The 1,153,433-nt window shown below is 43.6% G+C and overlaps 3 protein-coding genes and 1 long non-coding RNA gene across 6 annotated transcripts; 2 read left to right on the top strand and 2 right to left on the bottom strand.

Annotated features, from left to right (window-relative positions):
• Nucleotides 1-506,080: 506,080 nt before the first annotated feature.
• On the bottom strand, nucleotides 506,081-507,250 carry LOC129338054 (uncharacterized). The gene is made up of 3 exons (XR_008597873.1): nucleotides 506,990-507,250; nucleotides 506,618-506,669; nucleotides 506,081-506,258 (listed from the first exon to the last, which is right to left on the bottom strand). It is a non-coding gene; the product is annotated as an uncharacterized LOC129338054 (long non-coding RNA).
• A 38,012-nt stretch (nucleotides 507,251-545,262) lies between these two features.
• On the top strand, nucleotides 545,263-1,042,202 carry DPP6 (dipeptidyl peptidase like 6). Of its 2 annotated transcripts, XM_054991456.1 has the most exons (27): nucleotides 545,263-545,487; nucleotides 806,120-806,234; nucleotides 817,529-817,627; nucleotides 865,791-865,885; nucleotides 867,257-867,331; nucleotides 899,263-899,315; nucleotides 918,381-918,462; nucleotides 935,353-935,473; nucleotides 969,822-969,976; nucleotides 970,186-970,283; nucleotides 976,436-976,559; nucleotides 977,698-977,736; nucleotides 989,820-989,927; nucleotides 992,433-992,524; nucleotides 994,120-994,167; nucleotides 997,381-997,496; nucleotides 1,018,501-1,018,561; nucleotides 1,018,849-1,018,862; nucleotides 1,022,853-1,022,951; nucleotides 1,025,768-1,025,837; nucleotides 1,031,007-1,031,201; nucleotides 1,031,938-1,031,992; nucleotides 1,034,398-1,034,509; nucleotides 1,036,584-1,036,642; nucleotides 1,038,854-1,038,926; nucleotides 1,039,046-1,039,119; nucleotides 1,042,059-1,042,202. In XM_054991456.1, exons 1-27 carry the CDS (start codon nucleotides 545,263-545,265, stop codon nucleotides 1,042,200-1,042,202), a joined length of 2,601 nt encoding a protein of 866 aa, XP_054847431.1. The 2 variants fall into 2 exon arrangements, with proteins under 2 accessions (XP_054847431.1, XP_054847430.1); XM_054991455.1 differs by lacking the exon at nucleotides 1,018,849-1,018,862 and having other exon boundaries at nucleotides 1,018,501-1,018,557.
• Nucleotides 1,042,203-1,066,654: 24,452 nt separating this feature from the next.
• Nucleotides 1,066,655-1,098,210, bottom strand: PAXIP1 (PAX interacting protein 1). 2 transcript variants are annotated; one of them, XR_008597875.1, is made up of 22 exons: nucleotides 1,098,053-1,098,210; nucleotides 1,094,842-1,094,976; nucleotides 1,094,124-1,094,167; nucleotides 1,092,754-1,092,817; nucleotides 1,092,552-1,092,665; nucleotides 1,087,126-1,087,761; nucleotides 1,084,039-1,084,780; nucleotides 1,083,231-1,083,325; nucleotides 1,082,693-1,082,788; nucleotides 1,081,191-1,081,328; nucleotides 1,079,838-1,079,959; nucleotides 1,078,945-1,079,129; nucleotides 1,078,527-1,078,570; nucleotides 1,075,850-1,075,917; nucleotides 1,075,236-1,075,338; nucleotides 1,074,497-1,074,665; nucleotides 1,073,695-1,073,795; nucleotides 1,072,130-1,072,264; nucleotides 1,071,971-1,072,046; nucleotides 1,070,378-1,070,437; nucleotides 1,068,354-1,068,433; nucleotides 1,066,655-1,067,254 (listed from the first exon to the last, which is right to left on the bottom strand). XR_008597875.1 is itself a non-coding variant. In XM_054992157.1 (21 exons), the coding sequence occupies exons 1-21, from the start codon at nucleotides 1,098,140-1,098,142 to the stop codon at nucleotides 1,068,417-1,068,419; spliced, it is 3,234 nt and encodes a 1,077-aa protein (XP_054848132.1). In that variant the 5' UTR covers nucleotides 1,098,143-1,098,210; the 3' UTR covers nucleotides 1,067,268-1,068,416. The 2 variants fall into 2 exon arrangements, 1 of the variants encoding a protein (XP_054848132.1); XM_054992157.1 differs by lacking the exon at nucleotides 1,066,655-1,067,254 and having other exon boundaries at nucleotides 1,067,268-1,068,433.
• Nucleotides 1,098,211-1,130,258: 32,048 nt separating this feature from the next.
• On the top strand, nucleotides 1,130,259-1,139,812 carry HTR5A (5-hydroxytryptamine receptor 5A). Its single transcript, XM_054992084.1, has 2 exons — nucleotides 1,130,259-1,131,005; nucleotides 1,139,480-1,139,812. The coding sequence occupies exons 1-2, from the start codon at nucleotides 1,130,259-1,130,261 to the stop codon at nucleotides 1,139,810-1,139,812; spliced, it is 1,080 nt and encodes a 359-aa protein (XP_054848059.1).
• Nucleotides 1,139,813-1,153,433: the final 13,621 nt, after the last annotated feature.

The following is a 1,153,433-nucleotide window of genomic DNA, read 5'->3' as shown; positions in this document are numbered from 1 at the left end:
TGCTAGGTTGGTTGAGACTTGACAGCACATAAATATGTATCAGGCACATAAGTACATATCACAGATATCTGGATTTCAGCTACTGGAAATGGAAGATGCTGATATGATGCTTTTGTAGCCCAAAACCTTGGTCTTCTGGGCTCAATGCATCCGACAGGAGGGGAGCCACAGGACGGGCCCAGATGGGCTCCTTGCAAGAGGGCATGGTCTTCATTGTACTGATGGAGGTAGCTGCCAGGTGTCTCCCAATGAAGCCATCCTCGGACCCCAAGATTTGCCCAAATATTGACGCCTAGCAAATACCTCATTCTTAGACAAGATACTTGAGCTATCGGCGGCAGTACAGCTTCAGATTCTCCTGCATGATACTCATTACAGTCGATCATCAATATCTGAGGATTGCCACTTGTGATTTCACTGATTTGTGGTCCATGGCCCAACAGAGTGATGCAGCTAGTCCCAGAGCACATGACCCCTCCGTATGTTAGGAGAGTGGGAGCACGAATGAGCATACTGGCTGCACAACCTTCCTCTGCCAGCTTTTCAGAATTGTGCCTGTGTAGGGAGCAAGGGTGCCCACTGGGTGGGTTGCTCAGTGCCCAACTCACCTGCCCAGCCAAGAGACCCATTTGCAGCTTTGTGATGTGTCCAGGCCAAGCAGGTGAGGTAGCCAATGCTATGTCACTCAGAGCCAAGCTGTAAGTGATGCCTGACACAGGTTGGACACTTGTCAGCTTCCCTCAAGTTTTGATGGGAAATGTAGGCATCCTGGTCTCGCAGCTTCACTCTCTGACTGCTGTCCAATGGACTTTTCAACTGTCACTTGTCCAACATTCCGCCAAGCTGCCTACATTTCCCATCAAAACTTGAAGGAAGCTGACAAGTGTCCAACCTGTGTCAGGCGTCACTTGTAGCTTGGCTCTCACTCAGCAATGCTGGTTGCCGCGTGTGATTTGCGCTGGCCAAGCCTCCCTCCATGAGGGGCAGAGCCATTTTCAGGGCTGTTTTGGCCTCCCAGTCCACCCACAGAGGCAGCTGACCCTTGCTTCCACTATTAGCTGATCTTGCCCTAGGATCTACTGTAGACCCATTTCAGTCAAGTTTGTAACCTGGTTATGGGAATGAAAACCTTTCGGTTGTTCCCATGAACCAAAAAGCCAAGACCTTTTCAGGTCACAAAAATGGCACAGGGGACACCATGTACCTGATCCAAATTGGGCACTGCATGTGCAAAATTTAAGGGGAATCCGCAACTCATGGCTGGTTTTGTAGTTTGGGGACCCCAGACCCAGCTTGTGTAATTTGTAATGTGTGACTTGGAGGGGAGGATGGATTTGGATGGCTGACAGATGACTGCTCATTGCATAAAAAAGGACTGCCATCTACAGGACTGGACCCCTTAGCATGGATCTGCCTTCTTCCTCATTTGATGATTTTGCACCTGGAAACAGAATTCGGCAGGATTGGCTGCTGTTTGCATTTGAATGTCATGACTGCAACCACGATACCTTTCAAACCTTCGTTTTCATGGCCACCCCTGCAATATTGATTGACGCACTCCTTAGCAGCTGAACATGTTTCCCACGTGTGTGGTGCAGTGGCATTCTAGCCACTGCACCACACTGTCTCTCTTCACATTGCTGTAATTGCCTCTTGAAACCTCATTAACACATGTGATGTTCAGCATTCCCCATTGCCTGAAGCTTCCTGTGCTTTAGGTTGACCCCCCCCCCCCGCCCGCCCGCTCGTTCTTCGGCTCTTTTTAAAATACCAAAGTACTAAAAAGCCCCACACAGCTCTTTCCTTCATCCCTTATTCTTTACGTTCCCTGAGGTCACTTTATAATTCATGCATCCTATTAATTTTGTGTTGTATCATGCTTGGCTTATCTCCCTTCAAACAACTCATTTGCAGGAGCTGCAGTCAAAGCTCGCTGTTAAACTTTCCGGGCCCTGTCTCTAATTTAAAAAGGCTTAAAGCCAGAATCAGTGGAAAAAGAGCTCCGTAGCAAACAACCCCTGGGAATCCTGCCTGTTTCTCTGGTTCCATAGCTAAAGCTGTTTATGATTCCAAGGCTGTATGGCTTAGAAGGCTGCTCAAAAAATAACCTTTCACCGTTTCCACAAGAATATTGGCAAAAATATTCCATGCAAACACCCGCTTGGATCCAAAGAGGCATACAGACAGGTAGGGAAACACCTGGAGATTTAGGGATGGAGCCCATGGAGGGCAGGATTTGGGGATGGGAGGGACTTTAGAGGACCATTTTACTATATAATTGAGTAAGTGTATTTCAGACAACTCACTTTATACCCTGGTGCACCACCAAAGGGCGCTGTGGCACCATGTCCCTCCAGAAAACTTGCCATGGTGGGAAGCCCAGGCTGGGAGCAGGCTGGGAGCAGGTGACAAGGCCCACCACCCAACTTAACCTAGATGATATTAGGAGTGGAGCAGGTGGCAATGCCCACCCCTGCCTTCACCCAGCTGGTATTAGGAGCGGAGCAGGTGGCAATGCCTAACCCACCCGCTTTGAACCAGTTGGGATCAGGAAAAGAGTAGTTGGCAATGCCCGCCCCCCATCTTAACCCAGTTGGTATTAGGAGTGGAGCAGGTGGCAATGCCCACCCCCTGCCTTCACCCGGCTGGTATTAGGAGCAGAGCAGGTGGCAATGCCCACCCTCCTTCAGGGAGCTGGGATCAGAAGTGGAGCAGGTGGCAATGCCCGCCCCCCATCTTAACCCATTTGGTATTAGGAGCGAAGCAGATGGCAATTCCCATCCCCCACCTTAACCCAACTGGTATTAGGAGCGGAGCAGGTGGCAATGCCCTCTCCTGCCTTAACCTGGCTGGTATTAGTGATAGAGCAGGTGGCAATGTGCACCCCCCTGCCATCACCCATTTGGGATCAAGAGTGGAGCAAGTGGCAGTGCCCACCTCATGCCTTCACCTGGCTTGGATCAGATGCAGAGCAGGAGGCAATGCCCTTCTTCCCTTCACCCAGCCTGGATAAGGAGCAGAGAAGGTGGCAATGCCTACTCTTTTCAACCTACCAGAATAAGCCACTGAGCAGGAGGCAATCTGCACCCTGTCTTCACCCTGCCGGAGTCACGAGCCAAGCGTGCAGCAATGCCTGCCTCCCCTTCAACCTGCCGGAACCAGGAGCAGAGCAAGTGGCAATGCCCGCACCCCCTTCACCCAGTTGGGATTGGGAGCAGAGCAGGTAGTAAAACCCGCTGCCCACCTTCACTTGTCAGGATCAGGCACGGAGCAGGAGGCAATGCCTGTTCCTCTCTTCACCCAGCAGGTAGCAGGTGGCAATGCCCACCCCCCTTCACTCAGTTGGTATCAGTCTCGGAGCAGGTGGCAATACCTGCCCCCCTTCACCCAGCCGTGGTGAGGTGTAAAACAGGAGGCAATGCCCCCATTTACCCAGCATGTATCAGGCATGGAGCAGGTAGCAAAGTCCACCACCCCTTCCCATGGCTGAGATCAGGCAGATCAGGCATGAAGCAGATGACAATGCCCACCCACCCCTCCTTCACCGTCTGGAATCAGTGATGGAGGGGGAGTGAATGCCTGCCTGCCCGCCCTCCCCTTTCTAGAGCCCGTTGTATTTTTTCCTCACAGCGGACTTTGTTGCTAGTAAATATGTACATTAATACAAATCAGATCCATCTATAACCAATTGTCCATATGGCCGTGCCTTCAATTAAGCTGTCAACAAGTAAGTCTATTAATCATTTCCTTGCTGAATACTTTATAATGTTATAACTTGTATCATGTTTTTCTTTTTCCACAAGAGAGGATATGCCATCCCTGCAGTGCTGCTCAATGAGAAGCCTGGCTTGCTTCCTCCTTTCCAAGTCCCTTTTTCACGAGTGTGCTGCAAATTACTTCCAATCTCCTGAAGGTGTATGTATTCTTTGATTGCAATTCTTCCATACACAGATTTCTCATCAGAATGACAATAGACAAGAGAGATCACTGCCCCTGGAGAAAATGTTTGCTTTGGGGGTTGGGATTTATGGCATAACTAGCAACAAAGCCCGTTGTGGGGGACTTGGACAATTGGTTATAGATGGATCTCACTTGTATTAATTTATATATTTATTAATGTATTAACACTTTGCACTTTATATTGGACACTTTAAAGCATCTGTGGAAGTTTACAACCTTTAGCTGTGACTAAACTGTAACCTGTTTCAGGGTATGATTCTTGAGTGGTTCATTTATTCCATTTTGGATCTAACGTCCTATAGTTAGGTTGTCACGGTGGATTTTTGTTTGGTCTTCCATGATTCTCCTTTTTGTTGTGACGTCCACCTGAAGCTTGGCAAACAAGCATATAGTCACACCCAGGTTCCCCCACATACAATTGGTCACATCCCCCCCCCCCCATTCCTGGTTGAATGTGATTCTGTCCTAATCTGACACATTCTCCACTCATTCTATAGCACCACAATGCTCCCAATTCTCTATCCCATTTGACAACTTCAGGTTGGGAAATTACTGGAGATTTGGGGGTAGGGTGGAGCCTCTGGAGGGTGGAGTTTAGGAGAGGAGGGACCTTGGTGGGGTAGAATGCCCCTCCAAAGCAGCCATTTTCTCTACAAGAAAATCACAGTAATTCTGGGAGATCTCCAGGCCCGACCTGGAGGTGGCAACCTTTATAGCCTGCCCCAATTGCTCTTTAAACACCCATAAGTTCTAAAAAGAGTTTGGCAAGTTTTGTTTACTGGTAGCACTTTTTTTTAATGTGCTTTCTTTTACCTGTTCTTTCCCCACTCCTTCAATTGCTTTCTCAACTAATCCGAAAATTGTATTTTGCATTTTTCTGAAATGCAGAAATAATCCTACTTTTCTGTCCTACAGAGCAGCTGGCAGGATGACTGAAATAATGTATGTCAAACACATTGAGTATCCAGAAACAGAATCCATAAATAAATATAAGGAGCATTAACAACAACAGGACTGATTCCTGCGCTATATTTTTACATACACAGTTCCACAGTCAGGGATAAAAATGTGTGTATTTTACAAGGTAACAATGGCTGCACTGATATGTGTTTTTGTTCTGATGGGCATTTCCTGGGGTCTGAACTGGATTTAGGGTGGGGGGTGAGGAATTTTTGGGGCAGGGAGCGGGGGCAATGGCATTACATGATGTTCTTACCCTTTCTTTTGCTCCCTCCACTCCATTGAGTGAGGCAGTGGGAGAAGGTTTGTTATTAACTTCTACTGAAAATCCCTTTTATCAGCATTAAAACCAGAGGTACAATCCTAAAGCAGAGTTACACCTGTCTAAGTTCATTGCAGTTGATGGCCTTAGATGTCAACTTGCTTGAGAACAGGATCCCCAACCTTTTTGATTTTATGGGCACCACAGAAATTCTGAAACAAAGTGGTGGGAACAAATGCAAAATGGCTGCCACAATGGGTGGAGCCAAACACAAAATGGCTGCCACAAGAGGTGGAATCAACCACAAAATGTCAGGGAGTGATATCGTACATAACTCTTCATGCATAGAAACTCTTTAACATTTCAAACAGAAACTCTGTTTAGCAGGATACCTTATTAAGTGAACATGTTGTTATTTTCTTGCACACACACAGTTTACCTTTGGTCACACAGTGAAAAATCATTATTTTGTGGTGGCAGCTGCTGCCAAAGCAACTTTTCGAAAATCAGCAAAGCCAATCAGATCTCCAATGGCCAATCACAAGCCTTGCTGGGTAAAAGCCCCATCTACTTCCTAAAAACTCTTGGCGGGTACCAGGAAAGGTGTTGGTGGGTGCTATGTTACGGACCCCTGGTTCAGGATTACACTGTAAATTGTTTCATTTATGCTTAAGACATCTTTCAGAGAAGATTGGTGTTAGTATTCATGAAAGCCTCCAATGAGAAATACTCATGGCAACCTAGATTTGTTTGTTTGTTTATGCCATTTATAGGTACATTTCGCACTCGGTTTTTAGAGCGCGTTTGTACCTGTTCCACATCCCATGTTTGCAAGGTTTTCACACTTAAAAGCAGTCATGGGATGCAGTCCCGCTTTTTGTCCGCTGTATCCCCGATTTTTCCCCCTGCGGACATACCCCGATGTTTTTTTAAGTTCGCTGCCGACTGGCAGCTGGCCCGCATTTTGCTAATGTGAACACTTTTGCCTCCTTTTTGCTTCTCTCCCCCCCCCTCTCCTTTTCCCTGGGAGCTGATTGGTTTGTGCAGAATTAACCACTCCCACCCTCCTCAGCTCTCTGAACTCCTTGTCCACCATTTTTTTTAGTAAAGCGAGCTGAGGGTCATAAGGCTGCTTCTTCGTTGGTTTCCTTCCTCCCGGTATGCATGCTGTTTTATTTTTTTTCAAAAGCCAGGAATGATTCCTAAGCTTGCTGCTAATTCCCTGCTAGCTTTAAAATCAAGGAAAGTGTTAAATAGCTGCTTTCTCCTTCCTCCCTTAGGGTATGCACACACATTCTTTTTTTTTTTAAAGACAAGAATGGGTTGCAACGTTGTAATGTTCCTGCACTTTCTTCCTGGCTTTAAAAGCCAGGAAAGGATTAAATGGCTGCTTTTCCCTCCCTCCCAGGCATGTTTCAGACTTTGCCAAAGAGGGGGGAAAAAACCCAAGCATTTTGCACAGCCCTTTGGAAACAAGCCTCTGCTTCCTGGGAGGAGATTAATCGGCAGCATTTTAACCCTTTCCTGGCTTGATTTAAAAAAATGAGAGTGGTACATGTTTTCCCCCAGAACTCTGCCACCAATTGCCTCTCCGGTGGGCAGGAGACAGCCCAATCAGCAAAAAGGGGGGAAGGGTTCCAACATTGCAACGTTACTACACATGCTGAATTTTTTAAAAAAAAGTGTGACGTGAATTGCAAGGCCCCAAAAGCCCAAAATTGCACCGAGGTTTTGAAATGAAGCACAGACACCAAATCGAAATTGCAGTGGACAGTGTGAAATGAACAGGTGCAATGCCGAAGCCACTGCGATCGGGGCGGATGCTCATAAATGGCGGTTTAAACCGTAAGTGTGAAAAGGGTCATAGTCTGCTTTTCTCATTGAGACTCAAGGCGTATTACATAGAGTGAGATTAGCACAGTCAGTATCAAGGACATTTCAATAAACAATGCCATAGGGTAAATAAATGTAAGTTCACATAGACATAGCATTAGCAAGAATCCAATACAAAGTTGAAGAAATGCTGAAACAGAGCATAAGCAATTCTAGAACTGACATTAGATAACATGGAACTACTCAGTAGGGTCCTACTTAAAGCAACAGCTAGTACATAGGAGCACACCCTTAAAGCAATAGATAGTACATGCGGCAACATAGTGAAGACTATGGTCCCTAACTCATTAGTGAAGCATCTCTTCGAGATCATCTCTCTACATGTGGGTATGCATATACGTTTATAATGTAAGCACTCTGCCTTCTGCTTTAAAAATTAAATCTGTATCACAATATTTTTTAACTGTTTTATAGTTATTACTTTGAGCCCCACTGGGATTTCCACATAAAAAGTGCTCCATAAATTTTATCTAGTCTTGTATTGTATGGTGTTTTATTGCAATAATTCACTCTTTAAAAAAGAAAGAAAGCTCTAACGCAATTCCTCCCTTCCACAGATGGAAGCTGGATCAGAACGTGCATAGGCAGTTCTAGTTATATCATATATATGTTCCTGAGGATTAGCACATTGCTCTTAGTTACATGTATTCAATATCATTGATTTTTCTTTTCTTTCTTTTTTACTGTAAAACCTACAAAGGAAAGTCTTTTAAAAGGTTATATTATAGAAATACGGTGGGCCTACAGATGGTATTTCTCCCTAGATGTATTTTTCTTTAATAAGATAAAATTAACAGTGATTTAAAAATACTTGGCAAAATCCTTTGCCTCTCATACTGTACTGGCTTGTTGGCCTCCACCTCTTTCAGTTTCTCAAGGTAATGCCAAAGGGGATATCCAAAGTCCAGAGTCGTTCAGGTAGAGGTCAAGTTTTCCAGCAATCAATCAAAGCAGTGTTGGTTGTTGTAGATTTTCCAGGCTGTCTGGCCATGGTCTTGGCATTGTAGTTCCTGACGTTTCACCAGCAGCTGTGACTGGCATCTTCCGAGGTGTAGCACCAAAAGACAAGAGATCTTTCAGTGTCAATGTGTGGAGAATATGCTAACAGATCATTTATATCTACTCAGGAAGGTGGGTTTGGGCTGAGTCATCCTGTAAGAGTTTCCCAGGGTGTGGAATGCTAATGGGGGGAAGGTTCACTGTATCCTGAGGAGGTTCTTTTGCATATGGATTGGTGGTTGATATGCTAATCTTATCTGCAGGGCTATTGTAAGGTGAAGAGTATTTTGTTAGTCTGGTGTTTTTCAGGACTGGCACCATGCCCTATTCATTCTTAAATATGTTTAAGAATGGTGTTTTGCTATCTTCTGGGCATGGGCATTCTTGAGAATCTTAATCAAAGCAGTGTCTGCCGTTCATCTGTACACCTTGTGTCCACGCCCAGAAGCATTTCTCTGGAATCTTTATGGCCTGCATGCTCACACATCACACACCCAGCCAACTTCTCAGGAACAATCCTGTAAAGACTTATCTTCACTATCAACAGGCAGCTGGCATCGAGCCAAAAGATGTACGTTTTGCCTCCTCGCCTGTAACTCTGCTTTCAGCCACCTTCTGCAGCATTCCAAAGGTGCAGGTGATCCCGGAGGGCTCGGAGCGGCTAACTGGCCTTCACCTGCTGAATTAGAGCTGGAGAGTGGAGGTGATTTGGAGCCAGCTTTTGGCTGTAAGTCCTAGGCTAGCAGGCCTGCACCTCATTTTCCTGTCGACTCTGGGCTGGCTACTTAGTGACCCTCCTCCTCCTTTGAGAAGTCCTCACGGTCGCTGAACCCTGGCTATCCCAGAACGCATCTTCTTCATGCATGGACTGGATCCTTTTGAGGAGTCCTGTCTTCTCCCATGCTTCCTCCCTCCCCGTAACTATATTCAGTGTTCCTAGTTACTCAGCACTCTGTCATGTCTCACGCTGAGCTCTCCAGTAGCCCTGTTCTGTACAGACCTCAGGTGAACAGTGTATTCTGGGAGAAGCAATGCGAATTCTGTGAACCTCGGCAGCTCATGAGAGGGAAGGCAGGAAAGGTTCCAGCAGTGCTTAGTTCTCATGGCCCCTTCTTCCATGCCCAGGGTAATGCCACTTTGGGGTCAGGAAACAATATTCCCCAGGCCAGTTTGGCTAGAAATCCTCACGGTGTTTTGCCATCTTCTGGGCATGGAGCAGGACTCACTGGGTGTGTGTGGGGGACAGGTAGTTGTGAATTTCCTGCATTGTGCAGGGGGTTGGACTAGATGACCCTGAGGTCTTTACTAACCCTATGATCCTATGATTCTAAGTCCATGAATCATGCTGGAAAGTCACTTTCTCTCAGATTTCTCACTTTCCCCTTCTCATTGTGGTCTGCCGGAATCCCTGAAATCCTTTTCTTGTTGGTCAGTGAGGTCCTTGGAAATAGTGTGAGAAGTACAGGGTGTGTGTTTGGTGGGTGAGTGATAAATAAATCATTATGTAGGCCCCATAAACCTAATTAAAAGATTCCATGTTTGGGCCGTTAGCAGAGTCTATCGTTTGGCATAGGAAGCGTGAGTATAGGTGGTTGTGAGCTCGTTCTGCTGGCTGGTGTGTGTGCAGGAGAGAAAACAACAAAGCATACACTTGCTTTATATTTAGAAAAGAAATAAGAGTTCTCCATACTCTGATAGGAAAGGATGAGAGACAGATCTTAACCACCTATCTAGTCTAAGGACGGACATGGATAGCAGGACAAGGCCTGCATCCATGCTGCTAAGATGGAGGGAGAAGAAGAGAGATGTTGCCTGGAACAATGCCAGGAAGAGAAGTGAGAGGGAGGAAGTCAAGTGGAGGAAATCCTGAGAATAGCAATCTACATATCAAAGAACAGTCAGAGCAGTAAACAGTAAACAGAGTGCCCTGACCTCTCTATCTTTCTAATTCTTTGGTTTGTCCCCCTCTGAAACCCGAGGAAAGGGACAGCACTGAATCCTCCTCTTCCAACAGTGAGGATGGGCAGCAGATTCCCACAGGCAGAAGCTCCACATGTATCAACAGAAAGAGCCTTAGAACCCAGCTCTTTGTAAACAATTGGCCACTTCCTGTAGACAGCATCACAGAATTTCCATTCATGGGCTGTATTATTTGTTCCATTCTGTTTCAATCTTGTCATTGTGCCTAACTTAATTTGATACAGGTAAACTCCGTTTATTATTAGACTTATATCCCGCCCTCCCTGCACACAGGCTCAGGGTGGCTCACAACAAACAGTTAAATACAAACTTTAAATACACGTTAAAACAATTAAAACCAATTCATAATTACATAAATAAAGTGTCAATGATCATATCAGGGCTAGGCTAAAAATGTAAAGTGCAGGTAGTAGAAAGACAAAGACACTTTTTCTCAGGGTGGCACTGTGGGGGCACCGAGAGTTGGTCGGAGGGGGGGCATCATCAAGCTTCAGCTATAAGCTCCAACACAAAAGAGGCTATCCCCAGTAACAACAATGCAGAAACACAAAAATTACACGGGGAAAAGAAATCAATCCCCTTGAAAATATGTATGTACAAATACAAAAGTTTTATCAAATGCGTTCAAATGAGTATTGATAAACAAATACAAATGAACTTAGTGCTTAGCACACCACGTATGAAAAACGAACTGTTCGTTCTACAGCGTCCTCAAGAACACAGTCTCTAAGTTCCAAACAAACTTCACTGAGACGTATTTATTTATCTATACTCATTTGGACACATTTGATAAAACTTTTGTATTTGTACATACATATTTTCAAGGTGATTGATTCCCCCCCCCCCGTGTAATTTTTGTGTTTCGGCTATAAGCCCAGCAGAACATCTCCATCTTGCAGCCCCTGTGGAACTGTAATAAATCCTGCAGTGCTCGAATCTCCCTTGGGAGAGAGTTCCACCAGGCTCGGGCCAAGGTGTGTTTTGTGGGGAGGTGTAATGATTCCAAGTAAATGGGTGCATGTGTCTTTAAATGCTTGGTTTGAGCTAGGTGAAGAGTGGGGGTGAAAGAGAGGAATGAGTGAGCAATATGATTGGTTGACTGAGATTGTGGGCGGAGTGAATGCAGTTCAGACTGAGAGAGCAGAGAGAAAAGGTTTCAGTCAGAAAAAAGCAGGCTAGCTGTGTGCTGCCTGAGTATATTGGAGGATTTATGAGAGAAATATAACCTGTGTGGAACCTGAACTGAGCATGTTTGGACACTCAGTCAGGGAAAGAGAGGCCAGCTGTGTGCTGCCTGAGCAGGTTTCATATTTCTGTGAATGAGAGTCAGAGGGGCTGGCTGCGTGCTGCCTGAGGAGTTTAAGCATTTCCGTGAGAGAAATATTGAGTTAGAGAAAGAGGCTAACTGTGTGTGAAGCCTTAGAAGAGATCTGTGTGAATGAGAGTAAATGAAGTAACTTTAAGAACCGAGAACTACTTTTATGAAACCAATACGCTTGACTAAATAAAAATTTATTTTGTTTTGTTATATTCCAGTGTAGCTATCATTGCTATATCCCATTCCTATCCTCAGGGCCACATAGAACCACGAAGGAGCTTGATTCTTTGGAACGTTACCAAAGGGAAAACTTAAATAAAATATCTTGGAATAATATATTCCTGGTGGCAGCAAACTACCCAGAGGGTGTAAGGGAAAGATTAAAAGAAAAATCTAACCCCCCAAAAGTAAAGGTCATAACAGGAGGCTTTGTAAAAATTGTGATCATCTTGCCGTTCCACCCATACAGCATATTTTGAACCCTGCCCCCCCCCCATTTTCCTGAAACAAGACAGTTTTCAGTAGCATTTCTACTCTCGTGCTTTCTGACCTCCACACTGTTTATCGAGAGTTTCCATCCTTGTCAGCAGTTTTAATCAGAGTGATGAAACTCGATTAAATCTCTTTAAATATGCTAATATCCTGACAGGCCACTCAATGGCTTTGAATAAATGATTCAGAACCCAAATGCAGCCGGCTCAGCCACAAACAGCTGCACTGGATTACCTTTGATATTTCTGCTTGTCAAGCACATTAGAGTTCCACTTATTTTGCTTGCTAACCAACGTATCCTTTTGATTACTGCAGATTTATTTCATATTCTTTGCAAATTGCATCGCTGTCCTTCTGCCCTCTCAAAGGTGCCTTTTGAAATCCTGAATTGCAAACCAGACCTAATTGTATTTCACATGCATCGTGTGCTTTAGGTAGTTACCCATCAGAGAGCTGGGTGAAAGGCTGGGGAATATTATGCGCTACAGCACAAGGTATATAAAGGGGGAAATTAGCAATTTTATAATGCTGCTCAGTTGGATATATATGGAGGGGGCTGCTATGTTGAGTTATCAGAGAAAAGGGGGGGCACAGTTGAAGTGAATGCTCAATTGCCATTTCAATTTTGATGTGATTGTGCTTTTGTAATATCCATAGCAGGCTGCTTTAAAAATAAAAGAAGGACCAATATTACTTTCCCCTCCCACATGTCCTAATGCCATCAAAGCCTCTCCCCTCCTCTCTACACTTCTTTTTTCCAGCTAGATTTGCCAACGTGGTGGGACAGGTCAAGCAGTACCTCTTAAAAGATTGGGCTTGTCCCAGGACACTCCAGTTGCTGGTGCCACACTTACATTTTTTTTCAAGATGCGTAGCTGTGTTTGTCTGTAGCAGTAGAGAAGAACAAGAATCCAGCAGCCCCAATAAGATTAACAAAATTGGTGGTAAGGTTTGAGCTTTTGTGGGTATTGAAGTGAGCTCATACCCTGTCGCAATTTTTTTTTTCAAAACTTGCCTGGTGTTTTTTGCATTTGTGGGGATGGCATGGGATGTCATCGTGTGTGTTGCTAGAAGCTTCTTTTAGGAGTTGACCTTGCAGAAGCTGAGCTTGAGGGGCATAACCAGTTGTGGCTTGACTTTTTTTCTGCAAAAGAAGAGGTCCACATATTAGGAAGGGAGAGGAGTATTTAACTCAGGATAGGGAGAGCTTGCTTGCCTCCCACTCGTCACAACAGCAGGCACCTCTTTTAGCTGATGTATCCTTTGCGAAGTAGGGAGGGAACTAGAAGGGAAGGACTGGGTAGCAGGGCACCAAGTACCTTTGTCCTGGGACAAATAAGCCTGGTACAGATGACCCCCCCCACCCCTAGACTCACCACAAGGGGAGGAAGAGTGAGCTGGAATCACTCCAATTGCCTGGTCATCTGCAGAAAGCAGCCACATGGAGGAAGTGGCTGCATATACACTCCCACTGCCGATTATGGGAAGGGGGAGTGAGTATGGTCACTTCCTCCATGTGGCTGCTCTCTGCAGATGACCAGGCAATTGTGCATAGGAAGGGAGCAGTGCCAGCCTACTCATGCCCCCCTCTTTGTCCCCATGCAATGGGTCAACCCTATGCATAAGACGAGCACTGGGCTACAATTCCCTGGAGGTGTCCCTCCAGCTGGTTGGACTAGTATCTGGGAGACCCAGGTTCGAATCCAATCAAACCAGGTTCGAATCCAATCAAACCTTGGGCCCGTCACACTCTCAGCACAGCCTACCTCGCAGGGCTGTTGTGAGGATAAAATGGAGGAAAGGAGAATGGCGTGGGCCACTTTGCAAACAAAAAAACACCGTATTGCAGCATCCTGGACTTTAACTGTAACACAAATAATTCAGCCCCAAAGGGCAGCACGGAGTGCTATTGGGACAGTTTTTGAAACAAGGCACCAAGGACATTCGGCGTTATCCCACAACATTCCAAAGGCTAAAGGGCACTGATGTTTTCTTAAGAAGGGTTGCCCCTATTTCTACCAATTCTCTATCCTACAGCATACCCCAACATGCTGTTCTGAAGGGTCTTCTGACCCCAGGAACTAAATTTTGGGGTGCTCAGTGGGCGGAAGCAGGAAGTTGGGACAACTGATCAAAATCACAGGCCCTCTTAAACGGCCCTTTAGTTTTCAAATGCATGTGGGTGAATACAATTTTTAGAAATGATTAGTCTAAATGAGTTATAAGAAGGGCAGAAGTTGGTCTTAAGCTTTTGCCCTCCTTATGAGTTGTCATTCTAGCAGGATTTTATTTCATTATCTTCGCAATAGGAAGAGTAAATATTTCTTTTCATGCACAACTCAGCATATTTCCAATTTCTCTTTGAAAACACAAATAAGATTATACCTTCATCTCAAAATGCCAAAAACCTGACAAAGGAAGCTGTTGACTCCACACCATCTCTTTAACAAAGTTAAAAACATGCTGCAGATGAAGAGACCTATTATAAAAACACTCGTACGAAAAAGCAGCAAGGAAACAGAAAGAGAGAACATGGTATAATCAAGACCGTAGAATGACAAGCTAAGGAAAAAGAAAGAGAGAATACGGTATAATCAAGACCGTAGAATGACAAGCTAAGGAAACAGAAAGAGAGAATACGGTATAATCAAGACCGTAGAATGACATGCTAAGGAAGCAGAAAGAGAGAATACGGTATAATCAAGACCGTAGAATGACACGCTAAGGAAAAAGAAAGAAAGAATACGGTATAATCAAGACCATAGAATGACACACTAAGGAAACAGAAAGAGAGAATACGGTATAATCAAGACCATAGAATGACACGCAGAAAGAGAGAACACGGTATAATCAAGACTGTAGAATGACACGCTAAGGAAAAAGAAAGAGAGAATACGGTATAATCAAGACCATAGAATGACACGCTAAGGAAACAGAAAGAGAGAATATGGTGGACTTCCGGTTTGGGATTCATGGAGGTCTGAAGCAGCTCCATTTGCGGAGCTGACCGGACTGCCGTTTTAAGCGGCCGGCGGGGGAAATTTAGCCCGCGGCCGACTGCTCTCAGGCGGAGAGCAGGCAAAGAACGCTCAAGACCCTAGGGTGTGCTAGATCTCGGACGAGGGGGGGCTCTGCGCAAAGGGTCCCCTCCCGATCCTTGAGGTCCCACCCTGCGACAGGTCGGCTACGATCTCTGCGGCAGTTCTGGGGCCAATTCGGCTGGCATAAGACCTACATACCCAAGCTTCGATTGGGGAAAGAAGTGGAGAGGAGAAGTTATAATCGAAACAGCGATTACAGCCCGAGAAAAGTGAAAGAGAAGGTAAAGATCACTATCTTCTGATACGGGACAGATTGATAAAAACAGAGAGGAAGAAAAGTAGATTTTCAAACTGCAACAGGCTAATAATAAGGAGGGGAAGACTCGGCAAGAGTTGTATTTGAAAAGAGACTAAGTTTAAAGAAGTTATTAAAGAAATTGGACTATTGTTTTGAATACTTGCGGTTATGGAGCTGTGAGAAAAAGATACCATCGCGAGACCTACTGTGGGAAGTCGGGAGACAGGAAGTACGTAATAACAATAGAGTTGCTGGAGAGAAGCGGCCCTTGCCAGGGGGCAGGAAGAAGGGAATCGTCATCTTTGAAAGGGGAAGGGTTGCGGCTTCAGCGGAAAAGGAAGTAAGCCATTTTGGATTACAAAATCATAGAGGAACCATAGAGAAAAGATGCCCGACATTTTGGACTCTTTAAAAATTATTGGCAAGAAGACCGGGACATTTGAAATAAAAAGACATTTAAATTTTACGCCACGGAGTTAAGGAAGAGAGCGGACTCGTGGGAGCGAGCCAAAGCAAGCCCCACGATGTCAAAAAAAGAGTGGCAATCGGCAATAGAAAACCTGGACAAAAAACTTTTAGATGTGATTAAAGAACTGATTAAAGAGGTTAAAGAGGTCAAACAGACAGTAAAATCGGAGCTGTCAGAAGTGAAAAAAGGTATGGAAACAATACAAAGTGAACTACAAGGAACGCAGCAGAGAGTTAAAACAGTAGAAGACGCGATGGAGAATTTAGCAGACACGCAACAAACAGAGATGAGACTGATGAGGGGAAGGATGTCGGTTGCGGAAACTAAACACATGGAGAAGCAGCTACGGTTTCGTGGTTTGCCAGAAGTGGAAGGAAAGTCAGCGCAAGAACAGATGACTGAGGTGTTAGCTGAATACCTGGGGAAGGAGGAGGAGGAAGTTGTGGCTATCCTTGATGTGGCATACCGTGTAAATTCGAGAATTGCAACCCAGAGGAAATTACCAAGAGACGTGATTGTGCAGTTTACGACACGAAATATGAAAGAGAAGATTGTGACAAAAACAGTTTCAAGATCCATTGGAGATTGATGGCAAGACGATTATCATAATGAAGGAATTACCCAGGTCAGTGTTATTAGACCGGAAAAAATATAAAGTGCTAATTCAGATCTTGAAGGACATGAAAATCAGGTACAGATGGGAGTTGCCAGAAGGTGTGTCCTTTGAGTTTGGAGGGGCCAAAAAGCGTATCAGATCTGAGCGAGAGATGGAGCGATTTATAAGGGACAATGAAAAAGACTTACCAACAAGATTATGAGTATGGAGTGTAAAGTTTTATCTTGGAACGTAAATGGACTAAACTCAACAAACAAGAGAAAAAGTATTTTCCACAGGCTATTAAAACAAAAATTGATATTGTCTGCTTGCAAGAAACCCATATTCGAAAACCGGATGTAAAATTTTTAAAAATGGGGAAACTGGGCAATGAATTTGTAGCGGCCTCTAATAAGAAAAAAAGAGGAGTGGTGTTGTATATAAAAGAGGAGCTACAGCCAAAATTTGTAATGAAAGATGTGGAAGCCAGATTTATAGCAGTGGAATGTACATGGAACTTAAAAAAAGTATTGGTAGTCGGAATTTATGCACCTAACGGTGCAAAGGAGAGCTTCTTTGAGGATTTGAGGAAGCAATTAGATGAACTTTCATACGACCAGATAATTCTTGCTGGAGACTTCAATGGAGTGACGAACTTGGAACTAGATAAAAAGACATCAACTGTACAAAAGAAAAGAGGATTGTTACCAAAGCTTTTTTTCGAGCTGATACAACAGGAGACTTTAGAAGATGTATGGAGAAGAGAAAATCCTAAAAGTAGACAATTTACTTTTTACTCTTCAAGACACTGTACACTATCGAGAATTGATATGATCTGGGCCTCAAAAGACTTAGCGTTATGGACTAAGGAGGTAGAAATAATGCCGATGGTAGGCTCAGATCATAATCCAATCACGTGGAAATTAGGGAGGAGGAGAAAAAGGAAAGCATGGAGAATAAATGAGGACTTGTTACAGGAAGGAGAGAACGTGGAGATGTTGAGAAGAGAGACAAAGTTCTTCATACAATATAACGTGAATAAAGAAGTACCAACTGACAAAGTTTGGGATGCCTACAAGGTGGTAATAAGGGGCATACTAATGGACTTAAATGGCAGAGTGAGAAAAAAGAAAGAGGAGAAGAGACAAGAGATTGAGGAGAAAATAAAAGCCAAAGAAATACAGTTAAAAAAGAGACCAGGGAAAAAGAAATTATATCAGGAAATTAAAATACTTCAAGAACAGTTGGCAGCAATGAATAATAAAGAATTGGAGTGGAATCTTAAAAGACTGAATCAGAAAGTGTTTGAAGGAGCAAATAAACCTGGAAAGTATTTGGCATGGCAATTAAAAAAGAGAAGGGAAAAGAAAATAATAAACAAAATATGTGAGGACAATAAAACGTATTTGGAACAGACTACCATTAGTAGAGCCTTTTACAAATTCTACGCTAAGTTATACAATAAGAAAGAGGTGAATAAAGAATCAATAGCGACATATTTGGAGAAAATGAAACTCCCAGTAATTTCGGAAGCTTGGAGAAATAGACTGAATAATGAAGTAACGGATGAGGAAATAAGTAAGGCAATACAATCTGCAAATCTAGGAAAGGCGCCAGGGCCAGATGGACTTACGGCTAAATTTTACAAGACAATGGCCAATGAACTGGCACCATTCCTAAAAGAGGTGATCAATGGAGTTTTAAAGGATCAACGGATTCCAGGTACTTGGAATGAAGCGAATATATCACTGATCCCTAAAGAAGGCCAAGACTTGACAAACGTGAAAAATTATAGACCTATATCGTTACTTAATAATGACTATAAAATCTTTGCGAAGATACTGGCGGAGAGACTGAAGGGGTGGCTTTCGGAAGTTATTGAGGAGGAACAAGCAGGCTTTTTGCCAGACAGACAAATCAGAGACAGTTTGAGGACAGTGATAAATGCTATTGAATACTATGACAAGCGTTGTGACAAGGAGGTTGGTTTCTTCTTTGTTGATGCTGAAAAGGCGTTTGATAATTTAAACTGGGATTTTATGTTTGCCACTATGGAAAAGCTACAAATGGGAGAAAGATTCATTAGAGCAATTAAGGAAATTTACAGAGACCAAAATGCAGCAATTGTGGTGAATGATGAAGTGACTAAGAAATTAGTTATAAGTAAAGGAACAAGACAAGGTTGCCCGCTGTCTCCGCTGTTGTTCATTTTGGTATTGGAGATTCTGATGATACAAATACGACAAGATGAAGAAATCCGTGGAATAAAAATAAAGGACTATTCTTATAAGGTCAGAGCATTTGCGGATGACATAATGCTAATTGTGGAAGACCCAATGGAGAACATGCCAAAAGTGATAGATAAGATTAAGGAGTTTGGGGACTTGGCAGGTTTTTATATCAATAAAAAGAAATCAAAGGTATTATGCAAAAACATGACCAAGCAAAAACAACAATTGCTAATGGAAATAACGGAATGTGAAGTAACAAATAAGGTGAAATATTTGGGAATTGAACTGACTGCAAAGAACATAGACTTATTTAAAAACAACTATGAAAAACTATGGACTCAGATAGAGAGAGATCTGATCAAATGGAACAGATTGAATTTGTCATGGTTGGGAAGGATTGCAGCAGTGAAAATGAATGTGTTACCAAGAGTAATGTTTTTGCTACAGACAATACCAATCATCAGAGACTCTAAGCAATTTGAAAAATGGCAGAGGAAAATATCAGACTTTGTATGGGCAGGCAAGAAGCCTCGAGTGAAAATGAAAGTTTTACAAGATGCAAAAGAAAGAGGCGGAATGCAACTGCCCAATCTAAGACTTTACCATGACGCAATTTGTCTAGTGTGGTTGAAAGAGTGGATGACGTTAAAGAATAAGAAATTACTAGCTTTAGAGGGATATAAAAAAATATTTGGTTGGCATGCATACCTATGGCATGATAAAGTAAAGGCGAACTCGAGGTTCCTGCATCATTATATACGGAGAAGTTTATATATAATCTGGAAGAAGTACAGAATCTATTTACAAGAAGGAACCCCTTTGTGGGTAGTTCCATATGAGGTGATAGACCCGAGAGCTGTTGATAATGAGCAACAATGTTTAACTTACAAAGAAATAACTAGAACTGAAGCATCTAAACTCAGAATAAAGACTCAGGAGGAACTATCACCTTATTACGACTGGTTCCAGTACAGACAGATTAGAGATTTATATAACTCGGATTCTGTAAAGGGAGGTATACGAACAGAGAATTCGGAACTAGAGCAGACCCTTCTTAAAGAGGACAAGAAAAGAATATCCAAGGTATACCAAGTACTGTTGAAATGGTATACTGAGGATGAAATAGTTAAAGTACAAATGGTGAAATGGGCCATAAACTTCAACAAAGAAATAACAATGGAGACATGGGAATACTTGTGGAAGACTACAATGAAGATAACGACATGCACCAGCATTAAAGAGAACATTTACAAAATGATTTATCGTTGGTACATGACACCAAAGAAGATTGCGCTAGGGAATTTGAATACCTCTAATAAATGCTGGAAATGCAGGAAGCACGAGGGCTCCCTCTATCATATGTGGTGGACTTGTGAGGTAGCTAGGCAGTACTGGGGGGAAATAATAAGAGAAATGAGTGAGATTTTACAATTTCAAGTAAATAAGAACCCAGAACTCCTGCTACTAAACCTGGGAATGGAGGGAATTCCAGCCCACCATAGGACGTTGATATTTTACATGACAGCTGCAGCTAGACTTTTGTACGCGCAAAAATGGAAAGTACAAGAAGTGCCAACTATTGAAGATTGGATTTACAAATTGTTGCATATGGCAGAAATGGACAAAATGACAAGAAAACTGAGAAATCTGGACCCAGGACAGTTTAACACAGACTGGGAGAAGCTGAAACAATATTTGGAGAAGAAATGGGAGGTGGGAGGAGAACTGTGGCAGTTTGAGAACTATTGAAATATAATAAAATGCAGAGGGGGGTGACTTTACCGGGGGGGAGAAGAGGTAAAAATGAATCTCTAAGCAGTTATGTTATTAGATTGATATATATAGAATAATAAATAGAATATTGATAGAAAATAACTAACCACAAGGGTTAACTATAAGGATTGACTAACTAATAATATTTTCTTTTTGATTTTGTACAATGTACCAAACTGAATATGGTAATATGAAGGTATATATGAGTCAAATTGATTGATATCATATATAAAATATTAATGTAAACTAATATAACTAAAACAGAAAGAAGAAGATAGAATGAATAATATATAGAGTATAAGTTAAGCTGGTTGATATATATGATTGTATGGCTTATATAGTTTATATAGTTTATGTTATCCAGAAATATTTGAAAACGGAATAATGGGATAAATTGTTTATCTATTATGGGTACAGAGTATTAAAAATAGTCAAAGAAGTATTGCTTAGAATAAAAGGAGAATATATATTTGATTAGATAGAGGAATATATAAAGAGTAAGGGAAAAGGGAAAAAGGGTTGGAAAACTGTTGGAAGTCAATAAAAAGGGGGGGAAAGGGAGGGGGTTAGAAATTGGTAAATGGGAGAATTGATTGTAATGTGAAAATAATTGATACTAACCCAATAAAAATTTTTCAAAAAGAAAAGAAAAGAAAGAGAGAATATGGTATAATCAAGACCGTAGAATGACACGCTAAGGAAAAAGAAAGAGAGAATACGGTATAATCAAGACCATAGAATGACACGCTAAGGAAACAGAAAGAGAGAATATGGTATAATCAAGACCGTAGAATGACACGCTAAGGAAATAGAAAGAGAGAATATGGTATAATCAAGACTGTAGAATGACACGCTAAGGAAACAGAAAGAGAGAATATGGTATAATCAAGACCGTAGAATGACAAGCTAAGTGGAGAGCTACTGGCATTATATAACCACGATGCAACCAAGATGCTATTTGGATGATCTCTCCCACTTGCTTTAAATTGAAAGCGTGGAGGGTAGAATGGAGACTTGGGGCACCCCATGGGCCAAAGGACAGAGCAGTTATTTCCCGGCTCCATTTTATATATATATATATATATACAGAAGAAAGAAGGGAGGGGGATAACAGGGTCCAAGGAATGGTAAAATTTTGCACTACAAGGGTTGTTAAAACACAGCATACACACAACATACCTTCATCAGAGTTAATCAATGTTAAAATGAAGATTGCCTCTAATCCTGGTTTCACTTTTGATACCTATGATCTGGGTAGTATTAATGTACTGCAGAACAGCTCCCCTCCTGCTCACCATATCACAGTGCGATCCCAATCAGTGTTCCTCCAGTCTAAGCCCACTGAAATCATTGTCAGAGGTGTAGCAGGGTCCATAGTATTTACAGCTGCTGAGAGACACCAACAGAGAAGCACTCCCAATGCCAGCTGTCCAGCAAAGGCCAAGAGCAGACAAGGTAGTACCTGTCTATACGGACTGAAAAGGATTGAGATTGGGCAGGTTCCTTGGAGAATCTGCCCGATAGATATTTTCCAATTAATATTTTCCAAATAAATTTTTTAAAAATCCATTCCATTCAGAAAATTGTGAAGATGAACTGTTACTACTCCAGGAGATTTCATAGGCATGAGAGGCAAGGGTTTGAGGAGCCAAGAGGCATCATGTACCTCTCCGAGTACTCTGTCCACATCCTCAGGCAAAGAAGCTGAAAAGTATCCACGGAAACTAACTCAGCAGAAACCTAAAGAATATCGGCAGCAGACAACCAACTTAGTGGTTTCAAGACAAGTGTCACATATTCAAAGCTGTTTCCCCCTGTTAACAGACGGATTTACACATTAGACACTAATTGAAACTCCCAAGTTGCCTTTAAGGGCAGGCCTATAAACAGCAGGTTGCCGTAGTCTAATCTAACTGTTACCGTAGTAAAGAGCAGTGTGGCTAGGTTGGAAAGGTCCAGGAGGCAATTTTTCAGTGCTGCAGTTGAAATATCAACATTCCTTTTCGAACAGCAAGAGTAGGTCCCATAGTATCCCCAGGCTCTTTACCTGACCTGCTAGAAATATACTCACCCATCAATCCTTCCCAGGCCATCAGATTTCTCACCTGTCTCAGCTGAGGGAGACCAAGCTGGAACCGAATCCAGCCGTTTGACCACGGCTTTAAGATAGCAGCCGCAGGATCTGGGGACAGACAAAGAAGTATAGCTACTGATGACCACCAACTCCAGCGCTATGGACAATCACAACAGCCTGCAAAATATTGAAGATCATAGGTAACAGCAGGGCTTTTTTTCAGTGGGAATGCAGTGGAACGGAGTTCCGACACCTCTTGAAAATGGTCACATGGCTGGTAGCCCCACCCCCTGATCTCCAGACAGAGGGAAGTTTAGATTGCCCTCCGCGCCGCTCAGCGGCGCAGAGGGCAATCTAAACTCCCCTCTGTCTGGAGATCAGGGGGCGGGGCCACTGGCCATGTGACCATTTTCGCCGAGGGCAATTTAAACTTTAAAAAACTCCCCCCTTGTTCCAGCTGACCCAAAGTGACATCATTGTGCAGTCTTGAGTTCCACCACTGAGCTCCACCACCTCTTTTCCAAGAAAAAAAGCCCTGGGTAAGAGTGATGGACTCTAGTTTAAGCCCTGCTTCTCCAGCACAAACTCTCTGCCTCCTTTCAGACAAAAAAGATCCAGAGAGCCAGCCCCTAATCCTAATTGTCCTTTCCGTGCACTTCAACGATATATCATGACTGATGTCAAAGTCTACAGAAATATCTTAGAGTTGCAACTGGAAATCATTGTCTGTAAATGGAAATCATTCTCATGAGCTGCTAACAGCACATCCTATACACTATACTCCCATCCAAGCATGTTGAAATCAATGGATTTAAATGTGGAGGAGCTCTGCATAAGACCGCAATACAAAACTGTTTCAATCCTCTATCTAGTCTGAAGCCCAGCTGGAATGGGTCACGGGCAACGGTGTCATCCAGGTAGGCCTGAAGTTGCTCTGCCACAACCTGCTGCCTGAGGATGGCAGTATTTGGGGAGGGAGGAGGGCATAGCAGGGATGCAGTGTCGCTCTGGGACTTCCATTTTTTCTGGGCTCTATGGTATACCATAGAGCCTGTCCTCCAAAGCTGCTGTTGCCTCCAAGGGAATTGATCTCTGTAGTCTGAAGATCAGTTGTAATTCTGGGAGAACTCCAGGCCCCACTTGGAGGTTGGTAATCCTATTCACAACTGCATATGCCTAGTTAACACGAATCAGGAAGGTCAATCCAAATGTATCAAAATCTGACAAAGAGATGCTCTGTAAAGTATATGAGAATATCACGGAAACAGTATCCAAGCAGAGAAAAGCCGTGAAAACTAACTACGGCGAAAGCATCAAAAGATCGATCAAAGATTTCAGTTCTATCCTAAGTAAGCCTAGGAGCAAAACAAGACTTAACACTGGAATATCTTTATTAATTAACATCAGATATTACCAATATATCTGATATATAAGTTGCGTAAGGACAGGCTGGAACAAATCCAGATCAAATGAAACCAACCACTTATTTCAAATATTAATGTACCACCAAAGAATCTTCACTCAATAAAATGCAAATGCCTAGTAGTATTGCACAAATTATACAGTATATTGATAGTAACATTCATCCAAATGAGACAGTCAGTATTACACCAAAAAGGTGCTAGTGCCCAAAGATATACCAAAGTATGCAGTAATCCTCTGTGGCATGCTGTAGGCGATTTGGCGTAAGTCTTCCTCCAATGACATCCAGCCGTTTTCTCAACATTTTCAGATTCCCAGCTGCTCCTTGGCAACCACAGAGTTGAACATTTACAAGAAGGGTTAAAAGAACAATAGGGAGCAACCCTCTTTGTTAGAGATTATCAGGGTTTTAGCAGAGCTGCCATTAAGACTCTCAAAACTAACAGCAAAACTCCCTTCACTCCAGTTTGTTCCTTCTGCACACTTATATATGAAAATGTCAACAGACTGTTCTTAAAAGTGTTGTGTATCTTGCTGGAACAAAAGGAGTGCTGTGAAATAGCTACAGAGCTGCCATAAAGAACTCAATTAGCCAAGCTACTTGCTCGTCTTTGCTCTCGCTCACCTCACAATCTACAGTAGTGCTACATTATATGGAGAGCATTTTGAATACCTGAGAAAATCGCCGATTATATTAATGCACTTGAATGGAAAAGGTGACATTCTTTGTGCTGCAATGTTCATTATAACAGCGATTCAAGGTCTAGTGTTGACCTTTTAAGCCCTACATAGTCTGGGTACGAGTATGAAAGATCTTTGTGGGTGGATTGAAATGTTTTTTTTCTTATTTTGTAATCTGTCTTGCAACTCAGTGAGAAAAAAGGGCTATAAATGAAGAGAGAGGCAGAGGAGATGATAATAATGAAGACGATGCAGGTTGCATTTTCTCCCTTAGTCAGCCAGTTTGGTGTAGTGGTTAAGAGCATGGGACTCTAATCTGGAGAACCAGGTTTGATCCCCCACTCCTCCACTTGAAGCCAGCTGGGTGACCTTGAGTCAGTCACAGCTCTCTCAGAGCTCTCTCAGCCCCACTCACCCCACAGGGTCATTTGTTGTGGGGATAATAATAACATACTTTGTAAACTGCTCTGAGTGGGTGTTAAGTCATCCTGAAGGGTGGTATATAAATCAAATATTATTATTATTAAGAGTCCCTGGCAGGGCTTTTTTTCTGGGAAAAGAGGTGGTGGAACTCAGTGGGTTGCCCTCGGAGAAAATGGTCACATGGCTGGTGGCCCCGCCCCCTGATCTCCAGACAGACGGGAGTGTAGATTGCCCTCCATGCCGCTGAGCGGTGCGGAGGGCCATCTAAACTCCCCTCTGTCTGGAGATCAGGGGGCGGGGCCACCAGCCATGTGACCATTTTCAAGAGGTTCTGGAACTCTGTTCCACCATGTTCCTGCTGAAAAAAAGCCCTGGTCCCTGGTATGTATGAAATCTACCAATAGGGTTTCTATCTAAGTAGGTTGCCACCTATTAAAATCTGTAGTGGTTCCAGAATTATGAAATGTGCTTCTCTAGGGAGCCCATGCATGTTCTTTCCTGGTCTCAACAGTGGCAAGAGAAGACATTCTTATTCTGCAAACATTTGGAAATTAGCTGAAGATTTTATTTTTTTAATTCAAGATTTGATTACCAATTGAATCTTTCTTTCTTTCATTCTTTACCCATTATAAATTATATCTAAGCCATCGTTTGAACTTTTTTTTTTGGTTGAAAAGCAGCTTAGAAATGGCCCTGACCTGGATAGCCCAGGTGAGCCCGATCTCCTCAGATTTCAAAAGCTAAGCAGAGTTGGCCTTGGTTAGTAATTGACGGGAGACCTCTAACCAAGACCAGGGTTGCAGAGGCAGGCAATGGCAAACCACCTCTGTTAGTCTCTTGCCATGAACACCCTGCCGGGGTCGCCATAAGTCAGCTATGACTTGAGGGCACGCTCCACTACCACCAGCTTAGAAATGAAGAAACTAAATGCACGAAATGTGTGAGCCTCCTCTGGGTTTTCTTCATTGCATGTATGAAGGACCACAAGGCTCATGTCTTTGTAAGTGGGTCCTTGAAGACACTACTGTCTTTTCTCCCATAACTTGAACCTGGTAATGATTTCTTAGCTTGGTCATCCATGTCTTAGCACTACAGTTGGGCACGAACCAAAATACAAATCAAAGTTCATCACGAACCAGGCCTGTTCAGGGTTCGCAAACAGGTGGTTTGTCGGGGCGCATTTATGATGAACTGCGATGACTTTTAGGGCAGTTCGTTTGGTTTATTTTTCGGTTCCTCAGTGGGATTTGCCCCCTCGTCCACTAATCACTCAGCATGCACTCCCAAACAGCGAGGCGACGTCACTTCTGGCAGTGACGTCATCATGCCGGCTCGTGCACTGGCGCAGTGATGTCACTTCTGGAAATGACGCCATCATGCCAGCGCCGAGTTGTACGTGCGGGGCATTTTCTGCAGATCTTCTGCTGCCTCATAAGTGACGAACCATGAACCAAATGAAATAGTTTGTGAACTGGGCAATTCCATGCCAGTTCGTGATTCGTGAAATGCGACAAACCACGAACCACAACTAACTGCCATTTTCCTGGTTCATGCCCACCTCTACTTAGCACGTGCATGTACATTGCTAACTCTCTGGAAAGATGGAGGCTACAGACTTAATTATATACTGCGCTTCTCTCATCTTCCTGCCTACTACCAAATTAACTTATTAAAAATTAATTTTCCTTATTCCAGGAAGGACTGTGCTTCGGCATTATTCCCTACAGATACTTGGCCCCTCTTATATGGAAATGCTGAATATACTGAAGAGAGTTGCAGTAAAAACTTGGAGTCAATTAATTATCACCTTTTTGTGAAGTCAAGAGCTCCATGGATTAAAGGACAAATCATTCATCAGCTGGTCTTTCTTAACTTTGAGTGCACATGAGTGCCGCTAAGACTGGAAAATGAATATAATGCTGTCTGAAATCAGGGAAAGCCAACATAAAAAATGCTGCTTTAAGCCCAATTTATTCTGTCACGGGCTACTGAGCTTTCTGTAAAACACGACTGTGTAAAATATATAGCAGTATAAAATCTGAACCTAATTTCATTTTGGTTAAATCAAACCAGTGATCCAATTACACTGGTTAGCAACACGTGAGACAGTAGTGATGTATAGCGCATTACGCTATAGAAATGCAGCGGCAGTACATGTGTTTATCTGACTTCTGAAGCCAATACTTCACAGAGGTTGAGGGCGAGGGTTCCTTGTTTACAAAATGCTTCTTAAAAGATGGTGTGTCACAGTCTTGGGGCATCTGACGGTATATGGGAATTGTGGATATGGTCTCAGGTGCTTCCAAACACTAGAAGCTCCAGATGCAGAAGCAAATCTTCAACGTTATCTAATGACAGGCCTGACCTGGATAGCCCAGGAGAGCCTGATCTCGTTAGATCTCAGAAGCTAAGCAGGGTTGGCCTTGGTTAGTAATTGGAAGGGAAACCTCCATTGAAAACCAGGGTTGCAGAGGCAGGCAATGGCAAACCACCTCTGTTAGTCTCTTGCTGTGAAACCCCCACAAGAGGTTGCCATAAGTCAACTCCGACTTGAAGGTTCTCACCACATCTAAAGATGAATCCAGCCATTTCAGGGAGCATTGCAGTGTGGACTGGAACGGGCATGCAGATACAGCAGTGTATAATGCCACTGAGTCCTCCTTCCAAAGCAGCCATTTTCTCCAGGGGATCTTTGTAGCCTTGAGATCAGTTGCAATTCTGGGAGGTCTCCAGTTCCCACCCTAGGCTGTGCCTGGCAACCAATTTAAGGGCTGGGGGGAGGCAGCATGCCCGGAGAAAAATTTGAAAGTTCTTATTGTAGGGTTCTGGCAATTCCTAGAGCGACCAAAAGTATGGTAGGAACGTCTGGCTTTCCCATAGAGTGTTTCCTAGAGCTACATTTAGGTACTTCTGGGTAGCTCTAGGACTTGCCAGAAGGTAAGAGCCAGTTTGGAGGAGGGACTCTGATCTGGAGAACAGGGTTTGATTCCCCTCTTCTCCACTTGAAGCCAGCTGGGTGACCTTGGATCAGTCACAGCTCTTCCAGAGATCTCTCAGCCCCACCCACCTCACAGGGTGATTGTTGTGAGGATAATAATAACATACTTTGTAAACCGCTCTGAATGGTCATTAAGTTGTCCTGAAGGGTAGTATATAAATCAAATGTTGTTGTTGTTATTATAAATAGACAAGACCTTGTACTTGTTAATTTTTCTCCTGTCACCATTTCCAGCAATGGTGGTCAACTAGATTTGGGAGAAGGGGACCTCCACTGGGGGCTTGACAGCCTGGCGTTGGGTTGCCGGATGGTTTCAGCCAAGACAGAGTTGAGGGGGGCTTCCGGCCCTGGTGCAATGATGTTGCTTCCGGAAGTGATGTCATAGCACCCCGCTGGGAGCATGCTCATTGTGTTCTTACCTGGATTGCCTGCCTTGGCCTTGTTTGAGGATGAAGGTGGCATGATGACAACTGATGAGGTGGAGGCAGAGGCTGAGGGAAAAGGAAGGAGGGGGCCAAAGGTTTTCCCCTCAAGTAGGAAGGCAAATGCATGTGCGCAAGGTAATGATAAACTCATTTATATGTCTGATATTTTCTCAAATTTTTGCTTGAACAAAAAACACAAATACCAGACTGTTCTGTCCCAAACCGGATATCTGGCAACCCAGGCCGGGCATGACAGGCCTGATATCTTGCTGACAGCTTTGTGTAGTTGAGGATGGCTGTGGCTGGAAGTCCGCTAAAATTTCTGCTGAAGTTGCTGCTAAGGAGCTCCGCTAATGCCTCTGGATCTATGGGTCCACGTTCTAGTCAGTTTGCCTCTAGTAAGTGTGCATTCCTGCACCAAGAACAGTTGTTTTCCAGGGCTATCTCTGTCATGAACATCATGTTAGGTCAAACCCTGGGTTTTATTATGCCTAAAGATTGCACACACCTAAGAGCAATATACAAGCTCAGCAAACTGGACTTTTGTTCACTTGAGAGATTTCTTCCCCCAGTACTCTCGAGGACAAATAACTGATTTAGCACACATGGGTAGGCCAAGGTTCATGGGAGCATAGCATGTGCGTGAATTACAGTACAGCCAGGGTTGCTAAGTCTCCCCGGCAACTGGTGGGAGATTGGGAGGGCAAGGGGGTGCAATACGTATCCTTGTAATCTGTATGCCCTGCAGTCATGACAGAACTTCCAGAAATGAAATAATTGTGCGGGAGGCAGGAACGTGTGTGCACGTCATACCAGGACCAATTCCTTAACAGTCTGTTTACATGAGACTTCTGGCACATGTTCGTCATGTGCTGGGAGATGCAATGTTAGCCGGGCAGGGTAGTTTTAAAAGATAGAGCTGGCGGAGATCGCTCTGGAGGGGACAGATTCTCTCACAGCCCTCTGTTATCTCTGGCATGGTGGACTATCTCCCCTTCTGGAGTCTGTGCCCTGCTGTCCTCACTGCTTAAAACTTTGAATTAACTGAGTCTCGGCAGGGCAAAGACTCTGGAAGGGGAGACAGTCTAATATGCCAGAGGCAATGGAGGGCTGTAAGTGAATTTGTCCCCTCCAGAGCGATTGCCACTTGCTCTGTCTTTTACAACTACACTTCCTGGCTAACATTGCATGTCCCAACACATGAAGAACATGTGTCAGATACCTTGTGTAGAGAGACTCTAAGAATAAGCCCAAAATGCTATGTTTTGATTCCTTAAGAATGCTACATTCTTTAAGAATTGGCCCTGGTGTGAAGTACAAGCAGGCTCCCATCCCCCTCACAACAATGTCACTTCCAGAAGTGACATCATCACGGCAGGGTGTCATGTGCTCAGGATCATCTCTTATATTCAATACCCCCCTGCAGCTGAAGCTGATGCATCCACCACCCAGCACCAACATGGAAGGGATATGCAGACAGTGTGGGCAGCTGTGTCTGCAGGTGGTGGGAGAGCTTGCAGAGATGAGCACAAACCGAAATACAAACCAAAATTTAGCACGAACCAGGCCAGTTCGTGGTTCACGAACCACGGTTCGTCAGATCCCATTTCTGACGAACCGCCATGAACTTTAGGCTGGTTCGTTTGGTTCGTTTATTGGTTCGTGACTGCAGACAGCTTGGTGCCAATCAATCAGTTTCCTAGACAACAGGGGATGGACTTCTTGCAGACCTTCTGCTGATGCGGAAGTGACCTTCTGCTGGCCCGGAAGTGACCTTCTGCTGACCTGGAAATGATGATTTTCTGACCCAGATGTGACGTTTTCATGAACCAAATGAACCAGTTCACTAACCAGTGGCAGGTTTGTGAAAGTTTGTGGTTCATGAAATTTGACAAACCATGAACTTCACGGTTTGAGTTTTTTCCAGTTCGTGCCCATCTCTACTTGCAAGTAGCAAAGGAAGGACACACAGGCACATGGGGGCATGTGGGTGGGAAGGCAGGAAGAGGAGCCTCGTAGTGGTCGTGGCGGGGGCCCTGGAGCTGCCAGGGCCCGAATCTGGGACCTTCTACCCAATTCATTTAGTTGGTTAGTTGGTTAATCAACTAGTAGTTCTTTAGCTGGCTGCACGATCTGGTTTGAATGTTTCTCTCGAAATGCTCTTGGCAAGTCCACATGTCAGCTGCATTATCAAACAGGATATGTAGACTGCATGGCTGATTGAATACATTTTCACAGTCGGCTATGTTCTTATGGGTATCGAGCCCACAAGTCGACTGAAGCTGTAAAATGTTGCCAATGGCCGGCCGGCATGTGGAGCAGGACGGGATTCCCTTTTCCCTACGTACTCCGGAGACGCAAACACATACTTTGCTTTGTTGACGATGCTTTAATTGAAGTGCAGCCCAGGGCCCGAAAAGGAGCACAGCGAACAGGAGAGAAGCAGCCATTTCCAATGAAAGACAATTAGCCACAATCAGCAGCAGCTGCACCAGATCCATCCAACAGCCGGCCCCCCTTTGCCTTCACAATTAGAGCCAGCTGTAGAAAGATGCCATAACAGGGGGTAATAATAGTGGAGGAGGAAAACAAACAGGTTGAAATGGCCCACCTTCCTGATCTTCATTTTAAAAAAAGAAAGCTATTTGGATAGAAACCGCTACAGCTGCTTTTTTTGCTTGCTCCTTCCTAGGGTTGCTAACTCTGAACTGGGACATTCCTGGAGATTTGGGGGATGGAGCCAAGGCTGGGTGGGGTTTGGGGAAGGGAAGGAGCTCAACAGCGACATGAGACCACAGAGAGAGCGCACCATCCAAAGCAGCCATTTCTTGCAGGGAAACTGATGGCTGCTGTCTAGAGATCAGTTGTAATCCTGGGAGATCTCCAGGCCCCACTTGGGAATTGGCAACCATATTCCATGCCCATTACTTCCACACAATGACACAAAACCCCTCTGCTAACCATCCCCTTCCCCTCCTGAACCAGTGAACAACCAGCAATGATGGTGTCCAGGAGCAAGACAGGCAGAGGAAGTTACTGTTTCCCCTAGGTCCCATGGCCACCACTGCCTACCTACCTGATCATTCCTGAGCAAGGGGCATCGGGCAGTGGCAAAGGGTGGCAGCCAATGCCCACCCTCTCCCACTGGATACTGCTTCCATCTAGTACAGCAGGATTGCTAACTGAACAGGGAAAACATGTCCCATCCTTTTAATCCCACTAAGGCAGGAAGGCCAAGCAGCCTTACCCCAGTTTCATTTGTAAATCGAATACACAAACATTGGCTCTTTGAGCCAGTTTGGTGTAGTGGTTAAGAGCGGCAGGACTCTAATCCGGAGAACCGGGTTTGATTCCCCACTTCTCTGCTTGAAGCCAGCTGAGAGACCTTGGGCCAGTCACAGCTCTCTCAGAGCTCTTTCAGCTCAAACGACCTTACAGGGTATTTGTTGTGGGAAGAGGAAGGGAAGGTGATTGTAAGTAGAGATGGGCATGAACCACATTACGAACTTCAAAAACCCATGAAACTGGCGATCACGCGATCGCGACCCGGCAGTTCGTGATTGTCCACGGCCAACGAACCAGCATTCGGAAGAAGGCTGGTTCAGTGCATTTGGCCGCGGTTTGGGAAGCCAGACAGTCAGGCACCATCAATCAATTCCCCTGGCAACGGAGCCAGGGGAATGCCTGAACTCTGTCTGCGCTCCTTCTGTGGCCCTGGAAACCCAAATGGAAGCCCAGCTTACCTTGATCGGCAGGTCTTCCTTCCAACCACGGAGCTGCAAAGATGTTACAAGTTGGGAGACAACATCCGGGGGAGGGAGGGGAGAGGGGGTGTTCTGTAGCCATGGGCACTCCAATCTCATCCCTGCAAACCCTGATAGGCAGCTCTGACGACCAAACACAGACCTCCTGCGTTGCTCTATGGGACCTCATCTTATAAAAAGCACTGCGGTCCTAGGCTGGCTTTCATTTTCAGCGAGCAGTGGAGTGTGAGAGCTGTTGCTTGCTACTTGCTAGCCTTTGGAGAGAGACAGAGAGAGTATAATTGAGAGTATAATTTGTGGGAGTTTCCTGGGGGCCTCAGATTGGAGAGGGTATAACTCCAAGATCCCTATTGCAATCTTGACCAAACTTGGATGCTGGCAGGAAGAGAGCCTGCACTCCAATCTCATCCATGCAAACCCTGATAGGCAGCTCTGACGGCCAAACACAGACCTCCCTGTGAATATGGGCTCTCTAAGTGCAATGGGGGCCGTTCTGAGCACCATGAACCACGAACCGGTTCGGCAATGGGAAATGTCCATTGCAGTTCGCAACTTGGGGATTGTCATCAGAACCGAACCACGGATTCGTTAATTTTTTTTGGTTCATGCCCATGTCTACTTGTAAGCCACTGCAAGACTCCTTTGGGTAGTGGTGGTTCATAAAACCAACTCCTCCTCCTTCTCCTCCTCCAAACAGGTCTGTGCATGTACATGCAAGTCGTATTTGTGTTCATTGTAATATGTGAGCAGGGCTAGTATGAGGCAGCTTCATGTTTTCATTCGGCCTGCAATAAGAAACCTTTTCCAGTATTGTTCCAAGCCATTTTAATTGATACCCAAAGTAGCAGCAGCAATTCTACAGTGGGAAAAGTATATACTTCATTTTGGAGAATAATATAATAAGTGGATTAGAATTTATAGTGTGTGTGTATGTTTTAAAAAGATGCTCATGATCTGAAATGAGTTGAAAAGGGTCCAATTAAACCATTCCCCTGCTTGTACAGCTTCCAAAATCTTGTTAATGCCAAGCCCTGATCACTTGAGAATAAGGCTTTTATAGAAATAAGATCACTGGGAAATAATTATACATGTGTTGCTGATGTAGAAGAAATCCAGGAAGAGGTAATACATACAGTCGATGAGAGATTACTACTGGCTGAGTTCTTGGAAACTGAAGTCAGAACATGAAGAGTAATTCATTACTGGACGAACCTCCTTGTCATTAGCTGGTAGTTATATATAAAGCTGATCTTGTGTTTCAAGATGGGTTTGCTTCCTAATGAATAAATCTGAAGCAAATGTTTCCTTCTGGAATTGGAAAAAAACCCAGCTGTCAATAAACAGACCATTAATTATTAAGCTGAAGAAAATATGCCTTCCGCAAGGGAGGTGTCAGGCTATGGATGACAGGCTATGGCAGATAGATCCCTGTACCATTGCAACAAGAACTCCAGGCTCTTGGTTAAATGGCTTTATTCAGAAATCAGATCATTTCCACAGATATGTCCATAGGGTTACTCAGAAGCAAGGTAAGCATCTAAGTAGTAAGAACAGGTTGACAGGAATAGTGACCTGTGGGAAAATCCTTTCTCGTAACCCACACATTTGCTCCCTCCCCCTCCCAACAATAAAACAGGACTTTTGGCGTGAACTTGTCCTGAGAATGTCTCACATATTTGCAGGGCTTTTTTTCTGGAAAAAGAGGTGGTGGAACTCAAGACCACACAATGATGTCACTTTGGGTCAGCTGGAACAAGGGGGAAGTTTTTTAAAGTTTAAATTGCCCTCGGCAAAAAGGGTCACATGGCCGGTGGCCCTGCCCCCTGATCTCCAGACAGAGGGGAGTTTAGATTGCCCTCCATGCTGCTATCAAGTCGAGACACTTACAAAGCAAGAGATCAAAGTTAGACATAGCAGCGCATGGGAGTGAGCAGTACACAAGATCAGCAGCACTGAAAGTTTCTACAGTCCGTTAGATAAGACACCTGCAGCTTCCATAAGCCTGTGAATGGAAACAGTTATGGCATTGCCAATATGACATCAAGTTATAGCGTGAAACATTGGTTCGGCTCAACAGGTCTGCATTAAGTATGCCATGGATGAGGCACAGACATGACGGGAGGGAATATAGTTTTAGGCCATGCTTTGTGTGAACATGGTCCACCATTTAGTATCTAGCATCTCCCATCAGAAAGGATCTTAATTAGTAGGGCTGTGAAAGACTCAACCTGGAGAATCATTATCAGTTGGAGAAGACAGTCCAGCGGCCTGCCTTAGTAGAAGGCAGCTTTGCAAGTCCATAAAAAACTATAGAATAGAGACAGTATGGGGGGACTGGGAGTTCATACTTCAGTAAGTTTTTACTAAGAGTTGTGCTGGCTTGGCCACAGGGTAAATGAAGCACTGACTGGGGGAGCAGAAGCGGGCCTAGCAAATAGCAATAGGGTTGCCAGCTCCAGGTAGGGTAACTCCTGGAAAATCTGGAGCCTAGCAAGTGGGATTTGGGGGAAAGAGGAATCTCAGGAGTGTACAATGTCATAAAGTCCACCTTCCAAAGCAACTATTTTCTTAAGGGGAATGCATCTTTGTCACCTGGAGAAATTCTGGGAGATCTCCAGCTACAACCTGTAGGATGCAGGAAAACTAAAGGGCACAACAGAACTCAAGTAACGATGGAAGATCTCAGATCTTCTGCAGAAGATGTGAAACCACCTGAAGGATGGCAACCCCAAATAGCAGACAGAGCATGGTAAAGTGTGCAAAAGGGAAGAAGGGAAGGGACTGGCTTGGAGGAGATGTACTGCTCCTCGGGTAACCTAAGGCATTCTACTGCAAACTGAAAAAAATCCAGCCAATCTTTGTATATCTGTTTTTGGTTTTGCACACACCATGACACTGACCCATGGAGAGACTAGAGGAAAAAAAGGATGGAGCGAGTGTCAAGAAACTGGCCTTTGTTAGTCTGTTTCTTGGTTTTTTAAAACTTTGGTTCAGGCTTTTCGGACTAGTCAGGCCACAAAAGAGAAACTGATGTAAATTTAGTGAAGCTTAGAATTAGCAGTTTCTCGTAGATATAAGAAGATGGAACCAAGGCACCCAGGTGCAGATGAGATCATGAGATCGGTGGGCTTCAAGTCTCAGGACCAAGAGTGAGGCTCACCACTTCCGCTCCATCTCATTAGCGGAAGAAACCCTGGTAGGGGCAACTTTCAGGTGGGTAGCTGGGATGCACTAGAAGAGCAGGACTCAAGTCCAGTTGCACCTTAGAGACCAATTAGATTTCCAGGGTTTGAGCTTTCGAGAATCAAGCTCCCTACATCCCTTCATACCTAACTATTTATGACATGAAGCTATCTACCACCTGGTATATAGCATCCTATTAAGCCTGTATTAAAGGGACAGACATTTTCTCCAGACAGGGTGGCAACTAGACATGGGCACGAATGGAAAAAAAAACCCGAACATCCTGTTCGTCATTCGGTGCCATCCATGAACAACGAACAACGAACATGGACGAACATGGACTGTTCCTGGACATGTTCATTGTTCGTTGTTCATGGGGGCCAGAACCACCTCCACCCCCCAACCCCCCACTTAGACCCCTCCCCTCAAATCCACTTACCTGGCCCTTTAAAGATCCCTTTAAACTATCAGCTGGCAGGCAGCAGGGGGGATTCCCCCCGGCTGCCTGCCCGCTGATAGTTTAAAGGGCCCTTTCCTGCCACATGCAAGGAGCATGGCCCTTTAAACATCCCATAAACTGAGCTTCCCAATGTCCAATACCCAACAAATTTGCAGGGGACATAGTCCTCACTGTCCTCTGAAGACCCCTCAAGTTTCAGAGAGATTGCACCCCGGGAAAGGCATGATCCATGGGTCTCCCAGTTGGCTGTCATTTTCTCTGCACAGTGGCAAAAATGGGACTCTCTGCTGGAAGTACTTTGAAGGGTTAAAGCCAGAAGGAAAGCCAGAAGGAGTTCAGACAGAGTTCAGTCCCTCCCTCCGGTTGCCAAGAGGATTGGTTGCAGCAGGCACCGAACTGTCTTGCTTGCTGAACCACTGCCGAAGGCAACGAACAAGGCTTTTAACGACCACCTGTTCGTTTAGGATGGGGCCTCACGAACAGCTTGCTTGCGAACAGCAGATTGGGCTGTTCGTGGTTTTTTTCTGTTCATAATGCTGTTCATGCCCATGTCTAGTGGCAACCCTACTGAGTGAAGATTTGAACTCCAGTGTCCCCATTCCAACTTGCTAACCATTGCACAATACTGCATAGCCCACTGCATTCTGGGAGACTCTCCAAGACAGCCATGTGCATAGAGCAGTGCCCATGGTGACTTTAATCTACAGCCAGATTACCATAAAAATGGATGACAGGTGAGGGTATGTATTATCTCCATTCCAGGTTTCTCTGTGGATTGTGTTTCCTAAAATAGCCGTACCTTTTTAGAGAGAAGCATTCTGACAATTACGCTTGGCCACTGCAGAATCACAAACAATGCTACAAGGACACTTCATTCTCATAATGCTCAAGAGTCCTTCTGCTTGAGCTTTTGATAATGCCTTCTAAACACAATGGAGCTGGCCTGCTTTTTTGGCTGGGAACACATTAAAGGAAGATCATAGTTCTGTAGTCACATTCCGGCCCCCGCCCAGCTCTTTTGCCTGCTGTTCGCCTTTAGACATAAAAGGAGTTCTTGGTGAAAATATGTTGCTGAAAACAAAACTGAAACACATGGACAGACACTATCCTCCCTTTCTCAGCAACAAAGATATCGAGGTTTTTGCAGTCGTGTTATTTCAAAGCTTTCTAATGCTCTGTGTTCAAGTGGCTTCAGCTTTTTTTAAAGCTCTGAACAGTTCTGAAAAATAAGATTCACTAAGAAAGAAAAGCAAACATGAAATAGTCTCTGTGGCGAAAGATGCCTGTGCACTCGGTGTGCTTCCTGCCAGTAAGTGATGTTTTCTTCTCTTCTGCTAAAACTAGTCTTGCTGTGCTAAGAACTTCAGATGTACACACTGCACACCTGTGCATATGTGCATCGGGAAGACAATCCTAAGTCAAGTTAAAGCCTTCTAGCCCACTGACTTTGACGGAGTTAGAAGGGTGCGTAACTCTGCTTAAGGAGACTACCCAGCGAGTCAGATAGTAGGACAGAATTGTTTGTGATGACTTGTAGAGGTTCGCTGATAAAAAGCTTTGAACTACTAGCTTTTCCACTGGTAGAAGAGGGAGAAAGAGCCCCTTGTTGTGACACCAATAAGGCTATATCAGGAACCATGGAACTGCAGGGACCTGTGTAGGATAGGTTTTTTAGGGAGATGGGCAGAGACTGCCCAGGGGCTCCCTATACCCATTACCATCCCCCTTCCTTCCCCGAGAGCTGCATGCCCCCCAACTGCCCGTGCCTTGTTCCCCTGCCCTCTCACAAGCGGACCCACTCCTGCAGTTGCAGCTGCCCACACGCACCTGCATGCCTTTTCCCAGTGACGAAGGGCAGTGGGTACAGTTGGGATTGCCGCTGAAACAGCCAACAGGAGCGGCATGGATTTGTTTACCACCCACATGCCCTTTCCCAGGAGTGTTAGGCAGCATCTGCAGCCAGAAGCATGGGTGCAGGCAGGGGAAGGACATAAGTGCGGACATCAGAGGAGAGGCATGGGTGGGGAGTTAGCAGCTGTTAGCAGAAGCCCTGGGACCCAGCAGCTGCCCCACCTAAAGGTATGCTCACGCTGGCCCTGAATGTTAGCGATTCTGAGGTTGTCAGAAAAAATCCAGGATGTGCCACTGGAATCACTGCCAGCTCCCCCATTGGAGCCACTTGCTGCCAGGGCCAGGCAAGGGGCAGCCCTTCTCCATGTGAGGTGGGTGAGAGCCATGATACTAATGGAAGCTGTCTGCCTGAGCCCCAGATGAGGCAGATGGGTGAAGTGGCAGGAACCTGCTTCTTTCTCCCTCCCTCCATTAGGGATCCCAGGTGCCCGATGGTGGCAGAAAACCTCCTGTTTTCCCACCAATCGCTGGTGACTGGCAGGAGGTTTTGGGCTTCCTGGAGATCACCCACCACTGGCAGGCATTCCAGGAACACGTGCGGTGCCTGCTCCCCCAGCGGACACGATGATGCCATTTCTGAAAGTGACATCATTCATGGGAGTGCTCCCCTGCTTTATTTGGGGCCAATTCTCAAAGAATCAGCCCCGTGCAGAGTGTGGGAGCACCCTACCCTCCATTGGTGGCAGGGCTATGGGTAGTCCCCACCCAGAGCAGAACCCAAGGCAGCTGCCCCAAGTGCTTCTTGGCTATGGTCCAAAGTACACGTTGCAGCTGCCACGGGTCCAACCTCTGGCCACTGATGCCATTTTAGAGGAGAATTTAGCCAATTAAAAATTACTGTAAAGGCCTGATCCTGATTAAGGTTGCCAACCTACAGGTGGGGCCCGGCGATCTCCTGAAATTACAACTGATTTCCAGACGACAGAGAACAGTTTCCCTGGTGAAAATGGCTGCTTTGGAGGGCATTATACTCCACTGCAGTCCCTCCCTTTCCCAAACCCTGTTCTCCTCAGGATCTACCCACGTCTCCAGAATTTTTTCTCTCTCGTCCATAATAACAGAACATTGAGGCACTCAATCTCATTACTGCCAAGCTCAGCAAGTGGCCTTGGCTAAGCCACTCCTCTCAACCCTGTGGAGATATTAACACTGACTTTGTTCACTGTTCTGAGTGTAAAGGTAAAGGTAGTCCCCTGTGCAAGCACCAAGTCATTACTGACCCATGGGGGGACGTCGCATCATGATGTTTTCTTGGCAGACTTTTGTGATGAGGTGGTTTGCCATTGCCTTCCCCAGTCATCTACACTTTACCCCCAGGAAACTAGGTACTCGTTTTACTGACCTCGGAAGGATGGAAGGCTGAGTCAGCCTTGAGCCGGCTACCTGAACCCAGCTTCTGCCGGGATCGAACTCAGGTCATGAGCAGAGCTTGGGCTACAATACTGCCACTTACCACTCTGCACCACGGGGCTGTAGATTGGTATAAAAACGCAGTTCTTATTATTCCGGATGGACAAACGGAACAATTTCTTTACTCTGTAAGCAATTAACAGCGTAATCCTAAGAGCACATTCTTGGGACTCAGCCCCACTGAGCAGCCCTGAGCAGACTTGCTTAGAATTGCTCTCTAAAGAGTGGAATCATTGCCAGTGGAGGGTGTTATATCATGGCTAGTTGTGAATTTGGTGATGTTTCCTTACTGAACTGATTTCCCTTCCTGAATTGTTTAGTTATTTTCCTCTGATCCCTTAGGGCTGAAAAGCCTGTGCTGCAGTTTGGTTTAGCTTCTCCTTCTGGTTGTTGGCTGTTTGTTCTCTGCTAAAGCAGAGGCCAGGGGAGGCCCTGCTTCTGTTCAAGTAAAACTTCCAACTCTTCAGACATGGTGTGCTTATGGAATTATTGCAGAGGTCATGAGGGCTTTGAGCACAGATGACTTTAAAAAGGGATTAGAGAGATTTATGGAGGAGAAGTCCATCAACGGATACCAGCCATATTCCAAGGTAGTAAACCTCTGGATAGCAGTGCTAGGAAGGAACATTTGAACCTTAGCCTCTATGACCAGTTTGTTGGCTGACCGTTGTGTGAACAGGATGTAGGACTGAATGGGATGGAGTGCCGGTTTGATTCAGCAGGGCTCTTCATAAGTTTGTTGGTAGTGGAGAGTGCCTTCAAGTCATAGCTGACTTATGGCGACCCCTGGCAGGATTTTCAAGGCAAGAATCTAACAGAAGTGGTTTTTCATTACATGCCTCTGCACAGTAACCCTGGTTTTCTTTCGAGTCCTCCCATCCAATTACTAACCAACGTCGACCCTGCTTAGCTTCCAAGATCTGATGAGATCAGGCTTGCCTGGCCTATCCAGGTCAGGGCTTATACGTACCTTACAGGTGGCAAATTTAAAACCATAACAAGAGTCTTTTAAATGAATTATACAGAAGAATCAGTTAAACCTCCCATCCCGAATTGTGATCCCTTCAGTGTCTGCTGTCTGCCAGACTGAAACACACCCTCCCCAGCCACAGCCTTTTGGCCTGGGCTGTATATCTATGTCTGAAATGACATTATTTGTTGAGAGGCTTAGAGATGCTTATACTCCTAAAGAATGGTAGTGCAGACACCAGCCTGACTCTGACGCCAGACTTCAAAGCTCCATCACGCTCAGCCCTGACCCTAGGGCAATCTGCCCTTGTTTTTCTGCGCTCTCTGTCTCCAGTTCTTGTCCCATTCTTTGTTGTGTCTTTCCAACTCTTTCCCCTCTTGGATGCTGGGCAAAATTTTGTCCTGCGAGATGATAAGAGAAAAGGCCTCCTCCAGCCAGCAGGATCTATAGCATATCAGCTGACTGGCGTTGTACACACCATCACGGCTGGATCAGTCCTTATATGTTTTGCCAAGTCTTTGCCAAGTGGATACAGCTAGACTCTGCTGAACAGTGATCTACACTTTTATACAATGATGTGACAGATCTGTATATCTCATGGAAAAGCTGAGGAAAAAGTCAACTTGGAGGTCAGCTATAAAAAAGAATTTGATAAATGCATGGGAGTTTGGGTGTGTGTAAAGTCACAGCTGATTTATGGCGACCCAGAGGGATTTCAAGGCAAGAGACATTCAGAGGTGGTTTGCCATTACCCATCTCTGCATCTCCCACCCAAGCACTAACCAGGGCCAACTTTGCTTTGTGACCAAGATATGACAAGATCAGGGCCAACCAGGGCCATTTCCACACACGTTGAATAATGCGCTTTCAATGCACTTTCGTAATCCTTTAGAAGTGGATTTTTTGTTCCACACATGGAAAATCAGTTTCAAATGTTCACTAAAGAGTGTTGAATGTGGATTATCCAATGTGTGTGGAAGCAGCCCAGGTTTCCCAGTGCATAGAACACAGGTGTGACGGACTCAGCTTCAGATGCTGAGATTGCCAGACAGTAAAAGTATGATTGACATGTCCCCCCGCTATGTGGCTAACCTGAAATGGCAGTTGGGGATGGAATGTTGAGGGGGCTGACAGTTGGACAGTAAACTGCAGAGTAAAAGGGAGTTGGAGCCTGGCTTTTGGCCAGAGAGGGTCAGCCAGAGAATCCTCTGTGTGAGGAAGAAATGTTTGTGAAGCACTGTTAGTCCTTGGACTAAAGTGGGAAAAACCAGCATTCCTGCTTAGACTTGAGAGATCTGGGAATTATAGTGGGCCAAGGAAGTGGGTACAAAGGAGCCTCCCCTTCAGTGTCAGTGTCATATCTATAACACCTGCCCAGTATCTAGTAAGGGTTTGACCCAGTGGAGCACCCTTAAGTCCGGAGAGGAGGGAAAGTCCTGCTGTGTCTGTGCTTTAAAAGTACAGCATTTGTAAAGCAGCGTCAACCTCTGAAAGAAGCCAGCAACCTAGTGTTATTTCAAGTGTTTTGTGCCTCGCATGAAGTTTCTGTATAAAAACCTTTCTGTTACTTCAGTTCAAACATCTGCCTACCTGCCTTCTGACTTTACCTACTGTAAATAAACCTTCTGTTACCTTTTGAACCTCCCCAAGCCTTGTGGGCCAGTTTCTGCTAAAGGGAAACGCAAACCCCTGATCTGTCTTCTACTAAGACTTGGCTGGGGAACCATTTTTAATATTTCTTAAGGGTGGGACAAGAAGGAAAGTTGAAGCTTAACATCCACCACGCTACCAGAGGCTTCCCAGCCCAGTATACAGCTTCACAGGCTTAGAGAGGAGAAGTTTTACCTCAGGGTAGGGGAAGGTCAGCCTAAGCCTGAGTTGAACGTGGGTTTATGACAACAGGCTTATCAATATGAACTTTCAATGTGAAAACTGGAACTTCCATATTTAAAGACAGTGTAACTGTGATGCTCAGATGTTGGGAACAAACGACATCCCCAGTATGGATGCTTGCACTCACTGTGTCTTGTTCATGAGCATCTTAGAGGTATTGCCCTCATGCCCTGTCTATTTTTTGGGGTGACATAGATCTTAGAAGACCCAAAAGAACATTTCTTACATCCATAAAAGTGGCTATGTGTCTGTACAAAATGGGAAGGGTTTGTGTGTATGTTGCACATTTATATTTCCAAGTCCTCAGAACCTGTGGCAACCAAAAAGCTATTTAAGTACCACTACTGAAAAACAACCCTCTGCTTCATATGTAATTCTGAGATTCCAGCCTACAGTTATTCATATCATGCAGTTCGGGGCCCCCAATAAACTCTCCATTCAGCCTCTTTTATATTATTGAGTGAGGTAGCCCTATGATCTTCCAATATTAAACTATAGCAACCCGCGAATAAGGGACAACGGGCACATGAAAAATTAGCAGTCGAGTGGAGAAGTAATTAGATGTTGCGGATTGGGGTGATGAAAGTGTAACAGTCTGAGTGGGGGCACTAAGGGCAGGGAAATGTTTTTATGGAGCTACTCCTTAATCATTTAGGAGGTGATATACTGACAGGCAGGGGGTGGACAACCACTATGCAAGACTTTCAGTTGGATAGCCAAGACGGTGTAGGTCGGAGAAACAACACTTAAACTGCTGACACAACCAAGAAGGAATAAGTGCTTCTGCTCAAATCAATCATATTAATGCTTCTTAATTAGCTTGATATTGTGCTGTAATTCACTTTTATGGAGACTACACAGGAACTACAAGGAAATTTACACATCATTTTGCTAACAAGGATCAAGGGAAGGGTTTGGTCTGTAAGGTAAGACTCTTACGGGTTTTATTCGCACTTTTTTTTTTGACTTTTTGCCATGCAATTGTTCTAACAAGTCAAAAGAAAAAAGAGCACATTACAGTAGCTAGATCCCAACAAAATCACGATATAGTGATGACCGGCAGTGTAACCCCAATACACAAACAATTGTTATTCAAAACACTCTTGATTCAAATAGATAATTAAATCTCACCAACAGCTTCCAAAAGTGAAAGTATTTATATCACCATTCTCATAATATACTATAAAGTGACATGTGCAACAAAAAAGAATAATGATATACGCATAACCATAGTCATAAGCATTCAAAAGCTACAGTTAAAATTAATCCAAGTGATGTACACTCAGAGAATCAATCCTATACATGTAGGTCCTGTTGGAAATACAATGTCTTGTGTACAGGGAAGGCAGGAGACACAGAATACCTGCAAGGGACAGCAGGTCTGACAGTTAGATAGATGAGAGAATGGGATCCTTGCTTCCTCTCTTCTTGCATGTCTCCAGATTGGTATTCTTAGGCAGCTTCCTGCTTCTTCCCGGAAGTCTCTCCCTCTCTGTTTTCTGTTAGTATCTATTCTGTTTCAACTTTTTGTCAAAGTTGTACTTCCTGAATAAGCTCTCTACATTCATTCCTTAATCAGACGCAAGATCATTCCTAAGATATACCAGAGTCTACAAGTCCAAGGCCCGGAAGTCAAGGTAACCAACACTCAAAAGTCCATTATATGCAGATAAGCCATAGTCCATAAAGTGTACAAGAGCAGCACAAACTTTTTCTAATTTTTCTTTTTCAGAAAACCTTCCAGTACTCTTTCAATAGTCCACCAAGATGAGAGGCCAGCTTATCTGAAATCTCGTTTCAACTATCTTCCTCAGGAATGTCCCACATCAGTACCTCTTCAAAAGGTGCATAGCTTCATTCTAAAATGCAATCCTTCCTACAAAGTGCATATCTCAGTTGTTCTGGGTCGGTTGTTCTATGCAAGTGCAGAATCAGGAAGAGAAACTACATATGAACTGAAATGGCATGAGTAACTGTCCACCTGATATTGACTTCACGGTTGCAGAAATTATTGAAAACTGTATGCCTTGCTTGCTCACATAAGCCCTGTACTCATTGCAGTGAATGCAAATACATCCTGCAGGTACATGTATATATCTGTTTGCAAGAAAGAGCCAACACATGTTCATTTTGGAAAACAGGGATCAGTACCTGGATAAACATAGTGGTTTAATTCACTAGTGGAATGGCACATGCATTGAATCAACATGAGAATTATTCAATGTGTGAATAAAGAAAAATCAAATGCACACCGTACACAGATTTTACATGTTCACTGTAACTCGTGAGTTGTGAACAGGGGTATGGTTCTTTCTTCATCATTTCAGGGTATGGTTAGGAACTGAACTTTACTGGAAGATGGGGTGAATTCTTCCCATGGCATATGCAAAAGAACCTGATCATAGTTTGATAATCAGGTGCAATAACTAACCTCTCCAAAAGTTTTGGTTGTGAGAATGCAAACCCTGATCCAGGGAAAACTACTGAGCACTATATGACCATATGGCAGTCATTCAGTCCATAGCAACTTGTTTAAAAGTAAGAAGGGGCTGACTGAAGTGGGGATCTCTACTGATTGAAAGTGTCCTGCAAAGGATGTATGCAGTCATCACTGTAAACCTTTTAAAATCGAACCAAGGTTAGCTGTGATGTCTGAATGCAGGCATTCCAACATAAGCACCCAATCAGGATTTTAAATTATGATGAGTAGTTGGTTTATTAATTAGAATTTGTACTAACTGTGGGTTTGCTGTAATGTCTGAATTCAAGACCCAGAATTTGTTGGGTAGCACTGATCCTTCAAAAAGGCTTTTCACCCAGACGGGAGGGCTGTATTGTAGGGCGGAGGCCTCAGATGTTTTGCTAATGAGTTAGGGGCCATATACTTCACCACCATGTTGCCTTATATACAATCTGTTGCCTTAAGTATGTGCTCCTATGTGCTACCTCTGCTTCAAGTATGATTCTACTGGGTAGTTATATATTGTCTAATGTCAGTCCTAGAATTGCATATACTCTGTTTCAGCATTTCTTCAACTCTGTATTGGATTCTTGCTAATGCTAGAATCGAATTCTAGGACTGACATTAGACAATATAAAAACTTGTATTATTTACACTATGGAATTGGTAACGGAAATGTCCTTGATATTGACTGTACTAATCTCACACTATGTAATCTTCTTTGAGTCTCAGTGAGAAAGGCAGACTATAAATGACAAAAATAAATGAAATAAATAATAAGGATGGCAGTTTAGGATGGCTATCTTCCTTGCTGGGAGACAGAAAGGAGGCAAGAAGCAGATAAATTGGAATCTACTCACAAACCAGGATCTGATATTTATGTTGGATAGAATAATCAGAGTTTGTTGCAACCAAAATATCATTTAAAGGCGAAGATGTTTTTATGGACAGGGACATGGTGGGCAGAAAGTAGTGAAGGGTTTTATAATTTTAACCTGTCCTTATTCACAGCACTAATGCAATACATGGGTTAAAACAAACAAACAAACAAACAAACAAACAAACAAACAAACAAACAAACAAACAAACAAACAAACAAACAAACAAACAAACAAACAAACAAAAACAAAAACGGCCCTGGCTTGATATGAGAATCTTACAAATACATCAACTGAACTGGTTGGCAATTTTTGTGGACAGCTTCTGTGGTGCTAAATAGTTTATAATTCTTTGCAGGAGCTCTGAGTTAGTAAACGAAACTTTCTGCGTAATGATTGTTCGAGAATTCCCATTTCACTGCTAAAAAACAATGCTGTTAGCAGGTCCGATTGAAGGAAGAATTAAGAGTAAACAAAGGTTCTTCAAAGCATAAATATTCCGACAGTGGTTTGATTTTTTGTTTAAAACAAGAAATCATGCAGGCTGTTAAGACTCACGTTATGTATTATTTAACAGATAACTCGTGCCAGACAGATAATTTGGGGAACACTATAGCCCACAGCCAGTGATTGCTTATTTATTTAATTTCTCTTCTATCACATGCAAGTAAGAACATCACCTTTTTCAAATCCTAGGAGCATTCCCAAGTGCCAAAATAGCTTACCCAAACTGAAATGGAGAAGTAAATGGGAGACTACCGAGGAAGTCCAGGTTTGCTTGGCAGAGGCAGGTAATGGCAAACCACCTCCGAATGTCTCTTTCCTTGAAAACTCTATGGGTTGCCATAAGTCTGCTGAGACTTGATAGCACCCCGCCCCCCAAGCATGTTTTTAAAAGAGTTTCAAACAGTACCAAAAGCAACCACCAGCTAATGTGTGTGCTGCATTCTTACATTTTTGGGGTTCACATCATAATATCTGAAAGTACAACAGGCAAACTGTAGCCACATTGGAAAACTGTATAACGGTAGTCTGTGATAGTTCCTGTTTGGAAATGCGTGTCTTATGACATTCAAAACTGACCTCTGTAATTTCTGTTTTAACTTTTGACTCTCTACCTAGAGATCCAGCATTCTCTCAAGGCTATGTAAGGGCTGCTTCTCTACCTCTGTACAAGAAAAGGTTCATAGTGCATAATGCATGAAGTGTGAGACAAGGGTCTGCAAGTACAAATTGGGAAGCCAACACAGTGGATAGATTATTTCCAGTGTTAGAAATTCTATCATTCCCCATTTCCCCCAGTGATGAGGACTCCGGAGGCAGAGCTCTACGTTTCAGTTTCCTTTGCACGAGAAAGGCCACGGGAGACTTCTGGTATCTTTGTAATATTGTTTGTTTACACCTCTACTAGCAGAAACTTCCTAACGAAAAGAGTTCAATGGTTTTTTCTGAATCAGTTTCCTAAAGAGGCACCATGGTGCAATGGTACAGCACATGCTTTGGTTGTTGTGGATTTTCCGGGCTGTATAGCCGTGGTCGTGGCGTTGTAGTTCCTGACGTATTGCTAGCGGCTGCTGCTGGCGAAACGTCAGGAACTACAATGCCAAGACCACGGCTATACAGCCTGGAAAATCCACAACAACCACTGTTCTCCGGCCGTGAAAACCTTCAACAATACATCGAGCACATGCTTTGCTTGCGCAAGAACCAGGTTCAGTCCCTGGAATCCTCAGTTAAAGGAGTTCAGGTACTATATGTTGGGAAAGACCTTGGTCTGCCCAAGAATGGCTGCCAGTCAGGGTAGAAATTGCTTCTCTTGATGAATCGATAGCAGTTTCATATGTTCAAGAGCAAATGTTGCACCCCTAGTCCTGTAACCCAGTTTTTAGCTACCTCCAGACCAAGCTCTCACCTAATTATCTCTCTCTCTGCATTCAAAGCAAACAGACAGACATTTCTGGCCATTTAGCCTCTCTTCCAGATCCAGATGTGTGTCAGAATCTGAAAGTTAAGAGAGAGGACCACCCAGTACCTTCTGTTATACTGTTTACCACCCATCGGACTATCTAGAGAAGACCATTGTGTTAGGCTTATTCAAAATTAGGAAGGTTCAAAAAATGCACCCATCTTCTTTTTAATTTGTTTCCATATCTTGACACTGCAAGCCTTTTTCTTCTGCCAGTTTTGTTGTTGATGTTCCCATTTTATTTGTTTGTTTTCTAGCATTTTGTACCATTTTGTGCTATTTATATGTTAATGGCATGTACATGCTATTTGGAAAGGAGTAGTGGCAGATGACAGATGAAAGTTTTTATTCCCCTTGGCAGGGCTCCATTTTGTATGCCTTTAACAGCTGCACAACAGGCCCAGAAGCAAACTTTTCCCATCATACAATCTTCATGCAAGCATGACCTTTTATTTACAGCCCTTGATGGAGTTGTTGGAGTCAGAGGAGCTTCACTAGGAAAACAACTGGCAACTTTAACTTCAGGTAGGTAAAGGTAAAGGTGCAAGTACCGAATCATTACTGACCCATGGGGGGATGTCACATCATGATGTTTTTACGGGGCGTTTGTCATTGCCTTCCCCAGTCATCTACACTTTACCCCCAGGAAACTGGGTACTCATTTTTCCGACCTCGGAATGATGGAAGGCTGAGTCAACCTTGAGCTGGCTACTTGAACCCGGCTTCCGCCAGGATCGAACTCAGGTCGTGAGCAGAGCTTGGGCTGCAGTACTGTAGCTTATAGGGATGTGCGTTTCGGCATTCAGAATGCCGAAAGAATGCCGAAATAAAAGTGTTTCGGCTTCTTTCGGGGAATGCCGAAACGTTTCGGGGAATGCCGAAACGTTTCGGGTAGCCGAAAGAAAAAAGCCGAAACGTTTTGGCATTCTTTCGGCTTTCTTTCGGCTTTTCAATGGGAAAATGCCTCCGTCTTCCCGGACGTCTGGGGGAGGCATTTTCCCACCGAATAAGCCCAAAATTGGTGGGGACCTTCCTCTAACCCTTCTCTAACAACCACCCAAGTTTCAGACAGATTGGACTTTGGGGGGCCATGTTATGGCCCCCCAAAGCAGGTCCCCCCATCCTCCCATAAGAAAGCGAAGGAGCAGCATATTGTTAGCAAGCTGCTGCTAATCTTCTTCATTATTTCCTATGGGGAAAAAATGAAGAAGCAGGCTTCCTTTGCCAGGGGTGGCATTTTGCATGCAAAATGCCCCCTCACCCTCAGGGGCCCTTCTCCCACCCCTCCTCCCACCCCCCACCAAGGCTCAGCCTGCTCCCACTTGGGGGGGCCATTTCATGGCCTCCCCAAGTAGGTGCTCTAATCTCTACCACTGACAGCTGGGGGAGGCTTGTCTTGCCAGGGGTGGCATTTTGCATGCAAAATGCCCCCCAGCCCTCTGGGGCCCTTCTCTCACCCTTCCTCCCACCCCCCACCAAGGCTCAGACTGCTCCTACTTGGGGGGGGCATTTCATGGCCTCCCCAAGTAGGTCCTCTCAGCCCCTAAAGTCCACCCCTTACAGCCCCGCACAAACCCAATTCCCCCCCAGCTGCCACACACAGACCCAAATCCCCACATTAGCCCCTCACAGACCCAAATCCACCCCCACCTGCCCCACACCCATAACCCCAGGAACAGGCTGGCAAAGGCCAGCCCTCTCCCTTTGTTCCCTATGCTGGGAACTTCTAAACTCTCTTTCCCTGGGCAATTCTGCACAGCCCAGGGGTGCCACAATGGTGGGCACACTTCTGAGTGCCAGCTGGTCCCTGTGAAAGAGCACCTGAACCACAGACACCCTCCCTCAAATTCCCCCACCACCTACAGAGATGGCTGGCCAGCCAGCCCCATTGTTCCCTATGATGGGAACCAACTGCACAACAAAGAATAAAACAAGAACAACACAAAATAAAGTTTTAAATGTTTTTTTCTCCCTTCCAAAGTACAAGTAGGCAAAGCATTATGACACATTACACCAGCAGTCCCCCACACAGAAAAATAACACAACTCACTTAACATCAGAGAATCACAAAGCATGATTCCTGTCAAAAACACTTTATTTCTTGAACAGCTTTAGGTTACACAGCAGGGGGGAACACCAAAGGGCATGGCAGCACTATCTTACACAAAAATAACACAACTCACTTAACATCAGAGAATCACAAAAACACAATTCCTGGCAAAAACACTTTATTTCTTGAACAGCTTTAGGTTACACAGCAGGGGGGAACACCAAAGGGCATGGCAGCACTATCTTACACAAAAATAACACAACTCACTTAACATCAGAGAATCACAAAAACACAATTCCTGGCAAAAACACTTTATTTCTTGAACAGCTTTAGGTTACACAGTAGGAGGGCACAACAGGGCATGATAGCAATGTACTACAAAAAATGATACAACCCACTTCACCGTTTTTGACAGCAATTGTGTTTGTGTGATTCTCTGATGTGAAGTGAGTTGTGTTATTTTTGTGTAGTACACTGCTTTCCTGCTCTGTGGTGCCTTCCTACTGTGTAACCTAAAGCAGTTACAGAAATAAAGTGCTTTTGACAGCAATTTTTTGGGGTGATTCTTTAATGTGAAGTGAGTTGTGTTATTTTTGTGTAAGATACTGCTTCCATGCCCTTTGGTGTTCCCCCCTGCTGTGTAGCCTAAAGCTGTTCAAGAAATAAAGTGTTTTTGACAGGAATTGTGCTTTTGTGATTCTCTGATGTTAAGTGAGTTGTGTTATTTTTGTGTAAGATAGTGCTGCCATGCCCTTTGGTGTTCCCCCCTGCTGTGTAACCTAAAGCTGTTCAAGAAATAAAGTGTTTTTGACAGGAATCGTGTTTTGTGATTCTCTGATGTTAAGTGAGTTTTGTTTTAATTTTTCTGTGTGGGGGACTGCTGGTGTAATGTGTCATAATGCTTTGCCTACTTGTACTTTGGAAGGGAGAAAATAATTTTTTTAAAACTTTATTTTGTGTTGTTCTTGTTTTATTCTTTGTTGTGCAGTTGGTTCCCATCATAGGGAACAATGGGGCTGGCTGGCCAGCCATCTCTGTAGGTGGTGGGGGAATTTGAGGGAGGGTGTCTGTGGTTCAGGTGCTCTTTCACAGGGACCAGCTGGCACTCAGAAGTGTGTCCACCATTGTGGCACCCCTGGGCTGTGCAGAATTGCCCAGGGAAAGAGAGTTTAGAAGTTCCCAGCATAGGGAACAAAGGGAGAGGGCTGGCCTTTGCCAGCCTGTTCCTGGGGTTATGGGTGTGGGGCAGGTGGGGGTGGATTTGGGTCTGTGAGGGGCTAATGTGGGGATTTGGGTCTGTGTGTGGCAGCTGGGGGGGAATTGGGTTTGTGTGGGGCTGTAAGGGGTGGACTTTAGGGGCTGAGAGGACCTACTTGGGGAGGCCATGAAATGGCCCCCCCAAGTGGGAGCAGTCTGAGCCTTGGTGGGGGGTGGGAGGAAGGGTGGGAGAAGGGCCCCAGAGGGCTGGGGGGCATTTTGCATGCAAAATGCCACCCCTGGCAAGACAAGCCTCTCCCAGCTGTCAGTGGTAGAGATGAGAGCAGAGCACCTACTTGGGGAGGCCATGAAATGCCCCCCCCCAAGTGGGAGCAGGCTGAGCCTTGGTGGGGGGTGGGAGGAGGGGTGGGAGAAGGGCCCCAGAGGGTTGGGGGGCATTTTGCATGCAAAATGCCACCCCTGGCAACACAAGCCTCCCCCAGCTGTCAGTGGTAGAGATTAGAGCACCTACTTGGGGAGGCCATGAAATGGCCCCCCCAAGTGGGAGCAGGCTGAGCCTTGGTGGGGGGTGGGAGGAGGGGTGGGAGAAGGGCCCCTGAGGGTGAGGGGGCATTTTGCATGCAAAATGCCACCCCTGGCAAAGGAAGCCTGCCTCTTCATTTTTTCCCCATAGGAAATAATGAAGAAAGATTAGCAGCAGCATGCTAACAATATGCTGCTCCTTCGCTTTCTTATGGGAGGATGGGGGGACCTGCTTTGGGGGGCCATAACATGGCCCCCCAAAGTTCAATCTGTCTGAAACTTGGGTGGTTGTTAGAGAAGGGTTAGAGGAAGGTCCCCACCAATTTTGGGCTTATTCGGTGGGAAAATGCCTCCTCCAGGCGTCCTGGAAGACGGAGGCATTTTCCCTTAGAAAAAAGCCGAAAGAATGCCGAAATAATGCCGAAAGAATCCCGAAAGCCGAAAGCCGAAAGAGATTCTTGTTTCGGCTTTCGGCTTTAACGATAGAGAATCTTCTTTCGGCTTTCTACTTTCGGCTATAGCCGAAAATTTTTGGCTTGCACACCCCTAGTAGCTTACCACTCTGTACCACGGGGCTCTGTTAATTTCAGGTAACGCAGTTTTAATCAAGCATCCCGATTAGTGACACAATTGTTGTATTTTTGCCACACAAATTCCTTCATTATCTTAAAAAACTTACTTACTTTCTTATTTTTATTTTTGAATAATTATTTTGTTGTAATTTATATTTGAAACTGACATTATCACCCTGTTATTTAGATCACTGCCTAAATAAGATGAGCAAATCTGAAGAAATCGCAGAAGAGCTGTGCTATGCAATTAATGCATTCATTTATTGATTCAATAAATGTAGTAAGTTGTTTTTCTTTCTCATCTTCTATTGAGTGCATCAGAATTCCAGACATTCCACAAACATATTTTACGAAGACGTTCATGCATTTATTTATGCCAGTGCTTTTGTACAAGCTGCCTGTTAATCCCTCTCTGCTTTTTCTATAGCCAAGATTAAAGAACAGCAGAAACATGCAAAAGATTTCTTCTAAAAAGGCTTCATTCAAAGGAAATAACATTTTGTATGCCATTTTCAAGTCCTAAAACTCCATAGTGGCATTTTAACATCTGATAATGAATTATATGGAATGGATTCAATCATCTTGAAACTATGTGCTGAGAATAAGCTATTGGGGAAGACCTTTAACTTGCAGAACCTTTGAGTAATGGCATTCATTTTTGTTTTCATTTCAAAAGACTCGTAACATTTTTGTTATATTCGTTATTACACATATTCGTTTCAGTTAAAATGTTCATTTCTGACAGTAACTCATTTGCTTTTCCATTTAGTATGGATGAAATTTTCAGACTTTGTACCCCTCACTCAAAGGATCTTCTCTGCTAGATCTCAGTCTCAGTTTTACAGGAAATTAAAAACCTCCCATGGCATATGGGCAGAGGCAAACATTTTCACACCCAGAAGGCAGGGTACTAAGTCTCCGTAGAATTGGCGCTTCCTAGAAGATAGGAGCCCCAGGAAACAGGTGGCAAGGTTTCCTCCTCAAACCAGCAGTGAGACTTATCAGTACAATCATTTTTTATGCCAAATATGATTGACTTTAACAACAGGGAACCACCAATGCCAGTATCATATTTCCTGTTTCTCACTCTCATCACTTTCCTATGACCTCCTTTAATGTTCCGAGTTATCTAACCCAAAGTACTAGTCACCAAGGAAACACACCATTCTTTGGGCATTTCCATTTGGTTTTGTTACAAAGGGGACTTTTGGAGCTTGTTTAGAAACTGATGTAGGCCCCAAACTGTAAGCCGCATCATCGTTATCATCGTTGTCTTTGTCGTCATTGTCATCAATAATGATGCTGAAGTGAGTTCCTGAAAATATTATCAGACGCAACCAGTACAGGGCTTTTTTTCAGCTGGAACGCGGTGGAACAGAGTTCTGGAACCTCTTGAAAATGGTCACATGTCTGGTGGCCCCGCCCCCTGATCTCCAGACAGAGGGGAGTTTCGATTGCCCTCCGTGCCACTCCAGCAGCGCAGAAGGCAATCTAAACTCCCCTCTGTCTAGAGATCAGGGGCGGGGCCACCAGCCATGTGACCATTTTTGCCGAGGGTGATTTAAACTTTAAAAACTCCTCCCTTGTTCCAACTGACCCAAAGTGACCTCATTGTGTGGTCCTGGGAGCGTGTGCGCACTTTGCGCATGCGTATGTGGTTCCAGGGGCACAACCTCCCACCAAGAGTTGCCCCCTGTGCTGGCAATCCACTGAGTTCCACCACTTCTTTTCCCAGAAAAAAAGTCCTGAACCAGTATATTATCCTTGAAAAGCCTGTTCACACACACTATCAGCTAAGAATACTTATTCTTTGATACGGGCAGTTTGGGGTAGGAGGTTTAGTACATTTATTTATTTATCAAATTTATATTATGCTCTTCCTGCAAGCAGGCTCAGAGTGGATCACAATATATAAAATGTACAATAATAAAATTGGCAGCATAAAATATAAAATCAGCAGATAACAACACAATACTAAAAACAGCCGCACGTGTATTGCATCACCTGTTCAGACCAAAGAAGCTTGTGGGACAGGGTGGCTGGTCACAGATGGATACAGAGTCGAGGGAGGGACAGACGCCTGCCATGGTGGGAGGCTGGTTTAAACAGTTTGGACGGCTCACCATGCAAGACATTGTGTGACCCACTCTGTCCCCCCTGTACAAAACCCCCATCTGGGCTCCCCCATATGACCCGGATTCAAACCAAATCTAACGAAACAAATCACTTGGCTTCATGATACCATGAAATGAATAATAATTGTTCATTAGGTAAAGGAAAGGAGACAGGATTATTAAATACTTAACTTACAATTTATACTGTGCAGATTGCAATAGGATATGGAGCAGGGGAAAAACAAGCAAGCAGAATCAGAAAGACTCCCCAGCCAAGGACCTAGCCAGTGTGGAGTGGTAAGGATATACAAGCCGTTAGGATGTATATCTAAACAGCATTTACTTATGATAACAGAAAATTAATTGGCCTTTTCTTGACAGTTGAACAAAAGGGGAACATTCACCTTGATTTCCAAAGGTCTGATGTCCAATGTTAATAAATATTATCATGTGAAGCAAGGAAATAAAAGTAAGACAGACCTGAGAATATTTGAACTTTAAAAACACAGTTAACATAATCCTTCTGAGTGAATATTTGAGAAATAACCTGGTGTTTTTTGACCAAGATAAGTTCTCTTGGTGAGATCAGTTCGAGGCTAGGACCTGGCTCTTTGTCTAAGGAGGAGTGCCCTTAAGGGTGAGTGTATCATCCGTTCTTTCAATAAAAGGGAAAAAAAGATTATTCTAAAACTGCACCAGTTGTCTTAAAACTGATTTATGTAAGTAATGAAATATGAGAAATCTTGTCATAAAGTTGCATCACATCCCCTCTCTTGAGACAACAATAATTGTAAAGCTGAAAAGCTTCGGTATGTTTCTTTGTAATATGTATGAATCATTTTAAGCAGCAAATGGTAACTCATTTGTTTACGTGGATGTTTATTGTCCATAGTTTTTACTTGTGGGGCAATAATTCTATGTGTTTTTTTTTTAAAAAATTAAACCTGACACCTATTCGTCTTCTATTAAAATGTTTATGTGCCGTAATTTATGCAGTTGGCACCTCAGTATTTACATAATGAAAAAATATGGTGCATGATTAATCTTCCTATACTCTCTTGGAATAAATATGGGGGCAACCTTCATGCTGAGCAATAAAATGCAAATTAATCAAGGCTTTTAACAACAGTATTGTGAACTTGTGGGTCATAAATGTGGAGTCTGCAGTTTGCTTACAAGCAAATATGACTATTGGCACAACTTTTTTGACAATAAATTATACTCTGCAACTTGGGAGCAGCAGGGAATCAAATTATACATTACAAGTTAACATTTATTTTCATGCTGAAGTTTTTCTAGTCCACTTGGATATGTGATACACAGAGCAATCCTCTAATCAGAACCCTTCGCAGGTATTCACTGGAGCTTACTCCTAGGCAAGTGTTCTTAGGGTTGCAGTGATAGGTGCCTTTAAGATCTTCCAGATGAGGGTGGAAATACACATTTCTAAATACCTAGGGATGCTCAAGTGAATCTCATTTCATGTGTCCCCCCCCCTCCAACTTTCCATGCACTTGCTTGCACAGTCACACCTCAATCTGCTCCATGTGAATACATTCACGTGTTCAATATCAGTTCCTCCTCAACTGCTAAAAGTATCCCAGTTTCCCCCACCTCCCACATCCATTCATTGAAATGCAGATCTTGACACTTTCTCACATCTTAAAGAAATGCAAATTGGCAATTCAATGGAGCCTACAGTACTTGTTCTTGCAGCACAAACAGAGCTGTATTGGCACTTTGCCCTCCGGAATCACTTGAAGATGGAGTCACACAAAGGGAGCTCCCATGAAAGCAGCATTCACATGCACCAAGCAAGAACAGCCTGCATGTGATTTGAGGACTACATATACAATCCTGCACTTGACTGTCCCTAGATACTTAGTATTTCTGTCCTGAGTCAGCAACTCTTGACCATCCCAAAGATGGTTTAAATAAACCTGGGGGATAAGATATATTGTCGAAGGCTTTCACGGCCGGAGAATGATGCTTATTGCGGATTTTCTGGGCTATATAGCTGTGGTCTTGGCATTGTAGTTCCTGATGTTTCGCCAGCAGCTGGCATCTTCAGAAGTGTAGCACCAAAAGACAGAGATCTCTCAGTGTCACAGTGACACTGGTCACAGTGACACTGTGACACTGAGAGATCTCTGTCTTTTGGTGCTACACCTCTGAAGATGCCAGCCACAGCTGCTGACGAAACGTCAGGAACTACAATGCCAAGACCACGGCTATACAGCCCGGAAAATCCGCAACAACGTCTGGTGGATAAGAGTCCATTGTGTGGGTCTTTCACATGGAATCAGCAACCCTACCCAGTGTTGTTCTGGTTCCGTGCAAAAGACCCATGCAGTGCTTGCTGCAATTCAGGGGGCGGGGGAAGATTCCTGCAGAGGTCTCATCTCCCTTAGCAAGGCTAATCTGCTGACCACTGAGTGGTCCCAATCTCTGTTGCTGCCCATAAGGAGAGGGCAAGATGAATGGTGGTAGTTGCTCCTTTTCTTTGCTTCTATCACTGCTCATTTGAAGATGGCACATAAGCAGCCAGCAAATGCAGCCAGGAGGGCTCCAGGAGATGGCAGCTGCTGATACGGGATCTCTGTACAAGTTTTGAGGCTAGGTTCACAACAGAAGTGAAGATGCTTAGAATGTCTTCAGACTTAAAGCAAAAAATGGACCTCTTAACTGTATCTTGGAATGTTTGATCTAGGGATAGAATTCTGGTGAGCTTGTAGCATGTCACCTTTTTGGTATATGTGCAGAAATAATTAGTCATGCACACCATTTATTAGCAGTGATAGGACAAGTGGCCTTTCTAATCACCTTTCATTCCGCTATTAATTCTGCAAGAATCTCTGCATGAAATTATGTCCGCGTCTCCATAAATCACACCAGCAAGAAATCAATGACTACTAAGGCTAAAGGAAACTAGACTGGTGCAGCAGCAATTTAATTATGCCCAAGCACCTTGTTGAAAACGAGAACTTCAGAGATGTACAGAGTTCTTATCATAGGCATTATATATTCTTCCAACAATACAAAACAGTTCACATCTTTCATTATGCAAAATTTCAGATTATCCAAATTACATGTCAGTATGTTATGCAATCATGTTACCAGCCCCTCTTCCTAATAATTTTAATTTTTAACACACCCACCCACAGTTACAACATAAAGAAAACATTCTTTTGTTCTGAATTATTCCAAAATGTCTTCCTTCAAGAATAAGGCCTCTTCCCACCTCCACCCCCCAAACAGGCCCCTGTAAGGCCTGAAGGGTCATAACATATTTCCATGGTCTGCAGTAGAGAAGTCATAAATAAGAAGCATCTTTGTTGCTTGTAAAGTAGAAACAGACAGAGCACCTGCCACAATTTTCATCCTTAATCTGCTCAGGACAGAAACTTAAGTTTCGTTATCTATGGCTCCCTCATTTTAATGCATTTTTAATTGCCTCTTCAAACGCACCTATAGCAATTAAGGAGAAAATATCTTTCCTTTTGAAAATGTATGAGCTTCACAATTAGAAGTAATTGCCCTTGTTAATTAAAAAAAGCTCCTTTATTTTTTATTGATTGTATTTTTTTCTGTATCAAAGGAGTAGTTAATGGCTTTGGAAATTCCATTATATGGCAGGATTTGCCCTTCCATGCCTTTTATGGGTATAAAAGGAGAAATTCTTACCTTCAATCATGGCCCAAGTATGGTTGTGAGAGTCCAGACCCTCAACAAGGGGGGGGGCAGTAGCCAGGATGGCCCCATAAAAGCGGGCATGTCAGGAGGACCAGGGAGGAGTAGCTGAGAGACTCGGAGTGTGAAGGTACAGAGAGAAAGAGAGAGAGAGAGGTAGAGGAGGAAAAGGAGCAGAAGCCAAAGGGTCTACCCAGAGAGGAGAGAGAGGGAGTAGGGTGCTGTATACCCCCTCCTCTGCCCATTTTTTGAGGTCCTTCCTGTGCCAGCTGCAAGGAGGGGCCAACCTGGCGACAGCGCCCCCACTGGTTCCGACACCCGGGAAGGCGAAGCCCACATGTACTACATATCTACAATGTAGTTTTATATGGTGGCTTTAAAATCAGGGCTCTAGCAATTTCTTATGATTTAATTATATGTTTCCAGCTAGGAGGGCTGCCAATCAAATGGATGCTTAATTCTCCTGCTTGTTTTCCACAAGAGAAAATTGTGTGTTTTAAAGGCTGTCATTGGGATAGCAATATTTAAACGGATGGAGATCAATATTTGAGAACTGTAGGAATCCATGAGAGCTCATTAGAACTGAACTTGGTGTAACAAGATGATGTTTTAGCTAGCAGATTCTGGAAACTAAGCAGTGGGAGCTGAATAGATTATAATAGACTATTAATTTTCTAAATTAACCCTTATTTGCACTGTTATAAGAAACAGAAAAATGTCAATGTGGAGTAGTGTCGAGTCTAGGAGTAAGTGGACTTCAATTTAAATTCCCATTCAGCCATGATGTTCACTGGTGACACCTTTGAACAATCTCTCTCTCTTAGCCTAAGGGTCAAACCACACGAGACAAAATACACTTAAATTACACTTGAATTACACTCAAATACACTTGTATTATTCATGTAATTCAAGTGTATTTTGTCTCGTGTGGTAAGACCCTAAGCTACTTTACAGAAATGTTAAGAGTGATAAAATGGAGGAGAGGAGAAACATATGTATTCTGAGCCTGTTAGAGGAAGGACAAGATAATAATGAGGCCAATCAGTTGATAGTGGTGTGATTTAGGGAGCAATAATTAAATTAGGATAATTAGGTGCAAGCACCGAGTCATTACTGACCCATGGGGGATGTCGTATCACGACGTTTTCTTGGCAGACTTTTTACGGGGTGGTTTGCCATTGCCTTCCCCACTTTACCCTCAGGAAACTGGGTACTCATTTTACTGACCTTGGAAGGATGAAAGGCTGAGTCAACCTTGAGCCAGCTACATGAACCCGGCTTTCGCCAGGATCGAACTCAGGTTGTGAGCAGAGCGTGGGCTGCAGTACTGCAGCTTACCACTCTGCGCCACAGGGCTCACTTTAGGATAATATTAGGATAATATTATCAACTATGTTTTGCTTATGTAGAATATATGTTAGTATCTCTAGGCTCATGTCTTGTTCTTGGGTCAACAAGAATTGTATGCCATCATGCCACCTGGAAGAAAACTGTCTCAATTTTTCTGATTGGCTTCCATGAAGGCTGACACCATAGCTGTCAATGTGAGATGCAAACATTCCACGAACCCTTCAGAATGTGGATAGTAGGGTGTAATGTGAGTCTTACTTATTTTGAGCCTTCAGTAGTATGTTTGTGGCCGTAACTTTAAGTTTCTTTATTGTCCCAATGTTAAAGAATGTATAGATTGTGGTGTTACCCTGCCAAGGTTACGTAGATGAGAAAACAGGGGTTTACGTTTCTCTTAAAAATGAAACTGGCATACTAGGTTTATTGAAGTTTAAAAGATAATATAAGATTTATTTACAAGTAGGATGGATAGGCAGAAGTGTAGGCAGGCACTAAAAGCTTCAGTAAGTAGGTGGTTTTAACACAGATTACTTCGCTTGCATGAGGTACAAAAACACTTGGTCTGATTGAGTTTATTATGTTGGTCGACTTATGGGAGAGAGGTTGGTGTTATCAGACTTGATCTCTTTGAAGTACAGTTCCTCCTTTTTCACCCCTTCACAGATTAGGTGCTCCAATTTATGCACCCACAGCACTCCCTCCCTTTTACCACGAACCTCAGGGTACTCCACTGAGTTAAAACCCACTCCACATACTGGTCCGTAGTTATACTTATATCCAAGCTATAACCCAGTTCCTTTGGCCAAAGGGAAGACTCCTTTCTACCCACTTCCTGGGCCAACTACAAGTTCCCAGATCTCTTTTGTCTCAGTAAAAATTTATGGCTGGCTGGTCCACTTTAGTATTTGAACTAAAAGTGCTTCATAAACTCTGTATTTTCACACTGAGGATACACCCTTCTCCCCCCCCCCCTCAGACAGAGGACTTTGACCCTTTCTGGTCAGATACCAGGCTCCAACTCTCACTCTTCAATTTCTTCTGTCAACTCCTCCTTCTGTTAGCACCAACCATCAGCTCTTCATTCTATTTCCAACTGCTATTTCTTTCAGGCTAGACATAGAAGGGAGAAAGGACCTGTCAATCATCCTCCCTTCCTGCTGCTGTTTCAAGCATCTATCTGTCTCTTGCAGGATGCAGCATTTGGCAAGCCTGACATTTTCATGCTGATTCCATCACAGTTGTACTAGACAAGGTGTGCCCTGTAGATCTGCCAAGACAATATGCATCAGTCTTTGAAAAGTTGCAGAAGCATTACAGAGTCCAAAAGGCTATCTTGGTTTGGTCCTCAGGTTATACCTCACCTTGCCAGTAACCACTGGCCAAGCCAGGGCAGAGAACCCAGGGCTTTTTTTCAGCTGGAACGCGGTGGAACAGAGTTCCAGCACCTCTTGAAAATGGTCACATGGCCGGTGGCCCCACCCCCTGATCTCCAGACAGAGGGGAGTTTAGATCGTCCTTCGTGCTGTGGCACAGAGGGCGATCTAAACTCCCCTCTGTCTGGAGATCAGGGAGCGGGGCCACCGGCCATGTGACCATTTTCACTGAGGGTGATTTAACCTTTAAAAAACTCCCCCCTTGTTCCAGCTGATCCAAAGTGACGTCATTGCACGGTCCTGGAAGCATGTGTGCACTTTGCACATGCACATGTGGTACCGGGGCACCACCTCCCGCCAAGAGTTGCCCCCTGTGCTGGCAACCCACTGAGTTCTACCACCTCTTTTCCCAGAAAAAAAGCCCTGAGAGAACCAACAGGCATTTGCCAGTACATATGATGTATCATATCCTTGAGAGAGCATAGGCATCTTTCACAGTGGTATCAATGATTTGCTCTCTCTATCTCTTTTTCTCTGCCTTCTTCTTCCTCTCCTCAGGAAAAAGGCAATTGTTACTTAGGTCAGATTGAATGTCAGGGATGTTTGAGAATCTAGTCCCTCAGTAATTCCATTACAATACTCTACCTGCAAATAGAAAATTAGTGTGTGAGGAGTTAATTAAACTAGAACTTTCATCGTGATGGGCTAGGTTTAAAAAAAAACTTGCAAGTAACAGTCTACATTGGAAAATGGCATCACTCGCTTAGGTTCTGAAATGGTACAGCCCACTCATCTCTGTATCATCTCAGGCGACTACAACCAAATTCTTTAGCACGAATAATCTAGATCTGAACTTTCGCAGCATCTCAAATGCATTGCTCTTCAGTGGAGTCAGTTCACATATTCAGCTGAAGGCCAAACTATTTATGATGATATATGAATGCAGACAGGGGCTCTCAATCATGGGTTGGAATCATGTTGCTGGGGAAGGGTGAGGGGCGGGGGGAAGATAGTTACAGTCATACTTCCCCCCCTGGAGCCAGCTATAACCTGGAATATAGGCTGCATTTTAAAATAAAATTACCAATTATTTAAAGGAGATTAGCATAGAAAACAACATAACAGGAAGTTTTAATGTCCAACTTGATGCTAAGGGGGAGCGGGTTGTCCTGAGTTGTGATTGGAAATGACTGAATAGCCATGATTGTGTACTATCTCTACTTTTATAGGGTCAAAAGGTTATTTTTTAAAGTCTTTTACAATTTTGAATTGTTAAATTTTAAATTGTATACATAAATGTGATCTTTGTAATTTCTGGAGGCAGTTGACTTTGAGAGTTGTCAAGGATTCAGTAATCAAGTAGGTAAAAAATAAGTGACGTTCCTGCAACTGTGGATTAGCCCAAATCCATTGACAATTCTCTTTCACAAGGCCACAGAAGGACCCAGAATCTCACCTTGATTTCTCTTTCCATTACTGTGTTTTGCCTTTAATGAACAAAGAAAGTGCTTTGGATAAGTGGGAACAAAATACTTAAAGGCCAGCTTGGCTGTTGCATGGATTGCAGAAAGAATGCCCCCACGGCTCCAGTAATGGATTACAGTCCATTCTTGGGAGCCTAAAAATGTGTTTCAGCCTTGACAAATCATTACTACATTCACCGATGGCAAACTGGCACTTCTTCCATTAAAAGAGACACAAACAATATAAACAGTCCCACATTATCCTGTTCCATTTCCCCCACTTTCCACTCATGTTATAAAGTATAGCGTTAAGCTCCAGTCAGGCTCAATGAATTCTATGCTATCATTTACTTTGTCAGGATTCTTCTGTTGCAATTATAGTCAAGGACCTCTCAACAGACAAAATGGATTCTGCCTCCTACCGAAAGATGTGTAATGCAACGCGGTCTTATTGCGTTGTGACTGGTATTTGAATTTAGAACACAACAAGTACTTATAAGCCCAAGGTCAGCCTACCCACCTGTAGGAGAAATGGGGTCACTCTCAGAGCCCCTGAGGCATCTTTCTATCCCTTGTTTGAGTGTGCAGAAAGAAAAAAGGAGGGTGGGTGGAAAATTTCACTTGTTTCCATTCTGGTCACCTTCCTGATCAGCGTAGATACACGAAGCTGCTGTTTTGTCTGAATTAGTGAATTACTTAAAGCGTGCTGTCAGTTTATGTGGCACTTTATCTAGTTCTCTAAGGGGGAGGGGTTTCTCTCCCTAGGATGACTTCAGTGCAAACTTTGACAGAGGGGTAGACGACAGAGGAGGGGAGGGGGACAGGCAGGTATCATGGGATGAATCTAACCTCAAGGGAAGAGATTAAAGGGTTAAGACAAAGGTGTCATGGACAAAGGTAGTTTGAAGGAGGAATCTGAAAGAGGCAGGACTCTTGGTTCGCATGCAGGAGCTTTCCAGTTCAGCCTCTGGCATCTCCAGTTCAAAGGAACTCAAGCGGCAAGAAAGACTCTTTTAGATTCTCCCTCAATGAGGAGGACTTCACTCAGCTGGACAGCTCTCTGCTAGGGATGCTCTAGACTGAACAGACTGTGTTGAACTTGGTGCCGTCTATTTTTCATGTGGGTTACAGTCGGCAAGGGGCCGTGGCTCAGTGGCACAGCCCTTGCCTTGCATGCAGAAAGTCCCCATTCTAGTCTTCGGCATCTCCAGTGAAAGCATCTCCGATAGCAGATCCTAGGGAAGATCTCTCTCTGCTTGAGTCCTTGTTCCCTGCTGCTGCCATTCAAAGTAGATAGTGCTGAGCTGGACAAAGCCATGATTTGACTTGGGCAGCTTTTATACATGTTGGCTAATGCTCCGTCACTGCATTAGAGCAATCGTTTGCCACTTGGTTTCTCTCTTTCACACAGGAAAATCCAGTTGCAACTGCGAGTGATTGCTGTAGTATATTGAGAGTACATTTTCCACGATGTGTGAAAGCAGCCGTGTTCAGAGACTGCTTCATATCTTCATAAGTTTTAGTGCTCCTTCAGTATCTGCCCCTGCTTATGGATCATAGCAGAAGAGAGAGAAGGGGAATAAATTGGAAGGTCTGGTAACCTGTTGAAGGTCAAAGATTCTTCTCCACTCCTCCACTTGAAGCCAGCTGAGTGACCTTGGGTCAGTCACAGCTCTCTTGGAGCTCTCTCAGCTCCCCACCTCCCCGGTGACTATTGTGAGGATAATAACCCACTTTGTAAACCGCTCTGAGTGGGCATTAAATTGTCTTGATATAAATCGAACGTTATATTTATTATTATTATTATTATTATTATTATTATTATTATTATTATTATTATTATTATTAAAAGAGATATCGAACATTTAAGATTTCTTAGTTTAAGCTTTGTTTTTCATGTCCTTCCCAGCTAAATTATTTTTTAAAAAAACAGATGGGGGAGGGATCCTGTAGCAGCTAGTTTACACATTCAGAGAGGGCACGTGGTATCTAGAGTTGCCAACCTCCCAGAATTACAAATGATCTCCAGGCCACAGAGATCAGTTCCCCTGGAGAAAACGGGTGCTTTGGAAGGTGGAGTCTATGGAATTACTCTTCACTTATGTCTTTTCCTTTCTCAAACCCCACCCTCCTCAGGATCCACCCCCAAATCTCCAGGAATTCCCCAGCTTGGAGCTGGCAACACTAGTAGTATCATACCAGGAAGGTGGTTTCTGGGAGTCTCCAACATCAGGAACACCCCGTTGCTGAAAAGGAGTCATGTGCCAAAGCAAACTGCATCTCCTGGCAGGCAGCTAGGTACGTAAGCCTTATGGAAAACTTTGATGTGTAAATGAACTATTCTTAGTCTGAACTTCAAAGACACTTAGAATTGGGGAAATAGTAAAGATTTAACACAGGCTAAGGCCTAGTTCTCACTGAAGTTGTAAAATCATTCCTGTGATGTCCTGTTTCAGAATACAAGTGGGGCACCATGTAATTCAATGCTTCTCCCTACAGACTAAACTCCCTCATACAGAGTCTCCCTACACAAGTCATCTTACCTAGGGGACACTCAAGTTACCCTCATTTCACGTGTTTCCCCTCCAACTTTCCATGCTCTCATTCGCTCAGTCACACTTCAATTTGCTCCACATGAATACATTCACGCATTCAATATCAGTTCCTCCTCTACTGCTAAGAGTATCCCAGTTTCCCCCACATCCATTCTGAAACACAGATCTTGACACTTTCTCACACCTTAAAGCAATGCAAATTGGCAAGTTATAGTAGCCTATAGTACTTGTTCTCCTAACAAAAACAGAGTGGAATTGGCACTTTGCCCTCCAGAATCACTTGCAGATGTGATCACACCATCTCTAGTTTTTTTAAAAAAAACTAGGACCGGGCAATAGGTGATGTGAAAGACCTCTCCCTGACACCCTGGAGAGCCACTTCCAGTTTGAGTTGAAAATGCCCACCTTGATGGACCAAAGGTTTGAATCAGTAGAAGACAGCTTCATGTGGGTATGTTCATCAGCTAGTAAGAGCTCAGGATGGGATGTCCACTGAGCTAAAGAAATGCCTCACATCCTAGCATTCCACCACCATGGCAGATATGTTTGGACAGCATTAGCATCCAATACTCAAGCAGGTTAGAACTGGATTTGCAGGCACCATGTTTAATATGTGTTTATTGGTCTTGGGCCTACATGCCTTTGCAACCCATCAAAGCGTGGTAGCCCAATAATAATCCTGGCTGTGCTGATTGTCTGGGATTGAGGCTGCTACCCAATAAAGAAGCTTGTGGGCTGTGCTTGTGTTGACTGGAGACAAGTTGTGCAGGCCTGGTGTATATGGAGCATGACAGATCATCTATTGTGTGGTTGGATTTGTGGGAAGCTTCTAGTGTGAATAGTTTGGTTTTGTTTCAGAGGTCTGGATAAGAGGACCATGGGTGTCTTCCAAGTTTATGATGCTGTATTAACACAATTTTCCCATTCAGTGCTTTTATTTTGGGGTATGAAGCCTGGAATCGATCATTTGCTGTGCTTCACAACTTCATTGTTGGCAGGTTGAAACATGTTAATGTAAATCTAATTATAATTAGAATTGGGCTGTATGAAAGTTTGATTTTTCTCAGCATCTTTATATTGATCCAGAAAATCTTGGAAAGATCATTTTTCTAAATAACCATTGATTGTAATTTAGTTGATGACTGAATGTATCTCACAAGTAACCTCGACTTATTACCTGTACTGAAACACTGTAATATTGATTTTAATTGTAAATGCGAGAACTGAGAATTGCCCCAAAGTATTTTAGTTGTCCTGTTGAGGAAACTGTTAGAAGTCAGGCCACGTGTTATTTTGACTATTCTTGGCTGCTTTTCTCTATGGCAGAAAACAGGAATTTTATAGTACAGTTCTAAAGAGTTACACCCTTCTAAGCCCATTGACTTCAATGGACTTAGAACGCTATAACTCTGCTTAGGAATGCTTGGTTACTTGCTGATATTAATAGAGATGTAATGTTTAAATTGTAATGCTCAATTTGCTAAACTGCATCAGATATTATAATATAATAGTATTATTGCAGTCAGGATAGGACTCTTTATTTTATTAAACGTACTAATGAAGTTTTACTCATCTTTCTGGACTTTTCACTAATCTTTCTGAATTGATTATATTTGTTTTTTCCTTCTTCTGTTTTTTTTGTTATGTGCAAAGTATATAACAATAAAAGTTAATGGATTGATTTTCATTAATTAGTGGAATTCAGATACTTTCCAGTCTTTTGGGGCGGGGGGGGGGGAGTATCTAGGGGAGAGGTTGTATTTTGGAACAGATCCATTAATTGCAAGCTGGGTACTTGCATGTTTTGATTTTATGGTAAGCATAATGTTCTTTTTTGGAGAACTATAAATTGCTTTCTGAAAAAAAACCCACATTTGGCTTTTGCTCACAGATTTCATGCTCTTCTGACTGCAGTAAAATAGTTTGGAGAAACTGATTTTGTGAAAGTACATCTTTCTCATAAACATCTTTCTATATTTTTAGCTCTAGTGTACATTATGTGTGTGTTTCAGCTAAGAACAGAAAAAAATAGGAAAATGTTTATACCTTATTCTGAATTCATTTGCAAAACTGTTTGTATGACTGTTTCCAGCAATATACACCCACAATCTTAACAACTCTTACATAGCCTGTCACATCCCACAGTATTCTCAGTTGGGGTGTCAGGTGGGGGGACCTGGGAACAGTCCCAAGACAAGCTATGCTTTAGCAACCAGGAGGAAGGAAAGGCAGGATGTGGCCCAGAAGGCACCTAAAGTGCAGGCTGGGCCAAGGACTGCTGGCATGAGCCTCCTCAGGGGAGAAGAGACCTCACTGGGAGTAAGTGTAGTCAAGAAGAGAGCCAGGGAGTGGGTATGGCAGGAGGAAGGGCAATAAAAAGCTAGAGAGAGAGAGAGAGACGGTTGCCAACTCAAATTCCCGGAGATTTGGGGGGTAGATCTTGGGGAGGGTGGGATTTAGAGAGGGGAGAGACTTAGGCATATAATGCCATAGAGCCATCCTCCAAAGCAGCCATTTCCTGCATGGGAACTCTCAGATCAGTTGTAATTCTGGGAGATCTGCAGGCCCCATGTAGAGGGAGGAGAGGCAGCTGATTGAGAAGGGTAAAGAGCCAGACAGAGAGCAGCAGGTTTTCTTGAGGCCTAACTACCTCAAAGCCTAACTCTATGGTAAGGTATGGCATCTAGAGGCCGCAATTAAGGTACCTTGGGCAAGAAACTAAGCCTGGAAATAGGATCAGAGCCTTAACAGAGGCAAGGGATATTTAAAAATGTGTTTATTTAAAACATTTTTATGCCACCTTTCCACCCAACCCAGGGACCCCAACATGTAAACATTTCAAACATTAAAAAATTAATAATTTCTGACATTAAAACATTTTGAACATTAACCAGTGTTTAAAATACATACATACATACATACATGCATACATACATACATATTATATATATATATATATATATATAAACCAATTAAACATACAAACAACTAAATATGTATAACACACAAGCAGGGACAAGGACCAATAAGGATTAGTGAAGAAGTACCAAGCAAAAGTTATCATGTTATCGGAATGGGTCTCCATGAGAATTGGGGGAATTAGCAAACAAGGAGAAGGCTGTGAGAGGTGGCAACAAGTGAGATCCTCTACCAGTTTTTACCAGGTCCCCCCCTAAGGAAACTGAAGAGATGGGTGTTTTCCAAAGCAAAGAATATTTTTATTTAAAGGGGAAACTCAAACACACAGCAAGAGGCAAAACATAAAAATCACAGGCACACAAGAATCCTAGGAAAGGCAGTGAGAAAATGGGGAATAGTTGTAGGATTCGGGTAATAGTTATCTATCAGAGGAGTAGAGAGGTCCACGGAGGAAGAGAGGCTTGGACAATCAACGTGCCTTACTGGAGACTCAGAGGGGTTCTGTGGGCACAATGCTTGGATCCAGGTAGGCGTGCACAATTTGGCTGGGGTAAAGCCAGAGTAATTATAGGGCAAACTGGGCCCTGAGGCTGGAGAGTGACTTCAGCCTGCGAAACAAAGACCTAAGTGGTCATCTCCTGGGATGAACAAAAGATTTGAGTAATTTTGATTGGCCTGTTGGGGTGGGACAAAGGAGTTAGCTTGCCTGCTCCTGGTGCCTGACAAAGAAAACTGTACATTGAATTAGCCTCCGGAGCTGGCTGATGAATTTAGAGTTTTGATTAAATGTTCCCAGGAAGAACTTAAACTTATCAGAGCTGATTGATGGCCCTAGATCAAGGGATAGGGTTTTAGCCAGGGTCATCAATGGGAACAAAGGAGATTGAAATGTCCAAGTGGAGTTGTCTCAAGCGTCTTTCTTGTCAAGGAACTGCATATGCTGCGGCTTGGGCAAGTCAATAAAACCTAATCGCTTGACATTCCATTCACATGGCGTGCGCATTCCAGTCTCCCAATTGGAAGCTGGCAATGTTTTGCCCAGCTGGGCAGTTTGCTTACTGTGGCACGAAGCGCATTAATTAAAGCCTTTATGATTTTCCCCAATCATAAGCAAATATTAAAATGGTGGATTTCTAGGCAGACTGCTCACAGTCACTGGTGGAAAATAATAGTAGAGAGAGAAAAAATCTCCCTCGGAAGGGAGTTCTAAAGTTTTGGTGCCACGACAAACATATGCCTTTCTTGGGCTGCCTCAGGTGTTGGGGGCACCTAAAGTAGGGCCTCTGAAGATGACTGGAGTGAACAGGTAGCTTCTGTTGGACTTTACAGGACAGATAATAGAGAACTACTTTTTTTTAAAAAATAGCAATGTGGCTGAAATGCTTATTTTTTGAATGAAGAATTCAGCCATCCATATGACTGATGTGCTGCGGGCACCATGTCTGCACAGGAGAGAGAAAAGGTTGTCCATCACAGTTTGGATAATTCATCTGATTAAAAAAGATCTGCTTCCTTCGCCTGAGGCTTGACAACTCCTCACTTTTGCAATCTCTTGCTTGCACAAGAACAGGAGGAGTTTTATTGAGCCCTCCCATCATACATGGCTGTTGGGTTGTGTTTGGCTTGGAGAGAGCGGCAAGTTGTGTACAGGTGTTTGAAGAGCACTGCCTTGTTACATGATCATCACAGGCAGGTTTTTCCCATGCTTTGTCTATCCCTATTTGAATTATACATCTCCTGATTGGTTGTACTATTTGCTTAGGGCCGCAAAAACAGTGGGGATGAGGTTCCGAAGCCCGATGTGGGGCCACAATACATAGTTAGATGGCTGTGTTTAACTTCACGGGTCACAGGTTGTATGGGCTTGGTCTCTAGATATAATAATGGCATAATGGCATCTTTGAATAAACACAGTCCTCTTTTTCCTAGGTCTAAAGCTTATCTTTGTGATGTTGAAGAGATAGGAAGAAATCTCTTAAAGGTTCCAGGGTTGTCGTTCAGATGCCATTCATTCCGGCTTTAGCTTCATTTTCCATCTGGTTGGTCACTTCTCTTCTGACCATGTGCCTGTAGGTTTTTCCTTTGGAGTCCCCACAAAGTCTGTTCTTCATCTCTGTTTAAAGCATGTTGGTCTCAAAGAGTCTCTTCCCTTCTGCTTCAGGAGCTAACTTATTCTCAGAAGCCCCCTCCCCAGTCCCTCCAATAGGAAATTCACTAGGTAGAGAAGGGGAAAAGACTAGAATATTCTAGTAACTGTGAGGCTCAAAGGTTCCCCTCACCCACCTACTCTCAGCCCAATCTTGTCCTAGTTCTTTGTCCTCTTGGGATTTGTGCATTGTGCTACTCTGCCAACCTCTTCAGTTCAGAATTTAGAAGGAATTGAGAAAGCAGGGGACATGGAACTAGTTCTTTCTTTCGAATACACTGTCGGTAAGGGCCATTGGAGTTCAACCCCTGAGCAATCATAGAATATAAACTGAACACCCACATTGCACAGCAGAACTTTCTCCCCAAAATACATGGGATAACAATAACAACAACAACAACAACATTCGGTTTATATACTGCCCTTCAGGACAACTTAATGCCCACTCAGAGCGGTTTACAAAGTATGTCATTATTATCCCCACAACAAAACACCCTGTGAGGTGGGTGGGGCTGAGAGAGCTCCAGAGAGCCATGACTAGCCCAAAGTCACCCAGCTGGCTTCAAGTGGAGGAGTGGGGAATCAAACCCGGCTCTCCAGATTAGAGTTCCACGCTCTTAACTACTACACCAAACTGGCTACACCAAACCACTACACCAAATGTGGTATCATTCCACCCTACCCTGTCTCCCAGAAGCAGCACTTTGAGGAGATCAGTGTTCTGCAATGGGAAGAAGTAGGCAGGAAATTTCCATTCCACTGATGGCATGGAAGTGCCTTCCATTAATGGAAAACAGTCTTGATCTAACTCAGATTGCATTTCTGAGCAGAGCAATACTTCATGGCTGCCTTGCACATGAGGCAGAGGCAAACCCAAATTTGATACCAAACCTCCCAGAACCACCTGTCCAAGCTAAACCAGATCCTCCTCCTCCTCCTCCCTCTTCACTACACAATCTGTCCACAAGAGAGTTACACTCACAACTCAAACCTAGAGTTGCAGTGCAATCACACATGAACACAAGAAGCTGCCAGATGCCAGACTATCAGTCCCTCAAGATCAGTCTTATCTAGTCTGACTGGCAGATGCTCTCCAGTGTCTCAGGCAGAGGTCTTTCACATCACCTAATGTCTGGTCCTTTTTAACTGGAAAACTGCCGGGGATTGAACCTGGGGCCTTCTGCATGCCAAGCAAATGCTCTGACACTGAGCCTTCTGCATGTCTACACATAGGTAAGTCCCATCATCTTCAACAAGACATTTTTTACCATCTAAAGGTACATAGAATTGCACCTGCTGAGAGCCAGTCCTGTAAATGATTACTATTTTTTAAAAAGTATGCCAACCTTCTAAATACTATTGGAAGCTTTTAGGAAGTTCTCATATATTTTTAGATGAGATTGTTATTTTTTCCTTAATGTGCAAAACAATATGGTTCTGTACTTAAATCATGTACCCAGGAAAGAGTTACGAGCAGCAGACTTGTAGTAAATAAAAAAAAATCTAAACAGAAGTTTTAAAAGATTGTTAAAGTAGTTCAGTTATATGTTGTCTAAACCGAAGAGCTTTAAAGGAATGGATGGGCTGTGTTTTTGAAAGTAACAGTAATCGTGGAAAAATAAAGCCTGTTTTTTCTCTAATATTAAATGTCCTGACTATAGGACATAATCATTAAGTAAACAGATGGGGGTGGTTTTTCACATTAGCACGGTACTCAAAAAAGGAAAAATACAGGCCAGTTGATTAACATCTCTGCAGTGGGGGAAAGGGGATGTTGCAATTTCAGGCGTTCTCTTTGGCCCCCAAAATTTCCAGAGTAACCACAAGGTGGCAGATGAACAACAAAGATAGCAAGGGGTGGGGGAGGTTGTAAGATAGCAAATTACAGTGAATAAATATCACAAATAGGTTTTTCTGCTGCACTTTCTTTACTTTCCTAAGGGGGAAAAATACTCTCCTTCAAATCAAAACATGAAAAACTAGTTTATATTACAGCCAGCCAATTCCACTGAAATTGCTTGTGGAGAGAGTTTACTTGCATTGATGTTTCTAGAGCTATTGGTGGGAGAAGGAATAATTGTGAGCGATTTTTCTGCTTTTCAAAGGGGTGAGGGGAGATTGCACTAGCATGATGACGATTGTGATAGAAAAGAAAGAGTATTGCAATCGGATTGTACATAAGAAGCTCTCTTCTGAGATCATTCCAAGGCCTTCCTTTCCTTGACCCTGCCCGCTTGGAGATATGCTCTAGGGCATGGGGTGGGAAATACTGCCAAAGAAATGTGGGACATCTGGGGATCACTGCTGGTACCTTTGAAACTTATGCCATAATCCCTGTTTTAGCACCGGGGCAGGGAATTCAGGTATGGCTTCTGCTGGTTTAAGGCTTTGGCATTATATAAAGCTATAGGAACATCAGTAGAATGTGTTTAGAAGAGGCAGACTATTGATGCATTCACAGGACACAGATTTATATGGAAATTAAAACCATTCAAGGCTTCCTTTGTGGCAGTGTGCAAGTCAAACTGATCATGTGCGCATGGTAAAGAGTGCTATATTTGTAGATCAAGATGGGTAGCCGTGTTAGTCTGTCTGCAGCAGTGGAAAAGAGTAAGAGTCAAGTAGCACCTGTAAGACTAACAACATTAGTGGTAGGGTATGAGCTTTCGTAAGTCACAGCTCACTTCTTCAGATTCAGCTACAGTCTGAAGAAGTGAGCTGTGACTCATGAAAGCTCATACCCTACCACTAATTTTGTTAGTCTTATAGGTGCTACTGGACTCTTGCTCTTTTCCACTGCTCTGTTTGTATTTTCATGGGCTTTCATCATGTTTTTTTAAAAAACACATATTGCTACTTTATCCTAGAACACTTTGTGGTAGCACAAAGAAGCAGATATACCTGGAAATTTCAGTATTTGAGTGCATACTAATGCAATTAAACAACTGCTTGAACTCTATGGCTCAGTGGCAAAGCATCTGCTTCGCATGCACAAGGTCCCCAGTTCAATCACTGGCATCTCCATTTGGAAGGATCAGGTAGTTGATGATGGGAAAGACTTCTGCTTGAGACCGTGGAGAGCTGATGCTTAATAGGCCAAGGTCAGTTTCCTGTGTCCGGTGTTCCATTTCTGTATCTTGAAGGTGCCTGCCCAGAACTGGGTGAAAGGTGGACAAGGCAATAGATTCTTGTGGAGCTGTCTTCAGGTTTCAAGAAGATCTCGGTCAGACATTCTATCATGACAAGGACCCTTTATCACTGGATTCAGATTATTTATTTACAGTTGATAACCAGTACAGACTTATAAAAACATAAGTGAGTATCATACACAAAATACACCACTTTGTAAAAATAATTATATAAATATATAATTATATAAACACTTGGCAATATAAATACAAAAGTGTGGGCTTTCAGGGTTAGAAATAAAAGCAGATGTTACTGCTTTGCACATTCCTTGCGGATTCTACAAGCCGCGGCTAAAAATCTGGCAGTAGCCAACGTGATCTGGGGATCGGCACCTAACAGGAGCTTATTAGTTAGCTCTGTGTCAGGGAGGCTCAAAAGCTTCTTCAATACAGGTTGGATAAGTTTTATACGTATTTCATGGTAGAACTTACAGGCAAGCATGATGTGCTCAATTGTTTCTACTTTCCCTGCCTTGCATGGACAAACTCGCTCAGCCATTGGGACCTTCTTATAACGGCCTTCAAGTACTGCAGATGGAAATGTATTACATCGGGCCAATGAGAAAGCCCTAAGATGGGACGGGATCTCCAGGCTTGATAGATAGGAGGCTGGAGAAACCACATATCTTGTTTGTGTGGGGGGGGGGGCTAGGAAATTAGAGACCCTCGCAAGATCCCTCTGTCTTTCGACATCCAGTATACGCTGTTTGACCACGGCCCTTGCCTGGTCCAGGGCCATTATCTGTAGGGATTCAAATGAGAAGCCCAGCATTTTTAATTTCTGATGGGTGGTCCCGAGCCAGGCAGAACAGTACCTATCTTTAAGGATTAGGGAAGTAATATCCGATGGACAATGGCTGAGCTTAAGCCAAATATTGATTGAAGCCAGAGTTACCCTGGCCTCTATTCTCAGCAGTCCGGTTTCCAATCGTACAGTTGCATTTGGGACGCTACATGGAAATCCAAATATAGCTCTTAAGAACTTAGATTGAGTTTTCTCCAAAAGAGCTAGACTTGAGTATACCGGGCCTGTTTATCACTGGAATTTTAAATAACATAAATAGGTAAATCAGGTGAGGGGGGGGGGATGTCAAATGGTACAGTATAGCCCGATCTCATCAGATCTTGGAAGCTATGCTGAGTTGGGAGGGTCCATTGGCTCATCTGCTTGGCATGCAGAAGGGCCCTGACACCTCCAGTATGGATCAGGTAGGAGGTGAGATGAAAGACTTCAACCTGAAACCTTGGCGAGCAGCTGCCAGACTGAGTAGATGGATCAAAGGTCAGAGTTGGGATAAGGCAGCTTCATGTGTGTTCACGTGTGGGTCGGTACTTGGATGGAGGACCAACAAGGAAGGCAATGGCCAGCTTCCCCCTTGCCTTGAAAGCTCTTGCAGGGTTGGCGTAAGTTGGGTGTGACTTGACGGCACATGCACACCTGCTTCGATCAGATGAAATTGTCTTCTACTGAGACATGCAAATAATCTGCTGAGCTTAATCTAACTGGCAACGGTTCTCCACACTCTAACAAAGCATATTCCTTGTCCTGCTGCTGGTGAGCCTTTTCATTCGAAAGCCCAGCAGCTGAACTCAGGCTTTCCGCATGCTAAGCACGTGCTCTGAGTTTTGGCCCCTTCCTTAAGTACAGTAGCTGTGCATGCTAGCACAGAAATGTAACATTACCCTGTCCCTCAATTGTCCCTTAGATAGGCATTACCTTTGCTTGATTACCCTTCTGGCAAGATGTGGTTTTATACACTTCAAGGGAACAAAATTACCCAGAGAGCATGTTCTCCGGACAGCATTCCAAGCAATATATCTGGTGTTTCCTGCTTCCAGGGGCAAAAGGTGAAGCTTGGAAATGTTGTGTAGAAATGAAGAGATATTTCTATCAAATGCTGCTAAGCTTTACGGAATTTTTCTCCTCCTTTGGTCACGCATGACTGTGGAGAAAGGCAACATAATGAAGAGCCTTGCATCAAACGATTAGGTTCTGGCTCATGAAAGTTTCTGCAACAATGAATTAGTCTTCAAGGTGTCATAAAGCTCTGTTATTTTGATCGCAACAGATTACTGCAGCTACCCCTCTGAGATGTTCCATTCAGCTGGTCAACATTTTTTCCTGGTATCATTGACAGCTACCTACTTCATTGGCCATTCCAAGCACGACAAAGAGAGAATCCTAAGGTATTCACTCAGAAGTCCTATTGAGCTCAATAGAGTCTACACTCTAAAAAGAGTGCTCAGCCATGCCACCTTGGCTCTTCATCATTCTCCTTGTTCTCTTTGCCAACAAGTCTTGAATTATATTGAATCTAGTGTCAGTTGGCTAGCCATGTTGATCTGCAATAGAAGAGCAAGATTTGATTCCAGTAGCATCTTAAAGAAGATTTCCAGGGTATAAGCTTTCGAGAGTCAAAGCTCCCTTTGTCAGATATAGCAGACACCTGTCAAAGGGAGCTTGACCCTCGAAAGCTTATATCCTGGAATCTTCTTGGTCTTTAAGATGCTGCTGAAATCTTGCTCAAACAAGATCTGGAGTTTGGTGGGTTAATATATATACAGAACATTGGCAAACTACAGCTGGTCAAAAGGACAACAGATCTTCTGCCAAAGATCAACTCAGACCAGTGTGAGAGTGCCACTTTTGTGTAACGGCCAGAAAGTTGAATAATTATCTGGGAGACCCAAGTTTAAATCCACAGTGGAAGCTTGCTGGGTGGCCTTGGGCCAGTCACACACTCCCAGACTCACCTACCTTGCAGGGTTGTAAGGATAAACAGAAGTGAGGAGAACTATGTAATTTGCTGTGCATCTCCATTGGGGAGAAGGGCATGGCATAAATGAAGTAAATAAATGAAAGAAAGAACTGAACATTTTATGGTTTAGCCCTGACAAGGTGAAACTATCGACTGTGTCTTTTATGTGGCCCTCCAAAAGAAAATTTTGGATCTTGGGAAATGTTATTGGGTTGACTCAGAAAGTATTTCTCCAACTGATTCCTTTGAGGGGAATGAGTTGGGCTTCTTAATATAGATACTGTCTCATTAGAGGCCTGTAGAGTACCATTCAAGCAAAGAAACAATAATTAAGTAACACAAATTTAAAAAATGTTGGTTGCATTAATGTAAATGTTAATAACGGTGGCGTGGCTTGCCTTACTGTTAGCTAGCTAATTAAACAACAATTTATTTCCTTGTGTTTTGAAAGCCTGTATGCTCCTGTTCTGAGCTTTTCATAGCCCTGGCCTAATTATGGGACGTGCCTGTTTGATCTTTTTATTGGTGACAAGCAAGACACATTCTGGAGTTTTTTTAAAAAACAGCAAAATCTGCATGCCACCCTCTAGTCATAAAAAGAGGACAATGTTTTATGAACAGCCCTCTTGTTCATAAATAATTTAACCGGCACTAATTAAAAAATCCTTGCCAAACAGCAGGGAAGTGTTTGTTTATATTCCATATTAAGAAATGCAGGAACCACAATACAGACGTTTCTTGTGTGCGTCCAAGTAGGAATCCTTTAAATAAAATGAAGGTTAAGCTCATTCAGTGAAAGCAGAGCTTTGATCACCGCCTTCCATGGCAAAGATCAGCATTCCCGCTTGCCCTGTGCTGTCCGTGGTGCTAAAATTAGTTTGGTGGCCATACTGCAGAAAAACAGAATATGAAAAGAAGAAATTGTGTGCAAAGATTTAAATGCATTTTGGGTGTGTGTGTGCGCGCGCACAAAAATCAGCACTCTTGATCTCTCTGCATCCTAGCCCCTGCATGTTTTTCTTCATCCCATCTCCTCACCAAAATTAAAGCCAATTAGCTTCTTTGCCTCCAAAGACACTGGCTTCTCTCCTTCTAGAGAAATTTAGACTGCATTAAGATGTTCAGTTTAACCACGGGCGAATCAAACTGTGCACAAAATCCAAACTTGCACAAGATAGCTCCTTCCTTTCCTCCTCCTCTCTAGCATGAAGCATGATGAAGGAATAGGGGCTGAAGATTAACTTCGACTACTCCATGATGTCTGAAAGAAAGTGCACAGATCATCTAATTTCCTTCAACGGATGAAGCCAGAATTAAACCCTAGTTAAAAACCTCTGCTCCTATCCGTAATCAAAGATAACCAGAGTTATTTTTAAACCCCCATTCCTTCATTATACTCTGCACTGGGAAGTGGTGGTCGTGGGGAGAAGCTATACATATAAAGACGAGTGCCCTGGCCGACTCATTAATGCCCAGCCCAAAACCCTGGACCTAGAAACATGAAATTTGGGGAGAACATTCCTTTCATGATGTAAACACCCACTCAGAAGGGATTTTAAGAAATTCACCCCCTAAGAGGGTAAAAAGGAGTAAAATGTGTTTTCCCAAAGGGATACAGCTTCCCTGTGTGGCTGGCAGGCGGCTGCCTGCTTGCACTCCCACCCACTGCCAGCTTAGCCACTCTTCCCTGATACGGCGAGCCTTTCAAGATCATTTGCATATGTGGCCTGATTGGGGTGCACAACATTCCACACCTCATCCCCCCCGAGACAGTTGGAACACAGAGGTCATTTGCATATGCAACCTGATTGGTCCTCCTCACCCCCCACATTCAAAACTGTATGCAGTTGCTATTGGGAATCATTGAATGTGTTCTAAGGTAAAATGCACCTCCCAGCCTTCCCCTAAAAATTCACTAGGGTTGCCAACTAAAAAAAAAAATGTTACATACCCATAAGTATTATAACTGGATTTAAAGTAATAATAATAATACTAATATTCGATTCATATACCACCCTACAGGATAACTTAATGCCCACTCAAAGCGGTTTACAAAGTATGTCATTATTATCCCCACAACAAAACACCCTGTGAGGTGGGTGGGGCTGAGAGAGCTCCAGAGAACTGTGACTAGCTCAAGGTCACCCAGCTGGCTTCAAGTGGAGGAGTGGGGAATCAAACCCTGCTCTCCAGATTAGAGTCCCACACTCTTAACCACTACACCAAACCGGCTTAACTACTACACCAAACTGTTAAATAGTGTAGCAAATCATGGGTATCAAACTAGTAAAACTATATGTCTGAGCCCAGCACAAGCTGGATTAATGCACATTTGTATTTAATTAGTGTTAAATAGGATGTTTAAATATAGTCCTGGTAACCTTATCCTACAGTATTATATTGTCTAATGTTCTCAGGTCTTCTCTCATGCCAAACTAACCTGGCATGGTTAAGGTGTTGGACTAGGTCTTGGGATGACTGGGTTCGAATCTCTTACTCAACTGTGGAAACCCGCCTGATGACCTTGGTCCTGTCACAATCTCTTAGGCTAACCTAACTTCACAAGGTTGTTGTTGTGAGGATTGAGGAGAGGAGAGGGGACTGAAAAGCTGCTTTGAGTCCTTGGTCAAGCACTGTTCTCCCTCTCTAACTTTTCACTTCTTTTTTTACAGCTGTACAATGTCAAGAAAGCAGTGTTTATGAAAGGAGGACGGTGGCAATGATATGAGGCTATTGGCAAACGAAGAGGAAGCCATGGCAACACTTGTGAGTGTGTGGTGTGAGTGTGGTAAGGATGAGGAAGTGAGGGAAGGATGGAAGGTCCATCTGCCAAGGCCTTATGGAGAGTTAAATCAGGCCGGGCATGTCGGGCATCTCGGAACAAATGAGCACAATAAACCACAAAAGGGGCACATTGTTTACTGAATTTCCAGTTTTGAAGTGTATTTATTTTATTTAACAAAATGTATACCCTTCCTTTCTGCTCTCATAAGGGCCACCAAGGCAGCTAAATGAATTATATACTAAAATCACATTATGAAACCATTAAAGTTTATGAAGACACTTTAAAACAGTTAAAACATACAAAGACATAAAAACAACAATTAATGCATTCAAAACAAAACGTTGGACATGAAGGAGGGATCTTGGAGGATATGCCAAATGAAACAAAACGGCCTTCACCCAAAATGCTTATGCTTTTAACTGCCAGTGAGAGAAAACCATTGCTGTGTAGTAGGGTATCCTGCTGGGGTAATCTGTGTTTAAATCTTGACACAACTATGTCACGCAGTGGTAACTTTGGACTAGTCATTCTCTCTCAGTCTAACTTACTAGACAGGGTTGTTGTAAAGATAAAATGGAGGCAAGAAACCAGAGCTCCCTGGGGGAATAATGGAATAAAAAGTCATGAATAGATGATAGATATTTGACAATATATGGCAGAATAAACCATTCAAAATTAGGGCTTTATTTTTAAATAGCAGATACTAAATATGACCAGGAGTTACACAAAGTGAGAGTTGAGCTATATAAACCTGGATTATCCTTTAGGATCTGGAGACAGAGAACTAAGCTACAAGTGACGCCTGACACCGGTTGGACACTTGTCAGCTTCCCTCAAGTTTTGATGGGAAATGTAGGCATCCTGGTCTTGCAGCTGTAATGGAGAGCCAAGCTGTAAAACCAGGATGCCTACATTTCCCATCCAAACTTGAGGGAAGCTGACAAGTGTCCAACCTGTGTAAGGCGTCACTTGTAGCTTGGCTCAGAAAGGCAACCAAGAAAAACCCATAAACAGTAATGATTAAACTATTGCCTTCCAGCATTCAGTATAATTATTTAGGGAGCATATTCCTGCTGTGTAGCATAAATGACATTGCTTCTTATCCCAGTGCTTATGTACTTGGAACTTGGAAGTGCCTACATTGTCCCTAACAGCTGCAGAAGAACAGCTGACAAAGTGTCAGTTTGGAATGGGATTTCAAAACCTTACCAGGATGTGAAATTTCTAATCTGAAGTGTCAAATTCTGACATATGATTTTCACAGCAGAATAAGCAAAGGCATCTAGATCACTTGGTTGTCAAATTTCATCCCTTTCAACTACTGGTTTATAAAAATGCTTTCAGATTACCTGGGCCATTGGTCAAAATAGATAAGGTCTGTACCTCATTTCTAAATTAGGACTTGGGGCGGGGGGAGATTAGATTCTGAATATTCCATTTTAAATAGCCAGGTTCCGAATCCTCTGTCAAGGGTTTTGCAAACTGCAATTAATATTACCCTTACGTCTTTTAAAATAGTTTAACAGCATGTATCAGAATACTTTTAAAAAAAAAACTTTTGAGCATCCACTATCTGATTCTAATAAAGCAGATAGATGTACAATCACAGCCTAGCTCACCTCTGTTTGGAAGTAGCAGTTTTCTGACCTTCAAGTTAAAAAACAGCAGTAATAACATGTTCTCAAAACAGCTTCATGGTACACAACTGGGCTTAGCCTGCAACTGTTATTGACTGGGGATGCTGGGAGATAGATTAGAGCTTGTATAGCAAATCCAAGGTGCAAATAGTTACACACCCGAAATTTCAGCACAATCCATGAAACCTCTGCTGGGTAAACTAAATGAGCTGTTACATTGGTTATCAGCTGGAAAGAAACACAACTCTGGTCTCTGCGGTAGCCATTAGAGGACAGAATGAAATGAACTGTCACTATTATGTGCTTCCCTGGTTGACAATCTCATGACACTTGAGATCAAGACATAAGGATCTGAGACTTGGATGAATAATTTAAAAGGAAAGTAGAGTCGAACAATTCCATACCACGGCTTGCGGAAAGGCTAATAAGTGGAGAATACATTGGCCTAAATCTGTAAAGTAAGGCAGCTCACCTTGGGCATTCCACAGATGTGGAATGGGAATCAGGGGAAGAGGTAAGCGACATGCACTCATTTTTATGTCATACTGAGTTTGACCTTTGTACGGGGAAAGGTGTAATTTTCTGAAGGACCTTCCGTCAATGTATGACAGCCAAACCTTCTGAAATGGAATGCTCTTAAGAACATGAGTAGGAGCAGAAGGAAGGAAGGAAGGAAGGAAGGAAGGAAGGAAGGAAGGAAGGAAGGAAGGAAGGAAGGAAGGAAGGAAGGAAGGAAGGAAGGAAGGAAGCACAAGTTCAGATGGCAAACTGTGAGGACTCGCTTCGCTTTCTGTTTTTGAGGTACATCTGGGCCCACTGTAACTTCTTGCTGAGTGTTGGCCTTCCCCTTCTCATTGCAGGTATAAGACCTGTGTGTGAGCCCTTGAGCATAAGCTGAAGGGCAAGAGGCAAAGGACTCTTGGCCCTTTTCCCCTGAACCCGGGTCTTGTAGCTGGTTCTTTTAGTTGAGCACAATTGAATCCTGGATCAGCCCAAGTTAATGTTTTTTTCCTTCACAAGTTGGTAGTGCTGCAATCATCTTTGCTTCCCTTCAGAAAGCTCACATACAAATATTCAAATATATTTTAAAAATTGGCTGCAAAGGCCTCGTTGGCCTCTGTCTGCTAAAGGAACCAGGAACAGTCCGTGCCCCCCCCACCAATCTTTCGCTTTTCAGTTTTTTTACCTCTCATATTTTTTTAAAAAAACCCTTTCTGGCTCTTGAGCAACTTGGCCCATCCTGTACTCCTATCCAGGTCTTTTTTTCTGGGAAAAGAGCTGGTGGAACTCAGTGGGTTGCCCTCAGAGAAAATGGTCACATGGCTGGTGGCCCCGCCCCCTGATCTCCAGACAGAGGGGAGTTTAGATTGCCATCCATGCCGCAAGGCGCGGAGGGCAATCTCAACTCCCCTCTGTCTGGAGATCAGGGGGCGGGGCCACCAGCCATGTGACCATTTTCAAGAGGTTCCAGAACTCCATTCCACTGCATTCCTGCTGAAAAAAAGCCCTGCTCATATCTCTGACTTTGCTTGCATGTTACCTATCTGTGCTGGAGGGGGTGGGCAGAGGGTGCACTTTCTAACCTTGCGTTAAGGAGTCGACAATGCTGGCACCCCGGCTAACTGCTGCCCGCTAGAACTGCCCTGGCGGTGTGCACATTGGGAAGCTGATAACGAAGTGGCTTTTGCATGCGTGTGCCCAAGGTGAAAAAGGCACACTCGAAAAAGAAACATGTAAAGTGGCTTGAAGTGGTGCCAAGAAGATTGAGGGCTCACTTGAACTCCTGCTTTTCTCACCACTGCCGCTGACTGATTTCATTGCTTCTCTTTATGCCCTTCTGAAAAGCTTCTAATGAAATCACCGGCTGGCTTTGCCCTTGCCGCCTTCAAACTGTTTACATAATGTGCCCTTTAAAAAAGAGAGAGCGAAACCCTGCCACGGCCTGCTTCTATTGTTGGTGGCCGATTGGTATTCTCCTTGTCTTTCTCGGATGCCTCATTCTCAAGCAGGGGCTTAACGAGCTGCAAAGAAAACCCTTTGATTTTTGTGGGGCGAAGGCTCTGTTGCTCAGCAGGGAATTTAACAGAGTGTGAAATAATAATACCAGGCTACAGAAACAATATTAACAGTCGATGATGAGAGGCACCCCAGCCCTGGCTCTTAATTGGATCGTTACAAATGAAAATCACGGCCCATTAAAAGGGCATCAAACATGGTGGCTCTGGTTATTATGAGAACTGGTTTTGGCAAGGACAAATTGTTCATTAAGGCCATATGACGACTATAAGTAGTGGTCATTAAAACCAAATTTCACTCTAATGGGGGTGTTCTTTGGGGGCACAGTTAATTTGCCTCTTCGTTTTCCTGGGTGGTTTTTATGAGAATTGCCTTTCAATCCATCTATGTCAGAAATCTACCTTGTTGTTTGGACAGCTCTGTGATAACGAAGGGTGTTTATTCCCCTTTTATATTCCCACCTGAGATTTGTTTTAAAAAGAGAGATTGCTCCACAGGTGACTTATGCAATAAAACATACCCACCCAATTTAGTTTGGCGCGATCGCTCCTTTGCCCCTGTTGGCTCCTACAGGCCTGCCAGTACTGAGACCTTCAGAAGAGAGGTTTTTTTCTACAGAGCAGAACTTCCCATTTCCATCTGTGATGGATGGGCAAAGGTCCTGTCCCTTTCTGTGAGTCCCAAACAGGCGGGAAACCTCCTAAAGCAATCACAAAACCACCGGAATAACCCAGGGAGGTACAAGAATCAAAAATGAAACACCTTAATATCAATTTTCAAAGCTGTTTTTGCTCATTTATAACAAAAGTTTTAAGCTCATTTATAACACACAATCATTCAGCTAACTGTAATATCAAGTCCCATGCACAAAGTAAATGAATACAAAGTAAAGTCCAATCCTGCGAAGGCAATGTCCTTGTCTTGTATTCCAGGTGGCCCTTGTTAGCACACCAAAGACATTGGCACTCCAATGACGCAACGAGCTTCACCAGCCTCCTCTGCATTTTTGCTCGTTTCTGTGAGTCGCCAATCCTCTGTATTCTTTTTTGGAGTGTGTGCAGAGTTGAGTAACAGCCAATTAAGGCGTATAGATGGCTGAAGGAGCCAGACAGGAAAGGGGGAATGAGAGTGAGAAATCTGTTACGTTTTCAGCTCTGGCGAGATAGGGCCTGAGCTTTCAGCGTGTGACTGGAGGCATCCTGCCTCAGGGCCAAACTAGACTTTACTGAGGTCACAAGCTCTATCCAGGTGCTTTAGCACTTGGAAAGTAGAGGGCAAGCTCCCCTATTTCTGCTGTATTCAGGCCTGATCAGGATCAGGCCCTCGTGGCATTTTTTAATTGCTGGATTTGGGTGGCCCCAGGTAGTGGCTGCTTTAATGTCTAGTTTGGCCCTCAGAATCTGGTTTGAGAGTAATCAGGCTATGGTGAATGTTCTCTGACAGGGTCTGAGCCATCAGAGGATGAGGCAGGAAGGAATCCTTTCCCGGAAGTCTTGTATGTCTCAGAGCAGGCTAATTTCAGAGAACACTTAAAAGACGAGACCGTCTCGGGGTCTGGAATTGCCAGAAGGAGCTCACAAGAAGTGAGAGATTCCTAAAATTGAGGAAAAGGCCAAAGATTCACCTCAGGAATTCAAGCTTTTCTGATAGCTGCCCTCTGCATAACCACATTGTCAGCTGCAACATTATAAGTTTGTGAGCCCAACAAATGCTGTGTGCTTACTTGTATATAGTTTCAAGCCTCTTTACTGAAGAACCTTATTCCATCCAAGAAAGTTCATAACAGTTACTGTTTTTTTCCTGTGTTTACTCCAAGCCTCATCTGGGACTTACTGCTTTCAGAATCATAGGACTGGAAGGTACCTCCAGGGTCATCTAGTCCAACCCCCTGCACAATGCAGGAGATTCACAACTCCCCCCTCCCACACACACACACAGTGACCAGAAGATGGCAAAACACCTCCAGGATCCCTAGCCAAACTGGCCTGGGGAAAATTGCTACCTGACCCCAAGGTGGCGATCGGCATTACCACGAGAACTAAGCACCGATGTAACCATTTAGGGCCTGACAAGGTTCAAACTACATGTCATACTGCCTCAATTGTTAAAGACATTTAAAACTCCAACATTCATATCGTCCTTCCATCCATCACACCTAGCAACTCACTTAAGCAAAACTAAGAACAGATTCATAGCATGTATCTAGATTGCATTCTCCAGTTTAACTATATCACACAGTTTTAAAGCTGAAGTTATATCCGGGATGCACTCCATCAATCAATTTTCTTAGGAAAGCCCTGTTTATATGAAAGAACGCATAAGAGTTTAACAAAATTGGCTACAATGGTGATTGTTGCATCTACTCATTACGAAGTGGCACTTTGCTATAAAGGACGAAAAGGCAGAAGAGGCCAAGCTAAGAAATCTCTGCCGTTGCTCTTCACGCTGCAAAATGTGATTACTTTTCTGCTTATGAGCACAGACATCAGGGGAGGACGTTTTTTGACTTTCCTAAGCTGTATTGATATCTTCCAGTGCCATCCTAAGCCCTGTTTGTCTCTTGCCTTGAAAACCCTATGGGGTTGCCATAAGCTGGCTGTGACTTGTTGAAACTTTTCACACACAGATTTTCAAGGCAAGAGACAAACAGAGGTAGTATGCTGTTGTATGCCTCTGTGTAGTGACCTTGGATTTTCTTGGTGTCTGCCATCTAAATGCTAACTAAATGCTAACTAAGGTCGATCCTGCTTAGCTTCCAACAGCCAAACTGGACGTTACATCTTTTATGAGTTTCCCATGGAACCAACCCATGCTTTGTACAGTCACACGGCAGCTTTGAGGAGTGGCTTCTATATAAAAAGGGGAGCCCAAATGGGCTTGGAAAGTTGCTGGCGGGGGGGAGGGGGTGGGATCCAGCCTTTCCTCCATGCTTTTTCCCCTAGTGCAGAGGGGAGACATTTCCCCATTTCTGCTGCTCCATGTGGCAGTATCATGCGCACATGTGGCACCAGAAATGGGAAAACTCTCCCCCACACACTGTTTTTGCAGGGGAGAAAGGCATGAGCTTTCGCTCCCCCTGTGGCAGCTTTCCAAGCTCATTTGAGCTCTCCTTTTTTAAATAGAAGCCATTCCCTGGAGATGCTGTGTGACTGTGCAGAGCATGTTTTTTTTCTCCATGGCAAACTCGTAAAAGGGCTTTTTTTCTGGGAAAAGAGGTGGTGGAACTCTCTATTATCACATGTGCGCATGCAAAGTGCATGCACGCTCCCAGAAATGCATGATGACGTTACTTCCGGAAGTGACGCCGCTTCCCAGAACCCAGCGCAATGCATTACGACAAGATAAATGTTTGTAAGCCTGGAAAATTACACTATTATGGGAAAGGGTTTTTTTCCTTTCTGTATTCTCTACAAAAAGTGAAATCTTTCATTCCCTTTCCCAAACATTTCATTTCTTTGGAATCATATTTTAAAATATGCAAGTAGGAGGCAGCCTCTAAAAATCCAAAACCCATCTCACAAATCTAAATTCTAACAGATTCCCTCTGCCAGCGTAGAAGAAAAAATCTAAAACTTTCTCAAAATTCCACAGAGTCTGAAATTCCTAATCTAATGAATATTGAATTTTCAAATTTTCAGGGAGGGTTTTGCTTTACTGGAGCAATTCAAAATTAGATACTCAGCTTTAGCTGCATTAGAGTTATACTTAGTTTAAAATGGCTTTTTTTTTTGGGTTGCCTGCCAATCTACCTTACCAATGGCTAAGCTGTTGTGACATTGTGAAATGCTCATAAATATTCCAATGTCCCAGACAAACAATATTCATAAAAACTTCCTTAACACCCATATGTCCACTGCAATTTCAGTGATGTTAATCAGCTGAGGGTGGGGAGAACCATTTGAGTTACAGCTATTAAGACATAAGAACACCTATATGCTGATGAAGAAAGCCTTCTGTGTGACTTGGACACACCTATATGATGATGAAGAAAGCCTTCTGTGTGACTTGGACACAGCTATCCATTCCTAGCATAAAACTGGAATAACCATAACTGATATTTTAACTAATACAAATAACCATAACTGATATATTTAACTAACGCAGAACCTATCTGCATTCAAAAGCTGTGGGAACCATAACAATGTCAACTTCAGTCAACAAAAGAATGAAAGCAACACGCACATGCACAGCCCCGCCTACCCCCATGAAAAGAAAGCAGAATGAACTCAAAGCAGCACACGCACGCACACAGCCCCACCCACCCACCCCCAATGAAAATAAAACAGCATGAACTCAAAGCAGCACACACATACATAGAAACCCTGAATGAAATGAAAGCAGAATGAACTCAAAGCAGCTTAGCCCTCCTCTGCAGGACCCATGCCAGGCCCCAGCTTGCTCTCTCTCTCTCACTCACAGAGGAATGAAAAAAAAGCAGAATGAACTCAAAACAGCCAAGCCTCCTCTGCAGAGCCCGCAGGGCCGAAGGAGGAAAGAATCACATGGGCAGATTCTAGAGCTGCCGGAACCCCATTCCAGAGCATTCCCCCTTAAAAAAAAAGTCCTGGAAGTAATGTTTAGTTTAGCTTCAAGATGTGCCTACATCAGACTAGCCTGGGCTACCCAGGTTAGGGCTAATATTTATTAAGCCACCCAATTATCTCTCCTCAGCGGTTAGCCCTGAAGACTTATCACAGTGCTTGCAGGCTTTTTGTTAGGCAAGGGATAGCTAACAAAAGCCTTTGAAACACACACATTATTATTATTAATCATCTCTGGTTGTTATTGATGCCTACCATACATGTTGCTGTGTTTCTTTTACTGTTGATTAATGAATCGTATTTTTTTGGACAGCCAATTAAGGAGCACAAGGAGGAAAACAAAAGGAATTGCAGTTAAAATCGTTTAAATCCCAGTGTGGGATTTTTCTCATGTAGATAAGCAGTCTGTCTTGTCATAACTGGTGAAACCAGTTGTAACTTTAGCTTGCCAAAGTTTCAGTGTTTTTCAAACCTGAATCTGGATTGACTGTTCTCTCTTTTCTCATTTCCAAGAAAAGAAATTCTAGGAATCATTGAAGATAACAGTTCTATATTGAAAAAAGAATCCGCAAAGAATCGGCTTCGGGAACATTCTCTTTTGAGTTTCTGTCCTTTGAAGGCAGAGTTGTTATCTAATTGTCAACATGATATAGCTTCTGAACCTCTTCTTTTGCCGGTGAATTCCACTGGGTGACTCCCCAGATCCCAGTGTTGTGAGATTTATTTCTCCCTCTGACAAAACATTGTGACTCAAGGTTGTGGTGATCCGTCACTTTCTTTTACACCTGAATTCAGCTCCAGTTTGCAAACCATCATCCAGTCTCTTGCAGCACTCAGACATCAGTTCACGCACTGCACAGATGCCCCTGGATTAGCTGAAAACAAAAAGTAGAGCTGGGCATTGATGCCTGCACACCCTAAACAGCCAGTTGATTTCTCCAGCTCCTTCATGTGTGTGAATAAAATGCTGTCAAGTTGCAACTGACTTACAAAGACCCCAGCAAGGGGCTTTCAAGGCAAGTGAGAGGCAGAGGTGGTTTATCATTGCCTTCCTCTGTAAAGTCTTCCTTGGTGGTTTTCCATCCAGGTACTGACCCCACTTAGCTTCCAAGGTCTGATGTGATCAAGCTATACCATGCAGCCTTCCTTCCTCCAGCTCCTTCATATAGGATATTGAACAATATTGTGTAAGTATCGCACAGGTCAGTTCTCATAGGAGAACTGAGCAACATCTGAGGCCAGTAGAACCTCATAGGAGAACTGAGCAAGATCTGAGTCCAGTAGAACCTCATAGGAGAACTGAGCAAGATCTGAGTCCAGTAGAACCTCATAGGAGAACTGAACAAGATCTGAGGCCAGTAGAACCATAAAAACCAACAAGATTTCTAGGGTATACCCTTTCAAGAGTCAACACTCCCTTTGTCAGATGTAGAAGTCACTTGACATCAGCTTTAGAGACTCTCTGTTGGAAATGGGTAGACCACTGAAACAACATAATTCTCGGAGGAACCAGAGGAATTGTATTGTATCATTCGCCCTCTGCCCATTTCAAGATAACAGGTCCACTAAAACAGTTTATGTCCCCCAACTGGGCCTTGAAACAGCCTAAAACAGATCATAGAAATGCACTTCCTCCATGAGCGGAGCGGAGCCACACTGTCATTTTACCCAAGTGAGACAAGACAGAAATAGGTTCACCGTTTCCTATATATCAGGTGGACTGGCTATCTTTAACAGAGGACATGCAGCAGAGCACATTCCTTCATGGCTGCCAGCATTATTCCTTGGCCAAGGGATACTTAATAATCTCTCTCATCTCCAGGTTAGGTTTGCTCCCCTGGCGGGGGGATGGGGAGTTGGGAATATCTTTTTGTAAGTTTCAAAAAATATCGGCTGAGTTCCTTGTCTGTTATAGCTACTTAGCCTGAGCATGGCTACAGGCTTTTGTACCAGTACACCCAAATAAGACTGCCAGTATGCATCTTGTCTAGTTTATTAATGGGTGATCTACATCAATTAAGCGCTCCTTAATTCGTGAGAGCTGCTGCTAGAAAGCAGCCTACAGTGGCTACCAGCATTTTGGGCAAACCCACCCTGGCTCCAAACTTAGCCAATATTACACTGGCCTTTTCTGTCCTCACCAGCTCATAGATCAGTGTCGAGAGCAGGATTACCAGCCTCCAGGTGATGGCTGGAGATCTCCTGGAATTACAACCGATCTCCAGTCCATAGAGGTCCCCTGGAGAAAATGACTGTTTTGCAGGGTGGACTTTACGGCACTGTACCCTGCTGAGATACCTTCCCCAAACCCCACCCTCTCCAGGCTCTACCCCCCAAATCTCCAGGAATTTCCCATTCTGGAGCTGGCATCCCTAGAGAGGTGTTGAGCCTCATCTCCCTCACCCTACATGCTATTCTAGAAACTAAGAGCTCAGGGGATGCTGCTCAACCACCAGGGGCATTCCCTTCCCAGCCAACCCTGGGACTCAGCCAATGATGGGCTACCTTGGGGGAAAAAACCCTCCCCATCCTTAGATGGTTTAGGGTGCTCACCAGTTAAGCATAAGAACATAAGCAAAGCCATGTTGGATCAGGCCAGTGGCCCATCCAGTCCAACATTCTGTCACACACAGTGGCTAGAAATCCAGTGCCATCTAAAGGACTGTCAGTGAGGCCAGGACACCAGAAGCCCTCCCACTGCCTTCCTTCCAGCACCAAGACAGCAGAGCACCACCTCCCCACAAAGAGAATACCATCTATCTCCTGTGGCTAATAGCCACTGATGGACCTCTGCTCCATATATTTGTCCAGTCCCCTCTTGAAGCTGGCAATGCTTGTAGCTGCCACCACCTCCTGTAGCAACAAATTCCATGTGTTTATCACCCTTTGTGTAAAGTAGTATTTTCTTCTATCTCCTACCTTACTCCTACCTATACTGTAGCAACACCCTATTCCTTACAAAACTATTTGTGGCCTTACCAGTCAAAAGACCAGGCCTAGGCAGAGAGTTCTATCACACCCCTGGATGCTGTGAAACAGGCAGAAAAAGGCCAAATTGAAGGAAGCCCCCCCCCACAAATTCTTACTGGGACTCCTAAAGGTGACCAGCTAATCCTACATTATTCACTGGAGCAACTTAGAGCAGAACCCTGCTGCTAGGGACTCTCATGTCACCTCCTATCAATCCAGTTAATTGCCTGCTGGTAGACAGAAATGCAGAGGGAGGGGGAGAATGAGGGCATGTGACAGCATTACATCACCCCACTGACATCACTTCCACAGGAAACCAGAAGTGACATCATGGGGCACTCTAGATTTGCTAAAATCTTTAAGGCTTTACCATATTTTGCAAGTGCTAGAGCACCCCATGGTGTTACTTCCGGTTTTCACTTGAAGTGATGCCAGTTCATAAGTCCCCACCTCCTAAATGCTCCTGGTGTGGTCTGGCAACCCCGCTTGCTGAATTCAACTAGCCACGTAAGGCAGCTAATGCCTCGCTAAAAGCTGATGGTGCTCTTGTGCCAGGTTTAAAATTAGGCCTGGTACAAGCCACGTAGGCCAGGGACTAAATTCTGGCAGGAGAGGAATTTTCTGTAGCTGAAGAATATCTGGGGGTACGTTTCTCCTCTATTACAGGCACTTTAGCCGGGCCTCAACTTTAGTGTTCCAGTTGCTGACCTTGAATTTATTTATTTTGAAGTATGCATCTACAGTTTCCAACTGAGTTAAAGGAAGGAATAACTCAAATGCTGAACTTGGATGATAAAACCAAGCATGGAAGCTGCAGAAGGCACTCAGAGGGAAAGGAAAAGCTTCAAAATAACTGACAGAAACGTGTTGGTACCTTTAGTAACGCACGTCAGACACTAAATTGCCTCTCTATGCTGAATGACTGGCATCCATTCCAAATGATGTGGCAAAACAGAGACAACATATCTTTCTGAGTTTAAGTTGGGCTGTAGTTGATCCCAAGAGTAAAATGGAATTAATCTGTGAACAAAACACAATTATGGTTAAGTATTTTGGAAAACTTAAACAGTGTACCTTTGGGAATTTACTGCCTTTGGAAGCGATCAGATTCTTAATGGGCCTGTTAGTTCTAATTCAGAGAAAGAACATGACTGTTAAGGAGAAAAATAATATTTTAGGTTACATTCCGTTAAAATCAATTCAACAAAGGGATTTCCGGTTTGGGCTTCATGGAGGTCTGACGCAGCTCCATTTGCGGAGCTGACCGGACTGCCGTTTTAAGTGGCCGGCGGGGGAAAAATAGCCCGCGGCCGACTGCTCTCAGGCAGAGAGCAGGCAAAGAACGCTCAAGACCCTAGGGTGTGCTAGATCTCGGACGAGGGGGGGCTCTACACAACGGCTCCCCTCCCGATCCTTGAGGTCCCACCCTGCGACGGGTCGGCTACAATCTCTGCGGCAGTTCTGGGGCCAATTCGGCTGGCATAAGACCTACATACCCAAGCTTCGATTGAGGGAAGAAACGGAGAGGAGAAGTTAAAATCGAAACAGCGATTACAACCCGAGAAAAGTGAATGAGAAGGTAAAGATCACTATCTTCTGTTACGGGACAGATTGATTAAAGCAGAGAGGAATAAAAGTAGATTTTCAAACTGCAACAGGCTAACGATAAAGAGGGGAAGACTCGGCAAGAGTTGTATTTGAAAAGAGACTCAGTTTAAAGAAGTTATTAAAGGAATTGGACTATTGTTTTGAATACTTGCGGTTATGGAGCTGTGAGAAAAAGACACCATCGCGAGACCTACTGTGGGAAGTTGGGAGACAGGAAGTGCGTAACAACAATAGAGTTGCTGGAGAGAAGCGGCCCTTGCTGGAGGGCAGGAAGAAGGGAATCGCCATCTTTGAAAGGGGAAGGGTCGCGGCCTCAGCGGAAAAGGAAGTAGGCCATCTTGGATTGCAAAATCATAGAGAAACCATAGAGAAAAGACGCCCGACATTTTGGACTCTTTAAAATTTAATTTTTGTAAGAAGACCAGGACATTTGAAATAAAAGGACATTAAATTTTACGCCACGGAGTTAAGGAAAAGAGCGGATTCGTGGGAGCGAGCCAAAGCAAGCCCCACGATGTCAAAAAAAGAGTGGCAATCGGCAATAGAAAACCTGGATAAAAAACTTTTAGATGTGATTAAAGAACTTAAGGACACGAAATTGGAGTTGATTAAAGAGGTTAAAGAGGTTACACAGACAGTAAAATCGGAGCTGTCAGAAGTGAAAAAAGGTATGGAAACAATACAAAGTGAACTACAAGGAACGCAGCAGAGAGTTAAAACAGTAGAAGACGCGATGGAGAACTTAGCAGACACGCAACAAACAGAGATGAGACTGATGAGGGGGAGAATGTCAGTTGCAGAAACTAAACACATGGAGAAGCAGTTACATTTTCGTGGCTTGCCAGAAGTGGAAGGAAAATCAGCGCAAGAACAGATGACTGAGGTGTTAGCTGAATACCTGGGGAAGGAGGAGGAGGAAGTTGTGGCTATCCTAGATGTGGCATATCGTGTGAACTCGAGAATTGCAACCCAGAGGAAATTACCAAGAGACGTGATTGTGCAGTTTACGACACGAAATATGAAAGAGAAGATTGTGACAAAACAGTTTCAAGATCCATTGGAGATTGATGGCAAGACGATTATCATAATGAAGGAATTACCCAGGTCAGTGTTATCAGATCGGAAAAAATACAAAGTGCTAATTCAGATCTTGAAGGACATGAAAATCAGGTACAGATGGGAGTTACCAGAAGGTGTGTCCTTTGAGTTTGGAGGGGCCAAAAAGCGCATCAGATCTGAGCGAGAGATGGAGCGATTTATAAGGGATAATGAAAAAGACTTACCAACAAGACTATGAGTATGGAGTGTAAAGTTTTATCTTGGAATGTAAATGGACTAAACTCACCGAATAAGAGAAAAAATATTTTCCACTGGCTATTAAAACAAAAATGTGACATTGTTTGTTTGCAAGAGACCCATATCAGAAAGCAGGATGTAAAATATTTAAAATCAGGAAAATTGGGCAAAGAATTTGTAGCAGCCTCCAATAAAAAAAAAAGGGGAGTGGTGTTGTACATAAAAGAGGAGCTACAGCCAAAATTTGTAATGAAAGATGTGGAAGCCAGATTTATTGCAGTGGAATGTACTTGGGACTTAAAGAGAGTGTTGGTAGTCGGAGTTTATGCACCTAACGGTGCAAAGGAAAGCTTCTTTGAGGATTTGAGGAAGCAACTAGATGATCTTTCATACGACCAGATAATTCTTGCCGGAGACTTCAATGGAGTGACGAACTTGGAATTAGATAAAAAGACAACAACTGCACAAAAGAAAAGAGGACTATTACCAAAGCTTTTTTTTGACTTGATACAACAGGAGACTTTAGAAGATGTATGGAGAAGAGAATATCCTAAAAGTAGACAATTTACTTTTTATTCTGCAAGGCACTGTACACTATCAAGAATTGATATGATCTGGGCCTCAAAAGACTTAGCGTTATGGACTAAGGAGGTAGAAATAATGCCGATGGTAGGCTCAGATCATAATCCAATCATGTGGAAATTAGGGAAAAGGAGAAAAAGGAAAGCATGGAGAATAAATGAGGACTTGCTACAGGAAGGAGAGAGTATGGAGATGTTGAGAAGAGAGACAAAGTTCTTCATACAATACAACGTAAATAAAGAAGTACCAACTGACAAAGTTTGGGACGCTTATAAGGCGGTTATAAGGGGCATACTAATGGACTTAAATGGTAGAGCAAGAAAAAAGAAAGAGGAGAAAAGACAAGAGATTGAGGAGAAAATAAAAGCCAAAGAAATACAGTTAAAAAAGAGACCAGGGAAAAAGAAATTATATCAGGAAATTAAAATACTTCAAGAACAGTTAACAGCAATGAATAATAAGGAATTGGAGTGGAATCTTAAAAGATTGAATCAGAAAGCGTTTGAAGGTGCAAATAAACCTGGGAAGTATTTGGCATGGCAACTGAAGAAGAGAAGGGAAAAGAAAATAATAAATAGAATTTGCGAAGATAATAAAACGTATTTGGAACAGACTACCATTAGTAGAGCCTTTTACAAATTCTACGCTAAGTTGTATAATAAGAAAGAGGAAAATAAAGAGTCAATAGCGTTATATTTGGAGAAAATGAAACTTCCAGTAATTTCGGAAGCTTGGAGAAATAAACTGAACAGTGAAGTAACAGATGAGGAACTAAACAAGGCAATACAATCTGCAAATCTAGGAAAGGCGCCAGGGCCAGATGGACTTACAGCGAAATTTTATAAGGTAATGGCCAATGAACTGGCACCATTCCTAAAAGAGGTGATCAATGGAGTTTTAAAGGACCAGCGGATTCCAGATACCTGGAATGAAGCGAATATATCATTGATCCCCAAAGAAGGCCAAGACTTGACTAATGTGAAAAACTACAGACCTATATCGCTACTTAACAATGATTATAAAATCTTTGCGAAGATACTGGCGGAGAGACTGAAGGGGTGGCTTACGGAAGTCATTGAGGAGGAACAAGCAGGCTTTTTGCCAGACAGACAAATCAGAGACAATTTAAAGACAGTGATTAATGCTATTGAATATTATGACAAGCGTTGTGACAAAGAGGTTGGTTTCTTCTTTGTTGATGCTGAAAAGGCGTTTGATAATTTAAACTGGGACTTTATGTTTGCCACCATGGAAAAGCTACAATTGGGAGAAAGATTCATTAGAGCAATTAAGGAAATTTACAGAGACCAGACTGCAGCAATTGTGGTGAATGATGAAGCGACTAAGAAATTGATTATAAGTAAAGGAACAAGACAAGGTTGCCCGTTGTCTCCACTGCTGTTCATTTTGGTATTGGAGATCCTGATGACACAAATACGACAAGATGAAAAAATTCAAGGAATTAAAATAAAGGACTATTCATATAAGGTCAGAGCATTTGCGGATGACATAATGTTAATTGTAGAAGACCCATTGGAGAACATGCCAAAAGTGATAGATAAGATTAAGGAGTTCGGAGATTTGGCAGGTTTCTATATTAATAAAAAGAAGTCAAAGATACTATGCAAAAATATGACTAAGCAGAAACAACAATTGTTAACGGAAATAACGGATTGTGAAGTAACAAGTAAGGTGAAATATTTGGGAATCGAACTGACTGCTAAGAATATAGACTTATTTAAAAACAACTATGAAAAACTATGAACTCAGATAGAGAGAGATTTGATTAAATGGAACAGACTAAATTTGTCATGGTTGGGAAGGATTGCAGCAGTTAAGATGAATGTGCTACCAAGAGTAATGTTTTTGCTACAGACAATACCAATCATCAGTGACTCTAAGCAATTTGAGAAATGGCAGAGGAAAATATCAGACTTTGTATGGGCAGGCAAGAAGCCTCGAGTGAAAATGAAAGTTTTACAAGATGCAAAGGAAAGAGGCGGAATGCAACTGCCCAATCTAAGACTTTACCATGACGCAATTTGCTTGGTGTGGTTGAAGGAGTGGATGACGCTAAAGAATAAGAAATTACTAGCCCTAGAGGGATATAAAAAAATATTTGGATGGCACACATACTTATGGCATGATAAAGTAAAGGCGAACTCGATGTTCCTGCATCACTATATACGGAGAAGTTTATATATAATCTGGAAGAAGTATAGAATCTATCTGGAAGAAGGAACCCCTTTGTGGGTAGTTCCATATGAGGTGATAGATCCGAGAGCTGTTGATAATGAGCAACAATGTCTAACTTATAAAGAAATAACTAGAACTGAAGAATCTAAACTCAGAATAAAGACTCAGGAGGAACTATCACCTTATTATGATTGGTTCCAGTATAGACAGATTAGAGATTTATATAACTCGGACTCTGTAAAGGGAGGTATACGAACAGAAAACTCGGAACTAGAGCAGACCCTTCTTAAAGAGGACAAGAAAAGAATATCTAAGGTATACCAAGCACTGCTGAAATGGTATACTGAGGATGAAATAGTTAAAGGACAAATGGTGAAATGGGCCATACATTTCAACAAAGAAATAACAATGGAGGCATGGGAATACTTGTGGAAGACTACAATGAAGACAACGACATGCACTAGTATTAAAGAGAACATTTACAAAATGATTTACCGTTGGTACATGACACCAAAGAAGATTGCGCTAGGGAATTTGAACACTTCTAATAAATGCTGGAAATGCAGGAAGCATGAGGGCTCCCTCTACCACATGTGGTGGACGTGTGAGGTAGCTAAGCAGTACTGGGGGGAAATAATAAGAGAAATGAGTGAGATATTACAATTTCAAATTAATAAGAACCCAGAACTCCTGCTACTAAACTTGGGAATGGAGGGAATTCCAGCCCATCATAGGACGTTGATATTTTACATGACGGCAGCAGCTAGACTTTTGTATGCGCAAAAATGGAAAATACAAGAAGTGCCAACTATTGAAGATTGGATCCACAAATTGCTGTATATGGCAGAAATGGACAAAATGACAAGAAAATTGAGAAACCTGGACTCAGGACAGTTTAACACAGACTGGGAGAAGCTGAAACAATATTTGGAGAAGAAATGGGAGGTGGGAGGAGAACTGTGGCAGTTTGAGAACTACTGAAGTACAATAAAATGTAGAGGGGGGTGACTTTACCGGGGAGGAGAAGAGGTAAAAGAGAATTTCTAAGCAGTTATGATATTAGAGTAAACAAATATAACTAAAATAGAAAGAAGAAGATAGAATGAATAACATATAGAGTATAAGTTAAACTGGTTGATTTATATGAATGTATGGTTTACATAGTTTATGATATATAGAAATATTTGAAAGTGAAATAATGAAAAATGGGATAAATTGTTTATCCATTATGGAAAATGGGACTCATAGTCAGGGTACAGAGTATTAAAAATAGTTAAAGAAGTATTGCTTAGAATAAAGGGAGAATATATATTTGTTAGATAGAGGAGATTAAAAGGAGTAAGGGAAAAGGGACAAAGGGTTGGAAAACTGTTGGAAGTCAACAAAAAGGGGGAGGAAAGGGAGGGGGTTAGAAATTGGGAAATGGGAATATTGACTGTAATGTGTAAACATTTGATCCTAACCCAATAAAAAAATTTTCAAAAAAAAAAATCAATTCAACAAAGGGATATGTTTTTCCTGATATTAGTGATAGTGATACATCTTCCAAGGCTTTCCTCTGCCAGCATTGATACTTTTGACCGAGTTCATGTTTGATTCTTGAGTTCTGTAGAGGGTAATAAGCTATTGAGCATGGGGAGGAACCATCCAACCCCGATCCCAAAAATAATCGGAAGATCTATGTTTTCCATCCAGAAGTTGGCTGAAATTCTGCACTCCACCCAGGTCTGGAGCCCATTCTGGATGATCTGGGTTTCTAGGAGAATGTAATATAATATGTTGATTCCTGAGGCTTTCCCCATATTTTAGGACTGCTGGGATAGGCAAGAAATGGGGGTGGGGGGAAGAGAGATAAGTAACACAAAACCCTGATCCTACTGCAATGCCACCAACCGCGTGTGTATGATGTGTTTTCATGTCACAGCAGACTTACAGCGATCCTGAAGGGTTTTCAGAGGAAGACATGAACAGGGGTGGTTTGTCATTGCCTGCCTCTGTGTAGCATCCCTGGGCTTCCTTGGTGGTCTCCCATCCAAGTACTAACCAGGGCTGTCCCTGCTTAGCTTCTGAAATCTGATAAGATTGGGTGAGCCTGAGCCATCCAGCTCAGGGCACCTGGAACATAACTGGGTCATATTTATGGACAGATATGCAATGATAAAACTGCAAAAAGGCAGTCTTGATGTGATGGTACTATGAGTACAAACAAAGTTGTTTGTTGTTCTGAGTTTGAGGCTGATCTGGCCCTGCTGAGTCCCTCCCTGTCGCTTCCATTAGTAAAGGCCTCCAGAGCACATTTGTGCCATTTTTGGCATACCGCTAGGGCTCCAGCCAGCCTCTTGACACAATGTTACTTAAAGCTTTGGTTCTCTTGTTTTTCTCCAAGCACTTGAGTAGATTTTCTCCTTAGTATTTCATTACTCTTCTGGGGTTAGGAATGCTAGTGCCCACTTTCTAGCACCCTAATCCCCTTCTCTCCACACACTAATGCTTTCCTTCAGCCCTTCATTGAATCTGAAGGTCTCCACAGGCAGTTTCCAACCACACCCAACCAGGGGATCTCTTTACTCTCCAGAGCGACCTCCCTGTTCGCCTAGATAGGGAAAATCTTCTCTCCTTAGAAGATCTATCCCCTTTCTTTGGCCCAAATGGGAGTCTGCACCTACTTCCCAAACCTCCTTGCCAACTTTCTCCAGTTTTCTGCCAGTGTTGAAACTGCTCTCCATGAGGACTCTGTCGCTCAGCTCCTTCTCCCTGGATGTCTCTCTGCTAGGACTGAAATAAGACCCTCCCAGGCTATCCAATCGGATGCCTTGGAGTAGCCCGTTGCTCCAAGCTCTCTGATTCTGTGAGAGATTAACCTTTAATAGTCGTGCAGCTTTGTGTCGTGCACAGCACTTCCAGGATTTTTAACATGTGCAATCCACCACACACAAGCACATCCACTGGCCAAGTGAATGGGGTGGGGGATCCCCGACCTGAGGGGGGGGGCTAGCAATCCTATTTGGAACTCCAAAATATGAAAGAAGAAGAACCCCAATCTTATCAAAACCCGTTTATCCTTAATATTTTATTTTCATCCCTGCTTTGAAAAATAGTGTCAGAGAGCCTTTGTGTTTATACTTTTCAAAATGTTTTGTTAATGGAACTCTTTTATTCAGGATGTTGCTTCTATGTTGTCCTGTTGTCTTTCAACGACTTCTTAGTTTATCCTACATAGATTTTGTTTTCCTTCAAGGACATTTTCAGCAATAAATTATCTACCTTATGCATTGTGAAGTGTCTTAAAAAGCACTTCCTTCTGGCTACTAGGTTTGTGAAACCTGGCACTTTGTCTGTGTTCAGCAAAAGGACCGAATGGGAAAAGGACTTTTGTTGTTGTCCTCCTAGGTAAACTTGCATCAGAGGGGGACAGAAATATCTTTAATGCTCTTTGGGGAAAATTAACAATAAAGGTAACCAAACAAAAAGGAAATCAGTGCTGCCGTGACTGTGTAGAAGTGGGAATCTTGGCTGACTTGTCTAAAAGTGTTATCACCCTGGAACACGCCTAATCCTACTAATGGTATTAATAGGTATTAATTCTGGTAAACACTTGTCCCCAGTCCCAAGTTTACTCTGATACTGGTTAAGAGCAGCAGGACTCTAATCTGGAGAACTGGGTTTGATTCCCCACTCCTCCGCTTGAAGCCAGCTGGGTGACTTGAGGGTTGGAGTGGGGTTTGGGGAAGGGAGGGACCTCCATGGGTATATGAGCCCATCCTCCAAAGCAGCTATTTTCTCCCAGGGAACTGATCTATATGGCCTGGAGAATCAGTTGTAATTCTGGGAGATCTCCAATCACCTCCTATAACAACAACAACATTTGATTTATATACCACCCTTCAAGACAACTTAATGCCCACTCAGAGTGGTTTACAAAGCGTGTTATTAGTATCCTCACAACCATCACCCTGTGAGGTGGGTGGGGCTGAGAAAGCTCTGAGAGAGCTGTGACTGACCCAAGGTCACCCAGCTGGCTTCAAGCAGAGGAGTGGGGAATCAAACCCGGCTCTCCAGATTAGGACACCAGGAAGTTAGCGAGGGGATTGGAGAGGGTGCCTGATGTAAGTTTGGGAGGCAAATCAAGCATGATAATGGGAGATTTGTGATGGGATGTTGCCATGGAGGCCTCTGATTTGGATACGGGTGACAAAATAGAATGAGAAGGTTTTTAACATCGCTCCCCACACAAGAAACTGGAATATTGACTCCTTCTTCCTGTTATTAGGGGTGCAAAGGACCAGAGAGAGACAAAGAGGGGGTGCCATTTTTATTGCTTTCCATGCTGAGGAGAGGGAATCTTTTTCAACTGATAAAACTACACAGTCTTAAGCCCCTTCTCCCCACACATTGTAACACCAGTCTGATTTATTTATTTTATTTTATTTTATTTATTTATTTGATTTATACCCCGCCCTCCCCACAGATGGGCTCAGGGCGGCTAACAACATTCAAAAACTACATTAAAAGTAAAAAAACCATAAAATCATAATTTTTTAAAAGTCATTAAAATAGTCCAGGAGCAGGCTATTTAAACAAATATTGGGAGTCCGTATATGGGCATAGATGGCCGAGGGCAGCCCCAGAAAAAGTGGTGGTCTTAGATGGAAGAAGGGGGACACCCGCTGGCACTCAGCCAAAGGCCCGGTGGAACATCTCCGTTTTACAGGCCCTGTGGAACTGTAACAGGTCCCGCATGGCCCGGATCTCCAGCGGGGAGCGTTCCACCAGGCCGGGGCCAGGGCAGAAAAAGCCCTGGCCCTGGTTGAGGCCAGACAGATGTCCTTTGGGCCGGGGACCACCAGGAGTTGCTTATCTGCAGAGCGCAACACCCTGCAGGGGACGTAATGGCAGAGGCGGTCCCGCAGGTACAAGCCCCCCCCCCCCACTCCCAGCGGCAATTTAGTGTTTAAAAAATTCTGAACATTCCACCCTGGCTCTTCTGTCATCTCCTGAAGTTTGGCTGCGATGTCTGAATAGGGTTTTTCTAGTAGCATCTGATTGCAAGAAACTACGTGACCGGCAGCAAGGTGGCTCCAGCCTTTGATCCAAAGAAGAAGTTCAAATGCTATGCTAAATAAATAGGCTTTGCAAACTGCCCGAAGGGAAAAAATAACCTGTCCCTTTAAGAGAGGCTGAATGGAATGTTATTTACCTTGACAACATGAAGAATTTCATCTGCTCATCAAGCCTCTAGTAAACAGATAGGCCTTTTTTGTCCCTAGGCATGTCAGCAGCAGCCTATTGAACTAAAGTTCCCCCCACGATATTGTGTCTTTGTTTTTGCCCATGTGATCTTGAAGACTGCACTTCTTTTGCTGGTGTAACTGTCTGTGTAATTTGCAAGAAAAGGAGCTGCACAGGTGATTAACTACAGTCGTCTTACCTTCTCAACACAGAATTGCACCTCCACGTTCACGACCTTTCCTTTTACTGTATAAGATAACCTTTTCTTTATGGTTGGCTCACCTCTTTCCTTCCTACCATTTCTTTTCATTCGAAGGCAGAACTTTGAGCACCTGACTCGCCCCCCCTCCCCGCCTGCTGCTTCTTATTCTCACTGATGCTTAGAGTAATAACTGTGAGTTCAGGGTTAAGCAATGATTAATGGCTGCAAAAGCTCGATTCAATGGTAATAGCATGTTCAAAAAGGACATTGGTGGGTGAAAAAGCAAACTGGTAAGAGGGGTGGTGCTGGCTGAAGCTGGCAGGATATTTACTTGGAAGTAAGTCATGTTGAGTTTAATGGGGCTTACGCCCAAGCAGGGCTCATTTCGAGGGGGAATGCGCCAGAATGCAGTTCCGGCAGTTCCCCAAAGAGGTCATGTCAGGTGGCCCCACCCACCTGACTCTCAGCCATTTTGGGCCTGTTTCAGCTTGGATTGGGCCACTGACGGGTGGTGGATCACTCTCCCACTCAGCAGCAGCCCGATCCTGACCATTCTGGGCCCCTTTCCAGACATTTTCAGCCCCTTTCTGCCATTTTGGGCCCAATTTTGGCTCTGAATGGTCAGTATCGGGTCCAAAACAGCTAGGATAGGTGATGTCAGGGGGTGTGGCATATGCAAATCGGTTATGCTAATGACACACTTCCAGTGATGGTAAGGGGTGTGGCACATGCTAATGAGTTATGGTAATGAATTCCTCCAGCTCTTTTTCTACAAAATGACCCCTGCGCCCAAGTAATAGTGGACAAGACCGCAGCCTTAGTGCAGTTATTGGATGGGTAATACTCAGCACATCACATTTAGTACACAGAAAAATGCCCTCAGAAGTACTCTCATAGTTACTGCTGTCTCCTGCTATGGATAGTCCTATAGTATACCTCAACCAAAAGAACAATCACGTCCTGATTTTTTAAATGGAGGAAGACAGGCACAGAAATTAATGCTTCCTAAAGGAGATGGATGGCTGCATTCCATAGAGCTGCTGAAAGGATGATCCAGGCTTAATGTTTGGAAATAGACAGCTGAGGATTTTTTTTTGTAGCATGGAAATAAACAAGAGCACTTCTGTTACACTGACTTGGATAGCCCAGGTGAGCCTGATCTCATCACACCTTGGAAGTTAAGCAGGGTCGGCCTTGGTTAGTAATTGGATGGGAGGTCTCCAATGGAGACCAGGGTTGCATAGGCATGCAATGGCAAACTACCTCTGTTAGTCTCTTGCCATGAAAACCCTACCAGGGATTGCCATAGGTCAGTTATGACTTGAGGGCACTCTCTACCACCGGGCCTCTGTTAAAGGGGCAGGGTATTTTTCTCTAGGCATTTGGCAACTGTAGCATTCTGCAATGCATAATATTATTTATTTCAAGCGGGGGATATCTCATTTCCCCCATCCCCTGCTGTTTTCTCTTTCTGTCCCTGAAAGCCCCATAGCTTCTCCCTTTTTCCTGCTTCCTTCTGGCCACAGGGCCATCACAATATCACAATATCCTCTGGCAGGGAATTCCACATTTTAATCAAAAGTAAAAGTTTTCGAATTTTAATCAAAAGCCCCCCCAAAAGAACTATGTCCATCCTGAATCTGCTGCCCATCAGCTTCATTGGATGCCCTTGAGTTCTAGTGTCGGTGGGGGGTGGGGGGGAGAAAGTTCTCTCCAGGGCTTTTGTTTCTGGGAAAAGAGGTGGTGGAACTCAGTGGGTTGCTAGTACAGGGGGCAACTCTTGGCGGGAGGTGGTGCCCCTGGTACCACATGTGCGTGTGCAAAGTGCGCGGATGCTCCCAGGACCATTGGTGTCATTTTGGGTCAACTGGAACAATGGGGAGTTTTTAAATCGCCCTCGGCAAAAATGGTCACATGGCTGGTGGCCCCAACCCCGGATCTCCAGACAGAGGGGAGTTTAGATTGACCCCCGCACCGCTGGAGCGGTGCGGAGGGCAATCTAAACTCCCCTCTGTCTGGAGATCCGGGGGCGGGGCCACCAGCCATGTGTCCATTTTCAAGAGGTTCCGGAACTCCATCCCACCGCATTCCCGCTGAAAAAAAACCCCGGTTCTCTCTATCCACTCTCTCTATCATGTATCTAATTTTACAAACCTCTAATTCACCGCCCTCCCCTTAGTTGTCTCTTTTCCAAACTGAATAGTCGTCCCGCCCTCTCCTCATGGGAAAAGGTGCTCTAACTCCTTAATCACCTTCGTTGGTCTCTTCTGTACTTTTCCCAGCTTGTCCTTTTTGAGATATGGTGACAAAAGCTACACACACTATTGCAAACGAGACGGCACCATCGATCTATACAGAAGTGTAATAATACTGGCTGTTTTATTTTCAGTCCCTTTCCTAATAATCTCCACTGCACAGTTTTGTCTTTTTCACTGCCACTGTACACTTTGACCCCAAGGCCCCTTCTCAGTCTCTTTGCAAACATATATATATGAAATTGGGATTTGTTTTTGTTTCAGTGCTCATCACCTTACGTTTGCCTATATTAAACTTCATTTGTCCTATTGTTGCCCAACTCACCCTATTTGCAGAGATCCTCTTGGAATTCTTCATTGTCAGCCTTGGTTTTTATCCTCCAGCATAATTCTGTGTTATCTGCAAACATGGCTATGATATTGCTCACTCCCAGTTCCAGATAATTTATGAACAAATTAAATAGCACTGGCCTCAATACCTATGCTTGTGGGACCCCAATGCTTACTTCCTTCCATTGCGAGAACTGTCCATTTATTCTTAATCTTTGCCTACTTTTGTTTAACCAATTTTTAATCCATAAAAGGATTCATTCCTTTATCCCATGACTGCTAAGCTTACTTAGAAGTCTTTGGGGAGGTACCTTGTCAAAAGCCTTTTGAAAGTTCAAGTATATTATGTCTAACAGGTCACCATTATCTACATGCTTGTTCACTTTCAGAATTAAGCATTTCACTGGTGTCCCGTTGGAAACAGAAAAGATTTGCCCCAAAGATTTTTCTGAATGTCCTTGAATGGGTGATAAACCAGAACAAATGTATATGTGTGTGTAAGTGTCTGCACACTTGTTCAGTTGATTGTAGGGTCCTAACCATTTATCCAGTGAATTGAGTCCCAGGACTTTCAGTGACAAGTATGTGCTCCACTGGTCAATGGCGCATAATGGTGTTCTAGGATTTGTGAAATGTAAGTAAAGCGTACATTAGAATTCCCACTGCATTTTACGGAGCAGTTACATGATAAATATTTGATCAGCCTGAGATCAATAATGCTCATGTCCTACCTGCTGAACTTTATAAAAGAACATTGCCTAGGGAATAAAGTCCACCACAATATATATATCTATATCTGATAAGTTGTCTGCTTGCCTATATCTACATGGCTGCCTGGGCGATTATTTGTGATAGGATTGAAGCACCTGTCAGTATAAATTCAATATAAATCATGTAACGCTAAGCAAAATGTTGCTCATTAGAGATGGGCACAGAACGAAAAAACCCCGAACCACGTGATTTGTGGTTTGTAGCATTCCACAGAACATTGAACCACGAACTTCCAACCTTTTCCCAGTTCATGGTTCATTGTTCCATGGCATTTCAATCACCCTGCACTGGCTGTTTGAAACAGACAGCCCCTTTCTTCTGTTGCCTCGCAGCAGGAGAAAGAGGCTGTCAGTTTCACAGTCCCCATGCTGGAACCGGTGCGGGGTCTGTGAAATGACAGCTTCTTTCTTCTGCTGCCAGAGCAGCGGGAAAAAGAAGCTGTATTTCACAGACCCTGCGCTGGTTCCAGCGTGGGGTCTGTGAAACAGACGGCCCATTTCTCCTGCTGCCCGGGCTGTCCGTTTCACAGATCCCACGCTGCGGGTCTTTAAAACGGACAGCTCGGGAAGCAGGAGAAAGGGGCTGTCAGTTTCAGAGTCCCTGCACTGGTTTCAGCCCTTCAGTTGAACCCTGCGCAGGGTCTGTGAAACTGACAGCCCCTTTCTCCTGCACAGGGGCTGTCAATTTCACAGACCCCACGCTGGGTTCAGCCGATGAGCTGAAACCGGCGTGGGGGTCTGTGAAAATCCAAACCCAGCCACGGAATGGCTGAAAAAATTTGTTCGTTCCGTAAACACATCCCCACGAAACGCGTGTTTCGGTGCAAACGAACCAGCCATTCAGTATGGAATTTTGTTCCATGGTTTGTTTTGTGCCCATCTCTATTGCTCATGTAAACCCACTACTATGTAGTAAACATTAGGAAATATTCGTTCAGTAACAACTGAAACTCTTAATTGCTCCATTTGTTAAAGCAAATAAATGAAAATCATAAGACATGAATGACATTTGCTTCATTCATTTCTTTAGCACCTAGTAGAGAGTTAGTGGTCAGAAGCTGGGGAGAAAGCTAGCAGAGAAGAGAGACGAAAATTGCCTTTGGTGATTGGGAAGAGTCCTTGTCAAATAGATCTTGCTGCAGAAGAGAATTGTGCTCATAGTGTTTCCAACAAACATTATTTACTCATTGGCTGGTGGTGGTGGTGGTGTCTTGATTTTATAGTCATGGAACATGGTTAACCTTATATTTTCAGAAAGGAGTGGGGGTTCCCACTGAAATCCATAGAGATAAATATGAACGTAATAATGGAAACAAATTAAAGTAATAATGAATGACATGTAATGAACAGAAACAAAGCATTAATAAATTACTGTTTGAAAAAACATGACAAATGTTTTGAATATTCAACTTTTAATAAAGAAAATAAGGAAATGCTACCAGTATATAATATATTAACAGTATGTCATTAGATGGTCTTTGTATGCAACCTTGCAACTTAGTGACTGTATAGCAGATTATGAAAATATTTGCATGGAAATGGCTCTTTTTAAAATATACACCTATTTTGCCATTGCTTTGCAAAGCAATATTACATGTTAGAATGCTGCATGTGCAAAATTCAGGGACAGCCATTCATATTTTAACCATGCTAGATTATATATTTTACAGTTTTAAAAATATTTCTTTTGAAGAAGAGTTGTACTCAAATGCAGATTTATGTCTCAAAACTTCACTCTTATAGATGGAGAAGAAATCAAATTTCATAGAAATAAAAGAAAAATGCCCTCTGAACTCAGGTTGAAATACCAACAAGTCAACAGTGGCTTGAAACCAAAGATCTATATTTGCTTTCCCTCATTTCTGGAAAATTGCTGCTCTTCCAACTGTGAAGATCTGACAGACAAGCAGACACGCCGGAGAATGCCTCCGGAGCAACCAGTTTCAGTAGATACCGATATAACATCAGCACACATATGCCAGCCCACACCATCTCTGCCATCTGTGAAGAGGTTTGTTCCCAAATAGCAATTTGCAAATCAAAGACGATGGTATGACAACAACCCTAGAGAACCATAATAGTGGGCCTGATGGATTGTGGGAGAAAACATGAAATTCTTTTTTTAAGTAATAATATTTGATTTATATACTGCCCTTCAGGACAACTTAACGCCCACTCAGAGCAGTTTACAAAGTATGTTATTATTATCCACATGAAAATCACCCTGTGAGGTGGTTGGGGCTGAGAGAGCTCCGAGAAGCTGTGATTGACCCAAGGTGACCCAGCTGGCTTCAAGCAGAGGAGTGGGGAATCAAACCCGGTTCTCCAGATTAGAGTTCTACTGCTCTTAACCACTACACCAACTGCCCCCCCCCAAATGGAAGGCAACAGAATTCTGAAGGGGAGAACCAAGAGTTGTTGGTTTGGGGTTGGGGCTCAGTGGAGGAAGATCTGCTTTGTACACAGAAAATCGCAGATTGGAGTTTGCATCAATGGCAAAACTGATCAGAGAAAAGACATTATCTACATTTTTGGTTGAATGGAAACGGTTTATAGACTTTTTACATGAAATAGATAACAATGACTTGATGACATCTGGATTTAGGGATTAAGAATCATGAACAATAGAAAAAAGAAGGATCTTATGTTTAACATAGAATAAGTGAGACTTTGAAAACGATATATATTTGTGGTGGAGCAAATCGAAACTCAGTCTGTAGGTTAGTTTCAGTCTTTTTGTTATCCTTTTAAATTGTATTTCCCCCTTATTATTACTAGTTACTTGTCTTGTTATTCTATGTTTGTATATATTGTATTGTATGTTTATATATCTTGTTAGTGTGATTTTTTAGAATGTTGTGTTTCTTTATCTTCTGTGTTTACTGCTTTTATGTTTGCTGTTTATAGTTTAAATAAAGAAAAATTACGGAGTAAGAAAGTCGCAGGTTCAATCCTCAGCATCTCCAGATAAAAGGGTCAAGTGGAAAGTAATGTGAAGATCTCTATCTAAGACCCTTGAAATCCACTGCCAGTCAGAAGAGAAAAGACTGACCTTGACAGGCCAAACAATTGTAAGAGCAAACACAAATCTCTCCCTTCTAAGATGAAGCATTTTCATGTGAAATTAATACAATTTGTTTTTGCTGCAAGGCCGGGCTTTTTTTCAGCCGGAACGTGGTGGAACGGAGTTCCGGCACCGCTTGAAAATGGTCACGTGGCCGGTGGCCCCGCCCCCTGATCTCCAGACAGAGGGGAGTTGAGATGGTCCTCCGCACCGCCAAGAGGCGTGGAGGGCAATCTAAACTCCCTTCTGTCTGGAGATCTGGGGGCGGGGCCACCGGCCATGTGACCATTTTTGCCAAGGGCGATTTAAACTTTAAAAAACTCCCCCCCCTTGTTCCAGCTGACCCAAAGTGACATCATTGTGCAGTCCTGAGTTCCACCACCTCTTTTCCCAGAAAAAAGCCCTGCTGCAGGGCATGGTTAGGACTATTTGTTTTCACAAAGCTTTGTGGTTCTGGATTTTTAAGGGAACAACAGATGGCGTTGCTTTATAATGAACCAGAGTTTTGGCCTATCTAGTGCAGCATTGTCTACCCTGAGTGGCGGTGCCTCTCCTTTAACTGGACATGCCAGTGACCTTCCATATGGCCAAGCGTGTGCTGTGCCACTGAGCCAGAATGATAGAGATGATTCAGAAGAAAAGCTCCTTCAAGGCTCCAGGCAATAAGAGGGCAATGAAGCAACCACAGAGGGGTCATGATAGCAACCAATGGTTTTTATTTAGGAAGAGGCAGGAGATGAAAATGAGAGACCTTCTGACACAAAGTAGTGACCGTAGCTTGAGTCAGGCTTGTTTTTCAGACAGTGATAGATGTGTTAACAAGTGGCACATTGCAGGACTGGAGTCAAAAGTAACTGGATTTCCTCACCTAACAGAAAATCTAGGGGTCTAGTAATTGGATGGGAGACCTCCAGAGAAGACCAGGGTTGCAGAGGCAGGCAATGGCACACCACCTCTGATAGTCTCGTGTCGTGAAAACCCCATCTGGGGTTGCCATAAATCAGCTATGACTTGAGGGCACTCCCTACCACCCGCAGTCAAAAAATGTCAGGCGCTCAGGATCACCTGTCATATTCAATACCCTCGTGCAGCTGAAGCTGATGCTGTTGGGATGTTTCTGTTATTTGATCCTGGGGTGGGAAACTGGAAACGGAAAGGTGTTTGTTCCTGTTGTAATCTCTCCTGAGCCTGGGAGCCTGCACGACCTTGAGCAGTCCATGAATCACACAGCCTGTTTTCCTGAATGCAGAGTTAGAGAACTGTTAGGAGAAAGGGGGGGATTAGGAATAGCCTTGGGGAACCTGTCTGTAGTTGCCAGTCCTAGCAAGGATGGTGCAAGTGTATGATACAGGCATCAATAAAGAACTTTTACTCATAAACTGAAGTATTTTGAGAGTTGCCTGGTATTCTTACACAAATTTACAGAAGTTTGAGAGAGAGAAGCTGTGCATGCCTGTTTCACCCCCTTGCCTCCTGTTGGGCATTGGTCCCCAAGTGCAGAGGCCCAACTTTACATCAGTTGGGAGGATGGGCACTGGGACAGACAATTCAGAGGCACCACATTCAGACACCTGGAGTGGAAATCCATCAACCCGCCCCCCCTCTCTCTCACACACACACACAGGGGGCGGGGCCACCAGCCATGTGACTATTTTCGCCGAGGGCAATTTAAACTTTAATTTAAACTCTCCCCGCCCTCCGTTCCAGCTCCTACCTTTTCCCACTCTTTGTATCTGATGAAGGGAACTCAGCTCTAAGAAGCTTATATCCTGAAAAAAATCGACTTGGTCTTTAAGGTGCTATTGGACCTGGATCTTGCTGTTCTACTGCAGACCAACACGGCTACTTGCTTATTTACCTGAAACACACTTAGAGCAGTGTCAGCTGAAACCAGGCAGACAGCAGTTATTTCTACTGACCCAGGCAAACCTGGGGGGTGGGGGGGGTGGGAAGCCCAGCCTTGCTTACCTTCTGCTGGATTCTTGCTCGCCTGCAGCCAGTGTTTAGATCTGTAGGCACCCAAGTGGAAAAGCCGCACTAGATCCAGAATCTCCAAAGGAAACGGGTTTCTCTCCCTTTAAGAGCTCAGACGCAGGCCTGGCTCCCTTCTTCCCATCACTGCAGCTGCACTATAAGTAACACCAATCAATCTCCCTCTCTTGATGCAATGCTAATAGGAAAGACGGTGAAATTGCTAATATGATATGGAGCTGTTATTTTGATGTAATAGGCCATTTAGGAAAAAATTGCTATAGATTTTCTGTCTTTCACCTGATCCATTTCCCTTGCTTGCAAGAGGAAAGAGCTAGGAAGGGAAGCTGGCCTGGCATATCCTGGTTTTATGACTGCCATAGCACTTAGAAACTTCTGCTGCTGTAATGGAAGACACTTGGAATAATTCACTTTTAAATAGCTGTTACCTATTATTTTCACATTTGTTTCCTGTTACTGTTAGCAAAGCATCCATTTGGTAACCACGCTTTGAGTCTGCGTGTAAATAACAGCACGCTGCCTAGTATTAATGAAAGATCAATAGTACTTGTTCTGCCCCCGTCTTATCTGTGCAATGTTGTCTAAACAGCCGAATCATGGCATAATATCCTAGTATTCCAGGCTAGAGTCCTTCACGGACTGGGACCTACATACCTGCGGGACCGCCTCTTCCATTACGTCCCCTGCAGGGTGTTGCGCTCTGCAGACAAGCAACTCCTGGTGGTCCCCAGCCCGAAGGACATCCATCTGGTCTCGACCAGGGCCAGGGCTTTTTCTGCTCTAGCTCCGGCCTGGTAGAACACTCTCCCGCTGGAGATCCGGGCCCTGCGCGACCCGTTACAGTTTCTCAGGGCCTGTAAAACGGAGATGTTCCGCCGGGCCTTCGGCTGAGTGCCAGCGGGTGTCCTCCTTCTTCCACCTGAGACCACCACTTCTTCTGGGGCTGCCCTCGGCCATCTGCTATGCCCGTATACGGACTCCCAATATTTGTTTAAATAGCCTGCTCCTGGACTATTGTAATGATTTTTAAAAAAAATATTATTGATTTTAAGTTTTTGTGATTTTAATGTATTTTTTAATGTTGTTAGCCACCCTGAGCTCATCTGTGGGGAGGGCGGGGTATAAATCGAATAAAATAAATAGAGTGTCCCATACAGTTTGCTGCTAATAATTATGCAAGGATGTGCTTCAGTTTGCACTGTGACTTGGGGGTGACGACTCCCCTCCTCCTCTGTAGCAGTTTAATTCCAGGGGCTTCATTGTCATAGGAAAGTTTGTGCCACGTGTAAGACACTGAGTTGCTTTGGGCAGAATCTCATACTGTTCCATTTCTCAGCCACTGTTCCGCCATGGCTCCTTCCTTGTGGAGTCTCGCACCCATTCACCAATGACATCTCACTAACTTCTTCTGCTAATAACTTTGATCAGAAACTAAACTCAGATAGAGCAAGATCCGGGTCCAGCAGCACCTTAAAGACCAACTAGATTTCTAGGCATGAGCTTTCAAGAGTCAGATATTTTGCCTTCTAGAACCCAAGGACCTTAAATTCCCTTTTGCTTCTTGAGTAGTCTGCCTGTGCAGATCAGATAGGACAGATCAGTAAGGTCTGTTGAGACCTGTCTATAATTCTTATGTGCTACAGGAGGCCCACATTTACCTGTGTATGTCAGTCCTGCCACTAAACAAAATGAAGGTGAAGCCCTTGAGTGGAAATAGGGTTGCCAGCTCCAGGTTGGAAAATTCCTGGAGATTTGGGGGGTGGAGCCTGCAAAAGGTGCAGTTTGGAAAGAGAAGGGATCTTAGCAGGCTATAATGCCCTAGAGCCTCTCCTCCAAAGCAGCCATTTTCTCCAGGGGAATTAATCTCTTTGACCTGGAGACGAGTTGTAGAAAAGAGCAAGAGTCCAGTAGCACCTGTAGGATGAACAAAGTCTTCAAAGTGAGCTGTGAAAGCTCATACTCTACCACAAATTTTGTTAGTCTTATATGTGCTACTGGACTCTTGCTTTTTCTTTTCTTTTCTTTTTTGCTACAGACGAACACAGCTACCCATCGTGGAGATCAATCATAATTCTGGGAGATCTCCAGCCACCACTTGGAGGTTGGCAGCCCTAAGTGGAGATCAGTGCAGGGGAAATCCTTTGAGTCCATGTTGAGATCTCATAGTCGAAATTCTAGAGATCTTTGTTACCGCCTAGTCTGGCTCAGTGAAGAGCACCTGCTTTTGAATGCAAAAAGTTTTAATTACCCAGCATCTCCATTTGAAAGGCTCAGGCAGGAGCAGGGCTTTTTTTCAGGGGGAACGTGGGGGAACGGAGTTCTGGAACCTCTTGAAAATGGTCACATAGCCGGTGGCCCCGCCCCCTGATCACCAGACAGAGGGGAGTTGAGATTGCCCTCCGTGCTGCTGGAGCGGCACGGAGGGCAATCTCAACTCCCCTCTGTCTGGAGATCAGGGGGCGGGGCCACCGGCCATGTGACCATTTTCTCCGAGGGCAACCCACTGAGTTCCACCACCTCTTTCCCCAGAAAAAAAGCCCTGCTGGTAAACTGCTGCCTGTCTTAGAAGTTATCCTGATCTTGATTGACCAATGGCCTGACTTAATGAAGCAAATATGATTTTGTACTTGTTTTCTTCCCACACATGAGGGCATTTCTCTCTTCTTACAACAAACATGGCCTGCAAATCTGCTGTTTCTTCTCTCCCTGAGATATTCAGCAACTCAGATATTTGTTCTATGTTGGACCTGGTGGGTTTTGAAACTGGTTGCCGGCGTCATCCACGGAGAGCTTATTATATGCAGCTAGCAGATGTGAGCGTGTGCTTCTCCGCTGTTCTCGCCTGTTAAGATGTGTCCGATGGTAGGGAAAAAAACCCCTGAAGCAGATGGGGAGCTTATTTTTTTTCCAGCCATTGACTGCACAGTGCTTAGTTCAGATACAGCAGATTACTAAGTTAATGATAAGCGCCGTGAAGATTATAAGAGTCACCCAGAAGCAGGGTTTATATAGAAAGGGCAGTAAACTCTCCCTTGCCCTCCTCCCATACAACAGTATCTCAACTGGGTGAAGATTAAATTTAAATGAAAATTTCATAGTATAAAAGTGGCAATGGTGCATTGAATGAATTTGACAATGGATGTGTCTGTTTTACGGCGCAAGAAAATGTAAGCGGCAGTGAGTTCCTAATGCATGAATTGGTGGCAAAATAAATGTGAGGGGGCATCTCCTCCTATGATAGTGGACAGGAGCCTTTTCCATGATACATCTGCGTAGATGAAGGAGCATCTGTTGGAAGTGAAGAATTGTGCAACATCTCTTTGCACCAAGCACACGAGTACTCCACAATGGGCAGTAGTGCCAGTAAGGGGAACAGGTCGGATCCCTTTGTATCCATCCTCTTTGTCTGTTCTGCTCCTGTCTCTTTTTTAAACCCAGAATGCTAATCTTCAGAGAGTTCCAGCTTCTTCTCCTTCTTCTTGTCTTTTTTTTGCTCTCATTCTCGATCTTCCATGAAGGCAAGATGTGCTGTCAGAATCTTTCTCCCTCTTAGCTTAGATAGATACCTAGAATGCCTATAACTACCTTTACTATCTCAGTATGGATTTATTTAACAGTAAAGAGTATCTATGTCTTTTCTAAGTCAATAAGCCTTATGTGGACTTTATTTTAAAATTCCCCTCCGCCTTCTTCTCGATCACAGCCAGTTCCAACTAACAGCATTGAGAGAAGACAGCCACAGCCTATGCATTTCCTATATAGATAATGCTGAAAAGGCATGACATTAATGTATACATGTACAGTTTGCATGTGCTGCAGCCATTGACAGATTCAACAGTGCATGTCCACATGATGCACATGTGGAACTCATGTTTGCTTCTGTAGGGAAGTGCTGATAGAGTAAAGGAAGCTTTAACATGTGATGTGTAGCCAGGGCTTTTTTTCTGGGAAAAGAGGTGGAGGAACGCAGTGGTGGAACTCAGGACCGCACAATGACATCACTTTGGGTCAGCTGGAACAAGGAGGGGGGAGTTTTTAAAAGTTTAAATTGCCCTTGGTGAAAATAGTCACATGGCCGGTGGCCCCGCCCCCTGATCTCCAGACAGAGGGGAGTTTAGATTGCCCTTTGTGGGAGGGCACTCTAAACGCCCCTCTGTCTGGAGATCAGGGGGCGGGGCCACCGGCCATGTGACCATTTTCAAGAGGTGCCGGAACTCCGTTCCACTGCGTTCCTGCTGAAAAAAAGCCCTGCATGTAGCCCTAGGTAGAAAAGAGTCCAGTGGCGCCTTTAAGACTAACCAACTTTACTGTAGCATAAGCTTTCAAGAACCACAGCTCTCTTTGTCAGATGCATGTAGTTCTCAAAAGAACTGTGGTTCTCGAAAGCTTATGCTACAGTAACGTTGGTTAGTCTTACTACTGGACTCTTTTCTATTTTGCTACTGCAGACTAACACGACTAACTCCTCTGGATCTGTAGCCCTAGGTAGCACTCAAAGAGGTTCTATGTTATTTACAGGGAAATAAAACATTTGTATACTTTTGTACCTTTATGGTACTCTACGTATGGTGACAGCTAAGTTAAAAATGCATCAGAAGAGCTCTGCAGAATCAAACAAAGATGCTGAAGTTTAGCACCCTCTTTTCCTCAGTGAACAGCTGAGTGAAATGATAAGAGTTTGGGGCAAATGCTAGAACATCACCTGTATGCAATGACATCCCTTCCAGGTCATGCTGGAAGTGACATCACCATATTGCCAGCAATGTTGTGACATCACTGGCAAAAGTCCCCCCTTAGATTAGTCTCTCACCAGATGCCATAGTCTGCTAAGTCATATTTTTGTTCGAAACAATTTTTCTGGAATATGTTTTCCTGCTGAGCGAGTATAGACATCTATCATGAGATAGTTATTTTTTTTATTTTGCAGATTTGAAAGAGTAAAGTTATGGCAGACAGTTTCTAAGCTTTCATAGCATCCTGGCCTACAGTAGTAAACACAAACAAAAGAGAAGGAAACCTCCTAAAATCACCAGCAAGTAGAGAGCCCAAGCTCAAGGAGGTACAAAGAGGAGTAGAAATTACACACCTTCCGTCTACAAATAGTCAGTTAGTTTTATAAGTGAGGTACCCAACATATCAAGTCTACTATCAATAATATACAAAGTCCCAAGACTTGATATGTTCGGTACCTCCTTGAGTTTGGGCTCTCTACTTGCTGGCTACAGTAGTAAAGAACCTTGTACAACCACTGAGGTAAGCATGTAAGCTTTTTCTCATAAGCTCTAAACTATGACCTCCAAATAGTTAATGCAATTTAAATGTGCTTAGTGGGAAAAGGGAGAAAATGCTGAGTATTAATTGAAAGCTAAGCAGCGCTTTTATAAATAACATTCGTGTTGACATTTATCCTTAAATAATGCAGTATTATAACATCTGCTCACTTTATCCCAGGGAAATTTTAGTCTCTGTGGTGATTATATAAATAATCACTGCCTCGCCATGTGGCAGTTTTCTGTCAACATTTCCTGCTGCGTTTTGTCCCTGACCTGGCAGTGTTTGCAACTGATAACATTTCCGAGATCATGAATATGAAGCAAGCTGTTGATATGATCATTAGTTGGGATTCGTTCTGTTTTATTGATCCAGTATTGAAAAGCTGAAGCTGAAATTATAAACCACCTTTGGCTAAGACTGCTCGCAGACATGAGTACCTGTGAAGATTAAATTGTTTCCTGTGGTTCTTGGAATAGTCTCCATTTTCTATTAGTTCTCATCCCCATTAGATTCTGCTAAATGAAATCAAGTGAGAGTCTGGTTTTTTTTAGCATGGTACAAGGGTCCACTTCCTGGCTGAAGGCGGTGGGGACTGCTGAGAACTGCTTGTGTACCCTGAACTGGGAAAATGCCCAGTTCAGGTGTCAAACTGGGTTCTCCATCTCCACCAGTCCAATATATGAGTTAGAGAGCAGGTGTGCTGGAATGCGGGCGGGGAGTCCGACACAAGCCTCACTAAAGTCTGGAGTTTAACAAAGTCGACCAGGGAACAAAGCAGAGAGCGTAGTCCAGAGAGCCAAGTCCAAAAGGTCAGAGCCAAGAGAGCAGATAGAGCAGAGCTGGGTCGCAGTGGAGCTGGGCAGGTCTTTGCGCAGGTGCTTCTGCAATGAGAGAAAGGGCGTCCTGGCTTAAGAGCAATCACCTCCAAGGCAGTGCTGCATCCTGCTAGGACTCAAGGTCACTACGCCACTGTTTGAGTGCCTGAAGCCTTGCACTCCGTCTCCTTTCCTGTACAACAAGACGCTGCCGCACCCGACGCTGCCTCTCAGGTTCAGGGGCGCTGGGTGGGGATGTTGCCCGGGTCTCAGCTGCTGGCACAGGTAAGGGAACAGCCTCTGTCCCTGAGTCTGCCCTGGATTCCTCCGCCTGCTCTGGCGAGGGTTCCTGCTGTTCCACTCCCTGCTGGTCCTCCATGTGGCTGACTCCTGCGGAGCTTGGAATACACTCTCCCCTGTCATCCTCCACAAAGTCTTCATCCTCCGAGGAATCACAGCCCACAACAGCAGGAGGAGAGAAGGCAGGAAATACTGAAGCTTATTCCTACGTCTTTCTCATTCAGACCTTCATCAAACAGAGAAAATATGTGTTTGGGATGCACGTGTGGTGTTTCCATCTCAAGGCTTCAGGTATCCAAGTCTTGGGTGTTAAAAGAGACAGAAGGAACTGAAAGCACGGAGTGAGGCAGGGAGCCTTTAAAAAATTGAAAACAGAGTGATGAAATATTTTTTAAAAGATCATAATGAGTGGAGTATTTCTAATTTGGAAGCACATTTTTCAAATGTCATGAGCCCCTGCGGGTGACTTCAAGAGCTTGTTTTGTTCTTTGCCGAATGCCTTCGAGGCTGGCAGAGGCTCGGTCTGCATCTGGCTCTACCCAAAAAGAGGCTCCTTCTCCAGTTTAGGGTCCCCCACTTCAGTTGTTGGAGGAAGATGCTACAGAAGTATAAGCAAATAATAAATGGAACGATAATATAGAACGGAATTAAACAATCAACTTAGGATGCAAACATGAAACTTCCACACCTCCGTAACATATATTTGTGTGCAAAATTGTTTGTGGGTGGGTCCTGTGGCTCCCTTACATGGAGACATTCATCCAAACACCATCCTGTTGAAACTAATGTAAATGCAGAGGAATATTCATATTTGGACGCAGATCCCGAGATGAAGGAGCAGCAGCCAATTGGCCTCAGCAGTCGGGATAACACGCCCCCTCCATCGGGATAACATGCCCCCTCCATTCAGAACAAGGGCAACAGGAGGGTTTTGTTTGCTCTCAGTGACATCATCAAGTAGCCAAATGTCAGTCTATGGAAGACAGGATACATTGAGGCTGGCTCTAACCCCTTGCAGTGAGAAATCCAGGCTCTCGAGTAAATGGGTTTTATTTAAATAATCAAGCTTCGCCATACATATGTCCATAGGATACACAGAAGCAAAATAAAGGCGTCTGGCTGTACACAGGCTCCTTGTTAGGAATGACGCACTAAGTACATGATGCATTATAGCTATCCCTCTACATGTTTCCCCCACCCTCATAGTCCAGCAGAACCTAATCAGTAGTGGGACGGAAAGAGCTGTCCCAAGGCCACTGCAGCGAGCCATCCGAGATAAAGGCTCCACCGTACTGGAAAGCAACAAGGGAACAGGTGCACGAGGCTATTGCAACATATATCTAAGCCGGGTAACAATATGGAGGGACTGTGGGCAACAGACCTGACACCAAATTTGATTTGTGAAGTGGCCTGAAGACGTCATCATGTCCACTGTGGAATCCCTTTGGCTGTGATCACACAGGAAAGAACCTGCATGGAGGCACCAAGCAGCTGAAAGCTGGCACAGAGAACAGTCAAGAAAAAAAAATGTGGAAGCCCACTGAAATCTGGCTTTTTGCAACCCCTGCTTTTCACATAGAAATTCAAACATCAAAAACATTGCAAGAGAGGAAAAAGATTGTTAACAAATCAGTAATCATCAGGTTAGTAAAGTAGTACCATAATGTCTCTTAGTACCAAAGGCCATTTCCACACGTCCTTAAAGGGATGGCCCACTCACCGAACGCCGGTGGATTTTCCCCTTGACCCCAGACATCTCCATCCTGTGGTCCCAGGAAAGGCGGTGAAAAAACAGAAGCCAAACAGCCTGCAACTGTTTCGAAAATGGAGATGTCTAGAGTCAAGGGGGAAAGCCACCAGTGAGAAAGGCGGAATATAAATGACAGAACAAATGAATGAACAAGAAAGAAAGAAAGAAAGAAAGAAAGAAAGAAAGAAAGAAAGAAAGAAAGAAAGAAAGAAAGAAAGAAAGAAAGAAAGAAAGAACATGAGCAATGGCCATGAGATATGTGTTCAGCCATACTTGCCCTAGGTCTGTGCCCACATCAAATGAAGAATATATACTCTATTCATGTATTCAGGGCTTTCTTTTCAGCTGGAACGCAGTGGAACGGAGTTCCGGAACCTCTTGAAAATGGTCACATGGCCGGTGGCCCCGCCCCCTGATCTTCAGACAGAGGGGAGTTTAGATTGCCCTCTGTGCCGCTGGAGATCGGGGGGGGGGGCGCCCACCAGCCATGTGATCATTTTCGCCGAGAGTGATTTAAACTTTTAAAAACTCCCCCCCTTGTTCCAGCTGACCCAAAGTGTGGGCCTGAGTTCCACCACTGAGTTCCGACCACCTCTTTTCCCAGAAAAAAAGCCCTACATGTATTTATTAATGCACAATGTACACAGCCATGGCTCAAAATTGTTTTTTCTTCCATTATTTTAAACCTTAAAAGCTTTGGATCTTTTGTTTCTTTTTCTGCAGGCAGGCTTTTCCTGCACTGAAAAAAAAGATGCCTGCAATTTCTCTGGAATGGGATAGAGCTGTTTCTAATGATAGTTCGGCAAAAATAAAATGTAGGCTGCTGACTCCACTAGGTCATCATCAACTGAAAATCACCATCAGATCCCAGTAGGGCACGCGAAAGGAAGAAAGCAGCATGAAATATTGATCAGAGGGTTATTTGCTTCTTGTAGGGAACTTTATTTTCAAAGTAGAACACCTTCTTGCTTTCAAAGGGAGACATAACTCTTGAAAAGATGCTTAGTGGAATCAGTAGACTGTACTTGCTTGGAAATGGTTCCACTAGCAGATGGACCAAACCCAACTGGGACCAGTTTGGGCAAAGATCTGGAACGCAGCGCAAACACAGGGCAGATTTCTTTCAGTCAGTCTATTAAGCTGCTTCATGGGTTTGTGCAAGGAGCAAGAGTGGTTTTGTCTATTTCTTTCATTACGATAGGAGCCACAATAATGTGGCTGAAAGGTGAAGACCCTGATCCAGCTGGTGGAATTGCACATCACACAGAAAACACAGGATTTCAGACATGCTCTCCTGTTGTTAACGGGGAGTAAGAGGTGGGCAGAGAGTGGGCAGAGGGCCTTTGCAAGGGAGAATTGGTGGGTGGGTACTTAATTCCTCCCATCTGCTACTTGTTTTTCATTTTCCAATTCCCCCCCCCCGTCCCCCCTCTCCCCCCACCCACCCAGGTAGCGAGCCTGGTAGGGACAAAACGACTTTCGGAGGAGCATTTGCAAAAAGGAGCCAATCACTGTCCACAGCAGACATTAAGCTCACCTCTCTCCAACCAATGGTTCTCTTCTGTGAGCTCTCCGACACCCCAGGTTTGCATTTCCTTGGCAAACAAGGGTTGGGGATCATGCAGTTGCTAAGGTAATGTAGAGTTACATCACAGTCATAATGCAGAGTTACTCGTCTTTAACAGTGAAATCCTAAGCATATTTACTCCAGTCTAAGTGTCAGGTCTGTTGCCCACTGTCCCTCCATATTGTTGCCCAGAGTATGTTATGCTGCAATAGCCTCTTGCACCTGCTTCCCTTGTTGCCTTTCAGATTCCAGGACGGTCGAGCCCTTATCTCAGACGGCTCGCTGCAGCGGCCTTGGGACAGCTCCTTCCGTCCCGCTACTGATGGGATGCAGCCAGGGGAGCCGGAGGGAAGGGGGGAACATGCGAACAGGTTGATATAATGTATCCTGTACTCAAGGCGTCATTCTCAACAAGAGACCTGTGTACAGCCAGATGCCTTAATTGCTTCTGTGTAACCTATGGACATATGTATCGAGAAGCCTGTGACATCTCAATAAAGACCCATTTACTCAAGAGCTTGGATTTCTTGCTGCAAGGGTTGGGAGTCACCTTCAACGTATCCTGTCTTCCATAGACTGACACTAAGCCTGGTCTTCCTTGGTGGCCTCTCCTCCAAGTACTAACCAGTGCTGACCCTACTTAGCTTCCATGGTCTGAGAGACTGGGCCTGTGAGGAAAAAATGCTGTTTAAAAGTATATGGGAAGCCCGTTTGAGAGCTGGTTTGGAGGCTTCCTTGCCTAGAGAAATTCCTCCCCCCCCCTTGGAGAGGCTTTTTGCTTTTGCTAGCAATAAGTTACTTGTGCTTCTGTCCTTGAGTCGATAAGCTGTTCTCACTGGCTAATTGGTAATTAACTTTGCACCTGTAGATTTGGGGCGTGTCCCAAGAGCTGCAGACTTGTTGCCCCCCCCCCCCTTTTCGTGCTTGTCAGGTGATGTAGCCAAGCTGTGAACTGGCCTGCCCCATCCTGGTTCCAGCTTTGAACTAATATAAATTGGCTGTTAAACAACATGGAGAAAAGCTTGTAGTGAGCATCTACCTCAGACCTCTGCCCATGCTCTTTTGCTTCTGGCTTCATTTGATGAAAAGGACTGATGCTCCATCTTTGCGTTGCTGTTTTGTGCACCATGTGCCAGGGACTTTTGCTTACTACAATTGAGAAACCAACTTGCTTTGCCTCCTAAGAATTCAGTGTGGTATGTAGAGCTGACCGCTGTAGATTTCTTTTGTTTCTGCTCACCTTGTGTCTTGTGTGTGATAACTTTGCACTTTGAATTAATAAACCTTTATATCTTTACCTTGTGTGAGTTATTGAGACTCTGAAGCCTCACTACTATAAAACCCTTGTTGAACTCACCCTGTGTGTGCTTGAGATCCACCTACCAAACACGTATTCTTTTGCTGTGAACTCTGCCTGCAAGCTTACCCCTGTAAAGTAGACTTTGCTCTGGCTAATTCCCTAATAGGCTCTGGAGCTTTGCTCCCTGACTCCTTAGCCTAGGGATAGATAGGGGAGCTGGTGGCAGTTTATTTGGTGAGCTTTTTGCAAAAGGACCTTCCAGGCAGCCTGTGGCCCTTCCCCTCGGCTGGGCTGGGCCCCAGGGGTCTCTGGAACTCCTCGACAGGGCCATCGTATATACAATAAACAGTGGAATAGACTCCAGTGCTGTTCCCTTTATAAAAGCAGTATACTCTCCATTCCATTATAGGCCGTCTTGAACAATTCTGTTTTGCACAGTTTGCAGAATGATAGAATTGTGTGATGACTTCTTGACCTCCTCAGGCAAGCTGTTCCGTGACACGGGAGCCACAACAGACAAAGCATGAATACGGACAACCATTAATCTCTTGCCCATTTACAGGGTGGCACCTTCGGAAGACTCTTCATATTCAAGTGAATTAGAAGAGAGAGATTGTAGAGAACAACACCTGCAAATCAATTAGTCAAAAATATTTCTTGTTTAAAAAGAAGCCATCTTAAAAAGAACCAGCTGAACATCAGTTAATTTTGTTAATGAATTCCTGGAAATGCTGGCCATGTAGTACTTCCTTTTTTAACAAGTATCACCATTTGCTCAGAAGTAAACGCTAGTGAGTTAATTGGGTTGAATTGCCAGGCAAGACTGCTTTGTGTGCTCTTCTCTCTTAAGATGATTTATGATACAAAACAACACAGAAAATCTGATCAAACTAGTTTTAAAGAATTGCACTGCATGTTAGGTCTCAAATCCCAGGGGTCTAAAAGGCTGAAGTAACAACATTATTGAGAGCCAGTTTGGTGTAGCAGGAGCAGCAGGACTCTAATCTGGAGAAGCAGGTTTGATTCCCCACTTTTCCGCTTGAAGCCAGCTGGGTGACCTTGGGTCAGTCACAGCTCTCTCAAAGCTCTCTCAGGCCCACCCACCTCACAGGGTGTTTGTTGTCAGGATAATAACAACATACTTTGTAAACTGCTCTGAATTGGCGTTAAGTTGTCCTGAAGTGTTGTATGTAAATCAAATGTTGTTGTTATTGTTATATTGATTTGCATTTATAATATGGGCATCCCAGGCTTCAGAAAATATTATTCAATAAAAATAGCAAAAACTCCCTTAAAATACCAATTACATTGCATTACTACTACTACTACTACTACTACTACTACTACTACTACTACTACTACTACTACTATTACTGCTAACATTACACACACGCTCACTTCATTTCTACCCTGCCTTTCTCCCCAATGGGGATCCAAAGCACCTTACAAAGTTCTCCTCTCCTCCATTTTATCCTCACAACAACCCTGTGAGGTAGGTTAGGCTGAGTGTGTGCAAGTGGCCCAAGGTCACCCAGCAAGCTTCCATGGCAGAGCAGGGATTTCCCAAATCTTAGTCTGACCGTCTAACAGAGTGGTAGAACATTACTACAAAAATGGGGTAGAACATTTTTTTCACTCATAAATAAGTACCTGATGTTCTCACTTCTGTTAATTCCCCGCCCCCCCCCCCCCCGAGAATTCAGTTTTCATAAGCCCTATAGAATGGGCAACCCTGCCAGTTTCATTGTGCAGTCCACGTTCTCTTCCCCTGTGCCGTGGTCTGCGCCTAACCTCGGCTTGCTCTCAGACTGTGCCTCGCATAATTCCTGACCTGCAACCTCTCTCAACTGAGCGACCCCCCCCCCCTGACCTCCCATCTGCCTTGTCTGCTTGATGGGCTTCTTGCCTATCGCTTAGTGCTGATACATCTGCCTGGACTGGTCCTTGGGCTCGACTGAGGCTGCCCTCCCGTTGCCTTGCTATACATATTCATTGCATGCTGTATATACAAACTATGCTGATGGGTTCATTAAATTGCTGTCTAGTTTGCGGGTGAGAGACAGTGCGTGACCCCTGGATCACATTAGCAGAAGAGGGGAAACCCAAAGGGAATTTGCGTTCTGTATAAGTTTGTCCATCATATTGCACAAGACAGCTTCTTCTGCCTGGAAGCAGCAACTGAAAAGTTTGTTTTAAAAAAATACAGGCAGGATCTTGAACCTCCAAAAGCCAGTTTGGTGTAGTGGTTAAAGTGCTGGGACTTGAATCTGGAGAACCAGGTTAAGAATGGCAGGACTCTAATCTGGAGAGCCAGGTTTGTTTCCCCACTCCTCTGCTTGAAGCCAGCTGGGTGACCTTGGGTCAGTCACAGCTCTTCCAGAGCTCTCTCAACTCACAGGGTGATTGTCATGAGGATAATTAACACACTTCGGAAGTCACTCTGAGTAGGTGTTAAGTTGTCTTGAAGGTATATATATACCTTATATATATAAGTCGAATGCGTTGTTGTTGTTGTTGTTGTTGTTATTTGAATTACACGCAACACAATCAATAATAAATAAAGATCGCATTGATTGGCCTTGCTGAGCTGATACAAGTATCCACCGGAGACCTTAAGTATCAACCAGCTATCAGTGCAATATGTACGCTATTCCAAGTAACGCCGTCTTTTGCAATTCTGTAGGTGTTATGTCAGATAGCTGCAGTTTTTCCATATAAGTTGCAAAATTTTTCAAAATAGTTCCCAGTGCCTTGATGACAACGGGGACTACTGTTGTATTCTTCATCCATAGTCGGGTGGTTTCTATTGCCAGATCTCTATATTTAATCACTTTTTCTTGTTCTTTTTCTTTGATTCTGGTATCCCCCGGAATTGCAATATCTATTATCCAAACGTTTCGATTTTCCACAACTGTTATGTCTGGTGTATTGTATTCAAGGTGTCAATCAGTTTGTATTCTAAAATCCCACAAGATCTTGACTTGATCATTTTCTAGCACCTTTTCCACTTGATGTTCCCATGAATTCTTTAATACTTTCAGATTATACTTTTTACTGAATGACCAATGAATCAGCTTTGCGACCCTGTCATTCTAGCTTTGTAATCCATCTGTGCAGTTTTGCTGCATTCACAAATAAGATGGGACATAGTTTCCTCTTTTTCCTGCCAAAGTCGACATTTTGGATTTTCACTGATTTTGCTGAATTTTGGCTTTCATAACATTCGTTTGCAATCATCATCTTCATCTTCATCTATACTAGCCCAGGAAATGGGCCAAGAGTACCTGATGTTGTTAAACCTCAGCAGACCTCAGCCCCTGATGGAAATCTGTCTGGGAAAGCCTTTAAACCCGTTTCAGCTTTCTAAAGAAGGAGCAGTTATATAATTGCAACATGTCAAATAAATTCTCCTGAACTAGGTGGCCTAGGCTAGTCTGAATTCAGAAGCTCTGTCACGGAAACTCGTATGTGTGTGACTGACCTTGGGTCAGTCACACACATGCTCAGTCTAGCCTATGTCACAGAGGATAAAACAGAGGAGAGGAGAATGTTGTAAGCTACTTTGAGTCCCCACTGGAGAGAAAAGTGGAGTATAAATTAAATAAAAAGCTGCTGATGGAAAACGTCATTTTAGAAAAGGGCTAGAACACAGTGATAGAATCAAATTCAAGATGTCATGATAGCAGTTTTGCAGTACATTTAATGTGTTGTATGCAGGGCTTTTTTCTGGGAAAAGAGGTGGTGGAACTCAGTGGATTGCCCTTGGAGAAAATAGTCACATGGCTGATGGCCCCGCCCCCTGATCTCTAGACAGAGGGGAGTTGAGATTGCCCTCCGTGCCACGGCCGGGGAGGGCAATCTAAACTCCCCTCTGTCCAGAGATCAGGGGGCAGGGCCACCAGCCATGTGAGCATTTTCAAGAGGTTCTGGAACTCTGTTCCACTGCGTTCCAGCTGAAAAAAAAGCCCTGGTTGTATGAAATTCAGAGGATTTTAAAGACTAATATACAAAGGAAACTGGAGGCCTTTATGTTGGGATTAATGTATAAACCGCTAGAAGCTACTCATGGTACATTGTTTTTGCATATGACAACAGCAGCGAGACTGTTATATTCTCAAAAATGGAAAGCTACGACATTACCTACAATAGAGGAATGGCTGGTGAAGATGATGGAGTTTGCTGAGATGGCCAAATTTACATCTTTGATCAGGGAAAAGACATCAGATAAATAAATTGTTACCTGGAAACCCCTTATAGATTTTTTTCAGGAAACAAAAAGAAATGAACTGATGGCTTGTGCTTTTGAAGATTAGGAAGTACAAAAAAATGTTTAGAAGGAAAAGAGAAATATTTACTCATGGTAATTTTGGAGTTAGTGTATAATAATATGTAATACTTACATATCTTTCACAGAGAAAATTGGTGTTTATTCCAATTTTTCTGGTTTATTATATCTGTGTGCTTTTTTTTCTTTTCTTTTTGTTAATTTGTTTAAAATAATAAAGAATATTTAACGATAATATGTGGTATGAGAGTTCGATACCCAACCACATCCCATTCATTGGCCTCCACGGACAGGCGACTAGATGCTAGGGACCCTACCCCAGCCTTGGTTTGGGGCCGTTAAGTTCACAATCTGGAAGGATGACTCTGGTCACATGCAGCAACCTTGAGTAAGCACAACAATCAAAGGTGCGCACTTCCATGGGGGAGGAGGCCTCTCCTGAGATATGCAGGTGAAAAGCCAATAGAGTGCAGAAGAAAGGGAGAGCCAGCATGAATGGGTGTGGGAAGACTGGGTCAGGGCAAGAAATTGTTTCCTCGGATCTCAGTGAGTCAGGGGGGTGCAGTATCAGAGCTGGGGCATGGCGGATTCAGGGAGGGTGGAGAGGCCAAAGGAGAGAGAAGAAAGAGAAGGAGATAGACAGGGATGAATTGCACCATCCACCAGAGCAGTGCACGGTGTCGTGGCTGTAGAGCAGACAAGAAGAGAGGCAAACAAGCAATTGCACCACCATCCTCCCCGTGCCTCTCAGTCATGGAACTCAGTCGGTGTGGACTTCCCCTGCTCCAAAAGGGTTTATATTGTACAAGTAATATTCCCCTATCTCCTGTTTTGCACCCGTTGCCCCTTCCTGGAATTGCAAGCTCTGTATCTTACTGTTTCATGAACCGAAAAAGAATTTGTGCCGTTGCACCTGTGAACGTACAAGCCTAAACATGAGTTGGATTCCTACAGGTAGGGCTTTTTTTCATGCCGCTGTGTGGAGGGCAATCTCAACTCCCCTCTGTCTGGAGATCAGGGGGCGGGGCCACCAACCATGTGACCATTTTCAAGAGGTGCCGGAACTCCGTTCCACCGTGTTCCAGCTGAAAAAAAGCCCTGCCTACAGAGAGAGACACTGTTAAGAGTGTCAGACTAAGATCTAGGAGACCAATTTCAAATCCCCTGTCTGCCCTGGAACCTTGCTGAGTAACCTTGGGCTGCTCACATACACTCAGCCTGTACCTTCCTACAGAAAAGAATTCTGCATTGCAGCTGAAAGAACTGGAGGGCAGAATTGGAGGGCAAATCCCTTGTGGATGCTGTCTCTCATCTAAGACTAATACACCATCTGATATTACAAATGTCCAGCGAAAAAATCACTGATGCCACAAAAACAGCATTTTTCTATTGCATGGTTAACCAAAGAACATAAGAGGAACCTGGCTGGGTCAGCCCAGTGGTTCGTCTAGTCCACCATCCTGCATTGCACAGGAAGTGACAGCAAACGGGACATAGAGGTCATGGCCTTCCCCTAGGACTGATGTTCTGAGCCTCTAGACATAAAGCTGCCCTTCAGTCATCAGTAAATCACTGATGGAACTCTGCTCCGTGAATCTGTCGAATCCCTCTTTAAAGCTATCTGTGCTATTACTTATCATAGTAAAGGGTCCAGTAGCACCTTTAAGACTAACCAACTTATTTGTAGCATAAGGTTTCGAGAAACACAGCTCTCTTCCTCAGCTGATGAAGAGAGCTGTGATTCTTGAAAGCTTATGCTACAACTAGGTTAGTCTTAAAAGTGCTACTGGACTCTTTACGATTTTGCAACTACAGACTAACACGGCTAACTCCTCTGGATCTATTGCTTATCATGATCTCTACCAGCAGTGAATGCCACAATTTAATTACTCTTGAGCAAAGAAGTACTTCCTCCCCCCACCTGGATTATATAGCCCATTAGTAAGTTTTTCTCCAACTTCCATATATGTGACATCTCTCCATATTTGACAAATGCAAAATATATGAACTAGCCCTCTGCTTGGGACCAGGCCAAGTCTGTTGAAAGGTGTACTGGAATATGGACCCAGAGGAAAAGTTCTCTAGGTCCCAGGCCCTTTGGAACAAAGGCAGGGGCCACCTGAAGCCCTCCCGATGGCAGATTTTTCATTCAATCTCTGGATATATGTCTGAATTTCACTAGTTTCTCCTTTGATTTGAACATTTTTGCTTCTCACTTAAGAGAAATGAATCCATGAGTCCTTAATTTCACACCATTTCCTGTTTCCTAGAGCCAAAACTTTCCTGTTAAAAGGCATGCATTTTTCGATGTTACCTGGGCAACATTTGCATATAGATGATATAAAAACAACATTAAAATCTGCAAAGGAAGTAAAAGAATCAGCAACGATAGCAACAAAAATCGAATGGGCAGAAATGGATGACCATAACAAAGGTACAGAGTCAAAATAATGAAAACTGATTGGTATATTTTGAGATGCTCGATAAAACAGTATGATGGATTATCACAGCGATCTCTGTCAACTAACCACTCCAGCCAACTTCATCTTTAAAGGCAAATCTGTCTCTGATATCTACATAGGTGTACATAGCCTTGATGTGACTGCTGACTGAGCGCCATTTGCCTCTCTTACTGCACTCGAGTAATTCCATCTTCCATCAGCTAACAATATTTAGTAGATGAAACAGAGAGGTGCACTGGTTGCAGATCAGTGGCTTTAGGCTTTCCCCATAAATGAGAAAATAATTGCTTTGAGATTGCCACTGCATTTGGAGTTTTGCAGCTTTTACTCTAGAGAAGATGAACAGTTCAATAACATTTTGACTCCAGAGAAGAATGAAGAAGAATGTGGGGAGAACAGCGTAGGTCAGAAAGGAATGAAGAAAAGGGTAAGGAAAAAGAACAGAGACTGGAAGTATTACCACAGAATGGCCTTCTCGGTCACCCTCAGAAATTCACATCTTCTTTGAGGCAAGTGCTGTAATCCCAGTAATGGAACTGTGGTCTATACAATTTTCAAATCCTTCCTCAAGACCCATCATTTCCTTCAAGTATTTGGTTTAGCAGCTTATTTATTATCACACTTTTATACACTTTTCCTCCAAGAAGCTCAGAATGGTGTGAATGTTTCCCCCTCCTGCGTTTTGCTCTCACAACAACCCTGTGAGATAGGGCAGGCTGAGGGTATGTATTTGGCTCAATATGCCATAGCTGAGAGGGGATTCAAACCCAGGTTTCCTCAGTCCTAGCCCAGCATTCTAGCCACTACACCAGACTAGCTTAATCTTCATCCCCACATGAAAAACAAAGTCTAAGTGTATGTAATCATGCGTGCTCTTTCCTGCATTGTGCAGGGGGTTGGACTAGATGACCCTGGAGATCCCCTCCAACTCTATGATTCCATGATTCTACTCTCACCAGCTCTCTCCTTGCTTCTTACTTTCCTTCCTTTCTTTTTTAAAAATCACACACCATTCTGGCAGAATATGGATTGTAGCCTCCTTGGGACAGAGACCAGTATTATTCTTCTGTTTTTCTGTGCAACAGTGTTTACGTTAAGTCACAATGAACAAGTAAACAAATGAATGGTAAATTATTGCTGAGTATGCACTTATTGCTCCAAGCCCGTGCTTGGCATGCCCCCGCTGCTACTCAGTCTTGGCCAGGGGCATTTCAGTATACTCAGTGGCAAAGCATTTGCTAGTTTTGAATGTTGTTCAAATCCCAGGTTCAGTCCAGGAACAAGGTTCTCTCTAGACAATACGTTTCTTCTTGGGCATGCACTGGTTTTAACGTGTTCCCTGCAGTCACATGTCAGCTGAGAGGAACTGCTTCTTTTTTAAAAAGCACCACATGGGTTAGAAGGGCTTAGTCCCATTCTTATGAAATAAAGGTAGAAGGCACAGACAAAAGTAGGTTAAAACCAACAAAACATGGGTCTTCATAAGTGGACGGATGACTCTTTTCATTGCTTAGTAAAATGAAATTACCAAGTATGGACCCACAAAACCCACCAGAAAGAGATCTGGTAGTCCCACACCCTTTTAAACCTAAAATATTTGCAGTCATTAACTAGATCATAACCCGACATCCCCAGGACCGTGTGAAAGTTGCAGCTGGGCAGCTAATGCTTGTTGGTTCACACCTGTGCTAGAGGACAAACTTTTTAGCATTTGAATTGAGGACCCAAAGGAAGTGGGCAAACTGCAGACATTCCTGGAGGGTAAGGGTACCTCTCTACCTTTCCTGCTACGGAAAACTGCAGAGATTCAAGTAAGCAACTATCTCAACCCTAAAACACTTTTGAACAACCAAACTAGTTATGAAGGTAGAAAGCCAGCAGGGAAATGGAGGCTATCCAGCATTTTGCAGGGAGCGCCACCTGTATGATTACCTGTCTGTTGAGCAGAAATTGTGTGTTTGTGTGCTCTTGGCTCTCAGGGAACACGTTTGTTCCCTTGAGGCTAACAGCCAAGCTAGAAGTGACGAATTACACTTGAACGGCAAATGAACAGACTCGCATGTATTCCTCCCTGTTCACTTGTGCTCCACTTGATCACACAGAGATTGAAGGCCAAGCTACAAGTAACGAATGACACTTGAACGGCAAGTGGATTGAGTGGAGGGCAAGTGAACAGGGAGAAATACACTTGCTGTTCAAGTGCCATTTGTCACTTGTAGCTTGGCCCTTAGTGGAGTGCAAGTGAACAGGGAGGAATACATGATATGAGTCTGTTCACTAGCCATTCAAGTGTAATTCGTCACTTCTGGCTTGGCTCTGAATCAGCCAACACAAGGATGTTGAGGGAGAGAGAAGAGTTTGTGGACGAGACCTTCAGTTCCACTCTGGTGCTGACAGCTTTTCTGTTGTTGAGGAGGTCGAGAGGCTCAAGGTTGGAGGGTATCAGGCTGAGGAGGAGGGAAATGATCCCTTAGAAGGGGTTCCTCCCTTGAAGAGGAACCAATATCCTCTTGTACCAAGGATACCCCTCTGGGGTTGAGGGGAGGTGGGCTTTTGGTAGCAGGTGATTTGGACCAAAAGGGAACCACACTGCTGGCACTTAATATCAAAAATGTGGCAGAGTAGCTTTTAAACTAATTGCAGGGGGAAAGCTGACAGGAGCTGGGGAGCCTCCATTTTGGGACATGTCAGTCTGAAGGGATGATAGAAACAGTCAGGGCAATATCAGTAGGAGTATGATAGGACTTGGGAATGAGAGTAGGGGCCAAGCTACAAGTGACGAATGACACTTGAACAGCAAGTGTATTTCTCCCTGTTCACTTGCCCTCCACTCAATCCACTTGCTGTTCAAGTATCATTTGTCACTTGTAGCTTGGCCCTCAGATGGCAAAGGAGGGACATATGTGGAGTTAAAGGGGCCAAGAGATGCTGGAGGCAGAAACATGTTATAGGTGTTTATAGCCAGTTCTAGAAGCCTCCAAGCCCAAATGGGGGAGCTGGAGAGCTTGATGCTAAATGACAATTTAGATATAGAGGGTGTCACAGAAGCAGAGTGGAATGGGAAAATCCATGGGATACGGCCATCCATGGAGATCAGCTATTTAGGCAGAGCAGGGAGGGACATGTTGGGGGAAGCAGAGAGCAGAACCACAAGTGACAAAAGCCACAGATTGGACACTTGTCAGCTTCCCTCAAGTTTTGATGGGAAATGTCGGCGTCTTGGTCTCGCAGCTTGGCTCTCCGACTGCTGTCCAATGGACTTTTCAACTGTCACTTGTCCAACATTCCACCAAGCTGCCTACATTTCCCATCAAAACTTGAGGGAAGCTGACAAGTGTCCAATCTGTGCCTTTTGTCACTTGTGGTTCTGCTCATAGAATCAAATAAGTTAGAAAACATTAGCGGAATGAACTCCCCAACAGAAGCAATATGGGTGGAAATACTGGGCCGTAAAGGTTACTTAAATGTGGGGGTGTACTATCACCCACCTGATCGAACTCTTGAGGCTGATCTCAAGATGGAGAATGAAATAAGGGAGGGGACTAGCATTGCAATCCTAAACAGAGTTACTCCAGTCTAAGAATATTGACTTCAGTGCTCTTAGACTGGAGTAACTCTTCTTAGGATTGCACTGTAAAACAGATAATATTGTGATTCTGGATGACTCCACCTACCATCACTTTGACTGGGTAAATGTGCTTGAGTCATGCTGTAGAAATAAGATACCTAGATGTCATAAATAACTATGCACTGGATCAGCTGGTCACAGAGTCAACAAGAAGGATAGAGATCTTGGTTCTCTTTACTCAACGAGTGATTAAAAGGTGGGATTTGCTGCCAGAGGATGTATGCATAGACGCAGTCCCCAAGTGTAGATATCTTTAAAGGGGGATTGGACAGATTTATGGTAGATAGGTTTATCAGTGGCTACTAGCCATGGTGACTAAAGGGAGCCTCCACATTCAGAGGCAATATACCTCTGAATCCCAGTGCCAGGGGGCAGCATCAGGGAAAGGCTTCAGCCTCTATGCCCTATGGTTGTTCCTCTAGAGTAACTGGTTGGCCACTGTGTGAGACAGGGTGCTGGGCTAGATGGACCGCTGTGTCAGTTTATGGAATTCAAGTTACTCTGATTTCATCTCCCACCCCTTGCTGCAAGAAATTCAAGGTCTCTTGGTTCAAAGGTTCTTTATTGAAAGATTATATTCAAAGTACAGGTGTCCATAATTAATCCAAAGGCAAGAAGGCTTCTGGCTGAACACAAAGCTTTGTTGAGAATGACGTTAGTTACATGTTGCAATATATCAAAACCCTCCTTTCTATTACCCCCCCCCCCCATGTCTAGCTACAGCCAAGATCTGGGAATGCGAAAGTAACTTCTCCAAGGTCTGTGGCTAGCTGCATTAGATAAGGCCGTCCTGGGAACACAGCTGTTTCTGTAGCTCTCTGTGAACCTGCAGACAAACAACACTGGAGAATACAGCAGTTAAAGACACTCAGAAAACAAGATGGCAGTACTGTGGTTCGTAGGCCTGACACGCTGGACTGATCTGGCAGGGCTCTTCTTATGTGGGTCAGAGACTGCATTAAAGAAAGGAAATTTCACACACAGGGAAACTGAACCGTTTCTAAAGGTTGCTTCTTCTCAAAATGGAGGTTTTCCTTTTTTAAAATGTAAGCCAGTTATTTCAAGCTGGGGGGAATAATCTTAATAAGTGAAGTCAATGTTTCACTGGGCAAAACAAACCTCCTTGTAAATAGAGGTCTTGTTATTTTCCTTAAAATGTTGGCAACTACTACAGAGTTGATAAATATAAGCCAGTTTCCGACAATTTGTTAAACTTCCCTCCCCAAATAAAGCTTTCATTTGCTGACGTGTTTACAACCGTGCTGCCAATTTTCTAGGCTTTTGTTATGCCATATTTCTCTTCAGAGCCGAGGGACATTAAATTTTTAAATTCTGATCAATGAAATAACCTGCCTTGGAAGTGCTGAGCCAGCATCTGCTAGTTCTTCTATCTCCAAACTGTTCCAAGCCGTCAAAAAGCGTATCTGGTTGGATCCAAACTGAAAATAGGAATAAACGTTTACAGGTTTTCCAGGATGTGGTGCATCGTGACTATGAATTATGCACGAGAGAGTGTTCATATGCCTAGACCCAGTGGAGTTAGCCAGGCTAGTCTGAAGTAGCAATATAGTTAAGATTTCGGTAGCACCTTTAAGACTAATCATCTTTACTGTAGCATAAGCTTTTGAGAACCACAGCTCTCTTCGTCAGATGCATGGAGGGTATGGAGAAACTGGCCAGATATATATAGGTAGTGAGGGGAGGGGGGAGTAGATGCAATCAAGTCTGACTGAGTCAGATTTACATTTGAATTTACATATGAATTTCGATTCAGCAGCTTTCCATTGGATTTTGTTTTTGAAAGGTTTCTGTTGAACTATGGTGACCTTTAAGTCCTTGATGGAATGTCCTGGTAGATTGAAGTGTTCTCCCACTGGTTTCTGGATGTTGCCATTTTTAATGTCAGATTTGTGTCCATTTATTCTTTTGCGCAGAGGTTGGCTGGTTTGTCCCATGTACCGAGCAGACAGATATTGTTGGCACATGAGGGCATATATCAGATTGGAGGGTGAGCAGCTGTAAGAGCCAGAGACAGTGTAGTTGATGCCATTGGGTCCTGTAATTGTATTTCCTGGGTAGATATGAGGGCAGAACTGGCATCTGGGTCTGTTGTAGGGTTTGGTAACTGTGCTGGTGACTCTGCTAGCTGGTTCATGGTTGTAAGTGAGAAGTCATTTAAGGTTGGGGGGCTGTCTGTAGGCAAGGAGAGGTATTCCACCCAGGGCTTGTGAGAGAGAGGCATCATTTTCCAGGATGGGCTGTAGATCACTGATGATACGTTGGATGGGTTTGAGCTGGGAACTATAGGTGACAACCAGTGGTATTCTGTTGTTAATTCCTTTAGGTTTGTCCTGGAGCAGGCTGTTTCTGGGTAATAGTCTGGCCCTGTCAATTTGTTTCCTTACCTCACTGGGTGGGTACTGTAGTCCCAAAAATGCTTGTTGTAAATCTCTTAAGTGGGAGTCCTGATCAAAAGCATTGGAGCAGATACAATTGTAACATAAGGCTTGGCTGTAGACAATTGACTGAGTGGTATGTTTAGGGTGGCAGCTGGAGGCATGTAGATATGAGTATCGGTTGGTGGGTTTCCAGTATAAGGTGGTATTTATCTGTCCGTTATGTAGTTGTACAGTGGTGTCCAGGAAGTGTGCCTGCTGAATTGGAATTCATATGTAAATTTGACTCAGTCAGACTTGGATTGAATAGAGACTATGAATGGTTATCTCATTATCAGAAGTAACTGCCTTTCAGGCATTCTATTCAGATTCAGCTATGGAGGGGAGGGGTCACACCCAGCCTGGATTGTGCACTCCACCTCTTTCATAACTTTTGCAACTGTGGTTATCGAAAGCTTATGCTACAGTAAAGTTGGTTAGTCTTAAAGGTGCTACTGAACTCTTGTTCATATGCCAAATTTACTAAATGTTATGCTTCCAAGCATTGTGGTATCCTTTATGTACATGGAGTTGTCAGGTGTGAAGAAATGTCACAGGTCAGGCACAATAGAAGAACCCACAATCGACCCAAGGCCAGGGAGCCAGTGGGTCAGAGATTGACAACTGGCTAATAGCAGCTGCACTACGCCATTTTTGATAGGAAGAATGGTGTTCATCCTGACATGCTGACACCACTTCCCATGCACCTGGAAGTGACGTCAGCACTTTGCTGGGCATGCTCTAGCATTTGGGCAAAACACTATGGTTAAATTATAGGGGTTTGCCCAAATGCTACAGCATCCCCAGTGATGTACTGACATCACGTCCAGGTGCATGAGGAGCGATATCAGGGCATCGCTGTTGATGTCATTAAATCACCAGCAAGGCCCCTCCAGAGCCATTAAGTCTCCCGCTGATCACTGGAAACCTTAGTTTATGGGACCCCCAGCAACTTGCTGGGCTTGGTAACCAGAAGGTAGGATGCTTAGCTACCTGCACAGCGGCTACCTTTCTCAACCACTGCTCCTGAAGATGATATCCCGACTTCTCCTTCAGTGATCAGGGCTTCCATGGATGCACCAGGAAGGGTGGGGCTGCAGGACCTGCTATCACAACCTTCTGTTGCTGCCTGGAACCTGATGGCGGAACACCTATGCTCCCTGCTGTCTCTTGGAAAGCTCCCCTGCAGCTCCAGCAACTTAGAGCCAAGCTACAAGAGACAAATGACACAAGGAGGAGCACATGAAGGGAGTCGCAATGTTATCTGGGAAGCTGAGTTTAGTGACCGGAAGGCTTTGCCGATTTTCTCACTCTATAGAGCCAGGGTGATAGCTGCTCAGAGGGTTTGTTAATTTCCTCTTTGCCTCCCAAAGGCTCTGTCAGTTTCACCTCCCCTGAGAAAAGACCCACAAATGAGATAACCAGAAGACTTTGTATTTCAGCCAATTCAGCCTTTTGGTCTTTGCTGACTTTGGATGGGGGAAGGGATAGATAAGCCCGTGCTTGTCCTCCAAGCTCATATTACATAATTAGAGTTAGATTTTTTCCATGTAACATTGGCAATCACAAGGTTAATTCAGGAAATCTTCATATTGCAACTTATGTCCTTGTCCAAATTACTTTAAAAACTTTTTTTCCAGGTTTGGATATGTTGTGATCACAAACCACAGGAGCATCCACATGTCTTGTTTTATCATGCCAAAGCTGTACGGCAAGTCAGCTGACTACATAAAACGTAGCACACCTATTGCCCCCCTTTCCAGATCTTATTTGCATAGGGAGTTTTCACATTTCTTAGATAGGGAAAATGTGAAATTGGTTTTTCAACCACAATGGCCTTGCGCAAAAACACCCACACTTCCTATTCAGCCTGCCCCATTGGCATGTCTGCAGCAGGTCTTCGTGCCTGGGAAATTTAAATCTTCAAAAATGGCACACTCTTTTAAGTTGCAAATAAAACGAAGTGTAAAAGAAAAGCAAATTAATCCTGGAATTTAGTACATATTTTACATCAGAAGCCATCAGGAAGTTGTTAGGACCATTTTTTTCATTAAAAGGAAAATAAAGATGTCATTCAGCAAGCAACTCAAAATATTTCAGACAAATAAACGGCTGACATCCCTTAATTGATAAATACCACCTGGGCATGTTTGGAGAAGAGTAAATACATCTGGGGTTGTCAACCTTTCCAATCAAGGAACTTGTAAAGCTATTGCAGTAATGAGAAGATTTATGTCTTTCCGCGCCTCCCGTCTACCTAAAACAAATTAACTTCATGCTGCTGCTGTAATGATGGAAGTAATCAGGGAAATGTTAATCAAGGAGAATATAACACTCTGAAATGGTCTGAGAAATGAATTACCTTAAATGAATGTTTGAACTGGGTAATAATTTCATTGCGAGATCTGCAAATGAGGAACTTGACAGACTATTTATGTGTGTGCATGTGTGCGTGTGCATGCGCATATGTCTGTCTGTCTGTCTACAATCATTAATTAGTTCTATTCATGGTGGTCTGAATGGATCCGGCCACTTCCGAAAGATTACGAGATGTAAATATCATGTAGATCCCACCTCCGATATCTCTGCCTTTCTTTGTGCCACAAGGTGTATTTTCTTCAGGCTGGCTTATCTTCCTAACCATAAAGGTGCCCATATTCAAATACTTCATGCTGTATGCATCTGGCCGAGTCCATATTCTGAAGTTTATTTATTATAAGGTAATTGAACCCAAGAAGAAATAGGATGAAAAACCAGACATTCCACTAGCTAGTTGGTAACATCCCATTCATTGAAAGAATTGACCGTTTCGTCCTGAAAGCAGCATGAAGGAGGAAAGAGCGAGTCTATGGGGTGGCAAAGAGCAGCAAAAGTCCAGGGGACACATGATCACACGAGTCGGTCTGTTGGTCTAGCATGATCAGTATATTGGGAATGGAACTGAGACAATAGTTGAACTGAATTGTCAGGCCTGGCTATTCTAACTCTATTTTGGAGTGTACGTAAGGTTGGCCTCATAAGTCTACATTCCTAGTCAATCCAAGTCTTCCTTATATGGCCCTGTTTAGATTGTCCAACTGTTGTTAGATAAGGGTTCGACAAAGAAATAATATTTGCAAAGGTATGAAAAATATCTGGGTCAAATGAGTTCATATGACCTCTCAATTCCATTAATTTCTGAGATTTGAGAAGAGCTTTAATTTTATTGTCTAAACTAACACTCCGTTTAAGATGCCATTTGTCTAAATCAAGACCTGCATTGTTATAATGTAGCACGGGCGAGAGTTTAATAAGTGCAGGAAAAAGTATAAACTAGGGCTTATGATCACTCTCTGGTCTATTGTGAATGTCAAAATGCTGAATCCTAGGTAAAAAACAAAAACAAAAACGAGGAGATGAGGGTATAATAAACGGCGCTGGTGCCATTAGAGCTTAAAAAGGTACAAAACTTATTATCATATTCAGTGTCATGAAAGCTATACAAACCAAATCTAAAAGCCAGGTTCAAAAGATAAACACCACTCTTGTTCAAAACCCTCTCCATGGGAAATCAGTATTGTCTGCTGTTCAGGATCTCAGGTGGAGGTCTTTCTTATCACATACTTGTTAACTGGAGGCGCTGGGGATTGAACCTAGGATTTCTTGCATGTGAAACACTGAGCCATGTCCCCTCCCCAATAAAAAAGTGGCATTTGTGTGTAGGCATGTCCGTATTGTCTACTCTAACCGGCAGCAGCTCTCCAGGGTCTCAGACAGAGATCTTTCACATCACCTCCTTCCTAATCCTTGGCTGGAAATGCCTGGTATTGAACCTGGGGAATTATGTATACAAAGCAGAAGATCTACCAGTGAGTTATGACTTCTTCCCAGGGTTTTCTATCATGTGTTTGCTTGGTTGTCTGCATTACTATGTTTGCTTGCTCAGAAAAAAAAATTCTGTCATCTCTCCAGAAACGTGCTTGAGGCAGCTTACAGAATAAAAATAACGAAAGCAAAACATGAAAATATATTAATTAAAATCCGGAATTAAGAACCCAGCCCAGCACAAAAACACTGCCAGTTTAAAATAACAGTTTCCAGACTAAAATAGTGTTAAAAGGTCAACCCCTTAATTGATAATGATAATAGCATTCAATTTATATACCGCCCTTTAGGATGACTTAACACCCACTCAGGGCAGTTTACAAAGTATGTTATTATTATCCCCACAACAACAAATACCCTGTGAGGTGGGTGGGGCTGAGAAAGCTCCTAGGAGCTGTGTGACCCAGCTGGCTTCAAGTGGAGGAGTGGGGAATCAAACCCAGCTCTCCAGATTAGAGTCCTGCCACTCTCAACCACTACACCAGACTACACCAACAGAAACATTTTGGCCTGGCACCTAAAATAAAGCAACATAGGTGCCAAGCAACCCTCAAGAGAAGGGCATTCCATAAACAAGGTGCCACTACTGAAAAAGCTCCGTCTCTGATTGACACCCACTTCACCTCTGAAGATAGGGGCACAGAGAGCAGGGTTTCAGAGGAGGATCTGAATGGGTGGGCTGGACAATATGGAAGGTGGCCCTGTCCCCAAGCCATTTAGGACTTTAAAGGTGAATCAGCACTTTGAATTGTGCCAGGAAACAAAGGAGCAGCCATTTGCCATGTTATTATTATCCATGGGGGACAGGATTTTTTAAAAAAGGAAATGTTATGTTTTCCCTCGCTTGGTTGGTCATCCGCATTAGCAATCCATAGCCATTTTACCAAGATGAGGAATTGAGGGATTTGGGCTATGATTGCTAGCTGACACTGGTCCTAAACAGAGGTATACCCTTCTAAGCAGGGCTTTTTTTCTGGGAAAAGAGGGGGTGGAACTCAGTGGTGGAACTCAGGACCACACAATGACATCACTTTGGGTCAGCTAGAACAAGTTTAAATCACCCTAGGCGAAAATGGTCACATGGCCGGTGGCCCCGCCCCCTGATCTCCAGACAGAGGGGAGTTTAGATTGCCCTCCGTGCTGCTCTGCGGGCAATCTAAACTCCCCTCTGTCTGGAGATCATGGGGTGGGGCCATCAGCCATGTGACCATTTTTAAGAGGTGCCGGAACTCCGTTCCACCACATTCCCCCTGAAAAAAAGCCCTGCTTCTCAGCCTACTTTGCCTAGGAATGCTTTGTAACTGTGGGTTAAAAAATGTGGGTTAAAAAACGACAACAAATTGTTTGACATGGTTCTTTTGGAAAGAGGGTCTGTGGCAAAGATAACTACATGGCAGTGGCCAGCTGTGAACTTGGCAGAGGGAGGGGTTAACTCTGACCATTATATGATGGATGAAAAAAAGGCATTTCAAGGGGAAACATCAACAGGTTTTAGCAGAGACTGTGATAAAGTGTGCCTGTATCGCTTTGGCTCTTCCTCCTAATCTATTTTTGTCAAACGCTAAAGGATATGGAGACCTAGGCAGCCGTCCCTGTGATAGCTTTAGTGTTTCATTTTTGGAGCATTTGTTTAACTACAAAACTTAAGATGATTTGTGGGTGAAATATCTTATGAGAAATAATCATCTCTGCAGCGCAATCTCATTTTTTAATACCAGCCATTTCTCCCTCAAGGCACTTTCCCTCTCATCTAGAGTTTTAGCAAAAGCTATTAAAATTGGCATGAAGCTGTCTTGTAGTAAGTAATGGAGCTGTGTATAAAGACCCAGCAGAAATATATGAAATTTAATATGCTGCACTTTAAAAAACACTTTTAACACTTTGTTCTTTTTTTAATTAGGTGATCAGTAATTAATATTCATATAATCAGGCCTTTGTGCAAATTACTCTTTGCCTCTATTTCTTGTGGTGCATACATAAATCTCACAATTTCTCCAAGATAAAAACATTGAAGTTTATATCTTTTGGTGTTCCATGAATCAATATGGTTTTCATTCCGACTTCCATTTCTATGACTTATGGCTTGATCTTAAAATTTTCTGCAACAAAAAACGAATTCATTTGTTGGGGCTTTTTGACAGCTGTGTCAGAGCAATGTCAAAACCCCATGATGTTAAACTTCTGTTACAGGGGTGTTCAGTCAGGGATGCTGTGAATATTAAACCAAATGACTTGAACATCTTCAATCACCTGGTCTGATGGATTGGCAGCAAACAACTCAAAAGACAGTTGAACAGGTTTGCGCTGTTTTTTCCCCCTTCAAAACTGTGCATGGGAAAAGTGCTGCCAATACAAGCAGATAGGCAGCCAATAACTTACTTAGAATACTGACGGGTAGGTTATTTTTTTAAACACAGAATTTAATGATGATTGGTTTATATCATTTGGGAATTATTTGACTATCTAAGGCTGCATGCACACAGCAAGCCATCATTTTCCGTGCTTTTTTCCTTTTGCCTGGCGTTCCATTAGAAGGCTCTTGGAGATTTTTTTTTTAAAAGGTAGGGTTGCCAGGACTAGACCTGGAGATGGGTGTTAATACCTTTAATCAGGGTTTTTTTCTGGGAAAAGAGGTGGTGGAAATCAGTGGGTTGCCCTCGGAGAAAATGGTCACATGGCCAGTGGCCCCGCCCCCTGATCTCCAGACAGAGGGGAGTTTAGATTGCCCTCTGCGTCACTCATGCTGCTCGGTGGCATGGAGGGCAATCTAAACTCCCCTCTGTCTGGAGATCAGGGGACGGGGCCACCAGTCATGTGACTGTTTTCAAGAGGTTCCGGAACTCCGTTCCACCATGTTCCAGCTGAAAAAAAGCCCTGCCTTTAATGCTCAGAGACACTGGACAAAGCTACTGCTACAGCATTTCTGTTCTTCTACCCAGTCACCTTTATTGGATTGCTAACATTTTTTTACTGGCTACAGCTTTCTAACACAAATTGAACCCTACCTTTCCACTCACCTTTGAAGGTGAAAATCTTGCTCAGGGTACCTTCCATTCAGGAAGTCAAGTTGGCAAAAATATTAAATTGTATTGTCAAGTGGCTGCATTAGTCTGGTTATCAGACTATGCAAGACATGCATGTGGTGGGCATGCATGAAGGTGAGAAGATATTGGATAAAAATACACAAAGAGATGCAAAAGATATTAAAGCTGTGCTTTGTGCTGGACCCCAAAAGTATGTTATTAAATATTTTACCACATAATATTATAAAAGTACAAGGTGGTGAACTGTTTAAATATATGGTGACGGCGGTGAGAGTAGTATATGCAACAAACTGGAAGGCAAAAACTTGTCCAGATGTGACTGAACGGATGAACAAATTGTAAATTCATGCATCAAGGGCTAAACTAACCTCTTGTATACATAATAGACCAACTTTAGAATTCCAGGAAAAATGGAAAGGTTTTTTAAAAATTATGTAGCTGAAAATAAGAAAACTTTTTAAAAAAAGGGTATTAGCAAAATTTACCATCTGTTAAGTCAGTCGTCTAAAATGCAGAATTCAAAATGTTGAATATACTGTAAAATGTTGAATATAAAATGTTAAGATGGTTGTTGGGGGTTTTCGGGCTGTCTTGCCGTGGTCTTGGCATTGTAGTTCCTGACGTTTCGCCAGCAGCTGTGGCTGGCATCTTCAGAGGTGTAGCACCAAAAGACAGAGATCTCTGTCTTTTGGTGCTACACCTCTGAAGATGCCAGCCACAGCTGCTGGCGAAACGTCAGGAACTACAATGCCAAGACCACGGCAAGACAGCCCGGAAAACCCCCAACAACCATCGTTCTCCGGCCGTGAAAGCCTTCGACAATACATAAAATGTTAAGCTTTATTTTATTTATTTTAACATAAATAAGGATGGGGATGGAGAAGAAAAACACTTCGTAGCTTTAATATGTTGTCACATAGTCTGTTTTTGATATTATGGCCCTTTCTGCACGGTCATTTTGCAGCGGTTCAGTTTCCATTCTGCTTCCCATGATCTCCAGAGTTCCGCACATGCAAGGGAGCCATGGGACGCAGAATCAAATATTGTCCATCTTTCCCCTGAGTTCCCCTCCGCGGACATACCGCAACTTTTTCTTGAAGCCGCTTCTGAGTCACTGCTGATGCATTTGTGTGCGCGAAAGTCCTTAACTGCATCTCTCCTCCCACTTTCATTTTCCTGGGCGCTGATTGGATGGCTGCCTGCCGGTAACCACTCCCACCATTTTTATCATTAAACCGAGGTAAGATTCGTAATGCTGCTGCTTTGTTTGCTTCCTTTCTCCCAGCTTTAAAAGCAAGGGAAAGTTCGTAAGGCCAATGCTCTGTCTGCTTCCTCCCTCCCAGCTATGCACTCTCATTTTTTTTTAAAGCCTGCAAAGAGTCGTAACGTTGCTGCTTCATTCGCTGCCTCCCGCCTGGCTTTAAAAGCCAGGAAAGGGTTAAAGGCCAATGCTCCAGGCCTGTTGACAACCTTACCACTGATTTTTGTATGTGGAGGAATGGGACAGTAACATTGTAGTCCTAAGCATGTATAATCAAAAGTAAAACCTGTTGAGTTAATGGGCCTTATTCCTTAGTAAGCGTTCTTAGGGATGCAGTCACAGTGAAATAGAACCAATTCCAATAAGCTTTGTTAGGGTAGTGGAATTTCTTTTTCCAAAATTCACTGTTCCTACATATAGTCTCACTTCCTCTTATTATCTTTTCTTTTTCAGAAGAATTTCTCTTTAGTCACTCTTGTAGCTTTTTGTTACAGTACACAGTGGCTCTGTACATGCCCTTTTGTAAATTCTTGTTGCTTAATGTTACACACCAAAGGGCCAGAGGAGTTAGCTGTGTTAGTCTGTAGTAGCAAAATAGTAAAGAGTCCAGTAGCACCTTTAAGACTAACCATCTTTACTGTAGCATAAGCTTTCGAGAGCCACAGCTCTCTTTGTCAGATGCATGAAAGTTTAGAGCACCAAAGGGCGGTGCTCTAGCCAGAGGACAGGAAGGTTTGGGAAACATTGCCCGCCTCTCAGCACCTGCAGGATGAATTTCTGAAAATTTGTAGACCCCCTCTTCCTGCCTCTCCTCTCATTGTTTTTTTTTTCTTTTTGATAAAAATGGAATTGATTCAAAGCAGAATCTAAATTCCTAAAAACAAGGTTTCAGGATGAAATTGGGTAAAGAGGAACTGAGAGAGTTCTTAACAATGCTAATCCCAATATAGATTTCATGTGAAACTGGTGTGCTTACTGCTTTCTATTGGGAAAACTGTCCTGTGCTTCTTAATTCCTCATTCATAGGAGGAACAGTCTTCATAGCCCAAATTCACACAAGTGCCTTTGATGAGGGATTTTGTTAAAAACTTTTTTTTTTTTATTCCTAACTACATCCTTGCGGACTCTTTCAAAGAATTCGATCAAGGTTGGTCTGTTAGGGCTTCTCTTTGTGAAACCTTGTGAAACCTTCCTCAGCATGGCTTGTTGTTTGCTATATTTAATAATGCTTTACATTAATTTGTTGAGAACTGATACTAGGATAAAAAGCCTATACTGTCTTTGATGCTCCCTGGAACCCCCTTGAAAAAATACATTGGCTACCCTCCAATCTTCCAGCAAGTTCCTTTGACACATTGCACTATTATTGGTTAGAAGATCCACAATGGCCCACCTGAACACTGTAAGAGCTCTCCAGCAAGTCACAATTTCTTAGTTGTCCCTAAAACTTCATCTCTTGATACCTCTATTTTGATTCGATTTGTCAGATTCTCAAGAAAAAGGTTTCAGGTAGGAGTATCTGAATACCTTTGACAATGTCGACCTGAGCAAACAATTCCGATAACTTCTCTGCCATTTCCCTACCCTCTCAGTATTCCTTTCACATCATTGTGGTCTAATGACCCAGTGACTTCTTTGGCTGATTTCCTGCTTCTGATATGTAAGGACTGTTTATTGTTTGGTTTAATGTCTTAGCAACAAGCTCTTCGAATTCTTCTTTCTTTTTTTCACTCTCCTTATTGTCAGCTTACATTTGTAAGTTAATGGAACAAACCAGCCCGGAAACACTACACTCAACGAAGGCGTTTCACAGCCAGAGAAAGTTGCATTAGTCCTCTTGACAGGAGTGCAGTGGTCCAAATATCCAGTTTTCACCAGTGTCTACAATTGAATGGTGCCTGTTTCTGCAAAGGCTTGAAGCAGTTTTCCCCTCAGATAACTTAGGGGAGGGGTTGTAGCTCAGCAGTAGAGTATCTGCTTGGCATGCAGAAGGTCTCAAGTTCAATTCTTGGTATCTCCAGTTAGAAGGGCCAAGTAGCAGGTGATATGAAATACCTCTGCTTGAGACCCCGGAGAGCCACTGCCAGTCTGAGTAGACAAGACTGAGTAGAATGAGGGGCCAAGGTCTGATTCAGTAGAAGGCAGCTTCATGTATTCTTGTGTATTCCCTTGAATATCATGCAAGCTACCAAATTTTATGAATGTGTTTAAACCCTTGCCCAGGATTTCATTTGGTTATGACCTGTACAGTCCAGACAAGCCCAAACTCATCAGATCTTGGAAGCTAAGCAAGGTTGGCCTTGGTTAGTAATCAGATAGGAAACCCCAAAGGAGGACCAGGGTCACTGCACAGAGGCAGGCCAATGGAAAACCACCTTTTGCCTTAAAAACCCCAGCAGAAGTTTCTGCAAGTCAGCTACGACTTGATGGCACTTTTCAGCACCATGACTAACTTGTTCCGCTGTTTTCAATGGCACTTAAGCACTATCAGATCGCTCTGCTTTGCAGTCAAGAATCTTGCATTATGCAGAATGGGGAAAAATCTAAAATCCACAGAAAGAGTAAATGACAATAAACGTGCATATAATTGTTCTCCAGTTCCAACATCTCAATTTCTGAAGAATTTAGAGTCAGAACATGTATGTGGACTGTGGAAGCAGAGAGAAAAGAAGGGAAACAGAGAGTCCAACAGAGACATCCTAAGCCGGGTGGGTTAAGGGTGTAACTCTGCTTAGGAATGCCCTGTAAAAGATATGAATATTAACAGCACAAAACATTAACAGTACAAAATGTAGAGAAAGGTCAGATGTGATCTTTGGCCCCACTCAACTGACGGTTGTATATTTTCTGAGCTGGCTTTTATTTCTTCATTCATCATATTTCTGAATTGCTCTCAGTAATCTTGAGGAGTAACATATTGCCATTTTTTAAAAAAAATTAGTGCGCTGAAACCAATGCAAGATAATCCCTAGTTGCACGAAATGTATCCAGCTGTGAGTAGGCATGCAATGTACAGCGGGAAATAATATGGTATCGTGGTATCTGAAGGTGGGAATTTTGACTCTCACAAGCTGCTATCCTGGAGATCTTGTCGGTATTTAAGGTCTGATTGGACGTAAATCTGGTACAGTATATATTTTCTTTTCCAATGGATAGGCTCCTCTGAGAGTTAAATAATCATTTGAAATCAACCCACGAACTTATTTCCTTAGCATAGGTAAGGCTTGTGGCTTTATGAATACTTTGAAAAAAGTAAATGATTTAACACAACAATATGATTTTCTCTAATGGATTCGGACAGAAGAAAATAAATTAGGTGGATCCTCTAAGGGATAGTTGACCGTACAACTTCTGGGTACTACTATACTCCATTGCTGCAAGTGCAGAGACTGCCGTACTCTGGGAAAGAGAAACAGTAAGATTGAGTTGCGTAAGGGTAGCTCAGGAACCCTTTTTATGGTTGTGAAATTATCTCATTCTCCATCAGCCATAAATTTCACACGCTCAGTTCACTACAAAAATGCCTCAACTATTGACAAACATCATTATTAAAGTATCGCAGCTCTCAGTGTGGAGGAAAAGCATAGCATTGGCAGGAAGACGTTCCGCCCTTTCAAAATGAGCACGGTGAAGTCAACATAGCTCCCAGCTCTTTTTATCTTTCTGTTCCCATCATGTCAGATGCCCTCGTAACTGATAGCTCTGGACAACCTGTTTTCCTAAAGATATACACACTTGTCTTTGAAATAGCACTGCTCCAAAATAACTAGAAATGAAGTTTCTGTAGGCATATGGAAGGATAATGTGGAAAGGTAAAGCAGAGAGTTAGAGCGGTGTAGTAGTCAAGAGTGCCAGATTAGGATACAGAACTCCACAGCCCTGCAGCTCACTGGGTCTTCTTGAGCCACTCACTCTATAACCTACACCTCAGAACTGTCATGGAGACAAAATGAAGGAGGAGAAGTTCAGGTATCACGTCTTAAGCTCTTTGGAGAAGAATAAAAATTCAGTGTGTGTGTGGGGGGGGGGGTGTTTAGAGAGGAACATGGTAGGTGAATGATTTTAAAAGACCCTGAACCTTAAATGTCTGAAAAGTTGACAGCTACTACCGGCTACAGGAAGGACCGCACAGGAGTTTCTGCAGCAGACAGAACCCTAACCCACTGTTCCTTTGGCATTCCGCACAGCAAAAACAGTAGCATGTGTCTTTAAATTCCTGGGTGCATGCCTGTAGGAGTCCTTGGCCCATTCAGGCTGCTAGGTAGAGATGGGCACGAACCGGAAAAAAACCCAAACCATGTGGTTTGTGGTTCATCAAATTTCACGAAGCACGAACTTTCATGAATCTGCCCCCGGTTTGCAAACTGGTTCGTTTGGTTCATGAAAACGGCACATCCAGGTCAGCAAATCGTCACTTCTGGGCCAACAGAAAGTCATTTCTGGGTCAGCAGAAGGTCTGCAGGAAGTCCATCCCCTGGGATTGTAATACTGGCATGTGGGCAGCAATCTTGCTTGCCATGTCAAGTGTGTGGCATTACTAGGTCTCTGGCATTCCGTTCCACAGATCTCTGAACAACCCTTCACGCACAATGTTTCTCTGGAGATCACAACTCTGGTGCATGATCTCTCTGGGCCAAAGTACACATTACTTTTTCTTGATGAGTTGGGCTGGAGTTTCCCAGACTTGACTTACTTTCCCTGCAGTCATGCAGCAGCTGTGGGGAAAGGCATTTTAAAAGTCCCCAGGAGCCCAATGCTGTCCAGAACTGTGAGGGGAGGAGGGGCCCTGCTTTCCCTCCTCATATTTTCCAGAGCTGAAATAGCTCCTTTGGAGAGTTATTTGTGTAACTTTGGCGCTCTATACAGAGTATTCCCAGCATGTGCTGCATGTACAATTATGTCAATGACTTCCTTCTGAGGCCATTTTGGCTCTGGAAAACAGTGTGGAAGGGGAAGACAAGAGCCCTTTCTCCTCCCACACCAATTCTGAGCAGAATTGGACTCCTGCAACTTAAAAAATGCCTTTGCTCACAGCTGCTGCACAACTACAGGAAAAGTAAGTTAAGTCTGGGGAACCCTAACCCAACTCACCAAAACCCGTAAAGTTGGCCCTCTTTCTGGGCCAGGAAAAGTAGAGAATGGTGCTGCCCGTTTGTTACTCTCCTGGTGCGACTTGGGAAAGGTAATAAAATTCTGGTATAGAAGACTTTGCAAGCATAATTTAACAATCCTCATATAACTGTCTGGATAGATACGTGCAAATAAGGCAGCCTCCATCTCTCTCCATTTAATATCGCAGTGCTCCTGGAAGCATCCATCTCAGAGAAGGTTTTGAAAGATAATCTAGCAAGCCTGCCTTTACCACAGGGATATTTATAAGGAAGTAACACATAAATTAGTTCCACCTTTAGTAGGTCTATAAATATACTTCTAGGCATAGACACTGAGGCGCCTCCTCCTCCTCTAATCTGTAAGACGTGATCCGATGTCTGCAGTTATTTTGAAACATCCTTTAGCATTCAGCCTTCCTATTTCTGGTTTCTCAAAGGAACAAGAGGGCTTAAAAATGGTGACCACAACTGAAGCAAAGGTTGTCTTGTGAGTTAGATGTTAGCTTGACTTTGGGGAACAGCATTTGGGTTCCTGAACCCATCACAACCTTGCTTCATTGGTGATCTTGGGCCCAGTTTAATAAGACCTGATCCATCTTCTGCTTATTCCATATGCTGCGTTTATTTAATGAACCTCTATGTTACGCACCCAAGTGGCGCTGTGCCCCTAGGGCAAACATTGCAACATGGACTTAAACAGAAGCCAGGATGTGGATTGTTATCATTTTGGTGGGGAGGAAGCATATTGATAGCTAACATGTATAAGACAATGGTTGGCAGCTCAAGGCTTCAGCACTATAACAGAAGGCAAACCTGGAGAGCCAGTTTGGTGTAGTGGTTAAGAGCGTGGGACTCTAATCTGGAGTACCGGGTTTGATTCCCCACTCCTCCACTTGAAGCTAGCTGAGTGACCTTGGGTCAGTCACAGCTTCTAGGAGCTCTCTCAGCCCCACCCACCTTACAGTGTGTTTGTTGTAGGGATAATAATAACATACTTTGTAAACTGCTCTGAGTGGGCATTAAGTTGTCCTGAAGGGCGGTATATCAATCTAATGTTGTTGTTGTTATTATTTGAATGATCCGAAACACAATCAACAATAATCAGAGGTCACGTGTTATTATTGATTGGCCTTGCTAAGCTGATACAAGTTTCCACTGGAGACCTAAGTATCAACCAGATATCGGCGTAATACGTACGCTGTTCCAAGTAGCACTGTCTTTTGCAGTTCTGTAGGTGTTACGTCAGAAAGCTTCCGGTTTTCCATATGAATTGCAAAGTTTTTTGAGATGATTCCAAGTGCCCCGCTTATTATTATTATTGTTGTTGTTACTGTTGCTGCTGCTGTTGCTGCTGCTGCTGTTGTTAGCTGCCCAATGTCAAATCATCATCATCATCATCATAACCATAATACCACTTGATAACCATATAGCAGTGGTAATTGGGAAAGACAAGACTAATGAACCAGCACAAAATCCTTCATTTCAAGACAAATAAGGCCAGGATAAGGAAGGAACCTGTGGATGATTGGCAGGCAGGAATGAGTAGGATAGGCAGGACTTGGATTGTCAACAAGTCTCATCTAAAGAAAAGTTCTGTGGCCACTTTGGAGGTTCCTGCTTAAGAACAGAAGCCCAGGAATTTTGACAGAAGCAAATAGAATTCCATATGCAAACAATGCTGACTTACATTGAGTCAGACCATTGTTCAATCAAGGGCAGTATTGTCTAGTCATACGGGCAGCGGCTCTCCAGGGTCTCAACTAGAGAGGTCATTCGCATCACCTGCTGCTACCCATAGGTTTTAAACTGGCGATGCTGGGATTGAACATGGGGCCTTCTACATGCGATTGAGAAGCAGATGCTCTATCGTCTTCAGCAGGCCAGGCAGCTTGCTCCCTATCTTTCAAGCCGTGATCTAATAACAGTGATCCATGCAATGGTCATCTCCAGACTGGACTACTGTAACTTGCTTTATGCAGGGCTTCCCTGGGGTCTGACCCAGAAATTATAGTGGGTCCAGAATGCTGCTGCGCAGGCCCTGATGGGTATGCCATATAGGGCACATATCACTCCAATCTTGCAGCAGCTACACTGGCTTCATGTGGAGTTCCGGATCAGGTTCAAGGTTTTGGTTTTAATCTATAAAGCCCTAAATGGACTGGGACCAGCATACCTGAAGGACTGCCTCTCCTTATACCTGCTGGTGGTACCTGGACCCAGGGAGGCTCAGCTGGCCTCAACCTGGGCCAGGGCTTTCTTGGTCCTGGCCCCAACCTGGTGGAGCTCTCTGTTGGAGGATACTCAGGCCCGCCAAGATCTTGTATCTTTTTGGCAAGCCTGTAAGACAGAGATGTTCCGCCAGGCATATGGTTGAGGCCAGTCCTAGGTACATCAAACAAGCCTCTCCACTCGTCTCCCATCAGTGGGGTGGGGGCTATATAGCCCTCTGCCCCCCCACATGTAAAGCTATAGAAGGATTGTACCAACTCACACCTCCCTTCTCCCCTGTGTATGGTGGGTAGGGAAGAATGAAGGAGGCTCCATCCTGGGATCTGACATCTATGTTTATTGAGATTTCTGATTTTATTGCGTCAATGTTCTGTATCTTTATGTATCAATGTAACCTGCCCTGAACTTGCTCTGCAATCTTTCTCTTCATTGGAGGTCTCCCATCCAATTACTCACCAAGGCTAACTCTTCTAAGCTTCTGAGATCTGTTGAGATCAGGCTCAGCTGAGCTATCCAGGCCAGGGTAATGTCATGAATCTAGAGGAGTTTGCCGTGTTGGTCTGTAGTAGCAGACTTCTCTGATGAAGAGAGCTGTGGTTCTCGAAAGCTTATGCTACAATAAAGTTAGTTAGTCTTAAAGATGCTACTGGACTCTTTACTATTTTATGTCATGAATCTAAACCATGAAACGCCCAAGTCTAGCAAATGGTCCATAGTGAGAAATCTGCTTTCATCTCCCAGGCAGACTCCCATTATGTTCCAAGTGACTGGGAGCCAGCCAGCCCAAGGAACAAGAGATTTGAGACTTGTCAGGGAAGACTCGATCTGGGTCAGAAGGGCTAAAGAATCCCACAAACATAGGAAGCTGTCTTATACTTGGTCCATCTAAGTCAGTGTTGTCTACTCAGACAGGCAGCAGCTCTCCAAGGTCTCAAGCAGAGATCTTTCACACCACTTACCATCCGATGGAGATGCTGGGAATTGAACCTGGGACCTTCTGTATGCCAAGCAGATGTTTTACCACTGAGCCTAGGCTGGCACAGTGATAGGCGTAGAGGAGCACCATTTATAAATAATTGGATTCTAATTAGGGATGTGCGTTTCGGCATTCTGAATGCCGAAAGAATGCCGAAACAAAAGTGTTTCGGCATTCTTCAAGAATCCCGAAACGTTTCGGGGAATGCCGAAACGTTTCGGGATTGCCGAAAGAAAAACCCGAAACGTTTCGGGATTCTTTCGGCATTCTTTCGGCATTCGAGAATCGCCATTTTGATTTTGCTAGCCGTTTGCCTTAGCAAGCGGCTAGCAAAATCCTGCTGGAAGCAAAGGCTTCCTGCAGGCTCTTAGAAGAGGGGAGGGGGGGAGAAGGAGTGAATCACTCACTCCTTCTGTCACCCCCCACCCCTCTTGCAAAGGAGGATAGGGAATCCTGCTTTGCCTTGCAAATGCAAGGTGCAAGCATTGCATTGCACTTTGCATTTGCAAAGCAGCAGAGATTCCCGCCAAAACTAACAGGTAGGGGAGGGGGAGCAGGAGGAGGGTGGCTCTTGGAGTGTGGGTGGGGAAAGGCAGGGGACTGGGGACTTTAGGAGTCACCAATCCCACTGCTGCATTCTCATGCCAGCCAATAGATTTAAATCTTTGGCTGAGGCTGCAGCAGGGGATTTAAATTTGGAGCAAGACTGTCTGGAACACTTCTGTTGCTGCTGCTGCTGAGCTGTGACCGAGAGAGGAGAAGAAGAGAGACTGCACCTGGAGCCTGGAGGACATCTGCCTGGAGGATCAACTGTGCTGGACATCCTGAGAGGACACCTGGTAGGCCTTTTTAAAATTTTTGTAAATTTTTTTGATGCTGGGCAATGTGCTGCTGTGGCCTGCCTCTGCAAAAAGGTGTTGCAGTTTATTCTTGGCATGGCCTGGGGGACAGGTTGGGCAGACAATGTTTGATGGTGGGGTGGGGGTTTCAGCATTGGTTGTTGTGCTTGCCTTCTTTAAGCTTGATCCACTGTTTTAAGATTAAAACAAGAGTGTGCCAGCTTTGGGCCTACACAGGCCAGAAGCCTTTCTTCTGGCTGGCTCTCACAGTTGTGCTCCACAATCTGGAATGGTGTGGCTTGCTTTTCTGTGTCTGGTCCCCTGCTTGCAAGGATTCCCAACAGGCTCCGTCCTGATCAACTGTGCCAGCCTGTGGGCCACACACAGGTATGGCCTGGGGGACAGGTTGGGCAGACAATGTTTGATGGTGGGGGGGGGGGTTCAGCATTGGTTGTTGTGCTTGCCTTCTTTAAGCTTGATCCACTGTTTGAAGATTAAAACAAGAGTGTGCCAGCTTTGGGCCTACACAGGCCAGAAGCCTTTCTTCTGGCTGGCTCTCACAGTTGTGCTTCACAATCTGGAATGGTGTGGCTTGCCTTTCTGTGTCTGGTCCCCTGCTTGCAAGGATTCCCAACAGGCTCCGTCCTGATCAACTGTGCCAGCCTGTGGGCCACACACAGGTATGGCCTGGGGGACAGGTTGGGCAGACAATGTTTGATGGTGGGGGGGGGGGTTCAGCATTGGTTGTTGTGCTTGCCTTCTTTAAGCTTGATCCACTGTTTTAAGATTAAAACAAGAGTGTGCCAGCTTTGGGCCTACACAGGCCAGAAGCCTTTCTTCTGGCTGGCTCTCACAGTTGTGCTTCACAATCTGGAATGGTGTGGCTTGCCTTTCTGTGTCTGGTCCCCTGCTTGCAAGGATTCCCAACAGGCTCCGTCCTGATCAACTGTGCCAGCCTGTGGGCCACACACAGGTATGGCCTGGGGGACAGGTTGGGCAGACAATCTTTGATGGTGGGGGGGGGGGGGGTTTCAGCATTGGTTGCTGTGCTTGCCTTCTTTAAGCTTGATCCACTGTTTTAAGATTAAAACCAGAGCGTGCCAGCTTCGGGCCTACACAGGCCAGAAGCCTTTCTTCTGGCTGGCTCTCACAGTTGTGCTTCACAATCTGGAATGGTGTGGCTTGCTGTTCTGTGTCTGGTCCCCTGCTAGCAAGGATTCCCAACAGGCTCCGTCCTGATCAACTGTGCCAGCCTGTGGGCCACACACAGGTATGGCCTGGGGGACAGGTTGGGCAGACAATGTTTGATGGTGGGGGGGGGGGGTTTCAGCATTGGTTGTTGTGCTTGCCTTCTTTAAGCTTGATCCACTGTTTGAAGATTAAAACCAGAGTGTGCCAGCTTCGGGCCTACACAGGCCAGAAGCCTTTCTTCTGGCTGGCTCTCACAGTTGTGCTTCACAATCTGGAATGGTGTGGCTTGCCTTTCTGTGTCTGGTCCCCTGCTAGCAAGGATTCCCAACAGGCTCCGTCCTGATCAACTGTGCCAGCCTGTGGGCCACACACAGGTATGGCCTGGGGGACAGGTTGGGCAGACAATGTTTGATGGTGGGGGGGGGGGGGTTTCAGCATTGGTTGTTGTGCTTGCCTTCTTTAAGCTTGATCCACTGTTTTAAGATTAAAACCAGAGTGTGCCAGCTTCGGGCCTACACAGGCCAGAAGCCTTTCTTCTGGCTGGCTCTCACAGTTGTGCTTCACAATCTGGAATGGTGTGGCTTGCTGTTCTGTGTCTGGTCCCCTGCTAGCAAGGATTCCCAACAGGCTCCGTCCTGATCAACTGTGCCAGCCTGTGGGCCACACACAGGTATGCTGCTTTGGCCAAGGTAACCCTTTTTGGTTGCTGGCCTGGCACTCACAGTTGTGCTCCACAATCTGGAATGGTGTGGCTTGCGTTTCTGTGTCTGGTCCCCTGCTTGCAAGGATTCCCAACAGGCTCCGTCCTGATCAACTGTGCCAGCCTTCGGCCCACACACAGGCCTGCTGCTCCGGCTTTGGTAACCCTTCCCGTTTGCTGGCCTGGCACTCACTGTTTTGCTTCACATTCAGGTTGTTTATCGTTGGTGGACCTCTTCTGGACTGGACTGCACTTGGTGGACATCGGCCTGCAGATCTCTGCGTGGAGGATCAACATTGCTGGACATCTGCACTGGTGGACTGGTAGGGTTGTTGTTAAATTTGGTTTTTGAGCTTATGTCTGCTGCTGTGCCTACCTGCGAGCATATGCTTTGGCTCTGTCTTTATGGCTTGGGCCGGGGGGGGGGCATTTTCTGGTTGGGCAAGAGGATATTGTTTGGGGGTTAGGGGGGCCAGCATTGATCGCAGTGCCAGCTTTCTTTCATGTTTCATTTTTCAAGTTTGAGTGTGGGGTGGGCATGAACTGCTGTTTCACAGGACTAAAAAATGAGTGTGCCAGCTTCTGGCCTGCACAGGCCAGAAGCTCTGCTGGGTGGATGTGTTTTGTTTTGCTGCTGGTTGGCCCTAGCCTTTAAGGGGGGGGGGGGGCTGACTTGGCTTGTGCAACGGGGCCTTGAATTTTGGGGTTGCGTGTGCGGCGTGTGGTGTTGACTCTGCTAACATTTCCAATTTTCTTGACAGCATCGTGGAGGAGAGGAGGACCAGCTGCAAGACCGCCTGAACATCGCTGGACTGCAGGACTGGTGTTAGTGTGAGCGAGTCCGGGTTGACATTTGGGTGGCCTTGGGGGTGGGTTCTTGCTAGCTTGGGAGGGGGGAGGCTCATCTTCAAAACACCACATCCACACCCCACACCGACATACCACAGATACATCGGTCCCGCTAAATAGTGTCTCTTAGGTAGGTAGGCCAGTTGGTAGGTGATCAGTGGATAATTGCCCTCAACATAATTATTAGGGAAACCGAGCCTAGTTTTTTTTAAAAAACTAAATAGGGACTCAGCAGGGAAAGCATTAGTGAGTGAGTGTTAGGTTTGAATTCTATATATATATATATATATATAAAAATTTGTAATAGCTGTCAATAGGCTTCCCATTAGTGCCCCCATAACTAGGGTTCCACTGCCCATCTCTGGCACCCGTGGTGGTGCCAGGCCGGCCCGGGCATACTAGTGTGTGAGTGTTTAAGGCTTTGTCACCTGTTATTGGGGTTTAGGGCCAGCTCAATTCCAGAGGAATTCAGCTGATTGGCAGGCTCAGGTTCCCTGACATAAATAGGGTTGCTTAAAAAGGCACTTGATTGTTCATCTCCAAGTCACAGAGCCACTAGAAGCACAGATTTAGAGCAGGTTAGTTAGGTCTTGAAAACAAAGTTGACCTTTGTTTTCTAAATCTTTTCTGATTAGTTAGGGTTGAATTTGGGAGGGGAAAGTATGTCGGAGAGGAAAGCAGAGAGGGGCCCCGGGGGAAAGGCTAGGGAGAAATCTAGAGGGGAGGAGGGGAGGGGGAGGGGGACTGCTGCGGCAGCCCCTCCATCTGAGCGGAGGAGGCCCTCCCCTGCGCTGCTGCCGTTCACCAGCCTGGCTTCTGGTGACAGGAAGAGGGTTCGCAAGACTCTCTTTCCTGAGGCAGCTGCTGGAGGGCCACCCCCAACCCGGGTGCGTGAGGCAGGGGCTGGCACTGGGCAGGGGCCTGCTGCTGAGGCTCCTCCTCCTCCAGTGGTTGCGAGCCAGCTGCTGGAGGAGGGGCAGCATGTGGTGTCTCCTGGGATGGGCGCGGAGCACATGACTTTCCCTGCGCTCCCGCTCACCCCAGGAACCCGGAGGATGTTGGAGGAACTGCCCGTGAGACCCCCCCTGGGGCGGTCCACCCCAGTTTCCTCTGAGGCCAGCAGCAGGCCTCTCGCGGCTGTGCAGGAGGAGAGGACGCGGGAGGAAGAGGCAGAGACTGTGGTGGAAGAGCCCACATCTCTGCCCCTTCAGCCTCGTCCATCCCCACCTGCCCGGCCGAGAGTGGGACACGGTGTGTCCGGCCAGAGCACCTCACAGGAGGTGCCGCAGGGTGGTCCCGAACGCGCTTCTCCTGGGAAGCGTGGGATGCCCTTTTCCTCCGAAATCTGGAAGCACTTCCAGACAACGGAGGATCCCCGAGCAGCCCTGTGCCTGCATTGTAGGCAGCGCGTCAGCCGTGGCAAAGATGTGTGGCATCTCTCCACGTCTGGGATGAGGTACCATATGAAGAGGCACCACCAGGCGGTGCTTCTTCGGGAGGAGGGTTCGAGTGGCGCCGCACGGCCGCCAGCTAGCCAGAAGGAGGCAGGCTCCTCTGGTGCTCTCCCCCCAAGGGTACCTGCAGGAAAGGGACGCCAAGCCTCTCTCCCGGAGATGCTTGGTATGCAGGGCGCTAGTGTGCCCAGAGAGGGGATCCGGAGGGCGAGCAGGCGCATCACGCGCCACATCGTCAACATGATAGCAGTGGATGGGCAACCGTATTCCGTAGTTGAAGACTTCGGCTTCTCAGGGCTGCTCCAAGATTGCTTTCCCTGGTACGCCGTCCCTGCTCGCACGTCGTTGAGCAGATCGGTGGTGCCCTCGTTTTACAGGGCTGCCAGGGATCATGTGAAGGCACAGCTGTCCCGGGTTGCCGGGAGAACTGTGCACTTCACATCGGACATCTGGACCTGCCCAAGTGTGCAGCAAGCGTACCTCTCGCTTACTGCTCACTGGTGGGAACCCGAGTCGGTTCTGGGTGGGGGCCGGGGGGAGGTGCCTAGCACAGCTAGACAGGGAAGGATGCGAGACCGCCAGGCCGGCTACTGCAAGGCCTTGCTTCACGCCGAGGTGCTCGACGTGTCCCACACGGCGGAGAACATCGCTGCCACCTTAAGGAGACAGTTGGACGAGTGGATAGGCCAGGGACCCGCCACCGTGGGATGCATGGTGACGGACGGTGGCAAGAACATGAGGGCAGCGGCGCATCTAGTGAGCCGAGAGAGCGTCTACTGTGCCGCTCACAAGCTTCACCTAGTGGTGAGAGATGCGCTGGGGTTGGGCTCCTCGAAGGAACCCGTGGATACCCGGACCCGTGAACTCCAGTTACTTGTCCAGAAATGTCGGAGGCTCACGGGTCACTTCTCGCGCAGCGTGAAGGCCACGCACGAACTGCGCCAGACACAGGTCAGGACAGGTGTGCCAGAGCACGCTCTGATCACTGACGTCAGCACTCGCTGGAACTCCACCTGCGCCATGCTTGAGCGCTTGGTGGAGCAGCAGGCCGCACTCCACGCGTGGCTCTCCGAGCACCGCGGTGCGAGTCAGGTGGGTGAGTTCAACCGGGAGGATTGGCTCACCATCACCCAGACAGTGGAGGTCCTGAAGCCCTTCAAGGACTTCACTGTGGCGGTCTCGTCAGACACGGCGACCCTCGGTCTGGTCATTCCCCTGGTGCACACGCTCCAGAGGAATCTGGCCACCCTTGCAGACCGGGTCGCGCCCCGTGCTGACCTTGTTCCAGCGGTGCGCGCATTAGTGAGAAGGCTGCAGCAGGGCATAGCTGCCAGGCTAACTCCTCTCACTAAGGAAGAGTCATACATGTTGGCGACCATGTGTGACCCGCGCATAAAGGGCACTTTCGCCGAGCGGGACGGGAACCTCACCCAAGCCAGAGACGGGCTCTGCTCTTGGGTGAGGCGCAGGCAGGCCAAGAGGGGACGCCTGTCGACAGGGGGGACGCAAGAGGGGCCCTGCCGTGCGGGTCCCTCTGACGCCCCCTCTGCGCAGGCCCCCCCCGAGGCCACCACCGGAGTGCCGATGGAGATGGAGATGCTCCGGTGGGCCCTCGTCCCCTCTGGGGTCGTGAGGACCGTGAGAGAGGATCCGGCGGAGGCGATGGTCAGGGACTACCTCGCGGAGCCCTGCGAGTCGCTCTCCACCGATCCGCTCAGCTACTGGGCCAGGAAGGAGTCGGTCTGGCCGGACCTCTCCCTCGAGGCGCAGCGGCTGCTCTCATGCCCTCCGACGAGCGTGGAGAGCGAGCGCGTCTTTTCACATGCGGGCGACATTGTCGGCCCACATCGCACTCGCCTTCTCCCATGGAGAGTCGAGCAGTTGACCTTCCTGAAGGTCAACTCTCGCCTCTTCGATTTCTCAGGACTGGACTTCCAGAGTGACTGAGGTGAGCCCAACTTGTGGCCTGCATCCTCTATGAGTCCAATCCTTTGGAATCGCGCTCTCCCCTGTATAAAACCCTGTATATACAGTTAAAACCGGCCAGTAGAGGGAGGGTGGTTAGGAACCAGTGGCAAAGGGAAAACACCCAGCAATTTGAAAGCCCCCCCCCCAGGGTATTCAAAACATCTCCCATCACTGAGACATACCCTGTGGGACCAAATTTATTATGAAAAATAATGCCCCAGAAACATGGATTGCTACTGGAGGGAGAAACAGGTTAGATAGGGATTGCTTAGGTGTTTTTATCAGATGAAATCATTGTAAAAAAAATTGTAGAAGAATTGTTGTACTGTTTTTTGAAAGTTGATGTTCTGTTCATGTAAAAAAAAGGAAAAAAAACCAAAAAAAAATGTTGTGATTATGTTTTTTAAAAGTTGATGTTCTGTTCATGTAAAAAAAAGGAAAAAAAACCCAAAAAAATGTTGTGATTATGTTTTTTAAAAGTTGATGTTCTGTTCATGTAAAAAAAAGGAAAAAAACCCAAAAAAAAATGTTGTGCTTATGTTTTTTAAAAGTTGATGTTCTGTTCATGTAAAAAAAAGGAAAAAAAACCCAAAAAAATGTTGTGATTATGTTTTTTAAAAGTTGATGTTCTGTTCATGTAAAAAAAAGGAAAAAAACCCAAAAAAAAATGTTGTGCTTATGTTTTTTAAAAGTTGATGTTCAGTTCATGTTTAAAAAAAAAAATTTGATGTTAATGTTGGGTTTGCATGGTTGGGGGATGCGGGAAGAGTGGTGGATGGGCACCGGCCAATGATGATCTCTCACAGATGTTCCCAGGTAAATTCTGAGGCTGGTGTGGGGGTGGGGGGAGACCTCTGCAGAACTGCTCCAGAAATACCATTGTCCAGTGCCTTGGAAGTGCCCAGTTCAGCTTTGTGTGTCTGAACTGAAAGCACAGCCACAGGAAATGACATAGGTTCTGCTGGACCCTGTTGCAGTGGTTCCCCCCCATTAAGTCGTTTTATGGAGGGAGAGTTGTATTAGGCTGGTAGTTATTATGATCATCTTCTGTTTCCATGCCCTGTTGTGCCCGCTCACTATGTAACCTGTTGTAATGTTCAAAACTTTACTGTTTGTCCATTTCAAAAAAAAAATTGTGTTTAAGATTCTCTGATGTGTAGTTAATTGTGTTGTGTTGTGCTATGAGGGACAATAAGTGTAATATGTTGTGATTTGTTGACCACTTGTAATTTGAAAATGAGAAAATAAAGGTTTTTTAAACTTAATGATTTTGTGTCTGTGTTCCCTTCTTTGATGGGAGGTTGGTTCCCAGCATGGGGAACAATGGGGCAGGCTGGCCAGCCTGTTCCTGGGGTACTCGGTGTGGGGCAGCTGAGGGTGGTTTTGGTTCTGAGAGGGGCTGAGTGGAGGATTTGGGTCTGTGTGTGGCAGCTGGGGTGGGGGAACTGGGTTTGTGTGGGGCTGAAAGGAGTGGACTATGGGGGATGAGAGCACTGGTTGTCCCTTTTGCCCAAGTAGGCCCCTGCTACTGTCCTGGTGTGGGCTTCCATGCCTCTATCAGTTGCTGGCCCTCCTTTGCCATCTTTTTCAGAAATTTTCCTAGGGCTGCCAAACTCCTGGTTGGGCTTGAGTTCAGGTTAGAGAGAGTAGTTCCCTACAGATAAACTGGCTGCTTCCAAGGGCAATCTCTTTAGAGGGCAAATGCGGACCATGGATTCTGGGGGAGATCCCTACTCAGATTTTCCTTTGCACAAGTCCCACCCCCAAATTGCCAGTAACTTCCAAGGCCAGAGTTTGCCACCCCAGAGAGATCCCGTTCCCACCCTCTTAGCCTTGGCATGAAAGTTGTAGCCACCATGGAACGCTTCCAGGTTCCTGATTCCAAGCCCAATGACACCAATGTAAGACAATCCAGACCTCCATCAAAAATGGATTTTAAGTAGCAGTGGGATTGGGCTGCATTTCAGTCATTCACATATCTGGTTGTGTTCCCAAACATTTAGCTTATGGTTTTTTAAATCGGCGTATGGCACTTAAGGACACTTTTAAATGGTTCTAAAAACATATTTTTATTATGAAGTATTTAATGTGGCATTGATCAAGGGCAGGCCTTTTGGCCAAATGAGCAGTATCAGTACAGTAAAATTTAGACAAAGCTCATAGGAGGAAAAAACATTCACACTGTGAAGTGGGAAGAAAGTTTCAATTTACATGTACCATGGACTCCGAAAAAGACATGTCCAGACCAAATCAGGCCTGCTTTCTCCCTTGAAGATATCAATTGATGATAGTGCTTATGTCACATCATGAGAAGACAAGGTTCACTAGAAAAGACAATAATGCTAAGAAAAATTGAAGGCAGTAGGGAAAAGAAGAATACCCTAGATGTGGTAGATTGACTTCGGTTTGCAATACATGGACAAGGTTTTTGGGATACTGTGGAGCTCAATATAATTCTAAAGTACACCACAAGTGATTTGAATGCATAAAACATACAGACACATACACATAAAATGTATATACCCCCTCCCCACCAAATTAAAGGTTTATCTTATGCCCCGGTTTTCTCCCCCATGGGAACCTAGAGTGGTTTACACATTGCTGTTCTCCCTTGATTTGTTTCACCCTCATCACAACCAGGCTAACAATAGACAGCTGCTCCATGCCTCACATTGGAGTGACTCCACCGATGGCCTTCTTAGTTGTATGAGGGGGTGGAGGGGGGGGGAGGAAGGAAACAACGCACTCCTGCCCACTCTATCTGGGGCCTAGGTTGCCAAATTGCTTGGCCTTGGCAAGGAGCCAGTGGTGGGGCGGCACTGGTTCTGGGGCCCCGTCAAGAACATTTGTCCAGGGCCCCAAAATCACCTAGACTGCCTCTGGAAAACACAACACAATTGTTTACTTAGGCTGAGCCAAGAACATCCATCAAGCCTACAAGGCACAGAATCAGAGTCTGCCAGATTCTAGACCAACTCTCTAGCCATTGCACTACAGTGGATATCTAAAAATTGTTCATACCCCCACCAGCAACTTGAACATTTTTCTCCAAAAGGCACACAACTTGGCTGGGTCTCAAAAAGGACTATGATGCATGGGCCTGTCAATGCATACTGGTACTAAGGCTCTGGCCGGGGGGAGGGGGGCATTGTGCCAATGCCACCCTGGCTTTGGAAGGGGACAGTAAAATAGAAGAAATAATCTAGCTTCAGTGCCTCCCCCCCTTCTCTCTCTCTCTCTCTCTCTCTATAATGTGAGTGAAAACATTACTATACCATCACTGAAGCCTACAGGATACATAGGGTCTGTTCACACACGCATGATCATTTAATGGCAATGCTCTGGCATGATGATGTCTGTTCTAGGAAGTGATGTGATCATCACACAAGGCTGGGGAGCACGCACAATTCACAGCAGGCAGATTTGGGCCACAAGGGATCCTGCTTTGGCCTGCAGGGCCCAAATCAGCCCACTGCAAAGCACAGGCATACTCTCAGGGCAGCCAGATGACATCAGTGACATCACGGCAGCAGCCCCTGGAGCGTACCTTGAAGGCTCATTCACTGACTTTCCCCCTTCGGGGTGATAGGTGAGAGTGGGGGATCCCCCACCAAGGGGAAACGGATCACTAATTGTGTCTGAGGTTGTGGAAATCAAATGGGTCATATTGCTTCTGTCTTTGAGGGACTTACATGCACATTATATTTAACTCCAGATTTCTTGATTGTCAAGGAATGCATGTGGTGGGGGGTGGGGGGAAGGGTGGGAGAAGGGCCCCTGAGGGTGAGGGTGGCATTTGGCATGCAAAATGCCACCCCTGGCAAGACAAGCCTCTCCCAGCTGTCAGTGGTAGAGATGAGAGCAGAGCACCTACTTGGGGAGGCCATGAAATGGCCCCCCCAAGTGGGAGCAGGCTGAGCCTTGGTGGGGGGATGGGAGGAAGGGTGGGAGAAGGGCCCCAGAGGGTTGGGGGGGGGATTTTGTTGCAGTGGTTCCCCCCCATTAAGTCGTTTTATGGAGGGAGAGTTGTATTAGGCTGGTAGTTATTATGATCATCTTCTGTTTCCATGCCCTGTTGTGCCCGCTCACTATGTGACCTGTTGTAATGTTCAAAACTTTACTGTTTGTCCATTTCAAAAAAAAAAATGTGTTTAAGATTCTCTGATGTGTAGTTAATTGTGTTGTGTTGTGCTATGAGGGACAATAAGTGTAATATGTTGTGATTTGTTGACCACTTGTAATTTGAAAATGAGAAAATAAAGGTTTTTTAAACTTAATGATTGTGTGTCTGTGTTCCCTTCTTTGATGGGAGGTTGGTTCCCAGCATAGGGAACAATGGGGCAGGCTGGCCAGCCTTCTCTGCGGGTGGTGGGGGGGTCAGGGGGGTGGTTGTCTGTGTGCCAGGGCAGGTGCTCTTTCCCAGGGACGATTTGGCACTGCCACCATTGTGGCACCCCTTGTCTGTGCAGAACTGCCCTGGGAAAGAGAGTTTAGGGGTTCCCAAAAGGGGAGGGCAGGCCAGCCTGTTCCTGGGGTTATGGTGGGTGTGGGGCAGGTGGGGGTTGATTTGGGTCTGTGAGGGGCTACTGGGGGGATTTGGGTCTGTGTGTGGCAGCTGGGGGGGAATTGGGTTTGTGTGGGGCTGTGAAGGGTGGACTTTAGGGGCTGAGAGCACCTACTTGGGGAGGCCATGAAATGGCCCCCCCAAGTGGGAGCAGGCTGAGCCTTGGTGGGGGGTGGGAGGAGGGGTGGGAGAAGGGCCCCAGAGGGTTGGGGGGCATTTTGCATGCAAAATGCCACCCCTGGCAACACAAGCCTCCCCCAGCTGTCAGTGGTAGAGATTAGAGCACCTACTTGGGGAGGCCATGAAATGGCCCCCCCAAGTGGGAGCAGGCTGAGCCTCGGTGGGGGGTGGGAGGAGGGGTGGGAGAAGGGCCCCTGAGGGCTGGGGGGCATTTTGCATGCAAAATGCCACCCCTGGCAAAGGAAGCCTGCTTCTTCATTTTTTCCCCATAGGAAATAATGAAGAAGATGCTCCTTTATGGGAGGATGGGGGGACCTGCTTTGGGGGGCCATAACATGGCCCCCCAAAGTCCAATCTGTCTGAAACTTGGGTGGGTGTTAGAGAAGGGTTAGAGGAAGGTCCCCACCAATTTTGGGCTTATTTGGTGGGAAAATGCCTCCTCCAGGCGTCCTGAAAGACGGAGGCATTTTCCCAGCAAAATAACCCGAAAGAATCCCGAAAGAATGCCGAAATAATGCCGAATCCCGAATCCCGAAAGAGATTCTTGTTTCGGCATTCGGCTAATGCCGGTAGAGAATCTTGTTTCGGGTAATCCCGAAACAAGAAAGCCGAAAGTTTTTTCCTTGCACACCCCTAATTCTAATTCTTTCAGTAAAAGGCACGTTTGTGCTTGTGCAAAAATGAAGGCTGCACCAATAACCAGAAGAAGAAGAAAAAACCCAAAGTGACAATTGGTGCAGTGGGGAAAATAACTTATTCAACATGACAATCCTTATGTGTTTCCCCTGTGTTTGTTGGGGGGCGGTCTGTACATTATATAAATATAAACAAATCTGAAGAATGGCAGCTGTATCGTCTAAAACATACATATTTAAAAACAATTATGAAAAGACAGCAGCAGCTGTGCATTTAAGAAATATAGGTGATATCTTGACGTCCCATTAGTCAGAAGCTGGTGCATATTGTATAAATCATAGTCGGTTTCCTCACAGGTCCATTTTGAGAAAACAAATTATAAAAGGCATGTTATTAAAACCATAAATGTTCCTAAGTAGCCCTCCAGGGTAAATTTGACAGTGAAGCCATTTGCATTTTCTTCCAGACGAGTTTTAAACATAGCCCCACAGTCAAGAGGACTAGAAGCATGCTTTGGAACATAATAAGAACAATTCCTGAGAAATCCAGATTCCACAGGATTCATTGATAGGACCAGGGTTTTTTTTCTGGGAAAAGAGGTGGTGGAACTCAGTGGGTTGCCCTTGGAGAAAATGATCTCATGGCTGGTGCCCCCCCCCCCTGATCTCCAGACAGAGGGGAGTTTAAATTGCCCTCCATGCTGCTCCAGTGGCGCAGAGGGCAATCTCAACTCCCCTCTGTCTGGAGATCAGGGGGCGGGGCCACCAGCCATGTGACCATTTTCAAGAGGTTCCGGAACTCCGTTCCCCCGCGTTCCAGCTGAAAAAAAGCCCTGGATAGGACACAGGTGCTGAATCAGGTAAGACAGCAAAATATTGGCCAGAATGTTTCAATAATGCTTGACGACCTCTTCTTGTTGAAAATGCAACATGGGGACTTGTCTATATTTATCCCTGTCATTTCATTTGTCTCTAAGGCCTTCTGCTTTCAGAGTTTAATTATCAGTCTCCATAACCCCAAACAGAGAAGGTAACTGTAAATTTCATGCCAATGTAAATGCCGGATTCCCATTTCATGGTCCACGGAAGGTGAGAGAAGATTGTGAAACCAATGTAATTTTCAGCCCCTTCCTGAACTAATGGCTGTAACCCGATTTAGGTCTCATGGTGACAACATCTTCTCCTATGAAGTCATCACACATTTCTGTCCTGAAATCACTGGTTTCTACCCCTTTGAACACATTCAGTTTCTGACTCCTGTTGCTCCTTCTCAGGTTTACAACCGAATCCGTGTTGGGGCCTTCCCACCCAGTGGGGTGTCTGGATGTTCAAAGTGAGGCAGAGGAAATCTTTTCTCCGCCTGTTTCTACAAACAGCATCAATATGCCCTACTCATCCATCCATGTCAGCCGCACTAGCATCTGGTTGCACCACAGGAGCCCGGCTGGGAAGTGCTCCATTGCCCCGACTGCAGCTTATAAAGACCAGTTTTTAAAATGAATGAGTGTTATTCATTCTCCTTGCTGTCAGGGCAGCTCCCATGGCTTTTCAGTCTGGCTGCCAAAATTCTGGCATTGTGCTTAGCTGGCATCTTTGTGCATCTGCATTTGCTGCTGACTGGCGGGAAGTGCAAGGGAAACTAAGTAGGACTGGACTAAGCTTGATATAAAGCAGGCCTTAGCCTAAGACGACGGAGATGGCTATCGTGGCTCAGTACAAAGGGTGGACCGAAGAGAGTATGCTCCTTTTTTGTGTTGCCTTACTTTGCGTGCCTCTCAGGCAAAGCCAAGACTTAAAACTCTGTTCTAGATTAAACCGATACAATTGATTATCTTGAAGCACAGAAAGTGGTAAGTCATAACTGATAAGCCAGGTGGCACAATGGGCAGCATGGTCCATGTAGTCTAGCATCCTGTTTCACACACTGACCCACCAGTTGCTCTGGAGGACTGTCCGAGGGGCGGCGGCACCGCGCCCTCGGACTGGGCCACCCCCACCTCCGCCGGCGCCCTCGCCCCCGCCGACACCTTGGAGCCGGCTGGGAGTCTCGCTGGGAGGGACACCGGCAGCGCCACGGGCTCGCCATCCGGCCCGGAGGGGAGGCCCGCCATCCAGCCGGAGCTGACGGCCGCGGCCGCCAACCCGCCACAGCTGGGGACCCGGTGCCGGACAGCGGGCGGCCAAAGGAGGAGGAGGAGACCGTCGACAGGGGCGGGCCCTCAGCCCCGGCAGCCAGGGTGCCCGCAGGAAGAGCGCCAAAGCCGCGGGAGGGATGAGGAGCGGCCGCCCGGAAGGCCAAGCCGCGGCAGGACGCCCACGCCGGCGCAGAGGGTTAGCCAGGCCTACAACTCCCAGAAGGCCCAGGGAGGAGGCAGGCGCAGTGGGCAGAAGGACGACCCGCACGGCCACCTCCTGGGGCCAGCCATTGGAGGGAAGAGGGGCAAGGAGCGGGGCAAGGAGGAAGAGGGGCGGGAGCAAGGGCAAAACAGCCAATGGGGCCAGGGCAGGTGGGGCCAAAGGATGTGGCCGCGCCTAGCTCAGGTGGTGGGAATGACACTGGGTGCGGGCATGGGAAAGGAGGGGTGGGGGTGGCCATAACGAGGGAGGGTATTTAGGAACCCCGGGCCGAGGAGGAAGGGTCGTGAGAGACTGTGCCAGCCAACCCTGACGCTGAAGGGACGGCTGGCCGGGTGGAGCCAATTGCTGGCTGGCCTCGCCAGACCAGACGGTGGCCGCCTGTCTGAGGCCTCGAGGGGGACGCTCTCCGCTGGCCAGGCCAGCACCCGCCCACCAGACCACCCGTCTGACCACCGGGGGCCCAGCACGGACCCGTCTGGGGCGTCCCGTTCTGACCCGCTACTGCCGCCGTCGCCAGGGGGCGCCCTCCCGCCTGACAAGGACCAAACAGGGCACAGAGGCAGAGACCTTCTCTGGATACTGCCCCCTAGCACTGGTTTCCTGGTATCATTGTCTCCATGGTGTAGTGGTTTGGTGTAGTGGTTAAGAGCGGCAAGTTTGACTCCCTACTCCTCCACTTAAAGCCAGCTGGATGACCTTGGGTCAGTCACACCTCTTTCAGAACTCTCTCAGCCCCACCCACCTCACAAAGTGATTGTCATGAGGATAATAACAACACACTTTGTAAACTGCTTTGCGTGTGGCATTAACTTATCCTAAAGGGCAGTATATAAATTGAATGTTGTAGTTGTTATATTCAGAGGCAATACATTCTTCCCATTTTACCTAAAGCAGAGGTTCCCTTCTTTGGTCACTCCTTGGGTAATGATCCAATCACCTTTGGCTACTGTAGAGCATTCATGCTTGCATGCCTGAATGGTGCCCCCTCAGCAGTCCTACATGGGAGATGCTGTAATTTGCCTTATTCAGACAGACTCTGCCAATGTGATTTGAAAAAGGTTGACACACCCTGTCCCATATGATATTGGAATGTCCTTGTTGTAACTTTTATCATGGATTATGGACGGTCTCTATTTTAACTAAATTACCTCCTACTGTCTTAAAAGATATATAGTTCCCTATCTGCTGGTGGATAGAGGCCCAAGAACTATGCTACCCATGGCCAACTATCTCTCCATCATATTTTCCTTAAAGAAATAAAGACTCCCCATCCGCTGTTCAAGGTCATTGGATCAAAGGAACTTGAAAAGGAGAAAAAGGATCCAATCAGCTTTAGTAAAAAATGCGTGTATTTTCTGAGATCCAAAACTGAAGGAATAATGAGAGAAATTACCATTCTTGTTTCCCTGACTCCTCAGTGCTCGCTCGCTCTCTGTTAAGGAGCTTTGATTCTGCTTGTTACGTCCTGGTCACTAGGAAAGGGGATCCAGAAGAACCTCTAATCTCTGGCTGCCTTTGTTGCAACATGGAGACTCATATAATGCAAAATTAATGCAATATGGGCTATGTTTACTGAATTTTATATTTCCTTTTACTGGGATTTTATTGTGATCACCCAAGATATGATGTTATCCACTCTGAACACACTTGTAGGGAGAGCAGACCATAAATATAATAAGTAAATACATATAAACAAACAAAGAAACAAACAAGGATTCACAAGCTGCCTGTAGCAGTGTGGGATGGAAGGGAAATGGAAAATCAATGAATTTAAGCGGGCCATGCCTCTTCAGGTGCTGCATTCTGTCAGATGTGTGTCTGCATCGGGGTGCTTCTCTGGTGGGTGCCCACATACCAGCTTTGGTCCTTGGGTAGCAGGCATGGCCATTCTCTGCTGCTCTGAAGGACTAGGCTTTTTGTTGACCACACTACCCTGATGTATATGTTAGGTTGTATCGCCAGCGTCACTGGGAGATTCCAAATGCCCACTATGCCTCCTTCTTCTGTACGCTCCTGTGGCTGAATTGTTTTTGTATGTATTTATGCCTGCTCTCCAGTGATCTGCTCACAGCAGCTCACAAAATACGACATGACAAAATCATTAAAATATAAAATCATTAAAATCCACAACCATTAAAAACCCAGCCACTCAAAACACAAAAATTTAAAAGCACGTAAAAATCCAGAAACATAAAAACCCAGAACAATGGACTTTATGATATGTAGGTTCTGTCTTCTCCCTCTCTTTGACTGCTGGAAAAACTTGACACATACTTTCCAGTAGTGAAGTTTGACTCCCTTTCATTTCTTTTTTCCCAAATTGATACTTTCCTCAGTGAAAATGGGACTTCTAAGCAGATAAAAGTCTGAACAATTATATTCAATGGGTAATCTTCTGGTTGGAGAATGTCCCTGTCAGGCACAGATCTCTTGATATATAGTCACTCTCTCTCTTCATTGTAGCAGCTCACCCTGCCACCTAGGAACAGGAAATCAGTGAGATGCTAGAATAACTTCCAGATCAGAGGGATTCTGATTTTTCCTGAATGCGGAAAGGAGTTCTTTTTGGATATGGAGCATTTAAATTAGAACTCTTCTGAAGGGAGTGTTGTTCAGGTAAGATCACAATGAGTATATTTTTGACTGTGCTTCCATAATGTATTGTACTTAGGCTAATGCACATGCTATGGGTAGCAAAAGCCCGTCTAGGCAACAGAGCCAAGCAAGCCCTGCTGTAGTTCTTGTTATCACGCACTATTCAATGTTCAGCAGCTTCCCAAGAAGCCCAAACTTTGCTTGGTGATTGTTGGGGGTTTTCCGGGCTGTATTGCCGTGGTCTTGGCATTGTAGTTCCTGACGTTTCGCCAGCAGCTGTGGCTGGCATCTTCAGAGGTGTAGCACCAAAAGACAGAGATCTCTCAGTGTCACAGTGTGGAAAAGATGTAGGTCATTTGTATCTACTCAGGAGGGGTGGGGTTGAGCTGAGTCATTCTGTAAGAGTTTCCCAGGGTGTGGAATGCTAATGGCGGGAGGCTTCACTGTAACCTGAGGAGGTTCTTTTGCATATGGATTGGTGCTTGATGTGCTAATCTTCTCTGCAGGGCTATTGTCGGGTGTGGAGTGTTTTGTTGGCCTGGTGTTTTTCAGAACTGGAGCCCATGCTCTGTTCATTCTTAAGGTTTCTTCTTTCCTGTTGAAGTTTTGCTTCAACAGGAAAGAAGAAACCTTAAGAATGAACAGAGCATGGGCTCCAGTTCTGAAAAACACCAGGCCAACAAAACACTCCACACCCGACAATAGCCCTGCAGAGAAGATTAGCACATCAAGCACCAATCCATATGCAAAAGAACCTCCTCAGGTTACAGTGAAGCCTCCCGCCATTAGCATTCCACACCCTGGGAAACTCTTACAGAATGACTCAGCTCAACCCCACCCCTCCTGAGTAGATACAAATGACCTACATCTTTTCCACACTGTGACACTGAGAGATCTCTGTCTTTTGGTGCTACACCTCTGAAGATGCCAGCCACAGCTGCTGGCGAAACGTCAGGAACTACAATGCCAAGACCACGGCAATACAGCCCGGAAAACCCCCAACAACCATCGTTCTCCGGCCGTGAAAGCCTTCGACAATTTGCTTGGTGACTTTGCATCTTTTCAGAATTGCTGCCTCCTCCAACAGCTCGGATGGCTTAACCACTTAATGACAGGAAATCACTTTCATTTGCTTTTCCCTCCCTTGTTTTCCTTTGCAGTTTTCAATTATTTGCAATACTGCCACTTCCCTGGAGGAAACACCCTTGGAAAGAACAACTGAATAATGTTTACTGAGCCATTAATGTTTAACTGATGCCCAAAGATACCCTCGCTTGTTTCAATATCGTCATGGGATGGTGGGGTGGGGCTTCTGCTGCTGCACTTACCAAATCATTTCCTGAGTGAGATGATGTGCATCAGCCTGGCCATTGTACATGGCCTTTGGAGGTGTGCCGTTGTGCCTGATGCTTGCCCCGCGCCCTGCTGTCTTCCCTACAGTGCACCAGGTCTACATCCTCATCTAATCACGATTCCTTTCATAGCTCTGTTTCCGGAAAGCCAGAATGCATTTTTGAAAAGCAGCACTGACAGTTTAGATGACAAGAAGGAAAGTTGTGCTTAAAGCACAAATGCAAGGGGAAAGCCAAGGGTGGGCAACGGTCCCTTGCAGTTTCAACTGAGTCATTTGTACAGTTAGTAAAAAGGATATGGTTTGAGTTGCCAGAGTGTCTGGAAGTCTTATTGCATCACAAGGGAGACCAGAGGTGGAAACATGGGGTGTCCTGAGGCCCGTTGCCAGAACTTTGGCTATTGGGGTGGGCATCATAACGCAATGCAAGAGAGAGGGATCACCACCTGAGACACAGTGAAACAGCAAAAACCTAAGCAGAGCACATCTTATTAAATATTTAACTCGAACAGCATTTAACAAGAGGTCCTCAGTTGCCTAGTGTTGATTGGCAATGATTTAAGTGCCTGTCATTAAATTGACCAGGAACACTGGACAGCAGGAGCAGCATTGGGTAGAATGTGCCTGAAATAGTCTTCCTTTTTTCCCCCCACAAGCAAAGGCAAGATCTATCCTTTTCCTTGCACATAATTCTTTCCTCTTTGCAGCCCTCAACTAGTCAGACACTATGAGTCTCTCTACACAAGATGCCTTGGCCCATGTTCGTCAAGTGTAGGGAGATGCAATCTTCGCTGGGAAGCGTAGTGAGATCACTCCTCAAAGAGTTTGTTAATTTCATTTTTGCCTCCCAAAGGCTCTGTCAGTTTCACCTCTCCAGTCTAAAATTGGTGGGATCACAACCAGTGGGCAGTGAAGAATGGAAATGGGCTGGAGCTGCCTTCCACAGCTGGAGAAGTTATAATGGGATGAAGTTTCCCTTCTGGCCTTTCACAGCCCCTTCACACAGCTGCAGCCCTGCCGCTGGCTCTGTCTTTTAAAACTACCCTTCCCAGTTAACGTCACATCTCTCGACACATGTTCTTCATGTGTCAGATGTCTTGTATAGTGCCAGATGTTGCTTTCTTCGTACATGAACATGACCTTTAGTGGTAGGCTGGCCTTAGCACAAGTTTTTGCATGGCTTTTGTTTTGGGGTTTCACCTGAAAAGTAGAACAGCACGATTCAAGTCCAGTAGCACTTAATGACAGACAAGATTTCCAGGGGAGAAGCTTTTGAGAGTCAAAGTTTCCTTCTTCAGGTTGACTCTCCAAAGCTTATACCCTGGAAATCTCGTTGATCATTAAGGTGTCACTGGCCTTAAATCTTGCTGTTCTACGGCAGACCAACAAGGCTACCCAGCTGAAATCCCAAAAGCAGTGTCTTGTTATACAGAGCCGTGGAGAAAATTCTCAGTGTTGCCACTTACTTACCTTGCTGTGCTGAATTAGCACTGGGGGCACATTTAGCTTTGCAATCAGCACATTTCTGTGTGGCTGGTACAAAATGTGCATTTGAGACCTCACAAGAAATCCCACGAAGACACGCTCTGAGAACAGCACATAAAACCACAGACCAGGTAGCCCACAGTCGGGTGATGCTTCTAGTTGGTGAATATCCTTTACTTTTTCTGGGGGGAATTTCTGCTGTGATTCACACACACAGACAGGAGAGGAGCTGCAGTGCCCCCTGTGGGCAAGCTGCCACTATCTTTTTTGCTAATGTGATTCTTTATCTCTCTTCCCCTTGTTAATTGATGGAAGAGCCTGTAGAACGTACTTCAATTTGTGCAACTGTTTCTCTGCCTTTGTGTGTCTGTTTGCTAATGCCTCTCACAGGGCACCTCTCCAAAGCCATGGCTGAAAATTTCATCTTTCTACATTGCTCAAAAAATAGGGGGGGGGGGGAATCAATTTTAAGCAAGTACAGTGTGACTTTATTTCTTTCCTGAATTCTTTTTTTTTAAAGACTCTTATAGAGTTGGAAAGACTAAGGCTGTATTCAGAGCTTTTTTTCTGGGAAAAGAGGTGGTGGAACTCAGTGAGCTGCCCTCAGAGAAAATGGTCACATGGCTGGTGGCCCCGCCCCCTGATCTCCAGACAGAGGGGAGTTTAGATTACCCTCCACGTCGCTCGGTGGCGTAGAGGGCAATCTAAACTCCCCTCTGTCTGAAGATCAGGGGGCGGGGCCACCAGCCATGTGACCATTTTCAAGAGGTTCCGGAACTCCGTTCCACCGCATTCCCGCTGAAAAAAAGCCCTGGCTGTATTCTCCTTGAAACTGGTGCACCTCTATGACCGAAGACCAATCTTTGTATCGGCTACAAAAAATGTTCCCGCTGCTCTCCCTTAAAAATTACCCACCCTAAGATGACTTGGGGTTGAAGGGAGGCAGAATGAGGAGAAGTTGACTTATCCTTTTGTGTTCCATCGTTCCTCTTCCCAGATAATTGTGAGAGGACAATCTTCCATCCTGTCCTTTTGCCCCAAATACCCTCCTAGAACACCCACACCCACATTTATTTATTTCATTTTTTTATTCTACTTTCCCCTCAAGGAACTTGGTGGTATACATGGTTCTCCACTCCATGACGATTTTATCCTCACAACAGTTCTGTGGGGTTGGCCAGGCTAAGCCAAATGTCACCCAGTGGGTTTCATGGCGAGCCGGGATGGAAGCCAGGATTTCCCCAGTCCTGCTCTGATAATCTCACCACACCATACCACATTGTCTTTCCCACAGTGCCTCTGAGTCTAAAAATAGCATCATACCTTCAGACTGTATTAAAAATAGCAGTATAACTTTTTATAGTGTACGAATTTTATTTTAAAAGAAAAGATATAACCATAGAAAGTTCATAAAAAACTGTATACAAAAACTACATTTGAAATTAAATTGAGACTTATACAAGCACTGCATTTAAAATTAGAGTGGTCAGCTGCAGTACTGCAGTCCAAACGCTGCTCACGACCTGAGTTCAATCCTGGCGGAAGCTGGGTTCAGGTAGCCGGCTCAAGATTGACTCAGCCTTCCATCCTTCCGAGGTCGGTAAAATGAGTACCCAGTTTCCTGGGGGTAAAGTGTAGATGACTGGGGAAGGCAACGGCAAACCACCCCGTAAAAAGTCTGCCAAGAAAATGTCGTGATGCGACATCCCCCCCTGGGTCAGTAATGACTTGGTGCTTGCACAGGGGACTACCATTACCTTTACCTAAACTAACAGAAAAATACATTCAGAATTTGTCATAACTAAACTTAATTGTGTAATAGCTCTCCTTCCCTCTCATTGGTTACTTATACAAACTATAATATCAACATTTTGGTTATTCCTTTCCCTGTGTTTTATCTTCTTATCTTTATACTAAGTTACTTTAATTAATGTTAATTTTGCCTAAATAGTCAAAGAAACCCTTCAATTTCCCCTAAAATTCAGGTATTGGTCTATGATGTAAATTAGTTAATTTAGCCATTGATGTATATTCATAAATCTTACCTATCCGCTCTAACACATAAGGGCACATATCTGTTTTCCATTTTGCTGTGTATAGCACTCTTGCGGCTGTCACCATGTAATGGAAAAGGTCTCCCAGTTCTTTTCTAACATTAATGGGTAGGATGTTTAACAGCATGTTTTTTGGATTTAGCTCAAATCTATGTTTTAAAATCTTCTGCATCTCTTCATGTATCTTTATCCAGTATTTCCGCGCTTTCTTACAAGTCCACAACATATGGTAAAATGTTGCATCCATGCATTGTCATTTCCAACATTGTCCACTATAACCCTTACTGACTCTCGCCAGTGTCTTTGGGAGTAATGTACGACCTAAAAACATTTAGTACCAATTCTCTCTTAGTAACTGTCAGCCTGTAAATTTTATATCTTTAGTCCATAGATCTTCTCATAGGTTCATCGGAATAGTTTCTCCGAAATTTTCCATCCATTTTATCATACAGTTTTTAACTTGTTCCAAAACAGCAGTATAACTTGAAACATAGTGGTGCTTTCATTGGTATCATGAGATTGGATAGCTTCCTACCAGGGATCATTTTGAGGGGGAACGCGCTGGAACACAGTTCCAGCAGTTCCCCAAAGAGGTCACATGTCAGGTGCCCCCACCCACCTGACTCTCAGCCATTTTGGGTCTGTTTTGGCATGGATTGGGGCCAAAACAGCCCGGATCAAGCCTCTGACGGGTGGTGGATGACTCTCCTGCTCAGCAGCAGCCCAATCCTGACCATTTTGGGCCCCTTTCCAGCCATTTTCAGCCTCTTTTTGCCATTTTGGGCCCAATTTTGGCCCTGGATGGTCAGGATTGGGTCCAAAACAACCAGGATAGGTGATGTCAGGGGGAGTGGCATATGCAAATCAGTTAAGCTAATGACACATTTCTGGTGATGTCAAGGGGTGTGGCATACGCTAATGAGTTATGCTAATAAGTTATGCTAATGAGTTCCTCCAGCTCTTTTTCTACTAAATGACCCCTGCTTCTTACCACTCATCTCAGCGAGGCATGGAGCATCTCTCCACCAAAGGAATTTTTGTCTAGCAGAAGAGATTCTTCCTCCGGTGGAAGGATTCCAATGCTGGAGGAAGGATGAATTGGGTAATCTAAATTCTATATATCTCATGCCAATACAAAATTAAACGACAGGGCAAACCACTATTATATTATTGGCTACAACAGTTACACTGCAACATATACTAGTCATGCTAGCTAATTGGAACCTCCATGTCCAAAGGCAGTATACCTCTAATGCTAAGAACAAGCAACAGGTCAGCATGCCTTGTTTATGAGCACCCAAATTCTTTGGCCGGCTGCTGTTGAACACGATTGTGTTCGAATAAGCACATTTTCTTTCTGTTTTAATCTGTTCCTTTCAAAATGTTTATGATTATAAATATACAAGTGGGAGGGGCATCTCATTTACCACGCTCCCCTACTACTTTTCCTTCTCTGGCAGCCTCCACAGCCTCTTCCTTTTTCTTGCTTCCTTTTTCCCTTCCTGCCTATCAGCCAACCTACCTTTAACTGCCCCCCCCCGTCTACAGCTTTCCCTCCTTCCCTCCCCCTGGCAGCCTTTCCCCAGGAAAAGTCTGGCCAAATTGCAAAAGAAGTATGATGGCCATTGTGCCTGGGTTGCTTTCAGACCCAAGCAAGTTGTGTGGGTTGAGTCACCACTCTGGCCTCAGGGATTCCACCTCCATTCTGGGACATGACAGGAGATGGGAGTGGCAAGACCTTTTCCATGGCTGTTTTGGCCTCCCAATCCACCCCGGTTTCCCTCCCACACACCTTTGCTGCACAGAAACTAAGCTATAGAAAGATACAAGATCTTCCGCGGCCACAATTACCAGTAGAGATGGGCACAAACAGAAAAAAAACCAAACATGGTGTTCATTGTTCGTTGCCATCCACGAACAGGGACTCACGAACAACCACGAACTTGGCCCTGTTCATGAATATGTTCGTGGTTGGCTGTTCATGGGGGGGGGGCAGCAGGCTCTCCTCCAGCCATCATCCAAGTTTGGTCAAGATCCCTACTGCACCACTCGCAGAAACCTGACCTGAGCAGGCACCAGGAAAGGTACCAATAATAAATAATAGCTTGGCCCAGAGCCTGACAAGCAGCCCTGGAACTTGAAGGGGTAGATCCCTACCGCACAACTCCCAGAAACCTTACCTGAGCAGGCAGCAGGAAAGGCACCAATGATAAATAATAGCTTGGCCCAGAGCCTGACAACAGCCCTGGAACCTGAAGGGGTAGATCCCTATCCCACCACACACAAAGAAAATTCAAGCTCCAATGCACTCTCTCTATCAAAATGCCCAACAGCAGCTGTCTCTCTCCCTCTCCACTGTCTGCAAAGTCAGAGCTGGGAGCCCCCCTCCCCCTAGTCTTTGCTCCCTTGTAACAAATTTGGAGCACCACACTTGGAAGGAAGACCTGCCTATCAAGCTAAATTGGGCTTAGATTGGGGTTTCCAGGGCAACAGCAGGAGTTCAGACAGAGTTCAGACAATCCATGCCTAAGTTGCCAAGGGACTTGATTGCAGGTGCCAGACTGTCTGGCTTGACGAACAGCAAGACGAACTGCAACGAACGAGGCTTGCAACGACCACCTGTTCATTTAGAATGGGGCCTCATGAACAGCTTGTTCGGGAACAGCAGATTGGGCTGCTCATGGCTTTTTTTGGTTCATATTGCTGTTCGTGCCCATCTCTAATTACCAGACATTGTATATTTAAAGTGCGCAGTGCCAAATAATTATAAATATTGGTTGAATATATAACTTCGCCATTAACCACTAAAGTGCACTGTGCTATGAGGTCAATAAATACAGTAAATACAATAATAAATACTAGAATGTATCAAACTATAAGCCTTTATAATTTGCAGCAAGATAATACATAGTCCTCAAGGCTGTTACTCTTAGTAATCAACAGCCAGAGCAAACTGAGTAAAGAACTTTCATATCCAATTAATTTCTCACATACAATTATTTAACATACTCATGTAGACAAAAGATCATGTACTAATCAGAAGCTATTCAGCTTCCCACTTTCTCCAGGCTCATGAACATCTTGCTGGCAATGCATGATCCTATGATGGGTGGCCCTGGAAGATCTTGTATCTTTCCATAGCTTAGTCCAGTTCCATGGTGCCCTTTTTTTCTGTTTGCTTTTGTACAGAAACTAAGGCACGCAATATTAATAACAACAGCAGCATTTGATTTATATACTGCCCTTCAGTATATAACACCAACTCAGAGAGATTTACAAAGTATGTTATTATTATCCTCACAACAATCACCCTGTGAGGTGGGTGGGGCTGAGAGAGCTCTGAGAGAGCTGTGACTGATCCAAGGTCACCCAACTGGCTTCAAGCGGAGGAGTGGGGAATAAAACCCAGTTCTCCAGATTAGAGTCCTGCCACTCTTAACTACTACAGCAAACTGCTGAGGTTGCCTAATAACCACCCTTCCCCTCCATATGATCCCAGAGAGCTCCATCAGCATTCTTTTCTTAAAGCAATCAGTGATGGTTTTATTATTTTGGAGAGTTTTAATCCCCTGCTGTTGTTGTTTTTTAAGATTTCAGATTTATCTGCAAACCTGAGTCCAAGACAGAACCTTTATTGGCATAACCGTAACAGTGTCAGTGCAAACCTGAGTCTTCTTTCAGGTTTGTAGAGAAATCCCCCTGTCCATTCCTGGATCTATTCTTCAAGTTTTTGGATCCACTCTCTATGGACCAGTTTAATCGAATATAATAAGGCACTATTGTAAGCTGGTACTTCAGGAAAACAAAAAGTCAGTCCTCAGGCTCAGCAATCTCCAGTTCACAGCCTCAATTCATCTATACTTTTTTTCCTTGTTACCAAATCCTTCCAGAAGGATCTTAAATTGAATTTTACCTTGTGGTGTTGGGTCTGTAATTGAACTCTCTGGTTTAACTATAGAAGGCCATCACACATACCCCTCTACAAGCACTGGGATTTCAGCAAGCGGAGAGGCTGGAGCCATTCTTCTTGCATCTGAATGGGACACCATGTGCCTGGGAAGTGAGTTCCCAGTGGTGAACTCAAAAATGGATGTAAATTGTATAGAAAAAAATAATGTGCAGCTAGGCCCTCTCAAGTTATTTGGAAGAACAGCAGGCTAAAGGTTTGATCAAAATATAATAAAGAACATGTTATTTTGTAAGACTGTGATGTATTTTCAAAGGCATGCTTGGTAATGAAAGCTTGTTATATAAAACCGCAGAGAAAAATATCCTATTTTATGTAGTCTGAGCTTTCCACTGGCCCTCAACATGCCTTAGAAATTGGTTGCTCAGAGTCATCAAGTAGGTGAAACAGTTATGGCCAAATTCTTACAGTGCAATCCTAAGCAGAGTTACTCCAGTCTACGCCCATTAATTTCAATGGTCTTAGACTGGTGTAACTCTCCTTAGGATTGCACTGTTAGTGTGAGGAGCTTTAATCCACCTTTGCGAAGATGCCAGAGATTTTACGGACTTTTATCTTGCTGTGTTGGGGCTGGATTTTCTTCGGGGCTCAAGAGGAAGTTCACTCTCCCATTTGGAGCTTTTGAGAGAAGAAACAAGTTGGAATGACCCATCTCGAGTCACTGCTTGAGGGGATGCTTATTGGGAAAGGTTAATCCACTCGGCAGCATTTTCTACTCTCCCAAGGCCAGAATTGAAAGCTTCACATCTTTTTGAAGTCTTCCACAAGGATTATCAATTCCCAGTGGCTGGGTTTTCTCTGTGCGCCTGAACAGGTGATTTTATGTAACTGTCTAAATGAAGACTTTGAGAAATGCCAAACTTTCTTAGATAGCTGTTTTATAATTTGCTTTATTACTGAAGTATAAGAATTGCAATCTTAAATTAATCCGCACGCCTCTAAGTTCCTTGAAGTCAGTGGATTTAGAAAGGTATAACTCTGTTTAGGATTCCACTATTGGGGGTTATTTTACTTGTTACAGAAGGTTACTGAAAAGATCTAGGGATCTTGTCAACTGATTTTATTGCCAAGGGATCTAGAATCCTGCATGGCTGCTCTGTTCTTGCCGACTAGAGAAGAATGACTTGGATCTCAGCAAAAAGCTATGGAAAAATTCCATAATGTGACTTTTCGATCTTCCCCTTCTGCTGGATCCCAAAATGCTTCCCATATGCTGCTTCTAGGAGACAGACCCCTAGAAAGAAATGAGGGGAAACTGGAAGTACGTCAGGGCAGGAATCAGAGAAAATTGGTCAGCCTTCCATCGATGTTATGTAGTGATTAGTGAGATTCCACCCAAGGTTTATCATACTTAATCTGGCAGCTTCCACAAACTGTGGGGAATGACAGCTTTCATTTAAAAAAATTTAAAAGCTGACAATGCAATCCTAAGCAGAGTTACTCCAGTCTAAGCCCATTGAAACCAATGGGCTTAGACTGGAGTAACTCTGTTTAGGATTGTACTGTGAGTCTTTAGTTCTCATTGATTAAGAAAGGCCTGAAAATGAAAAGTGAGTTTCTGTTGGAGCTCTTAGGATCTAGAGAGATCCCTGTGAGCTTTGAGAAGATGAGGAATTAAATTATACCTCTTCCTTTTGTACCATCCCAGAGACCCTCTCTTTGGTCCTCTTTAGTCAATCTCTCTCTCTGTCTCAAAATCAAAAAGAGTCCAGTAGCACCTTTAAGACTAACCAATTTTATTGTAGCATAAGCTTTCGAGAATCAAGTTCTCTTCGTCAGATTCTCGAAAGCTTATGCTACAATAAAATTGGTTAGTCTTAAAGGTGTTACTGGACTCTTTTTGATTTTGCTACCACAGACTAACACGGCTAACTCCTCTGCATCTCTCTCTGTCTGTCTCTTATTTAGAAGAGTAATATTCAGCTTCTCATCCTAAGATGTTTCTCAGGTAGTTGAGCAGTAATAACTTGAGTTATTCCTTCCTCAAAGCATCTCTTCCCCTCAAAAAATAACTGATCCTGGATTACTTCCACCACACTGGAGCAAGAGGTGCATCAGGTGAACCCAGAACATCACCCTTGCATATGAAGGAAGCAGACATTCAGTCACAGTTGCCTCCACCATTGGAGGATGTTTGGCTTGCAACCTCCCAATATTCTGTTACTGGCCCCAGCTCTCAATGGTAGCCATTTTAAGATTGTCCCCATTTGGCAAAGCAGCCATTTTGAGATGGCAACAAGAGCCCACAGCCTGACAGCACTCTACTGGTTCGAATCCCACTACTGCCATGAATTCAGCTGGTGGCCTTGAGTCAGCCACTCTTCCCAGCCCAAGCTCCCCAGCTTTATTTTGGGGATAATAACTAGAGATGGGCATGAACAGAAAAAAAAAACCCCGAACATGATGTTCGTTGTTCATTGCCATCCACGAACAGGGACTCACGCACAACCACGAACATGGCACTGTTCACAAACTTTTCGTGGTTGGCTGTTCGTGGGGGCCAGCAGGCTCTCCTTCAGCCATCATCCAAGTCAAGATCCCTACTGCACAACTCCCAGAAACCTGATCTGAGCAGGCAGCAGGAAAGGTACCAATAATAAATAATAGCTTGGCCCAGAGCCTAGCAGCAGCCCTGGAACCTGAAGGGGTAGATCCCTATCCCACCACACACAAAGAAAATTCAGGCTCCAATGCACTCTATCAAAATGTCAACAGCAACTGTCTCTCCCTCTCCACTGTCTGCAAAGTCAGAGCTGGGAGCCCCCCTCCCCCCCTGTTCTTTGCTCCTTTGTTGTAACAAATTTGGAGCTCCACACTTGGAAGGAAGACCTGCCTATCAAGCTAAATTGGACTTAGATTGGGGTTTCCAGGGCAACAGCAGGAGCTCAGAGTTCAGACAATCCCTGCCTACATTGCCAAGGGAATTGATTGCAGGTGCCAGACTGTCTGGCTTGACGAACAGCAACGAACAGCAACGAATGAGGAAAATAGCTGACAGCTTGAAAGGATGTGTAAAAAACCCAAGCTTGGTGGTGAGTTTTTCCTCTACCTGAAGATTAGATTTTATGTTATTGCAGCAGTTTGATTCTGAAAAATTACTGTGCAGATATGATAGTTTTTCACTTAATGGATCTTCTTCCTACTTGTGTGTTCCATCTTAGATGTACCCCCCTCCCATACACACACACACACACTTGAAGCAGAACTGATGCATCTGAGATACAAAAGTTTTTTGATTCCTTTCCTAAATGTCATCAACAGAATGCAGGACTTAATTCACATCACCTGTAGGTGACCAGCAACAATTCTACATAACCAGCAACAATTCAACAACTCTCAAGCACCAGTCTTGCACCCACTATTACTGCAAAATCCTTTTGACTAGATATGCCAGGGATTGATCCTGGCTACAGCACTGAGCTATGGCCTCTCTTCAGGGCTATCCAGGCATTTGGCAAGGGTTGAAGGCTGTATGCAAAAGTTCCTGATCATGTTCCAGAAGATCTGAGAGCGGAGGTTGTTCAGGCGTGTTTAAAGCTATTCTTTGTCCCAGTGCAGAATGAAGTTTTTTAGAAGAGCCACACTTATTAAAGTCCTGTGGCCTCATTCAAAATACCAACCCTCGCGGTGAGCAGGCACTTAATCCGTAAACCACACACTTGCTGTAGGCTTTCATCGCTGCATTTCCTCCTCCACAGGCCATATGTAATGATCCTGAACTTTATAATGCCTTGATCTATTGCTAGTCCTTCTTTAGCATGCAAGAACAGCGGCTTTAAAAAAAAAGTGGAAGGTTTAAAACTTAGATTTTTAAGGCTTTTTCTGGGAAGAAGAGCGAAGGAGAATGCTTCTGCAATTGTTAGCAAAATGATGTACCAATGACAAAGATGTAAAGAATACCCATAGCCCACAAAGGCCTTTCATCAAACCCTTCCCAATCAATATAACACTAAATGAAATCCAGACCGCAAGGGTAAAAATAACACATTCAAGATCACTTAGGAAACTGGTCTAAAAATAAAGATTAGCTTTTAGTACTGCTTAGAGGACTTTGCATTTTTTTTTAAAAAAAAAGAAGAGAAGCTTTAGTGGCCCTGCAGCTAATATCCCTCAAGGGATCTATGTTTGTTAAACAAAACTTAATGGAAAAATAAGTGCGAGCCAAAACAAGAATTTCCATTTCCTGCTTTCCTATTCATGGGCATAGTTAATAACTGGTTGCTCATGTCTAATAATTGGGCATGTATATGCTTTTGTTAAATAGAACTATGGATCAATTTGAACGTTGGGTACACAGAGAAAATGCACCCACTTACGGGCTAATCCAAGCAAAAAAAAAATGCCTGAGACACCAAAGGGAGAGAGTTTCTGGTGGGAAGGGAAGGTGACAAGGGACAAATGTGAGCAATACACGTTAAAGTGTGCGTGTTATGTGCCGTCAAGTCACCTCTGACCTCTGGCGACCCTGTGAATGAAAGACCTCCAAAACGTCCTATCATTAACTGACTTGGCTCAGGTCCTGCAAACTGGAGGATGTGGCTTCCTTTATTGAGTCGAGCCATCTCTTTTTAGGTATTTAGGTCAGAGTGCTTTGCTCTGTGAATGTCCTAGCTATGGATTATATTCAGGGCTCATTTCGAGGGGGAAAGCACTGGAACACAGTTCCGGCAGTTCCCCAAAGAAGTCACATGTCAGGTGGCCCTGCCCACCTGACTCTTGGCCATTTGGGGCTCATTTCGTCCTGGATTGGGGTCGAAACGGCCTGGATCGGGCCTCTGACATGTGGTGGATCACTCTCCTGTTCAGCAGCAGCCTGATCCTGACCATTTTGGGCCCCTTTTTGGCCATTTTCAGCCCCTTTTTGCCATTTTGGGCCCAATTTCGGCCCTGAATGGCCAGGATTGGGTCCAAAACAGCCAGGATAGGTGATGTCAGGGGGTGCAGCATATGCAAATCAGTCATGCTAACGACACATTTCCGGTGATGGCAAGGGGTGTGGCATATGCTAATGAGTTGTGCTAATGAGTTATGCTAATGAGTTCCTCCAGCTCTTTTTCTACGGAATGACCTCTGATTATATTATATCCACTTGCAGTGTGTAATCCGCCTTGGATCTCAGTGAGAAAGGCAGACTATAAATAAACAGCGGCAGCCATAACAACAACAACAACAATACTACTTCTGTGAACTCTTCCCCTTGAAAACAGGTGTGCTTTTATTTTGTTCACCTGATTAATAATGCCCCCCCTGCCCCAGCTTGGTTGCAAATGTGATTGATTCCTTTCCAAATTACTGTATGATTATCAGTCTCATCTTCTCCCTTGTGCTGCTTTCTGACACGGATTCTAGCATTTCTTCCCATGTGGAAAATACTTCCAGCGCTTAGTGCATGAATACAATCATTTTCACACTCCTGTATTTCTACAGAAACTCCAGCTTTGGAAAGTATGCCACCTAAGTTAAACTTGTGTCATAGACCTAAATGCACTGTTTTATGCAAATATACTGCTGCCTGGCATTAAATAACTTGCCTAGATGACAGGGGCATTTCCACAGCACCAGAATCTCTGCATATAAACGCCTGCAGCACTTTAAAGATCACAAAACACACAGATAGGAAGCAGAAGGGTGCATTCCGTTGTTCTGCGCACATTGCCATTTGACTGCTCATTTCTGTTTTTCTTCTCCTGCTGTTTTAATTAGACATTGTGTTAAATGTTGCAGGATTATCTTTTTCTGTACTGTAGTAGCTGTTTCAGTAGGCATGCATTTTAAAAAGTGTCCGCAACATCTCAATGATGTGTTTTCTTTTTTAAAGTCTTCTGCTCAGTTGAGAAATTTTTTCATCATATTGCCAAGCAGACCAGATAATAGAGGGAAGACTGGATAGAGCAGATGTTATTAACTACAAACTTTGCTGTAAATTAATTGTATGGGTTTGACAAAGCAACTGCCTCTCAGCCTGCCAATTCTAGTGCTGGCCTAGAATTGGGAACTGTCCTCGAAAACCAAATCTCTGCCCAAAGTTCACTGGGTGACTTCAGAGCAGTCACGTACTTTCAGCCTAACCTCCCTGCCGGTGTTGTTTTGAGGGTAAAACTATAGGAGGAAACCCTCAAGCTTCTTGGAAGAACAGCATGTTTAAAACAAATTAGGTTTTATCGACTTATTAATTTATTCAGAAAATGTGTATGGTGTGTCTCTGCTCGGTAGATAAAAACTTTCAGTCTCCCTCTTAAAAAATGACAATAAGAATCTTGGAGGGTGGTTGCCTATAAAGCACTAAGCTCCACAGCTCTCTCCTTCTTAGGGGAAAGCCCACTGAACACTGTGGGACTTCTTGCTGAGTAAACCAACACAGGATCAGTTTGCATAGGCACCATTTAAATAATTACCATCACAATCCATTCCTAAGAGTATTCCTACTCTTATTGGCTGTCCCCTTTTTGATTGCATTTGTGCCTTAATAGAAAATTCTGTTTAATGTGAGGTCTTCCTGTTCTTCTCCTTCTTCTCCTTCTTCTTCTTTTTTTTGCTGAGCATAGGGGACATGTCACAGTAGAAAGTACCCATGGCCCAGTGGTAAAAAAGCATGTTTTGCATGCAAACGGTCCAAGCTCCAGTTCTACCACTTTCAGTTCAAAGTTTTCAGACAGCAGTGCTACAAAAGTCCTCATAGAGCTCCTTCCAATCAGGCAATCCTTGGCTAGATGAATGAATGGATTCTTTGTATGTAGCAACTGGGGTCCAAGTCTTTATCAGGGCCTGGAGGCCAGGGTAGATGCAGCCCAGGCTATAAGCCCGTTAATGTGATCTAGAGTTGCCAACCTTCAGATGGGGCCTAGAGTTCTTCTGGAATTACAACTGATCTTCAGATTACAGATATCAGCTCCCCTGGTGGAAATGGCAGCTTTGGCGGGTGGACTGTATGGCGTCACATCTCCACGGAGAATCTCCCCTCGCCAAACACCTCCCTCACCAGGCTACTTCCCCAAATCTCCAGGCATTACCCAAGACGGCATTGGCAGCCTTACTGTGATGTGATCCATCTATGTCATTTAAGAAATTAAATAGATTCCACCAGGGCTTTTTTTCTGGGAAAAGAGGTGGTGGAACTCAGTGGGTTGCCCTCGGCGAAAATGGTCACATGGCTGGTGGCTCCGCCCCCTGATCTCCAGACAGAAGGGAGTTTAGATTGCCCTCCACGCCGCTTGGCGGTGTGGAGGGCCATCTAAACTCCCCTCTGTCTGGAGATTAGGGGGCAGGGCCACCAGCCATGTGACCATTTTCAAGAGGTTCTGGAACTCCGTTCCACCACGTTCCTGCTGAAAAGAAGCCCTGGATTCCTCCCACTTTCAGCCTTCATGAGATCATCAGTATCAAATGGAATTGTGCTGGGATAGCCTGCATTGTAAAATATTCTGGTGCCAAATGCCAATTAAGTTATGAATTATTGTAATGTTTCATCTTACGATGTCTTCTGAATTCCCCTCTGTGATTTGGCTGTAACTCACCCAGGACCTTCAGCATAAGATAGGATTTTAAAAACCCTTAAAATCCTCATGCATATCTTCATAATATGACAACACATATCTTAATATGTGATGTAGAGTGCATATTTGTGACTTTGCATTGCATGGTGCAACACTAATTTTTGTCTACACACTATCCACACCAGGGCCGATTCCAGACGGCCCTCCCCACCCCGAAACATCGCGCGTCATCGCGCGTCGTCGAGCGGAAAATGCGAAATATCACGTTTTCTCACGTGAGTTTTGCGCGATGTCGCGCAAAACTTGTGCAAGAAAATGCGATATTTTGTGTTTTCAACACGACAATGCGCGACGACGCGCGACGTTTCGGGGTGGGGAGGGCCGTCTGGAATCGGCCCAGTTCACAGGTAATTGTTCATTAGGTTTCCTGAGCAGAAGACTCATATTCATTAGGGTTCTTTATTACCTCAGTGGGTTAGGGCTGTGGCCAGTTGGAAGATACAGACTCCAGAACTTAACTGATTTGAAGAAAATGGTTTGTTTGGGTTTTATTTAGTTTAATAGTATATTTGATTTGAGGTTTTTTTGTGCATTGCACAGTTATGTATTGTAAAGGTATTACCATGAACATTTTTGCTAAGCATATCGATTCATTGTTTAGCTCTTCACCACCCCCTCTACTGTCTATGGGCCAAGCTACAAGTGATGAATGACACTTGAACGGCAAGTGAACAGACTCATATGTATTCCTCCCTGTTCACTTGCGCTCCACATGTGCTCCACTCAATCACTCGTGAAGTGAACAGGGAGGAATACATGTGAGTCTGTTCACTTGCCGTTCAAGTGTCATTCGTCACTTGTAGCTTGGCCCTATGTCTGCTGAGGGCCAAACTAGATATGACACTGTCCACAGGACCAATCCATGGATTCCTCCATTTTAAAGTCATTTAAAAATCCTGCAAAGGGCCAATCCTGATCAGGCCCACAGCACAGTGGGATGAGGTTTTCCTGTCCCCTTCTCCCAAGCATTTCAAGAACCAAAACTGCTGTACCCCCATTGCTGTTTTGGCACTTGAAAAGACACAAGGGGGTGGGGGACAGGATCACCTCAGCCCACCACAGTGTTGCAAATCAGTTTAAAATGGGAGTGGCATCCTTGTAGTGGCCACAAAGACATGTTATGCCTAGCTCGGCCCTGAGGGCTAGCAATGAAACTTAGGTATAGGTCCATGTATTACTTGATAACCTCTTTTCTCTTCATGCATCCTCTACTGTTTTACCATAGCCACAAACCTATATTTTTGGTTTGCTTATATTGTTACCTTTTACCATTTATTCATTATGTTTTCACCGGCTACTTCCACACACGTTGGATAATCCACTTTCAATACTCTTTAGTGAAGATTTGAAACTGATTTTCCATGTGTGGAACAAAAAATCCACTTCTAAAGGATTATGAAAGTGCATTGAAAGTGCATTATTCAATGTGTGTGGAAATGGCCACCGTGTCTTGTGCATATTACTTCTAAAAACCATTTCAACTTGGGTGTCTGTCTCTTCTTAGCCCTTACGCATGGTGATGATAAAGACTAATGCACATGCATTGTTCTTTAATTCTGTAATCTTAATTCTGGAATCTTAACTCTATTGTATTGATCATTGGTTATTTTATGCTATTTAATCGTGCTGTTTTATATCCTGTAACCCACCCTGAGCTTCAATGAGAAAGGCGGAACATAAATACAATAAATAAAATAATGAAATATTTTTGTCTGACAGCAATTTTTCTGTCTCCTACACTCCATAATTAATACTTAATTTGGACATAATTGTTTATAAAAGTTCCACATTTCATTTAATTCAGCACCAATATGCTATGCAGGAGTCCCAAACCTTGCTGAACCTGTGGGCATTTTGGAAATTTTGATAACAGACAGTGGGTGCTGTTAATTTGGTCCCATTAAGTAGAAGGCCTACTACCACAAAATGGTTGCCAGAAGGATGCAGCCAACCACAAAATGGCTATCAGAGAGGCTAAGACCAATCACGAAATGTTGGAAGGTTCCAAGCCAAGTAGCATCCTAGGATGGAGGCAGCTGCTTCTGAATGAGTGCTCCTTGTGGACAAAAAGTAATGCCTCCATAGCCCTTCTGAAGTACCTACTAATCCAATGACATAGAGGAAGCCAGGACTGCCTTTTGCTTTGGGCGAGAACAAACTGGGCACCAATAACAACAACGACAAAAAGATCACTGGGCATGACATTGGGGGGTCACTGTGCTATTGGTGAAATGTAGGTGAAGACCACTTGACTGCCACAAATCACCCAGTACATAGGCAAATGCAATCTAAATACTGTCCATGTCATTCCCACTGTAATGATTTTAAATGTTTGTGTGTTTTTTAAAATGCTTGGTTTGATACAGATGAAGAGACAGGGTGAAAGAGAGGGGTGAGTGAGGGAGATGATTGGTTGATGACAGAGTGTGGGTGGAGCTGAGAAGTGTGACTGGAGTGAAATCTGATTGGACAGTAGCAGTGCTCAAGGGGTGGAGTGAACTGTCGTTTTTAGTTACCAAGTAGAGAGAATCGAGGCATTCTGGTTTACACAGGCAAGCTGTGTGCAGCCTGAGAGTGTCTATATATTTCTGAGAGAGAAATATTGAGTCTGGGCCAAGCAGGCCACCTGTGTGGAAGCCGAGGGGATTCTCGTTCTAGTTCAGTTAGGCAACCTGTGTGGAAGCCTGAACTGTGTGTCTGTGAGAAAACATTCATTTTGTCCAAAGCAGGCAAACTGTGTGTGCGCCTGAGAGAGAAAGTTTATTTATATCTGTGTGACTGAGCCTATGTAAAGAAACTTTAAGAACCAATAACCATCTTTGAAACCATCAAGCTTCAGTAATAGTATGAAACCGATATGCTTCTTGTAAGAATAAGTTTATTTTGTTTTTTCCCCCATCCCAGAGTATAGATTATTCCTATATATCCCATTCCTATCCTCAGGGCCACATAATCCCACGAAGGAACCTGATGCTTGGGCACGTTATTAAAGGGGAAATTTAAATTAACTATTTTAGAATATAATTCCTGGGCATAAGAAGAGGGTTAAAGGCAAAATCTAACTACATGATGGAAAGGCGGTCGGACTCACGAGTCGGACTCGTGACCCACCAACTCACTGATTTCTAAATCAAATGTGTATGGTAGGTCATCAGTAAATGCAGATGCCTTAGGCATACATAGGTGGTGCATAGCCTGGGCATACAGCAGCTGCCATAGACTCTGCATGCTGCACAAAAGCTGTGGCTCCAATTTAACATGCCTTTAAAAAAAAAAAAGCACCAAGTGGGGAAATTGCCATATATGAAGCAATCTTGCATGCTGATTTCTTTTGCTGACAATTTTAGAAATAAGCTTTCAAACACGGACCATTAAATAAGGGAGAGCACAGTGCCCTTGCTGATATAATTGTACATGATATATAATTGTTGGTTTCTCATAAAAACTCTGTTCAGTCATGCAGGAGGTAAAATTACACCTCGATATTTTTTGCATTACCTCCTGAATGAGCTTCAATTCAAATTTCACATTTTTTTAGTCCCGTCTTTGAAAGATCTATGTAAGAACAGCTTTACAAAATATAATTTACTGGCTCATGCACACAGGTTATAATTATCCCTGTCCTCTTCTATGATTATTGTAATAGAAAATGTTCTGCTTCTTCATTTGTCCAAGGAGCGAGAAATAAACATTCCCTAAGGATGGACAGTAATTTGCTGCAGGAGCCGAACAATTAAGTTGGATATAAACATAGCCAGCCATGCTAAAATGAACATTTATACCCCACCCTTCTTCCAATAAATCCAGGTTGATATATATCTGGGGTTAGCATCTTTCATGTTGCCTCCCAACAACACTTTGTAATATAAGAGGCAGCAAAATAGTTTTGGGGTCAAGGTGACCCAATGACCACCATGGCCGAGCAAGACTTTAAATCAATGTCTTCCCAGTCTGACATTCTAGTTCTGTTCAGAATGTCCATGAATGGGTGTATGGTGTGTGTGTGTGAAGATAACATATCCACACAGGGTTGTCAGCCTCCAGGTGGTAGCTGGAGATCTCCCAGATCCCAGCCATAGGGATCAGTTCCCCTGGAGAAAGTGGCTGCTTTGAAAGGTGGTCTCTCTGGTATTATACCCCACTGAAGTCTGTCCTCTCCTCCAATCCTACCCTCTCCAGGTTCCACCCCCCAAATCTCCAGGAATTTTCCAACCTGGAGCTGGTAACCCTCTAGTACTCTACCACAACCTCTATGCATTGACCCAAACATCAACAGACACACTTCAAAGAAGGAACAGATCCTATACCTTCCACACTCAGTATTTTTGGATACTGAAGGTCCGGATGGGACTTCTCTCTGCTACATAATAACATGAAAATGGGCTCAAGTGACTAGAGCAGTGCAAACTCAAAGGCTCACATTTTGATTTTTAAAAAACCTCCCACGGATCCTCCATGCAGACCTTTATTGTCCTCAGCTCAGTTCAGTGAGAACCACATCAGCTATACTTTGAAAGGGATTTTAAGTAAACTGTGTTCTTTACATGGTTACAAGGTCTGATGCCAGAGGGTACCTGATCCCATAGTGCCACAACTCAAATCAAAACCAATATCCCTTGATTTGAAGGGGCTTTACTCCAGAGCAAAGACATTTCCTTATTTATTAGTATCTTCTAGCTAGAGTCCACCTGAACAGGGTGGAAAGGGATCCAGAAAAAAACTTCAGAGCTGCCAATTGATGTAAGAGGAGACCAACATCACACAAAACCCGAACTTTCAGTATTTATTTGAAAAGTGCCATTGGCTGTTACAGTCTATAGATGTATAGTGGCATCTGTCTCTATGCTGAAGTCCTTGTCATTGGAGAGTGAAAGCCAGTTCACTTTAATACATGAAGTAATTATAATGTAGACTGTATTAGGAGACTAGAGATGGGCACGAACAGCAATACAAACTAAAAAAAGCCATGAACAGCCCAATCAGCTGTTCGCGAACAAGCTGTTCAGGAGGCCCATTCTAAATGAACTCTAAACGAACAGGTGTTTGTTACAAGCCTCATTCGTTGCTGTTCAGCAAGCCAGACAGTCTGGCACCTGCAATCAATTCCCTTGGCAACTTAAGTAGGGATTGTCTGAACTCTGTCTGAACTCCTGCTGTTGCAATTAAGCTTGATAGGCAGATCTTCCTTTCAAGTGTGGAGCTCCTAATTTGTTACAAGGAAGCAAAGAGCAGAGGGGAAGGGGGCTCCCAGCTCTGCTTTTGCAGACAGTGAGGGAGAGACTGTTGCTGTTGGCATTTTGAGAGAGAGACAGGAAGAGTGCATTGGAGCTTGAATTTTCTTTGTGTGTGGTGGGATAGGGATCTACCTCTTCAAGTTCCAGGGCTGCTGCCAGGCTCTGGGCCAAGCTATTATTTATTACTGGTACCTTTCCTGCTGCCTGCTCGGGTAAGGTTTCTGGGAGTGGTGCGGTAGGGATCTACCCTTCAGGTTCCAGGGCTGCTGCCAGGCTCTGGGGCCAAGCTATTATTTATTATTGGTACATTTCCTGCTTCCTGCTCAGGTAGGGTTTTTGGGAGTGGTGTGGTAGGGATCTTGATGGCTGGAGGAGAGCCTGCTGGCCCCCATGAACAACGAACAACGAACATGTTTGTGAACAGGTCATATTCGTCAATGTTTGTTGTTCATGGATGGCAACGAACAATGAACACCATTTTGGGTTTTTTTTTTCTGTTCATGCTCATGTCTAATTAGGACTGCTCCTCCTTGGTGTCACTCAGCCAATGAGAATTCCTAGGGCTGAGCCATTGGGCTCCAACAACCAATGAACATGTTTTATTTAACAAGCTTTTGAAAATGGTCTGCTTCTGCATGAGTGTGAGTGGAGTTCCTGGAATAAGTGAAGGTTTGAGCATTGTCAGGTTCTGCATATGCAAGGCAGGGGAATAGGTTCAAGGAGGCTTGCCTTGCTCATACTGCTGGTGAGGGATCCCTTGCTGCCAGCTTGCATTTATCACCACTGCTCAGGTGGGCATTGGGAGAGAAATAGTGGGACCTGGGGGAATGACAGACAGGTTTAACTATAGAGTTTTGCCCAAATGCTAGAGTGTCCCCTGCAATGCAGTGTTATTAATTCTGGGTCAGGGAGGTGATATCAGTACATTGCTCCGCCCACCTCCCCCCCACCAGGCAAGTCTCCCGCTGTTGGCAAGCCTTGGGCTAGCTACTCTAGGCACAAGACAATAATTGAAAACTCACCAGTGAGCATCGTTCAGAACTACAGAACTACCTAACTAGTTTGGGACCTTTTATAGAACACTCACCTATCCAGAGACTCAAAATGCAATGGACCACTGAATTTTATTTCAAATAACTAAACCATAACATTTAATATCTGCTGGATGTGAAACTTCATTCTTTTAAGCTGAAAAGCTAAAGAAGGCAAATCATTGAAATACAGACGTATTCTGGTCAAACTCAAACTGTTAATTACAAAACCAATGGACCACAATCTATTTTGATTGACAGAAGAAAATCAGTCATTAACAGCTGATAAATGACTATTGGTTTTTATATGGTGAATATTTTCCAAATAATGTGCAGCGCAGCTCTCTGCTAGTTTATTACAACAATAAACATTGAGAGCTATTATTTACAATGTGTAATAACCATCTTTCCCAGTCCAAACTTTGCTGTAAATAACAGAATTAATAAGAATTCAGTTAACTGCTGGATTTCATAGACAAGATAATGAGAAAATACCTGTGTTGGGGTAGATAACTCATGTTTATGCTCTCAATTATGGGTGGAAATCCAGGTTTTTATTCCCATGATCCAAAATGGATTATAATCTTAATTTTTAATTGCATTGATTTTAACTCCTCATCCTGTGAACCTCGGTACTGACAAATATTTAATATCTAGTGCAAATATTTAATATCTAGTACTAGCTGTATCCATCAGTCTGTGGCAAAATGTAAGAATTCCACATTGCCTGGTAGAATGATGCAAAGAGACTGGGAACAATTCACAGGCACGTCATCTTACATAATAATGTTATAGCTGTCTGAGAGTGTTTGTTTGTTTATGTATTTTATTCACTTTATAGTCTGCCTTTCTCACTGAGACTGAGATTATATGGAGTAAAACAATTCAGTCAAACAGCATGAGAAATCTAATCAGCAATGCAATAGCACTAGGATCACAAGGATTAGAAAAATCAAAAAGAGTCCAGTAGCACCTTTAAGACTAACCAATTTTATTGTAGCATAAGCTTTCGAGAACCACTGCTCTCTTCGTCAGATGCATGGAGGGCAGAAAGAAACTGGTCAAATATAGAGGAGGAGAGAGGAGGGGAGGAGGAGAGGAGGGATGTAAACAACTCCTTTGTAGCTTATGCTACAATAAAATTGGTTAGTCTTAAAGGTGCTACTAGACTCTTTTTGATTTTGCTACTACAGACTAACACGGCTAACTTCTCAAGGATTAGAAACAGTGCAAAAAGAATCAGACAAGAAACATCAAGCAATGCAGAAAGTGGAATTACAAAAGAAGAAAAATGCCGTAAGAGTGAAATAATACAACAAATAGATAATATATAGCATACTCAGCAGCAGATATACATATCTTTACAAAAGTGCCTTCCTTTGCGTCATTTCTCCACATGTAGCAGCAAAATAACTCCTCCTGTGGTTTTCGTGAGAGGAAACTGCATCTGGGGGGAGGAGCCTTTCCTCCAGTAGCACAGATCAACTTCTCAACCCATTTGGGTTATCCTTTTTTTATAAAACTTCACCATAGCCACCATGTGACTGCAGGGAGCATGTTAAAACAAACGCATGCCCATGCAGACATGCAGGGCTTTTTTTCAGCAGGGACGCGGTGGAACGGAGTTCCAGCACCTCTTGCAAATGGTCACATGGCCAGTGGCCCCGCCCCCTGATCTCCAGACAGAGGGGAGTTGAGATTGCCCTCTGCGCCACTCCAGCGGTGCAGAGGGCAATCTAAACTCCCCTCTGTCTGGAGATCAGGGGGTGGGGCCACCAGCCATGTGACCATTTTCGCCAAGGGCAATTTAAACTTTAAAAAACTCCCCTCCCCCTGTTCCAGCTGACCCAAAGTGACGTCATTGTGCGGTCCTGAGTTCCACCACTGAGTTCCACCACCTCTTTTCCCAGAAAAAAAGCCCTGCAGACCTGTATCATCCAGAAGTGACGTAAGACAGCCGTTGTGACAAATCCTCGTCTTTATTTACGTTTGAAAATTCCAGGTCTCAAAAAAAGCAATCTGAACTGCGAAGCTTATGTGGTAGGCCTCTTGGCGGTCATATTATAAGGGTTCTGTAGCCCAGATGGAGCCAGATAGATTGCTGCAATTCCACACAAGATAGGATAACGAGGCATTTAAATGAGACTTCAAACAGCACATCAAAGTAGGATATAAAGATTACTCGTAGAGGAATTCTTCAGCAGCTGTGTTGGTGTGAAATGGAATTCACATGAATTTTGGGAAATAAGAGTCTGTAGCAAACTCTTACCATTTAACATTCTTTGCAAATGTTTGAATTTGGATTTCCCTCCTTTAATTTCAGAAATACAGCATGTGAATTATTTAATTGGGCAGTTACTAATCAACATGATTGCCTTGATGTTTGTCAATCACATCTTCAGATTTCATCAGTTATGCTGGGTCAACACAAATTCAGATCTTAAACATTTTTACATTTTTGGTTAGATTTTTGAAACTGTAAGTATGTGTTGGCCCTGACCTGGATAGCCCAGGTGAGCCTGATCTTGTCAGATCTCAGAAGCTAAGCAGGATCAGCCTTGGTTAGTCATTGGATGGGAGATCTCCAAAGAAAACCAAGGTCGCTATGCAGAAGCAAGCAATGGCAAACCACCAGGATCTTCATGGTCTCTTGCCATGAAGACCCTGCTACGGTTTGTCATAAGTCAACTGTGACTTAATGGCACCCTCCCCCACCAAGTATATGTTGAGTACTTGTGAATTTTCTTTGCAGCTTCAGCACAAACTGTCCCGTGAGGTTGCTACTTCGTATGGTCCATGGTTCCTTTTATACCATATAAATTACACGCACACACAGAGCGAGAGAGCAAATTTTCAGCTATATGGCTGTGCCAAAGTAAGGGGCAATCTTCCAGGTTAGACTGAGTTTGTGGAAGGCATTTTTTGCTGCTGCATTAACTTGCTTCTATAGCAGCAATGGATCAATATAACCCCTAGGCTCTTAACTGAGTCTACAAGAGTCAGCTGAATCCCATCTTAAGCGGGGCCTGTAATATCCTTCAATATCTTTGCCTTCCCAACCAGCATCACTTTAATCTTGTCTGGGTTCAGTTTCAATTTGTTCGCTTTCAGCCACTTTGCTGCATTAAAAAGTGTATACACAGACACACAGACACACACACACACTATGCTTACCCCATCATGGCAATCCCTGTTAAAATAGCTTATACACAGCTTTCTTTCTGTGGTGGTACCACAGGGTCACCATATAAATCTTTCCCTATAGGGTTCCATAAGGGTCAGTTTTAGCTCCTGTGATGTTCTATGTACAGCCTTTGAGAAAGATCATTTGTGGTTTGGGAGCTGGGTACCATCAACATGCTGACCACACCCAGTGGACATTTCTTCATCCAGACCACCTGGTGCTTCTGTAGCAGTCCTCATCCAGCCTCCAGCTGCCTGGCTAAGACTGAACAAGCTGAACTTGTATCATGACAAGATGAAGGTAGTGCGGGTTGGGAAGGCTACAGTGAGGTCTTGGAGGGCTTGTGCTTCCCACCTTCGATGGGGTTCAGCTGACCCTCACTGACTCAGTTAAACATCTAGCAGTTGGACCCCACAGTGTTGCTGGGGAAGCAAGTTAATTGGGCTGTGAAAAAGCCTTTATTTGACCTGGAGGATGGCTTCCTACCTTGCAATAGTCAATCTGGCCACATGGATCCATACTAATAACTTTGAGGCTAGACTATTGTAACATATTCTACATGGGGCTGTCCTTGAAGACTGCTTGGGAACACCAGCTTGGTTCAGAATGTTGCAGCTCGTTTACCGTCAAGAGCTATAATAACATAATAATAACATTCTATTTATATACCGCGCTTCAGGATGACTTAACACCCACTCAGAGTGGTTTACAAAGTATGCCATTATTATCCCCACAACAAAACACCCTGTGAGGTGTGTGGGGCTGAGAGAGCTCTGAGAGAGCTGTGACTGACCCAAGGTCACCCAGCTGGCTTCAAGGGGAGGAGTGGGGAATCAAACCCGGTTCTCCAGATTAGAGTCCCGCACTCTTAACCACTACAGCAAACTGGCTTGGCAGAGTATGCATATTATATCTATTCTGCAGTTGCGCCATTAAATACCAATTAGTTTCCGTATTCAGTTCAAGGTAGTGGCTATCACTTGCCTAGTTCTTCATGGCCTTGGACCAACATATCTGCAGGACAGCTTTTCCCTCTCTACTCTGTTAAGACAGCTTCACTCATCTGAGCAAAACCCTTTGAAAGTGTCAACCTGAAAACAGGTAAGAATGACAGCAGCCTGTGCATTTTCTCTTGTGGCTCCCACTTGGTGGAACAGCCTGCCAGAGGAGGTCAGGGAAGCTCCCACGCTTCAATTGTTTTGCAGAATGTTCAGGGAGGCATTTTTATAAAGCGAATAGAGATATGGTAAAGCAGAGTCGTACAGAAGGGAATGTTTATTTTGGAAATGGGATTGTGGTTTAATTATCTGTGAAATGTTTAGATAGCTTTCCTTTTCCTCTCCTTTTCATACTGCGTTGCTTATTGAATGTTTGTCTGTTTACTTGAATTATTATACTGTTTTTAACTGCATTGTTCTCAAATGGCACAATCCAGTTTCTTGCATTTTTGTTGTTTGTATTTTATTGGTGTTTACTGTTTTTTTAATATAATTCTGTAACCCACCTTGACTCTCTAGGAGACAAGCAGATGATAAATGAAACAAATAAATAAACAATCTTGTCTTCTCTTCTGCCCTATCAGAGGGGTTTTTTTCTGGAAAAAGAGGTGTTGGAACTCATTGGGTTGCCAGCACAGGGGGCAACTCTTGGCAGGAAGTGGTGCCCCTGGTACCACATGTGCGTGCGTAAAGTGCATGCATGCTCCCAGGGCCAATAATGTCACTTTGGGTCAGCTGGAACAAGGGGGGAGTTTTTAAAAGTTTAAATCACCCTCAGCGAAAATGGTCACATGGCTGGTGGCCCCACCCCCTGATCTCCAGACAGAGGGGAGTTTAGATTGCCCATCGTGCCGCTCCAGCGGTGTGAAGGGCAATCTAAATTCCCCTGTCTGGAGATCAGGGGGCGGGGCCACCAGCCATGTGACCATTTTCAAGAGGTTCCAGAATTCCGTTCCACCGTGTTCCAACTGAAAAAAAGCCCTGCCCTATCTGAAATTCTGACTCTGGGGCCAGCTTGTATGCAAAGCTTGTTCTCTCCTACTGACCAATGGGACTCCCACCATGGCAAGGGAATCAGGGTGTGGCCATGAACAGGAGGAAGCCATGGGAGGTGGAATCTTACAGGTTGCACACTACTGAAGATTAGAAGGAATACTCAGATTCTAAAAAGTAGTTTATGATTATGTCATTCTTGGCTCAACAAAGTGAGACATCTCAAAGGTCATATTTTTGAGAAGACGGGGATATGCAGCAATTCTTCAAAGGAAGCCTCAAACTGCCTTATTGATGAACTGTGATGCTGAAGTGTTATCTTCCTTAGCCATTATCTTAAACTTTTGAACATTCAGTAATTAATATAGGCCACTGTTAATCCTTAGGCGTAAATTGTTTAAACTTGATTAATATTAATATTTTTTTCCTTATGAACATGGAAATTCTTTTTCCTACTAGTTTGCATCTAATTATAATCTTTACAGGATTATATTTTTTTTTGTTTCACTCGGAGTTTGGCAACCCCAGGCGCTCTGAGTTTATTGATCAACAGCTTGCAAAGAATTTTAATGTAACCACAAGGGCACTGTGAATATTAAGGCTCGGATCCTTCTTTGCATTTGCGATGGATGGACTGTGCAAGAGAATGAGGATAACCTTGAATTGGGTCTTCTCATCGTTGCTTAAGAAAATATATATAAAAAGTTGCTTTGTTCAGAGTCATTTCTTTAGCATCTCGCTAAGTTCATTGCACTCGTTCCCACAGGTGCCACACTCATTAAATTCCTAGGCTTTCAGATGGAGCATCATTCATATGAAAGCAAATGGAAGCTCAGTCACTGGTCTGTTGCATTTTTAAAATCATATCCTTCCCCTAGTGAGCTCCCTGAGGCATCCATGTTTCTCCCCTTCTTCCATCTGGTGAGCTTCATGGCTAAGCAGAGCTTTAAAGTTGGGTATCTCCAGTTCTAGCCAGCTACACCATACTGGTTATTGAAGTCATTTGAAGTTTTGGGGAAACTCTTGGAAATCCATGTGAATCTGTCTTACACCAATCCAAAACCATTGGTCCACCCGATATGGTGATGTCTGCATTGGCTGCTACTGTCTCTACAAGGACTCAGGCAGAGAAAAACCTTGACCTTTCTCTGATACCAAAATTCTTGTAACTAGGAAATGACAAGGGACTTTCTGCAGCTAGGCAAGGGATGTGATCTACCAATGAGCATGCCCTGCTCAGCTCTGTCTTTTCCATGTGGTTGAATATAAAGTTGTCATATTCACCATTCAAATATTTCTTACGTAGAGCAATATGACCCTGAAACGAAAGCAAAACAGCAAGATCATGTACATGTGTTACATTTCCTTTCCATTCCTTCTTCACCGATACCTTCCTCTGCCCTTAGATAAACGTTTCTATTCACTGGTGCAATTGCGTGCACTCGAATTTTTCTATCTGCTATTATCATCTTGACATTCTGATCTAGGAATGAATCTTTCCTGAGACTCTGGAATCTAAATATCCCCCTTTAATGCTGCCACATGGGCACCTTTATGCTGTGAGGGGAGACTAAAACAGTCTATTAAGTGTCAGTTCTTCAAAAGGAACTGTGACAGTATGTTATTTTAGTTTGCATTGAATCATTATTTCAATAGTGGCCACCTTTAGCACACCATTAACTGTCTCTGAACTACTGTTAGAAACAATTGATGATGAGGAAATATCAGCTCAGCCCATTTTTTAAGAATTGAAAAATAGTGTGGGACAAACAATCTAGCCAAACATCAGCACAATGCAGGTCAACTGATTTCTATGGCAGAGATTTAAGGGAGACATCAGTACTTAGTTCTCATGGACCCTTCTTACATGCCCAAGGTAAGGCTGATCTTGGAGGTCAGGTAGCAATTTTCCCTAGGCTTGGTTAGGGATCCTGATGGTGTTTTTCCATCTTCTGGGCATGGAACAGGGGTCACTGGGGAGGGGTGAGGGAGTTGTGAATTTCCTGCATTGTGCAGGGGGTTGGACTAGATGACCCTGGAGGTCCCTTCCAACCCTACGATTCTATGATTCACTTAAAGTACTCTCCCACTGCAATCAATGAAGCTTCAGACTGCTTGATCTGGGCTGTATTGCTGCCAGTGTGTCGACCACATTTTTATCCTTCTCTTCTTCCAAAGAGCTGTTTAATGCTCAAAATGACTATGAGGAAGGTTAGGAAGAGAGTGACCAGCCCAAGGTCACCCAGGGAGCTTCATGACAAATGGAGCTTTGGATCAAGAGCTCCCAAGCTCCAGTCCAGACTTCTAACCACTACACTACCCTGCTTCTCATGCAATACTGCAGGAATAGTTATACCTGGGTTCTCCACTGTTCCAGGAATAGCTAAAGTGTTTGTCGGTGTTTGAAAGAAATTACCATCTTACAGGGGTCATTTCGTGGAAAAAGAGCTGGAGGAACTCATTAGCATAACTCACTAGCATAACTCATTAGCATATGCCATGCCCTTGCCATCACCAGAAATATGTCATTAGCATGACTGATTTGCATATGCCACCCCCCCTGGCATCACCTATCCTGGCTGTTTTGGACCCAATCCTGGCCATTCAGGGCCGAAATTGGGCCCAAAATGGCAAAAAAGGGCTGAAAATGGCCGAAAAGGGGCCCAAAATAGTCAGGATCAGGCCGCTGCTGAACAGGAGAGTGATCCACCGCCCGTCAGAGCCCTGATGCGGGCCATTTTGACCCCAATCCAGGATAAAATGAGCCCAAGATGGCCAAGAGTCAGGTGGCTGGGGCCACCTGACATGTGACCTCTTTGGGGAACTGCTTGAACTGCGTTCCTGCACGTTCCCTCTTGAAATAAGTCCTGCCACCTTAGGCCCATCCGTTTTAACATGTCATAGGAAACATTTGTGCACACTTACACATTTGCTGGCAAGGTGTTAGATAACATACAAGTTCTTGTTAGTTCTATGAACTCTTCAAAACAGGCGTCAATATATATGCGAGACCATTTAATGTGCAACTAGAGAACCTTCTACCAAAATGAAAGGCAGACGGCTGTAAAACTTGCTCCCCAGCCCCCATCCCAGAAAAAGTGCTTCAGTTAAGCTTTAGATGCCAAAATGTTCATAACTTTCTAAAATCTTTGATGAGACAAGTGTACAAAGGAACCACTTTGGACCAGTGAGATCAGGTGGTCTATGACATCAGTTATCAATGGATGGTCCCTCTGTTGCTAGATGCATTTATGAAGAAGACTTTTCAGAGGGTGATCTCAGACAGAGAGGTTCCTGAGCTCTAGATGAGAAAAAAAGGTACGTGTCATGGTTGTCTGAGGGCCAAGCTACAAGTGATGAATGACACTTGAACGGCAAGTGGATTGAGTGGAGAGCAAGTGCAGGGCAAGTGAACAGGGAGGAATACACTTGCCGTTCAAGTGTCATTTGTCACTTGTAGTTTGGCCCTAAGAGCCAAAACAGACGAGATGCCTGATGTGTGGAGGACACGTGTCAGTTTCCAGAAAGGTTCCACGGGAGAAAGAATCCCTCTTCTCCCTGGCAGAGGTTCTTTCTCACTACACTTCCCATGGAACCTTGCGGGAAACTGTCACGTGTCCTCCATGTGTCAGGCGTCTCCTCTGTTTTGGTTCTCAGTCACAAATAGGAAACAATTAGAAAGAAGGGGAGGTATCTATATTACAGTCACAGAGCATCTGAATAGCCCTTCTTCCTCTGGTGTGTACCTCTTAAGCCTCCTCTTTTGTTCCAAAATATCAGGTTAAGACAAGTTCAACATAATTAACAGTTTAGTGATACATGGGGTGGCACTACTGGGTAGATTTTACATTTAAGAAACTATAAAATGGTCGGTAAGGGTTTTCTTGCTGGAAAGGGAGCTATTAAAATCGGTCTTGATCGGCAATGCTTCTGTAATAAAGTGCCAACTGAATTTAGAAAGTGTGACAGTCAGAATAAAGCTGAATTAAGCTGTTGTTAGTGGTCCAGGAAATAGAACTTAAACCAATAGGCATTTCCATCTTTTAGTTAGTAAGATTTCTAGTTTTCCTGATCTTTTAGGACAGAGAGCATTTTTTAAGGTCCATTCTGTGGCTAGAATGCTGACTGGCATGGGTTATAAGGAGCATATCACTCCAGTCTTCTTCCATTTGCCTCTGGGCCCAATTAAAGGTACTGGTATTGACCTTTAAAACCTATTTGGCTTGGGGTCAGCATACCTGAAGGACCACCAACTCCCACATGCGAACCAGTTTTGTGTAGTGGTTAAGAGCGGCAGGACTCTAATCCGGAGAACCAGGTTTGATTCCCCATTCCTTCACTTGTAGCCAGCTGGGTGAACTTGGGTCAGTCACAGCTTCTGGGAGCTCTCTCAGTCCCACCCACCTCACAGGGTGATTGTTGTGGGAATAATAACATACTTTGTAAACCAATCTGAGTGGGCATTAACTTGTCCTGAAAGGTGGTATATAAACTGAATGTTGTTGTTCTTGTTGTTGTTTTTTGTTGTTGTTTTTGTTAATGTACCCAAACACTCCAGGCATCTTGGCAGGTCCTACTTTGGGTGTCCCAGTCATTTAAAGCTAGATGGGTGGCAACCTAAAAAGGCATTCATGGCACGAAAACTGTGAATCTCCCTCCCCGTGGAGATCAGACTGTCTGCTTCTATTGTTGTCTTCCTCCAGCAGGTGAAGACTTTTTTTGTCATGTTTGGCATTTCTTCACTAATTTAGAATCACCTTCCTCCCTTTCTGTAGTTTTTGTGTGTGTTTACATTATGTTTTATTTAATTGCTTTAAATATTTTATATATATTTGTATTTAAAATTCTTTTTAATGTCTGAAATATTTTGTTTTAATATTCACTACCAAGGGACTCTGAATTGGGTGGAAAGGTGGCATAGAATTATTTTTTAATGTTCCATTTGCCATGTGCCTGATGCCAAAAATGACGTCCCCCTAGTGGGCAATCCATTTTCCAGCAAGCTTCCCAGCAGAGCGGGGATTCGAACTCAATTCACCCAGATCCTCATCTGACACTAACCCAAAGTGCTAGGGAGCTGTGGGGATTGTGGCTTACAATATAGACCATTGCATGGAGAGTCTCTGTGCTCCAAACCAGTGTGTATCAGGAATTTTTATTTCTTTGTTCGTTTATTGTTTTATTTATTTATTTGTGCAACTATGATGTGGAAACTAATAACATGATGGGAATGGCTAATTATATACTGAGTTTTTGTAAGCTCTGCCCTTAATCATGTATGTTTTTACATACCCATCTGAGGCAGGTCATCAAATTAAGCTCTTAAAAAGCAACCTAATCAGCAGCATTAAAAGCATTAAAAGGAGCACATTGCAGAACCAAAAGAGTACGGTCCACACTACCATCACATGCAGCTGGGGTTACTTGATGATCCCATTACAATGTGTGCTCCATCCCACATTCTTTGGAAAAGTCATTTTCCCTCATCGAGTTTATTATCGTTACATACAGATGGAGAACATAAACTTCTACACTCACCACTACTAGGCAGGGAAGAACTGGAGCAGCTGGCTTTGGAATGGCTCCAAGATGGCTTCATTATACGCCATCAAAGCGGCTGATGGAGCCCCCTCCTGCAAGTAAGTGGTTCCAGCGAATGCAGAAATCGGCTGGACCTGCCCTAGGCTAAACCCATGTGGTTCTTCAGCAACTCGCTGCTATATATGCCAGCCTCTTTTTGTCAAGAAATGATCCTTAGAGTTGGTTCATTCATGCACTTGAATTCTCTGCACTTGAGCATATGAATGTAAGAACGGGTGCAACGGAAGAATCATTGGCTTGGATCCAAAGATCCCCATATGCTTCATATCCCACATTTAGGCATATTATTTTGCAGCACAAAAGCCCCAACAATTATAGATAAACAGATCCGGGCTTTTTTTCAGAAGGAACGCAGTGGAACAGAGTTCCGGCACCTCTTGTGTCCAATGGCCCTGCTCCCCCCCCCCGATCCCCAGACAGAGATCAGTTCCCTTAGAGGAAACGGCCATTTTGTAAGGGGCCCATGTGCTTCGCCCTCATTTCCCTCTTGAGAGTTCCACCACCTCTTTTCCCAGAAAAAAGGCCCTGAAACAGACTATATTTATATATATGTGGGGTGGAAAAATTCTCACATAACTGGTGATGACACATTCATACATGCAAGTCACCCATTAAAGTCATCAATAGATAAACATGCATGTATGAACCGTGTCTGGGTTACCAGGGCTAGGATTAGAGAATGGTGCATCTGCTGCAATGTGTGTAAATGAGCTGAACCAAGGACATCTTTGTCAGGGATATACCACTATGCCTTTCCTGGGCCGCTTTTTATTTTTGTATGTTGCTGCTGTGAGACTTATTGCTTCACCCATTTTTGCTGCTTGTGTCCCCAACTTCCCACTTAAGTTTCTTTTATGACATTGTATGCCATTTTGTGCCATGTATGTATTACACACTTTATATTCAACAGATGTGTAAAACAAGCTGTGACGAACTCAGCTTTACATGCTGAGATTTCCAGTAGGAGGGTTATGATGAATTATGATTGACATGTTTCCTCCCCCCTTGTGGCTGGCCGAGAATGGCAGTTGGGGATGGAATGTTGGGGGAAGTTGTCAGTGGGGAGTTGGAGAGGGAAACTGCGGAGTGAGAAGGGGGTTGGAGCCTGGCTTTTGACCAGTGAGGGTCAGCCAGGAAGTCCTCTGTGTTTTGTGAAGCACCGTTAGTCCTAGGACTAAAGTGGGGGAAACCAGTACTAATCCCTACCGAGACTAAATAGATCTGGGAAGCATAAAGGGCCAAGGAAGGAGGTAGCAAGGAGTCTCCCCTTCAGTGCCAGGAACAGGATTATAGTTCACCGCTGTAACATCTGCCCAGGATCTGGGAAGGGTCTGTCTCTGTGGAGCGGCCCTAAGTCTGGAGAGGAGTGAAAAGCGTGCTGTGTTTGTGTTGAAGTATCTAAAGTGTAACATCTGTGAAGCAGTGTCAACCTCCAAAGCAGCCTGTAACCGAATGTTTTGTGCCTCACACCAGTGAAGTTGTTGTACATAAACCTTTCTGTCCTTACGCTGAAACCCCTGCCTACCTGCCTTTTAAGTTCAACTTCTGTTAATAAACCTTCAATTACATTTTTGAATCTCCCCAAGCCTCATGTGCCAGCTTCTGACAAAGGGGAGCGCAAACCCCTGATCTGTCCCCTATAAAGACTCGGCTGGGTAACCAATTGTAATATTCATAAAGGTGGGACAAAGAAGAACGTCTGAAGCTTAAAACCAAACACGCTACAAAAGGCTGCCCAGCCCAGTATACAGCTTCATAGGCTTACAGAGCAGAAGGTGTTACCTTGGGGTAGGGGGAAGCCAAGCCCAAGCCTGAGTTTGACGTGGGTTTGTGGCACAAGCAATAACTCTATTGCATTTCTTTAACATGATAAAGAAAAAGGATGACTGCAGTTTCACCCTGGGAGGGGGAAACCAACACCGGAAGCTGAGGTTTTTTAACTGAAACCAAGCATGTGCAAAATTCAGTAATGTCTCTAAGCATTATGTTCAACGCTATAAAACTTGGGTTACCGCCTCGCAACACTTTTCAACATTCTTGCATTTCCTTGGTAAGCCCTTCTGAAACCGGCAAGCATCTGTTTGTGAAAGGCATTTTCTGATCTTACAGTTCAGTCCTAAGCAGAGACATATTCTTCTGAGCCCGTTGACTTCAAGGGACTTAGAAAAGCAGAACCCTGTTCAGGATTGCAATGTTAATTTTTCATTTCTGAAAAAGTTTAATTTCAAAAAGTGTTTTCACACTATTCCCACCCATATTTAAAATAAATCTTCAGAGATGCTAAGAAGCATTAACCGTAAAATAAATAAAAGCAGTATGTTAAAAAATTATGGCTAAAGAAAGCTTAATGAAAAAGAATAACAAAGGACTGAAAAATGACCTGCCATTATTTAATGGGGACAGTAACTCATATGGCTGGATTGAATGCTCTTTTTTAATGTAAATCTATCATTTTTAATGAAAGCCATGCTGTCTGCACTCCAATCCAAGAGCTTAGAATGCTTCAGGGAGTTTTAAAGCTAATAAACAGCAACAATCATCATTATAATAAAATACTGCCAATTGTGCTAAGTAAAAAGTTTGGACCGAGTTAGGGCTGGGTGTTTTGGCACAATGTCAAATCATGTTTTCAGTTCAATGCCTTTTTAAAAAATGGATGTCATTACGGATTGGATAACTCAGGCATTTATGGTACGAGCCATGGCTTCATGTGCTGCTTGAGCAATGGGAAAAGCTCTCGGCGCTGTGGAAATAGGCCTCCCATTTACCTCCTCAGTGTAGAGACTTATCTACCCCAGACCCAATTACATACCCCTGAGGAACTGAGGAGTGAGAGGGGAAAAAACGGCCTCCACGTTGTGATGCTCTAGGAATTTCCCTAGTCTCTATGGTAAAGACCATAGATCATCACTCAGAAGTGATATCACATCCTTCCCAAACCACGCCCTCCCCAGGCGTTGCTTCTCAGGGCACCTGGTATTTGCTGAAGCATTGCTGGGAATCCTATGTGGGAAGCATCCATGCTGCAGCTCCTCCTCAGGACAGCATTGACTTTTCTGTAAACTGGGGTGACCCTATTGCACAGAGGATCTGCAGAGGGATCTCCTTCTTTAGGGAGACAGTCTTCTCATGTTACATTTATGGTCTGGAAAGAAGGCATAGAGAACAAGCAGGCCTATTCAGAATCCCACATCTACTCAATGGGTCCTACTTCCTAGAAAATGTTAGTAGGATTGCTCTGAGAGTGCAGTGGCTCTAATGATGTAAATGTCACATGATGAGAGACAGCCGCAGTATACCAGCTGGCATGTTCTATGTATGCAGGGCTTTTTTTCAGCTGGAACGTGGTGGAACGGAGTTCCAGAACCTCTTGAAAATGGTCATATGGCTGGTGGCCCCGCCCCCTGTTCTCCAGACAGAGGGGAGTTTAGATTGCCCTCTGCGCCGCCGAGCAACATGGAGGGCAATCTCAACTCCCCTCTGTCTGGAGATCAGGGGGCGGGGCCACCAGCCATGTGACCATTTTCTCCGAGGGAAACCTACTGAGTTCCACCACCTCTTTTTCCAGAAAAAAAGCCCTGTATGTATGTATGTATGTATGTATGTATGTATGTATGTATGTATGTATGTATGTATGTATGTATGTAGCTAGCTATCGTCTTAAGCAGAAACTAAAATGGGAAGAACCTCACTTAATATCATTTCTCTGATATGTAATTATTGTCTCTATATATTTTGCCACAGAAAGAGTAATTATATAGTTGACATGTTGGATATATATTGATGTGAGTATGCTAGGGTAGCTGGGTCCTTTACTCACCAGGTGGGAGAGCAGGGACCCAGTGCTTACCTTCCCAGCATTTGGGGACTCACCTCACACACATGTGGCTCCGCACTAGCGCAATGACATCACCTCTGGGAAGTGACATCATTGCACAAGGCTGGGGTGTGTGTGTGTGCTTCACCGTGGGCCAATTTGGGGTGTGTGTGCGCGCGCACACGCGCGCACGTGCTTCACCGTGGGCCAAATCGGCCCTGCTTAAAGCACAGGAGTGCTTTTGGGGCAGCACAATGACATCATTGATGTTGTTGTGCCTGTCTTGGGAGCGTGCCCAGGAGGTCCATTCTCCACCTTTCCCCCTGACGGCCAGGTAAGCAGTGGTAGGAGGCAAAAGGTGGGGGTAAGGGATCACTAGAGCATGCTCCCTCCTAGGGGGTGTATCCATGCACCCTTACTGTTTAATTTATATATAAATGATCTTAGAACCTCTCCTGAGGAATGCTTGCCACCTTCCTTATACAGCTAAGTGTGAAATGCCAGTCCTTTTATATGCTGATGATGCAATGATAATGTCCAAGTCAGTTGTGGAACTCTGCAAATTGATTAGAACTTTGAGTATTACTCTAATCACAAATATTTGTCTATTAATGTAGTGAAATCCAAGTTCATGATATTTATTTATTAGATTAGATTTTTTTAGTCCGCCCTCCCCGCCAGGCAGGCTCAGGGCGGAGTACAACATTTCAAATTATATAAATACAGTTAAAAACAGATAAAACAGTATACAAATAACATTAAAACAATTTTATACAATACAGCTTCTCTTCATATGGTGATGATAAAATACTGCTTTTCAAGCCCTGGCTCATATGTAGGGAAGGAAAAGGGGGAACTCTTCAGATGGTATATAGCAGGCCAAACAGGTAAACCAATTTAAATACCTGGGCATCTTTTATATGGAAAACACATTTGGATTGGGTGAGGAGTAGGGAGGACAATCGTAAGATAGTTTTATGCAGCGGGAGGTGAATTTGTCCCCCCAGTTTTAAAGATATATAACACCAAGTTTTTAAATCAGTTTTTGTATGATGCAAAAATCTGGATTCAGGCTGCTTCTGAGAGAGAAAATGAAATGCCTAGAAATAACAAACAATATGGTCAAGAAGACTATAGCTGGCATGTTGGATATATATTGATGTGAGCATGCTCTCTCCTAGACAAGTAGCTTGTACTAACGAAGCTTATATTTTATATAATGCTTTTTCTAAAAAATATGGAATAAAAGAAAATGGATGTATGTTAAAATTATTTTCTTAAGTGAAACAGAACTGCAGAAAGGATGAAATGACCCCCCAAAATTCCAAACAGTGCTATTTTAAAATAGTATTTCCAAGACATAATTCATGTTATACCTCTTACTGCAGAATTGGATGCAAGGTAACCAATTATCCGCTGAAACGATCTTATGCAAAATCCCTTAATGCAATTTAATATAGTGACTTAATTTTGCCATTACAGTTGTAATCCTGATTACTTCTTAACCATCCATCAGTGCAAAAATTTTCCGCACACTTCCATTCTTTAGCAATTAATAATTTAGCTGAGAAATCATGCACCGCATTCATTTTCTCTTCCTTTTTTTTGTCTTTAGTTCTCCCAAATTCTAATAGAGTAATTTCATGCCTTTTTAAGTAACTTTTTTTTTTTGCTTCAAGACTGCCGGGTTGAAAATGCAGCCCTAATATATTATGGAATTTTCAGCATCTTTTATTTTAAAAAGATAATAGCAAGTTGTATGTGTGTCCTAGAGTTTGTTGTTAAAGAGGTTTTATAACTTTTTAATGAAGAGCTGTAGGGTTCAAAATCAAAACTTTCCTAAAGCATCACAAGAACAAAAAGTGTTTTCAAAGACTTGACAATCATTGTGTACATTCCCTCTGGTCACTTTTCTTCAGCTGGATTCAGAATTTTTCCCTGCTCTTCCAAAGCATTGATTTAGGGCTTGGGTTGCCAGATGGCTCCCCCCACCCCCCACAACTGGACATACATACATACATACATGTATGCATACATGTTGCGCCTGCAATCCCAGCCACAGCTGATGATGTCACTTCTGTGACATCATCACTGGAGCGTACGCTAACAGTCCAAGCCAGTGGGCTGGCCAGTTGCTCCCTGGGCATGTGGCAGGTCAGGCATTTGGGCAAGTAGGATGAGAGCACACCGTGAAGCAGGCTAGGCACACAGCAGGCTGGGCAGGTGGGTAGGCAAGCATGCCAGTTGCTTCCTGGGCACACAACAGGCCAACCTGTTCCCTGGGCACACCCTGGGCACATATGCTCACCAGGTGTCCAGTTTTTTTACTTTGTTTCCCCAGGACAGTCTGGCAAAAAACAGACTGTCCTTGGGAAAACTGGACACCTGGCCACCCTATTTAGAGCTACTTCCTAATGTTACTGTTACTCAACCTTCTTCTACAGAGGGTAGAGAGTTCCATCTGTGGCCTCTTTACAATGTCAGTTTCCTTTTGAACAGCATGTGAGTACTGGAAACTGGCAGCACAAGCATAAAAATGCTTTCCTGGGAGTGAGCCCCACTGAATAGACGATAGACCTGATTGGAAGTGCTCTCCTGTGCCGCCTTTGTCATTTTTGTTTTACAAGCATGCAAGAAGAAAACTCTGGAAGCATGAAGTCTCCTAAAGCGGGCGGCACTGCTGCAATTCCTGCATGAGAATTCCAACACAGAATAGCACAGACACCTGTTTGCCCCCTCTGTCTTAGTTCAATCCCTGCTTTTTTGGTCTAACCCTTAATGAATTTAAAGTTCAACAACTTTGTTTCTGCCGCTCTTGCTAGACTGGAGAGGCATTTCCAGCCCTACAAGACTTAAGCCCCACTTGTCTATCACTGTCAATTTCTGTAATCTAGTTCTATTCAAAACCACCTAGCCAGCCTAACTTCTAATTTTATTTTGCAAGAGTAGCACAGAAACGGCTTCTCTTATGGCACTGTGTGATGCAGTTGTGCCATTACTCCACTTAAGGTTCAATGTGAAAGCTAACTGGCCTGTTCAGGCTAACAAGAGGCACCTGTCCTCCTGGCCTGAGAACCTTGTTAGCCTTATCTAGGGGTCATTTCGTAGAAAAAGAGCTGGAGGAACTTATTAGCACAACTCATTAGCATATGCCACACCCCCTGACATCACCAGAAGTGTGTCATTAGCATAACTGATTTGCATATGCCACACCCCCTGACATCACCTATCCTGGCTGTTTTGGACCCAGTCCTGGCCATCCAGGGCCGAAATTGGGCCCAAAATGGCAAAAAAGGGCTGAAAATGGCTGAAAAGGGGCCCCAAATGGTCAGGATCGGGTTGCTGCTGAGAGTGATCCACCACCTGTCAGAGGCCCGATCTGGACCATTTCAGCCCCAATCCAGGCTGAAATGGGCCCCAAATGGCCAAGAGTCAGGAACTGCATTCTCGCATGTTCCCCCTCAAAATGAGTCCTGGCTTTATCTCTCCCAACTTGGAGAACAGGGCCTGAGTGATTTGAGAGTTGGGAGCAGGAGAAAGAAGTAGCAATAACCAATATCTTCTGGAGGATTCCTAAAAGGAGAGAGTTTCGTTGGTTGGGGCTAGTCATCTGATTATGTAAGTCTAAATCTATAATTAAGCACTTGGGACATCCTGTAAGAGGCCATTGGTTTATTTCACGGTTTAGCTAGCCACCTATCTGTTTGGCTAGTTTTCCTCATGTTTGTCTTTTCCCCTGTTTGCTCATGCTAATAAGCTAAGTAATGATCAAACTTGTGCTACAACTTACATATTTGCTGTGTGCCTAGAAAAGAAATGCCATCTACACTACAGGCATTTAATGTGTTAGGTAGAAAGTTAGCTTTATTTGACTGGCAGGGGATGATACTCGAATTTTAACAGTTCCATTCTTTTTAGTTATTAAGTAAACACCATTATATTTTTAATCAGTGTGGATATTGACGGTCAAAACACACGAGACGGGGACTTCCGGTTTGGGATCCATGGAGGTCTAACGCAGCTCTAAGTGCAGAGCTGACCGGGCTGCCGTTTCAGCGGCCGGAGGGGCACAAATAGCCCCCGGCCACCTGCTCTCAGGCGGAGAACAGGCAAAGAACGCTCAAAGACCTCAGGGCGCGTTGATCTCGGGCGAGGGGGGGTTCTGCGCTAAGGATTCTCTCTCGACCCTTGAGGTCCCACCCTTTGACAGGTCGGCATAGATCTCTGCGACAGACCCGGGGCCAGTGCGGCTGGCATAAGACCTTCGTGCCCAAGCTTCAACAGGGGGAAAATAAACGGAAAGAGAACTTAAGATTGAAGCAGTGATTACAACCCAGAAAGACGTTTGAAAAGGTAAAGATCACTATCTCCTGAATTGGGATGGATTGTTAAAAGTAACGAAGTTTTAAAAGGACTTTTTAAACTGCAACAGACTTACTATAAGGAGGGGGAAACCCGGCAAGAAATAGATTCCAAAAAGGACTAAGTAAAAAGAAGTAATTTCAGAAAAGAGACATTTGTTTATCATACCTGTGGTTGAGAATCGATAGCAGGCTGTGGGAAAACTTTTACCATCGCGAGAGCTGCAGCGGAGAGTCGGGAAACAGGAAGTACGTAATAGTGATAGAGTCGCCAGAAGGAGACGGCCCCTACTGGAAGACAGGAAGAAGGGCATCGCCATTTTTGAACAGGGAAGGGCTTTGGCTTCAGCAAGGGCGGAAGTAGGACATCTTGGATTACAAAAGGGTACAGAGAAACCATAGAGAAAAGACGCCCGACATTTTGGATTTTTGAAGCGATTTTTGTTCATTTAAAGGACCGGGACTTTTAAATTAATTAAAAGGACTACCAATTTGGACGCCACGGAGCTAAGAAAACGTGCAGACTCGTGGGAGCGAGGTAAATCAAGCCCTACGATGTCGAAGAAAGAGTGGCAAGCAGCCATAGAGAACTTGGACAAAAAATTTTGTGAAATGCTAAAGGAGCTTAAAGAAACAAAATTGGAGTTGGTGAAAGAAGTCAAAGATGTCAAAGAGACAGTTAAAAATGAGCTGGCAGAAGTAAAAAAGGGAATGGAGACGATACAAACCGACCTGCAGGCAGCGCAGCAAAAAGTTAACGATGTGGAGAAGGCGATGGACAACCTTACAGAGACGCAGCGAACGGACATGAGAGTAATGAGGGGAAGAATGGCAGTTGCGGAGAGTAAATATATGGAAAAGCAGCTGAGGTTTCGAGGTTTGTTGGAAGTAGAAGGAAAGACAGCACAAGAACAGGTGACTGAAGTGTTAGCTGAATACCTGGAAAAGGAGGAGGAGGAGGTTGTGGCTTTCCTAGATGTGGTGTACCGAATAAATTCCAGATTTGCGACCCAGAGAAAGGTACCAAGGGATGTGATAGTGCAATTTACGACAAGGAATGTAAGGGAAATGATAGTGACTAAGCAATTTCAAGATCCATTGATAGTTGATGGCAAGACAATTATCATCATGAAGGAGTTACCCAGATCGGTGCTCTTGGACCGGAAAAAATACAAAGTGTTAGTCCAGACTTTGAAAGACATGAAAGTAAGATACAGATGGGAATTACCGGAAGGGATATCTTTTGAATTTGGAGGGGTAAGAAAGCGCATCAGATCTGAATTGGAAATGGAAAGGTTCATGATGGACAATGAAAAAGACTTACCAACAACAAGGCTTTGAATATGGAGTGCAAAGTTTTATCGTGGAATGTAAATGGACTTAACTCACCTAATAAGCGAAAAAGTATTTTCCACTGGCTATTAAAACAGAAATGTGATATAGTTTGCTTACAAGAGACTCATATTAGAAATCAGGATGTAAAATACCTTAAAGTAAGTAAATTGGGCATTGAATTTGTAGTGGCCTCAAAAAAGAAAAAAAGGGGAGTGGTACTATATATAAAAGAAGAGCTGCAACCAAAGGTGATAATTAGAGATGGGGAAGCCAGATTTATAGCAGTGGAATGCATTTGGAACTTAAAGAAAGTGTTGGTGATTGGAATATATGCGCCTAATGGAGCTAAAGAGTGCTTTTTTGAGGATTTAAAGAAGCAACTAGATGAACTTTCATATGATCAGATAATACTTGCAGGAGACTTCAATGGAGTTACGAATTTGGAACAAGACAAGAAATCAGCCACTACACAAAAGAAAAGAGGATTATTACCAAAGACTTTTTTTGGATTAATGCAACAGGAAGCGTTGGAAGATGTGTGGAGAACGCAGAATCCCACAATCAGACAATATACCTTTTTCTCTGCAAGACACTCTACCTTATCGCGTATTGATATGATCTGGGCCTCAAAGGACTTAGTACTTTGGACTAAGGAAGTAGAAATAATGCCTATGGTAGGCTCAGATCACAACCCAATTATGTGGAAATTTGGAAAAAGAACTAAGAGAAAAGGATGGAGAATAAATGAGGATTTGTTGCAAGAGGGAGAAAATATGGAAATGTTGAGAAGGGAGACTAAATTCTTCATACAGTACAACATGAATCAAGAAGTACCAACCAACAAGGTATGGGACACGTACAAGGCAGTAATCAGAGGTGTATTAATGGACTTAAATGGAAGACTCCGAAGGAAAAAAGAGGAGAAGAGACAGGAGATTATGGAAAAAATAAAAGCCAAAGAAATCCAGTTGAAGAAAAGACCAGGGAAAAAGAAAATATATCAGGACATTAAAATCCTTCAGGAGCAGTTGACGGCCATGAATAATAAAGAATTGGAATAGAATCTGAAAAGACTGAATCAAAAGTCGTTTGAAGGGGCGAACAAACCTGGGAAATTTTTGGCATGGCAATTGAAGAAAAGAAAGGAGAAAAAGATAATAAATAAAATATGTGATGACAATAAAGTACACCTGGAACAGGTCGCTATTAGCAGAGCCTTTTATAAATTTTACGCTAAATTGTATGATAAGAAAGAAGTGACTAAAGATGCGATAGCCGCATATCTGGAGAAAATGAAGCTGCCAGTAATGTCCGAGGAGTGGAGAGTTAAACTAAACAGTGAAGTAACAGAAGAAGAGATAAGGAAGGCAATACAGTCAACAAACTTGGGAAAAGCGCCAGGGCCTGATGGACTCACAGCTAAGTTTTACAAGGCAATGGCCAATGAACTGGTACCGTTTTTAAAAGAGGTGATCAATGGTGTTATGAGGGACCAAAGGATCCCAGATACCTGGAGTGAAGCAAATATATCATTGATCCCCAAAGAAGGACAGGACTTGACCAATGTTAAAAACTACAGACCTATCTCTTTACTTAATAATGACTACAAGATTTTCGCAAAGATCTTGGCGGAGAGAATAAAGGGGTGGCTAGCCGAAGTTATTGGAGAAGAACAAGCAGGCTTTTTACCAAATAGACAAATCAGAGACAACCTAAGGACAGTCATAAACGCTATAGAATACTATGACAGGCGATGTGATAAGGAGGTTGGTTTCTTTTTTGTAGACGCTGAAAAAGCATTTGACAATTTGAACTGGGACTTTATGTTTGCCACCATGGAACAGCTACAAATGGGGGAAAGGTTCATAAGAGCAGTGAGAGAAATTTATAGAGACCAGAGTGCAGCAATTGTGGTGAATGACGAGCTGACTAAAAAACTGATTATTGGAAAGGGTACAAGACAAGGTTGCCCGCTATCCCCATTGTTGTTTATTTTGGTTCTTGAAATTTTGATGATGCAGATTAGAGAAGATAATGCAATCCGTGGTATAAAGATAAAAGACTTTTCCTATAAGGTCAGAGCGTTTGCAGATGATATAATGTTAATTGTGGAAGATCCAATTGAAAACATGCCTAAGGTAATAGAAAAAATAAAAGAGTTTGGAGAGTTGGCAGGTTTCTATGTAAACAAAAAGAAATCAAAGATTTTATGTAAGAATATGATTAAACAAAAGCAACAGTTATTAACGGAAATAACAGACTGTGAGGTAACAAGTAAGGTGAAGTACTTGGGAATTGAATTGACTGCAAAAAATATAGATCTATTTAAGAATAACTATGAGAAATTATGGACTCAAATAGAGCATGATTTGATCAAATGGAATAGGCTGAACTTGTCATGGTTGGGAAGAATTGCAGTAATCAAGATGAACGTGTTACCAAGAGTTATGTTTCTGTTACAGACGATACCAATCATTAGGGACTCCAAGCAATTTGATAAATGGCAGAGGAAAATATCAGAGTTTGTGTGGGCAGGCAGGAAGCCTCGAGTGAAAATGAAAGTGTTACAGGATGCAAAAGAAAGAGGGGGAATGCAACTGCCCAACTTGAGACTTTATTATGATGCGATCTGTCTGGTATGGTTGAAGGATTGGATCACATTGAAAAATCGCAAACTGCTGGCCTTAGAGGGATACAAAAAATTATTTGGATGGCATGCATACCTATGGTATGATAAAGTAAAAGCAGATTCTATGTTCCTGCATCACTATATTCGGAGAAGCCTCTTCACAATTTGGAAGAAGTACAAAGAATACCTACAAGAAGGAATTCCCTCCTGGGTGGTTCCATATGAAGTAATAGATCCAAGAACGGTCGATAATGAACAACAGTGTTTAACGTATAAGGAGATAACTCAAATAGAATCCTTTAAAATAAGAATAAGAACGCAACAAGAGATGTCTCCAAACTACGACTGGTTTCAATATAGACAAGTTAGAGATCTTTATTACTCAGACTGTGCGAAGGGAGGGATAAGGATGGAAGACTCAGAATTAGAGAAAGTAATTTTACAAGAAGACCAAAAGGAAATTTCTAAGGTCTACAAAGTGTTGTTAAAATGGTATACTGAAGATGAGACAGTCAAAGTGCAAATGGTGAAGTGGGCTATAAACTTTAACAAAGAAATAACAATGGAGGCGTGGGAATACTTGTGGAAACATACATTGAAAATCACGACATGTACCAATATTAAAGAGAATATTTACAAAATGATTTACCGTTGGTATCTGACGCCAAAGAAGATTGCGCTAGGGAACTCGAATATGTCTAATAAATGCTGGAAATGTAAAAAACATGAGGGATCAATGTATCATATGTGGTGGACTTGCGAGGTAGCTAGGCAGTACTGGGGGGAAATAATAAGAGTAATGAGTGAGATTTTACAATTTCAAGTTAACAAGAACCCAGAACTCCTGCTACTGAACTTGGGAATGGAAGACATCCCAGCACAACATAGGACATTGATATTCTATATGACGGCAGCAGCCAGACTTTTGTATGCGCAGAAGTGGAAAGTACAAGAAGTGCCAACTACTGAGGACTGGATTTACAAATTGCTGTACATGGCGGAGATGGACAAAATGACAAGAAAACTGAGAGACCTTGATCCAGGGCAGTTTAACACGGACTGGGGAAAGCTGAAACAATATTTGGTGAAAAAATGGGAGGTGGGAGGAGAACTGTGGCAGTTTGAAAATTATTGAGGTACACAGGAGGAGAGAAGTGACTATACCGAGGGGGTGGAGAGTTAATGGAAAAATTCTAAGCAACTTTATATGATTTTTAAGTATTATATTAAGTAGCAATAGCGTTGATACTATGTGAATTAATGGGATAGAAATTAACTAATCTATATTTTTTGGAAAGATAACCGTATAACATAGAGTGAATATATACATACATACGTAAATTCAAAGATAGGTCTAATTGTTAGACTTATGGTATATGTATAGATAAAGAACAACATATAGAACAGAAGCCTAAGCAAATGACAATAAGTGTGTATAATAAGTATGTGTATAGAAGTATTGGAATTGATGTATAAAGGGGGGCAAATTGTTTGTCCCATATTGAAGAGAATAGAAGGAGTAAGATAAAACACAGGTTATCAAAATGAATATTATTAGTAGTTTTAATGAAGAAGATAGATTAAGAGGATTTTATTTATATGACAATTTATATGACAATTTATATGTGAAAGGAAGTGGAAATAGTGCTTAGAAGAATCTGAAAGTATATTATAATAAACAAATAAAATAAATATGAAGGAGTAGAGCGAAAGTGGATAGGGGGTTGGAAAACTGTTGGAAGTCAATAAAAAGGGGGGGAAAGGGAGGGGGTTAGAATTAGAAAAAATTAAAGAATGTGATTATAATTGTTATTATATGTTTCTAATCCAATAAAAATTCTTAAAAAAAAAAAACACACACGAGACGCACGGGCGAGTATCGGATCTTGCAAGGATCCCTGGGAATTGTAGTTTTAAAAAACCAGCTGCTCATGTGAATCTCAGCCAGGAAGAATCACAACTGGACGGACTTTCTGTCTCACACACACTCTCTCTTTCTCTCTTTCAAAAATCCTCCAGAGAGCTCAGGATGGGGGTGGGGGTGGGAAATGACGTAACAAGAGGCAGAAAAAAGCCGAGGTGTTTTGCGAGTGAGAGAGAAACCCAGTCCCTCCCATTCTTTTTCTCTCAGCAGGGTCCTGTTACATCCCCCCATCTCTGACTCCTGAAGGAAAACCAGCAGATTGGATTTTTGAAAGAGAGAATCTCTCTAGTTGGGCAGCTGTTCTTTGCAAGAAAATCCACTTTGCTCGGTTTCCCTCCAATTGCTTGGGGGCAGGAGTAAGACTACTATTCCCAGGAAAGCTTTCGGGACCAATCAAGTGCTCTTCGTGTGTAATTTGTCTTGTGTGTTTCCCCTCTGAGTGAGCAGGGTTACCTTGGAACCCAGGGGGAAGTGTTCTGGCAGAACAACTTCCCTGTAAGGTTGACACACTCCAATAATTCTTGGATTACTTTTATCTCGGATTCTCAATTTCCAGCTAAAGCTGGAAATCTGATATTACTAATCACACTTTGCAAATGGAATGCAGGGAGGGTAAAGGACAGGCACTTGCCCAAAACCATTCAGTTAGTTGATAACCAAGGGGGATTTATCTGATTCCTGGTGTCTTAAGCTCTGAGATCATCTCATAGTATGCCAATTATATACAGAGATTTACAAGCACGAAATGTTGTCTATTACATTAAAGTCCTTTAAGCTGCCAGCTGCTTTGATCATGCCAAATCTCTCACTGGTTCCCTCATTGACTTCCAGTCCTGCACACCAGTATCTTCTGTGAGATCACTTAGCAAGAAGCTGTAGATTTGTAGCTACTGAGATCTTTTTAATAATTCAATGGCCTTCAATCACCCCAAAGTTATAGGATCTCTCAAATGAAATTCCTCTTTCTCATATCTGGGATCTCACTACTCGACTGTAGTTCAGATGGAAAGATTTTTGTATGTATGTATTTATTGATTTGATTTCTACCCTGCCCTTCTATGGAGTACTCAGGTTGGCATGTCACCTTTAGTTAGTTATTTTACAAAATTTATACCCCACCTTTGTGGAGGAGGTGTGGCTCAGTGGTATAGTATGCTTTGTATGCAGAAGGCCTCAGGTTCAATTCCCAGCATCTCCTGTTTAATAATAATAATGATGATGATAATGATAATGATAAATAACATTTGATTTATATACCACCCTTCAGGACAACTTAATGCCCACTCAGAGCGGTTTACAAAGTATGCCATTATCCCCACAACAAAACACCCTGTGAGGTAGTTGGGGCTGAGAGAGCTCTGAAAAAGCTGTGACTAGCCCAAGTTCACCCAGCTGGCTTCAAGTGGAGGAGTGGGGAATCAAACCTGGCTCTCCAGATTAGAGTCCTGCTGCTCTTGACCACTACACCAAACTGGACCAAGTGATGTGAAAGACTTCCACCTGAGACGCTAGAAAGCCACTGTTAGTATGTGTAGATAATACTGACCTTGATGGGCCAATGGTCTGATTCATTATAAGGCAGATTCATCATGTGCTCAAAAAGTCACCAACTCTGGCATGTAAGTATTTAAACAAAGATCTCACCTTCACTTCACATAGGAGAATCACTGGATTCAGCCCCGTGTGTATGGTTTTTAACACTGTGGTCAGCCACCTTGGGCATTTTAACAGAAAGTGCAGGTTATATATGTTTAAATAAATAATGGGATGAATAATATCTATAGGGTACAATGCCTGGAAGTAAGTCAAGGATTTGGCCCGGAAGGTTCTGTTGAAATGTGCAAGTACCGGTGGGTGAAGAGTTGTATTAAAAATACAGCACAGTCAATAACATCATTTCAAGGCTCAGTAGCATCTTAACTCTCCTAGAAGGAATGTATGACATTTATTAATAGAGGCACTGAAGGACTGGCATAGTTTGAAATCCATCTGATTTCATAAGCCAAATTACTTCTCCTTTACCCATTGATTAAAGTTCTGCTTGACATGGAAGACATAAACTTTTTCCTCTATTGACAGCAAATGCAAAAAATGTGCTGACTGTTCTCTTTAAGAGATCCTCCTGTTCTCCAAATATCTTGTCCCAGGCCCAGTTCCCAAGCAAAGGAGGGGGAACAGGCCTTGCCCATCCTCTTCTTTCTCCCTCGTGAGTCCTCTGACACATCGGACATTCCCATTACTATTCTTAGTATATTTGATAGTCCGGGCACTGCTATGGTTGCTGTTCCCCTGATAGGGGCGGGGATCCCTTGCTCCCCCCTCTTTGTCCCCTGCCACCACTCACCTGGCTGGCGGTGGGGGGGAGGTGGGGAAAACAGGCCTCCCAGGTGCACTCCCACGGCAGCACAATGATGTCACTCCCAGGAATGATGTCATCATACAGCCCTGGAAATGTGCCTACACTTCACACTGGGCTGATTTGAGCACCAAACATGCTGGAATTTGAGACCCAAATTGGCCTGGTGTGAAGCGTGTATGTTCTCAGGCCTGTGTGATGTCATCATTTCCTGGAAGTGACATCATTGTGCATGGGACAGGAGTGCTCTTGCACTTTGCAGTGGGCTAATTTGGGCCCATGCACCCGGGAGGCCTATTCCCCGGCCTTTCCCCCCTGCTGGCCAGGTGAGTGGTGGGAAGGGTGAAGGGTGGGAGCAGGAGATCCCCTGCCTCCACCAGGGGACCTGGGATCCCTAACACACATATGCACACACAAAACTTGGGAGTCAGGACTCTGCAGAATAAGATTTCACTATAATCAGGGATCTGCCATCAGGAAGAAATATTATGCATCTCTCCCTGCTGGTTTGACTCCCTCTACTGCCATGAACTCTGCAGGCTGCCTTGGGCAAGCCACTTCTCTCAGCCCCAGTTGCCCAGCTGCATTGCAAGGATAATATAACACTGACTTTTCTCACCGCTCTGAGCGGGGCACTAATCCGTCCAGCGGGACAGTATATAATCACTCTGTTGTTATTATTATTGTTGGTGTTGTCTAGAAGCATGTTCTGTTCAACACATGATTTGGAAGAGGGATGGATTCTGGCTTATATTTTCTATTAAATATATTCATCATACTAGAACAAAGGATAGATAGATTCTCCCTGCCCTTCAAATAATATCACCCAGGGCTTTTTTTCAGTGGGAACACGGTGAAACGGAGTTCCAGAACCTCTTAAAAATGGTCACATGACTGGTGGCCCCACCCCCTGATCTCCAGACAGAGGGGAGTTTAGATTGCCCTCCGCGCCGCTGAGCAGCGCGGAGGTCAATCTAAACTCCCCTCTGTCTGGAGATCAGGGGGCGGGGCCACCAGCCATGTGACCATTTTCGCCAAGGGCAATTTAAACTGTATAAACCTCCCCCCTTGTTCCAGCTGACCCAAAGTGACATCATTGTGCGGTCTTGAGTTCCACCACCTCTTTTCCCAGAAAAAAAGCCCTGATATCACCCAATGAAAAGCAGGAGGCTTATGATGACCACCAAGGTAAACCTTCTTTGTACAATATGTACTTAAGTTACGGCAATCACTGAAGTGGTGAAGGCTTTTAAACAGGAGTATATAAATTCACGGAGCAGTATGGGCAAAGCAGTATTTTGGTCTGTGGTGAAGTGTTAGAGTACTGGGCAAGGATCTGGGACACTCAGGTTTGAATCCCCGTTCTGCCGTGGAAGCTCACCTAAGGCCAGTCACACTCTCTCCGCCTAACCTTCCTCACAAGGTTGTTGTGAGGATAAAATGGAGGAGAGGAGAATGGTGTCAGCCACTTGAGACCCCACTGGGGAGAAAAGCCAGAGTGTATGTGAAGTAAATAAGTAAATAAATTAGTGCTGCTGCTTTGAGAGGAGATCTGTACTAGTTTGGGAATTCCATGCATACCTGATATATTTATTTGATTTTTATATCATTTCTTTTCAATTAAGAGCTCGAAGCAGCTCACAGCAATTACCGCAGTGAAAACCCATACATAACACAATTTATTCAATAAAATCACAATAAAACAACAGCATAGTACAAATACTTAAAACTGCTCTTGTGTCCAGACTAGAAAACCCTACGGATATCATAAAATTGCAGTTAGATATATAGCAGAGGTACATAAGTATGCCCTGACCTGGGTAGCCCAGGTGAGCCCGATCTCATCAGATCTCAGAAGCTAAGCAAAGTCAGCCTTGGTTAGTAATTGGATGGGAGACCTCCAACGGAGACCAGGGTTGCAGAGGCAGGCAATGGCAAACCACCTCTGTTAGTCTTTTGCTATGAAAACCCCATCCGGGCTCGTCATAAGTTAGCTATGACTTGAGTATACATGCTCTCCAGCATTTCAGTGCTTAGCTGGGTCTCTTGAATTTTCTGGATGATCTAGGAGAGGAGATGCTCAGCCAGGACCATATAAAACTGACTTAGACTGAATCACACCGTTGGCCCAGCTAGGCCAGTATTGGCAGAGACTGTTTCCCAGTCCTGATTAACTGAGAACTTGATTAAAGATGCCAAGGGTTGAACCTGGACGATTATGCATGCAGGACACGTGCTCTGCTTCAGGCAACCTAGGAAGCAATTCTAAGCTGATCTACTTGGAAGAATAACCCATTTTATTCAATGGGGCTTATTCCCAGAAAAGTGCTCTATTTTAGGATTGCCAGTATATTGTAAATAGCGCTAGCAGGACTAGGATAATTTTGCTTAGAACATACAGATCGGAGCTCTCATAATTACAATGGTATAAAAGGCTACAGACAAGCATGGATATGAAGGTCATGAAGAATGGGGTTGCAGGTGCCATTTTCATTCTTGTTCTTGTGTGTGTGGTGGGTACTGTGACTTTTGCACAACCGTTGACAGATTATTTCACATGCTTTTTCTAAACAAGTTGAGCGCAATAATACCTGGTCCATGCAGCCCCCCAAGATTTACATGGGAAATAAACTTGAGATTAAAAGCATTTCCATTGCTTGGGTATAATATTTCCATGCAGACGTGGATTGTTTGACATGAGCATTTTGACATTTGTTAAAAGCGTAAATTTGCTATGGAATTGAAGCTGGGTGTTTCCCAAGCCAATGCCCTTGTGCCTCTGCTCCAAAAGAGAATACAGTGTTGGCAAAATGCAAAAAAAAAAAAATGTTTCAAACAACAACAAAAAATAGCTTCCATAAGGCAGATCTCCTTTATGTTTTCAAGGATGATATTCACAATATGCATCCTGCTGTCAAGCCAAGGTCTTCAGCAGGCTTTTAGCGACATCGTTTTTAAACCTACATTATTCAAGGTAAGCTTCAATGAGAATACTGCATCAGTATTGTGGCAGACATAGAACTGTGCGGTGCCAAATGAGAAGATAACCTTCTCTAAGCCTTTGCATAATTAAGAGCTAAAGATGTTTCTTTAATGGAGACTAATGCTTGAATTAGTATCGATGACTTCTGATGACTGGTGGCTACCAGCTTGAGATTGCACAAGCCCTGTGAAAAGCTGAGAGGAGTGTTCTGCCTTCATATACATATAGAGGGAATGAAAATGGAGTGGCGGTGCAGTAAAGTCCAAAGTCTGACTTTTGTGGCTGTGCACACGAAAACATATAGCCTCAAGGGCTATATGCTAAACCGTCTCTCAAACTGCTTGCCAGTTTTCCCCATACTCAAAGTTTATATTTACAAACGTTTTAATCTGGTTTTAAATTAACATGTTTATGTATTTTATATACATTGTTTTCTGCTCTGAGCCCATTTGCAGAGAGAACGTATTAGAAATATAAATATAAATATAAATATAAATATAAATATAAATATAAATATAAATATAAATATAAATATAATAATAATAATAATAATAATAATAATAATAATAATAATAAATACAGAGGTGTCACATAACTTGGTAACGAATCCACATATTTAGTTGAGATAGAATCTCGGAAACTGTACTGCTCACAAGGAATTTTTCCTCCCCAAATGCATGCAGATAGGAAAAAGCATTCTACAGACAAATGGGAATCATGCGCAAAAGGAGGTATGAATTGGCAGCCTGAGATTCTTTCCCAGAAACTTCAAGCAGAAGGTGGGGAGGCCAGAGGTTGTATTTGTCTTTTAGAAGGATTAACCCAAGTGTAGAGAGCCAAAGCTCGAGGAGGCACAGAAAGAGGTTACAATTGAAATTAAACACCTTCTGCCTGATAACAATAGACAATTTTATGTATCAGTGAAATAAACATAGAATAATCAAGTCCAATATCAAAGTCCCATTCGCAAAATTATCATGTATTTTCTTGTTTCCTTGATTTCCAAGGTTGCCTATAACGGAGCGCTCACAGTCTTTCAACCTGTAGTTAATGGAAGCCGCTTGTTAGTTACCCTGTGACGAGGGAAGAACAGAGGTGGTATTTCCACCCAGATGGCTACGAGCTTCGCCAGCCTCATCTCTTTCAGCTCGTTTTGAGAACAGTCTTCTTCCGGCCAATAATTAATTCTTCTCAATAAATACTATTCAGACTTCTGTCTCCAGTGTAGTCAATATCAGTGGGGTGGTGGTTTTCCACAGGCTGGTTTGGCTAGGGATCCTGGAGGTGTTTCACCATCTTCTGAGCATGGAGCAGGGGTCACTGGGGCAGTCAGAGGGGGTGGTATTTGTGAATTTCCTGCATTGTGCAGGGGTTGGACTAGATGACCCTAGAAGTTCCTTCCAACCCTATGATTCTATGATTCTAGGTGGGAAGGAAAACTAAATCCTGTGGCCTCCATGATCTTACAGCACTGTCAGTGAAATCCTAAACAGAGTTACCCCAGCCTAAGCCCGCTGATTCCAATGGTCTTAGACTGGGTAACTCTACTTAGGATTTCAGGGTGTTTGCATTTTCTTTCGGCATTTGTCTCTTAGCCTGGCTGCTTCAAACTGCAAGGTGCAGCAAGGCAAGACAGGATTGGGAGTAGCAGGACTAGTTTACCTTGCCTGTGCACACTCCTTTCCCCCAAAAAGCACAAAGGTAAAAAGACACAAACAAGCTTGTATAAATACAGTAGCAGGAAGTGCCTGCTCAGCAACTCCAGCCCCGGAAAGCAAACAGTTCACACAAACACTAGAACCCTGTTTATATATAATTTGAAAGTCCTTCCAAAGCCAGTGAGAGGGAGCCATGGTTGCTGGAAAGCATAATTGCTATACACAGAAATGCCAATTAGTATTCACCGATTTGGTGGGAATATTGGATACATTTTGCAGTTGGATTGTGTTCCTATCAAAAACACATGTGCTGTATCATTATCCTCATCACTGATCCTTCTACTGCCTGAGAAAATAAAACTTGATAGTAAGGCATCGCAATAACAATCAGATTGGAAGGTTTTGACTGTTCCTGTATGTCAAAAATAATTTTGCTCCAGTTTGGAGTATTTACAATGTTTGCAAATGGGTATGATTCAAGTTGAATCTTGATTCGTCAGTTTCTGACTGCACATCTTTTGATGATGGACAATATTATCCAGAGGGCCCATGAGCCCATCCATCATTCTTGGAAGCATTTTCTCTTGTGCCCATCAAACTTTCCAGTTTTATCTATTGCATCTGGCCAGTGTCTTTTTACTTCCGATTTCACCTTCTTTTTCACACTCAAAACCTGCCAGAGGATCATTGCTTCTTTACTGTTCAAACTCCTGTTTGGCCATCGAACCGGCAAGACGTATTAAGTTTGACTTTCTTCCATCGGTCTTTGCAAATTTGTGAATCACAAGTGTGTGTATCAGATTTGAAAATCCAGATTTTGTTTTCGGTTGTACTGCTCTTTTATGACTCAATACACTTGAAACGGGAAAATCTAGACATTTTTGAATGTTCAATATTCTGTTGAAACATCTGAAATCCCAGCTATTTTGAGTTCAACTTTGCCTAACTACAAAGGACTATATGCATGCAGAAAAGCTCTTCTGTGAATGCAGCCTTCATGAGATGAGGAACTGCATCTATATACTGGCATTGTGCGTATAATTCCCATGACCAAAGGTTATATATTCAGGACTGGGCATCTTCTCATCTTTCCCTACCAAGTGACTAATTGGTTGGATTTAAACTTTTAAAAAAGATTTTATTCATGAAAAGGCTTGTTTTTTTCTAAAATAAGGGACTAATAATGCCGCCCCAAGCTCAGTTACACCTTTCTAAATCTGTTGGTGTCAATGAGCTTGGAAGGGTGCAGGGCTCATTTTGAGGGGGAACATGCAGGAACGCAGTTTCAGCAGTTCCCCAAAGAGGTCACATGTCAGGTGGCCCCGTCCACCTGACTCTTGGTCATTTTGGGATCGTTTCAGCCTGGATTGGGGCCGAAACGGACCAGATCGGGCCTCTAACAGGTGGTGGATCACTCTCCCACTCAGCAGTGGCCCGATCCTGACCATTTTGGGCCCCTTTTTGGCCATTTCAGCCCCTTTTTGCATTTTGGGCCCAATTTTGGGCCTGAATGGCCAGGTTTGGGTCCAAAACAGCCAGGATAGGTGATGTCAGGGGTTGTGGCATATGCAAATCAGTTATGCCAATGACACACTTCTGGTGATGGCAAGGGGCATGGCATATGCTAATGGTTATGCTAATGAGTTATGCTAATGAGTTCCTCCAGCTCTTTTTCTACGAAATGACCCCTGGAAGGGTGTAACTCTGGCATTGCTCAGTGGCAATCTTAAGCAGGTCTGCTCAGTACGCTCCATTGAATAAAATGGGACTTACTTCTCAGTCCCATGTTACTCAATGGGACTTACTCTCAGGGAAGGGTTCTTCAGAATGCAGCTTCTCATTACCATCCTAAACAGCATTACACTCCTCTAAGCTCATTGACTTTGATAGACTATCAGTGCAATCCTAAGAAGAGTTACTCTGATGGGCTTAGACTAGAGTAACTCTGCTTAGGATAGATCAAGACGGGTAGCCGTGTTAGTCTGTCTGTAGCAGTAGAAAAGAGCAAGAGTCCTGTAACACATACAAGACTAGCAGCCCTAATGAGGGCAGAACTTGGCCTGCCTTCAGTTAGAGCTCGGGTTCATTTGGCCATAGTTAAATTCTGGAGCAAGGGCAATACTGTTATTACCAACACTTTCAGCAAGCAATGCTTTCAGCTGATGACACACAGTGACTCACCCTGGGCAACCTGTTACAATAACATTCTTGTTCATTATTCCATTCCAGATTATTTGTTGGGGGTTTTAAATAATGGCTCCAACTTACGAAATTGGGTCTACAGATGTGATGCTCTTTTGGACAGTCTTACAATTTCCCAGTCCAAATCTTCCCCCTGGTTTAAACTGATCAAAAGTGATCATGTTAGATCTCCTTACTTAGTGAATATCACATCCCAAAATCTCAGAAAATCATTTACCTCCCTGCGCTTTCAAACAATGCCAACAGCTTTACTTACAGGAAGATATCACCAAACCCCAATGGATCTCCGTCTCTGCATATGCGGTTCCTCGGTTCCTGAGGATCTTCTACATTACACCTTATTTTGTCCCATGTATGCCGAGGTTAGAGCTAAATTTCTTGCTAACTTGTTAGTGGGTTATAACTTTACCTCTGATATTGACAAATTAGTTTTTTTGTTATCTGATACTGATTCATTTGTCACTAGCAGAGTATCCCTGTTTGCCTTAGCTGCAAAAAAGATAAGGGCCAAGATTGTTTCCTCAGAATCCTAACTTTCCCCCCTAACTATCTGGTATGTAATTATATTTTATTTTTGTTATTTTAATAACTGTATTTTATGCTTGTATGATAAATTTCTATTTTTACTGTTCTTAACTCTGTATTGTGACGGCCTTTGGCCATATACAATTAAACCTACTACTACGTATAAGACTACCAAAATTTGTGGTAGGGTATGAGCTCTTGTGAGTCTCAGCTCAGATACACCTTTCTAAATCCATTGATATGAATGGTATCTGAAGAAGTGAACTGTGACTCATGAAAGCTCAAACTCTACCACAAATTTTGTCTGCTTAGGATTGCACTGTTAGATGGGTGCAACTCTGTTTAGGACTGCACTGTTAAAAATGCAGTGTCCTTCACCCATATTAAAAATTATGTGAATTTATCCTTCCATTTTCACATCTTCAGTGCCAGTTTTAGCAGTTTTAGCACCCCATGGGCTGCTGCAGAGAGCATGCACCAGGTCCCATGTTTAGCCCCCAGGTTAGTACACTTCCAGTAACCCAAAATCTCAGCTAGTATACATGAGAACAGGAACCTGTGAAGCTTCCGCAGACTGAGTTGGACCATTGACCTATCAAAGTCACTATAGTCTACTCTGACAGGTATCAGGAAGTGGGGCTTGGAGAGATTTCTGCCTTGAGAGGTTAGATAACTGCTGGTTGTCAGATTGCACAATGCTGTGTTAAATCTGACTCCATCTGTGGCAGCAGCATCACTTTGCTTTCCATGTTATGCACAAGTCCGGTGTCCTTTTCTCGAGCAGTATTCTATCAGCTTCCATCATGTGAAATAACTTGCCTGCCCCCCTGGACTGAAGATTTAACCACACATCCCATCCCCAGGCGAAAATCTATTGTGAGGAGCCATCGTTTATGCCCAGGAGCCGGATAAATGAAAGGAGCTGTGAGCTTTTTTATTACAACTGCAATGCCTGGAAGTACAGCCAGGAGACAACGGCCCAGAATGTTCACGATTGTCAGTTTAAGCAGCCTTGGAAGCGTAATACACTTTTATGCTCACCCAACCAAGAAAGGACGCATTTTCTGGCATGATGGAGAAGTTCCAGTGTTATTACAAGCCCCGTGAGCAAGAAAGTTTTAAGGTTATACCATTTTGGAATATGAACCAATCAAGTGATATTGCAGCGGCTCGGGGTTGAAATACAAGCCATACCCACCTGTGTCATCAACGATCAAGACACACAGAAGAAAGCACCTTAAAAATACCTTTCCGTCCCCTGAAAGAAATTGGCTGTAGCAAAAGAGTCATTGAATCAAATGGAGCTTTGAACAAAACAAAACACACAGCTTCCTTTCTACAAAATAACAGGCACCCGTTCTGCCCTGCATAAATATCTCCATGTAGCATGACATCTGTATGGGTTTTTTAAAAAATCCTTTCCACTTTCCAAGGAGCTATGGACAAAATACATAGTTCTCCCTCTCTTCTGTTTTATCCTCACCACAACCCTGTGAAGCTGAGAGAGGGAAAGTCACCAAATAAGCTTCATGACTGAACAGAGATTTGAACCTGGATCTCCCCAGTCCCAACACACCATGCTATCTCTGGGCATGTATCATACACATTTGCTTAGAAAAGTTCTATGGAACTTTCCTAGAGAACCTGCTCAAGATGGTTAATACAGCGAAATATAAAACAGCATAAAAATCATTAAAAGTCAGGAAAGCATATTAAAACCCCAACATTAAAAAATCCCAGCCGGAGCATAAACACAACATAAAATATTTAGCAGCTTAAAAACAAGTCTCATAAACAGTTCTCAAGCTACAAACAGACCCCAAAACAATTTGAAAAGACCAACCTACCTCTGCATGGAAAGCCTGAGTTCAAGGAAGTGTGTTGGCTTGGCAACTAAAAGAGAGGACGGTAAGCGCAAGTAGGCCTCAAGGGGGAAGGCCTGGAGTGGGGCCTGGAGATCTCCTGGGATTACAACTGATTTCCAAACAATGGCGACCAGCTCCTGTAGAGAAAACATCTGCTTTCAAGGGTGGACACTACGGCATTATACCACATGGAGCCCCCCCCTCCACAAACCCCTTCTTCTCCAGGCTCAATCCTCAAATCACCAGGATTTTCCCAATCCAGAGTTGGCAGCCCTAGGTGGGCTGTACAGTACACTGCAGGAGGAGGTGGTTCTTCAGTCATGAGGACTAGTATTTTTATTAAATTTATTATTCACTATATTTAAACATTTAATTTAATTTATTAAATTTCAAACCCTGGGCTCAGGGTGGGTAACAAAACAACATTATTAGACTACGATAAGAATAAATACAGTATAAAATTAATAATATAATACAAAGTACAAAACATAATTAAAATCATAAAACCATATCCAACAGCAGCAAAGATAGTAAAACTAAACACCTCTTCAGTCCACAGCCCGCACACATGCCCCCCCCCCCAAAACACACACACATGTTGCAGATTTTACATGACTTCTAATAAGCTGTGATGGTATAACATTTCAAGGCAGAGAGCTCTCTAGGAAATCTGTGTTTTAATGCTTGCCTGTGCTGTGGACTGAATGGATGGTCTTCACACACTGCCAGTCTCTGCCCTATCAACTACAATACAGGGATTGTATTGTAATGCAAGATTGCAGGACTCTTGTTGGTGTATCCTGAAGTGATATGTAATGACAATAACAACAACATTCAATTTATATACCACCCTTCAGGACAATTTAATGCCCACTCAGAGCTGTTTACAAAGTCTGTTATTATTATCCCCACAACAATCACTCAAGATCACCCAGCTGGCTTCAAGCGGAGGAGTGGGGAATCAAACCCAGTTCTCCAGATTAGAGTCCAGCCTCTCTTAACCACTACACCAAACTGTTGTATTTTATTATCGCGAATGCCTACGTATAAACACGCGCACACACACCAGACTCCCAATGAACCCTTTAAACCTAAAGGTGTCAGAGAACGCCGTTTGATGAATGAAGACCCGTGGGTAGGATCCAGTGACTGACTCCTGCTAATAGAAGAGTCCTAGAGTCCTTCTGTTTGGGGAAGGTTCCTCATTTGGCAGACAGGAGTCATTGGAGCCATCCCAATGCCACTGGTAACTTTTGCTCTAAATAATGGCACGATATTCCACTTTTTAAAAAATCGTTTCCACCGTGTGTGACTCCCTTTTATTGTTGAGAAAGTGACACAAGGAGGGCATAAAATAAATGTGTGCAAATCTGTTTAATATGTAGATAAAACAGGCCAATTATTAGCTCCCAGAGTGCTATTGGATGAATAGCTGTGATGCAGGCAGCTGCCTTTGATGTTTCTCTGGCTTGTTCCTTAATTGATAGGTTATAAGAAAAACCAATTTAGGTAGCTCCGCTCTTGTTTCATAATGACCTTTGCAGAGATCCTTTCCTCTGATTAAAGTTTGGCAGGGTGTTCGTCTTTCAAAAATTTGTCATGCAACTATAAAAAAAGAAAGAAAAGAGGACTGGTGAAGCTGCTACGGCTTGATAGCAGAAGCCCACCAGCAGCATTCTGTCATATGACATCAGATGAAGCCTTTCCAAGGCTTCAAACCAAAATGCAGATAAATGGCTGATTAAGAAGGCACAATGTATATAGTTAGGAGGACGGTTGTTGTTGACTTAGATTGCCACTTCCCAGCAGAATTGTATAAAAAAACACTGGAAAGTAAATCCAGAAAATAAAAAACAGATTATCTACATTTGTTAATAGTGTTCATGATAACTAGACTTGCCAAGCTGAAACTGACAACTGGAAGGAGAACTGGGCGGGGCAAAGGGGTGTGCAGTGACATCATTGATGTTGGCAACATCACATAATAGAGTTTGCAGTGATTCCTAGAGCTGCGCGTTGTCACTTCCTGGTTGTACTCAGAAGTGACATAGCAATGCCGTCAATGTCAAAGGGGGGTTATTTTTATTTTTCCCCTTCCACCGTTCTGAGGAGGAGGCCTGGGAAGTCTGATAACAATGACAAGAGGATTGGTTTACCCATCTAGCAGTGCAATCCTAAACAGAGCTACTACAACCCTTCTAAACCCATTAACTTTAGTAGATTAAAAAGGGTATACATCTGTTTAGGATTGAACTGCAATAGATGTTTATCCTGTCCTTCTTTCAAGGCCCTTGGAGCAGCATACACAAATCTCCCATACACCTTTTATCTTCACAGCAGCTCTGAGATGTAGGTTGGGGTGAAAGAGAGTAACTCACCCAAGGTTACCCGGTAAGCTACACCCAGTTTGGTGTAGTGGTTAAGAGCGCGGGACTCTAATCTGGAGAGCCGGGTTTGATTCCCCCACTCCTCCGCTTGAAGCCAGCTGGGTGACCTTGGGTCAGTCACAGCTCTCTCAGAGCTCTCTCAGCCCCACCCACCTCACAGGGTGTTTTGTTGTGGGGATCATAATGACATACTTTGTAAAACCGCTCTGAGTGGGCATTAAGTTGTCCTGTAGGGCGGTATATAAATCGAATGTTGTTGTTGTTATGGCAGAGTTCATGTTTGAGCCTGGGTGTCCCACATTCACTCCAATCACTACATCACACAGGCTTGAGCTTCTTGAAGATTTTCAATCTAAAATTTAAGGGAGGAGAGCACCTTTCTGACATTAATAGGCTAAAAACTTTAGGATTTATTTGTTTAGAGGGGAAAAGATGAACAGTTTGGGACATGTGGTTGGCCATTTTAGGAAATGGGATGTTGGAGTAGATGGAGCCAGTTTGGTGTAGTGGTTAAGAGCGTGGGACTATAATCTGGAGAGCCGGGTTTGATTCCCCACTCCTCCACTTGAAGCCAGCTGGGTGACCTTGGGTCAGTCACAGCTCTCTCAGAGCTCTCTCAGCCCCACCCACCTCACAGGGTGTTTTGTTGTGGGGATAATAATGGCATACTTTGTAAGCCACTCTGAGGGGGCATTAAGTTGTCCTGAACGGTGGTATATAAATCAAATATTATTATTATTGTTATTATTTATTTTGATTACACATACTTAGAAAGTGCCACTAGTTGTAATTCTGGGAGATCTCCAGGCCCGTCCTGGAGACGGGCAAACCGAGAACCATCCAACTGTGTCGGAGCACTCCTTGCAGCACCTTAAGAACTAGTAGTCTACCCCTGGGGAGGCAGGGCTTATTTCTCCACTTCCTTGCAGGATTATTAAAGACCTCATTACACCCTCATCCATTGCTGGAGCAACATCTAGCACATAGTACTGTGTAGTCCGGCCCCAGTATCTTCACTCCTGCTTTCTCAAAAGACAGGTGTGGACCCTGGATCAACTGCCAGGGCCGAAACAGGTTGAAATATCAGCTGATGTGAAATTTCAGATTCTAATATAACCTTAAGAATATCCTTAAGAATGAAGGATCTTGATTCTTTGGGCAGGGGGGGGGGTTTAAGGATGAGCTTGTGGGGGCCTCACCACTGAATCCAAGATCCCAGAGACAGGGAAAGGACAAGTTCTAATTTTAAGCTTCCCAACGGCATCTGTCCATTGGGAAAGGTGGTCTAATAAAGCGGGCCTGTTCTTGTCTTCTTCTTCCACTTCCTCAGCTCCAGCGGATAGAGAAGAACGGCCTGGAGAGGAAGCTCTTGGCTTGAGCAAGGTTTCCCTCTCCCCCTCTTCTGCAGCCAGGTGTCGTTGCTGACACGTTTCCTCTTCACAGACACAGGCTCCCAAATAGTAATAAGGCAAGGATGCGCACAAACCCTGAAGGAAACCAAGCGACTTCAGAGGGTGAAGAGGGGCAGGGAGACGTAACTCTGCCCCACCCTTCCCAAGCTCTTCTTCCATTAGGAGCACCAGACCTCCCAGAGTAAATCAAATGATGGAAGGAAAGGGCTGAGTGGGAGGGGAAAGTGTTGCCACCCAACCAATCTCCTTCCTCCCCCAGCCTCCTGGATCAAAAGCTACTCTGATTGCTTTGCAACTTTTCATAGAGCCAAGCTACAAGTAACGAATGACACTTGAACGGCAAGTGAACAGACTCACGTGCATTCCTCCCGTTCACTTGCTCTCCACTTGAGCTCCACTTGATCACGTAGTTCAAGTGTCATTCGTCACTTGTAGCTTGGCTCTTAGTTTATCCTTTAGTTTACATCATGCCAGGCTCCATTCAACTCCAGACTGGGTATGCAGTTAAGTACGGATTTAGTAAGAATTCAAATCACGCATTTGCAGGGAATGTACACCAAGGCTCGCAAGAGATGCAGACGGGGCCCGACGATGTACTTTGTCCCATTTACCCAAATCCTAGCTGCGTTCAGCATTGCTGGAAATAGGGGAGTGCTGATTCGGTTTCGTTTTCTCAGCCATGCCGGACGCTCCTCTCGGCTGGTCCGGGAGGAAACGACCGGGCACCCTGACCGGGCGGCTGATCCGCAAGGATTAGCCCCCAGGACTCCCAGGGAGGGAGCCAGGGTCCGGGACGCGGCGGGAAGAACTCCCCGAAATCAATGCGGGGGGGGGGGATTGCCCGTTTGTCCCTATGGAGGCCGGCAGACGTGCGCGGCGCCTCGAGTGCCGCCGGGCAACGAGAAACGGCAAATAAAAGAAACAGGCGGAAGCCCGTAAACAAGCGAATCCCTTCTGTTCTACAAGCGTTTGTGAAGGAGAGGTTGATCTGAAGAAGACTCGTTCTTCCCCTTCGTTGAGTTCCAGAATTTTGTTGGCGCCCCCCCCCCCAAAATGGCAGCAAAGAAGCAAAGTCCCGCTCTCGGTAAGTCAATCTCGGCTACTTTGAAGGGGGAGTCGCTCGAAGAGTTGGTGCGCAGGGCGGTGGTGGAAGCCATAAAACCCTTTGTTGACAAGCTGAACGAAACTGATCAAAGGGTGGGCTTAATTGAAAGCGAAGTGAAAACCATTAAGGCAGCAGCGGGGGGGGGGGCAGAAAAGTCTGCTCTGGAAAGTGCGTCACTTGTGAAGGCTACAAAAAAGGAGCTGAAGCTGGTTGAGAACCAGCTGATCGGGTTACAGATGGAACGAACGCAGACAATTTTGCGTCTCCAAAACGTGAAAGAGGAGGAAAAAGAGGATCTGTGGGAGGTGGTCTCGGAACTATTGGCGATACCCGCGAGGACGACTAAAGAAGAGGTTAAAAGCGCCATTTTGGAGGTCCGTCGGGCTTCTTCAAAATATGCAACAAAGCGACAGTTGCCTCGTGAGATCATTATTGACTTTTCATCTAAAAAGATTCGGGACACCATCCTATATAACTCATACAATGCGGATTTGGACTTTATGGGTTTGAAAGTCAAGATTTTGAAGGACGTTCCATTTCTAGTCCGGAAACGGCGTTTTAAATATAAAAAGTTTGCAGCTCTTCTGAGGGACCATGGAATAAAGTACAAATGGTTATTCCCGGAAGGAATATGGTTCAGATATAAAGATCAGGCCTATAAGATATTATCAGAAGATCAACTAAAGGATTTTGAGAATAAAAACCCAGAACTCTGCTGCACCGAGAACGAAGAAAAGGAGGAGCCAGAGGGGGGGGAGGAGGAGGAGAGCACCGCAACAGCGGTTGCACAGAGAGAACTCCGTCCGGGACCTAGAAGGGGGAGGAAAGTTTAATCAGAATTTGAAATGCCTATTCTCTGTATGATTAACCACTCCATCATTATCCTATGGAGCTATTTTTGTATTATGACAGTATGAAGGGAAACATTGAAGTGTAGTGTTTAGTGTTTGTAGTTCATTCCCCCCCCTTTTTCTTCTTTCTCTTCTTCCACCCCCCTTTGTCCCTTCCCTCTCCCCTTTCCTTGTGATAGTCTTGTGTAGTGCTGTGTAGTGTTTTGTAGTTATGAAAAATAAAAATTTATTAAAAAAAAAAAAAAAGGAAATAGGGGAGTGCTGTGTTACTTAGTATACAGATTTTTTTAATATTTATGATGTTTTTCCGAAGCCTTTGAGAAATGTGACACTAACTCTGCCAAGACAGACAGCTGCTTCACTATAGAAGGATCAGACAAATGTTCTCTTTTCAAATCAGAAATATTTACGTTCTCCCCAGATGTCAAGCAGAGAACATATATCTACTGTATCTTTTTTCCTATTGTACTGGACTTCAAGACTTTGGCAGTGATGCCTTTAAGCATGCCATGATATTGTTCTCAGTGACTAGTATTAACATTGTCACATTCGGCTGGTTGATGAAGAGCCTTCTCTATTTTCTCCTGTATTGGTTTTTTTTTTTTTCCTGTTTGACAAGCTTGCTTTTCGGAGCAGTGAAAGGGAAGAACAGACAGGGGGACATAATACGTGTCGAGAGGAAAAAGCTTGGGCTTCATTTGAAGCAGTTAGGAACCAAAATATAGTGCAGTGAATGTTACAGGAGAGAAAAGGATACTATAGGCAGAAGGTTAGTATGTCATACTCTGTTGTATTTTTTATTGTCTTGTGTTTTTGGTTCTTTTGAGAGCAAACTCTGTCATGCTCTGACTCAAGAAAGCTGATGTCACAACCAGGGCTTTTTCCCAGCTGGAACACGGTGGAACGGAGTTCTGGAACCTCGTAAAAATGGTCACATGGCTGGTGGCCCCGCCCCCTGATTTCCAGACTGTCAGACTATGCTACTCCAGAGCTGATAGTCTGGTTCACTCCCTTCAGCAAGAACTCCAAGTCTTTCTATTTCCAAAGGATTTATTGTGAAAGACAGCATTCATCTCTGAGCATACACATTCCAGGATAGAGATCCTGGCCGACCAAAGAATTGACAAGAATAACTCATGAAAAGAAAATGGTTACAGTTCACACTCCCTAACCCAGCCTCCCCCCCCCCCAAGTTCACATAGCAAAGCTTCACAGAGGCACGATGTGCTGGCCAAGGACGGGCAAACTGATAAGAGCTTCCTTTCCCATGGCAGCGGCTCCCAGCAGGTGTTGAAGCCTGGGGAAAAAAACAGACTAAATACTACACAGTTAAATATGGCTTCACTCAGGTTAAACAGGTTCTGACACAGACAGAGGGGAGTTTAGATTGCTCTCCGCGCCGCTCTATACAGCTCAGTTTCTCTGTAGAAAATGGCAGCTTTGGAGGATGGACTCTATCTAAGGCATCACATCTCTGCTGAGGCCCCTACCCTTCCTAAACTCCACCCTCTCCAGTTTCCGCCCCCAAATCTCTAGGCATTTCCCAACTCAGAATTGGCAACCCTGTCTGTGAGTGAAAGTTTGAGTGTCAACTCCTCTCCCCCCAGAGGACTCTGCTTGCCAACCATCTTTTAGAAGAAGACATTAAGGCTGTTTTCACGCGTCTTACTGGCTCCGGTATGTCACAGAAAGCTCCCGCAAGGACAGCGTCTTCCTGGCGGTTCTCGTGAGAAATCGCGCCAGGAAGATGCTGTCCTTGCGGGAACTTTGTGCGATGTACCGGAGCCGGTAAGACATGTGAAAATGGCCTAAATGTGTATGCTTTTCATCCCTTTGAAACACGTTCCTAAGCATGTGTATCGAAAGCAAAACCATTGATACTTCATACTGACGTTTCTAAAGTCGTCTTGTTTTAGTCCCTTGCTCCTGTGCCAAAAAAGAATTAAATCTGTATACAACATATGCAATTCGTTTAGCCAGGCAAAACTCCAGTCTCTCTCCTCACCCTTTTAATTTGCTGGGAGATTACCAACTTCACAGGTAGTTGTTGCTCTTGTTTTTTCTGCATTCAGGCCCAAAAGGCTGCCTTACCCATATACTGAATAGAAACACTTTCCCCTTGATAAGCACATGATTGGATATGGGTGACTGATCAAAAAGGGTAATTAAATACCCAGCTGTAGCTAGACAGAAGTAGGTGGTTGGGGATGAAAATCCAGTAGGGGGTCTCTGAAAATTTCTCCCTTTCAAGTTCTTCCCTCGTACGGCTGCTCCTCTGCCACCAGAGTTTTCAGAGCATGGCGACTTTTATTTGAATGCTATGATAAAGTGTCTCACAATACATGCTGAAATAATTATTGATGCTCCATTTCCCTTCGAAAATCCCATTACACCTGACTTCAAAAGACAAGGCTTCATCAGATATGCTGGGATGGTTATGTACTGCCAATAAATCCCCCTTCTAATAGCGCCTCTCTCTCTCTTTTTAAATTGAAGTCTAAATTATTATTTCAATTTGTATTGCAAAATGGCAGTTTTGCACCCGCACACCTCACATAAATACGGGCTGCTCAGGGGCCAAGTGAAGTCAAGGGATAAAAGTGAAGCTTTATATTGTCATTTACTAGAATTGGAACACACCATTGGTTTTCTGTCACAGAATTTAATGGCAAAGTTCCAAGCTCTTTTCTCAATTATTCCCGCGCAAAGGGAAACAAGTTCATTGCACATCATCGCTTGTGTTCTTGTGGCACCTAGATTACAGATGAAATGGTCTACCTAAATCTATCATGATGGATTCAGACATTGGATTGCATCGGACGTGCCCCTGTTCCGCCAAACCAAGACAGTTTAAAAAGAGTTCCCCAAAATTGGCTTCTGCCTCTCTAAAGTAGTTCTGCTTTACCTCTCAGACGCTTTACAACCCACTGTTTTGTGTAATACCAGTTAAATGTTAGGCCCAGTTTAACAGGTTGACTGCAATAAAGATGGAATGTTATTCTGTATATATGTGGCTTGCAAGAGCTTGCCGTGCAGAACCTCTTGTGGCCCCAGGGAGGCCAGGCTAGCCTCGACCAGGGCCAGGGCATTTTCAGTCCTCCTGGCCCCAACCTGGTGGAACTCTCTGTCAGAGGACACCCAGGCCCGCCAAGACCTCATATATTTTCGGCAGGCCTGTAAGACAGAGATGTTCCACCAGGCATATGGTTGAGGCCAGTCTTTTATTGTTTTAGGAGCCTCCCTACGGGTCTCCCACCGGGGGGGGGGGCACAAAATCATCTGCCCCTCCTGCAAGCACAGTCACTGGAATATTATTAACTGTGCCCCCCCAACCCCCTCTTTTTGTTTGCATTGGAAGTGGCCGCCATCTGAGATATTCCATATATATATTGTGGTTTTTGGATTTTTAAATGTATTTGTATGTGTACTGACTATTTTATTGTACCCCATCCTGAGCCTGTTCACAGGGAGGGAGAGCTAAAAATCAAATCAATCAATCAATCAATATAAACAAATGGCTACAAGGACTGGAGAGATAAAAATAAGTGTGGTAGAGAGTGGGAAAGGAAGGGAATATGAAAGCATCACACTTTTTCTGAGAAATCCTGTTAGAATTGCACAAACCAGGGGAGGAGGCTTTGAAGTCTGGCGAGCAGAGCCTGGAGTTAGAGCAGAAGGGGAGCTCTTCTTGGGGGGCCCATGCATCTTAGATAGGAGAAGGAATGGGCACGCTTTGTTATGGACTTAGAATGGCACTGTAAATGTCTGAATGACTATAATCCCAGGGCTGGGGCCAGGGCTGTAACTCAGAACCAGAAGTCTGCTGGTGTGCGCTACTCTGAGCATACCTGAAATAAAAAATAATTGCCTGTAGCTATTGTAAAATCTCCTGTGAAGGTATTCACGGATGGAAGCTGCAGTATGGGTAGATGTATGTATACGTCCTTCCTGCATTCAGTTTTATGCTCAAGAGTGCCGTAGGAGAAGGTCATAAGACGGGTGTTTTATCCACATGACTCTCTTTCTTTTGGCATAAAATAACAATGCACTTGAAGGCAGGCAACAGAAGGCAGAAGGGAGCAGCTTCTTCTTAATTCTGTGCATGGATAAGGCAGCACAAAAGAAAAGAAAAAAGAATTTCCTGACCTACGTGGCCATATTTTGCCGTTACTACATTGCCTGTTCCAAGCCTTCGATGTAATCATCACCGTGGATTCCTGGAGCTGAAACAGATTTTCACAAATCAAGTGGGGATTTCTGTGCCACAGCAGACCCGTTGATTTCATTGCAGATGTAGTTAGGAGGCTGCAGGCAGGTAGAAAACTGTGCAGAAGTTCAATAAAGTAACGCTGCTTCTTATAATGAAAGAAAAGCACATGGCATTTATTCCACTGGCATGTAACAGCAGAGAAATTTGATATTTGTGTTTAAATGTTCCTTTCTCTTTAGTTTATAGAACACACACAGAGACACACTTTATCCGCATCTCTGCTGAGGCTTCCTACTGCACCTTTTCTTATTTCAGCAGGGCCTTCTGAAGGGGCTACGCTGCCATGAGTGAGTGCAGCTAGTTCCCATACATTCAAAGAGATGTTTCACTAACAAGTTAGGAACCATAGATTTCACCAATATGCTGCCTTACGCACTATATGTTGCTTTAAGTATGTGCTCCTATGTACTACCTGTTACTTTAAGTATGGCCCTGCTGGGTAGTTCTATGATGTCTAATGTCAGTCCTGATGATGATGATGATGATGATGATGATGATGATGATGATGATGATGATGATGATGATGATGATAACATTCGATTTATTTACCACCCTTCAGGACAACTTAACGCCCACTCAGAGTGCTTTACAAAGTATGTTTTTATTATCCCCACAACGAACACCCTGTGAGGTAGGTGGGGCCAAGAGAGCTCTGAGAGAGCTGTGACTGACCCAAGGTTACCCAGCTGGCTTCAAGCAGTGGAGTGGGAAATCAAACCTGGCTCTCCAGATTAGAGTCCTGCCGCTCTTAACCACTATACCAAACTGGCACTCCTAGAATTGCTTATGCTCTGTTTCAGCATTTCTTCAACTCTGTATTGGATTTTTGCTATTGTTATGTCTTTGTAAACTTGTATTTATTTACCCTGTGGCATTGTTTATGGAAATATCCTTGAGATTGATTTTACTAATCCCACACTATGTAATCTGCCTTGTGTCTCAGTGAGAAAGGCGGACTATAAATGACATAAATAAATACATACATACATAAATACGTGTGCATTCCCTGTTGTGCCTCACCCTGTGGATTACATGCCTGAGAAGGTCACAGAGGCTCCTGTGCTTCTGGCCTTCCACAAACCTCGTAGAGCAGAATTGTTCATGATGACGTTTTTATACAGCAAATAAGGCTATTATAATGAAATGGTTCAGGAAGAACCTTTAATCAAGGGAATGGAGTGCAGGCTATACTACTGTGCATAGTTCATGTTAAGTGCTCCTGTATGTATTAACTTTCTCTCACCACATTGCATTTCTATTCATGTAATGCCATTTTTCTGCATTATTTAATATGCCATGTTTAATATTTGAGCTTGCAGTACAGGTTATGGAGTGTGTGCAAGTCGGTCCAGAAATGGCTCCAGAAAGCACTAATGATGAACAAAAAAAGACAGAACCGGCTAAACAACTCTCTGACTACATATGTCAGGGATAGATGGGCTGCTTCCACACATGTTGGATAATGCACTTTCAATGCTCTTTAGTGATCATTTGGAACTGGGTTTTCTTATGGGAAACAGGAAAATCCACTTCTAAAGGATTGCTAAAGTGCATCGAAAGTGCATTATCTAACATGTGTGGAAGCAGTCGTCGTCTCCAGCTAAGCATCTGATTCCCTTCGTAACAGCCATGTGGTTATGTCCCAAAGACCTATGAAATTCCAGACAGTTTGGGTTTCACGTGCTGTCCTCTCTGCTGTTCCCACTTCATTCCACTGCAACCGTACAAGCTACATGGCCACACAGACAGGTGCAGGTTACTTGAAGGAAGCATATTTAAACATTCTCTCCTCTAGTCTCCTGGGATTTGTTCTCTGTGATGTTGGACTTAATGCTAAGCCTTGGCCTCCCACAAATATTATTCTGACTTCCTCTGCTTCCAGAATATTGAAGAGAGGTAATCATTTCACACTCAGAACCATTGATGTAACTGAACTGGTGTGTCAGGATAGGAATTTCGGCTTCACTGGATCCTATGACAAAAGTTTCTTCCTTGAAATGCTGAGAAAGGGTTTCTGCATCTGAGTGCAGTGTAGGAATGTGATACAAGCTCCTGCAACAAAACATGGGAGGTGGTGGGAAGACCATAAATAATCTCCCTTGACTTCAAGGAAAGCATCAGCTTGGGAAATAGTACCTCTCAGGATCTCATACCATGGAATAATGTCTGGGACTCACTTCTCTTGGTCTCCTGCCTGTGCATAATCTCAGGTTTCAGAGTTTAGGGGGTAGCTGTGATGGTCTGCAGTAGAACAGCAAGATTTAAGTCCAGGGGCACCTTCGAGACTGACAATATTTTCGGGGTATAAGCTTTCGAGAGTCAGAGCTCCCTGAAGGTGCCTGAAGAACGGAGCTCTGACTCTCAAAAGCTTATACCCTGAAAATATTGTCGGTCGGAAAGGTGCCACTGGACTCAGATTCTGCAGCTCAGCCTTTCATTTCCAGGATAGCAAAACAGTTTTCAAAAGTGCACTTGCCTCATTCATTGATTCACAGAAATGGCTACATGTGAGAGCCCCACATGAGGAACATTGCCAGCAATTCAGATCCAGAGACAGCTCAGTTTGATTCTTTTTTTATCACAAAAGTTCCACTGCTCAGGAGGATCTCTGCCTGTACTCTGTACATCTCATTCTCCACTTCAGGAGTAGATCCAGAGGAGTTAGCCATGTTAGTCTGCAGTTGCAAAATAGAAAAGAGTCCAGTAGCACCTTTAAGACTAACCAACTTTACTGTAGCATACACTTTCGAGAATCACAGTTCTCTTCGTCAGATGTATCTGAAGAAGAGAACAGTGATTCTCGAAAGCTTATGCTACAGTAAAGTTGGTTAGTCTTAAAGGTGCTACTGGACTCTTTTTGAGAGAGCCAGCAGTTACTGCACTGTGAACATTAGATCTCTGTTATAATAATAATAATCACAACATTTGATTATGTGTACGTAGATCCAGAGGAGTTAGCTATGTTAGTCTGCAGTTGCAAAATAGAAAAGAGTCCAGTAGCACCTTTAAGACTAACCAACTTTACTGTAGCATAAGCTTTCGAGAACCACAGATCTGCATGGTAGTTCTTGAAAGCTTATGCTACAATAAAGTTGATTACTTAAAAGTGCTGTTGGACTCTTTACACATTTTTGAAAATAAGGGAAACGAGATGAGCGTTCTACTCATGAGCAACAGTCATCAAAATATTGATATGAAGTAATTGTGGGGAGTGTGACAATGTAGCTTTTTAATTTGCATTCCTCTTGTCCTTAAGATGTTTATTTTTGCCTGGGGCAGATTGAATTTTGAAGCTAAAAGCACTAACCAAAAAGTAATAAAAAATCAGAAGCCAGCACAGACATGAAATGCTGCATGTGATCATCTTTTCCTTCTTGGTGGAATGGGGGAAGAAAACTCCCCTGCCATCCACTTCCAAGGCTGTTTCTGTGACTTCTTAGATCTGATAATGGCCAATGTTATCGCCACTCCATGGAAATCTATCAGATAAACAGCATGACCCGGACAAACATCAGTGAAGGCACAATAAATAAATAACCGTTTGGAAAGCTACAGAGCTCAACCAGCGAGAGCTTTCAACAAAGAGCGGCTGAAAAAAGTGATTCTATTATTATGGCCAATCTATTATTCATATGGAAACATCAGTATATAAAGACATGGCCCTGCCCAAAGGAGATTGCATGAAAAGAACAAGAATCTCCCAGTTACTGAAGTGTGAGCTGTAACGACACAGCAAAACGATGATTCCATCACTGTCAATGAGGCCTGCTACCCCCTCCCAGAACACCCAAGAGGGGCTTGCTTTCTCTTTCTTGAAATGCCTCCTCGGAAACATCTTTTTTTCCCCTGAAGACTTTGATATCGATCCTCCCACTGCAGTGTGAAACGACACATGCCACGGTCAGATTCTTTGCCTCTGTAGAAGCCCATAAATGAAGTCTGGATGGATTTTATTTTTAACCACTGTGGTTTGGTAAGTGGCTACGCACTGTCCTGTTCAAGTGTTCAGATCCAAGACGCGGCATTTCTCGAAGCCTGATGTTGACCAATCAATGAATGCATCAAAACACAGGAGCCAGCAATGTGCGTGGTTTGGAGAAGAAACAAAAAAGGCCAACCTACTCTAAGAGCAGGGCTTTTTTTCAGGGGGAACGCGGGGGAACGGAGTTCTGGCACCTCTTGAAAATGGTCACATGGCTGGTGGCCCCACCTCCTGATCTCCAGACAGAGAGGAGTTCAGATTGCCCTCCGCACCACTGTCTGGAGATCAGGGGGCGGGGCCACCAGCCATGTGACCATTTTCTCCGAGGGCAACCCACTGAGTTCCACCACCTCTTTTCCCAGAAGAAAAGCCCTGTCTAAGAGCTATACAATTGACCTAAACAGAGAGAGGAACCCATGCAAAAAAGATCACGAGCGACAAGAGAGAGGCCCTTGGGGCTGGTTCTACCTCGAAGCAAATGTAGGTGGCTGTCTAGGATAGCTCATGACTTGGATCACGGCTTTCAATGATGAAATGTTAAGATCCAAGACAACATTTCTGGAAGCCTGATGTTGATTCTGGGAGATCACTAGCCACCACCTGGAGAGAGTGACGGTAAAGTGCAGCAGGCCACATTATTGCCCTGAACAAGCTGCAGATGTGCCCAGGTAAGTACCCCAGAGTTCTGGCCGAGAGGTTATCTGGCAGACCTGCCTGTACGGAATGCACCCTGAAAGCAGAAGCGTTAGAGTGCAGTCCTAGGCAGAGCAACTGCTCATTGGAAACGCTCTAGCTGTAATTTTCCATTTGTTTTACTTCTGCCCTCACCTCTGCCTCGTCAGGAATATTTTATCTTTGCTTATTACTGTATTTCCTCCCATCCTTTTGTGATCCAACTTCTTCGGCTTTGCTTCCCTACCCCACTGTCAGCAAATAAGGAGCTTTTGAAAAGTTTTTAAGCACGGCTTTGCAGCAAGCATTGTTTCATCTGTATTGTTTTCCACATCTGCCTCGCATTATCGCACTGTCTCCCTCCTGCCTCCATCCTCTTTAGCTTAGCGTTGCACTCATCGTTTTCCCCTTTGCCTTTTCACATGATTGCTCTTTATCTGTGCAATTTAGTTTTTCTCTGCGCATACTTCCTACCGCAGAATATCCCTCCTCTATCATTTGTATTGTTGCAGAGTACTTATTTTTGAGCAAAGTTTGCTTTGTGCTTGTCTGATATCTCTTCCTTCTTTCCCCCAATCGCCCTTTTTTATTATTCATCTGTTTCCCTCCTATTTTCAGTGTTTTCTTATCACTCGGGAGTAATTTCTGCTCTTATTATAGTGCATTTTCAATCCATGATTCTTCCTTTTCCAATTTGATATCATTTTTTTTGCAGCAGTTCTGTGAATTTTGGCATTCATCCCCTTTCTGCTGCAGAGTATTTTGTCTTCTTCAATGCGCTAACCTCAAAATTGGTCTCCGACTCCCCAGATTGCCCCAATGATTCAAGCCTTGTCAGGATTTCTGGGTCGATCTACCACATTTTATTGCCACTTGAATTTGTGTGCAGTGCTAGAATTTCCATCCAATTGTTTTGCATCGTTACTGCAAGAGATTTAGGAGTAGATCTCTGGGACGTCGTTGTCGTAGACATCCGGATGGAGGGGCTTTCAAGAGATACGCTGGTTTAGCACACTGAATAGTACAAGCTGTGTGGGGGCTGTGTTAAAATTTCAAGCCTTACCAATCCCACCTGAAATAGCAGGAGAAAATGGCTCCAGGAGAGGGACCAGTGGATGCTTGCCAGACTCCAGCCTTCGGAACCTCTAGCAAGGGGCTGCTCCAAAACCAGCTTTAGCTCTCGGTGTCCAAAACTCCACCCCAACCAGTGTTCCCTCTAAGCTTTGCAGTGTTGTGAGCTAAAAATCTACTTTGTGAGCCGAAACAACAACTTTTATTAAAGTTTTGAGTGCACCTCCTTTAAAAAAAAATTACAATCCAATTGTTTTGATTACAATCAAAACAATTTAACAATAAAAGCCATTAGGTGAAAGGGCCACAAAAATCAGAGTATGCTTCTGTATAAAAATGGGTATGTCCATGCAGATTACAAAGAGGTAGTTGTATTAGTCTGTTGCTACAAAATAAAGCAGACACGCAACGGCACCTTAAAGACTAGCACGTTTATTTCAAGATGAGCTTTTGTGAGTCAATGCTTACTTCTTCAGCCTCCTTCTGCACCAAGGCCAAGTTAAATGATGCCTTCACCATGGTGGCGGCTGAGGTGCTACCTCCTCTCCTCAGCTCTCTGGGGCTGAGGGGATCCTAGTGATTTCAGGCTGCACGGGTCACTCAGCTCTGCTCTGTTCCCCAGCTAGAGAGCCAGCAGTGGCTGGAGGCGCCCTCTGGCACCACCCTGGGGGCCAAACCAGCCACAGCCAGGAAGGGAGGAGAGAAGTGGGATGAGGCTCCATCCCTGCTCCATCCCTATAGGGCCCACCTGCAGATGCTGGCTGACTGGGAGGGTGGGGCTGCCTGAGGGTTAGTTTCTGTGAGCTACATCTGAGAAGCTGTGAGCGGAGGAGTCAGAATCTGTGAGCGATTGCTCACATGCTCACATTAGCGGGAACACTGACCCCAACCCCTTTGGGTCCTGGGTCCTTGCTTACTTCTCCCCTGGGTCTCCCCTGTGTCCTTGCTTACTTCAGCATAAACTCAGGTTCCCAGGGGATTGCCAACTCCAGGTTGAGAAATTCCTGGAGATTGGGGGCTTGATCCTGGAAGGACATCGTTTGGGGAAGGGAGGGAGTTCAGCAAAGACAGGGGGCCATAGAGCCATTTTCCCCCCAGGGGAACTGATCTCTGTAGTCTGGAGATCAGTTGTAAGTTTTGGAGAACTCCAGGCCACACCTGGAGGTTGGCAACCCTAATTCTCAGCTGCCTGATGCCCCACAGACTGTACCAGATTGCTGCTAGTCCAAGTGGCAGAGCACGGACTACACAAATCCACATGGGCGGCACAATTCAAAACAGCGACTGGATCACCCATGCTAGTTGTCGTTTCCTTGTAGCGTTTTGCCTGCTTTCTGTCAGACTGTGGCTAGATAATGTCCTTCCTACAGGTTCTCCTTTACAAGCAAACAAGAGTCCATTGTTTGAATAAGGAAACTTTACTGCAGAAATGGTTCATTATAGTCCACTGTCCTGAATAGGAGATTCAGGATGGTACAAGAGCATTGTTACCAATGAAGGGCAAAGCATGAGGTACAAAGTAACAGTTCCCAGCTGAACCAGCCTCCCCCCACAGTTCTCAAAACAACACCTTTCAGACTTGGGAAGCTGGACTCTCTCAAGGCCAATCTTGGGTGGAACGTTGTTAGACAAAACAATCTCTTTTGGTGAGAAGTCTGCTTGGGAACTTGTGCACCTGTGGAGAAAGCACTTAGACACTAGAAGCATTAGAAAATGGAGTCAGTACAGCTCATATACACACTGAACCTGACACTTTCCACTCCTGGTTTAGTGCTATGGGGAAAACTGCCAACTGGACACAGCTTTAGGTGGCACACTGAAGAACCGGTGCTGCTTTCATCTGCCTCCCTGGAGATTTCTTGCTGAACTTCATGAGAATGCAACAGGGCTATCACACTACTTGGGAAACCTAGGAAGCTGCTCTATAGAGGGCAGTGTTTGGTGCTGTTGTAGCAACAGATGACAGACATTTTCTTCCGGACACTGTGTGAGTGCACATACTTCTGTGGATCACAAACAGCAAAGGGTAAAGCCGAGAAGAACCGAGAGCCGGAAAGGGTGGGCAAACACTATTCCATTGGCAGAGTTCAATCTAGTGCAGGATATTCACTCTCCCATTGAAGTTTATCTTGTAAAAAGCAGGGGGGAAGCCGGTAGCTAGCTACATCAGCCCATAGCAATATCAAAACACAAAAGCCATCCAAATAGCCAAACCACTAACACCATTGAGACCATCCAAAATAACTCAAGACAGTGTGCAACCTTTTGAGATCATCAGAATCCTTCATCAGGCTAGAAATTAAAAAGAGGGAGAAAGAAAAAGATCTCTTTAAGGTTGCTTTGTCAGGTGATCTTTTAGTCAAGTAGCTCCAAAACTGCAGCATGAGTCAACTGTTTAGTATACCACAAGCAATTACATTAAATAATGAAATGTTCCTGTGAGCTCAAAGTATCCACCCACAGAAGACTCTTCCCACTGCATCTCTGAATGATTCACTGTTCTGCCCATGTTTGCTTCTCACGGGCGTCTACTGAGGGCACACAATTCTGCTGCGTCTCTGCATTAGATATGATGGAGTCATTCAATCATTCCAAATGCACAGACACAATAGAGTCATCCCCTCTTGGAGAAGGCAAGCCGAGAACAGTGACTCACGGAACAACACTGAGGGCGGCCTTCTCAGAAGGCAGGTGGTGGTTTCTTTTACACTCTCTAAAAGTAAACCTTTTCAGAGTACAACGGTGACATCTTTATGCACCTCCACGTTTTCGCTTGCTATGCTCGGGGAATGTGCTGCAGTTGCCGCATTAAATGATCCTGTGCCGGGGATGGAAATTGTTATTTTGCTGTCAGAAGGCTCCAGTTGTCTTTCCCTTTCCTACTCTGCGTAATTCCTTTGTGAGTGGTGACTGCATTGTTAATCAGCATTTCTTTACACAGCTGTCAAAAATCCAGGCTAGCGATCATCTTTAATCAGCACGCCAGGCCAGTGCTTGGTAACAGAGACACTTGTATTTGGATTCAACAAGTCCAACACAGTTGCTTTGCGTGCCTGGGAGATACTGTGTGATGAGGAAGGAGGGGAAGAGAAGAAAGCCCTGCTTAATGGGTCAAGTAGATTAACAATCCGATCCCATGCCCCTGTGTGAACTACGCCATGCAGCTCTCTCGGCTGACGGGCAGAAAGGGCTTGGAATTTCATTTCCGTTTGTTAGGGGAGAGCCCGCAGGTGAGTGGCTGCCAAGGCCCCATGTTCCAGTCTCTGATATCAGCAGTTCAAGGGCATCCGGTAAGGTAGGAATGGCCTCCTCTTGAAACCATAGGGAGCCGTATTGGATACCACCAGGGGTCATTTCGTAGAAAAAGAGCTGGAGGAACTCATTAGCATAACGCATTAGAATATGCCATGCCTCTTGCCATCACCGGAAGTGCGTCATTAGTATAACTGATTTGCATATGCCACACCCCCTGACATCACCTATTCTGGCTGTTTTGGACACAATCCTGGCCATTCAGGGCCGAAAGTGGGCCCAAAATGGCAAAAATGGCTGAAAAGGGGCCCAAAATGGTCAGGATCAGGCCACTGATGAGCGGGAGAGTGATCCACCACCTGTCAGAGGCCCAATCTGGGCCGTTTTGGCCCCAATCCAGGCCGAAACGGGCCCTAAATGGCCGAGAGTCAGATGAGCAGGGCCATCTGACATGTGACCTCTTTGGGGAATTGCCAGAACTGCATTCTTGTGCATTCCCCCTCGAAATGAGCCCTGGATACCACAAAGCTGGGTGCAGATGGTCCAACTCGTATTAAGGCTGTTTACTACATCTGTGCTTGGGCAAACAAACTACCAGACTAGTGTGTCATGTGCAATGTCTTTCCTCCAGAGGTTGCACTGCAGAGTCTAAAGCTGAAGATCCATTAAAGGAATGGTTTAAATACATTTCTCCCTGGTGCTTTTCCTGCAGGAAATTCAGTGGAGAAACCAGCAAAAGGGTTTAAAAGAGAAGGAGGCCTTCTGCTTCGGATTGCAGCCTCCTCAGCTGCAATTTCTTTTTATAAAAGCTTTCGGGGGGAAACAGCACACAGCTCAGAATTGTGTAACTTGGCCCTGCGGTAACAACGTTGAAGTGCAGGATCTGCGATGAAACCATTACAGAAGTCAAAGCAACGGTGCAATTTCTCCACCAATCACAATGTTGCTCCTAAACTGGAAAAGGCTCGGACAGGATGTCTCAATATTATCCCTGCATTGCTAGTAGTCCTTTACATGTTCAGACTGTCTGACTAGTATGAGCAGTAAGGATGAGAGAAAGCATTTATCCTTTCACTACTCCTGCCATGGTGCCATAGGACAATTATGAGGAGTTCTAGGATAAGTGGAAGATCTGAGTTTGAATTCTGTTCCTAAACCTAAATAAGAGTGGAGGTTTACAGTTCAGTGGACAGTAGAACTGGAAATCAGATCACTGGATCAATGATATTAAGCAGCAGTTTATGTAGGGTTGCCAGCCTCCAGGGGGTAGCTGGAAATCTCCTGGAATTACAACTAATCTCCAGGGAACAGAGACCAATTACCCTGGAGGAAATGGCTGCTCTGAAGGGTGAACTCTGTGGAATTATACCCCACTGAAGCCCCTCCCCTCCCCAAACCCCATCCTCTTCAGGCGTCACCCCCAAAACCTCCAGGAATTTTCCAACCTGGACCTGGTAACCCTAAGTTTATGACATAAAGCAACTGCCATCTCTTTCCGATCTGAGCCCAGATATTCCACCTTCTCCTTGGTACTTTTCAACCCCCAGGCTCTAGAGTCCCAAATACTACAGAAAGAAATGGTTGTATCTACTTTTTTTGTTTATTGAGCTGGTTGGGGCTTTTTTGTGGCAGTATTCACCAGTACAGAGTACCAGCACAAGGGGGGGGGGGTCCTCCGAAGTCCTGAGGGAGGAATTGGTGGAAATCAGTGCTACCTTATGTATGAGTTCCAGCCCCTGTTCTTTTTAGAAAATAAGCCCTGGTGTTGCTTACTGAATAGCTTATGCTTCATCATGAGCCCAACCTTGTGAGAGTCTCACTGGGTGAGTTATATGATTCATAGCAAGTATCTTACAGGCACACAGAGCCCCTATGGACCCACCGTATGCACCCTCTGAGGATTCTGCCCGCTGCACTTCTGAATGATTCTCTGCCCCATCCTTGTTCCCGTTTGGTTCCCATTTGGGCCATGCACGGCTATGCCTTGTTTTGCCTACATAGGTTGGCCCCTGGGGTCTGCTGGGCTACCACCCTTGCCTGGAACATGAGCACTGCTTTTTGTCAGAACTGCGCTAGATGCAAACATGGTCTGGCCATGCTCATGCCATTGCCTGCCTCCCTCTTTGTTAATGTCAGGAGAGAGAATCATGTCAACGCTGATGCCAGTTTTTCACCAGTTCTCTTCTTGTCTCAGAACCTGTGCATTTTATTGCACCTCCCATTGCTCTGTTCCTCCAGGGAAGACTAATGAAAACATTATTGTTCACCTGTATGAATAGAATTCCTGGTGAGTACCTCTGATCTCCATATCGTTCTCAGGCATCCTGTACTGCTCATGAAGAGCAGTTTCAGGTGGGTAGCCATGTTGGTGCCCTGACCTGGATAGCCCAGGTGAGCCTGATCTCATCTGATCTCCAGAAGCTAAACAGGGTTGGTCTTCATAGTAATTGGATGGGAGACCTCCAACGAAGACCAGAATTGCAGTGGCAGACAATGGCAAACCACCTCTGTTAGACTTTTGCCATGAAAACCCCACCAGGGGCTGCCATAAGTCAGTTGTGACTTGAGGACACTCTCAACCACTCGCCATGCTGGTCAGTAGCAGAGGAGCAAAATTCAGGTTCAGTAGCTATCTAGACCAACTAGATGTCCAGGGTATTTCAAGAAGGGAGCTTTGACTCTCAAAAGCTTATACCCTGGAAATCTAGTTGGCCTTTAAGGTGCTACTGGACCCAAATCTTGCTCTTGTAATGCACATGGAGGGTTTTCTCAGGGAATAGGATCTGACTCTGTTTGAAGGATACTTGAGTTTGGGCTTTGGTGTATCTTCATGCAGAGAAGTTCCACGGTTGAGGAGCAGTCATAAGGAGAGCTCCCCTACACACTCTAGTTGATCATATTTAGCACATTATTGGCAAAGCTGAGAGCCAGTGTGGCATAGTGGTTTATATGCATCTTCTTCATACAATATAAGTTATGCATCTTCAGTCTATACAATATAGATTATGCATCTTCAGTCTGGGTCCCCACACAATTTAGCCACAACACAATCACTGGGTTCCTCTCAGTTCTTGCTAATGTAATGCCCAGTTACGATTGGGACCATGGTGCATATATGGAGAGGAATCTTCAGTGTTCTTCTAATAATATAATAATAATAACAACATTCAATTTATATACTGCTCTTCAGGACAACTTAATGCCCACTCAGAGTGGTTTACAAAGTATGCCATTATTATCCCCACAACAAACACCCTATGGGGTAGGGGGGCTGAGAGAGCTAGAAGCTGTGACTGACCCAAGGTCACCCAGCTGGCTTCAAGTGGAGGAGTGGGGAATCAAACCCTGCTCTCCAGATTAGAATCCCTCACTCTTAACCACTACACCAAACTGGCATGTACAACATTTTTAGTCACAGGATGGAGACCCAGATCAAACCTGCGTAAATGGCAGGGCTTTTTTTCAGCAGGAACGCGGTGGAATGGAGTTCTGGAACCTCTTGAAAATAGTCACATGGCTGGTGGCCCCGCCCCCTGATCTCCAGACAGAGGGGAGTTCAGATTGCCCTCCGCGCCATGGCGCGGAGAGCAAACTGAACTCCCCTCTGTCTGGAGATCGGGGGCGGGGCCACCAGCCATGTGACCATTTTTGCCACGGGCAACCCACTGAGTTCCACCACCTCTTTTCCCAGAAAAAAAGCCCTGGTGAATGGCAATGTGTAAAGAGATGATCCCTAGTTGGCCAGAGAGCTTACCGGGTGACCTTGGTCCAGTCACTCACTCCAAGCCTAACATACCTCACAGTAGAGTTTTTGTGTGGGCAAAATGGAGGGCAAGACAATGTATGCTACCCTGAGCTCCTGAGAGGAGGACAGGGAAGCAGGAATAAATCTGTGAATTTATGTGATGAAGCCAGAAAATCCACACAAGGAAGTTTTTTTTAGGTGGCAAGGGCCTTGCTCTTTTTTATAATGTGATTTCTGCATGAGAGATGGCCCCGTGCTGCTATTAAGACAGGTTAAATGATTTGATAATAAAGCTGCTGATGGATGAGAACATTCAAATCCGGGAGGCTCGTTTTATGCTCCTACTAAAATCTGAAAATGACCCGGCTTCACTTTCTGATCCCCTGCAATATAATGCAGCGAAAGTTTATATTTTATCATTATGGGAAGATTTGTTTCCTCTCAGCCAGTAAAAGCTCATCATTGTCAAAAAATCATTTCCGTAGTTCCCATCTCCTTTAATAATGGTGCTATTATGTTTGCATCTGCCTATTCAGGAATCTATTTTTAGGGGATTGCTTAGTGATGCAATAGAAAAAGCAACCACGTCAAAGCAGAACTGCCCTTCGGGAGAGTGCAAGTGATGTACATTGACGGATGCCATCATATTCTTAGCTCTATTATCACAGGAGACAAGAGCGTCTCCCGTTTAGAAACGGCACCCATTATTGATGGCTACACTTCTCTTGCAAATTTACCCTGTAGGCGTCTTCTGGGGGTACATTGCAGAATCATAGATGCCTTGCATAAAGTTTACTCAACTCTTTCAGGAAAAGTTTCCTCCCAGAATGATAAAGGAAAAGATACTTCTAATTAGTCGTCTTTCTTCTCTAAAACAAGTTATCCTATACCAAAAACTTTCTTAGCAGGCACCTGTCCAGATTTAAAAACAAAACAAGAAAGGACATTCTGCAACAAATAACACTTATTGTTTGTGTTATAATTAGGAAAAGTTCCCCCCCACCCTTAATGGTTAATCTGTATTTGAGAGGGAAGGAGGTATGGTATAGGCCAATCTCTTCAGATCTCGGAAGCTAAGCATGGTGTGTACTTGGATGGGCACCCACCAAAGAAAACTCTGCAGAGGAAGGCAATGGCAAACCACCTCTTCTTCTCGCTTGCTTTGAGCCTGCCTGTGCAGGGAGAGCAGGATAAAAATCAAAAATAAATAAATAAAATAAATAAATCAAGCCCCTGCTGAGGTCATCATAAGTCCATTGCAACTTGATGGCACATGCCCACACGTGGAATCTCTAGTTGCCTCCATGGGGTTGGAAGCCATTTTTTCTGGGGCTATCCTCTGCAGGCAGAAGGAACAATTTTGTCCCCGTCACTTGGGGACAGAATCATAATAGGCTAACTTGGCAAGGCAGCAGCTACTCTATTGCTGTCTTCCTATGGCGTGATTATATTTGCATGCTGGTATGACTGTGAAGGCATCTCAAGTGGCTGGTTGAGAGGTTTCAGGATACTTAGGGGCACCAGAGAAGTAGGGTGTGATCCATGATGCATTCCCCAGGGGCCCTTGCAATTTATTCTTTATACTGATTTCCTGCTTTTCCTCTAAGGAGCATAGGGTGGAGTACATGGAGAGGTTGTCCCATTTTTTCCTTACCACAGTCCTGTGAGATAGTTTAGGCTTAGAGAGACTGACTAACCACAGGTCACCCAACACATTTCACAGCCCAAGAGGGGAGTTAAACCTTCCCAGTCCTATGCTTTAATCTCTGTTGCACCCTGGCTCTGCAACCACAGTCTCTCAAGTCACAATCATCTAGGAGAGAGAGTTTTACTCAGCCCCAGGGATGATGCAAACTCTACACCGCAGCATCCTCCATGGTATCGAAAGGCTTCCTGAGGGACTTCTTTTGGGTTCTGTATGGCAGCCATTTTGAATGATGGGGTATTTGAGGCCTGTCTTTCCTGTGCTTATTAGTAGGAGTGACCTTAGATATTTGTGCCCTGTAGAATGAAATAAGGGCTTCCCGAGTACTCATAGTTCATTCTCACAGCTGAATCGGGCCAGTGCTCTCAGTAGTACAGTCTCCTTTATGCTTTACAATGAACTCTAGGCCTCCCATATAGCTGCCCAGGGTGGGGAATTACCAGCCTCCAGACCCAATTTGTGGCCTCCGTGTGGTAACACTCTAGGAATTTTCACTAGTCTCTATGGTAAAGACCATAGAGGCTAGGGGAGGCAGTAGGGTTGCCTACTTCCAGGTGGTAGAACAGAATACAACTGGACCACGGTGTGAATGTTAGAAATAACAAATAACACCATGCTATGGACTAGTGATTCACAATACAAAGTTTATTTGTAAAAGTGTTTAAGTGTCTGATACAAAATATGCTGGCAGATATACAACCACAAACCAAAATCATTCACAATAAACAGAAAATATTCTCTCCATAATATCAGTCTTCAATCTTCAGTATGTAGGCCGTGTGTTCATCAACAGAATAACTGAAGATTGAAGACTGATATTGTGGAGAAAATATTTTCTGTACATTGTGAATGATTTTGGTTTGTGGTTGTACATCTGCCACCATAGTTTGTATCAGACAATTAAGCATTTTTACAAGCTTACTTCCAGGTGGTGGCTAGAGGAGATCTCCCAGAATTATAGCTCATCTCCAAACTACAGAGATCAATTCTCCTGGAGAAAATGGCTGCTTTGGAGCTTGGACTCCAAAGATGAGGCTCCCCCAGGTTCCACCCCCCCACACACACCAATCTTCAGGAATTTCCCAAACTGGAGTTGGCAAACCTAGGAGGCAGCCTAGAGCATCACCCAGAAGTGAAATAACATGCACTCAAAACTCAGACCTCCCTAGGTACTATTCTCCCAAATCTCCTGGCTGTCAAGGCAGTGTTGGAAACCCTGATGAGCTCTGAAAAGAGGGTGGGGGGAGGTGGTCCTCACATAATACACCAAGGACACACCAAGGACTGCTCTTCCCCTTGATTTCTTACTGGTGGGTTGGTAGGTAGTTGGCTGGTACGTACTGGTAGGTTGGTAGTTCCTAATTCACATAAGGAATTATGTGCAAGAATATTAGCAAGAATATATTGGCATGTCCAGATTGTGTAATACATACACAAGATTGTGCCTCTGTTCGTAAAAAATGTAAATGGATATCTTGTTCTGACCTTGCTCTGAAATCTTCTGCAATATTGTTTTATCAACTCAGATAAGTTACCTCTTCCATCTTGGGCAGCTCTCAGAGTCAATGATCAACGGAATCCCTCAATGACAAACCATTATTTGGGCTAAACAATATAACAACACTGAATGCTTGTTTAGCCCTTGGAAAGTGCTCTCTCTCTCTCTCTCTCTCTCTCTCTCTCTCTCTCTCTCTCTCTCTCTCTCTCTCTCTCTCTCTCTCTCTCTCTCACACACACACACACACACACACACACACACACACACATGAATGATAAAGTGATGTCCTTGAATCCTTTGTTCCCATCATTTAGATCTAATCTTTTTACAGGTTAGGTACCATTATACCACTGAAATCCAATTAAACTGCAACTCCAACACCAAGGCAGTATTTAGATAGTTCCTGCAAACACAAATCTCCATTTTCATAGGGCAATTAATTTCTCCACATTCCATTTTACTCCACCTGATTAAATGCTAAGAAAAGGTCAGATTATTAGCAGCATTCATTGGCCCCAGAGTGTGAGAAATTGACAGCAATGAAAAGATGCCTTTGGGTGCAAGTCCAACAGGTTCAACGAGGGTCAAGATGGTCCCGCTAGTCCACTGAACTAATTGCGTAGTTCTTTGCATCTTGGCCTCACTGAACTGTTCTTCGGTTTAACTCTAGCAGAACACCTGAAGTGTAACTCAGATCCAAAACCAAAAAGTGCTTACTCTCAGCCCCAGTGCAACAGCCTTGAAATATGGATACATATGAATGTATGTATTCTTTAAGGTTACTTGGGGTGGGACCCTAAAGAACATATAGAGGGTTGCTTCATTGACATATCCAATGAGATGTGGGGAGGAGAAAGCATTAATAAGTATTATGCAGATTACAAGATGGTAGGAAGGCAGCTCTCTATTTCATGGGAGATATAAGCTTTCTAGGTAAGACCTATGCAGTGAGACCAGCGTGTAATTTAAAGAGGTAGGGCATATATTTTAGAAGGAATGTAACCCAAATTGTGCAAATGTAGCACACTAAAGTTCTACAATCAAACCAAATTACACAAAATGGGATGTTCTTCGTGCTAATCTGTTCCCTATGCAATACCTAATATTTTGTGGAACAGGGCTTGGTTTTCTGTTTCTTTTGCCCCCGAAGTGCAGATGCAAGCATCTATAGTATTTAGCTGTAGGAGTGGGACTGCTATCTGATCCTCTCGGCCCAGGAGGCTGTACAGGCTATGATAAACAGGGCGGGCCGAAATCGCCAGCCAGGTTTGGAGCCAGGGTGGACGTGCCAGGTGGGCACCCAAGGAGGATGTGTAGTACAGCTCGCCCTCAAAATAGTCAGCTTATAGTATAAGTGATTGACTGAGATCAGCAGTTTAAAGGTTAATAAAGAAACTAGTCGAACCCACATAATTTGTAACTGTATTTATTGTCTTGTGTCATATTTGGGGCACTGGGGCAAATATCTCACCTGCTAAACGATAAAACGTCATGCGAGAGAGAGCAGAGGGAGAGCACCACATAATCTCGTTTCATCACAGGAGCAGAGCACAGTTGGCCTGGTAGATAATCCTTGGCAGGACCACGTCTAAGGTGGAATCTGGCCCCCCAGGCACGGTCAAAAATAGCACCGAGTAGGGTTCCCAATTTTGGGTTAGGAAATTCCTGGAGATTTTCGGGTGGGGTGTGGGAAGAGTGGATTTTGGGAAGGGGAAAAACCTCCGCATGGGTGTGATGCTATAGTCTTCCCTCCAGAGCTTCTTTTTCTCCAGGGAAACTGATCTCTGTAGGTCTGGTCGCTTGAAATTATGGGAGATCCAGTGTGGAGGTCAACTACCGAGTATGATGTGTGTGTGTGTGTGTGTGATGTGGCATCAAATCGTCTCCAACCTCTGGCAACCCTATGAATGAAAAACCTCCAGAACGTCCTATCATTAACAGACTTGCTCAGATCCTGCAAACTGGAGGACATGGCTTATTTTATTGAGTCAAGCCATCTCGTTTTAGGTCTTCCTCTTTTCCTACCGCGTTCTACTTTTCCTAGCATTTTTGACTTTTCCAGAAAATCTTGTCTTCTCGTGATGTGACCAAAGAACCATAGCCTCAATTTTGTCATTTTAGCTTCTAGGGAGAATTCAGGCTTGATTTGATCTAGTTCCCACTTATTTGTCTTTTTTTCCATCCATGGTATCCAAAAACTCTCCTCCAGCACCACATTTCAAATGAATCAAACTTCTTCCTGTCAGCTTTCTTCACTGACCAACTTTCACATCCATACATGGCAATGGGGAATACCATAGTTTGGATTATCTTGATCTTGGTTCCCAGAGGGACATCTTTATCTTTAAGGATCTTCTCTTGCTCCCTCACAGCTGCTCTTCCAAGTCTCAATCTTCTTCTGATTTATTCATTGCTAGCAAAAGGGAAAGATTTTGACCAGGGACCTGAATTACTCTGGCTAAGATCTTACATCTGTTTCCCAAAATTCCCCTTTATGCAATTTCACAGTTGATTAGCTGAAGAATGAGACAGAATCTAAAATGGGGTGGGGGGGTGAGTTTGCTAGGAGAAAAAAAAAAGAAACCAACAGAACTTGTTTTTTTCCAGATCTTCAAAGAATTAACTGCAAGTACAACAACAACATCAGCTAACATCAGGTTACAGATGTTCAAATCCTATTTTTTTAAAAAATCATAAAAGTATCTTAATAAAGGGCTTAGACTTCCACTAGTTGAGTGGCTGCCTGCAAGCATATCGTTTTAGAGTGACAGAGACCCAAGTAGAATCTTTCTCTCTCTGTCTCTCTGAGTGGGGTGTTTGTTTACTTATTTAAGTTATTTTTAATCCTACTTTCTCCACACGCAGACTCAAGGTAGCCTACACATCTATAATAAGATCTTAAAAAAAACATTTTGCGTTCGAAAGATCTTAAAAATCTCTCAGCCACCTCAATACAAGATTAACCTTCTTGATCAGGTGCTCCTGGACTCTTGCTCTTTTTCACTTCTTGATCAGGTCTACTATACATATAGTGCCACCCTAGGCATGCTTTCCTGGGAGTAAGTTTGACTGAGCAAATATCAGCAATGTTTTGAGTAGCCCCACTGGCACTGAAGATCCCCTGAACTGCAACAGAGTAGGAACCTTCCTGACGAAATTCGGGTCAGCTGCTCCTTAATATTTCCGCTGCCTCCAATCATGCCTTCGAGCGGGCAGATGTTTCCATCTGCCTAAACCAGGGCACAGGTAACAAAACATGGTCAGTGGGCTTGGTCAGTGAAATGCACAAGAAAGTACTAGAAAAGGAGATCAGTATTCAAGCTTTTTGTCCTGAAGACATCCATTGGCATAACTGCAGCACTGTGTTGGCAGTTTGCGTGTGATCGCAGCGTGAGGCAGCTTCCTGAACCGTCTATCCTATTTCTTGTGCACCCGCTTCAATTATTTACTCCAAGATTAGTCATAAATGGGGTTAAATAACCTTAGCACCTATGCTTAGCGATGGAAATTTCAAACTAATTTGACTGTTTAGAAATGACAACTTAAATGAATTACTGGTATGATTCCCTGGTGCTGGGATCAGGGTGTATGCTCCTTGATGGTTGCTTTTTTCCCGGTAACTAGATTACAGTTTTATAGCCGCGCATGGTTCTGATTGCTATTGAACAGGGATCCTTTTCAGTGGGACTTCTGCTGCTACCTAAAAGGACTGATGTGTCACTAAATCTGAAGTTTTTGACTACAAAATCTGTCTTACCGAGCCAGCTAGGCTTACTTAAAAATCGATGGATCAACAAGCTGCTGGCATATTAATTTACTTCAAGAAGTATTTAATCTTGTCGGCATAACATTGCCAATGCAGGAAAGAAAAATGAGCTGTGTATATTGGCTGCCCTTAATGAAAAATGAAAATTGAAAGGGAACAGCATTAGCCAGCACAGAAGACAAGCACAGAAGAGGAATCTGTCAGACCTTTTTGGGTAACCTTTTCTCTTCAGAAACTCTAGCTTAAAATGTGTGCGTAGTGAACAGTTGCTTTGAAACATTCTGATTACATTTTTAAATAAAGGAATATAATCTTTATCAATCCAAATGGCCAAGATCTCATACATAGTTGGATACAATCAAATCCCATTGATCTTTTGTGAAAGGAACAGAAATGCCTACCTGTCACCTTGTACCAAGTGACCATCGTCTTCACAACTAGTTCTAATACATCTGGTTGAGTGGACCTCTGAACAGAAATCATTTCACAAATTCTGCTTTGGGTTCTCCTGTGTGATTTTTATACTTACTAGATGGCCCCTACTGAATATTCACTGAACAGATCATATCCAATGAGATCTGATTTGAATGTGATATTTAATGTCAGGCATGCTAAACTGGGGCTATTGTACTTCAGTCACATCATGAGAAGATCCGATATATATCCAATAGGCACTAATTGTGTATTTGTAAATAAATATTACAAAGGCACCCTAAGTCTCCTGAGCTCTCTTATAAAGGAAACTTATTTATTCCTTATTTATTTTAAAGCAGTTTCATGCTGCCTTTCTTCCTCAATAGGGTCTTCCTCAATAGGGTCTCCGAAGTCTTAAATGAAGGCTGGTCAACCTTAGAACTCCCACCCTACCCTGCGGCAAAAGACTAGTTCGGTGCAGAAATATTCTGTGCGGTGGATTGTTTTTTAAGTATCAAAAAGAATGTGCCCCCAGCCCCAATTCAGGCAACATGTGCCTTTCCTCCTCTTCCTCTATATAGAAATTGCTTACTATAAAAGAATGGATTCTATCTCTGTAGTACAATTGCAGTCTCAATATATAATGTATGCAGGTTTTTTTAAAAATGGTCATCATGATAATAAATCTCAGAATGATAACGTCCTGGATAAATTTCAGTTCCTACAAGAAAGAGCAGAATACATAAAGTCACAAAGGAGGTAAACCCACATCAGTGGAATCAGTTTCTGAAATTATAACATAGAGAATCTGTCTTTGAACGAATGCACTCTTTTTATATATAAATTCAGTAACATCTCCATATTCTGCACAGCACAGTATCTTCCTGGAATGTCCCTCCTTTATTGCTTTCTAATAGAACAAATCTCCAACGTGAAATATTGTTAATGATTTGTGTAAAAGTTCAATAACTTTAGCACGGCAGTAAATCAAGTTTTATTTTGTTCTTGAGGTACATGGAAAGACAAGATCATCACCTATAAAACAGGGTGGATTAAAAGAGCCATTTCATTGGTCAATAAGGCTCTTTGAATAAATCTATATGATTACCCTGGTCGAAATTCATTAGCCAAAGTTGCCTCCCTTTTGTCAAGTTGCCTTGACAATTTACTAGTTTAAAAGTTTAACTTTGCTCTGTTTTGATTATTTAGCACAGTGTTAAATCCTGCCCAGTAGACATTGGAAGGTCTGTGTTGAATAATGCCTAGAAATACTGAATATTTTCAAGATCAGTTAGGTTAAGCTGATGGATTAGTTGAAACTAGAGGTGTGCATGGACCGGAAAACAGACCAAAATTTAACAAGGAGCAGGCTAGTTTGGCGTTCACGAACCAGAGGGTCATGGTATGCCCACTTTCCATAGACCCACAGACTTTTCAGCTGTCCATTGGTTCATGGTCCATTAAAGCCTCCCCTCCCTGCTGGCAAGCAGTGCCAGGTGCACTTTAACGTGTAAATCCCCCCTTGCTCCAGCTGACTGGCAGGCTGCCAATTAGCTGGAGCAAGATGAGGGGTCAGAGCACTCCTGGTGCCACTGACAAGCAGCACTGGGAGCACTTTAACATTTAAATCCCCCTTCATCCAGCTGACTGGCAGCCCACCAGTCAGTTAAAGCGCTCCTGGTGCTGGCCCAGCTTGACAAACTGGTTGGTTCGTGAACCAGCGCTGGACCATGAAAAGTTAGTGGTCTGTGTTCCATGAAACGCCATGGACCACGGACCCATGGCCCATGGGTTTTTTCCTAGTCCATGCCCACCTCTAGTTGAAACTGAAGCTCTCCTTTACAAGAAAATTCTTTAAAAATCTGGGAAATCAAAGCAAAGTAGATATAAAGAAACGCACTTTACCTGCAAAATTTATTTTGAGCTCCAGTGTTGGGATTTGATTAAAACTTCAGTTTGCCTTCTCAACACAAATGAACTTCAGCCCCTAACCGAAAGAACAAAGAGAACAAATACTGCTGTAAGCTTTAATAGTGCACCTTGGCTTTGATTTTGCACTGCATAAGGACTTTTGTAGTCTGATTCTTGTACATTGGTTCAGGCTGGATGTGAAACACGTAGATCAATTTCCCAACATTCAGCAATAGCAGTCTCAGAGCTTGTGCAATTTGTACTTTTCTCCCCTTCACTTGCAGAGAACTTGCAAGATGTTGGCTTTCATCCCTGTTGACTAGATTTCTAACATAGGTCCCTGTTGATTACCTGGGGCTTAGTTTTCTAGGAGCACAATAAATCTCTGATCAGATTCACCTCTTGGTGCCACTAGCATACTGCAACGACCATTGCTTGCTGTCTGGAAGAATGGAGAAAGCCACTTCTCTCTGGTACAACCTTGCAGATTGATAGAACCCATTGAGGTTAATCCATTAGGAAACAGAAAGAAGCAAGAAGTGGTTCTCTCCTGCATGAAAGTGCATAGAAATAGAATACATTCGGAGAGTCCAGATGGCTTTTGCTGTATGTGGGCATATATGCGGTTTTCTGTTGCCCCAGTCCCTATAGTCCACAAATGTAGTATGATTTAGCCTGCACCAGTTTTTATATCTCTGTCAAGGTCCACAGATGATGGGGACCAGAGTAAGATCAGCAGATGACTGTCTGAAAGGTTGGCTGAGTAAGTAATGGGGAGGAAATACTGATTTTCCTGGGTTACAGCCTCTGTTTCTGGCTGCACGATAGTGTCTGAATAGGATTCTAGATAGGAAACTGCATTCTAGATGATGCTGTAGAAGCTAAGAGGGAGATTTGTTTGCTCTTGGTTTGGTCTGGGATTATTAAAGTTGCACCCCTAGGCAACTTCCTTGAGACTATCTAACATGTATCTAGAGTGTCAGACCCAGGTTCCAATCTCTACTGTTGGGTGCCAGGCCAAGATGGCACAGGCTGCGTTCTCAGAGCGTGAAGGGCTCAGGCAAGGGGCTAGTTTGAGCAGCATAGCCCAGGTCCACTTCTAGGTCCAAAGCACAGATTCCAAAAGCTGGTAGTCGCCTGGTCCAAGGGGCAGTCCAAAATGTAGAGTCAGGAGGTCCAAAGGTCGGTTACTAGCAAGTTCAAGGGCTAGACGAAGGCAGAGCCAGGGCACGGTCTGAAGGTCACAGGAACAAGGCAGGAACAAGGCATGATCTAATGCAAGAGTCAGGGGGTGGTGACTTGTTTCTCTCGGCTAGGCTTTATATCCAGGCACCCGGGGTCTGGGCTTGCAGCCAGCTGCTTGAGAGTGATGCTGGGGCTACTCCTTGTTGCTATCAGCAAGCAGCTGGCGTTTGGCCAGGAGGCATCATTTTTCCATCTCTCCTGCAGGCTTACTCCTTGCCTTGTCTCTGGTGCTCCAAGGGTGTGGGCGATGCTGGAGGGCTAGAAATGACCAGCTGGGATTCTCCTGCTGCCTCAGGGCTGGAAGGTGTTGGGTGGCTCTGCCTCAGCTGCTGGTTGTTGATTAGAGATGGGCACGAACAGAAAAAAAATGAACATGATTTTCGTTGTTCGTTGTCATCCACGAACAGGGACTCACGAACAACCACAGACATGGCCTGTTCACGAACATGTTCGTAGTTGGCTGTTCGTGGGGGCCAGCAGGCTCTCCTCCAGCCATCATCCAAGTCAAGATCCCTACTGCACCACTCGCAGAAACCTTACCTGAGCAGGCAGCAGGAAAGGTACCAATAATAAATAATAGCTTGGCCAAGAGCCTGGCAGCAGCTCTGGAACTTGAAGAAGTAGATCCCTACTGCACCACTCCCAGAAACCTTACCTGAGCAGGCAGCAGGAAAAGTACCAATAATAAATAGTAGCTTGGCCCCAGAGCCTGGCAGCAGCCCTGGAACCTGAAGGGGTAGATCCCTATCTCACCACACACAAAGAAAATTCAAGCTCCAATGCACTCGCTCTATCAAAATGCCAACAGCAACACTCTCTGTCTCCAAAGCCAGAGCTGGGAGCCCCCCTCCCCCCTGGTCTTTGTTCCCTTGTTGTAACAAATTTGGAGCTCCATACTTGAAAGGAAGACCTGCCTATCAAGCTAAATTGGGCTTAGATTGGGGTTTCCAGGGCAACAGCAGGAGTTCAGGCAGAGTTCAGACAATCCCTGCTTAAGTTGCCAAGGGAATCGATTGCAGGTGCCAGACTGTCTGGCTTGACAAACAGCAACAAACAGCAACGAACGAGGCTTGCAACAACCACCTGTTCGTTTAGAATGGGGCCTCACAAACAGCTTGTTCGCGAACAGCAGCAGATTGGGCTGTTTGTAGCTTTTTTTTGTTCGTATTGCTGTTCGTGCCCATCTCTATTGTTGATCCTGATGAGGTTCTTCAGCTGGCTTGCTGGTGCCTGGTTCAGAGTGAGCCACCCAGGGCCCCTCTTCTTCTGAGGAGTCCTCTTCTCTCGAGGAATCCTCAGCCCTGCTGTGCCCTGACTGGCCCACGACATCCACTCTGCCATGAGCAAAGTTTGCTGGGTTGACTTTGGGCCAGTCAATTCACGGACTTTGAACTTAACCTACTTTGCAGGATTGATAAGAGGATAAAAAGGAGGAGAAGAGAACAATATAAGGAAAGAAGGGCAAGATATATATGAAGTAGGCAAGTAAATAAATAAACAAATTAACCCACAGGTTTAGTTACTTGGAGCTAAAATGTTGCTGTCATCTTTTGGGGGGTAAAGCATGGTCATAAATAAAATAAGCAAATTTTATTCTATGTTTCAAAGCTATTGCAAGTTCTCATCCTTAGGAAATCAATCCTTTGAAGGCTGTTCTGAAACTCCATGCCCAAGGAAGTGGGTAACAAATAATTTTATGCAGGGCTTTTTTTCAGCTGGAACATGGTGGAATGGAGTTCCGGAACCTCTTGAAAATGGTCACATGGCTGGTGGCTCCGCCCCCAGATCTCCAGACAGAGGGGAGTTTAGATTGCCCTCCATGCCGTGACCATGACCGTGACCATTTTCTCCGAGGGCAACCCACTGAGTTCCATCACCTCTTTTCCCAGAAAAAAGCCCTGATTTTATGTATTTATTTACTTCATTCCCTAGTCCACCTTTCTTGCAGACTCCATCTATCTGATGAAGGGAGCTTTGACTCTCGAAAGCTCATACCCTGGAAATCTAGTTGGTCTTTAAGGTGCAACTGGACTCAAATCTTGCCTTTCTTGCAGAGATTCAAGACAGATCAAACAATTAAAAAACATGGAAAACAGTGTAAAACATAACCAACAGTGAATAAAACAGTATAAAATAAATAACCAATAGTGAATAAAACTAGCTTATAAACTTTGAGAACAATGCACTAAAAAGCAGTAAAAACATACAATACTATTATAATGCTTACAAACAATACAACAAAGCTGAACTGCAAACTTGGAGAACAACACAATAAAAACCGTATAACCACCGACCTGAGCCGAAGCACAGCCTGTCTCACTCCCCAGAGGTGCGCCTCTGCTTTTAAAACACAGCTTCATCTAAATGTTCTTGTTTGTAATGCCTGCCCTTGGCAACTACAGTTTGATTTGTATACGAAGCCTCTTGAGTTTCTCTAACACCATATGCTTGCTTGGCATGTTGCCCTCTCTGAAGCTACCCATACTTTAGGTAAACAGCCTTTAGGTAAATTGCTTTATGTTATTATGAAGAACACCGTTTTGATACATAAATAGAGGATATTTCCCCCTCTGCCTTTGCTGTTGGGGAAATTTCTGTAGAAATTAAGGCTGATGCAGTGAAGGGTTTCCCAGCTCCCTTTCTGAAAGCATTGAGAGGTCTCGGGTCATTTTCAATTCAGGACTAAGTAATTCCATACTCTCAAATACAAATCAAATTATGTAGAAGGAGGAACAGAACTCCATGGGAATAAGCAAGATTGCATGCTGTGGAAGAGTTATATTAGGTCAACAGCAAGTCGAGTTCATTCCTGACTAGCATTTTTGGTTACTGTTAAAGCCAGGGTAGATGGTGAACCTGTTGTTTTTCATAAGGCTTGGATCCAGCCCTGAGTCCAGTACTGATTTCTGGCTCCCTATTGGTTAGAGTAGGAAACTGCAGGCCGTTTAAATGAAGGATTTATCTCCATAGCACAGTAGCACCTTTAAGACCAGCCAACTTTATTGTAGCATAAGCTTTCGAGAACCACAGCTCTCTCCGTCAGATGCATCTGATGAAGAGAGCTGTGGCTCTCGAAAGCTTATGCTAAATAAAGTTGGTTAGTCTTAAAGGTGCTACTGGACTCTTTACTATTTTGCAACTACAGACTAACACGGCTAACTCCTCTGTCTGGAGATCAGGGGGCGGGGCCACCAGCCATGTGACCATTTTCTCCGAGGGCAACCCACTGAGTTCCACCACCTCTTTTCCCAGAAAAAAAAGCCCTGATTAGCGGTCCTATGACCACATTCCAAAACCTGCCTGGCTGCCGTCATCTCAGATTGTTGTTGCATGAATGCAATTCTGCCCTCTAGAAACAAAAAATGCTGCACCCATCATCCTACTAGACAATTTCTGCATTGTTTAATGTGTCATGTTAATACTTTAAGCTTTGTTTCAGCTCCATTCCCCCCAACCCACTGTGCTGAACCCAGCAGGATCTTGCATCAGGGAGGGCATTCAACCAGCCCCTGCTTTTCCCACTACTAGCAGTAGAGAAATGACAGAGGTTGCCCATCCAAGTACTAACCAGCGCCAACCCTAGTTAGCCTGGGCTGAGGATACTTTTCAAAAATTGACCGCCTGAAGATTGGAAGATTGGCATAATTCTGCAATCATTCCCCAAAGTTAACAGTCCAGGTCCATATGTGTGTGTGGCTTTTTTCAAACTGTGAGCTTCTAATTCCCCTCCTATTCATCCCTAAAGATTATTCCCTCCTGATGAACAGACCGCACCGATGAATCAAACTGAAACTGGTGAGGAAACAAACAGACAAACAAAAGAGGCAGTGTCGCTGCTCTGCTAGTCAAGCCAGCTGTGCAAGAAAAGATGAACAGAATGAAATCATGTTTGTGTGCTTTGATACTGTAAATCCTGCTCGGTCTCTCTGAGGGAAACGGAAAGTCATCCTTTCCATCTGTTATGCTTTGTCACGTGATGACCTAGTCCTTAAGGGGACTGAGACTTCCAATCACGTGTGACAACTTGATGCGCCTCCTAAGAGAGCATCCATTATTTAGGGTAGCAGCTGAAAGCAACCTTTTAAGGTCAGAGTGTTTGCACTGACCTGGGTTATGTACAACAACAGACATAGAATTGTGGGGTGGGCTTTTTTGTTTACAGGCTCTGCTCTTGTGCTTTTGGCATGCCCAAGTGTAGCGCATAAAGCATTTCCTATCACTTTGTCTCCATGCCAGGAAAAAAACTTGTAAAATTTCTAGGCATCAGGCTGCTATTAAAGAGATAGGAGAGGCATGTTGAGCATGCCACCCGTCTGCAAAGTCTTTACAGTCAATGGGTGCAATCGCTAGTGTACTGAGACCATCTTTACATGGACATTCTTCCTGGTTCCATTTGGATACAATGATACTCTACCAGAAGCTCCGGAGAAGTAAGTATTCCACAACAACCTTGGATTCTATGAACAGCAGCCTCACTATGAGACTCATAGTGGCCCACGTGTTAGAACTTTAATTTGGATTTGAGTCCAAGGGCACCTTAGAGACCAGCAAGATTTCCAGAGTGCAAGTTACAGAGTGTAACTCTGATTTGGAATTTTATTTCGAGCCTTCAAGCGGGATAAATTCCCAGGAATCGTTGGAGCTTTGCAGTGAGAGAGTGAAAACTCGGAAAAGGAATCTGGCACAAACTTGACATTCTTAAACAAATGTTTCTTAGCGTTCAAATAAGTCTTTATGACATACAGTGAAATCCTAAATCAATGGGCTTAGACTGGAGTAACTCTGCTTAGGATTTCACTGTAAGTCTGTTAAGTAATTAGTTGTCTTGTACCTATGTTGCAACCTGGAAGCGAATGGAGTTAATGAAATCATTACGCTTTTGAACCATGCTGAAACCATCATGCATATGTACTTTTAAATAAAATTTATTTCTGTTTAAGCAATACATCTGTGCCCACCAGCACTCCAGGGACTGGTAGGGGAGTTTCCAGTGATTCCCAGAAAGGACTGGCATCATCTCCATGTTTGCCCAGAAGTGACATCATGCTGTCACCAACACTGATTTTTTTTTCTTTCACTGGCCACTGGAGTACTGGTGGGCAATGGCCATCGGAGGCAGGAGATCTCCTGCCCTCAGTGGGCACAGGGCAACCCTAGTGACAGAGTTCTCTCCAGATTTTTTCATTCTCCAGGGTTTTTTTCCTGCAAAAAAGATCTCAGGGAGAAGAGGTAATAGGCAATCTGTTTGAGGATTCTGCAGAGCTGTTGCTGCTTTGTGTAGACAGTTCACATTTAACTAAATACAATGCAACTACTGAAAACCATGGGGCTATCACCTCCCTGATTTATGTGTAGCAGGGACTCCCTTCCCCCTTTTCTCTATATTGCACTTCCAGGAATCATTAGGAAAGACAATTTTAGACATGATCTGCATGCATCCTCCATAGGGTGCAAATACTTTCATTCCTTGCACACAAAGCAAAAGCCAGAGAGCTTGCACTAAATGAATGGGCCAGGCAGACATGTAAGATTCAGCACCTGTTGCTTGCCTTGAGGATCAGAGTGTGCTTTGCTTATGATTCCACAAGCTCCTCTCCCATTTCTCTAATGCTGTTTTGAATCCTTCCAAGAATTAGCATTACGAACGAAAGCAGACAGGCATAAAAGGATGCAGATGATAAATTCGGGGCTTAGCTGGATTTCTTTTCATGCTGGCTTGAGCTCAGATCCATGTCACTCAAAAAACAACTTTAACCAGCCAAGGTACAGGAGGACTCGCTGGCCTTGGCAAGAGCAAGGTGGGATTTATTCCTTTCTGCAATAGCCTCACTTCTTCCTCTACGACTGGCAGTAAACAGAACTGTACATGTAGACTGACTGTGCACATTTGTGGTCAACAAATCTCAAAAAGGATATTATGGAGCTGGGGAAAGTGCAGAAGAGGGCAACCAAGCTGATTGGCTGGAGAGGCTAGGGACTTTTCGGTTTAGAAAAGAGATGACCGGGAGAGTGGGCATGATAGAGGTTTATAAAATTAAGCATGGGGTGGAGAAAGTGGATAGAGAGCTTTTTCCTGTCCCATAATATTAAAGCTCAGGAACACCCGATGAAGTTAATGGGCAATAAATTCAGGACAAACTAAAGGAAATGCTTTATTTTCTTATATTATTTCATTTATGGCCTGCCTCTCTCCCCAGTGGGACCTCAAAGTGACTTCCATTCTTCTCCTCACCTCCGTTTTATCCTCACAACAACTCTGCGATGTAGGTTAAGCTGTGGCTGGCCCTCGGTCACCCAGCAAGCTTCCATGGCAGAGTGGGGATTTGAACCTAGTAGCTCGACACTCTAACCACTGTACAACACTGCCCTTTTATTAAGTTGTGAAATTCGCTGCCCCTGGATATGACCACCGGCACAGATGGCTTTCACATAGGATTAGATAGATTAACGGGACCGATCCAAATGACTATTGGCCATGGCGAGTAAAGGGAACCTCCATATACAGAGGCAGCAAACCTTTAAATACCAGCACAGGAAGGTGGCATCAGAGGAGGGCCTCAGCCTCTTTGCTCTGTTTGTTTAGCCCTGCTGGGCAACTGGTTGGCTGCTGTCGAAACAGGATGCTGGACTGGGTGGATTGCTGGTCTGATCCAGTGGGGCTCAAATCCTGATTTGCGGAAACGGGACTTCACGGTCCAAGCCCATCTCTTGTTCATCCAGCATCCAGCTCTCCCCAGCCACCTCCGGCTGAGTGCTCTGCCGGTGAGATGGGATGCATCCCTTCCTGCAAAGTATACTTCTATCATCTGCCAGGTCTATTTCTACAACGCAATATAAATGGGTTGGCCAACAGCAGTGAAGCAGCTAGTCCTTTGGCTCTGCCTTAAACCTCACTTAGCCCAATGCAGACTTGCAGTATGCAATGTCAAATAAATGTTATGAAGCTCCAAAAACACAGCTGCCCCCTCTGCACTTGTCCAGAATCCACATCTGCGATTGCAAATGTTCTTGTGTGTATTGTTAGTTAAGTTTGCAGTTCATGAAAACAGCCTATAAAATTCTGGCTGCTTGGCATCTCTGCAATCAGCAAATATGTGATTAACCACAAGCTGAGAAGGTTTAGATTATTGCATCTTAGGCTATCCACCAGCTGTTAAAAGATCTCCTTGAGCCAAAAAGAGAGGAATCTCACTAAAATGTGTATTTTCTTCTTCAGGATTAGAATCGGAACAAATTTGCTCCCCTGCCTCCAGCCCCTTTCTCCCTGCACCCACTCCCTGTTTCCACTCACCTGCTGGCAGGGCGAGGGGAAGCACCTGGGCATGCGCAGAGCCATTGTGCCAGAAAATGACATCATTCTCCAGTGTGATGGGGAAGCTATGGGTCGCACTAGGGCTGATTCATTTAAAATTGCCCCCAAGCATAGTAAGAACCCCACTGCCCCCCACCTGGTCCATCACCCCCAGTCCCCCACCCAATTTGGCCCTGGGGAGCCTGACAACCATTCTGCAGAAAGATAGATCCATTTACATGGAAATACCTTTCCTTCTTGTTACTAAGCTCATCCCGAACCCCGTCTTATATCACAGTTGAAGCAAAGTTCGTAACTGATTCTCTGCTGATGACAAATTCATGATGATTTCTTTAGAACTGCCTGTTTATTTATGAGTTGGGTTATTCCAGTTTAAATAAGGTACTCAGCAGACCCTGTGGTTTGCTAGGATTATAAAAATCCATTTCTGTTGGAAGGGTTGGTTCTGAGTTAATCCTGAAAACCTTCAGAAGTTAATATTCTTCGTGTGTTCCTTTTCTTACCGGTCCCTCTCAGGATTTTCATACAAAGCTGCTTTGGATATTATAAGCAGGGCTGGGTGCACACTGAAGTTCTGCATTAGCACTGGGGGGTAGGGGGAAGTGGACATGGTGTGAAGTTAGGCTTGCCAGCTCCAAGTTGGGAAATTCCTGGGGATCTGGGGGTGAAAACTGGAGAAAGTGGGGTTTGGGAAGGAAAAGGACCTTGGCATGGCATAATTCCATAGAGTCCACCCCTCAAAGTAGCCATTTTCTCCAGGTGAACCGAACTCTGTGACATGGAGACCAGTTGTAATTCCAGGAGATCTCCAGCCACCTGGAGGCTGGCAACCCTATATGAAGTGCAGTGTTTGGTTTGCTGATTTTCTCCGTTATTTTAAAACAAACAAGTTTCTATCCCTTACAGTTGCCAAGTTAGGTTTGAAAGAATATAGGCAAAACCTAGTGAGATCTCAGACACCCGGGGGATTGGGGAATAAGATTTCCAATGAATGCCAGTTTCAGATTTTGTATCCCTTTATTTGCTTCTTCCATGGCCCCCAAACCAAGTGAGGGCAGCGGAGAGAGCAGTTGCCGGCTGCTGCTGCTCTTCAGGGTGGTGAATATTATTAGCCAGAAAGAAGGGGGTTCCCTTCTCATTGTCCCTGTTTTTTTTATTTGGCTTCCAGAAGCAATCTTCGTTTATTCATTTACAAAATTTGTATGCCACTTTTTATTGGGTTTTAGTTAAGGCACGTTAACTAAACAAACTGCACATTAACTAAACAAACTGCATGCAGAAAGCAGGAAGGAGACTGATAGCAGCCTATCAATCGGACTATGGTTGTTGCCTTCCTTCTTCCCTGTAGGCAGTCCTAAAGGCCTGAGCAAGAGACATTGCCAGTTCCTTCTTCTAACACTTTTGTGCCCCAAAACATTATAAAAACTTATACTAAAAACAATTCAAACCAAAACTAAAATACATATTGAAAGTAGACATGGGCACGAACCCAAAAAAATTAACAAACCTGTGGTTTGTGGTTTGGTGCCGCCAATGAACCTGAACAAATGAACTGTAATGAACATTTCCCATTACCGAACTGGTTTGCAGTTCGTGGTTCGTGGGCACTGGAACGGCCCCTGTTGCACTTAGAGAGCCCATATTCCCAGGGAGTGTTTAGCAGGCTCTCCTCCAGCCAGCAACCAAGTTTGGTCAAGATTGCAATAGGGATTTTGGAGTTATACCCTCTCCAATCCGAGGCCCCCAGGAAACTCCCACTCGATACAATTAGAGCAACCAGTTGACGTTGGCCCAGTGTACAAGGGGTTGGCCATCAGAACTGCCTATCAGGGTTTGCAGGGATGAGATTGGAGTGCCCATGGCTACAGAACACCCCCCCTTCCCCCTCCCTCCCCCTGGGTGTCTTCTCCCATGTAACCAATTCTAACCAATTTGCAGCTCCATGGTTGGAAGGAAGACCTGCCGATCAAGGTAAGCTGGGCTTCGATTCAGGTTTCCAGGGTGACAGAAGGAGTGCAGAGTTCAGGCATTCCTCCAGCTCCATTTCCAGGGGAATTGATTGATGGTGCCTGACTGTCTGGCTTCACAAACTGCGGGCGAACGCAATGAACTGGGCTTCCAACGAACGCTGGGTCATTGGCCATGGACCCTCACGAACCGCCAGATCGTGAACAGACAATCAGGCGGTTCATGGGTTTTTTGGGTTCGTAATGTGGTTCGTGCCTATGTCTAATTGAAAGTTTGTCCTTTAGGACAAACCTAAAGGAACTAACAACAGAACACCATTGGTTGTTACCTATAGTTCCCAGCTCAAACCCATCCAACGTATCATCAGTGATCTACAACCCATCCTGGAAAATGATGCCTCTCTCTCACAAGCCCTGGGTGGAAGACCTCTCCTTGCCTACAGACAGCCCCCCCCAACCTTAAACGTCTTCTCACTAACAACCATGAATTGGCTAGCAGAGTCACCAGCACAGGTACCAGACCCTGCAACAGACCCAGATGTCAGCTCTGCCCTCATATCTACCCAGGAAATACAATTACAGGAGCCAATGGTGTTAACTACACCATCTCTGGCTCTTACAGCTGCTCATCCTCTAATATGATATATGCCCTCATGTGCCAGCAATGTCCATCTGCTCTGTACGTGGGACAAACCAGCCAACCTCTGCGCAAAAGAATAAATGGACACAAATCTGACATTAAAAATGGCAACATCCAGAAACCAGTGGGAGAACACTTCAATCTACCAGGACATTTCATCAAGGACTTAAAGGTCACTGTAGTTCAACAGAAACCTTTCAAAAACAGAATCCAACAGGAAGCTGCTGAATTGGAATTCATATGTAAAGTCATATGTAAATTTGACTCAGCCATACTTGGATTGAATAGAGACCATGAATGGTTATCTCATTATCAGAAGTAACTGATTTTATTATCAGAAGCAAACTGATCCCATTATCAGAAGCTACTGATTGCATCTACTCCCCCCTCCCCTCACCACCTAAATATAGCTGACCAGTTTCTTCTTACCCTCCATGCATCTGATGAAGAGAGCTGTGATTCCTGAAAGCTTATGCTACAGTAAAGTTGGTTAGTCTTAAAGGTGCTACTGGACTCTTTTCTATTTTGCTTTCTGAGGAAAGAAAGCTTCCCCCCCCCCTTTAAAAATAAGCTGTGGTTGGCTGTTAAACACTTAGATTTGCATGGGTGCAAAATCACAAGGATTGGTTTGGAGTCCTGGAGGGGAGGGGAGACTTTTTGAATGGTTGCGACAATCCCACTGAATTCAGTGGGACATACTCCCTCATAAGCATATTTAGGATTTCAGCAATCCAGGAAGAAGGAAAAAATGGGATCCTCTTTTCACCCTTCCTACAATTTAAGCTTCTTTTCTAGCTAGAAAAGATCCTTAAAGATCCTAGAAAAGATCCTTAAAGATAAAGATGTCTGGGAACCAAGATGAAGATAATCCAAACTATGGTATTCCCCATTGCCATGTATGGATGTATGTGAAAGTTGGACGGTGAAGAAAGCTGACAGGAAGAAAATTGATTCATTTGAAATGTGGTGCTGGAGGAGAGTTTTGTGGATATCATGGGCAGCCAAAAAGACCAATAAGTGGGTTCTAAGTCAAATAAAGCCTGAATTCTCTCTAGAAGCTAAAATGACAAAACGGAGGCTATCGTACTTTGGTCACATCATGAGAAGACAAGATTCTCTGGAAAAGTCAATAATGCTAGGAAAAGTGGAAGGTAGCAGGAAAAGAGGAAGACCCAAAATGAGATGGCTTGACTCAATAAAAGAAGCCACGTCCTCCAGTTTGCAGGATCTGAGCAAGTCTGTTAATTATATGATGTTCTGGAGGTCTTTCATTCATAGGGTCACCATATGTCGGAAGCGACTTGACAGCACATAACACACAGCTTAAGCAGCTCTTCTTCCAACAGGAAAGCCATTTAAGTTGGAGGAAGACTCCTTAGACTGGAGGAAGACATCAGACTTGAGCCAAAATGAAAGGTGGGGTATAAATATTTGGATTAACGAATGGACGGACGGATAAATGAACGAACGAACCAATGTTGTTCAGTGGAGTGGTATAATGGCAGTAAATCCACCGCAGCAGCAACCGAAGGGAACAACAGCACTGGGCACGACTTTATCAGTGATTTCATGGGAAATCAACAGGTACCCATACACACACATTCTGGACCCCACCTTATTGGAATGGCCTCCCTGAAGAGGTCAGGAGAGATCTCACTCTCCTGGCTTTCAGCAAACTATGCAAAACTGAATTAATTAGGAGGGCTTTCTTACACTGGTAATAGGGCTGTCCTGTTAAGAAATGGTTCTGAGAGAAGCTTGGGTAAAGGGATAGGGGCTGCAGACTATACTACTGCATACCATCTGTTGCTGCAAGGATGCTCCTACTGGGTAGTTTTTGCATCATTAGTATGTCATATTAAATTGCTTGTGTTTTCTTTCAGCATAGTTTCTGTTCTGTATTGGATTTCTGCTTGTCTTCAAATCTCTGCACTCCATACCCTATTGTATCGTTCATCGAATGTCCCAGCCATTGATCATATTGGGTTACACTGTGTAATCTGCCATGAGTCTCTCGTAAATAAATAAAAATCAAATCTGATGTCTATCCAGTGCAGCTGTGCATCGAAGCATTACTGCCAAACAAATATGGCTAGGATCAAGTGAGAATCAGGCCCAGTGGGGAAAGTGCTGTTTCATATAGGCAGTTTTATACTCATTTACTCAGAATTGTCCTATTGATTTCAATGGAACTTATTTCTAATTAGGATTGCAATGCTGGGCTATGATCTCTGCTCAGAAATGAAACTCTGCAGGTGGTCTAAGGATTGTAATTCTCAGAGGTTTGTTATGACAATAGGGGAGAATGGCAAAACACTCTGCAGAATTGCTATAGAAATTATATATAATAGCAGCTTGAAATCCAAGTACAGTTTGGCTCCTTAAATTCCACTGATTTCAGTGGGATTTAGGAAGCTTTTCTTTGTGTGGGATAGCAGCCAGAAATATTAAAGCTATGATATGCAAACCATATTTGCATCTTAAACCTTGTTTAGTTCTTCGAAGAATCAGGTTAAGGTACTTAGTAAATTGTATTTTATCAGTAGTAGCAGAAATGTTTGAATTTGGATATGAAGACCATTAAAGTGAAAATTGTATTTTAGCAGAAGACTCACCTCAGAGATGCTCTTTAAAAAATTTATTTTAGCAACGAAGCAGAAAAAAGTCTCTTCCACTGTTCCACATCAATGAATAAATTCAAAATGGGTATATGCCAGTTTGATGTAGTGGTTAAGAGTGGCAGGACTCTAATCTGGAGAACCGGGTTTGAACCCCACTCCTCCGCTTGAAGACAGCTGGGTGACTTTGGGTCAGTCACAGCTCTCTCAGAGCCCTCTCAGCCCCACCCATCTCACAGGGTGATTATTGTTGTGGGGATAATAATAACATACTTTGTAAACCACTCTGAGTGGGCGTTAAGTTGTCCTGAAGGGCGGTATATAAATTGAATGTTGTTGTTATTGTTGTTGCTGCTGCTGTTACTGTTGTTGTTGCTGCTGCTGCTTGGCCATTTAAGAAATAACATGTCTCAAAATGGCTTTGAATGCCATGAATAGGTTTAAGGAAAACCATCAATGCTGTTAAAGGTCAAAGTATCCTATAGCATGTGATTGAGAAGTGTGTGCGGCGGAGATGAAACATGATGGCTGAACAAGGGACTGATAAGGGATTGGGGAAGAGATGGAAGCCTCTGGAGAAAATGGACCTCAACAAAACTACAGGGGTGTACCCAACACTTGTACAATCTTTATGGGAAAGTCAGAGGTATATTGGGTACTCTATACAGGTCTCCCCTCTAAGTCAACTCAGAGACTCCAGAAAGTGCAGAATGTTGTAGCTTGTTTACTCTCAGGAGCTAGATGGATTGTGCAGATCACCCCCATTCTGCAGTCACTCTATTGGCTACCCATCAGTTATTGGGTTAGGTTCATGGTTTTTTGACTATAGCATTCAAAACCCTTCATAGTCTTGGACGTTCATTTCTGTGCAACTGCCATTCTCCCTTTGCTAATTTGGACAGGGCCTTCTCCAGATACTACCTTGCAGTTGGGTAAAATCAACATCTGCACTCACACACACTTTCTCTGTGGTAGCCCCTAGAGGTAACCCTTAGGTGTGGGTATAACTGAAAATACACACAGAACTTGCTGGTTCAGTTCCAGAACGTAAACTAAATTGTCATGATTCCTTCCCACCAAAAAGTTTGTTTTGGCTCATACCTCGCAGGGCAGCAGCTTGTCTTCCTGAACAGTGACAATCAGATCCCAAGAGGAGAGAGAAATTACATTATGAATTACCTCTGTTGGAAGGAAGGAGATTTGAAACCAATGCGCATGAGTGCATCTCCTCACCTCCCCGCACTCCCAGCAAATGGAATTCTCTGCCTCCCTGCCAATCGAGTCCTCTTAATGGGAGACCCCTCCACTCCACTCTGCTCTGCTCCGCTCCACTCCTATTAGCTTTGGAAATGTGCAGAAGGGAAACTTAAATCTTAGGCAGCAATTCAAAAGACACGTCCCTGGAAGTAAGCACTATTGAATAACATGCGACTAACTTCAGAGTAGATCTGTTTAGGGTTGCTTCCATAGTCTTTCAGAGATCTCTCTTTTTGGGGGTAAAATAGCAAATGTATACCTGCACCCACCTTTTAAAAACAATCCTGCCCATCCCCACAGGAACGGGAAAACTTATGGGGAAAACATAGGTCTGTTTGGGCGGCAAAGGGGAGAGTGGGATTCAGCCAATAATTCTGCCCGTCCACCTGCAATTGGGCAATAGAGAAGATTGGCAGCAAGAATGCCCCATTTTGCATGGAATGCTGAGCATCAAAGGGGAGGATTTGGATTTGCCCCTCATTGTGGGAGTAAAACTACAAAGAGCAAGGAAACGTGAAACTAACAGGCAACAGCAGAATACAAAGGTAGTAAGTTATTGGCTCTATAGAAAAAGAAAAACAGGAACATGAAGCAGGATTGTTTTTAATGTTGCTGCACCACACTGTGGGGAGTGCTCTCCTACTTGGGAACAACCTGCTGCTGCTGCTCCACTCACTGACCCTTGCCTTCTACAGGTCCGTTGTTGTGTGTGTGTTATTGTGCTTGAGGAAAAACTCAGTGGATCAATGATTTAGACTAGGAGGGGGACTAATGGTTGATGCCGTTTTTGGTTAAGCGTGAAAACAGCTGCCCCAGAGTCTTGTTTCCCTACCACCCCTTAAAAAGAACAGGACCCATTTGCACATGTGTGGCCAACACGTGCGCAATGGACTGAAACTCATGAAAATGGAAAAAGCAAATGGATCAGTTCCGAGCTGCCACTAGCCGACCTGGAACAAAGTAGTAATAGAATGGAATTATTTCAGAATCCTTGGAACATCAAAACAAGGCACCAGATAAGGACTTGAGAGTCTTATCTTACAACTAGATTAGCATATAACTATGTGAATGAATTGCTAGCAAATGGCAAATATCATGACCCCCCCCTTCAACCATCTCAGGAACTCAGACTCAGAGTCCTCAAGAGAGGAGCCTGAAGAGCGCAGGTCGGTGGTTGAGGAGGACCAGAGGGACAAGAGAGGGCCCAGCATTGCAGAAGTGCCTGCTGAGGATGAACCAGCAACATCAGAGGCCACCCTGCCAGAGCCTGAGCCTGAGCCCATGAGAGTGCTCCAAGCAAGACTTGAACCCAGGTCTCTTTCACCTCGTGACTCAGCAAGTGCCACTGAGCCTGACCAATGCCCAGTCTATTTAGGCTGAAACTTGAGAAGGCTGCCTTGTTGTTGCAACCATTCCCCTACGTGCAAGCCCATTGCTCCAAGCTCCCTGCCTTCTTCTTCAAGCTTCAGTCTCTACTCCCAAGCCTATGCATTCCAGCCTGCAATGTAACTCCAGAGAACAGAGACCTGAGCCATTTTCACACTGCTTACCGGCCACGGAACATTACGCCAAGCTCCCAGAACGAAAGCATCTTCCTGGAACAATTTCGCGCAAGAACAGTTCTCACGCGAAATCGCGCCAGGAAGAAGCTGTCGTTCTGGGAGCTTGGCGTGATGTTCCGTGGCTGGTAAGCAGTGTGAAAACAGCCCTGGCCAGCCTGCAGAGCACAGGATAGCAAGCAAATGTAGTGAGGTCCTCAACTGCGATCAACAAACTGAGCTCCAGAGGGGCTGTATCTGTGGAGGTTTTAATAGCATTTGCATGACAGATTTGGATTACTAAAAGGGATAGTCGCCTCTTTTAATCTCTTGACCTTTTTGGAAGATAAGCACTGGGATCCATAACCTTGGCAGACTGTTTGACAAAATACAGCGTAACTCATTGAAAGTTCAAAGAGTCATTTCGTTATAATATTACACTGCACACAAGAACTAATTAATCCTTTAAAAGATGCTGTCGAGGTAAAAGGTTGCAACACTATAGCTGGCAAAACCTTCCCCTCCCTCATTCCAAACACTTTCCATTTTCATAACTAAGAGGGACAAAAAAAAATCAAATGCAAAGAAGTTAGAATGAATAATCATGTGAATAAGCTGGGAGCTGAACAATCTGGAAATGTCACCTCACCACCTCTAGGATTGTCTATGCTTTCAGGGGGTTGACCAGACAAATTCTATCTATCTATCTATCTATCTATCTATCTATCTATCTATCTATCTATCTATCTATCTATCTGTCTGTCTGTCTGTCTGTCTGTCTGTCTGTCTGTCCGTCCGTCCGTCCGTCCGTCCGTCCGTCCGTCCGTCCGTCCGTCCGTCCGTCCGTCCGTCCGTCCGTCCGTCCGTCCGTCCGTCCGTCCGCCCGCCCGCCCGCCCGCCCGCCCGCCCGCCCGCCCGCCCGCCCGCCCGCCCGCCCGTACCCGAGCTTTTCCCCCAATTGGGAGTGGGACCCCTCGTAGCTTACATAATTCTTCTTTCCTCCATTTTTGTTATTTATGTATGTCTTTTATAGTCCGCCTTTCTCCGTGAGACTCAAGGCAGATTACACCATGTGAGATGAGTACAGTTATCCTCATAACAACCCTGTGAGGTAGGTTAGGCTGCGAATGTGTGACTAGCCCAAAGACAACCAGAAAGTTTCCATGGCAGAGCAGGGATATGAACCTGAGTCTCTGAGATCCTGGTCCTACACTCTGACTGCAACACCTTTCAAGTTTTTCCTCTTTCTTCTAACTACCTCTCAACTGTTCTCAACAATCTGAGCCTCCTGGAACAAGTTCAGTCCTTTGGGGGTTTTTCTTTGTAATTTGGTTAATATACACAGCCATATTTTTCTGCATACTTGGGAATCCTCTTAGAGACCCCTATCCTATTTTTCTGCTTCTGTTGTCTGCATAGGGGCAGGGGGGGGGAAATATATAATAGTGAAAATTCCAGAGGACTCAGTCATACCTCCTTAGATAGTCCATGTACTGCATGGAAGCTTTGTTTCAAAGCACATGTTAGCAGGACAACCTGAGATTTACTGTTTTTAATCGCATACATTTTATGGATCCTGAATTCTGCAATAAAGCAAGGTTGCCCAGTAGAAACATTATTTTAAGCATCCTGCACCGGGTGAACATTTACACACTATAATCAAGCTTCACAACTTTTCTGCACAGGGGCCGCAATAAAGCAATTTTACATTTATCATCCCAGTTAATTGTAACGAGCCTGAAGCTAATGAGCCTTACCTCTAAACTCCATTTAAGACAATAGTTAATTGCTTCATTTTAATAAGTGTTGACAGAAAAGCGGGCAGAACAATGACTGAACGCTCAATTACTGCATGGGCTAGAAAATGAAGATATAGAGTATCCGTGATGTATACCCAATCTGAAATGCAATTAGCATCGAGAATCGGCAATGCTTTTGGAAAGTGCTCACAAAGGGACTTGTCTGGTTCCCTGAACATAAAGCAGGGTAAAAAATGGTTACAGTAACAAGAAAAAGTAAATCAAAAAGAGCCAGAATCCATGGCATGAATTCAAACCTGGTCTTATCTTATGGGACGCTTTCATGGCTCTACTCCACACTGTTCCAGCAATGTTAGGATTGGTTTACACAGCACAACAGCCATGTGGACGATGCTTCAGTGTGGCTTTTCTCCATGCCCTTCCCATAACATAAGGATAAAGGAGCTGCATGGGTAGTTTAAGTGACATAATATGAATGACAAAGGCTTCTGGGGGCAGGGAGGGGCATTGTTGCTGGGCAACACCTGGCCAAATGCATGCCATCTCAGCTGCGTTTTCTAATCTCCTTCCTGCCGGTAAGTTCTGTAACTATCTATAACTGGCCACTCTGCGCCATGGGTTATCGAGGCTGAGTCAGTGGAGCAGTATGTGCGTGGCTGTTTTTAGAAATTTATGTTGTTATCGTTTATATTGCTGCTAAATTTTATTCTATTTTATTGTACATTTTTAAATGCTGTGATCCACTCTGAGCCTGCTTGCGGGGAGAGCGGAATAGAAATTGAATTAGAATAGAAAGGACGAATGAACGAATGAACGAATGAACGAATGAACGAACGAACAAACGAACGGACGAACGAACGAACGAACGAACGAAAGAAAGAAAGAAAGAAAGAAAGAAAGAAAGAAAGAAAGAAAGAAAGAAAGAAAGAAAGAAAGAAAGAAAGAAAGAAAGAAAGAAAGAAAGAAAGAAAGACTGGGTGTGGCCAGAGACGTGCCAAATGGCAAAAGGGGCCTTGGCCCTTTGGTTCTTAGCCTGTGATTCTCTGTTTGTGCCTTTAAATACACCAGCCGCTGAATCCAGCAGCAGCCCAAGAATGGGATGTAGTTGTGTGTGTTTTTTAAAAAATTGCTTTTATTTGTTTTTCAGTTTGTTTATTGTATTCTGTTACAAGCTGCTCTAAGTTCCTTTGGGGAGAAAAGCAGGGTATAAATTTTTAAAGACTAGACTAGACTAGACTAGACTAGACTAGACTAGACTAGACTAGAATAGAATAGAATAGAATAGAATAGAATAGAATAGAATAGAATATTCAGTCTGGTGTTTTTGCTAAAGTGTCAGATTAGAACTGGGGAGGCTCAGGTTTATATCCCTGTCCGGCCATAGAGTGGACTGGATAGCCTTGGGATAGTCTCAGACTTTCAACATGACCCACCTTGCGGAGGTTTTTGAGGTTCAAATGGAGAATGGGAGAAAGATAAGAAGCTGACTTACACTGAATCAGTCCATCAGGGCCAGTATTGTCCACTCAAACCTGCAGCCGCTCTCCAGGGTCTCCAGCAGAGGTTTCTCACATCTCTGACGGTTGGATCCCTTTTATCTGGCGATGCCAAGGATTGAACCTGGAGCCTTCTGCATGCCAAGCAGAAGCTCTGCCATTGAGCCACAGCCCCCTCCCCAACGTGTATGCCATCTTCAGGTTTTGGGGAAAAGGAAAGGATAAAAATGCAATAGATTTCCATGTGAATGTTGCCCAGCAGGGGGAAAGCTGCACAGAGGTGGTTTCCATTCTGCTATGGTAATATCTGAACTGAGCCTGAGATGTGATCCCCCCCCCACCAATGCCTCTCCTGTTGTGACATTAATAAAGTTATGGGAATCATTATGCTCCTATCTTCACCCTGTGTCCCACCAGCTCTGGATCTCTCTGTTGATCTCACTGACCCAGTCTCATTGGTTCTCTGGACCACGGATCTCACTGGCTCACAGCACCCATTTGTTTTTACAATGGCAACAGCTACCAGCCTCCAGTAGGGAGTCGAACATCTGTTCTGCATTCCTCTCGGCAAGCTGATTCTCTCCATTTGCCCTCTCCCTCCCCTTCCCCTGCTACACAGAGTTCCATAGGGATTAGAGCTTTCTGAGCAGAATTCACTGCCCCCCTCCATTAGTGTGCCTGTGGGGACTGTTTAATTGGAACTGTTTTATCCCCACTGAGGTCTTCACGCAGTTAAATAAAACACATACACACACAACTCATTTTCAATTGCTTTGTCCATCACTTCAATTGCTTTGTCTCTGTCTTGTGTCTGGTTGTCCATCATTCACAAGCTTTACTTTCTGCCTTGGCCTTGCTGTGTTGCATTAAGGGGAACTATATTCTTTCCAAGCTTCATCAACAAGCTCTTCAAGTGATCAGAAACCATGGTCTTTATATAGCAATCCTGTATTTTCATCTCCTTTCCTTTAGTGCATATTTGGTGTGCTTTCTTTAATAAGCTCCAGAAACCTCTCTTTTGCATTAGGCAGGGTTCCATTTTACCGCTTCCTCTCAAGCACTCCTGAATCTCTTTTCTTGGCCGTTGGCGGCTGTGTATTCTTATTCTGCAATCCCTTTTTCTGATACTGGGTTCCAGGAGCAATGGTTCTGTGTTTAGACATCCTTAATCACCAGGGCTTTTTTTCTGGGAAAAGAGGTGGTGGAACTCAGTGGGTTGCCCTCGAAGAAAATGGTCACATGGCTGGTGGCCCCGCCCCCTGATCTCCAGATGGAGGGGAGTTTAGATTGCCCTCCGGGCCACCAGCCATGTGACCATTTTCAAGAGGTTCCGGAAATCTGTTCCACCGCATTCCAGCTGAAAAAAAGCCCTGTTAACCATGTTTGCTGTTTAAGGGATCACTTTCAAGCTCCTTTGTTGGTAATGCTTATGGACTGGTTACAGAGAAAGTGCAAATCCTCAGACCATCCATTACTCTTACTTGTGTAGGTAAACGCTTTCTCTCACTTCACTGTGATCTCCTGTAATGTTAAAATAAGGGACACTTTCCACAGTGATCTCAATGTTCTTGAATACAACCTTCCTCTCTCAGCCGAGCCTTATTTTCATGTTTTTCTCAAGATAAAGAATTTGTATAGATTTTGTTATTTATTTATGTTATTTATAGTCCACCTTTCTCACTGAGACTCAAGGTGGATTACATAGTGTGAGATTAGTACAGTCAGTATCAAGGATATTTTCATAAACAATGCCATAGGGCAAATAGGTACAAGTTTATAAAGATATCACATTAGCAAGAATCCAATACAGAGTTGAAGAAACGCTGAAACAGAACATAAGCGATTCCAGGACTGACATAAGACAGCATGAAGCACAGGTAGCAGATAAAAACACGTATTTAAAGCAAGTCATTTAAAAAATTTAAAATATTTGTTAAAACATTTGTATCCTGCATTTCTGCCCAATTTGGGGTCCTTACGGTGTCAAACAATTTCCAGTACCAATTTGTGGATTTTACTTCTGTGTATGGTATGTGTTATTTGTTGCTGTATGCATTATGTTGTTCTCGGTACATTGTATTTCTACTTATGTAATACGATTTACTGCTTGTTTAACATTGCTTATTTAATACTTACACTTTGTTTAGATTTATTTATTTGTAAATAAACAAGTAAGACTTCTGTTTCGTTTCAGATTTCTACAATCCTAGTTCTATTACATTGCTTATTGGATATCTCATCCCATTGATTGCATTGATTTACACTGTGTAAATAATAAAAAAATAATAATATTCAAACCAACCAGCAATTAAAAAGAAAAAGTAGAGTGAGTAAGGGAACACAAGATGAAACAGAAAAAGTCTGCACCCATTGGTGGAAGAAAAGAATCAAGTGGGATAGATGAATCATAAACATTACGGTCTTTTCTTGAGCCCAAACCCCCGCACGGCAGGGCAGCATTAGCATAGGTAGAGACCAGTCCAAAGGGTAGAGAAAAGTGCAAGGAAGTGAGCCAATGACCTGAGAATGCATATCAGGAGCAGGACCTCTCTGCATCAGCTCAAAGTGAAATTGCAGAAGTCTCCCTTCTTGAGAAGAAGGAGGTGCCACAGTGAAGGTTATCTAAAGTCCTACACCCATCGCTCATCATCAATCAGCAAACCACAGACTATATCAGGCCAACAAAGATGCAGTGGGAAATGTCATCAACTCTTTTTCTCCAATCTTAAAAGTGTGTGTCCAGTCACTGGCAGAGACGAGCAAGTTGATCCAGGATTCTGTCACATCCCACTGGTCTTTACATCAACGAAATACTGTTTTGCATGTTGGCTAAAACTGCAGATAAAATATAGAGAAATATTTATTTAGGGTTTGTCCAGAAATTTATGATCATTGTGGGAAAAAATCAACGTTAGCATCGTCGTTGTTTTTAAGCCCTTTCCCCCCATATATGACCAAATAGCCAAACATTACTCCATTTCATTTGCAGAGAGATAACCTTTAATAATCTTATTAGCTGTTTTGGTGTCCCAGAAAATTACAATTGATTCTTTACTCCCCAGGGGCTAACTCATGGCGGGGAATAAAACTGGAAGCAACAGAATGGAAACGGACAATACGGAGAACATCATTACAGTTTACAACTCTATAAGGTGGGAAACTGTTTTCTGAACCATTCATGCAGCAAAATGGCAAAATCTTAACCTGAAAAAGGGGGGGGGGGAAGCCTAGAAGCTATAAAGTCCGAAGTAGCACAGAGTCAACAGCCAAATTTGCCACCCTGTTAGCAAATGTGCTTAGGGTAAAACTTGTAACATTCTCTGCCGGTGTGAATTGGACTCAGAGCCAAGCTACAAGTGACGCCTGACACAGGTTGGACACTTGTCAGCTTCCCTCAAGTTTTGATGGGAAATGTAGGCGTTCTGGTTTTACAGCTTGGCTCTCCATTACAGCTGCAAGACCAGGACGCCTACATTTCCCATCAAAACTTGAGGGAAGCTGACAAGTGTCCAACCTGTGTCAGGCGTCACTTGTAGCTTGGCTCTAAGGCCCTGGCTCAATCAAATGGGAAGGCCACTGTCGGCTCATCTAGGAGTAGCTTCTGAAACACACACACACACACACACACACAATTGGTAGGACAAGACATAGGCCTTTTCTGCAAAGCCAGTCTTTCCCGCCCTTGTCCTGCTTATTATGTGTGTTTTGCTGAGTTGTTCTGAAAACTCAGCCTCCACACACACTTCCAAAAAGCGTTTACCTTGCGCTTTGTTGTTGCAGACATCCTCAGCAGCTCCTATAAAGAGTGGGTTTGAAGGGGAGGTCGGGCACTTTTGTCACCGTCGCCCACCTCCCTTTCAATTTTTTTTTTGCTCTGCACATGCACAATTGCATTCTGAGAGCTTGAGGGGAGGAGCTGGGTGGCGAACAAAGGATTCCTCGGAGCGCTTTTACCATCCACATGCCCAAGAATACTTGTCGGAGATGCTTTAGGCTGATCCTGCACTGGGCAGGGGGTTGGACTAGATGGTCTGTATGGCCCCTTCTGACTCTATGATTCTATGATTCTATGATAAGAATGAAGAAAAAGCACTCCATTAAGCCACAGCAAAAGAAAAGACCGGCAACGTGCGGTCACAGAAGAAACGCCTAAAAGGCAGAAGCCAAACAGCCTGCAACTGTTTTGAAAACAGAGACATCTGCAGTCAAGAGGGAAAGCTGCCTTTAAGGACGTGTGGAAATGGCCATAGCAAAGTTGGAGATCAAGGCTTCTGATCTGTACATTTGCAGCATCTCAATCTCACCCCCGCCCCCCGTCCAAACAATGATTTTTAGGGAGTGAAGATAGATGAGAAGCCCACTCCAACTCAATCGCTCAATCCACTGTCAGTGTTTTTAAAAGAGACAGTTAAATAAGTTGCGAATCAATCACTCATCAATAAACACTGTGAATAAAAAATGCCTGTTTGGCATTCCTCTAAGTGGCTTTAGTGACATTAATGGCTGTTTGGATAGACAGCATTTTTGAGCATGCACAGAGAGAGCATGCACAGAGAGCGGGGGGGGGGAATCTATTTTTGTACTCTAATGTAGGCAAGGAGACAACATGAGGCAGAATTCTTAACATCAGATTTTATTCTTCTGTCCCTCTACCGTATAGTCTTGCCAGCCTCCAGGTGAGGCCTGGAGATGTTCCAGTATTACAACTGATTGCCTGACTTCAGACATCACTTCCCCTGGAGAAAATGGCAGCTTTGGAGGATGAAGTCTATGATATTATACCCCACTGAGGTCCTTCCCCTCCCAAACCCCATCCTCACCAGGACCCAACCCCAAATATCCAGGAATTTCCCAAACTAAAGTTGGCAACCCTACTCTTACAGCCTCTCTCTCTCTTTATTTATCTATTTACTTATTTATAGCCTGCCCTCCCCGCAAACGGGCTCTTTACTCGGCCTTTCTGTTTCAGGGTAGAGTCTCTAGTCCGCCCAGCAACAGAATACAGACTCCCCAACGGGACACACTTCTAAGCATCAAAAATGAAATAATAGCAATTAAAGCATAACATCAGTGCAAGCCTGTTCAACAGGTATTCAGATTGCTCATTGTGAACCAAATAGACTCAATGATCAGCTCGTGTCTGATTGTCCCAGATGAACATAGCAAGTTCGACGGTTGGAAAGGTTTGTGGCAAAATTTGCAGCATTCCATTGCTGTGATGTGGCTCTCGTGACTCGTGACAGAAAGGCAGGGAGCAGCCGGCCAATAAAGGGCTGGCTACTCTCCTAAGAACCTGCCCAACCTCTAAGGTCGTTTTCTGAGGCCTGGCGTCAGATGCCCCTGCCTTCTGAGATTAGGCAGATGACCACCGAAGAGAGGGCCTTTGGGGACATGGCACCAAAAATACAGAATTCCCTCCCTATTCATTTGACTACTTTGGTCACCATCTTCCTCCAGTGGTTTTTTTTGTTTTGTTTCACTTGGTGTTCCCCCAGTGACCCCGTCTTCCTGCCATATGTTTTAATTACAGTTGTATATACTTTTAATAGGAGGTGAGGAGGCATGGTATAGCCCAATCTCAAAAACTAAGTAAGGTCAGTACTTGAATGGGAGACCACTAAGGAAGGTTCTGAAAAGGAAGGCACTGGCAAACCACCTCTGCTTCTCACCTGCCTTGAAAGCTCCTTGCTGGGGTCGCCATAAGTCAATTGTGACTTGACGACACTTTACACTCACATGCATGCTTAGTATTGCAATGTTAGCCTCATAGATGATCCTACACAAACAGGGATCACACAGCAAAATATGGAAGGAAGGAAGGAAGGAAGGAAGGAAGGAAGGAAGGAAGGAAGGAAGGAAGGAAGGAAGGAAGGAAGGAAGGAAGGAAGGAAGGAAGGAAGGAAGGAATGGTACATGAGATACTGGGGGTGGAAAGTGCTCTCAAGACATAGCCAACTTATGGTGAACCTTACTGGGGTTTTCAAGGCAAGAGACTAACAGGGGTGGTTTGCCCTTGCCTGTCTCTGCAACTCTGGTCTTTGTTGAAAGTCTCCCATCCAATTACTAGCCAAAGCCAACCCTGCTAAGCTTCCTAGAGCTGGTGAGGTCAAACTTGCGTGGTCTATCCCGGTCAGAGTGCATGAAATACTGTCCCAATGCTACATAGCAAGAGAAATTTGGCAATGCAGTGGGTCACTGAGGGAAACTGAGTGTGGATGCTGTTATTGTTTTCTGTAGTGATCTATATCTTTTTGTTTATCATATATCCTCGTTTTAATCATTGTGCTTTTGTAGTGTTATGCATCGAGCCTCAATAAAACATTTAATTTGTATCCGTTAAAATCTGGAGTCTGTGTCTTCCTATGGGCAGCAGCCCTTTCCCAATGCAGTGATAAAGAACCTAATGAGCATGGCTTCTGGGCTGGGGAACGCAATTAATAGACGCAAGCGAGGGTAATGTAAACAGCTAAATTAACATCTTAGCAAGAACTGTGGAAAACTCACCAACCAGCAAGTGAATACTTCTTCAAAATCCCTACTAATGCCACTGCCAGCATTTAATATTTAATCCCATTGTAAAGGAAGAACATCTTAGCTACTTTATGTGCATTTATAGCATGGCAACTGGACTCGAGCCTGGCTTATCCAAGTATATGTTCATCCCATCTTTCTACAGTTCCATGATATTGAATGCACAACAGCCTGAGTTACAAAGAGTTGTTGAAGCACAATAGTTCCGCTAAGAGTAAATCATGATGAAGAATGCCAAGGTTGTTGTGCTTGAAATAATGCAGTTGCACAGCCGTTGGGAACATCTTTAGTCTGGCTGGCATGTGTGATTGTTGTGGAATTTAATGTCAATCATGTTTGCTGTATAGAATGCTTTTCACAGGTTTGTTTTCATTAAGTCAGTATAAGTATGCTTCACATTACAAAGGCTCATAGATTCAACCGGTGATATTCCTTGAAAAAGTTCCAAGCACAGATTTTCTCACTGTCCTAGTGGACAGAAATAACATTCTTGAGAGAGAGAGAGAGAGAGAGAGAGAGAGAGAGAGAGAGAGAGAGAGAGAGAGAGAGAGAGAGAGAGAGAGACTCAGGGCCAAGCTACAAGTGACGCCTGACACAGGTTGGACACTTGTCAGCTTCCCTCAAGTTTTGATGGGAAATGTAGGCATCCTGGTCTTGCAGCATGGCTCTCCGACTGCTGTCCAATGGACTTTTCAGAAGACACAGAAAACTTGCTGGGTTATAAAAGGCCACAACTTTATTGGTTACAGCTTAGGAAGCCTTGGTGTGCATAGGGCATGGATCAAAGCATCTACTGACCCACCTGCTGGCCGATGACCACCCCCCTCAGGGCACCACCTGAAGGGGGACACGGTGGGCTGACAGGTTGTGGGATTCCACCTGGGCGCAAGCCTATGCATGGATCCCCTGCCACCTGGGAGTGAGAATGCCCCAACAGCCTCCACCTGGGCCTGTCACTGCAATGCCTCACCCTCAAGATCCTTTAAGAGGATCCCCAAGGATGGGGAAACTGAGATCGTGGTCCTGTTCCCCCCCTAAAAGGATCCATGCCCAGTGCCAAAAACCCCTTTCCCAATGTTGTGACAGAGGTAGAACAGCAAGAATAAAGTGGAGATTCACCAATCCAACGCCAATCAACCCAAACCGGTCCCTAGAATGAGAGTGGGGAGTCACTCAGCCTGCAAAAAACAAACAAAACAGTTTGTTGTTTCTTACGAGTGGTTGGTCTTCTGCCAAAATAAACCACAGAACGAAAAGCATTGTGAATGGTTACTTGTGTTTAACTTAGAGTATCATATGCGTGCTCAGAAAAATGTCATCATCTGGATGATGAAAAATTAGACGACTCAGTAGAGGTGTGAGCTTTCCCATGTAACCACACCCTATATAAGTTGTTAGAAAGCTATGATGTAGGAATGTCTTTGATCTGGAAGCTGCTTCCTCTCTTTTTTGTAAAGGCTCAGGGGTAAAAGGCTTAAAAATTCAAATTCATTCTGAAATCCAATTTAGGTAAAGTAGGAATGTCATGTATGCTCATATAATTTTAATTGCCTTTATCTATGCCAGTGCCTTCTATGTGCCACTAATAACCTTCTATCTAATTATATCTAGAGTTATTAGCTTATTTTTAAATAAAGCTTTTAACTAAAACACTGAGTGATTACTGGCTTGAGAATACAAGGTTTTCACACTGAACCAGGGAACAAAAAATGAACTTACAATTTCCCCCTAAATCAGAAGGCTGGGTCCTGTGAAAAGTGAATATTAGTGGGAAGATTCACTTAACTACAGTACTGCGATTTTAGATGTAAATGTGTTGTTTTAATTCAGCCCCAAAAATGATTTGTTTCCATGCAGCTGTTTTAAGGCAATGGACATGAACGGCAGGGAGATATCGACAGAGTTCCTCACTTTTTGGCCCCTATGAAAATGAGATATGTTGTAACCCCAGCAGCTTATTTGTCGCTATTAGAGATTCCGTCCCATCGCAGGGCTTTCTCCGTGGCCAGATGGAACATTTTCCCCTCTGCAGTTGTTGAGGGATGATATAAAAAGGTCCCAATGGCAGAAAGGGTCTGCCCTTGCGGCGTAGGCAAGGTCGAGACAATCGAGCACATCCTGCTTCATTGCTGTTTTTATCAGGACGCTCCTCTGAAGGTCCTACAACCCTTGCTTAGAAGATTGTCTAAATACCTTCCTTTGGATATCACTAAGAAGTTTTTATCTGACGGAATTCCTCAGCTTTCATTGGCTTGTACCAGATTTTTTGCTGTAGCTTATAGAATTCAAAAACAAACAGAGAGAATCATGGCAGAACAAGGCTCTATGAGCTTTTCTTGCCTTGTAGCTTATAGAATTCGCAAGGAACGATTACAGAAGCTATTAGATTCATGAAACGAGAGTTCCCCACGGCCTATGTTTTATTTCCTATTCTTGAGCCTTGTTTTTAAACTTATAATGTTTTCATACTCATGTCTTGAAATTTCACTATTGTTCTTCTCCAGTATAATTTTTTTAAATCGCTACGTGCTGGTTATGAACCGTAATAATAATAATAAATGAAAGGTAATGGACACATCACATGAGGGTCTGTTAGACTATCCCATGACTGTGTGACAGAAATCAGTGACCGGATTTTAAAACCTTTGGACATGACTCTTCTGAGCTTTATTCTTCCAAGTTTGTTTTTCTTTGCCATAAAATTGTTTTCTAAGATGTTGTTTACAGTCCTTTCTGTCCAAAAGCAAAATAAAAACAAACACAAGAAAAGAGTCAATGTAATTTATTAGGACCGATCCAATGACACATAGGCTGCAAAAAGAACACATGCATTTGGGGTGACATTTGGACTGCTCTGGACTCTGTTTTTCTCAAATGAGATGAACCTCCAGTATTCGATTCTTCTTCCTAGAACTTCAAAAAAGTTGAAGGAAGATTTTTCAGGTCACGTTCTTAAAACCTGGACATACCAGCATTTGCTGTAGATGCTTTGCTGACGTTGTTTTTGAATTGTTGCTGCTGTACAGCGTGATGCCTGCATTGTATGTTAGATGTAGAGCTGACTCAAATGGAGCTGGTTTGTTTGCTTGTTTATAGTCCACCTTTCTCACTGAGATCCAAGGTTTCAAGTAACTTGGCACAAAAGACAATCAACTAATTACTCTTCATAGCAAAAAACAAGTGTAACAAATGTTTCTTCTATATATATATTTATTCCCATTAAAAAGTACACAAATTATGAACATAAATACAAGGAATTTTTTGCTGTGAAGTGCAACAAATGTGTCTAATGTCTCCCCAAACCAGTAAAACTCAGAATCCCTTTTTGAGCGGTCAGCTTGGGTTGGTCCTAATAAAACGGGTGAAGCAGGTGATGAAAGGCAGCAGGGGATATGCAAACTTGACGACTTCATGTGGAACGAGAGACGCTGCTGAATTTTGCCAGAAGTAAATTTTGAAGGCAAATGTACAGTCTTCCACTTGAGAGAAACCCCCAAAGGAAGCAAAAACGATCACTTAGAGGGCATTCTTGGATGTTGTGTGTGTCTGCATATTCCTTTGATGATTTAGAAAAAGAACAAGAGTCAAATCTCTTTCCCTGCAGGCGCAGGAGGTGCGCACTGCTTCATTGCACACACATTGACATTTCAGTCACTCTGTGGCATGTTCTCTGCTCTATATCTGATCCAAGATTATCTGTTCCAATCTGTTATCTATCTATTCTGGCTACATGACCTGAGCATCACCCTGCCTTTCTTTTATTTTCTAGTTCAGCTTTCTTCCATTTATTGGCTGTATCTTAGAAGAGTATTAAATAATTTTATTGAAAGTAATGCTGTACTGAAAACTTTTAATTCACATATCCTTATATTATTTTACATGAATCCTTACCAGCAGGGCTTTTTTTCAGCGGGAACGCAGTGCAACGGAGTTCTGGAACCTCTTGAAAATGGTCACATGGCTGGTGGCCCCGCCTCCTGATCTCCAGACAGAGGGGAGTTAAGATTGCCCTCCGCGCCGCTGAGCAGCGTGGAGGGCAATCTCAACTCTCCTCTGTCTGGAGATCAGGGGGTGGGGCCACTAGCCATGTGACCATTTTCTCCGAGGGCAACCCACTGAGTTCCACCACCTCTTTTCCCAGAAAAAAAGCCCTGCTTACCAGAATGTCATACATAGCATTCTGCTGGGCCTGTAAGGCAGAGATGTTCTGCCAGGCTTTTGGTGGTTGATGCGGGTGGGCCTCCTCTTGGCTTTCTACCAAGGGGGGGGGGAAAGCCCCCTTCCTCATTTTTAGTTAATTGTGTGCACCAGCCTCCATAGACCCAATGATCATGCAGGACTGTGAAATCTGCTGTCTGTCTTAAATTTCGCTGCCAGTTTTAATTGTTTTAGCTGAATATTTATTGTATATTGTATTGTGTTTTAATCGGGATGTGATCCGCTCTAAGCCTGTATCGTGGGGAGAGCGGACCATAAGTCCAATAATAAATAAATAAATAAATAGCACTGTTTTTATTGTTAAATTTTTGTGTTTAGTTTGGAAACAAACATAAAAAATGTGATGCAATCTAATGGCAGAATTGTCATTTGCCATTTCTGCAATGAGAAGTAAATCTTGGAAGTGAGAAGATGGACAGCAATCCAGTTCTGGTACAAACCCAGAAATTTGAAAAACTGGATGGCAATCCTTCTGGGAAATGTTTATTTGTTACATTTCCTCTTTCTGTTTCCTTTACAGTAGTGTTTTTGGTGAGGCAGAACATGGAAAGGGGGGATTTAAGAAACATTACAGTGGTTCTGTATACCCAATGGGGATTTTGGTTTACGCATCTCAAAACAGCCCCTCCATAACAGTTGAAAACTTAAGGGGACTTTTGAAAGCAACTTCTGATATTGCTTGGAATGGTGATGTTCAATAGAGAGCACTGAAAATCCTACTGGGCACGTCCAGTCCTTTGGCTCACATAAAGTACCTTTGCGTGTTTATAGTTCAAGAAAATGAAATGGCTATCTTTGTCAAGGAAAGTAAAGTTATCCCTCAGCCTTAAATATGAAAGACAGTTTTGCTACCTGCTGGGAGTCTTAAGAGTCTCAGGAGAAATACAGAGATTTCCATAGCAATCTCCCCCCGCCCCCCCGTAAACATTGCTAAAGTAGAAAGATGTTTTGAGCTTATAGGGATCCTTAGGAATCTATTTCACTTTTTAAAGTAACCCTTCTTTATTCTTTTTTTCTCTGGGTCACAAATGCTACAGGCGATAAATTGTTGAAATTTCTACAGTGTGATATGTCCCAGAACAATGGCCTATTGAGGCTTCTAATAGACTGTCACATCTTGGAGATGTGTTCATACACACAGCATCAGCACATTGTTAAACATGTTTTTCCCCCCACAAAGCCTTTTCAAGCTCTAACTTCCATTATGTTCTCACTGAAAAAGAAGTAAAAATGAGGAGCCAGAGGAGGAAGGTAATATGGACTCCTTTGAAAGAAGAGCAAGATTTGGGTCCAGTAGCACCTTAGAGGCCAGCTAGATTTCCAGGGTGTAAGCATTAAAGTGTCAAAGCTCCCTTTGTCATACACATAGAATAGAAAAGGGTAGGACTCTTTAAAGTCCAAGCAGAGGGTTGGAGGGGAAATTAGATGTTCAGGAAGCTGGCTATAGTACATGTTGTAATTAGCTATAAGGTGTGTAAAATTAGCAGTTGTAATGTGAGAAAAATTCAGTGTCCTGATTTAGTCCCGGGGGATCCATTGTTTCAAATTTGCAAATAATCTCAATTTCAGCAATCTCACATTGTAATTTTCCTTTGAAGCTTTTCTGCTTGAGAAAAGCTACTCTTAGGTCAGCAAACGAGTGGCCTGGTAGATTGACGTGTTCTTCCACAGGGTCTTGAATGTTGTGAATTTTGATATCAGATATTTTGATATATTTTGAATGTTGTGAATTTTGATATCAAATATATGTTCATTTATTCCTCTACTACAGACCAAGAGGGCTACCCACCTGAAACTCTTTCTCCTCAAGAAATGCAAAATATCATCTCTGTTTTTAAATAGATGATTTATTTATTTACTTGTTTACTTAATTTATTATTTTCATTTATACATGGGTCTCACTGGGAACCAAGGTGGATTACATACGATTTTTTAAAGAAAAAACTTAAATTAATCAGGAAGCAGATTACAAGATATGATTGCCCCCACAGTCGGAATAAGAGGCAGACACAAGGCTTGGGTAATAAAGGGCCACTTTTATTTAGGCAACAACATGAACTGCAACAACTAAAAAACCCTGGCAAGGGCCTAACCAGTGGTACAGGTCAAGCCCTGGGGTCACTCCCCTGGACCCCACCTTGACCTGTCTGGGTGAGACCTGCTGCCCCGGATATGAGCCATTCACATGCATGGCTGGGATCTAGCCGGCCTGGCAAATGGTTTCCCCCTTAAAGCTCCAAGCACCTCCGCCACAGAGCATGAGGGAAGGACTTGTCCAGGAGATCCCACCAGGCAGCCTGCCCTCTCAACTGGCCACCGCACAGCATGCCAGCCATTCCTGACAGGCCCCTAATATCCCCACCAATGGGAATGTGCCAAGGGTACTCACCATCCCGCTAACATCCCCCCAACTAAATCCTGCCAACAAGTGCTGATGCAGAGGCAGGGCTGTCCTGTTAAGGCACTTAGCCCTGCCCCCTTCCCACGTGACCCTGAGAGGCTGGGGAAATGCTGCCGCTTATCCTCCGTGGTGGCAAATGCGGCCCCTGGCTTCAAGCCCTTGGCTGCCAGCCGGGTGGGGGCCGAATAACATTTGAATCTAACAGTGAAGATTCCTAGCAAGACAAAAAGTGCTGAGATTGTAGGAAACTCTAATATATTGTCCTGCATCACTGATCCTTAACGTGCATCTTAGTCTTTTTTATGGTCGAACTCCTAGGTCCCCATGATCGTGATGTAGCAATTAATATTGCCTTACTGCTAGTTATAAGTGTTCAGATGGATGCGTCATTGTTAAGTGCTCTGAGAATAGCTCCCCTATACAAGCAACTTACACTTCCTTCTTTGACTCTTCCATCTTATCTTACCAATCTATTTAATCCAGAGTATAGGAAAGCATTTACCAAAGCACGGTTGGATACCTTACAACTGGTGATGGTAGGAGGTTGTTATAACGTGTTCTCATATACAGATCATGTCTGTATTTGTGATCAGAATTCTATCGAAGACTTGAGCCATGGGGTTTTCTATCGCCCAAGATTTACATTGGTACATGAAAGATATCTTGGAAGTATTTTATTACAATATCCTGGGAGAATGGCTAATGATAGATTAACTATATTAATTGCCGACAAAAGCAAATGGATAACGATGCAAACGGCAAAGTTCGTTGCAAGGGTGATAAAGGCCCTATCAAAATCATCTACTGCTGGTGTGGCTGATGGATAAACTTAGGTATTTTGGTGACCCTCTGAAATGAATTGTTCAAATTGATGCTGGTTTTAGTTTTGATGCTGGTTTTACTTTAAACTTGTTGTGAATGTAATGATTGTTATAAAATGGTAAGGTATATTAGAGTTTTTACTGTTACTATGACTGTTGTAGATAGACCAATATGGGTAGCCATGTTAGTCTGTCTATAGTAGTAAAAAAGAGCAATAGTCCAGTAGCATCTATAAGACTAAAAAAAAAATGTGGTAGGGTATGAGCTTTCATGAGCCACAACTCACTTCTTCGGATACCAGCTTTCATGAGCTGTGACTCACAAAAGCTCATACCCTACCACAAATTTTGCTAGCCTTATAGGTGCTACTAGACTCTTGCTCTTTTCTATGTCATATTATAATCCTGATGATGCTGATGCCAACTGCTAAGGCTGTGAGCTATCATAATAAAGCTTATGTTGATGATTAATATTGCTTTAAAATGTTATGTATGTAAACTGAATCAAAATGCTGCATGAATTTGGCAAAACCGTTTAGCAGTGCTGGTATTCTGCCCTAAAGTACTGCTGCTGAAAAATGCAGGTGTAGTTGTGCTTGTGTGTGCTTTGCCATTGTTTTTTAAATTACATTTTTGTTTCTTTGTAAGTCACTTTAAGTCCTCAATCGAGAGGAATGCAGCATAGAAATATTTAAATAAATACAAAAATACTGTGCACTTTATTTTATGCATGTATACAAGTGAAATATTTTGAATGGGAGAGTGTGTACCCTGAGATGATCATTTTGCTCAGGGAAAATTTGCTTTCTCCATAAGGTCCCTGTGAGGAGTGATTTGGGCTGGCCGATATCAAGGATGGCGGGACATTATAATGCTGCATGCTGAAAGATAGTACTTTGCTTTCCAAAGAGGAGTGAATGGCAACTGTTCACTTACAGAGGGAAAAGCACGAAGATGTTCTCCGGAGCGCAAGCTAAATGTGCCCTCTATCCCTTGTGATTCACTGTCTGGAGAGACGGCAGCTTGTGCCTTCTTTCTCGAGTGTGTCCAAAATTACAGCTTCTTTACATTGCCCCATTAAACTCAGCGGGAGCCGCACTGGAGACTGAGCCAGCCCTTCTGCATAATCATGCGAATGGGCTCCCCATCCTGCTTTCTTGAATACTCAATGAGCTCTCTCTGATTGATTTTTTTCTCTCTTCTGCCTCTGTGTTCCTTTCCTTTCCATCTTCTCTTGAGACGGGAGCTGAATCTATGATCAGGCATCAACAGTAATCAGAAATAAATAGTCAAGTATGCTTGGGCATGTGTGTGCACGCACTGTTTTCTCACAATGCCCTTTCATCTCTGCCCATGCTCCACTTGGCTGAAGACCCTGTGCTCGTCTCTCCCTCGCTCCACTTGTGCTTCCCTCTCCCATCAGCAACAGCATTCTTTGAAAACTTTGAAAGCTGTTGTTAAATGTTCAGATAACACCCTGGCGACTGCCATGTCTGTCTGTCTCTCCCTCTGCAGATGAGTGAAGAAAATGGGCTCAGGGGCGAGAAGGAGAGAAAGTATAGCGCTGTCACTTGCTCAATCAAAAAGCTTTTTCTCTTTGCACAGTGAGGATAAGTAAGTTATTTATCATTGCTCTGGGAGAAATATGTCTTGCACAGTGCTTCCCTGCTATGGAATTTCTTCTGCAAGAATGTGGAATAGAAGCTGTAGCCATTTTCTTTCTTTTGTATCATGCAGGGCACATTAATAATGGCGCAATTCTCTGCACACTGTTTCTGCAGAAGTTGTGAGTTTGCCATCCAAGTATTGCCATCCAAGTTTATGATTAGACTCTGTGTCTACGGCAAAAGAATATTAATATTTCTTATCATCCGTAGTTGCTTCTTCAATGAGAGTTGATTGTTAATAGATGGTGCTCTGATGGCTTAGATTGAATAAGAGCTTGAGAGCCAGTTTGGTGTATTTATTTTTTATTTATTATTTCATATTTATATCCCGCCCTCCCTGCAAGTGGGCTCAGGGTGACTAACAACATTTTAAAACAATTTAAAACATTTTAAAACATCTTAAAACCTTTAGAACAATTTAAAGCATTTTTTATTGTGTTGCAGCAGCATCAGGTTTATATTTTGCATGTATACGGTGGTGGACGGTTTTTCACAGGGGGGTGTTTAAATTTCCTTCCCTGTAGTGGTTAAGAGTGGCAGGACTCTAATCTGGAGAACCGGGTTTGATTCCCCACTCTTCCACTTCTTGCCAGCTGGGTGACCTTGGGTCAGTCACAGTTCTCTCAGAGCTCTCTCAGCCCCACCCACTTCACAGGGTAATTGTCGTGAGGATAGTAATAACACACTTTGTAAACCGCTCTGGGTGGGTGTTAAATTGTCCTGAAGGGCGGTATATAAATTGAATGTTGTAGTTATAGTTGTTGTTGTTGTTGTTGTTGTTGTTGTTAGAAGAAGAAGAAGAAGAAGAAGAAGAAGAAGAAGAAGAAGAAGAAGAAGAAGAAGAAGTAGTAGAAGAAGAAGAAGGAGAAGAATAATAGCCTTCCCAGCTGGGAGCAAGTGTGTGTGAGCGTGGGGGGGGGATTTGCAAGAGAAAGAAGCAGAGGCACTTTGGATCACAGATTCTCTCTCTCTCTCTCTCTCTCTCTCTCTCTCTCTCTCTCTCTCTCTCTCTCTCTCTCTCTCTCTCTCTCTCTCTGGCGATCTGACATGTATGGCTGATCTGCTACCTTGTATGATAGTTTCATGTGAGTAACCATGTTGGTCTGTAGTAGAAGAGCAAGATTTGAGTCCAGTAGCACTTTAAGGACCCACTAGATTTCCAGGGTGTGAGCCTTCAAGAGAAGGGAGCTCTGACTCTTGAAAGTTCACACCCTGGAAATCCAGTTGGTCTTTGAGGTGCTACTGGACTCAAATCTTGCTCTTGTACCTTGTAGGAGTGTCTCTTTCCCTCTTATGCTCTGGTTTTCTTTTTGTATGGTTGGTTGGGTTCTTGCCTTGCCTTTCCTCTGAAAACTCCCTCAGGTCTCAGCCAAGGAAGGGAGGGGACTGCCTGTGAGTCCTCCTCTTCAGTCTTGCTTTCTCCTGTTCCTTTTCTCAGGGTGCTCAGGGAGCCAACCCAAGGAGCCCTCTTGGCCCTGGGCTGTGATGACTCCACCCCCCCCTCAAGGAACTCTTATGAGGCCATGTCATCTTGCTTCTGTCACCCTGGTGACTAGTTTCTCCAGGGTCGAGGCAGCATTCAGCGCTAGTGTTGCCGGTGTTGGCCATCAGTTGATTGGCACTGGTGCTTCCCCAACCCATGAGGCCAACCGCAACCTGCCTCGAAGAAGATGCCACCCCATCCGCCTGCTAATCAGCAGCCCAGCAAAGGGAAGCAAGCCTGGAGCTCTCTCCCAGCCCACCAAAGGTCCAGTCACATAGGACAGTGGCAAACTCTGAATGATTTGTGTAAGTAAAGTGTAGTACAGATATGGTGACAACCATGTCTGTGACGGGGCAAGTGACTGAGTGGTGGGACATAGTGAAGATCACCAGGCAGGGCCTGTAGAAAGATCTGCTCAGTAAAATGTGGGATAGATGGACCCAGGGGTCATTTCGTAGAAAAAGAGCTGCAGGAACTCATTAACCTAATTCATTATCATATCACATCATAGAATCATAGAGTTGGAAGGGGCCATACAGACCATCTAGTCCAACCCCCTGCCCAGTGCAGGATCAGCCTAAAGCATCTATGTTTGATGTTTGCCTGGCACAACTCATTTGCATATGCCACCCCCTTGACATCCCCGGAAGTGTGTCATTAGCATAACTGATTTGCATATGCCCCACCCCATGACATCACCTATCCTGGCTGTTTTGGACCCAATCCTGGCCATTCAGGGCCGAAATTGGGCCCAAAATGGCAAAAAGGGGCTGAAAATGTCCAAAAAGGGGCCCCAAATGGTCAGGATTGGGCCGCTGCTGAGCAGGAGAGTGATCCACCACCCATCAGAGGCCCAATCCTGGCCATTTCAGGACCAATCCTGGCTGTTTTGGGCCTGATCCTGGCCATTTTGGGCCCGAATTGGGCCATTTTGGCCCAGATCCAGGCAGAAACAGGCCCCAAATGGCCAAAACCAGGTGGGCAGGGCCACCTGACATGTGACCTTTTTGAAGAACTACCAGAACTGCATTCCTGTGCATTCCCCCTCAAAATGAGCCCTGGATGGAGCATGATGCACAGCAGAGAAGAACTGGATATCTTCTGGAAAATGCAAGGAAACAAATCCTGGGGGGCGTACGGAAGCAGAAGCAAATGCAAATAATTCCTGTGCTATTCATTTTGGCATGTCCTCTTTGTCATGTGGGTGTTAGAAAAGCTTGAACTCCTGAAATTTCCTCTTCTGCAAAACTATGAAACATTCAGAGGCATTCTTGGTCTCCTGGTTAGATTTGACATCTCTCACAGCAATGCTGAGAGAGTCATTCTAGCCGCTTGTCTGGGGTAAAGCAGTTCCTGGAATGTGCTGCTGTAGACAGCAGGAACCAGTCCAACCTGTATTGATCTCGCAGATGTTGCCAGGGGGCAGGAAATTAAACCGAAGCCAGGACAATCACTGCGTAGCATAAATAAACTCTGCTTGCACATTGTGCATGTCCTGGGGGAAACTGAAGCAACTGTTGATGGGGAATCAGTGAAACCACAACCTGGGGGGAAACAAGCGAGAAAGAGGTATGATTCTGAGGACAGCAAAGTGGGGCTCAGACCAGGAGAAACATGCCAAACCAGATCTAATGGAAACATAAGGCCAGGGCTTTTTTTCTGGGAAAAGAGGTGGTAGAACTCAGTGGGTTGCCCTCGGAGAAAATGGTCACATGGCTGGTGGCCCTGCCCCCAAACTCCAGACAGAGGGGAGTTTAGATTGCCCTCCGTGCCACCCGGCCGCACGGAAGGCAATCTCAACTCCCCTCTGCCTGGAGATCAGGGGGCGGGGCCACCAGCTATGTGACCATTTTCAAGAGGTTCCGGAACTCCGTTCCCCTGCATTCCAGCTGGAAAAAAAACCCTGCGTAAGGCTGACATTTAGGTCACAGGGTGAACAATGTTAATATCCTTGCTTCTTCGCTTGGAAGGTCTTCCTGCAAACAAAAGAGAACGTTCAGGGCAATGGAGTCAAGGTCCGGAGCTTTCCAAACTAGTCCTAAATTTCAGGTTTAGAAATGATGAAAGAGTTGTAGTTATCAAGGATAAAAATCTGAAAGCTCTTTATTACTGGTTGCCATGGCAATCTATCTCCACCATGAAAACAGTAACTATAGAGCATCTTGAACTGCTGGGAAAATCCCCTGCAGTTGGGAAATGGAAGGTCCAGCAGTGTCTTGAGGAAAAAACACCTCGCACTTCAGACTGGACTACCATGCAGTTCTCAGCCTGCACCTTATACCGTTGCTTGCAGCCGACCAGGACTTTTTAAAAAGGCATGGTAATTCCTTTGCAACAAAATATTTCTTAGATTCCCAAGACATGATGGGAACAGTGAAGAAGGAAGTATATAAAAATAGTGCAGGCTAAATTTTTTGAGCTGAGGTTTTCCAAGGACCAAAAGTTCTTTATTTTTCATAATTGTGTCCATAGCCTCCCCCCTCCTTCTCCACAATATAATAAACCACGGTCCTGTGTCATGCATTAGCATGCTGATTGTGAGTTAGATATGTTGAACAAATAACCAGAATAACTTTACGTGCACAACATGTTCTATTTGCACCATCTCTTCTATTTACTGCTCATTTGCAAAATGTACCTTTTTTACCTTTATGGTCTGAAGTAAAGCCATGTCCCTGATTATACCGGGTTTCTCAAATAGCTCATCAAAGCTCACTTATAAATTGCAGAATTCTTCTTTTTGTTGTCCAGTGAAGCCAGAAGCAATTATGCCTTTCAAGGGGCTGCAGAACTAAGTACATATTAAATTATTGTGAGAGCAATTCTAAACAGGGGCAGCTACAAGAAAGGGCCTCTTTCTAGTCTCTACCAGCCTAATCATTGGAGGCTACGGTTGCCAACCTATGGAGGGACCTGGAGATCTCCTGGAATTATAACTGATCTCCCAATTGCAGGGATCAGTTCCTCTGGAAATCATGGCTGCTGTGAAGTGTAATGGCTTGAATGTTTTAAAGAAAGCCAGGAAGGGCTGTACACACACATGTGCAGGACTGTTAAGAGGTAATCCTTCTTTGAGTGGCAAGTGACTCCAAGGAATCTGATTGGGTAGCCTAAGTTCAGAGAGGGGTTTTGGTTCAGTCCTAGCAGAGCAAGAGAGAAATCCGGTGTCAGGAGCTGAGGGACGGAGTCCTGAGGGAAAGCAGGTTACCAACAGGAGAAATGGAGACACTTGCCAAGGAGGTTTAGGAAGTAAATGCAGATTCCCATTTGGGCCAAGGAAAGGGGATGGATCTTCTAAGGAGAGGAGATTTCCCCCTGCCCAGTCAAACAGGGACGTAGCTCTGGAGAGTGGAGAGGTCCCTGGTCTGGTGTGGTTGGAAAGTTCCTGTGGAGACCTTCAGATTCAATTAAGGACTGAAGGAAAGCACTGGTGTGTGAAGAGAAGGGGATTGGGGTACTAGAAAGTGATACCAGCCTTCCTAACTCCAGAAGAGAAAGAGAATACTTAAAAGAAAGTATACTAGAGAGCTTGGGGAAAAACAAGGGAACCTGAGCCTAAAACATAAGCCTTAAGTAACACGGAAGAGCATAAGAACGGAAGTCTGTGCATGTTCTGAATTTCACCTCAGTAATAGTTATATATGTTGAATTTTACCTCAGAAATGTCCAACCCCTGACTTCACGTGTCTTTTCCCCTCTAATATCAATAAACCAATTAGTTATTTTTAAAAGAACTTTAAAAATGCCTCTGGTGTTATTTCTGTGGTTTAAGGACGAGGGATTGTCATATGGAGGGTGGAGCCTATGACGTTCTACCCCCCTGAGGTTCCTTCCCTCTGCAAACCCCATCTTCCTCAGGCTCTATCCCCGAAATCTCTGAGAATTCCCCAACCCAGAGTTAGCAACCCTATAAGGCATTCGGGCTTAGGCTAGAGTTCCCATTCCCCCACCTAGGGTGGGTATCCCCCGATCCCACCCTTCCCCCCGCACCTACTTACTTGGCAGGTGGGGGTCACGCTCCCTGGGGTGCCTCCTCCCCGGGCAGTGCAGCATGCCTCCAGGCAGGGATTGTGCTCCCGCACCGCAAGAGTGGGCAGATGGAGTGGTACTGGGAGCGAGAGTGGGCCCCTTTGCGCTAAACAAGAGCGGGCCATGGCAGTGGTGGCAAAAGCAGCCTGCGCTGGTGAGGACAAAAGCCCCCTTTGACCAGAAGTGATGTCATCACGCAAGCTGGGAGCACGTGCATGCATAGAAAAAGAAGCACAGGGTGAATGCCAGATCGTGATCCCCCACCAGGAGAGTCCAGGGACCTGGGCATTTTCCGTCGAGGGACTCCAGGTCCCTGGCAACCCTAGCTTGGGCCTTCCAAACAGATCTTAACACAGGTTCATATGGGAGAAGGCAGTCCTAGATACACTGTAAGACCAAGCCATTTAGGATTTTGCAGGCCACTGGGACTGGCATATCTATGGGACTGTCTCTCCCCGTATGAGCCCCGGAGGAGGCTTCGATCCAATGATAAACAGCTGCTACTGGTTCCTGGCCCCAGGGAGGCCCATTTATCGTTGACCAGAACCAGGGCCTTTTTGATCCTGGCTCCAACCTGGTGGATCGCTCTGTCTAAAGAGATCAGGGCCCGGCCGGATTTGCTATCCTTCCGCCAGGCCTGTAAGACAAAGCTGTTCCGCCAGGCATATGGTTGACACTCTGGGCCTCCCTGCCAGCCACCTAGAGAAATCTGTGCCCCTACAAAGGGTATCTACCACCTAGCCTTTGCCATATATTTCTGGAGGTGGTTGGGTGGTGGTTGCTGGTGAAATCCGCCGCCATATGTTTTTCGAATCCTGCTGCTGTATTGCTCGTTGTGTGTGTTCTTTTAAAAAATATTTAAGATGTTTTATTGGTTTTAAAGATACTGTATTTTATATTATTGTATTAATTGGAATCTGCCCTGAGCCTGCTGGTGCAGGGAGGGCAGAATACAAATGGAATAAAATAAATAAATAAATAAATTTATATAAAAGGGCTAGTTACAGACACACAAGGATTACAGTCCAGACTTTCTAACGATGATAAATTACAGAGCAGATGTACATATTGTGCAAAATGAGGTAGAAGAATTCTAAAATGTATCACTCCGGGGGGGGGGGGGGGGTCTAAGTGTGCACAATATCTGTAGCTTCAATTTTTTGTGATTGTGCAGGTGCTTCATTACCAAGTTACTTTATACTATAATTCTATGAGTGCTTTAATGGGAAAAAGCGGTCATTGCTTCAAAGTAAAAATGCATAAAATTAGGCTGCTAAATAACCCTTCAATAATCCTAGCAGATTATCTTCCTGTGTGTCTGGTATACTGGATTACTATAAAACTCTTGGGGAAACTCGTCTATTTAAGACAGAGTAAAATAGTAGTGGCTTTTTAAAGCATAATAACCAAAGAACTTTGTATCCAAACGGCTAAGAGACTGCGGCCGAATTCCCACATGCCAACGAAAGAGTTTTCCTGCTTTTCTTCTGCTCACGGTTTCTACATGTGTGAAAGAGAAATTCAGTTTTGAACGTGCTTATTCTGGGTTTCTGAATCCTTTCATGGCCACACAACAAGGATGATACCAGGGGTCATTTCGTAGAAAAAGAGCTGGAGGAACTCATTAGCATAACTCATTAGCATATGTCATGCCCCTTGACATCACTGGAAGTGTGTCATTGGTATAACTGATTTGCCTATGCCACACCCCCTGACATAACCTATCCTGACTGTTTTGGACCCAATCCTGGCCATTCAGGGCTGAAATTGGGCCCCAAATGGCAAAAAGGGGCAGAAAATGGCCAAAAAGGGGCCCAAAATGGTCAGGATTGGGCTGCTGCTGAGTGGGAGAGTGATCCCACCACCCATCAGAGGCCCGATCCGGGCCGTTTTGGCCCCAATCCAGGCTGAAATGGGCCCCAAATGGCTGGGTGGGGGCACCTGACATGTGACCTCTTTGGGGAACTGCCAGAACTGCCTTCCTGCGCATCCCCCCTCGAAATGAGCCCTGATGATTACAATTATATTTTTCAAGTCTTGTAAGCCACTTTTGGCCCCCAGCTTGGGAGAAAAGTAGACTATAGGTATCTAAATAAACAAATGCAATGCATGATTTCAGTATGAGCTAGGAACCAGGAGATTCCAGATTCAAAATGCTCCTCAGCTACAAATTTAGTAGGTGGCCTTGGTTGACTCCCTCCCCCTAAACTCATCTCCAGTCTATGCCCAGGACTGCCAAGCCTTGGTCAGGAAAGGGGAAAGGAAAAAAAAAACCCTCACCCCTATCATGTGCACAATGACATCAGTTCTGGGGAAAATCCTGAAGCAAGAGTGGTAGCTCTAGCAACTGCTAGAAACTCTATGGAAAAACTCTATTATTTTACCATAAATTTTTCAGTGATTCCTAGAGCTACTGCCATCACTTCTGTGTTTTCTTAGGAAGTGACATGCCCTCCCGAACCCCTCTGCCTGTTGCAACCCTAATTGTGCCCCTGCCTTCAGAAGTGAAGGCATTTTCGACAGTGGCACTTCACTTTTGGAAGTCCATCTCCCTTAAGGCTCACCTGGTACCTACTATACTGTCTTTTAGGTGCAAGGTCAAAACATACCCTTTACACAAGCTTTTAATTAGGATTTTTATCTTAATAGCTTTTTAAATTGTCTGCTTCAGGTCTGATGTCTGTTCAATAAATAGTCTTTATGCTGTTTGTATCCAATGGCTTGCTTTTAACGGCTTGTTGTTTTATACTATTATATTATTTTAATTTTATGCCAGCTCACACAGGACTCTGAAGAGGCAGCATAGAAATATCATAAACAAATAAAATAAATAATAAATAAACTGAAGCTGCAAATCAAAGACAGCGGTCCACTATATCACACAACTCCTAATGAAGATACACTTGAGTTTTTGCAAAATAGAACCAAATGTTCCATGACTAAGGATTTACCAAGGACACTGGTACACATAGACTTCCAGAAGTTATAAGCTTTCTAACAGTCTTCAGTAAAAAAAAAGTGCTATTAATTTGTTTAAACCCTCAAGGACTTTATGGAGGAGAGAATAAGTAGAACAGGAATAATTTAATTCATTAAGCAACAGGATTGAAGTAATCCAAGATATAAACATTTCAAAGCCATTATAGGCGGAAATTGTAACTGTGACGGAGGGCTCTAATTTTAAGATTATTTCACATATAATTTTAGTTACTGGATCAGCATCCTTTTCCTCTGTCAAGTGTACCACCACTTAAGACTTGAATAAAAAAGTCATCAGCCAAACAACTTCCACCCCCAGGCTCCAAACCAACACATACACTTACTTAGTCATAAACCCCAAACAAATCAATGTGTTTTACTTCCAAGTAAACTTGGACCCTCTCTCCCCTGAGCTCCCTAGTCTGTGTTCATCATTTAAGCTGGAAACGGAGGCCATATTATCAAGTTCAAAAGAACAGAACTGGCACTGCCAGTTACAAAATGGCCACAGGGAATGAAAACCACAGTGTTTTGATAAACTCAACGTGCTCTCTGACAAGTTAACACGACAACCTGATTATCAGATTCCCCAAAGAAATGTTCTAATGTGCAATACCTAAAAATACTGAAAAGCTGCTTCAAATGTTATTTTTTAAAATGCAAAGTGAGAAAATACTCGCAAGCAAGTGGGCAGAGGTACAAAAGCAGGTGACTATTTTTACTTAGGCTAGACAAACTTTTCTAGCTTAAGTACCAATATTCACTCACTTTTGGACTTTTGATCACTTGCTCACAAGTATGTTCATACAACATAAGGCTATTTTAAGGTTAATCTCCTCGCTAGTTTACAGTGCCATTCTAAGCAGAGCAGTATTCTTTTTAACCCATTGAAGTCAATGAACTTAGAAGGGTGTAACTCTCCTTACTACACTGCTAGTGTTGTCTACGCTGACTGGCAGAGGTGTGGGCAGAAGAAGATCTTTCAATGTCTGCTCCAGAGCGTCTTTAGCTGGAAATGCCAGAGATTAAACTTGGGATATCCTATACGCAAGGTGCTGACTTTCACTGTTTTCACTGACTTCTGGGTCAGGTAACATAACAAGCTAATTCTTTTTCTGTAATGATTTTTAAGATATCATTTACATTTGCCTAAAGCAAAATCTTGTGGAAGATCTGGACATTCTTCTTTTTATGAAACATTCAAGGAATTTGTGGTGAAGCAAAAAGAATCATGAGGAAAAATCAACAAAGCTGTTCGGGAGAAGTACACACAGGGCCAGTCGAAGGGTCTTTGGTATCCTAGACAAACCACGACTTTGGCAAAGAGGGAAAGAATCAGTCGCATAGAGAAAATGAATGAACTTTTTATCATTATTTACCTGGCATTTAAACTGAACACTGTAAAAATAAAACTATTAAATTATTTATTTACTTCACTTGTATTCCTCCTTTCTGCCCAGTCAAGGCCATTAAGACAGCTGTCAGTTAAAAGTAGAACATATAACAGCTAAAACATACACACATAACAAAAGCAGCAATTAAAACATTAGGCAGGAAGGAGGAGCTGTTGAGGGAACACCTGATGAAACAAAAAAGTCTTTACCTGCTGGCATAAGACAATGATGGAAGTGGACAGATTTATATCCCTGGGGAGGGGGTCCTGTAATTATGGCACCATTACGTTATTTATTTATTTATTATTATTTTTATTATTTTATTAATTCTGCAGTGTTTTACAACTACAAGATGTGATACTTTCATTTATAAAAGATGACATTAATTTTGTTTTTAAAAAATACAGAAAAAATTCACTTTCATATTTTCTGCCTCTTGAAATATGATGCTCAAAACAAACACCTAGTTCACGTATATGGTCAAGCCAGCCCTTGGTCCATACATAGAGATGGTTTCCACCCAAATTTCAGATGTTAGACGAGACTTAAGTAGAAACACCTGTGCAATTTCTAGAGAAGAAACAGGATTTTGGATCAGGCTAACAAAATTCCTCTTGGTTCTCTCTGCATATCATTAACTGTTTAAGTGTTATTCTCCCTGCACATCTTCTATATATATAAAGACAAATGTCCTGACTGACTCATCAATGCCCAGCCCAAACCCCTGGACCTAGAAACATGAAATTTGGGGGAAACATTCCTTTCATGACGTAAACACCCACTAAGAAGGGATTTTAAGAAATTCATCCCCTAAGGGGATAAAAAGGGGTAAAATGTGTTTTCCTCAAGGGATATAGCTTCCCTGTGTGGCTGGCAGGCTGTTCCCTCTTGCGCCCCCACCCACTGCCATCTCAGCCACTCTTCCCTGATTGGGCCAACCTTTCAAGGACATTTGCATATGCGGCCTGATTGGTCCTCACCCCCCACATTCTAAACAGTCTGCATTTGCTATTGGGAATCATTGAATGTGTCCTGAGGTAAAATGCACCTCCAAGTCTTCCCCTCAAGGTTCACTTGGGTTGCCAATCTCCCTGTGGGGCCTGGCTTTCCCGTGTGGCTGGCAGGTCAAGGAAACTGCAGGCACTTGAAGAAGGGCAGTAACTGGATTTGAAGTAGTTAAATACTGTAGCAAAGCACGGGTATCAAGCTAGTCATTCCATATAAAGCATATTGGGAACTGGAAGTAGAATGGTTTCAATAAATTCTTGAATAGCAATTGTATTTTACACTCACATATTTCCAGTATCTTCCAACAGGAAACACAGTAACATCCCCAAGAGTTACAAATATAAAAAAGCAGCCATAACTAACAAGAAATTAAAGAAAGGAGTAACAAACCCATAAAGGATCTTAGGCTTCATAGTATGCCCAAAGGTTTTGTTTTGTTTCATAAGCACTATTACCTTAACAACAAAACAGTATGGGGGACAATTTGTTCGGAGTGGCACTGTTTCCACCCAATCACCTTCCAACCTGTTGTTTTTCTTGAAGTTTGAACAAAATACATTAACCTATATGTACTGCTATATTAACAGTAGCCAGATATGACCTCCAAACAACTGCAGAGAAATCAACAAATTGTTAAAGAAAACCCAACTGTCTAGAGCATAAAAACAACATTTACAGTGCAATCCTAAGTGGAGTTACTCCAGTCTAAGCCCATTAAAATCAGAATGTCATAGAAATGGAAGTATTAGATGGGCTACAGAGGGTGGATGCTCTAGGACTTCCAGTTCTCTATAGTATACTATACAGACTAGGTGAAAATGACTGATACCTGTAAAGACACTAAATGCTAGAGGCTATTTGGGAATTCATAGAGGGATAGGACTGCTGTATGCTAGTGGCCTCCAATGAGTCTTCAGAGTGAATTTCTCTCCTAAAATCTGAAAAAAACCTGAAGAGGATTTTGAGAGGTTGAGCAGAACCTAAGTGAATGGCAGACAGTTATACCATCACAGATATTTAGGATCAATGGGTTAGTATGGCATACAGAAGCCTCCAAGTAACATAAGGTGAGAGAAAAGGGCAGAGAAAAATAATTATCTGGTAGGAAATTTCAATTTAAATGTTGATGGAAGGAAGTGGCCTCACAGGAAGGGGAGGAGTTGAAGGAACTGACTTTTGACCTGGATGTGATTTTGCTTTCCTGTTTAGCTATCTTCCCAGGCATTTCCCCAAATCTCCAGGAATCTCCAGAAACCTCTAAAATGGTTGTTATTCTGTTTTCCCCTCCCTCTGCCTATGCCCACCTTAACTGAAACAGCATCAGCAAGATATTTGTGAATATTGAGGAGAATATTGAGGATTAATGACCTTTCCATACGATTTCTCAAGGTCATGAATTCTTTTCTGTTTTGCCTTATAACTACTGATTGCTCCCACGAATCTATGCTTCCTTAGTTATTCAGATTCCTTTACACCCAGGAACTTGGGAGCATGGGTTACAAAAGAAGGCATTTTTCCACAGGCTGCTTTGCTTCCCTACTGATAGGGAATCAGTGCTGATGGACAGCTCAGTACGGAGAGAGGAGAAGGGAGAGCAGCCCACATGCTTCTCTTTCTCTCTCACAAAACATGTGCGTGCACAACGATTTCTGGCTTGCAAAGAAGACCAGGTTCAAAGGAATTGCTTTTGCTGGTGGCAGTTACTGCCAAGAAAGACTCCCAGACAAAATGAAACAGGTCAAAAAGTAAGTTTTTAATCATCAGCCCCCCTTGGTTCCTGGCCAACATGGAACATAAGGTTGAACTCAAGTGGCAGTACAGACTGGGGATGCTGAGGGCCAAGGAGGGCTTGTAACATGGTCATCACCACAGTGGTGTAGTGGTTAGGGGGCCAGACGAGTGCCTGGGAGATCCAGTGCCAAATTCCCGGTCTGCTGTGGAAACTTGCACGATGACTTCGGGCCATTCACATGATCTCAGCCAAACCTACTTCACGGGGTTGTTTCTAAAGAGGACAAAATGGAGGAGAACAATGTGAGCTGCTTTGGATCCACATTGGGGATAAAGGTGAAGGAAATAAATACATTATAAATAAATGAAGGAAATAAAAACATTATAAATTCTGTAAAGTAATTATGCCTTCACCTGGATAGCCCAGGCAGGCCTGATCTCATCAGATCTCACAAGCTAATCAGGGTCGGCCTTGGTGAGTAATTGGATGGGAGACCTCGAATGAAGACTAGGGTTGTAGACGCAGGCAGTGGTAAACCACCTCTGTTAGTCTCTTGTCTTGAAAACCCCACTGGCGGTGTCGCCATAAGTCAGCTGTGACTTGATGGCACTTTCTACTACCTTATAATGACTATAATATGGCACAACTATAAGAAAAAATGGACATTCACCCAAGAGTCAGGTGATCAATGTCAACTAGCCCCACAGGTGTCCTGTCATGTCTTCTACCATCTCTAGATGGGCTCTTCAGGGAGAAAACAGAGGCAAAAAAGTCATTAAGCCTGTCTGCTTTTTCTCTGTCCTCCATCAGAGTTTCTCCTTCTACTCCCAACAGCAGTCGAATTGCCTCTTTTATCTTGCATTTGCTTCTCACATATCTGTAGAAGATTTTCTTATTGTAGCAAGCCCCCCTGGCCAGACCCAGCTCATACTAAGCTTTGGCTTCTCTGATAGCTGATCTGCAGTACCTAGTAACCCTCATATACTCCTGTTTAGAGGTCTGCCCTTCTCTCCATTTCCTGATGACTCTCGAGGTCCCTTCCAACCCTGTGATTCTATTATTCTAATCCATTACACCCTGGAATAGAGCTGTAAATCAAGTGCCAGCGTCAAGGTTAGTATCTTCCAGGTGGTACCTAGCAAATGGCTCAGTTTTCTATAACACAACATTTGGGCTCACTGCCATGGGAAACCGGCTGTATGAATACAACGGAAACAGATGGGAACATCAATATGCTGGTGCTTATTGCTGAGCATCTCAAATCATGTAGAGCTACCACTCCGGAGTAATTGGGTGACATGGGAGGAAGTCATGCCGCAGGGACTCCAGAGAGAATAACAGACTCCAGAGAGAATAACAGTGGAAAGAGACTCTTTGTTGGCGCAAGGCTGGACTGCTCTGAGGAATCTGGATGTGGGTTGCCTCTGAGTGCTGTGAGAAATTGTCTCCTTGAATGTGAATGTTTTTAGGTGGGCCATCTGATTGCCCCTGAAGAAGTCACTCGATAAAACATTAGGTTTCAATAGCCGGCCCCGCGTTGGGCAGGAGGGCAGCATCGTTCCGGCACTCTGACATTGTCAGCTCCACCTATTAAAGGAAAGAAGAGAAAAGCATTATAAAGTGCATCCTTCTACAGCGGAAACTTACCTTTTAGATGCTTTTTCTAGCTCCTCTCTTTTCACCACGTCTACAAGAAAAAAAGAAAAAAAGACTGTGCATCGCCTTTAACTTGCAATTGTGCCAAATATTTGCTGGCGGCCATTATTAATTAATTGTTATACATGCACCTTTACATGTTTGTATTTTTGGTTGTATTATCTCGAGACTGCTTACTGGGATGTCCTATGTATTTTTGTAAGAGTTTTTGGAATATTTATGAATATTTATTATAGCACTAAGTGACTTCATATACCTGATTGTTGGCATGCATAAAATTCAGTTTTGAATTCTTACTGTTGGGTTTCCATCAACCCTTCTGTGCTTTCTAGCAACCCCAAGCAGTGACTTGATGGTACATTGGTGCAGGAAGGGGTTGGAGGCAAGACCCGGCACTACAAGCAAGGAACAAAGTAGATATGAACACACATGAAGCTACCTTATATCGAATCAGACAATTGGTCCAGTCCCTTAAGGTCAATACTGTGTCTACTCAGCCTGAGAGTGGCTCTCCAGGCTCTCGTGTGGGTCTTTCACATCACCTACTGCCTGATCTGTTTAAACCAAAGATGCTGGAGATTGAACCTGGGAACTTCTGCATGCCAAGCAAGTGCTCTTCCACTGAGTCATGGTCCCTCCCCTAAGTACCCCCCTCTGCTGCTGTTATGTGTGTTATGTGCCATCAAGTCGCCTCCAACCTATGGCAATTCTATGAAGGAAAGACCTCCAAAATGTCCTATCATTAACAGACTTGCTCAGATCCTGCAAACTGAAGGATGTGGCTTCTTTTATTGAGTCAAACTATCTCTTTTTAGGCCTTCCTCTTTTCCTACAGCCTTCCACTTTTCCTAGCATTATTGACTTTTCCAGAGAACCTTGTCTTCTCATGATGCGACCAAAGTACGATAGCCTCAGTCTCATCATTTTAGCTTCTAGGGAGAATTCAGGCTTGGTTTGATCTCGTACCCACTAATTTGTCTTTTTGACTGTCCAGGGTATCTGCAAAACTCTCCTCCAGCACCACGTTTCTCTGCTGCTGGAGCACATCAAAGCAAAGCATCCAGTGTTACCTAGGATCAAAATAATCTGTTTTCTGCCATTTGCTCTGCTTGCAAAAAATAACATGGCTTTATGCCGAAAAGATTAGTCTTGCATTTTAAATAACTCCGAAAAGCCATATCTGGTCCTGTACTCTTTCTCAGTCAAAATACTGCCTGACTGTACCCGTGACTGCTTCATGCATCTACCGTAGTAGGCTGTTTCTGGGTTATGGTAAGCCAGGCAATGTCTGATTTTACAAGCCCTCCTGCAGCTTTGTGGCCGTTAAACGGCTAAGGAAAATGAACAATTTCAACTATGAAAAAGATTCTATTAAAACTTTTAGGCTGGAAGGATCATTTCCTTTTAATATTAATTAGAATTAGATATTATCTCTCCCCCCCCCCACCTTCATTTGGATGGATTTCCCTGAATTATTTTATCACATCATAATGCAAACGAGTCTTTATTGATCTCTGGTGCCTGAGAATAAATCAAGATTGGATTTTGTGCAAAGAAGCTCGCTGTTCTGACAATGGCTTAGGGGTGGGGGCTGAGCTAGACACCCCTGAAATAATAAAAAGTTATGAATAAAGACACAGAGGTAGCACCACGGACATTCAACAAATTGCATTTGAATGTGTTACTTTCTTTTAATAAACACTGTTAGAAGACTGGAATGTGGGGAAGAGAGAAGAGATGTCTCGCTTCCACCAGCCCTTAAGTTGGAACAACTAACTCCTGCAATGCATCATTTTATTAATTCCACAGACTTGGTCTATTCCGAGACAGTCACTGCATTTAACTAACTGTAGGAGATACAGATTTAAGGACAACTACTATCAGCCGTTGTTCTCGCTCTACATGTTAATAGTGATGACCTCACAAAACGCCCTTGATCTTTCACCATGCATCACACCTAGAACCAATACAAAGGCTCCATCCTTCAAATGCAACTGAATTAGTCAAGTATCAACCCAAGCGCGTGCCTGCCTATTTTGCAAGCTTTGGATAAATGACTGGTCCAGGAATGCCGCCACTTTTGGACTCAGGAACAGAACTGCGTCGCTGCGACCCCAAGCCCGACTTATCTGCACCCCAGGCCATGACCAACCAGGAGGCTGCAACCAAGCCAGCACCACAGCAGCCAACAGGGCAGGTACAGGCAGCCTGCAGCTCTTACATTTACTGCTGAAGACTGTAGGCTCCAGCCAGGAAGCAGCAGCCAGGGTTACCAGCAGTGCCTTCCGGCATGAGGTCCCAGGAGCTGAGAGGGCAGGACTGGCTATGAGAGAAGCCAGGTGGCCGGGCCAAAGGTAGGTCCTGCGACAGACAGATGAAAGGGAATTTATTTTACAGTACTCTGCATTGTACTTTGATCTCCCCTTTCAGCCAGTGACTTTACACAGAATCAAGACACGAAAGCAGGGATCTTCAAAGAAATATGGGCTTATTATTTATTTAAATAAGTCCATGACACTTCCTCTATTTCAGGGAGAAATGTGTAAAGACCAATCAGATCAGAAAATCTTATATACTCTCGATAATGTTTGTTTACAGGATAATTGCTATTTGTTTACAGAATAAAAGATCAAAGGTTGGGATAAATTCCTGTCAAAATGATGCAGAATGATGCATTTTTTCAGAAATTTCTGAAGACTGCAATGAAGAAATCAGAAGAAGATTGAGACTTGGAAGAGCAGCTTTGAGGGAGCTAGATAAGATCCTTAAAGATAAAGATGTCTCTCTGGGAACCAAGATCAAGATAATCCAAACTATGGTATTCCCCATTGCCATGTATGGATGTGAAAGTTGGACAGTAAAGAAAGCCAACAGGAAAAAAATTGGTTCATTTGAAATGTGCTGCTGGAGGAGAGTTTTGCAGATACCATGGACAGCCAAAAAGACAAATAAGTGGGTACTAGATCAAATCAAGCCAGAATTCTCCTTAGAAGCTAAAATGACAAGACTAAAGCTATCATACTTTGGTCACAGCATGTGAAGACAAGATTCTCTGGAAAAGTCAATAATGCTAGGAAAAGTGGAAGGCAGCAGGAAAAGAGGAAGACCTAATTGACTCAATAAAAGAAGCCACATCCTACAGTTTGCAGTATCTGAGTAGGTCTGTTAGAGATAGGACGTTTTGGAGGTCTTTCATTCATAGGGTTGCCATAGGTCAGAAACGACTTGATGGCACATAACACACACAAGTGACAAATGAATTATATAAACATTTGAAAAGCTGGAGCCATATAGCTGATATTCTCTTGGGGAAAGAATGCAGTCAAGGTTGAAATTTTACTTACCTAATTAGAATAACCAAAACAAGAACAAATGTTTATACTTTGCTCAATGATCAGTCTTACCCACTGACAAATAGGATATCTCAGAGGCAGGATTTTGACACTGGAGCAAGGCCTACCTTACCTGTTTACATACTTTATACACTGGTAGCTTCGAATGTATGCTCAGAACAAGATTTTATGAAATGGAGCCTAAAAATCCTGTAACAACAGGCAGGAAAGCATTTGCCAGCCCAACAGGGCCATGAGGAAGAAGGCTGGCTCAGCAACTGCGTCAGGCAGGTGGGCAAGTCCAAGAGGGGCCTGAAGCCTGACACCTGGGAATGGCCACATCCTAGTAAGGGCCAATGGGCAGAAGGCCTCTGACAGGAGGAAGCAACTGGCAAACTAGGGAGTGGGACCTGGGAGAAAGACAACTACCTTCAAGCAGGGCCAGGTGTGCCTGAGAGGGCGGGCCTGGAAGGGTGCAGTTCAGGAGGGGAAATAAAAGAGGCTTCTGGGAATGGCTGAGGAGGAAAACAGGGCCCAGCTCAGAGGCAGAGAGTGCTAGCAAGTGAGCACTGATATCTTGGGAGTGGGGAAGGGCTAGGGTGACTCAACCCCTTTCCTGAGGCCAGAGAAGAGTGTGGCATCACACTCAGAGCCAAGCTACAAGTGATGCCTTCCACAGGTTGGACACTTGCCAGTTTTGATGGGGAATGTAGGCGTCCTGGTTTTACAGCTTGGCTCTCCATTACAGCTGCAAGACCAGGACGCCTACATGTCCCATCAAAACTTGAGGGAAGCTGACAAGTGTCCAACCTGTGTCAGGCGTCACTTGTAGCTTGGCTCTCAGTGGCAGAGGGCCACCCTATATAGCCTTCATATGATTGTGTTGAGGATTTAGTGAATCTGGGGAGAGTAGTGAAGCGTCTGATGTTACAGTGTACATATTAAATGTTTGGCTAGTATAGATTCCCATAAGAGCCCCTTGACATACATTCCTGACTAAATGTAGGTTAATTTGAGCAGCAGGAACAATTAAAAGACATTCCCTACAGGTCCCGTCATCACAGACACTTTAAGTTACAGTTTGGTTTTAAGGCAACAAGTATTAGTTTTTCTTTTAAGGCTAAATGGATTGTTTCAAGGTAATCTGGGTCCAGTTCAGATTGGGAACCATCTATATCAAATTCCTTTTTTCAGTTTTCTATGCGGGCTAAACTGAAGTGACAACACGATATAACTATTATATAAGTGGTCAGTTTGATTAATCCGAACACTCTCTCAGTCCAGTTTGTACACACATAAACCTAGATGGAATTCACCGTTAAGATCCAAGTGATGCTGTAGCGGGTGCTGAGTCTTGCTGCATTTTCAGTCGTTGCTTTATGTCAGCTTTGCAGCAATTTGCAGCACTGTGAGTCAGCAGAGAGAGCTGGCTGTTGGTTTCTGCCATAATCCTCCGCAGTGCTCAAGAGCGTACTAAATTCCCAGTCAAGCTGGATAGAGAGTGGGGGACGGGAAATCTCTTCTAAGTCTTGCTTGGATCTTGTAGATATTTTTGCCTATAAGTATCCATTGCTGTACCCTGCAGACAACACAACGTAATTATTCCATAATCTGGGCAATCTTTTACAAGCCAGAGTGTAACTGCCTTTGGGAGCCCCTCACATGTGCAATGCTACAACTTTTGACCTTGTACTTGGATCTGACACAAGCCCTTCATGAGACTGTCAGAGGTCTGTTTCACACATTCCATTTTTAGAGGTACGCATGAGTACTTTGTACTTACACCCAGGGCTTTTTTTCTGGGAAAAGAGGTGGTGGAACTCAGTGGGTTGCCCTCGGAGAAAATGGTCACATGGCTGGTGGCCACGCCCCCCAATCTCCAGACAGAGGGGAGATTAGATGGCCCTCCACGCCGCTCAGCGGCGTGGAGGGCCATCTAAACTCCCCTCTGTCTGGAGATTAGGGGGCGGGGCCACCAGCCATGTGACCATTTTCAAGAGGTTCCGGAACTCCATTCCACCGCATTCCAGCTGACAAAAAGCCCTGCTTACACCTAAAGTGCACAGCTGCAGAGCTGATTTTCTATTGTGTTTACTCACAATAGGGTTTCCTGATAATAACACTGACTCACAAATAAAAACAATGGCATTTGGGGCCCACTTTGGGGACTTGGTTTAGTCACCATTCTTAATGCCAAAATCTTGTCTTCTGTCATCTGTTAGAAAGCCTCAGTGGTGAACCACACTGCTTTGTAGCTTTCTGTGCTACAGGAAAGAAGTCAATAGCATCTCTTAGGATAATGATAAGATAAATTATGTACAAGCCAATGCAATTTGTACGAGGATGCACAAAGCAAAATACTTAAGATACAGAACACGGGAGGCAATGTATTTCTTTCTTTTTTTTTTTTTTTAATATTTTTTTTTTATTAAAGAAAAAAAATATTACAAATAAAGAAATGACCACTTTTCAGTACAATGTTATCATAACAAAGATTATATAACTAAACAATAGTGGTAGTGATAAAATTTCCAATACAACACTATAACTAGATTGATTCAATTACTACAGATATAGTGCTATGTTTCAATCACAAAATTAAATTTCCGGATTAACGATCTCATAATACGGTAGCCTTGTAACGAGTAGATTTTCCTTAGAGAGGAAATCTAGGAAAGGAAACCACTTCTCGTAAAAATCTGAAGATTTGGCTGGATTCATTCGTAACTGCATCCTGTCTGTTAACTTCTCCATGATCAAATGGTCCCATACCTTCATATACCACGTAGTAAGGTTTGGGGGAAAATGTATTTCTTAGCAATTGTTGCATGCATTGTGTGGTATGATAGATGGCATGACGTATGGAAGGGATCTTAAAGGCCAATGGTCATCTAGTCCCATCCAGTACATACAATTTTAAATTATTACTCAAAAGTTTTGTGTTTGGAATAGTATTAACAACAACATTTCTGCACTATTTCCCAATGCAGGGATATGCAATGTATGAAAAAGATATTTCAATGATCAAAATATTCCAACATTCATAAAATATAGAACTATCATTATATATTACAATTTCACAGAGTTTGCACACTCGTGTTTTTTATTTTGATCAATCATGACGACTGTCTTGCTACAGATTTTCATTTCCTATATGTATTTTGACCATGTGGCTGTCAGCTTACAGCCATCAATATAAAATGAAATGTATCCATGAAAACACACTTTTCATTCTTCCAGCCTCGTGACAGGCAGCTGGCTGCTGTTTGTTGATTTGAAAATGAATTTTCTTCCTATAATTCTTCCTATTGGTTACAAAAGATTCTTTAATCTTACATTGTACAGATAAAATTAAGTCAGATCCTATGTGAACTTACTACAAGTCAGAAATGAATCCCTAATGCAAGTGTACATAGGCTCATCATATTAAAACACACAAAAGCTGCCTTATATGGAGTCAAACCACTGCTCCATCTAGCTCGGTATTATGTATTCTGACTGGCAGCAGCTCTTAGAATCATCGGGTTGGAAGGGACCTCCAGGGTCATCTAGTCCAACCCCCTGCACAATGCAGGAAAGTCACAACTACCCCCCCCCCAGTGTCCCCTGCACCATACCCAAAAGATGACAAAATTCCGTCAGGATCCCTAGCCAAATTGGCTAGGGGGAAATTGCTTCCTGACCCCAAAGTGGCAGTTGGCATTACCCTAGGCATTTAAGAAGGGACCATGAGAACTAAACACTGATGTGACCCTTCCTGCCTTCCTCTCATGATCTGCCGAGGTTCACAGAATCAGCATTGCTGTCAGATGGCCATCTGGCCTCTGCTTAAAAATCTCCAAAGAAGGAGAGGCCACCACCTCCCGAGGAAACCTGTTCCACTAAGGCACCGCTCAGGGTTTCTAGGGAATAAAGACCTTTTCTACTCTCTGGCACCTGAGGTACTTTAGCTGGAGATACCAAAGACTGAACCTACTATCTTCTGCATGTGCTTTACCACACTGTTAATGCCCCTGCCTGTATCTAATAAGATTCAGGGGAGGCTTTTAAAATCAATAAACTGCTGGGATCTGAAGACAGCAAAAACCACCTCTGACGGTCTTGCGGTTTTTAATTATAACAACTTCCACAATCAGGTTTTTAAAATGCCACTGTATTATTGGGATATCGAAATGACATAGACGTTTGTTCTTAGTTATATCTCAACAGTTCTTGAAAAATAATCCCAGAAAATTCTGATTTTTCTCCTTTAAAACAAAATTGAGAGTATGGGTATAAAATAACAATGAATTTGTAGTCTACGAGGCTAACTAGGTAGTCTCAGATGAATCACAGTGTCTCAGGTTTTGTTCTTCACCTGTAAAATGAAGCCTAGTTAACATTGTGAATTTATTAAACTGTTCATGAACTCAGAATTTCCTCCTTAGACCTTATTAGTTGATAAAATTTGCCAGATCTGTATATGTCACACTTTGAAATATTTAAGAATATATGTGCAATGAGTAACAAGTATGGTTAAATATGTCATCCCTTTCAATACTGGAAAATTACAATATGTTTATTTGCATGTTAGGAACTTCACAGATGTATTTAATAAAAAGTTGTATGAGGCACTATGCAGACTTTAAGTAAAATTAATGGATGAGGGATTGATATTTTATTAAATTACTCAGCTGAACTCTTGGATAATCTAATTTGTCGTATAAATTCTGAATCATGTTGCATGTATACCAGAAGCATATCAGGATGTTGATTCAACATTCTGCCTGGGCTTGGATGCTATATTTTGGGGATACCACTTATATAATGAATAAAATCAAGAATGGAACATGATATCCAGTAGATGGCAGGATTATAACTATTGAGTTTGATAGGCACCCTTTTCCAGATCTTCCTCCTTTGTATTTATGACCTGGTCTTTTTTGCAGGGGGAACGCGGGGGAACGGAGTTCCGGAACCTCTTGACAAAGGTCACATGGCTGGTGGCCCCGCCCCCTGATCTCTAGACAGAGGGGAGTTTAGATTGCCCTCCGCACCGCTCCAGCGGCACAGAGGGCAATCTAAACTCCCCTCTGTCTGGAGATCAGGGGGCGGGGCCACCAGCCATGTGACCATTTTCTCTGAGGGCAACCCACTGAGTTCCACCACCTCTTTTCCCAGAAAAAAAGCCCTGGTTATGACACATATAGGATGATGAGTTCCTGATTAGAAATAATGCAGAAATGTTGCCTCTTCATTTCTAGGGCAGGTGAAGCTGATTTACTCCAGTACTGAAAGCTGAGAATCCCATTCATTAACTATGCACCAGTTTAGCCTGGGGAACCAAATGTATATTCTACACAGAATGTTCAGCTGCATGGGGAACTATGTGCACAAATCAGTTATATACATCTAATGTCTTTTTGACATTCGATATACTTGTTTCAAACATTAATATATTGCCTATCTCTTTAGAATCAACACAGATTCTCGGACTCAGCTGCTGGAGCTACATGCATTCAGCCCTTTCAAGTATGTTGAAAGGTCCATAGATCCGTGTTTAAGAGGGACAGCAATAAAAGGCCATCTCGGGTGCTCTGTCCACACCCTCTTCTCAGCCAAACAGCTGATCGTAGGAACTTTAACCTTTTTGAAAGGGCTCTGCATTCGCTCTTTTGCCTTGGGATGCTGGAGTTCCCCTAGTCAAATATTTCCTAGAAGCTGGTTAAGCTAAAAGTCGATTGGTGTATCCTTGAGGACCATATATCAATAAATTAAAGTGAGATGTGAAATTGAGCTGACTGAATAGCCCCGCTGAAGAAAGAATGTGTAGACATAAAGCAAAGAGCATGTCATTAGCTAAATGTATCCTTGCTATGAATGACAGCTATGTTTGGCACAAACCATTGGGAAGGTCTTGTGCATATGCTCTGTTGTGATGCATCAAAGCCACACTATAATACATGTGCTTAGCTCTTTTTCAGTTCACTGAAGGTCTGCTTATGACATATTCCAGTTAAAATAATCAGAGTTTATGCTTTATGCTAAATTAAGTCCAGCATCTATGTAGGCCAGCACTGTTGTTTTTGATGGGCAGCAGCTCTCCAAGGGTCTTATACCTGAGTTACCTGCCCTGAGTTCAATGCTCTGGGGTTTGGGCCCACCCACCCACCCACCCCCTTCTTCACAGCATCACGGTGTATGGCTTTTCTCCAATCTTTCTCAAACCTGTTTTTTTCCAGAGTTTTGGGAAAGATTGCGATAAGGCCTGAATGGTGCTGTGCGGGCTGGGTAAATTTGGATATTCTGGCTCACATTATCTGGCTCATCTGCAATCACTTGCCTTCTGGCACGCTGGTCTGCCCAGCATGTATGTGCCCCCCACCACTGCTGAGTGCTTGGTCTCTGGAATGCTCAGACGAATACAGCTATTGCCTCATGGCATCCATTTAGATCTTGGGTTCTACCCATAGAACTGACACAAATATCAATAAGAACGTCTGGGGCTAAGACAGGTTGGCAGCCAGGAAGAGGAAAAGAGGTGTACAGGATCATTTAACGTGCCAACTTCTCTGTCCGTTTTTAGCTTGAAGACAGCTGGAGCAAATAGCAGTGGGCTTTTAAGTAGGTCTGTGCTTTTGCCTCTCCAAATCCTAGCGATGCTTTTTGATGACTGGAAGGCAGGTTGGTAATGGTGTATTTCCCCACCAGATTTCTCTGATGGAACAGGGATAATGGAAGGAGCTCTGTGCCAGTGTCCCAGACGATCAGACTGTTGCTGTAACTAGAAAAAAAATCCTCTTGTACTGCACCATACTTATGTCAAAGGACTCCTGACATTCTACAGGATGAAATAATCCTTTGACACGGGTCTCCGTTTTTTAACTGTGTACAGCATTTTAGCACATTTTTTAAAAATCCCACCCAAGGAGGGCAGGATAGTGTACATAATTCTTCCCTTCTCCATTTTATCTTCACAACAACCCTGTGAAGTAGGTTAGACAAAGAAAGAGTGACTGGCCCAAAGCCATCCAACAAGATCCAGGGCAGAGTACGGGATCAGGGCAGAGTACTCAAGTCTCCCCAGTCCTAGTCCAACATGCTAACCAGTACTCCATACTGACTCATCTCTATCAAACTCCTCACTCTGGCACTAGAATGCAGAATAAATTTCTGCATTTAAAAACCACATGTTCAGAAGCAAAGTTGCATGCAATGAACTCTGTCAACTAAACAACAGATGGAAAAGCCTTGCCTAACATCTGGGAAGTGTTTAGGCTTAGCAAATCTTCAAGGGAAAGGGGAAATGGAAAGGGGGTTCCTAGCTGTGGATAAACTACATGGTGCACTACAGGGCATGCGTGTCTTCTTCATTCAATTTTTGATGGAGGGATAAGGAGGATATGAATTTTCTCAGCCAACCCAACGATTCCATCACAGGGCATAATGGAGGATGAAGTCTTAAAATGACTAGATATTATACAATAAATTTTTAAAAAGCTGGTTCCTTGCAGGTAGGTTCATAATCTGAAACCAATTTATACAATAGGAAGGGTATAGGAGAAGATATGGGGAAAGGAGGAGTGAAGCAAATGTACCATAATATAACGGATTCTGAACAAGGAACTAGAAAAGCTCCAGAATTTATAGATGCAAATGCAGCGCATCTCAGATGAGTTTATATAAGCTTTTTAAAAGAAGAAAAAGATGAGGAAAGAGCGATATTTGGAGTTTCAATCAGGGAGAGAAATCAGAGCAAAGATCCAAAAAAGGGCTTTCCCACATACTTGAGTTACTCCTGATTTTCATAGCAGTCAGTCCACAAGGGTTGGAATTGGTTTGGGGATGGCTTTTCTGCACATCTGCCCTCCTTTTGCATTTTTACAGTTGGGGAGCTGGTTTGTTTGGCACGTGCCTTAAATAATCAGGATTTCCAAGTATGGGTGCTGTCGGCATTGGTGGCATCACAGCACACATACACACCCTTTTATTCTTCTAATAGGAGGCAATGAGAAGAAGAAGTCCTCAAAGGCAGAACCATTTATATCATTGGCTGATTCCGCACACGTTGGATAATGCACTTCCAATCCTCTTTAGAGACCATTTGGAACTGAATTTTTTCATGTGTGAAACAAAAAATCCACTTCCAAACGATGGCTAAAGTGCATTGAAAGTGCATTATCCAACATGTGCGGAACCAGCCATTGGCTCCAGAGGAAGAACTGCCACCATCCTTTGATTCCAAGGAAGTCACCCAGAACCATCAGCAAGTTCTGCATCGAGTCCCGAGATAGCAGGAGCTGTTTCAGCACCATCGGAGCATGCATCTCCTCACTGGAACACTTGGGTGCGGCCCCTTTAAAATACCTGCCAGAGAGGGCAGGGCCCGAGACTCCCCCTGACATGCAGGATTCCTTAAAGTCTCATTTGGCTGCAACTGGAGTATGGTTTATGAGAGAGCTTTGTCTTGTAATTCTGCAATAATTTCAAGGGGAAATGAAAACCCTAATTATTTGCTGGTAGCCTTTATCAGCCGCACAATAAAATGTCAGAACAAAACTCCTTAAGGATTCTGTGCCCAAAATCGTATATTAACAGCTGATACACAGTTTTCTTAAAATAATGAAAGAATCAGGCTTTCCCCCATTCAGAAATCTCTCGTAATTTTGGAATATATGAAACTGGCTGTTCCGGCTTTGAATCAGTTTATCTTGTATTTTTGTTTTGTTACAATTCTAGCTGATCTTTGAACTCCTCTTTGAAGACTCAGAATCTTTCTATACAAGACAACTTACACGGGGACACTCAAGTGAAAGATCTTACACTTCTTCTCCCATTGTGGATACACATGCACTGCTAGGGAAACAGAGTACACTTGAATATAAGACCACACAGAAAGTGAGTCACTTGAGCATCCCTGTGTAAGATGTCTTGTGTAGAGAGACTCTCAGTACACAATACTATCCCAGTGCTTATTGGTATTTATGGTGCACTTCCCCTGCCTCCAAATCTTGAAGTACACTGTACCTTGAACCTTTTGAATGATCGATCTGGACAGATGTCACCATATTGTGCTGGTGCTAACACATCCCATGCTTTTAAGAGAGAGTTATAGCGTGTAGCATTTTTTACAGTCTTACATTTTTGAGTCACTGTTATTTGAAGCTGGCACAAGGTTGCCTCAGATTTCATGGGACTGCGGGTGCCAGAGGATAGGATTAACTCAGTGCCAACCCAAGAAGAGGTGCATTCATCTAAGTCTATTGATGCCAGTGGGATTAAAGAGGGTGCAACTCTGCTAAGAGTAGCACTGTGATGATGAAATATTGCTGTGATCACATTGGTTCCTTGGCCAGATCATTACTGGGATTTTGACTTGCGCCAATCACAATACAGCCTAAATCCTGTGGCACCATAAACTCCTGACCCTATTTATCTTTCTGCTGACTCCAACCCCATTCTCTCTCTCTCTCATCTCAAAGCCTAGGAACAGCCTAATTTTCTAAAGAAAACATCAATACTAAAGAGCCATGGAAAAGAATCAGAGTTAGATATGGAATTAGATCTGACTGATGATGGTGTTTCTATAAGCAAGGCCAGGTTAACACCATCGAGGCCGCAATTATTTTTAAAACCATTTTAAACTATTGATAAAGAAAGCGGGTGATGAAACAAAGCACATGCCTGTGATAAATCTGGGCTAGGAGACAACAGGGCGTCTCCCTCTCCCCTAATGTATGATATGCACAGTCATGAGGTGTGCTAAACAGACTTTGAAGATTTTTTAAAAAATCATTTCAACCTGCTTGATTTAAGTCAACAGTGAAACAAAATATGTGTGTATATCCCAAATGTTATGATACAGCAATCATCTAATTTTTACCTCTTTTAGAATGTACATCTCCAGCTAATGTGTGTTATGTATCATCAAGTCACCACTGACCTATGACAACTCTATGAATCAAAGACCTCCAAAATGTCCTATTGTTAGCAGACTTGCTCAGATCTTGCAAATTGGAGGATACGGCTTCCTTTATTGAGTCAAGCCATCTCGTTTTAGGTCTTCCTCTTTTCCTACTGCCTTCTGCTTTTCCTAGCATTATTGACTTTTCCAGAGAGTCTTATCTTCTCATGATGTGATGAAAGTACGATAGCCTGAGTTTTGTCATTTTAGCTTCTAGGGAGAATTCAGGCTTGATTTGATCTAGAACCCACTTGACATTTTGGCTATACACATCGTTTGGATTATCTTGATCTTGGTCCCCAGACAGACATCCTTATCTTTAAGGATCTTTTCTAGTTCCCTCATGGCTGCTCTTCCACGTCGCAATCTTCTGATTTCTTGGTTCCATCTCCCGTTTGGTTGATGATTGAGCCCAGGAATAGAAACTCTTGAACCATTTCAATTTCATCGTTGTCAATTTTAATATCGAGTTTAAGTTAAGACACTAGTATTTTGTGGGATATTGAGGGAACTGCATATTTTTAAAACCATCATTAAATATGGTATCCACTTATTTAACAGCTACAGAGACCGCTGTCCAAGGTTAAAGACGCTATTCTGACCATTAAGGACTGTGATTGGCTCAGCTTACCCTTTTCTTGATTTACGTTTTAAGTTGTTGTAACCTGGCCTGTTCAGACTGCATGCTCAAATAAACACTCAAATAAACACTCAAATAAACATGGGGGTAAGACTTTAACTTTAAAGGGTTTCTTTCCTCTGGAAAGTTGAAGACATTGGAAACATGATGCACTTTTGCTACTTCATGGCCAGCAATCTTAACCAAACAAATAATTTCCGAGACCTGCCGTTCTCAGGACTGCTCTGGAGTTTGATTTATTGGCAAGCAAGCATCTTGCTCAGTAAAGTATGAACACCAAATCAGTAAACGACGAGTTCAGAACAGTAGGCTTTAAATCTTAGTCGGCATCAGGTAACTAAGACCCAACAATACTCTGCACCAAGAACAGAAGAGCCACCAAATTTATGGCACAGCCAGTCTGTGTATCCCTTCAGTGAATTTATTGGTCACAATGCATACAGATTGCTCAGGTATTACTGAGTCAGACATTATTTCCCCAGAAGGACGTGAGAGTCAAGTCATATGATTCTCATCCTCTGTATGAGAATAATTCCCCCACCCATGCCTCTGGACATCCTCTTAGTTATAAGCTGTTCCTGAAAACTGCATTAACAGTGTCTTCTTAAGCAGTTACACCCTTCGAAGTCCATTGACTCTGCTTAGGTCAGCACTGCATGTGAGTGGAGTGGATAAATGGGAATATGTAGTCATCTATATGGTCCATAATGAGTTGTAGTTTTCCATAAAGAATAATCAGCTCTGCTTACAACAGCATTGTAGAGAATAGTTCAGGTAGGACAAATTCTGTTTGGATCAAGACTCAATGTTGTTATATGAACTGGCCAGCAGTCTTAAATGGAACCCATGTGTTTTCTTTCTGACAAATCTTAGTAAGTAATCTAAGCCCTTGTTCCATGTCCAATAAGTTAAAACTACAAACAGAAAAAAGAAAAGAAACAAAAAGAACAGGTTACAACAACAGCATCTAAATATGTTTACTCAGAAATCAACCCGATTGAGTAGGGCTTATTTCTTAACTAGCTTGACACCTGTGCTTCATTACGGTATTTAACTACATTAAATAGTAATTGTGTACTGTTTAGAATGTGGGGGGTGAGGACCAATCAGGCAGCATATGCAAATGACCTCTTGGTTCCACACTCCAGTGGCCTTCTGCTGGCCCGGAAGTGGTGATTTGCTGGCCCGGAAGTCACATTTTCATGAACCAAAGCAAACCAATTCGTGAACTGGGGCAGGTTCGTGAAAGTTTGTGGTTTGTGAAATGTGACGAACCACAAACTGCACAGTTCGTTTTTTTCCGGTTCGTGCCCATCTCTAGTGAGGACACTTGTATTTATAGATAGATAGATAGATAGATAGATAGATAGATAGATAGATAGATAGATAGATAGATAGATAGATAGATAGATAGATAGATAGATAGATAGATAGATAGATAGATAGATAGATGAGTTTATGGACTGTAAGGAAGAACTTTGAAGAGAGTAGGCAGGATCCAGTTCAAGGACCATAGTTTGTCCCCTTCCCCAGTAGTCCTTTCCACCCAGGGAAAGCCAATGCCTAGGGTTGTGGGGCCCACATGGACTAATAGTCACATGGATCAGAAGACTGTAGGAGGAAGGGGGCCATAGTTTGGAGAAAGTTTATTCCTGGGATCCCGGTTCGTACAAAGACTAACAGTCTTCTTCCCCACTGCAACCGCCTAATCCATAGGGATTAGGCTGTTATTGTATAATCTGCCTTGAATCCCAGTGTGAATGGCAGACTATAAATAACATAAATACATTTTTAAAACAGTTCAAGAACTCCACTGGTGCTAATCTGTGTTCAGCCACAATTCAAAGTGCAAGTTCTTATCTTTCAAGCCCTAAAAGGTCTGCGACCAAATTACCTGAAAAACCAGCTGCTCCCACATGTACCTTCCCAGCACTTATGATCTCCTGCAGAAGTTCAACTTTTTGTGTAATCAGCTTTCAGAAGCAGATGGCACCAGAGACAGGGCCTTTTCTGTTGGGGCTCCTTGATTTAAGACCCCCCCCCCACGGATTGTCAGCGGTAAAAATCTTGTTATTCTTATCAGGCATTAAAAAAAAATCTTCCCCCATCATTTCATTATCCTTGTATGTTGATTGCTAATTTTAGCCAAGTTCTGCATTTTGACCTGAGATACTGTTTTACTATTTTGCTTCCTTTTTTTGCAACAGGAAGTTGCTGTTTAATTATTTGTCTTTTGCATTGGCTTTTATCTTTAATCGGCTCATCTTTTAGTGAATGTTGGAGGCAACTAACGTTTTAACAGAAAACATGGCTGGTAAATAAATAAATGTGATTCCTGCACCCCCCCCCCCCACTCTTTTGGGAATTGAGCTAGGGATATACCATGTTTTAGTTATGGGCCAGAAAAAACCCTTGGGATTCCTTTCTTCCAGTGGTGCTTGTGTATCGGTCTACAAAAACAAACAAGCACTTCTCATGCATTAATTCACTTCTGATACTGATGCAGATATGGAGTCAAATCAAGTCAGTTTTCAGCTGCCAGAACTGAGAATGGGATGAGAGTTTTTTCTCTCCCTAGGATCACCAATGCCTAGCTTTAGACTAGCTCCAAGTCAGGACAAACCTATACCATTGGTAACTGTGTGCAACAGGGAATTTCAGTAAGTGCAGTTTGTCATGCAATTAGAAAATTCGCCCCATCATGCCAGATGCAAGCGCTTCCTGTGTCATGCTTGTGTCTTGCAACCCTAAAGATACTTTAGGTGGGTAGTTGTTGGCCTGCTGTAGAACAGCAGGATTTGACACCAGGGGCACCTTAGAGACCAACAAGTTTTTCAGTGTATAAGCTTTAGAGAGTCAAAGCACTCTAGAAGGGTTATCTTTGCTCTCTGAAAATCTTGTTTGTCTCTAAGATAGCCCTGGACTCAAATCCCATCCATAAAGCACATCATGTATCAAGGAGAAAGAAAAACTATGATAAAAGAGGGACTGGACACTGGATAAAACTGGGCAAAGTGCAACTGGGGGGGAGGGTTAAAAGGGCACGTGAAAAGTTGCTCCACTGGCTACCCATCATTTACTGTGCTCAGTTCAAGGTATTAGTTATTACATACAAAGTTCTTCGTGGCTTTGATCCGGCATACCTACGGGACCACCTCCCTCCCTGTGTTCCTCTATGGCAGCTTCGCTCATCTGAACAGCGTCTCCTGCAGGTGCCAGGCTGCACACAGGTGAAGTCAGCAGCAGCCTGTACATGGACTTTCTCTGTGGTGGACCCAATCCTGTGGAATGACCTGCCTGAGGAAGTCAGAAGAGCCCCCACTCTCCTGGTTTTTTGTAAACGATGCAAAATCAAACTATTCAAAAAGGCTTTTTACTCAAATGGGAGGGCTGTATTGTAGGGATGGGGCCTCAGATGCTTCGCTAATGAGTTAGACTTCATCACTATATTGCCTTACATATTATCTGCTGCTTTAAATATGTACTCCTATGTACAACCAGCGCTCCATGTTGTCTAATGTTAGTCCTAGAACTGATTATGTTTTGCTCCAGGATTTTCTCTACTCTGTCTTGGATCCTTGCTAATGCTATGCCTTTTAAACTTGTATCTGTTCACCTTGTGATATTGTATTGAAATGTACTTGATACTGATTGTATTAACCTCATACTGTGTAATCCTCCTTGAGTCTCAGTGAGAAAGGCGGACTATAGATGACGTAAATAAAAATACATAAATAAATAAAGTTAGGTCAGCCTCTTCACCCCTGCAGGTGCCAGGCTACAGTTCCATCTGCCGCGCAGGAAAAGTGCCCCCTCTCCTTCCGCGATGGCTCTATCTATCCCCCTGCCTCGCTGCTCCTTTAAATAGCTGCACGGGCATGGAAAGTCAGGCAGAAATTGCAAATCGCCGTCTCTGCAGTGGCGGCGGGGTGGGGGGAATTCCTGCCGCACAGCTGTTAAGGCCCCGGGGCTCCCACCGGTCATTCAGGAACCGAGACCTGCCAGGGATGCCCGACCCCCCCTCGCCCTAATTTTGACGCGCTTGCAAAAAACTATGAACAGCAGCTCCTGAACCAACACGGCGGAGCCCTTCGCTCCTGTCCAGGAAACGATTTAGCGGCGGGAGGCGACGGGGGAGCCCCAGAGAATCCCGGGGCTGGAGGAGGAACAGGCTCCGGGGCCGAGAAAGAGGGCTGAGAGCGCGCGCGCGGGACAGGCGGCAGGTCCGACCCGAGGAAACGGCCGAGTTTTCGAGCGCGGGGCTGCGTCGCTGCCTCTTCAGCGGCACCGCTTGTCCAGCGGGGAGCGCGTCTGTGAGGCGTCCCTGGAGTAGCCCCGGAACCCCGGCGAGAAGAGGGCGGGCGAGTCGGGGCGCGCGCGCGCGCAAACCCGGGCTGTGGGGCGCCGCTCCCTCCACGCGCCCTGGGCGGCGGGTCCCGCGGAGGCGAGCGAGGCGGAGAGCCACGCGTGCCACCTCCTGACCGTCCGGAGGAAGCTTCGGAGAGGGCCGCGAAAAAGAAAGGGAGAGCGCGGCGGGGCCTCAGCAGCAACCAGGCGCCGCCTGAGGGGCGGCCCCACACGTTAACCCCTCAGAGCCGCCGCCGCCGCCGCGACTCGAAGAGCCCCCCTCCCAAGGCGAGGCGGAGATGCCGCGCGTGACCGGGTGGGCAGCGAGCCCGTTGCCTTGAAGCGCGGCGGCCCTCAAGCCGGCGGTCCGGCTGGCCTCAGCTTCGCGCCTTTTCTGCCTCAGCCCTTGCCAAGCGCGCTGCCTCCGGCCCCTCAGCAGCAGCGAATTCCCCTCAAAGGGCAGGAAAGCAGGCGGGCAAGCTCGCCTTCCCGCGCCTCTCGGACCCTTCTCCTCGGGTTTCGAGGGCGGGCATCCCCGGGAAAGGAAGCGCGACTCTCCCTCAGAGCTCTCCCCGAGGCGGGGGCGCCGCCAAGACCGGCCGCGGGTGGGCTGCTGGCGGAGGAGGGACCGCCGGCCGGCGCCCCGCGTCTCCCGCTCGCCCGAGTGGCCTGGAAACTTTTTCGAAAGGAGACCCGCCCCCGCGTCGCCGCGCTGCCCAAGATGAACCAGACGGCCGGCGTCTCCAACAGCGTGCGCTGCCCCAGCGCCAAGGCGCCCAAAGTAAGTCTCCGGGTCGGCCGCTTCTGTCGCTCCGCCGGGGCGTTTGAAAAGTTCGGCGTCCCTGGGCGCAGCGCGGCGTTTCCTGGCGCGCCTGTTTGTTGTGTCTGGTCTGCCGCGACTGGGAGTTGGCTTCTCGGCGAAGGGGTTTGCAGCCAGAGGAGGGGAGCGGGGCGATCGCGGGCGGCTGCCTCCGCGGCGCGTCCAGCGGCAGTGCGGAGGCGCGTAAAAAGAGCGGCGATTCGGGGGCTTTGGAGGGAGTTGGCCCGGATGCCCAGGGCTGGAAGGGCCCCTGGCAGCGTTCGGGATTCCCCCCTCTTCCACCCACCCAGCCGCTCCATTTGTGTAAAGCGCCCTTCTCTGCCATCAATATTGTTTGCGTTCATTAACCAAACGAGTCGACGCGAAAGAGAGAACCGCGAATTAGCGTCATCTAGCCGAGGCAGTGCGAGGCCTCCCTAGCTCAGTCACTTCGGAGTTGGTCCAGCGTGTAGAAATGAAGCACAGATCGAAGACATAGGCAGAGGCTTTATTCTCTCTGCTTTCTGGCGCTCTGTACTAACCTTGTACTTTGCAACTGCCGGCGTAATTATTCGTTTGCTAGTCGACTCCTTGGGACGCACCCCTTTCTGGGTAGGCGTAAACTTCTGGCAGCGATCTGCCATCAAAGGAGATCTAAGCCGTTCCATTCAAGCTTTAATTCTGTGCTTTGAGTTGGTGGGAAACTACAATGGAGAGAACAGGAGCAATACACACACTTTTAAAATGCCAGCATCTCCTCTCTTGGATAGTGTCAGTTTAAATCCATAGCCCTCTCTGCTTAGTGCCGTGTGTATTCCGGGGTCTTACTCAGATAGTCAAGGAAGCCCCACCTGCAGTCTGGGTTTAATTTGTTCCAAGAGGGGGACCCCATCTTTGAACTTCAAAGTGATGCCTTGAACTCTAGGATGTGCAGTGTAGATTACCTTCAGGGGTAGTTTATTTTCCCTTACTAAATATAGAGTTTCCACTAACTAGGAAGTTGGGAAAGGGAACATCCAGAGCAGAATATGTAGTTTCTGGATACTCTTGCTTCCCAGGAACGCTTTTTCTTAAAGTTAAGGCCTCTGTTTTGCTTTTTGTGGAAGTCCACTATTTACTCCACAGATGTTGCCCCCTGTAAAATAACAGCAAAGTATTGTGCGTGTTCCTGTGCTGATAGAGTCAACCTTCAAATAACTACGGTTTTGAGAAAACTATGAAATGAGCTAGGATTTGTGTGGAGAAAGATATTGCTGGTGTTTAAAGGTTAGACCAGCTTCAGTGAAGTGGAAGCACTTAGCCTTTAACAATAAAACTAAAGCCAGCATAAAGTGGTGTCTTTAAGCCTTTCCTTGTGTCATAGTAGGAGCCCGTGCTACTCACACCTGTATGTTTTGAAGAAGTGCACGTGTTACGTTATCTGACAAAAGAAGTGCAGCAGTTTCAATTCAACTATTTTCCTTTTTTGAATTTTCAAAAAATGCAGCATCTCTTCAGTAGAAGCACAACTTAATAACAATTGGCACTGTGGGAATATGGGTACTAACAATTTTAATTTGGGGGGGGGGGTGCATGTGGTTGACCATATTCACTGTTCCCTGGAGTTATGTTTGCTTAATATCGTTGATATAAATGTGCAATATGTTATTTTCAAATATATGGTGTTGTGTTAACGATTGCAAATGTGAAAGCTGGAAACTGGGATAGATATAGCTATAGATAAGAATCTGTCCGCTGATATGGACTAGTATATTTTGGTGATAAAAAAGCTTACCCACCTGCCAAGTTGAAGTGCACAAAGGCCAAGCTCAGCTCTACTTGGAGAATTTTGTACAGTCCAATAACAGAATTTTGGCTAGCATGATGTCCCGAAACTCTTCCTTAAAAAAAAAAGCATTTTCCTCTCAGCTTGCTCTACTAATATCAGCTTTTCTGCTAGCACAAAAAAGAGGAGGGTATCCCAGGTCCCCTTTTGACCCTATGCCTGTTTGGCCAAAAAAATAATAATCATGGAACAGATTTGCAGAAGGGAGAAGAATTGGAGAGGATTATTTTTCTCTTGTGCCAGTAGAAAAGCTGTATGATACAATCCATTATCAGCTTTGTGGGGGTGGATAAGTTTTTGTCTCTATAGTGTAAAATGAATCAAAACCCTCCCATAGTAAAATAGAGCCAGGTGTTGGGAGAAGAGATGAGGTTTAGCCTTTTCTCTCATATATTAAGTTTCTGCACATTAGTATGTATGTGCCCCTGGGCATCCGATCATGGAACCCCGACCTGTAGTACAAAGTAGCACAGTCCAAGAAAATACTTACCTTGCTATTGTTTGCTTGTCTAACATCTTGGATACTTCTTGAAAATAATTGTATTAAAGTAGTAATTCTACATTAGTGGTACTTGCTCTGTGGCTCATGGAGAGCCCCATTCTGTTTCCATCAAACCAAAGAGCCTTCCAACTACACCCCCCATTGGACAAGGGCCTTGTCCACTTTCTTGAAACATGGAGGCATGTGCTACATTGGAGAGAAGAGTGCTGAGAAGAACCACTTTATGTTCCCATTTATTTATTTATTTATTGATAGTCGGTCTTTCTCACTGAGACTCAAGGTGGATTACACAGAGTGAGATTAGCACAGTCAATATCAAGGACATGTCAATAAACAATGCCTTAGGATAAATAAATGCAAGTTTACCAAAGATATAACATTAGCAAAAATCCAAAACAGAGTTGAAGAAATGCTGAAACAGAGCATCAGCAATTCTAGGACTGACATTAGACAACATAGAACTTCCCAGTAGGGTCATATTTAAAGCAACAGAGCATCAGCAATTCTAGGACTGACATTAGACAACATAGAACTTCCCAGTAGGGTCATATTTAAAGCAACAGGTAGTAGTACATAGGAGCACTTACTTGAAGCAACAGAGAGTGTGTATGGCAACATAGTGGTGAAGTCTATCTCTTTGAGATCATCCCTTTGAGGTCATCTCCCAAGATACAGCACTCCTGTCTGTGTAAAAAGCCCTTTTATCAGGTGATTCTGTGCACATTTTCCTAGGAATAAACCCAATTGGACTCAATTCTTACTATATATATCCTTGAATGCTCTTTCTCAGAATCTAAAAGCTCCATAGCTTCCAGTTCTGATTGCATGAATTGTAATGAGCTTCTCAACACTTTCATGTGTTTGAGTGTTGATAAAAATACACATTTTCACTGGTTTCTCTCTCAGTGCAAAAGGCAGAGGAATTTTGAAGTAAGAAATGTTAGAGGTTGTACAAAAAAATGCCATCTTGTTAGAGGAGCATGCTTGGCAGGCAACCAAATATTTGTAGACGTTCTATAATCAGAAATAATCGAAAGTATTTTTAGCAGTTTTTGACAGTGTTGCTTGCTTTATGATCCAGTAGAATCAAATACTGTTATTGCTAACATCACAACTTTTGAAATCTTGGAAATAAGATGCGCAGCACCTGAACTGTCTGTGTAGTAGTATTGTTCGGATGCTTGCTTTAAAAAGCATTTTGCTAATTCTGAATTTCATAAAAGATTTTCTTAGTTTCTCCCAGAATTTTATCCCCCTCCCCCATTTCAGGTTGAGACAGGGGGAGGAAAAAATAGGTTCCCCCCTCCCAGCTTTCACCAAAAAAATAGTGACCTAGAAGGAAAGTTCAGAGGACTTCAGCAGAACTTAACCAGGGCTTTTTTGCAGGGGGAACGCGGGGGAATGGAGTTCCGGAACCTCTTGAAAATGGTCACATGGCTGGTGGCCCCGCCCCCTGATCTCCAGACAGAGGGGAGTTTAGATTGCCCTCTGCGCCACTCGGCGGTGCGGAGGGCAATCTAAACTCCCCTCTGTCTGGAGATCAGGGGGCGGAGCCACCAGCCACGTGACCATTTTCTCCGAGGGCAACCCACTGAGTTCCACCGCTTCTTTTCCCAGAAAGAAAGCCCTGAACTTAACATATGGTAGAGTCATTGCATACACCTTGTTTGCTGCTTCATGAGTCACAAATCCTGTTGTTGTTCATATCTGTAGCATCCAAAAGCATGTGGGGGCTTTTGCATTTGTCTCACTGTATCAAAAAAATTTTGTGGTTTTGTAATAAATGTGGGTTGGATGCATTGTAAAGTAACCCCATGACTGAGGCAGTTGTGCCCAATTCTGCCTGGCTACACTGAGTCCACACTTTCAGTGTGCCAAATGCTTCATCTGAACTTGGCCTTAAATGAACTCAGCACTTTTTGGATGATAAAGAAATTTCTTTGCAGTTAGAGTGACAGATGGCTGTGAGCAGGACTTTTTTTCTGGGAAAAGAGGTGGTGGAACTCAAGACTGCACAATGATGTCACTTCGGGTCAACTGGGACATAGAGGGAGTTTTTAAAAGTTTAAATTGCCCTTGGTGAAAATGGTCACATGGCTGGTGGCCCCACCCCCTGATCTTCAGGCAGAGGGGAGTTTAGATTGCCCTCTGCCCATGTGACCATTTTCAAGAGGTGCCGGAACTCTGTTCCACCGTGTTCCTGCTGAAAAAAAGCCCTGGCTGTGAGGATTTTGCACTTTCTTGCACATCTGTCATAGGAGTAAAGGCGCTGTGGTTCAGCTTGGAAGTCCCTTCATTTGTGTACTGCATCCTCTAAATAGCCCTCTTGACACTAAAGTGAAGTGTGCCAAATCAGCCTCTTTGCCCGTGCCATAGTCTAATTCAGATTAATAACAAGAGGCTGGACCCAGAGTCACAGTGAAATCCTAAACACAGTTAATCTAGTCTAAGGCCATGGGTTTAGACTGTATTAACTCTGTTTAGGATTTCACCGTTAATGTTCTAATGGCAGAATGGAACTTTCCTGACTCTCAGTGAAATGATGCTCCTGGGGGATAGGGGATCCTGAATAATGATATGATGGAAGTACGTAGCAGGAAGGGAGAGATCAGCAGAAAATTGCTGGTTTAGTTTGGATCTAACCTTTCGTAAACTAAAAGGCAATCTCTGTAGGATACCTACATGCTGGGAACAGAAGACATCAGATCAATATTTTGCACGCATGAAAAAAGTCTGTAGATGCATTCATCAGACCTTGCTTGGATCTGGTTTACACATGCACATGGATTTGATGTTTTCATCACTTTGACCTGTGTCTGAATGTGTGAACTTGGTAAAAACACTGCAGTATTATTTTTGAAATCTGGGAAGTTCTGTCTGTGTTGCAGCCATCAGGTAGGTGTGTCAATTCTCTCTCCTGGAATAAATGATTTTATTTTATTTAAAGGCCTAACCTTCTACCTCTTAGATCTTCAAGGTGGCTAATTAATACGTTTGAAAGAGTGTCTTTCAGGTTGAAAATATACTTTACTTAAGTTAGCACCTAGGGACACTCAAGTGAACCTCATTTCATGTGCCCCCCTTCCAATTTTCCATGCACTCCCTGGAACAGTCACACTTCAGTTTTCTCTTCCTGAGTGCATTCATGCTTTGGATATCAGTTCCTCCTCAACTGCTACAGGTGTCCCAGTTTCCCCCAACTCCTACTTCCATTCCTTGAAATGCAGATCTTGACACTTTCTCACACTTTAGAGAAATGCAAATTGGCAAGTCAAAGGAGCCTGCAGTGCTTGTTCTCGCAGTGATCAGGTTAGCTCCATGAGCAAGAATAGCCTGCATGTGAATTGAGGACCACACATAAAATCCTGCACTTGAGCAGTCCCCCAGGAAATTTGCAATGTGTATTTCCACTCAGTCTAACGGTGCTGCCTTGGCTGTGGGGCAAAAAGCAAGCCCTCCTTGAATGCACCTGTTCCTTGGACCCATCTGGGTAGAGCAGATGACAGTATGCACATGGGGTGAATTAGCACTCCCCTGCCTCACTTTTTTCCACACAGATAGCTGTCTTGATGTCACTCAGTATCCCAACAAAACCAGGACAGCGGCTTGATGAAATGGCACTCCTTCCCCACTGATATCAGAGATGGCTCTGATCTCACATGCTGGCATGGCAGATGATACCATATTGGCTGGTGGATGCTATCAGGACATATATATATAGAGAGAGAGAGAGAGCTATTTAATGTATAACTCAAGGTATAAGTGTTTCTGTCCCTCTGCAGAAAATTTGGGATTGCTGTGCACAGAATGCTTGCATGACACAAAAAATAAGTGTAACATATGCATCTATATTCAGTGTTGAGATTGTGATTTTTGCATCCTGACAAACCTTGTTGTGTAAAATGTCTTGTCGAAGGCTTGTTGTGTAAAATTCGGGGATCGTTTCTCGAGGAAGGATTCAAAACTTCGAGTCACCGTTCTCCTCCTGCCCATTCTAGTCCAATCCACACTCCTTTGCCATTTCTTTTTTATGCTGATATCTGCCTTGTATAATATGACATTCGTTATGCTGCAGAATCAAGTAGGGAAGAATATAGTTTCCAGTCATGAAGAGGATGCTGCAATCTCCGTGCTACAGTGAGTGGTATTTAGTGAGAAGAGAAGCATTAGTTTTGGGTCAAATGCCAACATTGCTATTATATGCTGGTAGATTGTTAATGTGAGACCTACAACCTATTTTTTCCTAACTCTCTAATTAGTATATCTGTTGAAAAAGTGGCTTCTCCCACCTTTCATAGTATTTAATAAGAATGCCTTTATAATCAAAGATGTGTTAACTAACTACAAAAAGCTCTTTGCTTGATGGATAACATTGCATACAAGTCTTTCATTGCTCAAAAATAACACGACACAAGAGGAGACCAAAATGTGATTTTCATTTATTATTATTGCATTTTATAAATGAGACATTTCAGTATGATGTAAGCATATTTGGGGTGTTAAAAGTGTTGTTTAAATACACAATACTGATATTTTAAAAAATTTAATGCAACCTTTCTATTTTGAACTCTCAAGGTGGCAAATGGTTAAAGATTAAAAACCAACTTAAAAAATATACCAAGATGTATATAAAACAAAAAGGAAGGAGAATCAATAAGGGAACCAACACCAAATGAAACAGGAACCAACACCAAATGAAACAAAAAGTGTTATCTGCTGGTGGAAGATAACAATGGAGGGGGACAGACAAACCTTTATGGGGAGGGAATTCCCCAACTTAGGTGCCACAACTGAAAATGCCATTTCTTGCATTGCCACCTGTCTCACCCCAGATAATGGGCCCCTGAAGATGACTGTAATGGAGGGGCAGGTTATATAGGAGTCGGTGGTCCTTAAGGTATGCTAATCCCAAGCCATATTTGTTTTTAAAGATCAATTCCAGCACTTTTAGTTGCACCTGGAAGTAAATTGGAAGCCCTTCTTGGTGGGACAAGACTGGAGTGATATGGTCCTTACGACTCACTCCATTCAGCAGCACTCACGCTGCAGCATTTGGCACCCATTGTGGTTTCTGGATACTCTTCAAGGGCAGTCTGTGATGACTGCATTACAGTAATCTACTCTAGATGTTACTGGGGCAATATCTTTTTTTTTTCAGGAAAGGATGTAGCTAGCTCACCAGTTCAAGTTGGTGAGAGGTACTTCCGGCCACCTGCAGCCACCTGCTTATCCAACAGGAGACCCAGTGGTAGCAACACCCCCAAGCAGTGAACCTGCTCCTTTAGGAGGAGAGCAACACCATCAGAACAGGAGGGTGCCTCATTATCCAGTCCCTCCACCCACCAGTAGCACCCCCATTTTGTTAGCATTAAGCTTAATTTATTACCTTTCACCCATTCCAAAATGTCTCCCAGGCTCAGATTTAGGGTTTCCATGAAGATAATTTCATGTGAGCTATGTTGGTCGAAGAGCAACATTAGGGTCCAGGAGCACCTTAAAGGTCAATTAGATTTCCAGGGTATGAGCTTTCGAGAGTCTGAGCTCCCTTTGTCAGGTTTCCATGGCTTCCCTGTGATGGGCTGGAAGCACAACATTGGATGTCATCTGCATGTTGGTGACAACCCTGCCCTAATTTCTGAATGATTTCACCCAGCAGTTTCATGTAGACGTTAAAAAAGGAGGAGGAGGGAACTAGATGGAGCCTTGTCCTACTTCACAGGGCCTGAGTAGCAGCATCCCAGCACCCCCACCCGCAGTGGATCCAGCACAAAACAGTGCATCCACGTTCCCATCCCCTGTACTGCCTACATTGTGGTTAGAATCATAGAATCATAGAGTTGGAAGGGGCCATACAGACCTTCTAGTCCAACCCCCTGCCCAGTGCAGGATCAGCCTAAAGCATCCCTGACAAATATTCATCCAGCCTCTTCTTGAAAACTGCCAGTGAGGGGGAGCTCACCACCTCCCTAGGCAGCTGGTTCCACTTTTGAACTACTCTGACCGTGAAAAAGTTATTCCTAATATCCAGCCGGTACCTTTGTGCATGTTAGTAAGAAGCAAAATCAAAGGCAACTATAGTTTTAGTGGTTTGCGATAGAATTTCTGTATTTCTTCCTCCTCCTTGGATAAATCAGACAGATGCCCATGTAAACTCTGACATGCACACAATGCCATGGTTATGGACACTTTTTACTCAACACTGTAATCCTGGCCACTGTCACAGTGTTGCAATTGCCTTGTATCTCTCATGCATCTGACGAAGAGAGCTGTGCTTCTCGAATGCTTATGCTACAGTAAAGTTGGTTAGTCTTAAAGGCGCTACTGGACTCTTTTCTGTCTTGTATCTCTAGTTTCTTCAAGGGCGGGAAGGCAACTAGAATTTGTATTAGTGCATAATAAAGTAAAGGGAAGCATATCTTTTTTTCTTTGTCGTAATTATTGTCTTCCTGATTCGATATTCTCTTGCGGTATGTACAGACAAATTTGGTTAAGATGGGCAATGCAGTTAAGTACGTGTTTAAGCAGATTGGATAGAGGGAAAGCCGCAGGTATCCTGCATTGTATGAAATCCTTGTGGAGAAATGGATTTGAAGGCGCTGCATCAGTGTTGTAGAAAGGGAGGGAAAGCATTTCAAAATACTGGAGGGAGGAAGAGGTGCTTGAAGAAGAGAGGAAGCAACGAGTGGCATATGTGTGAGGCTGGTGAGATTAAGGTTTTGTGTTCCTATCTGGTCCTAGAGCACAAACTCCAGTGGAAATAGTGGCCTTGGACATACGGAAACCCAAATACAACTGTTTAGTCTACTATAAACTTGAGAAAGTGGCCTCGTTAAATAGCCAGATGCTAGCCTCACAGAGTTGTTCTGAGGCTACAACGGCTGCTGCTTATTTTATGGGAGGAAATGCGTTACATAAATCATTTTTAAAAGAAGCATGGCCGCAAAGATTGCCATACACGAAAAATCCTATCTGTGGAACACAGAAATGTTCCCCTTCCCCCTGTGAAGCCCATTGTTATGCATGAGGATGCAAAAAAGAGAAATGGGATCCTGCGACTTGCGCGGCTCGTTGCCCTGAACGTTTCATTGTCCTCGTTGGCATCTAAAATTACTATCTTCATTTGAAATCAATGTAACCCACTGTTAAAATTGAAATATTGGCTATCCCACTACAAATATTTATTTACTAGGCCTTGCTGCCTTTGGTCTTCCTCTTGTTATTATAACCTCTTTGTATAGTCTTTTAAAATATTCTGCCTTAACATGGGTACTTGTGTATAATGTCTATCTTTCATACTTCCGCATTGAAATCTTCTGGGGCCCCTTGAAAAAGTGGCCTTCGATATGATCTGAACCCAGAAGAAGTAAGGTGTACGAATTGGAACTTGTCTTTGATCTTAGACTGTCTGAGCAAGGTTTCTCAGTGACTGCTATCCATGATGGTGAAATGAAGCCCCTTATATTTGCATGTTATACATCTGGGTGTGAACGCTGAGGCCTAAGCGAGGTAGAAGGTTTCCTGGCGAACTTTGAAGTGGGGAGTCATGCAGGCGCGGAGCGTGCTGCCCCACAGTAATCTGGGTGCCCCAGCGCACCGCAGAGTTGGCGGAGGCAGCGCGGGGGCTGGGAAGCTGCCCGCGCCACTCGCCTTCCCCGCAGGACAGGTGAATGGTGCGGGTGGTCTCACAGCCCCCCGTGCTGCCTTTTGCCTGCCCCGCAGGACAGGGGGCACACGGCAAGCTGGCTGCCCCCTGTCCTGCGGGGCAGGCAAATGGTGTGGGCAGCCTCCCAGCCCCCCTGCGCTGCCTTTTGCCTGCCCCGCAGGACAGGGGGCGCACGGCAAGCCGGCCGCCCCCTGTCCTGTGGGGCAGGCGAAAGGCAGCATGGGGGCTGGGAGGCTGCCCGCGCTGCCGCCTGCACACTCCCAGTGGCTGGCAGCTGCGCTCGGTGCCCCCTCCTTGACAGTGCCAGGGGCACACTACCCCCTGCCCCCCCTCGATCCGGCCCTGGGCCCTTGACTCAGTTCTATACTAGTAGTTCTGCTTTCGGCTTCATGCACTTTGTAACAGGAAGTATAAGCATCAAGATCTTGCAAAAAGGGAATCCCCAGCTTGGGAGAATGCCAGAGTGGCTTGTGGAAAACAAAAACCCTGTCACTCTGGGCCTTGCTGCAGGGCTTGCTTTGCTGTGTCTGACAACTGTGACTTACAATAACAACTCTTGTGATAGGTGCTTGCTGTCTCCTTTTATTTTCCACTTTATGAATGTGCTCCAGCAGCTCCCTGTTATGCTTTCAGACTTCCCATTACCTTCTAGGGCAGCAATGCACAATTACCTCTTTAGAATTCTAGTCCATCCCATGTCAAAAGCTCAGGGGCAGGTAGCCACACATTAATTGGGCACTCCAGGTTATCTTTCAGGATAAAAAAGAAAAGCTGATCTGAGTTGCTTGACAGTTGCTCTTTTCAGAAAGTACACTAGATGCTTGGAGCTCCGTGTTTCTGTTTGATGGAAGCGTGCTTTGAAAGTCCAAAATATTCATAAACTTAAAAGGTCAGCCCCATCCTTCCTGAAAACTGAGTATTGACTCCTTCCTCTACAAATGGAAGTCTCTTGCCAAGTCTTGATAAATATCTTCTTATTCCTTGATAAGGAAGGCCTAAGGCATTCCTATTAAAATTTTTTCATTTTAAACTTCTCCTCCTAAGAATGGATTATTGATTAGCTGTTGCTTCTGAACCATGCCAATGACACAACAGACAAAAATGTTAAGAGCAGATGTCAAATCAGTATCTCAAGCCATAGTTTGAGGCTGGTTTGCTGGCCAAATAATTTCATACATTGCTGTACCCATGAAAACTACTTGACCACCGAAAAAGGAGCATATCATGAGCCAATATAGCACAGTGATTTTCTATTTCTTGGCTCAGTCATCAACGAAAAAGGAGACTGCGATGAAGAAATCAGAAGAAGATTGAGACTTGGAAGAGCAGCTGTGCAGGAGCTTGAAAAGATTCTTAAAGATAAAGATGTCTCTGGGGAACCAAGATCAAGATAATCCAAACAATGGTATTCCCCTTAAGATGTATGGATGTGAAAGTTGGACAGTGAAGAAAGCTGACAGGAAGAAAATTGAGTCATTTGATATGTGGTGCTGGAGGAGAGTTTTGTGGATACAATGGACAGCCCAAAAGACAAGTGGGTTCTAGATCAAATAAAGCCTGAATTCTCCCTAGAAGCTAAAATGACAAAACTGAGGCTATCGTACTTTTGTCACATCATGAGAAGATACTCTGGAAAAGTCAATAATGCTAGGAAAAGTGGAAGGCAGTAGGAAAAGAGGAAGGCCTAAAATGAGATGGCTTGACTCAATAAAAGAAGCCATGTCCTCCAGTTTGCAGGATCTGAGCAAGTCTGTTAATGATAGGATGTTTTGGAGGTCGCCATAGGTTGGAGATGACTTGATGGCACGTAACACACACATACACTGCCCTGAGTTTCTTTGTGCAAGGGAAAGATAAAACACCATCCATTTTTAGCCCAGCCAAAGCAATCTCTTTCTCCCATTACCGTTTTGGTTTAAACAAACAGGAGACACGTTGGGGAGTTGATTACCCACATTATCCTTTTTGGGGAGGGAGTAGGGTATATGCTGTGAACTCTGCTGGCCTGTTTTAGTCCCCAGATACTTAGCTGTCAAACACCCAAATGTCCTACCATAATGATATCCTACTTAAATAGTTCAAATGAAAGAAAACCTTTCATTCAAGATACGGAAATCTTGACTGGAGGAGTCTACTCCCCTTATTTTACATACCCCTATCATCTCTATTATATTAGAGAAATGGGTCACATACAACGCAGAGCAGAGATAGAAGAGACGTGAATAAATGGCATGAAAATTACTGCAGTGGTGGCCAGCTTGTGGTCTGACATTATTTTGTGTACTGATCCCTAATGCTGTTTTTCATTTTTAATGAGAGCTAAACACACAGTAAAATTTTATTGGGTGTTTCCACTTAGAAAATTAACTAACAGTGCTTTAAGCAACTCGTCCAAAAGAACTGAACGCCGTCTCTAAAACAGGCTTTGTGTGTGTTTTTTTAAAGGGAAGATATAATGTAGTTATACTTATGAATGATCTCAAAACAGCTGTTTCTTTCATTAGTACATTTTCAGCTGTTCTTCCTCCAAAGAACTTGGGGCAGGATTCATTGCTGTCCCCTTCTCCTCCATCTCAAAACTGCTACTCTAAGGAGCTGCTATATATGAAAATGTGGCTGTGCTCTGTGATGCACAACAGAAAATATATGAATTTTAATTTTCTCCATATAAAAGTACAGTGACTGTTGTCAAAAGGAGCAGTTAATTTGATTGCTTTATTTCTGGCCCTTTTTTGTTGCTCAGTAGAAAACATCTCTGAATGCAAAAGAGCTAAAAATCCACTCCACCGAAGTCAACCATGGCTGATTCCGCACACGTTGGATAATGCACTTTCAATGCACTTTATCAGTCGTTTGAGGTGGATTTTTTGTTCCACACATGAAAATATCTGTTCCAAATGATCTCTAAAGAGGATTGGAAGTGCATTATCCAACGTGTGCAGAATCACTCCATGTTAAGGCAGTGTAATAATCTTGAGCCTTAGATCTTTTGCTTGGGATTCACCATTCACCTGAGCAATCCGATTTTATATTAGTCTAAGTTCTTTGAGTAGGAACTGTAGTTAGATCTGAAAAAAATTTACTGCATAGCATCATTTTGCTTCGATTAGTTTCTGTAGTCAGCTGTTTTGAGTGATTCAAATCCAATGTGGCATTTGAGTTTCTCCCAGTCTCACACCTGCTTAAATGGCTTGAAAAAGCAAAGAGAAGTTCTGCTCTTGGAATATTTCACAACAAAATGAGGGCTCGTTGTTCAGTTAAGTTACTGTTTCTTTGGCAGTCAGCTCTTCCAGTGCAACTCTAATCACTGTGAGAAAAGCCACATAAAATAACATGAATTTTTCATTTATATGCATTGTAGAATGTAGTGTTGTTTTTTTTTTACAAAAGACAAGAGTGAGTTTTCAAAACGTCCGGTCTAAACTTTGCAGCAGTATACACAACTGCTTCAATATTATAGTTCTGTGGTGATAAAGAAGACTCATTCAGTCTTCTTTTTCTCAAGTTAGTACTGAGCTTTTCTAAAAGGGAGGGAATAACGATTGCCCCAATGCTGAAAGTGGACTACTTAGTTAATAGGGATCTAAACTTTCCACTACCTTTTCATAACAGTCTGTCCCACATGGTGCTTCAACATAACCGTCTCGTATCATCTCAGGATGAAAGTAGTAATTTGGACAAATTGAAATTCCATTTTTAGGTTCCATGCAGCCCATCATGAGGTGGAGACTGCCGTCAAGTCATAGCTGGCTTATCGTGATCCCTGGTAGGTTTTTCATGGCAAGAGACTAACAGAGGTGGTTTGCCATTGCCTGCCTCTGGTCTTTGTTGGCAGTCAGTCTCCCATCCAATGGCTAACCAAGGCTGACCCTGCTTCGCTTCCAAGATCTGACGAGATTGGGCTCACCTGGACTATCCAGGTCAGGGTGCAGGCCATCACATGGTATGAAAGCAAATCTGTTAATGATCAATAACACTGGTATACACTATGAGTTGGAACCATTTCCATTCCACTGACGTAAGGAACTCTGTGTCAGAGGGAAGCACCTTCATTAGGTTACCAAAGTTTAATTTTACAGCATTGTCACAGGGGGCTCATTTATCATGGGGCATCTCTGTTCAGCAGGCAAGGAAATAGAATGCATGCTGCAGCTGATTCAAACTAAAAAAAAATACATAACTGGGAAAAATATGAAATTGCCTTGCTAATACCGCAGGTCTCGATAGATTCTTATTAGCCTGTAATGCGTTGATTTATGTCTCCTTTATACATTGTCTTTGGGGGGGGGGCGGGAAAGACGCGGCACAGTTTGAGGAGAGGTTGTTGCTCAATGGTAGAGCATCTGTTTAGCATGCAGAAGGTCCCAGCATTTCCGGTGAAAAAGCATCAGGTAGCAGGTGATTTCTACCTGAGACCCTGGAAAGCCCATCTGAGTAGACAATACTGACCCTGTGTAAGACATCTTCATGTATCCAGCAATTCACTGGCCATCAACACTTTCAGCCGCACAGCAGTTGTCTCCCAAGGACACTCAGTAGTACGCTAGCTTTAAGATGGGTAAGGGGGTGGGAGTTCACTCTGCTCCTTGTTTTGGGGCCTGGGGAAGATTAGGGATGCTGTGAGTTTCACTGTGATCAGGTGTGAGCCTGTTTGGCTTGCGCCAAACAGCCATGAACACCTGCCAAACTGGTTTACATTGGGTTTCTGCAAAACTGCACACGTACTGGTCAGCAGCTATTTGTGTCACTAAAGGCTACTTAGATGGACCTGAAAGGGCAGGATTTTATTGAAACACAACAGTTATGAATAACTGATTTATATGATTTGTGATTGATTTAACTGCATTTACACAGTTGCCAGCTGAGCAGAGCAATTATGCAGCAAGGATGGGGTGGTGGTTGTAGAAGAATTCAGTTGGGTTGTGTGAGAACGCACATGCATGAAACTGTAGTTATGTTGTACTGCATGAGTAGGAAGGAATAGAGTGAAGCAACCTGTTGAACAGCCCCAAACGAGTTAATGGACAGGTGAACTGATCATCAAATAATAACCTCCCCATTTGTCACTGGAGAATGGCATGAACTCAACTAGTGGGTGTTTGACCATCCCTCGAGAAGGTGAGGGAATGCCTCACTTTCCTTCCAAGTTCCCTGTGGAGTGATGGAGACACCATGTAACAGCTGGGGAGGCATTGGGACTTCTTAAAATTTCCAAAGCATAGTTTGTGGAAATTTAGTAAGTGGTGTGACCTGAGTTCAGAAATAACTTAATAATTTAATAATAATTTAATAATAGCCTCCATATCTGCAACCAGCTACCCAACATCATGAGACTTAAATTTATTACGTAAATTGACAACTTCAGAAGTATATTTGTCTCAGGGAGGAGTAAAAAGCTAAAAGATACACAAATATAAGTAGCAATGTTTTCTGGTATGGAAAAGGATATAGACTGTAATGGAGAAAATGGAAGATGAAAATTGCCTAGAGGGGTGCAATAGGTGGATTGGATTGAAGCTGGAGAATTTATCAGTATTTGGGAATCGAAATTTATCTTCTAGTGAAGAAAGGTGGTGTAGTTTTTGATCTTTCCCTCCACATAGCACTATTGGTACAGAAAAAAAATACGTGTTTACGACAATCTTATAGCAGGCAACTAAATGAAACAATTTAATGGGAAACCATTCTGTTACCACCCTGGGGGGAAATTGGCTTTCAGAAGCTAATCTTTTTTAAACGTGAAGTTTGCTTTAAACTGGATGCATTGTGTTTAGGAATCATAGACATAATACTTTGTTCTAATAAGGATCAAAGGTGATATGAGGAATGTGAGTAAAAAGATTGACCAACTCTGTTAATCCTTTAGCAGTGGAAAATAAGCGTTGCAGTTATGTTCTTTTGAAGATTTGTGGATTTCTGTGTGTAATTGTAAGCTGGTTGAACAAACCTGGCTAGGTGAAACCACACATCATTTGTGAGTGTCAATATGACATCAGACTTACAGCCTGACTCTCAAAAGCATTTTACTGGTGTTCATGTCAGTGGAAACACTAACAGTCTCACACTGTGAGCTGGTGTATTTTTGGACTACAAGATTAGAGATGGGCATGAACTGGGGAAAAAACAAACTGTGCAGTTCGTGGTTCATCACGTTTCACAAACCACGAACTTTCATGAACTTGCCCTGGTTCGCAAACTGGTTAATTTGGTTCGTGAAAATGCCAATTCTGGGTCAGCAAATCGTCACTTCTGGGTCAGCAGAAGGTCACTTCCGGATCAGCAGGAGGTCCACAGAAAGCCCATTCCCCCATTGCCTAGGAAACTGATTGATCGGCGCCAGGCTGTCTGCAGTAATAAACCATGAAACAAACCAAACAAACCAGCCTAAAGTTCATGGCGGTTTGTCAGAAATGGGCTCTGATGAACCACCAGTTTGTGAACCACGAACTGGCCTGGTTTGTGCTGAACTTTGGTTCATATTTCTGTTCATGCTCATCTCTATACAAGATCCTTTGGGAAATGTTATAAATAAGGCATATTATGGCCTGGTGGCTAGTGGCTATGTTGTGTCATAACTCAGTTTATAGATATTCCATAAAAAATCTGATCAATAGATGGCATTTCTTACAGAAAAGAAAGTAATGTATTTAGTCACAAATTGGTTGTAGCTCCCCCCCCCCCATGGACCATGAGAGAGGAAGAGTATGTGAATAGATTATACTTGGAGCCAGCTTTAAGGCACATTGCTTACAATGGAATAGCTGGCACAGCTTCAGGGGTTTTACTGTAATCTTATTGTGAATGGAGAGTTCAACAACTGTTTGCAGACTATCATAGTTGTATATTGTTGGAAACCATTTCCAGTTCTGAAATATTTATATTTGAGAATATCCCATAGTATCCATTTCAGATCACTGGGTTGGATCCAACTAGTTTTTATGCTGGAGAACGAGGAAGTGTCTTCTTTGACCACCCCAGAAAGTTATGCTGAGGGTCATGATACCTTTGTGTACAGCAGTAATGTGGGACAGGAGCTATAATAGGGAGGGGAATTGGGTGAGACAGAGTGACAAAGTTGGCTGGATTCAACCAGCTAGTTTCTTTTTGCTTCTTTATCTATATCTCTCCATTTATTTTTCCTCTCACTTAAAAAAAAATCAGAAGATATTCACTGTGGCTGGCCATTGGTCTATAGTTTTATGAAATATAGGAGGAGGAGGAGAGTGCCCTCAAGTCACAGCTGACTTATGGTGACCCCTGGTGACATTTTTATGGCAAGAGACTAACAGAGGTGGTCTGCCTCTGCAACACTGGTCTTTGTTAGAGGTCTCTCATCCAATTACTAACCAAGGCACCCTGCTTAGCTTCTGAGATCTGATGAGATCACGCTCTCCTGGGCTATCTAGGTCAGGCTTCATGAAATATAATTTGACTTAAAAATTAAGTACCCTCTGGCTCTTAAGAATTACTATTTTTACATAACAATAGTTAATGTTAAATAATTTCTTCACTTTGAAGGAACTTGATTATATAGTTCATTAAATATCTGTTGATCTACTTGTGAAGTTCATTAAGATAGAGAGAGGAAATATTTCTGATTATGATTATGTGGCGTAAAATGAGATAAGGTACAAAATATGCGCAACATACCCTTTGCAGGAGAGGAGAAACTTTCACTGCTGCAGTTGCAACACAGCTAGGCTACCTTTGCAAATAAGCTTGCTTCTTGCTCCAGTAGCAGTGAGTGTTCTCAAAGTGGCAGCAATGGCTGCTGCTGGAAACATTTTGCAAAGGTGCAAATGATGAGGATGAGGCTGCCCCATGATTGCAGCTCATTTTTCTTTGCCTGGACAGAGCACAGGTGGGTGAAGGTCCTATGCCCTCATTACATGGTGGGGTGAGTACTATAGAATTCAGGGGGACTTAATTAAACTTGCATTTGTTTCATCCGTAACTCTTTTTTGCAGTGCATGCTGCAGGTAGGATCCATGGCAGAGAGGGTGGTAGAAGGACGTGACAAAGATATATAGGCAGCCAAGACACTGGCTGCAGGTCTCTAGTACTGCAGTTCAGTATGTCCAAAAGGCACCTATGCTCTGGTTTTAGTAATAGGGAGTTTAAATGAATCGTTCAGTTAAAAACAACAACTGCTCATCTCTTCGTTTGGCTGGTAGCCCTGCTTGTGATAGAGGTGTCCATGGTGCTGAAATCGTAGAATTGTTTTTTTACAGAACGTAAATTACACTGAACAGATGTAAAGCAATAGGACGGAGGCAGAGGAACTTCAGGTGTAGAAGCAGCACACAGCAGGAGGATACTGATTTCCACCCTCCACCCCCCCCCCCCCCGCAGACCACTGCAGTATGAGATTGAAAAAACTGAGAGTACAATGAAGAATCAAATGACACATTGATACAGAAGATCTCTGATGGAAATCTCTTGAAAGGAATTCATAGATGAAGGAGCTGAGAATTGGTTTGTTTTATCCTCACAACAGGGTGTGACTGGCTCAAGGTCACCCAAGGAGCTTCCATGGCAGAATGAGTGTTTGAACCTGGGTCTCCTAGCTGCTAGTCTGCCTCTCTAACCACTACACAACACTGCCTCTCCAGAAATACTGAAGGGGGAGATATTTAACACCCCAGGGACTTAGGATACCTGATTTGTACTGACTCCTGCTTCCTCTTCCTCTATAAAATCCTCTTCCTTGACATTCATTTGAAGACGGGTGTTGAAAGGACAATTTCAAGGATAGCAAGTTTATCTTGACTGTGGCTGTTCTAGGTATCTGCTACTTGGCACACAAAGCATGGCTAACCCATCATTGCTCTACTCCGAGTCATTGGCCTTTGGATTGTATGGTGTTTTTATTATCAGATGTTAAGAGTTTTTATTATTAGATATTTAAATGATGATTTTGTATCTTAATCTTATCTATGAAAATGTCCAGAAATTTTATTTTATTTTTAAATTTTATCTTGATGGACTCTTAAATTTTATCTCGTATTGTTGCTGGCTCCTGCCCCCAGAACTTACCTGGGACCGAGGCTTGTGGGCCATGTGGCGAGGGGGTGCACACATGGCCACCATCTGCTACTCCAGCTGACCCCCTTGGGTGGCTCCCACAGCTAGCGCAGCAAGACACAAATTCAAATTTGAGATAGCCTAAGAAAGCGCGAAAATACTGGATAAAGTTAGATGTAAAGATGCAGAAGATTTTGAAGCTCAAATTTGAGCTAAATCCAAAAAACAAGTTATTAAACATCCTACCAAATAATGATAGAAAAGAACGAGACGTTTTCTGTTACATGGTGACAACAGCAAGAGTGCTATATGCAGCAAAATGGAAAGCAGATGTGTGCCCTGATGTGTCAGAGTGGACAGATAAGATCTACAAATATGCATCAATGGCCAAATTAACTACTTATGTACATAATAGACCAAGGGCTGAATTTTGAGAAAAATTGAAGGATTTTTTTGACTATTTAGGCTAAAATTAAGATTAATTAAGGTAACTCGATAAGAAGATTAAAAACAGGGAAATGATTAACTAAAATAGTTAATATATATATAATGTATAATTCGAGATGGCCAGTCAGTACGGGGCTGGCTGGGGTTTAGGGGTAGGCTCTGGCTGTCGGATCTGGGAGATGTGGTCTCCAGTCATGTCCGCTGGCCAGTTACGTAAGCTGAGGCTGGCCAGGCCTGGGCAGCAATTGAGATCTTTTTGCTAACACAATAAAGGCTGACGATGAGAGAAGGTCAGTAAAATCCAGAGTCACTGGCTGATTCCGCACACGTTGGATAATGCACTTCCAATCCTCTTTATAGATCATTTGGAATGGATTTTTTTGTGTGTGGAACAAAAAATCCTCCTCAAACGATTGATAAAGTGCATTAAAAGTACATTATCCAACGTGTGTGGAATCAGCCTCTGTTTCCAAATTCCAGAGGGAAGAATGCCAAGGTATTTCTCTCCAGCAAAGTGGAAACTGTGTTTATTACCAATGGAAACAGGGCATGGTGGCAACGACAGTTTAAAGTTTGCTGGGATAGTCACTTCCCCAGTGCTGTATGCCACACTGTTGCCCTTGGAGTGGGTTGTTGCCTGTTCTCATGAAGTCCTGGACATGCAAAGGGCTACTGCTGATCTGTTTCTTGAGGATACTTCTCTGGAAGCATATTGAAGACACTATAGGCGAGAATCAGTGACTTTGTAGTTGAGCACTATGTATTCCGTACTTGTGAAACTCTTTACTGTTAGGCTATGCTATGTTTAATTACAGAGTGTAATAATCTGTGAAGAGGGATTTTTGCTCCCAGTCTTGTTGGGTGGGTACGTCGGTGGAAATAGTGTGATCCCTGAAGTTGCCTGTCTATGATATATCAACAACTTCCCAAATTGGCCAACCTGTTCATTCTTGGTATCTGGAAGTTATTCTAAAAGGCTGACTACTACAGCATTGCCCTTGTGATCTTAGAAGCTTCTTCCATAACATTTAAAGACCAGCTCATGCCCAGCAGTTTCTGTATAGACCTCTCTTAACTGACAAGAACAAATAGAAATGGAGGTTTCAGGGAACTCACCCATGGCATCTTCGGCTGTTGTTTAAGATCATAAACATCTGGCTTCAAAATAGGGCCCCATTATGAGTCATAGGGGGGAAATGACACAGTTGGCTCCCGTAAGAGATTTTAAATACAGCTGATCAGGGCTTTTTTTCAGCTGGAATGCAGTGGAACGGAGTTCTGGAACCTCTTGAAAATGGTCACATGGCTGGTGGCCCCGCCCCCTGATCTCCAGACAGAGGGGAGTTTAGATTGGCACGGAGGGCAATCTAAACTCCCCTCTGTCTGGAGATCAGGGGGCGGGGCCACCAGCCATGTGACCATTTTCTCCAAGGGCAACCCATTGTGTTCCACCACCTCTTTTCCCAGAAAAAAAGCCCTGCAGCTGATCAAGGCTTATTGAATCCCAATGGAAGTATTGTCAGGGATGCAACTTATTTTCACTCTGCTGAATCAGAGATGGCTGGCAGTTGCTGCTTGGTTGGGCATAAAATATACCATCATTAATTCTCATTAATTTGTTTGGAAGCGTGCAGGAAGGAGGGAGCAGGGCAAAAACAAAGATCAATCATACAGAATTTCTTGGTCAGTTCTAACTTTGTCCAAATAAGCTTGCCACCTTATGTGGAAGATGCCTCAAGAGGAAGCTGCAGATGCCTTATCTTAGGCTCAATAGTTTCCATGGCTTTGTCGGGGGCCAGCCAAACACAGCAGAGCAAAGAGATGCAGACAACTCTTCTGAAGAAGAGGCAACTAGTGAACCTGACCCAGATCCATGGCCAGTGACAGGGGCACTGCAGGAGGAGGCAGTCTTTGAAGGATCAGACATAGACCCACAGCCAGGTCCTAGCACATCAGCCCTGCAGCTTCCCAGCCTCAGGCCAGCAATAGAGAGCCAGGCAAGAATCAGCTCTCCCCCCTCGTCACCAGAGCTGCAGGAACACCGTCAGATGAGGGCAAGGAGAGACCTTCGAGCCAGAAAGCGCTGTGCCTGGCTAGCAGTGCAGCACTGGCCCAGCATCCGTAGTAATGATGAGTGCTTGCAGGAGCAGGACTGAGACAGCTGGCTGGTGCAGGATGCACTTGAAAATAGCAGAGAAGGGGATGGTGTCAGGGGAAGGAACCCCTTTGTTCTTAGATGTGAGTTCACCCAGTGTAACACAGTTTATGGTGCAGAGACAGTAAACCAAGGCACGCAGAAAGAAAAATATTTTTTATTCTAAGGAACTCACACTTTGCAAGCATCTATAAAATAACAAATCCTCACTAAAAGGCTAATTAGGTCTAACACAACTGAAACACTTAGATTAGCTGACTAATACTCCCACAGGTCAGCCTCACCAATGGACTCCACAGCATGATAACAGGTCTTGCGATGTTCGGATCAAGGCAGTAGTCCAGCAGCGTCCATAGCAGGGAAAGCCGCACTTCCTCCTCAAGGCTGAAAGCAGTCCCACCTTAAAGCGAATCCAGCCAGTCAGGGCAAACCCCCACTTAACAATTACTGCCCTGAGCAGCTTGTAAGAGGAGATAGGGCATGATGACACCCCAGTCGTGCCAAATTCACACAGGTGAAGGCAATTTGCTGCTAAACCCCTCTCAAGCCTGCAGCATAACTTTTAACAGCTCTTAAAGTCAACTCACACCAATATATTCTCTCAGGCTCAAGTTCCTTTCCTGACAGATGGCTGTGTGGAAGCTATACATCTGTTTACTACTGACCCTGCTGATTGTGTTTGGAACTGATTCCCTCATCTCTGACCTTGGCCTGTTATTGTGGACTTGATTTTGGAATACCCCCTTTGGACTCAAAGCTGTGAGTGTTGTGAAACCCGTGCCTGAACCTTGAAACCATGATTGGTCCTGCTCTGACAACTTGGGAACTTCCCCTGCCTGCTGTCTGTGTGAGTCAGTACCCAAGACAGGCTTCTGGTTTTGCCAAATTTTCCAATTTTTTTCTGAATGGGGGCTTCCGTGTTCCTAATTCATAAGAGAATGTTAGTGTATGAAACCTAAACTGGCTTCTTTGACAGGCAGGACCTACCTCTCCTTAAGCTTGTTACAAGATTATTAGGTTTTGATGTTTTGATCTTCTGCTTTCTGCATAAGTAGCACTTTAAAGTTGTTTTCATTGTAATCTTAATTTGCAAGAGTGCTTCTATTGCCCCTATTATAAAATGTAACAAGGGAAAGATTTATATCTATTGTGTTTGCTGAGCTAGCCTGTACATTCAGCACTTCCGTAGTTAACCTGCAAGCTGATGCTGGCTTCAGTTTCAGCCATTTCTGAGCGTGTCACTGGAGCAAAACTTTGACATGGAAAGAACAAGATTTGGGTCCATCAGCACCTTAAAGATCAACTAGATTTCCAGGGTATTAACTTTCAAGACTCAGAGCTCCTTTTGGAGATACCTGAGCAATTCAGGAACCATTTTGAAAATAAGCAAATAGCATTACTTTACACATTACGTGTCATGTGTGGATGGATTTTCAGAAGAGGGTAGAATGGGTGCTGGCAGCTGCTTCACTTTCAGTTCAGCTGCCGCCACTGGTGACAGGAAGTGATCTCAGCAGTGGCTGCTGTACTACTAAAAGCCAGTTTGGTGTAGTGATTAAGAGTGGCAGGACTCTAATATGGAGAACTGGGTTTGATTCCCCACTCCTCCACTTGAAGCCAGCTGGGTGACCTTGGGTCAGTCACAGCTCCCAGGAGCTCTCTCAGCCCCACCCACCTCACTGGGTGATTGTCATGAGGATAATAATAACATACTTTGTAAACCACTATGAGTGGGCATTAAGTTGTCCTGAAGGGCGGTATATAAATCTATAATAGTAGTAGTAGTAGTAGTAGTAGTAGTAGTAGTAGTAGTAATAAACTGCTATGATTGGGCATTATGTTGTCCTGAAGGGTGGTATATAAATTGAATGTTCTTGTTATCGTCGTCATCACAAAGTTAGCTCTGTGAGCCATTTGGCCAGTGCTCATCATTCAAAATGTGATATGTAATATTTGGAAGGAATCCCTGGATCAGATTGATTTGGTCCTAGAGGGATTTTTGCATTTTCTTTTTAGTATGAAATTTGAGTCATTTGTTTTGACTCTTCTGATATCTTCTGCTTAGCGGCGTACTGTGTTCCAGACTGCGTAGGCTAACATATTTGAGGGCTCATGGTCTGTAACTGGTTCAGGATATCAATTTATACATCTCACAATGCTTGGGTGCACACAGATAGTAATGGCAAACACCATCAGGCTTGGTTCACAAAGACCATGACAATTACTGTAACATTAGAGAATGCTTGGGGATTTTTTTTCCTTCTGTGAATTCTAAAAGAGCCTAGATTTGCTGGAGACTCCCGGCTCCCAGGGTAGCAAAAAAGGTCTCTGTTTCTGATCCTGCCAGTCCCTGCACCCCGACTTTCCCCCCCTTTCCTGTGGGGGCTCTGTGCTGGCTAACCTGAGAAATACAGGGTTTTCCCCTGCTAGGGAGCCTGATGTTGTACTTATTTATTTAGGAAGTTTATATGCTGCATTTCTAGGGACATGTTCTCATGGGGGAAAAGGTCATTATCTGGGGGAGGGGCGGTTCAGTAGCAGTAGCTGCCAGTAGGCATCACAATAAACCACGGTGCGTTCAAACCACAGTTCTGAACAATTTGGGATTTCCGTTTTGCTTGCCCCATTCTCTGCTGCCAAGCAGTGTTGAAATGTGAGGTCAGAAGGCATGCATAACTATAAATACGGACTGCTTTTCGGTTCGAGTCTAAATCCGTACTAAAACAGCCCAGTTGCAGCTGTTTAGCAGTTGTACCCCATTTTGATGCAGATTGGTTTCATAGGCTTTCTGGACCTCATTGTGGATCCAGGGAGAAGTAAAGTTGCCAGTCTCATAGTTGGTTCAAACCTGGACTCTCCTGGCCTTTGAGTTCTGTGTGGAGCTCTAAGGCTCTGGCTTAGATCTGGTGATGTGCAAGTGGAAGCATAAACAGCACAATGCCACTTGTGCAAGATCTTGAGCAACACTTAGTACTTTTCTCCCTGTATATTATAAAGTCCAGAAATGGATTACACAAGACCTTGTACAAGCGGAAATGCAATTGTGGATACAAAAACTTGTACTTAGTGCAAGTGGCTACCATAGTCTTTCTTACGTTTCCACTTTTGCAAGAGCTCTTGCACAAGTGGAAATTTTACACTAGAGCCAACCCTCTGAGTAGGAAGCCATCAAGGACACAAGAGGCTATCTTGTGCTTATAAGATAGAGCCAGTTTGGTGTAGTGGTTAAGAGCAGCAGGACTCTAATCTGGAGAGCCGGGTTTGATTCCTTACTCCTCCACTTGAAGCCAGCTGGGTGACCTTGGGCTAGTCACAGTTCTCTGGTGCTCTCTCAGCCCTACCCACCTCACAGGGTGTTTTGTTGTGGGGATAATAATGACATACTTTGTAAACCACTCTGAGTGGGCATTAAGTTGTCCTGAAGGGTGGTATATAAATCGAATGTTGTTGTTGTTGTTGTTGTTATTATTATTATTATTATTAATCCCAAAGCAATAGAAAAATGGCTATGGGTAGACCTTAAATATTTACTTGGCATGTGCTGGAGGGCATAACCTTCCCTCGAGTTCAGCTGCACTCTGGGAAATTAGAGTTGCTCAAACACCTGTCAGTTCAGCTCAGATTGTGATTGCCAGTCACTTTCAGGAAGCCAATTATTTGATGGGCTGTTTTGCTGTTCCTCACTTATGCACAGAGAACTTTTGCAGTGTCTCAAACTTGCAGGGACTTGGCAAGAAGTTTTTTGGGGGGATCATCTGAAAGCCAGCTTCTATTCTTCCCCTCCCTAAACTTCTTGCTGTATCTTGCTTGAGAAGCTAGGAGATCAGGAATCAAGAGTGGGTCCTCTCTTGGATAACAACAACAACAACAACAACAACAGTGTTTGATTTGTATATTGCCCTTCAGGACAACTTAATGCCCACTCAGAGTGGTTTACAAAGTAAGTTATTATTCCCGCAACAATCACCCTGTGAGGTGGGTGGGACTGAGAGAGCTCTGGAAGAGCTGTGACTGACCCAAGGTCACCCAGCTGGCATCAGGTGGAAGAGTGGATCTTCTTACCTCGTCCCTGCAAGGGTGTGGGGCAGCACGAAGTTCAGGGCAGGGTGATCAGAAGCTGCCATGGAAGAAATCTAGGAAGGTAGAGAACAGAAGGCTGCTCTGGATCCACTTCACCCCTGTGTGGTTCCCTGGAATGTGGCAAAGCAGAAGCCAGGCAACCCATGGCTTGGTGATTTTTCCAGGGAGAAGATTGGAAGTCCATTAACTCAGATTAACTGGGAATTGACTTCTGATTCCCCTTGCACTTTGCTGCCTTCCAGCAATTTTTGTTTGGAGGAGAGGATTCTTAACTGATTCCACCTGATCTTTGGATGAGCTGACGGTCAGCTTCTGAACGCATGTAGATGTGCTTTCTTGTTCCAAGGTAAGAAGATCCACCACGACTATATGGACTCCCTAAAATTCATAAGGATTTAATCCCACTCCGACCCATCATGAGTGCCATTGGTTCACCAACATATGAATTAGCTAAACATCTGACCAATCTTCTACAGGACCACATCAGAAAAACCACATCTTACATCAAAGTTTCATAACATTTCATCAAAAAAACCAGTTCTCTGAAACTCATTCCACAGGACATACTCGTCAGTTTTGATGTTGTGTCCCTATTTACCAAGGTTCTGGTAAAAGACACAATCACACTTATTAATCAGATTTTTCCAGAGGACGTAACAGCCTTATTCCACCATTGTCTGACAACCAGTTACTTCCAATGGGATAATGAATTCTATGAACAGATGGATGGGGTGGCCATGGGAAGCCCTCTCAGCCCAGTTATAGCAAACTTCTACATGGAACATTTTGAAAAAACAGCTCTAGAATCAGCACCCCACAAACCTACAGTCTGGTTCCAGTTCGTGGATGATACCTTTATCATTTGGAGCCATGGTGAGGAAGAATTGATGGAGTTTTTAAACCACCTCAACAATATCCACCCGAACATACAATTCACCATGGAGAAAGAAACCGAGGGTAAACTTCCATTTCTAGATACCTTGGTCATCCGCAAAGCAAACTTTCAGTTAGGTCACAAGGTCTACAGGAAACCAACTCACACAGATTGGTACTTACACAAAAACTCCAATCACCACCCTGAACAGAAAAGAGGCATAATAAAAACATTAGTAGACCGTGCAAGACGGATATGTGAACCGCACTTTCTCAAAGAGGAAATTAATCATCTAAACCACGCACTTCAAGCAAACGGCTACTCCAGAAATGAAATCAGAAGAGCGAGTAAACCAAGGATAAATCAAACAACTAAGGAAAAACAGTCTCCCACAGGAAAAGTGTTTTTGCCATATATCAAAGGAATCACTGATCAGATGCAAAAGCTTATGAAAAAGTACAGCTTACAAACAGTATTCAGACCCACCAGAAAAATACAACAGATGCTACGTTCAGCAAAAGACAGTAGAGACCCCCTCACCTCTGCAGTAGTATACCACATACCCTGCAGCTGTGGACAAGTTTACATCGGGACCACAAAGCGTAGCATCCAGACAAGAATAAAAGAACATGAAAGACACTGCAGACTTGGCCATCCTGAAAAATCAGCAGTGGCTGAACATAGCCTAACTCAAACAGGACACAGTATCCTATTCCAGGATACTAAAATACTTGACAACACTTCCAACTACTTTGTCAGACTGCACAGGGAAGCCATTGAAATTCACAAGCATAAGCAAAACTTCAACAGGAAAGAAGAAACCTTAAGAATGAACAGAGCATGGTTTCCAGTTCTGAAAAACACCAGGCTAACAAAACACTCTACACCCGACAATAGCCCTGTGGAGAAGATTAGCACATCAAGCACCAATCCATATGCAAAAGAACCTCCTCAGGATACAGTGAAGCCTCCCGCCATTAGTATTCCACACCCTGGGAAACTCTTACAGGATGACTCAGCTCAACCCCACCCCTCCTGAGTAGATATAAATGACCTGCCAACATCTTTTCCACACTGTGACACTGAGAGATCTCTGTCTTTTGGTGCTACACCTCTGAAGATGCCAGCCACAGCTGCTGGCAAAACGTCAGGAACTACAATGCCAAGACCACGGCTATACAGCCCGGAAAATCCACAACAACCATTATTCAAGTTTGGTTTATTATCTGATCATTAGTATTGAACATAGCATTTTGGCATCTTTGGTACAAAATTCATGGCATCTGTATGAGAAATTGATCTCGGCCCCTTAACCTGCATGACCATTTGACTCTTTAATGGTGACAATATGTTAGGCCAAGTTCTGAGCTGATTTCCAGGAGGAGCAGCAAAGTTTTTTGGTTTCTCTGTTGCTATGACTGTTTACCCAGGGATTCCTGCACATAAGCCCAATTTGTTTGAAGACATTGAATGCTGGGAGGCATGGTGAAAAAAGGCCCCCATCCTAGAACAGATACCACACACAGTCAGTTGTTTCAATAGAATTTTATCTTGGCATTGTGTAAAAGGAGAGTTAAGTGTGCTTTTTGCGCCCACATATATACACACACCAGCAAAACAACATAACCCTCCATGGATTGCTTGATTTATGGAAAGGGTAAGATGGTTCCAACCTTTTAAATGTGTTTATTTTGAATATGTTGGGTGGGAACATGTTCTGTTTTCATTCTGTAAAGATTCACCAGAGCATTTTCCAGTAAAAATGGAATATATATATATATTTTCCAGGATTCCTGCACTTGAACATTGAACAAATCACAGTCAGTACATAAGCTCTGAACAAATCTGGTTTAGAATCCTGCCTCAGACAAACCTGGAGCCATGCTTGTTTCATCATAGAGTTTTGTCTTGGAGTAACAGTATTAAAGAAAGCACCATCTGGTTCTTTTTGAGCTCTGTAATGACAGGGGGAAAGGAATACTTTAATTTCTTAAATGTGCAGATTAAGGACATCTGGTAATTGATAATACAAAAAAATGTCTCAATTTTTTTTTAATTAGTTGCCAGTGAGGAATGTTAAGAACCAGTTTGCCCGAGTGATTTTGCTAAGAGTGATATTAGTACTGTTTTTGTTTCTCCTGCAAATCTGCAATTGTTGTTCTTGTCCTTGGTGTAAAAATGCCTGAAGATAAAAGCCTAGCTAATATGTTGCTACTTTGTAGAAGGCATGCTTACTTCCTATGAGTGGCTTCTCAGCATTGTACTGATGTGAACGGAATTTTAAAATTGCCCTGAGACTTATTGCTTGATGTCAAATCAGCAGTAGTTTTTTGATGAATGGGAAAAATATCATCCTAATACATATCTCATGTGAAAGATCAGTGAAGGAAAAAGCATGCTTTGAGAGGTTCCATCCTGCTTGCATCGTATTGACCATGAGGTCACCTGTGCAGAGAACTGTAGTCTCATTCTCTCATGATGCTTTCCAGGTATCAAGCAGAGGAGCAATCAAAAGGCCAGTTTGAGTTTAGGGCTGGGGTATTTTTTTAAACGACACAGGCAACTCAAAAAGCCGCTGAGGAGTTGCTAATACACTGTTTTCCTGCCTCTGCATTCATACTAATTCAACCCTCCTCCAGAGTTTAAAGGTATCCACATTATTGCTGACACCCATCAACTCTCAAACCTTTAATGCAACAGTCATCCTGAGCTAGTAGAACCAGGATGGTGGTCTGTCTGTCTATGATTTAGGGTTCTGCCAACATACTGTCATCTAAAGCATAAGCAGGAATAGATAAACTGGGCAGCTCTTGCTGAGAAGAAGATGATTAGAGAGCTTTATTTTTGGCTTTGCAGTTGGCAGAATTAGGCTTTTTTATTAGTGTTAGTTTGAGAAAATTGAGACAAATGAGAGCAAGTGTTCCCGCTAGTAGTAGTAAATGCTCATGGATGGGGAAAAATAAGGAATTATGCATTAAAATATTTTAGCTTTCTTGATATCAAATGAATAATTTAAAAAGCTGTGGGGTATAGAACTAAGAATGTTTACTTGCCAGAATTTGATGTCATTATTGACAGTTCATGCTTCCGTGCTTCTAATAACCTCCTTTTTCACTGAAAATCATCTCCTAAATTCATATTAGTGAGTATGTGAATATCTTGTAGGGAAAGGAAAAAAATCCAAAAATCATGTAACCCGCCAAAAAAGTTTAATGTAGAACTTATTCACTTCATTTGGGTTGAGATGTCCTTCCCCATTATAAAATGAAATAAACTTAATACCTCTACCAGTTTTTTGAAAGGGTGGATGAGAAGAAAAACACTTGGGTCAAATTGCAAAGGCAATTGAAATACATATATTATGGCTAGAGTGTCAATCTCTTTGGGTCTCTTGTATAATGAGAATATAAGAGCAGAACCACAAGTGACAAAAGGCACAGATTGGACACTTGTCAGCTTCCCTCAAGTTTTGATGGGAAATGTAGGCAGCTTGGTGGAATGTTGGACAAGTGACAGTTGAAAAGTCCATTGGACAGCAGTCGGAGAGCCAAGCTGCAAGACCAGGACGCCTGCATTTCCCATCAAAACTTGAGGGAAGCTAACAAGTGTCCAATCTGTGCCTTTTGTCATTTGTGGTTCCACTCTCAGACTCTTAGGAAGCATTTGTTGCAACCATTCTAGATCTTGAAAAGGAGAAGTTTTTAGGATGTGACATGAAGGTACTTCTGTTCGCTTATATATCCAGCAATTGGAAGTCAGGGCTTTAAAAAATTTTATAGTAGGTGGGACTTCTTTTACTATTTCTGCAAATAATGGGTGCAAACTTGCCAAATGCAGAATATGTTGCCTTCTGTTGTTTATCCGTTTCAAGGAAGTGGAGTCTTCAGTCTGTCCGGTCCCCTAAGGTTGCATTCAGGTGACTGGAGAAACTGTTCAGTCTGAAAAGATATCTTAGAAATCCTCAGACTTCAGCGCTTCCTCTTCTCTGCATTGTACAGAGATTGAAGACTTCCTGGATCTCAAAGAACTGACTTCATGTCATGACTTCAATCAGGGAGAAATTTCCTCTGGGCATGGACGTGCCCACAAGGATTCATTCAGATCAAGGGTCTGATTTTGAGAGCTGCCTGCTGAAAGAAGTACCTGACTTTATCAGAGATAAGAAATCTGAAATCGCACCTTATTTCCCTCAACCAGAAACCAAGAAAGTAAATTTATCCCTAGGATTAAGGAGGGGATAAATGGTGGATCAAGAAATTATTCATTTAGCCTCCTCTAAGGGCAAACCTGACAAAATCTTGTTGGTCTTTAAGATGCCAGTGGACTTGTATCTTAATAATAACATACTTTGTAAACCACTCTGAGTGGGCATTAAGTTGTCCTGAAGGGCGGTATATAAATCAAATGTTATTATTATGTTATTATTATTAATAACAGAAAGTTCTCTGAAGGACCAGATAGGCCACAGTCATGAAATAAAAGATCCAACAAAATGTCTTAAGGAAATTTGATTCAATTGACCTCGGTGCATATCAATGTTAGGTGAAGACATGCATTATGTCTTCAACCAAACCTTACAGATGTATTGTCGAAGGCTTACAGACTTTTTGGGCGCTTGCTTGTGCTCTGAATATTCAGACTTCACCAGCACCTCATGATCAGATTTAAATTATTCAACATGCTGCATTCATATCTTCTTATGAACAATCGAGAATAGTCTCTTGTCTGGATCTCCTGTGGTAAATTTTGATTTGTTCAGTTAAATTTTGAACTGAGTGGAACAAAGAAATCAAGACGTTAGCTGTGCCTTCTAACTATGTTAATGTTTTCCTGTGTCAAGCTTTTTATGACTGCTATTGATCAATGAAAAATAATAACATTTGATTTATATACCATCCTTCAGGACAACTTAACACCCACTTAGAGTGGTTTACAAAGTGTGTTATTCTTGTCCTCACCACAATCACCCTGTGAGGTAGTTGGGGCTGAGAGAGCTCTGAGAGAGCTGTGCCTGACCCAAGGTCACCCAGCTGGCTTCAAGTGGAGGAATGGGGAATCAAACCCAGTTCTCCAGATTAGAGTCCTGCTGCTCTTAACCACCACACCGAATAAGTCTGTAATTTACTTTTCAGGAAAAAAAATGTTAAATTAAGATGTAATTCTTTTTACATGGGAAGGATCCATATGTGCATTTATCCTCTGATGCAAACTAGGAGGCTTGATTGTAGCTTTTTAGAAAACTTTTGATGAAGTGTTTGGTTTATAGGAAGGAAGGATTGATGTGACTTGAGCTGGATATATTTAGCAACTAGTCTTTTTTTAAAAAAAGATTCTACACCAGGGTTTTTTCCACTTTTAAAAAATTAAGGCTTTATAATTGGGGCTCTGTGAACCTAATAAATGAGATAAGTGTGTTATGGAGCAAAAAATCTGATAGTTTTAACACTACATTTTCATCAGTGTGCCCATTAACCTGTGTGATGAGAACAGGGTAGTGCAACAAGCACTCTGTAGGTTATAGCCGTTGTTCAGCTGTTGGCATGATAGGTGCCATGCCAGGGGGGAAATTGGCAATTCTAGTTTATTTTATGAGTACTGAGCTTTAGATTGTGCTTATTCCTTCAGTTTTCCTTTCAGGCTCCTTTAATGTTGCATGTAGCAAGACAGGAGCGGGAGATGGACAGGTAAGAGAAATATTCTCCCCCCCCCCCCGCCCCACACTAATGGTTTGCCATTTTAGGTTGAAACAGCTAATTGGCTGACATGCAGGAAGTTCTGCAGTGGGAAGAAGCACCAGTCAGCAGCTTCCCAGTTTGCACAAAGGTATGTTGCTGTGAGCTGCTTAGAATGATTCTGCTATGACTGTGTTTTTTATCTTGAGGGCCTACCTACACGAGATGTGTGATGCCAGTCTGTTCAGGGGTCTCCTATAGGGAAGACTCCCTGTTCTCTGTTGGCTCTCCCCACTGCTGTATAGCTGTGAAGAAGAGGAAAAAATTCTTGGAGACATTGGGGTGAGGTCATCAACATTACTGTTGAAGCCATGATGTTCCTTCGGGTGTGACTTGGAAGTGGCATCAATTAGGTCATGTGACACTCTAGCACTCACTCCAAACTCTGTGGCTAAACAATAAAGTGGGAGTGATGTCTTGATGTTGCTAGCAATGCTGAGCACCTCTCGTATTAATTTCTCCTGCCAATTGCAAGCCTTGGGCTGGCCTGCCTCGTCCGCCTCCTAACATGCAATCACATGTGTGATGGGGGCTTACTTTAAAAGTGGTGTAGAGTCTGATTCTGCTCTAGAGCATGGCACAGAGGGAATTGGGGCTTCAACCATCCCCCCCATTTTCATGAGTGCAAATGACCACAGAGAAATTCTGAGTCTCTCTACACAAGATGCCTCCGTGCATGTTTGTCAAGTGTAGGGAGACGCAATGTTCGCTGGGAAGCGTAGTTTAAAGACAGCAGATGGAGATCTCTCCTGAGAGGATTTGTTAATTTCGTCTTTGCCTCCCTGAAGCCTTTGTCAGTTTCACCTCTTCAGTCTAAAACTATGTGGGATCACAACCAGAGGGCAGCGAGGAATGGAAATGGGCTGGAGCTGCCATCCAGAGCTGGGCTTGGACCTTGAGAAGTTATAATGGGCTTTGCCCTTTGTAAAGAGACGCTCTGTTTGCCTTGCTATTGTGGTACGTATCTCCTCAGTCACGTGCTTCCAGGACATGCAGAACCAACAGGACTCCCTGCAGGGGTTTCTGCTTGTAAAAGTGACATGGGAGGGAAGGCTGAAATCCTCCTGCCCCCATACCATGCTCTGGAGCAGAACCCGGCCCCATAAAAACAACGAGATCTGATTCTGATACAGCAGAACGCAGACTAAAAAAAAAAATATATGAAAATCACACATGCAGACAATATCTATTATCTAAATCTAATTCAAATCTATCTAATGAACTTCATCCTGTTATACACCCAAAGGAGCCTAAACATAATAAAACTTCCCTATTAATCTACAGTCTAGTTAATCTTTTGTTAGAGCATGAAGAGCAGAGGGAACTGTAGGGGAGTTATATAAGCAGCTGTGCCCATCTCTCAGTAGGAAAGGACCAATATGAAAGGACCTTCTGGAGCCTGCTTCAGGATTTCCTAAGGGCAGACAGACGTCACTCACTGGGTTTGCTTTCACCCAGTTTCCCCTCTCCATTGACAAAAGCATGGCCAGGCAGTCTGGGGAATGTTTGTTTCCTTTCTCAAGAGGCCAGGCCAGGCTGTCTGAGGGAACAGGTTTCACTTTTCCACTCCTTGCAAGCAAACCAGTCTGCTTTCTTGGGACTCCAAATACTAGGAATTATTCTGAATATCTGGAACGATAACATTTGGATTCAGAATTATTTGTAACTTTTCTGAATAGAGCATTGTTCTGCGCTTCCAAATATTTTCGAATCCGAATTCCATATGGCTACCAATTTGCGTGTAGAGTAAATGTCTCTGCCTTATAAATGTTCATAAAAAGAGACAGTACATGACATTCCTGGAGGGTATGAAATGAGGGATCTTTTCGCTGTTTTGTCTGTGAGTACTCAACATGTCCAAATATACAGTATTTTAGTAAGAGCGGGATTGAAATTTGCTCTGTAAGTCATTTGTCATAGAACTACAGCTGCTATCTTCAAATCTTTAATACCTTGAATGAAACAGCTTATTACTACCTAAACTGTATTGTATAATGGAAGGTGGGGGGGATTCCAGGAATAGTTTCACTTCCACGCCACTATCAGCGTGAAAGGAATCCCTCAGTAAGTGTGCTGTGTTGCACTGTGCTTTGGGTTTCATAAGATGATAAGTTTACAGTTAGAAAAGGGAAGATTAGAAAATGAAATTATAGAAGCTAAAGGTTTAGAAAACTTGGATGGAGAGCTCCCCCCACCCCACCCCTTTCTGCCAACCTTTCACATGTTGTCTTCTGAGGCAGTTTGGCAGGGGATTTATCAGAGAAGTACCATAAAACCTGAACTACCTCTGAAGTGGATTGCAGCAGCATGGGTGGTGAGAGAGCTGAGGCAGTGACATGTACAGTCTGTGGCATGTTTCTATTCTTACCTGAGGGTAAGAGCAACTACACTTGCAGCAAGAGTAAGTTGGTAGCCCTACTAGAGGAGAAGATACAGGGACCTGAGTCATGCTTGTCCATGCTCGATTCAAAAAGGGAAGGCGAAGAGTACATGGATAGAACACACAAAGGTTTCAGAGGGTAACAGGAGGAGGAGGGAAAGGTATCTCAGGATTTGACAGAGCACCCAATGCAGGAGGCAGGCACATGGAAGAAAACAACCCACAGGGGCAGGATAATCAGGAGACATTCTGAGCCTCTGATGCTAAGCAATTAGTTCTAGGAACTCCCCGTAGATATTGATTCTGGACCACTGGACCAAGAGCTACTCCCTCAGACTCCTCGAACTTTGAAAGAAATTTCTCAGGCCCCTGCGGATGAGAGGACTCGAGCTTCCATTCATCAATATAGGAGAAGGTGTGTCCTGGTAATTGGAGACTCCCTACTGAGAGGGGTAGAGGGTAAAGTGTGCAGACCAGACTTTTCATCTCGAGAGGTATGCTGTCTACCAGGTATACACATCCAGGATGTGACAGAAAGGGTAGGAAGACTTATCAAACCCACAGATTATGATCCCTTCTTCCTGTTACATGTGGGAATAAATGATATTGCCCAGCACAGTCCAGAATGCATTAATGCACTATGTGGCTCTGGGTAAAAAAGTAAAGGACCTGGGAGCACAAGTGGCGTTCCTGTCATAGGCCGTGGTTTGGGGAGGGAAAGAAGAATGCTGTAAATAAATGACTGACTACGTAGATGGTGTCATCAGGAGCAGTTTGGTTTTTTGGACCATGGCTTGTGCTTTCGAGATGAAGCACTTCTATCAAGAGATAGTTTGCACCTCACAAGGGTGGGAAAAAATTTGTTTGGTAAGAGCCTCACAAACCTGATAAGGAGGGCTTTAAACTAAATCCTATGGAGGAGAGAGACAAAAATTCAAAGCCTATAACAGGAGAAGGGAACACTGAAGACCTGCAGGGAGTGGAACATATGCTAGGAAACATTAACTTGCAGGTAAGCACAGAAACAAAAACCTCAGGGCATATAACTCATGGCTTCCAATGTCTCAACACTAATGCACAGAGTATGGGAAACAAGCAGGAGGAACTTGAAGTCCTAATACAGGAAGGGGACTATGACATAATAGGCATTTCTGAAACTTGGTGGAATGACACGCACAATTGGAATACTAGGACTGAGGGACACAACTTGTTCAAAAGAGGTGCTAGTTAATGGTTCCTCATCCTCTTGGAGAAGAGTGACAAGTGGAGTTCCTCAGGGATCAGTCCTGGGATGTGTTCTGTTCAACATTTTTAAAAATGATTTGGATGAAGGAATAGAGAGACTGCTTATTACATTTGCAGATGATACTAAGTTGGGAGGGGTAGCAAATACAGCCATAGACAGAGTAAGGATACATGATGATCTTGAGAGGCTGGAAAACTGGGCTAAAACAAATAAAATGAATTTCAACAGAGATAAATGCAAAGTTCTGCATTTAGGAAGGGAAAATCATATGCATAACTATAGGATGGGGAGACTTGTCTTGGCAGTAGTATGTTTGAAAAGGATCTAGGGGGCCTAGTAGCCCATACACTGAACAGGAGTCGGCAGTGTGATGTTGTAGCTAAAAAGGCAAATGTGATTTGGGGCTGTATCAACAGAAGCACAGTGTCCAGGTCACAAGAAGTGATGGTATTACTCTACTCTGCTCTGGTTAGACCTCACCTAGAGTATTGTGTTCAGTTTTTGGCACCACAATTTCAGAAGGATATAGACAAGCTGGAATGTGTCCAGAGGAGGACAACAAAGATGGTGAGGGGTCTGGAGACCAAGTCCTATGAGGAAATGTTGAAAGAGCTCAGTATGTTTAGCCTGGAGAGGAGACGACTGAGAGGTGATATGATAACCATCTTCAAGTACTTTTAGGGTTGTCATATAGAGGATGGTGCAGGATTGTTTTCCACTGCCCCAGAAAGTCGGACCAGAGCCAATGGCTTGAAATTAAATCAAAAGAGTATTTAGCTAAACATTAAAAAGAACTTCCTGACAATTAGAGCAGTCCCTCAGTGAAACAGGCTTCCTTGGGAGGTGGTGGGCTTTCCTTTTTTGGAAGTTTCTAAGCAGAGGCTAGATGGCCATCTGACAGCAGTGCTGATTCTGTGAACCTGGGCAGACCAAGAGGGGCAGGGCAGAATGGGTTACATCAGTACTTGGTTCTTGTGGGCCTTTTCACTTGCTCAGGTAATGCTGATCAACTCCAGGTAGCAATTTTCCCCAGGCCAGTTTGGGTAGGGAATCCTGAAGGTGGTTTGCCACATTCTGGGCATGGAGCAGGGGTCACTGGGGGTATGGGGAGGGGATGCAGTTGTGAATTTCCTGCATTGTGCAGGGGGTTGAACTGGATGACCCTAGAGATCCCTTCTAACCCTATCATTCTATGACTCTCTGATTCTTTTTTATTATTGTTGATAACCGTTTGTAACGAGACAGTTCCCGTGTCTAAAACCAAGTTTCAACTTGCCAAGAGAAAGATGGATCTCTCTCCGGGGAAGCCGAAAGCAGTTAGTCTTTAGACCTGTCAAACAGATAAGTTCTTTGAACCAGCTGTTTATCAGTACATTTATTTATATAGGGTTCAATATTGCTTTGCAACTCCTTATCAAACACACAGACACCAATCTAGAGTTTATTTCACTTTATTGAAAATATACCCTAGTTTTTTAATGAAGCAAGCAATCAAAATATAAATGGCTATTAATATGAATCCTATAACAACAGAACATAGAAAGGCAATAAGAAATAAGTTCACTAACATTTCTCAATAAATCCTAAGTTTAACATTGCTCAAAGTTTCTATGAAATACATAGGTAGAAATAGTTTCTCACCTAGATTCTCCCAAGAGATCTCTTCCATCAGTACCCTGCTTATTTTTTCTGTGTTTGCAATTATATACCTAATCATATGTAAATATTTAGGGTCTATTCACATGATAGCACAAACAAATATTGATTGGTTTGACACTTCACTGAATATTCATAATTTCATAGTACAGCCTTCCAATTAGTTAAAAAATTATGTCATAATCTGTACTGTAGGAAAATACTATAAATCTCTGACAAGTGTCAAGAAAAGTTAAGTTGGACGATCACCATTGGTTGAATCTCTGATAGAGGAACATCAATCTCAGTAGAGTCGACTATTTTAATTAATTGTCAAAGGATGAAAGCACACCTGCTGAATTACCTTACACATAGAAAAAATACACTGAAAGTTCATGCAAAGTATAAAAGTTCATCTAGAGAGTATAGAAGCTAGGCCTAGTATTGTTCAGTATTGATTATTGGCATATGATCTTAATCTATATTGGCATAACACGTTTATTTACCTCTTTGTACCAAGGAAAGGAGAACTGTTAAGGAATTGGGATAAACTAGATGAACTCATCTCAGAAGCAAGAGAAGGATTACCAAATCACTAGGTAATAACAACTGGGGACTTAAATGCCCGTATTGGTGCAGATGAATCTAAAATACTTTCAGAGTGCTGTGATTTGGGTATGGAAGTTTTTCCACGTAATAATCTTTCCACATAAGCTAATAGGCTATGTTTTGCAACAGAGGTGACAGATGGATTTTCTTCCAGCTCTGGCTTTACAAATATAGGCAACTCAGCCAATTGACTAAGAGAGAGATTCCTTAAACCATTTAAGTAGGGCCACATTGTGAGAAGTAACAGGTATTCCTTCTTTATCCATTATGCCTATCCATATCTCACTAGCTGGTATTTATGTTCCTATAAACTGGAAACTGGCTACTTCTTAGGATGGGTTTATATTGACAAAGCTCTTATATGTTTTCTTCCCATGGGGATCCTGTGCTGGTGATTCTGTGGTTGACACTGTGTGTATATATTATAGCAGGTATTGCCCTAAAAGCACATTCATGGTCACTGAAACTCTAGTAGGATACCCCAGAATATTCCTTTGCTCTGCGTCATAGAAAGGAGTTATTCTCTTATGGGAACTCCTCCCCTCTGCTCATTTTTAAAGGAGTAAGTATATCTGTACGTGGTTCACTTTAGCTCTTGGAAAGAGCAGAACTGGGTTGTTTGTGCAACCCAATTGTGTAACCCAGTTCTAAAGAATACTATAAAATATTTTGGGGGTTGGACTAGATGACCCTAGAGGTACCTTCCAACCCTATGATTCTGTGAAAATGAACATAAGACGAAAGAGAACTCATTTGCCATAGTCAAGAATATCAGTTTTGACCCTAGTTGTTTGTGTTTGGTCGTATTCTATAACTCCCGCCCCCCCTTTTTTTTAAGAATTACTGTAGTTCTGGAGCATTATGTGCCTTAAACCCTCTTTTTAACTGCCGCAGTAAGGAAATTCACATGAGCTGCCTCAGGAGGGAGGGAGATCTCTGCTTACATTTCTCCCCTTAAATATACTTTTGCACTTGCTTTGAAATCAGGAGCATGCTGCGTTGGTTTTTTGACATGTCATCAGTGAGTCAGTCCATCTTAGAGCAATAAATGAATGAATTAGTTACCTCCGTGAATGTAGCTCTTCACTTTGACAGATAGAATGTGGCTTTGTTCAATAAATGATCTAAAGTTAATAATTCAGCATAATATCAATTGGAAATTAGAGATGGGACTCTGGGTTGGGGAGATTTTCAAGCTTGCAAGTTAGAAATAGGCTTTAAAAGATACTACTCTAGTACAAAGAACTTTAATCGAAAACCTGGAGGAATAGTTGGATTGAGGTAGTGCCTTTCTGCTTGGGCTAATGAGAAATACTGCTTCTTCCCAGTAGCCCAAAGATATACAGTCATAACAACAACAACAACAACATTCGATTTCTATACTGCCCTTCAGGACAACTTAACGGCCACTCAGAGTGGTTTACAAAGTATGTTATCATTATCCCCTAAACAAAACACCCTGTGAGGTGGATGGAGCTGAGAGAGCCCTGTGAGAGCTATGACTGACCCAGGGTCACCCAGCTGGCTTCAAGCGGAGGAGTGAGGAATCAAACCCGGCTCTCCAGATTAGAGTCCCACGCTCATAACCACTACACCAAACTGGCTGTCCAAATTCTGTCTGATAAAGTTGCTAAATCAATAGCATTTTGCATGAGAAAACATGCCTATGTGGCAGCTATTAGCAATCATTTTCATGAAGTATCCTATTAGTTTACTGAATATTACTACTACTACTACTACTACTAATAATAATAATCTCTACTTCTCCTGCCACAAAGTCCATTCAAAAACACTTTATTGTGATTTTTGTTTGAATGTAGGCATAGAAAATGGGGGAGATATATGCCTGCAGAGAGCCAGGAACTGTAGAAAACAGCTACACAGTTCTAAAAGCTGATTTGCCTATTATTGTTTTCAGAGTTGCTGTGTAAGGGCCCGTTGTCTATTAACAAGTATAGAGAAACCATGCTATCGAATCAGCCTGGTGTTGTTGGAAATGAGCCCCCTGCACGTTGTGTATGCAAGCTACTGGGTATTCATGGGTGCATGCATACAGTGAAAAAAGAAGAACCATTATGGAATGTATAAATTATTGGCATGGATGAATTCAACCTAATTTAGTAACTAGCGGTTGATCAAATGTCATCCTTTTTAAATGACTTGCTGTGAAATATAAAAATGCCTATGACAAACAATTAGTCTGTGTCAAGCTAAAACTTCAGTCTGATGACAAGGCTTGTAGCTTGCTAAGGTGCATAACGCTACCCTTAATGAAGTTAGTGGGTAGAATCCAGACATTGCATCCCACTGAAGTCATTAGGATTCGTGCCAACTCATAATAAGCTAAATATCCTTTACAGACTGCAAATTCAGCTCTGCTCAGAGTGCTCCCTGCTTCAACACCTGCACAGCTAGTTTCAATGGAAAGGTGGAAGAGGCTGATGCAGAGACATGGAATAAATGCCTTTGAGGAGATGACCCCTTTGTTCTGCTAAAGGCTTTAGCTTAGCCCTTATGATGGTTCAATAATTTGCGTGGCCAAAGACTGCCCTAGATACCTCCGAAGGGCCTAACAGGACCCTGTAGGCTTTATGTTGAAAGCCCTGCCTTAGATGCTAAGCCTCCAGAAATGTTATTTCATCTATCCAAATCCAGGGGAAGTGAACAGAGAGGGAGGAAACAGACTTTTAAAGATGCAAGCACACACACACACACCCCTGCCGATATAATACAGCTGTTACATTTATTATATCCAGAGCTTTGTGTGTGTGTGTGATGGTACTTATTGGTACTTAGTACCTGCACCTTTTTTCAGGGCTCACCAATTCTTAATCCTCCTGTACTGGCTCGCCCCACAAAGCCAGAGAATGAGAGAGTGGACCCATGGGTCAAATTGCATATATGCATATGGGTCAAATTGGATATATGCAATTTGAGAATATTCTCTCAAAAGGACAGCAAGAAACAAATATGCTTACTATGGAAATACATACGTACAGCCATTGGTGTGTGGAGTTCCACAAGGGGCAGTACTCTCCCCTTTGTTATTCAACCTATACATGTGCCCCCTTGCCCAGTTGGTGTGAAGTTTTGGGCTGTATCTGTTGTATCTGTTGATGGGTAGCTGGCCTGACTCTGCCCCTGAAGTCCTAGTGAGAGCTTTGGAGACCATAGCTGGATGGGAAAGTAGAGCTGGCTGAAGTTAAACCCAGTAAAGACGGAGGTCCTGTACTTGGGCTGGGGGTTGCCAGATTTGGGGATCCGGCTCCCGACCTTTGATGGGGCTCTGTTAGCCCGTCTCATCAGTCTGAAGTCTTGGAGTGATACTGGACTTCTTCTTATCGATGGAGGGCCAGGTCACAGGAGTTGCCCAGTCTGTGTTCTTCCATCTTCAACAGGCCAGGCAGCTTGCGCCCTATCTGTCGACCCACGACCTAACTACAGTGATCTATGCAACGGTCACCTCCAGAATAGACTACTGTAACTTGCTCTACACAGGGCTTCCCTTGGGCTTGACTGGAAATTACAGTGGGTCCAGAACGCTGCTCCATGTGTCCTGATGGGTACACCATATAGGACACATATTACTCCTATCCTGCAGCAGCACCACTAGCTCCCTGTGGAGTTCTGGATCAGGTTCAAGGTTTGGTCTTGACCTTTAAAGCCCTAAATGAACTGGGACCAGCATACCTGTGGGACAGTCTCTCCCCATATGAACCCCGGAGAGCATTAAGATCAGCAAATAAGAACTTACTGGTGGTCCCTGCCCCAGGGACGCCCGGCTGGCCTCTACCAGGGCCAGGGCCTTTTCGGTCCTGGCCCCAACCTGGTGGAGCTCTCTGTAGGAGGACACCCAGGCCCACCAAGACCTTATATTTTTTCGGCGGGCCTGTAAGATGGAGTTGTTCCACCAGGCATATGGTTGAGGCCAGCCTTTGATCGTTTTAGGAGCCTCCCTACTGGTCTCCTGCCAGGGGGCGATGAAATCATTGCCCCGCTATGAACGCAGTCACTAGAATATTATTGTGGCCCCACCCACCCCCTTGTGTTTACATTATTTGGGGAAATTGGAGGGGGCCGCCATTTTGAGATGCTGTTCTATGTATTCATGTTTTTGGATTTTTAAATGTATTTATATGTTATTAAATATTACTGGGCATTTTATTGTACCCTGCCCTGAGCCTGTCCACAGGGAGGGCAGGCTAAAAATCGAATAAATAAATAGATAAATTATGCAGGATAGCTCTGTAAATAGTCAATAATGAAGTGACAACAGATTGGCTTCTTTTATAACCAGTTTGGTGTAGTGGTTAGGAATGGCAGGACTCTAATCTAGAGAGCCAGGTTTGATTCCCCACTCCTCTGCTTGAAGCCAGATGGGGGTAACCTTAGGTCAGTCACTGCTCTCTCGGAGCTCTCTCAGCCCCACCCACTTCACAGGGTGATTGTTGTGGGGATAATAATAACACACTTTGTAAACTGCTTTGACTGGGCATTAAGTTGTCCTGAAGGGCAGTATATAAATCAGATTTTATTATTATTATGTGAGTAAAAGCTTCTTAAAAAAACCCATTCTCTCTTATTAATGAAAGTAACAAAACAGAATTGGCTGTGGTGGTTGTGGAGGAGGAATTGTTTATGGCAAGAGGTCTTTGAGACAGGGAAGGAGTCATTTTGGCATGTGAGTTGATTTTGGAGGCCAAGTAGCAGCATGTGGGGGAATAGCTGAAATGGTAAGGAGCTGCAAGGGGTATTTGCGTCCAGGGCCGTTTCCACACGGCTTACTTGCAGATGGGCCATTCTGCAACATCGCGGATCGTGCTGGGGAAAACGCGAAATATCGCATTTTCTCGTGCGAGTTTTGCGTGATGTTGTGCAAAACTCGCGTGAGAAAATGCGATATTTCGCGTTTTCCCCAGCACGATCCGCGATGATGCAGAATGGCCTGGCTGCAGATAAGCCGTGTGGAAATGGCCCAGGTGTGGTAAGATGTGCTGGTGAAAAACTGTTGTGTGGAAAGATGAGGCAGATGGTGCTTCACCTAGTTTAGCTCCCTGTAAAAACTGACAGATTTGGGGGAATGTCTTTGAGTGTGGTTCATACATGTCTGTGTGGAGAATTTGGCTCTCAGCTCATTTGAGTGGAGCTTTCAAGAAGGCAATATTCACAGCTTCTTTTATTACTAACGAACCTGGTCTTTGCACAGTATATGTTAATGCACAGTGTGAGCTGAATATAGAACATCCTGTTGTGATTCCAAGAGAGTTGTAATTCTGTTCCTTCTCTCTATGGTATCAATTTCTTTTTGGGCCATTTAAACTCTCTTCCGTCACCTTCATTTTATACAGTGTTAGCTGGCTCGAAGAATTATGTCTAACACGTTTGATATGCACTTCTTACAGTAGAAGAAACCTTGGCAATTTCTGCCTGTTAATTACAAGCAAATCACTCTGATAGCAGCAAAAAATAAATTCGCTGTCACTTTCCTTTTCAAGGCATGGCATTGAACTTGTCAGAGTATGAATATGCATCATCATGAATCCAGTTTGATCACAAGCTGAAATAAATAGGCTAACAATAGGCTGATATAAATACATACACAAAACTTTCAGCATATTTCCTTAAATATTGGTGGCTTGATATGCCATGCATATCTGTTTAATAAGCTTCAGATAATATGAGAAAGAGAATGCTATATTTTATTTATGTCATTTATAGTCCGCCTTTCTCACTGAGACTCAAGGTGGATTACATATATCTTCACTTTCCACCCCAGCCCTTTTAATATGTTGTACTACGTCAAATGGCTTCACTGTTCCAGCTGTGGCCACTGCAAAAGTTTCTCACAGATAAGGGCAGGTTAACACTTACTTATATATAGGTACTTATCTGACCATAAAAGTGAATTTTGTTTGTGTTACATATTACAGAGAAGATGCGCCCAATATTCCTTGCACAATTTTCCTAAAAGGTTTTTAAAAAATTTATTTATTTTATTTCATTCATATCTCGCCTTTCTCCCATTGGGAACCCAAAGCGGCTTACATCATTCTCCTTTCCTCCATTTTGTCTTCACAACAACCTTGTGAGGTGTATTAGGCTGATAGAATGTGATTGGTCCAAGCTCACCCAGCAAGCTTCCATGGCAGAACAGGGAGTTAAACCTGGATTGCCTACATCCTCGTCTGTCATTTTAGCCCCTACATCACACTGGCTCCGACAATCATGGAGTTTTCTTTTTGTGGTACGAAAATGCCATTGTACAGGTTACAAATAATTTTCTGCATTTTATATCTATTTTTTTTTGTTTAAAATTATAGCCACATCTTTCTTCTTTAGGTGGCCTGTATAAGGGACATACAAGCTTCAATTCATCCTTGGCATAGGTGTTCCATAGAGTTACTCTGCAAACATTTGGGCCAATTCCAATCTTAAACTTAAACCAAAGCATTTTCAGAGGGGTGTATAAGACTTGCAGAGGAAGGAAATTCTTTCCTTCTGTAGTGCTTATTTCCAACTCATGCATTCAGTTTTCCTTCTCTACTAGCTCTGCTAAATTCTTTGCCCTCTGTCTCCATGCTTGTCTTCTCTTCTCCCCCCACTGACTTTTATGTTTCAAATAGTATTCCCAGCTGCCCACCAGTGGCAGGCAAACTCCTAGGTGTTTACCCTCTTGCCCACCAATCTGCCAGTGATTGGTGAGAAGTGGCAAGCCGGAGATTGCTCACTGCTGGCAGGCACCCTGAGAACACACAAGGCATGCGTGCTCCTGTGGGTGAAAGATGTGACATCACTTCCAGAAGTGTATTGGCTGCAGGAGTGCTCCTGCACTTTGGCCCAAATGGGCCAAATCGGCCCTGCACAGAGTGCAGGAATGCTGTCATGGCTAGCGTGATAATGTCACTTCCGGAAGTGATGTCAACCCGCAGGCACTGGAGCGCGTATTAAGGAAGAGCACACAACCAGCACGAGGAAAGTGCCAGTTTCCCCTCCCACCAGAAGGGTATAGGGACCTGACGACTCTAGTTTCAGTGTACTGTATAGTAAATGGCCATTGAAATCTCATAAAACTAGTAATTGAGATCTTGGCAGCCATTTTGGATTCTGTAGGCAACCAATGTTGTCCAATTGCCTTAAGCATTCCAAAATGGCTGCAGAGAATTTTTTGGATGGTCCTGCAACAAACTAATATGTTTCTTTTCCACCACCCCTAATTTTGTTAAGATATTTCTGCAGAGCTGGGGGTTCTTCAGGTTTACAGAAACATCTCCTTAGTTTTCCTTGGCTTCACTGTGTGGATTTTTTTGATCTATATGCTGGGGGAGGAGGTAGGTTTGGCATTAAATATAAATGTTGTGATCTAACATAAAGAGTTTGTACAATAGTCTTTATGGCCCAGTCCCTAAACTGGAAGGGAGTCTCCATGAGTTTAATGGAACTTGTTTTTAGTAAATGTGGTTGGAATATCAGCCTTAGAGGAGCAGTAGTTACCTTCAGTGTTCGGTTAGCTCTCTGAAAAGCCTGTTGCTTCTTTTCAGATATTGGCTTCATGCTTCTGCTGGGATCAGATGTGCTTCATTTAGGATGAGAAATGTGATCAGGCATCTGTGTTAGTTTATAGCGTCCTTGGAATAAACCATGTCAGTTAACACATGTAACATTTTTAAAAACATCCCTAAGAAACATCATAGATGTAGTGTCGATACACATACGTCTGTAAGGAAAGTTTCATCCAAAGCTATTTCCTGGCTATAAGGCTTTTATGATATCTCTGAGCAACCTGTATTTGCACGGAAGTGTTTCATAACCATAACTGTAGCTAGCTGTCTTAGAACCATATCATGGATGCTTGACTCCCCTAGTAGAGAAACTTCTACAGGAAGACCACTTTGAGGAGAGTGAAGTACATGATGAGTCAATATTCCCTCCCCAGAAAGAGCCCCGTGGCACAGAGTGGTAAGCTGCAGTACTGCAGTCCAAGCTCTGCTCACAACCTGAGTTCGATGCTAGAGGAAGCCGGGTTCAGCTACACGGCTCAAGGTTGACTCAGCCTTCCATCCTTCCGAGGTCGGTAAAATGAGTCCCCAGTTTCCTGGGGGTAAAGTGTAGATGAGTGGGGAAGGCAATGGCAAACCACCCCGTAACAAAAAGTCTGCCAAGAAGATGTCATGATGCGACATCCCCCCCCATGGGTCAGTAATGACTTTACCTTATTCCCTCCCCACAATGAAATGCCAGCAGATCCCACTGTGAAAACAATTACCTCATTTACCTATTGGATCAACAATTGGAGGGCCACCTCATCTTCTGAAGGCACGGCCTCAGTATCTCCGATATACTGCCCCCCGCCCCCCCCCCCCGAGATGTCTTGTAGAAACTTCAGATCTGTTATGCCTCCAAACCAGGTTGCTTGGTGTTAATAGCTCCAAACATTTAGCTTTTTGTTTCATGGTTATTTGAATTCATGAAGTCATGGCCTTTCATGGGCCAGATGCTTGTAAAAATCTTGGCTTCGTGTCTTGGTACAGCTTTTTATTTCTGGGCCAAGATGTTCATTATGGGTGTGAATAACCAGTCATGCTGATAAAAGCCCTTCTTGTATAAGTGACTGCAAAACTGGAGCCAAGAGATTTTTCTGCAGGGCTGATCTTGGTGCACTATTAGGGTGGGGGTGAAGAGAGAGACACAACTAGTTTGAAGCAAATTAGCTACTCCATGTGGTATCCACGTAACCTCTGGATTATACTATTACATGCACAAGGATTTGAATCTATAAACTGCACTAGTAAAGACTGCTAATTAGGACGATCAGTAGCAGTCCTGCGTACCTTCTTGAACTGCTGTTCAGTTCGTGCAAGAAAATTACCCATCTGTAACGAGCTTATTAGAGTAAATCAGCACCTGGAGAGGTCAACTGCTTTGTATAGTGTTATATATTGGAGGGAGGGAGGAACCCCAAAATGAAGTCAAGTAGTACATGATGATGATTTCCTCTCTGTTAAGAGTGACACTGCACAAATCATAACTAACTTCTATGCACAAGTCAAGCCTTGGTATAAAGCAAAGTCTGTTGCCTATAGCAGGGCTTTTTTTCTGGGAAAAGAGGTGGTGGAACCCAGTGGTGGAACTCAGGACCTCACAATGACGTCACTTTGGGTCAGCTGGAACAAGGGGGGAGTTTTTTAAAGTTTAAATCACCCTTGGTGAAAATGGTCACATGGCTGGTGGCTCCGCCCCCTGATCTCCAGACAGAGGGGAGTTTAGATTGCCCTCCGCACTGCTGGAGCAACGCGGAGGGCAATCTAAATTCCCCTCTGTCTGGAGAGCAGGAGGCGGGGCCACCGGCCATGTGACCATTTTCAAGAGGTGCCAGAACTCCATTCCACCACACTCAGCTGAAAAAAAGCCCTGGCCTATAGTAAGGATAGCTTGTGTTCTAGTTTCTTTTAAAATCTGGGAAGTTATCTGCAGGGAATACATGAAATCATTCAAAAGATAGAAACTTAAAGTGGTTGTATTCTGTTTCTCCGCAGTATCTCAGCATGTGAAATGACATAAATAATTTCAAGTAGTTAGCCATGTTGGTCTACATTAGAACAACAGGATTTGAGTTCAATGGCACCCTAGAGAACAAAAAAGATCTCTAGTATATAAGCTTTCAGGAGTCAAAGCTCCTTTCTTCAGATACAGGAAGGGTTAGAGATCACTGAGCCTTTATATTCCAGTCAGGAGGTTGGAGGGGTGAAGCAAAGTAGGGAGTCAGGATATAAAGGTTTAATGCAGCTTGATTAGAGCAGGAATTAGCACCTGTAGTGAGCTAAGAATCCTCTGCCTCTGTTCAGCCCTTGTTCTGAACTTCTGAATAAACTCCAATTCAACAATCTCACGTTGCAATCTCTCCTTGAAGTTTCTCTGTTTGAGGACCACTGCTTTTAGATCAGCCATGGAATATGCTGGAAGATAGATATGTTCTTCCGTTGGTTTCTGAAGGTTGTGGCTTTTAATGTCAGATTTATGTCCATTCATTCTTTTGCACAGGGACTGGCCTGTTTGTTCAGTGTGGAGAGTAGAAGGGCATTGCTGACACTTGATAGCATATATAACATAGGACGCTGGACAAGTAAATGAACCTGAGATGGTAGAACTAGTATTAATAGGTCCAGGGCTTTTTTTCTGGGAAAAGAGGTGGTGGAACTCAGTGGGTTGCCCTGGGAGAAAATGGTCACATGGCTGGTGGCCCCGCCCCCTGATCTCCAGACAGGGGAGTTTAGATTGCCCTCTGCGCCGCTGGAGTGGCACGGAGGGCCATCTAAACTCCCCTCTGTCTGGAGATCAGGGGGCGGGGACACCAGCCATGTGACCATTTTCAAAGGTTCCGGAACGCCATTTCACTGCATTCCAGCTGAAAAAAAGCCCATTGATTATGTTGTTGGAATGAATATGGTGACATGATGGAGTGATTCCGCACACGTTGGATAATGCACCTCCCATCCTCTTTATAGATCATTTGGAACGGATTTTTTTGTGTGCGGAACAAAAAATCCACCTCAAATGATTGATAAAGTGCATTGAAAGTGCATTATCCAACGTGTGCGGAATCAGCCAGAGTCAATGTCATAGTTTATTGCAAGCCCTGGTTTCAGAGTCCTTGTCAGTGTTAAGAAGTACATTATTGTGAGTGGGAAGTTGTTTAAGGTTAGGGGGGCTGCCTGTAACACTTGTGGGCAAGAAGAGATTTGCCTCTCAATGCTTGTGAGAGAAAGTTATCATTGGCCAACACAGGTTGCTTGTCATTAATGTTGTGTTGAATTGGTGTGAGCTGAGAGCTGTGTGCAGTAACGAGTGGTGTTCTGTTGTTGTTTCATTTCACTGTATCTTGTAGCAGCTTATCCCTTGGTGGTGTTCAGGCTTTTTTGATCTGTTTCCTTACTACATCCGGTGGGTATTGTAATTCCAAAAATGTCTGTTGTAGAGCCTGCAAGTGAGAATGCGTGTCAGAGGGATTGGAATAGATGTGGGTGTAATATAGAGCTTGGCTGTAAACAATTGATTGTTTGGTGTGTTTAGAATGGTCACTGGAGACGTATGGATATGTTTGCCATTCAGCAGGTTTCTTGTATAAGGTGGTTCTTAAGTGTCTGTCATGTATTTGTACTGTGGTGTCTAGAAAATGTACTTCCTGTGTGGATTGATTCATGGCCAGGTTGATGGTGGGGTGGAAGTTGCTGAAGACCTGGTAAAATTCCTAAAGTGCTTCTTTCCTATGTGTCCAGATCAGGGTGGATTTGATTTAAATCAAACTGATTTAAATCACAATTTAAATCACGATTTAAATCACTAGTCAGTAAGGCTTGATTTAAATCATAGTTTTCTACATAAAGACTAATTCTTGCTGGTATAACTTTAATATGCAAGTAGATGAAGATTGTTCACAAACTGTCATCAGAATAGACCAGTTCTTGATATACTGCTCAAAACAGTCCACCACAGAGTTCCATCTAACATCTTGTGGGAGCGTTAGCTTGGTTCCACCCATCCTTTTCAGAGCTGCTGCAGCAAAATGATAGTTACGGAAGTATTTAGCAATTTCAACAACATTAGTCTTTATTTCTGGAACACTTAAGTCTTTGGCTAAGAGGTGCAGCAAATGAGCACTGCAACCATATGTTATTAGCTTTGTATTCCCTTCCTGCTCTTCTAAATTTCTTCTCATCTTGGATACATTTGCAGCATTGTCTTTAAGGTCTTTTTCTCAACTCTGTTCATGTTATAACATTTTTGCTGTAAAGAAGAGGCATGTGATCTCTGCTGAGCTGACACAAATTCAGTTTTGAGAACTGCAAAACCAAGCATCTGTGATAATATCTTGTAGGCAGAGAAACTGCCCAATAATCTTACAAAAACCTCTGGAAGAGCATGACATTGTGAATGGATTAATGGAACTTATTTACCAAAAAAATTAAACATATACAGCCTTATTCTACATAATTAAAAACTAATCTTTATTTCATGATGGAATAACCTTTGGATGGTAATATATTTTCCTCAAAAAGCATTTTATTTTAAAAAATCCGATTTAAATTAAAAAAATCCTATTTTTTTGATTTTTTTAAAAAAATCATTGATTTTTATCCACCCTGGTCCAGATGATAAAAAATGTTTTTATCCACCCTGGTCCAGATGATAAAAAATGATAAAAAAGGGTGTTAGCAGGTGGGAGATGAGAAAGTGTTCCATGTCAGCCATGAAAATGGCATATTGTGGTGCCGTGTGAGTGCCCGTGGCTTAATTAAATAAGCTGGCAAAACAATGTATGTTGCATTGGGGGGGGGGGGAATAAAGTGGCTCTCCAGGTAACAGTTAACAAATATGAGTATTGTTGCGGATTTTCCGGGCTGTATAGCCATGGTCTTGGCATTGTAGTTCCTGACGTTTCTCCAGCAGCTGTAGCTAGCATCTTCAGAGGTGTAGCACCAAAAGACAGAGATCTTTCAGTGTCACAGTGAAAGCCTTCGACAAAATATTAGTATTGTTTGTATTCTGCTCTGAGGAAACCCAAATGATTCAAAATACAATGACAAGCTGAAAGTTTGCAATATAGATCTTGCAAAGTCAGAATTGTTTCAAAAGCAACAAAATTACACCCAAAAAATCAGCATGGAAACCTGTGCATCCCATACATGTACTGCTGTGTATAAGTGGGATCAGTTTTGCTTTGGATTCCTAGCCTGTATATACAATATACAGGCAATGTAACAACCATGCACAGTTGTCTAATGTACTGCAGGCCAACATGGCTACCCACCGGACGTTATCAAACATAGTGAACTATGTGTGGTTTCCATACCAATTCAGCCTTGTGAAACTTTTCTCCTTAGGCTACAAAAAGAACCCGTTTTCCCTCATAGCACAGCTTTTACTTGCCTGTAATAGAGCACTGTCTTTCTGAAGTGCACCTGGGTGAAGAGTGTGGGATAGGTGCTAGCGGTGAGGGAGAGAGTTTGGTTTCAGGGTGGTTCTCGTATTGTGCGTGGGTTATAAAACAGCTTTTTGTTTGGTGTGTACAGATTGTTGGACCTGAAATGGTGCTTCTTCTCTAAGACAACCGAAGACTAGAGAAGATGCAGATCACATGTAGTATATTTGAATGCACCGGAGTTGTTATTAAATTATGGGATACTTCCAAAGTCTGCTACTTTCTTCTTTACAAGTCCCCCCCCAAGAAAACATCTAATTACAGTATAATTATCCACCGACTCTTCTATCCGCTTATGTCTCTCCCTCTCTTGATTTCATTGCAAGGTAGTAGTGGTTTTGCTAGGAATTATTCTACCCTGTCTGATAATCAGTGTATAGAAATGGTAGTTAAAATTATGCCCATTAGCTGCCAATCAAATGTTGCTGACTTAATACTCTAGCTTTAGGCTAATGGGTTTTTTTTCTTATGTGAGCTTAAAAGGTGGTTCACCATGAAGGTTTTTAATCTTCAAAGCTGTTTGAAAGTTTTTTTCTTACTCCAAATGCAGAAATCTTTTATTAAGATACTTTATTTTCCTTTACTAGATACATGCAATAATTAAGCTTTTGCTGATAGATAAGATTAAAGAATCGGTTACAGTTTCAGCCATCCTGCATATTGGAAACTCAGAAATAGTACAGATTACAGCAGACTGGATGCCCACCTGTCCCCCTGGTAAGAGTCCAATGGGCAGCAAAAGTGCTGCCCCCCCATAACCATCCCTGGACCAAGTCCTACAGACTCTTCCCCTGAAAAAGAAGTGGGGAGGGGGGAGACAACAGCTAGGATTGAACCCACAGCCCCCATACCCAAAGCCAGCAACCTCGTCCCTGGGCAAAGAAGGTAAATGTAAAGGAGGCACGCCATCAGGAATTAGGCTGTCATGTATGCCTGCCTGCATACCTGCCATTAATGTGTTTTGCATTTTGTGCTGATCATAACTGTTTGTTAAAGTTGTATTCTGTATTGATCATCTGAGAGTGTAAACAACCCCCCCCCCCCCCACTGGCAGAATACAGTTCATGTTAGCAGTTTACACTCTCAGATGAGCAATACAGAATATAACGGTGAAATAATTTTGGTGAAATCGCAGAAGGGGGCAGAGAGCGGTGTGGTGTGGGGGAGTGAGGGGGCAGGGAGCAAGTGTCATCTGCTCAACAAAAGCCAGCCAGGAACAGAGTTGTAGATCGCTCCAGACTTTATTGAACTGCAGAGAGATAGTAACGAGGTATCCACTGCAGCCCCTGTGCCTTTGCAACCTACTCCGGGAAGACATGGACAGATGGGGTGAGCATTTCCTATCGTGGCATGCCTGAGAGCAGGATGGGCTTGCTGGATGGGTGTCTGAGCTGGGATGCTGCAGGAATAGGGCTGAAACCCGAGAGATGGCAACCCCGTGGTAGAGTGGCAGGATCCACACGGGTCACTGCAGTCAGTTCATACTGCACCAGGAATGCCCTCTTCCGAGTCCTCCTGATGAATCGCTGCCTACACAGATATCGAACAGAGAGAAATGCAATGACGACAGGCAGCACGGAGGTTGTGACCACTGCAGCAGCCAGCCAATGCCATGGGGTCTGAGGTGCCCTCCATGGAGAGAGCTCTATTCTTCAGGAAACCCTGAGGTGCATGCCATGGGCATCCAAATGACATTTACGCGTCTGCTGTGTGGGTTGCCCTCTCAACTCTATCCATTCCATCTGCTTCTGCTGCTGTCTAGGGCTCCTATCCAGTAAAGGAATAGGTGCTATGGTTTCTTGGTTGGCGGTTCCACAGAGCACAGTGGGGCAGCTGCCAGTCTCCCCCCTCCCCCCCAAAACCCTCCAGTTTTGGCAAGAAACCATGCTAACCGCCTGATATGAGGCTGCCAGCATCCCTGCCACACACACATGCACACACAGACAGCATCATAGCCAACACTCCTAGGTGCACTTTCCTGGGACCATACCCTATTGCATGACACGGGGGAATGCAATCACATCCAGAATAGGAGACATCCCAGTTCCCTGGCCAACCCCCCCCCCCCGCCCGCCCGCTGTCCCTGCAGCAGTAGCACCAGTAGCATCCATCCCAAAACTGTCTCTAGGCACTTGTTTATGGTTTCACAGTCTCCCTGGGATCTACTGGAAGTATGAGATTGAGCTAAGTGTCATTTACATATTGTGTCACCAAATCTACAGATCCCGAGGAGTTAGCCATGTTAGTCTGTAGTAGCAAAATAGCAAATCTACAGAGGAGCACTCCCAGCAGCTTCATGCAAATGTTAAAAGGATGGGGGGTAAGATGGAACCTTGCAGGAACCCAGAGGCCAAGGTGCTGAGTGGTAGTCCCCTGGCACCATGCTCTGAAACTTATCTTTGAGGTAGGATCAAAACCACCACTAAATGGCGCCTCTTTCCCAACCTTGAAAGGCAGTCCAGAAGGTCACTGTGATTGGTAGTATCAAAAGTCCAGGACGATTAACAAAGAGCAGAACCACAAGTGACAAAAGGCACAGGTTGGACACTTGTCAGCTTCCCTCAAGTTTTGATGGGAAATGTAGGCAGCTTGGCGGAATGTTGGACAAGTGACAGTTGAAAAGTCCATTGGACAGCAGTCGGAGAGCCAAGCTGCAAGACTAGGATGCCTACATTTCCCATCAAAACTTGAGGGAAGCTGACAAGTGTCCAACCTGTGCCTTTGTAGTTCCGCTCAAAGTCACACTTCCGCTCTCCAACTCCTGGTGCAGATCCTTCACCAGGGTGACCAAGGCCATTTCAGTCCCATAACCAGGTATGTAACAAGATTGGAATGGATGCAAACAGTCTGCTTCATTCGGGAATCTCTGAAGTTGTCCATCCACCACTTGTTCAATCGCTTTGATCAAGAATGGTGCATTTGAAACTGGATGTTAGTTATTCAACTCTCTGAGGTCCAGGATGGGTTTCTTTAGGAGTGGGTGCACCACTGTGACCACTTCAAGGTAGGGGTGACTGCAGGACTTCTGGCTTGGGGATCATGGAGGTCTGAAGCAGCTCAGGGAGCTGGGCTGTGATGGAACATCTGCCATGTTCAGCGTTAACATTATAAAAAAGTGGTATCATTTTTTAAATAGAGTTGTTCTGTATTATAAGATGCCTTGTGTAATGGAGCAGAGAGTGTCTGATTGCAGATTTTTTAATGTTGCCATTGTTAAGCTCTTCCACCCATTTAGAAGAGATATAAGCTGCCCAAGCTCTCTCACATTTGCCTCTCCTGCTTAAAATATTCACTGAATAATATTAAATCAAGCATTAACCTGCCATGACTTTTTGTCTGAGCAAGTTGAAACTCTTTCATAGTTTTAAATAACTGCTAGATATGGGCACATGGGCTGTAGATTCATCCTGTAATTCATTATTGAGGCTTCTGCTTACTCTTCTCGTAATCAAATATCTCATTTCATGGTAATTCTGTTTAAATATCCCACATTAGCAAGTTATCTGCACAGATAGTAAAACAGGACAATTCAGTGCTTGCTGGCGTGGAGGTAGCCATCGTATTCCTCCCTGCCTACTCCCTCAGTCTTAAAACATATTTGCTGTTGCAAATGCTTTGAGAAATTGGTTGCTTCACTCCCCCAGTGTAAACAAATGGGGAAGCCACAGAGAAGATAAGTGCCTCTGCACAGTTAAAATCTTAATGCTTCCCATCCTAAATCCCTGTGATAATCTGAGAACAAATGCTCTTATGGTGGCAGAGCCATCTAGAGGTGGAAGAATTTTTAACTTGGTATCTTCACTTCACGTTGTATGCAACAGATTTGCTTTATAAACATTTATTGTCCATAATCTCTCTCTCTCTCTCTCTCTCTCTCTCTCTCTCTCTCTCTCTCTCTGACTCACACTGCATCCCCATATTGATCAGGACTCTTTCCCCTACCTCCTGGATATTCCCAAACTCGGTTCCAAAGAGCCACAGAAGGTTCCCAGGGAAGGAGGTCTTGTGCTAGCCAAGTGAAATTTCAGTTATAAATAGTTGACTCCATCCTATACCATATCAGCTTTTGAAGTTCTCACCCACTTCTGAAGAAGTTGGTGATGTATCATGACGTAGTCATGGAGCCTGTTTGAGACGGAGATTCTAAAGCTCCTTAAGCTTAGTTTGGTTCTCGAGTCCCTTGCCCAGTGCTGCCATACTTCGGCATCTTTCTATAGGCTAAAATGAACTGGTTGCCAGTGTAGTGTAAACAAAACAGAACTAAGCAGAGAAACTTGCACCCTGTATAGGGAAAAAATGGTATTGGCAATATTATGTTCAAGAATTGTTTACAAGAAGAAAATGACTGTATTACCTAAAATTAGTCTCCAGTTTTGCTAATATAGAAGGACTAGTGTGTCCTCTTGAAGACAGAGGATGTGCTGATTGATTGATAAGTGGTTTCTTCTGTTGAATTTGGAGGCAAGGCTAATCTCCAACTTCCTGTCTCCAATGTGGGGAGAAATGCACCTTTTTTGTGCCTCATTTAGGAGAGTAGGGTTTTGTATAGCTGGGGGCACCTGGTTGTGGGCTTGGGATGGGGAGGTAGAGGGTGAGTTTGGGAATATCCAGGAGGTAGGGGAAAGAGTCCTGATCAACATGGGGATGAAGTGTGAGTCAGACCCTGTCATCTCCTCCTTGGCCTTCAGTGAAATAATAGATAATTTGCACATTTAGATAGTTGAGCCTCACTGAGTCCCACCATTGAGAAGAGGGTTTAAGAGTTATTTACATGGATTTTCTTATGAAATATCTGTGTGACTCCTTCAAAATTAGAGAGATTTTTCTTGCTAATGCCTAAGGTAGGGCAGCATATCTTCCCCAAATGGTGCAAATCTCAAAGCTATTGCCAAGTTGATTTGCGGCAAAGAGTTCAGGTTCTCTCAGTATCAGTTGCCACTTGTCTCTCTTGCATATGCGCACACCACTGGTGTTCCAGCGCACGTCTTTTCGTTCAAAGTGGATGGTGCTCCTCATCGTGAGACCTTCACTCCAAGAAATTCTGGACTGGGGGTGTTTTCTGTTTGTTGGGGTTCTCTGCATATTCCACCAGAATAACATGGTCATCAGAACCTATCCATCCTTTATACTTCCAGTCACCACCATTCTTCATTGTTCTCAGCAGCTGTTTCTGCTATCCCTCAATCCCAAGCCAACTGGCATGCCGTGGATGTTCACTGAGTCCTCATCTGCAGTAAACCTGAGTCCTTATTTGTCACTTTTTCACCCATCAGTCCAAAGGAGGAGTATCTAAAACCATGGTAAGCAGCTGCAGGGTTTAAGGAAAACCCCTTCCAATGGGAATAACCAGGGCTGGCGCGCCCATAGAGGCCAGGTAGGTGGTGGCCTCAGGCGCGAGGGCACTGGAGAGGCACTGGAGGGGGTGTTGGGGGCGGAGGCACGTGCCGCGGAGCTGGCGTGGCCGCAGCCAGCCAACCCCGTGCCGCTGGCGCCACCGCCGCTGCCACACGACCCAGCCGGGTGCAGCAGCCACGAGCTGCTGCCGGGACGGAGCGCGGAGCAGCCTCTGCCCGCCACCCCAACCATCCACTGGCGAATGCCCCCGGCTTGTGCTGCGTGATGACATCATCGCACAATGACGTCATCACGCAGTCTGTGGTGCACGCGCGCTGCACGCAGACGCGCGGGGGGGGGGGCGGGGTTGCCGCAGGCACCAGAAACCCTGGCGCCAGCAGTGGGAATAACCATGCATTTTACCTGTGGAACATCAACTTCAACATTATTCAATGCAATTTCTTTTCTGGAGGACTTGTATTAAGTAGTTTCATGGGCTTCAGGTTCTACCTTTGTTTCCACTACAAAATCAGCTATGTTGCTTCATCTTGAATATTGGCCCTTGAATATTGCAACAAAGTTCTGAAATTCCATGGTCATTCCACCCTAGATGGGAAACTGCTTTTTAAAGACCCTGTCAATTAGGATAGCATCTACCTCTGAGAGCAAAAAGAACATTGAACCTGTTTTAAGTGTTCCTGGTTATTCCTCTCCTCAGAGTAAACTGTCTGATCCAATGAGAATTTGTTGGACTAATATTTGATTAGAAATAAAATTCTTCTCTCACACATTCTTTGCACGCTGCTCTTTGCAACCGTAATGTATCTGTTTTCCTATCCACTATTTCAGGTTTGTTTTGTTAACCCTGTTTTATTGCACAGTTGGGACTGTTTGTCTTTTAACTGGAATTCCAGCTTCAGAAATTTGGAACTGACTGAATTGGGATGCTCCCCACAACTGGAGACCATTGTGGAGGGGGGGCATCCCCATCCCAATCTTACCTTGCTTCCAAATCCCCTGGAAAAGAAATGGCCGTCAATCAAACAGGACGTCCTTCCAACTTCCAAGAACAACAACACTCACAATAAGTCTATTGCTCCATTTTTCTTTTGATGCCTGGTTTCTTGTCAACAGAGTAAGATATGAGACTAACTGCTGGATTTTGTATTAGGTACAACCTCCATAAACTTGATTTGGCTCTGACAGGGATGTCCCAGTCATGCACTCCTGGGCATAAATCTTGGGGCTTGTTTAATTCAGTATTGTTTGGGCTACCTGATGGAGGAAAGGGAGAAATGTGTTGAAAAACCAAGGTCCTGTGCAATGACTAGGTGAGCAGTAGATTAATGAGTAAACTGTTCAATCCTGTTGATTAGGGCTTGAGGGGTTCTGGCCAGTACCATACTTAGTTTTAAAGGATTTTTCTACAAGAGCAAGAATATATTTTTTTTAAGAATTGCAGCCATTCCTAAATCCTAAATTGTTAGAAATCTGTTTAAATTTAGATTCAAATCATGACTATAAATTTGGCCAAAGGAGTTTCTTTGCCCGAACGGAAAGTGAGAGGGCCAAATCCTTTATATCTGGCACATTTTTAAGGACTGATGTTTTAAATAGGTGTTTCTTGCATAGGCTTGCTGTTATCAGTGACTAGCTTGTCTATGTGAAACAGCTACTGTGGTTTAACCATCATGGTTAGAGGAGCATTCTTATCTCATGAATGCAGTAGTTGTCAGAGAAAGTTGTGCTGGGATGTGATAAGCTTAGTACTTGATAACTACATTTTTTTGCCTTGTTGTGAGATTCAGCCCCAAGGATGACTCATGATAGCAAACAATATGAGAGAATTATGTTCTGGTGTACTTTCTACAGTTAGGTAATTGGCTGATATGATGAATGATCGATGATACGACCTTATATATATCCCAGCAACCAAGCAAACACTTTTCTGTGGGATTATAGCTGTACCAGTGCACATTTCAGATGGGGTGGTCTTTATTATAGATCTGTATATTATAGTTCTCCAAGACATTGGCTGTGTCTGTAGTGCTTTCTCACCTTTGCAATTATGATTAGCTATAAAAGCTTAATACTAAATGCAGTTTGGCTATAACTCTGGGATATAATCCAACAAAACTTCTCACATGGTATACACACACTCCATATGTACGTGTAAAACCTTTCTTACTCAGATCCACCTCCACTTTTTCCACAACCAAACAACAAAGTTATGAGTCACCCCAGATTTCCACACATTTCTGTAGACAGCTTTGATTTTGGTTCAGAAAGATTAGAGGCCGTATCTTCAACTCCATTCAGCTCAAGCACAGAGCCTCCTGTCTATTCATGGCCATATCAAATGGTGTTTGCTAATGTTACTGTTAAATATGGGGTGGTACACATGTGTGTATCTTCACAAGTGTAGACCTAACCCAAGATCTTTAAGGCTGTGTATACACAAACATGTTCAGAGATGATCTCTTGGAAAGGATGAGTCAATAAATATAAATTCCAAGGATCCATTTTATTGACTACAGAGGGAATCCTTAAAGAGTGGAAAAGGAGGAATTTCAAATTGCAATACACACAAATACACTGTAAAAGTAGCAGAGCATTGGATTGGAAACCACCCAACAGACACTTCCTGTGCAAAGTAGAATGGAAGTTGCTGAAGTCAGCTAGCAGGCGGAAGAGAGAAGGTCAAGGAGGTGGAATAAAGCAGCAGCTTAGAATGAGAACCCTTCAGAAAAAGTGAGCTGTTGGGAAGAACTTAAGTGGGAGTTCTCAGGAGAGTTTTAGAAAGGAGGAGTGGAGCGAGTTGGAGGGTAAAATAGCAAGAGGGCCAATAATGTTACAGCTGCTTGTGGGGAGACTTTGAAAATTAGGAACCCGCCACAGTCCAAGTGGTAGTGAGAGATGTCTGGAGTAAAGGTTACCTTATCAATTACAAGTGCCCTACTTTTGTCATTCAGTGCAGGATTGCCCCATGTGATATCTCTGTAGTAGACATGGGCATGAACCGGAAAAAAACCAGACTGGGGGTTCGAGGTTCGTACAGTGTCATGAACCACAAACTTTCACAAACTTACCCCGGTTCCTGAACTGGTTCGTATGGTTCATGAAAACGTCACTTCTGGGACAGCAGAAGGTCTGCAAATTGGGGTGCGAGCTTCTGATTTCCCCCTTTTAAACGCCAGCCACTTTTCAGCTGATGGGAGGGGAATCCCCATCAGCTGAAAAAAGCTGCCCGCTGTTCTGCTTCCCATTTTACAGAAGTTTGCTTATTCCCTGCTGGCTTTAAAAGCCAGGAAAGGGTAAATGGCTGGTTTTCTCTTCCTCCTTTGGGGTATGCACACACTCTCTTCCCCCCCCCCCAAAGGCAAGAAAGTGTAGCAACATTGTAACATTGTAGCATTGCAACATTGTAACGTTACTGCACTTTCCTCCTGGCTTTAAAAGCCAGGAAAGGATTAAATAGCTGCTTTTCCCTCCCTCCAAGGCATGTTTCAGGCTTTGCAAAGAGAAAAAAAAAACAAGTGTTTTGCACATCCGTTTGGAAATAACCAGCCATTTAGCCCTTTCCTGGCTTTTAAAGCACGCAGGGAATAAGCAAACTTCTACAAACATGGGAAGCAGAACAGATACTGAAACACTTTAAAGTTCCAGCCAGCATTTAAAAACAGCAACACTTTTCTTGCACGCAAGAGAACTCTTGCTCCTTTCAAATGTAGGAGTTTTTTTTCGCTCATGAGGGATCCCCCTCCCATCAGCTGAAAAGTGGCTGGGTGCACACGTCTACTGCAGAAAGCTCATCTCCGGTTGCCTAGGAAACTGATTGATCGGCACCAGGCTGTCTGCAGTGATGAACCAAAAATGAACCAGATGTCCCAGTTTGTCAGAAATGGGCTCTGATGAACCGCTGGTTCGCGAACCATGAACAGTCCAGGTTCGTGACGAATTTTGGTTCACATTTCAGTTCATGCCCATTTCTACTCTGTAGTTTAAATTTGTAGGAATCCGTGTCAATACCTCACAGGTACCAGTCATCCTGAATCTTTTTTAGAGAGTGATCTCAGCAAGTCATAAGTCATGTATTCTGGCTGAAGGATTTCACATCTCCTTTTTCTGCATTCATTGAGCTCCTGTTGGATCAATTTGTTTACATATTCTTGGCCTTGCCAAGACAGAGCCTGGGTTATGCCTTTCTTGGCTATGCAACAGTATTTGTGATAACACCAATCATGTTTTGGTTTTTTTAATCAAGTTAAAATACTGATATTTCTGCCCTTGGCAAGTTTGGGAAGAAGAAGCAATCGGTTGCAACTTAATGCGGTAGTATCTATTTAAATGATACACAGCAGTAGATGACATATTTAGATTGAAATTAAATATTCAGATTGTGATTACTAAAGTCAACAGATTGATATTACTTTGTGCTTGTACAAATAAGGAATAGTAATGGATAACGCTAACATGTTGAATACAAGATTGGTCTAAAAGCAGTGGAGGCTAAGTAGATCCAGCCTTATAAGATGCCTGGGAGACTGCCTATAATCCATAAAAACAATGTGCCAGATGATTCAGGAAAGAATATATTTCTCTTTTGTCATGTCATCACATGGTATCTTGTGTAGATGTGTCTGTGCCTGTATTTAAATGAACCTTCATATGGGGTAACGTGTGAGCAGTCCACCTAGCTCTCCTCCATTTAATATGCACTTATGATTGGCAAAATCGTAAGGCCTCTAATTAATGCGCTGTAAGCCACAGTACCAAGCCTCCCCGAGCACTGGGCGAGACATTGCCAGCTCCTCCCTGTGAGACTGGAATGTGAACGAAATACTAATAGAATGCCAAGTGATTAGGTGTGATTGGTGCTTGCCATCCCTGCTGTGGATACGTGAGATTCCTGACAAGAAAGGCGCTTGAGGGACTTTCCTAAAAACAAATCCTCGGACATTCCACCCTTCTTTATCCCATTGATCAGAACTTCAAATGATCAAATCCTATCCAGCAATCAAGGGCCATCAATCATCTCTAATAAGTTTAAATTCTTCCTGGGAAAGCTTAATCTAAACTCTAAATTCTTTATCCAACCCCAGGGACACTTAATCAAAACTATAGTTTCATTGTCCAGTACTGGGAATGACTAATCACAACCTCCTCAGCTTCTATTGTCATGCCTCAGAATGCCAGTCAAGGCTTTGCAATCTCTTTGTCTATCCCAGGAGACAACCATTAAGGCCATTTTCTGTCGGGCTGAAGCCAGCTTCCAGCCCCAGGGCCCATTTTGTCCTATGATTGCTTGGGCTTTGCCTCAGCCAAAGTGTGTGTACTTACTTGGATCCAAGTGCTGTACCCTCAAAATCCTCTGAGCCTCCTTGTAAGGAATGCTGGTCGTTCCCGCCTTTTTCCTCTGCAGACCTCTCTACTCTTCAGATAGGAAACTATTACATGAATCCTACAGCTTCCTTACTGCTTTTCCTAGGACTCTTATATGCTTGTGTTTTACATTGCTTTCTGCTGTGTGTATGTGAATTTCCCTTTAAAGAAAGTATTCTTTGTTTTGGAAACACCGATCTAGTCAGTTTCCTCAAGGAAGGGACCTGTTATACATTGGTGGAGGATCTTCCTTGTTACTGCCTCTCACAGCCTTCTCCTTGTTTGCTAATTCCCCCTTCTCACAAGGAGACCCATCTAGGTAACAAACATTGTATATGCCTTCTCCAGAGAGAGATAACAACCCTGAGGTAGGATCATGCCATATATTTTTATCTGGAGAATCCTTTGAAACCATTCAGTTTTGGATAGGTGATGTGCACTTCTGTGCCTTTAGCTGTGTCTTCCCTAGTGATGTGTCTTCTCCCCACCAGATCTAGGCCTTGCCGAAAAACCTAACAGAGTTTCTATCATCCCTCTGTCAGTTTGATGAGTATCCTGATATGCCTTGTGAATGTGTGAGGGAGTAACTGACGAGTTGTCTAGCATAGTACAAGCCTGGGATACATGACTTCATTAAACATGAGTATTATCCTTTATATTTTGGTACAAGATAGTACTAATGGCAGAGGGAAAGCGCGTGATTTCCCCCATGCTTTTGTTGAAATGTGGATCTAAGCAGTTGCATGTTAAATCTTGGCAAGAACAGTTTATTCAAGGAGGTTTTTAGCGTTCTTTATCTTTCTAATGGTTATGCATCAAAGCATTGCAGATCTTTACTCCACATCTCTACTGACTGCTTTACAACATCATTTCCAAATATTAATTTTGTGCCTTAATTAAATGGAGTGGTCTCTAATGTCCAACAGGAGAATTTAAATGAACTAGATAAAGTTCAGTGTGATAATTGTCCTATCCTAGATATCTACTTTAGCAAAACCTATTCACTGTCACTAATGTATCTGCCATGCATAGTGTTTGTGAAGATTCTTTTTCACAGTTTAACCTCCTTTCTATATTATGTTAATGCTCTAAAGCAGGGATTTCCATCTGGTGATGTGGCTGCTAGGTGGCAGGGCTTCATGATGCTTCACAATGTAGATGCAAGAGAATTCCCCCCATGTGATTTATAGTGGATAAGGGTGGGGTTGAGAAAGAAGCACCTAGAGAGCCAGTTTGGTATAGTGGTTAAGAGTGGCGGGACTCTAATCTGGAGAACTGGGTTTGATTCCCCACTCCTCCACTTGAAGCCAGCTGGGTGACCTTGGGTCTGTCACAGCTTCTAGGAGCTCTCTCAGCCCCACCCACCTCACAGGTGATTGTCATGAGAATAATAATAATCAGGGATTTTTTTCTGGGAAAAGAGGTGGTGGAACTCAGTGGTGGAACTCAGGACCACACATTGCCGTCACTTTGGGTCAGCTGGAAGAAGGGGGGAGTTTTTAAAAGTTTAAATAGCCCTCAGTGAAACTAGTCACATGGCTGGTGGCCCTGCCCCCTGCTGTCCAGACAGAGGGGTTTAGATTGCCCTCTGCGCTAGAGTGGCGCAGAGGGCGATCTACACTCCCCTCTGTCTGGAGATCAGGGAGCGGGGTCACCGGCCATGTGACCATTTTCAAGAGGTGCTGGAACTCCATTCCGCCACGTTCCAGCTGAAAAAAAAGCCCTGATAATAACCGCTCTGAGTCAGTAATAAGTTATCCTGAAGGGTGGTATATAAATCAAATGTTGTTATTATTATTAGCCTTAAAACTCACCCATGTCATGGAAAATCTGCATTGTTTAGTGTATGGTTTCTTTTGTCTTATCTAGGCAAAGTCAAGTAAATGAAAGAAACATGAAAAAATTTACTGGAGCTTCATAAAGAACAAAGAGCTTAGATAGAATAGGGGAAAACAACCCTCTTTACTCCTAGTTGCTTCGGGTCTTGGGGGTCTTGGAACATTGCTTTTTTCTCAGTCAATTGGTTTATTCATGTTCAGTTTTGTTTTTTGAGTTGGAATATCTTTTGTTAGGAGAGGGGAAAGAGAGTATTTGAGATCCAGCTCTTGTGGTATATGTTTGGGTTGCAGCTGAGTTCCATCTGGGCAACATTTGCCTTTCTCTTCCCGCAGGTTCTATAAAATTTGGATAACAGCCAAAGGGCAATTTGCCCTTTCAGCTCTTAGATTGTGGCTTGCAGATTGTACCTGTGACTGAAGCAGCAATTGATTCCTGACCCACACAAGCCATATTTTTTAGGGGGTTTGCTGGGGTTAGTCTGGTTGGTTTATCTACACTATATTTAAAAGCTGCTGTATGTCCCCTTGGGGAGAAAAGTAGGATATAAATTCTTAAATAAATATGTAATTTAATCATATATATAATTTACTTCCAACTATCTGCTTGTGATGGAATGGAGTGGCATTTTTCCTCCATACACTTTCTCATGCATGTCTTAAAATGTAGCAAATAATCTCTTCTCCCTCTGAGGCGGGGGACATCTTGGGTGATTCCCACCATCCAATCAGGGAGGCAGGAACTAACTTTCTTCCTCTTCCTGTCTAGCCTGTGGGACCACCCTCTCTTCAGTTCTGTTCCTGCCTCCAGGGAGAGCAGTTCTGCAGCAGACGAGCTCTGCTGCCTTTTTTCTCTCTATCTCTTATTTATCTTTCTTCTTCCTCAAATCATTCTTTACCTTACTCCTTACTTACTTCATTACCTTACTCTCCTCCCATTTCCTCTTCTTTTACTCCTCTTGCCAAAGAAAGAAAAGAAGAGGACGAGATGGTCTCTAGAGAGTCATCGGACTCTGAGAAAAGCTTCATGGAGAAGAATTTGGGCTGTTCCCACGGAGAGCCATCCTACCGGTGGCGGGAACAGGCCCAGCCAGCACCAGCATGCCTCTGAGGCTGTATGGGTCCCCTGGCAAGGAGAATATGGGCTGTTCCCATGGAGTGCCGTCCTACCGATGGCGGGAACAGGCCCAGCCGGCACCAGCATGCCTCTGAGGCTGTATGGGTTCCCTGGCAAGGAGAATATGGGCTGTTCCCATGGAGTGCCGTCCTACCGATGGCGGGAACAGGCCCAGCCGGCACCAGCATGCCTCTGAGGCTGTATGGGTCCCCTGGCAAGGAGAATATGGGCTGTTCCCATGGAGTGCTGTCTTACCGATGGCGGGAACAGGCCCAGCCGGCACCAGCATGCCTCTGAGGCTGTATGGGTTCCCCGGCAAGGAAATGGCCTTGGAAGAGACGCAGGCCTCTCAACAGCTCCATCTTCCACAGAGGGAGCTTGTTAAAACAGCGTGCCTCAGCCAGCCAGCTGAGAACAGCGCCACCCGCTGGAGCTCAATTTTGGTGGGAAACAACGCAACGCACTTGCCAATCTCCTGGCAGGAGAAACATGGCTGAAACATGACGAGGATACCTCCAGAATTCCTGTCAGCAATTAGACTGGCTGTGAGGGAGGAAATCCTGTTACTTTACCAGTCAGAAGCACCTTGGCCCTATAAAGATTCCAGGAATCTCCTCAGCCCTGGCTCCATGTGAATGTGCCCATGCCAATCTCCTGGCTGGAGATTTTACAGCAGGCCTTTCCCCTTTGGATTTAGCCCTGCTTTTACAACAGGATCTAGCCCTGCCTTTCCCTGTCAGATTGGTAATGTATAAAGGGTACTTCCAACTACCTGCTGTGATGGAATGGAGTGGCATTTTTCCTCCATACACTTTCTCATGCATGTCTTAAAAAGTAGCAAATAATCTCTTCTTCCAACAAACAAATCAGAAGTGTAATGCAATTAATGAAACCAATGTTGTATGTTTAATCAGCCAATGATGGATCAGATATTAAACTTTGAGAGAAGGTAAGATCAGTGACATGAGAAGAGATGTCATCTGCATGAACTGCTAGATTAATAAATCAGCTACAATGCTCAGAACTTCATCTTGGTTGCTATGAAGAGACACTATTTCTTGTGACTGCAAACGTTAGTAGTCATTTGCATGTAGGAGAGCAGTGAACCTCTGCAGGCGCTTTAGGCCTGACCTGGAATATAATCCAGTTTCCCCCCAAAGAGGCACAGAGACCTTTGTGAAGTCTCTCCTTATTCTGCTAGGTAATTGGTTGGGTAGCTGATGCAATTTGGCCAGTATGGCTTTTTGCAATAGGCTAAGCTCTAGAATGACTCATGTACAAGAACTGGGGTAGGCTGACTGAGAGCTGCTGTAGCAATGTGAGTGCCACTAGATTTTATAAATTGAATCTGGTTTTTTATTATGCCACCTGTTTTTATATTGTGATGTAATCTGCTCTGAGCCTGTTCTTCAGGGAGAGCGGAATATAAATATAATAATAAATAAAATAAATAAAAATAGCAGTTAAGTGGCTGGGATGTGAATCAGCACTTTGTTAATTTGAATCCCACTACTGCCATGAGCTCTGCAGGGGGCCTTGGGTAAGCCACTCCACTCAGCCCCAGCTGTATCGTGGGATATTAATAACACTGACTTTGTTCACCGCTCTGAGTGTGGCACTAATCTGTCCAGAAGGATAGTGTCAGTCCTAGGGTGTCAATCCCTGGCAGTTAGCTCCCCAAGCCCCTCACAGCAAGCAGGCAGGTGCATTGGTTGAAGAAACTTTATTTAGAGATCCGTACAGTTCAGGTGTTCACTCAAAGGTAGAAGCTGACAGAAGTAATTAGTCAGACAATAGGACTAGTGATATAGAGGGACGTTCTCTCACCCCCTTTGCATTCAGGCGTGAAAACCTAAAAGTTACTTGGGAACAAGGCAGTTTAGTCTAGATAAAGTACACAGTGGAATTTTCTCTCCTGTGAAACAAATACAGTTCAGCTGCACCTTCAGCCCAAGGCCACTCAGAAGTAAAAGCGCATATTTCTTAGAGATAAGGAAGAACCTCTTTGGGAAATTAGTATTAGCAGTTTAGATACCCTCAGGAGGCTTATCTAAAACGCATAAGATACAGCATTTAACTTTGGCATTACAAGTATAAAAATGCAGTGTAAGATGCAGAATACAACAATGGTAGAAATGTCTACATCATTCTCAGTACAGAAGTCAGAACACAGTGATGGCATATAACACAACAATGGCATGGATGCTGGCATACATGACAGACAGTATATAAGCACACTGTTGTTGTTTTTGTTGTTATGAGTTCACAAGATGGGGCTCAAAATAGTTGCTGCTCTCAGATTAAAATGGGTCAAGATAATCTGTCTTTTCCATAGCCCCCAGATGTTGCATAGCTGCCACCTGCTTGACTGGCAAGAATGCCCAAGAATGCAGTACTGGCCACCAGACAGTAGTTATTTAGGCCATTCGGATTCCAAGATGCCTTTTTCAGGAGGGATCTCATTACCACCTTTTTCAAAGCTGTCAGAATTACGCATTCCCATAGCAAGGCTTTTTTAACTTCCCTTACCCACCCAGCCAACCTGGTTTAATGTTATCTGCCACAAAGGTCAAGGGTCAGGCTTAGATGTGGTGGGCCACACACTTCTAAGCTACTTGTCCATCCGACCTCGCCAATTGAAAGTCATCCATACCTTAGGACCCGTGTTCCAGTAGCATCCTGAGAATGAGCCAGACTAAGGCTGATTTCGCACACGTTGGATAATGCACTTTCAATGCACTTTATCAATCGTTTGAGGTGGATTTTTTGTTCCGCACACAAAAAAATCTGTTCCAAATGATCTATAAAGAGGACATCCAAATTGTGTCAAAAAACCCCAAAGTACACAGGACTAGCCAAGGAGAGCCCAGGCTTTTTTTGTTAAAAAAGAAATACTGGCAATAGTAAGCTGAACTGAAAACAAGAGTTATTTGATCTGTCATTTCATGTTCTGTTATCCTAACAGGGAAAGACTTGGGAATAAGTAAGCTTAATAGCAAAGATGAAGTCAAGCTGGCCAATGCAGAACAATTCAAGCCTATTTCTGTGTTGTCACCACAACTGAAAACCCAAAATGTGTATGGCAAGCTTTGTTCCATATTAACCAACTTCTATAAAAACAGAGTGATAGACATTTTCCTTTACTTCAGTGCTGATGTGAATAGTTCTCACAGGGCACCCTGCTTGAAGCAAGTAACTCTTGGCATATCTTTGAATTTTCAGTATGAAGAACATTTCTCAAGTCTCTTTTATAACAAAGATTTTAGGGCCGCTCATTCAGTTTTTCTCTGCTTTACAGATGCGGTCATTTTGGGATATGGAAATACTGTTGTGAGAACTAACAGAAGAGCAAAGCAGAAACAGATGAAGAATAATTTTGCACATATCTTTGGGGCCTGCTTTTCTCTTGTGTAATGCTCCACTCCATTCCTAGACAAGGGTATATGAAGGGGAAACCTCAGCTATTTTTAATGGAACACTTTTGCATAGCATGCCTGAATTTAGAAGAACTTTGGTTCTTAATCGCACTGGAGGGTATTATTAAGTGAATGGAGAGAGGAAGGGAGTATTGCAAACAGCTGTAAGTGAGTTTCTTGAGTGGCTGGTGGATGCTTGCATGGATCAGGCCAAAGGAAATGGAAGTGTTCCAAGAAAAGACTGAATTAGAAAGAGGCACGAAGGCTCTCTTGCAAATAGCTGAAGAAGCTTGAACAACTCTTCCCACTCTGAAGTAGCAGAAAAAGTAAAAGGCAATAGACTTAAGAGGCAGCAAAGTAGATGTGGATTGAAATTCTTAATTGTAAGAATGGCTTGGGAACAGCACAAGTTGCACAGGGAAATGGTGGATTCTTTTTCTCTAGAGGCTTTTACAGTGAGATTATCAGTCATTGACAGTGCAGGTGTTAGAATGACCTGGCAGGAGTTGTTCCAGGTTTCAGGGTCGCTTGGCAAGATAGTGTGGAGTGAGCCTCTCCAAGCTGTGGCTGTGAGAGAGTAGAAGCAACAAATGGTAGTTGTGGTTCTTCTTGGTCACCCCTGCTCGTTGCTTACCCATCAGGGCCAAAAAAGATTGTCAACATGCCCCCTCTATCTGGGTAGTTAGCTGCTCTTCCTAGCCGCTGTTGCTGTGAGTTCATGGAAGTGAACAGCCAGTGGACCTCTATCTAGTTCCACTGTCTATCAGTGCTTGCCCTAGAGCAGCCTGTATATGGAAAGGAAACTTCTCAAAAAAAGTTTTTATATTGTTCAGTCAGTAAAAGAAGTTTGATAGGAAAACAAGAACTGCACGAATTTCCATTTTCTCCAAAATTTCATTTCTCAGATTAAAAAGGGAAAAATATTTCCCCTGTGGCTAAAAAATTAATGGAAATTTGCATCTGTAGTTGTATTAAACAAAATTAACACAGGGGTAGAGTGTGTACATGCTGGGGAGGGCAATAATGTTTTTTGTTTGTGTGGCTGTCCTATTTTTCATAAACCAGACTGCATCTGGGGTTCTCCCCCCCCCCCCGCGCGCTTATTCTCTTTTGTCTCAAGTTCTTTTATCTCATTCTGGACTGTTTCTATTACCGAACCTGAGCTGGAAGAAGGATTGCCAGCTCTGGGATGGGAAATTCCTGAAGATTTGGAGGTGGAGCCTGGAGAGGGTGGGGTTTAGGGAGGGGCGGGACCTCAGAGGGGTATAATGCCATAGAGTCCAAAGTCCAGAGTCCTCTAGAGACATTTTTTCTAGAGGAAGTGAACTCTGTTGTTTGAAAATGACTTGTAATTCCAAGAGATTTACAGGCTCCACCTGTAGGTTGGAAACTCTTCTTTAAAGCGAAGCGCCTGAGGAGTCGGACCACGGAAAGGTAATGTACGATAGGGTAAAACTCTCCCCCACACTCCTGCTTTGTAAAAATCAGAGCTTCGCTTCACACATGTGTCTGGCACAAACGTGGCTGCCCTCATTGCATCTAATTAAAACAGCAGCTTTGCATACAGTTCATAACAAAAGTGAGGCCAGTTCTCAATGAGAGAACAGATAAGCTTTTTTTTTTTTTTGTAATCTGTGCCCTGGCAGCTTGTTGATCGGTGTAATAAATATTAACCGAGTTTCCTGAAAAGCCATTTAGTGTCAGATGTGATAATGCTGATACATCTTGTTGCAAGATAAGGTGTGCTATGTTGCCAGCTGTCTGTGTACTGGCTATTGGATAAAAGATAAATATGCAAAACGGGGACTTGGCCTGTCTTTGTGGAGGGGGAAATGCATAGAGAATATACAGACAGAGTTTGCCCTCTGCTGGTTTGCCAAGTTAAATCCTGCCATAACAACCAAGTTCTTAAACATCGGTATCGATATGCTGTGCAAAGAAGAACATAATGATTATGGATTGCTTTGCTTTGCTTTGCTTGCCTGTTAAAAGCACAGTCTGATAGGTGAAAATTCTTTGAGTTCCTTTAAAACGTCTGCTACTTTGACCAGTACCAATGAAGTGCTCTCTCGTGTGGATTAACAGTTTGATTGAATCGCACAATTATTTAGTTGCATAATATGCTACTTTACAGCACAACTTTTACAATTTTCCTGCATGCAACACAGAAATGCCAATTTTTATTTAATATTGCACCCTACATAAGATTTGTTCATATACAATACACTTCTAACATTTGATAGTTGCAAAACACATGAAAATAGGTCCTTTGATTTTTTTTTTTAAATCTCAGTAACAAATACTCAGGACTATGCAAATGGGAACCATGCAGTAAAATACATTTATACCATTGGATCACCATTGGAATTTGATCATTTGATTACCATTGGAATTTGGATTAGAATCACTTGTCTGAGATGTGCAGACAAATATCTCCATAGGACAAACATGAATTTCTCTTAATTAGGTGCCAGATTTCAACCCTGATTAACAACAGGTCTGCGCCTTCCTATTAGCCGTCATAAATACATTTTCCTCAGAAAATTACATAAATTATAGGCACCGTAGACATATGTTCTGCTGCTAATTTACTGAATGGGAATTGAAGTACAAGCTGACTTGTCCATGCCCAGAGGGTAGGTTGTGGATTTAAGTCTTGTTATCTCAGTCCAACATACTATCCACTGAACCACATAGAATCTTTCGTGTTTAATGTATCTTTTTATTCCTGTTAAGCAAGCACTGGGACTTAGAAAAGATTAGCATCCTTTCTTTTAGGGCAGTCCTGGAATGGGTGTACAGAATGTCCCCCATGCTGTTTTAACATCTACATCAAATCACTGGGAGAGATTGTAAGGGGATTTGGAGAAAGATGCCACCAATATGCAGATGACACCCAGCTCTGTTTCTCCTTAACAGCAGAGTAAGGTGGGTCTAAGGAAGTCCTTAGCAGGATCTTGGAGATGGTAGTGGGATGGGTGAGGGCCAATAAACTGACACTCAGTCTAGGCAAGACTGAGGTGCTGTTGGTCATTAACAAGGATGCTTGGGAACTGTGGAGTCAGCCTGTTCAGGAGGGAGTTGCAATCCTCCAGAAGGAGCAGATTTGTCACTTGGGGTGCTGCTGGATCCTGGCCTGTGTTTGGAATCTTACATCTCCTCTGTGGCACACAGAACATTTTATTAGCTTTTGGCAGATAGGACTGGTGTGGAGGTGGTGGAAGAGAGTGCCCTCAAGTTGTAGCCAATTAATAGTGACCCCTGGTTATATATACCATATAAACTCTCTCTCTCTCTCTCTCTCTCTCTCTCTCTCTCTCTCTCTCTCTCTCTCTCTCTCGTGACCCCTGGTGGGGTTTTCATGGCAAGGGACTAACAGAGATGATTTGCCTTTGCCTGCCTCTGCAACCCTGGTCTTTGTGAAGGTCTCCCATCCAATTACTAACCAAGGCCAACCCTGCTTAGCGTCTGAGATCTGATGAGATCAGACTCACCTGGGCTATCCAGGTCAGGGTAGGAGTGGTATAGCCATTCCTCAAAAAGCGTAATCTAGCCTTAGTGATTGGTGCTGTGATTAAATCTGGATGAGATTGTCATAATGCATTGTACGCAGGGCTCCTTTTGAAAATGGCCTGGAAACTTCAGCTGGCCCCAGATGTGTCAGCCAGGCTACTGTATGGGGTGAGATATGGGGATCATGTTACTTAAATCCTGAAAGGTCTGTAGTGGCAGCCAATCTGTTCCTGGGCACAATTCAGAGTGCTGGTTCTTAGCTGTAAATGATTGGGCACAATTCAGAGTGCTGGTTCTTAGCTGTAAATGATTTGAGCCCAAGTACTTGAGGGACCGCCTTCACTCATAGTTTTCAGCATGCCAGCTAAAACCTTCACAAACTCTGCTCTCTGTGCCCCACAGGTGACAACCAGAGGCAGGTGACAACCAGAGACGGCTTTTTCAGCAGTAGAACCTCACTTGCAGAATGCCTTTCTCCTTAAGGCTTATCTGGCACTTACACTGCTCTCTTTTAGGTATCGGACTTTTTATGTCATTATTAGAGTGGGATTTATAGCTGGGAAATGGTTACATTCATTTTAAGCTGCTGCGGGTTTTATGTTTTTTAAGTTATGTTCTGGCTGTTTTTTAATTTAATGCTGGGTTTTTACTAACTTTTAATATTTTGTAAGCCACCTCAGGCAGGCTCCCTGAAAGGTGGCATAGATATTTTCTAAATAAATAGATAAATCCTTTCAAAGTTGACTTCAAGACCCTAGCTGGCACAGAATTCTGCAGCACATTTACTCTCAGGAGATAAAGAGCTTATGCATATCACTCCTGTTCTGCCGTCACTCTGTAGCCTCCAGACCCTTCCTTAAGGAGGGGGCCATTTTTGGGTCACTACTTTGGTTCTAACATGGGCTTAGGGTTAGAAAATAGAGTCTGCGTTCTGCTGAAGTTAAACTTACAGCAGTGAGCCATGCCAAGGACAAGGTGGTGAGTTGTTAAGCAGCAATGGAATGCAGACCTGCTCCTCCCTAGAGCCCACCTTAGACTGATTAAATCAGAGTGATATAAACCTGAACAATATCCACCTGAACATAAAATTCACCATGGAGAAAGAAATCAGGGGGAAACTTCCATTTCTAGATACCTTGGTCATCCGCAAATCAAACTTTCAGTTAGGTCACAAGGTCTACAGGAAAGCAACTCACACAGATTGGTACTTACACAAACTCCAATCACCACCCTCGACAGAAAAGAGGCATAATAAAAACATTAGTAGACCGTGCAAGACGGATATGTGAACTGCACTTTCTCAACGAGGAAACTAATCATCTAAACCACACACGTCAAGCAAATGGCTACTCCAGAAATGAAATCAGAAGAGCAATTAAACCAAGGATAAATCAAACAACCAAGGAAAAACAGTCTCCCGCAGGAAAAGTGTTTTTGCCATATATCAAAGGAATCACTGATCAGATGGGAAAGCTTATGAAAAAGCAAACCTTCAAGCAGTATTCAGACCCACCAGAAAAATACAACAGATGCTACGATCAGCAAAAGACAGTAGAGACCCCCTCACCTCTGCAGGAGTATACCACATACCCTGCAGCTGTGGACAAGTTTACCTCGAGACCACACAGCGTAGCATCCAGACAAGAATAAAAGAACATGAAAGACACTGAAGACTTGGCCATCCGGAAAAATCAGCAGTGGCTGAACATAGCCTAACTCAAACAGGGCACAGTATCCTATTCCAGGACACTAAAATACTGGACAACACTTCCAACTACTTCGTCAGATTGCACAGGGAAGCCATTGAAATTCATAAGCATAAGCACAATTTCAACAGGAAAGAAGAGACTTTAAGAATGAATAAAGCATGGTTTCCAGCCCTGAAAAACACCAGGCTAACAAAACACTCTATACCCGACAATAGCCCTGCAGAGAAGATTAGCACATCAAGCACCAATCCATATGCAAAAGAACCTCCTCAGTATACAGTGAAGCCTCCCTCAATTAGCATTCCACACCCTGGGAAACTCTTACAGGATGACTCAGCCCATCCCTACCTTCCTGAGTAGATATAAATTACCTGCCAACTTCTTTTCCACACTGTGACACTGAGAGATCTCTGTCTTTTGGTGCTACACCTCTGAAGATGCCCGTCACAGCTGCTGGCGAAATGTCAGGAACTACAATGCCAAGACCGCGGCTGTACAGCCCGGAAAACCCCCAACAACCATCATTCTCCGGCCGTGAAAGCCTTCGACAATAGGAAAACTCTCCTTGTCGATATCAGCCTCCCTCCACTTTAAACTTGGGTGATTCTCCAAAATTAGGTTTTTTGATAGCCTTAATGCAGGACAGGATTGAGCAGGTAATCGGCCTTCTCATAGACCATCCCCTCCCAGAGACAGCCATCTGTTCAGTTATCATTGCTCCACCTTATGACCAGCACAGTCCAGATCATGAACATCTGGGCCATAAATATTGCTCATGAATCCCCAGTTCTTGGCAGCAGTTTTTTCAGCTACTGCCGCTGTGTGGCACAGGTTCCTTGGAGACGCAAGCTGGTCTCTGTCTCTACATTCCGCTCTTCTGCCCTTCACATCAAAACTATAGGATCTCCTCACTCTGCAGGACAGGTCATGTGGTTTCATCCCCCCCCCCCCGTGCCATCTTTTGTTTTCCCTTATAAACAGGGAGCTCTTAGGGAAAGGTGGCTGGCTTGCTGCTTTGCAACCTCTCTCTTTTCTTGTAACTGTTGTTTAATTCAGCTTATGTTATCTCTCAATAACCCCCCTTTTTCATTTTAAGAGTGCTTATTTTCCCTCGTTATTCTGAGTTCTGGGATGGATTTATACCTTGGTATACAGAGGTTAAAGATCCCTGCAATGCACATGTTTCTCCTGGGCCAGCAAGGGGACGCCTTTGCTGGGCCTCAACATGCATAGAAATTTGAGTAAGAACTCCATTGGCTTCCCATCAATTGCCGGGCTCAATTCATGGACATGACTATCACATTCAAAACCCTTCATATCCTTGACCCCTCATATCTTTGCTAGTACATGTGCTTTCTCTGAATTATCCAGAGGGCTTTCTACTCAGATTTTAGGGCTGTGTCATAAGAAGTTGCTCAGAGAGATGAGTTGGTAGGGACAGGGACTGTATGCTACTCTGTTGGGTACTGTCTGCTGATGTGGACATGTGCCTACTAGGAAGTTTCCACATTGCTAAACTTGCCATGTAAATTAGTTATGCTTTATTTCAGAAAGATTTCATCTCTGTGCTCGCCTTTATGCTGGCTTTTCAAATTTTCTGCTACCATACCCTATTGTATCTCTTCCATTGAATGTCCTAGCTGTTGATTATATTTTATTGTCACTTGCACTCTGTAATCAGCCTTGGATCACAGCGAGAAAGGTGGAAAATAAATAATAACAATAAATATCTCCCGCTTTTCTTATACACTTTGCTTATGTCTTTCTTCCCATCTCCATCATATCTGCAAAGAAACTAGGTTCAACTATGAAGTTTGGTAGCTGAAGAATTTGTTTTGGTATGTGGAACAGTTATCCCTACATGGGTAGCAGGACCTTCTGGGTTGGATCCGGAGTAGAGATGGGCACGAACCACAAAAAAACCGAACCATGAGGTTCGTGGATTTTCACGAACCACGAACTGGCACAAACTGGGGCCAGTTTACAAACCGGTTCGTGGGGTTTAAATGCCCAGCTGGGGCTGAGGCTGGGGTTTGGGCAGTTTAAAGGGACCTGTGGCTTGCAAGCGGTAGGCCCCTTTAAACTATCAGCTGGCACGCAGCAAGGGGGGATCCCCCCCTGCCGCCTGCCAGCTGATAGTTTAAAGGGACCTGCTGCTTGCAAGCCACAGGAAAAGTTTATATGGCCATTTCCCTAGGGAAATGGCCCTTTAAACTGCTCCTTTACGACCCAAATGAACCAGTAGACTAGTTCGTGGAAGTTCAGGGAAATGAGCTTCAACGAACCACTGGTTCGCGAACCACAAACCGGCCTGGTTCGTGCATTTTTGGGGGTCGTAATTCGATTCGTGCCCATTTCTAATCCGGAGTAAACTGGCAGTTTCCATAGATTCCTCCTGGCCTCTGCAGCTCCCCCCTCACATTTTTCCTTAAGGTCTTTTATCCCCCAGGAGTAGCATTTCAGGGAGATCAGTGAGCTGCAGTGGAAGAAGGGAGACAGGAAATTTCCATTCTGCTGATCCAACCCTCTGCTGTGTGTGTGGCTACTCTAAGCTAATGGTTTTTAAACTCTGTACCTGAAAAAAGCTTTTCCATTGTTCCCAAATGCTTTATAGCCAGACATATTTTAGTGCATATTTGGCCATTCTATTGCCTGACGTGTACAGAGTGTGTAGCCTTGAGGTGCTCTCTTGAAATGGCCCATTGCAAGGAAATTGGGTAATTATAAAAGGTGCACTTTGCATGAAGCTTTCTTGCCATTGTAAATTTTTAGTGAAGAACCTCTTAGAAGGGCTTTTGGGGAAACCCAAGGTTTTGAAAATTAGTGTACAGTGGCTTGCTCTGTGATTCTGATGTACAGGAAGGGGTGAGCTAATCAAGCAGAGTTAAGAAGCTGACTTCTACAATTATCATTTTCTCTTTAGAAATGCAACTTTGGACTGTGTGGCTAAAGGTTTCTTCTGAGATGTTGCCATATGGCTAAATCAACACTTTTAGAACAATGTTGCGTGTTCATCAAGTGTAGGGAGATGCAATGTAGAAGCATAGTTTAAAAAGACAGCACTGATGGAGATTGCTCCTTAGAGGGTTTGTTAATTTCATCTTTGCCTCCCAAAGGCTCTGTCACTTTCATCTCTCCAGTCTAAAACTTTGTGGAATCACAACCAGAGGGCAGTGAGGAATGGAAATGGGCTGGAGCTGCCTTCCAGAGCCGGGCTTGGACCTGAAGAGGTTACAGTGGGTTGAAGTTTCCCTTCTGGCATTTCACAGCCCTTTCACACAGCTCAGGTGTGTAGCAAAGCCTTTACCCTGCAAATGGGCTCAGAAAGCTGCAGCAGGGGATGGGAGAGCTCCTGCCTTTCCCTTAAGCTTTTTTCCCCATGCAAAAAGAGACTCTTAGTTTCCATGTTTTCCTGGCTCTGCATTTTTCCAAACCTGCCTCGGTTTAGTTGTGCATTTGGGGAGGGTATGGATGGGAAGGTACAGATTTCCATACCTTGTAGCCCACACCCGGCACCAAGCAGGGATAAGAGTGACAACAATAGGAGGGAGGCTTTGGACTCCATGACCCTGATAAACAAGTTTGCTGGTGTTCACAAAAGGAAGGCGGGAAATATTTGAAAGAACTAAGAGAAACAGAAATCGTTGTACTTGTATAAGCATCCTATTGGGCCTTGTTTTGGCAAGATGCACGTCTAGAATGTAGTATGATATTTATATCTAGCTGTTAAAATGTGACAAAGACCAAAAAAATATCATTTTTAATGGAAACTAAATGGAAACCTTCCTCTTTAAAATAACAACAAAAAGATCTAAACATAAGGCAGGCGCTATACCTTCTGGCCCCACAGTCTGGCTAAGAAAGGTTGGGAATTGGCAGTCATTAAATCATCTGCCTACAAGATTTGACATGACATCCACACAGAAATGGGAATGCTTGGTATTGTAAAACAAAACATCCCGATTTTTGGCTTCAGTTAGTGAAGCCACCTAAGAGCAAAGCCTACTTCTTGCACCCGTCCATGTAGGAAATGTTTCTTGGAATGGTTTTATTTAACTGTTGCAGGTTACTGTTGATAAAGAATATTAAGTGATACTGTACCATATTGTGCTAAGAAGAAATGCGTACCATGATGGTTTGAAGGCAATGGTCAGCCACTACCATGGTAATGCCAGCACGGCTATTCTGTAGGAGTGCACCCTGAATAAATTATGGTATCATAAACAATTAAAAGGATGCACCCATTGACTTTTGATAAAGCCTTCACTCAACATTCTTCTAACTATTTTAGCATTTTGCTGAAGGCTACAACCACCCCAAATCTCGGTTAGTGGTTGCATGCCATCATCAAACCATGACACTTGAGTATATACAACCAGTGGCTGGAACTCACTCCAGGTCAGAGGTCTTCAGCCCATAGTTTGGAACCAACATGTGCATTGTTGCGACCACAGTTTTCCTCCTCCTCCTCCTTCTTCAAAGTGACCTGCTTCTAGTGCATGTATGTAACAAGTAAGGGTACCATATCTCCTGCCTCCTTTTGCACGTATCAAGAGGATGAGCAATCCGGTGAGCAGTGACGAAGATTCTTCCAAGTCTCTGACCCTTGGTTTGTTCCTCACTATAATATAGTTTGCAGTTTATGTTGCCTGCAATCTGGACCTGCTATTTATAATTCTAACCTTCCTTGCTGAGATTATAATTCACTCCCCTTCTTGTCATTTGCTTGCAGCTCAGTGGGTCTCGTGCTGTTGTAGGGGGGTGGCTTCACGTAGGGTCCCGAGTTTGGAAGAGTTCACGAATATTGTTGCTGCAGACTTGCCTTTTCTCCTTATCCATCGTATGTTTCAGCTCAGAATTAATTAAATACAGTAAAATCAGCCCCAAATGTTTAGTCACTACTATAAAAACTAAAGATCCATAAATTAACTTAACCTTTAGCCTATCAAAATATCAGCACATACCCATGAAAATATATTTTTTTAAAAAAAAAGCTTCCTGAAATGAGGTTCTTCAATTGCCTGGCTACCTCTATCCTGATGTTTAGAACCCTTTCTCTAAGTGTCTCTCTACACAAGATGCTTTGATGCATGTTTGTCAAGGGTAGGGAGACACAATGTTAGCAGGGAGGCGTTTAAAAAGACAGATCTGGCAGAGATTGCTCCTCAGACAGTTTGTTAATTTCATCTCTGCCTCTCCAAGGCCCTGTCAATTTCCCCTTTCCAGTTTAAAACTGTGTGGGATGGCAACCTGAGGGCAGAGAGGAATGGAAATGGGCTGGAACTGCCTTCCAGAGCTGGGCTTGCACCTGGAAAGGTTATAATGGGCTGAAGTTTCCCTTCTGGCATTTCACAGCCCCTTCACACAGCGCCAGTGTATAGCAAAGCCTTTGCCCTGTTGCCGGCTCATTGCTTAAAACTTTGAATGAATCAAGCTTCGGCAGGGCAAAGGCTCCAGAAGGGGAGACAGTCAGGCATGCAAGAGGCGGTGTGAGAGAATCCATCCCCTCTGGAGCGATCTCTGCTGGCTCTAACTACCCTTCCCAGCTACACAGCATCTCCTGACACGTGTTCTTCACATGTCAAATGTCTCGTGTGGAGACGCTCTTAAATTTTGAAGTTGCAGTACAGAAGGTGATGCTACCAAGAAGCCCCTGCAGCTACCAAGCTTTAGGAATGGGCAGCTGAAGCAAAGCTTCTAATGAAGTTCTTAAAATGAAATTGGCAGCATACAGCAATAGAGAGACTCCTTTTGGTTAAAGTGGTTTAAATGTAAAAAGTACTACATATAGGCTTTTATATACTTAAAAGTAAATATCATGGCTAGTTGTCTCTTGTTTATCTTTTTCTACTGTTTAAATTCACTAAGTGACATTCTGGCTATACTGGAAATTTCTGAAGCCAATAAAAGTTGATTACTGAGGCACTTCCAAGGAAGAATTGGCCATTGTGTGTGACTCTTTTGGATACTAAATAGTCTGTGATGAGGTGTTGACTCATTTCTGGTGCATTCCAAGTTTTAAAAAAGCGAATAGAACATGGGAAAGGGGAGAACATAAAGTAGAATAAGTAAGGATCAGCAACGAGGTCTTCTTAGTAAGTCATTAGTATTTCATTTTTCATTAGTATTTCACCCCAATGCTTCCCCACTGGGTGTGTGCAAGAAGCTTGGAATGTGGTTTTGTTTTGGGCCCACAGACTGTGCCTGGGTGTGCTTGACCTCCAAGGCTGTGGTGGCGGAAGTATGGAATTTTGTTTTGGGCCCACAGACTGTGCCTGGGTGTGCTTGACCTCCAAGGCTATGGTGGCGAAAGTATGGAGTTTGGTTTTGGGCCCACAGACTGTGCCTGGGTGTGCTTGACCTCCAAAGCTTCTCTGCCTGTGGTGCTGGAAGTATGGAATTTTGATTCTGAGTCTCTCTCACCTCCCCTACTTAATGGTTTTGACATATCCTACAGCAGTGTTTGCTAAATCATTATTGGATATGGCTATATATATCATTGTGAGACAAAATAATATGGAGACTTATTGGTGCCTAAAAATTATTTCCCTTTCATCCGTTGTGAAAAGTGGGAAAGCAGTTTGTGAAAAGAATGCATTTGTCCAGATGAAGAGAAGAATCTTAATGCAACAACATAAAAAGGGGAAAGGTATTAGAAGTGATAGCAATGACTTGCCAACAGTCCAAGGATTAGAAGAAAATTCTTTTAATCATAGCAATTGCTACAACACTGCCAAAACCACATACATTAGATTAATAAAGCAAAACCAATAACTGCATTAGGAAAAATGGGCGGCGGCCGGAGGGGGGGAACGAGAATGGGATGAGAAGAAGGAGAAGAGAGTATTGCCAGATTTCAGTACACGGCAATGAAGATACAAAGACACTGAGGAAACCAGTTGCTGTTTTTTAAGATTTTTGTTATGTGCTCACTGCAAGTATACTCTTTTAGTGTAATTTTGCTTTGGGGACTATTCAGTTTTTTATTACTCCTGCTGCTGCTATTACTTTCCTTTATTCAGTGACACTTGCCTCCCCACCTATCTCTCTGTGTTTAGATTACAAGCTTGTCGGGACGAGAATTTTGTTTTTGTTTGTCTGTAAAAATGGCATGTACAATGACACTTTATTATGGGTCAAAAGATCATGATGTCACATTCATCCCTCTTCCAGAGCCAGTTTGGTGTAGTGGTTAAGAGTGTGGGACTCTAATCTGGAGAACCTGGTTTGATTCCTCACTCCTCCACTTGAAGCCAGCTGGGTGATCTTGGATCAGTCACAGCTCTCTCAGAGCTCTCTCAGCCCTGCCCACCTCACAGGGTGATTGTCATAAGGATAATAACAACATAACTTGTAAACCACTCTGAGGGGCTGTTAAGTTGTCCTGAAGGGTGGTATATAAATCGAATGTTGGTATTGTTGTTGTTATTATTCCCCTGCCCATACAAATTAGATAGGATAGTGAAGCTTTTGGATGGCTGCTCAACATATAAAAAAGAATTCTGAAAGTAAAGTTTACGTTGCTCATATGAATACGGGCTATCTTTGTGGTGGCCCCCACCTTGTGGAATGGCCTGCCTGAGGAGATCAGGAGAGCCCCCACTCTTCTGGCTTTCTGCAAACGATGCAAAACCAAATTATTCAAAAAGGCTTTTTACTCAGATAGGAGGGGTGTATGGTAGGGAGGGGATCTCAGATGATCTGCCAATGAGTTAGGAACCATAGATCTCTCCACTATGTTGAATTGGATGCCTACTAATGCTAGGTCTTTGTAAACTTGTATCTATTTACCCTATGGCATTGTTTATGGAAATGTTCCTGATATTGACTGTACTGATCTCACACTGTGTAATCCGCCTTGAGTCTCAGTGAGAAAGGTGGACTATAAATGACATAAATAAATAATAATATAACCATCTAATAAGAAGAGCAAGACTACTGGATCCAAATCTTGATCTTTTACTAGAGACCAACATGGCTGCCCACCTGAAATTATCTAATAAGGGCCGATTCCAGACGGCCCTCCCCATGCCGAAACGTCGCGTGTCGTCGCGCGGAAAACGCAAAATACCGCGTTTTCTTGCGCGAGTTTTGCGCGACGTCGCGCAAAACTCACGCAAGAAAATGCGGTATTTCGCGTTTTCCGCACGACGACGCGCGACGTTTCGGCACGGGGAGGGCCGTCTGGAATCGGCCCAGGATAGCCATTAAAGAGTTTTACCACGGGATATAGTGTGGGACTTGTTGCAGGACATTCCACGTCTTTAAAATTTGGAAACAGAAGTCCACTTAACTTATTGTGAGAGCATATATATATGGTGTGCATATATATGGGATGTGTGCATATATGGTATATATAAAAAATATAACACATTTTAGTCTAGATTCTGCATCACTGTTATAATGACTGGCTGATTTTCGCAAGAATAACAAAGTTATTATTATCTATCTGCAGATTCACTCTACAGTTCTTTTTAAGTTTGCAAAACAAAGTTTAGTTACAAAAGTTTCCCCTTCTGTAGAATTTTGCCAACAGCTTAAACTGTAGTTTTATTATAGTGGTCTTCTCTCTTGTACAGTTCAAATTTCAAAGGTCTCTGTGTGTTTATTATGTGTGTTTAATTGTGTGAACTGCCTTGGGGAACAGAGATGGTCAAACAGTGGACTAGAATTCCGTTAAAATAAAGATAGAAGGGTTTTTAAATAAGCAGCCAAAGCTGCTTAGTATCAGTGTTTTTCTAGATCCAGAGGAGTTAGCCTTGTTAGTCTGTAGTAGCAAAATAGTTTTTCTAGAGCTGTCCTTCCTCTTTAAATGAGCAGTACAAAAGACGAAGGTGACAGTTTCCAAAGGCTTGGGTACCTCCTGGTGGGGTACTCAGACAACTGGTTGTGTGTGTCCCCCCCCCCTTCTGTAGAGAACGTAGTTTGCAAAAATAAGTGGGGAAAAACCTCTTCCATCTCCTCAGCTGAGTGCGGATAACAATCCCACAATTACCTTCTCTTGCAAAATAAATCCCTCTTTTAGTCGTCTTCTTACCTACGTGATTGCATTTTTTTTTCTCCCTAAACCACCGAATAGCATAAGTCCCGCCAAATACCCTTTTGGGACACTCCGGATAATTGCGCAGGGAGTTGTGTACGCTCTCTCGGTCCTTCGATGGGCTTGAGGCAATTGAGAGAGAAAACTGCAGCAGAAATGCCTTCTCCTTGTAGCATTATTGAGCAATTGGCGTGACTAGATTATAAAACCAACGCCGCTTTGTCTTTAAGAAGACCGACGCGGGCTTCTGAATGGCCGCAGGCTCTGCCAGCGGGGCAGGCCTGGCGCGATGGGGCAGAGGTGGAGCGGTGGCCGCGTCCTTCCATACCAGCTGCTCCAGCCACCAGCGGATTCCTCTGACGGGGGTGGGGGCGAGGGAGCCAATAGAGCCGCCACAGACGCGCAGGGGACTGAATGGAGGCTGGCAGAAGCAGCGGGGCATCCTGGGAGGAGGGGCGCGAGCTGGGTTGCAAGCCTGCAAGGAGCGGAGCGCGCTCAAGAGGGCGTTGACTTGAGGCCGGGCTGTGGGTGTGCGTGGCAGGCTTGGGGAGGGTGTGGAGCGATGTGTGTGTCCCGGAAATGCAACAACAAAGAGGGGTGCTGGAAGTGGGCGTGGTCAGTGGTTGCAAGTGGGTTACTGCAGAAGAGGAAAAGGATATAGTCCTGGGTGCTACAGGAGGACTTGGGAAACGATGACGGGAGGGGGGAGATGCAGCGCACCAAGGGAGTTTCTAGGCAGGGCTGGCGGTGCAGCTGCGCCTCGGGAGGTTGTTGCAGGAAATCCTCCGCGTCTCCCTTCCCAGGGCGTTGGAAGCAGCAGCGGCAGCTGATTCAGATGCAGACCAAACGAGTGCAACCATGGAAACGTAACGGCTGTCCCATAGTAACCTGTAACAACGACGTTATTGATATCAGTTCCTTCCCTTTCCTCTCGTGATCTACAGCGGCTGTGGTTGTGCCGTTCTGTTCGACTCTGGTTTAACCTGCTTGGGGAGGGCAGCATAGAGGAGGCGGTAGAGAGAGGTTTGGTTCACCGATGTAAAGCGCACCAATATAAAACTATGGTTGGACAAGGGAGCCTGGCGAGCCCAGCCAGTGTATAGTGGTTCGGGCGTAGGGCTCGGTCAAGGGAGTTTGCTTTGGAATCTCTGTTTTGACACGAAGCCCGCTGGATGACCTTGGGGCCGGTCCTACAACACGGGGTTGTTGTGAGGACGGAATGGAGGCGAGCATGCCGCCCTGCGCTCCTTGGAGGAAGGGCGAAATAAAAATAGGAGAGAACAGAATGGAGTGCGTGATTCTCTCTCCACCCCATTTTTTAAAAAAACAACTTGCTTCACCTTAGGGAAACCGCCCTTTCTCTAGTTGCCAATATCTATACAAAGCCTAATAATAAAAATATATATATTTAGCGGTATGCTAACAAAGGCGAGTTGTCCGATGTTCTCACGACAGTAGCCTCTTGCGTGTGTGTGTGTGTTTTGGATGGAGTGACAGCGTGCGTGCGTGCGTCTGGGGTGGAAAGGCGCTCCCCCACCTCGTTTACCCAGAGAGTTCTAGCAGGGCATGATATAAATCTGGGCATGGACTGAGACCGTCTCCTTCGTTTGCTTAAATATTTTAAGTCCTTGTTGCAAGGAGGAAGGGGAAGCAGGAGAAGAATGACGACCATCCCCAAATCCTACGTTTTTGAAAGGTGGTGGGTTTAAAGGGGGGGCGTACACACCAGAACTCTCTCTCCACTCCTTCCGTCTCCTCCCGCCCCCCCCCCCCCCCGCCCCAGGAATAAACATCTCCTGGCAAGTGTTAAAGGCAGCTTCCCGGCTAAAATGACCAAGCCGATGGATTATTAAGTAGTAAGCCTGTATTGTAAGGACACCGGCAGACACGCGCTTTCCTTCCCCAGCCCGCCACCGCCACCACACAGCCAAAATGAAGGAAAAGGCAATGATTAAAACCGCTAAAATGCAAGGGAACGTCATGGTAAGTGGCTGTCGCCGCCTTAAGTAACTCCGGGGCTTCTTTTCTCGGCGTTTGTTTGATCCTAGGAATACCACAGGAAGCGTGATCGAGGCAGTCCATAGGATCGCTTTCTCTCTCCCCCCCCCCCCCCGCTTTTGGAGCACACATCTTTAAATCCTAGATCGTCTGACTAGAGAGGATTATTTACTCCCCCTTTCCCCAATCCAATGGCGAAAATACAGACTCTTTTGCGTTATGGCTTTGATGCTGGTGCAGTTTGTGTGGCTGAGGACGCCAGAGTGGAAAGGTGTATGTATGCATGTGTAGGGTTGTGCTGTGTGGGTCTAAAGGCTGTCTCTGCTCCCACCCTTCTTCTCCTCTTCCATTTTCTGCGCTTCGTGCTCACTGGCTGTGCTGCTGGTTCTGTTCGGACACTGTGGAAGGGACAAAGCAAGGTTTCACAGCCTGGTTCCAGGTGACTGTGCTGAACTCTACCCCAAGGACTACAAGATGTCTGGAGGTGGTGGTGAATTTGGGAGCGTGGAGAAGCCAGATCGGCACTTGCATAGAGACAACTTTGATAACTTGAGGACCGGAGTGTGTGAGGGGTAGCCCCCCTTTTTCTAGGCAACAATGATCACGTACCCCCTTCTATCCATCTATTCTTGGTTGGCATTTTTTTAAACAATAAAAAGATGATCAGCCCCAAGAAATACTGGATGCCATCTTGTACGGATGGAAATGTGCCTTTCTGATTTTAGTGGAGGGGGAGGTGTGTTTGTGTGGGGTATTTGTTTTTGTTTGCTTGGAGAGCTCTTTACTTCTGGACTTGTTTGTATGAGATGCTTGAGACACACTGTGGGAGGCTAAAAGTAAATTTCTGCCCAGGCTGCATACATTCTTGCTTGTATATGAATTGGCTGGGTAAGGAATAGCCCCCCCCATCTTAATAATATTATTAATAATAAAAAAGCCTTGTGTGTATTGATTAAAAGGCACACCTGTTGTTAGCTCTTTTCTTTCTTTGAGTGCATATTGTGAACTGTTTCTTGCATGTTGATACTTAGTGATATACCAGTGAAGGCAGTGAAAGCATGTTTTTTGGGCTCTTGCTCTCCTGAAAAGTGGCTCAAGTATTCTGCGTCCTTTTAGCTGAACTCTATGCTGGTGACTCACTATCTTCTTTTTTTTGGAAAGAACGTGCTTCTTCTAGCACAGTCTGGCCCCCTCCCAATAATATTTTCGACAGAAAGGTGCATTGCTGTGTGACTTGCAAATTCAATAAAGGGGACTCAACAGAAACTTGTGCAAACAGTTTGATAATGGGAGATTGCATTAAATGTGACGATGCCTTTTTTAAAAAAATTAATCCTTCGGATGAGAGCTGATACTTAAGTTCTGAAAAACTATTATTATTTTTCTCTCCCTAGACTGCAGTTCTAAAGGTCATTGAACCCCTTTTGACTTCATTGAGTCTAAAAGAATAATTAACCACCTGAGATGACTGATGCCTGATTATACTACAGAATAATCTAATTTGCATGTACAGTGTCACAGTACTAATAGAGAGAAACCTACAGCCCATTATCTTTTGATGATCTCTGCACTTAGAAGAAATGGGAAGGAAGGGATTTCATTATGACTGCTTAGTCAAACCGCTTCACGTTCTTTCTGGCTTGATTTTTAGTTGCTACTATAAGTTTTTGTAGAGCGGAATAGATCCACCAAGTTAATGCTGGGTCACATAGTGAATGAATTAAGAACAAGAAGGAAGCATCACTGGATTGATTTTTCCATTGAAATCAGTGTTGAAACTGGCTGCAGCCCGCTCTCTTGTTAATTCCACAGTTGTCTGGTTTGAAGTCTTGTGGGACTATTCCTTGAGTGTGTGGGTTATAGATTGTGTCTCCACTTCAATGGGAATATGTATTGAGCTGATATTGTTGAATTGCAAGCATTAGAATCACTGCTCAGCTTTAAAGATTATCCTTGATTTGCCTATTATGTTGATCTCATTTTTTTTTAAACCAACGTTTTCAGATTGAATTTTGACATACCTTACCAAGCAACAACATTGTAAACTAGGAAAAACTGCTCCAGGTCACAGTAGTAATGTAGCTATGTACTTGTCTTTGTTATTGGATGATGATGGTTGGTTGTTACAACCCATAATTCTCTATTTTGCATTCTCCCCCCCCCCCCCCCACTAAGTAGGCTCCTTTAATTGGCCACTGGGATACTTCATCCAGATATTTATGTACATCATTTTCTCCTTAATCAAGGTATCATGTACTAAATCAGATTGTTTTTCAGCTTTCAAAGAGGAAGAGGTTTCCATAGAATAAAAGAAGCACAATTTTAACATTTCCAAAATCTTAAGAACATTACCTTTTTGGCCTACTCTGTTATGAATTTGCAGCGTTCCTGTTACTCACAGAACTTTAGGTGGAAAAATACCAACAATCTTATACTTAAGATCTTGGCTAAAGATCTAGAGCCCTTGCGGGATTATGGTTGTTTTAAAATACATGAAATAGTTTTCCTGTACATGAAATGTTTTTTTTTTTTTTAGTAACACAAACTCCAACAATAGTCTATGTTTATATTGTAGCCTTAAAGAGTATTGCTGGAGTTGTGTTACCATGTCTGAAAATGATGTTCTACTTACAATAAGTACTGTTAGGTGGCAAGTCATGGGGAGGGAGGGTGGGGTCTTTCCAATATCTTACAGTGGAGTGTATCTTGACATTCAGTCACGAATGCATATTATCCACCACTGCCTCTGAAGTTTTAATTGATGATTATGGAAGGTCACCAATCAATCCAGCGTCTTATCTCTGAGATTTCTTTATACTTCTACAGTAGGTTAACATTCTGACAACTAGCTAAGTGTATATTGATCTTCTTTCATAAAAAAACCCTCCTTGTTAAATTGAGCAGTTTCTTTCTTATAGTGTGTGAGACAACCTGTGGAAAACGTTGTGCTACTTTGTAGTGTATGCATGACAGCGTTACATTCAAGCCCTACATGGTGATGTCTTGATTTCTTAATTAAAGCAGGTGGTAGAAAAAGTTACTTTGTTACGCATGGATTAAAATCTTGTATTTTTACGTTTAATGTGTGAAAGTGTCTATGCTATTGCATTCTGCCCATTTATCAAACTGATAGTTTGAGGGACTCTCAGACTGAGAGGGACTCTCATGAAGGTACCAAAGTTTATAACCACTCTTGAATTTTAGTCATAAGCATATTTTTTTGGAATTAAGTGCCATTGAATTCTGTGGGCATTGCAGCCTTAGAGTGCAATCCTAAGGACACTATCCTGGGAGTATGGCCCATTGACTAGACTTGAGTAGATTATTAGCAGACCTGCTTAGGATTGCTGGATTGCTGTCTTAGGGTCTGTCTACTTGAGATGTCTGGGCGCATGTTCATCAAGTGCCGGGAAATGCCAAGTTAGCCGGGAAGTGTAGTTTTAGAGGACAGAGTCAGCAGAGATCACTCCAGAGGGGATGGATTCTCTCACAGCCCTCCAGCACCTCTGGCATGCCAGATGGTCTCCCCTTCCAGAGCCTTTGCCCTGCCACCCTTGCCGCTTAAAACTTTGAATTAACTGAGCCTCAGCAGGGCAAAGGCTCCGGAAGGGGAGACAGTCCGGCATGCCAGAGGTGGCGGAGGGCTGTGAGAAAATTCATCCCCTCTGGAGCAATCTCCGCTGGCACTATCTTTTAAAACTGCGCTTCCCAGCTAACATTGCATCTCCCGACATGTGAAGAACATGTGTCAGAAGTCTTGTGTAGAGTGACTCTTGGCAATTTTTTTCAGTTGAATGTTCTAATGTGGCCAGAGGTTTGTCTCCATTTTACCTATTTTCCTTGCTACCCTAACAGAATTCTATCTTGACATGGAATACAAATAGTTGCTGAATTTCCGTGGGCTGATATAAGATCCTTCTGCTGTTTAGGTAGGTGGCATAACTTGGCCTAAGCATCAGGAGAGGGGAGGTCTTCGTCCTTGAAAGCTAAATTCTCTGGAATAAGTGTAGAAATTCCAAACTCCATCTGAAGACTACATCAGTGCTGAAGTTATTCCAGCAATCAAACACACAAACTCGTGGATCACTTTTCTGTTTTTTTGTAGAGTATTTGATCAGCAGTATCAGATACTAGTGACCTCATTCCCTAGCTCCATTTTTGCTTTTAATGAATTTGTGTTGACTGTGGGATTTCTAAAGGAGGGAGGGAGAGAGAGCTTAGACTGTTTGTATTATCCTGGTTTGAAAATTGGGGAGAATTTATTCCCTGCCCCTTTTTATTAATTATGCCGCATGATCCAGCCATGGGTTTGTTGTCCTAAATACTTGCAGAAAGAGTGAGCGAGGGGCAGATGCAGGATGTCATGAATCATGGCGATGCGCCTTTAAAATGTTCATGAAAAAGATAGCAGAGAGCTCTGATCTTTTCCCTTATGCAAGAGGATTGGGGTGTGTAGGATGTTTATAGTATGGGATTTCCCCCCCACTTCTTTCAAAAGAGGTGTGTGGGGAAGGAGCTTTATTATCTAGATGGGAAGAATCTTGTTTTCAGGTTTCCGCCATGAATCTTGGGAAGAAAGGCAAACTATAAACAATGTAAATAATAATTGGTTTTAAGTCTCCTGTGAGTATAAAATGCACTCAGATGAATAGGAGACTTATGTTGTATGTATCTCTGCATGATTTAGTGTTCTGGCCTTGGCTTTTTCCAGTCTTGGGGTGGTTAGTGCTGCTGTGCTTCTGTGTCAGATGTGATTGAATAATTGACTGGTAATTGATTCAGACATCTAGCACCACTCCCTGTCAAAGGATGTCATCTTCACTGTGTTTCTCCATGAGTCACTACTGATTAGAAAGAGGTGAGCCCAGAGACTTGACTTATGCTCAGGGAGTGAGGATCCTTTTGGGGTGTGAATCATTTTTACATACTATAATAATAATAATAACATTCGATTTATATACCGCCCTTCAGGACAACTTAATGCCCACTCAGAGCGGTTTACAAAGTGTTATTATTACCCCACAACAATCACCCTGTGAGGTGGGTGGGGCTAAGAGAGCTCAAGAGAACTGTGACTCGCCCAAGGTCACCCAGCTGGCTTTGTGGAGGAGTGGGGAATCAAACCCGGCTCTCCAGATTAGAGTCCCGTGCTCTTAACCACTACACCAAACTGTACACCAAACTGTACTATAAAAATATATGGGTTTAGGTGTAAGAGGAAGTGCTGTGCATCTAATTTGAATTCAGAAAAGAGTGTTCCTTCACTACCAGAAGACTGGAAAATGTTGGTTTGCATGTCCATAGCTGAAAGGAGCTAAAAGTCTGCACATGTCCATAGCTAAAAGTCAGGCAAGATCAGGAGTGTTGACTTCCCTTTCTTTGATAAATGACCAAGTAAGCAGTACCATGTTGTCTTTGGATAGATTTCAGTTCTGTAAATAACTATGGTGAACTGTGAATGAACTTGTCTCCCTATTGAAATATAGTAAATGGTGTTTGCCCTGTGACCTTTCCCAGCTGTGCATGGATTATGATATGTGTTTGACTCCCATAATCATATATCTAATTCTGAACCATGTCGTAGAAGATCAATAGATCCACTAAATGGAGATAGGAACAGAAAAGGAAGTTTATCTCCAAACCAGGTTTGCAGAATAACTGGAAATCTTTTTTTTAAAAAAGGTGAGTGGATGGGATTAAAACTGCTCAAAGTAATAGAAACACCTGTAGCTTTAATAAAAGAATGCCCGCTGAACTCTCAGTGGACCTTTTAGAGGTTGCTAAGCGACCACTACAGTGTTGCTGAGCCTTCCAAACCTTGGTTTTTGCAAAGCAATGGGGTGAGCAGTGGTGGAGGTCAAAATAATTCTAGAAAAGGTCCTCACCCCCCTGTAGTGTCCACTGATAGAAGAGGACTTGCCAGGAACAGGTACAACTTGCCCTGGCAGCAACTACCACACAACTCAGCTGAACTTTTCCCAGGGAGAGGCTGTCAGAGGGAGGGAAGGAAGAAAAGCTGAAAACACAGAGGAGAAGATTAAAGTAAGGGGGATGGTGGATGGGAAGAAGACAAGCAGGAAAAAGAGAGAGGCTATGGGATTGTCAATAAAAGGAAGGAGGAAATAGATGGGGGAGAAGGCTACAGCAGAAAATTAGATACTCCTCACAAGTTTGAGTGGCGTCCCTGCTTGTAGCCTCTAATTCTCTCCCTCTCAATTTTTTTGCAATTTTGTGTTGAGCCTAGGCTGCTCCAAGGAACAGACAGTCATGAGATGCTTCTGGTCAGCATAGTTTGCTTTGTTTCTTAAATTTCTCTTGAAATTTTTATTGCCCACTTGCATAAAACACTTCTTTGCAATCACTGATTAAAAAACATTATTATCCCACCTTATCTCCTCAGACTAAAGGCAGCTAACAATGCAACACTAGGTCACAAGGACAGTTAACAAGGGTTGTTTTTAATTCACACAATTAAAAAAACACACACACAGCCAAATCTGCTGAAACATGATGCTCTCTGGAAATAAACCTGTTTTACACAGCTTCCTAAATGTAGTGAGTAAAAGCCTCTTCCCTCCACACCGGTTCTGGTAGGCAATTCCAAAGGACTGGACCATCACAGAAGTGTAACTTGACTTTTGCTGCACCAAGAGTCCAAAGAGATAATACCATAAAGAGAAGGCTTTCTAAAGTATGAATGCAGAGTATCATTTCACTTACACAAAAGATTATCCTACTATATAAAAGACTAACTGTGTTCCAGACAACTCACCTCCTACCCTGGTGTACCTCCAGAGGGCGCTACCGTGGAGGGAAGCCCAGAAGAGGCAGCCAGATCTCCAGAGAGCATGCCATGGTGGGAAGCCCAGGCTGGGATCAGGCGTGGAGCAGGTGGCAATGCCTACCCGCCGCCTTCACCCAGCTGGGATGAGGAGCGGAGCAGGTGGCAATGCGTGTCCCCCAAGCGTGTCCCCCAATGCTTGTCCCCCAGTGCAAAGCAGGCAGCAATGCCCACCCCTTCACCCAGCCAGTATCAGACATGGAGCAGGCAGAAATGCCCACCCCCCCCCTTCATCCAGACGGAATGAGGTGCAGATCCGGAAGTAATGCCCGCCCCCCATTCATCTGGCTGGGATCAGGAGCGGAGTAGGTGGCAATGCCTGCCCCTCTTCACTCAGCTGGGATATGGGTCAGAAAAGGGGAAATGCCTGCCCCCACTTCACCCGGATGGGATCAGGAGTGGAGCAGGCAGCAATGCCCCCCCTTCACCCTGCTGGAATGAGATGTGGAGGAGGAGGCAATGCCTGACTGCCCGCACTCCCCTATCTAGAGCCCGTTGTATTTTTTCCCCACAAGAGGCTTTGTTACTAGTGATAGAATAAAAGATGCACAGTGCACTGTGCAAGAGGCAACAATCCAGTACTGTGGTTGTTGTGGATTTTCCGGGCTGTATAGCCATGGTCTTGGCAAGACCATGGCTATACAGCCTGGAAAATCCACAACAACCATTGTTCTTCAGCCATGAAAGCCTTCGACAATAAATCCAGTACTGTGTTTGTTGGGATTCTTTTCATGCATGTGTTTGCACAGAACATGGAAATAAAGCACCTTCCCTTCTTAAGTGGTACACTTTTAAATGCCGTAACATTCCATTAACACATGAAGACTAATGCATTTCAACTTCAAATTGGCGGAAGTATCAAGAGTAAACAATTGTCTGAGTACAAACCTGCACCCGGTTCTCTCAGTATGAGATTGTGGACTTTAATGAAACTAAGAGCTGTATCCAGTGATACGAGTTTTCGAGGAAATTTTGGATTGGAAAATTTTCCTATTCAGAGTTAAATAAACACTTAAATATTTAATGTTAGCAAACGAAGGCAAATAGACCCTGTACAAGCCTAGACCATGTACAAACGTCCATTCTTCATATCCCACATTTAGAACATCTCACATGATTGATTTGCGGTGCAACAGCCCTGAGAAGTGTAGAGAAACAGGCTATATTAACATATATGAGAATTTCAACAGCAAAATGTAGAACTAGAAAAAATTCTGGAAAATTTTTCAACCCTCATCGTTGACTATATCACACTTGAAAAACAACAACAAACCAGGTTTTGTCATAGTGTTCCAACCGTACCAAAGCTCTCTGGTAAAATGTACTTGTATGATATTTCAAACTCTAGATTGCTACCATCATATTTATATTTTGGGCCATACACTTATAGGTTTTTATGTATACTTCACGTGAAATGGCTTTCAGAGGTAATGTGGATCTTGAATGCAGTCTTAATTTTCTTAAGAAACTGGAAAGTTGTAGATACGTTCTGTCATTATTTCCTTGCTGTATGTCTTTCGAAAAGGTTTTCTGTAAGAGGATAAAACAACCACAATATCCCATGAGTGAGGTTTGTATTGCTTTTTTCTTCTCCTCCAGAAATGAAAACCTAATTATGTGAGCATGAAAAATGCTTTTGCTAATGCCATCTTCATATAATACGCTCTGGGGGCTGGAAATTATTTTTTGTGAGAACCTGGCTTGTAGAATAATCAGTTGTAAAACAGAAATGTTTCTCTCATGAACTATATATACTGAGTCTATTAAAGAATTTTGTATGAAGTTTGCTCAAAAGAGCTCTCTACAATTTGGAGATTTATTTTCAAAAATTGTTGCAAAGATGCAAATTTTGGAAGGGTTTTCCAGTACACTGAAAAAAACCCCTTTCATTGCTGGCTTATAAAGAGGGAACAAAATATCAAAAAAGTTATCTGTGAGCAAGTAAGCTAGTATTTTTGGAGGGTAATAGTTTTGTAGATATGATTGCATGGTTGCTTCCATGTTTGTATTAATATCAAACATGCTCCCTTTTGAAGTGAAGCATGTTTTTCTTCTGCGGCTGTTTCAAGGCAGCAATAATTATTTGCAGGATGGCACTTCCCTTATAATTAGGGATGGTGTGGTTAGACTACCAGTTTCCGATGCCTGACTGGTGACCATAAGGAATCCACAGCTTTATTGTATTAGAATTTCATAGAACTAACGTTGATATGAACGCCTACCTGGGCAAGTTGTACATTTTCAATGGTATGCAATGAGAAGATGGTGTGGTGTGGTGGTTAGTACTGGACTGGGGTCTGGAAGGCACAGGTATGAATCCCTGCTCGCCCATGGGAAGATCATTGGGTGATTTTGGGCCAATCGCTTTCTCTCAGTGTAATGTACCTCATTGTCGTGCGGATAAAACGGATGATGGAAACTGATATTGTAATCTGCTTTGGGTCTCCATTGAGGACAAAATCACAGTATAAATATCTGAATAAAATATTAGTGAGATATGGCTTATAATGGTTGAGGTGCTTCTGGCTTGTAGTTGCGGCAGGGAGATCCAACATACTTCTCTGCGTCATGGAGGATTGCAGATAGAATGGATCGCTATACGCCTTCTGGAACCTTGCTGCTGCCGTGTAATTGATCTTGCATAAGTGAGTTCTGTTGCAGGATGCGGCCACCAGTGGAGACTGCTGCACTGCTAGAGGAGCCGAAGTCACAGTACATCACTGCTGTAAGAATGAGCATCTCTGGGCAACTTTATCAGTGCCATGACTCAGGATCAGGAGGCAAGTATTAGCCGGAACTGAAATCTAGGAGAAAAATCTATTACAGACATAAGTCTGATGCTAATCTACCCATTTGTAGGAAAGTTTTGTAATAATTTCCACTACTAAGATTTGTGTTGACAAATGTTTTGATAGATTCTTCTTTAGGTTTCTTTTTATCCTATTGAAAACTTCATTTCCTTCATCCTGTTTGGTTAAATGCAGTGTTCCAAAGATCTATGTTTTCCCTCCAGAAATGTGAGAGCTGCACAAATCCATAGATAAAGCAAGAGGGGAAAATCTAGTTGTATAATATATATATATATATATTGTCAGGGATTTTTTTTCACCTCCTTTGTAAGACATATCTTTGTTTTCTGCACGACAGAAACAGCAAAAGATAAGATATCCCTTGAGTTATCTTGAGAGCTGGTGTGGCTTGATGGCTAAAGACTAAGCTACAAATCGGGAAATCCGTGATTCAAATGTTGGCTGTGCCAGGATTTCATTAAGTCTCCCTTTATAGGCTGTTGGCCCTAGAACCTGTGTAGGTAGGGAGGGCAATTCTGGAGCAGCTAACTTTAATCAGGACCATGGAGAGCTCAGTGTGAGAGCAAGTTAGGTTTAGATGGGTAGCCCTGTTGGTCTGCAGTAGAACAGCAAGATTGGAGTCCAGTTAGAGACCAACAAGATGCAGGGTATTAGCTTTTGAGAGGGAGAACTCCCTTCTTCAGAGAGCCAGGTAAGAGTACAGGCAAGTAGAAAGTTGTTCTGGAAATGGCCTGATGCTAAAGCCCTAAGTAATCCTGCAGGAAGATATGTCACTCAAGCCCTGTCCCTCTTAAGTCTTAAACGACAGAGCTGAGTGCTCCTATGAGGTTGGAATTCATTTATTTGATTCCTTTGTTTACTTTCCAAGGGGGGGGCAGTGCTACTTTATCCCTCTCCTCTCCTCCATTTTACCACCAGAACTACTGTATGAGATAAATTAGGCTGAAAGTCTATGTGGCTGACCCAAGTTCACCCAACCAGCTTCCATGGCAGAGTGGGGATTTGAACCTGAATCTCCCAGGTTCTAGTCCAGCACTCTGATCACTTCCCAGTGCTGGCTCTCTGCTGCTGACTTATAACAAGATGTGGCCAGCAGAGAGCTTTCTTGGATAACTGGTTCTGAGTTCTCAGGTGAGAGTGGGATCTTGGCCTTCTGGGGTATCATGTTTTGGGGGGCTTTTGGAGCTGCCATGGTGGGATGGTTCCCAAGTTGGTTCCTGGTCCCAGGCCACTACTTAGTTATTTGTGACTTCATCTCATTTCTCTCTCTCTCTCTCAGAGGCAGGGGGCAGAGCCTGGTCCGTGATAGTAGATGGTCTTAGGGAAGACTCACACAACCCTACATGCAGCATGAGGGTGATAAGGTTTGTTTGAAGGATTACAAGACAATGTGTGTGAAAAACTTTAAATGCATTGAAGTACTGTACTAATGCTAAGTACTGATGATGTTGAAAGGAGTGAAAGTTAAAGCGCAGTGGCCAGAAATATACTCTTTAAAAGTATCACGGAAAGCAGATTTTTTTTAAAAAAAATGTCCTTTGGCTTTCTCTACCTGTTTACTCTTCCAGTCTCCACTCTCAGTATTCTTTTGTTAAATCCAGATTAACTTCCTTTACTTTTGCCCTGTGCATGTTAATTAGATGGTAAATCCACTCAGCAAGGACCTTACCTTGCACAGTGCCAACACAATGTTGGTCTCTAAAAAAATAATTTATTAATAGTACTAGCATTAATGAGACAGTCTGGTTAAACACTTTACAGGGAGAGTAATTAGATTGAGCCTGCAAGTCTATGTAGGTGGGAAGCAGTGAGAGTATGCGGAGAGGATCAGATTAGTTTCAGTGGACATTATAAGGTGCTATTATCCAGAAGCAAAAGTGATTCATGCTGATGGAATGAAGCAAGGGAGAAATTCCATGCATGATACTCTATTGTAATATGACAAAGGCAATAATAATTTCTACTTATAATCAGGGAGTCAAACCAAACCGTATTTCCCCCTTGAACCTGAACCTGTATCACTATTTGACCACAAGAAAACTTTAAACCGAGACTCTTGATTCTGAATAAGGTTTTGGCTAGCATGGCACAGTGGCTAGAGTGTCAGAAAAAGACCTGAGTGTAGATCCATGCTCTGCTATAAAGCTCTTTGGGTGACCTTAGGCCAGTAATTCTCTCTCAGGCTAACCTTTTTTCACTCCTTGATTGGTAAGTCATTCCTTCTGTTGGGACAAGAGGCAAGGACTTCCTGTGACCGCTTTCCTTCTCCCTTGGCGATTCTTTTTCTGCCTGAACATGGTGCCATAGGGATAGCTGGCAAACTGTGCTTCACAACGCTGCTAAGCCAGTGTTTACCTTTGCCTTCTGCTTCATTCCAGTGGTCTTGTGTTGGGTGTTTTTCAATAAAAATAACCTTTTAATAAGCTGCAGCATGTATTTATTTTATTTAAAATATTTGTAAGCCGCCCCTTCGGAGACTTGTTCAAGGTGGATCACAACGTAAGAGATAAAAACCATTAAAATAAACAACCTATAAAAACCCTGAAGCATAAAAGCACATTTTTTTAAAAAAACAGAACATAAAATATTTGGCAGCCTAAACAATCCTCATAACAGTTTTCTGGCTAGAAGCAGATTGCACAAATAATTAAAGAAGATCGAATGACTGGGTGGGAAGAAATGCTTTGGCAAGGTGCCTAGAAGAAAGTAGGATAAGCCACTTAGCTGAGGGGATGGCTGTGAGGCTCTACTATTGAGAAACCTCCAAAGAAGCCTTTGTCTCCTTCCAGAAATGTGGCTGAGGCCCAGGCACTGGGGTGCCCTATGTGGCCCATGTGAATAGGGTCAGAGAAGTGGTCAAGTCGTAGGACGTAACCTTGACCAGCGCAGTGCTTTGCTGTTTTTGATAGACAGCAGTCTGTAAAAGTGAGCTTATGTGACATGAGCATGTAAGATGCTGCCAGTTGTGAGTTGAAAGCAAGGGGGAACGCTTTGTCAATTTGAGAGAGTCGTTACCTTTATGGCTGATGCCAGTCTGGGCTCTGTGAATGCCTAGAGCTTGCGGCTGCTGCAGTCAAGATATGCCCAAATCTATGACTAAAGATAAATAACCTTTTTTTTTTTTTGGTTTTATAATTTTTATTAAAGTCAAAACAACTAGTTACATAGAATACATAAGATATTCCACAAATATAGTCATGGCAATGATCCATATACGGGACCCTGAATACATATACATATAGTAATAAAAAAGAAGATGAGTCACTTGCTTACCATAAGGAATTCTCTAAAGATGATATATAAATGTAACATAACACTGTGCATTATATTCCATAAGTTTTTACAAGTTGGATATTTTGTATACAGAATTTTAGCTAAAATGTACTTGCAAGGCCATAGTCTAAATTAGTACATTTTCTGGCAACTGTAAAATGTTTTTAAGATATATATTGAAAGACAAATAACCTTAATCAAAAGCATTTTCTCCACATTCCCCTTTATGGACATCTGGAAGCTGTGCTGTGTCCATGACCCCTGCCTTGATGGAAGGAATCTCCCATCAATCAAAGACACCCTCCGAATAGAAGGAGCAGTCCAAAGACCAAAGTTCCAGTCTCACAGGTTGTAGTGAGGTGAGGTGAGGTGAGGAGAGCCATGTATGGCACACTGAACTCTTTGGAGGATTGGTAGGGTAAAAGTGTGAAAGAAAAACAAAAATGATTTTGCAACATACACGTTGACCCCAGCCAGAATTAATTGGCATATAAAACTAGAATCTAAGAGGACTTATGCGCATTTCATTTATATGCTCTGTCATTTTAAGAGGGCAGTGAGCAACTGGTGGGTAGGACAAAAGTTGTGTTAGTGGGAATCCACCATAACTACTCCAAATAAATGTATATATTTTTATTATTCCATGAATTTTTCAAAGTGTCAGCAGTAACTCAGAAGTACTTGTTTTACAGGTGAATGCAAATGAACACCATGATTTGAATCCCATTTAGTATTTCATTGTGTGCACTGGTATCGAATCATTTCTAGATCTTATATTTGTTAGCTTATAGTCCTGGGAACAACATATTTCCCCCAGTGTTTTCAAGGGCACCCCTTTTTCTCTGTAATCTTCCAAGTGAGTAAATGTAATTTAGCAAAATTAGAAACTTACAGAAGACAAGTTTATAATGGCAGTGGGCACCAAATGGTCCCTCAGAACATTGTGCTAAAAGTAGAAATGGGAGACTGCAAAATCCTTATTCAGATGTGTAAAAAATTATGAGAAAGGAGCTAATCACTTTGAAGTGAGGTAGCTTGCTTTTTAGGTTTTGAGTCTTCTCAGTTGTTGATGACTGAGACCATGAAATTGCTATTTGCACATAAAAAACAAAACAGAGCAGACCAAACAGCCGCAGTGTTGCCACACCAATACTTAAAATGAAGGCAATTTACACATACTGCTATGGATCAAGTGAGATAAATGCCTGCGAATGGCTTGAAGAGATTCTTGTTTGTGCAGGGGGGTGAGCCAACTGTTCTTATTGCTTTCCTCTCCACCTCGTCAACCACTACCACATAAAACATTAATATCTCACAGTTAGTGATTTACAGTTGTGAAGTGTCTCTCTCTGTCCCTTATAGCAGTCTGCTTCAGTTTTTTTAAATGAAAAAGGCAAGGAAATTGCCTGCAACTGGAGCAATTTGTGCATGGATGTTCTCTCACTGCCTCATGGGAATTGTAGTTATTTTTTCAAAAGACTTAGCATTCTGTAGTCGTCTGTATGGCACTCATCTTGTGCCCACATGTTACAAATGTAGTTCCTTTACCAAGGCACAATCTGCCCATGATTTTCTGCATATGAAACAACTTGTCCCGGAAAGTCTGTAGATGTGTATAGTGCAGATATCCACTGGGCTGATATCCACTGGGCTGAATGCTTTAAGTTGCCCAAGCGCAGCATCTAATCCATGCTTTGAATAAATGAGGGAGCTGATCAGATCAGGAATTTGACTTACGTGTAAATAAGCAGTTTTGTCAGGTGTGTGGGCGCCCCCTTGCGGCGGGGGTGGCGGCGGGTCGGCGCGGGACGCCCCCGGCGGGTCCGTGCTGGGTCCCTGTCAGTGGGTGGGGAGAAGTTTCCCCGGGTGAGGGCCGGCTTGGCCCCTGGGCGAGTCCCCCTCAAGGCCTCAGATGGGCGGCCACCGTCTGGTCTGGCGTTGCCAGCCAGCAATTAGCTCCACCCGACCAGTCAACCTTCCAACAGCAGGATGAACTGGCCCAGCCACATGCGACTCTCTCCTCCTCGGCCTCGGGGCTCACCTCCCTAAATACCTCTGCCCCTTATGGCCAACCCCACCCTTCCCTTCCAGTGCCCGCCCCCAGTGCCATTCCCACCACCTGGGCCAGGCGTGGCCACATCCTGCTGCCCCTTCCGCCCTGGCCCCATTGGTTGTCTTGTCCCTGCTCCCTCCCTTCCTTCCCTCTGTCCTGCCCCCTGTCTCCTCCTCCCCCTCTAGCTGGCCTTGCTGGATGGCTGCCCGGGCTGTCCCTCTGCTGGCTGCTCCCGCCCCCTCCCTTGGCCTGCTGGGGGTTGTGGTTCCCTTTCGGGCTTTGCGCCGGCGCGGGCGTCCCACCGCGGCCCGGCTTCCTGGGCGGCCGCTCTCTGCCTCGCCCCTGGCCGCGGCGTCCCGCCGGCGCGGGCCTTGGTTGCCGGGGTTGCGGCTGCGGCCGAGAGGACGGCCTTCCCCCTCCGCGGCCGCTTGCTGCTCGGCGCCGGGCTCCTGGCTTTGGCGGGTCGGCGGCCGCGGCCGTCATCTGCGCCGGGGGGTTGAAGGGGCCTCCTCGTCTGGGCGGCGCTCCCGTGGCCGCGCCGGTGTTCCTCCCGGCGCGTCTCCCGGCCGTCTCCAGGGGCCGCAGGTAGGTCTCGTTGCCGGCGGGGGCCAGGGAGGGGGTGGGGGTCGCGGAGTCCGAGGGCGTGGCCCCGCCGCCCCTCGGACACCCCCCCCCTGAGCGTCGTGCCGGGCCTTCCGTCTTCGGCGAACATCCGGGAGAGGAAGTCGGCGTTGGCGTGCAACTTCCCCGGGCGGTGGCGGATCGTAAAGCTGAAGGGAAGAAGGGATAGATACCACCGTAAGACTCTAGCATTATGGTCCTTTAGCCGGGACATCCAGAGAAGGGGGGCGTGGTCCGTCACGAGGGTGAAGGGGTTGTTGACAAGATAGTATTGGAGGGCCCCGACAGCCCATTTAACTGCCAGTGCCTCCTTCTCGACAACGGCGTATTTCTGCTCGGCGGGCTGCAACTTCCGGCTAATGAAGAGGACGGGGTATTCTTGACCTTCGTGCTCCTGCGACAGGACAGCCCCGAGTCCTGCATCCGATGCATCTGTTTGTAGTATGAAGGGCTTGTCGAAGTCGGGGTTGCGGAGCACGGGGCTCGCGGACAGGGCGGCCTTCAGGTCCTCGAAGGCATGTTGGCCCTGGGGTGTCCATCGGACCCGGTTCGGCTGGTCCTTCCTCAAGTAGTCGGTTAGGGGGCTGGCGCGGCTGGCGTACTGGGGAATGAACTTACTATAGTAGCCGACGAGCCCCAGGAACCCGCGTAGCTGCTTCTTTGTCCCCGGTCGGGGGCAAGCCTCGAGGGAGGCCACCTTGTCTGGTAGGGGACGCAACTGCCCGCGTCCTACCAGGAATCCCAGGTACTTGAGCTCCTGGAAGCCGAGACGACTTTTCGTGGGATTGGCTTTGAGGCCTGCGTCGCGGAGAGCCTGGAGCACGAGCCGGAGGTGGCGAAGGTGAGACGTCCAATCTGGGCTGTATATCAGGATGTCATCGATGTAAGCGGTGGCAAACCCTTGACGGTGGATTAGTGCCCGGTCCACCAAGCGCTGGAAGGTGGCCGCCGCCCCGTGCAGCCCGAAGGGCATCACCTGAAACTCGAAGAGGCCCTGGGGAGTGGCGAACGCGGTCTTTTCCTGGTCCCCTGGCGCCATGGGGACCTGCCAGTACCCCTTTGTCAGGTCCAGAGCCGAAAGGTAGTGGGCTGTGCCTAACTGGTCGATCAAGACGTCGGCCCGGGGCATCGGGTATGCGTCAAACTTCGCTACCTTGTTAACCTCCCGATAGTCGACGCAGAACCTCACTGACCCGTCCGGCTTTGGCACGAGGACGATGGGGCTCCTCCACTCACTGGTTGATGGACGGATCACCCCTAGGCGTAGCATCTCGTCTACCTCGCGGGCTACGGCGTCCCATTGTTTCCTGGGCAAGGGTCTCCACGTCGATCGAGCGACCTGCCCCGGGGCCGTGGGGATGGCGTGCTCTGCTAGATTGGTGCGTCCGGGCCGGGTCGAGAAGCAGCCTGGTACTTCGTCCAGGAGCGCTTGGAGTTGCTCTCGTTGCTGGGGGCTTAGGGCAGCGTCCATCCCTGGGGAAGTGGCTTCTGGCTGGCGCGTCGTCCAGGGGAGCTCCCCGTCTGTTGGTTCCAACGGGTCATCGGCCAGCTGGCATTCCCCCGCCGATCGTTCGCACCACTCTTTTAGATCATTGACGTGCAGGCGTTTGGCCTGCCGCGGGGATGGCCCACACTGTACTTCGTAGGAATGGGATCCTAACACTCGATTGATTCGGAAGGGGCCCTGCCAGGGGTCCCCTTGTTTGGACGGTCCAAAGACCCGGCGGCTTACTAGAACCCGGTCGCCCTCTAGGAAGGTCCTGGCCCGGGTTCCTCGATCATAGCGGGCCTTCTGCGTGGCCTGGGCTTTCTCCAGGTTCTGTCGAGCCAAGGAGCGAACGGTCTCCAGGCGCTCTCTGAGTCCCCGGACGTATTCGGGGGCCGGCTGGCCCGGTTGGGCCGGGGTCGTGGCCCACTGCCCCTCCATTACCTCCAGGATCCCGCGTGGGTTGCGTCCATACACTAGCTCAAACGGAGCGAACCCCGTCGATGCCTGGGGCGACTCTCGTACGGCAAAGAGGAGAGGATCGAGGAACAGGTCCCATTGTGCGGGTCGGTCGTGGGCGAGCCTCCGGAGCATCTGCTTCAGGGTCTGGTTAAACCGCTCCACTAAGCCGTCTGTCTGGGGATGGTAGATCGACGTGAAAATTTGGCGTATCCCCATGGTGCGGCATAGTTGACGGGTGATTGAGGCCGTGAAGGGTGTCCCACAATCCGTGACGATCTCACGGGGTAACCCCACTTGGACGAAAAACCGAATAAGGGCTCGGGTCACCCCCGGGGCCTGCATAGTTCGCATGGGTATAGCCTCAGGGTATCGGGTAGCGTAGTCCATGAGGACGAGGATGAAGCGGTGGCCCCGAGAGGTCCGGGGTAAGGGTCCCACAAAGTCCATAGCTACTCTCTCGAAGGGGTTGTGGATCACAGGCAATGGGGCCAGAGGGGCCCGCGGCGGGTGCCTCCCCGAAGTCCGCTGGCACGTCTCGCAGGTCCGGCAGTGGCTCTTGACAGCCTGGTCTACCCCCGGCCAGAAGAATCGTGTCAGCACCCGGGCCAGCGTGTTGTGAGGTCCTTGATGTCCGGCCCAGTTATGATCATGGGCGTGCCGCAGGACAATCTCGCGATACTCCCGGGGCACTAAGAGCTGGCGGACTTCCCTACCCCGCTCCGTCGTGAGTCGGTACCACACGCCCCCTTCTTGGACTATCCGCGGCAGTCTCCCCGCCCGCCGAGGGTCCCGTACGATCCCTTCACTCACCGCCACTGTGTCTCGAAGCTTCTCGAGAGTAGGGTCGGCGGTCTGGCTGGCGACGAACGTTGGGTCGGCAGGCCAGTCAGGGAAGTCGGCCCCTGGGTGCGGGGCGGGCCCCGGCTGGTTGTCCTGTCTCTCCACCGGGAGGGCCTCCTCGGGGCCCCGGGCGGCTTGTAGGTGTTGGTGGAATTCAGGAACGTCTCGGCCCAGAAGTACGGGGTAGGGGAGGTTGGTGACCCTGGCCAACTCTACCTCCCAGGTCCGTCCCTGGCATGATAAGGGGACGCGGACCACTGGGTATGTCTCGGAGTGGCCGTGGAAGCAGGCCACCGTGGCGGTCCGGACGACCGGTAGCCCGGCGGGGAGCAGCCGGGTGCGGATCATGGACACCGAGCTGCTGCTGTCCAGGAACGCTGACAGCCGCCGTCCCGACACCTCCACCAGAATCAGGAGCGGCGGGGGGCGGGGAGGCGGAGTTGTAGCCGGGAAGGCCTCTTCCCAGCCCGCGTCGCACTCCATCAGTGGGCAGTCACATATGTAGTGGCCGCGCTGGCCGCACCGGAAGCAGGGACCCCGGTCATCGTTTTCCCGGGCGGTCTTTGGCGCCCCGTCTCGGTTGGGGCCTGGTGGAGGGCGACCCCACAGGCCCTCGCGTGGTGGCGCCGACGGCGTTGGCCTGCTGGGACCGCTGGAGCCTTCTCGATTGCCCGGTTGGGCCCTTCCTGTACGGGGGGCTTCGGGGCCCCGAAAGCCCGGACCCTGGGGGCGACTTCCGCTGCCCCCTTCGCGGGGGGGTTCCCGGGGATCGGCTGCTGCCGTGAAGTTTTCGAGCAGCGCGGTGGCCTCCTTCAGGGTCGCTGGCCGGCTGCAGGCCACCCACTGTCGGGCCTTTGGCGGGAGGATGTTCAGTAGTTGCTCCAGAACTACCTGATCTACGATCCCCTTCTCCCCCTCCGTCGCGGGCCGCAGCCAGCGATGAGCCGCGTCGCGGAGGGCGTTGACCAGGGTCCGCGGTCGATCGACCTTCCGATAGGTGATAGCGCGGAACTTGAGGCGGTAAGAGTCTGGGGTCACTTCATAGCGGTCGAGGATGGCAGCCTTGAGTGCCCGGTAATCAGCGCCCTCTTCCTTGGGCAGAGCTCGCAGGGCCGCTTGAGCTTCTCCCGTCAAGTAGGGTCCGAGGATGAAGGCCCACTGGGCCTGGGGCCACTGGGCGGCCTCCGCGGTTCGTTCAAACGCCTCCAGATAGGCATCGATCTCGTCCGTCTCTCCCAGCTTCGTCAACTGGAAGGGGGTCCCTCGACTTGGGCCAAGCGGTGCGCCGGCCCCTCCTCCGCCCAGGGCTTGGGCCAACCCACGCAGGAGGGTGGCCTGGGACTCCTGCTGTTGAGCAGTCAGGTCTCGCAGGAGCCGCACCTGCTGTTCCGCCATCCACTGGCCCAGCTGGCCTAAGTCTGGGGCGGGCGGACCGGTGGGCCCCGGGGCCGCAGCAGCGCCGGCGACGGCCTGATCCATGGGCTCTGGAGGGTCGGTCCGGAGGGGAGTTCCTGGCGGGGATGGCCTGAAAGTCGACGGGCGCAGGTAGCTCCGGGCACGGGACCACCCTGGCGGGGCGGGTAGGCGTGGCACCGGCCGCTTCACAGCAGGATCAGTGCCCGCATTCTCCACCACTTTGTCAGGTGTGTGGGCGCCCCCTTGCGGCGGGGGTGGCGGCGGGTCGGCGCGGGACGCCCCCGGCGGGTCCGTGCTGGGTCCCTGTCAGTGGGTGGGGAGAAGTTTCCCCGGGTGAGGGCCGGCTTGGCCCCTGGGCGAGTCCCCCTCAAGGCCTCAGATGGGCGGCCACCGTCTGGTCTGGCGTTGCCAGCCAGCAATTAGCTCCACCCGACCAGTCAACCTTCCAACAGCAGGATGAACTGGCCCAGCCACATGCGACTCTCTCCTCCTCGGCCTCGGGGCTCACCTCCCTAAATACCTCTGCCCCTTATGGCCAACCCCACCCTTCCCTTCCAGTGCCCGCCCCCAGTGCCATTCCCACCACCTGGGCCAGGCGTGGCCACATCCTGCTGCCCCTTCCGCCCTGGCCCCATTGGTTGTCTTGTCCCTGCTCCCTCCCTTCCTTCCCTCTGTCCTGCCCCCTGTCTCCTCCTCCCCCTCTAGCTGGCCTTGCTGGATGGCTGCCCGGGCTGTCCCTCTGCTGGCTGCTCCCGCCCCCTCCCTTGGCCTGCTGGGGGTTGTGGTTCCCTTTCGGGCTTTGCGCCGGCGCGGGCGTCCCGCCGCGGCCCGGCTTCCTGGGCGGCCGCTCTCTGCCTCGCCCCTGGCCGCGGCGTCCCGCCGGCGCGGGCCTTGGTTGCCGGGGTTGCGGCTGCGGCCGAGAGGACGGCCTTCCCCCTCCGCGGCCGCTTGCTGCTCGGCGCCGGGCTCCTGGCTTCGGCGGGTCGGCGGCCGCGGCCGTCATCTGTGCCGGGGGGTTGAAGGGGCCTCCTCGTCTGGGCGGCGCTCCCGTGGCCGCGCCGGTGTTCCTCCCGGCGCGTCTCCCGGCCGTCTCCAGGGGCCGCAGGTAGGTCTCGTCGCCGGCGGGGGCCAGGGAGGGGGTGGGGGTCGCGGAGTCCGAGGGCGTGGCCCCGCCGCCCCTCGGACAAGTTTCATCTCAATAAACTGGAATACTGATCACATTTCATGTGTCATTTGTAGTATCCTGACACAGAATGCAAAAGCAACACAGTCCATGCCCTAATGTTTATATATAAAGTGGGTGGTATAGAAAAGAAGAACAGAGGTTCACGAACAGTAACAGTTTGGCAGCTGAGGAAGAAACAAAATATAACTGGACTGGAAAGACTGACGATTCCCCCCACCGCCATTAAGATACTTTGAATAGTTGGTCGTCATACTGGGGTATTTGGCTTAATAAGAATAATTTGATGTTATCACGTATGTGTTTAAAGCTGAGAGCAGTCTTTACTTTTAAGGCAGGGCATTATTTTATTTAAAGTATTAGTATCCTGCCTTTCCCCCTTATAAGAAGCTTGTGACATCTTGCATTAGCAAAAATCAAAAGAAATTAGTAATAAACCAAAAAAAAACAAACCCTGTACAATTCAAAAATCAGCCTTTTACCAAAGAACAAAACATTGATGACTCGCTTTTCCAGCAATGTTCAAGAAGTTCCTTAAACTCGTTACAGAATTTGTAAGGAAAAGCTGCACCCTATCTAATGTGGATTCTGCTGGCCCTTCCAGAACTTAGCTTCACCAACCAGCACCACCTCTGTCTTGTCTGCATAGCTTTAGCTTTCTCCCCCGCACCTTAGCTGTTTGACTGGGGCCTTCAGGCACTAGCCCAGAATGAAGACAATTTCTGGAGGGTTATTTTTAAGAAATGTAGAATTGAATGTTGTCATCATTTCGGCTATGCTGAACCTTAAAGCTACAGGTGATGACAGTTATTAAACATTTCTGAGGATAACACAAATTCTATTGGGCTCCTGTGGTCATTCCCCACACAGCAAATCCTGCATCAATAACAAATAATTTCACTTCAGGCAGACAGAGAAGACCAAACTATTTAAATTTCAATCCCTATTGGATTTTAATTGGAGAGCCAGTTTGGTGTAGTGGTTAAGAGTGGCAGGACTCTAATCTGGAGAGCCAGGTTTGATTCCCCGCTCTTCCGCTTGAAGCCAGCTGGGTGACCTAGGGTCAGTCACTTAAGAGCGGCAGGACTCTAATCTGGAGAGCCAGGTTTGATTCCCCGCTCTTCCGCTTGAAGCCAGATGGGTGACCTTGGGTCAGTGTCAGCTCTCTCAGAGCACTCTCAGCCCCACCTACCTCACAAGGTGATTGTCGTGAGGATAATGATAACATACTTTGTAAACCGATCTCAGGGGGTGTTAAGTTGTCCTGAAGGGCAGTATATAAATCGAATGTTGTTTTTGTTGTTATTCTACCCTAATTTCCAAATAATTTAATGGGATGGAGTGACCCACCATACAGAAATTATAGAAAGACTGAACAGGGCCTAAAAGGTATGCCTTTCCCCTTGTTCGTTTGTAGACAGAGATTATCCATGTAACTAAGTCTCAGTTCCACAATCAGGCCTATGACCTGATTTAAATTGATTGAGGGCAGATGTGTGATCCAGATGTGTGAAGTTGCTCTACTAGTGCTCCTTCAATCACCTTGCCTAGAAAAGGCTTATAATTAACCAACAGTTCTTTATCTGCAGAAGATTTCTGTATCAGAGGCCTACCACAGAGCAACAGCCGCTCTGCTAAGTGCCGGGAACTGAACTGAGTCGGAGTAAACAAGGCTCTTGTCCAAATATTTGTTCAAAATGTGCTTAGTTTGATTTTGTACCCACTAGATGCTCTTGTGTAGATCAGATGCGATTGCACTGAATTCTTCAAGTAGCTGAAGCTGTAGGTGGAGAAAGCATCGAGAGTCTGAAGTGGGAGTTGCTTTCGCCAGTTCTGGTAAGAGCTTGCTATTGATTTCAAATGCTTTCTGACCTCCTGACCTATGAACAGGCAGGTTCTGCTGAAGACCAGCTTGAATTAGTTTTGACATTTTGGGGACCACCTGGGAAATAGCCGTGCCACAAAGCATGCTTGCTATCTCATTAACTTTTTGTCTTTTGGGTTTGGAGTCTGCAAGTGTTCTTGCCTAGCCCTGAATACATTTTGCTGTGGATTTTGTTAAAAAAAAGCCCCCCCCCTTATTAAGTCTTGGGAAATACGGAACATCCTGCAGCACGCATTGATAAAAATGTAACTAGGTACGTACAAGTACAAATTTAAGACTGGTCTTTGTCATTCTAATGGTATAAATGCATATACTGAAATATCACCACCGTTTTCTCTTGTACTTTGCCATTTTTAAATAAAGTACCTGTCTGCAGCTGTGTCGGGCCTGATTTAAACAGTGCTGGTGGGCAAAGAGCTTACCAGTGTGGCTTGTTCCTGTGTGCCCAGTATCCCATTTTAAACTGGGTTTCAGATGCTTCAGCATGCAACTCACTTCCCGAGAGATCTGTGGACCATTGCACTGGTGTGATAATGTTGCCTGCATAGCACCATTGCAAACATAGCAAATATAGCAGTGCAGTTTAAATGAGACAAGGGGTGCACAGCAGATTACATGGGTAAATTCTTCATCCCTGCTTGCTTCATATTTAAACCAGGTCTCAGTGTTTTCTCATGAGCCTTGAAACCCACACCAAAATATTCCTATTCCCAATTAAGATAATGCACATAAGATCAAAGCAGTAAAAGTGATGAAGCTTGGTACGGTGATCAATGACATTCCCCCCCGCTTTATCTTATTCACTGCTCATTTGGTTTGTCCATGATGTCTGTGTCCACACATGCTCCTGTTTCCTAGCAGCATCCTTTGAAGGAAGCTTTTAAGACAGAGAACTTCTTCACGTTTTCAGCATAAGTTAACTGGTAGAAACCATTTTATGTTGGCTTCTGGTAGAAGACACACCAGTAGAGCACCTACAATTACAAAACCTCCCATTGTGGACTGAGTCTTAATTAACTTTCTTGCATGTTTCTTTGTTTATCCGTTTGTTAAATGGGAATGTGATCCCTATCTGGCTTGCAAGGATGTTGTGTGTGAAATTAATTGACGCTTAGGAGAATCTGTGAAGATTTTCTGGTGAAAGGATGCTATATAAATGCAAATGATTGCCTCTCAAAAATGGCTTTTTAAAAATCCAGCTACGTTTCCGCACAACCGAAAGAAAATGTATGTGCAGCGAACTTGTACATATACATACAACTGCAGCTGCCACCGTTTACTGTGGAGTGACAGTTTTACTAAGCTACTGTGAGCCCACTGGGATAATTTTTGGAATGGGATTATCTTTACAAAACTCCTTAGGAACACCCTCCTCCCACTTTGGAAACCCGGTATATTTCATACGGAAAATAATAACGGTTGCAGGGATAAGAACAGAAGTTTTGTGGTTTATATATTTATGTGGATGAAGGCCCGTTTTGCCAGATGCACAAAGTGTAACTTCATTTGGCAAGTATATGCTGTTACAAAATTTTTAAAAAATGGTTAAACCGCAGGGTCAAAAGTTATGAAATGTAAGAGATACCGGTCGTATGCTTAGTATAAACTTCTGCATTCGGTTCAGTGTGTCTAAGAAGGCATCTCTTTCTCTTTTTCCACATGGACATTCATTTAATGGCTACATGATGGTCAAACTGGGAGAAAGGCAGCGGGTGTTTTGCTTGCAGAGAAGAGGAACTGGCTGGATTTTTCCACTCCATCCTCTGGGGGTTGAGAGACCACTCATATAACTTGGTCACTGAATCAAGAGTCATTCCTACTTGTTCTGAAAATGGGAGCTCTGACTCTTGAAAGCTTACATTCTGGAAATCTTGTTGGTGTCTAAGATGCCACTAGACTCAAATCCTGTTGGCCTGGGCCGGTGAAGCCAGGGCCATACGAAGGGTGAATGTCTTTTGGTAGTTGTACGTTACGAGTTCCATAAATGAAAGTATGAATGACCTTCCAGTATGATAGTAACTGGTGGTAGCATACCGTTCAATTCTAAGCATGATTTCCTAGGAGTAAGCCCAATTGAATAGACCTGAGTAAGATTTCTGAGTAATCCTTGGGATTGTTTTCAAGCACAATTCAGTGTCACTTCTTACCTTTAAGGCTCTAATAAGTGGTTTAGGACCAGAGTGCCTGAAGGACCACCTCCTCCAATACTATCCAGCCCACCACTTAAGATATGCCCTTCAAGCTCCCTAAAATGTCTTCAGAGTTGAGGTAGGTGGTGACTGGAGACAAGGCATTTTCTGTGGTGGCACCTCACCTTTGGAATGCTCACCCCCTTTGAAGCTCACCTGGCACCTTTTTTCCTAGTTGACATGGCGATCTCTGGTAGGGTCTTCATAGCAAGAGACTAACAGATGTGGTTTGCCATTGCCTGCCTCTGCAACCCTGGTCTTCTTTAGAGGTCTCCCATCCAACTGCTAACCCTGCTAAGCTTCCGAGAGCAGATGAGATTGGGCTTGGCTGGGCTATCCAGGTCAGGGTCGGCACCATCTAAAACACATCTTCCTTAGCCCTGTCTTTTATTTAGGGATTTTATCTTATCAGCTTTTGAATCATCTATTTCTATGTTATGGGTAGTTTTTATGCTGCTTCCATCCAGTGGCTTTTGTTTTAATATTGTGGTTTTTGATTGTAAGCTGCCTTGAGCAGAATTCTGAGGAGGCAGCATAGAAATATTCTAAGTAAATAAACTCAATTCAAATCCTCACCCAGCCTGTAAGCTTATTTGGTGATTTACACTCTTGCCTACCTCATAAGAGGTTGTTATGAAGATGCAACATAGGAGAGGGCAGAAATGCATATATTGCTCTGCAATCCTGGGAGGAAAGCAGAATAAAAATGTGATCGGTTCCTCTGGGCAAGTCAGCGTTAATCTGCTTTGCAGGGTGGCTGTGCAGATGAAGCATGTTTTCTCTGGAGAAATTAATTCTGATAGAAACAGAGAAGGGGTATCAGTGTGACCTGAGTACGCAAGCTATGCTTGCTTTTTAAGTTACATTTTTTAAAAAATGTGGCTTGCAGCTATAGTCCCTTACCATTTTTAGCATGTTAGAAATGGAAAATGCATGCGGTGGAAATCCATGCAGTAGAAGATCTCTCTCAGCCCCATCCAACTCGCAGGGTGTTTGTTGTGGGGATAATAATAACATATTTTGTAAACCGCTCGGAGTGGATGTTAAGTTGTTTGGAAGGACAGTATATAGGGGTCATTTCGTAGAAAAATAGCTGCAGGAACTCATTAGCATAGCTCATTAGCACAACTCATTAGCATATATCACGTCCCTTGACATCACCGGAAGTGTGTTATTAGCATAACTGGTTTGCATATGCCACACACCCCTGACATCACCTATCCTAGCTGTTTTGGACCCAATCCTAGACATTGAGGGCCGAAATTGGGCCCAAAATGGCTGAAAGGGGCCCAAAATGGTCAGGATTGGGCCGCTGCTGAGTGAGAGAGTGCTCCACCACCCATCAGAGGCATGGTCCTGGCCATTTCAGGACCAATCCTGGCTGTTTTGGGCCCGATCCTTACCATTTTGGGCCTCAATTGAGTCATTTTGGCCCTGATCCAGGCCAAAATGGGCCCCAAATGGCCGAAAATCAGGTGGGCGGGACCACCTGACATGTGACTTCTTTGGAGAACAGCCAGAACTGTGTTCCTGTGCGTTCCCCCTCAAAATGAGCCCTGGCGGTATATAAATTGAATAGTATTATGTTATTATTTGCAATGGTTTTGTTTACTGTGTTCAGGGAACACTTGAGTTATCTGATGACTACTCTTGCTGTCATTGCTCATATTTTTGTGTGAAAAACATTCAAAGCTGACTTTCAAGTATTATGTGTGAGGTATGATGGCACTTGGTAGCTTCAACACAGCTAACTGTCCCTTTTAGTTGGATATAACCTGCTGCTGCTCAAGGAAACAGATGTAACAAAATAAAGTGATAATTTTTATTGTTTTCATAAAACGTATCCCAAAGCACACAGCAATGTGTGATGCAGAGTAAGACCACTCATCTATCAAGGTCACTCTTGCCTGTTCTGGCAGTGGCTCTCCAAAATCTGACATTGAGGTCTTTTCACATCACCTACCACCTAGTTCTGTTTTCAAAACCAGAGATGCTGGGGATTGAACCAGTGACCTTATGCATTTAAAGCCGATGCTCTGCAGTGAGTCCTAATCCCATCTCTAATTGTCAGTCCATTTTCTGGGGATATGATATTCTCAGTTTTACAGCACTGTTTATCTGCTGATATAAATGAATCCTAGAATGGTTTGGATGAGGAAAAAGCTTTACTGATATGCATCAAAAATATAGAGTAAAGCAAGTCATCTGAAGATAAGAAATGAAAGAGTGTATAAAGTAGTTATGAATGCTGGAGCCACAATCCCTTTGCTTTTAACAATACAAGAAAAACTAGAAGCGAAAGATTTAGTAGAATCAGAAAGCCCCTTTCAAGCCTGTGAGATGTGCAGTGATTGGTGGGAAGTGGAAAAGCTGAACCAAAAAAAAAAAGGCAATTGAGATTATTCTGATTGGTGTGAACTTCTTTTGGTCAAAAGGCATCCCTCTTAGACACGTCTCTGCTGATGTCACTTTCTCCCCTCTCTGCTTATGGCCCAGCACAAAAGTACTGAGGTGCCAGAATAACTGTCAGATTAAACACCTCCTTTCACATCCCAGAAACAATTTTCATAACTTGGAAATATTAGAAATGTTGCTAAACAGGCAGGAATCAGTCAGATCTTCTCTGTTATCAGACATCATATCCGTACATCCCTAATGGCCAGTTACAACAATCTCTTCTGAATCTGGTTTTAATGTAGACTCATAAAAATGCCTGAAAATCCCTCCCTGATTGCTCATCTCTGTCTTTCTTCAAATCCTACTGCCTCAGCGGTGGGGTTGTGAATCAGTACTCTGCTGGTTCCGTGAGTTCCTCACTGAAAAGAGCAAGCATGCGCAACAAACTTCCCTGAAAGATAGAAGCTCCTGCCTTTCTCAACTTTCCTCTGCGCTCCTCAATCACAGGACAGTGTTGGTTGCATCAGAGGGTGCCCACCCAGTCTGGTGTGGGTCAACAGTGAGCCTCAAAGATCCAGTCCTCCCTGGGAACACACTGTACACCCTAGAAAGTTCTCCAAAGTTCTCTGCCATCCGCAGGAGTTCTTTGGCAGATGTGGAAAGATGAGGGAAGGAGGTTTGAAATCAACTGGAGCATTATTCTGCCAAATGGGAAGGAATGATCTTTTAGCAAGTAGGATTCTCACCATCTCATCAACACAACAAGATCTCAAATTATGTAAAGAATAGAATAAAGCCCATGTGCAGAGCTGGCTGTTTGGGGCAAGGAAATGGGAGGAGCTGCTGTAGCAGAGTGGTTAAGTGGCTGGGTTGTGAATCAGCATGCTGCTGGTTCGACTTCCGCTACCACCATGAACTCTGCAGGTAGCCTTGGGTAAGCCAGTCCTCTTGGGTTCAGCTCCCCAGCTGTATCATAAGGATAATAATAACATTAACTTTATTCACCTCTCAGAGTGGGGCGTTAATCTGTCTAGAAGAGAGGAATATAAGAACAATATTCGTGTTGTTGATCCAAAGAAGTTAGTAGTGTTAGTCTGTAGTAGCAAAATAGTAAAGAGTCCAGTAGCACCTTTAAGACTAACCAACTTTTTTGTAGCATAAGCTTTCAAGAGCCACAGCTCTCTTTGTTAGATGTGTGTGCCCCTCCATGCATCTGACAAAGAGACTGTGGATCTCGAAAGCTTATGCTACAATAAAGTTGGTTAGTCTTAAAGGTGCTACTGGACTCTTTACTATCTTGTTATTAATTCGAGCACAAAGGATATCAGCTCCATTAAGCTTCTATCGTAACCCTTTGGTTCTCATTCCTATGATGTGACCTTATTACAGACCCCTAGTGTGGTGTAGTCGTTAGAATATTGAATTAGGATAGAGGGAAAACAAGTTCAAATCTCTGCTGGGACATACCACTCATAGGGTAAACTTGGGCTGCTTTCACACACATCGCATAATGCACTTTCAATGTTCTTTAGTGATCATTTGGAGCTGGGTTTTCATGTGTGAAACAAAAAAATCCACTTCGAAAGGATTGCTGAAATGCATTATCCAATGTGCGTGGAAACGGCCCTAGGTTAGTTACTCGTATCTCAGCTGCTTGAAAGGATATAACAGAGGGGAAGCCATGTAACTCATCCTTGGAGGAAGGATAAAAACATGATGGAAGAATAATGGCAGTTGTGTAGATTTGTCTATTATTCCTGTCTCTCTCCCTTTATTGTCCCGGGTCCTTTGTTCTCTGTCAAAATTTAGATTGTATCTTCCATGAGGCAGGGAATTCTGTGCACACACGACAGAACTTTTGGCTTATTTTGCTATTTTATTTTTTAGGCAATTTCTAAGCCATCTCTCTGTTTGAGGCCACTTACAAAGTAAAATACAATAAAACATATAATGCCTGATGTGTTTCTAAAAGTGGGAAAACCCCCACCCAGCATTAAACCCCACCTTTAAAAACCACGTCCTACACGTATTATTCTATAATGCCATTCCAGTCGTTGATGGTAGTATGTAAAAAATAGCTAGCTAGTAAAAGCACAGCGCATGAGAGGTCATGCTTCATGCTTTATGTTGCAATTTGTGTCCCTCCCTTCCTCTTTGAAAGGCTTTGTGTGTGGAGGGGTTTGCCCTTGAAACATGGAATGGTATTCTGTATATAACATTCGATTTATATATAGTGCTCCTCAGGACAACTTAATGCCCACTCAGAGCGGTTTACAAAGTGTGTTTTTATTATCCTCATAACAATCACCCTGTGACGTGGGTGGAGCTGAGAGAACTCTAAGAGAGCTGTGACTGACCAAAGGTCACCCAGCTGGCTTCAAGCGAAGGAATGGAGAATCAAACCTGGTTTTCCAGATTAGAGTCCTGCCACTCTTAACGACGACACCAAACTGTATACTGACCCTCTGTTGTGGTGTTTCTGTCTTCAGGGGGAAGATCGCATTGCCTTTTGCATTCCCTGCTTTGAAAATTAGGACAAAGGTGAAACGGGTACTGAGTTGTAGAATTGTATGTCACTCATGTATACCAAGTTTCATTTTGTCTATTTATTTTATTTTATTTATTATATTTTTAACCTGCCCTCCCTGCAAACAGGCTCAGGGCGAGGTACAACATTGATTAAAATACAACATAAAAACAATAATCACAACAAAAAAACAGCAATTAATAAAACCATTCCAAGACAGGGTAGTCCTGCACTCTTGCCCGTCAGCATACAAAGAGGGGAGTTAGTAGCGGACTGTACCCCTTTGGGGGGCATCCAGCAGTGGACTCTCCATAACCCCTCACAGAGGGAGACCAGTGGAAGGCTCGGCAATGATGGACTAAAATTAGCCTCCACCATATGCCTGGTGGAACATCTCTGTCTTACAGGCCCACCTAAATGATACAAGATCCTGGCGGGCCCGAGTGTCCTCAGTATCTTATTGTTCAAGAGAAGTTATGTTACAAATAAACGAACAGAATGCCAAGTATGTCGTTTTGTTAGGTCAATCACATTCTTAAAAATCTGTTTTACTTTTAAATGCATTGCAGATTGAGCACTTGACTTCCTAGCCTTTTGTTTTTTTTATAAAAAGACTTCTGTGTAGGTGTAGGAAATGTTATTTGAAGGGGAAAGGTCTCAGGCAGCCCCTTTCAATAGCTCCATTTCCCCTCACTTGAAGTTATACATCAAACTGGAGAGGACAGAGTATTTCTGCTGAGCCGTGTCCTGGGAATGTTAGAGCTGCTTTTGCCGAAAGCAGATTACTTACTGATCACTGCTTTATTACAGCCGTGGGGAGGATTTTGCAGTGACCCCCCATTTTTTTAATTAAAGTTGTTTATTACTTATTTATTAGGGTAATTTTTAATCTGGTCCTAGAATGCCACAGAGGAATAGCAGTGGCATTCTTTCCAGTAATATTTTTTTGAAAAATTGCTTACATAAGCATAGCTATCAATAAAGGAAGTCTTCATCATAGAGGGAAGAGGGCGGAGGGCTGACAAACATTAATAGTGCCATTATCCCCAGGAAGCAAAAGGCTATTAATGTATTTTACTGCAACCAGTAGCGCTTATTTTCAGTGGATGTGATGATTTGAAGGTATCCCAGGGTCATCCTAGGGGAAGTCATGAAGTTTCTTACATCCAATATAAAATTCAGTTGAAAAAAGCCTTTCTATCATCAATAGTAAATAGATATCTTTATTAAGCTTGCAACAGTGTAAGATGTAGGGAGGAAACATACCGAATGTATGTCACATGTACAAACTTTGGTATCAGTGTTGTTTTAGGCATTCCTCTCTTATGGTTCTATCCTAAACAGGTCTGCTCAGAAGTAAGTATCATGTTATTCATTGTGGTTTACTCCCAGGAAAGCATCCTAAAGATTGCAGCCCCCAGTGCCTGTGGTTATTCTGGGTAAGTTTTGTGTGGTGTCAGAAGTAGGAATACTTAGAAACACACAGCCTACTACAAGCACACCCTAAAAAAATGCAACCATAATGCTTACTGTTAAAGTTAAGTATTTATTTTAAAGCTAGCTAAAGGGCATTATAGATATAAAATCTTTAGTACAAGAGGGTAACCTTCAATAGAGGTTCATATGACCCAATGCCGTAAAAGATGACGGTGGGAAATTTTTGGCACTTGGCTATTCAAATGATTTGTATAAAGCTGTTCCTGCATGGTGCCATTTCAGGCGGCAGGCAGGATGATTCACGTTTTACTTCTCTCCCCACCCCCCAACATATAAATACTCTTTGAGCATGCAAAACTATTGTGTTGGAAAGAGAGAACCTTTTTCTTTAGTGCATCTTCCTGTGTGGGGAGATATTTTTTTTCTCCTTATGGCAAAGCATCTCAACATGCAACTACCTCTTCTACACATATAATGGTGCAGTCCAGCTACTTTGGTTTTTCATATTCTGTAAAGACCAGTCTTCAAGGCAAGAAATGGTACATTGGGAGGTGTGTATGGAGGGGGAGTTAGAGTTCCTACACCATCTTGGATGTCTGTCTGTTAAATTGCCCAGGCAACTAGGTGACTCCTTCTTCCCATCCGGTCTGCACTATATGGGACGATCATCAGTTACCCACTTGTGGAGAAAGTAGGACAACTTCTGTTTTCTGGGAGACCTTTTCTATTCCTGAGTAATACAGTTATACTTCCTCTCCAAAGCCAGATAATCTTTTATTGTTGTTCTTGATAAATACAAGTCTTCAACAGGGTCCCTCCCTCTTTATCTTTCCTTTTTTCCTTTATACCCTGAACTGAGGCAATTTCTGTTTGGCTTCCCAATCTGCATGTATTCACAGTAAAAAAAAAAAAGTACATGGTAAAATTCCCCCTGCTTGAAAAGATGCATAATACCTTTTAACTAGGATTAACCAGAATATCTCAAAATAATATGCAGGCTTTTCAGTTCTTCAGAAGGTCTTCATCAGGTGTGGTGCTTAAAAACAAAACAAAAAAGGGGGAGAGGAGATATTCCAGAACATGACGCTAAGGCCTGATGTCTACATCCTATGTAGGATGTGTTGCAGACTTCATGCTGAGTGGAGTTGGTTTCAGGTCATACCTTGATCTTCTGGGAAAAAGGAAAACAGCATTAAGAGTATATATAAATGCTAGCAGTTAATCAAATGTGTATTTGGTATATTCCTTTGAGATTTTCAGGGTAAGTGAAATGGTATATGTGAAACAGCCTTGATTAAAAGGTATAATTTGAAGCAGCATGTTTCCAATCGACTCTTCTTAGAATATCTACAGTTCCCATTAATATTGGTCTGCTGAAATGCCCAGAACATCTGTTGCTTCACTTTGTAACAAGGTCTTCTAACTCTAGTTTATAGTTACATTGTGTGTTACTGTGCCAGGAATTTTCTCTATACTACAGTTGCTGGTGCATGTCCTTGATTGATTAGAAAGTTTTCTTCCCTTCACAGTTTATAGTGTGCTCACTGAAAGCGTGCTTGCCACATAATGTATTAATCCTGGAAAATTCTGTAGATTTGTGTAGTGGTCTGACTGCTTCCGATTCTCACATCAGTAGTTCTTAGAAGAGATGGGATGGGGAAGAACCATCAGAACATTCCATTTAGGACAGTTTGGTGTAGTGGTTAAGAGCAGCAGGACTCTAATTTGGAGAGCCAGGTTTGATTCTCCACTCCTCCACTTGAAACCAACTGGGTGACCTTGACGCAAAGCTTTCTAGCAGCTTACTGGCTAGCAGGTTAGATGCAGCAGAGACCACACCAAGTAAGGTGAACTATATACAGATTTATTTACAGAGATATATATACACAGTCCAATAGCCTTCACAACTCAGAGCGGCAAAGTGCTTCGCCAGACTCTGATACCTATGCAGGCACACAATACACTGTACATAGAATACATTTATACAACTTACATCCAATCAGCATTTACCTTTGCACTCAGCACATCTGGATGATGCAACCTTGGACGATCACATGACTTAGCTGTCATTTAGATTAGAATGATCTGACAATGTATGAATCTTGCCAGAGTTATTTTCACACACTGACAGACCTTGGGTCAGTCACCGCTTCTAGAAGCTCTCTCAGCCCCACCCACCTCACAGGGTGATTGTTGTGGGGATAATAATAACATACTTTGTAAACCGCTCTGAGTGGGCAATAAGTTGTCCTGAAGGGCAGCATATAAATCGAATCTTGTTTTTGTTGTTGTGTATATTAGTATTTTTGTTCAAGCTCAGACACTAACTTTAAAACCAGTTCAAAGTAGCTTACCACGCACCAACCCACTTTTAAAAACCATTTCAGATACTTTTAATGCAGATTAATATAAAATAAACACAATGGTAAATATTTAGCTTTTTTTTTTTTCAAAACTGCTATCTGCGTGCAATAAGAACATCCCCCGGAGCTCTTATTGTATTTGACTACTTAAAAACTAGCAGAGTAGGAGGAGATATAAAACCTGCTATGAAGTTACTGCCAGTACTTACATCTCCACAGCAGGTTTTCCCATTATCTACTGTCATGTGTAGGCATGATTACACCATGCAACATGGTGTAATCACAGTGGGCTGGATCAGATGGAGCCGTCTGTTCATAGAAGTTCTTTATTCACAAAAAACACTGTTGGATCCACCCCACTGTGTCACCCTACTTTTTGTACTGCATTAAAGGTAAAGGTACTCCTCTGTACAAGCACTGAGTCATTACTGACCCATGGAGGGGGGGGGAACACATTACGACGTTTTCTTGGCAGACTTTTTGTTCCGGGGTGGTTTGCCATTGCCTTCCCCAGTCATCTACCCCAGTAAACGGGGTACTCATTTCATCAACCTCAGAAGGATGGATGGCTGAGTCAACCTTGAGCTGGCTACCTGAACTTCCACCGGGATCAAACTCAGGTTGTGAGCAGAGCTTGGGTCTCAGTACTGCAGCTTACCACTGTGTGCCACGGGGCTCTGTATTGCATTGTACTGCATTGATTACCACTAAATGGCAACCACGGGGCATGACTTTTGAACTGGATATTTGTCGTTTTCTTAACTGTCCTCTTCGGATTCTGATTAGTATGTTACCCAAATTGGTGGTCTGCTAATGAGGTAGGGGAATTAGCTTAAAGGAGACAAATGAGGGGGGAAGGGTAACTGAGATTCTTCACCAATGTTTATGGGGATTATACCCTCAGAGAACTCTCAAAATAAAGCCAACCAGATGTTCAACTGGAAATGTTTTCTTTTTTTATTAAAAGAGAAATAAAAGGGCAAACATACAAACACACACAGCACATGCACAAGAAACTAAAAAGGAAATCAGAGAGGAAAGGGAAGAAAGCAGTTTTGAGGAAGGCTATAATTATCAGTCTTGAAGACAGAGGTCCACAGAGGCAGCAGCAAAATAACCAGAGTTTCATGGTGAAGAAGAGGAGGCTCAAATGGATTTGGGGGCAGATATAAGGATCCAGGGACATACACATACTCACTGGAGGCTAGAGGAGCCAGTTATAGGGCAAAATGCTCCCTGGGGCAAGACTGTATCCCACAATGACTTCATGGATTTTCCGGAGGTAAATAATGAGTTGAGAGAGGCTTGTTGGGTCTACCTGAGGTGGACTATAGGTGTAAACAGTGCTTGAATGACCCTTTGAGTACCAGATGGGAAAAGATACAAAGTTTGGTGAATAGCTTTAAGTGATGTTTAACCAGGGGAAGTGAGTGAGGGGAAGTGAGGCGTGGATGAGATTAATTAGGAGTTTTTTGGAATACCTCATTGTCCTAAGTTATGCATCTCTAGGGGGCAAAGAAGGGGTCTTTAGTCAGTCAGCCCCTCTGATTCTCCTAAAATATTTTCCAGGCTCCTATCTGGCTGGCATCCATTTTGCTTTTGTTTCAGACCAAGCAGTGTCTTGCCCTTATGCTATATGAGGAAGAGTGTTTATGATTTCATATCTATAAACTTCCCCTTAAAGGGACAAGGGGTCTGACTCCTAACAATTGAACCAGTTATTCTAAAGGATTTTTTTTTTTTTTTAGTTTCAAGGCAAGAGGGATTTTTAGTTTTGTTTCAGTTTTGGTTCACTAATCTCCCTCCCAACCAATTCTGTCATCATGATTTATAGTTTCCTTTACAGACATGAGGAACAGATGCTTAAGGGGTTTCTACACAGGCATAGGCCTGTGTGCCTTTCCTCATTGCTGGTATAACTGCTAGTACAGAGCATCTGCAATGGGGCTACCACATGAAAAGTTTTCCCGCACTTTCACTTTCCAAGTCCCCTGGCAGCAGCTATTCCCACCCCCCTCCCAAGGCCCACCAGGGTTTTTTTTTAAATGGCATTTGAATGTTTTTATTTACTTCATTTCTGCACCACCAATGGGCCCCTAAAACTGCTTCTATCATTCTCTCATCCAATTTATCCTTACAACAACCCTGTGAGGTATGTTAGACTGAGAGTGTGAAGATGGCCCAACTTGTGTTGTTGTGGAGATATGCCTTTCCCTTTATGTCACTCCAGAGACTTAATTTTTAAAAAAAATTAAAGCTGTGAATTAAGAGAACCTGTTACATGTATTTTTGTGGTAGGGTATGAGCTTTCGTGAGTCACAGCTCACTTCTTTAGATATCTGAAGAGGAGAGCAGTGGCTCATGAAAGCTCATACCCTACCATAAATTGTGTTAGTCTTATTGGTGCTACTGGACTCTTGCTCTTTTCTGCTGCTACAGACAAACCAACACGTCTACCCATCTTGATCTGTAACATGTATTGTTATACCATTATATATTCCTGATTTTAAAAACAAAAAAACACCCCAATAGTGGGGGGAAGAAATGATCACTGCGGGGACAGTGACTGGGAAAATGGCTGCCATGTGGACATGGACCCCCCCCAAACCTCCCAGTCCACATGGCATCCCAGCTCTGCTGTGAACTTTCCCAAAACTTCTCAGCAAAGCAGGTTGGGGAAAGACTGGAGAAATGCAAGGGAAAGTCCAAGAATTGAACAAATGTACTATAAATGCTGTGGGGAAGGAGGAAAAAAACCCCACTTCCCTGTCATAGAAATATGGATTAGAGCCCATTATATCTTAGCAATACAAGTATATTCTGGTGAACTTTGTATGAACTTTAATATAATTTTTAACAGGTTGTATAACCACACAGATGTTCTTTTCATCTTTGACAGCCAATTAAAAATAGTAGACAGTAGCCGATAAATGGTTCTCTAGCCGTTAGAACGGAGCAGTGATGATCTGTTCACTTAACTTTTCCTGTCAACTTTAATGATTTGTATAGCTTATCTTGCATTTGGACATGGCATTGCTTTTTGATTGAAAATTCGAATCATTAACTAAATCTTAAACCAATCATAATTTTTATATTGTTGTCACGTGTGAAAGATCTTAGATGTCTCATCAGATATCAAAATTCAATTACTATAAAAGATGCTGCCGAGATAAGGAGTTAGGATCTTACTGCAAGAAATCTCATGAAGATCTAGGTGTTGATTGAAAATTCAATACATTTCATAGTAAACTTGATTTGGAATCAATCTTAGATTTAATTGAGAGATTAAATCTTAGAATTAAATCTTAGATTTAATTGAGAGATGTTAAGTGAATTAATCCTTGTAGCTTGTATCTGTTCCATTCTCATATAAAGTACTATCTTAATAGTACTATCTTAATAGTACTTTATAGTTTGTTGTATTGCTTAAAGATTAGTGTTTATTTCAATAAAGAATAAAACATTAAACTCTAATGAGAAGTTTGTGTCTTGATAGGGAGAGTACAAGCAAGAAGAACCCATATAAATCATTTGTACTAATTAACAGGCTGTCCAAAAGAGAAATGTCTGTTTTAGGTCTCAGTTCATAGGGCTGGGAAACAGCTCAGAGTTGAGATATGAATCTTGACACTGACGAGTTCGAAAGCCCTAATGAGATGCGGATGAGCATTCCGTTACATCCCAACAGCATTAAACCCAGGGTAGATAACACTTGTGGAGATGGCCATAGTTCTTCTGGAACAACAATGGTAAAAATGTTTCAAAGTCCATACTACTCCAGGATGGGATGGTGGCAACAAGGATCAGTTCATTTTATGTATTTACTTTCCAACTAGAGTTACCGATTACCAAGCACCCGACGTTATATAATTGATGGTTTAAGTGAAAGTCTAAATTGAATGGAGGGAATGTCGGAGTTTATATACCATCTTTGAAAAAGGGAATCCAGAAACGGGACCCCCAACCAGTCCTCCCGTCAGAAAGATATTTCTTTCTATGTGCCTCTTGACCTATAGTGCTTCTGTGGCCATTTATATTGACATATTGGACAGAATTATCCTGTTTACTGATTTATGACTGGCAGCTATATGGCTATGGACAAATAACATCCTTTTGCACTTAGCACTTTATAGGTCTTGCAACGAAGACTGTATAAATGTATTGAAACTGCATTCAGTAATGAATGAATAAGTACACTGTATGAATTGTACAAATACTGGCAACTGACTTATACTGTATTAATTATATGAATGTTTATATAAGATCGTGTTGAAGTGGCTTGTCGTTAAGTGGTCTTGATTTTTCTTGTTTGATTACCAAGTGGGGCCTGGAGATCTCCTGGAGTTATAACTGGTCTCCAGACTGCAGAGATCAGTTCTCTTGGAGTAAATTACAACCTTGGTGGGTGAACTCTTATGATGACATTATACATTGCTGAGATCCCTTCCCCTCTTCTCCCCAAACCCCTCCCTTCCAAGGCTCTACCCACCAAAATCTTCAGGAAAATCTTAACCAAGCATTGGCAACCCTACTTCCAACATCTAACCAATTCTGGTTTGGTGAAGGGAGACACAACCAAAGTGATGTCTAGAAAAAGGGGTGGCAATCACTTCAAACTCTAGGAAGAAACTGATTCCTGTGCAAAATGGTAAATCCGTCGAAGGAATTATATTTTAAAGGTACAGGCCTACTGAATGTACAAGTTCCCAAACCCACTCAGTTCTCTACGTATTTGTAATCCTAAGCATTCTACTATATTACTTGACTTCATGTAAGGAAAACGCCTACCTCAAAGAGTGAATAACTTTCCCCCCTTTCACGTCTCTATTCTAGAAGAGTACTATTTAAAATAATTATCCTGTCATTTGTAACTGAGACTCTCAGTGGCTATAAGTACAGTTTCACTCTGTGGTTTAATATTATAACTTGCACGCATAAATACTTCACAAACGCATTTTTCTCCCATATAAATTGGGACTTTCTAATATGTTTTCCCAGAACATTTATTATAGCTCTGAGCAATGCATTCCAATTGGTTTTACAAACATTTTTATGGAGATACCCTGAAGAGCAAAGTCTAAACAACTAGCTTGTAGGTTTTAGTATCTCAATTATTTTCTTCTGCAAAGCCCAAATATTCAGTAGAAAATGCATAAAATGCATTCGTGTTTCACGCTAGCTATTAAAGTTCAAAGAAATTTATGGGGAGGAGAGAGGAAAAAAAGCTGAATCAGTTCTCTCCCTAGAGCTGAAAGATTGTTGATTTGATTTGTATTTATCATAGTAGCACAAAAACTGCATGCATTATCCTTCATGTCTAGTTCTTAAAGTCCTGCGATACCCAGCATCAAGAAAAAATGCACAATATCAGACAATAGATCCGTATGCTCTACATCCAGATAGGACAGAGGTAATGCTGGTTGGGAATACTGATGCTTTGGAGGAACAGGATCAACTTTAGGATAAACAGGATAAAGTTGCCAACAGCCTAGAGAAAAAATATTCTGCATCTTTAAAAGAGGCTTAATGTATGGAAATGGGCAGGTGGCATGGAGGTAAATATTACCTGGTAAATAACATCTCATTAAATGCCTATTAAAAGGGCTGGACATTTTTTCCTTCAGGATGTTGGCACTTGCACTTGCAGAGCAGGTTAAGCTTGGGGGTGCTGATTAGAGATGGGCATGAACTGGGAAAATGGTGGTTTGTGGTGGTTCATGGTTCATCACGTTTCACAAACCACGAACTTTCATGAACTTGCCCCACTTCACGAATTGGTTGATTCAGTTCATGAAAACGTCACATCTGGGTCAGCAGAAGGTCTGCAGACAGCGCCCCCCACCGTTTCCTAGGAAACTGATCGGTGCCAGGCTGTCTGTAGAGGTGAACCAAAATACGAACCAAATGAACTGGGTTGAAATTCGTTGTGGTTCTTGAGAAATGAGCTCCCATGAACCACTGATTTGCAAACCACGAACCAGCCCGGTTTGTGACAGACTTTGGTTCGTAATTAGTTTTGTGCCCATCTCTAGTTCTGATGGATCCAGCCTTGCTTTTTGAAAAACAGGTTGGTGGGATGGCTGTCAGGAATGGCCAAGAGTACTTTCTATAAGCTAGTTTTGATTCATCAGCTCTGTCTTTTCTTAGCTGCAGTTGACCTGACCATGCTTTTCTAGCCTTATGGTTGGATTACTGTGATGTCCTGTATGTCAGGCTGCTCTTAAAGACGATTTTGAAGCTACAACCAGTTCAGAATGCAACAGCCCAAATATTGTCAGGGGCTAGCTGACAGGTATGCATCTCGCCTATTTTAAAACAGCTTCATTGGCTGCCAGTTTGTTTCCAAGTTCAATTCAAGGTGTCTGTTTTTGACCTTTAAAGCTCTTTATGGTGTAGAACCCACAAAATCTGAAGGAATGTCTCTCCCTGTACATTCCTGTGCACCAACTAGGGTCCTAAGGTTGCCATCTGCTGGCTGTTTCCTAGTTTATGGTAGCATACCTGTGCCCTTTCTATTATAGTTCCCACCTTATGGGAACTGAAGAAATGAGCAGAGTGTTGTCCTTAGACATTTTAAGGAGGTACTGTAAAGACCATTTATTCATTAGACCTTGTAATGGGGTGAAGGCTAGAAAGAGGGGGGATTACTTGGGGTTTTATTGTATTTTGTATGTTTTTAAATTTGGTATCTTTAAGTCCCCTCGACAGGGCCGGTGCGCCCATAGAGGCCAGGTAGGCAGTGGCCAGCCAGCCCCATGCCGCTGCTGCTGCCACATGCCCCCAGCCGGGCGCAGCAGCCACGAGCCGCTGCCGGGGCGGCGTGCTGAGCGCAGAGCAGCCTCCGCCCGCCACCCCAGCCATCCGCCGGCGAATGCTCCGGCTTGTGCTGCGTGATGATGTCATTGCACAATGACGTCATTGCACAGTCCGTGGTGCATGCACACAGGGGGGGGGGTTGCCGCAGGCGCCAGAGGTCCTGGCACCAGCAGTGCCCCTCGAACCTTGAATAAAAAGCTGGGGTATATGTATTTCAGTGAATAAATACATTCACCAACCTGATTATCTGGCTTGTTAGTGACTTGTCGCACAATGGCAGAGCAAAGAGATGCAAACTTTTACAGGATAGGGGAAGCCTTCCAGTTCTGTGTGTGGCCTGGAGGCTTCAACATTCCATCCCCTGATACAGAGAGTGATTTTGGCCATGATACATTATGAAACTGAACCAGAATTGATTGGAATGTAGCAGTGTTTAATATAAAAAGAAGCAGATTCTACAGGGGGGCAGACAGTCCTGTCTAGATAGACAGGACTGTAAGGAGAAAGAAGTACTTTCTTTCTTAGGGACCTTTTCACCCTTGTTTGTCTGCAGAGTGCTAATCTTAGGCTGTCCTAGAACTCTCTACACTCATACACACTCTACTAGCAAGGGAGCTAAATTTATCTCCTGTCTTTCCTTTTAGTTTGTTAGTTCTATAAATAAAACTTTTGTTAATCATTTCGGTGTCATGTCTGCTGCATAAGCACTCTGCCAACAGAATTAAACAACAGTTCCTGTGCATATTCAATGAGAGCCAGCGTTGCATAGTGGTTAAAGTATCGGACTAGAATTTGCGCAGCCCAGGTTCAAATCCCCACTCTGCCAAAGAAGCTCACTGGGTAGCCTTGGGTCAGTCTCAGCCCAGCCTACCTCACAGGGTTGTTGTGAGGATAAAATGAAGGAGAGGAGAACAACATGAGTAGGTTTGAGTCCTCATGGAAGAGAAAGGCAGTTATAAATAAATGATCATATTAGATATCTTTTGGCAACCAGTAGGAGTTTTAAAACAACCATTTCCAATTGGTAGCAGAAATGTGGTAAAAATTATGGTTGTTGTGGGTTTTCCGGGCTGTATTGCCGTGGTCTTGGCATTGTAGTTCCTGACGTTTCGCCAGCAGCTGTGGCTGGCATCTTCAGAGGTGTAGACTTTTGGTGCTACACCTCTGAAGATGCCAGCCACAGCTGCTGGCGAAACGTCAGGAACTACAATGCCAAGACCACGGCAATACAGCCCGGAAAACCCACAACAATCATCGTTCTCCAGCCATGAAAGCCTTCGACAATACATCGTGGTAAAAATTCTTCTCAACATATTGATGGACAGTACAGATCTCTCTGTAAGATTATGTGTGCACACTAGTAAAAATGCATTTGGTAAGCTGTCAGTTATATTTAATTAGTGGCTAGTTCATTTAAGGTGGACAGCTGGTTCATTTTGGGCTGCCCACTTATTATTGAACCCTGCATCTCCTTTCCTCTGATGCTCATTTTCCAACTGAGGAGGTATTCTGCTGTGGAGCATATTCTTCTTACAGTTAGTCCTTTCTAGCTCTTTGGAAGAAGCAGGTCCTGCATGAATGGAAGTGCTTCTTAGTGCTAGAGGAAACATGATGGAAGAGATACAATGAAGACTGAGGTACAGGATCCAAGCCTAAGTTGTTGCAATTCTGATGTTAGTTTTGCCCAAATAGGCAGTCTTCTCATTACTTGGGGGAATTAGCTTAAAGGAGACAAGCGAGAGGGGGTAACTAGGATTCTCTACCTATGTTTAGAAGGATTATTCCCTTTAGAGAACTCTCAAAATGAACCAGGCAGATGTTCAACCAGAAAGTTTTTTAATTAAAAGAGAAATAAAAGAGCAAATTTACAAAAATCACACACAGCATACATACAAGACTAACTAAGAGAAAATCAGGAAGGAAAAAGGGAGAAAGCAGTTTTGAGGAAGGTGATTGTTACCAGTCTGTAAGATAGAGGTCCACAGAGGCGGCAGTAAAACGACCAGCATTTCACGGAGAAGAAGAGGAGGCCAAACAGATTTGGGGGCATGTGTTTGGATCCTAAGACACACACATGATCACTGGTGGCTAGGGAGTCCAGTTATAAGGCAAAATGCTCCCTGGGGCAAGCTGTATTCCCCCCTCCCAAATAATATCATAATGGGTTGTCTGGAGTTAGGAGAGGTTTGATGGGTCCTATCTGAGGTGGACTATAGGTGAAAAAGTGCTTGATGGCCCTGTTAATACTGGATGGGAAAAACTACCAGGTTTGTTGAATAGCTTGATTAGGGTAAGTGGGTGCAGGGAAGTAAGATCGAGCATTGACAAGATAAGTCAAGTGTTTCTTGGGAGACCTCATTTTCCTGTTTTGCGACTCTCTGGGGCATGGAGATGCATCACTCAGTCAGCCACTCTGACTCATATGCTGATAATTTTCCAGGCTGTTAACCGCTTCAGGCCAGGCAGTACCTTGGGCTTATGATACATTTTGTAGAGGGTGGTGGAGCAGTAGTAGCATCCACTAAGGCCACCTTTGAGTTCTAAGTTAAGAATTTCCTGGCTCATATTTATAGCCACTAACTACACCAGCTCTTGCAGGGGAATATATGAGCTATAATGCTATTCCTTGTGTCCTGCTAGCTCATGTTACCCTATTGACCTAGCGGAACACCTTGTCAGGGCCATTCCATATATAAAGTGGGCAAGCCTGGGTCTGGCACCTGGCTAGCCGATGCTAGCACTTGAGTATAACTTGCATGATACATGTTACCTGTATGACACATGTATTTGCAAACATATGTTAGACACTTTGACACACAAAATGGTTAAGCGTAATGTGTGAAGAGGCCTTAGGCCGATTTATAGCATTGATATCTTTAGGAATGAAAATTAATTTTGAAAAATTTAATCCAATTGACAAATTTATCTGCTAGGGTTACAGTTCCTTTCATGATTGTTTGTTCCCGTTTTTTAAAAAATGAGGACAATAAAATATAACTATGGGATCATTATTTTCCATATGCTAGCACTATCCGTTGCAATAAAAGTAATTTTTTAAGGAAGAAAAATAGAAATATATTCAACAAAATGCCCTAAACTTCTGAAATCTCCTGCCAGGCCTACATTTCAAATGTGCCTTCTTTATTGTTATCCCTCCATCATTTGTGCTGTGTCTAATACATTATTGGAAGCTAGCAAGTAAATTTAATTTCCGTACCAGCTGTGGTCTCTTCCTTTTGGCACACTGTGATTATGTCTGCCTGTGTTTAGAATTAAAATAGAAACGGCTTTTCACAGTGCTTTTCTGATCTGAGGAAACGGAATGGCGAGGAGATGGTTGATCAGAAACACATGGCACCCCGGGGCTCAGCCAGCCAGCCAATAGTGTGAATTCTGGGCTGGTGGTAGGCAGCAGTCACTGGAGCAGAGGGTGTGCATACCACAGGTGGTAGGTGAATCCTGTTATTTTCATGCCTAAGTTTGCCTTTCTCTATTCACACAGGAGTCTTATTTCCTCATCTCTTTCGGAAAAAAAACCCACCAGAGCTCTGTAACAAAACATTTGTGCAAATTGTTTAATTATCTTGCAACAACTCTTGGCCTGGGGAAGGATTCTTTTATCTCGTATAAATTCATTTCTGCAAAATTCATAGGGGTTATTGAAAAAATGACATTTTTTCTTCCTCGGGAGGACCGTCCTTTGGGGGGCAGAACAGCACAGAAATTCTGAGTGATAGCAAGAGTAGGAAGAATAAAAAGAATGGTTCAGAAGGCAGGCACTGGGCCAAGCTTGTCCTTAGGGGTAAATTGAAGCAGATGTGGAAGTCTGGGATGGACAAGCAATAAGCTATGTGGACATGGGCTGTTAAAACAGTAGCTTAGTTCTCACAGGAAAGGCAGTTGGAGCTAACAAAGAGCACGTTGTGAATGAATTTGAAGTAGCAATGATGTATGCATACATGTAAATCCTTGGTTGGGTGGACTGAAAGGATTGCACCTAAACCTGTGCAGAATTTAGATTCTGTTGTGCAATAAGTGTATTATGTAACAGTGATGGTTTTGCATGAAAAACAAGCTACTCTGATTTAGGTAAAAAGGATAGCAGGAGAGGTAAAGTGTAATCAGTGTTAATTGTAATATATTACCTGACCAACAGTAAAGTTGATGGATCTGTACGGGAGAGCTTCTTGCATCTAGCATTTGCAAGTTTGTTCTAATTGAGCTAATAAATAACAGTGTAATCCTGAGCAGAGTTACACCTTTTTAAGTCCCCTGAAGTCATTGTGCTTAGAAATATTTAACACTGCTTAGGATTGTACGGTAGGAGACTATGCTATAATGTTGCCGTAATAATTTATGTTTAAAAATCTATTCATGAGTTAGGAGTAGCCCAAGGAAATCAGAGAATGTGACCTGGCAACAGAGGGAGGGGAAATAACAAATCAAGGCACCGAGAAGGAAACAAAATGAACTAAGCAATAAAAAAGATGAGCAAGAAGGAGGCCTGAAATAGTGTGTATCCATTCTGGGTATCTTTGCATATATTTTAGAGATACACATAAGATGCTCTAAGTGTGCATTTAAAGTTGTAATGCCCAAATGCAAAAAACCTGTGTATGCAGACACACCTATCATAGAAGAAGACTGGCCGGATAGTAATTTGACTGAAACTGCTTTTTGATTGTGTAGTTGCTAGCAACCCTTTAAGTTTGCCTCTAAATGTGTGAAAGGGTCCTAGGGTGACCGCTTGGTGAATGTCTTCTTTTCAATCCAAATTGTTGAAGGATAGCTGTTGAGCAACTCCCATTGACTGTCTCAACAGAGAAGAATTATGTATGTCACCCTGAGCTCCTGGGAGAAGCAATGGGACAAAAACAGTATCGAAAGACTGACTGATTCCTGGATGGAAGGGAGCAAACTTCTCCTTCCTCTGAAACATCCCTTTCAGTTACAAAGCTGGAGATAATCTCTAAAGATTGACTATTTCATAAAATGTTATCATGATGGGCTGGATGGGCAACAACCCAAAGGAGAAAGTGGGACACGGAGACAAACAAGCCAGATTATCTGACTTGCTGTAGATGTGTAGCCATAAACAGACGTAAAAGGATTATATTTCCAGTGATACATCAGTGAAGGTCGATTTTTACAAGATGCAAAATGCTTTTTTTAAAAAAGGGAAATGCCACTGATGAAACATGCAGATGGGCAAAAGTGAAAACATTGTGATTAAGCACCGTAGTTGTTATGTATTGCTAATAAACTCAAATACATAGATTTCCATATGCAAAATTAGGAACTGGAAAGAAGTAAACAGTTCTGAAGATTTTGGGGAAAGTTTGCAAGACCTCTGTTTGCCTGTTGCTTTTGGTTGTCGAAGCGATCTGGTGTGTGCAATAGCAATGGAGTCTGCTGTGCCTTGGACCCCTGCTGGCAAACTGCATCTCTTTTCTTTACTTGTATGCCCCACTCTTCCTTCGAAATGCCTGAAAGAGGCTCACCTGCAGTTCCCGCTGAGCTTCCGCAGTGGAACTCTTACCTGCTTTCAGACCGTTTTCAAGCTATTTACTTGAAGATTATGCAAAACTGAATCCAGAACTGAATTGAACAGGGAAGTGTGGGAGAGTAATAGAGATGTTATATAGCCAAGGGGGTGGGGGGGATGAATTTTTTTGCACAGAGGGTGCACTTTTTTCCTGAGAACTTCTAAAAAAAAATTTCTGATGGAAACCTTTGGAAAGTTTGGGGAACTCTGCAGAAACTCTTATGATTTTTTTTCTTTGAAGTGAATGAAATGCTTTTGAAGGGTTTTCCTCATTCAAACTATATACCATCCAGATTTTCCAAGGGAAGTCATATTGGTCAGCGCTGAGGAAAAGAAAGTAAAAGGGAAGTCGTAGAGCAAAGCAAATTGCACTGTGATTTCTTTGGGGGTGGGTTCTGAACATCTTAACCTTTCCACTTTGAAAAATTTCTGAATAAATCAAGTCACCGATGAGGCTATTTTCCATTTTGAGATTGGCATCAGAAATGTTATAAACCAACCATTACTCATGCTCTCAGAAGGGAAGAAAAAAAACAACAACATGCAAAAAACAGTGATTTAACAAAATTAATTCTTTCCCACACACAATCAAAACCCAGAGTAGTCTAATTAAATCCCACAATCAACGGAAGGATACAGATGCACAGGCTCAGTTCAGTTTTGCAAATCCTCTTAATTCAAAACTCTTCAGACTTTAAAACAAACTGCACTACTTCTAAAGGCTGTGTGTTAATCTCTCCATTGTGCATCATATAATTTAATTTTGTGAAAGGGAAACCTACTAAACGTCACCCAGTGTTCTTTCCTTACCTATGTAAGCCAGGGTTACCTTATATGAATTAATTGGAAAGGGTTGCCCCAAAGCTGTGGAAAATAGACAGATACAAGCAGGTGACCAGGAAGGGAAATCTTCAGCCTATTAAAGATACTGCCAGAGCTTTCCCCCCTGGTAATAGAGGTGGAGGAACTCAGTGGCATAGTGTGAGTTGCCACCTCCCAGGGCAGCTCCCGGCAGGAGGTGGCGCCCCTTGGCATCGGACGTGCACGCTCCCAAGACTAGGTGATGATGTCACTTCTGGGAATTGCATGCCACTGTCCCCAGGAGTGCTCCTGTGGTTCAGGCCCACTCGCAAAAGAGCTGGGTGCCTTGGGCTGGGCTCTACCGAGCAGGGTGGGGGACCCAATTACGCAGCCCAGCTGGGCCGTGGCCTGGTGCCTCAGGTGCTAGTCAAGCAAGTGAACCGCCCAGATAAGCCGTAGCCTGCTGCTTCACCCCAGGAGGGCGGTGGGGCGGGTGTGCACGCACTTCAGCTGAGCTGTGGCCTGGGTAGGCCGGGTGAGTGTGCGCACTGCACTGCAGCACTGTGGTCCACTCTGAAGCAGTGCACATGCCACTCAGCTGAACCACAGCCCGGCACCTCACCCTGCTCCCCTGGGGGAGGCCAGGTGAGTGGGTGCTTCACACTGTTGGCTGCGGCCTAGAGCTTCACCTGGTGGCAGCCCAGCTGACATAGCCCACCCACCCCGCTCTGCCTAGGAAGGCTGGACAAGCAGGCAAATTGCACTATTGGGCTGCTGCCCAGAGCTTCATCCAGCCGGGTGGCGGGGTGGGTGTATGCACCACTCAGCCGAGCCGCAGCCTGTTGCCTGATCCTGCCCTGCCCAAGAACTGTGGGCCATGCAGTCACTTGCTCTGTAGCCCTTCCGGGGGGGGGGTCAACTTAGGGGTGGATGAAGCCTTTGCTGGAGGCGGGCTTCCTAACCTGATTCCCTGACGGAGGGGGGGAGACTCCCAGCATGGGCCACCATGCCGTTTCCCCACCCTCCCGCCATGTGTGCTCCCCCCTTCACAGGAGCAGGCTTACCTCAAGGGGCAGGTTTACCTTCCAAAATGGCCATTTCGTCCAGGGGAACTGATCTCTGTCTGGAGATCGGGCGTGGGTGGGGCCACCACACATGTGATTTCTTTCAATGGGTCCTGGAACGTCATTCCACAGCGTTCCAGCAGAAAAAAAGCCCTGGGTACTACTATCATCGATAAGGTTGCATAGCAAATTCCCAAGCATTTGAGGCTGTGCATGAGGCAGGGGAAGTTCTGGGAGGGATTTCACTGTACTGGCTGCCAGTATCAAGTTACAGTGTTTCTTCCAGTTACTCAGAATAACAAGGCCAGGGGAAGTTCCAAAGTCAGGTCGTTCAGGCTATAGTTGGGTCTTACAGCAATCAGTCTCTTAAGATAACAAGCCAGCGAGGGAGTATTGGTTTGGACCCGGTACTTTTCAGTATTTTTATCAATGATCTGGATGAAGGGGTAAATGGGCTACTCATTAAATTTGCTGATGATACCATATTGGGAGGAGTGGCAAACACCCAAGAAGAAAGGTTTAATATTCAACAAGACCTGAATACTCTGGAGAAGTGGGCGGTTGTGAATAGGATGCAATTCAACAAAGACAAGTGCACAGTATTACATCTGGGCCAGAAAAATGTGAAGCACAAATACAGGTTGGGGGATATACTTCTGGGTAGTAGTGTATGCGAAAGAGATCTTGGGGTAAGAGTGGACTGTAAACTAAATATGAGCAGTCAGTGTGATGCGGTGGCAAAAAAAGGCAAACTAAGCCTTGGGTTGTATCAAAAGGACCATTGCATCGACATCACAGGAGGTCAAAGTCCATCTCTATACTGCCTTGGTCAGGCCACACCTGGAGTATTGTATGCAGTTCTGGAGGCCCCACTTCAAAAAGGCTGTGGACAAAATCGAGAGGGTGCAGAGGAGAGCGACAAGAATGATCGGGGTCTGAAGACTGAGCCCTACGAGGAAAGGCTGAGGGCCTTGGGAATGTTTAATTTGGAGAAGAGGAGATTGAGGCGGGACATGATTGCTCTCTTTAAATATTTGAAAGGCTGTCATTTGGAGGAGGGCAAGGAGCTGTTCCAGTTGGCAGCAGAGCATAGGACTCAAAGCAATGGGCTTAAATTACATGCAGAAAGGTACCGGCTGGATATTAGGAAAAACTTTTTCACAGTCAGAGTAGTTCAAAGGTGGAATCAGCTGCCTAGGGAGGTGGTGAGCTCCCCCTCACTGGCAGTTTTCAAGAAGTGGCTGGATGAATGTTTGTCAGAGATGCTTTAGGCTGATCCTGCACTGGGCAGGGGGTTGGACTAGAAGGTCTGGCCCCTTCCAACTCTGTGATTCTGTGATATCCAAAATTCAGAGTCATTCAGACTGAGGTCAGATTGTCCAGTTATCAATCAGGTAGTGTCAACGTCTCAATGTACATGTTGTGTCCATGCCCAGAAGCATCTCTTTGGAGACTTTCTAGTCTGCATGCCCATACGTCATGCACTCGGCCGGCTTCTCAGGCACAGTCCTGTAAAGACTCATCTTCACTCTCAGCAGGCAGCTGCCTTTGAGCCATCAAGCATGCCCTGCGCCTTTTGGCTTGTAATTCTGCCCTTACTCTGCGTCTATGGCATTCCAGAGGCGCTGGTGATCCTGGAGGGCTGGGAGCAGCTAGCTGGCCTTCACCCCCTGGGTCAGAGCTGGAGGATGGACTTGCTTCTGGCTGTAAGTCCTGGCATGCCCTGCATCTTATTCTCCTGTTAACCCTGGGCTGGTTAGGTAGGACCCCTCCTCCTCTGAGGAACCTTCACTATCAATGAGCCCTGGCTACACCATGACGTTCACCTAGAATATATGGTAAACAATAGAGTCTGCTTTCTGAAGCTGCCATTTCTTTGGAGAACTGATCTCTAGTCTGGAGATCCGTTGTAATTCTTGGAGAACTCCAGCCCCCTCCTGGATGTTGGCAACTCCAGTTGGCTGCCACAGAGAATGCATGTGAACGGGCCGTTGCCAATTTTTCCTCTTTTTGCAGGGTAGCGTCTTCAGCAGGCTTTGCTCTGAGGAGTGAAGCTATCACAGTGGAACAGAGCAGGAGAGGAGAGCCTGCAGGTAGGTGGGCCCAGTGCCTTTAAGAGCTTTGTAGGTGATAGAAATTTGAAGTGAGCCCAATTACTGAAGGAGCATTTGCCAGAATGGGAGTGACACGCAGATTCCAAATGAGGCTGCTCCATAGATCTATACAGGGATATTATAATATTGGCTCTTTTATTTTCCATCCTTTTCCTAATGATCTCCAGCATAGAGTTTGCCTTTTTCACTGCTGGGGCACATTGGATTGACATTTTCATTGAGCTGTCTGCTATGACCCCAAGGTCTCTTTCTCAGTCTTACCAAGGTCAGATCCCATTAGCGCATACTTGAAATTGACATTTATTTATTTTTTGCAATGTAGATCACCTTCCATTAAACTTCATTTGCCAGATTGCTGCCCACTCACCCTGTTGTTATTTCTGTACTGTTTTCCTGTCTCTTTCAGTGGTTCCCTGGTTGAATCCATGAAAGGACATTCTCTTTGGACTGTAGGTGTTTCACCAGTGCTTCCAAATTTGAACATGTGTCAAATGGGTAGCAACAGCAGCTGTTTTCAGAGTCTGTTTTGATCCTATTTGTGGATTGTATGCTGTTGATTGTATGTGTGTATGTGTGTGTTAACATTAATTTAACTAACTGGGAACCTTACTTTGCAACTTGAGTGAACCTGCAGTGTACCTTGTGCGTCTAACAGCAAAGAGGAATTAGTTACCAGCAAAACTTCCCAAATATGTTAAATAAAGGAACATCAAAGAAGCAAATAGGTCACATCTTCTTACTACATAATTGAGTAAGCGTATTTCAGACAACTCACTTTATACCCTGGTGCACCACCACAGGGCGCTGCCACGGAGGGAAGCCTAGGCAAGGCACCATGTCCCTCCAGAAAAATTACCATGGTGGGAAGTCCAGGCCGGGAGCAGGTGGCAATGCCCGCCTTCCGCCTTCACCCAGCTGGTATTAGGAGTGAGCAACCCAGAGGGCAATCACGGGTAAAGGATTGCTACCAAAAGATAAACCCCATAATAACGCTTCACTTATATTATATTAATCAATATTATACGAACTGCAAATGCAACCATCCAATCATATATGTAAATCAAAAAATGCCCCTAATGTCAGGTAGAAAACCTGAATACAATTTGTACAATGTTCATCGGAGCTACAAGATATAGAACAATTGGAGCTACAAGATATAGAACATAATGCAACATAGCATATAGGAGGTTATACTTAATCCACAATTTTCTTGTTACAATTCAATTTCTTTATAGTATACAGTTTCCTTCTTTGTGGTAAAAACACTGCAAAAAAGCCCAACTAAGGTTTATCTTCAGCCCAATGTAGGATTCCAAAGGAATAACTTGCAGCGTGGGGAACTCTGTAGGCACTAACTTGGGTTAACCCCCTTCCAAAACTTCCCAACAGGACTCCGGATGTTGTCCAGTTTTGGCACCTCTTTTTCATGGGAAAAATAATGTTCTTCTGTAAAGTAAACATGAACATATACAATACCACAAAAATCGTTCAAGTGCTAATAACAACCTCCCCAGAAATACATTTTTACTCACTGATACACAGCATGTTAATTTCACGACCGTGTCTTTTGCTTGGTCTTTGGCTGGTGTGGAACATCCCCAGGGGCGTGTATTTAAAGAAACAATCCTTTCTCTCCTTAGTCAACAACTCAATCAAATTAAAGGTACAGGCTCCCTTTTCGCCTCTCCAGTACTAATATCCTCATCATTCACATTCACAAAAAACATGAATAATCTATGGAAGTATTTAGCCCACAGTGACCAATGCTGTTTAGTTCAAAGATCCAGAATGCTTCCTTTCTGAGTAATTCTTTGTTAAAGTCTTTGGACTAGTCCACCTCAACAACTTGCAATACTGAAAATCTAAATTGCCTCTCATTGGTATGTTGATCCAAAAAATGCTGCGTGAGTGAGTGGGGCAGGTGACAATGCCCACCACCCAACTTAACCCAGCTGATATTAAGAGTGGAGCAGGTGCCAATGCCCACCCCTGCCTTAACCCAGCTGAGATCAGGAGCAGAGCAGGTGACAATACCCATCCCAGTGACAATACCCATCCCAATACTTCACCCAGCTGGGATCAGGAGCAAATCAGATGGCAATGGCCGCCCTCCTTCACCCAACTGGGATCAGGAGTGGAGCAGGTGACAATGCTCCCCGCTGCCTTAACCCAGCTGGTATTAGGAACGGAGCACGTGGCAATGCCCTCCTCGCCTTAACCTGGCTGGTATTAGTGGTGGAGCAGGTGGCAATGCCCACCCCCCGCCATCACTCATTTGGGATCAAGAGTGGAGCAGGTGGCAGTGCCCACCTTGCACCTTCACCTGGCTGGGATCAGACACAGAGCAGGAGGCAATGCCCTTCTTCCTGTCACCCAGCCTAGATAAGGAGCAAAGCAGGTGGCAATGCCCACCCTCTTCAACCTACCGGAATAAGCCACTGAGCAGGCAGCAATGCCCACCCTGTCTTCACCCTGTCGGAATCAGGAGCCAAGCGTGCCTGGATAAGGAGCAGAGCAGGTGACAATGCCCGCACCCCCTTTGCCCAGCTGGAATTGGGAGCAGAGCAGGTAGTAAAACCCGCTGCCCACCTTTCAGAATCAGGCGTGGAGCAGGAGGCAATGCCTGTTCCTCCCTTCACCCAGCGGGGAGCAGGTGACAATGCCCACACCCCTTCACTCAGTTGGGATCAGGCTTGGAGCAGGCGGCAATGTCTGCCCGCCTTCACCCAGTCGTGGTCAGGTGCAGAACAGGAGGCAATCCCCCCCCCTTTACCTGGCATGTATCAGACATGGAGCAGGTAGCAAAGCCCACCACCCCTTCATGTGACCCAGGTCAGGCGTGGAGCAGATGACAATGCCCACCCACCCCTTCACCATCTGGAATCAGTGATAGAGGAGGAGCTAATGCCTGCCTGCCCGCCCTCCCCTTTCTATTTCCCCCCCACAATGGGTTTTGTTGCTAATTAAAAGGTAATTTAGGTCTGAAAAAAAATCCCCACATCTTCTTTGAAAAAAAATCAGCCTTTTCAGTGACTCTTAAAAGGTAACTTGTCCTTTTTAAACTGATACAGGTGCAGATTCATTTATCACAATGCCCTGGGGAACATCTAACACATTTATATACAAAAAATTTACATATGATGACGTATGCCCTACTTGTTTAGCATTGTTGTTGGAAACCTTTCTCAGAAAGGAAGGCTGCAGAAGTTCAGCGGCTCTTCTGTACAATTCTATAACATAGGCAGAAATGCTTCTGATCAGGTTCTCTGTGCTGCAGTAGAAAAGGAGTGCAAAAGTGTTTCATTAGCACCAATGGGAATCATGCAAAGAAATTTTCCAGTAGATTGTAGAGTAAGAGGCCATAGTCCACTGGGAAATTTTTCTGCATAATCCCCATAGGTGCTGATGAGACCATTTTACACTCTTATCAACCTGTATCACAGAGACAGAGAATTTGATCAGAAACCTTATTTCAGATTGCCCCTCTGCCATAGAACATATACCTCATTCATTTCAGTGTAAGAGTAATGGAAGAGTATCCCTGGTGTATTGCACAAACCCATTCAAAACAGGGCAAATAAGCGTGCAGTAAGCGGTCTGTTTACCTTTTTCCTAAGTCTTCACTTTGAGAACATACAACAATATATGTGAGAAGGCAGGTATAAAGCTGCCTGACACTGAGTCAAACCACTGGTCCATCTGGCTTAGCCTTGTCTGCTAATAACCAGCAGCGGTTCTTGCAGGGTTTAACAAAAAAGTCTTTCCCAGTGCTTGTTACTGGAGAACCTGGGACTTTCTGCATGCAAAGCATGTCTGGTGCCATTGAATTACGGCCTCTGTCCAAGATAGACAGATATGAAGCTCAAATCTTGGCTACCTCCAGAGTGATATCTGAGAGTATCGAGAGATAAACATTTGAAATAAAACGTGAACTAAATGCCAGCCCAAACAAACATTTTATGTAATTCTGTAAGATGCTCATGCTTTGGCAAACCTCCAGGGAAATGCATTTTTATAGAAGAGAAAAGCTACTATAGTATGTATCTTTGCAGATTAAACTTGTTGCACTAATTTGGTGTCTGTTAGATGATGGTCGACGCAGCAAAGGGAAACTGAGGAAAGGTTTTATCGTATGTATGTTACCTCAGGACTAGCTTACACAAATGGCAAGTTTTAAAATGCATAAATCATGCATAAATGACTTCAGAATGTGTGTGGGGGGGGGGGGTCCACATGCTTCTCCCATGAAAAAATATCCTTGCACATAGAAAGCTAAAGGTTGATGAAATGGATCCTGAGTTGCACCTTAGTGATTTTCCAAGGAAGGAGGAAGGGCAGTCTTCCTCCTTCCTGCAGTGAGGAATGATTCCATTCCTCACTGCAGCCATATGTTTTTTGTCCCGCAAGTCTCCCAATCTCAGACAATCTTTTCATGGGTCAAAAGGAGCTTTATCATGGAAAGTGAAGACAAGACAGAATCTGCTTCCAGCAGCCAGAAGCTATACTTTCCTAGAGTTATATCCCAGAGGAATGTATCCGTTTTTCAGGATTTCTTTCTGTATGGGGGAATGTTTTCATGTGATTACAATCTAATGTTATGCAGTCCAATAACAGTTTATCAGGTAATCTTCTGTTTATATCAACTGGTCCTAAATGTCTCTTTGAAATTGCTGATTAAACTCTCCTCTTCCAATATTTTGCATAAATATCACAAACCTCTTGTTTGAGAACTCTACCATATTGATGAGATCTTTTGATCAGCCTCACCTGTTGGCCAAAGTTAACACCTTTGGGATTGGAGGGTTTATTCAGGTGGATATAACACTTTTTTTTGACAAGGGACAAGTTCAACCCGCTAAGAGGCACAGGCCTTGAATTCCCACATCCTTGGCCTGACAGCTCAACCAAGGTTTCCCTGGAAAGCAGTGAGCTGTCTGGCTACTTGTTAGCATTCCTCGCAATAGAATTCTGCATCCCCTACAGTTTTGCTTTACTCCATAAATGGAGTGAATACTCTGGAGTTTTGTTGGGAACAGCCACTGGCCTTCGCACCTTGACTGGATTCTGGTGTGGAAGAGGACTCCGGTTCTGCACTTCCCTCATGCTCCTTGCCATTGCAGGTCTAATTTTCCTCCCATTCCTGACGGACTTCAAAGCCCCTGCAAAAGAAAACCTCTGTACCTTTTCAGTGTCTGATTTTACCCACCAGAGTTGTATGGCAACTGTGCCAACTCCCCGACTGCACATGATTCTCTGCCCGTGTCACTGCTACCACCATGTCACATCCTTCTCTACCCCAGCCAACCAAGGAGGCTTTCTCCCTCTGGTATGGTGCCTCCACCTGGGAAGCTGAGGCTGGGAAGGTGTGTGCTCTAATATCTCCCCAGTGACCTTGTGAGGTAAGCACTGGAGCCTCTTTCTTTGTAACATGCCACACTCCCCCCCCCCCCCCGATTGTTGCCTTTGCTACCTTGGGGTCCCTACTTGTGCCAGGGGCACAATTGCCCCAAGGAGGATTGCAGTTGCACTGGTTTTGAGGTCAGGACATGCACTCCGAATCGTTGCAATGATCTCTACTAAATAACTATTTCTGTAGCCACGACTCTAAAGTAAATAAAGAGATTAAAGTTTACAGGCTAATAAAAATAAAGACAGAACAGAATACTAGCTAAAAGGAGCTTACAGTTTCTGGACACTCACCCCCACAAGAGTTGATGGGTGAGAGTGTGTGTGTGTACACACACAAACACAAATACATGCAGACAAAAGAACACCATCCTTTTCAGGTGCAACCCACATGGGCTGCCATGAATTGCCCAATGTGCTTCTAAGGATTTTAATCCTCAAAGTCTGGGGAATTCTTTTGCACAATAGCAACAGCAGCTCGTACATGGGCTTTCTCTGTGGTGGCCCCTACCCTGTGGAACAGCCTGCCTGAGGAGGTCAGCAGAGCTCCCATGCTCTTGGCTTTCTGCAGATGATGCAAAATGCAGATGATGCAAAACCGAATTATTAAAAATTATTCAAAAACTCAGATAGGAGGGTGGTATTGTAGGGAGGGGATCTCAGATGCTTTGCTAAAGAGTTAGGGACCATAGACTTCACCACAATGAGCCAGATTGGTGTAGTGGTTAAGAGCGCGGGACTGAAATCTGGAGAGCCGGGTTTGATTCCCCACTCCTCCACTTGAAGCCAGCTGGGTGACCTTGGGCTAGTCACAGTTCTCTGGAGCTCTCTCAGCCCCACCCACCTCACAGGGTGTTTTGTTGTGGGGATAATAATGACATACTTTGTAAACTGCTCTGAGCGGGCATTAAGTTGTCCTGAAGGGCAGTATATAAATCGAATGTTGTTGTTGTTGTTATTAATGTTTCCTTACATATTATCTGTTGCTTTAAATATGTACTTCTGTATACTACCTGTGCTTCATGTTGTCTAATGTCAGTCCTAGAATTAATTATGTTCTGTTTCAGCAATTCTTCAACCCCGTATTAGATCCTTGCTAATGCTATGTCTTTGTAAACTTGTATTTATTTACTCTATGCCATTGTTTATGAAAATGTCCTTGACACTGTATGGAAATGTCCTCGCTACTGATTATATTAATCTCAAACTATGTAATCTGCTTTGAGTCTCAGTGAGAAAGGCAGACTATAAATGACATAAATAAACAAACAAACCAACAAAAAAGATGAGTGTAGATCAAAGGGTGCCTCTGTTTTGACACAGGGATGTGGCAGAACTCCTCTCCTGAGACAGCAAGCTGGTTCCGAGGCTGCCCCCAGCCATCCAGGAACCAGAGAACCATAAAATGACAGCTGGCTCTCCACTCCATCACACCTTCTGTCTGATGCACCTGCAGCATTTCTCCTTCCTTGGTACATTGTTTGCAAGACAGGTAAAAACAGCCCTGCTGGATTAGACCACCTAGTCCAGTATCCTGTTTCACAGATAGACCAATCAGTTGACCTGGAGGGCCAATTAATGGGACATGAGGCCAAGGAGTTCCCATGATGTTGCCTCCCAGCTCTGGCATTCAAATGTTTGCGGCCTCTGAATATAAAGGTATGATGTATGCCCTACTCACTCCCTCACTGTGAGGTAGATGTTCCCTCCAAAACCAATGAAGCCTGTGGCTGGGAAGCCTCTGGTATCTGGTGTGTAACTTAGAATTCCTTTTGTTCCGCACTTAAATATATATATATGTCTGGTTTATATCCCAGCCCAAAATTAAGTAGGGGAAAAGCAGAACCTCACATCTTCTTTAAAATGAAAAGGTACTAGAGGCTAAGTAAAGTTCAAAAAGATAAGGTTTATTCAACAGGCAGGGCTGGTATGTGGATAGGTAGGGAAAAGAAAGCTGTGTCAGGGCTTGTCGCTGCCGGCCCTGACGTCAGAGGGGTGCCAGGGATACTGCAGGACCCTGCTCTGTGGAAGGAGGGGCGGTATACATCACCCAGACTCCCTCTCAGTCCACTCGCTGGCCTGCTCAACCTGGCCTGCTTACCCTCATCGTCCTCCATCATCTCCTTCTCCCAGAACTCCTCCAAGCCTCCACTCTCGCACTGCTCTGCTCTCACTCCACACCATCACTCCTTACTCACACCCACCACCTCAGAGCTCTTCCTAGCCACCTTATATAGGGCTTCCTTGCCCCGCCCCGCCCTCCTTCTAGGCTTGTTCCCTCTCCTGACTTGGCCCAGCTGTGCCTTCCCTCAGGTGTTTCCCTCCTACCACTAATCCCTTCTTGGCTTCCTTGCCTTGCTGGCAGGGTGGGGTTGAATGCGAGCCATCCCCAGCTGAGGGCTCCTTGGCCTTGCTCACGAGGAGCTGCCCCAGCCGGCTTCTGTGCTGCTGAGCATGCCTGGCCTTGCTTGCGAGGAGCTGCCCTGGCCAGCTTCTGGGCTGCCTGCTCTTTGATGCTGGGCGGGGCTACCCATCTCCTCCCCCAGAATGCCTGTGGCAGCTCCACCTGGAGGGGCTTGGCTCCTAGCACCTCCTGAGCCAGGCTGCTGTCCTCTAGCCAGGGTGTGGCTCTGGGCTGTAGTGGCTGCATCTCGTCCTTGGCAGGTAAGGGTTCTGTTTGAGCTGTTGCTGGGTCCCTGTTCCCCCTGGCTTGGCCCTTTGCCTCTGTCCTGCTTAGCCCCCTCTCTTCCCCCTGGAGGTTGGGACTGGATGGTCTCTCCCTGCTCCCCCCAGCCCTCTGAGGCTTGGGCCTTTCACCTCTTCCCCCTGGAGTGGGCAGGTTCTGGACCTGGTTGCTGGCTGGGGTGGTAGGGCCACTGCCTCCCGGTTGCCTCCCACTGCTCCCTCCTGGCAAGTCTGGGGGCTGGGACCCAGACCCCGGACAAGCTGAGGTAAATTTTGTTTGTTGAACAGGGTACTTCACAAGCATTAGGCACAATAGTCAAGCTCAGTATCAGTAGGTACAGATCTTAGAAGTGAGGGGCTGGTAATTTCAGACTTAAGTTGCTTAAACAAGGTTCCTTCATTGACTTAACGTCACAGCATAGGTGTGCAGACTTTTACACAGCACACTTTTCTTTTTACTCCAGACCCAGGGTACTTCATGGAGTTGAAACCCTCTTTCCAGACATTGGGCAGGAATTATTCTTCCACTAAAGACATAACCCTGTTCTTTTGGCTGAAGGGGAATCTCCTTTTACTACCCACTTCCTCTGCCAACCACACACTCCCAGTTCTGTCTTGTCTGAGTAAAATTAGTGCTGGCTTTCCCACTTTAGTTCTTCAACTAAAAGCTTTTTATCAACCATAAGCTGTCGCAGTAAGGGCCAAATTTTCTCTCCTTTTTGTCACACAGCGGAATCTCAGCCTGACCCTCCCTGGTCAGATTCCAAGCATCAGCTCCCTCCTGACACTCCTGTCAGCCCCGAATTTGTTACCTTCTTGCTGGCCAATCACAGAGAACAGCATGTCAATCATTCTCCCTTCAGGCAGTTGTTTTAACCCTTTACCTTCTGCTCTCTGGATGCAGCATTTGGTAATCCTTGCATTTAAAATGTCCATTTCATCATATAAGGTTTTCTTTAGTTACTCTGACTGACAGCCATGGACGGACCTCTCCTCCATGAATCTGTCTAACCTCCCTTTAAAGCGCTCTGTCCTTACGGCTGTCACTATGCCTACTGGTAGCTAATTCCATAACTTAATTGCTCATTTAGTAAAGAAGAAATTGCCCATCTTGAATCTATTGCCCATGAACTTCCTGGGGTGTTCCAAGGGGCCAAGATTATGGGAAAGGGAGGGTTAATTTTATTAAACTCTGTCATCAAATCTCAGAAGCCAAGCAGGGTCAGCCATGATCAGTAATTGGATGGGAGACCTCCAAAGAAGACCAGGGTTGCTAAGCCGAGGCAGGCAATGGCAAACCACCTCTGTTAGTCTCTTGCCTGGAAAACCCCAGCAGGGGTTGCCAATAGCCAGCTACCAGTGGATGACAAACTTCACTGCCACATCATGTCCCACTCTTTGCCATCTTTTTTTGTAAACTGAAAAGTCCCAGACTCTTCAGTCTTTCCACATAGCAACGGTATTCAAAATCCTTGATCATCTTGGTTGCTCTCTTCTGCATTTATTCAGGACCACTCTAGCCTCAGTGTAACCCTACCAGGGATCCGTATTTGCCTCTTAAATGTCTAAAGCAATGGTTAAAAGGACAGGGAACCGAATAAGGACAAAGATACATATTTCTTACACTTTTGGAACTGGGGAAAAGAATTTCAGATCAGTTTGAAATTTTGCAGATATATTGTCGAAGGCTTTCACGGCCGGAGAATGATGGTTGTTGTGGGTTTTCCGGGCTGTATTGCCGTGGTCTTGGCATTGTAGTTCCTGACGTTTCGCCAGCAGCTGTGGCTGGCATCTTCAGAGGTGTAGCACCAAAAGACAGAGATCTCTCAGTGTCACAGTGTGGAAAAGATGTTGGCAGGTCTACCAGGAAACCAAGGTCTACAGGAAACCAACTCACACTGATCGGTACTTACACAAAAACTCCAATCACCACCCCAACAGAAAAGAGGCATAATGAAAACATTAGTGGATCGTGCAAGACGGATATGTGAGCCGCACTTTCTCAATGAGGAAATTAATCATCTAAACCACGCACTTCAGGCAAATGGCTACTCCAGAAATGAAATCCGAAGAGCAATCAAACCCAGGATGAATCAAACAACCAAGGAAAAACAGTCTCCTACAGGAAAAGTGTTTTTGCCATATATCAAAGGAATTACTGATCAGATGGGAAAGCTTATGAAAAAGCATAACCTTCAAGCAGTATTCAGACCCACCCGAAAAATACAACAGATGCTACGATCAGCAAAAGACAGTAGAGACACCCTCACCTCTGCAGGAGTATACCGTACACCCTGCAGCTGTGGACAAGTTTACATCGGGACCACAAAGCGTAACATCCAGACAAGAATAAAAGAACATGAAAGACACTGCAGACTTGGACAACCTGAAAAATCAGCAGTGGCTGAACATAGCCTAACTCAAACAGGGCACAGTATCTTATTCCAGGACACCAAAATACTGGACAACACTTCCAACTACTTTGTCAGACTGCACAGGGAAGCCATTGAAATTCACAAGCATAAGCAAAACTTCAACAGGAAAGAAGAAACCTTAAGAATGAACAGAGCATGGTTTCCAGTTCTGAAAAACACCAGGCTAACAAAACACTCTACACCCGACAATAGCCCTGTGGAGAAGATTAGCACATCAAGCACCAATCCATATGCAAAAGAACCTCCTCAGGATACAGTGAAGCCTGCTGCCATTAGCATTCCACACCCTGGGAAACTCTTACAGGATGACTCAGCTCAACCCCACCCCTCCTGAGTAGATACAAATGACCTGCCAACATCTTTTCCACACTGTGACACTGAGAGATCTCTGTCTTTTGGTGCTACACCTCTGAAGATGCCAGCCACAGCTGCTGGCGAAACGTCAGAAACTACAATGCCAAGACCACGGCAATACAGCCCGGAAAACCCACAACAACCACCTTTGCATATATAGTTTGGCTTCCCATTTGTCTTTAGGGTGCATTCACACTGATGCTTTACCACTGGAACTTCTGCTGAATGTGCTCCTTCAACTCTTAGGGTTTGTTACTCTCCCCATGGGTGATCTGGTATTAGAACCTCCTGGAAGTTTTAGCAGTATTTTTATTGCTATGTCTCCCGGGCTGATTGAAAAGAACACTGCAAGCTGTTCAGGAGTGAAATGTAACTTCTGTACCCAACCGTTTCTGCCCAAGGCGAGCACCCTTGCCAAAAGCGCCTCCTGTAATAGCTTACCCCATGCAAAATAAGACAGGAGAGCCGTTTTTATTCTTAACCTGTGCATGAAACAGAGATGGAATGACATTTATGTGGCAAAACGATCAGTAAAATCATGAAGTATTTTTCTGCTGAAGTTAATGCAAAAGGTGTAGATAACTGCTGTTTTCAAAAAACGTCTTGTGAAAGCTTCCTTAGAAATGCAGTGCTGATCCCCTACCAACTGACCTGTCTCTGAAGATACCAAGCAGGGAGATCAAGAACTGGCTGCAGAGGGATGAGAAAGAAATCCTCTTCGTTTTGCCCTGTCTTGTCTATCAGGCTTTCTATTTCCACAGCACACCTTCTGCTTCTTCCTGCCCCTTGCATATGAGGAGCCAGGATAGGAAGAGCAGCTTTCAATCACATAGTCTACGACACTACAGCCGCGCAGTGAAACATAGTTGTATTGTCCGTGGGTCGTACGGCAAGGACCCATTCATTATGCATAAATTAAATTTCAATCAGAATATAAACCTGCTCCTTGCCTTCCTTCTTGAATTGTCTTGTTTAGCAGACTGAATTTTAAAGACAGCAGTCAACCCATAAAGCTACCTTAAGCTAAATCAGACTGTTGGTGCGCAAGTGTCAGTTTTGTCTACTCAGATTGCCAGTAACTCTCCAGGGGCTCAGGCAGAGGTCATTCCCCTCACCTACAACCTAATGGTTGCTGAGGATTCCACCTGGGACCTTCTGCATGCCCTCAGATGCTCCACCACTGAGCCACGGCCCCTCCCAGCTGGGTGTCTGAATTCATGTGCTTCAGGAAAGAAGAGGAGAGGGGAGGTGATGCAGCCCTTTTGAAAAAATCAGGCTGGTACTTCGAATGCCACATGCTATCCATTCTTCTGCTTGCATTTTTAAAGAGATGCTAGAAGGCATAACAGTAGACCAATAAAATACCAAGAGATGGATAATAGTTGAAATTGCAGCTCTGACAGTGAGTCCTTCAGTACTTCAGATAAAAATCTCTCAGGAACTCGAAAGGCTGCAAGATCAAGATGTTAAGGAGTGGTTACTGGCACTCACTGACAAGTGTAGCCTGAAAACATTTGTGCCAGTGTGACTCCTTTTACATTGGAAAGTGCCCGAAGCACTTTTAAGGCTGAAGGAGTTTGTGAACCTTAGAATTCAATGAATACAACTGTCTGAAATCTTTGTTTGCCATTCAGAAACCCAATAAGCCAAAGTGTTTCAAATTTAGGAATATTTACTTCGCAGTCTGCAACATCATTAGCTTGTAAGTAACCCTTGAAGAACGTTTTTGCATCCCCCCCAGTCCTAAAAGAAGGAAATCCTCCCAATTTTAATGGAATTTACTATTCATGTAAAGTTGCCTATGGCTTTCAGGGGCTGATTCTGCACATGTTGGATAATGCACTTTCAATGCACTTTATCAATCATTTGAGGTGGATTTTTTGTTCTGCACATGAAAAAATCCATTCCAAATGATCTATAAAGAGGATTGGAAGTGCATTTTCCAACGTGTGCGGAATCATTCGGCATGTATTTTTAATTCCACTCATTGCATTTCTTCAATGGAACTAAATAGTTTAAAATCTGCTTTGGCTCATCCGATTTGTTTTCATCATGGCTGAAACCTGTAAGCAGTGTAAGCCATCTATCATATTTATGCTTATGTCAGCCCAGCGTAGCAAGTTTTAGAATGATTATAGTAGTTTCACTGATGTTCTGCTTAAGTCTGTGATTGCAGTCAATAAACCAATTAAACAAGTCTACTGCAACATAGTCCATTTAGAGTCAATGAATATTGACACACATAGCTGTGTGCAGTCCAAACTGGGTAAGCCAGTGCAATTTCCTTTAAAGTCGCTAAAGGTCTCTGACTTCACCCAAAAAGTGGCTTCTCAGAAATGACTGGGCTGCAGTGCTTTGTCCTTGCTTTGTGCTCCGTAACAGCAAAGTTATAAGGGTGGAAAGGACTGGAGATGGTCTGTCAATTGGCTATACACCTATCTGGCAAGATGCGAACCTGTTCTGCAGAGTGGCCTTGGAAGGCGCTTGTGCCGTGTGAGATCAAGCAATCATAGCCGCTGGAGATATAAAGCAATCAGGTACTCTTAATGATTCAGCATGCTAGATAATGAATACAGAGTTGAAAAGGCAAGTGTGTGCTGCACAACTATTGTTCTTTTTTTCTACAAGATGTTTTGATTAAACAGGTAACTGTATGCATAGGGAAGACAGTATAACTTGGTATCAAAATGAATGTATTTCTCCTTGTGTAAATGGACTCCTCTGATGAGTTTTATTCTCTCATGCAAATTTTCCGTTTTGCATCTTCATCCAGTCTAAAATGTGTGTGTGTTTTTTTCCTGGTTTATCAAAAAAGTTTTTTTTTTTTTTGCAGAAGGGCCGTGCTTGAAGTTTTTGCCAAGCTTTGTTAAAGTGGTATGCGTGAGATCTGAAACAGCCCCAGTGCTGTACCTTGTGTATTCCTGAAATACTACTGTGAAATCAGCATGCATTCAATTGTAACAAACACAAGCCAGGATTTGAAGAGAGGGTGTGTCCCCCCTCCCCCCAATTCTTAAGTGTATTTCAGATTCAAATACAAGTAACATATAATGATGTACACAGTCTTTGGCATTGTGCTTTAAAAACACCTTGTGGGAACTGTTCTTACAATGAAAAAGTCAGCACTGAAGGAAATCCTACTACTGAGGTTTAGGCTGCATCTCAGTACAGAGTTTCTAGGTAACACTGATGATGGGATCTGTATGAGACCCTAAATGCCAAAACAGGTTTACTTGGGAGCAAGGGATGGGGATGAGAGAGAAATGTGTTATTACTGGCCCATGATGAGCAGCATAATTTCTGCATGTTTACTTGGAAATAATTCCCATGAAACTTAGAGCCAAGCTACGAGAGATGAATTACACGAGGACGTGCACGTGAAGGGAGTCGCAGTGTTAGCCCTGAAGCTGAGTTTTAAAAGAGATTGGAAGGCTTTGTCAATTTCCCTTCTCTACAGAGCCAGCAAAGATTGCTCCTCAGAGGGTTTGCTAATTTCCTCTTTGCCTCTGGAAGGCTCTGTCAGTTTCACCTCCCCTTCTAGGGGGTGAAGAAGAAATAAACAAACCCTCTGAGGAGTGATCTTTGTTGGTTCTGTAGAGAGGGGAAATTGAGAGAGCCTTCTGAACTCTTTCAAAATTCAGCTTCCTGGCTAACATTGGGACTCCCTTCAGGTGAGTGTCCTCGTGTAATTCATCTCTTGTAGTTTAGCTCTCAGTAGGGGCTGAATCTCAGGTAAAGGTTCATATGGGATTGCAGCCTTAGGACCGTCTCCTGTTCTTGTCAGGTTATTTGTGCGCCATGCAATCCTCCTTTTCCAGCGTATATCAGACCCACTCCCCCACATCAAGTCCCCAAAGAGAAAGAATGCATACCGCAAGGTGCTTCATTTTCCGTCTAACCCACAGCATGTCCTTTCATTTTCTATCTACCTTGCAGCTGCTTTCTCTTCCCCATACTCCCCAAATTGCTCCCCCCCCCCGGGGGATATTTGCTTGCACATCCATCTCCTTCCTTCATATGGATAGCAGGGGGTCACCCTCTGCAACTTCTCATTCCTAATAATTTCCTTCTGTTTGGCCCCCCTTGAGGAAACATCTACAGCAATCAAGTAACATTAATATTCCTTTTATGGTTCCTGACTCCCATCAAGTGCCACTTTAAGCAAGTCCACAGGGATAGACCCATTCACACAACAGTTCATTTCACAACAACTTGGCATAATGGCAGGAGGAGTGTGCCGCATGGCCCCTCCTCACACAAACTGCTTTTTTGATAGTTCACACAGTTTTATTTCTGTGTGATGAATTCATGACGTTCTTTGACAGCATTTCTCATTGACAAAGATAATTCAGGATCAATATGCCCATAATCTTCTACTGTTCTACTACTGGTTCCAGAATTATGTTTTCCTCACCTCTTATCGCTATCAAGTGAATAACTATGACTTTTCTTAACAGTAGAGGACAGTGCTAGGATATTTTACCAGTGGTTCAGTTGACAATTATAAACTGCATTCTTCCATTTCATGGGCTTACGTCTGCTACACATGAGTGTTGCTGCTATATAGGAAAATAGCCTGTGTATCATAAAATGGAGAAACACCTCTCTTAATTCATGTGTGTTTAGTGGCAATTCATTGCCAACTGTGATGTGTGTTGTATGTTTATGTTTTACATACATGTTTTCTCTGGACAGAAGTGATAGCTCATGCAGGAAATCGTAGGCATAAAGAAGGGCTTTTAGCATTGTCTGAAGGTAGGTTTTTTTCCAGGGGATACATAGGTAGTTGGTCTAAATAGCCTTTTGAGTTCTCTTTCAGTCCTATGTTGTGAAACGAGCTGCTTACCCCCAAATCCTCCTGAGAAATTCAAGCTCAAAAATATGTGTGCCATGTGTAGTAATTTCCTTTGTTTCTTTCCTTCTATAATGCACCATCTGTAAGAGCCACTTAATTGAAATTTTAATGGTGATTTCCCCCTTTCCCCCAGATAAGGGTCATACCTAGATTGCAAGAGGAGGCGGTTCCAACCTTCTCAGCAGTTTTCTTAAACATATTTGGCATTTCAGCACTTCGGTTTGAGCAGGGAAGGCTACACACTTTCTGGATTCTCCCCCTCCCTTCTCTCCCCCCTCCTTGTAGAATTGATTTGTTGTCTTATTTAAATACAGAGTTCAGTATTCAGGTATGTAAGTGCAACATAAATAAAATGGCATATCCAGCGGAGCCAGAGGGGCTATCTCTTCCTGGGAGCTGAAATAATTTACGACAGGCTAAAGCAACAGCATAAATATTGTTGGGGGTTTATCACAACCAAAGAGTGTAAGCTGCATTTGGAGCCGGTGGGCTTGGGGAAGAGGAGAAAGGAGAGGGGGAGAGATAAGGGGGGTTATGAAATATCTAGCTAGCCAGCCACCTCAGGAGAATTTGCAGAGCTAAGTTGAGAGGAAGAAGGCAGTTGTGCCTCAAAGTGGTTGAGGGGCATCCTCCTACAAACCATTCACAAAACAAAAAAATTCAGCGGACTGAAGGAGTGGCAGAGGGGGTGACTTTTTCTTGGTGATTCAAAATCCAGGAGGAGGAGGAGGAGAAGAAGAGAAATACATACATAAAAGATGCTGGATTCCTTGGGCATGATTTCCTGATGAAAGGAGCAGAAGATATCCTAAGTGGAAGAAGGGATTCCGAAGCTATTTCTGTGTTGCAAAGGCAGGACATGGCTTTGATCTGGTGAAAGAGAAGGGGTCTGTCTTACTTAGCCACAATGTCTATGATGATCTCAGCGCACCAGAAAGTGACCACCACAACCACCTTTTCATCAGCAGCTTCTGCCATCAGTAAACTGGTAGGTAATTGTTCTTCTGCAGGTGTGAAATTGGGGGGGGGGGGGTGACTATTACATTGCAACCAGAAACGTTCCTTAGTAGCTTGAGTGCATGGGTATTTTCTTTAGTCTGAAAGCATAAGTAGAGTCACATTGCATAGAGGCAAAAACTTTTTTTTTTTTTGAAAAACCCCCTGGTACTCTGTTGCTTTTCGGAGAGGGGAGCAGAAATGTTTTAAAAAGCCATTTGGGAGAGGTGTGTGTATAAGAATGGACGGGGGGTGGGGGGAGGAACTTTGCTAAAGACAGAGGGGATGTTGCTAAATTCATTATGCCTTTAAGCACATGCTAGGGATTGGGGGGCGGGCGGGTGAGAGTGACTGTAGGATTTCTGGGTGCATCATGAAATAGGAGAATAAATTAATTTCTAGGTTGCAGTTTCTCTGTTCCAGCTAAGCCACAAATTACTATGGAAATTCCACCCTCCCCTTTTCTCTGCTCTCAGGGCTTTAAAACGAAGAGTCAGCTGAAAGTTAGTACATGATGTATAGAGGTGTGCTGGGAAAATGGGTGGTGTTGGAGTTGAGTGGGGAGAGAAGAATTACTCAGTCCATTGAAACTAACAGCAGCAACAGCCTTCTTTTTGTTATAAACCTCTGGATCAGCATTTTACCATGGAGGCTCCGCCGGCTGGGGGTGAAGAATAGAAAAATCCTGCTTTTGATACAAACTCACATACACAGAGTAACTAAATCACAACAAAGGACCTTCCTGTCCTTGTAAATATTTCTATATTCATAGAAACATAAAAATAACATAGCGGTTTTTTGAGGGGGAAATCTCTCTTGTGCTGCAGATGGAAGGCAGGGGTGTGGATTGCTTTCCTTCAAATCTCCGCTGCCTTCCTACTCTTCATGAGCAATTCTAGCTCCTGGGGTTTTGAAGTCAATTGTCTCTTCCACCCGATAAATCATCAATCCAATCCTGTTTATACACAGCTCTGGTCCCAGCCTTCATGTCGTCGGCAGGAAGGCTGGGAGGAAAAGATCTTCTGAGATGCTCTGGGGAGAACTGAGAGCTGTGTAGTAAGAAAGCAGTATCCAAGGACTGGCCAATCCATCAACAGGCAGCACTGCGGAGTGCGGCCCCTCAGCCAAATCCTAAATCACTCCGCCAAACATCGCTCCCATAAACCTGAAACCCAGGCATCTTTATTGACTACACCGCCACTTAATTAATATTGATTGGGATCCTCGTGATCAGGCAAAGGGAGCTGCCTTTAAACTGAAAGGTCACTCCCCACCCCCTCCTTTTTCTTTCTCATTTGGGTACATAATTTCCAAACCCCTTCCACGCACAGCAAGCTAGAGACTGGTACAAAGGAACTCCAAGCGCAGCAATTGCTGCAGGGATATTTTAATCCATTTTCTACCTGCTGCTTCTGTCAGATGAACCTCCAGGGGCATTTTTGAGGGGCGGGGAGAGGCTTCCCCAAGCAAAGCAGTTCACAGCCAATAATTTGGAATTACGCTGAGGCGGGGAGATGGATGATTTAGAAAAAGAGTTGCCAGTATATTTCTTTTGCTGCAGTGCAGCTCAAAACTTGGTTATTTGCTCCCTTCATTCCAATATTCTTTAATATCAGCAAGTTTAGTTTATTACTCTTGCACCTAATAAAAATACTTTGGATGGGTTGAGGTGGAAGAGAACTGCTTTATTGTAACCTGTATTTCTTTTTCCAGAGTGCCTCTCCTGTTGATCCAAGTTCTTTAATCTCAGGTTGTGTTTGTTATTTGCCAGTCTAATTACTGGCAGAAGTGTTAAATTTAAAAAGAAGTTGAGGGTTAGAATTGGCTGGCAGAAGGCATGGCAGTCAAAGGAGAGAGGAGAGATGACTTTTAATGTTTTAGAATAGGAATAAAAAAATCAAGGTGGGCCACTGGGCATAGGGTATAGTTGTCTTTATATGATGGCAGAATGTACATGGGGAATTGCCTGTTTTAAATGCCCCCCCCCCCAGTAAACTCTCACACAAAGTTTACAAATTAGGCATGAAGTCTTGAAGCTTTCATCCCAATAATGAGGTTCTCTGCAAATATGAAACTGATTTTTTAAAAAGGGAGAGGGGTGTATTTTTTCATCCAGCTCCTGAAGTTCACATGCTTCCAGTCCACACATGATGGGTGTAAGCTGATCCTACTGAACTAAGCAACATTTGAGCAGACAGAATAGCCTAGAATTTTGGATATTTGAAAAGGACCTTTTGGAGTGACCAGCAGCATAACCTTGTTGCTGGAGAAATAAACTGAAGCCATCCATATACTTGGGAGAACGTAGAGTAGTCAAGAGGGCATGGTTATCTTGGGGCATATTGCGAGCCAATATGGCGTAGTGTAGTTAGAGTGTCAGACAAGGAGACCCAGAGCCAAGATACAAGTGATGAATTACACTTGCCTAGCAAGTGAACAGACTCACGTGTATTCCTCCCTGTTCATTTGCCATTCACTTGCACTCTACTTGATCAAGTGGTGCGCAAGTGAATGGCAAGTGAACAGGGAGGAATACACGTGAGTCTGTTCACTTGCCAGGCAAGTGTCATTCGTCATTTGTAGCTTGGCTCCCAGATGGCAATCCTCATTCTGCCATGGAAGATCACTGGATGTGAGCCAGTCACAAACTTCCAGCCTAACCTACCTCACAAGGTTGTTGTGAGAATGAAATGGAGGAGAACAATGTAAGCCACTTTGGGTCCCCACTGGGGAGGCAAAAATAAATGAAGTAAAACTAATAAGACTTTAATATAGATCAAGATGGGTAACCGTGTTAGTCTGCCGGCAGCAGCAGAAAAGAGCAAGAGTTCAGTAGCACTTATAAGACTAACAAAATTGTAGGATATGAGCTTTCATGAGATGCAGCTCACTTCTTCAGGTACAGCTAGAATGTGAGTCCATCTGTCCTTATATCTTAGAGAACAGAGTGATTTCAGATGCCTAATGACAATAGCAGGTAAATGACAATAGCCGATGAATGACAATAGCAGGTGTGATTGGATTAGGTGTGGAGAAATCAGCATTGATGATGAGACAAAAACCCAGGTCTTGATTCAATCCAGGTGGATGCATTGTCTTGAGCTTCATTATACATTGTTCATTATTCATTATACATTTATACAGATAAACTCACAATCTAGCAGTATATGAAGAAGTGAGCTGTGTTTCATGAAAATTCATACTACAATAAATTTTGTTAGTCTTATAGGTGCTACTGGCCTCTTGCTCTTTTCTATGATGTTAATATGCAAGAGTAGAATGAGTTCCACTTTCATTTTTTAAACGTGAATGGTTACCTTTTGTCTATCCCAGGGGTGCCACAGTAGGTCCTTTTGCAAGAGAAGGAACATTTCTGGCAGGGTGCCTGGTGGGTAATGGGTGGCCAGGAATGGAGCCCCCACTAGGGTGGTTTTGTCATTGAAGAAGGTTCTCTAGTAAGGTAGCTTACAGTGGAATCCTAACCAGAGTTACACCTTTCTAAGTTCACGTTGAAGTCAGTGGGTTTAGAAGGGTGTAACTCTGTTTAGGATTGCACTGCTAGCGTCTGGGCAAAACTCCTTGTGTGAGGTCTAACTTCTAAGTTAGATCAGTGGAACCCTGCCTATTACCATACAGATGGCACTCAGTCAATGTCAGCCAGCTGCCTTCCCGAGCTGGGGCAGCCGTTGCTGCACAAATCCCTATAGTTACGCTGTTCAACATGGTTGGAAACACCATGTACATTATCTCAATACTACACCCCTGTGAAATAGATTAGTACATCCGTATTTTAGAGGAGGTGACATTAAAGATTTTATTTTATTAGATTTTTATATTCTCCTTCCTCCAAGGAGCTCAGAGCAGTATAAATGTTCTTATTTTTATCTTCACAAACCCCCTGCAAGGTAGATTAGAGATCTACTGAGCAGCCCAAGGTCATCCTGGTGGCTTCATTGCAGGTTAGGGATTTGGTCCTAGTCCAAATTATTCTGCATACAACACCTCAGTGTATTGACGATGAATGGAGTCATCTAAGAACGCTTCGATGAAAATTCCATTGGTTGCAGACTGACTCTTGCTGCTTATTGTACTGAGATGTTTCCAAATCAGTCATATGCTTTCTGCATGAGGATGCAAAAGGGGCTGCATACATACATGAAGAGAAGACAAAATTAGTATCCAATGTCAGGGGCAAGGGGGAGGCTTTGCTTCCACCTCAGCAGTTCTGCCCAAGCGTAGGAGGTCTCAGGAAAAACAGTTCTCAGACGAGCAGTATATAAATGTTCTAAATAAACAATAAAGTGATACCATGGGGGAGGAAGGTTACTGATTTGTATGAGAAAAGGAAAGAACTGTAGGGAAAAGGCTAGCCACATGCTGCCTTCTGTCCTTTTATAGGTTACTTACCTGGTGTGTGTGTGCCCCGTAATAATAACATTAACAACAATTTGATTTATATACTGCCCTTCAGGACAACTTAATGTCCACTCAGAGCAGTTTACAAAATATGTTGTTATTATCCCCACAACAAAACACCCTGTGAGGTGGGTGGGGCTGAGAGAGCTCCTAGAAGCTGTGACTCACCCAAGGTGACCCAGCTGGCTTTCAGTGGAGGAGTGGGGAATCAAACCCAGTTCTCCAAATTAGAGTCCCATGCTCTTAACCACTACTTAACCATGCTCTTAACTACACCATTGCACCAGAAAACAGTTTGGCCCAAAGTTGCAAAGTGGTAAGTTTCTCATACTCTTTGCATGTTTTCGAGTTGTCAGTGCATGCATCAACACATTTCTGATTAATAAGAAGCCATGCAAGGAGTGAGGTATGTTTTAAAATAATTCTCTTCAGTAAGCTAATACCTGTCAAGCTGTTTGCTTATCCTTCTTGCTAGTAAGAGCAAGAAGGTTATGAGCAGCAGTTGGGAAGTCTTTTACCATATTGTCCTCTGAAAAAATGTGCAATGGAGAGCGGCAGCAGGGTAGCTTTTATTGGAGTGCCTTCTGTTGGGAATAGAGTTTACAGTAGCACAGAATTGTTCTTTAGGTTCTTGAATCATATTCACATAACCAGTTTTGCTGAAAAATCATCCTCTATTGAAGAGAAATGTTAGTGAACTCTCCCTCCCTGCTAGAGGATGAGAAAAATTCAATCTCTGCCGAGAGAGACCAGCAGCTCAGCCCTGGCCACTCCTGCCTCCAGAAGGCTGTGTTGCCAGAGGGTGAGAGAACCTCAGCAGTGTGGGGCGTGGCCAGAACCTTTTGGAGACTGTGGCCCTGAGTGGGCCAGCCCAGCCCCAGCCCAGATGGTCAGTAATAGACTTTTGCTGGTACTGTTGGGAGCTCTGACTCTTGAAAGTTCACACCCTGAAAATCCAGTTGCTCTTTAAGACCCTAATGGATCTGAAACTACCATGAACTATCTTGTTCATTTCAAAATAATAACTGTGCTTAATCTGGTAAAACAAAAGCCATGTTCCTAGGCTGAATGTGAGCTAAACATATAAACACCAAGGAAGGCGCTTTATAGTGGGCTTGGAGAGAGAGGGTTGCCATTTACCACAGAGATCAGGAAGATTCCTAGAGCATTCTGCAATGCGATGATATCACTTCTGGTTTTTCAGCTAGATGTGACATTGTGCGATGCTATTCCTGTGTTTTTCTGCCACACTACCCAGCCAAAACTTTGCGGGTTCTGTTAATTTAAATAGCATTTTTGTCTGTTTCAACTGTGAATTCATTTAAACTGTATTTTTTTAAAAGCTGCTTTGGGTCCCGTGGAGAGAACAGCAGGATAAATATGACAAAATAAGTAAATAATCTTCTGCTTATAAAGTCTTCCCAATGTGGTAGTCTTTAAATAGTGTTGCCTTTGCTAGGGTTTTTTTTACATTGGAAATCAGAAGTAAGCATATGCTAGTCACGGGGAGTGGCAAAGATGGATGCAGAGCTCTGATACCATTCCCATTGGTCATTAAAAATCTGAAATTCTAATAGCAGGGAAGCCCTTATCGGGATAGCCCAGACAAGCCCCATCTCATCAGATCTCAGAAGCTAAGAAGGGTCAGCCTTGGTTAGTAATTGGATGGGAGACTTCTAATGAAGACCAGGGTTGCAGAGGCAGGCAATGGCAAATCACCTCTGTTCGTCTCTTGAAGACCCCGGTAGGAGTCACCATAAGCCCGCTACAACATGATGGCACTTTCTACCAACAGTAATGGGAGAGAAGCCAGGGAAGATCCTGCTAATTAGCACTGAGTTTGTTCTCATCTCTGCATACAGGCCTGGGCATTCCCAGAGGTGTGAACCTGAAACTTTCTCCCTTCTGCTCTTGGCCTAGAGCTGGGCAGATCATCAGCCAAGTGAAAAAGGTGGCTTCCTTTGCAATCAGAACAGAAGCCTCTTCTCCCTTTAATAATAATAATAACAACAACATTTGATTTATATACTGCCCTTCAGGACAACTTAACGCCCACTCAGAGTGGTTTACAAAGTATGTCATCATTATCCCCACAACAAAACGCCCTGTGAGGGGGGGGGGGCTGAGAGCGCCAGAGAGCCCTGACTAGCCCAAGGTCACCCAGCTGGCTTTAAGTGGAGGAGAAGGGAATCAAACCTGGCTCTTCAGATTAGAGTCCCACGCTCTTAACCACTACACCAAACTGGCTCTCTTTCTTGTTTGTCCTGTTGCATTTTTTTCTCTGTGTATTGTTATTGAGTCCCTGTTGAGGAGAAAAGATAAAAATATACCAAATTAATAAATCCTGCATAATAGACTTGCGTTCCAGCCTGCTCTTATAGTTTTTTTTACATATCACTTGGCAATGATTCCACATTTTGAAGTTAGTTTCAGGTAGGTAGCCATGTTGGTTTGTAGTAGAAGTGCAAGATTCAGGTTCAGTAGACTTTAAAGACCAATTAGATTTCCAAGGTATGAGCTTTTGAGAGTCAGCTCTGACTCTCGAAATCTCATACTCTGGAAATCTAGTTGTCTTTAAGGTGCTACTGAATCCGAATCTTATACTTTGAAGTGTTTCTGTACCACCTTAAGGACTGGAAAGCTGATGCTCTTTCAAGTGAATGCTGAGGTTTTCAGGATCTTGCATGCTCTGTCCAATGCAATTTTTCCTACTGCACAGAACACATCACTGGGGAAATAAGTTTGATGCCGAGTGTAACTGCTCACATATGGGTGTATGACTGGAGAATTTCAGTTGCGAATGAGGTAAATACAGAATTCTGCAGTAAAGAGAAATGGAGGTTTCATGGAAAAATTGCAGCAGAGGAAAACTTCTTTCAACAGCAGAATGTGCCATTGGATAAAAAATAGCTCGATGGAGAGAGGGAAAAGACAGTGCTATTGATTAAGGAAGAAGATTTGTGTGTAGAGTGCAGGAGCCAGAGGAAGTCTTCTAGTGAAATGCATTTGTTTTGCTAGCTTCCTCTGAAGTCTTCTGCTAATAGATGGGAAGACAAGTCCAGTCTAGACCAATTTGAGTAGTTGTGATTATTAGGGGTTTAGGAATGCAAGAAGTGTTCTGCTAAATCAAAGCCTATATTCTAGCATCTAGTTTCTAACAGTAATCTGCCAAGTGCTTCCTATAAGTCGACAAGCCTCACAGAGTGAGATCCTCTTAGCTGGAGATGTTGAGGATTGTACGTGGGACCTTGCTGTATATAAAGCACAAGCTTCACCCTCTTAGTGAGACTTATTTCCAGGCCTAAATGTAGTATGGAAGCTGTGTACTGAGGCAAGAGAAACATTTGAGTCTGTGCAAACTAAGACCAGATTGATGGAACGGCCAGACTCTATAGGAAAGATGGAAATGTGGGTAATGGATAAAATTATATTTAAGAGCTTGGCAGGAAAACTCACACAGTTTTATGCAGGGCTTTTTTTTATGGGAAAAGAGGTGGTGGAACTCAGTGGGTTGCCCTCGGAGAAAAGGGTTACATGGCTGGTGGCCCCGCCCCTGATCTCCAGACAGAGGGGAGTTTAGATTGCCCCTTGCGCCATGGCATGGAGGGCAATCTAAACTTTCCGCTGTCTGGAGATCAGGAGGTGGGGCCACCAGCCATGTGATCATTTTCAAGAGGTTCTGGAACTCCATTCCACCGCATTCCAGCTGAAAAAAAACCCTGGTTTTATGTTAAGAAATGCCTTAAAAGCTATCTCAAATATACTCTGTCTTGGGGAACTGAACTCAAATATTTAAACCAAAAACTTGTCTGACCTGCTTTTATAGATCTCCAGTAACAATTACTTCATGGGTGAGCCCGAATGTTAGCATTGGGCTTCTTGATGGGTCAGTTACCTGTGGAAGATATTGTGCTGTTGGTACCTAAACAGGGCCGCCTGGGTCCAAATCCATGCAATATCAAGAAGCTCACCTGCAATGCATTTCTCAGAGTTATATACTTGAATGAAGTCAGTAGGGTGTAACTCTGCTTATGCTTATATTGCTCCAGTGATCTTGGGCAAATCATGCACACAAATGGGATAACTCACTGCCATAGACATTTTGGGGAAGAAACACCTTTTTTAAAAAAAGTTTGCTACCAATTTGGCCATAAGAGGAAAAGCAAGACAATTAGTCAGACCCCCTCCCCACACTGCAAAGACAGTTTATAGACTGTCATAAATCCCTTGCCATAACTCATAGGCACTGCCTGGTCCAGGTGGAATGGATGCCAGCTGGCCTGGAATCTGGAAAGTTACCAAGACGTGAGTCAGAGGAGGGATGTCTGACTGATGGCCCCCATGCCCTGGAGAGAAGTAGAGATAATGAGGCTTCCTGAGAAAACTCCCTACCTAATCTTATCAATACCTTCCTCTACCTCCCCTCTCCCACTTACCTAATCAAATCTATTCAGTACATCTGATAGGCTTCCCATCTGGTACTTATGAGGTTGTCAAGCAATATATACCTATAAACCATCCCAGATAGTCATATCAAACCCTTCCCAAGTTATTGTCCTACCTCTAGACAAGTCATTAAGTTATTATTTTGGAGAGCAAGACGTCAGCATTGCCCCAGGGAACGTTTTGCCCTATAACTGGGCTTCCCAGCCATGTGCTCAGTGTGTGCATGCCTTGATACCCATCCACACACTCCCGGTCCATTTAGGCCACTTTTCTATGTGAAATGCTGGTTGTTTTGCTCCTCCTTCATAGAACTCTTTTTCTTTTTGTCTGTCAAGTGTAGGGAGATGCAATGTTAGGCAAGAATCGTAGTTTAAAAAAACAGAGCTAGCAGAGATTGCTCCTCAGACGGTTAGTTAATTTCATCTTCACCTCCTGGAAGGCTCTTGTCAATTTCACCTCTTCAGAGAGGCAAGGATGGAATTAACAAACCCTTTGAGGAGCGATCTCTGCCTGCTCAGTCTTTTAAAACTATGCTTCCTGGCTAACATTGTGTCTCTCTTGTCTCCTTTAATGCTAATTCCCACAACCAATTAAGGACTCATCCTATTTGGGTAACAGTATAGCAGACCAGTTTTCTCACGATGACACAGGCACCAAGTTTTTCCACTAGCAGCGGCTGTGGCATCTCGCTTTCCCTGCTGCAATAACTTGTACGAGATGGGTTTGGTATCCATGGCTTTCAAGAAACCAAACCATTTGGTGGGAGGCCAGCAAAAGTTTAACTGAATACTTTGGAGTAAGTAGCTAGAGAGTTTCAGGGTTCCTGGAACCCCTTAACCCCTTAACCCAACCAATATGCTGTGGTGGTCAACATATAGGTCCAATAATGGGCCTATCTTTCATGAATCTTTCAAATCCCCTTCTAAGGCTATCCATTGCCACATCCTGTGCAGTGCAACCCACAAGTTAATTAGGCATTGTCTGAATTTTTTTGTTTGTTTGTCTGTCCTAAATCTACTGCCCATCAACTTGACTGCATGCCCCTGAATTCTATCATTATTTTAAAAACTTATTTATATCCTACCTTTCCAGAGATCTGCTCCACGTAAAAATACAATAAAATAATAAAAAACAAAAACCATAAAATTATCAATGATATTACTTTATCTGGAAAAATTAAATGCTGCCTCTCCAGAGACTGCCTTGAGGGGGCTTGCAATTGAAACAATAAAAGAAAACCATTAAACTATAGCCATTAAAAACAAGCCTAGCCGTTAAAACAGGCCATTAAAAACAAGTCAGGGCATAAAGATAGTAAAACACACACATTGAGCAGTCTAAAATGATGTCAGTAAAATAGTCCTCAGGTCAAAAGCAAATCATAAAATAGTGAGAAGATGTAAAACCTCTTAGTTAAACAGTTGGGTAAAAGGGAATGTTTTAGCCTGGCACCTAAAAGAAAGTCGGGTAGGTGCCAGATAAGCTTCATGGTGGAGGGTGTTTGATGGGCAAGGCACCTCCACTCAAAAATCCCAGTCTTTGGTCACTACCTGCCTCACTTTTGCAGGCAGGGGCACAGAAAGCAAGACTTCAGAATCGGATCTCAGCTAGCAGGCTGGACAATATGGGTAAAGGCATCTCAGCCCCAAGCCCGCTAGTTAACAACTAGTACTTTGAATTATACCTGGAAACAGCAGCCCAGGAATGATGTGATTCCTTGTATCACACTGTTATTATCCAGCCCTCAGCTACACATTTGATACTATGCTTGATCTTAGCCAGAAGGCTGAGAAGCAATAACCCGTCTGCTGCATTTTGGACAAATTGAAGTTTCCGAACAGTTTTCAAAAGTAGCTTCATGAGGAGCATATTACATTAATCTAACCTGGATGTGATCCAAACATGGATAAATATTATAAGAAGTCATAAACAAAATTAAGCTTCCTAAAACGATATCCGTAAAGCAGCCTTCGAGTTAGAAGCAGACATTAAAAACCTGGGTCAAGTGAAAGTTTTGGGTCTGACATCTAAAACAGTGAAGTGGGTGTTGGGCAAACTTCAAGGGGGGGCGTGTTCCAAAGATAAGGCACCACCGCTGAAAATGCCCTGTCTCTGGTTGCTGTCCAACTCTCCTCTGCAGACAAGGGCACACTGAAGCAAAAGAGAGGAGCCTTCAGCCACAACAGGTATACAAATGGGTAGAGTACTACACATGAAGGAAACAAATTAAATATAATACACAATGAAAAGATGGTTCAACTATTGTAATAAACTTGCTTAGGCGCAGTGAAAAAACATGAATGAATACAGAGTGTAAATAGGAATAAGCAATGAAGCAAACTTTGCAACAACTCAAGCTGCTGTTGTAAACCCACAAAGTATAAAGTCCTTATGGTCAAAATAATTCACAACAGTAAAATCCACATGAGGAGAACAGGTAAGTCTCCCAAGGTCAGTAACCATCAAATTCGTATGTTGATAGATAATTTCTTCCTTTTCTATTTATTCTTTTACAGGTGGTGTAGAAAAAGGCAGAATGTCCCTAAGGACGTTAACTCATCTGCCCGACAATCAGGGCTGGCAGAAGAACCTGTAGTTTCGTCCGAAGACCTCTTCTGGTCAGCTGCTGCATTTGACTTTTCGCTTGCTGACTGTGCACCTTGTGGGACATTAACAGAGAGTAGTGAGTTCACGGTTGTAATGTGGTGGATTTGTAACCGCCCCAGAAGAGGTCTTTGGACGAAACGACAGGTTCTTCTGCCGGCCCTGATGGTTGGATGGATGAGTTACGTCCTTAGGGGCGTCCTGCCTTTTTCTACACCACCTGTAAAAGAATAAATAGAAAAGGAAGAAATTATCTATCAACGTACAGATTTGAGGGTTACTTACCTTGGAGACTTACCTGTAGGACGTTCTCCTTGTGTGGACTTTACTGTTGTGAATTATTTTGACCATAAGGACTTTATACGTTGTGGGTTTACAACAGGGCTTTTTCTCAGCTGGAACGCGGTGGGATGGAGTTCCAGCACCTCTTGAAAATACTCTGCAATAGTGTGTGAAAATAATATTATTTCAAAGAATCCTGTGTGTTTCTTCCTCATTTCCCTCTTGAGAGTTCCACAACCTCTTTTCCCAGGAAAAAAAACAGCAGCTTGAGTTGTTGCAAAGTTTGCTTCATTGCTTATTCCTATTTACACTCTGTATTCATTCATGTTTTTTCACTGCGCCTAAGCAAGTTTATTACAATAGTTGAACCATCTTTTCATTGTGTATTATATTTAGTTTATTTGTTTCCTGACAGGGGTACAGTGAGCAGGTAAAGGTAAAGGTCTTTGGTACGGAGAGGGTAAAGTGTTAAGGGTCTTTGTGAGGGTGGGGAGTAATGGGTTAAAGGTTTTGGGGAGGTAACAAGAATAACAAGGGTGCCTTGGGATAATCAACAGGGAAGGGGGGACAGTAACAGAGAAGGGTGGCTGGGACAACTGTGGACACAGCTGTCTCCACAATCCACAACATTTTGTTGTGGGACTCCACTTGTACAACTCTACAAATATGATGCCGGTCCTGGGCATATTGGGGAAAAAGAATTGCTGGTCTGCCACATCAGATAATTTGAGAAGTACTGCTCTATAGTACGCACTGTATGATTCAGTTCAAGTTTTCTGCCAATATTGTTCTACACATCTCCCAGCTTTCTTCAGGACACCCAACTCCATAATAAACCAAGGCGTTGGATTCTGTCTTGAGCTCAGGAGAGGTTGGGCGGGGTAGCCATGTCGATCACTTCCAGGGGCTTCTCATTCCAGGCTCCAGTCACATCTTTAACAGAGCTGTCTGTTGAGGTTTGAAAACCTGCTTATAGAAACCAGCCCCTCCTTATAGAAAACCAGCCCCTCACCTCTGTAGAGCATTGGTGCAGCTTTCATCTGTGCCTTGAGGAGCTAGCGATTAGACTGCAACACAGGTTTAAATTCCAGTCTCCGAATCAGATCTTCAGGGATTCAGGGGAGAACATCAACAACCCCCTCCCAACACAGCCTTCTGGAACCAGATAGGCAGTAAGAGCAGAACCACTGAAAGGCCACCAACCTCCTCTCCCAATGCAGCCAGCCTCTGTAGAAGGATACCATGGTTGATGGTATTAAAAGTCACCAAGAACATGTTAACATCAATAGGGATGTACTCCCCCTGTTGCTTTTCCCACGAAAGTCATCAGTCAGGGTGTGTGTGTTGTGTTATGTGCTGTCAAGTTGTCTCTGACCTATGGAGACCCTATGAATGAAAGACCTCCAAAACTATCTTTGACAGACCTACTCAGACCCTGCAAACTGGAGGACGTGGCTTCTTTTATTGAGTCAAGCCATCTCGTTTTATGTCTTCCTCTTTTCCTGCTGCCTTCCACTTTTCCTAGCATTATTGACTTTTCCAGAGAATCTTGTCTTCTCATGATGTGACCAAAGTACGATAGCTTTAGTCTTATCATTTTAGCTTCTAAGGAGAATTCAGGCTTGATTTGATCTAGTACCCACTTATTTGTCTTTTCGGCTGTCCATGGTATCCGCAAAACTCCTCCAGCACCACATTTCAAATGAATCAATTTGGGTGACCAAGGCTTTTTCCATCCCAAAACCAGGCCTGAATCTGGATTAAGATGAGTCTTCATAAATGGTCTCTTCCAGGCCTGTCTGAAGCTGAGTAGCCACCACCTGCTCATGCATATTGCCCAAGAATGGCTACCTAGTTATTTAGGTTATTTGGATTTCCAGACACCTTCTTTTGGAAGGGGCTCACTGCCATTTTTTTCAAAGTGGTCTGAACTACACAGTCCCACAGGCAGGCATTTATTACCTCCTAGACTTAACTCTACCAGCCTGACTTGGCTAAATATTCCGAACCATAATGGGGAAGGTTATGTCTAGATGTAGTTGACTGCACACTTCTAAACAGTCTCACCAATTGACAGTTATCCATACTTTTAGGATCAAACTTCACTCCAGTAGCACCTTGAATTTGAACTGAACCAACCACAGCATCCAGGTTGTGGCAGATGTGAGTGATTTTATCCGTAAAATGTTTTATTGCAATGTCAAAGCAAGTCTGTAAGTTTTCAAGATCAACATCCTCTGAGGCTTGAGACTAAAGCCTCCTGATAACCTTGAAAAGCTTTGACAGATGGCTTTGTGGGGCTCCTAAAGTGGTGTTGCATTGTTTTAAGCGTGTTTGGGGAAAGGGAGGAAAAAAATCTCTTTCTCTGCACACCATGCATACTTTAAAAATCATAAAGATAGGGGGAATAAGAACTTGTTGTGCAGGGGAGGAAGTGGGGAAAGACCCAGCTAGATGGGTAACAGCAACTGAGCTTGTTTTTTTCCAGTTCTCACAGGTACTTGAAGTCTAGGTGTGCCCAGAGGTGTAAACCAAATGGTTCTTGGAATGAGTTGTAGTGTAGAACTTGGAGGAAGATATGGTAACAATGAGAGCAAGAGACCTGCTTTGCTTTCAAAACCTTTCCTTCCTCCTGTTTGTTTTTGTTGTATTGCACTGTAAGGCACTTTGGGCATTGGAAAGAAAGCTGGATGGATATAACATATGTCTAATTCCAAACCAATCCATAGATCATGGACAAACAGATCCACAAAATGAATCTTCAGAAGTGATGGAGAGAGGATTGTCACCAAACTTGAAAGAAGTCCCAGGTTTAATCTGAAATTTAAACACACACACACACACACTGGGGGGATTAAACTGCCTTAACTAATATAAAACCACATGCAGCTTTAAAAAAAAGAATGTCCACTGAGCTCTCAGTTGCCTTTTTGAAGATGGATAGGTAAACAAAACCATATTGCTGAACCTTCGAAGCCTTGGCTTGTGTAAAGCAAAGCTATGGGGGGAGCAGAAGTAGACTTGGAGGCCAAAACAGCCATGGAAAGGGCTCAGTTCTGCTCCCGTCATGTCCCCTGATGGAGGCAACACATACTCTGCAAATAGACCTGATCTGATAAGGAATTGGACCCAAGTTTTCCTTATCAGCTGATAAGGAATTGGACCCAAGTTTTCCTTGGGAAAGACTGCCAGGAGGAGGGAAAGAAGGAAAGCAGAAGACAGATGGGCAGAAAAAGGTATTTTGGCTGGTGGGTGACAAGGAGAAAAAGATATGGGTGGATGACAAGCGAGGTATGAGGAGTCAGTGTGATGCAGCAGCAAAAAAAGTGAACACAATCCTGGGGTGTATCAACAAAGGCATATCATCCAAATCACTGGATGTCATTGATCCCACTATATTCCGTGTTGGTCAGGCTCCACCTTGAGTATTGTGTTGCTTTGTTTTCACATAGGTAGAACAAATTACTTGCTCAGCTAAGTTCTCATGTATATCTTGAATAGAGATATGTTACAATAGTTGGATTGATGCCTAGAATAAAATCTTACAGTCTTACATCGATTTGCAATGTGTATTCAATGGGAGAATTCTAATGCTCAGAGAGGAACTCTTGTCATACTATATTTAATTCAATTCAATTTATATAAGGAAGTGACAAAGAGGATTTTGGTATGGTCATGTAGGTTTCACACCCAAAGACCCTGAATCTCTCAGAACTGGGTTACTCTTTCAAAAAGTTCTATGATGAGATTCTTAGAACTGTTTTTTATCTTTTAGATCTTAAGATATAAAGGATAAGGGATGATGACATATATGATCTGCTTCTGTTAAGTTTGACATATGTAACTTTTTTTGTATCTTTGTGATCTTTATATGCTTGATAATTTCAAGAATGGTTACATTGATTTTAAATAAACATCTTAAAAAGACAGCAGTGAGTGATTTTTGGCTGACATACATGGTTTTCACTCTATACCTGGAATAAATAAGCTTCTGATTTTTCTTCAATCAGCTTTTAGCCTGTAAGAAAAAAGCTGAAGAAGAGAATAGCCCTTTTCAGGGCTTTTTTTCAGCAGGAATGCGGTAGAACCGAGTTCCAGAACCTCTTGAAAATGGTCACATGGCTGGTGGCCCCGCCCCCTGATCTCCAAACAGAGGGGAGTTTAGATTGCCCTCCGCACTGCCGAGCGGCACGGAGGGCAATCTAAACTCCCCTTTGTCTGGAGATCAGGGGGCGGGGCCATCAGCCATGTGACCATTTTCTCCAAGGGCAACCCACTGAGTTCCACCACCTCTTTTCCCAGAAAAAAAGTCTTGGCCCTTTTAATATAATCTTGTGTCTTAGTGGTTAAAGCATTACTTTGAAATAGATAAGGAGACTCTTGTTTCAGTGTGTCTGTTTTAAAATGAATACTTTTTAAAGGGATATACCCATCCCCAACAGAAACTAAGGTTAATTACTTATACTCTGCATTTGTTAACTTTCAATATCCCCCTTTCTCATGCTTATTCCCTTTGTACAGCATGCTGTACATTTATTAAAATAGCGTATGAATTACCCTAACCGATAAAAAATTGACTTGATGCTGGTTGATCTGAAAGTCCTAGCTGTGGTGATTAATCAGTAAAGCCTCATCCAAACATGCAAGTTATCATCATTAGAGGTGACAATTAATCACTGATGAATGTACTTGTGTGAACTGGCCTGATGGTAGAAGCTTAATATTTTTGCTTCTTGTTTAACTGACGAACAGTTTTACCGATGAGAAAACGTTAACTTTTTTGTCCTGAATAAGCAGTTCCCCCATAGTAATCTTGTATTATATAATTTGAATGCAAAGCATCTTGTTCAGTTTCTCTAGATGTGCATGTTTTGGTAAAGATTTTTGGATGGGTTGTTAGCTTTATGGATACATTACTGTGTCATCCTTCATTTAGTTTTTCCATTTTCTGTCATGCAGCATACAAAGTATGTTCCTAAGTGTGTGTTCGTGCCCTTTTCTAGTACATCAATATTTTCTCTGAAAGTGTAGAACTGAAGAGATAACCATAGCTTGCATTTTCTCCTTTTGAGGGGAAAACCCCCCAGAGATCACACTTCTTAAGTGGCTGTTCATTGTTGTAAGCTTAATATTAGAATGCACTTGCCCCTGCTGTCGTCTTTTATTTTATTTATTTATTCAATTTTTATTGCTTCGCTTCAGTTAAGATCTCAAAGTGGTTCTTCCAGATGCATAGTCCAACTAGAAGAATAGCTGATTTTTATGATGAAAAGGATAATCCCATTTTAGTATGCTGTTTCCACTTTCTACCAGTTGTTGCATGGTTTGGTTTGGGAAGATATCGGTTACAAACAAAACAAAGCAAAACTTGAATAATCCACCTTTTCCCTTTGCACTTTGGCTTTGTAATAATGGTAATTTCTCTTGTCAAAGACTAAATTATATAAACGCCACTGAAGACTTACAATTTATTGGTGTTTGCATATGTATGTTTAAAGAACTTCATATCTCAATAATCTTGATATCTATAATATTGATAGAAAAGAGCAAGAATCCAGTAGCACCTATAAGACTAACAAAATTTGTGGGACGGTGTGACGAACTCAGCTTTACACGCTGAGATTTCCAGTAGGAGGGTCATGATTGACATGTTTCCTCCCGCCATGTGGCTAGCCTGAAATGGCAGTTGGGGATGGAATGTTGGGGGAAAGCTGTCAGTTGGAGTTGGAGGGTAAACAAAAGAGTGAAAGAGAGTTGGAGCCTGGCTTTTGACCAGTGAGGGTCAGCCAGAAAATCCTCTGTGATTTGTGAAGCACTTTTAGTCCTAGGACTAAAGTGGGGAAAACCAGCACAAACACCTACTTAGACTCAATAGATCTGGGAAGTATAGAGGGCCAAGGAAGGAGGAAGAAAGGTATCTCCCCTTCAGTGCCAGGAACCGGATTATAGTTCACCGCTATAACACCTGCCCAGGATCTGGGAAGGGTCTGTCTCTGTGGAGCGCCCTTAAATCTGGAGAGGAGGGAAAGTCGTGATGTGTTTGTGTTGAAGTATGTAAAGTGTAACATCTGTGAAGCAGTGTCAACCTCCAAAAGCAGCCTGTAACCGAATGTTTTGTGACTCACACCAGTGAAGTTGTTATACCAAAACCTTTCTGTCATTCCGTTCAAACACCTGCCTACCTGCCTTTTAAGTTCAACTTCTGTTAATAAACCTTCAATTACATTTTTTAACCTACCCAAGCCTCGTGTGCCAGTTTTTGATAAAGGGAAGCGCAAACCCCTGATCTGTCCCCTATTAAGACTTGGCTGGGTAACCAAATTGTAATATTCATAAAGTGGGACAAAAGAAGAACGTTGAAGCTCAATATCAACCACGTTACCAAAGGCTGCCCAGCCCAGTATACAGCTTCATAAGCTTACAGAGGAGGAAGTTTGACCTCAGGGTAGGGGAAGGTCTGTCCAAGCCTGAGTTTGACGTGGGTTTGTGGCAGACGGTATCTGCTTTCATGAGCCACAGCTGCTACTTCAGATGTTTGATCTTCAGACCTGAAGAAGTGAGCTGTAGCTCATGAAAGCTCATACCCTGCCACAAATTTTGTTAGTCTCACAGGTGCTACTGGACTCTTGCTCTTTTCTACTGCTACAGACAGACAAACACAGCTACCCATCTTGATCTATAATACTAATATTATATTGAATTACAGTAATCCTTATGCAGTCCTCTAAGGTCCATATTGTTATTGTTAAGGTCCATTGGGGTGGGATGAGGTTGGTTGATAGTTATTTAAGAGCCTCCTTCAGTGTATTCTTAAACAAGTTCACAACTTTTTAACTCCACTGAAATCTGTGTGCTTAGAAGCTGTAACTCTGTTTAGGATTAGATTGTTAGTAATGTCAAGGGCAAGATCTGGATCAAAACCTTCCTAATTTTTAGCACCGTATCTTAGTTGCTTTACTAATTCAAGATTATGCTATGCATTTTTAAATGCTTATTTATTTATTATTATTTAATATTTAATATTTGTATCTCACCCTCCCCGCAAGTGGGCTCGGGGCGGCTGACATTAAAAACAATTTAAAACATTACATCTGTATAAATATTAAAACACCATTTAAAACAGCGACATTTTGTATTGTGAGGTGGCAACATCAGGAAGACTTATAATATTTTGCATGCATACTGTGGTGGACAGTTTTTCACAGGGTTTTAAAAAAAATTTCCTCCCCCACACCAGCAGGCCAGCGGAGGCCCAACCTTAGCCATGAGACTGGTGGAACAACTCTGTCTTGCAGGCCCGGCGGAAAGACAATAAATCCCGCCAGGCCCTGGTCTCATTAGACAAAGCGTTCCACCAGGTAGGAGCCAGGACCGAGAAAGCCCTGGATCTCATCGTGGCCAGGCAGGCCTCCTTGGGACCAGGGACCACTAATAGCTGTTTTTCTCCCAATCGGAGAGTCCTCCGGAGAATATATGGAGAGAGACGGTCCCACTTTTCTCCTCATGGGGACCAAAAGTAGCTTACATCATTCTCCTCTCCTTTTTTCCACACAACAAACTACCTGTGAGATAGGTTAGGCTGAGAGGTGTGACTACCCCAAGGTCAGCCAGCAAGCTTCCATGGCAGAGCAGAGAACTGAACCTTATTTGCCCAGATTGTGGTTCCTTGCCCTAGGAACTCTACCACACTAGCCACACTTTTCCAGCTTCCCAGCACTGAAATGAAAGAAGCTGCTTTTCCCCACCGTATACTAGGTTTCCTATAGGAAGGAATTAATGTGATGTGGGGGAGGACTATAAAAACCTAATTCGATCTCCTCACCAAGTTCTATTTTTGTATGTCTCATTTTAAGAGGAGAAACTCTACACTCCTTTGCACTCTCATACTACACCTGATTTCCAGGGAATTCTTAATGTGGTGTTTGTGCAGAGCAAATTGGAGTGAAATCAGAGAAGTCAGCGTTTCTGAACTATATTAAGCCTTTTGATTAAGGTGCTTGAAATACATGGGTTTTCCTCCTTGTTTCTGCAGTGCTGTGCATAATGAGGCATAGATGTCTGTACTGCAGTGGCACAAACACTAAAAAGTATTTATTCTGCTGAAAGTGATATGAAAAAATGGGCAGGTGGGGTGATTTCAGTCAGCTGTGTAAAGTCAAAGTGGCTTATGGTGACCCAGGCAAGAAGCTTTTACGGCAAGTGAGAATCAGAGGTGGCTTGCCAGTGCCTTCCTCTGCAGAGTCTTCCTCGGTGGTCTCCCATCCAAGTACTGAACCTGCTTAGCTTCTGAGATCTGGATTGAGCTATACCATGCCGCCTTCCCTCCCTCAGTCTCAGAATTTGGGATGTTGAAGAAGCAGTACCAAGATACAGCCTGCAGTTGCACACATTTCTTTCTCTCTTCCTCTAGCTTTCCCATGCACTGAACATCTCCCACCTACTCTCCATCCTTTCCACCTACTATCATAAAGTTACTAGGTGCCAAGCAGCTCTCCCTCCCTCATTATTGTTGCAAACGTGGTGGTGGTGGTAGGGGAAGAATGTGAGAAGCTTAAGAGGAAGAGAAGAGAAGAGAAATAGAAGGGTGCAAAGGACAAGAGCTGCCATTTTGGATGGATGGCCTGCAACCCACTTTCACAGGCTTTGCAACCACTTTTGGGTCCTGACCCACAGGTTGGGCAACATTGACTTACAAAGCCTCATCTCTTACTGACACCCACTTAATTTCAGAAGCCTTTATGGACAAGTCAGTGGAGTGGCCAGCTGCCAATTGAAAAATGGAGAGAATCTCTTGAGAGGATGTGCTGGTTTGTGGTGAAGGCAGCCAGTCTCAGAGCACAGACTGGCCAAATTATCGATGCTGCAGTGGAGGATAGGAGAGTCCTTTATGGCAGAACATGAACAAGAGCAGCCAATGGAGGCCTTCAAGTGCCAGCTTCAAGCCTTCATGTATGAAGGATCAATGTGACTGATGAACAGAACAAGAGAAAAGGGCTACTCCAAATCCAGCAGCAAACCTTTATGGTGGCCACGCTTGCATGTGGTGAAGTCTAACAGTGTGTCGAAGGAGAAAATGGAAGCTTCATCATTTAGCCAATGCTGAAAATATTCCTCTATTTTTATTTTATTTATGTCCCTTTTATTTTATTTATATCCTAATTTTATTCTTGAGTCTGGGCATTCAGAGCGGCTTGGAACATTGTTCTCCTCTCTTCTATTTTACTACAACGACAATCCTGAGTGTTTGCGACAGGCCCAAGGCTGCCTGGTGAGCTTCCATGGCAGAAGTGGGGATTCGAACCCAGGTCTCCCCAGATCTTCATCTACTATTCTATCCACGCCGCTGCTGGCTCTAAAGTGCCAAATAACATAAAACTGATAATATCCTCCTTTGACTTATACTTTGCTGGGTGGGAGTTGTTCCCTCTTCTCCCCCCTGCAGGAGGTGGCTGGAATAGCGCAGCGCTTCTACTGCAACATGTGATTGTGTGTGGATATGTATGAATACAGGAATTTTAGCTGCGTCTGTCAACTTTCTTCTTGATGAGCTCCTGTGACGGCTGATATTGTTAATTGGGTGTGTGGGTGTGTTTTTGTTGGCATATGTGTCAGGTTTTAAGAGCATAACGTTTTTGATGTGCAGAAAGTTTGGTCATTGCAACATGGTTTGTCAGGGGTAGTTTGTTTAATGAACAGTAAAAAAAACATGCTCTCATTAATATGCAGTGAGAGGTTAGGGGCTTTTAAAACCATCTGAAATGTCCTTCACTCATGATATTTTCTAGTACTTAACTTCCTTTAAAAATATGCACAAAAAGAACAATTACAGCCATAAAACAGTTATTTGATATTTAGAAATGACGGTGCTGCAAAAAAGTCTTATTTTTGCAGTTATTTCAATTTGAAATGAAATGTTTGGTCAGGCAAAATGGATTTTAAGGTGCGTTAAGAAAAAATTACATCGATGCATCAGTTATCAGGCATTGCAGAAGGCCTTTGGGTTGACTTCAGAAATGTTTATATAAATACTTAGTCAGCAGTGATCTTATCAAAAAGAGACTAAGGCAGAATAAAAATACTAATATGAGAACTGAGCAATTGGTCATTTTGGAAAAAAGTATACCAAGTCTCACTGTGTTGGTGTGCACAACGTTTATAAAGAAAATGTTTGTGCAAAGTTTTGCACAAGTCACAATACTGTAAGGAAGATATACAGCGCAATCCTATGGCCGGCCCCAACGCCGACGCGGCTGCACTGGTGGTGTGGCGGCGCCGCCGGGCCGGATCCTGTGCCAGCAAAGTGTGGCCGCAGCGGCGCCTGCAGCGGCGCAGAGATGCAATTTTGGAGAACCAGAAAGTGTTGTGGGCGGGTCTGATCTACGGCCGCCGCCAGGCGCAGCCAAAGGGCGCTGTTCCTGACAAGCGTCAGGGGGAGGGGCCAGGAAAGGCGCAGCCTATGGGCAGCACGCGATCCCGGCCAGGCCCCAGAGCAGCAGGCAAACCGCGCCCATGCTGGCAGACTGCCTCGGCTCGTGTGTCGGGCGGGGCTCACAGTCGGGAAGGAGAGGGGTGGGCGTAGTCTGAGAAGCCTTTCCCCCGTTTGCCCAATGTAGCACCAAGTCCCTGGCGGCCGCGTCCAGAGAGGTTGGCATGGGACTGGCAGGCGCCCTGCCATGAGGAATCCAGGTCAGCAGCCAGTCTCTGGCAGCAGGGGACAGCCCCCCAGTGGCGCCGAAGGGGAGGGCTGGCCTGAGGCCGCCACCAAGAGGCAGACACAGCGGGCCTGCCCCCTCGTCCCCATCCCAAGGCAAAGAACACAGACACCCATTGCACAGAAATCAGCCTTTATTATTATATCATCCCACCTCCCCCAGCAGACGTGAGGAAGGGGAGGCGTGTAGGAGAGCCGTCTGTGCAGCAAAACACCCCACCCCACCCCCAAGGCGGCAGCGGCGGTCACCGGCGAGGCCGGCGGCCGGACCCCCTTGGCCGTCCACGGGCCCGGCCTCTCGCACGCAACTGGGCCCGAGGGAGGGGTGCCTCTGGGGCGGGTGGAGCTGCTGCAGCGGGTGGGGCCGGAGGATCAAGGATGGCGACGAGCCGCCCGAGCAGGGCTTCGGCACGGACTTGAGAGGCACGGACCCCTTCCCCCACTTCCAGTACCGCAGCCATGAACTCCCGGCCGCGGTTGTTCGCCTCCTCCCATGCAGCGTGCACCTCTAGCCGCTCCCTCTCGATCGCCGCCCACATTGCGGCTAGTGTCGGGGGAAGCCGCTGGGCAGGGCGGGGGCCGCGAGCCCGTGCGCCTGGAAGGATCCCCTCCATGGGCCCCTCCCCCTCAGAGGCGGAGCCAGGTCCTTCCCGCACACGGCCCATGGCACCCGGGGGCGGGGGGGCTGGAGGGGATGGTGCTGCAGGCTGGGACAGCTCCTCGAGCGGCTCTGTCGATGAGGTGTCCTGAACCGGCGGAGTCCCAGGGCCACCTTCACCCTCCACCGACACAGGGAAGCCGAGCGACTGCAGGAGAGCCGCTCCGGCAGCAGAGGTCCTCCGGGAGGGTGGCAGCTCACGCAGCTGGGCAATCACCTCCCCGCCTATCTCCAGGCGCATGGTCCCTGCTGGAGCGAGACATGGGTGGGAAGAGGCCCCAGGGAGGGAAGAGCAGCGGCCCAACATGGGCTGCCACAGGCCACCGAGCCGGGCCAAGCACACCCATTCCAACTGCGGCCGCAACCCCTCGTCTTGAGACCGGTCGGCGCCATGAGTGGCCTTGGATGTGTGGCCGAGGCCGGCGGCCGAGCCGGTCCCTGGCCCCACCAGCAGCAGGGCCACAGATACATACCGTGCTCCGGATCCATGCCCCCCGACGGGCCCGGTTGAGGCTCCTCGTCGCTGGCAGCAGGGGCTTGCTGTGGCGGTGGAAGGGCTGCCTGTTCCTGGGCCCCGCTCTCTGCCAGGGGGGGCACAGACTCCGCTGCCTCTGCCTCCGCCTGGCTTGGGTCTGGACCCTCAGGGGCCGTGCCTACTCACGGGAGAGGCCCCGTCACACATGTGCCACGATCCATACGTCCCCCCCCCCTCGCCTCCCTGAATCCACAAATACTAACCAGGCAGGACCTCAACGCCCAGGCCGCCCACCACCGCCTCCGGGATGACCGCTCGCATGACCGCCTCTGGGCCTGGGAGCCCCTCGTCAAAGGCCCGCTCATAAGGAACCCCCTGAGACATGAGGAGGCGCACTCGTTTGCGCGCGGGCCCGAAAGAATCATTCCAGCGCTTCATTGCCGAGTGAGCAGTGCGGGGCGCGTTGCCCACAGCCGAGACCCTGTCAGCTGCCATCTGCCAGAATGCCCGTCGTCGAGACCGGGACGAGGCGCCCCTGTGCGTGCTCAGGGCGACCTCCGCATTCTCCACCACGAGCCCAAAAAGCAGCACTCTCTCGGCCTCTGTCCAGTTTGCCTGGCGCTGGCTTCCGCCGCCACTAGTGCTCTCAGCAGACATGGGGGTAGTGCCCGCTGGAATGTCCGGTCCCCGAGATAAGTGGTGGGAACCAGCCACCTAGTCATGTGCTCACCCATCCCCTCGGCAAGATGGAGGAGGGCACAGGGGGTGCAGGACCGGGAAGGGTGGCTGGGACGGCCCATGCAGCGGACAGAGGACCTGCTCCTGAGCACCACTTGCAACGGGCCGCTGAGACCGGTAGGCCTGCTGCTGTGCGTGGGGGGGGGGTTCAGGGTGCTGAAACTCAACCTGCGTTCCTTCCAGGCAGGACCTTGATCATCCCCGCCTGGTGCCCGCCACTGCCGCCGCGGCTCCCAGCCATCCGGACCAGCCACCTCCTGCCAGCCGTGTTTGTCCGAGCGGCCCTCAGGCGGCGCCGCCTCAGACGCCGCCGCCGGTTCCAGGCCAGGGTGCCATCCCTGCTCCTGGGCGACATGACTTGCCTGGACCGCTTCCGCCTGGACAGGGCAGCCATACAGGCTCTGTGCGAGGAGCTCGCGCCCGCCCTTCAGGGGCAAGCTGCGGCTCCCCGGGGCATCCCCGTCCTCCAGAGGGTCCTGCTGTCCCTCCGCTACCTTGCGACCGGCTCCTTCCAGGGAGTCATGGCTGAGGCCTTGGAGGTCTCCCAGTCATCCGCCAGCCGCTGCCTGCATGCCTTCCTGGACGCCCTAGTTGGTCGGATCCGCGAGCACATCCACTTTCCCACCTCGGAGGCAGAGTTGGCACCCATCCGGGCTGGCTTCTCCTCCTTTGCAGGCTTCCCCAATGTGATTGGAGCAGTCGACTGCACGCATGTGGCCATATGCGCTCCCAGAGAGGAGCCGCAGGTCTACAGGAATCGGCACCGGTTCTACAGTATCAATGTCCAGGCAGCCTGTGACCACCAGGGGATCTTCACGGACCTCGTTGCCAAGTTCCCGGGAAGCGTCCACGACGCACAGATCTTCACCACCTCCGGCCTGAACAGGCTCCTGTCATCATGGCCTGAGGGGAGAGGCTGGCTCCTAGGTCAGGAGTTGGTGGGGGAGCTGTGAGGGGACGGGGATGGGAAGGGAGATCCTAACTCCGCCTCCCCTTGCAGGTGACCGTGGCTATCCATTGCTGCCTTACCTCCTGACGCCATACCCTGCGGATGAGCCCGCCGACAGAGCCAACTACAACCAGGCCCACCGGCGCACGAGGATGGTGATCGAACGTGCTTTCGGTCAGCTGAAAATGCGCTTCAGATGCCTCCATCACACGGGCGGCCGCCTGGCCATGCAGCCGTTCACCGTCGCCAAGCTCGTGGCTGCCTGTGTCATGCTGCACAATATTGCCGTGCGCCAGCAGCTCCCCTTGCCAGCCACAGAGGGCCCAGGCGAGGACCCCTGGCTGCCGCCCGCCGGTCGCCTTTCTCCTGACGCCCCGGCAGAGCCCCAGGAGCATGACCGAGCTGTGCGAGACAGGGTCGCGGAGCACCTGTGGCATGCTGCGCGCTGAGGGCCATGCCTGGCCATGGGGGGCTCGGCCGGCCAAACACTCGCCCTTTACGCCCCTATGGTGTCCCAGGCGGCCCCTCCGAGTCCCCGCTCCCTCAACCCCTGCATGTAGAGAGCATGGGAAAGCCGCCCCGGCCAGCAGCCACCGCCCCCCATGGACGGGCTGCACGGGAAAAGCGGTTAATGAACTTGGCTTTATTCCCAATCGATTCCAGGGCCGCATCAGGCGCCCAGAGAGCACCTTGCCAACCCAGAACCCCGGCCTCAGCAGCCAGGAGGGTGAGGGCTAGGTAGCGCGTCGGAGCAGGGGGAGGCCAGCGACCCCGCCACGGCATCCCCGTTACAGAGCAGGGGCCCGGCTGGGGTCCAAGATGCCTGTGCCTGGGATGGCATATCGGCAGCTGCCCGGCCGTCTGCGGGGACGGGCTCCAGCTTCGGCCGCTTCCTGCCAGGCCCCTCCACTGGGTCACCCTCTGGGTCTTCAGCGGGTGGCGGGTAGCGGGGTGGAGACCAGGCGGTGAAGCCCCTCCCAAGTTCCTCCTCATCTGGCGAGGGGCTCCGGGCGGGCGCCGCTGTGGGGGCAAGAGGTGGGGGATGGGAGCGTCAGGGCCCCTGTGGGCTCTGGGGTTGTTGTCGCGGCCGCAGGCCGCCCCACCCCACATGCCCGTGCCCCTCCTGTTGGCGAGACTCACATGGTGCCGCTGCCCGCGCCTGCTGGAATGCCCCGTGAACCCGGTCCATGGCAGCCATCCACCTGTCATTGATGGTCCCTGCAGAGGGGGGAGAGAGGGAGGGGGGGCACCCGTTGGTGGCAGCCCGGCATCTGCTGCAAGCACCTGCAACCTGCGCCTCGACGGAAGTGGCTGGGACGCCTCCGGGCCCTTATGGCCTGCCCTCTGTGGCAGCGGAGGAGGCTCCCTGGATGGCGCCGAGGACCCTGACTTACTGCGCGCGGGGCCCGCAGCCACCTCCTCTTCCAGGAGGTCATGCTCCACCTCGCACAGCGCCGTGTCTAGCCACGCTCGTATGAGGTGGGCCTCCTCCGCACGGCCAGGGAAGAGCTCCTCCAGGTAAACTGGCCGCGCAGTCATTGCACCCTCATCTGCCAGGAGGTCATTCCCGGCAGCCTTGGCAATGAGCTGGGCCCCGAGCCTGGCCGCCCACTGCTCCCGCCACCCGTCGCCCTCCATGCAGCCGGGACCGCTGTGGGTATAGTGTTTCTGTGCTGCCCACCGAACTACACCGCCCGCCGGCATGACCTTGGAGGGTCTGAGATGTAACAATTCCCTATCTTCTGTCTGGCAGCTGCATAGTTCATGGATAGGTTCAGCACAGGCCCCCCCCCCCGTCTCAGACCTGTGGGTTGGAGGGGAGGGGGCCGTGGTGGTTGGCTTCCTATGGCCCCAGGGCCCTCTTCCCTTGCGGGGATGCTGTGCTGCTCAAGTGCATCCTTGCGGGACGTGAACCCTTGGGCCTGGCTGTACGTTGCGCCGTGGGACTGGGAATAAAGCTCATCTACACATGGACCCGTGTCTGCCTGCGATGGTTTGGTGAACTGCCAGCCATATCCTGCCCTGGCACCATGAGTGCATGACCAGGCCCGCGGTGACAGCGCATCCCTTCCAAGGGGGGGGGGGCTTAGGATGCACAAGGACTGGCCAGGGGCCGCTCTGGCATGTCTTCCATATTGCCCTAACGCACCTGCCCTGCCTGGCATGCCGCCCTGAGCTGGGGCAGTCACGCAACCTGCCATCAGGGGGCCCTCCCGGGCCTGGGGTGGCCACCCAGCCTGCATGGCCCGGCCGGGGAAGGGGCACGCTGTGGCAGCCAGCCGGGAGGCCTCGGGCTCCCGCATTTTAGCCACTTTGCGCAGCTGATGCGCTCTTCCACTGCCCCTGTGGGCGGGGCCAGCGGCCTTCCCTGCAGGATTGGCGGGGCTGGCAGCCTCGGAGTGGTTCCCCCCCCCCGGCAGGGCAACGCGAGTGGCCACAATTGCTGAACGCAGGAGACGGCGCCGAGCCAGGGCGGAGCCACGCGCAGCCTCGGACACACCCCACCCCTCCCAACAACCATGGCCTGTTGGCGTGGGAGGCTGGCAACTGCTCCACGGGATTGGATGCGAGGCAGGACGCCCTGGGGTGGAATGACCAATGGGGCTGCTGCAGACGCCCGAGGGGCTGGACCCACTCTGGGAGGCGGCCGCTCATGGGACTGTGTTGCTGGGGCTGCGGCTGCGATGGGGGCGACCCTCCCCAGGCGCGCGAGACCTCCTGCCCGGGATATGGCATCCGCCTGCCACCACCCTGGATTCTCCATTGGTGGGGGCTAGGATTCCCGCGAGTGGACCGTTTCCCCTGCCATCTCCCGCTCCCTTGCAGCGGCAGCTCGCACCACCCTCTCCCTTGCTTATCGGGTGCCAGCTATTCTCCCCACCGGGGATTGATCCCCCTCCCCGCTCACATGCCCCGCCCCAACCCTCTACCTGGCCATAGATGCAGGGGAGTTAGCCGTGTTAGCCTGTGGTAGCGAATTCAAAAAGGGTCCCATAGCACCTTTAAAACTATCCAATTTTATTGTGGCATAGGCTTCTGAGAATCAAGTTCTCTTCAGCAGATGGGTGGTACAGACACTGGTCAAATACAGAGGAGGAGGGGGGGAGGAGGAGGGAGGGGGCGGGGAGGCAAGACGGGGTGTGTCGGATACATTTGTGGCAATGTGCAGGTGGGGAGATGTGACGGGAGTGTTGGGGGAGGGGCGGAGGACGAAGTCAGACTCGCAGACACAGAAAACAGTTGTTGTACATCTCGTTTTATTGCACTGGAAAGAGCGGGCTTGCGTTTAGGCTGGCGAGGGAGCCGGAGCATTCCACACAGCCCTCCTTCCCGCTCGGAGGGGCGGGGCTGGGATGCAGGCCGCGGCGCGACGGTGCTTCCTGGGCTGCAGCCAACCGTCCGTCAGAGATGTTTGGGGAGGGCGGGGCGCGGGGGAGCAGCCATGCCCTGGACGTGCCTGTGGGGGAAAAAGACACGTGTGGGCTTTGCCTCGTTCCACTGGCAAGGCAAGCCCCACACTCCGCCATCCGGGGGGGGGTTGCACATGGTCGAGGGCAGCAGCTGATGCATGACGGTCTGGTGAGGATGCACTCGGCCTTGGCAAGCCTTTACCTTTAAGGGAGAGAATGAGCTGGTCACAACAAACACCTGGCCACATGTGGTTTTCGAGGCGCCTGCCTCTGAGGCAGCCAGGGGCGGGCATGGTTGCCCCCCACCCCTGCTGGGCCTCACCCAAAGCGGCAAGTGAGCGGGTGGGTTCAGGTGAATGGGCGGTTTGCACTAATCTGCGGAATGCCCCCCCCACCTCCTCCTTACCTGTCAGCGCTCTGTCGGTCATCACCAGGTGGGAGCGCAAGAGTCAGGGCACCTGCAAGGAAACGGGAGAGCATGCGGTTAATTTGCAAAGTGTCATTCCCTTCTGCCACGGAAGGGTTAGTTTGTTTGTGCTTAGTTAGAAGCAACTAGCATGCATCAGTTAGCTGTGGAGTCATTCTTTCTATCACGGTAGAAAGAGAGTTAGGCAGTTAGGCACCTCTTCCCCTTTATGCGAAGTTCCCCCAGTTTTTCGCAAAGTCCCCTGAGTGCATTCTGCGCCTGCCAATGTGAATGCCCTCAGCCCGTTTCGGTTTTCAAAGGGGCAATGCCACTCAGCAGACGGGCAGAGCCTCCGGCCGAGTGCTCACTTACCTGGGGGTTTGGGCGGTGCTGGCCGGATGTTTTGTAGGACGCGGTCGCAGGTGATTGGGTGCAGAGAGGGGGGCTCGTCCATGCCGGGCGCGCACGCTGATTGGTCCCCGGGATAGTTCTCATCCTATGCTCCTTCGGGCCATAGGGGCGGGGCGAGGCGCTCAGAGAGGGGGCTGATTTTTCGCCGTTCCATGGACGCCTATGGGCTACGCCTTCTTTTTCCGTGGCGTAGCTTTTTTGCGCCGCTGTGGGCGTTCCCGCTTCTGGAGGAGCTTAGGGAGCGGACTAACTCCGACCCCGCCTTGCTCCCCGCCCCCCCCTGCGTCGGCGTAGGGCTCTACGCCACTTCTGCGCCGCCGCCCAGGCGCCTGTGGCTTGCACCGGTGCTGGCCCGCCGGCGGGCCAGCGCCGCGTCCCAGCGCGGGCGGAAGGCCACTTACGCGGGCGTACGGGCTAGATGCGCCCTCGCAAGCCTTAGTTCGGTTCCTGTTCACTTTCCGTGCCCTTCTTAGGATTGGGCTGATAGACATGTCGAGGGTCATATTGGGTACCATGCAGCACAGAAATCAGGTTTATAGGTTGAGGTTTTGTTCCCCATTCATCCTATACTTGTCTTTGATAGCTAATGTTGCCACCTAGGGAAAAGGCACAATTTCAATCTAGCATTTTTTTAAAAAAAAAAATATTGATTCAGTGGGAATACTAACATACATTTAGTATCCATACTGAATTCAAAGGAAACAGTTAATCTGTGCTGGTATTGTGCTACATATGTGTTGATGTCTGGCGCAGAAATGTTTTATAAATAAAATGGGTTATTATGATTTTCTGAATGAAAGAGCAATTTCAATATCGTGAACTGGTCCATTTTCCAGTTCATCAGACTCTTCCTCAGTCCTCAAGCCCCTGTGGTCTTCCAGTGCAAATGAGGTGGCTTGCCTTTCTCTACAGCTTTTGAAGCCTTTTTATGATGTGTTATAGATAAAGAGTGAAGAATACAAGGCAGCTTTTTCTCCACCATCAAGCAGAAATAACTCCAAACATGTGTAAGAAGGCACCTTCCTCGTAGCCATGAAAATGTCACTCGGAAAGTATTTTAGCAGAAGAGGCTGGTGAAGGAAAGCTTCCCATGCTCTGAGTCTCACCAGTAAAGGATGGGAGGAGGGCCCTGTCATGTCTGCATCCCCAGCCTAAAAGGGACTGTAATCTGGTGATAAAAGGATATAATGATTATGAAGAGCAGGTGGAGGTTTTAGAGACTTGGGTAGTTCTGAAAGATTGGGGGGAGAGTACTCTACAACTATGCAAATTTTCATCAAGTTGCCTTATGCGATGAACAGTTTTTTAAAAAAATGATTGCCTTGTTTTGTCCACTCTGTACCACTTTTCAGAGTTTCTGGGGATGTGAACTCGCTAGGGTAGTGAAAATAAATGAGCTCGTTTTATTCTTTCCTGACTAAAAAGAATGTAAAACTGAATTTGTGGTGGCTTGGCCTTAGACCATACTAGTCCTGTTCACTAGAAGGAACCTTCCATATTCGGAGGCAATATATGTTTGATTACCGGATACCACCTGCGGCCAAAGAATATGGTGTGTGCGCGCACACGTGCACACATGCACACACATCACATTCTGCTAAACAGGACCTTTGATTATCATGTCGTGCTAAACAGTTTACCCAAAGCTTCTTGGCAGTCAGTAAGACAGCAGAATACTGATCTAGATGTACTTTGTTGGATCTGGCAGGTTGATCCTTATGGTGAAAGTTAGCTTTATCTAGACTTTACACAGGTGCAGAGATGCTTATTTGCAGGTAATCTGTTCAGAAACATGTTCTTTAATTGTGAGCATTTATCTTCTTCTTGTCTATTTTCTCTCCAGTAGAAGGGGAAAATCTACACTCTTTTATCTTCTATACTCCATGACAAACAGTTCCTCTTTTTCCTTATGGATCAAGGCTTCAGAGATTTCTAAGGAATATAATATTCATAGTTGAACAAAAGAGAGCCTCCCTCCACCTTATTACATTTGTTCACGTCTGATAAGGAAACCCTCAATAAATGACACGGAAGCAAAAAAAAGGTATAATCTGTTGGTACTTTATCGTCTGTACATCCTCAAGATGCTTTGATGGCAGTTATCATAATTGGCTTTTTAAAAGGCTTAGACATCAGCTGTGGGGGGAGGGGAATATGTCTGAGAGTAGCTTTTACCTATAACTCAGAATGGATTCTTGTGTCTAGAAGTAGTTTCAAGAAATTTGGGTGTGCCTGTTTCCTCTTGGCCTGCTAGTAAATTCTTCTGTGATGCTGATGGCTGTTGGAGATAGGCTAGCTGGTCTTTTTGTCCGACGCCGGCATAAGAGTGTTTCCTTTTTTGATGCTTTGGTTGAAGTTCTGCTCCCAGTTATACAAGCCAACATCTGAAGAGTTTTATTTGTATTATTCTGAAACATTTATAGCCCAGTGTTCCTTAGCAGGGGCCAAGGTAGCTAACAGCGATTGAAATAAAAAAAAAAAATTCTCTATAAAATCAGCAGAATACCATACACGACAGCCCAGATACCAGTAATTCATAAAACCATCACGTAAACATTGTCTGGATTTTTTTTTTTAAAAAAAACTCTCTTTTACAACCTTCCTAAAAACGGAGAGTGAGGCAATCTTTCAAATCTCCAGGAGGAGTTCATTTCACTCCTGGAGCAGAAGGAGCAGCAAAAGAGAAATCATGGGATCAAGTTGTAGCCAACTGAGCAATCCAGTTGAGGGCAGACACTCAGCTGTCACTGTTCCCTAGAACATAACGAGAATGCTTGTTCTTATGGAGTGTTAGACTCCTGAAGTTTGGGTCCTAGCGATTGAAAGGACTTTGTTTATTTAGGGGTTTATTTAAAAAAGATATTTATTTACTTACAAGATAGAACCACCATCCAGGTGGTTGTATCTACGGCCTGTCCAGAGACCTGCTTTAAATGTAAGAACCAGTGCCTTGAAGTGAACAGAATATCTTTAGGGCTTATACGCATGTACATGTGTGCAGGACTGCTGTGTTGTTGCTGACTTTTTGTTCACGACTGTGGTTTTAATGGTGGTTCATAGGGCTCATTTTGAGGGGGAATGCGCAGGAACGCAGTTCCGGCAGGTCCCCAAAGAGGTCACGTGTCAGGTGGCCCCGCCCACCTGACTCAGCCATTTTGGGCCCGTTTCAGCCTGAATTGGGGCCGAAACGGCCAGCATTGGGCCTCTGATGGGTGGTGGATCACTCTCCCACTCAGCAGCGGCCTGATCCTGACCATTTTGGGCCCCTTTTTGGCCATTTTGGGCCCCTTTTTGCCATTTTGGACCCAAATTCGGGCCTGAATGGCCAGGATTGGGTCCAAAACAGCCAGGATAGGTGATGTAGGGGGTGTGGCATATGCAAATCAGTTATACCAATGACACACTTCCGGTGATGGCAAGGTGTGTGGCATATGCAAATGAGTTATGCTAATGAGCTATGCTAATGAGTTCGTCCAGCTCTTTTTCTACGAAATGACCCCTGGGGTTCAGATAGTTAGAGAGGAAGCTCACAACAACAAGGCATCTTAATCATACAGCATTCATGACACTAATGAGTAGTATGGGATTGGTTCCAATTTCTCAGTTAGTTAGGAAATATTTAATGCCAACCATCTGGGAAAAAATAGATGGGGAAATACGGTTAAATTGATTGTGGGATGTGAGGGGCGAAGAGAGAGAGCAGGTCACTCCAAATTGTTTTGGAAAAGGAGGGGCTGAAGAAAACTGTCACCCACCCTTAACTGAAAAGACAAAGCTTTGAAAACAGAAGAGCAAACAGGCAAGGCTTGCTGTTTCTGAAATAATTTTGCTTTTTCAGTTATGTATATATTTCACATATTTTATTTAATTCAGTTACATATATGCCAGTTTCTTGGATTCAGGCCTTTGAAGTCTTTTATCAGTAGGAAAACAAAACAAATTGTTTTAGCACCTTAAATATACTTGCATAATATGTTCTATATTCAATATAAAATAGACGCCTCCTTGAAAACTGAGGCTTAGAGCCAATGAGTTTGCTGTGCAAATGCACAAGTAACAGGAAGTGCAGGATGTGTGCTAAGTTACCTCCTCTGAGGCTGCAAACTGGCCATGTTGGGTCAGAGCAACCTGGGAGATTCAGGTTGGTGAAAAAGAATTCATAGCCTCATCTTTGCAAAGAGAATTCTTGGAACTGAAGACTGCATCTTTGCTAGGCATTTCCTTCTACTTACGGGATGCATGCCGTTGTTCTCCAGTTTAGGTATGGTGGAGAAGTAACACTGCTGATTACTTAGACATAGTAAAGCAATCCCAAAGTGGGCTGCAGAATTCTCTTCCCTAGCTCATCATTTTGGGAGCATTAACCCACAGGGTCTGCATCCACACACAATGTGTTCGATTGTACCGTATTTGCACTATAGCAACTGGATTTTCCTGTCTGGACAAGCCTCCAGTTGTGAATGATTGCTATAGAGCAGTATTAATGTTACACACAATGATGTGTAGGTGCAACCATAGTTTTAACCCCATTTAATTTGTTTAATGTTAATTTGTTTAATGTTGGCAGCAGCATTTAGGGTTAATCTAAATTCCCACATAAAGCACAGTTTTTTTTAAAAAAAAATCTCTGGCTGTGTTAATTGTAAAGCAGTTGCAATCTGTCCTAAGCCAGCAGGACAGAAAAAGATATTAATTTTTTAAAAAATCTGGATAGGCTGGGAAGCTCTTCAGTTGCATCACTAATCAATTCCCCTGTTCTGACAGCATAAGGAAACAACCTTCCAATGAATCATTAAAGTGAAGCTGATATAGTAATGGATAGTTATACACTGCAGGCAGATTTGATGTGCTTATGGGGTTTTTATTTTGATCACAGTGTTCTCCTTCAAGAGAAGGAACATGTGTTGTAAGTTCTCATTTGCAATACATATGCTATTACCTATGAGGTCATCTCTCCCTAGAAACCTTTGTATCTGTGTGAACCTCAAGATCCACTGGCTTTAAAACCTGGATAAAATATCCAGTTTGATATCAAAACAGGGCCCCTAAAATGACAGGAATCCCCTTGGATGTTCTCGGAAGAGCCCAACTGCCTGAACGCTCCAAGGAGCACGTTAATCAAAGGCCCTTTGTCTAAGCCTCCAGAGCTCCTCATACCCATGGTTGAAAAAAAATGGATCATGTTTTTTGGAGAAAACCTGAGACGCAGAGCCTTCTTCACAATACAACCGTCTCTAGTAATTCAATCACCAACCCAAGGAAGGCCATCAATCCACTGCTCAGCCTTTGTTGAACTGATCCTAGCTGCCCTGCCACTAAAGAAATCCATTAATCCCACCTAGGTGGTTCTGCTGCCCCCTCCCCCAGTCACCTCACATGGCATGCCCATACTTGGACTTCCACTTCTGCCAGGTACACATGTTCCTCCTCTCACCCAGAAATCCAAATCCTCCCATAGAAGCATAGACCCTGGACTCAGTCCCCATTGAAGATCCAAGCTCTTAAGCCCTCAGCTTTTGTAGCTGGTTTTGCTCCTGAACCTTTGCCGCTGCTGAAATCATGGTAATTGAATTGGTATCACCATTGTGTCATGTATGCCTGCCTGCATACCTGCCATTCATGTGTTTTGCATTGTGTGCTGATCATAAATGTTTGCTGAAGTTGTACACTGTATAAATCCTCTGAGAGTGTGTAAACTGCTAGTATGAAATGTACTGAGCCAGTGGAGGCTGGCTGTTATCTGTTGAAGTATTTACTTTCACTTCTCCAGCAAGTGTCCTTGGATATAAGCTGTGGGCAGCGAGCGATGTATCTTTTCTCAGAGACTGAGATGATTTCATTCTGTACTATGTCTAGCCTAAACTAATCAGTTCCCATGTAACTCTTTGGGGTTTTCACACCAGAATGTCAATGGACCCAAAGGGCGGGAAGTTTCCCTATAATTACCACTACCCCATTTTGAATAGTCACTTCTGCCGATTGCTACCTTTGTGTGAACACCTTGAACTGTATAGATCTCTAATAAAAGTTACTTGAACCAATGCACCTGAGTGACTTGGGGATCTAACTGCCAAGGACTGGCACATTGGACTTCTCACACTGCTGAGATCACAGGAACCACATCATGGTAGTTGTCTCTATTCCTGGACTAGTCTCTCTTGCACCTGGATCTAACTATGCCTGACTTCTCTTCAGCACAGACAATAAAACCCTCCCACCTCGCTTTTAGCTTCTTTGTAGGCATCCCCAATTTAGGCACCAGCTCTGAGCAATGCCATTAGGAACATTCAAATACACAAGGTTTGTTTGGCTAATGTTGTAACATTGCCTTGCCCTCTTGTATTTCAGTTCTGTACCTTGATAGTGGGCAATAAAGGCTGTTAACTGAGTGTCCCTTTCTCAGCCTCTTCTTACTAAGAGAGAACATTGGAATAGATTATGAAATCTATTCCAATGTGTATGAAATAGACTGCATGTTTTCCTGGAACATGTGTATAGTGCTACGTATGTATGTGGTAAAGAGTTACAAAGATGATACAGTTAAGGGATAATATTTGGAGGAGAGGCCATCTGCCTCCTGGTGGTGTGTGAGAAGAAGAAGGTGAGCTGTGGTAGGTAAGACAGCTGCTGTAGGTGTTGTTTTAGGGCCTCTAGCCCCAACTTGTATATTTAAAGCCTGTTTGGATTCTTGATAAGTGGCAGGGATCAGTTATCGGTGTAACCTGGAGGGATCTTCCTAAGTTCTCATCGTAATAATGCAGGGGTTACTCTCCTGGTGACCGGTCTGATACAGGGACTGATTTGGGTTGCAACATGGATAGAAATTCTCCTCTCCCCCAGCACTAGGAACTAGAAGCACATTGGTAACAATAGCATGCTAATGTACTATTCTTGAAATATATTCCTTCTTGCAAGCTTGAGACTGCCTTATTGTATTGTTTTCAGTGAACACTGATGAGTTTTTTGTACTCAAAACACAATAGTGAGAATCAAAAGTCTATCTTCTTCTGCAGTGTTTTATTTAGATTACTTTATAAATCAAGCTTGCCTCTACTATTCTAAGTGACCTAGCTTTTGGAAATAGTGCCACAAGAGCATCCATCACAGGTGAAATGGGTATTGTATTCATCAAACGGTTTGGGGAAAGCAGTTCATTAACACTCATGCTTTAAACCTGAGAGCACCAGGAGCTATGTATTCAATAAAAGTCTATATGAAAAAATGTGCTGTAGAGAACTTAAAACACACACAGACAAATGGGTCTGGGGTCACTTTCATCCACTTTGATCTTCTTAGATTGCATCTCAAGATTGGAAGAGGCTTCTCCTTGAAAGGGGTCTCTGCAGGTGGTGTGGAGACGGTTCAGTGGAAATGATCCTGCATGTAGAGAAGTTCTTTAATTTCTTCTAAACTGTATCTAGCTGCAAAGAAAGGAATTCTTTTTTCTTGTGTCGCCTGGTCATTCCATAACCTTCCAATTCATCTTTGACGAGGACAGAAAGGGACATTGGTATCATCTTGGGGAAATGAGAAGTATTCCATTCTGGAGAACATGATTTGGGTCTAGCAGCACCTTAAAGATTTCCAGGGTTTGAGCTTTTGAGAGTCAAAGCTCATACCCTGGAGATCTAGTAGGTCTTTAAGGTGCTACTGGATCTGAATCTTGCTCTTTTACTACAGACCGACATGGCTACCCATCTGAAATTATCTTCATTCTTAGTGAAATGAAAGTGCAGAACATTTCTCAGAATCCTGTAATACAAAGGATTTTGGAGTACAGACACAATCTGTTGCACTGAGTTAGTTCACAGAGTGAATTAAAGGTAGTTTCAGCAACTGGAGGAGTCTAGATGAGTTGTGTCATATATGCCTGTCTGCATATCTGCCGTGAATGTATTCTGTGTTGTGCACTGGTCCTCTGAGGGCATGAGGAGTTTCTTATTGATGTTAAAGCAGTAGATTATCTCTCAAGTGTTTACTTTCTCTTTCCCCGCTGTCTCCAGAAGCGTCCTTGAAGACTAGCTGCAGCCAGCTCAAAATGTATCCTTCTTTTGAACTGAGATGATTTCATTCTTTGTTCTGTCTAGCCTAAACCTAGCTTCTCTCTTTCACCCCTCCCCCCGGCTCTTTCGCGCCCAAAACTTTAACGGCCCCTTATCCTGATGGCAGGAATGTTCCCTATAACTAACATCACCAACCTCATTTATGTCACTTCTGCCAATTCACTTGTCTGAGCTTGTCTGAACTTGATGGATCTCTAATAAAGTTACTTCAACCAATACACCTGTTTGCTGTGGAGAACTTGGGGATTCTACCTGCCAAGGACTGACAAGTAGCCAGATCTCTGCTTCCCAGCCTGCTGGTTTCCCACAATTCTTGGGCTTTACTTTTTTCATTGTTCAGCAATTGCACACTGCAAAACACTTGGAGAAATTATTATAATTATCACTGCAGGTCAGAAACATGGCCTGAGTTCTTCTGGTACAGACCCTATTTCTGTACATGCCTGTACTGAACTCAGTTAAAATGTTGATGCAACAGGAGAACTGTGGTCTAGCCTTACGTTTCAATTACACCAAAGGCCATAACGAGGTAAAATGTCTTTAGGCAAGATCCGCAGAGGTATTCTATTTGCAGGACACTTCCTCCTCTCTGCAGCAACCTACTGAACTTTCCTGAGATTCAGGGAACCATTGGGAATGATGTGGAATGTGGCATGGCAGGTGAGAATTTGTGGAAATGTTTGAGCTCTTGGGTGGAATTCTTGTAAAACCCCCTATTCCTGTAAAAACCCCTATTTCATGTACTGGAGGGTTTTTTGTACTTCTCTTGAGTAGAAGGGTTTTCTGTTTGCATAAGTAGGTCTTTGGATCTGGCCCACTGACCTTAATGGGCAGGTACAAGAGTTAAGATCTGTTTCAAAAATTACTATTTTGTCACCCCTTCCCCCTTTTCAGAAGATTTGGCTCTGTATGAAAAGCTGTACTTTCCAGTGGGAGCGGATGTTGCGTGACACCTTGTAGGATTAGTTCTACTTGCTGTGCTTTGTAAATAATGAACCATTACATTTATTTCTTTCCAAAATGCCTTGTTACTATACAACATTGTATATCAATGATAAGAATCACTACGGTGTTACCAAACTCCCCGCAGCAAGGTTTTTTAGAAATTATTCTCAAGCTGTAGGCAAACTTGGTGGGGGGAACACAATACCTCCTGCTACACCTTCCATAATGTTATTATTTGCTGAAAAAAATCAAGGTGAACTCAAGACCATCAAATACAATGCTGCGAGGAAAATGCATGATGAGAATATGAATATAGACTGTGGGGAAACTTGTTCTGCATCTCTCTGAAAAAGAGGCAGAAAATACAATCAGGGAAATCCTGACTGCAAAGCAGTTCTTGTTTGAATACACAAAATGGAATTGTGTAACAAACCTCAGTATTTAATGGTACAGATCATAACTCTGAGTGTCTGGCCGTGTAGATTTGAAACAAATTCCACAACCTCATCAAGGGAATATTTTTAATTTTTTTTTTAGTTGGTGAGGTGGAGTTCAATATGCCACTTTTTAATGAGTTGATGTTCAGCACCAGTTGGGCTTCCAGTTATAGGACAAATTTCCCATGCATTCTTTTTCTTAAATACAATTATAATCTTAGCATGAAGTAAGAAAGTCATTTCCTCAGGTGGCAATCACTGCCTCCAAGTGGTCTGTTTGAGACCATATTTTGAATCTAAACCAAATGGAGATGGCCCTTGGAGTCACACATTTCTTTTTCATTAAAAAGATACATCTTGAGCTTCCCCAGATTGATTGACTGCTGGGGTTTATGGGAATTGTAGTTTCACACCCTACCAACTGAACCAGAAGGTTGCCAAAATTACCATTTTCCATCAGTGTTAGAGATTTACTGTGTTTCAAGTATGTTTAAATAGCTCCGGGGTGGCTGTCTATAGAATGATAAACGTTGACACCTACAAAGAAACAATGTTGTAAATTGGGAACATATCATTAATGTGAATGTATGTGATACTCTGAAGGGACAAGGATAGCAAGTAGGATAAGCTTTGATTTTTGAATGTGCCGTTTTCATGAGGAGTGAAAATCTTTAAGTTCAACGTAACATGAGCCTACAAGAAATTGCAGAATGTGTGTGGTACACTGACAAAGGTGTATTTCAATATTCAGCTCCCCACACAGATGTGAAGCTCACTGGCTGTCCCACAGTCTCTTAGCTTGATAGCCTGACTTCCTTGTAAGAGAAGAAAAACAGTATACAAATATGACAACGTAAGTGTCAGGTTTCCCTAATTCTCAGACAGGCTATTGAAATTGCTGGTATCATAGCCCATGTGGATAACTAATATCCTTGGGGATAGGTGTGAGTAGGGGTGCCATTCCACTGCCCGGGGCAGGGGATCCCCAGCTCTCCCCCTTCCCCCCTCCATGTCCACTTACTTGGCTGGTGAGGGGGCACCCTCCTTGGAGTGCCCCCTGGGCAGCACGGTGTGCCCCCAGGCAACATGGCACACTCCCGCACCCACAGTGTCCCAATTCTGGCCAAAACGCATCCTGCAGTGGGCCGATCCAGCCCGCAGGAGCGCTTCCAGCCACCCTTTCACCTCGCACAATGATGTCACTTCCTGGAAAGTAAGTGCCAGACTCCCAGTCTCCCGCTGGGGGAGTCAAGGGATCTGTCATCCCTAGGTGTGAGCCGTATGCCTGCATTGGGTGGATAACTGAAGGCCCCTGATCAGGCAAAGGCAAAGGCTTGCCCTGCTGTGGAATGCAATTGATACTGATCATATAGTTTGCACATGCCACCCCGTCAGAACACTTTGTCACTGAGCACATCAGGCAGGATATTCTGGTTTCCACTTATGTGTGCTCTTGTTTTCCCTTCTGCTTTGCCCCATGGGTTTGACCCTTTTGCTTGACTTGGTATTCTCTATGGCACAGAGTTGTTGTTTTTTTAAAAAAAAAATATTGCTCATCCAGTCACCTTGCTCTGATAGCGAGATTATGAACCTTCACTGTGATCCTGTCTCATCCCTTTTCTTTATTGTTGATCTGTTCTTGCTACAGGTCAACTCTCAAACCTTACAATAGGCCTGATATATAATACAAGATCTGTAGTTAAAGTTCCTGACAGCCTGCTTGTAGCCATTTTGCTTCTCCTTACCCTGTGTTCTCCCTTAAACCTGCAGCATGGCCTGAATTATTTCACATTCTTTTTGTTCATTGCTCTGTTGAATTGTTTGCATTGGAACCCTGGACATGATCCTTTCTCCTCTGTTGCCCTTGGGCTTAATCCGACTTGCTTCTTTTTGGGGAATGCCTTTATTGTGAAGGCTTGTGTGATGGAATGCACTTTAAAGGTGGTTTCCTAAGTGCAGCACTCAGAGAGATGAAAGGGAAGGAGTTAACAATTGCCTGGAACAGGACAATTGCCTGGATTGACATGTTGTTCCCTCCTTTCTGATTGATGAGCTAGAACTAGCCTTCAGGATAAGAGTAGGTTGCTGACAGAATTTTGAGGAGAGTGTATGTTGAGAGTCTGACAAAGAAAGTTGGACAGGCTCCCCTCTGCTGTGAAGGAAAAGAAATCTTTTGCCCTAACTGTAACATCATTGTTTTGAGGGAGAATTCTAGTTAAGAATTCTAAGTATAAAAGCCAGCACAAGCTGAAACCCATTTACACAGCCATAATAGAATTGGCGGTATGTTTTTTGGCAAATAGTGATTGGGTAGTAAGTGGAGACTCCCATTCAAGCCAAGTGGATGGTTATATAATTCCTGCCCAGTGTCTAAAGGGGATTTGGCTCTGAGGAACGTCTGTTGTAAAGGGAGAACAGTTTTGAACTAACATCAGGAAACCTGAGTTGTAAAAGGGAACTCTGTGAAGAAATATTGTTGCTGTAACTAAAATATTAAACAAAACACCTCTAACTGTTAAGGATTAAGAACATGGAAACTAAGCTTCAAGAAAACTATTTTGCCTCAGCTCTTTCATTCCCTGACTGCCCTTATTTCATCCCTGCCTGTTCAATAAAGTTGTTTTTTTTTTAAACGTTACACAGTTTCCAGTGCCATTTCTAACACAGAGGAAGAAGGCTCCTGCTTTTCCTCCATCGAAGTTCTGGGCTGGGCTAAAAAGCCAAAATTGTAACTGCTTATTAGGGTGGGACACAAACCACAAATAAAGACTTGGATTTTGGCGTGAAAACTTGGATTTTGGTGGGAAAATAAGACTTATAGTGGGGGAGTGAAGGGGGCGGTCCTTTGTAGCCTGCTTCTACAAACAGTGTTAATTCTTTTGCTGTCTCCATATATGCAATTGACTTAAAGGATAGATTGCATTGTGGGCAGGGCTGCCTTAAAGACTTCTCAGAAACATCAGCTGGTCCATAATGCTGCTAGTTGGGATGCTGACAGGTACATTTCAGGATGCTCATACTACCACCTTAAATTACCTACATTGGCTCCCAGCTTGTATCTGGATACAATTCAGTATGCTGGATTTAACCTTTAAAGCCCTAAAGGATTTGGGACTGGTGGTATTCGAAGGACCACCTGTTCCCATGCTTCGAGATCTTCACTTGCTTCATATGCCCCTGCTTAGAGAATGGAGGTGGGTGGTTACTTGGGTGGTTACTTTGAGAAGGGCCTTCTCAGTGTCAGCACCACGATTGTTGAATAGACTTCCTTAAGAGGTTCCCCTACCATAATGTTACTATATAGTGCCAGGTGTAGACATCTTTGTTTCATTTACCTTTTGGATGATGATGGATTCTTTGGTCATTAACAAAAACAAGATGCTGGGTTATTACATTTCTAACCATTATTGTCATTTCATTTCTTTTTACAATTTCTTTCAGTGTTATTGCTTCTGTTTTCATTATCCTTTACAATGGTTGCTTGTATGGTTGTTTAATATAAGCCCTATTGTTCTTAACACGGTTGCTAGTCTTTATGTTTTCTAGGAGGTGATCATGTGTCCTGTTCTATTCTATGATTGTTCACCATCTAACACATTTAATTGAGGGGTAGGGTACATTTGTCTTTTTAAAATAAGTAACCATATAAGATGGAATTGTTAACCTTGATTATTTATGTCATTTTTTAAAAATTATGTCATTTTTTAAAATTTATGTTATCTGTAGTCCACCTTTCTCATTGACACTCAAGGTGGATTACATCGGGTGAGATTAGCACAGTCAATATCAAGGACGTTTCAATAAACAATGCCATAGGGTAAATAATTGCAAGTTTACAAAGACATAGCATTAGCAAGAATCTAATACAGAGTTGAAGAAAAGCAATTTTAGGACTGACATTAGATAACATAGAACTACCCAGTAGGGTCGTGCTTTAAAAAACACGTAGTACATAGGAACACATAATTCTGACTTTTGTCATTGATTGTGCTAGTTTATCTCTTACTGTCTAGAGGAGGGAATCACCTGCACTGCAGTCTCAGTTTGTTGGATAAGTACAGTAGTTTGTTTGGGAGTTTTGTAGCTTTAGGGTTGAATGTTCAGATTTTCAAGGTGTTTGATAAAAGGAGAACTTATTGAGCTGTTCTCTAAAATTCTCTGCAGGCGGTATCTGCTATTGATTTAGTCATAGTCCAGAAAGAAATTAAGCCATCTCTGCTTATTATGTTTGTTTCCTTCATAAAACCATGCCTAGACACACAAAACCAATCAATAGAATTCTGTTAAACCCAATGTTCCTGAAGGTTAGCAACATCTTAGAATAGTCATGTGTTGTACAGCTTTGTGATAGAAAGGAACTCAACACGTTTAGTCTTCTTCCAATATAGGGAAAGTTCATAGAACCCTCTTGTGGCAAATTCACATTACAGTGGACTGTGTGGTGAATCGCTTACCTCAGTTCCTCCACCACAGCATGCTATAAAGGGAGTAAGGGTGTGGTGGTGGGGAATTGGAATGGCTGAAGAGCAGTTTTAAGAAAAGCCTGCTGGAGGGCTACAACAGGGTACAGAGGCTGAGGCCTTCCCCTGATGTTGCCTCCTGACACTGGTATTTAGAGGCTCACTGCCTCTGAAATTGAAGGTTCCCTCTAGTCACTTCAGCTATTAGCCAATGGTAGACTTATCCTCCATGAACTTGTCTAATGCCCTTTCAAAACCATTTATGCCTGTGGACATCACTATATTCTCTGGCAGAAGATTTCACATTTTAATCACTCATTGGGTAAAGAAGTATTTAATAACAACAACAGTAACATTTAATTTATATACCACCCTTCAGGACAACTTAACACCCACTCAGAGCGGTTTACAAAGTGTGTTATTATTATCACCACAACAATTACCCTATGAGGTGGGTGGGGCTGAGAGAGCTCTGAGAGAGCTGTGACTGACCCAAGGTCACCCAGCTGGCTTCGAGCAGAGGAGTGGGGGATCAAACCTGGTTCTCCAGATTAGAGTCCTGCTGCTCTTAAGCACTACATCAAACTGGCTTTTGTCTGTTCTGAATCTACTACCTATCAACTTCTTTGGGTACCCTCCAAGTTCTAATATTATGGGAGAGAGAAAATTCTTTCTGCCCATTCTCTCTACCCATGTATAATTGTATAAACTTCTATTACATTCCTTCCTCCCCTTGATTTTTTTGTTTTCTAAAAAGGTCCCATTCTTTTATTAATCTATATTTATGTGAACAGGCACCATCTCTTCAGGACTTAACAAAAGATTATTCTTGTGGCATCTTAGATTAACTATGGTATTGCAGCATAAACTTAAATATTGTATGCAAAACTCATTAGCATACAGATAAGGCAGAAGTAGTAACGGCAGTCATTGGAAATAATGGTGTAGTTATAGCAAAGATTTCTGTATACTTTTGAGTCTGACGTAAAAGTATAAAAATCTTGTTGAGAATGAATGAAATTGGTTGAAACTCACAAAAACCTTGTAATACAATAAATAATAAGGTGCCTCAAGACTGATACCCCCTTGGTGTGTAATATGCTATTATAGCTACCATTTGTTTCAGTATGAGCAACCATGAAATAGATGTAGATAGTCTTTAAGGGGTCACTGGACTTTTGCTTTATTTTGGTGCTCCGGACCAACAAAGCTACGCCTTCACCATAACGCAGCTACACCTTTAGAATTTTACTTCAGAACCTTGGACAGCACTTTGTGCATGGGGCGAAACACGCTCAAAGGTTTTGTTGTAGTAGGTTTAAGACACTGCCAGTACACTGTGCATGTTCCAGATCCCATATTTGTTTTGGCAAGTGGCAAGATTTGTATAGGTACGTACAAACAGCCACTTGAAATGAAATTAAAATAGTGTGTGTTATGTGCTGTCAAGTCCCTTCTGATTCATGACAAACCTGAGTTGGGGTTTTAAGGCAAGAGATGAACAGAGATGGTTTATCTTCCACTGTACAGCAACCCTGGTCTTCCATGGTGGTTTTCCATCAAAGTACTAGCCATGACTAACCTTGCTTAGATTCCAAGCTCTAACAAGCTCATGCTCGGGCTGCTGATTAAAATTAGTTAGTGCAAAAGCATCCGAAGACCTCTGCTTTTCTGTACTTAAATTACTGCAGTTCTAAAATATTCCCAGGCTTGGGCATTGAATTATTAAGGGGGAAAGAGTACTCTACACTGGAACACCTGTTGAGATTCTCCATATTCCTGCTCGACAACATATTTTGGCAAGTCAGCTTCACAGAAGACAGTAGCATTATAACATGCCCAACAATTCATATACACCTTCCTACGTTGAGAATTGGTTTTGTCTCTGGTGTCAAGTTGGCAGCTGCACAGTACAGGAGAGAGACAGTTATGCTGGCATTACATTATGTTTCATCCAGGCCTGAGGGCCCTTCTCCCTCTGTCCAGCTGTGCCAAAGCGTATGATGCTGTAATATTTCCCAATAACATGTTCAAAACTTGAACCAACCCTGCTCGCATTTTTCATTTTCTTTTGAGTCAAGCATCCTATAAAGTGATGACTTGTTCACGATTTAAAATGAGCAAAGTTTTGAGTGTATTTTCTTCTGCATTCATTGTTACATAAATGGCTGGACATGTAGCCAGCTCAGAACACATTGGAAATGATGTAGTTTTTCTGGTTTTATGATTCAGCTTGGCATAGATTCATGCTGGGTGGGAATGGGAACAGTAGTTTGTAGGAAAGATAGGACCTGATCATACCCAATCCTCTTTTTAAAGATATCCCCTGTGACCAATTATTGTTCCCTCCTTTGGAATGGTAAAGTTTATGGTATGGGGAGGGGATGTGTGTGTGGACATGTTCACACATATATATTTATTTTATGAGTATGCCATCGAAGGCTGGTAGGTGCCTGAACATATTTGAGTGTTCGACAGGGATACTCGCAAAAAAATAATAATCAAGTAGTATAGTCTGAGTATATGATTCCATCAAGTATATGAGTACTTCCACCATTATTAGCCACAACTACTCCACTCATTGTCTTTGCCATTTGTTCCACCGTTTAGCCATCCGTATTCTATATGGTGTCACCTATGGCATTTTTATTATTGTGATCTTAAAGATCTCAGTGGGGAAAAAACTTTAAGATAGTAGTGGGGAAAAAACACCATTTGGGTTTTTGCTGAAAAAATATTTCTGCATAGCATGCTGGATGCTGATGAATGCTTCAAAACAAAGGTTGCAAAGGTAAAATACAGAATTATTATAATTCTTTATTACCATTGTTTATATCCTAATAATTTAGCCCTATGTGGTAGGTTTGGTTTTTGTTGGCCATGCCTCTTCTCCTTTGAACGAGTTGTTAAAAACATAATTAAACTTCAGACCTAAACATTAATTATGGATAAGAGGAAGTTATGGGATTAGCAAAGAGCAGCCTATCATGTTTATGAATTATAAATGGATTATAAATTAGAGCCTACAAGCAGTGAAAACGCCGATGAGAAGTAAAAAAGGGAAAATGTTATTTACTTTCTTAGAAGAACCATGTGTTGATGTTCTCCCCTCCCCAAAACAAACTGTAGAGGGATAAAGTGGATAAACCCTTGGAGAAGGTGTTCAAAAACCAATTCAGCCATAGACTCGGCCAAAGCTCTTCGGCAAGCCAGCATCACTGAACTTTATTTACTAGCATAATGGAAAACATGATAAAGCATTTTCTTCTTTAACATGATCATGGATATGACTAACAGTTTCACCCCTCCCCCCCCCCCAAGATCTGGGATAAAGGAGTCCCACCCCATAGAACTGAGATGCGTAAAAGTAGAATGGCAGAGACCAATGGGCTGTGAAGAGATTTTGCAGCACTCCAGTGTTGTTTCTCTCCTGTTGCTCTCCTAAATTCATTAAATTTGTGCCATTTAATTCTCCAGGCTTTAGTCCAAGTTTCTAAAGTCCTTGAGGGTAGCCCCTCCTTTTCTTCCTTTATACTCCTGCTCTGTACAGATTCTGACCCTTGGAATCTCGTTTTCAGTGTTCACGTTTTTACACTCAAAACAACTCTGCCTTGTTTATCAAGGTCATAGATGCAGAGGAGTTAGCCGTGTTAGTCTGTAATAGCAAAATCAAAAAGAGTCGAGTAGCACCTTTAAGACTAAGCTTATGCTACAATCAGGGCTTTTTTTTCAGGGGGAACACGGGGGAACGGAGTTCCGGAACCTGTTGAAAATGGTCACATGGTTGCTGGCCCCGCCCCCTGATCTCCAGACAGAGGGGAGTTTAGATTGCCCTCCTCGCCGCTCAGGGCAATCTAAACTCCCCTCTGTCTGGAGATCAGGGGGCAGGGCCAGCAGCCATGTGACCATTTTCTCCGAGGGCAACCCACTGAGTTCCACCACCTCTTTTCCCAGAAAAAAAAGCCCTGGCTACAATAAAGTTGGATAGTTTTAAAGGTGCTACTGGACTCTTTTTGATTTTGTTTATCAAGCCAATTCTCCTTCAGATTTTGCTTCATGGCCCATTTCTTTTTTAATAAATAATGAACCTCTTTTCATAAAAGCCATTCCTGAATCAGCTTAGGCTCAGTCTTGCCCATCCTGCCACCACTGCCCTATTCTTCTCTCTGTATTCGGTTTCCAATCTTGCCTATATCATGTTGTTTATAGGCCTTCTCAGGGGTCATTTCGTAGAAAAAGAGCTGGAGGAACTCATTAGCATAACTTATTAGCATAACTCGCATATGCCACACCCCTTAACATCACCGGAAGTGGGGCAGTAGCATAACTTATTTGCATATGCCACACCCCCTGACATCACCTATCCTGGCTGTTTTGGACCAAATCCTGGCCATTCAGGGCTGAAATTGGGCCCAGAATGGCAAAAAGGGGCTGAAAATGGCTGAAAAGGGGCCCAGGATCGGGCCGCTGCTGAGTGGGAGAGTGATCCACCACCCGTCAGAGGCCTGATCTGGGCCATTTCGGCCCCAATTCAGGCTGAAACTGGCCCAAAATGGCCGAGGGCTAGGTGTGCAGGGCCACCTGACATGTGACCTCTGGGGAACTGCCAGAACTGCATTCCTGCGCATACCTCCTCGAAATGAGCCCTGGGCCTTCTGAACAGAGATGTGTTTTGCGTTGCTTAGCATCCTGGAAAAAAAACAATTAGATACTGAATAAATGAGATAAGTTTAAAGACTTTGGGTGAAGCACCCCATTTGGTTTTGTGAGGGTTAGAGAATTGCCGGTGCAGTAGGCAGGTGCAAGCACTCAGGAGCCTCCGTCAAATACAGAATTCTGCCTTAGAGGCCAGAATCCATCATCCATGGCGTGATAATGCCCACGAAGTTTTCCTGGAAATGGATCTTAGCATCCTGTGCTGAAGAACTCATTTTGAGATCAGTGGCACAGTGAAGACGGAGATGTTTTGTCTGATCATAGGTCTGTCTGAGTGTTCTTACTGGCAGTGGAGAGAGGGATCAGGCACTGAGAGGCAAATAAATCTGCTTTATGCTTTCGTAGTGTCTTCATAGCTTCATGCTCCAGGAGAGGTGGTGGCCTATCTTCTATAACAAATTTTTTAAAAAAACAGAACAATGAGCAGTAAAGCACTCTAGATTCATGGGTGTAGCTGGGCAGGTGGAATACTTTGGTAGCCTTGAACGTAATTCAGTTTTCTCCATTCTTGCAGTGGCTTCTGCAGAAGATGAAAATAAATATGCAGTATATTTTGTCCACCTGCTTCAGGAGTTCTTCATTTTGATTTTTAAAATAGCGTTTTGAGCCATGTGCTGTCCTGCTTAGTGTCTTGACTGGGCAATGAGTGGTGATTAATGGGGAAACAAGGCCACCCAGGAAGCCAAGTCTCACCTTAAGTGCCAGGAAAGCATCCTAGGGCAGCAAGCCCCTGGAAATGGTCAGAACGATATCTAATGCAGTCAGCCGACATGTGGCAGTTGTGCTGTGTCTGTGGAAAACTTGCCCTTTGATCTGTTCACCAAGCAACAAAGCAGGGTACAAAGCTGCCTAATTTGTTCATAGGAAAGAAATTTGTTTTGACTCATTTGCCATAAGGAAGGACAGCTACCATGTGTGTAAACAAAACACTAAACGAGAATAAGCATTTGCTTGGAGCATAGCAGTTATGCATACCACCTTACTGAAAACACATGGGGTTTCTGTCCCATCTGCTGACACCAGCAAATGACTCATACTGATTAAAGGAAATTACTGGAAGATAATTCAGCAGAGCAGTGCCTTTCCCCCCTTAATTGTTCTGTCTCAATTACATCTTATCTCTGTATTCTTTCTATTTTCCACGTGCACTTGATTTCTAAGCACAGTGCTTCCTTCTATGTACTCTTGTATTTTTGAATGATTCATAAAAAAAAGTTACAAAATTTTGCACTGAGTTTCTGTAATATAAAATTTGATTGCTCAGATTGTATAATGTAATATAATTTTGTTTATTTGTTTGTTTGCTTCCTTTCTTCATTTATTCTCCACCTTTCCCCCCGGCGGGAAGACCCAAGGGAACCCATCATTCACTACTCCCCAGTTTTATTCTCACAACAATCCTATGACAGGGTTGGACTGGATGACCATGGCGGTCCCTTCCAACTCTATGATTCTATGAGGTACGTTAGGCTGAGAGTGTGTGACTGGCCCAGATCGCTCAGCAAGCTTCTGTGGCAGAGTGGAAGATTTTAATCTTGATGAGCTAGTTAATAATAAGGGGAAAACCACTGGTCCCCAGGGGTATCACCGTTTTCCAGAGCCGTATCTAAGACCAATAGAAGGACACTCAGGATGGCTTTGACACTGTCCCAGTTGTAGTATGTGCAAATGTGTGTCTGAAATGGCATTCTGTGGAGGATTCAGGCAGTGGCATACTCCTCTGGTCAAAGTAGCCTATGTGTTACGGCAGATAATGGCACGGTTTATAAACCAGGAAATACCTGGGTTTAGATCTCAGTTCAGCTTTGAACCTACTGGTATCCCAAGGCAAACGACCATTTCTTGGCCTCAGTGCACCAATCCACCATGTATAATATGGACGTGATACTGATACATGAAAAGTGGTTGTATGGATTGCTCAGGTGGGAAGCAATTTGGACACTTAGGGGGGAAATGCTGTATGAATATGTTTATCATTCTTGTGTGTCAGTCATTGGTGCTGGAAACCTACAGGTGCTGCTGCTACTATTTGGGAAGTTTAAATGCCTCAACACATTTTTTCCTGATTTCAGATTTTTCTGCAATGCTGGGATGTATTTCAGGGTCAGTTTTATTCTCACAACAATCCTATGACAGGGTTGCACTAGATGACCCTGGAGATCCCTTCAGGGACCTCCAGTCCATGGCTCCAGGGTCTGGATTTAGGTAACCTTGGATTTGACCATGTTAAGAATTATATAGATTGATTTTTAATTCATTTTACAGTGCTTTTTTATTATGCTTGTTAATTGTTAGCCACCTGGGTGGCCTTGATTGGACAGAACAGTGGGACATAAATGTTGAAAATAAGTAGATACATTTCTACTGAATAATTAATCCTATGCTTAACGAGCATTGGGGTTCATCCTGTGTGGCTTGGGTTTCCATGTTGTCTTTGTAGGCAATTGTACTTGGATAGTTCATACTTGTTTAGTGCTTACAGGGACTGAGACACCAATATAAATGATATATATCACTTTCTGTTCTTATATAGGTATAGGGCTGCCAGGTCCCCCTCCTGGGGGGAGGGGGGTCCCCGCACTCGCCTTCTTCTTTGTCTTCATGCATGTGTGTTCCTGGGATGGTATAATGATGTCACTTCCTGGAAGTGATGCCATCATGCAGGGTCTGGGAGCACACCTGCGCTTCGCAAGAGACCAGGGCCCAAATCGGCCTGCTGCAAAGTGCAGGAGTGCTCCCGGGCCCTGCTTGATGACATCTCTTCCAGGAAGTGACATCATCACTCCAGGGAGTGATATCATCATGCTACCCTGGGAGTGTGCCTGGGAAGCCTGTTCCCCCACCTTCCCCCCCCCACTGGCCAGGTGCGTGGTAGTGGGATCCCCCACCCCCACTGGGGGACCTGGGATCACGATGTAGGTATAACAAAATGTCCAAATAAAATGAACATTGTTTGGGAAAAGGCTGACATTCTTTTACTTGCCAGTTTTCTCTGTTCTTGGAACAAAGGAGAACCATACCAGAAGAGATTTGCAAATTCTTAGGGGGGAAAAAGATTATTTGTTGCAAGTACCATTCATGCAGATTTCTATAATTTTCTTCTCAACCTATAATGTTTTCTAAGCTGAATGTAAGTGTATTATTTTGAAACACTGTAGATAGTTCAACAACTGTGGTATTGTGGAGCATATATTGTCCATGGGGGAAAATACTACTTTCTAGCAAAGCATTTAGTGATTAATATTATTATTAGCAAACTAATGGTTCTTTTTCTCAATTGACTCCTTATCAAGTAAAAATAAAATATTGAAGGCTTATGAATGGGCTATGATGAATGACTTTCTGTCTGCTATTGGGAAAAATCAACAAGTGTGAAGGAAATAAAATATTGATGAAGTATATTTAGAAGAAAAATCTTGCTGGAATATCAAACATTTCCCTTCTCATATAAGTATGAAACATGTGTACTAAAGCGAACATGTTTTAGGTTAAAACAAATTTAATACTTTTTAAAGTTCAAATGGAACAATTTAAATAATTCTTTAAAACTAGGCTACTAATAGTTATTCTGTACTCTTGAAATCCCTGGCTTTACTCCCAAGCAAAGGGTCAGACCTTACAATTCCCTTCCATTAAGTTGGTTCCTACAATCTCAGTGTCCATGACTTCCACTGGGGAAGAAAAACTTCATTTGTTGAAGGAAGCTTTTGTCCATTGGAGAAAGACTTGACTGAAAGGAGTTATAGGATGTGTTTAAAATCGGGATACCTTCCTACATGATTGAACTTCTGCTTTTAATTGCTTAGAAACTTTCAGTCACTTCGGAAAAAAACACTAAAACTCCCTTTTCTGAACAAACAGCAAAACTCATGACTTCCTTTTTCTTTCGTGCCTTACTTTCTGAAAGTTTCCTTCTCTTGAAGTGATGCACTCTTTGTAGACCTAACCTCTGCGTAGAACACCAGATTGGCTCTTGACACAGGAAAGATCCACTGATGATGTGTCTGTATTCCAGTCTATTGGTTGCATGTGCCAACCAGTCATGTTTATTTATTTTAAGAACATTTCTATACCTCTTCCTAACTGAGTTTCTCAAGGTAGTTTCACATAAATAGGCAAGAAATTAAAAATGTAATAAAATCCCTAAAATACTATAACTAGACATCAACTGCACTGGTAAGTGTTCAAATAACAGCAGAAGCTGATGAAACAACATACAAAGAGAGATGTGCTCTCTTATCATAGTCATAAAACAAATAATAAAAACCATCATTTATGAAATGAAGGGCAGACCACCCTTTCGTCCCTTTCAAGCTGCCCAGGTCCTAAGATCTTCATTAGAGGTCTTTCTCTGAATGCCACCTCATCAAGAATTAAGTTGGAAGCAACTAGAGGGAGAGCGTTTTCAATGGTGATACCCTGTTTTTGGAATACTCTGCCCAGACAGATTTATCAAGCACCAATACTACTATTATTTTGTTCCCCTGTGCCCTTGATGTATGCATTATATTGTTGTTTTTATTTTGTTCTCCTGTCTACTGTTTAATAGCATGCTTATAGGTTGGGGGTGGTGGTTTGTTTTTTTAATTATAATTTTATTGGTTACTGGTGGGGGGGAGTTATTTGTAATTCACATTTAATAGAAAAACTAGCATATAAGAAATACTTTCCACTAGTGGTGGTCATGCCCTTATAGAAACCATTATCTCTGAGGACACAAACTATGCATGCATATAAAATACTTGGAACCCTACCTTTTCTAGAAAAGGTATCAGATAACTAGCTTTAGAGAGAGAGGGAGCTGTCCGAGGTGCTGTAAGAACTGCTTATAGGAGGTACTGCAAGAGAGGACTAAATTATGGACCTAGTACACCACTGGTCTAGTTTCAGTGCTGCAGTTAATATTGTTTCCTTTAGTCCTTTGAGATGTTGACGACAGTTTAAACACACCCTAGAAGAATTAGCAAGATTAGAATAATCTCACTTTCATGTAGTAGCTTTGTGGGGTTTTTTACACAACCTAATTTATACATCTTCAAATTTCTACGCAAAGGCACTCACACAATAGATGCAACCAAGCTGACTGCAGTTGAGAAGCTATTGAGGAAATATAAATTGGTTTGATTTCCCTCCATATCAGTTAATGTACTTCTCTAAAATCATTACCTTGTCAGTTCCGTTTTGCTGTTTGGTACTTTTTTATTTCTTTATGTCCCTCCATAGGGACTCATCCTGTTTTTTTCCTCCTTGTGACAGATACAGTTCAAATGCCCTCATTATTGTAGACTAGCTTGTAGCAAAAGCAATGAAATAGGCAACTTGAAATGTTTTGCTTCACGGGATTTGAAGTTAATGTTTACACACAATCTGAATTGTCTGAATTTGTGACGATCTGCTGCAGAAAGAGAAACATGGCAGCAACGCTCCATTCTGGGGATGCTTTAAAATTTCTCTTTAGCCAAATGGTGACACCTGACAGCATAACTATCAAGAAATGCCTTTTAATGCAAATTCTCCTTACCCACAGCTCCAGGAATTCAGGGAAGGTTTAGCTGAAAGCGTTTCACATTCTAAAGGTTAGGGGCATAAATTGAATGACTTAAACGACTGCAGTGCAACTCAGTATTCATGGGAAAGGTGGAGAAAAGAACATTAGAGTTCATTTTTAGGAATCGCAGGAGCACCCTCCAGTGGTGATGCTGATCTGCACGTGCCAGTTTCAGTCGTAAATTCTGAAAGTATAAAATCATTCTTTTCATGCATACATAGTGACTGTAAATACTTGGAATTTTTTCCTTGAAAAAACCCTCTTATTCTTATTTATACCACCCGCTTCTATGAAGGTAGGAATGTTTTTCTTGACATTGTGTAAGTACAGCACGTAATATAAAAGCAATAATCAACTATTGTAACACAGCTGAATGTAGCACTGGGCTGTATCATGTTTGCTACTAATTTTTTATGCAGGTCTGGAATGTGATAATGGGCACACAGTTCAGTGCCCTGTGAAACACATTTTCAGTGTCTTTTAAACAAGTATCTACCCCTTATGGATGTGAAGAACATCTTGGCATTGACTCATGAGTCTCAGAAGCCAAGTAATTGGCTGAATGTAATTTCTATTGTCCTGTTGAATAGAGTATCCATGCCCTGCAGAACATTTTATCCTTTCTTTTGCCTGGTAGAAGTAGGATAATGATGCAAAACAAGCAAAAATATGCAAACTTGTTCATTGTCATAATGTATACAAATTTCAGCACCCAGCATTGTTCTTGGCACAGAATCTGGGTTGCTAAAGTTGAATGTTTTGGAAGTGGGCCACTGCTATAACTTCACAGTAGATGAAAACCAAGCAGAACCCTTCCATGCGGCAAACCCAGTCCACATATTATCCTATACTGCTATTTACCATTTTAAAAAATCCTCTTGGAGATTTGCTTATGAATGCCCCTACTTGTTAAGTCCTGAAAATGGTTTTTAAAAATTATTCTCTGGTGGAGTGCTCCGAAGGAAATCATCTTTTAATCTTGCTTCATTAGTCTACAATACATACTGCTGTCTGATTCTGTCCAATCAGTTGCTAAATTGGATTAAAAGTGTATATTTTCTACTTCAGCTGTGAATAATGGAGTTCTCAAAATATGCCAAAAAGTATTAAAAGTTAAGTCATGTTATGGACAAATACAGCGGGAAGATCTCAAGGTTTTCCATCCTTATGTTTCTGTAGATTGCTTCTGTTTCTGTAGATTGCTTCTGTAGAATGTTTCCTTATCACCCTTTCAAAGAAATGATGATTATATTTGTCAGTCCTTGGCAGGTAGAATCCTCAAGTTCTCCACAGCAAACACACAGGTGTATTGGTTGAAGTAACTTTATTAGAGATCCATCAAGTTCAAGGTGCTCAGACAAGTGCATTGGCAGAAGTGATGTAACGGGGCCTGGAGATGTTAGTCATAGGGAATGTTCCCACCATCAGGATAAGAGCAGTTAAAGTTTTGGGTGCAAAAGAGCCAGGCAGGTTGTCAGGGAGAAGCTTGGGTTAGTCTAGACCGAACAAGGAATGAAATCATCTCAGTTCCCAAGAAAGATGCATTTCGAGCTGGCCACAGCCAGCCTTCAAGGATACTTCTGGAGGCAGCGGGGAAAGAGAAAGTAAATACTTGTGAGATAACCTACTGCCTTAACATCAATAAGAAACTCCTCATGCCCTCAGAGGACCCATGCACAACACAGCTTACATTCATGGCAGATATGCAGACAGGCATATATGACAATATTTTCATAAAGGTATAGCGAGGCCTAAGTAATACATTAATGTTGGGAAGAACTAGTTGTTTTTTCTGAGCATACGCAGATATGAATGGCTCTGCCACTTACAAAACTTGGAGAAAGCATTCATTCCAACATCCTTGGATCATGTCACTCTTTCTTTGTAAATCACTGTTACGCTAGTGAGTGGTTCTTTGCACAGGAGCCAGAAGACTAAAGTCAAACCTTCACATTTGGCAAGTGTACCATTACAAGAGTCCTCTGTGGTTATTTCCATGGTGTGGAAAGTGATTTTGTGCAATTAAACATAAAAGTGTATTGAGACCAGTGTACATATTTAATTGCTTACTCTTAAGAAACTGTGATTAATTCTCTTCACTCCCCCGAAGTTATGTCATTGATCTTAGTTTCTGAGCCTTTCTAATGGGGCATGGACACTGTTCTAGCATCATTTGGAGAGCAGAAGCCTGCATTAGACTGGTGCAGTTCCCAGAAGAATTCCACAATAGATTTTGTTTTGTTCAAGAATTGTTTTTTCTCACCTGGAGTTATCAAGTACATCTTGTGATTTATTACAAGCACTGCAGGCTTTGCTGGCAGGCAAACTGAAATTAGAAAATATAGCTGTTCCATTAAGACAGTGCAAAAACATAGTCCTGAGGAACGTGTTTATTTAAACCCTCTTGGCCTAAACCTAATAGGAGGGAGGGAGGAAACAAAATATTGTTTTAGTTTGCTAAAGTCTGGCCTCCCAAAGATAGGACAAACTAGACAGCCTGTGTTTCTCAAAAGGCAAATTCAGGTTTACATTATCATGGTTTCCCGATAAGTATGCCTATTGATGCACGCTTTTTGTGTCCGTAATTTAAAAAATTTCTTGGGTACACATATAAACCAGTGCATTATGTTAAGTTGCTCATATAGATACCCTTGCTTGTGCGCTAGGACATGCTGCACTGTTGGTTATATTCAGTGTGGTCCAGTGGTTAGTTTATTGGACTTGGGGTGAAAAAACCCAAGTTATAGCTAAAGCAGATAACCTCGGCCAGTCGTGCATGCTCTGTCATCCTAATTTACCTCACAAGGTGGTTGTGTGAGGATAAAATAAAGGCAAACCTGCTGCCCTGAGCTCCTTTGGGGAAGCATGGGATAAAAAAAAAATGGGATAGAAAGGCCACAGATCCCAAACAAATGCACAGACTTAAGGACCATGCTACATGTGGTGTTTGGAGCTTCGTGAATGTACCTTGTAAGGGGAAACAACAATCTATGTGATACCACTTTAGATTTATGCCACAATGCAAGAAAGAGAGGCTGTATTTCTCTCCCCAGCAATCTGGTTTTTCCAGACAAGGTTTCCTTTTGTACTAGAATGGGGAAAAAAAATAAGAGAGTCACTTTCTCCATGCCTGTCTTTTTTTCACTTCTGGCTAATAACAGTGTGGGAGAGTTTGGCAAAAACACTCTGTGTGTGTGTCTCAGCTTGAGTCCAAACTGGAGCTAGCATGGCATTTTTGTTTTTTAAAAAATCTGTTCACAGATCTGCCAGCATTTCATCTGGTCTGGCAAACCTCGGTATGCTACTATGGAATGTGTATAGAATAGCCCTTGCAGCACTTCCAGAAAATGCTTGGACTTTAGTGAGCCTTCTGAGGGCGAGGGGTTTCACCTTTGCAAGGGTGGCCACTGAGAACATCTTTCTGTTACCTGTTGGATGCATGATCTTGACATAGCAGATGTTTTAGTTAAGAGAGTGCTCTTGACATGCCCGATAGTTTGTTGTGGAACACTGTGATTTTGGAAAGACAGTGATTTTGATCTTTGTAAAAGCTGAAGGAGGATGTACAGAATGGCAACTGGGAATACTTGGTGAGCCATCTCTGTCACCATGTATGAATGTGTGTTAAAGATCCCTCTATTGTTATACCATTTTGTTTGCTATTAACACATGGGTTTTTTTAATTGACTATCAGTTTGGTTGATGTTTGTTCCACTTAGGTAAATGCTTTTTTAAGTCACAACTATGAATAGGGGAAGTTCTGACCTGGATAGCTAAGGCAAGCTCAATCTTGTCAGATTTTGGGAAGCTAAGTAGGGTAGGCCTGGGTTAGTAATTGGATGGGAGACCTCCAGTGAAGACCAGGGTTACAGAAGCAGGCAGTAGCAAACCACCTCTGTTAGTCTCTTGCCTTGAAAACCGCACCAGGGGTCACCATACGTCAGTTATGACTTCAAGGCAATTTCTATCACATGAATATGGGAAGCATTTTTTTTAGATCCGCCCGGGTGCTAGCTAGAATAATCCAATCTGTTTTGTGATATTAATTGCAACAAACAAGTTTAAATCTCATTGCCAAGTGCAAGATTAAATAGAGGCATAAATTGTCCAGTAAAGGGGCAGGGAAGCTTTCTGCTCCATTTCCACTACTTGGCAGTTGGTCACTGTGTAAAATAATCATGAAAATTCAAGAAGGAACTCTGGCAGGTTTTTATTTTCCTTTATGCCATTCTGAGAAGCCTTGCACAAAAAGGTGATTTGCATTTAGCACTGCGCTCTGTTGATTTTAGATTTATCTTGATACTTTGATGTTGGATAGACTGTAACTCAGGCCTTAAATTATAAAACATACTTGAACATATGAGGCTGCCTTTATACCAAGTCAGATTACTGGTACATCAAGAATAATATATTCTGATACAAAATACCTTTCCAGGCATTATTCTTCAGATAGTTAAGATCTTACCAAACACCGTATACCCAAGTTTCTTTTATTTGGAGATGCCTGATGCTACTGAGCCATATTACCCTCCTTCCTTAAAGAAACAAGTCAGAGATGACTCTGCCATGAAATAGGGAAGCTTTCTCTGGTGAATTTTGGGTTCAAGGACTGTGGTGTGGGAGAGAGAGAGGTGTGACTTAATGGGGCCCAGTAGTGCACTGTGAAGTTCTCCATTCCAACCTTATTGAAAGAAATAAGTTAGAGTCGAAATTTGCTGTTGTGTAGCTCCTGTCCAATTTGATGGGAGGTCTTGGAGAAAAACATCCCAGTGGATCATTCCTCATTGTAATTAGCAGGAAGGGGAGTGCTATAAAGATATTCTACCTTGGGAACCAAAATGTCTTGGGTTAGCCCCGCCAGAAACACCCTAGCTTTTGTACAGCTACAAATGGAACACAATTATCTATGCATTCCCCCCTCACCCATGTAGGGACAAAATTCTGAATATAGGCTGCTATACAGAATCTTTGTGGAGCAGGGCTTGGATGTGGTTTTGGAACCTTTTAAATTCATTTTTTATTTTGGTTTCAGAAATGTTTGTTGAAAACAAAGGTTTTATTTATTAAATAAAATATGTATATCCTGTTTTACCTCTTGGTACAAGTTGGCTAATAACAGATGTCATTATTCAGGGACATTGACTCTCATTACTTGTATATTGGGATCCTGTACATTTTTATATCTAACTATAATTAATCAATAATGAATATCACTTCAGTCCTGGCCAGTCTACACTGGCTTCCAATCTGTTACCAGGGACAATTCCAGGTGTTGGTGTTGAACATTAAAGCCCTATATGGCTTGGTACCAGCACACTTGAAGGCCCACCTACGCAACACTATAGTCATTTTCTGAGGCCCTGCTTTGGGTGACCCCCATCTTCTGAGATTAGATGGGTGGCAACCCAGGAGAGGGCCTTCTCAGTAGTGGCAACAAAGCTCTGGAACTCTTCTTCCAAGGAGTCTTGTCTGTCCCCTTTTGTTGCCATCCTCAGCCAGCGGGTAGAAACATCTTTGTTTCCTTTGATGTTCTCTCAGTGTTCCCTCTTCCCTGCCTTATGTTTTAATTGTTGTTTTTATGTTTCTGTATGTGTATTTTATCTTTGTTTTTATTGTTTTAATGATATGTTTTTGTTTGTTTTTAATGGTTTTAAAGGGTTTTTTGTTATGTTATATATGTTTTTAATCTGTTAGTTGACTTGGTGGTCCTGATTAAGGGCATAAAGGTGGGGTATAAATTTTTTAAACAAATACATTAAAATTAGCACTACACTGCATACTTGTCTTATCACTAGCGTACCCAGAATCGCACTGCACAGGTCTTTATAGACTTTTATTATTTATTGCTGCTTTGACATTATATTTCAGAATTTTCTGGCTTTGGCATGGCTTTTGAAATGCTTTTTCTTTCTATAAAGGCTCTGACAAAGCTCCCATAAAACTTCACTAGAAAGCCATTTATGCCAGCAATTCATTCTTTCTTAGTCTTTGGCAGAGCTCATATTGATTCTTTGTCTTAAAGTAGACTAACATTTTTCATTATAAGACCTTGTTTTCACTGGTTTATAACTTTGCCAAAATTTTGGCTGAGATCCAAAGAACAGCACCACTGGTCCTGTCCAATCAGGATGGAATATTTCTCAAATGTGTATTAAACATCCAACCCCCTCAATGTGACATGACAAACCATTGCTGGAATTAAGAGTAACTTTAGAAGGAATTTGTGACAAGGCAGTTAAGTCTGCAAAGAAAAAGCACTGTAAATCCCATTGCAGAGTCCAGACCCCTGAGTGTGCCTAAATGAGGGCGTTACACTTTGTATTCTTTGAACTTAAAAAATGCACTTTTGAGAAATTAAGTGACAGCAGTTCAGACATTTCTGAAACCTTTATTAAGGAGGAAAGAAGTTTAGCACCTCCAAGCTCTGGAGTACAATGTAGAAGTTCGGTTCCAAAGTGGCTTTAGATGGGATCAATAAAAATATTTTTAAACTTTTTTTAAAAAACATTGCATTTCAGCAAAACAAATGGGCCTTTTAATATTTGGCTTAAAGCAGATAGTGGTAGAGATGGCCAACAGGAACATGCAAACTGGTGGAGGCCGCCATCTTACTAATTTTAAAATACACGCAAATGTTAATATCTTGGTAGAACAACATTTATCTATCAGCGATCCTGGAATATAATTCTCCTCAAAATATAGTTTAATGGGTTCAATTGAACATTTTGCCTAGAACCATGCAGAAATAAGAGTGTGCAAGTTATAAATCCTAAAAGTGCTTGTAATAATCTGTATTTAAAAATCTGCTACATTGCCCCTTAAAGGGCTAAGTACTTGCTGCATTGACTTGTTGGTATGTGTGTGTGGGTAAAAAATTAGCATGTCTTATTGCTGTCCTTGATCATGGCAGAGATGACAACTTCATTCAGATGCCACATCAGCAATCCTCCCTACTACGGTTTGGAAAACTAAGACTGTTCTTTAAGTCCATACACTCTGGCCTTCACTCTTTCTTCCCCCCTTTGTGTACTGACTCTTTCTTCTGCTTCCCGTTCAGCTCTGGGCGTACTTTGCCATAACATCCAAATGGTTCAAGCTGAGACTTTGGCCCACTTGTAATATCTCCAAATCAGAACTCATGGTTTGCAGGTGGTTTATACATCGTGGTTTGGTGGTCAGTTCTGATTTGTGCTAACTATACATTGCTCAGTTTGAATGTCACGAAAAAGCTATGGTTGAAATAAACAGGAAATACAGATAGGCTTTGGTAGGCTCATCTGGAATAGAGAGCAGGCTCTGGTGTATCTTAGGAATGATCTTGAGTCTGATTTGTAAACTGCTCTGAGTGGGCATTAAGTTGTCCTGAAGGGTAGTATATAAATTGAATGTTGTTGTTGTTGTTGTTGTTATTAATGAAGAGAGTTTATTCAGTCATTTATTCAATGAGTGAATGAAGAGAGTTTATTCAGGAACTACAACTTTGATAGAAAGCAGAAAAATAGAATAGATACTAACTACCTTACACTATTCTATTCCCTCAGGAATTAGAGTTCAGAGGGGGAATTCAAGCTCAAGCTATCTGGCAAAGCAGTGAACATGAAACAATGTGACATATAGACATATGTGTATATATATACAATACGTAAAACATTAAAACCTCATATGATGTATAAAGTAATTACAGCCTAGGATCACATTAATAAACTTTAACTTTGAACTGCCTTACTAAACAGGGAGGAGGGACTTCCGGGAAGAAGCAGGAAGTAGCCTAAAAGCACCAATCTGGAGACATGCAAGGAGGGAACTTAGGCAGAAAGAAGGATCTTATTTTGCTATCTGTCTAACTGTCAGATTTGCTGCCCCCTGCAGGTACTCTGCCTTCTCTGTACACAAGACATTTTATTTCCAACAGAATGAGTTTACAGCATGGTCCTGATCTTCCAGAACATGGTTTAAGGATCATCTAATGTGATGTTTTGAATTTGATCCTACTTGGTAAATGCATTGGTCATACTCTGGCTCCCAAGATAGCCTGTCAAATAGATCACACCAGCTTCTGGTAGCACCTTTAGTCTTCTGGTAAAGGGAAATTTACTGGCTTAGAAGGCCAGTGGTGGCCAAGCCCAACAACTCTGCTAGCGGCTCAGTCCACTTGGCTCAGACCTTTCACATGTAAATCCGTGTCTGATCACCATATGTCCCTTCCTGCAGTGCTGCCTGTTTGGGGGAACAGCCAAAGGGTGAGCCCCTGCCCATTGTTGGTGCCCCTGAGTTCAGTGGCTCCTGGTTTGTAGTGCCACAAAGGCTGCTTTGCTGGGCTTGCTCCAGAGCCTCCCCCCCCTTCCCAGTCCACTCATGTAGCCCCCACTTTCCGCTGTAGGGTCTCTTTAGAAAAGTATAATTGCTACTAATTCTAGAGGGATTGGAATTGTGTAACTGTAAAGATAAACATTTATTTTGTCACAAGCAATGAGGAACCAAAGCATATTTTGTAAGCTGCATGAAATGGTGACCAAAGCTAGCAGGTTTACACATCTGAGTATAGAAACAAAGAAGGGTCATTTTTTTTTTTACACAAAGTGACATCACAAGATAAAGCATTGCAAGTGATAGCAGAAGTTGTTTCTTAGTGCTACGCCAAGTACAAAGGGATACAATTTCAATCAGTGTGGGTGATAAAAGGCAGAACAAAACCAATAGGTTAATGGGTACTGGGTCACATGGGCATCAGAAGTTTTAGCTTTGATTTCCCCAAGTTTCTCAGTCATTCTAGTGAAGAAACAAGATTGCTAGCGTATGGATATTCAATGGAAGTGTCAGAGGAAAGGCACTCTGCCTCACATAATGTACTTCTGTAGGTGAAGGATGGGCTATGTGCCAGAATACAGTTTTGTCCCCTTGCATATTCCTTTCCCTTTCTCAGTCTTCAGTTAGCTAGGAGACAGGGCAGGACATATGAAGCTGCTTTATGCTAAATCAGATCGGTGCACCTAGCTCAGTATTGTCAACCTTTATTGGCAGCAGCTTACCCAGGGCCTTCGGCAGGGCTTTTTTTCTGGGAAAAGAGGTGGTGAAACTCAGTGGGTTGCCCTTGGAGGAAATGGTCACATGGCTGGTGGCCCCGCCCCCTGATCTCCAGACAGACGGGAGTTTAGATTGCCCTCTGCGCTGCTGGAGCGGCGCGGAGGGCAATCTTAACTCCCCTCTGTCTGGAGATCAGGGGACGGGGCCACCAGCCATGTGACCATTTTCAAGAGGTTCTGGAACTCCGTTCCGCCACGTTCCAGCTGGAAAAAAAGCCCTGGTCTTCGGCAAATCTCCTTTTAAGTGGAGATTTTATATATCCCACCTTTCTTCCTCCAGGTCAAGGCAACTAACAAGTAGTAGTAACTGCAAGGACACAAATACATGTGTTCATCATCGAGACCAAAAACCCCCCACTGCTTTATATGGATGGCAGCCCACTTCAAATGGGACACTTTGCGAGTGCAGAATTCCCTGGGATGAGTTCTTTTGCTGCATGTTTAAAACAGGCACAGACACTTGAGAAAAAGAAACTTCTAGAGTTTGTATGGAGATACGGGTTTTGGAAATCTGGCCTTTCTGAAGTGTTGCTGAAATATCTGGCTGTTGGAAGCTCAAAGTGAGTGACAGCCAAGGGTTATAATTCTGTAATTGCCGCTGGCTGCTTCTGCACTTCCTCTGAAACATTCAGTACTTGGCAGTGTCTCAGAAAGGAAATCTGAGGTAGATGGACCATTGGTCTGAATTACCATGGCAGGCCCCAATCTTTAATTAAATGATTAACATGCTTCCAGTTCCAGATGAGCCATCTAGTTTCAGTGCACTGTTGGACAGTGAATGAAGCATGGAATTGCAAAATAAGGAGGAGAAGATCTTAGGTTCAGGGAGAAATAAGAGCAACTGCAGCTGTGCCCTGTCTTCCCGTGGCTTTGCTTTACCAATAAAATGATTGCTATTTAAAAATGCATGCAGAGGCTAATTTGGGTTGTAGTTATAAAACCAAGGGTCGTTCTTCTATTCACAGATTGTCGTACATTTTCACTATGTCTTAAATCTGAGGTACTTTATGTAGGGCTGAAAAACATGCTTCCATGCAGGGGTGTACAGAAATAACATTTTATTTCTGATGCATACTATCACTGTGCAAATTGCTTTCCCATTCTTAGCTCTTCTGAAGGTTCGGCCACCCTTGTCAATGGAAAGTGCTATCAAGTTGCAGACAATTTATGGCGACCCTGTAGGGTTTTCTAGGCAAGAGACATTAGTCCCTATTTAAAACTATTTTGGAGAAGAGTGACCTGCACAAGTGAGTCCATGGTTGAAATGAAGTGTGAGTTTTCCACCTAAAAAGCCTCCTTACTATCTTGGAAACCTAAGCTTCACAAATCTATTTAGTTGTACTAATATAAATGCAGTTCACATCCACGGGGAATCCAACACGCATGCTGTGTAGCTGCAGTGCAGCACAATATCTCCAAGTCATTTTGTTCTCTGCAACCTTTGCTGGACTATCCCCTTGGTTGACATGCCCACTCCCTCTACAGCCTCCCCCTTCCTGTTATAGCCACAGATTTCCGCTACCTTTGCAAAATTTCCACCCTCTATCCTTGATTTGATCATCGAATGTAGATTACTTTATGTGTCTCTGACATTGCTGTGAGCCAGCAAGGTCTAGTGGTTAGAATGTCAGACGAGGATCTGGGAGAACCCTACTGTATCATGGAAGCTTGCTGAGTGACCTTGAACCAGTCATGCTATCTCAACCTAACCTACCTCACAGGGTTGTTGTGAGGATAAAATGGAGGAGGGGAGCTGCTTTGGGTCCCTATTTGGGAGAAAAGTGGGGCAAAAATACATTAAAAATTGTGGTTCCATAGTCTTGCTTGTGTGTTTGGTTTATTGTGGCCACCGTATACATTTTTGTAAATGATTGTTTTATTCTTCAAGCTGGTATTTTAAAAAAAAGACTGTAAGCCACTTCAAGAGCTAGAAATGCAGGATAGAAATAGGCTGTTTGGGTGGATACTGTTTTTTGTTTCTGTACAGCTGTTAGCGTAGCATAACTACGAGCTATGGCAGGTTTTTTTTTAAAAGTTTGTCTGTCTCCTATGAGCACATAAAGCCAACCTTCCACTCCTCCCAATTTGGTGCAGCACAAATCAGGATGAGGAGCTGTAGGATTAGGGTGGCTCATATTTTTGTAGAACAGGAAGGGAATCGCATAGGAAAGAGTCCACACATTATCCCATTCTGGCCGTATTTGTGCAGATATGATGTGAACTGGAATGTGGCAGGGGCAGTTTGAGCAGAAATCCTGGGTTTGATGTTTATACAATGTAAGTTACAAAGGCACTCTTCTGCAAGAATAGAATAGGCACATACCTTTTGGATAGATAGCCCCGCCTTTTCTGAAGCTGCATGATTGTTTTATAGTAAAAGCTTCAGCAGTATCCAACTAGCATGTGGACTATCTAATCATAAGAAAAATCACAAGAAGATATCTTTGCCTATGAATAATAATGCAGGGACAAAAACAAAACCCCTAAGCATTTCGTTTTATTGAAGTCCATCATTTCTAAACGTGTGAGTTTGGGTCCTCTAGTTGCTTGTGTGGATGTTGTATGGTCATATTTGATATTTCTTTTATGTTACGGATGTAAAGGATGCTCCCATTCCCCCCTCCTTTTATTTTCATTTTGCTCCTTGATTTTTCTGCTGATCTCGTGCCTTGCTTGTCGCCTGGGATTTAGCGAAAGATTTTCACATCTTGAGTTTTGTCTAAGGGACAGAATAGCAATAATTCTGCAACAATTTTCAGTCTGCTTGTGGCTCAGCCATGAATCAGTCTCTTGGACCACTACTCTATGGGAAAGCGTATTAGTTTACACTTAAGTAATATGAACCTTGTAATGGGGGGGGTGGGGGTGACTTAATGCAAAGACCTTCTAGTCCTGAGAAGGATGGGTTCGCTTTCTCACTTCCTTTTAATTAAATGTCAGGATCAGAGATGTAAAAGATCAAAACGATGGTTCTTTCCTTTCAACTTTAGCCAGGGAGGAAGCATGGCCTGCTGGGGCCCCCTTCCCCAGGAGTCCGGGCTCCCTGTTTCATCTAAAGGTTATTGCTTTCCAGCACTGACTTTGAAGACCTGAGCAAGGAGGACCGGCAGATGAAGTCTTTTGGGGTGCAGAGGAAAATGCTCTGCCATTAGGTAGCTCTTTATATTTTGCTCTTTTCTAAAAAAGAAAGGAAGGAAGAAGCCATTGGTAAATAGAGGACTTTGAGCAACTGTAAACATACTGACTTTTTAAAAAATGCACAGGAAGTTAAGAGAATTGTTTTCTTCAATCAGATCTTATCCCCTAGCGATAATGGACAGTTTTCTCAAGGGGGTAGTAAACTTGAACGCTCTGTTTTGTTTTTTGTTTAAGTAATCTTGTACAAGAAGCCAACTTGTTAATTCTCTTCCAGCCCCGAGGAGAAAATTGAAGGGTATTCGTATATGGCTTTGACATCTCTGGCTGCTTGTCTCCTCTCTTTGTGACTCCTGACTTGTTTTCATTTTATATTTTTTTTAAAAAAAAAACCCAAAGCATCTGTTGCTATGGCAACCAGCATCCTGCTACTCGGGGAAGGCTGGAAGTGCAGCCCCCTTGGCTCCAAGTAATCTCGTTGGCTACGCAGCAGAGGACCAGCCGGGCACCAAGCCTTCCTGCGCGGTCCCCCCCTCCATTACTCCGAAGGGAGCCTCAATTAGGCGCTCAAGTTAACAGCGCGAAAAAGCTGTGGAAAGTCCCGCGGGTGGTTTCGCCGCTGGCTGAGTTAGATCGGGGCAGGCGGCGAGGAGAAGACCCTTCAATCTTCCTGCCCTGCCAGCATTTCCCTGCGGGCTCCGGGCTGCCCCAGCCCCTGCCGAAGGTTTTGTTTATTCCGGGCTGGCTCTCGGAGAAACAGTTTGCGCGCGTTTCCACAAAGGGGCGCTGAAGCACGTTTTAATGCAGCAAAATGAATTAAGCTCGAAATATTACGAGACAATTTGGTTGATTAAACAAGCAAGAAAGAGGGGAGGAAAGAAGACGGGGAGAGGAAGACAGGAAAAGGGTGGTTTAGCTCCCCTGGAGCCGGTTCCATCCCTTTGTGCCCACCACTGAACTGCTTTGCAGCGCATACCCAGAGGGAAAGGAGCAAAGCGATTCAGGCTTGCTGGAGATCAAAGGAGGGAAATTGCACCCGAGGCAACCGCGGGCAGTTCTTGCGCGGGGCTGGGGCTCCGACTCTTTCTCCCCCCCCCGCCTCCACTGAGCCTGTGAAAGCCTGCTTTCTCCTCACCCCCCCAGTCCCTGCTGAGTGAACCCGAAATCCTTCCACCACCACCCCAAGAAAAAACAAAAAAGCAGCCCCTTCGCTGCTTCCCCCCCCGCCTTCTCTTCCTCCTCCTCCCTCCCTAGGATGAGCAACGTGCTTTGAATGAGGTTTCCCATCCCTGTATTTTTTCCTCTCCCCCCGCGATTTTCCCCTCGCAGCTTTATTGCACACACACCAGCTCGCCCTGCGCGCACACTAATCTCTCTCCCTCTCTGCCTGCCTCTTGCACACTGCTGGCATGCGACCTCGGAGGCGGCTGCTCTGCCGCCCGGGAAGGCATTGGGCGAAGGGCGAATGAGCCAAGCCCCCTTCCTCCACACCCCCACTTCGCACCGATCCCGCCAGGCACCGCCATCTGGGGAGAGTTTTTTGTCCGGGGGCCCGACGAGTCGACGCCGCGTCTCCTCTGGATCGTGCAACGCCGCCCGGCTCGTGTTTGGGTGATCCCATCCCCTCCGGTTTCCCCCTTCCTTGTGGTGTTGAAGAAAGAGCGAGCGCAAGGGCGCCTCTCCGCCGCCACGGAGATGCTCCCGAGGAGGGCTTGACTCGGAGTGGGCAGTCCAATTCGAGGGGGGGCCGAAGAGGCGGCGGCGTCCGAGGGGCCAGCCCCGCCAAGCGCCTGCCCGGGGCAGAAGAGCCGCGGCCCCTGCCGAAGCCCCCCGCCCGGGCCGGCCGCATGGCTTCCTTGTACCAGCGGTTCAGCGGCAAGATCAACACCTCCCGCTCCTTCCCCGCGGCCCCGGAGGCCAGCCACCTGCTGGGGCCCCAATGCGCCGAGGAGGACCCGGCGGCAGCGAGCGCGGCGGCCGGCGCCGGGAAGAGCTCGCGTCCATCGCAAGCCGACGGCTCCCGGCCCCGCTTCCAGTACCAGGCGCGGCGGAGCGACTGCGAGGAGGAGGATGTAAGCCGGCCGGCGCGGGTGCGGGTGCGGGAGCGGGGGGATTGCGCTGGGGGCGCGGGACTGCCTTCTCCGCCCGGCCGCCGGAGTCCGCTTTCTCTTCGTCGCGGGTGGCGGGCTGTGTGTGTGTGCGTGCGTGTGTCCTTACGCTTCGTCTCCCCCCTGCACAACTCTGAAATCCTAGCCGGGCGCGTTTGCGTCGCCTCTCCAGCCTGCCCAAGGGACCGCGTGCATGTCTGGGAGAGGCAGGTTCCAAGAGAGCCATCGCCTTGGCCTCCCCGGCCCCTCGGAGGCCAGTTCTCTTTCTCGCAGGAGCAAATGGGGTGTGTGCAAGGGGGTGGGGGGTTTGGGTTGAAGTCTTTCTCCCTCTGCGCTTACTCCTTATCACCCCACATGCGTGCCTGTTTTAGTATTTATCTTTTGGTCATGTCGGAGGAGCTCACAAGTCAATTCCACTTGGTAGTTTGGCCCCTACCCAGACTCAGTAGCAGGTAAGCAGTCGCAGGAATTGGGATGTCAGAAAGGATAGATCATTTGGAAAGGAACTTTTCCTTCGGAGAAGAACTTTTTCTTGCTCAAACCTTACCTGGATCCCTTACCTGTCATTCCTCCTCTTTCTATTAAAAAAAAAACCTGTCAAGAAATAAACATCAAAGAATCTGAACAGCTATATGAAGCTTTTAGAAGATGCTAAAGTGTAAACTTGAGCAAACACGTTTTAAGTTTCTCCCCCCCCACCCACCCCAATCCTTCCTTTCCACTGTTGGGAGTAGAGATTTCAAAGGGTTTGTATTTGCATATTGCCTTAGTAACCAGTGACTCATCCAGGGCACATTGCTGGCTGATGATCTCAAGAAAAAAGTTCCAGTCCCTTTAGACTAATGATTCCTTATAGTTTTAATGGGAAGTGGAGAGCTTGGGTGTGTATGTGTGTCTGGTTCATCATCACTGCTAGGCTTCGCTGGGGATAACAACATATTATTTGGGTTGTACTTCTTTAAAGCAGTCTCGTAGTATTTCTTTTGGTTGTTTGGGAAATACATATTTTAAGATATAGAAGCCAGGAACTTGGGAGAAAGGCATCAGGACTTTAACTGACTGAATCTGCTTCACTACATCACAAAGAATATATATTTCTCAGAATTGTTTTCTCTTCTGAAGTTCCCATCAGACCAACAGCTGTGTTCAGCCTTAATTATAGAAGTCACTAATAATAATCACAAACTGATGATTGCTTGGAACATAAGGAAGGGGGAGGGGAAGACAATTCCTTCCTGTTTCACTCACTTGACGCCCCTGTTGTCAAAGACTTTGCAAATAAGTTGTGGGGTTTTCTTTCCCCTTGCTTGTTTCTTGGTCGAAGGAGTATTTTTTGTGAGGCAGCTTAAGAGGGGGGGTGTCTAACAAGGAGAAAAGCATAAACATCCTTTAAAGGAGCCCCATGTTTTTTTTTTCTCTTGCTAAGAATGAACTGGAAGAAACAAGGAGGAAACACCCACTGTCTTCTAAAACAGGTAAAGCCTAGTTAAGGTTTCACAGGAAAAAAAGAATAGAAAGGAGGAAAATCTAAATTAAATTGATTCAGAATCGTTTACCATTCAAAATCTTGGGATACTTTCTTTGAAAAGTGAAAGTATTGGTTTTGATTATCTAGACTACTCCAGGCCTTGTCCACTAGATGGCAGTCTGAGAAAGCACATTTTTCAGTAAAAGCTTTCCCTTCCTATTGGATTTTGGATTTTTTTTTTTAAAAACCTATTAGCTTGGAACTGCTTCCCCCATTTTAGATGGTCAAAAGCATGGAATTGCAAAACAAACAGAATTTCACATGTGCAAGTGATTTTTGTTGGCACTTATTAAATACTATCCTTTTCCTAAGATATGTGAATTAAAAACATATAAGATAGAAAGAACAATTTGCCATGAAAGCTTTCTTACTCCTGCTCCACATACACATACCCCATGCCTTTGTCCTGTTCCCTCCTTCCTTGTGTTCTCTTGGACTGTAAACAGTACAGGGGTTTTTTTCTGATTTGAGTATGACTTTCCACAGGGTAGGAACGGACAAGAAGATAAGTGTAATTCCCTCTTTCCCATCCCATCCCTATAATTAACATCCTTTGTCTGATTTTACACTAATTCATGAATAAACAACTGCCTTGGAAAGTGTTAACACTCAGGAGCTGGGAGGCAAGCTATGGAAAGTGTATATAGATTACACTGTATTGACTACAACCTTTAGATAATCAGTTTAGATAAACAGAAGCTGTTTAGGTAGGATGACCGTGATTTGTAGCTGTGTGACAAGGATTAGGTTAATTCAATTTGTATGATGCTACAAAAATTCTGGGTGCGCCTGCATTTCCTTGCAGTGTCTATGGAGCTGTCTCTGGTGCTGAAGTATTTCCAGGTTAGCCAGTCAAGTGATCAAGTTTGCTGGCAGGCGTTGCGGAGCCATTTAAAGAGAACTGGCAGCTTTATTGGCCTTCTGTGGCTAGCTGTCAGCTAGTGAAGTGTGTTCAGCTATGTACGAAGACAGGATTTCTGACCTTGGTAACTGGTAAAAAAAAAAAAACCCACAAAGAACAAAAAGTTTCTCCTCTTTCATGCAAGTAGATTTACGAGTTAAGACCATGCTAATACAGTCTCTTTGCAATACTGAATAACATAGGTCCCATCACTATCGTACCTACCTTTGGTAGCAAGAAAAGGCTATGCAAGGACAAGGACAAAAAATGACTAAATGAAGTGCACGTATGTGATTTGGGGGGGGGGTAGATTTATGACAAATCCACTTTGCCACAGTAGCTAGAAATACTTCTAAATCCTGCTAATACTGTATGCGGTTAAGCTTGATAACTGCTGCTGTGCTGATGATTGCATTATAAACCCCTTTCTGGGAGGATTATTCTTCTAATATAAATTTCATATTAAAGGATAAACCTGAGCAAGGGAGCACTTGGCTTTAATGAGGGCATCCACATAAAGGTGGTTGAGCATATGGTTTGCGCATGCAGTTCTTGGAGTCTCAAGTTAAAAGATAACTCAGGATTGATACTCAAGATAGAACATATGGGGAGGTAGAAGAGCACTTTGATAGGAAGGAGTTTCTTAATATTATATTCTGTTTTAAATTAAAGGCATCAGATCAATGTTCAATAAATGGCTGAATGGTATGGCAAAGATTATCGTGTGGGGATTCTATCATGATTTGAGTATTTTAAAAAGTAAAAGTTCTGTAATCATTAGATGTGAATTTTTAGAGTCCAATCACTTTTATATTCTCTGGAGGTGTTAATCTCATATTCTTTAGCTGGAGAAGTTCTTTTTTCTTTTATTATATGTGAGTGCTGCAAGCCCCTCCCCCCCAAGGTGATGGTACAGAGCCACAGGAAATAATGTGAGGGTTACAATGCAATCCACTATTTCTGGTGTAGAGAGAAAGTGGTGGGGTGGCTCTGAACATAGAAGTTCCCAGTTCATATCATACCTTAACAATGAACTACTGTGATTTTAGAGAAATCACACTCTCCAGTTCTCTCTCTTCTCCATCTGCAGTATGGGAACAACACTGAGAATCTTAATAGGGCTGTTGTAAGGGTTACTGAAATGATATATCTGAAATACTTTGGTCTCTCCCAATGGCTATAGAAATTATACTTCTGTTTTTAGCAAGCTGTTCATGCCTAATTTAGTTTGTCTTGCATATTATGTTTATTTTACAATTTAAAGATTACAAAAGCATAATATATGTGCATAGGGTAGTTTCAGGCTTACTTGCTCAAAGTAATTGATAAGGATATGATACAGTATCCAGTGATGAAATGGAAGTAACTCCAGAACATTATAAGAGGAGAATATTAATTTATAATGTTGGCTTCACACTCATACTTTTCCTTTTTGAGATTAATGTTTTCCATATTGGAGTATAGATGGATGTTTTTTTGGATATTGGCACAGAACATTGCTCCCTCTATCCAACAGAGCTTTCTTTTCCCCCTCAACCTACCCCCCCCCTTACTTTTCTTTGTGGTTAAAATGATTAATGGGCTTAATTTCTTCAGGCAACTGCCAAAGGTGCTGAGTAAGACGTACATGCTGATTGTGTATAACCCTGTTCCTTTTAATTACTGAGATGATAATAATGCATTAATCAAGTGCATAAGAAATTCAGCAGTTCTCTCTAATGCAAAATATTGATTAATTTCATAAGGCTTTGAAAATAAAAGTGATAATCATGGTAATCCTTTTAAAATTAAATTCATGATGTTATTTCTGGTAGAGGGGATTGAATGTCAGAGAGCAGTCCATAAAGCTAGCCAATTCTTCCTTCTTTATCATTCAGAAGAATTCGCCTCTTTTATATACTGCAGTGGGATGTTTCCCTGAGTAAAAATCACAGAATTGGTTCCAAAAGCAGCAGGTTTGTGTCTCATTCTAAGACTGGCTGAAAAATGTCTTTGCAATTTGTAAGCTGGCACCAAGTCACCAAAGATGTGGGTGAGTTTGGCCCCCCATTCTGATCTGCTTCTGCCTCAATAGTTGGTAGGGTCTATTGTAAATAAAACGGCATTGTTATAGGAGGGGTCATTTCATAGAAAAGGAGCTGCAGGAACATTAGCATAACTCATTAGCATGACTCATTAGCATATGCCACACCCCTTGGCATCACCGGAAGTGTGTCATTGGCATAACTGATTTGCGTATGCCACACCACCTGACATCACCGGAAGTGTGTCAGAAGGCAACACCTCCCCCCTCAGGCTCCACCCCAAAAATCTCCAGGTATTTCTCAACTCAGAGCTGGCAAGCCTACCTGGAGAAAAATTGCTTCAAAAGCACAAAGAAAATAGTTAAGATGTTAAATGGTTTTATTATAAAATCAACAACTCTGCAATTAATGATTGACTAATACAAATAACCATAACTGATATATTTAACTAACACAGAACCAATCAGCTTTCAAAAGCTGTGGGAACCATAACAATGTCAACTTCAGTCAACAAAAGAATGAAAGCAACACACACACACAGCCTCACCCACCCCATGAAAAGAAAGCAGAATGAACTCAAAGCAGCACACATACACACACAGCCCCACCTACCCACTCCCCCAATGAAAATAAAACAGAATGAACTCAAAGCAGCACACACATACACAGAAACCCCTGAATGAAATGGAAAGCAGAATGAACTCAAGGCAGCTAAAACTTCCTCTGCAAAGGCAACCCCAGCAGCTCTGCTTACACTCACTCTCTCATGAATGAATGAATGAATGAATGAACTCAAAGCAGCTAAAGCCTCCTCTGCAAAGGCGACCCCAGCAGCTCTGCTTACACACTGTCTCACTAAAAAAGCAGAATGAACTCAAAGCGGCTTACCCTCCTCTGCAGAGTCCTGCTGGGCTGAAGGAGGAAGGAATCACGTGAGCAGATTCAAGAGCTTCCGGAACGGCATTCCGGCACGTTCCCCCTCAAAATGAGCTCTGGTTATAAGCAGCTTATCTGAGAGTACATCATAAGCTAATTAGCACAGCATAAGTACTTATAACGTCTTTGTGCTTCAGGAAATCAAGCCACATGGGCCAGTGCAAACAAAGAGACAACATGTGGCACATGGAAGATCTATCACATTTTTTTACCCTGGCCTTCCTATAGGGAGCTCAGGGTGGTTTACATAGTTCTTCTTTCCTCTTTTTATCTTCACAACAAAACTGTGAGGTAAGTTAGACTGAGTGTGAGTGATTAGTCCAAGATCACTCAGCAAGATTTGTGGCTGAGGGGGAATTGAACCTGTGCTCTGCAATGGTAGTCCAACATTCTAGCTACCTCATCATCCTGGTTTGATGATACAATATCATGATGAAGTACCTGTGCAAACTAAATACACCCCCCTAAAGTATTTACAGTTTTTGCAAAATGCAAGCATGGATGAAAAAAAATGTGAGGAGTAATGTGAAAAAATCACCTTTCATGTTGGTGTTTGCAATCTGTTTAGCTATCAGTTTGAATTCTAACATTAGTTGCAATTTTTAACAGAATTGTAACTAATCTTGCTTACTTTGTAGGGAAAGGAAGCCTCTGTGATTATTTGCTTGCTTCAAAACATTTCTGTTCTGCTTTCAGTCACAAAGCACCCGCAAAGTAGTTTAAACTTCGGTTATTGTAATTACTGTAAATATACGACACAATAAAGTCACTACAGTGCAGCATAACCATCAGACAGCTTCCCATACATTCAGCATTAATAATTCACACCATCAGTGAGTGTCTTAGTATAGGCTGGAAACTATCCTAAACATGCAGTATTTGATAAAACTCCTAATTAAATGGCTGGGTAAAAAGACGTGTTTTGACCTGGTTCCTAAAAGAAGCTAAAGTACGTGCCAGGCAAGCCTTAAGAGAGACAGCATTCCAGAGGCAAGGTGCCACCAGAATTCCCTGTCTCTACTCGCCACCTACCTTGCCTGTGAAGGCAGGAGCACAGAGAAAGGGCTTGAGAGGCATATCTTAACCAGCTGGTTTGTATAGATTACTGTTTGCCACTGGTTACTTGATTCCATAGAGCATTCTTGTCCTTTATAGCCACCTACCCATGCTACAGGTCCCTGGGCTCTGTGAGCAGGCCCAGCTGTGAATGATATTGCTCTCCTGTCACTGAAATGTTTGTTCATGTTCACTTAGTTTGTCATCTATTCAGATGTCTTTCGGCATTTATTTAGTCTTCGTTTAAAGTTCATGGAAGTGCAGGTTGGTGGTATGTTTGTGAAGGCTGATGCAGTTTTGAGTTTGTTTATACCTAAGTATACAAACTGTGTAACTTACATGAAGATTTGCTGAGCTGTCTGGTAATTGTACCAACCTTATGTCAAACCGTGGCTAATTAGTATGACATCTAGAATACTATTGGTATAATAAGTGGATCAAACCCATTAACAGTTTTTAACTATAGGCATTGTGCTTTTTCTTTGTTGGTTTAAAATCACTTCTCCTGTTAATGTTAAGTCTTGGGAAAATAATAATCAGAATTCGATGCTTCACGCACACGCACACTATTCTTAATGGAACTTAATTGCAAAAACACAGCTGAAAAGAAGTTGAGGTTTGTGTAGTAGCTGTATATTACATATTACTATCGAGTTCTTGAGTTTAAAATAATGCACTTTAGGCTGGCAGGTGAATGGAGGAAGGGAGAATGGCCCCCCCTCGAGGCAGAAGAAAATCCAAAGGTTCTCTAATATGTTTTTAACACACTTAAAGAATTGCTTTGATTGTGGGCCTAGTGAAATTGCTAGCAATCAGACATCTGAGGCTCTGAAGGTGATTGTGAAGAAAGTGCAGGTTTGGTGAGAAACAATCAAAACATGTCCTGAAGGGTAACAAACTGCTGCAGTAAGTGTTGATATTTGGGACAAGAGAAGAGAAGAATAACCAGGAATAACAAAAGCACAGATGTTCCTGAACGTTGGCACTGACAGACCTGCTTGCAGTACTTGTATAGCATCCTTGCAACCACATCATAATCTCAGGGCCTGTATACTTGCGCAGTGACCCAGCAAGTGTCAGTATCAGAGAAAACATCTATTGGTATTTGAAATGTGTCACAAAATGCTGCTGTCACCATAAATGTATGGGCCTTCTGCTTTGGTTAAGTGTACATGCAGGCCCATGTCATACAAGGGATTCATTTGCATGCCATTTCAATTACCACGTCCAAAATTTGGGGTGGGATGTCATGGTGAAAGTCGTATCTAATTGAACCGCCTTCTTTGAGAGCCCCACATCATGCTCTAGTACATTCTCATTCCCTGGGTAAGACATGCTATACTTCAGTCCTATACAGATGCTTGGATTATGAAAAGGAGCATAACTAGAAATAAGATACACATGTCCCTCTATTCAGAATACCATGCATTTCTTTCAGACAGCCATTCATGATAATTACCACCTTTCTTCCATTACATACATGTTCATGACTAATACATGGGATCTGGGAGACCAAATAACATACAATTTGCCTTTGTCTGTACGACCCAAGATGCATCTGCGTTTTCTATCTATTCTCCAAGATTCCATTTAGCTATCATGACTAATAATCTCTGATGGACATACCTTGATGAACTTGTCTGGCTCTGGTTGCAGGATATGTACACATGAACTTGCCTTATTCTGAGGCAGATCATTGGTCTATTAAAATCATGTGACTGGCAGAAGCTCTCTGAGGTCTCCAACAGAGTTCTTTCATGTCAACTGTTAATTGGAGATAAGAACATACGTATCCTCCCTTGGATAGCCCAGGCAAGCCCAATCTTGTGAGATCTTGGAAGCTAAGCAGGGTTGGCCTTGGTTGGTAATTGGATGGGAGGCCTCCAAAGAAGACCAGGGTTGCTGGGCAGAGGCAGGCAATGGCAAACCACCTCTGTTAATCTCTTGTCTTGAAAACCCCACTAGGTGTTGCCATAAGTCAGCTAAGACTTGAGGGCTTTCTCCACCGAGAACAGTAGAGCCCGCTGGATCCTGTAATCCAGTATGCTGTTTCACACAGTTGCCTTGGAGGGCCGCACAAACAGGGCCAAGAGGCTGAGGCCATCCTCTGATACCTCTTCCTATCACTGGTATTAAGAGGTTTGTTGCCTGTATAGATAGAGGCTCCCTCCAGTTACCATGTCAAGTAGAAATTGAGGGGCCTTTCCTCCATGAATGCCCTTTTAAAGCTATCTATGCTATCACGATCTTCACTGGCAGGGAGTTCCACAGTTCAGATATTTGCTGAGAAAAGAAGCACTTCCTTTTCTCTGTCCTGAACCTATTTTCCAACAATTTCATTGGCTACCCTCTTAAGTAGACATGGGCATGAATCAACATACGAATAAAATTTTGTGACAAATTGGGCCGATTCATGTTTTGCAAAATGCATTTCATGGGGCCATGGTTTTCACGAAATTCACGACTTTGGGGGCCAATTCGTTCAATTTGTGAATGATTCGTGAAGCCAGACAGGCTGGTGCCAATCCATTGATTCCCTAGGCAACATAGGCCAGGAATGTCTGCAGACCTTTTGTTGCCATTGGAAACCCCAATCTTAGCCCACATAACCTTGCTAGGCAGCTCTCTCTGCCAACTGGAGAGCTTCCATTCTGCCCTATACAGCAAGGAGCAGGGGGGTTAACCCCCTAGGCAACTGAGGAGATAGGCTTCTGTAGCCATTGGAACACCAATCTCATCCCTCCAAACCCTGTTAGGCAGGTCTGTCTGCCAACCAGAGACCTCCTGTTCTGCTCTATGTGAGCATTTCTTATATAAGGCAGAGCTCTCTGCCTCGTGCTTTTCAGTTCCAGTAGCCAGAAGGAGAGGGAGGACCTGTTTCTGGGATTTGGAGTGAGACAGAGGAATTGGGAGCTTTTGGCTGGATTTGCTGCTGTTTTAAGCTTCTTTCTTATGTTCAGCTCTTGGCCTTGCTGGGAAGGTCGTTGGGTGAGGGTGCCTTCTTTCCTCCACCCCACCCAAGGTATGAGCTTATGAGAGATGAGGGAGGCTCAGGCCAGGCAGCAGCCACTGGGAAACTTGATACTATTGCATGACTCACCCAAGATTGGCTGCTTGATACTGTTCAACAGCAGCCACTCCACGAAAGCCAGCGTGGGGTAGTGGTTAAAGTTTCAGACTAGGATCTGGGAGAATCAGATTTGAATCACCGCATTGCTGTGGAAGCTCACTGGCTGTCCTTAGGCCAGTTTCACATTCTCAGCCTAGTCTACCTCACAGGATTATTGTGTGGATAAAATAGAGGAGAGGAGAATGGTGAAAGCTGCTTTGAGTCCTCATTGTGGAGAAAGGCAGAGCATAAATGAAGTAAATAAATATAGCTGAAAATGAGGAGCAAATAAAAGGTAGTTTGGTGGGTGGAAAGGAGAGAAGGAAACGGGGAAGGGAGAGGATATAGTGATTTCCAGACATAGAGAAAGAGGAAATAGTGGGGGGCAGGGATACAGGGGAAAGTCCTTGTGTGTTCACCCCTGTGCAGCTGGGCCCAGCAGCTGGCACTACACAACTGGGCCTGGGCCTGGAGGACGGAAGGAGGGAACACTGAAGACGGGGCAGGCTAAGGTAGGTTGGCTAGTGGAGGAGGAGAGAAGGAGGCTTGATAGGGCAAGAGGTTATGGGGCCTTTCAGGGAAGGAAAAGAGGAAATTATGGAGGAGAAGAAAATCAGATGCCTCTGGCAAGTCCTTGCAGGTCCCCTGCTTAGAATAACATACAATCATTAAAAGTCATAAATTAAAACCCAGGATTTTAAAAAAACCCAGTTAGAGAATTTTTTAAAAATCCAAATCATTAAGAGCTTAAAATGAATCTAACAATTTCCAGACTAAAAACACTCTATGAATTATTTTAAAATATCGACGCTTCATTAAAATCCTGGGTAAACAAAAAAAAAATTGGCCTGGCGACCCTCAAGAGGGAAGAGCATTCCACGGATGAGGTGCCATCACTGAAAAAGCCCTGTCTCATGTTGCCACCTGCCTCACCTCTGAAGGTGGGGGCATGGTGAGCAGGGTTGATGAGGCACTCCTTAACTGGTAGGCTGAACAATATGGGAGGAGGCAGTCCTTCAAGTGAGAGCCAAGCTACAAGTGAGGAATGACACTTGAACAGCAAGTGAACAGACTCACGTGTATTCCTCCCTGTTCACTTGCCCTCCACTTGATCACTACGCAAGTGAAGGAATACACGTGAGTCTGTTCACTTGCCATTCAAGTGTCATTCCTCACTTGTAGCTTGTCCCCAAGTCTCATTGATCTGATTAGGGATGTGTCCTCATGCACAATTCACTTATTTAAGTCCTATTGAACGCAGTGGGGCTTGCTTCTAAGTGAGATTGAACTGCACCGAAGCTTGTTTAGGATTTTAGTTCAATTCATCTTTATTTGATGTTCCTATCACTTCCATTATATTCTAGGAAGGGGGGAGACTGAGTGAGGGAAAGATCGCTGACAAATCTCCTGTTGGCTTTCTATAAGAGCGTAAATAACTTACTGTGAATCAGCAGCCTCCAGTTATGCTCAATTTCTGAGTTACTGAGAATTCAAAAACACTTACTGGTGCAATCGCTTTTTGTCTCCCCCTAGCTTGTATAGCAGTTTATCATATTTATCATCTGAGGCATTTGCAAGCCCATCTGTTAGAGAGGATGCCAGGGACGAATACTAAAGGGGTTTATAACCCGTTACTGTGATGTTGTCAGAACTTGGTCTGCCCTGAAATCACTGTTTCGTTCAGCTGCGGCAGAGTTCGGCAATATGTGTGGTGATTTTTCAGAAAGCATTAAGAGCAACACAACCTTAATATCCATAACCAAGGAGGCATAGCCAATACGCCCTGATCCATTGCAGCTGCTTTGTGAGTAGCTGTGTTGACCTGAATACTGCATCATTCAATCACTCTTACTATTTGCAAGGCTATTCAGGTGCTTTCCTGAACTTCTGCCTTCTTAACTTCTGATTAAGGGACTGTAATTTTGTGCTTTGAACTATTCTAGCTCATTATGCACAATCCTTCATTTTTGCCCTTTGCTTTTCTTTTCTCCCATCCATCCCACCAATTGCAAAGTTGTCCATTGCAATAGCCCCCCCCTCTTTTGCAATCATAATAGTCAATGCAGATAAGTGTTGCTTTTTTCTTGTTTTTCTTGCTTTTCAGTGCAAAAAACCCCTGTCTACTTCATACGCAGGTAGAAGCTAGGTAGATTTGCCTGCATGGGAAGGGTGAAAGGTTTCCCCATTTGTTACAGTATGCCAGTAGAGCTAGGAGCTGGTAATCACCTAAATACATGCTTTCTTTTATCTAACAAGAGCTAATAAGCATCTGCTGCTTGGAAAAATGTCAGACAGAGCCAAAGTGCACTCAATTAGAGGAGCGTAAGGTAGCACACCAAAAGGAGAGAGGTGGTGCTGCTAGCTTCTTTTTGGCTGGAAAAGTGCTGTGTGGCATGAGCGAGTAGATTGTTGTCAGTGCAGCACAGGGCTGGAAGTTGTCAGGGATGGAAAGGAGAGCTAATGTGATCCAGTGACACGGTCAGACTAGGGGGACATGCAGACGTACTTTTCAGGCGCTTGATAGATGAAGTACAAGTCAGATACTTATGAGGTTAGAGAATGTCAAGGAGGAATTAAATGGTAGAAGATTCAGAAGATATACCTGGCAGTATAGATGTCCTCTCCTGATGATATAAATGAGAAATTTGGGATTGCTGCATGTCACTTCATTTTCAGAGCTTATTTTGGGTCATCTTGAAGCTGTACAGTACCTGTGAAAAGCGGCGATTTATTTTGCTGCCTGCCTCTCTGTTCCCACTTTTTGTATACTCCGTGGCACAAATCTTATCAAAGCATGTCCAAGCCAGGAACTGCACAGAGAGACTGCCAGAACACAGCACGGAAAGGCTTTTAATTCCAAGTTTTCTGTGACTGCCACTAACTGCAGGAAATGGACTTGGCACATGTTTATATCTACCATACAGTATGAAGTCCCCCCTCCAGCTGGTAGCAGTAAGCGTTATTTTTGCTTCCGTGGTATTAGGAATAAAAAAGAAAATCACAACCTGCAGTTTTAAGACATATTGATTTCTTGCAATTTAATGTATAATTAACTAAGATTGCCTGGTTCTTTTGATCGTGCCAAGTCTCTCTCCCCTCTCCCCCTCCCTAAGTCTGCTCCAACCTGGCTTGATCGTGGTTGCCTACCAGAGCCCCCGTGCCTTAATCCCTAGTTGTCCAGGTAGAGACTAAAAGAGGCAAAAATCCTTTAACTTCTCAAAGTGGGGGTGGTTGTTGTTTTTTGCAGTGCACTGATAGTTTTTTTTTAAAAAAAATTTAATTTAACCTGTAAAATACAGATATAATACATTTGGATAAACAAACATAACACAGTCATGAATCCATATGAATAATAAAGCTAAAAATTGCCTTATCAGATCATAGATATCTAAAACATCCATTCAACTATTATGAACTACCTACCATTGAAGATAACATATAAAACAATCATTTAACGCAAATATAAATCCATTAGCCAGATCAAAACAGTAACCATTTTTGGTAAAAGGGGATTGCTTGGCAAAACTTCATATTCCATCAAGTGGTCTGCATGTGTTATTTAAGAAGGTTTATGGAAAGCATAAAATTTTGAGTTATAAACTATGATGGTAATACTAAATTAAAGGTGAATTAGGACCCAGTTCCTTGAGGGATCCCTATAAATCTGACTGTTCAGTTCTGTCATTATCTGAGGACCTGCTCTGGGTTACCCCATCCTGTGGCAATTAGGAATGTGGTAACCAGAGATGGGACCTTTTCATCTGAGCATACAGAGACAATCATCTGCTTCCTCATTTCTGTTTGTTCAGCATCAGGCAAAAGCGGTTTTAATTCTCAAGCTGTTCCTTCAGTGTTGATATTTTCTTTTAGTTGTATTGCTGCTGATTTTATTATTGTTATGCTGTTTTTTTTGCTGAAAGTGGTAGTTGAAATTTTTAATAATAATTTGTAAGCTGCTTTGGACACTTGAGTGGAAAGGCAGGATAAGAATGCTTAATTTTATATAATTTTATGTGCATGGTACAGAGAGGGTTCTAAATTCTATTGAAATTGTGGCTATTTGTATGTAAATTTATACAGACTGCCCCTTTCCTTTATTTTTTGATGTTTAAGGCCATTTCATATGGTTTTGTTTGTAGAAACAGATAAAATACATTCCCCCCACACACCATAGGTAAGACAACATAACATTTACATAACGGATACATAATGTAAAAAGTTCTAAAACCAAAGAATTAAAATCATAAATAATAAAAAAAATATTGTAAATGTTAGACTTGATGTTGAGAAAAAGTTAGACCTCTTATATATTTGTTATATTTGCTGTTCAAAAATGAAAAATAAAGTTTTAAAAAAAGTTCCAAAAACAAACTTCAGATTTCCTGGGTCTGGGTCTGCTGGTGGGACAGATGCACATGTGATCAGTCCAGATAGTGCACATGAAAGATGAAATTTTGTGAAACTGATGCTTCACCAAGCAGTCTTATATTTTTGAAACTGTAGAATGCAAAAAACATGCAGTGGCATTCTGAGAAGAGAGTTCTACCTATCTAAGTTATTGGATTTAAAAAGGTATAACTATGTTATGATGGGACCCAGATCCCTTCTTTGTTGTCAAATTTGCTGTACTTATTTATGGCAAAACTCTCAGGAAGGGGTGTGCAATCCAGATCTGGGATTCGGTGGAAAGGGATGGATTTCTGCTGATCTGGCTAAATCTGGCTTTGTTGAATCAAATCAGAGAGTCCAGGAATCTGGGAGAGAGGCAGAGGCAGGAGGGAGGGGGAATGAGGCAGGGAGGGGGAAATAAGTGGTCAATCCATGCAAGAGCTCTCTTTGTCTGCCTGGCTTCAGTGAGTGACACTGGTTCAGTTGGGCTAAGTTACAACAGTGTTCCTTGCTTCAGTTTGGTTAGGGTGGACTTCGCTCTTTTGGTATGATTCTCTGGTTTGATGTTCGTCCCCTTGATTCACTTTGGCTCTGAGGGGAGTCCATCCATTCTCTTGCTTCAGTTTGGTTCTGCTGGGTGTTCTCTTGCACTTAGGAGTGTGCCTTTAGCTGGCAGTCTTTTCCCTGTGTGTTTCAGCCTGAGAGCCTACTGAGAAATGTTTCCTCCATAGGAAACCATGTAGAGTGGCTGGGGGCACCTTCTTCAAGGGCCCATAGAACTGGACCCTGGGGTCCAATCTTCCTGAAACTTGGGTGGTTCTTAGAGGACATTCAGGAGTAGGTTCTCTGAAAATTTGGAATTTTCTTGAAAAATGCCCCCCAGCCCCCCCCCCCAAACACACACAATAGCTCCCAGATAGCATTCGCCATAAGGAACAATGGAGAGTGGCTGGAGGCACTTTTTCCGGGGCCCACATAATTGGACCTTTGGATCCAATGTTCCTGAAATTTAGGTGGTAGGATTGCTGAAAATTTGGTGGAGTTTGCTTGAAAAATAACGCCCCCTCCCAGCCCGCAGATATAGTTTTCTCCATGGGGAATAATGGCTGAATAAACCCAGGATTCTCTGATCTGTCTGAAACAGATCAGAGAATCTTTTTTTTTTTTTAGATCCATGAAACCTGGATTCAGATTTCTCTCTCCGACTCCTCAGCCTTGGTTTCTTGGACTTTGCGGTGCCTCTAATGCAGTATTTTTCTTTCAAAATATCCTCTGATAGGCTATAGAATATTAAATGAGTTTTGTCAGATATACCAGCACGTTGACAATTATTCTCAGAAATTTCCCTGTGTTTCCTTTTGGTGACAAATGCGTCTACTCTTTGTTTTATTCTCCTATATTTGCCTATCATGTATTTCTCATTCTCACAACTAACTCACAAGAACTCACATCAGAAGAAGTGTATGTTATACTTCTCAATAATACTGCACAGTCTATTTGTGCATCTTTAGCTTACAGGTTACATCGCATGCAGTACTGTTACCTGTACTCTCTTTGTTATTCCTCTTTGTGTTAAGCAAAGTCCCTGTTTCTGCTTGGTCCACACTAAAATGTTAACATAGAGTATATTGGATCAAGTATTCTTTATTTTTAAGATGCTGGTGATGTGTAACAAGACTAGTTTTTATCTCTTAGAGCCAAACTACAAGTGACATCTTACACAGGTTGGACACTAGTCGGCTTCCCTCAAATTTTGATGGGAAATGTAGGCATCCTGGTCTTGCAGCTGTAATGGAGAGCCAAGCTGTAAAACCAGGGCGCCTACATTTCCCATCAAAACTTGAGGGAAGCCGACTAGTGTCCAACCTGTGTAAGACGTCACTTGTAGTTTGGCTCTCAGAAATAATTTCTTTTGAAAATTATAATAATGTTGACAAAACTGATTTTGAAGATTTTTAAAATTATTATTCATTGATTGCGTTGATGCTGTATTTTTAGGATAAAATGTTCTTCTTATTTCTTGTAATCTTAATTGGTTTTTATTTCCCTACAACATTTATTAATTCCTGGGCTAACAAATTGTGAATGTAGTAGCACAGAGGAGTTATCTAAACAAAAGATTGTTTTCCATTCTTAAGCACTAAAAATCCCAAGAGGTCTTCTTTGCTCCTGAAGACATATATAAACAAAATTTCATGCTGTCAGATCATTTTTAGGCCATTTTATGTAAAGTTCAGTAGCTTATTTCCATTAGAGGTTCCAGCTGTTTTTTTTTTGTTATATGAATATTTTTGATTTTCTTGATAAGTTTAAAAACCCAATAAAATTGAAAAGAAAAGACTAAGAAAAGAAAACGAAATAAAAAAGAAGTGAGAAAAAAAGAAAGGAACAAAAGTTAAAGAACAAAGAAAAATACATATTTCCATTTTTCTTACTTGTCATATCTTTACAAACATTATACTTGTAGTTTTGATACCTCCAGAATTTACCGTTTCAGTACTGCTCCCCTTCTATTTAGTTTCCCCAAACTTATCTTCTTAGAAATCAAATCCGCAAATCATCAGTTCATTTTTTCTCATCTCATGCAGAAAGTCAATAAGGGGTTTCCAATTTACTATATAAATAGACAATGTTTTTTTTAATCTCTGATCAGAGCTGTAAGTTTAGCTGTCTCCACTAACTCCATCATTTTCTGCAGCTTTACGTTTGTATACCTTAGCACATTGTTTATCGAATGCCCCAGCTGTTGATCATATTGACTTATACCTTGTAATCTGCCTTAAGCCCCAATGAGAAAGATGGACTATAAATAGATAAAGAAAAATAAAGAAGAAATAGTACCAGTTATATTGTAGGAAGGTAGTTCAGTCACTGAAAGATATGTGGGTGTGTCCTTTGTACAGCTGCTCAAAGTGTTTGCAAAAAAGCATTTTTCCATTTTGTTCCAGTACTATGAGTAGAACTGAACCAAAATGGTAGAGTTGGAGTCCGACAACTACAGCCTCAGTTGCAAAATTTTGTGCAACAGCCTATAAAATCTGTCAGATGCTGTCATTATCAGTGTTTATGTAGATACCATCCTTCTATATTACTGCTTTAATTAACTATTTTAATTTTGTGCTATTTTTACTAATAATTTTAACTTCGTAATTTTGTAGTATTCCCTCTATGCTGGTCTTTGACCATATAATAAATTTGATTTGATTTGGTGGAATTGGCCAATCTTCTTTCCATCTTTATTGATGAAGAAATTAGGCCTACTGGGTTGAATTTGATCTAAATTTACTCAGTGATTTTTCTGGCATCGTTTCAGCCCTTTGTTTCATTTTTACTACCTCCCTACACTATTTTCTTGATTTTTCTTTATTTAGAGTCCACTTTTCTCTCTGGGACTCAAGGCTTACACAACAATCAACAGTTGGGGCGCTCAGTAAACAATGTGCTGAGGTACACAAATGTAAAGTCGCAGAAATTGGAAAAAAGCAGAAATCCAATACAAAGCTGAAAACAATGCTGAAACAAGCATAAGTAATTAAACATGACATATTAAACAATGCAGAAACTACCTGGTAGGAACATTCTTACAACAACAAACAGTACGCAGTAGTATAGTCTACAGTCCCCGTCCCAGTGCATCTCTTTGAACCATTTCCTAACAGCAGAGCCTCCTTACCTGTGTAAAAAGAACTCCTGAATAATTCAGTTTTGCATAGTTTGTGGGAGGCCAGGAGAGCAGGACCCTTCCTAACCTCATCAGGCAGGCCATTCCATCAGGTAGGGGCCACCACAGAGAATGTACATGTATGGGCACCTGCAGAAGCCCCTGTTCAGGTGAGGGAAGCTGCCATGGTGGAACACAGGGAGAGAGACGGTCCTACAGATATGAGGGATCAAGGCTATGAAGGGCTTTGTACGTGATATCCAAAAACTTGAATTGAGCCTAGTAGCGGATGGGGAGCCAGTGGAGTGACTGCAGAACGGGGGTGATATATATATGCTTCACTTAGCTCCCAATAACAATCGGTCGGCAGCATTTTGCACTGTCTAGAGTCTCCAAGTTGACTTTGTGGAGAGAACAAAAGTAAAGGAAACAAGTACATGTAAACAACAAGCTCATGTAAATTGGTGCATATCTGTTACAGTTACTTAAGTGACATTGGTGGTCTTCCTGAAGAATCCAAGAGGTCCAACTCCTTTAAAATCTATCGCAAAGAAGAAACTAAGCTAGCAAAGAAGCTGAAGATTTTATCTTCTATAGCGTGTATCTTCTGTAGCATGTAAAAGTTGCCTTGTATGTTCCATGGCCAATAGGTATATTAACAAAGAAAAAAAATCTGGGTGGAGAGAGAGGAGGTGCTTGAGAAAAGCAGCAATGATAAAAAGTACTGAATATAGAGCGCACCAGGAGGAACTGAAAGACTCTGCGCAGCAGTCCACAGCAAATATACCATTCCAGCTCATTTACTCCAGAGCAGGCCCCAAAAGGCATAGTGCTAAAATTAAGGGAAGAAAATGCCTTCTTGATGAATAAAAATGCAGCTAATTTTCTCGAGTACTTTATTGCTAGTGCTTTTCTTTTAGCTTACAATCATCTGTCTGGTTTGTTCATAATGTCACAGAACACAGTAGGGGGTTTAAGTACATCTTACTAAGATTGCCAAGAAGCCTGAGATGAAGGAACTGAAAGGAACAAATTTGGCTTATGATGAATTTTTTTTTAAATGGTGCATGCAAGGTTCAAGAACTACATGTATCTGTCAGGCAGTTTGAGGAAGCAAAAATGTTAATAAATTGATCCCCCTTGTATTAGAGAGTAATATAATTCGCTATATACAATCTTTTAAAATTTCTCGCACCCATGCTAATAACAGGCCTTTCTTGGTTGCAGTTGCCGTCTGCACAGTGGTCATCAACGCATTGTGTTGTTCTCATTTCATTCCCTTTTGTGTACTATTTCAGGTTTTTAGTGTTTTTATTCTTATCCTGTATTTCTGTTATTTGTGCGTTTGAGTAGTAATGATGCAAAAAACTGTTCCTACAGGTTTTAGTATGTGAAGTGTGTTAGAAACCGTTCCATTCATTTCTTTTGAGGATTAAGTTGCAGCTGAAAGTAATCTGTTACTTTGTAACTTGATGAATGTTGTGAGTCTGCTTTGTTTTGTGTGTCACCTGTCCATCTAGTATATATTTATCCCACTCTTCCTCCAATGAGTCCAGTGTGTTATTAATGGTTCTCCGACCTCAATTGTATCCTCACACCCCTACAAGACAGGTTAGGCTGAGAATGGGGTTACCTACTGAGCTCCATGGCTAACTGGGATCTCTGAGATCCTAGGCTAATGCTGTAGCCACAATACCACACTGCCTCGTTTATGTCATTGTGGGCTCTGAGCACTCAGTTCTATCAATATCTATCTCTGTCCCCCAAAGACTGATCTGAACATATAATGTATTTCCCTGACTTGGAAGCCCAGGAGAGCCCGATCGCATCAGATCTCAGAAGCTAAGCAATTGGTAATTGGATGGGAGACCTCCAAGGAAGACTAGAGTTGCAGAGGGAGGCAATGGCAAACCACCTCTGTTAGGTTTCTTGCCATAAAAACCCCATCAGGGGTCGCCGTAAGTCAGCTATGATTTGAGGGCAGGTTATTATTATTATTCCTTTTGGGGGATTTGGTTATTTGGAGGTTCTGATATTATGAGATGTAGGTCATTCTTTGGACTATAGGATCTTCTGAAATACTGAAATGCTATTTTCACTGCAACTGACGATTCAAGTTCCAAAAAAAAAAAAAATTCCTCCTCCTTGGAAGGAAGCAGATGTTTGTTAGAAACTTTGACACTAACACCCTCCTTTATTTAACAACAACAACAAACATTGGATTTATATATCACTCCTCAGGACAACTTAACATCCTCTCAGAGCAGTTTACAAAGCATGTTATTATTATCCCCACAACAATCACCCTGTGAGGTGGGTGCAGCTGAGAGAGCTCGGGAGAGCTGTGCCTGACCCAAGGTCACCCAGCTGACTTCAAGTGGAGGAGCGGGGAAGCAAACCTGGATCTCCAGATTAGAGTCCTGCCGATCTTAACTACTACACCAAACTGGCTTATTTAATTCTTGTTTAAAAATCTAAATGCTCCCTTCACACAGTTCAAGATAGCTTACTATAATTGAAATTATTATAAAAAATTGAACCATTATATACAATAACGAACTATAAAATACACACTAAAACAATTTCAGGAGGGTAACCATGTTGGTCAGCTGTAGAAGAACAAGATTCTAGTCCAGTAGCATCTTATACCCTGGAAATCTTACAGGACTATTAGGTGCTACTGGACTAGAAACTTGGTCTTCTACTGAAACCCCTTTAATTTCAGTGGAGACATACACTCAATTACTGTTATACTATTTCAGATCAGAAGATGGCTCTGTTAACTGTCACCTGGGAGAAAAGAACAAGAAAGATGCCAGTTCCATTTATACACCATTAAGGATTTTTGGTGGGGAAAATGTGATACAATATTGCAAATCATTATTAAATATTATTTTTACAATATTTCTTACATAAAAGAGACCTTTTGAGAGGTCAATGTGATTGGGGGGGGGGGATTTGGTGAGAAATCCTGTAGTTCAAATCTGATCACAACAACTCTCACTAAAGCATAAAAACTATCCCAATAGCCTTTTGGGGAGTATTCTCCTTCCTCACCCTGATCAGAGAAACCAACGGGGCCAGTGAAAACAGTTGATTAGAACATAGTTTCTAAATACAGTCAAGAGGATGGGACAGCCAATAAACAGCACAATAGGTTTTGGACTGCAGAAATCTGAAACAGAGCTGAAACAAAGCTTAAGCATTTAAACATGACACATTAAATGATGTGGAAATTACATAGTAGGAACATACTTACAGCAACAGACAATACGCAGTAGTATAGTCAACAGTCCCTATCCATTTACGAAAGAATATTTCTGAACCATTTCATCATAGTACAGTCCTATTCCCTATGTTAAAATACTCTAAATAATTCTGTTATGCACAGTTTGTGGAAAGCCAGGAGAATGGGAACTTCCTGAACATCAGACAAGCCATTCCATAAGGTGGAGGCAACAACAGAGAAGGCACATATGCAGGTAGCTGTTGATTTTCCCCATTTGCAGTGTTGTACCTGCAGAAAGTCCTGTTTAGGTAAGTGAAGCTGCCATGGCAGAGCATACGGAGAGAGGCGGTCCTGCAGATATGATGGACCAAGGCTATAAAGGGCTTTGCATGAGATAGCCAGTTCCTTGAACTGAGCCTGGTTACTGATGGGGAGCCAGTGGAGTGACTGCAAGATGGGAATAATATTCATGCTCTGCCTAGTTTCTACTAATAACTGAGCTGCGGCATTCTGTACCAAGTAGAGCCTCTAGGGAGGTGTGGTCCAAGATGGCTTCCTGAACAGACACACCAGAGTGTTGCTTTTGCTTTTACCCGGCTTTAAGATAAGCGTCTGGGTTGAGCTTTGAATTTGGGTAAGTTACAGTTAGCTTGAATTTTGCACTTTTGAGTGGAGCTTCTGAACTGACTTCGAGGGGAGACATGGATCCAAGTGGCCAGAGTGGCTGTGTCAAGAGTCATTTTGTGGGCTAGACTCTATTGGGCGAAGGCTTTATTTGCAGTAGCTGCATTAACTGGCTTCTCCAGTAATAGTGGTGGATCAAGTATAACCCCCAGGCTCTTAACCAAGTCAGTAAGGGTCTACTGAACCCCACAGAGAGTGGGAAGCACAGCATTTTTCAAGATCTCTGCCTTGCCAACCAGCATCACTTCCGTCTGGGTTCAGTTTCAATTTCTGCAGTGCTTACTTTCTTATCAAACTGAAACTACTTTTACTGATTAAACAACTTAAAAGGCGATTGTAACTTAGTTCTGGGTCCTCACATCTCTGTAAGGGATCCAGTGATGCACACATGTATCCCAAGATAGGAATGCTCCCAAATGCTTCTATTTGGGTTTGACTCATTTTGGTGAAAACTGGTTGGATTCTTTACTAGCATTAATCTACTATGTGTTTGGGGTCCTTAATCTGACAGGCATTCTCTCTCCCTCTCTCCCTCTCTCCCTCTCTCTCTCTCTCTCTCTCTCTCTCACACACACACACACACACACACACACACACACACACACACACACACACACACCGAGGAAGATGCATGTTTGATACAGAAATGGTGAGAGATGGAAACTCTGCTTAACTTTCACCAGCCTTCTTGGTCCTATTGTTACACGACCCTTCCCTCTCAGGCTGCATGAATTCTGAAGGTGAGTTGAGAGAGAATGAGGCCCTTTCCATTGGCCTGTCAATTGGCCACCCCTAGGCAGATAGACACTCTAAACAGAAGAGGGAGTGAGATACCGTGAGCCCCTTCCACGCCACTGCTTTCACTCTTACATATTTCTTTGTTGGGTGTCCTGGTTTTCCTGTTGCTAAAGAACAAAGGGGGATATAAAAAGAAATACTAGACACAATTCATGCTGCCTCTTGAAGAAATGGCAGATTTACTTGGAGAGATTTAAATACTTTGCAAAACATTCAGGCTTTGATTAACATAACATTATTTTTGTATATTTGCCTTTAAAGGCTGTTTGGAAATTTCAGTTAATACAAAATGCTGTGGCCTGGCTGTTGTCAAGGATTGGAATAGGGAATATTGTATTCCTGTACTGAAAGTTCTGCACTGGCGGCACCAAAACTCTGGTGCTTACTTGTACCAGTTAGGATCTTCATTCCCAGCCCTCCTTTTTGGCCTAGTCAGCACAGGTCTGCAAGTCAGATTTGGGTTGGATTATAATTCCAGATGGGGTAATCAGTAGCATCAAAATAAAACAAGTGCAGTGACAAAGTGTATTCCTGCATAAGCTTTCGTGAGTCAGTGTTCACTTCATCACATACATTGGAGTGCACAGACACTAGGTCAATGCATTTATATTCACAACAGAAAGGCAAGGGATGTGTCACGAAGAAGGGGCCAGTTTAAAACAAGATCCAAGATGAACAGTAATCTGTTCAGTCAGAGTGGGTCTGAGAGCCAAACTACAAGAGACGAATTACATGAGGAGGAGCACATCGAGTTGCAATGTTAGCCAGGAAGCTGAGTTTTAAAAAGAGATCTGAAGGCTTTGTCAGTTTCCCCTCTCCACAGAGCCAGGGAGATCTATTCAGAGGGTTTGTTAATTTCCTCTTTGCCTCTGGAAGGCTCTGTCAGTTTCACCTCCCCTTCTAATGTAATTCGTTTCTTGTAGCTTAGCTCTGAGCCATTCCCAGGTAGGATAGGTAGGATAAACAAGGTAGAATTAACATAGAATCTAGTGCAGAATGAACAAGCTGAGCAAGTTATCAATGTATAGCTGAATTAATTAGCATCTGGGAATGTATGTACATGCATGCCATCAAACTGCAACCAACTCATGGTGACCTCAGCAAGGGGCTTTCGAGGCAAGTGAGAAGTAGAGGTGAGGAAACACAGGCAGAGGATTCAAAAAATGGGATGGGTGCCATATTTTGATACATAGCTATTTTGGCCCTCCTTGGTTATGAGTAAACGAATCCTTAGCCATATTAAGAACTTCGTTGGGTTAAGTGAGATCAGAAAGCTCCCATCTGAATACCCTAAAGGCAATTTTTGCACAGCAGTAAGAACTGGCCCTTCATCAGTCTGTATTTCAAGAAAGTATTCCTCAAACAGTGAGAAAGAGCCATCTTAGAAAGCACTTACTTGGATGGTTGTTCTTTAGGATGACTGCTCTAGTATCTGGTTGTTGACAATTCAGGCACTTGGGGGAAAATGGGAGCGCACTCATCCAAAGATGTGAATGGTTTGGGAAGAAAACTTTTTAAGGAGAATAGAAGCTTTCCCAAGCGCTGATGAAGCCTGAGGACAGTGGGGAATGGTAATTTGCAAATGAGGCGGCTGCCGCACAGCTTCCTGTGGCTTTTTTGCTGTTCTTATATACCCTATACCAGAAAAATCATATTTTCCTTAAAAGGCACAGGCGTGAAGATGGCCTATAACTCCCACAACCAGGAATGGCTGAGCCAGTCTGTTCAAAGCTCCCCCAAGAGAGAGAGGGAAAAAGAAGAGCTGAGAGGAAATACTGAACTGGGGTTGACTGCCCTCTTCATCAGTCAGCAGAAGTGTGTGTGGGGTGGGGTGGAGGGGCGAGCAGAGAATCACCACTTGCCTATTTCTCTGATTGTGGTTTCCGATGAGGGGGCAGGGCAACTATACAGTCTGCATTCTGGTCTTGTCAGAGGAGTAAGCCTATGCTTGTCCTTCCCAATCACTGGCACGCACGCAGACAGCTACACAGCATATTGTCTTTCTTATGTGCTGCGGAGAGTGCTGAGATCAGCCAACAAACATCTACTGGTGGTCCCAGGCCCCAGGGAGGCTAGACCGGCCTTCGGTCCTTGTTCCGGCCTGGTGGAACTCTCTATCAGAGGATACATGGGCCTGCCAGTATCTTTTAATTGTTCCAGCGGGCCTGCAAGACTGAGAGGTCTCCAGGCATATGGTTGAGGCCTGTCCAATAGTCATCCGGAAAGCCCCCCAACCAGCCTCCTGTCGGGGGGTGGGGCGTGTGATCATCTGCTCCCCCATATGAGTTGCAGCTTGACTGAAGGACTTGTTCCCCCTCCTTTTTGCCCAACCCTTTGTGTATTATTGGCAGGGATGGAGTGTAAGGTCGCTGTCTGGAGATGGCATTAAGGAGAATTCAGTGGTTTTATTGAAGTTTTAATGTAAATTATGTTTTACTGCTGTAACTCACCCTCAGCCCACTTGCAGGGAGTGCAAAATTAATAAATAAATAAATTCACAGCCACGGCCAGATCTCCACCCAAACAACCAAGGCACTAGTATTGCTGCCGAGGCAAGGAGGTGCAGGAGAAGGAAACTGGCCTGGGTTATTCCCCTCGTCATCTCCGAGACCTGCACAGCCACTGCCAGCTGAGTTCAAGGCAATCCCTTGAGATGCTGATGCTGCTGGGATATTGCTTGCCACAAGCATTTCTTGCCTGTGCACCAACTTCTTCACATATTGTATTTTTTCTCCCTGGCCCTTGGGCCCCAAAAAGTTGCCTGGTGTAGAAGCAGAACTACCTAAGACTACTGTGGACAACTTCTGAAGCTTCTCCAACCTTCCATGGAATCTCACAACTTGCTAGAATTCTGACCTCCTCCAACTTCACGCCTGACCGTATTTGTATTTCATGAGTCAAGAACTGAAAAAGGTGTAATGGGATTGTATTGAATATGCACCTATCAAGGTCCCAGATCACACTGCCCATCCTTTGTTTAGACAAAGGAATTGTGAATCAGATAACTGATGCTCCCATCATGGAGGTGCATGGGGAAAGTAAGGGCTGTTCTCCCCCCAACCTGCAAGCTTCTGTAGTTTAGTGCATGAAATGCAAGAACGTGCAAATCTAACGTGTCTGCAATATAAGTCACCCTATTCGTTTGGCCTGCATGCTGGATAGTCCCCCACCATACGTGCAAAAAATACTGTGTCCATTACTATAACTTTAATCATTTCTCTGTGATTGTAAATTAGGTGGCTGCTGCTGATTAAACATACTAATTATGCCCTCTTTCACATGAGTTGCATGCATAGTCACAGACATCAGTTTAGTCATCCGTGTTGCTCTTCTGCCTTGCTTGGTTTGTTACTAACTTTTTTTTTTGTCCTGCCAATAAAGTTAACTCACCTTCAAGTGCTTCCTCCTAACCCTTCAGGAAATCCATCTAACATTTTATTAATCCTCATACATTTGCAAGTCTTTTTTTTTTAATTTAGGGAGGCATAAAAGTCTGAAATAAATCTGCCTTACCTCTGCTTGTCTCTTTATATTTCCACTTTCAACATTATCATTGTTCACAAAGCAGCTTGTATCAAATACTGAGAAAATAATTTAACATTTACATGCAACAATATAAAATCAGGAGCAATAAACTATTTGGCTGATGCTGCACAAAAAAATTATCCAGTTGACCAAAGGCCCTTTGAAAAAGAAATGTCTTAAGCTTCCTTCATGTTACTAAAAGAGGATTATTCAGAGTTCTTGAAAGAGGACCATCCAAAGTTCTAGCCCTGTCATAGAGAAGGCCTTGCTTTCTTTGGAGAATAACCTACCCTCCAAATGACAGGAATCCCTCTACATGACCTTGGTGATGTATCTTAGTGGCCAGCAAGGGAAGGGGGTTATGTAGGGACATGTTACCTGAGGTAATTAGGATCCATTTTGCAAACTGTTGCATAAGAAAACTACATATGTTCAAGAATAGATAGTTTGCTTAACTATTTGGATGTGTCCTTTGCATGATTAGACTGCTTTTGTGCATGACTGGACTACTTTCTTATAGTTGCTGTCCCTTCCCTCCCATGCAGTTGTCCCCAGTTGTTAAATGGCACATAGCTAAAAGGAGGGTAGTTTGAGATTTTTAAGTTGCAACTTGCTACATAGATGTCTCTGTGTGCCTTTGATATTTACCCATGAACCTAGCTAATTTTGTGATAAATTCTTGTGATCACTTCACAATCAGAAGCTTTTGGCTGTGCCGGCAGGAAAAAACCCAAGCGGTACAGTTTTTTTCCAGTGTTGATCTTATAAAGGATGCATCTAACTGATCAGGTGCAAAGAGGGAATAAACTGCAACTGCAACCTAGTTTGGATTAAACTTCCTTCAAAGGATTGACTGTCTTTTGTTTAGTCCAAACTAGGAATTTCTCCAATCCAACTGGTCTACTGATGGTAAAATTCTGCATAGAGCTGCTCCAGTAGAAGCCAGTTGAAATCAACGCGCTTAGACTGGAGTAGCTCTGCCGAAGATTGAGCTGTGGATCTTCCACCATCATTGGCTCGGTGATTCACGTGCCTGTGTTAGTTGTCGTTTGGCCTTCAGTCTTGATTAATGTTCCCATTTCCACAGATAGTAGGTTGGATTCAGCAGGGGGTTTTTCTCTTTCCATTTTAGTCTCATCTGATTTTCCTTAATACAACCCCAGCCCACATTTTATTTCAGAGGCTTCGTCTCTGTGTGTGTGATTGGTCCAAGGTCACCCAATGAACTTCCTTGCTGTCTTGGTCCGAGTTTGATACTCTAGCCACTACACCATGCTGGCTCTCACGTGGCTTTTGTCCATTTAAGTCTCCTGGTTACTTCACGAAGTCTTTTTGGGTCATCAAAGGGGACTTCTCCTCCCCTTTTTTTACCCATAGGAAAGCTGGTTGGATCCAACTCATGTACATGTATTGGATTCAAACCATGTTGGATCCAACCCATGTATGTAATACATGTACATGTGTTATATTTATTTTGTAGTTTGTATTATATGGATTTTTTTTAATCTAATAGACTTGTGTTGTATACAATAAGCAAATCGAAAGAATAATTTTTGCAGCAATAAAGCCTAGATTTTTAATGATTTGAAAACACTGGGTTGGACTCGACCAATGTTTGCAGAGGAGAAAAGGCAGGAGAGGGTCTCTTTTAACAACCAAATAGACTTGGGACCTGTATGGATAAAAGACATGGGCAAGGACGGCTGTAGTAAGGATGGCAGATGAGATGAGATGGAGTGAATAAGCTGGCTAGATCTAACCCCACTCCCTTCACTTTTTCTCCAGAGGGAATGCCTTCTAGGCACTTACAAGATGTGATCAGAGCTTCAGTTTTTTTGCAAACTGCTTTGGGCATAGTTCCATGGAAAAGTGATGTAAAAGCTTTATAAATAGATGAAGTATTGTGTTTAAAAAAACCCAGAGGTGTCCTTCAGAGAGCTGGAAAACGTATTAGGAAACCATCATGCTTTTTGGTTTCCTTTCGTTAATATTCTCTACTTTCAGCAAGGGCAGGGTCTTGGAAAATGCTCTGTATTGTGCATGGCATTTTTTGAAAAACCAAGTAGGGGAGTATGAGGTCACTTTGTGAAAAATGAGATGGCTGAATTTGAAAAGTGTAATTTTATACATTCAAAAATTCAGTGCCGTAATCATCCGTTGGGTATAAGGAAACTGAAAATCTGGCTGGAACAGATTAATCTTATTTATGATGCCTGATTAAGACTGGAATATAAAAATACATTTTATATTCCGGGTCAGACTGGAATACAAAAATTAAAAAGTAAAAACAAAAATCTATAGCTGTTGTTTGCAAAGTTCTTGTTGCAATCTAAATGCAAATATATGGCACATTGCTGCAGAATTAAACAGATACGGCATTAATTGTTTTTAGACAGCAGAGGGCAGAGTTTCCTGTGTAGAAATCACCGTCAGTGTGAGAAACAAGTAATGACCACTATGTGAAGGAGAAATTACTGCCGGGGATCATAAAATTCTTTCTTTTCAAAAGAAACCCTGTGATGTTTCCTGCATGTTAGGTGAGTCGATACCTTAAGCTTTTGATCCTTTTAGGACATTGATATTGAAAATATGTTGATGTGAAATAAGTGGTAAATGAACCTTATAGTGAATGAACCTTATAGTAGGCAGGCAGTAACTTCTTCCATCGGAGAATTAAGTTACCTTTAAATGTGCGCAACCCCAAAACTGCAAGTATACCCCGGTAGGTAATTTAATTCTCCAATGGAAGAAATGGCTGTCTGCCTACTATAAAAAACATAGTTAAATAATTTGTCACATCAGACAATCAGTCGTCAGACTTCTTGTTCCTCTAGTTCAGTATTTATTTTATTGATTTACGTATTTATACCCTGATTTTCTTACCACTGGGGATGGCAAGTGACTTACAACTTTGTTCTCCCCACCTCCATTTTATTTTCATGACAACCTTGTGAGGTAACTTAGGCTGGTAGAAAATAACTGGCTCGGGGTCAGCCACCCTTAAACATACATGAAGATGCTTTATACAGAATCAGACCACCAGTCCATCAAGGTCAGTATTGTCTCTTCGGTCAGACAGCAGCTTTCAGCAGGTGTTTCACATCACCTCCTACCCAGCGCTTTTTTCCTGGGAAAAGAGGTGGTGGAACTCAGTGGGTTGCCCTCGGAGAGAATGGTCACATGGCTGGTGGCCCCGCCCCCTGATCTCCAGACAGGAGGGAGTTTAGATTGTCCTCTGCACACTGGGCATGGAGGGCAACCTAAACTCCCCTCTGTCTGGAGATCAGGGGGCGGGCCATCAGCCATGTGACCATTTTCAAGAGGTTCCGGAACCCCATTCCACCACGTTCCAGCTGAAAAAAAGCCCTGCTCCTACCTATTCCTTTTAATTGGAGGTGCTGGGAATTGAACCTGTCACTTTCTGCATGCAAAGCAGAGCCTCTTCTGTTGAGCCACGGCTCCATTCTACAGCCAGTGAACTTCCTGTGTTCTCTTCCCAGCAGCAGCTTTCCAAAAATCTTACTGCCACTGGGATTCCCGGGCTCCTCCTCTCAATGAGTCACTCCCATAATCCGTAGAAATCTTAAACTGTGTTTTGCCTGAACGGGGGAGTATTGCTGCCGTTACAAAGGCGGCCAAACTCCAGCCCCCAGGGTGGCAGAAGTGAACTTCACCTGACCGGGGATGGGTATCTGATTAAATTTCCCTAGCACAGCTGTAAACAGCAGAGATGGGTGAGAATGATGGATGTTGATCACTGAGTCGCTCCGTGTATGCCTGGCAAAACACATCTCCTAGTGTTTTTTTCCTCCCAGAATTATGGCAGACATTGACAATATTGATTGTTTTTAGCCATTCTCCAGGAAGTCTTCGATCATGCTCTGCCCACAAGGAAGGAAGGAGCGGGGAGGGAGGGGACGGCAAGAGCACGATCATAAGTGACATTCGTGCCAGTCAGTGACAGAGGTCTGTTGTGACGTCTAAAATGTTACGCTTTTGCCATTGCGTTCAGTAGGATCTACTGTGAATTCATCTCCATTCATTCTACAGGGTCATCTGTCAATACTGTGTCCAAAGCTGACATGTGGGTTCCAGGACAGTAGCAGTTAGCAATGTAATCTAATAGATGGACTTTATGGGCAGAGGACTGGCCAAGCGTATTTGGCTCCTGCAGATTTTAATAGATTGAAATCAATGGGTCTTAAATGCGCTTATAGTTGGCTGGATAGAGCATTTTGTTTATGTTTCCCTTCATGTTTTAAAAAGCGAATTGCTTGTACGGCGCATGCAGTAGTAATAAACATGGCACTGAGAAATAGCTGATAAAATACACTTGCTGAAAACTGGAAGGAGCTGTCCATGTTTTTGGCCAAAAAAGATTCTTCTAAGAAGCCTTGTCCTTTAAGAGAGTATGGTCCAGCAAAGACCTTACACTTGAACTAAATGTATTCATGAATAAGGCTGGAAGGAGTGAGATGTTATGGAAGATGCACAATTTCCACTGGAAATAGCAGAAATGGGTGTAATCTCCCTTAATTATGGGGTGTTGTCCGGGGTGTGATGTTGCTGTACTGTGGCTTTGGCTGCTCTTTTATGGATTAGGTGGCATTAGGGCAAGGAAACTGGTAGTATGTGGCATTGCATGTGTGATGCGGTGGCAAAAAAGGCTAATTCAATCTTGGGTTGTATCAAAGGGGCCATAGCATCGAAATCGCAGGAGGTCATAGCCCCTCTCTATACTGCCTTGGTCAGGCCACACCTGGAGTATTGTGTGCAGTTCTGGAGGCCTCACTTCAAAAAGGATGTGGCCAAAATCGAGAGGGTGCAGAGGAGAGCGACGAGGATGATCAAGGGTCTGGAGACTGAGCCCTACGATGAAAGGCTAAGGGCCTTGGGAATGTTTAGTTTGGAGAAGAGGAGGTTGAGGGGGGACATGATTGCTCTCTTTAAATATTTGAAAGGCTGTCATTTGGAGGAGGGCAAGAAGCTGTTCGAGTTGGCAGCAGTGGGTAGGACCCGAAGCAATGGGCTTAAATTACATGCACAAAGGTACCGGCTGGATATTAGGAAAAACTTTTTCACGGTCAGAGTAGTTCAAAAGTGGAATCAGCTGCCTAGGGAGGTAGTGGTGAGCTCCCCCTCACTGGCAGTTTTCAAGAAGTGGCTGGATGAATACTTGTCAGAGATGCTTTAGGCTGATCCTGCACTGGGCAGGGGGTTGGACTAGAAGGTCTGTATGGCCCCTTCCAACTCTATGATTCTATGATTCTATGCATCATGGGTTTTGTATTACTGTATGTTCCTAGTGGATCAGGGAGCTGGGAGAAGGACACTGGTGCGGTTGTGTTCAGTGGCAGCCATGTGTCTACAACCTAAAGATTGGGGCAAAGAGACAGGCATCCCATTGCGTCTGAATGCCAATGTTATGAATCAGACTTATGAAGTTTCCCATATTGCATTTATTCCCTTTTGTGAATGAACATAACAGTTCATACGTCTCTCTGCCATTAATTTGTTACTATTTACTTGCGCTTCTCTGTCTAGCTTTACATGTGTCATTTTGTAAAATGATACTGACTCTGATGTATTTTTCTATTTCTGTCTAGGCCTTAATCATTTTTAATTTAGTGATGGACATTTTCCTTCCCTTCCCCCTTCTCTTTGTGTCAGTAGTTTTTCTAGTATTGCTTGTGTCTGCAGATTGCTCCACCCAGGGCTTTTTTTTGGGAAAAGAGGTGGTGGAACTCAGTGGGTTGCCCTTGGAGAAAATGGTCACATGGCCGGTGGCCCCGCCCGCTGATCTCCAGACAGAGGGGACTTTAGATTGCCCTCCGTGCCGCCGAGCAGCAATACATCCAGGGGAGTTTAGATTGCCCTCCGTGCCGCCGAGCAGCAATACATCCAGCCATGTGACCATTTTCAAGAGGTGCCGGAACTCCGTTCCACCACGTTCCAGCTGAAAAAAAGCCCTGGCTCCACCACTTGACAACAATAATTCACTACCCCATTTTTATCCTGCCGTTCTTCCAAGGGCCTTAATGTGGTACACATAGTTCTTCATTCTCCACTTTGTGCTTACAATAGCCCCAAAGATAACCTAGGCTGAGAGAGGCTAAGACTGACTTAGGGCTACTGAGCAAGCTTCAGGACTGAGTGAATTTTGAACCTGGGTCTCCTGGTGCTAGTTAGATGCCCAATCCACTATACCACATGGACTGCACATCCTCCCCGCTGACATGAATTCCAGAAGCTGGAGAAGTGGAAGAAGCACACTTTGGAACTCCTCTTCAGTCAAATATCTGAAGTAGCCCTGAGTAAATGTCCTTACTCAAAACAGAATTGCATTTTTAACGTTTCTGGCCAGGTGCTGAGTATTTGGCTATGAATTCAGGATTTGTAGTGTGGTCAGAGAGACTCAGTGGCAAGAATGAGATTATAAACATCAGAGTGGAAAAGTTTAGGTTTTCATATTTATTACATCTATATATAACTTCAATTTTTGAGGTACTCACATGTCCATATCCTCCAGTTTGCAGGATCTGAGCAAGTCTGTTAATGATAGGGTGTTTGGGAAGTATTTCATTCATAAGGTTGCCCTAGGTTGGAGGTGACTTGATGGCACATAACACACACACACTTTAAGATTCAAATCTTAATACGGAGTTTGTTTTGCACTTTAGGCTTGAAGCACCATGGTGGTTAAAGCGTTCAGTAATTTTTGTAACCAAGCCTTTAACCAAAAAGAAGTCAGATGCATACTAGCTAGGGTATTTTTCAAATACTGTGCTGGAAACTGCATACCAAAATTAAGTTGGACATTTTGTTAGATGTGTTAGGATTATGGTGCTCTACAATTCACTGCATATTTAAACAAGTGTCAGGAAGGGAAGTCTGTGTATAGTATAAATTAGGTCTCCCTAGGGACTAAAAAGATATGTTGGACTCTAAAAAGGGGGGGGGACTAGCTAGTCTAGTACAGAAAAATAATGAGTAATTGCCATGGCAACCTCCCTTTCACATGGCGCTCACATACTGCACATACATAAAAAAGAGGATGATATCAAAGAAAGAATCAAACCTTAGCTTGTGATTTAGGGTTCTGTTTTTTTTTCCTTTAAGGGGATAACACATTCACCCACCAAAGGGTTTGGTCACACAAAGAAAGTAAATAATGTTTGTTATCATAAACAATTATTCTTGCTAGTTGCACATTTGCTTTTTTTAATGGGATCAATAAGAAGAGCAAAATGGCAGAGAGAAAGATTCTCCCTTCTTCCATAGCTTGTACACTGAGCAAAGCAGCAGCATTTCAACTGGTTGGCATTGCTACTCTTCTCACTAGCCCCAGGCATGCACACCACCTGTTCATATGTTGGCTGCTGATTGCTAATTTTCTTGATTATAGATGGATAGTACAGTATGCGCTAATATCCTTGCTGGAGTCTTTCAAAGTGAGGTCTGCATTTGTTGATAAGCTAACTGGTTTGTGGTGTCCTCCAAGAAACAACTCTCTCGCTCTTGTTCTCGTTCTCTCTCTCTCTCGCTCTCTCTCTCTCTCGCTCGCTCGCTCGCTCTCGCTCTGCCCATGTTGTTTCATCAGTCCCACATCTCAGATAAGGGTTTGTCCCAGAATCTCTCTACACAAGACATCTTACACAGGGACGCTCAAGTGAAAGATCTTATACCTGTTCTTTCATTGTGGATATACATGCACTGCTAGGGAGACAGAGTACACTTGAATATAAGACCACACAGAAAGTAAGTCACTTGAGCATCCCTGTGTAGAGAAAAATCAAAAAGAGTCCAGTAGCACCTTTAAGACTAACCAATTTTATTGTAGCATAAGCTTTCGAGAATCAAGTTCTCTTCGTCAGATGCATGATCCAAACTGGTCAAATACAGAAGAGGAGGGGAGAGAGGGGAGAGCACACCAAAAGGAGATGTTTACATTTACTAGCAAAGGAATGTTTTGACTGCCTCCACGCTAATTGCATTCTGTATCCTTGTGATATATGTCCCCTTCTTTCTCCCCTCTCTCCCCTCCTCTTCTGTATTTGACCAGTTTGGATCATGCATCTGACGAAGAGAACTTGATTCTCGAAAGCTTATGCTACAATAAAATTGGTTAGTCTTAAAGGTGCTACTGGACTCTTTTTGATTTTGCTACTACAGACTAACACGGCTAACTCCTCTGGACCTGTGTAGAGAGGCTCCCAGTCCAAGGTCATTTTAACTTGGAGATACTAGAGAGTGAATTCAGGGCCTCCTGCTTGTCAAATATGCACTCTATCATGGAGCAATAAGTCCTTCCATAGCCTCTCATCCTCACCCCTTGAGCAAAGTTTGTACCAGGATTCAAACTGGTTACCAGAGATTTAGACAGCAGGAAAGAACTGGCCGAACACCACCCAAATGGTGTACGGGGTCTGCCTTCCTGTCCTGTTCACACACGATATGGGACGAATGGGAGTAGGATCGCCTTCTTCTGTTTGTTCATTTGTTTTTAATTATAGCTTTAGAGGCAGCTGTGAAACTCATAGGCAGGTGGGACTTCACAGAGAGAGAGGTTGTTACAGCCTCAGTGAAAGCAATAGTGAAGACAAGCATGTGAGAGAAAGAGACAGCAAGCAACTTGTTAGATTAGCCAGAGGCTGTCATAGATACTCTGGTTCAACTCCTGGTTTGTGTGCGTGCGTGCGTGTGTCCGTGTGTGGTTTTAAAATTGGCTTTAAATACTTTATAATGTCTCCTGGGGAGAAAGAGTTCTCACTGGAATAATTCCAACAAATGGCCGTTACAGAATAAAGAGTGATGGAATGAACCAGAGAAGTGGGGTAGAAAATTTCCAGTGCTTTATTTTTCCATGGAACATTTTCCATTTCTAAACGTTCATTGTTTCATAAAATTAATAATGGTGAACGAATGCCATTGATAATACAATATAGGCAAGCCAGGCAATTTTAAAGTTGTAATTAATGTGTTTCAGCTGATTATACCTAGAAATTCCTGACCGGATGGTCCAAGCTAGCCTGATCCTGTGGTCCTAGTCAGTATGCAGAGACAGGGAATGACAAACCACCTCTGTTCATTTCTTGGGGCGGCCATAAATCAGCTGTGACTTCACAGCACTTTGCACACACATACCTAGGAATTGTGTGAGAGAGTACATTTGATTTATAAACAGCGGGAGGAGGACACAACCACAAATACATATAGTAACCCAAATTAAAAAATCAGGTTATAAATGCACTGAATTGCCTGTGCAGGTGAAATAAAAATAAAGATAAAATAAAAATGTAATGAATAAATACTAAAGTATCGGTCATAGTTGTGCAAAGCAGTGAATAACTGCAATTCATTGCTCATAAATCTGTCAGTGTGGAGAATATTTTAGGTAGGTAGGCATGTTGGTCAGGAGTAGAACAGCAGGATAGGTTCAGTGGCACGTCAGAGACCAACAAGAGTTTCTGGGTAGAAGCTTTTGAGAGTCAGAGCTCCCTTCTTCAAATACAGGCAAGAATGGAGATCCCTGAGCCTTTTATCCTTTAGATAGCATTGATATAGGGTGAAAATAGTAAAGAATCCAGTAGCACCTTTAAAACTAACCAACTTTATTGTAGCATAAGCTTTCAAGAGCCATAGTTCTCTTTGTCAGATGCAAGAGAGCTGTGGCTCTCAAAAGCTTGTGCTATAATAAAGTTGGTTAGTCTTAAAGGTGCTACTGGACTCTTTACTATTTTGCTACTACAGACTAACACGGCTAACTCCTCTGGATAGTGTGAAGAATATGACTTTCAGCCCAAGAACTGCAAGGGATAGAAGCAGGGCTTTTTTTCAGCTGGAATGTGGTAGAACGGAGTTCCGGAACCTCTTGAAAATGGTCACATGGTGGGTGGCCCCACCCCCTGATCTCCAGACAGAGGGGAGTTTAGATTGCCCTCCGTGCCGCAGCGCAGAGGGCAATCTAAACTCCGCTCTGTCTGGAGATCAGGGGGCGGGGCCACCAGCCATGTAACCATTTTCTCTGAGGGCAACCCACTGAGTTCCACCACCTCTTTTCCCAGAAAAAAAGCCCTGGATAGAAGAGTAATGGGCTGTGAATAGAAAATACGTGGATTCAAATCTGTACAAAGTTCTGAACAGCGTGATGGAACCCTTTTTTCACCTCTGGTGAACTTGTGACAAAGCCAAAAAAAAAACTGGATACAGATCCATATGATAATACACAAAATTTTGAAGATGAATATACAATTTAAACCAGAAGTCTTTTTCTAAAGATTAATGGATATACAGCTGGAAAATAGATACGGTACTCTATTTCTATATATAACAACGGCAGCAAGGCTGTTATATGCTCAAAAATGGAAGAGTCCAATATTGCCCACAATAGAGGAGTGAACTGTGAAGATAATGGAGTTAGCTGAGATGGCTAAACTATTGGCTTTGATTTAGAGAGACGACACTATCTACATTTACAACCAATTCGAAACCCCTTATTGATTTTATGTGTGAAACTGAAAAAAATGAACGGATGAATTGTGGTTTTGAAGCATAAGGGGGGAGGGATTATAAAAAATTTAGTTTTATTCTGATAACAAGCGTTAATTCTGTAATTATGCTGGTATCTATTGTAGAGAAAATTGAAAGTTTTTCCAATATGTCTTTTTGTTTCTTTTTTATTTGCTCTTTTTCTTGTCTTTTTATACTTATAAAAACTTGTATCTGCTTTTTAAACTTTTCGATAAAAAATTCAGCAAAAAAAAAAAACAACCCACACATAGTTATAAAGTCTACTGGGTAACCTTTGCCCAGCTATTCTTTCTCAACCAATTTATCTAACAGGTTTGCTACATTGCACAAACTCCTTAGAAGAAAGGTGGGATACAAGCATGAGAAGAGTAAACAGTAATTCTAGCGATGCTTGATCCCGCCACCTCCATTTTTAATATTATGCAGTGGAAACTTGCCAAGGGTGAAGTTTTCCATCTCCAGCCGAAGAAACCTCCCTAACATCTCTCTGGTTCAGCCTGCAGAGCTTGCCTTCTATTGTAGATGCTATTAAATATTTAAACCAAATACCCCAAGAGGGTCTGGCTTTAAAACTCACAAAAGCAAAATTAATAGGTGAGGCCAAGCCTTGCTCTAGCCTCTTATTAAAACTGTCCAAACCTTTTCAGTATGCTATTTAGGGGCTTGCCAGCATACTTGAGGAAATGGGGCTTAATGCCAAATGCTAATTATTAGCAGGAATGTGGTTTTCAGTAGCCCCAGGTTGTTGCACAGAATGACAGCTCTTGATGTTAACAAATAAAGTAACATGCGATTTTCCCTAGAGCAAGCTGCCGTGTACCACATATAATGGGGGGGAAAGTTTTTATTAAGATCATTTCCTTATAAATAACCTCATTTGATGTTTGGAGAGCAACAATATATTCATTTGCAAGAGGCAACGTTCTTTTTTGTGACAAGTGCAATGTAGTTACATGGACTTTACCATTTTTTTTTTCATATTTCCTTGTAAATAACTTACATTGGCATAAATGAACTTGCCATCTAATTGATGGCTGCAGCCTTTTCAGTAAAGTTTTTGTCGCATACATTATCTGATCATCTTAACTTTTTTTAGTATAACTCATATGCATCATCTTTATTTTTTCAGTCAATGACCATCCCCAGTAATTCCACTGTAATTTATACAGACTATATTTTACTTTGCAACAGTGATTATAGTGTCACCATGTTTTATTTTGTTTTTTAAAAGCGGGTATCTCTATCGGTCCATGGCAAAATCCAAAACCAAAATGCATGCAATACTTTTCACTAGGGCCAATCAAAACAACACAACAGTGAGTCTCTCTATATGAGATGACTCGGTGTGTGTTCGTCAAATTTCGGTAGATGCAATGTTAGCTGGGAAGAGTAGTTTTAAAAGCCAGAACTGGCAGAGATCACTCCTCAGAGAGTTTGTCAATTTCATCTTTGCTTCCCTGAAGATTCTGTCAGTTTCACCTCTCCAGTCTAAAACTGTATGGGATGGCAACCAGAGAGAAGCGAGGAATGGAAATGGGCTGGAGCTGCCTTCCAAAGCTGGACTTGGACCTGGAGAGGTTATAATGGACTGAAGTTTTCCTTCTGGCATTTCACAGCCCCTTCACGCAGCTCCAGTGTATAGCAAAGCCTTTGCCCTTCCACTGACTGTCTTTTTAAACTACCTTTCCTGGCTAATATTGCATCTCCTGACATGCGTTCTTCACATGTCAGATGTCTCTTGTCTGATTATCTTTCTTTATCAGCTACTGTTTTTCTCTAATAAAAGTCCAGATACTCCACCCCGCCCTCTTCATCTCTGGTCAGCTGAGATTTTTCATAGGAAACGTTAGTGGATCTATTGAGATCAATCTTGATTTAAGCAGTACTTTGGAGAAGGATGAAACCTAGTGGTAGAGCACTGCTTGTTTGTATAAAAGTTCACTTGTGCAAAATTCCATCTTAGAAATCTGCTACCAGTGGTAGCTGAACAAATGTCCCTGCTTCTTCTTTGGAATGCAACCACTTTATTGCCTCTTGCCTGGAGTAACTTAAAACCAGCTCCATTTGAATTTGCTGTGCAGGTTTTAACAGGACTTAACACCATGCCACAAGGCATTCTCCCTTTCCAAAGCTCATTTTTTTTGTAACGTTCAACCTGGTGAACTTAAAAGCCCTCATACTGCCATGTGTCCTTGGGTTGGTCCTAATAAAAGGTATTAGGTGGGTTGAATTCTTGGTTTTTGGATTTTACTTGGGGACCAATACAGTTGTTAACAACTTCTTTATGAACCTTGAGCCATAGTTTGTGTGTGTTTGTGGATGTGTGCGGGTGGGTGGGTGATTTCCAAAGGAGTCGCACCTGCAGAAGGAGCAACAAAACCTCTGAAAACACTTTCTCAGAGTTAAAATAATGAGCACTGTAAAGAAGCAGCTGCCTTGTTTGGAATCTTGCTGGGTCTCATGTATTTAATGAAAATAAATATTATGTAATTTCTACGTCTGTGCTATTAATTTGAAGATTCTGGCTGCCCTGCCGTTGCAATCCTTGCTGCAGAGTTGCAGCTGTGGCCATGGAGGATTTCTTTGCAGAGGAAACGGATCCAGACAAAGATCAGGTAAGCTGCGCAATCTGAGCTTTTAGGGAACTTAGAGCGAGCAAAGCCACGGTTAGAATGGGTAGAAAGGATTGCTGTTTGTCATTCATTCACAATATAGAAGGCAGCAGTGTTTTGAAGTGGGCTTTTTATTTCATTCAAGAAACATGTCTTTGATGTATAGCTTTGAGTATTACATCCATACACAGGGAAGAAGATAATTACCTGGTTGGGAGAGAGTCAGTAGGAACATACAATGAAATCTCTTCTATCAAGGTAGTGTGTCCTATTTATAAAGCAACTTTGACAGGAGCGTCTCTTGGCTTCTTTTGAAAAGCCCTAGAGGAGGAAGTCTCACAATCTGTCACATTTATCTATCACATTGTTATCCTGCTCTTCTTCCAAGTAGCTCAGGGCAGCATACTTGGTTCATGTTGTCCTCACAACAAGTCTATGAGGTAGCTTAGGGTGGGGGAGAGTAATTGGCCCACCCAATAAGTTTCACGGCAGGGTGAGGATTTGAAACTTGGTCTTACAGAGTCTAGTCAGACCACTGCACCATGCACAGTTTTATAGCATTGGTGAGATACTCATAGAGTTGTGGAACTAGCCAGGTATACTCCAGCTTCCCAAATGCCAGTGACCAGAGCTGAGAGCCCCCTCTCTTTACCTTTCGGCTGACATTGATAGGGATGTGAGGAGAGCAAAGACAACTTCCACAATGATTGGGATACAACTCAGCTGAGAATTTTCTCCCCAATGAAGTATTTTATATCAGACGTCAATTGCATTTGTATTCCTGCGAGAGAGTTTGCAAGGCAATTACGGCTGAAAAGGGGGATAAAAATCTAATAAATATTTTGAATTGAATTTCCTTGTCCATTTTTGCTGTAAGTTTGACACTCGGCACTAGAGAAATTGTGCTCTGACAGACTACTTAAAACAGTATTGATATTTCCAAGGAGTTTATTTGAAAAGTAATGGAGAAATATTAATAATTCATACTCTTTGTTTTAAATAATGGATGCATTAAAACACATTGGGGATTCCATTCTATTATATTGGTAAAATATGCAGAGTTTTGTTGGCGCAAAAAGATTGCCATTCACCTCCTTCTTTTAGTGATTCCCTATATAGTCAAGGTGACAATGGCATAAAGGAATCTAATATTGTGTAACTATATCCTACCATCTAAACTCAGGAGGTACATGGCTAGGCAGGTTTTTGAAGGGCTTTCTTTTGAGCCATATTTTTTTCATTCCTCTGGAAGTCCCCTAAGATGGTAGAGACCCTTAGAAAAAAACTAAAGAGTCTGAGAGTTTATTTTAATATTTCTGTCCTGCCTTTTCTCCTTTGACTCAAGAATGGCTCAGGAGGAATGATACATGCACCCAATCACCCAAGCCAAAAACATGGAGTGGAAAAAAAACCCAAAACACTTTTTCCCAGTGACATGGCAAACAAACAAACAAAACGCAGGGATTGTTATGTTGCTGATAGTTCATTTGAATTAGTTTGTCTACTGTCTCTGTTTTTTCACTGTGATATATTGTTTGCTGTCTATTTTCAACCATTTTAATAAACTCATATTACATTGGCCATTTCTGCACATCCTTAGAGCTGCAGTTCACCCTTGGAACTGTGGCAGCTTTCCCCCAACATGCACACATTATTGTTTGCCAACCGTGTGCATATTATTTTTTTTACCGGGATTTCTGTGTATTTACCAGGACTGCACTTGTTTTATTTTGTTACGGGTTTCCGGTATTGGGGTTTTTTGTGTGTGTGCATTTTCTGGCATATGCATTTGAAGCATTTCTGAAGAAACCTCCTACTCCTATCAGAGCCAAGCTACAAGTGACGCCTGACACAGGTTGGACACTTGTCAGCTTCCCTCAAGTTTTGATGGGAAATGTAGGCATCCTGGTCTTGCAGCTGTAATGGAGAGCCAAGCTGTAAAACCAGGACGCCTACATTTCCCATCAAAACTTGAGGTAAACTGACAAGTGTCCAACCTGTGTCAGGCATCACTTGTAGCTTGGCTCTGAGACATTAATAGTCTCTGCCCAGTTCTTCCCCTGAAGCTCTTGCCCTTCCTTCTTCACATTTTTGTTCAGCAGTAGAAGATAATGAAAGTGCCTGACCTCCCCTCCAAACCTGCTTTTTTTTTTGAACTGTTTGAAGGTTTTCCTGTGACTTCACAACCAAAAGTAAGCACTTGTGTGTACTGCATGTGGAGGAAGAGTTGCCAGGACAACTCAGCAAAACACAGACCTAAAACGGGGAAAAGGCGGGAACAACGGACTGTGTGGAAACGGCCATTGTATTATAATATTACATATTGTATTATATTTTGTTACATATTATCAGTGTACCCAGATCACAAATGTGTTCTTGGGCATGTTTTAATTTGGGATTAATCCTCATAGAGATCTGTCTATTTTGATAAGTTTTTAAAAACCTATGTCTGCTTACCCGATTAAGGATCTGAGGGCCAAGCTACAAGTGACGAATGACACAGGTTGGACATTTGTCAGCTTCTCTCAAGTTTTGATGGGAAATGCAGGCATCTTGGTCTTGCAGCTTGGCTCTCTGACTGCTGTCCAATGGACTTTTCAACTGTCACTTGTCATTCCGCCAAGCTGCCTACATTTCCCATCAAAACTTGAGGGAAGCTGACAGGTGTCCAACTAGTGTCATTCGTCACTTGTAGCTTGGCCCTGAGTGCAAGCCCAGAGACGTTTGTTCCCATAGGTTTCCAGAATACGACTGTAGGAGACTGTTTGTCCAAATAATACACTTCACCTAACTACAAAATGTGTGGTTATCATTTTGAAAGTATTTTTTCTTATTCTCATATGGAAATAATGTGTCAAGGTAGCGTAGGATGCAGCAGCTTCCAACTGTCTCTCCTGAACTGGCTACAGGAATAATTTTGCTTGTAGAAATCTAACAGTGTAATCCTACAAAGAGTTACACTCTTTTAAGCCCGTTTTTTACTTCGATTAATTTAGAATGGTGTAACTATGCTTAGGCCTACACCGTGAGGCATTTCTACTTTTAAATTTCAGACATATGTCATAAATACGTTAGCAAAATTGTAGATGTTTTTTATACTGTTAAAGCAATAAAATAGGTTTAGGTTCCATAAGAAAGTATTGTATATCTTTCCAATTTATTGATTTATTTAGTGCATTTCTCTTCAAAGGATCTGCTCAAGGCAGCTGACAAAATATATAACCAAATGAAAACATAACACAGCATAAAAATTATTAAATAAAAACGAAGCATTAAAAACCCAGCCACATCATCAAAACTGAAAACATTAAGCAGTTTAAAATGAATTTTACACTGCAATCCTAAGAAGGGCTACTCCAGTCTAAGCCTATTCCTACACTGGAATAACTCTGTTTAGGATTGCACTATTAAATAGTTTTCAGACTGGGAATATTTCTTTCAAAGATAAAATAATTTTTACTTTGCATGTTTACCTTGCTGGAGTCAAGAATATTCCTATTCTGAGACAGTAAACTGCTGGAACCCAGTGCTAGGAGATAGCATTGGGGAAATGCCTTGGCCTCTGACTCTGTTTGTTTGGCCCTCCAGGCCAGCTGGTTGGTCACTGTGAAACAGACTTAGATCTCATCAGTCTCACCCAGCAGGGCTCTTCTTATGGGAGGGCATTTCAAGTTACAGGGCCACCACTGAAAAAGCACCGTCTCCGGCAAACTTTAGTTGGCAGGTTTTCGTCACTGGATCCTGCTGGGCTGTCTCTAAATGAACAGGTATGATCATATGGTAACAAGAAATAAATACTGGTTCTGGTTGGATTTTGATGGTTCAACTATGTATTATGGTTGTGAAATTACTTTATATGAATGTTGAGTTACGTAATTTTAAGACAATGCTTTTTAATGTGCGAGTTCATGTTTTTCTATGTTGCTTCAAACTTCATGTAATTTCTGTTTTTTAAAAGTTTTTATTTTTCTGCTTTTTATGTTTTGGAAACAGTATATGTTACTAATAATGTAATTGTTTTAAATGATTTTTGTTATCTGCCTGGGGAACCATATAGTGGTTGAAGGGGGATATATAAATGTATAACATAAATACCATATTGCATGCTGACAAGAAATTTACAGTCTACCTCATATTGGACTAGTGTAACCTTTGGGGCAAATAGGAAACCTTGCTGCCTTTTATTTTGCCTGGAAGGCCTTCCGTGCTTGAAAAGACTGAGAGCTTTTTATGTGTGTTGGGTGGAGGAAACATGAGTTTAGATGGATTGGTAATGAACTACAATGTCTTTAAGCAGATTTATTTAAGTGATTTAGATAAGCTTGGTAATTCACACCACAAGGGCAAATCTGTTCTGCGGCTCATTTTAAGATGTGCTCATGTGTGTATTTATGGTAGCTACTGAACAGGACAAGACTTCACTTTGATGGAGGTATATATCAGAAGGATAGGATTTTTGAAATTGCAGAAGTATAACTGCTTTGAAGAATTGCATGCTTCTTATGTCAGGGCTCGGGATGCTATTGAAGAAAGAATTAACACTGGCTCTCCTTATCTCTTCCCTCCTGTGTCAGAGGCTGATATAGAATGTAATAAACTGGTTCCTTGAAAGGTGGAAGGGAGGGAGGAGAAGATTTTATAGGGCTTTCTTAGAAATACAGCCTGAGAATTCTCCTGTTTCTTCATAGAGTAAGACCTGATTCACACATCACAAAAGGGCCATGTGCCACACTGTGTGTCCCATGGACCAAGTTTGCATGGAGAACTGTTCTGTAAGCCCTTCATGGGTCCACCTACAGATACCTTGATGATGAGGAATATTTTCTCTCCATGGTCTTAATTCAGTGATCCACAGGTGGAAGGGCCCTGATGGATGCTGATCTTTGTTTCCCTTCTGCCTTGCAGTAAAGGTTTGTGGGTTGTGGGGCGAAATAGTTCCTCATCCTTCTTTGGTCAGCACAGCTTTTGATATGGGGTGAAATTTCGGGAGAAGGGGAATGTGGCAAAAATCTGTGCCAAATGTGCCAGTGGATCACAGGACCCAACACTGTATCTTTGATACGTGTAGTGCCAATCCACACAATAAAACCTCCTCATGATGACCACCATCAGGACTTTTTATCGTAAGTGTGATGGAAGTGGTATAGTTCCTAGGTGTGTGGCGACCTAATTCTGATTATGACTGTGGCCGTCGTCACACGGGCATCTGTTCCGTTAAATTTACAGCATATAGCGTCATACCTGATATCGGCACAGTAACGTTTCTTTGGGTCACCTCACGGCTCTTCACGCTCCAAGCTGTCCACACCAAAGCACTCTGTTCCATTCTCTCTAATGGCGCAGAAGCAGCTCCTCCCCCTTTTTTATTTTTTTGCTGTTTAATTCCGCTATAACGGAATAACATTATATAAACATTCCCGTAGACCAACCCAGAACGACGCTGACAGGTTGCTCTTTTTTCCCACCCATGGAGTGGTCAGAACATTGGTTGACCCTTTTGTTTTTCCAACTTTAGCGAGGTGTGGTTTTGGGTTAAAATATTTCTCCAATGGTGATTGAGTCATTTTTACTTCAGCAGAAAATTTGCATTGTGTTATGTCGTTATGGCGTTATAAGGACATAATTAAAAAAAAAAAAAAGGAGTCGTGGGGAGAAATGGATTCTGGGATTGAAGGGAGGGCATAGGGTGTTGCAAGGCGAAATACATCGATGTGAGGCATTCACACTGAGGCACAAAATATCGCGACTATCAAGCACAAAGCAGAAGAGAGAAAATCGCATCGGTGTTGGAATAAGGTGGGTGTTTGTTGGGAAATTTCGCCATTTTCGCGCTAAATAAAAGCCCGTGTGATGACGGCCTGTGACAAGAATGGGTGTTAACCTTCCCCCACCTGTGCTGTTTTTGTGTCCTGAAACAGCCACTCTGTGTTCCTTTTAGAAAACTCACACATTGCCATCATTACCCATAAGTTTCCCACTGGAGCAAAGATCAGCTCCCTGGGGCTGTTCCAGGACAAGAAAACACCTGAAGCCCATTGTCCCTGTGCACCATGATCAAAATTAAGTCCCTGCATCCCTGAGAGATGCCTCCTTAAATTTTCATCCTGCTTCAGATGCTGAGAAATCATACAAGGTTAAGGAAAGGAGGAACTCTTACGGTACAAAGAGGGGACTTGGTGGCTCAAATGGTAGCAGAATTCCCCCATCATTCAGGTCCCCATGCTCACTGAAGAGTGTGGTGAGCAGGCCTATAGTCCAAAAAGGGGAAGGGTTGCCAGCTCTCCATCATCTCATACCCCGTGACGAATTCTGCGTGGCCTGGTTATGTCATGGGTGGATGCAGTGATGTCATGGGATGGAACCTGGTGGTTCCACATTGAATAACACTAGCACTAGTAAATATTTTATTTGTTTGTTTTATTTATATTTTATTCAGAGGCTATCTTGCCCGTGTGAAAGGTGTCTTGACATTAATGATTGCAAAGAAGGAGGGGGTATTGCATATCTCTGAGGGGACACTGCCACCATATGTCCCCTGGAGTTATGGGTCAGGCAATGCGGTGTGAGCAAATTGACAATCTAGCATAAGGTGACTAGTTTCAATGACTGTTGGAAAGAAGGAGGTGTGAAAGAATCCATATTGGACTCCCTTACATGTTTTTAGAAACGGATGAATAAGGAGTGGCTGCCATCCTCAGGACTTTCTGGCACGGGGAGGTGATGTAGAAATGAGGGTTTTACTATTTTATCTACAATGCAAATGATCTTGGACTTTCCATGCCCCAAGTCCTTTTGAGTTGGGCAAATCGTAAACTAATTCCATTGCATGCGTAATAGTAACAGTCTACTACAAAAATCTGTAATTGCCAGTGAGACAAACTTTGTTCATTTAACAAAACATAGTGTTCGAAGATACTAACCGTGCAATCCTAAGCTGAGTTAAGCCCATTGACTTCAATGAAATTAGAATGTTATAACTCTTCTTAGGATGGCACCGTAAAACGCTTACTGATTTATGCATGAAAAATTTAGTTGACAGATACCATACTGTGCATAGAAAACAAAATGAAGATGTAGGATGTAATTTTCTTATGTTTGCTGTCATTTAGTTGAAAATGTGATTGAGTGCAAAGGCAAATTTATTCCGAAACATAACTCCATGTTTTTAGAATATTCTGATCTTTATCACAGGAAAAATCTACAAAGTAAACAATATCAGAATTTTTTTTTAAAAAAGGAACCATAGTCAGGCACGGTTAACAGAAATAATAATAAAAAACCTAAAAGCAAAACCCAAGCAGTATAACATTTCATGAGAGAAAATAATGGAATGTGCTCTTGAGCTTTGAACAGGAAGACTTGTAGATAGAAGAGTGCAACGGTTGCAAGGAGAGGTATTAAAAATTGACACTACTCTGAAGTTAATCCATAAAGCATTGAGTTGCATGTACCCGTCTTCTCTGAGTGGGGAAGAGTCAGGAAAAACACTCCAGGGTTTAGGTTTCTTTGGATGAGAAAGCATTGACTTTATAATATGTTCATTATTTACAAATGTAGAAACAGAAAAATAGCAGAAGAAAAAAATTCTCCTTGGTACAGGTACCAAAATGCTCCTTCGGAATCAGAGGCCGTTTCCACACGTTCTTAAAGGGATGGCCCACTCACCAAATGCTGGCAGCTTTTCTCCTTCACTCCATACGTCTCCTATTTCAAAGTGGTAGCAGGCTGTTTGGCTTTTGTTTTTTCGGCGCCTTTTATGAGAACGCAATTTCCCACACTTTTCTGCATTGTGAAAAGGCACTGAAAAAATAGAAGACAAACAGCCTGCTACCACTTTGAAATAGGAGATGTATGGAGTGAAGAAGAAAAGTCGCCAGCATTCAGTGAGTGAGCCATCCCTTTAAGGGCATGTAGAAATGGCCAGACTCCCACAGATCCGGTGTTGAAGCCCCCCTTCCCACAAGACTATACTCCTATTGAGTGTTCTTGTCTCCCTCTCTTAATTCAGAACCTTCAAACCTGCTTGAAACTGCTTATGCTGTCCCTATAGCTGGAGGTTGTCACATTGCAAACACTGGAGGGAGATTCCGAAATGGGGAATGTTTAAGATGATCTGCCCCAATAGCCTGATGGATACAGTTGCTTTTCAGAGGGGAAATGGGGATTTTCTGCTGATAAGGCCTGGTTGATTCCCTAGTTGACCTCCGGAATGAGGAAATAACCTGGGCAATTGACACAATCACTTCTAGCCACCTTTTCTCAGGTGTAAGATCCCAGGCAGCTGCTTGGTTTACTGATGGGCTATGCACGATGAAAGGACAAGAGAAATAGCTTGAGTGACAATGGAGGAAGACTTGGGATGAATCCTACAAGGCTCAGGCTAGAGCTCATTCCTTCTCTGTGGCGATGATAGCAGCAAAGAAACAATATTTCTTCGCCACCATTGCATCCACACAGTGTACTCCTGTGGCACTCTTCTCAGTGGTCAGGGTCCTATTGGTGTAGTGGTTAACAGTGGCAGGACTCTAATCTGGAGAGCCGGGTTTGATTCCCCACTCCTCTGCTCGAAGCCAGTTGGGTGACCTTGGGCCAGTCACAGCTCTCTCAGAGCTCTCTCAGCCCCACCCACCTCACAAGGTGATTATTATGAGGATAATAATAATACACTTTGTAAACCACTCTGAGTGTGGCATTAAGTTGTCCTTAAGGGCAGTGTCCAATGCTGCTGCTGTTGTTGTTGTTGGATTCTGCAGCCCACTGCAATCATTTTGCTGTTAAAATCTCTTGCATCCATTCCAACATGGTGGGCAGACTGCAAAGGAGGGCAGATTACTTCTTGCCCTGTAGAAGAAATTTCAGGAGCTGCAGCTTTTCTCTCAAATTTGTGCAGCTAGTCCCAGCTATCCAGCTATCTGTGCAAAAGGTACAGGAGCTCTATACTCCCTTACATAACAAGCAAAAGCAGAGTGATGAACGGGTTGCAGAATGAGTCTTGGCGTTTACATGGAAGACAACTATTGTAGTCTAACCCATAGCCCTATGACGGAATGGCTTTTACATTTTTGTTGATTCTACAGTCTGTAGCTAGATATCTTGTAGCCAGCTTGAATCTGGCATCTGGCTCTAGAATTTCTTCTTCCCTGGTGTTTGGCAAAAACTAAAACTGCATATCATCTGGAAGCTATACAAGACCTTTTTATTTTCAACAACCATTTAGAAGTTGTAAATGAGCAAGGGGTTCTTCTAATGGATTAATTTTTAATACATTGTACATTTAAGTGTGTTTTGTTCCATTTTTAATGTATCTAACATTATCCAGGCTAGGCTAGATAAAATATTTAATTAACAGTCTTCCAGGAACTTGGTTCTCCAATAGAACAAGAGCCGTCTTGGTTGTTTGCACCATAAGCCCTGCAGTCTGCTGAAGACTAGAGCAATCTCTTTACCTCAGGAGATAACAATTGCGCTTAAGATTTCATAGTAAATCATATGACAAGCTGATCTTTTCCGATGTAGGAGGGAGGGGGCTGTTTTGTTCTGAAGCTTGGCAGTTTTACCATTTGTGGACCTTCAGAGGATTTGCTGTTTGAGAAATTTAGTCATTTTTATGGAGATAGTTTGTCAGTGGTTTGAAAATTGGACATCCTAGATTTATAGCTCTGAGAGACTAATGATCTCTTTCTTTAGTGCTTTGTCAAAGTCTAGTACACTGCCCATAAGCCAGTCCGTGCATCAGTAACTTTTGTCGGATGTGCTCTGGTGATTAATAAGTGAAGGCTGATTTTAAAAAAAGATTATACTCTGTAAAAATATTGGGAAGGGACGGTGTTCATAAATATTCAACATGTTCCTTCATTGTATACAAGAGCACTGTGTATTTGCCTGTATGTTACATTCACTGGTAGAAAAATGAAATATTGTCTAGAAATGTTGGCGCGAGAACTCTATGAGGAAGCATGGAATTTTGTACAGATGAATGGTTTAAGATATTTGGTATGTGTTAGCCTAAAGGAAATATTTTATAAGCTCAAGTTTTTTAAAAAAAAAAAAACTTCAGTGGCATTTGTAGTATTTCTGGGAATATTGATAAGATGAAGCTGAATTCATCCACATTGGATAGAAATACAGAATGTTTGCAATCGACCGAGGTGTTAAAACTGATATAGACAGGACTTTTTTTCAGCTGGAACGCGGTGGAACGGAGTTCCGGAACCTCTTGAAAATGGTCACATGGCTGGTGGCCCCGCCCCCTGATCTCCAGACAGAAGGGAGTTTAGATTGCCCTTTCTATATCTAAACTCCCCTCTGTCTGGAGATCAGGGGGTGGGGCCACCAGCCATGTGACCATTTTCGTCGAGGGCAACCCACTGAGTTCTACCACCTCTTTTCCCAGAAAAAAAGCCCTGGATATAGATAATAAAGCATTCCTCACCCTAATCTGAGACTGGTTTAAATGTGTCAACAGGGCAACTTTCATATCTTGCTATACTCTTGTACACGAGTAGAAATGTAACATTTTCATAAATTTGAAATCATGGGAGGGGACAATCAGGGTGTGTGTGGAGGAAACACATTTTGGGAAAAACTGAAATATATACAATACTTCAAATCTAGACTTTAAATAAGATCATAAAATGCACCCTCCTTTTTAACTTCCTTAGCACATAGAATTGTGCTATATGCCGTCTTCATTAATTTTGAAAGTATGCCATAGCTTTGTTCAAACAAAATTGCAAATATACCTCAAAAGGGGGATTAAAGTTTTTGCAATATTTCCCACATAGGAGCATCTCTGATACCTGGCATGGTGGTGGCAGTACAACAGGGCTCCAAAATGAGCAACCTGATCATTGGTTGCATTGCGCCAATTTCTCTTTAAATAGGTATCTCCGCCAACCCCAACAAGTGAGCGGTCTCCGAAAGCTGGCTACGTGGTGACATCACTGAACACAAGTGAAGCTAATTCTGAGGGAAGATGCTCTCACTCTGAATTAGCTTCGATAGTGCACGGAGAAATTCGATCGGTTAGATGATGGCTTGCTTCCTTTGAAGGGGGCGAAAAAGGCGGTACAGCAACAGATAATCCATGTTGTGAAAATTCTTCAAACCTGTGCAACACCTGCCCCCACCAATGCATATGAAGGCGTTTTGGGAATGCTTCGATGACTGCCTTTTCATGCTGAAAATGTCGAGACTGAAATGTTCAATACAGTCATATTAACAAGTAATTTAGAGGTGTAAGTTTCTAAGCAAATGACTTGTGACCCTTCCCCACCATTTTCTGTTGTTTGAATTCCAACTATACATCTAGCTACTTTGGACATTCTGATAGAATGAGCTCTGACTCACAAAAGTTCATGCTGAAATTAATTTTGTCAGTCTTAAGGTATTCCAGAGCTCCTGTTCCATCTTTTATGCAGTATATTTGTGCATGCCTAGACAACTTGTGTGCTACTGTCCACGAAATCTAACGGCTGTCTATTGTGGCTGTTAGAGCTTAATTCTTGGCTGCTGTTGCAGTCCCAAGTAGTCAGGAAACCCTTGGTGGACCATCGATCACTGGTGGCCTATTGTTTAGTTTGATTATACTTTGTGCAGGACTGTTATGGAAACATTAGACATAATTGTGGACAGTGCTGGTAGGAACTATATCTGTGTCCCTGGTGTAGACCACGGATCAACAACAGAGACAAAAATGGAATCTTAGCGTTTTTTGTCTTTACTAGTAAAATCTATGCCATTATGCTAATCTAAGCCCATTGATTTCAATGAATTTAAGACCAAATGATGTGTTCCATTTAATATGTGGTCACCATGGGGATTTATTAGCAAAGAGATAGGGGCAACTCTTTTCTGGACCCAGGGAGCTTATGCAGTCTACAGTTCTAATTAACTAACAGAATTAAGGAGCAGGGACTCTACTCCTGAGACTAAACCAATGCATGAAAGTATCAGAGGGAGAAAACAGACTGTTCCATTATAATGCATGCAAAAATACACCTCAAGAGTGGCTCCAGCCCTGCTGCTGCACTATTTCCTGTCCCAATATGGACCCCCCCCCCGCAGTCTGGATCTGAATTGGATCCCTACAGCCCTTTAGAAAAGAGGTCCCAAGGGAATTTACAGCTGTCTAGGATTACCAACCTACAGGTGTGGCCTGGAGATCTCCCAAAATTATAATTGATCTCCAGACCACAGAGATCAATTCCCCCTGGAGAAAATGGCTGCATTGAAGGTTGGACTCTATGGCATCAAACCTCCCCTGAATTCCCTCTGTGTCCCAACTCCATTCTTCCCAGGTTCCAACCCTAAGTCTCCAGGAATTTCCCAGCTCAGAGTTGACAACCCTACAGCTGCCCTATAGCTGCATGTTCCCCTCGCAGTCACATGCTAAATGTAAAGTGCAGTTTGGGCCTTCAACTGGAGAAACTCAGACAGTGCAACGCTAAAGAGAGTTACTCCAGTCTAAGCCTACTGATTTCAATGGGCTTAGACTGGCGTAACTCTGCTTAAGATTTCACCGTAAGAACAGTATTGTTACTTTATTATAGGCTTTCAGTTGGTTTTCTTTTTCTGACTAAGTGGCTCTCTGTTTAAAGAAAGGAGATGAGTTTAAACATTGTGTCACACACTCTTCAGTTTTAAACTCTAATGAAGCTACCTGCTCTCTCTCTCTTTTTTTTAAAAAAAATGCCATTCAGCTTTGCAGTTGCGCCATGGCAATTTATGAGCCCAGTCACAGTCTAATGTCCCAGCTTTTAACTGTATGGAAGAAAATACCTAATGATGGTTTATTCATCCATCAAAATTAATTACTTGTCCCACTTGACTGAACTGAGTAGAATTAAGGGAGCTGTTAAATTCCTGCTTAGATGGTAGCAGGGTAGGGTGAGGATGTGGAATTACAGAATATTCTTGTTCAAAATTCTCAAGACTGTATTAATTCACTGCTACTGTTGCATTTCATCTTCGTTTTCATAGGGAAAGCCTAACTTTGCTGTTTATGTTTTTCTGCATCAACTTATCTGTATTCAGAAGTGCACCAAAGAAGCTACAACTGAAAATATTATGCTGTCATTAAAACAGTTCTGTCAAATAATTGTTACTTGCATCTGAACAAAATCCAGATTCTCTCCTGGATTCAATTAACCCTAACCCTAATCCTATGAGTCAGTTTGGTGTAATGGTTAACAATGACAGGACTCTAATCTAGAGAACAGGGTTTGATTCCCCACTCCTTCACTTGAAGCTAGCTGGGTGATCTTGGGTCAATCACAGCTCTTCCAGAGCTCTCTCAGCCCCACCTACCTCACAGGGTGATTGTCATGAGGATAATAATAACACACTTTGTAAACTGCTCTGAGTGGTCATTAAGTTGTCCTGAAGGGCAGTATATAAATAGAATGTTATTTTGTTATTGTTGTTGTTAGCTGCCAGAATCTGTTCTGGCATTTTTTTCCAACCAGAAAGCAAATCTAAGCATTTGTGATAATTAAGAAGTAATTAATTTGTTTATTTATTTAAAATATTTATATGCCCACCTTTCTCCAGAGCATCTCAAAATGCACAGTGGGAAACAATATAAAAACAATTAGATAAAACAATAGATGCAAAAAAGCAGACTAAAAACGCCCTGTGTTCTCACCAGCAGGGCATTTCTTCTTTTCCCAGGCTCAGGCTGCCTCCAAAGCTATCCAGTATCACATTGTTTTGCAACCTCACTGGGAAGCCAGGAGGGAAGAAGTCCTCCGGTCTCTTCCAGGAGACTGTTCCAGAGGCATAGAGCAACCACTGAAAAAGCTTGGGCCGTTGTTTTGCCTCTCTCATTGAAGGACCTGACAGATGCCATTGATAAGATTTAAAGTAAGTAGAAAATATAAACTTTGGTTTCAGAAGTGGCCACATAATTATGAGTGTGTTGTACCAAGCTGTTGGAGTGAAAGCAGAGAGCATCCAGATTCTTAAATATTTGATTGTTCCAACCACAATGAAATCAAAGTACATGTAACTGCATATTCTTGGTTTGACCTCTTTCTATTTCTCGTCCTTTCCATTCCTCCGTTATCTCTTCTCATTGACAAGTGTTAGGTTGCCAGATTCTGGGGCAACCAAACCCCTCAATGACCCTCTTTTGAATGAAGCTACTTTTATAGCACCCAGGAATGGAGTTGCCATTTAACTTACAGGGAAATTTCTTGGTGTGTCATTAGTGACCTGGAGCAAGCAGAGGCAAGCTCCAGAAACTGTGCCAATGTCTCAGGGACCCTTGATTCAGTTCCTTCATGGGCAATGTTCGTTGGTCACTAAATGTGTCCTCCCACACTGTTGCTCGTTTGCAAGAGAAAGACTTAAGGCCTGCAGTCAGTGCTGCTGACCTGACTGACCTCTGCAGGGCTGGTTTATAGCACCACAAATGCCTCTCCGCTTGGCTTGCTGCAGGGCCATTTTTAATCCTCAATCTGCTCCTGATAGCATCGACTCCAAAAGATACTACCGGGCAGGTGTGGAACAAACTCTCAAGTGACTTACATGGTGAAATACAATCGTGCCCTTGGTAACCTTTTCTTGGCTGAACAAAAGAATATTCGGGGTACTAGACCATCTCTCCTACAACATATATTCAAGAAAACTGCCTTATTTGATGTGAAACTGCAGTTGTACTGAAGTAGTGTAGCTCTTGAAAACAGCCAAATATGAGAGGTGTCATATAGCTTTCTTCCACTAAAACAATCAAATAGGTTGGAATCCCTTGAGTCATTCTTATTGAGTCTCAAGCTCTGGAGTTATGAATAACACAATTGAATGGAATCTCAGGGGAAATGGAGCATTATATGGGAACTGAACTCCTCTAGGTTGAATTGCCTTTAATAATTCTATTTAAAGTCTATTATACTGGTGCTATATCAAACAATTACATGGTTTAAATAATAATCTCTTCCTCCCTCTTTCTTTTAGCTACCCAAAGCTGTATTTCAGATGAAGCAGCTGAGGCTATCCTCTTGATATTCTCTAGGATGGAGTTGTTACCCTATGAGGTCTCCTTGAGAGTTGGGGGAATTAGTGTGCAAGGAGAGACTGCGAGAGGAGGGGTAACATAGGGATCTTTTATGCCTAGGTATATGTGGATCCCTTCCTCTAGAGAACTCTTTCAATAAACAGGCAGATGTTCAATCAAAAAGGAGTTTTTATTTAAAATACTAAAGATCAGGGCTTCTTTTCTGGGAAAAGAGGTAGTGGAACTCAGTGGGTTGCCCTCGGAGAAAATGTTCAGATGGCTGGTGGCCCCGCCCCCTGATCTCCAGACAGAGGGGAGTTTAGATTGCCCTCTGTGCCGCTCCAGCGGCATGTAGGACCATCTAAACTCCCCTCTGTCTGGAGATCAGGGGGTGGGGCCACCAGCCATGTGACCATTTTCAAGAGGTTCTGGAACTCCGTTCCACTGCATTCCAGCTGAAAAAAAGCCCTGCTAAAGATCAATCGCATACAAACACACAGGGCTAACCAGGAAAACAGGGAAGAAAGTTGTAGAGAGTTGCAGAGTTGGGTTATATTTACCAGTTCCAGAAGATGGAGGGAGTCCAAGGGAGAGCAGCTTCAGTGACCAGCACTTCATGGCAAGACAAGGGAGAGGGGCTCAGATGTGCAGTCCAATGGTGCATGAGTGGATTCAAAGCACATGCGCGGAATGAGGCAGCAGGCAGTCCGATTATGCTGTGGAACATACCCTGGGGCAGTACTGCACCTTCTGCCCAAAAACAATGACTTAATGGTTGTTCCTGGGGAAGGACAAAGGACTGGGAAGCTGTCTCTGATGTGAGACAATGAAACTGGGAAGGTTTGATTGTGCCTTCCTGAGAGGAACTACAGGTGTGAAAAGATGATTGACGACCCACGATGGCTAGATCTGTAAGGCTATATTAGGAGAGTGGATAAGGATAGAAGCAGGTGTGTGAATGGATTCAGTCAAGTACTTCTGGAGTCCTCCATTGTTCTACTGTTTTGCACATCTCTGGAGTGGGGCTGAAAGTTAGTCTCATCTCACTGCTCACATTCCAGAACTTTTCCATTTCCTGCCTAGCCAGGCAGCTTGTCTGTATTTTAACACGTAAGGAAAGGGGCTTATGATATTCCATAATCATAAGCCTTCTTAATATTGTGAGGGCAAGTCTGACCACTAACAGAAGTAACTTTGCCGAGTGTGGCTCTCTACATTTCAGTGCAGCACAATTTGAAAATACCTTGCATGGTGCAGAAGCTGTAAGGAAAGTATTTAGCTAATGCCCACTGCAGTTTTTAGCTTGATATTTGCAAGGGACACAGTAAAAATCAGAGCATCCTTGTGGGGTGGGGTGGGGGGGTGCTTTTTAATATTATTTGGCTTGACCCTTTTAGGATTAAGTTCCTTTAGGAGATGCAACAATACTTCATCTCTTTATGTTTTATCTGCACGATTTGAGTCCAGTGGCACTTTAGAGACCAACAAGATTTTCAGGGAATAAGCTTTTGAGAGTCAAAGCTCCCTTGGACTCTCAAATGCTTATAAACTGAACATCTTGTTGATCTCCAAGGTGCCACTGGACTCACACCCTGCTGTTGTACTGCAGACCAACATGGCTACCTATCTGAAATTATGTTTTATCTGTTTATGTACAGTCATTGAGAAGGACAGTCATCCATGGTTATATATACTCCATGGATGAATGAGCGCTGGCCTGAGATGGTAGCATCCATTCCTGCTACCTGCTTTCAGTACCCACAGGAGCCAGTTAGCTGCTGATATGATGTTGTTGGGTATAATTGCAGTTGAATTTAAAGAAAGAAAGCAAAAGTCTTCTGTGTCCCTAAGGGAACTGCTGACCTGAGTCCTGACCTTGTTAAGCTAGCTTTTGCATTTGGCAACAGTGGCTGGCAGAGTGTGAAAAGGGGGAAGAAAGTCCCAGGTTTGGGCAAGGGGCAACAGATTATCTGTTGCAGTTACTGTCACCAATGATTCTGCTGTTATTACATTTTTGTTTTTGCCCTGACCTAGATAGCCCAGGCTAGCCCAATCAAATCATAGCTTGGAAGCCAAGGCAGGCAACGTCAAACCACCTCTAAACATCTCGTGCCTTGAAAACCCTGTGAGGTTGCCATTCGTCTCTGGTGACCTGATGGCATTTTCCACCACCACATGCATGTTCTTAATGCCAAATGTGCACTGCACAAAACACAAGTGATTTGAAGGGGAGTTCTGAAAAACAGAGCTAGAGTTTTGTCCAAGGTAAAAGTTTTTTTTTAAAAAAAAACTGGTAAGACTTAGGTGCAAATTCCATAGGCTGCGTCGTCTCTCTGCCACCCTAGGAGCTGTACCTCTTAAGCTTCTCTATGTTATGTGGCTTGCAAAACACCACAGTAGCAACTTGATGCTATGTCCCCACTATATGGAGAGCCAGTGTGGTGCAGTGGTTGTAACGTGACACTAGGATCTCGGAGACCTGGGTCCCCATTCCTACTCTGCCGTGCAAGTTCACTGGGCGACCTTGGCTAGTCTCACACTCTCAGCCTAACCTCCCTCACAGAGTTGTGAAGATAAAATGGAGAAGAGCAGAATGATGTAAATCGATTTGGGTCCCCGTCGGGGAGAAAGGAGAAATGAAGGAAATAAACAAATACATAGGAGTGATGCCTCCCCACCCCATAGTCCAGATAGTATGGTAATTAAGGCATTGCCTTGCAATCTAAAGTGAGCAAACATCGTTTAAAAAGGGTGGGGGGGAACTCAGCTTCACAGGAGGTAAATATTTTGCAGTCCATGCCTACATTCTGACAACAAACTAGTGAGCAAAAAATGTTGTGGTTAGAAATAGTTTGTTGTCATAATTTGGGCTTGGACTGCAAAACGTTTACCTCCTGTGAAGTTTATGAAGTTGAGTTCCTTCTCGCCCTTTTTAAACAACTGCCCTTAATTTTCTTGTACCGTGGTGCCCAGAAGACTGCAGGAGAACGGAGCACATTAAAGATTCCCTGTGCATCATTTGTGGTGGAAGCCACCACTTTACCAGATTCATGCAAAGATACCCCTCAGATATCTGATATGCTAGTCCATGGCTGTTCTAACCATGGGGGGGAACTCTTTTCATCACTGTGGTTATTTTTTCAGCACTGCAGGTGTTCTGCAGTAAGCCATGAAGCACAGCTGGCATGACAGTCTCTTGTAGGCATGAGTAGCTTCTGCCTGTGTAGCAGGCAGTCTAAATTAACTCTGTGAGCAAAAGGATAAGTCTACTGGAAAACAGAAAAAAGTAGAGTATCGAAACACAGGGCTTGGCTGCTGGTGTATGAATTGTGGAGTGCATTGGGGGTAGCTCCAATGCAAATCTTTAACAATTAGGTTGCTCCTTTCTGTTTTATATCTCCATTAAATGCTATTATAGGTGACATTTATATGCAAATACATCACCAGTTGTATTACTGAAGTAAAAAAATGATAGGCAAACTTGCAAGTGATAATTCATTTATTGCTTTCTCTGTGGCTTTGGCTTACTGTTGCTCTGACTTACAACAAAGCTTGGCAACTGTGCAGGTGGGAGCAGTAGTGTGTTAAAATCAGGGCATGGATATATTGGATGTTCAGAGATAGAGACATGCACTCTGTTGGTTAAAGGTTAAAAACGGATATATTTAAAGTCAAGCTTTACATCTTATTATACTTAAGCATATACAGAGTAAAATCCTGTCAGGGTATGACCACCTTGTAAGCATGTATGATTATGTAGCACATAGTCAATACAATCAAAAGTGAAACAAATTTTACCTTTGTGCATCTTTTGCACAAGGGCTGATGAATATCCGAGGGGTATTTCCTCAGGACTAATTACAGGCATATTCCTGTCTTCTGGAGTCTCACACTCTTTTCCTTGGTGTGACCCCTTTCCTTTCACTTAAAGAGCATGTGGATGTTTTTATGCTATCAAGTCACAGCTGAATCATGGCAACCCTGTAGGGTTTTCTCATCAAGAGACTCTGAGGAGTACCTTGATGGTCTCCCATCCAAGTACTAACCTGGGCCAACCCTGCTTAGTTTCTGAGAGCTGATGAGATCAGGCAAGCTTGGGCTATTGGCTAGCTGCAGCTGTTTCCTGCAAGAAGAGACAAGCCACAGTGGCGGTAGAAAGTGCCACTAAGTCCTAGCTGACTTATGGTGACCTCTGCTGGGGCTTTGAAGGCACGAGACCAACAGAGGTGGTTTGTTATTGCCTACCTCCACAATCTTGGTCTCTTTTGGACATCTCCCATCCATTTAGTAATCAAGGCTGACCTTATTTAGCTTCCAAGATCTGACAAGATTGGGCTGGCCTGGGCTAACCAGGTCAGGGCCTCTAGTCTGTACTGTCATGAGCTGTAAAGGAAACTCCGTCTGTATATGTGATAATTTTCTGCATCTGCATATGTTTTTGGTTATTAGCGTATTGGCTATATTTTTATCTCAATCTTTTGAAGCCAAATTAATGAAGCATGATTGAAATGCTGGGGGTGGGGGGTTGCAAGTTGAAAACATCCTGTCAGTTTCTGATTTAGAATCACAAGTCTGTGAAAGACTTGAAGGGCATGCATTTCTCTTGCTTCTTTAAGGAGAGATCTTATTTATGAGGTGATGACAGCGATGCAGAAAAATAAGCAAATAAGTTTGCATGTCAGAATATGAGTTATCTGTGAGCCTCAACATTATGAATGGTCACTAAAATAGCAGGGGTCCCCAATGGGTGCCTGTGGGCACAATGACAACTTTCCTTGCGCCCGCCAAGTGTATATAGAAAGTGGGTGGGGCCAGAAGGGGCTTTTGCCCAGCAGGGCTTCTGATTGGCCATTGGGGATTTGATTGGCTGTACAGATTTTTTAAAAATATTGCTTTAGCAGAAGCTGCTTCCACAGCACAAGAATCTTCACTGCGAGACCCAAGGTAAACTGAAGTAGCCATTTTGTGGCTGGCTCCATCTATTGCAGCAGCCATTTTTGGCAGCCATTTTGTTGCTGCGACCACCACAGTGTAAGAGCTCCAAATGTGGCTGCAGGCTCAAAAATGTTGCTTCTCCTTTATTCATTAACCCCCAAATCTCAATTTCATACTACCATTTCAAATTATTGTTGAGAGATAAATAACAAACCAAAACAAACAAACAAATAGCGAAAAGCTTCATTTCAGAGTTTTCTGATGGTTCCCATTGACCAGTTTCTTGATTTACTATTCCCTTATTGATGCATCTTTTCAGTCTGATAAATGTGGTCAATAAAATAATGAATGTTTTCTGTAGCTTTTAATTTAAGTGCCTAACTGAAGAGTCAGACATGCGTATATTTTCTAATCTATACTGAGGGATCAGACACTTAACGGAATAGTAGAGCAAATTGAACCAAAGAAGAAATTGATAAAGCTTTTCATTCTTCTGGGATTCCAGACTCCACATATTTCTCTACTTTAATGAGATCAATTACCCAGTAATGCCCCCCCCAACCATCTTTTGTAATTTTTTGTAAATTGTGAGTATACGCTAATGGTGTTGGAATCATTTTTACTACTGTTGCAGTGATGAAATAATATGTTTTCTTAATTTCCTTATAATTTTTTCTCTGATGTCTTTATTGTGGTTATATCCCTGTGCTGCCAAAGGGAAATGCTTAAGGAAGTGTAGATTCCCCCCCCCCCTTTGTAACTGGTGTCATGTTCAGTTATCAGTAACTTTGGTGTCTGTTTAGTAATCTTCACACTGGATTACCAAAGCACGTTTTGGGGCATGGGCCACTTTTGTCCATAGTAACTTGAACGGAACAGAACAGTTGCATCTACATGTAGATAACACATATCTAACCATCCTCCATGGAGCCTTTCTTCAATTTAAGTGGCTCTTCTTCCAACAGAAGAAGCTGTTAAGTTGGAGGAAGACTCTTTAGGCTGGAGGAAGGCTTCAGGCTTTGCTCAGTGGAGTGGAAGGATGGAGGTTGGATTCACCCCCGCTGGCTGGTGGTAAGGAATGGCTGGTGTGTTGCAGAACTAAATGAGATTGCACATAACTTATGAGTATTGCTTCTCATGCGCATACATATGATGATGCATATACGTGTCGAGGTATGGAAGACTAGAAACCACCTTAGGTTCCAGCAACATGTTTTTAGATACCTGCAATTTTTTTCAACTCTGGATATGATAATAGAGTCACTGACTAGAAAAAAAATGTTAATGCCTGAATTGGTCAAATAAAAAGTCTTGTAGCGTTTAATGAGTTTGGTTTTAGAACCATTGTTTCTTGCTTGATTTAAGTTCTCCTCTCTGTGAGTTGCCTTAGTGTTTAGAGGGAATAAAGAATGTCTTGGCTTTACCAATATTTAACATCTTTGAGAAGAGTTCATGTGGATCAAGCATAACTCTTTATGAGATACAGCCCCCAAGTTGTCCATGCTGCTGGTAAATGTGTTCTTTCAGCAGGACCCATTCTCTTTAGTGCTAGGCAGGCATTTAATTAAACTGAATGGAAATAATGGATTTGTATTAATAAGCTGGCAGAACGTGTAATATTTCATTAAGTGTAAAAATAGTAGGAGAAGAGCAAAGAGATTCATCAAAGTAAATAAATAAAGTAATCCTAGACGCTTGGTGTTTCTCCTAATTCTGCATTCTCCCTGCCCCCCCCAGCCAGTTTTTGATGTGCTGTTTCCTGCCAACCCCTATCTGCCAGGGATTGTCGATTATGATTCTGCCTTTTTAAAAAAAATGTCCTTAACAATTATCATAAACAGAATGCCTGCAATCATCTAAATGTCCTTCTTAGGAAAAGATGGGTTTTTGTTTCTAGGAAAGCAGGACTCAAGTTCTTTGGTACAGTAACAGATAGGATGCAAGATATGAAAAGTATCTTACATTTAACCTGCTTCCTGAACGAGCCAATCCTCTTCTAGCTTACAAAAGCTTCCTGCCCGCCTCAGAATGTGCGAGTGGATACCACTTGCTTTTTCACACTGGTTCTGTAGTCTTTTATTTAAAAATCTGAACAAATGTGTTCGTGCCCAGACAAGTGGGCTACCCAAAAGCTGCCCCTTGCTGCTTTTAGAAATACCTAAGACGTGTAGAAGCACTCCACTAGAAAGTTTCAAGGTCAAGGCAGGGACAGCAAAGCCCTTCTGATTCCATATTTTCTGGAGACATTTTTTTCCTTCGACACGCTGACTCAAGTGAAAATAAAACTGCATGTCCTGAACTCAATTTAATTAAAGGGCAGTGGATTGTGGTGCGCTGCCTGAGGGCAGACATAGAATCTCCTCCTGTGATATCATTAGCACTGCCACTTCAATTCGCTCCCCTTTTTTTGGGGTTAAAGAAGAGCTACATTGTGCATCCTGTCACGTTGGGTACCTCTGAAAGCCAAAATTCAGGAAACCACACAAAACCCAGCAACACTTATTTATTCATTTATTTTTCAGCAATGCTGAGTAACATCTGGTTTTTATATTCACCTCACAATTACTGTATTCATCAGAGCTTAGATTCAGAAAACAAAAGGAAGTACTTCTTCATTCAGTAAGTAATTAATTCACATGTAGTGATGATTTCTAAATTATTTGGCTTTAGAAGATTAGATAAATTGTGGTAGAGAAATTAATCAGTGTTTATTAATGGAACCTCCATGTTCAGAGGAAGTAACCCTCTTAACACCAGTGCTGGGGGCGGGCAGTAGTGTGGGGAAGAGCATGTGGCCTGTAGGAATTCCAAAGCATCTGATTGGCCCCTGCGAAACAGTATGCTTGGCTAGATGGACCACTGGTCCAGTCCAGCATGTCTGCCCTCATGTCCTTGTCTAAAAAATTAGTTTAAAAAATGTACCTTGCTAAAAATTTTGCATAGTTTCAATATTTTATTTATTTCTTAGATTTTTATACTGCCTCTCCCTCGAATGAGGCTTGAAGAGGTTTACAACATTAAAAACAACAATAAATATACATTAAAACTAAAAATTAAGGGGTCCCACAAATACAACCAATAGAAAAAAACAACAACCAGGTGGCAGAGATTCCATGCTATATCATGGCTGGTTAAAAGCTTGTTGAAAAGGGCTTTTGAGGGTGCTCGCCTAGGGTCACTTAGGGAGTGTCATAGATGAGTGCAGTGCTACCCTTGCTCCTCTATGTTGATGATGCCATCCTTAAGAACATAAGAGAAGCCATGTTGGATCAGGCCAGTGGCCCATCCAGTCCAACACTCTGTGTCACACAGTGGTCAAAAACCAGGTGTCCTCAGGTTTGCCAGTGGGGGACACTAGAAATCCTCCCACTGATGCCCCCCCAAACACCAAGAATACGGGGCATCACTGCCCTAGACAGAGTTCCATCTATACCTTGTGGCTAATAGCCACTGATGGACCTCTGCTCCATATGTTTATCCAACCCCCTCTTGAAGCTGTCTGTGCTTGAAGCTGCCACCACCTCCTGTGGCAGTGAATTCCATGTGTTAATCACTCTTTGGGTGAAGAAGTACTTCCTTTTATCCTTTCTAACGCGACTGCTCAGGAATTTCATTGAGTGCCCACGAGTTCTTGTATTGTGAGAAAGGGAGAAAAATATTTCTTTCTCTACTTTCTCTGTCCCATGCACAATCTTGTAAACCTCTGTCATGTCACCCCTCAGTCGTTGTTTCTCCAAGCTAAAGAGCCCCAAGCACTTTAACCTTTCTTCATAGGGGAAGTGTTTCATCCCTTTAATCATTCTAGTTGCCCTTTTCTGCACTTTTTCCAGTGCCATAATATCTTTTTTGAGGTGTGGTGACCAGAATTGTACACAGTATTCCAAATGAGACTGTATCATTGATTTATACAGGGGTATTATGATATCCTTATGTCCTACACTCAGGCTGGATTGAGAAGACTTCTAAATTGATTCTCAAAATATTGTAAACATGAAGAACTCAAGATCAGCTATTCAAACCAAAGGTTATGGTCTTCTCTAAAGCCAAGAGAATTATTCCCTCAGTCCGGAGAATTGACTGTGTTCAATTAGAACAAGTTTCTAAATTTCTACACCTGGGTATGGTTTTTGATCCTCATTTCAATTGGCAATCCCACTTTAAATTTGCAATAAATAAAACCAAACCTCCTCTCTCAACATCTTCTTCTCTAAGGGAGGCAAATATATCCCAGCAGTTTTACATGTTTTCAACACAAGATTGTTGTGTTGATTGAAGCTGTCATGCCTCAGGTGGGGTGAGCCACCTCATGCTGCCACCACTCTGGGATTTAGGGTCCCTTGGGAAGGCCCAGAGTACCCTCCCAACCCTTCTGACCTCTGTAGCTTGGCCAATAAACAGGCGTGAGGACCCGGCAGAGTAACAACAAGCAAAAGTTTATTTACAAGGAGGTCAGTTAATCAAACAACAAACAAGCAAACAAGGTGCCTTAGCAACAATAGATGGAGGAAAGTAAAATAAACAAAAGGCCCTAGCATGACTGAACTCCCTGTCCCTCTGTCTGCCAGGCCTGTCTTCTCACTCTACCCAGATGAGGGCCTCTCCCCCTAGCAGAAACCTCCTCAGGCCTACTCCCTGGGGAAAAGAACAGAGGCTTTCCCCCTCCCAGGCTTATATAGCACTAGCTCCCTGTTCTGATTGGCCAAAAAGGTTGTCAACATGGCCCAGGGGCTCCTGGGAATTGCAGGTAGGCCTACTCCCACTGCTAACAGGCTTCTGAGGCCTTGCTAGGCCTTCCTGGCACAGCCAGATCATGACAGAAGCCTTCCAGGGCTTTTATCACGTTTGATTGATTGAACATAAACTCCCCCACCCACATGGCACTTTTCTTTAAAACAGTTCTAAGAGCCCTGATTGGGGGGAGGGGACAGATCAGAGCCTGGGTAGCGATGGTGTTCAACATGAAAATCATTCTGCAGCTCCTTTATGGGGCTCCAATATGGATTCTCCAAGGAAATGAGAACCTATATTACCTAATCTTCCATCTTCTACGACATATTACAGAAACCTCCAAATGTATAACTGGGATAGCTTTGAGATTAGAATTGGGCCAGAGCTGTATTGAAGCCAAAGCATGGTTGCATGCATTTAATCACAGGATAATGGTCCTTTTCTCCATTAAAAACAATGGTCTGCTCTATGAGCTAAATCAAGACCAATTCTATTCCCACTGGATGCAAGAAATAGACAAGAAGCTATCTAGTCTTGGCTAGCAAAGGATGATATACTGAGACTTGAAAAAAGCGATTTTTTTTACTAACTATCAAGAAATGCATGAAAGACCTAGATTACTCTAGCTCAATTATACAAGCTCCGAGAGTATGCAGCACCCAATTCTTTGGCATCCTTCCACCTCCAACCCTTCCTACCTACATTAAACACCTAACAGTTCCTCATTATTGTAGAGCATTTATGCTCACACATCTGAACACTGTCCCCTCAGCAGTCCTATATGGGGGACATTGCAATTTGTTGTACTCGGATAGACTCTGCCAATGTGTTTTGAAAAAAGTTGACTCCTTGTCCCATATGATACTGGAATGCCCTCATTATAACTCTTACCATGAATTACGGATTGCCCCTATCTTAACTAAGTTACCTTCCACTGTACTAAAAGATCATCTGTTGGTGGATAGAGACCCAAGGAATACGCCGGCTGTGGCCAAGTATCTCTGCACCATATTTTCCAGACTCCTTATGTGCTGCTCAAGATCATTGGATTGAAAGAGCTGGAAAGAAAGGAAAGACCCTTGGTCTCCAACAGTCGAAACACACGAAATGAAATACCTAGGTTCAACTCGTGTTCTCTTACCTAAAGGTTTGTCGGGAAGTGTAGGCGTCCTGGCAGCTTAAAGTTTAGCATTTACAGAGCAGCAGGGAGAAGTGCAGGTGTCCTTGCAGCTTAAAGTTTAACATTTACAGAGCAGCAGAGAGGGATGTGCGGGGGTCCTTGCAGCTTAAAGTCTCCCGGTGCAGCCAGGCGTGGCTCTGCAGGGCCAGGCCGGGTGAGGGGAAGGGAAAATGCCATGATGCACCTTGAGAGTGGGAGGAAAGGTTCCCCATGCCTGCACTTCCCTCCTCGCTGCTCTGTAAATGCTAAACTTTAAGCTGCAAGGACGCCTGCACTGTAAATGCTAAACTTTAAGCTGCAAGGACACCTGCACTATAAATGCTAAGCTGCAAGGACGCCTACACTTCCCGGCAAACCTTTAGGTAAGAGAACACGAGTAGAATCTAGGTATTTTGTCTCGTGTGTTTTGAGCCCAAGACCCTGTTCCAGCATTCTAATGACACTGTACTCTCTCTTCCCACACCAGTGTGTTCGCCGTGAGTATTGAAAATATCTCATGGAGATAAAACACAGCAAATAGGTTGGCTCTTCCCGAACTTGTAAACATTTTGTTTGTGTATATGTACTATAGATACCTCTAGCGGTTCCAACAGTACATTTGGTTCTTCTAGCCTCATCTGGCACTGTGCTTCATGGGCAATTGTGTGTGCAATGGAGTAATCATTCCCTGTGGGTTCCTGAGTGATGAGGCTGGCCTTAGGCCAGAATGTCCATAGGATATAAGAACCTCAGAAAAGTACTGCAGGATTACAGGGAAGTATCCATTTGCTTTAACGTTCTACTTCCCAAAGTGGCCAATTAGATGCCCCGAAGAAGGCCAGAAGGAGGACCTGATGGCCTCCCTCTGTTTCTGAGATAAAAGAGGTAGCATGACAATATAATTGTACCCGTCTACTTTCTACTTCTTGTAGTGGCATTGAAGTGATTTTCAAAGGAGAGTCTGGGAAAAGGGAGATGCTATCAAAGCATTTTGCTTGTTTATGTTTGAGTCAGGAAAATTTTCTCTGACCTTTCTAAGGGTATTTTTGAAGACAGCTATTGTAAACAGCTTTCTACACTATAATGTAGTGATGTAAGTAAAATATCCTTTTTAAATAGCTGAAGAGATTATGGTCACTAAGCACCAACAGCTGCAATGCACGGAAGCTATTTTCGAAGTAGTTAACAAGCTCATTCCTGAATCAACTCATTTGTCCAGCAAAATGCTGAAGCCAGGTGTAAGCGTTACAGGCTCAATACAGCGTTTTGTAACTGTCAAACACCTCAGATTGCCAGGAATCATTTCACTGGAGCCCAATGCAGCACTGAATTTCACTCAGTTTTGTTACCATGGTCCTGCTTTTCTTCCTGAAAACTGTGGTAAATGCTACTGGCAAAGTTAATCTCAAATTACCTTCAAACCTATCCTTTTTCAGAGTTCAGAATTGTTCTTTTGAAAATTACGGTTGGAGAAAATTATTTGATCTACATTTATACATGAGAAATGTTTGTTCTTTATTAATATTGAGAGCACTGCACTGTTAATATTGAGAGCACTGTGGTTGCTCATGTTCCAAAGTCCTGGTTCTTACCTTTCAGGTCCTTCATGGTCTGGGTCCTACAGGCTTAAACAGCTGTCTGGCTTTGTATTAATGCCCGCGACAACTTCATTTCTTGTACCAATTGTTCCGTGTGGTCCCTTGCAGACTGATTATACAATATCAGTGGGAGGGATTCGTGGTTGTTAATGGTTTACTGGTTTTATTCTATATATGGCTGTGGGCTGTAATAAAGATTGGTTTTTTGGTTGGCGAAGTTAGTTGCCACTTGCTTCCATGCGGCATCCCTCCGGCACATCCAATTGGAATAACTTCCTGGATTTAGCAGGAAGGCTCTCCGATTGCTGCATTTTAGGAAGATTTGCAAGGCTGAGCTTTTGAGAAAGGTGTTCGTCTAATATTTTTGATTCAGGTTTTAAATTGTGATTGGATTGATTTTAACATGATGTTGTTTGGAGTTCGAAATATTGGATGTCTTAAAGTTGATGCTGAGAGTCACCTTGAGTCCTATTTTAAGAGAAAGGTATCCTATAAATAAAGAAAAAATAAAGAGAGGCAGCAGCCAAAAATTATAGCTATACATTTGGACTGGTATCACCCAACAATTGCAGGCATATTCTGAATCAATTCTGATCAGGAGCTAGGCAGAGCATGCACTTAATTGTAAGGCTGCCTCCATTCACACATAACCTGTTCCCCAGCTGATTAATCCATCATATCCAATTCAGCCAAAAGATTTAATAGAATCAGTAAAGAAGAATTCTTCTCTTTTGGAAACCAAAGTGCACAGATATGGTTATTTCAATAGGAGCTGAAGAATTCTCTGTTTTCAGACAGGAAAGGATTGTGTTGTCACTCAAGGAGGCGTTAGCAACTTGTGTCATCAAAGTCTCTTCTAGCAAGCCTTCACTATCCAAGTATAGCAAGATTGGCTACTGCAAAACCAACAGTAGAAACTGAACATTAATCCTGACAAGACAGAAGTGATGCTGGTTGGGAAGGCGGAGATATTAAAGAACTTTTTGATGGGGTTCAGTTCACCCCCGCAGACTCAGTTAAGAGTTATTCTGAATCCAGCATTGCTGCAAGAGAAACAAGTTAATGCAGCTGCAAAAAATGGCTTCTTCAGAGTCAGTTTAGGCTGGAGGATGGGTCTCTACCTTGACACGGCTGATCTGGCCACCTGGATGTCAGCCACAGTAACATCAAGGCAAGATTATTTTAATGCACTCTGTATAGATCTTCCCTCGAGATCAACTTGATGACTCCAGTTGGTGCAGAATGCTGCAGCTTGATGATGATCAGGAGCTAGGCAGAGCATGCATTACTCCCATCCTGCAGCCAGTCCATTGGCTCTCACATACAAAGCCCTTCATGACTTTGGTCCCTCATACCTACAGGACTGCCTCTCCACTGTGTGCCACCACAACAGCTTCGCTGTTTGCAGCTGCCACCCTGCCTATGGGCAAAATCAACAGGTCACCACACTAAATGGTCCACATTTACCTCAATTGACTGGAAACAGAGCCAGAGTTCTATCCTCTTAAAGGAACCTCTGAACCCTATCTAACTCACATCTCCATTAGATGGATTCCCCCCCCCTGCTTCTCCCCCTCCCTCCAAATGTTCCGAGGGCCCTGCTTGGTCACTTCTGGCTTTCTCTCCAGAAAACCGGGGTAGAAGGAGGATTGGCATATACTGGACAAGGAGACAGACTGGTCTCTGTCCATCATGTGACCTAGATCATGAATATCTAAGAGCAATGTGTAGGCCTTGAGGCTTAAGGTGTCTCTTGTTCTGGAAGAGGTTCCAGTTTCCCTGAAGGAACAGCTGTGTACCTTGGGAGTTCCACTGGATCTGGGCCTACTGCTACATAAGCAGGAGGCAGGCATGGCCAGGAGTGCCTTTTGCCAGCTTTGATACATTAGCCAGCTGCAGAAAACATCCTGGGCAGAAAAGACCTGGTCAGTGTGGCGCATACCTTGGTGCTGTCTAGATTAGATTCCTGCAATGTACTTTTTGTGGGGCTGCCTTGGAAAAGTATTTGGAAACTTCTGGTGCAGAATGTTGCAGACTGGAGTGGGTTGTAGTGATATAATCCTTACAACCCACTCTGGTCTAGGTTCATCTATACTGATTCCCATTTTGTTTCTGGGTCCAATTTAAGGTGCTGCTGTTGACTTTTAAAACCTATACAGTTTGTACAAGCATACTTTAAAGAGCGCCTACTTCCATATCTATTTACTTCATTTGTACCCCACCATTCTCCCCAGTGTGGACACAAAGCAGCTTCCATCATTCTCCTCTCCTTCAATTTATCCTCACAACAACCCTTTTAGGTAGATTAGGATGATAGTATGGTCGCCCAGTGAGGTTCTGACAGGCCTGAGGGTGAAAACCACCCACCCCACTCAGGCATCCGTGCTTTCTGATAAGCTTGAGGGTCAGCACTTTGACTTCCCCATTTTGTCTGACCTTTGTTTGGAGTAACTTCCCCTTTAACTTGAGATTCCAAAAAACACAATCTTGATCTCAACTGCAGCGGAAGCTCACTGGTTAACTACAGATTTCCTGTATCCTAGTTGAAGTTGGGAATAACTTGTTTGCTGGGTGACTGGAATTAGACAAAGGGGAATAGCCTCTTTCTCTCATACATAGCCTCTAATTAATAAGCAATTGTATTCTAGAGGAAAGGGTTTGGAACTAAGCATAACCATGGTTATGGGAGTTAGCTGCCTTGGTTGCCCTGATTGGGCAGAAAAGTACATTATAAATTCTGTAGTATTAGTACTAGTAACTAACTACCCAAACTGTAGTACCAGTGTGAAAGCTGGATTTTCGTCCAGTGGCATCTTAGAGACCAACAAGATTTGCAGAGTGTAAGCTTTAGCAAGTCAGAGCTCCATTCTTCTGATAGTATGAGAGCTGGTTCCTTACTATCATTCTTACTATCCTATTACTATCATTCCTGAGTGTTAAAAGCTACCCCAAAGTAATTCTGTGACTGACAAGTTCACAGCTTACTCGGAGCAGTTGCCGGCTCCATGACAACATGTAAAGAGGAAAGAGAGGAGGAGGAAATTAATGCAAACTGCCTTCATTTTTCCATTATCCTTTTCTAGTTGAGTGAGAACATTAGTAGAAGTGATGAAGTAGGAGTGTGCAATTATAACTGCACAGTCTAATGTTTTCTCATTCATGTTAACCACAGAATAAAGAGCCCTGTAAACTGCCTCACCATGAGGAATTCTATTTGGAACTGAAACCTACCCATAAGCCCTAGCTCTGCTCTTCTTAAAATATGTGTTACTTTATTTCCCGAGTGTGTATTTGCTGCGAGCTCTGATAATGCAAGCAACAATTAATTCAGGACGTCAGGCTCACAGGAAGACTTTGTTTTGCTTGTTTTTAATCCCTTTTTGGCATAGTTTTCTTTATGGTGTGTTGTTTTAATAACTACATGGCTCTGATCAGTAGGTAGTGTGTTGCTTATCTAATGTCCTTCAGTTTTCTAGCTTTGTTTATTACATTTCTCAGGCATGGGCTGTTATGAATGTTAATAGGCTTCAAGCTGGGGCATTATTATTTCAGAGTTGTTTAAGCTTTGATCAAGTTTAAGAATCCTAGGAGTAAATTAGCCTCTGACTACAGGAAAGCAAAATGTATTAAATACCTATCAACAAGAGAGTGTGCAGCAAGTGGGACTAATTATTTCTCCAGGAAAATAGCACAGCTGTTTAGAAGCGTGGATGTTTTTAATTTGTACATAGAACATTTAGCACTTTCCAGTTCTCACAGAGTGCATCTTTAGGGCCAGTTCAGAAAATTGCAGCCCTGTGTGATGTCTGCCACAACTTGCTCTTCGCAGTTGAAGATCCGTTTCTGGGCTGTTGCAAATGGATCACCATATAAATTACACTGTCTCTGCGTTCATGCTTGTCTTGTTCCAACCAGACTGCCTACAAAGGGATGTTTGATGAGGATTGCAGAGAATGTATTCTTGCAAACAGTAGCAAACAGCATGACATAGTAGCAAAGAGTGTGGCTGGAAGAGGTCTCAAATAGCAGAGCTGGATACAGATAGCTGATCAGATGCAAGGAGAGTTCCTAGGAACAACCGTTCTGAAAGCTGTGCCCATCTATCTCCAGCCAGATCTTGCCCTTCAAGAATGTGCAAATAATTATAAAGGGGGGACCATATAGCATTGAATTCTATGCTACTGTTAAGTGGTTCCAGATTATGCCCTCTGACTGTCTCCTCTAATAGCAATACCTCGGGGAAGGAACAACCTTGGGGCAGTTGATTTAAACTATTCACACAAAAGGTTTGATTATTGAGCAGGGCTCTAGAAAGATTGCATGTATGTTTTCTAAATAAATGATATCCTGAGCTGGAATGATTTGCCTGGATTGAATAGGAGGACGCATCTGCAGTTGTCATCTTAACATTAATCATCTGATGTAAGCGCCATAGTGGCTCTAAAATGAAATAAAACAAAACAGGAAGATAGTTTGCTAGAGAGGTGGTGGGGTCCATATACCTGCTGGCTTCACTGCGATCAATGAGACAGCTCTGAGGCCTGCGACGAGGTCTGAATGCAGAGTGTGGGGATGGGCATAAAGATCGGAATGCTACCGTAGCGCATGCCCTCATTGCTTTCAAGACTGATTTGGAAAACTCAAGGCAATGCACCCCCCTGGATTGAATCGAGACCTAGGCTTCCTGACTCATTACCAGCGCTGATTTCTCCACACCCACTACCTCTCTACATACCCCCACCCTATCTAATCATGCCTGCTATTGTCTTTCACTGATGATTGTCATTAGGCATCTGTAATCACTCCATTCTCCAAGATATAAGGACAGATGGACTCACCTTCTAGCTGTATCTGAAGCTGTGACTCACGAAAGCTCACACCCTACCACAAATGTTGTTAGTCTTATAGGTGCTACTAGACTCTTGCTCTTTTCTACTGCTACAGACAGACTAACATGGCTACCCGTCTTGGAAAACTCTAGCAGCTAACACACAATACAGTGTGTAATACACAAAACTTTAGCACAATACAGTGGGTGGTGCATGCTGTAAACTTTGCGCTGCAAGCCACTGCAGTGCGCCATTGATGCCATGCCTATGTGACTTCAGTAGGTGGAACTACAGATGACATGCCTGGCTTTTTCTCATTTTCTCATAGGTGGCACATGCTGAGTAGGTCTATGTTAGCCTCCCAGGAGTAACATATATCCTTCCTGTAGTATCGTTTTAAAAATGGTAGGTGAAATAAAAAATGCAAAGTTGAAAGAAGCAGGAAAAGAGGAAGACCCAACACGAGGTGGCTCGACTTAATAAAAGAAGCCACAGCCTTCAGTTTGCAAGACCTGAGCAAGGCTATTAATGATAAGATGTTTTGGAAAGTCATTCATCCATAGGATCACCATAAGTCAGAAGGCACTCGTTGGCATATAACATACACACTCACACACACAACTTTGAAAAGCACAGAATTCATTCAAAGAGCCAAGGGATGGTATATTTATTTCCATCTCAGTAGCACAGCAACCAATTCAATTCTCAGCCATAAGTGAGATGAGAGAGTACGGAGCTTCAATTTTTTTTCCCAAGGAAAATTTATTTTTTGCTGACACCCACAACTTTTGCACTTAATTTTTAAAAATACGCACTAGCAAATGACATTAGCAAGACATGATAAAAAGATTACCGATCCGCTTAACAATGAGTGTGTTTATCTGAAATTCTGACTTAGTAATGAAATTTAAAACCAACTACTCAGGTTTTGTAACTCATTATGTTTCTGCGGAATTCTGAAGTTTGGTGAAAGCCTCAGTATCTGGATAGCAAAACCGCAGACTTTCTTCAGGGTATACATATGGCTTTTATTTCCAAAGAGGCTGCATTAAAATGTCTCTTCCACAAGGTCATCTGGGATAAGTGAGGGACATTTTCCCCCATGAGCAGAAAATGATCAACCCCCACCCCCCACCTTGGTTCATAATTGATACTCATGGCTCTGTGAGCTTATAGACACATCTGCAGAAGAAGGTAATTTTGTTCCTACTTTAAAAAAACAACTGGTCAGACATGATAGAGGATAATAAAATTATGAACATCATAGAATCAAAGTTATCTAATTAAGCTCATAAGCAGTAATAGGTTTGAGAGTGAGAAAGGGAGAGCACTTTTTCCTACAACATAGAGATAGAAGAGGTCCACTGAGGAGCAGAAAAACTACCTGCATTTCACATAGAGTAGAAGCCCAAATAGATTGGGGTGTGTATGGACAGGCACCAAGGCACACAGAAACAGAGGACACGGCTAGGGAGCTCAGTCATAGGGCAAAACATTCCCTGAGGCAATGCTGACACCTTGCTCCCAAAAACAATAGCTTAATGCTCATCCGGAGATAGGTCAATAACTTGGGAAGAGTTTGATATGACTATCTGGAATGGTCTATAGGTAAAAATATTACTAGATGACCTGGTAAGTACCAGATGGGAAGGCTATCAGGTTTGCTGAATAGCTTTGATTAGCTAAGTGGGAAAGGGGACATAGAGAAAGGCGTTGATTGGAATAGACAGGGATTTTCTCAGGAAGCCTCTGCTGCTCTTTGGGGTGTGGGGGCAGTCAGTCATCTCTCTATGACTCATAGCTTGGTAACTTTCCAGTCCCAAGCCAGCTAGCATCCATTCTGCCTGGGGGCAGACAGTGCCTAGAACTTATGGCAAGGGGTTTACGATATTCCATATCTATACATTGTCTTTGCAATGTGGGGAGGGGGTCAGACTGCTGACTGTAGGATCACAAAATTATAACACAATGCAACCCCTCTCCCAGCAAAACCATATTAACACATGATGTTCCATAAGCAAAGCAGTAAACAAACTGCATAAGCAGAAGACAGAACAATACAACAAACAATGCAATAGACTACAGTATACCCTCTTTATAAAAGCACCCTCTTGTATCATTCTATTATTTCACAGCCCTATTTGCTTCATAAAAATCCCCTCTTGAACAAACATGAGCAGCGCTTAGTATAGTTATAGCCCAAGCCTACATGTGCATCTTTTAATTGTGAAAAATGGTGGGCATATTTCCATGAAAGAGGGCAGAGATGTGTTAATATATCCAGTCGTGTTGGGAAAGTTAGTAAACATTTGCAATGTCATGAAAAGTCCTGAAAACTAAGCAATTAAACTAGTGATTACTTAACTAACCATAACCTTAAATGTCTTCTTCCTTAAAATAATTGGCACAAATAACTACTGAAATCCAAATTCTCAGCCAAGTTCATAGACTGTGGCAGGCATTCAATTCCTTGTCTCTGTGTTAATTTGTTTGAGACAACTGCAGGACTTACCTCCAAAAGAGGAAAGATTTATTCCTTGTTACCCAAAGAGGGGGAAAGGTGTTTCATAAAATATTGAATATACAGAAAGCAGGTCATGTGTAGAGGGACAAAATTCTGGGGACTCTAGTCTCCTTGGAAACCCACCTGTGTAGCCTTTCTACTAACTAGAGAACCTGTGTCTTGTCAGGATTAAGGTTCAGCTTGTTTACCCTCATACAGCCCATTATTGACTCCAAGTACCTGTTCAGAACATCGACAGCATCCTTGGATTTAGATGGAAAAGGAAGGTAGAGCTAAGTTTCTTCTGCATGTTGGTGACACCACAGACTTCCTGATGATCTCTGCCAGTAGCTTCATGTAAATATTAAATAACATGGGGCATAAGTTTGAGCCTTGGAGAACTCCATAAATCTATGGCCATGGGTAGAACAAAAGTCCCCCAGTACCACTTTCTGAGACCAATCACCCATATAGGACTCAAATCACTGTAACATGGTGCCTCGTAGTCTCAGGGTCAAGGATACCATGGTCAAATGGTATTGAAGGCTGCTGAGATTCAGGAGGGCTAGCAGGATCACATTCTCCATGTCTAGTTCTTGGTAGTGGTCATCAACCAAGGTGACCAATACAGTCTGTGTTCCAAATCCTGATTTGAAGCCAGATTGAAATGGAACCAGAAAATCAGTCTCTTCCAAGAACCCCTGGAGCAGAGAAGCAACCACTCGCTTTAACACTGTGCTCAAAAATGGTAGATTAGAGATTGGCCAGAAGTTGTCCAATATAGTAGGACTCAGAGAAGGTTTTATCAACACAGGTATATTATTGCCTCCTTGAGCATGGGTGGTACAATTCCTATCCTCGGTGAAGCATTAATCACTCTCCTTACCCAGTTGGCCAATATCTGGCAGCTTTTATCAGCCAGGAAGGGCAATTTGTCCACATCTTTGGGCTGTACAAGAGAGCAAGTTTGGTGTACTGGTTAAGAGCATGGGACTCTAATCTGGAGAACCGGGTTTGATTCCCTACTCCTCCACTTGAAGCCAGCTGGGTGACCTTGGGCTAGTCACTTAAGAGCGGCAGGACTCTAAACTGGAGAGCCAGGTTTGATTCCCCACTCCTCCGCTTGAAGCCAGGTGAGTGACCTTGGGTCAGACACTGCTCTCTGGAGCTCTCTCAGCCCCATCCACCTCACAGGGTGATTATTGTTGTGGGGATAATAATGGCATACCTTGTAAACCACTCTGAGTGGATGTTAAGTTCTGAAGGGCTGTATATAAATCAAATGTTGTTGTTCCACTCAGACACCCTGTTGTTGTTGTTTTGTTGCTTGTTTTCGACACTGTTACGGTTGTGGCAATAAAGGTTCTGTCTGTCTGTCAAATGTTGTTGTTGTTATTATAAGGTATCCATACAAATCGGACAAGCAGATGTCAGAGGTACATCATCTGACCATGGCAATCCACATTGCCATTTAACTTAGAGTGGTTCTTGGTGATTTTGTATGTGAAGCAAGTAGCAAATTGATCACAGGGAGCCGTCATGTAGACCAAGTTCAGTTCTGTGGGTCCATGATGTAGAAGCTGGCAAACCACATGAAACAATTCCGCTGGATGGTTGCATGCAAATACAATAGTGGTAGCTAAGTATTGTCTTTTCACCGGGATCACCACCACAGAACAAGCTCTAATATGGGCTCTGTGCTGTAGTTTCACTCTGAGTTTTCTGCCAGCAGCACCCTTGTCTTCATCCCTCCCATTTCATCACTATCCATGCCATTGTGAACCATGGAGATTGCTTGGTTCTGTCCAGGGGGAAAGGGCACTTAGGGGCAATTGTGTAAATAGCCAGGACCATTTCCCCATTCCAGAGAGTAGTCTGGATTAGAGATGGGCACGAACCAAAATACAAACCAAAATTTGTGACGAACCAGGCCAGTTTGTGGTTCGCAAATCAGAGGTTCATCAGATCCCATTTCTCACAAACCGCCACAAACTTTAGGCTGGTTTGTTTGGTTCTTTTTTTGGTTTGTCACTGCAGACAGCCTGGTGCTGATCAATCAGTTTCCTAGGCAACAGGGGATGGACTTCCTGCAGACCTTCTGCTGACCTGGAAGAGACCTTCTGCTGGCCTGGAAGTGATGGTTTTCTGACCTGGATGTGACGTTTTCACGAACCAAACAAACTGGCTCACGTACCAGGGGCAGGTTTGTGAAAGTTCATGGTTTGTGAAATTTGATGAACCACGAACCACATGTTTCGTTGTTTTTTTCCGGTTTGGGCCCATCTCTAGTCTGGACATTGCCAGAAATGACAGCAGCTGAGGAGGAGAAAACCCCAAACACAGGTAGGAAGTCATTGGGATCCATCAGATGGTTGAGACAATCTTCATGGGTCCACCACCCCTGCAGAAGGAAGAAGAAGCAGTGAATCTAAACGGAGACTATTGGCCCATCCACTTCACTTTTGTCTACGCTGATTGATAGCAGCTCTCCAGGAGCTTGGGTGGAAGTCTTTCACATCACTTACTATCTAACTCTTTTAAATGGAGATGCTGGAGATGGAATCTGGGACTCTTGCATGCCAAGCAGATGCTCTTCCACTGAGCCATGACTCTGCCTTTTGCCTTTTAGCATATTGCTAGCTGCCTTGAATCCTTGGAGAAAGAAGGGATATAAAATATTTGAACAAATAGGTAATTGCTGTAGCAGAAGAACCAGTTTCAGTCTTTTGTTTTTTGTACGGAGTCCTAAATTGGTTGTTTCAGGTGGGTAGCCATGTTGGTCTGTAGTAGAAGAGTAAGATTCGGGTCCAGTAGCACCTTAAAGACCAACTAGATTTCCAGGGTGTAAGCTTTTGAGAGTCAGAGCTCCCTTCGTCAGATACGAGGAGTGGAAAAACATAAACATAAGGGTCATAGTACCACCTGTTTTTTCTCACGTAATTCTAACCACCTACATGTCTTGTAATGGCTTAATTGTTGGCTGGTTCAACTTATTTGGTGGTTTCCCAGCATAGTCATGGAATCTTCTGAAACACTTAAAAGTGTGTTCTATGTAGCTGTGCTAACTGGAGTTTTATCACCACTATCTTTAGCAGCCTTTCAGTTTAGCAACAGCTGTTGCAGGAATAAAAGCAAATAATGCACACCTTCAAGAACCACTGCACCTTTTGCTTTGCCAGGATCAAAAATTCATGAAATAACTTCTCTCCCCCAACCCCCATATCATTACATTTTTAATGAGTGAACAGATTAATAACATTGCTGGCTTGAGTGATATTTTAAAATTTAGATCCCACCTTGAATGAACTGTGTGAAATATTTGGGAAGTGATTATTAATGTGAGACAAGGCATTTAATGAAACACAGTACTTTTTTCTCCCTGAGGTGCATGTATAGGGGAGTCCATCTTTATTAAACCAGGATCCCATTATAGCGAAACTTAATGAAATACTCCCACGTTCTTCAGGAATAACACAGAGAGAAACTTACCAACAAGTGAGTAACTTTATAAAACCAATCTGATTCTTCTTCCCTTCTGCTCTAATTCTGTTGTTGTATTTATAGAACTTCCTAAGTCGACTTTTGGCTTTGGGTAGCTCAAGGAGGAGAGGGGAGGGGAGTAGGGTAACCTTGTCTGTATCTCCCCAACGTATCTCCCCTCTCCCATGTCCCTTATGTTTATGAGATTGTTGGAGGAAGCCTTTCTGGTAGCCCTCCCTGTCACGGTTCAGGCAGTGAGGTCTTGGGCCTTCTCTGTGGTAGCAGCCTCATTGGCCTTCTAAGTTCTTTCATTTTCAAGAAAACTTTTGGATTATAATACTGTTGGTGGCAGGGCCAAAACGCTGACTCTGCTTCCTTAAAGCCTTTTAGTTGCTGTGTTTATCCAAAAGGAAGAAGACTCGTTTCCCCCTCCCCTCAGGTGTGTGATCAAGAAAAAAAAAAGGGGGTTGTCTTATATTTTTATATATAAGTTACAGGTATGTTCAACAACAAGTTTTTTTGTGTATAGCTTTTTTAGGGGTGTGACTTACATTCATGGTCATTGTCCTTTGGGGAAATATGGTATATCTCCTGCTTTTAAATGTTTTCGTTTATTTCTTTTGTATTAATTTTTTTAAAAAAAATTCAAAAGCTATAGTGGGAGTTGCTGTTGGCCTGAGTATTGCAGAGGAGAAAGGTAAAACCAAATGAATGTTTCTGTTTCATGACCACCTCTGTGCAACAGGCTCAGAGCAGATCACGAACAGGCTCAGAGCAGATCACATCAATAAACACAATATAAAAGGTAAAAACAGCATAACAATAAAACCTACAGCGCACATCAACATCAAAGATCCCATAGGCTGGGATGGCCAGCTGCCAGATACATCACAGACCTGGGGGCAGCGCGCTCCCATGGCAGGAGGCCAACTGGATGGTCTGCCCACCTCAACCACCATATGCCTGGTGGAACATCTCTGTCTTACATGCCTGGCAAAAAAATAATTCTTGCCGGGCCCAAGTTTCCACAGACAGAGAGTTCTACCAGGTTGGTGCCACTGTCGAAAAGGCCCTGGCCCTAGTGGAGGCAAGGCAAACCTCCTTGGGGCTGGGAACCACCAGTAGATGTTTTTCTGCCAAACGAAGTGCCCTCCGGGGAATGTATGGTGAGAGGCGTTCCTGCAGGTACGCTGGTCCCTGTCTGTTAAGGACTTTAAAAGGTTAAGACGAAAACTTTGAATCTGATCTGGAATTCCCCTGGGAGCCAGTGTAGCTGGAGCAAGACTGGTGTTATATGTGACCGGAATGGAGTCACATAAGGAACACATTCCACCAGAATTGCACAAGAGCTCCCATGTAACTCTTGAATCCCACAAAAGGTGTAGGGGATCATTATAAATGGCCTCTGCTTCACTGTTCATGACTTTAGTCGTGGAAACAGTAATTAAGAAGAATGGCTTCTACCTACCCAGAACATGAATGGTAAATAATCCCAACCTCAGTCCTTCTGTGTTTGCTGATGTGGCCAGTAATGCCGGCTCAGGTGTTTCGGGCAGGAAAAGGGGAGGAGCCTGGCATAGCAAGCGGGGAGGAGGAATTGATGCTTACTGACCTTTAAAAGTTTCATATTGTGGTGAAGGATAAAAGGTAAAGGGCAGTAGCAGACGCTCCAGTAAGTCCTGCACATCCCTACTACCCAGTTGGGTTGCCATCCTCAAGGAAGGGCCTGGAGTTCTCCTGAGATTACAGCTGATCTCTGGACTATAGAAGTCAGTTCCCCAGGAGAAAATGGCAGCTTCTACGGCATCACATCCCAGCTGAGCTCCTTTTCTTCTCCCTTCTCCAAATTCTGCCCTCCCCAGAGCACCCTCAAATCTCTAGGAATTTCCTAACCTGGAAGTGTAAACCCAGCATGCGCACATATGCAAAACCTCTTTTTGTAACTACAGGTCATGTGTTGGCTGTCCCTATTTGCTAAGTTTTTGCAGGCTATCCTTTAACCTGGAGGGTTGGGCTGGTAATTTCTCATATGGTACTGGAAATGGCTGGTAAAATTGAAAGAACAATGTTGTGCATGGGTTTTAAATCATTTTATAATGCTCTTAACCCTTCCATTTGCTGAATTTAGGGTAGCAGGCTGTAAAAACCTAAGAAGCTGGTGCAGGAGGAGCATTACCACTTTATTTCTTTGCAGATTATTTAAAACCCTTCATTAGTCCCCATTTCCATTTGACTTGAAGCAGATTTGCATGTTTTTTTTTAAAAAAAAAACCTACAGAAAGCCTGATTAAAACAGTCCCTAAGTAAGGTTAGAGCTGAGCTTGATTGTCCCTGAAAGCAGTATAATTTCAGTTCATGATGACTCTTAAGCCTGGACGTTTGGCATAAGGACAACTTAATTTTTCTCCTAACCTAAATCTCGTGTCAGCTGGATGCCTGCTCCCCCTATGCCTTTGGTGGAAGGTTTTTTTTCCACCCGAGTGCCTGGTTCAGTTATTGGCTATTTTATGCTGAGGTATGAACTGTGGAGCCATTGCAAGGAGCACTAAAAGCTAGGGAGTGCCTTTTTGATTTTCAAGAACATACTTAGCTCTCCACTGTTCGTTTTTTTCTCCAAGCACTCTTGACTTTAGAGTATACTTGCACTTATATGGGATATATGTATGTATACATATATTGGAATTGAAGATCTTTGGGATGAACAGAGCAAAATTATCCAGAGTTAGCAGAATTAAAAAAATTTGGAGGGTGAGTGAAATCATTTTTTTCCCTTTTAAAACAATTATAATGAAATAGAAGAAACTCTGGGAAGAGGGGAGATGGGATGCATTTACTAATAAAACTCAACTAATGTGGGCGTTATTTTATATAGATGCATACATACTGCTGTAAATTAATTTCATCTTAATGAATCTCCTAGTTGTCAACAATGATATATGGTATTGAGGATTTCATTTGTGCTTGACGTACCGCGGGAAAATCATTTCAGTGCATGAGACACTTTGAGAAACACCATTTTTTTTGGTCCTAAAAATACGGTATCATTTAGCAAAATACTGTACCGTTTAGCAAATGTTGTAATGCAAACTACAAAACAGTTCACAATTTAAAACTGCTCCAAACAACCTTTTCGTCACCAGGAGCAATATATGTTTGCTTGGGGAAGACAGCTTAGAGGGGGGAAAAACAGTAATTGCAATTATTTTCTGCTGTCACTGATTGAGGAGAAATATCAGATTGTAAAGATCCAGAATGTATTGTGCATGTAAGAGAATATCAAGTGCTTTCTTCATAAGGAAAATTTGTTCTCACTCACTGCAGTATCAAACAAAAATATGATAGCGTCCAGACGTTTTTTTGGCATGAATTCACTATTTAATGTGAGAAGTGAATGCAACAATTGGGCGATTTAATCTCATTGCTGTGATTTGCTTGTTTTTGTTTTGAACTTTTGAAATTAAGTGTTCACTGAGAGCCTATCAACTTCATCCCATTTTCTGGAGTTGATGTCATCACTTTATTCCAGGGAGGCAGCCCCAGGGTATACATGCAGATATGTATCACTGTATATGTTTTGTTACCACTTTGTCATTGAATCTAAAAGGTATGGAATAACCCAGTTACCTAACTCCAAAACCTTAGTTTGAGTCAATAAATTTAAACCGGAGCACTGTAAATATATGTCTCTCCAGTTCAGTACATTGTTAATAGGATTCAGTTCTTAAAATATGATGGGTGGTTGAAAAGACTTGGGGCTGTGATTTGACTGAGAACTTTTCAGCTACCTCTCCATAATTCAGCCAGCTGTTATTTAAAGTTTGGTTTTCGGTGTTGATGTGGTTGTTTTGAACCTTTGAGATCCCAGGATCCTGGGTAGCAAATCTGGAAACACTGAGAACTAAGCGGTGAGACCTATTGGCATTTGGAGTTTCCTTGGTGGGTAATTGATATATGCTACCAAAGTGGGGCATTGGCATACTATCCAATCCCTTTTCTCCCAACGTAAAATGAAGGTATTGACGACCTAACCATAGTATATAGTGGAATTACTGGCAGAAGTTCAGTTGTTTTATCTGATTCTATAGCTAATTGAAATTTTAAAATCTAGAAGCAAAAATATCCCCAGTCTCTGTCTTGAGCAAAGAGTACATTTTAACCAATGCGTCACCCCAACAGAAACAACCCAGTTTCCATAGGAACATCCATTTCCCCCTAGAAGAGACTATATCATGTTAAGTGACATAGAATAATTAAAGCTGCTAGAACTTTAAGGAACAGTTAAGTTTGGGGATTTTCTTCTTGCACGGAACAAAAAAGGTTTTATTTCCACTGAACTTTCTGTACAGCTTTGCAACTGAAAGCTTCACCTTTTCAACACCGAATGTCAAAATTCCTTTGTGAAAAGGAAATGCTGCACAGTTAAGACTGCTCTATTTAATGCTTTCCCCCATATGGTTTTCTAAAGATTTTTATCCCTTGTTCGTTGCCATTGTTATATGTCATATTAAAATTAAATAGGTTAGCTTCTGGAGGAGAAAAAAAAAAGTTTGATTTAATTTCACTTTTTCATACTTAAGGAGGAAGAAGCTCACCAGAAGATTAATCTTAATAGACTGCGCTGGAATAGAATACACATCTTTGAAAGATGTATAGCAGCAGTTTCCCATTGTCTGTTTATGTATCAGCTTAAATTCATATGTTATGTACAGCTTCTTCAGCCAGTTAATACTTGAGCATTAACATGCTTTGACATTATGGCTTTGAATCATAATATAATATATATTTTTAAGTTTAAGGAAGTTTTTAAACTTCCTAGTAACACTCTCAAAGTAGCTAAGGTCAAATCAGCCAAGCAAATCTATTGCTCCGTGATCTTTTTTCTCCAGACAGTGGTTAGTTCATTGCTGTCTTTTCAAGTAAGTTTAATTGGAGGGGAAAACATGAGAGTCTTACTATGTTTTTACAATATCTGTGTAACTGTATAGGTTGTCTGGGTAATGCAGGGATGCCAAAGCAAGGGGACAATGTCAATTCCAACTCAGCAGTCTTGTCCTTAAAATTCACATCATCTGTCTGATCACCAAATGCAATAAGTGTTGCTATTCAGTTCTCTGTGTACATATGCTGACTGGGTGGACTAGATTCGTCCTCGGCTCTGAGTGGACTAGATTTGTCCCCTACCAGTTAACAGTTCTCACATCAATCCCAAGTGAAAAAACAGTGTTGATGGACTAGGTTGACTTGCATTAGATATGTTTGACTGGCATAGTTCAACTTGCATCCTGGTGGGTACTCTCATTTAACGTTGCCATCTTTGGTTTGAGGCTTTCCCAGACATCTGCCTTGATCAAGATAAGGAGGTACATGATCAAAATGTCTATCTGAAAGTAGGGGCCATCTCTCGGTATTGTTTTGCTTTCAGCTCAGATGTGCACCCACACGTCTCGTTCATGTATATTTTTAAAGTTCAAGCTGGACTGGGCAAGCCAAGAAAAAATGGGCGTGATGAGGATTTTTATGCATCCCGTGAATAAAGAGAGAGGTTGAAATGGCGTGAAGAACAGGAAATCTTGGAGTCGTGGCTGAAGATGAAAAATGAAATTGGCCAACCGAGAAAATTTCTTCCTTTCTCGGAGAAGTCAGAGCCAACGGGATCTCCTGAGAATGCGGGCTCTGGAACGAGTGATAGTGGTGTGGAGTGAAGGGATGCACTGGAAATCTGTTTCTTTTCTAGTCTTCTCTCCCACCCAAAGCCATCCCCTTTCTCCTGGATTTTTAACTAGGGTTGCCAACAGGCCTGGAGAAAAATGAAATGTCCTTTAGCAAAGTTTTAGTGTGAGGAAATGGGGGAGCTGAAACCAGACATTTTTTTTCCCTCCTTGCAATTGGCCACTCAATTTCTGACCTCCAGATATTAAAAGGTTGGTTCCCACAGTCCATTCCACTAGCAAAGGTGGATGGAATTCTCCCTTGTTGCAAGATGCATTATGCAACAAGGGAAGCCTCCTTCTCAGGGCCGGCACCACCACTGAGGCAGTGAGGCGGGCGCCGCGGGCACTGAGGCACTGAAGGGAGTGCCAGGGGTAGAGGCGTGCGCCACAGAGCTGGTGTGCCTGGCCCGCAGCTGCTGCAGCCAGCCAGTCCCGCGCCACTGCCACCAACACTCGCCCCCAGCCGGGCGCAGCAGCCATGGGCCAGGTATGGCAGGCATCTAGGGTGGCATGCAGAACATCCCCAGCCACCCGCTGCACCCAACTGGGAGCGCAGGCAGCCTCTACGTGCCATCCCAGCCACTTGCCGGCCAATGGGGCCAGCTTGCTGCATGATGACATCATCACGCAGTGACATCATCATACAGTCCGGGGGCACATGCGCACATTATGTGCACGCTCACATAGGGGCAGCCACGGGTGCCAGAAACCCTGGCGCCGCCCCTGCTCCTTTTGGTGGAGGAAATTACTTTTGCTAGAAGAATGGATTTGTGGAATTCCACCCGTGGTTTCCATTTCCTCCCCTATGGGGGAAATGATCTGGATTATGTCTCCGTTTTTGAATGTCCACTGATTTTTAAAAATTAAACAGATGCCCAGTAACACAATTGTATCCATTTTGTTCCATTGATTGTTAACTGGAGTTCCAATAACATATTTGTTTGAAACTGACTTAAAGGATTCAGGTTTCTAGCTTCTGCAGTACTGGAAGCCACCAAGGACATGCCAAAATTTAATTTGTACTGATGTTCTGCCTTTACTACATCAACATGAAGAAAATTTCATTCATTTGTCCAAATATTTCTCCTCAGGGACAGCACACACATTTTGTGTAGTTATTGCCACTGGGCATTGACATTCCCTGCTGCATACAGGATCTCGAAAAGGTCTAAGACTGAGTCAGCTCCATGCTTTGCAAACAGTAGCATCCTTCATCGGTCTTTACATTTGGTTGTAACAATGATGAGTATCACTTCCCCCTTCTACAGAAGCAGGCTTTGAATGCATGAGCTCCTGCAGGATATTTGTTCGGCTGACTTTAGAGCTGAAATGGAGGAATTCGTATAGTGCAGATCAACTGTATGGAAGATCAGAGCTAAGACAATTTCTTTGGGGTGAAGATAGGTTTGGAGGGGGCAGATTACAGTTCTTATTTTGTGTGTCATAAAACCTAATTTAGGTTGCTTTTAAAAATGATTGAGACGTACAGGCTAGCTCCATTAATGGGGTAGCTGTGTGACATTTGAACTTAAAATTCCAGAAGCAGGAAAACTTTTGAATTCCGCATTCTGGAGAAAAAGCAGCAAGGAGATTTATTCATGCCCTCTTTCTAAGCTGTTCAGAGTCAGGCCACTGAATGCTAGTCTCTTATTAAATGCATCCATCCTGGAAAACAAGCATACAAGGTTAGGAAAAGAATATAGATCGGTTGGGGCTGCTCTTGCTCCTTTCTCTGTTCTCTGTAGTCCTTTAACTCATCTAGGACTCATTCTGCCTCTCAGACCACAAACGAGTCTTGCAAGTAGATAGCGTTAGATTTTTGTGTATGAAAATGGAAAGACAATGTCCTATGTGCTCTGCAACTTTGCAAAGCCATTCCAGGATTTTGAACATCCATGTTCCAACTCTGGATCATAGATCCAGAGGAGTTCGCCGTGTTAGTCTGTAGTCGCAAAATAGTAAAGAGTCCAGTAGCACCTTTAAGACTAACCAACTTTATTGTAGCATAAGCTTTTGAGAACCACAACACTCTTCGTCAGATGCAACTTTATTGTAGCATAAGCTTTTGAGAACCACAGCTCTCTTCATCAGATGCATCTGATGATGCATCTGATGAAGAGAGCTGTGGTTTTCAAAAGCTTATGCTACAATAAAGTTAGTTAGTCTTAAAGGTGCTACCAAACTCTAGATGTAGAGCTTTGATTCCCAGACATTCCAGGAGGGAAAAGACTTTGGTTTTTATCTGGGTCACTCATCATTAGGGGAAAAATTTTTCCCAACTTCTTTAATCTCTTGAGTTTGGCTCGATCCCATGACTGTAGGAACCAAAATGTAACAACAATAACAAAACATAACAACAGCTTGAGCCCTGGTTTCACCTTCCTTACAAGGCCTCTAAACCTGAATGTCTCTTCTCTCCCCCCCCCCCATTCACCTGTGCCAGACCAAATGCTAAGAATTGAGCCTCCCAGAACAGTGGGCAGAGGTCCAAACTATATGTGATGGTGGCAGTCGCATTCATTATCCCCATGTCTGTCCAGTCCATATGTTCAGTGATGGGGGACTGATCCTTTCTGTACCCTACCTTTTTATTGCCTACCACTTGAATGTTTTCTGCACCCTTTCCAGCTCACACCCAGAGCCCCACTTTTGATATAACAACAACAACAACAACATTCGATTTATATACCGCCCTTCGGGACAACTTAACACCCACTCAGAGCAGTTTACAAAGTGTGTTATTATCCTCACGACAATCACCTTGTGAGATGAGTAGGGCTGAGAGCTCTGAGAAGCAGTGACTGACCCAAGGTTACCTACCTGGCTTCAAGCAGAGGAGTGGGGAATCAAACCCGGCTCTCCAGTTTAGAGTCCTGCCACTCTTAACCACTACATCAAACTGCATGATACAGACATATGAGCAAAGAAACATGGCAGTTCTCATTATGTCTGCTTTCTCCCTGAGTGCCTGAGGTAGCTACTACTGAGAGCCGTTCTAGTCAACCAGTCCCATGGATAATGAACCCCCATGGGGGACGGGTTTGTTGTAGACCCTGAACAATAAGTCAGAGTGAACTCAAAGCCCTGAACTTCTGCCATTTTATATTAGCCTTGCCTATCCTATCCATATAGCTGCAGGAGAGTTATTTCCCCCAGCTCGCTGTAGTCATACATCCACCTCATGCAAATGCAGCAGGAAAGGAGTGTAGCCCCTTCTATTAAGATGCTGTTGAGAATTTATAATCATCCCAATTTAGAAAGGGGAGAAAGCTGTTCCGAACATCTTTCAATTCTGTTTGTTAGGCGTATGGGTCAGTTGGTCAATACACAGCCATGCTCTGAAGACAATGGAGTGCAGTCATTTTTGTTGTTAATAATAATAATGGGTTCTATTAGCTATTACTGGCAATGGAAAAGACCATGATGAAAGCACACAGCACTTTTTTCTGAGAGGGTATAATGACTGTTATGCACTTTGGTAGTCCTTCTGCATAAGCTTTTGTTTAGGAAATGTTTAATGTACACTTGCACATTATGCAGTCGAGTGCCTGTTGTGGTCAATCACAAAGAGAAGTATTTAAGCACTGTTTTTAATGGATTATTTTACTCAATAGACCATAATGACTTACGTACATATGTATATAATTGGCTGTTCTTGCTTGCGGTGACAGTTTTTCAAAAGGAATGCGTGCGCTATACAAGAAAAGCTCTTGCAATATACTCTGAAATGAAACAATGGTTCTGGATTTAGAAAAAAAAATCTGCTCTTCAGCATCTAACCAAAAGGAACTGACAAGTTGAACATCGTTGTTTTAGATTTATAATTTGCTCATTAGTGGACGTGTGAGATTGGCTTGTAAGAAAATAAGAAAGCATAAGCTCTAAATCAATTTCCCATTGTTACTTCCCCAAGCAAAAACCTTTAGAAAATATTGATTTAATTATTATAGCAGCGGCACATATCAGATTTGTTTATTGCTTTTCCTTTGGATATTCTTGTGTTTTAGTTTCTGTGAGAAAAATATTTGAATGTGACTTTTTTATAATGATTGTTCAGTTCCATTGGCACTGTTTAAACAGAGAATCATCAGGGCTCAGAGACTAAAAAGTCAGTAGGTAAAGGTGCAAGCGCCAAGTCATTACTAACCCATGGGAGGACGTCACATCACAACATTTTCTTGGCAGACTTTTTTACGGGGTGGTTTGCCATTGCCTTCCCCAGTCCTCTACACTTTACCCCCAGGAAACGGGGTACTCATTTTACCGACCTCGGAAGGATGGAAGGCTGAGTCAACCTTGAGCCGGTTACCTGAACCCGGCTTCCACCAGGATTGAACTCAGGTCATGAGCAGAGCTTGGATTGCAGTACTGCAGCTTACCACTCTGCACCACGGGGCTCTAACCCAATATTATTGGGGCAAACAGAGAATGACACATACTTTTCTTCTGTGCCTTTTTGAACTTTTCCGATAATTTTTCTATTGCTCTGCACATTGTAGTCCAGAACCTGTGGAAAAGATAGTGAATTTTGATTTCAAGCCACCATCAACATGCTTTTTTAATATAATGATCAGGTATATAATATTGCAGCTGTATAATCTCTTTTGTCTGAAATAGCTTTGAAAAATGCTAAATATTCAAACAATGTTATTGTATACAGGGCTTTTTTTCTCAGAAAAGTGGTGGTGGAACTCAGTGGGTTGCCCTTGGAGAAAATGGTCACATGGCTGGTGGCCCCGCCCCCTGATCTCCTGACAGAGGGGAGTTGAGAGTGCCCTCCGCGCCACTTGGCGGCACAGGCCACCAGCCATGTGACCATTTTCAAGAGGTTCCGGAACTCCGTTCCACTGCGTTCCTGCTGAAAAAAAGCCCTGGTTGTATAATTTTCAGTAGGTTGTGAGAACAGCACGAGTGGAATGAAATAGATCTGGGAACAGAGAAATTATATACCACAAATTTAAATCCTGCTAATTTAAAATTCTCTTATGTTAGGACTGCACGAAGGCAAATGTACTCATCAAAACTGTATTGCAGTCTGCTAAGATATATACAGCCCCTGGTTTCCATAGTCTCAGACAGGAAGTTTATCAAGTCCCTGGTAGATCACCACAAAGTGTGTGAGACTCTTTTATAAAATCCCAAATTCTATGACAGTCAGAGCAATCCTAAACAGAGTTACTCCAGTCTAAGCCCATAGATTTCAATAGGCTTAGACTGGAGTAACTCTGCTTAGGATTGCACTGTAAGCCTACTTTCTTGGGAGTAAGCCCCTAAATGGACTTGAGCAGGAGTCAGAGTAGACCTGCTTTCATAATCACCAAAGTCTAGTCAGAGTCCTTCTCAGGTCTGTTTGTTGGGGCCCTGACCTGGATGGCCCAGGCTAGCCTGATCTCCTTTCATCTCAGAAGCTAAGCAGGGCTGGTCCTGGTTAGGAATTTGATGGGAGTCTACCAAGGATTAGTCCGGGGATGCTATACGGAGGCAGTTAATGGCAAACCACCTCAGAACTCTCTTGCCTTAAAAACCCGATGGGGTTGGCAGAAGTGGGCTGCCACTTGATTGTACTTTACACACACAAATATTAAAAGTCCTGCAAGCCCACATTATGCTTCTTGAAGACAGAGATGCAAAGTGCATGCATTTTCATTTCTGCATACTTTTTACAGATTATGTTTACTTTGCAAGGATCTGAACTGAGTTTAGGGGGGGCATGGATTGAATGAGCTAGCATTTAAATGCCCAGTTCCATGTCTGTGATGCTTTCAAGCTAATCAGCTTCCTAGACACTTTGTTATATTTCAAAAGTTTTATGAACATAGTAAACCAGAATATATATTCCATTTCATATGCAGCCACAGGCTTTTTGCTTTATTTCTAACTTGCAGCTGCATAGCAACATTACCAGTGCATTTCATTTCATTGGTCATGCCTTCCAAGGCTTTTAGACCACATAAGTTAATGCTTTGTGAGGGAAGGCAGCATGGTATAGCCTCATCAGACCTTGGAAGCTAAGCAGGGCCAGTACTTGGATGGAAGACAATCAGGGAAGGCTCTGCTGAGGAAGGCAATGGCAAACCACCTCTGCTTCTCCCTTGTCTTGAAAGCCCCTTGCTAGGGTTGCCATAAGTCTGTTGCAACTTGATGGCACATATGCACACAATTAATGCTTCACCCAAATACTAACACACAGGAGAACTATTGCTCTCCATGAGATTTGCCATGTGCCCACCTGCACTTCAGCAGCTGGTCAAAGATTTTTTTTTTTTAAATCACCATTGGTGATGACATGACATCACTTCAGGGAAAACCTGGAGGTAACATTCGCTCGTTCGTTCATTCATTTATAGTCCACTTTTCTCACTGAGACTCAAGGTGATTACATAGTGTGAGATTAGTACAATCAGTATCAAGGACATTTCCATACAGTATCAAGGACATTTCCATAAACAATGCCATAGGATAAATAAATACAAGTTTACAAAAAAACAGCATTAGGAAGGATCCAATACAGAGTTGAAGAATTGCTGAAACAGAACGTAAGCAATTCTAAGACTGACATTAGACAACATGAAGCACAGGTGGTACATAGGAGTACATATTTAAAGCAACAGATAATAAGTAAGGCAACATAGTGGTGAAGTCTATGGTCCATAACTCATTAGCGAAGCATCTTAAACCCCCTTCCCTACAATACCACCCTCCTAGCTGAGTAAAAAGTCTTTTTGAATAATTCGGTTTTGCATCATTTACAGAAAGCCAGGAGAGTGGGGGCTCTCCTCACCTCCTCAGGCAGGCTGTTCCACAGGGTAGGGGCCACCACAGAGAAAGCCCGTGTATGGGCTGCTGTTGATTTCGCCCTTGTGCAAGCTGGCATCTGCAAGAGACCCTGTTCAGATGAGCGAAGCTGCCATGGAGGGACATAGGGAGGGAGGTGGTCCCATAGGTAGGCTGGGCCAAGGCTGTGAAGAGCTTTGTACATAATGACCAATACCTTGAATTGAGCACGATAACTGATGGGTAGCCAATGGAGTGACTGTAGGATGGGAGTGATGTTCATGCTCCTGCTCACTCCTGCTAACAGTCGAGCTGCAGCATTTTACACCAAATGGAGCCTCCTAGTTAACTTAGATGGGAGACCAATGTAATAGTGCTTTACAATAGTCCAGTTTTGATGTTACCATAGCATGGATCCAGGTGGCCGTGTCAGGGACGTCAAGGTAAGAAGCCATCTTCCAGGCTAGAGTGAGATGGTAGAAAGCATTCTTTGTGGCTGCCTTAACTTGTTTTTCTAGTAGTAGTGCTGGGTCTTGTATAACCCCTAGGCTCTTAACTGAGTCTGCAAGGGTCAGACAAACTGCATCAAAAGTGGGGAGTACAATGTCTTTCAAGATCTCTGACTTCCCAACAAGCATCACTTCAGTCTTGTCTAGGTTCAATTGCAATTTGTTATTTTTCAGCTGTTTTACCACGACTGTCAGGCAGTGATCTAAGATTTCTACTGCATCCTGTAGGGACCTGGATAGCGAGATATAGAGTTGGGTGTCATCTGCATATTGATGACATCCAACTCCACAGCTGCAAATGAGTTATCCTAAATGTGCTTCTCTAGAATCGTCCAGAGCTCTGTGGTAAAACCATAGAGTTCTTGGTGATTCCTTCCAGAGGAAACCATGGCTCCCCCCGCCCCCATGTCCCTATCTCACCTGGTCTTTCACTAGTTGCCAGGTTTGGCAACCCTGCTCACCGTTGTTACGGTAAGCAGAGTGCCCCACACAACAGCATGGTAGAAAATAAGTTTGGACGAAATCTATTCCAACATCAGTTATACTCTTCTAAGCCCACTGACTTCAGTAGACTTAGAAGGGTTTAACTTGACTTAGAGTAGCACTGTTGTATTTTATTTATTTATTTAAATTACGTATATCTCACCGTACCTGTTTAGTTCAAGGCAGCTTACAACTATCACTGTACGCTAAGTAATACAGATATTACTTTCCATCTGCGTTTGTGTCCTCTCTTGTTTAAATAGCAAATCACTTCGTCTGCAAATATTACTCTTGGGCATTTCTGTTTGACATCTTGATTAGGAATGAAGAGAGACAGTCTCAATTTGCAGGCTTCTCTGCACCCAGCATTTAAAAAAAACAAAGCAAGAAAGCATTCCACTCTAATTGGTGTACTGTTAAATAAACACGAGGGCTGAAAATTCTACAGTCTTTAGAAATCTCTGTTGCGCCACCGTGGATGAACCACTGGGTCTCAGCACTGCGTCTCCCGAGTTGAGTGGGCCACATGACTCGAATACGACTTTTATAGGTTTTCACAACTTTTTCTTCTCCTTTACAAACAGAAGGGTAACTTGCCGAGTATAACGGAAGCTCTTGGTGACGCTCATAAAACTGCGGTTCTGCCCTTTTGTCTTTAATCCTCATTGCTTAGGAAAGCTATTGTTTTCCGAACAAAATGAACCCCTCAAAATCAGAAGTTTCTCTCTTTTATTGAAAGTGTATAAAAGACTATGAATCACAAGTTGGAAATATTGCAAAGGCACAACATTTTAAAAAGTCCTTTTCACTCAATCATGTTTATCCACTAAATAATTGTGGAATAATGTGTTGCCAATTGTTAGTATCTTATTGCCAAAATTCATTCTTGAAGCTACTCCCCGCCCTGTTAAACATGGCAATCTTTTCCCCTTTCCTTAGCTAACGTGTCTAAGTTGCTGGATATGCAGATAGGTCTGAGACTTGAGATACCTGCTGTTGGCACAAAGGAACCAAAGGGTGTCTAAAGCAGGGGAAAGCTCAGTTATTCTTCTGTGGGTCCCAGGGAGTACTAAAGGGCATTTGGATAGCTCTCTGACAGTGGTAAACCTCAGCCCGGCTTTCTGCATTTATCTTCTTTATAGTATTCCGATGGGTTCCTTTGGTTGTCTCTGCCAGCATCGAAATTATGAATGGGGTTTTAATGTCCAGGATGATTGCCTTTGAACTAGTTCTTACGCTTTCCCTTGTTCAAGAAGAAGAAGAATGCATAGACAAATATTTGTGCTCCACATGAACTCATGAAGCTGCCTTATGCTGGTAGATCATAGTCTAGCAAGGTCGGTATTGTCTACTCTGAATGGCAACAGCATCTCTCCAGGTCCCAGGTAAAGATCTTTCACATTGCCTACTATCTGACCTTTTGAAAGGGGGGATTTCCAAGGACTGAAGCTGGGACTTTCTGCATGCAAAGCAGATGTTCAACCACTGAGTCATGTTCCCTTCCTAAATATATGCCCCTGGAAGCCAGTGCCTATAGCAGTATGTATCTACATCAAAATATACACAGTTGCCACCACCTGTATTGTCCAGCCAGTCTATTTTCTATTCTGAGACTCCTCTCTCTGTGCCTCCACATTCAGAGGTGAGGCAGGTGGTGTTCAGAGGCAAGGCTTTTTTCGTGGTGGTGCCTCTCCTTGAAATACCCTCCTCTGTGAAACCCACTGGGGTCTACCATTATTATTATTTATTTGATTTGATTTTGATACTTTTAGGCTCTTGGCTAAAGCATTCCTTTTTACACAGGCTTTTAACTAATGGAGTTTATCTTTTAAACATTTTATGGTCTGCTTCTAACCTAAATAATTGTTTTATCTATATATCACTGTATGCTGCTTGGAGCATATCTTGTTATACCCTGGCTGGTGTTAATGGCATTGGCCTGTTTTTTTATTGATTGCACGTTTATGGGATTGGCCTACTTTTTAAAAAAACTTGTGTTTTAATGGATAGGGTTTTTTAATTGCTTGTGTTTTGATGGTTTTGTTTTATTAGCTGTAAGTCATCAAGAACAGATCTCTGGACATGTGGCATGTAAAATGTTCTAAATAAATGATGGTGGAAAGTACTGTCAAGTCATAGCTGACTTATGGTGACCCCTGCTGGGGTTTTCAAGGGAAGATACTAAGAGAGGTGGCTTGCCATTGCCTGCCTCTGCAACCCTGGTCTTCTCTGGAGGTCTCCCATCCAATTACTAACCAAGGCCAACCTTGCTTAGCATCCAAGATCTGACAAGATCGGGCTTGCCTGGGCTATCCAGGTCATGGTCTCTAAATAAACAGATAAAATAAATAATTCCATTGCCACTGCAGATGTGTGCATTCTAGGGATGCTCAAATATCTGCCAGTTTCGTTTATATCCTGTTTGCCAGTAGGAATCGGGCAGCCAACGGGCCGTTTGTCAACTTGTTCGTGACTGTTTGGTGAGTTGCTTCAGTGTATTCCTTCCTAACAGTATAGTATAGTCAGATTTTCTTACACACAGGGCCGGCGTGCCCATTGAGACAGGTCCGGCCCCCGTCTCGAGTGCTGAGGCGCCGAAGGGGGCGCCGGGGGTGGGGGGGTGTGCCGCTGAGCTGACAGCGGCAGCGCTGGCGGCTGAGCAGGAGGGATGGGAAGCTGCTCATGCACCGCCCCGGCCACCTGCCGTGCCTGGCCTGCAGCTGCTGCGCTGCTGTCGCCACCAACACACACACACCCGGCCGGGTGCAGCAGCCACAGGCCAGGCACGGCAGGCGTCCAGGGCAGCATGCGGAACCTCCCCAGCCACCCGCCGCGCCTGACTGGGAGTGCGGGCAGCCTCCATGTGTCGTCCCAGCCACCCACTGGCCAATGGGGCCAGCTTGCTGTGTGATGACATCACACACAGTGATGTCATCACGCAGTCCGGGGTGTGCGCACATGCGTAGGGGCAGCCTCGGGCGCCAGAAACCCTGGCACCGCCCCTGCTTACACATGCATTCTTACATAACCCAATGGAGCTGTACTGGAGTTCCGCTTCCCCCTGTCTTTGGTGGTCTCTGCTCTGCAGGCAATTTTTAAAAATACACAGTTAAATCAGTCACAAATCATATAAATCAGTCATAAATAACTGCTATGCTTACAAAAACAATTCTGCCATTGATGACTGCTGTAATGTTTAAGTGTGTGCACACCTCCCCCCCCCCCAACAAGTGCCTCCCCCCAAAGCCAGGTGAGTGGAAGTGGGGGGATGGCGAACAAACTCATTGGTCAGTAGATTCCTGATCTTTATGGTAGAAAGTGGTAAGTTTAACTATAAAACATGCTTGCAGCAAAAGCTGTGCGTCCCTAATGTGTGCAAAAGTCATGTGAGAATCAGCTCTCAAATAATGGCATGTCTCATCTTGGCTTTGGAGACGTTGCAATGCTTTCCGCAGTCTGTGTATGGATTTTAGCTTTAGTTCTGCAAAATCTAGTAATTGAGTAAGACTTCAGAATCAAATTCCTTGAAAAGAAGATGCATGTGACAGTTTATACATTGTCCTGAGATTTTTCTCCTGCTGTACTACACAATTTCTGAATGATAAGAAAAAGTAGCGTGGCCACCTCTGGCCCCTCCAGTTGCACTCCTTGTTAGCTCAGTCACCATCTTGTTTTGCTTTTAAAGAGCTGAGGTCAATGCCATGCATTATTAAGAATAAATGTACTTATTATTTTACGACGTATTAAATTATGTTTTAAGGACTGAGGTTTGTTTCAAGTGCTTTCTACTGCTTCTTTCTCAGTCCAGCTTGCGGGTTGCTTATAAATTCTTTATTGTGTCAGGTTCTATTTCACTGGCAGCTTTTGCCCAAGAAAGAGGTTTGAGGTTTGGTTTCTAATTGTCCCAGCTTTTGTTGCTGTAGCTGCTTCGAGAGGTAGATGGAAGATTTGGTAGTGGAAAGGACCTTTTGTGGTGGTAATATGCATTTATTCCAGTATGGTATGTGCTGTGGCATTCTTCATCATTCTCTAAGGAGTGCTTCTAGGAATATGCTTGGCACTTAAAGCAAAGTGGGCTGGTGTAGAATAATAAAAGATTCTATCTATAGAATCCCAAGACTTGTATTCTTTTCTAAGAGGGATATCCTGGAATTAATTGGTGCAGTCAACTAAGAAGGAAGTAGTAGCAGAATTCCAATATAATGTCACATCCTTGGATGGGTCATGAGCTCACTTCCTTTCCTCCTATAGGGGTTTGGAGTTATTCAGCTTGGTTGAAACATCCTATGCAACATTAGTTTAATTGAACTAACTACAGTTAGAGTGATTGTCCAGATATCGACTGCTCCACTAACAGTGGATCTAAGACCTCTTGTTATGAACAAATATGAGCATCTTAACTTTAGTATTGGCTTGTTCCTTGATGCCATCCTTGTAACAAGGCAGTCTGGGATAACAACTGGATCTCTGTGGATGGAGGTGGAGAAAAGAGTGAAGACAACAAAGCCATCATGTGTTAAGGCACATCAGGACCTTATGGATCATCTGTGAGCTGAATCCTGGTTTTCAAAACAAAATATAGTTTCAGTTGTCTACAATTTGATGCTGTGTCTCAACCAAGCCAGTAAATTCTACTATAAACTGCCGAAACATGAAACTGTGATTTGTATTTCTTTTCCTATAATGCAAACTACAGTTTGATTGTGATTTGCAATCATTATGGAGGGGGGGAGTGCAAAAATTATATGCCACTTCAGGCAAACTATGATTGTGCTAAACTGGAAGTCATTAGCTCCAACTACACAAGAAGAAGGGAGGGCAAGGAGCAAGTGCTCGAGCACAGGCCAAATTTGTGGAGGACCAAGCCATGGTTGGAATCAAGTCTGAACAATGCCATGGGTGGAAATCTCCGCTTCAGTTTTACATCAGTTGTACCACCAGCGAATTCAGGTAAACTTAAAAGTATTTGTATGAATATATTTTTTTTAGAACTCATATACCTGAAATAAGATAGTAACAGGTATTATAAGTATTTTAAAAGGGTGGGTGTTCTTGGAGTATGAACTTGGAAGGAAGAACTCTTCTCAAGGGGCATGAGCTCCCTATAGGCTGCAAAACTTCTGTGAAGAGTGTGGAGTTGTTTGAAGTATCGCTTTCATAGTGAGAGGGCGTGTTTGATGTGTGAACTCCACTACACACATTGGATGACTAACAAAGAGGGTAACCTCTTAATGCTATGAAGAAATTGTGGATAATTTTATGCTTATTCTCGGTGCTGTGTGTTCTCCTTCTGGAAATGAGTGCACTCATAAGCTTTAGTTCCAATCTTGTTTTCTTGCTTCCCATAGAAAACATACTTTTTGATACAGATTACGTTCGGAAAAGCCACGTATATCTATGGCTAGGATATAGATAGCCATAGAGAAGGATAAGAAGACAGACTGCAGGCAGAATTAGGTTCAGAATAATACCATATAAGTCAGGAGTATTTCTGTGATTTTCTCTAAATCGCACAGCAATTGATCTTGGTTTCAGAAATACATATCAGTGTGTTAAAACACTGTCCAATTGTTATGCAATTAGTTGTTGTTGTTGGAGAGTGCCATCAATTCATAGCTGACTTATGGCGACCCCTGATGGGGTTTTCATGGCAAGAGACTAATGGAGGTGGTTTGCCATTACCTGCCTCTGCAACCTCTTCATTGGAGGTCTCCTGTCCAATGACTAACTAAGGCTGACCCTGCTTGTCTTCCAAGGTCTGATAAGATTGGGCTGACCTGGGCTATCCAGGTCAGGGCATGCAATTAGTTATGACTGTGGAAAAGGCACCCCCTGCATTCACTATGGAAAAGCATTCTAAATCATTCCACCACAAAGAAGCCTGTGACCTGACCCATGGCCAAACAGACCATCCTGAGAGACTGTCTGAAGAAGGCAGCTGCTGGATGGGTGAATATCAGGAGAGACAGTATGCCCGAGCCATAAAGGCCTTTAAAAGGCACTTCAGTCCTGATCCAGATTTCCAGGTTACCCATTCCCCCAGACACACACAAGGGGCTTTGCTGGGAGGGTCGGGGGAGAACTTATGAACTGTACCATATTCAGATTTTTTTAAAAATCGTCTTTTTTTGTTCTCTTGATCTCCAGGGACTGTCATGCTGAAGTGAGGCACATCATTATATGCATGGAAATGCAACCTACACCCTAATCTGTAGACAAGTGATGGTCAGTTTTTCTAGGCTGCCTTGTCACCGTGGCTGTTCTAACATTTATTTTTAATCACACACACACTTCTGAAGTCTTGGGGACTGTGGACATGAGTGCTGTCACTTGAAGCTAGGTTTTAGATATATGGGAAGGAAAAATGCCTCGAAGAGAGTCGGCAACATAAGGTACTGTATTGATCAGTCAGATGAAAATAACTGGGGAAGGGGGTGGGGAACAGAGGATGCAAAAGGGGATAATGTGGAAGAGATAGGACCGAATGAAAGAAAAGGAATATCTCAGTTATGAGTCTGTCCTGTGCAGGAGAGAATAATTCTTGGTGAGTAGCATGAAGCATTTGGAAGCTTTTGCTAAATATGTGTTGATGGTACTGGCCCGATACCCTTTAGCATGAGGCACTTCAAAATATGGCAAAAACTGCACCTGGGCAGGAACATACAGCCTCCCTTGAGCTTAAGGCTCGGACAGTAGAATTACTAAAATAGGTGGTGGGGAAGAAATTTAAAATTAAGGAATGTCCTCTGCTTGTTTACTTTACTTGCAGTGTCCCATCAGTTGAAAATTTAGAGAATAATGTTCTGACTTAGTATAGAAAAACACGGGCGGCTGCTGAGTACCTGTTGTGGAATCTGAGTTCCTCTGGAGTAGGAAGTGAGAGTTACCACATAAGTAGCCATTTTAGGAGCAGCTCGTGATGGATATGACGGAGGGACCCTAGAAAAGATAAATAAATAATGAGTGACTGAAGGTTATGGCTTGTAACAGAAAGCATCAATTTTGTTGAGGATTGTACAATGGAAATACTGCAGAAGTATTTTGTTTTTCTAACGTTATTGTCGGCGGGTTGTTTCTCCAAAAAACAAAACTACCCATTGGGCCTATTTAATCACAAGATTTATGGTAACTTGATAAACATCTGTCATCTCTTGATCTGGGTTGGTGCCTGCCTTGAAAGGCAAGATACAGTGAGAAGACTTTTAATTAGGATAAGAGAAATAAAATTAGACAGCGTATGTGTAAAATCATTCCATAGCATCAACAGCTGTTTTTTTTTATTATTCACACAGCCTCAAATCATCAGACACTGTTTCTTCATCAAAATACTCAAGGCTAGACCCTATACAGAAAATTACAACAGGCTATAGGTAGAGATTTGCTAGAAATTTCTTCAGGTATTATTGAAGTGAACACAAACCAACAATAGAACAGCTCTTTCAAACAAGGCTGCTGGATTGTAACCAGGGCTTTTTTTCTGGGAAAAGAGGTGGTGGAACTCAGTGGGTTGCCCTCAGAGAAAATGGTCACATGGCTGGTGGCCCCGCCCCCTGATCTCCAGACAGAGGGGAGTTTAGATTGCCCTCCGTGCCACCGAGCGGTGCAAAGGGCAATCTCAACTCCCCTCTGTCTGGAGATCAGGGGGCGGGGCCACCAGCCATGTGACCATTTTCAAGAGGTTCCGGAACTCCGTTCCACCGCATTCCAGCTGAAAAAAAGCCCTGATTGTATCTGTGAACTATCCTAAGGTTCTTTTCCAAGAAATGTAGGTGGGTAGCCATGTTGGTCTGCAGTAGAACAGCAGGATTTGAGTCCAGTGGCACCTTAGACACCAACAAGTTTTTCAAAGTGTAAGCTTTCGAGAGTCCGAGCTCCCTTCTTCTGAGGTGCCACTGAGGTGCTCCTTCCATTTATGGCATTCATGGAAGGAGTCCTTCCATCCATTGAAGGAACTCTTGTGAGAGGCAGCTTCCAGTTCTGTCCTCCAGGTGGAAACTCAGGGTGTGTAGGCCAATTCCTAATGACCCCAGCCAATGAGAAGCCATGGATCCTCTTGGGAGGGGGGAGGAGAGGACTGGGGGTGGGGGGAAAGGAGATCAACTCCTCAGATAGGGCTTGGCCAGGGATAAAAATAGGAATAGCAATAGGCATCCTGTGCAGGGGCAGTCTTAGTGATTTGGGGGCTCTGGGAAGAAGTCCGGGATGGCGCCCCAGAATCACTGCCATCCCACTTCTGCCCCCATGCTGGGGCCAAGCCAGACATGGTACTTGTCCCTTGTGAGGTGGGTGAGAATCACTGTTGCAAGCACAGGATGGGCACGAGTGGTAGCAGGGGCTCACTCTTCTTCTTTCCCCTCTCCTTCAGGGGGCAAGGCTGTGGGTGCTCAGGGCCCCTCCCAGCTCCAGGCTGCCCCTATTGCTCATTGGCTAAGGTTAGAGTATTTCAGGAAGATAGCAGGTTGGTAATTCATGAGAGGATCAAGGCAGGATCCTGGCGATCAGCTAACTGGGTCTCCAAGGGTGTCTGGACAGGGGAATTGTGGGGACTGAAGAGGTGACATCCACACTTCAAGTATTTCTTTTAGTGTGGGAAAGGCTATAGTGAAGGGGCCAGATATCCCTGGGTTTAGTGAGCCTTTCCCAGATAAAGTCAATCCGCCTCTCTCACAAGGAGAAACAGCCTGTCAGTTAGGTAACCCTGGATATTTGTGTGATGCTATAAAGATTCTTAAGGGAACTGTGACCCCACTCAGCTGTGAAAAGAGATAACGCTTTTACACCACCTTCCTTGCCAATCAAAATAAGCCCTTTTAACTCTTCTTTGGAAGAGACAATAAACTTATTGTTCTTTTGTTAAAAGAAGGTGTCTGTGAGAGTCCAAAGGGGGAAGGAGCAAGTACAAATCACCTCAGAAATGGGTGCCGCCTCCCCCCACATCCACTCAGTAACTTCAGTGAATTACCCAGCCATCTCAACAATTACATTTAGCCTTACTGACCACCCTCACCAAAACATTTATTAAATGCTAACCATACTTGTGAGTACTTGGAATTCTGTTGCTGGACTGAGAGGAATGTTTAGGAAGGGATGGGTGGGATATGATGTCAGATCAACTCCTTAATTTGTTCCGGCTTCAGATCTTGTAGTGTTTGAGCAGCCCCCACAACTCGGGAATAAAATCTGGACACAGCTCTTGAGAGTGGTGGCAGGAAAAGGGAGTTTAAAAGGAACCAGGCTGTCACAGCCCTCACTTCGCCAAGGGAAACCTTAGGATACAACTTATATTTTCTTATGCCTGTACTTAGAATATTTTTAGTATAAAACAGATTATTACATGGTTTATTGGACTTGGTAGCACAGCTGGGGACTCTTTTAGGTGCTTAGGTTAGAAATTGTTTGCTCAGATCTGCTATCTAGGATCTAAATTTGACATCAAATGCTTCTCTCATGGAGAAGAGTGAGTAGATTTAGTTCCCTTGTTGCACTTTTCTTAGTGACACGGTGCAAACAATTAATCAAAGGGAAAATGGAAATAACCCACAGACAAAGTTTGTACCAAATACAGCCCAACGATGTTGCATGAATGTAACCTTTTGAAGCTATTCCATTTATAGGCTACACTAATTGTTCCCGATGCTCTTTCTAGAATAGATTACTCTAAAAGCCTACAGCTTGATATTGGAAGCTTTTCTGGGGTATGTGTCAGAAGATTAGAGGAATATTTGGAGTGACTTTCCCACCATTTATAATCCTTTGGGATCCAGTGGCACCAAATTCACCTGGATATTGTTTTGTTTAAACATGATGGAATGATTGTTAAGTGCATTCTGCCAATTAATTTTGAGAGTGACCTCCACTCTTGCTCATTTATGTGTCAAGTCCTCTGCATTGCATTTGATTGAAAGCAGTCTGGGATGGTTTAATTGTAACTACCTTTTTTATTTTTGCAATAATTAGCAGGCTACATTTTGTTGAGCAAAGGATACAACTGAGATGAGGAAGTTACTGAAACCACATGGCAGGTACGTTTTGGAAAGTAGAGCAGAGCCAGATAATTTTAGCGTAAGATCTGTGAATCTGATTCTTTCACCTTGATGAAATGGCTGTGGAGACCTACCAGGTGTCCTGCCCTTGCTGATTAGTGCACCATGACAGAATGCTTGTAGTGCAGTCCTAAGCAGTTACACCCTTCTCAGCTCGTTGACTTTAGTGGACTTAGAAGTGTGTAACTTGGCTTGACAGTGTACTGCATGTGTGGCTTTGGGGCAGTATTACAGAGGTATCCTTGCATTGGAGTGCAATGTTTTTGTTCATAAGACTTCCCAAGTGGCTATGAATGGCGAGAAAACACAGACATGAGGGAAATGTTCTGGGTCCACTGGGCTGAACAGTCGCATCACATGGTGAGCCTCCAGCCATTTGACTTATCTTGCTAGGGCTAGGTGAGCAGGTACCCTGACCACAGCACAGCAGGTTCTCCTGGGCTGTTTTTTAAGAGAGAGGGGAGGTTTAGATGGGTTCCCAACCAGTCAGGAGGTCAGATCTGTAAATGCTGGGGCATTTCTGCTGGTAAACTGGTCTCCTAGGTGGGCAAGTCTTCCGCCCTTGGGATTCAAAGACCTAAGTTCTGGTCTCACAGGTACTAGCAGCTGAATTTAATTTTAATTCAGAGCCAGGCCAAAGTTTTTAACATGAAATGTCAAGGATTCAGAGGATTTTGAAGGCTCTATATATATGAAATCCAGTTCCTAGCTTTTACCACAGCATATCTCAGAAATGGAACTGAGAACAGAGTTGTGCAGATGAATGGGTGTGGCTATGCAGATATGGTAGAGAGTGTTATCAAGTCATAGTGACCCCTGGTGGAGCTTTCATGGCAAGAGACTAACAGAGGTGGTTGGCTGTTGCCTGCCTCTGCAAACCTGGTCTTTGTAGGAGGTCTCCCACCCAATGACTAACCAAGGCTGACCCTGCTTAGCTTCTGAGATCTGATGATCCAGGTCAGGGCAGCCATACAGGTAGGCGTGCTCATTTCTTAGTTAATTCCCATTGAGTTCTATGGAACAAAAGAATCCTTTCCCCCAAAATAAGACTGGTTACCATTAAGTGGAAAAAGTGAGATGTTGTGGAGCGCTTAACATTTGAAGAATAATTTACTTCTCATCCCTGCCACTGAATAACAGGGGGCTGGCAACCTTAGGCAGGGGGAGGGGGATAGAAATGCATTGCACCTTCAGAATTTCTAACACAATATAGCCTTTCTTTGCATTCCTATTCTTATCATGATGGTATTTCTTTCTGTGTCCAAGATGTTCTGGAATAGGGCATCGTCTGTTACAACAGGAGATCTCTCTCAAACAAGGAACTCCGTTATCCATTCTCATAATTTGCTTGTTTCCTGTGTTAATAATTGACATTTTGCTTGGGCCTTGACATTTTCTTGGCAGTAGTACAGAGCCTGCAAAATAAGTGCTTCAAGAATTTTGTCCTGTACCTACTGAACAGTGCTGTTTGTGGTGGGTTTGTAGCTAGCCACAATTAAAAACACCTAAAAAGCTGCTTTGACAATTAACTAAAATGGCATAGACCATGCTGATTTGCATAGGGCTGGCAACAGGAGGCATCACTAGTGTATCAAATCAGGGTGCAAAAGGCAAGTCACAAGGGAAGAGGCACTGTTCTCTTTCTTCATTCTGGCTTGGAACTGTGCATTCTACTTGACTTTTCCTTCCTCTATCTCCTTCTGCTGATCTGATTCAAACAGCTGTATACCAATTACTGTCAGCATAAATTGAGCAAGCTTGCAAATTGACTTCAAAGTCATCCAGGAAAAGCAACTTTTTATCCTTCTGAGTAACTGAAATGTTATGTTGATATTATATACAATTATTCTTGTAATTTATCAGTTTTTCTCTGGGGCAAGTTAAGTGCACTTTATGCGTTTTTAGTGAGACAGTTCTTAATGCATGGTATTCTGAATTATTCATAAGTAGCCTTTTGGTTTTTCAGAAGTTCTTTATATAGATTTGTTTGCTAATGCACTTGATAGCATGTTTTGTGCACTAAGGCATTATATAGGTGATGCCAACAGTAATATAAATGCTAAATTATACATTCTGGAGTTCTACATTCAAAGAGAGAATGATATTAATCTTTTCTCCCCCTTCTTGCAATCCTGTTTACAACTCCACACACACATTCATGCTGCAAAAGAATCTATCATCTCACACTAAGGTTTGGTGCAGTTCAGCTGGGTGTGACAGTGCAGGTTGGCCAATGCGGATCATTTCAGTGTTATGACAAAAAGCGACTCCGGTTATCAGATTGTGAAAATGGAATTCTCAATGGAGCATCTAGATTTTTATGAGCCAACACACATGGCTTTGTTGGCAGGCTGAGAAAACTGGTTGTGTGGGTACATTGCAACATTTAGCAAGAACAAAAGGGACTTTGGAATGTACTATTATCAAAATTCATTTGGAGTAAGAGAGTGTGTGATCTTGTGAAATTCTGGGGATCTGCAATGAGAGAGGATGGTATTTATTTTGCACCTTTACTGCCTATAACTGAAATACACACTCGTGCCGCAAACACCTTATCAGCTCAGCTCGCCTTTTGAAGATTTTTGAGGAAAAGCGACTCTGGCATAGGCCAGAAGATTTAAATCATGGAGATCCACTTGTAGGCCAGGAAGTTTTAACGTGCATTTAAATCATGGAGATCCAATTGTAGGCCAGGAGGTTTTAATGTGCGTTTAAATCATGGAGATCCAACCGTAGGTGGAGAAATTTTAATGTGCATTTCAACATCAATACAGAGAGGAAGAAAAGCCTGTCAGTCTGGTGGTTATATTTTCTCTGGGTGCCTTTGCCCCCCCCTCATGTTTTTGGTGAGTTTGTGGATGAACATTCTCCCAGGTATTCTGGTGACAGGCAGTGGTTTTGCATGTGTCTTCTCCTGCTCTTGAATGGTATGAGTTTTTAATACTGTTCTGACTTTGTTAGCATTTTTATGATACAAGTTTTTAAGAACACTTCTGTTACTATAACCACCTTTTGTTGTATTTTCCTTGCTTCTTTTAGGAATCTTAAAACATTATTTCTGCTAATGGTCTTACATCTAGGGATTAATTCATTTTGTTTCAATTTGATATGTTGGGATATTGCCATTTTTAATTTTATTGTATTCCTCCTCAATGGTTGAGAGCAGGAGATAGAAATATTTAAAATAAACTCAGCTGTCAAACTTAGTGGGTGACCTCTCTAAACCCAATCTACTTCATAGGGGGGTTGTGAGAATAAAATTCTAAGGGAGGAGCTACAGCACTACATACACCTTCCTGAGCTTATAAGAAGATGTTTAGAATAAAAATCAAATAATATTTTATGACCAAAACCTCAAGAAATAGTTTGAAACAGACATCACAGCCACCATTTTTTCCCAGCCAAGACAACCGTGTTTTTAAGAGCAACAGGGGAGACTGATGTTCAAGAGATGAGGCTTCTTTACAGAACTTCTCCTTTTGAATTTCTGCCTAGCACCCAGCAATTTATCAATGAACATAAACATTTCCAGCAAAAAAGGGCAGATTTAGCAGCCTGGATAGCCCAGATTTGTTTGTTTGTTTGTTTGTTTATATTCTGCCTTTCTCACCGAGACTCAAGGCAGATTACATAGTGTGAGATTAGTACAATCAGTGGCAAGGACAAGGGCAGGCATTTCCATACAGTGTCAAGAACATTTCCATAAACAATGTCACGGGGTAAAAGAATATAAGTTTGCAAAGATATAGTATTAGCAAGGATCCAGTATGGGGTTGAGGAATTGCTGTAACAGAACATAACCAGTTCTAGGACTGACATTAAACAACATGAAGCACAGGTAGTATATAGGAGTTCATATTTAAAGCAACAGATAATATGGAAGGCAACATAATGGTGAAATCTATGGTTTCTAACTCATTAGCGAATCATCTGGAAGCTAAGCAAACGTCAGGTCTCGTTAGTACATGAATGGGAGATCACCAAGGAAATCTGGGGTCACCACACAGAGGCAGCAACTGGCAAATCATCTCTTGCCATGAAAACCTTAGGGGTACACCATAAGTCTGTCGTGACTTGATGGCACTCAGTTATTGTAATTGTTAATTTATAGTAAACCTTTCTTGCTGAGTTTCCAGGTAGATTACATAATGATAAAACAATACAATAAAAGGAGGGAGGGGTTTGCCATCAAGTCACACCCAACTTATGGTGACACCATAGACTTCCTTGGTGGTCTGCCCTTCAAGTACTAAGTCTGATCCTGCTTAGTTTTTGAGATGGGATGAGATCAGGAAGGTCTGAGCTACCCAGCTTAGGGTAATATAATAACTACAATAAATAATGCAACAAAATAGATTACAAAGTTAGAAAACAAGATAATAAAAACAGTACAATGCATCCAATATCTTTAGGAAAATTGCCTAATTTTTTTTATAGTCTATCTAGTTTAAATATGATACAATTTCCATATCATGTTACTACAAATGACAGTTCTTAATAAAGAGGATTAATATATTAAGCAGTAAATCACTGAGCGATGTGCACACCTGTAAGAATTACTGTAGCTTTGCTCTCTCCTCACCAGAGGTGGCTTGAATAACCTGAGTTTTAAGCCTAATAATAGGCTAGGGATACATAGTGTGTTTACTTCAGGAAGCACATATTTTTTTTAACAGCAGATATATTGGATGGTCCTAGGGGTGTTCAGAGATGCAAGCATGCATGCATGATTTCTCCCCTTGCTATGTTTGCTGTGGAAACTCTGCTGTAACAGCCGTACAGCAGAAGTAACACGTTGCTGTCCATGGTTCTATTCCAACCCCGAGCCAAGTTTTTCTGCGTCAGCCCTTGTGATATTTTGGTTAAAGGGTCTTGGTTAGCAACTGAGCTGGGGAAAGACCTGTGCTTGACAGCTGCTGTTCAGAGCACTGGCTAAAATTTAATTTAATTTAATTTATTGGATTTATACTCCGCCCTCCCCACATCAGCGTGCTCAATGGTCTAGTGATGTGACTTAGTAATGACTCCGTACAAAACAGTTGATCCTTAATACAGCCTGGATAGCAAAGATTCTCCTTCCTTCCTTCCAAGACTGTAGTCAGAAGGCCAATAATTTAGAAATTATTTGCATGAATAAAAATATCTTCAGAAGTTGTATGTATGTCATTCAAGCTAGGAGGTGGCGGCTTTCTAACAGACAGAATGTTTTCATATCAGTTCAAGGGTTTGATAGTTTCCCCTGAAGAGAACAGTGAGTTGCAAAGTGTTGGGCATCAGATGGGCATTACATCATTTTTGTGCTCTGTGACCCTTGCTGACGGCATCTTTTTTGTTGCAGAGCACAGACCTCTTTTAGTTTGTGACCTCTTTCTGTTAGACCAACATCGTTCCCTTCTGAGATCACAGATCATGGTCTCTTTTGATGTAATAGTGACAATATAGGCTTTTGGATAAAACCCTCAAAATGCGCTTAACATGAATTCTACAAACCACTCTGGCTTCAAAGTCTCTGATTTTTAATACGCATAATGTAGCCTTTTGGATTGTGTATCAGCTATTTTCTAAATCCCCTTAATTTTATAAAATCTTGAGGTTTGATGTGTACATTCTTTGGCCAGCTGATATTCTCTTTTCTGTCATGAGAATCATCCTCCACTTAATATGAGATTTAGTTTCCCTATGGCTGCTTTTAAGGAATATTAAAGTCGGTGGTGGGGGTGGTGGAGAGTGCCCTCAAGTCATAGCTGACTTATGGAGACCCCTGGTGGCAAGAGACTAACAGAGGTAGTTTGCCATTGTCTGCCTCTGTTGAGAAATCTCAAATTTCTTGGATCTCATCTGATTTGATCTTAAGTCTTTCTCTCTCTACTGAAATATTTGTTGGAAGATACTAAGAAGACTGTATCCTCGACAGTAGCAAAATATTGTTTTTTGGTCATAAACAAGCAGAAGTTTGTAACAAAAGGAGAGACTGAAGATAGTTTTACTTTTTAGGATTTATTATCTGCTGAGTATGATAACGGTTTTAACTAAATCCTTTCTTTTTATGTAGACAGGAACTGTGGTTTGTATATGTGATCTTTTTCTTGCTGGTCATTTGACTGTAATAAATTTGAAATCTAAATCTCTCTGTGTCTTATGTTACGAGTACAGTCTACATGCATGGCAGATGCGATCTAGAATCTTGGGAGCGAAGGCAGCAGTTGCTATATTCCTTCAGCCTACATTGCTGCCGCCTTGTATACCAGGGTGTGCGTGCGAAACATTTGTCCCTGTGCTTAGCAGGTACAGCATCACAGAAAACAGAATAGGATCTTCCCCAGTGCTACCAGCCACTCTTAACCCTACCTTGTTAATATTTTATTCCCTGCTGTCCAGAGAATATGTTGTTCCCTCCATTGTTAGAGAGCTCTTATTGTTAAGTTTTCTCGAAGTTGGTAATACGGCCACAGGTTGAGTCTTTCTTTTTTTGTAGCACTGTGTACGGCTGCAGGGCATTTGAGTAAATCTCATACCGGGAGCAAGATGGGCATTTCCCACATGGGGTTAACTTCAGATAATTAAAGCACAGCAGAGCTTTCCAGTTGGGTTAAGCCCTGCTGTGCAGAACACTTAACATAATGGTGAGCCCAGCCTGGCTTTCCTCTCTCCCTGTCAGCCACTGGAAATTCCATGCCGTTTCTCAGTTTTGTTTGTAAGTCTTCAGCAGAAATTGCCCAGTCAGGTTTTCCTCAGCAATCAAGAGGGCTAGAAACCTGCTGTTTCTTTTAAATAGCAGTTTGGCTTTCCTTTTCTTTTTCTCTGCAATGCTCAGATTGCTATTATGCACTGTCACAAGCAATCTCACATTTCTGATACACATGGCAGAGAGTTATTACTGTTCTTCATGACAGGAGAACTACATAGTTTCATATTCGTTTTAAAATAAGGTTTATAAGTCTCTCGCGTGAACACACACACACACACACACACACACTGTCCAGTAACCTCTCTGAATTCCACAATGCCTCCCATTTGCAGCGGGCCAACTGTACATATTAAAAATATATAAAAATTAAAACATAATTCTGTAACTTTAGTGAAGTCCATATTTTTATTATTATTATTTTATTATTTTATCACAATAAGAAAGGATACAGAAAGAAAAAAGTAGAGGGGGGAAATAATAAGGTCAAGAAGATTTTATAACTGTTCGCTACAAGAATTGTTAGAATACTACAGAGTACACAAAAACTTAATCTTTTTCAATGTTTGTCAGTATAGCAATGGAGATTACTGGATTATTAAATCCAAACTCTATATATTGTCCCTCTATTTTAGTGAAATCCATTTTGAAGTATTGTTCAAATCTGTCAAAATACTAAGCACAAGAATGACTCAATATTGTTGTTGTTGTTTGTTTATAGTCCGCCTTTCTCACCGAGTTCCATGGTGGATTACATACTGCAAGTGAATACAATATAATCAATAGCTATGACATTCAATAAATAGGACATTCACAGCAAAAATACAATATGATCAGCCGTTGGGACATTCGATGAAAAACAGATAGGGTATGGTAGCATAATATGTAGCTTTAAGATTATATAACCAACAAGAATAGTTTTTATTTTATTAATAAGATTAAAAGCCTAATTAAAAAGTGCATAGAAAAGAGAAAGAAAAGAAAAAGGAATAAAAAGGAGAGATAAAAAGAGAAGAACAAAAATTAAAGAAAAACAAAGAAAAATAATACATATTTCATTTTCCATTTTTCTTGTTACAGACATTATACTTGTAGTTTTGATACCTCCAAAATTTACCTTTTCAATACTGCTCCCCTTCTATTTATTTTTCCCAAATTTATCTTCTTAGAAGTCCAATCCACAAATCATCAGTTTGTTTTTTCTCGTCTTACGCAGAAAGTCAATAAGGGGTGGGACTATGTTATTTCAAGCAAAGCAATAAGCTGTAGGACTGCCCATGAAACTGGCTGAATTTTGTCAACGGGAACAGGTTTCCTTCAGGATGCCATGTAATACAAAATTAAAGGCAAATAGTGTAATTCCTCCATGTGCTTCAAATAGCAAAAACAGAGAGAGAATGAAATAAAATGTTTTGTTTAAGCCTTCAGGCTAATTTGGCTGTAGGAACAGACCAGAGAACTTGAATGAGTTTTCTTGGAGTACCATCAGTCAGAGAGCCCATGGGGTAAAGATGAGTGACAGCACTGTCCTCCATTGACTCAAGATGAGCAATGAACCATCAGAATAAACTGCCATTGGCTTGATTCATGCTGCTACTCTTGGGACATCATTCCCTAGCAACTGTTGAACATTTCTTCCTTTTCAGTTAACCCTTTACTGTTATCCAAAACAGGGAAGTTAAACTGAAAGAGCTTTTATGCCCTGACGGCCCCTTTTAGTTGCCACTAGATAACCTCAGCCACACTTAACAAACTGGGATTCAGTCAGAAGAAGCAGATGCTAGGCATTTCTGTGCCTACATCAAAATGAAATCAATCAATCAAAATCCTATTATGTTAATAACAGTGCAGTCCTAATTATACCGTTCTAAGCCTATTCAGTTCAATAGATTTAGAATGGTGTAATGGCGCGGTCAAGATCTCAGAAGCTAAGCAGGAGACTGTTAAAGAAGACCAGGGTTGCAGAGGCAGGCAATGGCAAACTACATCTGTTAGTCTTTTGCCTTGGAAACCCCAGCAGGGGGCATCATAAGTCAGCTATGACTTGACAGAACTTTCCACCAACCACCAATTCTCTTTAAGATTACACTATAAGACACCTTTCATCTAAATAGGGTAGTTTACACTGCAATTCTAAACAATTATACCTGTCTAAGCCCATTGACTTCAATGGGTTTATAAGGAGGTAACCCTGCTTAGAATGGCAATCACAAGTAGGTCTGCCCATTTTATTCAATGGGGCTTACTCCCACGAATGTGTTCTTAGAATTGCAGCTTTTGACTAGCAGTATTTTCTTTCAAAGAGGAATAGACACTTTAAAAGAAGGAATGGCTGCTTGCGGCATTTATACTCCTCCCGTTCTTGCCTCTCTTTGTGTTGTTCCAAATCTTGGCAAACCTGAAAGTGCACAGTGAAGAAATGGGTGGGCTCACCATGGGAAGCGATGTGTTTCTCAAACCACTTAAGGAAAAATAGCTAGCGCTTGTTTCCAGTCTTCAATTTTCTGAGCTGGATGCGTCCTAAAGAAATCAAGGGCACATCTGCATCACCGGTTGGATGAATTTCTCTGGGCAGTGATGGTAGTTCATGTAACAGCACAGCATCCCAAACAATATGGATGAAGAAGTCATATAGAACCAGAGTTCCCAGGTGCCCGCCAATGTCGGGCAAACTCCCAAGAATTTGCCCCCCCACACACACCTGCTGATTTGTCAGTGATCAGCAGGAGGTGACAAGCCCTATGGAGGTTGCCCTCCATCGGCAGGCACCCTGGGAACATGCACAGTGTGTGTACTCCCAGAGGGCGCAGCACCATCACTTCTGGAAGGGATGTCATTGTGCTGGCCGCGGGAGAATTCCCATGCTTCATCTGGGGCTGATTTGGGCCCCAAATGGGCCGTATCGGCCCTGTCCAGAGTGCAGGAGTGCTCCCACAGCAAGTGAGATGATGTCACTTCCAGAAGTGACGTCATTGCACAAGTGCTGGGGCGTGCACACATTTTGTGCACGTGAAGAATGACCGTGCAAGCAACACAAGGTAAGTGCTAGGTCCCCCCTCCCACTGGGAGGGCATCGAGACTTGGCGACCCTATTAATGGAACTCAGGATTGCTACCTCACTGCGTCTATATTTGTTTGTTTAAATATTTATGCCCTGCATTTCATATTGTATATTGGCTACTGGCTGTTCCCCCACTTAAGGTGGCCGTCCTGGCTTCAACAGGATTCTGTTCCTTTTCCACTGTAGTTTAGGGTTCCCATCCTCCAGGTGGTGGCTGGAGATCTCCCAGAATTACAACTGATCTCCAGGTGACAGAGATCAGTTCCCCTGGAGAAAATGGCTGCCTGGGAAGGTGGACTGTATGGCATTAAACCCTGCTGAGGTCCCTCCCTTCCCCAAATCCCACCCTCCTCAGACTCCACCCTCCAAATCTCCAGGGATTTTCCAGCCTTGAGCTGGCAACCCTACTGTAGCTCTAACTCTGTGGAATGAACTTCCCGATGGGGTGAGAGGGAATGCCCTTGCACGAAATCTTCAGGAAGCCTTGCAAGGCCTCTTTATATGCCAGGGCTTTCGATGAAGTATGAACCGCAGCCATCTTTTGGGAGGAGGGCGGTATCTGGGGTTTTATTCTATTGGTCTTTAATTGTAATGTTTTAACTGTGGTGTATAAGGCCGCCTTGAGCCACAAAGAAAGGATATAAATATTTTTTATAAATAAATATGCATAAATAAATGGTCTAGTAGCAACAAACATGGCCTGCCTTAATCTGCATGTTTAATCTTCAATTAATTTACTCTTACCGTTGAGAGGGCGCCTGCTTGGGAAACAGTTTAATGTATCTCTTAATGTATCTCTTATGAGTATGTGAATGTTTCACGGTGTTGTTCATATTTATCTAGCTCAGAAAAGGGTCACCTGCCATTTTTACTAGTTATAATGATGAATGCATTACTTTTTAACCGCTGAAGGAAATTCTGGAGAAGTGAACAAAATCAGTTTTAAAAATAAATTGAGCAAACACAGCAGGGAAAAAGTAGGGGAAATGGCACATTTTGTAGCTTTCTTAGCTAGGGACACGAAGAGAAGTGATAAGCAACATACAGAATATATAATGATATATTTTAACAGATTGCAGTAGAAAAAAAAACCCCAGGAATATTAGACCCTGAGATGAGCTTTGGTACATACCAATCCACAAGAAGAGTTCGTCACTGGTAACTGAATTTGAATTATATTTTACTAGATTTCCTACATATGTCAAAAATAAGTAATTGCCAATTACCTTGCTCGGAAGAGCTGGTAGGATACAATCATTTCACTTAGAAAAAGCATAAAAGCTGCAGAGCCAGAAAAAGCCAAGGGAAGGTCTGTGTTGGGGAGAGATAGCGTGTCAAGGAACAGGTGCTGAGAAATTGAGAGAGGATGAACTGAAGCAAAAGCCAAAAATTGCATGAGCTTGGAATGGAGATGCCGGAATGGAGATGTATTGAGATGCCATGTAATACAGGAACTCCCCCCCCCCATATGTGACGTAACCAATGCGCAGGCTCAAAGAAAAAAGATAAGTAGGATGCTGTTTGGTTATATTGCTTTATGTATTTTCTCATATCCCTTGTGTCCACCCGTTCTCTTTATTTCTGCAGATATTTTACCTGCTTGCATGCTGCTTGGAAGACTTATCCACAGAAACAAATCTGAATTAATATTGCACATGGCGTGTGTTGTGTCATCTGTAGTTGCCTTTCATTTTTTCCTTATTCCTAGGCAGCAAAAGAGGTCTGGAAAAGCTGTGCTCTGAATGAACAATTAGCTTGATTTTGCATAATAACCCCCCATTCAAAACCACTAATAGCTGTACAAATTAATGCAGATGTAGTTCATTGTTGGGCATCCTATATGTGGCTTTGGAACTGCCACTTTTTGGCAGGTGTGCTGCTTTTTCTGGTTTGTTATCTGCAAAAGGAAAAACTGAGCTTTACACTTAAGGAGCAGTAAATTATAATATTTGCACTTTTTGGGTGGGGAAAGGTTTTTGTTAACCATATGCAATCGTTTCAAGGCTACTGAACACATCAAATTACAATATGGTTCTTTCCTAGTTAGGTGTCTTGTTAAAAATTTACATATTTCAGTGATTTGCCATGCTTCCAGGTGTGCATATACTCCTTATGAGATGCACAAGTTCTCTTTGTGGGTTTCAGAAAAGATGCAGTTGACGTTCAGTAGAAACGGCGGGACTGTTCATTTGTGTGAAACAGGTCTGGAAAATGGCCATCAAACGATCAGCTAGCTGAACAGGGGAAACTCAACCCCGTTCTTATTTCTTGAGATAAGAATGACAGTACCATCCTAAGATGCTGTAGCCTACTGGTTAAATGGTTGGACTGCTAGCCAGCACTCTGCTCATGATGAGCTTAGCAGGTGGCCTTGGGTAAGCCACTCCTCTCAGCCCCAGCTCCCCAGCTGCATTGTGGGGATAATAACAACACTGACTTTGTTCACGTCTCTGAGTGGGGCACTGATCTGCCTAGAAGAGCATTTTATTATTATTATTATTATTATTATTATTATTATTATTATTATTATTATTACTACATGCAACACAATCAATGATAAATAAAGATCGCATGTTATCATTGATTGGCCTTGCTGAGCTGATACAAGTTTCCACCAGAGACCTAAGTATCAGCCAGGTATGGGTGTACAATGTACGCTGTTCCAAGTAACGTCGTCTTTTGCAGTTCTGTAGGTGTTATGTCAGAAAGCTGCAATTTTTTCATATAAGTTATGAAGTTTTTCGAAATAGTTCCCAGTGCCCCAATGACAATGGGGACTACTGTTGCATTCTTCATCCATAGTCAGGTGGTTTATGTTGCCATATTTAATCATTTTTTCTTGTTCTTTTTCTTCGACTCTGGCATCCCCCAGAATTGCAGTCTATTATCCAAACTTTTAGATTTTCCACAACTGTTATGTCTGGTGTATTGTATTCAAGGTGTCAATCAGTTTGTATTCTAAAATCCCACAAGATCTTGACATGTTCATGTTCATTGTTGTTGTTGTTGTTGTTGTTGTTACTCCCTTCTAAGTCCACAGTTCTATCCTTTCTAAGTCCAACAGGTTTAGAAAGGTATAACTCTACTTAGGCTATCAGGATTTGAGTCCAGTGGAACCTTAGAGACCAAGAAGATTTTCAGAGTGTAAGCTTTCGAGAGTCATTGCTCCCTTCTTCAGACACAAGTAGGAATGGAGATCCCTGAGCCTTTATTTCTCAGCCAAAGGTGAGTGGGGTGTTCAAGATTTAAAGATACAATGCAGCTTAATGAAGTTGCATTGTACTTGTACATCCTGATGCCCTCCTGCTGTTCTGCTGCAGACCAACACAACTACCCACTTAAAACTATACTCTCAGGATGCACTGTTAGTATGGAATATCTCTGAACTCCACATGTTATGTTTTTAGCATATCTATGTGGTGGTGGAGGGTGCCATCAAGTCAAAGTTGATTTATGGCAACCCCTGGTGGGGTTTTCATGGCAAGAGACTAACAGAGGTGGTTTGGCCTCTGCAACCCTAGTCTTTGTAGGTCCAATTACTAACCCAAACCAACCCTGCTTAGCTTCTGAGATCTAACGAGAATGGGCTTTCCTGGGCTATCCAGGTCAGGGACAAGCATATATATGTGCTGCACACTTTAATAATATACCATCTCTCAATGTATTACATTTTTATGCTGCCATTTCTCGAAGGTGCTCCGTGTGGCATCGGTTCTCCCTTTCCCATTTAATCTTTACAACAAACCTGTAAAGACAGGTAGGCTGGGAGAGAGTGACTGGCCCAGGATCACTTAACAAGTCTAATGGCAAATGGGGGGTGTTTGAAAATGGGTCTCCGATCGTAGTCTAGCACTGTAACCTCTACACCACCCCCACCCCTGCATTTTAAAACCAGCGTTTGATGCTGGTACACCTTGAAAAGAGCTTCTGGTTGGCCACAGGCTATTATTCCCCATGAGCAGGGCTTTTTTTCAGCTGGAATGCGGTGGAATGGAGTTCCAGAACCTCTTGAAAATGGTCACATGGCTGGTGGCCCCGCCCCCTGATCTCCAGACAGAGGGGAGTTTAGATTGCCCTCCACGCTGCGGCGTGGAGGGCGATCTAAACTCCCCTCTGGAGATCAGGGGGTGGGGCCACCAGCCATGTGACCATTTTCTCCGAGGGCAACCCACTGAGTTCCACCACCTCTTTCGCCAGAAAAAAAGCCCTGCCTATGACGTGTACCCTGATCAGAAGGTTACGTCTTCTTGATGTATCATCATATGAAGTCATATTTTTAACTGAGACAGAAAAAAAATGTTATGTTTTGCTTTAAAAGTAATTATCTGTAATTAGATATTATAATTGTTTAAAGCATCAGTAAGGTAAAAGCAAAATATTTCATCAGTTAGCAGTGTTAAAAGCCTGATCTTAAGACTTGCTGCACAATCAATTAAGTACTTAAGAGAGAGTATTTTTAGGCCGATACAAAGTTATATGCTAATGGGAGAGAAAAACATAGTTGGTAAGTTTAACTTACCGATGTATGAAAAATATGCATGTTGATATAAATTGCTAGGTCAGAGATCAGAGTAGAATCACAGAATTGTGTTCTTGCCCGCTGACTCCTTTGCTGACAGTCACTTTAGTTTATTGACTGTATTGCATACGGTGTACACAAAGACCATGTATTCTATGAAACCTAGAGAGATGCTTCCACTTCAGGTGAAAGACAGGAAGGGGGGAAAACTATTTCATCCTTTGTGGTACACTGAAACAAGATACAAGATCAAGGACAGTAAGGTATAACTGCAGTTGGTGATTTGAAAGAGACTACATGAAAGCTGATCATTCTCATCGCTGTTTCCCCCAATTATTATCCAAAGGCATGTTACTTGCTTCAGTGGAATAAATAATTCCTAGCATCTGTATAGTGCTTAACTCAATGCATCTTGTAACCCTTACAAAAACCTTATGAAATAGGCCAATATTATTGTCCCCATGAGGGGAGTGTGTGCAAGACAGGACTGACTTGCCTTAATACGGCATGAGTTGGTGGCAGAAGCAAGACTTAAGCTAGGAACATCTTGGATCACAGTTTATTATCTTTGCCACTACATTACTCTAGTTCAAACCGATATTACCCTTTCCAAAGTCCTCAAGTTTTGATGGGAAATGTAGGCAGCTTGGCAGAATGTTGGACAAGTGACAGTTGAAAAGTCCATTGGACAGCAGTCGGAGAGCCAAGCTGCAAGACCAGGACGCCTACATTTCCCATCAAAACTTGAGGGAAGCTGACAAGTGTCCAACCTGTGTTATTCGTCACTTGTAGCTTGTCCCTGAGTCCTTTGAAATTTTGTTCTTGGGGATCAGTGGGCACCAGGAACATAGTTTGCCAAGAAAATCCAGATCCAGGTTTCAGGGATCTCAAAAAAATCCAGGATCCCTGAGATCCAGGAGCAATTCTCTGATCCAGTTCAGCAAGATTAGGGAATCCTGGATTTATCCGTCCGTTATTCCCTATGTTGCCAACCTACACTTGGGGCTTGGAGATCACCTTGGAATTTCAACTGATCTCCAGACTACAGAGATCAGTTCTCCTGGAAAAAATGGATGCTGTCTACACCACTGAGGTTCTTTCTCTCCCCAAACCTTTCCTTCCCAAGGATCCACCTCCAATCTACAGGAATTTCACAACGTGGAGTGCACAACCCCATAAGAAAAGCACAGTTGCCTTACATACTATCTGTTGCTTTGTGTAATCTGCCTTGAGCCTTAGTGAGAAAGGTGAACTATAAGTGACATAAGTAATAAATAAATAAATAGGGGGCCAAGCAGATGTCTGCGATTAGAGGGAGAAATCATCAGCAAAAAGCACCACTCCCTTTTTTAAAGATTTAAGAGCTCTAAAAAATTCAAGAACTGCCTGGTTGGGTTCATGCTGTGCCTTCCTTTCAATATTCTTCAAATACAGCAACGCTTGTTTTGTCCTGTATCTTAATTTGGCCTCCTAATGTCTGATGGATTCAAACGCAGCTTTGTGTCATCACAGGAGGGCTTACTCGTCTTAATAATTATGAGAGAGCCAGTGTGGTATAGTGGTTAGAGTATCTGACTAGGTCTGGGTTCGAATCCCCACTCTGCCATGGGCTATAGAAACTCTGACAAAGCCTTGTCTCATTGGCGAGGCAAACCTACTTGCATACATTTATGTTGGCCCTTGTAGGAACTTATATCATCGCTGGCCTAGTCTATGACATACAGGGATTGTTCGGCCTGATTCTTGTTGAACAGCTGCTGGCTTCTCTTAACTTGCACATAAAGTCAGGTCCCAAACATAACTAACTTTCATTGCCTGCAGTCTGCTTCTGTATTGCCTTAAGTAGAGACAATTCGTTCTTTATGGGCCCTTCTCTGAAAGGTTTCCCCAGTGCCTTTTAAAGATAATGTATCTGTCTATCTGCCCTTCTCATCTTAGTCTTTCTCTGAGACAATGCAATTAATACCAGCATACAGAGAGCTGCAAAGATTTAAAATGTTCTTAAAGGGTAAGAGTTTGGCAACTTTGCCTCTTCTTAGAATGCCCTGTTTTACAGTCTGCAGTGTACTAATCTGAAGGGTATGGCATCAGAAATCGTCCCAAATGCTACATGATGTTATTAGTTATTTCACTGAATGAGTGAGTGCAGCCACAAATATGTTGGAGTGCATCTTATCATTTCTGTACAGCATGGAGCATAACTTAACACCTGTCGCGGCCCGTGCATCTGACGAAGAGAGCTGTGGTTCTTGAAAGCTTATGCTACTGACTGTGTTCCGTACAAGTAACAAGGAAGGTAAAATTGGCTGGGCCAGACTGCGTGCAGCTGCAGATCCAGTCAGTTTCGCTCTGCAGGGAAGGGGAATGCTTTTGAATCCACTGGAGACAGATGTGGATTAATGGAGTTTTGAATTTCGTCCTTACACTTTGGGTGCATGGGTGAAGACAGAACAGCCTTGCCAAAGATCTCCATGAATGGAGATTATGTGAGTAGTACTTCTATCCTTCACCATAAAAGGCAACTCTGGGGCACCGGGACATGTGATCCACCACTGTTGATGCTGTGGGCACAATCCAGTAGGTGCCCATGGCACATCTGGTTAGATAGATAGGTTAAATAGTAGGTAAATTTGCCCCTTTCTTAGCACTGTTTGAAATTCTAAAGAAAATTATTTGGAAAGTCACTGCTGCTGTACTGCCCTGTACATTGATTAAAGACCATTAGTAGACTTTGTCCACATAATACAAAAACTATTTAGTAATGTTGAAGCCCTGAATTTAAAAAAAATCCCTCAAATAGGAAAAGATATTTGGACTAGATCTTGGGTTCAAATCCACTTTCTGATATGAAATTGACTGGGCGATTTCAGGATGGTCAATCTAGCTAACTCTCGGGATCACTGTGAAGATAAAAGTGGCGAGGGGAAGAGCATACCATCTCCAGAGGGAAGAGTGGTGGCTGTATGGAGAAAGGGTGAGATAAAAATGCAATGGTTGGTTAAGATGTTTGATTGTTTATGTTCAAGAACTTTTATGCTCATTAACATGGCACAGAATTGACTCAGGATAATGATCGTGTGATCTGATCAGTAAAGTTTTTTGGCTCAGGTCTGTGCCTGTTAACATAGAGTGGGACCTTATGACAGTCGCTTCAGGGTACATTAAAGATGTATGAACTTTCTCTGTCTTTGGCTGCAGCCCTGACTACACTGGTATAAAAGCAATTGGGAGAGTCTTTACCCTGAAGCTATGAGGAGCCACTTCCATAGCAGGACCAATTTTTGTAATCAATTTCATCGGGTTTTGGCCTTCTATAAAACAGAATTGGAAAGATCTCCGTAGATAACCTTGACAATAATGAATTTGAAATATTTTTTTCTCTTTAAGAAATCATAAAGCTGTTAATGTTTTTCAATAAAATTTTGCCCCAAGTTCCCAGTAAACCAGCTTGTAGGGTTTGTGTAAAGTATCAGCAACTGGAGGTCTCTTGGCCATATGTAGCCCCTTACACACGCACACACGCACACACTGACCATTTAAAAGAAGTAGCAGCTACAGCAGTCGACTTTCAGAAGGTGGGTGTAGGGTTTGCCTGACCCTTTCAGCGTAGTCCTCTATCAGTACTAGATGCTTACCAGACATGTAAGCGGTCAACTGAGCAAGCTGCATCAGACCAAATATTTTTATTTTATTTTTATTTTTAATGATGTTTTTAAATGTTTAATGGAAATGGAATTTTATTGTATTTTAATGGGTTGTGATCCGCCCTGAGCCCACTCGTGGGGAGGGCAGAATAGAAATATGAAAATAAATAAAAAATGAATAAAATACTTTTAGAAATGATAAGGAAGCAAATACATACAACATCTTAAAGGAAGATCCTGTTCAGAAGAGGTGGATATGGATATTGCTTTAGTTGGCTTTAAAAGAAGATTAGACAAGTTCAGGGCTTTTTTTCAGCTGGAACGCAGTGGAACGGAGTTCCAGAACCTCTTGAAAATGGTCACATGGCTGGTGGCCCCGCCCCCTGATCTCCAGATTGAGGGGAGCTTAGAATCCTGAGCGGTGCATAGGGCAATCTAAACTCCCCTCTGTCTGGAGATCAGGGGGCGGGGCCAGCAGCCATGTGACCATTTTCTTTGCGGGCAACCCACTGAGTTCCACCACCTCTTTTCCCAGAAAAAAAGCCCTGGTCAAGTTCATCTTCTGAATATCGGCACGGGGAGGCTTTGGCATCCATGCCCTGCCTGTAGCCTTTCCAGGAGCATCTGTTTGGCTACTGCATGAAGCAGGATGCTAGACTAGAAGGACCATTCGTCTGATCCACCATGGCTGCTCATGAGCTCTCTTGTGTTCTTAAGACACTGATCCTTTTAAATCTTAAAATTCCTCCAACTGTTGCAGGTAAGCAAAATTTACTACCTCCAAAAGCAATAAATGGTCACCCATGTCACTACTTCGTTATAGTTTTCCTGCATTCTCTCCATAACTTTTCTCTCATAGGAGTCTGAAATGCAAATTTGATGAGGCCAAGATGTAGCATTTTTTCCCCTTTCCAGAAAATATATGTTGCTTGGTATTTTTAATAACACCATCTGTCACCGCAGCAAGTGCCAAACTGCAATATTGATTGTGTCACTTTGGGGAACGGTAGGATATTTAGGATTATAAATAACATTTTTCTTAGCTATGTTCATGTGTTTATAACATGGATTTTGATCCCAAGAAACCACTACTCGGCTGCTGTCATTCAGTAACTCATGCTGCATTTCAGGATCCCGGGCAATTTCCTTTGTGCAATTAATAACAATAATGCTTTAGAAGTATTTAGATAATTAAGAACAACAGGTGAACATAAATTCCTATAAAAAAATTCCAAAGTGCGAGAAGTCCCTCTCCATTGGCTTGCTGCAGGCTAAACATGGAACTCCTGGAGGTCAAGTTTGCCCCAGATTTGCCTCCATGAGTGGTCACTCGGGCTACTATGCAGCTTTCCCCCAGCTTTCCTGAAAGCTCTTATACCACCCTTTTTAAAAAAAATAAATAAATCCACTTTGCGGTAGACTCTTTCCCTGTGCATACTCTTTATTCCATTTTTGGTGTTCCACCCTCTTCCCCCCTCTCCCGCCCCCTGCCAGTCCATTACACTGTGATTGGCTACTCTTGTCTAGCCAGCCATTCCCTCTCCCTTTCCATTCTTCCCCCCTCTCTTCTTTCTGCTTTAATTTTTTTTTAAAGTTCAGCGCAGGATTAATGAAGTGGAAGTTCACTTTTAAAATTTTTTGCTTTGGAACTGGTGGGAATACTGTATAGGGGGCTAAATATCTGGGTATCAAAAATAATAGAGTTTTAGATTTTCTTTTTATTCCATGATGGAGAAACTGATGCTTGGTGGCAATAGAGAAAGAATGGAGCTTTGCCAGTAATTCATCGCTGCTATGATGAGATTTACGAACAGCCACATACAAGGTGATTCCGTGCCTTTCGGTTTGACTTCAGGGAAAGTATTCAGTCCCCAGTGCAGAAGGGGCTACCATTCACCATTCCTTTGATTCCGGTTTTGGGTCTTTTAAAGTCTGTGTAAAAAGTCTGCCAAGAAAACGTTGTGATGCGACGTCCCCCATGGGTCAGTAATGACTCGGTGCTTGCACAGGGGGACTACCTTTACCTATATACAGGTACATCTTGGACTGACATTTGGGGGGGTGGGATAGATTTTTCCTTAAGTGATAAGGCTAATTTTATTGAGGGTAACAGGGATAGAAAAGGCATAAAAATAGGTGTTAAAGGGATGCACATTATCACAGTTGTTAAGTAGATTCTGGATCCATATGTGTTCCACCCACAGCTTCTTTGCTAGAACTGTGCATGTAGGCATAGTGTACCTGAGAGGAAAGAGGCAATGAGAGAGGAAGAAAACAAGGCAGGCAAGAGGGAGGAGTGTAGCAGGGCATGATGGAGGAGAGGGGATTAGGGTGTTTGAGATGGCTGAGGGATACTGGCAGATTCCAGAAAAGTGCAAGTTGAGCTTTGCATTTGGAACTGGACTGCCATGTTCATACAGTGGCATAGAGAATTGGGAAACACTCCATTTTTAGTGTTAATTCTGTGACTAAGTATCTTCCAGAAGCACTCCAAGACTTCTTATTTTCGTCACCTTTTAGCAGCAAGCATTCTGCTACATTATAGTAGGATTTATAGCTTAGGATGGCCGCTTCCTTAAAGTCCCATTGATCTCAACAGAGATTTCTTTGGAGCAAACGGGTGGAAGGTGGTGAGCTCACTTTTCAATTTGCAGAGCGCTTTTTTTTTTTAAAGATTTTAAATGTGTTATCACTTCTTCCAAGTCCTTGGTTTTGGTTTGGAGAGATACTAAGAACAAACAAATAAACATCCTGTGACATGTTGATAGAATGAATAAGCTATTTTAGTTTTGGTTGTTGTGGATTTTCCGGGCTGTATAGCCATAGTCTTGGCATTGTAGTTCCTGATGTTTCGCCAGCAGCTGTGACTGGCATCTTCAGAGGAGTAGCACCAAAAGACAGAGATCTCTGTGTCCACAACAACCATCGTTCTCTGGCCGTGAAAGCCTTTGACAATATATTTTAGTTTTGCTTTAGTTCTGTTTGTTTCAATCATAAACCATAACAATAAAAGTAGAATTACAAAGGAAAAGTCACAACCATATCCAAACCAATTTAAAACAGTTTAAAATAAAGCAAAACAGGAACTCGTCAGCAGAAGTTTAAAGGCAGCAACAAATTATGTCAAATAACCCAATTTACTATCAACTCTCCTATGTGTTGCAATGTTTTTGTTGGTATCTCACAGTAGCCAAAACAAATCAGATTAGTTTTTTGCTAATATGACTAAAGCTCATGGTCATTTAATAAAAGATGAAATAGCCTATGCTGCATATTTTCATAAATGCAACAACAGGACATATAGTATGGAATATCTTCTAGTATTTCTTCATCACCCCAAAAGGCACCATATGGATCCATCTAACACATATGCACCCTATGGCATGCACTTATCTAACAATACAAAAAACGTTTACTGAACTCAGAAGTATGAAAGATCTTCTCCAATTCATACCTGGATAAATCAGTTAAATAATGTTTCAGGCTAGGATGAAATTGTATTATTGAACCAATAGGCAAGGTGCGGTTTTAAGGGGTAAATCATTCCAAACAATGATACCTCTCAGCCTGGCTTTAAATTTCAATTTAGCAACTGATCTTCTGGATTCGAGAACCATATCCTTGGTTCAGTTGGGCTGTTTTCTGGGCCCAACTAAGTCAGTTGGGAAGGATTTAATTGTGCTTCCACCCTCCTGTTTTCTCTCTTTTGCTTGAGTAAAAACACATAAAAGTTGAGATGTATAAATTAAAATGGAATGACTGCTGGTTGTTTCTCTTTTTCTAACCTCACCAAAATATATTACTCTTCTGCTGTTCAATGTTGTGCACAAATTGAAGGTATTGTAGCTCATAAGTATTGTATTTTAATAGATTCTCAGTTGTTGTCATAAAACATCTTTTTTGAAAAGGCATTTATACAAAACAGCCGACGATGGTGATAAAAATAATCCTTTATGATTCCATTCCTCATCCCTGATGGGCTTTGAAAATTGATTTCATGAGAAAGTGGCAGACACCGTGAACACGATAGTAGCAGCTTTTTAAAAAAGATTCTGCCTCTGAAGAGATTTTTCTCTGTCATAATGTAGTTTTAGTAGAACTATGAAGCCTAGTAAATATATTACTATTTACTGTATATAGTTGGTAACAAAATAGAATCAACTTAAATCATATATATGACCAGGGCTTTTTTTCAGCCAGAACGCGGTAGAATGGCGTTCCGGCACCTTTCCAAAATGCTGACGTGTTTTTGGAAATCTGAAGCGGGAAAAAAGTCGTGGTTTAAATGCCCCTTTCCGTGCCACTTCAAAGCGGCACAGAAAGGGGCACTTAAACCCCGCCAGCTTGTCTGGCGGGGAAGTCCCCGCTAACAGCTGGAGCTGGGGCAGCAGCACGGAAAAGGGCATTTAAACCATGCAGGCTCACTTGGGTTGCCTGGCGGGGAAGTCCCCACTAAGCAGCTAAAACGCAGGCGTTTAAAATTTAAAGAGCCCCTTGCTGCAGAGCCCTGTGCAATGATGTCACTTCCTGGAAGTGACGTCATCACAGGGTCCCCGGAGAATGCGCACACTTTGCACGCGCGCATGTAGTGGCAGGGTAACTACCTCCTGCGGGGAGTTGCCCCAGGTGCTGGCATCCACTACCCTGAGTTACACTACCTGTCCCCCCCCCCCAAAAAAACCCTGATTATCACCTTCAAACCCTTTCCCAGGCTTCTTACTCTGCAGTCTATTTGGATTTTCATTGACCATCAGATTCCCTTGTTATGAAAGCTGTATCCCATGGTGAGTTCAGAGATCATTCCTAACTTATTTATTTATTTACTTAAAACATTTATATGTTGCCTTTCCACCCAAATATCGTCCCCAAGGCAATGTCAATGGATATTAAAATAACCTTTAAAATGTATATATAAATACAAAAAAATAGATGTGTAAACAAACACATACACAGCTGGGGTTAGCATTGAACACATGTTCAGATGAGTATTGATGAAAACATATCCCCCAAAAAATGTAATCCTGCTGTGATTGTATCAAGATTATTTTGGGTGCAATATTTTAATTAATGCACACATGAACTCAATGCATGTTAGTGACATGTAAGAAAGAAGAATGATATGAACTGAAAACTCTGCACATATAAATTCTGAAATTAATTTCAGAAATCCTTCAATCTAAACCAGAAGGTAGGCAGGGCAGAGCCAACCTACAGAATACTTAAAAAAACAACAAGGGACATCTGCTCATCCTTCGCACAGAAGAAATTTTGGAAACCTTCACTCCCATCCACTTTGAAAAATCTCCCTTTTAACATTTAAATATCACAACATTTTGCATTCTCCAATATGTTATACAAGCCAAATGTTATAATTTTAGATGGTATACATATATAAAACTTTTAAAGCTGGCATCAGAGCAAAAATAATTGGTGGTAATGTTGTGTGCTGCCAAATAGGTAGTGTTGATTGCATAGGTTCTGTAACAAATGGCACTAGACAACCCAGTTCTGCGTCTTCAAGAGTGTGAAGCTGTAGGGACAAGACATTTCATTCTGTCTGGTTCACCATTGTGCCTTACGAACTTACTCTAGCATTCATCTGGAGGAGAGAAAAAATGTTGGAGCCTCCATATTCAGAGACTGAGAAATGTGTTGGTGAAGGAAGAGCAGGAATCTAAGGGTGTAACTACACATTTTGCCCACTCAGATGTGTATCTCAAAAATACAGTGCCATGTTTAAGATTTGGAGAAGGAACAGGGCAGAGGGAGTATTACTTTCCCTGTCCACCTTTTCTCCACTCCACATTTCCCTGCCTTCAAAAAATATCCTTTTCCACATGCAGTTCCAAACACAAATTGCCGTCCCTGCCATGTCTGTGTTTGAAATTTGCTGTGTTTGAAAAGCTGCTTTTATGGGTTTTTGTTTTTTCTTTCATGCTTTGATGGGGAATGTGTAGTTTGAGGACAGACTTTCCAGTCCCTATGCCTTCTTTTGCATTAGCAGCAGCAGTAGTATTAACAACAACAACAACAACAACAACAATGTGCCTATATACCACCCTTCTGGACAGATTAGTGCCAGACTCAGAGTGGTGAACAAATTCAGTGTTACCAGGGCTTTTTTTTCAGCTGGAGCGCAGTGGAGTGGAGTTCCGGAACCTCCTAAAAATGGTCACATGGCTGGTGGCCCCGCCCCCTGATCTCCAGACAGAGGGAAGTTTAGTTTGCCCTCCATGCCACAGTGCGGAGGGCAGTCTAAACTCCCCTCTGTCTGGAGATCAGGGGGCGGGGCCACCAGCCATGTGACCATTTTCTCCGAGGGCAACCCACTGAGTTCCACCACCTCTTTCCCCAGAAAAAAAGCCCTGAGTGTTACTATCTCCACAACGCAGCTGGGGAGCTAGGGCTGAGAGGAGTGGCAACCCAGCCACTTAAACCACTGTGCTACCACAGCACCTCATTTTCATGTTTAACGTTTCAGAACCAGCTGAAATAGACTGAGGGAGGGTGATTTGTTGAAGGCTACCCAGTAAGCTTCATAACTGGCCAAGGATTTGGTTAGAGATAGCTGGGGTTACCCCAACTCTCTCAGCAGATGGGCAAGCTTTCATGTGTCTGAATCAGAAACGGCTTTTCTGACAAACTAGGCAAAAAGTGTTTTTGGACTGATGCAAAATCCCTAAACAAAGCACAGTCCATGTAAATACCTTTTATTGGGACCAACTAAAATGACCCCAAACGGTGCAAGTTTTCTAGTGCACCATGACTCTTCATTAAGTAGGATGTTACATATAAAAAAGACTTCTTTGGTGTCATGTTGCAACTTTTATCTTGAGAGCATGAAAAAACAAACGGTGTTTCTCCACTGGAATTTCAAACACCAGCAATTTTCTTTGTATCTCTCTGACATCAAGCAAGATTCTCAGATCAGATCCCTTGTAGGACAAGAACAACGCAATTACTTGGTAGTCATTGACTTAACAATTTTGGAGATAAATTTAAGGTGATGCATGAGGCATAAAGGCCAAATTAGGTAGTTTTATCTCACGCTGAGGGTGAATTCTCATATGCACAGTTCCCATTCTTGTTGCATTCTCTTCCATTTTACACATTCCTCTTGGCTGAATTTGGGAATTTCTGAAGTACTAGAGACAAGTTGCTTATGGCTGGGCTGGCTCAAAATATGGCATCAATGGCACCATTTCTGCTTGCCTTCCAGCACTAGGCAAAGGAATACTGGTGAGAAAAGGCCTTAACATCATGGCCTGAAACAATTTTTTTCTCTCCGCTCACCTCTTTTTTATTAGTAACTTCCAGTTTGATGAAGAGTTCTAGTGAACTCAAAAGCTTGCACGCAGTTTTGAGTCAATTCATTTGGTCCCAATAAAAGGTATTACAGTTGCTGATGAAAGAGAATTGCTGCTGATGAAAGAGAAAGATTTTGGGAGGCTCTTTGGATTCCCTTGCATTGCAGGAAGATATGACAAGCCACTGACGGTTGCTCTTCAAGCCCAAGAAGTATGAACCTTGGCATGGTATATGATCCTCCAAACCCAGCACAGTATTCTAGATCTTCATGAGAGGGTGCGCTTGATATTACATGGAAATATGTATAAGAAAGTTGGTGTTGTTTTCTTTTAATGAAAACCTGCTTCAGGAGGCTTCACTTTTGAGCAGAGGAATGGCAGATGAAGCAAATACTTAAACATTTCCGAGGTGCAGGGCTTTTTTTCAGCTGGAACGCGGTGGAACGGAGTTCCGGAACCTCTTGAAAATGGTCACATGGCTGGTGGCCCCGCCCCCTGATCTCCAGACAGAGGGGAGTTGAGATCGCCCTCTGCGCCGCCAAGCGGCACGAAGGGCAATCTCAACTCCCCTCTGTCTGGAGATCAGGGGGCGGGACCACCAGCCATGTGACCATTTTCTCCCAGGGCAACCCACTGAGTTCCACCACCACTTTTCCCAGAAAAAAAGCCCTGACCAGCGAAGTGGGGGGAACAATCTGCCCGTGCTAGTTTTTAAGGATCCTGTGGGGTACGGGTGCAGTGCGTGCGCACATCTTGTTATGTTGGGCATTTTTGCTAGTAATATCAAAGCTCTGCCACACATCCCCTGAATGAATGCACTCTTCAGCATTATTTTCAAGAGCAAGGGTCTAGAGCTGGCCAATATCGCCTTCTGCTTCCCTGTTGTTGTTTTTTAAGTGAACCTCAACTGCTCTTAACAATATGTCACTCCTGGAGGGAAATAATCATGCTCAGGGCTTTTTTTCAGGGGGAACGCAGGGGAGTGGAGTTCCGGAACCTCTTGAAAATGGTCTCATGGCTGGTGGCCCCGCCCCCTGATCTCCAGACAGAGGTGAGTTTCGATTGTCCTGCGAGGGCCATCTAAACTCCCCTCTGTCTGGAGATCAGGGGGCGGGGCCACCAGCCATGTGACCATTTTCTCCGAGGGCAACCCACTGAGTTCCACCACCTCTTTTCCCAGAAAAAAAGCCCTGCCGAGGTGTATGCTCTGTTCAGAACTGCCCCTAAACTACCCTTTTCTCTGCGGAGGCCCAGCTGCTTGCTTGGTCTTGTACGATCTGGAATCCCATGGAAGAAGAAAGTAGCTCGGAGGAATGGGTTTGATCAGAAGAATGGCAAGTTAGGATTGGGATGGCTGGCTAGCGGCTTGAAAGTGCTCCCTCTTGGGCTGTTTTGTAGTTGGAGATGTGATACGTGCATTTATGTGTAGCCTTTCAAGAGCAGTGGAAGGGCATGATGCATTTTCAAGGAACTCAAGTGCTCCCTGTTAGGGATAATCCTTACATTCTTATGGTAGAGTCATGTGTTGGGTTCCTTATTTTTGCCTATCAAACTGCTTTTCTAGCAGTAACCACATGACAGCTTCTGGAAGGATGCAAACAGTGGTAATCTGAGAGCAGCAGAGAGTGGCACGAAGTGAATCAACTAAGAAACTAAAAAAAACTGCAATAATATAAGTGGCTCCACTGATATGGGCCCCTTTAATAAAAGCATTATGGACAAGCGTGTATCCAGCAGCTTTTAGAAGAACCACATATTCTGAAATGCATGCGGTGCTTAAAGAACATTTCATTTCAATGAAGAGAAAACTGAACTACACAATGGAATGGGAGAGGGGAAGAACACCATTTCCTGGGGAAGCTGATGCCATATTTATTATTCTTTGGTATATCTAATTCTCAACTTATATCCAGAGATTGGGGTCATGGACAGACAAGATGTATCTATCTGAGCTGCTGTAGCACAGTAGTTAAGTGGTTTGGCTGTGAATCAGCACTCTGCTGGTTCGAATCCCACTACTGCCAAGAGCTCAGTAGGTGGCCTTGGTTAACCACTCCTCTCAGCCCCAGCTGTATTGTGGGGAGAAAAGCACCAGCTTTGCAGAAAAATCTGAAGAAAAACATTGGGGAGGGGGTTTAAACTCCCCAAATTGATAGAAGCAGCACTTGTAGTGTTAAGAAACAAATACAATAGCTATTGCCAGCAATCAGGTATTGTTTTCTGTCAGTAAAAAGCAGGGGGAGGGAGCATTTCCATGGCTGCTTTGGCCTTTGAGGGAAGATTCACCGTGGCCAGTCCCAAGAGGGGAAAAACAGCAGTGAGCAGCCAGGCCTAGGCGAGTCATACAAGTTGCATGGTAGCATGGCCAGTCCAAGAGGAGACAAACAGGAAATAGTGTGGAGGGGGGGACACAGGGAAAAGTGAGGTGCCCCCCTCATGTCCTTACAAGTTCCCTGCTGTGCACCTGGCTGGCATCGCACAACTCAGCCCAGCTCAGTGCACAACTGGGCCAGATTTTCCCCAGGATTAGTCTGCTGGGGGAGGGAAGAAGGAAAAGCTGAAGCGGGGGGGGGGGGTAGATAAAAGGTAGTTTGGCTGGTGGGTGGGAAGGAGAGAAGGAAGCATGAAAAGGGCAGAAGCTGTGGGCGCTTTCAGGGAAGGGAAAGAAGAAATAACGGGGGAGAGAAAATGAGGTGCCCCCTAAGTCCTTTCAGGTCCCTGCTTGTTATATCTAATAATAAAATAACTGGCTCCTCCCATACCAATCATGGCAGCAAATCACAGGCCAGCCAGTGCACTTTACAAACTTGGGATGCAGAAATGCAACTTTGTAAATTAACCAATGGGAGGAGGGCACAAGAAAAGCCTGATGTGGACTGAGCATGCTCCTGAGGAACAGACTATTAAGAATAGCTGGGAGGCAATTAAAGGGGGAAAGGGAGCAGGAAATCTGCAGGTTCAAGCCCTGTAAGCTTATAAAAGGCCTGGGCAGCGGGGAGAAGGTGGTGTCAGGCAGAATCACGCACGCGTACGTGTGCGTGGGGTTGATACGTGATTATAGAAGGTCCTTCCATAGTTGTTCTTTTTAGTCTCTAACCATGAGTCTGCACAAAAATAGCTTCTCCGTGGCTGGTTTAGTGATATATGTAATGCTAAACCAGAGGAAAAGGCCCATTAAGAAAAGGCTATCATCTAGGGTGAGGTTTTTGTGTTCGTCATTTTTCTTTATTGAGCCATTCACAACTGATGCTGCTTTGGATTAGCAGTGTTCGGCACAGTTCCCAGTTTGATTGGCAAGTGTCAGGCATGCTGATTCCCCATGCCTGACACTCAGAAAACTCTTGTCTGGAAGTGCTCTAGAGACATCCCGGCAACCTGTCAGTCACAAGGGCAGAGGGGCCAGGATAGCTGACGTAGCTGAAAGGTCTGGTGAATACGTTCCCTTAAGTGTTAGCAGAAAAAACAAAGGTTGTATCTGCAAGTCTAGTATACATTTTCCTCTGGGAACGGGAAATGTTAAATGGTTTTATGATTTCGCCATAGCAGATAGTTAAGCGATTAGGACTGTTCAAAGTTGACAAGGCACTAGGTCCAGATGAATTACGTCTTAGAAGGGACCGAGTCAAAAGCAGCAAGTGAAACTGAAATCTCTTGGCAGAGACTTCTGATCCTTCTGCAATAACCCGGTGGCTCAGAAGTGCTGGAGAGGGAAGGGCGGGGTTCGGGGAGGAAGAGAATTAAACGGAGTCTGTAAGTAACTATTGAGAAGAGATACAGGAAATTCTGGACCTCGAACGCCTGGCTAATCGACAGTAGGCTGGAGTCCAGAAATATTGATCATGATAAATGAAAGCTAAGTTCATCTGCTGGGAAGGATTATTTGGATAACAGCCTTTTTCATTCTCTTTTAATGGATTCCTGAAGAACACTCTGATGCTCGATGGATGTGCTTACCTTTCTCAAATGCAGTCCTGTCCAGCTCGGCCAACTCTACAGCTTTTCCTGAAGAGACCAGTCTTTTTCATGGTGTTCGTACCTTCCTCAAGCTTTGAGTTCGATCTATACTTTCTGGCTCCAGCCACTGTCACACCTTGAGCCTTTCCCATTCTTGTCTGTTCTGGTTCCCATCCCCGTCCCCCCCCCCCAAAATAGTGCCATGTACTCAGCCGAAAGTCAGATTGGCACAGGTTCTAAAGCTGGTCAAACTTATCAAAAGTCAATTGAGGAAAATCCTGCATCACTTATTTTGATTATTAGCGGCGCTCTCCATAAAAAATATAACCCTGGTGACTTGCAGCAAGGTTAGATGGGAGACCAATAGGAAGTCCAGGTTTGCTACGCAGAGGCAGGCAGTGGTGAACTACCTCTGATTATCTCTTGTCTTGAAAACCCTAGTGGGTGACCATAAGTTGGCTGCAACTTGACAGCACTTTACATTCACAAAAGATGGCAGAATAAGGTAGCGTTTTAAAAGCACAATGTACATCTTCAACATGGACCGTTCATAGGCAGACACTTTGGAGAGGGCCAGTATCGGCTTGATGATACTCAGCTCCATCTTTTATTACCTGAGTCATGTGGAGCCATGATTTGGTTGGGACTCAGTGTTGGAGACAGTGGATGAAGTACAACAATCTGAGGCAGAATCCAGACAAGACAGGAATGATGCCGGAAAGGAGGCAGAGATGGTGAGTCTACCTGGTTTTCATGGTGCAAATGTTTGTGCTTCTGGACAGAACTGTTGCCCTGCATACGGTTTATAATTTTATTGCTAGGTGTGTTGAAAGCGGAGAATGAGGGATTTAAAAATGGTAGCTTTAAAAATATTAGCACTAAATAGAATTGTTCTTGTACCTAAAATGTGCCTGTGTATGCTACGTACTTCCAAAGATGGATCCCATAAAACCATAATAAAATTTATGTTGATCATGGTGTGTGATAGGAACGTACTGGCATTACAGAAATCCCTCAAATGTCATTCTAAACAGTGAGGCCATATCCTTTTTGCAAGACATCCGGCAGGAATAAGACTTTCCTAGGTGTGCATTCCACAGACTTGGACCTAGGAAAACTCAACATATTTTGCTGCCCCCAAGCAAGCCCAGCAGCATAGAACTAGCCATGGGGGTGCCTGCTGACTCCAGCAGCTTCAAAGTCTGCAGTTCATTTTGGAAGTGGCAACACCTGCTGCATATGTGGGAGGGGCGTGCTTCATCTTTTGATTCCCCACCAGCTCCAAGAGGAACTATGCAAGTTGCCTTGACTTGGATGGCAAGAGCATGCGTGAGGGACATATGACTCTTCTGTTGTCATTTATTTATTTATTATATATGTATTATATTATATGCCCTGACCTGGATAGCCCAGGTGAGCCTGATCTCATCAGATCTAAGATGATAAGCAGGGTCAGCCTTGATTAGTAATTGGATGGGAGACCTCCAACAAAGACCAGGGTTGCAGAAGAAGGCAATGGCAAGCCACTTCTGTTAGTCTTTTGCCATGAAAGCCCCACCAGGGTTTGCCACACATCAACTATGACTTGAGGGCACTCTCTACCACCACCACATTATATTATATATGATAAATTATTTATTATATTCTCCCCAATGGGGTCCAAAGCAGCTTACATCATTCTCCTCTCTATTTTATCCTTATGAGGTAACAAACAATACAATTCTAAGAAGGTTTACTCCAGTCCAAACCCATTGAAATCAATGGGCTTACACTGGAGTAACTCTGTTTAGGATTGCAATTTTAAGCTGAGTGCGTCAGACTGCTCCAAGGTCACTGAGCAAACTTCCATGGTAGAGTGAGGATTCAACCCTGGACTTCACAGATGCTTGTCTGATGCTCTAACCACTACATATTACCATCTCCTTACTAGCTGCCGGCTTGAACCCAGTGCAAGTGGTACAGTCAGAAGGGTGTGTCTTCTTGTGTCACATTGTCTGGCTCCAACACAGGCTACAAAGGCAGTCTAGGCTCCCCAGCTCTAGGTTAAGAAATTCCTGGAGATCTGGGGGTAAAGCCAGGGAAGGGCAGTGTTTGGGAAGGGACCTCAGCAGGGTATAATGCCATAGATCCCATCCTTCAAAGCAGCCATTTTCTCCAAGGGACCTGATCTCTGTAGTCTGGAGATCAGTTTAAATTCCAGGAGGTCTCCAGGTACCAACCTGGAGGCTGGCACCCTTAATTTAGGCACAGGTAGTGGCAGCCCTCTACTCATACGGCACTCCAAGCAGTCACTTGTGTGGGGAACCAGGCCTGACCTGGGCCACTGTTGATAAAGCCCCGCTGCATGCATCCTCTTGACTCCTCAACAGCTGAAGTTGTCAATTGGCCTGCTGCTAACTTGTTTCATCTGAATAGTGTGTGTGCTCTTAAGGTGAGCAGAGCAGCATGCAGCAGGACTGGAAAAATTTGTTCCTTGTATAAAGGGATCACACACACCCCGTAGGAAAAGACGTCTTAAGAAATGCATCTCCCAAATAGCAAGGATGATAAATTATACTATTTGCCAAGGAAAATTTGCAAAGAATAGCTAAAAGTTGCCTGTGGCACATTTTCAACGGTTGTGCAGAAAAGGCTCACACGGTATCATTGAGCTCTCTTCTGTCTTCAAGACTTTTGTTCCTTCTGCCATAAAGACCCGGCACTGTGAAATTAGAACTGCAGTTCATAAATCTCTATCTTCCAAATACAACTGTGAGATTGTCCTTGGGATGCCCCCTAGTGACAGGAAGTTAGCTCATGATATAGAGATAGTATTTTACAGGCAACAAAGGCCTTTTGCTGGTTGGGAGGTTAAAGACCAAAGAGACCCCCAAATCCTAAATATTGTTCTGTTTGTTGGTGGTCAGTAATGTTACTACCTTGATAGCCCTCGTTGGGTGGAAAGGCAGGGTACAAATGTTTTAAATAGATAAAATAAATACTAACTCAGCCCATTGTTACCAAAATGGGGGTCTCCTTGCGAGTTGGGGGAATTCACATGCAAGAAAACAAGCTAGCAAGAGGAGCTAAGGGGGATCTCCACCAATTTATATCAGGTCCCATCCCTTAGTGGACTCTTGAAATGACCAAACAACATAACAAAAATGATTTTTATAAAAGGAGTATCAAAAGCAATCATACAAGAACGTACACCTTACATGTACAGAGTTGCCTAGGAAAAGCCGAGAGGAGGTAGGATAGAGTTTCAGGGGGTTGGGGTTATAGTTACCAGTCCAGTAGCTTGAGTGTCCAGTGCTTCGTGGAAAGAAGAGAGAGGGGGGCTCAGATGTGCAGTCCAAGGGTGCATGGTTAGGTCCAGAACACACACGACTATGGCAGGAGGGTAGTCCAATTATACTATGGAACATAATATCCACTCTCCCAGAATGGAAGAGCGGATAAGGAAACATCGATAGGATGTCCAGTTGATTAATTCAGGAACTCCTGGTAGACCCTACTGTCTTAGGATCTTTGCACATCTCCGGGGGTGTGGGGCTGAAAGCTAGTCTTGCCTAGTGACTCACACACCAGTAGTTTTCCAGCTCCCGTCTGGGAGTTGGTAGCCATTTCCTGTCTTGCCAGGCAGTGTTTCTGTGTTTGAAATGCATGAGGAGAGGATCTTATGATATTGCCATATTCATATGTTTCCTATTAACATGAGAGCAGGTTGGACTGCTAACATAATATTCAGTATGCAAAACAATGCACACTTTCTGATTCAGGAGCATCAACACTCCCAACTGGGAAAGGCTGGATATGTTATGTTTTTATGACAAATTGGTGGTAGGTGACCCATCAATGATATTTGAGAGCCAGTTTGGTGTAGTGGTTAAGAGCGCGGGACTCTATTCTGCAGAACCGGGTTTGAATCCCCACTCCTCCACTTGAAGCCAGCTGGGTGACCTTGGGTGAGTCACAGCTCTCTCAGAGCTCTCTCAGCCCCACCCACCTCACAGGGTGATTGTTGTTGTGGAGATAATAATAACATACTTTGTAAACCACTCTGAGTGAACATTAGGTTATCTTGAAGGGAAATATATAAATTGAATGCTGCTGCTGTTGTTGTTATATATTTTCTGACAAGGTCAAATGTCAAAGGAAAGGCCTCTGCAGCCCACATTAGAAACCAAGGGGCCCCAGAACAGAACATTACCTGTTGATTGATTCCTGGATACCGTATAGTGTAGATAAAATCAAAAGTGCAATGGAGGCTTGTCCATTAGGGCAAGTGGGGCAGAGCCCTACTGACCCAGGCTGTCCCCAGCTCCTCCCATCCTTACCTAATAATCCAAGGAGTGGCAGGCTGTAAGCTATATAGGTGCCCTGTCTCTGTCTTGTCTTAATGAAATTCAACACTGAACTGCAAAAAAGCAAGGCTGTTGATGCAGAGGGCTTTCTGTCTTCTTTAAACCAAGCCCCACTGCCCAGATGAGCAGAGAGACCTTCTTATGGTTCTCTCTCATGCAATAAGAATGCATTTACCAGGTGTGTCAATTTTGCCCAGGGAGGAAGGAGGGATGGTGGGGTGGAAGCTGACCAAATAGGGACACTTCAGGTGGAAGTATGTTATGGTTACCAAAGCCCCAATGAACTAGTGTAATGTCTCTTTAAAGCCTCAACACACACACACACGAATCATGCTTCTGTATAATACTAGTACTGTACAGTACTATGTAATGTTCCTAGGTGCCCACTGGTGGCAGATAATCTCCTGGGGACTCCTATCTCTGCCTTCTAATCTCTGACGATTGGCAGGCTTCCTGGAGATTGGCCACCATTGGCAGTCAGGACAAGGAAATGGGCACAAATGCGGCCACGTCCCTAGCTGTGACTTAACTACAGTAATCCAGGCAATGGTCATCTCTAGGTTAGCTTACTGTAACTCGCTCTACGCAGGCCTACCCTTGAGCCTGACCCGGAGATGGCAGCTGGTGCAAAATACAGCGACGCACGTCATTATGAAAGCACCAAATAGGGCTCATATTACACCAATACTGCGCGAGCTGCATTAGTTGCCAGTGGAGTACCGGATCAGGTTCAAGGTTCTGGTATTGACCTATAAGGCCTTGTGCGGACTGGGGCCAGCATACTTGAGGGACCATCTCTCCCCGTATATTCCCCAGAGGACCCTCCAATCAGGAGAAAAACAATTGTTATTGGTCCCTGGCCCCAAGGAGGCCCGCCTCACCTTGACTACAGCCAGGGCTTTCTCAGTCCTGGCTCCTACCTGGTGGAATGCTCTGTCTACTGAGATCAGGGCCCGGCAGGATTTACTATCTTTCCGCCGGGCCTGTAAGACAGAGTTGTTCCACCAAGCTCATGGCTGAGGTTGGACCTCTGCTGGCTGAAGGATGCCACATCTACCCCCCTCCCTGTGAAAGTTGCCCACCACTGTTTGTTTTTCAGCTGCTGTTACTGTGCTGCTATATCTAGTTGTACTGCTGTATTGCTCGCTAATAGTTGTATTGCTGCTGCCAGGCAAAGCATGCTGCTATTTTTATATAATGTTTTAATATGGAATGTTTTTAAATGATTTTAAGGTTGTTATTCTCCCTGAGCCCGCTTGCGGGGAGGGCGGAATACAAATATGAAATAAATAAATAAACAAACAAACAAATAAATAAATAGCTGATGACATCACTTCCAGCAGAACCCAGAAGTGATGGCATTGCACTGGAGCCAATTCTTTAGGAATCAGCCCCACACATAATGAAAATGCCATAGAGTTCACCCTGCAGAGCAGCCATTTTCTCCAGGAGAACTGGTTTCTGTAGTCGGGATCACTTGTAATTTCAGGAGATCTCCAAGCCATACCTGGAGGTTGGCAACCCTAGTTTGGCAGCTGCATAGTAAGCAGTTAATTGTTAAGTAGCTGTTCTGTTGTATTTTTGTTTTTGAGGAGGAGGATGGGGATAAAACCAGAATTAGTTGGCTCTGCCATCTTCCTCTCCGTCAGCTCCAGCTGGATCGAGTCCTCATTGCAGAATTGGTCGCATGTGTCAGCAGGTTGAAGGTCTCAAGGAATATTTGTTTCCTCCGTTTATTTACAGTCCGCTCATCTCAGTGAGACTCAAGGCAGAATTACAAAATATAAAAACAATGCAATAAAATAGTATAAGATACAATAAATGCCTTGAAAGCCGCAGCGGGGGTTGCCATAAGTCAGCTATGACTTGACAGTACTCTCCACCAACAACAACCAGTACCTTGAATTAAACCTAGAGACTAATTTGTAGGCAATGAGGTGACAGTAGTAGATATAATAGGCATATACCATCTAGCTCCTGAAAGTTATTTATTTATTTATTTATTTATTTAATTATAATCCGCCTTTCTCACCGAGACTCAAGGCGGATTACATAGTGTGAGATGAGTACAATCAGTGGCAAGGACAAAGGCAGGCATTTCCATACAGTTTCAAGAACATTTCCATAAACAGTGTCACAGGGTAAGTGAATATAAGTTTACAAAGATATAGTATTAGCAAGGATCCAATATGGGGATGAGGAATTGCTGAAACAGAACTTAATCAATTCTAGGACTTACACTGAACAACATGAAGCACATGAGTACATATTTAAAGCAACAGATAATATGTAAGTAAGTATAGTAAGTAAGTATATGGATTAGGTTGAAGAGAACTCCCTTTTTCACATCTGATACTGAATATAATTTTGGCTTCATAGTAAATTAAATTCCACGTGCTGTTAAGTGTGGTGGCATATAAAAAAAGAGCAGCCCAAAAGAAAAGAAGATGATCTCATTAATATCATGTGAATTTTAAAAAAAAATGTTTTGTCAGGTGAGGAAAGTAATTGCAGTGTCGAACTTAAAAAATGAAAAAATGTTTACATCTTGGAAGGTCTGTGCAGGTTCCTCATTGCAACTGATTTCATAAAGCTATAGCTAAAACCCCTTCCTCAGGATAACCCCCTCCCCTCTGAATAGCAGTTCATAAAGAAATGAGATCTAACTTTGCATATTATACATATTTTAAAAAGGAAAAGAATTATGACTGTTGTAGTAGATGCAGTGCCCAAGCCCAGATCCAACTATGAGTCTAGGATTGGAGATATTTATATAACCAATACAGTGCCATCTGTGTCCCATATTCCATAATCAGGTTGTACTAGTACAGAATACAATGCAGAATTCAGAATTATCCTGAGAATCTCAGCCTTTTCTAACCCTTAAGATTGCTTAGTTATGTAGCACTATCAAAGTACACAGGATGCACTTTGGAGACATCAGAGAGCCAGTGTTGCCTAGTGGCTAGAGCGTCAGACTAGGATGTGGGTGACCCAGGTTTGATTCCCTGCTCTGCCATGGAAGCTTCCTGGATGACCTTGTATTAAGATATATTCAGTTTGTAGCAAAGTAGCAGAATTGTGCATTGGACATAATGAGAACATGATCCCAGGGTTTAGCTCTATAAAAACATTTTACTGCATAAAAGGATAAAAGGTTACATTGGTAGAAAAACAAGAAATGGCTAACTGGGTACATTTTGCTAGCTTGTGAACCAAACAGACACTTAGAGGGAACTGAACAAAGAGCAATAAACTTCAGTATATCTTTCCATTTAATGCCCCCTCCAAATAAACTGCCCAATAGAGAATCCCAATCTTACTTCATTAAGTACAGAGACTCCCAGTCCTATGGCAGGAAACCTTACTAGACAACTAAGTGGTTACGTGCAAATAAACCTTCTACCTAAGTAACACAAACAACAGTTTAACTCTTTCATGACTGAACATAGATCCAGAGGAGTTAGCCGTGTTAGTCTGTAGTAGCAAAATCAAAAAGAGTCCAGTAGCACCTTTAAGACTAACCAATTTTATTATAGCATAAGCTTTCAAGAATCAAGTTCTCTTCATCAGATGCCTGATCAGGCATCTGATGACTGAACATAAACACTTGCTAATTCCCAACACCTTGGGCCAGTCACACATACTCAGCCTAGCCTACCTAACAGGGTTGTGTGAAGAAAAAATGGGGGAGAAGAGAATGATGCATGCTGCTTTGGGTTCCCAATGGGTAGAAGGGCAGGGTATAAATGAAGTAAAATAAATTTAAAACACTGGCTCAAAAATAGGTGTACCGCATCTTGTGAAATCTCAGAAATGAGGGGGATGAGCAGAATTTACAGTGATTTGATAGAATTTCAGTACTCTCTTTGCTCCTTTCCATCACTATCACAAACAGAACAAATTATGCTAATTGAGCTCTTACATGCTTAATTGCAAATCTGCTTAATGTGGAATTTTTTAGGGATCAAGCATTTTCAGAGCACAGTATCTGGACCTGGTGCAAAACTTTTTATGACCATATTCACGCCTGCTCATAAATGTTATATAAATGAACAGCTGCCATATTGACACTTAGTTGATACAGTACTTATAAAACAGCAGGCGGAAAGTTAGCTGGAATAATGGTGACTATAAGTTACCAACATAATGAACATAAAGCAATGAATGCCAGATTGATAAAGCTGAACGGGGGAGTTTCCATACCAGGTTTTGGTTGCAGCTCAGCTTCTTAACTGCATCGGTTCTTCCCCCCCCCCCACCCACCCACCCTTTACATTTGTCATTTGACAGTTACTGTTCTCCAGGTTTATCTTAGAGTTCTCCCCCTGTTTTATCAGTCAGAATAAACACACACATTTGGGAAAGGAAAACAAAAACAGGACAGCACTGAATGGCAAATGATAGCGTGTATGGGAGAAAATGGTGCAGTTAAGAATCTGAGCTGCAGAAGACACCCAGTGCAGAATAACAACAACAACAACAACAACATTCAATTTATATACTGCCCTTCAGCATGACTTAACACCCACTCAGAGCGGTTTACAAAGTATGTTGTTATTATTATTATTATGTTATTATTATCCCCACAACAAAACAGCCCTAGGTTTAAGAGTGCTTCTGTGCAGGAGAGTTTTTCATTTTGTTCCCATCTGTTTCCACATACCTAGTACTGATCACCAGTACTGGGAAGTGATGTCATCGTGCAAACCATGTTCCACCCCTAGGAGTGCTGCTGTACTCCACAGTGGGCTGAATCGGGCCCAAATTGGGCTGCTGTGGAGCACGGGAGTGCTGCCAGAGTGGTGCAATGGGCCTTGGAGTGCTCCTGTGCTTCACAGCGGCCTGATTGACTACAAGAGCATGGCACACCGCCTGGGAGCAGGCCTCAGGATGTGCATTCCCTCACCTTTTCCCCTCTGGCCAGGTAAGCAGGGGTGGAGGGTGGGAGCAGGGGATCCCCACCGTCAGCAGGGGACTGGCAATCCTAGGTAGCTGTGTTGATCTGTAGTAGAAGAGCAAGATTCAGATCCAATTGATCAATTGATTGTATCCAATCCAATCCAATTGATTGTATCCAATTCAGATACAATTGATCTATTTTTCATGCCTTTAGGGCTTTAATTAATCTTTATGTATCTGCCACAAAGTTAGCTATTATTTTGATCCATCCAAAACTGAGGACCATGTAGTCAAACTGGCTCACATCAGGTTCAGAATGAACCAAATGAGATAATACTTTGACTGATTCATTAAGCTACAGAATTCATTTCTAAAGGAAGTTGTATAACGGTTCATACCATAAGTGCCTTTACAAAAAAAAGGATACATTTCTTATGGAAGACTGTCCTGCAGAGAATCATAACAGCAGGGCTTTTTTTCAGTGGGATCTCCCAGGATCTGAGATCCGGCACCTCTGAAAAAAGATCACGTGACTGGTGGCCCCGCCCCCGGTGCCCAAAGACCCGTGGGCCATCTCCCTGCATGGAGCTTCTCCCGGGCTGCCTGCTTCCCTGGCCTTTCCCTTCCTCCCTCCCTCTTTCCTTGCTTCCTTCTTTCTTTCCCATGTTAGTCTGTGGTTTAGAAATGTAATTGATAACCAGCCACTACATTACAATTGTTAGAGTGCATTAAATGAGATACATCAGAAGAATAAGACATCAGAAGAATATCAGATTGACAACAAACCAATTTATATTGCCTAATGGATTTCTGCAATGTAAATGGACCATAGGTGTTCTTGTTCCTCATAAATGAAGCTTAAAACATTTCCCGGAAGTGACATCATCGTGTGTTTCCAGCGGCACACACACACTTTGCACATGCACATGTAATAATAGTGATATCCACCACCTTTTTTCCCAGAAAAAAAGCCCTGCATAACAGTGTGATCCTAAGCACACTTTCCTGGGAGTAAGCCCCATTAAGTAGAATTCAGTGGGGTCTTGAGTAAACCTGCTTAGGTTTGCACTGTAAAACCCACACCCAATGCAAGGCCAAGACTTCTTTGGGAGAGAAGAGGCATATTTGCGTCTCTTTAGGGACGGCCTTTGGCACGGGGGAGGAGGGAGCCTAGTTGTACTGACATGTCTGACTGTAAATCAGAAAGGCACGGAAGTCCACATATGCAAAGCAATGTAGAGAAATGAGCAGCTGGCAAGACACGATCAGCTCCCATCATCCCATTGCCCACAATGCCTTTCCTTCAGGTCTGTCTGTGGCCTGAAAGAGAATCAGGTTATCCATAGCTGTGAGCCCTGACAAAAGTCCAACCATCTCATTCCTAGGCATCATAGCAAAAAAAAATTAACTGTATAGGCTGACCTAGCATCAAACACAGAACCCATTCCTCCGCCCAGCCTTGATATAATTGTCATGGGCAAGTTGTGTTGCTTTTTTAAAAAAAAAAATAGTTTTATCTTGGGCCCAAAGTAATGATAAAAATTATTCTCATTTCTAAAGAAACAGTCCTTTCTGCAAATACGTGTTAACCCTAATTGGAGAGGGAGTGCTGAGTGGGACGAAAGTTTGGTCTGGTCAAGCAAAGCAATTCCCATATTCCTAACAACTTATTGTTTCACTAAAAGTGTATCTTTTATTTAAGATGTCGTTGTACCTTTTAATACATTAATTAGCATGGACTTACTTCAAGCAGTTCTATTGCTGCATCCTGCAGTTTTACTTGTCCACAGGATTTGGCTTTACTGCCTTTAGCTGAACCCAGTGTACATGGAGGGGGGGGGCTGTACTATTTACATCATAATGTATTTTGCTTAATATATTTTGCTCATTGGGAAGCTTAACATTGTTGTTTTGGCCAGAGGGCCTTCCCTGAACTACTGGGAAACATGTTTAATTCGATTAAACTACATCAAATCATGTTTCATGTTGTTCCTTCTCTGCCCGTCCCTAGCTAACAGGAAGAGCTGCGACTCAAATTGTTTTCTCTCCTGTACTTTTTAAATTGAAAAATGGATAAAAATATCCCACATGAAATATTATTTCTGTGCTATTCTGGTTGTGAAGCAACACTCCGCGTGCACAGACTACACATGTAGTCATTTTGCTCAGTTTCTAGTGAGTTCTTTATATTCTTCCTGTCATCAGCCTATGATTAAGGGAGATGCAAGATCTGTAGGAGGTGCAGTGTTCTTGAGAGTACCAGTTCAAAGTGTGTGTGTGTGTGAGAGAGAGAGGGGGGGGGAGATTACATAACAGTAGAGTATTCAGTGTCAAAAGCACCATGCTTGTCTGTTGAGGAGCTGAGTTCTAATCTTTCCTTTTCTCTAGTTTTCTATACACAGAATCCAGTAGCAACTTTAAGACTAACCAACTTTACTGTAGCATTAGCTTTCAAGAATCACAGTTCTCTTCTTCAGATGCATCTGAAGAAGAGAACTGTGATTCTCAAAAGCTTATGCTTATACACAGAGTGGCTTTTAAAAATGGAAGAGCATTCAAACACGCCACCCTCTTGAAATTATGAAATGCTGCAGTCCCAGAAGGCAATATTGGCCTATAAGGACTGGTGTGAGAAGGATCCTTAGCTGGCATTAGGATAACAATGACACGCACCTCTTTGAGGGAAGTGTTTTTAATGAAAATCTGACAAATTATTAATTGCATTCAGGAGAGGATTCCTTATCTTACCCGGGAAAATTTTATAAACTAGGGGGCGGGGGATCGTCAGGGTAACGAGCTTTATTCACTTTCCTACAAGTACTGATCCTACCAATGTAATTATAGCCTGTGAATCTTTCAAATGTTCAGGCTAGCTTAAAAATGTTCAATCCAATAGGTAGGTAAAGGTGCAAGTACCAAGTTATTGCTGATCCATGGGGGGACGTCGCATCACGACGTTTTCTTGGCAGACTTTTTACAGGGTGTTTTGCCATTGCCTTCCCCAGTCATCTACACTTAACCCCCAGGAAACTGGGTACTCATTTCACCGACCTCAGAAGGATGGAAGGCTGAGAGCGGGACCACAAGTGACGCCTGACACAGGTTGGACACTTGCCAGCTTCCCTCAAGTTTTGATGGGAAATGTAGGCGTCCTGGTCTTGCAGTTTGACTCTCTGACTGCTGTCCAATGGACTTTTCAACTGTCACTTGTCGAACATTCCGCCAAGCTGCCTACATTTCCCATCAAGACTTGAAGGAAGCTGGCAAGTGTCCAACCTGTGTCAGGCGTCACTTGTGGTCCCGCTCTGAGTCAACCTTGAGCCAGCTACTTGAACCCGGCTTCCACCAGGATTGAACTCTGGTCATGAGCAGAGCTTGGGATGCAGTACTGTAGCTTACCACTCTGCACCACGGGGCTCTAACCCAATATTATTTGATTTATAATCCTTGTAAGTGTCAACAGTTTCAATTGATCAATATAAATTCTTCCTCTTAACTGATAATAAAGAAACCATATTCTTTTTATATTGATGGTTCAGTAGTTTTGCCAATACTGTAGAAGGATTTATATTAAAAATATTTCTGATCTGACATCAACATCCCTTTTAATTTATGAGATGTATGTAATCTTAATTGGGCTTTTAAGATATCTATCTTTTCTGAGATCTGATAATCTAAAAGAAGTTTATATTCTTTTTCCAGATCCAAAATTTGATACAATAAATTTTTCTCATAAGTTTCCAATGTTTTTAATCTCTGCAATTTTTTAAAAGAAGAAAAGTGCTCCTAATTTGCAGCTTTTCAAATAAAAGTCTATGTAATACCTGGAGTACCATTCAATGAAAAAACTCATCCAAACCTGTGCTAATCCATTCATAAACCTCTGGCTTCCTTATAAACAATGTCTATAATCTCCAATGATGCCTAGATGACAGATGCTATACTTGCCATGAGATAATCACAGGGTGCCTTATACTCCAAAACTTACGTCAAAGTTATAATAATTGAGTCTACACTCTGCACAGACTCAGAGGCTGCACAGGCTAACAGATACACAATAATAATAATAACAACAACAACATTCGATTTATATACCGCCCTTCGGGACAACATAATGCCCACTCAGAGCGGTTTACAAAGTATGTCATTATCCCCACAACAAAACACCCTGTGAGGTGGGTGGGGCTGAGAGAGCTCTGAGAGAGCTGTGACTGACCCAAGGTCACCCAGCTGGCTTCAAGTGGAGGAGTGGGGAATCAAACCCAGCTCTCCAGATTAGAGTCCCACACTCTTAACCACGACACCAAACTGTCTCTCAAGTTTGGTGTAGTGAAAAGCTTAGGTGGATATGGCTCAGCTGCCAGCACCAGAGCCATCCAGCTTCATAGATATGCAGATGGCCCTAGCCCAGGGAAGAACAGCTGATAGAAAAGCCACACTTAAGACTCAGAGCTTGGGGGACAAAATGGTAATGAACAGATCTTCCTCTTGGGCAGGAAAGGAGAGATGACCTGCAAAGGGTGGGTCAGTAAAAAGATCATAAAACCTCTGGACACAAGGGAAAATCTCTCCTGCCATCTTGCCTTTTTATGGGGAGCTGTGTCACACCAGAGATCCATCTCAGTGGCAGCCATGATCACAGGTTGCTAAACAAAAGGGAGAAACCCCATACTATGAAACTTCTGAAACTTGCAACTTTAAGAATATATATAGCCTGTCCTTATTTGAACCATAGTTAGGAATAAGCCTAGAGTCTCTCTACATGAGACATCTGACATGTGAAGAACACATGTCGAGAGAGGCAATGTTAGCCTTCCTTTCCTTTCCTTTCCTTTCCTTTCCTTTCCTTTCCTTTCCTTTCCTTTCCTTTCCTTTCCTTTCCTTTCCTTTCCTTTCCACTAATTGTGGGTTTCCTAGAAAAACAATTTTAAAGAGACAAAGTGAGAGGAGGAGGAGGGAAAGGGAAACGGAAAGGTTGCCTTTTGAATTACTTCTTAAACCTCAAGGCTTAGGTTAGTAAATTCCACATTGACATTAGGGATTCTGCTGCATTAGGATGAGGAAGGCCAGTGCAAACAGCTGGCACAATTGCAAAGCACCTGATCTGTAGTGGGAAATATCAATCAAGTAGAAAAAAGAAAAATCGTTGCTGTAGCACTTGCAATATGAGCCCTCTTTGCTGTGAAGTGCCTTGCCACGCTGATCTGGTTTGTACAATTGCATATGTGCTCTCTCATATGTAATTTCCCTTGTTAATGCCTGCTTTCCTGTAGCTGGTATGTTGGCTGTGCTAAGCTGGGGTTAATAAGAAGCACGATCCTTTGCAAGCGGAGTAGTAGAGAAGATAATGTCACTTACCACCTCTTTCAAATGAGAGACAGCATTTTAGAGGATGTAAGCTAGTGTGGGGAGAAGAAACTTTTCATCATTGTGAAAATGAAATTAGAGAACTATTTTTGGGTTGTAATCCAGTCTCTGAGCTCCACTGCATGGAGGAGTATTAGGCACGGCATTACAAGAGTAATACTGTTGATAATAGAGCCAGGCTTATTCAGAGTAGTTACGTAAGGTCATTTTTACATTGATTTGAGGAATGCTGTCTTCAGTGAGTCTTAATTAACTGGAGCACAAGAAAATTCGGCTGCAATAAAAACATTTATAAAATACCAAATCCTACAAAGGATTTTTTAAAAACTTGTTTTGATTTTCATGTATACTAAACAGTATCAGTTATTGGGGGTATGCCAAACAACACAAAAAAATCTTCATCTGCTGGTGGAAGACAGCAATAGAGGGGGACAGTTGAATATCCTTGGGGATTTAATTTAGAAATGTGATTGATAACCAGCAGCTACATTACGATTGTTAGAGTGCATTCAGTGAGATAAGACATCAGAAGAATATCGGATTGACAACAACCAATTTATATTGCCTAATGGATTTCTGCAATGTAAATGGACCATAGGTGTTCTTGTTCCTCAAAAATGAAGCTCAAAACATTTTAATGTCCATCTTTTCACTGCCAGAAATAAGTCATCCAATCATGTCTTCAAAGGGCTGAAATGGTTCCAAATGTAATCAAAGCCAACTTTTCACATCCTTTACCCAATGGTCTTGGCAGAATCATTTACTGTTCACTCCTTTGCAGATTAACATGTATAATCCAGAGCAAACTGTGGCTGGATTTGAATCTGGAATTTTTTCTTCTTATGTACCTGTGGTCCCTTTGATCTGCCACCCACTGTGCAATAGGCTGTACATCATGCATCAGATTTTGCAAATGCCTGGGAAGTGAATCTCTGGATCTTGAGACTCTGAAAGGTGAGCAAATACATGGGAAAGTCAAAATCCAAAAACCTGTTTCTACTTTGCAAGAGCAAATACATAGGGGTTTTTTTGTTGTGGCAGGGAGCAGCTACTGACGAGTTGTTCCAGTGGATGCTTCTTTTTTTTTTCAGGGTTTTGGCTGAGGGTTACAACTAGACATGGGCACGATCCCAAAAAAAAATACCAATCAAGCTGTTCATGGATCTGCTCTGGTGACGACCCCAGATCACCGATTCACTCTGATCAAGTCCCGTTTCCGATCTGGGATCTGGGATTGGAGGGGCGCCCCCCCCCCCCACACACACTTAGAGCAGATGGGGGGAAAAGTTTTTAACTTGGCGATGAGCCGCCTCCCCTCAGGGAGGGGACGTTTTCTCTCTCTCTCTCTCTCTCTCTCTCTCACACACACACACACACACACACACACACACACACTTAGAGCGGGGGGGGGGAGTTTTTAACCCGGCGATGAGCTGCCTCCCCTCCGGGAGGGGACGTTTTCTCACACACACACGCACGCACTTAGAGCAGAGGGGGGGAAAGTTTTTAACCCGTCCCTGCCTCTCCAAATAGAGAGAGAGACACCCCGTCAACAAGTTTCAGCCAGCTTTTTTAAAAAAGCAGGGATAGAATCCTCCATCCCACCCGATTTTAAAAGCAAGCAGCCAATCTTCCAAAGAATATTTTAAACAGGAAGAAAGTAAAACCAGGATCCACACAGATCCTTGCAGATCCTATGGTTTTTTAAATAGGAAAAACACAAATGAAACATCAAATCACATACCAACTTCTTGCAAAATGCAGGCACTGGGCTGAGAAGCCAGGAGGAGAGAGAGATCTCTTTTCAGTTAACTCTTTCAATGCACTGAAAGTCAGGAGAGGAGCGCAAAACAGCTCGATAGCTGCTTTCAAAGCAAGGGTTTTTTGAAAGAGTTAACACTGAGAAGAGATCTCTTCTTAACTCTTTCAACACACTAAATGAAGTGCAAAACAGCTTCTGATAGCCGCACTCAAAGTTTTCTCTCTCTTAACCCATTCCTCTCCCAATCACTTTGCTTATATTTTTCTCAGGAAGCCACCTTTTCACTCACAACTGTTTGCCTTTCCTCGCTAGGGGAAATATTATCAAGTTTCAAACAGAGCTCAGGCATTCCCCTGCCTCCGTTGCCAGGGGAATAGATTGTTGGCAACTGAATGTCTAGCCTCCCGGTCCTATCACGATCGCCCCGGTCCAGCCCCCTCCCCCGACTGCTGGATCATTTGCCATGGAAGACAACGATCCATCAGGTCACGATTGGGAGATTGCCATTATCGTGGGTTTTTTTTTATCATAATGGAGATCGTGCCCATCTCTAGTTACAACATCAGTCCAAGGTTATCAGATATAACCTTGTAAGGGTTTGTGTTGAGGTCCAAGCATATGACTTTTTGAACTGCTGTGCTGTTGCAGTTGATTTTAAAACAGTCACCCACTGTGCTTTACAATTTTAGAAAGTGAAGTTAAAGTTGCACTCAAAGCAACTGGGAGAACCAAATCACCTGGAGCAGCTGAGATATCAATAGAGCTCTTTCAAGCTACAGAAACGGAGAATCTTAACAAGAATATGCCAACAAATATGGAAAACAAAACAATGGTCCACACTACATTCAAATTCCGAAAAAAAGAGATGCCAAAGATTGCAGCAACTATCAGACCATCACATTAATTTCCTACACAAGCAAAATAATGCTCAAGATTCTACAGCAAAGACTCTTACCATATTGGAACAAGAAATGTTCAAGCTGGATCCAGAAAAGGAAGAGGCACTAGAGATCACATTGAAAATATATGATGGCTAATGGAGCATACTAGGGAATTTCAGAAGAGAATCAGCCCATGTTGTATAGATTACAGCAAAGTTTTTGACCGTGTGGATCATGAAAAGCTATGGATAGTGTTAGAAGAAATGTGTGTGCCACAGTGTCTAAATGTGTTGATGCACTATCTGTATTCTGAACAAGAGGCTACTGTTAGGACATAATATGGGGAAACAGAATGCTTTCTAATTGGCAAAGGGGCCAGACAAAAATGTATGTTATCTCCCTTTCTATTCAGCCTGTATGCAGAACTTATCATAAGGAATGCTGGATTAGATTTAGATGAAGGTTGAGTGAAAATTGGAAAGACCGTTAACTGTTTGAGATATGCAGATGTTACCACATTACTGGTGGAAAATAGTGAAGACTTGAAATGACTACTAATGAAGGTTAAGGGAGAAAGTGCCAAAGCAGGATTACAGCTGAACATGAAAAAAACAAAATTAATGACTACTGAGGAATCATACAATTATAAAGTTAACAATTCAGAAATTGAAATGGTTAAAACTTTTCTATTCCTTAGCTCAAGCATCACGCAGAAGGTAGATTGCCACCAAGAAGTCAGAGAAGAAAATTGAAACTTGGAAGGTCTGCCATGAAGGAACTAGAAAAGAGCCTTAAAGATAAGTCTATGTTGCTGAGGACCAAAATCAAGATTATTAATACTAGGGTATTCCCCATTATGAGGTATGGGTGTGAAAGTTGGACAGTGAAGAAAGTGGTTAGGAAGATTTGAAAAGTGGTGCTAGAGGTAAGATTTATAGATACTATGAATAGCCAAAAAGACAAATGAGTGGGTTCTAGATCAAATCAAGCCTGAATTCTCCCTAGAATCTGAAATTATGAAAATGAGGCTATCGTACTTTGGTCACTTTGTGAGATGACGAGACTCACTGGAAAAGACAATAATGCTAAGAAAGGTGGACGGCAGTAGGAAAAGAGGAAGATCCAAAATGAGATGGCTTGGCTCAGTAACAGAAGCCGCATCCTCCAGTTGGCAAGATCTGAGCAAGGCTGTCAATGACAGAATGTTTTGGAGTTCTTTCATTCATAGGGTCACTGTAACTCAGAAATGACTTGATGGACACACACACACACACACACACACACACACTGTGCATTAGAGCATTTAAGTGAGGTATGATGAGAAGATTATTCAGGGGGAGAAAGCAATTTCAAGAAATGTCCCTTGGTTGACACACAAGAATATGCAAATATCACTTCCATATTATGCAAATGAAATATCCCCTATTTGGGGATTCTCACTCTGGCGGCCCCTGAAGCTGCATATTTACATGCACGTGGTGGAACACTGTGTAACCTTTCCATTCTCTACCTCCTCCCCTCTTCACTCAGATGTTATTTTATAAAATGGGAAGGAGGTGCAAAGGTCTAAAGTGATGTGCCATTTAGAGATGGGCTCATTAGTCTGCCCTGAAGTGTCTTGAAGGAAGGAGCGTACTCTAATTTCACCTTTGCTGTCCTCATTATACCACAGCTGAGAAAGAGTTCAGCTTTTGTCCAGCGGCTGAGAACACACACAATAAGACGGCCCTTTGCTGCATGTACCTTGCTGATAGTTTCACCGTAATTGCCCTCCCAAGATCACGCTGAGGTCGTATATTGCTACGCACATCATTGCAACAGCCATGTTATAAATGCCTTTCACTTATGTAATTGGGGGGGGGGAAAGTAGTTGCTTTACGCTGATGGCATAATTGGGCCAAACTCGGATACTCTTGGGACCTGCTCTGTTTTGAGTCCTCAGGCCCTGAAGTGGAATTGTCTTTGTGATGCGGCTGAAAGTGCTTGAATGATATACAGTGGATCCAGTCTAATCTAATCTTTACCTATTTATCTGCATTACAGTCAGTTCACATCTTCTGATTTAAACTCTTAGCTAATACTTCTGTTTTGTGGTTTTCGTACCACTTTCCTACACAAGTATTGCCTATGATCCAACGGACATCTTGTTTTCCTTTGTCCAAGTGGATATCAGTAGCAGGTGGATGTGTGTGTGTGTGGGGGGGCGCAGTTTGTTGTTGGGTGACAAATTCTACTGGGATTTGGAAGAACTCAGACCTCAAAATGTAAACTGCTGGGGACGTCTTGAACTCGCCTTCCTGCCCACAGCCATGCATCGTACAAGATCCTAGCTTGCTCACTTGGGTATTTAATTTTTTGACAGCTATACCTTTATGCTTCATTTGAATGTACAACTTGAATCAGTGGGAAGTGATGCGAAAGTGTCACCTCTGGTTTCAGGCATGAGGTGGTTAATTTGTTTGTTGTTAGTTTGAAATATTTACTTAAGACTTCCGCACCACAAGAGCCTGAGGCAGTTCACAATGATTAATTGAAAGCCAGCCCAAGCAACAATACAAGCTAAAAACCAGAATACCGAAACCAGTCAAACCCTTTTGATGAACTACTCCCAAGTGTGATATAAAGTATTTCTTCTCATGTGTATTTCCCTCTCACTGATCAAAAAGACATGTAGGATACGGATAAAGAAAAGAAACCTATTTTTTTCAATCTTTTTGTAATCTCATCCTTGTATCCTTATTCTTATTTCATTTTCATAAGGGAAAGATCCAATTCATGTTGTATGTGAGCTGCATGGTACTCACCCACCCAGCGCCCACCCGCCCCCAAAGAGGGGGGAAATCTAGTGCTTCTCTGGGTTTCATGATGTGTTGGTGGTACTGTTATGAGGCTTTGCTTGCCTGCAGTGGTTCATGAAGCTGTTTCTTCCACCGAAAATACACCCTTCTCCAGCCCGACTATTGCTGGCATGCAAATTAACCATCTGATCTGGAAAACACACAAGATGAGGATTTCCATTTTACACCAATACAGCATGGTCTTTTGGGTAGCTCTCATGCCAGGTTAGCAATCTAATTGAGCCTTTGTCCCTTTAAAGCAATGCCGTTGACTTCCAAATAGATGCATGTGGCACTTTTGTTCTTTTAATGAAGTACTGGGAGAGTAAATCAGATCATAAGAGGACTAAGTCCCGTGTATTCCTGCTTAACTGGCTGGTGAACTGGTGTTTGTATAAAAGGCACCATAAGTCTCCCTAGCGTAGACAAACAAGCCAAAACCAGGCATGTCTTGTGTTGCAGCTGTCAAGAGCATGTCAGCTAGAGTACAGGCAGGAAGCCTAGGGTAAGCTGTCGATGTGGTTTGAGCTACGGCACTGGAAGTGAATGTGGCAGATCTGATTATTTTATTTACTTCACTTATTTAATTCATTTCTCCTCAGTGTGACCTAAAGTGGCTTACATTATTCTGCTCTCCTCTACTTTATCCCCACAACAACCCTGTGAGGTAGGTTAGGCTACAAGAATGTGGCTGGCCCCAAATCACCCTGCGAGCTTCCATAACTGAGCAGAGATTTGAACCTCGGTCTCCCAGATCTTAGTCCAACGCTAACTCCTACACCACACTGGCTCTGTATGTATTTACTATGATCTATATACTTACTTGCCCTGACCTGGATAGCCCAGGCAAGCCTGATCTTGTCAGATCTTAGACATTAACAGGGTTAGCCTTGGTTGACTATTGGATGGGAGACTTCCAAAAAAGATCAGGGTTGCAGAGGCAGGCAATGGCAATCCACCTGTTTTAATCTCTTGCCTTAAAAAAGGCAGTAAGGGTTGCCATAAGTTGGTTATGACTTGACAGCATCTTCCACCACCATGTATTTCCTTGTGCAAGGCTGACAATGAAAGCTTTAACTATTTCTTAGAACTATGCAAACACCAGGAGCTTTTACATGAGTACCTCCCATTAATGTATCCTAAATGGGCTCTATTCGTTTATGGCTCACTTTGGGGGGACTCAAGGCAGATTGCCCTGGCAGAAGCATTCATCAGATGGATGGTAGGGCTGTGCAAGGGGGAAGAAGCAGGAAAGAACAGCATTCCTGTCTTTTTTGTTAAATGGTTGGAAAGGTTTCGTTAAAGGAGTAGAAGTAGTTTCACTCATTAAAATAGTTGCCCTTGACTGTGCTAGGAGCCTGGCTAATAAAAATGACTTAAGACCAATTTTATGCGAATGTTTATATTTGCTTAATGAATATAATTAAATGTTAATGATTTTGTTATTAATGCATCATTTGTTTATTGCCACCTTCTTGCCAAGGTGCTTTGCAAAATTTACTGAATTTGCATGGCCCATATTCTGTAGGGATGCAGATGTGGTCGCAAAGAACAAACAGACAGGACTGAATTTACAGAAAGAAATAACAAGAAATAGGTGAACAAACTGTGGGAGAGAGAACAGAATAGGTGAAATCAGTAGGGTTGCCAGCTCCAAGTTGGGAAATTCCTGGAGATCTGGGGGGGTTAAATCTGGAGAAAGTGGGGTTTGGGGAGGGAAAAGACCTTGGCATGGTATAAAGCCATAGAGTCCCCCACCCCCCAAGTAGCCATTTACTCCAGGTGAACTGATCTCTGTGGCCTGGAGGCCAGTTGTAATTCCAGGAGATCTCCAGCCACTACCTGGAGGCTGGCAACCCTAGAAATCAGTTATGGTCCAGGGAAGACTCTGCAAAAGAAGGGAATTCTGAAGGGGGGCTTAAAGGGATAGAGGTAGGAATGGTGTTCCAAGAACTGCGAAAAAAAGTGCTGAAGAAGACAGGAAATAAAGTCATTATCGGATTTAATCTGTGAGTTGGGCAGGTTTGGTTCCTTTCTGTTCTTCCTCATGCAGGATCAAGGCATTGCAAAAGCAGGCAGAATAATGAATGTATATGAAGGGCAAGGCTAATACAAGATAAACCTCATTAACACACTTCATTAAATTGTGCTGCTTCCCCCCACCCCCCACCCCACACACACACTTTGGAGCAAAAAATTTAATGGAAACAGAGGCCCTTAAAAATAACCATACGTGTGAAAGGAATGGGTATTACTTTGTGAGCCCGGATAAATGTTTATTAGATGTCTACTCCACCACTATGAGCAAGATTTATAGGCTAACAGGCTGAGTAGGAGGCAGTAGCTAGGTAATTGCTATAAATACTGACTGCCCTTCTCAGGCGTGAAGATGTGTGTCTGCTAAGCTTAATTCAAAGTGTCCTAAGCTTCCTGCCACCGCCACCGTTGCTACTGCTCAGTATGGTTGCTGTAACATTTTTTCTCAAAAAAGAAGTGGTTCTTAAAACTATGAGGCCATCCCTCTCCCCCAGGGAATGCAAAGTACCTGGAATAGTGGGAGGGAAGATCTAGCAAAAGACCCCATGAAAGCAGCCACACACACAAAAAGATAGGCCAAATTGTCTCCTCATATTAATTTGATCCTCACTGGACAAGTTGTTTGCCACCACCCCGCCCCTCCCACACACACAACAGGAGCTTTCCCGTTTTTTTTTTTAAAAAAGTAGCAACTGGATATCATTACCAGGGCTTTTTTTCTGGGAAAAGAGGTGGTGGAACTCAGTGGGTTGACCCTCGGAGAAAATGGTCACATGGCTGGTGGCCCCGCCCCCTGATCTCCAGACAGAGGGGAGTTGAGATTGCCCTCCGCACCGCTCAGCGGCGCAGAGAGCAATCTCAACTCCTCTCTGTCTGGAGATCAGGGGGCGGGGCCACCAGCCATGTGACCATTTTCGAGAGGTTCCGGAACTTCGTTCCACCGCCACATTCCAGCTGAAAAAAAGCCCTGATCATTACAGTGATATAACTTTGTAACAGTGTGTGTAACAGGTTCTCTGAATTCCAAGCTTTCATTTTTCAAAAAACTAAGTCCTACCCTTGCAGAGATAGGCATTCCCTTTTATAACTTTGCAACCAAAGGGCCTACAGACGTTGTTTTTTAAATGAAAGCAGGGAGTTCAGAAAATCTGACACACAGATTGTTATAATGCTATAGCAATATAATTATCTTCAGTTGCCATTTTTGTAAAGCCTCATAAAGGCAAGGAGAAGTAATGGCTGCTGTGGGGGCAGGGGCAGAAACCCCCCACTATTTCTCACCCACACAATAGCCACCCAGAATTGGCTGCAATCTCTCCCAGAACTTTGGAGCAAAGCAGGTATGGGAAGATCAGGGAAAGCCCAGAAGGTGCACAAATGCCCCTCAGTGATTGGGGAAGCAGGAAAAAACTTGCTTACCAACAGCACTGAACCCCGGGCAAATAACCTGTCTGTTTGTAGTTTAGGAAAAGTCAGCAGTATCTTATAAGCATGCCATTTCTAATGCCGGTGTTGGATTAGTGCTCCAGGGCCCAGATCCTTGCATACATCCTCAGGATGTGTGCTTACAAGAATAACCTTTACTTGTGTTGGCGATGGGCAGGATCGGTGGAAAGTAAAGTAAGTTTAGAAAGCACGAAGCTAGAAAAGACTCGGCAATAAGGTCATTCCAGTTCCAGAAATGTGCAGGGCTGTTATCAAATAGCAACTATTTTTGCTTCCTTCAGAGGAGAAGGAAAACAATTGGAAAGCTGAACGAAAACAATCATGGAATTGTTTGACTCTCCCCTTCTTCTGCCGTGACTCAGGGACCATTTTAAGCTCTGAATAGCAGTAGCTGTTGGACCCAGCCTACAAATAGCAGCCTTACTGTACACGACAATATACTTGATGGAGTTTGGAGACCCAAATCGTAATACTGGCTAGAGAGTGGAGCATTGTTTCAAAGGCTAGCTGTGACTTCATCCAGCTGCTCAAATAAGTTTGGAACCTTTAACTTGTCCACACACAAAAATGCTCCTAGCCTACCCACGCTTGTTTATGTTAGTCGTCAGTGGCATATTAATATCTAACAAAAACAGAAGTGCATCTCTTCCATTTGGCAAAGCCTCCTCTTCTTGGTTGCCCGGAAGCAATCCTTCCTTGCCATGACCTACCTGGCAAATGGCTACTTTCAAGTCTGGTTTCATTAATTTAATTTATGGGAAAACCAGGGAGGAACTTCCTCCATTCCCTCCCACATTTCATGGAGGAAAATAGGGGCCGTTTCCAGACGGCTGACCTGCACCTGGGACGTCACGCCACGTTTTGGATCGTTCCGGGGAAAACGCGAAATATCGCGACATCGCGCAAAACTTGCGCAAGAAAACGCGATATTTCGCGTTTCCCCGGCACGATCCGAAACATGGCACGACATCCCGGGTGCAGGTCAGCCGTCTGGAAACGGCCAGGGAATTGTTTAAACATGCCTACCCTTCTGTGCTCCTGCTCTCTGCTCAAGCTATGCCCTCCCCTTTAAACTCTTTTAAAAAATCGTTACATACTTCAGTATAGATTGACAAAAGTTAATTAGATCCCTACAGGATGTTACAGGATGACGTGAGGTAAAGAATTTCAGCAGATCAGTGAAATGTAGCAAGAACTATTGTAACACACAAGAACACACACACAAACACAACTGCAGTCTAAGCCCATTGGAATCAATGGGCTTAGATCTGAGTAACATTGCTTAGGATTGCACTGATAATGCGTATCATAGATTTAGTGTTTTACAATCATAACTGTTACGAAGTTATGCATAAAAGGCTGCTTTCTCTGTGAGTGGAGGGTGTGTGGGGGATCTCAGCCTTTCAGGACATAAACCAAATCTCCTATTTGAGTTCACAGCTGATAAAAAGTTAAATTCATTTTTCCATGTAGTGATGGTTGTTGTGGGTTTTCCGGACTGTATTGCCGTGGTCTTGGCATTGTAGTTCCTGACGTTTCGCCAGCAGCTGTGGCTGGCATCTTCAGAGGTGTAGCACCAAAAGACAGAGATCTCTCAGTGTCACAGTGTGGAAAAGATGTTGGCAGGTCATTTGTATCTACTCAGGAGGGGTGGGGTTGAGCTGAGTCATCCTGTAAGAGTTTCCCAGGGTGTGGAATGCTAATGGCGGGAGGCTTCACTGTATCCTGAGGAGGTTCTTTTGCATATGGATTGGTGCTTGATGTGCTAATCTTCTCTGCAGGGCTATTGTCAAGTATAGAGTGTTTTGTTAGCCTGGTGTTTTTCAGAACTGGAAACCATGCTCGGTTCATTCTTAAGGTTTCTTCTTTTCTGTTGAAGTTTTGCTTATGCTTGTGAATTTCAATGGCTTCCCTGTGCAGTCTGACAAAGTAGTTGGAAGTGTTGTCCAGTATTTTGGTGTCCTGGAATAAGATACTGTGCCCTGTTTGAGTTAGGCTATGTTCAGCCACTGCTGATTTTTCAGGTTGTCCAAGTCTGCAGTGTCTTTCATGTTCTTTTATTCTTGTCTGGATGCTACACTTTGTGGTCCCGATGTAAACTTGTCCACAGCTGCAGGGTATACAGTATACTCCTGCAGAGGTGAAGGGGTCTCTACTGTCTTTTGCTGATTGTAGCGTCTGTTGTATTTTTCGGGTGGGTCTGAATACTGCTTGAAGGTTATGCTTTTTCATAAGCTTTCCCATCTGATCAGTAATTCCTTTGATATATGGCAAAAACACTTTTCCTGTAGGAGACTGTTTTTCCTTGGTTGTTATTTATATTATTTCCATGTAGTTATTTATATTATTTCCATGTAGTTATTTCCATGTAGTTATTTATATAAGAGGAATTTTTGCAGATTTGCTTTGTGTGGCTATTTTGTCACCTATTAAATTTTTTCCATGTCATATCAAATATTTAGAACAGGCCTAAGCTTATATTGTTGAAGGCTTTCACAGCCCGAGAATGATGGTTGTTGTGGATTTTCCGGGCTGTATAGCCGTGGTCTTGGCATTGTGGTCTTGGAATCTTCTCAGGATACAGTGAAGCCTCCCTCCATTAGCATTCCGCACCCTGGGAAACTCTTACAGGATGACTCAGCCCAAACCCACCTTCCTGAGTAGATATAAATTACCTGCCAACATCAGCTCCACACTGTGACACTGAGAGATCTCTGTCTTTTGGTCCTGCATCTCTGAAGATGCCAGTCACAGCTGCTGGCGAAACGTCAGGAACTACAATGCCAAGATCACAGCTATACAGCCCAGAAAATCCACAACAACCAGGGGCAAATCCACATTAATAATTGTTATTTGCATCTGAACAAAATCCAGATTCTCTCTTGGATTCAATTAACCCTAATCCTATGAGTCAGTTTGGTGTAATGGTTAACAATGGGCAAATCCATATTACTCATTCTAAGTCGCATGTTCCCCGCATTCCCCATGCAATCCCGAGTGCCGGTCACATTACCTCATTAAACAGACGCATTTCATTCGCATTTCTCCCGAATATGTGGTCACAGGTTTTCAATGGGAGTTTCACGGTGGCCGTGAACGGGCCAATGCGCAATTTACACGTTTTTTTTAAAAACCACCCCCCTTCCTGTCTCTCCGGCCGTTCCGAGAGTTCCTATTGGCTGATTCAACTTGCAAGTGCTCCGTAGTCTGCAAAAGACTGTTTTTGACTTTATAGCATTGGATTTATTGATTATGCTGTTTCTGAATCAAATCTGGTAGTTTGAAAAATCATTTTGGGGTGAATCCATCCTCAGAACAGACTTGCGAAACTTCCTTTTTAACTGTTTTTTTATTTTTTTTTTATTTTATATTACTGTAATATCGAAATTACGAAATACCGAAATAATGACACTCCAAGGAAGTGAAACTTCAGTAAAATTCAGGCACTGAACTGTCCTGCATAGGAAATGCCCATGAAAGCTTCCCACATGCTTCCAAATTTCCAAAAAAGAAACGGGAGAGAGCCATCAGTGCTGTCAGTGGGGGAAAGAGAGGCATCATTATCTTCAATGATGTTTCTTTATAAGGCAAGATTGAAATAACAGAAAAGTGCGCTCAAAAAAATTTTAAAAAATGGGCGGGGAAAAAAAGGTCCCGCCCAAAAAAGTGATTTTCGAGCAGCCGTGTGACCGGAGGGACGCGCGAGAAAGACGGATTGGAAGCAGGAATGTGAACGAAGAGGAAAAAATCGCGGATTGGAGGCAAACGGAAGATATCCGATAAACATGCGAGTAATGGGTGAATGTGGATTTGACCCAGGCCTAAGCTTGCTCGTCCAAGATTTATCAGTTCTCATTGTTATAGGTAGAAGCAGGAAGGTTTTTAATCCCCTCTAAATCTCTGGAATATAGGGGTCTTCTTTATGCCCCAAGTTTTCAGCTAGAAATGCTGTATGCTGTTTCTCCGGGAACCGATTTGAGATAATGACACCTACAGTGCAATCCTAAGAAGATCTAGAGGAGTTAGCTGTGTTAGTCTGTAGCTGCAAAATAGTAAAGAGTCCAGTAGCACCTTTAAGACCAACCAACTTTATTGTAGCATAAGCTTTCGAGAACCACAGATCTCTTCATCAGATGCATCTGATGAAGAAAGCCGTGGTTCTCTAAGGCTTATGCTATAATAAAGTTGGTTGGTCTTAAAGGTGCTACTGGACTCTTTACTATCTAAGCGTAGTTGAAGTCAATAGTCTTAGACTGGAGTCACTCTGCTTAGGATTGCACTGTTAGTAAATGAGTTATTTTATAAGTCTCTTTTTTCAGTGTGTGGAGACCTCCAACTTGTAACTTCTGAAGAGGAGATGCTAGCTGCCAGCCAGCTTGCTGACCCTTTAAGCCTGCTCTGATTGATGCTTTGGGCACAGGGCATCTCGGGGCTACGTAACTGGTCAACGGCAAGGGGAAAGGCAGCCAGTGCCTAGCCTAGGCAAGGGCTGTTCTTGGCATCCTGCAGGGGTGGCTGTCCCCAGGGGTAGGGAGTGGACGGGAGAATGCGTGGCCTGCAAGCCTGCCTTCAGAAGCTGGGACAGTTCAGGATGAGGAAGAGGTTCAAAGGGTGCCTTCAACCCCCTTCCCTCTCATGCCGAATCCTTGGAGGGTAGCGTGAAGATAACCACTCTGAAAACTAACTAAACATCAAATGAAAATACACTTAAGACAATATAATTAAACTGATTGTTTAGTCTATATACCTTGTTACAGCAATAGTTTAGTCTGTATGCCTTATTTGAGCAACAAGGAATTATATTGCACAACCTGAGGCAAAACTGGCCACTTAAAATTACAAATAAATAAACAGTGTATCTGATGTACAATGAAAGAATTTCCAACCCTTATTCCTTAAAGTACCTAGAACATTTCCAGCTTTGGACTAGAGAGTGATGTAGATCAGTGTTTCTCAACCTGGGGGTTGGCACCCAAAAGTGGGTTGTGAAGCCTTTGAAAATAGATTTCAGGCCAGCCATCCCTATTGACAGCTCCTGCCTTTTGCACCTTTCACTTTCTCTCCTCTCATTTCTTTCCAGCTTCTCATGTTTTCTTCTTGTCAGAGAATCATAGAGTTGGAAGGGGCCATACAGACCGTCTAGTCCAACCCCCTGTCCTCCCCCTTTGCAACAATAATGATGGGGGAAAGGCCTTCTGTCCATTAGTAACCTTAGGATAGTAGGTGGAGGAAGGGGAGGAAAGGCTGGAAGAGTGGGTGGGAGCTGTTCAGCACATGGAAAAGCGAGAGGAGAGAGGTGTGTGTGAGCATAGGCTCTCTCTTGCCAGTGCGCCTTAGCAGCCCAACCTCTTGCCCACTCCCATGCGGTGCTTCATGCCCCTCTACCGGCTGCAGGTGTGCTGGGAGATGTGCTGCACTGAGGAGTGGCAGGAAGATGGCAAAGAAGTGGATGACAGCCACCTGTCACCCGCTTCTTTGCCATCTTCCGGCATCTCCTCAACTCAGTGCCCCCACCAGCGCCTTCTCAATCTCTTGGACCAGTCCCGGATGGGTCACCGTACAAAGTAAATTTGGACTTTTGGGTCAGCATACCAAAAACGTTTGGAAGCACTGATGTAGATTAGAGCCGTTTCTCATATATTTTCTCTATCGGGTTTTTGATGTCCACAAAGACTTCATCGCTCTTAGTTCTGAATTGCCCTGGAATATTCCAACACACATTTCCAGGAAATGCCTATTCTGAAGTGTAGTTTTCAGAAATCGTTCAGAGAATGCATGCAGGAAAAGACCTCATTGGAGATGGTTCTCTCACTTTGCTGTCTGCCTCCCTGTGATGAAATCCTCTTTCACGTAAGGCAAACTAAATTAGTGGACTTAATCTGTTTGAGGTATAGGGTCCCCTGTTTTTATGCTATAAACTGCAGTTGTCTCCCCTAAAGTGGTAGCAATGAACAACAGAGATTCTTTTAATCTTTCGTCTGTCTGTTCTGATTCCAGTATAATCATTCTCTCCCTGGGTATTCCTTACACTCACACCACAAAGGCTATTAGCACCACTTCACTGAGGCCTTGGGAACTCGTATCTGCTAATGCTGCTTAGATTTACAACGGTCCCATGTTTAGGGCTTTAGAGGATCTTCATAACTCACATTAGTAGCCTCCAGCCAAATAGCTGTATGGTTAGTTCAAATCAATATGCGATTTGCAAAGATATGTGAACCTCATATTTCTTAAAGCACGGATCGTCAAAAAGTAGTTCCATTACTGATTTTGGTGGTGTGTTCCTTTAAATGTGTTGGGGGCTTTCCATATAACGACAACATTCGATTTATATACCACCCGTCAGGACAACTTAACACCCACTCAGAGCGGTTTACAAAGTATGTCATTATTATCCTCACAACAACAAAACACTCTGTGAGGTGGGTGGGGCTGAGAGAGCTTTGAGAGAGCTTTGACTAGCCCAATGTCACCCAGATGGCTTCAAGCGGTTGAGTGGGGAATCAAACCCGGTTCTCCAGATTAGAGTCCCGCGCTCTTAACCACTACACCAAACTGGCTCTCAATATATCCCTGTCCACATGAGAGAGGGGACCAGACATGTGCAAACCCACAGACTGTGGTGTCATGAGCATTTGCATGAAGCTGCCACAAAGTTAACATGAAAAATCAGCCTGTGGCTCTCAGGGAGAAAGATGGCAGCAGCCTAATCGCCGTCCCTGGCATTGCAAAGAATTTGTTCATTTACTTTGGCATCTTATTTTCCCCACTGATGCCTGTTTCCCCATGTAGTAGTTCTTGCAGGTGTATCTATTGCAGGTGGAACTCTAGGTTGTGAAGTGGCAGCAAATGTTGCAATCACTGGAAACAGGCTGGAAGCCAAAATAACTCGACACCCCATGGAACTGACTTGAAATGACTTGTTCATCCCTCATCTTTCACATACATCACAATGCTGACCCTGGCCAGATGGCAGGCGTTGAGCATGCAGAGGGAAGGCTGTGGAAGTCTTAGCCCTCTGTTTCTTTATGAGACATTGCAAGCGACAGCCATCCTTTTCTTGTGAGCTACCCATCTCTTTCATCCATGTGTTTGGTTTATTTCACAGTGAACTCATGCCATAGATTTACGGAATACTGTGTAGAAGAAATGGTTGGTCTTTCCCTTTATGGTGACTAGATTAAAAGCAGCCTCATATTGTGAGGTTGATGCTCATGTCAGCCCTCTAGACATGATGACCCTTCCTCTGATGTCTGACTGTAGCCAGATTTGCAGGAACAAAACGCACCTGGGAAATGACCTACTTGGGGAAAACACCAGCTGCCTCTGTCAACTGGGCATCCAGGGTCAACGAGGAATCCAAGAGCAAACCCAAACTGTGAGCTTGCTCGATTAGGGTGATTGCAGCCCCATCTAGTACATGTTGAATGCCTATTCCCAAATTAACTTTACCTCTAGCATGCAGCATCTCCATTGTGTCTGGGCTTAATTTCAACCCGTTCACCCTCATCTGGTCCATTGCAGACTCCAAACACTAGTTAAGATCGTCGACAACTTGCATGAGTCATGATGGGAAGGAGAGGACTGTCATGGGCATCCTGGTGACTAATGATCCCAGATGCCTAGATGAGCTTTCCCAGCGGTTTCGTATTAGGCTTGCCAGCCTCCAGGTGGTGGCTGGAGATCTCCCGGAATTACGACTGATCTCCAGGCCACAGAGATCAGTTCACCTGGAGAAAATGGCTGCTTTGGAGGGTGGACTCTGTGCAATTATACACCATGCTGAGGTCCTTTCCCTCCCCAAACCCTGTCTTCTCCAGGCTTCACCCCCCAAATCTCCAAGAATTTCCCAACTTGGAGCTGACAACCCTATTTCATGTATATGATAAAGAGCATGGGAAATGAGGTAGAGTCCTACAGGACCCCATAGTCCAAGGATCCAAAGAGAAGAACTGATGCTTTTGTCAAGGATGACAAGATTCCAGTAAGCATGTGGAAGAGCTTCTTGCTCCAAGTACTCTGCCCATATTCTTCGGCTGTACCAGCTAAACAGAACCCATACATAGAATCATAGGGTTGGAAGGGACCTCCAGGGTCATCTAGTCCAACCCCCTCCACACGCACAGTGCAGGAAAGTCACAACTCCCTCCCCCCACATACACACCCAGTCACCACTGCTACAAAAAATCCAGGATCTCTGGCCATACTGGCCTGGAGAAATTGCTTCCTGCCCCCAAAGTGGCAATCAGCCTTACCCTGGGCATGTAAGAAGGCGCCATGGGAACTAAGCACTGATGTAAGCCTTCCTGCCCTCCCATGATCTGCCCAAGTTCACAGAATCAGCATTGTTGTCAGATGGCCATCTGGCCTCTGCTTAAAAACCTCCAAAGAAGGAGAGCCCACCACCTCCCGAGGAAGCCTGTTCCACCGAGGGACATACCTGGCTGGTGGAAGCTTCAAGAATACTCAGAAAGAATATCTACAAAGAACGTGATATTCAAGTAGAATCAGGTATGAACCAGAATGTCCTAGCTGTTGTTCATAGTGACTTGCACTGTGTAATCTGCCTTGAGTCTCAGTGAGAAAGGCGCCTATAATTAAATTAAATAAAAAATAAAACGTGTTTTGATTTATGGCAGTGATTGATGATAGTGAATTGATAGCAGTGAATTTCTGAAACCCCTGCGGTTTGCTCTTAGTGCAACAAGCCTCTTACAATTCAGAGTCGCACCACAAGTCAGTGCTGCATGGAGGAGAAAGCCATCACCACCATAGAAGAGGTTCTAAAACTGGCTTTTGCTTGTGTTCGGTCAGATTTGGCTCAAGTCTTCCTCCATTCTCTCTTTTGTTATTGTCCCAACAGCTTCTTAGCACCTAGTTCTGCAGTCAACCAGGACGCCTAATGGTCCTGAGCCCACGGGAGAGGGTGCTTAGGAGCAGTTCTGTCCACTGCTCTCCAGGCGTCCCAGTTCTAGAGAACTTCTACATCTGTGGCATGCTTGCCAATCATGCCAGGTGGAAAATCCCTCAGAGCTGCCAGGAAATCATCTGGATCTATTGTTCTCCATGGGTGGATCATGGAATCACAATGTTTTAAGCTTGAAACCAACCAGATAATCATCTGTCCACAGATGACAGTGGAGGTGCAGAGATCTAGGTGGGGACACCTGGATCATCATTATGGTGACTTGCATGGATCAACACATGCAGGTGTGACCGGGTATATGTGTCAATTGAGGCAGATCCGTGGCTATCATGGAGCTACTCCAGGCAGCAATGACTCTATAGCAGGGGTGGCCAAGCTGCGGCTCGGGAGCCACATGTGGCTCTTCTAGACATATTGTGCGGCTTTGAGTATCGCTGTGGCCATACATTTTATTTTAGTCTAGTTTATTTACCTCCCTCCCTTTCCTCCTTTTCCTCCTTTCTTTCAATGTGTTTCCCTTCCTTCCTTCTTCCTTTCCATGTCTTTCATATTTTCAATAAAAATGTTGGGGTTGCCAGGTCTGATTCAGAAAATATCACTTTTGTGATGTCACTTTCAAATCAAAAGTCAGGTGATGGCTCTTCCCAAGCCCCACGCCTTCTGATGATGTCACTTCCAGCATACTGCACCAAACCCCCACCCCTTTCTGTGATGTCACTTTCAGGACACTCCCCCAAACCCGCCTCTTCATCTGAAGTCACTTCAATGCATCATGTCTTGTGGCTCTCAAACATCTGATGTTTATTCTATGTGGCTCTTACATTAAGCGAGTTTGGCCACCCCTGCTCTATAGGGATGTTGAAATCTCCCAGTGCTTTGACCATCTGAGTATTTCCAGCATCAGTGCCAACCAGCTCAGTTCAGGCAGGAAGATTGCCAGGCAGTTTTCCTCTAGGCAGTGCACCTACAATCCCAGTTCTGACCTGTGAGCCGAATGCCAAGAAAAGCACTCAAAATTTAGTGAGCTTGGTACAGTCTATCTGGTCAAGTTGATAACATCCTGATAGACCAAGGCAACAACACCACCTCGAACTCCAGAGTGTACCAAGGACACTGGCGGGCACAGCTGAGATGAACCCATGTCCTCTTGCTCATCCAACCCAATCTCAATAATAGAGGCCAGGTGAACGTAATACATGCATGCTGGCCAGCAGTAGTTGTCATCAGGGTGCTGAAACAGAAGAGTGGGTATTATCCATACTTTCGATGCATTGCTTACACATTGTATAGACCTTCTTTGCATTTATGATTATGAGTACAGGGCCACTTCTGTATTTATTAATCTGGAATAAAAAAAGTATGACCAGAAACATTTCTGTTGCCATTGTTTAAATCTTTAAAAAGTAGACAGGAAACTTTATCTTCTTGCTGTTCTGCTCGGGGAAAAGTTGTATTCATTCTGTGCTTGGTAGCCAGTTCAGCAGTCTATAAAATAAAGGTTGCTGCAAGGAAGCCACTGCAAACGGCCTCCCCGTGGTGAACCCTTCTCAAATATAAAACGTACAAGTATTCACTGAATCACTTTGCCTCTGTCTGAGAGCTTCCACACTGCATTTTCCTCATGGCCAGTGGCTATTGGAGAAGGCACAGAGACTCCCAATAAAATGTGGGAATGCCACATCATTGCATGAAAAATGTTAAGCATATGACAGAGACGGAATGAAGACTGTAACATGTGCGCCAGTCGTCCGTTCGTACAAATCTGCTACTCTCGCCCTAAAACCGCCGGGAAGGAAAAAAAGTAAAAACCAGTGGGTGCACACCAGATGCCCACTCCTAAGACTCCTCCTCTGTGACATTCTTTTTAAAGAAACCACATCCACTTAAAGCATAAAAGAGGGACAGTTTGTATGAGGTGCCTGCTCAGCATTTGTCCCTATTGATTCCTTATTGTAAAAGCTGGGTGTTAAATTGGCTGCTGAGCTCTATTCTGCACATTCTGTTACAATGCTGCCTCGGAGCATGCGCAGCTGCCTCCCAGACTGGCTGTGGAGGCAGGAGGGGGAGTACCACATCGCGGTCTTCAAGCTCCGAGCTGCCAGTTCCTGGTTGCCAAGCAGTTATTGTTTCTGTGACGATTGCGGAGGCTGTTGCTAATTGAAGAAGCCCTCTCGGCATCCTGCTTTCTCCCTTTCATGTTCCTCATTTAAATTTTAGAGGCAGAAAGGGGGGAAAGAGCGAGCAAGAGAGAGAGAGACACTTAACATAGAGAGCAGATTCAGGGTGGTATATATTTTTGGTGGCTTTAAATTTTCATTGGGAAGGGGGAAGTGTGAGGAGAGCTCTCTCAGCTGGTGATTAAGTGATGGGCTAGTTATTCATTTATATTTTTTTAGCTTTTGTGTCTCTAAACACTTGCCCATTTGAATGCATGCTCTCTCTGTCTTTCTCTCTTGCACGCTCACACGCACACACTCTCTTGCAAAAACAGACACGCAGACCTGTGAGATCTGTTTGCCACTGCAGTGGATCCTAGTAGGTGAACATGACTACAGCTAAGGAGCAAAGTGCTTCAGGGAAACAAGCCCAACAACAGGAGCAGGTAATGCTGTCGGCTTTCTTTCGTGGAGAACAAATATAGATTTGTATGCCTTGAATTGCCTTGTCTGCTTGCTTGCTTCTGTGCTTTTTATTTCTGACAATGTGTGACTAACATTTCCAAACGAGTCACCAAACCGGCACAGTTGCCTTTGAGCTGTACTTCACTACGCTTACATCCGAATTTGCTATTTCGAATGGATTGCTGTGCCTTTTAGCCCATGTGTTATCCACACATATTAGGAGCATTTTGTTCTGGAGCTTGCTGGGTGTTTTGTGTGTGTGTGTGTGTTTTTTTAAAAACAGAGCCAGGTGGGACAGGGGGATCTCTTCCTGTTGGAACAAACCTTGTTTTGTACATTTGTAACTTTCCTTCAAGGTAGAGCAACCTTCCTAAACACCGCTGCCACCCCCAGTTGTGCTGAAGATGTCCAAAGAAGATTTGATCAGTTTGCCTTGTGTTTGTGAAATTGCAGCCTAGCATTATTGTCTTTACAGCTTTAGGGTAATCCAGCTGTATGCATAGGCCAAATTTACTGAAGGTGTTTATCAGAGACTGGAGGAAATCATTGCATGTTAAATTCATCCTAATCAATATTTATGATCTGTCTTCATTTTACTTCTCTCTCACACACACACAGTTAGCAGAGTTACCACTTTTTTTCTCACCCCGGCCCTACTCATGAAGAGATACAGCAACCCTGACACGCCACGGTTTTATAAGTGAAGCTTTTTCTAACCGTTCCGTCTCCATGATGGGAAAAGCTTAGTTTCTGGTGTGGCTGCTGGAGGTGTGGAAGTAAGGTCAGTAAAACTCTGTCAACCCTGACAGCCACCTCCCTTTGTTTGACCTACAGATGGACAGTTGCTTTTCTAGCCTGGTTCATAAAATGTGGATTTCTTAGCTAGTCTTGACCTTGTATTGTACAACTTTCCCTGCTGGCAAAGTACCAGCCACTTCATTGGATCGAAGTAGTAGTTTCAGATAAGAAGAGGTGACATGTAGAAAAGACACCTGAGATGGAGCTGGGAGGTTGAAAAAGATTTCAGAGATGCTCTTGTATTGTACAGCAGCAGAAGAGAACAGCTGCTCCCCCCTGCAATAAACCCCACTCTCCTTCCATGTGTTCACATTATCAGAGGCTCTGCTGGGAAATAAAAGATTAATCCATTTGCTCTAGATTTCAGATTCTTATATTTCTATTGTCACCTAAAGAGACTGTAACGGTGCTGCTCTAGTCCTTGGCTCTGATAAGTGTTTGGAGCTAATTAAAATAAATCTTCCACAGGTGCAAATAATTCTTAAAATAGTTTTCTTCTGGCTCGGTATGCTGAGAGTTGCAGTGTTTTATTCCTTCCCCCTTTCTGGCTCTGTAGCTATGTGAGTGTGTGTGTGTTTTAAAGGTTGATGAAGCAGATGGTCGAACCATCGTCGGGTGCTGTGCAAGACGAAAATACAAAAGGATCTTGATTTTCCAGGGTGACGTTTTATTAAAGATAAAAACTTTCAGGTTTCTGCTGAAAATATGAAGGGGGAACCCCCACTTTTGATACCCAGAACAGAAAGCTGTGCCTTCAATGGCGGGGGGGGGGACACTTCCGTCTAATTCTCTGCTCTTTTAAGAACAATTGTTTATTTATAGGAGAGGAATGATGTTTTTGGCAAATAAAGCAAGCCTGGGGGATGAATTAAAATGAATAATATGGGTTGAAATGCAGGCTGTGGGCCTTTGCAACTTTCCTGTAATCTCTTGGTGTCTAATGGGCCTGCTGTATCACTGCTAAAAGCTTTGTGAATAAACCACCACCAAAAGTAACTAAAAAAAACCCTTAGCATCATTAATCAACGTTGCTCATGTTCCTGAGCCTCACATATCTGCTCTGGTTGAAGAGTTCTGTGTCAACAGAAAGCTTCCATATGCTGCCAGCCAGCATTAGTTGATCCAATAAGGAGTGATCTATCACATGTCTGTATTTCTTAGGAATCAGAAGCTGTGTAGGCCTCACTCCCCAAATTTTTACACGTTTTTTGATATCACAAATAGCCAAAAAATAAAAGCCTACTGATACGTGTTGTTAGTCTCACATAAAGAAGTAATGGTACGGATGCATTAACCACAGTTTCAATGTGGAACAGAAATATGAAGCATCTACTAAATATAAAGCATTAACATTAGAAACTGGTTGAGATATCCCAAGGATTTTTTTTTTTGGTTATTCTTCAGATGGAGAATCATAGAATCATAGGGTTGGAAGGGAACTCTAGGGTCATCTAGCCCAACCCTCTGCACAATGCAGGAAATTCACAGTTACCTCTCCCCCCACCCCTCACCAACATACACCCAGGGACCTTTACTGCATGCCCAGAAGATGGCGAAACACCTCCAGGATCCCTAGCCAAACTAGCCTGGGGAAAATTACTTCCCAAAGTGGTGATCGGCGTTACCCTGGGCATGTAAGAAGGGGCCATGAGAACTAAGCACTAATGTAACCCTTCCTGCTGTCCCTCCCATGATCTGCCTGGGTTCACAGAATCAGCATTGCTGTCAGATGGCCATTTAGCCTCTGCTTAAAAAACCCCAAAGAAGGAGAGCCCACCACCTCCCGAGGAAGCCTGTTCCACTGAGGGATCGCCCTGTCAGGAAGTTCTTCCTAATGTTTAGCCTCTCTTGAATTAAACTCTTTTGATTTAATTCAAACCTGTTGGTTCTGGGCCGACCTTCTGGGGCAGCGGAAAACAATTCCATGTCATCCTCTATATGACAGCCCTTCGAAACTTTTTTTAATTTTTAAAAATTGTTTCAGCCGGTACTCAAAGAGAAAGATTGTTACTGGCATAGAATTGTATGAGTCTTTCCTTCTTTGCGTTTCTCATGATGAAACTGCCTTGCGTTTCTCATGATGAAACGTAGAACCGGGGTTTTCCAGAATACTAAAGTGAAACTAAAAATGGCCAGTAAGTGGCACCAAGAGGGTGGTATGTTTATGTGTCTTTCATTTTCCCAGTGCTTTTGTATAAGTTAAAATTAATTTACGGACTGAGATGCAAAGATTGTGAAGCTTTACATTCGGAGCAGAAGGATCTTCTATGTAGTTCAAGCTGACTTAGAGCAGTTATTAAACATGCTAGTCAGGCAGGGTTGCCAAATTTGTCTTAGGAAATTCCTGAGGATTTGGGGGGGGGAGCCTTGGGGAGGCGGGTTTTGGGGAAGAGTGAAAGCTCAGTGAGGTTTATTATAGAGTCCACCCTCCAAAGCAGCCATTTTCTCCAGGGGAACTGATCTCTATAGTCTGGAGATCAGACTGGAGAGCCAGTTTGGTGTAGTGGTTAAGAGCGTGGGACTCTAATCTGGAGAGCCGGGTTTGATTGCCCACTCCTCTGCTTGAAGCCAGCTGAGTGACCTTGGGCTAGTCACAGTTCTCTAGAGCTCTCTCAGCCCCACCCACCTCACAGGGTGTTTTGTTGTGGGGATAATAATGACATACTTTGTAAACTGCTCTGAGTGGGCATTAAGTTGTCCTGAAGGGCGGTATATAAATTGAATGTTATTACGTTATTATCAGTGGTAATTTCAGGAGATCTCCAGTTTCCACCTAGAGATTGGCATCCCAGTGGAACATTATCTCCAGTTCTGGAGGTCATACTTTAAGAAGAGCGTGGATGAATTGGAACAAGTTCCGAGAAGGGCAGTGAAGCCTAGTTTGGGTCTGGAAGGTTGTCCTATGGGGAAAAAAAGTTGAAGGAACTGGATATATAGCCTGGAGAAGAAAAACCTAAAAGGAGGTACATTATCTTGCTCTGCAGATACCTGAAGGGCTGTCCCATGGAAAACAACATAGACTTGTTCTCTGCTGCTCCTGTAGGCAAGATTAGACGTAACTGACTGAAGTTATAGGAGAATAGATTTCAGTTACACATTAGGAAAAACTTCCTAAGAATAGTTTTGGAATTAATTAAGTAGGTAATAGGTAAGCTCTCCCTGACTAGAATTCTTCACGCAGAGGAGGGACAGCTGCCTGTTGAGGATGCACTAGCTTTGAGTTTCCTGTATTGAGCAGAGCTTAGACTAGATGGCCTATAAAACCCAACTGTGATCGCTAAAACATCTGTAATGTCATGATACTCAACCTATCTAGAATTGTAATAACCTCTCAGATCCTTTGTTTTGATCACAACCTTCTCTTTGATAGAGCCAACCATGTGAAGTCAAAAGGGTTACAGCAGTGTAAGTGGGCTAGGAACCCACCAGATACTTATTAATTGTGCAGCACATACAGCAAATAACATGGTAGAGAGTTACCCAAGAATGGCTGGATAGAGGATTCTGTTTCAGGACTGGGTTTGGGGTGGATGGCCTTTCCACATTTCAAGGCTATATAGAAGTAATCCTGCTATATAAAAGGCAAGCCATATTGGCAACAACTTTCTTTTTATCCCTGTGCAGGTGCACTTGCAGGGCCCTCCACGGGGATAAAAAATTAGTTGTCACCGACACGGCTTGCATCGGAGGCCCCAAGGAGACCGCCACCATGGTGGGAAGGTCTGACACAGCAGCGCAGCCCTCCGGAGGCCGTTTTCTAGAGCCCGTTGTTTTTACAGTGGGCTTGGTTGCTACTTGCCAGTCATTTATCATGCACATGAACAGTGCAAAGGGTTTTCTTATACACCACATTTGTCCTCTCAACCCTTTTTTCATTCCCATTTTAGAAAAGAGAATTGAAATTGTAAGGTCAGATTTTTATACAAAAGATAGCCCTGCTTTAGCAAGTAAATCTACGCTGCAGCTATATGTTTAGGCGATATATTTTCTACATGCCCATATAATCCAAGACACAAAGAACTGTGCAACTAAGGGGATATGGGTTTCATTTCTCAAAGAGAAGGTCCCCCATCCCGTGCAATGTGACAAACTGTTTTTGAAACCAAGGGGCTTCAAAGTGAGCATATCCAATCCTTGCAAAACCTCCTGGCATGCCTTGCCTTCAAGCTCTAAACTATGCTGTACCAGAGGCATTACTTGCATTAGGTGGCACCCACCAAGGTGCGTGCATCTCTCTTGTGGCTGTGAAAGTAGATAGATGGGAGCTGTTAACTTTGTCTCCACATCGAGCATCAACACTACCCTTATTAGCACTACAAGGTCTTTGCCGTGATTTGCTCACAGCGAAACAGGAATGAATTGGTAGTTCCATCCCATGTGCTCTCCGCAGGGTCAGCACAGGGAGTTTTGCTGCCTGAGTGGCTGCACAAGGTTATACGAGAGATGTACACAGAGGGTTTTTGCAGTGCCATGAAGGATGTTGGGTTGCTGCTCTCTGATCACATGGCTCTTTCTTCCTTGGAGATAGATCAAGATGGCTAGCCGGGTTAGTCTGTGTGTAGCAGTAGAAAAGAGCAAGAGTCCAGTAGCACCTTTAAGACTAACAAAATTTGTGGTAGGGTATGAGCTTTTGTGAGTCACTCACCCTACCACAAATTTTGTTAGTCTTATAGGTGCTATTGGACTCTTGCTCTTTTCTAATGGTGCTTTATTGGCATTCATAAAAGTACTGATCCTTGAAGCAACGGTTTGTGCGTCTGAGGTGGGCCTGATTCTAAGGCAGTGCTATGGATGTCTAACTGAACTAACATCTTGGTAGATGCTTAGCTTTCTTGATCTCCTAAGTTATGATTTGGGTTATATGACTGGAGTGGTGGCAGGAAGCTCTTTCCCACTTTTCCCGTTTGGAACAGACCTCAATTGCTCTGTTTTTTTTAAAGAGAGGCAATTTCTTGCCCATGTGGTTACAGAAGAAAGCCAGATTCAAAAGACCAGATCCCACTGGTGATCAGGGCGTAACTTCGATGCAGTGTGTCATAACTAACTTTCGTAATCCTTGTCCTGAAAATCTACGGAAGCCATGTGACAGCATCCTTCCTGTATTCTGTTGTACCGGTTTACAATTAAAATAGGGACGCTTCAAATTTCACTACCAATGTGTTCGACAGCTGAATTTGCCACATTCAAAGGTGACAGTCAGATATGAGTGGATTGTCCAGCCTGTTTGGTTCACACTGAACAGCTATGATCACATGCTAAACAGATTTGCAGTGGGTTTTTGCCAAAGTGTGCCTGCGCAAAGATGCTGCTGATTCTAGTGGACTGAGATTCTTTAGTGTCACTAGGGGCTACTTCAATGAACAGGTAGTATTTTATTAAAACACAGCATGTATTTATGTATTTTTGATATATATACACATACACATGCCCATTCACATACTCATATATCTACATCTACATCTCTAGATATAGATAGATATAGATATAGATATAGATATAGATATAGATATAGATATAGATATAGATATAGATATAGATATAGATATAGACAGGGCTTTTTTTCAGCAGGAACTCGGGGGAACGGAGTTCCAAAACCTTTTGAAAATGGTCACGTGGCCGGTGGCCCCGCCCCCTGATCTCCAGACAGAGGGGAGTTTAGATTGCCCTCGGAGGGCAATCTAAACTCTCCTCATTCTGGAGATCTGGGGGCGGGGCCACCTGCCATGTGACTATTTTCTCTGAGGGCAACCCACTGAGTTCCACCACCTCTTTTCCCAGAAAAAAAGCCCTGGATATAGATATAGATATGTGTTTCACATCTCTAGAAACTAAACTTGTCTTGCCATATATAGTACCATGTAAGTCCAATACAGAGAGGAAAATCCAGTTACAACTCCATTGCCCCCAAATATTAGAACTCAGGGGAGCCAAATGGAGCTAATGTGCCCCACTCAAGCTCTTATTCACATAATTAATTTTTGAGACTGCCTGCTACAGTGTAAGGTGACGGCCACCAACAGATAACTTTTAAAAGGAATTAGACAAATTCATGGGTGTTCAGTTCCATCAACTGCTAGTATTGTTCAGTGATACATTGTACTGTAACGAGATCCTAATTTTAAATTGGGTGGGGTTTTTTTGCTCTGTTGTATGCCTTGAATTTTTTCAGTGTAAATGTGTTATATGATTGATCAAATGATCATAAATAAATAGAATGAATGAACTGCTAGTATCCATGATGCAGAAATAGAACCTCCATGTTCAGAGCTAGAGCAGAACCACAAGTGACAAAAGGCACAGATTGGACACTTGTCAGCTTCCCTCAAGTTTTGATGGGAAACGTAGGCAGCTTGGCGGAATGTTGGACAAGTGACAGTTGAAAAGTCCATTGGACAGCAGTCAGAGAGCCAAGCTGAAAGACTAGGATGCCTACATTTCCCATCAAAACTTGAGGGAAGCTGACTAGTGTCCAATCTGTGCCTTTTGTCACTTGTGGTTCTGCTCCTAGAATAACTCTTGAGTGCCAGTTTTGGGTCAGGTAGCTAAGGGACCACAAGTTCAGCTATCAGGAAAGGGAGAAAGGAATGATGTATTTGGAGGGAGCAGGCTTTGAAAAGTGCATGCTTGAACCTTTCCCAAGTCCCCCCACAATTAAATCTGGCCTTGAAGGCTGGGGTGAGGAAAATGGCTGCAACAGTCTTGTGGGGAGAATTGGCAGGCAAGAAAAAGGCTAAGGACTCTTTCTCTCTTGCTGATTCTCCCCTACGAATGTCTGTACTCAGCGGCATTAATGTCACAAGTCACACACAGATGGAAATCCCTTGCTTGTCTTGTAATGTGTCGTTCCACCCTTAGCTCTCAAGTCCTCATCTCCAGCTGCAAAAAAAGCCTGGATTCTCGGAGCTGTTTTGGCTCACATTCATCCCTAGCTTTGGTTGCCTCATCCTTGCTTGTCCACTGTCTAAATTTAGATGGTGAGCTCCTTGGGGAAGGGTCGTGCCTTTGGCTTATGTTACTTTGTACACAGATGCCAATAGATAAATTAGAAGAAAAACTGGGAACTTCAGCCTTGGGTCTTGGTACCTTTCTTCTTAAGATCAGGCCGCATGGTATTTATTTCCATTGCAGTTATACGATGAAGATGAAATTTGCATTCTAGCAGGTGCTTTATTGTTGATATTGTTAGGCAGATATACCATAATCAATGCCAAGCTGGCTGTTTAGAAATGTTTGCTGTGCTTATTACACACAGCCGATAGCATAGCTAGTTTAGCATAATTGAGAGTAGTAACTAGTCATACGTCTTTTCTAGCATCAGGGTACTTAATCTCTGCACAGTTTTGAGACTTAACTTTTGCATATATTAACTCTCATCTCTTGCTCTGAGTATGTGGGCAAGTTCAGGTTCTGATGGTTCCATTTTGATAGCCAACAATAAAAATATATGACAAGGGGATCTTTGATTCTCAAAAACTTATTCCCTGGAAATCTTGTCTTTAAGGTGCTGCGTGACTCTAATCTTGCTCTTTTGCTGCAGACCAACATGGCTGGCTATCCACCTGAAATGAAAATCCCATATTTATACACCTTAGAACAGAAGCAGTTACGTTTTTTTTTTTTTAAGTAATCCATTTTCTATTTTAAAAAGCAAGGAGTTGCTTCGGTTTTCCTTACCAGCCAAAGTGACTCATCCTGCAATTGGACACATTTCAGATGTTTGATTCTATATGGATCCAGGCAAGGCAGAAATAAAATACGGCAATTTAGCTTAACCTGCTGCTACTGCTGATGTTGACAGGATTAAAGGAGAGCTATGTTCCTTTAGCTTGACCATTGCAATTGTGCTCCCTTTGTAAGGATTTGCAGATTCAAATCAATCTATTGTTCATTAGTTCTGCAGAGGGTTGATATTGTAGTTTGTTTGGGGAAGGGGAGGTCCCCAATGGGTAAAAAGGTAAAGGTGCAAGCACCAAGTCATTACTGACCCGGGGGGGGGGGGGGCGTCACATTGTGACGTTTTCTTGGCAGACTTTTTGTTATGGGGCAGTTTGCCATTGCCTTCCCCAGTCGTCTACACTTTACCCCCAAGAAACTGGGTACTCATTTTACCGACCTTGGAAGGATGGAAGGCTGAGTCAACCTCGAGCTGGCTACCTGAACCCTGCTTCCACCGGGGTCGAACTCAGGTTGGGAGCAGAGCTTGGGCTGCAGTACTGCCGCTTACCACTCTGTGCCACGGGGCTCTTCCCCAATGGGTAACATTCGCAAAAGTAGGGATCAGTCATAGCCTGTGTGCTCATAATGGTTTCCAAGAATTTAGGCCTGTCAAAGATTTATCTACCCATTGTTGCTTTCCTTCCTGCCTCTCCTGCTGCTGCTTCTTACTTGAATATCCTCTGCCTCTTGTTCTCTGCATCTGGTTTATCTTTTGTTTCTGCACACTGCTACATTGGTACGGACAGACCAAAGTGTATTGTAGTGAATGCATCCAGTCATATTCTCCTATAGGGTTGCCAGGTCTCCCTGTCCTCCCAGTGGGAGGTGGGGGCTCTGGCACCTACCTGCTTTGGTGCCTGTCATGCACATGCAAAGCAAGCATGTGCTCCTGGGCCCACACAATTATATCACTTCCGGGACTTCTGTTAGAGACCGTGGCCACCCTGGGAGCACTCCCGCACTCCATGGGGGGGGCACATTAGGCCCAATTTAGGCCAAATCGGCCCGGATTGGGCCCAAATCAGCCTGGAATGGGCCACTGTGGAGCATAGAAGTGCTCCCGCACTCTGCAGTGGGCCAATTTGGGCCAGATTGGGCCTGTGGGAGCGCTCCACACCTCTCAAGAGCATGCCTCCCTTGCCAGTCAGGTAAGTGGGGGCAGTGGGTAAGGATGGGAATGGAGGATCCCCCGCCCCTGGTGGGGGAATGGCAACCCTATTCTCCTACATGGTCCCAGGAACCGATTGAGAAACCTGCAGATCAGAGGCTTATTCTCTGCTCTCTCGGCCACTGAAGCTGAATTAAGTTGGCATACTCCTCTGGGCATGGACAATCCAGTGACACCAAAGGGCTTGTCCTCCCAGGCCTGCTGTTCTCTCTCAGTCTGAGTTCCTTGTCACTGACAGAGGCTACTGGGATCCCCATCTGCCATTCCTTCTGCCTACCTGTCCTCCACCTGAATGACTTCTGCCTGCCTGCAATGCTGCCTGTCTGCCACATAAATGATTTGGCCTGAAAATGTACTATATTAATTGGTAAGATTAATTAATTTGAATTCTTCTTTTTAAAAAGAAATTCATTATTAGTAATGTAGCAGACATTTTTAAAAGAGTTCTTTAGAACAGAAATACTTAACAAAAACTACAGAGGGCAGATGTCAACTCAGAAGAGGAAATCCTTTTCTCTAGTAGAGGAAATTCCTCAATTAAGATATCACTGGCTGTGACATTATACAGGCATTATCAAATTTAAAAATTGAGAGTATGTATTTTTTCATTTTGGAATTGTTTATTCATTTATGGGGATTTAATTGATTGATACCTGCTTGATTGGCTAGGATTTATTTTATTAAACGTTATTAGCAATAAATAGTATTCCTATTATTAAATAGTAAGTTAGCATGCAAGTTCTGTTTCATATAATAAGCTCAAATAATTTTTTTAAAAAAATTATGCAAGGTATCTCAACAACAGGCCATTCCAAATAATGCACTGTTTATGGATAGCCCAGGAGAGCCTGATCTTGTCAGATCTCAGAAACTAAGCAGGGCTGGCCTTGGTTACTAATTGGATGGGAGACCTCCAAAGAAGACCAAGGTTGCTGAGGCAGGCAATGGCAAACCACCTCTGTTAGTCTCTTGCTGTGAAAAACCCGCCAGGGGTTGTTATAAGTCAACTATGGCTTGAGGGCAGGATTTCATTTTATTCCATACAGATAGAACTTCCTGTACCATCCAGTAGCTTTTCCTCTAAAGACAGCATACCATATACACAACAAGTAAAATGGTAAAGCAGTTGTTCATTATTACATTGAGTGCCTTCTAGTCACTTATGTGTTGATGGTTTCATCCCTGCCCTTCACATTGTTGTCCCCTTTCAATAAAACGATTAAGGTACTAAAAATCAGTTCCCCCGCCTCTCCAGTGTAGTTAATGAAAAAGTTCAACATACTATCATTTCTTAGAATGATGATCTTCTGCAAGTAAAGGCTTAGAAATTAATCTTGACAAAACTTAATCAGTACAAGTTTCAGCAGAATTAAATCCAAATGCTTTTCTGCAGTGGTCTTTCTTTCAAAAATACTATGCAAGGATTTATGCGGTTCATAATTACGCTTACCTTTTCCTTTCTAATACGGGTTTTAACACTCGGAGCATGGATACAAGAAGAAGGGGTGGGAGACCTGTTGTGAATTTACAAGACAGCAAAATCCAAGGAGAAATTGACTGAAACATCCTCAGAAACTACTTAGCACATAAGGCTTGTCCATTAGTAAAATGTTTATTGATTAGCAAACCTTTTAACTTTTCTCGTAGGGAAGGTTGAACATTTCTTAGTCCTCCATTGTTGCTTTAAACATCCAGCTACCTCTTGGAAGCAGTTAACATTAAAAAGTATTGTATGTATATAAATATCTTATGGTGGCAAAACTACGTGTGTGTGTGTGTAATATACACACACTCTCTGCAGCACCTCCTATTAAAGGCATATATGAAGAGTTAGCTAGTAGAGCTTATTTTATGAGGTCATAAATCAACAATCCATTAAAGCTGTTTACAGAAAGTAAACATAAAAAATAAAAGCTGATAAATTTATTAGCGTAGGTGGTATATGTTTCCAGGTAACAGGAAATGCTGTTTAGTGGGGAATTATAACTTTTAGCTACCTCTCCATTCTCAAAATCTTATTAAAGGAAGTCAGCGCCTTCCAACATTGTTCCTAGAAATTCTACAGTTGCTTAGCATCTCATAGCTTTCTTAAGTGTAAAAAAATCTGTGAAGTTTGACAATAATTTCTGTGTAATTCCCAAACCTCAGCTTCAAAAATGGATGTAGAAAGGATATAAGAGGGTATAGAATTTGAAAACCGTAACACTCCAACCTCTAGTCCAGAATGGATTATAGTCTACGTGAAGAAAACTGCTTCCAGTAATGACTTTTTGAAAAAGAAAGGCTTTGCCCATGTGGGTGAGGTGACCCTTCTGAAGAAGTATTGTCTAACATGGATCTCATTTAGGTGTGTGTGTGTGGGGGGGTACCACATGTGTTCCTTTTCATGTGTATTCTTAGATATGTGTAGATACTCTAACTTGGGTTCAGGACACACACCCAGAACCATAACTCATTGGGGGAAATTAATATCAGTGTCAGTAGAAACCTCTTCCCACTTCCACAGCCTGGCTAGCTTGGAAAACTGACACAGGGGGAACAGAACATGTGGTTTAGAAATCGTGTGGAAAGTGTACAAGCAATCTCCAAGTGCCTTTAATAAGCTGCCAGTAACTACAAAACAACCAGATCTTTTCCAAAACAAGCTTTAGAATTTATTGAGGGAAATATAGGGGTATGGGAATCGAAAAGATACTCAACCATAAGAACAGGGAAATTGTTGTGTTCTGAAGGATGGGCAGGGCCGGCGCCACCATTGAGGCAGTGAGGTGGGCGCTGGGTCACTGGACGGGGCGCCAGAGGGGGTGCCGGGGTCAGAGGCTCGCACCACGGAGCTGGTGTGCCTGGCCCACAGCTGCTGCAGCCGGCAAGCCCCGCGCCACCACCACACGCCCCCATCAGGGCGCAGCAGCCGCAGGCCAGGCATGGCAGGCGGCCGGGGTGGTGTGCGGCACGCAGGCAGCTTCCGCACGCTGCCCCAGCCACCCGCCAGCCAATGGCCCCGGCTTTGCTGCGTGATGACGTCATCACTTGGTGATGTCATCACGCGGTCCGGGGGCACACACATGCACACTGCATGCATGCGCACTTGGGGGTGGCCGCAGGCACCAGAAACGCTGGCACCAGCAGTGAGGATGGGCGTATAAACAGTTACATGAGAGGTGATAAAGTGTGAGAATTATGTGTCAGGGAACAACCAGGAGGAGGAGGAGAGAGAGAGAGAGAGAGAGAGAGAGAGAGAGAGAGAGGGATTAAAAGAAGGGGAGTTTTTAAGAGAAAAGGAATGAACAGAGAAGGAGTTAGCCTGTCCTACTGAGCTGGGTAGTATACACTGTCAATTCCGATGATCCAGAGACTGCATGTGTGGGACTGTATGCAAAAGTTCTGGGAAATAATATGAATAATAATTCAGCAGAGAGATGCTCCTGTGTGGTGAGAAAACATCCCTGATTCCTAAAGAAAAACAGCAGAGTTGGCAGCCTCTGCACAAGTGGAAAGTGAGAGACCACCAGCACTGTGGCTGACAGAACAGCGATAGTTATAGGAGCCAGCCTAAGGAACACCAAAGAAATAATGGTAAACTCCAGGAGTTCTGGGTGAGTCCAGCAGAAGCCTCGAAGGCTCTATTTGAATTGGGGGGGGGGGCTTACCAGAGGGACAATAAAAGGCAATTCCATCCAGGCGGGGAGATATCCTGAGTGAATAAGAGAGCTGGCAAGGTGGAGGCTCCGCTGATGCCTGGGACCGGCTGGTAGGAGAAATGCAGGCAAAGTCAGTAAAAGTGATCAGCCCCACCTGGCAGCTTGATAGTAACTGTATTTTCACTCTAGAAGACTTGGATTTGCTGACAAAATTGCATTGATAGACTGAGGTGGCTTTGCAAGCCCCCATGGGGTTAGGTAGACGTGCAGATGTCCCATCAGTGAATCACTGTTTCACCCCCAAGGTTTTGGCCGCTCATTAGCATCATCTAAAGAGAGCCATGTCCTCCCCTTCTCCAAAACAAGGTATTGCTAGCTCTTAAAATGGCTGCCTAAGGGAATTTAGCCAAGATGGAGTTGGGGCAGACAGTCCAAGTCTGGGAAGCAGTGGTTGCCGATGTGTAGCACAGGGGCTTTCTGCAATGGAAAGAATAACTCAGCAAAAACTGCTATCTGTGCAGAATGATGTTAAGAATTCAGACTGTTTTTTTCTAAATTGATTCACTTATCTGTTTGTATTTTTCCAATAAACATAGCCTTTTTAATATCAGTGCTGTAAAGTGATATAGGTTCTGCAAATTGAATAGTTCTGTTAGAAATTGCAAGGAGGCATTCAGACTTCTCATCTGAGCCTGCTTGTGACAGCAAGAATCTAGTTCAGCCTTCTGAACTGAGCTCGGAATGGCTGTGCCTGTCCCGAACAGTTCCAGGTGGTGATACAGAATAGTTAAACTTCTTGAAGATTCTTAAGGCAGAGAGTCCATATGGGACCTATTTGACTGCATGTTCCTCCTGCTGTAGAAGTTGCCACTGTTTTTGCATTTTTATTGTCAAGCTAGCTCAATTAAAAACTACAACAAACCCCCTTACATCCTGAAGTGTCCTAAGCAAAGTTATAGCCTTCTAAGCTCCTTGACATCAATGGGCTTTGAAGGGTTTAACTGTGTTTAGGATTGCACTGTAAGTCTCTCATGTGACTATCATAGAGAGGCACAGATTCAACAGATGTCCTTAGCAGCTGCTAGTCTGATGGTCTTCATCACAACCCCTTCTTTGAAGGGCCCCAGAGAATGTATGATGATTTTCTGTCCCAGGCAATGTGCTTGATGGGGCAGTGGGAATAGAACATATATATATATATAGGAGTATCACATGTACTGTGTGTGCTTTCAAACTGCACACATTCTGTTTTCATGTCTTTCATACATACAGCCATCTCTGCACAATTATGAACCCCCAGTTGAGTGAGCACACATTATATTAATGCAATATGAATGCCACGATATTTTTATTGTAAGTGTTTTAATTATTATGCTGCTGTTTTATATTTTTTTTGTGATCCACTCTGAGCCTGGTTCAATACAAATACAAATGTAATAAAATAAATAAACTTGTGGAAGTTTGAGACAGGAACAAGGTGGGCAATGGTATCCATCAACCTCCCCCCCCCCCCAATTCACATGTTTAGAGTAATTTCTCTGCAGTTGTCCCCCCCCCCCCACTTTCAGGAAAGTTCATAAACATTGCCTTTGTGTTGATTTGTACAATACATCAAGCACTTGTGTCGATCCACTCTGATGTGCAAAATGGATTGTTTTTGCAGAGCTGAGTCCATGGTGCTTTAAAGCAGAGAATTGGCTTGTGCTCATCAAAATGGGAAGTGCTTACCAGCTGTGTTCCTAGATCCAACTTCTTATGGGCAAATCCATTTCTGGTGTGCTTTGCACAATGGACAGGGCAAATCTAAATTTGTTCATCGAGCTAACAGGTGCCCCGGGGTGGCTGTTGGTGCACGTGTATGGGGAGGTCAAATTCACCCTGGAAGTCATGCCTTTTAATATAAAGATGTGGAGTGGTGCTTGGAGATCTCTGAGAATTACGGCTTATCTGATTAAAGGAGCATTGACTGTACGGAAGCTTGTACCTTGAAAGTCTTATTAGTCTTTAAGGTAGTGCTGGACTCGAATCTAGCTGATATCCAGATGATAGAGATCAGTTCCCCAGGAGAAAATGGCTGCTTTGAAGGGTGACATTTATGTCATTATAACCCTCTGATGCCTCCCTCTCCAAACCCCGCCATCTCTACACTCCACCCTCTCCTCCAGTCTCCAGGAATTTCCTAACCTGGAGCTGGCAACTCTACTGTGGAGGCTGTTTGTAGTGCGAATATCAGCCTGGACATTTTCACAGCCAATCTCAGCTCTATACATTCCAGAGCTGGAATTTGGAATCAAAACCAAGTTCTGAAGCTACCCAAGTAAGCTTTGACTTGAATTTCCACCTTTGCACAACTGTCCCTCCTCTCAAAGGCAAATGTTCCAGGATTGCTCTAAATGTTGCACCGCTAAATCCCAGAATGCATTTGCAAGGACTGGAATAGTGCTGTATTATGTTTGACATGTTATCTGAAGCATTCTGTACTGGCCTTGGAGGAGGGAGGAGGACTGGGATGGATAGACCCATTAAAAATGTTCTTATGTGTAGCTAAAGTTTTGCTGTCAAATAATGCTGAAAAGAGTGATCTATCAGTACAGAGCAATGTACAACATTATCAGATGAAGCTAACAGAGGGATGGGTTACACACCAGAGAGCCTTGTTGCTCTTCTGCTTCCAGCTGGGGCCAACTGGAAGGGTTAATAATATTTCATATGCAAGAGGGACATGGTTCTTCAGGCTATGAAGCATGAAGCTCTCCCCTCCTAATCCCGATTACTGAACAGTTCTGGTTTGCCGTATGCAAATTGCTTCTTTCTTTCACTCAAGATTTCCTAGATTTGAGTCCAGTAGCATCTTAACGACCAACAAGACTTCCAGGATTTATTTATTTGCTTTTTGAAACAAAAAAAAAATGTTTTGCCTGCTTGTAGGAAAGCTGTTTGGCTTCTGGAAAGGGCTTCATTTGTTTCAAGGATGCTAGCGGATCAGTTAATGATCTAATCCCCTTCTCTCCCTACCCTTGCACTGCAGAACTATTCTGTAATATATTTCCTACAGAGAAGTGTCATTCTTTTTTTAAAGGAGATAGATGGCAGGTGATCTAAGAGCAGTGAATTTATTGATTGGTTGAATTTGCCCTTCCGTCGTGGGACAAGGCCTTGCATAGGAGTCCAAGAGACCATCTTTTCTCACACTGACCAAATCCATGCTTGCTTTGTTTCAGCAAGGTGACTGCCTGGAATATGTCTTCTGGACCCCAAACAAGTGGAGCTACCTTCGTTAATTTAATTAAACCATGGTTTCATGTTACGTCTGAATTGAGCCTGCCTTGATTTTTCTGTTGTAGCTATTTTGTTGAAACAGCTGATTCTTAAATTGGCAGTAACCTAGACTTGTATTTCATTACCTTTGATTGCTGCTTTGATAGCTTTTATAATTCCTAAGTGATCAACAGTGAAATCCTAAACAGAGTTACTCCATTGAAATCAGTGGGTTTAGACTGAAGTAACTTTGCTTAGGATTTCACTGTAAATGAGGATTAGTACATGACTTTAGGCCAGCAGTGTATTGAAGGGGACATTTTAGAATTTAAAACTGGTTTAGGAAATGATCAAACTCTATAAAATGTTGGACTTCATTTGTCTTTTAGTATTCAGATATGATTGTTCATTATAAGGACAAAGATGTAATCTCACCAATTTTCAGTGGTCTGTTACAATCTTCCCATATAGAAGTATATTTACTGCTCATTTGGATTTTATATCCATGAAGATATTTAGATTTAAGTGGTCTATCCATGCAAGCTGTAAGGCAACATTATGAGAGATGTGGAACTGTGGTTCGGTAACTTGTTCTTTCTGTTTCTAGTAATGTCTACCCAATGCATGATGTGTAACCTATCCACTATCAGACAGTAATGTGAGGCAGGAAAGCACGAGTTCAATGATGTCACATCACATACTGTTTTTACATTATTACGAGAAGCAGAAGATAAAGAGAGACAGAATGGTAGTGAACTGATGTCACACAGAATGTCTGCTTTGGCTGTATGCAGGTTTGGCTCCGTAAGGGTTAAGTTGTTTGAATGGTACGCAGTACAGCTTAGGGGAGCACCCTGGGGCATCATTTGGATGGTGAAGGGTTAAGCCTCAGACATGGCTTGGGGCCCCTGTGTCTTCCTAGACCTGGGACAGGAAGCCCTTGAGTTGTGCCATTATCTGTGACTAGAGGTGGGCATGAAGTGGGAAAATGGCAGTTCATTGCAGTTCGTGGTTCGACACATTTCACAAACCACGAACTGCCATGAACTTGCCTGGTTCAGGAATTGGTTTGTTTGGTTCGTGAGTACGTCACTTCTGGGGCTGCAGAAGGTCTACAGAAATCCCATCGCCCCCATTACCTAGGTTACAGATTGATCAGTGCCAGGCTGTCTGTGGTGACAAACCGGAAAATGAACCAAACGAACCGCTCCCAAAATTGTCACAGTTCATCAGAAATGAACTCCAACGAACCGCTGGTTCACAGACCAAAAGCTGGCCTGGTTCGTGCCGAACTTTGGTTCGTATTTCGGTTCATGCCCATCTCTATCCGTGACCCATAGGCCCTGTGGCTAGGGGAACAGGGAGTGGCCCACCTCCCTCAAGTATCACAAAGGCTTGGCAACGAAGAGTCTGAGCAGTATGCATGTGATGGCTCAGGGCTTGGAGCCAGAGTGGGCTCACCCATAAATTAGGGATGCACTAACAAGAGGAGGACTCTTCTGCATCCCATACTAATTTCAGGTTTGGAATGGAGGCGTGAGAGATCCCCTTTGATTGATGTAAAGTGAAATAAGTGTACCCCTTTTTATTACCCATCTGAAAGTGTCAGCTCTCCTTGTTCCAAGTCTGCATGCAATATCTAGTTTGGCTCTAAGGCAGTTTTTATTAACGCAGATCTCAGATTCAGTTGCACATTAGGGGAACAGCCCACACTACGTCATACTGTGTAAGCTGACATGATGGAACAGAAAACTCTCTCTCTTTTAGGACTGCAGCTTTAGGACCAGGAAGAAGCTATAGGTTCACTGGAAAAAGCAGTGCAGACTGGCAAGGAAGAAGTCCATGTTGGCATGGCAGTGTGATCTGAACTGATTCTCTTTTGCCCCAGTCTTCAGGGTAGGACTCACCTAAAGATATATGTGGCTCGTAAGAAACAGAAGAGCAGCATGAGGTTATCCAGTGGCTGAAAAAACTCCTGGAGATGCACCCGGAAGCTAAAGGATTCAGATTCAAGGAAAGGAAATACCTAACAATGGAAACCATGCTAAGCACTTGGTTAGGAGACATACACTCGTTTTTCCCGTTGAGTTCAATGGTACAAATTAGCCATAGTTGCTTTTGCAGGTTCTTGTAGTGCTTGAAAAGCTGCTTGACTAAAGACTGTCATGAGACAAAAGAAACAAGTATGTGGAGTATAGGTAATGACAACTCTCTTCAGCCTTCTTCAGAGATGCTTTTTAGTTGAGATTACCTCGACCCATTTCAGTCCCATTTCTGACTCAGTTTTTGAACGGAAATGGCTCTGATCGCCCTAGTTGTTGAATCGACATTAGAAGAGGACAGTGGTGGGAGTTGATCCAGTGGATACTCCTGGACCCCTAGGCAGCTTTCAGTGCTAGCAACCATGGGATCCTTCTGTCCCAAGTAGAGACGTTCAAACACTCACTGGTATGTCTAGGATCCATCACCATCTGGGAGCCACTTATTTGGCGGGCAGCTCAATCTACTCACAAGAGCCTTTTTGTTGGGTTACTTTCCATTCATACATGGTGTGCAAAGAAGGTTGCTAGGCAACCAGCAGAAGATAAGGGAGGTTGACACACTGCAGGGAGGCACATTCGGTGTCCCCAGTGTGATAACGCAGCTTCCAGTGTGACCCAGAAGTGACACTACGATGCCTGGTGGGGGGTGATGCTCTAACATTTATCCAGAAAGGGGGTGAATGCTAGACCATTTCCCCCTGGGTTGATGACATCACTTCTGGCTTGCATCAGAAGTTTCATCATCTTGCAAGCCTCTCGGTGGTTGCTGCTGGGCCTGGCCCCCGTGAGTCCTCCCTCAAAGGTCAAAACAGCCCTGGAAAGGGATCTGCCACTGCAAGCTTTGAAGACTGGCAATACTGTTGTGGGTGCCTAGCAAAGACCACAGAGGGCATTTATTTGTTAAAGCAGTTTTCTTTTTAAGATTTCATATTTTTGCACAAATCTGGCATGTTCCCCGCAATGTGTTTTGCAGGTTTGAAGAAAGCTCTGTCTTGTCTGTTCATGGCTCCAGTCTCTGAATTTAAGTATCCACAGATTTCGCCATGTTGAGAATTAGATATATTGATAATCCAGCAGAAGCATAATTAGATATCTGGAGTTTAGCCCAAGCTAACCAATTAGCTTCAAAAGTCAAGGAAAAAAACAAATAGCTGTGGGAAATATTGAAGGTAACAGATGAGAGAATTTTGCCTCTGGAATCTTGATTCAAAAACTATAAATTATAGCTGCCAAATTGAACCTCTGCCTTGTTTTCAGAGAGCTGGACGTGCTGCATATTTGGGCACAGCAACAAATCCGCTCTCTTATTGACAGGCGAGAAAATCCAAAAGGGGGAAAACACTAATTAATCATTGCTTTCCTTAACCTTTACTAGAGACTTATTGGTCTGACATTTTGCATCCCACTGCACAATGTTAATTTGCATGAAGTATTTTTTAATATGAAGGTTGTCCAGTAACTAGACTGGTAGCCTGGAATTCTAAAGATATCACTTTGGTTCTTCCTGCTGTTGCGACCTTGGAAGTTTGCTTTGAGCATTTTTCCAAATGCCGCTAGAAAAAGCACCTTTGAACCTGTCTTGCACAATTTGGGTAATGCAGAATAGACATACTGGGAAACCAGTGTAAGTTTTTCATTCATGTTATAGATCAGTTTAAGTTATAGATCAGTTTAAGTAAAACTCGATTTAATCATGTTTGAAAACAGTATGGTGTTGCCTCACCTGTGTCGCAGATTAGCATAAGCAAAAAAGACAAGCTTCTCTTGGTGTCTGTTGGCAAGCAAAGCAACCTAAGCAAAGTACAAAGGGACTGATCCTGATTGGGGGGAAACAGTGTGGCGGGTTGAAGCAATCTCCCCAACCCCCCATTTTCCATGCTTTATTGAAATGGCTGTTTCAGCACTTGAAAAGCTTCCAGAGATGGGAATTCGAAAAGAGTCCAGTAGCACCTTTAAGACTAACCAACTTTACTGTAGCATAAGCTTTCGAGAATCATAGTTCTCTTCGTCAGAGACAGGAAGAGTGCCATGCTCCAGGACCGGGCTCTCGTGGCATTTTTAAATGACTTTAAAATGGTGGTGGCATCCTTATGGTGGCCACGAGGATGCCGTCACATCTAGTTTGGCCATTAGATGGATCTATATGGTACTTTCCCCATGCTCCTAGTCTGGTGTTGTTGACTGAACCAGTTGAATACAGTTGGTCTACCCAAGAAAAGCTAGTGTGATGTACCCAGGGACAATACACCACAAACATTGCTTTGCGGTAGTATGGAGGACATCCAGTGAGATGGCCTCATCATACTTCCCTGTTTTCACTGTAGTCTGGAGGGGAAACTGTAAAGTGCTGACCCATTCTGGCAGTAATTGCCTTGAGCATTGAGTGTTCACAAAGGCATATTCAGCACCTGAAAAACGTCTGTGTTGTATCTGTAGTCCTATTTATGTGTGTTTCCTCTGCTATCAATAACTGAATGGGTTAGGGGATCAGTAAATTCATGCTGATCTGGGAGAAGTTATTATGTGTTTTCCATAGCCCCCTAAATGTATCTGTGGTTGTAGTATTGGCAACAGGATTCGGAGGAATCTTGGTAGGAAAGAACTAGTAACTATATTTAGGAATCTAGTGCCCAAATTGTCCTGCATCTAATTGCTGTCTGTCCCCAATCTGATAGGGAGATATCCAACAGGTAAAGCTTATCCTGGCTTGGGGAAACTGTAAAGGGGAATCTGCACTTGTAATTTCTGTCTCCCATGGCCCCTTGTTATGGGGGAAAAAATCTAAAATTATTTATTATGACAACCGCTAGAATTCAGTTCATACCAAATTCCTATAAAGCAGCTTGGTGGGACAATTTAAGTGCAAAAGGAGCAGCAAGAGGGAAGCAGGATGGAGTCTTACTCTGCTTATGTTTCGGTCAGTTGTCTCTTTCCTCCATAACTTCTCATGACACACCCTGTTCCGTTCCTGAGGTCCTTCTCTTCCTCAGGAGTGACTGCAGTGAGAAAGATGCAGTGAGAAAGATGCAGTGAGAAAGATGCAGTGAGAAAGATGCTTTTTGTGAACTCTGCTTCAGCCACAGTTCTTTGAACCCACGCCTGGAAATCAAAAACAAGAGTGGCAGGTCGCATTAGTGCTGCTCTGAAAAACGCACCAGGTGATATGGAACCCCAAAATCTGGGGACATATCCTTATACATGCCTATATTACCCATATTGATTCAGTGAAACAGAGACATGGGTGGATCTCAACTTATAAGTCATGCTAACCATGTACAATGGCTGATTCCGCACACGTTGGATAATGCACTTTCAATGCACTTTATCAGTCGTTTGAGGAGAATTTTTTGTTCCGCACACAAAAAAATCCATTCCAAATGATCTATAAAGAGGATTGGAAGTGCATTATCCAACGTGTGCAGAATCACTCAATGTGAGAACTAACTTACATTTTTCTTTGCACGCACCCCTCCCACACACATGTACATAAAAGCAAGAGAACGAGTGAGTTTATAAGGTTGATCAGCAACACTAAGCTCTTTGAGTGCTATTCAGTTTTTCCAATATTTCAAGCAATGTGATATCTTTTTTTAAAAAACTTAAGCAAATTGAGATCATTCTCCTCTCTTACAAACCAGGCTGATTACAATTATTATTAATCTCACATTTCGTATATCTGTTTCATACACTCTTCTCAGTTTGAACTCTTAAATAACTGGTAATCAGACCACAGTCAGGTTTGATGCAATCAGCAATGCTACACATGAAAGGCCAGAGTAATGAAAATCTATAATTTCATGCAATGATTTCTTTAATCATATCCTGCAAATCTCTCTCTCTCTCTCTTTTTGGTGCTAAGGAGTGAACTATTAATTATAAGCAGTTTGTTAGGATTTCTATTGCCCAATATACTTTTCTTAATTCGGTATTCTTTTTGTGGCAGTAGTGAGCGGAACGGTTCCTCTTCGGAAAGCTTCACCCACTGCACCTGCCTTCGCAGTTGGAAAAAAGAAAAGGTGGAGGGGCATGTTTTAATTTAGTTCTGGCTGTCTTCCATTTGTTCAGTAAGACCACATGTGTCACCTCACTGTGTTAGTCTTACGGTCCACCTGGTGCCAGCATTCTCAATATGTATTCAGTACTTAAATATTTGCTGGGGATGGCATAAAATCCTACTTGTAGTCGTCAGTGTAGTGTAGCGGTTGGAGGGCTGGGCGCTAACACTGAGAACTGGGTTTGAATCTCTTACGGGTCATGAAATTCAATGGGGGACCTTAGGGTAACCTACCTGACAGGTTTGTTGATAAAACAGAGGAGAGGAGAATGATAGACAACTGAGCTCCTTGGAGAAAGGGTGGGATAAATATGACAATGAAATAATATCTGTATACATCTTGTTTGGACCACGTCATGATACTGGCCTGCCCTGTGGCCCTTATCCAGTTCTTTATGGTTAAAAAGAATAGCCTGCCCAACAATAGCCTGCCCAACAATATTAGTCTGATATCATTAAAGGGGATAGGGAAGTAGATGAAAATTTAGGTAGAAACATTGAAAGATCAGGGAATTTGGGGCAACTAGTTCTTCCCCATTTGTGGTTTTGGATGTTACTGTGGTGTGCTATTGCTTCAGTTGAAGTCACCACTGAGCATTGGGATTTTAACTATTAAAGACCATTTCCTTTAGGGGTGCATAAGTATAAATTTGGTGGGAGCCAGAAATCTGTCCTGGAGTGTGGAATTGAGTCAATTAATCTCCAGTCCGTTCTGGTGTTAGAAAGTCTCAATTCCTTGCAGAAACTGTATTAGATGTGGCAATGGATAAAGGAAGACTTGTTTCTAGAAGTCGATTGTGAAAGGCACAGAGGGTCTGTTCTCACTTTTTTCACAGGCAGATGCCACCGGGTGCATACCATTCTTCAGCATGTGCGTCTGGGCTTGTGTGTTACAATGGCTCAAGACGTGGCCCTTTGTACATAAAGGCAGAGAGAAGCTGAACTTGCTGCTTGACCATTCTGCAGTGTGGGCAGTTCATGCGGCGTCGTTAGCATTGTTAAAGCCATTGTACTGTAGGTTTCAATACAACCTTGTCTTCAGCTCAAGCTTCCTTTAAACAAAAAACCTAAGGCCAGATCATTATAAAGACGAGTTTTAATCCTAGGAACTAGAACTGTTTGGTATTTAATGAGAGAAAGAAAGTAAATGCCGTTTAACCGGTAATTACATGTCAGGTTTCATCAAATGGCTAGATTACTTAAAAAACATCTATCCGAGAAACTGATACTGCTGCAACCACTCAGCATGGTTACTGCTTGAGTAGCTTTCCTTACTCACCATCATTTCTTCCCTAGCTTGTGTTACTCTGCCAGGTTCTCATTTCTCCTTCCCTGAAGACACGGTGGTAGATCCAGGACATTTCATCTTTTCCAGCTTGCATCAGATAACATATATATTTTCATCCATCATGTTTTTTTATTGAAATGTGTATTGCTAGTCATTCTTAGAATCTGCCTTTGAAACATGGTTGTATAGAAAGTGCAATTACAGTATTTAAGATTATAGACAGTCAGGTTTTGGGGGCACATTTGAACTTCTCTATCTCCTTCCAATCCAAGGTGGTAGTATATATCTCATTCCTACCAAACCTGGCATTGTGAGGCTTGAAACCCGCATCTATGGAATCCAGATTGAGAATGCTGGAACTAGCAAGGCAACTGTTCAAAGCATTCACTAGGACTGAGAGCCTCTCTACATGAGACATCTGACACATGAAGAACGTATGTCAGGAGACGTAATGTTAGCCGGGAAGGGTAGTTTAAGAAGACAGAGCCGGCAGCAGGGCAAAGGCTTTGCTATACATAGAAGCTGTGTGAAGGGGCTGTGAAATGCCAGAAGGGAAACTTCAGCCCATTATAACCTCTGCAGGTCCAAGCCTGGCTCTGGAAGGCAGCTCCAGCCCATTTCCAATTCCTCACTGCTCTCTGGTTGCCATCCCAAACAGTTTTAGACTGGAGAGGTGAAATTGACAGCCTTTGGGGAGGCGAAGATGAAATTAATAAACTTCTGAGGAGCAATCTCGGCCAGCTCTGTCTTTTTAAACTGTGCTTCCTAGCTAACATTGCCTCTCCCTACACTTGATGAACACGCTCCGCGGCGTCTCGTGTAGAGAGACTCTCAGCCACTTTGGTCTGGGTAGTGACTGAATAGGTATCTCTCTAGCCTCTCCCCTTCCTGGTGCAATAGCAGGGATGATCTGGCACAAGGCCTTTCTTCAAAAGTAGTAGTATGATCAGAATGGTCTCTTGTGGTGAGACAGACAAGCGCTTCTCAGGCTTTTCGTTATCTTTGATTTAGCAGGTCAGTTGTGTTACAGACACCCTCTGTGGTTGCTCTCTTAGGAGGGCGGTGACTCCTCCTAGTCTAGAAGGAAACAGGACCTGGAGAAGGCTTCTTTCTAGGATGCAGAGAGTTCCAAGGGCTAATCCTTCTGCATTCTTGGGGATGAGACACGGCCAGGAAACAATATATCATCTGACGCTTTACAGACGCAAGAAGGACTCCCTTCTATATTTGTGAAATCTCTATTTCCCCACCAAAGATCACTAAGAACATGAGAAGAGCCCTGCTGCGTCAGACCAGCGCTCCATCTTGTTCATCATCCTGTTTCATACGGCGGCCAGTTGGTTGCCCTAGAGGGCCAGCAAGCCGGGCATTGGGGCCAAGGTCCTCTCTGGGTGTTTCCTCCTGATACTGGGATTGAGAGGTTTCCTGTCTCTGGGTATGGAGGTTCCTTTTAGTCACTGTGGCTGCTTGCCATTGACGGGCCTCTCCTCCATGAATCTGTATACTGCCTTACCAGCGTTATCCCCCATTAAATATTTCTGAAAAGTCTTCTATGCCTTCTCTATATGGTATCATGCTTACTCTCAAATATCCTGAACAACACTGGCTTTTGAAGCAGGACAGGGCAGTAAATGACCATAACCAGGGCTTTTTTTCAGCTGGAACGCAGTGCGACGGAGTTCCGGAACCTCTTGAAAATGGTCACATGGCTGGTGGCCCCGCCCCCTGATCTCCAGGCAGAGGGGAGTTGAGATTGCCCTCCACACTGCTCCAGCAGTGTAGAGGGCAATCTAAACTCCCCTCTGTCTGGAGATCAGGGGGCGGGGCCACCAGCCATGTGGCCATTTTCTCTGAGGGCAACCCACTGAGTTCCCCCACCTCTTTTCCCAGAAAAAAGCCCTGACCATAACCATTTCCTTGTTTGTTTTTTAAACAAAAGTTAATGGACCATTTAAGCTCACAGTGGACTTGTTTGTTCTTAAGATGGAATGACAAATACACGGAGCCGTCCAACACGAGTTGCATGTAAAATTGTTATCCATTGGGGGCCACATAGCAGAATGTGAATGGGGAGGAACGTTCAAAGGCCCATCTTTTAATATGCATCCAATTGTAAATGACTTGGTGTGGATGGATCATGTTTACATTCAGATGTGTATCCAGAATGCAAACAGTTCACATCTTCATGACAGTTTACACAACTGCCTCCTCTAGAAGGTGATCTATGATATATGAGAGCCAGTTTGGTGTAGGGGTTAAGAGCGGCAGGACTCTAATCTGGAGAACCGGGTTTGATTCCCCACTCCTCTGCATGAAGCCAGCTGGGTGATAGGGTTGCCAGCTCCAAGGTAGGAAATTCCTGGCAATTTGAGGGGGGGGGTAAAACCTGGAGAAGGCAGAGTTTGGGGAGGGAAAGGATCTCCGCATGGTATAATTCCATAGAGTCCACCCTTGAAAGCAGCCATTTTCTCCAGGGAGAAATCTCTGTGGCCTGGAGATCAGTTGTAATTCTGGGAGCTCTCCAGCCACCACCTGCCAGGAGTTTGAAAATTCTTACAACTCTCTGGTTGATCTTGTTTTACTGTCGTGCCTTATATTTGAGTTTTGAAGAAGAGAACATTAAAACCTTATTTATCACTGCATTGCTTCACTGCATATTCATCGCCTTGTCTCACACCACCTAGATATTGGCAACCCTATTGTGTGACCTTGGGCCAGTCACGGCTCTCTTGGAGCTCTCTCAGTCCCACCTCCTCACAAGGTGATCGTTGTGGGGATAATAATAACATACTTTGTAAACCGCTCTGAGTGGGCATTAAGTTGTCCTGAAGGGCGGTATATAAATAGAATGTTGTTGTTGTTATCTCTAGCCTTTGTCCAGACTGGGAGTTAGTAACTGGGTGACGGATTAGTTTGAAGGGTCCTATTGATTTCAGTTAGAGAATTGAGCATGTGTTTTGTTTATCCCATTGACATGAACGAGGCTGAAAAGTGCATAACTATTACAGGATCATACATCGTTTTTATTTGGTGTATATTTAATTGACTTCCAAATCAGATGATTTCCGTTATTGCTGTAATTTTCAAATATTTGAATGGATCACCAGTTTATGCCTTTATCGTGAGGCCTCTCAGATGGAATCAGTTAATTTTATATGATATAAATAAATACAGACCTATGATGTATGGTGATGCATTTTGCTTGTGTGGATTTTTCTTAGCCGTTTTTTCTTCAACACTTCGCTCATTCTCCTGGGCATTTTATACAGCCGTTCCAGATATTCTTTTGGTTATTTACCGAGCTTTGCATTTATTTCTGGAAGCTGCTGAAGTAGTATCTTTCAATCTACTGCCGTGTGTTTTGATTCCGGGGAGCCCGGTTGTCAATGCGGGAGAGGAGACTTCTTTCAGGAAGGCAGCAGGTGTTGGCCTCCGGGCGCTCACTGAACTAAGCTGGCAGAGGAGAATAGGTTGTGATTAGGTGACACCAGCCAGCACCGGTTTGCATCTTCCTGTGCTGAGAGAATTTTTGAAGCTTTCCTCGGCTCTCCCCAGTGCGTTTCAGTCAGGAGAGCAGGCTTCTGTTCTCAGCAGGGGCGCTCTCTGCTGTAGTTGCTCCCGCTGTTTCAAATTCAGCCTCCCACCAAGCAGGTACCGCACCTTATCCTGCAGGAGTTTCTCTTAATCAGGTGGATTCTTTTCTTCCCATGTCAAGCTGCAGTATTCTCCTGGATGATCAATTAAAGACTATGAAAGGAGTGATGCCTTCCATTGCGCCCTTTTCTCCGAAAACAAGAGAGGCCCTGATGATATTAAATAAGATGGATAGGAAACAACCTTGCGGGGGGGGGGGTTGCTGTTTCTGCCCTTATTTTTTAAATGAAAGGTGATTGAAGCAAAAATGTGACTCAAAAGACCTTGATCTTTCTGCTGCTGACTTACTGAGGATGTGGTCCTGACAGCGATGAGGATGGCGCAAGTGGCTGCACATAAAGGGACATTTTGGGCACTGCGGAATCTCCCCACAGGGCTGGCACAAATGGAGCACTTTTCATATCAGAAATTAAAAGTATTCAGAATCATTTATCCTACAGAGCCATTTAAAAAATTGACTGCTGTAGAACTGGGTTTTTAGTCACAATGTGTAATCAGTGTGTGGAGAATGCTGCCCTGGGTGGTCTTATTAGACATATAAAAAGGAACTTTTGTTGCAGGTCAGTTGTATTCTAGAATGGCTAATAAAAAAGAAATTCTTTGTGCCAGTAGCTATGCAACGTTAGGTGTGCATTGTTAAAAGAAAGCCCCTTCTTGCTCTAATCTGGCAGTCAGGTGAGCTGTGCTCAAGTCAATTCTTGCAGAGCATTGTTGCAAAGAGGAAGAGAAACGGAATCCATGCCAGACTCAGCTGAGAACCCATGATGCCTCTTCCTCTTCAATATTTCCTAGTCCAGGTACTTCCTTCTTTGAAAACAAAGTGCAAGTCTTTCCTGTTTGCTTTGGCCTCTGGAACAGGAATAACATCAGTATGTTTCAATTATAGTCTAGCTGTTTTTCAATTCTTGCTTCCTGGACACTATTTACCTCTAGTGTGGTATTGTGATTAGAGAGTCAAACTAGGAGACCATGGCTCAAATCACCACTCTGCCATAGTGTCCCTGGGCCAGTCGCTTTCCCTCAACCTAACCTATCTTATAGGGTTGTTGTGAGGATAAAATGGAGGAGTAAACAGTCTCGTAAGCTGCTTTGGGTTCCCTTTGTGAAAGCGCGGTCTGGCTATCTGCATTCAGATGTCAAAAAAAGTTGCAATTAAAATCCATTTAAACATAAATACAACTGGTTGCAGTGCGTGTGCACGCCTCTTGCTGCCACCACGTCTGGCCTCTCTTCCTCTCTGCTTCTTTATGCATAACTTCCCAACTTGATCAAGTGGCAAAACACCACGATGATGACCAAATGCCGACAACTTAATGTATTTGTCTACCATTCAAGCTTGTGTTTCTGTTTTGTTTGTTGTTTGTGACTTGTAATGGCCTATGGCTGAATACAATAAACCTTCTACTACTACTTCTTCAATTACGATAAAATGGTCACATAATACAGTTTCTCATAAACAACTCTCTCCATAGAGTATGCTCAGTCAAATTATTGTTGGATTCAAGTTTGTCTACTTTGCATAGACGGGGATTCTAAACCTTGATTTAATCTCAGATTACCACTCTTGGTTTATGTGAAGGAAACAAATTCTGGTTCACCAAGGCACCTTCATTTGAACATGGTAAATTTGTACCTCAGAGCCAAGCTTCAAGTGATGAATTACACTTGTCTGGCAAGTGAACAGACTCACATGTATTCCTCCCTGTTCACTTGCCATTCACTTGCTCTCCACTTGATCGATACACCTGAGTCTGTTCACTTGCCAGGCAAATGTAATGCATCACTAGTAGCTTGGCTCTATGTCAGACTAGGAAGTGTTCCCTCAAGCTCTATACACAACAGGGAGGGAGGGAAAGGTAAGAGCAGCATGTTGCATTTGGGCACGACTGCAGAATTCAATTGCTCCTGTGTCCTGCCTTAACAAAAGGCATATGGAACATGTGGGAAACCAGCTCCCTCTCTCTCTTTGGTGGGAAGTATTTTACAAGACAGCACCTTCTAGGCGTTTTTTCCTAGTAAACGTTAGTAGTTTCTGCTGGGTAATATAGGGAACACTCCTTAGCCTGTTCTTGCTTTTTGGGAAATCTCTTCATGTCTGCCGATAATGCTGGTAGGCATTTTGTATTACATAAGCAAAGTACTGTCACTCAGTGACTCCGGTAAATTATTTCCTTAGTTTGCTTGGAGGATGGAGCCTTTTCTTGAATTCCAGAGCCAAAGATAAATAAGCATTTCTCTTAACTTGCATTCTTTTTTTTTCTGCGCTTGCATGTTTCCCAGAGTGTGCAGCAGTTGAGTGCGCCATTAATTTGAAGTAGCATATCCTATTAACCCTGTGAGGTGAGCTAAGCAAACAGAGTCATTTATGATTGATTGATTGATTGGATTTTTAGCCCGCCCTCCCTGCAAGCAGGCTCAGGGTGGGTTACAATCATAAATAAGGTACAATAGGTTAAACGAATAAAGTAACATCTCAGTGCAAACATGGGTATCCGCATTCCAGATGGGGCAACTTTCCCTGCCCGCCATACACAAGGGAAGAAAAGGGTGGAGGTGTGGGTTGGTGAACCTCTAACTCCTCAAGCATGGGGAGGCAGATGGACCATATGCTCCCCCCACACTGACAGGAGACCAGCCGGGAGGCTAATTAGATGGATCCAGTGCTGGCCTCAACCATATGCCTGGCGGAACATCTCTGTCTTATGGGCCCACCGAAAAGATACAAGATCTTGACGGGCCCGAGTGTCTTCCGACAGAGACTTCCACCAGGTTGAGGCCAGGACAGAATATGCCCTGGCCCTGGTTGAGGCCAGCCGAGCCTCCCTGGGGCCAGGGACCACCAGTAGGTGTTTACTTGCAGATCTAAGATAAAAGCTCTCCGAGGTACATATGGGGAGAGGCGGTCCCTCAGGTATGGCTACCTACCAATTGGACTTCACAATTTAATGTTAATTAGGAACACAATTGTTGGTGGATGCTTCAGGTCCACAGTATAGCCTGGAAAGGTGACGACTGAGAAGTGATATGACAACCATCTTTAAGTATTCTGTCATACAGAGGATAGTGCCTAGTTGTTTTCCGCTGCCTCAGAAGATCGGACCAGAACCCATGGGTTGAAATTAAATCAAAAGAGTTTTCAGCTAAACATTAGGAAGAACTTCCTGACAGTTAGAGCGGACCCTCAGTGGAACACGCTTCGAATCATAGGGTTGGAAGGGACCTCCAGAGTCATCTAGTCCAACCCCCTGCACAATGCAGGAAATTCACAACTACCTCCTGCTTCCTCAGGAGGTGGCAGGGTCTTATTCTTTGAAGGTTTTTAAGCAGAGGCTAGATGGCCATCTGACAGCAATGCTGATTCTGTGAACCTGGGCAGATCATGAGAAGGAGGGCAGGAAGGGTTAAATCAGTGCTTAGTTCTCATGGCCCCTTCTTACACGCCCAGGCTAATGCTGAGCGCCACTTTGGGATCAGGAAGCAATTTTCTCCAGGCCGGTTTGGCCAGGGATCCTGGAGGTTTTTTGCTATCTTCTGGGCATGGAGCAGGGGTCATTGGGAGTGGGGTGGGGGTTAGTTGTGAATTTCTTGCATTGTGTGGGGAGTTGAACTAGATGTCCCTGGAGGTCCCTTCCAACTCTGTGATTCTGTGTGTGGCAGAAAGTTGTTGTGAGAGCTTGTGTTGCATGGTGCAGAGTTGGTAGAAAGCCCTGTCAAACTACAGCTGACTTGTGGCAACCCCTGCTGGGGTTTTCAAGGGAACAGAGGAGCAGAGGTAGTTTGCCATTGGCTGCCTCTGCATAGAGACTTTGGTCTTCTTTGGTGATCTCCCATCCCAAAACTAGCCAAGACCAACCTTGTTTAGCTGCTAAGATCTGATCAGATCTGGCTTGCCTGGGCTGTCCAGGTCAGAGTACAATATAAACAGCTGGTAAGATATAGTGGTCAGAGTGTAGGGCTACAGTAAAGAAGACTTGGGTTGCCAGGTCCCCTTACCCTCCTGGTGGGAGATGGGACCCGGTGCTGCTCCAGATTGCAGTGGGACAATTTGGGTCCCAAATGATCCCATTCAGGGCCCAAATCGGCTGGCTGTGAAGCACGGGAGTGCTCTCAGGGCACTGCAACAACATCAGTCCTGAGAGTGACATCGTTGCGCCACCCCAGGAGTGCGTCCGGGAGTTCTGTTCCCCCGCATTTCCCCCCACCGGCCAGATGAATAGTGGCAGGGGGCATAGGGTGGGAGCGGGGGATCTGCAGCCCCCACCATGGACCTGGGATCCCTCAAGGAGACCCAAGTTTGAATCCCATCTTGTGTCATTGTGTAATGTCGAAGAAGTCATTCTTTCTCAGCATAACCTACTTCACAGGGATTGTGTGAGGATAAAATGGAGAGCACTAAATAAACTATAGAATGCTGAAAATGGAGAATGCATTTTCAAAAACTGCCTGTGTGAGTTCCCACATTTTAGTGATGAACGGTATGTTATCACTACAAAACAACCTGGTTTGGATTGCTTTGCTGGATAAATTCCCAAGATGAAAAGAGTATTATAGCTGTTCCTCATTTTTAAAAAATTCCTCCAGGGAGCTCAGTGTGGTTTACGGACTTTCTTCCCCATCCCATTTTAGCTTCACAACAACTATTAAGTAGATTATTGATACTGACTGGCCCAGGGAGCAATTGTAGAGTGGAGATTTGAACATGGCTGCCCCATTCCTATTCTGACGCAGCAACTATTGTATCACTTTGGCTTTTTTTAAACTAATTTCAGTTCCAAGGGTTCGCTTCAGCTACTGTGGGGCTAAATTTCTGTTTCTAAGTATCCTGGAGTTTTGCGGCGCCTTAAACACTAACGTTTATTGTGGCAAAAACTTTCTGGGAAGCAAAATCTCTTTGTCTGTCTGTCTGTTTTATTAGATACTAGCTTGATACCCATGGTTCGCTACAGTATTTAACTGTTTTAAATCCAATTATAATACTTAAGGGTATGTAACATTTTTTTGGTTTGTGTGTGTAAGGTTTTTTAGTTGGCAACCTGAGTGAACTTTTAGGGGAAGGCTGGGAGGTGCATTTGACCTCAGGACACATTCAATGACTCCCAATAGCAACTGCATACTGTTTAAAATGTGGGGGGTGAGGAGGACCAATCAGGCCGCATATGCAAATGACCTCTGTGTTTCAACTGTCTCTTGTGGGGGTGGGATGAGGTGTGGAATGTTGTGAACCCCAATCAGCCCACATATGCAAATGACCTTGAAAGGCTGGCCCAATCAAGGAAGAGTGGCCGAGCTGGCAGTGAGTGGGCGCGCAAGCAGGCAGTAGCCTGCCAGCCACACAGGGAAGCTATATCCCTTTAGGAAAACACATTTTACCCCTTTTTACCCCCTTCAGGGGCAAATTTCTTAAAATCCCTTCTTAGTGGGTGTTTACATCATGAAAGGAACATTCTCCCCAAATTTCATATTTCTAGGTCCAGGGGTTTGGACTGGGTGTTGATGAGATATAGATTTAGCCCTTCTTCCCAGCAAGCAGGCTCAGGGCGGGTTACAACCAGATCAAGCAGTAGAGAATACGTAACAATCAAATATCATATAAAAAGTACAATAAAATCTCAATAATCAGATTACCTAAGTGTTATTGTGCGTATAGATACATGAGGCAGGGAAGGGGACAAAAACTTTGAACAGTAGGATCAGAAGGGCCATGAGACGCGAAACATAGCAGAAGCTTTATTATGTTTCTAGGTAGAATTTGAATATATACAGAATAAAAACAGAATACCCCATTCATAGGAGCAGATGATGATGATACTCTTTAATACAATACAATAAGCCGATCTTACTTGAAGAGAAACTTGCTCTTTCTGTACCGGGAGAGAAACCCCCAATTTTGAGTGAGTCCAAATTCAATAGAATTGTATTCACTAATAAATTATATTTGAGCAAGATTCACACTGGATTCTCTTTAGCCTACAGTCAACATTAGTGATCCATATTAGTTCCCTGGTGGGATTTATAGGGGCTGATCAGAACTGAATGTATCTTGCTAATTGGTTCAGTGCGGGGAAAAATGTGATTTCCTTGCCTGATTAAGAAAAGGGTTTTTTTTTTTTAAAAAAAGCCATATTTTCATATGGCAGAAGAATTCTTGATGTGAAACCTTCTCTGACCAAGTTACAACATGAACACAAAAGTACTGTAATTAATCTTAGATGACTGCTAATTACCTGTAATATCTGATTAGTGAGAAAACTAAATTTAACCACAACAATTACTGATTATTTTGGTTCTCAGGAACCGCTCATATACAAATCTCTGTACACACACACACCCCAGTTACTAATTTGTTGCCTATGCTGTTTTATGAAAATTTCATTTCTCTTATTCAAAGGTTACTGAGGCTGAAGGACAAAATTATAATAATGAATGTTTGTTGTTATAGCAAGGAAGCAAATAGTGTACAGACATTTTATAGACTCCCAGTGTTCTGATACTGTCCAAGCAACATAACATTTCCCCACATAATTAGCATAGAAATAGCTTTGTTTCCTATTACTTGAAATAGTTTTTTCTTTGCTCCTTCTTTGTCATTCAGCTGTCAGAAGTAGGGCAACAAGCCTTCAATGTGAATTGACCCCCATGGAAAGGTCTGACAAATGAGTCTTGAAATATGCACATAATGAAATCCTCTGAGCTCCCAAACCTCAGTAGCCCAAGGGTTTTAAGGAAGGAAAAACAGGAAAAGCACAATTGGTCCATGTTCTTAACAACAAAAATAAAAGATTTAGTAGCATGGATGAAGTGCCTAAGATATCATCATCTTTAAATTACATGAAGCTATGGGGTTTATGTTGCAACCAGATTTGTAGCCCTTAGCCTGAGAATTTGATTTGGGCGGGGGGAAAGGATTGCCTCCACGCACTCCTGTTCTTCCATCACTGACTCTGGTCCCAGTCAACCATCTCGTCCTCTTCTATTCCTCACTGACAGCCCTGTTCTCCAGACGCTGTCCTCTGACTTCCTTGGGCACAGTACTCTTGGGCTTTACAATGTCACGATTGCTGCCATCTTGCCAGGTGGCTGTTATTGAAAACACATCAAAGCTGCCATTTTAGTTTCTGTACAAAATATTTTAGATGCTGATGGCTGGAAGATAATTCCCTCTGCACCAAGCCTCAAGGCAGATAGCAGCTTTTATATAAACCAGCTTTTTTTATACACTGAGATTCAATATTATTGTTTATTTTAACATTTTTTTTCAGGTAGAATTTTTTTTATTTAAACTATAAACCATAACATAATAGCTATAAACTATAAGCAATAAACAGAGAATAAGAAAAAACACAACATTCTAAACGTAAGACACACTAACAATACGTATATCTATATAATTAAAAAGCAAAAAAAACCCTAAATTACACTACAGGTTTGAGTTCCGATTTTCTCCACAACAAGTATATATCATTTCTAGAGTCACACTTATTCCAGGTTAGTCACAAACCCCCTCTTTTTTCTATTGTTCATGTTTCTTAATCCATAAATCCAGATGTCATCAAATCCTTGTTATCCATTTCATGCAAAAAGTCTATAAACAGTTTCCATTTGGCCAAGAAGATTTTTGCATGCTTTTGGCCTGCATTTCATATATTTTCATGATAAGTTCCATTGAGGTTCCTATTAGGCCAGAAAAACAGGTCAGGCATTTTAAAAGCAAATAAATAACTACATCTGAAGGCGAGGTTTGGAGAAAGGGAAGAAAACGACCCAGACTGGTATTGTATAATGATGATGGCTCTCTTTTAAGCCACCCATTGAATTTCTCTCTCTGGAATAGCAATACTGAGCACTAAGGCAAATTATAGATTTTTGTATCTTTGAGCATTAGAGGATGTGAGTTGCACATCTTTAGCCTAGGAAGATGATTGTGGCTGGATGGTGCATAGCACATCTATAATTTGTGCACTGAATCATGCATTTTTGTGATTAATCATTCTGTTGCACTAATATAGATAAAAGCACTTGACAATAATCAATACTGAGCAATACTAGGCCAAGCACTTGTATTCTAGATGAACTTTCAAACTTTGCATGAACCGTGTGTTTTTTTCTGTTAGGTAATTCTAACAGGTGTGCTTTAATCTTTTGACAGTTAATTAAAATAGTGGACTCTATCGAGATTAATGTTCCTCTATCAGAGATTCATCCAATAGTGATCTCTCAGCTTAACTTTTTCTGACACTTCTCAGAGATTTATAGTTTTGTTTGGCAAGTTTCAGTATAACATGATTTTTTAATAATTGGAAGGTTGTACAATAGAAACTGAATATTCAATGAAGCATCAGACCAATTATCATTTGTTTGTGCTATCATGTGAATAGACCTTAGATATTTGCATATGATGACTTATAAAATTGCAAATTCAGATAGAATGTCAGAGCTCTGATGGAAGAAATCTCTTGAGAGAATTTAGGTGAGAATTTATTTTTACCTATGCATTTCATAGAAACTGATTATGTTAAACTTGGTATTTATTAGGAAATGTTAGCAAACTTGTTTCTTATTGCCTTTCTGTGTTCTGTTTTTATAAGATTTATATTAATAACCATTTATATTTTAATTACTTCCTTAAAAAACTAGGGTGTATTACCAGTATTATTACTATTGAATAATATGCCAGGAATATATCAGTTAGTTGATAAGTGAAGGGAAACTGACTTAGCACTGTGTTATAATAGATTAGCTTAGAAGAGTGTGAAAGTATATGTTTAATTGACAAAATAAGTTGAAATGAGTAGGGGAAGAATAGACAAAGGGTTGGAAAACTGTTGGAAGTCAACAAACGGGGGGGGGGGGAAGGGAGGGGGTTAGAACTGGAATATTAGAGTATTTTGATTGTTATAAATGACCAAATATTTCTAATTCCAATAAAAATTTTTATAAAAAAAAACAAAAAACTAGGGTGTATTTTCAATAAAGTGAAATAAACTCTAGACAGGTGTCTGCGTGTTTGATAAAGAGTTGCAAAGCAATATTGAACCCTATATAAATAAATGTACTGATAAACAGGTGGTTCAAAGAAATTATCTGTTTGACAGGTCTGAGAATTAATTGCTGAAAGCTTTCCAAGAGAAAAAATACATCTTTCTTTTGGCTAGTAGAAGCTTAGTTTCAGACATGGGCAAAAGCTCGTTACAATTCTACTTCCATCTGTCCCAAGTAGTGCAGTAGTTAAATGGTTGGGTTGCGAATTAGCTTTCTGCTGGTTTTAATCCCACCACTGCCACGTGCTCAGTAGGTGGCCTTGGGTAAGCCATTCCTCTCAGCCCCAGCTGTATTGTGGGGATGATAATAACAGTGATTTTGTTTGCCATTAATTAATGGGTAGTGTCCCCTATTGTCTTTCTTGAATGAGCAGGAGATACTCCTGAGAAATCCCAACTTCTACGGTTTGATTTTTTTTTTTAGGAAGAGCTGGGAGGGAAAGGAGGGAGTGGTATGTTTCTTATTGACATCTTTGCTGGTCTTTCCCGTTTTTATTGTAATTTTATTTATTGTTTATTGTAAATGTTTTTATTGTAATTTGTTGTAAGGTAGTTTAAGTGACCAATATGAGGCCGTTTGTTGGGTTGCTTGGGTAATACTTGTCATTTTTTATTCCTTTTATGATTTTGTATAATAAATTTTGGGGGGGGGGATTAAAATTAGTGGGGTAGTAACCTGCCTAGAAGAGCAGCATGTAAGTACTATCACCATCATGCTGACATGCTCACAAAGCAAAAAAATGTATATGAATCATCCCCGAAGCATAAAAAGTGGCCATGTGAGAAAGGCCACTGGAAAAATCGTTACGTTTCTCATGATGTTGATGAGGGGAAATAGCATCAAGTCTTAGTTGACTTATGATGAATCTGATAGGGTTTTCAATACCAGAGATATGCAGAGTTGGTTTATTTATTTATTTAAAACATTTATGAGCTGCCTTTCTACCTTGCAGGAACTCCAGGCAACTTACAATAAAAAGAAAACAATCCTAAAATGAATAAAAACACCATTTAAAAACACAGTCTTAGACTGATGATAAAACATAGAACCAAAGTTGGTTAAAAGCAGTGCTGAATAAAAGTGATCTCCTGAAGATCAGCAGAGAGGGGGCCAGGGATGCTGTTCCATGGTCGTAGGGGTCATGTATGGCTGTACCCATTCATCCATGCCAATGTTAATTCTGATGCTTATGTTCTAATGCCAGTTATAGTTAACATCATCCTCATATAACTCAGTATTGTAGCTGATCTCATATTGTAACTGCTAGGTACATTTCTGATTGATTTCATAGACTGTGTGTATCGCTTTCGTTTCCTCCCTCTCACGGCCTGGCAATGCAGCTGGCAGAGCTGCGGACAATCTTCTCCTTTGATGTTCCTTGAAGTGACCTTGTATGTCTGAAATGTTACAGTTCTCTATATCTTGTCTAACTAATGTGTAAACTGCAGAAAGGTTTCCCCAGACTACTGCTGAACTTGTGGTTAGGAGGGAGGGGAAAGTTTGAGTATTTAGACCTTTACTTACTTTAAGCCCTATTCCTTTCAAAGAGAAGTTGTACTGTCGAAGGCTTTCACGGCCGGAGAATGATGGTTTTGCCAAGACCACGGCAATACAGCCCGGAAAACCCACAAAAACCAGAAGTTGTACTGCTCAGATGCATTCTTGCTTCCATGTAAACCTATGGACCTGTGCATGTGGGAAAGGCTGATTTTCTGAATAAAAGTCATTTAACCAAGGAACTGTGCCTTGCTGGAATGATCCAGAGATCTACCTGCCATATCCTGTCATCCATAGCTTGGCAGTAGGACTGTCACCAAAAAGGCCCTCTCTCGTGTACCCACCAGATGAATTTTTTTACCTGATAGGAAAGTCAAGAGGGCTTCTCCCTGTGATCCTGGCTCTCTACAGTGACTGCTGTCTCAAGTAGTACTTCTAAGCTGTGAGCCTGACTTTTCATCTCCATCCAAGACAGGAAAGATCTCAGGTTCCTGGTTTGCCTTTTTATCTTGTCAGGATTCAGTTTCATCTTGTTCACTCTCATCTAGCTTGTTACTGACTCCAAGCACAAGTTCAAAACATCAGCACTGTCCTTGGAATTCAATGGGGGGCGGGGATGGAAAAAGAAAGGTTTGCCATTGCCTGCCTCTGCCTAGTGACCCTGGACTTACTTGGTGGTCTTCTATCCAAGTGCTACCAGGGCTACTTGGTTTCTGAGATCTGATGAGATCAGGTTAGCTTGGATCATCCAGGTCACCTGGGTGGCATAGGGTGGGCCATTCAAAACCCTAACTTCACCATGCCTGTAGCAAGCACCAAAGTCTTACTTTAGTCACTCTGAAATGGCACATGGATTGGTCCAGCATTTGTCTTTATACTAAAGAATAAGAGTTAGCTTTGGTGCTGTGGGTGTTGGCTTCATATTTTTGTGGCATATTTATGTGGCTTCATAATTTTTGAAAACAAAAGAGAATAAACTCTCCAGTTTGCCGGTGGTTCTAAGAAAGACCACTTCCTGGACAAACCTAGAGGGATGGGTGCATAATTCAGCACTTTGGAGAGGGGGAGATACAGCATTTCTATGTATGTATTTGAAATATTTCTTCTGCATCTCTCCATAGAAATATCCACGAGACATTTCTGCCGCAGTGTTCAGCACAGCAGTTGGTTACAACGGCGGCAGCTTTCTTACCCTACAAATGGGTATTTGGCTTATGATGCTTTTGTATCTCTAGGGTTGCACATGCTGAGCAGTAATGACAGCAACTTTGTTTTCCCAAAGCAAAAATCTTGCTGGGAGCAGCTGAAATTTGGGCTGCTGAGATCAGCAGGGAAAAAACCCTAACTTTGTTGTTTTCCAAAAAAAAAATCAAAACCTCAAAGAAGTCTGGAAACTTCACCCCCTCTCCTGAAACAGACTCTGATGGCATTTGAAATTTCTCTGTCTCAGTTAAGAGAGTCCTGTATTTGCACACACACGCTTGGAGCATTTGTTTCTTATCTGAATTAATGGTTTTTACAGTGGTGCCTTTGGACACAAAAGGGGCTGCTGGTGTCGCCCTTAAGGGTTCTCCCAGGTGCAGGCCCTTTTTTTATTTTCTCCATGCAGAGTAATAAAAGAAGCACAGTTCAGTTGACTTAATGGAGAAACAGGGAAAGTTTGCCATTATGAGGAGAGTATTATAAACATGGCCAGTGTGGTAGAGTGGTCAGAGGGTGAGATTTGGATCTGAGAGACCCAGGTTCAAATACCCATTCTGCTATGGAAGGTTGTTGCATGACATTGGGCCAGTCAGACACTCTCAGAGCCAAGCTACAAGAGACGAATTACACGAGAAGGAGCATGTGAAGAGAGTCGCAATGTTAGCCGGGAAGCTGAGTTTTAAAAGAGATCGAAAGACATTGTCAGTTTCCCCTTTTTACAGAGCCAGGGAGATGGCTGCTGGGAAGGTTTGTTTATTTCCTCTTTGCCTCTTAGAAGGGGAAGTGAAACTGACAGCGCCTTTGGAGGCAAAGAGGAAATTAACAAACCCTCTGAGCAGTGATCTCCTTGGTTCTGTAGAGAGGGGAAACTGCTGCATAAGGTCTTGCAATTTGTAAAGCACTCTGGACTGAGTTTTGCTTGAAAGGGTTAAGCTACTCCTTTGCCCTGCAAATATTCCCCAGTATTACATCATTTGCCTGTGGGATCTAACTGCTGTTTTGCACATGGCAACTTGTTGCAGCACTTTTTCATACTGTAATTCTTTCCATTCAGAATTTATCATGTGAAACTCATTCTCTACAAGTTGCTGTGCAGTTATAAACCTTATTTTATTTGTCCCTTCTGGATAAATAAGCTTGCTGTCGATCAGCTCATTTTCAGTGCTTTGAATACCAATGCTAAGATCTCTCTGTCCGCAAGGTAGATTAAGCTGAAAGGGAATGAGTGGTCAAAAGTCACCCAGTGGCAGAATGGGTCTTCAAAGCCAGGGTCCCTTGGGGTGCTCCTCAGATTGTAAGCACTCTACAACAGTATTGTGGTCACTGTTCAGTAAAGTTATACCACTTTTCTGTAGAGATGTTGCAAATTTCACCATGACTGTAGTTGACAACAGGTTCAAAAGTGTTGATAAGACATGAGCCAGTCACCCAAGCTGTTCAATTTGTACTGAACAGCCATAAATGCCTGCTAAACAGGATTGTATTAGGTTTTTTGCAAAACTGCATGTGTAAAGATGCTGACAACTGAAACAATCAACAGACATTAGCATTGCTAAAAATGACTTTGGCTGTTTCCGTACATCATTATAGGGATGGCCCTCTCACAGAACGCTGGCAACATCTCTGTTTGCAAAACAGTTGTGGGCTGTTTGGTTTCCATTTTTTGGCGCCTTTTCAGGGACCGCAGAAAGTGCAGAAATGGAAAGCCAAGCAGCCCGCAACCTTTTTGCAAATGGAGACATCTGGGCTGTTTCCACATGGCTTATGGGCCGTTTCCACATAAAATTGTGCGAGAAGACGCGATAACAGCATCTTTTCGCGAGATTTCGTGCGAGATTTCACTGTTTTCTGGAACAAGGTAAACCGTGTGGAAACGGCCCTGGAGTCAAGGGGAAAGCCACCAGCATTCCATGAGTGGGCTGTCCCTTTAAGGATGTGTGAAAACGGCCTGAGATGAACACCAAAGGCTATTATTTTATTAAAACACGTTTATTTATGACTGGTAAAAGTTATGACTGATTTGTATAATTTATTTATAACTGATCAATTGTCTATTTAAAAATTGCCTGCTGAGGGGAGCAGTTATGCAGCAAGGAGGTGGCCAGCAGAACGCAGATGGACTGTGTGAGAATGCACATGTGCAAAAAACTAGTTGCATTGTATTGCATGGATAGGAAGAATACAATGAAGCAACCTGCCAAATAGCTGCAAATTGGTCAACAGGCAGGTGTAGTGATCATTGAAAAATCAGCTCCCTATTCATGACCAGTGAACAGGACTTAGAGGTGTCATTTCCCAGCCTGGGGCGGGGGATCCCCTGCTCCCACCTCCCCCCTGTTCCCACTTACTTGGCTGGCAGGGGGGCGCTTTGGCACGGTGCACTCCCGGGCAGCGGAGTGCACTCCCACGCCCACAGTGGCCCAATTTGCACCAAATTGCACCCAGCAGTGGGCCAATTCGCCCCCCTGGTGAGTGCAGGAGCACTCCTGGGCTGTCCCTTGACCCGTGTGATGATGTCACTTCCCAGAAGTGACATCATCATGCAAGCCAGGAGCCTGTATGTGTGAATTTAAATCCCAGGAACGGGGCAAGGTAAGTGCCAGGCTCCTGATCTCCTGTCAGGGGAGTCGGGGGACCTGGCCACCCTAACAGGACTCAAGATGAACAGATCAAAATTCAAAGAAAGAGTATAGCAATGTTGATAGGCTGTGGGGAGGAGGAGGAAGCAAAAATTGCAGTTGTGTCAACAGCATGAAGGTCATTTCAGAGCAGACCCAGAAAGGACATCCTGACCCTTCCAGGTTTGCCCTGGAAATGGCATCATGCAGTCGATGCAACAGCCCCTCCCCACGTCCCCTGCCCCCCTTCTCCTGGTGGAGGCTGGCAGCCCTCATCTAATTACTGCTTTTTTGAAACACCCCGCCATGGAAACAAACACTAAGTAGATTTTCCTGGCTCTGTGGTCTGTTTTTGTTTATGTTTTAAAGAATGTGCAATTGAAAATGATGGTCCTATAGACCAGGAAACCCATGAAAGAATATAAAAGGTAAGCATGGAGAAGCTGAATAAAAACGTTGCATGGATATAGAAATATACACATTTTTTTCTTGCCCTGCCCTATGATCTGATCCATGAGGAACTTGGTTCTGTAAAAGATCCAAAAGATACTTTGGTTTGTAGGCTGGAGATTATCAGAGGTGGGTTGCCATTGCCTTGCTGTTCTGCATTCAATGAATCCGATGGTTTTCTAACTTGCAGAGAATATCCTGGAGTGTTCACACAAGCTTATAGTCCACAAGGATTTCCCCACAGGAATGCTAGGGCTTTGTTGCAGAGTCAAGAATTATAGGAGTTCAAACCTTTAAGCATCTATTCATATATCATAATCATCCCTAGTTTTGTGACTGCTTATGATTTCCAAGACCCCACCTGTTGTTGTGCCTAAATGTTCAGTACACTACATTGCAAAGCCTGTTGTACTGATTTCGTGAAGGTGTTTTTGGGTGCTAGATCTTCTTTTCCAGGTCAGTGGTTTTGCAGGCAAAGAACGGGTCAAAATGAAGAGACTCCCTAGAAAAAGAAATTTTGCCCTACCTGTGCTAGCTCACTTGGCTGCCATTAGGGACTTGGATGACTGACAGGTGAAATACTCCAGACTGTCAATATTGGGAGAATCTTGCGATCCAGCACTCCCCTCAGGCAACATAATAATGGTAATAACAATAATCAGACACTGTGCAAAAGCAGTCTGTAATTAAGCTGCAATAGCCTTTCATTTCCCTCGATAAGAGCAGTGGCAATAAAATAATTTTTTCCATCTCATTAGGAAAAAATGAATTCAAAAGAGAGGGTGTTATTTCCATTGATGTGGCAATTAGAAATCTGCCAAACATTTGAAACTTGCAATTAACGCATGGATCTCCTTTATGGCTAGTCTTCTTATTTGGTGTCATGAAAACGAGTGGCGTTGCTGTGTGTTAATGTGGAAAGTCTATGAAACAGCAATTACCAGTGCTGAATAGTTAGACTGGGCCCCTTTGACTTGTGTCCCCCACCAAATACAGAGCGCTACCCTTGCATTTTGGCCTGCCGGGTGCTGGATATATGCCTCATTCGGTAGGCATCAAGAACTGGAGATATATCTGGGGATGGGCAATGGCTCACTGGTGGTAGGGAGGGGCACCTGCTTTGAATGCCAAGGGTCCAAGGTGTTCAGTGCCTGACAATCCCAATTAAAACAATGAAAGTTATGTGGTGTAAATCACTTCTACTTGAGAGCCCGGAGAGCTGCTGGCAGTCAGTAGACGGTACTGACCTTGAGAGCCCAATAGTCGGACTCAGTATAAAGTCGCTTCATGAGTTCCTGAGTAGCCCCTGTTAAGCGACATACCAGCAACATACAGTGGTGTCGCTCGGTGGCTGTGCACCTTTGAACCTCTCCTGCCCGTTTCTTGTGGCAGTGTTTTGGCTTCTTGCTAGGTAGCAGATCTGTTTAAGAAAGATCATGTTGTACTGCCGAATTAGAGAAGTACATTAGAAATCATAGAAAGTTTTTTGCTCGTTGCTGAGTGCTTGCTTGTGGAGTTCAAGAAACACAGTCTACAAGAGCTAAGTATAGTTGTTAATTAGTCATTGACTAAGGCAAAACAAGATCAATATTTACCCAGTAGCGCAATAAATTGGAATGTTCTGAAGAAATTCCTTGTATGAGCACTTCGTCACGTCTATGCTTGTGTATAAGCTGATTCTGCATTGTTTAGCGCAGTGCAACTGCAACAGTAAGGATCTATGGGGAAGAGAAAGAGCTGTCCCTGTTCTATGAGGTCTTCTTAAAAATTGTAGGAGTATTAGCAGACCCACCCAGGAGGCTAACAAAGGGGATGCCAGACTTTGAAGAACTCTGGAGCTTCATGGTGCAATTTAAATGAGAAGCTGTTGCTTAAAATCAGAGCGCTCAAGCGTCTCAAACATTCACCTGAATTTTCTATTCACCTTTTCAAATCTTGCAAATCTTTTGACCCAGTTGGAGTTAATATTTATAGCAGAAAGAGAGAGAAAAATAGGCTTCTGCTTCCAGTTTGTGCTTGTTGCCATCCACGAATCCATATCCATAGGAATCCATATTGAAGTAATCCAGATTTTGCCTTCTGCAATGAAGAGCGGCAGACTTCAATTTGCTAAAATTACCAGTAGTAATGTTTGTGTGTAGCATAAGTGCATGGAAGCACAAAAGAATCTTTTCTATGAATATGTTGTCTTTGAGCCAAATCATTCTGTTGGTATGCTTGGATAAATGAAATTATTCTGTATGCATTTACTAAGGTGAGTTGGAGCTGTTGCTGAAATGTTCAGCAAAACAATATCAGGAGGTGCTCCTAAATATGCTTCAATATTACAGTCTTTAGTCCAGGCGGAAGTAACTCAGGCTGCAGAGCCCATAACAGTGCCAATTAAGAAATGGTTTGTGCATGCTGTCCTAGGCCCACAGTTCCCAGCTGGTAGTACTTGTACCACTGGTGGGATGCAGAAGTAGTCTAGGGTGGGATGTAAAAAATTTCATAACACTTCCTACAAAGTCATTTTCCTCCAATTCCCATGCCCACTTTCAAGTGTGACAAGCTACATCCTGCCGATCTTACCTACCACAGATTATCCATCTGTGATCTTTTTGACATGCTGGTAGTGACCTTGAACACTCAGTGTTTCTTCTAACTCTCCCATTCCTCTCACACACCTAGCAAATGTCTCGGATGTGCCACTTCCTGCCAACCCTATTTATCAGGCATTACCCACTGTACTTCTGTATTTTTTTGTGTCCTTAAAACTTTTTTTGTCCTTAAATATGGTTATAGAATGTTGGCAAACATATACATGTCCTCCTTGGGAAGAGTGGGCTGTTTGTTTTTATCATGGTGAGACCCAGGTTCTTCAAAAAAAAGTAATTGGTGGGATTTAAGATACCAAAGGTTGAGACCCACATCACAGAACACGATCGATTAGATATAATCATTCCTTTCTGTTAACAAAAACCATGTAATATCTTTTATTAGGACCATACAAAATAGTGTATTAGTTTGTGAGTTCTCCAGAGCTCTTCTTCAGGCTGAAAGAGTTCTGGAGAACTTGAGAGGTTGCACACGGTTTTGTTTATTTTTGTTGGTCCTAAGAGCAACTTGTTGCTTTTGTTACTTGTTGCTTTTGTTTTGGATTTTTCTTTGGACCAACATGGCCACCTACACATCTTTGTTCCTTCTGTTAAGTGATTAATCTTGCTTTTTTGATTTGGTGTAGTGGTTAAGAGCAGCGGGACTCTAATCTGGAGAACTGGGTTTGATTCCCCCCTCCTCTGCTTGAAGCCAGCTGGGTGACCTTGGGTTAATCACAGCTCTCTCAGAGCTCTCTCAGCCCCACCCACTTCATAGGGTGATTGTTGTGAGGATAATAATAGCACACTTTGTAAACGCTCTGAGTGGGTGTTAAGTTGTCCTGAAGGGCGGTATATAAACTGAATGTTGTTGTTGTTGTTCCCCAACAGAGCTAGATGCCTCACTTTGTGGAAAGAGGCATTGGATGTTACTCCGTGTTAAGCAGTCTGGCAGTGAAGTACACCATTTTTTCCTACCATATTTGCTGCTGGGAAGAAATTTTGCTTCAGATCAAACTGTTTGGAATTTTAAAAAAATTCTTGGTTGGAGGTGACTTGGATCACTCTCTAATTGCTTTGTAAGCTAATTTCCTCTGCAGGCACCATGCTGCACCTGCCCTCTGCTTGTGGCACACTGCAGATTGCATTGCGCACCCGTGGGGGCTTGATGCATGAATGGCCCTGCTTTGTGACAACAGGCTGAAATACATCGCCTTTATATCTTCCTTTTCTTTGCATTCAGTGGTCAATTAGATTCCACTTCTAGCATCTGTGTCTCATAATTTAACTACAGCTGAGCCAGAGTTATTTGTTCCTGTTTCATTTTCGCTGTCATAAAAAAGAAACTGTTTTTTAATGTGTGTTGAACCCCATACCCTTGTAGCAGTCTCCATTTCTCATCCAACTCCTGGACTCAGACAAAAGTCTTTGGAGTGTCATATATTCCGCATACTTTTTCAACAAAGTATTTTCCCTAGGTGAAAATGCAAGTTTTGTCTTGAGTTGATTCTTTAAAGGGGGGGGGGGGGCGGAAATCAGTATAGCTCTAGATCAGGGGTCCCCAACCTTTTGGCACATGGGGGCCGCATTAGAGTGCCCAGTGCCTAAAGAGGGCCACAGCTTAACTCAAAATGCAACAAAATTGCAGTGTGATAGCAGTAAATAAGCAGGTTGGGGATCCCTGCTCTAGATGAATGTTTTGATTACTTTCTTGGAGATTCTGGAAACATGAGATTGCAACCATCTTTGAAAAACAGTAGTTTTCGTCTGCAATTCTCCACGTGCCCCATACTAACAATGGTTTGTTATAACATTATTATTGATAGTTGGATTCTTTGACTTTGGTGGAATCAGTGGTAGGATACTTAAAAGCAGGACTTTTTTTCTGGGAAAAGAGGTGGTGGAACTCAGTGGTGGAACTCAAGACCGCACAATGACATCACTTTGGGTCAGCTGGAACAAGGGGGGAGTTTTTTAAAGTTTAAATCACCCTCAGCGAAAATGGTCACATGGCTGGTGGCCCCGCCCACTGATCTCCAGACAGAGAGGAGTTAAGATTGCCCTCCGCACTACTTGGCGCGGAGGGCAATCTAAACTCCCCTCTGTCTGGAGATCAGGGGGCGGGGCCACCAGCCATGTGACCATTTTTAAGAGGTGCCAGAACTCCATTCCACTGTGTTCCCGCTGAAAAAAAGCCCTGCTTAAAAGTGACAGTTCAGTCCAATCGCATGATGAGGAGAGACATCTCTGCTGTTACAGTTTTCAAACCTTATTTGTGTTGGTATGTTCGTGAAATGTATTTAGATGACAACAGTGGAATGCCTTTGCTTTTTGGAATTCTTCTGTCTTTTATGCATTGCAGAAAGTAAATCTGTTGTCCCACTAGAGAGCAGCTACAATAAATCTGGGACAGAATCACACACACAAGTGTATTAGTCCTGGCAACAATAAGGAAGTTGAATGGGCTGTACCACTTCACACTAGATGGGGGAAATCACTTTTGTAATGCTGCCCTCATCTAAAAACTTCTTCAGTATAATAATTAAAAAGTACATCAGGGAGAAAAGTTCGAGCCCTTGGCATGCTATATTTGTTTTACCTTTCCAGGGAATAATGAGAAGAACTTTGAAAAATATATCCCTCTCCTGTAGCCTGAGTCTTACAGCCAGTTCTCCTGCCTCAGCACTCCGCCACCTCAATACTACTGTATTCTGTGGTGTGCCAGGTTTGAGATGAAATGCAAAGATGGTGCTTGTGATACCAAACACAAGAGATTTGCCCAGGACATTGTTCAGTGTGTGTCAATGCCACGGAACTGGCAAAAGTCATCCTTGTAATAGCAAAACAACCCCCCAAAGCCAAGCTTTTGCACAGTTGCCACAGAGAGCAATATGGCAGAGGTAGCTTGAAGCGGTGACTCAGGATTAGAGATGGGCATGAACCAGAAGAAAACAAACCATGCAATTCGTGGTTCGTCACGTTTCATGAGCCATGAACTTTCATGAACCTGCCCCGGTTCACGAATCAGTTTGTTTTGGTTTGTGAAAATGTCACTTCCTGGACCAGCAAATCACCACTTCCGGGTCAGCTGGTCACTTCCTGGTCAGCAGAAGGCCTGCAGGAAGTCCATCCCCTGTTGCCTAGGAAACTGATTGATCGGCACCAGGCTGTCTGCAGTGATGAACTGAAAAACGAACCAGCCTAAAGTTTGTGGCGGTTTGTTAGAAATGGGATCTGACAAACAGCTAGTTCATGAACCATGAACTGGCGTGGTTCATCACAAATTTTGGTTCGTATTTCGGTTCGTGCCCATCTCTACTCAGGATTCATGAATGCTTCCCTCGATCAGATGCACCAGTGAAGCTTAACATACTTGGTTACCTGCAGGATGTTCTATATTCATGTTAGCTTGTAAGCCACTGTGACTTTGCAACTATGTTCATGATGGGATTTGGGTGTTTAGGGATAAACATGATTTACATAGGTGCTGTTTTCCAAGTCCAGTGACTGAGAAACAAGTAATTTTGAGGTAGCTTGGAAAAATTTACTTGCACAAAAGCAATTTGCCATTGTGCGGGGTAAGTAGGCGGATGGCTGTACAATCAAAGCATCTAAGTATGAATAATTTAGCTATTCTCCAGCTGAACGTTTGTTTAAACATCTGAATACCTTTACAGGAGAACACCAATTTTATTTCATGCAGTTATATTCTTTCTCCTAACAGTGAGGAATTGTTCTGTGTCTCAAATGGAGCTGCTGCTATATTGGAGATAAGCTTGCTGTAGAGTCAAATGGACAGGCATTTTTAGAGACATTAACATTTATCTGTATCCAATATGCTCTGTATTCATATTGTTCCTATGGCTCTATTGAGAGTCAACTGGTAATGGGTAATTACCTAGACATGAAGAAGATTTGCAGTGAGGAGGGCTGGCCCGGAGGCAATTCTCAACACTAACATGTGACTGCATGTTTAACTGTAAAGGAAATGGTGAGATGGATTGTTCTACATGGCTGTTTTTTGAACTGAAGAGCGTAGGGGGGGGAAATGATTAAACATTCTAAGAAACGTAATAAATGTCCAGAGTTGCAATGAATTAACTTTAAAGCAATTTCAAAAGCATTTAGGAAACAGTGCTTCTTTTGCTTTTGAAGATGCAGAGTTGGGACAGAACATGAGGGTTATTGCTTATTTACAGTTTTACAGAGAAAAGGAGCTGTTAACAAAAGCAGGTGAAGATATGAAGTTGGATGCCTTGTAGGTAGGAGTTATAGCATCAAGTGTACCTGTTATCATGCCCCCAAAGAATGTTTTCTGAAGTCTCAGGTAGTCCTTTCCTCATCATGCAGTCTGCCAAAAAACACTTCTGTGTATCAGCAACAGAACTCGGAATTTTATAGAAGATATTCCAGTATATAGGTGCAGTTATTATTATTAAATACTCTAGGGCACGCTCATTTAGAGTGCTTGGTTTCTCCGAGGGTTGCAGAAAGTGATGGGTGCACCATCTGTCAGTTTACTGTTTATTTATGATCTTCTCATTGAAGCCCCCCTGATAAATGTCTGATGAACCTCAGAGTTCAACAGAACAGCCTTCTCAGAAGAACTTAAAAGGCTTGCTAAACTGCCCCAAATTTCCTCAGCTCCTTAGGAGAAAGTTTTACTCTTAGAAATCACTTCTTCTGTTCGCTCTTTCCACAATTGTCTATGGATAGTTTAAAGGGATCCAAGATGAACATGCTGGTGCTTCAACACTTACATACTTTTGTAGTTTTGATGTGTCTGTTGCAATTTTAAATTTTTCAGTGCTGCTTTTGTTAATGCTTTCTATCCAGCAACTCTCTTCTTCTCAATGAAGAGTAATCTTTCTGGGCAACAAGTTTTCTGCCACCAAAGCAAGGCTTCTCACTTCGTGTAAAAGGTTGGTGGAATCCAACCCAAAAACTTTCTGGATTGCTGCTTGGAGGAAATTGACTTGTGAAAAAGAAAGATGAAAACATTTTCAAGAACTTTAGTACTCCAAGGAGTAATATATTTCCCTGGGTTTGGCAAAACAAGGATTGGTGCTTTTATAACGTGAACCAGCCTTTGCTTTGCAAATGGGGGATTAAGACTGAGAATTAAGACTACCCAGTGTTACCTGGCTGAGAGAGGATTTGAACTGAAAATGCAGTCCAGGTCTCACGGTTTAAAAGGCACATGCTGGATCTAGTCAATTTCTTGGGAATAACCCCGGAGAGAGAGAGAGAGTATTACTTTCAAAGAGTTGAAGCCAAGTTTTAAGCCAGTTTAGTGTAGTGGTTGAGTGTTTGGACTCTAATCTGGAGAACTGATTTTGATTCCCCACTCCTCCACTTGAAGCCAGAGCTGGGTGACCTTGGGTCAGAGCCAAGCTACAAGTGACGCCTTACACAGGTTGGACACTTGTCAGCTTCCCTCAAGTTTTGATGGGAAACGTAGGCGTCCTGGTTTTACAGCTTGGCTCTCCATTACAGCTGCAAGACCAGGACGCCTACATTTCCCACCAAAACTTGAGGGAAGCTGACAAGTGTCCAACCTGTGTCAGGCGTCACTTGTAGCTTGGCTCTCAGTCACAACTTCTCAAAGCTCTCTTAGCTCCACCCACCTCATAGGGTGATTGTTGTGGGGATGATAATAACATACTTTGTAAACTGTTCTGAGTGGGTGTTAAGTTGCCCTGAAGGGTGGTATATAAATATAATGTTGTTGTTGTTGTTGTTATAAAGTACCACTACTCAAGACGTTTACCTTCTGTCCCACATTCACTTCTGTTAAACAAAATTTGCACATTTCCAGAAAAATCTGAATTGGAGAATGTGAATTAGGAAAAGTTCTGATTTAAATTTTTTTAAAAATAAATATTTAAATAATGCTAGCAAAATGCATGTTAGCAAAAGAAGGCAAATATACCCTGAACAAGACTGGGACATGTACAAGTGCTGGGTTATCTGTGCTTCAGGTCCCACATTTAGCCTCTCTAACATGATTGGTTTACAACACAACAGCCCTGACAACTATAGATAAACAGACTATATTTACATATGCCCCACATCTCTGGATGCCACCCAAACCTCTCAAAGTGGCTAGAGAAAGAAATATAAAACACTAATGGGTCATGGCTCCCTTCCTTCCCAAGTGGCTGCCACAGCTGATGAAGTCTGAGAGAAGAACTTGTTGTTTTTGTGTTTGTTCAAAAAACCTGTTTGATGAAGTGCAGAAGAGGAACAAAAGCAATCTGTGTTTACACCCTGGGAAGCAAAGCCTCTCTCAAAATCATTTTCAGCTCTCTTAAAACTGCTGTCTGTTTCCAGCCAAAGATTTGATCAAACTGTCAAATGCAAATTATTGGAAAGAACAAAGTACCAGAAAAAAAGCTCACAGATTTCAGGAGTCTAATCCTTTATAGATTGGAATAAGAATAGCCGATAGAGCATTATAATCCAACCTCTTGATGAAGTTTTTAAAACATCCATCTGGGATCCTGAATCTGTTTACATTTTATGTTTTCTCAGTAGAATAGCTGTGCAAATACCGAGGGAAGGAAAGATTTATATAAAAGAATTATGATACTCATTTAATTTTGACCCATTCTGGAATCTTGGTTGGATCCTGTAGATCTCAGTTCTGCTAAGGGCCATGCTTTCCTCTGGCACAAGGAGCTTTCTACAAACACAAGAAGCTCTTTTTGAGCATTTTGCAATGGCAGAAAGCTTCTTGCACATTGCTGTAGTGCATCGGGCCCGTTGTGTGTGTATCTTGCATTGTGGCTGCACACGGAGTTGCTGATTTCAGTGAGATGTCCAAGATGACCGTACCTGGACAGTCGCTACCTATTCCAGTTCTGTCTACCCACTTATGAATGAAATTGGGAGCACAGAGGCAATTGCCCCCAATATGCATCACTGAATATTGAAGCAGCCATTTTTCAAGTTTTTGCTTGTTCAAGTTTTCAGCCGTTGGGGGAAAAAAGAAAGGGAATTCCCACTCACCACTGTAAAAGGCTACACTGGGGATTATGGTCTGGGGAACCTGGTTCCAACTCATTAAAAAAATGATCATGTAGTTTTGCTCACAGTGAAGTACTGAACATGGGGTTGATGTTAATGAGTCAAAGTCAAAAGAGTTTATTGTCTATAGCCATAGGCCGTCACAATTCACCAAACATTGACTAATAAATAATTAAGTCCCTTATCACAGTTTATATAGGTTACTAAAATTCCGTGAGCTGCACAAAGATACTTTTGCTCAAATCAGGGTGGGAACCTCTGATGTTGATGAAAATGTTACACTCAGGATGTAAACAGAAGTTTTCCTGTGAGTGACATTGTCGCCAACAAAAATGTGCTCTCTAGAGTCCTTGAACTATTTTGCAGAAGGAAATGTAGCTTGGGGTTGAGCCTGTCTGTTGTGCTGATGGATTATAGTCCGTGTAGTAAGCACTCAGCCCTTCGCAAGGTTCGTGGCATCTTCACCCTGAAGTATCTAATTTATGTAGAAATGTCAATAAATTATTTAGAACTGTGTTCTTGCTGGCCTCAGCAGTTCTGGAGCGACTTTGAAAATCATTGGAAATGTTGGCAGATTTTCAGCAGTTCTTGAGAGGTCCTTGCTATTAAGTGTTTAAGAGTGAAAGAAAATATCCCCATCTTTGCTTCTTCCCAGCATAATACTTGCAGTCTTTATTAAGTCAACAATGATTTAGACTTAAGAAGGAAATCTTCACATCAGTATTACTATTGTTACAAGCAGTAAGAAGCTCCATGGACAGCACTACCAGGTTTAGTTTCCTATGGGTGAAAGAACACTCGAGACTTATGATGTCTTTATAATAATACTTACTTTCAGGGCTTTTTTTCTGGGAGAAGAGGTGGTGGAACTCAGTGATGGAACAATGATGTCACTTTGGGTCAGCTGGAACAAGGGGAGAGTTTTTTAAACTTTAAATCACCCTTGGCGAAAATGGTCACATGGCCGGTGGCCCTGCCCCCTGATCTCCTGACAGAGGGGAGTTTAGATAGCCCTCTGCGCTGCATGGAGGACAATCTAAACTCCCCTCTGTCTAGAGATCAGGGGGCGGGGCCACCAGCTATGTGACCATTTTCAAGAGGTGCCGGAACTCCATTCCACCGCATTCCTGCTGAAAAAAAGCCCTGCTTGCTTTACGTACAAGTAAACAAGTTAAGCTCTGGTGGGGGCAAAGAGAAACACTTCTATAAGGCAGTGGACCAGCTAACCCACATTAGATCTCCCCAAAAGAGAGACAGATCATGTACCCTCCCAAAATGCTTTATGTTTAGCTCCCAGTTTGCTTTGTCTGCTTCTTTTTATGTTACAGATTTTAAACTGTTCTTACTACACACGTGCGCATGCACACGAATGCACACATTTTGCTATCAGGAGAACCTCTACAAGCCGTCAGTGCTCACTGAGGAACATTAACATCTTTTGCCACAAGTCTTGGTTCCTTCCAGTCTTGTTAGGCCAAACCATTGATAATTAATCAGACAGCAAACTCTATCAAAGTTATTTACACAGAAAACCACAGTGGATTGTAGATTCATTTTATTGCATATGGCCATTGGCCTTCACAATAGAAAACCATAGTAATAGTTTGTCAGCTCTCTTCATGTAACAGTCAGTTGTTCTCCAGGAAGGAGGGCCATTTCAGGTCTTAATAGGGTGGGGATGCTGAGAACTTAACCTGTCTGAACCATTTTCACAGTTGAAATCTAACCACTTAAGCTGTCATTAGCCCTGCTAGGGGGAAGACAGGTTGAGTAGCAGACCATGGTGTTGACAACAGGTATATAAAAATGCTACAGAGTGCAGGGTGGGGATTAACACCCATCCCCCAGCATCACACCTGTAATCAAACCTGGGGCTCCCCACCTTTGCTTTTTAAGATTTAAAAAAACCCTGAAGTATTGATAATAGATGTACCACTTAGTAGCTTAGATACAACACTTTCCTTCTGCTAAGCAAAGAGGCTTTCTATGGAAAAAGTCTTCCTCCAACAGAGGGTTTCACTTAGCAAACTTTTTTGTAATGAACCATGTACGTTGATAGTGTGATATGAATTAGTAACTATATGATGATATATGCACTATTAGCATTATTTGAAGAAGTGTCCCACTGAGCCTCAGATATTACATGACAATAAACCCTTGGCTGTAAGTCTGTGGATACTAACTCGAAAGTAAGTTCCATTGGTAACAGGGCCGGATCTACATATTTTTTGAGGGGGGGCAAAAGTGAAAACTGGCACCCCCTTATATTTTTTCTTTATATATACATATATGATCAATGTTTTAATATAGATATATAATAAACAACTCTTAAACCACCGAATAAATTGTGTTGACTTCTATGAATTGTTAATAATAACAACTTTACATTATCTTATCCATCATTAGCTAAGCATTCCTCCTAGAATTCCTTTTGTTGTAGGGATCCAAGGGAGTTCATAGGCAGACATGCATGTTAGATATTAGGAAGACAGAGTTTAAGGAACTCAGAGGCCTGACGAGAGTCATTCCATGGCAAAAAATACTGGAAGGGAGAGGAGCAAGCGAAGGGCGGGCTCTCCTAAAACAAGAGCTATTGCGAGCTCAAGCTGTCAATGTTCCAGTAAGACAAATGTGGTAGGGAACTTACAATGACAGGGGAAATTTAAAATCCAACAATGGAAGCCCACTACCCAAATAAAGAAAATAGATTCAAATTCTTAATTCTAGAAAAATAACATTTATTGGTTAGCCAAGGCAAGTTTCTGACACCCAAAAGAATCCACAGCAGATGCAAAGTAGAGATATATGAAAAGTAAACTCTCTTGCTAGGGCATCATGTCCTTAGGAGAAAATGCAGATAACTACTTAACTTCAACTAAAAGTGAACTTTTCTGGCTTTTTTTCCTGCAAAACTTCTCACAGCATCATCATAATTTATGGTATTTGCCACACCACTTTCAATAGACAATATAGCCAGTCTTGACAAACACTCCTGATACATTGCTCCTGATGTATCTCTTGACAAACACTCCTGATACAATCTCTTTTGGCTGGAGATCAGATCTAATTCTGGGAGATTTCCAGCCTGGAAGCTGGCAACCACCATACCATAAGGCTGGATGCTAAGGACTGTTCTTACTAGTGGTGTAAAATTTCCACAAGTTTTGAAGCCATAGGAAAAAGGTCCCCCCTCCTTTTTTTTTTTTTGCTACATAACTTGGGAAATTTGGGGGGAAATTGATATGTATGCAATTCATTAACTTACTTTCCTGACAAATCGTGTCTTATTTTATTGATTTAACAACTTAGCATATAGAAGTGTGCTGTGTGGAATAATTAAATTTAAAAGTATAAAGTATATTAGTATTAGTATCCCACGCCCCTACCTTCCTGCCTTGGTTTGATCATCTCCCTCTGTGCTGATCTCTAAGCAAATACAGCAAATAGAATGGTGCCTGCCAGCTGGTGGGGTGATGGAGGAGCCCCCCCTCCCCCTCCATGCGCACCTTTTGGCGCGGTGGCACTTCAAGCTCTTCTCATCCCAGGCAGCAGTGCGCACATGCAGAGACAGAAAAAAAGCGAGTGAGCCAGGCACAAGCGCCTATTTGCTGGGAAGAGAGGTGAATGCAGATCCCCCTCCTTGCCGGTGCACAGGCCGCTCTCTCTTTGATGGAGCAAATGGAGGCGGCTGCTGGCTGCCGGGGCCTGGGGGGGCGGCAGTGGAGCCCTTCCCCTTCCCTTCCCCCTTCACACACACATGCCTTCTGCTGGCTGTCCCACCATTTGGTGTGCTTTGCTCTTGAGAGTTGAGGCAGAAAAAAAAAACAGGAGGGAGAGCTGGGCACGAGCGGCTGTTTGCTGGGGAGGAGAACTCGGATTCTTCTCTTTGCCCATTTGCCGCCCCCTCTTTGATGGCGCCCGAGGCAGGCAACCCCCCTGCCCCCCCCCCAAGATCCGGCCTTGATTGGTAATCAAGTTGATTCGCTTCTGAGTTAAATACAGTTTGCACTGGGAAGTTGACCCTTTTCAGGTTTACTAAAAACGAGGCTCAAATCAGGTTTTGCTTCAACTGGTTTGTTACGCAGCTACAAAACCTACATTGATCACAGTGCTTTACTAGCACCTCTCTTCCGCTTTCCCTTCCACATTTACAGTGTCTGAGAATTAATATGGAGAGTATAGGAGATGTGAAAGTAAGGCTAGTGTATATATTCTGCTTGCCACTGCAAGTAGCAACCCCATGGTGATTTTTTTTTCACTCCCTGCTGTACTCTTACTTTCCCTCCCTACTACTCTTACTGCATGGATGGTAAACAGCGTGCGATGAGCATCCACATTCCATCCCTAAACCACACCTCTGACAGCTGCTGGTAGGATATGCACCATGTGCTTCCTGCCACCCATGCAGTGTGAACTTGTAAGCATGGCAGGGAAGGAAAGAACTCACCGTGGGGATCCTGGGATTTTTTTGAGCACACCCTTGGCAAGAGTAAAAGCAAAAAGAAATGTGGATATATTTCTTGTAGACAATTGGCCGAGCAACCAAGCAAGGGAATAGAGAGGAAGCCTGCCTCCTTCCAAAAGAACTGAACAAATGAAAATTCCCTCAAGAAATGTTGCAGCTTGAACTTTTCACCGCACTTTTGCAAACATTTCTTCTTAGATTTTTGGGAGGCAATTAATTATCTCTCATTTAGAGAACGTAATAATATACCAACTCTTGCACTGGTCAAATGCACTGGCTTATAAGAGTGTGCACAGGGGAAAAAATCATTTACTTAGGTTCAGTTATACCGAACTGGGGAAAAATTCTGAATTCATTCTCTAGTTCTCCAATTCCAAATTCATTCTCCAGTTCAGTTTGGTAATACAGAGCAAATTCGGTAAAATTTGGCCCTCGTTTTCTATGGGAAACTCAATTTGGAAATTGAATGGCCTGGAGGTCATTTTGGGACCAAAATTCACCAAATTTGCAGGGCACCTACTCCTAACTGCCCTCTAATGACCCTCCAAGTTTCATGAAGATTGGACAACGTGGGGCCATTTTATGTCCCCCAGAAGTTGCCCCCAGCCACCTCCAATCGCTCTTATTTCCGATGAGAAAAACCTACAACTAGCCTATCTTAAAAACACTTCTTAAAAATTCACACTTCACAACTCTCTCAGGATACCCAAAAAGTACACCCAAACACCACTAGTTAACAAACTGAACCAAGCACCTCAACAAACACCCCCCCCCCAGAAGAAAAACAACCAACAACAATTGAGCATCTTAGCAAACCAAACTTCTATGACAACAGAAAACAGAACCCAGCAAAAAACACCAACCAAACTTCTGTAAAGAAAGCCCAGCAACAGGGGAAAACACCCACACGCCCCCCCAGAAGAACAAGTGAATATAATAAAAATAACAGGAACTATAAAACTCCAAACAAATTACCTACAACAGGATAAAACAATTTGATAAACCTACTCAAGTCAACTCAGTGGGATTTGCAAGTGTCTTTTAGGGCTATATGGAGAGTTCCCTTATTATCACCCACCATTTACACTTGGTCTTTAAAGACATATGTGCATTCTAATGATCAAGCAACTCGGTGTGATAACTAATATCGCAAAGGAATGTGATGTGAGACATTGATTTTTTTTTGCCGCTTTGTATTCTGAAAGCCGCTGAAATGGTTATGTAAGTTTATTTTTAACCATGATCCTTTTATATAAAGCATTTATGATTAATTTTTGTAAAGCCTAATTGAATTTTATAAAAAGGATTAAATCTTTTAAGCACCGAAGTGTAACACGGTAATGATTCAGACAGGCTAGATTAACGTAATTTGCCCTAATTCTTGACTAAATGGTAGTGCAAAGTATTTTCTAATGGCATCATTTTGCATGCATCTCTTCTGTTTCTTGCTTCAGTTTTTTTTATTATTATTTTTTACCGATGTGGTAGCAGCAGATATTTAGAAAAAAACAGCTTGAAAAAGCTTCTGTCTGCTTTATACAAAGCAGCCTTAATGAATGCTTTGTACATGTGTTTAGCCCCCTTTTAAAGGGCAACCATGACCACCAAAGAAGTCAGTTTAAGCAAACCAACTATGAACACTCTTCTAGTTGACACAGTCATTACCATTTCTACTAGGCTCACAGAAACATGCACCCGCCCCCCTTTCTCATAGGCTCTGGGAAAGTCTACTAGGATTTGTAACCTTCTGCACTGAATTGCCCAAGGATTTGTTGTGGCAAGAAGTAACTGAACTTACATCTGTTCCTCAGGTTGTTTTTTTTAAAAGTGAAATGCTTTACAAGGGAGAAAGACCCTGTATGAATTTTCATTAGAATCTTCCCTCTGTAGAGAAGAAAGTGTTGAATGCATGGATGAATCTCGCCATTTGAGGGTCATTCTTTACCCAAATTATTAACCGTGCTGATCAAATGGAACGTCTACATCTAGGTGTGGTATACCAGGGCAACACTGGGTGGAAGGCTTTGGCCTGTAGCCCCTATTTGTCAGCAATTGGTTGCCCATTGTGTGAAAGACGGGTGCTGGGCAAGGCGGACCCCTGGTCTGGTCCTGTAGGGCACACCTTACGACAATCTGTGAGGGTAGAATGAACTCATGGGAGGAGAAGGATGGAACCCAACGGCATGGCAAAGGCTATTCATGTGTATGCACGTAGTTTCCAGATGTGTGTTCTGGGGTAAAGTCTCCCAAAGTCTGGCAAAACAACAAAACTTAAACTTGTGAAATCCTGCAGGACAGATCCCATCCGCAGGAATGACCGTATCCCAGCACCACCATCTGGCATCTACCTACAAGGCAGGAGGAGTAGAAGGGGAGGGGGGAAGTGGGATTAAGTGATTGGCATGTCAGACTTCTCAGAAGTGGGGAGACATGGATTCAAATTCCTGTGACCTTGGGCCAATCACTGTGTCACATTCTGACACTACCTTCTGTCCTACCTTACAGAATTGTTTTGAAGAAAGAGCCACGGAACTATATGGGGATCCGCAGAGGAAAAACAGGATACGAATGTAGTCAAATAAAGAAACACTGCAATTCCAAAACCACTCAGGTTATCCAGATACTATGGTACTGATCAGGGCTTTTTTTTCTGAGTAAAGAGGTGGTGGAACTCAGTGGGTTGCCCTCGGAGAAAATGGCCACATGGCTGGTGGCCCCGCCCGCTGATCTCCAGACAGAGGGGAGTTGAGATTGTTGAGCGGCGCGGAGGGCAATCTAAGCTCCCCTCTGCCTGGAGATCGGGGTGGGGCCACCAGCCATGTGACCATTTTCAAGAGGTTCCGGAACTCCGTTCCATCGCGTTCCAGCTGGAAAAAAGCCCTGGTACTGATCCAGATACTATGGTACTGATACTATGGTCCTTGGCAGGGGCTGACTGGCCATTGACCTTACAAGGAAGTTTCCCAGTAGGCCACTGCCCTAGTCGTCCACTGGTGGCTAAACCAAGCAAAGCCAAACTCCAGCATCTCTGTCAGTGGCTAAGGGGTCACTTGACTCAGACCCTTCATTGGCAAGAGCGATGCCTCAGCCGCCACTCAGCTAAGGTTGTTTGAGGGCTGTATTCACTTCCCAGTCCATTCCAAGTTGATGGCATCAAAGGCTGCAGAAAGGTCGAGGAGAATTAGCAATCACACACTCCTGCTCTTGTCATATGATTTGGATTGGGAAGCCAAGTGGTTTTAACCCACAGCCAACCCTAAAGCCAGATTCGTTGAAGTCTAATCTGTGGCAACCGAGACTACTTGAAATTGAGCTACCACCGATCTACATACCAGCCTATAGTTTGCTAAATCAGATTACAGAAAATCACTGAAAATCCTTTGATGAAGCTGGACAATTTGCTTGTCTCAATAAGGACATTTATCACCATTCTAAGCAAACCAATTTGACTTCCATGGCTAGCGTTAACCAGCCATGAGGGACAGAGATCAAGTGCGTAAGTGGTCAGCCACACTTCTCCAAACACCTTGTCAGCTTCCTCAAGTGTAAATAATGGGAAATCGTTCAAGCAACTGCAACCAGGGAAACTGAGAATTGAGTTCAAAACGGTGGTTAAAATGTGTTAAATGGGCAGCCAAGCTATTCTACGTGAGCCCTAAGGGTATGAGAAAGGATAGAAGTATGGAGATTTATATATCAGGTTTAAATGTTTAAGCACTAACAAAGCCATTAGGAAAGGTTTCACCGAAAGAATGTTGTTTTCTTTCCAGAAATGCTAATGTCTTTATTATGAGGTGATAAACCTGGCTTTGCTTTAAAAATGTGTTCTGTTCTACATTCGCGATGTAGAATAGATGAGATCATAAATCATACACCACAAGGGTATGCGGTTAATATCAAGATTAATTATCTGCTGATTGATAAGTCGTTATAGGATCGTCCACAGTGCCGAAGTTTAATTTTTTCCCCTCTTGTAACAAGATGAAGGATTTTGATATAGCTGTTTTAACTATTTATAACTACTCATTAAAACCTCACCCAACCAAGGCGAGCAAGGATATTATATCCGTTTGTCCCATTCCAGCTGGTGATGAGTGTTGCTTCTCCCCCTCCAGCTCATACCAGAAATAGTTCAAGGGAGGCTGGCAACACTGATGAATGTCCTCCTGGCAGTGGTGACATATAACCCAGGCACTAAACAGGATACAGTGCAGATATGGGCCCTTTGGTTCAGTGCCCCTTCATGAGTTGTCTTGGATTCTGCTGCTGTTTTACTTCTTAGTTCCAGCTGTGTTAGTCTGTAGTAGCAAAATAGTAAAGAGTCCAGTAGCACCTTTAAGTCTAACCAACTTTACTGTAGCGTAAGCTTTCGAGAACCACAGTTCTCTTCGTCAGATGCATCTGACGAAGATGCACCTGACGAAGAGAGCTGTGGTTCTTGAAAGCTTACACTACGGTAAAGTTGGTTAGTCTTAAAGGTGCTGCTGGACTCCTTACTATGTTTCACTTCCGTTTGTAAGGGAACTCTGAGAGGGCACCTCTGCTAAGAACTAAATGCTGCTGAAAGTATCCACATTGGCTGGAGACCACGAATAATATAGCTTTTCATGCCATTTCCCATTTTTGGTAAGTTTGAGAAATTTTTATTTTTTTAATTAACTTCATTTGTAGCCTGCCTCTCTCATCAAGACTTGGCAGATTACAAAATATGAAAAACAATTCAATCAAACAGCAAAGATCTCTAATAAACCAAACAATGCAGTGGGGCTAGGATTACAGAAGTGGAAATTATGCAAGCTTAAAACAGTCTAAGGCTTGACATGCTGTAATGCAGGAAAGGTTACAAAGGTAGAAGATGTTACATTGCAGTAAAAGGGGGTGCTAATAATCATTGCGATAGACTCCGATGATATCCTTATACTACCAATCTCTTTATAATTGTGACTTCCTGAATAGTTCTGTTTTTCATTTCCTATGAGACAGTAGAAGTATGGCATCCAAGTTACTTGGATTGGTGGGAGACCTCCCGCCCGCAGCTCTCTTTCCCAGCGGCCACTAGCAAGGCAGAAAGTCACTGGTGACCCAGTGATGTCTCTTCCAGCACAACCTGAATGTGACTTCGCTGTGCAGAGCAACACTCTGGTGTTCACTCAAGTTTGGGGGGGAATGATAGAGCATCACCCTGATGGGATGACATCATTTCCAGTTTGAATCAGAAGTCACGACATCGCTGGTGACAGCGCAACATCACCAGAGAGCTCCCCCTGTCCTGTAAGTCTCTTGCTGCTGCCGGTGACCCTAGTAAAGTGAGTTTTGGAAATGGAGGGGGGGTTAAGAGGGGCCGAAGTGGGTCTGTTGGTGGGCCACACAAATTCCTCAGGGGTCTGGGCCTGAGCTAAATCAATTCCACCCCAACTATTTTAGGCTCGTCACGTCATCTTTACATGTATGGTTACACTCCTTACATGTATAGTTAATCTGGTTACTATTCTGCCATCATTTTGCGGCCTTTAAAGAAATAGAAACAGCCTCTTGCAACGCTGCAAGCTTTATCTGTTTTGTTCTAGAAAACTATGTACATTACTATTGTTCTGGAGTTCCTTCAAAGCTCATCTGCATAACCCTTCCTGAAATTATAACATAGGAGCATCGTTTATACGTGATTTATTTTAAAGGATTTAAAAAGTAGTACAATTCAATTCCATATTGATTCTGGAAACTCGATGCAATAAACTTTTATGAGATGTTAATAAGCTAGTTGTGGTATTTTTTTTAAAAAACCCTTTTAATTTGTGTTCCTGAGCGAGTCTCCTGCTTTAAAAACGCATTCTCTTTTTTAGACACTATTTAAAACATGGTGAATCATTGCAGAGATTGCATCTTTTTGTTAGGAAGGTGCTTAAAGTGTCACAAATGTAACACTGAATAAACTCAATAGGGGAAGAGGTGCTTTAAGAAATAACTCTACGTTATCTGAATGCATGCTTCCAGAAGAAGCACCAAAATTATCATCAGCATGTCCTCCCTGGCAATTTAAGTCCAAACATGCATGTATATATCCTGATCGCTCAACACATTGATATCTAGGTCTTTGCAGGGTCAGGTTCTGATAGTTGGTGATTCTGCACACGTTGGATAATGCACTTCCAATCCTCTTTATAGATCATTTGGAATGGATTTTTATGTGTGCGGAACAAAAAATCCACCGTAAACTATTGATAAAGTGCATTGAAAGTGCATTATCCAACTTGTGCGGAATCAGCCAATGAAAGATGGAACAGAAGAAGATGAAATAATGGCAGCATGGAGGGGGGGGGCATTCAAAGGTATCTTGCCCCCTTTCGTAAGCCTAGAGCCAGCCCCCTGACACAACATTTAGTGACCTGCAAGAACAAGGATCCTCAAGAGTGCTGTAGCTGTGAATGCTTTTGGATTGTTGAGAACAAGTAGTAGACACCGTAACAAACGGTTGCCATGAGGGTGGGGCAGGCAATCACAACACACTGGAGGTTCCAATCCATGGTTTTTCCTATGATGGAGGCGGCTGCTTCCAAATCTGTACTCTCTGAAGAGCAACGTTGATGTTTCTTGGGCTCTTCTGAAGCACAAGTTTCTTCAACAGTGGAGGAAAACCAGGACTTTTTGCTTTTTGTCTTTTTGCTTTGAGGAAGTAGCAGATGAACAATAGGAAACACGTTGGTAAACAGTGAGGCACCCATGGGCACCACATCAGAGATTGCTGCTCTGGAACAGAATAACATTCGATTTATATACCGCCCTTCAGGATGACTTAACACCCACTCAGAGCGGTTTACAAAGTATGTTATTATCCTCACAACAATCACCCTGTGAGGTGGGTGAGGCTGAGAGAGCTCCGGAGAACTGTGACTGACCCAAAGTCACCCAGCCGGCTTCAAGCAGAGGAGTGGGGAATCAAACCCAGTTCTCCAGATTAGAGTGCTGCCGTTCTTAACCACGACACCAAACTGGTGAACTTGCCCCCACTGAAAATCCCCAAGAACTTGCCCCCCCCCCTGAAAATCATCTTGTTTCGGTAATAATAATAGTAATAATAATAAATAACATGCGATTTATGTACCACCCTTCAGGACAATTTAACAAAGTGTGTTATTATTATCCCCACAACAATCACCCTGTGAGGTGGGTGGGGCTGAGAGAGTTCTAAAAGAGCTGTGACTGACCCAAGGTCACCCAGCTGGCTTCAAGCGGAGGAGTGGGGAGTCAAACCCAGCTCTCCAGATTAGAGTCCTGCCACTCTTAACCACTTCATGCGGGTGATAGGAATCTAGTTAATGGATGTTGGTTCATTAGCAAATGCAAGTCTTGCTTGGAATCAAAGTGTGATAAATGTTCCTTTATGAATGATCTGAAGGCAGAAGGATGAATCGCCATATATCAGCCATGCCAAAAAAATGCTTTAAAAGTATTTGACCATCCCATTGGCCCTTCATTCCGTTTATCCCCCCCTGTAGTTTCTGTCTGAGTGAAGACTCCTGAAGTCTTCATTACTATTGGTTGTTTCCTGCTGGCAGCAGCCAATCAGTGCTGTATAATAAAGACCAATCACTGTACTGTAAATAAGTTACTTTGTATATAGTTAATGCACACTAAGGATTCTAGTTATGCGTGCCTATTGGTTGTTGCTTGAGAAAGGGGTGTGGCTTGGGTGTATATAACTATTGGCTGAGCCTGTCTTCAGTCTGTCTGCTTCCAATCTTCAATAAAGCTGTTACTATGAGCTGGAATCTCAATACTTAATACCCCCCCCCACACACACACACACACAAACACAACACACACACCTTGTTCTTTCTTCCTCTCTTTCCTTTCCACTTCATTTACCCCTCTGCTGCTTTCCTTGTATCCACTGCAAAAGTTTTTTCCTGGGCTGGAAAACGAGGGGGGGAGGGGCTCTAATAGCATCCAGAAGAACGGAACCTCCCTGAGCTATTGTGGCTTCATCTCAGAGGCCTGGGAAAGTGATGATTCAGGAAGGTAGCCACTCTCATTCTGATGGGCAGGGAAGCTGCAGTGTCGACATGCCCTGTGGCGAATGACCACCACCGCTGAGCAAATTGCAAATTCCAGCCTAAAAAGCTGCCTGTGAAAGCCACATCTATGAAAGCCATTAAACCATTCCCTCGCACAGCTAGGATGCCGGCAGGCCCTGAAGCCCAGAGAAGACAGTTTCCCCGTGCAACAACCGTTTTTAAATAATTGATGGCAAAGGTATTAAGCTGAAACCAAACATGATAGTCGTTCATGCAGCACAAAAGAGAGCTAATAAAATATACAAGGGCTGGCTCTATCTCGGCAAGGTAATGGAAAGGGAACAGTAATACCCGGTTAGTATTCTTTGAGTGGAGTTCATATGTTCCATCCTCTCTTGCCAAAGCTACTGGAAAAGCTCTGATTGTCTACTGTAGTGGTAGATGATTAAGAGGAACTGCCGACTGACATTATTCGAAGCGGTGCCTTTCTTTTTCCCCATGAAGCTTTCCCCATAGATGTGGCACTGCTGAGGACATATGCAAAAATCAAGCCTGTTTCTGAGAAATGAGAGCTTTCAGTGTTTCTTTTGTATTCAGAAGAGCGCCTTTTGTACCAGATAGCTTTTGAGCCTGTAACTGAATATTGCACAGTTGTTGCTAAGAAGGATGCCCTTTTCTCTCATGCATTTAATTTGAACAAGATAAACTGACCATCCTTTATCCTGACAGTTGATGCTAATGACGGTGAATTGTCCCTGAACTTTTTTTCCCCTGTCCTTGAAATCGCTCTGATGTTCTTGCTTCTGAAACAGACATGGAAAGCTAGACAAAGAGGTTGCAGGAGCTAGCTGTTTCCTTAAGAGTGTTCATCATGTATGTAGGAGGAGAAGCATGTCCATGCTGGCTCCATGTGTCTATCTGAACTTGTGAACAGAATCCTTCCACATGCCTTGTATGTTCCTTAATAAATTGGGCTACATGCTTTTTCTACTGGCCCAAATAATAGCCTTCCTCCAATGGAAGAAACTCTTCCTCCACCTTTAGATTAATCTAGAGATGCAGTCAGATGACTTCCCCTCCTTGAGGATACTCCAGTGATAAGCGTCAAAAAGGTCTTTTCTATCAGTTCTGTAGGAGAATTTATCCCTTGGGAGGACTCTGTTTCCCCTACAGTCCCTGAGTCGAGCGAGAGCCACTCCTGGATGACCCCTAATTCAGAATCTGAAGTTGCAAATGAGAAGACGCTGATGCACCTGCTTGCCTACATCTCCATCACACAAGCTTCTGGAGCTCTGGGGATATTGTATTAAATAGGTACTTGAGTTAGAACTGTGGTTTGCAAACTGTATTTTAAAGTACTCCAGGGGTGGCCCATGAAAGCTTAACTAGGGAACTTTGAAGAGGACCCAAGTTTTGAAAGAAAAGTTTCCCAGAAACTCAGCATGTCCTCCACTACGTACGCTCCTCTACTATGCACAGTTTTAAACATGTCGTGCAAGGTTTCCTCTGTGTACTCTGAGTTCATACAGTGAGATGCTTAAGTTTAACAAATCTGCCTTACCATATGAACTAAGGGTTGCCTCACTGATGGTTATGGGGGTATTGCTATGCATGTCAACTAAATAGAAATGGCAATCAAGAAAGAATCTGTCCCTCATTTGCCTTTTTTACAGAGAAGAGGCTAAAAGCACATTTATGCACAATTCAGATTGAAATCCTTGTTAGTAATTTTGGGATCATGCCTATAAAAAGTGCCGCATAGAGTATCCTTTGGTGTGCGTGTAAAAATTCTTTGTACCTCCTCATTCATTTGAAATATGGTGGTGGAGGAAAGTTTTGCAATAGCATGGACAGCCAAAAAGAACAAATAAGTAAGTGCATTTCGATCAAATCAAGCCTGAATTCTCTCTAGAAGCTAAAATGACAAAATTGAGGCTATCATACTTTGTTCACATCGTAAAGAGACAATATTCTCTGGAAAAGTCAATAATGCTAGGAAAAGTGGAAGGCAGTAGCAAAAGAGGAAGAGATAAAGGAAGAAATAAAGGAAGCCACATCCTCCAGGTTGCAAGACCTGAGCAAGGCTGTTAATGATAGGATATTTTGGAGGTCTTATTTATTCACTATAAGTCGGAAGCTATTTGATGGCACATAACGCCCACACACCCACCCTCATAGATTCTGTGGCAGAAGCACAGGGTTTGTTCAGCAGGAACTCGATATGAAAAGGGTTTCTGGAGCATAGTGTCATGGGTATGGCTAGAACTATAGGGGAACAGTTGCTGAGTATGACCAAGAAAGTTGTTCGAAACACCTATGTATAAAGGGACAGGCCACATTAGCTAGACAGGCCACAAAGGGAGTGTAGAGGCCTAGAATAAAACAACTTTGGAGAGGGGCGTACAACAATAGAGTTACAAAGTTATATTGCCATGTGTAGATTAGAAGAGCCATCTAACTCGTATCAATATATACCACGTACCAAGGCCCAGGTGCAGGGAGTATCTGAGAATGGCAGGAATGTCTGACTTTCTAGAAGCTAGCAATATTATAGACGTACTGGTGAGGGCCAAAAGATACTCAGATGTGTGAGAAACTTGCAGTCACTAATTCTACGTAGACTTTGTAAACACAAAAAGTAGCAAAAATGAACTAGCTATTGTTATATGTTTCAAGAGGATGTTTCAAATGTGGATAATATTCTTTGGTGTTTGAAATAATAAAGATAATAGGTTAGGCAAGAATTTGAGTCTCTGAAGCTGTAAGCAGTCGGCCTGGCCTCCACCATCTTTAATAGCCATTTTAACATGGCTACTTGTGATATTAAAAATCACCAGGCCTCTGGATTTAAAATGGCAGCTTGTATTGCAAACCAGAGGGCCTCCAGCTAACAGTTGTTGAATCCCACCCGGGAGATCCAGGCATGAATGGAATGCCACACAGGAATGTGGAGAGATTTGCGGTGATTAGATTTGCAGTCTCCCCAGCTCCTAAGGAATCCAGCTCAACAAAGGCCTTGTAGAGTCATCCCCACTTAACACATTCTTTTCCCTCCTCCTGTGATGAGATCTCCTGTTCTTGATTGAGGAGCTAATCAGATGACATTCATAAGTATTTTTCAGTGTTCCTGGGAAGGTACACTCCCCCAACTAAATTCATCAACTTAGCTCTGGTGGACTTCATCAACAAACTATCTCTTTGTGCAGTGCTAGAACAAATTTTGCATTTACTTTCACGCGCCCCAGCAGCTACCAATCAAGGTAATCAAACCTTTTGTCAGTCCCAGGAACTGACTGTTGGAGTCTTTGTTCTAACGGCTAGGTGAGTTCTCCCTCCTCAGGGCACATTTTACCTATAAAGGCCCATTCAAATTGTGCACGTTTCCTGGCTGCTCCTTTAGGGTTGCTTCCCTAAGCCTCTCTTCGTACACAATTACCGGATTCAAAGCACTGTTCCCTTGAGATTTGCCCTAATCCTCTTGCTCCCTTGGCTGAGAACACTGGTGTTTGAAGCTCTCCCTTCGTGGACGTCCCTACTCTCTGGATAAGTAATTATTACCTTGCAATCCCTCAAATCTATTCCACCTTCACCACTGCTTTTCCTAGGCCTCGTGTGTGTGTGTGAGTGTATGCATTTGCCCCTTGAATAAAGATCACCTTTTAATTATGACCACCGGCTTCGTGTGTGTATATCCTTGAGAAAGGACTCCATAAATTATTGGTGATAAGATCTCGCAGTTACTGGCCTCTCACATAGCTGTCTTCCTTGCTTGCTAATTTCCCCCCCCCCCTCAAATCCTGTTTACTCACAAGGAGAGCGATTCAGGTAACAAAGCAGCTGTTGTTAAGAAAGGGTTCTGGAACTCCATAAATATGACAAGCTGAACTGATAGCGAGCTTCTTCTTTGAAGAGGATCCATGCCTGTGACCTTCTTATCTTTTGGTAAGGTACTTTTTGAACTCATGTAATTGCTCTCCTTAATGGCCTTTGTATTTGTTATAATGGACGCTCTGATTTTTTTTGTTGATTGAGTTGTTATTAAGAATACTAAGTTGGCATGCTGTAATAATAAAGGCTTAAAAAGGAAGTAGAGACTCCATAATCGTATTACTTGTGTACCATACTCAGTAATGAACAAAAAAAAAAGGTTATCTTTGGTGTACCTCTGGCCAGGAGCTAAATGCTTTGACATAGGAAAGCTAATTAAATGGTCGGGGCTTCTTAACTGTATGCCTGTATCTAAATCAAGTCTGACCTGAGTCCTCCAGAACAGTAGGAAGTAAATATGAATGAAGAGCACTTTAGAAAGGAATCCTTTCCTTTCTGTCAAGATTGGCCTTTGAAGAAGAGCCAAAAAAGCAAAACCCAGAGGAAGTAGTTGTCACTGTTGGTCCTGTTTGAATGATAGCTTTATAACAACAGCAGTGCGCTCTCAACATGAATCAGCTACTTGACGTTTGGGGCCTTTTTCTTCTGTTTACAGCACTGGTGTCAATATCGATGACTGCTGAAGAACGGGTCTCAGTGAGGTAGTGTTTCTTTCCACAGGGACAGCGGCTTCCCCAAATAAACCCTTTGATGCGATGTGTGAGTCTAGATTGCAAAAAGCAGTAGTGATTAACCACAGGTTAGGTTCCTGTAACAAGTACAAAGGAGAACTTTGATTTGAGTCTCTGGCTTCCATACCCACACACAGCATGTGGTGCGTCTTTCTGCTGTCGTTCTTCTGTGCAATGCAGTTCATAATGTGAAGGCTTGCTAAGACATTGGAAGGTTGATTATTTTCCACTTGGTATCTTCAGCTTGCACCGGGTCATTGCGTTGTGGCTGAATAAATGCTCACGAAACTTGCATCTGGACGCTCAGCATCCAAAGAATTATGTTATCTGACCTCAAGGGAGAAATGCCAACCAGTGTTTGTTTGTTACAAGAGAGGGTTGATTATGATTTGGAAATTAGAAATAGCAAATGGGTCAATCTGAATTATTACCAGAGGAGCTTTTGTTTGTGTGTTTGTTTCTACTCCCATGAGGAAGCCATTGAAAGCTCGCTGAATTCTAATCTAAATAATGGAATTTGTTTTAAATAACTTTGTTCAAAATTTTCACTAGGGGAAGATAATAATTAAGAAGAAATGCTATATATCACCGTCCATCTAACTAAGGTGTCCCCCAAAGAAAATATGTAACATATATATATATGTAGCTTAGATGAGTATTTGAACCTTCTTCCATATCTCTCAAATATACATCATTTTCAGATTATTTTTAAAAATTGACAAAACAATGAAAACGTGTATGTTTGTGTGTGTGTTTTTGTGTGTGTGTGTACCAAAAATCTGCATTGCCGCCCATGCAACACTAACTCATTGGCAAAGGAGAACTTATGCCCCACCTCCACACCCCTTCCTGACCATTTCAACTCAATATTCCAACCTTGTCTCGTTTGGGAAATAATCCTAACTGTGGGAGAAACAACCACAAGGAGGCATGAAATAATCCTCTTCCCTCTCACTTCTCCATTCTTCTTTTTAGGCCTGAGAGCGATTGACATGAGTGCTCTTAAGTCACTTCTGTGGGGAGGATCTAGAAACATGTTTGCTAGCAGGGGTCATTTTGTAGAAAAAGAGCTGGAGGAACTCATTAGCATAACTCATTAGCATATGCCACACCCTTTGCCATCACTGGAAATGTGTCATTGGCATAACTGATTTGCATATGCCACACACCCTGGCATCACCTATCCTGGCTGCTTTGGACCCAATCCTCGCAATTCAGGGGCGAAATTGGGCCCAAAATGGCAAAAAGGGGCTGAAAATGGCTGAAAAGGGGCCCAAAATGGTCAGGACTGGGCCGCTGCTGAACAAGAGAGTGATCCACCACCCATCAGAGGCCCGAACTGGGCCATTCCACCCCAATCCAGGACGAAACGGGCCCAAAATGGCTGAGGGGCGGGGCCACCTGACATGTGACCTCTTTGGGGAACTGCCAGAACTGCGTTCCTGCGTGTTCCCCCTCGAAATGAGCCCTGTTTGCTAGTGAGAAATAGTTCTTGACTCAATGAGTAATTGAATCGTGGGAACTCGCTGCCAAGAGGCTTAGTTACAGCCACAAGCATGGATGGCTTTAAAAGGGGATTACACAGATTCAGGGTAAAAGAAGCCCATCAATTTCTACGAGCCATAGTGAATAAAGGTCAACATCTGGTTGAATAGTAGTGTAAGGATGCAAAATCAGGGTAAAGTCTTGGCCTCTGTGCCATGTTTGTTGGCCCTCCAAAGCAGTTGGATGGCTTCTGATTGAAACAGGATGCTGGACTAGATGGATAGCTGGTGGGCTGATCCAGCAAGGCGGAAGTTTATGGGTACGTCCATATTCATAGATCAGTGGTGCAGGGTTTGAACATAACAGAGTGTAGTAATCTCCGTGCCTTCCTTCCAGATAACAACAACAACAGCGCTTATATTCTTCTATTCTAGACAGATTAGTGCCTCACTCAGAGCGGTGAACAAGTTAGTGTTGGGGAGCTGGACTGAGAGGAGTGGCTGCCCCAAGAGTGCTTATTCGCAGCCAAACCTCTTAACCACTGTGCTACAGCAGCTCTACGGCAGCAAAAACTCTACTAGTATTTTGTCATTAATTAGGAATAGTCTGGGCTTTTTTTCAGCTGGAATGTGGGGGAATGGAGTTCCGGCACCTCTTGAAAATGGTCACATGGCCGGTGGCCCCGCCCCCTGATCTCCAGACAGAGGGGAGTTTAGATTGCCCTCCGCGCCACTCAGCGGTGCAGAGGGCAATCTCAACTCCCCTCTGTCTGGAGATCAGGGGGCGGGGCCACTGGCCATGTGACCATTTTCTTCGAGGGCAACCCACTGAGTTCCACCACCTCTTTTCTCAGAAAAAAAGCCCTGGGAATAGTGCTTTTCTTGTATGGAAAATGTTGGCACCTACCAAGCCAGAACCTATTACTTTTATCGCAATCCAAAATGATACGGAACTGACTTCTATTTGCCTTTAGAATCACCTCCATTCTCAGTACATTCAGTATTCAGAAGCATTTATTGTACGCTAAGTTCCATTGTGTTTTCTTTGTTTGCTTTTTTAAAAAGTGCCAAGAGTCATATGTAAGGGACTGGTACTCAGTACTGGTGGGTCTCATCACAAAAAAGCCCTGCTAAATTCAAAATCCTTCACTCATCAGACTCAGAGATAGAAGATATATTGTTGTGATGAACAACACGTTTTAATGTTTACGTTTTCATGCTTGTAAGAGGAAGAAGTAGCTTTTAATAAATCTGTTTTTAAAAAGCATAAAAACATAATGGTGCAGTCTTTTTTTTTAATATATTGGATGACAGATGTTTGTATACTTAATGGCAGTGTCTATAAATGCCAGTTCACTACACTTGTCCAATAACAACAGTTGTATAATATAAAATGTAAGAGGTGCCTGTTCCATGCCCTGATTATGTAGCCACAATGAGTGTACTCCTTCCTGTCTTCTGGACGGTTTGGGGAGGTGATGCTTTCCCTTTTGGAATTCGGTACAGATTTATTTCTGAGAATTCAGAGAATCTATAGAGAATTCTGCCAATTGTAATTTCATGAGGATATTCAGATTTTTTTTTTTTTAATCTCAACATCCCAGCCACTTAGAACTGCTGTTCCCAGCGATCCTGGGAGATAGAACGAGTGGGTTATCCAGTTTACATTAATGGGGAAGAGACTCCTTTGGTAGAACAGTCCATGTTGTTCTAAAAGTGAATACCACCTTAAAAAGCATAAAGTTTCCAAATGCCCCATCACTCCACCATTTGAATTCAAAATACTAGCCCAAACAAATAGCTGTTTCAAAGAATTAAGAATGCTTAGACACGTAGCAAACTACCAAAGGAGGCAGCTTATCTCTTGCTGTGTTCCTTGAACATAAGGAACAGATGGTGTCAGTTACAGGATACCCTTGGATTGATCTAGAAATTGCAGTGAGAACAAGATGACAGTATGTTTTGGGTCTAAGCCATTTATTTAGAATATTTCTATAACACCTCTATATAGCTTACAGTATGCTCTACTAACTAAACTTTCTGATTAGTTTGCAAAGATAAGTGTTGGAACCAGTTGTTTCTAGGGCAGGCCTCCGGTTCTACACTACCACCACCACCACCACTCTCTAGGACCCAGACCACACAAATTAAAAACAATAACATACTTTGTAAACTGCTCTGAGCGGGCGTTAAGTTGTCCTGAACAGTGGTATATAAATCAAATGTTATTCATTATTATGTTGTTATCCATTTGAAAGAGAGAATTTGACAATTGGCCATTCTTGATGATCAGTCTGGTTGATGTATGGCACAGCTGTACAAGGAAACGAGTACAGTGATTTAGGTAGACAGTATTTATTACAGGTGGGAAGGACATAACCAGTCTATCAAAAAATACTACCCACATGCCACTGAAAGATGGAGTGGCCCAAGTGAAACCTTTAACGAGTAGTCATTCTTGATGCACCATCCAGCTCAGGTGCATCATGTTCAATTTTTGTTCTCCAGAAAAAATGAATTGGATTAGGTTACTGATTCTCAAGACCAAGACAACTGGTGTGTCAGAAAATGCTGTCTGCTTTATTTCCAACATTGAACCAAATAAGCACATATTGATCCCGTGGCGCAGAGTGGTCAGCTGCAGTACTGCAGCCCAAGCTCTGCTCATTTGAGTTCGATCCTGGCGGAAGCCGGGTTCAGGTAGCCAGCTCAAGGTTGACTCAGCCTTCTATCCTTCCGAGGTCGGTAAAATGAGTACCCAGTTTCCTGGGGGTAAAGTGTAGATGACTGGGGAAGGCAATGGCAAACTACCCTGTAAAAAGTCTGCCAAGAAAATGTCATGATGCGACATCCCCCCATGGGTCAGTAATGTCTCGGTGCTCGCGCAGGGGACTACCTTTACTTTAGGTTTTCAAGTCAAGAGATGAACAGAGGTGGTTTGCCGTTGCCTGCCTCTCATAGCAACCCTGGACTTCTCCCACCCAAGTACTAACCAGGGCTGTCCCTCCTTAGCAGCCAAACTATGATGAGATCGGGCAAGCTGGGGCAATTGTGCTCTTCCAGTGGTGTAAAAATTCATGCTTTTCCACGAGAAAGTTTCTGTTGGTGGATGACTGTTGCACTAAGAAAATGTCATCAAATGCAACTTTGCTTTTCCATCAATAGCAACCCGGGAGAAATGGTTTACAGTTGTGGTACCACATCTCTGGAATATCCTCACCCGTGATTTTTTTTTTAATGCTATTGCTGATTTGAATGTTACTGATAACACTTTTTTTTAGCCACTTTGAACATGTATATTGGAAAAGTGTGATGTAAATTGTTTAAATTAATAATTATTTAGCTGTGCTTCTGAGAGCAATTCCACACTGAACCCGCCATTTTTAAGGTGATGAAAGAATAAATAACTTTTTGCCATCTGATAGAAAAAGGTGAATCCAAGTGCTTTACAAGGCAGCTTTGTGTAGTTAAAAGTATTTTCTGGCTTCAGGTGAGATCTAGGAAATCCATTCTTTAAAATACAGCTCTGAGATATTGCTATTGACCTGTTCTGAACTCAAGATGTACAGTTTGCTTCTGCCTTTTAAAACGTGCCAAGGCTAAATTTCCAGTCCAGAAACCACTTCATATACGGTACTGGGATTTTAGGTGATTTAATCCCATTCGAAATGGATGGGATTAAATCTGTTCAGCCTAATATTTCCACTGGACTGGGTTGTGGATTTTGCTGTTAGAAAGAGGGAAAAGAATAGCTGAGTGTGTCCTTTGTACAGATTTATTATACCATGTGAGAGACTAAATTTAATGTGTTATTCTGAACTCCAAAAGTCTATTTACTCCAGGAAAAATAATGCTGAGTAAATGTATTAGCAGGAGGGCTAATTGCTTCTTTGACCCCCTCTGTCTGTGAGAAATATAAGGATCCCAGCAATATAGTTTGGCTGTTTTTGCAACATTTATTCGGTTGTCTTCGCTGCGCCTCTCGCTGCAAATGTCTTGCCATCTTTCACTGGAAGTTCTGTCCATTCTGCATCACCCAAATATCACTGAAAACAGCAGTTGAATCCTTTGTGAGCCCTGATAGTTCAGAATCAAAAAGAGTCCAGTAGCACCTTTAAGACTAACCAATTTTATTGTAGCATAAGCTTTCGAGAATCAAGTTCTCTTCATCAGATGCATGGTACAGAAACTGGTCAAATATAGAAGAGAGGGGGAGGGGGGGAGGAGAGAGAAGATGCAAGTAGGGGGGGGGAGAGGGAGGGTGCAACCAAAACATTCCTTTGCTAGTAAATGTAAACATCTCCTTTTGGTGTGGGGATCAGTTGGCTTCAAAAGAGTTTGCCGTGTTAGTTTGTAGCAGCTAACTCCTCTGATAGTTCAGAGTTCATTGTAAAACTGATGTTCAGCTAGGGTTGCCAACTCTGGGTTGGGAAATTCCTGGAGATTTGGCAGTGGGGGGCAAAGTTTGGGAAGGGAAGGGAATGGACATCCACGGGCATAGAGTCCATCCTCCAAAAAACAACTGTTTTCTCCAGGGGAACCGATCTGTGTCATCTGGAGATTAGTTCTCAGGGTCTTACCTGGAAGTTGGCAACCTTATGTGCTGCCTTCCCAGGAAACCTCACCTGTGTAGATTCCCTCTTGACAGTCTAACTACTGTTGTGGAGAAAAGGGAACAGTGTACAGAGTTGCAGGTAAATTCAAAATGTATCCTTGCGAGCCTCTGTGTGTATGCATGTGCGTGTGTTTTTGTTTGAGAGAATGCATTATTTATGACTCAACATCATCCTTGACTTGATAATAGACTTCTTTGTTATCAAAGAACATGAAAGGTGAAATGCATGTTGCTGCTAATGTTTCCTGTATGTGTACGCACCAATAAGCATTACAATCGCAGAGTAATTTTCAATTAAATTATTTTGTTCCTTTTTTAAAAAAAATTAAGTTTGAAGTTTCCCCCATAGAAATATTTCCTTTAATTCCTGTAATTCCTTTTTAAAATGTGCTCATACAATGCTGCATTAACCTTTTCTGTCAAGTCTGAGTGAAAAGGAAAGCCTTCAGATCTCAGGATTATGAGCTCTCCTACTTTTTGTATTCTAAAATTTCTTGACGTTTTTCTGGATCTTTCAGCAGGATGGGAGATCTCCCAGCTCAGCAGGCCTCGCCCATTAGCTATCAGGCTGCTGACAGGAGAAATTTTTTAAAAACAGCGATGACACTGTGATGTCACTTCCAGGAAAATCTGTAAGTGATGTCAGACCTCTCTAGGAATTGACAAAAATTCTATGGTATTAGTATTTCAGATCTAGCCCGATTTCACGGCTATTCAGTTTTGATACAGAATTTGAATCCAGATAGCTGAGGCTTTCCTGCTCATAGATGGGTGACAAACCATTTCAGGCATTATCCTAGGTTCCCAAATTCCCAGCAGTTTGCCTCTGGGCCTGCTGATCTCTGGCAATCAGCAGGAGGTGGCCAGCCACCCAGTGATCACCCGCCACCAGCAGGCAACTCAGCAAACATGCAGCATTCTCCCTCCCAGTGAGGTATAATGACGACTTTTCTGGAAGTACTGTCAGTGCCCTGGCCATGGGAGTGCTCCCGCACTTTGTGTGGGGCCACTTTTGGTCACAAACAAGCCGATTCTCAAAGAATTGGCCCCACGTGAAGTGCAGGGCACTGCTGTGGCCAGCGTAATGACATCACTTCCAGAAGTGACATCAGCACGCAGAGGCCGGGAGCAAGGAGAGCAGCTTGGGTAAGTACGACCCTCTCCCCCACCGGTTGCCTATCCAAGGGATCTCTGTCCACATTAGAATCAGAGGCATTCTGTCTCTGAACCCCGAAGTCTCGTTTGGCTACCGTAGCTAAAAGCGTTCATTCTGTCTGGCAGCTGTCACAGTATTCTACAGTAATGACTTCTGTGAATTGAAGAAGCACTTCATTTAGTCTTAAATTGCTACCAGTCGTTGGAAGGCCCTGGGTTATATTGCGCAGCCTAGGACCCAAGACTCTCAGCACTAATGGAGACTTCTTTCTCCCTTCTGTCTGCTAAATGTGATATTGGGGAACTACGACAAGGGCTTTTCCCATGACACTTTTTTCTCTCTGGAATTGTTTGCCAGAAGAGGTCAGGAAGGCTACTTCTCTCCACTTTAGGAAGAGGTGTAAATTGTGGCTGCTCAGCGGCGACCTTCAGTTTATGTATCGGAAGGGATGGATGTGATTTGCGAGGTTTATTTTTCAGGATTCATTAAGATCGGGCAAAAGGTGTGTTTGCCTTAGGATGATGGTTCCCTTAATGATCTTACCAGTGCTTTTAATTCTGTTTTAGTAAATTCTGGGGGAGGGGGGAGATTGCTTGTGTAAGCTGCCTTGATGAAGCAATTTGTAAATTCTTTTTTGAAAATAATTGTCATTATTTTTCATTCTTTATCCTGTCCTTCAGACATTATAATTCACGTTCTGATACAGTGCTGAAATCGTCAGACCCAAGCAGGGAACTATCCTTTTGATACGTGGGTTGCAAGTACCTCCCAGAACATTTTTATGTTTATGTGATGACAGATGTTGTAAGCATGATGGGAGAAGACTGAGCGCTCATTCTTTGCCCTGAATGAAGCATGTGTTCAGCACGTTTCTTCTGTAAATGGCTTGGATCCAGCCTTCCGTTTCTACAGGTCCAAGGACCCCTGCCCATGGAGTATAACTTTTCCACCCCCTTGCTCCTTTGAAAGCTGTATGTGCCCTCTTAAATACTGTTTTTGGGGTCCTCTCTCCCCCAAGAACAGAAAGCATTTTGTGCTGCCATAGGAGAAGAGAAGCTGTGGGTAGACAGGGATTGGCATGCAACCAAAAGAAACATGCAACTAATTCAATGTGAAATTGATGTTGTAGATTATATTTGCTTAGAGATTGGAAACAACAGGTTATGCAGGTTTTGGAAGTTCTGTATAACTTTGAAAAACCTATACACAACTAGACTTATCAGCTTCCTGCTGGTAGCAGGAGATCTCCCACTGTGCCTGTTGGTGAGTGAAACACCGGTGGGAAGAAATTGATGAAAAATGTAGGTGCACACCGCTGATGTCCCTTCCATCAAAACCTGGATGTGATTTCATGACGGAGTGTTAAGATTTTTGAAAATTCTGTTGTAAAACCACAGAGTTCTTGCAAATCCTAGAGTGCCCTCGACATCATGATGTCACTTCTGGTTTCTGGTGGAAGTGATGTGAGTGTACCCACTCAAGGCAGGCATGTCAGTCTCCCACCCCAGGAGGTTTCTAGGGGTTGCCGGCTGCAGCCTGGCAATCCTATGCTCAGCATTGGGGATGAACTGACGATAGATATTGAGGCCTCTATAAAACCATTATCAGCTCTGGAGGGAAATATTAATTTGTCACACAGAGAGAGCTATGCATCTGCAGTTGGCTGCATGTGCACACCTCCAGATCCACATGTGACTCCCCCTTGTGAGATCGGAGCAAATGAATGCACAAGCCCTGACAGGCCTTTTCAACACTTAATATCCACCTGCCAACGGGAGTAATGATCATTGCAAATAAATAGACAAAAATAGCATTTGCTTTCTTCTCACGCAGGTTAATATTCTTACCTTGACTTTGACAGACACTTTTGAAACCCACAGAAATAGCACTGACACCCACTAGGCATACGATTTTCATATTATCTTGTAATAAGTACCTAGTGTGGGCTGTGGCTGTAATGCTTCTGGCTCTCTTTGTTTCTGGGTTTTGTTTATTGTTCTGAATCTGAAAACAATTGGTTTAGAAACTGAATGAAGGGAATACGTCCAGAGGAGTTAGCCGCGTTAGTCTGTAGTTGCAAAACAGTAAAGAATCCAGTAGCACCTTTAAGACTAACCAACTTTATTGTAGCATAAGCTTTCGAGAACCACAGCTCTCTTCGTCAGATGCGCATCTGATGAAGAAAGCTGTGATTCTCGAAAGCTTATGCTACAATAAAGTTGGTTAACCTTAAAGGTGCTACTGAACTCTTTACTATAAATGAAGTGACGGCTCTGGAAAATCAGTCATTCTGAAACAAAGCTTGTGAGATGCGGGCCCATGCATTTAGGATCCATGTGAGTCCAGCTTTCTCAGGAAGGCAGGCAGTTCTGGGAAAGGTGCAAAATTTTGTCTTGATTTAGGCAGTGGAGAGAGCAGGAATGTGACTTTCCATTCATTGTACTTATTATGAAGCACCATATTCCTCCTTGCCAGCTACCACCAATTTTTCTTTCTCTGGGAATTCTCCGGTAGTCCTTGACCCTTCCATTTTCTTTGAACTGCTTAACCATCAACATTTTAAATCAATTTTTAAATTTTATTTTAATGCCGTAAGATAGTTTGATTGCCTGTAAAAATTCATAACAACAACAGCAACGAAATTCAATTTATACACCATGCTTCATGACAACTTACTGCCCACTAAGAGCGGTCTACAAAGTATGTCATTATTATCCCCACAACACTCTGTGAGGTGGGTGGGGCTGAGAGAGCTCAGAGAGAGCTCTGAGTGGCCCAAGATCACCCAGCTGGCTTCAAGTGGAGAAGTGGGGAATGAAACCCAGTTCTCCAGTGTAGAGTCCCGTGCTCTTAACCACTACACCAAACTGGCTCTCCAAAATAAGCATCCAAAATAAGTGCTGGCAGCCAGGCTTTTGCAGACCAGTTCTTTAGAGCTGCTTGACCGCTGCAGACTGTGAGAGCAATGCAAAACTAGTATCCTTCCTGTCCCATGCGGAACATGGCGAACTAGAGTGGGCGCTAGAGTGGCTCCATTTAGCTTCATCCCCCCCCTCCCCATGTTGTGTAAGTATCAAACCTGGTGATGATCAAAGTATCTTCCGTTTTGTCATCATTCTAATGCAGGGGATGCTTAAAGGTACATGGCCAACACTAATTATTTGTCTGGCAAACTGTTGCCAGCACAACATTGCACCAGTGTTAGGGATACCATAGCAGCAGTATCCCTTATAGGGGCTTCCTCCCATGCACAGGGCTTGGCATGGTTTCTTCTATGCTGGTACAGGGAGTTTTGTTCTGGAGGATATACACCCTGCCACTGTTGCTGCATACTGGAGATAAGGACATGTTGTTAGTTATAGCTCCTTCAGGTTCATTTTCTGGATTTAAGAGTTTTAATGATACATACTGTTTGGAAAGCTCCAATGATGATTATTTCAGTTTTTCCCTCATTATCGTTTGCCACATCATCTGCTGCTACCACGTGCCTGTGAAAACAGTAAACGTGTTGCAAATGCTGAAGCTATTGATAAAGATTTACGGTAGGGAAGCGATAAAGGAACCCAGCCAATTTTTGTTTGCAGCAGCCGCAACAACAGGGGTTCAGTAAAAATCTCCTATTTTTTCCTCTGTTGAAAGGATGTGTTGTACAAAGCTTAATTTTAACTGGCTTTGATGTCCACACCCATGTTAATTATATTTTCCACATAAATTCCTTCAATAGCATGTTACTCGTCTTGTTTGTATGTTAATTCAAAGTTTGTCTGATGCTCTGTTTTATGTACATTTATTTATTTCGTTTTAAGTTGCTTACCTACATCCCTTCTCCCTTGGTAGACTTACACGGACTGCCCAGGGTTGCTGAGTTCCCTGGGGGCCAAACTGGGGGGTGGGGGAGCAGTGGGAGGTGAGTACTTACCCCACATGCAAAGCATTCACCCACCCATTGTGCTGGAAAACCATATGGAAGTAACAAGTTGTGCTGAGGTCCCAGATTTAGTGTTTGGGGCCAATTTTTATAGACTCAGGCTCCGCTGTGAACCATCACTTCTGTGTTGTGCTGGAAATGCCATCATTTTCCGGGGTGATAGGTGAACACGTGTGTTTTGCATGCATGCCTCAGACCTGCCTCTTGTTTACCCTCAAATCTCCACGAATTTCCTAACCTGGAATTAGCAACTGTGGATGTCATCCAGCCAAGTGAGGCGTGGTTATGCAGGCAAACCTATATTGTAAAAACCGCAATCCTAAACACAAATGTTGGACTTAAGGTGCAGTGCCCATTGGACTCAATTAAACATGGGTAGTATGGGGCTACAGGAGTGTGAGCAGTGGTTCGGTTGCGAATCAGCACTCTGCTAGTTCGAATCTCACTATTTCCATGAGCTCAGTAGGTGGCCTTGGGTCAGCCAGTCCTCTCAGCCCAGCTCCCCAGCTGCCTTGTGGGGATAATAATAACACGAACTTGTTCACCGCTCTGGGTGAGGCACTAATCTGTCTAGAAGAGCGGTACGTAAGTGCAGTTATTATTATTATCCTTTAATGGGGTTTAAAATGGCGGACAGTCCTTTTTGAGACCTTAAAAAAATCTGGGGAAAGTACAGCAAAAAGAATGTCTCTCTTTTGTCTTTTCACTGGGAGAACGGGTTGCCAACTCTGACCTGGGAAATTCCTGGAGGATTTGGGAATGGAATCTACAGATGTGGAAATTTGAGGAGAGGGTTCATATATAATCTATGGTATTGCTGGCTGCGATTTTCTGAAGATGCTCGTTTCTTCAGGAGAACTTTTCTCTGTAATCTGGAGATCAGCTTCTCTACCTCTGTAGTATGTTGAGCAATCTGAGATTGTTTTTGTGCCACGGCAGGATCAGAGTCCAGTGGCAGTAATGCACTATACATAGGTCTCCCATCCAAATTAACTAGGAGACTCCAATTGGTGCAAAGAGCTGCGACACAAATGCTGTCAGGAGCAAGCAGGAGCACAAACATCACCCCCATTCTGCAGTCACTCCATTGTGCAGTCACCTATCAGCTACCGTGCCCAGTTCAAAGTATTGGGTATCACATGCAAAGCTCTTCATGGCCTTGGCCCGGCATACCTACGGGACCGCCTCCCTCCTTATGTTCCTCTATGGCAGCTTCGCTAATCTGAACAGGGTCTCCTGCAGGTGCCACCCTGCACACCGGTGAAATCAACAGCAGCCTGAACACGGGCTTTCTCAGTGGTGGCCCCTACCCCGTGGAACGGCCTGCCTGAGGAGGTCAGGAGAGCCCTCGCTCTCCTAGCTTTCCACACACTAAATTATTCAAAAAGGCTTTTTTATTATAGGGAGGGGCTCTCAGATGCTTTGCTAATGAATTAAGGGCCATAGACTTCACCACTATGTTGCCTTACCTACTACCTGTTGTCTTAAATACGTGCTCCTATGAGCCACCTGTGCTTCATAAGTGTCATAATTGTTTATGTTCTCTTCCAGCATTTCTTCAACTCTGTTTTGGATTCTTACTAATGCCATGTCATTGTAAAATTGTGTTTATTTACCTTATGACAGTGTTTATGGAAATGTCCTTGAAATTGATTGAACTACTCCCACTCTGTGTAATCTGCCTTGAGTCTCAGTGAGAAAGGCAGACTATAAGTGACATAAATAAAAATAAATAAATAAATAAAAAAATAAAATAAAGATTTTCAGGGTATATTTCGAGAGTTAAAGCTCCCTTCCGTTTCCGTCAGATACTCTGAAGGGAGGTTTGGCACTCGCAAGCTCATACTTTGAAAATCTTGTTAGTACACTCGGGTTTCTCTTCAGATCGCATAAATCTGTTGCGTTTGTTAGTTTCTGAATTGCCACTGGACTCAGTTCTTGCTGTTCTACTGCAGACCAACACAGCTACCTGCCTGAAATGATCTTTTTGCACCTCATTCAGCCTAATGTTGTTATATGTATATTCTGTTTCCATTCCAGGTAGGAGACAGCTCTGTCTGTTTTTCCGCCTTTTTAAAAAGTGTCTAACCTGATTAAATATTTTGATAAACTCAAAAGCTAACTTGCTTCTTTGTGACTTTTTAGTTAGGCCTAATGACGTTATCTTGCTTAGTTACTCCTTAATATTCATTAACTACACTATTTCTGCAGCATGTAGTCAACATGCTTGCTGACTGAAATGTGATTAAAATGCTTGGATCTTCCCCCCCGCCCCCCCCCCCCACTTTCCTTGCTTGCAGTCAATGCTTTTATTGAGGATTTTAATCTGCTAGGGATTATAAGTGCGTAACGCTGGTATGAAAGTTATTGACAAGGAACTTGAGTGTTTTATCGTGATTGTTCATGGGACTGCAAGATGGATCTAGCAAAGTACTTTGAAGATTGAAGTTTGTAGCTCAGTGGCAAACTATGCACTTGGCATGCAAAAAGTGCGAACCCAGCACTTCTGGTTAAAGGATCTCAGCCATTGAGGGTCTGGGAGGAACGTTGTCCTAAAGTCCTTCTGCCTGGTGGGACAGATCACACCGAGCCACATAGACCAATAGTGTGACCTGGTACAAGATGCATATTAAATAATGGGCAACATTCAGGATAGGAGTGTGAGCTGTTGACTCCTCATGCTTTGCACCTTATGCAAGAAGGATGGATTCAGGAACACGATTCATTTATCCATAGTCTGTGATACAGGAACTGGTCACAACAGTGTGTCTTGCCTAGCGCTACATGAATGTGCACACTGCCCATGGCCAGCAAAAGAAGAATGGAAAAGATAGGTTTCTATACTGACATTGATTGATTGATTGATTGATTGATTGATTGATTGATTGATTGATTGATTGATTGATTGATTGATTGATTGATTGATTGATTGATTGATGTCATCTATCGTCTGCCTCTCTTAGTGAGACTCAAGGTGGATTACACAGTATAAATCAATACGATCAACAGTTAGGGCATTCAATAAACAATTCAATAGGGTATGTAACTGCAAATTTGCAGAGATTTGCAAAATCCAATACAGAGCTTGAACAATGGTGAAATGGAACATAAGCAATTCTAAACCTGACATGTTAAACAAGCAAGAGCCATTTTGGTGTAGTGGTTAAGAGCATGGGACTCTATTCTGGAAAATCGAGTTTGATTCCCCACTCCTCCACTTGTAGCCAGCTGGGTGACCCTGGGTCAGTCACAGCTTCTAGGAGCTCTCTCAGCCCCACCCATCTCACAGGGTGTTTGTTGTTGTGGGGATAATGATAACATACTTTGTAAACCACTCTAAGTGGGTGTTATGTCATCCTGAAGGGTGGTATTTAAATTGAATGTTATTATTATGTTATTATTAAACTGCTCAGTAGGAACATACTTAATGGCAACAGACAGTATGCAGTAGTACAGTCTACAGTCCCTATCCCTTTACTAATACATCTTTTTGAAACATTTCCTTACAGTACAGCCTTCATACTTGTGTGTAAAAAAAACACACAACCCTCCCTGAATAATTCAGTTTTGCACAGTTCACTGAAAGCCAGGAGAGTGGGAGCCCTCCTTACCAGCACGCCATTCCATAAGATAAGGGCAACTACAGAGAATATGCATGTATGGGCAGCATTTGGTTTTACCCATGTGCCGTGTGGCACCTGCAGAAGGCCCTGTTCAGACGTCATGGTGGAATACAGGGATAGAACATACAGAGAGTGTCCCCAGTTTCTAAGCCTTTCTGTGGCTGAGTCCCTTCCAACAAATTATGAAATCTGTAACATGTTGAGTGTATTGAATATTGGGAGTGGGTGGGTTTAGGCTTGCTTGAGTATCCCTGTTCATACACCAGAGTGTACATAAACAGAAGTGGTGTTGTGCCTGTCAGCAGGAATCCTGTGTGGCATGTCTACTCAGAGCCCCATGCAGGCCTTCTGCTGAGCATGTACAGAGCATGGCAGGGCCGACAGGTGAGAGCGTGGATCCCTCTGTGCAACCAAACAGATGGGGTTTCAATCTCTCAGAGAAGCAGCAATAATATATCATTTGAATCTCTCAACCCTTATGGAAACTTGGGTGCATTGGAATTGTAGAAATGTAACAGTATGCAATGTGCTGTAATGGTATGTGTTGAACTAGGATGTGACGCACCCGGCTTACAATTCCCCTGCTCTACAACTTGCTGGGTGATACTAGGTCAGTGACTCTCTTTGAGCCTTCACAGGTTGTTGTGAGCAGGGCTTTTTTTTCTGGGAAAAGAGGTGGTGGAACTCAGTGGGTTGCCCTTGGGAGAAAATGGTCACATGGCTGGTGGCCCCACCCCCTGATCTCCAGACAGAGGGGAGTTTAGATTGCCCTCCGCGCTGCAGCGCGGAGGGCAATCTCAACTCCCCTCTGTCTGGAGATCAGGGGGCGGGGCCACCAGCCATGTGACCATTTTCAAGAGGTTCCAGAACTCCGTTCCACCGCGTTCCAGCTGAAAAAAAGCCCTGGTTGTGAGGATAAAGTGGAGAAAGGAGACGCATTTGTACGTTCTGAAATCCCTGGAGGGAAGAGGGGATAAAAGGGAGGGAGATAAACCATGTTTTGCAAACGGCCTAAATGGTTTTGGATCTGTCTAGGCCACAGATTTACAGACCTGCGAGCTCGCCTGGTTTTTGGAGTTTGGTCCACTCCCAGTGAGCCCCCTACATACTCGCAGTTTCCAACCCTTTGAGAATCTTTGAATCGCTGTCCTGTTTTCTGCTTCTGTGAGCAGTGGCAGCCCTGCATAGTATCTAGAAAAGAGACACATAATTTATATAAACTTTAAAAATGTGATAAATTATTGCATTGATAGCAATGTTTTTTTCCCCTCTTTGATTCCTGTATTTGGGAGATCATTTAAAGGTCAATGGAAGGTGCAGGTGGAGAGATTTATCTGAATTAGGCTAGAGGTGTATAACATGGTTGTCAGGATGGCAGATTTTTGGCAGGTTGCTGATAAACATGCCATTACTGATTTTGTTGACAGCCTCCTGCACTGGATCACTTCCAGACTCCATCCATTCCGTGCCAGTTCAGTCTTTTCACATCCAGGAAACACTGCCATTCTGGATTCAGTTTTCACCATTCTAATGTTATAATAAGGGGGCTGGCTGTATGTTAAAAAGTATTGCAGAACTAAAAGAGGGCAAATGCTTTCCAAGAGGGTAATATTAACAAGCATTAAGGTCTTGAATTCAACTTTTTTTGGGGGGAGGAGTGCTTATTTATGGATGCAACCATGGGATGTTTGTGTTTTAAAACTGCTAGCAACTTTTATATGAAAGTCCGGGCTAATTTAAGCTTGTATGTGTGCAATAAGAGCCCCGTGGTGCAGAGTGGTAAGCTGCAGTACTGCGGCCCAAGCTCTGCTCACGACCTGAGTTCAATCCTAGCGGAAACCAGGGTCGAATCCACATTACTCATTCTAAGTCGCATGTTCCCCGCATTCCCCACGCAATCCCGAGTGCCGGTCACATTACCTCATTAAACAGACGCATTTCATTCGCATTTCTCCCGAATATGTGGTCACAGGTTTTCAACGGGAGTTTCACGGTGGCCGTGAACGGGCCAATGCGCAATTTACGAGGTTTTTTTAAAAACCACCCCCCTTCCTGTCTCTCCTGCCGTTCTGAGAGTTCCTATTGGCTGATTCAACTTGCAAGTGCTCCATAGTCTGCAAAGACTGTTTTTGACTTCATAGCATTGGATTTATTGATTATGCTGTTTCTGAATCAAATCTGGTAGTTTGAAAAATCATTTTGGGGTGAACCCATTCTCAGAACGGACTCGCGAAACTTCCTTTTTAACTGTTTTTTATTTTTTTATTTTATATTACTGTAATATTGAAATTATGAAATATCGAAATAATGACACTCCAAGGAAGTGAAACTTCAGTAAAATTCAGGCACTGAACTGTCCTGCATAGGAAATGCCCACGAAAGCTTCCCACATGCTTCCAAATTTCCAAAAAAGAAATGGGAGAGAGCCATCAGTGCTGTCAGTGGGGGAAAGAGAGGCATCATTATCTTCAATGATGTTTCTTTATAAGGCAAGATCGAAATAACGGAAAAGGGCGCTCAATTTTTTTTTTAAAAAATGGGCGGGGAAAAAAAGGTCCCACCCAAAAAAGCGGTTTTTGAGCGGCCGTGTGACCGGAGGGACGCGCAAGAAAGACGGATTGGAAGCAGGGATGTGAACGAAGAGGAAAAAATCGCGGATTGGAGGCAAACGGAAGATATCCGATAAACATGCGGGTAATGGGTGAATGTGGATTCGACCCAGGTTCAAGTAGCCGGCTCAAGGTTGACTCAGCCTTCCATCCTTCCGAGGTCGGTAAAATGAGTACCCGGTTTCCTGGGGGTAAAGTGTAGATGACTGGGGAAGGCAACGGCAAACCACCCCGTAAAAAGTCTGCCAAGGAAACGTCGTGATGCAACGTCCCCCCATGGGTCAGCAATGACTCAGTGCTTGCACAGGGGACTACCTTGACCTTACCTATGTGTGCAATACCAAAAAAAGCAGCAAAGAAAATGGAAAAGATGCAACCAGCTTGATTACTTTGTGAAGACCGTTTCGGTATCGCTTTAATTTTTTGCCATTTGTAACACAAAGCGGATGGCAGCCATTGAGTGTTCTGCTGCAGATGCTTTGTTAAGAGTGGCAATTTTGTGCATCCCATTTGTTTTGAGAGCCGCCCTAAGCAGATCTACTCAATCCCACTCTGGTCTGTTCAATGGGGCTTATCCCAGAAGAGTCTTTTCAGGATGGTACTGCTAGATTCCAGTGTCATCTGTACTGAAAAAACAAAGTGGTTTCTCCGGAACTGGAAGCCGAAGGTTGCTTTCTTGAGCCGTTTGACTTGGTTGAGTTAGTAAAGGAGAACTTGCTCCTTTTTGATAGGGATGCCAGCTCCTGGTTGGGAAATTCCTGGAGATTTGGAGGATGGAGCCTGGAGAGTGTGGGGTTTGGAAAGTGGAGGGACCTCCGCAGTGTATTATGCTGTAGAGTTCACCCTTCTCACCTATCTCTAGGGGAACTGATCTCTATGGCCTGGAGATCAGTTGCAATCCGACGAGATCTCCAGCTACCACCTGGAGGTTGGCAGCCCTATGATCTCTTACCTCTCCTGTAAATGAGTTCTCAGGATGCCTTCAGAGTGGAAAAAAACTTTAATTGTTCTGTATTTTTTTAAACCTATCCATGCAGTGGAGGAGGTAAATTCAGTCACAAAGAACTGACCAGGGTCGGGAGAATGGCCGTTTTCACACTACTAACCTGCTTCCGCAACGTTGCGCAAAAAACACGGAAGATAACGTCTTCTTGTGAGAGTTTTGCGTGATGTCGCACAAAACTCTCGCAAGAAGACGCTATCTTCTGCGTTTTTTGCGCAACGTTGCACAACATTACGGAAGCAGGTTAGTAGTGTGAAAACGGCCAAGGTATGTTCCAGCTTATGCTGTTTATAGAAGACCTTAGGCTAGAGTTGGGGAGCTAACGAAGTTCATGTACCATTTAGCCTTGCTTAAAAAACCTTTTTGTAAGCTAGAGAGCTGCAACTGTTTTGCACTACTGTGCCTGCATAATTAACTAGTGTGACAACAGATTTCCCAGTGAGATCTTGGAACAAAATGACAGCCTAAAGTGACAACAGCTCTGGAAATTATAATATGTTTCCTCAGCGACAGACTGTCTCTCTACACAAAACTTTTGGCACGTGTTCTTCACATGTCGAGAGGCGCAACGTTAGCCAGGAAGTGTAGTTTTAAATGACAGAGCTGGCGGAGATTGCTCTGGAGGGGATGGATTCTGTAACAGCCCTCGACAGCCTCTGACATCTCCCCTTCTGGAGCCTTTGCCCTGCCAAGGCTAAGTTAATTCAAAGTTTTAAGCAATGAGGGTGGCAGGGTAAAAGCTCCGGAAGGGGAGACGGTCCAGCACAGCAGAGGCAGCGGAGGGTACTGAGAGAACCCATCCCCTCTGGAGTGATCTCCGCCAGCTCTGTCTTTTAAAACTACTCTTCCCAGCTAACATTGTGTCCCCTGACACTTGACAAACGTGCGCCCAGGCGTCTTGTGTAGAGAGACTCAGAGTCTTCCAGGCACTTGGACTGACAAGGACCAACATAAGATTCTGATCCAGGCTACGTGTATGATCCAGATTATAATACTGTCTTTGGCCAGGGTGCAGGGTGCTGGGCCTGCTTTTATGCGCATGTGTGAGTGTGTGGAGCAGAGGGGGACTTCTCTGTCTGGAACATTATCTCAGATGTCCACATTGACTTTAGTGGACGGTAAGAGAGTGTGAACAGTTGTTGTTTTTTCCTGTGTGATACCGATATCCACTTTTTGTGTGTGTGTGTACTGTTTATTGCAACATTGTTTTAACTGTTGACTGTTGTACTGTGTAAAGCCTTAGGCCTGCCTTGGTTCTGCTTTTGTTTGTATTTGTGCATGTGCATGTGTGTGTGAGGGTGGGGGTGGGGGGAGGAGTGTGTTTTAACATTTTGATAAATGAAATGGCACGCATTTTAATTCTGAGAACATGAGAAAGAATAACGCCTTTGGGTTTCTCTTTTTTTTGCCTTGTGTCTCTCTTGTGAATATATGCATTTCTCAAATGCAGTTGGGGTTCTTCCATTTTATTTCCCCACTATGAATTCTTTACAGATAAAACTAGGAATCCTAAGATTCTCATGAACTTCCACAGTCAAAAGAAATGCCTTTTGGCACTGCGTACATCTCACAGATTTCTAGGTAGCCCAAGCCTCAGTTTCAAGATCTTTTGTCTTTGCAAAATCTCTCAACACGCTGCATTGCCCATTAAAGTCAAAGGAAATATTTGCACTGACATTGAATGTCTTTAAATCAGGCCACCTATAAATACTTTATTCACAGTCATGAACCCAATTACTCACAAGTTGTCCTGTTCACCTTAGTGCAGCTGTGGTACAGAAATTTATTAACTTGCAGCTTTTATTTTAAAGACCAGCGTGTTACAGGGTTTGGCTGGGATGCAGGACTCTTTGGTTCATACCCCCTCATCGATGAAGTATACATGGTGATGACCTTGAGAAGTCTCCGGCATGGGCCTGTTCTCAGGAGAAAATGAAATACAAGTGATCAAGCCCTTTCATGCCCTGAGCAGTACTGTAGAAATTGTGAACAAAGACCTATCTGAATTCTACCTGCAGTCTTTTCCATCCATTTGCATTCCCAAAAAGAGCTTACTATATATTTCTTAATTTGTCCTCTGTTTCTGACAACCAGTTCAGCCATTCATGGAGGCATAATACTACAGTCCTGCTGCACGTGGTTACTGATTATTCCTTCTCAGAATATGTGTGCATACTGGAGCGGGGCCAATTGCTTTAAATGCTAAAATCTCCAGGAACGTGGAAAGTTGACAAGTTGAGAAGAAGGCAATGCTAGAAGCTGCCCACATGCCATGAATTTTTGAAATGGGTGACCTTCAGACAAGCCCACCAGGTGCATTCTGTGTGTGGTGGTACTGTCCTCGTGCCCCATGTCTTCTTGAATGTTTAATCAGCTCTTTCACGCAGAGTATCAGAGTTAAATTATTACTGGACTTAACCTACAACAAAGAATCTTAATGAGGGAGAGACCCAGGGCTTTTTTTCAGCTGGAATGCGGTGGAACAGAGTTCCGGAACCTCTTGAAAATGGTCACATGGCTGGTGGCCCCGTCCCCTGATCTCCAGACAGAGGGGAGTTTAGATTGCCCTCTGTGCCGTGGCATGGAAGGCAATCTAAACTCCCCTCTGTCTGGAGATCAGGGGGCGGGGTCACCAGCCATGTGACCATTTTCTCCAAGGGCAACCCACTGAGTTCCACCACCTCTTTTCCCAGAAAAAAAAAAGCCCTGGAGAGACCCAACAGTTCTCATGAAGATGGAGAGCAGTCCAGGACGTGATTTAATGACTTAATCAGGGGTAATCATGAAATTGAGATGGAAGACATAAATCTTGTAAAGGATTCTTGAATCGGGAATTATTTTAAACACTTTTTTTGGGCCTTCTAATCTCTTCATACAGGAACAGAAATTATTAGACATGAGCTTCACATGCCCAAAAATACATGCACTGTTGGTTTTATAATTTGTTGTTACCCTGTACTCGTGGCAAATGGCCCATGGAACATAAAAGGGAATTTATAGTGTATCTTTTCCGCATTCATAAAGAGTAGATGGGGAAATAATTTGAACAATGAAGCTTAAAGCAGCTCGACCAAATATTTCTTAGCAGAGTTTTATGTTTAATTTTTTCCTCATATACTTTGTTTAAACAATCTGTTTCTGAGCATAGCTTAGAGATCTGTAAATTTTTCTTATCAATCATAGAGCTTTTTGCTGAATTCATAAGTGTATATTTCATTTATACTGTTGGATTCATATTTCATTGATACTCCAGCTTTTCTTAAAAATAGCCTTGGTGATAAACATCTGTCAAGGCTCTTTCTACTTAAGAATGTATATATTTTTAAAATAATTATTTCACTTATTCCGCTTTTCTTAAAAACAGCCTCAGTGAATATCTGTCAAGGGTCATTTTTAATTATATACTTAGGTATTATGTATTATTTATAACCTTACAATCTAAGCCATTATGAAAGGTCCAAATGAATCTCATAACTCAAAAAGTTTCTCTGGGCCAAACCAAGACACTGCATGTTACATGAATTAGTTTTTAGAGGGTTTTTGGAGGGGGATTAAATATATTTGTTTATTTACTACTTTTATTTATTTATGTGTATATATACTTACTAATTACAAGGAGCTTCAGGGTGGTGTACATCATTCTCCCCTCCTCCATTATACCATCTCCATCCACCAGATCGCTCAGCCAACTTCGTGGCAGAGTAGGGATTTGAACCCAGGACTCCTGGATCCCAACCCAACACTTCAACCCCTACACCAAGCTGACACTGGCAGGCATGTGCGACCGCCATTTAAATCAAGACTGACTATGGTGTGGTGGGGAAGCCTTTCCCCATGACATTTTCATGACCTGAAGCGGTCCTGATGAGCTATTCTTTGCCATTGTGGAAGGAAACATATAGGTCTTTATACAGATTCTGACCAGGTCCAGGATCTCTGTAATGGTTCCAACAAGGCCATTTCCACACAGGGAAAGCCTTAATCATGCCCACCCACCATTTTCCTTCATGCTGTAGACCAATATGAATTGAAGCCTTGCACGCCTGCTATTGAAAAGGAAGAATGGTTGAGGAACTCAAAAATTCTGAATTCCTCACCCACGCTAGGATCCAAGGTTCAGGCAATGCGCCACTGGGGGAGAGAAGCAATGTTCTGATTGAGCATCTTCTGAGCATCTTTGTCTGGTCTTGGCAGCTCTGCCTATATGTTTCTTGTTGGTTATTCTTCTATGTACCTAAAATTAAAACACTTTCAAGTTCAAAATCTTCTGTGTTTCGCTTCATGACTTTGCAACAGATTCATAGATGATGTACATTACCTGCACCTTGACTTGATTCGCCTTGTGTCAGTAACCCTATATAAGAACAGCCATTATTTTGAACAATAGGGGTGTCCAAAGAAGAAGAGGAAGCCAGTTATGGATTCTGTTCTCTTTTCATTTTATAACCTGAAATTTGGGAGGGAGGGTTGTATAGGGAAATAAATTCCATCATCGTTTCCATGAGATTTTGCTGGGAAATGCATCTCTGGGTGTACATCTCCTCCCACATCTAACCTTCACCGAAAAAGAGTCCTCCCCCATGCCCAGTTTCATGCTCCCACTCACACACAAACCACTCTTTTTCTTTTTTTCTTTTCATTTATTATGAGGGTATGTGAGCCAGTGCTATTTGGATTTCATGCTTCAGGCACTGAAGTGTCTGGGATTGTCTTTGACGAACTAAAAAAAAAAGTATAATATGCTTTTTAAAAAGAATACATTTGACCCACAATCACCTACTTATTGCCTAGCAGTGATCAAAGAACCGGAGGTACCTAAAGAGCGCTTGGATGACCTGTTTCTCTTCAATGTGTTAGGTTATGAAAGACACTTTTAGAACTCTCTCGGTGACTTTGTGATAATAGGCAACCATCAATACAATTGGGCTAAATGGTTGATTAAGCACGTCTTGATCACATGATGGCAGTGTCGAATGGGGCTCGTCTGGTGGGACTGCAATGGAAAGAGAACAACAGAAGAGCTATTATTAGATGTTGCCTTTGTCCCTGGCTAGTGGGAGTTACAGCACCTAATAGTTTCTGTCATTTTCCCGCTTAGATCTTTTGCCAATTTAAAGGAAAACAAGAGCAGACTTACGTAATTTCAGCAGAACTCTTATGCTTTGGTAGCTCAGTAATACTGGCAGCATGCTTGCACTTTAACTCTTCCTCCTCCTTTCCTAGTCCTACTGGGCTGCTTTTGATGTAGGTTGGCTGTGAACTGAGATAACAAGACCTGGATTGTTTTCCTCGCTCTTCTGCTAACATTGGCATGACATTGGGGAAATCACTACATATCCAGGCCCTTTGTTGAGAAATGGAGATAGAGTGACTGTTCCTTGCCTCTCAAGGACAGGCGAAGGGGGAATCTGTGATTTGCAAAATATGTTGACTTCCTTGCATAAGAATAAAATTATGAATATTGTTCATTATGTCCTTTGTAATTTTGTTTCTTGGACTTTTTTACTTGGTGGTGTAACAGAAAATTATTTGCTTTTTTCCCTATATACATTTTCCCCACCTAAGACAAATAGGTGCAAATTGCATAAGCAAGTGCAAATTGCATAAGCAAGGGGTCCTTCATTACTATGACCACCCCATATGACAGCGTGGAGCCAATACACCAGTTGGTTGTCCAGGTCAGGGCAGGGTGCACAGAAGCACTTGTCAAGCGCTGCTATAATCATTTTCATTTCTCAGGAAAGGGAAAATGGCAGCACCGTGACCCTTTCCCATCCATCTCGCCTCTGCCTCCACATGTGCACACATGCGCTCTTGTTCTGAATAGGAAAGGAGCGTGGTGTTGTCTCTTTCCTACTGCTTCAATGCTCCTATTTGCCTCTTCCAAGCTAAATGTTGAGGTAACTGTTAGTGGTGGTGGTGGTTTGCTTTGGGAAAACACCAGAGGAAACCGGCCTGCTTTGTACAAGCTGCCATTTTGTGGATGGCTGAACCCACCAAGCTAACATTTTGTGGCTGGTAGCTCCCAAGACTCTCGGAGAAAACTGTGAAGCGCTGTGAAGCTTGAGATTTTAAATGGTGTTAGAGAAGAGAGAGCATGATATGAATTTTGAACAGTGAGGTCCTAGACTCCGCCTGGTGGACTGAACCCAAGTGGCTTCTAAGTGTAGTTATTTAAGTAAATGTGAGGGAATTAACTACAACCTATTTGGCCTTGCTTCCTACTACAGTTACGATAGTATTAGAATTGTTCTTCTCTCTGGTCCTGCCTGGATTAGTCAAGAAATGTCTTGCCCTCCCCTAGGACTTCACATGTGACATGAGGGAAACAGGGAAAAAACAGTAACTTTTGTTCACTGGGACAGAACATTGACAATGACATATTAAGCAGAGTCACTCCAGACCAAGGCCATTGATTTCAGTGGGCCTAAACTGGTGTAGCTCTTCTTAGGATTTCACTTTAAGGATGGTCAGAAAAGAGCCTTAAAACTGTTTTTGGGTGTGTGTTGGAGAGTGCTGTCAACTCAAGTCATAGCAACCTGGCAGGGTTGCAAGGCCAGAGACTAACAGAGGTATTTTGCCATTGCCTGACTCTGCAACCCTGGTCTTCATTGGAGGTCTCCCATCCCAAACTCAATTCTTGAGTTTGCTTCTTGTGTTTTTTGGTTATTTTACTCTGCAGTGTTAAGCGTTCTTTCAGGGTTCTTTTAGCAGTTTCAAACACACACACACATATATAAATGCTGTAGAAGTGCCTTTGTGGTTCCGGCCCGTGGCATTTGGGGATAGCTCGGCTGCTGGAAGAAGATAAGGTTATTTACATTCTCAAACTGTGCTCCTTCCTATCTTCCAGCTAGGGTTGCCAGCCTCCAGGTGGTGGCTGGAGATCTCCCGGAATTACAACTGATCCCCAGGTGACAGAGATTAATTTACCTGGAGAAAAGGGCTGCTTTGGAGGATGGACTCTATGGCATTATACCATTCAGAGGCCCTTCCCCTCCCTAAACCCCACCCTCTCCAGGCTCCACCCTCCAAATCTCCAGGAATTTCCCAGCCTGGACCTGGCAACCTTACTCCCAGCCATCCCAGTTTTAAAAAAAATAGGCTGGCAAGAATTGCTTTCTTCCTAGTACAGACCATTTGCCCAGCCCGTTTGCAATACAAGCCATGTTTATTTAAATGAACTAGAAACACATTTGTATGCTCCCAATTTCCCATAACGTCCGGTGTCCAGAGTGTGTGTGGGGGGGGGGGGGGAGAGCATGTGCATGCATGCTTGGGGGAAGAAAGTGAATGGCTGCAGGGAATCATTCCTTGTGCTAACCTTTATCTGCTAAGAGAAGGCAAACAACCAGTAATCCTTGCAGCTGCATGCGAAGTTTCTTTTTCTGAATCAATATGTGAGCTTCAGCCCTCCCCAGCTCACCATTTTCTGTTCATAAAGCATCTCTCCTCTCAGCTCTTTTTCTGTCCCAGTTTTCTCTTCTTTCTGGGTCCGTATCCCTATGGACTATTCCCTCTTTCAGACCTCATGTACCAGGCTTTCTCCCATCCCAGTTCCTTAGGCTCCCTGAATTTTTTCAATCTGTCTGGCATCAGAGCAGCTGAGCCAGTGGCAGCCAGGAGCCTAAAACCCCTCTTGACTCTTTCCAAAACAAGTTTAACCAGCAGTACTACTACCACTGCCACTATACAAACCCCTATCACTTTACAATAGGTTTTGTGCCATGCCGTCTTGCTATCTAATACATTAGGCAATCAGGTGGGTAGCCATGTTGGTCTGTAGTAGAAAAGCAACATTCGGGTCCATTAGCCCCTTAAAGACCAACTAGATTTCCAGGGTATGAACGTTCAAGAGCTGATGAAGGCAGCTCTGACTCTCAAAAGCTCATACCCTGGAAATCTAGTTAGTCTTTAAGGTGCTACTGGACCCAAATTAGACAATGACTTTCCTTATGTAGTCAGACTGTCGCTGCACGTGTTACCTATTGCAATTGCATCTATTGAAAGTACAGTTATATAAACTGGACTTTTGTCAGTTGATCTCGTCCTCCTCTTAATATGCCTTTTGTTTTGTTTTGTTTCAGGAGCTGGTGGGAAGCAACCCTCCGCAAAGAAACTGGAAAGGAATTGCAATTGCGTTACTTGTTATTCTGGTTATCTGCTCCCTGATTGTCACTTCAGTTATCTTGCTGACACCAGGTATTTATATAACCTTTAGCTTTTGTTGATGGTAATTTCAGTGTCGCTGGAAATGCATTTTAAAAAGTCAGAGGCCAGATTAAATTCAAGCCAAATGATAGATCCGTCAGATGGGGAAAATCTCTCCCCGTTTCTTTTAAGCTCTTCATCTTGAATGCAGGTGCGTTTTGATGGTCTTGAGCAAATAAGTGCATGTGCGGTATAAATCAAAGCAGTCGCTGGCATACGTAAAGAGGCATGTCTGCGTCCACATGATGAATGTTCATTATTCTAAAAATGCCACATTGGTTAGAGCAGGAGCAGGTCAGGTAGATGCTGTTGGCTCACCTACATTTTAACTGGAATTACATTGGCCTAAAACACAGCGATTTACGAAGGATGGCAGCCCATCTAGGGAGGTATCTGAGATAGTTCCTTGAAGAAACATGACGCTCTCTCTACCCATTTTTCACTATTAATTTATGCAGTTCATGGGTCCTTCAGTAAGTTGCTTTGAAATGTAAATTTAAAACTATATGAAGAGAAGGAGAGCGTTCTGTCTAGAGCTCTCTTTGTGAAATCCATTAGCAGAAAATCAGGGCAGGGGGTTGGCCACAAGTAAGAACTCTTGTGAGGGAGACATTTTTGCAAGTTATTGATGTTTTGACAGATTACAATCAATTGGAAACCAAGGGTTAGATCCAAAGATGCCCTTACAATAGTCGAGGAATCTTCCTGCACTGGTGCTGGGCAGACGTAAAGATGGTGCTCTCCTGGGTTCTTCTGAAGCACCTCCTGCCCCAGTGAGGTGGAGGAAAGCTGGGAGAGGCTGTTTGCTTGGTGAAAGAAGCAACCATGCCCCAGGGAACCCACTGGCATTTGCCAAGGCACCCATCAGCAGTGCTGGGGGTCACTGCCCTAGCTTATCGTATCATAGTGGTGTTAGACAGTGCCATTAAGTCATAGCTGACTTATGGTGACCTCTGGTGGCAAGAGACTGACAGAGGTGGTTTGCCATAGCCTGCCTCTGCATAGCAACCCTGATCTTCCTTGGATGGTTCCCATCCAGTTACTAACCAAGGCCGACCCTGCTTAGCTTCTGAGATCTGATGAGATCAGGTTTTCCTGGGCTATCCAGGTCAGGGTTATTGTATCATGGAAAGAGTAAAATTATTTATTCCACACACACATCAATTCCTTGCAGGCACACACCTTGTGTTACTGCAAGCTTTAGTGACAGAGCCATGGTAACAAGACTCAGGGAGAGCCTTCAAGATTCTATGCCAGTCTTCAGTTTGCTATACAGACTGTGGCGAGGAGGGCAACTTGGGTGGCCAGGAACCCTTGGCACCTGAGAAGCAAGACCAGAGTGAGACCAGTCTAGCAGAAGGCGAGTGACAGAAGGAAGAGAAGACCAAGCCGGGAGCTACTGTCCAGCCACGTGGAAAGTGCCTGGCTTTGCACAGGGCATCTAGGTTGGGTCTAGCTGGAGTGGGGCATGCTGCCTGATAGTGGGGAAAGCCTTGGCCCACGTAAAGCCATTCAGCCCATGGGATGGGGAGGAAAGGCAGAGCTAGCCCAAGACGGTCTGTTAGACACACGTAGGAGGGATCTGAAAAGGGCAAAGCAATGCGGTTTGGGGTTGAAAGGGAAGGTGGAATGAGATAACTTTGCTCTTTGTTCTGCCTGCGAGGGCTACTCAGGGTCTTCTCCAGAGGGGAGAATTGGATGGAAATATAGGAAATGTTTTGTTGCACACACTGCCATCTTGGAGTGGTTTTTGTTTGGAAGTACATGGAGCTGTTAGCCACGGACCGATGGCCTCTAGCAAGTCTGCTACACCCAGCTACTATGCAGGCACCAGCCCCTGTCCAAGCCCAAACCCAGCTCCTGGTCCCAGTGATACTTGTCAAGCGTGTCTCTAGCCTAGGGTTACCAACTTCAGGTTGGGAGATTCCTGAAGATCTGGAGGTGGAGCCTAGGGAGGGTGGGTTTAGAGAGGGGAGTGAGGTCCGTGAGGTACAGTGCCGTAGAGTCCACCCTCCACAGCAGCCATTTTCTGCAGGGGAAGTAGCTTGGAGATCTGTTGTAATTCCAGGAAATCTCCAGGCTTCACCTAAGGGTTGGCAACCCTACTCTAGCTTGGCTTTTAATACTTGAAATGAGTTATTTTTTGCAATTTTTGCAAAACATCTAATCATTTAAACATAGATCATAATTTAATCTTACAGCCTAATCGATCATTGACACTATTTTTTTCAACCGAAATCCATGGCACTTTTCTGTTTGTATATTTCTATCCTGTCCTTTTACCAGAGAGTCTAAACCAAATAACATAATGTCTCAGTTTGATCCCTAAGATACAGCACCTGAGATGAGAACCCCTCAAGTTACGGGGACCAAATATAACCCATTCTTTGTCTCTCAGCAAGAGACATCTACTTCCTCTCAAGAAAACATCCGAAGTGTGCTCTTTATGAGGGAGTTGTAGCGGTTCCAAGCCCCTGCTACCCTCCCCTACCTTCAGTTTCCTTTCCAGTCCCTGTTGCACCTGTTGGCTGAAAGGTACTGAATGTAAATCACTGCCTTGGCGGCCATTTGCCAGGTCAGTGAAGTGTATATGTCACCCAAGGACTTCACCATAAGGAGAGAAGCAACATTTCTAGAAACATTGAAGCCAGGTTAATTTTTTTTCTTCCGCTCATTTTGTTCTGGAAAGAAAAAAACCTACTGGATGTTTGTAACACTTAATGTATAATATTATCAGGAGCCTTGTGATACGCTTGAAAGACTAGCAATATTTTACTGTAGCATAAGCTTTCACGGGCTAGAGCCTTGTCAGGCGGATGTGGCAATTTATTTATTTAGATTTTTATACTGTGCTTTTCTCCCCAGCGAGGACCCAAAGTAGCTTAACGTATCCTTCTTCCCACGGCTACCCAGGTCAGGGCAATCCTTGGCATAGGGTGGACTATAGGACTGGGCTGCTCCAAGTGTCTTCATCAAATATAGTAGAAAATGCTACCATCTGGCTTTGAATGTTGTGTCCGAGAGAGACGTCGCATGGTGAATTGGCTGTAAATATTGATTGCTGTGAAAAGTGTTTCGCTCATGTTTCTGAATGAGAATTTACTAAAAAGAAAATATACCTCCCCCCCGCCCAAGGTTTCCCAAACATTTTGAATTTTCCAGTTTCAGGAAAAATAAAACGGTCCTTGTATCTTAAATCATGAGTCATGCTGTTCCAAAGCTGCAGAGCGAAATGACAGTTCTTTAAAATCTAATCCAAAATAATGCTCAGTCAATATAGAATACCAAGGAGAGGTCAGATATTGCAGCCATCCCAGGCATGTTCTGACCCACTCACAGTGGAAATCCTGAACAGAGTTATTCAACAGGGACAGCTCTACCTGAATCTAACATTGGCAGCTAAGTTGCTATAGGAGGTCTTTGCCTAGGTGACCAGAGGTGACCAGATGCTTTCTATTATGTAGTGAGTACAACAGTTCAATTGTTTTCCAATAACTCTTTTAGTAACAGGAACTTGAGCACTGAAAAGCACAAAACATCAAACGGCAGTTATAGAACACTCAACTCCCCACCCAAGACACGCCCCCAAGACAGAATTAACCAATAGCAGACATTCGGTATTCAGAAAGCCCATTGGCTAGGCCTCAGTCCGTAGGAGTGTCCTGATTCATTGGCCAACTCCATGAATCCAGCCAATCTGATTGCAGCTTCCAGAAGCCTCTCTGCAAAGGCTTATTCGCTTGAAGCACTTGAAGTTCCCAATACACGACACTTTCCTTTTTTAGTAGTACTTCTGGAGAAGCTAAAAAAAATGCAGCTTTCCTCCAAATGCTGCTATAGAGATAACGAATGTTACAGTTGTGGACCTTTTTGCTAGGTGAGCTCTTCAGACCTTTTAATTGATATGATTTGACAAGCAGGCCTAGATGTACTGATAAGGCCGTACAAGAACCTTCATATGTAAAATGGTCCCTGCAAATAAAAAAAGAAAAGGTTGTCGCCCTGCCCAGTCTGCTTTACTACTACAGAGAAGTGTTTGTTTGTTTTTTAAGTAATAGTGGAACATTTTAAAAAAATGAACTCCCGTGAAAAGGATCAAGCCATGGAGACTATTCTTCCACTTAAGCACTTTTCCGTCCTCTTCCCGTTTCATTCAAAGAAATTTGGCATCAGCATCAAGTCACTGCCAGAACAGCCTACACAGAGAGGCATAGATATTCTACAAAACCATAGTTTTAGGGTAAAGGTAAAGGTAGTCCCCTGTGCAAGCACTGAGTCATTACCCTAAAGCGATGAAGTAGAGACAGTATATATACTCTGAGATGAATCCATTGTGTGCAGGATCCATTGTGTGTATCTTCACATGGGCCGATTCCAGACGGCCTTCCCCATCCTGAAACGTTGCGCGTCGTCGCGCGGAAAACGCGAAATATCGCGTTTTCTCACATGAGAAAACGCAATATTTTGCGTTTTCCGCACGACGACGCGCGACGTTTCGGGATGGGGAGGGCCATCTGGAATCGGCCATGGTGTGCTGCCACAAATGATCTGAGAGTTTTGAATCAGGATTTTCCTCGATCACACAACTCACGCTCTTTGTCATGCGTTGTTTCACACAAGCTCTCGATGGTGTAACATGGATTGTGATGTTCCTTTTGCATAACCTAGTAACCAAACCCTTGTGCATCCACGAGTGCTAGAATTGAACTATTAGAATGTAGTACAAGGGGAAGTTTCTGTGCCCCTTAATGAACTAAAGCATGTTCATTGTTCAGTCTTAAGTGGCTAAAGTACCTTGAGACTAGTGAAGTAAAAAGCCATTTTCTCCTCCATTAATTGGCTGAATGGAGTCTGTTTATGGTATCTCTAAATAGGGATGTGTTTCGCCTGCATAATAAGAGAACACTAAAAGCAGGGAAAGATACTTTGTGCTGCAAGGCATCAGCCTATCTCAATTGCATTCTGATTGTAGGCATAGTAGGAGAAGGACCATTAAGAGAAATTTTCAAAATTTCTCTTTACCCTGTTTCCCCCTAAAACACTATTTATTTATCTAAGAAATCGATTTATTTCTCTTTTTTTCCATAATTTGCAGTCTGTTTTGAATCATTTTGTTGTGATAAAAAAAATTAAAGAGAGGAGTGTCGGGAAGGAAGGGTCTGAAAAAATTGTGAATTTCATTCTGCAGTCAGTCTTCCCAAACCTTCCTAACCTCTGACCAGAGAACCACCCTGTGGTGTGTAACATTAAAAAAAAAATCCTGTAGGAACTGGATTTACAAAAGGACACCTACATGACCTCCGTGTAGTGTAACAAAAAACTACAAAGAAAAACCAAAGAGAAATGAAAGAGAAATTCCTCTTTTGAACAAGAGAGAGCAAATGAGATGAATCAATGGCTAAATCTAAAAAAGTAAATTTTGGGGGGGGGGGAGAAGTCCCTCTCCCTATGACAGCACTAGTTGGGAGTTTCTCCATTGGTTTCAACATATCTTATTTCCAAGTGAATGCATTTAGATGTAGGTGTATGTATTCTTTAATACTGACCTTCAGCTGACATGTCGGGACCCAAAACAGAATAACACCCTAGCCCAAGTTTGGGTATAAGCAGCTAAGGAGAAGGAATGAGAGCTATTATATCGTTTAGTTGTGTTGTTATTGTCAGGCCTGCCTAGGGGATTCGCTCAGACTCTCCACTTCATCCAACACAGTGATGTGAGTTAAAAGGGTCTTTATTCAGATAAAACACCCTAGAAGTGCACTGATACGTAGAGATTGCCCAGAATGCTGAAGTACAGTCTTCCCCGAGAGGTTATACTCCAGCTCCCCTCCCCCAGTCCAAACAAGTCAGTTGAAGTCAGCGAAAGTTCTGCAAGTGTTGCCCAGCCTAAATTCCCATGTCTGGTTCCCACACAGCTTCACTGATAAGGTCTCTTAGCAAAGCATAGGCATAGTGAAGGAAGCTACACTACAGGAAGAAAGCCCCTCCCCCCTCCCTCCCAGTAGACATACATTTACAGTCATGGCAGGGCAGGCTGGCTTGCCTGCCTGACAGTTATTTACTCTGAATATATCTATTAGTCTAATTTAAATTCAAATGCAGTGCTTGTATAAGTTCTTATGCACTTTCTACTGTTATATCTTTTTTTTAAATAAAATCTTTTTTAAAAAAAAAATTTAAAACAGCCTAACCTAAGATGGGTTGCTCCAGCTATACTGCTGCCATGCTTTTGTAAAGAGAAAAACAGACAAAGGTGAAGAGAAAAAAAGAAAACATAGAGGGGAAGAAAGACAAAGAAAATTAATGAGATGGTTCTTGTCGCAGATATGAGCCACAGGCAGGTTTTGGAACGTCTTCTTGAAATATTATTCTAGCAGTACAGGAACAGGTTGGCTTCACTACAGCTGGTGCTGTGCTTAAATAATCCGACATCAAGTCCCACCTATGTGTTTGGGCCAATTAAATATTACCCAGAAAAGCTGTAGGATAATTCTCTTTATTCATCCTGCCCTTTTCCCAAGGACCTTAGGGTTTACTTTGTAAACCGCTCTGAGTGGGCATTAAGTTGTCCTGAAGGGCGGTATATAAATCGAATGATGTTGTTGTTGTTGTTATAGACATGGCCTCTCCCTCCCTGGCTTTATCTTCTCAACAGCCCTAAGAGTGATAGGTCAAAGGTCATTCAGTAAGCTTCGTCAATAAACAAGAATTTGAGCCTGGGTCTCCCAGATTCTCTAACTCTTTACAGGGCCCCTGATATTGGATAATATTACAGAGCCGATCCCATGTCACTGCCTGACATGAAACGCTGAGCTCTGCTGCACTTTCCAAGTACAATCAATTTGTTGAGGGAAGCTTCTAGGCCAGTTTGGTGTAGTGGTTAAGAGCGGCAGGACTCTAATCTGGAGAGCTGGGATTGATTCCCCACTCTTCCACTTGAAGCCAGCTGGGTGGCTTTAGGTCAGTCACAGCTTCTTGGAGCTCTCTCAGCCCCACCCACCTCACAGGTTGATTATGGTTGTGGGGATAATAATAACATACTTTGTAAACCACTCTGAGTGGGCATTAAGTCGTCCTGAAGGGTGATATATAAATCGAACATTATTATTATTATTTCTCTGCCCTACTTGGCCCCCACAGGCACCGTTTAGCCCATTGACTTAAGTAAGGCTCCTGTGTTTTATTTATAATTCTATATTGACGTTGATGTTGCATTTAGGGTTGCCAGGTCCCCTTACCCTCCCAGTGGGAGGTGGGGAGACCTGGCTTTTGCGTCCTTCTTGCCCTCTTTCTTTTGATGATGTCACCGCACAGGCTCAGGCGGGCATTCCCGCTTCACATCAGGCCAATTTGGGCCTCAAATGGGCCCAATCCGGCCTGTTTGTGGCACAAATGTGCCTGCAGCGAAGAGCAGGAGCGCTGTTGGGTGTTAGTGATATCATCCCGCCCTTCTGGGAGTGTGCCTGGGAGGCCCATTCCCATGCCTTCCTCCTCTGCCAGCAAGGTAAGTGGAGACAGGGGGTGGAGGGTGAGAGCAGGGGATCCCCACCCCCACAGGGGGAATGGGATCTCTAGTTGCATCTGATAGAAGAAAATGAAGGTTCCAGTGCAGCGTTTCTTATCAGAACATTTAGCCTGCTTGCCGTATGACACCTTTCTGAAGATTGTCAGCTTGCATAGTAACAGTGTTGGCAACTGCACCTATAGCAGTGTCATGGGAGAAGACGCACTTTTTAGAACTCCTTCAGTGTTCCAGAACTCCTAGTAAAAAGCCAGTGACTGTTTCTAGCAACATAACAGCCAGCGCCAGTTGAGTTGCCCCTGTTGATCTTCTCATGCACTTTGTTACAAGCAGATGGCTTCAAAGTGAGTCAGAGCGGTCTTGTAAAGCAGGGGTCCCCAACCCCCGGTCCGTGGACCGGTACCAGTCCGTGGACCAGGACCGGTCCGTGGCCTGTTAGCAACCAGGCCGCTCAGGAGGTGAGTGGCGGGCGAGCGCAGAGCCGGCTCCAGGAAGCAGGCGAGGTAGGTGATCGCCTATCACCCCCAGATGGGACCGTCTAGTTGCAGGAAAACAAACTCAGGGCTCCCGCTGATTCTGCATTGTGGTGAGTTGTATAATTATTTCATTATATATTATAATGTAATAATAGAAATAAAGTACACAATTGTATCATTCCGAAACCACCCCCACCACCCCCAGTCTGTGGAAAAATCGTCTTCCACGACACCGGTCCCTGGTGCCAAAAAGGTTGGGGACTGCTGTTGTAAAGGCTCCAACTAGTAGACTGTACTCAAGTAAGCTGAGGCACTTGGGGAACTGGTTTGAGCAGGAAAGGAGCTAAATGTGAGTGCCTTGCTGATCTCTCCCACCCTTGGTCCCCAGTCATTCAAGCTGGCTATTAAGCAAAAGAATTCCCCATCAAAGTTACCACAATACATCATACCTGCATGACTAGAAGTTGACCTCTATACTAAACATTAAGAAGTCTTGCAACACCCGAATGTTCACCCTGGGTTATTTGGATTGGCAAGCAAAGAAAGAAATCCTTTAACCCTCCAGTTTTCTCACAGTATCTACATGTACCACTGCACAGCTCCCAGGCTGCTTCTGCAGAAGTGTTTGAGATTAGTTGTTTCTTTTTACAATTTTAGTGGCACATGGGGATTAGGAGAACTTTGTGCTCTCTTATGGCAAAGTTTCCATCCTTGTGGAGGCAGGGGAAAGAACGAAACTCACTTTCTGTTGTTGCTTTAAAATCTACAGCGAAACCTTTGGCCTGTTGTTTAGACAGTTATTGTAACAGCAGGAGGGAGCTCACAAGAGGTTATGTAGAAAACATTTTAGAGGAGGAGCAACTCAGCCAGCAGCTTTGGGGAAATCAATGTGTGCAGGCTGTGCTGAGATTGTTTCTCAGCTGCTTTGCTATAAATATGCCTGGACAGCTCAGAATTCTGAGCATGTCAGGAGGGCTCATCTTCGAGTCTTCTGTGCAGGCCAACGCTGAGACTGCACAGAAGATACTCGATCAGCAACAGTTACAGGTGAGTGCAACCCCGTTTTTGAATGTCAGAATGCAAATTGATTTTTCACGTTCGTTGGTTCTGTTTTTAATGGCGATGTACCATTATTAAAATTAATATATAATGATTTAAAGAAAAAACTAGCATTCATTAAAAAGAATTTATAGTTGCATTAAAATTATAATTGCAACTGCTGCGGCTAATACATTATTAATCATAAAGTATACGTTGAGGAGGGGGAATATAATGCTCTCATATATTAGAATTAAACCCAGACTTGCAGAGATTTCCTATAATAGTACTATGCTTATTAATATTGATGACCCATCCTACCCCAATTCATAAGCGTAATCGGCAGCACAGTTGTCATTGGAAATGAATGGTACCTCCAGTATGTGGCACAAACTTTGAAGAAACCTCTGGCTCTTCTATGCTTCCATCTATAGCCCCTGGATCCCAAGCCAATACCCAGGGTGGTGAGTGCTGTCAAGTCATAGCTGACTTACGGCAACCCCTGATGAGGTATTCAAGGCAAAAGAATAACAGAACTGGTTTGCCTTTATCTTTCTTGGAAGTCTCCCATCCAATTACTAACCAAGGCCGACCCTGCTTAGCTTCTAAGATCTGATGAGATCAGGCTTGCTTGGAGTATCCATGTCAGGGTGAAGTACCCTATACCACAGGTTAATGCAAAGCCCTATTCCAGGAGGAAATATCCTGTTTCTTCTAAATTTTATACTTTTATATAGAAACAAAAGTACTACACGCACACATTCATACTAACAAAGCATGTCAGAATAGGGTGTAGAATTTAAATATGTTTCCTGTTTCCTAACTAATTTAGGAAAGCACTCATCTAGTTTTATTTTTGTATTTAAAATATCCTTACTAAGTAATCCTTGTCATCACTTCCAATCTGAATTGCTGCTATTTTTTTACTGGGAACTGTTTACCCTTAAGATGGATATCTGCAGATGCGAACAGGCGACAGATGAAGCCTTGCTTTTGATCTGCTTCCGAAGTTGCTTCACAACCCCCCTTGCAGATCTTCACTGAAGAGGGTTTTTTGCTGACCTTCAAGTGGAGACCTAAGCTGGGAGAGAGGGACACAACTGGGGGAGATGAGACCATTGTCATTTCACCTAGATGCATGTCTACAGGACCAAGCTTTGAGACCCTTGCCCTTGCTAGGGGGGCCAGGTCCCCTTGCCCTCCTGGTGGGAGGGTGTCTTATATTTACCTGTGTCTTACACTCACATGCACTTGTTCCCAGCATGGCAATGTCACTTCCGGGAGTGACGTCATCACACAAGCCCCACAAGTGCTTCTGGGATTTGTGCCGGGCCAATTTGAGTTCCCAAATGGGCCAAATCGGCCCAGCACAAAGCCTGGGTGCACTCCCAGGGCCTGCGCAAGGGCATCATTCCTGGGAATGATGTCTTTGTGCCATGCCAGGAGCGCACCCTGGGAGGCCTGTTCCCATACCTTTCCCCCACTGGCCAGGTGAGTGGAGGCAGAGGGAGGAAGCTGAGAGTGGGGGATCCCCCACTGGGGGAACAGCAACCTTAGCCCTTGTATACACACACATCAGTGCCTCCCTTGTGCACCGCTAGGCAATTAAACATTTTCACTCTTATGAGAAACTCTTCCTGTTGCTTTGTTCAAATTATAAATATGGCTTGTTTGCAGCCCTCCAAGCCAGGATTAACCCGAGAATTCCAAAAGTTCATTCTCATAATAATAAACTAGGGATTGTTGTCTTGTATGTGAAACATGCAGAGGGGTTTTTTTTTTCCTGTTGCACCATAGAAAAGGAGGAGCACTGAATAGCTTGTACCCTATGCAGCATGTCTGGAATGTGAGAAGGCTCAAATGTAGTTTTGATCATGTTGCAGCATTGCACAGGTGGTGTCAATAGCACAGGAGTAAATGGCAATGTGTCCTGAAATAGTAAGAAAAGTTTGCAGTAATTATTGTCCCAAACTACCATTTGCACAAGTGGGAAAAGCTTACAGTAGATAAGTTCTGCTAAGGGCTTGCATGAATGCAAGAATGGGTTTTCATTTGCACAGTGGTATGTGTGTGAATAGAATCACACCTTAGGATTCAAGCCATTGACAGTAGCCTGTAGCCCAGTCAAGAAACGCACCATGCTTTGCTTGCAAATTTTCTCAACAAGAGGTGAGAATGGGAATTGATGACTATTCTCATATGCAAATTAGCAGTGATGCCTATCTGTCTATCTTCTGAACGCTTTACAGTTGAAGACAACAGCCAGTCTCAGAAGAAGAAGATTACAGTGGAAGATCTGTTCAGCGAAGACTTCAAAATTCATGATCCACAAGCTAAATGGATAAGCGGTGAGTCTTGCAGTTGTTTATGGAAATAGTTTCTGCCTCTCTTTGTACTGTTCGTATTTTAAGTTCAAGGTTTTGCAAAGTGACTTACCTAAATTGACAAGCAGGGATAGAGGATCACATACTGGTATGCTCAAGTAAATAATAACAATTTGATCGATTAATAGAATTTTAGAAACAATCACACCCTAATTGTAAGCAGAGTTTACCTGTAAAAAGCAGTTTGGTGATGGAGACAGGCAATTGCATTCTGGCTGCATAGAGAGAAAATATTTTATTATTTAAACCTGGCGGTGGGGCAAAGGTCAGCCTTTTGAAAATAAACAAACAACACACAAAGCTGTCAGTTCTCACTGAACTCTCTGAACTCTTAGGAAGTGGTCTTTCTTAGACCATTGCAACTGGAGATTCCAGGGCTTGAACATGGGACTTTCTATGTACAAAACATTTATTTCAATTTATATTCCACTCTCCCCACACACAGGCTCATGTACACTATAACAACAACAACAACATTCGATTTATATACCGCCCTTCAGGACAACTGAACGCCCACTCACAGCAGTTTGCAAAGTGTGTTATTATTACCCCACAACAATCACCCTGTGAGGTGGGTGGGGCTGAGCGAGCTCTAGAAGCAGTGACTGACCCAAGGTCACCCAGCTGGCTTCAAGCGGAGGAGTGGGGAATCAAACCCGGCTCTCCAGATTAGAGTCCTGCCACTCTTAATCACTACACCAAACTGCACTACACTATTGACTGCATTTGTTTTTATCCCACCCTTCCTCCAAATTGCTCAGGAGTGTGCATGGCTCTCCCTTCCCCATTTTACCTTTGCAACAACTCTTTGAGGTAGGTTAGGCAGAGAGAGAGAGCGCAATTGGCCCAAGATCATTCAGTGAGATTCATGGCAGAGAAGAAGTTTGAACTGAACTGTCCCAGGTTCAAACACTCTACAAATCACAATAACAAACATTACAATTGTGATAACTACTGCAGCTCCACACTGCAATTCATTAACCACTAGCTCTCCACCAGTCTCTTTCCTGTTTATTACATTTGTTTTAAGGGACCATTTATCTACACAAGAGCCACCACAGAGCAGGGCAGCACAGAGCTCTTGAAATTCAGAGGATGACGTGGGTCCAGCTGATCTCTTTTTGCCCAGCTGCCCTCATTGGGCCTTGATGAGGATGCATGCAATGTACACTTGTTGCAAAAAGAAGAACACACAAAACCAGACATGCACACATTAACAATATCATCCTAAACACTACTCAGAATCCTTCTTAGGTCTGTTCAAGGCTCAGGTCTTCTTAAGGTTCTACTGCAAGTGTGTTAGGATGAAAGGTGCTAACTTGCCCATGGTCGCTGAGCAAAGAACAGAACCACCAGTTCTTACAACCAAGGCCAACTGTCAGGTAGATGGAGCACAGTGGCTTTCCATAACTCTCCGCTGCAGTAGCTCCTGCAGCACCTCTCCCTGTGATAGATCCACCTTGCTGTGTAATTTATTTTACTTTGAAGCTTGATAAAGGTGACATAGAAGTACCAGTTGAGATGGGAGGATTGATAATAGAAAAGAAACGAGGCAGGAGGCTGCAAATAATCATGAAGGGCAGGAAGGATAAGCAACTTGGAAATTCCACTGTCTCCCCAAATCTTCCCCTCCCAGATTCTCTAAGATCTCAGGATCTTGAGCAGGCCAGTTTCTCTTTGCCCCACCCTCTTTCTTTGAAGTGATGCTCAGTTGCCCCCGATATTCCATCTTTCCTGGAGGATCTTTATTACTGGTTTTTAAAATGTTTTTATGACTGCTGTAGCCTAGTAGTTCAGTGACTGGGCTCAGCTAGTTCAACTCCCCCTTCTGTCATGAGCTCACCCCGTGGCACTGGGTAAGCCACTCTTCTAAGGGCCAAGCTACAAGTGATGAATGACACTTGAACAGCAAGTGAACAGACTCACATGTATTCCTCCCTGTTCACTTGCACTCCACTGGCACTCCACTTGATCGAGTGGAGTGCAAATGGAGTGCAAGTGAACAGGGAGGAATACATGTGAGTCTGTTCATTTGCCATTCAAGTGTCATTCATTACTTGTAGCTTGGCCCCACAGCCCCAGCTCCCCAGCTGTGTTGTGGGGATAATAACAACACTGACTTTGTTCATCACTCTGAGTGTGGCACCGATCTGCCCAGAAGTGTGGTATATAAGCACACTGTTGTTGTTTAGAACATTTTTATGCCACCTTTTCACCAAAATAGGGTTACTAAGATGGTGAAAATGTGAACATTAAAACATTTGAACATTAAAACAAAGTTTGAAATAATATATAAAAATTCAATAAAAGCATGAAAACACATGAACACACAACACTAAAACCAGAGAGGAGGGCCAATAACAGTTATTGGGTTGGGTATACCAATTGAAACAAAAATGTCTTCACCTGCTAGCAGAAGGTACCAACAGAGGGAGACAGATTAATTTCTCTGGGGAGGGAGTTCCAAAGTTTTGGTGCCATGACTGAGAAGACCCTTTCTCAGTTTGTCAGACTTTTTTTTAATGTACAAAGCTGTACTTTTCTGCATACCTGGGGAGTCCCCAAAATAACTAAAGATCTACCTTATCTGAGAGTGCCCTAACTTTTGCTGGATTTGTCATCTGCATGGGTGTCAGCCAGTTAGCTATAACAATAGCAGTAGGGCCAAAACATTCACAAGGTGGAACTATCTGGGCAAATCTTGTTTGTGCCATTCTTCTTCCCGAATACTGCTTTGTTTCAGGCACAGAGATTAAGTGCTTATAGGCAACAACAGCGGGCCATCCCCTTGCTTGTGGAGGAGCTGCCTAGTCTGTTTTTCATCCTTTAGTCTACCCGTTTTCTGAAATGGTAGCGGAATGGATGCTGGGGGTACTACTTTTGTATATGCCTATTTCATCTTCATACACTCCTTGACGTAGGTTATGTGTCGTCAAGTTGCAAACGACTTATGGCAATCCCAGCAAGGGTCTTTCAAGGGAAGTGAGAAGCAGAAGTGATTTGCCATTGTCTTCCCCCATCCAAGTACCGGCCCTGCTTAGTTTCCAAGATCGTGGTACACCATACTGCCTTCCATCACCCAGCAAGATACAGATACGCAAGTGTATAAAATTTGCCTCATCAGTCTTCAAAACACTCTGAAGCCATGATCAAGAATATAGCAGTCAAGAGTAGAGGAAGGACAGAGAGGGATGCCTGTGCAATTGCCCTAAAAAAAAAAAAAAACCTCTTAAGTTGTGAAGCAATATATGAGGATCTATATTTTTTTTCAATTTGGGCAGCCCACTCACTAGAATGGTTCCAGCACCATGTCCCAGGTCACCCACTGGTTGGCAGCTTGGGATGTGCTTGAGGCACACCTGGACAGGTTCAGGGGAGCACTTCTGCCAGCTGGCCAGCCCTACATCTTGAAGGAAAATCAGCTTGGGGTGAGCAATTTTGCGAGGAAAAACGTCCAATGCATATATTTGTTTATTAGTCACATTTATACACCACCTTTCTTCCATTAAGGTAACATACCTTGGATATACCTTCTATACCTTGGATACATATATCCAGAGGAGTTAGTCATGTTAGTCTGTAGTAGCAAAACAGTAAAAGGTCCAGTGGCACCTTTAAGATTAACCAACTTTATTGTAGCATAAGCCTTCAAGAACCGCAGTTCTCTTCGTCAGATGCCTCTGCGGCACTTAGGACACCTTTAAAGTGTGTTCCGTCACAGACTGGTTTTCCATATCTATATTCAAAAACAAAATCCAACGGGAGGCTGCTGAATTGGAATTCATATGCAAATTTGACTCTGTCAAGCTGGAACTGAATAGAGACTATGAATGGCTATCACATTATCACAGGTAACAGATTTCCTTTACAGAGGCGTGGTCTGGGGGAGCCCAGAGACGCCTGGTGTGGGCTTTGTTTGTCAATTATCTCAGCCTGAGTACGTGTGGGCTTTCGGGGATCACATTTCTCTTTGTCAGATGCAGCTGGCAGGGAGAGCTGTGGTTATCGAGGGCTTATACTACATAGGAATTGTATACCTTCACTGCGGCAAACTAACACGGCAAACTGACTCCACACCAAAAGGAGATGTTTACATTTACAAGCAAAGGAATGTTTTGATTGCCTTCACACTAATTGCATCCTGTCATCTTGTGATATATGTCCCCTTCTTTCCCCTCCCCTCCTCTTCTGTATTTGACCAGTTCGGATCAGGCATCTGATGAAGAGAACTTGATTCTCGAAAGCTTATGCTACAATAAAATAAAATTGGTTAGTCTTAAAGGTGCTACTGGACTCTTTTTGATTTTTTTAAGTATGGGGACTCTTGTGCACTGTGCCATTTGGACCTCATGTTCTCTTGTACAGAACGGAGTGCTGTGTCCAGTAAGGTTAACCGAAAGAAAGTCATTGAATGAGATTTGGTTCAGGTTAGGAAAAGGCTGAAGGTTGATCAGGCACTGAAAAAGATCTATAGTGAGCTGTCTCTAGGAAAGCCATTATATAAATGTCAAACAGCTTTTTGAACTGAATGACTTGGCCTTTTGCTGCTGCTTTATATTATGGCACGTCAAATTCTGATTTCAGTTACTTTTGGCATAAAAACTCAAAGAGTCTCCGTGGAGTCCCTAGCATTTTTCTTCCATTTTATAAGTACTGTGTTTCAGTGATGGGTGCCTTGCTGAAAAATATTAAAATGCCATCCTTTTCATCAGAGGTCGTCAGAACAATTTAGCAGCCTTAATTAGTTCTTGCATCACCCCTGTGGGGCAGGCAAATATTATTATTGCACTCATTTTACAGCTGGGTAAACAACAAAACAGAATGATGAATCTTTAAGGTCATCAGCGAGACCGCGGATGGGAATACAATGTGGTGCGCCTGTCTCTTAAGCTCTGACGTAAATGACACTGTGTTCCGTCTCCAATATACTCCAGCCTCTTTCAAATCTGTTAGATCTTGCATTTTTCTTGAAAGCTCTGTGAACAGAGAAGAATGCTGAAGACTGTGAAAGAATGTATATCTGTGATTTAAAATTTTGGCAATCCAGGAAAATATTTTGAAATTCTATCACTGCTTGGATACCTTGGGCCTGGACTTCTTTCTCTGAAACAAGACTAGAAACTCTGGCCCATGTTATTCTTCTATGCTGATATCCAGGGCTTTTTTTTCTGGGAAAAGAGGTGGTGGAACTCAGTGGTGGAACTCAGGACCGCACAATGATGTCACTTTGAGTCAGCTGGAACAAGAGGGGAGTTTTTAAAAGTTTAAATCGCCCTTGGTGAAAATGGTCACATGGCTGGTGGCCCCACCCCCTGATCTCCAGACAGAGGGGAGTTTAGATTGCCACCAGCCATGTGACCATTTTCAAGAGGTGCCGGAACTCCATTCCACCACGTTCCCGCTGAAAAAAAGCCCTGCCGACATCTGTATAAAATGGTGTGTGTAGCAGGCTCTAAGGAGGTCTCAAAACTGAACTGGCAGCCAGTCTTCAGTGCATAGCATATCTTCTGTTCTCGTTAGCCACTGCAAGATCTGAGAAGTTCTGCCTAACACTCAGTCAGCTGACCTTCTCCCACAGAGCCAATCTCTCTTCACCAAGCCTTGCAAAGCACCCTCAGTCAAAGTACAACTGGCTGGCCCCTATTTGGGTGCCAAGAGCACCACAGAAAAAATTACTTTAAAGCAATGGTCCTTTGTGATAACCATGGGTGCCATGATGCCCATTGGTAGCTTTCATAGGGCCCATTTGCTTCTCTCCCAAAGCATATTTCCCCTGAAGTACGTAGCTGTTCTTAGTGTGGCCACCTGGGCCTGAACTGCAGCAGCTGTGTGCTCCTAGCAGCCCAGCTGGAAATGAATACAGCCAGGCTGGAAATGGTGCAATGGGGATTTGGCCCAGCCAACAAGCCATTTAAGAGCCAGAGAGAAGCTAGCAAAGGAGGGGGAAACACGGACATCATGATGGCATAAGGACACTTGGAGGTGCAAGGAAGCGGTAGGGGCCAGTGTGGGCATACTGGCACTGTGACGGCTGTCAGAAGAGTCCAGAGAATAAGCAGTCGGAAGGAGGTTGGATGGGAATGGGACCTTCAGGCAGGATGCAGAGGTACCAGGCACTGGCCTGGGAAAGATAGGGAGGGCTCTGGAGGTTTTCGAGGGAACCCCAGGTGGAGGAGGAGGACTCCAGAATGGTCAGCAGAGGCAGGCATAGTAACCCCAGGTCCAGCCAGGTCCAGCCAGCAAGGAGACTTACCCAGCAGGCAAGGGAGTGGCTTAGAGAGGGAAAGCATAAGGCATTGTAAAGAGAAGGAAGCAAGGCGTAGAGAAAATAAAGAGTCTAGGAAGAACCCTGTGGAACTCTAGCCTGTTGCCTTTAAAGCAGGGAACCAGTCTGAGGCTCCAAGGAGATGTGACGCCTGGCTTTTTTCCACCCCACTGGAGCAAGAGGTGCTTCAGAAGAACCCAGAAGGCATCACTTTGTCTTTTTCAGGAAGCGCCCATTCAGAAGCATCCACTTCCATTGTAGGAAGAGGCTTGACTTGCTGCCTCTTAACATTTTGTGAATGGCTCCAACCCCCAATAACAGCCATTTTGTGACACCACCTGTGCTCAGAATCCTTAATGTGCCCACAGGTTCATCATCATGACAAAAGAGGTGAATGTTCTTCAGAAAATAGATAGTCTGTCTGATAGGCTTGTCAAATAACCATGAAAGTTGGAAGAGGGGGCACAGCTATGTGTGCAAATGTCAGTTTTGAGTTTGGAACAGACGGAAAGGAGACAGACAGTTGTGAGTCAGATGAAACAAATTGAAAATGCAGAATTTCTTTCTCCGGGACTTGGGTAAGCCTTGACAAACCTGCTGTAGCAGATCCGCTGCCCTACTCCTCTTTGACTCCACCTACGCTCTGTTGGTATATTTGAAAATGAAGTAAACAGTACCCAAAAAAATCAATACTCCACTGTTCCCTTTTTCAAAGGAAACTCATCCAGGTAGTCCTGCCCCAGAACTCCTCATTGTTTGGAAAAGTGGGGAATGCATACCAATTGCAACAGTGTCCTCAGTTTAACAGCCCTTAAGAAGCCTTCAGCAGGCCCTCAAGCCCATACTGTGTGTTGTGGAGTCATTATGGTCTATGGATAAACCACCAAAGTGTCTCAGACGAGGCCCGGACGCGTGGGAAGGCGATGAATTATTCATGAATTGCTCTGCTGTAATAGTTAAGAGCCCTTTTTAAAAAGCACGAACACTTTCCATTTTCAGAAATTAGCCTGAATTGAAGTGCTACATAGACAGCTTGTTTTCCTCTGGGGACGTTGCTGTGTTATAAAATGCAGGCATAAGTGTTCCTTAACTGGGGTTAAGGAAATGGGAGAAAGCCAGAAATTCTTCCTGATCCCAAAGTTGGCTGTCATTTAAACCCTTGCAAGGAAACCGCAGCTGAATACCTAAATTGTTCCTCTTCATTTAAACTTCCCACAGTATCTCCTGTAAGACTAACAACATATGTAATAGGGTATGAGCTTTTGTGAGTCACAGCTCACTTCTTCAGATACAGCTAGAAGTGAGCTGTGACTCACAGAAGCTCATACCCTACCATAAATGTTGCTAGTCTTATAGGTGCTACTGGACTCTTGCTCTTTTCCACTGCTACAGACAGACTAATATAGCTACTCATCTTGATCAATTCCCACAGTACGTCAGGTTATTTGAAGCTGTCTTGTCCTGACGAAGTACTGGTTCGAGAGAGGGGGTTGCAACAAATGAACTGTTTGTTTTTTCTTGCTAACACAAAGTAAAAAGGAAATCGGTCTAACACTGTTCTGTCTGATCGGGCCTGATTCAGATATAGGCATGCACTTAAGAAGGCCTAGGCATCTAGTGTCCTATATCAGTTCATTTAATTCCTGGCAAGAGGCACACCACAACAACATTTTAGGTTCTTTGTGGGTCTAATACACAAATTATGCTGTTAGAGAATCTCTGCTTCTATCTATTATAATTTTAAACATTAACTAAATCAACACAAATTTATACTACTCATTATCATTACATAGATAATTACAAGAGACTGATTCCATGAGTCCATAAAAGTATCTTACTGCAGAGATAAACAGGTGACAAGCGAGGAGCCCCTTCTGAGAAGAAGCTCCCAATCAATCCAGCTTCCTGCATATATAGTTCTTTTAAAATCATCTCCTAACAATAACGTGCACATTCTCAGCTAAATAGTAAAGAGTCCAGTAGCACCTTTAAGACTAACCAACATTTTTGTAGCATAAGCTTTTGAGAGTCACAGCTCTCTTCATCAGTTGCATCTGATGAAGACAGCTGTGGCTCTTAAAAGCTTATGCTATGATAAAGTTGGTTCATCTTAAAGGTGCAACTGGACTCTTTACTACTTTGCTACTACAGACTAACACGGCTAACTCCTCTGGATCTATTCTCAGCTAACTAATTATCTTATAACTTCAATAACCATTATCAATACTTGAATATATTCTTAAAGTATATGAAAATAGTTCGTTCTTGCTACTTTTTATCTTACTGAGGTTTATTTAAAAATAGCAATTACATGTTTCTCATACATATGAGTATTTTTTGGCCCTCATCCATACATCCCATAACTATATCTTCACTTCTGTGAAGCTGGGCATTCTTGTCATTCTCAGCCACATGCACCTAAACCTCAACACATAGCATCTATGGCTACGGGTTAGACGGCTTCTAATCTACAAAAGGTGAGGTTGTTACATCTTTGTTTCTTGCTCCCTTTCTGGGTCTCTAAACTGCCTTTTGGCGTGTTTAGCTGACAGTCCGCTCCAGCTGTGCCTCTGGAGAGCAGAAACATCCTCCATCACCTTTTGGGCCAAGTCTAGCTACTGTTTCCATATATTCCTGCCCATATCTGTGACACCATGTTGAGGGATCCTTTGCTTTTTAATCCTTTTCTCCCCTGTGTAGGTGAGACGAGCTTTTTTTAGAAGGACAAAGCCCTTTCAGTACAGAGATGACAAGAGAAACTTCCACCTTGCATCAAGGGGCTATATTTATTTATATTTATGTTTTAGTTTACTTCATTTATACCCTGCCTTTCTTCCCAGTGGAGACCCAAACTGGCGTACATCATTCTCCTCCATTTTTCCTCACCACAGCTCTGTGAGGGAGGTTAAGCTGAGAGTGTGACTGGCCCAAGATCCTCTCCTGTGCTTCCATGGCAGAGCGGGGAATTGAACTTGGGTCACCCAGATCCTAGTCCTTCCCCCGAGCCACTGCACCACTCTGGCTCTCTACTTGTAGGCAGGGGTCATTTTGTAGAAAAAGAACCGGAGGAACTCATTAGCATAACCCATTAGCATAACTCATTAGCATGTGCCACACCCCTTGACATCACTGGAAGTGTGTCATTGGCATAACTGATTTGCATATGCCACACCCCGTGACCTCACCTATCCTGGCTGCTTTGGACCCAATCCTGGCCAAAAATTGGGCCCCAAATGGCAAAAAGGGGCTGAAAATGGCCGAAAAGGGCCCCCAAATGGTCAGAATTGGGCCACTGCTGAACAAGAGAGTGGTCCACCACCCATCAGAGGCCCAAGCTGGGCCATTCTGCCCCAATCCAGGCCAAAACAGGCCCAAAATGGCCGAGAGTCAGGTGGGCGGGGCCACCTGACATGTGACCTCTTTGGGGAACTGCCGGAACTGTATTCCTGCACGTTCCCCCTCGAAATGAGCCCTGCTTGTAGGTGATCCCACGGTATTTGATGGCCCACCATTCCTTCAGTCTTCCGTTTGGGTGTGTAGGGATGAATGTAGGTTTGTGTGGTTTGTGAGAGCTGAATGTGCTGGATTTCTCCATCAGAAAGCACCTTATGAGGGTTTTTCATATGACTTCTGCATTTTTCTGAGGCTAAATATCCACTGCTGTCCGTCTAGTGACCCATCCACAGATCTCCCAAGCTACAATTACACAAAGAGGAGCACGTGAAGGGAGTCACAGTGTTAGCTGGGAAGCCTGAGTTTTAAAAGAGATCAGAAGGCTTGGTCAATTTCCCCTTCTCTACAGAGCCAGGGAGATGGCTGCTAGGAAGGTTTATTTATTTCCTCTTCACTTCTTAGAAGGGGAGGTGAAACTGGAAGAGCCTTTGGGAAGCAAAGAGGAAATTAACAAACTCTCTGAGCAGTGATCTTCTGTAGAGAGGGGAAATTGACAAAGCTTTCCGATCTCTCTGAAAACTCCGCTTCCCGGCTAACATTGTGGCTCCCTTCAGGTGCTCCTCCTCGTGTAATTCGTCTCTTGTATCTTGGCTCTCAGTCTATGAGGATCACCATTCTCTAGACCATCTCATAGCTATAGTAGATAAGCTTTTGCACCTAGTGTCCTCAAAGTTAGACTCATACGCCTATATACCAGACTTCAATATGTGGTCTTGTGCTTAGTGCCATATCATGGCAATGGCTTACTAGTGGTTGGATAGGATGGCTTCAGAAACGGTGAAATTGACGTCAGCTCTTTGACCATCTTTGACAAAGAACTGAAATGGGACCTATAAGGAACTGGTCAGCCCGCTAGATGCTTTCCTTTCCATCCTGCACACCTTGACCTACAATTGGCATTGATGAACTTTATGCACCTTATATCAAGAATTGTTTATAAAAGCAATATTGAATGTTGTTAAATGTCTGTTCATCAATTGTATTGAATGCACTAGCACTTAGTGTGTAGGTCTGAAGGCGGGAAGATTGCGTGTACGTGTATGATGGTAGATTGTGCACCAATGAAATAAGAGCAAGTTAATTATTTTGTAATTGTTGTATTAGTACTTTATTTCATTAGAACATCACGATACTTTGTTACTTTATTGCCTCCCGTGATTCTCTCTGTACTGTTAGTGCCATATCATGGCAATGGTGGTGGGTGACTAATATTTTTTATTTGTTTATGTTATTTATAGTCCGCCTTTCTCACTGAGACTGAAGGCAGATTACATAGCGCAATGGCTGGGACATCCAATGCACAATGCAGCAGGGCTTGGATATTGATTCTAGGCTTCTGTTGTGGTTGGTTCCAGTGTTGCTTCAGCCCTGTGATGTCTATGTGTCTTTATAGTGTGACAGCACAAGGTTGATTCTTTCCAGCATCACCTTTTTGTCTGACGTTTCTTCCCACACCCGTGTCAGCTGCTGAATAGGGGTCAGCCCTGGTATGGAAGGAAGTGCAGTGATCAAGGTGACTGCACCTTGCATGCATTTACAGGTCCGCCTCGCTCGCAGCAAGGTATAAATTGAGCCTTAAGTTCTGTGTGTTTTCCTTCGCCCAGATTGAAAAGAAAAACTCTGGTCTTGGTGTTTAAATAGAGCTGTGGCATAAATCGCTGTTGCATGAGCAGAGTCCAACCAAAGGGCAAGAATGGTGGAGTGAAGGTCAACTTTGAAAGGGCAAACGAAAGTCCTGACGGATGGGGGGGGGGGTTGGAGCAGTGCCACATCAACTGGATGGAGAGTCATTAGCAGGAACAGATGTGACCTGATGGAGAGAGAAGGGATGGATGAGCAGCTCCTGGGGGGAGAAGAATGTAGGCTGGGCCCAAGCTGTAAGATGGTCTTTTTGGATTTAAATACAGGAGAGAATTTCTGAGCTTGCTTCTTGTTGAGCCTGATAGTGATTCAGGTACCTGAGAATTATTCTTCCATTAGAAATCTGGTTTGGTAGGAATTTTTTAAAAAATCCTCAACAGCAGTTGGACACAAACCATTTGTGAAGCTCCAGCCTCACCCCTTCTCATTCCCTTCCTCTCCTTCTCCCAGAATGCTCCTGGCAAGTCACCAGAGAGCTCTATTTATTGTCCCGGAAAAGGCAACCTCATTTAATCTGGCCTTCCAGTAAGATTCCCATGGAAAATGGGGTTGTTCTTGCTGTGTTCTCCGTAAGAACTCGAGCTGATTTCAGCCGTAGCAGGCCCTTCTGCTAATGGGCATGTTTCTTGACAATGTGTCAGCACCAACTGTTTCTTTCTTTCCGACGCCGCTGTTCCTTCTGAGATCAAATAGAATGGCTCCAACTTTATAGTAATCAACTGCATACAAAAGAGGCTCTCTCTTTCATCTTTTTTTTTTAATATACAGTAAAGGGACCTTTCTTTTGTGCTTTTGTATAGCGGCGCCTAAGCTGTGATTGTGTTCTCAAGGAAACAATTCGGAACGCTGCAGTGTGTGTGAATCAAAGAGGGCCAATTAGTGCAGCAGACGTTTATTTCAAGGTTAGTGGTGGTGATTCGTCAACAGTGGACACCGACATCCGCAGCTCCCTCCGACTCACACACCTGCTTTGTTCATCTTTTAATCCTCCCTTATTGAATCACAGTATGCAGACTGTGCTTCTTATCTTCATAGGGTACTCTGTAACGCCGCAGAAAAGTCCCAAACAATGTCATCCTGGGAGCTGGGGGTCTCAGTAGCAATGCATCGCTCTTGAGTGTAGCGATGTTATCTTTAGTCAGTGGCAGGCGGATGGAATCACTGCTAGTGCTCTGTGCTTTCAAAGGGAGCCTCTTTCTGTACAGGATGACAGTAGGAGTAGAAATGGTGTTTGATGTTGACACTTGAAAGACACAGCCCACATGGATGAGATTAGCTGCCATAGAAATACAAACTCAGCCTCAGAGTTCAACAAAGTGAATCACGGGTTCCCCCCCCCTCTTTTTAAGTTCCATTTCCCCCCACCCTAGTTTGTAGGTGTATATGTATAATGTATTGTCGAAGGCTTTCACGGCCGGAGAACGATGGTTGTTGTGGGTTTTCTGGGCTGTATTGCCGTGGTCTTGGCATTGTAGTTCCTGATGTTTCGCCAGCAGCTGTGGCTGGCATCTTCAGAGGTGTAGCACCAAAAGACAGAGATCTCTCAGTGTCACACCTGAGACACATCTCTCACTGTGACACTGAGAGATCTCTGTCTTTTGGTGCTACACCTCTGAAGATGCCAGCCACAGCTGCTGGCGAAACATCAGGAACTACAATGCCAAGACCACGGCAATACAGCCCGGAAAACCCACAACAACCAATGTATATGTATAAATCAACTATTTTTAATAGTATAATACTATCTAGTAGTATGCCTAAAGTAGTATGCACATAATTTCCCAGTTGCTAATTGTTTTGGACTCTTTCCAGCTGTAAATATGTATGGTATGTGCTGGTCCCTCCAAGAGATTTTTGAGAGTCAGATTGAAACCCCTTTTTACTTCTTTTGAAATTGTTTAAATTTCTGCCCAAGCAGGAACCACTGAATGCAATCTGAAAGTTCATTTAAGCAAACCTTAGCCACATGTTTATACCCACTTATACCCTGTTCTTCCAAAAGTGGAGGGAGGTTGGAGCAGCTAACAACATTTAACTAAAACCGCTTTACAATTAAAATCCCACATATTCATTAATTTTATTTAAGATATTTATATTTTGCCATTCCTTGTGGCTCCAGGCAGCCTACAAACCATCATTTTAGAAATCACAATTTAAAACCAACAAAATAAAACTGCAAATGACTACCCTCTCCTCGAAAGATACCTGCACATGTATAAGATGGTCCGGCAGGGCCTCCTGAAAGTTTCTAAAGATGGTGCCTCCTCAACCTCCGCAGAGAGCTTGTTCCACACAGTGAGAGCAGTCACCAGCCCTTCTACCTCCCGCTTCCCTCAGCTACCAACTTCCCCCTCTGTGACTGGTTCTTCTCTCTGCTTATCATGTCATGTTAGATGAGCAACAAGGGGTCTGTGTTCAAAAACAAAAGCTCCAGCAACAATGACTTTCCCCTTTTGCTAAATATATTCTTGAGTCGCTGACACCGTCAAAGGAGCTTGGGGATCTGCAGGGGTCCGTTCTATTTGAACTGCCTCCCCTTGAGCCTCCAATTGGAGTCTTCTAGTTAATTTGGATGGGAGACCTATGTATAGTGCATCACAATAGTCAAGTCTTGATGTTATCATAGCATGGATCCAGGTGGCCAGCTCGGCCATTTTGAGGTAAGAAGCTGTCTTCCAGGCTAGAGTGAGGTTGGAAAAGGTTTTTTTGCAGTTGCCTTAACTTGTTGTTCTAGTAGTAGCACTGGATCCAATATAACCCCTAGGCTCTTAACTACATCTGCAAGGGTCAGAGGAACTCCATCGAAAGTGGGGAGTACAATGTCCTCCAAGATCTCTGCTTTTCCAACAAGCATCACTTCCATCTTGTCTGGGTTCAATTTCAGTTTGTTCATTTTTAGTCATTTCACTACGGCTGTCAGGCAGCAATCTAAGATTTCTACTGCATCCTGAGGGGACCTGGATAGCAAGATATAGAGTTGGGTGTCATCTGCATATTGGTGACATCCAACTCCATAGCTGCAAATGAGTTCTACTGAAGGCTTTACATAGAGGTTGAATAACATGGGAGATAAGATTGCGCCCTGCGGAACCCTGCAAGATAGCTCCCGTTCTGGAGATAGCTGATCTTTGACAGCAACCCTTTGAGTCTGTCCCATAAGAAACCATTTAAACCAGCCCAAGGCACATCTTTTGATGCCCACTTCTGTCTCTAGACCCCTCAACAGGGTGGCATGGTCTACTGTGTCAAAGGCTGCAGACAGATCTAGGAGGAGCAATAAGAAGGCATGGCCTTTGTCTGTGTTTAGCTGGAGATCATCCACTAATGCTACTAGTGCTGTCTCTGTCCCATGCCCTGGTCTGAATCCAGATAGAGTGCTAGCATTTTCCAAGAAGATCTGGAGGCCCCTCAATAACCCAGTGGCCAGCCGACCCAACCTGACATAGGTGGGGGGGGGGCAGAGATTTACTACCAATGGGTGTTTCACCAGCCATGGCAGGGCATAGAATGAGGCAGTCCTGGGTCCTTTTCCTGGCCTGCTTTAGAGCTGATCGGCAAGCCAGAAATTAACCCAGCAGCCACAGAAGCAAGAGGCATGTAGACCTAGAAGTGGAGACAGCAACCAGGGCTGACATGCCCAGCAATAGGCACCTGGAAATTAGCGCCTGCCTCATCTGTGAAGGCTGTTCGTTTAGGTTGGGCTGTGGGCCGCTGTCCGGCATGCACAGCCTGGAGTGGGGCTTTTATAAGCAGGGGGGGGGAGGCTTAAGATGAGGTGCCAGTCCTTTGCTACTGAAACCTGAAGGGAGAAGGCTGGAGAGAGGAGGGCCAGTGTGATAGCTGAGCTCCTCCCTGTCTTCCCCTCCCAGTCCTAGAGGAGTTAGACATGTTAGTCTGTAGTAGCAAAATAGTAAAGAGTCCAGTAGCACCTTTAAGACGAACCAACTTTATTGTAGTATAAGCTTTCAAGATCCACAGCTCTCTTCGTCAGATGCAACTGACGAAGAAAGCTGCGGCTCTCGAAAGCTTATGCTACAATAAAGTTGGTTCGTCTTAAAGGTGCTACTGGACTCTACAATTTCCCTCCCAGTTCTGAGGCCAAAGGGGGCTTCATGGCATGAAACAACAAGACCCAGGAAAGCGGAGCACCAATCCCACCCTTTGACATATTGGTGACAGAATTGGTGACCTTGTGGCACACTACAGTTAAAGGCCATGCAACTGATCCTGGCTCTCCATTGGAACATTCTGCATTCTACGAGATGGATAGGAGTGCCATACCTGTAAGCCCGATCTCTTTTCCAAAGAACATTTAAAAAGTGTGATTGACTGTGTGGACGGCCACAAAAAGACCAAATAGACTAAAAAGGGGGGGGGGGGTTAGGATTGCATTGGCTGTCCTGCCCCTTCCTGTAACATATTTCACTGTTCTCATCAGAATTCCTTTTGCCTCAGAATGTCTCTGAAGTTTTGTTTAAACAAAAAACTCCAGATTTGCCTCAAAACTTGACTTCAGGCAAAACTCAGCGTTTAAGTCATTGGAGACCTGAGATGATTAATTCTTCCTTGCTGCCATTCTATCAGAGGGGAAGTTATCTTCTTTTTAAGTTAGTGAGGCTTCTTGAAAGAAAAGATAGAGCCCTAAGGATTTGGGTTTAACGGCAATGATATGTAAAAAGGAACGGAGGTTATGAGAAAGAGAGGGGAAAGGAATCAGTTTGAAAGGTGGCGAAAGATTATATTTAAGCTGATTAATAAAATAATTTCTTTGTTATTTTGCCTAAGGCATCCCTGGGTGTTGAGAGTCTTTAAGCTTAGTTTTCATCTCTGGTTGCTAAGAGGCGACTTTCCTCCTATTACATATTGCTATTTGACTTGTTTTTAAGGTTTGCAGGCCCATGTAGAAACTAGATTTTTCCTATTAAATGCAGCGTAGACAAAGAAATGTTAGTAAAAACCAAGGCCAAGAGAAAAAAGGGAACTGCAGCATTATTAGAGCTGTTGAGCCTTACCATAGAGTTTCCAGCCATTCCTAGAGCTACCTTCTGTCACTTCTGGGTTTTCCTCCCAAAGTGACTTAGCAGCACATAGGATGTCATGCCCCCCATGTACCCACCCACAACCATCTAGGCTGGCAACTCTAGACATTATTTATATTTATATTTATATTTATATTTATATTTATATTTATATTTATATTTATATAATGCATATAATTCATTAACTAACTTATTCACTGGAAAATTGCCTCAAGGAAGGAAGGAAGGAAGGAATGAACGAACGAACGAACGAACGAACGAACGAACAAGTCTTCATGAAATTATCTCAACCAGTTAAAAACCGGTTCAAAGAGTCTGAATTGGTTTCTGAATCCCTTTTAAAAGTTAGCATCTAAACTAAAGTTAGCATCTAAACTAGGAGGGTTAGCGGGGGTGGGGAGTGCTGGAACTGAACCCAAATTGTTAATGGTTTGACTCCCTGATAAACACATCTGTGTTCATACCTAAAGAGAGCCTTAACCCTTTAAACTACCAAGGAGCACAACCAAGGTTTATCCCTACTTCACTGCACCGTTATTTTGTATTCCAGTTTGTGGGCTTTAAGACCAATACACATTCCTGGTTTACCTGTCTCTGATTTCCGGTGGATGACGAGAGGCAGGGGGCTGCCCTGAGTCTCACAAGACTCAGGCACTTGGAACAACCTGCGAGAAGTTGCATCTTTTTCGTAACTATTTTTGATCGAAAATGTTATGTTTCCTGCATACTTCTTTTTGTTTAGTTCATTCTTCTGTTAGCTTTCTTCTACTGCAGATTTCTTCCCATCTTTCTCAGTTTAATCATATTTTTCTTTGGCCGGCAACCTTTACACTTATTTTCATTCTTTCCACTCTGTCCCTCTTTTAAAAGCTTCTGACAATCCAGCTGTTCAAAGTGATCGTGCCTGCTGACCTTTTTTCCCCTTGCAGAAAATGTTGATTGGTTCAACTTGACCTTTCCTCCTCTACCACTCCAGTCTTCCTTCCTCCCTTCAGGACGCTTCTGCGTTGTCTGCTTAGATTGCAAGACTGCAAACTTGTGGCTTTGAGTCATTCTCACCTCCCCCTCCCCCTGCCAGTGTTGCTATACAACACCTAATAGTGTTTAGACATTCAGCAAGGACTAAATAGTGTCACTTCTACTTTATGATGGGTTCATGCATTTTAAGCACTTGCGATAATTGCATTCACATTAATTTGAATGGGCTCATTACTGTAATGTTTTGCCTTTCCTCGAGCTTAAAGGCTGCAAAGACAGAAAAGTGAGACTACAGGGCTTAGTTTTAAAAAATGCACTTACCGTTAATGTCAGTTTTGTAGGAAAAAGAAGAATGAAGAGTGTGCGTGAGTCGTAAAGAAAAGTTATTAGTACTTCTTCAGACTCAAAGAAGTGAAAAAATGGAGTGGAAATAACAAAGCATGGGTATAAACCTCTGATTAAGATGCAATGACCAAAGTAGGATTTGAGTCCAAGAGTGCTTTAGAGACCAATAAGATTTTCAGGATTTAAGTTTTTGAGAGTCAAAGCTCTGAAGAAAGGATCTCTTTGGTATCTGAAGAAGGGAGTTTTAACCCTCAAAAGCTTATATGCTGAAAATCTTGTTGGTCTCTAAGTTGCCACTGTTCTAGGGATTTCCTAACCACACCTTTCTCCCCCCCACCCCCGCTCATCTGGCTGACAGGTAGGGTTGCCAGGCCCCCTCAATCTCCCAGTGGGGGATCAGGGCCTGGCTCCTACCTCTTCTCCGTGGGGGGTGCGCATGCGAGAAGCATGCGCATGCGCGTGCTCCCACATAGCACGATGACGTCACTTCCAAGAAGTGATGTCATCACATAGTGTGTCCCCTCCCCGAGTGCCCACGCTCTGCAGGGGCTCGTGTTGGGGGGCTGCTGTGGAGTACAGGAACGCTCCTGTGCACCGCAGTGTCCCAAAACGTGCCCGATCCGCGCCAAAACGCCCCCAATCCACAGCTGTTCCGGTGTGGATTGGGCCTGTTTTGGGACGCTGTGGCGTGAAGGAGCACTCCCTTGCACCACAGTGTCTCAAGACAGGCCCAATCTGGGCCAAAATGGGCCCGTTTTGAGGTGCTGCAGAGCACAGGAGCGCTCCTGTGCACCGCAGCGTCTCAAAAATGGGCCCGATCCGTGGGAGCGCAGCTCCGCAAGGGAGCACGCACAGAGGGTGTGCGGTCCCCCTTGCTGGCTGGGTAAGTGGGAGCGGGGTGTGGGGGGCGAGGGTGGGGATCCCCCACCCCCACCGGGGGTCTGGCACCCCTACTAACAGGAGAGGGGGGAGACAGGCCAGGAGCCCCAATTTTCACTTACAATTGAAAAGTAGATGCTATGGAGTCTCAGCGGGGCCAAATCAGCCCCAAACATAACAAAAATATGTTTAGGGCTGCTTTTGGCCCCTCCGAGACCCTATAGCTTCCAGTTTTCAACCAGAAGTTATGTCATTGGACCCTCTGGAGCATGCATACAATGCGGATAGATTGGGACCCCCACACCTGCAAAACTACCCCCCGTCACCTGCTCTTAAGGTAAGGGGGGCTGGCAACCCCACACTGGACTCAAATCCTGCTGTTTTACTGCAGTCCAACATGACTACCTTCCTGAAACTATCTAAATGATATGTTGTATTGGGTACATGTATAAACAGGGCAAGTGGCAGGCTAAGAAGAGGCTTAGCATGAAACCTAGCCAGTTACTGCCCAGAGGGCTGGTATACGAGAGACAATGACCTTGAAGATAATTGGGAATGAAGGCAAGTGAAAGGTACTGAACAGGCCTTTCTGCCAATTTTTCTTGGAAAGATTTCCAAGCATGTGGCTGGAGTTTCAATCAGAGCATGGTGGACCCTGCACAAAGCTTCTGTTGGGCTTCTGGTTCTGTAATGGGAAGACAATTCTGTGGTTCATCTTTAGTGTTCTTCTTTCTTGTTCTCCATCTGTTCTGTGAAAATAACTGCTTCTGGCACCCTTCCTTGCTATAGTTTGCATATGATATCAGTCAGTGTTTGAAACTGTAGAATATCGTAGGTAGTTCCTTTCTGTTCCCCTGGACTAGAATCCTTGTAAGTCATAGCCAGTGTGGCCACCTACAGACTGCTATGCGGGTCCACGCATTTGCCACTTATATTTGTCCTTGGGATGGCTTCTAATACATGCTGACATTCACACTGGCATCAAACCTGCCTTGTTATTGCAACACTAATACCGTTCTGTATTTCTCTTATGTTCTTCGTTCCTCCAGACTCCGTTCCTCCACACCTAGCCATGGATGAATACTGAAAGTAACAATTGTTACAAACCTGTAATTTGATCTCATCATGAGCACTGAACTTTTAACCTTTGGTACCACTTGCTTTGAGTTACTAAACCCAAGGTTTGAGAAGGGTCACATAACCACTTTCAGCTTACAAGCGTGGCACACAAGGCAACCGTGCTTAAGTGAACTTGAAATTAACTTCCTAATCGCAATTCACCAGGTCAGCGCTCAGCCTATTTCGGGAACCTTGTTGAAGATGTGATGAAATTGTAGTTTGGTGATATATTGATAGAGTCACGTGACCCATTCACCAGTCGCTTCACTATGAGTTGACGCAATCTTGTGTGTCAGCCTTTGTTCTGCAAATGGGATGAAAAGGTACATGCACAAAAGGAAGTTCTTAGTTAAGCAATTTCTCCTTCAGTGCTAAAAGTGAAGCTGTCTACCACACTCCCTCTGTTTTTCCCTCACCCACCCCTCCATTTCCTTTAGTCCCTTTTAAAAATAAAATGGAAACCTAAGACTGTCCAAGTGTATTCCAGCATGAGCTTTGGTGATTCTGATTTCTTCTCTTTGGATGTGTAACACTCTGGCTCAGCTAATTCTTTCGCATGACTTGCTATGACTTCTTGGCTGCCATGTACCTTGCCATTGCTTCCCCCCATCTCTCATTATTATCTCTCTCCTCTGGCTCCTTTACTACTATGCTCAAATTCTTCTGTGATTTTCACAAAGGAAGATTCAGTGGAAAGTGAAGGTGAGAGAATGCAATTGGAAGAGACAGCAGGAGAAAGCAGCCAGCTCCCGGGGTTTGGGGGCGAAGAGAAGGATGGACAGTAATTGGAGGGTACAGATGGACCAAGGGAGTTTTCTTTGACAAGAAGGGAACCGTCTTCTTTGTCTCCTTTGCTACTGTATTTAAATATACTACTATTCCCCACACTGTTTTTGTTTAAACTCTGTTGATCTATTTACACCCTCTAGAAAAAGCAATTAGAACACGTTATTGGCCAATCTGCACTCATCCAGGACAGCTCCATTTCTGTTAGACGGGATTCATTCTATAATGATTTTAGCTACTCTGGTACAATTGTTTCATGCCATTCTCTTGTAGATCAAATAGTTACTAATATATAGAATAATAGATCTGCATTCTGTTTCTCAACATTTTATAACGGAGAAAGAAGCTGTAGGGTCTTTGCTGGGATTTTAATTCCAGTTCACAGTTCTTAGCCCTAAAAGCGTTAGGTGGTCGATTGTTCTGATTTAATTGGCTTGTATCTTGACCCACTCCCCTTAGCAGCATTTGAAAGATCCTCTTTCATCAGAGGAAAAGGTTTCTTTGGCTGGAGGAAGTCTTCCAGCTTCAATGAGCAGAGGAGTAGCATACAAGTCACTTGCAATAGGAGTTAATTTTTTTTTCTTACTGGGTTTTGTTAAATATGTTTTTTATTCTTATACCCCACACTGAATGAATTGGTTTTTTTCCAGGTTGTTTTCTGTTGGTCATGTAAAGGAACATGCCCTCTTGTGGCTAATTTTTCACCAATACATTTTCAAAGAGTGGTGATAACTAGAGATGGGCATGAATCAGGAGAAAAAGGAACTGCGGTTCGTGGTTCATCGTGGTTCACGAACCACGAACTTTTACAAACTTGCCCAGGTTCGCGAACCGGTTTGTTTGGTTCTTGAAAATGTCACTTCCGGGGCTGCAGAAAGCCTATCCCCCCGTTGCCTAGGAAACTGATTGATTGGTGCCAGGCTGTCTGCAATGACAAACCAAAAAACAAACCAAATGAACTGGCTTAAAAGTTCATGGCGGTTTGTCAGAAATGGGCTCTTATGAACTGCCGGTTCACGAACCATGAACTGGCCCGGTTCGTGATGAATTTTGGTTCGTATTTTGGTTTGTGCCCACCTCTAATGATAACTAATCTATGCAATTTCTTTACATATTTTTCCCCCATCGCAAGAACATTTACAAAATGTAAATGTTGAGAGTTTAATTTAAAACCCACAAATCCAGCACTGCCACATTCTAAGATATACAGTGGAACAGATGCGTGTTTTAATTTATTTTTATTGCCATGTATAATCTACTTTTCTAAATTTTCTTTTTATTCATGTGGCAGTTCGCAAAAATACATAAACATACCCGTGCTACAACTTTAAAAGTCTTAAATGACTTTATTGCTTGATATTGTAAAATAAATTACTTTGCATTTGCATTTTTTATTTAATTTTACTATTAAAACTAACATTTCATAAGATTGCATTGTGTGAGTGAGAAAGAAAGAGAAATAAGAAAAGAGCAAACTCTGGGTCATGCCCATCTACCATTAAGAGTACCATGGAACATTGTTGAAGCACTAGCAACAGAGAAGAAATCACGATAGTGTGGTGTAGTAGTTAGAGCCATGGTCTAGAACTGGGGAAATTCAGGTTCAAATCCCCACTCAGCTATGAAGGTCATTGATAACCTATCACTTTTTAAATTGTTGCTCACCCTAAACTACTTCACAGGGTTGCTGGGAGTTTCTCATATAGACAGGGCCGGCGCACCCATTGAGGCAAGTACGGCCCCCGCCTCAAGTGCTGAGGTGCTGAAGGGGATGCCGGAGGGGGCAGTGGGGGCGGGGGCGCACGCCATGGATCTGGCGTGCCTGGCATGCAGCTGCTGCAGCCGGCCAGCCCTGTGCTGCCGCCGCCGCCGCCACCCCCAACAACAACACACGTCCCCAACCGGCGCAGCAGCCGCGGGCCACATGCGGCAGGTGTCCGGGGTGGTGTGCGGAACCTCCCCAGCCTCCGTGCACCGTCCCAGCCACCTGCCAGCCAATGGGGATGGCTTGCTGCGCGATGACATCACACACAGTGACATCATCACACAGTCTGGGGGGGGCGCACGCACTCTGTGTGCATGCACATAGGGGCAGCCGCGGGCACCAGAAACCCTGGCACCGCCCCTACATATAGAAGAGCTTTAGATCCATTGAAGAAATGATGCAGCCCAGGAATGGTTTTATTACCACATCTGTTATTTGGGTGAACCAAATGCAAGAGAGGCTCTTTTGTCCTGTTGTGAAGTTGCTAACATAGGAGAATTCTTAAGCTGAAGATTCTTTTCTAGAACACAACTGTTTTAATGTGGCGTTCTAGATAGAGTAAGAATCATGGCAGCATGGGGGGTCATTAGAACACATATGGTTACGTGAGAACTAGAGAAGTTCCTCTTGCTTGAGTTGGTTCCATTGGGAGAAGAGAACACTAGGGACTGATAGCAATTTTGAAGTATTTGCTTTATTTACAAATATGCAGGCGGAGCAAAGTTAGAGGCATTCCAATAAGGCAGCAGATCTACTGTTCCACATCAGAGACAGAAAATGAGGTCTTGCACCCCCAGGTTGCCCACCCCCCGGCATCTCATGGAAGTGAATCTCTGTTTCTCTCTTTGTTCCTTCCAGAATCTCAACTTCTTTGCTTATTACACAGAAACACTTGCCTCCTTCTTTCAGCAAGAGGGAAGGGGCATCTCTTCCAAGTCCTCTCCTGACACAGAAAGCCCATTGAGGAGATATCTACAATCCCTCAACACACATTTATCATTATTTTTTGAGTCCCAGTTTAGCTGGGCAGCTGTGTTAGTTTGCAGTAGAACTTCAGAATTTGAGTCCAGTGGCACCTTAGAGACCAACAAGATTTTCAGAGTATAAACTTTTGAGAATCAGCAATGCCCTTCTACTCTCTACATTGGACAGTCTCTACGCAAAAGAACAAATGGACATAAATCTGACATTAAACATCACAGCACTCAAAAACCAGTGGGAGAACATTTTAATCGTCCAGGACATTCCATTGCTGACCTAAAACTGGCCGTCCTCAAACAGAGAAACTTCGAATGTGAAAAAGCTGAAATGGAGTTTATTCACAAATTCAGAACAATGGAAACCTCTCCCCCAGGGCTGAACAGAGAGGAGGATTTTTATCTCACTGCAGATGCTAATTTCTGCTCTACTCAAGCTGCACTGTACCTTTACATCCTGATGCCCTCCCTTGTAAAACCCCACCCACCTTTGGCTGGGATATACAGTGAAATCCTAAGAAGAGTTACACCAGTCTAAGCCCATTGAAATCAATGGGTTTAGATGAGTAACTCTACTTAGGATTTCACTGATAAAGGCTCAAGGATCTCCATTCCAACCCTGACTCTTAAACCCCTTCTGCACCAGGGACATAACTCCTCACTTTCCTGGAAGGCAAGCCGAAAGGCATGGAATCAGTTTGCATGTGGCTGTTCACACCTCTCTAAAACTTGATATTAAAATATTTATTTTTCTTACCCAGATATTTAGCCCCTTGTACAATATTCACACCTGTGCCAAAGCAAAAAGAAGAAAAAGGGAGCTTCACCCTGTGCTTTCAAACCAGCAATTCATTAATCTTCTACTGGACTTAAAAAAAAAAATTAAAAAGAGGAAAGAGGGGAGTGGGGAAGAATGGAAAGGAGGGGGGAGTGGCTGGCTAGATGAGAATAGCCAATCACAATGCAGTGGGCTGGCAGGGGGTGGGAGAGGGGGGGGAGAGGGTAGAACACCAAAAACAGAATAAAGAGCATGCATGGAGAAACAGCCTACTGCAAAGCAGATTTTTTTTTTTAAGTTGGGGTATAAGCACCCCAGGAAAGCTGAGGAAAAGCTACATAGTGGCCAGAGTGACGACTCATGGCAGCAAATCTGGTGCAGACAGTCATGAAAAAAAATGCTGCCGTATGGGAACCGAACCGGTGAAATTGACCGTGCAGACTCAGCTTCAAAAACGTACACTCTGAAAAGACTGAGTCACAATACTTAGATTCTAAATAACAACAACAACAACATTTGATTTATATACCACCCCTCAGAACAACTTAATGCCCTGTGAGGTGGGTGGGGCTGAGGTGGGTGGGGCTCCAGAGAACTGCGACTAGCCCAAGGTCACCCAGCTGGCTTCAAGAGAAGGAGTGGGGAATCGAACCTGGCTCTCCAGATGAGAGTCCTGCCACTCTTAACCACTATACCAAACTGGCTGTCCCTACATACCATCTCCCCAAATACTGCAGGAATTGGCGAAACTCTGCTGTGAGGTTCCATTGGGTAGAGGAAAAGTTTTGTGACTAGGGAAATGATTTGTCTTTAAAGAATATTTTTCTGCAGTACACACTGTCAAGATTTTTGTACGTGACCAGTTTGTGTTTCTAGACTCAGACCTGCACTGAGTGATGTTGAATAGGTGGTGTTTCATCTGTCAGGCTGTGGATCTTTCAAGAAGAACTTAATTCGGTAATAATCAAAAACAAAATGAAGCTGTACATCAGGAAATGAACAGCAGGTATAGTCATAATCAACTGCTGATTTACCAACCTGAATCTTGATAAAAAGTGACAAACTCAAATACTGTGATTCTTTTTAAATAAATGCAATCTGTTGGTATCTGGATAGATAGCAGAGATGAAATATGAAAATGCATTTTAAATAACCACCCTACGTCCCTGAAAATGGTTATTGAACTGCATGGTCAAAGAAGAATGCTAAATACAATTTAAAAAATGAATGAAAATGAAAGAGAACACAATTCTTGTATGATGGGAGAAAAACTATGCAGTGGTTGAAACAGAAAGTGAATTTTGTGACAATGATTACTCTAAAAGATACCCTACTACCGAAATACATTTTGAAAGGACTTTTGCTGTTTCCACGAGTATGAAGTGGTAGATATTTCTGAAAAGGGTAAAATACAAATACTAGATTTCATAAACTGACTAGTAAACTCATAATCAGTCCTCACAGATGTTCAGTATATCAGTTCACCAGCTGACATGTTATGTGTAACCAGGTAATACGGAAACCTGAGGTACACCTGGCAGTTTTCTTTGCTGGCTTGGGTGAACTGTTTTTGAAGAACACACGAAATTAGACACATATTAGAATTATTTGGGTGGTTTTCTAGTCAGACTGTTGGACTAGGACCAGAGAGAAGTCAGTTCGTTCTCGCTTGCCGTGAAACTTACTGGGTGGCCTTATGCCATTCACCCTCTTTCAGCCTAAGCTACCGTACATTTCATGAGGATGAAATGTAGAGACTCCTTGGAAGAAGAGTGGAATAAAAATATACTAAATAATGATAATAATGAAATATTTGATTTTTTTATGTATTGAATAAGAAATTTAGAATATATGGCTGAAAGAATTAGTCTGTATCTCATATGTCCCAATCCTTCCTTCTTTCCTTTTCCTATTTTCCCCCCTTCCTTGGCTGGCTTTGTTTATCCTTGCCTACACATGGACTGTGCCAAGAGGTGCCAAGCTTGATTTTACCTTTAAATCCAAAAACAAAAACAAGGGGATAGTCTCCAAAATACAAACAGCTAAACAGGGGACTTAGTCCAAAGAGACTATAAAGTCAAATCAAACATAATCCATAACAATGTTTATCAAGTGCTAATGTCAAAATTACAAGGTAGTCATACGTATATCATAATACCTTTATGGTTAGGGTAACCACTCCTGAACCACTGATTTGTCAAATGTGACCAATGCTTCAAAGTACATGTATCTATAGGACATATCAAAACACAAAGTAAATTTTATATACAGTAGTCCATTTGTAGTCCACCAGTTATTTTTCTCTTTTTCTGTTCTTTGCAGGCGATAAGCCGTTGTGGACGATGTAGTCCCGACCGACAGGAAGTAAACTTCCTGGAGAGTTGGCAACGGGTGTGCTAGCGTCTACAACATCCTGTTGCGCACAGCTTCTTCACTAGCCACTTTTAAATGCTAAACAATAAGTATTAGTCAGCTCCAATGCATTGGTATCTATTTCATACAGTTCATCATTTCCCACCCAAAGCAGTTTCTTCCTGCTCTTCCTCTAGCCCCAGCCTCAAGTGTGTAGTGTAGTGTAGTGTTCTCCCACTGGTTTCTGGATGTTGCCATTTTTAATGTCAGATTTGTGTCCATTTATTCTTTTGCGCAGAGGTTGGCTGGTTTGTCCCATGTACAGAGCAGATAGACATTGTTGGCACATGAGGGCATATATCACGTGGAGGATGAGCAGCTGTATGGCATTGGGTCCTGTAATTGTATTTCCTGGGTAGATATGAGGGCAGAGCTGGCATCTGGGTCTGTTGTAGGGTTTGGTACCTGTGCTGCTGACTCTGCTAGCCGGTTCATGGTTGTAAGTGAGAAGTCGTTTAAGGTTGGGGGGCTGTCTGTAGGCAAGGAAAGGTCTTCCACCCAGGGCTTCTGAGAGGGAGGCATCATTTTCCAGGATGGGTTGTAGATCACTGATGATACGTTGGATGGGTTTGAGCTGGGAACTATAGGTGACAACCAGTGGTGTTCTGTTGTTAGTTCCTTTAGGTTTGTCCTGGAGCAGGCTTTTTCTGGGTACTAGTCTGGCCCAGGGAAGCTGCTGAATTGGAATTCATATGTAAATTTGATTCAGTCAGGCTTGGATTGTATAGAGACTGAATGGTTATCTCATTATCACAAGTAACTGATTTCATTATCAGAAGCCAACTGATCCCATTATCAGAAGCTACTGATTGCATCTACTCCCCCCTCCCCTCTCCACCTATATATCTGACCAATTTCTTCTTACCCTCCACGCATCTGACGAAGAGAACTGTGATTCTCAAAAGCTTATGCTACAGTAAAGTTGGTTAGTCTTAAAGGTGCTACTGGACTCTTTTTGATTTTGCTACTACAGACTAACGCGGCTAACTCCTCTGGATCTAATTACTCTGAAGTGACATTAGGTACCCGAAATCTGAGGGATTGAATCATGAAACAGCTATCTCACTTTTTGATCTATAATACAACCCCGCCCTGTTAGCACTCAAGCCATATCCTCAAGCTAATAGGAAAGTTTATGAATATGGCTATATCATAATTCCCTCTCAACATTGCTCCAAGCACATGACTTGTCATGAGGCAGGACTGGCTAGCAGCCCCACATCCCGGAGAGGTGCAAAGATGCAAGGACGAAAGAGGTCTTCCAGGAGTTCCTGCATTAATCTCCTCCACACCCTTCCAGTCTTTCCTTATCCACCTGCTAATCAAGACTACTCAGGGATCTGATAGTCTTCCCTATCTAACAATCATGGGTCATCAATCACCTTTCTTACCTTTAGTAACACCCAGGAAGGTTTAATCAAGCCTTTCCCATTTTATTGTCTCACCTTTGGAGACAGCCATTAAACTATTGTTTTAGAGGCAGAAGACACAATCCTGCCCCAGAGTACGAATCCACGGTATAATGGACTGCACTGCCATGTGTCCTGGGATCCTATGCACACCCTCAGACTCGTGTCTGAGCCTTCCCCCTCTTCTTGCTATGAAGTGCTGGTCGCTCAGTCGCTGCTCTCTACAGACGTCCTCTATCTCCTAGATTGGTAAATATCATCCAGCCCTGCACTCCTCTCCCTTTTCCTCCCTATTTTCTAGTTAGCTCTGTGTGTATGTTCTGTGTGATTTCCTGTGGGTTTGCTTTTGTTGCCCCTCTAATAAAACCATTCCTGTTGAATACCTACCCAGTTCTTTCAGAGAGTTCTCTAAGGTATCCCAGTATACATTGGTGGAGATCCTGCTAGTTACGTCCTCTCACTGAGTCTCCTTGTAAGCTAACTCCCCCAATTCACAAAGAGACCCCCCCCTTTAGGGTAATACCCCCCTTTGTTTCATCTTTTTCATGTTACACATTATAAAATGTGCACTGGCTCTAGTTTGATTCTAGGAGAATCTCCTCTGGAAAATGCATAAGCATCTCAGGTGCTACTGGACTCAAACCAACATTTGTTGCCAAAAACACAGAGACCACATTAATGTGTTAAATAAAACTTCAGTACATTCCGTGATAGAATACTTGACACTGTGACCCAGTCTTTAAATAGTCCAGGAACTCTGGCAAGTCTCCGATGCTTTGGAAAGTGACACATTAGAACTTAGAAAGGAAAGAAAGAGAGGATATATTGAGGCTTCACAAATGACAAGCTTCCTCCCTGTCTTCCTTCATGTCCAGTGCAGATGCTGAAATCTTTCTGGTTTTGAACAAACAGCAGTTTGTTGTGACTTCCAAATTGGGTGAAATGGCAAACAGTCATTTATTCCTTTGCCCATAAACTGTGGTTCAGAGTCCTGATTTGGGCTTATATATTTAAGACTCATTTTTTAAAATACCTATTTAGAAGAGCTGCATGGCCAAGGAATTTTAGGGAGTATTTCTTCACCTCCAAGATCACTTCAGATATATGGAGTGTTCCAGTGGCAAAGGAGGAATCAATTCAGAGATTTGTTTATGTGAACCTATGCCGATAGAGTTCCTTGCCCATTGTAAAGAGGATTTACCTGTGGTTTCCTAGGCAGTTTGTAATAAAGAGACCTGTGCCTTTAGGAATAATTTTGAGGAAGGTTGATCATCAACATTCTGTTAATTGCCTCCAGTAAATTTTGCTAAAAGTTCAAGGACCTCCAAAATCTTATAAACTATTGGAAAAATTGGATTTCAAGTTCCAGAACCATGCATAATGTAGCCTTTGACAAATCTTATGCTAAATTGTTATAATCTGTAAACAAGAATGTGCCTTATTCTGAATCAGACTGTCAGTTTTTCAAAGGTTACTTCCACAGAGGGATTCTTCCCCAGGCAGGACACAGCTTTCCTCAGCTTTTTGGGGGGTTGGGGGATACTCCACACAACATTGTGCTCTTTCTCCGGGACCCCCAGGGCTTTCTCATAAAAGCTAGGATAACCTCCTTTGCTCTGTTTTATAGGGAAAATGCTGTGGGCAGGATCTCTGTGTGGCAGCTAATTGGAAGAGCACCTTCAAAATGGCAGTGCAAAGCTCCATTTTTTCCTCCCTTCCTTTAGGCCTTTAATTGTGTTTTTTGTAAAGTTCCCAGCTGAGCCACGGATCATCTGTGAAGCTGCTGGGCCATGGGAGCAGGCAAGGTAGGGACAGAATTAGTGGTGTGGGGCCAAGCATGTGAGCCCTGTCTCTGCTCACCTCCAGTCCACTCAGTGTTGCTTCCAGCAGGGGCAAAGTGGTGGCTCTACTTACCCTCGTATGGAAACAGCCAAGGTCAGTATTGTTTACTGCGATGGGCAGTAGATGTCTAGGGTCTCAAGAAGAAGTCTTTCATATCATCTACTCCTAGATCCATTTAACTGGCGATGCTGCAGATTGATCCTGGGACGTGCTGTATGCAACACAGATGCTCTGCCTCTGAGCTGCAGCCCCTACCCAAATTTCAAAGTGCTCTCAATGCACTTAATGTTTTATAGAGGCCGCTTCCATATCCTTAAAGGGACTGTGTACTCACCATATGCTGGCAGTTTTTCTCCTTCATGCTATAGGTCTCTGATTTCAAAATGGTAGCAGGCTGTTTAGGTAAAAGGTCAAGGTAGTCCCCCGTGCAAGCACCGAGTCATTACTGACCCATTGGGGGAGGTCGCATTATGACGTTTTCTTGGCAGACCTTTTGTTACAGGGTGGTTTGCCATTCCCTTCCCCAGTCATCTACACTTTACCCCCAGGAAACTGGGTACTCATTTTACCGACCTCGGAAGGATGGAAGTCAACCTTGAGCCAGCTACCTGAACCTGGCTTCCACCAGGATCGAACTCAGGTCATGAGCAGAGTTTGGGCTGCAGTACTGCAGCTTACCACTCTGAGCCACGGGACTCTCTAGCAGGCTGACTTCTGTTTTTCAAGCATCTTTTGGGGGACTCAGGAAAGTGCAGGAAATTGCGTTCTCAGAAGAGGCACCCAAAAAATGGAAGCCAAACAGCCTGCTAGCGCTTTGAAATCGGAAATGTGTGAAATGAAGGGGAAAAGCTACCAGCATTTGGTGAGTGGGCCATCCCTTTAAGGACGTGTGGAAACAGCCAGTTTCATAAGCAAAAAAGGAAGTGCCCCTGTTCCAAGGAGAGTTTACTGTCTAAAGAGAGGACAGTAACAGCTAAGCATGGTTGGATGGAAGGATTCTGTTGTGTAAAGGAAACTTGTGAGTCTTTTGAGTTTAGCTGGCATACAGCATGCCACATAGAAGGGCTTGGTCCATGCTGTATTAAATGAGTGATTAAAGCTGGTTCTTGCACAATAAAGCACACTAAACCGTATTACGCTGGCTTAATGTGCCAATGCGATGATATGTTCATTGTTTAGATAAATTACAGCAAATTGCATATTTAGAGGTTTCTTTTTGTTCTTTTCACATTAAAATGAAAGAAGCAGTGCAAGAAGCTCTACAAAAAAAGCAATAAAAAGATAATGACCCATAACGTCAGGGCGATAAAAACAAGATTTCAGGTGTCTCCTGGAATTAAGACCCGTGTTCGTAATGTTATAGGCAAGCTGTTCTCACATCTGATCTACTTCCTCATATTAATAATATGGAAATAGAAAGGAACTGCATTGCAGTAGTCAAGAGTATACCAGGAAAGAAATCCTCACCAAAAGAGCCTTCCTTATCCGCCTATGAAAATGGTGTTCATTGAGGTCTGGAAAAGAACTTCATAAAAATGCATCTAGCTAGACTGCCCTTTTGCAGTAGATGTTTGCATCTGTATGGTTGGATTTGACCGTCTTTTTTGCCAGTGGAAAAGGAGGATTCCCTTTTGGAGACCAAAAGAAGCTATGCTGGGGATCATGAGATCCCTTCACACAGAAGTCATGTGGAATGTGGGTTTACTAAGGAAGGGAACTGGGTGAGAGAATAAGTGATGGCTGGATCCAACCCATAATCACTAGCACATATCCTGCTGCTCCCTTCAGCAAAGGTTGAAGCCTCTCTCCAGCCTAAGGTCCTTTCCTCCAATTTAAATGTCTCTTCTACCACTCAAACTGCAGGATGGCTTCAGACTTTTGCTTAGTGGAGCCGTAAGACACATGTCATTGGATAGAAAAGGGGTTTTCCAATTTTTCTGCATTGACTGAAAATCCCTTTAATGGGCATCTCTCTAACAACCTTGTAAAACATGCACACATTTTACATGTGGGGTATACGTCAAGTCAAGTTTATTCAAGTTTAACAGCCCGTAGGCCATACAGTCCAAAAACAGAATGTAAGAATTGAAAACCACAAGAAAACAAAACTTTGCCTCATCCACAATGTGGCTTTTGCAGAGGCTACTCAGAAGTAATCTTAATGTTGAAGTGTCAGGGATAGCCGAATACTTCAGTAGCCATTTCCTAAGAAATCTCTCTAGCTATTGCGTACTTTGGACAGTAGAGAAAGATATGGGACAACGAATCAACCACTGCCCAAGGACAGTCACAGAAGCACTGATCTGGAGGCGTATTGATAAAATGGCCCTTCATCTGGGCATTGCATTGCATTGCAACAGTGCATTGCAACGTGTGATCATGTATGACTGCCGCAATTTTGGAACTGCCAACATATTAAGATAGTGAGGCAGACCAGACTGGGTAGAGTTCTTAATTCCCAAATGGAGTGGGGAGCATTTTTGTGCATATGTGTACAAGTACACATTGGGGGGGTGGTATATGTGTGCACCATGCCGTTCCAGTGTGTCTTGGGGAAGAAACATTCCCGCCAAAACAAAAATGTTTTTGATGGCAGATATCACTGTGTTTCACTGTACTAAAACATCCAGAGCTTGAAAACAGGCTTTGACATGAGCCAGAATGTCTCTTGTGTGTAAACCCACCCGTCCTTCTTAGCATATTGAACAACTCACACCAATTATGGTTCCTCTACAAAGCTATACATTATTTTTATTTGACACAACAAAAACTATTCTTTGAACCTAAGATATTAGACAACAAACATACATTTTCATAAATGGAGGAAAGACATCCAAATGAATAATTTCTAAAATTAATAACTTAAATTTTTTCTCTCTCTCTCTCCCTCTCTCTCTGAGGGGAGTTAAATATTCTCCACATTATCTGAAAGGGTCATCAAGTTGTCATGAAGGGCCGTGTCTCTCCAAATTACTTAAAGATAGTTCTTTGGATCAATGTTTTCTTAATAAACTAGTGGTTTATTAAGAAACCACTAACTAACAAAATGCATAGATTTCTGAGGTTGTTTTGTGCCCCCTGTTCTTTTTTGCTTGTTTACAGAAAGCAAACTGTAAGTGGTAGCTGAAAATACCTTGGGGATGTAATATTAGGCAGCCTCCAGATGATGAGTGGAATTACAACTAATATCCAGATAATACGGATCAATTCCCCTGGAGAAAACAGCTGATTTGGATGGTGGCCTCTGTGCCTTGATAGCCTGTGAGGCCCCTCCCCTTCTCAAACTGCATCATCTCCAGGCACCACCCCTCAAATCTCCAGGAATTTCCCAACCTGAAGCTGGCAACCTTAGGGATATTGTCTACTCAGGGCTTTTTTTTAACTGAAACGCAGTGGGATGGAGTTCCAGAACCTCTTGAAAATGGTTACATGGCTGGTGGCCCCGCCCCCTGATCTCCAGACAGAAGGGAGTTTAGATTGCCCTCCGCACCGCTCCAGCGGCACAGAGGGCAATCTAAACTCCCCTCTGCCTAGAGATCAGGGGGCGGGGCCACCAGCCATGTGACCATTTTTGCCGAGGGCAATTTAAACTTTTAAAAACTTCCCCCTTGTTCCAGCTGACCCAAAGTGATGTCATTGGCCCTGGCAGTATGCGTGCACTTTGCACACGCACATGTGGTACCAGGAGCATCACGTCCTGCCAAGAGTTGCCCCCTGTGCTGGCAACCCACTGAGTTCCACCACCTCTTTTCCCAGAAAAAAGCCCTGTGTCTACTACTGGAGAACTTCATCAGGAGAGCTTTAAACTGATGCCGCAAGGGGAAGGGGACGATCGACATGGTGATTTCAATGACAAAGTGAAAACAGTGGGGTCCCACCTGGATAGGAAAGGTCAAACAAAGGTCTATATACCAATGCCCAAAGTATGGACAATAAGAAAGAAGAGCTTGAGCTTCTATTGCAAACAGAGGGCTACAATATAGTAGGAATTACTGAGACTTGGTGGGATGATTCCCATGACTGGAATGTGCTAGTGGATGGATATGAGTTGTTCAAGAAAAAACGGAAGGGTAGAAGAGGAGGTGGAATGGCGTTGTATGTGAGGAGAGGGCTTGATTGTCAAGAAGTTATGGAGAATGGGGCGGACAGCCCAGTGGAAAGCATATGGGTAGAAATAAGGGGAGGAGGGACAAAGGGTATTATTGTTGGGGTCTGCTACAGACCACCTGACCAGCGAGAAAAAACGGATGCTGCCCTCTTTGAACAGATCGGTAGAGTATCCAGACATCAGAACCTTGTAATTATGCGTGACTTCAACTTCCCTGATGTGTGCTGGGAGACAGGCTCAGCAAAGCGTCATGAATCGCACAATTTCCTGACCTGCCTGGCCGATAACTTCCTTTTTCAAAAGGTGGAGGAAGCTACAAGGGGCTCGGCCATACTAGACTTGATATTAACCAATAGGGAAGAATTGGTAGATGAGATGAAGGTGGTGGGGACCTTAGGGGGAAGTGACCATGTCCTCCATGAATTCCAGTTGCTGTGGGGAGCCAAGGAAGTTTGTAGCCAGACTCGTAGTTTAGATTTTCGTAGGGCCAACTTCGATGAACTCAGAAGCTTGATGAGAGTCATTCCGTGGGGGAGTGTGCTGGAAGGGAAAGGAGCGAGTGAAGGGTGGGCCCTTCTCAAACATGAGCTTTTGCAAGCTCAGGCCCTCACTATCCCAGCAAGACGGAAACATGGTAAGGGCTCCAAGAAACCGATGTGGATGTACAGAGAGTTCCAGAATAAGCTAAGACAGAAAAAGGAAATGTTCAGGAAATGGAGAGAAGGACTCCAGGGTTTCATAAGACATTGTTGGGGACTCTGCAAGAAATCAGAAATTGTGCAAAAATAAACAAGCCCAAATATCACACTGAAAGCAAACCTTCTATTGACTTTGGATGTGAAATTTATTTTGATGTTGAAGTAAACATTATTTTGGTTTGATAGATATTTGCGCAAAAAAAATTATACAAAAAGGACGGGAAAAATACTTGATATTTTTCTTAAGAGGTAAGCTGACATATTTATGTTATTTGTCAATTTATAGTCTGCTATCCCTGCACACAGGCTCAGAGAGGATCACATCCAGATTAAAATGCAATACAGTGGACAGTATAACAATTAAATATAGACAGTGTAAAATTAAAACAGTTAAAACTAGTAGCATGGATTGCACTCTCCGCCATCAACTTTTTCAGCCCCGTGAATAGTTTCAGAGGTAGGGGTTTCTCAGTTTCAAAAAATTATTTTAAGTGGTTCCTCCATGGAAAAAAAGGTTGGGAAACAGTGTCCTAAGAGGACAAGGTTGTGCAGTCACTTCTAAATGGATTCTCCCCCCCAAAAGTCAAGTACAGCCAGGGCATCAAATTCACCCTGAGGATATTTCCGTGGTTAAAATTGCAAGATCCCGTCACTCCTTGCAACTCATCACCTGGCCCTACGCCAGTGGTTCTGCAGTGCGGTCATAAGGTTCTGTTTGTTGTGTAAAGTGACCATTTTTGAAATGGAGGCAACATTTAGTGATTTCTGAAGCGGTTGGCATTTAGCAGACATTATGTCTAGTAGGAGGAGCCATCATTCTTGAATGCCTGATATGTCCTCAAAGGGGCAGAAACCCTGTTCCCTTTTGAAAATTGGTCATGCAGCTTTTGAACCAGAGAAGGCAAGGTGAGCTGATGTTAAGACAGCAGAAGGGAATGGGGGGGGGACTATTGGGGTAGTTCTGTTAGTCTGTTGTAACAATAACAAAAGAAGAGTCCTGTGACATCTTAAAGACTTATTCAGTCATTCTTAAACATAAAAGGTGAGCCGTATTCCCAACGACTGATCTTTTATGTGGTGCAGGCACAGTCTGCGCATGGGAGGGAAGGGTGGCCTGCCTCTCAGCCCTTCACTGCCGCGATAGGCTGGATCATGGAAGAGCCTGCCCACCTGCACAGACCTCCGCTCGGGCAAGGAGGCAGCAGGATGGGAGGCCCCATCTCCCAGCCCTTCCTTGTTGTGATTGGGGTGCTGGGGAGGGGGAAATGTCTGTCCTTGCCACCCTGCCCTCATCCATATCGGGGCGCTAGGGAGGGGGCAATGCCTGGCCTCGCTGCCCTGCTCTCCTCCCCCAGATCAGGGCACTGGGGAGGGGGCAATGCCTGGCCCAGCCACTCTGCTCTCCCCCGACTGGGATCAGGGCATGAGGGAGGCATTCATGCCTGGCTCAGCCGCTCTGCCCTCCCCCTGCTGCAATTGGGGCACGGGAGAGAGGGCAATGCCTGGCCTGGCACCCCTGCCCTTTCTAGAGCCCGTTGTATTTTTTGCCACAGCGGGCTTTGTTGCTAGTTGTGGCATACATTTTCAAGGCATTTCAATTGATGCGGATATCTTCATCCTTCACAATCAGCTGCACTAAACATGAACAGGAGTCTTGCAGCACTTTGAAGGTTAACAAAACTTTACTCCAGCCTAAGCTCCTGTTTAGTTTTACTACAAGAGACTAGCAGAATTATTCCTCTAGAGCCAGATGCATTGCGTCTGACAAAGTAGGGTCAAGTCCACGCAAGTGTATGCTACAACACATTTGGTAGCCTTGAAGGTCCCACTGGGCTCTTCTTTTGTTCGTTGGAAGAGAACGGAAACTGCAAAGGGCGATAACCAGTGATTTATATGCAGCTACTTCTTGGCAGTTGAGGGAGCCCCTTGCCTTGCGTTCCCTAACCTTGCCATAGGGCAGGGTTCTCTGGAGAAAGCACTGGTATAGCTGTGGCCCAAGGCAGAATCAAATCTCCAGCCTTAGAAAGGGGGCAGGGGGAGAGACTTGTTCTGTTTGCGAACGCCAGCTGAATTCAGCATTGTTTCCTAAGCTGCATTCCCTCTTACACATTTTCCTTCTCCACCTTTCCCATTGGTACTTGCTGTGGTGGCAGCCCTCCACAGGCCGTAGATCTCAGCGAGACACAGATGTTAAAGAGTTGTGTAGCCTCTATTGGATGGGTTCTATGGGGCTAATTTAGGAGGCAAACTTTCACAACAAATGTAAGTTAAGGGGGGGGGGAATTTTACCAAAACCTTTAACAATTAGAACAATACAACTATTTTTTTTTCTTTTCTTTAACCAAATTTATAAGTGCAACAAAAACAGCCAACAATGTATTTGAAACCACTCAAAGTAAGCAAGTTCAACTTGTCGGTTCCCACCAAGTGGTGGAGTCCTTTGCCACAATCCTTCCAATTTGAAGCAACTGGAACCCGGGCGTCTGTCCTCTTCTTGGGGAATTGCATCCCTGCAGGAATAATACGATTCCAATCATAATACAAACTGATTATAACACACATACAGCACTTCTAGTTACTATTGTAGGGTTGCCAGCTTCAAGTTGGGAAATTCCTGGAGATTTGGGGGGGGGGGGATGAAACCTGAAGAAGGCAGGGTTTGGGGAGGGAAAGAACCTCTGCATGTTATTATCCCATTGAGTCCACCCTCCAAAGCAGCCATTTCCTCCGCAGGAACTGATCTCTGTGGCCTGGAGACCAGTTGTAACTCTGGGAGATCTCAAGCCACCACCTGGAGGCTGGCAACCCTATTTGTTCACATATAACATGTTTCTGATTACCTTATTCAGAGTGGCAAGAGCATGTAAAATGTTATCGAAGAGCCTGCAACCAGGCTCTTCGTCAGCTGCTTGGCTCCCTACTGGGCTCAACCAAATTAGCCCATGGGGGTTACAATAGCAAACTGGCAGTTGTTTAACCAAAATGTTAAATTGTGTCACCTTAAAGACTAACATTGACATATTGACGTGCTAGGGTTTTTTCAGCCCACTTTTTGGATGCCATGAAGTATTACATGCAGACATGCTTATGCACAGAAAGGTACTAACAGGGGAGGGGGAGCATTATGAAAAGAGGACAGAAAGCCCAGCGTCTCAGTTTGTCCCTTTGTGTACACCATGTTTCTGCAACGTGGTGTCCATGGGTACCATGCTGCCTGCCTGCACCTCCCAGCCACCCTCCATGTGCTTCAGGAAAGTAGGTAGAGCCATTGCGCAGGCAGAACCTGTGACTAAACCAAACAAAGGCGCTTTTCACTTGGATTTTCCTTACTACTCACTGGAGAAGGAGCCAGGATCCTATAACCAGGACCTGTGGATCTGCTGTGAGGTGATCTAAGGCTAAGGAACATCAGAGCAACAAAGCACCCCTTTCCCTAATTTTCTGTCTGTGTCCTTTATCCCCGCCCCCCTTTCCCCCACTGGTTGTTGTCTTCTGTGTGCTTGTTATCCACCCTTTGGCTGTTTCTTTGTGCAAGTGTGTATATTCCCCTTCCCCCTTTCTCTTCTGTGCATGTCCTTGGTCCCACCTTCTGTGGCAGCCATTTTGTAGTGGTGACCAGCACTCTGCCTCAAAATTCCACAGTTTCTGGCAGAGTCAAAATGGTTGGGAAACCAGGGCCGTCGTCACACGGGCGTTTATTCCGTCTAATTTCCATTATGTGGCGCTATTGTTCCTATCGGCGCCATGATGCAATCTTTTGTCAAATACCATCTCCTCCCGCTTCGAGTTGTTCACACCGTAGCGCTCTGTGCCGCCATTTTGAACGGGCACAGAAAAAACTCCTCCCCCCCTCTTTTAATTTTTTTCCCGCTTTATTGCGTTATAACGACATTACATCGTTATAACCAAACGTTAGACCAACCCCAAAAGAGCAGGATAGGTTGGCCAAGTTTTCCCGCCCTGGAAGCAGCTTGAACATTGGCTAAGATTGTTTTTCTTCCTAATTTGAACATCCATAAATATACTCTTGTTCTGAGAAAAGCCCCTGTCTGACGTGATCCCCATCGCCGAAGACTCAACCATGGCTCCACCGAGTGAACTTGTAGTTCTGGTGGCCCAACTGGTTGTTTTGATGGTTCAGAGCACGTTCACTCTGTGCCATGCACACCTGCGATCCCTCCGTCGGAGGCGAAGGGCAGCGGAAAGACTTTTTCGGTCTATGCTGCTCGAGCAGCATAGAAAGAACACTCTTTCATTGCTTTGTATTTTTATAGTATTATGACGTTATAGCGATATAAGGACGTTTTTTAAAAAAAAAAAGGAGCTCACTGCAGGAGAGCGCGAAAGGGCGTCTGGGATAACGGGTCAAGATAAGAAAGGGAAAATTCCGTCATTATGGGATAGAAATCGATGCCGGATGGTCACACGGAAGCAGATTATAGCGCGAAAATTGAGACCAGAGGAGAAATCTCAGACTCGCAACAGTGCCAGAATAAGGTGGGAATTTTGCGGTAGATTGTGCAATTTTCGCGCTAATTTTAAGCCCGTGTGACGACGGCCCATGATATACACACATACCATATAATTACAGGTGGATTTCTGTGAGACTTGTGGTGGGTATCTCGTCCTCCCACTGGGCCCACCACTTCCCCCTCCCCTCACCCACCAAGAGATTCATGGGTGGCAATTTCATTCAGTGGGGGGAGTAGAACCCCCCTCCTCACCCACTCACCCACCTACAACACTGCTGCCTCAGTGGGGGGTTTGATGGTAGGGGTATCAGAGGCTTCTGCTCCTTCTCACCTGTCCACCTGCAAACCTCCAGGGAGGCCACCTCAGTGGTGGGCAGGGGAAGAGGAAACTTCCAGGAGACGGTTGCTCATACAACTGCTCTATGTTTGGGGAGCTTTTTAAATGCCCACCTTTTTAAAGGTTTCAGATATTTCTGCAGGTTTTATTTAAAATGTCCCTTTTGTCAACCTGCCCCAATCCAGAGACTTAAGAATCCACATTATCTCCAGAATGGGAACTATCTATAGATTTCACCATTATGTTGCCTTATGTATTAGCTGTTGCTTTAAATATGTACTCCTATATAATACCTGTACTTTATGTTGTTCAATGTAAGTCCTAGAACTGATTATGTTGTGTTTCGGCAATTCCTCAACCCCATACTGGATCCTTGCTAATAATATATCTTTGTAAACTTATATTCTTTTACCCCATGACATTGTTTATGGAAATGTTCTTGATACTGTATGGAAATGCCTGCCCTTGTCCTTGCCACTGATTGTACTAATCTCACACTATGTAATCCACCTTGAGTCTCAGTGAGAAAGGCAGAATATAACTGACATAAATAAAATCAAGACTGTATTTATAGATATAGAGGTATACAAGTGGGAGGCCTGCAAGGACTTGTGGGGGGCACGTCCTTTGCCCCTGTATCCCTTGTACCACTATTTCTTCTTTCTCTCTTCCTGGCAACTATCATATCCTCTCCCCTTTCCCTGCTTCCTTCATTCCTTCCCATCACCAGTCAACCTACCTTTTATCTACAGCCCACCTTCTGCTGTATTTTATTTATACCTCACCTTTATCCTCACTGCGTAGACTTATGGCATCTTACATCATTCTCCTCTCCTCCATTTTATTCTCACAACAACCCTGTGAGGAAGATTAATGTGGGAATGTGTAACTAGCCCAAGGCCTTCCAGTAAGCTACTACAGCAGGATGAGGATTCAAACTTCGGTCTCCTGGATCCTAGTCTGAAACTCTAACCATTACATCACACTGTGCAGAGGCTGCTGTTGAATAATAGCAAGCAGCCAGGCCTGCTATTGGTTGTTGAGTCCTCTTTCAAGGCCAAAATAGCTCTGGAAAAAGTCCTACCATCATCCCTGCCTTTTACTGACAGAAACCAAAGTTTGAAAGCTGGTAATATTGTTGTGGTTGCCTAGCAACCCCCATAATGGCCACTGTAGAGGGTGTTTGTTTATTAAAGGTACAGAAGCTGTTTCTATGATTTGGAGGGGAGGTTAACCTCTTCTTTTAGATTTCTGATTTTTCTACAAACATGGGGCTTTTCTGAGGTTTGTAGAAAGATCTATTTATGGCCCGAGACTCTGGAATTAAGTATCCACAGATGGGGTCACTTTGATAATCAGATATATTGATACCAATTGTGTGTAAGACCTCATACATTTAACAAAGTGAGCTCTCACTCACAAAAGTTTCTGCTATAATAAATACGTTATTCTTTAAGGAGCCTTGAGACTGTTTGATGTTTCGCCCAGCTATCCCTCTGGAACTTGATAGTTACTTGAAGTGCCATCCTAAGCAGAGTTACTCTTTTCAAAGTCCGTTAAAGTCAATGAGGTTAGAAAGTTGTAACTCTGTTTATGATTGCCGTGTTAGTCTTTTGTAATATATCTGGTATGGGATGGAGTCAGGTTTTTGTGTTTTATGTGTCAGGCACTAGAATGTCTCAGTGTGTCTCTGTCCAGCTCCAACGTCCCCTGATTCCAACCAGGTTTTGTTCTCGCTAAGCCATTCTGCCAAGGACTGGCAATGGTAACTCCGCTTCTACAATGAAGGGCCATTGCATGCTATTAATTGCCAGCATTATTCACAAATAAAATCACATTGTTGCCACCCACCTGTCACAGGCTTATTTCCACTCACTCCAAAATGCCTTTCTGTCTCGAATGCCTCCATTTCCTCTCTTCCACCTGCCATTTATATTCCATCTGAGATCGTAAGAACTTCCAGGCAAATGGCTTATTTGTTTTTAATATGTAAACCTGCTACAAACTCGGCCACTGCAGCCTGCTCAAACACCTCAGCCAAATGCTTTTTATGTGCAGAATTATCTGCTGTGAATACAAATTGCTAGGTAAGAGCCATTGAGCATAAGAGTTTATTGGGGCAACAACTTGGCCACACTCTGGGAAGTCGGATGTCTTCCTTCCTTTGGTTTCTTTCTCCGCATGGAATTTTGGCCTCTCTGAAATAAAATAGAGTCGCATTCCAGATTGGCTGTCCCGTCCAGCAAAAACAGGCTGGACTCAGCCAGAAGGCTATAGGTGTACGTGAGCTGCCTCCTCATCTGGAGCCAGCTCCCAGCCCAGCTGACATCTTGCCCTGGGCCTCCTGAGACCTCAGACCAGAAGGGCAAGTGGGGTTCTGGCATCCTGACACTCCTCTTGCTGGCTTCCTGGGAGTCCTGGCCTCTTAACACTGTGGCCTGGAACTCCTTCCTCCTCTCCAAGCTGATTCTGGAGGCCACGTAACTTGCGGTGCCACCTGGGCCAGGGCTTGCAGCACCACCTGGCCCTAGGTGTAGCCCCACTCCTGCAGGCCCTTCTCTGGGCCTCTACCAACCAGTGGCTGTGGGTCTTCCTGGGGTGTTCTTGAGCTGATCGCCATCTCCCGATTGGCCTTGTCTGGGCTTCTGGGCTCTTCTTTATCCCACCCAAAGCTTCCCTGAGGACCTTCACTTGCTGCTGAGTCAGGCCAAGGTCCACAAAGCAAAGGCTAAATAAGCACTGGCTGATGACATCATTAGCTGGTGTGGATTCTCCCGCAGTTGATGAGAGCTGCCGGCTGTCTTCTCCAGTGTAGGGAGCCATTCCTGTCCCGTCCCCCCCTTTTAATGTCACCTGTGGGGCTGCTGAGTGGTAAGTGTGGGATGTTAGGAATGCTCCTCACAGCTGGCATCGCACAGGACTCAGTGGGGGGGGGGGTTGGTTGGTTATACCATCCAGGGGTCATCCACTTGCACATTGTCCAATTTCATATATGCCATCAGGTGTCAACAACACTCTTCTGCCTACACTGAACAAACATGTTGGACACTGTGTGAGAGAATCAATGAACACAAATCAGACATAAGAAATCGCACCATTCAGAAACCAGTGGAAGATCATTTTAATCTTCCTGGGTATACTTTTCCATTCTTGAAAGTTACTATTCTACAAAAAAAAAAGCTTCAAAGGGAATATACAACATGAAATTGCTGAATAGAATTAATCAAAAAAGCCTGCATTAAAGCCTGCATTAATCTGGCTTAAACAGAGACTTGCATTTCCTTACTCATTACAATCTCTAATACCTCAACTTGGCCCATTTTTTAAAAGAAATTTTAGTTGTCTGTTTTTAGTATGTTTTATTGGACCATAACCTACCAGTGCCAGTTAATTTTCAATTGAGCTTCTGACTGCTTCTTCCTAAGTAACTCCATCACCTTGATTATCTGCTTGTAACTGCTATTTATATTCTAGTCTTTTACACAGAGAATTTACGCCTGAAAGACCATCACCCACCTTCTCTGTCTCAACCCCTCTTCCCCCACTTTGCAATCTTTAAAAAAAAATTCCTTTAATAGAATCTCCATTTTGATGTCCTTCCAGATGTTTGCAGAAGTGAACTGTGATTCGTGAAAGCTCATATTGAAAGAAACGTCGTTAGTTTTTAAGGTGCCACTGGATTTGTGTTTTATTTTGCAAGGATAGACTAACATGGCAACCCCTTTACAAGGAACAGAAAGTAGCTTTCATAAGGGGGCAAGTGGTACCTAACAGTGCTGGTAGATTACAGTGCAGTCCTAAACAGTTATGCCCTATGGCATGTATCCACCTGTTAGAATAAATGGAGGAGAGGAGAACTATGTATGATTTTGTGCACTCTTTTGAGGATGTGTAGTCTACTAAATGGATAGATAATAGGCATATTACATGGTGCTGCCACTGAAAATGGCAACTCTGTGCCAACTTCCCCCTTTCTTCCCTGTAACTTCTAGTTGCAATTACCCTGTGTCCTGTCATAATTTCCTGCCCCAGTGCATATCATTTACTGCTGTTTACTGGGGCATGGAAAACACATCAAAAGGGTATCAAAACAAGGGCCATTTCCACACTACTGACCTTCAGTTGGAACGCTGCAGAATGTTGCGAAAAAACGGCAGAAGATAGCATTTTCTCGCACAAGTTTTGTGCGACATCGTGCAAAAATCATGCGAGAAAACACTCTCTTCCGGGTTTTGTTCACAACATTCCTTGGCGTTCTGATTGAAGGTCAGTAGTGTGGAAATGGCTAAGGTTGAACTCTGTGTTCTGGAGGAAGGGAAGGGAAGCCAACCAAGGGATGCCAGTTTTGACGGCAGCTCTGTGTTCTCTCTCGTGAAATTCTGCCCTAAAAATCTTAATGTGTGAAAAAGGATGACACTATACTTCACCAGGTGTCCTCTGTTAAAACATTCTTTAGGGGATGCATGGCCAATTATTTTATTTATTTATCATTTATAGTCCACCTTTCTCGCTGAGACTCCAGGCAGATTACATAGTGTGAGATTAGTACAGTCAATATCAAGGACGTTTCAATAAACAACGCCCTAGGGTAAATAAATGCAAGTTTACAAGGGCATAACATTAGCAAAAATCCAATACAGAATTGAAGAAATGCCAAAACAGGGAATAAGCAGTTTGTTTTAGGTCTTTATAGCCCCCTTTTCTCTCTGATGGGGAGCCAGACTGGCTTGCAACGTTCTTCTCCGCACCTCCGTTTTATCCTCACTCAATTGCGTGTGGTAGATTAAGCTGAGAGTGACGGGCCCAAGGTGACCTGGCAAGCTGCCACGGAAGAGTGGAGATTGAGTCCTGAATCTTGCTCTGCACTGTGCCGGCTGTCATCTCGCTCTGGCTCTTGCACGGTCTCCTATCTTGTTTCAAGAGCCTTCTAATTTTATTTTATTTTATTTTTAATAGATATTTTAATTTTATTATTGATAGTTGCGGAAATACAGAATAAGAAGGATAGGGGGAGGAAATACAAGTTACATAATTCAAATACGTTGCACCATTCAGTCAAATATATTTTCTTATCATCTTTTTGTAATCCATAGGTCAGCTTATTATTACAATTTTTCCATCGTTTTTAGCACTGTCCATAAACGTCTTCAACGTAACTCGGAATTAAGTTCCTTCAAAGTTCTTTTGTATCCAGTCGTAAAAAGGGTCCCAAATATCATCATATATCATACTGTCTCTATCTTTCAATAAACTGGATAGTTTATCCATTTCTGCTGTATCGAGTATTCTTTCAATCAGATTTTCTTGTGTTGGGATATCTGTCGTTTTCCAAAATCTCGCATATAAAATTCTAGCTGTTGTAATTATATTCAGAATCAAATGTTTTTCGTTTTTATTCACCTGAGCCGTTATATGATTTAATAGAAAAAGTTCAGGTTTCAGTGGTATAGGAAGAGCCTTCTAATTTTATTACGTTCCCCCTTCCAAACAAGAGTTTTGAAAATCCAACTCGTATCTATTTGCCTTCCAAACGTATATGGAAGAAAGAGCTGCTGCGGAGGACTGTCATCTCCAGCAGTGATAAACTCATTCTAGGATTGCTAAAAAGAGGGGGCACGGATCCTTCCCTTTTCTTCCCAGCACACTTCCCTGTACAAAGTATGTGTGTGAACATGCAAGCTTGGAAATATGAATTTGCCCATGGCTGACAGTCGAGCACACGGGTGTATAAGGGTTGTGTGCAGGGGGGAGTGTGAGTAAGCCTACATTCCAGCACACACTTTCATGCCCCTTTTTATCCTGGGCCTGTCTTCTCCTTGAAGAAGAAAACACCCCATGCTGTTTTGCATTATTGCTGCCCCAACCAGTCCACCTCCAAGACCTCTTAATGCAAAGTAACTTTTCAACAATAGCAACAGCAACCCCTGGCTCCTACTATCTGCCAAAGCCACAGAATCAACTACCAGAATACCTCCCCGTTGCATCTCTTCCACTGAACCACGTCCCCTCCCCTAGAGGGTTCTTTGGCCACCAGCTCTACAGAGTTGGCTGCAAAAAGGACTTGCATTACCAATACTCCCCTTGGAACTACCCAGTGTTGTATCCAGCCCTGTGGAGTCCCTGTTGAGGGGTAGCAAGAAAGGGGGAGAGATTGCCTCCATCCCTGCACCAGTGTCTCTCTCCCTCAATCTACCCTGTCCAGCAGCTATACATCATCGGGAGTCCCCTCGCATGTACACACAAAGAAAGAACTCAAATACTTATTCATGTACACTTGCATTACAGTCAATGTGATGAAGATCAGAATCTGCAGGTTTACAGTGTTGTCAAATATATATTTACAGTAATTCACAAAATGAATTAGGAATTGCCAGTAATGACCAAATTATGGGCATTCACACACTCAGTAGGCAGGAGCTGACGCTTCAAGAGTGCTGGCCTGTTTGTGCCTTTTCAAATGGCAGCCCCCCGCCTCTCAAAAAGTGCCTTCCAAGGGCACAGACCGTCCACAGTTGGCACTCAATAAAGTGCGAGAGGTTGGCATCATTAAGAAATAGAAACCCTTCCCCCCTGCATGAACAGAAGCATTTCCCAGTTGCACAAAGGGCTTTATTTGTCAGTTTCCTGTAAACAGAAATAGAGGGAGTTAATTCGCTCAAGGGATTTTGGCATATCCGCTGTGAATACTGGAAATAAATAGCTCTTTGCCTAGAGAGTTTCAAAATATCAGCATCATTTTGACTGAAAACAGTCCCCTATAAAAATTGGAAGCATTAAAAAAAATGAGATTCAGTGATGACCTTTATCAGCTCTGATGACAGCTATAAATCAGGCTGAAATTCTCATCAGCCTGCTGGACAGAATTCATTACAGACAGAGATTGCTACGTTACTCTCTGTCTTTGATTGAGAGACGCCCTATTAAAATGAATGCAGCTCCAATAATACGAATCACACATTTCAAAACACCAACTGAAAACTATTACTCATTGATCTTAAGACGAGTATGATTACAGGACTTGGAGACTTGTGAAGTCTTATTGTGTTTTGCTTTGGGTCACCACGCCGATCAATTTCTGCTTCTTTAAAGCAAGCCAATTTGCTCTTCATTAAATTTCAGCCCTTTACTGATGACTCATATTGACTGCAACAGCAGGTTCTACAGTCCCAGCAGATCAATGTTTGTTTGACTTTTTTCTTTCTTGGTCTTCTTTATGATATGATATGGAGTGTATGTTGCAGCTTTCCAAAAGGCAATGGAAACCTTAGAAGACGATTTAATTATTCAAAGCGTAACATTCCTTGACACGTTTTCTTGTGTGATAATCATATTGTTTGGCTTCCTGTATGAATCTAATTTGGGGGGGGGGGAAATGTGCACAGAAATTTTATTTGGGTTTGGCTTGTTTTGTTCATTTAAAAGCGTGTTCAGATTCTTGAATGTCATTATAGCAAATGCTAGTATGCTGCAATTGTACCTATGCATTTCCAACAAACGGTATGTTGAAAAAAGAAAGGGTGGGGTTGATGGGAAGACTTGAAAGCAATTGCAGAGTCCCCAGGACCGTAGAATTTTCTGGGACTCTCAGTGTAATCCTAAGAAGAGTTACTCTAGTCTAAGCCTGTTGAAATCAATGGGCTTAGAATGGAGTAACTCTGCTTAGGGTTGCACTGTCAGAGTCCTAGGGTTTGCCATTACAATTCCCAGGATAACTGAATAAAAGCACTGGGGTAACATATATCAAAGAAGTTCTCCCATAAACTTCAAAAGTAAATTATATCTTAAACAACTTGATTCTGTGAACACAATTAGTCAATCATAAACGTTAGATTATCTACTTAAAATAATCTGTAAAACTTGGCCCCAAGGGAGTAGATATTAATCTGTGCTTCTGAGCATCAGTATTTATTCTGTGCCGTTGGTTTTCAAACCCTCCTCCCCACCAATAACAAAAGATTCTTAGTAGTTTTACTGCAGGGCTGAAATCCAGTCTGTATCTATTGGGTCAGAATTGCTTTTTTGAAAATAGTATGGACTACCACTTAGAGATGGGCACAAACCGAAATATGAACCAAAGTTCGTCACGAACCAGGCCGGTTCATAGTTCGTGAATCAGCAGTTTGTCAGAGCTCATTTCTGACAAACCACCACGAACTTTAGGGCGGTTCATTCAGTTCATTTTTCAAAACACCAACACTGCAGACAGCTTGGTGCTGATCAATCAATTTCCTAGGCAACGGGCTTTCTGCAGACCTTCTGCTGACCTGGAAGTGATAATTTGCTGACCCGGAAGTGATGTTTTCACGAACCAAGCGAACCAGTTCGCAAGCTGGGGCAGGTTCGTGAAAGTTTGTGGTTCATGAAATGTGATGAACCACGAACCGTATGGTTCATTTTTTTCTGGTTCGTGCCCATCTCTACTACCAATATTAACCACTACCACTATTAAGGCAATATTTTTACAGACCTTCTACCTTCAGGGGATATTGACTTCAGCATGACTGTTCTGCCATAGCACTGCCAAAGATTCTGGGCTGTGTGGAGTCAGTTCTACTAGAGTACAGGCTGGGGCTGCTGAACCTCATTCTTGTCCTATGTGAACTCCCCAATACTCGTGTGCTGCGGAGGAAAATCACAAATCATAAAAACTTGTATTTCAAGCAAACTTGTCCATGATTGGTGATCGCATTGCAGAATGCCTGAGACCACATCCCAGGGCCCCAGAACACAATGGGAAGGCTTGTGCTATAGATTCACATACAAATTTTCTGGCCCAAATTTTGATAGATTTGTAAATCTTTCTTTTGTTCTCTCCCTCTTTTAGATACCGAATTCATTTACACAAACCGGAATGGCTCTGTGATATTGCAAAATGTTGAAACAAAGAGGTCAACTGTGTTAATAGAGAACAAAATAATTGTAAGTACTTTCTTTAACAGGCAGAATAATTTCACAGTTGTTGGGCGGTCCGACCAATAAGGAGAAAATAGCCTGAGGACTGAAGTTCTCGTAGAGCCTTGGTGAAGTAATAAGCTTTTTAATGTCCTGGTCTAAGCCACAAGATGCAGTTCTTCTAATAGGTCTGAAGATCAGAATCCACATTGTTTGCAAAAGGTACCTGCTGTAATCACTGCCTATTGCTGCAGATATTTCAAAGTGGTACTTGTGTGTTGATACTCTGGGAGAGCAGATACTAAGAGAAGACAGACCTTACAATTGGTAAAATTCTTGCTATCCTTGCTGAAAAACGTGGTAGGGATGGCCCTGCACGGAGGTGCAGGCCTCCCAAGCTACTTACCTGCTGCCTTCTAGCTAGCAGTGAGCCCTGAGAACAGGAATCAATGTGAGGTATGAGCTGTCATCCAGCAGAAGCTGGGAATTCAACAAGCTGCAGGGAACCCAGTGGCTTGCCACAGGCTCTCCTTCAGCTTGTGGCCTAAAAAAGAGGAAGGAATCAGGTTTGGAGAAAATATGCCAATTCCCCTTCCCCTTTTCAGCAGTGAGGAAGGATTGGAGAAGGTGAAAAGGTGATTGTCTAAATTATGTGCTGCTATGCTTCTTGTTTCTATATTTATATAGATGTGGTATTCTAAATTGTGGTATGTAGTATTTTATGTTTTTAATGCTAATAATGGTTTGAATTGTGTAATGTGTTTTAAGTCTTGTTGTGATCCGCCCAGAGCCCGCTGGTGTGGGGAGGGCAGAGTATAAATTGAATAAATTAAATTAAATTAAATTTCCCCTTTGTGGCTGAGAAGTTCAAAAGAGCAGACAAGGACTTGCCATGAGCCCCAACCCCCTCCAGCCAATAGATTATTCACAGAAAGGCAAAATGCCTAAGACTGTGGCCATGTTTGCCTTATGGAAGACCCTGTTTATGTATGTAACACATGAGTGCACATTTGTTGCTGTCTGAAAAACAGCTTTGGTTTATGGAGCTTCATATGGAGTTGTCTGTGTGTGGTGTACAGCATGTAGAGCATACTTTGGGACACTATGAGAACCAGCCCTTTCAGCCCTTCCTGGCTGCTGCTGTACCCAGTGTCAGAATCTTCATATGTTCCTTCTGCTTCTCTTGGAGGTATTGAATGGGTGTTTCACTTACTTCTGTTATAAAGTTTGCATTTCCCCTCCTGCCACCATGTTGTCTTACCCACCCGTAAAAAGCAAACAAACATGCCAATGGGTCACATTCTAAACAAGCTGTCAGAGGGTTTTTTTTAGTTACAAAACTATGCATGCATATTAAAAAGTATTTATTTGGGGTATTGGGTTTTGTTTTGTTTTTAGGTATCCATAAGGGCTGTTCGTTATGAAGTATCACCGGATAGACAATATGCCCTTTTTGCATACGATATCAAGCCGGTAAGTAAATGATGCCTACAGTTCAGGCTGACTGATAATGGCATTTTCTTCCTTCTTTATTTTTCAAATTGGGGGCTAAGTACCACATCCCCAAGTCTGCCACAGGGATATGGCACTGTTTTAAAGCCTTTTTTCTTACTTTTAAAATTGCTGTGGGGACCCAGTCTTGCCATGGGGACCCAAGGGGGGGGCACCCGCTCCCACCTTGCCGTTTGCAAGAGCCGTTGGCAGTATCAGACCCCTGCGGCAATTTTAAAAGTAAAAAAGCAGGCTCTACAGCGGTACATGAACTCAAGGACATGGTATCATCTAGTTTGGCCCTTAGCCAAAAATTCCTGCAGAAAGATTGAATGCGCTCTGACTGCTAAAGAAGTTAGGGTTTGTTCAAATGTTAATTTAAGGTGATGACGCCAGAAACTGTTTTGTCCTAGAGTTGAAACAGTGCCTAAAGGAGGGGTGGTGGCAAAGTGGTGGCACAAGGAAGAATGGAGTATTGGTTATAATGGGGAAGAGTGTGACCTGGGGAAAGGTGAGAGGGGATAAAAGGCCTTAAAAAGTATGGAGTACTTTAGGGGCAGACCCATTGACTGTTTCCCAAGCATCTGTCAGGAAATAGTCAGTAATGGGACTGGGGATCATCTTGTGGCAATCAGCTACTAACGACCATAGCTGGTTGGTTGGTTGGTTGCTTTCTTGCTTGCTTGCTTGATTTTTTAAAAGAATTTTATTAAAGAAAAAAAATTAATTTCTTGATTGATTGATTGATTGATTGATTGATTGATTGATTGATTGATTGATTGATTGATTGATTGATTGATTGATTTCAAGTCTTTCTTTCCTGCTGAGACTCAAGGCAGATTAAAAAAAATTAAGAACAGCACAAAATAAAATCATATAAGACACACAGTAAACAATACAACAGCAACAAAAAACTTTAAGACAGCTTCCTTAAACCACAGAGAGGGATTTTAAGAGGATTTGGAAATGCCGCCAATATGTAGATGAAACATATTGGTAAAACACTCCAGGCTCGGCTCAGAAAGGGCCTGGGAAATTCCTCCTACTTCTTTTTTCTGGGCCTTTCCTGAGAATTCCTGACCATTAACCACCACCCAAATCACCCCTATGTCATATTCCTTTACCTTGTCGTGGCTGCTGCTAGGTAGACAGGCTGGCAGTGGTGGCTTGTGGCTAGTTGAGTAGCCTATCAACTCATTAGCAGGTCAGCCAGCAGGTGGACTCCTGGCAGCCTCTCCCTCTCTTTCCTTCCTTATCCGTTCCATTCCCACCTCCGCCAGCTGCTATTTTGGCAACATTTGAGATGCTGCAGGGCACCCCAAGAAATATATCTCCTAGTTGGTTGACTTAAAAAAAAAAAGAGTGTAAAGATCCTGATGTTACTGAAGGTGATCATTACGAACTACTGAAGCTTGTTTTCCAGGTCCAGAGAATACAAGTTTCGGTAAATAGTAAAAGAGTCCGGTAGCACCTTTAAGACTAACCAACTTCATTGTAGCATAAGCTTTTGAGAACCACAGTTCTCTTTGTCAGATGCATGGAGGGTGTGAAGAAACTGGTCAGAGAAATATAGGTGGTGAGGGAGGGGGGAGTGGATGCAAATCAGTTGCAAAAGTCATGAAAGATTGGTCGAATCTCTAACAGCAAATGCTAGCTGATGCTTTCTCTATTTGATCTGTGTGATGCATTTGATTATACTTGTATATATATATATATATATATATATATATATACACACACACACACACACACACACACACACACTTACATGTGTGTGGGGGGGAGGGGAGATAGTAGTACCCAGGGCTTTTTTTCTGGGAAAAGAGGTGGTGGAACTCAGTGGGTTGCCCTCGGAGAAAATGGTCACTTGGCTGGCGGCCCCGCCCCCTGATCTCCAGACAGAGGGGAGTTTAGATTGCCCTCCGTGCCGCTTGGTGGCGCGGAAGGCAATCTCAACTCCCCTCTGTCTGGAGATCAGGGGGCGGGGCCACCAGCCATGTGATGATTTTCAAGAGGTTCCGGAACTCCGTTCCACCACATTCCAGCTGAAAAAAAGCCCTGGTAGTACCACTTACAGTCTTTTGTGTGCCTTGCTTGGAAACAGTATTTGCTTCCATATGAAAGTTTTGCTCCGATTTCACATCTGAACTAGAATGGTTTTTTTCAGAATATCCACATGATGCTGCCCCCAATTGTCTACTTTCCTAGATTTCTTCTTTTTTGCTGCAATCAATTCCAACGGTTCTTTGTGTCAAAGTGCCTTTGAATGCTGTGTGGATAGAATGTTCACCTTTTTGAACCTCCCAGACGCATTAGCGCCATTTTCTTCGCCTCAGCCCCTCAAGGCCACCATTTCTCCCTCCCATCCTTCTACAGGGCTTTTCAGGGGACTGTTGAACCACAGTGCAATCATGTTATAACTATCTATTACCATGATCCATGAGCTCCTCTGAATCTGCAGCTTCCATTTTTCATAAAGTCTAAGTCTCTAACCCTCTTTGTTGCAAAGATACATCTCTGCGATGAAAAAGGCTAGTTGGACAGAACTCCATGTATATTTGGACTTCTGCTGCTATATAACCTCACGTATTCATGCAAACTACAATGCCTGTTTTTAATACATAGAGTGATTTTAAAAAGCGCTTTGATGTTAAGATTTTCAGTAACAAAAGTAGAGATGGAAACTTGAGTGCTGTCACTTCCTTAAGATCACAACCCAAAGCCATTTAATACAGCGTCCTTTGATGTTCTTCAGTCCACTGAAATGGTTGCTTGTGAACAATAGTTTGAGAATTTTAATGGTTCCCCTCTGATCCTAGGGATCTCTCTTCCTCGCATTCCTCCTAGTGACTCTTGAACATAGTAACTGAACATCAGTAGCAAAGTAGTGGTGTGCCACAGCCTACATTTGCTACATAAAATCTGAGACAAGCTGTTCCCTATGGAAAGTCATGCTGGTTCCATTGAGTATTGTGGGTATCACTCTCAAACTATGCATCTAACATCAAAATATGAACCTCACTGTCCCTTTTAAAAGATACCACAGAGCTGCTGTAGCATAGTGGTTAAGTGGCTGTGTTATGAATCAGCACTCTGCTGGTTCAACTCCCACTACTGCCATGAGCTCTGCAAGTGGCCTTGGGTAAGCTCCTCCACTCAGCCCCAATTCCCTGACTGTATTGTGGGAATAATAATAACACTTACTTTGTTCACCACTGAATGGGGCATAATCTGTCTAGAAGGGTGGTATATAAGCACACTGTTGTTGTTATTGTTGCTATATCTGACTAGCAACAAAGGCCAAAACCGGGCTCTAGAAAATGGAGCATCCTCTGGAGGGACAGGCCGCCTTGCATGGCCTTTCTGCTGCACTGGCGCCCTCTGGAGGCGCACCAGGATAAAAGGTGAGTCGTCATTAATACGGCTTGCCTTTTATATAATAGGATTTTTAGGCCATGTTACATAGATTTAACTTCCCAAATGCTGTAGACTCTGAATTTTAAAATTCCATATACACCAACAAAGCCACAGAATCTCATATTGAGGGAAGAAAGCTGGCAGACTGTTTAAAAAACAATAGAGGCATCTGTTCCAGAGCCCGAAATCCACAAGGTATACCATGCAAATCAGTGTTCTGAGTTAGGTGAAGCTGGAAAGTGTGTTGCTGTTAGCTGTTTTGCTACCAGCTTTTACGTATGCTTTGCCAACTCCCCTTTTCCCAGGTGGGCCACACTGCCATCTAGCAGATGCAATGGGCATATGCTACACTTCAGAGGACAGAGACTCGTGCACTTGTACAGACCGCAGTGCCCTGTCTGAGTGACGTGGATTTCTAGTCTTCCCCTTTGTATAATTTTCCTACCAACCCTCCTTCCACAATCACCCTATAAATTTCAACAGGAACTAAATGTCAACGTCTCATGCTGCTGAAATAACACATTAATTATAATCTCCCTGTTCCCAGCGCTAGAGTTAAGGCTGAACTATTAACATTTATTATATTCAGCTCCACAGACGTCCAGGTTGTTATAACAGAAGAATTGGTCCCAGACTGCAGTCTTCTTGGGACCAATGTCTGCAGAATCAGTGATCGCAGCTTGTTTTCCAAATTTAAATAGAGAAAAATAGAGGCTAAGAGGGGTCTGGAAATGCATTGCCTGGGCCCTGAGTAAGCTGGATGTGGAGGAGAGCTGAATACAAACTAAATTATTTGAATTAAGCAACTGTATGCAGATTTGCTTAATTGAGCTAATTTATACAGGTCATAAAATACAGCTTTTCTTAGTAAGAGGTTATCATGGTGCCCAATATTTGATGGGTTTTCTTTTTCAGCATAGCGAAGTATACCCACTTCACCCAATTCAGTTCCCCTGCACAATAGTGATTTTTGTATGGCTGTTGCTGGATTTTTGATTTAGTGTTAGGATGGGAAGTTCAGCCAATAAGTCCTTATGGATGCTGGGTTTTGCTTTGGAAAAAAAATGTAGAAAATCCAAGTAAATAAATAACCTAAAAAGCCAGCACATTTTTATTATAATAACAACAACAACATTTGATTTATATACTGCCTTTCAGGACAACTTAACACCCACTCAGAGCAGTTTACAAAGTATATTATTATTATCCCTACAACAATAACCCTGTAAGGTGGGTGGAGCTGAGAAAGCTCCAAGAAACTGTAACTGACCCAAGGTCACCCAGCTGGCTTCAAGTGGAGGAGTGGGGAATCAAACCCACCTCTCCAGATTAGAGTCCTGTCGCTCATAACCACTACACCAATCGTTGGAAGATTGGGTTCAATATTCTACTTATTTGCAGGCCAAACCATCCATTCAGCAGACTTCTGCATCTGGGATCTTGGGTCTCCACGAAGCATGGTGAAGTAGGAAGCCACAGGTAGGAGGTGGGATGTTATAACTTTCCCCTACCTACCATGTTTCCTTTCCCACTCTTCTTCCTTTTCTTCCAGCTATAGCAAACATCTGTTTGGGACACACACACACACCCAAGCTGGGAGTTTTAGTGGAGACCTAGCTTGCTGCTAATATCAACAGTGGTCCTGACAGTACATTCCTAAGGCCTGTTACCTAAGAATTGCCCTGTTGAATCACACCTATAGTCCATTTAGCCCAGTATCCTGTTTACAATAATGGCCAGACAAATTTTTCTCGGAAACCCAGAAGTGGGGTATGGAGGCATTCTGTTGCTTCTGGACTTGCAAAGATACATTTCAGTACCATGGCCAGGTCCTCACGGTCTATTCCCCATGAATTTGTCAAATCACCATTTAACGCCATCTTGCATTTCCCTTTTTCCAGGCAGATCTGGAAAAAAAGTTTAGAAGAGGACAACCAAGATTTTTAAGGAGTTCCTATGAGGGATGGCTAAAGAATCCAGGACTTTTCAGTTTAGAAACAAGGCAACGGGGAGGGTGAGCGGGATAGAGGTTTATAGCACACGGTGGTGTAATGCCCCCAAGGCCCCCAAAGGATGTGCCATGGTGTATCTACAGTCTCAAAGAAGAGTCGACACTCCAAAAATGCCAGGTTCTAATCAGCAGGTTGCAAAGTTAATAGTCACCCTCCAGCCAGTTTGTCCTTTACTACATCCACCTGTTTTCACCAGGACTGCTTCCCCAGCTGAGGTTCTTCCTCTGGTAGCTCTTGGCTGTGCCCATCTCCTCTTCTGGCAGGGTTACCTCTGGGCATAGTTAGGTCTCCCAGGCCAACGGTAGTGCTGGCTTCTTGGCCAGGAATGCCATTTTCCCAGCCTCGGGGAGTCCTGTGTCTCTACCCAAGCTGGCTATACTCCTTCATTGGTGCCAACGAAGTACTCTCCCACTTACCACCCCCTGCTCCCAGACGTGCCCAGTTCCTGCTGCCCTGTGCCACCTCCTAAGTAGGCCTTTTCTCCCAAGGAGACCTTTGCTCTTTAGTATTTTTCCTTATCTGATCTTTTCTCTGATTTTTCCGTGCCCTGACCAACTCCCTGGGTGTCTCCTTCTGTCCTGTTACAGGGCTGCTGGTATGCTTAGAATGGTCCCCATATTCCATTCCTTCTGTCCCAGGGCTCAGGTGTCCAGGTTTGTAACAGGTGGAAAATACTAGAACTCAGGGACACCAATGAGAGCAGTTTGGTGTAGGAGTTAAAAGCGGCAGGACTCTAATCTGGAGAGCCGGGTTTGATTCCCCACTCCTCCACTTGAAGCCAGCTGGGTGATCTTTCACAGCTCTCTCAGCCCCACCCACCCCAAAAGGTGGTTGTTGTGAGGATAATAATAACACACTTTGTAAACCACTCTGCGTGTGGCATTAAGTTGTCCTGAAGGGCAGTATATAAATCGAATGTTGTTGTTGTTAAGTGGTGGGCAATCAATTCAGGATGGACAAAAGGAGCTATTTCTTCACTCAACAAGTAATTAAATTGTGGAATTGTTGGAGGATATAATAATGACCACAATCATAGGTGACTTTAATAGGAGATTAGACAGATTCGTGGAGGACACATCCACCGGCCATGGTGTCTAAAGGCAACCTCCACAGTCACTGGCAGCAAAGCTCTGAATATCAGGCAAAGTCCTTGGCCTCTGTGCCCTGTTTGTTGGCCATTCAGAGCTCTGTTGGCTACTGCATGAAACAGGATACTGGACTGGGTGGACCACTGGTCTGATTCAGCATGGTCCAAAGTACTATTCCAGTTTTCTGAGCCCTTTTTAAGAACTGGTTACTGATTCATAAAAGGACCTGTTGTCTTATTCTATGACTGCCAAGGGCCAAGCTACAAGTGACGCCTGACACAGGTTGGACACTTGTCAGCTTCCCTCAAGTTTTGATGGGGAATGTAGGTATCCTGGTCTTGCGGCTTGGCTCTCCGACCGCTGTCCGATGGACTTTTCAACTGTCACTTGTCCAACATTCCGCCAAGCTGCCTACATTTCCCATCAAAACTGGAGGGAAGCTGGCAAGTGTCCAACCTGTGTCATTCATCACTTGTAGTTTGGCCCTAAGTTCTCTCAGGAACTTTTGGCAAGGGCTTTTGTTAAGAAGCATGTTGAGATGTCCAGGTATATAATAGATACTGGTTCATTCTTATTCACATGCTTCTTAATGCTCACAAATAATTCTAAAAAGTTGGTGAGGCGGGACTTCCCATTGTAAAAGCCATACGGATCTTCCTCACCAAGTGTTGTTCTTAGTCATTCCAGCTTTAATGTCTTCTATCACTTTGCCTGTAACAGACAGTAAGCTAATGGGCCCATAACTTCTCATCTCTCCTCTGGATCTCTTGGTCTTATGCTGGCTACCTTCCAGGTCCTCACGTAAAGACCTTAGTATTAGTTTCCTACCTTAGAATTTAATCCCATTTTGATCTCACACATGATCCCATTTGGACCTGATGATATTAAAGTTTGATTTGTCAGTAAACCCTGGAATTTCATCTCTCATCACTTCTTCTGTTTGGTTTAGTTCTTTAAATACCCTCCACTGAAAAAGCATTCCACGCTTAGGTATTTGTCCAATATCTTCCACAGAGAAAACCTACATAAAGAAATCATCCAGTTTCTTAGCAGTCCTCCTTTAGTAACACTTCCACTTTATCAACTAAGGTAAGGGTCCCTGGCTTACTGAAATTGTGGATACTTCGAGAGTTTACAGGACTGAAGTTGACACCGCCACAAAAAAAGGCTGTCTTGGAAATGGGCCATTCACAAAATGGCTGCGATGGGGGAAGAGACATTGGTTGATTTCCAGTCTGAAAAACTGAGGGGAGCTTGCTCACTTCCTCAAATAAGTGTAGCACTTTGCTAGTCAACCAGCTGGTAAGCGGATGCAATGTCCCCTGTTTCATCCTAGTCCATTGAAGGCGCTTTGAATTTTATCGCCAAGACTCAAGAAGTAAGCAAGTTCCAAGAAGCACATTGGTGCACTCTTGGGCACCATGTTCAGGACTGCTGATTTAATGAATCAACCATCTTCCTGGCTGGGAGTCTTCCTGCTTCTGCTATACTTAGAGAAATTGTTATTGTTAGCCTTAATATTCTTATCAACCTGTTCCTCAAATTCTTTTCTTCACACTTGCCAGCTTTCATTTGTTTATCCAGAGGTTTGAGTACCTTTTTTATTCCTCTTGTACAAACGAGGTTTCTACTCCCTAAAGAAAACCTGTCTTTTAGAGCTTCCTTATCTCTTCTTTTTAGCTGTGCAGGCATCTTCTTTGGCTTGATTGTACCTTTCCTAATCTGTGGTACACCTTCTACTTCACCTTCTCTTATTGTGGTTTTAAATAGCATGCAAGCATTCTGAAGAGGTTTGACCCTCTTGATGCTCTCTTTTCAACATCCTGGTAATGAATTCCCTCGTTTTTAATTACTTTTTCTTTTGAAATGAAACGTGACTATTTTGGACATTCAGAGCAACTTTCTATATGCATACACCATATAAACTGTTTGTGACATTGTGCCCTCCTGTTCCATGCTGTGTAGATTTAGAATAGATAATATCATAACAGAAACTTCTAATTTTCTATTGCAGGCCTCTTGCTGTGAAAGATTTTTAAAGAGTTTGTTTCACTGTGCAAAATGTGATCCTTTAAAACCTTACTTAACCATGTGTATTCACCAAGGAGATTAGTATGGTTCTGAGCGACACAAGGTGGCCTCTATGAAAGAAAAACATGAAATGTTTCATGTTCCTCATCATTTTAATAGGCCTGGTTTTCTCCTGGCACAGGCCACTGTAAACTCTTGTTTCTGTTTTTTGAATGGATAATATGGTTAAAAGGAAAGAAAGGGGAACTAGATGTGGCTAGTTTGTCATGGTGGTGGAGAGTGCCCTGAAGTCATTGCTGACTTATGGCAACCCATGGTGGGGTTTTCAGGGCAAGAAACTGTTACCTGAATTGGTCTCCTTGCAAATAAAAGAATTGTGGGGGGAATTGGCAGCAAGGAAGACAGCTATGCAAGAGGGGTAACTAACTACGGGATCTTTTCCACCAATTTTTGCGGAGTCCCTTCCTAGATAGCAGACAAGGCTGGTGCTTTCGCTTCAAAGATCAATATTTTATTAAAGAGGAAAAACACATGTGCACACAGGAGTAAATAATAAAAATGCTTACATGCACACAGTATCCTAGGAAGCTAGTCAGAGTTTGGAATAGAGGGAGGGAGTGGAAATATATCTACCTATCCTGAAGAGTAGTCCAGTCCATGAAGGAAGAGAGTCGCTTCAAACGTCCAGCATCCTCGGCCAAGAGAGCAAGAGGGTTGGGGTAACCTCAGAGGAGCAGCACTTTGGATCCAATAAGTGTGGTCGATTTGAATGGGGCAAGGGTCCCTATTCTTATAGGGCAAAGCATGCCCTGAAGTGAGAGAGTCCTCCCAGCCATTGGAACAAAGACTCCAATGGTCAGTTCCTGGGAATAACAAAGGTTTTATTGCCTTGATTACTTGCTGCCGGAGTGTGTGAAAGAGTATGCAAAGTCTCTGCTGGAACTACACAAAGGGGCAGTTTGTTAATGGAGTCCACCGGAGCTAAATTGATGAATTTAGTTGGGGAATGTATCTTTCCCAGGAACGAACTATAAGAACTTATGAATGCTAATTGATTTCTCCTTAATCTCCTGGGGAATCTCATCATGGAAGGAGGGGAAAGGAATGTATTAAGTGGGAAGACACTGCGAGACCTTTCTTGCTCTGGGTTCCATTAGGAGCTGAGAGGACTGTAAACTAATCACCACCGGTCACTCTGCTTTTACATTTGGCATTCTATTCATGCCTGGGTCTCCCAGGCAGGACTCAGCAACTGCTAGCTGGAATTCCCCTGTTTGTAATCCAAATTGCATTTAATCCATGGGCCTTGTGATTTTATATCACAGCTATATTAAATAGCTATTAAAGATGGCAGAGGCCAGGCTGACTGCTTATAGAAACTAACATAGGTGGTTTGCCATTACCTGCCTCTGCAACCCAGGTCTTTGTTGGAAGTCTCCCATCTGGGTACTGGGGCACTCCATGCTATGAGTACAGCAGTACATGGGAATAGTTTCAGGTTGGTGGCCATATTGGTCTGTAGTAGAAGAGCTAGATTTGCGTCCAGTAGCACCTTAAAGACCAATTCAACTCAACTGTAGGTCTTTAAGGTGCTACTGGATCTGAATCTAGCAGTGCATGGGGCTTTCCCTTCTGAGATCATGGATCTCCCTCACCTGGAACTGGAGGAACAGTTGCCAATTTTTGGCCATGGTCTGCCCATGATATTGAAGGGGATTCCCATGGTTTCTTCTTCTGGGGATAAATTGGCCGAGATGATGAAGATCTTTGACTGGATCTACAGATGTATTTTGTTTTCTTTACTATAACCATTGTGGGGGATTTGGATTTAAGTTGAGGCAGGGAAATTTAGCACTGTCTCCCCATGACATTTCTCCAAGATAAATTGCCATTTCCCCAGCCTTAGCCCAGTAGGGATAAATGATACATTTCCAGTGATACCAGCATCTGTTTGGTGACAAGTCAGGATCAGGAGTCTAACCTTTAGGACAATGAACTTGACATACTCCCAGGAAAACAAACTCATGACAGTACACTCACACAACCTCCCTCCCTGCACACATACAACCCACACACATTTTGTTAAAAGAAACTGAAGACTTTCTCAACCAGTTTAGCACGGGGTGTTGCCATTCTCTGGATGCTTTTTCTTTTTCTTTCTTTCTTTTTTTGGTGACAGACAGAAAAATACTGGGGTTTATTAAGTGAAAGCTGCTGGCCTGTGAGCTTGATAATGCTACCATTTCATCATCTCCATGGGATACAGAAACCAAAGTGTAATTCTTGAGGTCTGTTTCTTTTGGACTGTTTTGACAGACAGGTACAGGAATGTTACCCATTTGCCAGGCTAGGTAGGTTTACCAGTCTTTAACTGAAGCAGGGAGCAACCAGGATTGACATGGTGCTTTAGGAGGTGCCAGATCAGGGTCAAATCTGCGGAGGAGTCATCCGCTTTGATGCAGAATTCTTTCATCTTATCCCAAATGGTGTTTGCAGTTGATGACTGATATAGAACAACACTCCACGCGTGCTCATTTCTTCCTGCTAGCTTAATGAATTTTGTAGCTGATGTCATCTTTCTTTTATCTGATTGCTTGACTTGTTTTCATGTTTAATATATTATCTTTTTCGTGGGTGGTTTATATTTGTGAGCTGCTTCATGGAGTTGTCATGGGCTAAAATGAAAAGAAGAGAGAGTACATCCATTATGAGACAAGATAGAAAACTAATATAAACAAATGGGCCTTGGAATTTAGGATGCAGCTTACACATGCCAACCTCTGGGTGGGACCTGGAGAACTCCCTAGAATTACAACTGATCTCCAAACTACAGAGATCAGTTCCCCTAGATAAAATGGCTGCTTTTGAAGGTGGTAGACTCTACGGCATTATACCCCGCTGAGGTCCCTCCCCAAATCCTGCACCCCAAACTGCACCCCCAAATCTCCAGGAATTTTCCAACCCAGATTTGGCAACCCTATTGCAGAGCCTTTTACAGTGGTGCATACTTATTCAGTTGAAGCTATCCAGTCTTTACACTCCCGTAGATGTCTTCCATGGTGTCTTCTCCCTTACTCAGCATCATGTCAGGAACACCACTCCATTCCACCAAAATTTATATTACAATGAAATAGTCTTTAAGGTCCCTTTAAAGACAGCCTCTTGCTGGAGATTTCAGGTCCCTCTATTTTTTTTTAGCACTCGTTAAAGAAAAAACAAACCCTCTTGCTCTTTCAGTTGTATACTTATAAAGAAAAATGTGCTCACCGTATTGTATCCATTTGCTCTATAAGAAGTTAACCTTCCAATTCTGGCGAACTGGTGCAAAAGGAAGAAGATAACCGACAAGCAAGCAGTAATGAAGTCATATTAATAATCATTACCTTTGATTTTAAACACATTAGGCTTAACTGTATTTAAGTTCTAACAATTGTGCATTGATTCCCTTCACACTACCATGCTCTCTTAACCTTCCCCCCAGATTTCTGGCTCCACTCTACCCATAGGACTTCTATTGTTTTTACTCCTAACTTGAATCTAATGAAAAGGGCTTAGCTCAATGGTGCAGCATCTTTTTTGCATGCAGAATGTCCCAGGTTCAGTACTTGGCATTTCCAGTTACAAAGGATCAGTTTGTAGGCTTTGCGAAAAACCTGTCTGAGACCATGAAGAACCACTGCCAATCAGGGTAGAAAAGATTGATGTTGATAGACCAATGGTCTGATGACTTTAATATAAGGCAATTTCTTGTATGCATTCATGGTTACAGTCCGGGGTCATTTCGTAGAAAAAGAGCTGGAGGAACTCATTAGCATAACTCATTAGCATATGCCATGCCTCTTGCCATCACCGAGAGTATGTCATTAGTGTAACTGATTTGCATATGCTACACCCCCTGACATCACCTATTCTGGCTGTTTTGGACCCAACCCTGGCCATTCTGGGCCCAAAATGGCAAAAAGGGGGCTGAAAAGGGGCCCAAAATGGTCAGGATCAGGGCACTGATGAGCAGGAGAGTGATCCACCACTTCTCAGAGGCCTGATCCAGGCCGTTTTGGCCCCAATCCAGGCCAAAACGGGCCCAAAATGGCCAAGAATCAGGTGGGCGGGGCCACCTGACATGTGACCTCTTTGGGGAACTGCCGGAACTGCGTTCCTGTGCATTCCCCCTCAAAATGAGCCCTGGTTACAGTCCCTCTCCTATTGAGATGGAATATTGGCCCTTTCAGAAATGAAAAAAATACAGATTGATATATTTCCGTATTTAATGGTTAATTTGTTAGACCATTTGCTCTCAGCTCCCCCTCCCTCCACGAGGGCTAATTTTAATGAAAAAAGGCCAGCTTTTATCTTGCATACTATGGGAAAGTCTAACCGAACCAGTTATCAGTATTCAAGTCTTCTGGTATCTCGGTTTGGTCATACATAGACTGGCCCAATAGGTGTGAGGAAAGTGACATGTTCAGAATGTAGCACAAATATATTGTCTGTTTTTGAGTCTTGGCAGTTACTTTCAGAATAAATTCCCTCTATTAATCCAGCAGTCAGTCCTGGATTTCTGGCATCCCCTACTACAGCGATGTATTCGCTGGGGACAGTCTTGCAGTGTTTCCTGAACTAAGACGATAGTGTCTCAATGGGCACGCTCAACTGGCCTAATTGAGACAAGTTGTATGCCTGCAGCGCTACTTGCCAAAGGTTTGTACAGTAAGGAGGGCTTGTTTTCTCCTAAGCCAGATACTGTGCTCAGACTTTTAATTGGGTAATGTATAGATTGGAGAGTGAATTTTTAAACTGTCCAGACAAACAAAGACCTTTTAATACTCTGTGCAAAGATCCATGAGTTTGTTGAGCGGCTGTATCTTAATAACATTTAAACTCTATATACTACCATGCAAGGGATGCCTTCTGGTAATATAAATTAACCACTGCAGTTTGTGTAATTGGTAATAAAAGAGACACAGGAAAGTAAATGAAGGGAAAAGTTGGCTTTGCTGAGTGACACAGCGAGATATTAAACTGAGAATACTTAATTGGTTTTATTATGAATGGCTGTAGCTGTAATGTGGTATGATGAAGATAAAGAATTACCCAGATCTTTCTTAAAGCTATTTGTTTTTTTTTATAATTTAGCAGTCCATTATTGTGCTGTTGCTAAAAGCAATTAAATAACTAAGAAACTCACGAATTCTACACTTAATGTATTGAGACTTTAAAGGCTGGTACAATAGATGTGGTTATGTGTTTTGTGGGTTAATGCAAGGTGACTGCGTGGTGCTGAAAAAACACAGTGAATTAATCACTGCTATAATTAGAACTCGCCCAACATTTCAGAGTGTTGATTTAGGCAACACAGTTATGCCACACCCTGGAGTTTAATTAGAGAGGTGCGAGATGTAAAGAAAAGTAGGGCTCTTGTACTGTTTATAGTTCTATAGAAGGGAGAATTTAGGCAGCTGCAATTTCTCATTCAGGGGTGAGGGAAAAGGGGCATCTAAACTATTCACCATCTTGGTTTATTGTTCTGTGCTTTAAAACAGACGGTTTACTTATTTTGAAAAACTGAACAAATTTTTGCTCAGTTTATAATTCAGAGATCTGATTCAGCAGAAAAACCAAATGCTTATAACATGGATACTTTGTTTTTGACCATTGTTGCTGAGGGCAAATAATCAACTCATACGATACTTATTATGCATACTGAAGTCCTTGTGGGAGGGGTTTAGAAGGACTTAGATGTGGGCCACTTCCCTGGTCACCTATGGCGAGTAAGAATTGCAGCCCAGCAAAGAAACTTTACAACAGTCATCCCAGTCAAACGAAACTCACCGCTGTCATGTGGGATAGGAGGGCTAGTAAAACCTTTTGTACATTTGTGTGCAGACATGGTGGGAGAATCCAAAGCTATCCCAGCAGTCACACAGGGCACTCTTCAGTGCTCAAAGCCTCTATGAAATGGGTGTAGCCCTATTCCTCTTTCCTATGGGGAGGCAAAAGAGCTGGTTCTGGCTGGGAAGAAGATTTAATAAGGAAGCTCCTTTGCTGCCTTGTTCTCTCATTTGCAGAGCAACAAAGAAAGAGGCAGGGAAGGAGGCTGTTCTTCTGAGCTCCGGCAGCACCACTCTCCGCGCCTTTCCCTGCCTCCCATTAGCACAAAAAGAGGGAAAGGCCACAGCAGCCGAGATACATACGCAGCGGGAAAATGGACCCTTGCCAACAAGTAGCCACAGTTGCCGTCTTTCTTGTGGTTTGACAAAAGTAACTTCATTTGGCTTTACATGTATTATCTTGGGGCAAAATCCAACTCTCGGAAGATCTTGGACTAGACATAAAATTGGTTTCTTCTTCCTTTGAAAAATCAGGGATCGACCAATCGGCTGTCAGACAGTGGCTTGCTAAAAGTTGCAATCCAGACTACCTCTTGCAATGAGACAAGAATCCATTGATTTCAAAAGATTTACTGAATATAAACAACCGTTATAGTCCACTATCCAAGATACTAGGATCTTGGCTGATACACTAGTATTGTTACGAATGACAGGCAAAGGCTAAGGTACAGAATAGCAAATCCCTGCAGGCCCCATCCTCCCCCCATAGTTCTCAAAACAAGCGGCTGGGAGCTGAGAAAGTGAAAGTTTCCCAAGGCTGGAAGGGTTGTAGTCATAACATTCCTCTTCTCTAAGATATCTTCTACTGAACTGCTTACCACCTGCAAAAGAAGCACTTAAAACACTGACAGGATTAAAATGGAGTCTCTTTGGTTTGCACATACAAGAAACATAGTCAGAACATGACATCAGCTTCATCAGATGGCCACTTGCTGTTGCAGGTTTTCGGACTAGCAAGCCGAGCCCTTTTCCATAAATCTAGAGAACTTTGTCTGGCATGGAGAAGTACCAAAGCATTTCAGAACCAACCATCATTCATCCTTTCTCTCCACATACAAATATTGTCTTGAACAAATGAGATTTTCCCACTAACCGTCGATAAAGAATGACTGAGAATGAGGTCTGGTTCTGCTTCTTTGCTGAGCAACATAGTCTATCCATTTTTAAGCTGACTTTTTTTTTCAGTTGTCCAGAATGCTGTTTTTAAAATGAAGAAAAAACAGAGAGAGGACTGGGAAAAGACAGCAATATTTGGAATAGTTGCAATCTTGCTCATTCAGGCGCACAAGGCTAGGGCTGCAGCCTAGCTGAGGGTCAGCCCCACGGAACATTATAGCAGTGCAGTCCTGGGCGGAGTAGCACCCTTCTAAGTCCATTGAAGTAAAAGGGGCTTAGAAGGATAAAGCTCTGCTTAGGATTGCACTGTAAGATTTTAAATGGATATAGCATCAGGCTGGGACCAGAGAGTCCCTGCTTCAAATCGTGTCCTATGTGTCATGGGATGAACTTGGAAACCTGGAGTGGCTTACAACATTCTCCCCTCCTCCATTTTTTGCTTTAAGGATGAAACCCAGTTTAAGAACAGAAACTGAGTTCCAAACTAGTATATAACAATCAGATAGCAATCATAAATAATAATAATAATAATAATAATAATAATAAAATAATAGTAATAAATAATACAAAATTAAATTAAACAACTGCTGCCAACCGCCCAGTCATCAGTTTGGCAACTCTAACACAACCCGATTAAACTCATGGGCCATAACGGGCCATATGGAGACAGCAGTTGCATGACCAGTGCTTGTATATTGGGCCTGAGCATGTCGCTGTTACAGTGCACATGAATACAGCAGGTGTTTAAATAGCTCCACATAGGGAGCGCCTGTCCTTGCAATGGCACCACCATGTCCCCACGGTGATTTTTTGGAGAATCTGACCCAGGTGTCAGTATATAGTCATTGTTCCACATGTACTTAATGGTACACAAAAGAGCATGAACCAGTTTACCGGGTGTGGAAGAAACACATGAAGGTGCATTCTGTTAGAGGGCGGGTTTTTTTGGCAGCGACTTAATTTATTCAAAGGAAACAGAAAGAAGTAATGAAAAAAGCACTCCGACCTTTTAGTCACTCTGTCACTGCCAATAGTTCGATTCCACTGGAGCTAACTCAGTGCTGTGAGGGACAGGTGGCCAAGCAACAGAAGACGGCTTTTGTAATTGCTTGGCACGTCAACTCTGTGTTCGAGAACATTGCACCAGTTGGCAGATTGGATTAAAGTTCTCCTAAGGGTTGGCTTGGGTATGCTTAGTACCTGTAGCCCAAATTGCCTGTACGAAGATTAAAAAGTGTAGATTTTGTTGCAGACTGAACTGTGTTACAGGGGATGTTATTCCAATTGTCATGAAACCCCCAGGGGCACAGTGGCTCTGCGTGTGTGCCGTTTCAGCAAGGCTGAAACTAATAGGACTGGTCTACAAGTTCCCTATACCTTTCATCTCTTACTGTGAAGTTATATCCTTCTAGGCCCATTCATTTCAGTGAATTTAGGAGGGTGTTACTGTGTTTAGAATTGCACGGTTAATTATGGAATGCTTTTGCAACTCTCAGCTGAACCGTCTCCTTTGACACTTATTACCTTTGCTTTCAGTCTAGGTGGCGTGGTGGTTGTCTGCCGATTCTGGTTTCTTCATATGTACAGGAGTTCTAAGAAATTTAAATCGGAGCTGAGACAACATCACTTCTTCTGTTAAACTTTTATTCGTTGATCCCTCCCCTCACTGGAAGTATAGGGAGGGTTAAACTTGGGATGTGTCCAGGCTCTGATCTTTTCCGCATGGGACTTTTTCATCGGTTCTGGCCCCATATTGCATCAATTTCTCTCCAGAGTTCTGCATGCATGGTTAAAATACCTCAATTCAGTCTCCAAACCATTTCCCAGATTTTATTGCATTCTGCATGGTTAAAGGTTACATCAGCTGCAGAATTTATTTTCCCTGGGTTTTCTGCAGTTTTCACAGCAAGTCAAAGCAGGGCTTTTTTAAAGTGCAGAATACTTTCTTTGGTGTGAGGCCTGACCCTGGCCCTGTCTTTCGCTATCCTCTTTATCCCCCTGCATCTCGATTGGTTAAATAGCAACCAACTCAGTTTTTTCCTGATTTTTTTTTTAAAAAGCAAGGTTGAAACCTCGGTGCTTTAAAAACAAACAAAAACCCTTGCAACTGGCAGGAAAAAACCTCTGCAATATGACTAACACAAAAACTCTGCAGAGAGCCCTGAATCCCACTTTATATTTTAACGTTTTAACTTTTTAAAGCTAAAAAGTACAGTTTATAATTTGTAAACTTGTGTTTATTTACCCTATGGCATTGTTTATGGAAATGCTCTTGATATAGTATGGAAATGTCCTTGATACTGATTGTGCTAATCTCACACTATGTCATCTGCCTTGAGTCTCAGTGAAAAAGGCGGACTATAAATTCCATAAACAAACAGACAGACAAACAAACAAATAAATTTTTGACTTAAAATAAAAAAAACAGTGTTACAACACTAGTGCCTTAAAAAAAACTTACAAGTTTCCTCAGCCTCTCAACTGATGAAAGTGTCGTGTTCCCCAGAAAGCCTGCAGCATTTTTCTAGTACAGGGGGGGGGGGAACCCCTCCACTTTGGTTGAGCTCCCTCAAGTGCAGAATTACATAGGCCCAAAGTGGACCCCATCCTTGCAAATCGAATATCCTGAAAACTCGGTGTAGGTGTGCATGTGGGAAACACCTGTTTTTCATGGAGCCTGCTGTAGAAAAGGAGAAGGCGCTGCACTCTTCTCTTTGGGACTCTGCTCTTTGGAGAAGTTTATGCTTAATTTAAAAGATGTAACAATGTGTATTTGGTGAATAAAAATCCCATGAGAAAACCAGGAATTGCAAGAAACATGCAAAGGATAGGTATTGGAAACATGGAACATATAAATGACATCAAGTGCAATGAGAGAGGCAAGTCTGGACACTATCCTTAAAAATGCATCCCTTGACCGAAGAACAGTACACTCCTTTTATCTGGGATGGTTGCCCTCTTCGGAAGGGATGCACGTGGAGCAGCGAGGAAGGGGACACCTGCCTAGCCAGCCAGATTAGCCAAATCAACCCTGGCGATCAATGGGGTGACAGATGGATGCCCTCACATCCATTAAAAGTACATCAACAATGTAAGTATCTTAATACACATTAAAACCAAAAATACAGCAATTCACAAATAAAGTTTCTTTCTGGAGCTCCTTCTACACTGGGGACATAACACTTCGCTCTCCCAGAAATCAAGCCGAGAGGCATGGAACCAGCTTGTCTGGGCCCTTTCACACCTCTTAGGTTTGGTCAGTGAGGTGCCATTCTTTTTAGTCTGCACTGTGTCAAAATGTGTCAGGACTGATGAGTGCTGGTGCTTTCATCACTGATGCTGTCAAAGATTTTTTTATTATTAACATATTACATCTATCACATTACAGGGCCTTACTGAGTACAAAAAATACAGCAGTGACAAATGAAAACATACCTTAGTGCCCATTGACCACGATATTATTGAAGCATATTGTGATCAGGGCTTATTTCGAGGGGGAATGTGCAGGAACGCAGTTCCAGAAGTTCCCCAAAGAGGTCACATGTCAGGTGGCCCTGCCTACCTGACTCTCAGCCATTTTGGGCTCGTTTCAGCCTGGATTGGGGCCGAAACGGCCCGGATTGGGCCTCTGACAGGTGGTGGATCACTCCCCCACTCAGCAGCAGCCTGGTCCTGACCATTTTGGGCCCCTTTTCAGCCATTTTCAGCCCCTTTTTGCCATTCTGGGCCCAATTTCAGCCCTGAATGGCCAGGATTGGGTCCAAAACAGCCAGGATAGGTGATGTCAGAGGGTGTGGCATATACAAATCAGTTATGCTAATGACACACTTCTGGTGATGTCAAGGGGTGTGGCATATACTAATGAGTTATGCTAATGAGTTCATCCAGCTCTTTTTCTACGGAATGACCCGATTGTGATTATTACTATGCCATCAACAAACATTTGTTTTAGTTTGTTCTAAAACTTTGCATCTTGTTACTGGTCAAATAGTTTGGTTGCCAGGGCAGCTCTGGGCTTCTTTATAAAGGAACGGGTATAAACAAGAGGGAGAAATGCAATTTGTCTATTTTTAAACATAGCAACCATTTGATCGTTTTCACAGATCTCTGGGTGCAATGCCTCAGATGTTTCGAAGCCAAACGGAGGCCAGTCGTTTTCTTCTCAGCATCAAATAATTATCAGATTTTGTTTCTTGTTACAAAAGTCTGTAGTCATTCGCTAAACAAGGACCCAGCCTCAGACCCTGAGCTTACCAGTTGGAGCTCTGTTGTTTTACAGGAGATGCCTGTAAAATAGGGCCAGTTTGGTGTTGTGGTTAAGAATGGCAGGACTCTAATCTGGAGAGCCAGGTTTGATTCCCACTCCTCCGCTTGAAGGCAGCTGGGTGACCTTGAATCAGTCACAGCTCTCTTGGAACTCTCTCAGCCCCACCTACCTCATTGACATGAAGATAATAATAACACACTTTGTAAACCACTCTGAGTGGGCGTTAAGTTGTTATTGTTATTTCTGCATTAAATCACAAACATGGAAGGGAAACAGAAAGTAATCCTTAGCAATGGGCATGTTCAAATGGCATTCCTCTCCAGTGGATGGAGATACTACACAAACCAGTCATTCTTCTTTTGTTTAGCACATTTTTATCCTGCTTTTTCTCCAGGGAGCTCAGGGTGGCATACATCATTCTCAAGTCCTTCATTGAGAGCTAAACTACATGAGACGAATTACACAAGGACACTCAAGTGAAGGGAGACGCAGTGTTAGCCGGGAAGTGTAGTTTGAATTTCACCTCTCTCTACAGAGCTGGCAAAGATCACTCCTCAGAGGGTTTGTTAATGTCCTCTTTGCTTCCCTGAAGGCTCTGTCAATTATTAACAAACCCTCTGAGGAACAATCTCTGCAGGCTCTATAGAGAGCTGAAATTAGCAAACACTCTGAGGAGCGATCTTTGCCAGCTCTGTAGAGAGAGGTGAGTTTCAAACTATGCTTCCCAGCTAACATTGTGTCCCCCTTCACTTGGGCGTCCTCATGTAATTTGTCTCGTGTAGTTTAGCTCTCAGATAAAGTGACTGGCCCAAGGTCTCCCAGGAAGATTAATGGCAGAGAGGAGACTGGAACTCAGCTTTCCCAGATCCTAGTATGACACTCTAACCACTACCTCACATTGGCTTTCACTACATTACACTAGCTCAACATGGACTGAAACTCTCTGAAATGCTTGTCATGTGGAAAACATAGCTTGAAATGCATGCATTTTCAAAACTTAAGGGAGAAAATGGATTCCTATGATATATCAGCCACCAGCGCCACAGAAAAATCTATCAATGGTGACAGGTGGTAAGAGATCTCTTCACAGTCTGTCATCGCCAAATGAAGATGCTGAGGCTATGTAAACTGCCAAGAAATGGCTTACTTGAAGGTCATTTGTGTTGTTATAAGTCATGAAAATAGCTCAGTAAGGAGAGGAAAATGAAACTGCTGCAGCCTGTGGGCCTGGAGAGGCAAAAGTTGACCAATGCAATAGACACCCCTCAACTTTTTTCTTCTGATCAGTGTTTACTGCAAGGAAATTACTGGGTGTGATACATAGAAAGTGCAGTGAGTTTAAATCTCAGTTGATTTCACTGGTAATTAGGCATACTTTCCTCACAATCTTAAATACATTGGCAAGTCTGTAGGCTTAGAAGGGTTTAATCCTGTTTAGAAATGCACTGTTCATGTCCTGCAGGATTTGCTCCTTCCTCCTATTTCAGTAATGAACGGAACAAGACATTAGGGTGAAATTTAGTTGCTTAATTTGGCTTTTTAACCAATGTTTTCCCAGAAGCTCAGAGCCAAGTAATAATACTTGAAAACAATAAGTAACAAAACAGCCAGGAAATCTCTTTAAAGACCCTCCATTTCCACCTAATGGCTGTGCAAAGAAAAGTCACTGGCTGCTTCCACATAGAAGGTTTGTCCTGCCCTGGTTTTCAAATGAGAGCAGGGGATTTTCACAATGTTGTCTTCCATCTGTGCTCCTGCCGTCGTCTTCTTTGGTTTCCCATGATTTTGCTCTGGTGCTTCCAGAACCCTTTTTTTGCACCAATCTTTCTGGAAATAGATTCAAAGTTGATTCCTCTGAATTGGGGATGAGAAGGTGAAGGCTTCTGAACCTCTACACTCACAGGCAGCTCAATTCCCCCTCCCAACCCCCTTGCAGGCTTTAAAAAAATGGTAGTAAGTATGATGACACGATTATACCTGCTACCAATTTTTAAGAAGCCAGTGGTCAGATCTCTGGGAGGAAGGGGTGCCTGAAGCGGACCCTCTATTTCTGGATTTAGGTATCTACAGATAATGGCAATATTGAGAATTAAATATATTGATTATGGAAAAATTTGCTAGTGCAGCAGTATGACTTGCTGAAGTTTATGAGTGAAGGAAGAAGAGAAAGTTTGAGAGACAGAGAAGAAACGTAACAGCCTCCAAACTATGATTAAGTGTAAAGCTTTGATGTCATTATACCTGCATTGGATCCTCCCCTGGTTTTCATTGTCCCACATCCCATCGAAATCATGAAGTCATTGCAAATTTATAGATATTTCTGGGCTGGCTTCTATGCAGAGTCTAGAAAGGTAATGAAGCAGCATTGATATAGATCAATCCCTGTTCATTACAGAATGTCATGAGCAGGCAGTGCTGAGAGTTTTTCATTTGACAATTAGCCGTTCCAGCCTAGAAAAGATTTAAAACCAGAGGGAAGAATCACATCTGTTATTCCGCAATGAAAGTTAACTCCTCGGGTGACAGATGGACTAGATGGCTGATTGATTAAACAGGACATTCAGAAAATGAACGGGCAGAGTGGAGGGGCTGTGTCTTAGAGGTTATGTGGTGGACAGTGCTGAAACAGCCGCATGAGAATAGGTGGTCCTTAAAGTATGCTTGGCCGAAGCTGCATAGGGCTTTAAATACCAGCACCTTGAATTGAGCCTCAAAGCAAATTGGGAGTCAGAGTAGATGGAACAAGACTGAAGTAATATAGATGCTATGACTCACTTCAGTCAGTATTATGGCTGCTGCATTCTGTACCAACTGTAGCTTCTGGACAGTCTTTAAGGGCAGTCCCACACAAAGTTCATTGTAGCAGCCTAATCTAGATGTTACCTGGTCATGCACAATAGTAGCAACTGATCATTCCTGCCAGGAAGGATTACACCTGGCTTACCAGCCAAAGATGATGAAAGGTGCCTCTGGCTATTTCTGCCACTGTTAATCCAATATGAAGCATGAAGCTGGGGTCACTGGGGCAGTCAGGGGGTAGTTGTGAATTTCCTACATTGTGCAGTGGTTGGACTAGATGACCCTAGAGGTCCCTTCCAACCCTATGATTCTATGAGGCCTGGTTCAACAGCATCCTCAAGCTATGAACCTACTCCTTTAGGGGGAGTGAACCCCATCTACAACAGGGGGCATCTGAATTCCTGGGTCAAGCCTTCACTCCACCAGTAGCACCTCCATATTGTCAGGATTAAGTTTCAGTTTCTTAGCCCTCATCTATCCCAAAACTGTCTCCAGGCACCTGATCACATTTTTTGCAGCCTCTTTCTTCTAGAAAGAGAGAGATGAGTGTTATGCACATATTGGTGGCAACTCAGCCCAAACCTCTGGATGACCTCTCTTGGCAGCTTCACGGAGATGTAAAAAGCATGAGAGACAAGATGGAATTTTGCCAGAGGCCAAAAGGTCAAGCAGCAGTCTCCCAGCATCAGACTCTGAACCTACCTTTGAAGTAGAACTGGAACAATTGCAAAAAGTTGCCTCTCAGTCCCACCCCTGAAAGGCAGTCCAAAAGGATACCATGATTAACAGTATCAAAAGCTGATGAGAGGTCCAGGAGAATTAACAGGATCACATTACTGAGGACTATTTCCCGGCACAAATCATCCCCCGGGACTACCAAGGCCATGGCAGTCCTGTGCCTGATAAGCTACTCCACCACCCAAACCTTATAGAAATCTTAAGCCAGACAGCCTGGCACCAGAACAGTGCTTAGAGTTTAGTGTTTTTGGATATCACTCTGTTAATTTGGCCATTACCATTTACCAATTTCAATAATAACTATAATAGAAAGGGAAGTATTCAGTTTAGGTTGTGATTAGTCAGTGTCCGGTTTCACAACCCTGTTGTAAACCAGGTCTCAATCAGTTCAAATGTGGAGTCACATTGCTAGCACCTGCACTGAATTGATGGTAATGTGATATAGCACATTTGCCCAGAGGGAAAAAGAACACACAGTGCATTAAGCACATTACTGTTCTGTTCTGCAACTGAAGATCATGATGACTAAACACACACAAAAGTGAAATGTGTGAGTTGTAGATGCATGTGGACCATATACATGATGCACATGAGGAACAGCGGCATGTTCCTATTTTTCCTTTACTTGTGCATTGTACAAACAAGCAGCTATTGCATATTGTTCACTGCAAGACACAAAAGTGTGAAAACTGAAAATGTTGCTTCTTTACTTCTCTGAATCGTATTGTTATGAATGACTCTGGTCAGACCTGATTCAGATACAGGCATGCATTTAAGAAGCCCTTAGCATCTAGTTAGCTTTCCTATATCAAATCATTTAACTCCTGGTGAAAGGTACGCCACGAATAACGATTTAGATTCGTTTCCAGGTTCGTTTCCAAGTAATACTATCACAGAATCTCTGCTTCCATTTCTAAGCCTTTATTATTACAACATGATTATTTAGCATCATCTCAATCAACAGAAAATCACACCATCTGTTATAACAACTACACAGATCATTAAAGGAGACAATTACATGAGTACAAAAAAAGTATCTTGCCCAAAGATAAGCTGGTCACAGGCAAGAAGCCCCTTCTAGAAAGAAGCTCCCAATCAGTTCAGTTTGTCATATTTATAGGGTTTCAGAACCATCTCCTAACAATAATCGTCTGTCCCATTTCAAAGACGCACATTCTTGGCTAACTAATTATCTTGTAACTTCAACACCAGACAAGGTTATCCATATTTGAAACATCTTCTTAAAATAGATAAACATTGTTAGTTCATTCTCTGCATTTTATCTTAACAAAGTCTATGAAAAATTCGTGATTATAGGTTTCTCGAACATATGAATAACTTTTGGCCCTACACCGGTATATTCACCCTTGAGTTGTATCTCCAACTTCTGTGGTTAGACTTCTTGTCACCTGGGTCTCAACACATTGTGTATAGATCTTCTACTCTACACACAGCCCTACAACTGTATTACTCCTCTGTTTCATGCCCCTCTCCAAAATTATTCTATTCTAGGCCTGTCACAGGTGGCTGAGGCCCAGGGAAGCTCTCTATAGGCTGCCACCACTCTGACACAAGTGTTTTCAGAAGGGCTCAGAGCACCCAACTGCCCCCTTCTGTTTACTTTTTCCCAGTAGGATTGATTTATAATGTGACCGAATGAGGCATGAGGACCCAGGCAGAATAATAAAGAATTTTATTGAGAAGGTTTATTAACAACTGATATTCAAAACTTTGTAAAGTAAAGAGACTTGTAAAGGTTGGTTAACAAACAAAACTATAACCCCCCCTAATGCATCTAACTAGACTGTTCTTAACTGTCTCCTGGCGACTGGCTTCCACCTCTCTCACCCCTTCTGGATGAGGGATCCCTCCGTCTGCAACAGCCTCTCCTCAGCTCTGCTCCCGCTGTGGTGAGGCCTTTTATACCTTCTCTCAGGCACCATCTCCCTACTTTCCTATTGGTATAATTTTCCCCTCGGAATCCCCTCTTACCCAATCACAGGGGCCAAAAGGAACCTGGGAAATGTAGGCTCTGCAGTCACTTTAGTGCAGGCTTCCCGAGAGCCACTAGGCCTCACTAGGCCCAGACTCATTACAAGGCCTCTAGACTCCCTTTGTGGCCTGTCTTGCTATGGGGCTGGGCTAGCCCGGTTTCTGCATACAAAGGCATCTTCTTTGAGTTTTTTGGTCAAATCCAGGAACTATTCTCCTATGGTTCCTGCTATATCCATGACAGTATGAATTAGGGTTGCCAGGTCCGTCAAGCCTCCCAGTGGGGAGACTAGGACGCTGGCCCCTACCTGGTCACTGCTCTTGATGTGGTGGCCACGTGCGTGCTTCCTCCCGGCGTGCGTGATGACGTCACTTCCGGGAGTGATGTCATCACGCAGGGTCAAAGGGTGCCCTGCGTGACAACTGCAGCTCGCTCTCTCGCCACCACCACACCCCTTGTCCCTGCCAGCACCAGCTGCACAGGGGCAGCTGTGGCTGCGGCATGAGAGCGGGAGGTGGGCGTCGCAGTGGCAGCAGTAAGAGTGGCCTGCTCTTGCCACCACTGCCAGCTCTCTCTCTGCTGCTGCCGCTGCCCACTCTCATGGCATGGGAGCGCGCCCCGCACCCAGGAGCATGCTGCGCCACCTGGGAAGGGGGCGCTCCAGGGGGCACGCCCCCCCCTGCCGGCCAGGTAAGTGTGCCCAGGGGCTGATCAGGGGACCCCCCACCCCGGGCGGGGGGATGGCAACCCTAGTATGAATGCGCCCTGAGTTTATTTTTATACTTTTCTTATACTTCCTCAGAGGTTTCTGTATTATTATATGTATATAGTAATTACTATACTATTTCTGTATTACTATATGTAGTGAGGAGAAATGTGGTGTAAGATGTGATAGTAAAAGATTTGGGTACCAATTCTGACATAGCCATGATCCTCAGCAGATGGCTTCAGGCGAGTTGTTCTCTTCCTGACATGCTGCATTACTAAAAGCATAATTCCATGTAGGTTGCCCTAAGGTCTTTGGAATAAAGGCATGGTGCTGATTTAATAAATATAAACACAATCATAAACTTTATGTCTGAGCATTAAGAGGTTTTGTTCTCTGCGTGGCTTAGAAAGATATTACATTTACAGGCAGAATCTTTTATTTCCCCATTGCCTAATTAGGCCCCATATAAATAGACCTTTTTTTCTTAACTGTAGTTCTTGGGCTTTAGATGTTCCAGTGGTGTTAATGACTATCAAAAAAAATGTCAGGCCCAAGCATCACAGCAATTAGGAACAAGTGTGTTTCCATGGCCACAGGGTCTGGCATGACCACATGCTGTAAGTGGTAAAAAAAAGGACGAGTGTTCTAAGGTCTCGTACACAAAAATCTTTTGCAGGGAAATAATTACTTTCCTATTGTTCAGAATCAATTAATCCTCTTTGGCAAGTATTCTTCCAGAACAGATGCTGAAGGACAGGCAGAGCGGAGGAGAAGGGAAGATTTGCTCTCCCAGAGTGGCAGCTGAAGAGGAAAGTGTTAGAATACAAGAACAAAAGAAGAGCCCTGCTAGATCAGACTGGCGGTCCATCTAGTCTAACAACTTGTTTTACACAGTTGCCATCCAGTTGTCCTGGATATCCAACACCCTCCCCTGATATTAGGGTCCCCAGGTCCCTATACCCACCCAGTGGGAGACCAGGGACTTACCTGGTGTTCCCTCTTGCATGCATGCTCCCAGACAGTTGTGACGATACCACTTCCGGGAAGTGATGTCATCACGCCAGTCATGGGCATGCTCCTGCAATTTGCACGGGGCTAATTCCTGCAGTCACCAGAGGGTTTGCCACCTCCCACCAATTGCCAACAATCAGCAGGCAAATCCCTGGGAGATTGCTCGCCACTGGCGAGCAAGTGGTGAGCCTCCCTGATATTGCCTCCTAGCACTGGGTTTCAGAGCTTTACTGCCTCTGAATATGAAGGTGTTTTTCAACCCGGCTGAGGTATTTGGAGGGCAGCCCTAGCTAGTTAGGTCTCTGTGGGCCAAGATTAGCTTTAAATTGTGGCTGTATGGTGTGGTTTTTTTAAAAAGATGTCTGCCTACACTCAATGGAAGTGGGGCATTTGCAGAAGGGTGAGGTAACTGCAAAACTCCTGGCAACTGAGAAGCCAGAATATATTTAAATATTATTTCTAAGCTGTTTTGGGGCACTGCCAGTGGTGTGCTTGTGTGAGAGAGAGAGGGAGGTAACAGTGAGATGAAATCTGGAACCAGGTAAGCTGTTTGATCAAATGAACAAATATTCCATTTTATCCTTGCACTAATCATGTGAGGTAGGCTGAGAAAGGAATATTGACCAAAGGCCACCCAATGACCCTTTTGGGGCAGTGTGAAGATTTGAACCTGGGTCCCCCAGTTCCTTGTCTGATAGCCGACCACCCACCCAGGCCTATTCGCTCAGCACTGTCATTATTCCCCTTTAGTTATCAAGATAAGCCTTCCCTATTTGCCCAGGACTTTAACATCAATTAATATTGATTCAGTTTGAGCTGTTTTATCTCTACACTGTTTGTGTGCAAACTGAGAACAAGGGGAGCTGCCACTTTCAGATGGGTAATAAAAAGGGCTAAGTTTATTTATTTACACTGATCTAAGGTGACCTGCAGTGCCCGCAGACCAACAACCTACTTGCAGTGCAGGCAATTAGTAGAATACAGAAGAGTCAGGCCTCGTCTTGTTTATACCTGGATTTACAGGTGAGGCCACCCTGACTCCAGGCCTTCAGCCTTCACATATGTACGGTTCAGAGTCCTCCTTGCCGAGCCTTCATGGTGCCACTTCCTGTCCCTCTAGCCACAAGCTCTATGGCTCAAGGATAATTAATGACACCATTCGAGGGCTTCCTGTCCCAGGTCTAGGAAGGCTCTAAAGCCCCAGACCTGGTCTAAGGGATAATTCTTCACCATCCAAATGATGTCCCAGGGTGCTTATGTTACTTCGCTTTGTATGGGTTCTATGGGGCTTAGAAAGCAAACTTTCACACAATTGTAAGTTAAGAAAAAAAATTTAAACCGTTTAACAATAAATACAACTATGTTTTTCCTTTAACTAAACTCATAAGCATAAGTGCAACCATACAGAAAATTTCAGCCCACAATGTAAACAAGGTAAACAGTTCAACTTGTTGGATCCCACCAAGTGAGAGAGTCGTTTTTCCCAGTCCTTCCAGTTCGAAGCAACTGTAGCCCAGGCTTCTGTCCTCTTCTTGGGGAATTACAGCCCTGCAAAATTAATACAATCCCAGTAATATCAACCAAACACAATTCTGCACAAACGCCACTTTTAGTCATATTGTTCACATACAACATTTCTGATTACCTTATTTAAGGTGATAAGAGCATATTAATTATTATTCAGCTCCCCAGCAACCAGCATCTTCCTCAGTTGCCTGGCTCTAGCTAATGACTCCGCCCTACTGGACTAAACCAGTTACCTCATAGTTACACTTACCTAGGCTGTACGTGTTGGTCTTGTTCTCTGAGCTACTCCAGGACTCAGATTCTGCTGTTCTACTGTGGACCACCCCGGCTACCAAACTGAAAATAAGCTATACTGCAGATCTGGCAATTTGATGCTCGCTGCTACCGCCACAGGAGGGGACCAGCTCACTGCTTGGTCAACCATCCCCAACTCCTGTCAGTGTTGCCGGTCCCAAATAGGGGTGGGGATTCCCCGGTCCCACCCTCCATCTCCCCACTCACCTGGCCAGCAGGGGGCAAAGGTCAGGGAATGGGCTTCCTGGGGCATGCTTCCAGTATGGAGCAATGACAGCTCATCCAGAAGCAATGTCATTGTGCAGGCTACAGGAGTGCTCTTGCACTTTGCGCCGGGCCAATTTGGGCCTCAAATGGGCTGGTTCTTTAAGAATCAAGCTAGCACGAAGCACAGGAGCACTCCCGCAGCCTGCACAATAACATCACTCCTTGAAGTGACACAGTATGGTGCTGCACTTGGAGCGTGTGTGCACACACAAGGAAATTCAAAAGGTAAGTGCCGGTTTCCTCCTCCCCCTGCTGGGAGGGTAAGGGAACCTGGCAACCTTATCTGTCAAAGAACGTAGTGACATGACTTGCGTCTCTCCTCTGCCCTCCTGTTGCAAAACACGCCCCACGCCCCTCATGTGGCAAGGTCAGGAGTGTTCTTTTATATGCTTTAGGCCAGACATTTCTAGAAGTTACTTAATATTTTTAAGGGCCTTGGAAGCTATGAAACAGAAAATGGCAGCTGGGTCAGTGGTGATAATTCGTATGGAAGGCCTGTTGGTCTGTCTTGCTGAGGACTGTGGGCCCTGGCCAGGGCTGGTGCCACCGTTGAGGCGGTGAGGCAGGGGCCACAGGGGCCACAGGGCTGGAGGGGGTGCTGGGGGCAGAGGCGCGTGCCGTGGCACCGCCAGCCAGCCCCGCACTGCCGCCGCTGCCACACACCCCCGGGTGGGCACAGCAGCTGCGGGCATGCAGAGCGTAGGCGACCTCCTTGCGCCGCCCCAGCCACCCACCGGCCAGTGGCCCCGGCGTCACTGCATGATGATGACATCATCATGCAGTCCGGGGGGGGCGCATGCACTGTGCGCACACGCGAGGATGGCCTCAGGTGCCAGTAATCCTGGCGCCAGGGCTGGCTCTGGCTGTAAGTGGCTCTCCAAGATCTCAGGCATAGAAAGGTGTTTTCCAGCACTTGAAATTCTTTGGCATGAAAGGCTTGCTTCTGTACCATGGCCCCTCCCCTTGTCCCATGTGAGAGCCTGAGAGGTTAAGGACACCTCACTCGACCTCTGTGGGCAGCCTTCTAAGCCTCAGCACCAGGGGACCCGAAACTCAGACCACAAGGTTTGGATCCTGTTAAGAACCCGGTCTATACAACTGATGGCTACTTCTAGTTTCTGTAAGACAAAATGTAAAAGAATGATAATTGCGGATATCCACATGACCAAAACAGAATGCTACCAGGATACCTCCAGTATCCCCCCACCCCTGCTATACTTGGTTATGAGCAGTCCAATGACAAAGCAAATGTAAAGGGCTGTTTCCAAACTCAATGGGAGTCACTGTATTTTTATGCTGCATTTTCACAATTGTCATGTCAAACCTCTGAGGGTAAATAACAGAAGAAGACAAATTCAGTTTAAAGTCAGCAGAAAATTTGCATTGCCTTGCAATATATGAACAGCCCCTGCACAGTTTTCCCTATGACTTTGACATCATTTGCATCTTGATTTCCATATCAAAGTTATATCAGAACAACAATTTCAGGATAGTGCAAACTGGGATCACAAATCCTATAATTGTTTGTTTGTTTGTTTGTTTGTTTGTTTGTTTGTTTGTTTGTTTGTTTGTTTGTTTGTTTGTTTGTTTGTTTGTTTGTTTGTTTGTTTGTTTGTTTGTTTGTTTGTTTGTACTCACTAAAGCTATCTGAATGATGCCAGGAAACCATTTTCAGGGAATTATGGTGAAAAGTGCCATAAAGTCATAGCTGATTTATTGTGACTCCTGCACAATAAGGCAAGAGACTAACAGAGGTTTGCCATTGCCAACATTCAGCTGTGACTTGACAGCACTTTCCTCCACCACCAAGTCTCTGGTATAGATATGTCCTTGAAGCACACTGTAAGATAAGGAATTTGATTACTATGCGTGGTTTGGTTATATTTTGAGTGGGATCCCTTTGAAGTTGTTTAATAGCAACTGGCAGAAATCCTGGGCATTTGTTTTAAAGACAGTAAACTTCTTGAAGGACACCCCCTCCTTCTCCTTGAAGAAGTTAATGAGAAATAGCAGCATCACTTTTTTTTTTCTCCATGGAAATCCCTTTGTTTTAATTTCCATCAAATTCTTGCTGAACTTTCAAAATTAGACTTCTTGAGTCACAGATTTGTGCACTTTTGCTGTAAAGGAGTGTCCTTGATAATGAACCAGCAAGATCAGACCTTGGGATCAGCCTTTCCTACCAGTGCTGGAAAAGGGCATTGTGACTTTCTCCATGGTGCTAGCCAACGCAATGCCTGCACTTCCCGTGTGATGGTACAGTGTGAAGGACTGTTTCCCCAACGCGTCTAGTTTTAGCTATGCGCCCTGTCCCTGGCGGTCCAAGGTGTCCTCATTAATGGTTGTTCCAAATTTAGCTGTTGCTGGGAGCATGTGCCCCAAGTATAATCAAAGTCCTGGTATCCATAGCAATGACACAGAACATCTGGAAGGTGCAGGACTTGCCAAACATCCTAATAAGGTAAAAGTGGAAAGAATATACAGCAAGGTTCAATGCATTCATTCACTCTTGCTCACTATGACAGAATAAAATTGGTTTTTAATATCTTTCCCCCCTTGGAAATGCAATACAAAGCAGGTACCTAAACATAGATCTCTCTCTCTCTCTCTCTCTCTCTCTCTCTCTCTCTCTCTCTCTCTCTCTCTCTCTCTCTCCCCCTCCCCTTTTTATTTGCTGCAAGTTTTATAGTGATAAGAGACTTGCTGACACTTTACATTGGTAATCCATTTGTCCTCATTTTAATTTCATTCTGCAGGAGCATCAGCATTCGTATACGGCATATTACGTCCTCAGAAAACTGCCTTATGGGTAAGTGCTACAATGCGTGTCTTCCATTAAAACAGAAACATTTAGGGGTAATAGGGCAGGACAGATTGCTTGAATGGAATGAACCTCTCCAAAGCGTCTTGATAGTCTTTCACTCTATCCACCTGGCATAGTGTCAAACTGACAAGAGCCTGGATAATGAAATAAAGGGCTTCCCTGGAGAAGGACACGTTCCCAATTGGCCTTTAACAGCCTGGTCTTACGGATGGCAGTGGCAAAGGATTGTTGCTGTACCAGCACTTGCATTGATTCCAACTAACAGGCATTCCAGTCTTAATCGGGGTGTTTAGTTTTGTTTAGTCTGTGGGTCTCAGCACTTTTTCTTTTTTTTAAGGAAAACCTCACATTGTAGCATAGTACATGGGTGCAGTGGGGGATTCTTCGTTCTCTTGGCATGCACAGGTTTGGGCTTCCATGCTGCATTGTTCACTGGCCCCATCCTCCCATGCTTCCTTTCTGCTCCACATCTCCTGAAGTGCAGCTGAGACCTCTTGCACAAAAACTCAACTGTGAGACTGCACTTATGCAAGCAAGCAAATGAACGAAATGTTCAATGGCAGCATCTCTCTGAGTACTAGATACCCTTATACGCATTTGCCAGCATGAGGCTGGCATTAGATGAATTCGGCTATGCTCTAGTGTCAACAAACAGTTTTAAACTAGAAAAAAGCAAGAGTCCAGTAGCAGCTATAAGACTAACAAAATTTGCGGTAGGATATGATCTTTCACGAGTCACAGCTCACTTCTTTGGCATCTGAAGAAGTTGAGCAGTGACTTACGAAAGATCATATCCTATCACAAATTTTGTTTGTCTTATAGGTGCTACTGAACTTTTGCTCTTTTCTGCTGCTACAGGCAGACTAACGTGCCTACCCATCTTGATCAGTCTTAAACTAGCGGCATCAAGAGCTAATTGCCTCATGTGCTGATAGACTCTCCACAGTGCCATACGTTTGTCTTGTCATAGATTGACATACATAGAAGTCAGCATGGACTGTCTTTTCCCCATGGCTGTCACTAGCTGATTAAAATACAGGGGGCAAGTTACAAACTAAAGTAAAAATATTCCAAATAAATATTTATTACAAGTTAAAAACGTAGGGCCTAAATTACAGGCTACATGCATAAGTTAAAAGAAACTAAAACATTCTCCAGGTACAGATGATGCTACAGTCCAATGACTGACATAAAGACAGACCAGACGCGTTTCAACCCTCAGGCCTTCCTCAGTGGTCAGTTACACAATAGTTATGTTAAACAAACACCCACACATTTAGAAACCAATATAAAAATGCTCCTGATGCTCTTGTCTCTTGTATGGTGTGGTATAATTCAAATTGTTGCAGCAGGCTGTAGACTGCACTCACACAATGATCTTCATTTGATATAGTATTCTGAGGCTTGGTTTCCAATGTCTTTGGGTGTGTTTCATCTGTCTGCAGTTATAGTGAAGTGGCCTTCTCTCTTTCCCATCCTGGTCTAAGGACTAGTTTGCATAGTCAGTAAAATCATGGGATAAAGCTGGTCCTGAACTGAGACGTTTCAGGTTGCAGAAAAGAGAATGCTTCAATGCTGAGGGGGAAATAAACCCCTCTTGAACATTGGGAGTCGGGAAGACAGAGAGAGAACAGACTTTGAGAAGCTAATAATTCAGATACAGATAATTTTTTCCATATTTAGAGATGTCCAGTTTGGAACTTACTATTTCTCATTCACTGTTGCTTGTTCACAAAAACCTGGAATGCAACTGTGGCTTTTATTTCTAGGACTGGGTCGCTTGGGCTGTCCCCTCCCAGGTGCTTTGCAAAGACATATGAAATAACTGCTGTATTTCACGATAAGCCGTTGAATATATTATATATGTTATAACAGCACCAAATAGATGTCCGTCACACAGCCCTGCTGCTCTAACATACTCTACTGTTTGTGCTTCTATCTGCAAACATGGCTTATAGCATTGCAGAGAGCTTTCCCATCATTTGCGTGGAACCGTAAAGTTGAGGGGGGGGGGGTTCAGCCTTACTCGGAAGAATACTTTTTATTATTCTTACTTGGCAAAGGGATAACCTATTATTGCTCCTGTTTGCAGCAGCAGATGGTCAAATCAGAGACTTATTAGCCGAGCCGAAAAGAAAGCCTGCAGGCACCTGTGTCCATCTTCCCCCTTGCTTGTCTTTTAAATGTACTTCCTGCTGCACAAGTGTGCCATCTAGTGGATACTAAATTGTTTTTTGTAACTTGGGCAGCTGTCCAATCAACCCCCTACAAAATAATTCCCAGAAATAGGCAATATGACATCTTTCCTGTGGCTAGATTCCAGCTAGGCTTTGATTCACACTAACTTCTTCTTCCAGCAAAAAAAAATGAGAAGAGCCTGGAGTAACTCAAAACCTTGACTACTGATGATCGTCTTCACAATTTCTTCATAACAGTATTGAGAAGGTGTCCGCTGCTGATTATCTTTAGTTTGACCAAGTGTTACTGTGTTCTTTTATTATCCCTATAAACGTTCTAGGGCAATGTTCAAGAAGTCCAGGCTCTTTCTCAATATCCATGTAGCCGTGGGTAAGCCGCCCAAAGATTGATTGGCAAGCCACGTAACAACTATACAACAAGCAGACAAGGTGAAAGAACCAACTGAAGGCAGGACAGAAATCTGTTGACAAAAAAAAAGACTGCTGACTTCATTATATGTATTCCCAAAATGCAAACTCTTGGCAATCTGTGTGCCAGATGAAGAAGCTTGAGGCCACATTTTGCATAATTTAGAAATGCTACCAACACCACAATTTACTGTTTTAACAAGTGTAACCTTTACAATGGAGTCAAGAGACCACATTTAGTCCTGCTTTATGAATGAAAAGTACACATTGAAGCCTACCAAGTTTTTCCCTGAGCGCAAAACTCCTTCGATTTCATTGCTGAAACAGCTGGAGGGATGTGGTTAGATAGAGAACCACTATCATGGCATTATTAAATGAGGAATCCATAACATATCCATAAGGGAGTAACAACAGCTATATGTTGTTGTCTAATAACAACCTGGACCTTAATGTAATTGTGAATGACAGAGAAAAAGCGATTTACCCGACGGAAGCTGGGTTCAGGTAGCCGGCTCAAGGTTGCCTCAGCCTTCCATCCTTCCGAGGTCGGTAAATTGAGTACCCAGTTTCCTAGGGGTAAAGTGTAGATAACTGGGGAAGGCAATGGCTAACCACCCTGTAAAAAGTCTTGCCAAGAAAACATCGTGGTGTGACGTCCCCCCATGGGTCAGTAATGACTCGGTGCTTGCACAGGGGACTACATTTACCTTTACCTTACTGAATTCCCTATGAAAGTGAAGGATTTGCCAGCAAGAAACAATGGCCCCCAGACTTACATGGGCAGCCAGATTGTAGCCTGTGGGGCACAAGGCATGGCAGCTGCCATGTTCTGGCCTTCCCTGCTGGGAAGCCTGCACTCAAAAATTCAAACTTCCCTGGCCAGCCAATCAGAGCTGGCCAGGCAGGCTGCATGAGGAGCAGGGCCAGGTGCCGTAGCAACTGCTGACCCCACTCCCTTCACTGTGCGCTTCACTGCCAACCCCCCCCCCCTCCACGCCCTCCCTATTTGGCTTGTTCTGTCTAGGGGTTATTTGCATGCACGGGATATTAGGGGGATCACTCTGTATACTTTCTTTTCCTTGTCACAACTTTGGGTTGACAGTTTGGGCATTAGGATCAGATCTTTTGGGAGGGAGATGGGGCCTGCAAGCCCAGTCTTCCTAGTAAGGGGATTCCCATAAGGAATCTCGGGAGTGAGTCATGGTGGCGCATGCCCAGCTCGGGGGCTGCCGGGGCAAACTCACTCCCAGGTGGCAGGGGATTCACATAGGGGTGAACGCCTGTTTGGCATCCAATTGGCTGCCACTCTATGGTTTCCCTCCCTCAGCTGCAGTCTGAGAGGGTGTGGGGGTTCATTGGCTGGCAGGTGGGTCAGCTGATGCTTGGGACCCGACCCCTATGCATCACCAATGCTCCTTAAGCTGTAATTTAATGAAGCAGTGACCTCTTTTACTCCAGCCAGTTGAGTCTGTGTGTTCTGTCACTGTGCTCTCTCCCCCTTCCTCTGCCCATCAGCACTGGGCTGCAGTTTGAGTTTCTTGTCCTGTTTATACATCATAAATTAAAAAAAAGAGGCTCTACAAATATTGGGAGAGCATTATGTGAAGCAGTATACAGAGTCAAGCAGGGTGTGACCAGACAAAACAGTAAAGTGAGGGTAACACACAGTTCCATCTTAAAGCTGAATTATACCACTTTCACAGACAGCAGGTCGCAGTAATGGCCATGGTCTAGACACCAACTCTATGCTTATATCAGAGTTGGTGTGCACCCAATGAAACTTTAGTTGCCAGACACAGCATCTGTGTCTTGAAACAACAAGGCCTAGCACACAGCTCAGGGAGACGTTATGGTGTTAGCTTTGATAGTTTGCAACAACAGCAACAGAAAACCCTAGTAGCAATGACGTCTGTGCTAAAATTTAAAAAGTCTATTAAATTAACCTCAAATAAAACTGTTAATCATGAATTTGCACCTTGCCGCCTTGTTCCTGTAGCACAGATTCACACTGAATTTTTTTTTTAAAAAAAATATGGCTTCACAGTGGAGGGGGAAAGGAAGGGTGGTGAGGAAGAAGGACAGTCATGGCCAACAGTGCAGAAGATGTCCCTTCTTCAATGAAGCACAAGCATTTGCATGAAAAAACACGAAGTGAAAAAGGGTGTGGTTCTAGTGACGTCACTAAATATGCTCCAGGTTCCTGACTCAGCAGGTCGCGCTCAAAGCAGTCCATCTGGTGGAGCTTACTGCAGTTAACAGAAAGTTGCATTCTTGCACTTTTCCCAGCGTTATATTGGCTGCTGAGCTTCTGGTATGGCTCATGTGACACCAGCACTTAAATTTGGACCGATGGAACAGCAGCCTGCTAGGTCTGAGGTTTAAGAGCTGCTCTTTGCAGCCAACTGTACCTTTGAAGCTAATTCCCAGGAAAACATGCTAGTAATAGATCACAGCTCAGCAGTGCCACACACGGCACGCACACATGTGGGAGCTAACTATTGGCCTGAAGAAGATCGATGTTTTGTGCTCAGTAGATTGGATGGTTTTTGTGTTCCATCAGAAACTGCCATTAGAGAGGTAGTGGGTAAATTCACCTGCTTGGGTGGGATTCTCAAATCAGACATTGTGGAGGAAGTTCAGCTTGTTTGTGTGAGCACCTTTTTATCCTGCCCTTCCTCCAAGAAGCTCATGGCTGTGTGTGTCATTCTCCTCTCTTCAATTTTATCACCACAACAGCTCTGTGAGGTAGGCTAGGTTGACCAGTGCAAAGTTAACAGAGAGAACTCCATGACAGAATGGGAATTAAAAACGGGGTCTCCCACCTCCCAGTTGGCCATCCTAACCACTATATCATGCTGATAGTTTCAGGTAGGTAGCTGTCTTGGTCTGTAGTAGAAGAGCAAGATCTGAGTCCAATAGCACCTTAAAGACCAACAAGTTCTCTAGGATATAAGCTCCCTTCAGGAGCTTGATTCTCAAAAGCTTGTTATACTCTGAAAATCTTGTTGGTCTTTAAGATGCTACTGGACTCAGATCTTGCTCTGCTATACCATGCAGAGTCTCTAAATTCATGTAACATCCCCCCTAAACCTGGGGATTGCCTGTAATCCAATGCCAGCAGTAATGGCATGCGAGTCCATTGGGTTGAGGTTGGCAGCAGTCACTCTCAGCAAGTTGACTCCTTACTCCCTAGGTAGGTGCCATGTGGCCTACGAAGCCTGTACAAAATTAAGTGCAAGTTAGGGGCACCGTCCCATTAAGTGTTTCATTTTATCATTTAGATCCTTCTTGAGCTCCTTGCCTTCCCCTTTGGAGGAATCAGACGCAGCTCTAGCAGCTGAGTCAGGAACTGATTTAGAGAGGTTGCCAGAGGGCTGTGAGGTCTGCCATCATTTATAGGAAGCAGAATCTTATATCTGCCTGAAGAACATTTCTGGGACATAGAAGATGCCTGTTCTGCAAAACTTGTTGGTGTCATCAATGACTTCAGGTTGTCTGCTCTGGATTACAGTCGCTCCCCAGTCTTCAGTAGCCCATTTTTAGCATTTTTATTGCAAGGAGTAGAAGCTGTGAACATAGTAGAGTCTCCCCAAGCTGACTCCTGCTGTGATTAGTATTTTACAAGTCTGTACATGCTGTAGAAAACTAGGCGGCATACCCTTGACCAATACACAGGGAAAGGAACAACCGAATTCCAGTTTGATTCTGGATGAACTTGCATTGGAGCCTAAAGGTCTCGGATGCAACCACTCCATTGTTGATTCTTGAAACCTCTCAGTCTTCAACAAGAGACTTAAAAGAAGTTTTTGATGTGAATGAAATCCTGACTGCGGTTGGAGCCATCAGTAAATTCTGATGACCGAAAGGATTTATATCTGTGAAATGAGACTTTCCTCACCTCTCCTGTACTGCTTGCAGCCTGAAATGTTCCACCACGGGGACAGAGGACCCTGAAGAGCAGCCCGTTGGGGTTCTGCAAGCGAAAGGGGGAATCTCTGAAAATCCATTCTTTTGGTTAGCAGAAATCTACTGCTGAGCTGATTCCACATGAGGGTCCCCCCCCCCCATGGTGATCATGACAGTAGTGCAATTCTTGGTCACTTATAACCAAGATACCAGAAGGCATCGCTACTCTCAGGTGGGTGGCTGTGTTGGACTGCAGGAGGAGATCAAGGTTTGGTTCTAGTAGCACGTTAAAGACCAACTAGATTTCAGGGTATGAGCTTTGGAGAAATCTGGGTGGTCTTTAAGGTGCTGCTAGACTCGCATCTTGCTCTTAAGACGACACAAAGTAATTTCTCCCCCTCCATTATGCACTTTGGTTTCTTTTCACACAGGATGCGCATCACATATCCCTCCCCTGCCAGACTTTTATCATGCCATCATTATGATTCTCCACCCACCTTGTTAAATTTTTTGGCATATGTGTAGAGCTGCTGTAGCATAGTGGTTAAGTGGTTGGGTTGCGAGTCAGCACTATGCTGGTTCAAATCCCTCTAATGCCACGAACCCTGCAGATGGCTTTGAGTAAGCCACTCTTCTCAACCCCAGCACTCCAGCTGTATTGTGGGAAGAATAATAACACTGATTTTGTTTACCACTCTGAGCAGGGCACTAATCTGTCTAGAAGAGCCAGTTTGGTGTAGTGGTTAAGAGCAGCAGGACTCTAATCGGAAGAACTGGGTTTGATTCTGCACTCCTCCACTTGAAGCCAGCTGGGTGACCTTGGGTCAGTCACAGCTGTCGCAGAGCTCTCTCAGCCGCACCCACCTTACAGGGTGATTGTCATGAGGATAATAATAACACACTTTGTAAACCGCTCTGAGTGTGGCATTAAGTTGTCCTGAAGGGTGGTATATAAATCAAATATTATTATTATTATATAAGCACACTGCTGTTGTTGTTACTATTCTCGAGAATAGGATGATTCCCCAGTCCCTTAAAAAAATGTATTCATTCAGTTGCAGTGCTGAACAAGACACAACTGGTGATTCAATCCCCCCGCCATTCCTTCCCTCCATCTCCCTATATTCCTGCTCCATTTCAGCGCTGGGCTTAATAAGGCACTGGTGTCAGTTCCCACCTCCTCCTAACCTCCCTGGTTTTGTATTGCTGAACTGTAGGAACTGCCCTGACTCCTCCACACACCCCGAATAAACTTGGGCAGTTTGCTGTGAGAATTGAGAGGAAAGAGACAAAATGGGCTTTTCCTTTCACACAAACAAAAACAACAACATTCGATTTATATACCACCCTTCAGGATGACTTAACACCCACTCAGAGCAGTTTACAAAGTGTGTTATTATTATCCCCACAACAATCACCCTGTGAGGTGGGTGGGGCTGAGAGACCTCTGAAAGTGGTTAAGAGCAGCAGGACTCAAATTTGAAGAACTGGATGACTGACCCAAGGTCACCCAGCTGGCTTCAAGCAGAGGAGTGGGGCATCACACCTGGTTCTCCAGATTAGAGTTCTGCCGCTCTTAACCAGTGCATCAAACTGGCTCTCAAACATTCCATTTCAGAAACACATAAAAAAAGATTATCCCAACAATGTCATTTTTTGTGAGAAGTGTTTTTCTCATTAAGGAAGAGAAGCTACCAAAAGCATTGGGCAGGATTTCCCTTCCCCCCTCTGTGTGGAAGCCTGAGAGGAGATCTGCGTGAAGGGGTTTAAGTAAAGTAACTTTAAGAATTGAGAACTACTCTTTGGAAACAGTCTTCTTGAAAAAGAGGAGTGTTAAAAACAACATCAAATTTTGCTTTATAAAATGTGAATGAGGGAGGCAGGGGTGGCTACTTTTGAATGGAAAAATGGAGTTAGGTTAAGGATTAAACTTTCTGTCCCTTCCATACATTCTCTAGAGGCAATGATCTGAGACAACCATCTTTGACTCATCTGTTTGAGCCCTTAGCTTGTCAAGGAGAAAGTTTTTGTGCCTTTCTGTGGGGTAATTTAGGTAAAGAACAAGGGGCCCGTGTGTGATCATTTTAAGTAAATGTGTGTATGTGTCTTTTAATGCTTGGTGTGGTATAGCTGAAGAGTGGGGGTGAAAGAGAGGGATGAGTGATATGATTGGTTGATGACTGAGAGTATGGGCGGAGTGAAGGCAGTTTTAGACTGAGGGTGGAGAGAAAAGATTCAGTCAGGGCAAGAGAGGCAAGCTGTGTGCAGCCTGAGCTTGCTTATGGTGTCTGAGAGAAATATAACCTGTGTGGAAACCTGAACTGTGTGTTTGTGAAAGAACATTCAGTCAGGGAAAAGTGGGCAAACTGTGTGTGCGCCTGAGAAAAGGTCTTACTTGTAACTGAGAGAGAAATTAATATCAAAAGCAGGCAAACTGTGTGTGAAGCCTGAGAGGAGATCTGTGTGAAGGGGTTTAAGTAAAGTAACTTTAAGAATTGAGAACTACTCTTTGGAAAAAGTCAAGTTTTAGAAATAATATGAAACCAATACACTTCTTATAAAAATAAACGTTTATTTTGGTTTTTTAAATCCCAGAGTTATTTCTGTATCCCATTCCTTTCCTCAGGGCCACATAGTACCATGAAAAAAGACTGACCCTTGGGCACGTTACTAAACGGAGAAATTTAAGTTGTTCTGGAATTTAATTCCTGGTGGCAGCAATCTACCAAGAGGAGGCAAGAATAAAAAGGCTTAAAGACCAAATCTACCCAAGAGAAAGAAAGGGTCGTCATGACACCGTGGCTCTTCAATGGGCTTCACAGTGGGATGTGAACCAGAGACTTGTCAAGCTACAAGAAAAAATTAGATGGTCTTCTTGCACATATTTTTATGAGCGCCCAAGCCTTGTGACAGGTTTCCCCATAACTGGAAACCTCTATTAAATTTTTCTCCTGTATTTTCTCCTCGCCTATATTTTTCTCCACATAGCACTTGAAGGGAGCAATTCTGTCAGGAAAATGGCACACAGAAAGGGTTAAATGTTGCCAGTCCCCCCATTTTCTTATCAAATTAGCAGTTATTCCCCACCCCCATAGTTGCATTTAATTTAAAAAACAACAATGGGAGATCAATCACTGATCTAATGTGTCATTTGGCCCTCAGACAGTGTGGTTTCTTGATCATATATTCTGGCAAGTCCTTAATTTCCTTGAGCATTTTCTTCCTTTTTCTTCTGTGTGGGTGTCTTTCCTTCCTCTGTTCCTGTGGGTCTCCTGGGAAGTGTTTCTCATTCTGTCATCTGTCTCCTTTTTCTCATTTGCAAGTGTTGAAGTAAACAAGTCATGTACTTTTTCTTAACAAGGCCTTCGCCTTCTGTCAGACAGTCTTGTTGTCTTTTGAGAGCTTGTGTGTTCTCTTACAACTCAGCAGCCTCCCTTCAGGTTTGTTCTGCACACACGGTTTAAAATTACATTAATCTCTGTTGTTGTTGGAGTTTTTTTCCTACCTTTGTTTGGTCATTGCATTGCGGCATCTCATTGCAGACGCTGCCCCTGAGCTTTTCAGAGCAGGGTGAGCAAGTGATCTACAGGCAGCAAGAATGGGTTTATGAAAAACCTGACCTGGAAGATGAATAAGCTAGATTTGAAACTAGAATCCCTCTGTTTACCAGTTCAAGATTTGTTGAGGCTGGAGTCCTGACATTCACACCCATGGCTGCTTAGCAATCAGGGAATCCTACTACGCTAAATGACTGCTGTTCTTTTAAATGTCAGTATATTTAAATGCTTGCCAATGTAGCTTTGTGGATGGGGTGTCATCTCTGTGTTGATAACACCCAGCTTTACATTTCATTACCCAAGCCTCCAGCAGTCGCCATAGCGCTATTGAAACAGTAATTTGATTTGGGTATCAAGAGGTCAGAGGTAATGCTGGTTAGGAAGACATGTTCTAGATGGACATTAATCTTTCCATTTTAGATGGAGCTAGATTATCTTTGGATCATCCTTTAAAGAGCCTGATCTCAACCCTGCCCTTGGAGAAGCAGGTTGCTGTGGTTTTCAGGGGTGAAAGCAAGCTGGTATGGAGAATCAGTAAGAAAAGGGTTGAATAATACCTCCCATCTTCTGCTTTGAGCCTTCTGAGAAAGGATGTACCTATAAGAAAGATTAAGTTACTTTCACTTTTGTTTGTTTCTGGGAATGCTTTCTTTCTATTTTATCTGGTTTGGAAGTTATTCTCCCATATTGGTTTACGAGACATGGCTGTGTTGGTCCATTCAACTCTAACCTCTAGGCTGGATTAATATAACGTTTTCTATGTGGAGCTAACCTTGAAGAGAACTCGGATTCAGTTAATGCAAAACACTTGCTTGTTGTGGAGTAAACCACTGTGAGACCATTATGCCAGTTTCAAGACAGCTGCACTGGTTATCAGTTTGTTTCCAGATTCATTTCAAGGAGATGGTTCTTTTCTTTAAACTGATTTACATCCAGGGGGCCAGATACTGGAAGAGTGGGGCACTAACTTAGAGCTCTCGAACCATTTGTTCTGGATGTTCCCTCTGTGTGCTTGGTTTGAATGTCCTCAGCCAGGTTTCAGAGCTTCTCTCCTCACTCTGTCTGTCTCTTTCTGTGGACTTTGCCTTTTTAATTGCTTCATAGAACTACCCTGCATCAGGTCCAGGTTTCCCTAAGAAGTGATGTAGTGGAACAGACATTTCAGTCCTCTAGAGCTGCCAGGTTCCTATGCCCTCCTGGTGTGGCCAGGGGAAGCTGGCACTTGCCTCATGCCTCATGTATGCTTTATTGCTCCTGGCACTTGTGTGATGATGTCACTTCCAGGATGTCATCATGCCGGCCACGGGCCCCAGTGAAGTGCAGGAGCATTCCCACAGCTGGCACTTCAGGAAGTGACATCATCACAACCTACTGGGAGCTCACGTGGTACACACTTTTAACCAGGTTGCCTGCTGGTGGTGGCAATCTCTGAGGGTTTTGCCACCTCCCGCCAATCACCAGCAATTGGCGAGCAATGGAGCAACCCCCCAGGAGATTGCCCACCACCGGAGAGCAACAGGGAAGCCTACAGTTCCCCCATGACCCCCTGCAACCCTCCTGCTCGTTGCCAGGAATAAATTTGGTTCAGACAAATACATGTATACTTCTTCCTTAATTTGTCCTGAGGAGGATTGGGTTAAGCCAAGCAAAAGGTAACTCCAAGCAAGTGCATAAGATACAGACCCCACATTCATACTCTCCCCATTTGATGGTGGGGAGTATATTATCCATTTTATATTAAGGTTTATAAGAAATGTATGGTACAGTAATGAGCTAGCTAGTTTCCTTGTAATATATGTCCAAAAATAATACACTTCAGAGAGCACTTGTTTCTGACCTGATTTCTTTTGATTTGAACTAAAACTTAGGCTGCAATCCTAAAAACACTTTCCTTGGAGTTCACTTTCCTTCCCCGTTGAATAAAATAGGACTTAATTCTGACAGACCTCTAGTCCTAGGTATTGCTCCGTTAGGATGGTTAACTCACTATCCACTGTAATTCTCTTACATTTGAAAACTGAGTAACAACTTTCTACATCTGGGTTTGTCGACCTAGTGAATGGATCACATAGATCCATTGGATAACTTCTTTTGGTTGACTGACATTCAGAATCACGGCTTTCAGTCTGTGTGTGTTCATCTGTTAATCTCACCTTGCCAAACAGTCATCTTCACTGTTCATGACATGCACCTAATGAAGAAGGCCTTGCCTATGGAAGGTCACTCCCCAATGAATTTGTGATCCTTCAAGATGCCTGAGGAATCTTTGCTGTTTGTCCTTTAGAAACAACAGGGAATGTTTTCAGGCAAGAAATATTAAACTTGTAAAAATTCAGCAAATAAACTAGGAAGGCTGTGGATAGAAATCATTGGAAAAGTATTCTGCGCAATTCCCATTAAAATGAATTAAAACTATATAAGGCTGCTTCCACATATCCTTATAGGGACGGCCCATTCACGAAATGCTGGTGGCTTTTCCCTAGGATTTCAGACCTCTCTGTTTGCAAAATGGTTGCAGGCTGCTTGGTTTCCAATTTTTCAGCACCTTTTCTGGGACCACACTTTCTCTGGTCTTTTCTTTTGCCATGGGCTGATGGTGCACTTCTGCGTTCTTGGGCATGTGAATGGTTGAAATGCTCTGAGGAATCGCCCAATCACATCCCAGCTCCTTCCATGAAGCTCTCTGCATGCAATCGTGCATGTGCAGAGCAAAAAAAAAAAAATGGAAAGGGGGCTGGCGACGATGACGGAAGTGCCTGACCTCCCTCCCAAGCCACTTTTTCTAAGAGCTGTGGAGGCTGTCCTGCAACCTCAGTGCATGAGGTAAGCACTTTGGGGGAGTTTGTGTGGAGGCTGAGTTTTCAGAGTGACTCAGCAAAACACACTAAAAACGGCAAAGGATGGGAAGGACCAGCTGTGTGAAATGGCCTAAGTCCACAGGGGAGTGTGTTTGGTAAGCAAGTAAATCTCCATTATCAGGTGCAAATGCATTGGCTTTTAGCAATCTGTATACATATCAAGCAACAAAGCCCTGTGGCTGTTAAACAGGTGCTGCAATTGGCACATTCATATATAGTAACTGAACATTTTTTTCCAGTTGATTTGGGGAGGGTAGCATATGCTTGGTTTCAGAAATTTTACTGTCTACAATGAAGTTATGGAACAGGACAGGACAGGACAGGATAGGATAGGATAGGATAGGATAGGATAACACTGTAAAGGATTGCAAAATTCCATGTTATATTTATTGCTATTTGGGCATTCCTGTTATTGTTTGGCCTGCTTACTAATATCCATTACAAACTTAAAAATCAAGAAATCAAGAAAAATGCCAATAAATTCTTGACTGCTCTCTCTATAGTGGCTTCCATGGCTAGACACTATAGTTCAGAGTTTATCATCAAAGGCCCTTTTTTGTGTTCCCTTCCTTTCAGAGGTGAGTTCTCTCCCCCACACTGAGGCAAATTTTCCCTCCAAAATCCAAGCTCGCTTGTTGTGGCTGAGCAGCCCCAAGTAGTGTCTCTGTCTATGGTTCTAAATGATTTTTTGTCCCACCCTTGGTAAGCAGTTATATTTTGGCTTTTTAGGGGAAAAACAGGAGCCCCTTCTAATTTGTAGGAAATGACATTAGAGGCTGGATAACTCTCAAAAGAAACAGCAGCTTTATCGAACAGGCATGGATGGAATACAGGCAGTTGGGATGAAATTGCTGAGGTGAAATTTGTTGGTGGAACAGAATACTTTAAAAATAATAAACAAAATAATTTTCTTGCAGCTTAGTTTCAATGTTTACAATCCTTAAGAGTGAGGGGTGTTTTGTTTAATACTTTGGTTAAAGCAACAGTGTTTCTTCACAGGTTTCCCTTTTCAACTCAGGTGTCCTGACATTAGTCCAACATTGTTTTCCCTTTGCACCAGTCCCAGGGTCCTCCTTAGAGCCAAACTCCCTTTTAGACACCAGGCAGCAATTATTATTCTTCACCTAAGAAGACTTAATCCTATTCACTTGGGTTGAATGGGAGTCTCCACTTACTATCCATTCACCCTGGCCAAAACACACCCCCAGTTCTAACTTGGCTGTGCAAAAAGGTGTCAGCTTGTGCTGGCATTTATACTGGGAATCCTTAACTAAGAGTCTTCCTTAAGACAATATTGTTACAGTTAGGGAAAATATTTTCTTTTTCCTCACTTCAGAGGGAACCTGTCTGGCCCTCTTTGTCAGACTCTCTCTCACACACATTCCATTCCTCTGCACTCAAAAATCCTGTCAGCACCAACTGTCATCCTGAGGGCTGGTTCTGACTGGCCAATCGGAGAGAGGAGGGAGCACCCTGTCAATCAAGCTCTCATTCTCTTCCATCTCTCTGAGTACTGCACTTAGGAAACCTTCTTTAAAGTGAATTCCATCACAGCTGACTATAAAGGATAAGGCCTTTTCAATGGTTCATCCCCCTCCCCTGTATGAAATGCCCATCCTCTCTCATTGTGCCAGGTGTCATCTTTAAATGTCTTTCAGAGGCAGGTCAAGACACTTTTTAATTTCAGTATGCTTTTCATTGTTTGTTCCATTCTTGTTATGATGCTTGTTTTTAAATCTGGCTGCTGTTTGAGTTGAGGTTTCTGATAGTCCCCTTTTTAGGTTCTGTGCTTTTGTTGGCTATTTGATTTTAGGACTGTTTATTTCCTATGGTGAACATCCCAGGCACATTTTTTATGCAGAGGTAGTAAATGAATGTCTTAATTTTCCTGTTTCAAGATTTGCCTGTCTATTTTTTTTTAATTATCACAGAAATCTATATCTTTGCGCAGTGATGAGTTTATGCTGAAACTACACTGGTGGCAGTGAAGTGCAAATTAATTTCAATAAATCTGATCTGGGCAGTTAAATAAGAAAAAAGAGAGATATGATATTGAACATAGCAGAAATTGGTGAGATGGTTGGGAACTTTTGTACGAAGCCAGTGATTTAGTAACGTTCGAAGACCACATCCAAAACCCTTATTGATGTGTCAGTACTCCACAAACGAGACCCAAAGGGCCAGGCTCGGAAGGGGGAAAAGACTGGAATTCTTGGAAAAGATTGGACTCTTGGAAAAGCCATTATGTTTAGTACAAATGTCAGAATGAAGAGAAGGGTCAGGAGGGTCAGTAAACGATAGACATTACGGAAGACAGGTTTCTGAGGCCTGGTTTACATAATCCAGAGAGGGTTATCTTAATGGTGATTTTTAAAAAATATTATTCACCTAAGCAAGAAATTCTGGAGGCTCAGCCCATTGCTAGTCTCACAATAGCTAGAATTGTGGACTGTTCAGCTTTTCTGCTCCAGGAGTTGTTACCTCCCATATCTAGTCTCTCTTATGGCTTGCTTTGAGTTGTTCCCGGAACCCTGTTTTCTGATGCAGCTCAAAACGCCATCACTTGTGTTCATTAAAACGTAGTAAGGCGGTCTCTGATCTTCTCTGGAGCTGATGATTCTCAGCAGGGCAAGTCTAGGAGCAGAACCACAAGTGACAAAAGGCACAGATTGGACACTTGTCAGCTTCCCTCAAGTTTTGATGGGAAATGTAGGCATCCTAGTCTTGCAGCTTGGCTCTCCGACTGCTGTCCAATGGACTTTTCAACTGTCACTTGTCCAACATTCCGCCAAGCTGCCTACATTTCCCATCAAAACTTGAGGGAAGCTGACAAGTGTCCAATCTGTGCCTTTTGTCACTTGTGGTTCTGCTCTAGATCTCTCTTGGCAGATACGACTGTCTCCTCTGCCCTTATTCATGGTGGGGCTGTTTTTATGAATCCAGCCTCATTGAAGAGTTCTGGTGAGCTCAAAAGTTTGCACCATGTTTAGAGTCAGTTTGGTTGGTCCTAATAAAAGGTATGGCATGGATTTCGTTATTGGTTTTAGATTTTGCATGGACCAACGCAGCTGCCATAAAGTTCATTAATGACTCGGTAGGCTTTAGACCCTGCTTTTCAGTTTAAAAAAAGAAGGCCACATTCTGCAATATAATACAGAACGTGAGAAGATAGGCTTGCTTTTCCATGTTGATTTCAAGAATTTGTAAAAACAAAAACAGGGTGCACCAGGAGAAGGAAGGAAAGTGATGTATGTCTCTTTAGCCACTCCAGGTACAAACAGATGGCATTTTTAAATTCAAAGTGCTGGAAAGGGCACGTGCCACAGTTGCCCCTAGCATGTATACTCATTCTACCACCGTCTTGGTCAAACTGGTTTTGTAATTTTCATAGAGCTTTCAAGAGCCATGGTTCCCTGTCCCAACTCAGTCAATATCATTGGGGGAAAGCATGGGGTGCCTGAAGGACTAGGCAGTGGGAAGGGAGGAGTGGATGGGAAGGGAAGAGTGAGTGGGGGGCTGGTGAGGGGCATGTGCCCCTGGCCGCTAGGCACAAACGAGGCCCCAGGGCACTGTCGATGTGCCCCTGCAAAAAAACCTGGAACCTGCTCTGAGACCATGAAGCCTCTGTTAACTGAAGTGATATTCAACCATGGTTGTAAAATGCACAACTTACTCAAGTCTTGGCTGGAATACTGGTAAAATCTCAGCTGTTGTTGTCTATAAAGAGGTGGCCAACTTCTGGAAGCGGACGAGAGCTGTTTCTGGAGACAAACTTTATCCACAAACAGAGGAAATTAAGCGGAAGGCAGAATTATTTTCATCTTTTAAAACTGAATTTCAAAGGAGGAGGAGATGGAGTAAGCATCTTTTTCCAGAGCAAGTTTCTCAGTAGATGGGGATCTTCTCTGCGGCAGGAATAAAAGGTGCTTTCATGCATCCGTGTTCTGTTACTGCTTATCAGTTTTCCAAGCGGGATTGTACTGCAGGTTCTTGTTATAATAGAATCTCACTCCTCTGAAAGATGATGCAGCAAGTGAAAATGACAGGGCCTGTCTGTTACCTGGTCGGCTGCATTGCTCGTAATTGGGTCTGTGCCTTCTTGGCGTCACATCCATTCCCCTAAGTCCTTAGTTACAAATTTGAACTCTTAAGTGAAGCAAGTAAAGTAAGAGCCCCGTGGCGCAGAGTGGTAAGCCGCAGTACTGCAATCCAAGCTCTGCTCCTGACCTGAGTTCAATCCTGGTGGAAGCCAGGTTCAGGTAGCCGGCTCAAGGCTGACTTGACCTTCCATCCTTCCAAGGTCGGTAAAATGAGTACTCAGTTTCCTGGGGGTAAAGTGCAGATGACTGGGGAAGGCAATGGCAAACCACCCCGTAAAAAGTCTGCCAAGAAAACGTTGTGATGCGACGTCCCCCCATGGGTCAGTAATGACTCAGTGCTTGCACAGGGGACTACCTTTACCTTAAGTAAAGCAATCCATCTGTTTATTTGGAAAGCAGGAATTTTTAGGCGGGAGTTATATATATATGGCCTTGTTATACCAGCAACAGTGAAAAGTCTGCCTAAACAGTTCTTATTGATGGAGGAAAAGCTGCTTCTTGAGCCGTCCTCCATCCACCCACCTGCTGCTTTTACCTGCCCACCCTGTTCCGTTTATACATAAAAGGAACAACTTACAAGCCTAGGCAAGATAAGCCGGAACGAAATCAGAAATGGGATGTTGCAAGCATAAGCCAAACTGTTTTACACAGAAGCAGAACAAATTGCAGGCAGACTCCTGTGGTGCTTTTTGGCTGTTTTTAATGAAAATAAATGGAGTTTTATGATTATAAGCAGTTGTTTTCTACTGACCAAAGCATGGAAATACAGTAGAGAAGCGAGAGGACAGTAGAGCAGCAACTGTTTGTGATGCATGACAAGGGTGTCTCCCCTTCCAAGAAGAGGGCCTGTGTTCCTAAACCTGCCCCTCCCCTCCATTTGAGGAAGCAACAACTAATTCTTTCCCCCCCCAAGAAATTTTTATTTTATTTATAAGAGAAAAAGCCCGTAAAAAGGGCAGAGAAATAGAAGAAAAAAGTAAGGAAAAAAGAATTAAAAGAAGAACAAAGATTGAAAATAACAAAAATAATACGTTTCATTTTCCATTTTTTCTACAACACCTATCATATTTTAACAAGCATTATACTTTTAGTTTTAATATCTCCAAAATTTACCTTTTCAATACTCTCCCCTTCTATTTATTTTTCCCAAATTTATCTTCTTAAAAATCAGAACCACAAATCATCAGTTCATTTTTCCTCGTCTCATGCAGACAGTCAATAAGGGGTTTCCAGTTAACCATAAAAATAGACAATGTTTTATTTCTGATCAGGGCTGTAAGTTTAGCCATTTCCGCTAACTCCATCATTTTCACAATCCAGTCCTCGATTGAAAGCAATATTGTACTTTTCCATTTTTGCGCATATAAAAGCCTAGCTGCCATGGTCATATATAGAAATAAGATACCATGTTTATTTTCCAACTGTTTATCCATTAGTCAGGCTTCTGGTTTAAATTGTATATTGATCTTCAACATTTTTTGTATTATCATATGAATTTGTAACCAAAAGTTTTTTTGCTTTAGGGCAAGTGCATCAAAGATGATAAAATGTTCCTTCTTGTTGCTCACATTTCCAACATTTGTTTGGCATACCTTTACTCATTTTTGCTAATTTATCAGGAGCATATACCACCGATACATCATTTTATAGACATTTTCTTTAAATGTGGGACTCAAAGTGAATTTGAGCCCCTTTACTCACATATTTTCCCACTGGTCCATTGGTATATTATACCCAAAATTTTTAGCCCATTTTGCCATACAGTCTTTCACAGATTCTTCTTCCGTTTCAAATTTCAACAAAAGTTTGTACATTTTGGAAATAGCATGTTTGTCATTTGCACAGCGATCTACATGGGAAATGGAGGACAGGCTTTTTAAGGGCCACTTTGTGAACTTGAGGGAGTGGTGAAATTTAAACTTCCACAGCATACAGTTCATTTCATTGGCTGTTTGCTGCTCCTTAAAATGCTCTGCAACCAGATTCTTACGTCTCCGTTTTTTGTTTTGTTTTTTATTTGCAGGGAGCCTCAGAATTTGTACCCTCCTGAAGTTAGCAACACAAAACTTCAGTATGCAGGATGGGGACCAAAAGGACAACAACTGGTAAGGAAAGTATTTTGCAAGTGATCAGCTTATTGGCCGTACAACGTGGACCGCAGCTGTCAAATCAGAGCGCTATAGATTTTCACTAGCCTATGGATTCACAGGGCTATGGAGGGCTCTGAGTTTTCATGAAAATGTTTTAAAATTAGTAAGAATACTCTAATTTCTCCTTGTTCTGTATTTTTGCCAATCTGGCAAAACTGAAAATGCAGGTAGCAGGAATCAAAGCACCCATTAAACCACCTTCCCAGTGGAGAGTGTCCATTGTATCTCTTGCTTTCCTTAATTCCTACATGCAAGAAATTGTATTTATTTATTTATTTATTTATTTATTTATTTATTTATTTATTTATTTATTTATTTATTTATTTATTTATTTATTTATTTATGTCATTTATAGTCCACCTTTCTCACTGAGACTCAAGGCAGATTACATAGTATGAGATTAATACAGTCAATATCAAGGACATTTCAATAAATGCCATAGGGTAAATAACAATACAGAGTTAAAGAAATGCTGAATCAGAGCATAAGCAATTCTAGGACTGACATTAGACAACACAGAACTATCGAGTAGGGCCATACTTAAAGCAACAGGCTGTACATAGGAGCACATACATAGGAGCAACAGAGAGGATGAGTGTTGAAGAGGCTGCTTTCTGCCCTAAACTTTTGCCTTCTGACAGGGTACAGACTGATTTTTGGAGAGGGCATGGTCTATAACGATACTTTAGAGATGAAGTTATATCTGGGATAGGGTATGGGAGGCAGAACTAGACTTGCAGGCTGGAGGCAGTGGCCTGGGATGTACAGAGCAGGACCTTATGTGTACGTAGATCCAGAGGAGTTAGCCATATTAGTCTGTAGTAGCAAAATAGTAAAGAGTCCAGTAGCACCTTTAAGACTAACCAACTTTATTGTAGCATAAGCTTTTGAGAGTCACAATTCTCTTCATCAGAGAGAGCTGTGGCTCTCAAAAGCTTATGTTACAATAAAGTTGTTTAGTCTTAAAGGTACTACTGGACTCTTTACTATGTGTACTTAAACACTTTTGAAACATCAGCAGTTTCTCAGGCTATCCTTTGTTTTATTTCCAATGTTTTCCCACTAAGCAAGGTTACAGTGTTACCCAAGTGGAGGTCTCCTTTTGAGATTGGGGTGATTAACATGCAAGAAGAGGCAGCGAGAGGGGATAATGAGTGTGATCTCCACCTATGTATACAGGGATTGTTCCTCTAGACAACTCTTTAATAAGCAAGCAGATGTTCAGCCAAAAAAGAGTTTTTATTCATAAAATAATAAAGATCAATTGCACCAAAATACATACAGCACACACACACAGAGCTAACTAGAAAACAGGGAGGAAAAGTGGAGAGAGTTGTAGAGGTCAGTGATATTTACCAATCTAGAAGACAAAGGGTGTCCATAGGGAAGTGGCTTCGAGGCGACCTGCACTTCACAGCATGAGGAGAGGCTCAGATGGGGGGTCTGAAGGTGGTGCTAGATCCAAAGGCACGCACACACCTATGGGGGAAGGGTAGCCCAATTTTACTGTGGAATGTACTCTGGGGCAGGCTGGCATCTTCTGCCCAAAACAGTAACTTAATGACCATCTCCATGGTGAGACAAAGAGCTAAGAAAGCTTTGATTAAGCTTTCCAGGGCAAAACTAAAGTTATCAATGATGATTATGACCCACAAGAGCTGGATGGGAGTGGCTATTAAAACTCTGAATAGCCCAGAATGGGAGAGCAGATAAGGAAAGATCAGTAGGATTTCGAGGTTACCCCAGGTAACAAAGTATCATGCCTGCTCTACACAACATCTAGTTAGGGCATGAGTATAGAGAAGGCGAGGGAGAGAGATAGTAGGAGTTTCTTTTTATGTTGTGTTATTCCTTCCATTCACTTAATACTTGCCTGTGTAGAGTTATATGTTTAAACAACTGTTTTTGAAATTAATGAAGGAATAAAGATCCTCTGTTCCACATAGTTCCCCAAACTGCATGGGACTGCTAGCAGAGGAGGGAGGTTAGGAGGCTGTCCCGCCTAACTGGAACCCCGATACAGGGACAGTGGTGGCAGCAACTACCCGGAGACAGAAACGCGAGACGGGCCCTTCAAGTGCCAGGCTAGGCAAAGGAGGGGTAGGCAGAGTGGGGTCTACCAACTGGGAAAAAAAAGAGAAAGGAAGAGGCCCTGATTCGCCACAGCCTGTATTATTCCTAACCTCTGTAAAGTATTCACATTTTATAATCAGTATCCATGGAGAAGAGTGCTGTCAAGTCATAGCTGACTTATGGTGACCCCCGGTGGAAAATTCATGGCAAGAGACTAACAGAGGTGGTTTGCCTGCCTCTGCAACTCTAGTCTTTGTTGGAGGTCTCCCATCCAATTACTAACCAAGGCTGACTCTGCTTAGCTTTTGAGATCTGACGAGATCAGGTCCACTTGAGATCCAGGTATGGGCAATCCGTATCCATATTTCAGTGCAAAATGCAAAAATGAAAAGTAACTCTTAGACCTGAAATGGCATGGACAGCGTTGACAGAGACTGTTTTTCAAAGATCTCAGTTTGTAAAATGGAAACCACGGTGGCGATTTATAGGGTTGTTATAAGGTGTCATGAGAAGAGGGTATTGTTAAGTTGCAGGGCTGTATACATGATTACAAACAGGAACATAAGGAGAGCCCTGCTGGACCAGATCAGAGGTCCAGGGCTTGTCCCCTACTATAGCCATCCTGATGTTTCCAAAACCCACAAGCAAAGCACGAAGGCAGCGGCTGTCTTTGAGCAGCTCTTCAGTTTGGAAGTACGCTGCCTCTAAACATAGAAGCTCCGTAATAATTGCCATTGTATTATTGCATCACAATAAATGACACATAAAATTTCTAAAAAAGTAGTCTTGTTGCAAAGAAAGCCAGAAAATTCACTGCTGCTGTTTCAAGAAGGACATCATGGGATGTGAAAGTCTCATTCGTGGCCTGGTGGGGAGAACCGATGCTGTAGATTGTCTAGTGTGATAATCTGAGGATTCTCCGCAATGCCGACAGAACTCTTTCCAATACATCGAGCTTGCCAGGGTTCTGTCAGCTTCCTTGAGCTCATAGAGATCATATGATAATGTGATGCATAATGCAATTGTGCTGGCAGTAACAAGGTAAGGCAATGATGAGAAACTGCCTTTAGGAGCACGGTGCATATGGGAGGAAGAAAGTCATTTCAAAATGTGATCTGGTGGGTTTTTTTTCTTAATTTGATTGTTTACTTTTTCTTTCTGCCAATGAAATTAGTTGCTTGCCAAGGTTTCTGCAATTCAGACTGTTCCATAGTATGCATTTTCATCTCAGGTCATAGAGTAAAGGGATGATGCATAATATTTGTGCATCCACCATAAGAACACAGCCAGCCTTGCTGGCATCTTCTGGGGTGGGGCAGTTGTCAAGGAAACCCCTATTGCCAAGGAGCAGCCTGTAGCCTGCAGCTCTCATCACCCACTCTCTGCTGTCCTGTTGCATCACAGAGGTGGCTGGGCTCTCCCCCCTGCCCTCCAGCTTATCAGTAGAATGGTTGGGGGAGGAGCTGGTGGGCAGGTGGGTGGGGCAGACTCCATACACGGCATCCAATTCTATCACTGAGCAAAACAGAGAGGGCATATGAGCAGGAATTTGACTCACGTGTAAGTAGTTTGTTCACAGTAAATTTGACTGCTGATGGCATGTGTAGCAAAGTGATTCTGATGGGAATAATCACGCACATTGTGTTATGTTGTGGCTGGACGAGCGTTTTCTTGTGCCCTGCCTGCATCTTGGAGCAGTTACTGTCCCAGCTTACAGTGCTGGTGTTGAAAAACTGCAAGTGTATAGAGATGTTCTGTCTGGAAGCGTATTGCAGCAGTTTTTCTGGATCTGCTGCCTAGCTGGGCTTCAGCCTGTTAAGGTTTGCTTCAGGTTAACTTTATTCCACACTTTAACTTTATTCCAAACTTTAACTTTTTTCCAGAAAGCATGTGCTAAGTCGTTAGGGCACCCTTTCCAACCTTTTCTTATCTGTCCTGGAATGGTGAGTGAGTTGTAGAAGAGTCTGGAACGTGTTCTAGGGAGGTACATTCTGGCAGGGCACTGGCAGGACCTTTTGAGAGTGCCCTTTGGAATTCATCCAGCACTCATCTGGGGGACCATATTGCCTGGAAAGATCAATAGTGATGGACAAGCTGATTTGCAAGAAAGTTGGCGATTTCCTGATTTCCAACAACTGTATAGTAGGCAGCAATTTTACATGTACAGCTTCCTCCAGAGTTGTATTAACTTGCTTACCTGTGCCTGTAGAATTTCTACCTGCCATATACTGTATACAAGACATTTATGTATATGCTTTATTGAGTTAGAATATGTTCCATAAACCCCTATACTGTTTATTATCCTTGGAAATCTGCAGCCAATGAGTCAGACCTTCCTAAGTCTTCTGCCCTGGAGGCTCCAGGGCTGGATTATGGAAAGCACAAATTGTCAAAGGCCACAAGTTGTCATAGACACAGAACCCCTGTTAACAGAATGAAGTTGCAATTTAATTTGGCTCTTCCATTAAAAAAAAATATGCTTTTCTGCCATGATCTCAGGTCTCTGGATTCCACTGAGTTTCAGGAAGTCTAGAATTGATCAGATAGGAAGTGAGGAAGAGCCTCTTTGCAGGAGTAAAATTGCCTTTTTAGTCTTCCCATCCAGCTGGCTCTTTTGATTTGCACAAAAATACAAGCCTGGCAGGTGTATTTGTTTTCAGGCAGGTTATTCATTGAGCCCGCAGAATTTATTTTTCATGATGTTGTTCGCGCATATCTTTCATTTGCAGCAGCGTCTGAGTCAATATTCAGCTCCTGGCTGCCATGTATAATTAGGTTGGGTAGGTGAATTGTAGAACAGAAGAAGAGAGGGGAAGGAAGCTAGTTTACCACCAGTAGCTCTTGTTGGAAGAAACATCAAGGGGCTCCTCTTAAGAGAAGCAGCCTGAAAAGCAGAGGGGAGATAAGAAGCTCATGCAGGGCAAGGAAATTGATCCCATTGATGGCCTTCTCCAACTTGGGAAAGAGGAGCTGGGACTCCTTTAGCCCTTATGCCAGCATGGATGTTTCCAGCCTCTGGAGCATAGCATGCTCCCACTTGAAGTAGTGGCTTTCCCACTGCTTCCTGTAAAATCTGGGGGGTTCCATAGGAAATGGTCAGGAGTTCTTTGATGAGAAGCTGAGTAATATCAAGCAAGTTTGCCTCCTTCTTTTACCAATTTCCCCTTGCAATGTGCAGCCCCAAGGCCTGCTTTCACACAGGGTGATGCCAAGCTCAGCAGGCCCAGCCAGATCTCTGTATGAAGCAAATGTCCCCTTAGGCCGTTCCCCTCTGCCAACCATAGGGAAAATTGGCATGGAATTGGTTCCTTGAGGGTAGCAAATGGAACAGCAGGCAGAACGTTAAGATATCAGGCTGGCTTGTCAGACAGAATGGGGTGGAGATGTCCTGGAAGAGTAGTTCCATTAAGAATCCACCTTTGCTTTTGTAAACTTCTGGCTGATGTGTAGCCACTCAGTTTTCCTGGGTACCCTGTTTTGAGTCTTCTTTGGAGACCCTGATGGGTAACTATGATACTATTATATAAAGTTCTCCCACTTTCAACTGGTTGTGGCCCTTCTTCAGCAGTCTGATCTTTGCCTAGCTTGCCAGCCCTCATGGCTTGTTCAACCCTCTTTGTAATTTCTCCTCCAATAGCTGTTGCCTGTTGTCAGGGTACCCTGTCTTGCCTGTCATCTTTTGCCCCTGCATGAATCTACGTTCCAAGAGAATGGTGCTGGTCAGCAAACCAATATGGAGCTATTGGGTTTTTCCTCTTGCACAACTGGAGCACCTTTTCATGGCCCTTGTTTTTCTGACTCTAGGGTCTGCACCATCCTCCTTTGTCTGATGACCCCTTCCTTACCTGCAGATCCTAAGAATTAACAAATTCATGAGGGAATTTTGGTGAAGGAAATACACTTTTTTTTGCTGGTTGCTGCAGCGTAAATTTTGCTCCCTACGAAGTGGCAGCAGCCACACTGGGCTGTTTTGTGGTCAGCCAATGCCTGATTTTAAAGTTGGTCTACATGTGTAGATAAATCAGGTATGACAATATCTCTGTGGTCTGTACCATGTCAAGTGATGAGTATGGAAAATAGGGTTGCACCTCCCTGCAACGGTTGTTCATCGAGTGTTCTTCTGTGCAGGCTCACATGGGAACTGCGCAGGCACAGGCCAGCTGGCTTGCGCATGCGCAGTTCCCATGTGGGCCTGCACAGAAGACACAACGATGAACTGTATGTTGGAATGGGTCCCCAATATGATCAACACCCTCATGGACTTAGGACTAAACTACGTATTATGATTTCTTCCCCATTGATTTCAAACAGCCTTTTTTCCTTTTGCAAATTTAACTGGCAGGAGGGCAATGGTATGGGAGGAGCCGGGAAAGTTTAACTTTTTCTTCCCTGCTACTTTTTTAGTGGACCTCCCCCCAGACTGTTTCAAAAACCAGTATGTTTCTTTTAGAATTCAGTTCTGTGCAATTTGTTTAAAAGCAAAGGTCATTGAAAAACGGTGTTCACATGAGAATATATCCACAAGTTCAGTGGGAGCATCAAGATATGCATGTACCCAAAGTTAGGTTGTTCAAAGCATGTCATTACTGATCAGAACGGAGACAGAACCTCTTAAAATAGCAGTATCTGTGAATTTAAATTAGGTGGTCACTTCTACAAGAAATAGCAACAGACTGTAGATACTTAGCTTTTTGTCCCCCCGCTGCTACAGAAATATGTGCTTTCCTTGCAGGTCACAGTTTTTATCCAGATCAGAGACAGTAGGTAACAAATCTTTACAACGTGAGTCAGGCCCATGATACTTCTAAATTGGGCTGATAGGAGTCTTTCTGTGGGCCCACTGGTAGGCTGGTGTGAATGAGACAATTCATCAAAGAGATTCCTTGTCATATCACCAAATTGATGTTGTTTTGCATGACTGTCTTCCTATATACTTTTATTCCACCTTCTTCCAAAGTCACCACGGTAGCGAGTGCAGTTCCCCTCTAAAACCCGTGAAGTTCCCCTCTCAAACCTGTGAGAGTTAGAGTGACTAGTCCAAGGTCACCCAGCAATCTTTTGTGATGGAGTCGGGATTGAACTTACATCTCCCAGATCCCACAGAGGCTGCGATACATCTTTGCCAATTAGTCCCCCAAAGATTATACAGCAGGATTACTGGTTCTTAATTCTTTATGCTAACCATGTTCTATCCCGTAATGTAATAAAATATTATCAAGGAAGTAGTGTATATCATCTCACAGGAAGAAATCTAATTTACAATGGTGCCCTACATAAGCACCAGTGATATTAGGTTACAAAATACAAGATAATTCATCATGCGGAATTTAAAAGTACAATCCGGGTCTGTATTAAAGGGCACATTTACTGATACATGCTTTAAGTAATGTAAAAAGGCAGTTATCATTTAAAGTAACCACTTTAGAAGCCTGGATGCAAAATTCTCTCCCTGTTCAAAGTCATTGCAAGCCTGTTTTCCATTTCCACAAAGATGGTTTGAATGTGCTGAAGAGATTTCCCTAAAATTGTCTAAATTGCAGCAACTGTTTGGCTTCAAACCTTAAATTATAGCTTTGAAGAGAATGGGTAAGTTCTTGTGCTTTCAATAGATAAATGTACAATAGAGAGGGGTTTTTTAATGCTCAGATGAATGAATCAACCACGCAAAGGGGCATAAGAGACAGTGTTACAATAATATCAAGAAGCCGATGGAGAAGGTCTGCATGAAATACCCGATCATCAGCATACGATCTAAGAGGAATGTATGGATAAAGCTCAATAAAATCACTCATGCGCTGGCTGACCCACCACTGGTACTCAAGCTAGAAGGCTCCTCTGGGAGAAAATGCTATAAGGGGGGGGAAACCCCAGTCTCCCATTAACAATTAATCTCTTATTTCAAACTTAATATTGTGCAAAAGTGCCAGTGCTGAACAACAATTACATTCAATAAATAGAATAAAAAAGCATTAAGAATAGTAAATACAAGCATAAATAGAAGCAATAAATAACATCCTAATAATACAACAATATTTTCTTCAGTACAGCCCGGAGACTGTTTTCTTCCCATATATTTGGCTTCCACAGAAAATAGCTGGTTCAGAGTTCAAAATGCCTTCAATTAGTTGATTGATGAAACGAGTACATCCGGTGTGTGAATGAGCCAAAGAAATACATTGCAGCCCTTGAGAAAGGTCTAAAGAGCGAAATAAACGTGGCTAGCGGTTTCTTGGGCGTAGCTGTTGGGCGGAACCTTCCTCGGCGGTGTTCCGTGGATTGAGCCTGGAAATACAAAAGAACCAGAGACTGTGATTATTCATGTGAATTTTTGAAGGAATTTTGAACTCTAAACTTTGGCACTCTGAAGTACCATTGCAGGAAAATTGAACTTTTTTCTCCCAGATGAAGACCTGAAAGGGAAACTCCACAAAGAGTGGCTTACCTAGGTATAGCTTGTCCCTGTTTTTCACAGTATGTTCTGGAACATTTCATAGCAAGCATATCCTGACTTGGAGAGAGCTTGCCTTGAAATGTCTGCAACTAATTGCACTGATCTGATTTGCAGGTTTCCAGCTGCAGAGCCAGACAGGAAGAGTTCCTTTTAGGATTAACACAGGGCTTCCATAGCAAGGAAATTTAACTCCCCCCCCCTCACTTTTTTTTCTTTTTCTTTTTTATCCACATCCAACTGATTTTTTATGCATAATTCTGCTAACCTTTAGAAAACTGCAGTCGTGTGTCTGGCTTCTGTAGCCTCTACCTGGAGCTGATGCCCTGCCACAAAGTTGGCACTGGGCACCCCCGCTTTGAATATTTTTGAGCTTCCTCTGCCCTTTGTAAGGAAAAGTGCTTCAGCATTGTTTAAGTGGACGCCACTTGTATAAGTGGATAGGATGGTTTAGATGGCTAGAACTAGGCCGTTTCCAGACGGCTTACCTGCCTCCGGAACGTTGCGCCATCTTGTGGGGAAAATGCGAAATATCGCGTTTTCCCCACAAGATGGCGCAACGTTCCGGAGGCAGGTAAGCCGTCTGGAAACGGCCCTAGTGTGGTTAGTTGGGCTGCCTGTTAGGTTAGGATGGTTAGATGGATAGGGAACTGGTTGGATAGCTGCACCCAAAGAGTAGTTGTCAATGGATTGGAGGGAGCTGTCCAATAAAGTGCCAGAGGGCTTGGTCTTGGGCTCAGTGTTTTTCAGTATTTTTATAAATGATCTGGACGAGGGGTGAAGGGATTACTGATTACATTTGTAGATGACAACAAACTGGGAGTACTAGCAAACACCCTTGAAGATAGGGATAGAATTCAATGAGATCTGAAGACACTGGGAAAGTGGGCAGATTTGAATAAGATACAATTTAGCAAGAATAAGTTCCCATTTCTCCACCTGGGTAACAAAAATGCAAAGTATGCATACAGGGTGAGGGATACACTCCTGGGTGTAGCAATGTGTGTGAACAAGATCTTGGGATATAAGTGGATGGGATGCTGAATATGAGCAGTCAGTGTGATGCAGCAGCAAAAAAAGTGAACACAGTCATTGGGTGTATGAACATTGGGCAGGGGATTGAACTAGATGGTCTGTAAGGCCCCTTCCAACTCCATGATTCTATGTTGAATCCAAATCACAGAATGTCGTTGTCCCTGCTGTGTACCACATTAGTCAGGCCTCACCTGGAGTACTGAGTGCAGTTCTGGAGGCTTCACTTCAAAAAGGATGTGGACAAACTGGAACGGGTGCAGAGGAGAGCAACCAGGATGATCAGGGGCCTGGAGACCAAGCCCTACAAGGAAAGACTGAGGGACTTGGGAATGTTCAGTTTGGAGAAGAGGAGGTTGAGAGGAGACACGATTGCTCTGTTTAAGTATTTAAAAGGCTGCTACTTAGAGGACGAAAGGGAGCTGTTCCTGTTGGCAACAGAGGAGTGAACTCAAAACAATAGGCTTAAACTATAGGAGGGATGGTACTGCTGGATGTTAAGAAAAACTTCTTCACATTAAGAGTGGAATTGGCTACCTAGGGATGTGACAGGTTCCCCCTCATTTGAAGTTTTCAAGGAGCGGCTGGACGTTTTTCCTTGCATTGGGCAGGGGGTTGGACTAGATGGCCTGTAAGACCCCTTCCAGCTCTATGATGCTATGTTGAATTTCCTGCTGAAAGGGTCCCTCAGCCTGTGGATTTGTTTGTAAGACATTGGTGTTGTTTTTAGAGTGTTGGACTGATCTGGAAGACCGAGGCTTGAAACCCTTTTCCGCTGCTGAAGCTCACTGGGAGGCCTTGGGCCGGTCACTCTATGTCAACCTAACCTACCACACAGCATGTGATGATGATGGAAGCTGCTTACAGACAGCCTCTGTATAACTTATCCCGTCATGTTTGTGGCTGAGTGGAGATTCACATCTGGATGTCTCCAGTCCAAGTGCCAAGGTGGTGAAGCAGTGCAGAAAAGAGTAGAGAACTCCCAAGTCAGGTGACCCAATGAAGAGGAGCAGAAAGCAGATCCATAGGAAATGACAGGTCCAATGTCAGATCAGACTAGATGTCAGGATCAAATGAGAAGCAATCCAGGGTAACCTAGAAGCACGGTCGAGAATAAGCCAGGAGTCAGAACCAAAAAGGCAGTCCAAAAAGGCAGTCAAAGGAGAAGGCAAAGCACACACAAGTTAGATCTAGCAGCAACAGTATTTGCATTGCTAAGAAGTTGCTTGGCAGAAGGGCTCAGCCAATAGGCTGAAAACTCATTGGACCCTTCAGTCAGCTCATCTCAAAAGCTGGCATTGGCAGGGCAGGCTTCCTCTGCTGGCCTTTTTGAGGAGGATGCTGCTGTGGTTCACAAGTGACCAGGCAGGCAGCTTGAATACCTGCTGGCCCCAGTTTCTAGGTGCGAACCCTGACAGCATCTGACAATCCCCAGTCTTTCAGTGAAATCCTATGCAGAGTTACTCCAGTCTAAGCTCATTGGTTTCACTGTTAATCGTTACACTATTCTGGAATGCACTACCTCTGCCAGGGGGCACACTTCATGTTTGTTCGGTGACGTCCCATTGAAGAAACAGGACTTAAGTGCTCAGTTATGCTTTCAGATTCCGTTGATACAATGGAAAATAATTATACCTTACTTTTACATAATTATGCCATTGCATTCCAACCTGGAAATCTGTTTAAGATACGAGCATTCTGAATCCCTCCTGGAGCTCTCTCCATGTGAAGAATTCCACGTTTTTTTCTAAAGGAGGAAGAACATCTGTGTACCTGGCCCATTGTTTTCACCTATCTGCTCTTTCCACTGAAATCAGTGAAGTTCCCCGTGCCCCAGTCTAGAGTGCCCCATGTGTAATCACAGCACCTCTGGAGCGCTGGATCGGGGTCTTAGACTATAGTATTCTCTTCCCCTATGCACGTATAAAAGCCTCACCATGCCACAGGCTTGAGCCAAAGGGCCAGAGACAAAGGGGTCCCGGCTGTTAGCCCATGGTTTGCAGCCAGAAAACTGAGTTGAAAACTCCTAAATAAATAACTCCAAAGAAAGCAGCAATCAGATTAATATATTTGGGCTATGTCTGTAACACAGCGTTCCCAACTCCAAGTTGGGAACTTCCTTGAGATCTGAGGGTGGAGCCTGGGAAGGGCAAGATTTAGGGAGGGGAGGGACCTTAGTGAACTGTAATGCCATAGAGTCCACTCTCCAAAGCAGCTGTTTTCTCCAGGGAAAGGGGTCTCTGTCGTTTGGAGACAAGTTGTAATTCAGGGAGATCTCCAAGCTCCTCTGGAGGTTGGCAAATCTACGTTTCCTGTGTGACCTGAATTTACATATCTGCAGGAGCTTTTGAATTATGTGAGCCCCCACTGGCAGTCTGAGCTAGTATAGAGCAGGAACCAGTTTATCCCTTCAGCGAGGGCCAAAGCAGCCGGGTGGTGAGCAATCCTGCTTGTATTGATGGCTAAAGCAAGGTGCAGAGGCTAAACTCTGCTTACCTCTTGTTGCTTCCAGCACTTTTCTTCCAGCAGAACTCATTTCCTGTATTGTAGCCAGCTGGTTGGAAAAAGTCTTAAAAGCATCAGAGCACATTGTAGGGTTGCCAAACTCCAGGTAGAGATTGGAGATTTTCCAGAATTGCAACCAGAGGAGTTAGCCGTGTTAGTCTATAGTTGCAAAATAGTAAAGAGTGCAGTAGCACCATAAAGACTAACCTTTATTGTGGCATAAGCTTTCAAGAACCACAACTCTCTTCATCAAATGTGACAGATGCACATCTGACAAAGAGAGCTGTGGTTCTCGAAAGCTTACTCTACAATAAAGTTGGTTAGTCTTAAAGGTGCTACTAGACTCTTTACTATTTCTGATTTACAACAGATTTCCAGACTAGAGGGATCAATTCTCCTGGAGGAAATAGCAGTTGGGGAGGGTGGACCTTTGGCAATATACCCTACTGAGGTCCCTCTCCTCTCCAAATTTTACCCCCCAGGCTCCACCCCCAAATCTCCAGGAATTTCCCAGCCCGGACCTGACAGCACTACAGCACAGTGCAGCAAGGTGAGGAAGAGTCCCTCTCCCCCCCCCTTCACATGTTCTGATTTCTATTAAAAATAGACCCTTCCCTTACTCCCGGTTCAAGACATGAATTGGTTGACACTTGCATAAATAAATACATGTCTGATTTGTCTTCGAAAACGATTTAGCCAGTAATGTGGTTTGGTTATAAATAATCCAATTGTAAAAATTCTAACATCTGGCAGTATTAAGTCAAACTCACCCAAAGCAATCCTGACAGGAGAATATATAAATAGAAATGAGCTAAACATCAAGGGTTGGTTATTTGCGGAGTTTTTTTGTATTGTGGGGAGAGAAAGTGCTATCAATTAAGTGTACATTAGGCTAAATATAAATCAGCCATGGGATGCGGACCTCAGTTGTGATAGATACATGGCAATGTACATCTTCCTTTCTCAAATGGGAGTAGATGTTCTCCAGCAGTGATACAAAGAAGCAAAGCCGGGGGGGTGTCGGGGGGGGATCACCAACCTCCTGCCTGCCATTTCAAGTGCTGATTACAGCCACTCAAACCCCTCTCAGGCCTCCTGGAAGGATGGCTTACCCCGTTTGTTTGAGACTCACCAGTCTCCGGGTTCTTTCACCTGGGGGTTTCTGCACACAGTTGGTCAGACACTCAAAGACACAAGGCTTTATATATAAATGATGTTTATTAACTGAGAGCGGAACTACAAGTGACAAAAGGCACAGATTGGACACTTGTCAGCTTCCCTCAAATTTTGATGGGAAATGTCGGCATCCTGGTCTTGCAGCCTGGCTCTCCGACTGCTGTCCAATGGACTTTTCAACTGTCACTTGTCCAACATTCCGCCAAGCTGCCTACATTTCCCATCAAAACTTGAGGGAAGCTGGCAAGTGTCCAACCTGTGCCTTTTGTCACTTGTAGTTCCGCTCTGAGAAGAGTGTATGCAGATGGCAGGAACCACTCCCTTTAAGGCACAAACAAGAGGCATTAAAACAACAAACAGCTAGACTACTCTTTACTACAGCTGACTGACTAAAAACATAAACTTGCTAACTTGCATTTCTGAAGAGGCTTGAGGCTCATACTCACAAATCCATAACCCATGCCAGGCAGGTACAGGCATCTCAGGCCTGACCTGGAGCAAAGTCTCTCACAAGCTAGCATAGCATGGAAGACTTCACGAACATCTCAGTGAGTGTGTGTGGCGTAGTTGTGCCTTTTTGAACAGCGAGGAGCCGTCCTTTTCTAAGATTGCCAGCCAATCAAAGGCACCTTGTATTCAGCGTTGCTAGGCTGAGAAGGCGTCCGTGCAGAGCCTAAGTCCCTTGTCTCTCAAGGACACCAGCTCCAGGTGCAATTAATTACTGAGCTGCACATTCCACTCCTAGCGTGTCAGGCCAAACTGGGTCTGCAAGAACTTAGAAACTTAAACCAATATAGGCAAATGGGCTCACTATGGCTTTGCTAGACGGGGGGTGCTTTCTGGACCAGGCTGAGGCAGGCAATGGCTCTACCACAGTTTAAACGTGGTGTTCCCTAAACAGTGGCCCATGCAGCTGGAAGTTTGGTTAGGGCTGGAGTTTGTGCAACGGCAGACATTACCACTGTGTTGACCAGATGTCCTGGTGTGGATGACAGCATAGGCCAACTGTTCCACGGTTGCCAGCGGGAAAGCGGTCTTCTTCATGGGAAAGCTGGCAGGGCACAGAAGCCTTGAATGTGGCAGGGAAGCTGTTGAACTGGTGCGGGTGAGACAAGGGTAAGGCAGGTTCCTTGAGCCAAGGCAGAAGCTGGGTACATCCTGCTAAGGACAGGAGCAAAGGCTCGGCTCTTTTCCATCTGGGAGGTTGAGATCCCTGCCCTTCCTGGTAGCCTAACCTGCTAAGGTCCTAGTTCCTGCCAAGACTTACTCCTTTCTCCTCTTCTTCTTGAGGAGAGCTGGAGGAAGTATGGAGAAGAAACATTATGCAGCAGGCATAAAATTATGAGAACCCAAATATCTATTTAAAATCATATTGCCTGTAATTCGTATAATATATTGGCCGATTCCAAGAATTAAGGCTATTTTGGGAGATGTATGTCTTTTTGAAATGTCAAAACTATCAAAGCAGTTAAAATGTTAAAAGTGTATTTCATGGAACATCTCGAATATCTATGACATGAGAAGTTTGGCATCCTGAATAATATAATCCCATTTATTATTGATAGACGTTGAAAGTTCAAAAGCTTTTTAAGAAACGTTTTCAAGTTGCAACCATACAGGAGTTTTCCATGAGCATCTTCAGACTCGTTTTATGGTGACGGATTCAAAATTCTGAAAGGAAGAGGGTCGTTTAAAGTTCGCTGTGATCTTTATCAGTTTTCCTCTGAAACACGCGGAAGTTGTTTGACTTATTCATTTATCTGTTGACTTTGCATCCCAAAGTAAGCCCCAAGTGGGTTACTATATCCATAAAATGCAATCTTCCTTTTCTTAAAAAGTATCCTTTCAATTTTAAAATTAAAACCATAAAATAAATAGATCAACGAGAAGACATATGGGTGGAGAAGAAGGTAGGACAGATTGAAGAACAGATTTTTTTTTTAAGTTTTAAGAAAATATATAATATAAAACAAACAGAATTTTCCTGGAGGTGTTTCCACATGAAATCCAACTTAGATGTTGTTTCGTCTTGTAATTGCTTCCTGAGATTGATGCTAATGAACTCTGGTTTGAGTTTATTTACTCTAAACCCTGACATTTTTTCTTATTCTTCTGGAGCAGTGGTCCCTGGGGCAGTCGGAACGAGAGGGTTGTTGTGAATTTCCTACATTGTGCAGGGGGTTGGACTAGATGACCCTAGAGGTACCTTCCAACCCTATGATTCTAAGACAATGCATCTCAGCTTTTATAGGTGTAAGTGCATTAGTGGTGGTGGAGAGTGCAGTCAAGTCATAGCTGACTTATGGTGACACACACACCCCAGGTAGGATTTTCATGGCAAGAGACTACAGAGGTGGTTTGCTATTGCCTGCCTCAGCAACCCTGTTCTTCGTTAGGGGTCTCCCATCCAATTATTAACCAAGGCTGAATCTGCTTAGCTTCCAAGATCTGACAAAATTGAGCTTGTCTGGGCTATCCAGGTCAGGGCAGGTGTATTAGTGTTAGTAATAATATCATCTGTATACATACTGATCTTACTACTAATTTTGTGTGTTCCTACCCCACTAATATCTGGACATGGCTGGTGATGTTGCAAATGATCAGGAATCAGGAGCTTGGGGTATGAAATTATCTAGTGTGCAATGTCCAGGTGTGTTCCAGAAAGGACTCTCTTGCACCTCAGAGTAATGCTACTCATTTATTTTTAAATCGAGGGACATTTGAGCATATGCGCCACTTTTGCACCTGTGTAGAGTGCATTCCTCAGGGCACCAACAGACATGACAGAGGTCACAGATCTCCACCAGTCTGTAAAAGGTACGTTGTGTACAGAGACATGTTTTGGATTGAAGCTATGTAGGAAGTGGGGAGGGGGATTTCACCATTCAACCTCAGTTTTGCTCTCAGTTCCCAGTTTTGCTCGTTGCAACCAGGCTATTCATGTGCTTGCTTAAAAGGAAAAAGACAGGATTCTCCCCACCGTTGAAATACTGATAATGGCATGAAGAGCTTGGTTTCAATGAACCAAACTAGAGGGAGAGGGGAGTTGAAGGGTTAAATCTCTACTGTCCTTCCCATAAGGCCCCAATCCATATGGCTGCATGCCTGCACAATTTAGCTTTCACAGACTGAGATCCATGCATGTCATCGCTTCAGTTTGCACCCTGAAGCTGGTTTATCTCCCTTTGTATTGGCATCTGGGTGCATGACCTTTGATTGTTGACATCTACATGGGATTCAGACTCTTGGCAACTCCTATCTGGCCATTTCCAAGGTAGGAAATCTAACCTGTGCACCATGTGCAAATGTGTCACTTTATGCCAAGAACGCCTACCCACACACTGCAGTTCCCGGGTGGCAGTAAAAAGTGCATGCATCAATAAAAAATACCAACCAGTTTATAACTTCCTTTCCCCCAAAGGATTTTCCATTGACCTTGTAATTGATGGTCCATTTCCAAATCAAGACAGGAGGCTATGCCAGCCATCACTACTCAGTAGCCCTCTTGGGGTCTAGCCCTAGCAACAGAAGATAAGTGTGGTAATGACTACAGAGTTCCATTATCTGTCAATAATAATGACAAAACGATTCTTTCTTACATTTCTGTGTAGATATTTATCTTCGAGAACAACATCTACTACTGTGCCCATGTGGGGAAACAAGCCATCCGTGTGGTATCCACTGGAAAAGACAAAGTTATTTTCAATGGACTCAGTGACTGGCTCTATGCAGGTAGGAAAGGGTTAAAAAGCAAGCGGTGGGGTACTTCCAAGAGATGTGCCTGTTGTCTATTCACACAGATGCATGCTCCTGTTGTTAAGGGTAGAGGGTATTTAAAATATAAATATTAATGTTAAGAGCTAAAAATGTGGTTACATAAGAGTGACTTAGACCTTTCTAGGCTCTTTTTAGGGGACTTTTGGTTCTCCATTCCAGTCCTTCACCGTAATTCCCAAGAGCTTTTGCTCTTTCCTTTCTGTTAATTTTTACCACTGATTATAAATGGGATGACCTCTCCATCTTCACAACATTTATCATTTCCTAGAATCCCTTCCATGTGACTTTTAACGCACGATGGGCTGACTTGCCTTGCATGATCTCCTTCTGTTTTTTTGTACTATGGCCCCTGGGGTTTACTGAAGTGTTTTGATGATTACAAAAAGCAAGATTACACACTCTTTATCAGTCCATTCATAACTAACTCATGCTTAAGTTGTTCAGTGTAAGGTGACTATAAGTTGAATCATGCCAAGATCCACCTATTTCAGCATTGTTACCAAGAGTCTCAACAACTAGCCGGTCCGCTAGAATTTGGTTACAGCTTACCTTCTGATCGATCTCAGTTTAAAGTATACACGAATCATGACTTTTGCCTTGTTCCTTGTAGCCTGGAGACAAAGATGAGATTGAAACACTTCCAACAAATCTGCCCTGATAGACTAGCAGGGGAGAGAGAGGTATTAAAAGGAAGGTTTCCTTAGGAATGTGTAACGGAGCAGTTGCCCGTGTCTAAGACCAAGTTTCAACTTGCCAGGAGAAAGATGGATCTCTCTCCGGGGAAGCCAAAAGCAGTTAGTCCTTAGACCTGTCAAACAGATAAGTTCTTTGAACCAGCTGTTTATCAGTACATTTATTTATATAGGGTTCAATATTGCTTTGCAACTCTTTATTAAACACACAGACACCTGTCTAGAGTTTATTTCACTTTATTGAAAATATACCCTAGTTTTTTAATGAAGCAAGCAATCAAAATATAAATGGCTATTAATATGAATCCTATAACAACAGAACATAGAAAGGCAATAAGAAATAAGTTCACTAACATTTCTCAATAAATCCTAAGTTTAACATTGCTCAAAGTTTCCATGAAATACATAGGTAGAAATAGTTTCTCACCTAGATTCTCCCAAGAGATCTCTTCCATCAGTACCCTGCTTATTCTTTCTGTGTTTGCAATTATATACCTAATCATATGCAAATATTTAGGGTCTATTCACATGATAGCACAAACAAATATTGATTGGTTTGACACTTCACTGAATATTCATAATTTCATAGTACAGCCTTCCAATTAGTTAAAAAATTATGTCATAGTCAGAACTGCAAAACAAAACTACAAATCTCTAACAAGTGTCAGGAAAAGTTAAGTTGGACGATCACCATTGGTTGAATCTCTGATAGAAGAACATCAATCTCAGTAGAGTCCACTATTTTAATTAATTGTCAAAGGATGAAAGCACACCTGCTGAATTACCTTATACATAGAAAAAATACACTGAAAGTTCATGTAAAGTGTAAAAGTTCATCTAGAGAGTACAGAAGCTAGGCCTAGTATTGTTCAGTATTGATTATTGGCATATGATTTTAATCTATATTGGCATAACAAATGTTCACTTCAAATGAAACCATTATGTCATCCTTAGCTCCACAGAGGAAAGGTAGGAGAAACATGAGTTAAATCCCCTAAGTAAAAGTTAAGAACTCTTGGCTAGGATCTTTTATCACTTCTTTTACTATGGTTCCCCCCTATCTCAGAGTCTCTCTACACAAGACACATGAAGAACTCGCGTCAGAAGATGCAGTGTTAGCCGGGAAGGGTAGTTTAAAAAGACAGAGCCGACGGCAGGGCAAAGGCTTTGCTATACACTGGAGCTGTGTGAAGGGGCTGTGAAATTCCAGAAGGGAAACTTCAGCCCATTATAACCTCTCCGGGTCCAAGCCCGGCTCTGGAAGGCAGCTCCAGCCCATTTCCGTTCCTCGCTGGCTTCTGGTCGCGATCCCACACAGTTTTAGACAGGAGAGGTGAAATTGACAAAACCTTTGCGGAGGCGAAGATGAAATTAACAAACCCTCTGAGGAGCGATCTCCACTGGTTCTGTCTTTTTAAACTGCAGTTCTTGGCTAACATTGCCTCTCCCTACACTTGACGATCACACATCGAGATATCTTGTGTAGAGAGACTCACAATAGCATCAGAAAGGTTCACTTGCTCATGCTTTTGGAGTTTTTTTACCCCAATGTGGGGACAGCAGTTATCAAGTGTCCTCCTGAAGCTTTCTTCATGTCCTCTGATGCATAACTATCAATGGAAGAATGAAGAACCCATCAATGGGACGGGTTTTTAGTGGATCTTCTGAATGCATCCTAAACACCACACTCTGTGTATATGTCCTGGGCATAGCGGGTACCTTTGCAGCCAATATTCACATATTTTCATGCCCTCTTGATTTCATTGGCAGCAATTGAAGCACGTGCCATTGAAATGAGCTTCCCGTGAGGTTTCATACTGATAAGTGGCTGGGGGGGGGGGTGTAAATGGTATTTTTAGCATTTTAATTCCATGACTCCTCAGTTGACTTACCTTCTTTCTGACAGTTCCTTTTGTTGATGACAGAGTGTCTTGTCAGACTCTACCCTCACCCAAGCACATTGCTGACGGAACATTAGTGGTGAGCTTGGAGGGCAGAGGGGCTCAGAGAACAATGTTGCTGACATCTGGTTTTATTCTGTTACTGGAATGTTTGAGAGATGTTCTTTGAGTGCCGTTGACTTTCAAGCCAGTCCTTCGTTTGAAATTGGCATGAAGAAGCTGCCTTCATTTACTGAGGTAACAGAACGGCGATGCAATCTGGCAGCCACTTGCAAAAAAGTCCTCTTTTGACGTAGGGCTGTCTCTAAAAGCCATCCTATTTGTAACGTGGCTCACATTAAAGTTGGTAAAAAGTCCATTTCATTTCTCTTGGAATGATCCAAGTTAATTAAAATGTGACCTCATTCAAGTGTATATGGGCTGCCTTCTTTTCGTTTCTTTTCTGATTTTGTTGGCTGCAGTTTAGACATGCGCTTAACTTTCCCATTAGAACCAGTTTCCCATGAGGTTTCATGCACATCCTTTTGGAGAATCAGTGATATTAAGGGGGAGGTGGCATGTATACATTCAACACATAATGGCTGCCACATCAACGAACATCTTGAATTTTTTTTAAAGCAGATCCAGAACCACACAACCTAAAGTTATACACATTTTTAGTTGCATTCTACCCTTGGATCAAATGATAAGGCCTACTTGAGCCAGTTTGGTGAACTGGTTAAAAGCGGCAGGACTCTAATCTGGAGAATCGGGTTTGATTCCCCACTCTTCAACTTGAAGCCAGCTGGGTGACCTTGGGTCAGTCACAGCTCTCTTAGAGCTCTCTCAGCCCCACCCACCTCACAGGGTGATTGTTGTGGGGATAATAATAATATACTTTGTAAACCATTCTGAGTGAGCATTAAGTTGTCTTGAAGGGCAGTATATAAATTGAATGATGTTGTTGTTGTAGTTATTATTGTTGCTGTTGTACATTGAGAAATATAAAAGTTTGCCTGTCTTGTGTCAGAGATGAACTGAATTAGGGGCTTCTTTATTGCCAAACTTTCTGCCCCTTGCAAAAAAAAAAAAGAGGCCTCTTTCATTGATCTTTTGGCAGGGCATGCAAACAGGGTAAAAGTGTTTGCCTGTTGTATGGGAGTGCAAATAGGTAATATTATCAAGGCAACTGGGAATGCACCTGTCTTAACGCATTGCTATCTATGGACACTTTTAGCATCATCTGTGGTTCAGGAAGTCACAAACCATTGCCCACACTGCTGTAGCACAGTGATTAAGTGGCTGGGCTCTGAGCCAGCACTCTGCTGGTTTGATTCCCACTACCACCATGAACTCTACAGGTGGCCTTGGGTAAGCCACTCCTCTCAGCCCCAGCTCTCCAGCTGTATTATGGGGATAACAATAACACAGGCTTTTTTAACCTCTCTGAGTACGGCACTAATCTGTCCAGAAGAGTCAGCTGAAGCAAGGGGGATTTAAGTGTTAAAGCACTCCTGGCACCACTTGCTAGTCAGCTGGAGCAGGGGCGGGGATTTAAATGTTAAAGCACTCCTGGCACCACTTGCTAGTCAGCTGGAGCAGGGGCGGGGATTTAAGTGTTAAAGCACTCCTGGCACCACTTGCTAGTCAGCTGGAGCAGGGGCGGGGATTTAAGTGTTAAAGCACTCCTGGCACCACTTGCTAGTCAGCTGGAGCAGGGGCGGGGATTTAAATGTTAAAGCACTCCTGGCACCACTTGCTAGTCAGCTGGAGCAGGGGCGGGGATTTAAGTGTTAAAGCACTCCTGGCACCACTTGCTAGTCAGCTGGAGCAGGGGCGGGGATTTAAATGTTAAAGCACTCCCAGTACCTCTTGCCAGTGGGGTGGGAAGGCTTTAATGGGCCACAGACCAACAGACCAGCAAAAAGTCCTTGGGATCCGTGGAAAACAGGGTGTCCCACAACCCACTAGTTCACAAACACTGAACCAGCCCGGTCTGTGTTGAATTTCGGTCTATTTTCCAGTCCGTGCCCAGCCCTATTGTCTATTTCCTTACATTGAGTATGTATTAAAGGGGCAGGATGTTTTTGCATCAGGTTGTTGGAATTCCTACCTAGATCTTGGGTTCGGGGCTTCAGGTGGGTAACTATGCTAGTTTGTAGTAGCAGAACAAAATTTGAGTCAAATAGCACCTATAAGAGGCTGATTTCTGTGTAGCTGGAGAGAAACCGTTAATAAAGCAAAATATATTTTCCCAGGCATCTACAGTGCTCTTTGCCTTTGCCCTCACCAAGATATTAGAAGGTTGCCGAACAATAATTTATATAAAGGTATACTCGAGAGAGAGAGAGAGATTGTGTGTAGAAACATGTAATTCACTTTAAGAAAAGAAAGTTCACCCACAGAAAGACTGGAAGAGCACTGCAAGTGACACAGAGCCTGAAGTCATTAAATTGGTCTGAGAAAGTTATTTGCCATATTTACAGTGTAAAGGAACAGTAATTATTTTGAATGGTTGTCCTAGAAGAAATGTTCAAAAGAGGAGATGTAGAAAGTAGGGGAGGCACTTTCTCCTCATCTCTCCATCTTTATCTTCTATGTTACCTTAGCTATTTTTTGTGAAATTGGGAGTGGGAAAGATGACACTTTGACATCGTAGTGCCATAAACAGGGTTGTCAACCACCTGGCTGGGGCTGGAGATCTCCCAGAATTATCACTGATCATCATCAGATGACAGAGATCAGTTCTCCTGCAGAAAAAAATGGCTGCTTTGGAGGGTGGACTCTATGGCATTATACCCCGCTGAGTCACCTCCCCTCCCCAAACCACACCCTCCCCCAGACTCCACCCCCAAATCTCCAGGAATTTCCCAACTTGGAGTTGGCAGCCCTCACTGCAAAATGAATTGGACCCTCCTTGTGTCAGCTTTCTACAGCTCCTTCCTTACACTTCTCTCTTTTCATCTGGCGCTCTGGGAGAATTTGCACTCTTGAATTTTTTACTTCTTTGAGCTGCCGTCGCTTCAGCAAGTTACTACGGGGAGGTGAATTCTGAACATATGCTCAGCCATCTCTCCATCTGTGCAAGTGTTAGAGACACCGCATAATCGGGGAATGCGTGAAGGCAAATTGTGTGGTGGGAGCACAAGAAGCAGCAGGGTCCTTTCTCCTCTCTGAGAGTTCCTGTTGTTTCTGGGTTTCGCGGCACCTTATGCCACCAGACAAAGAGCTCGCAGCCAACTTGCTTGGTTGTGGCTGTGGTTCCTGACCTGTTTTGTGCCTCCCACAAACGCAATGCGAAAATTGCTTCTCACATTTTCCTTCTTTTGAAAACAAGCTTCTTTTTTTTCCAGAGGCAGGTGGTAAATATGTGCTAGCAAGATCCCAGCTTCCCTTTCTTGGTGTTTCACATTTGTGTATAAGGCTTTGCAAATTACACTCTCAGCAGTACCACCTCGGTGATATGGTAAGCCATTAAGGCAGATGGCAGATCCCTTACAGAAGGACGTTGCTGTTTCCTCCCATTCCTGGAACATAAATGCTCTTAGTAACGATAAAGAAAATATATTCTAGCATGAATCAGTCTTCTCTTCCCTCTCCTTTCTTTTGTAAATCTGGAAGCAGATTTAAAGGTTTTTTTCTGTTTAAAATGTAGGGACTTATTGCAATTCAAGCTAAGCTCTTTTTTTACTTTTGTAAATCTGCCGATGAGTAAACTTTTTGGAAGGTATTATGCTGAACTGTTGACTCCTGGTGATACAAAAATATATTCAAATCAATCAGCAATTGTGTAATCTTCTTAGGGCATTTAGTTGGATGGCTGCAGGCTGAGACACAGATTGGTATAGCTTGAAAGACTAGAGGAAGCAAGGATTTTGCAGCTAAATTAAACATTGGTGTTGAATTTGAAGAGCTCTTTTTTCACAGCAAGGGCCTTTGAGATTTTAGTGCAAAAATGAAGTCGCTGCTATAGAGGAGAGCACGAAGGGTGAAAAACCACCCTTGGAGTCAATTCCATGTCTTTCTTTCTTTGTTGTGCTGTAAATGTGAGGCACAACCTGACTGACAGATGTTTCAGGACTAGAGACAAGAGAGGCAGTCACGAGTGTTATGAGAAAGCAGAAGAGTTGATGGAGCACAGTGGCTAATATTGCACGCTAGGGAATGCCAAATCTCATCTCAGGCTGTGTTCACATGGTGTGACGATTCCTTCTTCTGCAGTCATTGTCGCTGTGACTATAGAGGCATTTAAAACAGCAAGCGAGTGTCCATCAACATAAGGGGGCAGGTTTTCTTCTGTGTGACGACCATAATTCCTCTGTCTCGTTTTTGCCTGCTTTAACAAAAAAAAGTCAGGAGTTGCCATATTGTTATAGTGTTCATTGCAGCAATATATCAACTACATTTCTTTTAAACTTGGCAAAAAGCCCTCCAGAGGTGGTGGGGTGAGAGGTGCAAGGCCGTGACGGTGGTAAAATATCAGCAATGCAGGCAAGATGGTTGGAAAAAATGCACACCTTCCTATCTAGAGGGTGTGCTAACATGGTTTGACTGCAGTTTTTCAGGAAAGATTGCAGCAATGCAGATTTGGTACAGGTCTGATCAAGGCAGGGGGGGCGGGACCTGGAAAGTGTACCATTGGAGATTGACATGATGTGGATCCTCCCCAAAAAAACGCACGCCAGTTGGGAAGCCGAGGAGGAACAGAAGAGCCCTTTGGACACAGCCTCAACCTTCATTATCTCAAGAAGCTCCGACTCTCGGGACATTGATGAAAGGGGCATTGCTACCTAGGCCTGCTGAGAATAGGAAGCAAGGATGTTGTGAAGTGGGGGTTGGAGAGTCTGCCAACCCAAGCGGCTTGGTGATGCATGTCCTATTCAGTATATCGACATACAAATTCTGTGCTTGGTCCTATTTGCAGCACTGACCCTGTTCTTAATCTTCTGCTCAGTGCACACGCATCCTTTTCCAACAGCCACATTCACAGGGAATGATCTTGTATAGGTAAGCCAGCTGCCCTCTTTGAGCAGAAGATACCTGGTTTTAAGGCCTTTCTGTCTTTGAAATTCATCTGTCTTTCTTTTACTTTAAGGGCTGTTAAGGTAAGCTTCTCCCCACCCCTGCCACCTTCAGAAGACTAAAAAGTACTCCAGAGACCTTGGGATAAAGGAACTTGGCTGAGGAAACAAGGACAAGATGTGGTTTTACTTTAGATGCTGTTAGGATGGCTGACTGCTCAATCACACCTTATAGAATCCTTGTGTCCACCACATGTCTGCCGTGGCTCCTGTCAACTCAGACATATTCTAGAAGTTCCATGACCAGAACTTAATTCCCACGTGTGCGGGGCCCAATTTGTGTTAGATCTAGGGAAACAGGGCTTAAAGCTTTCTCCCCCACACCATTTTCCCAACCTGAAATTTCTCAGGAAGCGGCTTTTTGCCCCATCGGGGAAAACTTATGTATACCAATGGACTATCCGTAAGTTTCTCCTAAAAGGCAAATAGTGGCTCCTCAAGAGGTTTCTGGTCAGGAAAACAGCACGGGAGAAGGGGCTTACCCCTGAAAACACTACTGGGATGAAGAGAGCTGTGACTCCTGAAAGCTTACACTCTGAAAATCTTGTTGGACTCTTAAGGTGCCACTGGACACAAATCCTGCTGTTCGCTTTGCCAGTTGCACTTTTTTGGTAGAATTCAGAGAAAAGTAGCTCTAGAAGCCTTTTCTTTTAGGAAATTATCACCTGTACAGTAGGAAACTATGTCCTCAAAAGTACAGCCACTTACAATTTTCTTCATTTTTAAAAAAATCACCCCAGATAATCAATATATTTTTGCCATTGGGATTTTTTTTTTATCACATGGGACGTTAAAAATAGTGTATTTTTCTACCCCATGAGTTTATTAAGAAAACAGTGCTTTGGAGAGATACAGCCCTGCATGACAACCACAAACAAAACACCGCTGTGAGACATTTTTACCCCTAGTTACCTGGGGAACGTGGTTTGGGATGGAATTATACCCCGAATGCAATATGAATCATTTTTTCCCCCAGAGGATGGTTTGGTTGTTAAATCTCCTTTTCCCATGTACTGCTATTCCGATCTCACTTTGGTCCTCATAACCTGAGAATTAAAAATCTCTCCACATGAGATGCCTCGGCGTGTGTTTATCAAGTGTAGGGAGATGCAATATTAGTCGGGAAGCGTTTAAAAAGACAGAGCTGGCAGAGATCGCTCCTTGGATGGTTTGTTAATTTCATCTTTGCCTCCCCCAAGACTCTGTCAATTTCACCTCTCCAGTCTAAAACGGTGTGGGATCGCAACCAGAGGGCAGCAAGGAATGGAAACGGGCTGCAGCTGCCTTCCAGAGCTGGGTTTAGACCTGGAGAGGTTCTAATGGGCTGAAGTTTCCCTTCTGGCATTTCACAGCCCCTTCCCACAGCTCCAGTGTATAGCAAAGCCTTTGCCCTGCCACCAGCTCTGTCTTTTAAAACTACCCTTCCTGGCTAACATTGCATCTCCCGACACATGTTCTTCTCGTGTCAGATGTCTCGTGTGGAGAGAGACTCAGTTCCAACATGAACTTCTCGAGTGCTTCTTTGGCAAGACATATGGGGGACCCAAGGACTTCATAACATGTGAATTAGCTGAATTGCTTGCATTTGTGGGACCTGGCCTCGGAGCTCAGCAGAATTAAGTCAGCAGCATCAGGCAGGAGAAGCAAAACAAACAGATAATTACAAACAGGCAAGCTTGTGTTAACTCAGTTGAAAAGTTAGCCTTGAGTTGTGGAACAGTACTGCACGGCCATTTTCATCTGTTGTGGCTGAATGAAAAAGCAGCACCAGACAATCTCAGTGTCTCGGGCGACATTGATTAGTTAAACCTCGCATGCAAAACAGCTGTTTATGCCAATGGTGTACAGTTGGCTCTTTGGCCCCTTGCTGACCTCAGCTGGAGCAAATGTCCGGGTATGGATGTTGTATTATTTACTTCCTGGATGTGTGGAGCCAGTGAAGAAACAAAGAGAGATTATTGTAGGAAGCAATGACTTTTCCGTATCCTCTTAATCTAAGCATGATTAATCCTCACACGATTATTATTTGATACTGTATCTTTGCAGTGACATCTGGTGGAGGAGGCCAGAAATATGTGAAATATGCAGGATAGCTTGTCCGTTTTGAATTAGTGTCTATCCTTTAATGCTTCCACAGAATATACCCTGCACTTGGAAATGGAAGTTAACTCCTTTGCAGAACCTGCCCCATACCATATAATTACCCTAACTCTCCTAATTTGGGATAAATACATGCAAAGCAATACAAGGAAACTTCCCAGTCAGCATCTCTTAGCTGAGAATCTTTAACTGGAACCTGGGGTGGAACCGGGGACCTTCTGTTTGGAAAGCAAGTGCTATGCCACTGAGCCAAGCCTCTCCTCTGTGTTACATTTTCAGTTTATGTTCTAGAAGCTTCTGCTCAAAGGAAGACAAGAGTTCCTGAACCTCTAATAACTATGTAGGAAAGAGAATTTCAGCCGCTGCAGTTTTTCTTGGGGCTGCACAACAAGCTGCACTTTCCTCTTTTGTGCTGCAGCTCTTAAAGGTTCAGGAGTTTTGCATCACCATGCTTCTAATCAGGCCACGTTTTGCACAGGATATGAAAATGTCTACGTAGAATCTTGCGCTGCTGTTTTAGAGGTTTGGTTCTTTGCCATGTCTGTCAAGTGAAATAGCTTTCCTTTTCAAGCAGAGTCTTTAATGTATTTTAGCAGCTCCTTTAAAGGAAACAGAACAGATACCTTTTTTGCGATCTATATTTAGTATACTGTCATATGAAGTGCTCATATGTGAGCCTTGGAAAGATCTAAGTATGCAATTTTGGAATATTGGGGATGGATTTGGCTCTTCATGATTTTGCTTGCTGTGATTTTTCTTTGTGTCTGTGGGCTTTAGCGCATATGCCATCTCAATGGAGAGCAGAATTCCTTTTGATCTTAATAGTTCCAGATGCTACTTAGATGAAATCACATGCACGCTCATATAAAACACAGTGTTCCACACCTGGTTCGAGGCTGGCTTTACACAAATGCCAGATGAGATGAGAAACTTGGCCCTGAATTGGCTAAGGATTGTAGGGGTGAAGTCACAGGGACATGGACAGGTGGTACACCTGCTAAGGATGCTTGGCTACCTCCCAACATCCCTGGAGGTAGCCAATAGACCACTTAAACAATAGAGTTTTTGGCAAATCCTAGAACATATCCCCTGACATCATGATGTAACTTTCCATTTTTTCCAGGAGTAACATTGCATGCAGCCATGCCTACCCCATTCCCCCCACCCCTGGACTTGGAGGCACCAGTGGACAACATTGAGGCTTTCCAGCAGGATTTCCAGGTCCCCCTACCTTCAAATGGTTGGGGGGGGGTTGCTGAGAGGGCAGGGGCACTGGTTCTTCTCCTGTGTGCATACACACTCTGCAGAGCTTCCAGTGATGACACTTTTGGTTCAGACTAGAAACAACAGGGACTCGGAAGGGCTGGTTCTTTAGGAATTAGCCTGAAATATAGCAGAAACTATATATCGTAAACCACCTTGAGTGCTAAACACGGTGGAGAGGCAGTATAGAACTTAAATAAATAAACTGAGCAAATAGCAAAAAAATAAAGCGGAGACCCTGTTGCTTCCAATTTGAACTGGAAATGATGTCATTGGAGCTCCCTTGGAGCATGTGAGCACCATTTTGCCATATGCTCTGGCCTGCCTCCCAATGCCTTTCCCCCCACCCCTGTTACGGGGCTGGCAACCCTAATTTCCAGGCGACCTGGCATCTCTAACTCCAGCCTTTCTCCCTGAACGTTTAGTTTTTTATATGCAGGGAATTTTTTTCTGTGGGGCAGCATTCTGCCATGTAATCTCCAGTTCAAAAGAGGACGCTTCACAGAAACATTGCCACCTTCTCTGCTGACCAGGCCTCCGAATGCTGGACTTGACTTCTAATCATTCCCAGCCCTCGTTCAGCGTTGTGTGGGAAGAGCAGAGGCAGGTTTAAAGGATTGCTGGTGCTGGTGAAGATCTTTGTCTTAGAGCTGCTGCACAGCACTGACCCAGCTGGTCTGATTTGGCCAAAAGAGCAGGTGTGGCATAGAGGCCAGAGTGTCAGACTTGGATCTGGGAGGCCCAGGTTCGAATCCTCATTCTGCCATGGAAGCTCCCTGGGTGACTGTGGGCCAGTCATGTCCTCTCAGCTGAACCTACCTTGCAGAGTGGTTGCGAGGATAAAATGGAAGAGAGGGAAGCTTTGGATCTCCATTGGTGAGAAAAGCATAAAGATGTGAATGAATGAATGAATGAATGAATGAATGAATGAATGAATGAATGAATGAATGAATGAATGAATGAATGAATGAGGCAGCTTCATGTGTTCAAATGTCATGCCAGCTCCAGATATCACTAGGTAACCTAAGATCTTGTGTATTTCTGCACACAATCCAGAGAAAGTTAAGCACTCTTACGAACAATGGGGTCCAAATGCACAGTCAGGGTATTTTTGCTATTCCATACTAATAAGACAACATAGTTGGACAGTGTTTGCCTTCCTTTTACAGAGATCATGAGGACCTAACAGATGTTCCCCCATTATTCCCTACAGCAGTCAGTTTGCGTCATTGCCTGGAGAATTTAAAGTGATTTTTCAGTTGCAATCTGTTCCTGCTCTGCTTTAGTCACCATTCAAGCTGCACAAAAGCAGCATCCGGAGGACACATGGCCTTTGTTGGGATTAAAGCTTCTTAAGTTGTGTAGCACTGAAATGCAGAACAGGCGGCCCTCAGCATTCAACAGCTCCTCATTTATCATTCAAAACCACTGGAAGTTTGCTTATGGAAAAGTGGTAGCAAGTAAGATACAATCGGGGTGATTATCCGAAAAGGAAATGTGAGGTTACTGGTACATTTCCATGCTAAACAAATAGGGGTAGAGAAGGAGCTTAAATTACTAAACTAAAACAGTGTGGAGCAGTTGGTGATGGAAGTCTTTCTCCCAGTTGAAGATATGTGAAGCTGATTGTGGTTAGTCAGGACTGAGAGGAGGGTTTCCTCTGAGCATGTTCAGAATGTGTGGTTTTTTATTACGCTTGATCCAGTGACCGGAAATGAGTCTCTTTGCATTACCAGCTTTGGGGCTGAGCCTTGCTTGACATAACGGGGCAAGAGTAACCAGACGTTCCAATCAAACTCCACACACCAAGATTTTTTCCTGAAAGTGCCCGTCACATCCTCCTGATTCCATGCGTGCAAATGCAATAAGAATCCCTGCTTGGCCCTAAACGTGCATTGGCAGAGTAGCAACCCAGTCCCCCTCTTTTACTGCCTTGGAGTTGTGAATACAACAAGCTGGTTGAAGGGCATTAAGGGGTAACTAATCTGTATTAAGCGATTATGCGTACGCTCCATTAACTACAATCCTGGAACTGTTTATTCCCAGCTGAGCTACTTCGGAGTAAATGACTTGTGCAGGATTGAAGCCAAAGCTCGAGGTGCTTTTTTTCTTTCTCCAAAAGACTGAAAGTGCTCCGGAATCTCATGTTCGTTTTTTGAGTGTAGAGGGGGGTCTTCCGGAGGAGTAATGGCCCCGTTAATTTCCCCATCACCCTGCTTTCGTAGACTAGAGTCCACACTGTTCCTGAGAAAATATTTTTGAATGTTACATGCCACCTTGTGGCTGTACTTTAGCTTTTCTTCTCTTTCCCATCTCCTTCAGAATAACCCTTAGTGACTGTGCATTTAGATGACTGTAATAAAGCAGAAGAGAGCAAATGAAACACTGAAGCCGATCAGAAATGTAATCTTCATGGCCCCTGAATCCAATAGGCTTTCCTAATACCAACTTTAGGTTTTAAAATAAAATACTCAACCCCTCCTTTTTTTGAAGGGGGAGACTTTGCTTGCTTTTAAGACTCTGTGAGACAAATCTCTCCCTCCTGGGTTTTATGTATTTTATAAAATGTCATTGTGATCGATAGACCTTGTGGCCTGTTTGCTTTCCCCCCCCCCCATTTCTATGCCAATTGTGTGATTTCATTTACCGATTTTAACAGACTTTTGCTACACCTGCTTCTGGCATATGTTAAAATGCTCATGTTTTGTTGGCAAGATGTAAGTGGCTACCCTCTACCTGAATGGAGGTAAGCTCAGTCTCACCATCTCACCTATATGGGTAATTTAGCCACCCACCGATGTGGGAAACGGTTGTCTGTAACCCTCCACCTGCCTGCTTTATCATCTATCACCCTGTCAAGTAATCAGAAGTCACCAATGATGCTTGGTCATTTTTGGGTGCCGGGGTGTATTAGGACAGTGTTGTGCAATGGTTAGGGTGTTGGTTTAGGTCCAGAGAGGGGGCAAGTGACATCACTTCTGGCTCTTCACCCAGATAGGATGTCAAAGAGGCAGCAGGGTTATCCCTTCCCCCACTTTCCTCCTGCTGCTTGCAGAAGTGAGGATGGGCAATGGATCGTGGGGGCAGGGGTCCCCCCAACCTCAGCAGTCACCTGGCAACCCTACTAAAACTCGATCCTGATAGGCTTCTGACAATTAAAGAGACTCCTCTCTCCCAACACAAAGACAATCCAGAAGATTCACTTTACAACGTTCTCTGTTGGCCTCAATATAAAAGCCAGATTAAAAGAGCAAAGAAGGAGCAAGGGCTACCATAAGGTACCAATATTCCAGTGGCGTAGTGTGGGGGGGTACCAGAGGGGCAGCCGCCGAAGCACAAAATTATTAGGGGGCCCCGGCTGCCAAGGAGAGCCTGCACCACGTCCGGGGGAGCCAGAAGGCCACCTGAGCCGTGCTGGACACCTGCTGCGCCAACAGAGTGGCCGGCTTGCTGGGCACCAAGCCGGCCCTCTGTGGCTGTTGGCCGAGCCGAGCAGGTGGCGGCAACACAAGCAGCTGTGGCAAGCAGCTGTGACAGAGGGGTAAGGGGCAGGGGGGCAAGCAGCCCCGAATCGCAGGAGTGCTCCCGGGGGCAAGCAGCTGTGGTAGAGGGGTTGGGGTACAGAGGCGAGCCGCCCCAAATCAGGGCAGCGCTCGTGGGGGGCGACTGCACCCTGCGTGATGCTGTCACTTCCAGGAAGTGACGTTATTGCACAGGGGCGGGAGCACGCACACGCTTTGCACGCAGCGCCACAGACACCACCTCCTGCTGGGAGTTGCCCCAGGCACTCACAACCCATGCTACGCCACTGTAACATGCACATGTTTGGATGGAGAGAAGGATACTTTAAAATCTCTTAAAGATGTGCTTTAAAGCTTTGAGAGTTAAAGAAAGGGTGAGTGTGCTGGGATTCAGTGCTGGGATTCAGATTAGGACTGCCACATGAAGAGTTCAAAAAGGAAGCATCATATTGTGTGGCTTTAAGAAAATGACATGTTACATCTGTCAGAATATTACTAGTACTTTTATTTGAATATACCTTACTTGTAAGATCTGGAATCAAAGTTTCTTTTACATCTCTCCTGTCCCATAAGTATTTCTAAAATAATATGGATCGTCTCCTTGAAATAAGGAATAGTGGCAGGCCTAATTCTGATTCCAGACCCAGGCCGTTTTCACACAGCCACGTGCCCGGAAGATTGTGCAAAGCTCACGACATAAAAGCGTCTTCCTAGTGCAATTTCCCGGCACGATCCCATTTAATGGCGCTTTTTCTGATGTTATCGGGCCATTAAAGGGGATTGTGCCGGGAGATCGTGCTAGGAAGACGCTTCATGCTGTGAGTTTCCGCAATCTCCCAGGGTGCATATGAAAATGGCCCCAGTCAAAATATATTCTGGGAGTGAGTCAGGGGAGAAGTTAAATTGCCCTTGGCAACTGTCTACATTTCTACAAGGAGCTCCACTTGTTTTTTCAATGCCACATAAGTGTTTTGGGAGGCCAGTCCTGTTTCAGGTGAGACATTTATTGGGAAAGAAAGATGTGTCTCCCCCCACTGACCTCCTAAGGCAACAAGTATAGCTTTGAAGCATGCTAATCCGATGGGCCATTGCTGATGGGATGGATTTTGTTTGAGTCCTGCTAACAACTAGCTGTTAGCAAAAGTTAGCTGGGGAAAAATAAGCTGTGAAAGCGGAAGTGTGAAATCATTGCCTTGGAGTAAATTGAGCAGAGAAGGAAAATGAGCCCACAGATGATGTGTTATGATCCTGTTTATGTTTTGCTCTAGGGCAAAACTGTACAGTTCAATCCAAGCCTGAAGTCATTTGTCTGACTCACAGGGATGTAAACAGGGTATTCAAACCTCCAAACAAAAATGTAAATTCATCTGCAATGGGTGCAACCTGTCATTCATCTAGACAAACTCAGAAGGAAGCCCCTTCCTTGACGTTCTGTGGCTGCAAGTCTGTATCCAGAACTCTTATTTGTACATCAACAATAAAAAAGTAATGCAGTGCAACTCCGTCTTCTCCTCCAGCTTTCCCACAACCTTCTGCTCATGCTGATTCTAGGGGGATGAGTCCCTGGGTTCTAGGTCTCAAGATTTGGCTCACGATTCTACAATTTCAGTGCACACCTACTTGTACTGAATCTGCTGCTCATGTAGGTTGGAAATATCTATGCTATTCATTGTGTGTATGTATATAGTGAACCTCTTCTAAGCCACTTGCTTTGAATGGCATTCTCCAAAGCCATGCCTTTCCTAACGGTGCATGGAAATAGAGCCATTAAGACCACTATTTGGAAGGGGCCATGGCTCAGGGGCAGAGCATCTTCTTGGCATGCAGAAGGTCCCAGGTTCAAAGGATCAGGTAGCAGGTGATGTGAAAGACCTCGGCTTGAGACCTGGGAGAGCCACTGTCAGCCTGAGTAGACAAGACTGACCCAAGGTGTGATGAAGCATGAGGAAGGTTCATGTGTTCGTGTGTATTTAGTGATGTCACGTGCCCCTCTCCCCCTATGAGACTAATTCAGGCTGTTGCTGGGAACAGGGCACCTCTGTTAGGGGTGGCTGCTGTACTGCTATCACTGCTGCAGGAGCTCTGATACATTTGACAAACTTCTACCTAGATAAATGTGGCAATAGGAAAGAAAAGTGAAACTGGACATGAAGGGAATAGCTGGTGCTAGACTCTTGTGGCCCTTTCTTATATGCCCAGGGTAATGCCGAGCACCACTTTGAGGTCAGGAAGGAATTTTCCTCCATGCCAGATTGGCTGGTGATCCTGGAGGATTTTTGCCTTCCTCTGGGCATACAGCAGGGGCCATGGCGGGGTATGTTACCCAAATAGGTGGTCTCCAAATTGGTTGGGGGAATTACCTTTAAGGAGACAAGTGAGAGGGGGAAACTGAGATTCTCCTCCTATGTTTATGGGGATATTCCCTTAGAGAACTCTAAAATAAGTCAGGGAGATGTTCAACGGGAGTTTTTTCTTTAAAGAGAAGTAAAAAGGGGAAATATGCAAAAACCACACACAGTATGCATATAAGGCTAAGAAAATCAGGGAGGAAAGGGTGAGAAAGCAGTTTCGGGAGGGCGGTAATTACCAGTCTCAAAGATAGAGGTCCATCAGCAAAACAACCAGCGTTTCATGCCAAAGAGAAGAGGCCCAAATGGATTTGGGGATGTATGGCAGATCCCAAGACACAGACACACTCACTGGTGGCTAGGGAGCCCAGTTATAGGACAAAATACTCCCTGGGGCAAGCTGAAGTCTTCACTTCCAAAACAATAACTTAATAGGTTGTCCGGAGGTTGGACAATAAGTTGGGAGAGGTTTGATGAGTCCTATCTGAGGTGGACTATAGGTGAAAAAGTGCTTGGTAACCCTTTGAGTACCAGATGGGAAAAGCTAGCAGGTTTGCTGAATAGCTTGATTAGGGTAGGTGGGTGCAGGGAAGTGAGATCGGGCACTGACGAGATAAGTCAGGAGTTTCTTGGGAGACCTCATTCTCCTAAGTTATGCATCTCTCCAGGGTGTGGAGGGGGGGGTGGTCAGTCAATCAGCCACTCTGACTCACACTCTGATAATTTTCCAGGCTCCCGCCTGGCTGGCATTCATTCTGGGCCAGGCAGTACCTTGGGCTTATGATACATGAGGAAAGGGTATTTATGATATCCCATCCATAAACTGCCCTTCTAGCATGAGGAGGGGTCTGACTGCTAACAGGTAAGGGAGAGGGTAGCTGTGAATTTCCTGCATTGTGCAAGTGGTTGGACTAGATGACCCTTGGGATCCCTTCCAGCTCTATGTTTTTATTGGTTGTTGTAGATTTTCTGGGCTCTATGGCCTGTATGGCCAAGACCACGGCCATAGAGCCCGGAAAATCTACAACAACTAATGTTCTCCGGCCGTGAAAGCCTTCGACAATATATCTATGTTTTTATGTTTCTACGGAGAACTCTTTGTTTGCCTCCCAAGGGATTGTCTCAGAATTTAGGTAAGGCATATGTGGACATTCCTTGCTGTTTTTCCTCCCCTGCAGTGAGCTTGACTTCCATTCATCCTCATTAGGAAAGGAAGATTCAGAAGCTTACCCGGTCTTCAGGCATGCCCCCTGCACTACTTCAGGCAGGCGGTCCAACTTTAAAAGAACATTTGTTCAATTAGATGTAAATCAATTCCCTTTTCACAAATAACAGAGCAGAGCTGATTTAAAATCCATTGAAAAATTGCTACAGGTTGGAGGGTGGGAGGTAATTTAGTGACCTCGTCAGTTCTAGCCAATCAGTGCTTGCATATACTATGCGGAAGAACCTATTACCCCGGAGGTCAAACCAGGAGAAAAGAAGGAACATCTGAACAAAACATAGCAGGTCTGCCTCCCCAGCAGGCTCCCTGCACAAATGATGTACATCAATCTGCCTCAATACATTTAACAGTGACATTTATTAACACATACAGTCTATCACATCTGATACTTTCTGATACATGACATTGAAGCCACTGGGCTTACAAGGGTGTGATGCACTGTAAATGGCAGAAATTGGACTTCTCTTGCCATTGAGTGGTGAACACACAAATCTCCTTGTAAATTGAATCATAAGGGATAAAGTAATAAGACATTTTTCAACTCTACCGTGCCATCTTTATTCTGTTATTCAAAAAAAAAAATCCATATCGCCATCTTGTGGTTAGATCATTTTCTTGTGGTTGGATCACACTATTGTGCTCTGTGATCACATCAATTATTTGAAAAGATGCCAGTTGAGAATAATCTTGTGTGATTACAGGAGAACAATATTTGATACAAATATCAGTCCTTTGATTGGAAATGGCTGTTAGCAAGAGCTAAGATTCAGACTTAGTTTCTGGGACTATTTTTAAGGAGGAGGGGAGAACTTAATTTAAATTCCAAACTGTTTCCTCTCTTGAATGAAACAATTCAGTGGAGAAAAGTAAAGCGAGAAGGGAATTAGTAAGTTGCTCTGGGTTTTTAATGAAGCCATATAAAATCCTTCATGAATATAAACATCCATTGCCCGCTACTTGCATTTTGCAATTGTTTCTCAGTTTCATGATTTCTAACAGAACATTTAATTGTAGCTGCAGGAGTAGAGAATTTTTTTTAATGTATATATACATTTATGAACTGATCTTATGTGCCACTGCTCTGGAAACGACCTGCCTGCCTCTTGGTGGAGTGATGCAAGAATATTTGTCAGTGCAGTCATTTTCACAAACCCAAGATGAAGTGGTAAGGCTGTGTCTCAACTGCACGCCTTGAGACTGCAGGTGACACCTGCTGGAAGAGAAGAAATGAAGTGCTACCGGGCTTGAAAGTTGCTGTTTCTTAGCCTCAGGTTTCAGAGGGTGACAGAAAAAGAATCAGCAAGATAGAGGGGTCAAGGACCCGTGCATCCTTCCTTGCTACTATCCTGGTGCTATTCCTTTAATGTGTAGATTGCTGTTCTTAGGGGTTCTTCCTTCCGGCTCAGCCTCTTCTCTTCTTCCTTCTCCGTCTTGCAACCATGAAGGCAGGACTTAGTCTCTTGCATCCTAGATTAGAATGCTGTCTCTGTTCTTTCCTATCCTGACTGGAGTTCTTTACAATAAAGCCCTCTTATTTATTCACAAAAGGTAAAGCACACTCTGTGTTAGCTTCTTTACTCAGCAACACCCATGCACATGCTTTGCTGCACCCGCTAGGCTACACTGTCATGCAACATCCTGCGTAATGGTGTGCTACTTAGTACAAAACCATTCTCTGCTCTTAGAAAACAAGGTGCTAAGGGTTCTTTCTAGGGGAGCATTCTTGCTGGCTGTTTTTTTTTATATTTAGGAATTTTTTTTCTCCATGGGGGAGAAGTTCATTATGTGGGCTTTCATCTCGGCTTACCATCATTTGTTGAATGTGTAGTAGAAAGCGTAGAGATGGCATGAGTTCAAATCTCTGGAGTGCTATGGAAGTCTGGAATTGACCTTGGTCGAGGATTGTTATGAGGATAATTGGAGGACAGAACTATCTGTTCCTTGGGGAAAGGATAGGATAAAAAATTTAATAAACAAAATAAAATTATCTACCCTTTGAGAACTAGATCTAACTCTAGGAGTTGTGAGAGGACAGGAAGAACTGATGACCCATCCTGTTTGTCTCATATAGAACTGTTGAGACCTATGGGAGACCAAGACAGGTTTCTTAGAGATTTCAGACGATGCAAATCCCAGTTTGGTGTAGTGCTTAAGAGTGCGGGACTTTAATCTGGAGAACCGGGTTTGATTCCTCACTCCTCCACTTGAAGCCAGCTGGGTGACCTTGGGTCAGGCACAGCTTCTAGGAGCTCTCTCAGCCCTACCCACCTCACAGGAGCCGTTTTCACACAGCCACATGCCCGGAAGATCGCATGAAACTCACGGCATAAAATCGTTTTCCTAGTGCAATGTCCCGGCACAATCACGTTTAATGACACTTTTTATGATGTCATCGGGCCATTAAAGGGGATTGTACCAGGAGATCGTGTCAGGAAGACGCTTCATGCTGTGTGTTTGCGCGATCTCCCAGGGCTTGTGTGAAAACAGCTAAGGTGTTTTGTTGTGGGGATAATAATGACATACTTTGTAAACCGCTCTGAGTCATCCTGAAGGGCGGCATATAAATCGAATGTTATTATTATTATAGTGGCCCATTTTATGACGGGGGGGGGAGAGGCTCCCAGTTATACATTGCCCCAGCCATATAAGCACTTGTCTTAATTGGTTTGCTGGCAGTCTAGATTTAACACTGTTCAGAAGCTGAATAGAGGACACTCCGGCTTATCCTGTCCATATGCTGAATTTGTGCAACAAGGGCACGCAAGCAGGCTTTTTTGGGTAACTGCCAGGCAATTGGGAAAGCTCTTTTCCTTAGGGGCACATCTGAACTCAAGCTGTTTTCAGAGGTATTCTCAACGGGCTTATTTTAGTTCTTCACTCAATGAGTAATTAAACTGTGCAATTCACTGCCAGTAGATGTAGTGATGGCTAATAGGATAGATGGCTTTGAAAGGGATTAGGCATTGTGGATAGCTCCGTTAATGGCTATTAGCCAAGATGCCTAAAGGAAATCTTCACATCTGGAGGCAAGGCACCTTCTAAGTACCAAGGCCAGGAGGCAACACTGAGGGAAGACCTTGCCCTCTGTCCCCTGTTTGTTGGCCTTTGCGGATTCTGCGTCTGATGGAACCTGTGATATTCTTGTGTTATTTTGGTGCTTCTTTTGCTAGCCAAAAGTAAGCAGTTAAGTATTTTAAGCCTTCCTTTCTCCCATTTCCAGTACATTTTGTTCATGAGGTCCTGTGACATTGTTGCTTTAAAGAGTAGTGGACAAGAGACCTTTAAGGAAGTAAAAAAAATATATATATTCCTATCTTGCGATTCCAATATACTTTGTTTAGGCTATTTGTTACAACCATATGAAATCATTTAGCAATAACATAGGGAGAAGAAAAACAGATTCCCATAGAACAGTTTTATCAGCATCTCACACACACATGCTCTCTCTCTCTCTCTCTCTCTCTCTCTCTCTCTCTCTCTCTCTCTCTCCCCCCCCCCCCCCCTCTCTTCCCCTGGCCTGCAAGGACTAGACCTTGCAAATTCATCTTTGTAAGTGAATCATTTTCTAAGCAGTTTTGACTGTGAGAAGCCACTCTGCTAGGGGGACCATTCATCATAGACCACTGCAGAAGCCCAGCCGTTATAGTGTTCATCAGCTTCCTATTTGACTCTCAGTAAGCTTCTATAAGCTTCTTCCTAAATAAGAAAGGGAAGTGTGAACAGCTGACATGATACAAGAATGAAAAATAATGAAGTGATTGATAAAATTGTTTCTTGTACCATTTTTAATTTTTCCCTGTTATTGGGGTGGGGGGCAAAGCTTTCATTTAGGAGTTTTTTTGGTTAGTTTGGGTTGGCCACATCCCCCCCCCCAATTTGCTATTGAAATGGGACTGGAACTTGGTGGGTTTCTTCTCCACCTGAGATGCAGCACTTTGGTTGTTTGAGAGCAGAACCGAGAGAGCAGAATGAAACACATAATTATCCCCCCGCCCCCAAACAGGATTTTTGAAAATGGCAAGCGCACATTTTTTTGGAAAATTTGGCTAAGAAAAGGTTAAATATCCAAACAAGGGAGCGGTGCACAGAGGAGAATGAAGTGGTTCCCATGTTGCAGTACTTTTTGAAGATCACAACCAAGTGATAAAAATGATACATTCCATCCCTAGGGAAATAATGGAGCAAGAAACTGTAAGATACTGTAGTTACAGCAATTCAGCACATGGTTCAACATGCCTCGATCCCAGGGAAATAAATGAAATGTAAGCGAGCTTAGCTGTGTGCTAGATTTTAGCCTGTTGATACAGGGAATAGTCTGGAGACTTTAAGAAGGTCAAAGGTGATATAGCAGAGCAATTGTTGCACATGGTATACAAATGCATTTATTTTGTCCAGGCAAATTACCGTTGAGGACAGACTCTCTCCTGCTTCCAGATGGCCTGACAGCTGGCGGACCAACCTTTGTTGCTTTAACTTGCTGCCTCACAGGCTGACAAGGCCTGGATCTTGGCCACATTTGCACCTGGCCACACGGGCAGCAGTAGTCGGTTCAGTCCTTTGCATGTCAAGATGTAGGACGTGGAATTTACTTCAAGGCAACAGCGGAAGCGTAACAGGGCTTTTCAAGGAAATTTTGGAACTGCATAGCTGAATGCCAAAATATAGGAAAAGCAGGTCTCTTGTAGGATTTATTTTACTTTCGTACCTTGCTTAGTTTCTGCTACTGAAATTATGGATGATGTTGACTCCTACGTTTGCTATCTTAAATTTGATTCTAGTTTTGCCCAGATGTGTTGTCTGTGAGCTAAGATTACTAAGCAGTCAATCTCTGGTTCGCTTCTTTGGGGAAAAGCCAACAGATGAAATTAACCAAGTGTCTTGATGAACGGGTGCTAAGGGCAAGGCCTTGGTTGATGTTTGGCGTGTCCTTAGTGTGCCTTTGCTTTGATGGAAGAGGAGGACAATAGCCAGGAGAGAGATCACATGAGACGTTGGCTCATTCCAAACCTTACAGCTGTTTAATTACATGCAAGCTTTACATTTCTGTGGGAAACAATCAAGGATACTGTGCTACTGTGGGAATCTGTCTGTCACACACAAAACGCTGGTCTTGGTGTGCCACTGCATTGAAATGTAGACTTAATAAATATCTATTTCCTCCTCTCCATGTGAGCTGCCATTCAGAACTGTTACAATACATGATCTAGCCATTATAGAGGCCCAAGATTATCTGTAATAAATATATCATGCACTACATCAAATCTGAGTGGCAGTTCATAGTAGAAGAAAATTGTAGTGGGAATGGAAACTGTGTAGGTTGCAGGGAAACATGCTTATTTTCCTTCTCTTTATAAAAGAACACTATTGATCCTGTTCAGCCGCAGGCAGGGAAAAAAGAGAGCATTGATAACACACAGACTTGCCACAGGTAGGTTAATGAAAGCCTCGCATCAAATAATATTAGCGGGAAATACATGAAAGTTGAAAACTGCTCGTGCATAACCAATTCAGCAGCTATGATTTCCAGTATATTATTTTCCCAGAATCATTCAGAGGCAGCTGTTTGCGGCCAACAATGAATGCCAGAGTTTCCCTTTTCGGTTTTCCAATCCCTGCTATGGCTGCTTGGATGATTTTATTTGTAAAACAATAACAAAAATTGTTTACTTAGTGCATTGTGCAGGGGGTTGGACTAGATGACCCTAGAGGTCCCTTCCAACCCTGTGATTCTATGATTCTAGTGCTTTTAGAATATTTAAAGCACTTCGCTTACATTGTCTCAGTACTCCCTACAACAACCTTGCTTCTGGAGAGGCTTGCCTAAGCTTACCTGGTGACTTCTGGACAGCTAGTTCATGCTTAAATACAGCATCACATAACCCAAAGCAAGAAGTATCACTTTGCACATTGACGTAAGTGATTATTAGTAACAATGATGTTTTCCCTAATGGAAAGCAACAGCCTGCCTTATTGGATTAGGGCCAAGTTTGACACAGAAACAGACTGCTTCCCCAGTTTTCCTCTTCCCAACTTCAGACAAAGCCCAGTAGCTATCTTTAGAGAAAATAGGGATAATAGCCAGTATTTCTTTCTCATTTAGCAAGGGAAACCTCAGTGTTACTACATGAGGACTTGTACAAGTGGGGCTGTTTTTATTTATGCTGGAAGGCTGAGCTTTCTGTATTGACTGGCAGCAACAGAGTCATTTCATGGGAGCTCCTGAGATAAAGAGGGCAATATGCAAACCGGCCCTGAAAACAAGAAGAACCCCGTTCAACAGTGTCTCTTCCCTTAGCCGTATGCAGTTGGCCTTGGCCCCTTGTGATGATGAGTGTTGCTGATTTTGTGTCAGTGGTGGGACCAGCTCCTAGCCAGGAAGAGGTTTGGTTTGGATGGGTATTGGAAGTCCTTTTCCAAAGAATTCTTGGGTCCAGCTGACACAATATTCAGCAGACACACACACACACCAGGTGAGCTAAAGCAGGTTTTTGTTTCTGACGGTTGCTGCAGGCACCTGGAGAACCCCATTCCCTCCTCCTCAAATACAGCTGCTGCCTTTGCTACCATTCACCTCTTCTCACTTCCACCCAGCACCTAGCATTACGGGGCACCCTAGAAGAGACACAAGGAAGGCAGATGCTTGACTTGCCACTGGCTGGAACGAAACTCTTGTGTGAGCTGGCCCTAGAACTCTCCTCCTCCCCCACAACTTCTGGCCCAGCTTCTTAGTGCTCTTTTGAAGTTTTAAAAAATAAATCTTTCTAGTCTCATCTAGTTTGGCCCTCCATTAAACAGCACTTTGTAGAACACAACAACCTTATCCTACAAGCTTCAAGTCACAACGAGGTGCAGGGGGGGAATAGGAAAGCTCCATTCCAAGTGCTGAGTATTTCCCACCCCCACCCCCACCCCCCGACATGAGTTCTTAAATTCGTCCGGCATTTAGTTTTCTATCCAATTTAAGCTCTCATTACAAGCTCTTGGAATGTAACAATTTTAGAGTGAAATGGGCGGCTGTTATAGCAGAGCTATCAACAAAACTTTTCTCTCTTAAAGGAAATTAAAACTATTGTAAACTTAGTATATTAACACTGTGTTGTATGCACTATAAGCACTAGCTAAGCTAGAGCAGCCTGGCAGATAGTCTTCAATATCTCAGGCAGAGATCTTTTCTGGTCCTACTCTCCCTAAGATCCTTGAAAAGTACCAAGCATTGTTACTCAATGATGCGATCTCCTTGTGAGTTGGGGGAATTCTCACTGCAAGGAGAGGCAGTGAGAGGCGGGTAACTTCGGGATCTCCACCTGTGTATACGAGGAGTGTCCTGACTAGAGAAATCTTTCAATGAACAGAAAGATGTTTCAATCAAAAAGGGTTGATTGATTAACACAGATCAACAACATGCAAAAACACACACAACACACACTCAGAGCTGAACAGAAAGCAGTGGTAGAAATTGAACAGAATTTGAGGGATTGGGTGATAGTTACCATCCAGAAGAGGGCATCCGGGAGAGAGATCATTGAGCGACCAGCATGTCAATGCAGAAGAGCTCGAACGGAGGTCTGAAGTGGCTGCTGGATCTGAGAGCATGCACACAACTATGGCGGAGGGGTAGGCCAGTTATACTGTGGAAAGTGCCCTGGGTCAAGATTGCATCTTCTGCCCCAAAACAATAATTTAATAGTTGTCCCCAGGGTGGGACAAAGGACTGAGAAGTTGTCTCTGGGGTGAGACAATGACCTGGGAAGGTCTGATGAGGTCTTCCTGGGCGGAACTAAAATTATCAATGATGATGAACAACCTGTGAAGTATGGGTAGTTAAGGCTATCAGAGCCCTGAGTCACCTGAGAATAGGAGAGTGGATCAGGGTGTGTTACAGTGTTATGGTAGGGTGTGTTACAGTGACTAATTCAGGAACTCCGGGGAGAACCTATTGTCTTAAGATCTTTGCACATCTCTAGGGCGTGGGGGCTGAAAGCTGGCCTTGCCTGGCATCTTACATGCTAGCAACGTTCCATCTCCCAGCCGGGATCTGGCTTCCATATTTCTGCCTGTTTGGGCAGTATTTGTGTAGTATTTACTGTTTGGGCAGTATTTATTAGACAAATTGTATAATTCATTGCTAATGAGTAGAGTGATGGCCACCTGCATAGATGGCTTTAAAAGGGTATTTGACAGATTCAGCCCCTGACCTGGATAGTCCAGGTGAGTCAGATCTCGTCAGATCTCAAATGTTGGTCTTGGTTAGAAATTGGATGGGAGAGCTCCAAGGAAGACCGGGGTTGTGGAGATAAGCAATGGCAAACCACCTCTGTTAGCCTATTGCCATGAAAATTCCACCAGGGGTCACTATAAGGCAGCTATGACTTGGCGGCACTCTCCACCACCACCAAGTCCATCAGTGACTACTAACAAAAAGTATCCCTCACACTCCTAAGCCTTTCCTTTGGTTGCCCCTTTCTGCACCTTTTTCATTTCTGTGGAACCTTTCCGAGGTAGCTGAGCCAGAACAGTTTGCAGTATTCCAAATGAGACCTTCCCTACACTTATTAAAACATTATTACTCAGCATTTAGTGTCAACCCTTCCCTAATCATCTCAACCACAGATTTTTTTCCACTATCATTCCCACTGAGTTGACATTTTCCGTGAGCTGTCCATCACAACCACAAGATCTTTCCTAGATAGTCTGAGCTAGTTCAGTTCCCACCAGGGCATACTTGAAGGTGAGATTCTCTTTGCTCCTTTATGCATCATATTGAATCTCATTTGCTACCTGAGATTGCCAGTTCACCTCATTTGTTTTATTTAAATGTTTATGGTTTTACCATAGTTTTTCTGATGATTCCTAGAAAGGTGTGACTCAGTTCTGGGTTTCCCTAGAAGTGGCATCATACTGTCACCTGACGGTACCCCCCTCCATTTCCCTTCCCCTCACTGGACTCCGGCTAGCCGCTGGCCACCCTATATTCATGGATGTCCAAATATCTATAGCAAGCATTTTGACAAACTTTCATAATGAACAAGAAACCCTGAGACAAACATAAACCTCTAGTACAGAGGCCACCTCAGAGGCTCTTGCTATATACCGTAAGGAGTTGGGCACACACTCAGTTTATGCCTAGGTCTCACCAGGCCAGAAAAGACATCCAAGCTTGCACTTGCATGCGGCTACTGCCATGGCTGGTTCCCTGCAGAAACTTGCACATTTACTAGACTATAAACTCTATGCTGGTTTTATACGGTTAGCCATCATGGCTTCCTAGGGTTACCAACTTCCAAGTGGGGGGGCTGGAATTCTCCCAGAATTACAACTCATCTCCAGATTATGAAGAATAGTTCCCCAGGAGGAAGTGGTAGCTTCTAGCATCACATCCCCGCTGAGTTCCCACCCCTCTCCAAACTCTGTCCTTCCTAGGCACCACTCCAAATATCCAAGAATCTCCCAAGCTAGAATTAGAAACCCCATGGCTTCCCCCAAAGAATCCTGAGAATTATTGTCTGGTGTGTCTGTTGACAGCTTTGTTAGCAACAGCCAAGGCCTTCCATTCCAGACTTCTGGGGTTAGAGGGAATAGCCATTAACTATAATGGGTAGATCCACCTTGCATAAGAGAATTTTCTGAGACTGTGCAGCTAATTCAATGTGTGTAGGAATACCTAGAATGGGAAAAAACCATTGCCTAAGTCCTACTGTTTATCTGAAGTGGGGAGAAACAAATGCATGAACACATCAGTCTTTGTGATGACAGAACCCTTGATAAGCCTGTGGTCTCTTAACTCCAAGAGATCATGAAAGCCAGCATGGGACATGAATGGCGAGGAGGCTTACATGGGAAAGCCCTAACCTAACTCATGTTTTCCCAGGCCAGCGTCAGTAAGAATTTTGCATCCTTCTGAAGTGTGACCGAAATGCAATTATCCATCACTTTGCACTAACATTAAACTTGGGCTTGCTGCCAGGTGTCCGTAGAGAGCTTGTAAGAGAGACATTGAGGTGTGCCATGTATCTTTTTGCTGGATAACGTTCTCTGAGGACATTCATTAATTTGTGCTGTTGTATCATGTGGGTTTTCAGTTACCATTCAAATCGTATTTCCCAAAATGTTCGTGACATAATTGAGCCAGGCAAAATCTTTTACTTGTTTAGCTGGCACGTAATACCCAATACTAATGAGATCCACAGGCAGACAAAAAACAAAACAAAACGCCACACACCATCCTTCTGAGAGCCAGTTTGGTGTAGTAGCTAAGAGCAGCAGGACTCTAATGTGGAGAACAGGGTTTGATTCCCCACTTTTCTGCTTGAAGCCAGCTGGGTGACCTTGGGTCAGTCACACCTTCTCGGAGCTCTCTCAGCCCCATCTACCTCACAGGGTTATTGTCGTGGAGATAATAATAGTACACTTTGTAAACTGCTATGACTGTGTCATTAAGTTGTCCTGAAGGGCAGTATATGAATCAAATATTATTATTATTATTATTATTCTGTCCCAAAATAACAATGTTGCTGTGATTGTTAATACAATGGATTGAAAACCACTGAGCTTGACAATACAAGTGGAATATAATTCTGTACTTAAGACAAAGGTGGTTTTTCTCTGCCGTGTTCTCTTGAAAGAATGATGGTCTATCTGACTTAATGACAGTGAAATCTGGGCTTGCAGCCAGGCAGAAGGCATTTTCGTGCTCGGCGATCATCACGGCACCTTATCCTGGGGTCATTGGATCAAACATTCTTGCATGGTTCTGTGGCTTATTGAACTTTGACACGGTCTTCTCCATCCCCTCATTCTTGCCACGGCACCAGCCAGCTGTCTTCTCTTGGAGTCCTAGCTCACCTTCTATTCCTTTTAGTAAATCTTGACTCCCTGCTATTAGCGTGTTGCTGTGCTCATTCTCGCCTCAGCCAGGTTTCAAATAAGGAGTCATCTAATGCCATTTATTTTCAGTCCTGAACAGAGCTCTACTCCAGGCTGGAAAAACATACTTGCTGGATCTTCTTACTGCATTCACAGTGCAGTGAACCCCAAATCAGTAAAGATGTGGGTAGTACTGATCTCGCAGGCTGCCTGTGTGCTGACTGCCCTCGAGGAAACTATCAGTGCTGCAGACGTAGCTCTTCTCGTCCTCAAGCCGCTACTTGGCAGTTGTTTACAGAGCCTATAATAGAGGAACATGAACCATAACGATGATGATTCAAATGAATTTGGGTAGCTAGAGAATGGGAGCAGGCGATGCTGCCGCAGCTAGCATGGAAGATGCAGCATGTGAAGGAGAATTTGGAGCTGCAGCTGGTAGTGAGAATTGGATTTCTCCTTCCTAAGGCATCATTGTGGATATAATAGGAATGTATATGAACATATAACACACACACAATTTCATGCATCTGATGAAATAGGTATTGCTTCTGGGAGCTCATCACATCATATTCTCATATAAAATCACAAAAGTACCACCTCTTATTTTTCTACAGTTGTTATCTTCTGGAATTAATTAAATGAACAATCCCATCTTAAAAATAAACATTTTACATTGGAAACCACAGAAATCTATGCAGCTAAACATCATGTGCCTTCCAAGTTCTGCCTTAGCATCTCATGTAATCTTCTTTTTTTGAGAATTTTATTAAGGGTTTTAAGCAAATTAATAAAAGAAAAAAGGGGGGAAGCACATAGTTATATGCCAAAAACAAAGAAAAAAAGAAAAAAATCGTGTGGCTGTCTTGTGAAGAGCTTCATTAAGCCTGAGAGATCTGAGGAAGAGATTTGCAGAAGAATATATTTCCTAATTAATCCTGAAGTGTTGAGGACTTTCCAGCCCTCTTTGTACTTCCATTCTGTGATTAATAATTAAATTTTTCCTGTTATGAAAGCTAAAACCAAATCCACATGCAAAAAATGTAATGAAAAGTAGTCTATCACAATGTGGTGAGTCAGATTTATTGATCCTGCACTCTCGGTATTTTCTGTGTACTGTTAAGTTAACCACACTGGGACATAAAACCAAGCTTTAAAAAAAAACACCTGTAATTGTCGCTCTTAATACAGTTGATTTTTGTTTTAGGAAATCATTCAGTCTCTGTTGGAAAGGCAGCAGTGCCTCTGAAACTGTTACCGGAATGGGTCTCCTTATGAGTAGGGGGAATTAGCGCACAAGGAGATAGCTGTGAGAGGCAGTAACTAGTGAGATCCTCCACCAATTTTTACCAGGTCTCCTCCCTGAGGAAACTAATGAGAGATGGGTGTTTTCTAAAACAAGACTATTTTTATTTAAAGGGGAAACTCTCTCTCTCTCTCTCTCTCTCTCTCTCTCTCTCTCTCTCTCTCTCTCTCTCTCTCTCACACACACACACACACACACACACACACACACACACACACACACACAGCAACTGGTAAAGCAACTCACAAGCATGCAAGATTCCTAGGAAAGCAGGGGAGGAAATGGAAATATATTGCAGGTGATAATTACTGATCAGAGGATTAGAAAGGTCCATGGAGGAAGAAGCCTTCAAATGGCCAGTGTTCTCAACCAGGAAGCTCAGAGGGATTCTAAGGACACAGCGCTTGGATCTGAATAAGGGTGTACAATTTGGCTGGGACAAAGCCAAAATACTTATAGGGCAAACTGGGCCCTGAGGCTGAAGAGTGACTTCAGCCTGTGAAACAAAGACCTAAGTGGTTGTCTCCTGGGATGGACAAAAGACTTGAGTAACTTTGATTGGCCTGTTAGGGTGGAACAAAGAAGTTAGCTTGCCTACTCCTGGTGTTTAGAGTTTTGATTAAATGTTCCCAGGAAGAACTTAAACTTATCAGAGCTGATTGATGTCCCTAGATTGAGGGATAGGTTTTTAGCTGGGGTTGTGATTAGTGGGAAGAAAGGAGATTGGAATGTCCAAGGGGAGTTGTCTCAATGAGCTGCACATTCCACGGCTTGGACGGGTCAGAGTTAATAACACCTGATCGTTCGGCATTCCATTCACATGGCATGTGCATTCCAGTCTCCCAGCCAGGAGCTGGCAACATTGTGCCCTGCTGGGCAGCTTGTTTACTGTAGCATGAAGTACCTTAGTTAAGTCTTTATGATTTCTCCCAATCATAAGCAGACATTAAAACTGCAGAGAGTTAGACAGACTGCTCACAATACTTCTGTCATATGTGATAGGTCTGTAAAGTCACTTATGGATTCTGCAATTTAGTCTGTTACATAATACTAGAACTACAAGTCTAACAATTACTTTACTCTCTAGAATAGCCATACTGAATGTTTCTCTGATGACCTTCACAAAGACCTACCCCAATGGAAATTGCATGACAGTGGATATATCCACCAACTCTGGACTGAGCATACCATAGGGTTGCCAGCTCTGGCCTGAGACATTCGTATAGATTTGGGGTTGAGGGAGGAGGGGGAATTTGGGGAGGAATTTCATGTAGAATCTATCGTCTTTTTCAGAGTTTGTGCCTTAAAGCTGCCATTTCCTCCAGGGGAAACTGTTCTCTGTAGTTTGGAGATTAGTTGTAAGGAACTCTTGGAGAACTCCAGGCTTCACCTGGAGTTTGGCAACCCTAGCATACCAGCCTATTTTGGAAAAATTCATGTGTCACATAAAACTGGCTCGGGGATCTTGTGAAGCCAGAAACTTTTTCCATGAGGTGGGATCATAGAATCATACGTTAGAAGGGACCTCCAGGGTTATCTAGTCCAACCTCCTGCACAGTGCAGGGAATTCACAACTGCCTCCCCTACACACACACCCAGTGACCCCTGCTCCATGCTCAGAAGATGGCAAAACACCTCCAGGATCCCTAGCCAAACTGGCCTGGAGAAAAGTGCTTCCTGACCTCGAAGTGGCGATCAGCATTACCTTGGGCATGTGAGAAGGGGCCATGAGAACTAGGCATTGATGTAACTCTTCCTGCCTTCCTTCTCACACTCTGCCTAGGTTCACAGAATCAGCACTGCTGTCAGATGGCCATCTGGCCTCTGCTTAAAAACTTCCAAAGAAGGAGAGCCCACCACCTCCCAAGGAAGCCTGTTCCACTAAGGGACCGCTGTAACTGTCAGGAAGTTCTTACTAATGTTTAGCCAAAAACTCTTTTGATTTCATTTCAGCCTACTGTTTCTGGTCCAGCCTTCTGGGACAATGGAAAACAACTCCGGAAAACAACAATGAGATTGTTCTATCTGTTCTGTAAATAGGGTGTCTATCAGCCAAGGTCAAAACCCACATCCTTTGGGACTGGTATAGTTAGTTATTGTAAGAAGAGCCCTGCAAGATCGGGCCGGCGTTACTTGAGTCCAGCAATCGGTTTCACACAGCAGCCAACCCAATTGCCCGCGAAGATCAACAAAGGGGGCACTGAAGCCAAGGCCTTCTCTTAACATTGCCTGGGTTTCAGAGGTTTACCGCCATTGAATATGGAGGTTCCCCTTACTAACCATGGCTTGTAGCCATTGATGGACCTATCCTCTGTGTCTACTCCCTTTTTAAAAGTGATCATATATCAGATACAGAAAATTCTTATGTTTTATATTATGCAGTGGCACATATATTTTAACACCTCTGCAGTCAGTAACTTCTTGTGTTGTGGTTCTTTTTTGTTATTCTGTTTTCGTCTTATATTTGGTGGTACTACTTCTAAAAAAGATTTGGGTAGTCGGTTAAATATCATTAAGTGAAGAACCCTGGTGGGTCACACCCAGGGGTTTTTTTCTGGGAAAAGAGGTGGTGGAACTCAGTGGGTTGCCCTCAGAGAAAATGGTCACATGGCTGGTGGCCCCGCCCCCTGATCTCCAGACAGAGGGGGGTTTAGATTGCCCTCCGCGCCGCTCCAGCGGTGTGGAAGGCAATCTAAACACCTCTCTGTCTGGAGATCAGGGGGTGGGGCCACCAGTCATGTGACCATTTTCAAGAGGTTTTGGGACTCCGTTCCACTGCATTCCAGCTGAAAAAAAAGCCCTGGTCACACCAATGCTCCCTCTAGACCAGAATCATATTTCCCACAGTGTCCAGAGAGACAAGCATGCTAGTAGGGCATAATGCAAAGATCCTCAACATTTTTGAACCTTTGGAATTCTGATACAGGGTGGTGAGTACAACCACAAAATGGTGGCAGCTGCAAGAGGCGGAGCCAGCCACAAAGGGTCAGGAAGTGAAGTGGTGTTACCAGGTCTCCTTATCCTCCTGGCAGGAAGGGGGTGGACTTGGCATTCACCTTCCTGATGTGTCTTTGTACACTTGCGGGAGTGAAGTCACTTTTGGGACTTCTCACAGGCCACGGGAGCATTCCTGCACTTTGCGCCAAGCTGATTCTTAAGGCATCAGCCCATTCGGGGCCCAAATTGGCCCAGCACAAAGCACAGGAGCACTCCTGCAGCCTGCACAATGACATTAGTCCTGGGTGTGACATTGTGCCATACCAAGAGTGCATCCCTGGAGGCCCGTTCCCCCATCTTTTCCCCCTACCAGCCAGGGGGCAGAGGGTGGGAACGGGAGATCTCCTGTCCCCACCAGGGGACTGGCAACCCTAGGGTGAGGTCATGCATAACTCTAGGTATAACTCTTCAACATTTGAGGCACAAGCTCTGTTTAACAGGGTGCCTTTTAAAAAGAACATTTAAAACTGGTTTCCGGTTTTACATCTTATTCTTTATGTATTTGCTGATCTATTGCTTGTATATAATTCATACCCCTCTCTGTTGAGGGTTTCGTAATCTTGTAACAGCCAAAGGCTATATACAATAAATCGAATACAATACAATTAAAAATAACATATTTTTTTAAAAAATATATTCTTGCAGGCACACCGCTTTCATCCAGCTACAAAGTGGAGGTCCTTGTACTGTGATGGCAGTTGCCACCCAAGCAACTTTTTAAAAAAATGTACAGCCAATCAATTCTCCAGGGGCCAATGAGGAGCCTTGCTGAGAAATAGCCCCACTTGGCCCCACCCACATTCTAAAAACACTTGGTGGGCAGCCAGGAAAGGTGTCAGTGGGTACCATGGTGCCCACAGGCACCCCATTGGGAACCCCTGGTGTAGTGGCTAACCCGCCTCACAGGCTGGTCTACAGAATGAAAGAAGGGAACCATGCACGCTGTCCTGTGCTCTCTGCCCTTTGGCTTCATCGCTGGCTGACATTTGAGATGCAACTGATCTTCTCTTCTTCTCCCTTCTTTCACCAGAGGAGATTCTGAAGTCCCATATTGCACACTGGTGGTCTCCAGATGGCACAAGGTTAGCGTATGCAACCATTAATGACTCCAGAGTCCCCACGATGGAGATACCCACGTACACAAACGACCTTTACCCCAAAGTGAAAACATATCATTATCCAAAGGTAAGATGGAAACAACTCAGCATGCCAGTGTTGCGGATTTTTTTTTTAAACTTCCACTTGATTGGAGAGAGGAGAACAAATAGCTGAATGTAAAGAAAAGCAGCATCCGTTTTTTTCATCAGTAGGTGATTCTAGTTGTGAACAGAATATGTTCTTTTTTTTTGTTTTTCGTTTGTTGTAGCATCACCTCACATCGTCTTTCTTTTCAGGTTGGAACAGAAAATCCAAGCATTTCCTTGCATGTCATTGGTTTGAATGGACCTCCCCATGATTTGGAAATGACTCCCCCAGATGATCCAAGAATGAGGTTAGTTGTGGGTAATTCTGTGCTATCGATAGTCGAGAGCCAGTGTGGTGTAGTGGTTAGAGTTTTGGTTCATGATCTTGGAGACCCAGGTTCAAGTCTTTCCTTTGCCACAAAGCCCACTTAGTGACCTTGGACTAGTAGGAGAGGATGCATGCTGCTCTGAGCTCCTTGGAGAAAGGGTGGGATAAAAATGTACTAAATAAGTAATTAAAATAAGATGTGCCACTGATGTCATGAAATCTCTGATCTCTTGCAATCTCTGCTTTTGACTTCTCTTTCTTGGTGGCTGATCTGCTCTTGAGGACAGGGTAGGTTTGGCCAAGCAAGGCTTCTCTTAGCTGCAATTCGCTTACCTACTATGATGTCATAGAGAAACTTGTTTTATCAGTTAGGAACTTTGGAATAATAATGCAATAATGCAATAGATACTTTAGAAAGATATTTTAGAAAAAGAACAACCCAAGGAGGGGCCTAATAGAGAGTTGTAAAATTATGCCTGGGGTGAAGAAAGTAGATTGAAAGAGCTTTTTCTCTCTCTCCCATAATAGTAGAACTTGGAAAGCCCCTGTGAAGTGGATGAAAAATAGGTTAGGGACAGACAAAAGAAAATGCTTCTTTTCTCAATGAGTAATTAAATTGTGGAATCCACTACCAGTAGACATAGTGTCGGCCACTAGTGTATATGACTTTAAAAGGATATTAATTCATGAAGGAAAGGTCCATCAGTGACTACTAGCCATGGAGATAAAGGGAACCAATGCAGAAAAAGGGAGACCGCACCAAGGCGAAAGAAAGAAAGGGCAGTTTGTGCAAAGGGAAGAATCTTTAATAGTTGTACATCCCTACGCATTTCGCTTACAGCTTCATCAGGGGGACTCTTCCTTTTTAGTGTCTTTCCCGTATGTGCACTTCAGCAGGGTCTCTAGACTAGACAGACCACTGGTCTGATCCAGAAGGGCTCTTCTTATGTTCTCCGGGTTTTTAAATAACAGTTACATGGTGTAGTTCAGATCCTAAAAGTAATGTGCCATGCTTATGTATGGCACTATGGCAGTAATTTAAGGGAATTGGACATGGTAAATCTACAATGTACCTAGAGATGTATTTGATTATTATTTTATTGCCCCGCTCATCCTCCAAGGAGCTCAAGGTAGGATATATGGAAGTTCCGGTGTTATCCTCACAACACCAGATAACACCAGAACTTCCATGTATCCTACCTTGAGCTCCTTGAAGAATGAGTGGGACAATAAAACAATAATCAAGGCGAGGCTAACAGAAAGAGAGAGCACTTGGCTGCATGTTGCCCAGTATGCTCCATGGTGCATGTTTGTTGATTAGGGAGAAAAACATGCCCCAATCATGGCCACATTAAAAAATCTCATGTATACGAATTTAGGAGTAAGTCTCATTGAATGCATTGGGATGTGCTTCTGTGTATCCATGCAGAAGATGTGTTTTTAGTCTGTAAGTGCCACCCGTACAATGAAGTGTTTTGTGGCTACAGACTCCCACAGCTGTTCATCTGGGGTACATAACATTCAGTTGGTAAACTGCTGCTGTCAGGGTTGTTTCTCTATATCCTTGACATTCTGCAAATAACTTTAATGGCGTCGTAATGAAGAGCAGTTCCTGCGCAGTGACCCTACGAATCCTTCTCATTCAGTATTATCTTGACTGACATTAAAGATCTTAAACTGTGATCCTAAACGAGCTTCATTTGGAAATGAATTATTTTGAAAGCAGCGGGATTTCATGTCAGCATAACCTTATGTAAATAGTGCTTATGTTCTTCAAAACCACCGATTAACTAAAAGCTTTGGATGTCCTCCAGGGTAGTTGAATCAATGAGTTTGTGCGGTGTAGTGTATCCCACATATTGCTAAGGTTAATTATCTACACTCAGCAGAGTATATTATAGGTATCAAATTTAATGTAACACGTTCAAAGCTCACCTTGAAGTCTACTGAACTAAGCATCTGTATTCAAAGGCAAATATGTAGACATGACTTGGAATTGTTTTTAAAGCCAGGGTCACGAGAAGCCAAACAGCATCTCAGGAAGCAGAGGAAGGCGTAAGCCCACTGCCCTCCAAAGAATCAGCCTGAGTGGCCTGAATCAGTGTTAGCATTGGCTGTAACGTCAGGCTGAGTGGTCGTGCCTTCTGCAAGAAGTCTGGGGGGGCCATCTCTGATGCCGCTTCCTCTTCTTTCTGGGTATCCTCTTCACAGTAACCATCCAGCCTCAGTTTCCTGCGCGTCACGCAGCACGAGGAAATGATGCTTCAACGATTTCTGGAATTATGCAGGCTGTAATTCCCTAATAATTCCACCATCCCGTCATTCCATAATAATGCAAACCATGTTCATTTGCTGTCACACATGTGAGGATTCCAGATTTCTGGTGGTGGGATTGCAAGTTATTGTGATCAGCTGCGCAATAAAGAGCAGGCTCTCGTGCTCCTGGTCGCAGAGTGAGCGGGCACACTGCAGAGCAGGGGAAGATAAGCCATTATTCCTACTGGATCTGTTACCGGTCGTTGGATGGCCTCCCCAGCCCAGTTGCAGGATGATGCAAGGTGATGCCTGGGCCACTCAAGCCTTGAGCGCCAATTGGAAAGAAGCTGCAGGCCAGCTGGGCAGGAAAGCTGCCTTTCTCTTTCTCACTCCATCGCTTCCTGGAGCCACGCCAACATCAGCCAGTATCAAGCTAAGTCCCTATGAAGCTAGCAGCATTTCTGGGGCTCAGCTTGCTCAAAGATAGCAGCCATATGGGAAGAATCAGTGGGCATAATGTACCCCCGTGGTCATCACCTGTGCTACCAGCAGTGGGTCTGAGCCAGATTCCTGCAGTGCTGTACTTCTGCTGGGATTCCGCTTGCTCCCTCAAGTGAGGTGACAGGTGGTGTACCTGCTTGGAGAAACCAAATACCTTGACTCCATCCAGGGAAAGAGGTGAAATGAGTCAGTGCCAGTGCTAAATCTTAAGGAGAGAAGTTTCTTTTTTTTGCATTCATCCCCAAACAAGCTTAGTTCTCAAATAATATAAAAACCCCTCCTGTGTCTACACATTACAGCTGCTTTGAATCATTGAGGGTGAAAAGCTACAGTCATTTGCCCCGCTCTCTTATTTATTCTGTCTGCCACCAAGAGTTGTTCATTATCTGTTCATTTTTCCTTTTATTTTATAGCGCTAGTGAAATAAGCCAGTGTTGATCTATAGCGTAGAGCGAACACAAAGTTACTGAAGTCGCTGGTTTTCTAGCGCACTGCTGTTGTGCTTCCCTGTCTGCAAATGCTGCTGAGCTCCGTAATTCAGCCCCACCCTGTCACTGAATTCAGGTGTCTAAATATTGCCAGGAGCCACAAAATTAATCTCCAGCTAGTTGTTTCTGCTGGATAATTAGATCATCTTCATTCGCTGGGTCTCTCCTCCTCTGTCTATGTAGAAAACTCTTTCCAGGATGCAAGACTTTTCTCCCGTGACACAGCAGCACATTAATCCCATTGAGAGCCACCACTTCTTATACATATTTTATATCAAACAAATGAACTCATAAAAATTTTATGAACTGTACACTGTGAAAAGTCATTGTGTTATGATTTAAAGATGCTGTTGACCTGCACGTTCCACTTAGATATGATATCGTTGCAAGATTCGTCCAGTCTCACCACAACAGCGCCGGTTCATTATGAAGTCATTTGCCCCTTTCTTGGCTCTGAGGGAGGGGGGAATTGCACATTTTTTTTGCCTTGAACATTAAAAATGTAACACCAGACAAGCTGCTTGTTCCCTGCCACATAATATGGGGATTCAGACAAAGGTCCCCTCCCTTACAATGATGCTGAATTTGAATAGATGGATAAATTACAGCCACTTGATCAGAGGCAGTGGCCCAAAGTTTGGTGAGCTTCCCCCCTTTCCCAGCCTTCTCTGGCTAGAGTGGTGATCCCTTTCTCCCAGAGTTGGAGCTGGCGGCAGGGCCCTACAGTCACACCCTGCTTCAGAGTCCATTGCATTTGGGCTGAGCAGAACATAGTACTTTCTCCGCTATATGCCTTGGTGTTTTTTCCAGAAGTAGCAGCATTAAGGTGCATGAATCAGTTCATATCTTTAATGTGCAGAAGTGTATGTTCACTGAGGTCACCGGAGTCATTTAGCCATTAAAAACTCACACCTTGTGGGGCCAGGAAAACCCACCCACGTGTAGATCACCCATTGCAATTCCATATGTAGTATTAAGTGATTTGGAGAGAATGTGCAACCAACCTTGTTCAGCCCAAAGTGAAGCATGAGCTGGCAGCTCTTACAGTCAGTATCACATGACCTGACATCGCCTGTTGCTGCGAAGATGCTAGTTGTTGGCCGATTGACCAGCAGTTGACCCCCTGCTAAGAGGTTGGGTGCAGTATATGGGTTGAATCCCTGCCTAACATCAACCACATTCTGGACTGTGAGCTTGAATCTTGGCACATGGATTACCAGTAGGGCTCCCAACACTGCCTAGGCAAATGATGGGAGATTTGGGAGGGTGGAGATTGGGGAGAGGATCACTTCTGGGTGACTCTCTACTAATTCCCCATGATCTATAGTAAAGACCATAGAGACTGGGGAAATTCCTAGAGCATCACCATGGAGGACATTTTCTTCACCCGCTCCTCAAATTCTTGAGGGTGGAAGATTAGGGAGGAGGGCAGGGAATTTCCTACCAGGCCCAGAACTGGGAAGCCTAATTACTAGTACAGTTCACTTTAGACAATGAAACACTCCATCAGTTGGTTAGAAATTGATGGCAAGTCACCTGAATGAGTACTTGTATCTTCAGCAAAGCTGTTGCTGAAGTTTTCTATCATTGATTCCTTACCTGGACACTTTCCTTCTGCTATCTTGCTTTGTTCTTGCTGCCTTTATCCTGTTTGATGAAGGGAGTGAGCCATTTGGGATAGAGCTGCATAATTCCAGAGTCTTCCACAACGCTGGCAACAATTAAATATTATATAAAGAACCAGAACTGGCTTTTATGCATATGATTTTACAACTTCATACATTAAACCAGCAGAAGTCAAAGTCATGAATTTCCTGTTTATTTTATTGTTGCTATTCATTTAGTCAGTTCTGAAAATACCCCAAAGTGATGGACAAAAGCAGAATTTATTTATCTGGAAAATTTATATGCCTCTTTTTCAGAGTGCTGTGCAGGGTGGGTCATAAAGTAAAAACAATACAATAAAATCATTAGTAGTGCAGCATAATAATGCTCGATATTGAAACACATCAGGGGCATAAAAAAGCATTCAGTCGCCTAAAATGATATCCATTAAACCGTAAAAAAAAAAAAGAATAAACAGAGCTAATGGCTTAGAGTCTAATCAAAATGACCAAAATATGTTTTATTTAGATATTTATGTCCCAGTTTTTTCCTTCAATTGGTCCCCAAAGTAGCTTTCAACATAATTTTCCTCTCTTCCGTTTTATCCTCACCACCACAACCCTGTGAGGTAGGCTAGGCAGAGAGAGGGTGATTGGCTCAAGATCACCCAGTGAGTTTCTGTGGGAAAGTGGAAATTTGAACCTGGGTCTCCCAGATCTTAGTCCGACACTCTGACCACTACACCACACTGGGAGGAAGACAAGGAAGAAGCAGCAGGAAGGGAAGATTGGATTAAACTATGATATGATGTTGCCTGGTGAGGTCCTGTAATGGTCATCTGGAAAAATGCTTCAAGAGAGAGTTCTGATGTGGGAGGAGCCAAATCCCGTCACACCTCTTCCTCAGGTGTGGCCACATGGAGGTAGCTAGAGCAGCCCTCTAGTGGCTGTTCCAGGTATTGGCTCTTTCCTCTGCCACCAGTTCACCTTCCTATTGCTATCCCTGGCCGTTTCCACACTACTCACCTTCATCCGGAACGTGGTGGAAAATACTGCAGAAGATAGAGTCTTCTTGTGCGAGTTTTGCGCGACATCGCACAAAACTCGCGCGAGAAGACGCTATCTTCCGCGGTTTTTTCGCCACATTCTGCAGCGCTCCGGATGAAGGTGAGTAGTGTGGAAACGGCCCCTGTGAGAAATCTTGGAACGTTACTTTCTCTTAGATTCATTTTTTGTCCATGCCAGTAGCATTCCAATGCCTTTCGTGCTTTTTTTTTGTTTAGAGACTACTATATTACCATGGTGAAATGGGCAACTAGCACCAAAGTGGCTGTAAACTGGCTAAACCGAGCACAGAATTTTTCCATCCTGACCCTCTGCGACGCAACCACCGGAGTCTGCACAAAGGTGCGTCGCACATCTAAGCATTGATTCCCTCTCCTTCTAGCATTTGCGACTCTGTTTCCAGCTCTTTAAAAATCTGAAAATAACACGTCACAAAGGAAAACCCTGTGGCATAATGGGTGAAGGTGCTTGATCCAGAGTTAAGCGTTTCTACAGCCTGATTGTAAGCATGTTTAGTAGTAAGGAAGTCCCATGGAATTCAGTGGGACTGACTCCCAAGTAAGTGCGCAAAGGACTTTAGCCTTTATTCACAGGGAGACTTAGTTTGAAATCAAGAGATCTTAAGTTAGATCCAGATCTAGGGTACGCTTTAACTAAAAGCTAAACTACACAAGACAAATTACACGAGGGCACTCAAGTGAAGGGAGATGTAGTGTTAACCAGGAAGCATAGTTTGAATTTCACCTCTCTCTACAGAGCTGGCAAAGATCGATCCTCAGCGGGTTTGTTAATTTCCTCTTAGCCACCCCAAAGACTCTGTCAATCATTAACAAACCCTCTGAGAAGAGGTCTTTGCCTGCTCTGTAGAGAGGTAAAATTAACAAACCCTCTGAGGACCGATCTTTGCTGGCTCTGTAGAGACAGGTGAAATTCAAACTACACTTCCCGGCTAACATTGCATCTCCCTTCCCTTGAGCGTCCTCGTGTAATTCGTCTCATGTAGTTTAGCTCTAAGTTGTACCCTAGACCTGGTTTCCATCCTATTGTAATGTGAACTGTGAAGTTTTCAAGCAGTATTTCTCCTTCTAGAATAAGCTGCTTTGTAAGCTAGTAGGCACACAAAAGCAGGATATATGTGTTAAAAATAAATTAGTCACTTAATCTGCTTCTTTCCCACCAAGCGAGGTAATGTCCCAGGTAATTGGGGCAACATAACATTCACTGAACTGAAGTAGCATCTTGCCACACGTTCCACGGGTAATGGCTGTATTGTTATCACAGTCACTCGTTTACCTAAGAGCAAAAGAAAAGGATGGTGAACCTGCCTTTCAATTGCCTCCCCATAACGCACGCTCAGATGGGCTCCTCTGTGCTTGCTCATCCACTGTGGAAATCGAGTCCAACAGCTTTCTACCCTGATGAGCAAAGTATAACAGATGTAAACTACTGTATAATATTTAATTATGTTGCCTCGTTACAGAAACATGAAGATGAAAGTGAAGCCTGGCTACACAGACAGGTAAATGTGGTCTTTTCGGTCTGATCTTTTCGCCCTTCCCTTAATAAAAGAATGTGTCCTCTCTCCCTCCTTCCCGTCTTTGTTCCACGTAGCTTAGGGTAGCTTACATAATTCTTCCCTTTCCCCATTTTTTTCTTCACAATAACCCTGTAAGGTAGATTAGGCTGAAAGGGTGTGCCTGGCTACAGTAACTCAGTGAGATTCAGGGGTACATGGGGATTTGAATCAAGCTCTCCTGGCTCCTAGTCTTGCTCTCTAGCCATTACACTACAGTGGAAGTGTTTACAGGACCAAATGCTGCATAGCAGAGCCTTAAAGATACAAACCAGGAGATGGAGAATGACCTATGGATGCACCTTAAGGGTGACCAAAGAGCGCCCCTTTGATCCGTTGTTGCAGAAGATGGAGGTTGGAGGTTTTTAAGCAGAGGCTAGATGGCCATCTGATAGCAATGCTGATTCTGTGAACCTAGGCAGACCGTGAGAGGGATGCAGAAAGGGTTACATCAGTGCTTAGTTCTCACAGCCCCTTCTTACATGCCTAGGGTGATGCCAATCACCACCTTGGGGTCAGGTAGCAATTTTTCCCAGGCCAGTTCGGCTAGGGATCCTGACAGTGTTTTGCCATCTTCTGGGCATGGAGTAAGGGACACTGGAGTGGGGGAGGTAGTTGCGAATTTCCTGCATTGTGCAGGGGGTTGGACTAGATGACCCTGGAGGTCCCTTCCAACCCGATGATTCTGTGATTCTGTTCTATGATTCTAAGATGGCAAAGGGCCTTTTGTGTAGCCAATGATGAAAGGATGACAAAGATGGAGGCGTTGGCAAGCCAGTGAGGAACTCTAAATTGTTCTGTGTCCATGGTGAATGTTTGAAAGCTGATCTGGAGTCTGCTAATAACCAAGGCAACCACATAGCATTTCAGTTGTTGAGCTGATACTTTCCCCATATTCTTCACCACTCTATGGCTTTCTAGAGCCAGCTCTGCCACAATACTTTCCCATGATATCAAGGTATCATTACAATACTGACTATTTGATGCATGTTGTTGGTGAAACTAAACCATGTGGATACACTGCGGTTTCTCAGCATCCCCTGCTCCATCACAGAGGATGCTGGAACACAGCTTGAACCAATCCCCCAATCACAGAGTTCCTGGACTTGCAGAGTCCTTCAGCATAGCCAACACCCTGTGCAAACTGACAGTTGTGAAACGTTGGTATGGTAAGGAATTACTGCATTGACTGCATAATAATTCAAAGGTTCCTGAATAAAGCTGATTGTTTGGATTTGTTCCACGCTGGTTTTACTAATATTCTGCCGTGGTTTCAGTTCTACTTCCAAGAAAGGTGTCAGATTGTGATGCCATAGGACTGCATCCTCTGGCCTAGAGGGTCTGGCTTGTCCCCGTGCTTTTAAAAATCTATATGAAGCTGCTTGGAGAGGTCATCTGGAGAACTGATATGCGGATGAAACTCACATCTGTCTCACATTTCTAGCAGATCCCGGGGAGACTATGGAAATGGAGAACAGGTGCTTGGAGCTGGTTTGGGATGGATGAGGGCTAACCAGCTGAAACTCACTCCTGACAAACGGAAGGTGCTACTGATGGGGGAAGGGTTTGACCCAGGAATTGTTCTGCAGCGGATGAGATTGTACTGCCCCAGAGGAGCAGTTTGTAGCTTCTTGAGTAGAAAAGATTTTGCCACTGTGGTACATATCCTGGTAACATCTAGATTAAACTACTGCCATGTTAACCTAACCTTGAAGACTGTCCAGAAGCTACAGGCAGTACAGGATGCTGCAGCCGGGATGTTGGCTGGAGTGGGTTGTAAAGATCATAGCTCTCCAGTCATGTTCCACCTACACTCTCAGTTTGCTCCCAGGCCCAATTCAAAGTGTTGGTATTGACCTTTAAAGCCCTATACAGCTTGGGGCCAGCATACTTGAGTGACCACCTACTCCCATATGAACCTACTCAATCGCTCCGGTCATCTTCAAGGGCCTTGCTTTAGGTGCCACCCCCCAAATGGCTTTCTTGGTCAGGGTGCCCAAATTCTGGAACTCCCTCCACAGGGAGATTTGTCCGTCTCCCTCTATCATTCTCTTCCATCAGCAGGTGAAGATTTTTTGTTTGGTTTGGCATTCTGACCCTGATTCTCACTGGCCTTACTCCCCATATAAACATTGTTTTCGTTGTTCCGTCACCTTGGGAGCCTCAGTTGGGTGCAAAGGCAGCATCCAGATGTTTTAAATAAATAAATGATAAAAATAATGACATGTGCACCCATATTCCTATTACTAAGATCTGGGAAAACTACACTTACATCACCTCAGTCAAGTCATGGTGGGGAAGCTGCGAGGGAGATGGATCCAAGGCTCTTTGCTCCCTCCCCAAACTGTGAGCTTCTCTCTACCAAGCATGATATAGTGTAGCCATCTGGGAAAATGCTACTGCAACAACGCTTGAGCAGGAGATTTTGATGTGGATGGAACTGCTGAGGGGTGGGGTGGGGAGGGGAGGCTAGCTTGCCCACCCAGCTCAGTTCCATGTTTAGTCACTGCTGAAGGGTTTTTTAAATGAATTTTATTGAAATATTTTTAAAAACAAATAGAAAGAAAAAATGAACGAACGAACGAACGAACATACATGTATAGGAAAAAGTTTCGATTTTCTCTGCCGAAGTTAAGGGCTTAGGCATGCTACTGTGATTGCTATTTCCCCACATATTTTCTCCAGCTTTTCTGGCCACTCCCCCAGTTTCTAGCTGTTAGTAACAGGCCAGTGATCCAATAGCATGATATTAATCACTGCAGAATTTAATGACATTTGACACAACTCCAGAGACAAGTGCAAACTGCTTTCCTAAGAAAGTCTGTCGAAATTGCCTTTCATAGCCAGGCTATTCCAAGCTTCTCCATTTGACTAAGTGGGTGATTAATAGGTTATCTTCTTTTCTTTTTCACTCTCTCCAATTATCAGGCTGTAATAGCTTTACAAATGACTGAGTCGTAGATTCATAGATTTTTAAGGTCAGAAGGCAATTTCGGGATTATTACCGCCAAGCGTCCTTGGATAACACCAAGCTTATTGAATCTTCCCTGGTTGCCGACTGTTAGAGCAAGTCCACTTCTGGCTCTGCCAACTGCAGCTGCACTTAACATTGGCTGGGAGGCATCAGATTGGGAGTGCTGGAGAAGTTGGACAGTCTTGGGATTGCCCAGGTCCCTTCTCTGCAATGTGTCATGTGTTGCCTATCATGCTTGCATCTTTTTGCACACATGTACCATCCCCTGGTCACTAAAGGCAAAGTGTACTCATGTTCAGATGCATGTGTATACAGATGTCAACACACTCATGTTCTGTGTGCATGTCTGCATCCCGCATATTGATTCTGCATGTAAAAGCCTTTGCAAAAGGAACGGATGAAAAGACAGTTTAGAGGCTTGATACAAGTTCAGCAATAGGTTTTCGCATACATGCATGCATAATAATTTAGACTTAGTTTTGCTTGGTGAAGAGTAAAGAATGGAACAGCATGCCGGAATGCACATGGAAAAGAAATAGATGTTGGGACTGTGAGTTTTTGATGATCTGATCTCCTTAATTTTGCATTCTAGCCATTTTCTTCTGTGTTTTAGCGAAGCCAAAATAGATTATATGAAGAAACATTTGGATGCTGCAAGACATTGAAAATCCCTCTCTCCAGTTTGGTGTAGTGGTTTGGTGAGCCAGTTTGGTGTAGTGGTTAAGAGCGCAGGACTCTAATCTGGAGAACCAGGTTTGATTCCCCCCCTCCTCTGCTTGAAGCCAGCTGGGTGACCTTGGGTCAGTCACAGCTCTCTCAGAGCTCTCTCAGCCCCACCCACCTCACAGGGTGTTTTGTTGTGGGGATAATAATGACATACTTTGTAAACTGCTCTGAGTGAGTGTTAAGTCATCCTGAAGGGCAGTATATAAATCAAATGTTATTATTATTGTTATTATTATTATTATCCTCTCTTGGCTAATTCTCAGTATCATGGCATAGTTCATTATCCTGTCACATTTTTAACATGCAGCATGAATTGCAATTTTTCTTCCTTTATCAGCCAAGATCTGGGAATCTGGCCAAGAACAATAACTTTTGAACCACTTGTATTCGTGTTCCTCAGCGTGGCTTGGCAATTTCAGTTAAAGAGCATTGACAAAACCATTTGCTTAAGCATTTAGTTTATGCTTCACTTTATTTCTTGGTCACAGTTTTGTCATGCTCTTCCTCTAAGCAGCAACATGATTTTCCCCTACCCATCGGATGCTCACAACAACCCTGTGAAGTAGGCTGGGTTGAGAGAGACTGATGGGCCCAAGGTCACCCAGCAAGCATAATGGCAGAAAGGGGATTCAGAACTGGTTCTCCCAGGTCCCAGTCCAATGTTAGCCACTAAACCATATGGGCATAAGCAGGGCTTTTTTTTTAAGCTGGAACATGGTGGAATGGAGTTCTGGAATCTCTTGAAAATGGTCATATGGCTGGTGGCCCCACCCCCTGATCTCCAGGCAGAGGGGAGTTTAGATTGCCCTCTGCGCCGCTGGGCACAAGAAACCTGTACATGGGGATTTGTTGATCTTGCCCAGCTGCAGGTTGGACCCTGCAGAAGGCTCTGTTCAGATGAATGAAGTTGTCACTTGTAGGGCATAGGTGGGGAGGCAGTCTTGCAGATATGAGGGTCCAAGGCCATCAAATGGTTTGTATGTGGTAGACAATACCTTGAATTGCGCTTTGTAACTGATGGACAGCCACCATCGGAGTGACTGCAGAATGCGTGTAATATGCAGGCTCCACCTAGCACTTGAAAATCTCTCGACTTCTGTTGTCTGGTTCTCAGCATCATGGCATACAAACGCCATCAGTCAATGACACAATCAAGGCCGGTTTCTTACATTTGAAACATTCTTATGTAGTAATGTCATGGATAAGATACGAAGCTGTGGTCAAGAGAGCCCCCAGTTCAAATCTCACCTCTGCCTCAAACTCACCAGGTAGTTTGGGGCAAGTCACTCTCTGTCCCCACTCCTGCCCCACAGCCATCTGCAACACTGGAAAATATTACTGACTGAACTGCTATTGCAACAAGATAATGTGCTTGGAGCTCCTAGAACACTGACAGAGCTCTATAAATTCTGAGTATTATTAACTGAATACATAAAAATGAAAGGAGATTTACAAATGCCACAAACTACTTTGCAAAGAAAGTTAGCATTTTTGTTAGGTTGCTGGAAAATCTACTAGCTTGCTGTTTTCATATATCGTGATATTAACTGGACCACTCCACAACATTGGGTGAGTGCAATTCATTGAGAATTGTGGTTAGAGAAAACCCATGGCAATAAATAGGAACTGGGTGAGAGCTCCATGCTGATTTTAATTAGAGACTTCACTGCATTTAATTGAGAGTTGATTGGAGCTGCCTCACCTGACAGAGTCAGAAAATTTAGCTTCTAAAGCCTCAGCCACAATAAAGGTTCTTCAAGTGTCACAAGGCTGTTTGTTTTCTGTGCTTTTTCATCTGGACAATGCCAAATGATTGATCTCTAATTTTGCTGGCAATAATTTAGTCCGTTTTGCTCACAGGGGCCCATGTTCACTAGTCAGGACATAGTCCAAAAAGTTGCCTAGAGCTAGGAGGTTGGCCCAACTTCTATTCCACGTGATGAGCATTTGGAGAAGGATTTCAAAGGGCTAAAGAGACTGAGGCGCCTGCCCCACCGTCTGTGGCTTCTCTTCAATAATGTAATTCCTGCCGTGTAATTTTCAGTAAAGCCGAGAGAATAAGAATCATTAGGAGACTCGTCACACCGTGACAACATGAATTAGGGAGACTTAAACACAGAGATATCTTGAAACCCATGCAATGAAGATCCCTTCTTACAATACCAGCCAGAGATGAAACTTGCAGAGAATCAGAGAAGGTACGAGATGCAGAAATTGCTGTCTTTGTGTAGGATTCTGATGGAGTTCAACTGGGGAGGGAAGAGGTTAGACTGTCTGTTTGATGGGATGGCATAGTGGCTAAGAAGATGGACTGAAGTCACAGGTGCAAATCTCACCTGAGCCATGAACTCAGTTTGGGGACCTTAGGGGACTGACAGTGTGATCCTAAGCAGAGTTTTGACCCTTTAAGTCAGTGAGCTTAGACAGGTGTCACTCTGCACTATGACAATACTGTTGGGGAAAATGGGTTAAAACAGTTTAAATTCAAATTTGCAATGGGTCTTGAATCAATAGAGAGTCAGACGCCTGTTTGCTTTTAAAAACAGTTCTAAAGGGGAAAAAATGCATGAGGTTCCCACAAAATAAGAAACTCTACAAGCTACATCTTGACACTATGGAGTACGAACTTAAAAAGCATGGATAACAGAGATTCTTCTTCTTCTTGACTTTTTGAGAAGGAAGTCACCTGACCTATCGACCTATAACAGTTTACAAATACATCTCAGTTTCCCATAAGGCTATTAGCTCTGTGCCAGGTTTTCTTCCAGGTCAGCACAAACAATAGAAACACTAGGTAAATACATTAACCCCATAATGACTGAATGTCAGACCTTGCAACATATATTCCAACAAATACAAACCTATGCAGGGGTTACTCTAAGAAACAAAAAAATGTTTGGCTTGATGTGGCTGTGGGTTCAATTATTTCTGCGAACGGTATTGAAATAGTTTCCATATTTTATAATGATCGCTATAATAGAAAGGACACATCACATTTATGTAGCACTTCCAGTATTCCAAGTGCTTCGTGCAGACATTATCTTGTTATAACCTTGTAAAGTGTTGCAGATGCTGAGGCTGAGAAAATGAGTTTCCTAAGGGCACTAACAGTGCAATCCTAAGAAGAGTTACTCCAGTCTAAGCCCATTAATTTCAATGGGCTTAGACTGGAGTAACAAAATTCTATAAGCTTCATCTTGACACTATGGAGCACAAACTTAAAAAGCATGGATAATAGAGATTCTTATTATCATTGACCTTTTGGGAAGTCACCTGACTTACTGACCAGTAACAGTTTACAAGTACATCTCAGTTTCCCATAAAGCTATTGGTTCTGTGCCAGGCTCCAGTCTAAGCCCATTAATTTCAATGGGCTTAGACTGGAGTAACTCTTCTTGGGGATTGCACTGTTAGTGAGCCTGTGGCAGAGGCAAGATTTTAGCCAGGGATTCTTGAGTCACAGCTCAGTCTCTTAGCCACTCTGCTATATCAGCTCTCAAAAAACATTTCAGCACAGGAAAAAGTAAACATGAACCTTTCCCATGACTCTTCCAACTCCTACACAATGTTTAGGGTAGGGAGATTTTGCACTGTATTTCTTTCCAAGGTTAATTGGATACCTCTGATGTCAGACATAAGACAGCCGTTTTATGCATTCATTAGAAAGAAGCAGTAAATGTTTTCTTGGACAGTACCAATTTGGGCAGCAGGTGGGAAGCACATAATTTAATGTTCTCTGTGCTCATAGAAAGCATGGCAGAAGAATTCTTCTTCCTGACTTGCTAATCTTCTGGTTTCCCCCTATGGGAAAACATTCAGATACTTTCCAGGAAAAACTGCTGTCACTTTTAATGCCACTGAATGTATAAACTGACCCTGAAGGAGAAGCGTTGGCTCTTGGGTAACCCAGAACAGTAAAACAAGCAAATGGTGAGCAGGAAAAAGGTTGCAGTGTCATGAGATCTGCAAGAAGGCTGGAGAAGAGACAGACATCGGGAATTAGGGTGAAATACAATGGCTCTGTGCAGACTAAAGATCAGGAAGCTTAACTCTATGTTGGCGCAAAGTCTGAATTGAACAATATGCCCCCCACCACAGCAGCCTGCAACGGCCCCTGAAATCCTGTCCTTGTGAGGATCTCCCCACTCCACAAGAGCAGGATTCCTGGGGGGGCATTTCAGGCAGCTGCAGGAGGGGGAAGGTGGAAAAATCTTTGTGCTTGCAAAAACATCTAGTCTGGATCCAAGCTAATGTTAGGAGGCTCTAAGCCAAACATTTTCCTAAGAGGAAGGCAGCTGTTTCTGTAAGGGCACTTCTTCCAATCTTCTGAAAGATCACTTGCCTCTGAGAGATGGAGGAAAGCCGGGATCGGCTGTTTGCTTTGGGGAAGAGGCGAGTGCCAGGAAATACATTGGTGGGCCAACAGCACCCAAAGGCAGCACTTTGGGGACCACTGCTCTAAACCATGGTTTTTCTGCACAGCCCTTGGCTTGGGCGGAACTAGGGTGAGTGCAAACCATAGCCCAGTTTCGTTGTTAGTAATGATTGCATGGAACTGAGCCGAGTCGGGTTGTCTATTTCAGGGGAAAGGAAAGAAAGGCCAGTAGATAATTAAGTTTGTTCTGTTATTATGGCTTAGCAGGTAGCCTTAGACAGAAATGGAGAATCAGGCTGCAAGGGGCATTTATAATAGAACAGATGCTTTCCAGCAGCTATTTTGTAGATCCACGTGTATATCTGAAATGTCTTTTTCTGTTTTTGCAAAGGGTTAGTGTCTCTGAAGATTAGATTTCCACAATACTTCTAAATTTCTTTCCCTTGATAGGCGACACTGAGCAAGAGCCCACTGGTTTTGAAGAAATAGCAAGCCCAAAGAGTTTTCAGTTCCACTTGAAATTAACAAGTTGACAAGTTCATAACCAGGAGAGAGTTGTCTCCTTCCTACCTACTCTTGCCAGGGCTTCAACTAGGGAGGCGATGGTTCCATTGCTCATGAGCCCTTGACAATGGCAGGCAGAATACATTTTATGTATGGATCTGGTATATCCATACTGGCCCTGATAAGCCAGATCAGTTCCATTAGGAACAGGCCACCTCTTCCGAATGTTAGACCTTATATATATTGAGAATCCCTCCTTTACCCACTGACTCAGTCTTCTGGCACTGATAAGATTCCATGGGCAATCAGTTCCGAACTTTACCACATCATCCATTGACAGGGAGTGCTTTGTCATGATTCCAGAAGGCAGTGACATTAGATTTCCTATTGCCACTTGCTATAATAAAGCTATGCTTTTATTTATGTGTTATGTGGTTTTGTGAAATGGGCCTTGGCATCCTGTGGGGAAAATACGACAGAAAGTGTCCTGGAGCCTGTGTCCTCCCATGAGCCCAGGGAGGAGGAGGATTGGCATTCTCAGCAGCGGCTTTTCTATCAGCAAGTGTCTTATGGCCAAAACTGAGGAGTGAAGCAAAATGGTCTGTCAGAGTGGCAAGTGGAAGGCAGTGAAGGCAGGCTGAAGGCGAAGGAGCAGATTGAGGGGTGTTTTATATAAGGAGCAGGACAGCAAAGGATAACCATTCATGATGGAGGGATGTGGAGTAAAACAAAGAGCTGTAATACTGTTACCTGGAATGGGCCTCCTTGTGAGTAAGTGGGGGGAATTAATGGCAAGGAGGAAGGCTATGCAAGAGGGGCAACAACGGGATGTCTCCATCAGTAGTTACGCGGTCCTTTCCCCAAGGTAGAGGATGAGACTTGGTGCTTTTAAGGTCAAATAATATTTTTATTTAAAGAGGAAAAACCAACATACACACAAGAGGCAATTAAAAATGATTGGCACACACATACACAGAGTCCTAGAAAGTTAGCTGGAATAGAGTGAGGAATGGGGAAGTATATTTACCAATCCAGGAGAGTAGAGTAGTCCACGGAAGAAGAGAGCTTCAAACGTCCAGTGTTCTCGGCCAGGGAGAGACTTAGGGAAGAAGTGGCCCCAAGGAAGCAGCGCTTGGATCCAGTAAGCGTGCACAATTTGAATGAGGCAAGAGCCCTGGTTCTTATAGGGCAAAACGTGTCCTGAGGCTGTGGGAGTCCCCTCAGCCATTGGGACAAAGACTGTAAAGGTCAGTCTCTGGGAATTACAAAGGTTTGATTACTTTGATTACTTGCTGCCGGGGTGTGTGAAAGGAAATGCAAAGTTTTTCCCAGAACTGCACAAAAGGGGCGGTTTGGTAATGAATCTACCAGAGCTGAGTTGATGGATTTAGATAAGAAGAAATACAGGTTCCCAGAGAGAAATTAACTTATCAATGCTGATTGATTGCTCACAAGTTTGGGGTGGGGAAATGTAATCACAGGAAGAGGGCGTTGGGATGTGCTAATGGGGTGACACAGCAAAGCCCGCTATTGTTGTGGTCTCAAGCTAGTTGCTGGGAAGATCCAATCACCCTTGTCCTTTGTGTTTACATGCACATTCCGTGCACACCCGAATCTCTTGGGCTGGTTCCAGCAACATTCTGCTTAGCCAACTTGGAATTTCCCCTGATGCAGACCAAGCTGCATTATTCCAGGGGCCCTGTGACCTTTTATATCATAGGCCTGCAATAAAGGTATATCAAATATGGGCAGGGCCGATTGCTTACAATGCTACTTGGATCCAAAGACAGGCCGCTGGCTGGCTGGCCAGTTGGTAACATTTATATGCTGCCCTTCCACCTAACTGAAGGTCCCCAACATGATGAACAATCAAAAGAATGTTTATATTCAGGGAGGAGACCAATGAGAGTTAGTGAAAGAATATGAAACAAAACAATATATTTTTATTTTTTGATTTGATTTGATTTATAATCCACTCTTCCTGCAAGCAGGCTCAGAGCAAATGATATCGTAATAAATATATATAATATAAACATACAATAAAATAGTAATATTATCATATAAATATTATAAAACATTTTAGGGCAGTGTATAATGCATCCCACATCTCAGCTCTCAGATCTTCAGAGTCCAGGGGCCAGAATGGCCGGCTAATTATTACAGAGTTGGGGTACACACTGGCAGGGGGCCAGTTGGGATGTTCCACCAGCCTCAACCACCATACGCCTGGTGAAACATCTCTGCCTTGCAGGCCCAGCGAAACAATAGCAAGTCCTGCTGAGACTGGGCCTGGGCCTCCATGGACAAAGAGTTCCACCAGGTAGGTGCCAATGCCAAGAAAGCCCTGGCCCTGGTTGAGGCGAGGTGAACCTCCTTGGGGCCAGGGACCACTAGTAGCTGTTTATCTGCTGACCGGAGCAACCCCCATGGAATATAGGATGATAATAGTCTTCACTCACTGCTGAAAGACAATGATAGAAGGAGATTGACAAATATCCCTGGGGAGGGAGTTCCAGAGATTGGGCACCCTGACCAAGAAAGCCATTTTTCAGGTTGCCACCAGTCTGGCCTCAAATGGTGGGTCACACAAAGCTGGCCTCCAAAGATAACCGGAGTGGTAGAGTAGGTTCATATGGGGGTAGATGGTCTTTAAGGTATGCTGGCCCCAAGCTGTTTAGGGTTTTAAAGGTCAATGCTAACACCTTGTACTGGGCCTGGGAGCAAATTAAGAACATAAGAGCATAAGAGAAGCCATTGTGGATCAGGCCAATGGCCCATCCAGTCCAACACTCTGTGTCACACAGTGGCCAAAAAACCAGGTGTCCTCAGGAGGTCTGCCAGTGGGGAAGGGACACTAGAAGGCCCCCCACACTGATTGCCGCCTCCCACAACACCAAGAATACAGCACATCACTTCCTGGTGGAAGCCTGTATAGGTGGAACAAAACTGAAGTGGTATCCACTCCAGTCAATATTCGGGCTGCAACATTCTGCAACAACTGTCGCTTCCCGATACTCTTCGAGGGCAGCCTAATGTAGTAAGGTAATGTAGATGTTATGCGGGAATCCATCACAGTGGCAGGAGTTTTTCTGCCTAGAAAGGACAGAAAATCTGGTTAATCCAAGAGGAGGCTTGGGCCCAGCAGCACCTCCAAGCTACAGACCTGTCCCTTTAGTGGGGATGCACATCCACAATAGGAGCCATCCCAGTTCCTGAGTCAAACCTCCCCCACACCAGGAGCAGTCCCCCAGCACCACGCCCTGAATCCTACCTTCAAGGAAGGACCACAAGAAAGCAATAGCTCCAGCCATATTCCTGGACGGTCCGTGATTTGAATCCCATGTTGACACTGCCAGACTTAAGGAACTGCCATTTGCTGCTATGATTAGTGGTTTATTTTTTAAAAACTTGTGTGTTTGATATTCATCACCGTTGGATTGTCACTTACAGAATGAAGAGCCTGTCTTCTCAACAGACGGCAAGAAGTTCTTCTTTGTCCGAGCGATTCTTCAGGGAGGGCGAGGCAAATTCTACCACATTTCCATGTCATCTTCTCAGGTGAGACAAATCTGTACTTACTTTCATGGAGTATGTGGGTGAACAACGATAAACATAAACCGATATTTTGATGAGAGAGCACAGCCACTTCTAGTTCGCTCACATCCAAAATATCGCTAGAAAGTGCCGTTCTGTCAAAGACCTAGATTTCAGTTTATAATTTTTCATGCATCAGGTCAAATTTGCCTGTCCTCAGTTGAACAGATTCCCAGTCAGAGTTGCCTGAGGCAGTCCGTCCTAAGGAGGTGAAAGGCAGGGAGATGCAAGGTTCCTCACTGCCCTCTTCTAGTTCATTGTCTTTCTTTTTACTGATCCTTCGACCCATAAAACTCTGAGGTTTTATGTTTAGGCCATTAATAAAAGCTACCCACATAATATTTATGCAGTTGCTTTAGGATGTTTCTGTGTTTCTATAATGCAGCCAAAAATCTAGCGACCCTATATGTAACCCATCTGTCTTTTTTGCTTGGTAGCCTAGAAGTCTTAGCAGTTGAAGAGGAAAAATCCTTACTAATTAGGGAGAAAATCAGTTCCTATCTAAGTTTTAAAAATTCAGGGCAACTTAAGAGTAATGGTCAATAGATTCGATGCAATTAAGGTTGCGATTACATAGTTTCTCTGAATATGGAATACCAGCATATCTACGTTACAACACTACAGATGGTAAAGCATTACGATGTGCCAAACATAAAGGCACGTCTATATTCAGGAAACGTTAAATCACAAAAATATGTTGGGATATGAACTGGTAGGGGAATGCCAACTGCGATGGTTGAGCAAACTCTTCTTGACCTTATTGATATATTGTCGAAGGCTTTCACGGCCGGAGAACGATGGTTGTTGTGGGTTTTCCGGGCTGTATTGCCGTGGTCTTGGCATTGTAGTTCCTGACGTTTCGCCAGCAGCTGTGGCTGAAGATGCCAGCCACAGCTGCTGGCGAAACGTCAGGAACTACAATGCCAAGACCACGGCAATACAGCCCGGAAAACCCACAACAACCATCTTATTGATATACTTTTATAATCCAGATGTTTTAGATAAGTTTCAAACAAATGTCTTTGCTCGTCCAAATTTACTCTCTCCAATTGTACTATTGAAATTCCTAGGTACATTAGCTTATAATTCACCAGTTTATCCCAGTTGCTCTTATGATTGTCTAATAAGACCAATCAAACATCCCATGTGTCCCTTGAATGGGCAAATGGAGCTGTTTGATTCATTCCATCTCCTCAGTAGTGAGCTCTGAATGTTTATCTAAATCATTCTTGCGCCACTGGTGACCCACCAAGCTGAAATGCAGCCTGGCTACCATGTTGTTTAATAAGTACAGCAACCCAAAAAGCTGCTTGCCTGATTTTGCAGGTAAATGCTCCTGAGCATGCTCACTTATAATGAAGCATGCTCAGTCGCAGCGGCTGAAGCCCTTTACTGCTTGTTGTCCACAGCTGATGTCAGAGTTATAGAAATGAGATTCAAACTAAGTTCTAAATTAGTACAAAGAGGCTGAGAGATGGTGTGTGTTAATTTATACCAAAAGACAGCATAAACTAGTGGTTGGGGAGAGCGTGTTAGTGCCTTTTACGAAGCAGTGCTGCAAAATAGCTTCAGAGCTGGGAAGAAAAGAGCATACTCAGTCTCTCCCTTTGTAGCTGACTATCAAGAAGTTTCAGAAAAACCCTACAGCCAGCTGAGTGCTGGACAGCTCCCTTCCTCCTTCTTTTCAGCAGGTAATAAGAAGAGAGCCCTGACCTACGTAGCTCAGGCAAATCTGCTCTCATCAAATCTAGGCTGCTAAGCAGGGTTGGCTTGGATTAGTAATTGGATGGGAGACTTCCAAAGAAGGCCAGGGTTGCAGAGGCAGGCAATGACAAACCATCTTTGTTAGTCTCTTGCCTTGAAAACCCCAGCAGGGGTCACCATAAGTCAGCTGTGACTTGAAAGCACTTCCCAGCACAACTAATAAGAAGAGAACATTTGCCAAGCCGCAGGTGGGCTGCATTCAACTTTGCCATTTAAAGATTGTGCAGGCTTTTCTCTGCTTGTTGGAGAGGGGAATAGGACCAGCTCCACTTATAGGTAAAAAAAGAAGCCCTGGCGGCAGAGCTGTGTGGCCCTTCTCTTGCGCCTTGTTTCACTCTCTTGTTCCTAAGCATGAAAAGTGTGAGTATTGCCAGTCAGCTCAACTCTTGTTTGTTGTGTCTTGACAACTCTTTTGTGGGGAGTATGTGAAATGATCGGCTTCTCCTTCTTGCCATCGGGAGACCGACAAGGATTTTTGAGAGTTCCTCGGATATAGTTATCAGAAGTAGGAATTTGATTCTATTGGCATATTGTGCTTATCCTCCCAGGTCCAGGAGGAATAATAAAGTAACCTCTTTGTTTTGCCACATGCTGTGGTGGAGATCCTTTTCTGGAAAAGATAAAGCAGAGGCTGTGTGGCTAGTCTGAACTTTTTGCTGCATCTTTTTTTGAAATGCTGACTTTTCCCCGCTGTTGTTTTGGCAGCCCAATAGCAGCAGTGATAACTTACAGACCATCACATCTGGTGACTGGGATGTGACCGAGATTTTGGGATATGATGAAAAGAGACATATAATGTAAGTAAAATTTAAAAACTGCCAAGTTATCTATTTTTCTGAAGGCTAGTGGTAGTCTTGTCTGTCATGGATTATACATCATTTGGAGCCTGGGGAACTGGATTCGTGGCACACTGAGGCCTGAGAAATGTGCACGCATATAGCCTTGGATAGCTTCCTCTTTCTCAGCCTGAATTTCCCACCTGAGAAATGCTCATATCATAAGATTATTTGAAGACGCAGCTAGCCGTTGTTCTACACTGTTGGAAATCTATTGAGATTAGGTAGAATACTCTGGAGTAAGTAGTTTGAGGATTGTGACTTAGTGGTATTAGTGGTATTTCAGACATACTGTCAGTCCCTGGCAGTTAGACCCCCAAGTTAACACACAGCTGTTCCAGTTGAAGTAACTTTATTAGAGATCCATTCAGTACAAGGTGCTCAGACAGTGGAATTGGCAGAAGTGACGTATGTGGGGCTATCAGTGTTAGTGATAGGGAATATTCCTGCCTTTTGGAATGAGGACCATTAACGGGGGGGTGGGGGTGGAGTGAGACATTGTTTTAGAGTAGACAGTGAGAAAGATGAGCGTATCTTTGGTTCCCAAGGAGGATACCTTTCGAGCCAGTTTCAGCTGGCAGTCAAGGACACTGGGTCAGCAGAGTGAGAAAGAGAAAGTAAACATTCGTGAGATAACCTACTGGCATTGCAGCAATAAAGAACTTCCCACACTCTCAGAGACCAGAGGCAGAGCCAATATACATTCATGGCAGATATGCAGGAGGCATACATGACACATACCTCATGGAACTTCACTTAATACTGATCACATTTGTAACCCAAGTTTGTATAGGGAGTACTCTTAAGCGGGTCTACTCAGACATGAGTCCCATGTTATTCATTGGGACTTACTTCTGTGATTTTAGGATTAAGCCATAAGCTTCTAGATTTTCTTTTGTAAAAACACTGAGAATTTTTCGTATCTAAAGTCAATGTTTCCTTTTAGGGGGAGGATGGGGTTCTGGAATATCTGGAACATGTGCGTGCATTTTGGCTCACCCTGAGTTTTTATGAAATGTCTCTTCGATTCAATACAATGGACCACTCTTTCTCTATTGCATTTGAATGAATGGGATTCTTTAATAGTTTGCAAACCATAGTTGGAAGGCACCAGCTAATTTTGCATATTTAACCGCATGCAACTAACAATTTCCATATCATTTTGACAAACATCAGATGTTCAGCTGCAGTTCATGAACACATTACACTTTCTTTGACAGCTATTTTGAAAAGTGATCGCTTAGTCAGACCTTTATAAATAATATGTGGAAATCACAAATCTCAGGAAAATGTGATTTTTTTTTTTAAAAAAAGCTCCATTTTATATCCTTGTTTCTGATTGCCATCATGTTCTCAGAATTATAATTTAGAGTTGTATGAACTAGAGTCATTCTGAGAAAGTGAATGGAATAGTCACAATTTCACTTGAAGACTGGGGGCTTTAGAAGGAGGGATGGATGGATGTATACCCTGTTGACTTGCCACCTCTATTTTATATTGATGATAATTCTATATTTCTAAAACTGCAATTATATTATACGTGTGTTACATTTCAGATATTTTCTCAGCACAGAAGAAAAGCCAAGAAAACGACATTTATACAGGTATGAATTATTCTAGCTGAAAAGGCAATTTTTACATTACTTCCCATTGCTGACTCTTCTCGCAAACAGAGCTGATTCACTGCCAAGTAAGCCCAAACTGAATAGACACAATAATGTCATAGAAGCAGACGAGGACTTTGACAATCAGCTTCCGAAGCTTTGTGATTATTTTCTTTTAGAAAGGATTGTCCCTCTAATAACAAATGGATCTTTTTAAAAAGAAAAATGTATTATAAAGATGTTCAAAATGACAAGGGTCCATCCTTTTAGCCGTCTTTAGGATAAATTCTGCAGCAGCAGCACCTTCAAATTCTAGGTGAAGCAAATTCGCAGAATGGGTTGCCAATTGTCTTTCAACTGCCTTGGGCACTGCAGAAGAAGCAGATCAAATACTGTTCTTTAGATTAAGGATGCAACACTCAAAACCTTTTTTTTTATTTTTACTAGTTCATAGGCTAAAAATAATAATAGACAACCTCCACATTCAGAGATTGCATGCTTCTGAGAGCTAAGATAGATAAGATGGAGAAAGATTCATGCCTATTCGTTCCATTTTGTTCATGTGTGCTATGGGATGTGGAGGTTCTATTCTTGTAAAAAGAGCACCAGGGTGAGGGAATCTGAGCCCTGCCTCCTCCCCGTTCTCACTTCACTGGATTCTGTTGCTTTTAAGCACTTGTCTTCCAGCTTAACCCGCTTCCGGCATCAAAGCCGGGCTGCAAGATAAAATGCTTCAAGAAAAGAAGTACAAGGAGGTGAGGCAGAAGAGGGGCAGGGTTTAGCTCCCCTCACCCATTCACTTGATCTTCTCATGAACCCCACTTTAGCCAGGAAAAGGTGAGTTACAAGGACCATGTGCTTGACATACTTTGGTGGTTGCCAGAGGAATCTGTTTCCATCCAAGGACTGAATAGACCTTGGTGCGAAGGAATAAAATTCACAAGCTGTTCTAACTTTCACAGTAGTGCCGGTGGGACAGGTGCAGTGCTGTGATTCATGGTGTGACGTGGTAATAGATACGCCTCATTTCAGTGTCTCTCGCTGCACTCTGGTCATGAAGTGTGGCCTGGATTATATTCCAGAAGACTCATGCAGTATGAAACCCAGGGATCATTTCAAGGGGGAACGCGCAGGAACGCAGTTCCCCAAAGAGGTCATATGTCAGGTGGCCCCGCCCACCTGACTCTGGCCATTTTGGGCTTGTTTCAGCCTGGATTGGGGCCAAAACGGCCCGGATCAGGCCTCTGACTGGATCACTCTCCCACTCAACAGTGGCCCAATCCTGACCATTTTGGGCCCCTTTTCGGCCATTTTCAGCCCCTTTTTGCCATTTTGGGCCCAATTTCGGCCCTGAATGGCCAGGATTGGGTCCAAAACAGCCAGGATAGGTAATGTCAGGTGGTGTGGCGTATGCAAATCAGTTATGCTAATGAACCACTTCCGGTGATGGCAAGGGGCATGGCATATGCTAATGAGTTATGCTAATGAGTTCCTCCAGCTCTTTTTCTACAAAATGACCCCTGATTAAACCCCTTTGTTTTCTCCGCTACCATCGCCTGTTCAGGCTACCGTTTTCAGCTGACTCTTTTTGAATTCCAAATTCAGCAGCTTATGGAATCCTGTGCAGGCTGTTGCTGTGCATGGGATTGTCTTTCTGGCTAAGATGCGACAGCTCATTCACGTTGACAATAGTCTCTTATTTGTGCACTACTGGCTTGACATGGTCAGATGCTTGCAGAGGCCAAGGATGTCAGCTAAGCACTTGGGAGACACGGTGGGGCAGGGATAATGAAATCGGTTCCATGGCAGTGTCACAGCATCCCTTCTGGCTCTAAGAGGGTTGCCAGATCCTCTGCTATGGTAGGAGACCTTCTGCCAGCAACCCTTTTTTAATGCTGCCATTCGTAGTGAGGGCAGGAGAATTTTTTTTCAATCACCGATGTTGCATATGGCATAGCATCACTTACAGGGAAAATCCAGAAGTGACATTACTCTAGGTTTTACCTAGAGTTTCTGGCAATTTTTGGAGTGATGTGCTGTCACTCCCAGTTTTCCCAGAAGTGATGTCACGCTGCACACAACACTGGCACACCCCATTTCCTCCCCCCCCCGCAATCTCTCTAGAGCAATGTGACATTACTTCCAGTTTTCCCCCGAAGTGATATCGCACACCCCCAGCAACCCCCATGTCCCCACTCCCCCATCATTCAAGGTGTGACCTTTAAAGTGATGTCACCATGTCAAGGAAATGCTCTAGGACTCACCCAAAACTCCAGAGCACTACAATGCCATTTTCCTCCTATTTTTCTCTTGCTGTTCCACCAAGCTGGAGCAGGAGTGGAGGGTCTGGGGTGGTGACCTGTCTATCAAAACACAGTCTGACTAAAAATTATGGTTGCCAAGGGATAGCCAAGTTGTGAAATTAGGTCCCAAGTGGTAGTGTTTAATATGATCCATCAGTATTGTTACACAAAGGCATCTTATGTGTAAGGAACAGGCATAGTCAGTTACAATCTGTGTCCAGCTCCCACTACCATTTTTTTCTGCCCTCCTTGCCTTCTGACATCACGTTGATCTTGCAAAATTTTGCTCCTTGCCTGACAAACATCCCTCCAAATGGAAGATTCAAGATCAACTTTTTTTTGTCTTTCCTGGAGGAGTACCCACAGACACAGAAGGGTATCTTGTACACCATTTTGCTTCCCAAGCAATTTTACTTTGGAAGGTAGGCCAGATGTAATGTAGGAGAGAAGACAGCCCGCTTCCTTTGTGATTTGGCAGATGCTCTTCTCGTCCAGTTAACTAACTTGGGTGAATGTCAGAGGTTTCTAACACCTTGCCGGTTTCTTGGGTGATCTCCCATTCTTACAAGGGAGAAACACCACCCTTGGCCTTGAGGATCTGCCTCTGTATCTGCCAGTGGGTACCCTGCCATTTGAGGAGTGGAACATTGCCCTAAAGCGAGTGTGAGGTCTCAGGTACCTCCCCATTTCTCAGTGAGAGGTGCCACCTGCCAGCATGAGACAAAGGAGCCTCCTAGATTCTTCAGTCAGGAGTGGGATTACATCATCCCAGGATGGGGAGAACCTCTTGGCACCAGTCATCTTGACTGGGGAAAATCTCCCAAGGAGATCTGCCTCCAGAATGGTGGAATTGTAAACGTGTCCATTGGCTCCTTGGCATTTATGCCTGTGTGTCCTTTTCTCTTTTCAGCACCAGCCTTGGAGACTTCAACAGGCGATGTTTGTCTTGTGATTTGATCAATAACTGCACATACTTCAGTGCATCGTTCAGCCCCAGCATGGACTATTTCCTGCTGACCTGTGAAGGTAGGCTTTGCATTACATCCAGGAGATATCCTGTTATACACCAACTGTAACGCTTCGCAACTCTGGGCATCTCCTCACCATTATTTTGTCTACAGATATTTTATTACTTTTTCTGACATTCATAGGGTAGGGAAAACACTCTGGCTGCCAACAGTAGTACACAGTCCTGTCCTTTACATCATTGCAGTGCCCACCGCAGGACAAAAACTGGAATCGCTGAACAAAAACTAAACTTCAATGGATGTCGTGTTCCTCCATTTGTCTATGGGAAAGGAGCATTTCTCTGCTGACAAAGGAATGTGCGCATAGATCTCTTTCTGCTATGGAAGTGAAGGGGAAGCAGGAGTCTAGAACAGATAATAATAATAATAACAACATTCAATTTATATACCACCCATCAAGACAACTTAACACCCACTCAGAGCAGTTCACAAAGTGTGTCGTTTGTGGCTAAGAGAGCTCTGGAAAAGCTGTGACTGACCCAAGGTCACCCAGCTGGTTTCAAGTGGAGGAGTGGGGAATCAAACCCACTTCTCCAGATTAGATTCCTACTGCTCACCAAACGGGCTCATCCTACTATTGGAGGATGCAGGCAGGTAGACTTGTTAGGGTGGTAGAAGAGGTTGGAACCCCCACTCTCTGTTATGAGAATGAAAGCCCTGCAGTGCAGAGAACGTTTATTCCCACTGCTTTCTCCACACTGGGGACATCTGTTGTGAGGGGGGGAACCCCCCAAAAATTCAGGTTTCCCACTTTGGGTTTACCCGAACCAGGAAAAAAATCCGGAATTACCAGAATCCCGAAGTGGCAAGCCGCTTCGGGATTCTGGTATTTAGCTCGCTTTGGTATGCTCCATAAAGATTTGGAGCATACCGAAGTGAGGGGGAGCAGATGGCACCTCTCATTGAGAACAGTAGACCTCAAAAAACACATATGCTAAAGCAACCCTCTCTCGAAAACCAATGAAAGTGAAGGTGGAGGTTTGTGACTACAATATTCGCTGTCCAGGAAGAGAAGAAAAACAAAAGTGCAGTGGAAAGATATTTAATATTTCGTTGTAGATCCCTAAGCATTTCACGTACTGCTTTGTCAGGGCCTCTGTGAACCTGCAGAGAGACGTCTACCGTACAGATCCCCTGAAGAAGCAATATGTGAAATGTGTAGGGATCTACATTCATGTATTAAATGTTTTCCCACTGCACCTTTGTTTTCCTTCTCTTCCTGAACTCTGTAATGCTGTGGGCCCCTTCTTCTGTTTTTAAAATATTCAGTTTTTCTCTTTGGCTTTGCAGAACTGCAAAGAATGTTGTCATAAACTGGAGCTCATTTCATACACTTTTTAAAATAAACACATTTAGCAAAAAACTGTTTCACTTCATGTCCTATGAATTCCTGCTGGAAAAAAAATACATCCGCTTGGCAGAGAGAATGGCAGTCAGCAGTCAGCTTTCTTCCTTCCAAGTTCTGCTGATCAAAATAGACCTTTGCTTTGCTACCAAGTGCAAGCTTATTAAGAAACAGCTTCAGCGAGTAATTGATGTAGAGGTGTCGTCCCAGGGCTTTAAAATATTCTCTCAGGCAGCTTCACAGGGCTTTGCAGTCAGAAACAACCACTTCCAAAATTTATGGAATATAAATCATAAACGGAAATCTGAAGTAAATAACCATTATTTCTCCCCTCTAGCAATCACCCAGGTGACAAAAAAAACCCAGCCGCCCAGCATTCATGCCAAACTGGGTTTTCAGGACAAGAAAACACAAAGTAGTTTGTGGATCTCCTGGAGAACCTGAGTCTCCTGTTCATTGCCTTAATAAGGAAGGGATACAGTTTGCCTATCTGTTTGCATGATTCCTTAGTAGCAACAGGCATTTCAGCTTTCTCACGGATAAGTCATCGCTTTTGAGGAGGCTCAACACACTTGAGACATGACAGATACCATTTTCTAGCAGTAAATTCAAAGGTACGGCCCTAGTTGAGAAATAAGCCCTTATGAATTCAGTGGGAGATAATTCTAGGGAAATTCGGCTGTTACATACACATAAGGTCTCAGTCAATGCCGGCAGCACAAAAATTTCAAGGTGCTTCTGTGTTTGCACTGGCTGAATGGGAATTGCATCTTATTTTTTCTTTTTCTTATTCATTTCATTGCTGTGCCGATTGGAACAAAATTTACTTTCTACAAGCTTAGTACTTATAAACTGTGCCTGTGGCTGCAGATCTTAAACTCTTTAATGTGTTTCTGGTGCTGTTCTTTTATTTCCTTTTTATCCTGTTGGAAATGTCTAACTGTGTGTGCGTGCATGTGCAAGCGTGTGTGCATACATGTGTGTACATTAGAGATGGGCACAAACCGGGAAATGGCAGTTCATTGCCGTTCATACTTCATTACATTTCATGATCCATGAACCATGAACTAGCATGAAATTGCCCAGATCATGAACCATTTGGTTCTTGAATGCGTCACTTCCGGGGCAACAGAAGATCTGCAGAAAGCCCATCCCCTCCTCTTGCCCAGGTAACTGATTGATCAGCACCAGGCTGTCTGCAGTGACGAACCGAAAAAAGAACCAAACGAACTGGCCTAAAAATTGTCTCAGTTCATCAGAAATGCCTTCCAACGAACCGCTGGTTTGTGAATCAAAAAACTGCCAGGTTCAAGATGAACTTTGGTTCGTATTTTGGTTCATGCCCGCCTCTAGTGTGCGTGCATGTAAGAAGAATTTTCTTTAAAGCAGCTACAAAATGAGGCATGAACATTATTCAGGACAGATTCACAAAATAATATATGTCTGTTTCCAAACAGAGAGGGCTGGGTTGATTCATTAATGCAAGCAAAATAACTGTGGGTTAACTCCATGCCTTTGTTCAGAACCATCTGTTCCTTTCCTCCCTCAATTTAGTTTTTTCCCCTTTGACATCTAGCCTGACAGAATATTCAGTATAACTCAAAATCTTACATAGTGCACTTATTACCATTGACGGGTTGTTGTAAAGTTGTGGCTCGGCTGCCTGTGCTAATTATGTTCAAGTGAATCAGTATGGTTATCTCATTTTGGTACTTGTCAGTATTTTCTAACATAGTGGCCTCCTAAAATCTTCACAGTTCCTGGTAAGTTTCAAAGTTCATCGAATTTGCAACATTTACTCTATCTTCAGTTCCTCTGGGCTTTGTTTTGTGAGCAGCTAGTACCAGATGAGGCTCATAATTAGAGGAGAACTGCAGTGCCCCTTCCCAGCTTCTCCACTCTGTTCACAAGCTGGAAAGTAAGGGGGGGAGATTTTGGTTATTTTTATTTATTTATTACTTCGATTTATAAACCGCCCATCCTCAGGCGGTTTATTGGAGGGGAGGAGCATGAAATTTAATTTAAAAAATAAATGAGCAAGGACAGAGGTGTTTTATCTGCCTTATTAGGCACAGTGATCATATTCCTCTTTGCTATGGGGAACAATGTTTCTTTCCCCATTTTTTTTACCCAGAAGACATCAAAGCAAGCAAAGGAACCATTACTTCCTGGCTTGTTCTGCTCTGGTTTCCTGACAGTGACACAAACCCCGTGCTTCCTACCTTCCCTTTGGTATCTTGTGAGTAAAACAAGAGAGGAAAAAATGCAGCAGGGAATCCTGTCGTCGTTGCTAGGAGCGTACGAACAGGCGGTGGAACTGAAAAACCAGCCCTCATTGTTGTGAGCTGAAATAACTCTTTGTAGAATGTTTTGCACATCCTAATAATCAAAAGGAAGGTTCTACCCTTGCAACGCTTCCTTAAATATTCCTCTAATCCAGTACAGCAGTACCCAGAAATGCTGCCGATGCCCTGTTCTCAGCTCATTGACTTCAGTGGATTTTGAAGAGTGTTACTTCACTTAGCTGACCATCTTGGCCAAGTCACTTTTGTGCTAGGGACAGTTTCGGTCCTGAAAGGGGCAACTTGGGCTTGTTCCCTTGTGCCCTGCTGTGGTCCTCATTCTGTACAGAAATTGTTCCCATGTTTATGAACCTGAGATACCTCAGGCAGTTAGAAATTTTCTGGACAATACCCAGCCCTTGTCAAGGTAGCTTCAGATGGTATCTCTGTTTATCTGGTCATAGATCCAGAGGAGTTAGCCATATTAGTCTGTAGTAGCAAAATTGAAAAGAGTCCAGTAGCACCTTTAAGACTAACCAACTTTACTGTAGCATAAGCTTTCAAGAATCACAGTTCTCTTCTTCTCTGAAGTCAGGGTGTCATATATGCCTGTCTGAAGAAGAGAACTGTGATTCTCAAAAGTTTATGCTACAGTGAAGTTGGTTAGTCTTAAAGGTGCTACTGGGAGCACCTGAGCACTGAGAGATCTCTGTCTTTTGGTGCTACACCTCTGAAGATGCCAGCCACAGCTGCTGGCGAAACGTCAGGAACTACAATGCCAAGACCACGGCAATACAGCCCGGAAAACCCACAACAACCATCGTGCTACTGGACTCTTTTCTATTCTGTTTACCTGGGTCACTTATTTCTCTACCACAAAATATGTCCGAAGCTGCTTACAGCAAAACAAAGAAAACCACTGCTAAACACATCAAAGCCTTTTTAAAAACACACTATAACAGTAATAAAACAGCAGGATGAAATAGCAGCTAAAAATTCATATTCAGCAGCAAGTTAAAAACCACAATAAAACTGGTTCCTCAGCAAGGAGCTGTCCACAGCTACAATGCTTAAGAAGAAGCCAAGTTAAATAAAATTGTTTTCTCCTGTGGCCAAAATTTAAAAGGTTAAGCACCAAGCTTTCTCTGGGAGGACAGCTCTTCCCATCCGAGATGCCGTAACTGAGAAAGTCCCATTTCTGGTCACCATCTCTTTACTCCTGACGATGGAGGCACAAATGGTAGGTGAGCAGATGAATAACAGAAGAAGGTGGTTCTTCAAGTCCCCTGTGTCAGTCCTTGGCAGGAAGGATCCCCAAGTTCTCCACAGCAAACACGCAGGTGTATTGGTGGAAGTAACTTTATTAGAGATCCAGCAAGTTCAAGGTGCTCAGATAAGTGAATTGATTCCATGTGGGAAGCGAAGATTTGTATGTATAAATAGCTTTTATTATGTGTATTGTGCATGAATGAAGGTATAAATTAAATACGTGGTTGTTGTTGTTATACAGATTTTATTACCATTGTGTTACTTTCCTTTGCTGCTAACAGACAAGTGAATTGGCAGAAGTGACGTAACTGGGATTGGTGATGTTAGTTATAGGGAACGTTCCCACCATCAGGATAAGGGGCCGTTAAAGTTTTTGGGCGCAAACTAGCCAGGGGGGTTGCCTGGGAAGAGCTAGGTTTAGACTAGACAGAACAAAGAATGAAATCATCTCAGTTCCCAAGAAAGATGCATTTCGAGCTGGCCACAGCCAGCCTTCAAGGACACTTCTCGAAGCAGCGGGGAAAGAGAGAGTAAATACTTGAGAGAGAACCTAGTGCCTTAACATCAATAAGAAACTTCTCATGCCCTCAGAGGGCCAGTACAGAACACAGAATACATTCGTGGAAGATATGCAGACAGGCATATATGACCAGGGCTTTTTTTCTGGGAAAAGAGGTGGTAGAACTCAGTGGGTTGCCCTGGGAGAAAATGGTCACATGGCTGGTGGCCCCGCCCCCTGACCTCCAGACAGAGGGGAGTTTAGATTGCCCTCCGCACCGCTGAGCGGTGTGGAGGGCAATCTAAACTCCCCTCTGTCTGGAGGTCAGGGGGTGGGGCCACCAGCCATGTGACCATTTCCTTTCTTTTTTTTAAATAAAATTTTATTAGTGAGTGGAAAAACAAAAGAAAATTTTCCGAATTTAACACAAATAATCCCACTTTTTGCCCTTGCTCTGTCCCCCACCCTTTTCCTCCCCCTCCCTATTGACTTCCAACAGCTTTCCAACCCTTAACCCTTCTTATTACTTAAATCTATTTCATTTATATTTTCCTATCAGCTTTAAATCATAATATCTCTTATTCTAAGCACATTCTTAGTCTTTTACATAGCCTCTATCAAACCTACTATCAATATAGTGTATCTCATATCAATAAACATACCAATATAATATAATATATAGCAGGGATCGCCCTATCTCTTACTTTAAACTTATTCTATTTCTTTTCTTTTAAGCATATACTCCATCAAATACACTATCAATATAGTATACATCACAATAATATATTATATATATGTTGTATGCTATGCCACCAATGTAGCACAGCACACAACACCACATAGCACCACCACATATTATGTTATAATGTAGAATCTGATCCACTAACCCGTTATTTTGTTATATATCATATATAGTATACCTCATTGAGATATCTGCTTACCCCTTCTCGTTATCCCATATACTCAATGTAAAATCCCCTTAAATATTATATTAGCTTAGATTATAATTACATTCCCCCTAGATGGTAAGATCCCTTCTCTCTTCCCATTGCAACATTGTTCTTTAAAAATTTTCAAACTGCCACAGTTCTCCTTTTACATCCCACTTTTTTCCCAAAAATTGTTTCAGTTTCCCCCAATCAACAATATATTGTCCTAGGTCAAGATCTTTGAGTTTCCTTGTCATTTTGTCCATTTCTGCCATATACAGCAATTTGTAAATCCAGTCTTCTACAGTTGGTATTTCTTGTGTCTTCCATTTCCATGTGACCATTTTCAAGAGGTTCCGGAACACCGTTCCCCCGTGTTCCAGCTGAAAAAAAGCCCTGTATATGACACCCTGACTCTTTACGTCTTTGGGGGAGAACTGGAAGTACTGGTTGGCCCCACTTTCTGTTCTGTGCCTTTGTTTGCATCACCTCAGCTGGAACTTGTACATCTTTTCCTGTGGGCTTTCAGTGCAAAGGCAGTTTGTGCATCTTTTTGCAGGGTGGAAACGTGGAGATTATGCTGCAGATATTACCAGCAGTCACGGATAGCAGTTTGCTCATGCTTCCATTTGCATGTGCAATATCTTAGATGAGAGCTGCTAGGCAAATGCCAGATGTTGTCTACTGTCACAGTCATCAAGCCTGCCCAGTGCTAAGGCTGCCTTTGAATCCAGACTAGTAAGCAACAAAGGAACAAGTCCACGGGAAGCACACTGCAATATTAGACAATAAATTTACAGAAGTGTATTCAAAGTGCAAGTGCTATAAATAGTGATAATTCATACATATTCCAAATTCATACACATATTTTCATTCCATATTCCTAACAGATTTTATAGGGAAAACCTTCATAAATGTACATTGAACAGTCGGGCTACAAATCAATAGGTCTTTTGTGGATTCTTATGCAAGGTATTGTGCAAATGCAAATGTTCCTGGGTCCTTCCAGATCGAAAAGGAGCGACAACGTTGGAGATGAAGAACAAAATTCCAAACCACGCCCAATCTGGGGCCGGCTACACACTGCAGATTTCGTGACACCTTCATCAGGAGCGTGTGGTTCGCTTCATTATGTCAGGAACAAACACAATCCAGCGTTATTTCATCATCAGTCCTGAAAGCCTAAAACGCGGCAGCTATGCTAACTCTCTTGCGCAGCCAGACTGGCCGCGATGACGGAAATTCTGCTCTTGTCCCATGTTTGTGCATACAGTGACAATCCAAACGAGGGAGACCCCTGTTAAAATACTGGCCACCAAGAAGCAGGCATATAGAAACTGTTTTTTCTCCCCTGTCCTGTTGTGGTAGATACGGGCTAAATGTGGCATTTGGATTCTTGCCCTCAGGTGGTTGCTTGCATATTACATCCTATTAAGTGATCTGTTCTGGCGCTGATTATTGCCCTCTGTCAGGCTGATTATCAAGGACGGTTCCCTTCTTTGTGTACCCCTCCAGCAAGAGGATGTAATTAATGCTCAAAGGCAAGTTGTGACCTTTTGACACCGTTCCTGTGGCTCTGGGAAGCTCAAATTAGTTTCTGCTGTTTGAAAGCATGCCCAGGCCTAATCGCTGGGTTGCATTTTATATTATAGGGGGCGTCTTGTACGCATTTGCATTTGGTTACCCTTGTTTCCTGTGTCCCCAGCGCCCTTAATTCTGAAGGACGATCACGGTTCTCCATTGTGCGTGGCTCACATATCAGGACCCTTTGAGGGGGGGAGAAAGTAACACATTCCCTTTAATCAGAGTAGTCCTTTAAAGCACAGGGCAGATTGGAAGTCTCTTACTCAAATCAGCCATTACAAGTGCAGTGGCTCCAGAATAAAAATAGGCTACTATTAGCTCACTTAATTTTTAAAAGGGAACATCTGTTCTGTCACCCTTTAACAACATAGTTATTAAAGCAGACTGTGATTAATTTAAATTGTCACTTGTGTGGAAGTCAGCATTACGTTTCTGCTTCCTCCAAGCGGACCAATCATTTGCATGTTATAAAATATTTCATTGTAGTGTGAAGCATCGTTAATTTAATGTAAATTACCCTTAATTGCTCATTGACACCAGGGGAAAAAAAGAATAAGAGTTAACCCAAAAGCGATCGGTGGCTTCCAGTTTACTAAAACAATGACATTTCCATGGGCAGGAGAAAGACTACTTCCATGTCACTACGTAAAAGCATTAAGCTGGTGATTCTGTAGAAAAGCCGTCATGTTTGCTTACTGTGTACATACATTTAGGAGGCGAGCAAGGGGCAGAGCGATTCAGAGCATGAGCTGAGCAGTGGACCTGGAGGCGCATGGTTCCTCTTTCAGTTCTCCCATTGGAAGGAGCTGGGTTACGTAGCGAAAAAAGCATGCTGTGATTTTCACATAGGAAAATCACAGGAAGCCGCCTCCATGTTGTCTTGTTTGCGGTAGAATCCGTGCGCGTTGTAGAAGATTCTGGAGCATGGTTTGGGGAATACGTCCAGTTCATGCCATGCATTGGCCAGGTGCTTCCTGTGTGCTGACTTGTTGCCATGTGTGAAGTAATAATTGAAGTAAGTGCACAGCGTAGAACACACGAGCATTTCCTAGTGCTGGCGCGTTGAAGGGAAAGACTGGCAATCAGGGGCAGACTGGCTATTTGACTTATTTGGTGAGCCGCTGTCCTAGGGGGTCACCGGTGGCAAGGAGCATGATGTGCCAAGCCTCCGTAATTCTACCAGCACCTTGGGGGCCACTAAGCTCAGCCCTTTAGTGGCAATGATGCTTGGTGTCAGTTCACCGATTGCCTCCTCTTGCACTGCCCCCAGTTTGCAGGAGAAAGCGACAGGCGAGCCAGTGCTCATTGTTGGTGGCGAAGGGCTAAATGAACCTACAGCATTGGCTTATTTCACAGCTAGGGCCACCCAGCTTGGCTTGCTCCAGGGCCATTTCAGCTCCCCAGTCCACCCCTGTTGGTAATGGTGGATCATCCCACTTTCAAGGAAGCTTCTCCACCATGACAGATCTTCTGTTTGAGGAGCTCCTGATACATTTTCCAGGGTAGTCAAATGAACGCATGCAGTTGCCTTATACTGAGTCAGATCATTAGTCTATCACAGTCTTGGCAACTGGATTCCCACAATGCCCCCACTAATGAAAGTGCAGAAATCTGAAGGTGGTATCACACATTCCAAGAACAGGAGAAGGGTGTGTTTATTTCCATCCCGACGAAAGACCTCGGTTGAACTCGTTACCCTGACACTGCAGGTGCAGATGTTCCTGTCCCATAAGATTTAGAGCTTTAAGAAGAGCTGCGTCTTTAACCTTCTTTGCCAGCTGGACTATTGTTTTCTGATTTCCAGAGACCAATTTAGCTTTTAATGAACACTGCAGGGATATTAAAGACATATGCCTGTGAATCTTCTGGAGAAAAAGATTTGAAGAGAGAAATGAGACTCAGGGTGCGCTGTTTTTCCACGATGCGTGCTTGGATTGAAGAAGAGAAGTCCTTGAAGTGGGCATTTTCGGAAAAGTGAAATACAGAAAACCGGCATCCTTTATGTGACCTGCACACAAGGATATGCAGACAATGATTTTAGAATACCAAAGACTTCAGTTTTCTTTTTGCTCTTTCTTTCCTTTTTTTTTTCTCTTTAGAGTGAAGCCTTCTTGACTTTAAACAGTGGCTTCCGCTCAGAAAAAAATTAATGAGCAGCAAACCTGCAGATATAACAGGCCATTTCCCCCAACATTTCACAAGCAGCTTGTGAGGCATCACTGGGGAGCCAGTCATGGGCAAACCGTCGTGCAGAAAACTTTATGAAATTTTTAAAAATGTGATAGCAGAACAGGGTTGCTGGATGCCAGGACGTACAGTCACGTATAAAGGTGGCGATGAGGCATTCTTGGTCAAAAACACTTTTATTTATTGAAAACATTTTATGCTGATTTTCCATGGCTCAAAAGTGATTTAGAAAATAAAAAGCAACCAAAAGACTACAGAGATTTCACAAAAGCAAGACTAAAACAGCATCCCTTGATTGCGTAACAAAAATAACAGTCACCAGAGGTGGCCCTTCCCGCATTTCTAGAAACCAATACCCAAACAGAACTTTGTACCTTAAGAAGGAATTCCTTTTTTAATCCTGGGACAACTGCTGTTAAAAGCCCTGCACCCAAGGGACGCCTTCCTGTACTTCATAAATCCCAGCAAGGTGGATCTTAGAAATGCAGCAGAGATGGGAGGGGGAGTAGATATAGAGAGGGGTTGCCTTTCAGAGTTTTGGAATCTGTACACCTGTCTTTAATTTTCTATGGGTTGGCTCACCTAACACATTCACGTTTTGAATACTAGTGCTCTAGTGTGATGCGCAAGGAACAGCCCAGCCCCAATAGGGGCATGCCGGTTTGGCTGGCATCCAGGGCAGTGGTGCCAAGAGACCATCGGAAAGGAAAGAGGCAGCAGCCAAGCACTTCTGCATCATGGCTGCTCCTTTTTTCTCTTAGCAGCAGTAGCAGAAAGACCTTGAAGACTAGACGATGTTTAAAAAAGGCCTTCCCCCCCCAGCCTTTTTGCCCCCCACAACAGCCAAGAAAGGAACAACTGGACTCTGCAGCAAAATGACCGTCATCAGGGCTTTTTTTCAGGGGGAACGCGGGGGAACGGAGTTCCGGAACCGCTTGAAAATGGTCACATGGCTGGTGGCCACGCCCCCTGATCTCCAGACAGAGGGGAGTTGAGATTGCCCTTTGCACCGCTCGGTGGCACAGAGGGCAATCTAAACTCCCCTCTGTCTGGAGATCAGGGGGCGGGGCCACCAGCCATGTGATGATTTTCTCCGAGGACAAGCCACTGAGTTCCACCACCTCTTTTCCCAGGAAAAAAGCCCTGACCGTCATTACAGAGACTGATGGCATCTGGGTGTGCAACTTGTTACAGCAGAAGTGGGGATTTTTACCCCGTTTATCAGTGCCCAAAGAGCAAGAGCAACCACCAAAGAGCCGTGGTAGGAAGGCAGCAGAAGGGGCCCAGTGTATGGGAAGAGTCCTCCCCTCCCTTAGTTTGTGAGCGCATCTGCAACGTTGCATGTTGTTATTTTTGCAAGCTACCTTGAAGGCTGTAAAGAGGATGGAAAAGCAGAGGAATAACATTTTATCCCTTTTCATCTCTCCAGGATGCCTTTTCTGTCCTTTTGCCTTGCGTCTGTGGACTGATGGAGTCCAACCCTACTTAGCTTCACGGTGCTCTAGTATCAGGTGTCCCTAAGCCATATATTGGGCCCATTTGACTTTGGGAAAGCCAGAGGAACTCATATTCTGCCAAACATTGATTTTTTTTCCCCTCCCGGGTACTCCTGTAATCCACCAGATCACGTCCTGGCACTGCCCTCGCTTGCCAAATCCATCCAAGCTTCTGATCTTTTGGGTTCTGCTTTCTGCCTGCCTACTTTTACTGCTCCATGTGGGGCTTGTATATTCATAGATCGAAAGAAGAAATAACCAAATGTACAGACCCTGCCCAAGATAATCTGTCTTTCCCCTCCCGAATGCCCCTCCCTGCCCAAGCCTAGTTTTGTTACAAACTTTTTCCAAACCTGTACAAGACTGTGTCTGTACAAGAGCAGGTATCTGCTTGCAATAATGTAAAATAAGAGCATCCCAACAGCTCCTGAGCTGTCAGAACAACTCAGCATTGTTAGACTGCCTGGAAACAAGACAGCATTGGAAATGGTGATGACTTTAGTTTGCTGGGTGTGCATATATGGATGTACGCACGTGGGTGGGGGCTGGGGAAGCCTCTCGCACGCCTTAGGGGTTAAGTATAGCGGTTCAAGCCACTTTTTTGATGTCTGTGATTGCCAGCAAATGCCACGAACATCTGTCTGCGGTATTGACTCTGACAGCACCGTGAATCGGACCGGTTCTTTTAATTACAGCCAGTGGCTCCGAGACGCTCCCGGCCTTTTTGTTTATTAGTATGATAATACGTCTTCCATGTATGAACTTGAATGCATTGGGTTATAAATAATTCATGGCTTAGCAAATAAAGAGGTATTGGAATCTGTACGCTGAAGGGGGGCGTGGGGATGGGGGGGCTGTTGCCAATTATTGCCCTCCTGGAGCACCAGGGCCCTCCCAGCCACCCCCCACAACCCCCCACTATTGCAGCTGCTCTTTTTAATCATTCATTGCTTCTCAAGAACGACTCCAGTGGAGGCTAGCAGAGACAATTTCGGTTGTTCCTGTTTTCATACTGGGATTTTCGCTTCAAAATTTGAAATTACCTGCTAGGTGGATAGGGAAGGGGAGAAAAGCAAGTTTTTAACATTTTAAAAATTCCAATTTCTTGTTTTCTGTGTCACGTGAATAGCTTAGTTTGGAGTGGTTTCCGTGTAAGGACTGGCTTGTGTTGTTTCCCCATTGCTGCTGCAGATGCTGATGCAACACTGAAACTGGGGGGTTTCCACACTGCAAGTTTCTCTGCCATTGCCCTATCCCAGTCCCTCTCCGTGGCTATTCCCCCTCCCCTGCACTACCAGGGCTTTTCCAGTTTTTTTTTTAAATCAATAAATGAATATCATTATATCAGTGTAATGTTTTAACAACCTGTATATCAGGTTCTCTGAATTCCCCCGCTTTCATTTTTGAAAAACGCTTCTAGCCTCTTTTGATGTGAAGATAGAAGGGGAAAGGCTTATCTCTGCAGTGAAAGAGTCTGGAGACTTTTTTTAAAAACACAAATTCATAGAACCCGATAACCAGATTGTTGTGTTGTTATAACAATATTCAATTGCCAATTTGAAAAAAACAAAATCCCTCCACCAGGGTGTAGAAAATTACCATGGTAGCAACAGGGGCAGAAGATGAATGAATGAATGAATGAATGAATGAATGAATGAATGAATGAATGAATGAATGAATGAATGAATGTCATGTGGGCAGGACCAGGAAAACATGAACTTTCATAAGAACATAAGAACATAAGCAAAGCCATGTTGGATCAGGCCAGTGGCCCATCCAGTCCAACATTCTGTCACACACAGTGGCTAGAAATCCAGTGCCATCTAAAGGACTGTCAGTGAGGCCAGGACACCAGATGCCCTCCCACTGCCTTCCTTCCAGCACCAAGACAACAGAGCACCACCTCCCCACAAAGAGAATACCATCTATCTCCTGTGGCTAATAGCCACTGATGGACCTCTGCTCCATATATTTGTCCAGTCCCCTCTTGAAGCTGGCAATGCTTGTAGCTGCCACCACCTCCTGTGGCAACGAATTCCATGTGTTTATCACCCTTTGTGTAAAGTAGTATTTTCTTCTATCTGTTCTAACCCGACTGCTCAATAATTTCATAGAATGCCCACGAGTTCTTGTATTGTGAGAAAGGGAGAAAAACACATCTTTCTCTACCTTCTCTAACCCGTGCATTATCTTGTAAACCTCTATCATGTCTCCCCTCAGTCGTCTTTTCTCCAGGCTAAAGAGCCCCAAGCGCCTCAATCTTTCCTCATAGGGAAAGTGTTCCAACCCTTTAATCATTTTAGTTTAGTTTATTAATGATTTGGAATTGGGATTAAGCAGTGAAGTGGCTAAATTTGCAGATGACACGAAATTGTTCAGGGTGGTGAAAGCCAGAGAGGATTGTGAGGCACTCCAAAGGGATCTGTCGAGGCTAGAAGAGTGGGCATCCATTTGGCAAATGAGGTTCAATGTAGCCAAGTGCAAAGTAATGCACATTGGAACCAAAAATCCAAAATATAAATACAAGTTGATGGGGTCTGAACTGGCGGAGACTGACCAAGAGAGAGATCTTGGAGTCATGATAGATAACTCACTAAAAACGTCAGCACAGTGTGCGACTGCCATAAAAAAAGCTAATGCTATGCTAGGGGTTATTAGGAAAGGGATTGAAAACAAATCAGCCGGTATCATAATGCCTCTGTATAAATCGCTCCTACACAGCAGTCATTCAGTCTTTGCTGTTCTTTCTCCCCAACCTTTGTTGCAAAGCGGGTTTGGGAAAGATTGCAGAAAAGCTGGGAAAACCCAGGAGGAGCACAAATGTGCCACAATTTAGTAGGGAAGCAGGAAAAAATGCGCACTTCCCAGCAGCATTGAACCTAGGGCAAATAACCCATATGGAAACAGCCTTTAAAGTAATACTCCCCCACTGAAATCATTGGCCAAGCTAGTATTAAAACATGTGATAGCATGACTGTAATCTTGTTACACTACACAGGTTGGAATCCAAATAGGATTGTGCATGTGTGCAAAGCACAGTCTCGTGTGGGGGGGCGGGGATTTTTCCTTATGGTAGTTGTTCATTCACCTTGTTAGCAGTTATTTCGGATGTCCTTGACCTTCAAGGAGGGCTTTGTGTGGGTCAGAAGATGCAATTGCTGAAGGGAAGGGAGAAAGTGCAAGCCCCATGAGTACATGGAATGCCACATGGGTTACATTAACTCCAACCCATGGTTTATTAGTGTGATGGAGATTGCCCTCAAGTCATATCTGACTTACGGTGACCCCTGGTGAGGTTTTCTTGGCTAACAGAGGTGGTTTGCCATTGCCTGCCTCTGCATTGCCTGCCTGGTCTTCATTGGTTTATTTTAGTACCTGTGCTTATTTTTCAAGTAACACTTGCATGTTAGCCACAGTCTTGCTGTAACAGCGGAGTGGTTTAATGTTGCTTCTTGTATGCATAATAATCTCTGGGTGTTTAGAAAGATCATCAGCAGCTAAATTGCTACCACTGTTAAATGAAGCCCCCTTTCTGTAACCGCAATTACAGACTGCCTCATTACTTCCAGGATGTCTGGATGTGGCAAGCTGTAATTTTACACTCCTCTTTGAACACCGTTCCCTGTTTATGCCCGCACCAAAAAATAATGAAGAATATTTCCATGGATAGCTTTTATACTGGTGAGAAGAGAATCTTTGGGCCAATATGCCGTAAGCCAAGATAGGGAATCTGTTATTGTCTGCCGATCACATTGCCACCTTTAAAGTGGTCAGTGTTCCTTCCACTGAAAACAGCACACGTAGGCGCACACGCACATGCACACGCACACTTCCAAAGTATATTCTCTCTTTTGCACTCTCAAGAGAACACAACCAAATTTTCCTTCCTAAGCAGCATGTTGGTTGAGACCTGTGCTGAACTGTTCAACACACAACCGCAGGAAATTGTCTTATTCTAACTCTCACCATTAATCCATCATGGTCAGTGTTGTTACTCAGACTGGCAACAGAAGGCTCCTGTTTGTCCGAGGTTGTTGGAACTCTATCAGTGTGAGAATTCTCTGGGTGCATTCACGGAAAAACAGAAAAAATGTACAGCCACACTGGTATATGCAAGATCCAAAAACGAGAACAAAATCTGTGTAATACATTTTATTAGGACCAGCCAAATTGACACAGAACACTGTGCAAGTTTTCAGGTTCACCAGAATTCTTCATCAGGCTGGATGTTACAAAGTTTCAAAAGACAGAAGGGTGAGAAGCAGTGCCACTGAAATCCCTTTTCGGCCCTTCTCTCGCGGTTGGTTTGCACGTGTGAAAAGTAGTCAGGTCTCAATGTGCTTGTACTGAATTTCTGACCAGGTTGATTGGCAGTTGCCCTCCAGCCTTCCTCCTCTTTACAGTGTATGTGAGAATCCAACTTTAGTATGTTTGTGTGTGGAAAGAGGGGTTTCAAATATGCACATGGAATTATAAACAAATAGGCTTTCCACCATTGCCGTTCATTTCAAGCCCCTTTGCTTTTCTGAGATGGGAAGCGCAGCAAAAAAAAACGTGCTCTGTAATTTCAGACGCATCAATGGATCCCATCAGCTGCAGTTGACAGAGTGAAGCATCGGCCTCTTGTTTTACATTCTGGAGATTGTCTCTGAAGGCTCAACTAAATATCTGCGAAAGAGGGCAACAAAATTACTTTTACTGCTTTCTCAGTATTATACAGATTAGCCTCATTCGCAACCCATTTAGCTAGACCAGAATAAAGGAATCACCTAGTTAATGAAGAGAATTTCTCATTAACAGGGAATGGAAACCAGAATTACCTCATCAGTTAGAGTGTCAGTCTTTCCTCTCTCTGTGTGCCATGAACTGAGGGCTTGTCTGAAAGGAAAAAACGGAATAAATGGGTGAGCGGTATATTTTCCTCATCTAACAGGAGAAAGGAAGACTTTGATGGAAGTTTGGAATCCTTTTTGTGAACGCTTACATGAGTACAGATGATCGCCTCCTCCCGTTAGCACACAGAGTTGTAGCCCTTGTTCCGACTGGATTATTTGTGTGCTCTGCACGGTAGAAAATACTTTCCTGTGTGTTGAGAACCCTGTCAATTTCTAAAAAAAAGGGAGGTCACAGAAACTTGTAATCCTTTGTTTATTTTATTTTTAGTCGATGGGAATATTTAAAATTTTATGGTTTCACCAGAGATCCAAATTCATCAGCAGTGCTTATGTTAGTAAAGTGCAGAACTCTAGGATTCGGTCCACTTCCTACAGAGTTGGTTGTTGTCTGCCCGACAACGAGTTCTGCCTCAATTACTTCTTTGCATTTCAGAAGTGATTAGTGTGTCTGGGCACATGAATGATGAAATGCATGTGAAACATTGCGCCATAGTTTAGTTTTCAGATGAGCCTTGTAATCTTGAGGACTAGTGGCTTTAAAAATACTCAGTGTCAGAAAGTGAGTTTTTATGGGGTAGGAATCTTATAACTATAGACCAACTTGACATGTAACATTTGTTGGACATTGATTTGACTGCTCTTAAAATATCACAGATAATGGACGGGATAAGCTTCTGGGTAAGAGTAGTCAATCTGTTTAGGGCTCCGGGAAGTAAAGTCAGCAGATTGAATTGTGCTGCAAAAATCAGTGTGCTTGAATTACCAGCATAATGTGTAGCTGTGGAGACTCTGCTATCAGTCACATTCTTTACCAACAACAACTTCCTAGAGCCTAAGACCATTCCTCTTATCTGCCTACCAGGTTATGAAGCACAAATTTAAAGTATTTGCTGACTCAGACACCATCTTCAGAAATTTGCACAATCCCTTCACTTGGCCATAACATTTTGAGATTGCATCTGTAATTTCATTTTTCACATGCCCTTGTATTGTGGCAGGCAGAAAGACCCGAGTCCCAAATTTTAAGTGATGTTTGCAACAGGTAATTTTTAAAAATTGAAATGAATTAAGTCAATAAGTAAAGATTTGGTGCAGAGTCCCCCTTGAACAGCCTAATTTTAAACATCTTGGTGCACACAGGGTCACAGGGTTGATTTCTAAATATGTATGCCTTTAGATCAGAGGCAGCCCATCTTTCCTCGGTGAAGCTCATGTAAACAGAGTTTTACACTAACAGTGTAAAAGGGGCAATTTACAGCTGGCTGTCATTCTTTGAAAAACTGCACTAGCCTACATTCTCACATAAATGGATTTTTACTGGATTTTTATAAAGTTTTGTTGATTTTAATTTAATTGATTGCTATGAACAGCTTCAAGATTTTAACCCAAGAAAAGTGGTATAAAAAGGGAAGGAAGGAAGGAAGGAAGGAAGGAAGGAAGGAAGGAAGGAAGGAAGGAAGGAAGGAAGGAAGGAAGGAAGGAAGAGAAAGAAAGAAAGAAAGAAAGAAAGAAAGAAAGAAAGAAAGAAAGAAAGAAAGAAAGAAAGAAAGAAAGAAAGAAAGAAAGGCCTTCACATGTTACATTTACTGGGGTATACAACAAAAATGTTTCCAGTGCACGCCTAAAACTGTGTGCTTGAAAGTATCATCATAGCCAGGGAGCTGCAATCGGCCAGAGTATCCATGGACGGTAAACCATAACTTGCCTTTGCCTGTAGAGATGAAGTTATCTAGCATGCTGGCCTTGTACAAAAGAGGAGACTTCAATTATATTTTGAACAGTTCTCCAAAGGAGGAGATTAGTGAACCCTGTTGTGTAGGGTTGAGGGAAAGTAGCCCTGTTTTTTCTGCATAAGTCAGACAGGTAAAAGAGCCCTCACCTCCCTGGAATTAGTTTTAGGTGTTGGTCTAGTAGAACAGCAGGATTTGAATCCAGTGGCAACTTAAGCGACCAACACAATTTTCAGACACCTCTGCCAGCTCTGATTCTTGAAAACTCACAGTCTGGAAATCTTGTCGGTCTCGGAGGTGCCACTGGACTCAAATCCTGCTGCTCCCTGGAATCAAACCACCCTGCTGTCCTCATGGCACTCCCAGCTGTCACGGGTCTGGGCATAGCCACTGGAACACTTTCATTCATTTAACTGGAGCTGCTGCTGCACGAACATCAGCCAATGCACGCCTCCAAATGTTCACTTTTTTCAGCCAGTAATATGAGTGAGAGGGAGATGCGAAAGCTGATTTGAGACAGAATATTTCACACTCCAGGTAATCTGTTGAGTCATCACGGACTTTCTAACTACAGTCCTTTTGAATTTGTGAGTAGGGAAAGGTAATGCACGCCCACCGATGTTTCACAGATAAACAGAGACATGGTTATTCGCAGTGCTTTGAGTTGTAGAGACATGCATGCAAAATCAGCACTGGCTGTGTGTTTTTCTCCAGCCCACCTTTGCAATGAATTCGATACACTTACTGGCCAGCAAATCAAATGCTGATTCCGTAGTCTGCCTGGCTCTTTCTCCATGCTGCAGGCAGGCTGCCTACTTGTTTTGCTTTATAAGTCACGTGTTCATTGATTCAGTTAAGGTTCACATTCGTTCTCTTTTCTAAAAACCAGAATCAGTTTTTGAAACACTGAGAAACTGCTTTGGGGAGGGGGAGTTAGTGACAGCACTGGTTTCCAGCCAGTCAGTGCTGTGCACAAGAAACTTCAGCAGTAAATGCACAGAACGGGTTTCCCCTGAGCTCCTTCTAGGAGAGAAGAGAGTGGCTTGGATCCTGTACCTTGTTTCTGCTGGAACTTCTCTTGGTCCTGGTCTTCCATGGTGGCATATATTCCTCTAGCACTAGGCATTTTTTGGCTCCTTGAGCCAGCTTCTGTCTCTGTCTGCTGTACATCATATTAATTCACTCTACAATAACCAGCCCTACGTGACCCTTTGAGTATAGTGGCCTTAATAGGGTTTGGGGTTTTTTTTAAAAAAAGAATTCTTAATAAGTGCTTAAGCCAGCAATGTATTTTGTTCAGTTTACTATAAAGCAGCAGGAAAATAAATACGTTCAACATTTACTTTCAGGATAGATGTTTGTGGGAAGTGTAGTTGGATGCTTTGTTTCCTTGCATATGTTTAGACGCGTATCAAGTTATTCATTCCCTGCTCAGCTGTTTGGATTCTGGAACTCTGCAGGAGGTGGCTGAGACCTTATGAAGTTTAGTCCACGTGTGTTATGTGTGCATGCATATGTACTGTAACAGAGGGACTGTTTTGTATCAGGGACAAGTGGACGGTCACAGATATTTATTTTATTTAAATATTTATATTGTGCTTTTGTCTCCAGCGGGGACCCAAAGTAGCTTACAACATCATTCTCCCCTTCTCCATTTTATCTTTACAACAACAACCCTGTGAGGCTGGTTGGTCTGTGAGAGTCGGGCCAAGCTTCCATGGCAGAGGGAGGATTCAAAACCAGAGTCCCAGATCTTGATTCAACACTCTTAATTTGTAGATTGCAATAGTATCAGAAAAGGTGCTTAAAGAAAAATCAGTTTGAAATAAACTCACATATGTGTAATTTAAAAAGACACAAAGCTTTGTTTGCCTTTAACATTCTCCATTATCTCTGGTATACAAAGATATATGATATCAAAATAATTCTTAAACACAAGGGATTATTTACTTACTTACTTACTTATAGTCCACCTTCCTCATTGAAACTCAAGGCGGATTACACAATGTGAGTCGCCATATTCAATTACAAAGATATTCCAATAAACCATGCAATAGGGTTTATAAATGCAAATTTACAAAGATTTAAAACTAGCAGAAATCCAATACAGATGAAATGTTGAAACAGAGCATAAGCAATTCTTAAGCCTGACAAATTACACAACACAGAAACTACCCAATAGGATCGTGTTTACAGCAACAGACGGTACACAGTAATGAAGTCTATAGTCCCTCTCCCTTTACCAGTGCATCCCTTTGAGACCACTTCCTTTCCTTACAGTCCACCTATCTGAGTAAATATCCCTCTGGATAGTTTTGTATAGTTTGCAGAAAGCTGAAAGTGTGGGAGCTTTCCTGAGCACTTCAGGTAGACCTTTCCATAAGGTGTATGGGTAGCTGTTGATTTTGCCCATGTGTAGATGAGTGCCCTGTTCGGATGAGTGAAGCTGCCATGGTGTAATACAGGGAGAGAGGCGATCCTGTAGATATGCCAGACCAATGCTGTGAAAAGCATTATATGTGGTAGCCAAATACTTTCAACTGAGCCCAGTAACTGATAGGTAGCCAATGGGGCAACTGCAGAATGGGGCTAACATTCATTCTCCTCTTTTGTTTGCACTAAGTAAAATATTAACAAATTAGCTAAGATGTGCTGAGCTCTCCATTGAGAAAAGGCTGTGGGGTTTTCAGTGCTTTTTCTGCCCTGCGTATCTTTTTTATTGGTGGCTGATGATGATTACCTTGCATATATGTAATGTAATGTGTTTCTTTCTCCCTCTTTCCAAGGTCCAAGAGTTCCGATGGTAACTGTTTACAACTTTTACAACACAACACATGTGCAAAGTAAGTACAGGCCTTCAGGGCACCATTTCCTATTTCAGCAGTGATTTGGAATGAGGAATAAGATTCATATCTTTGATGTATTCAGTTTAAATGGCAAAAAACGTATCAGTTTTCACAGCATTTATTATAGTTATTTTTGATACCTCATATTAAGAAGAAATATAAGGCGATTTTGAGGGATTGTCTGAAATGCAGCAGGGAGCGAAGTAATTTAGTGACCAACTTGGCTGGTACAGTAATATCCCCCCCCCCCCCATCTTCCAAGCATTGCTGGGCAAGTTGTCATCAAAGTTCTCCCCTTTTCGGTTTTATCCCAGTGAGATAGGTAGATAGGCTGTGTGAGAGAGAGAGAGATACAGAGAGAGGAACTGGTCCGAGATGAGTGGTTTTATAGCAAATGGGGGGGGGGACGGACCTCGGCCTGCCTGGTCCTCATCTGGCCCAGGAATGGACAGATATTAAAACAGCCTAGCTCTGGAGCAAGCTGAGCCAGGTAGCCCTTGAGCTTCTGGAAGCACTGCAAGGTTTATTCAGTTTGGGCACGAGCTGCAGCGATAACAAGCAAGCACACCCCTGTTGTGATTGTCACCACCTTGGAAGGGTGGGGTCTGGGGTGGGGAAGGACCTCAGCAAGGGGACATGACAGAGTCCACTCCCCAATGCAGCTGTGTTCTCCGGGGGAACGGGTTTCTGGAAAGAAACTGTAATTCTGGGAGACTTCCAGGCTCCGCCTGGAGATTGGCAACCCTGCCATTCAGGGATTCTGGGCTTGCACTGTTCCATCCACACAGCTTTGGAAACCAGCTTTTGAAAAGCTTTTGCACAGCACTCTTTTGGGCTGTGATTAGTGACCAGGGCTTGGACAAAAAAGTGACCTTTTCAGGGGAAATAGAAAATATCCTGGAAAACGGGAGGGAGGAGCTGAACGGAGGGCTGTGGAACTGTACCTGCCTGCCTCTCTTTTTTCGTTTGTCATAATGTCTAAATGATAAATGCATTTGCTACCCTCAGGCCACCCCGTAATGTGCTTTCCTTGCCACAGCAAGCTTTGGTCTTCCAAGCCAGTTTGTGTATAGGGCCCTGCACAGCTTGGATAATAAATCAATATGCCCCCTTAGAACCCACTGAGCTAAAACAAGGGGAGGTGTATGTTGCACTCTTTCCTTCCCTTGTGACATGAACTGGTACCAGCTTTGGGCCGATTCCCCCCCCACACACACACACATTTAACACAGCATTACTTGAAACCAAAAGCATTAAGGCAAGCCAGGAATTGGTGGTGAAGGCAGTCAAAGTAACACAGAGCAAGAGATGCACTTGGAGCTTGTCAACAGATCTAAGCAGGGCTTTTTTTCTGGGAAAAGAGGTGGTGGAACTCAGTGGGTTGCCAGCACAGGGGGCAACTCTTGGCGGGAGGTGGTGCCCCTGGTACCACATGTGTGCCTGCAAAGTGCGCACACATTCCCAGGACCAATGATGTCTCTTTAGGTCAGCTGGAACAAGGGGGGAGTTTTTAAAAGTTTAAATCACCCTCGGCGAAAATGGTCACATGGCTGGTGGTCCCGCCCTCTGATCTCTAGACAGAGGGGAGTTTAGATTTCCCTCTGCACCACTCCAGCGGCACGGAGGGCAATCTAAATGCCTCTCTGTCTGGAGATCAGGGGGCAGGGCCACCAACCATGTGTCCATTCTCAAGCGGTGCCGGAACTCCGTTCCACCGTGTTTCGGCTGAAAAAAAGCCCTGGATCTAAGTGGCAAGCACAAAGCATTGCCCATTTGCTAAGCTACCTCATTTTGCATATGATTATCTTGCGCCCAGTTTCTTGTTCGCTACGCAGTGCTCTCTTGCTCCATTGGATAAAGGAAGCCATTGTGATGGCTTCTTGTTAGCCAAATTCTATTTATTTCATAATACGGGGCCACATTAAGGGAGTATTCTGCAATAATCAGATAACTGTAAATCCCACCAAATATTATGCTGTGCTTACATTTAATTAAGAACTGGCTATTTGTACTTCATAGACAAGAGTTCCCAGAGGTCCTAAGGCAGGGGGAAAAAATGAGAATTCTCCCGAGATACGTCAGTCTGCGCTTCCACTCTGCTTCTGCCTTTCTCTGGATGCAATTATATGAGCAAATAGAATGTCTTTTCCAGAGTCCCTGCGTGGCCAGCCTCTTTCTGCTGATAAAGCTAATTGTGCAAGCCATAATTAAATGAGGAGCCTAACATTTAACCAAACTTAATAGTCTATTGCTTGGGAGCTTTTGTGGGAGTTATGATTTCAATAAGGACGAGAGAAGGCTTTTCAGGAACAAGTTTGAATACTCATTGAACCATTAAACCCCACCTGCTGAAATATCTGTGGGAAAAAAAACCCTCATTAATTGGAATTGACAGGGTTTTGTGATGCGGCCTCTCCTTTTGAATGCATTGGAGACAGACACGCGGGCTCAGAATAGGATTATGGGTTGCAGAAACTTATTAATTTGGATGGATGGGGAGAACGCAGTATCCCCCGGTTCTGAATGTGGTCAAAGCGTTGGAGGAATTGGAAGAATAGCAATTCTGAACGGATAGAAATTCCCAAATCTCCACCTCCTGTGAACTCCGCAACTTTCACATCTAATATGCTTCAACGATCTTGGTTCAAGTGTAGATCTTTGGTGGCATGCTCACAAGTGAACAGTGATGCCAAGTGGGGGGTATTCCTAAACTCAGGGATCTTGCAGGGATAGAGAAGAGTGAGGGCCAAACTAGATGATATGGGATGCCCTGGGGACGCTGCCACCATTTTATTGCTGGAATTCTCTCACTTTACAAATGCTATGGGGCCCCGATCCTACTCGGGTCCACGGCACAGTGTAGAGGAGGGGTTCCTGCCCCCCCTCAGGCACCATTTTCAAGAAGTCAGTCACCCCAAGTAGGATTGGACCTCCTCATTGTGTATAAAGCGAGGGAATTCCAGCAATAAAATGGCAGAGGCACCCCAAATACGGGACATCATATTTGTCTAGTTTGCCCCTGATTCTCCCTCCTCAGTTATCACTGAATGTAGGCAGGGCTTTTTTTTCAGCTGGAACGCGGTGAAACAGAGTTCCGGAACCTCTTAAAAATGGTCACATGGCTGGTGGCCCCACCCCCTGATCTCCAGACAGAGGGGAGTTTAGATTGCCCTCCACGCTGCAGCACGGAGGGCAGTCTAAACTCCCCTCTGTCTGGAGATCAGGGGGCGAGGCCACCAGCCATGTGACCATTTTCTCCGATGGCAACCCACTGAGTTCCACCACCTCTTTTCCCAGAAAAAAAGCCCTGAATGTAGGGATTTCCTTTGAACAACGTGGTTTCCCAGTCATAATTAATGGACCCAAGGACATCTCATTCTATCCTATGAACTGAAACTAGATCCATGCTGAATATTTTCAAGTTTCAGGTTTGTGGATGGAAGCTAGCTAGATGATACAGGCTGGTTAAGCACCATTAGTTTCTTAAGACTGATTCAATATGTCAAAGGATGATCTTAATTAAATCATTGGTGGTAGAAAGTGCCATCAACTTATAGCTGACTTACGGCAACCCTTGCTGAGGTTTTCAAGGCAAGTGACTAACAGAGGTGGTTTACCATTGTCTGCCTCTGCACAGTAACCCTGATCTTCCTTGGAGGTCTCCCATCCAATTTCCCATCCAGTTATTAACCAAGGATGACCCTGCTTAGCTTCCAAGATCTGACAGGATTGGACTTGCCTGGACTATTCAGGTCAGGGCAAATGTAATGATGATCATTAGAAACAGTTTTTATGCAATACAAAAAATAGCCTCTACTAATCTACATTTCTAATTCTTAACTGGCCTCAGAGTGTGGATCAAAAAATCAACACAATGGGGCCCAGTACAGAAAGGGGAGATGTTTCTACAGACCTAGGGAACCCTCAACTTTGTAGAAGAATCTTAAATTCACAAGACCTTACAAGATCTCAGCAGCCATTTTGGATTGCTTGGGCAAACTAAAATGGCTGCTGAGATCTTGTGTTGTGCGGCAAGATTTCAGTGGTCATTTACTTGTTATGAAAGATGGTCACTAGGGGAAGAAGAGTGTGCATATATGATGACTGACAATAGAGGGCAGAGAATATGAGAGGGGAGTACAGCCAGGAGTGAAAGAAAATGGAGAAGAGGTTATGAAATAGGGATATGGGATGGAAATTCCCCTCCCACTGCAGTTTTCCTCCATGTACCTGTGTAATTAACTCTGTATAACAGATTGGCTGTGTGTTTCTTTTGGTCCCTGTTCTTTCAGAACTTTTTGATCTGGAATTGAATGAAAAAGTGCAGAAAACAGTAGCTGAAAGACAAATGCCTCAAGTAGAATACATTGATATCAAGATCCATGATTACAGTAAGTTGTTAATCTTTTGTCCTCTTGCCTGGACAGGGAGGAAGAAGGTGTTCATATTCTTCCTGATACTGCTGATATATGTATACTCTTATATTTGATACTCCACCAATTTATGCAGAAACAAAGCGATAATACAATACCTCCACTTTGTAACTTCCAGAAATTGAAGTCCTCCTTGTCAGTAATTCCTCGTTCTCTTCCCAAATTTCTCCACTGGAGACAGATTTGTTGAAAGGTAGTCACGGTGTCCAAACCAATATATATTTTAGACATGTAAAACTTTGTTATAAAATACTTTGAGAACTTAAAAGAATAGATTTATAAAACTCATAGATTTATAAAACTTAAAATAAAAGTTGCATGGAGTTTTCCATTGCCCACAATAAGAGACAAGACACTGTGCATGTGGAGCAGGCGATAGATTTCTGTCTGGTATCTTTAGACTGAAAGCATGTATATTATTAACAGTGCAGTTACACCCTTCTATGTCCATTGAAGCCAATGGGCTTCTGTAAATACTGCTTCTTTGGAGGTACGTATGATACCGTACAGCAACACGAAGGTAAGCTTCTCAGCAGTCAATATGAAGGTGTTTTTCACAAGATAATGTTTCATATCTTCAAAGATTCTATATAAGCATATGTCCAGTTAGTATACAATTAGACCTCACTCTTTCGAAAACCAAATGATGTTGCCATCCCATCAATAGATAGAGAATGTCATAACCCATACACAAGGGAGGGCTTTCTGTAAACTTGTTAGGCTCCCGAAGTATACAGAAAAACATCAGTTTGTAAAGAAACAGGGGAAAGCCCCCCAAATGGATAGGAAATACTGAGCATGATCAGGGCTTTTTTTCCTGGGAAAAGAGGTGGTGGAACTCAGTGGGTTGCCCTTGGAGAAAAGGATCACATGGCTGGTGGACCTGCCCCCTGATCTCCAGACAGAGGGGAGTTCAATCTCAACTCCCCTCTGTCTGGAGATCAGGGGGCAGGGTCACTAGCCATGTGACCATTTTCAAGCGGTTCCAGAACTCCGTTCCCCCTGGAAAAAAAGCCCTGAGCATGATTATTTCCCTCCAGGAGTGACAGAATGTTAAGGGCAGTTGAGGTTCATTTAAAAAAACAACAGGGAAACAGAAGGCGGTATTGGGCAGCTCTAGACCCTCGCTCTTGAAAATAATGCTGAAGAGGGCATTCATTCAGGGGATGTGTGGTATATATCTCCCAATCCTAATTTCTTCCTTCATTCCCTGTTCCAGGATTCTACGAGCTTTTAGAACTCTGCCCTTCTTGAAGCTGAAGGAGTCTGAAGGGGAGATACTTCTAAAATCAGTTGAAAAATGCTCCTAAATTGATGTGCTTCCAGTTGGAGCATATCCTTTATAGAATCTGAAATTAGGGTCAAGGGATGCGTGCTGCAATCCAGCAGGGTTTTACTATTACTCTACAGGAATAGACATTCCCACCGATTCCTCAAAAGCCCCCAACTTGTATTTTAAGTAAACAATGTTTTATGTTCGGGAATCAAAGACAACACTAAAAAAAAAATGTCTTCATCATCCAAAGTGCTGCAGCTTTTATCATTTGTTTGTACATCATTACTATTTATGGAGCCACACTTACTATTTTAGGACAGGCCCAGCTGTAGAATCTCTTCCCTTGTCACAGTATATTTGGGATACACTATGACTAATAGACAGTTTCTGCCCCGTGCTGGTGGGTTTGTCTCCTGCTTCCTTCGCCAGCATGTCGTAGGGGTGTCACCTAACTGACAAAGCAGTAAATATGCCCTGACGGTGATTGCACGGCTGTTTGCATATGGCCAGGCTGTGTTCCCAGGCCTGCCTTAAATGCTTTATCTTCATCATATCTATACCCATGCAGCCTTTGCTTTATGTATATTTAAAGCCAAGTGGCTTCTCCACGGGATGGCGCAGGGCTAATGATACACATCTGCCATTTGTTAGCAAGTCTGATGGAATAATTAATTAGGCCAGGGTGTCAGGGAAAGATTGCAAAGCAAACTATTTAAACCTATTAGCTCATGCAGGTCTTAGCAGCATTGCTAATGCTGGCTTTAATGGCCAGACTTTTGGTAGGGAGCATACATGGTTAACATTTTATACACGAATTAAAACAGGAAGCATCTCCGGCAATGCCATGAGTACGCGGGCACCAGAATACCTCCAAGGAAAAGTGGGACACAGCTTAACAGTATTCCAGCATATATGCCTTGAGCTAATGCAGTTCCCACCAACACTCAGCTTAATTTATACCATCCAATTAAATCTTTTCTGGTTTGTGTTCAGCAATTTTACCAGGGTAGGCATAGCTGCATTCAACCCCCTGAAAATTAACAATAGGAATTCTTTGTCTTAAAACCCCTAAAGCAAAGGAGGGAAACAACACTCTTCGGCTTGCTGGGGTGCATTTTCATTTTGCTTTGCTTCAGTCTTTCCCTTTCTCCCTCCCCTGACGGTTTCAAAATATCGGTTCATGGTGCTGTCACTTTCCCCCTGCCTAAAGGGGGAAATAATATATATCATTGGCTTATAATTGTATGTTTGGTGCATGCCAGAGTGCCCTGGAGCACCCTGACTTTGGATTTCTTGTCTGGATATTACAGTGCAGCTTTCTCTTTGAAAGCATCTATTCTGCTAGGTGGTTATTTGTTGAGCTATTTTATCAAATGCCATTTTCTTCCAACTGAGAGGTGCTCATAGTATTACAAAAAAGCCTATTCAGTGTAACAGCAATCCTCCCAAAGGTAAATGCTTTTCTCCTCCCACCCTTTCTTTTACTGTCTTTATCTAGAATTGCCAATTCAGATTTTAAAGCCGGCTGTCTTCGTGGACATCATGAATTATCCATTACTTCTGGTGGTGTGAGTAACATGATTAATTGCTTAATTTTATGACTGTATCCAAACATTCAGCCAAGACTGCAGTTTGCTAGAGGGCCAAAGGAACATCTAATACCTATAGCTATCCCCTTCTGATTTTGGAAATTCCATAAGAAGACCAGGGGATGGAAAGCCAAAAACATGGCAGAGAGGAGAAAGCCAAACAAAAACATGGCAGAGAGGAGATCACAGCAGGAATGAAAGGGTGGGAGGGGGAGAAGAGCCTGGAAATGGGCCTTTCTTACCTGATTTAATATGGCCAAAGACCTTGTATGCTTCCAAGGTCATGGCCTTAAGAGGAAGCCTTTGTTCCTCCATCTAAATATACGGGCTTGCTGGATCAGTCCAAGGATTCCTTCTAGTCCAACTCTCTACCCAGCCACATGGAACATTCACGTGGAATAGCTGCACTATATATTTTGATCCCGTATTCGAGCAACAAGAGAAGTGTTACCTCCAATTGTGGCTGGTGAGGGCTAGTGAGCCTGCCTTCTATCAGTTTGCCTCATCTTCTGCGCATTTCGTAAGTCAGCCGTGCATCGGAGAGATGAAGTCCTGCCTTTGTCTTTCTTGAGTCTGGCTCCTCACACTGATGTCCAGTCTGCTTCTTTGGATGTCCTGCCCACCAAATTTTGAGGCAGTCACAATGCCTCAGCCTCCTTGTGTGCATGCCCATTCCTAGCGCAGCTAGGGTAGCCTCGTGCAAAGGAGGCTCATGTGTCTTTTAACAGTTGTGTAAAGATTTTGGCTGGTGAAGCATGTGGTGCAAGAAGTTAGAAAACTGTGTTTGCTGAAATTCCCTCTTGTGCCCAGTTACTAGCAGCCCAAGCGCCACAGTTCCCTTTGACCATTGCGAGGCTATCTCAGGAGGATCCTGAAACAGAACATCCAAATAGCACAATTTAACACACACACAAATAAATATGGCACATGATCCACCAGAAAGTGTAGTACCCAGGGCTTTTTTTCAGCAGGAACGCGGGGGAACGGAGTTCCGGAACCTCTTGAAAATGGTCACATGGCTGGTGGCCCCGCCCCCTGATCTCCAGACAGAGGGGAGTTTAGATTGCCCTCCGTGGAGGGCAATCTAAACTCCCCTTTGTCTGGAGATCAGGGGGCGGGGCCACCAGCCATGTGACTATTTTCTCCGAGGGCTACCCCCTGAGTTCCACCACCTCTTTTCGCAGAAAAAAAGCCCTGGTAGTACCTATTACTCTTGTGCATTCCTGCAGACCTTGCGCAAGAGCACTTCCTAATAGACTCTGCCCCACGTACCAGATCTATGGGGCTCCTGCATCACCAACCTGAATGGCATCCAATAACTGCAGTACGTATCAGCCACCTCATCTTGGCTCCTGGCAGGGCCACTTTCAGTCATATTGAGTGGAACCCTAAAGATTTCCTCATATCAGCAATAAGCATGATAGCCTATGAAGGAATGGATTCAAGAGCCACTCAAGTTCCTTCTGATTTGCTCCCAGGAGATCCGAAAAATCCCTTGGCCACCCCAGGGCTCCATGAGGTGAAACGGCCCTTTCTCCTCACTCTCTGGAGATACCAAAAACAAACTGGGTCGCCACCAGTGATTGTGAGAGTGTCTCCTGCCAGTTGGAATTGGACTTCTAGCACTCTGTACCTATGTTGCCATTTAGAGGCTCTGTCTAGTTGCCATGCCTCCCTTCAGACTCCTGCAAGCAAGTATGAGGATGATCTATTGCAACTTCACAATTTTGCGCTACTACGTTCCAGGATTGGTGAGCTTACCCACGGCTCCTCCCCATTACCACACTTCAGATAGCAAGACCAAATAGGTGTGGTGTTTTTCCGGAGATCAAGTTAGAGCAAAATATAAGAAAGCTTAAAAGAATAAAAAGAATACACATGTTCTGTACGAGCATTTCAGGCAGAGCAAGGGAACAAAGAGAAGGTGAAAACGTGCAGTCCTCTTTCTCTACACTTGGAATTTATCCTAAACATTTTAAAATTAGAACAGGTTAGCTTTGCTTGGAGCTACAGTAGTTTGAAGTTGATCATTACCATAGTCCTCTGGGTTGGGTCTTCTCCCCGTTGTTTCTGGCCATGTGGACAAAATGGAGTCTCTGGGTAAAAGTTTAGACCATTGTGGCTTGGGGCTCCCTGTTCAGGAGGCATAGAAGAAGAGAGAGTTTCTTCTTCATGTCTTGAGTTTAAATAGACTGTCTGTCTGTCTTTTTTTTCTTTTTCTTTCTTTCTTTCTTTCTTTTTCTTTCTTTCTTTTTCTTTCTTTCTTTCTTTCTTTCTCCCTCCCTCCCTCCCTCCCTCCCTCCCACCTTGGGGATGACATTATTTTCCCTTCCTATATCAATGGAAATTTCCCTTCTGCCATTCTAATCTTCCCAGCTTTATGGCTCTAGGCAGAGTGTAGCACAGTAAATAATTGTTCGAGAGTCAGAGCTCCCTTCACTCTGACTTGCAAAAGCTCATATCCTGGAAGTGTAATTGGTCTTTAAGGTGCTACTGGACCCAAATCTTGTTCTTCTACTACAGACCAACATGGCTACCCACCTGAAAGTCTGGGGGTGAATTCTTGAGTGGAGGGCATTTCGCCTCAGCCCCTCTGGTTAGACCCTTAGTCTGAACACTCTCCCATAATCGTCCTAGCATGTAACCTGAACTCTCTTATTGAGCCGGCTGGACAAAGATAAATGAACAAAGCCAAACAATGACTTCCTTTGCAAGCAAATGAGGAATGACATTGCTGGTGAGTTCCAAAATGTCACCCTGAAGCTCACTTGGAGGAAGGACAAAAGCACCGTATGAAGCCTGCTGTTACATCACATCAGAATTATCTCTGGGGAAATGTGCTTCATTATGCAAGTGCTTGAGGAAGATTGGAACTCATCAGACTAACAACACTTGATTAGACAGCCTCGGAATGAGGATGCACTGCTGGGGTGTGCGTCGAACACATGCAAATCAGCAAAGTCACATACGCAGGGAGCAAAAAAACCTGTAGGAAGAATTTACTCAAATCGCTGGCAGCCTCAACCAGAATGGGGCGAGGGATTAGGAGGAGCGACGGGCGGAGGGCCGCCTTTTGTGCCTGGAGTTTTACTGTTTGCAAACAAAGCCAGCAAACTTCCCCGGCCCTTTTATGCAGCGCTGTTTAGTTTTTTGGCAGAATATACACCTGGTTGCCAGTTGACTTCTCATTTAAGTCTAGGGCCAGGATATCTCAGGAAGCGTCTCTTTTTACATAGTTCTCCTACCCAAAATGTGTTTTCAGAGTATCTTATGGGGCCCGATCTGGGGAGCAAGGTCTTTTCTCTTGTTGCACCTTCCCACTAGAATTATTTACTCTAGTATGCCCCCACGCCAAGCTAGCCAAGTGAAATTTTCAGAAAAGGGGCTAAAATGGTCCCCCCGGCAGGGCTCTTAGTTTTGCAATTCGTGCTTTGTAGGGAGCCCTTTGGGCTTATCTAATACTGCATTTCCCTAACCTGAATGGCCCAGGCTGGCTCAGTCTTGTCAGATCTTGGAAGCTTAAGCAGATTAATAGTTGGATGGGAGGCTGTCAAAGAAGTCCAGCGTCACTGCACAATGGCAGGTACCACCTCTATTCGCCTCTTCTCTAGAAAACCCTCTGGGGTCACTGTAAGTCAGCTGCCAATTAACAGCACTTTCCACCAGCAATGCTGCATTCTTGTGGGCACATATCATGTTTTGTTGTTTCTATTATCTTTTGATGGTGGCTCTTAATGGGTTGGTTTCATCTGAATGGGCGGTTATACATTTATTGTACTTTAGTTTTGTTAACTCCCTTTCCTGATTGAAAGGTGAGATACAAAGGAAAAATACAATACAATACAATAAATGATAGAAACACTCAGCAGACCTTATTTGCAGCTTTGACAGAATGCCATTGTCTTAGAATATGCTAGTGGATGCAATTGCCTGCGTTTCCTTTATTGTGATTGGAGGCTGCAGTTGCCCTAAAGAGCTTAAAATCTGACAGCTTGACTTGATGAGGAAATAGTAGAGAATACATCACTGTTAATGTTTCCATTCAACTGTACCCTTGAGACAGAGGCTGTTTGTATACTGCTTACCGGCCACAGAACATGGGGCCAAGATCCTGGAATGACAGCGTCTTCCTGGCATGATTTCACATGAGTTCTCGCATGAAATCATGCCGGGAAGACGCTGTCGTTCTGGGAGCTTGGTGTGATGTTCCATGGCCGGTAAGGAGTGTGAAAACAACCGGAAGCCATCGTAAAATGGCTTCATGTGGATTTTTGGCCCTGAGAAACAGTGGCTTCCAGGACAAGAGGAAGCATGAGTGAATTTGTGCTTCCTGCATTTCTGAGTGTAATCTCCAAAATGGACTCCCACTAGGAGCTAAACTATAAGAGACGAATTACACGAGGATGCTCATGTGAAGGGAGTCACAATGTTAGCCCGGAAGCTGAGTTTTAAAAGAGGGCGGAAGGCTCTGTCAATTTCTCCTCTCTACAGGGCCAGCAAAGATTGCTCCTCAGAGAGTTTATTTCCTATTCACCCCCTAGAAGGGGAGGTGAAACTGACAGAGCCTTCCGGGAGGCAAAGAGGAAATGAGCAAACCCTTGGAGGGGCACTCTTTGCTGGCTCTGTAGAGAAGGGAAATTGCCAAAGCCCTCCAATCACTTGTAAAACTCAAGTTGACTCCCTTCATGTGCTCCTCCTCGTGTAATTTGTCTCTTGTAACGTGGCTCTAGAGCTACCAGTTCCAGCTTGGGAAATTCCTGAAGATTTGAGGATGGAACCTGGGAGGGTGGAGCTTGGGAAGGGTGGTCAGCAAGGATGTGATACCATGAATTCCACCTTGCAAAGAGATCATTTCCTCCAGGGGAAGTGATCTCTGTAGTCTGGAGGTCAGCTGGAGGTCAGCCCTGGAGGTTGGTAGCACTAGTTTACACACATCTCATCCATGAAGAGAGATGTACGAAAAACCAGATGTACCGAAGAGCACATGCATTTCTTCACAGGGGAAAAGTGCACTTCCTACTTTCCATGTTACCCCAACTAGGAAGCGCAATCTCACTTCCTGTGGTCCTTGCTTATTGAACAACCAAGACCTCTTGTCATCGCAATCGAAAAAGTGAATAAAGTGGGCTTTCTTTTCTCCTCTTTCAGTGATGGAACTCCTGGTACCCAGAGCGTGACGGAAAAGTTTGAAGTGAACTGGGAGAGTGTTATGGTCAGCTCCCACGGCACAATCGTGATGAAGTTCGACGGCCGTGGGAGTGGATTTCAAGGGACCAAACTGTTGCATGATGTTAAAAGGAGGCTGGGCGTTTTCGAAGAAAAGGACCAAATGGAAGCTGTCCGGTGAATGGCTTAATAGACCTTTTGGAAGTGAAGTTTGTTTGTCATTGTGTCATTAAAATGGTGCTTGGGCAGTGATCAACACATAGTTGTACAACTGTTCCATAAAAACCCCTGGGGCCCTACAAGGTGACATGGGTAAGACCCCAGACAGGAGCTTCATCTCTGCCTTCTGTTTGCGATGAGAGAGTCCCTTGCCAAACTGAAATTGGGCCATGTGTGCTATGTGCCACCAAGTCGCCTCCTGCCTATGGTGACCCTATGAAGGAAAGACCTCCAAAGCATCCTATCGTTAACAGACTTGCTCAGATCCTGCAAACTGGAGGACGGAGCTTCTTTTATTGAGTCAAGCCATCTTGTTGTAGGTCTTCCTCTTTTCCTACTGCCTTCCACTTTCCCCAGCAATATTGACTTTTCCAGAGAATCTTGTCTTCTCATGATGTGACCAAAGTACAATAGTCTCAGTTTTGTCATTTTAGCTTCTAGGGAGAATTCGGGCTTGATTTGATCTCGTACCCACTTCTTTGTCTTTTTGGCCTTTCATGGTATCTGCAGAACTGTCCTCCAGCACCACTTTTCAAATGAATCAAATGTCTTCCTGTCAGCTTTCTTCATCGTCCAACTTTCACATCCATACACAGTCATGGGGAATACCATCATTTGGATTATCTTGAGCAGCTTATTTAAAGACAAATATTTCCTTTGAGTGACTTATGTCTGTTTTGTTTCCTTTTCTTAGTGAAATGCTGGGGAAGTCATTTATTGATAAGTCTCGAGTTGCTGTTTTTGGAAAGGTGAGTGAAGTCTTTACATTTCTGTGCTGATTTGCACAAGAATTTATGCATCTTGATTTATGGCGTGTATCTGATCCTTAGGTTGTTGTCTTTTAAACAACTGGTTGTTACCTTGAAGGATTTTTTTTTAAATAATCAATTCATCAGCGTTTTTTGTTTTTTTTTTGTAAATCATATCCTGAAAGAGGAAAGTGCCAACCATTGCTGAGAAAATTTTGTGGGACAGCAATTCTTTTTTTCAAAAATTAATTTTCATATCAACACATGGCTAATACTCATCATTACTCGATGCCGGTTAAATTGTGACAGGAGCTGATACAAACTGCTAAAAGTGCTGCTGACTGCCTAGCAAGGAAGGGAAAAGCAATCTGCGAAAGACCTCACCGCTTAATTTTAAGCAAGAAGTTATTAAGAAAGAAGTAAGGTGTATGTGAGGGTTGTAAGGGAAGGCCGTACCTGTGATTAGAGTCCCCTGGTTATAACAAGTCTGTATCGTATGGATTAATTCATTAAGTGTATCTGTGGGAACAGATGAAGAAGACTTCATACAGGATGTTAATGATTTTGTGGGAAGCCACATTATACGACTTAGTACAGGGAGTTAATGATTTTGAATGTCCTTTTGAGCAGTGAAACAGACAAGCAAAACCCCTAAATGATAGATCTGTGGTTGAGCTACTGCAAATCAGACAGTTGGGGGGGGGGTGATATTTCCTCCGTAAGTACTCTCTCTACATGCAAAACTGACAGCTTAGGGGAAAGGCTAGCTTAGAACCTTGGCCCTGCCAAAACATTCAAAAAACAGCGGGGGGACATTTTAACTTTCCAGGACATTCAGGTTCAGTGCCATGTGGCCATGGGGTGCAAGTGAACAGGAAAGCAGGGGGGGGGGACACGTGTAAGTACATTCACGTGCAAATCATGTGGTTTGACTCTCAGTTGCTGACCTAAAATTAGCAGTTCTCCTGCGGAGGAATTTCAAAGGTAGAGTAGAGAGACTGCTGAATTGTAACTATGCATCCACCTGGACTGAATCAAGACTTAGGCTTCCTGTCTCATTACCAATGCTAATTTCTCCACACCCACTACTCCTCTGCGTACCCCACCCTATCCAATCATGCCTGCCATTGTCATTCACCCCCTATTATCATTCGGTTTCTGTAATCACTCCACTCTCCAAGGTATAACGACAGATGGACTCACATTCTAGCTGTGTCTGAAGAAGTGAGCTGTGGCACATGAAAGCTCGTACACTTGCACAAATTTTGTTAGTCTTATAGGTGCGACTGGACTGTTGCTCTTTTCCACATTTAAAAAATATGTATGAAGGTCTCTTTTTGTTAATATAGAAGCATTCAAGCATAAAGGCCCCCCATATCTACAGTCTGCAATGGTACAGCCCAGCAACATTTATCTGGTTGTTACTTCTCTGTCTTAATTCTGATTCCAGATAGGTTTGGCAACCTTCAGGTAGGGTCTGGAGATCTCCTGGAATTACAGCTTATATAAGACAACAGATATCGTTTCCTTGAAGAAAATGGCTGCTTTGGAGGGTGGATTTTATGACATTGTACCCCACTGATGTCCCTTCCCTCCCCAAACCCTGCCCCCCCCAAGTCCCATCCTCAAATCTCCAGGAATTTCCCAATCTGGAATTGGCAACCCTGATTCTAAACCAGGTGTAAGGGTTTAGATCCATAGTTCTCAGATAAGCAGGCTTGGGAGGAACTGGGCCTCATAATAAGGCAATAAGAACTCTTTCCTGGGATATGCCACCTTGAGTAGATCTCGGTAGGATTTTGAGTAGACCTGCTGAGGATTTGTCTCTAAGGAAGTCACTGTCATGTTGCTTCCCGCACAAGTCTACACACAGGCTGGATTTGGGAGGTGGGATTGCTAACAAATGTGTTGGTGCGACCAGCTAAGGATTTGGGAGTGAATGACACACAGATGGTCGAAAGTATATGGGCAAGAATGCCTTGGGGCAGGGGGGGAATCTGTGCTGATCATTTCTCCAGCCTGAAGCAAAGGTAAAACACTTTCCTGTCTGGAGTTGGAGAAACTGGTGGCAATTTGAGGCGCAGTTTGGTCATCTTCACAGCCTTTGCTGTCAGTTGACAACAATTAAAGCAATTAAAAACGAATAAGAAGATCTGCACATACCTGTTGAAGAGCCAAACACTTTGCAGGGTGTGATTGCAGTCTGGCGTGCCCTCTGCTAGAAGAACATTGATAGGGGACTGAAGAGCCCTAGGTTGTGCAAATCAAGCATCCCCTTACGTAATCTGGTAATGGCCACGGGCTGATTCTTTCTGCCTCCAGTTTTGAAACTCTGAGAATATTCTGGACTCCACCACATGAGCAATTTATTGATGAACTTATTGTATCGCTTCCTTGCCTCTCAGGACTACGGTGGCTACCTGAGTGCTTATATCCTCCTTTCTGGAGAAGAGAAGAAGGACCAAGTCTTCATATGTGGTGCAGCTCTTTCCCCACTGACAGACTTCAAGTTGTACGGTAAGAACCAGTCCTGACAGGCACCACAGAGGTCAGGTATATATTTTGCGGTGCAGTGGTTGCATTCTACAATTGCAGAAATGGCCATTAGGCTCCGAAATTGCCACGTCCAGGGCTCCGTCGGTTCATGCTGCTCCCTCTGGCCTCTTTACAAATAGCATCTTAGCTATACTGTTGCCAAGGTGGCTAAAATGGGGGCCAAACTCTCACATAAAGAAGAAATGGTGCGAAAAATGAGGTGTGCGCATTTTTCTGCACCTTTTAAAAATTGGCCAGGACAGGGGTGGATGAGGCAAGCAGCACTCATTCCTCCTCTTACCAGGTAGGTGCAGACCAGGTGGAAGGATGGTGTTGTGAGTCAGGCAGAGATGGGGGAACCAGTTCTGGAGGAGACTGGCCAGTGGGACAGGAGGCTGGTGACCGGCACACACAGGAGGCTGGTGACCAGCACTTGTCAAAATCCACTGCCGGAGGCAACCATATGATCTGGTCTTCTTACAGAGCCAGCCCTGTCGGCTTCTGTCCCTTTGCGGGTGCCCTTTGCGGGTGCCCTTTGTGGGTGGCGCTATGTTTCTAGCCAATGAGGAAGAACGATGGACTTTTCCACACAGGTTTTTTTCATCAGTTCCGGTCTCATACAGCTTCGATTTATCCCTTGATTTCCAAACAAACTTTTTTGCATTTAGTTTTCACTTTAGGTTTTGTTTTTTTGCTTTCCTCATTCCCCCACCCCACCCCCCGTTCTTTTGACACCACTTTTACCCCAGTCTTTTTTTTTTAAAGCCGATTCTGAGCCGCCTTTGTTCCTTGTGCAGAGTGTTTATTTTGGTTTTCTTTACCCTGCCCACTGCCACCCACTTCCAACCCACTTTCTGATCATTGGTTGTTTGTCATAACTGAACCACTCCTGCTTCCCTCCATCTTCCTTCTTCCTCTTGGTTTTGCTTTCAATCTTTTTTTTTAATCATCAGTTTCATAACGTTATAATGATGTAATGTAATAATAGACGAAGCAGGCTCCCCAAATCCCCAATTTTAATTTTAAAAGAAGTAAGTCTCTAGCCCTCTTTGTTGCAGAGTTATAAGGAGAAGGGCATATCTCCTCAACTTAAGGGCTAGAGACTTGTTTTTTTAAAAAAATAAAAGTTGGGGATTCGGAGAACCAGCTTCATCTATTGTTAGATTGTTACAATATTGTGAAAGTGATGACCTTTTTTTTAATTGCAAAAGTCCCTTGGGGGGAACTTAAGCATGCACTAAAAATAAAAAAGGGGGAGGGGTGCTGTGACGCCACTGATGATGCCAAAGCACCCTTACTTGAAAATATTGGTTTTTTAGGGCGTGTGAGGAAGAAAATAAACGGACCCTATAGCTGTTGAAATGCAGAGGTAGGGCAGACATTTGAAAGAACCGAGCCCAAACCGATTCCATTGCTTGTCGATCAACTGCTATGAACTGCTTAGGAATAAGTTCAGCATGCAGAAAAGCCCTTGGAAGTGTCTGGTAAAGGCTGTGAAATTTCAGCAAGTGGGGAAGAGGGCGGAACAGGATATCCTGTGGCCAGAGGAAAGCCTTTATCATGCCCAGAATAATCTCTTTGCCCTCTGCATGAAAAGTAAGCAAAGCAGAAGCAAATTTAGCAAATATATGCAAATTGTATTCATTTGCATAATGTTGTGCCAGTCCAGTCATTTTCTATAGCTCCCAGTGCATATGGAGCATGTGCTAAATTATAACGCTGTGTTTCAAATTGCTTTATCTTTGAATTCAAATTTCCTGTGACGAAAAGCCAAACATAGCTCACAATATTCTGAGATTTTCATTATATTTTGTAATGACTTTGCCACTGAATCCCGTGTTGCTGACTACATTTTTCCACTGTGTGGGCTTTGGTTGAGAGCCTTCTGGTAGGACTAACAATTTTGTTGTGACCCCTGACAGATTTTGTGGTTGGATGGCAGAATGTCTGGAAGGGCAAGGCCAGGTCTCAAAGAAATGCCTTGGCTTTATGCTTAGTCCCTGAGAGATTTGCCATTGACTTCCTAACGCCTAGCTAACGTCCCTCTTTCTTTCAGCGTCGGCCTTTTCGGAAAGATACCTGGGATTACTAGGGATTGATAATAAAGCATATGAGGTAATGTTTATGCTATATTATATGTGTTGGGCTCCGCTCTGAGCCTGTTCGCAGGAAGAGTGGATTAGAAATGCAATCAATAATAACAGGGCTTTTTTCTGGGAAAAGAGGTGCTGGAACTCAGTGGTGGAACTCAGAACCATACAATGACGTCACTTTGGTTCAGCTGGAACAAGGGGGGAGTTTTTTAAAGTTTAAATCGCCCTAGGCGAAAATGGTCACATGGCCGTGGCCCCACCCCCTGATCTCCAGACAGAGGGGAGTTTAGATTGTCTTCCGTGCCACACCGGCCATGTGACCATTTTCAAGAGGTGCCGGAACTCCGTTCCACCATGATCCAGCAGAAAAAAAGCCATGATGATGATGACGATGACGATGATGACGATGACGATGACGATGATGATGATGATGATGATGGCATCATTAGGACTACCGGCAGTAGGAGCATCAGTTGCTAGCACAAACACAAGATGCAGTTTAGCACTTAAGAGCAAGAAATGTGACTAATAAGAGAAGATGGAATTTTAAAAGATGCCGTTGTAGTTTTTGTAGTTTGGCAAGGCTGGCTGCCGTGAGTAATAGGATAAGATGGCTGATACAGTTCCCTTGACACTTAGACCTAAAAGGTTTGGCCCCATTGATGTCACCTGGTGTAGCTTTGTTACCTATAAGAAACAAACATTCATATCCTAATAACATCTGGGAGCTCAAGACAGGAAGCTTATTCATCGTGTTTGTGAATAAATGACACACAATCACACCAAGAACATGCCACAGAGGAACTTCACTCCTGCTCACAAGGAAGCTTTTAGGCGGGGAACTGCCATTTCCCAAGCTCTCATGGACTAACTGATTTTGCTTCAGTTGGTGGCTCTGATTGGGAAGAATGGTAGACTATAAATGCTGTAACTTGTTACTCCACCTTTCTCCCCAGTGGAGAACCAAAACAGCTTACTCGGTTCTCTTCTCCTCAGCTTTATCCTCACCACAACCCTGTGGTTAGGCTGAGAATGTATGACTGGCCCAAGGCTTCCATGGCAGAGCGGGGATTCGAACTTGGGTCTCACAGATCCTAGTCACTTTAAGGATTCTACCACGCTGCTCTTTTAATACGGATTTCCTGCACAAGTGTGAGCCCAAAGCCTGGTTGGTTAGAAATCTCTGCTAGACCACTTATGAAAGACTGGCACTCCTGATAGCTGCAGCTCTGAACAATTTGCAAAGGCTCCTACTTGGATGGAAACTTTAATTCTGCTCTTCTTAATGTGGTCTAGGCAGCCACAAAGAGATTTAGCATGATGTTAGAACTTGGACTGGATTCGCACAGGGTCAAACAGCAAAAAGGTCAAACAAGTGACATAAATAAAAAAGGTTTTGTTACATCAGAGCTCTTTTAGCAGTTCAGACAGCTTCCTCTAGTTACTTTGGATATGTTGCAATATGAATTATGTGCAAGAAACCTCTGCAGGGACTTCTGTGATTGTAACTGTGGTCCCATATACGAAGCCTGTAAATTTCAACACTTAAGACCAGCAGTGCGATCCTGCGCAGCATTACTCCAGTCTAAGCCCATTGATTTCATATCTGCAGGACCGCCTCTGGTCATATGTGCCCCGGAGGGTCCCTGGCCCCAGGGAGGCTCGCCCTGCTGGTCCCTGGCCCCAGGGAGGCTTGCCTGGCCAGAGGGTTTTTGGTCCTGGCACCAGCCTGGTGGAACTCTCTGTCTGCTGAAACCGGGACCCAACAAGATCTATTATCCTTTTGCCAGACTTGTAAGACAGAGATGTTCTGCCAGGCATATGGCTGAGGCTGAGCTATGGGTGAGCCTACCTACTGGTATCCTGTTGGGGGGTGGGGGTAGCATAATCCCCACCCTGATCTGTTTTTCCCACCGGCTGGGCCGTTGCAGCTCCTTCATCTCCCATCCCATAGAACGTTTGGTTGGGGTTGGAAATATGGGCCGCCATCTGGAGTTGTTTTATTACTGAACTGTATGTTTATGGTTTTAACGCTATTTTTTATTGTACATTTTAGCATTGATGTTATCCGCTCTGAGCCTGTTCGCGGGGAGAGCAGATTATACATTTAATCAATCACTGCAAGCTGGATATCGGTGTTGTTATTTCCATGGGTTAAGTTTCAGTTAATGAAAGAGTTAACTGGCCTCAGTGAGTAAAATGTTGGCACTCACCTGTTCTTTACTCTTCTCAGATTACCAAATTGTCACACAGAGTGATGTCAACGAAAGACCAGAAGTTTTTGATCATCCACGCAACTGCCGATGGTAAGCTCCGTCCTGGTGCATTATCGTGTGGCACGTTTTGCACGTTTAAAATCCATTTTTTAATTAAATTTCTTCTCCTGTACTTTTGAACACTTATTGATCCTCATCTGTTTTTACAGAGAAAATCCACTTCCAGCACACCGCTGACCTCATTACTCACCTAATTAAGGCAAAGGCTAATTACAGCTTGCAGGTAAAAGTATTCTGTAATTGTTCCTTGCATCCCTCCAGGGGGGATGATGCAGATTCAGAGATCGTAAACTTGGGTCATTCAGTAGAAAGGCTGGGCAGGTCATCGGAGGATCGTGTATCCCACGTTGCTTTGGCTGCTGGTGGTTGCCCGTACGCTATTACCGTATTTCCTTATGATACTAGAGAAGTGCATCATCATATGAAAACATGGAGGGTGATAATGGGAAACTGATCGTTACCAGGAACAGCAAAGGAAGGTGGAAAAACAATTATATTAGGAGAGACGAGCCAGGAGCTTGATGGACCAATCAGAGAAAGGCACTAGGCAGGCTATACCGATAGGTCGCCTTCTGAAGAGCTCGGTTGGATAAGCTGTATTTATATGGTGCAAATATATATGTTTTAAATGAATGATATGTATTATTTATATTTTTAATGGCTACTGCTGATGAATTGTGTAGTGTGTTTTAAATTGTTGTGATCCGCCCTGAGCCCACTTGGTTGGGGAGGGCGGACTATAAATTTAAGTAAGTAAATAAATAAATAAGATTCTGAACTTTATACTCGAGAATTACGGCAGACAGTTATAGCAGAGGAAGAATCAGGGGTGAGGAAGAGAACTCTCCTTACCCGAATCTTCCCCTCCAGGATATTATAGATCAAAATGGGTAGCCGTGTTTGTCTGTCTGTAGCAGTAGAAAAGAGCAAGAGTCCAGTGGCACCTATAAGACTAAGAAAATTTGTGGTAGGGTATGAGCAGGGCTTTTTTTCTGGGAAAAGAGGTGGTGGAACTCAGTGGGTCGCCCTCAGAGAAAATGGTCACATGGCTGGTGGCCCCACCCCCTGATCTCCAGACAGAAGGGAGCTTAGATTGCCCTCCGCGCTGCCGAGTGGTGCAGCGGGCAATCTAAACTCCCCTCTGTCTGGAGATCAGGGGGCGGGGCCACCAGCCATGTGACCATTTTCAAGAGGTTCCAGAACTCCGTTCCCCCGCGTTCCCCCTGAAAAAAAGCCCTGGGTATGAGCTTTCGTGAGTCACAGTATCTGAAGAAGTGAGCTGTGACTTACAAAAGCTCACACCTTACCACAAATTTTCTTAGTCTTATAGGTGCTACTGGACTCTTGCTCTTTTCTACTACTCCAGGATATTATAAACGCTCAAAAACTTGAGCAGGCCAATTTTCCCTTCTGGCCCCCCCCCCCACACACACACTTTTAACTGATGCTCACAACAATTGTGTTTCTGGGCATGCCATACACATGTTTTTTTAAAAGTGTCAGGGACACAAGTTTACCTGGGAACTGTAGTTTCCAAAGACAGCTTCCAAAGACAGACCCGCACAGGGTCGCTGGGGGAGAGAAACTGCAATTGTATTCTTGCAGTCTCAGTGGAGAAAGGAACTGCCAGCTCTTCCCCTCCCCTGCCTCTCCGTGCTACAGACAATGCTGAAAATTTGCTTGGGCTCAAACAGGACAGTAATGCAGGGGATCTGAGAGATCTTCTTTGTTTAAAAAAAACTTGAAAGCAATCACGTGGGGCTGCTAATTTGATTGCAGAAGCAATGCTAGAGAAGCTTTAAGCCTTTCCTCCCGTTCTGTTTTCACAAACTAAATTTCCCTCCCCAGGTCCTGGTGTTAGTTCCATAAGGGAAAGCTCGACCCACAGTATGCACACACCAGTACCGGATCCTGAGTGGCTGTTCTCCCTTTCAGGGGCTGAGCAAACCTCCTGTCAGTCACATCAAAGACTGTTTTCATTATTTTCATTGTTTTATCGATTTTATAGGCTTTTGGCTGTGAGCTGCTTGGGCTTGATTTAAGGAGAGGTGGCTAGTAAATAATAAATAAATGCTCAGCAGCTCTCAATATTCCAAGAACAATCAGGTGTTTGGTCGTCACCAGACTTTTTTTTTCTTTTTCTTTTGGAAGGGCAGGCTAATTCTTTTTTTAAAAAGGTACTCACTAAAGGGAGTTCCCTGAGCAAACAATCCCCCAAAACCTTTGCATGGTCATAGATCCAGAGGAGTCAGCCGTGTTAGTCTGTAGTAGCAAAATCAAAATGAGTCCAGTAGCACCTTTAAGACTAACCAATTTTATTGTAGCATAGGCTTTCGAGAATCACGTTCTCTTCATCAGATGCATGGAGGGCAGATGCATGCATCTGACGAAGAGAACGTGATTCTCGAAAGCCTCCATGCATCTGACGAAGAGAACGTGATTCTTGAAAGCTTATGCTACAATAAAATTGGTTAGTCTTAAAGGTGCTACTGGACTCTTTTTGATTTTCCAAAACCTTTGGTAGCATTTGTAACAGGTGCATGCCCTGGTTGCCTGCTAGCTAGAACAGGATAGGAAATTATAACAGGGTGGTGGCGGGCTGGGGGATAAACGATTGTGAGACTTTCCCCTGAACCCCGTCCCTGCTTCTGCTGCCAGATTAGCCCTAAGAAAGACTGAACTGGAATGGATGCTCATGACCCATTGTGTGTGTGTGTGTGTGTGTGTGTCTGGTGCCTTCAAGTCACAGTTGACTTATGAGGACCCCTAGTGGGGGTTTCATGGCAAGAGACTATCAGGAGTGGTTTGCCATTGCCTCCCTCTGCAACCCTGGTCTTCGTTGGAGGTCTCCCATCCAATTACTAACCAAGACCGGCCCTGCTTAGCTTCCGAGATCAGATGAGATCAGGCTCACCTGGGCTATCTGGATCAGGGCAACCCATCTAGTAGCCTTTCTATATTTAACAACTGCAGGTGAGCAAGTCACCAGAGGGGTACTGATCATGCACTGATCTTGAGCTGGGTGGGCCAGACAGACTGAGCTTTGCTTGCACAGATTAAATCTGGATTCTTCCAAAAGTGGGTTCCCAACTTGACATGCTCCTCCAGTTGGAGGAGTGAGTTCCCTAAGGCTGGCTCATGATCCCATGTGTTCTTTTACAGATATACCCCGACGAAGGCCATTACTTCAGTCCCGTACTTGAGCAGCACTTATACAAATCCGTCGTTAGTTTCTTTGGGGACTGTTTCAAAGGCCAGGACAAAATTCCAGTAGCAGCAACAAAAGATGATGAAGATGAGGATTAACCCTTTGGGCTTGTGCTCAGAAGCACAAAGCCATTTGTAATAAGAATATGCAACTGTGAATCTCTGTTTTTGTTCTTTTTTTTTCCTTCTTGAAGAAAGGAGCATTATGCGAGCATGTCTTTAAGATAACTGAGCGGCGAAAGCGGCTTGCTTCTTTCTACTGGATCATGACTCCTTCCTGAGTGGAAGAACATTTACGCATGAGGAACTCAGCAGAAACTGCTGTTTAAAAACAAACAAACAAAAAGGATCTCCATACCTTTATTGCCACCAACTGACTTCTGGAGTAAGCTGCTCGATCAGGAAACTGGACTTAGAAGGAGACTACCCCAAGAATGGCTAGATGACTATTTTTAAAAAGCCCTCTGCGTTGGAAGGATTCACGCAGTAGAAATGGAAACCCACCATCTGTCTGTATTAGGAACCCTTTAGTTAGCGCTTCGTTGTCTCAGATAAAACTACCAACCATTGAATAAAGATTATAGCACAATTATTTTTCAACGGTACTGATTCATGCGTTATTGGCCCATCGTTTCTGCAGCTGTTGGTACCACACTGTTCCCTTGAGCAGGGGATTCGTTTGTACAAAGCACCACTGTAGCTATCACTAACAATCAAGTTCATGTACTGTACAGATTTCTGTATATAGTTTTTACCTGTTGCTTCCTTTTACTTCAGCCTTGTATGGATTCTTTAGCTTTGCAATGTATTTTGGTAAGGGGGGGGGAGACTACTCAGCCAGCTTCGAGGTTGAGCATTCCTGCTTTAGATATCTTGAAGTTCTTCTAAAGCTCCCTGCAACGTTTCTTGTAGATTTGTTTACTGCCTTGATTGCAATTTAGCTATATGAATTGGAATTATCCTTATCAAGTATCTTGTATTGTGCATTTAAATTAAAAGACAAAAACACCTGCTCTTGCAATCTTGAGAGCAAAGAACACTGCGTGGCAGTTTCTGGATCTCATGGTTCAGAGCCCTCTCTGTTTACAGAATTCCAAGAGAAAATGCTTCTAGTCCTCATTGTTGAAGATGGTTGGGGTGGGGAGAATGTGAGTGGCATCTCCAAAGATTTCGCTGTTGCATAGAGTAAATGGAGGCAGTACTTCCTGTCTCCCCTTTTCTGTCTCCTCACTTCCACACTCTCCTCATGCTTTCCTGACTTGCAGACTCTGCTAACTATAATAATTCTAAAACTGCAAATTTTACCTTCATGATAATTCATGCATTTTAATGAGTGCTAACAAGCCTGCTTTGTTGCATTACTTCTTATGATGTTGGTAAAACCTGGGTTTCTGGATTCCAAATGCGCCTTCCTTTTTTCCTGGAATTTTAAACCTAACCAGCTCGCCAATAGCCATCTTTCCCTACCGTCATAGACCTGGGGAAAGTCAAACATCTCTGAAACTTGTCTGAAAGCATTTTGAATTCCTTCCACCTTTTTTTTTTTTTTTGCTATTGTTGCTTCCTGTAAATTATTCCGACCAAATGTACAGCTGGTATGAATACTGTATAATTCATTTTTGTTGTATATAAAAGGAATGTAAGTCTATGATTTGTCAAGTCCCCCAATCCGGTATTAAGTCTTGTGTTCAGCATGCATGCGGTAACACTCGTTTGCTTATTAAGACCCCCTTAGAGGTACTCGCTTAAACTATATCCACTTGTGTGATTCCTTTTGATTGTTTTGACAACTTGAATGTCAATGCCGATTTCTACATTTCTACAGTGTGCTGTTGGTAAAACACCCATTCCAGGCAGCAATGCAGTGCTGATAATTTTCACAGTGTTCTTCATTTTGTGTCTCCATTCGCTTTAGGTTCAGTCTGTTGACTGTTGGTGGTAATTAGATCATCATGGGAGATATGCCAGTAACTGAAACTCAAAGGGGGGAAAAAAACAATCAAGCCCTGATTACGTTGTTTGCATATTATTTAGTGTGCATCAGAATCTGTTGGGACAGGAAGTGCAGAATAATGCAGTTTTCTTCAGCCAAATGCCAGCTAGACCACAGGAATGCTACGTGTCCACGTTTTGATACTCTTACGGGCTTGCAAGCCTGACCCGAACTTGCTCAGAGGAGCCCACAGCCTGCTCTGCCTGTAACATTTTGTTGAGGGAAAGCCAGGGTGTGGCATGGCAGTGTTTGTTCATCCATAAAATAAAGCATTATTTTACCACCCAGGTTACTGTGGTTATTTTTTTGTGAAGTCGTGATGTGACCTTTGCAGATGTCCATGTAGTGCCCTCTTTAATGTCTGCCTGGCTTGCTCGGTAAGCCTGAATATATTACCTGTAAATTCAATGTAAACTCGAGAGAGCTGTTCTGACTATGTTGCACCGGACAGGTGCACAAATCCCTTTAAGGGCTAGATGAGCAGAAGGGCAGCCTTCTGTATTTGTGTGCCTAACGTGTGGGTCTGATTCTACATCCAGCGGTTCCATGCACCTCTTCCCAGTGAGATCACTTGCAAAGAACTGAGGTGTTGGGCAGGGAGTGGAGTGCAGGCGGCAGGTGCGCATCTTTGCCCACACCAGAGAATCAACCCTGATCTGACTGAGGCTGAGTATATACACAGTCCCTGCAGCTGCAAATTTGTAATGTTGAATTAAGAGCCATAAATCATGGTCTGAAGAGTCGGTTCTGATTCATTTACTGTTGCAAGGTAAGAGACTTAATGAAATAATGTTTTAATGAACAGATGAAAGACAGGGAGTGCTAGCGCAGTAGCCAAAGGCAAAACACGCGAGAGGTGTTTGTTTATTCATGCATCTGCCCCCAGCCAGACCCTGAGTATTGACTAAAAGAATGAGCTATGATCCAGAAGGCCCCTGGTTCATATTTCCCCTCTAAACTCAGTATGTGGCTGTTGGCAAGCCACTTACTTCCAGCCCCTAATCTGCAACAGGGGGGGATAATACGGCCTACCGTATAGGGCTGGTGTAAGGATTTTAGTGATTCTACATAGCATTTGTATAACACACATCATCATCATCATCATCATCATTTGGATGTGGGATTGTAAAGGAAATCTGTACAGCTTTGTCTTTGTCAGAAATCTGTACAGCTTTGTCATCCTTGATACTACAGTTTCTTCCCCTGGTCTTTGAGCTCCAAAAGGCAAACTCAATAGCATGGTTTCTGCACCAAGGGGCTTAATTTCAGAATGCTCCCAGCATATAACTGGCTATTCCCTTTAGACTGAACTGGTGGTGGTAGAGAGTGCTGTCAAGTTGTAGTTGATTCATAGCAACCCCTGGTGGAGTTTTCATGGCACTGATCTTAAAAAGCACTTGAAGGGAATCACCTACCTACTTGGCAAATCCCCCCAGGAGCTCAACACCCAATGGGTGATACATCTTTGAACCTCACAGGTGTGCAATGATGTCATGAAGCTATACAGAGAAGGTGATGGAGCGAGCCCTCAAGTCACACCTGACTTATGGTGACCCCTACTGGGGTTTTCATGGCAAGAGACTAACAGAGGTGGCTTGCCATTGCCTGCCGCTGCAACCCTGGTTTTTGTCACAGGTCTCCCATCCAATTACTAATCAGGGCTGACCCTGTTTAGCCTCCAAAATCTGATGAGATGGGGCTTCCCTGGGCTATCCAGGTCAGGATCTTAGACTGAACTACAGGAAAACAGTAATTGATTATTATTTCTAGGTATGAACAGTAATATTAATTGCAAGATTGTTGTTGTTATTTATTGATGGAGGCAGTTTTTGAAAGGACAAAAAAGGTGACCAAAATATTTTAAGTCCTTGAACACCCTGCTCAGATCAATTGACCCTTATGAATTAGCAAGGCCTGAAATACCCCTTTTTATGTATTTTTATTTTTAAATAAATAGTGAAACATTTAAAAAAACAAGTAGAATCCATGTAAAATACAAGCAAAATCCTGAAATTCATAGAACGATGTGTTTTACAGAAGAAGCCAGCATACAGGAGACAGCACAGTTTGAAAGAGTGCTGCGTGTGCAAGACTGGCTCATTGGTCGTGTGCTTTTCCTTCTGAAACCTTCACGTGCCATGTACCAGGTTGTATGTCTAACATAAGCAAGGCACTGGTCCTTGTTCGGTTGTGCTGGGTGCCGTTACACTCGCTGTTTTCCTCAGCAGTCCCATCCATTTGTTCTGACTGCTGCCTGTCACACGCACACCAAACTCTGCTTATTTGAACTGACATGCAGTTCATACAAGAAACTTGTAGCAGGCTTTCTCCAGCCTTTTAAAATTCTCCTTATTGTTCTTTTTTCCCCCCACTTGGGATAACAGTAGCAAGAATAAATATTTTTAAAGGAAAAATCCCTAGTTTTTAAATCAATTTGCAAGATTTCTAACACAACTGGGCAATGCAAAGGCATGAATCATGGTGTTGAAAGTCCAGTCTGCCACCTTCTCCACCTGAAGATAAAAGAATAAATAAGCAGTATGTGCCAATATTAACCACATGCAAAATCCCACATGTTTTAAGCATGAATCTTCTGCATGTTTACATAGCAGAAACTCTTGTAGGCTCCTGAGTGCCTCACCACGGAGTTCTGAGACCGAGTCAATCCTGGCCTTTGGATGAGTGTCTCTGTAGGATGTATTGATGTATTTTTTTCCTAGGGTAGTCCTGTCTGTAGGGACATCTCCTTGGGAATCTGGTCGGATATCCCAACAGAACCAGATGTTGGGCCAGCTCTCATGAACTTTTAGCTCAAGTTCAAAGTGGGCATGCATTGCCAGGGCACAAGGCAGTATCAGGAATCAGTCTCATTGGAGAAGAAAGAACCCCTGGATGGACTGGCCTGTTCGAAGCATGGCTGAGCAGGACAGCAAAGAGTCAGAGGGGAGGAGGTGGGCTTGCCAAGTCTGGCTTGGGAAATTTCTAGAGATTTGGGGTGAAGGAGTTTGGGAAGAGGAGGGAGTTCAGCCGTGATGTGTTGCCACAGAGCCGGCCCTTTGAAGCTGCCCTTTCCCCCAGGGGAACTGGTCTCTGTAGTCCGGAGAGGAGTTGTAATTCTGGAAGAACTCCAGGGCCCACCTGGAGGATGGCAACCTTAGGAGGAGGCTCACTGAGGAATGTAGGCGAAGGAAACTGGACCATAAAGGAGGATGACCCCAAAGTATGATGGCCTGAAGCACTTGGGCTCTCTTTGTGTGGTGTGTCAAGGGGCAAGCATGAGGTCCAGTGGTAGCTGGAGTACAAGGAGCCATGAAACACCCAATTATTGCCGTCCTTTAGAGCTCTCAGAATTCCAGAACTCTGAGCCAAGTTGTTGGTTTTGGTTCTAGGGCTCTTTGCCAGCCATGAAGGTTCAGTTCAACAGATCTACCCAGGGATACCTTGTTGGAGGGTGTGAATTCTGGTTAGATCAGGGTTGCAAATAGTTCTCTGCGACAAAACCTTCCTCAATTGCTTTCTTTCCTTTTGTAAGACTTCTCCAAGGACCCACTTGCGGCAACTCACAAAGTAAAAACAATAAATATAATTAAAAACAACAAAATAAGACGGATCAATAAGAGCTGATAAATCAAGATGGGTAGCCATGTTTGTTTGTGGCAGTAGAAAAGAACAAGAGCCCAGTAGCACCTGTAAGACTAACAACATTTGTGGTAGTGTATGAGCTTTTGTGAATCACAGCTCACAAAAACTGGTATCTGAAGAAGTGAGCTGTGACTCACAAAAGCTCATACACTACCACAAATTGTGTTCGTTTTATAGGTGCTACTGGACTCTTGCTCAGATAACAAACCAGATACACAAATGCATCTGTCTGGGGAATATAAGGGTCCTTCAGCTATTTCGGGTTTAGCTTAACAACTGCAATGACATTGAACTAACTTTTCCACTTTCTCCCCAAACCTTTCCTATGGGATTTTTGCCGATAAGGCCAACGGCAGCACCCCATCTCAGAAGTTCTCCCACTATCAATAGTACACAAAGGTCTGCCTTTGAAGCGGTTGGTGTGGCTCTGCCAAGCTGAGCTACTGAATAATTAAAGCAGTATTTGTGGGTTTTGCACTGAGTAGTCCGAACAGCTGTGGCGTAGTTCGATATTTATGAAGCCAGATCAATTATGCAGGGGCCAGGGCGCGGAGCTCAGCATGGCATTCTTACTGGAGCTCCGGCAGCTACGAGCGGCCATTCATTTAATTTCGCTCCTGCTGTGTTGTCGGATGTGACGGGGGCTACTGCTGAACTTAATCAACCTTACTGGAAGGTTTCAATTGCGGCCTGTGTGACTTGACATGATTTTTACCTGCAGTTCTACAACTTGTTTTTTAAAAAAAATTGTATCCCAACTCTATATTTTAGCATTGAGGCATGATGCTGAGGGTTTTTTTTTGTTGTCGTAGTTTAAATTGTGCAACACAACTGACTCAGATAGAGGAAGACTCAGTCAGAGCAGCGACTGAGCTCAATTGTTGGAACCATCCTCAGCATTAGCCTTTGACAGATTATTCTTAACTAAAATCGCTGCATAAAAGAAAGGCCTATTAGGCTGCCAAAATAGGTTATTACATGAAGCAGGGGGGAAAAAACTAATAAAGGCAGATCACGGTGGCCACATGGGATTTGTGTATGAATCCTGTGGAGCAACCAGATATCTGCTCACCTACTGAGTATAACCCAGGATATGTGTGTGTGCAGGGCTTTTTTTCTGGGAAAAGAGGTGGTGGAACTCAGTGGATTGCCCTAGGAGAAAATGGTCACATGGCTGGTGGCCCCGCCCCCTGATCTCCAGACAGAGGGGAGTTTAGATTGCCCTCGGAGGACAATCTCAACTCCCCTCTGTCTGGAGATCAGGGGGCGGGGCCACCAGCCATGTGACCATTTTCAAGAGGTTCCAGAACTCCATTCCCCTGCGTACCCCCCTGAAAAAAAGCTGTGTGTGTGTGTAATGGCAAGGATAGCAAATAGGGATGTGCACTAAAAGAACCCAGGTATAATTCAGATCCAGATATCCAGTATGCCATTATATAACCCATATTCCAGATATTAGGATGCCAAAATACTAACTTAGTTTGGATCTGAATTTTATTCAGGAAGGAATTCAAATATATTTGGACCCATCAGTCTCTATGGGGGAAACTGTCCGGGGGCCTCATGGGAGGTGTTTTTTGTGAAAAATCTGCCAACATTTCAGGAAGCCTAGTGAGGGGAGAAGCTGCTCCAGTTGTCCTAATTTCTGGGTGCGGATCATAGCCTCTCCAGCAACCAGGCAGGTGGGACGCACTCCTTTTGTGCCTGGGAGACTGAAAGCTCCTCCTTTCCCAAAGGCCATGGCTTTCCAGTCTCTGGGTTCATTCCGAGGTGTACCCATGCCCAAGTCACGAATTCCAGACTCAGATTAATTGAAATTGTATTTCTTGGCTTAAGGAGTGTTTACAGAAGCACAAAGCACTCTCATACAGGCAAAAGGCATAAAACAAAGAAACCTTATTGTGGCTACATAAAACCAGAGTTTGCTGTCTAAGCATCTCTGGTTGCTCATCTCACCCATCCGGTAGAAGGCATGCCCCTTTCCCATCCCTGGTTGGTCTGACTTGGGGACATGCTGAGAAGAAAGGGATAGAGAGGGGAACTGGGTGAGCCAAGAAGCCATCTTTTCTAGGACTCAGTGTATCACCTGGCGACTCAGGAACCAATCAGGCCAAGCTGTTAATCAGCATTTTAGCTGTGTGAAAATCTAGGAAGTGCCGAGAGAGCCTTTCCGAGCACAGCCTCCCAAGGTCAAATGACGGGGCCAATGGGGTAAAAGAGCAGAACCAAGTACATCTAGCAGAACCCTAACCTGGTGCAAACACTGGCAATGGCTCGCATGAACACTCACAATGGCTGATTCCGCACACGTTGGATAATGCACTTTCAATGCACTTTATCAATCGTTTGAGGTGGATTTTTTGTTCCGCACACAAAAAAATCTGTTCCAAATAATCTATAAAGAGGATTGGAAGTGCATTATCCAACGTGTGCAGAATCAGCCAATAATAACTTAGTGTAAGTTCCCTCTCCCAAGGAAGGCCTCAGAAAGTGAGAAGGAGGGGTAATTTTGGGTAACCCAAATTCTCTCTGCAGTGTGCATGGCCTACACTGTCATTTACTGGTTCAGAGGAGCCTCGAGACAGCTGCAGAAGGAAGAGTTGCAAATTTTCCTAGCCATCCCCCTCCCCCAGCCCTTCCTTTCTCTCCAGCAGGGAACCCAGTCCACAGTGCAGCCAAGCTGAGGGATTTCTGGTTAAGCCTGGCCTACTCCAATTACCTCGTGGGTGGGTGGGGTAGCTCCTTTGGCATTTGGACTAATTTATCTTTGCCTAAACGCATCTGAGAGCAATCTTGCTGCATACAGCAGCTTCGTTTGTATGCCAGCAGAAAGCTGCAGTTTGGGGCACTAGCAGCCATACGGAAATTACTCAGGCCTGTCCTGGGATCACCCACCTACCTCTTTGGTGATGGAGGATCACAGGCCCACGGCAGTTTCACACCGGCATCAAAACTGCCAGGGTGCTGTGAAACTGAGCCACTCCTTATTTACTTGATTTACTTGAAAAACGAGTTTTGTGGTTTGTGTTTAGCAAACTCTAGTTTTTAGAATGAAGAATGAGTTAAATTAGTCGGATTATAGGGTTGGTGAGTGACCCCTGCCAGAAAAAGCCGATGGAATTGGAAGACCTTCAGGGGATTCTTACAATATTTGGTGTAGTGGTTAAGAGGGCGGGACTCTGATCTGGAGAATCAGGTTTGGTTCCCCACTCCTCCGCGTGACGCCAGTCACAGCTCTTCCAGAGCACTCTCAGCCTCACCCACCTCACAAGGAGATTGTTGTGGGGATAATAATAACACCCTTTGCAAACTGCTCTGAGTGGGTGTTAAGTTGTTATTGTTGTTGCTGTTGTTATTTTCTTGCTAGATGTGTCCTCAGTTCTCATTATCCCACTTTCTGGCAACAATTGATTCCCTAGGTGTTTTGCAGGAGAGAAAAACGAATGCCAGAGACAGCGCAAGAGGAGAAGGGGTTCTCGGATGGATCTCGTTCTGGGGGAGGGCCTGCTGCCCGTTTCCTCCTTTTGCTCTGATGCTCCCATTGATGGCAGTCTGAGGCTGCCTGATCATTAGACTCATTGCCATCGTTTTGTGGCTGCTTACATTAGATCCCAACTCCCATCAGGAGCAGAAGCTAATGCTCATTTCCTAGCCAGCCCCACAGCAGGCTGGGACAATTCTGGAGTTTCACTAGGACCAAGGACAGCAGTTTGGTCTACTCGGAGCATCATTAGGAGGAGTTTTGGAACATGCAAGGTCTTCCAGCTGGCTGTTGATCATTTGCCTTGGCTGGAATGGAGCAAGGATGAAGAAATAAGCTGTTCCCCCCCTACACACCAAAAAGCAGGAGCAAATGTTGGCCCAGGCTGAGACGTGGGGCAAGAATCAAAGGGTTCCAGAGGGCTCTATAATGGTCTACGATGGTTGTGTTCATGATAGCATGGCTGAGTTGCTGTGGGTTGGCAAGGTCATTGTATACTTTGGTGAGAGGCCGCTCCACCCGCAGAGGCCAAGCCTGGAGCCTAAATCAAAGCTCAGTTTGCTCAACGTACACACAGCAGCTGCCTGGTGGAGCAGCCTGGGGAAACAAATTTTCTGTAGACCGAAATCTGCCAGGTCGACTCATAGCTCCCAATGCTTTAGTTTAACAGGGTTGTGGCACAGTCTGTCTATGGAGCAGGGAGTTCTGTGTTCATTGAATGCTTTTTGGAGGGAGGCGTAGTGAACACCTAATGTCTGGAAAATGGAGAGCCAGGGTAGAAGATTGGCCTGGGGAGTCCTGGATTCAAAGCCCCACTTGGTCAGGAAGTTCACTGGGTGGCCTTCAGCCAGACACTTTCTCTGTGGACATAAAATTGGAGATGGAAGAATCACAACCACCAATCTGAGCGCCTAGGAAGAAAGGCAGGCTAAAAGAAAATAGACAAGAAAACAGGCCGAACCAAAACAGCCCGCTGTCGTCTCCCACTGCTTTTGATTTGGATGATCACTTTGTAACTAGGAGCTGAGTGGTCCTGATTTTGTTCAGAGGACAGCAGGGAATAAAACATACCACAACACGATGTAGTAGGTAAGCACACATCCCTGCTGTTGTTTCAATTTAGCAACAGCAGCAACAAAATTAAAATCAGAATAACTGGAACCCAGCTCACAGAGGAAACCTGTCGAAGGGAAAGGTTGCAATTACCACATGAATGAAATAAATAACCTCACACATGCAGCTAATAAAATTATCCGATGTGCCCACAGCCAGCTAATGAAATTGCCTGCTTAGCATGTATTCTCCATGCAGCAATGCAACTCCCAGGCTGGCTCCATTATCTGAGGCATAGTCGTGTTAGACTCATGGCAGAACAGCAAGAGTCATCTTTTGTAGCACATGAGTGGAAACAGAAATGGGCGAAAGACCATTCGATCCACTCCGGAGAATAACCTTGGCCACAAATGGGGTTCCAACCAAACCACCACATTGAGGATCATGGTCACCCTTTGATGATTTGCACATAAGCCCCAGACTGCAGATGAAGGGAGCATCCAGAGCAGGGCTGGCCTCAGCTGCCAAGGCCCAGGGGGTTGGGCAGGGCTCAGTTCTGCTGATGTCCCTTGCATGCCTACTTGCTAGTGCTCCCTGCTGCATGCACTGCCCAGTGCCATTGACAAAAGGGCTGCAGGCAGCTATGAGCATGGGGAAGGCTCTTGAGCCAACAAGGGAAGGACGCAGAAGCAGGCCAGAGGCAGAGGGTGGGTAGAAGGGAAAGAAGGCACAAGCAGGGGGGGGGGCTGGTGTTGACAGAGGATGGGTGGGGGCCCTGGGAACTCTCTTTCCAGGATCCTCAAAACCTGGACCCACCCTTGATGCCAAGTCAAAGTAGAAGCCAGTTAAGCACTTCTCAAAAACAAAGGTCAAAGCTACTACTTCAAGGAACGCTCTTCCCTGTGCCACCCCGAAGTGGATGGTAGAGCATTCAAAGCTTCGTGAATGTGATTTGCTCATGCTGTAAACAGAGGTATGCCATCTTCCACACCTACTCATTGCACAACTACTTTCTTGCTCCCCCGTCCCATTTTCAGTTCCCAGTGAATTGTGCTCCCTGGCCTGGGCTTACATTCGTCAGTAAGCAGACCAAAGCATTGCCAAGAGATACAGGATACGTTGGGACCAACCACTCCCAAAAGTGAAAGTTTGCTTGTTTTTTAACCTCTTGATTTTGCCTTTTGCAGTCAATCCAGCTACAGGAGACAACACGTTAAGAACTCATTAATATCCACGACCACCACCACCCAGGCACAAATAAGGAGGATACTGTGTAGTTTAGGCTTTCAACTTTAGCCCCCAAGAGTGCCACATCTGAATCTATGCGCATTTCTTTAATGAACCTTCAACTTAGTCTTTAATTATCATGTCACCACAGTTCAAATTAAAAAGAGAAAAATGCAGAGGCGGTTTATATTGCCCGTGGCTCTTCACAGAAAATGGCACCTCCGTGCTCCACTTCAGTTCAGCTACGGAGGGCAAACAGGTTCACTGCATCAGTATGTTTAATGTTTAAGGATTATTTCATGGAGAAAAACTCAGTAACACAAGCTGAGGAAATCAAGGGACCAATTCTGCTTTGCAGAAATCATTGCGAAGACAAAATGTAACCCTCTTGAACCAAGTAGCAATTTGTAAAGCTACCAAATCACTAAGTATTAGGGGCAGATTCAGTCTTAAAACTGGCTCAGCGTTACAATCTAAATACAGGCATTGCTCCCTCTAGTGGCAATATGCAGACCATCCTCAGCTTCCTTAGTCTATTGACTAGTGTGCACATGAAAATCTACCTTCCATTGCAACTCATCCCAACTTAAGGGGCAACATGCTTTCTTTAAGGGTCCCCGAAGGCAATGAAGAACATAGAATGAAATGCAAGTAAGCGGCCCACTGTATGGACTTAGCAATAAGTTATCAGAATATATAACCATTAGGTAAACTGGCCATCTGCATTACCCACCCAATGTGGAAGAAAATCATACCACACAACTGCTCCTGATCTGGCAGTGGTAAGAGACCCAGTGTGATGTAGTAGTTAAAGCGTTGGACTAGCTTCGAATTCCACATTCTCAGCCTAACTTAGCTCGTCAGACTGCCATTGTGAGGATAAAATAGAGGAGCGGGAAGTGATTTATTTACAAAGATATTGCAAGCCACTGTGAATCCCCATGGAGAAAGGAATGGTATAAATATCCAAGGAAAAGGAACAAGATTTTTCTCAATATTTGCCAAGCCAGTACTGACGGCCAACTTACCTAATGGCCATATGTTCACTCAGATGACAGGTAAATGAAATGGTCACCTGTGTGGCAAACCCGTTCTTCTCCTGGGTGCTCAGACAAAACACCCATAGAAGCTCATTGAGGCTTACGGTGCCATTTAAATACCCCAGACAACAGGTTCTTGGGAGCTTGAAAAACTAGAAAAATATATTTTCTTCTCACTGACACCCTAGAATTGTCTATACACAAGCAAGTGCATGAATGGTTGTTGTGGGTTTTCCGGGCTGTATTGCCGTGGTCTTGGCATTGTAGTTCCTGACATTTCGCCAGCAGCTGTGGCTGGCATCTTCAGAGGTGTAGCACCAAGAGATCTCTGTCTTTTGGTGCTACACCTCTGAAGATGCCAGCCACAGCTGCTGGCGAAACGTCAGGAACTACAATGCCAAGACCACGGCAATACAGCCCGGAAAACCCACAACAACCATCGTTCTCCGGCCGTGAAAGCCTTCGACAATACAAGTGCATGAATAACTGAAGCGCTGGCACTGCAGAGAAGAGCAGGTTGTGGGATTTCTCTGTGTGAGACACAGAAGGACTTCCCATCGTGGTGATGTTGGGCAATTTGCAACATATCTAGCAAAACACTCAGTGGTTCCCTCTGCCTGACTGAGAGAAAAGGGGAGGGGAAAGAGGGGAAACCACTGAGATAAAAGGGGAGGGGAGGGGAAATCACCTCCCACACGCATCTCTCTGCACTTGAGGGGGAAATGGAACATGCAATAAATCTGAACGTTTTAAAAACTGTCACATAAAAATAATCAAAAATTAAAGGCGCTAGTACATTTTTCTTCTGCTATTTTATTCTGCACCATTCCATAAGATAGTGCAACATAGGAACGATCCAGCTGACCAATGGGAAAGTGAAAACTTTTCATATTTATATTAATAATTACATTTAGTACGTTTATTTTATTATCTTCATATTCAATTTTGTTAGAAAGCTGGGAAACTGCCTCAGGAAATAGGTTTGAAATTAGCCCCTCAAGATTATTTTGATTAGGTGGACGACAAACTTAAAACAACAACAACACACACACACAAGTGGATACTGTGTATCCAAATAGTTTATTTGAAACTAGTTTATTTGAAACTATTTTTTTCCTAGCTCTGAGGTCCCTGGGAAGAAACAAACTAGAAATTTCACAGACACACTATTTAAATAAACCTCTTGACTGAGATTTGTATGAAAAGAGTGACAAGTGGAATTTTAATCTGGCTGCTCCCAACGATGCCTGATAAAGACATCCTAATTCTTCATTTTTGTATTGTGGTTTCTTATTGCAGTAACTGCCAAGAAGAAGGATTACAGAAACAGGACGGAAACACTAGTACCCCCGTCGCAGTTACTCTTTCAACATCTTCATTGGATTGATGTGTTATTGGCATTTTTGCATCTTTAAAAATTTTCCAAAAAATCCTGTAAATTACTTTGAAATTCTTGTACTCGAGGCACTGTCACTTTACATTTATTGCATTTGTACTAGTTATATAAGCACTTTGCACTTTTATGCGGATTGATACCAGTATGTGAACTCATGATTGTCATATTGGTGACTTTTTATAAAGCCTCTGAGTTTTTGTCTGGCAGTCTATACGTATGTTTAAATGTATTATGAAAATTTGAAATTGTTCTTACTCAATTTTCTTTAATTCCATTCTTTTCTTCCCAATTCTTGTGGTCTAGTTAGTTTTTCACAGTGCTCAGCTTTTTTGTGTGTGGCATCCCAGAATATCTGTCGTTCCTATATATCCCATTCCTATACTCAGGGCCACATAATCCCACGAAGGAGCCTGACGCTTGGGCATGTTATTAAAGGGGAAATTTAAATTAACTATTTTGGAATATAATTACTGGTGGCAGCAATCTACACAGAGGGTGTCAGCAGAAGGTTAAAGGATAAATCGAACTGAAAAATAAAGAGTGTAACCAAGCTGCATCTAGATTTTGTTAGCCTTTGAAATGTGACAGAATCACCACTTTTGTTATTTAAAAATAAACCTGAAATGTTGAAACATCACATTCAGGTTTAGAATTTAGCTGGAACTTTTATGTTGGCTACTATGTACAAAACACGGCACGGCTGTTGCACATTGCTCTTCAGTACTGTCAGACCACATGAACCATTAACCGTCGTTTACATACTAAATCTTACAGTGCAGCACATTTAATACCAAGGAGATTGGATTGCCAAGAAAATCCAGGGTTGCTGCACAGAGGCAGGCAATTACAAACCATCTCTGCCCTGAAAACTCCTTGAGGGTTAACTGTAAGTTGGCCTGCAACTTAATGGCGCAGACACACAGTCAATGTCAGCCTTCACATGCTAATATATATGACAGCAAACATTTTAGCAAGACATCAACATGACACAAGATGGCAGCAAAGGACAACATTGTGTGTGACCGTTGCTTCTAGGGAGAATAGTTTCTAGATCACGATCAATCTTTGGGTGAGGTTATAAACTCCTTTAGTCTTACACTGGGCAACATTCAAGACAAAAACCAAACAGTGGGTGCTGAGTGGTTGTTTGGGGCCTTCCTGCTCAGATCTGACTGGGCTACCGTCTGCTGCATGCTCATTCAACATACTTAGGGTTGAGGTTGCAGGAAATACTGGGTAGTGCCCCCCCCCCTCGTTCCTCACTTGCGTAGATTCTTTGCAGTTCACCTGAAACTGGTTGTAAGAAAGCCGAGCCTCATCTTTCTTGGATCTTTAACTACTGGCTGGCTGTGGCTGATTGGGAGGCAGCAAAGAGATGCCTGAGCTCTTCTGCTCACTTTGGTCCACAACCTTTTATTTATTTATGTCATTTATAGTCCGCCTTTCTCACTGAGACTCAAGGCGGATTACACAGTATGAGGTTAATACAGTCAGTATCAAGTAAGTACATTGCAATACAATACCATAAGGTAAACATACACAAGTTTAAAGACATAGCATTAGCAAGGATCCAAGACATAGCAGAAAATACTGGAGCAAAACACAATCAATTCTAGGACTAACATTAGACAGCATGGAGCAATGGTTGTACATAGGAGTACATATTTAAAGCAGCAGATAATATATGAGGCAAAAATGGTGATGAAGTCTATGATCCCAAACTTGTTAGTGAAGCACCTGAGACCCCATCCCTACAATGCAGCCCTCCCATTTGAGTAAAAAGCCTTTTTGAATAGTTCGGTTTTGCATCGTTTACGGAAAGCCATATTCCTTCATCCCGTACTTGTTTCCTTGTAAAAGAATTCTCTGTCCCATCTGGAGAGGACAGCAACTAGCAACTATCATCCAGTTTTTTCCATACCTCTAAGCATTCTTATAAAGGGAACAGGGATGTAAGTAAATTGTTCCGAATTAGGGTGGGCAGGGGAAGGGTAGTGCTTGTGAAAAAACTAGGCAGTTCTTTTTCCTACTCACATTGCAAATGGTTTATTGGATGTATGATAGTGATCTCTGTGGCACAGTTTTATGATTTTGCAGTCTACCTTGAGTCTCAACAAGAAAGTGAGTGTGATGAGATGGATTAATAATGTGACTATTTGGAAGCTTCAGGTGTAACAACTCATGGCATCTTTGGGTCACATTCCAGAGGCTGCCTCGAGTGCTTCTGTCATGGGTCAACTCACAATTGCATCCTGACTTATGCTGTCACATCAATAACATCATAGTCATTTTGCAGACAGAGAAGAACAATGATGGCAAGGAAAGAATTTCATGCAAATGACCATACGAAAACGGAATATTTATCACCATAATTTGCATGCTCTTTTGCCCAGGGCTCACTTACAGGTGTCTTGAGGGAGGATAGCCCAGATCTTACAGAGGTCAGGCTGCAACTGGATGGGGACTCAAACTGGGGCAGTTGGCAGTTTTCGGAATTCACCTCAACTCATATATGAGGCCAGCCAGAAAAGATGCATAAATTATTAGTGAACTTGAAAAGCAGCGTCCTGCACTTCAATATCTGGAATTAATACGTTGATGAATTGAATGCTTCACATTAGGAAACAATGTTGTCTAATAGATTGGTCCAACAAGGAGAGATGCACAGACCTTCTTCAACTCTGTACTGGATCCTTGCTAATGCCATGTCTTTGTAAACTTGTCTTTGTTTACCCTCTGTCATTGTTTATGGAAACATCCTTGACACTGTACGAAATGTCCTTGATACGGATTGTGCTAAATCTTGCACTATGTAATCTATGTAATCTGCCTTGAGTCTCAGAAAGGTGGATTATACATGACATAAATAAAATATTGCACCCAGAATCATTACTGGACCAAATTATTGCAGCAGAAAAAACCTCCCAAGCTCCCATCCTCATTTAGCACCTAAGACAGATCTCTACCTTGAGGTGGCAGATCTGGCCACACGGACCCATGCCACCGATGGTGCGCTGTCAGCTTCTGGACCAGGCAGTTCTGTACCCACTTTATTTTTGTCTCTACTCCTGGCAACCCCCATATCCTCACCCTTTCCTACTTCCTTCCTTCCCACTTGCCAACTTTTTTCCTGCGAATTTCATATTTATTAACTTCATTTATACCCTACCTTTCTCCCTCTGAGTCGGAGGACATCCTGGGTGTTTCCCACCGTCCAATCGGGGAGGCAGGAAAGTTGATCTTTCTTCCTCTTCCTGTGGATGTATGTGGGAACACCCCCTTTGCCTTCAGTTCCTTTCCTGCCTCAGGGGAGAGCAGTTCACCTTAGGCTAGCTCTTCACTGCCTTCCTAATTAAATCTATCTGCTATAATCTTCCCTTCCTATTTCTTCCTATTTCTTCCTCTTTCTTTCTTTCACCTTAATTTCCTATCTTCCACTGCTTTCTTCTCCTATACCTTCCTGTTTGGAACGTGTCAAGGAGAAGATTGAAGACTGAGAATGGCCTTGGCGGCCTCATCGGATTCCGAAGAGAGTTTTTTGGAGAGGGCGAGCCATCCCCCAGGAGCTGTCTTACCGATGGCGGGGATGTGCTCAGCCGGCGCCGGCTCTCCTTGCGAGGCTGAGCGGCTCCCCGGCGAGAAGATTCCTTTGGGAGAAGATCAGCCCTCTAAGAAAAGGCCTCGTCTCCAGCAGAGGGAGCCCCAGAGCTCGAGAAGTCTGAATCAAGAGGCCTTTAGCTGCAGCAACGGAGGGAGCTTCGTTTTGGCGGCAAACAACAGCACGGCTAGCGTTTTCCCGCCAAGGCCAAATGACGCGCTTCCCAACCTCCCGGCGGGAGAAATGGGACTTAATCAGGATCCAAACGTTCAGGAGAATCAAGTAAGTGCCGCTTACCTTACTATGCCCCCAGAAGTGATGGGCTTTTCTGCGACAGACCATGAGGGAGGAGATCCTGGCTCTTCATAAGTCTAAGCAGCTTCAACCCTCTCAACCTTCCTGCCCTAAGGGACATCGGGATGCCCAGGAGAGTTCTGCCATGCCTTGGCCCACCAAGGCAGCAAGAAAATCCAATGCTTACCCCAGGGGGGTTGGTAGAGACTGGCCTGCAGAGGCTCCCTCCCCCAGTGAAGATTCAGATGGTGGGGACTTCCTCTCTGAGGAAGATCAGGAGGAAGAATCCTCTAGCCATGAACACTCTAACAGACTGTTCCAGGCTGATGATTATCAATATCTCTTAGCTAAAACCCTTTCTGCTCTTGAGCTTCAGGAAACATCGAAGGGGGAGGAAGAGTCATCTACTGGGGACCCTAAGTCCAGACCTAAGGGGAATAAAGAGTTTTTCCCTAGATCAGAAGAGAAATCTAAGGTTTTTCCCTTTCCTGAATACTATGAAAAACAATTGATGGCTGAGTGGGCCACTCCAGCCTCTTGCAAGCATTTCTCTAATAATGTTAAAAAGTTATATTCTCTTCCCAAATTTGCCACTGAGCTCTTGCAGGTTCCCGCCGTGGATGCGCCAGTGATAGCCCTGCAGTCCCATGGGCTTCTGTCTGAGGACGGCCAAGGGGCTATTAAGGACAGTCTGGACAAAAAGGGAGACATAGCCCTGAAGAGAACGCATGAAGCCCTCGCTATAGCAATTAAAGCTTCAGCCATCGCATCGACAGTCTCCCGTGCCTCGGTGGTCTGGGCCAGACGTCTTATAGAGTTATTGCCCGACAACAACAAATGTCTCTTGGAAGGGGCAAATAGGATGCTAAAAGCAAGTACCTTCACGGCCGACGCCACACTAGACGCGATGTCCTTCTGTGCCAGGGCCATGTCATCTACTACGGTCACCAGACGCATGTTGTGGCTTAGAGCCTGGCAAGCAGATATTCAATCTAAAGTCATATTGTCATCTTACCCGTTCCAAGGTAGAAAGCTGTTTGGTGAACAACTGGACAAGATACTAGTAGAGACGAAAGACAAGAAGAAAGCTCTACCTCGATCGCTTAGAGGGAACGAAAGACGCACATTTCGCTTCCAGCCCTTCAGGACAAACCACACCTTGCCCAGACAGCGACAGGAGAACAAGAGAAACTGGTCTTTCCCGAGATCACAGTCACGAAGAGGTAACTTCTCGTCCAGACCTCACAAGTCCATGGGAGCCCGTGGCTTCAGGCCTGACGCAGAGGACAAGGGTCAGAAGCCCTGACTCGAGGGAAGCCCCGGTAGGAGGGAGACTACTTCTGTTTCGTCAGAGCTGGGCGGATTCCCAGGCGGACGCCTGGGCCATGGAAGTAGTATCGTTTGGCTACTCAATAGAATTCTTCTCTCTCCCACCGGAGCGTTTTCTATCATCCCCACTCAAGAAAGACCCAACCAGAAGTGCTATTACCATCAAGGCCGTGCGTCATCTGTTGGATATCAGAGCCGTGGAACCGGTTCCTCAGCACGAGAAGGGCACAGGAGTGTACTCCATCTTCTTCACCGTGCCCAAAAGGAACGGGGACTGGAGATCCATCCTGGATCTGAAGTTTGTCAACCGCTTCATAAAACTGAGACACTTCAGGATGGAGACCCTGCGCTCCATCGCGGAGGCCCTGCGCCAGGGAGAGTACTTGACATCAGTGGACCTGACGGAAGCCTATCTCCACGTGCCAGTGGCCCCTCCTCATCGACGTTTTCTAAGATTCTGTGTCAACGGCAAGCACTTCCAGTTTCGTGCCATGCCTTTCGGCCTTGCCACTGCTCCAAGGGTATTCACGAAACTGTTGGTCGTCCCGGTTGTCAAACTACGGGAGATGGGTCTGCACCTACATCCATACCTCGACGACATTTTGATACGGTCAAGTTCTCAGGAAGCGTCGATCGAGGATACAGACTTAGTAATACAGGTGCTGGAGCAGCATGGCTTCCTGATCAACAGAACCAAATGCTCATTGCAACCATCGCAAGTCCTGGAACACCTGGGACTGTTAGTCAACACGCGATTATGTTCCTTCTTCCTTCCAGAAGAAAAGATCAAGAAGACCAAACAGAGGACAGCCGTCATCATCAAACAACGCAAGTCCTGTATCATGGAACTGACAAAATTGCTGGGCCTCCTCGTAGCCAATTCAGAAGCTATTTTCTGGGGACGTTTTCACACTCGATCTCTTCAAGCTCTTCTACGACCTTATCAGCACCACATTGCTCAAAAGAGATCTATCAGAATACAAGTTCCTCTATCAGTCAAAAGCAGCCTTCGTTGGTGGACCATCGACTCCAACCTCCGACAAGGCAAGGGATTCCTGACTCCACAGCCCATCCAGGTGTTCACGGATGCGAGCCTCTCGGGTTGGGGAGCATCGATGGACGGACGAATCGGACAGGGTCGATGGTCTCCGATCGAACAAAAGTTACCGATCAATGTGCTGGAACTGAGAGCGATCTATCTAGCTCTCATTCAGTTCCAGGATCAACTAGACTCACAGCACGTTCTCATCCGCACGGACAATGTAGCGGCGAAAGCCTATATCAACAGGCAAGGAGGGTCCAGGTCATCACGTCTTCAGAAGGAGGCACACAAGATCATCAGCTGGGCGGAGGACAACCTTCTTTCGCTACAAGCAGAACACATCAAGGGAGTACTCAATGTGGAAGCAGACTGGCTGAGCCGGGAGTCTCTTCACCCAGGGGAATGGTCTCTCAACAGGGAGACCTTCAACCTCCTCACAGAACACTTCGGCACTCCAATGGTGGATCTGTTCGCCTCTCCACGGAATCACCAAGTACGGAGGTTCTTCACCAGATACTTCCACCCAGCAGCAGAGGGCACGGACGCCATGACATCGCTGTGGCCCAGAGGCCTGCTGTACGCCTTCCCTCCGCTTCCAGTGCTGCCCAGACTACTGAGACGAATCCAGGACCAGGCAGCAACACTGATTCTCGTAGCCCCATACTGGCCCAGAAGGCCTTGGTTCTCGACTCTGCTATCGCTGTCGACCCATTCCCCCATTCCACCTGCCAATACGCCAGGATCTACTGCTTCAGGGACCGTTCTGGCATCCTCACCCGGAGTGGTGGTCTTTGACCGGCTGGAGATTGAGCGGAGATCGCTACTTCAAGTAGGTTATCCGACAAAGGTCACGGACACCATGCTAGCTTCAAGGAAAAGATCTATGAATAGGATCTACAATTCAACGTGGAAAGCCTTTGTTCGCTGGAGCAAACGTAAGAAAATAGACCCAATGTCCCCAACAATTCGAGACATCCTGGGTTTCCTACAAGAGGGGTTAGACAGAGGCCTGAAACCTCCTACCTTGAAGAAGCAAATGGCGGCTATCGGCTCAATAATTCCTAGAATAGGAACATCTTCATTGTCTACACATCCTCATATTAAAAGGTTTCTGCGGGGAGCCTCCCTATTGTAACCCTCGGTAGTGCATCGCTTCCCGACCTGGAGGCTACATATTGTGCTCAAGGCTCTCACTAAATCTCCTTTTGAGCCCTTGCGTGACATCTCTCTCAGATGGCTAAAATTAAAGACAATATTCTTAGTCGCGATTACATCAGCACGTCGGATATCTGAGCTGAGTGCACTGTCCATCAGGTCAGATCTATGCATTTTTCACAAAGAGAAGGTGGTGCTCCGGATGGATCCTTCCTTCCTCCCCAAAGCCTATTCGACTTTTCATCGAGCACAGGAGATTGTCCTTCCATCGTTCTGTCCGGACCCTAAGCATCCCAGAGAACGAGACTGGCACACCCTTGACGTGCGCAGGGCGCTCAAGGCATATATTATCAGGACGGAAGCATTTCGCCAAACAGTCGCTGTTCGTCAATATTTCCACTCCTAAGTTAGGACAGAGGATGTCTTCTTCTTCCATTGCCTATAGTATCAAGACCTGCATCAGCGAGGCATACAAGGCTCTCAGGTTGGAAGTTCCAGCTGGCATCACGGCGCATTCTACTAGGAGCGCAGCTACGAACGCGGCCTTCAGGAGGAATGCCTCCATAGAAGAGGTCTGCAAAGCGGCTACGTGGTCCTCAGTGTCAACGTTCGTCAAACATTACCAATTACATACGTACTCGTCGGCGGACGCAGCATTTGGTAGAAGAGTTCTGCAACACGTCGTAGAGGACGAAGAACATCTCCCACCCGAATCATGAAGGGACTGCTCTGGGAGCACCCAGGATGTCCTCCGACTCAGAGGGAGAACGGCCCCTTGGATACTCACCGTGAAGGGTCCTTCTCCTCTGAGGTAAGGACATCCTGCCCTCCCGAGCTCTTCGTCCTCTGTCTGAGTGTTTACTAATATGATCATTCTCATTCTCTTCTACCTCTGCACTAATTAATTAACGGCTACAGTTTGTCTGTTTCTCTACCTTGTCTAGTAATGTAAAGTGATGACAGGGTTCATAGTTAGTAACAGTTGACACTGTTCTTTACTTACAAGTTCTTATCGTTTCAGTATTAAAGTTAGTAGAGTTATTTGCTGTATGGACTGCTGTGGGGAGACCTCCGGAACTGAAGGCAAAGGGGGTGTTCCCACATACATCCACAGGAAGAGGAAGAAAGATCAACTTTCCTGCCTCCCCGATTGGACGGTGGGAAACACCCAGGATGTCCTCCTTACCTCAGAGGAGAAGGACCCTTCACGGTGAGTATCCAAGGGGCCGTTCTCCACAATGGAGTCTCAAAGCAGCTTACATCATTCTTCTCCACTTGGTCCTCACAAGCTTGCGAGGCAGGCTAGGCTGAAAGTGTGTTGCTGGGCCAAGGTTACCCGGAGAGCTTTCCTGACTGAGGGCCAAGCTACAAGTGAGGAATGCCACAGGTTGGACACTTGTCAGCTTCCCTCAAGTTTTGATGGGAATTGTCGGCATCCTGGTCTTGCAGCTTGGCTCTCCGACTGCTGTCCAATGGACTTTTCAACTGTCACTTGTCCAACATTCTGCCAAGCTGCCTACATTTCCCATCAAAACTTGAGGGAAGCTGACAAGTGTCCAACCTGTGTCATTCATCACTTGTAGCTTGGCCCTTTGAGGAAGTCTCTCAGATCCCAGGCTGAAATGCTAACCACTGCAACTACGCTGGCTTTCATGGGATGGCTGCTGTTGAACAGTAGCAAACCACCAGTCCTGGGTAAGTCGTGGAAATCTGCTGGTAGCAAGTTATTTGGTGGCTGCTACCAAACCTGGTCACAATGAGTATTCCCTCAAAGGCCAAAACAGCCTTGGAAAAGGCTGAGCCCTCTTGCCTTGCCTTAACAAGACTTGGAGTGGCAATATTGTTATGGTTGCCTAGCAAACCCAATGACTACTGACCGCTAAAAGAGCATTCATTTGGCACTGCTTCCATTATTTGGGTTTTTTAATCCCCCAATGTATTTAAGATTTCAGATTTTTCTGCAAACTGGGGGCTTCTTTCAGATTTGTAGAAAGATCTGTCTTGTCTTGTTGTTCATGGATCTCTGAATTGAAGTAGCCACAGATTTGGTCGTGTCGAAATTCAGATATATTGGTGATAAGATTGCAGTCTACTGCAAGGTTTATTCTCTTATCTCCTTGCTTTTACTACATCATCTCCTACTTTTGTAGTTCATTTTCTGCATTATGGTATGTCATGCCTTGGTAGGTTTTTGTTTGTATTGTTTTCTAATTCTGCAATTGTCATTCTATTGCATTGTTTATTGGATGTCTTATACTGTCTGACTGAATTGTGTTCTTGTAATCCATATTGAGTCTCAGTAAGGCAGGCTATAAATGAAATAAAGGCAATGATATGGCACAAAATGAGGCACAGGATTACATAATTTACTTAAACTATCTTCCAAAGGGGGTTGCAAGCATGCACTGCCAGTCACGCCATTTGAATCCTATCCTCTTGATTCATTCTGGTAAGCAGTTCAAATGCAAGCAACAGTGTGGAATGGACAGGAAAAGGTGGCAGGCAGGCAAACTTGCATCAAATCACAAAAGAAAAACAGGCAGATGTGAGCTTATGATACAGTTATATCAGATTCTAGCGCTGTATTTCTCCTGGAACTAGAGGTACTGACATTGGAAGTAACTATGTCATCAAGTATTACCAACGTAACATATTAATGAAACAACAGTTACAGTACAAAGGTAATGTAAGAATTAACCTGCACCTGAGACACAGAGCTGTTGAAGTATGAACTGGAGATTTCACAGAAATAGCAAAACTGATGTGTAAGAACTGAATGAGGATCAGCACAGATAAGGCACCATCAATGTACAAGAAGATAATCAGGTGGAACTGTCTTTAATTCTGAATTATGCCATCTCCATTTAGATTTAAGCTACTTTCTATTTTCTCTCACATTGTAACAGGGAAAGGTTATGTGGGGGTGGGGTAAATTAGGGCTGATTCAATTTTCAGTGGCTCCTAAATTCTACGTGACTAAATAGCATAGTTCAGAGGAGGGGGGGGAACCCTTACCCATATATGGTGGTCCCATGAGCAAGATTATCACTGCCAAATAGCAGTACCAAGAGTTCCCCCTCTATTTTCTCAAACGTGTTAATATTCACTCCTACTGAGAAACAGAAGTGCAGAGGGCTCACAGACACATTATACATTCCCCTCCCACCCACCTTGTTCCCTGCCTGGCTCCTGCATGTATTCCACCCATCAATGATGACTTTGGGTCCACTGAGATGCTCATCTTTAACTCCTGTGTCCAGAACCATGAATGAAGACATGGTTAGAAGTTGTGCTCAAAATTCTTTATAAAAACGAACATACAAAAGTACATCAAATGCAACAATTACACAACAAAAAGTGGAAGGTGCTCCTATCAGCAAGAAGTGAGGTAAGATACGAGAGTTCAACTGAAGAGCTAGTGGCTACTTATCACTGAGAACCACATGAGAAAAGTCATGTGTTTAAAGAGTGCAGGTGTTTGCATATCCTTCTCCTATAATTAATGTAAATCTACACAATGGTGGGCCTGCTGTACTTGTATGCCAGTGATGCAATTTTCCAGTACAAACATGGAAACATCTCCAAGAATTATAGAGGAGATTAAAGGTTAAGAGGCAAAAGTGTTTCTTTAGAACATATGCAACACAAAAGAAATATATATTGTCATCAGCATCTTCAAAGGGTACAATTCCGACACAAAAGATTGATTAGCTTCATCTGTGAGTTCAGTATCTTCAAAAGTGCATCAGAACCGATTGGTAAGTAGCATTCTGTATCATTCCGGTCATGTTTAAACATTACACCAGACGACTTTATACCTGAAGCTTCTTCATATGAATCATTTGCCATATTTGGCTCTTCATTTGCAGAAAAAAAGCCCCTGCACGCACACCTAGGCATGCTGATGGAGACAAATGAGAAGTACTTTAGCCTATAAAAAAAATCACCAAGATTCCCAAGCCAGGGCCAATGCTAAATTGTCAGAACCTACATAAAGATGTTTAAGTGAGATCTGCTTCAATTAAGTAATAATCAGGGAAGAGAATTAGAAGAAATTTGTCTTAAGCTAGCTGCACAAAAACAAACACTATGTAAAACAAACAAGTGAAAACAGAGTGACAGGAGCAATCCTAAACAGATCTACTCTGAAGAAAACTCCAGCAAGTCCAATAGGTCTTACTCCCCAATAAATATGCAAAATTTGTTACTTGCAAAGCAGCAGCTTGGGATCCATGTCATTCAACCTTGTTGAAATAGGATAGTTTATACTTTGGAATCAGTTTCTAATCACATATATTCAATTAAATATATAACAGCATTCACTTTGGATGAAATGAATACATCTGAACTCCTTTTTGCATATTTATTTCAGTAGAACTGTAAGAAAACTAATCGGAACAGAGTAGTAAGTTCAAGCTAATTTCAGTAGAAACACACAATATTACCAACAAATTCTGCTTAAAATATTTTTTTAATATTAAAACACAATTGGGAAAACAGAAGAATATCTTACAACATTTGGATGAGTGCTCAGAGTAATTTACCCTTACCAGAGAGTGCCACAATTGCACCATATTAAAAAAACTACTAAATTTTAAAGAAAGCCATTAGAAGGTCATATTAAAAACTGGGATAACATCAATATAAAAGAAATTGAGCATAATAAAATAAAATACAAAATATTTACTTCCATAATTTAAAAACACCACAAGCCCTTCTCTCTTTACATTCCAACTTAGAGATTTTGATTAATTTTCACCATTTGTTAAAAATTGTCTCTAAAGGGTCAGAAAAACTAATTTGTAATATAAAAAGTAATGTCTTTCTTTGTAGCTTGTAGTACAGTACAAAAACATAGTTAATTATGTTTTGTTAATAAAACGTTGCACATCCTAAACAGATGCAGTTAACGTTTGCTTTCCTGTCTTGAACTGCTCATCACCCATCAGCAAAGCAAGTGGAAAACAAAAAATGGAGAAAGGACTGCTTAATTGACCCACAGGCTGGAAAAGCTTGAACAAAGATTTCAAGAAGTTCGATGCTATAAGGCATTTTACTTCCAGTCAGGTGAACTTATATGTAGGCTTGGCTAAGGAAAAATTGGAATTGGAATACAAACTGCTAAAATCACTCCTTTATATAAAGCATTCTGATAGACAGATCTAGATCTACACACACACACACAAAGCATAACGCACAAGAAATTAGATGTCCATTTCTATCAATACAGTTTGTGGTTTTCTAGTGCAACTGCTGTAGCACAGTAGTTAAGTGGTTTGACTGTGAATCAGCACTCTACTGGTTCGAATCCCACTGCTGCCATGAGCTCAGTAGGGGGCCTTGGGTAAGCCACTCCTCTCAGCCCCAGCTCCCCAGCTGCATTATGGGGATAATAACAACACTAACTTGTTCACCGCCCTGGGTGAGGCACTAATCTGTCTAGAAGAGTGATATATAAGTGCTGTTATTATTATTATTCACATGCTACATTTTGAGCTGCATTTTACTAATCAGATTGTCTTTCAAATCATGGTGGATGAAGTCTGGTACTATAAAGATGAAGTATCATCAATGCTCATTTTTAATGGAAAAACCCAATACAAATATTTAGATTCAGCATATTGTCCATCTTTTGCAGTAAACCATTATGTAGAAGATACTCAAAAGGCAGCAATGTTCTTCACAGCAAAAGATTTAAAGGTTTGCCCTGAACTCAAGGGGAATCTCTAATCACAACTGATATGCTAAGAAACCAGTAAATGTACTTTTCACAAATACAGATAAGAACTGGCACCTGTAGTTGTGTAACCTTTCGCAAACGAAGAGGAGTTAAACAGAGAGGACAGATGATGCTAGCTTGCTTGACGTCTAATTTTTAAAACAGCTACATAATGCTGCTGAGAAAGGTCATGTAGAGATTTGGACCAAGTTGCCATGAACATGTGGATGATATTCAGCTCCATCTTCCAGTAGGTCCCAGGGAGGCTATGGAAACTGTGAACAGGTGCCTGGAGCCACTCTGGATGGATGAGCGCTAACAAGCTGAAACTTAATCTCAACAAAATGGAGGTGCTATTGGTGGTGATGTGAGGGGGGAGGTTTGACTCAGAAATTAGGATATCTTCTGTTCTGGATGGGGTTGCACCCCCCATCCCAAAGAATCAGATTTGTAGCTTGGGGGTGCTGTTGGACCTGGATAAACAGGTGGCATCAGTGGCCACGGATGACCTTCACCAGTTTAGATTAGTGAGCTAGCTGCAGCCCTTCCTGGTCTGCAAAGGTCCTGCCACTGTGGTGCATGCCCTGGTAACAACTGCAAAGCACTCTATGTGAGGCTGCCCTTGAAAAGCACCCAGAAGCTATTGCAGGTACAGAATGCTGTAGCCAGAAGGACGACTAGAGTGGATCATAGGGATCATATAATTCCACCTAGTGTTCCATCTTCACTATTTCCAAGTTACTTCTGGGTTCAATTCAAGGTATATTGACCTTTAAAGGCTTGGGGCCAGCATACCTTAAGGATCTTCTATATGAACCTAGCTGTCATCTTTAGAGGCCTTACTTTGAGTGCCCCCACCATCTAAGGCAATCCAAGAAAGGGCCTTATCACTTGTGGTGTGCTGAAACTTTGGAACACCCTCCCCAGGCAGATTACTCTATCTTCCTCTATTGTTACCTTCCACCAGTGGGTGAAGGCTTTTTTGGTTTCAGAGTACACCTAGTAACACTTGTTGGCTTTCCTCCCAGGTTGTGTTGTATGTATTTGTATGACTATCCGTTTTTATTAAATTAAATATTTTATATATACTTTATTTTAAATGCTGTTTTAATGTTCATTGCCTTGAATACCTATTTGGGTGGAATGGCGGCACAGAAATATTTTAGATAAATAAATTAAAAACCTTAAGTTTTTCAAGCTAGCCCATTCTGTGAATTTTGACAATAAGAACAAAATCAGTTTAAAGGTGTTTGGAAGATTTACAGAGCTCACTTTAATACTTTAGCTAGCACAAGAAAGGATATGATTCATAATCCAGCGTTTGAGTAAGAACACCAGTCAGAATAAACTCTGCATTGTGGACATCTGCAGAAATTTAAAAAAAAAAACAATATATAAGGGTGATATATAAATCAAGCACATCAAGATATACGTTTTGCTTGGAGAGCCCCACGTTGAATGTCCTGCATCTACTTATGAAGAGTCAAGACCTCAGAGGTTTATCTTCATTATCTGAAACTGTACAACTGAGAGGACTTGAACCTTAAGTTGCCGGGTCAAAGTAAAAATCACGGTGAGATGGCCACTGTTCAACACAGGCAGAGTATGTGGGTGCATCTCTCGCTATCAAAGATAAGGAATTCTCCATTAATGAGGGTGCAACATTGTGATGTAAGCCTCCACATAAAGTGACTCTTGGCAGCTGGGTCCCAATTACAGATCAGAACAAGCCGTGTCAAGCTGATGATGAACTGTGGCTGGTGAGCTGGACAAACCATGAAAGTGGCCAGTTATAAACTGGAGTTATTCCAAATCTAACTTGGGGTCCTGCCATTTAACATCTTCAGTGTTAAGTGATAAATATACACTGCTGTTCTGGGATTCTGTTGAATAATTCAAATAGTGAACGTTCACAATTCTCAACCTCTCTCTCAACCTACTGTTTCAATATTGGGCTGCATGATCAAGTGGGGGGAGGGGACACATGCATGGAATTTTTCACATCTTGTGACAGTGTCTACCAGAAGATTTGCTGAACTGTGTGTAAACATGTATTATGGGAAATGCTTGCAACTTGTTGAATGTATTCTATTACTGTAAGATGGGTAGCCATGTTAGTCTGTAGCAGTAAAAAAAGCTCTTTTCTACTTCTATTACTGTAGCTGTTGATAAGATTTTAGGAAAGTGATTAGAAGTGTAAGAATTGTGTCATAAGTTTGTTTTGTTTCTTCTGTAAGATTCTGATATGTTCATATTTTAACACATTGTTGAAGTCAGTCAATCATAAAATCTAGTTAAGCTACCCAAAATATCTCTAGCTCAGCCTACAAACAGAACACTTCAAGTTTGTCTTAACATTTCTTTTTGATATTTATACTTCTGGCCTGATACATGATGGAAAATGAAGATTTGCTGAAGGTGCTGAGTTGGTTTTGAAATTAGCAGTACACAAGATGGGGGCTCATGAGAAATCATGATGGCAGTAATAAATGACTGGGAACTCCCCATTATTACTGAGCTCCGTAACTAAAAAGCAGCTTCCTGCTGCCTTAATCGCTAGAACTTAACTACTTTATATTGCTATAACATTGTTCTATAATGCTGACAGCCCAGGACTGGGTATAGGCTAATCTCCTAACAACCTGGAACAGTTCACCACAGAATGGCAATGTCTTTTAGCTGACTGTCCATGTGCTATAACAGAAGAGCTCAGAGAGGGCACAAAGGAAAAAAACTATTTTAAAAGTTTGCATAAACCCTCTCAGAAGCACAATATCATCCAGCATATAGTATACATTCCCTTTTGTCTACATGTTTTCTCTAAATCTAGAATTGTCTTGTAAACTGTCAGTTATACATTAAAGTATAAAGTGTCACAAGTACAGTGTACACACATACCTATGCCTCTGGCAAAGTATTCTCGACATAAGTGAAGATCATTTTCACAAGAGATCAGGATAATCTCTGACAAGCTCTACATGAAAAAAAATAAAACTGAGTTAGTTGAAAACACGCATTTTCTAACCTGAAGCTTTAGAAAAACCAAGATCCACTCACTTTGTTTTGTTTGTGTTCCATGAGTTTTCTGAAAGAAGGCTGCTTGGATAACACCTTTCCCCCCGCACATTCAACGATAGCTTTCATGGTGGAAAGACTAGGGCAAATTCCAGGTGTAATATAAAAGTACTTCCCCTAAAATCAAAATGTATTTATAAAATGTTAAATACATTTGTATTTTGTCTGTTTGCATTTGTGATACTGTTTGGTATACTATACCAGTCCATTTTAAAAATTGTTACTAAAAACACCACAACCATCTACCACAGTCTGTTCATTTACTACAAGGTTACCCCTTCCCATCAAAAGGGGTAACCTAATAGAAGCAGTTTTGTATAGTGGTTAAGAGCAGCAGGACTCTGATCTGGAGAGCCAGGTTGGATTCTCCACTCCTCCGCTTGAAGCCAGCTGGGTGACCTTGGGTCAGTCACAGCTTCTAAGAGTTCTCTCAGCCCCACCCACCTCACAGGGTGATTGTTGTGAGAATAATAACAACACAATTTGTAAACCGTTCTGAGTGGGCATTAAGTTGTTCTGAAGGATGTTATATAAATCAAATATTATTATTTTCTGTTATCAGGAACAGCAGCAAGTGCGCACAAAATATACCATGAATACTGCACTAATCTCTGTTGAAGGGGAGAAAAGGGCATTTTTGGACCTTTCATAGCTTTGCCATTTCACAACTTCACAGGATCTCAGAGCATCCAATCCCTTTTTTTCATGCACAGGGTAGATCATTGGTATGTGCCAACTCTCCTTATTAGTTACCTTCTCCTTCCCCCCTCAAGCAAAACCCACAGTCTTAAGAAGCTGTATGTGTATATAAAACCATGTAAAAGTTATGATCCAAGATACCAAGAAACAAGATAAAGGGGATAACTGCAATAAAGAGTGCCAACCCAGCTTATGTGAACACATTCTCTGTTTTGTAATTTATATCCATTTTAAAATTTGCTTCAAGTTAAAAATGAAACTGCAATTTTATACCTACTGAGCACAGAAGATATTCTCTATGGCTTACAGAACTTTTCCGGTAATTTACTTTTCTTCTATAGCAAACACAAATTATTTTCCATAAACCTTAAAACAAAAGGCTAGCATTGCTGCAGATCCATAAAAGTCAAACCATCAGTAAATAATTAAAATAATTGCCATACTGACTTTTAAAATGCATGGATTCTCTGAAATTTACTGTGCAGACATCCTGGGAATCTTCCCTTTCCCAAACAAAACAAAGCAATTCACCACTGAGATATCTAATAATTCTTCAATACTAGCCTATTACTTATCAAAGATGCTAGATAAATTCAGAAAAACAGAATCAGAAATTATGGTCTTAAAAGGATTTGCAAACCACGGTTGCAAGACTGATGCAATTACTGCCATTGCTCTGCTTTCAGAGGCTGCAGTGGAGTCAGAAGTGATCTTAGGAATGGGAATAGTGATAGGATAAGCAACATTTGCTGGGGAAAAACACACTCACCATGATAGTTTGGTATTTCACATAGTATTTAATCATTCGGCCATAGTATTTAGCATCTTTAGACAGAAAAAAAATGTACCTTAAAGAGAGGTGCTACTTGAGCTCTCTTCAGAGATTCTTCTAAACTGAAACAAAAGAGAACTTCAGCTTCTGCATCTCTGAGCATGTAGCTTTGTTCTTCTAAAAAATAAAAATAGTAGGTATACACTGAAAATGCAAGCATTATCTAAGGCTGAGCAAATAATTATATATTCATCAAGAAAGTTAAATATATAGATAGCCATACTAGAATACTGGAACAACTGAGCTGATGCTGGTTTACTCTAGGAGAGCATTCCAGGCTCACGGACTCCCCTTTTTAAAGTTCCAGTAATATTTTCTTACATACCACTATTAACAGGAAGTCAGTAGTTGGGCAGCTGCAGTGGTTTTCAGTTTGTTACAAGGCACCACCACCAGACTGTGATTCTTAACAAAACAGATTTTTTAAAAATATCCAATATGAAAGCTTCCCAGTGAAATGAACTTTTAAAAATGATCCAGGGAAGGGGAGGGGGACCTTCAGTAAAATATGATTTTATTTTTTGTAAAGTCTTTCATGGCCAAACATAAAGAGACAAAATCTAATGACGACTGCTTTATAAATACAATCTCTATAAATCAAAGCAAGACAACTTGAAAATCAAGTGGCCTTTTACTCATAAGTATTATTAATACTAATTTCTTCCACATCTTTTAGAATAATTCCATATTAACTAGTAAGAACCTCTCTCCCCAACAGACACCATACTCCAGATATCCTTTCAATACATACATTTTAATATTTTTAAAAACTTGAGTCTTTACATCTCCTGTGTTAACCAATAACAACATTTACTTACCTATAAATTTCTGGCCCTTGAAACATTCTTCTAACCATTCTGGAGTTACTATATGCTTTACAACAGAAATTGCTGTTAGAAATTTTACAGTTCGGGTCACTTTACTGGCTATTAAATGTGTGCACTTCTGAGCAGATTCTGCTACTTCACCCCCAAGAATGTAGAGTTTCTGAAAATTGCAAAGGGAACAGATTAGAACGTTCAGATTCATAATTCTCATACATCCTTTGATTACTAGTCATCTAATGTCTGACAGCTGAGAGTGCATGAACCAACTCTACAGAAATGCATCACATCTGAGGTAATTTAAGATGACAGGAAGGTTCTTTCCAAGATGGCCCAATCACACAAGTAATCTGTCCTAAGATACTAGAGTGCCTCAATTATCTATACCTACAGGTCTTAATTTTTTTTAATTTAAGTCTAACTCATATCTATTTTTCTACAAATTCAAATGCTGGACCTTTTCCTGAGTGCTTTATAAACTACATTATCTGTGTCCTACAGGGGAAGAGACTGAATAATGTGCCATAATAGCACAATTTTCACTAACATTAAAGGGCATTAAGCATTAGTGAGCTTTTTTTTAAAAAGATAATGAAAAATGCCTGACAAGTACAATAGCCAGAATCCAACAAACTACTTTTAACATATCCAAGGCATTGGTCCCACCCAACTTGTGTGTCATTTCATGGAACTACTTGTCAAATTCTTACTTGAGAAAAAGAAAGAACCGCACCTTGATGTACTGATGAACCTGTGTGGGTTCAAATCCTGTGAAAAGCACTATTGGGGTTAATTCTGGTGTCAGTTTTTTAGTAGGTGCTGGCAAATCTTCAATTCTACAAATAAAAAAAATTCTATATTGAGCACATACTTTTTTGATGTAAGATTCAATCTGATATATCATCTACAAAACTGAAATCTAAACAAGTTAAAAAACCTGCCCATTTAGTACATATCCACCCTTTATGCTTAGTTAAAGCTGGTGCAGTCATCTTTTGCTCATAAAACATCACATATCTTTTGGTTGATATAACCATGAATACTTTTAGAAGATATTCACCATGGTGGAATATCTTTAAAAATTGTAACTGATACTTCAGAATCTTCTGTCCCATCTCAAGTGTTATGTCTTCTTCACTTCCCCCATGCCATGCTCATTATCGCTGTTGAAATTTTTAAAGCCTCTTAATTTGAACCTTCACCCCCTGGTACACATAAGCTTGTTTCCAGATCAGGAGCTACCTAGTAACACAGCAATTATCCAAGGTAAATGGCCCTGATAAACTCTGGTACCAATATACTATTTACAAACTAGAAATTGGTGATGATTGCCCTTCTCCCTCTCACCTTGGCCGTTTGGTTGAAGGCTGAATTACTGATTCATTCTGCTTTGGTTTAAGTGGTAATCTCACACCCTGGAAATGAAGAGGAGGGGAAAAGTTTGCAAGTTAAGTTGTGTGTGCTGTTTCATTAGTTGCTGCTATAAAGATTTCACAAAACAAATTCTCAAGAACTGACACTGTTTAGGACACGTTCCAGAGTACATATGAAAGAAGCAATATTTTGCTGAAGTCTGTCACTGATTACAACTAAGTTAACATATCCCCTTTAAACAAGACTGCATTTTAGTCTTCCTAAGAGATATGTTCCACCCTTCAGCACAGTAGTAAAGGCATCCAATACGCAAACTGCAGCAAGGAGCCCTTTTCTTGGCCAGGAACTCTTGCAGTATTTCAAGACCCAGAAACGTTTTGAAAAGCAAGGTTCCAACCAAAGGAACCACAGGTTACCAATGCACAGAATACTTATGGAAAGAAAAGAGAGCTTAATAAACTTAACTTTGGTTGTTGGGGGTTTTCCGGGCTGTCTTGCCGTGGTCTTGGCATTGTAGTTCCTGACGTTTCGCCAGCAGCTGTGGCTGGCATCTTCAGAGGTGTAGCACCAAAAGACAGAGATCTCTCAGTGTCACAGTGTGGAAAAGATGTAGGTCATTTGTATCTACTCAGGAGGGGTGGGGTTGAGCTGAGTCATTCTGTAAGAGTTTCCCAGGGTGTGGAATGCTAATGGCGGGAGGCTTCACTGTATCCTGAGGCGGTTCTTTTGCATATGGATTGGTGCTTGATGTGCTAATCTTCTCTGCAGGGCTATTGTCGGGTGTGGAGTGTTTTGTTGGCCTGGTGTTTTTCAGAACTGGAGCCCATGCTCTGTTCATTCTTAAGGTTTCTTCTTTCCTGTTGAAGTTTTGCTTATGCTTGTGAATTTCAATGGCTTCCCTGTGCAGTCTGACAAAGTAGTTGGAAGTGTTGTCCAGTATTTTGGTGTCCTGGAATAAGATACTGTGCCCTGTTTGAGTTAGGCTATGTTCAGCCACTGCTGATTTTTCAGGCTGTCCAAGTCTGCAGTGTCTTTCATGTTCTTTTATTCTTGTCTGGATGCTACGCTTTGTGGTCCCGATGTAAACTTGTCCACAGCTGCAGGGTATACGGTATACTCCTGCAGAGGTGAGGGGATCTCTGCTGTCTTTTGCTGATCGTAGCATCTGTTGTATTTTTCGGGTGGGTCTGAATACTGCTTGAAGGTTATGCTTTTTCATAAGCTTTCCCATCTGATCAGTAATTCCTTTGATATATGGCAAAAACACTTTTCCTGTGGGAGACTGTTTTTCTTTGGTTGTTTGATTCATCCTGGGTTTGATTGCTCTTCGGATTTCATTTGGTGCTACACCTCTGAAGATGCCAGCCACAGCTGCTGGCGAAACGTCAGGAACTACAATGCCAAGACCACGGCAAGACAGCCCGGAAAACCCCCAACAACCATCGTTCTCCGGCCGTGAAAGCCTTCGACAATACATCAAACTTAACTTTACCACATTGAAGGACAATTCTCCCACAGAGAAGTTTCAAAGGGAGATTTACTACACAAGTGCAGCACTAGAATTTATAAGTGTGTTCAGGAGAGTGGATCCTCCCCAAGGGTAGGGGAGCTGAACAGGCACATATACTTCTTATTTCATTAGAGATGCTAATTTTCTGCACCTCCACTCATATTTCTATATCCTTGCTCCAATCAAACGGCTTACCATTTACACTGTACCTTTGCAGCCTGACCCCAGCTGGCCCTTCTTGGTAGCACCCCTCCTAACCTGGATATAGGGACTGATGGATCTATCTACATTCTGACTCTAATGGAGGAAGCAAGGCCCCTAGTACTTTAAAATTCAAAGGGCCATTGCTTTCAATACAGTTTGGAAGTCAGGTCTATCCTACTGAAAATAATGGCTCTTTAAAGTTTAAAAAGCTAGACCAATTTGAGGGTGACTCTAAATAATAGGTGGTAGATCTGGCTGCAGCCATGGCCATTCAAAATTATGGACAATAGATCTTGCCTTTGAAGTCTGAAGTGCAGGTCTATCATCCATTATTTACAGCACACATACCCTCCCCAGCTGATTCAGCGTCTTGGCCCTCTGGAACTCAAGAGGCCAGGCCTTGGCATTGAAAATGATGTCCCTTTAAAGCTTAAAGGACCAATGAGTCAGACCAGCTGTGAATAGCAGAAGGCTTCCTGAGCTGCTTCTAGATCTTTCCAATATTTATCAGGAGATAATAGGGAAGTATCATGAAAGCCTTTCATAGTATCAAATATTTCCAGTTCAAACCAGGAAATATCACTGCATTGGGACAGCGATATTGAATTGCACACCCATTGTCTTAAACACATCTTTAACAATGCCATACAGCCAAAAAAAAGGGGGGGGTGTCCCTGAACAGTAATAGGCTCTTTATCACACATAAAACAACTGATACTTGGTAACTGTGCAGTGGATGCCAGTTTGGGTTGGTAAGCTTGAAAAATGTTATGAACAAATCCAAATACTCATTCCTGGAAAATCATAAGAGCTAAGGTATTTTGATGTATCTGTTCCAGAACTTTTACAGTTTATGTTCTTCATTCTTGAAACAATTTATTTGCCACTGAAAAAGTAAGGATAAACAATCTCAGAACTAACACCAAACCAACATACCATGAGAAGCTCTGATGATACCTTCAGTGGCACTCTCCAAGCATCTGAAAGCCATGAAACAAAACAGAAAATAAGAATACATTTTATACTGAAGTGGTTTTTTGCATTCCAATGCATCAGTTCAGTCAGTCTATTTAAATTAAGCATCACATACAATGTATACTAGTCTCCTGATACTCTGCACAGCAACTCCATGGAATTGTTGAATCCTTGCTGTCCACACAGGGAAAGGTGATACATACCTCCTTTTGTTTTAGGTACCACTTTCCATAATTCTCCACCTTTGCATTAAGCCACTTAACTGATTCAGGTGTACAAGCAGCATTCATAAAGGCATATCCAAACAAGTCCAACAAGAAAGAGCAGTGTTATGTTTTCTAATTATTTGTAGGTTTGCAAGTTTGGCAGATCTGCTTACCAAGAAGGTTTAGAACTAGGTGCTGATTAGGAGCAAGTGGTTCTTGAAGATTGAACACTGTGTATCGATTGTGCTGGATTTGCCGTAATGCTTCAAAATTTCCAAGTAATACATCACAAAGCCATTGTGCATTCACACATGGTATTCTCCATTCTTTGGCTTTCTCATATTTTAAGCCTGTAGGCCTTTACAGAAGGAAGAGAAACAGGTAAACAATATGCGAATCTCCCGCTTTGTGCAGTGGGTTAGATTAGTTGATCCTTGGGGTCATTTCCAGCTTTATGTTTCTATATCCAGATATAAATTTAGAATTCACTAATTTCTCTCTATATTTTATACTTTTCAAAGTATTACAATGTTATTAATATACTGAGATTTCACATAACAATGACAGATGTGTGTGCTTGAATGCATAACTGGCTTTAAGAATAGTTCAAAATGCAGTAAACACATACAATTCAGACACAACAGAAATAGTTTCAGGTAGGTAGCTGTGTTGGTAGAAGACAAGATTTGGGTCCAGTAGCACTTTAAAGACCAACTAGATTTCCAGGGTGTGAGGTTTTGAAGGTCAAAGCTCAAACAAAGGGAGCTTTGACTCTTGAAAGCTCATACCCTGGCAATCCAGTTGGTCTTCAAGGTGCTACCGGACCTGAATCCTACCAATGGAAACAACATTGATGTTAGCATCCTTTTTCATCCAATATAAAACAAATTTAGACTAAGATGCAGTTTAACAGTAACAAGAAGTAGGCCATCTATTATAATTAGAAATATATTACCAAAAAGATGTGTCTGGAAAATCTGCACAAGCAGGATACTGATGCTACCAGAATTATCAATTCAAAAGATCCAAGATTTGCTACTGAATGCCACTGTGATATGTTACTCACTCCTTGCAGATGAGAACTGTGTTGCTGCGACAAAGATAGCCTGTATATTTTGCACCTGCTAGGTAGGCCATCAGCTTGAGATCATCTCTGTCACTATCAACAAAACCTGTCACGGAGACTATCTGGTAAAGAAAAAGGACAAAATCGTTATAAATAATATATGTGTAATAATTAAATGGTTCTCAAAATGTGATGCAGGGAAAGAAGCAGAAACAGTCGTTAGGGTGCACAATTTCTATTCTTGCTTACCGTAGTATGTGGTCCAGGAGAAAAAGTGCACATCTGTTCCCTCCAAACGTGTCAATTAATGTACTACAAGAGGAAGTATGACCAATTCTTAAACAGATTGACTGTGCTGGGGACCAATCTCCCTCCACCTCTTTTCAAGTGTTCTGTTTCACTGAAGCACACTATGGAGCTTAGGACCAGGATGAAAAGCATCCCTAATTATTCACGTAATTGTTTTCACTTCAATTCTTTAAAATGGGGGGGGGGGAATCTGAGTGCTACCAATGTGTGCACTTTCCATTTATTATTTTCTTTGGACATTCAACTGCTGCCAGACAAGCACTCTTTCTGTTTAGTTATACAAAGATGGGATCGTTCAACTTAGGAAGGCTCTCCCCACAGGGCATGGAAATGTGTTTATTGATAAAAATGATTCATTTCCAACTTTTAAACATAAAAGATAATAATAACAACAACATTTGATTTATATACTGTCCTTCAGGATGACTTAACAGCCACTCAGAGCAGTTTACAAAGTATGTTATTATCCTCACAACAACAAACACCCTGTGATGTGGGTGGGGCTAAGAGAGCTCCTAGAAGTGGTGACACCCAGCTGTCTTCAAGTGGGGGAGTAGGGAATCAAACCCGGTTCTCCAGATTAGAGTCCCATGCTCTTAACCACTACACCAAACTGGCTCTCAAACTGGATAAGTGAAGTCACTGGGAGGTAATTTTCCTGATACCCTGAAATCAGCATACCATTAAAAAACATAAATATGCAGTAAGTTCAGTAATATTCATGTAACTATATCAAAACAAACATCTCCACACTTTCTTTTAAAAAAATGTGTTATTTATTTACTATTTTTCTTGAAAAACGAAAATTACACACAATGGAAATAAACCTCACTGATTTTCAGAATTTACTTTCAAAATTTGGAGCTTAGGACCAGGATGAAAAGCATCCCTAATTTGTTCACGTAATTGTTTTCATTTCAACTATTTAAAATTGGGGGGGGGGATCTGACTGCTGCCAATGTGTGTATTTTCCAGACAAAATAACATTTACAGAAAATATCACCTAGAGAAAATATAGCAAAATGTTAGATTTAGTTTTCTTACATGCTGAGAACAAGGTTTCCCTCCTGGTGGAAATGCTACTGGAAAATGGAGAGCTCGATGGGGTGGTATCATTTTCTTTTTCTTCAGCACACAGTTCAGCCAATGTGCAGTAACACATCTCTTCCTCTCTCTTAATGCCTGCAATTCATATAAGCAGCAGAACACAGTCACTGTATGCTTTAGTTTACATTTTAAATGCAGTGTACAAAAACTGATGTTTTAAAGAAAGACTGTCAATATGTACTTTTGATTTATGAAACTTTCAACTATTTTTAAGTCAACATGAGGTGGATGTGTAATAAATTAATACGCTTTAACTTGCGAGTACAAATGTCTCCTCTTACATGGGTTCACAGACGGAAGTTAACAAGTCACACTCAGTCACAATTCCTCATTTGGAAAATGACTTGCCTCACAAGATTGATTGGAAGTGAACAAGATGACAGTTCCCTTGAGCAAAGTAGAGTACTATGCTAAACTTTTCAGATCAGAATGAACTGTTGTGCCACAATATTTCAAAATGTAGGTCTTCATCTAATACAATATTTATTATATTCTTAACACTGAAAAATTAAGCGATGTAAGCCCTGAAATCAGAGAGAAGTAAAGAAACTAGAAACCCACAACAACCAAAGAAACTAGACTATGGACAAGAGAATTCAATGAACAGTCAAGAACAAATTGCCTGGATACTCCTACTCTGAAAATGCTGGGGAACATTTTATGAGATACTGAAAAGATGTACCCAAAGGAAACCTTAAACATCGCAGCGTGTTTCAAAATCTCTAAGACAAGAGAAACATCTTACCAAGACAGCATTAGCACAATAAGGGACCCATTGGCTAGCACAAGTTATTGTGTAGCAGCCACCGCTGGGCCCAGGCAAATTGTGTGGCATCAAGTTGTCGGGTAGCCACCATAGGACCTGTGTGAGTTGTGTGCATTATATAGTAACAAGTCATTCATACAATTGAAAATGCATCACACTGATCCAATTCCAGAATTCATTCATGAAATATACAGTTCCACAATCTGTCATAAATATCCCACCTATCTATGATGAACATAGCAACCTCGTCCCAGTCTAGGGAGGGTTAACACATTACAGTTGCAGTGCAACTGCAGGGCTGATCTTCCACCTTCCTCTTCAGCTTGGAGCTCAGCAGTAAAGATGTGGTTTGCTGTGGTTTGTTTCCAAGAAACTTGGATTCCCTAAGAAGCGCAAGTGCACTGATTCCCCAGCACCACCTCCCAAAATGCTTGAGAAAAAGGCTCATTCATACCATGCTGATCTTCATACGAACTCTTGGCATCTTAGAAGTACACAATACACAAATTAACTCATGGCAAGCTGCATACTTCTAAGAGATAAACAGACCTTTTGTCTTTGTAAAAGAAAAATATACTCCTTTACTGTGAAGTCGTTTGGTAAATGAAAAGGCTGCTCCTCAGTAAGACTTACAAGTGAGAAGTTCAGATTAGTATGCATTATCTTGTTTTACCTGAGCATACATATTACTAAGCTGACTTTCACAGAGAAGATGCGTACATCGGCTTGTGAGCGTTGGATCAACTGTTCCACCGTGTGTTTGGATTATCTAGAAAACCAATACAAATTGCGGACTCTTAAAAGTTTGCTATCTTAACAGCTTTCCTTAGGATGCATACTATAATTATGGCACAAACAACAACCCACTTACTTAAGAATGTTCCATAATATCAAGGAACCTTGAACAATAAGGTTCTGGACAACATTTTTTAAGTTGCAAGAAATTCTGGTGGGAGAGCTCTATAAAGGTGCAGTTTAATTTAAACTAGGAAGGGAGGAAAGTGAATAAAAGGAGAACAATTCAGAATATTTTGCATAGTTTTCAGAAGATAGACTTAACATTTCTGTGTTGTACTGATTAATTTATACAATATCAAAATCAATCATGTTTTTCTAAAAATCCTAATTTTTAATCTGCTATTTTGACGGAGAACAGCTCTCAAAAAACAAGGCACAAAGAAATAAACATGAAAAATTGACCAAATACTTACCCTTTTCCAGGTTGCCAACAGTTGTTTATCAGACATCTGCTCAGGGTAATCAGCAATTGCAAAAATGCAACCCAGTAAGAAATATTCTTCCGGAACTAGAAAAGTAATACAAATAAAATTAGTATGAAACACCCTAAAGTATCATTCTAGACCATAACTAATGGCTTATTACCATCTATGCCCCTGATCTTGTCAGATCTCAGAAGCTAAGCAGGGTGGGCCTTGGTTAGTAATTGGATGGAAGACCTCCAACCAAGACCAGGATTGCAGAGGCAGCCAATGGCAAACCACCGCTCTTGCCATCGAAGGTCTCGGAAAAAAAGTTTGAAATGCAGGAAAGAAACGGAAAAGTTTGTATATGCGGTCCACCACTGCAGTTAAACAGAATACGATCCTACAGATTTTCAAACTCTCTTGGTGATTAGTATGCAATTCACATTAGGTTTCTTTTGCAGTACAATTTATTCAATAATATCAAAGATGAGGCTGTTTACAACACTATAAACATATCTTGACTCAAATGGCATAATTATGTTTTTTGTGAACATTTTTATCTATTTAGTTAAGAGGAAAATCCTCACTGAATACTCCTACAGGTGCAAATCCTGCACCAAGATACTACAGCTGACTTAAATTAAAAATCCCTCACAGTGCAATGCTATGCTGAGTTATTCTGGTCCAAACACATTTAAGTCAATGGGCTTAGACTGGAGTAACTCGGCACAGGATTGCACTGTTAGTATTTCAAGTTCTGAAATTTAAGCCTAATAACACCTTCACTCGATAACAAAATAGGCTGATTACTAACTTTCTACAGAAGGATCGTGCCCAAACAGTTGATGTTGCTGCAGCTGCTGTGGCTGGGGATGTTGAGGTGGCTGAACGGGAACCTGATGCTGCAGCGTCTGAGATGTTTGAGTCAAGTGTTGTGACGATGGATTTTGAATTTGTTGTTGCTGCTGCTGCTGCTGCTGCTGCTGCATTCGCTGCAAATGTTGCTGCTGTAGTTGTTGCTGCTGAATTTGCTGCTGTTGATGCTGCTGTAGCTGCTGTTGAAGGTTTTGCTGCTGTAGTTGCAATTGCTGCTGCTGTAGCTGTTGCTGCTGTAACTGATGTAATTGCTGCTGCAAGGCATGCTGCTGTTGGAACTGTAACTGCTGCTGTGGACGATGTATCTGCTGTTGGGGATGCAACTGTTGGGGAGGAAACTGTACCTGCTGCTGAGAAAACTGGTGCTGATGAACTTGCTGCTGCTGTTGAGTAAACTGATGAGGTGGTTGAGGAAAAGGCTGCTGAGCAACTGGAGGCTGCTGCGGAGGCTGCTGTTGCTGCTGCAACTGCATGATTTGCTGGGGTTGCAGGTGCAAGAGAGGGTGCTGCTGCTGCTGCTGCTGCTGCTGCGGAGGCTGCTGCGGTTGATGCTGCTGCAGTAAGTGTGTTTCAGATGTCATTTTAACTTGATTAAGCAACATTGCATTTGAATGTCCCTGTTGGCTGTGGTTTACCTGCTGCTCTAATGTTTTTGTAGGTGCTGAAAGTGATTGTAAGATCTAGAAAACAAAGGTGATGCTTGTGATCTTCATATTTCTATGAACATTTAAAAGCATAAATCATACATGGAAAAGTTAGGAGTATTTCATTAGGGCTGCGTGAGAAGGTAAAAGACCACTGGCACACTGAAATAGAAAGCAAGCATCTGCTGTACTTTTCTGCTAAAATAAACATTTATACTATTATTCAATATTCCTTCACAAATGTGATTTTCATGAATGAAAACTCCAGTAAGAAAAAAGCAGCCTTACATTATGTTTTGCTTAATTAACATACTAAAAGGAAAACCAGTATAAATTTAAGGCAAACCAGTATAAACTGAATACCCTAAAAGGACCATTTTTTCCTCTTCAAGCATGATATGTAGAAGCATGATTTCATGACCTAAAAGATAGACAAGCTCCGTTTCAATGGACTGCACACTGACATTCCACTTCTAAATTTAAATACCAAGGGCTGACCCCACATTAATAGGCAAACCCACACAACAGAGCCTGCCAGGCAACTATTTAGGGCAGCAAACCCAAAGAAACCCCCTAGTTTTGCATAAAAAATTGATATGAAAAGAACCTAACTTGGGAGTAACCCACTCTCCAGAAGTTAATTGCACAAGACCACCTGATGGAGGTTGGGTGATATAGTAACCTAAATTGGCACAAGAACGCCATCACTTTAGACATGTAAAAAGAACCAGAAAGGTAGTTGGAAAGGGGGCAGGAGTGGCAAAGAGGGAAAATGGGATTTCCTGAATGGATCCTTCATGTTTCTATAGAAAAAGGACTGCATTTAGACACAACCACTATTAAGTTAAAATGTACACAAGTAGAGTGCAATAAAGGAACCCTGGTTAGAAACTACCCGTGAAATACAAATGCAAAAATGGAAATTAACCAGTGTTAGAAAGCCAGTTGGTGCTGGGAAAAACAAATTCTAGTTAATCCGCACAACTGCATTTGCATGTCACAAACAGCTAAAGTTAGTTTCTAACTGGGATGTGCTACAATCCACACAAGAAAGAAAGGAAGAAGGGTAAGGTACATGCCCAAGACAGTCAGCCAAGCACATTTTAACTTATCCATGTTTCTGTTTGCCATCCAAATGCAGCCACACAGTCTGGTTTGCTATGAATGTAGAAGTGGAACCTGAATACATTTCTTATTTTCAGTTTCTGCCTGATTTAGAACCTTTTCATGTACTAGAATCAACTGAAAGTAAATGGGAAAACATTCTTTGTCAAAAATTGAAAAAGACACCTCATGCACTACATCAGTAGTATCCATTGGCAAACAGAAGTTATTCCTTTGAATTCTGATTCTAAACCAAAGTACCTGAAAGTATGCCCCCCCCCCACATTTCATACAAACCATCTTCTAAGCAAGCCTGCATCAAGGTCCTTTGAATTTTAAGACAACTTGCTCCTAAATAAGACCTGCAATATTTAATAACTTCTAACAATATTTTTGTACTATTATCCTCCAAATATACCAAGACTTTATGATCATAGCAGCTGAAAACAATATACTTGCGGACTCAAATGCATAAACCTACATGGTAATTTTTATTCTAGATTGTGTTGGAGTGAGGCCTTCCAAAGTAATGAGAGCAACCAGAACCAGTTGAGAAAAATTTTGGTGATGAGAATGCAAAGCCACTCCTGTGATATCGTGGGATTTGTTAAGTCTCACACAATTTTGGACATGGAAAGAAGCCTACAAGAATAAGTGGCTGGCTAAGAAACTTTGCCCGGATGCTATAGGAAAGCAGACCTATAGAGTAAAAGGAAACAACGTATACATCCCCTTTATCCATGTATAAACCCAATCCCTTCATTCCAAGTCCACTGGAGGCTGCCCCTGTAGATGCCACACCTCAGCCCTATCAAAATCAAAAACTAAACCTATCCACACACCACAACACAAAGTTCATGATGAATTAAACTATACTAGGACTGCAACATTTAAATCATTACTTATTAACAGATCCAACACTTTTATTCAACTAGAAGGAGACCCTTAATCAGGCAGATTTTTTTTAAAAAGACTTTCTACAGTATTTATAAAATCTGCAGAGGGCATGAGCCATCTTTGAAGAGGCTTTCTGTTCACTCTGACATGAGGCAACACTTCTAAGAAGATGCCTGTTCTGATATTCCTATATCATCTAAAAACAAAAAATATGCCTTTTGCTTCAAAAATGTTTTTACTTGTATGCAAATATAATTAACTAGATCTCATTCAATGAATCAGTTAAGAGTTCTTTAATCAGGTAGCTTCATATTCTACAGTACTGAGGAAAGGTTCACTATCAAGAAATGGTTCATTATTTTATACTTTAAAACACTTACATGTGCTACATTTGATGGCCTATTAACTTGCTGAATATCAGCATTATTAGTAATATTCCTTAGTGTCCGAACTGCAGTACTCCATGTAGCCATCTTTTCAGGACGTCCAGAGCTTTGAGGATTTTGCACTGATGCTATTATGTTACTTCTAATCTCTGAGGACAAAATATTGCCTGGTACAGGTGGAACATTGGCACACAAATTAATCAATCCAGAATCCTTGCCCGTAGGTAATCTGTGCTTTGCAGTAGCAGCCTGTGGAACTTCAGCAGGTGTCCAGTTCAAATTTCTTTCGTGCTTTTCAGGAGAGGAGTCTGAAGAATCATCAAACATCAATTCTCCTTTTGTTTTGTCAGCATCAATAGATTTAGGTGAAAAAGGTGGATCACCCAAAGGTGATCCTTCTCGAGAAGATGTTGGACTTGATAATTTTTCATCTGTGCTAGCTTCATTTTGAGAATCCCGTTCTTCATTTTCCTCTTCCTCCTCCTCCTCCTCCTCCTCTTCCTCATATATAATTAACCGAGGATGGTAGGATGCCTCATCTTTTTTGGTTTTATCAGAGATGGAATCTAAAACCCAGTCAGGTGTCACGATTTTAATATTCTCCTCTTTACAGGCGCTTTCATATTTTTCCTAAGATAAAACATTAAACAATTTTTTTCCTTCCAGTAATAGTTATAATATAGCACTATAGGTAACTGAATATTAGTTTTAAACATTCACTTTGTCAGTGTTGAAATAAACCAAATTAATCAATCCTGTTCTCGGTTTTATAATATGGTAACACCTTAAAGGAAGTGATGAATTATTTTCAAGGTCTATTTAAAAATACTAAGGTTCTTTAGTATGTATAAATCTAGATGTTTTGCGATTATCAGCAGTTAGTTCAGTTGTCACCCACGGTACTTCCAAAATTTAAAACTTTTTACTTAAATAAACACTACAAAATATTATCAATCACAAATTTTTAAAAAATGTGAAGGTGAACTCCATTGTGAAATTTATCATTCCAACCAAAACATTTCTCTCTGTCATGGCTAGGCTTAATTGCTGCAGTAAAGATGCATGTAATGTTTTGCATGTAAAAAACTTTGTGAGTTTTATTTCTGTGTATTAATGAGAGGCTTGAATATAAGTTTACCATTATTAAAAGTGTAGTCTTTTAAAGAATAAAGGTAGAGGGGTTGGATGGGTGAGTGAAGTGTGCAATGACTGTACCCTAGGAGGTGGAGTGAACTGCAGTCTGAGTGATGAGGGAAAGTATCCATTCTGTCTAAGTCAGGCAAGCTGTGTGGAAAAGCCAGAGGGAAATCTTATGTTTGTGTGGATGATAGGAGTGTTTATTCTGTTAGTGAACATCTGTGTAGAAAACTAGTCTTTGTGACTCATCTGTGAATATACCTTTAAGAAGATACAACTATTTTTGAAATCACCAAACTTATGAACTATTCTGAAACCAATATGCTTCTCAATACTCTGCAACCATCCCATATATGTTCTTATAAATAAATTCTACTTCTGGTTAAGCAAAACACTGTTTCATCTGGGATAAAGAATCCCTCTTTTTACTACACAGCCACCCCTACATGCTGATCGCTCTGTCATACCACCATCTATAACAAACCTTGCTATAATACCAGTTAAACGGAATTGATTTAAGGCGAAAGCTTTTGATGGCAGCAAAAACCTTTTGGGAAGCAGCAATATATAGGTCACACAAAGAAAACAAAATGCCATAGGTGGTGTTAGTGATAGGATTCACACACCCCAAGGGACGGTGTTCTTGAGCTAAAAGCCTAGGTAAAGTGTTCCATTTGATCTTTATAGAATCTAAAATTTAATTAAACAAGATGTAGATACATACCATCATAAAAAGTGTAATGCATTAATGTAATAATTACTAAAGGTTGCACGGCAGATTTTTATGCCCTACCTTTAGGTAAGGAAGAATCACATGTGAATTTCATTTAAAAAATGGAATACAATTTGAATGCAGAAAAATCACTGGACATGTGGATTGCACTTGGGTAAATATCCTATTAAGTTTAAATTAATCTCATCTGAAGGAGAATTTCTTTAAGATTATGTACCACTACTACTTGTCACCAAATCGACTGGCAATTACTTTTCAAACAGATCTAGATATGACTCCCAACAAGCAGATTAGTTGCATATGGTCTTTCAAAACAATTATCTGTGCTCTATGAGTTATAAAGAAAGCTAAGGACATAGTAAGACAGAGGATACTAGATATTGCGAGGCAACATGATTTAAACAGAACAGAGAAATGGCGAGTCCTTTTAGATCCCATTAATAGGGTAACTCCTATGCCTTATCTCTTCAATTTATCAAATCAAGAGCATAGGAGAATTTTTACACTAATTTTTACACTAATAAAATTTAAAACACTACATACAATAAAAACTTCTCCTCAGATGGCGATGGAAGAGTTGCTTCATTTCAGACATGGCCCATATATCCATATCTATAGATATATATATAGGCTGGTGGACAGATCTTTTCAAGTCAAGTCAAGTATGGCCGGCAGGTGCCCAGCCTCGCCTCTGCCATATGCCTGGCAGAACATCTCTGTCTTACAGGGCCAGCGGAAAGATAATAAATCCTGTCGGGCCCTGGTTTCATCAGACAGAGAGTTCCACCAGGCCGGTGCCAGGACCGAAATGGCCCTGGCTCTGGTTGAGGCCAGGCAAGCCTCCCTAGGATCAGGGACCACCAAAAGTTTTTTGTGTGTAGAACGAAGTGTCCTCTGGGGTATATATAGGGAGAGGCAGTCCCACAGATATGCTGAACCCAGTCCGCATAGGGCTTTATAGGTCAGCACCAAAACCTTGAACCAGACCCAGTACTCAACTGGTAGCCAATGCAGCTGGCGTAATATAGGTGTTATATGTTCCCCTATTGGGACTCTTGCAATCACCTGTGCAGCTGCATTTTGAACCAGCTGTAATCTCTGGATGAAGCCCAAGGGAAGCCCTGCGTAGAGCGAGTTGCTGTAGTCTAATCTAGAGGTAACCGTTACTTGGATCACTGCTGTTAGGTCGTGGGTCGACAGGTAGGGGACAAGCTGCCGGGCTTGTCTTAGATGGAAAAATGAAGACTGGACAACTGCTGCGATCTGTGCCTCCATAGTCAAGGAGGCATCCAAGATCACCCCCAGGCTCCTCACTCTCGCAAGCAACGCTCCATCAAGAGCGGGGAGCCGGACTCCCGTACCCATGGACCCCAGACCTACATGCAGGACCTCCGTCTTTGTGGGATTTAGTTTCAACTGACTCTGTTTCAACCATCCAGTCACAGCTTCAAAGGCACACTCCAAGACATCCGGGGCAGAATCAGGCCAGCTGTCCATCATCAGATATAATTGGGTGTCATCGGCATATTGATGACACCCAAGTCCGAAACTCTGCACCAACTGGGCGAGGGGGCGCATATAAACATTAAACAATAGCGGGGAAAGTATTGACCCCTGAGGGACACCACACACCAATGGGTGGCGGGATGACAATTTCTCCCCAATCACCACCCTCCGTCCCCGACCGTGGAGAAGAGACAAGCCACTGTAAGGCAGTCCCCTGTATCCCCACATTGGCGAGCCAGTGGGTCAATAGATCATGATCGACCATGTCGAACACTGCTGACAAATCCAACAATATCAGCAGCGCTGATCCGCCACGATCCAGTTTCCTGTGGATATCATCAGTGAGAGCCACCAGCAACATCTCTGTTCTGTGACCCGGGCGGAAGCCCGACTGGAAGGGATCTAGGGATGAGGAATCATTCAGGAAACCCTGTAGCTGCTCCACCACTGCCTGCTCAATCACCTTGCCCAGAAACGGAAGATTCGAAACTGGGCAGTAGCTGACCGGGTCAGTGGGGTCCAAAGATGGTTTCTTCAGTAGATGCCTAACCACAGCTTCCTTCAATGCTTCAAGAAAGACCCCAGAGTTCAAGGACATGTTGACAATGGCCTCCAAGGCAGTCCGTAGCCCATCCACACTGGCCTTCACCAGCCATGACGGGCACGGGTCAAGAAGCACATGGTAGGTCTCACTGCTCGCAGGGTCCTCTCAATCTCATCTCCAGAGAGTGGGTTGTATTGATCTAATATCTGTATTCTGAATGACTTTACTGATGTTTCTATTTATTTCTGTGATACCTTCTTACTGGTGTTTTTAAGTGTTGGCCACTGACCATGAATAAAATTCATTCATTCATACATACTTTGTGGTAATGCCCCTGGATTCAGGTATTCTGGAGGCTAGTTTTGGAACAGAGTTTGGAATAACAGGACGTAACATTCCTTGAGATCCTAGGATTATTTGAAAGAAAACATGGATACTAGAGATCTACATGAAATCCTAAGCAAAGTTACACCAGTCTAAGCCATTTATTTCAATGGACTTAGACTGGAGTAAGTCTGCTTAGGATTTCACTGCTAGGATGGAAAGCAGTTTAATAATGGCTGCCAGATTATGCATAGCTGCTTGGTGGAAATCTAATGACATTCCAACTATTTCTAATTGGCTAACATGAAGCATACTTATTAAAACTAATTTATAGTTGTAAAAAAGGACTTACTCTCATACATTCATCAAAATTAGTACTTATTCTATATTAAGGGGTGAAAAATATTTTTCAATTCCTATTTATCAAAAATTTGTCAAAATTTGTGTTGCCAACATTTTTATTCTTTTTAAAGAAACAAGATAGGTTCTATTTTTTTCCAGCACTGATTTGGGGAAGTTTTTCACAACTACCACAAGAACTTTTGCATCACAAAGTTGCAAAAAATCCTGCACTTGTGAGTACAAGTTCATTTTCAGTCCAGCAAACCAAAATTGGCCATTTAGGTGGAATCATATAACCAACGCAGATGAAAAGCCCCAAAAAGCAGAAGCTAGCTTGACTGCCAGTATGCTCAGCTTGGTGAAGTCACTCACTACAAATATCATTTGCTGTCTTATGAGAGATCTTTCAGTTTTTAATGATTTTGTCATACCAAACACTAAGTACAAATGAGGCTACCTCATTATTAATCTCTAACCCGGTATCTTTTATGAGTTAGATAATACTGGTAAGATAAAACAGATCCTTGGGGGAAACTCATTGTGGAAGTCACCCATTTATTGCAACCTTCTCTTTCATATTTTTAACCTATTACTAAGCCATAACAGGACCCCTGACTGTTAAATTTCCTAAGGAAAGGAACTCATTAAGAACTTTGCAAAATATGCATCTCTAAAGTCAACTTCAAGTTAAAATTTCTAAAAATCTTGCAAGGCAAGATGTTGCAGAAGCATGATTTTGTCTCAACAAGGCCAAAAGCACAAAATAGAGAGAAATGTAATAAATGTAATAAAGCTATAAAATAATAAAATATAAATATATAATAAAACTCTTACCCCTTTTGGTTCAGGTACAATCAAATGAGTGCACTTTTTATTGAGGCTCAGCCGGCAATCTCCGCCATAAAAAGTAATCAAAGCCCACAGCGTACTTCGGTCTTCAGAAGAAACCTACCAGAAAGGGAAAGTTATTTTCATACCAAATTTTATTTGAGAAAAAATTTATACAGTCTGATATTTTGCAATCTAGCATTGTTACCTGAGATAAACAAGCAGCAACTCCAAAAAAGATCTGACAGGATTCTGGGGAGAAACCATTCAAGCTGACGAAAAGTGTCAAGGATAATATAAGCACAATTAAAACTTCTTTAAAATGAGGAAATAACCAACAGAATTTTTTTACTTAGTACTCCTAAGCATCATCTGTGAAGTTGCTTAATCAACTGAAAACAAAATGTGACACACAAATCTAATCTATTTTATTTAAAACATTTGCACACTTTCTTTCTACCCAACTTAGGGTCTCCAAGGCAGCAAGCATAAAAACACAGAAACTGGAAGGAGGGCCAATGGAAGTTAGTGAGGGAACACCAAACAAAACAAAAAAGTCTTCACCTGCTGGCAGAAGACAACAATAGAGGAAGATAGATGAATCTCCTTAGGGAGATCTAAGAAAGACAGCTAGATGTAGGCCAAGAAGATAGGAGTTCAAATCCTCCCTCTGAGCACAGAGTGTCCTTCATTAAGTCATTCTCTCTTCTTATCTAACACTCTGCAGGGAAGCCACAACAAATTCCATGGGGCTTAATTCCATGTAACTGTATAGGACTCCAGTCTTTCTTTGCCTCTACTCCACACTGCTAAAATAGTTGTAGCCACAAGCTAATAAAGACAGTAGAGCCCTTAGCAAAATCTTGTATAAATACACATATTTGTTATGCTGAGTATCTCTGATCTCTGTAACATATAGAAAAGAAAACTAAGAATAAGACTCTCCTGCACATTGGCTTCAACATATTCCAAAAAAAATTAATTCTCAGAAATTTCATCTATATATTCATAGGCTTGTATGTGTGGACTATGTTGTTTAGACAGAATGGGTAAAAACTGGAGCTAGTTCAAAATGTGGCAGACCAACTGTTGTTAAGGATGGCTGCCATGAGGGTAGGAAAGTTTGGATTTTCCTAGTCCCGCCCATGAAGCAGCCATTTCTTCCTTCTGTCACAGGGAGGGGGCAGCTTGCAACTGAATATTATTATCTTGATATAAAGTTATAACAATATGTGTGACAGGTTCTCTGAATTCCCAGCTTTCATTTTTAAAAGTCTCAAGCGTTCACTGCAGTGATGTAAGGGGAAAGGCATTATGTCCACAACGAAAGGGGCTAAAAACTTACTAAAAAAATAAAATCTGGAAATCAAGAAAGTCTACACACATTGTTATAATGTTACAATAAGGTAACAATATTCAATTGGCAATTAGTCTCCAAGGATCCTAAAACCTCTACCTTGGCTGCGATTGACCCTCTTACACTGCGTTTCTGACAATACGTACTTGAATGTGAAGTTTATTAGAAGGAAATTTAACTACTACTTTTTAGAACATTTTAATTCAAGAAAAAAAGGATACGGTAGAAGAGCTCCACATCGAACTGACAAAATCACCCAGGAAGGCTGAATTTTTTAAAAGAAAAATACACTTATTAAGTTGATTACATACACAAACATTACATCCTAACAATAATTTGACTTTTATTTACTGAAAAATATGTAGTCAATTTAAGTTAATCAGCATGCTTCATGAATGTTCTCTGAGAAGGACTTATACACAGGCATGATAAGATAGCTTCATTTTGGTTCATAAACTGAACCCTGCAACATAAAGGACAGGATCTAATGAGTTTTGACAAGTCTAGTGGGATTTTTAAAAAAGTTTTTTTCTTTTAAATAGCAGGCCTGTATGTTTCCACAAACTATTACTTCTCCAACTTTTCTCACTTTCATAAAAGGTCAGCCATGCTGCTGTTCAAATAATACAATACAAACTTTCAGCAGTTCTTTTGGAACCCAGATAGAGGATTTCTAGATCCTATCCTTAACAGCCAGATAATTTGGGCTGTCAATCACTACAGCACGGGGCAGGGCAGGAGACAGGGGGGGGGACAGGATGAATCTGGTTACACTCTTGATATTATCAGTGTAACATGCCCCACCCACCAATACACAGTACTTTTTTGCAAATCAGGACAAATCCTCACATATGCAAATGAATAGATCTTAAGCTCCTTGATCTAAAGCTGTCTGCTACAAGGAAAAACAAAACAAACTGTAGTACAACAAGTTCTCACTTTTACTACAGGGAGATCAAATACTTCACGCGATTCTCCAACCTCTGGATTGTCTCCATCTTCTGAAATTATGTGTGATGCCAGAGCATTATAGGAAACCTCCTTTGCCTTGCCATCTTTCAGAAACTTAATAACCTAAAAAGACAAGAACTTTTCAATCCATGCAATTTCAGATAAACATTGCTGTTAAACTGTACTAAAGCCAAACTGGAGTTTTTCCATTATAGTAAGTAATCTCTTTCCCCTGAAAACTGGAAGATGAAACATCAGAGCTTGGAGTGAGACACTGGACAACTCAGCTTGCTTTACTCTCTACCATGTCTCTCTCTTGCAGTGGCCAAACATATACATTGCAAGTTAGCACAGCAATAAATGAAATGTAAGATAATGAAAATGTTTTTATATTTTTCACTGCCTAGCACAGAGACTGTTGCATGAAAAAATCTAAAAAGTCCCGATTGTTCTATTACAAACACAGGGATGGGCCATTGCTCAGTGATGGAGCATTGGCTTGGCATGCAGAAGGTCCTGGATTCAATACCTGGCACCTGTATTTAAAAGGATCACGTAGTAGGTGATGTGAAAGACCTCCACCTGAGTCCTTGGAGAGCCACTACCAGTCTGAGTAGATAATACTGACCCTAACAGACCAATCGTCTGATTCAGTATAAGGCAGCTTCATGTGTTCTATACATCCATGGACTCAAATTAGTGCAACTCTGATTAGGATGATAGTGTAAACCACTGTTGTTATAAAGTGACAAGAGGGTTGATATCATCCCCTCCCTTTTTTTTACGCATCTAAGACAGATTAACAACTGAGATCACTGATTAGAGGAGATACCATGTTTATTCCTGACATCTACATTTCTCCCCTATGGGGGACCCAAAGCAGCTTACAGGGTTTTCCTGTCCTCCATTTATCCTCACAACAACCCTGAGAGGTAGGGAATACTGAGTATATAAGTAAATAAATAAGAATACAACTATATCATGTTTATATGTGATGTATTCCCAAAATAACTCAAGACCAAACAATCAAACTTGGAGGTGCCAATTACTCAGCGAAAGAGGATGGCATGATGCAGGGTGTTAAGAATAGACCTTTTGCGCGGGACTCTAATCTGGAAAGCCGAGTTTGATTCCCCACTCCTCCACTTGAAGCCAGCTGGGTGACCTTGGGCTAGTCACAGTTCTCTGGAGCTCTCTCAGCCCCACCCACCTCACAGGGTGTTTTGTTGTGGAGATAATAATGGCATACTTTGTAAACCGCTCTGAGTCGGCATTAAGTTGTCCTGAAGGGCGGTATATAAATCGAATGTTGTTGAAACTGTATAGCTACAGTCAACGGCTAATATACAAAGGGTTTCCCGTACGATCAGAAGTTACTTCTGTTTAGAAAAGGTGAGTTTCCAATGCCCTCCTCGAGCTGTAATGCACTGTGTCAATCCATTCCATTTCATGGGGTTCTCTAGCCCTCAGGAGTGGTTCTTCATAGGTACAGTTGGAAAGCTCTTTTTCACAAGCAAAACACTGCTCATTTTCCTTGGCTCCAATCTTATTTGTTTGCCTTAGTTCATTATCTATAAAATAGGAATGTTGGTAATCTATATTGAAGGGTTGCTTGAAAGTAAACAACAAAAACTGGAATAACAGTCTCTGTATAAAATCTTGACTATTCAAAATGTAACTCTTGCTCAGAGACAAAAAGCTGAGATTTGACACATGCTTTGTTCAAAAAAGTGGTACACTTCAGAATCTGATATGCAACTTTTTAGTTGCAATCCTAAACTCACTCATGAGAAAGCAAGTCCCAGTGAAATCAATAGAACTTGTTTCTCAGCTACAGAAACAGGGATACTTTTTATTGCTTAAAACTCAGGCATTGAGTTTTACTCACACTCTAAGAGGGAACAAAACAAGTAAGAGTACAACAGATTGAAAGGATATGGTAGCTCCCCATCACATACATGTAACAGATAAGGGGAATAGCTTTTTCAGTGGCAGACAGGAATATTATCTATATCTATATTTGCAGAACATGCCTGCATTTATGTGCCTGTAAGAACTACATACAAGAGCAGTAACCCAGAGGAGTGGCAGCAGGGGCTTGTGTTGGAAACATTCCTTTCATGAGGCTCAAGAAATTTGTGAGAGTCACAATCTGAGCCAGTTCACACAACTAGCAAAATCACAAAATGGTGTGTGTGTGTGTGTGTGTGTGTCCCTTTCTTTAGCAAGTATCATTCAGACTGCATATGGCGGCTTCCATGTTTGAACACCCCCTTGACCTCTATGCACCCATAAAAATCCAGCCACATCAAGGGGAACGTGCCTTTCCCCGACTTAAAAAAAAATACAGCACAGGTAATTTTGACATGGGAAAACACCCAACACGTGACACCTCAAGCAACCTGATACAGCCCAAGAAAAGTTTTACCTGAGGGTTATGCTGCTTCTTTACAGAAGCCTTCTCCTTGTCCCTCTCCTTTTTTCCCAGGTTGTAAAAAGAGGCTTTTTGATAGGATTGCCAACTGTGGGTTGGGAAATTCCTGGAGATTTGGGGGTGTAGCTTGGAGAGGGCAGGGACCTCAGTCGGTATAAAGTCTTCCAAAGCAGCCACATTCTTCAGGAGAACTGATCTCTATAGCCTGGAGGTTAGTTCTAGTTCCAGGAAAGTCCAAGGTCCCGCCTGAAGGTTGGCAACCCTACCCACCGGGAAGGCCAAGCCTGTCATAGGATGGAGCGAGGCCTACTCGGGTAACCTTTTCCTTCAGGGGCCCTAAGGAAAGGGCGAAGCCGAGCATAACATTTTACAACCAGAGAGGTGAGGAGAGGTGGGGGCCAAGAGAGGAGACCATCCCCTTCCCCTCCGCCCCTTTGGCTCCAGGCCGCTTGAGGGCCTACCGCCCGTCAGGGGAAGAGAAGAGGGCTGCGTGGAGGTCGTTATAACCGTTAACGGCCGCCAGCGCCTCACGCTCTTCACCCCCCCCCCGTGAGGGTTTAGAACGCGCTCTAAGCGCCCCCCCCCGGAGAAATCTCCCTCTCGCGCACGCGCGCGGCGAAAGCCAGCGCCAGCCGCTGTCAGCCCCGCGGTCCGCGAAAAGGGGGAGGGGGACAAGGAATGGGACCGTCCTGCCGGCGCAAGAGCGCGCTACGCCTCGGCCGCGCGGGGGGGAGGAGAGACACGAGCGAGGCCGCGGGAGGTTACCTGGGGCTCGATGTCTCCCACCGCGTAGAACTTGACATCTTTGAACATCCCCTCCGGGACCTTCAGCTCCCCCTCCTCCTCGCTCGCCATGGTCTCGCCCAGCTAACCGCCGCGGCTCGCGCTCGGAGTCTGTACCAATGTTTTGGAAAAGATTATGATGATCACTCGGGGCTGGCTGGCGACTCCCCCCCGGTCCAGGGCCTGGGATGTCCCTTTCCCTTCCCTCCCCCCACCTCCCAGCAACCTGCAGCCTAATCGCGGGAACAGGGCGCGCGCGCGTTGCGGAACCGACCATCTCTTCCAGGCAATCGAGGGGGGAAAGGAGACAGGAATAAGATTACATGGAGTCTCCTTATACTCTTGGGGACACCTACTGATGACTAGAAAACCTGAATTCTTGAAAAGGAAACTAAACTTTCCAATTCCAACGCCTCCCTTTAAAACTAAACCGGGTAGCTTCTGTAGAGGAATCTCGCTCCTCCTCATTACGTGGCGCGATGGACTCTCCTAGATCCCGCCCACTAACAAAACAACCGGTAGTAAACGCGCCGTTCAAGTCATCAGTAAGCCCCGCCCCCGGGCTCTTCAGGCCCTTAGCCCCGCCCTCCTTTCGTCTTTCCCGCCTTGACAGAAGCGTCTCATTTTTCTGGTGCTTTAAAAACTAATCGATTTATTGTGGAAGCAAATAATTCTGCAGGGGCAGCGGTGTTAGACCGTAGCTGCAAAAAACAAACAGGACTCTTGCAGCGCGAATTGACTAACAAAAAAATTACTCCAGCATAAATTTATGGAGCCCCTGAGGTCCACCAAAACATTTTTGTGGAATAAAATGGTGTTAGTCTCCACTTAGACTGTGGCAGAAAGTTTCCTCCACCAGAGTCTCCTTTGTCAGCTACATAAAGTCTCAATTTACTCGGTGTATTAAACTAATTCAATTTTCACAGGCTCTACATCTTTCGTTATGCGCACAGGTGTGTGCTTGTGCATAGTTCTCTTGCTCCAGAGAGTAAGATTAGATCCCTTGCTAGATTCGTGTCTGAAGAAGGGAGCTGTGACTCTCCAAAGCTTACACTTTCTAATTGGTCTCTACGGTACCACTGGACTCAGTCCTACTGTTCTACTGCAGACCAACATGGCTCCCCACCTAAACCCTTGCTAGAAGCTAGCTTTCCACAAAAGGTTCAAAATTGAATTATTTAGGACTTTTTCATTCAGATAGGAGACCTGTACTTTAAGGAAGTGGTCTCAAAGAGATGTGTCAGGGATAGGGACTATAGACTATACTACTATGTACTGTCTGTTGCTGTATTGTCTCCTTAAATGTCTTTGAATTAGACTGTATTGATTCACACTATGAAATCCGCCTCGAGTCTCAGTGAGAAAGGATGATTATAAATGATGTTAATTAATTGATTGATTTAAATAGGGGGATCTGCATCATTACTCAATCCTTCATTGAGCAGCGGGCTACATTAGGTGGCCTCAATAGGACCTCCATGGGGGACGCACTATGCATCTGAATGTCAACTGCTGGGGACAACAGTCGGGAGAGGCTTTGGGCTTTCTAGGCAGAGCACTTGATTGGCCATTGTGAGAAACAGAATGTTGTGTAGCTCGATGCAGGCACCGAGACAACATGACGCAGGATTCTTAGCACAGGCATTATTCTTCTGTCCTTACAGCTCCTGTTCTGTTTTCTCCCCTCCATCTTTCTGTTCTGCTTCCCTTTTGGTCCATCGCTGTCTGGTCTGCCTAGCAATAGACTAGGGTCTTCCTAATAAGACAAACTTCTAAGCATCAACAACTGAGTAAACAACAATTATTAAAGTGCTAGATGGTTCTGGTGTGACTTATGGGTTATCCTCAATTCCTGTGTTTGTGCCTGATTCTGATGTGGACTAGTCTGAAATTCCCACCCACCCCATGCTATTTTCCCAACCTGAAACAGCTAGGGGATGGGAACACGCTTTATTCTGTTGCATTCCCTGGGATACCCATGGGATTCCCCAGTGGGCCATGTTGTGCCATTTCAAGTTATACAATAGCATGGAAGGAAGGCCAAAGCCCCTTCCTTCCCCACATGTGCTGCAGCTTGATCCAAACCAGTCACTGCATTTGTGGGAACTGAAAACAACCCACAATTCATGTCTGACTTCAACACAGAGTGGGGACCCCAGACTCACCCTGTGAATTGGGGTTCTCTTTGTCAGATGCAGCTGGCAGGGAGAGCTGTGGTCATCGAAGGCTTATACTACATAGGAATTGGATACCTTCACTGCTACAAACTAATAGGGCAAACTGACTGCACACCAAAAGGAGATGTTTACATTTCCAAGCAAAGGAATGTTTTGACTGCCTCCACGCTAATTGCATTCTGTCTCCTTGTGATATATGTCCCCTTCTTTCTCCCCTCTCTCCCCTCCTCTTCTGTATTTGACCAGTTCGGATCATGCATCTGAAGAAGAGAACTTGATTCTCGAAAGCTTATGCTACAATAAAATTGGTTAGTCTTAAAGGTGCTACTGGACTCTTTTTGATTTTGCTACTACAGACTAACACGGCTAACTCCTCTGGACCTGTGAACTCTGTGATGTGTTAGTCATTTGAAAAAGAGGGAGGTCCGTTTGCTCCCCCCCCCCCACCATGAACATATATGTGAAGGAGAGGTAGCAGATAGCTTCCTTTTAACTCCCATCTCCTCTCCATACATACATGCAGACACATACACAAACATATCTGGGATTTTTATAGTATAGTATGCAGTATACTATATATAGTTCAGTGTATATTGAGACAATTTTGTTGAAGAGTATGTGAAGACTGAAGCAATCTACTTTCCTGGATTCCCAAAGGAAGGTGTTTAATCAGAACGCATTTCAAAAGCCCTAAGAAGGGGGGCGCCGCTAGATGTTAGGTTTATGACCTATTCAAAGGCTGTAGCCAGACAGACAGATGTTAGGAGAAGTTTAGGTGAGGATGTAATTTGAAGCTTTAATGAGTGCTCAGAAGTACCATCTGGTCGTTCTGTGCATTTTAGGCAAAGTATGACTGGCTGTTTACTACCAACTTTTACAGCTTTTTTGGGCAGGCTTCTTGTGCTTGTCAATGGATAACAGAATGGCCCATAAGAAAGAGGACTGCAGCAAGGCTAGGGTACGTAATCCAGGAATGAGCAAAAACTATTCCCGATCTGTGCTGTGGAATCAGAGCTCATAATTGAGTGAGTTCAAGAGCTAGATTTCACATGATTTGTAGTCAGCACATGAAATTTGGGGAGAAACTTTCTAAAACGAAATTTTGACTTTTGTTCCTTATTTTAAATATTGGGGGGGGGGGGCTCCCAGAGAAGCCGTGTTGCTTCCAAACAGCCAATGTGGTGCAAGGGTTAAAAGTAAGGGAGTAGGACCAGGGAGATCCTAATTCAAATCTCCATTTGCTACTGGTCAAAATTAGGTCAGTCACTGTCCTTCAGCCTAACCCACCTCACAGGTTTGTTGTGAGAATGAAACAGAGCTGGGGATAACTATGTATATTTCCCTGATCTCCATAGAGGAAGGGTAGGATAAAAATGCAGTAAATAAATATTATTTGTACTGTCTCAGGTGTAGGTTTGTACATTGCTATAATGTACAGATTTTTTTCTGCTGCAAGGCTTTAGCCAGGAACCAAGCCCGGCATCTCTTGCATGCTACATATTTTCCACTGAGTTATAGCTTAACATAGGACCATGTAGCTGGGGAGAACAGAAGGGAATGGAGTATGGCTAATATTGCCAGCTGGTTGGGGGGGGGGGAATCCTGTCCCTTTAGCAGAGTTTTAATATGCTGAAATGAGCAGTTGAAGTTTTTCATAGCATGGAACTAAATAACCTCATCTGCACATCCAGTTAAATTTTTTAAAGGGTCAGCTAGAGTGACCGCCATTTTAAAAAGCGGGTACCACTAGATAAGGGATGGGCCCATGGGAGCCTACAAAAGCCTCACCTGGAGTTTTGGGCTGCTTTGGTGTAGGGGCTACTTACTTCATTTCTTTCCTGCCTAATGGAGAGGACCCAAAGTGGCTTACATTTGCTCCCTTTCCATTTCATCCTCACAACAACCTTGTGAATTAGATTAGACTAAATTATGCAACTGGCCACGGACACCCAAGAAGCTTCCATGGCAGAGCAGGGATTTAGACCTGGGTCATCCACATCTTAGTATGACAGTCTAACCACTACACCGTGCTGATTGTGTCATGTATGCAAGCAGCCATGCCATTATTGTGTTCTGCAAGCATCCATGCCGTTGTTGTGTTCTGCATTTTATACTGAGAGTGATATAAGCATCCGTGCCATTGTTATGTTCTGCATCCATGCCATTATTGTGTTCTGCATCTTACACTGCATCTTAAACTCATACTGATATAATGCCAAAGTTAAATACTGTATCTCATGCATTTTATATAAGTCGCCTGAGGGTGTCTAGACTGCTAATACTAATTTCCAGAGGCGCAAGTGGCCTCTTTGTTATCTCTAAGTAATATGCGCTTTCACTTCTGAGTGTCCTTGGACCGAAGCTGCAGCTGTGTACTGAAATGTATCTTTTCACAGGAGGGAATGATTCCACTCTGTACTTTGTCTAGACTAGACTCCTTTGTTCCCATGTCACTTTTTGGGTTTTCGCACCTGAATGCAAAACGGGCCAGAGGGTGGGAGAACGTCCCCTATAATTAGTAGTCCTACTGTTTGAATAATCACATCTGCCAACTTCTACCGATGAGTGCACACCTGAACTGAATAGATCTCTAAATAACGTTTCTTCAACCAATGTACCTGCCTGCTTGCTGTGAGGGGCTGGGGGATCTAACTGCCAGGGACTGCCACCCTAGGACTGACAGATTGATTCCCTGGTTTGACCTCATTGTGCTGTGAATGCAAAAGTTTTGGAAAACCTGCAGCAGAGCCAGGCAAAACGCAGACGCACAACAACCAGACAGCAATGTTTTGTAAAACCTCCCAGAAGAACCACTGAAGTTCCAGAGGCAAAGTGGAGCAAGAGCTCCACATGGAAGTTACCTTTGTTTCTATTGCTATGTGGTTGGGATGCAGGAGGCCTGAACTGTAGTTCTAATAGGGTTGTCAACTCCAGGTTGGGAAATTCCTGGAGATGCAGGGATGGAGGCAGGAGAGGGCAGATTTAGGAGAAGGGAAGGACTTCAGTAGGGTATTATGCTTTAGAGTCCACCCTCCAAAGCAGCCATTTTCTTCAGAGGAAGTTCTCTTTCTCGCCTGGAGATCAGTTGTAATTCTGGGACTTTCCAGGTGCCACTTTGATGTTGACAACCCTAAGTTCTGTTCCCTTTAAACAAAGATTACTTTTATAAATAGGAGTAAGACTAGAAGGGTAGCCATGTTAGTCTGTCTGTAGCAATAAAAAAGAGCAAGAGTACAGTAGCACCTAGAAAACGAACAAGATTTGTGGTAGGATAGGAGCTTTTGTGAGTCACAGCTCACTTCTTCAGATGCCAAGAACTGAGCTGTTGTCTCATGAAAGCTCATACCCTACCACAATTTTTGTTAGTCTTCTAGGTGCTACTGGAGTCTTGCTCTTTCCTACTGCAGGATTAGGACTGTGTTACACCAGTGTTTAGTTCTGGTGCAGTGATGGTAACCAGCACAGCAGATCAATAGGACTGCCCTGCCCAAGTTTATGCATACTAATTCTGTGCATTTGTACTCAGAATTAAGTTGCTTTCTGCTTAGTGAGGCTTGCTTGTAGTTAAGTGTGCACTGTTTTAAATTTCTAACTCTCCAAATCTAATATCTGTCTTATCCAGGGTAACCATTAAATTGCAAAAACAGTATTATATTCATTTTTTTCTTTTTGCTATTTTTTTCTGCCTAAGCCTCTAGCTGTTCAGTGTGATGACATTGCCAGAATAAACCCCTTTGGTCTTCCAATATTTATTCAGCAGGATAAATCAGGAGAATGAGAGATCCATCTGATATTTAAAATCCCATCAACCTGACAGCCCTCTTTAAAACATCAGATGTTAACCATGCAAGGTCAGGGCACCGCACATGTATAAATCATTGAAAGTCAGTTTGCGGCTAGGAAAAATCCTATTAATAAGGTGTCAATCTTAACTGAAACTTCACTTCCTGGCCAATTATGATAAAGACCTCAGAATGAAGTTTAATTCCATCTGGAACATGGATATTTAATGAGATGAGAACAAAGAGGAGACAAAGGCCACAAACAAGAGTCTGTTCTATAGCGTTCTGTAGTGGAGAACATTTTTTATTTTAAGCGAAGAAGATCCGAAAATCAAGATCTTTTCAACATAGAACATTTACAATGATCTGAACTCAAGCCTTTTCCTTTTAAAGCTAAATGTTATGACAAATTTTCATGTGAACTATAAATTGGAACCCTGGGAAATATTTTTATTTTCCCTCTCTCCTGTCAGTTTTAGAAACACTGGGAAAAGTCAACATTTTGCAGTGTGGGGCGTTCTGTTTTTTCACTCTCCTCCCCGGTAGAATGTTGGGGAGAAGCTGCAATTCAGTGGTAGAGCAGGGGCTTTGCATGGCATCTCTAATTAAAAGGGTTTCGAGTAGCAGGTGTTAGGAAAGATGGTTGCTGAGACCTTGGAGAGATGCTGCCAGTCAAAGTAGACAATGGTGAGTTGGATGGTCAAGTGGTCTGACTTGGTATAATAAGGCAGCTTCATTAAATTAAAAGCTGTAGTGAGTAACAGAGAACTGGACTTGATACACCTTTGGTCTGACACAGCAGGCTTTAAGTATTAAAAGGAAGGGACCAGCCAATGGCAATTGTCTTTCAAGAGGATTAACTGATACAAAATCACTCTGAGTCTTTTCTTTCTTTCTTTCTTTCTTTCTTTCTTTCTTTCTTTCTTTCTTTCTTTCTTTCTTTCTTTCTTTCTTTCTTTCTTTCTTTCTTTCTTTCTTTCTTTCTTTCTTTCTTATTCTTGATAAAAGCATCCAGAATTGTTCCCATTTTGAAAAAAAAGGCCTCTCTTAGAAAAGTACTTATCATGTTTAAGTAGGGTTGCCAGCTCCAAGTTGGGAAATACCTGGAGATCTGGGGGGTGAAACCTGGAGAAAGTGGGGTTTGGGGAGGGAAAGGACCTTGGCATGGCATAATTCCATACAGTGCACCCCCAAAAGTAGCCTTTTTCCCCAGGTGAACTGATCTCTGTGGCCTGGAGACCAGTTGTAATTCCGGGAGATCTCCAGCCACTACCTGGAGGCTGGCAACCAGGGCTCATTTTGAGGGGGAACGCACAGTTCCGGTAGGTCTTCAAAGAGGTTACATGTCAGGTGGCCCTATCCACCTGATTTTGGCCATTTTGGGCCCGTTTTGGCTTGGATTGGGCTCAAAATGGCCAGGATTGGGCCCAAAACAGCCAGGACTGGGCCCAAAACGGCGAGGATCAGGCCTCTGATGGGTGGTGCATCACTCTCCCACTCAGCAGCGGCCCAATTCTGACCATTTTGGGCCCCTTTTCAGCCATTTTTATCCCCTTTTTTGCCATTTTGGGCCCAATTTCGGCCCTGGATGGCCAGGATTGGGTCCAAAACAGCCAGGATAGGTGATGTCAGGGGGTGTGGCATATGCAAATCAGTTATGCTAATGACACACTTCCGGCGACATCAAGGGGCATGGCATATGCTAATGAGTTATGCTAATGAGTTCCTGCAGCTCTTTTTCTACAAAATGACCCCTGCTGGCAACCCTATGTTTAAGACTGAATTACACTACTTTGAAATGCCTTCTCTTCTCTGGTAAGCTTTCTGCTCTTGCATATCCTTGTAATTTTCAAATGTGAATGTCTTTGGTAAAAGGGAAAGTGAAGTACCCCTGCAAGACCTTGTAGGTTCCCCACCATGCAGCTGGGCCTGGCTCAGCTGGCGCCATGCAACTGGGCTTTCGAGGAGAGGCTGCTGGGAGGGGGAGGGGGAAAGGAGGATAGGGGGCAGGAAAAAGTGGGTGGAAAGGAGAGAGGAAAGCAGGAAAGGGAGGAGAGGCTATGTGGGGTGGCAGGGGAGGGAAAGAGGACGAGGTGGGGGGAGGGGGTATGAGATGCGCCTGCAAGTCTTTGAGGATCCCTAGACTCCCCAGTCTCATGCTTAAGACTGAATTATACTACTGTGAAATCCCTTATCTCCTGTGGTAACCTTTCTTTTCTTGCTTATCGTTGAGATTTTCAGATGCTAAACCTCAGCTCTCCTTTCACCACAGACTAGCTAGTTCCCTCCAAGTGTCAGTGAAAACTGAGTTGCTTTTAACCGTTGGAGGGCATCATTCCTGATCTTGGAATATCAGTGCTACGTTTTAAATCTAGGAAATAGCTCTCCCTTTTGCCAACAAAAGCCATTATTTAAAACAGTACAGGGTGGTTTTTTTTGCCTCCTCTGAATATCTGGTTCAAGAGTTGCTGTGGACAGGTAGGTCCAGAGAACTATGAAAAGCTTTTTAGAAGATTATAGTAAAAAAAAAATCTAATAAATAAATTATAGACTCGGTAGAATCTCTCAATGGCTTTATAAAATAATAGCAACAAAGTCTGTTGTGGGAAAAAATGCAATGGGCTCTAGAATGGGGGGAGGAGGACAGGCGGGCATTGCCACCTGCTCCACATTTGATCCCCTCCAGATGAATGGGAGCAGGCATTGCCTCCTGCTCTGCTCCTGATTCCGGCCAGGTGAAAAGGGGTGGGCATGGCCCACACCTGATCCCGGCTGGGTGAAGGGGATGGGCATTGCCACCTGCTCTGCGCCTGATCCCGTCTGGGTGAAGAGAGGGCGGGCATTGCTCTGCTCCTGATCCTGGCCAGGTGAAGAGGGGGTGGCCATTGCCACCTGCTCCACTCCTGATCCCAGCCTGGGCTTCCTGCCACAGCGTGCTCTCTGGATGGATAGGCTGCCTCACGTGGGCTTCCTGCCATGTCAGCACCCTCTAGAGGAGCACCAGGATAAGAGGTGAGTTGTCATTAATACAACTTGCCTTTTATATAAGAGGATATTTTACAATCATTATGAATCTCCTTTTAAATGTGACATAAGGTTTGTAAGATAGGAAATGAAATATGTGAGGTGGATCCAGTGTAAGGGCCAGCGTGAAGTAGCAGTTAGAGTGTTGGACGAACATCTGGGAGAATCTCTGCTGTGCTATGGATGTTTGCTAGGTGACCTTGGGCCCTTCATGCACTCTCGGCATAACCCACCCGCAGGGTTATTGTGGGGATAAAATGTAGGAGAGAAGGAGGTTAGCTGTGCTGGGTCCCTTTGAGGAGACAAGTGAGGTATACAAACGTTTTGTCTGGCTTTTTATTACACAATAGTGTAAACAAAAGATGGTTGTCTGGCCTAATGGAATTATGGACAGTAAAACAATTGCAGAGGTAGGAAATTACCTTCCTATCCCCAGTTTAAAATTTTGGTCCTGGTATTTACTTCTTATTTAGAAATATGGATTCTGCTTTTCTCATGCCTCTTAGATTTATTTGGGTACATTCATGTATGATCCATTCTATTTACCTCTCAACATCATGCTGTTCTTGAAAAACCAAGGCAAAATAGCCATTAGGCTGTAAAAATAACTCCCAAATACTTTATTTCCTTTCATTGCCTAAACCACACATGATCACTTTTTGTCTTCTGGTTCAAAATTCACTGATTGGCAATGGCAACTATTATTTATTTTGATCTTTTAAAATTTTACTTCATTATACCCTTTCCTCCCAATGGGGACATAAAACTGCTTACATGTTTCCTTCTCCAATTTATCTTCCCAACAACCCCAAGAGGTACATTAAGGCTGAGAGTGCGTGACTGGCCCCAGGACACCCGGCCAGCTTCCTTGGCAGGATAGGGATTCGAACCTGGGTCTCCCAGGTCCTAGTCTGACTCTAACCATGATACCACACTGGCTCCTTCTAATATTAATGGCATGCCAGTATATATTGAGAAGGATAGAGAAGACAAAGAGCCAAGCCTCTCACTGTGTCAAGAGCTCCTGATTGAACCAAGAGTTAGAAACCAACACTGTCAAAGTATATTTCTGTGGAAGAGTTGGAGGCCTACTAAGTTAGATAGGAACAAAGTCTAGGCGGGCACTGTCCATCTACCTCAGAGCCAAGCTACAAGTGACGAATGACACTTGCCTGGCAAGTGAACAGACTCACGTGTATTCCTACCTGTTCACTTGCCATTCACTTGCGCTCTACTTGATCAAGTGGAGAGCAAGTGAATGGCAAGAGAACAGGGAGGAATACATGTGAGTCTGTTCACTTGCCAGGCAAGTGTCATTCGTCACTTGTAGCTTGGCTCTCAGAAGCAGGGCTTTTTTTCAACTGGAACGCGGAGGAACGGAGTTCCGGAACCTCCTGAAAAGGGTCACATGGCTGGTGGCCCCACCCCTAAACTCCCCTCTGTCTGGAGATCAGGGGACGGGGCCACCAGCCATGTGACCCTTTTCAACGAGGGCAACCCACTGAGTTCCATCACCTCTTTTCCCAGAAAAAAAGCCCTGCTCAGAAGTGTTCATTAGCTGCACATTTGAAGTGTAAAGAATACATTTGTCTTTTGTTTATCACTGCAAATCCTGGGGGCAGATGCTAATGCTTAGTATTTTAAAACTTGGATTCTATGAATGCCCTCCCCCAGTGCTCTACTTTGTGCCAGACCTATTCACTTTCCAGGACCAAGCCAAAACGTTGCCATTTCACCAGGAATTTGTAAATACAGTACTGTAGCAGTGTGTGTGTGTGTGTGTGTGTGTGTGTGTTTAAAACCTTCTACAGCTTACATTGCAACTGTTACTGCTGTTCTGATTTTTGCATTGTCTCATGCCAACCCATGCTTTTGATACAGTTTCTATGTGACTATTCTCCTTTGCATGCTGCTTATTCTGCTTTTATAGTTTTGTATTTATTGTTTTTAATTGGTCTCATCACATATCATCTTTGTGGAAACCACCTTCCAAATTGTTTTCCAAGTGGGGAATATAAATAAATGTTTTTTTTTTAAAAAGAGCCAAGCCTCTTGTGTCCAGAGACCAGAGTCAGATGCTGCCCCCCTCCCCACTTCACATCCTCTTTTTTGATAATGTGTAGATTTGACAGCTTGAATCCGTTTCAGCAACAGGCCATTTGGAAGCAGCTTGATTTCCCGCACCCCTAGTGCTGGAATTATGTATGTGTCCTGTTTGCATTTGTGTTTGGAAGAAAATTAGTTTGGGGGGGGGGAAATCTGTATCAAATCACATTTTTCACATATAGTGGTTTGTAGGAAATGAAGTAATTAAGTACTTTAAATGAATACTTTCCGTAAATGAATCTTGAGAGCCAGTGTTGGATAGTGGTTAGAATGCTGGACTAGGATCTGGGAGGCCCAGGTTCGAATCCCCGCTCTGCCATGGAAGCTTGCAGGGTGTCCTTGGGCCAGTCCCACATTCTTAAACTATCCTACCTCACTGGGTTGTTGTGAAGATGTATACTGCTTTAGTTCCCCATGGGGAGAACGGTGTGGTATAAAGGAATTAAAATTTTTAAAATTGTTTGTCCTCAAAGCTATTCTACCTACGTTCTGAACATAAATTGCTTGTTTTGAACTGCTGTGTATAAACTACTATTTTCAATCTGTATTAATCTCACTACATAAAAGCCTAAGTGTATTTCAGACGACTCACAGCGATTCCACTGCACAGGTGCGCTCTTGCATGCCCCTAGCATGGAAAACAGGTGAGTCTCGGCAACAGGGCTCCCCGCTGCCTGCTCTCCTCCCTCCTCGCACCTCCAGCCGAACAGGGCAGAACCAGGCACCTGGCGGGAAAAGGAGCACAACCCTGGATTCCCAGCGGAATCCAGTTGGCACTGTCAGTCGGGCGCCCTGGGCTTCCTCACGGCAGCCCTTGGATACAGCTCCACCTAGAAGGAAAACACAGCGTCATTGAACTTCGTTGATTCTTCTCAGTGATTACGGACTTTTTGGACTTACCTTTTGGACGTCTTCCTTGTTGAACTTCTTGTATTGCTTGCATGATACACAGGTGCACATGGTTTGATTAAGTGCACCTGGGTTTGCATTTATACTTGATTCTTCTTATTGATTTTCTTAATTGTACATAGAGAGTTGACACTCCATTATATTATTTTTGATACATTTTGTGATTGATTTTTCCTACTAGTATGTTTTCACCTGGTTTGTTACTTTTGCGAGTAGGTTCCTCTTTTGTATTTACACGGTATTAGAAGCAGAGCAGATGGCAATGCCTATCCCCCACCTTAACCCAACTGGTATTAGGAGCGGAGCAAGTGGCAATGCCCACACCCCCTTCACCCAGTTGGGATCAGGAGCAGAGCAGGTAGTAAAATCTGCTGCCCACCTTCACCTGTCAGGATCAGGCACAGAGCAGGAGGCAATGCCTGTTCCTCTCTTCACCCAGCAGGGAGCAGGTGGCAATGCCCACCCCCCTTCACTCAGTTGGGATCAGGCTTGGAGCAGGCGGCAATGCCTGCCCCCCCTTCACCCAGCCATGATCAGATGCAGAACAGGAGGCATTGCCCCCCCTTTACCCGAGATGGAGCAGGCATGGAGCAGGTAGCAAAGCCCACCACCCCTTCACATGGCCGAGATCAGGCAGATCAGGCGTGAAGCAGATAACAATGCCCACCCCCCTCCTTCACCGTCTGGAATCAGTGATGGAGGAGGAGTGAATGCCTGCCTGCCCACCCTCCCCTTTCTAGAGCCGTTGTATTTTTTCCCCACAACGGGCTTTGTTGCTAGTAATACAAAATCTCATAACCACAGCTGGTTCCCTGGACATCACTTTGCCAATGACGTTCACTTATACAAAATGCAAGAAGTATTTTATTTAGAAATTTCAAGTAGGTTGCAATTCAAGTAGAACTCAGTTACGCTGGCACTGGAAAAAGCTTGGATTCTGTGAGTTTAGGATATTCATTGTTAAGGGGATCTATTTATTTAAGATTATTTTCATAATCAACAGAAAACAAGGCACAAATGTTCCTGTCTCAGTATATTAACCCCACAAAAGCTATTCAACAGCCTTGTGACTGGAACTTTATTCCTCTTGCCTCCACCCTGGGCAGTGGAAAGAAACTCTTGCAAATAGTAAAGAGTCCAGTAGCAACTTTAAGACTAACCAACTTTATTGTGGCATAAGCTTTCGAGAACCACAGCTCTCTCCTCTGGATCTTGTAAATAGGAAGTCTTTCATCACATATTTGAACCTGATGTAGCAGAAAAATCCATATAGGACACAATGGGGCTTCTTCTACCCAAGATTCTTTAACCAGGGATCTCTTGATTTCGTATCTTCCAACAACCATGTAAGAAAACAAAACGGCTTTCCTTTGTATCTTATGATACGGTTCCTTATTGGAGTGTATCCTTCATCTGTGAGCAACGGTGCCCTCTGCTGGGAAGAATGTCAGAAATATAGCAAGAAGCAAGATGGATAGACGTCTCCCCAAACCTCAAGCAAGCTATATTGGATAGCATCCTGACACGGGTCTCCTTTTTTTGGGCACTGGCTCAGGATACCTGCTTTCTTGTGAAAACACCAAAACAAAAACACTCTCCCTCATGTAATACCTTTTACTAAGACTTTATTTTTAAAAAAGAATGATATGGGTTTTGTTTGGGGATTTTGACTTGGATCCATAACCTCTATTCTGTGGAAGTTACTTGACTTTGGCATAATCCGCCGCTACCAAATCTCTACTCAGGTATGAAACGCACTGGCCAAGCATTACCCTTGTCAGGTGTTCACCTGTCATACTCAACAAGACCCTGTGTAATGTTTGTTTATGCTCGGATGCTCTGGGTATAACTAAAGGCTGAAGTTATTTCGTGACCGTGATGTGAAAGTATGCAAGGGAGGGGCTGTCTCTACTGTTATCTGAATGTTCTCCTATACTCCTCTTGCCTGGGAAGAGATGTGTGCATGGACACTCACGACCTTGAGGCTTTTTCTATATCAGCTCTGCTCTCTGCTCTTTCCCGCCTGGAGGCTTTCGCTTGAACTTAGCTAACCGTTACCTCAAGGGATTTAGGAATTTGCCCACGCTTAGAATCCTACATATGCTTTGTGCTTGTAGAGAATCGCCATTCCTGTCAAAGATGGTGTAGGATGCTGAACTGGTAGCTTATCAATAAAGTTCTTTAACTCATGCAGTGAAGTCTTTTTGAATCACTTGGCAGATCCTTACAACTTCTGTGGCCTCACTTCCTTTACAAGGTGTGAGAATAAAATGCTGCTCTGAGTTTTGGGGGGTGGGGGGGCACATAGAACAAATGAGTTCCCATTTGAAGACGAGCAGGATTTGAGTCCAGCAGGGCCTTAGAAACCAACATGATTTTCAGGGTGTAAGCTTCCAAAAGTCAAAGCTCCCCTTCTTTAGATATCTCAAAGAACTTTGAAGTATCTGAAGAAGGGAGATTTGACTTTCAAAAGTTACGACCTGAAAATCTTGGGTCTCTAAGGTGCCACTGGACTCAAATCCTGTTGTTCTATTGCAGACCAACATGGCTACTGACCTGAAACATTCAAAGATAAGGTTAGGTAAACATGTGTCAGTCCCCTCCCCAGTTCTAACCACTACGGAGGAGGGCATATTGATTCCGAATATTTTAAATCCCAGCCTTGTGCCTAAGGACCATGACTTAGGAATGTTCCCAGGTGTGTCATATAAAGGCAAAGGCATTAGACTAAATGCAGAAGCAGCCGGGGCTGTTAATCAACTAGAAAGAGGCAATGGGGTGGTATGGTATGTCTGATGCTTCACTCAGATGGGCAACTAGGAGTGATTCCGCACACGTTGGATAATGCACTTCTAATCCTCTTTATAGATCATTTGGAATGGATTTTTTTGTGTGCGGAACAAAAAATCCACCTCAAACAATTGATAAAGTGCATTGAAAGTGCATTATCCAACGTGTGCGGAATCAGCCTAGGACAGCTGTCCCCAGCTCTGTACTAGGGAGCCCTGACTATGCTCACCTGCCCTCCCCAGTGGAGGGGGAAATAAGAAAAAGAGCAGGTTCTCTCTGCTGCCAGTCCTGGCCACCCCCTTTGGGGCTTGGGCCATCCACCCATGCCTGCTCTGTCCGGGCCTTGTGCCACTGTCTTCATTCATGGCCACCCTATCTGGGTCTCAGTGGTGGTTGCTGCCTGCCTGGCACATGGTGAGGGCTGCCCTCTGTCTGGCTGCAATGTGTGTGTGGGAGGCCAGCAGTGATTCCGGGGCCCTGACCTGGACTTTTGCTGAGGGGCCCAGAACCTCTCAGACTACCCTTGGCATCTATGGATGGTAGAGATATTGGCTCCAGTCCAATTGTGTGTGTGTGCATATCAACTATGGTTGTGTAGATATTAGTGCTACTAGTCAGTCACCAATTGCACTGGTATTGGAGATTAAAAGCAGGTAGCTGCTCTCCCACTCTGAGAGTTGTTTGGCAATTGCTTCTTGTCTGATGATGAGGCCACCACCACCACCACCCGACACATACACACAGAGCCCTGCCTGCTGGATTGTGCACGCAGCTCCTGTTCATCCATGCTGTTAGAAGAGGAGGACTTGACGCTGTCCCTTTCCCCAGGTTTCAGAGGGGGACAAACCAAAGAGTTAGAAAGATAGAGAGGCCAGGGCATCTGTTTCCTGTTTACTGCTCTGAACTATCCTTTGATGTTAGATTGCTAATCTCAGGACTTCCTCCTCGTGACATCCTTCTCTTCCTCCCTTTGTCACACTCCTAACTCTTCTCTCCATCTTGCACCATGGATGCAGGACTTGTCCTGCCATCCATGTCCATCCTTAGACTAGATAGATAGAAATCTCTCTCCCCTCCCTTCCTATCAGAATATGGGGTTCCTATAAAAAGATCTCCTATTTTTTTTCTAAGCATAAGCCAAGTGTATGCTTGTTATTTTCTCTCACACACTCACCCCAGCCAGCATGCTGTAAACACCCATCACATTTTCTCTGCAACTGATGCAACTCTGTTAAGACCCAACTATGGATTCTTTTAAATAGGTTTCCGTGGCCAGAATGCCTCCCTTTTAATACATGCAAACACCCAGCCCAGTAAGGGATTTTACACAAAAACCTCCTTCTACCTCTACATGGTTCCTAGCTGAAGCATGATGAGATCATCGCTTGGCAAACCTCCCAGGGGCTGAATACCTATATGCTTCTCTGGACATTCTATGGAACCAGAAATCATATCATGGAAAACCACAGCAGCTTTTTCTTTAACCTAATCTGAGCTCAGCAGCAACAGAGTAGCTTAAATGGCATTAGAACCGTTCTTTTCCTGGTGCATTTTGGGTTATTGGGTGACCGGTTGTTCCAGACGGTGCCTTTTCTTTAGTAAATATCTGCTGTTTAAAATCACAAAGTGGCTTCTGGAAAGTTGATAATTGGCTCTCTCTACACACAGCTGCACGAGAGACGGCCTGATTGCTTCACCGCATCTACTGTGCCATGGGATATCACCAGGCAAAAAGCCCCGATATTGTAGGATAGCACTGATGCTTGGCGATGCCATGTGTTGATTTTCTGAGCCAGGCAAGGGGATGGAAATTCAGCATGGTAGATCAATCTTGTGAACGTGCCTTGCAGAGCTTGATTTGTGCCTGGGTTCATGCTTGGCAGATTTGGAACTTACGCTCCTGAGTAAGTGCAAAACATATCACCACTGAATGACTACCGAGATTCCTTGAACACCAGAGACAAGGGGAAAGGGCTTCCAGATCTGAGGCTGGTGTTTGCAGATGGGATGGAGTCTTGCTAACTGTCTGAGATTTTTAGCCTGATGGGGCAGAGAGGGGTGGTGTTCAGGGGAGTATTTCTTTGTTTGCTTCCTTTAAAGCCTGGAATTTTTGCTGAGACTCAGCCACTTGGGCTGAAGCCTGAAGCAGCTACCAGGTGCTCTGCGCCAGCTCTGAGCAACTCTTTGCTACTAGGCAACAATGGCACAGAATTGCGCTACCAAGTCTATGCATCTGGAGCTAGGGATAAATTGCCCGTGAGAATTGCCCATCCCCTACTATTCCTTCCCCAAAGTCCCTTGTACTGCTCAGCTGTTTTATGCAAAAGAAGTGAGAATGTGGGCACCGGGTGAGCCTTGAGTGGAAGGGCATTCCATAGGCGAGGTGCCCCTAGTGAAAAAGATCCTCTCCCGGGTTACCACCTGGCTCACCTCTGAAGGCAGGGGCATACAGAGCAAGGTTTGTGAGAAAGGGGAACAGGCAATCCTTAAGCACCCGGGCCCCCGAGGCATTGAGAGCTTTAAAGGTAAGAACCAGCACTTTGAATGGCTCCCAGAAATAAATGGGCAACCGGTGCAAATCTTTCAGCACTGGAATTACATGATATGGGTATTCTGCCCCTTACAGTAGCCCGAAGAACACAACACATAAATTCAAAAATGCCAAAGACTACTGAAAGTGCGAATGCTACAATTTTTCTCAGTATAACAATTCATATAAATACATTCAATTACAATTCATAGGCTAACAGAGAAAACTATCACATACACATCCCATAGGCAGTGCAAACAAATTCAACAAATCCTCTCATATATAACAATAGTCAGGGCAAAAACCAAAGGGTCTTTCCAAAAGTTCCCTTCATCTAGTTAATAATTCCTTCTCAAGACCTCCTAGAAGAGTAGACACAACGATGGAGCAACTCGAAACGAAGCTTCAGACCATGCCCGATCTGGGGCCGGCTACATGTTGCAGATCTCGGAAGCCTTCGTCAGGAGCGTGTAAATTGCTTCAAAATAGGAGGGAAATATCCAGTTCAATCTCATCGCCCAAATCCGGAATGCAATAGCACCACTCTCTCTCTTTCTCTCTCTTATCTATGAATTGTAATTGAATGTATTTATATGAATTGTTATACTGAGAAAAATTGTAGCACTCGCACTTTCAATAGACTTTGGCATTTTTGAATTTATGTGTTGTGTTCCCCGTGGATTTGTTCCTTAGATTTCTTTCTGTTATTTACGGGGACAGCCATTTTTGTTTGCCTTACAGTAGCCCAGCTGTCACATTTTTTGAGGCAGCCACCGGAAGAGCATGTTATATATTTATCGGTTGGATTTATATCCTGCCCTCCCCATGAGTGGGCTCAGGGTGCGACACAACATAATAAAGTCACAATTATATGTGTGTGTGTGTGTGTGTGTGTGTGTATGTGTGTGTGTATATGTATGTATATATATGTATGTATGTGTGTGTGTGTATATATACACACACACACACACACACACACACACACATACACATACATATACATATACATATACATATACATATACATATACATATACGTACATACACACAGAGAGAGAGAGAGACTGGGACTAGCATATCTGCAGGACCGCCTCTCCCATTATGTCACCTGCAGGATGTTATGTTCCACAGACAAGCCGCTCCTGGTGGTTCCTAGCCTGAAGGACATCCATCTGGCCTCGACCAGGGCCAGGGCCCTTTCGGTCCTGGCCCCAGCCTGGTGGAACGCTCTCCTGCTGGAGACTCAGGCCCTGCAGGACCTGTTACAGTTCCGCAGGGCTTGTAAAACAGAGGTGTTCCGCCAGGCCTTTAGCTAAGGACCAGTGGGTGTCCTTTCATCTTTCCACCTAAGACCACCAGCTTTTCTGTGACTGCCCTTGGTCATGTGTATGTCCACATGTTATGGCTCATATGCGGCTGCCGATTGTCTGTTTAAGTGGCCTATACATGGAAGGCACCTGAACTATTTTAATGATCATTTTAAATTACCTCTGATTTTATAGTTTTTATGATTTAACTTTTATTTATTATTTATTTTATTTTATCGTATTTATATTCATATTTATATTATTGTATTGTATTTATATTATTGTATTGTTTGCATGCTGCAAGCCACCCTGAGCCCATTTGTGGGGAGGGCGGGCAGGGCTTTTTTTCAGCAGGAACACAGTGGAATGGAGTTCCGGAACCTCTTGAAAATGGTCACATGGCTGGTGGCCCCGCCCCCAATCTCCAGACAGAGGGGAGATCAGGGGGCGGGGCCACCAGCCATGTGACCATTTTCTCTGAGGGCAACCCACTGAGTTCCACCACCTCTTTTCCCAGAAAAAAAGCCCTGAGGGTGGGGTATAAATAAAATAATAAATAAATAAATACAATAAATACAATAAATTACAGTTTAAAATCATAAAACAATAAAATATCAATACATATCACTCTGGGGAGGCACCACAAATCTCATTAGATAGTGGAGCGGACCAAACAGACAAGGGACCAGAAGAACAGTTCACCAGCTCCTCAGCCACTCTCATACAGTCTTCTAACCTAGATGCAATCATGGCACAGATCACTGTGGCCAAATCATGCCAAAAAATTGGCCCAGACCAACATTTACTTCACTACAGCAATGCTGGTGGTGGTTGTGCTACTAATACTAAGGACAAGCCAGGGCCCAAGAATGGAGATGGCACAAAACTAGGCACCAAAATCCAGAAAGTTAGCTGAGTTGGGGTGCGACCCTAAGCAAGTCTGCTTGGAAGTAAATACTGTGTTATTCAATAGTACCTACTCCCAGGAATAGTGTTCTTCAGATTGCAGCCTTTGTCTGTGGAACACACACCCATGAACAAAAGGGTCGTGACTAGAGAGTGGCACGAACCAAAATACGAACCAAAATTAAGCACGAACCAGGCTGGTTCGTGGTTCACGAACCACGGTTTGTCAGATCCCATTTCTGATGAACTGCCACGAACTTTTAGGCTGGTTCGTTTGGTTCGTTTTTTGGTTCATCACTGCAGACAGCCTGGTGCCAATCGATCAATTTCCTAGGCAACAGGGGATGGACTTCCTGCGGACCTTCTGCTGGTCCGGAAGTGACCTTCTGCTGACCCAGAAGTGATGGTTTTCTGACCTGGATGTTGCATTTTCACGAACCAAACGAACCGGTTCATGAACCAGGGGCAGGTTTGTGAAAGTTCATGTCTCGTGAAATTTGACAAACCAGGAACCACATGGTTCGGTTTTTTCCCAGTTCTTGCCCATCTCTAATCGTGACACCATAAAGACCAACATGTTTTAAATTCTAGCGTAAGCTGTCATGGACTACAGCCCCCTTTGTCAGGTGCATGTCATAAGAGTGGGGTCATAAGAGAGCCAGTTCGGTGTAGTGGTTAAGAGCACGGGACTCTAATCTGGAGAGCCGGGTTTGATTCCCCACTCCTCCACTTGAAGCCAGCTGGGTGACCTTGGGCTAGTCACAGTTCTCTGGAGCTGTGGAATGGAACAGCATGCCGGAATGCACGTGGAAAAGAAATAGATGTTGGGACTGTGAGTTTTTGGTGATCTGATCTCCTTAATTTTGCATTCCAGCCATTTTCTTCTGTGTTTTAGTGAAGCCAAAATAGATTATATGAAGAAACATTTGGATGCTGCAAGACATTGAAAATCCCTCTCTCAAGTTTGGTGTAGTGGTTTGGTGAGCCAGTTTGGTGTAGTGGTTAAGAGCGCAGGACTCTAATCTGGAGAACCAGGTTTGATTCCCCCCCTCCTCTGCTTGAAGCCAGCTGGGTGACCTTGGGTCAGTCACAGCTCTCTCAGAGCTCTCTCAGCCCCACCCACCTCACAGGGTGTTTTGTTGTGGGAATAATAATGGCATACTTTGTAAACCGCTCTGAGTGGGCATTAAGTTGTCCTGAAGGGCGGTATATAAATCGAATGTTATTATTATTATTATTTTACAGCACTACAGGAGCTTTTGCAGTGCCCTTCCTTCTTCTACTATCAGGATGCCTTCAAAAGCTTGCCATAAACTGGGAAAATGCTGGCAGAAACGAGCCCCGGTGTAGGCACCTGATGTTAGTCCAGAATAGGGCTTCCAGCTCTGGTTAGTGAAATGCTTGGACATTTTGGGGTGGAGCCTGGGAAGGACAATGCTTGGGGCAGGAGCTCAGGAAGAGAAGTGATGCCATAAAATCCTCTCCTGGAATCTGTCATTTTTCTCCTGGAGAACTGATCGATTATAATTCTGGGGGAACTAAAGCTCCCACCTGGATGTTGGTAAACCTACTCCAGAGGTGCAGGAAAGGCAGAGCAGGACAGAGAGACTCTGCAACAACTTCTGCTTGAGCCAATTAACCTAAGAATCTACTCCAATTTAGCAGAAGTGTTAAAATAATATTCTGAAGTCATTCCTTCTAATGCGTGTGGTTAAAAAAACATTCCAACAGACCAAATTGGTAAAGTCATTGTTCCTCACAGAGTAGAGATTTTGTTCTTCAAATCTTTGCTTTAGCTTCATTAATTAAGGTGGCTATTTAAAATAAATCCCTGTTTTATTATCTCGCAGGTAGAAAACATAATTCAGTCCTATATCGAACACTTTAGTCCCTAATTATCTGCAACCTCTTAGGATGAAAATTAGACCCATTGATTTGGCATTCACAGTAAGCCCTTTCTAATCACCTCCAGTGCTTAGCAGTAATGAAGAGGTGAGAGCCAAGGAAACAGCATTCATGTGCAAGGTTTCATTGATTATTTTATATTTCTGCTGGTTGCCTGTGCTGAAAATAAATCTATCGGAAAGAAACTGAAACTATGTCCTCATTTGCCTTTGGTTTTAAATAAAGTTTGTGCTATGTTCTCAGTTTGTAAAAAACCTCACCCCAAACCTGGTAGAAGAAGATAGCGTGACCCGAATTTTGCACCAAAGAAATCCTCAGGTTGTCCTCAGAGCAGACAGACATTTCTATGCATTTCCATGACTTGAATACATGGCTGTTTATCCCAGCTTGTGTCTGCAGATTTAAAAAATTGTTTTTTTGAAATATTCTGTTAACGGGAAATATGTGTTTGTGAGCTCCTTTGGGTAGTTGCCCATCTTTATGCAAATATTACTCGGTACAGGGCTTTTTTTCTGGGAAAAGAGGTGGTGGAACTCAGTGGTGGAACTCAAGACCGCACAATGATGTCACTTTGGGTCAGCTGGAACAAGAGGGGAGTTTTTTAAAGTTTAAATTGCCCTCAGCGAAAATGGTCACATGGCTGGTGGCCCTGCCCCCTGATCTCCAGACAGAGGGGAGTTTAGATTGCCCTCTGCACCGCTGAGTGGCACGGAGGGCAATATAAACTCCCCTCTGTCTGGAGATCAGGGGGCGGGGCCATGGCCATATGACCATTTTTAAGAGGTGCCGGAACTCCGTTCCACTGCGTTCCCACTGAAAAAAAGCCCTGACTCTGTAAAACACCATGTGCACAATAATAATACAAACTACATGGTGAATCGGAAGCCAGAGGTATAGTCTAGTGGGAGCCAATGGAGAAAATACCAGTAATCGGCATTCTTTTTGAAGTTCTGAGCATTTCTCAGATACTTTTCTAGGGGCTTTTCTCTGCAGCCTGTTGGGTTAGAATTATGCCTTAAAAAATGAAAACCAAGATTCTGCTCAATACAGCCAGCATACAGTCATGCAGGAGATGCATAATCCCAAAGCATCCACACTGACAAATAACGTGATGCCTGCAGAGGTTTTGTGTCAGTGCAACTGAAAGCAGCGTCTGTGAAATATAAGTAGGGTGGGTCTATATACTACTGCCCAGGGCTTTTTTTCTGGGAAAAGAGGTGGTGGAACTCAGTGGGTTGCCCTCGGTCACATGGATGGTGGCCCTGCCCCCTGATCTCCAGACAGAGGGGAGTTTAGATTGCCCTAGAACATAAGAACATAAGCAAAGCCATGTTGGATCAGGCCAGTGGCCCATCCAGTCCAACATTCTGTCACACACAGTGGCTAGAAATCCGTGCTGCACAGAGGGCAATCTAAACTCCCCTCTGCCTGGAGATCAGGGGGTGGGGCCACCAGCCATGTGACCATTTTCAAGAGGTTCCAGAACTCCGTTCCACTGTGTTCCGGCTGAAAAAAAGCCCTGCTACTGCCCCATTACAAGTCTCCTAAACCTTTTCTCATCTGCTCCAGACACAACTGCTGCAAATTGCTGGTAGAGAGACAAAACACATCAGAAGCAGGCGCATGTGACATGCTGTTGTTGCACTATGCCACTTCAGATGGGAAATGAGAGATTAAATCTTTGAACTCTTCCTCACCCTTTCCTTTTCAAAAGCCTCCCTGCATATGCAAAAATGAAGCCTGGATCTGAGGAGATCAGGCTATGCCATGCCTCCTTCCCTCTCTTGTTTTGATGTACAGGTAGGTAAGGTAAGTTTATTGTTTGTGGCCAGAGGCCATTACAATCCATACAAATAAAACACATAAAACACTCTGGCATGTACAAATATTAAAAGATTAAAATGATCTAGGCAGAAAATACCAGTCAGATAAAACCATTGTTTTGATGTACAGTATTTTTTTTTAAAAAAAACTTATTATGGAGCATTTGACTCTTCATTTGCTGGCATGTATTCTGTGAACCTAGGCAGATCATGAGAGGAAGGGCAGGAAGGGTTACATCAGTGCTTAGTTCTCATGGACCCTTCTTACATGCCCAGGGTAAGGCTGATCACCACCTTAGGGTCAGGTAGTAATTTTCCTTGGGCCAGTTTGGCTAGGCATCCTGACAGTGTCTTGTCATCCTCTGGGCATGGAGCAGGTGTCACTGGGGGTGTAGGGGGAGAGGTAGTTGTGAATTTCCTGCATTGTGCAGAGGGTTGGACTACATGACTCTAGAGATCCCTTCCAACCCTGATTCTATGATTCTAGCCTGAACTGCTATTGTACAGCAACAGACAGTTCATGGCCTATCATGGAGATAGGTTTGCCAGCTCTTGGTTGGGAAATTCCTGTAGATTTGGGGGTGGAGCCTGGAAAGGGCATGGGTAGAGGAAGGACCTCGCCGGGGGTTTAACAAGTCCAACTTCCAAGGCAGCCATTTTCTTGACATGATCTGATCTCTATAGTCTGGAATGTATAGTCTGGAGAACAGTTGTAACTCTGGGAAATCTCCAGCCCCCATCTGGAGGTTGGCAACCCTACACTGGAAATGGCCTGTTCCCTTGGCCAGCAATTGAGGATCAAGGGCTGTGTTCACTTATGTTTGAATGCTAAGCAGAAAACTGCATAGGTCCTACTGCAAAAAAGAAGGACCTTTGCACAGTACGATGGTGACAGGATTGCCAACGCTGGGTTGGGGAATTCTTGGGTGGAACCTGGGGAGGGGGGAATTTGGGGAGGGGAGGGTCTTCAGCAGGGATGCCAGAGACCACCCCCTGACACTGCCATTTTCTCCAGGGGAACTCATTGCTATAGATCTGTTGTAATTCCAGGTGATCTCCAGGCCCCACTTGGAGGTTGGCCACCCTAGAAGGTGATGTCCAGGGGGTTGAAAGAAGAAACTGCGCCGCATCAGTTCCTACGGCTGCAGAAGGCAACGTTAGATCCTTAACTGAAAAGGGGGCTGCTGCAAAGATATTTCCTCTGGGTATCCAACACTCGTGCTGTTGTCTTTCTGGCACAGGTAACTGCTCCCTTAAGGCAAGAAGAGAAACATTTTCATCTTGTCTTGTTCTCCATTATTCTTTGCACACATCTTCCCGTGCTCTTCATCTTCCCCTGCTCATCTCTCCATTTCTACTCCCTGCTCCCCCAGCTCTCTGTGACTGTCTACGGCAGTACCCAGCCGGTCTGGCTGTATTTGAAATGTCTGTGAATTCAATCACGTTTTCATACTTTCCCAAACCAGTTATCTCACGCAATGCATACCAACAATCAGAAAAGGAGATTTGCATTTTATTAGACACAGTTGAGGTTTACCAGTGCTTAAGCTAGGCAAAATCATGTCGCTTCTTGCACTTGGAATTGTATTTTCTTCTAGTGTCGCTTTGGGGCTGGCAATTGATTTAACTTATTCTGGGTTCAAGGTAAAATGTTTTCTTTAGCTCCGCTTCAGTATGTGTCTGGATAACCTGACATATTTCTCTTCTTTCTTCTGCAAACAGAATGTCCCTTTCCACAGCCATGTCTTTCTTTACACAGAACATTTTGTCTCCCATAAACCAAGCTAATGCTAACCTACTACCAATGCAGTCCTAAGCAGAATTACACCCTTTTGAAGCCACAGAAATCAACTGCTCACAAGGTATAACAGCCTAGAATGTCATTATACAATAGACAAAATTTGTGCTCATCTACCATCATGCTTTCTTTCAGTTTGCTAGTTAACAATTTATGTAGTTTAGCATGATGTAATAGATAGAGTTTTGGGCTAGGATCCTGAGAAACCTGGGTTCAAATCTCCACTTCTACCATGTAAGGAGAGCCCCCATATGGGAGGGGAAGGATACCTTTTACTGGGGACTGGCCCAGCCTGCATTCCCCATAAGAGAAAAAATGGAGGATAAACAGTAGATCATGTCTGAGGATATTAGTAGAAATTTAATTTCTTATATTTACGTATCGATTGTCCAGATCTTGTGAGATTTGCTAGAGCTAATCAGAAATAGTGTTACAGCCGCTCTTGCAAATGACCTGCTGAACTGCTGGGCCTCCTGGGTCTATCATATCAGGAATAATAATAACATAACTGACTGAGATTTTATAATGCTTTTAATGCTTTTTATAATATTTTCTAATGTTTTAATGATTTATGTAATTATGTTACTGTGTTTTTAAATGATGTGATCCGCCCTGAACCTGCTTGTGGGGAGGGTGAAATAGAAATAGAAACCCTTCAGGACAACTTAACATTCACTCAGAGCGGTTTACAAAGTATGTAATTATTATCCCCACAACAATCACCCTATGAGGTGAGTGGAGCTGAGAGAGCTCTGAGAGAGCTGTGACTGACCCAAGGTCACCCAGCTGGCTTCAAGCGAAGGAGTGGGGAATCAAACCTGGCTCTCCAGATTACAGTCCTGCCGCTCTTAACCACTACACCAAACTGGCTCTTTCTCCCCACTCCTGGCAAGCCTGCTAGAATCAGATTTTGTTTTCCATTGTGTTCACTCCCTATGACTGAGCTCCTTACCCAATGCCAAATTGCACACTGCTATATAAAAATACACTCAGATCAAAATCCAACAAACAGTAACTTATGGGAAGTAGTGCTATAGCTATAAGAAAACAAATATCAGTCTAATAGCATCCTGAATAATAATAACATTCGATTTATATGTTGCCCTTCAGGACAACTTAACGCCCACTCAGAACGGTTTACAAAGTGTGTTATTATCCTCACGACAATCACCCTGTGAGGTGGGTGGGGCTGAAAGAGCTCTGAGAAGCTGTGACTGACCCAAGGTCACCCAGATGGCTTCAAGCGGAGGGGTGGGGAATTAAACCAGGTTCTCCAGATCAGAGTGCCCCCCCTCTCTCACACACACACATGGATCCAGCCATCTTCTTCTCACTCAATTCCCCTTCCTACTACAACACTTGCAGGTGGAATTTCATACATGCAAGTTCCATAATCCCTTTTTTGAGTGGTCAAAGAGGCCCCTTCCTTCCTTTTTCACCAACAGAAAAACTGCCTGGATCCATCCTATGGAATTACATCACATCCCCCATCCCAATAAAAGAGAGGATGTTCCTTTCAGACATCTTTGTCTCTCTCGATCACGTCCATGTCAGGGTTCATGAGAATCTCGGCTGCTTTATAATCCTTTGTCTTAATGCCTGCTTTAACATTCTGCTGTTTCCAGACGTTCTTATTCAGTATACCATCAGCTAGAAAGACTGTATATAGTTTAAAAGTGACTGCCATAAGTAACGTTTAAAAAATCTCTCAAAAATCATCACATATATTCACGCGTGTTTCAATGATTGCCAGGGTAACAGACAAAAATCATGATTACATGAGTTTAAAAATAGTCCACACACCCTGGATCGCTCAAACCTTTCAAAAATTATTCTTAATCTTCAGAAAAAAGAGGAGAGAAATGAAACCTCCTATGTGAGAGAGACAGCGTGTGATAATGGGCAGAGACGGGCGCTCCAGGCTCAAATCCCAAGTCATCTAAGAAGGTCACAGTTGAGTTTGGAGTTTCTCAGCCTAACTTACACCACAAGATAGTTGTGGAGGGGCCATATGCACAACTCTTAACTCCTCGGAGGAAAAGCCGAATGAAAATAGAGCAATAAAAAATAACATCGCAATGACGGCAAAAATGATCTTACATGTTTTCTTTGAAACCTAAAGCATATAATTCTCACACCTGGAGAGGGGGGGGGGGAACCTTGCTAGTGGCAGGAATAAATGTTCAGCAAAGCCCAAGAAAGACTTCAGTTCAAAGCACGGAAAAGGCAACTGGGAATGAGGTTAATAGAAAGCACCTCTCTCTAGCCGCCACTCCCTTTGATGTTGTCCTGTTAATCATCTTTCCTGATGTCAATTGTTTACTGGCTCTGTTGCTAGTTTTCCTCGAAGGTGCCAAAAATCTGGCAGTCAACAAATCAGTCCCCCCTCCTGGCATTAAGAAGAAAGGCAACCCAAATCAATGGTAATTGAGATTCAGAGTGCCAGCCGATTTCTGTCATTAGTGCCATCTGCTTCCCTGGCAGATTCCAGAGCTGGTTCTGACAACCAGGTCTTAACCAAAACTGGAGTATTAACGAGAGATACAAAACCCTGCTAGCTAAAAATGGCTCTCAGCCTTTTCCCCGCCCCCAGCCTGCTTTATTCAAGGCTGTACAATGCACTCAAGTAGGAATTTGCATATCTTGCCATCTTAGTATCTAAATTTGAAAACATAACCAAGGTCACATCGTCTGTTTTCTTAAAACTATAGTCACGTATGTGCTGCAAAATTTAAAGCTCAAACAACTCTGGTCTGAATACTTTACACAGACTGGAGCTGATGAAAGGCAAATGTCTTGTTTGGCTACTCAGACCTCTCCCCGCCCCCCGCACCGCCTTTCCCTCAGTCCTCTGGCCTCCACTGGAGTGCCAGCTTGCAAGGCATGTCCCAGACCTCTGCACACTCCTCTCTCTCTCCAGCCCTGATCACAAGACATTTTCCTTTTAAACAAAATGAAGCCTCAGGGTCTTCGTGCGCTGCCTTTGACACCAAATTCCCCCGTTGATCACTGACGCATAAAGTACCCATTGCCCAGGTTATGACTCACAGTGCTCCGGCTTGACAAACCTGCAATGCATATGTAGAAAAACACACTGTATGGGTTATATATAGTAGGAAACTGTATGGCCCCTGTCAAGATGCTGACAGGTGCCAGGGGAGCATGCATGTCTCTTGCACCACACAGCTATGCCACAGGATCCTTCCACAAGTATGCACAGCTTAGGATATTTTCCTTGTGCCTAACAGAGTAGATGCAATTTCCAACACTGAGATGATAACTCTGTATTGGATTTTTTTTTGTTTCTGTCTTTATTTACTTCATTTGTACCCTGCCTTTCTCCCCAACGGGGACCCAAAGCAGCTGACATTGTTCTCCTTTCCTCCACTTTACCCTCACAACAACCCTGTGAGGTAGGCTAGGCTATGAGAGTGTGACTGGCCCAAGGGCACCTAGCAAGCTTCTGTGGCAGAGTAGGGATTTGAACCTGGATCCCTCAGTCTGACCCTCTAATGGTATATGTGCGAACCCACCCACCACAGGCTTCTCACAGGCTTCTAGAGTAACAATCGCCCACTTTTGTGGAATAAAATTCCACTGGAATGAATGTAGCCTACCTCTGAATAACTGTTGTTACAATAAGGGTGTATGAGATTAACCCTGAATGGACAAGATTTTGATTTTTAAAAGCTGCAAGAGTAATCCTGAACAGGTTTACTTAAATCCTTTTCAGGTTTATTCAATGGAGCTCATTCTCAGAAAAGTATTCTTAGGATAGCACAGTGAATGTGACCTCTTTCCATGATTGTTGAGGATTGCCAGATCCAGACTGGGAAATTCCTGGAGATTTGGAGGGGTGGAGCCTAGAGAGGGTGGGGTTTGGGGAAGGGAGAGGTCTCAGAATGGTGTAATGCCATAGAGTCCATCCTCCAAAGCAGCCATTTTCTCCAGGTGAACTGATCTCTGTCACTTGGAGATCAGTTGTAATTCCGGGAGATCTCCAGCCACCCCCTGGAGGCTGGCAACCCTATTGTTTGGATATAAATTGACAGGAATGAAGCATGTTAGGCTGTTATGCTCCGTCCAGCCAAACTGATTGGTTGGGAAAACTTTCTGGTGACTGTCAGTGCAATCCTAAATAGAGTTACTCCAGTCTAAATAGGCTTAGACTGGAGTAATTCTTCTTAGGATTGCACCATATCCTGAGGTCATAGGCATGCTCTAAAAATTAATCGTGAAGTAGTCTAATTTGATTTAACTTTATTCTTCCCAGGAAACTCAAAGCGGTGCACCCGGAATCCTGGGCAAACTCCAATTCTGTCTGGGGCTCAGCAGTTTGGGTGGATTTGTGATTTCAGGTTGGCATCCCATGAACGTTTGTAAAGTAATGTCAACCAAAAAAAAAGCAGCAGAGCAACTAATAATAATAATAATAAAAAGACGGCCACAGGAGGAACTCTTTGTGAAAGCAGGCCTTCGGTTTTCCCCTTCCGCCTCAGAACTGCAGAGCCCCTGGGCGCCGGATTCTGTCCGCGATGCCCATAAAAAGAAAAAGCAATTTCCTTGCTCTTCACACCGAGCGCCTGAAGATCTCACGCCGCTTCCCCCCCCCGGGGACAGATAACAGCATCGCAGCCCTAGGAAGGCAGCACCTCGGGCAGGTGTTTGCACACACAGGACTTCCCCCGGGCTTCGCTTCGAGCGCTTCTCCACCGAATCGTGTGGCGGCGCCCGCCTCCTCTCAGGCAGGGCGCCGCCGCTTTCTTTCCGAACCGTCTCCTTCCCGGCGTCGGATCGGATTCGCACGTGCGTCCTGCGGCGAGAAGGCACGGCGGCAGCCCCGCGTGTGAACAGGTACTGCCGGGGCGCGTCTTGGGGGAGAAGGGCCGGGACTTGCCGGTTTTTTAAAGGGGGCCCGCCAGCGTCTCGCTGCCCACCAGCCCGGCTAAGCTCTCGCTTTCCCTGACACGGGATTGGTCTTTCCTCACCGGCGTCCCGGGTCCCCGGATCCCGGGGCGTGCAGAGGCGGAGAGGCAATGCTGCGGCATGCCGGCCACGCGTGTGTGCACCCGCTCCTAGGCGCACCAGGGAGGGCCGGGGGCGGGCTGCGGACCCTCTGCGGCCGCGCTGGGCTCCCCCTGGGCTCATTCCGGCCAGGAGGGAGGCGAGCGGGGGGCCCGGATCGGACGCCAAGCGCAGCCCGCCCGCCTGCCAACTCGCCCGGGGCGGCCGTCAGCTGACGGGGTGTGTGCCGCCGCCGGGGTCTTTCCTTCCCCGCTTCCCTCCGGCTGCAGCGGCCGAGCGGTGGGGCTTCCCTCGGCTGCTCAGGCTCGTCCGTGGAAGGGCTCACGACAGCCCCGCAGGTATTTGCTCCGGCTGGGACGCTCCCTTGCTTGGGGACCACGGAGTTCATCGCCTCGGCGGGCCCGGGCCGGGGGGGGGGGGCTCCTCCAGATGCTGTTTCTCAATAGGGTTTGGGGGGGCTTCCTCTAGACGCTCAAGAAGGCGATGCAGAGCAGGTCGCCCCCTTTGCAGGGAGCGGGCTTTTGGCAGGATTCCTTGTGGAGGGGGTCTCTCTTATCTCCATGTTCCCTCTTAGCTCTGCTCTTGTCTCCACGGCCCGAAGTCACCCTCCACGCTGAAAACGGGCACCAGCTTCCCCTCCCTTCTGGGTTCTTGAGATGCCTCCCTCTAGCCTGGTCTTCTGAATTTTTGGCAAAGAGACCTGAGTGGCTGGACTCTTCAAGGGACTCTCAAGTTATGTCTGCTTGTGGCACGCTGGACTGAGAAGGGGGCTTGCTTTAATCCCGTTGCAAGGCGAGCAAGATTCGGGTCCAGTAGCACCTTAAAGACCAACTGGATTTCCAGGGTGTGAACTTTCAAGAGTCAAAGCTTCCTCATATCCTGGAAATTTATCAAGATGGGTAGCCTAGTCTGTCTGTAGCAGTGGAAAAGAGCAAGAGTCCAGCTGCACTAACAAAAAAGACTAACAAAATTAGTGGTAGGGTAGGAGCTTTTGTGAGTCACATGTCACTTCTTCATACAGCTACTGTATCTGAAGAAGTGAGCTGTGACTCATGAACGCTCCTATCCTACTACTAATTTTGTTAGTTTTATGGGTGCTGCTGGACTCCTGAAAATCTAGTTGGTCTTTAAGGTGCTCCTGGACCCAAAGCTTGCTCTTCTCCTACAGACCAACAGGGCCACCTACCTGGAACTATTCTGCAAGGCAAATGTAGAATCTGCATTGGGCAGAATGCTCATTTGCATTACAAATGCCCCCCTCAAAGAAAGAAAGCTCAATCAGGTGCCAAGTACATAAGGCTTATTGGTGGTAAGAGCAGCATGCTATATACCATGGCATTTGGAAGTCGATAGGAGCTTTGATCTCAGAAGGCATATATCAAGGAAGATGGTGTGTGTGTGTGTGTGTGTGTGAAGGGGGGGAAGTTTAATTTCTAATAGTCTGTAGGTGCTTATAAGGATTTTCTTGAATAATATGATTTTGTATTTGTTTCTTTAAAGAAGAGGGCATGGTGGAAGAGGGGCAATGGATGATGCTAAATGGGCTTGACCGAAGGAGGTGAAAAGCGACCAAAAGACCAAGATTGCAAGAGATTTTTCTTCTATTTAAACCACTGCCGGTGCCAGTCCTCCACTTCCTCTTTTGCATCACTCTGCCTTTAGGAACACGCTCTTGAGTGGCATTCACAAACCCAGCTCCTGTGTGAGCAAGACAACCCAGTTGGGAAGACAACAACAACACAATGCTGGAGCAAATATCCAACTATGCAGGGATGCCACTTAAAAGTCTCCATAGTGTCACTTCCTAACATTGTAAAAGTGCTGTAGCAAAGCAGAAAGGGAGCATTTTCAGATGGAGCATCAATTCTGATTCATGTGGCTCTTTTGTCTGATGTTCAGGTGTGGGAAGTTCAAATCCCAATGACATTCTCTTGTGTCTCCTGTCCCCAAGTTTGCCAGATCAGTGCTTCAAAAACCGGGAGTGCGCCAGAGCTGCAGTGCGTCTGAGATGAAACGGGTCTGCCGTCTTCTGCGCTGCTATGAAAGAAGCTTCACCACCCAATCTCACTTCCTGAAATTGCCCTCTGCCCTCCCCATGTCGCCTGCATGATGGATTGGTCCCCAAACCTGACCTGTTTATCGGTCACAACTTCAACGGAGTCCAACCGGAGTGACTCCAGCTCCCATGCCGACCTCTCTGGCGCGGGTGGATCCTTATCCGTGTTCAGCGTTCTGGTCTTGACTTTGTTGGCCATGTTGGTGGTGGCCACTTTTCTTTGGAACGTGCTGGTGCTGGCTACCATTTTGCGGGTGCGCACCTTCCACAGGGTGCCCCACAACCTGGTGGCCTCCATGGCCATCTCGGATGTAATGGTGGCTGCCCTGGTGATGCCTCTCAGTCTGGTGCATGAGATGTCCGGGCGGCGCTGGCGGCTGGGACGGCTCCTGTGCCAGGTCTGGATCTCCTGCGATGTGCTGTGCTGCACGGCCAGCATCTGGAACGTCACGGCCATTGCTCTGGACCGCTACTGGTCCATCACCCGGCACCTGGAGTACACGTTGCGCACCCGCCGGCGCATCTCCAACATCATGATCGCTCTCACCTGGGTTCTCTCCGCCATCATCTCCTTGGCGCCGTTGCTGTTTGGCTGGGGAGAGACCTACTCTGAGCGGGAGGAGGAATGCCAGGTCAGCCAGGAGCCGTCCTACACCATCTTCTCCACCTTTGGGGCTTTTTACCTGCCCCTTTGCGTGGTGCTGTTTGTGTACTGGAAGATCTACAAGGCAGCCAAGTTCCGCATTGGGTCCCGGAAGAGCAACTCCATCATTCCCATCACACCTGACGCCCTCGAGGTTAGTTCTTTCTCTGGGGTAGGCTATGAGCCAGCCTCAAGGATGCTATCAGCCATCTAATAATGGTTAAGATGCAGAGGAGTTAGCCGTGTTAGTCTGTGGTAGCAAAATCAAAAAGAGTCCAGTAGCACCTTTAAGACTAACCAATTTTATTGTAGCATAAGCTTTTCGAGAATCAAGTTCTCTTCGTCAGATGCATGATACAGAGACTGGTCTCTTCTATATTTGACCAGTCTCTGTATCATGCATCTGACGAAGAGAACTTGATTCTCGAAAGCTTATGCTACAATAAAATTGGTTAGTCTTAAAGGTGCTACTGGACTCTTTTTAATAATGGTTAAGGAGGCTTCTTTACCTTATGCAGCCATACGCAAATCACTGTTTTCTCAGCTGCCCCTCCATCTGTAATAAAAAAACTGATAAGGCTGACCTTCTTGACTTGGCTGTTGTTAAGATTCCTAGAATAATGTTCTCGAAACCTTTTGAATACTTAAAGGCCCCCTAGAAACTTGTATTATTAATTTCAGTGAGAGAGATTTACACCTGTGATTAATATTCCAATTGAAATAAATGGAGAAAGTTCCTAACCTTGACTAGATCATCTCTTAAACAGATGGGAGCCAAGATGTATTTTTCACACCAGATAACTTGCATTATACAAGCTGTTTGTGTTTGCATGCAGAAATATGCTGCAATACTGAAAGCTCTCAGGGACACGCTGGAAAATCTTCCCCAAGGGCTTTTCCATATGAATGGTTAAATGTTGGCAGCACATCTGGCATTTTCAGGATTGAGGGGGGGGTGTCAAAGTTTACCTGGTTGAAAAGGTTTGAAATCATCAGTCAGAAAAAAATAACATGAATACGTTAACCCATTCTTGAGTCCGTTTATTTAAGAGATGGAAGCCATGTACAATTCTGCTTTTGTTAGTCATGTGGGCTAGAAACTTCCCCTGCAATTTAAAAGAGAAGAAATCATGGGCAGGAAGGTACCTTCCAAAGGAGGTGAGCCTAAAAAAGATTATGGTGAGAATTGTCTCTTTTTAACCAACAGGCATTTTGCTTGTTAACAGTTGCCAATCGGGCAAAAATCTGCAGGGGGTGTTTTTCCTACGACCAACACACAGCGATGAGAAACACTTCCCTTGTCAGTTTCTGTCAGTCATGTAGTTGTCAAAGGCACAGTCCATGGCAAAAGAGAGGACTAAGGGAGCAAATGAATAAAGGTACAAGGGGACCATTGCCTCCCTGCTTGGAGAGGGGTACTTCACCCAGCCTAAGGGTGCCCAGAATTGCAATAAGACTAGGAAGACCCTGACGCTGCCGTCACTCGAGGGCTGAACTGACGGTGACGGAACCTGCTGCACTCAAATATTATGAACTAATTGCAGAATCGGGCGCTTCCATTCGTTCTGTTTGCTTTTACGCTGGTCTGTATTGATTTCAGTGGGTGCCCTTTATTTCTCGCACTATGTGACTGTGTAAACAGCTGTTCCTTACCTCTTTCCCCAAACAGTCCAGGATTGTAAAAGGCACGTATTATGCATTTGCCATCATGGGGGCACCATTTAGATTTTCTGCTTCAGGAGAGTCTCCTACCCTTTTTGGCAGAAATGGGCAAGACAAGCCGCCTAAGGAAACTAAGCAGTGGTGTACGGTGATAGTCAGCCACACGTATGGGACTGTATAAACACGGAGAGAGAACAGTACAGAAGAGCAAGAATCCAGTAGCACCTATAAGACCAGGGCTTTTTTTCAGCGGGAACACAGTGGAACGGAGTTCCGGCACCTCTTGAAAATGGTCACATGGCTGGTGGCCCCGCCCCCTGATCTCCAGACAGAGGGGAGTTGAGATTGCCCTCCGTGGAGGACAACCTAAACTCCCCTCTGTCTGGAGATCAGGGGGCGGGGCCACCAGCCATGTGACCATTTTCTCCAAGGGCAACCCACTGAGTTCCACCACCTCTTTTCCCAGAAAAAAGCCCTGTATAAAACTAACAACATTTGTGGTAGGGTATGGGCTTTCATGAGTCACAACTCACTTCTTCAGATACCAGCTTTTGATTCTCGAAAGCTTTAACTCTGAAAAGCTGTGGCTCACGAAAGCTCATACCCTACCACAAATTTTGTTAGTCTTGTAAGTGCTAAGGGACTCTTGCTCTTCTCTACTGCTACGGACAAACACAGCTACCCATCTTGATCTATCTACAGAGAGAACAGGAATATTGGAGGTCAATCACTAAATCGGTCAGGGCTTGTCTCTTACTTAATTACTTCATTAGGCCATGCTTTTCTCTCCGGTGGGAACCGAAAGCAACTTGCGTTGTTTTCCACGCCTACATTTTATCGTCACAACGATCCTATGAAATAGGTTAGGCTAAGAGTGTGTGACTGGCCCAGAGTCACCGAGCAAGTTTCCATGGTAGAGTGGGGATTCGAACCTGGGTCTCCCAGATTTTAGTCTAACATTCTAACCATTGCACCACGGTGTCTTTCTCCTTCTAGTTTTATTTCATAGCATCTAGTCTCAGTCAAAATCTGGATTAAAGCCACCCCACGGAAGTCCATTATTTCTGTTCATATGCTGCAGATTTAAATAATTAAAAAACCCCTCAGATGTCAGGTGACAGGGCTTTAAAAAACTGTTATCTGAATCCACATGTCAGTACACTCTAACCAAAATCTCCTGGATTATTCAATTTGAGGAGGACCTAGAAAGGATTACATTTCCAAAATGTCCTTGGTGCTAGGCTTAGATTTGTAAAGGAATGTCATTCTCAGGATCAGTGTATAAGCTGTGGTTGCCATGCAGAGGTTGTTTCAAACTATGCTTTGCAAATGTGCGATGCTCACCACATAGAGAGGCTAATACACCTTTTAAAAGCACATTTCAAGCCTCCCAAGTACGTTTGGCATCTATTGTCTTAGCAGTCTTCACAGTTATGCTGTAAGGCAGGCTAATACTGCATCCCCAACAAATGGGAACTAAGGCTGAAAGACAGTGGCGTGCCTGAGGTGGCCCTACTATATTCAAGGGTGAAATGAGATCTAAAACCATGGGCTCCTTGGATCACAGACTTTTTAATGCTTTCATACTGTACTTATTCAGGGCTGTTGTTGTTTTCTTTTGGTTGTCTGTGGCCATGTGGAGAAAACGGTACAAACCACACAGTGAGATGCTGCTAGAGTTGCCAGATGGGTTTGGTATTTTCAGGAGATTTGGACGTGGAGCCTGGAGAAGGGCAGGGTTGGAACTGTTATCTGTCGTCTGGAGATCAGTTGTAATCCGAAGAGGTCTCCAGGCCCTCCTGGAGGCTGGCAAGCCTAAGTGTTGTATATAGATCATTCTTGCTGGAGACATTAAGATCAATTGCTACATGGAATAGCTTAAAGCATGTATATAGGCTAGTCAGCAGACCTTACTAGAATTACATAAGAGGCACGTGAACAGTTTTCCTAGGATTTTTTAAAATGAAAAGCAGCGTTGCGGGCTACAGTTTGCAGTGGAGGAGTGGCAAGGAAAAGGCAGCTTTACCCTCTCCTTCCGTGTCATTTTTCCACTCAAAATTGCACCCTTATCCTAAGCTGCTTTTTTATTCATAGGGGAATATATACTAGGTCCTCTTACTGTTTTCCTCCATAGAGAGAAAACCAATTTTGGGGAGTGCAAGTCTGAGAAAATAAATGGTGGGAAGGAATATGTTTTAAGTGCTGCTTCACTCCGGATCGCAACTTCTGAGGCTGCTTTTCAATGAAAAACACAACTATTAAATGCCTGTGTAACATCTCTTTTGGCCCTCACTGATTGTGTTCCAAATGTTGCTAGCAGTCTGGCCAAACAGCTGTGAATGGCATGCTTTGGAAATCTATCTTTTTCTTTGGGTGCATTGGACCAAATGACAGGTGATATTAGAATTCCTTGAATGGAATCCAGAAATGTAATTTGGCCCTTAAAACAAGCCACTGGGGGGAGTCTGAATTGGGGTTATAGGGCTGGGAAAGAGGAATTATGCCTCCCAATTGTTTGCCAGATGGAAAATGGCCTCCCTGGGAAGTTATAAACCCCACTAGGAAATATTTAATTATTTGTTTGGATATTTCTCCCCTGCTTTCCCCCTTACTGGGGATTGAAAGTGGCTTACAACATTGTTCTCCCCTCTTCACCACTGTTTTTGTCCAAATACCTGAGAGAAAGTGGCTGGCATAGGGTCACCTACCATAGGTTCACCAGCCTCCAAGTGGTGGCTGGAGATGTCCTGGAATAAATGGTTTCCAGATGACAGAGATCAGTTCCCCTGCTTTGGAGGGTGGAATCTATAGTATTATAACCTGCTGAGTTCCAGCCCCTTCACCAACCCTGCCTTCTCCAGGCTCTACTCCCAAATCTCCAGGAATTTCCCAACCTGGAGTTGGCAACCCTATCCAGCAAGCTTTAACAGCAGAGTGGGGATTTAAACTTGGGTGTCTTAGATCCTAGTCTGGTGCTGTAACCTGGCACTTTCAGTGTGGTGGTGGTGGTGGAGAGCACCATCAAGTCATAGCTGACTTATGGCGATCCCTGGTGGGGTTTTCAAGGCAAGAGACTAAAAGAGGTGGTTTGCCATTGCCTGCCTCTGCAACCCTGGCCTTCATTGAAGGTATTCCATCCCACCTTAGTAGATATGGGTAGATATGGGTATCGTTTCCCCTATGAAGGCTTCCAGCAGCACAGGGAATGGCATAGGGGGAAGACCCTTTTCCAGCGCCACTCCTGATCCAGATTTGACTTCCTTATGGCTACTTTTCATGTCAAATCTCATGGTTGGAGTTCCAGTCAAGGCTGCTTTTAACACTTGGTTCTTTTACGTATAAGAGGCATGGGTGCTCTTTCATGCCTGTGCGCATACAATATAAGCTGCTGGAAGTGCTGTGCCAACAACTGAAGGATTGTTAATGGTTCCCTCACAGACACAGAGAGCTTTGAGAGCTTTGGGTCTGTTCCCTCACAGACACAGAGAGCTTTGAGTGACAGGCTACGCCAAAGAATCAGGGTAGCATGGCTGGAAAGAGGAGGGCCTGTTTTCAGCCCAAGCTGAGAGGAATCAAATGTGAACAGTTGGGAGACGGAGTCCTAATGAAGAACAGTTTAACACCAACAGGAGAACTGGGGAAAAGTTGGCAAGGAAGTGTGGGAAGTAGGTGCAGACTCCCAGTCGGGCCAAAGAAAAGGGATAGATCTACCGAGGAGAGGAAATTTTCCCTATCCAGTCAAACAGGGAAGGAGCTCCGAAGGGTGAAGAGATCCCCTAGTCAGGTGTCGTTGGAAACTGCCTGTGGAGACTTTCGGATTCAGTTAACAACTGAAGGAAAGCCCTGGTGTCAGAAGGGGTTTGGGGTACTAGAAAGTGAGTCCCAACATTCTTAAACCCAAAAGAGACAGACAGCACTAAAAGAAAGTGTACCAGAGTGTTTTGGGGAAAACGTGGGAACAAAAGCCTCTAAACATAAGAATTTAAGTATTTGTGAAGAGCATAAGAACAGAAGTCTGTGCCTGTACTGAGTTTACCTCAGCTATACCGAGTTAGCTCAGAAATTTTCAAACCCTCATTTCACCTGACTTTTCTCCTCTAAAAAAAATAAAATGGTTATTTTTGAATTTTAAAAATGCCTTTGGTGCCATTTCTGCAGTTTAAAAGCAAAGAAGAAGGAAAGAGGAGGAGTGAATGTCATACTGGTAAACAAACTTCTCCTACGAAATGGAATTCCACCGATATCCAGAACTCGGTGGATTCCTCCCCCACCCCTGCCGAAGGCCCTCACCTCCCCAGTTTTTGCCTCTAAAAATTACTTTTTGTAGCATGACAAAGCTTGGCAATTGATCCACACCGAGGCAGCTGAGACGCACCCTTTGGGATTCGACATCCTGTATTAATCTCACAACTTCAGCACAGACGTGTCCAGAGACACATTATACTGTGGCGATTATTTAACATTTAATTAGCATCTGCACCATGCACAGCATTGTACAGCACAAAGGAATGACATTATCACTGCCCAAAGGACAGAGCAGGAAATCAAAAATCAAGCAGGCTTGATAATAGAGAAGGAGGAAAGGAAAGTGCAGAACAGGTGGAAGACATGCATGGTGTTGATGTTGAAGAAAAGGCTTTACAAGAAGAGGCTCTTTGAGCTGTGGCTCAGTGGCAGAACATGCAACTGGCAGGCGGAGGGTTCCGGTTCAGTCCTGGACGTCTCCAGTTCAAAGATTTTTGGCAGCAGGTTAATAATTCTCCTTGCACTCAAAACCCTGGAGAACTGCTACCAGCCAGAATAGACAACTCTGAGCTAGATGGAAGTGCTCAAAGACAATTCCACGTCATGAATGAGGAAGGAGCAACAGGCAAGAGAAGTTCCAGGCATAGCAAACAGCTTAGGCGTAGGAGCTGGAGAAGGGAGCCTAGAAAGCCGGATGATTCCAGCTCTCGTTGCGTGGGGTCTAGGAAGCTTGAATGGAAATAGGCAGAGATGGAGGGAGATATTTATTTATTTATTTATTTTATATTTCAATTTATATACCGCCCATCCCCAGGAGCTCTGGGCGGTGAACAGTTAAAATCGATAAAAACAAGAACTAAAATCAATATACAAACAATAAAACAAATTAACAACATTAATATAAAGCAGATATAAACCTTCAATGCATGTACTGAAGCTGATGTGAAAAGTGAAAGTGGAGACAGAACAGAGGGTCTTAGGCGTCTTCCAGACAGCTGTACCGTTCTGGTTTTATTTCCTTTTGTTACCGTTTTTCCCCATTGTTTCCTCTCAGCATTGTTGCATATTCTTTGTTTTCCCTGTTTTTCTCTGTATTTTTCCACATTCTTTCTGAAATCTGTTTTCATCTAGAAAAGAGCAAGAGTCCAGTAGCACCTATAAGACTAACAAAATTTGTGGTACACTATGAGCTTTCATGAGTCACAACTCACTTCTTCTTTGGCTTCATGTCTGAAGAAGTGAGCTGTGACTCACAAAAACTCAAGTCCTACCACAAATTTTGTTAGTCTTATAGGTGCTACTGGACTCTTGCTTTTTTCTACTGCTACAGACAGACTAACACAGCTAACCATCTTGATCTGTTTTCCTCTGGGTTTTTTCCCCTGCAATAGCTTGATTTCATTCTTTTTCACTTGTCTGTAATGCCTGTGGCATTTCTTATTGCTTCACTCACCTTGCCGTTTTGTTTTGGTGCACAGTAGGTGGAGCCCGTTTAAAAAAAATTACATGCTAGCGATACATTGAAATAGTGATATACTGTGCATGTGCTAAACAAACCAGCAATGGCCAATCAGAATGCTGGAAACAAGCGGCCGGTCTTCTCCTTGTTGACACCTTCTAAGAGCAAACCCGAGCACCGTGCCTGGGTGCGGTTTCCAAGCTCTGTGGGCTCTGCATGCAAGGGTTCCTTTCAACATGCAGTCTAAAGAGATGGGCAAGCCTGTAGGAGTATGTGGTATGAATCACTCTGAGGAGAGAGTTCCAAAAGTTTTGGTGCCACGACAGAGAAGGCCCTTTCTTATGTTGTCACCTGTCTAGCCTTAGATGGCGGGGGCACCCAAGCAGGGCCTCCAAAAATGACCCAAATGGATGGTTAGGTTCATATGGGAGAATGCTACCCCAAGCCATATAGGGCTTTAAGGGTCAATACCAGCACCTTGAACTGAGCTCAGAAGCAAATTGGGAGCCACTGTAGATGGGAAAAGAGACTGAAGTGATATGGTCCCTGTGACCATATGAAGCAGAAGGGGGAGGTTTATGGTAAGCAGTAGTGTGGGATTGGCCCTCTGGGATCACTTGAATCTCAGGACCTGGAGGATGCTAGGTTGTGATGTCCCAGATCAAGCAGTCTCCATCCAGAAGGCCTGCATTGTAAGGAACCGGCAGCCAGTGCCTGACCCAGGGACTCTTGGTTCAAAAAATACTAGCATATCGGACGTACCCTTTAGCATTGCATTTTTGACATTTTTCCTAAATAATGGAAGAGGAAGAGCGATTCTCGGCAAAACCCACCACAACTAAAAAAAGCCTTAATAAAATACCCAACAGCTATTTCCTCTATTATAACAGAGTTGTAAATTACAACACAACGTGCTATAAATGCATCTGGCCATATAACTCACACTGATATACAAGATGCCTAAAATATTACAGTGTAGTTCAACACGGTGTGTCTCCAGAGGGGGAAAAAAATAAACTGCTGGAAATGTGTAAATGGTGACAAACGCAGGCCACTGGCAATGTCTTGGAGCCTGCTGAAAATATCCACTGACGGAAGGATTTCTGTCGGCAGAGTGTTAACTTTCACTCCTCTTCCTGCAGCGACAAATGCATCTGCCGTATGGACTGTGATGGCCACTGTCCATGGGGCTGTAATTGGTACTGGCCCCAGACAGGCCAGCAAAACGCACAGGTCTGAAATGTTGTGTTTGTGTTTGGCAGGTGAAGGGAGCCTCGCAGCAACCCCAGATGGTGTTCACTGTCCGCCACGCTACGGTGACCTTCCAGACGGACGGGGACACGTGGAGGGAGCAGAAAGAGAGGAAAGCAGCCTTGATGGTGGGCATCCTAATTGGCGTCTTTGTGCTGTGCTGGATCCCCTTTTTCATCACAGAACTCATCAACCCTCTCTGCTCCTGTGACATCCCCCCCCTTTGGAAAAGCGTCTTCCTCTGGCTGGGCTACTCCAATTCCTTTTTCAACCCTTTGATCTACACGGCCTTCAACAAGAACTACAACAATGCCTTCAGAAACCTGTTCTCTAGGCAGCAATGAGCCCGGGGAAGGGAGCTTTCCAAGAACGTCTCCCTCCCTTTCCCTGGCTCAGACAGGCGACTCTCTTTTAGAAAACTTCAGTCGATCTGTTTATAGTACATTAAATGCTCTGCTCAGCTGTTACCCATTTATTGAAGAGGGTCGAGAGGTCTTTCTTGAAGGAAGCGCTTCAGTAGTGAAGAATATTGTATTTTCCTGATACTCAAACTGTGGAATGTTGTTTCTGAGGCAACCTGTTCCCCCCCCCCCATCTTCTCAGTTAGTGCAATCGATTGCAGGTGTTAATGTGGTGTGGAATGTGGTTTCTTGCCTGTCACAGTCACCTATTGGATAGAAAATGTGACATTTATAATGAACAGTTTCCTCACAAGCCCTTACCACTTTTTAAACTGTCATTTTGAAAAACGTCGTTTCTTTTTCATTCCTTCTGGGATTTTTACTTTGTTGTGGAAGCCTTCTAGGGCAAGAACACCCATAATAACATTCGATTTATATACCTCCCTTCAGGATGACTTAACACCCACTCAGAGTGGTTTACAAAGTAGGTTGTTATTATTCCCACAACAACAATCACCCTGCGAGGTGGGTGGGGTTGAGAGAACTCCTAGAAGCTATGACTGACCCAGTGTCACCCAGCTGACGTCAAGTATGTAGCTCTTGTTTAACCCTGGTGCCTAAAAGAAAATAAAGTAGGCACCAGGTGAGACTTAAGGGGGAAGGCGTTCCAAAGGTGAGGTGCCACCCTGTCATTGCTACCCATCTCACCTCTGAAGGAAGGGGCACAGAGCAGGGCTCAAGAGGCAGTCCTTAACTGGGGGGCTGGATAGCATGGGAGGAGACGGCCCTTCATGTACCCTGGCACCAAGCCATTTAGGGCCTTACAGTAAGAACCAGCACTTCAGGTTGTGCCTGGAAACAGATGGGTAGGCAAAGCAGGCCTTTCAGCATAGAGGTAATACGATCCCTGTAACCAACTCCTGACAGTAACCTGTTTGTCACATTTTGGACCAACTGAAGTCTCCAAACCCTTTTCAAAGGCAGCCCCACATAGAGTGTATTACAGAAATCTAACTTGGACGTGATTGGATTATGGATCACTATGGCCAGGTCATACTTTTCAAAGAACGACCATAGCTGGCGAATCAGCCAGAGCTGATCAAAGGTGCTATGGGCCCATGGAAGAGACCTGAACCCCTATTGTAGGACCCAGTAGCACCCCCAAGCTACGAACCTCTCCTTCAGGGACAGTGCAATCCGTTCTAGGATAGGATGGCACAGTCCCTGAGCAGCTCCTCAGTCTTGTCTGGATTGAGCTTTGGTTTATTGCCCTTCATTCATTCCATTATCTTATCCAGGCACCTTCTCAGGGCGTCCACCAACCCATTTTGCTAGGCTGTTAAGGAGAAATAGAGCCAGATGTCATCTACATATCGATGGCACCTCACTCCAATTCTCTGGTTGACCTCTCCCAGCAGTTTCACTCCCAGCAGTTTCACTTAAATAAGCTAGAACCCTGTATAAACGCCATGGGGCCAAGCAGCAGTCCCCCAACACCACCTTCTGGAATCAGTTGGTTAAGTAAGAGTAGACCCACCAAAGCATGGTGGGCCCCTACTCCCAGCCCAGCCTGTCTTTCTAGAAGGATACCATGGTTGACAGTATCGAAAGCCACTGAGAGGTCCAGGAGAATCAACAGGGACACGCTCCCCTATCAGTCTCCTGGCGAAGGCCATCAGCCAGGGTGATCAAAGCTGTTTCCATCCCAAAGCCTGACCAGAATTCAAACTGAAATGGGTCTGGATAATTTACCTCTCCAAGATCACTTGAATCTGTGTAGCCACCACCCACTCAAGCACTTTGCCAAAGAATGGAATATTAGTCACTGGGTGGTAGTTGTTTAGGTTAGTTGGGTTCAGGGATGCCGTTTTCAAGAGGGGCCCCTGAACTGCCTCTTTCAAAGTCCTTCCCACGGAGAGGCCTTTATTACCTTCTGGACCCAGTCAATCAACCCAGCCTGGCACAATACTGTTAACAATGAGGTGCAAGGTGAGCCATGTTTTGAAGTACTTTGTCTACTTTGGTCTCACCACCTGAAAGTCAACCATACACTTGAATGTCCAATGGGGTTTGGAGCTTGGATTTCTCAAAGAGCAACTCCTTCCCCTTGTGTTACATGGAATGCTTCCCTGACCTGGATAGCCCAGGTGAGCCTGATCTTGTCAGATGTCAGAAGCTAAGCAGGGTCAGCCTTGGTTAGTAATTGGATGGGAGACCTCCAATGAAGACCAGGGTTGCAGAGCTAGGCAACGGCAAACCACCTCTTGTTTGTCTTCTGCTATAAAAACCCCACCAGGGCCATAAGTCAACTATGACTTGAGAGCACTCTCTACCACCAACACCACTTTGGAAGTGAAAAAGAAAAGGTAGGTAATCCTGAAAGGGGGGAAAAGTTAAAAACTCTTTGGATACACCTATCATAACTTTTTGGGTCCTGACTATTACATATACAATCTTTCCAGCATCTGCTATAGTATATAATTGGACTGTTAATAATAAAGTTAAACTAGATTCTGCAAGGACAAAACATGTTACAATCTCCATCATCATTATATTATTACATCAGGAGAAAATGGGAGCTTATGCTAATCGTGAAAGCACCAAAACCAGATCACCTGCAGATGAGAAACGGAATTCTATATGCTCAGGGAAGTCCCCAGAGATACAGAAGATTATGACTCTGTAGATTAACTAAAAGGGAAATGAACACCCGAAAATATCTGAATGAGGACTGAGCAGGCTACAAAGGCACAGAATGTTGAGAGCAGTTCCTGCAGCTAGGATCCTAAGGAGAATTCTTTATTCTTTTGGCAAACGGGGAGCAAAATCCCTAATGCATAATCCCCCATCCACTCCCACCCCAATCAGGGCAAATAAGGACTGTGGGTAGAATCTTAAGAACCAGTTGGGTGGGTCATATCCGTATCCTACCATTCCACTGAGCAATGTTCGGAGCCTTCCTTCAGCCTAGGGAGACTTCCTCCAACTTAAGAGGCACTTCTGTTGGAGGAAGAGCCATTTAAGTTGAAGGAGGTCGCCTTGGAAGGTTGTTGGAGTCACTTCGCTTGCTTGAGAAGAAGAAATGGGGCTTGGTACTGAGTAGATCTGGTTGGTATTGCTGTCTCAAGTGTTCTGGTAGGATGGGTGTCTCCTGCTTGGGAAATTCCTGGAAATGTGAAACGTAGGGAGGGCAGAGTTTGGGCATGGGAAACGTAGGGAGGGCAGAGTTTGGGCACGGCAAGGAGCTTACCACGAATGTGATGCCATACAGCCAACACTCCAGAGCTGCTATTTTCTCCAGCTGGTGATCAGCTGTAATTCCAGAAGAGCTCCAGACTCTACCTGGAAGCTGTCAACCCTAGCCCCTGACCAGCTGATATTTGCTGAGCCTCTCCACACCCCTTGCCCGCTTGAGGAAATAGAAATCTAAAGACAGTATTGGTATGTAAAAAACAGAAAGCAGACTACATGGCAACACCAGATAAACAGCCAATTATTGGGATCCAAAAGTTGGAGGTAATTTTATTCTGATTAATAGCCCTTCCAAGATAAATGAACTGGGCATATTCCAAGTTGGAATTTATCAGCTGCATTTCAAACATCCATCCTTACCCACAAACACCTTTGGATACAATAAGCTGGATAAAGACTATTAAATTGTCCCCCATACCCAATCCCGCCAATCCCACTGGAATCATACTGGAAGGATATGAGTCAAAAGCCACCCACAGCATCATCATTGATTGATTCTCAGAATTTAATGAAAGAAGACCATCTATCTTTGAACACAGTTTTAATTTTTGTGTGGCATATCTTAATATACAATGATACAATGTGCTGTGTTCCATCTTCTCGACAGGAAATATGAGCCATTTTTTTCTTACCCAAAGCTTCACTATAGTTATTTTTTCAGAAGATTCCCGAACGGGTTAACGAGAATCATCTAGAAGAGAATTTGACACACGCACCAATAAAACTATTTATTTATTTAGTACATTTTTATCCCACCCTTCCTCCAAAGAGTTCAGAGCAGCATACCTGATTCTCACCTCCTCTATTTTATCCTCACAACAGCCCTGTGAGGTAGGTTAGGCTAAGAGAGAGTGCCTGGCCAAAAGTCACTCAGCCAGCTTCCATGCCAGAGCAGGGATTCAAACACAGGTCTCCCAGATCCTAGTTTGACCCTCTAACCATTACAACACGCTGCCTGTCTCAGGAAATCTTTATGTTTTCCCCTTAGTTCTTCCGTGACTATGCCTACCTTCAATACTGATGCTCACATTCTATTTTTTTTTAAAGCATCTAACACACACACAAATCAATGGACCCTGAAGAAGGCAAGTCTTGGCAGGTAAACGCTATGGTGGGAAACTTGTTGGCAAAGGGGTAGTGGGGTGGCAGCAGAGTTAAAAACAATCCTGCTTTATGTTCACATTTTTTCCTTTTCTATAGTGCCAATAAATTATTACCTTTACATCCTGGGCCGTTTCCACACTACTCACCTTCATCTGGAACGCTGCGGAACGTCGCGAAAAAAACGCAGAAGATAGCATCTTCTCACACGAGTTTTGCGTGATGTCACACAAAACTCACGCGAGAAGACACTATCTTCCGTGGTTTTTTTGCGACGTTCCACAGCGTTCTGGATGAAGGTGAGTAGTGTAGAAACGGCGCTGCTGTCTTCTGTTGGTGCTATGTGTCCTTGTGCTTTCCAGTTCTGTTCCCACAATAAGGGGTCGTTCTCGCATTAATCTCCACTGATCTCCATTGCCAAGCACAGGCAGGTAGGCAGAATGAGTGTCTGAATCTCAGCCACCCCTGCATAAATAGACCAGTGTTTTTTCCGTAAGGTTTCCTTTTGCAGTGGGCAGGCAGGATTGTTTTTGGAAGGGCGAAGTAGGCAAACGGCTCTCAGGATGGGGAGGGGAGCAATCCTAAACAGGTCTACTCAGATGTAAGTCTCGTGTTATTCAACAGTGCTTACTCCCAGGGAATAGATACTTAGATCCTTAAAGAGAAAGATGTCTCTCTGGGGACCAAGATCAAGATAATCCAGACTATGGTATTCCCCATTACTACGGATAGATGTGAAAGTTGGACAATGAAGAAAGCTGACAGGAAGAAATTTGATTCATTTGAAATGTGGTGCTGGAGGAGAGTTTTGCAGATACCACGGATGGAAAAAAATGACAAATGAGTGGGTTCTAGACTAAATCAAGCCTGAATTCTCCCTAGAAGCTGAAATGACAAAACTGAGGCTATCGTACTTTGGTCACACTATGAGAAGACAAGACTCTCTGGAAAAATCAATAATGCTTGGAAAAATGGAAGGCAGTAAGAAAAGAGGAAGACCTAAAATTAAATGGCTTGACTCTAAAAGAAGCCACGTCCTCCAGTTTGCAACATCTGAGCAAGTCTGTTAATGATAGGATGTTCTGGAGGTCTTTCATTCATAGGGTTGCCGTAGATCTGAGGCAACTTGCACATAACACACACACACACTCCCAGGGAAGTGTCTATAGAATTACAGCCTATGATTGAAGACTTCCGGAGCTTTTATCATGTTTGATTGAACAGATTACTTGCATCCTGCTCCGGTGGCACTTTTCCTCACAGTGACTGACGGCTTACATGCCCTAATGGGGATGGAGGAGACAGACCAGTGTCTGGAGTAGTGCTGCAAAACAAACCAAGATGCACATTCAGGGCTGGCGTGCCCATTGAGGCCAGGTAGGCGGTTGCCTCAGGGCGTGGGGTGCCGGAGAGGGTGCCGGAGGAGGCGCTGTGGGTGGGAACGCGTGCCACGGAGCTGCAGCCTCCCAGCCCTCCTGTCCTGTGCTGCCGACGGCGCCAGCACATGCCCCCAGCCGGGCGCAGCAGCCACAGGCAGGCGTCTGGGGCAACGCAGGGCAACCAAGCGGGAGAGCTGGGAGGCCACCCATGCGCCGTCCCAGCCGCCTGCTGCAGCAATTGGGCCTGCTCGTGTGCACGCCCGTGATGACGTCACACGTGACGTCATCACGCAGGCTGGTGCGTGTGTGTGCGTGCGCACCCGGCCAGCCAGCCAGCCGACCACAGGCACCAGAAACCCTGGCGCCACTCCTGTGCACATTCCCCTTTAAACAGGTCTACTCAGATGTAAATCTCTGAGAAATGTCTTTAGAATTGCAGTCTGTGGTTGAAGTCTGAACATTTCCCCTTCCAAACATTTCCAAAGCCAATAGGTGGGGAGGGGTCTCCCCTTGCAAGGACTCACCCGATTGGTAGGGAGACAGTACCATCACCCAAGTAGTGCCGGGAAAAAATGCACTCATGCGCATTGCACACATTCTCCCTTCCCACCAACAGAGTTAATGAATAAGGTAAGGGCTATGTCCCCTTGGGATCCGATTGGTGAACTTGCTTGCTCCTGCTGTCATTGTGAGGTAAGAACAGAAAAGAAGCACACAAACTTTTTGGTGGGAGGATGTCATTACAATTTGGTTTCCTGGATTTGGTTCGCCATTCTTGAAGCTGCTTTAATAAAACAAAATAGTGATTTCTGGATGTATTTCCTGCTGTTTCGTTTTGCACTCCCAACCTAACCTACCGCACAGGGTTGTTATGTGGATAAAACGGAGGAGAGGAGAATGATATAAGCTGCTTTGGGTCCCCATTGGGGAGAAAGGTGGGCTATTAATGAAACAAACAAACCACAGTGAAATTGGTTGGGGGAGCATCTTCCTCTAGTTGTCCACATTCCAGGCTTTCCCCCTCTTTGGCGTGTTCTTTCTCAAACCTGGTTTGGTACGATCATTCCAGAAAGTACACAGTCCCAGCATACTGGCAAGCTGTCTAGATGGGAAGGCGTACATTTTCAAGGATACCGCCAGGGCTTCTTTTTCAGCAGGAACACGGTGGAACGGAGTTCCGGAACCTCTTGAAAATGGTCACATGGCTGGTGGCCCCACCCCCTGATCTCCAGACAGAGATCAGGGGGCGGAGGGCAATCTAAACTCCCCTCTGTCTGGAGATCAGGGGGCGGGGCCACCGGCCATGTGACCATTTTCTCCGAGGGCAACTCACTGAGTTCCACCACCTCTTTTCCCAGAAAAAAAGCCCTGGATACTGCCAACATCAAAACCATTTCCCTTCCGTTCTGTGACCACCACTTTCCCTGCCACGCCACAGGAAGGCTTGTTGAGGTTTTTTAAAAATCAGTACAATAATAATATAATATCTATGGCCACTATTGACTCGTTCCTCTGAATTCCCATCTTCCATTTTATTTAAAAAAGCTATCCCTTCTCATTAGGGCTTGGGCTGCCATCCTACGCATGCCTACTAGGAAGTAAACTCCACTGAGCTCAATGATGCTTCCTTCTGACGACACTCAGCAGGGGGGAAATGCAAAGAACGTGGTCGCTGGCAGAAGAAAATGTTCACAAAACTCCCATGTGGGTGTTTGTTTGCCTGTGCAAATACCTCTGCATTCACAGTGGCGGTGACAGGGAAACAGAGAATCTTTGCCATGTGTATGCAGCCATGATCAAGCTCTAGCTATGTATGAAAGTGGCCTTAACTTCTATTCAAACGTGTGATTGAAGACAATAAAAGACAGCTCGCTGCTATCTTAACAAACCTGCTGTTCTAGCCGCAGATTAACAGCTTCAATGAAATACTATTCACCAGGTTTCAACTACATTATTCTCGGCCATTCTTGCAATACTCTGCTTCACAGATATTGAAGTGGTTTTGTATGCCCTATCATTACGTTTTATGCCTTTTAAAAAAAAATCAACACTAAAGTTTGGAAGAAACAACAGTAGGCAGATGTGACTGTTAATTTCTGAAGACCGAGATTTCAGAACTCATGTCCTCTTTCTAAAGAAAAGTCTCTGACACTGAGGCTATAGCCTCACATGGGTGGTGCGGGTGGCCGCTGTGGTTATGCAATGGCAAAGCCACAAAACTGCACCGATTCAGAGATGCTTACAGTTTTATAATTTTATGTGCTCCATGGCTGGGCCCTGCAGCACGTTCCTGGAATTAAACCTTGCACCATTCTATCCAATGAAAGATCCATGAATAAGTAGGCTTGTGTGTACTTTTTCACTGGATCTCATTAATCTCCAAAAGGATATCACAGAACTGTAAAAGAGGCAATTAAAATGTGCAAGGGGTTGGGACTACCTTTGCTATAAGGAAAGGCTACATTGTTTGGTACAGCTTAAGATGGCCTAAGGAGAGACATGATTCATGCTTATATGATTCTGCTGGTGGGCAGAAAGTGGATAGAGAATTTTTTCATGTCTTTTATAATATTGGGCCTCAGGAGGCACCCAATGACATAGATGGGCAATAGATTCAGAAAAGATGACAGGAAGTACTTCTTTAAGTAATACATTATGGAGTTCGCTGACACGGGATGTAATGAGGGCCAATGGTATACGTTTTATTTAAAAGGAATCCAGATAAATTCATAGAGTGGATATACTTTTCACCAGGGCTTTTTTTCTAGGAGAAGAGGTGGTAGAACTCAGTGGCGGAACTCAAGACGGCAAAATGACATCACTTTGGATCAGCTGGAACAAGGGGGGGGTTAAAGTTTAAATTGCCCACAGTGAAAATGGTCACATGGCCGGTGGCCTCGCCCCTTGATCTCCAGACAGAGGGGAGTTTAGATTGCCCTCCGCACCGCTCAGCAATCTAAACTCCCCTCTGTCTGGAGGCCATTTTTAAGAGGTGGCAGAACTCCGTTCCACCGGGTTCCCGCAGAAAAAAAGCCCTGCTATCAAGAAGTCCTGGCTCCCTGTGTAAATAATGAAATTAATACAACAGAGTAAGGCCTGAAGGTGAGAGTGGGGTTTGCATATCTGGGAGAAACCCCAGTAGGCAGAAAAATATCGATTTCCTTTTTGACCTCCTTTTGGGAACGCAGATTATTACGAACTGTCATGCTTACTGGGATTGATTGCAGTGATGGCACAGGGAATACAGAAGAGTCAAAACAGTTGCTTCTGAATCCAAACCAGCTCTTAGCGTAGCAAATTCCAAGCTCCTGCTTCCCAAATTCTCTTAACACATTTACTTGGTAGTATATTCTAAACATTTCCAAGCAAGTATGTTTTGAAACAAGGTGCTCTTTTGCATATGCATCAGAACAGCCACAGACTACGTTTTCAGCCTTTCCTCCAAAGTCATGAAATTTAAGATTTAAGATACGAGGCTTTATGCAAAATTTTGTATGCGCAAAATCACAGAATACAAGCAGGCTTGTGTGAGATAAATAAACTGCAGTGCAAGTCATTCTTATGAATATTCAGTGTCCCGTGATGCTCTAATTTGCATTTTAGGAATGTGTGTGTGTGTTATGTGCCATCAAGTCACCTCCAACCTATGGTGACCCTATGAATGAAAGATTTCCAAAACATTCTCTCGTTAACAGACTTGCTCAGAGCCTGCAAACTGGAGGATGTGGCTTCTTTTATTGAGTCAAGCCATCTCTTTTTAGGTCTACCTCTTTTCCTACTGCCTTCCACTTTTCCTAGCATTATTGAATTTTCCAGAGAATCTTGTTTTCTCATGATGTGAACAAAGTATGATAGCTTTAGTCTTGTCATTTTAGCTTCTAAGGAGAATTCAGGCTTCATTTGATCTAGTACCCACTTATTTGTTTTTTGGCTGTCCATGGTATCCGCAAAACTCTCCTCCAGCACCGCATTACAAGTGAATTAATTTTCTTCCTATCAGCTTCCTTCACTGTCCAACTTTCATATCCATACATAGTTTGGATTATCTTGATCTTGGTTCCCAGAGAGACATCTTTATCTTTAAGGATCTTATCTAGCTCCCTCACAGCTGCTCTTCCAAGTCTCAATCTTCTGATTCCTTCATTGCAGGAATAATATTAGAATAATATTTCTATCAACACATACTAGTGCAACTGTGCAAGGAGAGTTTAAATATTGGCTTGTTAAATATATATGCTAATAAAGAGTTATGTTGGAAGTTTTTTTGAACCTGTAGCATCATTTTAGCAGCAAGGTTTATATACACCATTGCTTTGCACAGATCTATTCATTATTTGCAACTTGATGATCTACTAATGATCTTTTATAGGACTGAAGATCATTCTCTCTGTTCACTACCTCTGGAGCGGTGAAACTTCCTTGACGGGGTTAATTTGCAGCCATCTGCTGATCCTACAAAAAGCTCACAACAGAATTATGCCCCTGTGGCATAATCAATTAAAGTACGGTGCTTGGAAGTACCGTGATGGATAGATCAGTGTTTCTCCTAAATATGTATTCTGGTGGCGTGTTGGTTGAGCAACAGACTTCTGCTCTGTGCTGGCATCTGCTGTCACCAGTTACACAGGGAAGAATCCAAGCAGTGTGCAAATTGGTCTAGTCCTGGATAAAGCAGACCTGGAGAATTATTGGGCGCTGGCCTCGGCAGTTCCTTTCTCTGCTGCGTCTGTCTTGGCTAACTTTAAGGTTGGCCACTTCGCTATGTGACAAACAACACCAAGATGTTCAGCGGGAGGTTTTCTCTCCTGTGCTACACCAGCTTGACATAAAGAGAGCTGGGCCGATTCCAGATGGCTAACGTTCACGCGGAACGCCGCGCCTCGTTGCGGGGAAAATGCGAAATATCGCGTTTCCTCGCACGAGTTTTGCGCGACGTCGCACGACGACGCGCAAAACTCGCGCGAGGAAATGCGATATTTCGCATTTTCCCCGCAATGAGGCGCGACGTTCCACGTGAACGTTAGCCATCTGGAATCGGCCCTGGTGTCTTTAAGAGGCTGGGCTGTGAATTGGCACTCTGCTCATTCAACTCCCACTGCTGCCATGAACTCTGCAGGTGGCCTTGGGTAAGCCACTCCTCTCAGCCCCAGCTCCCCAGCAGTTTAGTGGGGATAATAAGAACACTGATTTTGTTCACAACTCTGAGGGCCAAGCTAGAAGTGACGAATGACACTTGAACGGCAAGTGAACAGACTCACATGTATTCCTCCCTGTTCACTTGCGCTCCACTTGCGCTCCACTCGATCAGGGAGGAATACAACTCAGCTTGACCCTGAGTTGGGCATTGTTTTGTTTAGAAGGGCAGTATATAAGCACACTGTTGTTATTATTATTAAAGACGGGTATCCCTGTTAGCCTGTCTGCAACAGTAGAAAAGAGCAAGAGTCCAGTAGCATCTTCCACAAATTTTTGTTAGTCATATAGGCGCTACTGGACTCTTGTTATAGTTGTTGTTGTTGTTATAATAAATGATATGGACATTGCTGAAGTGTGGAAAGGAAAAACGGTATTCTGTGGTGCGTTTATTTTGCAACTCAAGCAGATGTGCACAATTTCTCTTATTCGGGTTTATACTTTGTTTTTGTTTTTTTAAAAAACAATTTTGCATAATTTACAATACCATCCTAAGCAGAATTCTACCCATTTAGGACCACTGATTTGAAACTCTGCTTAGGATAGCAATGTAAGATCACTGTAAAATGCTAGTTGCAAGGAAGGAAGAAAACATGAGGCCAGTAAAGATCAGTACCTAACCACTTAGAAATCTAATTTACCTTTTGGGTTCGGAATATTTATCACTGTCTTTGCACTAGGCAAGAAGCAATATTTTACCATATGTCAAAGTAAAAAACCTTGCCTCAATAAAAAGATCCAACAGATGAAAATGAATGAACAGCTGCAAGATTAACAACTAGCCTGCATCTCAAATAACAAGCCAGTGATGGCAGGATCTATAAAATCCACCAAATTTCAATTGGCCAGGAAATGAAGCAAACAAACCTTGGAAGACAAAAAAAAATCCATTGCCATAGAGACAACGGATTAAAAGACCTTAGCACATGAGGGTGTGCTCACCAGTCTTACCTCTGGCAATGCCAGTTTGCAAAGCTGAACATCATCAGGGAATCTCAGTCCCTAGACAGAGTCACATGGGTAAGGGTGGTGTTTCAAGTACCTTAAAGACCATGTAGAGAACCTTAAAGTGCCTTAAAGACTGTCAAGTCTAGCACTTTGAATGTCAGCCTTTAAAGCTGATAAAATACTAGGTTGAAGCCTGCCAGCTTTTTCACTTAGCCTCACCCCATCTCCCTCCACACTGCAGCTCCTGTCCCATGTGGCTTTTGTCCACAAAGATCCCAAGTTCCTAAGTTCCCTCAGTGGCGCGGAGGGCAATCTAAACTCCCCTCTGTCTGGAGATCAGGGGGCGGGGCCATCAGTCATGTGACCATTTTCTCCGAGGGCAACCCACTGAGTTCCACCTCCTCTTTTCCCAGAAAAAAAAGCCCTGATCAGGTTTTTGACAGAACCGCCATGTGAGTAGGAACTTCTGCCAAGAGATAGAAGGAAAACCCTTGGATCCATCATTTCTCAAGTTGGACCATTCTAATAGGCATTGCCCCTCTAGAAGTTCAAAATCTCCTGAGATCTATACCACACCAAGCAGAGATGTGCCCATGACAATGGAGATTTTTTCAAACTCTTGCATTCCCAGATCATTGTCCTCTTGCACAGGACAAGACACCAGATCGAGTGCATGACCACCAGCCCCACCCACAACATGCACAAAGCCAGATGTTCAGTTCCATGGTTGCATGGCATTCATGAAAGCTTAATTCTCCCTCAACAGAGCTAAGACAGCGTGGATGTCCCAGTCTAGGGACCTCCAACACTCTCAAAAACAGGATGGTGATGGTGCACAAACAGAATCCCTAGTCTGTATCACACAAACCCAAGCCCAATTCAAAACATCACAAACTGGGAGACCACTAGACAGGGCATCTGGGAAGGGAATCAGACCTGTCTCCCTAACTGTGGGGACTAGCCTGCTGTACTAGATTTGCCAATTCCTCCAGTTTCTGAGATTTTTACTCGTTATTGCATGCGTGCGTATTCTCAAGTATATATTTGCACCTCAAGAGGCTAAAAAAAATTTAAAATGTAAGATGAAATTCATTGGAAGCTGGTTCTGTGCCCCGAACCACATCTGGGTATTTTTCTGCACCTTTGTGGAATTGTACCTGTGCAATGGCCATCTTCTGGCATTTAGCATCTGGCACTATGCTGGTTTGATCTTTGGAATTCCCTTGGGTGTGGTCACGTATAGGAACACTTGAATGCCCTTTTGTTAAGAAACAAGCTAACTTTGCAGGCACCTCATCAGGCTGGGGGTTTCCATGCCCCTATGCTCAATGATGTGTGTGGGAAGAACACAAAGAAAATGAAAGACTGTTTAATACCGTCTATCTATTGGCAACATAAATGTTGACTTGCAGCCATGAACTTTTATTTTGATAGTATTTATTGAGTAATAATGAGTGATTAATGTATTTCATATTTATTGTATTTATTGATATAGTATTCATTGAAATGGCATGAGCACTTTGGCAATGGAATATAGGATAGATTATTTATTATAAGCACTTGTCACTTTAGACTTTGGCACTTAATTTTGGGTTATTCATAAATAGTTAAATATTTAGCATATTTTGTGTGTGAGATTTTTGAGGGACTGATACTGTTTATACTTCTGGCTGTGGGAATTATCCTCAGTT

The sequence above is a fragment of the Eublepharis macularius genome, chromosome 11, assembly GCF_028583425.1.
Source record: "Eublepharis macularius isolate TG4126 chromosome 11, MPM_Emac_v1.0, whole genome shotgun sequence".
NCBI classification, from domain to species: Eukaryota; Metazoa; Chordata; class Lepidosauria; order Squamata; family Eublepharidae; genus Eublepharis; species Eublepharis macularius.
This window is presented reverse-complemented; position numbering and strand designations above follow the sequence as displayed.

Bases quoted from the DNA above. Each gene is read 5' to 3' on its own strand.
- DPP6 (XM_054991456.1), top strand. From the start codon at position 545,263: ATGGCTTCCTTGTACCAGCGGTTCAGCGGCAAGATCAACACCTCCCGC. The intron at 867,332-899,262 runs GTAAGTAAATGA...TTCATTCTGCAG, and splicing joins TTGCATACGATATCAAGCCG to GAGCATCAGCATTCGTATAC. The intron at 976,560-977,697 runs GTGCGTCGCACA...GCCTCGTTACAG, and splicing joins CCACCGGAGTCTGCACAAAG to AAACATGAAGATGAAAGTGA.
- PAXIP1 (XM_054992157.1), bottom strand. From the start codon at position 1,098,142: ATGGCGAGCGAGGAGGAGGGGGAGCTGAAGGTCCCGGAGGGGATGTTC. The intron at 1,092,666-1,092,753 runs GTAACAATGCTA...CCTTTCTGGTAG, and splicing joins TTGCTGCTTGTTTATCTCAG to GTTTCTTCTGAAGACCGAAG. The intron at 1,072,265-1,073,694 runs GTACATTTTTTT...TTTTGATTTTAG, and splicing joins AAGTAGCACCTCTCTTTAAG to GGGAAGTACTTTTATATTAC.
- HTR5A (XM_054992084.1), top strand. From the start codon at position 1,130,259: ATGATGGATTGGTCCCCAAACCTGACCTGTTTATCGGTCACAACTTCA. The intron at 1,131,006-1,139,479 runs GTTAGTTCTTTC...TGTGTTTGGCAG, and splicing joins TCACACCTGACGCCCTCGAG to GTGAAGGGAGCCTCGCAGCA.